Below are 1,133,902 nucleotides of genomic sequence, written 5' to 3' on the forward strand. Positions count from 1 at the left end.
TTACCTTTTCTACCTGGTAACAAAAGACACTGCCCGTGACCAACCTACCTACCGAGATGTGTGGGAAGCCTTACTTCAATTGAGAGAGCACGTACTAGAGTCCGACGTGCAAAAGTTAGCCATGCCAAAGTTGGAGTGCCGCCAATTAGATTGGAGGGTTATCCGAAATATGGTGGAGGAGATCTTTAAAGACACCGAAGTCCAGGTGTTAGTCTGTTGCAATCCGCATAGTTACTGGTGCGGAGAGAAAACCGTCCCTTGTCATTTTTATACAACTGGAAGTTGTAAAAGAGGGTCCAGTTGCCGATACCAGCATACAGTTCCGGTTTCAGTCCCGACAAGGTTCCAGGAGGAACCATCTTTTAAGAGGGGGGCAATGTTACGATAATTATCCTGGCCTAAAATAACCGTAAATATTATGACTAATGTGTTCTGTTTTTAGATTTTACGAGAGTATTCTATTAGCCGGCAGAAATTTACCTGAATGAACCTTCCAGAAACGGTCGAGCCGATGTAAAAATACCCGTTTGCCTTACCGTTATAATTTCACCGCTAATCGAGAAGGCTGTTCGATGATTCTAGCGTAAAGGCAATGGCATATATAAAGGACATTTTATTTGGAAGGAACAGTTAATTCTGAACTCGCGCTCGCGAATTTGTAACGTACGGATATATATAAATTTGTCAGATAAGTTAATATAAATAAAGAAATAAATTAAATCCGTAAGTGTTATAAATATTGAACCTTTTAATAAATCCACAACAGTAAGATAAAATCCATGTTTAATTAAGTTTATAGGTACGTACTTTTCTTTTACTCATATTTACTTTTACTGTATTTTGATATATAGCTGAATGTGCCCCTTCATATGGTCAAAACTACCCTCTACGTGGGGTAGTTTCTGCCAATTGTAAAAAAATTTTAAAATACAAAAATATGAGCCAACTTTATGTCTAGATTTTTTTTTCTCTTTTAAAACAAATTCCTAATAAGCTACAGTTTCATCAAAAAATATTGTTTTCTGAATTATGTAACCAGTTTTTTCAAATTTGACTTCTAAAGGCCAATATGCCGAATGTAGACCATTTTCCCCTACCCAGAAATTTATGGGTTTAGTATACACTTCCACTATTTAGAATAATTCTTTTTTTTCAATGAAAGAAGTCTGTAATAAAAGTTTATTTAAGCTGTTAATACTGTGAGCTAGGAAATTTTGTGTTGTAGGTTTCCAGCTATGAATATGTCAAAATATGCCCGAGTTGAGCGAATGGACATTAGTTGGGACATCTAGTGTTACTCAACGTAAAAAAATTAAACTAGCGCTCTCACCAACATTGTAACTGTCATTTTTGTGAATAAATTATTAATATTTTATCATAAATTTATTTGAAACTCCAAAATTATTTGTTAAATATTAGTAAATTTGTTTTATATTAAATTTTATTAAATGTAATCACAATGACCTGTTAACGGGTTTCTATTATCTGTAGTTATTTTATTGAGATTAAAAAAATTTTAAAAATAAACATTGAAATGTCTTAACCCTTTTACTGCGATAATAATATAGGAGTCTAGACCTGTGCGGAAATATTTTTTTAGCCATATTCAAATATGATTTATGAATTAGGTAAAGAAAATCTGTTGAGAATCTGCTGCTGATGGTCATTTGACTCACTTTGTGTTAGACGCGAAATCGCGTTCTTCTCACATTTTTAAAAATTTTACATAAACTGCGGAAAGTGCGAATTCGTGTCCCAATAAAAGTAAAAAAAGTAATTATGCTTCACTGAATTTATTTTGTAACGTAGAAAATATTTTGTCAAGGTTAAATAATAGGTGCTAAAAAAATATCCAAAAAATGTTTTATTAAAACAAAATACAGAAAATTCTATCAAATGATATAAAAAAAGTAAAAAGGTAATAAGTAAAACTATACTAACTTTCTTTATGATACTCAACAAAACATGCACCCATACAAAGTCCGGGGCAGTCTGAATAAGAAAGGCAGTGAAGCAAAGCGTCTTTTCTTCTGAAAGTGACCTTCTGTAAGTTCTATTGACAATGCTCATAAATCTCATAAGCTCTGTCAAAGAAAATATCATCTTCTGCCAGGAGTTTACGTTTTATTGTGAATGATCGTACACCACATACAAGTCTGTCTCTGAGAGATTCTTTCAACAATTAACCAAATTAACAATATTGAACCACACTCTTTAGTTTTGACACAAAACTTTTAATACCCTCCTGCGGCTCTTGATTTGTGTTATAAAATTTATACCTTTCAGCGATAATCAACCGCTTCGAACTACAATGTTCAGTCAGAACTCCTCAAATGTTTCTGAACTTGGTAGTTTTGGTGCTAATAAGTCTGTTAAGACTTTAACTTCTCCACCAATTCATCATTATCATCATCATCCAGCCTTCATTTATCACGTCCAGTGCTGGACATAGGCCTCCCTTAAACTTCTCCATTCTTACGCCTGATGTCGTCAGCCCAAAGTGTAGGTGGTCTTCCTCTACTACGTTTGTCTGCTCTTGACCTCTAATATGTAATTTTACTCGTCCATCGTGAGTCATGCATTCTCGATACATGGCCTGACCAATACCATTTACGTTCCGCTATGCGTTCCACAACATCAGCAATACTCGTCCTTCTTCGCAGATCTTCGTTTCTTATTAGGTCCCGCAACGTCACTCCCAGTATAGATCATTCCATTCGTCTCTGTGCCACTCTCAATTTCGAAGCCGTAGTCTTGGTTAGAGTCATAGTTTCCGCCCCATAGGTCATGACCAGTAATACGCATTGGTCAAATACTTTTCTTTTGAGGTTAATTGGTATGTTGGCCCTAAATGTGTCTCGCAGTTTTCCAAAGCTTGCCCACGCTAAAGTAATTCGTCTTTGGATTTCGGATATTTGGTTATCCCTGCTAATTCTTATTTCGTGACCAAAATACGTAGATTTCTCCACCAGTTCTACCACTTTTTTTTTGAATAGTTAAATGATTATTGGGGACCATATTTGTCATAAACTTAGTTTTGGACAAATTCATTCTAAGGCCCACTTTCGAACATGCAAAGTCCAATTCGTTTAACATATCTGTGGCTTCTCCTAAATCATCTGTGATAAGGACAATGCAATCTGCGAAACGTAGTTGGTTAAGTTTTTCGCCTTCTATTGTTACTCCTCTGTGGTCCCAATTGACCATCTTAAAGGCATACTCTCAGGGCCGCCGCTAAGGTATTGGCCGCCCGTGTGCAACTTAATATTTGCCGCCCCCCTTCCAACACTTTAGACATGTATACTATCATTTAAAGAAATGTGCAGAAGATGCATAATGTAACAATAATAATTTGTAAATAGATAAATACTTACTTGAACATTTAGACTAATCTCCATTATCCAACGTCCATATATTATCCTAATGTATATCCTAATATCCTAATTTAAACGTCCTTTATCCTAATTTAATAACCATGATCCAACGTCCAGAATATGTATATCCTAATATCCTAATTTAAACGTCCATTCAATTAAAATAAACCGTGAATAGAAACATAAACACATAAAAAAACTAAAAACGTACCTTTGGGGCTTTCGTCTCGGAAAACTTTTTGACAATATCTTTAATGTCCAATATCGCACACACTTCATGTTCTAGAGATAACATTGCTAAAGCAGAAAGTCTATCTTGCTTCATTGAGGATCGCAAATAGTTTTTAATAATCTTAAGTTTTGAAGACGACCGCTCACCCGTAGCTACAGTAACAGGTAGAGTTAGGAATATATACTTACTATTAACTACTATTAGTTAAGTTGGGAAATGTTGATACAAGATTATTTTCGTAAATATATTCAAGAATATCACTAGGACTTTTTTCTGCGAAAAAAAAAATGGTTGAATAGCTTTAATTTCTTCATATAAATCGGTTGCACTAATGTCAGTCTCTGAGCTGTTTATGTCTGTAAGGGCTTGATTCACTTTCTAACAATTGGTTTTAACTTCATCATCGTTTTTAACTTTGGTTATACATATATTACACTAAAAATGTCTGTGTGCTGTTGAAGTAATTGGAACCGTTCTTCGCTGGCTGTTATGGCAGCATTCAAAATCTTAAAATAAAAATTTATTTTAAATGACAATTCCGGAGATAATATAGGTTCATCAGCTCCTTTTATACTCAAAATGCACTTTTCTTCTTCTAATTCGTTCGGTAGAGGAGCTAGGGAAATCTTCTTCTATGTTAGCTTTTGTAGATATCTCTCTGGATTCGGTTACAAAATTTTGAAAATGTTCATCAGAACGTTTGGTTATGAAATATTTTTTTAAATTATCAAGTGCATCAAGTGAAGATTTTATGTCAAATTTTGGACTTTTTTGCTAGGAAGGATTTTGCTAACAACGTTTATTTTACTTAAAATATCTTGCCACATTACAACAGAACACATGAATTTAAATTTCCAAATTTTATTTTTAAGAGATTTTGCTAAAGTCCTAGTATTCATATCCCTTGTGTTATCATTTTGCAATTCTTCTAAAGCATCATATATTTCACTAATCTGGGTTTTTAATGGTGCGATTGTATCGATCCGACTCTCCCATCGCGTGTCCGACAATGCTTTTAATATCAACTTTGGAAGGTGCTTTCATAAAATGTTCCATCTAATATTGGAAGAAGAAAAAAATACATACAGTTCCTGTACAGTATTAAAAAATTCCACTGACTCAAAACTTATTTTTACTGCATGTTGGTGGGTTCAGGTTTAGGCGTTTCAGCATCAGCACTCACACTATCGCTATTATTGTCATCAAATCATCCGTCTCTATCCGCAGGAATATTCAATTGTTTGATACTTTTTTCTATGGTTTGGACTTCGCTTGAAGTTGAAGGTCGTAAATTTATATCCGAGTCTATATTTTCATGTATATTTTTCATCAAAAATGATTCCAGTGCACCGCTAAGTTTTTTTTTTCTCCTCAGTTTTTGCCTTTTTTATTTTTCTATATTGAAAGCCTGAAAGTCGTTTTCTTTTTATTTCAGACATTTTGAAATTATCACTTAAGAACAAAGCCATGCGAATTTAACAAAATAAATCCAAAAACACTTCAAATAAGTTGTCCAAATAATGTTTCTCCAAATAATATGAAGCCGTAACGCGTATACGAATAAAATTTGCTCTGATCTCGACGTTACTTCGAAATACAGTACCTACTGTGCAAAAGAAACGGGTACACTACTAGATTTTACAAACAAAATCGTTTATCAAAAGCGTGTCTAAATTTATCGAATTCTCAACTAAGACTGAACATAAGACATAATAACCTATCTATAAACATACCATACGAACAATATTATAACTTTACAACCACTTGCCTAAATTCTTGTAAAGTATCTACGTGTGAAATCCCAAATCACTGAAGTCCGAAAGCCGTCAGCCGTTTTGAATTAAAAAGTATTCCTGAAACTGCTTTATGACTGTACCTACAAAAGAGCGGCCATACAATAAATAATATTTTCTGACATTTTTTTAGATTAGGATGAAAAAAAGAAGTATACATGATAAATGAAACGCATTTGAGTATTATCACGTACTGAATAATTATTATTGTTTGGAATATTAGAGTTCACAGAATTATCTGAATCATTACTATTTAAATATTTGAATTTATTTTCGTTTTAAAAAAGTATTATGATCAGTGGACTGCTTTTGGCCGCCCCTATTGTTGGCCGCCCGTGTGCGATGCACACTTGGCACACATGGTAGCGGCGGCCCTGCACACTCTAATGCCGTTATGAATAATTTCGGTGACAATGTATCTTCTTGCCTTGTCCCACGTTTTATTTTTATTGGTCGGGTTTTATCGTGTATCTTAACAGTCATAGTGGAATTTTTGTAAATAAGTTCACTATACCTACCTATGGTCGATCCTGCTGTCATTCATTGCTTCTATAAGGCTGTCTATTTCGATCGTGTCAAACGCTTTATGGAAATCTATGAAAGTGAGGACAAGAGGTTTGTTGTATTCTATAGATTTTTCAATGAGCGTCTTTACTGTACGGAGGTGATCATTGGTACCATAATTTGATCGGAATCCTGCCTGCTCTCTCGGTTGGTAGAAATCTAATTTTCTCTCCAATCTTGATGTCACTAACCTAGTGAAGAGCTTGTTTAGAGTTATCAATTAGAGTAATCAATAATGGAACTTCTTTGTCTTCTTTCACTACATAACATAAAAACAACCGCTCAAGTTTCTCTAGATAAGACGTGACATCACTTTTAGCAGGATCGAATTGTTCAATTGTCCCAATTAACATTTTTTGACTTTTTCGTGGATTCTTTATGTGACTCGTCGCCAAATATGTTGTATATTTAATGAAGCAAACACTAACAAAACATAACTATTTATTTACTTATAAAACGATTAAAAATAATTCAATTAATCATAGCAGCGTGGACATTCGGAGCTGCTCATCGACATGATCTAACCTCACCCAAGCTTGTCAAATTTTTTTTAAGTATCTACTGTTCCGACGAAGAATTAATATATAATATGCACTAATAATTTATTTGGTTTCCCTAAAAGGTATATTTTTCATAGGTACCACTTTTTCGTTCCACGAATTTTCGGCCTGGATCTTTATATACGAAAATAGAGAACCATTTCTACAACGGATGGTTCACTTTGATAAAATAGATCTTTCTGCATGTGTGGAGTTGGTTTTGTGCCATTCCAAAAACTGTGGAACGTACAGTTTATATTTGAAGTCACATTTACATATCGCGTTGTCAACATTTTATAAAACACTCTGAGGACGCGATATCGCGCTTTTCGCAGTAAAAGGGACAAAACCTTTGTCTGAATGAATTCAGTTTTATTTTGTTAATAAAATGCATGTAAATATTTTTGCTACAATTAATATTGGTTCCCAGTACGGATTCTTGGTTGTATAGTAACTTTCAGCCACTAATAATAATATATCAGGTAAGAGGTTAGACTGGATGAGTCTTCCAATATGGGCAAATAGGTAGAAAATAAGAAACGTGTATTTTTATTTGTTATGTATTGAATAATACAATAATCACGGTTAATACAAAATGTATGTGTATGATATGGGAGACAAATATGAAATTCTGATATGATACATTCAACCATCTAACTTATAATTAACATTAAACAAACATGACTGTGTTAATTAATATGTATACGAATTAAATACATAAAAAAGTTTTATTGTAAATATACCAAAATATTTTATAAAAAGGTTATTGGTAACTAATTACAAAAATTATAAAATTTTAATTATCCTTAAAAATCTGTAACAAACGACAAACTCTTTATTGTCTTACGATTTATTTGTAAACTGTTCTATGGAATATCTAGTAAGTACTGGTAATTAATGATCTACGAGAAAATAAGCCATCAAAAATACATGTATGTATTGTACAGTAAGATATAACATTATTAGTTCCCAACCAAGATAATCAAGATTATTTAAAAGTGTGTAAAACTTATTAGCACTTAAAACTACTTGAAACTTCAACTAACCGATTTAGCTTTCGGTGTTGGTTTCCTCATTTTTTTTTTTTACTTCATTCATTTGCATTTTATCTTTTTTTAATTGCATTTCCATCTGTTTCAAAAAGTTAAGCAGATATGGAAAAGTAAAACAAATCTTTTAAAAGTGAACAAATTTGTAGAAAAATGAAAGACTACGTGAAAACAATACTACAGATCATGGAAGACGATTATTAAGGACATTCGAAATTTCTATCAACAGATTAAAAAAAATATTGTGGTAATTGAATAAATGATATTTAGTAATTTAATCTTTTAGCTTAAAACTGGTATCATACAAGTAAACTTGCAATATTCACTAGTATTGTGATATAAAGACTTCCGAGATTAAAATCGAAACGTCAAATTTAACGTTTTTTTAAATAAAAATTGTGGTTAATTTTAATTAAATATGGTATAATAGAAATGCCAGAAGAAAAAAGTTTTAGAATCATATTCAATCTAATATTAGATGATAACATAAAACAAGGACAACAAATGTAAAACAGGGAAAGAAAGATATTATATTGAGCAGATGACACAGTTATCATCGTGGAGAATGGACAGGACTTCAGGATTTATAAATAATGCTATATAAATGCTAAAGAATATTAAAAACAGTTAGAGTGAAATCACAAATCGAAAGAAGAAGCATGGGTCGACGTTAAAAAAAATGAAATAGTAATATTTTAACAGATTAAGAGGCGATACGAAGATCTCAAAGATTTGACATTTTTGTTTTGTACATAAATGTAATCTAATATTTATGTTTGACCCAACGAAAGATAGTTTATCAACGTGTTACTAAAAAAATAAAATTTCAGTTCGGCTAATACATTTCAGTCCACAGTCAAAGGAAACCGACAGTACACACACACACACACACACTAAAAAAATAAAAAAACTTTATTAGCATAGATAAATAACTAGGGATAAGATTAATAGCGAGTTGAAATAAAGTCCTGTACCAAAAGAGGCAACAAGTATAAATAAAAAAGAAACAAATCTTTGGACAAGAGCTCTACACACTTTTAGAAATCGCAACTTATCAATGAAGGAAACTTCGTCACTATAAATATCTCAATCTGTTCTAAGCTGATATTACTTATATTATACAATTCCACTAAAGTTGCTAATAAAAAGTTTTTCTTTGTTACATCCTATTTCATTTTGGTCACATTAAAAATAAGTGATCTATACAATGTGTGCCATATAATTATTAATTTCATGATCATGTTGAAAATTATATAAAAAAATATTAGAAAAAAATGGATAAATATTGTGCTTATAAGTACATTCTTCATGATCATGATGAGTTGCGTATCAGTTACATGAAGAATTGATTCGAAAACGTCGATATGTTGAATGACAAAAGTTTGTTTACTTAACTTGTAGAGATTATTTAATGTAGAACTTTTTAATACCAGATCTTAAATGGCATCGGTATATCGCGAAAAATTTAATTTAAAAAATTTGATGAAATAATTAGAAGCTACATTGAGTGTTTTTTAATTTATTTTCCCATTTTTTTAAATTGTTGGATATTTTAGTAATTACTTTGCAATAATTAGTTTGGCAAGTTCGCGTCAAAAAAATGTGCTATAAGTTTGGTCCAAAAGAAAAAGAAAGGAACGTTAAAATAACACATATGATCACATAAATTCTTGTTTTCAAAAATATGAGTCCGTCAACGTAAGGAGTCGAAGAAAAAAGAGCAAGCTATAACATTACTTGAGAATTATCTAAGAATGTCGTGACCGATAATTTTTTATAGTTGGATAAAAAGATACGATGCTATAAAAAGCAAAAAAAAAATTGAAATGATAATAAATATTACAAATTAGCTGACTCGTTGAACTTCATACCGCTATAGAATTAAATAATATGTCAAAATTCAATAACTAGCTATAAATTAACAAAAAACCAATTTAAAATACTCCAAAATGTTATGTAAGATATATTTTCGTTTTTTTTTGCGGTACCTAAATATACACCGATTGACAGATTGATTAATGTTGAAATGTCAGTTGACAGTTCAGTTTGTCCGGGAGTTTATCGTCCCGGACAAACTTCGCTCCGTTTGACGTGCCGTCGTAGCATTTTATTAGATTAGATAGCATTAGTTTTACATCTTACTGGAACATATTAAGTGGAAAAAAATATTGACGGATAAAAAGGTTGGTTTATTAAATGTACCGGACCGTAATATGTTAATTTGTTGTCTATTAAAGTTTTAACAGTAGATAGTATGCTAGCCGGACAAAATACAGGAAAGATTTTTGCAGGCGAGTACTGCAAAGTTTCAACTTACAGATTTACAACTTTGCAATATCCGACTTGAAAAATACCTTTATGTTTTATTCAGCAAGAATAGTCATGCTTTCATCATTAAAGAAATCCTTAGAAAATTAGATTGTTGTTGATGATTTAAATAATAGTCGCAACATTAACGTCCAACCCCCTGAATGACCAAACTCTTTTGTGATTTCGCACACGTTTTTCATTTATTACCTTCCAATAAGACGCAAAATGGAGTGTTTCATAACTGGGGTCTTTTTCTTTGATTAAAAATGATCATAAATATTATGAACGGCATTCTAATAATATTTTTATGTGTAATTGGAAGATTATAAGTTATTTAACCTGATAAAAATGGTTACCGAAAAAATATAGAAGCATAAGTGGATCGGCCACCAGTAGTATGTTTTTATTGATCGGTAATTCACTAAATCATTAACAACAGTCTAATTTTCTCAGGGCTGCTTCATTCAATTTATTACCACGTGATAGTATGTTTAACGAACAAAATACACTTTTTCCACTTAAATATTACAATCGAACGTAAAAATATAGTATTGTTCTTTAAATCTATGATTCAATGTCAACTTTAAAGTATTTACAATGGCTCAAAAAAAAGCCTCTAATTTCAGATTTTTTGATAGTAAACAAAAATTTCCATCAGGACATTCTAAAGTAAACTATAGAGTTACAGTTTTTTGTATTCATACCCCAAGGTTCATCGGGGGTAGATTATAAATATATGTGAATGTAAGTACATATTAAGTACGTTTTTCGCAGTCTAATTGCTTCTAGAACGGTAAAACTTTTTTAAAATGGTCTTATTTGTCTAATAAGTTTATATAAATAGGGCCATCTTATATACTTTCTGGTTTACTAGCCTAGTCTGCTAGGAATTAATAAGTGAGTACCACTAAACTGCAAGACCCTACCTCTTAGCGTACTCTAGTCATCCATCGTCCGACTCGATGCATTCGCAAAGTATAATTCAAAGTCGTAGATACATTACGGATTGTATACTGCCGTATATGCAATTTTTTTTGTCTAGAGCGTCCATGTTGTACTATAAACTTACTAACAGACGACTTAACAAGAATAAATAATTTAATATTTCATAACCATACCAAGAAAGGTTCAAAAGTTTCCAATCTAAAAATTTGCGTTAGTCATTGCTGTATGAATCCCTCTAATCCCAAATTAGAGTTTTCTTCATGTAACTGATCAGTTAGTTGCAAATAATAAACAGCCTTATTTATTTTCTAAGTCTATGTTATTCTCCAGTTAATAACTGCCTACTTGTTAATAAAAAATATTAAACTTCAGGGTGATCCGCAATATTGAAATATCTGAAATTATTTACAATATGATATTTAAATATAACGACAAAAAGTATCAATCATGTCACATAATATACACAGTTGTAGTATAGATAATTTTTGTATCAAGAAAAAACTGAAATGTTCTACTTTTTGATATGTAGTTTAGTTATTTTATCATTTGCATTGAAGATAAACTTCATAATATTTAACTCATTGACATCCAAAATCCATTAAATTAAAAACTAATAAGATATTGATTTAAGTACCCAATAAGTACCACAGTCAATAGTTAAACCTGTACTGTACCGAATGCCTTTCCATTAACACTTTAACAAGCAAATACACTTCGCATAATAACGTTTCGTAAATTTTACCCTTAAACTCCAATGATATAAATCATATATAGAATAAATACCCTTTTTTGATCACTACAAGTCCGTACTTACCTGATATGTTGGACATACTTCTTATAAACTTGATATGTATAACTTATACTGCCGTAACTGAAGGTAATAATAGCAGAATATATTAGTATATTGGCAGCAAGACATACAGTGCTAACAAATGTTTAAGGAAAACACAATTTTCTTTTTACAGTTGCTTTCAATCTGAAACCTGAAACGTAGTGTTTATTTTTTCATGATATAAGAAATAGCTTTTGAATAAGATGATATTTAGCTCGAAAATTCAACACATTTTAATACAACCCTGAAATTCTGTACCTATTGTCTAAATGACGTATTGTATGTAGACAAAACGAGTTACGGGTAACATAAATGAATTAACAGAATAGATGGAGAACGAACATCTAAACAAATAGTATACTGCAACCCATCTAGAACAAATAAAAAGTCTATGAACGACTTTGAAACAATATTTGGACACTGATTACCATTTTTTCGAGTGATAGCGAGAGAGTATCTGCGATGCCATTGAATTTCGTAAGAGATTGTTACTTGCGTAAGCAATCGTCTAAATTTACTAAACAAAATTAGAATACTTAAAAGACACCATATGTACGTACTGACATCTTTTGCAATACAACCGTTATTAAGTTGGTTGATTATTAATATACATAATATACACTTTTATTTATTATTAATTGAAGAACAATCAGTTTGTGTGATACATAATAAAAGTGATGGCAAATTAAATAGTTTACTAAAGAAATAATATATACAAAAGAGCAAAAAATATAAAGTAAACTATAAGGACTATAAGCTATATAGTAAACTATAAGCTCACCAGAAAATAAAAAAAGGTTTATACTTATTTTAGGTATTTTAACCTGATGATGGAACTGTTGTTCCGAAAACGTTCGTGTTTTTAATGTAGCCCTTTTAAGGGTTTTTATAAAATATACCCATATACAAAGATTAACCTCTTTTTGTGATACGTGGTATACAGCCAGCTGCAGGAATTATTTTCCTTGTGGATTTCACCAGAAAATGTTAATTAAATAAGCATGTGTTTAATTCCATATGTCCATATGACATATGGACGTCAAACTTGAACCCTAACCAAGGCAAATATGAATAAACTAGCCACAACAGAAAGGGCAATGGAAAGAGCAATGTTAGGTATACGACTGTCATATAAAAAGAGGACCGACCGGGTAAGATCAAAAACAAAAGTTAAGGATATCACAACAAAAATTGCCACACACAAATGGAGCTTCGCAGGTTACAGTGCTAAACAAAAAGACCAACGTTGGAAAGCCACAATACAACATTGGAGACCTTACAAAGGTAAAAGACCAAGAGGAAGACCACTGATGAGATGGGTAGACGACATAAAAAGAATAGCCGGAACAAATTGGAAGTATGTTGCTCAGGACAGAGCTCGAGGGAAGGAGAGGCCTATGCCCAAAAATTGGTGGTAGAAGATTAAGAAGAAAGAAGAAAAAAGTGTTTAATTCACAGCATCACGCTACAAAACTTTTCCGCTTTTCACGGTTGCACACTTGCTGCAGAGGGAACATAATCATCGTCAGGTGACTCCATCTCATGGTATAAAGTTCCACTACAATCAGCTGCCTTTTTGAAGAGTTTTTTTTTATTTAAAAACATGATCCTATCCAATTTTTTCCAATATTAACAAATGGACTATTGGAAATGTCAAGCAAAATATTAAGCGCGATAAACATATCGGGCTTCTATATTTCTGTGTAAATGACGTACCGTGTCGCAGTTGATGGTGCAAATAAAACGCTCGCTCACACCTCCATTAGAATACGAAATAGAACGATGGGATACTTCAAATATGAAAAATTCAAGAGCCAAGTTTGTTTTTCTTAATAAAGTATAAAATATAGGAACGTCTGCGACCAGTTTGTTATTCAACTAAAAAAGGAGGTGGTTCGATTTTAGCTGATATGAAGTATCTTCCAACCATCGGGGCCAGCTCTTCAAGAAAGGTGTATTCATCCATTTTCAGCCAGGGACTTTGTTATTTCTATCGCACATAAAAAAGAGTTCGCGATTGCAGATTTATGATTTTGTGAAACTATATCAGAATATCGTAAGTATTCACGTCGCGTTATGTATTCAGAATATGATTGGATAAAATATTTAAAATCATTATAATATAAATGGCCACATTTACTCTCTCCCATATCACATCTACTATTAGTAGCAAGAAATATGTATTTCTTTATATTTTAGTACAAATTTTATTGTATATATTACACCTTTCAATTTTAGTTACATATAATGCAGATACAATGAAGACTATGTTGGGAAAATCACTACATGAAGCTGTCCATATGGCACAGGCTCGCAGCCAAAGGAGACACCCTGACAAGGACTCAAGGAATGAGGAGGATGATAAAGCTATGAGAATGTCTATTTGAAGTTGTGTTAGCACTTAATGTCTTGGTGACTTATACTAACAGAAATAGACAAATAAATATTAAAAATAATATCTAACCTTTGATTAATTATACCAAATTGCTTTAAAAATTTTTGTTCCACAGTTCCACTAGAGAAATATTCACTCGTCTACTGGTATATACATGATTTTTCTTTATTTACATTTTCAAATATCTAAATCACCCTGTAGCATAATCCCTAATAAAAATTTCTTACAAACTAACAAGCTTATTGATAATTTCACAAATGTCAATCAAGTGGTAACCTTCTAACATTAATTTGATTTTTTCACTGTTTTAAAGTGTTTATTATATAACTAAATATACAAATGTACTCAATTACTGAAACATAATTATTGTACATTTAATAAACTGCGGTTACCGATTTGGTGAAATTATCAGTTCAGTTCAAAATATTCTCGAAATACCGTTACAAAGATCTTTTCTACAACTGCATATCTTTCGACAAACAACTTATCTATATATAAGAAGCTGTACAGTTGTTAAACTATTTTGTTGGCAGACCAATTAGTGATCATTTTAAATATAAACAAAAAGTAGTTTATTGCATCCAATTTGCATTTTCATATGTATGTAGTGTAACCAATATTTCTAGAAACAGCTAAGATTTAAGATATAACAGCGCGCATCGATTGTCCCCAAGACTGATAATCTCACTACTTCGCCTACCACTAGTAGTAATAAACTCTCACAGAAAATTCGTTAGAAGACTTCGAAGAAACTTATGGGTTGGCAGTAGCCAGGGTTCATGCACGCATGCGTGCTGAGCTAGTCGTACTACGACTGAGATAGGAGCTACTCTTTCGAATCTAAATTCGATCCCATAGTCGTTATTATACTAATTATCCGTGCTTTACTTACATCCGACTTAACCACACCATGTTGAGTTGAACTTACGAGACCAGCGTAAGAAGAATTCCCGTCTCCTTGTCTATAAAGCTTAGACTCGTTGAGATAAGTGTTATCTCGTTTTCTGTTTTCCTGTCCGGAACACCCACAGTAAGTCTGTGGAAGAAACTTATGGGTTGGCAGTAGCCAGGGTTCATGCACGCATGCGTGCTGAGCTAGTCGTACTACGACTGAGATAGGAGCTACTCTTTCGAATCTAAATTCGATCCCATAGTCGTTATTGTACTAATTATCCGTGCTTTACTTACATCCGACTTAACCACACCATGTTGAGTTGAACTTACGAGACCAGCGTAAGAAGAATTCCCGTCTCCTTGTCTATAAAGCTTAGACTCGTTAAGATAAGTGTTATCTCTTTTTCTGTTTTCCTGTCCGGAACACCCACAGTAAGTCGCCTTCCCAACATCAACAGCTATTACTTGTGCTCTTCAGACAGTAATCACACCATATAGGTATTCGTTCCACGTTCCAAGTTCCATGTCTATCGAAGGTTTACGTACATTGTAAATAGAATATAGTCATTGGCATATAGTCCAGGAAATCGCTTTACAGTAGTCTATTTATATACCACACAATAATTAAAAAATTAATGACGAGCTGTGGGATTTTAAATTTTATATGTCTATTATATATACATACAGAATATACATACACACTAATGTCAGAATTATAATTTCAGAACTTTTTTCTGAAATACTAGTATGTTGAAACAAACGATATCTGTTTGAAACAGTTCAGTTTTCCTACTTTTCTTTGGCTGTTAGTTTTAAAATTTTAAAACTATTCTTACTACTAATTTTTTGATATTTCCTTCGTATTTCAAAAGATATTATATACCACATAAACTAGACAAATCATCAATAAGAGCGATAAAATCAAAATTAATCGATGGGATAAAAAAGTGGTATAGTAGGCGGTACCCTAGACTAGCGCGAAGCTTCATAGTTTTCGGTATTTTTAAAATATAAATAATTTTATTATTTATTTATTATGTTTTTATAGATTTTTTATAGATGTTAATGAAATTGAAAAAGTTTACATGTTGTATAACGGACTCCCTTCGTCGCGTAAATGGACTCTTCCAACTGTTTACTGTAACGGCAACCAACGAACCGCTTCGTTTCAAAACAAACATTCATCCGCTAGAGAAGTCGAGGTTCAAAATATAGATACCTGTTTCTTATATTTGCTTATTCATAGTAGTATTATTGAGGAAATTGGTTTAGTACGTACATTCAAGTGAATACCTGAAGTATTTTTATATATGTATGCAATCCAAAACAGTCAACAAAAAAATAAGATTACTTTAAGCTTTCTGGATGGATACTGGATAATCAGATTGGTAGTGTAAATAATATCTTTCAACAATTAATCTAAATCGATCTAAGATACTTGAAGAAGAATTTAGTATGCCAGCCTAGACGATAGCCTAAAAAAATAGACGAATTAGCGATAAACCCACAGTAAACAAAGAAAATATTAAAAACAGTAAAGCTTCTGGTGAAGATATGATTAACAGTCAGCTCCTAAAACATGGAGAGGAATTGTTAGAACGGAAATACAGCCAGATACTGAAGAGTGAACGCTCATTTAATGAACAATAAAAGACAATAAAAGATGTTCTAACTTGGAATTATCTAAATATAAAGGATATTACAAGATAATAATAAGATCAATTACGGATGGGAATGGATCCACATGCTATGAGATTCTCCGTGTCCATTCGGAAGAGTACAAATAGAAAATGTAAATTTATAACCAGTTTTGTAATATGTATATACTAAGTCCGTTAAACGTTGTTGTTTAAATGGCGAACAAAACTGTTGTTAGTTGCTATCAACTTAATTTTACTTAATTTTATATTTAGAATGATCAATTGTTTAGATCTGCCCTATGTATTTTAATTAAAAATTTTAGTTCTTATTCTAATTTAAATTAATCACCCACAAAAAAAGAGCAAGAAAGTAAATTCAATAACAGACTAATAAATAATAGCAGTGATTATCACAGAGAAAGAGTTGTTAAAATAATATATTTATGTGAATTGACCGAAATATATTATTATCAAGGAGTAAAAATGTCACTAGGCTGACTAGGATAAAGGTGATAAAGGTTTAGTTGCATAAAAACTTTTTGTTAAAAATATTACACTTAAAATATCGCAATAAAATATTCGCATATATTACATATGCATAAAGGCTCATAGATACTGTTTGCATGAATTAATTGTTAATTAAGTTTTTTTTTTCTGCATCTTAAACCATATATAACAGATTAATAACAGAAACACCGTTGAATTTATCTGCATTTCAGCAAGAAGTATATGGTGTAAAAAAGAGGTGTATTCTAGCTTATGTTCAGTATACGCACCTCGTGGTTTTGAACTTACGTCCGATAAAACAGATGATGTTGAAACCAATGTTCTTCTTTGGGAGAATAAGTACCTAAATGAGTACGAAACTTTGGAAAACAAATAAAAAATAACGTGAGGTCACGTGAGACACCCGATTCAGTGAAGTACCGTGAGACACGCGAGTCAGTGAGTTATAATAAATATTTCAAATATATACATTTAGTTGAGCATTTTGAAACGCGTCATGTGGATATGTAACGAGGATGATTGTTATTGCTGTGAACGCAGCAAGAGAAAAACTTGGAGTGTTCTGATAGATGGTGCTAATGCAATAAGTCGTCACACGAAATCTTTATTATTGTCTCGTTCACCCGCAATGCAATAATACATCAACGAGGAACAACTTTTGTTACAAACTTCCATGTCATTTCACTTTTTCTATTAAGGGAGCTTCCCACTTTCAACGGCCATAAGAAATATCAGTTTAATCAAGAGCTGAAACGAAATTACAAAAACTAGGAAAAGATCAAAAATTATATAGCACAAATGAAATTTTAATAGTGGATGCAGGAAGAATAAAAGACAGACCAGCTATCTACTTTATTCGGATAAAGGCTCCATGTGATTCAAGAAATATAATATTGAAAATGACATCATTTTCAGTTAATCAGGTATCAAGTATACTATCAGACACATACAATGTTGTCTTTAGTTGACCATTTAAGTTAAAAGCTGAATACTTAGTTCAAATCTTGATTCCTGATTATACTCATATTTACTTAACCGTCACTCAATGTCACGGTATGTGTCAAATAAAAGTGCTCAATTGTTATAGAGAAATTAATTTGCAAATATCCTGAAAGTTTGATATTTTCGCTTAACTGTGTTTCCCAGCGGGAAAGAGACAGGGAGATAAAAGGTAGAGAGAAAGAGACCAAAGAGAATATGCGAAAACAGACCGGTCACTTAAATGCGTAGTATCCGAGTATCCTGTGGCATAGAACAGTAAAGTAAAATACACCAAAGATCTGAAGAATCTTAATCGTTACGTCGATAATATGTATAAACAAAAAAACCCAATTACTGAAACAAAAAACGAGAATCGAATCAATCGTTAAAGACGGAGTAGGAAACGAATTTGACTTAGTGTAGAGTGCCTAAAAATTAACACAGTGTATAAGTTTTCGTTAAAATATAGTGAAATTAAACGTTTATTATGTATCATGACAACTAAACAGCTATTAAAATCTTTTCAGTGAAGAAGTATATTTTTAATAAGTAAGAATATCAATACATTTGAAGAAAACTGTCTCAAATGTCTAATTATACCACTGATTACAAAAACATGCGTTGCAGTGTCTTCTCAGACATGTAAGTGTCTTATTTAAAGAAAAACAAAAGTATGGTGGTTCTTGGAAAAAGTTTTATGCACTTTAAACTACAATTGTATAAAAGCAGTCTTACTTTAATTCGAGATTTTGAGTACAGAATTAAGAACATATCTAATATTAAAATATTCTGTGGGTGTGAGAATTTGGCATCGAGATGGCGACTCAATAATTGTACGACATTTTATAATGTATGTAAGTAGTTCACTGTATACAATACAAAAAGCTCTAAAAATAAGTATAAAATTTGTTAGAAGTACATAGCAGCCTACGTTTACATCACAATTTTGAATAAACTCACTTTAAAATCTACTAAACAGCAAATAAGACCGGGCTCTTTCTAGGGACGGGTTGTTGGTATCTTTAAATTAATATATATGTCGTAACAATCTCAATTGCTAAGAAAAGTAGGGTTTGTTAATAAACATAAAAACAACATTACTACACTACTCTGTATTATTGGTAACGATTGCGCTCAATGTTTTAGGATAAAATATTATACTAGCTTTAATGTTACAATTGGCAAAATCACTGTATTATATTTATATTGAGGATGTAACGATGTGTATTATAATTCTTTTCATTATTTTACTAAAATATTATCAATCACTATAATTTCCTACGACAGTATTACCAGTACTAATGTGATGTGATTTTAATGGGATTCCGTTTTATTTTGTGGATTTTAAAATTGGGTTATTTCTTTAATCGCTCTTATTTACACCCGTCCCTAGTTGTTTAACTTAATTTAAAATTGTACTTATTAACCAAAATCAACTGTGTATGTACTAATTTTTTTCCAATATCATTTAAAAATATGACTCTCAACGGAGTAGTCTTTAATAATTGTATAAATTCTAACGCTTTTGTGTAAGTATTTACATTGAACTAATGACTTATCTTACATTCCAAAATGTGGCCAGTCATCTAAAGTAATATTAGTTGCAGAGTCATAAAAGGTTTATTCGAATAATTATGAACCAATCGCGCGAATTGGCAGTCAGACAAAGCTTATTGCTGAAAAAATGTAAAGTGTAATTGTTAAGGAGGCACATAAGGGGGTGGTTTTCTATAAGTAGGGGTGGGTTTTGGTCTGGATTGTCTGCCATTATCCTGAGTACGGGTAAAGGGTGGGGGCGGCTGGTAAGGTTCCGAATCATCCGCCAATTTGACAGAACCGCTTTTACTGTATTCTGGAGGCGCTAGTGGTGGCTTTTCATCCTTAAGAATCACTGGAGCTTTTGTACCAGGTTCAGGTTTTTCTTCTAACTCTTCTTGGAAGATTACGGGAATACCTACAAGAAAAATTAAATTAAATAATAAAAGGGAAAATCACAGTGGATGGTTATACGTACACCATAGTTTAAAAAACTTACAATGAAATAAAAACTTCTGATGTACAATGGTATATTTTACAACGTTTTCGGTCTTATCAGACCATCATCAATAAAATCATCAAAAAACAATAAAAGTAAGTATTTCCCGTAGACATGACATATAATACCTAGAGAGTTCCCCTAATGCAACATAGAAAAAGATACGAGCAGTCCTAGCATCTTTCTCTAATGGACGGGGTTTATCAACCACGTGGCCTTCCCACTGGGGTTTGTTTGGTAATGGGACGGTCACGTGGTCGATAAACTTCGGCCATTAGAGAGATATAAGGACTGCTCGTATCTTTTGTCTCTGTGGCACTGTTTAATATTTGAGTAGTAACTAAAAATTAACTATCACCTGTCTTGAAGGCCTAGTCAATTGTAATTAATTTTTACTTCCTGATCTAGTCAGTTGTCTAGTTTATTCCGTAGGACTCTAATATTCTTGTTGAGCAGGAATCTGTATGTTTCCGTAAAGTGAAATTCTCTGACATCGTCCTCGTGTCACAACATTTTAAAAATTTAATATTTCAATAAGTAATCTGAGGGTATTAGACTTTTCTATGTTACTACTTCAGTAACTATTAAGATGTAAGCATTTACCACATTTTTTAGTTCAGTCAACATTTTACCTCTTTGTATTAATTATTTTAACGTGGAAATACTTACTTTTGGGTTTTCACTGATGATAGTCTGTTAGAAAACGTTCTGAAATTTTAAATTCTTTTGGATTGTTTAAATTTTATAATAATCAGAAGGTTTTACTTCATTGTATTTTTTTTTAATTAAACTATTTAAAAAAATATTAAATATACAAATTTCATTTTAACTTGACAGTTTTCGTCGATTTCGGACAAAAGTGTTAGAGCAGACAGTATTTAAATTGTTACTACAACCCTACGATACCACTGAAACTAATGTAAAGGAGGTGATTTTTTTGTTAGCTAAATATAGTTATTTTTAAACTAAATCATTTTTAAACTGTCATCAATTTATAAGCGACACCAACAAAGTTTTTAATTTGATAGTAGTTATTAACGTAACTTTAGAACTCATTTACTGTTTCTAAGCAACTGGCACCTAAACATATATCAAACTACAGTACTTACATAAAATATCAAATAAATAAAAAACAGTATATAAGGGCCATAAAATACAAATACAGCACGACCGGATTAACTTTGTATTTGAGATTTGGATGTGCAATGGTGCTGACTAGACTTCGGCAAATATGCATATTGCATATTTTGCATATTGTGCATATTTTATGCAAATATTTCATATTTTGGCATATTTGTATAAAAGTTTGCATGAAGTGCATAAAAGTTCAGATTTTTATACTGTATTTGAAAATTTTTAAACATACCAATTTATTTCAATTCTTGTATAAAATGTTGTAGTCATTTTAATCAAGAAATGATCTAAGTACGTAATCTCTACAGGTACAAAACATTTACAATTTCAAAGAAGATCAATTTAAGTAGCCCTCAACATTCTTAGAAAGTCTCGGTCATTTGCATTTTATGATCTAATCCCCAAATCTATCTACAATTTATTGTATCTTAACAGCAGGTAAACGGCTAATAGTTTTGTTCCTAATTTAGGGATTTTCCAAAATCTCCCAGTTTATTGAATTAGGTACCTAAACATTTCTAATTTGATTCTCAGATTTGTAAATCATTTTTGTTTTGATATTCAAAGCGTAAACACTCGTTGTGCGTAACAAAAAGGAAGATTGTGATTTTATAATGCCTAAAACAACCAGTGCTTCAACTTGGATTAAACCTTATAAAGAGCTGTCTATGGATATGGGAAAAATCTACTATTCAGTCTGTGGCAAAATTGTAAGTATCTAATATTTTCTATTAAATATCTAATATTTCATACATACAGGGTGTTTCCAAATGACACTTACAACGTTTGACTGTAGATACTTCTCGAAAAATTGAACAAAACGATATAGTTAATGAGGGGTCAAACTTATTTACTTTTCGAGATACAGGGTGTTAAAATTAAAAAAAATTAAATTCTTTTAGTTAATAACAACAATAACTTTAAAACCAATAAACGTATTTACTTGAAATTTAGTACTCGTAGGTCGTTTTTAAATGAAAAATAGCTTCCTTTAGTGAGAAAAAATTGTCCATGGTACAATACAATGGTGTGTATTTAGAAAAATTTTTCACCTTTACTTTTTTTTATGAAGTCAGCTATTCTAAAACACAATTAATTTTATTGGAATTGAATTAACAAAAAAAATACTTTTGTTGAATTTTAAAATAAGTTATATGATGTACTAATGGTTAGTAACAAAAACTAATTTGTGGATTATTACTGCATTTAAAACACTTAGCGAGTGTTTTTTTTTCCAAACCAGTTATTTGATTAACCAAAAACACCTTGTATATTTTTATATTTTAAAGGTTGGGTTAAAATAAAGGTTTTTATTTTTATTTATAGATAGCATGTGAGAAGAAATTTCAGATAGACCAACATGTGAGAACTGCTTCACACATTGCAAAAAAAGGAAAAATAGGAGGAAAACATCAAACTTCAATGGCTAAATGTTTCCAATCTACTTCAAAAAAATTAGATGAGCAAGAAACTTTTAATGAAGACTTGTGTCGCGCATTAGTGTCTGCAAACATACCGCTTTCAAAATTAGCAAATGTAAATTTTAGTTCGTTTCTAAAAAAATATTACAAACTTAATGTTCCAAGTGATCGGTCTCTAAGAAGAAATAATGTGAACGGGCTATACTCGTCGGTGTTAATTAATATTAAGGAAGAAATTGCAGATAATTATTTTTACATATCTGTAGACGAAACCACTGATTCCTCAGGAAAGTATATTGCTCATTTATTGATTGGTGTTCTTAAAGAAGATACCTTACCAAAATCTCATCTTATTTCATGCCAGCAACTTGAGAAAACAAATGCTTTAACAATTTCGCGTTTTATACAAGAAACATTAGCAACTTTTTTTCTTCCGACAACTATTCCTTCTAATAAATTACTGCTTATTTTATCGGATGCTGCTCCTTATATGGTGAAAGCAGGACAAAATTTAAAAATCTTTTTCCCAGATTTAATACATGTTACTTGTGTAGCGCATGGATTAAACAGAGTTGCAGAGGAAATACGAAAAAAGTTTCCTCTTGTAAATACCATGATATCCAGTGTCAAAAAAGTATTTCTTAAATCTCCTATAAGAATTCAATTCTTCTTTATAAAGAAATGCTACCTAACATTCCTCTTCCACCACAACCTATTTTAACGCGATGGGGAACATGGTTAGAAGCAGCTAATTTTTATGCAGATCATTTTGTTAAAATAAAGAACATAATTGATACGTTAACAGATGAAAGTTCCCAATCTCTTTTGGATTCTAAACAAACTTTTCAGAGTAACTTGCTTCAACAAGAACTTTCATTTATAAAATCAAATTTTAGTTTTGTTCAAAAAACAATTACTCAGTTAGAATCACCAAAACTGTCATTGTTCGAAAGTACAGCATTAATAAAAGAATTTGCGTCAGGTTGTCGGAACGTTAGAGGTAATATTGGAAAAGATATTTTAAAAAAATTTGGAGCTACTATGGAAAAAAATAAAGGTTACCATATTCTTTCTGAAGTAGTCAGTGTTCTAGCTGGAAATATTTCGGAAACAATTAATTTAGAACCAAATGTTTTGGTTAGTTTGAAAAATGCTCCCGTTACATCAGTTGATGTTGAACGAAGTTTTTCCATATATAAATATATGTACTCAGACAGAAGCCACAAGTTTTTGTTAGAAAATTTTGAACACCACTTGGTCATTTATTGTTACCATAATTCTAAATAAGTTTATTCATACTTAAAAATGATGTAGTTACTTAAAATAAATGTAAATCTTAATGAATAGTAGGAAATATTTAGTTATGTACACTTTTTTTTTTAAATAAAATTGTTACTATTTTACGATTTTTTTATTTATTTGTATGCATATTTTGTAAAATATTTGCATATTTTCGGGTAAACACGTGCATATTTATGCGCATATTTTCTACATTTTTATTTGCATATTTGCCGAAGTCTAGTGCTGACGCTCGGTAAACCCAGAGCGATCAGTCGTAGGCCAAACGTCGAGGAGCAAATGTAATTATTTCTACAGTTGGTACACTCGGTGAAATAATTTTTGAATATGGATTTTAAATCGCTAGGTAAAACATAAAATTCTAAAAGTCGTAAAATAGTAAATGATGTATTAAATTTTATGAAATTAGAAGCGGGGCGTGGTGAGCCATTAGTTCCTTTGTAACAAATACACAAACGGGTTGCAGAAACAGTTGGTATTAGTCTGGGTATGGTAAACAACATTGTGAAGCAAAGAAATAATCAAAATAGATCTTCGAAAAAATTCAAGTTAGATGATGTTGATTCGAGAATATTTCGAAGACAAATTCACAATTGGTATTTACAGGAAAAAACAGCACCCACTCTCAACCGTCTAATTCTAAAATTTAAAGAAGATTTGCGGTTTGACGGTGGTAGAGAGCATTTGTGTCTAATTATACATGATATGGGTTTTTTAGACTAATTATACATGAGCGACAAATTCGAGAGCTAAGAACAATTTTCTTGAGACATAATAAACATTATCATGAGAAGCGTCGACCAATTATCTATATGGATGAAACATACAATGATTCTTCCCACATTAATCAACAACCTTGGGCCGATCACAGTAACATTGGATTACGAAAACCAGTGTCGAAAGGGAAACGATTAGTAATAGTTCATACTGGATGGGAAAATGGTTTCATATCAAACGCTTTGTTTATTTTAAGTCAAATACCAAGTCAGATGATTTTCATGACGACAAGAATTTTACGAATTACAAGAAATGGCTTAAAACTCAACTGATACCTAATTTTCCACTGCGTAGCGTTGTTGTTATTGACAATGCACCGTACCACAATGTACAATCAGAGAAAGCTCCTACATCTGCATCTCGAAAAGATGAAATGAAATGTTGGTTACGAAGCAAAAATATTCAGTATTCGGATGATATATGTTAAAGATAGATTTTAGTAAAATAAGTTAAATAAGTTGAATATATTTACCAAAACCCCAACTTTAACCCGTAATCGCAGACGTCTCAAAAACGGTACACTCAACAGACATATGGTCAATCTAACAACCACTATTTAAATTGACAAAATGTTCTAGTTTTGTACTTTGTATAGTAGTACTTTGTATTGTAGTACTTTGTATTGTAGTACTTTGTATTGTAGTACTTTATATATCTACTTTGATTATAAATTATCCTTAGCACGGTAGTATTTGTTTCAGAAAAAAATTATTAAACAAGTAGGTGAAAGAAATTTACGTTAAATAACATTATGCAAGAATACTATTTATTAAAAAAAAAATAAAATAAAAAAAACAAAATATGCAAAGCTATGAACAACGGGTTAATGACACATATATTTATTTTATACCTAAAATTTAGCAAAGTGTTGCAACATAATGGAGGACACTAGTGCAGTTTACCGAGCCTTTACTATTTATTATTATTACTTAACGAAAGGTTTTCTGCGAATTTCATTAATCGTTTAGAGGTGAAAATTGGTTGAATGTACTGTACATGGTAAACTTTGAGAAATATATTTATCTACATAAATATATTTTTAAAGGTAATTATTACATATTTTCGTTACTAGTAATTATTGTGATCAGATCTATCGTAAAGGACAATTAGTACAATAATAACTGTAACAACTGTAACAGTAATAACTGTAACAATTCGTAATCACCAAATTCGTTACGAACTGCGTTTTACTATGAACTAACTAGTCAGACTCTGCCTTTGCTGGAACCCTTTGAATAATAATGAATATCTTAGATAGTTTGCAGCAGTATACTCTTTAAATGCAGTATAGAAATAAGTTGTTTTTTTTTAACAATCTGGGAAGTTTAATTTATGAAATTATAATTTAATTTTATGCGTCTTTGATAATTAAAGCAAAATTTGGTTACCATAAAAATATATAATATACAGCGGCTACAACCACCCTTATTTGTATAATACCACCTTAAAAGGATTTTAAATCGTAATTACTTTACATTACCTATTCTAACGAATACCAGTATAAAATAGTTAATGACACACTTTTGTCGCAATAAGTTGTGTCTACATTGAAAGAAATTAGTTACGGATTATCTATCGCAATGAACAAACACATATAAACTTGAATCTACAATTTTAATAATGTAAGTAAAAGCTTTTTTATGTTAATGTTACAATGATATATTATTCATACAAACATATTTTTAACAGAATTTTCTGAATTTTATTTTGCTAACGTCTCGCCAAGTAAAATACCTGCACGGAGTGTACATTCGTTTCCTGACTCGCTTATGGGTTACACTGTTGCCATTTTCTTTCGCGCATCTCAAATACAAAGTGAATCCGGTCGTGTACAAAGTTCTCAAGCATGTTTAAATAATAATCATATTATCGCGGTATTTGCGGTAAAATATTTACATTACTATATTCTTTACATTGTTTTTTTTTTAATTTTATTTTTACAGTATTGACTGTGTTCTATAATGATGGTGGATCTATTAACGAAACTGTTTAGGGAAAGATTTCTACTTTCTTGAGATATGCAGACGACTTGACAATCGTGGTTAATGAAATCTGTGCTAAAGCAACCTCGGAGCGACCACTGTTAAAGGCGCTAAGTAGATGGATAACTGGGGTGTGCAACCACAAGTGCTTAGGGGAATGGAGATTTTATTTGTAAGGCCAAATACTTGGCAGTCGATGTACTTGGCAATGAAAATTAAGAGATAAATTTAATTATAACATTTGTTTACCTTTGTTTCCATAACTCTGTCTTCCGTCTTCTTCAACATTCATTTTTCCCATTCTTCGTCTTCTGTATAACACAACAGCTGCCAAAGCGGCCAAGAATAGCATTACGAAAACAATAACTGCCGGTACAATAAAAGTAACAAGATATTCATCGTTGCTGGACTGGGGTGTACTTTCCTCAATCGGTACACTAACTTCCGGTTTAGCCTCTTGAACAACTCTTTGCTTGCAATTACCCGTTGGGTAAACTTTAATGGTAGATACTTTGAATTCTGGTTCCATAACAGAATGTACCTAGAAAATACATACATAAATATTACTGTGTTACACAATTATTGAACATATTATATTCGTTAGATCATGATTAAGATAGAGTAAACGCGAATTATGATAAGGTTGACGCCAATTGCACAAAGAAAGTAATTTTTTCTCGAGTCATAAGGCTCTTTCCAGCGGTGAAGGAATCTTGGCATTTATTCAGTGAAAAGTGTATTATCGCGATTTATTTAACCAAAGTCACTCAAAAAAATTGTTTGTTTTAAAGTCTCTGCGACGAAAGACATCCTAAACTAATTCGGAGGAAGAATGCTTGCATACTAGAACGTTTATCAACCAATAACTTTTCCTTCTCCGACAAATTTGCGATGCGGACATAAAAATACTGAACTCCTAACGCGTAAGAATACATTTGTAACGAGAATGATGAGTGACGACTAAAAATATTAATCGAGTCGAGTTACCAAAGAGTTCTTTTTTACAATTTGAAAATTCGAAATTATAAAGTATAATTTCGAAAAAAATTTAAAAAATAAATAAAGTGTCTCACTAGAGCCCAACAAAGAAAGATGAAGTAAGGGGCATAAATGGCTGCTGGGACATAGACCATAGCAAATTCCAAGAAAACCATCACTCTCCTCGCAACAGAGTCGCTAAAAAAACCAAGAGGCTCTGACGAGCAGACTAGGTCATAAAGCAACGTTGACAAAAGTATTCAGAATGGCGGTAGCACAGACACCATCCTGATACTCAACTTATCGGGCTCAAGCAGATCTAATCATTAACAAACTGGAACAAGAAGTTGATGAGGCTCCTATAGGAGGTCAGAATGAACTTCTGCACTTCCATAAAACATCGTTTAGCAAAGGGACCCGGTGGGTGAACTGTGCTAACGAGTAATCAAAAAAATTTACTACTGAAGTTGTGAGGACTATGGAGGGCCTGTGGGAGGGAGCAAACTTAAATATAATTGATCCCAATAATACGCACATGGTCCTCACTTGCGCCTTCGAGAAAGAGACTGATAAAGAAACCATCACGAGGCAAAAGAGTTAAAAAAAGCAAAGAGGCAAAATCAAGACCTTAAGACAGAAGACAGAAGTTGTTGAAAAATCGACACGCAATCGACAATATTGGGGAGGAGGTCTCGTATAATACATTGAGGGTTGCTAATTTCAAGACATAATATAAACTTGGAAAGGTATCCTTTGAGACAATCAGATGCCTCGATGGCTCCCGTGATAATCCTACAAGCGAATTTCCAGCATAGTAAGGCAGCTTCGACAGAACTTACTTTTCCATGAGAAGATTCAATATTGCCTTAAACGTTGCAAACAGACGACCAATGCACCGAAATGCAGCGGCCAAAATAAACAGTTTGCAAATTATTGGCATCGAAATTTTATTAAGCGTGGGTGCATAAGTTAAATAGCTCTGTTCATGCTCTTTTCCCACATTTTTGGTATACGTTTATACATTATAAGTCTTCAACTAAATAAGTTAAGGAGGGGAAAACCGTTAATCTTAAGTTGGTCATTCAGAATTATATCTGTATTTTTTAATTTATAAAGTTGCATAGATTCAAATAAAGATACCTTAAGACCAATATTTTAAATATGGAGAATTTTAAAGTGGTCATTAAAAGAATGATAACGAGAATGCTATAAATCAAAAATTTTATGACCTAAACTAGGATTAAAGAAGTTTGGGATTGACTATAGCTTTTAGGATAGTACACATCAAAGCCAAAATATTAGCCTGTTCGCAGATATGGGTAAAGTTTTATGATATTTTTAAATTCATCAATGTTTTAATTGGCCATTTCCGGAAATTGACGCATTTTGACGTATGGCGGTCTTCTTTCAAAGTACCGATATATGGGGAACCAAATACTTAAAAAATCATGAACTTCTAATATGGTTGGGGCATATCGAGAGAATACCAGGGATGATATTACCTCATATGATAATAATTGGTGAAATTGAAGGAAAAAAGAAAAGGGCCAGACTAGATGAAATAAGAATGTTGAAAAACATGTAAAAGAAAAGGATGTTGAAGAGGATGCAGAAGTTAAAATAAAAAAGTGGAAAAATAAAACAAAAAAATACAAGAAAGGTGAAAAATGATAATTCACCAATACTCTCGGTCAAATAAATAGTCCACGATATCTGAAAAAGACAGAAATGTGGGAATATCACGACACATCTAATAGCGACTAAAAAGAAGAAGCGTCTAAAAAAAACTTTTATCCGCCAGAATTTTACAATTATCTAATTATAAAAAGAATCATCTTAGCAATATTTTCTCTTCTAAAATGTTCATCTTTTAAAAAAATCAAAAACATTCCCGAAAGAATAACAAAATTATCACAACTGATCTACCTAAAAATCATACATCTTTTCATTAAACGTCTTTACTAGCAGATGACTATAACGCTTGTACAATATAGTCCAGTCGTTAGAGATTTGACCTTTAAAAATCATAGAACAGGCTGAATTTTGCTGAGAATGTCAATTATGGGAACCCAAAAAGATGCAAAAATTTTACCACTTTTACCCCAAAGCTTCCCCCTAAAACACCCCTTGGTAGAGGAAAGACAGAAAGTTTTGAACAAAAATGTCTATTAGCACTTTTTCGGTAAAATGAACAGTTCTCGTTTCAAGCAACCGGTGATTTTCAATGAAAGGTACGCGCTCAAAATGAATGAAAGAAAATTTGTATTAACTCGACGGTAAAAATTCAATATTTTTTTATCAAAGTGTTCTATCGACAAAAATGATTATCACTTCCATTGACCGGTGGCTATGAAATTTTCACTGTCCTTAAAGCCTATAACATGAAATTTCGATTTTAAGTTTTGGCAAGAAATAAGAGGCATCTGAGATTTGTCCAAAAAATGTTGAATGCAAACATTCACCTCACAAACGATCGCACGTTTCGAGAAATGCTTCCACGAAGACGGTAGTACATGGAATTTGTAGCTGAAGTTGTGTCTTTTCGAAACACGTACTTGTGTAATTAAAAAGTGGCAGTTTTAAACTTTTTAGATCGTTTGTAATGAAAAAGTTTAAATTCAGCGTTTTTTAGGCATATTTCAAACCCCTTATATTTGTTAACTCAAAACCGAAATTCCGGTCCTTATATTTTGAAGATTGGGCCCTAATAACGAAAATTCTATAGTGACCGTTAAATGGAAGTGATACATTTTATTAATCTCATGAGAATCGTAAAAAATGGCAAAAATCGCTAAACGTTTATTTATTTAACAACTTTATAGAAATTGACGTGATTTTCGGCAAAATTCAAAAATTGCATACAAAAACTGCTCTCTTCCCTTTAAAATGCATTTTGATTTTTGTCGATAGGACACTTCACACATCAAAATATACCGAATTTTTACAGTAGAGTTAATACAAATTTTATTTAAAATTAATTTCGCGTGTATACCTATCACTGAAAATCACCGGTCGCTTGAAGCGTTGTTTCTAAGAGAACGGTTTATTTTACATAAAAAGTGCTACTAAACATTGTTGTTCAAAATTATCTCAGCTAGGGGGTTTTAGGGGAAGCCTGAGGGTAAAAGTCGTACACTTTTTTTGCATCTTTTTTGGGATCCCAAAATGCAAACATTCTAAGCAAAATTCAGCTAAGTATGATTTTTAGAGGTTCAATGGCATTTTCATCTCTAACGACTGGAGTACTATGTACAAAAACAAATATGAAGATTGTAATACCTCCACCATCTGTAATTTCATATCGGAGATCGTGTTCATACTAACCTTATGAGCAATCGATTTATCTATCATGTTGTGTAAAATAGATTCTACTCGTTTGATTTCTTCGTGAGGACATCGGTTTAGTGGTAGTGATTTGTTGAACCAAGTCACAATTGTGGAATCGTATGATCTTTTAAATGGAAGAAAATAAAAGTTGTTTGTTGCTGGTTCTTCGAATAAAATCTAAAAATAATAAAATATTTGGTTAAAGATTGTTATTAGCATTCATTCAACGAAAACGATAATTAATTTAAATTAAATTTACATGGTACGAAAAGCACTTTAGATACAGTACAAAAACAATGCCAGTTACAAAACTGAAAATTTCCAGTTGGTAAATCAATCATCACTCTTCATCATATTGCTGTGTTTATTTCATATATTGCGCAGCACAGGACAAGTGTCTTAATTCGGTTCTATCGGTTGACAAAAGATGACGCCATATAAAAAATAATTCGAGAATTATCTCATACTCATGCAAAGATCTATCAAAGCTCCGGATTATATTGATATTCGTTGCGTCATAGCTACTGATTTCAAATTGCATAAAAAAAGACATTACTTGCCTTGAAAAATCACAGACTTGTGATCAGTATGGATTAAAACTCAACGTTAAGAAAACTAAATATATGATAGTTAGCAAACAAAATTACATACAGGATGACGGTATAAAAGTCGGAGATGCCACACTGGACAGAGTAGAGAAACTCGTGTATCTCGGCAGTAATATCAATGAGAGCTGGGATCCAACCGCAGAAATTAAAAGCCGAATAGAACAAGCCCGAGCTGCCTTTGTAAAAATGAGAAACGTACTTTGCAGTCACGATCTTAGCATTGACCTTAGAGTTCGAATGACATCTTGCTACATCTTTCCTGTCCTGCCGTATGGAGTGGAAGCGTGGACTCTAACTGAGGCTATCCTTAGACGCTTGACAGCCTTTGAGATGTGGGTATACAGACGACTACTGAAAATAAGCTGGGTCGACAGAGTTAGAAATGAGGAGGTCCTTAGACGGCTGAACCAAACAACACAACTGGTCAATATAATAAAGAACGTAAGCTGGAATACTTCGGTCACATTATGAGACACCCTGAAAAATATGATCTTTTACATCTGATCATTCAGGGAAAGATCCAAGGTAATCGTGGTCCTGGTAGAAGAACATCATGGCTGAAAAATCTAAGGCAATGGTATGGAAAATCAACTACATCGGTATTTAGAGCTGCTGTCAATAAAGTCACGATAGCGAATATGGTAGCCAACATGATATCCAACGATCTATAACGGTCATGGAACTAGAAGAAGAAGAAGCCTTGAAAAAGTAGGGATAAGTTCCGTAGTCTTCTAAAATTACATAAAACCAAGACAAAAACAAAAAAGTTTCCAGAAATTGAAAGAAATAGGCTACATGATAAATTACTTCGAATATCTGAAAGAAATTCATACAAAAGCTTAAAAAAACTGGTCCATATTTCTATTGTTTTAGGAATATTTATATTGATTCATATCGAGTCGATAAACAGCAAAACAGGGGAACCTCTTTATTTTACTAGTATTGTTGTTGAAAGTAAACAAATTATTTCTAAACTTCGTCTGCAGATGGATGTTTTTCAAAGGTGTCTCGTTCTAAAACTTGTAGCTTAATTCGGTTGTAGCTTAATAATACGCTTCCAGTTTAAATCATAATGTGTTTCTATCAATCACTTTACTGACATCTGGATGTAAATAGTAATATTTAATTATAATAGAAATTTTTGGATGAATTACCGCACAACTTTAAAGTCGCATAAAAATAATCCGCATAAAAAGAGACCTTACTGTATTACAAAATATAAATAATTTAATATTTGAGAAATGACATAAATATATTAAAGCCTTACCATGAGTTTCTCAACAAATTTCTTTTGTAAAGACGCAGTATTAATAAATATTTCATGCGGTATTTCTGTGATATTCATACTGAATTCAACATTGAAGTTTTTCTTCATAGGTGGATATACCACCACTTCTAAGCTATCAGTCGCAGGTAGTCCACCACTGTCAACACAAACAAGCTGATATTCGCTTCTTCCTGATTTTCTCGGAATACCAAAGAATTCTCTGTTTTTATTGTCGAACTGTAACCAATTATCTGGTGGAATCGGTTGACGGTCACCGGTGAGGAGTGATATGTTTAACATTCTTGGGTCAACGTCTTCTGGGTCGTAGAAAGTATCCTAAAATAAATTAAATATATTATAGAGCTAAATACATATAAATTTATTTTATGAAAATACATAAAAAAGTCAGCAATTATAATATAGCGCAGACGTATCGTAATTTTTATTATGCGCATGGTAAAATAATCCATTACGCAGTTTAAATTAAAACAATATGTAGAAGAATATTCGCGAAAGATCTCAAATTGTTATAAAACTTGTGTTAATAATAATGTTTTTAAATGGGCACCTGCCTAGAAGGATTTTCTTCTGCTATATAAATTAGTGTACCTAATGCATGGCGATGGTAGTTTATTTATAAATTTTGAAAACACTGAATTCACTTCCAAATAAGTTTAAAAAAATGTGGTGCAACAAAAAGAATTACTAAGATAAATCAAAGAGAGGAATATGCAATACTTGGATCATGTGTTGAGAGGCGAAAGATACGAATTACTTCAAGTTATACTGGAAGAAAAAGTACAGAGCAAAAGATCAGTAGGAAGACGCCAGAACTCGTGGCTGAAAGACCTGAGGAGATGGTTCGACCGCTCATCCGCAGAAATCTTTCGCGCAGCAGTTTCCAAAACTACAATTGCCATTTGGATCGCCAACCTTCGAAAGGAGACGGCGCCATGAGAAGAAGAAGTATTATATTCATGATTGGGAAGCAGGTGATAAAACAAAGTAAAATTTTTAAAAAGTAACATAATAATACATTCAAATCTATAGATGACTGAGAAAGTATGTACATTAAGTGATTTGAATCGGCCTCTACAGGATTTTCCCGCTTTAGTCCTAAGATCACCCGGACTACCTTTTTTGGAATATAAAGACAGTTGAGCTATTTACTTCAGCACCCCAGAAGATTACACCATATCGCATAACAGAATAAAAGTTTACATAATATACTGATAGTAAAATCATTTTTTTCTAGACAGCTCTTTAACACTCTTAATGAGTAGCAGCCTCTATTACGTTTTTCTGTTGTATTTTGTACTTGTTCCCCCTAATATAATTATATATATATATATATATATATATATATATATATATATATATATATATATATATATATATATATATATATATATATATATATATATATATATATATATATATATATAGACCAAGAAATTTAACTGATCTAGAAGGTTCCGTGTTTTGTGATAGACGATTGATTGTATCTGGGAATTGTTCTCGTGACTGGATAGTTCTCAAGAAAAGAAAAACTGCCTTATCAGTATTAAGCAACAACCGATTTCCACTGAAACTCTGTTCAGCCTTGCTTAGAGTTTGCTCTGCCACTGTGAGGAGTGTTTCTAATGTTTTTTCCTAGAAAATCACATTTAAGTCATCAGCGAAATTTACAAAGTTTAACCAACGCAATTGGAAGGTCGTTTATCTAGACCAAAAAAGGCCCCAAGATGCTTCCCTGTGATATGCCTAATTTTAAATTAGTAAACCTTACATCCCTCTTTCTCCAAGCATACTTTTTGTGATGTATCTGTGAGAAATGATTTTATCCATTTTAATGCCGGTCCCTGTATTCCATAACGATGTAATTTTTGTAATAAGAGAACATAATCTAGGCTATTGAAAGCCTTAGATAGTTCTTAAAAAGCAACTAGTGTTTCCATCTCTACCTCTAGTTTTTCTAAAATATTTGATATAAAATCATAGGTAGTGTCTCAACAAATCTCCCTGCAAAAAAACTATGCTGCGAACTACTAAATAAGTTGTTTGTAGTAAAAAAGTTTTGTAGTCTGAAATATATCGCTTTTTCGAATATTTTTGGGAATGATGGAAGAGGGCTTATTGGTCTATAGTTCTCCATCTTAGTAAAATCACTTTTTTATCTAGTGGCTTGACAATTTCTAGTTTTAAACTTTAAGGAAATTTACATTGCTTGAAAAAAGCATTAACTATAAAAGAAAGAGGAAGAAAAATCTCTGATGAAACATATTTAACTAAGTTGGTTGATATTTCATCATAACCAGAGCTATGCCTGTTTATTAAGTTATTTATTATGTGGCTTATTTCTTTCTCTGAAACGGGGGTTAGAATCATACGATGATTATTTTGTTCGATATTAATTTGAAATTTTTTTAATGCTTTATTTTCTTTACAGCTTCTGGTACTGCATTTGCCATAAATTGATTTCTTTCGTTAAAAAGCACTTGAGTGTGACCCTCGTAAACAGAAATTACCTTGATTTTTTACCTTACTAACACATGCAGGTTATTGATTACAATGTTATTCAAAAATTTTATATTCTTTAAACACGTTGAAAATTCTACACGTATCTACTTTAAAAAATTAAGTATAAAAAATACTTACATCTTTTACTTTGTAAACCAGCAACTCTCCAACGGTGGCGTTAACTTTGTCGACTGGATTTCGTAAAATCGGTGAGAAATTCATTGGAGGAGTGACTGGTGTGAGTGGTTGTTCACAAACACCTAGTTCGCGAGAAATTACTTTCTTGACACGTAATTCCGGCGACAAAGCCATATTAAGTTCTCTAGATGGATCACCTATTTTGTTTGCCGTTAAAACCTAAAAACATTATTCTTAAATCAATACAAAGCTATAATTTCAATATAAAATCATAATTACTAATCGTCTATATTTTATATATGTTTCAGTATTTATGATGAAATTATAGTCACACAACATATAAAAAAAATTTCATTCAATTCATATTCAACTCACATTGGTCGATGCACTTCAAAATTAACATAAAAATTAATTTCTGCCTGATAATATACTAAAGTATATTATCAGGCAGATAAGATGAAAGAGTGTGTAATTTTCTGGAAAAGACGTTTAGGACGAGATGTTCTGACATGGGTTACTATTTAAATGAATACCCAATATTACAATGTCCAAATAGCGGATGTATCAGGAAATACATCAAGAGCGGATCGAAAGGTGCGAAAACACACAGATATTCTCGGTTCGCTATTCCCAGTCCGAACTGTCTAGTGAATTTAGTAATTATTTTTTTACGAAATTAGTTACTTTTTGACAGACTAAAAGTGGCTGGAAATTACTATACAACCAAGCACACGTACTCATAGCCAATATTAATAGTAAACAAACTAAATAGTAAATAAAATAGAACTTTGCGAATTACCGACAATCAATATTTATTTATCTGCACCATACAATAAATAGTTATGTTAAATTATAACAACTAAAATATATTTTTTAAATATATACTACCCAAAATTTGATGGATTTAGTATACACTTCCACTATTTAGAAAAATTCTTCTTTTTGTAAAGAAAGAAGTCTGCAATAGTAGGATACTTGATCTATTAATACTGAGAAGTAGGAATTGTTGTTTTGTAGGTTTCCGACAATGAATCTGTCAAAATATGCCCGAGCTAAGCGAATGGAGTATATTGAAGATATTGGCCCCAACACGTCTGCTCGACTTAACCTAATCTACTAAGGCAATCAGAACGACATGCTGAGGTTTTTTTTTTGAAAACATAAGAGATATATTTAACCAGGATCCAAATTTTTCTTCAAACGATTTATATATTGACCATTTTTTTTCTTTGACGCGGAGTAAAATAAAAAGAACTTAATTTATTGGTACAGAAAAAATACGCATTAAACGAAACGAATCAGTGGCCAGCTCCTTCTACCGACTTGGTCCGAAATAACTATTTTTCTGTGTACATGGTGACATAAAAAATTATAAGTCAATTTTATAGAATAACTTAATATTTAGAGGAGCTTAAAAACGACTGAAGATTACCGAAATTTTGAGATTAATAAAGTCAGTCACGCCGAAAACATGAGGTCTCATTTTGTGATGCCGAAATACCAATAATACTGAAAGCGTAACAGTGAAACTTCTCAATAAGCAGTTAGTAGAAGTAGATTAAGCTTGAAATCTTATTATAAGTCTTACAGTCTTAGTATAAGATCTACCAGTTGTATATTCATTTCTTGGAGTTACAACGTTCTTCTTGCCTGGTTTCAAGCTCATGGTAACCAATCTTAGACAAATCTGTTTCTGCTTCGACACCATTCTTTCATCTTCTCCTGGGACGGTATACTGATCTTTTGCCATCTTTTCTCTCAAAACATAATGTTTTTAATAAACTGCTGTCCTCTAATTTTACCAAATGACCTGCTCACCTTATCCGGTTAGCTTTTGTCTGGTTATATTTTCACTATCGTACAGATTCACCAATTAGGTTGCTTCTCCAAATTCCTGTTATTTCGTCTCTTTGAGAGCTAAATATTATCCTGAGAGCTAAATATTATTATCTTTCTTTTCAAATACCAGTAGCTTATTTATTCCTCGTTGATTGAGGTCCAAATGTAACAGCTGGACAAATAATTGACTTATATAAGATTGTCTTTTCGTAGATCTCAATGATGTTGAAAGAGAGTATAATGCTCTATTTCCAACAGTTCCTCTTACTAAGATCTCTTTTTCTACTTGGTTGTCAACTGTGATTACCGCTCCCAAATACTTAAACTCCTTTACTACTCGGAAGTTGTAATCTTATTAGTTATGTTCTGTCTAATTATAGGCCTTCGATTTTTGGATACCATCATGTCATTTCGTCATTTCTTCATTTATTCGAAGACCAAGATATACAATTCAACAGCAACGGTGACAACGGGTCTTCTTATCTAAGTCCTGATGTGATACTAAACGTTCTGTTTTCTGTCTTTACTTATGCATTTGAGTTTGTCACGTATTTGAGTTAGCTTCACTAATTTTCTTAGTATTTCCATTTCTAGTATTGCTAGCCATAGCTTGTTTCTTTTTATGTCATGTTTTTTTCTAGTCAGAAGTATGTGATCTATCGTTGACCATCCAGCACGAAAACTGCATTAGTAGTCGTAGTAGTAGTAGCAAACGCCTTCGGTAACGCCCCAATGTGTACGCCCCAACAAATGATAGCAAACGCATGTGTTTGCCTTCGCTAGAGTTTGCTCACTGGGCGGTACATCAAAAGAAAATTGAGGAAGGAATTCTTTTGGCTGTGTTAAGTGTGTAGGCTTCTGAGTGAAAGTGTCAAACATCGTTGTGATTTTATTTTGATTTTCTACTTTGCAATACTGAAATGGACTAATTCTTCTTGTTTAAAACTTATTGGTTTATATCGAAAGCCGAAAGTTGTATGGAATCCAGTACATAAAACTTGTATATGAGTCACCAGTAGCTAAATATCGTACGGTTACCATTAATTTTTCTGTTGGCGGTATCGCTTCTCGAAACGTTGTATCTTTTTTCGCGATTTTTGGAATATTTTCATTTAATAACCATTCATTCTTCAAAAATTTTGAAAAAGCCTGTATTCCATTTCAGCTTTTAGATCATTAAATAATAAGTTCACCAGCGCCGTATTCGTCGTTTTTTGGGGAGGTCTTTCACTTTTTCGGCCTCCGCCTCACTAATAATAATATACAACGCACTTGCAATAACTATATCCTCATCCTATGTCATTTTTAAAATTTACATAGCTGCCGCACCACGAATCCCCAAAAATACCCGCGAAACCGAACGAATGACTGCAAACGAATTCGTTCTGTAATGTGGACAAAAGACCAAATTTTCCATCGAACGCCGAAAACATCGAATGAATTCGGCCAAAGGGCTTTGCATGTACGCGCTTTAAAGGCAGTGATGTGTTACGACAAAGAAGGCAATCCAACTAGAATATTTACCTATATAAATGTCATTTTTAAGTTAAGTAGCCATTTTCATATTAAAAATTCGTGAAAATAGTTTTATACAAAGACCAAGGTTAATTAATACCTTTCCAATTTTCAATGATTATCAAAAATAAGTCAAGCATAAGCAGTCGAAATATTTACTTACTTGAAAGAGAGATTCTATCTCACTTCTTGGACAGTAGTTAGTAGCTATTGAATCATTTGACCAAGTAAATACCACTGGCTGAATGGTATAATTAATTCTTCTCACAGTTATTTCCGCCATATTTGTATTGTATATTTTTCCTAATGCTCTAAGTACTTTTAGCGACCAGTCAACGTAGTGCTGAAATTCTTGATGTCTTTCAATTCCAATGATTAAACTAAACTCATGGTTGACGACAAGATCCAGTTTGTGTTGTTGAACTTGAATATTTAGCTTTTCTTGAACGTATCCACCGTCCTTATCCAAAGCTTTCACCCAGAATACCCATTTCGACACGTCTTCTTCTAAAGGCCTATAAATATATTAATGTTAGATATTTTGTTCAAGAAATACTGTGAGAACAGTAAGCAGTAATTAATAAACTAACGACAAAAGTTTCGAACTTTCAAATTTCAATCAATTTATTTTTATGTAATAGTTTGTTGGAACTTAAATTTATTGTTTATCATGCCTAAATTTTAAAATTTAGTACTAATACAATATAAGGATACGAGGTCTACGAACCAGCAATTTATATCAATAGATTCTACTTAAATTCTTAATTATTGTACAAAGGTTTTTTTTCAAGCCCTTCTCTCTATTCGGATTGCCAAATATAGGCCTGTCCTAATTCTCGCCATTCATCTCTGTTGTTTGTCCAACCAACGCAAAGCGTTGGTTGCTCAATGTTAATTTTTATCTATTTTCCATCTAAAATGGCTTTTATTTTTCATGGAGACTACTATCATTGTTTAAAATCTTAAACTATATTTTTAAACAATGCTACTATCAACAAGTATAGTCTCTAATAGAAGGCTATTCCTTCGCAAAAAATTGTCCCTCAATTTAGACGGTGTCGCAATGTAAACAAATATTGTAACAAAAAAGTCCCTCGATTTAGACGATGTCCTACAGATTGTGTTATAGAAGAGCAAAAGAAAAAATGTATTAAAGACTACTTTAAACGGGAGGGTATTGAGCTTATACCTGTGCGAATTGAAAAAAGTCCTGGAAGGAGACAGTTAGGCAAACAACTAATTAAATCACTTTGGAGATATCTAAGTATAAGAAAAAAATCAACCAAGGACTTCTATTATCAACACCACTTCTCATCTTTTTTTATGTTGACCAACCTTAGGCTAAACGTTAATACCATTTTGTCTATTAACGATGAGACTCCGGTAGTTACGTGGGATTTTAAAGATGAGGCTTATGAATCCTTAAGCACTGTTTCGGTGCCTATTGCCGTATTAGGGCCTAGGGTAAAATACTATGACAACGATAGCTGTATTTTCACAGTCTCTCCTGAGGAATATGAGCCGCCACTAGGTAATGATCTTGGTGAATTAACCGACGAATTGGATGGAGGGTATATCACAGAGTTCGTTTCAGGAGATCCAAAGAATTATGCCTTTAAATATATTACATCCATGGGTGACGAAAATGTTGGGTGCAAAGTTAAAGGTATTCGCCTCAACTATTCGATATCTCATAAAATTAATTTTGATAAAATTAAAGAAACTGTTCTACAGAAATCAGAACCAACCTCTATATTAACCAAGCAAATTATGAGAACGAACGAATACGAAGTAGTTACAAAAACATTTGAAAAACATTATACCCCGGATTCTACAAAACGAAAATTCTTCGATGACACTACTTCTGTTCATTATGGTTTCAAAAAACAAAAGTTCGTACTCTTCGTAGTATTTCATAATAATTGGACTGAAATGTTTTCTGACTCCCTTTAACTAGCTTTAGTAGTCTTCTATACGTATAGTATCGTATAGTATAGATCAGCGTTTCCCAAGTAGAGACTGAAGTGCAACGACGAGATCGTATGTTAAAATTTCAAATTGTTTCGTCTAATGAAAAAATAAGTATTTTGCGAAGATTTTTGTTTTTTGAAGTACTGCATTATGTACTCTATAATACCAATTAAATTTTACTTTATTTTGTTAGACAACTATAAGATACCTCTTAAAAGACATATGATAATTTAATAATTATATCGATTTAATTTTTACATAATTACTTATGTGTTTCTGTGCTTCTTGTTGCCATTTCTTGGATATTCGTCTTGTGCAACAAGAAGCACAGAACCGTGAAGAGTGGCGAAAAATGGGAGAGACCTATGTCCAGCAGTGGACAGAAGAGGTTGCATGATGATGATGACTTATAAAACGCGACGCCTCTGCAAAGAATAGGAAATGGAAAAAGGAATATGATTTCGTTGAAAAGTTATCGTTAAGGGCTTAAAGGGCGTTAAGTGCGATGTTGCCAAGTAATCACCTTTAATTAAAAATTGTTTTAGTATAGTTCATATTTGCAGTTGTGCCAGTATAGAACTCAGTGAGCGATATTAGAAATATAGTACCTTAATATTAAAATAAACATGTGATATGTTATATTTTGGGGGTGATGTACTATTTGTAGTAATAATATACACTAAATATAATTGTATAACAAGCAAAATGTACTTACAATCCATATACCTCTCTCCGGGAGGGATTAAAATGTAACCAACTATTGTTTGTCACTGTTCTATTATTTGAGTCCAACAATTGATAAGTTAGGTCGTACTCATCTTCAAAATCTTTAAAAGTATTCTGTGGTATCACAAATCGGAAGATCTTTCCTGCTATCACATACATTTGTTGAAGACGATTTTCGATGAAAGGATCAAAGTTTTCGTGATACTCAATTTCCGTTACTTCTCTTACTGTTGTTAGTTTCTGGGTAGATGAGGGTTCTTTTGAAGTAGAACTGATTTCAGTCGTAAGAATTTCAACGGATGTTAACGGTGTTGTCGATGTTGTGTACGTTATTGTCGATTCAGAGCTACTATTTGTAGGAATAACGGTTGTCGACTGCGTTGTGCTCGCTACCGTAGGCTCTTCTGATGACTGAGTTGGCTCAGCTATTTCTGGTGTTATGGGCGTTGGCTTCTCAGTTTCTGTTGTAAAGTCAGTCTGGAAAAATACAAAAAAAAATAATAATATATCATTAATAAACAATTGTTATTTGAATTACTGCTACATTTTTGGTACAACCCAATTTAGCTCCCTTAAAATAAAAATTAAATAAATAATGAACTACTTTAATAGAACATGCATGGATTTGGCGTTATTTTTAATGTAGAAAAAATATTACCTCAATATCTCCTTCTACAACAATCTGGAAAGTTGTCGGAAGATCTGTGGTACTAGCAGTTGTAGTGTAGCTAATAGCAATGGTGGTGGGAGCAGCTGTGGTTGTGGTGGTTGTTGTCGTACTAGTTGTAGTGCTAGTTGTACTTGTAGTTGAAGTACTTGTAGTAGTACTTGACGTGCTAGATGTACTTGGTGGTTCAGTCTCTGCTTCTATTTTAGATGTAGTTTTCGACCTACTCTCCTCAGTCGTTATGCTTTCGGTATCTTCGAAAGTAGGAACAAACGTTTGCTTCTTTTTGTTTATATCTAAAAACATATGATAAATCTCAATACAATTGCTGTTACAGATAGTACAAAAATTGATTTGAAAAAGCTTAATAACTGCCGGGTCGAAATGAATTTAAGGTAGGTATGGACTTACAATGGGAGAAAATGTTATTTTAAAAGTGTTAAATTCTATCGGAAACATTCGGGTTTCAATCAGGAGACTAGGAGGAAAGATTATTTTGATCGGAAGATTTGGGTTTCAATCGGGAGACTAGGAGGAAATATAAGTTCTAAAGAGCGTTTAACGTTAAGAAAATAACGGAATAAATTGCGGAGATAGGGCTATGTATTTCTTATGGACGATAGAAGCGCAGCGATGCCACGATGAACACAAGCACGATTCAGGGTTGTATAATTTGTATTTTCGTTTTCACATACATGAATTAAATTAATGTTTTTTAAAGTAATTGACCAAAAGTGCCCATTCGAAACAAGAGATGAAAAGTAGGGAAAATGATGAAAATGAATTAAATAAATAGTATTTACAAAAGATAATTTTATTTGATCTTATTTTAATTATAGTAACGACAGTTTATTTGTTTTTCGGTAAGAATATCATATACCATGAATCATAGAAATCAGTAGAAAATATTGCTTAGTTAAATCATGCACTTTGCCGGCTATTAAAGATTTAAAGCTTTAATGTCGTTCTCTGAGACTACATAATGATAATAAGGCTTTGTGGTTCTTCAGTTGTTATTCTGACTTTACAGTTAAATGTTAATTGAAAATGGAAATTCGAAAAATATATTGACATTCTAGTAAACCGCATGCCTGAGAATTTTGGCAACACTGATCTCCATAAGCCTAATGTTATTTTCTTAACGTGGAACGCTGTATAGTATCTGTGTTAGTATTTCTCGCTAATTTTTCACTAACTGAGGTGCTTAAAAGCAAAACGCGTTAAGATCAAATATGTAATTTCATATTAAGATATTTTGTTTTCAAAACATGTAAAATATGTTTAAATGTTTAAGTAAATTATTGTGCGAAAATCTTAAGTTCTCAAAAAATTTCTAAGGGGCCCAAGTACTATGTTAAAAATGGATTTTATGTTTTGCTTCCAAAAGTTGGATTTCATGTCTTTTACATATCAGTTTATGAAGTTTATTCGTTTTGCTTTAATTTGTAAGTAATAACAAATAGTTAAGAAGTCGTTTAAAATATATTGTATGACGATTTCATTACATTCCTAATAATAAAAAAACATTTTAGACACATAGTTCTGATGCTTCTTTAGTTATGCCATATAATTGTCTTTCAATTCTGCACTAACTTCACTACGCCATTCAACACAAGCAAAAAAATTACGTAAAGCATGGATTAGATTGTCAATTATTAGACCTAAAATGCAATTCAAGAAGTCTTTTGACATCAAGCAATTTTTTTTTGTTTACTAAGTTATTGACTTTCGCCATTTTAAAAGGATTAATGGAGTGGTAATAACACTGTTCTGCTTGAACAAGAATCATGTGCTCGGATTTTGCTGTTCGCGTGAATTGGAACTCTTTTAAAGGCTAAAATTGCCATCGAGAAATAGGTTTAAAATGATTTACTGTCTGCCTCCAATAAAAATATCTACGTAAATACCTAGTTGTCTTATGCTCGCTTACTTTTGAATTATTTTAATATAAACATCTGGATTCTCGATAATTTCTTGTTTGTTGAACTCCTTTTCGCAAAAACCGAATAATTGGAGCGAATAATCGGTTCGGTGATTTAAAAGAATGGCCTCGCACCGGAAATATCAATTCTACTTCTTCGACTTTCTTCGATTTCAAAGAGCGAGTAGCAGCTATCCGTGTAGTATGGCAATCATAGCTTCATTTTTGTCTTGGCCGAAGCAGTCATCATTAAAAAGTTTTACCTTTTTAACTTGCGATCTATCTAAGTTTTGCAGACAGTGAAATACACATGTGGTTACCTCATTTGAACCTTTTGGATAGGTTTGTTCAGTCCATGCGTTGCTAAAACAATTATTTGCAGACATTTTGCACTGAAAACAACCAACAACAATAGAAAAATTGTGGAGGTAAAGTTGCCGTCGATAGTAAGTCTCCTGATCTAGATTTTTGGGACTGGCATATTTTTCTGGCAATCGAATGAGCATAAGAGTTCCCCTTTTCTTCTACTTTTAGTAATGCAACAAAAGCTTTAGCTCTTTTCTTGTGAATAGCTTGGTAGCTTTAAAGATCCGGTTTGATAACCAACATTATTTTATTTTTTCTGAAAATTCCGGGCACGTCGAGCATACACCGACTCGAGGAGAGCTAAAGCCCAAATTAAACTTATGCACAAAAATGTGGCGAAAGTAAGAATTTTTCACAACTGAAGGGAATTGTTTTATTTCCGAAGACAAATTAATACCAATAAAATTACTAATAATAACTGCAAAACACCTCTCAGCACGTGGTCAGATAACATTTACAAAGAAATCGACTGTATCCTCTATATAAAAATAAAATACTGACTGCAGACTGATATCTACCTCTAAATGTAAAGCCACCTCACGTGGGTCTAAAACATGCTTTTGATTCGTTGAAATCCGGCGGACTATACCTATTTTGGTCTTTAAGCGGGCGGGACTTAATCTGTTTTGCTTTCAAGGTAACTTTTAGTCGATTGAAATGCATTGGAATTAATTCGTTTTGACGATAAATATAATGTTGTACCTACAGAATGGAGGCATTGGTTAAGCTCAAAATCTCATTTTCGATAAAAAGTGGATTTAACGCCTTTTGCTTTTTCAAGCACCTCACTATACGTTTTTCACTATCTGTATATTATAAATAGGCTCACTAAGTCCTAATAATTTTACATTTTCTACAGACATTATGCCCTAAAACTTCAATTAAGCTACTAGAGAAACTCTAAGCCTTATTTCAGTCTTAAAGTCGTCTATTGAGATGAAAGTAGTTATGTATTGTTTTTCAAATTAAATCTTGCATATTAGTTAACAAAAAAAAAATACATAGAAAGGACCAAGGAAAAACCCTTTTCTAGAAAATAAGTTAAATCATTTGGATGATGAATCACGAACCCACTAAACTACTCACATCGAAATGAATATGCTGGTTCGCTGGTCCAGCTGAGTTCTTAATAAAATAAATGGTTTTTAAGGTATATTTAAAAATAAAATTTTTAGTTTTAGTTTTTTAAAGTTTTCTATAGTCTACCTGGGATAACAGTTTCACTCTCAATAGGATCGTCTAAATCTTCGTCTTCATCATCATATTCCCCGTAGTCGTAGTTATCTTCGTAAGTAAGAATATCATCCGGTTTAGGCTTAGTTCTGCCAAAACTAGGCAATTCAGATTTACCAGCAGTCGATGTAGAAGTTGGTGAAGACGACTGGGTTTTATACGGTTGGATTGTCACTGGGACTGGCTCCTCTACATTAAAGTTTTTATGGGTTGTCTGATGGTGTACATTCTAAAAAGTAAAGTTACACAAATGTTAAAACAAAAAAGCCGATTTTAATGTGTTTACATTATACTAGTAACTTGTTACTATTACTATAATAAATCAAAATTTGTCTTATAGTAAATCTATTTGTATTCATATTATCCTATGATATCTCGTATGTCGCATGTTAATCTAACTCTTCCTCAGTTAACGCAGATTACTTCAATTTTTATCCTATTTTAGAGTCTGAGATAATTTGGGCTAGTAAGAAATTAAAAGACAAAATGACGTGTGGACCTGATAATATTCCATCCTTTTTTGGTTAAGGATTGTATAGGTGCCTTAACTGTGCCACTATTAAAATTTTTTAATTTATCTCTTTTTAACAAGGAATATCCGAGTCTCTGGAAGGAGTCAAAAGTGTTCCCGATATTCAAAACTGGTGAAAAGGGTCAGGTAGAAAACTACAGACCAATTTCCATTATTTGCACTCTATCGAAAGTCTTTGAAAGAGTTTTGTATAATCGTATTTACTCACGCACTCGTAATCAGCTGTCTCAATATCAACATGGTTTTGTCTCCAACCGGTCCACTGTGACAAACTTATTAATGGTCACACAATATACCTCAGCGGTCCTAGATAATAGAAGTCAAGTTGACGTCATATACACTGACTTTACGAAGGCGTTCGACAGAATTCACCACGGAGTATTAATTTTTAAATTGTGTCTCTTTAGTCTTTCTGAGGATGCCGTGACTTTTATGAGGTCTTACTTGTCAAATAGAACGCAGTTCGTTGCTTATAATGGTTACAAATCGGAAAAGTACTTAGTTTCTTCAGGGGTTCCACAAGGTTCTATTCTAGGTCCATTATTGTTCTTGTTATTTATTAACGATCTGTGTGAATCAATGTCTGCACCATGTTTATGTTATGCCGATGATTTAAAGATTTATTCATTGATAAGCGACCTTAATGATTGTCATTTTCTGCAGAGTGAACTGAATCGAGTACATGAATGGTATAATGCAAATCATTTGAATCTTAATGCCAATAAGTGCAAAGTAGTTAGTTATTCTAGAAAACAGTCTAATATATACCATCCTTATATTATCGACGGCAATGAACTTGAACGTTTGAATAAAATTAAAGACCTTGGAGTTACATTTGATTATAAACTCACCTTTGTTGAACATGTTAATTTAAAAGATAAAGAAGCACTTAAATCTTATGGATTCATAATTAGAAATAGTCGAAATCTCACTAATACTAAGGCAATTAAATTACTTTATTATACTTTTGTACGCTGTAAACTGGAATATGCCTCTGTCATTTGGTCACCTTTTTATGATGTACATATCCAAATTATAGAGCAGGTGCAGCGTAAATTTTTAAAATTTTTGTCTTTCAAAATTAACGGCATATATCACAAGAGGGGCATCAGCAATAGTGAGTTGTGTAGCGGTTTGAAGTGCAGTGAGAAATTCGATTACGTTCAGAAATACACAGGCTAGAACTAATCTTATGTTAAATTCTCCTCTATTTCTCATGCGCAACTATTATAATTCCTTAAGTGCTTAATGCGATATATTTCACTGCAGTTTAAAGCAGCTTACTAGGATGGCTGAGATCTACCTAGGTGATTGAGTAGTTTCTTTATGTTAAGGTAAAATAATCGAAAAATGTGTTATTTAGTTAGTACCTTCTTCTTCTTCAAGTGCCATCTTCGTTCCGAAGGTTGGCGATCATCAGGGCTATACGTATTTTCGAAATTGCTGACCGAAACAATTCGTTGCTGCTACAGCTATACCATTCCCGTAGATTCTTTAGCCAGTTAGTACCTATGAATTATTAATATTTCATTTAACTTTAGTATTGTATTTTGTCCTATAAATGGATTCTGTTGGACAATAAACGCTATTATTATTATTATTATTATTATGTCGCTATACGTTAATTATTAATGAAGATACTGTGCAGTATCCTTTTGGTAGTCGCCTTGTTTGTTTTTTCTTTCTTAGTATATTCGTTATTTCTTCCCCTTTCATCTACTATGTCGCATGTTAGGATTCGTCCAGTTGTTTATTTTGTACTCAGCCAGAGGCCTTCTTTAAGTCAATAAATCGAAATTTGTCTTTTAGTTATACTATTTTTATCCATATTGCCCTATGACATGTTATATGTAACTATACGTTCATTAATAATAAAGACACGGTGTAGTGCCCCTTTTTGTAGTCGTCTTGTGTGCTTTTTCTATATATCTATATAAAAGGCTAAGGTGACAAGTCACACCGTTTGTCCAGTAAGGTAACGACGCCACCTAGGAAAGAAATCTGAACTACCAACATTTGACATTTCAATCATATTTTGTTCTTGAAACGGTACGGTTGATTTATTGCTAATTCATTCTACAAATTGATGATTCAAATAGTGTTAATCAGAAATTTTACTACTTCACAGTAATGAATTTTTTCGCAAAATTGCTAAAAATATAGGTTACTGTAACTGTAAGGTAAGATCAATGATGTATAATATATATTTATTATATGTCATTGGGTAAGATATACACTATAAAAATAAAATAACGTTTAACAAACGTCAAAGTTTTAAGCTTAAAGTCACTTACAGGTATACTAGGGTTGAGTTCTCCATGGTGATGTCTGTGAAGATGAGTAGTAATATCAGTCGAAACAGTAGAACTAGCTACTGTCGTAGTACTTGTAGTCTTTTTGGGAGTGGGCAAAGTAACTGGAGCAGCCGCAGACGGGGGCATCTTTTCTACATCTCCGAGACCTTCACCGTCATAAGAATCTTCATAGTCGTCGTAATATTCATCTTCATCATTATAGTCTCCGCTACCTAAAGATAAATAAGATTGTTAACTAGTAAAATACCATAGCTAGTAAAATACAACGGTTTTACGATGTAGAAGATTTATTTCAAAAAAGAGGTTTATATTATTCTATATGACGTAAGTACAAAAAATACAAATTTATTCTGACATTCAGAAATACTTAAACTTTTTTTTTGTTTCTAAGCTACCATCTATGTTATTCCAAATATTAAGGAGGATCATCATTTTCGTTAAATTTATCTGTTCCCTCTGTTGGGATGGGCTTATTGCGCCTATTTGATTTTTTACACGAGGGCAATTCATCTGAAAGGAATAGATGGAACAAGCTGCAGATGGATAGACTGCATACTGAGAAATCGTGTGATAATCGCAACGTTACTGGAGGATACAATATTAGTATAAGTAGCCAGAGGCTGTGCATAGGGACGAGACTTATCTCTGATCTTGTGGAAACTGGTCATAATGGGTTGACAGCAGCACTCAGAAACGACCCGGGATATGCGGATGACCTGGTTATCTTAGCCCATGGCAAATTTAATGGCACAAAGGCAATTTAATGCAACCGGCTCTGACTATAGTTATAGAATGAACTTTAAATGTAGACCTCAACATAAGCTCCCGGAAAGTCCAAAATCACGTAATTTACGAGATGAACAAATTTAGAGGGATTGGAATTGGGTTGGATTGACTAAGTCTAAATGGAACACATTTAAATCTGGTGAGTAAAGTAAAGTATCTTGGGGTAATAGTAGACTCAAGGCTTAATTAAAATCTATAACATGGTAGTAAAATGCTATGAAGTGCACGCCAACGGTAGTAGGCCCTGATCGACCTCCGTCCTTTCCAAGTAGACATTTGCCCACGAGAGGGATGGGGCAGAGAAAACAGTCGAACCAGGCTGCATGGTTATGCCTGGTACATATACAAGTCATACAAACTACGGAAGGGTAGGGTGAAGGAATAATGAGTAGTGGTGAAAATTTTAAAATTTCTATTCTATCATGAGAATATACCTCTGTATTTTAGGTAGAGATTTTTACACTCTTGCTCTGTGTGAGCTTTTTTTTCTTTGTCTTTATAGAGGTGGGCTCTGGAATCTTCAAAAGACATCTCAGTCCAGGACGCCGCCTGACTGACCTTAGTGAAGGATTCGTTCTTCGTACTCCCGGCGATAGTTCCCGAATCACCCGAGTCACCTCTGAATCACTACCATTCATTCATCCACAAAATGTAAGCAATGAGGCTCCCTGTCTCGTTCCAGGTAGCTCGTGAAAGACCATCATCGCCCCTAGTACGGCATCCCTCCCAGACGGGCATTTCCTCCTTCCCCATACTCTGACTCACACAGTCTAACTCATACAGTCTAACCCACTTTTTTACCTTCAACTTCCAGCATCTTTCCCTCTTACCTTTGCCGTTGGTCCAGCTGTCTTTCTTCCTCTCCTTCTTTCTTGATCACTGCAAGGATATAGTTGTGTCCACTAGTCCAACTTACTTTATTTTCAATCATTCTCTCAATCATTTCTCTCACTCTAACAAAATTCACACCCTTCTCTCTGTCCATTCTGGACTTTTGCTGTTGCTTTCGAACCTAGAGAGGTAAGCCCTAAAACACCCGTGTTCTGTGAGCACCTACGTCAGGAAATAATCTAGTCATCTGTGGTCACAGTCCACCCAATCTCTTATGTTCGGGATCAGCATCTTCGTCCACTGTGCCACATCCTCCGATCGTGTTGTTCCATTCTTCTTGCCATCTTTCAATTGACCTTTTCCTTTCCTGTCTTCTCTCGGCCACAGTAAGGTTTGGGTATCGTGGTCAAGCACATGGCAAAATGTATACTGGGCGGAATGTGCTAGTAGAGCTGAAGTATTACGGAAAACAAGTATGAGTCACCTTAGTTTCTGGGTCTTAATGGGTCTTTTTCATATAAACCTAAGCTTCAGACTCTGTAGCAAAGGATCTGAAATACTCAACCATATCTTGCATGACTTCGAGTCATTAGATCGCAGCTATCTGAACAAGCTGGTATAGAGTTCTAGAATCCTGAAATGGGTATCATGAGTGAATGGAAGATTTACAATAAGCCAACGTATAAAAAAACGTATTGTAGAGAATAGAGAAAGAAACACAATTCGATAAACGAAAAAAACTGCGATAGTATGTAAGGTCCAAAATACAGACCTTGCAATGGATAATTTAAGCGAAAATCAAAGGAAAAAGTATGGATGGGAGAAAACCTGAAATTTAGATAATCTTGGCACTTAATGGATTGTACGTTGACTAACTTTTTAAAGTAAAGATAAAAGTTAAATAAAATAAATTAAAAAAAATTAAATAAATTGATATTTTGGCAAATTATCGAAAAAAAGGTAGCGTGGTAGTAAATCAAAAACAAATATATCTTACCATAATCACCATCAATAACGTCAGCTCCTCTTTTAGTTCTAACAACAGGTTTTGTTTCAGTCTTAACTCTCCAGCCGATCAGAGGTAAGCGTAATACTTCGGCAATGGTACCGTCTCTCGCTTGCTGCTTCAATTGGTGAACTATTGACGCTGTAGAGAGCCACAGTCTTCCATCACAGCCTACAGCTACTTGCAAAAGAGATGTTACCTTGGAAGTTCTTGATCGTAAATTCCCAGGACCGGCTAGTACTACGGAACTATCTGTAATGTCGTCTTTTTCTAGTTGAGGTTTGAATGTAAAGGCACTCTAGAAAATGTATTAATTATTAAGTGACTAAAACGCTTATCATATACAATTTAATAATGCAAAGTGGATGTAGAAGCAAAAAAGATGAATAGAAATAAAAATATTTTTCGATTTATAGAACTGTTATAAAGGTTCTGCGAATTCACAAATACTAGAACAAGAGCCATCCAAAAGTTCGTTATATTTGCACATTATCTAAAATAGAGACCAATATGTCTTAAAAGAAAAACCTTTATCAGTGTGTTTTGCCAGTGTTGACATACGGAGCGGAAAAGTTGACTATGACACGAAGAACAGTGAAAAAGATCCGTGTGGCTCAAAGGGCGATGGAGCGTGCTATGCTGGGCGTTTCAATACGAAAACAAGATCCCAAATCACCAGCTACGACGAAGATCAGGTGTGGCTGATGCTGTAGAGAGGATAGCAACACTGAAGTGGCACTGGGCAGGTTACGTGGCTCTAATGACAGATAAGAGGTGGACAAAGAGGATACTGGAATGAAGAACAAGACATGATGTCTACCGAAGCAGAGGTCGTTCACCAACACGTTGGACGAACGATCTAAAACGTTGCCATAGTAATTGGATACAAGAGGCACAAGATCGAAACAGATGAAAATTTGGAGGGAGATCTATGCTTAGCAGTGCACAAGCGAATATTCAATGATGATCTATAATAGAACTAAAGAAGTAACAGAACTAAATTAAATATGTAATGTACTCACATACTGAACTGTTGGGAAATGGTCATTAATTAAAAGAAAAACTATTATCTTGTTGATTATCAAATGATAGCAACATTAGACTGGTTTTAAAATACAATAACAAGAAATTACTAGTAAATAAAAGCTTTTACATAAAGGAAACAAAAAGCAAATCGTCAGAGTTTTTAAGATCTCAGCATACAGAAAAATAAAAATTACATAGAAAAAGGTGTTTTATAAGAATATAAAAATGTGGTAATTAATAAATAAGACAAAATGCTCAAATTAAAGACATCAAGTTTTAGTGTAAATCACAAAAAAAATCTTTTTTTTTTCTTACACAGGTATATATAAAATTATTATCCAATAACATACAAAGAATCTTATATTTGGATATTTAGCCAAAACCTTTTTAAATTACTTGTATACTGATTAAAATTACTTACATGCGGCAATCCGAAAAACTGGGCAATATTGTTAATAGCGATCACTCTTTGCTTTGGCTTAATAGCTCTGATATTTTTGTCTAGCAATAACGTTAAAACCGTATTCTCCTCGTTCGGTTTACATTTTTCTACTCCTGCGGCTTCTTCAGTTGTTTCTGCAACTTTGATTGTTATTTCTTCGGAGTTAGCTTTATCTCCAATAGCCTTTATTGTAAGATGGAGGACTCCTACATCTTGGTTCAGCGGTACGCCCCAGAAAACGCCTCCTTTTTTATCGAAGAGAAGCCACGATGGCAAACCTTTTCCTGTGTGTCGTTTCACCTAAAACAAAAGAGATTAAAAAATACAAATTTTAAACAAAATGTATAAATTAAATATAATATAATTTTAATATAAATGCGAATGCAGCATGTCTGAAGTTCTCGATCGATGATGTGAAATAATTCGAAGACGTGAAGTAAATTATTGGTAGCTAAATAAGACTCCACTCGACGTAACTTCAAACCGATTTAACGTTCTTTATTGAGGTAAATATTCTGTTAAACTCACAAGACACTTACCAGAGTTCAACCCCAATTTATAAACTCACAAATAAAACAACAATTCATTAAAAGGGCCATCAACAACAATTCATTAAAAGGGCCATTGCCTTGTACCTCGTAACTGGTGCCTTTGTACCTAGATACTTACACAAATATAACTGGAGCTCTTGTCACACTATTTCGTAACTGGTCTAATTTTTATTGGAAATAACCTAATAATTATAAGGTATAGTACGTAAAGATTTAATTTGTGACTGAACAGAAAATATTGCTATTCTTTATTTTAACTCGTTTTTAAGATATTATATTAGGAGTACTTTTGTGATTATTAACATTACTTTTGTGATCAAAACATTACAACAGCTAAGTTGACACGTTCTCTTTAATTTTATTAAATTATTAGAGAGATGTGGACTGCAATACTTGGGTTATGTGTTGAGAGGCGAAAGATATGAATTACTTTAAGTTATGCTGGAAGGAAAAGTACAGGGCAAAAGATCAGTAGGAAGACGCCAGAACTCGTGGCTGAAAGACCTAAGGAGATGGCTCGACCGCTCATGCGCAGAAATGTTTCGCGCAGCAGTTTCCAAAACTACAATTGCCATTTGGATCGCCAACCTTCGAAAGGAGACGGCGCCATGAGAAGAAGAAGGACTTAAAATAGTTGCGTATTATATAACTCAGTCCATTTTTAGAAGAATAAATTTAAAGAAATAAAATGTCTAGAGAAAGGTATTCACAAGAAGAAAGTATATGAGATCTTCAGCAAAGATGATTAAATCAATCTCTCGAAAAAAGGGGGGGGGGGGAATGATGAATGGGGGAATTTTAGTGTTGAACGCGTTACGTGAAATAACGGGATTCAGCAGAGATCACGACATGACCTGTCGTAAGCGTAAGTAACCTTTTCGGGAATGAACGTGACCTAGCGTGAATATTAGCGATGGAGTATGAGCATGACGCACAACAATTGGCAATTGGACGATCTTCCGCCCATTGCATCAGTTGCGGCGGTTTACGTTAAGGGATAAATCTCGGTATTATCACTAACTGCAGTATTACGGATATTTGAGGTCTGAACTTTTGACGGTTTGCATATTGTGCTTTATTATCGCGTTGTCAGAATGAAAGAGGACACTGAAAAATACTTGACAAAAAATCTGGTGTAATTGGAATTACTAGACTATGAAGTAGTTCTTCAAAATTTTGTACGGTGTACACTGCGATGTTTTCAAAAACTGCAAGTCCTTTAGGACATAAATATTCTCTTTAATATCTTCTCGTTAAAAGCAAAACCTACCTTGGAGAAATTTGCACCTAAATCGTTGCCAACTTCAAGAAAGAAAGTGATATAAAGCAGCAATTCAATTTTTATTGCAAAGATCTCCATCCACTGAATATAACAAAATATAATTTTTATTAAATTTTGTATAAACTTTTCTACTCAACTAACATTTTTTAAAATTTGCCCCAGAGTTAATCAATTTAGCTACAGACTTTGGTAAACATGATGTGAAAAACATATTAGCTTCTAGGAGAAACTTAACAAGGATGGTTTTACCATCAGAATGCAACATAATAAAATGTAAGTTACAATCACTTCTGTCGGTCAGATAGCCAAACGGCCCAAGCGAATCACATCCACTTCACTCTGAATGATCTAGCGGACAATGGTTCAGAACCTGGCCAGACTACAAAAAAGGTTACGTAGTAGTTTAAAATTCTAAATCAATCTGGTACTTACACAGGAATATACTGGTGTAACGGCTCGACCAATTGATGAGCAGTACGACAATAGATGATGGCTTGCATCTCGGTGTTATTCCTCCTTAGATCCCTATCGAAAGAGCTGATACCATTGAAAAACGTGTTGACATTTTTTGTCACATTTGACATAAGCCAGTCCCATCAAGGACTGGTTCGGCGAAGTATTAGCCAGGCAATCAATAATACAGATATGCGCTACAATTGCTGCTTATCAGTCGAAACTTTATTACAAGAAAACCAAAAATAGTTACTTTTGACTACATGAGTAACAACTTAAATCAATGTTCTCCTACAGTTAGCAACACCATGTCTGAAAACAACATCATCAGTAATAATCCAAATTCATATGCAACTGCTACTATGTCAAAACCCAAACCGAAATATCCCAAAAAAGATCAAGCCACATTAATACATGCTGAACCAAACTTATTACTACTCGACTACGTCAAAGCCATAGGTAACAATGTTAGCCCCAAAAACATATGCTTCGCCTCAAGAGAAGTTCCAATAATCGGATATGCATCTACTTAACAAATCCTGAACTTGTCGAACATATTTTAACAGAATATTCTATGATTACCATCAACTCTGTAGAACTACCCTTAATAAGACTGATTACCCCAGCCAAAAGACTAATAATCTCCAACGTCTGTCTATGAATACCTCATGAAATTATAGAAAAACACCTTCAAGATCTAGGTCTTCAACTTGCTTCACCAGTATCATATATACTACTACTACTACTAAGGATTTCCACAGTTTTCACTGTCTTCCTTCACTCAACCGTTTTCTCCAATTTTCCCTGTCATTCCAGTCTCCATCTCGCAGGGTTCTTTTCTCCATAGCCTCGTCGATTTCATCTCTGAATGACCTTCGGGGTCTTCCTCTCTTTCTTCTTCCAATCGGGCTCCATTCTGTGATTTTGTTTATCCAGCGTCCCCTGTCCGCTCTTCTGACGTGGCCGTACCAGGATAGTCTCTTCTCCTCTATATAGTCGATTATGTCTGATTGCACTCCCATTTCTCAAATCTCATTTCTCATATCAAAGCTGGAATCTCCGGTGATGAATTTACGTATATTAAGAGCTTCAGAAGACAGGTATACGTTACTCCAATCACAGATAGCCTCGAAATTGAAACTTCATTAATAATTCCATTCGACAATAATTCGTACAGAATATTTCCCTCCACCGACAAAATGGCATGTTTTCTATGCAAAAAACATGGACATATAGCAAATAACTGTCAAAATCTCCCTAGCAATCCTCTCCCAAATGAAAAAACGTCTCCAGCTTACCCCATTCCTGCTACCCCAATACCAAACAATATGGCACCACCAAACACAACACAAAATACGGTTTCCAGTAAACAGATAAAAACTGTCGATATATCCACCACTTCTATTGCTTCAAACAATGAATTTCTTTCTCCTACCACTGGTCAGAAAAGAAACTCGTTCTGACTTCAGCGATTCTACCTCCCAAGAAAAAAACACATCTACTAACTTAAACATCAAAGACATAAAAATGCCTTTACCCGATGCAAAAGTGCATAAAAAGCATAAAACTAAAAAATCCAAGAAAGTCGCACCCGATCAATCTAAATTAACCGCCTCCTCTGTTCTCACAATTAATAATCTTTATCAAGAAAATCCAAACTTATGCTCTTTACCGGTTGAAAATTTTCTTGCCTTTCTGGAAAACTCATTCGGCAGTAATAACCCTCTTCAAGAAGCACAGCAGTTCACTCAAAATGTTCAATCACTACTCGACGACATGTTTAGAATATACCCTTCACTGGAAGATAGAAAAATCAAAAATAGATTTACAAGAGTTTCTAAGAAAACTAAACAGCAACTTAGTATAGACAATTCAGAAATTGGAAGCCCAACATCGCAATCTACGAATAATAATGAATATTATCTAACCAACTCTTGTCTAACCTCTCAACGTTCTCAATATTAAATAGGTATATTTTACTTTCACGTTAGTTCTACCCTCGCTTAGAATGCTTACAACAATTAATCAATAATACAAAAGCAGATGTCATCTGCCTTCAAGAAACCAATTTCAAGAAAACTCATAGATATGATCTTAAAAATTTTGGAGGTTACCATTTCCTTCGGACTACGTATACAAGAACAAGTGGAGGAACATATATCTTCGTGTCTAATGATTTATTTTTTATACAGTATATCCTAACTACCAATTTAGAGGCCATAGCAATAACTGTCTGGTGTCCCGACCAAATAACCATACGCAGTATATATATATATATATATATATATATATATATATATATATATATATATATATATATATATATATATATATATATATATATATATATATATATATATATATATATATATATATATATATATATATATATATATATATATATATATATATATATATATATATATATATATATCGGTACCTCGGAGGTAAAGGACACTATGTCCATTTTCTTACTTTTTCAGGAGAGCAGTTTTAAAATTTTTTAAATTTGTAATCAGTAAATACTAAAATGGTTCTTATATTTAACCAAGATTAATATATTATTATTGTGGTGTGTATAATCGTCTTTCATTCCATGAAGTGTTATATACCTGAGGTTTACCGTTCATTATTTAAAATTTTTTTAAAAATGTGTAGTTGGACATAGTGTTGTTTACCTCTAACAACTTTTTTAAATAATGTGGCATTGCATGTTAAGGTCTTTACGAAATAAACAATACAAACACATTAAACAGCCTATACTATTATTTTATTAGAGGTAAATATTATAATGTTATAATAATTAAGTAAAATTATAGATGATAAGTTTCAAAATTGTTAAAGATGCTCCATATCATCTTCATCTTCTTGTGGGTAATCGTTTGTGGCTACATCGCTATGTGTTAAATTTTGATAAAACGCATGACAAACTAACGGAACAAAAGGCAGTAGTGCAATTAAGTCATTGTACTTTTGTTTTGTGATTGGTAATGGGATTACTGAGACTTGATTTAATTGGACTGGAAACGTTACTTGCTGTCTTCGATACCTTATGAAGTCCACTTCATACATATTTTGATTATTGAAGTCGGTCTTATAAAAGAACTTTCCAATGTGTTTTTGTTGGACTTGTAGGAAAACACATGTTGACAGTAGAACAGGGTCTTTATTAACATTTTTTTTCTACTTATAAAAGGAGGATTAAATGACAATTTCTTATCGAACAGCGTTTTGAAGTTTTTGAAATCTGCAAGTTCCATATTGTGCACTGTGTATTTACCTGATGTTTTCCTAACTAGTTGTCGCCAGTCCCATGGTGTTAAAATGGCCAAATTGGATAGTTTCTTCCTTTTTCTTTTGATTAAAGCATGAACAGTGTCTGCTTCCATATGTGTGTGCCCTTTCAGTAAAAACTTTTGAGTGATCGTCTTCATTTGCAGTATCCAAAAATAGCATATTATAATACTTATATTTTTATTTTGTCCATAAGTTATCGGTCCAAAGAGTGATGTCCTCTACTTGACTTCCTGGAATTGTATTGTCAGCCCATTTCAAAATTGACGAGGCAATTTTATTTGCACCTCGGGCCTTTTCGATTCGTCCCACATTATACATTGTACAGAAGAATCACTGGCATCATGTAATGTAAAATTTAATGTCCAAAGCTTCCTTTTGTAGAAACTAATACAATTGTTTGTTAGTGGTGAAGGCAAACATTTTTGCAAATCACCAGATAGTACTTTGTATTTTGGTGACTCTTTAGCTATTATAAAGTCCAATTGTTTTAAGTTATACCGAGTTTTAGATTCAATTAGGTTAGCATCATGATCAGCCTGTACACTGATTAGTTCATCTGCAGTAAGATTATTTTTTAATTGAGCGGTGAATGTATTGCATGTATCGCAAATGTCTCGGGCGGTTTAAACGACAACTTGAAGTCTTTATTAAAAATATCTGCGTACAACCACTTTTTTGCTCTGAGCTTTGGATCTACATGTCTTTCATTGCATTCATCAATGTACAGTTGATACATCTTTTCTATTGTAAGTTCTGTGCCCAGATAATCTCTCTTACTCCTTTCTCTGGAATAACGACTCTCGTATTTTGGGAATGATTTAATATGTTGATGTATACTATTTATGGTTTCGGTAGGAGTTTTATTGGTTGGCGTGTGTCTACCTCTTTGATCAGCTTTTTTTAAACCTCCTGGCTCAATTTTTTTCAACATATTTACTACTACTAAATTAGATATACAAAGTGTGTTAAAAAACATAACCTTGCACACCTTCAATAGCTGATTGTTCACTGTAAAATGGTAGTGTAGTGTATTATTTTTAGATTTGGTAAAATTTAGATCTTTTTTTCTTGATCGAAGAGTAGGTTGGGTGTCGACACATGAGAAGATAAATTGCTTTTTAAGATCTGAAACGTTTGTTTCAGTCCAGTATGAGTTAAAAATTTTTTGTCTTTCGTATTCTGGCAATCTTTCAGAGCATTTCATGCAACACATGCAAGGACTCTTTAACATTTTTGCAGGCATGTCTTTTCCTCTTTTACTGAGATACTCTTTCCCACCAGCTATTTTTCGTTTGCGAACATTACAGGCCCAATTTTGTTCATTTACTACACGTTTTTTACCTTTTTGTTTGCACTTAGCTATTTTGTACCTTTCTTTTAACACTTTTCTCTTCTTCTAAAATAACTTCATTATGTTCATTGAAATTGCCTGCATCACTGCTTAGGTATAAGTCGTCCTGAAGAAGATTTTTTTTATTGCTCCACTAATTGCTCCATAGATTTTATCAATATCCGAATTTTCATCTCCAAACAAATGATCATTTTTGTCCACTTCTTTCTTATAACGAATATATTATATCAAACCAGCTAAAAGAAGGACTTGGATCGTGTTTTATTATAATTTATGAAAATATTTTAATTCAAAAATAATGTTAAAAAATAAAAAATTTAGACATGACTTTAAATTATTATGTTTAATTTCAAATCGAGAGCTGTCATTCGTAAAGTGTAGCACAAAACTGTATTGAGTTGTGGCATACTAGAATAAATAAAACACACTGAAAAAAATTTAATTTGAAATTAATACAAAATGAATAACTTTTACAGTGAACAAGTGTAGAATTTAAATATATGTATTATAATTCGAAACTGCTGAAATAATAGTATTTTGTCATATTTCCATTATTAAAAAATTCTTCAAACATTTTGGACATTAACTCAACCGTCTCTCTGGTTATTAAATTTATTAGATACCGTTTTATGTTGTTAATAATAAAAATAATATTTATCTAAACACATTTTTAAACGTTATTTTTTTATTTAGATTTAGTGCAATTCCGTTATCTGTGATGGCAACAATGAATTGTTTCACGAACCATTGTCTCCAGTCTGAACCAGAGATATGTAAGAGAGGCTCTCTTATATATCTCTGGTCTGAACACTGGTACATTAGGAAAAAAAAGTGTACCATTTTTATATGACGGGAAGTGTACAAGGGTACATACCACTATGTCCGGATGGTAAATGACGGTGCACACATATAGTAGAGGTAAACAACACCAAGTCCACATGGTGTTGTTTACCTCTGACTGGAAGTGGACTTGGTGTTTGTTAAAAAGTCGGTAACTTGCCGTAAAATTGTCTCTGGGCATAGTATGGTTTACCTATGTGTAGAGCCGGAAAAGTTATATTCAAAAGTGCAATAATCTAAATTTCGATAAAAATGGACATAGTGTCCTTTACCTCCTTTACCACATATATATTCCACCTAATTACAACTTAACAGAAACCGAGTTTTTTTTCTTGAAAGACATTTAGTTGTTCAACAGAATATGACCCCTCGTTTTCCATGTACTTTACCTTTAACTTATAACTTAGTGATAAAACTGTTGTATTATTTAGTCATAGGTTCTAAGCTTATAGATTAACTATAGCAATTAGCTACATGTGCTTATTGTAATTATTATTGTACACAATATTGTTTGTGTCAATGGTCTTTGCAGCCGAGACACATCAATTTGAAAAAAAAAAATTAAAATAATGTTACTTCCGTAATAAATAAATGGTTTTTTACATATGGCTGGAAATATTTTGTTCTTATTACAAATGTGGTTTATCACCATATAAAACTCATGGATTGAGAATGTTTAGATTTCCGATAAAAATCCTTCAGATTGTCAAACATGGATATTACACTCTGGTAAGTAAATATGAACTTTTTTATATTCTTGTTTTTAATAATTACGTAGGTATATAGAATTAGAAAATTAGTCTATTGTTTAAGAAATATTTAAAAACATATTAGTCGTAAAAAAACCCTAGTTACAAATTAAGCTATTTAAATAAAAACGTTTTGCTTCCCAAATTTTATTTCCACTGCATATATTTAAATTCGCGTCAACAGTTGAGTATAAAGAGCTATAGACATAATCGTCCAGACACGCCGGCAAACTCTCGCTAACTTGAAAACGTACAACGTAGCCTTTCAATTTCCTTTTAGGAAATTTCACAGTTCCATGTTCCATACTAGCCGCAAATAGGAAGCATCAATAGTTTCCAACAGTAATGGTGGCAATAACCGTTTTCCAACACTGGATTTGATATGTTCTCTGCAAAACCGCCACTTCAGAAGTGTATAAATTCTAACATATAAGACAGGCGAAAGAAAAATAAATGTATTATTCAAGTTACGGAGAATGTTTAAAATTTGGCATAAAAATTACATTTCTCTTGAAGGAAAGATATGTGTATATGCAGATCTGAAGCGATGTGGTATAGCTTCAGCTACTTACTTTTTATAGTTCAGGGCGAAGTGGTTCTTCTTTTATATTTCTTTACGTTCTGTTACACGTTCCGGTACAATTTACAGACTATAATTTTTAATTTTGAACGAAAAACGTAAAAATTTTATTATTAATAGTAATAACCTTAAATTTATGATAAGATATATATATATATATATATATATATATATATATATATATATATATATATATATACGATGTGTCCGTAACGTAAGGAGAATAAATTCGATATTTTCTAAATGAAAAGCCTTTTTAAAAAAATCTAGAACACAAAAGAAACATCTACAAAATCTTTATTGTAAAATGTTCTACATTTTACAATAAAATTTCATTATACAAGGTGATACACATTACAGTGATGACGTCATCGGCTCTTTTTTTTAGTGTATCACCCTGTATTTTAGGACATTTTTAGATCGATAAAATGAGCTAATTACAAAAAAGTATAATACTCGGGGTCTAACGGATATAATTTAAAAGATATGCGCTTAGAAAATTAATTTTTATTGATTTATAATATTAATAAATTATAAATAAATTATAATAAATAACTTGAAAGTCATCCAGTAATTAATACATGAGTTAATCTTAAATGTTCCAATTGTAGCCCTTGTTGTATTTGACAGTAACCCAAACGTTGTACAAATTCTTGTAGAACCTTGTTTATGCTTTCTTGAGAAATATTGTTTATTTCTTTACGAATTCTTGTTTTTAAGTCTTCAATATTTGCAGGTTTCGTTTTATAAACAACATTCTTTAAATGACCCCACATAAAATAATCCAAAGGATTGAGATCTGGCGACCTCGGTGAATAACTTAACTAAAGTAGGTACGAGATACCTACTTAAAAACTGAAGGTATGCTGGCCCGTTTAAATTACCTTCGAAATAGTAGGGTCCAATGATTTTATTTCTTACAATGCCAGTCCATACGTTTACCTTTTGCGGGTTATTGTGTATGATTCCTCGCCATTTAATTTGAATGTAGCCTCATCAGAAATAATAATATTTTGAACCAAGAGAGGGTTTCGGTGGCTGTTATCCATCATTATTTCGCAAAATTCTATTCTTTTATCTGGATCATCCTCGTTTAATTCCTGTACAACTGTGAATTTTACTTACTTTACTTACTTTTACGTACTTTGTGTACCGTTGTTTTGCAAACATCGAGATCACTACTAACCTTACGAACAGAGGTATGCGCATCTTCTTCAAAAGCAAGTAGAACATCTAAAGGCGGGGTCCCACCAGTCGCGCTATTCTGCGCTGCGTTGCTCTGCTTCGAGCAGCGCGGAGCAGAACTACACAGAGCGGCGCAACTTTGCGCATGTGATTCTAGAGGAGCAAATAAGTTCCAGTTTTTATTTACGCACGCACGATGAAAACAAAATTAGCAATAGCAAGTGCTGCTGTTATAGTAATTAACCATTTTTTACAAGAAAAACGAAAGACCCGGAGGAAACGTCGTTATTGGGTTACACCAGTATTTAAAAGTAGACAAGTTTATAATGGAAATAATCTTTTAAGTGATTTAGTTGCAGGACAGTTTCAAAATTTTTGTCGTATGTCGTTACACGATTTCGAGTACCTGTTAACAATGATTGAACCAGTAATAAGAAAGAGATGAAACAAAGCATTTATCAATGTCTACTGAAATTAAAATGTAAAATTAGCTTTGCCTGTGCCCATTGACTTTTTCATTTTCACCTTTTCTCTTCTATATGAAGACAACAAAGACGTCATCTTTGTTTTAGCTTTAGCGACGGAACAACCGATATTGTCTGCAATAAATACCTATGCATCATATTTCTTACTTTTTATATGATAATTATTGCCTTTCGGATTCCACAATTCCGGTTTGTATCTGTATGCCTAAATAAGTTTTTCAACTTCTTCATGATTCCACTCAAAACTCATCGCGAAGATAGTAAAGAAACAGAATAATCTGTAAAAATGGTCTTCAATCACAAACACCGTTCCAACTAAACGCGCACTTTTCTTTGATCTACACTACTTTACCGACAACCAACGGATAATGTTCGTTCTTGTTTGAACTTGCACGGCGCAGCGCTACTTGTCGTTCCCACTAGTCGCTCAAGCTCGCTCCGCGCACAAATGTACCAAAACAAACAGCGCCGCGCAGCGCAGCGCGACTGGTGGGACCCCGCCTTAATGTTATAACATAATTTACAGAGGGACGACCTGATTTGCGTGCTTTTTCAGCTGTACCAGTTTCTCGAAATTTCTTTTCGATCTTACTTACTGTTGACTGCGTGATGGGTATTTTTGGATATTTATCGTTAAATAAATTACACACTTCCATCTGAGTTCGCGATTTGTCTCCATACCCAATCATCATGAGTATTTCAATTCTTTGCTTTACACTCAAATTAATTTCAACTTAAAATTAATTCTAAGCAATAATACAGAACATTCACGAATTAATACAATTATTGTACTACTTAATTGTTATTGAATGTTACTAAAAATAAGTACAGTTTACCAAAAACTAGAAGTAGGCTACTTTTTTGCAATTGATAATAAATACTTTATTTTCTAAGCGCATATCTTTCAAATTATATCCATTAGACCCGAGTATTATACTTTTTTGAAATCAGCTCATTTTTATCGATCTAAAAATGTCCTAAAATACAGGGTGTTACATTAAAAAAAAACGATGACATCATCACTTGTATCACCTTGTATAATGAAATTTTATTGTAAAATGTAGAACATTAAATTTAAAAATCGACGTGTTTTAGATTTTTTTAAAAAGGCTTTTCATTTAGGAAATATTGAATTTATTCCATACTTTACGGACACACTGTATACACTCTGCTCAACGGGCCGTAGTGCCCCTTGACATGAAATTATTCAACACTGCTTTTTTCCATTTAACTCTGTCCATGGCCGTAGTTTTCCAGTTTCTTATCTCCATTATTTCTAGATCTTCCTTACACACTTCAAGTCTCTTTTCATGGTCGTCCTTTCCTTTTCTTCCCTTCCTCTCGCAGCAGAGGTCCTTGGAATATCTTGCATTCTTATCACTGGCCCAACCATCTAAACCTTTTAGATATAACAATCTTGCTAATTTCTAGGTTCCCATACAGCTCACTGATCTCTACATTTGTTCGCCTCCTCTTGTACATTTCTAAGTCGCCTGAAAATTTTCCTTAACACTCCTCTACCAGATATTAAGCATATTTTGCTAATTTTTGTTCATAACCGAGTTTTAACTGCCATAAAGGACTGTGGGTTGGATCGCTGTTCAGTATAGTCTCAATTTCGCCTCCTTCGAGATGTTTTTTGCTTTAAATAGTTTGTGAAGCGCCCCAACGGTTTTTCTTCTTTTTGCAATACTCTTCTCGATTTCTTGGTGTTGAAACTTCCGTATCTTTTTTAGACTATACTATTTACCCTCATTATTTGTGACAGTCTTCATCATGTTCACATGTGGACATCCACATTCATGTTACCAATGTTTGTATAATGTGTATGAAGTAACCGACTTTATGGAATAGTTACGAAGTTTTTCAAGCAACGATGTTATAATTTCAAATGAAGTCTAACATAAGTCAAGTGTCACACATATTTTTGCGTCACTTTTGGTGATAATTTATAACTATTATCCACTATTTAAACATAGCATAAGTGTCATTGTGGACGATCGTACTGCAGTTTTGTATTTAGAAAAGGTATTGTGAAAAGCTTACTTGAAAAAAACATATCTATTACAGCAAATTTAAAATTAAGTACTGGTCCGTCTGTTTATATTTGATAAGGCGATAAAACAAATAAAAATGAAAATAGGATATCAAATGGGAAATAAGGAAACAAAAATAATAAATAATATGGTATGCAGTTGACTGTGTCCTGATAGCGAAGAATAATGACAACTTGCAGAGAATGCTACATCATTTCAATATAAATACTAAGGAGTCAATATGAAAATATCTGCAGACTTGATTAAATACCTAAGAAGAATAACAGGAACGATACTGATCAACAGATCAAGAAGTAACTTCTTCTTCTTGATGTGCCCATCCGTTACGAATGTTGGCAATCATCATGGCAATCTTTATCTTATCTGCAGCAGCGCGGAAAAGCTGCACATATGTTGTATTGAACCAGATTCTAAGGTTCTTTAACCAATATGTTCTTCTTCTTCCTGGACCTCGTTTTCCAAATATTTTTCCTTGCAGGATGGCTTGAAGGAGAGCATATGGTGGTCAGTAAATCTCGGTTCTTATTCATTCTTCTGAGGACCTCCTCATTTGTGACTCGGTCAGTCCACGGTCCAAGAAGTAACAACAACATAAAAATAAGCAAGACAAGAAATCAACTCAGCACTATGAGAAATCAAGTCTGGAAAGGCATACGGCTCCGATAAAATCCATACAGATTTTTTAATTCACTACTTCACGCAAATGTGCTAAGTATATAAACACTGATATCTTAAAATCATTAGAAAATTCCCACTCACTTAAAAAAGCCTCCAATGTAGCCATATTAAAATCGGGAAAGATAAATGATTAGTCTCAAAACTACCGATCGATTGCACTGCTGAGCTCTGTCTATAAACTGTTGAAATGCGTAATCTACAACAGAATTAGTAGAAACATATTTGAATTTATACCCATTGCGGGAGGTGGATTCAGACCTAACCTTGGTTGCACAGATCAGATCCTATCCCTAACAACACGTATCAAAGCAGGTTTTCAACGAAAGCTAAAGTATCCGTTGCAATCATTGACTTATCAGCTGCATAGTATACCGTCTGGATACAAGGATTAATCTACAAACTACTCAGTGCCACTTAGTGTCAAAAATAACTCATTGATATGTTCACCCACATACACTTTCAAGTAACAATAGGCAATTTTAAAAGTGTCCGAATGAAGCTCAGCAATAAACCGTAGTAAGGATCGATTTTGGCACTCTTACTGTTTAATTTATACATCACTTACCTGTTAATGGATGTTACAGAACCAATACCGACAGATGACCTTGTCATTATGGGAGAATACTTCCACAAATGGAGACTGGGGCCTAGTGCAACGAAAACCAAAGTGTGCTGGTTTCATATAAATAATGCTTAGCCAACAAAAACTCTCCGTTTACTTTGAAAACAGACCACTGACTCATAACTTAACGCCCAAATATCTTGGAGTAACTCTTGATAGAACTTTGAATATAATCCAAAAGCTATGTGGCACAACATGGGGATCCTCAACCTCCGTACTCAGATCATCCACTCTCGGACTTTTATACTCGGCATCTGAATATGATTCCCCGGTATGGCTCAACAGCAAGCAGACGAAGATTGTTGACACCCAATTAAACCAGACAATGCGAATGATCTCAGGTACAATTAGACCAACACAAAACTATTGGCTTCTTGAGTTACATCCCACCGCCGAAAATACAAAGAAGTTAATATCGAAATGAATAGACTGCGCTCCAGAGATTGTTCCTTACGTCACGAATATTTCAGCCTCTTCAATGCCTGGAGAAGACAATGAGAGAGGGACTCACCACAGGAAGTACACCAAATGGCCTGTATCAATCAGAAATGCTAGTCTTCGATATTCGTTTGTAATACTTCATTAAGTGTTCTCAGCCATATGTTAAATAAAAATAAGCAAGACAAACAAACAATTTCGGTTTCATTAGTATATAACTACGTATCAGATTATTTATCTGCCTTGTGTGATTGCTGTTTGAATTCTTTAGACAAATGGTTAATTTTTTTTAAAAATATTTAATAATAAAGAAAAATAAATTCTAATAAAAATAATAAAAAGTTCACGTTGTTAGTTCTTCGCATACTCGTTTAATATGCCCATTTTTGTATTTCTTGTATGCTTTTTATACTTTTTTGTCTATGATTTTTATATTTGCGGCAGATATTGTTTTTGTGGGCCTTTGCTGTCTTGAAAGATTTATTAGGTCAGTCGTTCTTTCCGTCAACCAGTGTTTCATTTTGATTATTATTGATTTTCTAATTTCATTTACACTAGATGCAAATGATCTTAATCTTTTCCCAGTTTCCGTTTAAATCACTTTCAATTGTTGGTGCCCCAGTGGCAAGTAGCCTTTGTTGGAAAATTATTGTATTGGTTGTTGGAATTCTCTCTTTTGATCTGATAAATTCTAGTAAAATTTGGACCTTCCCCAATCTATTTCGCCAGTCGTTTCTGTACATTGCCAACCGTTGCCAATTTGCTGAGTCAATCTTCCTTAAGTTCTCTTCTGCACTATCCTTTCCTCTCAGTCTTGATCTACGCATAATCCCATTTCCCACATTCATAATAGGGTTCGTTTGGGAGATAAGTTTTCAATGGCTCTTCAATTGTCATTTCCATCTGAGTCTAATTATTTTTAAGAAGAATGAATATTACATTCTTCTCATGTACTATGTGTTTATATTCCTTATAGAGAGAATACTTATTTTTAAAAACAATAAATATTACATACCTCTCATGTGCTATGTGTTCCTTATAAATCTCAAAGTGATATTGCCTTCTCCAGATGCCTTTTACTAGGATGCACCAAGTATGCTTCTTAAGATGTTTAGTTTGAAGGTGAATAGATGGTTTGCATATGTTTTAAAAATAATTAGTTTCAGACCCATATGCCAGCATTGTAGTATAAGGACTAGCGAAAAATTGCTTTGTATTTGCTACATTCAAACATTCTAAAATATTTTTAGATTTACTTTTTAGAAATAATTTACAAAACTGTCCTCGTAAAATTAAATTTGAAAATAACCATTTATGATTCCCATAGCTTTGACACTATAAATTAAAATTTTATAAAATATTTACGATTTCAATATGTATTCGCAATATTGCCATTAAAATTTTATAGACATCGCCTAAAATGAAGATAAAAGGGTTCAAGGGCGATCGTATATGTCTCTCAACCCGAAATGCTGGAATCGTCATAAAATATTTATACTAATCTTGTTCTGACAATATCCGTACATTAGTTAATTACATCCAAAATTAAAGACAACTGGGAAGGGTATAATAGAAAAACAAAGAGAGTGAACGTCCTATAATTATTGTTGACGGGTAAACGACACACAGCCATAAAATATAAATATCACAATAGTTTTCATCTACTTAATATCACAAAAGTTTCGCTTTGCATTACATCACCATTTTCTGTCCCAACATTTGTTCATAAGACCAGTCAAACTTAAAGATAGCAAGACTTGGAACCTACGTCAGTTTCCCACTACGTGAAAAGATGACATTTTCTAAAACTCGGCCGAGTATCAAACTAGGATCACCCTGAAATTAGAAGTTATTTTGGAAATTTTATGTTTTTTTTGTATTTTGTAACATAGTTTGAGAGAAAGATTGCTGAGAAAACTTAGTTGTTGATTCGATAAGCATTTGACAAAAAAGAGCCTCTCCCCAAACTCCTAAAAACCGTTATCAGAATAGTTCTTGTTTCTGTAATTTTATGTGTGGATTCCAAAATGATGTTGTAATGTTTTCATTTTTAGTGCATGCAATAAGGATACATTCTATTATTGCAGCAATAATTGTCGCAGCTTTCAAAGGTGGCCGCCGTCAGCGCGAAACGTTGGTGTACAATGAGTATGGTGGCGGTATCAACATATTGGTCTACTAACAGGAAGTCTTGGTTCTGTTGTCCAGTTTCTCTTTGAAATCATCTGCAAGAAGTGAGAAATATGAACATAAGTAAGTAAGTGACAGTTAAGAGGCGACTTCATGCTGCTGTCATATCTTCTTGAACTAGAATTACTGGCCCTACGTTTTTAGAGAACAATTGTTTTGGACAGTTACATCTTGGAGTTTAAATCGTGATTCTGTCTTACGGACTCAAATATACGCATAAGAGTGTGGCGACGACCAGCCGAGAGGAATGCTCAAGCGTATATTTCCGGGAAATTTCAATTTGGTGAAGAATCAGTTATGGTATGGGAGAGCATATCTTTCGAAGCTTGCACTGAGTTATTCTTCACCGAGAATGGGACATTGGCCGCACATACCTGGCAAAGATTCTAGAAGACTAGGTTTTACCATTCATGGTTATTTTTGGAGACATACCAATATTTTGCATAATGATGCACGATTGGCACTATTAATTCCGTACGCAGTACAAATTTAAATTGCATTGAACGTGTTTGAGATGATATTGGTAGAGACTTGTACCAGCTTCCGGAAGTTCTAGATAGATTCGAGATATATTGGTGCAGGAATGAAACAATCGGAATGTGATTCGGAATATGATCTAAAATCTGATCCAAAACATGCGTTATTGGTTGCAAGCTGTTATCACTACCAGAAGAGAGAATACTCACTACTGAAGTCATTGAAGCTTCTTTGAGTTTAACCAAAAACATCTACGTAAAATTTTTAATTTAACGACTCATTTCCATTATTTGCTCCGGTGGATTTATGGTTCAGACACCTGGATTCTAACAAAAAAGTAATGAAAACATGTTATGATGTTTCGAAAGAAAAGTACTAAGGCGAATCTATGGAGCGGTAAATGACTATGGAGTGTGCAGAAGACGGCACAATTTCGAACGTTGTAGAACATACCAGGAACCAGATATCGTAAAATATATTAAGAAGAGGAAGACTCAAGGTTCTGGATCTTCCTCTAGGATAGGGATGAATGGAGAAAAATTCTTGACGAGACTAGGACCCACGCAAAGCCAGAATGATAATGATGGATTTATAGCTGGCCGCACCTGTACAAATAATGTATTCTGCTTAACACAAATAATAGAAGAGACAAATAGAGAAACATTCGTAGACTTAGAATGCAGAATAATATTCATGGGTAACAACTGGAAACTTTCTCACTAACAGTTTAACAATAACCAAAGGGTGTCGAAGACAGTAGGGCAATTATATAGGCTTTCACTCAAGCTTAGTCTTTGTTTTCCTCCATATAGTACGGAGTCCTTCATCGATCAGTCATGATATTTTTTCAGAGCATATAATAACACAAGATACAAAAATTAATAAAAAATTCCATGACTTATGACACTAAAATAAATTTCTTAATTTGCACTTTGGTGCTTTAATACTTAGTAGTAAAAGACCACTGGCAATGACAGTAGTCTTTCTCGTTAATAAAGTTCATTCCTTAAATGTGCTTTGTCTTGCTAGAGTCCATTAACGACGATGTGTCCTATGGGTCATCGTGTGTTAATGTCTAGTGATTTTAAATAATTTTTAACTTAGAATTATAGTGTAATATTTTACTAAATTTTACGAAATTTTAATGGCCGTACGTCCATTCTTAGGGTACCGGTCCGTTCCGAACGTTGGCGATCATTCTGGCTATGATGACTGTTGGTTGCTATACGGAATAGCTGTGTTGAGGTCTTTCTATAGCATGCTCTTAATCTGAGTAGCTCATATCTTCCTTGATTTCTCATTATATGTTCCAAGTACTGCAGCTTACGGACTTCACGACGATGTTGACCAACTCTGCGGTTGTGTTCATCCTCCGTAGTACTTCTTCATTGGTGACTTTGTCTGTCCATGATATCTTCACGATCCTTCTGTATAACCATAGCTCAAAAGCCTAAGGTTTTGATAGGAGGATTTTGATTTTAAAGAGGCTTATTTTTGTTTCTAGGATGAAGTCATGGCTCTTGAACACAGAGCTAGCTAGCTCTTAGTAAAAAATGCACTTTTTGCCTCTTCGATGCGACATTTAATCTCTTGGGTGTTGTCCCACGATTCATTGATTATAGTTCCCAATTAGTTGTACTGTGAGACACGTTCAATTCTCATTTGGTTCATATACAGATTTGCTCCAGTTATGTTTTCCTCGCTGATGATCAGTAGCTAGGTTTTGCTGGTGTTTATATCCAGTCCATATGTTGTACTGTTTTCTATTCTATTGTACCATTTGTATACCGCAGGTTATTAAGCTTGACTCCATTTATTGAGATGCTTTCATCAATATCTTTTAGAGCCTCTTTAAAAATGTACTCCGAGTACAGGTCATCTGCTGACATTTCTACATTTCTGAAACAATACCTGCACGCTAAATAAAGCTTCCCTCGTACCAAAGGCATTCACAAATCCAAACTGATTGGGCGCAATTGTTCCTCAAAATTTCCAGTAAATTCTTTTGTGGGTAACTTTTAAAAACAGCTTCAGCAGATGGCTCATTAGACTTATGGTCCTATAGTCTTCACAAACTTTTGCTCCTGGTTTTTTGGGCAATGGTACGAACTCTGATTTGAGCCACTCTACTGGTATTTTTCCTGCGTTGTATATTTCATTAAATATTTCACTTATTATTCTTATTTGTTCTGTATCTAACAGCTTCAGCTATTCTGCAATTTCATTAAGTCCCGGTGCCTTTCCATCCTTCATTTGCCTGTCGGCTGCCGTTATTTCTTTTCGTAGGATTTCGGGATCTGAATTTTCTTCAATGGTGGGCTCTTGTATTGGAAAGGTCGTGGAAAAGTTTCTTTAAGTATTCTTACCATACTTTCATTTAATCTTCTTTGGTTATGTCAAGATTGCCTTCATCATCTGTTATTTTTCCACTGTTTCGTTTTCGGAACTTTCCAACTATTTCCTTCGCCTTTCGATAGACATTGAAATTATCATATTGACTCTGATACTCTTATATTTATACGGTATGTAATCGCGTCTTATTGTAAGTACAATAATGTCATAAGATCCTCTCAACATATAACTACCATCATGTTTTATTACAGTCTACCCTGATGATGGTACCAATTTAATATAGTTTCCGAAAGCGTGGATGAAGTGAAAAGTGTTTTCTTTCATCTACAGTTGCTGCAATTCCCAATACTTCCATTTTGTGTTATATTTCTCTTAGGTATTATAAAGATTTTGTTTTAATTTTAAAAAATCCAATTGTTTCTTGGTTTAGACAATACAACGTTTTTCTCGATGAGTGGACTCACGATTGATATTCACGAATAAACTATCATAATATGGGAAAAGGCGACATACTAGGCGACTGGCTTCGTCTCTGGATCTTATTTAAGAAAAAAATGATTACAAGAACTAGAGATTATCATGATACAAATGTAAAAACAGTAATTGCAATACCACGTGCAACTTTTTTCCAAATAGAAAATATATTGGATACTATTTTATATTATACAGCATGAGAAGCTGTATAAAATTGTATGATGTTTAAGTCCACTTGGAACTTTGATTAATAATTCTACCTCTAAAAAAGTTATGTTGAATCAAGTTATGTTGAAAAGTTATGTTAACTCGGTACGAACCTTGTAATTAGCGCCCTTTATGAGACTAAGATATAAAAACATATTCATGGGATGTACCAGCTTAAAAAACATATTCGTATAAAATTGCATTACAATGTTGCCACTAGTTTCGGCAAAATCGTAAACAATGTGTAACATTTTTTTTCTTCAACGCCCTTTATCTTGAAAACGAATTGCGTTACAAAAATTTTTTACTAAGTAAACTCCAATTATTTTTTAGTTTTTTACCTATCATAGAGACGGTGTTACCTTTTTTTGAAACACTCTGTATTTGACTTTACGGCAGTGCGGCTTTTACGACCCAAGAACATATCCAGCAGTAAAATAAACTGTACTCACCTCAAAACTTTTGACCACGCCTTTAAAGCTCTCTTTCGGTACAACCAAATGGAAAGTCCTTCCAACATAGGCTACCAAATCCTTCTCGTTCCATTTAACTAGCTTATCTCCCTCAGACTCAATCTCCAAGTCTTCAGTGACATCGAAAGCGAAGTCTTCTTCGTTGTCAGCGATTGTAGAGGGTAATAAGAATGTCGCCGTTGCTAGCAGCAAGGCGACCAGTGATGAGCGGAGGTACATGGTAGAAAGAAGAGTGTTACGCTAGTGATCACGCTTTCATCGCTCTGCAACAAAAAAAATGTTTTCAATATTGATTCATATAAACTGAATGTAAATATGATGATCCCATAAAGATTTGGGATCGACAATCCTAATCATTGCCATTGCCAATCCTAAAACTAGAAGAAAACCAATATTGTCTAAAATCACAGGGGATTTTTCATAAAAGAATATTGGGATTAACAATATGAATAGACAAACTGTCACAATTCTGAATCTAGAAAATCCACAAGGAAATACTGTTTCCGCCTTATTTCTGCGACTCCATGGGTTAATAGAGATGCAGATATTACGATAATAATATACAATACACTAGTAATACAATAAAGACATGGAGGCTGGAGACAGAGGTAGCAGAAGGATACATTCAAATTCTTTACAAAATTAAATAAACGTATCAAATCAAATTGATTGCGTTAATTGCTGCATTTAATTTGTCAGTAAATTTTTGCTCAAACTCTCAAGTCTTCGTTGGTTCGTTAGCAAACTTCATAGGAATAACCGCATACTTATTCTTCACGGTTTGAATAAACAAAACATAAGCTATTAAGATTTTTATTGGACTATTGTGCCTCGGCACTCTGGCAAATTTTGTAGACAGCTAATTATGAATTATGTATATTGTTACTGTATATTGTACTGAAAATAAAAATGGGAAAATAAAAGTCAATTTGAATTTTTCGAAGCGGAGTGCAGGTGATCTGTTACTAACCCTAAAGAGAAGAACATTAAATTCTGGGATAATATAGTATGAAACGAATAAATCCAGAATACCAAGAAACATTCACATGCGCATATGTAGCTTTATCCACTATGATTGCATAATTCTAATTCTATCCGGGTAATTCTAGTATTATTCGATATAGGCGTTTTAACCGTAACATACATGTTATTTTCATAATTTCTTTCGAATAAACATTAAAAAATAGAGGCCACAGTGTAATTTCTTTCAATTAAAATATATGCATGTAGCACATGAAACCATATTAAACAAAATTTTGACAAAAACTACAATACATATATTATGTGTTTCACAAACTTTTGTTGATATACAATGGAAAAATAACACAAACACTACAAACTTTCAACCACTTTCAACTTTGGAATAAGCTTAAATAGTGTGCTTGTGAAAACAATTCAACTACTTACTAATTCCATCTAAGTGCTTCTATTTTCGCAATCTTACAGCATTTGCTTGCAGCTCAGGTATTAAACACACTCCGTGTTTATTTTACAGCGGAAGTCATGGAGGTCTTATGATTTAATATCCAAACATGGTTGTTCCTTCTCTTTTCTATGTAATGTCTATTTACCGGTTATAAACATGGTACTAATTTCTAATAAAAGATGTAAGACATTTGAATATATTAAAATACCATAAATTATAATTCAGTATTTTATTTTTTGCGGAAACTATATCGTTCACAAAGTTATGCTATTACATATATATATATTCATATATATATCTATATATATATATATATATATATATATATATATATATATATATATATATATATATATATATATATAGGATGGAGGTAAAAGTTTATGGTCGGTATAGTAAAATTTAACAGGGTATTTAACACAGTTATATAATCATATTTTCAGTGAATAGAGATAAAGATAACAATCATATTTTCTCTTATTCTCCCCTCTACATTCCTCAGGCACGCCCATTAGTGAACGCCAAACGATTATTTGGATTTCTTTATTCCCCATTCTGTAACCATGATGATTATGTACTGCTTGTATTATTTCATCCAGTATTATATTAAAGAGAAGTGAGCTTAACGAGTCACCCTGTCTGACTCCGCTTTGTACTGGTATACACTGTGTTAGTCTTCCATTTATCTTTGTCTGTATTCGATTATGTAAGTAGATGCTTTCGATTGTTTGTATAATATTGCTTGGTACGTTTATTTTATACAGTAGGTGTAAGACGTCTTTGACTTGGATGCGATCTAAAGCTTTTGCCAGGTCTATAAAACATAGATTTGCTGGTTTATTGTACTAGATGGCCTTTTCTGTGATTTGTCTTAGTACAAATACGGCGTCTACGCAGGATCTTCCGGATCTGAATCCTTGTTGTTCATCTGATAAAGTTGTTAGTTTATTGATTTTGTTGGTTTGGACTTTTGTGGTAAGCTTAAGTGCGGTGTTCAGTAGATTTAGACCTCTATAATTGTTGGGGTCTTCTGTATTTCCTTTCTTGAACATTGGTATCATTATGTTGTTTCTCCATGCGTCTGGTATCTTGCAATGCAATATTAGTTTTTGTATAAGTTTTGTCATCACTAGGGTTATACTTTCTCCTCCGTATTTTATAATATAATTTAACTAATTCATCTAATAATTATTATATTCATTTTATCATTGCCAATTTGATATTTGTTGTTTAATATTATAATTATTTTCAATTTTTATATGGCAAGGAAATATTTTAAAACATATAATGTTGCTAACACAAGGTTAATTTTTCTAGTTTTTGTCAATTTGGCTCAATTCGACCATTGGAAATAAAATGCTGCAGTTGGTGGCCGCTGCTATGGGAACACAACATATCACAGAAGTTTAATACCAGTATGAACAACTGGAACTACCAACCAACAAATACATTCGGTAATACTGTTTAACTACTTGACGACAACATGAGAAATCGTAAGTATCATTTAAAAAAATTTTATAGCTAAAGATATGTTTTGTTTGATTTTAATTTAATATTAAAATTTTCAATTTTTATATTTATTGTCCTAGCCAAACTCATTTTCACATTTACTTCTAAGATAAGACGTTCTCTCATCTGAGAGACTGAACTAAACGAGGCCCAACAATTGGCTCCCAAAGAAAGTTGCGAGTTTATTGTTCTACATTGGCTCTTAGGGAGCTCCTACAGGAGATAAAAATAAGAATAGAAAAGGCTAGAGCAAATTTCAACAAAATGAGAAGAGTTCTATGTACCAGGGATTTAAAACTGGAACTAAGAGTTAGGTTGGCGAGGTGCTATGTTTTTTCGACCTTATTTTATGGAATGGAATCTTGGACCTTGAATGCTACATCAATGAAAAAACTGGAATCATTTGAGCCTTGGGTGTACAGAAGAATTCTGAAAATATCATGGACAGAACACGTCACAAACAAAGAGGTTCTGAGAAGGATGAACAAAGAAATGGAAATTTTAAATTCAATAAAAACAAAAAAATTGGAATATCTCGGACATATTACACGTGGAGAGAAATACACCTTGCTCCAACTGATCATGCAAGGAAAGATCCAAGGAAAGAGAAGCATAGGGAGGCGTAGAATGTCATGGCTGCGCAACCTGAGAGAGTGGTACGGATGTACATCAAATGAACTTTTCAGAGCAGCCGTCTCAAAAGTTCGAATAGCTATGATGATTGACGACCTCCGTCGCGGAGATGGCACTTGAAGAAGAAGAAGATTGGCTCTTAACTTGACTCCTAACTTTCCGAGGTAGCCATACTGTTACCCATTGGCACCCGCCGTTTCTGATGGGTTGTTCAATGGTTACACAGTTGTTCTATAACTTACTCCAGGACTGTACGGGTACCTACATTATGTTGATATGCATGTGTTTAACTATGATTAATTGTGGTATCTATTTCAGACGATGTGGTAAAAACGGAAAAGCTAGGTATAATATTAATTTTTTTATTTGTTAATTTTAAAATTATTTTACCCTTATTGATTTCGTTTTAAATATATAAATTTGTAACTGAAATTTAAAGGCTGATGCTACTAATTCGACAATGTTTGAAGTAGAATTAAATTGTGATGTGATTTAATTAACATTGAAATTAAATAAAATTCATCAATACAAATTAGTGAAAAAATACAAATTTTGTAAATGAAATAACTGTTATAAAATTTATTTTCTAATTGAAAATGTGCAAAAATTAACATGTATAAATAAAATATTTTAGATTCGATTATGTTTGCGCAAATTTATTTTCAGATACAAGCAAGAGCAAGAGAAATTTCAGAAGCATCTGAAACTAGTAGCCGTCTTCCTAAAACGACACTCGAAAAAAATATTTTTTGCTTATTTTGTGGAGAAAGGCCAAGAAAAAATTCTATCAGTGGCAGCAATAAGAGAGATAAAAAATAATAGTTGTTTATAAATTTTTATAAATAAGCAGGTCTCCGTGGTAAACTTGGTGTAAACTTTTTAATATAATATTGCAGTATCAGTTTCGACTAAAACAATATTCAGCTAGTAGGTAAGAAATAATCAATGTATTTTCAAACTTTAAAGCTTTTGATCTGTAAATCTCGAAACGCAAAGGTAATTACTTTGTTTATTTACATTTGACGACTAAAGAACGCGTTTTACGAAAAATCCCAACAATAACTTTCGTCTTAAAAATACCTTAATTATTCAAAAACAAAAAAAAATATTTCCACTCAATTTTTTTTAATTTGTTTACAAATTATTATAGACAATTTTCATTGGCAAACTGTGTGTAACTTTTTACAGAAATGTAGCACCATATACCAGAACAGAACTAAACTTGTAGGTAAGAAATAATCAAGGTGTTTCGAACGTTAAAGTTCAGACTATCGACAAGTCGTTACCCCGAAACGGAACGGTATATCAATTTGTTTATGGATTTTTAAATTAACTTTTGCAATATAAAATCAAAATATAATCGCGCATTTTAAAACTACTTGACTTAAGCTTTCTCTCATATTTCATCCATCCCTCCATCTGAGTTTTGGCCTACCCGTACTTCTACTTCCCACAGGTTGTGACATAAGGATTCTTCTAGGAGGAGGGTTGTTCTGCTGTGATCTTGCCAGATATCCTGCCCATCTTAGTCTTCCTATTTTTATGAAGGATACTATGTCTTTACCACCAAATATATGTTTATATCTGTGATATATCTCGTAGTTGTACCTCCTTCTCCAAACACCATTTTCACCGAATATCCTTCTCAGGATCCTTCGTTCAAATATAAGCAGAAGATTTTCATCTGCCTTGGAAATGATCCATGTCTCCGACCCATATGTCAACACTGGCTGTATAAGGGTTTTGAATATGGTTACTTTTGTTTTTTGGCTTAAGTTTCTGCTTCTCATATGTCTACTCAGTCCAAAATAGCATTTGTTTGCTAGGATTATTCTTCGCTTGATTTCTTCCGTCATGACGTTCTCCTTGGTGATCAGGGAGCCTAAGTATGTGAATTTGTCCACCACTTCAAAGGTAGAGTTATCAACCGTGAATTGGTGGCCGATGTTTCTGGCTCTATTGTTGGGTGTTGATGCCATTATCTTAGTTTTCTCCTCATTTATGCCAAAATTTAGGATGATTTATTAAAAATGTTTCCTCAGTTGTCTATTTGGGCATCCCTGACCGCCTTTTCCAGAGCTATGTTAAAAAGGAGACACGCCAGCGCATCTCCCTGTCGCAGCTCAACATGCGTTTCAAATGCCTGTGATTGTTCGCCCTGTATTTCGACTTTGCAAACAACTTTACGCATTGTAGCCTTAACTAATCTTATCAGTTTATCGGGGATGTGGAGTTCATCCATGGCTTCATACAATTTATTTCTTAGAACACTATCATAGGCCGATTTAAAATCTACGAAAAGATGGTATGTGTCGATATTGAATTCATAGGTTTTTTCCAGTATTTGCCTTAGCACAAAGATCTGGTCTGTTGTTGATCGACCAGGCCTAAAACCACTTTGATATTCGCCAAGAAGCTCCTCTGAATATGCACTCAGGCGACCATATAAAATACTCTAATGTAAATATTTTGTATGCTGTACCCATATGTATTTTTTTGTGTAGAAAACATGTGCTTCTTACGATCATGTTCTTTGAGGCTGCGAAGGTGACTGCTCGGTGTCCATTCGAATTAGTATTATTATGGAGACTATATTTACCAATGTGCGGTAGATATATTTCTTCCCTTCCGATTTTTGCGTTCAGATCACCAATTACTATTTTAATGTCATTTCTGGGACAATTGTCATGTTCTTTCTAATTCATCATAGAAATTATCTTTTTCTTCGTCTAACTTGTCCTATGTTGGGGCATCATAATACACTCCGCGTCATAGAAAACGGGCCACCCCAAATATTTAAAATATTTTCGAAATTATTATTTATTGGTACAAAATTAAGCATTAATTTTTTTGTATATTGAATCAATAACTCGTTGAATATAAAATTTCATCATTATCGTAAAACATCAATCGAAAATAAAAACTTTAAGAAAAATAGGAAATTTATTCAAAAAATCAATTTACAGTTTTTAAAACAACAATGAATTGTATATTTAAAAAAAAAGCTGGTATCCATTTTCAGTAATGGGTATTGCCACCTCGATTCTGGATGACACTCCTCATTCGATTTGGCATGGAATTTATAACGTTTTGGATATCTCTTTGGGGAAAAGTGGCCCATTCATCAATGAGTGCCATCTGAAGCTCTAAAGGTGTTGTTGGAGCAGGTATGCGAGGCCTAACGCGACTTTTTAGCAGGCTCCATATATGCTCAATAGGATTAAAATCGGGGCTTTGAGCAGGCCAGTCTATTTTTGGAATACCAACCTCGTCAAGGTACTCCGTTACTATCCTTGCCGTGTGTGGTCCCGCATTATCCTGCATTAGCAGGAATTCGTTGCCAATAAATCCAGCATAGGGCATCACGTAATGTTGTAAGATTTCCGTTATGTACCTTACTGCTGTTAACGCACCTCTGTCGATCACGACGAGATCCGTATGCACATCAAAAGAAATCCCTGACCAAAACATTACTGAACTACCACCAAAAGCAACCCGTGGTGCCAAGTTCAACCAGCGAAATGTTCTCCAGCCCGTCTGTACACCTTACTGCGTCCATCTTTACCATAAATAGACATTCTACACTCATCCGTAAACAATACTTTTTTCCAATCGTCTGCTGTCCAATTGATGTGCTCACAGGCAAAATCGAGTCTTCGTCTTTTGTGAGCTGGGGAAAGTAAGGGCCCTGTTGCTGGACTGCAAGCTGTCAAACCTTGCTCCCTTATCTTCGCCGAATAGTAGAAAGGCTGATTGCTGGTCCTTGAGCTTGCTGTAAATGGCCTTGAAGTATTCTAGCGGTTTGGGTCTGATTCCGTAATGCAGCAAGAATGACGACGCGATCTTCCCTAGCGGTTGTTTTCCTTTTTGGACCTGTACCAGGTCGTCGTTGGTGAGATCCTGTCACAATAAATCGTTGCTGGGTCCTTTGTGCAGTCGAACGACTAACATTCAATTGTCTTGCAACTTGCTTTGACTTAATCCACTTCCCAGTAATTCCATCGTTATTAACTCAAGACTACTTCACACTAAGTCGGCTACTGTAATCTGAGATGCGTTTAAAACTCATTAGACCCCTTTACAATATCATACATTTCTCAAAACAATCGCTTTCTCGAAAATTGATCAAGTTGTAAACAACTTTTTTTCAAAATTGTTTTGTTTTATAGGTTCTATGAATATCCTTAATCCAGTTACATGGTCAGTTTGCTTTCGCAACACCCCATTTAACTTAAATAACCCAAGACACATTAAAAATAAAATAATATTAATTCAATATACAAAAAAATAAATGCTTAATTTTGTAGCAATAAATAATAATTTCGAAAATATTTTAAATACTTGGGGTGGCCCGTTTTCTATGACGCGGAGTGTATATCGATTAAAATAAGTTTCAACTTGTGGGTATGAAATCGACCTTTTTCGACAAAAGTCATCCAACTATTGTAATATGTACAATATATTTTAAATGATACATAGTATCTTTAACACATAAATAAACATATAACAAAATGTAAATAGAATAAATATATTCAATAAATAGATGTAAACATAACATGATTTATAATTATTGCCAAACTAATTTATTAAATATGTTTATAGCTTATTTACATACTTACAATAAATAATACAAATATTTTAGAAAAAGATATCAAAACCATCCCAAACAATTTTTCCAAAGTAAATAAATGCAACTCCCCTTGTCCTTAGCATACAAAATAGAACTATTTACCTAACTCATCTTAAAATAGATGCGGCTGAGCCTGTTTAATTTTTATTGGGGACCGAATTACTCTCTACCGAAAGATTGAAGTATCCGGTAGATTCAATTATTCAAGTGCAGAAAATACATTAGGAAATAGTAATCAACAGTAACAATCTCATTGTCATCAAGATAAACAGAATTTAAGGTTTAAAGAAACTGGTTTAACTTTTATATTTAAATAAGTAAGGCATTTTGTGGTGTACACCATTTAACCACTTCCAAGTACAAACTAAATGTTTTAAGAAGGTATTCTGTCAAAAATTCTGTTTACAAAATTGAGAAATAATTACGTGATTTTTACAACATTTAAAATGTATTCCAAAGATGTTCACACCTTTAAAAGTGGTTATTTGCAAATGCTCAAGTTTTCATTGATAAAAACGTCCTGATGAAAATTGTAATCCTTATAGATCTTTTCATTATTTTAGTAATTTTTTTATTATACCATACACACCAGGTTTACTTCATTGTAAGTTTTTTTATAACTAATAACGTTATCCCGTCATTCTGCTCTGTAACAGATATTTTCTGTGTATTATAACCTCTTTGAAAGAAATTCTTACAACGAGTAGGTATATAGACTCAAACACCCTTTCCACGCAAAGGGGTACTTCGTACCGACTTTACTAAAAACAAATCAAACAGGCAACGTTTAGGGGTATACGAGTATTACACAAGGGAAGTACAAGAGGAATAACAACAGCTGATACCTAATTGTCTATGTGTATGAAATAAAATCAAACAGCGTATTAATGTATCGAAATGTACCTACTTATAAATTGCATTAATTTGGTATGTTTGAAGAATTCCGATAAGCAGGATTTCGACAGCATAGTAGACTAGGCGGAATCTGTAGAAATTCAGACCATAATGGACATTTTCCATAGGAAGCTATTTTTTTGCTGGAATCCCTTCAGGATGTGCCCAATATCGATAATCACGATATGCGCCAGTCGCAAACCCTGTGCTAAATTTTTTATTTAACAAAATCTGAAAACAATTGAAAATTTATCATTGTTTTGCTCCTATTTTCGTTTATAATTCGGAAAATATTGATCCTAGAGAAAAAATTATAAGAAGTTAAACGTTTTGTTATTCAATTTTACACAATATTTCGTTAGCTAGAAATTGAAAATTTAATGTTTATTGTTAAAAAAATAGCAATAATTGGAAAAAAAGTACAAAAAAATGAATTCTCCTTTAAATGTTTTCGACTTTCTAAACTTGACTTACAAGCTCCATATTCCGCCTAGAAAAACTTTTGAATATGTTTAAAATGTGTGCTAAATTTTGTTAAGATCGGTCGGATATGTTTTGCATAATAATTTTGCAATCCAGCCTACTGGAAAAAAATCTCAAATTTTCAAATTTATAATAGGCCCTAAATAAGGCTCTCAGATAGTTGCAAATTTTTTTAAATATAAAGGTAGGCTCAAACTTTCAAACGCTATTTGTAAAATTCAAATCGGTTCACTAGGAGAGCCTAGAAATTTTTTTAAAGTTTTAAACATTTTTTAGGTTTATAAACAAATTGAATAACTTTACAAGCTTTAAACATATCCTTCGAAAAATAGAAAAAGACTAAAAAAAATTATTGAAGATTGAGTCAAAATAAAGTTTATTTATGAAAAAAAAAAAAAATTTGTTTCGTTCGCCTTTGTTTTAACAATTTAAATTATTTATTAACCATTTATAAATACATATTTGTTTACTAAAAATAACAATTTCCTTCAATGTATAAATTGCAAGCTCAAAAAAAATGCATGAAGAAAAAATGCAATTACTTGTTTAACATACAATTCTTTATTGCAAATTTCCCAAATTGCAATTAAAAAAGGTATTTGAAAATATGATATTTGAAATTCTTGTCGTCCGAGACATCAATTAAAAAAAAAAGAGCAAAATTGGTTAACAAGAAGCCGAGATAATGCAATATTTAGCGCGCGGTATGATTTTGAACTCGCCGATTAACATTTCGAGTGAATGTCCCCCACCACCACCACTCATGCATTCCGAGCGACATTTTACGCGAAAACGGTTTTTTATTTATCTTTTTTATGGATGTTGCCATGAAGCGCATTACGTAAAACTTTTCATATAAAAAGTACTTGACAAGACTTTGTATTTGTTTGACAAGTAATTGTTTAAAAACGAGCCCTCTATCACTTATGGTTACACGGCAAATGTATGCCAACTTTGACCTTCAATATCTCGGCATCCAGTAAGCCGAATTTATCTTTTTTTTTTTAAGAAGCGTCTTTTAATGTTCTTTAAGTGTATAAATTTTGAAATTGATATGTTTAAAGCCCGTAAAGTTATTCAATTTGTTTATAAGCCTAATATATAAAAAAAATGTTTAAAACTTTAAAAAAATTTCTAGGCTGTCCTAGTGAACCGATTTGAATTTTACAAAAAGCGTTTGAAAGTTTGAGCCTTCCTTTATATGTAAAAAAAAACTATCTGAGAGCCTTATTTAGGGCCTACTATATATTTGAAAATTTGCGATTTTTTTCCAGTAGGCTGGGTTGAAAAATTATTATGCAAAAATAATCCGACCGATCTTAACAAAATTTAGCACACGTTTTAAACATATTAAAAGGTTTTTTTAGGCGGAATATGGAGCTTGTAAGTCAAGTTTAGAAAGTCGAAAACATTTAAAGGATTAACTTTATTTTTTTGTACTTTTTTTCCAATTATTGCTATTTTTTTCAACAATAAACATTAAATTTTCAATTTCTAGCTAACGAAATATTGTGTAAAATTGAATAAAGAAACTTTTAACTTCTTATAATTTTTTCTCTAGGATCAATATTTTCCGAATTATAAACGAAAATAGGAGCAAAAAAATGAGAAATTTTCAATTGTTTTCAGATTTTGGTAAATACAAAATTTAGCACAGGGTTTGCGACTGGCGCATATCGTGATTATCGATATTGGGCACATCCTGAAGGGATTCCAGCAAAAAAATAGCTTCCTATGGAAAATGTCCAATCCAAAACAGATCCCGCCTAGACTATAGGTAGAGTAAGAAAACAATGTTTTCGGGTAAAGCAACTCAGGGGCGGACTAAGACCTAGGCAACCTAGGCACGTGCCTAGGCCCGTAATTTTTGGGGCCCGAAAATTAGGAATTTATTTTTTATAATTAATTATGCATTCGCGTGCTACTATACACCTGCAAGGGTCAATGTCGATGTGTGTAAATACGATAGAGTCTCGCGCCTATTGAGTTTAAAAAGTCAAATGTAGCTCTTTAAATTAGTCTCCTGAACGTTACGTATTGTATCTTATGTGAGTTTTGATTGAAAATTGTGCAATTAAGACTTAAGTCCTAGACTTGATTGCAAATAGATTGTTTTGGATTCATAGTTAATACTTTGTAAAATTCCTAAATATAGAAAACCAATCATCAGTCACTTCTGCTACGTCGGAATCTGCAACACCACAAACGCCTTCACTATTCAAAAATGAAAAGAAGGCAAAAAATCCAAAAAGAGGTGGTTATTATCTTCAAGCTATCAAGAAATATATCGCTGCAAATTATAAAGTAGATGCGGAAAAAGTTGCACCGTTCATCAACATCATCATTTCAAAAAATATTTAAAAGCTGCAGTTGCTACTGGATCGTCGGTATAAATAAAAGGAAAAGGAGCATCAGAATCTTCAAGTTAGCGTCTATCTCATCGTGTTTTAGATCTACAAAGCCTAGTTTAGGAAAAAAATTAAAGCTGGAGGAACAAAAACAAAACACAAACCCAACAACCGAAAAAAACTGCCACCGCCGCCAAACGTTCTGCTGCCAGCGAAAAGGCAAAATCTGTAAAGAAAGTGCCTAAGGCTAAAGAAGTACCATCAAAGACAGAGAAAAGCCGACCAAAGCCATTAAAGTTAAAAAGAAGTCAGCTTCTAAAACTTCGTCATCTTCATCCCCAGTTCTGACTTTCGCAGAAGAATAAAAACACTAACCAAAGCGAAGAAATCAAATTAAGGCAGTCCTACGAAAAAACCACTGGCATCTAATCCAAAAACCGCCAAGTTGACCAAAAGGCTAGAAAAGCTGCTGGTCCTACGAAAAAGTAATTGGACTAATTAATATCTTTTAATTATTAAAACAAATGAAGTGTTTATAAAAATAATACATTATTTAATTAAAATATTATATACCATAAAATACCATAAATTGTGAATGTGATATTGACTAAAATAAATTTAATTGAACATCATTTTCTTCTTTCTTTTTAGTACGTAGTCATTAAAATGAGTTCCTTTAAAATGTAAGTGGTGTTAAAAAATAAAACAAAAATCAGATCAAGATAAAGTGGCAAAACAAATCAAAAGAACGTTGGAAAATGTCTTAACTAGAGATGGAGAACAATTACAACAATCGTCATCATTGTCGCAAATTTCACCTGTTTAAACTGCAGAAACATCATTTGTGTCCGAAACTATTCTGCAAAAAGACCAGCAGGAAAACCAAGCAGTTCTGATCGTAAAGATGAAATAAAAGAAGAAAATATAAATTTAAAATCATCCCAAAGTAATGATGAAACTAAGAGTTTTGTAAACGACATTGCATTATGACCAGATACTTAACAGACGCCATGCGAGAATATTATATAAAAAATCCACTAAAATTAATAAATGAAACTTTGGAATCATCTTCTATTCGATGTAAGGAAAGGTCAAAACAAATAAAAAGGAAATTGCTTCTATTGCTTCCTTCTTCTAAACAATGAATAGCAGGGAAAAAGTTAAATGGGATTGTTTGGATTATATTGAAATCAATAACTTACTGTACTATTAGGTCTGTAAATTATTTTCCAAGCAAACAACGATAACGATAAAACGGACGAATAATTTGAAAAATGTACATAAAAAATTGTCAAAACATGTAAACTTCACTGACTGTGATTACCTTAAATTTAAACAATTTTCATCATAGTGAAGTTCGTGACTATTCAATAGAGGAATAAAAATATTATGAACACTATTTAAACCTAGCAGAACTGAAAAAGGAAGTATTACAATTTAAAACTGTTATAAGTATAGAGAGATTTTTATAAGAAAATATTATTTCGCCTGTATCCATGTGGTCATTTATTAAAAAAAATATATTATTGCCACATTCCCAAATTTAAACACAATACTGAGAATTTATTTAACCATTCCAATTTTCGCTTGGAATCCAATAATTAAATAGAACTATATCGTATATGTTTTGAAACCAAACTACCAAAAGCAAAATAGGTGTCATGACTGAAAAATAGGCCCGGAATTACAATGTTACCTAGGACCCGATTTAGCCTTTGTCCGCCACTGAAGCAACTTGATCTTTGAAAATTGATGCCAGTAAATATTTAGGTTTTTTTTAATTTTGTTTTTGTTTTCTTCTATTTAAATTTTATGTTGTAAATATTTAGGCACTTTTCGCTTTCGTTGTTAAAATAATGCGGAACTAATCGTTTTACGAACGGCTAATAGGGAATATAAAATAAACCGTATTTTTGAAAAAAAAAATACAAACATAAATAGCTATATAGGACATATAGACAGGTATAAATGATTTTGTTAGTACACAAATGAACTAAATATAAACGAAAATGTCAAATACACTGCGCATCAGTCAATCTTATATTTAGCTACTAATAATAATTCACTACAAAATAGACACTTTCCATTTAAAATAAATCATTCTAGAGAATTAAAACGATGAAAATGTGGCTTTTTTAATTCTACCTTTATTATTCAATGACTCAAATTGAAAGGAATGTAAATTTAAGTCTAAAATCGACTTTTGACAAATTTTAATCATTTTTATTAATAATCTCATGACAAATAAAACCTTATAACTCGTAAAACACATAAAGTGAGTGTTTTACTCTTAGCGGGTAAACTTCTAACCGTTTTATGGGAAGATAATTATTTAAATTATATAAATCTATTATTTGTGTGTACTCTCTTTAAAGGTGCATTTAAATCAAAGCGAACACAAAGGTTCACCAGTATACTGCTAATGGAACATTTACTCGGCGGGCGTAATTTCGGCCGGTAATCCCTTGGCCTACCTGCATAAATCAAGGGGTACCATTTATGACAGGGGTAATTTCGGCCGAGGGGTTGATGTTTACGATGAGATTAAAATATTGGTAATTACGCTTCATAGTTTCTGTAAAATATTAATTGTGTATTTATTTGGAAATACCTAATCCTGTGTACCTGTCGGAAATACCTTTAATTTACTTATCTCTTTATTCTAATAACTATGTTGTACCTACTTAAGATTATTCCTTTAAATGTATAAAATTCACAAATAACAGGTATAAAATTATTATAGCTAGTCAGTATTATAACTTATCTTGAAGCTACTAGTCGATAGAAAGCATAAAATATATTATTTGTATACGATGGCATCTGTTTCAGTAATTAAGAGTTCACGCGGTTGTGACTTACTAGTTGTAGAAAAGTTTCAGTTTTGTAAACAGGACGTATTAAAAAGTGGTGAAGTACGTTGGAGGTGTATAAAGAAAAATTTAAGATGTTTAGCCAAACTGTACACTGTTGGTGCGGAATACACAGTTACTAGAAGTGAATTAATCCACAACCACGAGTCCGATGAAACTACGTTGGAGAGAAAAATAGTGACGACTTCATGCAAGCGCAAAGCTGAGGAAGACATATCGGAGAAACCTTCAAAAATTATTAAAAGCGTTCTTTCAAATCATTTGCCAGAGAATTTGTCATCGATAGATGTCAGTCTAATAAGAAGAAATTTGTACAACAGCCGCCGTAAGCTCTTACCAGCCCTGCCTAAGGATATTCACGATGTACATTCTGTACTCGATAGTTATGGACCGAAAACCACAACAGGTGAAAATTTTTTGTTTATTAACAGCACAGCTGATAATATCATTGTTTTTTCTTGCCATACAAATATAATAAGTTTATGTAAAATGAAAGATTTTTACATGGATGGCACATTTTCTTATTGTACAAAATATTTTTATCAGTTATTTACCATCCATGGACTGGAAAATGGGCATTATGTTCCTCTTTTGTATTGTCTGTTGCCCAATAAGACCAGTGACACATATATGAGACTTTTTCTGTTGGTAAAATCTAAAATTTTTGAACTTTATAATATTGTTTTTGAACCGAAGGAGGTATTTGTGGATTTTGAAATCGCAATTCATAACGCATTAAAAGTTGTCTTTCCCAAAACCAAACTAAATGGTTGTAGATTCCACTTGCACCAGGCGTGGTATAGGAAAATACAATCATTAGGGTTAACCCAAATGTATAAAGATAAAAACTGCGAGGAAAGCAAATGGCTTACTCATACTTTTGGGCTAACTTATTTAGACCCCTCTGAAGTTGAAGATTGTTTCATATTTGATCTCATGTCATACAAACCGAACCATAAACTTATAGATAAATACGCAGACTATTTATTAGAAAACTACATAGCGCCAGAATCTCATTTTCCACCAAATATATGGGCATATGAAAACCCATCAATTAAAAGAACCACAAATGCCTGCGAATCATTCCATTCGCACTTTAATTCTAGTTTTTATTCAAGTCACCCTTCTATATTTATTTTTATAGAAAAATTAAAAGATTGTCAGATCGATGCATATTTAAAAATAAAAAATTTAAATATTCCAGCAAAAATTAAAGACAAACAAGTAAAAAACAAACTAAAATTTATCGAAAACATGGTAAATATGCTTCGATCTGACAATATTTCTAGAATTAATTTCGTTAAATCTGTATCACATCAAAACGTTTTTTAAAAATTTATAGTTTACTTAATTTATAGAAATAAGTTGATGTAATAATTTTATTGAAATAAAGAAATATTTTAATATAAAGCATTCTGTTATTTTATTTGATTTGCGGCCGAAAATACCTATGAGATAAGGAAGCAACTTAAAACCTCCGGCCGAATTTACCTACCGGCTTTTAGTACCTGCTCTTTTTCCGGCCGAAATTACGTCCGCCCCATTTACTTAGTAAACATCGGTTAACATGTGTTGGAACTATTCGTAAAAACAAGAGGGAAATACCGACAATTTTTTTGAATTCCAAAAACAGAGCTGAAAACTACGCAATTTTCGGATTTAAAACAGACATTTCTTTGATGTACTTTGTCCCGAAGAAAAATAAAATAGTGTTAGTAGCTTCTTCACTTCATCATGATATAGAGTTTGACCACAAATCAAATAAACCTGAGAATATAGACTTTTATAATCGCACAAAAGGTGGCGTGGATATGGTTGATGAAATGTCTGCGTTATATAATGTGTCTCGTAATAGCAAGCGATGGCCTGTAACAATTTTTTTACTGCTTAATAATGCATGAATAAATAGTTATGTTATTTATCAACATAACAAGCCAACTGACAAACTCAGAGAGTCCCTGTGGAAAGGATAGAAAGTCTCAAAAGAAATGTGTGAAATGTGACATTTTTCTTTGTCTTGATATTGTGCATATTTTTTTCTAAATGTGCAACAAATTGTTAATTATGCTATCTAAACAAAAGTTCTTGGTTACTTTTTTTAAATTTTGAATTTTTTTTTCTGTATCTCCGACAAAAATTTAATAAACTAAATTTTAGTATATTTTTTGAATCATTGAATTTTTTAACGAAAATTTTTAAACTGATGTACACTTGATAAAAGATATATAACAATATAACCATGATTTATTGCATGATTGCATGTAAAAATAAAATATTTTCTCAATTTTATAAATAAAAAAAAATGGGGTGATAATTACTCCAACACACAGCTACTGTCAGAAAATGTCACCACACATTCGCCGGGTTAAGACAACTTAAAATATACGAAAGAAGACAAATTATAGCAACAATTTTAGTATTTACGATTATTAATATCAAACAGGGGAATAATCGTGGAAGATAAAAAAATAATACGAGAAACACGAGAATATAGCAAAAGTGAACTTTTTTTTTGAAAAAAATGGCTTTGGCAGAGCTAATTAGCCAGACTTGTTTTTGTTTATTGTTAAAATCGGCTGAATTTTAATTATTATTGATTGCAGATTTATAGTCAAAATTTTCTTGTTATCAGTTATCAATGTTAGTACTAATATTTTTATGGATACATAAATTTTGTTTTGATATATTTTTATTTGGTTTTTTTATTCTTTTATTATTTTCCTGTTTTTTTTTGTTTTGTTTTCTTTTATTTGTTTTGTTGTTTTTTTTTGTTTTTTTTTTTGCTTTTTTTGTATTTATTTTTTTGTTTTTTTTTTCTATTTCTATTTTCTTAATTCTTTTACGTTTTTTTTATTAATTTGTGGTATACTTTTTTTTGTTTTTTTTTCAAACCATATTAACAGATTATGCCTATATACTATTTACAACTTATATTTACATATTTTTCCGTCGACCGTCCATTTATGATTAATTTTAACACCCTCAAAATCATTGATTAATGACCCCTATTAATGAATGATTTTCTATTAATAAACGATTTCATTATAGGCAATACAACATACATTGCTTGTATAAATTAATTTAACCACATTTAACGCTCTGTGATTGGCAGTTACCTGTGGTGTAGGCAACCAAACATACCTATTTATATTCCCACTAAAAAATTATTTAAAATGAAGTAGCCGCTGTAAGTACTGTCTGTCATTGTATGTCATTATTTATCGTTAAGTAAATAAAAATTTAAACTAAGATATTTTTAAAATCGGTAAGATAGATTTTTTTTTCATTTTTTATAAGATATTTTTATTTCTGAAAAGTACGGTCGACGGAAAAGTTTTGTAAAGAACTCGTGAATTAAAATGGCGATTAACAATCTCGAACATTAAAGACTAAAGTGGTATGGACATGTAAGAAGAACTAGCGAACCGAATGGAGCCCCACAGGAAGGAGGAAAAGAGGACGACCACGAAAATCCTGGAGGAACGAAGTAGACGACGCCATGAGTAATAGAGACCTAAACGATGGAGAATGGGACAACAGAGAGAGGTGGAAACGGTTGAGCGAGTGAAGGCAGTGAATACTGAAAAATCCCTGAATATATATTAAAATATTTCGTATAAATATCTGGAGAAGATAATACGTATTAGTAAAGATAAACATTAATAATCCGTGACCCATAATAAAAAGAAGATGTGAAGGGAGAGATACATAGAAGGCTTAATATTGCAAGAACAGCTATGACGAAACTGGTAACAATCTGGAAAATCTTGACAATAACAGTGCATACATTATTGTGTCTAAGGTTGGTAACAGCACTAATTTTTCGCATAGCAGCATATGTATCTGAAACAGCCTGAAAAAAGTGAAGCCCGAAAAAAGCAAATACAAATAAAGTAGAGGCTTCTAAGATGTGGGTATACCGACGCACGTGAAGAATATCCTGGGTCAAACATCGAATAAATTTATCAATACAACAATTTAAAGTAAAAGATAGATTGGTTAAACAAATACAACAGAGGTATTTGCAGTATTTTGGACAGATTGTCAGAAGAACAGGTACGATGGAAAAACTGATAATCTAAGGCAGAGTTTAAGCTAAAATACTTGGGGGAAGATCTCCAAGCCCTTGGGTGGAATAAACAAAAACACTGATTAACCAAGAGTTACACGAAGCCGAGGCCAACTAGCTCAAGGCAGATGAAAGGGGACTGTAAAAAAATTATAGAGATTTGGTGGTGTCATCCCATTCCTATAAGCGGTTAGGACTACCTAAAAGAAGGATAAATAAAAAAGCATGCGAACTATACCGGAGAATAAGACTGACAATGGCCATCTTAGGTAACTTGCGACACACTGAAATCAGATTTCCTTGCCCTTAAGAGCATCCATCCCCATGAGTTATTATACTGTTTCAGTTATTGCATGTACCTAATGCATGTGCTTATTTCTCTTTTCAGATATGCCTCGCAAATAGGTTGAAAAAGCTGGAGCCTCTACACGTACAGAATATGCGCAAAAGCCATTAGTACCTGCTATGGAGGAAATTTCAATAGGTATTCTTAGAATTCCTTCAATAACATTGAGAAGACGCTTTGCAAATAAGAATACTGAAAATCAGACATTAGGTAAGAATTTTTTTATTACACCCGACCTTTCCTGCTCATTTTCTAGCTTCTCTCTTTTTCCGTCGACCGTCCATTTATGATTAATTTTAACACCCTCAAAATCATTGATTAATGACCCCTATTAATGAATGATTTTCTATTAATGAACGATTTCATTATAGGCAATACAACATACATTGCTTGTATAAATTAATTTAACCACATTTAACGCTCTGTGATTGGCAGTTACCTGTGGTGTAGGCAACCAAACATACCTATTTATATTCCCACTAAAAAATTATTTAAAATGAAGTAGCCGCTGTAAGTACTGTCTGTCATTGTATGTCATTATTTATCGTTAAGTAAATAAAAATTTAAACTAAGATATTTTTATTTCTGAAAAGTACGGTCGACGGAAAAGTTTTGTAACGAACTAGTGAATTAAAATGGCGATTAACAATCTCGAACATTATATATCTCATACACTTGTTGGTTAAATAACTATTAACATGTTTGTAAATGCAATGAAGAATTTCCATATTATTTGAAAATATTAAAAGATTAAGGTTTATTGGAAAACAATACATTATTCATTTGTAAATCACATTCTAATATAATATGTGTTAGATCGCCTATTTTGCCACAAGTACAATTGGGAGTATTTGATAAGCCGATTCCATGCATGTAAGATGGTGTAAGAGCATGATTTGCTCTCAGCCGATTAATGGTCTTTATAAAATGTCGATTAGATTCTGTGTAGAACCATGTTCTTGAGGGTAACCTAGTGTTACAGTTATAAAAAATTAAGCCAGTCTTACATTCTCTGTAATGTAAATGCCAATTATTTTTAAGTTTTTGTCTACTAACGGTGTCAAAATCTGTCGCTGGAATCAAATTTTTGTTTACTTTTAGTTTCATAAAGAATTTTAAGAATTTTCAGTTCAATTCATGTGGTTCATGTGTTTGACTGTTTGAATGTTGTTAAATCTGTTGACCACGCTTTTACAGCAAACATTATTGCCATAATTTCTGCTGTGTATATTGATCATTTACTGGGTAAGCTATACTGGTGACGGTAATTTTTATTTTCGTGGAACATTGCACATCCCGTTCCATTTGCATCTTTTGACCCATAAGTAAAAATGTACTGATAATTTGTCCATTTTTTTTAATAATTATATCAAACATATTTGGGAGTAAATGTAAGTTTAAGTAACATATCCTAACCTTTCTAGAAAATAGTGTCTTTGCCATTTCACCGTAGTAGGGCGGAATTTGGCTTTTATAGAGAATATCGTTATATTTTACCGTACTTAGATAGCTTTCTACCAAAGGTATAGATTTTTTAGTTCTCCAGTACATATGGGTGAGGTCTAAATCTGACAGCTCATTAATATCTTGAAGGTATTTACAATTTTTGGACATATGTAATTCGGACTGTAAATTTGTCGCTAAGGAATTGGCGGCGTAAATGCAATGGAGGTTCCACCGCTTCATTTTCCATTATTTGGACTGGAGTGGATTTTAAATAACCTAGGTATAATCTCAGGCATTTATTTTTTTAAACTTCAAGTTTGTTTAGATGTGTATTGGCCGCTGATCCAAACAAATGACAGTTATAGTCGAAAATCGGTCTGATCATGTTACGGTAAAACATCAAAGCAATATTTGGGTCTGCTCCCCAATTTGTTTTACAGAAAGCTCTTAAAATGTTTATTGAGTTTTCTGATTTTTTAACAATCTGATGAATGTGATATTTTCTTAACAATTTCTTGTCTAGATAAGTACCAAGATATTTAATACAGTTTTTTATAGCGAAATTAAATTTTCCCACATTAAGATTGCCTTGTGGAACTCTATGTTTTTGTGAAAAGTAACACACCTCAGTTTTTGTGTCAGAAATTGATAATCCTATTTCTTCATAGCACTGATTTACGATTTCTAATGTGACTTTCAAATTATCCTCACAGGTACTTAACAATTTTCCTGCTGTATATAAAACATCATCAGCATATTGAAGAATTTTTGTATGGTTGGATATACTAACTTCAAGTTCTATGTTGTACAGGATATATAAAATCGGGCTTAAAATACTCCCCTATGGCAATCCAATATTAGTTAGTCGGAGGTATGAAAATTCCTCATTTTTAATTTTTAAAAAAGTTGATCTGTTAGAATATAAAGATTTTAAAAAGAGAGCAAATGATCTAGGGATTCCAATATACAACATTTTTTGGTAAATAATGTCTAAATTACCATTATCAAAAGTAGACTTATTAGATGTAAAATTAATCTGAATTGAAGTAGCTAGAGCTGTAGTTGCGTCTTGAGTGGACCTAGACTTGCGAAAACCATATTGGGAACTTGGAAGTATACCATCGTGCTCTAGCCAATGTTCAAATCTATTTTTAATTATTGAAGTTATACTTCTATACGCACGGTCGGCGTTGGAAATTTGCATGAGAGTGAATCTGTGAAACCATTACATATGTAAGATAATGAGTAAGAGAGGGACAGAAGATATATTTTCTCTCTCTTCCTCTCTCGAGAATAAAAATGTTCCTTTTGTATTTAATATTATATAATATATATTATATATATAATATTGTATATAATATATAATATATATTATATTATATATAATATAATATGTATTAATATTACTATTTATGTGATATGTTTTGTATAATTTAAAATTAAACGTTTATAATTATTTTAGGCTTTTGTATTTCAAAATAATCACTGTTTTACCGAGAACTGTCAATTTTGAAATCCGTTAGTGTCATGTCTAATTGGCAAATCCTTTACGTGTTTGGTTCATACGTTGGTGGTTGTGAGTTCGAATCCCAGTTATGAATTTCCTTTTTTATTTTTGAAATATTTAAAAACCTCACGTTCATCTTATTAAATATATGTAATATAAGCAAAAAACATAAATTTTAAAATAAAATGAAAATTTACATAATCCGAGTTGTTGGTTTTTTATTTTTATCTTCGTAAAGTAAGTTATGTATATTGGCAGTTTTAAATACTTATGAATAATACATTTTAATTTATATTGTATTATTATATTGAATTATGTTGCAGTGTATTTATTGTATTGTAATTTTTATATTAATAACAAAATAAACAATGAATTTTACTGTAGAGTATGTGTAAATTTTTTTTTGCATTCAACTCCTTTTATACATATATAAAAATAAAAATATATATTTTCATTAAAATATTGATACAATCCTTCATTTACTATACTCCTATTACAGGTCAAATGTTTATATACAGCAAACGATGCACCTTATAGCTATATAGCCAATTCTATTTCTCTTTCTGCTCTCTCTTACCTATAGCATTACATATGTAATGATTGTGCAGATTGACTCCTATATAAATTTTTAACGGCGAACGCGTGTATAGAAGTATAACTTCTACCGGCAGTCCCACTGGACTGCCACACCCGTTTTTATTTCAAAGGTTTTTAAAAGATATGAAGATAAGAAGATAGGTCGGTAAGAACTTGGATCACGTTCTGGCCTGCCAGGTTTTTTAATCGGAATTACCAGGTACTCTTTCCAACTATTTGGTACTGGTGTCTTATTTGTCCAAATATTGTTGAAAATGTTTATTAGTGAAATTTTATATTCTATAGGTAAGTTGTAAAGCAGCGAGTATGATACATTGTCAATACCTGGAGAAGTATTATTTCTTTGTTCAAGGGCTCGATGCAATTCCCATAAATGAAAATTTTCGCCAAAATTGTGGTTTTGTCTGGGTACTGTTTAAATATGTTCTTGTACAGTGTCGTCATTTGAAACTCATACCGGGGCAATTTTTCTACGGAATTCCTGCATCCATGTTTCTTTTGGATAAAAGTATTGTTAAAACAAAACAAAACGATATTACAACACAATTTATACTGACCTACGGATCTGAAAACTTAATAATAAAGAGGAAAAACAAGATAGACAAAAATTATAGAATAGTGTAAAATACAAATACGAAAAAAGGAAAATCTTGACGAATCTCTAAGATATGAAACAGACGATGCAATGGAACCAAACAACCTGTAAGATGGAGACTGGCAAAATAGAATGAGCTGAAGAAAACTGTTGAATACAGTAAAATATATCGAAATCCTTAGTGTATTGGACATGCAGTAGTAGTATTGGACATGTAGATATAGTTATACAAATAAGTCGTACCTTCCGTACATAAGTTACTAAAAGATAAAGAAGTTTTATATTTCAAAATATCCACCAGATATATAGATAGATTTACTTTCATGGATAATTACAAATGTTTGTTTATTTATATTGTTATAAACACATCACACTGACATTCGAAACGTTAATGGAACATTTACTAATTAATGCAATTAATACTTAAATTATACAGGAAACATTCTCGGTTGAATTATTTTGATAATATCGTATCAAAATAATACTGATAAAAAGATTTTTACGTTTTTTTCATATTAAATATATACTTATATTTATCTTCTATACACTTATGCAAACAATCAATATATTATCCTACTGGATTAAAGAAAAACAAAGTTTAATTTGATCAGAAACAATGGTAGTGCTATCACCAATTTAGAAAATATTTAAACAAAGATACACTTGAGGCACGCCATTTCCTCATGTTGTAGAATATTTGTTTTAAGGTTAACAAAACAACACACTGTTTCCTAACGTCAATATAACTACAATATTACATACAAATAAGACAAATCTTATATTTTTCTTTTTATTCAGCATATTCAAAGTACTGAGACCATTATTTACCATTATATAACCAAGTATACTTAAATATTAACTTTCATGGCAAAACTATATGGAAAGATCCAAAGATTGCGATAGAAAAAATAGAGTAAAGGGACAAACGGCAAAATTTTCATTCGCCAAAAATAAATTTTCCCATAAGCTAATCAATTAGTTCAAAATATGTTCCAAAGTTAAAAAACATGCTGAAAAGGCTATATGGAGTCCAAACGTATAAATTTCTCAAAAATACAGCTAATCAAAAACTTGGTTTTCAGCAAAGTATCGACATATATATCGATACAGAAAAATATATCTGTATATATTATTACTATGGGAGGCAATGTACAAATTAGAAATACAAACGGAACTGATAGAAGCTACAAAAGTTATGTATAAAGAAAATAAAGTGTCCATTAAAATGGGAAGACATAGGAGACTTCACCACAACAAAAAGGCTCCTGCAGGACATCTCCAACCCTATTCAAAATATACTTAGAGAAAGCCTTGACTACATGGAAAAGAAAATGCGAAGGCATGGGAGTACCGGTACGGAACTAATACCTATATACGTTAAGCTTTGCAGACCAGTTTCAAGTATTGATTGCACAAGACCAAGACGACCTCAGCTACATGATGAGGAAACTACAAGAAGAATATACCAAGGCTGGCCTAGATATTAACATAGCGAAAACAGAGTACCTATCTACAAGTGAAGAAGACATAGAAGATCTACAGATTGATAAAAAATTAAAAATCAAAGGAGAGGATAAATTCAAATACTTGGGGTTTATAATCACAAAAAAGGCAACAGCAGAGGAAGAAATTACACAACGATTAGGACAAACAAGAACAGTAATCTGACAACTTAACTCAGTATGGTGGGATAGACACCTAAATATGAAGACAAAAACACAGATTTATAAAACATTAGTGCTGTATTATGACATATGGGGCTGAAAATTGGATCATAAACAAGAAAAACAGCAGTAAAATAGTAGCAACTGAGATGGAATGCCTGCGAAGATGCTGCATAGTAACAATAATGGATAGGAGAACTAATGACGAAATAAAGCAAAGACATCAATAGAAACAGACATACTAATATATATAGAACAAAAAAGACTAAAGTGGTATGGACATGTAAGAAGAACTAGCGAACCGAATGGAGCCCCACAGGAAGGAGGAAAAGAGGACGACCACGAAAATCCTGGAGGAACGAAGTAGACGACGCCATGAGTAAGAGAGACCTAAACGATGGAGAATGGGACAACAGAGAGAGATGGAAACGGTTGAGCGAGGGAAGTTTGAATACTGTAGAATCCCTGAATATATATTAAAATATTTCGTATAAATATCTGGACCAGATAATACGTATTAGTAAAGATAACCATTAATAATCCATGACCCATAATAAAAAGAGGATGTGAAGGGAGAGATACATAGAAGGCTTAATATTGCAAGAACAGCTATGACGAAACTGGTAACAATCTGGAAAATCTTGACCATAACAGTGCATACATTATTGTGTCTAAGGTTGGTAAGAGCACTAATTTTTCGCATAGCAGCATATGTATCTGAAACAGCCTGAAAAAAGTGAAGCCTGAAAAAATCAAATACAAATAAAGTAGAGGATTTTGAGATGTGGGTATACCGACGCATGTTAAGAATATCCTGGGTCAAACATCGAACAAATTTATCAATACTAGAACAATTCAAAGTAAAAGATAGATTGCTTAAACAAATACAACAGAGGTATTTGCAGTATTTTGGACAGATTGTCAGAAGAACAGGTACGATGAAAAAAGTGATAATCTAAGGCTTTTGTGAGTTTAAGCTAAAATACTTAGGGGAAGATATCCAAGCCACTGGGTGGAACAAACAAAAACACTGATTAACCAAGAGTTACACGAAGCCGAGGCCAACTAGCTCAAGATAGATGGAAGGGGACTGTAAAAAAATTATAGAGATTTGGTGGTGTCACCCCATCCCTATAAGTGGTTAGGACTACGTAAGAGGAGGATAAATAAAAAAGGATGCGAACTATATCGGAAAATAAGACTGACAATTTCCACCTTAGGTAACTTGAGACACACTGAAATCAGATTTCACATACGTCTTAAAAGAAAAGTTTTCAACCAATGTGTCCTTTTGTTCTCATTTAGGGTGCCGAAACCTTAGCTTGACTACAAGAACTGGCAATAAGATTCGAACCTCAGTATGTAATGGAACTATCAATGTTGGGTCTATTTCTAATAGAGTGCATTTCAAATGCAGAAATTCCAAGATCCCAAACAGAATCAGCGTACAAGTTATTGTGGAAAGAATACCTACCTTTAAGCAGAATTGAGCAGGATATGATATGACCTTTCATTGGCAAGAATATACGATAATAGGCAAACTAAACAAAATTATCGAGAGGAGACCAGAGAAACTGGCTTTAGAAATAGGGAGCGTTCTTCAACACGATAGACGAACGATTTGCGATACACGTCATAAATTGAATACAAAGTTCCCAACGTAAGTAGCTGTGAAACCATTCAAGCTAGGCTTAGGTCCAGCAGTGGATAAATTTAAAAGTTTATTGTTGATGTTGATGATGATGATATACTTAATTCAAATTAAAAAAATAACGCATAACGGTTAAAATCCTCGAGTTGGATCAAATAAGCGGAAATTCCCAGAAGTGGTATGGACCACTCTTAACTGTTTGACCCTACTAACAATTAATTTTAATTTATAGGAAAAACTATGAAATCTGGAAACCCTCTATAACCCTGGTTATAATTATAGACCCCCTCCTACTCGTTAGTGTTCAAACAACCACGACGTTGAACGGGCGTGGCTTGTTTTTATAGATAAAATTTGGTGAGCTCGTATACGTGAATCGCAGATTAGAAATTAAGTTATTTTGTTAGACAAGTGTAACTTGTTATACGAAGGCAAGTTACATTTTTTATTTTTATTAGTATGAGTATGATTTAAATATGGCTGTAAGTAATATATTTTTTCTCTTTAAAGGTCTCTGATAAGACCTAAAGAGGTTGAAATACGTATAAGAGGCTTGCCGCTGCCCTGCATCGAAATAAAAATCTAATATTGTCATTATGTTTTATTTCTTTACTCTGTTTGGAGTAGCAGAAACAGAATTCACTACGGATTTTAACCATGATGAATGGCAAGGGGAACGCATATTTTAGATTCCCGTTCCGACTAATTCATCAATCTGTCTGCTTTGCAACTTGTAGAAAGCACAGTGGTAAAGAGTTGAATTCAGTTTCGCAAAGTAGGAAATCTTATGATTTCTCTTGTTAATATATTTTTATTTTTTTAAAGGCGTTATACTTGAAAAGTCGAGGCATATCCCAACTAAAAAAGATAGTTGCCTCATTTTTTGTGAGTATAGATGCCCTTAAGGGCATCTGTCTCGTTAAGTTATTATACTGTTTCAGTTATTGCATGTACCTAATGCATGTGCTTATTTTTCTTTTCAGATATGCCTCGAAAATAGGTTGGAAAAGCTGGAGCCTCTCCACGTACAGAATGGGCGCATAAGCCATTAGTACCTGCTATGGAGGAAATTTTAATAGGTATTCTTAACGAAATTTCACGCAGATTTGGAATTCCTTCAATAACATTTACAAGACGCTTTGGAAATAAGAATACTGAAAACCAGACATTAGGTAAGAATTTTTTATAACACCCGACCTTTCCTGCTCCTGTTCTAGCTCCTCTTCTTGATTTTCGCAAACGAAAAAAGTCTGGTGCTGCACATTCAAAAATTACACATGCTGGTTTTCTTCCAACTCGAGATATAACATTACACAAATGGCGTAAAGTACATTTTATCACGAAAACCAAATGCAAAAGTTCTCTTGCTTCCAGATGGCCATTCTTCCCACATAATGCTATAAACATAGACCGCAGTTTCAAAACGTATCAATATCACAAAATGATTTCTCAAAAATGGAAAAATAGATGAAGGAACGGAATGTTTTCTAAGCAAATATGTTGTTATGACAAGTTGAGAAACAAGTTGCAACTTGTATGCAAAAATTATTAACTGCCAAATTTGTACCAAATTAAAAGATTACGAAATTTAAATTTTTTTTATTATATTATATTATTACTTACTTTTATACATTAAAAACTATTCTAAAAGTTTTAAATACTTAATACATTTTTAGTTTTAATACTAAATCTTAGTTTTTTCTAGTGGATGGTTTCGGACATTACAAGCATTACAAGTTTATTACAAGCTGAACAAATAGATCATCAGATAATAAGGACAATTAATGAAATTAACAAGAACAACAAGACCAGAGTTATAATGGCAACAGGGGAAAGATAATGCATAGAACTAAAAGGAGGGATCCGCCAAGGAGACTCGCTCAGCCCATTGCTCCCGTATATTCAATATGGTGATGAATCAAATAATTCACGAAGTAAGAAAACGACACGGATACCACATGGGAGCGCATAAAATCACGATACTATGCTATGCCGATGATGCATTACTAATTGCTGATAACGAAGATAACCTACAAAGGCAATTCCACACCTTCAATATCACAGCAAACAAACTTAACAGGAGAATATCAGTAGAAAAAACTAAATGTATAGTGATCAGTAAAGAGCCGCGTAGATGCAAACTAGAAATAGACGGCAAAATTGTAGAACAAGTAATGAAATTAAATTACCTAAGAGTAGAGATCACTAGTGACAGGGATATAAGAACAGAGACCACAAGGCAAGCACCAAAAGCGGCAAGAGTAAGTGGTTGCCTCCGAGAAACCATATGGAGAAACAAATATCTGACCACGGAAAGCAAAATGAAAGTATACAAGACAACAGTAAGACCAATCCTAACATATGCAGCGGAGACAAGGACCAATACAAGAAAGACAAACAACAAATCAACAATATCGAAATGAAAGTATTAGGATCAATAGCGGGCATATCATTAAGAGACAGACAAACCAACAGAAGTATACGCGAACAATGCAAAATTCAAAATAATAACAGACAATAACAGTGGAAAGATAATGTACAGTCAACAGCGACTGAAACAGAATAAGAGGCAGACAAACAGGAGTAATCCTAGTCGCGCGAAGAAGAAGGTTTCGGGCATGTTTTTGAAGATCTCTTACACGACCACAAGACTTTCGTTTTTGTGTTTTACTTAAGAAGTTTGACAATGACACAGAATGGCTATCACTACTAGACATATTAATATTATTAATATTATTTCCGAATTTTGGGTTATACATGGGCTATTGGACTTAGATCGGTTATTCGTTAATTGGGAGGACACATCGCTCTTCCCTTGTACGCTTATTTTTAAACGCTAATATAAGAGACTTAGGTCGGTCTTTGAATGGATTATTATGGACAACATTAAAATTCATATGATAAACTATTATTTGGCGTAATAACCCTACTTTTAGATCATTTTTCCCGTATATGCTCTTCGTATATTTGCTTTTCCAAAAAGAAAAATACACAAACATATTGTTACAGTTTTAAATTATTATTAATTAGTAAGTTTTTACTTAGACATTGTATTAAGTCATCCTAGTAAAAATCTTTGTTGCTTTATTTCACATAATCTGATTATTTACAGGTCAAAAAAGTTGAAATCGGTCTTATAATCTCATCGATACTGCAGAAATTATGAAACGTTGACAATTATTTTTAATTCACTACAATAGGTAACGCACGTTATTATTAGACTGTTTCCTTTTAATAGCGAATTCTTAGTTCGAATTATTACGCCTCCATAACAATATTCGCTTTACGATTTCTAAAATAAAATTTAACATCTTTTGAAACTGTGCATACTGTGCAACCTGGAAATAAATAGTTATAGCTTAGTTCCTATATGTCTTAAAACTATTTTTGTTGCAGCGTACGGGAGGTCATAGTAATTATTATGTTTGTTTTTAGAAATAATAAAATAGTCATGAACAACGAAGTTCAAAGTATTCAGAAGGTTCAAAGTATATTATTTGTCAGTATTTTTAACAAACATTATATTGTAGTATAAATTAGTAATGAATTCAAATACGTAAAAGGTTTTGAATTTTAAGAAATATTAATTTGCCCTTTATATTTCCCAATTTGGGTGTAATAAGATCATAGATACCGGGAACTATTATTATTTGATAATATTTTTACTGTTTAAACTCATTATCTGTATAATATTATTAACTTCATTATTTTGTTTATTTCTTTATTCTGTGTTAGACACTTTTTTTTTATATTTTCTTTACTTGACTTTCGGTATTTCCTCTTCTTTAACGTGCCATATTCAATTTTGAGTGTAGTCTATTCCTCTACATATATCTTTTTTTCTAAAAAACTCTTTATTACCATATATTATCATCAAATCACACCAACGGTATGGTAGGGTCAAGTTTGACCAAACTTTTTTTATAATAAAAAAATGTAAAAAAACCAAACTTTTTTTATAATAAAAAAATGTAAAAAAACAAACACATAGGGTACGTTAAGTTTTGGATTAGTTATTGCAAAACTACATAAAGCACTAAAATCGGCAACATTGCCTCGAATGAGGTTATTGTCACAGACCACTAATAACTAGACATTTCACGCAGGTAGCTTAAGGTCAAACTAAACTAAATGTCATTTGTAGTACCGATACAAATCTTAAGATGTCGCTGTACTCTGTCTATAGTCGATACTCTGCAGTTTAGGTTTAGAAAGAAACTAAAATTATAATTGTCAATCGCCAATTGTCAGTCATTGATTAGCAGCGTCTATATAATCAGATTTCGGATGGTTATTATTCGTCTAAATTGTTTGATTTGATGGTTATTATTGAAAAAAAAATCAAACTAAACTTGGTTTAATATCTCTGGGTTATTGTTAGCATCAACCTTAAATTAGTTTGTAAATTACAAATCACCTACCTTAGTGGTCTGTGTTTTAAATGTTCCTTGACTTTAAATAGTATTTTGCAGATTAATAATTATGGTTTTTCACAATAAATGTTGTATCCTACAATGTACCAATTCGTCAACAATTAGACATGCCTTTCCATATCCTGATAAAGATATTATACGATTTAGGAAGTGGCTTAGTATTCAATGTATTATAAGAAATCCTAATTTAGATATGATAAATTCCACTACAGTTTTTAAAACAAAACGAATATGCCACGGGCACTTTGAAGATAAGTTTGCTTCTACATGGAGTCATAGCTTGTACCAAAATGCAATTCCCGAGAACAAATAGCTGATTGATTTTAGATTCCTCGTCTAATATACATCCCAGAAGTATTTCAATGTTGTGTGCGGAAGCAAATGTAACAGAATTAACATGTAACAATGTAACAGTATAAATTATTATATTAACATTTTGTTTTAGTTGAAAGTTCTTCAACAAGTAGGGATGCACAATCTACACACATGTTAATCATTTGAGATACCCCATTGTAGTAAGTATTGGGTAAGATAACAAATTAATAATTTTCCAATTGGTTACTATTTGATGAAACTTTTTAGTTGTAGAACACAATTATGCACAGTTAGCAAACGAAGAGATTTTAATTGTAAAAACTGATGACAGTAAGGATTTAAAAGGGAATTGTAGTTAAAATTTTATATTTTGTATTGTCATCAGCAGATTTGTAATTTCTAAATAACAAGTACGATTCCTTTTTATGAGAAAATTTCAGTATTTTACTTGAATTTAAAATATATTTACTAACGAAAACGTACATTAAATTTACAAAATTAACTTTTAGTTAATTTAGATAATTTTATGTAGAATTAACCAATTGAAATTTATAAAAATACGAATAAAGAAATAATTAGTTATTTATTTTATAAACTTTGTAAATTTTTTATCATATTTTGTAAATGCTTAATTAATCGATACGAGAAATATTAATGTTTGACTGGGTAATTTTGGGGACAGACAGGTCTAAAGTTGATTTTGCAGAAAATTACCAGTCTAGTAATATCAAAAATACGAAAAAGATGTAAAGATAGGATTGAAAATGTATTTAGTTAATTTCTACATACCGATTTCATTTGGGAGATACATTTCTCTCACAGATGACTAGCAAATACCACTACCAATTCATTTTTAAGGATACTAATTGTAAACAATTAATGCTAAAAACTAGTTATTATAAGATTTATTATAAACGTATAATTTTCGGGAGTTAACTTTTACCGATTAAAATTGGCGATACAAAAATTTCGGTATGTATATTAAAGAAAACACACTTGTGACCGTTTTCAAATTAATCATCAGCTGTTAACAAACAATATGGGAAACATCTGAAATCTATTAATCGTCCATAAAATTTAAAGCTTTATTCATGCATAATATTTTAGCGTACAACCGCAAATGCTTCTAATTAAACACATCACTGACATCACAATCATAATTTAAACTAGGACAACACTTTGTGTATTCACATTCCACGCTTGTTGGTGCGGCATGTTTGTCACACATTTTTACAATGCTTTTCGGCAGATGTAAACTAATAAGACAAGAAATAAAATGTGATTCATGCAGTAAGTAGTACTATTACAATAATAAACATGGATGTAAGGCATATTATAATCTAAAAGGACGTCAGTTGAAAAATGAATTTAATTTTGTGGGTATTCTAAAAAGATATTTAACAAATAAAAGTAAATGATTGTAATGAAAATTACATTTTATAATTATTTAACGTTTCGATTTCCATGCCGGCATAATACAGAATTGCTTATAGAGAGAAAGACGAAAAAGAGACTGATGTTGTTACCGTACATAGTCCAGTACTCAGTTCATTATTTCTTGGTATATAACTAATCTTATATATTAATAAAACACTGAAAACTTTGTTTTCAAAACTTCCACAAAATTTATTATACAATCTAATCACTACAGCTGTTTCGGCTGATTGCCTTTCTCAAGTGATCTGTTTTTGGCCTGGGTTTACACTTTATAGTCTCTAATGGAATAGGTTGAGGAGGGGAGAACTCTTTGTCTCAAGCTGGTCATTTAGAATTATGCCTGTGTCTTTTAATTTGTTAATTTCCATAGATTCTAATAAAGATAGCTTAAGGCCTTTATCTTGGATGTGAAGAATTTGAAATTCGTCGTTAAAAGAATGATTATGGAAATATGTCGTTAAAAGAATGATTATGATCTAGTAGGTGAAGTGCGTATGATGAATCTATTTTTATGGAAGCCCTCTTATGTTCTGCTATACGTTTGTTAAAAGTTCCATCAGTTTGACCGATGTAAGTTTTTGGACAGTCGCCACATTTAACTTTGTATACACCACTGTGTAAGTGCTTTTTATTTTGGCTCTTGTTGTTTTTAATATATTTGACTAAGTTGTTGTTTGTTCTAAAAGCTGGTGTTATTCCTTTCTTTTTTATGTGTTCGGCTATTTTTGTTGATATTTTGCCTGTATATATCGAGCAGAAGGTATTGGGTTTTTTTATTTAAAATTTTATTAATTGTTTGTTCTTTGTACCCATTGTTTAGTGCTATTTGCTTCTATCTAATTAGTCTTCTTCGGTCCATCTTTAGACATAGGCCTCCCCAATCATTTTCCATTCTTCTCTGTCTGTCGCTACAGTCATCCACTTATAGCCCAAATGCTTCTTGATATTATCTGCCCATCTCATTTGTGGCCTTCCTCTGCTTCGATTATAGTTCCACGGTCTCCAACTTATAAGAATTTTGTTCCATCGGTCTTCTTTTTGTCTTATATTGTGTCCGACAAATCTCAATTTCAATTTTGCAACTTCTTGTCTAACATCCCTCACTTTTGTTTTCTCTCTTATCCACTCGTTTCTCTTTTTATCCATTCGTCTGATGTGCAACATTTGTCTTTCCATTGCTCTTTGGGTTTTTATGATTTTGTCCATGTTTTCTAAATGTCCACGTTTGGGAACCATAAGTGAGAACAGGTAGTACGCATTGATTGTATACTTTGGTCTTAAGATGCAGTGGATATCTTTAAAAATGTAGCTTAGTTTGCCAAATGCCGCTATACCAGTCTAACTCGTCTTTTTATCTCTGCTGTTTGGTTTTCTTTGTTTAGTTTTATAGTTTGACCCAGATATACGAGTACATACTGCTGAACTTGTTCTATTTCATCTTGTCCGATGCTCATTGTGATGTCTTAATCTGTATTTGTTATGATTTTGGTCTTGCTGTAATTCATATTAAGGCCTATCTTTCCAGCTTCTACGTCCAGTTCTTTCATCATTTCAAATAATTCTTCTTTTTTATCTTAGATGGTTCAAGCGTTGTCCACAAATTTTTATACCTTTTTCTTCCCATTTTAATCTTTTAAAAATATCTTCCAGAGTCTGATTGAAAAGTTTCGGTGATATTGTGTCACCCTGTCTCACGCCTCTATTTATTTGTATTGATTTTGTTCCTTCATATACTTTAATTGTTGATTTTGGCTTCCTTATATATATTGGCTATTAGTTCCGTATATCTGTGGTCAATTCTGCTGTTAATCAAAGAACTTTTTACTGCCCAATGTTCGACACTGTCGAAAGCCTTTTCGAAATCTATGAACACTAGAGGAATGTGGTATTCATGTGCTCGTTCTATAAGTATTTTCATACTTAGTAAATGGTCACTTGTGCTAAATCCCTTTCTAAAACCAGTTTGTTCTTTCGACTGGTATCCGTCGAATTTTGTCGTCAATCTATTGGTTAAAATTTTTGTTAGGAGTTTACACATTGTGTTATAGGGCGGTAGACAAATTCTTTTTTTGCTATTTGCTTAATGATATTTAATTCTATCTCAAAGTTGTATTTTGACATCGGAATTTCTGTTAATCTATGTAACATGCTACGATAGGCTGCCAGTTTATGTTGTGTAAAATGGGATGATGAATTGTGTATAGTCGTGTCAGTATAGGTAGGTTTATGAAAGACGGAGAAGTCATGTTTGTTTTTAAGTCTGATAATTTTTAAATCTAAAAAATTTATGGATTGATTTTATTCTGTTTCGATTGTAAATTCAATATGACTATGGAGTGAATTAATATACGATAAAAATTGGTCAAGTTTTGAAAAGAAAGTTTTCAGTGTTTTATTGATATATAAAATAAATTTCCATCAAGTAACGGTCGAATCCATCACTAATACCGTTTTTCTCCCAGTCCCTTAAAGAGGCATTAGGAAATGTACCAACAACGAATAATGGTATAAGCATGGAGCATCGATCGCCTGTGTCTATAACGTTTATAGAAAAAACATCTCTCCTCCAATACGTGAATATTTTAAGAGAATTATATCGAAAATTAGTAGAAAATATAGAAGAGGACATGTCTTTATCTGTGAGTAATAATTTAAGAAAGCCAGTTTTTACAGTACAACTTGCATTAGATACCATAGCGGAAGAGCTAGTTGTTGATCACTTTGTTACTAGAACATATACTTACCAATATCCTTGCAGTGTATTGTCTTAATGACACTTTTAATGTAAATTTAACTATCACTTAACATTTGATCTAATTTTCATTTTAATTGATCAATTAATGGTAATAAAAATATCTGTGGCAAGTTAAACATAACAAACCGCAATCAAGTTTAAAGATCTGGATTTGTATTAATGATTATGGTGGCACCAATTATATTATTTATTGTTTACGGTTTCAAGGATTTTCCATCAATGAATCAGAATGGCTACAAATAATTTCTTAAATAATCTTCAAGAATTGATTTAAAGTTTTTCAAAATACATAATGCACACCTCCGTCGAATGCAGGTGAGGTTGGGGAGAGCGGGGGTATTGGATGTTGTGTTGCATGTACAAATATGTAAGAATGTAATTTCTTTGGACGTATTGTGGATTGACAATCATGCTGAAAAGAAGAATAAACCTCGCTTGGGCTGCATTTGGGAAGATGAAGGATATTTTTAGGTCTTAGATTCCAATGTGTCTGAAAAGAAAAGTATTTAATCAGTGTATTTTGCCAGCGATAACCTACAGCGCAGAAACCCTAACACTCACAAGAACAACAGTGAGTAAACTACAAGTTGAGGAAAGGGCAACGGAGAGAATAATGTTAGGGCTTTCTCTACGTGATAGAATACCCAATGCTACTATACGCAAAAGATCAAGAGTAGCAGACGTTATTGAAAGGATAACAACAAAGTGGAACTTGGCAGGTGATGTAGCAAGATCAGTTGATGACCGGTGGACAAAAAGAATTTTGGAATGGAGACCACGAATACAAGCTAACAGAAATAGAGGTCGACCTCCAACGATATGGACAGATGACATAAAAAGAGTGACTACAAATTGGATACAGATGGCGCAAAATCGAACTAAGTAGAAAAGCATGCGAGAGGCCTATGTTCAGCAGTGGACAATAGAGGCTAGTTGATGATGATTATGATAATTGTGTTTTTCGTAGAATTTATGTACCTAGCCCTTCTTGTGGGCAACTCTTGTTTGTTTGGCGTAGTGTGTTATTGAGTAAATGCACTACTACTAAGTAAAGTCATCTTCGATCTTTTTAGAAAGAATTGCCATATACATAGTACCAAATCAACGGACACAAAAATTTCTTTTAATCGAAAAATCCTGTACCCGGTGAGGGTAGGAGATATTCCTAACAAGATATTAAAAAAAAATTCCCTCTCCATGAATGAATAAGGTGATTTTAATGGTGTTAATGAATAAGGTTTATGAGTGATGTTTTTTAATGTGAGTACACTTTTCAAGCTAGCTCTCAAAAGACGGTGAGTAGCGTGTAAAGTCGCCGGCTGTTTAATTTTATCCAGAGCTTGTATACAAGCAGCTAACAGAGCGAATATATCGAGTACACTTTACCAGTTTATGAGCTGCTTGTGAAAAGCCGTAGCTTGTAAACTTGCCCCGTGTGCTTGAGCCTTAACGAATAATAAATATAACAGGAAATAAGTTATGTAAAATAAAATCAAGTGAGGTGGTATATTATCAAATAAAAGACAATATTAAGGTATAAAATACAAAAAAATATACCCGTTTATATGAAATCTATGAACTAGAAGAAATGTCGAAGAAAAAACTTACAATGAGTAAAAACTTTCTTTTGGAAAATGTTATAAATTTTATATTAAACTTTTTAAAAAATTATCCAAAAAGGATTTTTAAATTTTCAGAACGTTCCGATCCTATCGAATCATCATCAGTGAAAAACCACTATAAAGTAGTTGGAACTAGCCACATAATGAGGTCAAATGACCCTTAAAATACATAATTAGAGTAACGATTATAATTCTTAAGACAGTATATCGTTGATAAAGGATTACATTTTTTAAGGGAACGTAACTTCCCAGCTCGAAATAGGGACCTTACGCCCTGAGAGGTAATATCCAACTTCAAAAGAGTTACAAACTTGCAGCAGATTTTGTCATCCATTCTGATGAATTGTCTATTCATGCAAACCTAAATCGATGGTAAACCACCAAAGATACTACACAGATCTTGCATCAGGAGCGCACAGACAGGGGATCGAGCGGTCGTGGTTAGATGTAAAGATGAGCATCAAGAAGAAAATGCGAGGAATGCCGCATCAACATTTCCAGTGTCAATTGGACGACTACTGCTGAAAGATTTTGCTTAAAGAGAAAGAGAACCTGTTTCTCGCATTTTTAAGGGACGTCAGGTATATTGTAGAAAATTTTTTTAAATTCTTGGTTAGAGTGCCTGCATGACTTTTTTAAGCTAAAATCTTTGACTGCTTTTCTTTTTTAAATTAAGTTGCAGGAATTTTTTCTTTAATTATAATTAGGCTGTATCGTCTTGTAAATAATTAGGTTACATATAATTTTTTTGCTAAATAGTTGGGGTGCATTTTTTGTACAAGAGTTTTTATTGCGTTTCATTATTTTGTGCAAATCCTTCAGGAACTTTCAGATTGCGATCGGTAGATATAATAATCTGTAGGTATAATAGAGGGACGTGTACGAACTCATCACTATATAGCCCCCATAAAATTATTAGACCCTCGGAGATATAGTAAACTGATCACCGGCATCCTTTGGAGATTAGTAAACTCATCACCGCAGATAGGTAAACTCATCACCGGGATTGTTGCCTGGTTTCTAATGCGAAAGATTGCCTCTTATCTGTTATACTTCTCGTTTATGTGATAATTTAATAAATTCAGAAATTATTTTAAGCAAGTTGCTTTAAAATTTAACTGAGATATTAATATGTCTCACGGTGTGGCCTATTAGACGTATCTGCCAATCTAAATGGTTTTGAGATCTAAAAATTTAGTTGCATAGGATTTCGATAGTGAACTTTAAAACGAAAATATTTGTCAAAATGTGCTATTTTTGTTTATGTCTGAGGTAGTCCCCAACTTCGTTATTTGATTTTCATTGTATGTTTATATTTCTTATTGAATTTTCGAGATAATTTGTTAAGCATACATTCTGTCTAAATCTTACCGTTTTGGCGTTATTTGACTATCTTAAAAATAATAGACGTTTTTGTACAGTTAGTAAATATAAAATATCTAAAAAATAGGAAAAGCTGAAAACTTGAGTGTGCTATTAGTGCATAGAAGTCGAAGTAAAATTTAACTTTTGACACGTGCAAAGCTTTACATTTTATGGCATCATTGGCGGAAATTTTTAAATTAAAAGTAATTAGCAATGCATTTATTGTGACAGAATGCATCAAAATGCTTAAGTACAGTTTGCTGTACTTTATCTTTAAATAACTTGTACAAAGATCCCACAACTACAGTGCTTGTAAAAGCAATTTTTTACATTTTTTGGTTAGTTTTCGCCATTATTTGTAGGAGTCAGATGAGTTGTTCAATTCATTTTATAAACATTATGACAACTAACCTCAATTAGTGTAAGATACAAAATAATTTTTATTCTGTAATTTGTACTAATTTTATTTATTGTAGAACCCTGATGATGCAAATAAAGATTGGCGAAAGCTTGGTAGACTAAAAAGAGTACTTCTTTGTCCTATCTTCGGCTGCACACCCAAATAGTCGTGTTTTGTAGTCTAACTGATCAGCGTTGACTACAAGCGTTTATCGCTTTTTCAGTATATATATATATATATATATATATATATATATATATATATATATATATATATATATATATATATATATATATATATATATATATATATATATATAAATAAGGAGTCCAATTAAGTCGGTACCATATGGAAAAAAATTTTATTTTTAGTTTTATGAAAAAACATTTAATCTCTAGTCCTGAATGATCTAGAACTTCAATCGTCAGAATCAGATATTAGTATCCTTCAGTCATTTAGGCGGTTCGGTAAACAACATGAATTTTATTAAGACTTGAGAATATCCACAATACATTTTTGTTTTGACAAACCGCGTATACAACTAAAAAAAATTTAATATCTGATCATTGTATTCTAGGTTTTAGATCATTCAAAACTTTTTATGTAACATAATTATTTCAAATTTATAAAACTAAAAATAAAAAGGTTTCACATATGGTGCCGACTTAATTGGATACCCTATTGTTATATATATATATATATATATATATATATATATATATATATATATATATATATATATATATATAGATATGTATATATATATATATATATATAGATATGTATATATATATATATATATATATATATATAGATATGTATATATATATATATATATATAGATATGTATATATATATATATATATATATATATATATAGATATGTATATATATATATATATATATATATATATATATATATATATATATATATATATATATATATATATATATATATATATATATATATGAAAATTACTGAGTTCTCGGGAAGAACCGCGTTGAGAATTTAAAACTCGACGTTTCGGCACCCATTTTGGAGCCATTATCAAGAGGGATACGGTTCGGTTCGAGTTCGGGGTCTCAATCTGCCTACTCCCCTCACTCGAGACGTACCAGTATCGTGTTCTATATTGCAAGAACTGTCTCTCGGCACTGAGGTCTCAATCTGCCTACTCCCCAGTGTCGAGTGACAACCGGTCTTACCCTGTGTGGCTGCTTTTATACTCGCTGTATGCGCGGGAACGGTATGCGCTGACGTGGTCTGAACTGACGTGGCCTGAGCGGTGTGGGCGGGAGGTCGCTGAAGAAGGGGTCGCCATGTTGCCGGCAATCGTTTCGCGTCATCGCGTGTGTTCAAGCTGTGAGGCCGTTTTTCGATTTCGATAGCTTCACGAATGATTCTCGCTTTTAATGAGCGGATGGGAGCGATGGTTTTTGCTTTTTCGAAATCTATTTTGTGGCCTGTCTGAATATGATGTTGGGCTAGGGCTGAAGTGGTATCGGAATGTTTGACTGATAGAGAATGTTCGTAAATACGGTTATGGATTCGTCGGTTTGTCTGTCCTACGTATGTACGTGGGCAACTGGAACAAGGTATCTCGTAGACACCATGGTCTTCATTGGGGATTTGGTCTTTTACGGATCTAACGAGATTGGACAATTTGGAGTGAGTGGTGAAGATGGTTTTGATATTAAGAGGGATAAGAGTTCTACTGATCTTGTCAGTGACACCTTTAATAAAAGGTAGAAAGATTTTGGGTTGATCCGGCGGCAAGGTTTCTTTTTTGGATGGAATGGGGTTTAGAAGTTTTTGAATGCTTCTATTGATTTGGGTTTTGTGGTAGCCGTTTTGTAGGAGTGTTTGTCTTATTGAATTGATTTCGGATGACCTGTGATTGTTGTCGCTAAGTCTTATGGAACGGGAAATAAGAGTGTTGATGACTGAATTAAGTTGGGCGGGGTGATGATGTGACTGGGCATTGAGATAGCGGTTTGTATGAGTGGGTTTCCGGTACACGGAATAGGAAAAACTGTGAGGTGGATTTTTCTGAATAAGAACATCAAGGAATGGCAAAGACGCTTCAGACTCAACTTCCATCGTGAATTGAATGCTGGGATGTATTCCATTCAGGTGGGAGAGGAAGAGATCTAATGTGTCTTTACCATGGGGCCAAATGACAAAGGTGTCATCAACGTACCGTAACCAGCAGGTGGGTTTGAGATTTGACGAGGACAAGGCTACTGTTTCGAAATGTTCCATGTATATATCTGCTATTACGGGAGAGAGGGGCGATCCCATTGGGGCACCTTTGATTTGACGATAGAAACGATTTTGGAACGTGAAATATGTATTAGACATGCAGTGTTTTATAAGAGATAATGTGTCTTGGGGAATTTGATGTTTAGAGTCCAAGATGGAAATGGTTTCATCGATGGGAATGTTGGTGAATAAAGAAACAATGTCAAAACTGACTAGTATGTCTGAGGGCGAAATAGAAAAGTTTTTCAGAAGATCAATGAAATGAAAAGAGTTTTTGACAAAGGACGAGGCGTTTTCGGCTAATGGTTGTAAGGATGAAGCGAGATGTTTTGCCAATTTCTGAGTGGGACAGTTGTATGCACTGACGATGGGTATTAGGGGAACATTGGGCTTATGGATTTTTGGAAGGCCGTATATCTTTGGAATTCGGGATGATTTTTCTCTGGGTATAAGAGATTTTTTGAGGTCTGGAGATAGAGTAGACTTATTTATAATGGATTTGGTCGTTTTTTCTAGATATGTGGTTGGATCATTTGGGACATGTTTGTATTCTGTGGAATTCAGAAGTTCGGACATTTTGTCGAAATAGTTAGAAGAGTTGAGAATGACGGTGGCATTACCTTTGTCGGCCGGAAGGATGACGATGTCAGGGTTGTTGTAAAGTTCTTTGAGGGCACGTCTTTCTGAAAGACTGATATTTGAAGGTGGGGGTTTGGAAGTACGGAGAATTCTGGCGACATCTTGTCTGGCAACTTCGGCTTGGTCGGAAGGAAGATGGGAAATAGCTTCTTCAGTTTGACAAATAATTTTCTCAGTTGGAATGGAAAGAGGAGTGACAGAGAAATTGAAGCCTTTTGACAGAGCTTTGGTAGCTGAATCGGATATGTGAATATCTGAGAAATTATGGACAACAGTAGAAGGTTGTTGATTTGAAACGGGCGGTGGATTTTGCTGAGAGATAAGTTGGTCCAGTTTGCGTTTCTGGGTTTGGGTTTTGTTGTCAGAAATGTGTTGGGCTTTTTGGTGAGAAAGACGATCGAAAGTGTCCCATAATAATGGATGGATATTGAAAGAATGGATGTCATTGTAGGTTTTAAGAAGTTGGGAATTTGTTGTATCTAAGTTGCGTCGGGTGGAATGAATTGAATTTCTAAGAAGCGAAAAACCAGTGGCTCTAAGAATTTTGGAAATTGATGAAGATTTGGTGTGATGTGTAACTTGTAAAGATTTTGGAATGACTTGATGGTCACGACATGATTTAAGAAAAGCAAGATCACAGAGAAGACGGTATTTGCGTGTTAGAAGATTAGAAAAAGATTTGGTAAGAATGAAAAATTCCTCCCCGTAGAGGCGAATAAAATGTTCGGATAAGTTTCCGCGGTCAGATAAATAAAAATTACTGAGTTCTCGGGAAGAACCGCGTTGAGAATTTAAAACTCGACGTTTCGGCACCCATTTTGGAGCCATTATCAAGAGGGATACGGTTCGGTTCGAGTTCGGGGTCTCAATCTGCCTACTCCCCTCACTCGAGTATATATATATATATATATATATATATATATATATATATATATATATATATAGATATGTATATATTGTTACTTTTGAATGTCCATAAGCAATAAAAAACCGATATACAAATTTTATTACTTAAATAAAAATTAAAATTATTGATATTTCATAAAGACACGGGCATATGAATTTTCAAACATCCTGTATAAGACAAAATATGTATTTTAAGTTGTTCGAAGAATTGTTCATTAGGCCTCAGAGACAAGACTTTCAAATATTATCGATAAGAAATTTAAATAAGTCGGGTATTGTGGAATGGTTTTACCCGGAATAAAAGTGTATATAGAAAGTGTTGAACAATAGACCGGGATTTGCGGTGGTTTTCTCCCCGAAAGATTATATCGGTAAAAGTTTATTAACAAAAGACATTGAATTGAGAAACAGGTATCGTTTGTAGCTATTAGTAAGAAATATTTGTAAAGCAGATAGATTTAGTTAGAATAATTAAAGAAGGTTTGTTTTCTGGAATAACCCGAATGACGTTTTATATAGAGAGTTGGGTGGTAACGATATACGTCACAAGAGGTGGAGGATTTTTATTGGTCAATTTTTGAATGCAAGGAGGTTGATTTTGGCTATGAGATAGGAGAGAGAAAAAAAGGTTAGTTAGTCAGTTTTCGTCGTCCAAGAAGGAAGGAGCTTTGTGATTTGTGTTTGTTTGAAGTCCCGAAGACGTAATTTACCGGGTGTGTTTATTTGCGGTGTAAAAGCTGACCAGTGTGAGGAACGGGGTACAGAGAGATAGAAAACCAAAGGGCATAAGAATATTAATAGCAGACGAAGCCGGAAACATTTGGAGATACAAGGACAGATAGGAGAAAGGTGTACGTCATCTGGACCACAATAGGAGCAGAAGCAGAGAAAGGTTTTTTTTTTGTTGTGGCGTGGCCATAGAATTGCAACGGCAGAGAAGGAAAGGTCAGTCAAATTTCATTAGAGCCGGAGTGTGATTTTCATTTATTAATTAAATAAATTGAATAAATAATAGAGACAGTTAATTTTGCGATCACTTAAAAAAAAAAGGAATTATAAAAAGAGCTTAGTTATAACACATATTAAAAATCAATGTAAAATAACATTTGGGTCCATGATAGAAAACAACTTCTCATATATTTAAAGTTAGTATATTGCAAATATTACAGGATTGATTGTTATATAAAATTTCATTAAAATAAAGGACTTCTCACATATAGTTCAGTTGAAATTCTATGTATTTTATTCAGGTCATATTACCTATCCCGATTAGGACGCCAATTGGAAAATATTTTGAATCCACGATCAAAGGTAAATCGTACAATTTAAATAGCCTGAGATTGTAATTAATTAATGCTGATTTATTGTGATTAATTGGAGATTAGTTCATTTAATAAATATAGACAGGATTTTTCCTAAGTAAGCAATATAATACAATTTAAATAGCATAACAAAATGGCCCCCAACGTGTAAAGCTTTGAAAAATATTTCTAGTTGGCAAATTTGAAAGGATAGGAGTAGACGAGCAGATATTTGAAAGTTTATATGCCGGGGATAAAGTGAAATATTATGTAAAAATTGAGGACATAAAGATTTATATATTTTTTTTAAGATACAATTTACCATAATTGATTTATTCGTGATATTGACAATTTATAGGTTACCATAATTGATTTATTTGTGTGATATTTAAATTTGATAATTTTACCATACTTGAATTATTTGATTGATTTTGACATTTGATATTTTACCATTTGATTTATTTGTGGGATATTGAAATTTGATACTCGTACTCAAGAGTTATTACATTTGAACAGGAAAAGTCCCGTTTGTTGCAACAGACCAGTAGAATTTTATATTTGGCGGGGATATTATTGCACAAATTTCAAAGTTTCATATTTGGCGGGGATAAATAATCTAACGAACATGTCGACCACAAGGAGTCAAAGCAAAACGCAAGAAAGGAAAGAGGATAAGATAGAAGAGGAAACAATTATTGATGAAGGATCGGATAATGAAGGAAATGCTACAATAATGGAGGAAAGAAAAGAAACAGGGATGTTAGAAAAATTATTAGCTATGATGCAAATACAGACACAACAAATACAAGAATCGTCACAAAAAATGGATAAAAATCAACTGGAAACAAAACACATAATGGATGAATCACAACAAAGAACGGAACAAAAATTGGACAATTTGGAAGAAAACCAAAGAAAAATGGAACAAAAAATGGAAACGCGTATGGACAAATATGAAAACGAAATAAAAGTCTGTTTAGAAAGAAGTAGGGAAGAAACAGAGAGGAAAATAGAATTGCAGAGAGAAGAAATCGAAACTAAAATGAAGGATATTCAGAGTATGCAAAAAAGGGAATTAGAACAGATAGAAATAAAATTTGAAAATGCGCTACAAGAAGACCGGAAAGAAACGGAAAGGAGATTTAAACAAATTGCAGAGATGGAGATAAGAGGAGTAGAAAGAAAGGAAGTCATCGTACATAGCACAGAAGACGTAAAAGTACGATTTGGCGGGGATATAAGGAAAATACACCCAGTGCCTTTTATAAATAACCTAAAGGAAAAAGTCAAATACATAGGACCGTTTGCAACAGCAAAGGAAACCATCAGAAACCATCTCACAGAAGAGGCAAATCTTTGGTTTGTCAGCAAGGAAGAAGAATTGGACAATTGGCAAGATTTTGAGAGAAGATTCTTAAATTATTTCTGGGGAAAAATCCAGCAACTACAAGTAAATAAAGAGTTACAAAATGGAAAATACCATGAGAGGATGGGCGTATCAGAAAAGATGTACGCATTACAACTCTATAATAATGCAAAACATTTGCAATATAATTATTCATCAGAACAATTGGTAGAGTTGATATCGCGACATTTTGAAGATACCTTGGAAGACCACATAAATCTCCAAAATTACAAGGACATTGACAGCTTATGTCAATTTTTGCAAATGAGAGAATCACGTAGGCATGAAAGAAGAGAAAGAAGACCGCAAGAAAATTATAGACAAAGAGAAAACCAAGAATATAGAGATATAGGTCAAAATTTTAGAAGAGATTATACAAGACGAGAATTCATACCTAGACGGGGATATGAAAATAGACCGAACGGAAGAGAGAATTATGAACCCAGAACCCAGAGATGGAATGAAAACAGGAATCGGGAAAATCAGAGTAGAAATAACCGCCCATACCAAGGAAACAGATACAATAACCCACGGAATGAACAGGAATCTCGCGGTAATCGATACGGGAATGATAGACCAAAAGAGAACAGAAGAGAAATAAATAATATGCAAAGAGAAGAAAATGAATATGAGAGAGAAGATGACGGGAGAGAAAACACAGAAGAACAACAGGCGTGTTTTCAAGAAGGCGCTCACTAAAAACGAAGAAACAAACAGGAATTTTTTGTCACCCCAAGGAATTTATTAAACTGGCAGGAAACAATGAAAAGAGAAATGGAGTTAATTTAAAATTTGTGGATGGATTTATAAATGAGAAACCAATTAAAATTATGATAGACACAGGCTCTGAAATAACACTGGTCAACAGAAAATTAATCGAAGAAGTAAATTTAACAAGTCTAATTTATAAAATACCTAGGGTGAATTTAGTGGGCGCAAATAAACGGACATTGGCAACAATAAATGAAGGTATACGAGTAATGGTACGATTGAAAAAAAATACGTATGCACTTCAATGTGTAATAATGCCGAATATGTCACATGACATGATTGTAGGCGTTGACGAATTAACGGAAAAACATGTAGTGATCGACTTCAAAACCAATACGATGAAAATAACCAAGGAAAAAGAAGAAGAACAGGATAAGGAACAAGAGAAACAAATTACGGACGAATCAGAGAAAGAACAAACGGTGGAAATGAACCTGGCGACGAAGAAAGGAAAAGGAAGAAAGAGGGGAAAAGGTCTGAAAAAGATCAAAGAAAAAAAAACCTGGGATTCCTCAAAAGATGAGACGAGCTCAGGAGAAGAAGATGGAAAAATTTTGACAAGAAATAAAAGCAAAACTTGGGATTCCTCAAAAGAAGAGACGAGCCCAATAAAAAAAAAACAAAGGAAAATGAAGAGGACACAATGGAGACAGTGGTGTTTGAAGAAGACACGGAGTACACGGTGAATATGTGCGAAAAATTTGATGGGAGAGACAAAAAATTGATATGTGGAGAAGGCAAAGAAAATGATTTGCGTATAATTTTAAGAGACTATGAAACGCTGATAAATGAGGAAAACCGAGTGGCCACAAAATACGAGCACTCATTTGAGGTGAAAAACTTGAGAAATTTTCGATCGAAGACTTATCCAATTCCTTATAAGTATCGGCAAGAAGTAAAGCAAGAAATCAAAAAAATGTTGGAAGATCAAATCATTGAGAGATGTGACTCACCCTATATTAACCCAATTGTGATAGTGAAGAAGAGCAGTGGAGAGTTAAGACTCTGTTTAGATGCCCGAAATATCAACCAACACACAGTATCACAATATGAATCACCGTTAAATATCGAGGCCATTTTTGGAAGGATCACGGGATCACATATTTTCTCAAAAATTGATCTAAAGCATAGTTTTTGGTTAATACCTTTGGCTGAAAAGTGTAGAAACTACACTGCCTTTTCAATTGATGGTATAGTATACCGATTTAAGGTAGTTCCGTTTGGATTACAAAGCGCCTGTGCAGCACTTGTACGAGCTTTGCATACCATTTTGAATCACCATGAAGAGTTCATCGTCCATTACATCGACGATTTATTAATTTTTTCACAAGATATGCAGAGTCATGTGGAACATATCAAAATAATTTTGAAAGAATTGGACACAGCGGGATTAAAACTAAACATTGAAAAATGTCAATTTTTTCAAAAGGAAGTGATTTATTTGGGTTTCAAACTTGACACCGAAACTGTAAGTCTAGCCGAGGACAGAGTAAAGCTCATCGACGAATACCCAAGACCAACAAATCTAAAAACATTGCGAGGGTTTCTCGGTACGATAAATTATTTCAAGAAATTAATTCCCGATTTAAGCCAAAAAGAAATTCCTTTAATAAAATTGTTAAAGAAAGGGACAAAATGGAATTGGAAAGAAGAACAGGAGGAAGCTTTCAAAATATTGAAACAAGAATTTGCTAAAGGAACAAAAATATATCACCCTATTTACAATTTGCCGTTTATACTCCGTACGGATGCGTCGATACAGAAATTTGCAGGAGTGTTGTCGCAAATACAAAACGGCCAAGAGGTTCCGATATGTTTTATATCTCGAGTGACTAAAACACATGAGAGAAAATACAGTGTCACCGAGTTGGAATTCGCCAGTGTACTATTTTGCGTAAACAAATTAAGGTTTTACTTATTGGGAGCTAAATTCACCATCGAAACGGATCATGCAGCATTGATACACATCATGAAGAATCGATTGGTAAATAACAGAATACACAGAGGCATTCTGCTCTTACAAGAGTATGATTTCCAATTTCGATACATCAAAGGGAAAGACAACATAATAGCTGACGCTTTAACACGGGACGAAGATACAGGAAAAAAGGAGACAATTACATTACATGTGGGATTGAATATACTGACACAAGACGAAGGGATATTTTCGTTAAATGAGATAAGGACCGACCAGGAAGGCCTAGAAGAAAGAGAAAAGAGAAGAGCAGAGCTAGAAAACGAGATATTTTTTAAGAGAATAGACGGAAAGGAATTATATTTAGTGACACCGACATTGGCAGAAAGAATCATCAAGAAACTACACGAGGAAAATGGACATATTGGCAGTAGAAAGGTATGGCTTGTATTTAGGGAAAACTACATCAGTCGACAAGATTACCGCATTGCAAAAGAGATCACACAGAAATGCGAAGTATGCCAGAAATACAAGAGCAGGAATTTTAAAAACGAAAATATTGCAAAGAGCATTGTATCCCGGAACAACCTGGACATTATAGCCATCGACATGTTAAGCGATCTAATTGTGACCACGCAAAGGAACAAGCATATTCTGGTGATGGTGGATGTGTTCTCAAAATACGTAAAATTATATAGTTGCCGCACCACAAAAGGGGAAGAAATATTGAGAAAAATAGACAATTTCATCGCTACGGTAGGAACCCCAAGAAAAATTTTACTAGACAATGCAACGTACTTCCGAAATGATCGTTTCAAGGGACAGCTTAGAGAACGGGGAATCGAGACGAACTTTGTAAGCATCAGGCATCCCCAAAGTAATCCTTCTGAGCGATTTATACAAGAGGTAACGAAATTTCTTCGTATTGCAACGGATGGTCAACATCGGCGATGGGACAGAAAATTGGGAGAAATAGAGATGTACCTAAATTCCATGCCAAGTACAGTAACGAAAGAAACACCAGAATACATCATGAAAGGCGTCATGCCGATAAGACCGTGGGAAGATCCAGAACAAAGAGAGTATCGACAGGTTATAGAAACCGTTCAGAGGAGATTAAGAAGAAGCAATGAGAAATACATCCAGAGACAGGGTCATAATAGGAAACGAAGACCAGTAACTTTCCAAAAGGGTGACAAAGTAATGGTAAGAGCATTAAGAGTGTCAAATCTTCAGACCGGTATTTGCGCAAAATTGATGCCTGTTTTCGAAGGGCCATACATAGTAAACAACGAAGATGGAGTAAACAGCTATGAGTTGAAACATATGGATTCTGAAAAGATCAGAGGTATTTATAATATCCATGATGTATATAAATATCACGAATGAAGATTTAAATTTGTATAAAGTAGATAGTAGGATAGGATAATACGTAGCATAAGTACAGATAGCATACAGGAAGTGCGTTTATTTTGCCTCGAGAAAATTTAGTTGCATAAATTGATAAATTTTATCGATTACAAAGGCGGGGATTTGTTGTACTTTTGAATGTCCATAAGCAATAAAAAACCGATATACAAATTTTATTACTTAAATAAAAATTAAAATTATTGATATTTCATAAAGACACGGGCATATGAATTTTCAAACATCCTGTATAAGACAAAATATGTATTTTAAGTTGTTCGAAGAATTGTTCATTAGGCCTCAGAGACAAGACTTTCAAATATTATCGATAAGAAATTTAAATAAGTCGGGTATTGTGGAATGGTTTTACCCGGAATAAAAGTGTATATAGAAAGTGTTGAACAATAGACCGGGATTTGCGGTGGTTTTCTCCCCGAAAGATTATATCGGTAAAAGTTTATTAACAAAAGACATTGAATTGAGAAACAGGTATCGTTTGTAGCTATTAGTAAGAAATATTTGTAAAGCAGATAGATTTAGTTAGAATAATTAAAGAAGGTTTGTTTTCTGGAATAACCCGAATGACGTTTTATATAGAGAGTTGGGTGGTAACGATATACGTCACAAGAGGTGGAGGATTTTTATTGGTCAATTTTTGAATGCAAGGAGGTTGATTTTGGCTATGAGATAGGAGAGAGAAAAAAAGGTTAGTTAGTCAGTTTTCGTCGTCCAAGAAGGAAGGAGCTTTGTGATTTGTGTTTGTTTGAAGTCCCGAAGACGTAATTTACCGGGTGTGTTTATTTGCGGTGTAAAAGCTGACCAGTGTGAGGAACGGGGTACAGAGAGATAGAAAACCAAAGGGCATAAGAATATTAATAGCAGACGAAGCCGGAAACATTTGGAGATACAAGGACAGATAGGAGAAAGGTGTACGTCATCTGGACCACAATAGGAGCAGAAGCAGAGAAAGGTTTTTTTTTTGTTGTGGCGTGGCCATAGAATTGCAACGGCAGAGAAGGAAAGGTCAGTCAAATTTCATTAGAGCCGGAGTGTGATTTTCATTTATTAATTAAATAAATTGAATAAATAATAGAGACAGTTAATTTTGCGATCACTTAAAAAAAAAAGGAATTATAAAAAGAGCTTAGTTATAACACATATTAAAAATCAATGTAAAATAACATTTGGGTCCATGATAGAAAACAACTTCTCATATATTTAAAGTTAGTATATTGCAAATATTACAGGATTGATTGTTATATAAAATTTCATTAAAATAAAGGACTTCTCACATATAGTTCAGTTGAAATTCTATGTATTTTATTCAGGTCATATTACCTATCCCGATTAGGACGCCAATTGGAAAATATTTTGAATCCACGATCAAAGGTAAATCGTACAATTTAAATAGCCTGAGATTGTAATTAATTAATGCTGATTTATTGTGATTAATTGGAGATTAGTTCATTTAATAAATATAGACAGGATTTTTCCTAAGTAAGCAATATAATACAATTTAAATAGCATAACAATATATATATATATATATATATATATATATATATATATATATATATATATATATATATATATATATATATATATATATATAACAATGTGATTTTAACAATTTAATCAGAAATCTCAAAATGTAATAAATATCAGAAAAGGTAATTTACAGCAACAAAGTAATATTATGCCTTACGTAGAAGAAACATTTTCTACAGTTAACTTAAAGAACTTAATTACGCTGATTCTTTTTCTGTTTGATCAGGATGATTCGCGAAAACCAGTGCGAAACAACTAAACAAAAACGGTATAAAATTTCTACTCACCAGTTGTATGACATTTAGCCTTACACCCTTTCGTCGCACAAGTCCACAAAAGGCAATTCGATTTTTTTAGAGTCTTTCGCAATTGAAATTTGAAATTATTCAGAACCATCATTTTTTGTCCGCGTTCGCTCAGAACGTAATCAATTAGCAGTTCACTATCCATGTTGAAGAAACAAGGGCAAATAAAGAGAAAATTTTCTTTTCGCATGATTTTAGGTAACTATTAATAGACTTTTGTAGAATCATAAAATAAAAACCAATAAATTGCAATTGCATTTAAGACATCTGGATTTGGATTATTTTGTGAAATTACCAGAAACTAGCCGTTTGCAAAGATTTTATGGTCTATACCAGCTCCGGGGTGCAGGTACGCCAGTGATCAGTTTACCGATCTCTTAGGGTCTATTTTGAAAACCCTACTTTTATGGCGGTGATGAGTTTGTACTATGTACGAGGGTATTTATGGTAATTGGTGATGAGTTTACGTGTACCCTAATAGAGCTATATGCACAGGTAGACCGGATCCGCGGGGTAGACAGCATACTATAGTGGTACCGATTACTTATAGTACATGGTACATGTCCAAAAGGATACCTAGGTCAGGCAGGAAGAAGTTTTAAAAACAGTAAACGGAATGTATAGGTACTTTTTTCTAAGGTAAAACAAATTCAACATACGTCAAACATTTGAGTAGAGAAGGCCATGAATTCAACAACTTTTGTCAGATAATAACAAATTGGATTTATTTAATTAAAATACTACAAATTAATAGTTTTGGAAATACAAATTTAATTCTCAATTAAGAAACAGATATTTCTGGTTAAACACATAACTAAAAATTATTAAGCTCAACGGGAGTTTAGTAGGTTGAAGCGAGAACAATAAATATTCCGTGGCGTCAAGGAAGGATTGCAAATTGTTTGCACACTTAAATAGTCATTTTAACCCATCAAAGACTTGCGTTGGCATATGGCAAATGGCAAGACAAACCACTGTTTAAAATATTAATTCTTGCACGAAAAGTTGAGACAGAAAAAGAGAGATAGCGTTCCTAATAGTTGGTACGTTAACGTTGTTAGGTTAGTTGTCTAATTTAGGGTGTCACTAAAATGAAAATTTGTTTCTCAAACCAGTTGTTTGTGAGAGCGTTTGTGAAATTGTTACTTCAAGATGCACGTCAGATTTGCGAAAGTAAAATAATAATACTAAAAATTCGTATAAGTGTTTGATATTTATAAAATATAGTCAAAATAACGTGTTTAAAATACTCCTATTGTGAGACCAATTCTTTTAGTTTTTATTTGTCATATTACATCCTAAATATGAATGTTGCCATATGGAAACGCTAGGACGTGCTATTACCGACTTTTATATTATACTGTTTTTTTTTTTTTAGAAAAGGCTTAATAATAAAAGATACATTACAAATTACGTACGATGATGACATAGAAGTGGACAAAATCTACAATGGGCCTCCAGAGCGTGAGCTGACAGATGAGGACTCAGGCGAGGAATACGTTAGTGTACTTGTCGATAATTTGTCAAAAAAAAAACAATTTCGCGCATAGGCCAAGGTTGTTCTTTCTAGCAAAAATGACAAAGAAGAAGAGCAAATGGGGATCAAAGATGGTCCGTTTGAGAAGATAGATTCTGAAAGTGTTGAGGTTCAAGAATAAGTATTTAAAAATTGATTTGACAAAAGTCATTTGGGTTCGTGGAGATATTGAAGCAGCAAGCAAACCTTTTCTGCACCCTACTTATGAAAACTTTAAAACCTTAATACCTACGGAAATGTTCGAGCTAGTTTTCGGCGATGACTTTAAAATGACGATGACGGTAAAATTTTTAATAACGTAAACTGAATGGTATGCAAAACAGAAAAATATTTTCGACACCAGCATTGAAGAAATGCGAGTTTTTCTTGCCATTCTAATTCTGATATCTAAATATTAGGTTACAACACTTATACCGGGACTCCATTGGAGATATGGGTAACATATTGGTCAAAGAAGCAAATCCTCGTGACAAATTTGCCCAACTACGACCCCTAATTAAAAAGTTGCAGGATATATTTATGCAATATTATATTCCTTAAGAAGAACTGCGCTACGATGAATCCATGATAAAGTATTATGGAAAGCATTCATGCAAACAATTTATTAGGGGCAAACCTATAAGGTTTGGATAAAAGTCTGGAGTCTGAAGTTTAAATACAAAATCTGGCAATTTGGTAAATTTTATGCCATACCAAAAAACTGGTCTTAACATTAATCCTAAATATCACCCAGTGTTTGTTAAATCAGCTTTTCCTCTAATTTGCATGTTTAAAAATTTGCTCGAAGAGGAACAAAAATTGCGCTACTCCCTGTAGTCTAAAAATCTCTTAATAGGTTTCAGTTTACTTTGTTATCTAAAATAAATGGAATATGCTGCTACAGGTATCATTAGAGTTCATCTTCTTCCGAAAAATTGCCCTTTGATGCCAAAGGCCGAGTTAAAAAAAGAAGAGAAGAGGTGAATTTCATTGAGCATAGTGATAGTCACGTCAACCTAATATGGGGTCTCACCTGTGAATGAAGTAAAACGCTATTCCTAGACCGTTCTAAAAAGAACGTACACATAGGCAGATCTCAATTTATTGCGAAATATAATGCCGCAATGGGGGGCACTGATCTTATGGACGAAAACATATCCAGAGATCGTATAGGATTCCGTGGAAAAAAATGGTGGTGGTGCTTTTTTACTTGGCTAATTGACTGTTCAGTGCAAAACAGTTGGAATTTAAAAAGAAAATCAGGTGATACTATGACACAGCTTCTGTTCAAGCGAGATATTGTGAAAACATATTTTTCAAGGGTACAGAATCCGGCAAGCCGAGGAGTTGGTCCAAGTTTAAGTATCTAGTAGTATCTATTAAGTATCTCCCGATGACGGGCGTTTTAACAATATAGGACATTTTTAACAAACATCCCTGATGGAAAAAAGAACAGATGTGCAGCTGAAAACTGCAAATCCATCATACGCATAATGTATACTAAATGAAAGGTTGGACTATGTATAAGTTGCAATGTTAATTTTCACGCACGATTTTAATTTAATATTCACTTTTGTAACTAATTAAAATCAATTCATGTTTTCTAGTTTGTGCTTATTTTTTGATCCTAAGGGAGACTAGCGTTGCCATATGGCAACATACTTTGAGAAAAATAAATAAAAAACATAATTATTTCTTGTTGTTTTAAGCCTAACTAATAATTTACTTAATAAATTTGTTTAAAATATTACTAATTTAAAAAATTTTAAAACTCCCTCCTTAATGGGTTAATGTTGCTCTTTTGAGGAAGCTGATGTTCAACAAAACCATGTGGTTTTTATGTTTTATTTTATTAATTGAACTTGAATTTCCATCAGCTAACCGCAGGTACCATTAAAAATTTTCAAATTAAAAAAATTAGTATCACCTGGTGACAATTATTATGTGAGAGATGAATTACTACAGTAATGGCAACAAAAATGAAAAGACAATTTAGGTACAGTCAGAATGATGAGCGTCTGTCTTAATTTAATAACATAATACAGGTGAAGATAACAGAAGGCGTAACTAATATTGATTGTCAAACGTTATTGCTGTCAAAAATCTGGCTCTTAAGAGGAAATCACAAACTTAACAATACCGAAATCGAACTTCTAATAATTGTAGAATCAAAAAGTATAAAAAATATTTTGTCACTTTACCAGCAACATAAGTTGTAAGAGTAGGTAATAAGTACATTATTAAAAATTTTCATTTTAGAAAACTATAAAAGAATCCTATCCTTTTTATAATTTAAATATTAGAAATTATCCAAACTAAAACTGAAACAACGAACTCACCCCTTGTTGCTGCAATTCTGCACTATAAAACAAAACAGTCCCACTGAGCAAAAACAATAATTTCAAATAAAACTACAGAAATTATAATTATAAAACTACAGACACTCAACGCTCGCAGTCGACGAAGTTCGCACTTCAACTAAGTTTTTTTCGGCACGATGCACTCCGCAGCTGTGGCCGACACTGACGTCTCCAATTTGCATAAGTGAATACGTGCTGGTGCTGTACCAAAACTGAATAAAAGACGTGTCCGTCAATTCAATAGAGATAAGGAGTCGATATGGTCGATATTTTTATTTGGATAAATACCCGAGAGCGTACTGTCAATAAACCATAATCTAATCCGACTGAATGATGATTAAGTTGTTAGGAGTGACTACTAATACGAAGATGATTTATTAGTGTTGCACTGTGCACAGAAAAAATGAACTATTAAGTGGGTTAAACGAATTAATTGTAAGTCACCCAACCGTCATAAAAATGCTAAAATAAAAATGACAAAATTCATGGATCGCTGTCGCGGATGGATATTTTTCTGTAAAATTATTTTTTTACATTTTCTATATTGTATAGGGAATACCATTACTGGTTAGAAAAATCAGGTTATCGTTTTGGAAGTGTAACATAAGAATATTGAGTTGGAGAGCAAAAAGAAGAATACCAATTACTTGCATCCAATGGACGAAATGGAAATACTAAACGACAAAAAAAAACTAGAATTGTGTTAAGCGGAAGCGTTTAATAAAGTGTGTGTGCCCTGAAGTCAGTCACAATAAAAATGAAAAGAAAATCCACAAGGAAAATGAAATTCCTGTAGTTGGGTGCATACCATGAATCACAAAAGTTTTATTTAAAAATCCTTTATTAAAGGTATATAATAAAAAGATTTTTTTTATCTAACCTTCGTTTCCCATATAATCAAATCTTTCAAAATCCAATAAACGTTTCATAATAAAATTTAACCAGTATCCAAAATATACACTCCAGAACATCTAACCTTACCATATATGGACTAATAAATAATCCTCCTAATTATAATTGTCTTTATATTATATTATGTTTCATCTTCAACAATAAATATTTTCACATCATGCAATAACTACCATATAATTTTTAGGTAGCAAATGTTCATTCCAAACATACTGAGCCTCATTCCCTATTTCTATTTCATTTATCCCGAGTACAGCAGGTATTTGTATTGATGATTGCCTACTAATAACCTAAATATTTTCTTTATGTCGTTCCATTTCAATATTTATTTTACAATTTTGAAATACAGCATTTTAAGATAAATTACACATTAGCCCCACATTACAATATAACTCTTCCATACTTTTATGTTGTAGGTTTTCAAATCCAACTGTATATACACACAAAACAGTTCAACCATCTGTCTTTGTTAATTAATAACTCAACATCATACATGCATCTTCCATTTAATTACCAGGTAGCAAATGTTAATTTATAACATAAAGGGCCTTAGCAATATCTCTTTTATCCTTGTTCCATTAGGTACATGAATTAATGCTAGACTGCTTTAGATTCAAACATTTTTAAAGTCTTTCCACACACAATAGTTTCATCACAAGGTTTAAACATAATTTTCAGGGTATACCACATTTCACCCCAAAATATTGATGTTTACTAATGTTATAATATAAAGAACAATAAATTAAGCATTTTAAAATTTCTCAACATATCCATTTAACACATTGTTGGCTGGTCTCACATTAAGACCCTTACTACAAATTACATTGACTGCTTTGTTCATGCATCCGTTCAAAAACTGTCCTTTTAATTAGTTGCCATCTAGAACCCATTCAGACATTGTCTAAGGGTCAGCAACAATCAGTATTGGGAGTCTTACATTGCCATGCAGTGCATCTGTTAAATACTTCAACACACCATCTTTTCAACAAAAATGTAACACATAATAAATTTTGTAACTTTTTAAGGGTTTTTACCCAGATATTTAGTGGTTTGCCTCATGTACACCTGGTAAGTATTTAACCAAATTGCTTTTTCAACCTTAGTCAAAATTAAATCTTTACGTTTGCATTCACTAAAGTGGTAATTTGTATTCCAGGTAATAATACACTGAAGATGGACTTTTTAGTCAAAAAACGTTCTGTGATGTAGCCCGAAAGGGTCTTTTTAATTATAAATTATTATGATCAGTTAAGACACATACCTAGGATATTCCAAGAAACAGTAATAATTGGGCAGATGATGGAAAAGCATAAATATAAATAAAAAACATTTATATACATGCATTGGTCTTTAAAAAGTATCTGGCTGAGTTTTTCGAGTTCTGAGTAAGAAAAGAGTTCTATAATAACAATGTTAGGACTGGAGTAGGAGATATTTCATATGAATGTAGGATTGCATTAGGGCTTAGTGCTTATTAAGTATTCTTTTGAGTGGTGGTTCATGTAATAAAAAAATTTCAATGTGACAATTATTATTAAATATTGAAAAAAAAATACTACAGTCGGAATTAATCTTATGAAAAATGATGTTTGCAGCATAGTACAATAAAAATATCAAATCTAAATCTAAAATATTTCTTTCAATATGGAATTACGTCTGAAAAAATTGTTAATTCGGAAGTTAAGATGGTTGGTAAAAAATAATACTTTTGAGTTTCTAGGACCGGTATTACAAACAATAAATGAAGATGCATACAGTAGAGATAGATTAGAAAGGAACCAAAAAGGAACAAGTGATGACAAAAAATTGAATTGACCCTGTGACACAAAAATTTGAATCAAACTATAAGCTATTATATTATCATCATCATTGATACTTTGAGTCTCGACCTTACTAAGCTTCATTTCTCGATTAGTTTCTATTTTTTGCTGCTTAGTGTCACTTCTCCACACAGATGTGTTATCCTTAATCACTTTCTCTCAAATGGCATTACAGGTCAAATCGCACCTTGGTCTCCCCCAAAGTATGCCTCCAACCTTGCCCGTCTCGCGCCGATCTTCTCCAGGCTTTCACGTCTAGTAAAATTCGATCTCCAGCCTCACTACATGATCAGCTCATCGCAGTTTCTGAAGTTTAACGAATTCTGAGATCAATATCTCTTTGAACAGTTGGTAGAGTTCATGATTGTACCTAAATCCCCATACTCCGTCTTCGTGAGTAGTTCCAAATATCTTCCTTAGGAGTTGTATTTCAAAGACTTCCAGCTCTCATCCTTATCTACACCATATTCTACCTCGTCGTCTAGTTTCCTCTCTTTTCGTCATTAGAGTACGTCTTACAGGGTAGCTCTCATTCGCTCTGGCCAGATGTATTGAACACTCTGGGCGTCTAATTATTATTACAGTAGCGTTTCGTTGTATTTATTGTATAGCTCGAAATTATATTGATGAGATCAAATTCCATTATGACCAGAAATCACTTACGTCTCAGATCCATACATTAGGACTGGGAGTATTATAGTGCTGTGTACAATACAATTATCTTTGTTTTTCTTGTTACATTATGGTATCTCTATATATACCTCATATGGTACCTCATACGTTTATAGCATTATTCTTCGATTTATCTCTTTCGATTTTATGTTCGTAGTATTTACCATGTCTCCCAGGAAATACACTGTTACACCCCTTCAAAATTATAGCTACCAATATTGTTTACCATGTCTCTATTTATATAGTCTATCCTTGATCCTGTGACCTTTGTTTTGCTTTCATTATTCATTAGATTCATCTGTTGCATTTGAGCGCGCAGTAAACATATCCTTGGAGCTACGGGTCGTGCGTGCGACAAGACACAAGTCATCTGAATATCTCAATATCTGGATAAATTTATTAGATTATTAAATATTGTAACTCGGTTGTTAAGTTCTATATCTCTTATAACTTTACCAATGTGCTTCCAAAGAACGGCAAATCAAACACCAAAGTAGTATTTGACTGGCATAGCCCTTAGGAAGCACATGTAAATGTTGGGAACATACCAGCAAAGAAAAATTGAATAATTGTATTTTTTATTAGACTTATAATGAACTGGATACGCTTAAAATATCTGTATTATTGTAAGAGTATATACTGTCATTTGTGCGGCCTTTGATCTAAAACAAGTTTCAAATATAAGAGTTTATCATTTTGTTACAGTATACACCATAAAACGGCTTTAATGTAAATACTTTTTATTTTTAAATTTACCAACGTCGAAATGTTTTCCTGTAAGTTCTCTATCCGCACTATTGAACAAATATTTTTACATGCTTTATAAATTAAATATAAATTACAGAATAATAAATGGTGCCAGGTAAACGTTATTATTCGCTCCTAACTTTATCTAAGCCGTCTGCACCCCTCGTTTTCTTTTGTATCATTGCATTTTTTAATCTTATTGTGTATAATACCCATCATTGTTGCAAATATAATACATTATTTTTGCCCCAAGGTAAAATTTGTCAATACTGAATGTTGTGAGGGATAAAACAAGAAATATTTTCTTATTTTGGTCCTAGTTGCAGTTTGTAACGGGTTGGATCTGGACTAGTCCGGTTCAAAGGACGACGTGGTTAACAGAGTTAAAGTTTAATGGCGAAAATTACGAAGAAGACGATGAAGACGACGATGCTGATGACGAAATTGAAGCTAAAGTGACGACGGCTTTAAATACGAGGAAGAACTCAAAATCAGTTAAGATGACGACAGGTAGAATAAATAATTCAATTGTCTTAACTTTAAGAGTAAAAGACTTTCGAAAACCATGGAACCCCTTTTCAACTCATATTTTTATTATAAGTATCTACTGAAAAAAAAAAAAAAAAATCAGTCGTCAGTCGTTTCAGTCCTGAGAATGGACTGAAAAGAAGTAATGAAAACTACGATAAAAAAAAGATAAAAGGTTCATAAAGCGAGTATGAACGGCACATTATCCTTCTATCGTGTAGAGAGAGATGTTCTAGTCTAGGGTAATTCTGTGCCTACTATATCTGTTGTAGCGAGGCCACGATCCAAAAGATACCCGACAAAAGATACTAAAAAATAGTAAAGCCGAACCGAAAGCCACAAAAATAGATGTATAGACATAATGTATATACAAAATATATTTAGGGTCACTGTGTGGAAAGGTATACGGGGCTAAAAGACTCCTTTAAAATCTATAATCTACAATAAACGAAAAATTGTCCGATCATATGTACAAAGATATAAGCAAAAAAATCAAAAATAAGTAAACTGGGGAACGAAGCAAATCTAAGACAGTATAAAAATGCAATAGAGAAGGACTTAAATATAGCCAAACATCTACTAGATGTGTAAGGGCGATAGCAACATATCTAAAACAGTATACCAAAAACAAAAGAGCAGATAATAAAAGAAGAGGAGGGAAATACTTACAACGCAATGGCAGAAGGGAATGGAATGCAATTGGTGAACAGGCCAAAACCAATAGAGGGTTGTACCGTTAGAAAAAGAAGAAGATCCTAAGAAAAACTGCTTGATCGGCCCATTAGGGATGATGTATTGATTAAAAGTCCGATACATCAGGGACAGCATATGCGTATCGATCAGGTTCCTCTATGGTCAGAGTACTGCACCTTCACGGACAAATGGTGGAGTTGATGTTGGGTGCAATTTTCGATATAGAGAGATATATTCCACTACACCTGCTATGAATCAATCACAAGGACGATTCGTCCAAAAGGAATAGATCAATATGTACTAAGATGAAGACAGAGAAGCAAATAAAAACTGACTTAAATCAGCTAAAAATGTTCTTACGATAACAACAAAAGATGGAAAGATAAATAGAGAGTGAATATATCTCGAATAAAAATTAAAAAACGGTACATAAATTGCTAAAAACCGTGTGCGTTACACCGAAAAAGTAGACTAATATCATTATATAAATTTTGAAAAAAGCAATGTTTATTATTCTAGTTTTAAAATCAATTATAATCAAGAATAATCTAATTAAGCATTTATTAACTTACTAAAGTATATAAAACTCAGTTCTTTTATTTTATTCCATAAAATTTAAACGTACCTTGGAGATAATGTAATTTTTTAGGGCAGACAAAATATAAATGAGCAATTAAACTGACTAAGTTTTAATAAGTTGGTTTAGCATTCAACGCTGCAGGCATCATTATATTTTTACAATTTCTCCTTTCCTTTGTTGGAATGAAAGTGTCCGGTTCCATTTTTTAAAAACGTTCCTGAATTCATAACCATCCGAAAGCTGATACGCTAAATGATGCTATAACTTCATTGAAATTAACTAGAGTTCAAAAGAGTAATATAAACGAAAAATCATTTTTAAACCCATTTAATTCGAGTACAAGAATTGCGAGGAATTTTAATTTTAACAATAAAAGTAAGGACAACTAGACATAAGCAAAACGCCCAATTTTAATTTAAATAAAAAACATCCTGAGCGTCCGACACGGAGTTTGATAATATTCTACATGAAATTGCAAATTATGCAGATAATATATCCCAGAACCTCCTGCCACAAAACTAGAAGAATGAGTATAAAAAGAATTAAGCACTGATCAGGATTTGGAAACAAGAAAGGAACACTAACTCGTCTTCCGAAAATGTACCTGGCGTTTCTTTCCTCACGTAGCTACAACTTCGTCCATGGCTGTGTTAGTTGTAGCTCTGGAATTCAGGTGTCTTCTGACATTATTGCCACAAATTGATCGCATTGTTCCTGTAGTGATCCTGTCTTAAGTTAATTTTCTCCTGGTCTAATTTGGATACACCGTAATGATGACGACCAAATAGTCAGAAATACCTTTTTACGGTAATGTTCCACATTTTTTCTATTATCCTTTATATCACCTTGCAAGTTTTGCTAATAATTTTTGCGTGTATCCTCGCTGACGTTTTCTTCAGGGCTTCCGAGGTCTCATTCTGGTTGGCCTCCAGGCATTACTACACTGATTCCTAATTAGTAGTGCAGTGATTACTGATCAGTTTACTAGTATCTGGGGGTCCAGGAAACTGATATATCGAAAGCCCCGAAGAAGACATAAGAGAGGATGTCGAAAGCTCGGCGCAGTGATAATGGACGCGTCTCAACCCGGAAACCTGGTGAGTTTAATATTAATTTTTATAATAATATGTGTTGTGTGTATGCTTACCATTTTGCTTACATACTCTTCGCTAATATTTTGTATACCATATCCAGCAAGGTTATTCCCTTATAGTTTGAGCAGTCCTGTCTATTTCCTTTTTTGTACACCGGTATTAAGAGTGATATGTTCCATTATGTACTCATTTCTTCCCTCTCCCATATTAATTCATTTTCTCCCGAACTCTTTTTATTTTATTTTTTATTTCCTCCAACGATGGTGACGATAATTTTATTGGTACTGGTAAACTTTCTTCGGTACGATACACATATGTAAATGTATTGTCTACATTTAGTACTTCCTTAAAATATTCCTTCCATCTATTTACAATTTTTTCTTCATTTACTATTAATTCTTCATTTTGCTATTTATAAAAAGCAGTCTTTTTCCTACTGCATTTTCCTTTTTTCGGACCTCTTGGAAAAAATTTTGTCTTTCTTTTTGTATAAATCGCGTTTCTATTTTCTCTATTTTTTTCTTAATGAACTTGTTTTCTTGATCTTTCATCATCATCATTCAATCTTCGCTTGTCTACTGCTGGACATATATCTCCCTAATAATTTTCCATCTGTTTCGATCTTATGCTTTTTGGATCCCATTCATATGGCAACGTTAGATCGTCAGTCCAACATGTTGGTGGACAACGTCTGCTTCGGTAGGCATCATCTCTTGGTCTCCATTCCTGTATCCAGTTTCTCAATCTACAGAACTTTTTGCAGTTCTTCTTTCCATTTCATATTTAGTCTTATCCTCTTCTTTTCCTGTCTGTAGCACTTTTATATGGCGTTTCTTCACTTATTGATAGCTTTCTTGCATTTGGTATCGAATCACTCGGTTTTAAATCTTTTTGTCTTTTCTTGGAATTACGTGTTTTGCTGCCGTTTCAATAACTTTTCCATGTTTTGTAACCTGAGCAAACTATTTACAATCTAGGCCCTTCTGCTCGTGCGGAACGAACAAAAAGTTGTAAAGTTTGTAAAGAAAAGAAAGAAACAATTTGTGTTTATAGTATTTAATTACACATGAACAGTGCTTATACTAATCTTAATTCGAAAATTAAAACCGTATTGTAAGGAAACAAACATTTTATATCATGGCATTAGATTATGAACGAGAAATATATGAAAATAAAATTATACTTTATCCCAAATTTCGAAATTCGTTAACATAAAAAATACATTTGTTTATTAGGTAGAATATAGACATTTATTTTAATTAAAAGATCAATAGTAAATCACTTGACGGTTATTTAGTTCATAGATAATTTTCATTGTTTGTTAATATATATATATATATATATATATATATATATATATATATATATATATATATATATACATATAATGGGTACAATCTGAATTATCCAAATGGTGGTGTAGCGTGTAAAAAAGATATAATTTTTTTTACACTCTAGATACTCGGCTGACAGAAACGTTGGATCTATCACAGCAGGAACATAGTATTCACCATAAAAATATACAGGATTATGCTGCTAAACAAACGAGATATTCTCCAAACGAATTGATGGTTTCAGAACACATACTATAAATCCATAGCTACTTAGATAACCTCAGGCCAATAAACATAGTTCTAGCAACTATTAGGGCTCCCGGTAAGGACCTAAAATAAATATTTCTTTGAAAATATATAAGAGAAAAGGAATTTTTAAAATACCTCGTCAAGAGACCACTCAAACAAAATTTTCGTTCTGGCTGTTGGACGTTTAAAGAGAGAAAGAGGGAGGGAGATGAATTTCACTGAGTTAACGAACGCTCTGATTTTGAGACGACGGTCGGAGATATTATGAACTACAGTAGGATCCTTGAGGTAATTTAAATGCACTCGGCGAATAGATGGCGTGAAAAACAATGATTTTAATATTTACTAGAAATTAAAACAATAAATTTTTTGAACTTTTAAAACGCTTACAGTTTCTCCACTTTTCATTTATACTTTCTTGGGTTACATGCAAGTTGTAACCCAAGGTATAATTTCGTCTGCAAATTTTGTCTGCATTTTTCTTCTTTTAGCTGTTATATATTTAATGTTGCTTCTAGAATTAAGTTGCTTTTATTTTTTCTTTTAAATTCTTTGTTAAATTTTGCAATTATCAGGAAATGATCGCTATTTACATCTGCTCCTCTTGTAAGATCTTGTATCTGTTACCATCTTCTGATATTCTCTTTGAGTAAGCCCATGGTATATTTTATTAGTATATTTATCGTTTGGAGCTAGCCAGGAACTCTTATGCAAGTCTTTATGAGCAAACTTCGTGCTTCTGTTGTTGCTAATTGCTAGTCTTTGTCCATTATCGTTGGTAATTTCATGTTTACCAAAACAGCCTATTACTGGTTTATACATTTCTTCCTTTCCAGTCTTTGCATTGAAATCTCCTATTATTATCTTTATATCCTATTATAAGAGTTAACATATTTTCTGTTTTCATAAAAAAACTCTTTCTTCGTCCTACTTATCCTCGCTTAGCACATGCACATTCAGGATACTTATAAAATGTTCTTTTGATTTTATTCTAAGACTGCTTATTATCCATAACATTTTATTAAAACTGATTATTTTGATTTTATTTATTTTGTGGACCATAAAATGTACTCCCAACATTCTGTTATCCCCTCCACTATTGAAAAAATGTATTCATTTATATTTATTGTAAAATTTCCATTCCGTTTAGTTTCTTGGAGCGCGAACACATTTAATTTATATGTATTTACTTCTTCTGTCAGCTGTTTTAGAGCTCCTTTTTCGAAAGCGCCTCTCACATTCCAAGTTCCAAGTATGAATTTTCTTTTAGTTTCCAATATCTCTTTCCTTTGCATTGCCTGGTCGATTTCCGGTAAAACAATAATTGGCTCTCTTATAGGATAGGTTAATAGGATTTTTGTTTATATTTTTATTAGCTCTAGTTTGCTGGTGTTCCAAATTATTCCATCTATCGTTATCTTCCTGTCGCTTACTTTGACCTGTTTCCTTTTTATTTCTCTTTCCCTGCAATTTTTTGTATGTTTTTTGTATTTCTTGTTCATGATTGGTCATGTCGTGATTAATGTTTATTCTCTCCCCCTTACAGTTATTTAATTTATATTTATTTTGTATAACCAGTTTTTTGTCACTTCCAAATCTTTCTGGAGCAGATCCGTCACTACTTTTTCCAGGCATTCATCAGCTTTGCAAGACAGACCTTGAATTACTATATTATTTTCTTTATAATGTTTATCCACAATTTCCAGTCTGCTTTCAAGACTTACTATATATTTCTTTGTATTTTCTCGTTTTCCTTTTTGATTTGTTAGTTTTCTTTTTTCAGTATTTTATTTTCTTGTCTTAGTTCTTGTATTTTGTAATCCTGAAAGTTCTGTCGCATTTCTTGCATCTCCTTTTTAATAGCCTACATATGTATAGTCAGATTTTATTCCTCTTATTTCCGTTAGTAATGAATCGAATTTATCTTCTTGCTGTTCTTCACTTTTATTTTGTGTTCTTGGTGTCCTTTTGGACCTTTCAAACATATCTTGTTTGCATTTTAAAGTATTATTAAAAAGTTTTTAATAACAGTTCTTTTTATATTGAACCTTATACTTACACCGTGTTAAGAGCCACGCCCAGGTCGACCCTTCATTAACCTGAATCTTTTCAGTGTTGTTGGAGTTTATCAAATTTTGAAACTTTTAATTTAACTATTCTTGGGACTTTAGCACCCACCTCTATATTTTAATTACGGAGGTATTTTGAAACACGTTTACCTTAAACACGGTAGATAGAGGTGTTCAATCGTGGATATATTGAAAATAATAATTTATCTATGGATCCAGACAAGTCATAATTTCCTCAATTCCTGTAATATCCATAGTATTACATCAGATTAAACAAAACTTTAATAACACGTTACGGTTATTTTAGCAAATAATAAACGAATAGACGGAGAAGAACAGGCAAAAACTCGTGTAACTTGGAAAACCTTTGTTGACACGCAAGTTATTATATATAATATTGTGCGAAGAAAGAAACTCAACACGACAACAAAGAGAAATTAAAGGGCCATGAAACTTCGGATGTGTTTATAATGTCAAAGAAACTACACAGAAAGGGCGAATACTTTTTGTAATTAAGTTATATATGTAAAATGTATGAAATATTCCTTAAGGAGCGGCATATGTTTTTTAAACTTATCGTATTATTATTATGTTAGATTGTGAGTTATTTTACTAATTGTTAAAGAGATAGAGTAGAATATATGAGTTAAATACTTTTGATTTTCTGATCATGAAGCAATTTAATTAAATTTGTAATCCATTTTGGGAATTGAAATACACTAGAGTGCAAAATGAACAGGACACTTAGATTTTTATGTATTTTTTCGTTTTTAGATAAAAACTTATTTTTTTGAAATTTGATGTCATCAGAAACCCAGTTCTCGTTTACACCGTTCGAATAAGCTTAAATGAATATGGATTAAGGTTCAGAATATCGGGCACGGGACCGATATCGGACAGATCTTCGGAAGCAACGTTTACGCTTCGCTCGTGAACATCTTAATTTGTAACGAAATATTTTGCCTACCACATAGGATATTACTATGAGGGGTTGAAAATTGGGGACAGAAATTATTGGGGGTGGAGATAGGGCAAGCAAAATAAACGAAACTAAGCGAACGGCACTAAGGGTTTCTTTGGAGAGCTGGGTCGTGGATAAGTTGAATGGCAAGGGGGTTGGATTGGGTCAACTACAAAATAATTAAACAAAAGGAGTTCTTACACAAGTCTCTTGGAACAAACGGACAAAAAAACAACAGGGAGGACTTCTAGCAATTTAAAATGGACGCCGCTTCGAGATGCCGAATTATAACGATTACAACTCTATGAAACGTTATGCAAACTTTTCATATTTTAAAAAAGTATATTAAAAAATGCTTTAATTTACAGAGCGTTCCATTTAAAAAAAAAGACATCTTTGGTTCACTCCGTTGTTTCGACTGACACTGTATAAACGTCAGATTCGTTATAAACATTTTTATATACTCCATAATTTAACCGCAATTAAAGAAAGCCAGAGGCTGGGCGCACCCTGTATATGAGATGAGGCTACACAAGTCATAAAATTTATTACTGGCAAAAAATATTTTTAATTCTAAAAATTAAAATTGTTTAAATAAAAAAATATATTTATCTAATAACTATGTTAACTATATTAGAAATGTCAATCATATGGAGGACCTGATTTGAAAACGTGATAAATAAGTCAATAAAGCTGAAGCAACTAAAAGGTCAAATACTAATTGAACAAAATATCACGAAAGAATTATTAGAAATTGTTTAATTGTTGTGAAGATATTTTCTTATGGTATTTTACCATTCTTTACTACCTTAAATGGGTCAACCTTAATTTCTATTGAAAATTTTTGACGTTTCGAAATCGTTTTTCGAAACACAAATTAAACAAATTAGTTTGTTTTGTTACTTGGCAATACAAAAAAAACTCTTCTAATATCAAACAGGCATACTATTGCACTATAATCAAATAAAAAGATAATTAAAGAACAGATGGGTCAGCATCATATGAAAAAATAAATATAAATAATTATAATTACCATTTTAATGGAAATAGGACACAATTGAAGGTTAAAATACGTTTATTGACGTTTCAATCTCCACTTCGGAAATCGTTCTCAAAACACAAACATTAATAAATTAAACTAATTTCGTTTTTTGTTACTTGGTTAAAAATTCTTCTAATAATCTAATTTTATCTGACTCATTTATATTGATAATTCAGACATACATTATACATTTTAAAGTAGACAACTTTAAGATTATATTGCCAATATACATATCTCCACCATATTGTGGTGGATTCCACATTGGTGTCCATTACTAGGCCAAAATGTTCTTTATAGAATTCATTATTTAGTTGAAAATATGTATTATCTGTACATAAGGTCAATAACTCCATTATAGCTAATATATTTAGTCTTGTTCTAGTTGCCAATGTATCATCACTCTCTAATTTTGTCTTGTGATTATATTCAAAGTCTTATCTAATGGCACATTTGTAAATAAACTATTTATGTAAAAACTTACTAAAATATTATTTGAATTAAATTCATTAAATTTGTTGATGGGCCAGGTTAGCATCCTACCCATTGTAAAGGAACACAAGGCTCAAAGAAAAGGAACCACGCAAAGAAAAGGAAAACGAGAAGGAAAAATAAGCCCACAATTAGATTAGCAACATGGAACATTACTTCTTTCATCAACAAAGACCAAGATATAATAGAAGAACTGATAAATAAAAACATAGACATTTGAACAATCCAAGAAACCAAGAAGAAAGAACCGAAGAGACTAAAACCAATATTTTCTAGCATACAGTGGGGTGAACGAAGAAGAAGGAGCACGAAAAGGTGTAGGTATACTTGTCCACATAAAATTTAAAGAAAACATAAATAACTGCCGTTATATCCGAAAGAATAATACAATGAACTACCAAAAATTAAATGTCATATCTATCTATAGCCCCAAGGACTGCAAACCTAAGGAGGAACGAGAGGCATTCTACGAACAATTGCAAACCCTCCTGGATGATGAAATACCTCATGAAGAATCCTTAATTCTTATGGGTGACTTTATTGCAAGAATCGGAAATAAAATAGTTCCAGGAGTAAATCCTTTTAATGAAAACCATGTCAACGCAAATGGAAAACTCAGGACAAATCTCTGTGCTTTTAACGAACTAAGAATCAATAATACATTTTTCGACCATAAGCTCCAGTATAATTATACATTTAAAAACTCTAGGGGGCACAAATCTATGATTGATTTTATAGTAACGAATAGCAAAATCCACCCAAAGTAGATTCTAGATATCCGAACTTTAAACTCAGCAGACACAGGATGTGAACACAAACTAGTACTAGAAAAAATAAGAATGAAAATAACACCAAAACATTTTCTACAGGAAATCACCGAGGAAAAATTCAATGTAGAATCACTGTGGAACGACTCTATAAGAGAAATGTACCAAAGGAGGCTATCACAGAAGATACAGCTGAAACAAATGGACGACATCGAAGATATAAATGCGAGCTGTGAGAAAATTAAAAACAACTTTGAAGAAGCAGCAACAGAAGCTCTAGGAAAACGCAAAGTCATACTGAACAAAAGAAACAACAACAATACACCATGGTTCAGAAAAGAAATAAAAGAGAAATGTAAAGAGAAACGAGAGGCCTACACGAAATACAAAACATCAAATACTCCAGAATTCCGAGATATCTATAGAAGAATACGAAATGAAACAAAGCAGTTGGTAAGAAGAACAAAAAATGAACACTGGGAACAGTTTACAAAAAGGATGGAAAGCGACTTCTACGGTACACAAAAACAAATATGAAGATTCATAAGAAACCAACGGAAAGAAATGGCAGAATTGAATGAATACAATAACATACCAGCAAACGAATGGGAAAGATAATTGACGAAACTGTTTAAAGGAAAGGAAAATAATAATCAACACAATAACTTACCTAAATTAAGACACGAAATAAAATTCGTTTTCAGGAAGTAGAAGTAGCCATCAATTCACTCAAAAATAGAAAAAAAAAAGCAGACGGAATAACCAACGAGCTTCTAAAACACGGAGGGGAAAGTATAACTCTAGAGATGACAAAACTTATACAAAAACTAATATTTCACTGCAAGATACCAGACGCATGGAGAAACAGCATAATGATACCAATGTTCAAAAAAAGGGATAAAGAAGACCCCAACAATTATAGAGGTATAAATCTACTAAACACCATACTTAAGCTTACCACAAAAGTCCTAAACAACAGAATCAATAAACTAACAACTTCATGAGATGAACAACAAGGATTCAGATCCGAAAGATCCTGCGTAGACGCCGTATTTGCAGGAAGCAAGGTTAAGATATCTGGGAATAGATATAACTAGTTAAGGAGATATTAAAGCTTAAAATCAAGTAAAGCGGCGGGATCTCTTAATGACACAATCTGGAAGAACAAACACCTAAGACAAGACACAAAAACAAGAATCTATAAAGCAGCAATTAGACCTATATTAACATACACGGCGGAGACAAGACATGACACACCTAAAACGAGACGACTACTAGAAACATCAGAGATGAAAATACTCTGACTAATATCAGGGAAAAGTCTGTTGGATAGGGAGAAATGCGAAAACATAAGAAGAGCATGCAATATAGAAGACATAAATAGATGAGTGAACGAACACATTAGTAGAATGACAGAGGATAGGATAGTACGAATAGCACGAGATAAGTCACCAAATGGACGAAGAAGTATTGGCAGACCAAGAAAAAGATGGTGTGATAATTTAAACAATTTAATAGGCTAATATTGAAGAAGAAACAGGCTTTAAAGCCTACATACAAGAAGGAAGAAGAAGAAGAATTTTTTTTCCTGTTTTTTTCCTCAAAATTTACTATGGAATCACTAACAGGAGAATTTCACTGCCATCATGGTAGGTGGTTGTCTTTTTAAAGACGAATTACATGCTATGATTTTTTCTAACGGATATTCTCAAGTTAAAGTTGATTTCATGTAGTCGAATGAACTATCTTACAATAAAGTCGTCCCAGGAACGCAACTCAGCAATATTGGCAACATCATTTTAAAGTCGTCTACTTTATATTGTATAATATATGTCTGAACTGTCAATATAAATGAGTCAGATAAAATTAAATTATTAGAAGAATTTTTCATGAAGTAACAAAAAACAAAATTTGTTTAATTTACTAATGTTTGTTATTTGAAAACGATTTTCGAAAGAAAGGTAATAAAACACTTCTTCCTCAAGTGCCAATAAGGTCAATACGTTCTCAAATTGCAACCGCAAATGGTACATAATTCATTCTACAACCATATCTCTATATCTCTGGGCCGTCATCGTAGCATTTGTCAGAAACACTAAGTCGATGCGGCCATCAAAACAAATACCACCCTAAACGTAAACAGAGCCTCCTACAAAAGCAGTTGTAGGCACCCTATAATGGTCATTAATTTTGCGGTGTTTTGTCAGCCCATAGTCTTCTCGTCTTCTCAATCCGCGATGTTCCTGCTTAGTACTGGATGAGATAAACGTCTTCTTGCTCTTAAGCCCGTTATATGCAACCCTCTTCTAATGATTTGGTTTGAAATTATTCTTCCAGTGGCGTTACTCAATGTTCTGTTGATGGGAGAAGCAGTATATATTGGTTGGTACTCCGTTGTGGCCCTCCACCATGATCATATGAGGCTACACCATTTGTAACAACGATTCCAAGGTCTATTTACAACACTTTGTGAAAATCCCAAACGTTAAGCCACTTTACGTTTCGTTAACCCTTAGTTTATCCACGTCACCATCTATTGCATTTGGACAATATTTAAATATCATCGAGTATATATATATATATATATATATATATATATATATATATATATATATATATATATATATATATATATATATATATATATATATATATATATATATATATATATATATATATATATATATATATATTATAGTTTATAACTAATCAATAAAAATACTTCATTATTTAAAACAACTGAACTCAAACTGTGTTAATATCAAATGAAGATATACGACTTCAACTTTTATCAGCAATATTCAACTTTTTGCTGACGAAAGCAAAAAAATATAAAAAAAAAACGGATGACCACAATAACAAAATTTATTTTATTTTATTTTATTATTTTTATTTTATTGCAGAATCTGTAATAAAGTTAAAGAACAATATATGTCTGGTACAAATGTAGGATTATGGAGAAAAAATTAAGGTAATGAAAAAAAAAAAGCAAACTCAGATTTCTTACTGGAGAAAAGATCTTCATCAACGATGACATGACCGAAAAAGAAAGACACATGAGGAAAGAAATCGTAAATAAAAGCAAGGAATTAAGCAATATAAATTGGGTATGGGCCGGAAATGGTACTTTCAAACGAGAAAAATCTAGAAATATGGACCCAAAAAACGGCATATAGTAGTGGAAAAAGGAAAAGATGGCCCATTATGCCAACGGACCCTAGCGATGACCAGGAAAATGAGTTTGAACATAAATAGCAAAATAAAAAATAAGAATATGTACCTAAATACTGCGACATGGAATGTTCGAGGAGTATACGAGGAGGGAGTATTAATTAACCTAATAGAAGAACTAAAAAAATATAAAATACACATCTTAGCAATACAGGAAACACATTTAACTGGAAACAACGTCGAAAAGATTGGCCCATACACGTTTTATACAAGTGGAGGCAATAATAGGAATTTTGGAGTGGGTTTTCTGGTACATGAAGACGTGGAGCAGGTAAAACGATTCGTAGTAAAATCTGACAGAATGTGTGCAATTAGAATTAAAGGAAAACAGAACATGATATCGTTGATAAATATACATGCTCCAACAGAAGAAAAAGAAGAAGAAGTGAAAGATGAATTCTATGAAGAATTAGAGTCATTGTGTGAAGAAATGCCCAGACAAGACACTAAAATTATTATAGGCGACGCAAATGCAAAGGTCGGAAGAGAAGATATATATAAAAACATAACAGGGGGTGAAAGTAAACATTTGAATACAAATGATAATGGACAGAGATTAATCACATTCGCAATTGAAAACAGGATGAAGATAGTGAGTACCCATTTTAGAAGAAAAAATATATATAAAGGAACGTGGAAAATTCCAGGGTCAAATGGAACTAATCAAATAGACCACATCTTAATACAAGAGAAGTTTGCGAATTTAATAACAAATGTGAAAACGTGCAGAGGGGCTAACGTAGACTCAGATCATTTTTTGGTTAGAATTAATATGAGAGAAGCAATAATTAAAAAGCATAAACGGAAAAAGAAAGTGCAACGTAAATTTAACTTTGAAAAACTGCGAAAATTTGAGGTAAAGCAGGACTATCAAAAGGATATACAAGAAACCTACGCCAAACAAGATAGTACTACTGTGAGTAACATACAACAAAAGTTCTTGAAAATGACAAACACTATAAAGGAAGCTACGTCGAAGAACATACCAAGAGCAAAAAGATTTAGAAAAAACACTGGTTCAATGACGACTGCAGAACAGAGTTAAAAAAAAGATCAGATTTGAGATTAAAAAGTTAACGTTCGCAAAAACAAGACGACCTAGAAAGGTATGCCGTAGAACGAAAAAAAGTAAAAAGAATCCTAAGGGAGCAAAAACGAAAGTATATGGAGAATAAAATTAAGCGCATTGAAGAAAATTACAAGAAAAATGAAATAAAATTTTTTTATAAAGAAGTAAAATACATTAAAACTGGGTACTAGGGAAGAACGATGAATGTAAAAGATAAGCAAGGAAACCTGATAGTGGATGAAGACCAAATATGTGAAAGGTGGAAAGAATATTTCGAAGAGATACTAAATGACGAAGTGACTACTGAAGAAAATTGTTATGTTCCTAGATCTCAAATAGTAATAGAAGAAATATCAAAGCCCACAAGAGAAGAAATTGAAGAAATAATAAAAGATATGAAAAACCAAAAAAGTCCCGGGGAGAGCGGCATTGTGGCAGAGAACATAAAATATGGAGGAGAGGTCTTAATAAACAAACTTGGTGAGCTAATACTAAAAGTATGGGATGCCGAAGAAATGCCTCAAGAATGGAATAAGTCGATTATAATTCCTATACACAAAAAGGGAGATAGAACTGAATGCACAAACTATAGAGGAATATCCTTATTAGAAGTAATGTATAAAGTACTCGCCATACTAATTAAAAAACGATTAGAAATATATATAGAGAAGAATCTAGGAGAATACCAGGGAGGATTTCGGAAAGGAAGATCAACAACCAATCAAATTTTTATGCTAAAACAAATCCTGACCAATTGCTATGAATACAACATTTCAGCACAAGTACTTTTCATTGATTACAAAGCTGTCTACGATACAATAGACAGAAACAAGTTAATAGAAACACTAAAAAAATTCCAAGTGCCAGAAAAAATAATAAGAGTGGTAAAAATGACAATTAGACAAACCATTTGTGCTGTGAGATGCAACGGTACAGTCTCAGAAGAATTCGAAGTAAAAAAAGGTGTTCGCCAAGGAGACCCGTTGTCTACATTGCTATTCAATATAGTTCTAGAAAAAATTGTAAGGATTAGTGGGATAAATAGGTCCGGTACTATTTTATACAAGGAGCACCAATGCTTAGCATACGCTGATGATGTGGTTCTCATTGCAAGAAATGGAAAAGAACTATCAAATATAACAAAAAGACTGATTGGGGAAAGCTCTAAAATGGGACTGAAAGTTAATATTAATAAATCGAAGTACATGGAGATCTCGAGCAAAAAAGGAATAAGCACCAGGGGATCCTTTAAATTGGAGGTGGAGAATGGATCAGTTGTAGAATTCGAGAAGGTGGATGAATATATGTACTTAGGTACTCTTATTGATCAGACATGTAAAGAAGAAACTGAAATCAACCTGAGACTGACCAAGAGCAACAGGTATGCTGGAGCCATGAGCAAAATAATTAAGGCCAAAGATATATCTCGTAATACAAAAATAAGAGTATACAAAACTATAATTAGACCCACAATGCTATACGCTGCCATTGGAACACATTGGAAGCATGGGAAAGAAAGATACTTCGCAGAATATTTGGCGGAAAAGTAGTAGAGGGAGAATGGAGAAGACGAACTAATGCAGAAGTGTATCAGTTGTATGCTAACCCTACAATAACAAAAGTGGTGAAAAAACGTAGACTAGAATGGCTCGGCCATCTAGAAAGAATGCAAGGTAATAGACTAGTCAAGAATATTGCTTGGAGAGTACCTGAGGGCAAAAAAAAGAGAGGAAGACCAAGAAAGAAATGGAGAGATGCAGTAATGGAAAATGTCAGAGAGATGGGAATCAGAGATTGGAAGCTGTTAGCTAAGAATAGAAAACGATGGAAATTATCCATCCAGCAATGGGCCTAAAGGCCTGTTAACGCTGTACATACATACATTTTATTTCGTTATTATATATATTAATACCCCGAACAAATTCGGGGTTTTAATATTATTTTAATTATGTTAAATTTTTACAAACTCCGACTATTTCTGGCGTAAAATATTACCTTGATCTTCATTAATAGTTGAGCACTGTATATTCTAAAATTGCCCTTTCGTGTTACATCACAGAACGTTTTCGGACTAAAAAGTCCAACATCAGTGCAGTTACCAGTTATACATGAGGAAAGCCACTAATTATGTGGGTAAAAACCCTTTAAATGATTAACTTTGTTTAAACTTGTTTAACAACAAATATGTATTAATTAACAAAGTTTAACATAATTTAAAGGGTTTTTACTCACATATTTAGTGGCTTTCCTCGTATACTGAACTGATGGTGGACCTATTAGTCCGAAAACGTGTGATATAACCAGAAAGTGCAATTTTAGAATACATATACCTTTTATAAAGGATTTTTTAAATAAAACTTATAATTTTAAATGAAAAAATACAAAAACATCTCGGAAAAATTATTATATTTTCGTTTTAGTTAGTTTTTCGTTTATTCGACTAGTTGTCAATATGTTTTAAAAAATTAACGTTATCTAAAATTTTAAATAAACTAAGTTGATACAAGAAATAATGTTAAAAACATCTATTAAAATTAAAGAATCTATTAAAATCTATTAAAATCCGATCACTGCACCATTAAAAATAACTCTTAAATCTTTTGGGAATGATATTTATTCAGACGAATCTAATATTATTTAACAGATGCTACGAATAAATTTAATACTCATAAAACCGTTAGGTTCAAATTGATATTGTATTGGTTAATCGTGAAACGTCTGGGTGTTCGGGGCTTATAATATTAGGGTAATGCATAAAAGCTTTTATATTATATCAACGTGTAGAGTGGCAAGTATCAAGGGAAAAGTATTAAAGCCATGTGCCTTCAGTGGCGAATACAAAATTTGGCGAATATTGCCTTAAGGACAAGTACTGTATATTTGAATATTTGATATCTACAGAGAACGTCACTGTAACTGAACTCAATGATGATTTACATGAATCTTTAATCCTGTTAGAGTACCGTAAAACGGGTTTATTAACTCAAGCAAGCAAATTCATCCTTTTTGTTATAGTGTTTTCGCAATCGCCATGGTGTAATAAAATTGTAAAAGCAGGCAGTTTCAGGTCTTGGTGCTTATATTATTTTTGCAGGGTACATAAAATGAGCATTTAAAAATATTTTAAATTTATTATTTATTAATATATATTTAAATAATATTTAAATTTAAAAAGGCGACTGTCATCTTACGCTTTCAATAATTGTCTAATGTCAGTTTTGATAGATTGATATAATCGACAAATAAAAACAATGCAGTTTTAACATATCAGATGGGAAGATATATCAATGAGGCGGTATGAACAATTCCATATGGAGGATACCAAATTAAAATTGTGGGTGTTCAGGAGAATCCTTAAAATTTCCTGGACGGATCATATAACCAACGCCAAAGTATTATGCCGAATAGGGAAAGAAAGGGAACTGCTGCAAATAGTGAAGTGAAGGAAAGCAGCCTACATAAGTTACATATTTAGAAATTCCAAGTACCAATTTTTATAATTGATTAAGGAGAGGAAGATTGAAGGAAAAAGAGGCAGTGGAAGAATGAAATTGACGTGACTAAAGAATATACGCTAATGACAAACATCGACGCATTCAGACTATTCAGGGCCGCAAAAGATTAAATGCAGCAGCTTAAGAAGGAGGTTAAATTATCTAAATTATTAGCGAACAATTGGACAAAAATAGGAAGCACTAAGACTTCGGATTTATATTTTGTTGTTGTTTGTCCTTTTTATTTATAAATTTTAAAAAGTCATCAAGTGATCCATTTGCATGTGATTACAAACTTGTATCATTTTTAATTTCTTTCGTATGTATTGAATTTACCTCGTATATGCTAAAACACCGAAATATTCTTTCAATCCTTTTTGCGTCGACGAGTTGATAATAAACACATTTTTAAAGTTTGTTTATATATCACAGATGCATATTTCCTCGATATTCTTTGATCGTTAAGCCGCCTAATATTGCGCGTTAAATAAATATTCCCGTTTATATGTTTTGTTTATACCAAGTGATTGATTGATTGGCGGTCAGACTAGTAGGACGTGTGTAGTGTCGCTCCGAAATTAAATTCCAATTTTGGGTGGTTTCGAGTGTAATCTGCATGCAAGTTAGTGTAAAGTGTGTTTGAAAGGGACCTTTATGTAAGTAAATAATCAGTTATCTGATTTTGAACTGTAATAAATTGATAGTTAGTTTTAATTGCCCTACGGATAAAAGTGAAACTTCTGAGTGGTCGAAACAAGTTGAGCTTTTTACGCTGGACGGGTGATTAAGAACAATAAACAATAATAATTATCAACAAAAACAATAGGTCTGTTATTCAGGTTTCGGTAAAACTATACAGAATTATAAAGGCTGAATTTATTTGCTGTTTTGATATTTATTGTATTTTTGTATTTACAAGTGGTAGAAGTCGAAACTGATTAGGATCGAGAATAATTGATAAGATTTAACTGTAGAGGTAGGCGCGGCGCTTGTCGAGATCCGTAACCGTTATTTATAATATTTATATTTATAAATACTTTAATTACTTGAATAAGAAGAAAAATGGCGGATGCTAAGATTGATGAAGATGGTAAAAGAAAAAGCAAAGAGGAGATAGATATATTTAGCAGGAGCAGAAAAGTGAGCCGAACGCCAGACAGGTCGAAACCAACAACGAATGAAACCAGCAGCCAGAACGAAATGATGGAACTAATGAGACAAATAGCAAGCGATAATAAAAAGAAAAACAATGACCTGGAAGAGATAAAAAATACAATGGGTAATATGATTGAGGAACTAAAAGAAATTAGGAAGGAAAATAGTGAATACAAATTGCAAATGACAGAAATAATAAGAGAAAATGAAAATCTAAAGAAAGAAATGACAGCGATGAAACAAAAAATAGATAAAATAGAAATAGCATTGGAAGCATGTCAGAAAGAAAAGAAGAAAAATAACCTAATTATGAGAGGCTTACCAATAGACACAATAGAAGCAGAGCAACTGGAGAACTTCATAGAAACAAAAATGGGAGTAAAATCAGAAATAAATAGGGTACAAAAGATAAATGAAACAATGTGTGTTATCGAATGTAAAAAATTCGAAGATAAAATGAAAATACTGAAAGCCAAGGGTAAACTAATAAACTATAAGCAACATAGAGTATATATAGAATGTGACCTAACATTAAAAGAGATAGAGATACAAAGAAATCTTAGGAAGATAGCAGCAGATGAAAAGACTAATGGAAAAAGGACAAAAATTGGATATGGTTTCATAATTATTGAAGGCATTAAGTGGAAATGGAATCAAAAAACAAGCCAGATAGAAAAAATAACATACAATACAGAACCAACTAGTTCAAAAAACTAGCTGAAGAAAACACAATAACGGACCGAGAAACAAAACAGGCACAGAACAGGGACATAAGCAGATCTAAAGATAATAACACAAACGGGAGTAAAAACAAATTGAAGTACAACTTAAACACAGAAAAGAACAAAACAATTTGGAAAATGGCATCATGGAATGTGAGAGGTATAAATGGGAAGGAAATAGAACTGGGGGAAGAAATTAGAGATAAGAACATTGAAATAGTAGCTATAACACAGACAAAGAAAAAAGGAAAAGGATCAATAATATTAGAAAACGGAATGTTACTAATATACAGTGGAGTGGAAGAAACGAAGAGAGCTCAGGCAGGAGTAGCGTGCATGATAAAGAAGGAGAGTATCAACAAAATAAAAAATTGGATATATTACAACGAACGTATACTAAGAGTAGACATAGATATGGATACAGAGGAAACCAATACAAACCTAATCATATGTTATGGACCAGATGAAGACGCAACAAAAAACGAAAAGAATGAATTCTGGGACAAATTACAAGAAGTGATAAATGATTGTACAGAGAAAATTGTAATCACAGGAGACCTGAACAGTAGAGTTGGGAAAGAAACAGAAAAATGGAACAATGTCATCGGACCTTATGGGGAGGACAAACTAAACAAAAATGGAAAATTACTACTCGAATTCTGTGTAGACAATAACCTGGTGATTATGAACACACACTTCCAACATAAAAGGATACACAAGATCACAAGAGAAGTCAAATCAAGAGACGAACAATCAATTATAGACTATACTATAGTGCAAAAAACAGAGAAGAACTGGATAAGAGACGTAAGGGTAAAAAGAAGTTATGAAATTGGTAGTGACCACTATCTACTAGAAACCACATTCAAAAGCAAAAGAAAAGAAATAAAAAGAAATGAGAACATAAACAGAAAACACAAAGAAATAATAAAAATTTATAAACTAAGGGAAGAAACAACGAGAATAAGATACTCAGAAGGACTAGAGAAAGAGATGGATAATGAACATGAAATAACAGAAACAATAGAAGAAGAATGGGGAAAATTTAAAAATGCGATGATAAAAACAGCTAAATCAATATGTGGAACCACAAGAAATAACAACAGAGGAAAACGAACATCTTGGTGGAACGATGAAGTGAAAAGAGAAATAAAAGAAAAGAAGAAATTATGGAAAGAATACATCCAAGACAAAACACAACAAAAATATGAAAATTATAAGAGACAAAGAACAAAAGTTAAAGAGATAGTTAAGAAAGAGAAAAAGAAAAGTTGGGAAAAATTCGGGGAAAAAATGGAAGAAAACAGCACAGAAAACGTAAAATTATTTTACAGAACACTGAAAAACCTAAGAAGCAACAAAGAAACGAAACTGAAACAAATAATGAACAAGGAAGGAACAATAATAAACGACGATAAGACAATAATGGAAAGATGGAGGGAACATTTTCAGCTGATACTGAATGGAAATCAAGCGAATACAATGGAGAAGGAAAGCCACAACAGGAGAGTATCCATGAAAAACACGGCAAATACAGAAACTATAGAAAAAGAAGAACTGGAAGAAGCAATAAGAAAGATAAAGATTGGAAAAGCACCAGGAAGCGATGAAGTAGCACCAGAAATGATGAAATATATAGGAGTAAAAGCAAAAGAAAAATTGTTATACATATATAACCTAATATGGAAGAGAAAAGTAATACCCAGAGAATGGACAAATGCAGTAATTATACCTATATACAAGAAAGGAAACACAAGAGACTGTAGGAACTATAGAGGTATATCACTACTATGTGTAGCAGCAAAAGTATACGAAACCATAATAGAAAGGAAAATTAGAAAAGAAATAGAACATAAATTAGAGGATGTACAAAGTGGATTCAGGAAAGGACACAACACACAAGACCATATATTCACCATGCAACAAGTAATAGAAAAAGCCTTAAAGAAAAATAAAGAAATACATCTGAGTTTTATAGACATGGAAAAAGCATTCGACTCAGTCAAAAGAAAAGATATATGGGAAAGTCTAAAGAAGAAACAAGTAAGTGAAGAACTGATAGAAGCAACAAAGAGTATATACATGAAAACAACAAATACAGTAAGAATGTTAAATATACAGTCAGAACCTTTCGAAACAACCCAAGGAGTTAGACAAGGGGGAAGTCTCAGCCCACTACTATTCATAAATGTTATAGATGAGATAGTGAAAGAATGTAAGAAAACATTCAAGAAATACTGCATCGGTTGGAACAGAATGCAAATGATAAATGCTGAGATGTGTATATTTGCAGACGACATAGTATTAATTGCGGAAACTGCAGAAAAACTGAAATACAACTTAGAGAAATGGAACCTAGAAGCAAGCAAATACAACCTAAACGTAAACAAAGAGAAGACTCAAATAATGAAAATATCAAGGAAACAAGGGACGGAAGATCAAATAGAAGTAATGATAGACCAACAAAAAATAATACAGACAAATTCATACAAATACTTAGGAACAGTAATCAACAACAAAGGAGACATCGAGGATGACCTTAACAACAGAATGGAAAACACAGGAAAACTATTCCAAGCACTAAATAGAGGATTCCTTAATAACAAAGAAATATCAACAAAGACCAAGATGACAATATACAAAACAATATATAGACATACAGTGACATATGGAGCAGAAAATTGGATATTAAACAAAAGACATCAGAGCAGAATTCAGGCAGCAGAGATGAAATACCTCAGAAGAACGATAGGAGTAAAAAGAACTGATAGAATCAGAAATGAAGAAATAAGAGAAAGACTCAAAATCAAACCGATACTCGAGACAATCAAAGAGAAAAAATTGGCATGGTTCGGACATCTAACCCGGATGGACAATAATAGACAAGTTAAAAGAGTGTGGGACGCCAAACCAATAGGGAAGAACAGAAGAGGAAGACCCATTAAAGAATGGAACAGTGACATCTCGCAGATACTACAGAGTAAGGGTAAGACTTGGCAGGAAGCAACACAGATGGCATCCAATAGGAAGGAATGGAGAAAGTTCGTTAAGAGCTAGGACACCTCAGAAGACCGTCAAATAGTGTAATGTAATGAATTGTATTTTAAACGGCTTAACACCGAAAGGTACAAATGGGTCTACTGATTAAGTAAAAAGTTATACCAAGTTTGGCGAATGAATTTTAAAGATAATTACATTACTCTCCGTAAAGCCGCTGTCAAGAGCAGTTTTTTATAGGAAAATGTGTAGCAGTGTAAAGTTTTATAGGCAGTTAATAAGGTTTGAAAGATTGGTCATTGAGAACAGACGGCGGCGTGTGTAGTTTGAGTGAACCGGCAAATTGGTTAGAAAAAGTGATTTATACTCAATGTAATGTGTCAGTTCTGATAAGAGTAATTACAGTTTTTTGTTTGTTTTTTTGTTTTTTGTTTTTTACATAAGATAAAAAACAAATTTGTTGAAAAAACTCCGTAAAATGGCGTTTTTTCAACAAATTTGAAAGATACCCACATGTTCCATTGTTGAGTTTTTAAGACGGCGAGCTTCCAAAGTTTGCGTCCAGTGTCAACTTCAGCCTCAATTTGATTGTCCTAAGAAGCTGTTTCAGAATATTTTTCGCAGTTTGGAGATGAATTTGTTCGTGTGGCAGAGAGTGTAAGTCCAGTTTCTAACCCCAGAAATTTTAGTGAAATCCAGGTAACTCTTTTGTGTTGATTTCTAAAGGAAAAATAAACATTTTCTAATAATAATTAGTGTGGCTTAGCTGTCATATTAATCGTTCTCAGTTTTAAAATTTAATACTGATATCTGATAGCTAGCTTTATTTTTTTGACATTTGGTAAATACCTAATCATAATAAAGATTTTGTTTTTGTTTTTTAAAGAAGGTTAACCTCTAAGCATAGTTTCACTTAAAGATAATTTTTTATTTGTAATAATTTATTTCTGCTACAAATTATGGCTCAGTAACAATTGTAAGTTTTTGTAGTATCTTCAATTTCTAGAGTCTGTAAACCCAGAGTAAGTGTTTTTCTCTGTTATTTTGTATTTACTTTTGTAACTGTTTGTAGTGAGACAGCAATAAATATTTAGTTTTTCCCTAAACCATTTTGTTTATTTCTTTTAACTAACTCTCTAAACACTGTTTTGTGTTTTTAGGAAGGAAGAACCTTTTCTTTCATCCAACAGGAAGATTCTACAAGGCGGCGTCCATTTTAAATAGCTTTGAGAACCTTCTTGTGTTTTGTTTGTCCAGGAGACTCATGTAAGTACCCCTTTTGTTTCGTTTTTGTAGTTACTCCATTTCAATCCCATTGTCATTTACTTATCCACGACCCAGTTCTCCAAATAAACCCTGAGTGGCCGTTCGCAACGTTACTATTTGTTTTGCTTGTCCTATCTCCACACCAATAATTTAAGTCCCAAATTTTCAACCCCCTATAATAATACCCTATGTGATAGGCAAAATAATCGTTACAAACTTCTACGAGGCAGTGCACATTTAATATTTTGTTTTTCGCTGTAAATGTTTTGTTCATTAATATAGTTAATCTGGTTCCGAAGTTATATGGTTAGTTATTATCGATGAAAATGTATGTACCGAATTAGCAGCGGCTTCTGTATACCTAATATATGTATCGCCACTATAGTGTATGTAGTTCATTATAGAGCAGCTGTCTATTTCCACATTCGGCTTGTACAATGCAAATTATAGCGTCAATACAATTTACATAATAAACATTGTACGTAATTATATCATATTGAGTGTTTGTTATTTTACTAGATTTATGTAATATACCAAATAGTACAACAAATAACATTCAATACATTATAAATGACCACACACAATTATTCAATATTTTATTTGAAATTATTGTCACAGATGTTATTCGGTATTTGTAATAACTACCTGATTCACACAATAATTCATCGACCTATTTAAACGTTGTAATAACTTTTTCACAGCAAAATAATCTTAATGTAGATGTGCTAGAACTAAATACTTCAATAATGCCCAAATATCTGTCAGAAGACTATTTTTGCAAATTTATTTAAATTACCTATACCAATCATTTTTATTTACATATTACAAATATGATAAATCTTCTGTTCCGATAGAATAAAGGTTATTAAATCTTTAATGTCCATTAGACTTTTAATGTATTTTGTTTTGTGAAAATTTGCTTCTCATTTTTTATCGAAACAGAAGAGTTATCATATTTGTAATAAATAATAATTATGATCGGTATCGGTAATTTGAGAAAAATTTGCAATTTTTTTTAATTAAAAGTATGTTATTGCATATTAGAACATAGTTTTTAATTCCAAAAAACAGTTCATAATAAAATTTTTCGATATTATGAAATATAAAGGTACTTTACTCTTGAGCGAAATTCATATTTTTTTACATACCGCGTATAATATTGATAAAATTTAATATCTGATGATTGCAGCGTAGGTTTTACACCATGCAGAGCTTTTTATGTAGAATAACTTTTCTTCGTAAAATTAATAATAAAACAGTTATCGTATGTGTAATAAACAAAAATTTCGTTTCGTTTGGAAGAAAATGTAGCAGAAAGCTACTTTCATATACTAAACCCATTTTCAAAACATTTTAAATGTAACTCGAGGAAGCGATAGCGTGTCAGTCAAGGATAATAAGAAATCCTTACAATGTCGTTTATCTAAGATCGTAAGGTCTTATCGATTTTTATATTTCCTAGGATAATGTTACCGCAAGTCCATTAAGATTAACACAAAAGTGTATTAGAAGAGAAAGGGGAACTCTTTAACTAACACATTGTTCCATGAAATACTTTTGTCACTATCTATATAAAGGTCAATGTATTTTTTGACCTGTATAGTCTGGCAAACGGGAAAAGTAGCGAACAACAATATTTTATTATAACGTACCATTTTTAGGACAAATAAACCTGGAAGTCGATATTTTCCGAAAATTGTTTTTTTTGCATGCTATTTGTTGTTGTTTACAGATAAAAATAGAAACTCCAAGCAAATTGAAACAAAACTTGTAATTAGTAGTATCAATAATTATTTGTTGATATCTTCTTCTTCTTCTTTAAGTTCCATCTTCTATGGAAGGTTGGAAACTGTCATGGCTATGCGGACCCTGTTAACTGCCGCTCTAAATAGTTCTGCGCTACTGCATTCAAACTATTTCCTCAAGGTCTTAAGCCACGATATTCTTCGCCTTCCCACATTTCGCTTTCCTCGAATTTTGCCTAGCATAATAAGCTGCAATAATGAGTATCTTTGCCCTCTCATAACATGGCATAAGTACTTAAGTTTTCTTCTTTTGACTGTCAATATTATTTAAGCTTCATTTCCTATTCTTCTAGCAACTTCTGCATTTGACTTCTTTAAGTCCATGATATTCTTAGGATCCTTCTGTAACACTAAAATTCAAAGGCGGCCAACTTATTTAGATGCACTAGTTTTAGTGTCCATGCTTTCAAGCCATAAAGAAGAACAGTGAATACGTAACACCGCGGCATTCTTAGGCGTAGTCCTCACCTTATATCCCGACAACTAAGAGAAAGAACTAAGAAATTATTTAAGTTTAATGAATGATGCACGTGCTATTTCAATACGTGTTTTAATTTCTTTGGTTTGGTCTACATTTAATGATATCCATGTTCCTAAGCATTTGTAGGTATCCAACCTCTCAATTATAGTATCCTTAACAATCAATCGGATGTTTGCATCCGCTGATTTAGTCATGATCATGCACTTAGATTTTTTTTTCAAATTCATCATTATTCAGTATTCATGACAGCATTCATTAAGTCGTTGTATTACGTTCTGTAAATCATTGTTTTTATCCGTCATTATTACTCTATTGTCTGCAAATCACAAGTTTATCAAAACTTCTCCATTGATAAATATACCTTCTATTGAATCTGAGAGTGCTTCTTTAAATACCGCTTCACTGTAGACATTGAAGAGTAGTGGTGACAGCACGCAACTCTGGCGGACTCCCCTCTGTATTTTGATATCTCGGGTGTTCTGGTTGTCAACTCTTAACTTGGCAGTTTAATTCCAATATAGATTATAGCATAATCAATTTCTTAGTATAAAATTTTCTAAGACGCCCCTGGCTCAAGTATAAATGTTTCGAAGTTTCTCTGTTTACATGTTGTGAGGAAAAAGAAAAGAATTCCAAAATATGGATTTATTTATTTGTACCTGTTAGTTTTAAAACTGTGAGGTTGAGAAGGGTAACGGAACTATGCAGACGCTTTAGTGAGTTGGTTAAAAAACCGGCAAATTCGTAGAAAATTGTGAATTATATTCTATGTAATATGTCAAATTTGGAAGAGTAATCACTATTTCTTTTTCTAAGTATCTTGTAACCTCGGGGGAATAATTAAGGGTCTAACCACCTTCTGTTATCCCCGGGTGCTCTGTAGAGGGCTTCGAATATACTGTCGAGAGCTCCTCTACTTAAGTCCATTTTCGGGATATGGACTTGGAAAATATTTATCTTCGGTGTCTTGCCTTGAAAAAGGCAAGATATTTCTTACATGACAATTTCTTCGTCGAAATAAAAACACCAAGTTAAGTTGAAACAATTCTCAGCCACAGAGTATGAAAAATAAATGCAGGAAGAAAAACCCCCAGAGCACTAAGCTCTCGAAGAGCCCGTGAGGGACTGACCTGGCTGACCTGAAAATCGCCAATATTTATATGCGCTGTTCGAGCGATAAATAGGGATTTCCAGGTCAAGAGCCAACGGAAAAATTCGAGGCGGGGCGATGCGCATCGAAATGCGTACTAGTCCACAGACTATGGCATTCGATGACAATCTAAGAGATTTGTGTCGTGGACAAGAGATTTGAAAAGTAAATAAGATGGTTCCAGTTTTGTAAAAAGCTGTTTCTAGGGTGTGTCCAGTTTTACATGTTCCTGTTTTTTTAAGAAGCCCGGTCCAAAGTTTGTGTTCCAGACTTTCAACCTCAAGGTTGTATTATTTGTCCTAAGAAGCCGTCCCAGAGTATCTCTCACAATTTGGAGATGGATTTGATCGTGTGGCAGAGAAGGTAACCCCAGAAATCTTAGTGTGTTTAGTGAAATCCAGGTAACTCTTTTTGTTTTAAACTTTTGAAGGAAAATAAACATTAAAATAATAATTGGTTTCATACAATTTAAAATTTTGATATTTAATATTGTAAACCTTAGGGTGTGGCTATGCTGTCATTTTATTTGTTTCAGCTTTAAAATTCAATGTTGACATATGACAGCTAGCCTTATTATTTTTGTGACATTAGTTTGTTTTGTTTTTAGAAAAAGGTTAACCTTTATAAATGTTTCCATCTAAAAAGATATCTTTTAATTGTAATAATTTGTGCCACAGTTATAGCTCAGTAACAATTTTTTGAAAGTTTTGTAGCATCTTCCACTTGAAAATAGAGTTTGTAAACGAATAGGACATATGTAAGTTTTTTTCTTTTTTATTATTTTGGTATAAATCCTTGTAACTATTTATATCGTAATTAATTTTGTATTATCTGTATGTGTAACTGTTTGTGTTGAGACAACAATAAATGTGTAATTTATTTCTCTAAATCATTTTTGTTTATTTATTTTAGAAAAGTCTCCTAACCCTTTGTTCCGTTTTTTAGGAAGGAAGAGCCTTTTTTCCTTTATCCAGCAAGACTAGGATCCTTCGAAGCAGCGTCCTTATTTTAAATAGCTAGAGGCCTTTCTTGTTGTTTTTGTTTGCCCATTTATCCAGGAGATTCATGTAAGTACCCTTTTGTTTCATTTTTTTGTAGTTGCCCCAATCCAATCCCCCTGTTTCATTCACTTATCCACGATCCGGCTACTCCAAATAAACCCTGACTGCCGTTCGCATAAAATTCGTTTATTTTGCTTGCCCTATCTCCACCTCAATAGTTTCTGTCCCCAATTTTCAACCCCCTATAATAATACCCTATGTGGTAGGCAAAATATTTCGTTACAAGATTAGATATAATTTTCATATCACGACTGTCAATATTTTTGCTTTTTAATATTTCTACAAACTTTTTATGTTAAACCTTATCAAATAACCGATGAACTCCTGAGGGAGGAATACTAGGTATGTTACTTTTTCGTTTGTATGAGAATGGCTTTCCGGATTGTTCTAAAGGAAAGACCTATTATTGAAATAAGCAGCACATATGTGTTCGATATAGTGCCACATTAGAAATTTCTGGGCCCGATATTAGGCTCTAACTTAAACTTCAAGGGACATACTAATTACACATGAAAAAACAAAATTTATTTTGCTGTATCTGCATTGAAGGACGGTATGATACCACATACATTAATATCCGTTTATAACAATATTTAACGATATTTAAACACATTCAAATTAAATGATATTAGTGTTACTATAAGAAGACATACTTACAAAACTGTTCCTAATTGGCCTTCATACATTAAACATGCACAGATAGAAAAAGATGAAATGTGGGATGTAAACACGCGTGTTGAAGTTTAGTTAACATTTATCTGGGAATTAATCAAGTAAAACACATATTTTAAGTAATAACTAATAGAGTTCTAGCGTATTTATTTTTTTACTACACTCGGAAAGTACCAGTACGGATGTCCGGATTTTTGTGTGCTTGGTCACTTAGCCGCCGAATCGGAAAAATAAATTTTGTTCTCCTCGCCGGCTGAGTGCCCGAAAGGTCTAGCCTACGAGCTCACGCTTGTCGCACGTGACCTCGATGCTCAGGTTTCGCGACTGTAGGTCCTTTAACCTGCCTGAGTTAAAGAGACTCCTGCTAGCTGCTGCCTGGGCCGTCTATGTATCGTCCTTACGTTTTCGTCATAGTCTGTCAACTCAGTGTTAAGAGTTGACTCAGCTTCGATCAGCTTTTTATCCAACGTTATGCCTAGATATTTGGCTTGGTTTGACCATTCGATTGAAATATCGAATAGGGATAGTACCTCATTTGGTCTGCTTTTTCTTTTTTGGTACATGACAGCCTGTGTTTTGTCAGGGTTGACAGCTATTTTTCACTGCACACACCATACCTCAAGTTCGTTGAGTGCTTTTTGTAGATGTCTCGTAGCTGGATCTGAGTTAATACTGCTAGCAGCTATCGCTGTATCGTCTGCGTAGAGGCTTAGCATCGAATTGAGTTCAGATCGTGTGTCTGCCGTATATATGGTGTATAGGTATGGAGACATCACCGCCTCTTATGGCACACCAGCTTCCATAGTCCCGACTTCGGACAGGGTTGGCCCTATCCAAACTCTGGACCTTATGTCGGATATTTATGATGAGAGGAGATAGGTCATCGCCTCGATATAACCATATTGGCTCATTTTATACGGCAGGCCTTCGTGTCATACTCGAAAGTTTTACTGACCTGAAATGTCCGGCAAATCGTCAAAAAGCATATAAACTGTAATGTCGAAACATCCATATGTTTCTTTTATGACAACGAACTCTTATTAAAAAGTTTTTGAATTCTTGCAGATTTTTCTTTATTCGTATGTACTTTTTCGGTATAGACAACGATTTCAACTTTAAAAAATCTGGAACTAATTTATAAAATCACCTACACCGCAACCAAATACGAATAATTCATTCCCACGCTTTCCGATTTTCTCAAGAATTGGTAACGAATAAAGAATACAGATAAACTTCTTAAATTAATTTACGAAAAACTGCGAGCGGAATAAATTTTATTCAGATGATTGTGAAAAGCCAAGCTATCGATTCGCAACCTTAGTTGATTTTTTGCTCAGCATCGTAACGTAGAATGCGGAATCCGACAATCGTGTTGTGGTTACTGAATATTTTATACTTTATAGCACCGATCCGAAAAATGCTGTTTATTTTTTCTAAAAAGACCACATATATGGATAAAAGTTGAAACGTATATAAACTTAATAAAGCTAAATAATTTAAGACAAGTAAATACAATACATTAGAGAAGACATATCCGTTTAATGAGCCGTTCGTCGCTCTGGACATGTTCTGCCCACCTGAGCCTCTGGGTTGTTATTTCGTTAATTTTATTTTAGTTAGATATTGCCCAATCGGTGTCACTAATATCTTCAAAAAGGGTCAAGAAGGAGCGAAGGAGGTCGTGGAATTATTTACCCTACTGCCATTATCAGCAGCATTGTTAGACTAGGGCAAAAGCACCAGTTATTGGCCTCTTAAGGAGAGCATGTCGATATATCTATGAAATGTTTTGACACTGTGGACTATTTTTGACATCATGGAATTTCATTATTATTTCCGCATGTTGGACAATTTTATTATGTTAATCTTTCATATCTGAAAGTATTTTACATTTGTTCTTTTGTACATGTGCAAATGTTCTGTTCCAGTTATTGACACGGTATGTATTAGTGATTGGTCATCATATTTTAAAGTGATATTTTACCACTTAACTCATAATTTAAGATAGGTAGGTAGGTAGGTACCTATTTGGGTAAGCAAGGATTTTGTAATGTGTAAGTGGAATGTGGACACAAAAAAACAGCATGTCAAAGTAAACTTTTGAATAGAATCTAGTTACGCAAGTTACATGATATGTTCTAAGGCACATTTGGCATCTAATGCCTTTCTTATACTCTGAAATATTTAGTAGACATAGATAACACACACATTTTGTGTGAGAATGAAATTCTGGTGTAGGAACTTTAACAAATTCAGGTAGTGGAGGCTCAAAAACCTCAATATTGTTACTTCTACTTTCCTGGTGTAGAGGTAACACTTTCAATGCTTTTTTGACTTTTTTTGATATTTTGCAGTAGGAAAGTGAACTTTTACACCTTTTTTTTAGTTTTGTTGAGGTCATTTCTATGGGTTGTCTACTTTGCTCTTCAAACTTATTTCAAGTTTTAGCTAATTTTTTTATTTTTTTATTATGTGAGCTTTTTATTTTCTTTTGGTTTTCTTTCATAATTTGTTTTTTTTTTCTTTCGAGTTTTCTCTGTTCTTTCTTACACTCCTCGTCTAATTTTTTTTGCTATTTTTTCTTTTTCTATATTTCTTCTATCTAATAAAGTTAGAACAAATGGAAGCTTTTGAGTTTGCTTCTTGCCTTTTCGTGCTGGAGTATCTGGCCATACTAAGTAAGTCGCAATAGATTTATTTGTAGTATTTACAGGTATATTTCCAGAAATGTTTAGTGTCACAATTGAAGATCCTTGTTGGGTCTTAAAGAACATGTTTAATTCCTTTTTTATCTAGATAAGATTTTATGTTGTCAAACCATTTGGTATTGTTTTTTTGATTAGTGTTTGGAAATTGCTGATGTCACTCCCTCTGAGGTCCATAGGGAAATGTTGGGATTGTGTTTCAAAAATGCAGATAACCATGCTCTACCTGGTCTATTTTCAACAAGTGGATTTACTCTAGGATTACTCCCTAAAAATGTTTTAACGGAGTCCTTAATGTCGTCAACAGAAACAGGAAATCCTCTATTTTGGCAATGAAAAATGCAGAGTTTAAGTTGTTACTCTTCATTCTTCGAAAGAAATGGATCTGGTCCATGCGTTATCTTGTGAAATTTGTCACTTTTACGGTAACTCATGGTGGCTCTGGAAATATTGAAAATTCTTGAATCTTCTCGATTACTCGTACCATTTTAAATTAACTCCAACGCTTTTTGAACATCGTTTTCAGAATACTTTTTTTATGTCAATCACTAGATTCTTACAAAAAACTAATGTCTAAGTTATTGGCCTAGATGGCCAATAATTGATATATTGATAATTTCATACATTAGTAGTTGGCCACATTACAATTTACGTTATTTGAATAAATAGCGTTAGGGATACACTATATTCTCACAATAACATAAAACATAAAGTAGAAAGAGAATTTCAGTATTCGCTCCGTGCGTGACTGACGCGACACCTACCGCCTTCATCTGACAGTTTTGGAGTCTACCAATTTTCAGGTTAAACATATGACATTAATGACATATGTTTGACATTGTTAAATACAGGCGAAATTGACAATTATTAATAATTAACTTTTTAACTATATTTTTTCAGTTTATGTACAAAATAAATGTAGTATTAAAAACTGGGTTTCTCAAAATTCATCATAATATATCTTTTTAAGCCCAAACGGAAAAGAAAAGTTAAAAATCTAGTACTGGCAAATCAAGTTTTTCACGTGAAAGAGCATATAATTAAAAACAGTAATAGTAAAAGTTATGATATAAAAGCTAAAGTCATCAGGCACTTTGCAGTTAGCTTGAAGCCTTATAAAATATTATTTAAGGTAAATTATTTAAATATTTCAATTGCATTAAAATGAGGTTACGTGATATTTCCTTTTTCATATTAATAGCACGGATCCATCTTTTTCTTTTCTCTAATTTATATGTAATCTTTGGGAACCTATAAAAACTACAGTTACTATTTTTGCTATTATTAGCACAACTAAATACGCAACATGTATTTGCACATTTTTGATAAAATTTATGCGTAAAAAGGTAGGGCCAATTGTGTCATATTTCGCCGCTACGCACGCTGGCATCGTTTCAAGGTACCCCTACCATGGTCACGCACGGAGCGAATATAGTACTTACCGGCTAACACAAGTTTCTCTAGATAAATAACAAAAATTCGCTTGCAAACTAACGGTACAGAATAGTGTCTCAATCAACGTCGAATATTGAAAAATTTTAAAAGCCAGAATTAAAAGCCATTTTGTAGAAACTGAAGACCAGAGCGATTTCAAAGCTAGGCGTTCCTGTGTAGATAATACCTTTCGTATTTGACAAATTACAGATAAAAGGCTAGCGCATAATCTAGAAACGCATTTAGTTTTTATCGATTTGATAGAAGCCTACGACAGCATACCACTTACTAGGGTCTGGACTGCATTGAAAAGACAAAATATTAATCACGCTTATATAAACACTGCAAGAGATTTGTACAGTAAGCATGAAAGCTGTGTGCTCTCTCTTGTGGAATTTCAGATGTCAAAATGATTGAAACAGAGATGTTGTAATGCCACAACCCTATTCAAAACATAGTGTTACGACAGATTTATTTCATATAAGAGTCCCTTGATGAAAAAGAAGAAGTAATGAAAAAGACTAGAATTTTCGAGATGTCATTGAAAAGTCTTGAAATGTCTAGTGAAGTATGGGAAATATGGAAAATATATATAAACAGATGAAATCTGTTTTCATAGAGACAGACAAAGAACAACAACAAAATCAGAATGAAGAACAGATTGAGATAACATTAATCGAAGTAAAGAATGCCATAGAGACTTTAAAAAACAAAAAATCAGGGAGACCAGGAGGAATCGTTAATGAACTAATTAAGTACTGAACGGACAAACTACACAGAATTATAAACGAAATGTTCAGTAACGCTATAAACATGAACGTAATACCAGAAGAATGGTCCAAAGCATATATAACCTCGATACAAAAAAAGGGAGATAAGAAGAAATGCGGGAACTACAGAGGCATCAGCGTGATAGCATGTATGGGCAGATTATATGGAAAAATACTGAAAGAAAAACTGGAAAAATCTATCTCAAATAAAATCGGAGAAGATCAGGCGGGGTTCACGGAAAGATCTTGCATAGACCACATTTATACACTCCAACAATTAATTGAAAAAAAAAAATGGCAAAAAATAGACCAGTACACATGGCATTCATAGATTTAAAAAAGGCATATAACACGGTCCCCAGAAAACAACTATGGAACACGATGAAGGAAATCGGAATAACTCAGAGGTTAATAGAAGCCGTAAAAAACCTTTACAACAACAACAAGGTAAGAGTTAAAACCGGCAATAAATACTCCAACGAATTTAAGACCATAAAAGGCTTATTACAGGGATGCTCTACATCTCCGACACTGTTCAAGATATTCCTCGAACAAATATTAAAACCATGAAAAAGGAAATCTGAAGGAATGGGAATACCAATCCGGGACAACTTCTTGTACACATTAAGCTTTGCAGATGACCAAGTGGTAACGTCTCAAGATGAAGAAGATCTGTGCTATATGCTCCGAAAATTAGAGGAGGAATACACAAAAAATGGACTGGAAATAAATTTAGAAAAAACCGAATATTTAACAACAGAGTAAGAACCAGTGGGAAACTTGGAAATGGAAGATAATAGGGAAATTAACGGCACTGACAAATTCAAATATTTGGGATTCATACTCTCAAAAAATGGAACCACCGAGCAAGAGATAACCAGCAGATTAGCACAGACAAGAACATGTATTAAACAAATGAACGAGGTACTGTGGGGTAGACAGATTACCAGAAATACAAAGAAGAGAATTTATAACACCTTGGTACGAAGTATAATGACCTATGGAGCGGAGAATTGGGTAATAAATAAACGAAACAGGTCCAAAATCACAGCAACTGAAATGGAGTTCATGAGAAGAAGCTGTAGAGTGACAAAAATGGATCGCATCAGAAATGAGGAAATAAAACGAAGAATGGCAGTAGAACAAGACATACTCGGCTACATCGAAGAAAAACGTTTAATTTGGTATGGACATGTGAGAAGAACAGATCATACAAGGTGGATAGCAAAGATTTCGGATTGGAGTCGAATAGGAAGGAGGAAAAGAGGTAGACCCCGAAGATCATGGAGGGATGAAGTGGACGAGGCTATGGAAAGACGAGACCTTAGAGATGGAGAATGGCAGAACAGAAAGGACTGGAGACGTTGGCTGAAAGAAGGAAGGCGGCGACAGCTGTAAAAATCCTTATATAGATAGATATATAAACAGATGTTGTTGACATTTTGAATAGTGGTATTTTGAGTACTGAAGTTTATAGTTAAATTATTGAAAACAAGTATTATATTATTATTAGTGTTGAATAAAGTTACTTTAAAGAAGTGTAACAATGGTGACAGCAGTGGTATAAAGAAGATAATAAATAATTGTTAATGGTTAAAAATAGATCGATAAAGTAGAGGTAGTACTCTACTCTGCTCTACTCTATGAATGGTTTATCTCAAATTCACAAGATTTTCAGTTAGAGGTAATTCAAATTACTAATAAAATAGATAAATTAGAAGAAGAACAAAATGATACAAAAAACGATTTAAAAAATAAATTAATACAACATTAAAACGATTTAAAGGACCAAAAAGCTAATTTAAAATCTAATTTAAGAATGACAAATAGTTGAGTTGAAAGAAAAATTAGTACCCAAGCTGATTTATCTAATACTGTTTCAGTAAATAATGTTGAATCTGAACAAACAGCTTTATCATCTTCCATTCCAGTTGAACTAACTTGAATCAGGTACAATTAGAACTAGCAAAATTCTAAAACCACGCACATTCGATGGCCGAACAGCATGGGAAACTTATAGTTTTCAATTCGAAGCTGCAGCTAAAGCCAATAGCTGGACTGAAAAAGAAATGGCAGCTTCCTTAGTAGTGTCGCTGAGAGAGCAGGCAGCAACTGTCTTGCAATTTCTTCCCTAGGATGCACCCAGTTACACCTCTTTCATTCAAGCTTTGGAGACAAGATATGGCCAGCAGCATCTAAAGCAGGTCTTCTAAAGTCAGCTGAAAGTTCGATATCGAAAATATAACGAAAGATTGCAAAAATTTGAAGCCGATATTAAAAAATTATTACATTTGGCGTACACTCAGGTACCTAAAGATTTTCTGGATACAGGATATTGAAATGCAACAAGATCTTCGATTACAACACCACAAAATGCTAGATGAAGCAGTAATCTCAGCCCAGGTAGGGCGGCGTAATATGAAGCGGCGAAAAGCATTTCCAGATCTAGCCCAAAATTAAAAGAAATCACATTTCAAGAAAATGAAAAAGTCACAATCGCCGATAACCAATCTTATCCCAGATATTGAGTATATTGCAGAATCTTCAACAAAAATATAAAAATTAAAACAGATTTTTAATTGCGGAAGAATAGGGCATTTTTGCAAAATAATTACAGACGTAGATACCAGGTAAGGTCAGAAGGACGCCTAGATCGACATTTGGGAGTCTGTCACATAGTCCTACTAGAAATACTAGTAGATATAAATATGTCTCCAAGAAATCGATTTTCCACAATGACCACAGAAGTGAAAAAGATACTCTGGAATTAAAGTTGCAAATCTGAGGAAGCAACTAGCGATTACTAAAAATGAAATAGAAAAGTTAAGAGAACAGTTTCAAAGTCAGTGTCAGGTTAAAGAAAAAAAGAATGTAACCGAAGAAGTAAGTCTCCGTAGAACCACAGTTATACAAGAAGAAGATAATGATAACATTTCCCTGAAAACCATTAAAAAGAGTCAACAGAAAGATAATGGTTTAAAAGTCATACGAGAATAACTTAAAAACGGAGTAAGACCTATTTGGCAGAAAATATCCAAATACAGTATAACTATACTGGAAATCTCTGTATCTTTTTAATAATGGCTATTATAGCGGAAGTGGGAAAGTCCCAATGGAGTACGTACAGTTTAATAAGTGGTACTTCCAAAATTACATATTAAAACTGTGTTACAAGAAAGGTCGTTTTGAGACATGGTAGTTACATTCTAATCAAGGACAAAATTTTGAATCAGAATTATGGCAAGATCTCAAGATTTTATTTTTGGAAGATTGCCTCCCTGCGAAGAAGAACTTTCATCCCTGACGTACCTCAAAAATTTGAAAGAAAAATTGGAAAAAGTCTACGAATATGCTCGTAAAAGTTTGAAGCTTCAAAGAGATAAAAATAATGGATAGGCTTGACATGCATGCTACAGGTACACCTTTCGAAAGAGGAGACCCAGTATGACTATACAATCCTACATGTAAGAAAGATCTTCCGAAGTCAAAACTTCAACAAAACTGGAAAGGGCCGTACACCGTCCTGCACAAAATAAACGATCTAATTTACCGGATTCAGTTTTCAGTTAGAAGTAAACCCAAGGTGTTCATATGGAGAGAATAGCTCCATACCAAAATACTGATCCACCCTGTTGGCTTCAATTGGTCCCTGATAGTCCAGTTATTCGAGGCAAATAACTGTAAACAAGGGAGCAGTGTTACGACAAATTTATTTCATATAGAAAAAGTCCCTTGACGAAAAAACAGAAATAATGAGGAAGTCAAGAATTTTCGAGATGTCAGCCAAAAGTCTTGGCTGACGTGAGTTGTGCTCCTTTCCTTGCTGAAACCGAACTGCGATCCTGAAAAATAATTGTTACTTTCGAAAAAGCTTGTGATTTGTAAAGCCATGGCCTTTTCTACTATTTTAGAGATGACTGGGAACAGGCCTATAGTTCTCAGGGAGGTCAATTTCCCTTTTTTTCTATATGAGTGTTATAATAGTCCTTTTTAGAACTGAGGAAAATGTATTCCCTTTAAAGCATTGATTTATTAAGCGTGTAAGAGGGCTTATGATAATATTTTTTAACATCTTAATAATGCTAACATTGAAGCCATATATATCACAACTTTTTTTTATTTTTAAGCTGTCTATGATTTCCCGGGTCTGATTGAATAATACTCCAAAAAAGGAAAAGCTCTTTGAGGGATTTACATTGATGTTCTTCAAAAAATCCATATGTAATTCAGGTATATATTTTATTAAGTTGTGGACAATTTGAGAAAAATGATTATTAAACTCATCTGGAGTGATGTTATGAGCCTGACGTAGAGCCCCAGATATTCCTCGTTGTCTATTTACGATATTCCACATTGTTTTTGAAGGATTTCTTGAAGTCAAGATTACTCTGTCATTAGAATTAATCTTTGCCTTTTTTATTTCATTTTTATACTGTTTTTTAAAAGCAGATGTTGTTGATAGTTGAATTTTAAAGTTTATAGTTGTCATTGAGTTATTGTAACCAAGTATTGTAATATTGTTGGTGTTGAATAAAGTTAATTTTCAATAAGTGTAACAATAGTTTTAAAAGATGGAAAAACAAATTCAGCAGAATGAATATTGAAAAACATACTGTCCTCTTCCAGCTTTGCCGATTATCAGGTTATTCTAGCAGGTAACGTAAAAGACGCCCACTACATGCTAAGAAAACTGAAGAATATCTCAAATTGAAGACCTCGGTGCAAGAACCGGGCAACTCCACTTTTCTAAAGTGGTGGGAAATCGAAAAAAATATATATATTTTTAGAAAATGTGAATGAATTATGCTCAATGAAATTAATCCTTTTAGAGGAACATTAGACACGCCTTATTTATTCAATTACTACTTTTCATTCATATTATAGACGCAAAGATTTTGTTTTGAAAAAATGGAGTTGCCTGTTTTTTGTTTCAAAAATCCCACATATTAAAAATAAAAATTAACGAATGTACTGTTTTTGGATTTTTATTGCAAATGAAATACGTAAAGGAAAATATAATAATCAAATAATTATTTTAAACATACGAAGAGTCACTACACTATCTTCATCGCGATCTTCGTTTATTTTTCCAGAATTTGGGTCTTCGGCATTATCAGCAACGTTTCAACATGCGATTGTAATAAGCGTGGTCATTTAAAGGTAGATATTTTCATACTAAGTCTCTTAAATCCCTAATTATTTTAGGGTTTATATTCAAGGGCTTTGAATATGCTTTATTATTAGTATTGAGAATTCTATATTTCCCTTTCGGTTCATAAAAAAATTTGTGAAAATAGCAAATCCCGAACTTACAGAGCATTCAATAAACTGATAATTTTTTGTATACCTCATTAATCTATAGGTTAATAGAGAAAACTTTTTTTTGGTTCTTTGTGTGTTAATTTAAAAATTTGTTTAAAATGGCCCGAAAAGTTTAGAGATATATTCTTTTCTTCTTCCTTTTATTTTTTTATATGAATGAAAATGACCTATTACATGGTAGAACACTGTGTCCTGGTTCGCGCTAATGTTTGATTTTTGTTCTGTGCAAATGCATTGTCAAAAAAAATGTATATGTTACTTACTGAACCAGGTAAATGTGTGTATATAACGATCAAGACAGGATATGACTTCATTACTTCCTTTCTTAGCGATCTTCTCATCATAGATGTAAAAAGTTGAGCCCAATTTTCCTGAATAAATACACAAATTATATTCCCAAAGTTGCATTTTGTAAAACGCATCTCCTACTGAAACATGGGGTAAAGGCAAATTCTGCTCGAAGTCAAAACATAATACTTCGATGGACTCGTCTTCTTTACTGAGAATGGTAACTTCATTTAATTTTTTGTAAAACATCTCAGATTTGTGGAGATATTTTTCAGTTAGACGTGTTTTTTTCTCTTCAGGAAACGTATTATACTAAACACAAAATTATAACGTGTTCTTATTAACAAAATCTCTAAACTGAAAACAAAACACCAACACCAGTACCACTCTACTACCGTACCAGTGAGCGTTATCCCTACTTCGACATCTTCCACTACACGAGACCATTTCGGTGCTAAAATCAGATAACTACTGGACTTGCCTGATTCGTCCTGATGCTAACTTAATGAAGATTGGTTGAATTTGCCCGAATTCTGCATCAAAATATGCGCAACTTTAAATTTTTTATGCTGAATGCAATAACTCAATTTTGGTTAAAAATGGAGTTGCCCAGTTCTTGCACCGAGGTCTTCAATTGGGCCTGGACATAAATGTTGATAAATCCAAGTATTTAGTAGTAGGGGGAAACAATGTGATATATTTTGTTCTCAAATAGTAAAAAATAAAAAACAAACACTCCTTGAGTATTTTAACAACTACACTACCGCGCGGTATGTGATACCACTGCTGCCAAAACTTACTTGAATCTCAAACGTCTTTCTGAATGTTACAACTGCACTAATAAATGAATCAGAATAAATGTAGATAATACTGAAACGTTCGTCGAAAAGCGCTGTATGAGAATTGAGAAATTTAAAAGCGTCGGTATGTGATACAGATAAGGCTAAACGTTACTAAAAACATATTCCTATTTTGCTTATTTTTCTATGATATACCTATAAACGATTTCTATTTTAGAAATCTTTTAGTAGGTTGGCGTATGCAAGCAATATTTTTTTATTGCATAAAAGCATTAAGTGTTGAATCATAATGTGTATTTTATGAACAGAATTCTGTAAACAATAACGAATTGCTAATACCAAGAATCTTTTGAGATCAAAATATAGTGTCAAAGTGAAATTCCAGTAATTTATATTTTTGAGAAAACCCATTCTTATTATTAATTCTTAGAAGGAAACCTTTACCACTTTTAAAGTATTTATACAAACTGCATCCATTATCATTAACATAAATAGTTTTATAAATAGATGACTTAATTGCATCGCATTCCCAGTTGGATAATAAATAATAATGTTTATTAAAACAATAATATAGTAAAGCTAACACTAACCGAAAGATAAATATTTATTATTAACGTTTATAAACAAGACTAATGTGGCAAAACTATTCGCTTTATTTTAATAACAACTTTTAATACGATTGACGTCATCAAGTCATTACTACACGCACTTGCTTAAAAGATTTATTTTTTTATTTAAAACAAAAAGCCGCACCCTCCCGAAGGATATTAGCGACATAACGATTACAATATATTTAAATACGATTATTCCTAAATCTAAATCCTAAAGCCAAAAATGCGATTAACAGTATTTACATGATTAAATTTTATACAACATAGATATACAAGATTATTCGTTTCCTGTAGTCAAACTTATTTCCAAGTACTGTTAGTCGGTTATTCTGGATGCCATATACACGTCTCTTAATGGTATATTTAGGGCAGTCAATTAGGAAATGATCTACACTGCCTAATACATCCCAAATTGAACAATTTGGAGCTTCGCTATTTGAGGATAGGCGTGCGTGTCTATACATACTATGGTCCAGTCTGAGTCTGAGACGTATTTAGAGTGGATTACTGAAATCTTCTGCTTGCTGTTGGTTACCACAGAGAAATGCTACTTTTAATCGGTTTTAGTTTCGAAACCGAATTTTGCCACTCCCGGTTCCGCGCACATAACACTTTATTTTTTAAAAGGGCTTTTAAATTACTTGCTATACTCCGATATTCGAACTCTGATTCGTCGTTACCGATAGCATCGCAAGCACGTTTATTGTCTTCGATACCAATGTGGGAAGGTATCCACAATAAGTTTACTGATCTAAGGTTTTCTTGGGCTTTATAAAGCTCCAATTTTATCATTATCTGTATGGGATGTTTCGAGTAGAGATTTTGCATGGCTTTAATTGCACTGAGGCAGTCGGAAAGAATGACACTGTAGGATGTTTTTGGTATTAATATATTATAGGGCTTTGGACAATGCTGTGATATACTTGTTTAGTGTTAAGTTAGCTATAGCTGGAGATTATTGGTAACATTATCATGGTAAGAAATGACGGGAGACACAGTCGTACCTTTTGGGTAGGGTTAAGTAAGCTAAGAAGTAGTGCACGTTATATTCGACCATATAAAGTTAATTGTAGTTACTTTATGTTAAATATAAGTGCTTAATCGAACCAACAATCTTTATTTATTAAGTAATATACATAACAAATGCATATAGTTCTGATGAGTATATGGTAGTTAGTTAGTGTGTTTGTTTTGATTTTGATTATGTATGCATATTGGTCGGTAGGCATATTTTGCATCCCAAAAAAAAAAATTATTCAAAATAGACAAAAACAGAAATATCCAGCTTATTTTAGTATAGACCTTATTAAAAAAATCAGACAAAAAAACAAATTAAGCAAACATATAAAAATAAGGAAAGCTAGTGCTATCGATAACTATAAATTCAAGAGAAATACTATTAAAAAGCAAATCAAAAATGAATTTATGCAGCATCAAAATAATATTGCAGATAACATTTTGCATGACCCAAATAGTTTTTGGACATTCATAAGAAGTAGGAGACAAACCAGCGGTTTTCCTCGCGAGATGTCTTTAAATGATCATACATTTACAGGCCCTCAGGATATTGCCATGGCTTTCTCTCATCATTTTAGTTCAATTTATCAGGTATCATCCACACATCAGGGTAGTTCACAGGGATCTTTTAACTTTTCAGTTATTAGTGAAGAAGATGTGAAGGTTAGTATAAAAAAATTAAAGCCAAAAAAGGCCACATGTAGTGATAATATCCCTGCCTATATATTTAAAGGATGTTCTGATATATTTCAAAAGTTATTATCACATTTATTTAATCTATCTCTTAAAACTAACACCTTTCCAGACAAACTCAAAGAGGCTACCATTACTCCAGTTTTTAAATCAGGTAATAGAAACAATATAGAAGACTATCGTCCTATAAGTATCCTTAATTCACTGGCTAAAATATTTGAATCTATTCTCTATATGAATATACTGAAAAATTTTGAAAATGATTTTGCTCCAGAACAACATGGTTTCTTGCCTGGGTTATCCACAACTAGTAATCTGTGCATTCTGTCTAATTTTGCTAGTGAGGCAATAAATAATAAACTCCAATTAGATTTAATAATGACTGACTGCTCAAAGGCCTTTGATATGGTTAACCATGGCATTCTTTTATCGAGATTGAATGAGTTTGGTTTTTCGCATGATGCTTGTACATTTATAAAATCGTATGTGGAGTCAAGGTTTCAACGAGTCAAAATTGGTAGGTGTTTATCAGATAAATTTCAGGCTACATCTGGTGTCCTCCAAGGGAGCAACTTAGGGCCTTTGTTTTTCTTAATTTTTGTCAACTCACTACCACAATCTCTTAAATTTTCTTCTAGTTTGATCTATGTTGATGATTTTAAGCTTTTATAGACTATACATACTTCAAATGATTGTCAGTTACTACAGCGGGACCTGACCTCAGTTGTGGAATGGTTTAGGGACAACAATATGATCTTGAATATTAAGAAGTGTGGAATCATATCTTTTACTCGCAAAATCGACTACATTCAAAATAATTATAGAATTGACAATTGTGTAGTATCTAGGAAAACCAAATGTAAAGATCTGGGAATATACTTACAGGCTAACATGAAACTATATAAATATTGTTAATAAGGCCTACAAAATATTGGGATTTGTAATAAGAAATTCCAAACAATTTAGTATAAACACAACCATTAGACTATATAACGCTTTAGTCAGACCAAACTTGGAATATGCATCAGTGGTATGGACTCCTGAGGCCAAAGTTCATATTAATCATATAGAAAAGGTACAAAAAATATTTATAAGGTATTTATACCTTAAGAAATACAATGTGTATACTCACCTTACGCCATCAAAAGAGTTGCTTCAAATATTTGGCTTGCAGTCATTAGAGCAAAGAAGAAACATGCATTGTGTTGTGTTTATTCATAATATCATTAACAATGGTAAATATAAGACATGTGATTTGATCAACTTTATTAGGTTTCATGTGCCAAAGGTCAACCTAAGGGTAAACAGTAATGGCCTATTTTCGTGTAGTCTATATAATTCTTGTGCAATAATAAACTATATGCAATATCAGTGTAGAGTTAATAAAGATCTGTGATATAGACCTCTTTATCTGTAGTGTAAGGGATATTAAAAAATGTTATGAATAGATAAGTAATGGACTGAATTTTAAAATTTTATTAACTTGCGTCTTTTTTTTAATGTGTTTTACTTTCTGTGTTTTTATTTTGTACTTGTGTGTATATTGTAGTATATTCTATTTTTTGTGTGTATATTTTTATACCAAGTAATGAGCACTCTTACATGTAATTACTACCTAGGTGGTGTTTGTAAGTTTTAATAAATAAATAAAATAAAAAATTTTATTTTCCCCCTTTCGTTTAGTACCAAATTCTGTCATTCTGCCAAAGCTCACCGTTGTGTCCTTCAAAACACCTGTGCGTCGGTGTGCAAGGTGAACTAACTTGCACCTGAATCTTCTTCTCTTTCCATCCCCCCCTTCCCATCCAGACAAGTTACGTTACAGTAGAATAAGTGGGAAAGTCGAATTTTAAGGGACCGTCTGATGTAATAATAGCTTCAGCAACCTCCTGTTTGGTTTTTACTGCATCAATAAATATTTTAAGCTGGTATTTTGTACTGCTGGTTCAAGATAAGTTTCAGCTGAGCTTTAAAGATTGCTGGATTTGTTTGATCATTCATATTTATGCTTAATGATACATTAATTTTCGGCTCCCCAATAGTCCATGGAAGCCAGTTATCAGAGTTTACTAGAAAAACTTTTGGAAATTAAAAATTTAATTCAGAAAACTACATTTAAATTCTTTTATAGTAAGGTTTTGATCTGTAAGACACATTATTAGAGTAGTTCATGTACTTATCATAGAAGATATCATCATATTAAAGTCTACTTGGATCTTTGGCAATAGAAGTTGAATGAGATAGTCTTAAATGTTAAGTCTTAAATACATTTTTTGGTAAAATAGGAGTGGCTCACCAGCTTCACTAAGATGAGAGTTGTCCGAAATGCTCTAAGAGCAATTCTAGTGCCAATATTATGTACCGTGTTAAGCTTTTTAAGTGTTGTTGTTGAGGCTGAGACATATGCAATTGACCCGTTATATTTTACACCTTATTAATGTTCCATATACTCTCCAATAGGGTTATTTGGTCTAATCCTCAATTTATATTAGCCAGTGTTTTCAATAAGTTTAGTCTTTTATGACATTCGGATATAGCCTGTTTTATATGATTCCGCCATGACAGGTTTTAATGAAACCAGATGCTTAAAAATTTTGCGGATGGTTTAAATGCCACTTTGAACTTCTGGAGGTTTTTTGGTGAAGAATACTGCCGGAGTTTTTGATACTCAAAATATTCTAAAGCTGTACTGGCTGACCATTCTCTGGTTAAACATTGATTGCAATGTACCTGTCATACATTTAATGTTTTTACCTTTGTTATACACAACAAAATCGTCTGCGAATAATCGAGCTTTTAGAGGTTTAGGATAAATTATGAACGATACTATTTATTGCTACTAGAAACAACGTAGGATTAAGTACTAAAATAAATAGAACAAAAAGTAAATTTGATGAAAGAGAAAGGGCCAGAGGGCAGACAGAGTTGCTCGCGTCCGTGGTCTATCGTAAGGTACGATCACACGTGTCCCCTGGGTAACGCTAAATGAGCAGCAGCGATTCGTCGTTACGCGCGCTGATCCATGAGTGTACGAATCCCTACTCGAAACGGCCCTTCTCAGGGCAGCGACGCAGACCTCAAAGTCATCTTCTGGAACGCTGGAGGTCTAAGTAACAGCAAGTTTTTAGAACTCAAACGAAGCGTTCTCGAAAAGAACGTTGATATATATGTCATTGTAGAGGCAGGAGCCGCTACAGACACACCTCATCTCTACTCTACAGTTGGCTATTTAACCCATGTGGTGAAGAGGACTCGACAAGTAGCGTCAGGAATTATCATCGGAATCAAAACCCCTCTAGTATGCAAGGCTAACATAATCCACGAAATGCAGGATAGAGACAAACTGGAAATGTTCAAGGTCGAAGTCTGGAAAAACTCGAAACATGTCACCCTTTTCTTACTATACAATCCGCCAGATAATATACCTGCATTGGAATTGGTAGAGCAACAAATCCAGCCAAGTACCATCATAATTGGAGATTTCAATAGTCCATCCACGAGATGGGGCTACTCTAGAACCACCAACGTTGGGAAACACCTCGAGGACTTCCTGGATACCAACTATCTCGATGTAGTGAACACCCCATCTACGTTCTTTTCGTTTACAGGAAGTCAAACAAGGTCCGATCTTGTCGTAACGCACCCACACATTACAGGGAAGATCAGTGTAACCCTCCTGGACGACGCAGCAGGCTGTGGTCACCGCGCTCTGCTAGTGACATGCAAACTGGCAAAGGACAAAAAAGCCCAAAATCGAATTTTAAAAAGACGGATTGGAAAAAGTACAGGGAATGCACAAATGAAGTCCTAACTCAACTAACACTACAAGAACCAGAAGAAGCAACAAAGACAGTAAGTGAGGCCATACTTAAATGTGCAAAAGAGTGCATACCGCGAGGTCAAATTAAAGGGTATAAGACTTTCTGGTCCCCAACGCTATCCAAATTGAAAGCTGCCAGAAATAAAGCCAGAGGAAAAGTTGAAAAATCCAGGCAAATGAACGATTGTATAGAGCTTCGAAAGAGGCAAGCGGTCCTAATTCAAGCCATTAAGTTAGGTAAAAGAGAAGCTTTCAAATCCTTTCTTGCTAAGCTCGATTTCCGAAAAGACGGCGTCAAAGCGCACAGGTTCGTTACTACGCTAAACAATGATGGAAACAACCAACAGCAAATGCCAATGAGAGGCATGGCTAGAGAACTTACTACACATGCCGATATAGCAAACGAACTCTGTAAGCACTACACTAAAGTGAGTAATATTAAAATAAATAAGAGGGAGAGAGCAAGACTATTGCGTTATCCCCCTCCCCGGCGGATGAGCAAAAGTATAAACGACATCTGTTCAGAAGATTTCTCGATGTTGGAGCTGGAAGCGGCTCTCTCTGACACAAAAACGAAAAAGGCAGCAGGGATTGACGAGTTCTACCCGGAAATGCTTAAATATCTGGGAGCCGCAGCCAAAGGAGGCATCATTCTGAATTTGATTAACCTAACATGGAATTCAAGAGTCCCAAATCAGTGGAGGAAGAGCGAGCTTAAAGAAAGGAAAAGACCCGAGCCTGACTGATAGCTACCGGCCAATATCCCTCACAAGCTCCTTATGCAAAGAAGCCGAAAAAATGGTTCTGGGCAGACTAAACCGAGCCTTAACCCATCTTGAACTGATTGACGACGCTCAAGCTGGCTTCAGGAAACACAGAAACACCATGGACCATGTAGTCGATTTTGCCCAAAAAGTCAAGGATGCTTTCCACCGTAAGATGTCAACAGTAGCAGTGCTAGTAGACCTCAAAGCTGCATACGACACAGTATGGAGAGGTTTGCTGTTACACAAGATAGCGAAGTCCGGAGTTGACGGCAAACTATTCAATTGGATAAAATCCTTTCTCGGGGAAATGTATCAGAGAGTCAAATTTCACAACCACTGTTCCAAATTCAGACTGCAAAGACAAGGGCTGCCACAAGGAGCTGTCATCAGCTGTCAATTGTTCAACTTAATGATAAACGATGTGCTCGAAATGATTAGAAAGACACCTGTGTGGAAGCCCTCCTGTATGCTGATGACCTCCTAATATGGGCATCAAGTAGCAGTCTGAGAGCGCTCGAGGGAGTAATGATTGACAATTAAGGTGATAAATTTTATTGAACTCACGAGAATCGTAAAAAATTACAAAAATTACAAAAAAGAAGCTTTATAGAATCTGACTTTAATTGAAAATTAATATAAAGCTACACTTTTTACCTTTAAAACGCATTTTAACTTTTGTCGACAGGACACTGTGACAAAAGTATATCGAATTTTTACCGTCGAGTTGATACAAATTTAATTTAAAAAAATTATTTCGCGTAATTGTCCTTCAAAATCACCGGTCGCTTAACTGTTCATTATTTACAAAATGTGCTAATAACAATTTTTGTTTAAAATTATCTCAGCTACATTTCTTATTAAAATATTTTTTTCTACGTACAGATTTTTGGCAAATCGATATTGTCCATCTCTCCCCAATCCCGTAACGAGTTTAAGGGGAAGCCCAGGGGTAGGCGGCTAAACGTTTTTGCATCTTTTTGGGGTTCCAAAGATGTTCTCAGTAAAACTCAGCTTGTTTGTCTCGTTTTTAGAAATCAAATCTCTGTCAACTTAACTATTTCTATAGCCAAATTTTTGAATACATTATTTGGCAACAGTTTTTTATTAAGTTACCGTCAAGTAACTAACAACTTATAATAAATAAGTAAACATCGAAGTTACTTATTTTATACACGCTTATTCGATAAATCCGAACATTTTAGTTGCCTCGATATACCACGATAAACCAAAAGTAAAACAGTATCATTAGCTCTATAGTAAGTTCTATATAATGCAATGTTTCAGTATGTTTAATACATATTTTACTATAAAAGTCCTCGCCACTCATAAGTGACCCCTCATCCTGTGAGAAATAGACAAATGGTAGTTCTTCACCATTAAGAATGTATAAAACGAAACCCACCATATTCTGTCATCAATAAAGTATCGTCAAATGCGTTCGGTAGACACTTCAATTCATCTTTTTATGATACCCGTACGGAAAGACGCCAATTCGTGCGGAAATTTAGGAGACTGTAGTGAGGTTGAAAAATGACATAGTAGATGTAACAAATTGTAACGATACTTTTTACTCACAAAACAATACGCTTCGATTGTGGATATTGGCAATACAAAAAAGGCAAAAAGTGAAGAGTTTGTACGGCTAAGCTGTGAGCGACATTAAATTAATACACTGGTTGTTGTATATGAACATAAGATTTTAGAGCATTTTTAAGATATGCATAATGCACATGCTTTATGTTATTGTTTTGATCTATTTTTACACATGATTCACATTACAATTATTACAGAAAATAAATGTTTTAAATGTAATATATATATATCATTTTTAAATTAACAAATCGTCGGCTTAGGGCTTAGAGTGTAAACCGGCCAAATCCACTTTTTGACGTTACGACGGTTTTGATACCTACCTACCATTCAAAAGTGTATAAAAATACACAATCGAGAAAAACAACCACAGTCAGTGTTCTTTTAAAATTTATAAAAACGCGTGATGCGTAAAACTGTCAAATTCATAACCACAAAAGTTATTGTCAAAAAACTGTCAAACTTGAAGCACGGTTTTTTGAAGAAAATCTTAACAATTTGTCGATTTTGTCCATCGAAAGTAGGAGAGAGGTTCTGTCAAACTCATTTGAGGTTGAGGGTTGAGGCTATCTTCGGTTTCCGTGATTGGCTTTTGTGGAGAGAGGTTGTATTATAATAGTTCTGTTCCTATCTTTATAAACTTTAATTTAATTTTTAGTTGTATATAAATAATTTTTATTGTTTAAAATCAATTGGAAAAAAAAAGATTTAAAGAGGTTTAATAATGGGGGATAGCACAGGGGGGGTTGGTCCTCCTAGTGTTGAGATGGTAATAAGTAAGAGAGATGATTCAGATATAGAATGTAATATAAATGTAGACAAAACATTTGTAGGAAATAATGATAATTCGGAGACCACTAATCAACATGAGAGTAAAAAAGACAAAAAACAGTATTCTTATCAGTATACCGACACTGGCCCATTTGAGGTCTATATGGAATCAAAAAACAATAACGTCGGAAATTATAGTTTTTTAAAGCTAGCAAAATATATACATGATAAGAAAATTGAGAATATACAAAAAATTCATAAAAAGGGTAAAAACCGAATTAGCGTTATTTTTAAGAAATGGGAATGTGCTAATAAATTTGTTTCAAATATAGAGATTAAAAATGATGGATATGAACTCTTTATTCCTGCTAATAAAGTAACTTGTAGGGGTGTAGTAAATAATGTTGATGCAAGTATTTCTGATGTTGAATTAATTAGTTTTTCGGGTACATCCTCAGTAAATATTAAAATTTTGGAGGTAAGACGTTTTAAAAGAAAATCAAAATATGATTCAGGCAAATACATAAATACAGAGACAGTTGCTTTTACCTTTTCAGGAAAACAAATTCCAAAAGAGGTTTCTATATATGGGATTCCCTTTAGGGTAAAGCCATATATGATTCCGGTGGTTCAATGCTATCATTGTTTTCGTTTTGGCCATACAAAAAATCAATGCAGAGGGGATAAAAAATGTAAAAATTGTGCTGATAAAGCACATGAAGGTGAATGTATGATGAAATGTCTCCATTGTAGTAGTAATTTTCATGTAAGTACTTTTAAAGAGTGTCCTGAATATGTCAGACAACAGAATATTAAAGCTGTTATGTCATTAGATAATCTCTCTTATTTTGAGGCAAGTGAAAGGTATCCATATGTCTCCAATAAAAAGTTATCAAAAGAAAATACATTTAGAGTAAGCCAGGACGAATTTCCACCTCTATCAAATCAGGTTAATATACCTGACAGAATTCCAATTAATGAGCGATGGATAGAAAATATTCGAAGTAACCCAGAACAGTGGTTTAGCAAAAAAACAGAAAATAGCGGAAACAAAAATAAAAGAAAAATTAATGAGTCAAATAAAACTTATGACAGAGAGCTTCACAATCAGAATTTAATATCTCCAAATGGCAGATTTGAAGAGGGAACCTTCTCTGTTAGTTCTAAAATTCCTATCCCTGGATGTTCACGTACAGAACAACTAGAGAGAGAAACGGAAAAAATATTGAATGAAATACTTAAAAAACTGAATTGGAGACATAAGGAAGACCTAATCACCTACTTGAACAAGCTAATTACACATGAAACTTCAACAAATAGAAAATTATTAGATCTAGATGGATCCCAAGAATCCATACATCCTACAATGGAACATAAAAAGTTTAAACAGTAATTATAATAGTTTAAAGATTTTTATACACGATTTTAACCCTAAAGTAATATTATTAAATGAAACATGGTTAAAAATAAATCATCATTTTTATTTAAGAGGGTATAAAATACATCGATTGGATAGATTAGATGGTTATGGTGGTATTGCTACTGCTGTTGATAATAGTTTGGATCATAAAGTAGTATATACTTATAACAATAATAATAGTAAAATTCAAATTTTAGCAGTTAAAATAATTGATTGGGACATAACAATAATTAATATTTATATTCATCCTGGGGCAAAAATAGATTTAAATGGATGGGTTGGGCGAATAGAAAAAATCAGAGGCAATAAAATTATAATGGGTGATCTGAATGCACATAATGCACTTTGGGGAAGTCAGGTAACTACTAATGCTAATGGAAGAATAATTGCTGACTCTCTAGAGGATTTGGATCTAGTTTGTTGCAATGATGGAAGATCCACACGGATTACACTCCCAGGTCAGAATGCTTCAGCAGTAGATCTAACACTAATCTCCTCGGAAATAGTGAACAGATGTCAATGGGATGTGTTAGAGGACTCGGGTGGTAGTGATCATTTCCCAACGATGTGTAAAATCCAGACACAAATTCAACATACATCTATCCAAAAAAGTTACAAAAGAAACATTAAAAATGCCAATTGGGAAAAATACTGTTCAAAAATAGAAGAACTAATGAAAAGTGGGTGTAAAGAATATAGCACCTTTACGCAAATTATGGAGAAGGTGAGTGATGAAGAAATACCCTTTTTGGAAACAAAAAAGCACACAGGAAAAAAGAAAAGTCCTCCATGGTGGGACACGGAATGCTCAAATTTAATTAAAATGAGGAAAGACAAAATCAAAAAATACAAAGAAGATGCAAGTACAGATAATTATATAGAAATCAAAAAAATCTTTGCCTATAGTAAAAAAATATTTAAAAATAAAAAAAGAAATAGTTTTAGATGCTTTTGTAATGGACTAAACAGGGACACTCCTCTAGCAGAAATATGGCGAACTGTTAAACAGTTCTCCACATATCAAAATGCAATAATTCCTGCCAAACTTCCCAGCAAACACATAGCTTTGGATATATTAAATAAATTGGGAATTGATATAACGGATCCAGAATTTACTGTTATCCAATCCAATGACAATGTGGAGGACATTTCCAGAGAGGAAATAATAAGTGTCATTAAAAAAAAGGATAAGGCTACTGGCTTAGATCTAATAACATATAGTATGATTGGCAGACTTCCTCAGGTAGCATTAGAATCACTGTCAATAATATTTAATCAAATAATGAACAGAAAAGCTGGATTTCCACAAGAATGGAAAAACACTCTTGTTATTCCTTTCTTAAAACCCTATAAAGATCCATTATGTGCAGACAACTATAGAAATATTGCCCTAGAGTCATGTGTGGGCAAAATACTCCAAAATATAATTAAATTAAGAATTGAACAAATAATTGAAAAAAATTGTATATTGAATCCAAAACAGTTAGGATTTAGAAGAAATAAAGGGTGTAACGATAATTTAGCTTTAACAATAAATTATATTAGAACAGGATTTAGTAAAAATTTAAATACAATCGCAATTTTTTTGGATATTAGTAGGGCATATGATACTGTCAATACGTTTTTGCTATATAAATATCTAATAAAGTATGGTATTCCAACAACCTATACAAACCTAATTATGCAATTCTTGCTCAATAGAAATATTTATATTAAAGATAAATCAAACAATATACTAGGCCCAATCCAAGCATCAACTGGATTGCCACAAGGGTCTCCTCTCAGTCCAATATTGTTTAATTTGTACTCTAAGTCTTTACATGATTTAATCAAACCTGAAATGGAGTGCTTCCAATATGCAGATGATTTTGTAATTCTGGTACAAGGGTCAGATATATATAAATCAATTAATTGCTTAAATACTTACTTACAAAAATTACAGGAGTGGTTTGAAACACACAACTTTAAAATCTCAGCACATAAATCAAAAGCAATAATATTTAGAAAAAGAGCTCAAGCTTATAACTTCCCCCACCTTATGTACCAAAACATGGAAATCCCATGGAAAAATGAAATAAAGTATCTGGGGTTCCATCTACAGTGTAACTTGAATATGACAATTCAAATAAATGATATGATAGCTAAAGCAAACAAAGGAATTAATGTTATGAGAGCAATTTGTGGTACAAAATGGGGATCTGACCCAAACATTCTTTTAAGCTTATACAAAGGGATAGTAAGATCTCATTTAGATTATGCAGCCAATCTTTTAAATCCTTGCAGTAAAAGTCTGATGATGAAGTTGGAACAAGTACAAAATGTGGCCTTAAGGATTATAACAGGTTGTCTACGTTCTACACCAATTTTAATATTACAAGCGGAATGTTCAGTATCCACACTAAAAGTTAGAAGGGAAATATTGGCTCATAAGTATATATTGAAACAAATGTCTGAAAAAAATAACATAGTAATAAGAAGTTTAAATAAGTTAAATGAAGCTATAAACGCAAATAACCAATTTTGGAAGAATAAAGCTATACCAGACTACTCATTAGCATATACGGACATACTCAAAAAATCAAAAAATATAATCCGATACAAAATTAATCCCATATATGAAGTAGAAAGAAAAATTCTTTTGTATCCTATTACAATTAATAGCCTAGAATATGAAAAATATGAAATTGAATCTAATGAAATGTTTTTAGCAAAATATGGTGGAATATATAGTAATCATACCTATGTATATACAGATGGATCTATCGACCCACAAACAAACCAATCTGGATTTGGAATTTATATACCACAGATTAATTACAAATTTTCATCAAGGCTCCATAATTACACACAAATCTGTACAACTGAAATGATAGCTATATATAAAGCTATCTCTGTGTGCATTGAGAAGGGGATCATGAAAGCAGTTATCTTTGCGGATTCAAAAAGTGCTTTATCCAAAATTTCCAGTCTCAAATGGGATCAAATGGATTACGTAACCATAATGACCAAAAAACTATTGGTAGAAGCTAATAATATGGGATTCTCGATAGGAATAGAATGGGTACCTGGACATCAGGGGATTAAAGGTAATGAGGTAGCTGATAGGCTGGCGAATATTGGGAGAGAATTAAGAGTACCATATAATATAAAAAATGTTAGTACAGATATCTTTTGCGTTACAAAAAAAGACATTTTAACACAGTTCTACAATGAATGGCATTCCCAAATTAAACATAAAGATCCAAACTATTGCAGATTGCAGTGTGATTTCCCCATAAAACCATGGTATGCCAAATGTGGGTATATGGGCAGAAATACCATAACAAATATTAATCGTTTACGTAGTGGACATTGCAAAACTCCTTGCTATCTCTACAAAATAGGTAAAACGGAAACACCGATATGTGAATGCGGAACCATTGGAACAGTGATCCATATCTGCTTTGAATGTCCCATAAACAAACACAAAAATATGGATCTGTATTTAGAACTAATAAAAGCAGGAATAGAGAGTCCAATATCTTTACATAGTATTCTATATAAACCCTCTGAGAAAGTTATAAAAATAATTATTAAATTCATCAAATTTTTTCAAATCGATCTATAAAAAAATTTTTTTTTTTTTTATACTTGTCAAAATAACAAAATAAATCTAGAAAATACTGGAAATATCCTAACATACAAAAATGTACGTCCTTAAAATCCTTAATCCTAACCGAAGGTAGCATTACCCATATACCTAATGTGACAATGTTTGGAAGCTACCCCCAAACGAGAAAAGTCTAATCTAACCTTAAATGAAGAAGATAAACAAATGGAAAAGCTAATCTTTCAGTATCACCCAGTTGTCAATTAGCAGTAAACAGTAACCTTAAATGAAGAAGATAAACAAATAATGGAAAAGCTGATCTTTCAGTATCACCCAGTTGTCAATTAGCAGTAAACAGTAACCTTAAATGAAGAAAATAAATAAATGGAGAAGCTCATCTTTCAGTATCACCCAGTTGTCAATTAGCAGTAAAAAGTAACCTTAAATGAAGAAGATAAACAAATGAAAAATCTGACCTTTCAGTATCACCCAGTTGTCAATTAGCAGTAAAGTAAACAGAAGTAGAAATTTATCCCTGGTTGTGCATTGCCTAGAGCAAGACGAGCATAACCTTACATGTACTGGGTAAATGATTATATAATCGAAACCCAAAAACAAACGAAGAAGAAGAAGAATAACCACAAAAGTTTTCTACTAACTCCGTGTAAGCCGCCATTTCGTACCGACATGACATTTTGAGGCCAGCAAATGTGCTTTTACAAATCATTGGTATTTTCTGTATAACAGTGTAATTAAAGGTTGAAAGTTAAGGAACTAAAAGAGATATGTTTATATTTTTATCGTATTATTTGTTTGTGCTGATAAATAAAGTCATATTTATTGTAAATCTTAAAATAACCTACAACCCAAATATATGGGAGTTAGCAGTTTTTCCTTTTCCTTAGAATCGATCTTAAATTTATGGTACTTGGCAGGTACTATGTATCGTCATAAATAACTTTTAATTTGGTTTTCAATAATCTCTTATTAACAAAAAGAGAAATCAAACGATTTCTACTTAGCGAAACCGAATTCAAATCTTAACCACTGTGTTTCCTAAAATATCTTATTACTTTAACTTCCTGTTAATTGGTAATAGTCATTTAATCTATTTATTCAGGTTTCAAAACAAAATTGACGAATTACGAAATACTTTTGTTATTTGTTGGGTCGTTATTTTTCTAGTTCAACCGTAGCGTACAATTTTAATTTTATTTCGCCTGCTTCTAAAATTTTATTTTCAAAATTCATGGATTTATACTTTATTTGCAGATGTCATCGAGTAAGGCATTGGCAAATCCTGGACTTGTGCTCAAGTAAAGAAGAAAAAATCAACAAAAAGCACAGCTACCGACATCATCTCAAGCACCTAGCCCCAAAGAATGGTCTGTAGTTAAAAATGTCGCAATTGAATTTATTATATCTTAAGAAATATCTCATGACCTAAGTTCAAGTACAAATTGCGACTCCCTCTCACCTAACATTTTGGATAATGTACGTATAGTAGATATTTCTAGTATACTCTCACCACAAAATAGTAATACTAAAGATGATTGCGGAACTCTGAACCGAGAAGTAAATGATAATAGTCACATTGAATCTCAAAATGCAGAACAAGAAGTCCAATTTAAAGATATCAGTATCATTTCCCCTTCAGATGAACTTCCTTTAGTTTAATTAATGTCTGATGACCACCACTGTACCAATAGTCTGGGTTCTAAAGATACTATCGAGCAGAGGACTTTGCAAGAAATTGAAAATAGTCCTAGAAATTCTTCTACAGATACTATCGACCAACCTATTTTCACTATACCATCCATCCATATAGACGATTTGATGAATCGATCAGATGAAAGACGATCAGATGAAAGTATACAAGAAAGTCTGGTACCATACAAAATTAATTCTGACTCTGAGTCCGACTACGAAAACTATCCACAAAAAAGCAGTAAAAGAAGGAAAAGGAGTCAGATTAAAAATCAAACTGGTATGCTGAAAGTAATAAAAAGTTGAAAAAGTCTGGAAAAGAATACTATGGAAAAAAAAAGAAGGAAAGTGGATTATGAAGTTCCAAGGCAACCTAGAGTTATAAAGAATAGATGCTCGTGTAAAGAAACTCAAAAAGGATCTTTGAAATGTTCAATGTCCACAGAAACAGATAGACAGAATCTTTTAAAAAAATTTTGGACCATGAGCTGGCCAGAAAAAAAATATTTGTTGATAATCTTGTGAAATCTTGTGAGATCTTTGCCTGTTAAGAGACCAAGGGGAAGAAAAACGAATTAGGAATCGAAAAGAGCACAATCTTTATTTTATCATTTAAATGAATACGCTTGGGATGGGAAGATGACCTGTTTTAAATTGAAAAAATAAAAAAAGAACTGCTTTTAAAAGGAGTGACAAAGATTTTATTTTAATCAAACAAAAAAACCTTCATAAAAAAAGTCTTTCGAATCAGAACGCATGGAGCTGAAAAGGTTTTTAGAATCACTGCCAGCGATGGAATCGCACTACTGCCGTACTACACAAAAGAAGTACTTGTTGCCAGAGTGGTGTTCAAAATGATCCCTTTATGATTTTTATGTCAATGATTGGCGTAAAACACGTAATGTAGTTGCTTTATCCATCTGCAAATTTCATGAGAATTTGAAGATCTTGATCTCGGATTGTTTCGTCTTAAAAAACCAGTGCGAAATATGCGCTCTCTATAAAGTTGAAAATAAATCCGACGAAGAATATTTATAACATCTAAAGAAGAAAGAAGAATCTTAAGGAGAAAGACATAAGTGAAGAAAATTTTGTTTTTACTGTTGACTTGCAGGCAGTTCTGATGGCACCTAAATCAAATATTAGTAATTTGTACTATAGAACACAGCTCCAAATACACAATCTTGCCTTTTTTTAATTTAATCAATAAATATGGCTATTATTATTTATGGAACGAAACCGAAGGAGGCTTGAATTCTGAAGAGTTTGCAAGTTTTTGCTTAGGGTAGCAAGGGTAAGCTTAATTGAAAAAAAAAGATTCTGCAAAATGAGTCAGAAAAACCAAATAAAATATAATTTTTTATAGCGATGGTTGTACCTATCAAAACCGAAACTGTGTAATGTCTAATGCATTGCAACATGATTTTAGAACAACAATTTCTAGAAGTTGGGCATACACAGATGAAAGCCGACAGTATTCATTCTTCTGTTGAATGGGCTCTTAAAAACAAGAATATCAATGTGCCCGTGGAGTACATCACCATTTGCAAATCAGCAAGAAAACACCCCAGACTTAAACCATAGTTTTTTCAAAAGCATTGATGTTGTTGGGTTTTTCAAAGGCATTCGTCCTGGACGTGGTAAAGGTGACCCTAAAGTTACTGACATAATTTACTTCATGACTAGTAATTGACTAAAGTTGAGATAATATAAAAATAAAAATAAAAACGTTTATTGCCAAATATAATTTACATGTCATTCATTTCATTCATTTTAGCCTTCTTTCTTCTTCGACGTCCCGCTCTTGCACCGCCAGCTTCTTGATGTTTTGACCTCTCGGCATCCTGGACTTCTTTGTGTGGTTATGTCCTCGTCTTCTTCTGTAGGTACTAATTTATGGCACCGTACCTACTTCCCTGCATGGCTGTTTTCCGGCAACCATCCGGCTAGACCCTGATCAGATGGTCGATCAGTCTATGGGTAGTTCTACGCATCCTCTAGTTCCTGTTATTCTCGAGGATGCCCCTGGTCTTAAGGAGTCGTCTTGTGGCCTGGTTGAAGAAATACCTGGTTCTATTCTCGGCCACCTCCCTCAGTGGTGTATACTGGAGCCTTTCTCTGATGGTTGCGTTCGTGGTTCTATTCTCCCATGCTGCTCCATCGATGATCCGGTAGCATGAGGTTTCCGTGGCTTCTAATTTTCTCCAGTGTGTCTCTGCTATGGAACTCCACACTGGTACAGCATATAAAGTTGAGACTGGGTATTTGCCTTCCTCGTGTATACTATACTATGTAGTTATATGTATGTTAAAAAAATACTTAAGATTGTGACTGAAAATTTTAAAACTCTAATTATAAAAATAAAACAGTTCAATTTAGTTTGTTCTAAAGAGAAAATAATGTGTTTTTTGATTAAGAATAAGAATGAATCTATTTTTATTTTTTTTTTGTTAATTTCAGAGTTTTAGTATTAAGTAAGAATTTTGAAGAGTTTTTTTTTAGTATATATGTATTAGTAAGAATATAAATAATGTGATTTTGTTAAGATCCTAAATAAAAGTTCCTGTCAGTATCAAGACTGGAAAAAAATTAAAAATGCAAAATGGTGAATTTAACATAAATATAGCTCCAATAATTATATGTGGCAATTAAAGAAAGATATTTTTGTTTTATGAATTTTATTAATATTGTTAAACAATAAGTTGTTTTATAAAAAAATATTTGATTACTAAAACCTGTTAAGTCACAAAGGTGATGTTAAATAAATAAATACTGAATTATCTTTCTTTTATTTCAAATTGTACGAAATAAAAATATATGTTTAGAAATATAAAAGTCTTTTCATAAAATATATTTATATTTTTTTAGGATTGTTTTTTGTTTCTCCTGAAAATTTACGGAGTAAGCAGGTTTACACTATTTTCGCTACATGTAATATTAATGTCTCTTTGGTTGCAATTGCTACCTCATTAAAAAGGCAAATATTCACCAATTTTCAAATAGCAGTTAAATCAATCAAAATAATATCCATTCCTGTTGAAATGTATTTATAAATATTATTTGTCAGAGTCCACCCTGTCAACAGACACTACATACAAACCCACTAGAATCTGTCTCTTTTTGATGCTCTGATACTGGTTCTTGATTTGTATACCTGTATTAGGAATATAATCCTGGGATTTTATTGTAGTTTCTGTGAACTCTTTGAGAAGTAATATTTATAAGTACAGAAAAAGATAATTTTTATTGATTTTATTTTGACAACTTTTATCTGCTCTTTGAAGATTTGTGAATATTTACATTTGTAACGAGCCGCCAATTGCAACAAAATAGACAACAGTTTATAAAAAAAGTTTTTCGCGTGGAAAATTCAAGACAAATTTTTATTAAGATCAATAAAAACAAAAAAAAATGGATTTTAATATGTATCTGTATTACTCGTCGGTACTCGCTAAAATTATTCTCGTCTTGTGTTAGTGGACAGCTATGAGTTTACGACCAAGACTTTGTCGAATGAATGTTTATAATTATGGATAGTGGTGAAATTCCGTTTCACTCGATATAGATTCTAAACCATGCCGATATTGCAATTCTTAGAAGGAATAAAGGAAGGTATTTAACAGTACTTCTTGGGGTAAGAGCCCGCCGCTACCTGCCTACATAATTTGGATATTACCAGAGTTGGTTAAGAAAAAGCCATTACAGAAGTCGGTCGCAAAATCTCGTAAGCTAAAATCGCTAGCTCGCAAAATATTCGCTTCGCTTATTAATTAATATATTATATTTGTAAGTAAGTAGTTTGCATCGCATTATTCTTTATAAATAAAATCAAGTCAATCATAGTAATCAGTTATCAGAATAAATTCCTAAAACAGCAGCTTTAATTTAAACACTTCATTTATTCAAACCATTAGTATGCCAGTAGTTCGCTGTTAACATAGAAACGACATTCCGCTAAGCAATTCTACTGGTAATTATATATAATAGTGAAATTAGCCTCAGTGAAAAGTGTAGTGAAATATCCCATAACACAGTGATTCCGGACAGCTATCAGAAATTACTATTATTATATTAAAATATAGTGTTTAATCTGTTTTTTTTGTTCCAGCCCTTGGCTGGTGGTCCTTCGATTCTTTTAAATGAGTTATTGTTTAACCAGATAGCACACAATTATTAGCAAGATCCAGCAAGATCACCCGACTCATCAGATTCATCGGTTCTTGTTGTATGTACCCTGCGAAATCCGCAATATTATGCAAAACTATATCTTTCGAAAGCGGAACTGTATAGTGTACAAAGGTTCTTTGCAGATTTTTCGTCGTGCATACGTGGTGTTATGTCTACCAAAACACGCAATCATTTTTTTTAACAATTTGATTTTGCTAATTTTGTGACAAATAGACTCTCTTCGCACACGAAATACAAGACAACAATGCGCCAAACAATCCTCCTTTGACAATGTACAATCATCAAATCAATTCGAATTCCCCAGAAACTTCGCGAAGCCAGACGATTTTCTCCGAACTACGAGTCAACGAGAAGCGGCGTGACGAACCAAGATCATTTAATTGTTCACAGCGATTGGTAGAGTATGTGTAACATTTTGGTGTAATAGGCCGGGCCCTTACTTAATAATACATTTAATATATAAATTCACGTATTATCTACCTGTTAAACTTATAAGTGGGCGTTTTGTTTTGGTACTTTATTTTTATACTGGACCTTTGACGACTAACGGGGTTTCACGGACCATTATAAGTAACGCTGGTCTAATACTACTATATAGCCATATATCTTCGTATTTTATTAGGACTTCGTTTCATGTTCCAGCTCAATGTTTGTATTATTTTTGTCCTAAATAAATCTACTTTCTCTTATTTTAAGATATTCGATCTTATCTCGCCATTTCCGATATTTTGGTTTCTTCTCATTGCGTACTTCAAAGTTCAATTTAGATTTATTCTAAATATAATTAAAATATATTAAAAAATTTCAAATTGCATTGGTTAGTGTAATATTTCACAATTTATCAAAACCCAGAAACCGCTTATAAGAAACTCTTTAATTTTTGATTCGCACTTACTTAATTACGAAAAAATTAACGTTCCAAAGATATTTGTTTATTAATCTTGCAGTGGACCGCGCAATTGACATTAAATAAATATGTGGTTTATGAAAGGAATTTTGAATTAAAAACCATTATATATCTATTTCTGGCACCGATGATCAAAAGTCATGTGTTAATAGTTCTATTTGGTTAGTGTTATCTTTACGAGTTTAAATATTTATAGAGTGCCTACAAAACCACATGCCGGTCAAACAGGAAGAAATATTATTGTTGCAATATTACTAATTTAAATATGGGCAAACCCATTTAAGATGGTAACTTTTACGGTTAAATAACAGCTGATATAAAATACGATTTTTTCGTGACACTGAACCAGCCAGGCAAATGACAGTTGTTTTGAGTTGTATGGACCTCTGTAAAAGGAACCATGTTTCTTGCAGTCGAATGTTTGGACTTAATTAGTTATTAACAAATTAATGCTAAAAACGGTAAATTTTCATTTCTTCTCTCCGCAAAAAGTGAAGCAGTTGAAACAAAGGACTACGGCACTTATCTTATGTAAAAGTAATTTCAGTTAAATTGACTGAAACTTTGCAGGGAGGTAGTTTTGGTTAATTGATCAAAAGTTTGCATTGCGCCAAGACTCAGAAATCAATCGTTTCTGAGTTACAGAGGTTCAAAGTGTCGGTTTTTAGTCCTTTTAAATCCCACTTTAGGAGTCCACTTTTACATAAGAAAAGTGCCTTTTAAGTACCGTAGAAAAGTCTTTAACACTAACTCTAAAATACACTTAAGTCACATGAAAACCTCCAAAATGGAGGTTTTCATGTGGATGTTTTTTAAATGTTTTTATCATTATTTGTTGCTTATAAAGCTACAAAATAAGTCGGAAAGTTCATATTTTTATAAATGTTAATAAATTTTTAAAAAATAAACTTAGAACCTTCATATTACACAGAATATCGGCGCTTATATTATTTAAAATGTGATCAAAATTTCGAAGCGATCGGCCACATAGTTTAAAAGTTATTTAATTTGTTTATCAATTTAATACATTAACAATACGATACAATAATTCTACAAATAATTGAAAGAAGAAGATTTATTCTATCAATATTATTAAAACGACTTAAAAAAAAACAATCATAAATATTGTAAAATTATTTTGCAAAAACATGTCGATTTTTTGATTTTAAGCAATTAGAATAACTTTTTAACTGTTTAACTGCCTACAGTAAAATTGTTTTTTCATTTTTGGAAGGTCTGCAATTTTTTACAAATTTTAAACAGTTGTCTTAGGACAACTTGAAACGAAGTTTGTTCTTTTTTTTTAATTGACAGCAGCTTTGTTTATTTATAACAATTAAAGTATCCAATTATCTAATTAGTGCTAATTGAAAGAAGATACTTTAAAGTTTTATTGTGTCAAATTTGAAATAGATTACCTTTCAGCGGAACGGAACCGTCTACAAAGCTTCAAAACGTCCTTAAAATCGTTAACTATATCTCTGAAGACCTAATTAGAGCAGAAAACTATGTTCAAGCAGTAATAAGCGACCAAAATATCGAATAAAATAAATATAGGGGAATAGAAAAAGCAGTTAAATGAGGATAACGAAAGACTGTTCGTTTCTGACTCCCATATTCTCCCCAAAACCGTACAACGAAAATCGGATATATAAAACCATCGTCAATTACCTATGCAGCGACATTGTGGTAGATTAACAGACTTCAATCTGCTGCAAAAGCCTAACTAAGTAAGGTGCAAGTATCATATTATGAGTACCACAAGTACTGTGACGAATGAAAATTTTAATGTGGAGCCGGATCACATGACAAAAATACACAAAAATATACTAAAATAAACTAAGATGAGTAAGATCTGGTATATAGGCGGATCCAAAACTAGGGAGAGTGCGGGGGCAGAAATGTCCTCCAAAAATCCAAGAATTAGTGACAGCTTTGACTTGGGGAGAAATTGCACCGTTTGTCAAGTGGAGATGTGTGCGATACTGTGATGTGCGAGGGGAAGTAATGAGAAAACTCTTTAAAAAGAGCAGATTCATATATGTTCAGACAGTCAAGCGGCACTGAAGGCACTGGCTGTCAAGAAGTGATGTCCAACTGGTGTAGGATTGCGTCTTAAAACTTAATAAACTGGAAGACCGGAGCTTGTCTGGGTACCAGGGCATCAAGAGATCGAACGCAACGAAAAAGCAGATCAACTTGTTAACAGAGGATGGAACGAATCAAACGGACCAGCTGTGATCCTGGGAGCACCAAAGGCTGGAGTCCGAACGGCTGTAGAGGACTGGATTCGAAAAAGTTATCAGCCATATTGGGAGAGAATCCCAAAACAAACACATAAAAAAACCTTCATTTGTGGATCATGTATAAAAAGAACAGAGGAACTGATCCATATGGACAGGAATAAATTAAGAACAGTCACAGGAATGTCGACTGGCAAAAAAGGGCCCTGGCAAATCGACTAAATTTAAGCCAATCTGCTGTGTCCCGAGTGAATCTTCGGTACCAAGACACTGGTGATTATGTCCGCCGATAAAGAGGAGACCGTAAACGAACAACAACGGAGAGATATGATCGATTTCTTGTATCGAAATCCCTGAAAAATCGCCATTTGACTGGTGCTAATCTCAATGAAGAGCTTAGAGAGGTCCAAGGTCTGGTTACCAGCGTTAGGACAGTCAGTAGACTAAAGGCAGCTAACCTGACACCAAAAAGGACAGCTGACTCTGGATTGGGACGACTATCAATGGAGTCAGGTATTATTCTCCGACGAAAGTAAGATCAGCCAACATGGTAACGACAAGAGGCGTTGAGTCCATAGAAGACCAGGAGAGCGATTTGCTCAATGTTGTATACGAGAAATTGTGTCATATGGAAGCGATTCTTGTATGTTTTGGGCAGGCATTTCCATGGATGGGAAAACCGACTTGGTTTTCGTGCCGGTGGAGGAAGTAGAGGAGGTTTAACGGCAAATCGTTACATCAGAGATATTTTGGAGAAACATGTGGTTGCCTAAGCGAGATTAATTGGTGATGCCTTTATTTTAATGCACGATGCCATACCGCACATGTCACCACCACCTATCTGACTGAGATCGTTATACCTACAATAAATTGGCCTGCGTTGAGCCCGGACATAAATCCAATAGAGCATGTTTGGGACGAGCTTAAACGAAGGGTCAAGGATATCCGATCCTGTGCAAGGTCAAGGTCAAGGATATCCGTGTAATTAGGAGTAGAGGTTGTAATATCAAATAATGAAAAATAAAGCAATTTATTTTGTAATTGATGATTTCTCTGTTCATATCGCCTTTCTTGCATTAGTTCCAATAATGAAAATTTAGGAAACTCTGTTCGTATTGCATATTGTGTTTATAATGCGTCTTCCAAATAATGCAATAGCATTTTTTGTAAGTTCAATAATAAAGTAATTGTTTGCACATTACATCTTTTTATTTTCATACTTCTTACATTGAACAGAAGGTGTAATCTCGAATATCGCTTTTGGGTCGATTGTTTTGTAGTTATGAATAATTTTCAAAAAATCGACTTTTGAGGCTATTTTTACAATAATTAAGGAAGAAATTAACAAAAATCTCTTTACAAACTCTCATTATAAAGGATTTTCTATGCTTTTTCATGTCTATTTGTCATTTTTCCATATAATTTACCAGTTTTTGCATATTTCGTTTATTACATTATGTTATGTTATCACCAAATTTATCAAAAGCACTTGTTAGATACCTGTATCAAAGAGTGTCACGAAAAAGGCATTTTATTTGCTAATTAGTTTGGTCTAGTATTAGTATTAAATATATTAGCAACGATATTAAAATAAAATCGTATCGTAAAGTGTTTTGCACACTTCAACAATATATACGAACGTCATTTCATTTCTCCAGTACTTTGAAGATTACTTGTTTAATTCACGATTATTGTCATTGGCTATTGTTTGACTCATCTATCCCATGAGTCATGCATGCATGTTAAATATGTTTACATGTATTTAACTATAGCTGCATATTATTTCAACTACTATCGGATTATTATCAATTAAATGCTTTGACCTATTTTCAGACAGCCTATATATAAATATAGCACAAGCTGGTGTTGCAAATAATTTTATTAAAAATAATTGTGCTATGATAATTGAACAACCGTATTAGACTATGACTAAAATTAAATTAGACGATTCTATACAGAGACGGTTTAGTATATAAATATAAACACTAATACTTTACTTCAGAAAATAAACAAAACTATTTTATTTTATAAACCACTAAACTAGACATCATCTCTAAAATATTGGGATTTAGCATTTGGTGAAAAAGCTGGAAGCACAGTGGTGCTACTAACTGCTGCAGTTGATCATGCAGAGAAAAATGCAAGACGAATTAAGGCCGTCCGCACATGAAGCTACTAAAAAGAAACCAGTTGGTAACTTTAGTTACCAATCAGTTGCTTATTAGTTACTGTCCATGTATTTTAATGAGTATCCGCATACAGCGCTACTAGTTAGTAACCGGTCTCTTATGCATCAGTGACCAGTCGACAGCAGACTGGACGTGCAGGTCGCTTGGGGACTAGTTTCTAGTTTGTTTTGATATTTTTAAAGTTTACACGCGAAATGGCGAAATTGGTAGAACAGTCGTTTAATATAAAATTAGTGCAAGAAGTGGAAAAACATCCCTGCTTATACAACTATATGTTAAATTAATATTCGCGAAAAAGATATTACCGAGAAGACTTGGAATGATATATTATATGGTATTCTTTCCCGTTTTCGTACATAATTATGTAGAACACAAACAGATTGTGTTATCTTAATAATTGTTTTGAGTGAGTGACATTTTTAACGCGATAATAACACTCAATAATATAATATAAAGGTTAAAATTTAAACACCCTATAACAAAGCTACTCGTACAGGCAAGAAGTGACTCGTTTCTATTAATTTTCAGTAGCGTAGTGTGCGAGTCACAGTTAGTAAACAGTTGGTAATTCTAGTTACCAACTAGTTTAGTTGCTTTTTAGTAGCTTCATGTGCGGACGGCCTAAGCCGAGGTAGAAGACGCGTTTCCTGGCTAAAGAATCAAATTGCTATGATGGTTGCCAACCTTCTGAGAGGAGACGGCAGTAATAGAAGAAAAAGAAGAAGAAAACAACTGCAATTTCATCAAAAAGTCAAATAAAAACAATTTTTGAAGGCGAGACTAATGCAGGAGACGTGGTACTTATGTTATAAAAGTATTCAGTAACAGTGTCCATCGATGTAACTTATCTTGTGAACAATAATAAGAAAAAACTTCTACTGGATTACTAAAGATGTACAAACTTAAGTGACATGGTAACAGAAGACAAACTTGTTTCAAACAAAGTGAAGATACTTAGGAAGAGACAAAAAGTCTCGCTTTTGTTAACAAGTAAAATCATGTCAGTTTTATGAGCCAAAATTAATAAAAACGTCGTATGGGCCCGCTATAAATAATTCATCCAATTATCCATGTTGTATAGTTATCAGATACTCATAAAAACCCGTAAAACATCATTATTGATCTGAAGCTATTTTCTTGTGGTATTTTAAAGTAATTTCTATTTTAATGGGAATAAGCCACAATTGAAGGTTAAAGTTAGTTTATTGACGTTTCAATTTCCACTTCGGAAATCGAGAACGATTTCCGAAGTTGAAATTGAAACGTCAATAAACTTACTTTAACCTTTAATTTTGGCTTATTCCCATTAAAACAAAACGTCATTATATACGAGGCGTGTTTTTTAAGTAAGTACCGTTTTGGAATTAAAAAAAGACGTGCAAAGATATGGCAATAATTTTATTTTTACATGAAAGCCTGTACCTTAATCTAATTTTCTACATAATTTCCGTGAATATTGAGGCACTTGTCATAACGTGGCACCAGTTTTTGAATACCCTCCTGATAAAATTCTGCTGCCTGACTTGTTAACCACTGCATCACAAATGTTTTGACTTCGTTATCGTCTTGAAGACGTTGACCGCCCAGGTGTTTCTTCAAGTGCTGGAACAAATGGTAGTCGCAGTCGCTGGGCGCCAGATCAGGGCTGTATGAAGGATGATCTAGAGTTTCCCATTGATTTGATGGTCTTTGGTCTGATTAGCCACATGTGGACGGGCATTGTCATGCAGCAAAACGATACCCTTACTCAACTTGCCACGTCTTTTGTTCTGGATTGCACGACGTAGATTTTTCAATGTCTCACAATAAGACGCTGCATTGATTGTCTCATTACGAGGCAGAAACTCCACTAGCAATACTCCTTTTCTGTCCCAAAAAACTGTGCACATGATTTTCCGGGCAGAAATTGTTTGCTTAAACTTCACTCTTTTGGGTGATGATGAATGTCGCCATTCCATGGATTGTTGTTTCGATTCTGGTGTGACGCAGGCCACCCACTTTTCGTCACCAGTAACAATTTGGTCTAAAAAATCTTCACCTTCACTGTGGTACCGCTCAAGGAAAGTCATGCACTGCCTAAACGTTGGGTTTTGTGCAAATCCGTGAACATTTTTGGAACCCAACGTGAACATAATTTCCGGTAATTCAAGTTCTCGGTAACAATGCGATACAAAACACTACGAGAATACTGAGGAATGCAGTCGGACAATGATGAAATTGTAAAGCGTCTGTTTTCTCTCACCTTTTCGTCCACTTTCTGCACCAAATTTTCATTAACCACCGAAGGACGCCCACTCCGTTCTTCATCATGCACATTTGTGCGGCCATCTTTAAATGCTCTCACCCATTTCCTTACCATTCTATCACTCATAATGTTCTGTCCGTAAACTTCAACGATCTCACGATGAATATCGATCGGTTTTACGCCTTTAGCACTAAGAAATCGTATAACAGCCCGTACTTCACAATCAGCGTGACTCACGATTTTTGGAGGCATCTTAAACACTGGAGCAAACAAGTATACAATGAAGAATCAGACTGGAATGGCGTCAGTGCGTAGACAAGAGATGTAGGTAACCAGCGCTCATGCGCGGAACGCCGACCGAATCGCAAAACGGTACTTACTTAAAAAACATGCCTAGTAAGTTTATTGACGTTTCAATTTCCACTTCGGAAATCGAGAACGATTTCCGAAGTTGAAATTGAAACGTCAATAAACTTACTTTAACCTTTAATTGTGGCTTATTCCCATTAAAACAAAACGTCATTATATATAATTAAGCCAGCAGAGATAACCTACATAGACAAGAGCAAGCTGCGTACGCCCGCCACATTCAATCAAAAATCATAGCTATTCCTGTCTAGACTTGTCAAAAAATATAGCAAACGGTTTAAAAAACGAAGATTTTACTATGGCGCAATCATTATTCATTAGAAACGAAGCAAATACTTTTTCTTCTATCTTTTGCTTCAAAGGATTTGTTTTGCTTTTACTTTATTTGCATCATACTACCTAGAGACAAAAGTATAAAAAATAACAATATGCTTAATCAAATAAAATATGTATTGCCGTCAAAAGCCAACGTTCTCAGCCCCCTATGAAAACGGTTATTTCATAAAGATTAATTACTACTCCTGTAAGCGACAGTTTAATTTCATGTCGTGTAGATTTAGAGATAAACTTAAATATCAAGTTTTAGTAAATGGAAAAGAAATCAATATACTTGTAGGGATTAGTTTTAACCTACATCACATACACTTAATACATGGTGAAACTATTTTTATTCGATTTAAGTTATTAAGTATTATTTAAATTATTAATTTAAACTTTTCAACGATATCAACGGGTTTTTCACAAAACATCGTAAACGACAAAACGCACATTTTTCAGGAGACAACTTTTTCTTGTTCCTGTATGACATGTTGCCGACATAGGTCCATAAACTTAGCAGATGAAATTGCCAATGGCCTGCTATGTAGCATTCCTAGTTTCTCTAGGGAACTGTTTGATTGTCTGTCTGTAATAAAATAATAAGTAAAGTAAACTAATAAATGTTGAGATACTTTGGCTAATGCAGTAAATTATTGACACCTAGCTTTTCTATTTGGCGATACATATTCTACCTTATTGAACTTTCTAAACTAAAATCAAAACTAACATAAGGTATAAGTTTAATAGGTAAAAGTATATAGAAAGTTCCGATGAAGTTAGCTACAATGAAGGAAAGTTTTGTATTTGGCAGTGTTGCCATGTCGTTTTAATAAATCGCGAAAGAGCATGCGATATAATATTAATTAATTTTATTAGATTAGATTAGATCTAATTAGATTCTTACATATGATACTAGTTTTAATTAACTGACGCAACACGCGCCACACTAAAGAGTCAAACGTATTTATAAAACTTAAATAGATTAAATTAAATCGTTTTTGCCGCATTTCTGCTACATTTAATACCCTTTCAGGTTCAACAATTATTGTTGTAGGCATTAACTAATACATTAACAAAACGGTATTCAGGTACCATTTCATCTCAAAATTATAAGAAAATAGTAATAAAATTGAAATCTGCTTAACATCTGTTGCAATCTGGCAACTAGTGTTTTGAAGGTTTTGACAGTATTGCCAAATTTATCCGCTAATCTACCAAAGGGCAATTATAATTTTTTTTTTCCTAATAACTAACTGCAACTAATATCGAAGGAAACAAATATTCATTCGTTCGTGTTTTATATAAATTTAAAACAATTTAAAAAAATACCAGATTCCATAAAATAATATAATAAAAATGTACTGTTTCAAAGCATATTTGAGGCATAAAATATATACATAATAAGGACTTGGCAATACCGCAAACGCAAATTTGACGTTTCATTTGTAGCTAACTTAACCGGAACGTTCTATATACTTTTACCGTGTAATATATATTGAAAATAAACATAAATATTTAATTACTTGCCTTTTTAAATTCAAATGGGATAGGCAAAATAAACTCATCTGTTTATCAGAATATTAATATTCGATTTTGATGAAGTTTTGTTCTTTTTCCGAAAATGAAGTTCTAAGTCGATTTATTTGAAATTTGTATCCATCAGTGGATTTCTGTACTGTCTTGGGAAATAAAGTGTTTGCAAGTTTTCCAAGATTTATAATCAGAATGCTTTATAATTCCCATTTCGAAATATGGTGCCCAAACAGTACGATTACGAACAAACCTTTCGATTGTAGCGTTTTTCAGTTTTTTTTTTCTATACTCACAGAGTGCACACATTTATCTTTTTTCGAAAGGTGTAAACTGATTTTAAAGTCTTTCTTATAAACATCTTTAATGATAATTTTTATTTTATGATTATCAAACCGATCTTTAATGAACATTTTATAAAGATAAGATACATTTCTGAGTTCGGCAGGTAAGTATTTTTTTGTTTTATTTGACCTACAATAATGAGAAGAAACACTAGTTTCTTTATAAATTCCTGGATTCTGTCTTATCATCAATACTTGTTTTGTGTGGAGGTTCATGTTTACCTCTTCGATCTGGCCTTGCGAAGGTTTCGTCATATTCGTTTTCTTTAGTATAAGTACCTTAATGTCTTTTGCGAAATACAAACCGTGTTTAAAATAAATTGCTGGCACATTTCTACCTCTCTGCTAGAGAGCAGCCAGTGTTTTTTTGGTAATCTGCAAATCCCAATAATATTCAAAAAAGTCATGTCGCTCTGAATCGGTAAATTTTCTTATACATCCTTTTTGACAACGTTTTTTTACATGGATTCTCCTGTACTGATTTTGAAGCTTTTAAACGTTTTTCAAAACTTAACAAAAAGGTTTTCTCAAAGCAGACTCCCTAAGTAAGTGATTCAGCGTTTTCTTTTTCGTTAAAAGAACTATTAGAGTTAAATCGCTTCAACTGTTTACTTTTTGAAATTATTATTTTATCATTTTCAGAATCGGAGCTAGAAAAACAGTCAACCATGTGACGTTTGTTGTGTTAGCTGGAACTTCGTCCAATACCATTTAGAACCATTAAAATTTCTTCACACTGCTTCCAATGTAAATCTTCATTTATCGAAATATTTGACAAATTGCAAATTTGATTTGATATTGGAAATGTCAATCAAGGACGTTTCTAATGAATTCTGTTGAAGTTCTTGTTTCATGTCAAATAAAGTTGAGGATGTCGTATAAGTATAATATTCAATACTATTTTTGTAACAGGTAGAATCTGAGTTACCTTGCGTCTCCAAATTTGGTGTATTTAGGAAAATACTCGTAGAAATATTTTCAGCTAATTGATTTCCGTCTTTTTGATTGTTTAACCTACCACTACACGCGCGCGGACTGACAGTCCGCGTTTGATGGAAATATAGAATTTCTCGAATAAGTCTTCATCCACTCGGCTGCTTTATGTTAGTCTAGACTGAGAAGTTAGTACGTTAACTAATTATAAGCAAATGCGGATTGAGAGTCAGCGCGCGTGTACTGGTGTAACTGACATGGGTTTTATATTTATTGGAGTATTTAATTAACAAAAGTTAAGATCATATTTTTTTCAACTTATTATCAACTTTCTAGTTAGTATGTGAGCATATACTTCCATAATATTCGTAATATTATTCGTATGTGTAAATTAATCTTTTTTCTGCATAATCTTACAATCAAAACCAATTATTTTTATAAACAAATAACCTTTGCAAATAATTCGAATGTAAGGAAATTTTGACTAAGTTTATTTTTTCCACATGTCGTCTTACGAATCAGAGCAGAACCGCCTTGAAAAGTTGATGGAGGAAGCATTATTAGATGATGAGAAAGAAGATCCTTTCTATGATAATGATAATCACCAAGAAGAAGATTATGTAATCTACTGTCACAGAAGCATTTTTTATTGACCAAAACAAATATACTATGTGGAAAAAAGACTCATCATCAAAGATTGTTAAAACCAGATCTGTAAATTTATTGAAACATTTACCTGGTCCGAAAACTTCAACTAAAATATTGAAAGATCCACTAGAAATCTGGAAATATTTTTTAATACAGATGTTAAAAATTATTGCCGAATTATTCATGCCAGCTAATTATTCTCGTGAAAGAGATACATCACCTATGGACAGAGAGTGTTATAACGGTTATTTCAGCATCCCTGCCTCGTCAGACACCTGGGACTGATACAAATTCAACCTTTTAATGTGCAACTAATTTCTCCATAATGTTTCCTACGCTTACATATGTGACATCTACTTTGAGGCCATAAATGCAAATGATTTACATATGGTGTTGGAGTTGTACATATACAAACTAAATACATATGGTGTTGGAGTTGGTTTATGTTGGCGTATATTCTAAAACTTTACATATTAAGACCGTTTATAATTTTATTTCTGAATTTTTTGAAAACGATTTCCTGGACATGGATAATCATATTAACCAGGGCTCACGAATTTCTACATTCATCTGTGCCATACCTAAACTTTCCCTAATATTATTCATTCTTAACTTGTTTTCTTTTTTATAACTCCACTCTTTCATATAAGAATTTTAATTTCCGTCAAATGCGTAGCTCATCATAGTAGGTCTTGTAGACTTTATTGCGACAAGTTTCATTGGAATCTTTATACCGCAATACACCACTCAGCCACGTATAGTACGCCACGATTTTTAACAAATTAGGTATCTGTTTTTCCCATAGTATAATAAATAAGTATGTACTTAATATATAGGAAGAAGAAAACCTGGAAAACGAAAGAGATGAGATCAGCGGAACAAATCAAAGGGAGGAGAAACCACCAAAGATTCTTGAAGTTAAAGACATAGTTAAAAATTAACCAGGAACAAATTACCCGGAATAGATAATCTCCCAAATGAACTATACAAAGCTAGTGGCCACTATACCATAACAGCACTACATCATCATTATCATTCTGGTTAACAACCTTGTGTGGGCCCTACTTCCTCAAAAATTTCTCTCCAGTCGTTCATATCCATCGCCTTCCTTCGCCCAACGTATTCCGATATTTCTCATGTCTTCATCGATGTTATCAAGGACCCTTGTTCTGGGTCTTCTTCTTTTTCTCTGACCTATGGGTCCATCAATGAGCGTTTTTCTAGATGGATCATTCTGTTCTATCCGCATTATATGTCCTATCCACCTCAGTTCGAGATTTTATTCTCTTCTTCTCACTGCTTTATCATTCACCGCTCCATATACTCGCCTTTCCTATTCGCCTTAGTACTTTTCTTTCAAAACATCCCAACATGTTTTCATTACTTTTCGTTAGAGTCCAGGACTCTAAACCATATGTTAGGAATGGGCGCATTATTGTTTTGTAGATTGTTTTAATGAACATAGAAATCTCCCTCCCCAGTGATTGGAATTTTGGAATACCTTGCATCATACACAAAAAAGGAGATATTTTTGAATACTCTAACCATAGAGGAATTACGCTTCTAAATAAAGCGTCAAAAATATTCCGCTCTAAACTATGCCAACGTATGGCACCATTGTCCTCCGGAGGCGTGTCAGCCAGGAGCTGACAACCGTGCCGGGACGCATCAAGGAATTTGGATATTGGTCAAAATACTTGGGAATTCCAAGTTTGGCCAAATCCAAATTTCTAATTCACTCGATGCAGGGAAATTCCACTTTTGCTACGTAAAACAAAGGATTTGTTTTACATAAAAGCAGGTAGATTTTCTCTCATCGGTCAGTCGAGCTTGCCTCTTCTACTGTAGACCTAGTCGGTGCTATTATTGTTCCTACTAAGTTATTGTTTTATTTCTGATTTCCTTTATACCGTTTTTATTTTAACATTATTGTATATTCAGACCTTTTCAGGTTAGAATATTACATTGATCTATATTTGTTCATGTACTGATTGTTTGATATTTTATTTGATTATTTTGATTGTTTATTTTTCTTGTATTTTGTGTCTAAGCTGTTCTTCCGTAAGTTAAGAACACTTAGAAATATTTATCTTACTTTTTCTATTTTATATTTTGATTTGTACTTTGTCTAAGTAGTTCTTTCCGGTAAGTCAAAGAACTCTTATAAATATTTCTCTGAATATTTGACTTGTTATTTTATTGTGTGTCTAAGTCGTTCTTTTCCGGTAAGTCAAAAAAACCCTTAGAAATATTTTCATATTGCATTATTATTTCTGATATTTCATCTAAGATATTTTCTTCCGTAAGTTAAGAAAATACTTATATATTTGTCTATTTCATTTTTCCATTTTTTGCTAAGCTGTTTCTTCCGTAAGTCAAGAAACACTTAGCAATATTTTCACATCTTTTCTATATTTGATTTTTCTTATTTTCTATTATAAGTCGTTTCTTCCGTAAGTCAAGAAACACTTAGACATATTTCTATAATCTGTTTAATTTTTGCATTTCTCGTTTTATATTTTGAGTATTTTATTTTTCCACTTTAAGTCGTTTCTTCCGTAAGTCAAGAAACACTTAGAAATATTTCCATATTTTACTCTCACATTTACATATTTCATTTATCTATATTTCTGTCCTAAGTTGTTTCTTCCGTAAGTCAAGAAACACTTAGAAACATTTTTCTTTGCATTATATTTTTATACCATTTAATTTACTTGTTTACTAAGTTATTCCTTCCGTAAGTCAATCATTTGCCGATCATTTTTACCTATCTGTTTTCCATTTTTGCTCTGTTACTTTGTAACTATTCCTTGGAACCGTTACCTATAACAGATATTTGTCACTGGAACTGTTATTTATAACAGCGGTGGTATTTAACCTTTCTACCAGCGACAAACCAAAGATGGTGAATACCCGATCCAATTCTGGGGATAGGAAGAAGTCCGAAGAGCCGGCGATGGGTCCTACAGGCCCAAATGCCCCCTCTCGGCAACACCATATGCAGAACGAATAGTAGAAAAATACCAGGCTGGTTTCAGAGATGCTAAATCGACAATTTATCAAACTGCAACCCTGAGACACATTTTAGAAAAAAACACTGGAATATGGCATAGATACTCATCGCATATTTATAGACTATAAGGCGACCTGCAACTCTTTAACATAGAAGAGAAATAAAAAAAGCTAGGAGTACCAAATCACTTGATATATTTAACAAAATAAACTCTTGAAAAAGTTTAATGTAGACTATGAATCCAGGGGGAACTCTCTGAACCTTTAAAAAAAATTGGCTCCGACAGGGAGATCCTCTCTCCTGTATACTATTCAATCTGGCTGTGGAAAAAGTAATACGTATGTCACAAATCACAACCACCGGTTCAATATATAACGAATTAGTACAAATCCTTGCTTATGCTGATGATATCAATATTTTTGGGAGAACGAAAAACGCTGTACGAGAGGCGTAGGTAGCACTAAAAGAAGCGGCTACAAAAATGAGTTTAATAATAAACACAAGCACGCATCCACAAATCCTACTACCTACTACTTTAATCTTCTAAAATCCTAAATTATATCAGGAAATACAAAGGTAAAACTCTCCAAACCAACAATACGTTCAGTCCTCACATATAATTCAGAGACCTGGATTCTAGCAAAAAGTAATGCAAACATGTTAAGATGCTTATAGAAAAGTATTAGTTAGGCAAATCTATGAAGCGATGAATGACAATAGAGTATGAAAAAAAAGATACATCCTCGAACTTTATAGAATATACCAGGAACCAGATATGGTGAAACACACTAAGATAGGACGTCTGAGATGGGTGGGACAAGTAATGCGGATGGAACCAACTAACCCAGCTAGGAAAACGCTCCTTGATAGATCCATTAATCATAGAAGAAGAGAAAGATCCAGAACAAGGTTCTTTGATAACATCGATGAAGACACCAGACATACGGGAATACCTTCTTGGCGGAGGAAAGTAATCGATAGTGACGACTGGAGAAAAATTCTTGAGGAAACTAGCACCCATAGGTACAGGGTTGTAAAGCCAGAATGATGATGTCAGTCATTAGCAAGTTCCTTCGTGACTCATAAGTTACTGTTCTTTCCTAGGTTAACTTGCTGGCTTAATAACGGATTTCCAATAATGTTCAAGTTGCTTGGGACTAAAAAAACAGATAACCCTATTATAAACATGCCACGGAGAGTTGATGAACGTTTTAATTTAAAAGGGATCCTGAATCAATTGAATTTAATAGTAATAAATAATTGAATTATTCAATGACGGACAACGAAAATATTGTTTTAATGGGGGTTGCATTTTAAATGACATAAGCAAAAGTGCACAAATTGCATTTGTCTTGTAATGCATAGCGGAAAAAATAAAACAAATAGTTAACAAAAGTACAAATTGAAAACGATAGACAATAGACTTAGACAATATAGCTTGGACATTAGAAACACCGGAGGAGAACGTCTCCTACAGTTTCGCAGTAAAAACAATCTATTGATACCAAATACACTTTATACAGACCACACAAGAAGTCTATGAGCGTGGGCTAGTCCATGTAAAGAACACAAAAATCAAATCAACTTTATAAGCGTGCGCAAGAAAAGAAAAGCCTTCGCAATAAACGTAAAAGCTATGCCTAGAGCATACTGTTGATCAGATTACAAGCAGCTAAAAATGAACTTCTGGTTCAATCTACACACAACCAGAAAAATACATCAAACAAAACAGCTAAGGGTAAATAATGTGAAAGAATTCCAGATGAAACTAATAAACAACGAAAATCACAAATATTAAAAGACTTAAATAAAACATGGAATGGAAGAACAAGCTGGATACATTCCGCGAAGAGTGCACACCGAGTAAAATCCAAATGAATAAACATTGGATGTCAGGGAAAATCTTAGAATTAGTGGAAAAAAGAAGAGTTACGTTACAACATACCACAAAAACAGGAAACAACACTTAAGAAATAGCGGAGCAAAGTAAGAAAATAAAATAGGTGCGCATCAGAGATAAAAACATATAAATAACGTAAAATATAAATAAAAGGCAAAATCTCCTGTTCCCAACCAGAATGTAGCTTCGACTATTTTTTAAATAATTTAAAACTGTTTGTCCTTGTTTAGTGTAGTGTTATGTACAATTTTATGTTTAATTTTATGTTTATGACATTCTGAAAAATTGTTGAGAACGATAAAAGTACGCAATACTGCATACCTTGGACACATACTGAGAAATAATAAATATAGTATTCTGCAGGTCATCATGCAGGGTAGAGTCGATGGCAAAAAGGGAATAGGTAGAAAGAGGAAGTCATGGCTGCGAAATATTCGAGAATGGACAACATGACTGTAGACGAATTATTCTACGTTGCAAAAGACAGAGAAGCTTTTAAAAATGTGGTCGCCAACCTCCGTTAATGGGGACGGCATAGGAAGCAGAAGAAGACATTCTGCGATTGTTGGATAGCCCAAAATTGACGAAATGCCCCTGAAGATGCTCTAATAAAAGACAAATAATAATCTACCGCATTTCGAAGTAGTAAACAGATTTGTATACTTGAGATCCGTGATACCCAAAAATGGCGATTGATCCTCAGAAATCAAAACGTAGACTAACAATGGCCCGAAGCGCAAAAGCTAAATTAATTAAAATATGAAAAGACCGGACAATAACAAGTAATACTAAACTCAAGTTGGTCAATAACCTTATTTTGCCCATTGTTACATATTCGCGATTATATAGCGATACCTAAAAAACAGGGAGCTAAAAAGTGCGAAGAATATCGAACAATCAGCCTAATGAGCCACATGTTGAAACTGTTTCTTAGAGTCATCCATGGAAGAATTTATAAGAAGTGCGAGGAACAAATATCGGACAGACAGTACGGCTTCGTTAACGCAGTGGGTACCAGAGAGGCACTTTTCGAGTACAGATACTGATTCAAAGATGCAGGGACGTTAACTGCGACGTATACGCGTGCTTGATCGACTATGAAAAGGCATTTGACAGAGTTCAACATCATAAGATGATAAACATTTTAAAAGAAGCAGACCTGGATGACAAAGACCTTAGAATAATTTCAGAACTATACTGAAATCAGACCGCATACATGAAAATTAACAGAGAACAAACAGATCACAAAAAAATACTACGCGGAGTTAGACAATGATGTATCCTATCGCCGTTGATATTTAATATGTACTCAGAGACAATTTTTAACGAGGCTCTTTACGGAATAAACGAAGGCATCCTTCTAAATGGTGAAAGAGTAAACAATGTTAGATATGGTGACGACACCATGGTGATAGCAGATAGTTTAGAGGGACTTCAGAGGCTAATGGACAGAATAAACGAGTACAGTCAACAGTACGGACTAAACATTAATACCCACAAAACGAAACAAATGATTATCAGCAAGGAGAATATAAATGGAGCTCATCTTTACATTAATGGGACGCAGATAGAGCGAGTAAAACAGTATTGCTACCTGGGAACTATTATAAACGAACAGTGGAGCAATGTACAGGAAATAAAGTGCCGCATAGGAAAGGCAAGAACGGTCTTTAACAAAATGAGCGGCATCTTCAAAAGTCACAACATATCCCTAGATACAAAAATGAGACATTTGAGATGCTATGTTTTCTCTGTGTTGTTGTACGGGGCGGAGGCATGGACGCTTACAGACACCACTATTAAAAAACTTGAAGCATTTGAGATGTGGCTTTATAGAAGAATGCTGAGAATATCATGGACATCAAGGATCACGAACAAGGAAGTTCTAGAAAAAATGAAGAAGGAACCAGAGATTGTGTTGCAATATCTGGGACACGTTATGAGAAATCAGCACTGTTACTCCCTGCTGCAGTCTATATTGCAAGGTGAAGTCAAAGGTAAGCGAGGACCCGGTAGAAGGAGAATATCATGGCTGCGGAATTTAAGAACATGGTTTAAGAAAACCTCAACGGAGCTGTTTCGAGCCGCAGTGAGCAAGGTCATGATTGCCAAAATATGATTTCCAACATCCGAAACGGATAGGAACCAGAAGAAGAAGAAGAACATATTCAGCTAAAATATGGACTATCAAAAAATCGATAGAAGTAAGATCGAAGCCTTCGAAATGTGGGTCTACTGAAGAATTGCACGCGTATCCTGGACAGAACACAGAACCAACCTATAAATTCTGGAAGAGTTTCATGTATAAGAGAAGCTATTAAAATAAGTACACCCAGCATACTTAAATACTTCGGCCACGTAGCCAGAAGAACGGCGACTATGGAACTATTGGAGTAGAAGGAAAGGTAGAATGCCGAAGACCAAGAGAAAGATCTCCAACAGGATATGCAGACCAAATGAAGACTCTGATAAGAAACTCCCTACATAAAGCTGTCCATCTGGCACAGGATCGCAGCCAACAGAGACAGTAAGCTAACAATATTTAGTGTGTCACCACTCCCTGACAAGGGCGAAGAAATGAGGAGAAGAATCGACAATAAATGACAATAATCGCAGCCTCAAAATATAAACAATATAAAATACTTACTTACAAGTCGATATAATGTACGTTGCAAAGTAATATTTTTCTTTACCTGAAAAAAAAAAAAAGAGATGGTTAATAAGCCTTCGTACCTACCCTATAATATAATAAATTTGTAATTAAATTTTCTTATAAAGGTTTAAAGCTATATATACATCGAGAACTAATTGTTTGAGTTTGGAGGAAACTAGCTGTAAAGGAAAAGTAAAGTCGTACACTTAATTACTTAGTTAACTCAATATCTTCTGATGAAAATGTTATATGACATCGTAAGTTTAAAATATTTTCACACAAGCGTCGCGTCGGATTAAGCACCTATTTTCCATTCCACAAAGGAAATACACACACACACACACACACACCACACACACACACACACACACACACACACACACACACACACACACACACACACACACACACACACAAACGCGCGCACAGGCCTTTCTCTCGCACAGTACACGCAAGAATTGTGAATTTTGGACATTTCAACTTTTTTGGACAACTCCGGAAATCGTGTTTAAAAAACACTTTCCAAAGTTCGATTTTATCTGTAAAGTACTGTTTTTGTCAATCGGTGGTAAATGAATTCTTTGCAGTTTAGACTTACTTTGCCTCGATCTTGAAGGCATCAGCCATGTACACTTCAAGAGCTAAAAGTCTTCAAATGTGTTGATTTATCCTAGATTGATGTCAAATTGGGACAATTTTATGCTTATTATTAGTTAGATGTTATATCATTGTTCGGAAGAACCTGTAACTCCTAGATAGCGCGTCACCAGGTGACGCATAGGGGAGTGTACTCACTGGTCTATTTAATGAATCGGCGGATAGGTGGGAAATAAAATATCATCCTCAAACCAAGCGGTCGGATAGACAATTCGTCAGGTCTATTGAAAGCAATCTGTATAAGAGAAAGACACTCGAAGAATAAACGCTGGTCCTCCAGGTTGGAGGTTAGGTGTTAAGTCAACTATTCATTATTCATAAAAATACTAACAACATAATTCATAACATGCTGTGAAATAAATAATCTAAAAATATTAAATGGCCTCTATCAACAGAGATATATAGGTACACAAATATCTTCTTCTTCTTTAAGTGCCATCTCCGCGGCGGAGGTCGGCAATCATCATAGCTATTCGGACTTCTGAGACGGCTGCTCTGAAAAGTTCATTTGATGTACATCCTTTGGTGTACCACTCTCTCAGGTTGCGCATCCATGACATTCTATACATTCTATACACACATACCTAGATATAAAAGACACATAACCTAAAATCAATAATTGATTGTTCAATCATTAAACAGAAACCAAAGTGTAGGGGAGACCGGGGTTTGTTGACTTATTTTTTCGATAATTAATTTTTACTAATTTATTTTTTGCATCCTGTTAAATTCAAGTATGTCAGCTGGTTCTATACTCCTACAGGTATTGTACATACATTTTCTCTGTCTTCGAATTCTCCGTAGAAAAAAGTTTCAAGCAAATTTCGACTGCTTTGCAAAATATGTCAACTAGCCCCGGGTACGGGTTTAGTTGACTAACGGCCTGGGGTTAGTTGAATCAATATTTTCTTAGTGATACCATAAGGGTTATAATAGTGACAGGATCCAAAAACAAATACAGATTCAATTTTTCACATTTATTTTGACCATTGACATTATTAAGAAAATCTAACAATTAAAAACGAAACTCACAAATCATTATCTGAATCATCTCTTGTCTCTTCTTCCGTGATTTTCTTGAATTTTGTCCAAGGCCTGCTTTTGAAAAGGGCTTTACTTTTTCAGTGGAAGGCAACATCGAACTTGCAGGTTCTATTTTTGTCGATGCGACTGTGTTTGCAGACAAATTGTCGTTGACATCTGGGAAATATTTCTATCGTTTTCGCTATCGCTTCTTTCTTCATTTGATGGTATAGTCCTGTCTGTCACATATGATGGAAAAAAGTCACTCACTATGAATGTACCCTCATTATCCTTATGAGGATTGTTTACGATCCAGTTGTCCATAGTTAAATGGCAGTATTTTTTTAGGGGTCCGTAAATACTCCTATCTGAGGCTGCAATTCATGCGAGTAGTGCAGAGGTAAAAATAAAACTGTTACTCCGTTTTCCTTACAATATCTAACGCCTCGATAGAAAGGTAGGATTCATGGTTGTCGAGCAGCAAATGTATAGGACGCTCCTTAGAACAACTTGTGTGAAACACGAAATGCTTGACAAATTTCACAAAATGTTGTCTCTGTTGCTAATGCTTCAGAAATTTGGAGAAACATATGCAATATAACAACTGTAAATGGTTTCCAAATGCCTTGATATCAGTATAAATTTATTCATTGCCAACTAAGTTCACAAAATCTGAAATTTGAGTACATGATGGGGTTTGTCGACTAAGTCAACAGACCCCGACACGGCTTAGTCGACAAGCCTCATACGTCACTCTGTCATTCCGAGTGCCGTATTATAGACATGCGTTAACTTAGATACAAATAAATCACGTCAAATCATGGTCAATGTATGTTACTTCTCAAAAATATTCAGTGAAATTTGTGACGAACGATTTTATAGATAACAATACGAAAATGTTGAGAACCAAAGTAATTACTTACCAAGGATGATTCTAGATTTCTCGTTCTCATCGACACAAAACACCAGCGACTATAACAGCGATATTGTATAATGGAGGCGCAAAAGTGGACAGTTCAGATATCGTGTCTATAGACGACATAAGTTACACATTAAAGGAACTAGAGATCAGTCACCAAATGGACGAAGGAGTATTGGCAGACCAAGAAAAAAATGGTGCGATAATTTAAACAATTTAGGAGGCCAATATTGAAGAAGAAACAGGCTTTAAAGCCTACATTTAAGAAGGAAGAAGAAGAAGAAGGAATTGCTGTTGTTGTGATTGATTTGAGTTTTTAAACTATAACATGAATTTTCAAAATTAAAAGGCGAAGTCTAGTCTGGATAAACGAGGGAGGTAATAGCAAATGTAATTGTTTTTATGCAGCAAGTTTCTTTGGTTAGTTACACATTAAAGGAACTAGAGATCAGTCACCAAATGGACGAAGGAGTATTGGCAGACCAAGAAAAAAATGGTGCGATAATTTAAACAATTTAGGAGGTCAATATTGACGAAGAAACAGGCTTTAAAGCCTACATTTAAGAAGGAAGAAGAAGAAGAAGGAATTGCTGTTGTTGTGATTGATTTGAGTTTTTAAACTATAACATGAATTTTCAAAATTAGAAGGCGAAGTCTAGTCTGGATAAACGAGGGAGGTAATAGCAAATGTAATTGTTTTTATGCAGCGAGTTTCTTTGGTTTCCAACGGACTTTAGTGTGCATATCAGCAACATGAATATAAGCGTGAGCATGAATCTTACATTAAAAATAGAGAATTTTATAGATCTCAGTATGCAAACATGTTTGGAACAATAAACATAACATTTCACGGAAAGATGTATCAATAGAAAAGTTGAAGTAGAATCGTCAAAAAAAGAGAACGTCTCATTTTAATTACAATGATTAGGAATTATTCCTCAAAAATATATATTTTATATTCATTTTTAATTTTGTGATCTAATTCACGCTTGTTAGATTAAAAAATTAAACTAAATGTAAATTGTAGTATTCGTCAAAAAGAAGCAGTTTATTTCAAATTCGTAATATTCCTCTGATTTTCTGTGATGGACCGGCGTCATAAATTTTAATGAAACTCATTTTTATCTCCGCAATAATTAAAACAGATTGACAAAAGTACTTGATGTCATGAGTAACCCCGCATCAATTCTTGTATCGATCAAACCTTTATGATGCTGCTATCTCAGGTATCCATCAATCTCTTGTCAGATACACGAAAATATAATTTTATGTCGTAAATTAATTGGTTGTTGCAGAAAAGGGTTAGCACAATAATTCAAATAATAAAATTATTTAAAGTAATAAATAAAATATAAAATAAAAAATTAATTGCACTTCAGGAAATGAGATGGTTTGAAGAGAAAATATTAAAAAAAAAGAATTTTACGACATATAGCTACTACCCCACAGAACACAAATTACGAACGGTTTTCATAATTAATAAAAAAGTAAAGCACTTTATAATGGACTTCCACTCTATCACCGAAAGACTACGAAGAATCAGGAAAAAGAACTTTACACACTACTGGAAAACACTATATACAACTGTCAAGATAGGCAATAAGAGGGAATCCGCACCATTCATTGAAAATCACGTTTACATGAAGAGTTGAACAACAACGGAACTCCCCGATACCCTTAACCGCTTAGATAATGGAAATACTTCTGTATTTATCACATTTATGAAAGCTGCCTTTGTTGTATATTGTTATGATGGTAGATTGTGTCCAGTCACTTGACCATTGTTTATAATGCAATATTTAATTGCAGAGGAGGTGAATCAATTTTATTTATAGCAGATTGTAAACTATCTATGAGAAAAGTTGAAAGCAAGGCTACTTTACTCCCTAGTCGCTGGCTCGTGGGCTTGTTAGCTAGTAAACTAGCCGTGTGTCACCATAGTTGCTAATGGACTAGCTATTTGGATTCAGGATCTTCAAAATGTGGATATAGTTCAAGCGGGATTTGATATTTTAGCTCATACTATCAGAAAGGAGTTAGAAAGAAAAAAAGCAGAAATTCAGGCACAGAAAAAGTGAATAAAGTCATGGATAGAAAGACGTGATAAGTATGATGCATATGGTGCAGTAAATGTACCCATTTTGATGATTTACTGGCGCATGAAATGCTCAAATAAGGTGATTTGAAAATGAGAATGGAAATCCCAGTATGATAGCTACAAAACTAAAAATTACACTGCGTTAACTAGCAACTCGTGATACTTTCCAGTCTCTAGAATACCTGTTTGGAGTTCCAGAGTCAACAATATCCAAGTTTTTGCCTGATTTCTGGCGCCCATCAACCATTTATTGAGGTGAGTGAAAATTAATTTACTACAAATTAACAACAGTTTTCTTTTGTAAGTATATATTTTTTGTTAAAAGTTACAGTATCCATATACTGTCCTCCGGAGGCGTGACAGCCGTGCCGGAGGCATCAAGGAATTTGGATATCGGTCAAAATACTTGGGAATTCCAAGGTTGGCCAAATCCAAATTTCTAATTGATTCGATGCAGGGAAATTCCACTTTCGCTACGTAAAACAAAGGATTTGTTTTACATAAAAGCAGGTAGATTTTCTCTCATCGATCAGTCGAGCTTGCCTCTTCTACTGTAGACCTAGTCGGTGCTATTATTGTTCCAACTAAGTTATTGTTTTATTTCTGATTTTCTGTATACCTTTTTATTTTAGCATTATTGTATATTCAGACCTTTTCAGGTTAGGATATTACATTGATCTATATTTTTTCATCTACTGATTGTTTATTTTTCTTGTATTTTGTGTCTAAGTTGTTCTTCCGTAAGTTAAGAACACTCAGAAATATTTATCTGCTTTTTCTATTTTATATTTTGATTTGTACATTGTCTAAGTAGTTCTTTCCGGTAAGTCAAAGAACTCTTAGAAATATTTTCATAATCATTGTTGCATTATTATTTCCGATATTTTATCTAAGATATTTTCTTTCTTAAGTTAAGCAAATACTTAATACATTTGTTTCTTTCATTTTCTATTTTATGCTAAGTTGTTTCTTCCGTAAGTCAAGAAACACTTAGCAATATTTTCACATCTTTTCTATATTTGATTTTTCTTATTTTCTATTATAAGTCGTTTCTTCCGTAAGTCAAGAAACACTTATAAATATTTGTGCATTTATTTTACTATATTTAATTCTCTTGTTTATTTTCTGTTCTAAGTTGTTTCTTCCGTAAGTCAAGAAACACTTAGACATATTTCTATAATCTGTTTCATTTTTGCATTTCTCGTTTTATATTTTGAATATTTTATTTTTCCACTCTAAGTCGTTTCTTCCGTAAGTCAAGAAACACTTAGAAATATTTCCATATTTTACTCTCACATTTACATATTTCATTTATCTATATTTCTGTCCTAAGTTGTTTCTTCCGTAAGTCAAGAAACACTTAGAAACATTTTTTTCTTTGCATTATATTTTTATACCATTTAATTTAATTGTTTACTAAGTTATCCCTTCCGTAAGTCAAGGAATACTTAGATCATTTTTACCTATCTGTTTTCCATTTTTGCTCTGTTACTTTGTAACTGTTCCTTGGAACCGTTACCTATAACAGATATTTGTCACTGGAACTGTTATTTATAACAGCGGTAGTATTTAACCTTTCTACCAGCGACAAACCAAAGATGGTGAATACCCGATCCAATTCCGGGGATAGGAAGAAGCCCGAAGAGCCGGCGATGGGTCCTACAGGCCCAAATGCCCCCTCTCGGCAACAATACTGTCATGGCATACTTGGTCAGTATTAATCATAACCTGTTTTAAAACATCCTCATCATCGTTTGAAGAGACATAATGCGAAGCCAGTGACTGGTTATAAGATGGTGAATTTGCACCATCGACTTGCTGTAGGTTTGAATAAGCCACATGCTCCAACGAAGATAGCTTAGAAATAATTATACAGTTCTGAATTTCCTGTGGTAGCAAGATTGTTTGTTGTTGTAGAAGCTGTCGAAGCTCAGATGCAACAAACTTTTCGAACTGATCATAGGGCATCTCCTCAGTTGCATTTTGTGCAATTCTGTCCAATGTTTGAGTTGCTTCTGATATTTCAGAAGGTGATTTTCGGATGGTGATAGTTTTTTATCCTTTTTACTGACGTCGCTGGTGGTCTCATTTTTGCAGGCGACATATTCTTCAAGAGATTCTCTTGACAGTTGTTCTTGTTTCACTGCTCCCTTCTGGCATTTCTTTATGTCCCATAATATTTTTACTGATTTAAAATATTACTTCAATTCAATTATACTAAAGGTAAAAGAAATAATAAATTAGACTTACTCACAATCAATTTAATTTAACTATCCAGACGACCGGTTTCGCTTTCTACAATATGCAAAGCATCTTCAGGTCTCGATACAAAGTTAAATAAATGCTGAAATAATAAACCCATATTAGAGTGTTGTCTAATAAAGATAAACAAAGATAGATGATATAAATTATATAAATTACAGTAATTATGCCCATATTACATGTCTGTGGTTTATCAAAATGAATAAAATGTTTAAGCAGACAAGGTAAGACCCACAAATTGGTAAAATAGTCTATTAAACTGTAATGAATTAATAAATGAACAAATAAATAAAACATTACTTAAATGCCGGTACTCTATTAATTGATGGTTGAAAGAACATGGTTCAAACTATCCTGTATTGTTGATTGGAGAACTCAAGTCTGCTATTCTAATTGTTTGACAGTAAACGGGGAAGTTCTTGAGAAGACAGATTTTATCCAATGAAGTAGAGATAGGTGTAATGTAATTGTTTGTTTGATGAAAGTAATGTTCTATACCATTGAGTTATTTTAAAGTTATTTATATTTATTCTAGAGATATATTTATGAAATATGTGTTATTTATTGAGATTTTATTTTTGAAGGTGACTGTTGTGAGACAATGAATGAGATTAGATGTACAAATTGTGTGGGTGTGCAATTCTATTAACTTGTAAATATCAAATTTCTTTGATAAAGTATTGCTGTAATATGTGGTAAATGGTTGTAAAGTCCAATAATTAAAGTTAAAAGATAAAAATTAAAATTGAGGACACTTAAAGACACACAGAAAACACACAGAAAACACTTAAAAAAGGGGACGAAACAGACATTAAATTTAAAAAGGGGAGGATTTGGAAGCACTACATCTCTTACTTGTTACTTGTTACTAACATAAAAAACTCATTGTCTCCAAGTAAGAGATGTAGTGCTTCCAAATCCTTCACTTTTTAAATTTAATGTCTGTTTCGTCCCCTTTTTTAAGTGTTTTCTGTGTTTTCTGTGTGTCTTAAAGTGTCCTCAATTTAAATTTTAATCTTTTAACTTTAATTATTGGACTTTACAACCATTTGCCACATATTACAGCAATACTTTATCAAAGAAATTTGATATTTACAAGTTAATAGAATTGCACACCCACACAATCTGTACATCTAATCTCATTCATTGTCTCACAACAGTCACCTTCAAACATAAAATCTCAATAAATAACACATATTTCATAAATATATCTCTAGAATAAATATAAATAAGTTTTAAATAACTCAATGGTATAGAACATTACTTTCATCAAACAAACAATTACATTACACATATCTCTACTTCATTGGATAAAATCTGTCTTGTCAAGAACTTCCCCGTTTACTGTCAAACAATTACAATAGCAGACTTAAGTTCTCCAATCAACAATACAGGATAGTTTGAACCGTGTTCTTTCAACCATCAATTAATAGAGTACCGGCATGTAAGTAATGTTTTATTTATTTGTTCATTTATTAATTCATTACAGTTTAATAGACTATTTTACCAATTTGTGGGTCTTACCTTGTCTGCTTAAACATTTTATTCATTTTGATAAACCACAGACATGTAATATTGGCATAATTACTGTAATTTATATAATTTATATCATCTATCTTTGTTTATCTTTATTAGACAACACCCTAATATGGGTTTATTATTTCAGCATTTATTTAACTTTGCATCGAGACCTGAAGATGCTTTGCATATTGTAGAAAGCGAAACCGGTCGTCTGGATAGTTAAATTAAATTGATTGTGAGTAAGTCTAATTTATTATTTCTTTTACCTTTCGAAATGGACTCACACAAGCAACACATTCATGATTTCAATTATACTACTTTTATTGTTTGCAGGTACCTAAAATAATTGATAAAGAATGAAAAGAAATCGAAAAAAAAAATTCTTCCAGCGTTGGAATTTCCCTAGATATTTTGGAGCCATCAACGGGAAACATGCCATCATTAAAAGGCCTCCGTGTTCCGTTTCAAACTACTTCAATTACAAAAAAAACCTATATTATCATATTATTAGATGTGGTTGATGCTGGTTACTGCTCACTTACATCCTCATAGGTGCAGATGGTCGAGCAAGTGACAGTACAATATTTAGAGATAGTACTCTAAACATTGCATTGGAAAACAATACTCTTGGGATGCTTTAAAACGTCGTTAATATTGGAGATGGTACTTTTCCTTTAAAATCAAATCTTTACAGTAAAACTGGTCTCACAAATGTGGAAAAAATATTTAATTATCGTCTATCCCGTGCCAGAGTTGTAGAGAATGTTTTTGGCATACTTGTATAGAGATTTAGAGTATTTTAAAGACTAATTAAGTTGAAACTCGAAACTACCAATAAAGTCATTTGAGATGCTTGCAGTCTTTATAATTGGTTACGAAAAACTGGCCCAGGTAACTACTTACCGCAACAAGCAGTAGATAGAGAGGATCTATATACTGGGAATATAACACCTGGACTTTGGAGGAAAAATGACAACATTCTGAAACCTATTGATCACTTAAGCAGCAATAATTCCGAACGAAATATTTTTAAAAGATCATAAAATACATTAACAAAAATAGCATTCCGATTTCTGTCAAAATAAACAATATCTTCGCTATATCACAACATCAGGTACAAATCATATTACAAGCGATGAAATGTATCATAATTGTATTCAATCAGTGGTATCGAAACATCCCCAACCTCTAATCCGATAATAATGTATCAAAGCACAATTGACGTAGGTAACACATGCTTCTAACTTAATATTATATCAAATAGCTGCAGTCAATTTAAGACCACTTGTTGCATACATAATTAAAGAATTAGTAAAATATGAACAATAAGAAGGAAGTAAACGCTTCGGTAACATTATTGGTAAGAACGTTAAATTCCCGAGTGTAAAAACTCAGGAGTTTTGATCGAATAGGGCTATTCATCACATTTTTTAAGCACATGCGTCAGTATTAGCGATTTTTTCGTACTTCTTTTTGTAAACAAACATTTTAAAGTACTTTGAACACATAATTAACATTAAAAAATACTAAAGAAAGTACAGTTATTGAAAAAAAAAAAAGAAATAATAATACATAATAATAAAGGAAAAACTGCCATAATTAGCAAATAAAATGTTTAATCGATTATTATGATAGCTGTACGAAAAAGGAACAACGAAGCGGTGTCGTTATGTAAGGGTAAAACACGCTATCAATCATTTAAAGACAATAAATATTATTTTTAAAATTTTAGTTTATTTTTTTTTTAATATTAAAACATTAGCCAAAGTACATTTTAAACTTACTTACTTAATCAGTAGACCCATTTGTACCTTTCGGTGTTGGGCCGTTTAAAATACAATTCATTACATTACAATAGTTGACAGTCTTCTGAGGTGTCCTAGCTCTTAACGAACTTTCTCCATTCCTTCCTATTGGATGCCATCTGTGTTGCTTCCTGCCAAGTCTTACCCTTATTCTGCAGTATTTGCGAGATGTCACTGTTCCATTCTTTAATGGGTCTTCCTCTTCTGTTCTTCCCTATTGGTTTGGCGTCCCACACTCTTTTAACTTGTCTATTATTGTCCATCCGGGTTAGATGTCCGAACCATGCCAATTTTTTCTCTTTGATTGACTCGAGTATCGGTTTGATTTTGAGTCTTTCTCTTATTTCTTCATTTCTGATTCTATCAGTTCTTTTTACTCCTATCGTTCTTCTGAGCTATTTCATCTCTGCTGCCTGAATTCTGCTCTGATGTCTTTTGTTTAATATCCAATTTTCTGCTCCATATGTCACTGTAGGACTATATATTGTTTTGTATATTGTCATCTTGGTCTTTGTTGATATTTCTTTGTTATTAAGGAATCCTCTATTTAGTGCTTGGAATAGTTTTCCTGTGTTTTCCATTCTGTTGTTAAGATCATCCTCGATGTCTCCTTTGTTGTTGATTACTGTTCCTAGGTATTTGTATGAATTTGTCTGTATTATTTTTTGTTGGTCTATCATTACTTCTATTTGATCTTCCGTCCCTTGTTTCCTTGATATTTTCATTATTTGAGTCTTCTTAAGAGGAGAATGGGAATGAACTCCGACATAATAGACTACATCGAACAGAAGAGATTAACATGGTACGGACATGTCAGAAGAGCAGACCAAAATCGGTGGATAAATAGAATAACAGAGTGGAGCCCGATAGGAAGAAGAAAGAGAGGCAGACCCCGAAGATCTTTCAGAGATGAGGTGGACGAAGCAATGAGTAGAAGAAACCTACAGGAAGGGGACTGGCTAAACAGGAAAAATTGGAGAAAACGGTTGAGTGAAGGAATACAGTGAAAACTGTGGAAATCCTTGTATATATATATGCAGTTTCCGCAATTAATACTATGTCGTCTGCAAATATACACATCTCAGCATTTATCATTTGCATTCTGTTCCAACCGATGCAGTATTTCTTGAATGTTTTCTTACATTCTTTCACTATCTCATCTATTACATTTATGAATAGTACTGGGCTGAGACTTCCCCCTTGTCTAACTCCTTGGGTTGTTTTAAATGGTTCTGACTGTATATTTAACATTCTTACTGTATTTGTTGTTTTCATGTATATACTCTTTGTTGCTTCTATCAGTTCTTCACTTACTTGTTTCTTCTTTAGGCTTTCCCATATATCTTTTCTTTTGACTGAGTCGAATGCTTTTTCCATGTCTATAAAGGTCAGAGTACATTTTAAAACATAATCAAAATGTGCGATGTGCAAGAATTTGTCTTGAATTGGATCAACGGGTACATTATTCCTGATTGCATTTTGACCCTGAAAAATAATTCTTTTTATATAGTTAAAGTGGGATAGATCCTGGGAGTTGGCTGATCCTGGAATCCCTGATCCCTGAATCCTGATATGAAATCTGGATCATGAAGGTTAATATGATGAACAAATTAGCAGCCTTCGAGATGTGGTTATATCGTAGAATATTCAAAATATAATGAGTTCAACGAATCTCAAACATAGAAATCTGACAAAGAATAGGTCAAGGCGAAGATGACTTAAAAACAATAATAAAAAGAGAAAACTTGAATATACGGAGGATATAATGAGAGGCAGCAGATATTAGATACTGCAGTTAATATTCAACGGAAAGATCGAGGGAAAAAGAGGAATTGGTAGGAAGAAATATTCATCGAAACCGAAACCTTCGTACCTGCGGACGACACAGTGATTATAACTGATAATTTGGAAGATCAGCAGTTATTACTTGATAGGGTGAATAGCATAGGTAAAAAATATGGCCTCAAAATCAACATTTTAAAAACGAAATATATGGTCATTAGCAGAAACCCTCCAGAAAATCCGATAATATGCATAGGTGACGATCGCATAAAACGCGTGAAAACTTTTAAATACCTTGGCACCACAATCAATGACCAATCGGATCCACAACAAGAGATAAAAACCCGAATACAAATGGCAAGACAAGCTCTTGTGAAATTCAGACCGCTCCTATGTAATCAAAACCTAAATTTCGAAATACGCTACAGAATGGTCAAGTGCTACATATAGTCCATCTTGCTTTATGGCATGGAAACGTGGACTTTGAAAAAAACATCTATCAACAAACTTGAAGTATTTGAAATGTGGTCATTGAGAAGAATGATGCGCATACCTTGGGTGGATAGAGTTCGAAACGATGATGTCCTTAAGAGAGCCGGCGTGGCTTTGAATTAATTAAAAAACGCAAGATTGGTTACCTTGGGCACATATTGAGAGGAGCATAATATGAAATACCACAGTTAATCCTACAAGGGAAGATCGAAGGTAGGAGAGGAGCCGGCCGCAAACAATTATCCTGGTTAAGGAATATTAAAGAATGGACAGGAATACACAATACAGGCAAGCTGTGTCACGCCGCCAAGAACAGAATTCTAGTAATGAGATAGTCGCCTACGCACTTTGGTGTATGGCATGTTAAGAAGAAGAAGAAACCTTCGTGAATGGACTGACTTATCAGCAAATGAATTTTTACATTCCGCGTAAGATCGAGAACAATATCGGCAAATAGTTATGGAAGCTACCCACGCCTAATTTGGACACGATACTCAAAGAAGCAGAACGAAACTTCGCAGATGAGAGCTGAAGACGGTCACAAAAATAGTGAGTGGACACTGCCAATTAAGCAAACAACTACAAAATATGTTGTTTAAATGAAGTATGATCCAGGAAATGCGTAACAAAGGAAGAAACCGAGCTAGAAAAATTTTTAAACTTCCATATGAAAGTTGCTAGATTTTTTTAAGAGTATATGACTTCTTGATGAACTTTAACAAAGGGTCATAGACAGCAAACTAGAGGACGTATGCCTAAACAATGTTACTGGGTGGAAAAAAAATTGCAGACCGGGCCGGTTTAGGCTCAAAACTTTATTGAGGAAAACCCAAAAAAAGAAAATAATTTGCAAACATTGTTACGAAAATATCAATCCGTCAATCTATGGTTCACTTTTTTATAAATTCGATTATTTATTTTATTGAATTTCATTCAGTTATAAATATATAATAATAAAGTTTCGCGATTTTAAGAGCACCGAACACAATTTATGTATTAAATTAGTATTAACAATGCTCTTTTGTTCCAAATTGCGTATAATCACTAAAGCCGTACAATATTCATTGTTCTCTACAGTTAAGTCTTAAATATACCTAAAATTATGTATTCTAACTTAGACGTTTCTAAGACAATATAAAGCTCCGGCGTTTCCGGCCGTTATATATAGACCAACAACACAATATCTCCTCATTGCAGCAAGAAAATGCTACCTATAATGCCACTAGTGTTTACTTCGGGATCTCGAAGGAGAAGTATCATTTATCTTGGTTTAATGTGATGATTAAGCGTTATTTGGGTATGTAGACGGTAGCTGATGACCACACTTCATTACTTTAGGGAGCGCATTGTCATTTGGTTTCCGTTGTACACCTTTGATCGTTTCGATTATTTATTCTAATAACGTACAATGAATAATAGTAATAATAAGTATTCATTATTAGATTATAGTCTATTTTCTTTACATTTAATAAAATTAACAATTACTCAATTATCTACGAGAAGTACATATAAGCTTTTACCAATGCAATACAATATAGAAATTTCACAAAGAAAGGAAAATTACAATTTTTTCTATTTCTTCTTCTTTCTGTTAGACATGAGTAGTTGTCGCTTTATCGTGTTCCTGGTCTTCCCATCGATCGACTTCCTATTGGGAACCATATCTTGCAGTCTTTACTACTCCATTTGTTATCATTCGGCTTATATGATTCGTTCCATTCTACTCTTCTGTTATTTCCACAGTCCTTACTGTTCTCCACCTTGCATCTCCGTCGTATATCTATAATTCTACCTTGTACCTCATAGGCACTGAAAGAATAAGGGAGGGTAGTAGGACCCAAAATTCCCTAATATTAACTTAATACAAGTCATGAAAACATGACCGTAGACGAATTATTCCACGTTGCAAAAGACAGAAAAACTTCTAGAAATGTGGTCGCCAACCTCCGTTAATGGGGACGGCATAGGAAGAAGAAGGCAAGTCTATGCACCAAAAGCAAACAATCCCGATGAAGTCATTAAGCAATTCTACAGCCAAACTAAACAAATTCCAAAAATTACTAAAAAACACAAAGTAACTATTGTGACTTTAACTTAAGACTGAGTGGCGAAAGCACACAAGATGTGCAGAGAGGAGGAATGCCTTTGTAGCATTTCAAATCACCTTGTGTAAGTTAAAACACCGAAATATTATTTCAATCTTTTTTGCGTCGCCGAGAATTGATAATAAGCACATTTTAAAGTTTGTTTATATATCACAGATCCGTATTTCTTCGGTATTTCTTTTGATCGTTTCCGCTTAATATTGCGCGTTAAATAAATAAATAAATCTACTTGGGTTGATGGGAACGTTATGCGGGGACGCGAATAATTTTTGGGGATTATGAGGTTACTCTCAGTGAGGCATCTGTATAAGGCAGTTGGTTTCGGTGTCAGTCCGAATTTAGCTTCAAATTCGTAATTGGATTTTCGTTTTTCGCCTTTTTTTCATGGGAAAATGTATAGTATTGTGGCATTTAATTGTGCAGTAAGTGAAGTTAAGTTAGGTTTGGAAGAAATTTTATAGAGAGCAGACGCGGCGTGGGTCGGCGTTAAGAAACCGGAAATTTTGTTGTAAAAAAGTGAACTCGAATGTAATGTGTCAGTCTAAAAAAGAGTAATAACTGTTTTATCGTCTATTAACTTTGAAGGATGCCCACATGATTCCATTGTGTTTGAATTTTTAAGGAGCCAAGTTCCAAAGACTGTGTCCCAGTGCCCAGCTTCCTTCCTCAATTTGTTTGTCCCTGGTCGTCATTCCAGAATATTTCCGCAGTTGTTTGTGTGGCAGTGAAGGAGGAGAAAAATCTTTTTAAAGGAGAAAAAATAACATTTAGTAAAATTCAGGTAACCTTTTGTTGAACTCTTAAAAAGTAAAAATAGACTTTTTTTATAATAATTGCTTTCATGACAAGTTAACAAATTGTAATAAGTAAAATTAACGGTAAAATTAAAACGGGAGACTATTATTATATTAAGTAAAATTATACATGTTATGTTGTGGCTAAGCTGTCATATTAATTATTCTCAAAGTGTAGAAATTAGTATTAACATATGACAGTTAGTTTTATTTTTTTGACAGTTGATACATACCTAATCATAATTGAGATATTGTTTTGTTTTGTTTTTTAAAAAAGGTTAACCTTTACGAATAGTTCCTTTTAAAAAGATATTTTTTATTTGTAATAATCTATTTCTGCTACAAAATGTCGCCCATTAACAATTGTAAGATCTTATAGTATCTCCAACTTCTAGAGTTTGTAAACCGATAGTAACATAGTAAGTTTGTTTTTTGTGTTTTTGTATTACTATTGATATTTGTAACTGTTTGTGGTGAGACAACAATAAATGTGTAATTTTTTTTCTAAAAAAAAAGAGTATTATTTCTTTTTAAAAGTTTCCAACCCTTTTTTATACTTTTTAGGAAAGAAAAGCTTTTCTTTCATCTAGCAGGAAGATGATTCTTCTAAGCGGCGTCCTTATTTCAAATAGATTAAGAACCTTCTTGTGTTGTGTTTGTCCAGGAGATTCACGTAAGTACCATTTTTGTTTTACTTTTTGTAGTTACCCCATTCCAGCTCCCCTCGTCATTCACTTATTCACGATCCAGCTCTCCAAAAAAACCCTGAGTGGCCGTTCGCAAACGTTTCAGTTTGTTTTGCTTACCCTACCTCTAGCCCCGTAATTTATGTCCCCATTTTTCAATACCCTATAATAATACCTAGGTGGTAGGCAAAATAATCGTTACACCTTAAGTGTATCTATATATGTACCTGGAAATCTATTTATATACCTGGGAATTCAATAGAACTATCCATAATCTCTTCATAGATTTCCGGCAATCGTATGACAGCATTAAAAGGGATCAGATGTGGAATGCAACGGCAGAACTTTCAGTTTCAAAAAAACTTATCCAGCTTGTTAAGTTATGTGTGAATAGCTGTACTCTGGATGTACGGATAGGTAACAAACTCTCAGAATCTTTCTAAATATTCAGTGGCCTGAAACAAAGAGATGCGCTGTCACCTCTCCTCTTTAATATCATCCTGGAGAAAGTAGTAAGAGCAGCACAACTTAAAACAGAATTACTGAGAGTAAATGGACCAAAATTACTACTAGCATACGCAGATGACATTGACATTGTGGGAAACACAGTCACCAATGTGAAGGAGACTTTTAATAAATTGGAGGTAGAGGCAAAGAAAACTGGTTTAAGGGTAAACGAAGAGAAAACCAAATACATGTGCATCAACAGACAAAAGGGACGAGATAGAATAGGGCAAAATGTTACAATAGACCCATATAACTTTGAAAGAGTGGAGAGTTTTAAATATCTCAGAGCAACAATCAATGCAGATAACGATATCGCGGAAGAGATTTCAGGAAAGGAAGAATTCAGGCAGCAAAGTGATGTATGTACAGCCTCCACAATACTATTAAATCTAAAAGCCTAACACGAACATCAAAGATTAGAATATATAAAACGGTGATTAGACCGGTGGTCATGTATGGGTGTGAAACGTGGACACTGACCAAAGAAACTTAGAAAGAAAACTTAGATGTTTTGAGAGGAAAATCCTCAGAAGAATCTTTGGGTCTTATCACGACATTAATAGCAACCAATACCGAATGAGAACAAATGCTGAGGTCAAGCAGATGTATAGAGCGAGCGATATAGTCCAAGAGATTAAATCCCAACGTCTAAAATGTGCTGGCAATGTCCATAGACTCCCTAATAACCGCCTTGTCAAGTTAATATGGGAGGAAGCCCCACAAGAAGAAGGCCCTTAGGACGTCCACGAATTCGATGGAGAGACAATATATGGTCAGATCTAAGAACAACGGAGCTACCCACTGACCCAACTATTATGGACGGCCGTTCAAGATAGAAGCAAGTTGTACAGTCAGCGAAAACCCACCCCGGGTTGTAGTGCTACAAGAAGAAGAAGATACCTGGAAATCGCTAGATGATCAAGAGGCAAGATAATCAGAAATCATATTGACTACATCCTGATTAATGAACGATTTAGAAACAGCATTGCTTCTGTAAAAAATATGTAGAGTGCTGTGTCTGCGAGTGCAGATTCAGCAACTAACCATAATCTGCTTTGTGCTGAATTCAAACTAAAACTAAAAAGAATAAAAGCTCCCATCACCTAGAAGAAACCTTTTAATCGATTATTAAGAAACTCCGTAATAAAATTGTAAGATTAAAAAACTACAACAGACAGGAGACATTATGATGAAGTAAAAAAATAACCAAATATTTGACATTCTAAAACATATTATATATTATCGTATATATAATCAGTAGGTTATTACGGTACTAAAGATCAATAAATAAAGACAACAGTTATTCGAATTCTGTAAAGAGAATGAGATTATCATTACAAAAACCTGGTATATATTGCAAAAACGATATTTATTCGCCACATTCTCTCAAAATGTTATTGCCTTGCTGCCAATTGTATCCCCTTTATTTCCTTCCCATAATTGTTGTCAAAAGATGAATTTTGATGACGATTTGAAGATAATTGAAAAGCAAGTGTTAACAATATGCAATACTGGCTGATTACAATATCTTTTTGGTTCAAAGATATTATTTTGAAAATCCATAAAACTTACTGTCGGTCACACAATTCGTTCTTTAATTTATAAGAAAACTATTTGCATTTTATATAGATATAAATATACTTAAAATGACTTTATAATAAATTCTACGTAGAAAACATCTAATTTGTGTTTTCTGGCATTAAAAGGAAATTCTCTCTCGACCTGTACATGACTGGCTTGATATTTATATGCAACAAAGCTAATACGCTTAGGATTCTACCCTTCTACGTGTTAAATTCAATGAACAAGAGATAAAGCACGCCAACCTTTTTGGGGCATCCAGGACTCAGGTGCTTTTATACCAATACCCTCTTAAAGATTTTTGTGTCAACGCAATCCCAAGACGATTTTGAAAACTCCCTTATTTGTGAGATTACTTCTGAGAAAATAGTAACAAAACTCCCAACTTAAATGTAGCAAGTTCTACCAATATAACAGGCAAACTTTTGAAACTACCTCCCGTTAAATTGCCACCTTTGAAGTTATGAATCCGAATTGATGTAACAAGTTGCGCGAAATTCGGGAGTTTAGACATTTCTGGTGCAATTTTCGATGCCGTATCCCAAATCGAAAATAGACGGTTAACCGCTTCATAGCGTTAAATGCAGTCAGTGGCGTGGAGTAAAATGATATATCAATTGAAAATACCTACATACATACTTTGTAAACTCTTTCGGGAAAAAATAGGCAACGTATGTGTTTTTAAAGTGTTTACAATGTAAGATCTAGTCTACCTACGTAACTATCACACCAGGGCATCATCGGAGCTAGGTAACAATATAAATTTACACTAGAACAATAATTGTATTACAAAAATATAATAAGCAATGCATTTAAGAGTATATGAAGCAATAACGAAAAACACCCATAGTATGCGCAAGAATATACAGTACTATAAATGATCAAAATATGCTCTATCCAGATTTTGAAACGTATTCTGGAATATAGGTTGCTTCCGAGTTCTGAGAAACGAGATGAACTTCTAACATAAATCAGGCACAGTTTTGGTTGGATCTGGAATGCTGAAAATTTTATCTTTATAACTTTATAATTTTATCTTTATAACATTCCGTGGATGTACGCATCAGGTGGTAAGCTATCGAGGGAATGTGATAGATAGAAGGGCCAGTCCCACGAAAAATGATTCATCCTGGAAAGGTTTCTTGCAGCTGTGTAGCAGGTAACGCCGTCTTGTTCGAACCATTATCTATTTATCAGAATGTTCCTGGTACGACAAAACCTTCTGAAATCCTGAATAAATCGCCTGACCACCACCTTTCTATATTGTTCCTAGGTAAAAGTGAGAAGTGCACCATCATCATTCTCAATGAAATACCAAATCGTGCCACGCACATATTGTGTTACGTTTGTTTATTTTTAGTTTATAAGGAAAAATTTTTTTTTCTTATAAACTAAAATTTTTTTTACTAAAACGTCGTAATATATTTACCTATTTTAAATTCCTACTGTCGTCTCCGGTGTAATTAATAAACGTATGAAAATGTGTTTGCAACTTGGTGCAAAATTCCATGTTTATTAATTTATCCAACTATTGCGCAATATGGTGTTATATTGCGTAGTTGGCCGGTACGCTCTTATTGTGGCATTATCTTGAAGAGATAATACCATTATGGTTTTATTAGGTGGTTGAAATAAAACACATTCTTTCTAAGAAGAAAAAAACTCAGCTTCAGAGTCTTAGAAAGAAACAGAGCCCTTCGAGCAAAGTGCTCTAGGGAGCTACCCTACACGGGTAAAACCATGAGTTAGACACAACTATCACAACTGACTTGAGATCCGAAAATGTCCCATATTTAAAGATAAATTAACTTTTATATGAAACTCTTTCATTTCTCAACCAATTAAATTTAATTGCGTGATTGGTGGCACTTGATGACATCCCCCCTGCTTTGGAGACTCTGAGGCTGATAAAAAAAGATGATTTTATTAAAAAACTTCAGAAAACAATTTTTTTTTACAAATCACATATAGAAAAGAAAAAAAATGCATAAAATATATCAAATATAACATGAAATATATCAAAATGAATATGTCTATATTGTCAAATTACTTACAAGTCCTCTAACACACACTACACTCGCGTACACTCGCGTAGCGCGCACTTACACTGCACAAAAACACTCACAGGCGCTGGTCGGTGTTTTTGACAGCATCTGCAGGTCCATCCTCGACGACGTGCTCTCGTTCTACGGCGGCTTCGTTCTCTCTAGCTGTACGTTTCCCATCTGCATGTCGCCGGTGTGTCGTAGGCGAGTTTGCCTGGGCCTCCGTGGTGCTCTGGACCACATAATGGTAGGGCAGGCAGTGACTGGCTACTGCGGAGACATCCATTGCATCAGGTACTTAGCATCAAGTAGGCTGGCTCGTCGGAGATGTGGCACATCGACGGTTTCAGGGCTGCAGAAGGTGGATATCGGCATGTTAGTTTGGTGTACTAACATCCGATGCTTCTCCCCGCTGTTTTCTTGAGTGGTTTTGATGCAGGCATCGTGTTGGAACTGTTTGCGATTTTCGATCGCGGAGCATGAGAACTCTAACATCTCGGAGTCGTGGTAGAGTCGTTGAAGGTTGGGCGCCATGTCGTCTCCGGTGTAATTAATAAACGTATGAAAATGTGTTTGCAACTTGGTGCAAAATTCCATGTTTATTAATTTATCCAACTATTGCGCAATATGGTGTTATATTGCGTAGTTGGCCGGTACGCTCTTATTGTGGCATTATCTTGAAGAGATAATACCATTATGGTTTTATTAGGTGGTTGAAATAAAACACATTCTTTCTAAGAAGAAAAAAACTCAGCTTCAGAGTCTTAGAAAGAAACAGAGCCCTTCGAGCAAAGTGCTCTAGGGAGCTACCCTACACGGGTAAAACCATGAGTTAGACACAACTATCACAACTGACTTGAGATCCGAAAATGTCCCATATTTAAAGATAAATTAACTTTTATATGAAACTCTTTCATTTCTCAACCAATTAAATTTAATTATATGTTCCAGAAGGAAGGGCGATGAACATCGAAGTGCGTGATTGGTGGCACTTGATGACACTACAAAGTAAAAAAGAAAAATTCTCTATTTCTATTTTTTAGACCCACCTGGTCTATGACACCTCGGCAACTATAGCGCCACTATAATAATTGCGACATTATAATATACTAAACTTGTAAGAAACTATAGCGCCACTACAAGAAGGTTAGGCAAATAGCAGTAAGAAATGTGAAAGCCCTAAAATTAGTCTTTCCACCAACAGAGAAAATACCCAGTATAGTGAGGGACAAGATCGATACGAAATTTTAAAGACCAACCTGCTGATAATCCGTTATTGATACCTATTGTAACACAGACCCCTAGAGAGAAATTACAGAGTTGTACTAAGCTTTATCCAACATTCAAATAAAATTACCGGAGCAGTGTTGAATTTTGAATTATTTAGTTTGTTTAAATGTTTTTACAAATTGATCGGAACAATGGTTTTTGACAGTAAATAATCTCGCAATATACTATTAAAAAAATACTTGCGTTCATCTTTTTTCTAAACTTAAGTTTGGCAAAATAAAATATTTTTCAGTTACGAAAATAAGTAGACATTTTGTTTTGTGGGTTTTTCAATGAACACTAATTATTGATATACACAAAAAGAAGCAAAACTTATTCCAAATCATTGTCATTAAATATTTTTGTGAAATGTTATCCAAAAAAAATGTCTTTGTTTATAACATTTAAAAATTGTAACGATAAGACTACCAAAGAGAATTGAAATACTATTGTAAAAATAATACCTCAATCAACCATGGGAGCTTATCGTCTATACCTTGCCTAGCTCAGTATCTCAAGGGTGAGTTCGTCTTGTCTTAAACTAGGGATTGAACCTGAGTTCTCAATTGATAGCAAATAAGACAAATTTTAACCAAAGATATTTATTTAAATGAATAAAAAAACAATAATTAACCCTGGCAAAGCTTAACAGTTAATAAGTGTTACTTATTGCTTCGATGGGCTGCTTGTGTGTTCTAGCTGTTGGGTCCTCCAATTAGAAGTTGTGGCTTCTGGAGAGAGAGCTGCAGTCACACGTGGCTGTATGTCCTAAGTTTTGGTGTCCAATAAACCAATAAATTCAACAACTCCAATTAAGTTTTGATGTGTCCAACAAACCAATAAAATATCCAGTAAACCAATAAAGTTTTGATATCTCCAATAAACCCAAGAGAATTTGTAGACCATAAAAATGAGTCTTATAATAATTTTTGCCTTCTTTTATAAATTTCAAAAAGAGGCAAAAAATAATCCCACTACAGAAAAGTTGTTTTGACAGAAAGTGGGAGACTGAATGAAGTTAGCACAGATGTCATAGAATGTTGCTATAGATATCATGAAACTAGCTTGTCAGTCAACACGGAACAGAATAGTCTGCCGAACAAAAGTGAGCGGGCGAATATTCATTCTATGGGACAGAAAGAGAGAAAAAAAAATAAAGACAGAGGAAGAAGAGAAAAACAGGGGGCGCCAACTATTTTTATAAATAAAAAAATAGTAAAAATTAAACTGAAGATAAAGAAATTAATAAATTAATAAAGAAATTAAAATGAAATAATTATTAAAATATAAATTAATAGAGATGTGACGTTTATAACGTTACAAAATAATTAAGAGAAATTCCTGCGGTTGACCTAAATACAAATTTACAAACAATTTTATATTTCCGGTAATGGCTCAGTACTTAATAAGTACATTTTCGTAGAATACTTAAGTGGGGCGGGATCATTGTCACAATATTTAAATAACGGAATTAGTCATTCTTAAGCAGTATATTTTGTGGTTCTTTCAGCCAGACTTTGTCGAAAAAAATATTTTGTTTTGATATATTAAGTATTCATTAGAGAAAAATATGTGGCGGCCATGGGAAAGTGATGTGCGTTTACCTGACGAAAATGAACCTACAGATAATTTAGAAGATGAAGATGAAAGTGCGGAGCCAAGTACTCAGCAAAAGAAGAATTTGTGTGTAGCTGAGCAAAATATGGTGTTAGATGTATTTGATGGACTTTCTAAAAAAATGACCAAATATGAAGCTGTTAAGCAAACGGCGGTTTTAACAAAAATTTCTTATGCAATAGTGTACCGTTTCATAAAGACAGGTTCGAAAAGTAGAACAACAAGAAAGTATTTGGGAAGCTCTTAAAAAATTCAACCTTAAAAAACATATTGTTGATGATTTTTCCACAAAGATTTTGGAAAGATTTTTGACCAAAAATGGTTTTAAATATAAAACTGTCAATAAGAAACAAACCATAATGGAAAGTAGCCGCCTCAAAAAATGGAGAAATGAATATATCGAAAAAATTTCACAATACTGCAGTGAGTGTCAAGAAATTTATTATCTGGACGAGACTTGGTTTGATTCTCACGAAACGATAGATAAAGCCTAGACAAACGGTACAAGAAAATGCCAAATAGATGCACCCCATTCTAGAGGCAAGCGAATTTGCATATTACATTGCGAACGATGCGTTATTGTTGAGTTCCAAAATTCATCATATCACTCCAGGTGCATTAAAAGCCGAAGACCTATATTTTGAGAATCATTACACCAAAGATCAACTAATCCAGGTACTTTATATAAAAGTCGTAACTAAAGAACGTATTGTAGATAAATTAGCCACTAACAATGGACATATGGTTTTAAGATTACCTCCATATTACTGTGTGTTGAATCCCATAGAATTGCTATGGGCTCAGTTAAAAAACCATTTCCGGAGGAATAACACATCTCCAAAAGATGCCCAAAGTGTTGTCTAACTAATAAAAACAGAATTCAAAGATATCAGTGCTTAAAACTGGGAAAATGCAATAGAACATGTAAAGAAGATTGAAAAAGATTACATGAAAAATGTCCCAGCCTTAAAGAAAGTTATTATTAATTTGGCTGAGAGTGATGAACAGAACAATAATGACGATGAGTTGGAATAACTGTTAAATCTAACTGGAAGATCCGAAATGAATGTGAATTTCCGAAGTGGCTAGTATACCATTTATATATAATAGTAAAAAAACCAATGGGTAACTTTTTGTAGCATCGCATGTGACATGTAAGTAAATAAAAACTATTTTTAAAGTTATATTTCTTTAGGCGCGATTGGGAAAAATTGATGAGAGTGAATTTTTATAAAATTCACAGTATGAATTACGCGCATATTCACAGCATGAAGTTAGTTGCTACATCTAAATCTTTTAAGTTAGGTATTAATGCAAATAAAGTGTGAAAAAACATATATTGGTGTTTTTGTTAATTTGTTTATATTAGGACGGTGATAGATATTTACTGAAGATTTGTATATTGTATATAATGTATATTTTTGTGTGTAAAAATCGACCTGGTTCAGTAGTTTTCATCTACTTTATAATTACGTAGAAATTTATCCGGTACTTTAGGAACTCACTGTATAATATATTAATATTAAGTGTTCATTGACGAAATTAACACGGTTAATAAGAAAACTTGTAAATCCACCAAAAGAAAATTTTTATTTTCATAACTGAAAAAAATATTTTATTTTGCCAGTCTTAATTTTGAAAAAAGGTAAAGGTAAATTTTTCTAAATACCATATAATGAGGTAGTTTCCGTAAAAAAAAATTAGTATTTCGATCAATTGGTAAAAACATTTAAGTACACAAATTAATAATTCGAAATTCAACACTTCCTCCGATAATTTTATTTGAATGTTGGATACAGATTAGTACAACTCTGTGAATGTCTCTCTGGGGGTCTGTGTTACAATAGGTACTAATATCGGATTACCAGTAGGTCGGATTTTAGCTTATGTAGCAGAATAACATCAGCTTTCAAAACAAAGGCAAATATATTAAGAACAATAAGAGCCAAAATAAAAAGCACTTAAACAGTGGTGTATAAAAACCTACGTATGGTGATTGCCCAACTTACATAGGTCAAACTTTTATAACATTTAAGAAACGTATAGCAAAACACAAAAGGACTTTTAATAATAGAAAAATAGATTCTACGTACGCACTTCACCTTTTAGATCATAATTATTCTTTTATTGACCAATTTTAAATTCTCCATATTCAAAATAAATGCCTTAAGCTATAAACGCATAGTAAAAATATATCACTTGAGAAAGACTTCTTCTTTAAGTGCCGTCTCCCAATCGGAGGTTGGATATCATCATCACTATTTTTACTCTATCTACTGCTGCTCTGAAAAGTTCTATAGAACTGCATTTAAACCAGTCCCTTAAATTTTTCAACCATGACACTCTCCTTCTTCCTATACTCCTTCCTCCTCTTATCTTTCCCTGTATTATCAGCCTTAGCAGTTCATATTGCTGTCCCCTCATTACGTGTCCCAGATATTGTAACTTTCTTATTTTTATTGTGTTTATTATTTCGCATTCTTTGACCATTTCTCGCAATACTTCCGTGTTAGTTTTCTTCTGTATCCATGCTATTCTAAGCATCCTCCTGTAACACCACATTTCAAAGAACTGTAACTTATTTATGTGTTCTTGCTTTAATGTCCAGCTTTCAAGTCCATATTGCAGTATCGAAAACACGTAGCATCTCAGTGCTCTTACTCCCAGTTCTAATCTAAGGTCTTTGTTGCAGAGAATTGTTTTCATTTTTACAAACGCATTTTTTACTATTTTTTCCTTGCTCTTATTTCGGTTGTTTGATCATTATTGTCTAAAATCCAGGTTCCTAGGTATTTTGTATTTATCAACCCTTTCTATCGGTACATTTCCCAAATGTATGTTTGTTGGTATATTTGTTTTCTTTGTTATTATCATGTATTTGGTCTTTTTTAATTATTCATTTTTAGTCCATATTTTTCACAGAAACTGTTTGTTTTGTTTAGCAGTAATTGGAGTTGTTCAGCAGAGCTTGCCATAACCACAGTGTCATCTGCATATCTTATGTTGTTAATAGATCTTCCGTTAATTATTATTCCTTCACTTTGAGATAGTAATGCTTCTTCAAAAATGGCTTCACTATATACATTAAATACTAATGGGGACATAATACATCCCTGCCTAATTCCTCTCCTGATTTCAGTTTGTGGACTGGGTTCTTTATCTATTACGATTTGTGCTCTTTGATTCCAGTAGAGGTTTGTTATTATTCGTAAGTATTCGTTGAGAAAGGCACTCTGCCGAAATTGCTGTATTATTAATAAATTTTAATGAATTTTGTGGAAGGGTTTCAACAAAAACACAAGAAAACAAAAGTTTTTAGTGTTTTATTGTTAGATACAATGAACTTCCATCAAGTAACTGTCGAGTACATCACTCATTTATTTTACTTTGTCTTTATTAACGCATCCACACATCTATGAAATTTCTTTGTGCTGGAAATTTTAACAGTAATTTATACGAACTATAGAATTCCATACTGTTAATAAAATGCATAACTTCGACTAATTATATTTACCAAACGAGACTTTGGCAACCTAAAATCGCGAAAAATGAACTGTCGTTGTATGTTTAATATGCAATGTGTGCTTTAAAAATGCAATTTTCTCTGAAAATTTAATATCAGGACATAAAAATAAGAGCACGTAGTATTTGTACGTTTCATAATATAATATGTGCGCTTCAGTTAGCTAATATCTATGTTCTGTTAGGATAGAGCCAGGCAAGTATAATAAAGAAAATTAATTTTGGACATAGGTTTACTAAAGAACGCTTAACAAGAAAGAATTAACTTAAATGGCATGGACGGTATTAAGATGACTCGTCATTTCACTATTAAGTCGTTTTTTGTTTTTTCTAAAATTATTCAAATATACAATGAGGTCCTAAAGTAATGGATAAATTCATTTTATACTATATTATGAATACAAATGGAAAATCCTAAAATAGGTCAATTTTTATATATGAAAATACACTTTCGGAGACTACACCACACCGGAGGAATTCAACATTGACACCGGGCTTGAGATCCAAGCCCAAGGAGATCTTCTCGCCCCCTTGCTATTTAATTTTGCACTGGAACATGCAGTAAGGAAAGCTCAACCACAACTGACAAACGGATTTGCCGCCCAAGGATCAAAAATACTATTGGGGTTTGCGGATGACGTGGACACAATTGCACAAACCACCGGAGATGCAAAAGAAGTTTTCACCCTATTCGAAAACGGAGCCAAGAAAGTTGATTTGAAGGTCAACGAGGACAAGACCAAAAACATGGTGGTTACGAAGAACCCAAGACCACGGGTTAGACAAAACGTAACAATCAATGAATACAACTTTGAAGTCGTCAAATAATTCAAGTACCTGTGAGCGATCATAACATTTAAAAATAAATATGAAAAGGACGTGGCAGCCAGGATCATTGAAGGAAACAGGGCATATTACTCATTAATGGCCGTACTTAAATCAAAAATACTCTCAATACCAGCAAAAATAAGAGTGTACAAGACAATAATTCGTCCCACAATAACGTATGGAGGCGAGACATGGACTCTGAACCATGTCTCGTTTTTTGCATATTCACTTTCATGAGATACCCCAAAATGATGTTCAAGAGAAAAATGCAAATTTTCAATGCTCAAAAATACAAGTAAAAAAATTATTTTTAAATTCACCCAGTACCTAAATTTAAGTTCAGACCTTGTTCTATCATTTCCCGATAAGTATTTTGGGTCTATTTTATTTTAAAATATTGCTTTTTACTTGTTAAGAGGTAGCACAAATTTTTTCTGGTTTGAATTCTCATTGTACAAATGAGTGTCCGCCCTGCCATACGCGGTTTATTAACAATTTAAAACAATGTTTTAAAATGAAATAAGTCCAGAATTTTCATCAGGAGCTAATAGAAGAAGGCTCGAACTTGAATTTAGGTACCTGATGATTTAAAAAAGAATATTTTTTACTTGTGGTTTTGAGCTTTGAAAATTGTAATGTTGCGTTTTTTCAGTTTTAAATTATTTATAACTCGAAAACGACCAACTTCAGAGAAAACTTATAACAGGACTTTTTTGTTCATAATGATTTTAAAAACCTAAAAAAAATGAATCCAATAAACCCATAGATCTTGTTTCTGATCTTGGGCCTGACGTAAGGAGCGCAGTGTCGTCAGCATACAGCAGTAGGGATTCCGATCTATATTGAGGGCGGGGATGTCACTTTTGTAGAATGTGTATAGTATTGGAGCAACAATTGAGCCCTGAGGAACTCCAGCTTATGGAGTAAATGGTGAGGATAATGTGTTGTCAACTTTGATACGATAGTCTTGATATATCTTGATAACTTGATAGTTCGATTGGAGAGAGAGAAATGTATTAATTTAAAAAAAGTTGTGGACAGTCTAGCAAGGTGGAGTTTTTCGATTAGGCCTGTGTGCCAGACCTGGTCGAATGCTTTTTGGAAGTCTAGGAATATGCCTATGACGTGTCTTCTTTCTTTAATTAATTGTGAAATGAAAGTTGCTGCTTCAATCAATTCATTTTATGTGAAATGTCCAGCCCTGAATCCGAATTGATAATTTGGAAAGGCAAAGTGGGCATCTAGGAATTCTACGAGTCTCTACTTAAAGATCCTCTCGTAGACTTTACCTAGGGTGCTCAGTATTGAAAAAGGTCTATATGATTCAAGGTTGGTTGGGGGTTTCCCTTGTTTGGGAATCATGACTGTGCTGGCCACCTTCCATGAGAGTGGAAAGTAGCTTAGCATGAGACATGCATTGATTATCTTGGTGAGCAGCGGGATTATATTCTCTGGAAGATTTTTAAAGCATAAAGCGTAGTAGAATATATCTTCCACTCTACGTTCGGTCCCTTTTGGAACTTTCGTTGAAATTGGGGGCTGAAGGAAACGAGTGCGGCCTGGAGTGTGTTTTTTGAGGCTTCGGCCTTGTCTTGTGGATTGTTAGGAATGACCTCATTGACTAGGAGATGTGCGCGTGGTCTACCTTTTTGTTTTGTTAGGATTTTGAATTGGTTCCAGAATCTAGCACCCTCCCGGTAGTCTAGGCTGGCCGTAAATCGCATCCACTGTTTTTGTTTCAGCTTGTTACTTCAAACCTTATTGACGCCGGGATTTTGTTATATTCTGCTTTGATGAGGGGGTCTCGGAATCTTTTACGCTCTTTGATCATTTTGCGTTTTGCTTTGATTTTTGGTGGGAGAGCTGGAGTATACAGATTAAATCGAGTTATTGAAATATCTACACATGTGGCTTCTTAAACCTTTTCAATTTTGGAAATCCCTGTGTCAACTTGAGTACGCGTTGACATGGTACTTAACTCTGGGAGGTTTTGGTGAATGTGTTCTTGGAATAGTTCGCAATTTGCTTTACAATGTATTTCAGAAATTAAGCTGGAGTTATAGGGCAATTTCTTATACAGTCGGAAAAATGAAAGATTACCAATAAACGATCATATCAATCACTTAATTTGTTTTTGCTGTCTTTTTCTATAACAAACATTTGTTATTTATAGAAAAAGACAGCAAATACAAAATAAGTGATTGATATGATCGTTTATGGGTAATCTTTCATTTATATTATCGTGTATGTGATTAGATTTTTAAACAAAAACTTCAACAGAAAACTTTATTTAGTTGCCGTTAAAGAATTGGAAAAACAAACAATTTAACTATAAGTAGATTTATACAAGATAGTTTAATAAACCCATTTTTACCCAACCCTATACCATTGAATAAAATAATTTTAAGGCGTTCAGATGCTGCGACATATTTGTTCAACGCTGCTGTTAATTTAAAGATTTTTTTATCTTAACTTAATTCATTGTACTTGCGTAGGCTACGGGGTAAACAGAATTACAGAACAAATGAGAAATATGTGTCCGTTGGGGAATTATTTTAGAAATTTTATGAAAAAAGTTTTCGTAAAGGCTCCGTTGAGGGTGCAGATATATAAAGAAAGCCTTCCCGTTGTCCTTTTTCTGCGTAATCTAGTATTTACAAGGTGGGGAACCAGGCTTGCTTGAAGCAGTTTTTTTAACTTTGAATACTAACTTAAATGACAATCCAATACGATTCCAGTGCCTTTAATGCCATCTGGCTAGTCGATATAGTTTTTATAGATCTATCTCTTCAGTTCCTCTCTATTGGTTTCTGCAGGCATATTTCTATAACATAAATCCCTGCTTGGAAGATAGTGGAGATATTACCTAGCTGCATCCTGACGTCTTCCTACTTCTCCATCCATATGGTTAAGGGAGAGAGGTTAAGTATGACCCCATGTAGACAGTTTGGATAGTCTTCATAGCTTCTGTTATGATTAAGCATGCTTGTCGTTGAAGCTTATTCAGTCTGGCGGTCTTTGTTTGGCATTAAGACCACCATACTAATGCTCTATACGTAATCATAGGTCTGACTAGTCATATAGCCAGTACATATCCTACGACATGTTTAAAGAGAAAGCTTTGCTTTGTTGAATATTCTTTCCAGTTGGGCGTTCCATGTAAGCTGCTTATCTAGTATTGTTTCTAGACCTTTGACCTCATTTGCCCCTTTTAAGTTTAAAGGGGAAGTCTAGGTGTGGTATTTTGATGCAAAAATGACATAGTTAGGACTTCTTCAATATAAAGAGAGAAAGGACTAAGAAATCATAGTGGGGTACGGTTATTCGAGACATGCTAGTGAAGGGGATTGACGATGTCTTCACCTTAGAAATAAGAGAAAGATAATGATGATGATGATGATAATGATGATTATGATCATGACGAAGTTTGCAAAAAAATTAATTAACAACCATTCACTTGCCAATTTTCACTCTGACATTAGATAACTATACTAATATCCGTTTATAAATTGTTGAGAGCACGAAATGTGTCTCAAACTCATAAAACGGTCGTAAGATATAGGCGTTCCTGAGGTGTTTATTCATTAAATAATAATATAATATTTTTTAATACTGTTATATATATATATATATATATATATATATATATATATATATATATATATATATATATATATATATATATATATATATATATATATATATAATATTAATAATATTTTAATACTAATATATTTAGCAAAAAACCAATTATATTATATTAATAAAAATAAGAATTTAACCATTAACAATTTTGTAAATAAGAATACCTTAACTCTTTGGATATTTCAATACTAATCTTCGCGTTTAATCACTTTACTAGAAAACCTGGAATTCATATCCGAAGGTACTATTAGTTGCAAGATAATTAGGATGGAATTCCCCAGATTTTTAATAATATAATGGGTATGCTTTGGCCACGTGCCTCGTTTGTTCAGTTTATATTCGAAACTTAACTTAAAAGGGTGAAGTTATTACGAACGAAAACAATTTTTTTGTTTAGTACGTTTTTGATCGCATGTAATTTACGGCTCGTCAGTGTGTCCGCGTCTACGGCAGTAATTAGCGTCTCGAATATTTCTTTTGCGAATTATATGCAGTGCGTGAGTGATTTTTTATTTCATATACCTACGAACATATACGTACCTTTCGCTCGTGCTCGTTTTGTTGGATTGTTTGTGATGGCTTCATCAAGAGAGGGAAAAAGCCTCATATCGGACGAACTAAATTGTGGCAAGTTTTAAAAGAATTAAATTTCCGGTGGGAGAAATCAGACCGAAAATCACTTTTGATTGACCGGGAGGAGATAATATGTTGGAGAAGAAATTATCTAAGATCCATACGAAAATTCCGGGCTGAAGGAAGGCCCATCTTCTACCAGGATGAAACGTGGATGAAACTCAGGTCATACTCTAAAAAAAATTTGGTGAGATAAAAATATGTTAAGATCTAGGCAAGCCTTTATGGAAGGTTGGTCTACTGGTATCTCTCCACCTTCTGGTAAAGGCAGTAGATTAATAATTTCTCACATTGGCAGTGAAAAAGGATTTGTGTTAAGCATGGTTTGTTGGAATTTCAGTCCAAAAGCACAAAAGACTATCACGAGGAGATGACAGCTGATGTTTTCGAAGAGTATTTTGAGCAGATGATTGAACACATACCACCAAATTCAATTATAGTATTAGATAATGCACCTTATCATTCACGACTAGTAGAAAGACTTCCAACGACTGCGTGGAAGAAACCGGATATTCTTGACTGGCTGCGGAATAAGTATCTGCCTTACGAAGATGGAATGGTAAAAGAAGAACTTCTAAAAATTGCCCGGCAACACAAATCTAAGTTCAAGGAATACGTAGTTGACAAAATGGCGGAAAGGCGAAACATTACAGTCCTTAGACTTCCACCCTACCACTGCGAAATAAATCCAATTGAACTCATTTGGACACAAATGAAAAGTTATGTGGCCAGAAAAAATACGTTATATAAAATACAAGCCGTTCGTGAATTGTTATACGAGTCTTTACAACATTTACAGAACAAAACTGGAAAGATGCAGTAAGGCATGTAATAGAAGAAGAACAAAAAATGTGGGATCTTGATAACATAATTGATGCGACCGTAGAGACACAACCGCTAATTATTAACCCTCAAGATGACTCGGATTCCGAAGTTGATCCTATTTATTTTGAATTTGAATAGTTTTCTAATCGTAATTATATAAGGTAAGTAATAATAGTTGTAATCGTAAGGTATTAAAGGGAAAAGGCGCAAAATGTCGCCTATCAAAATGTTCAATGTGTTTTAAATGTATCCATTTTTTTTTCAAATCCTGAGAAAACTAAACAGCATTTTTGAAAAATTTAAAGGCAGAATGAAATATTTATTACAATAAATAAAAAGTTTCTTTTGCATGCAATATTTTCAATTAAAAATTATACTATATTTTCTCTTTTATTTTCACCCCTGTTAGATAACATATTAAAATAAACATTGTAGAAGTTTTCAGGGACTTTCTGCCCTCAGTAATAATGTAATCTTTCATTCTGCGTTTAAATTTTTCAAAAATATTTATTAGTTTTCTACGGATTCGAAAATAATGGATACATTTAAAACAGATTGGAAATTATGCCAGGCGACATTTGGCGCCTTTCCCCTTAATTAAATAAATGTATCTTTTACAAATGGCAAGAAACTTTTTATTTTTGAATAAAATAAAGAAGTTTTACTAAAAAATACAATTTACATAAGTACAATTTAAAAAATATATTTATTTAGTTCAAAAAAATGTTTCAATCATATACTCTACGACACTGGTGTAACACATCTGTAACCATTCAAAATACCCTCGTAATAGGATTATAAGGTATTGTATTCCTTCAGATACAAGGTGGGTTAGTCGAAAACATCTTAAACCGTCAGTTTCAGGTTGGTTTTTACTATTATATCGTATTACCTATCCTCTCTGTATTTCAGCTCTCTAATTAGGGTTAAACTTGTAGTGAGCTATCGACAAATTGTGAACCGTGTATAATTTTATTTTATAATTTAGGCGGCATTTTTAGACCCCAACATATTTTAAAAATGTAAATGATTTCATAAATAGACTATATTCGCATTTTATCGCCGTATAGACGGTTTTTTATGTAATATAATAGCAAATATAAATAGTATATATAAATAATATTATTCTTGGGATGAGTATTTCCAATAACCCTGAATCATTTTACTGCTCAAGATAAGAGTCTATCATAACAGTGCCTTATTTTATCAAGATTGTGAATAAACAAATAAATACTCATATTGTTATATGGAGATAATAAAGTATATCTGTATATACTAATAAAAACGATTTGAAAAGCAGAAAAATAAGAAATTGACGCGTTTAGTCGAACAATGATCAGTGTTACAAATTTATTTTCAGGTGAAAAAATGAGTGTCTAGAATCTCTTACTTTTCTTGAATTTACTGAGCAAGAATCAAACATAAACCTATATTTCACAATGACAAAAAGTCGTTTATAGAAATACGTAATTTATACAAAAAAAATATTACATGAAGTTCTAAATAACATATAACATAACAATAAATGACATAAACAAGAACCGTAAAACAAACATAAAATGCGTAAAAACGGATTTCTTTGGCAGTAATTTATAAAACTCTGCATTTAACTTTTCATATTATGGAATTATTTATAATAAATCTGTTTTTCTTATTTTGCGTAATGCGCAGTTTTGCAGTATAAACTTGTAAGTATTCAGGCTGTGTTTTAACTTCCCAATCGCTTTTAAAATTATTAAATGTTTCCAACGTTATGACTCTTTTGTCATATTATGGTTCTTATAATGTTACGACTATTTCGACCGTAAATAAAGTAGTGGTCATCAAGATTTTTACATACCCTCCCCGTCATTTATGAAATAGGTAAAAGGATGCAAATTTAACTCCTCATTAATGCCCAAGGGGTCGTTAACGACCCACGAACTCAAAATAAATCTAGTGTGGGCTGTGATTTACTGATGGATCCAGGATTGCCCACACCGCTAACACAACACCTCAACTAATTTTCACTCCCGCGCGACTAGTTATAATAACATAAAACATACACACCTCTCTAGTTAGTACGTACTGCGATTGTAAATAAATAGAAAGAATGTAATAATGTTTAATACGGACTGTTGTACATCTTTATTATTATTACTTTTAGTAATACAGTGTCATCATAACCTAATCTAAAGTGCTTAACCTCTATCTATGCCATGAGACCTTGTGCCGCATGTCCCATGACATAGCCCTGTCAGGACTTTACATTCATGAGCTTTTCAGTCTCATGACATCTTTTTCTTCCAAGAAAACATAGGAACTACAACAATGAACAAAGAATAAAAGCATTCTAAAATAAAAACTAATAACAACACTGATTGTAAAAATAGTACATCTCAAAATCATTACATCTAGATGGGGGTTTAAATAATCTTTTACTTCTGGTAGGAAACTGATTCGGTATTCCACTCTCACAGGCCGTTGATTATGAAGGTCTGTCATTCTGATTGTGATCAAAATCATCTGCTAGGTGAATGAGATGTTTAGGCATATTATTAGATGGTCTCAAGTGATAGCTATTTCTTCTGACAAGTGTCCCATTTTCTTTCCCAACAACAGATGATCTTGGCTCTTGTAAACCTCGTCTAAGCACAGCAGGTTTCCATTGCCCATCTTCTCTTATAACCACATTATCCTGTACACTTAATTCTTCTTTTGTAGCTGTATTTCTATCATAGTAGTGCTTGTACAATTTTCTTTTATTATCCAATTTATTCTTTTCATTTTTTAGGTCTACCTGTTCTGGTAAATATTTTTTATGTAAAACTGAAAGTTGCCTCTAAGTCTACGACTATTCAAGAGTTGTGCTGGCGATTTGTCTGATCCTAATAGTGGTGTGTTCCTATATTCTAATAAGGCTAACTGAAGATCTTCACACTTCCTGAAAATATTTTTAGCTATCTGGACGGCTCGTTCTGCCTGCCCATTTGCTCTAGGATATCTAGACCTAGATGTCACAAATATAAAGTTCCATTCCTTAGAGAATTCTCGACATTCGTTAGAGCCAAAAGGCATATTATCAGATACGACTTCCAAAGGAATCCCATGAAAATCAGATTCCCTTTGGGACCGTAGGTTCGTATCCTCCTGACTGCGCCATGTAATAATGTTTAATACAGAGTGTTGTACATCTTTATTATTATTACTTTCAGTAATACAGTGTCATCGTAACCTAATCTAAAGTGCTTAACCTCTATCTATGTCATGAGACCTTGTACCGCCTGTCCCATGCCATAGTCCTGTCAGGACTTTTCATTCCTAAGCTATTCAGTCTCATGACAGAGAACATGTTTTCAAATCCTTCTTTAGTAGCGTTTATTTGAATATTTTGTTTATGTAGATATTTCTAAGTCCTTATTAGGTGTCCTTGTAAATATCTGTAGGTAAAAGTAAAGTAAATACTTTACTACAGTCCTTTGGCTCAGCTTGTAAATATTTTGACATATTTATTGTCGGCAATATGCAACACAAAAACTCCTAACTGTCACTATTAATAGCTCAAATAAATCATAGATAAAATTACACCTAGATTGGTAACAGGGATAGCTAAGGTCAAATCACGTTCGGATTTCGCCCCCATTCGTTTGGCGGCGCTGCTAGTCTCGTTCCTGCGCGGAGGGAGTGTGCTGTGGTCAATTTAAAGTTGAGTTTAGACAAATACGGCGCCGTATTTGCATTTGTTTTATTTTTTATAATTTAAAATTTTTTATATAAGTAGTGCAAAAAGGTACAATTTTAGACGATTTTTTATTATGGCATCGAACACATTATATCGAATACCAATAAAAAAACGAAGAAATGAACAAAGAAGATCTTTATCAAAAACTTTCAATTTGTAAATACTAAAGTATAAACGACTATAAAATTTCAAAAATAAACTTGTGTTTTAATTTATGCTGATTTATTTTGTTAATAGACTGCACGTAAATATTTTTTTGTTTAAATATTGGCTATGAGCACGTATCCTTAGTTGTATAGTAATTTCCAGCCACTGCCAGTCGATCAAAATTTAACCAAAGTAGCAAAAAATAATTACTAAATTTACTAAGACAGTTTAAACTGGAATTAGCGAATCGATTTTTCCTTTATTTTATTATGTAGGAATATATTTTTCCTTGTGAAACTGATCTATGCTTTAATATTTCTTTTTATCTGATACTCAATTTTATCAATTACCATGTGGAAATTCACGAAGTATCTAAAAATGTAGTCCCTTAGATTACGTATATATATATACACCGGTATTTAGGCACCACGCCCTTCCGGTAGCGATCTATAGAGGAATATCACCGAGCCGCAAGCCCTTATCTCTTGCCGTACTACTCCACCATATTCCGATAAGACACCAGCATATTCTAGTCTAAGCCGCAGATTCATCTAGAATTTTAAACTGCTGCGTTAGCCTTTTTTTTTGCTGTACACCGAGCTGGGGCTCGAACTCACATCCACTGAACCATTCGACAGTGAAGCGAATGAGAATCGGCCGCCTAGCCCGCTTGGCTATCTGACCGACCCCTTAGACGGTACGTAAGTCCGTAACTCCTACAGGTATATAATCCTAAGTTGGACTTAGAACAGTATTCCTGTATCTATGTAAACCGACAATGGTAGTAAATAGGACAAAGTCCGTGTAAAACAAACACTAACGTCGCTCTTATATATCAAAAAATATTAAATTCCGTTCATTGTTTCGTTGCCCTTTGAGTGAAAAACACGTGGTTATTGTTTATGGTAATATCTTAAAAAAAATTGTAGTTATTGATGAGAATACTTTTAATAATTTGTAAATGTGAGTGGCCGAGGATATCGTTTATTACATATCTTTAGCGCTTGACTCCATAACGGAAGGTAAGTAATTCGTTTACTATTATTATAGTTCTTAGGGCAAAATAAGGAATTAAAAAAACATTTTCTTCGTATAAAATTGATTAAGAAATTGATTAATATTCCTCGCAAGTAACTGAGATCGGTCAAGATGTAGATACTATGTCATTCAAAATGAAAACGTATTAAAAACAGTTTTCTCTCTTAGAAAATGACCTTTTGTTGAGCGATCCTGATGATTCTATGGCAGATAAAGGGTATAATCCTATTAATGATGTTGATTATGATTCAGAAGATAACGTTCAACAATCAAACGTTCTTGTACAAAATAAGCAAGTTAATAAAAGAAGAGTTTCCAGAAAATCTGTTACAAAACAAGTTGGAAAGAAACATTTAAGGCATGTTTCCGATTGGGTTGTAAATAAGCGAAAACGACAGTATGCTGCCGGTTGATCCTATCTCAGTAAAAGCGGAAAAGAGATGCCTGAAAGAAAAAAAAGCTGCTTGTTCATGTCGTATGAAATGTTATTCCAAAAATAACTGAAGAAACTAAAGATAAGATTTTTAATTATTATTGGGATGACGAAAAATATTATAATGTAAAAAGGCAGTTTATTTTATCCTGTGTAGAAAAAAGCCTCCAGCTAGACAAAGTTTGCGATTAGGGAACGAATCAAAAGGAAGAAAAAACACCTTAGTATAGTCAGTAGATGATGTAAAATTGTACTGTGTAAGTGCATGTTTGTGAGTACATTGGGCATATCGCAGTCAGTAGTGAAGACCGTTTTAGCAAAGCACCAAGAAGGAGGCATAGTTATGGCTGACAAGAGAGGTAAGCATACCCCTAGTAATACAACTCAGCAGCATGTAATCAATTCCGTTATATCACATATTTCCTCATTCCCTAAATATGAAAGCCACTACAAACCAGAAAGGTCAAAGAAAGTATATTTCGGTCCTCAGTTTTCAGTGCAGCAAATGTATACGCTCTATAAAGAGTATTGCTTTGAACAACACGTTCATTTAGACGATGTAGCAAAACTATGGTTGTATAGGGATATTTTTAATAAAAAGTTTAATCTCACTTTTAAACCACCAGAAGTGGACACATGTGATACATTTGATTTATTTTTAGCACAGTTAAAGACATCAGTACACGACATGACACTGATGCAGAACGTATAAACAATGAAACAAATTTACATATGAAAGATGCAGAACGTAGGTACAATCTCAAATCCTCAGACATAAATGAAACTAAAGAAAATTGCAACCATAAGGTACTCACAGCAGATCTTCAAAACTACCTACCTGAGTGGAAAAGTGCTTCGAAAATTATTTCAAACGCATGCAAAAGTGCATTGATTTTCATGGAGAATATTCTAAAAAGCAATGAAGCCATTTCCGATTATATTCCGTTAATCATATCATATTCCGGATAATCATTCCGTTTTTTCATTGTTAGGCCAGAAATTTATAAACCTCTCTATCAAGGCAGAAAAGGGCTTACTTAATCTCTAGTACACTTCTAAGATGCAGCTAGATCTTTAAGATGTTCTTCGCAGTGTCTGTTTCTAATAAGAAGTATTCTTAGATATCCTTAAACTACTTAAAGATTATTATTTGTAATGATAATTAATTGTTTATTCTTAATATTTACTTACTTGTTTTGTATTTTTTAGGGATTTCGATAAGTAAAGCTTGGATCTGATCAGAGAGAATTACTCCGATGGTATTGACTGTTATAATATAAAATTCAGAAACCCATTAAAAATATATATGGGACCAACGAGGGTTAGAAAAGATAACGCATTAACCGGTAAATAATCAGTTCTCATGAGAAACAGTTACAGACATTTTTTGCAGTAGTTGCAAATATTTGATAAAGGGTAGAAATCCATAAAAAAAATGAAAAAGGTTACAGCAAAAGGGTCATAAATTACAAAAAAAACTGGCACAATCTCTATTATTGAAGCGAAGCTTCTATACTGGCGTTGTATTACTTTTTTCTCTATTCTAAAGTCAAACGTAACGGAATTAGCGCCACGACAAGGCGTCACGGAATACCAGTCTTTAATTAGCCGTTAATTAGCTACCGAAAATTAATTTATTCAGTTTTAAAAAACTTCACTCGTCTACAGTACAACCTACTGTATCATCTTTTTTTATTATCAAATCTCTCTCTATCTTCTCTCTCTCTCTCTCTCTCTCTCTCTCTCTCTATATATATATATATATATATATATATATATATATATATATATATACATGGTGTCTCAAAAAAAGGTAACCCCGTCTCTAGGGTAGGTAAAAAACTGAAGAATAATTGGGGTTTGTTTAGTAACCGTTTTCAAGATACAGGGCGTTGAAGAAAAAATAATTTTACGCATTTTTTACGATTTTGCCGAAACTACTGGCACCATTGTAATGAAATTTTATACGAATATGTTTTGGAAGCTGGTACATCCCATGAATTTGTTTTTATATCTGATTCTCATAGAGGGCGCTAGTTACACGGATCGTACTTAGTATTAGTGAATATAACTTTTTTAAAAGTATAATTATTAATCAAAATTTCAAGTAAACTTAAACATCATTCAATTTTACACGAAAAAGGTACTCTTGGTAAAACTCGATACTGTGTACCGTTTTCGGAATATTTTGATTTGAAAATTATGAAGTAATAATGCTAGTATAAAATAGTTGGTAATTAAACTAAACTCACTAGAAGAAAATTAAATTAATGACTAAGAACATAAAATAAAATTGAATTACATTAAGTGTTCAAAATGCCCTCCGTTTTCGCAAATACATAAGTCTATTCTTTTTTCTAAAGATTCCATTAACCTTCTAAACGGTAGGGGATTAGCTATGATGTCATTAAATTGACGTTGAATTCTTTCTTCCAATTCTTGGCGTGAATTTACCTCTGTAGCATAGACTTTTTCCTTAATATACGACCAAACTGAGTAGTCCAAAGGGTTAAATCGCATGACCGAGGAGGCCAATGAATCGGAGCTTCTGCACCTCTACCAATCCATAGATTCGGAAAATGATTACTGAACCAATTACGACACCTTCTATCAAAGTGTGGTGGAGCTCCATCATGCATAAAAAATAAAGATCTTCGCTCGTTTAGCGTTAAATCTTCTAATATCTCGAATAAGGAATTGTTTAAAAAATCGAGATACATATCACCATTTAAATTTCCAGGTAGAATATGGTAACCTATTAATTTGTTAGCTAAAGTTGCTGCCCAAACATTAACTTTAAATGAGTGTTGGTAATGTGATACCCTTTTGACTCGTGGATTCTCATCACACCAGTAGTGTGCATTATGGGAGTTAAACATACCTTGTCGCGTAAAGGTGGCCTCGTCCGTAAAAAGAATGCATTTTAAAAAATTTGGATTGTGGGCTGTCCTTTGTTGCAATGTTTCACAAAAATCCACTCTAACCGGTAGATCATCTGGCAAGAGCTCTTGGACTTGTCTGTAATGATAAGGATGTAATTGCTGTTCTTTCAGTATCCGCCAAGTACTTGAAGAAGAAGTATTTGTTTGTCTTGCTATATTCCTTACGCTAACTATTGGATCTTGATCAAGTAAATTTAAAATATTATTTCCTTTATTAATTATTCAATACTCACATTCCCAGTTTCTCTACAACGTCGTTCAACGGCTCTAAATGTTTTTTTACTTGGTAAGTTTCTTCTAGGAAACTTTTATGCATAACGTGTCACAGCTGCACTAGAACATCCTAAACATTCGCCCAAGGTTAATAACATGTCAGTGTATTCAACATTGGAGTACATTTTGATTTGATTTTACAAATAACAAGGTTTCAAAACTCTAATTATTGTTGATTTATCGTCATAACAATCAATAAATGTCAGATTTCCATGGCACACTTGGAGAAAATAGAGGTATACCTATTAGAACTTTGTCATTACTACCAGCATCAATTATTACTTCATAACTTTCAAATCAAAATATTCCGAAAACGGTACACAGTATCGAGTTTTACCTTTTTCGTGCAAAATTAAATGATGTTTAAGTTTACTTGAAATTTTGATTAATAATTATACTCTTAAAAAAGTTATATTGACTAATACTTAGTACGATCCGTGTAACTAGCGCCCTCTATAAGAATCAGATATAAAAACAAATTCATCTGATGTATCAGCTTCCAAAACATATACGTATAAAATTTCATTACAATGTTGCCAGTAGTTTCAGCAAAATCGTAAAAAATGCGTAAAATTTTGATTTCTTCAACGCCCTGTATGTTGAAAACGGATGGCGTTACAAAATTTTTTTACTAAGCAAACCCCAATTATTTTTCAGTTTTTTACCTACCCTAGAGACGGGGTTACCTTTTTTGAAACACCCTGTATATATATATATATATATATATATATATATATATATATATATATATATATATATATATATATATATATATATATATATATATATATATATATATATATATATATATATATATATATATATATATATATATATATATATATATATATATATATATATATATATATATATATATATAGTGTGGAAACCACTTATGGAATAAAATTGTTTGTGTCCTTATTTTAGAAAATAATAAAAAACATTGAGATACCTTAACTTTTAAATTTAAATGTGCGCTTTTTAAACATGAACTTGAATGTACAGGGTGATCCACGCAAGAAGTCTGGCATATTCCATAATCTGTATTTTAAATGAAACACCCTGTATATTTTTATATTTTTAAAAGCTCCTTAACAACCTGATCTCAACGAACTATATCATGTAGGGTCTATTATGAATAATATATATATTTAGGGATTCTACAGTATTCACTGCCTTCCCTCGCTCAACCGTTTCCATCTCTCTCTGTTGTTCCATTCTCCATCGTTTAGTCCTCTCTTACTCATGGCGTCGTCTACTTCGTTCCTCCAGGATTTTCGGGGTCGTCCTCTTTTCCTCCTTCCTATGGGGCTCCATTCGGTTATTTTCTTTATCCATCTGCTGTCGCTAGTTCTTCTTACATGTCCATACCACTTTAGTCTTTTTTGTTCTATATATGTTAGTATGTCTGTTTCTATTGATGTTCTTTGCTTTTTTTCGTCATTACTTCTCCTATCCATTCTTGTTACTCTGCAGCATCTTCGCAGGCATTCCATCTCTGTTGCTACTATCTTACTGCTGGTTTTCTTGTTTATGAGCCAATTTTCAGCCCCATATGTCATAATACTTCGCACTAATGTTTTATAATTCTGCGTTTTTGTCTTTATATTTAGGTGTCTATCCCACCATACTGAGTTAAGTTGTCTGATTGCTGTTCTTGTTTGTCCTAAACTTTGTGTAATTTCTTCCTCTGTTGTTGCCTTTTTCGTGATTATAAACCCCAGGTATTTGAATTTATCCTTTCCTTTGATTGTTACGTTGTCATCAATCTGTAGATCTTCTATGTCTTCTTCACTTGTAGATAGGTACTCTGTTTTCGCGAGGTTAATATCTAGGCCAGACTTGGTATATTCTTCTTGTAGTTTCTTCATCATGTAGCTGAGGTCGTCTTGGTCTTGTGCAATCACTACTTGATCGTCTGCAAAACTTAATGTATATAGGTATTCGTTCCGTACCGGTACTCCCATGCCTTCGCATTTTCTTTTCCATGTAGTCAAGGCTTTCTCTAAGTATATTTTGAATAGGGTTGGAGATGTGGAACAACCCTGCAGGAGCCCTTTTGTTGTGGTGAAGTATTTCACCTTGTATTATGAATAATACAAGGTGAAATTTTGAAATTAAGTATAATTTTCTTCAACACAAGTAATTCATAGAACACCCGAGGTAATTGATTGGATAACTTTAAAATAAATGCTCAAAATGTTCTTCACCTTGTTGTTGGCAATAACACAGTCTCCTAGAAAACTCGTCCCGAACTTTGTTTAAAGTTTGAGGTGAAATATTCCGTATTTCTGTAGTTATCCTTTCTTTGAGGCCTTCAATGCAAGTTGGTTGGCAAAGATGTAAGATCTGGCGACCTAGCTGGCCACTCAATAGTACCCCTTCGTCAGAATAAGACAAATCATGGACAAAACAACTACCATTATACAAGAAATACAGCAAAAACAGCTTATTTGCTACGGACATATACAGAGAATGACAGGCCATCCTCTACTAGAGGTAATATTGAATTGGCAGCCACCTGAGCGAAAAAAACAAGGAAGCCAGAAATTCACATGGCTTGATGGAGTTCAAAAGACAATGTTGGAGAGATATATACGACCAGCAGACTGGGAATCGGTAGGCGTAGTATGCTATAAAGCGGACATTATATATTTAAGTAACTTAGCAATTTTGGTATTTTTTAGTCTTCAGAAGTATGTCCTGCGACGGGATTTGGTTCCATAGTTTTTGGACAACAGGTTTATTTTTTGTCTCGTTATACTCAATTTTTGTCCCATTAGAAAATAGGGACTGGATGGTAACTCCCGGTAAAGCCCCGCCTGCTGTAAGAAGATTAATGAAACCTGGATGTCGTCTGATACCCGGAGTTGAGTTGAGTTTAACTCGTAATTATTAAAACTGTATGTTTCTTAAAATTAAAATTTCATTAAGAAATTATTGCATATAGAAAAAACTTTGTTTAAAAAAACACCATAGCCGATACCCGTACAAAGACACTGTTTGATTGCAACTTGACTAACTGCAGATGTACTGGGATATTTCTTGAATTTTTTTTATCGTCCGAGGCGGTGAGAGCTGCAATAAATGCGTCATTTTATAGAGATTCCTTTCAATTTTAATTGATTGATTAAGCTTAATGTGTGAATTTTATTGCAGAATTTAGAACTTAAAGGCTTTGTTTATATCTAGCATTGTTTGATAATGTGACCATTAAATGATAATAAAAACATAGGCAGCTCGTTAGGTAAAAGTATGTATGTTTTAATTATTTTTCTACTTGAAAATTACCGATATTATATTATTTTCCAAAGTTAAATTCCACAATCCTTGGTCAATACTTTCTTGTTATTAAATACTAGAATACTACAACCATTCTGGTGATGCCTACTCTTCCGAATGTTAGCGATCGTCATGTATCTTTTTGGCTTTGTGTGTAGCTGCTCTAAACAGGCCTGCGGTCGTCATATAGAACTAAGTTCATTTCTATCGCTTCTACCGTTTTTACCGCATTTACTACTGACTTTCATGTTCCTCGGCCCCGTGCCACTATTTCCTATTGTCTGACTCACATTTTCACCAGATCCTCGATGACTGTATCTTTGCGCCTTTTTCTAGGCCATTCCTCAGACCTTCTCCCCTCTGGTCTTTGAAAGATATGAAACAAGAAATCAAAGAGACAAAAGAAGACATGATTAAAGAGATTAAAGTAACAAGAGGCCTAGTAGAAAAAAAAAACACTATGAGATAACGAGAACTCTTGAACATATCCACCTTCTTCTTCTTCTTCAAGTGCCCTGTCCGTTGCGAACGTTGGCTATTAACATGGCAATTCTGATCTTGTTTGCGGCGCTTCTGAATAGTTCGACCGATGTGAGCCCGAACCACTTCCTCAGATTTTGGAGCCACGAGTGTCTTCTCCTGCCTGGCCCTCGCTTACTGTCTATTTTTCCCTGGACAATCAATTGCAGTAGACGGTACTTATCGCGTCTCAATATGTGGCCTAGATATTCAAGCTTTCTTTGTTTAATTGTATTCACGATTTCTTTCTCCTTTCCGATTCTTTGGATTACCTCTATGTTGGTGACATGTTCGGTCCAGGATATACGAAGAATGCGTCAGTACACCCACATTTAGAATGCTTCTAGTTTTCTCGTGAGCGTCTCCGTCAGCGTCCAGGCCTCCACACCATACAGTAAGATCGGAAAAATGTAGCATTTAACTAGACGTAGTTTTAGGGGAAGAGACAAATCCCTGCTTATGAGGAGCTTTTTCATATTGCTAAATGCTGCTCTAGCTCTTTCTATTCTCGCCTTAATTTCTGTGGCCTGTTCATATCCACCTAGAAATCGAAAAGACCCAAGTTAAAGACAAGCCACAAGTGATTCGTCCCCCTGTCAACGGAATAATTAAACCTCCTACATCTGATAGCCAGTATATAGAAGACAATTCGAAGAAGCCAATACACAAAATAATGGATTGACATATGAACAGAAGGCAACAGCTTTCATATTAGCAATTCGATGTAAGGCTGTCGAAATCCTCCAAGGCTCCAAATAATCTGTGCAAGAACACTGAGCGGAAGTAGAAAATATATATATATATATATATATATATATATATATATATATATATATATATATATATATTGGAGTATAAAACCGTGAAATATTTACCATCAACGCAAAGTCCATCAAGTAAGAGGTGTTGCTAAAGTGGAGTAAGGAGATCTAAATACGCTGCCCCAATTTGAGAAATATCTCGACCCAATAGCTTATTCTTTGAAACAAAAACATGAAGAGCGCCCATAGTGTTACAATTATGGTTTGGTAGGCCACCTTCAACGTGATTGCAGACAACGTATAAGAGCAGAGTACAGAGAATCGACTGGCACGCGATAAGCACCACAGCAACGCAGTCCCAGGTTTTCAATATCCACAATAAGACGAAGCAACAACAGTTTAGATGCCGATGATCTTCCCAATAGTCACCGAGCAGAAAGAAGTCATGGGAATGCCAACAACATCTCAATAAGACCATGCGAGGAGCGCAACTGCCGATTCTGCGAGCGCCAAGGAAAACGAGCCGGCCAGATTCGATAGTTAAAAACCATATAGATCGAAAGTAACAAAGAAGCTCTGAAAACCCCAAGCTGAATAGAAGAAAGATTTAGATCCAAATCTAGTCCGTGAGCAGAAGAAAGTTCCAGATGTAAGTAAAGCTAGTCCGTGAGCCGACGAGAGATCCAGATCTAAAGTCTGTGAGTGGCCTGACAACGAAGCTAGGCCACAGTGGCAGGAGATTGCCCAATATAGGCAAGTAGTGAAGGGCTATTGGCTTTAGTGGGACTCCTTGTGTCTGCGTCATCACTCGTAAATGAGAGAGTCCAGATGGAAAAAGAACAGTGCCCCAAGTAGTTCTTCCAAAGTCATGTATTAATGACGAACTTACAGAACTCTTTGATAGCCGCTCTAGGGGACATTTTGGGAGAGTAGGACTCTGATTAGAGTCCATGAGTGGTATTATTGGGTTAATTAATTAATTAATTAATTATTAATGATGGCTTTGTTGGGAATTAAGAAGACTAGGACACCACTTTATCCTTAGTCCGACCGGTATGGTAGAAAGATATAACCAGATCATCAACAACTACCTGTCTGTTTGTACATGAAAACCAAAGAGACTAGTCCAAATCTGTGTCTCTGTTTCTGCTAGTATACCAAAGCTCTTAATATGAAGCAACTAGTTACACTCCAGCAATGATATTGATTGATCGAGAGGTAAAGCTTCCCATCAATCTCCTACATGGCAATCTACCAGACGGAGAGGCGGACCAAGAGACACTCCCCGAGTATATCAGCGGCCTAAAGGATCGACTGGATAAGATTCACGATTTTGCCAGGAACAAGCTACAACTCACTAGTGACCGGATGAAGGTTAGGTTCGATTAGAAATCCACTCCTGCCGGTTTCAAGGAAGGTGATGCAGTTTGGATCTACCAACCAACCAGAAGGAAAAATCTAAGTCAAAAGTTGCAGCGGTCCTGGGAGGGACCGTACCTAGTTACTAAGAAGATAAACGACCTTGTATATAGGGTGCAATTGACGCCACCAAGTAAGCTGAAAGCCGTTCGTTCACCTGAAGAGACTGTGGCCTTATGAAAGGCAGAATCCACCAACCTGGTCCACTCAGGTACTATTCGGAGCGAACAGCCTGAAAGAAGTATTTATTTTGTAGTTGAGTGAATAAAATTAGTTAAACTACGTACTTCACTTAATTCCTGAACTCACAGAAGAACGTAACACTACTTAGGTATGTTGATATCGCATTCAATATTTCAAATTAAGGATCAGTCTAGAGTATTATGTATTTTTTGCCAAAAATTATTTTTGATTGATTATTTTCACGGCCAAACTAATAAAATTTTGTCTAACTTTTGTTGCAATTTGCAAGTTTGTTGCAAGAAATAATTATTTCAACAGGTTGTTTCATTTAAGACAACTCAGAAAATATTCATTCAAAATTTCGACCAATCCAGTATAGCAAAATTAAATACATATTTCGTATGTTAATAATTTTGGATAATAGTCTACTGTATTAAAAATCGTTTAAATTTAAATCGATTTTTGATGTCAAATCTGTACAATTCTACAGGGTGTTAATAAAAGATAAGTTTGTCCACTTTGGACCTGGAATACGGGTGGTCCTGTATATTTGAAAATATTTTCAAAGTTTATTCGTATCTATGCTCCAACTTTTACCTATATTATTCCTCGCACTAATGCCACACTCTGTATATATTTGCTGCACATATTTCTTGGGACATACGCTCCAAACATTCCAATTATCTTATTCCAGGTATTTTTACCTCTGTCACATGGCTTGACTTTCCATGAAGCTGGTTAGCTTCACAATTATTAGTATTCTTCACCCCGGTTACACACCAATAATTTGTTGCAGATTTGGCTTTTCTGGTGATGAGACTCTCTTTTTTGTTTTCCAACTATTACTGCCAGCTTTGGGTCGTTAATAAGAGCCCGGAACGACTGTTAAACGGATTTTAGATTATACATGTTAATTTTGATACACTAGTACTTCAACAAAAATTAAATAAATATCTGTGCTTCCGTTAAAAAATCTTAGTAACTATTTAAAATTTAAAATTTGTAAATTATTATACATGGTTTATTAATATTTATTAGTATAAATTAGATGAATGATTGTTTTAAAGGTCATAAATAATATTCTGTCTTTTTGGCTTTTTGGATTCAAAAGATTTCTTGTTCTGTAGTACTCATTTCAATGTTTGAATTAATTGCCTTGGTATTTTTTGTAACAAGCCTTGTCTAAGTTAATTTCCTTCTGGAATTAGGTGACAATACACCCAGTAATTCTCATTTTGTAGGCAATGTTCCGTTGGAATGTAGCTATTTGTAAATTATGCACGCCTATGTTAAAGGTGAAATGCAGATATCCCAGAGAATCGATAGGGTGACGTGCCGCTGGGCCATTAGTTGAAAGGAGCGACGGATTTTGGCACAGTCACTCTCTGAACACTACACTGCGCCCTCACACGTTCGCCAAAAGGATATTCCCCAGGAAAATTGATGGAGGTTGTTACTTCCCGGGTGTGAGAGAAAAATGCGAAGCGGTTCACTATTTTATGTGTATCCAGCTAGATTCTTGATTTAGTCGGCTTTCTTTCTGTGTTCGCAGGTTAACGTACATTCTCGTTTGCGTGAAATGTAATCGATAATACGGAACAGCTATTATAAAAGAGTTTATAATTTGGTATAGCAAAATATTATGTTTTCATTTTCAGTTTAACGTAGATCTATCTAAAGATGGTACAGAGTAATACAACTTTTGAATGAATGTTAGTTTTATTATATTAATTCTAATTACTAAAAATATAGAAAAACTTGAAGAGCATGCAAATATAACTTTCTAATAGAATCCAACAAATGCAGAATACTTTAATACCTAAGCACAAACCCAAATGAAGTACAATACAACTTACAAATAATATTGGTAACAAATAAAAAATAGAGCAGCAACAGAGATGTTATATCTTTCCTATACTGTTGTACGGAGTTGAGTCGTGGACTCTCACAGACGCTATCTGTAAGAAAATTTTTCGAGGCTTTCGATATGTGGTTTTATGGTAAAATCTTGAAGATATCCTATACCGACCACGTTACTAACCAGGATGTTTTATTAAGAATGCAAAAAGGAAACGAGTTGTTAACCACAATAAAAACAGCCAAAATTGAATACCTCGGTTACATCATGAGGAACAGCGAAAGATATGAGTTGCTGCAATTAATTCTTCAAGGAAAAGTAGAAAGAAAACAAGGACCAGAAAGGCGAAGAATTTCCTGGCTGAAAAATCTACGTACGTGATTCAGCACAAAAACCACAAATCTTTTCAGAGCCGCAGTTTGCAAAATATAGATTGCCATGATGGCCGCCAACATCCGAAACGCATAGGCACTACAAGAACAAGCAACAGAGAATTTTTAAGTGCAAGAAAACGATATAAGTCAAAATAACAACAAAATAATAATTCAAAATAATAATTAAAAGAGGCAAAATGGCTGGGAAAAAGTAGAGTAAAATATCAAGTAAAATAAATGAAAAAATTACTTGATATGAAATGGTGCCTCTTAAGGTCCTGATCGACAGGCGAGTAAAACTGCGGTTTTGTGGCTCGTCGGTAAAGCTCGCCAGTGTATCACTGCAATACCGCTGTTTTATATACCGACGAGCCTGGCTTGTGGCTCGTCAGTTTGTTTTATTTTTTACTTGGCTCGTCATTTAAAATCGCGCGTGTATCACTACTGGCGAGCAAAACCGGCAGTTTTCAGCGACCGTTGAAGTGAAAAAATCAGTTTTTAATCATGGATATGCGAACTCTCAGCTACGACTTTTTATTAGAATTTATATATTGTTTACGAGAATGTGTTTGTTTATGGAAATGTACATCGCCAGAATACAAAACCAAAACAACTCGATTTAACGCATATGTTAAACTTTTAAATACCCAACGTCTAGGGCGTCTCCGCTTTTTTTTTGTAATTTCGTAGTATGCTATAGCGAGGTAACATAAAACTTCACTTTCAGTTGAACACGACATGTTAGCTGTGGACGGTTGACAATGACTGTTTTGCTCGCTAGTCGATCAGCACTAACGAGCCGCGAGTAAAACCGTCGTTCTTAAAACCGAGGTATTATGGCCCGCTCGTCGATCACCCACTTTAAACAGCATTCTTTAATAAAAATGATACTATGAAGGAGCCAGCAGATCCTTGTTTAAATTGAATCGATGTACTCCTTACTCCTTTTTCGTAGATTTGTACTAATAACTCATAAACGAAAAGTCCTAAAGCCTTGAAAGTTGTTACATGAATATCTCTTGATCTTGATGAAATGAATCTTAAGCTAAATTATCACTCAACAGTAGTATTTCTCTAAATCCAAATTGATAAGGTAGAATTAGATTTCTCATTTCAATTATTGGTTTAAATCTTTTGAGTAGCGACTTCTCATATAGTTTTGATATCACGGGACTTAAGTTATGACAATACTTCGAGTGGTAGTTGAGCATCATCATCACTTCTGCCATTTTCCAGAGCATCAAGACATATTTCAGTTTATATGAGGTATTGAAGAGGTGGTTTAGTTTTAAAATTGTTTCAAGAAGATTTCATCTGTAATGAGATGAGCCACGTGCTATTTTGGGGTTGATGTTGCGTCTTGCTCTTGTCCTGGTCTCTTCTTTTAGTTTTTTAGGAGGAACAAAGCTAATTTTCGTTCTATCAACGTTTTTTTTTTCAATTTAAGTTGGTTCTTCTCAATTATGTGGCTGTAATGTGTTTTCCACATGATATGCGAATTTTGCATCTTTTTGTTCATTACTACTTGTCCAACTACCATCGCTAGCACTAACGGCAACGTTCTGCATGATCTGAGCTACTTTGTTGATTTAGAAAGTGAGTAATCCGTGATCTGATCACTAGTTAGTTCACTGAGATAATCTATAATAGACTTTTGTTGAATAGGCTAGATTTTACGCTTTCGTTGTTGGGGAGCGTTGTCCAGTACACTTTTATCTGCAGTGATTCTGGTTTGATGCAATCTACATCGCATTCTTCTTTTTTCAGTTATTTTGTCCCTTATTTCTTTAGGATAATTGTTGCTTTTAATTCTTATGAATATAGTTGGTGTATTATCCAGGCTGCTCGTTGGTTATTATTACTTCATCCAATTCTTCAGGGATCTTCAATGAGCCAAAGAAATCAGTAGTACTTTCTAGTTGTAATTTAAAGCTAGCCCAGTCTGTTCCTTTATTGGCTCGCCGTAGTGGCTATGCTCACTGTATAACAGTTTTACCGATGTTGATTAATTCCATTCCCCATCCCGTATGACAGGATAGGGGAATGATCTGAGTTTATATCCCATACTTCTTCCATATAGATATAATTCGCCGAAATACCTTTAACAACAAAAAGTCTATTAGATCAGTTATTTTATTAGAGTCCGTTCGCCAGTAAATAGGTTTGTCTGTAGACAAAAGGTCACACTGTAATCGTTTTGTTGCTTCAGGAGTTTAGGAGTTATCTTTGTTTGTGATCAATAAACCCGTTTTGCATTAAAATTACCTCCTATAATGAATCTTTGGCCTTGATCCAGTAAGAAGTTGGTGTATTTCTCTGCTTTTAGAGTATGCCCAGGTGGAAAGTATAAAGCTACAATAGTAAGGTTACAGCTTTTCATTGTTACGTTAACAGCTGTAGCTTAAAATTCTGCTGTCTGATATCCCATCTCTTGATAGCGTCTTATAGATTCCTTTATGATAACTGCACTAACTCCATCTGTATCATTGTCTGGATGGATGGTATGGTATAGTAACATCTCTACTATAGTAGTGTTGCCCAAATGCAAGAACAAGACGAGACTTAGACAGTCTTGGTCTTGGTCTTTCGCCAATACACCTGGTCTTGGTCTTGGTATTGCACTCCCGGTCTTGGTCGTGCAGCAAGAGTCTTGCAAGCCTTGCAGTTACCCATTAGCCTATTGCTATTTATTATACGTTACTTTAGATCTTAGAACAACGTAACAGAGTAAGTACATTTTAAGCTTGAATTAACATGGCCATAATAAAGACTAAACAAATTATTAAATGTCTAAACAACTGACACCGGGTGGGGTTTGAAGCGACGATCTAAGCGATCCGTGCCTATGCTCTAACTAACTCAGCTATCTACCAGGCCCCACGGAAGCCAATCTGTTTCTTAATAAATGTTTGCATTTACTAAGCTTAAATGTGCTAAAACATGGTAAAAACAAAAAAAAAACAAATTAATGACATAAGCATGCCTGTATTTTAAAGAACATTATCTTCCTAGAAAAGGATTGATGGACATGATGGGCAAAAAATCCACATACATGTATAATACACATACTTATTAAAGCAAAATAAATATTTTTACCAATCTTATCTCCACTTTTAAATAAAAAACTAACTTGAAAAAATAAAGAATAGTTAAAAAAGCAATGGTAAACAAAAGAAGTTATTTTAGATTAAGGAGATCCTACTTAATAAATACATTAATTTACCAAAATAAAGTAGTAGGTACATAATATATGTAATTGGTAATAAGGTAATAAGTATATTTTTTTACATGTCCACTTTTTCTAGAGGTTACTAAAAAGCTTGTGATATCCCACCGAATTTTGACCGAATGATCTCATCGCACACTTAGCAGAAACAATTTATAGTCTTAGGCCGATAAGCAGTGGCGGCTGGTGTGGTAAAATTTTGGGTAGGCCAAGCCAGCAAATTACATATAGCTATGTGTAATCAGTGGCGATCCAGTGGGAGGGGTCACGGGGTCATGACTTCCCCCTTAAAAATATTTGAAAACCCACTTATACTATTGGTAGTAAGACTAAAAGTGACCTTGCATCAGAGAAAAGTAATCATGTGTGGAAATCTTTTTTTTTCAAATTTTACGATTTTTTTTAAATTTATTTGGGCAACCTTGCACTTATTTGCAATTGTGTTGTTTGTTTAAAAATATGTTACAATTATAGATTATGTTACATATTTTTTTATCATAATTTACAAGAAAATGTATATAACAATTCGATAATTACGTTACAAGTGAGAATGATGGTCGGCGTAGGCCCGATCGTCTGGTGCCTAAACAGCAAGCATAAACACGACAATATAAATCGTTGTCCGGCAAGCTGCTTAACTTCAAACGCTTTTTGTACGGCGATTTTATGTGAGCTGGGTCGGCCGGTTCTGATCGGGCATATTAATGAAATTTAAAATGCCTGAATACGATTCGATGCTTACTGTGGTAATATAATAACATAGTTGTTTTAGTTGTTTTAATGGACGCTAATGCATTGAGTGATTTAGTACATTTAAAAGTTATTTACATGCATTAACATAATTTTTGAATATATGTTTTTCAATTTTAAAGCTCTTAAAATTATTGGGTAGGCCCGGCCTATCCTGCCTACCCTCAAAAACCGCCACTGCCGATAAGATTTGTTTGTTTAGATTCCTTCTGACTAAATTATAATGGGATTATAAAATTGAATTATTAAGTTGGTGTCCGTAACAATTATATTTTTTATTAGCTAGGGTGACATATTTAAAAAAATATCGATACGATATTACTGTCGGCGTCGCAATGCAAGAATATTATTTTTATGATTAGAGGGCGGCTATTCTCAAAATATGGACAATTAATTTTAGAGCGAAGAACTCGTCTGCTGGAAAAGAATGTACAAAATATTTTATTTTTACATTGTAATTATGACCTCTGAGCACGTGTCAAATGTGTTTTTTAAATGAATATTTTGATTCGGTATGTATGTTTATGGTATTGTTTGTAATACGCATAAGTCCAGTTTTTCAAATTTTTATTACATATTTTTTTGCGTCTCATAGAGACTTTAAGCATATACCCGACCTACTATACTCGCTAAAACCACACTCAGTCCTAACTGCAAGACGCAAGAGTCTCGCAGGCTTAGTCTTGTTCTTGCTTAAATCTTGCACGGTCAGTCTTGGTCTTGGTCTTGCTAAAATTAAGCGGTCTTGGTCTTGGTCCTGTAAAAACGCAAGAACAAGACCAAGACTGCAAGACCAAGACCGATTTTGGGCAACACTATACTATAGTCTTTGAACCAGATATAATACGATTCTCTAGAGAATTGTGTTTCAGAAATGAGGAACATGTCTATTTTTTCTAGATCAAGAATTGTTTGTAATTCTTTCTGGTGGTTTTGGAGCCCATTAGAGTTTTATTGTAGAATGCACAAGTGTTTAGTAATTTTTTATGTTTTTGGTATTGCTCTTTGCGCACGTCTTTCCAAATTAAGGATTCTGTAATTAATCTTATTTAAACTATCCAAGATTTGCTGAAGTATTGCTTCAGTAGATGAGAGTGGGTTTCGGTTTTGTATTTTTTTTTCTAATTTCATTTCATCATTTTTACCAGTTAATACATTCACTGTATGTTCTATTTTCAGCACGCTGTCTATGTGTAGGTTGAGTTGGTCTCTCTAGTTGCTTAGATGGGGTGGGTATTTTTTGTTTGTTCTTTTAGGTGTTTTTGTATCTCCTTGGCAAACCTGCACCCTCCATAGTTAGCTGGATGTTCGCTTCCACAATGTACGCATTTTGTTTGTCATCCTTTTCTGCTAAATGTTTGTTAACGCACTTGACTCTTTGGCGCAGTACTTACGAGTGTGTTCATACACCTGACACTTCGTGCATTGTGGTATCGGGCGGCATTTCTGCATAATACGCATAATTGCAAAGTATTGCAATCAAACAAGTGAACTTGAAATGGATCAGTTTTATTAAACGGTTCGGATTCATATGCTCTTAATGCAATTTACTATTTTTGTTGGAAATAAGCCACAATTTAGGTTTAAAATAAGTTTATTTTTGACGTTTCGATTTCGACTTCGGAAATTATCAAAATATAAAACATTAATAAATTAAACAAATTTTTAATTTTATTACTTGGTGAAAAATTCTTTTAATAATTTAATTTTATCTGACCCACACATAAATCTGTTACACATATAAATAATACATTTTAAAGTAGACGACTTTAAAATGATACTGCCAATATTGTTGAGTTGCGTTCCTGGGACGACTTTATTGGAAGATAGTTCATTCGATTATATGAAATCCATTTTAACTTGTAAATAAACCGTCACAAAAATCATAGCATGTGATCCATGATACAATGAAAAGAAGATATGACTGTGCGCAGGTGGGTCGGGCTATGTGACGTCATGCTGTGAGTAGAGTAGTGTAAAAAAAAATGAATTAAATTATTGTGATTAACGTATGGACCTTTATTATTTGTCTTGGATTTTTATTTTCACAACAAAACTATATTTTAATATTTTCTTTTTAAATATTTATATTCTTTATGTTAACAGATTTTAACATTTTTATTTAACTATTAAAATCAATTCACTAAATATGGATGCGTTTATTTAAGAATATGATGGAGTTGATAAAAAATCATGCATAATAGAATAAATCACAAACTTTAATATCTTAATTAATAATTTAATACAACCTCTAAATATTATGAATATGAATATAAGAAGCTGTCAAAAAATTTTTGATGCCTTTGTAATTTTTTTATCTGAATGTAACAGAGATTTCGATTTTGTAATTTTAACGGAAACTTTTAAACAAAATGATATGAATTTGTTTCAAATTGAGGGTTATAAATTAATATACAATTCGGGAACATTTAACAAAAACGATGGTGTATCTAATATCACAGACACTATCTAAATGTCAGTATGGATTTCAAGAAGGAAAATTCACTGAAGATGTAATCTGTGCTCACATCTACAGCTAACATCTACAAAGCTCTTGATAATGTAAGACCAGCTCTTTGTATATTTGTAGATTTATCAAAGACATTTAACACTGTTTCACATAAAATATTGCTAACTAAACTTAAAAAATATGGTATTAGAGGGCTTGCATATAATATCCTAGAAAGTCATCTTCTAAACAGGCAACGACATGTTTATATAGAGGGAGAAATTAGTAAGGGAAGAATTATATAATACGGAGTCCCGCAATGAACCAATTTTCTTCAATATACACAGCAATGATCTATTCAGACTGAATATTACAAGTACGCTTTGCAGATGACACAACTATTTTCTATGATGCAAATACCTGGGATAATTTAAATCAAAAAGCCGAAACAGACTTTGCTACAATTCAGAAATGGTTTCAGTTTAATAAGCTCACCGTAAATGTAGATAAAACAAAAAATAATATAGTAGTTAAATTAAGAGGGCTACTATCAAGTTTTAAATTTTTAAAACAATTTTTAGGAATAACTCATTTAAGAATTCTTTATTATGCACATATACAGTCTTAACTTACCTATGCCCTTTTAGAATGGGGTGGAAAACGGAATAATTACTTGCATTCTATCAACATTATTCAGAAGTGGCTAATTAGAATTATTTATGGGAAAAGATATTTTAGCGAGTTGTTATATAATGAAAGTCCAAAGCCCTTATACATATACATGAAAAAAAGATATAATAAACTTTAACAATCATGCCCAACAAACTCGATATTCCAGGAATAATGCAACTTTACCTAATTGTAATAAATCCTTACTCCAGAGATATGTTGGTTACATAGGGCCCAAATTTTACAATTGTCTACCAGAAAATTTAAAACAGCTTAAAAATTATAAAAAACATAGATATAAATATGAAATTAGACAATAGATTAAAAACAAAACAACACAATTCTATGAAGAACTGATTTATGGACAATAGTAATAAATAATAAATATCTAAATAGACTTTGATTTAAAGTTTTTAATCTTTTCTTGAATTTACTGCAATTAATATCACGTACTTACATTTGTGTACCCACAGTTTTGTCACATGTTATATTAAAATTAAAATTATTGTATTTAATGAAAGTACGCATATGTAACTTACTATTTATATATATACAATTGTTTAATATTTCTTTATTTGAATATAAATTTATTTTTAAGTCTCACGCACAAGGGATGCTACTTTTATAGTAGCTTTACTTCAGTTTTTATGTTTACCTAGTATTAAATATTCTTATTGTTTCTTGTAATCTATGTAAGCTTGGAAAATACCTTTCCCCCCAAATGTTTAATGAATAATTTATATGCTTTAGTGTATTCTTATTATTCAGTAAAATGTATAGATAAATAGATATTATATTCATCTTTAGATTTGAATGGACCTTAGACTGTGTGACCATTAAAAATAAAATGAATGTATAAGAGATCTTGATCTAATAAAATATAACTGATAGGCTTTATTACGCAGCTTTAACATTTTTTATCATGTAACACATTACAATTGAATTATTAACTTTATTTCAATGTAGCTAAGTACGAGTATTATATAGTATAATATATAATTAGATGTATCTTGCCTAATAATAAAAAATCATGTTTTTAATTGATTTCTGATATTAGACATGTTCTCAATAATTATATTTAATCATACTAAGCAAAACAACATCTCTAGAAAGTTTCACATTTGATATTAAAATCTTAAATCCTCAAATCATGTAGCGTAGCAATGTATTAGAAATTTAAAAGATCTCCTCACCACCTGACGTCATGCGAAAACCTGAACGAAATTTGGAACGCTAAGTATAATACCTTTCTTTCATTGTATCATGCATGTGATCCGTTTTAAAAAGAACCAAATGCAATGATGATAGTAAAATTCTCCTGTTAGTGATCCCATAGAAAATCATGAGGAAAAAATTAGGGAGAAACCTCATGATACTCTCCCGACATGGTAAATATTTGGTCTTACATTTAGTTTACTCTCAATAAACACTAAACTCTCTTAGAAATATTTTACCTATACTTAAAAAATGCACATTTTTCCAAACCAAAACATTTTTACATATTGTAAAAGTTAACTAATAATTATAATTAAATAAAAAACAAACGGCTTTCATATAAAAAAATAAATAAATAACAAAAAAAAATTAAAACAATTTATAAAAGTTAATACAAATTAAGAAATATTATTTTATAGGCAATGGTAGATAGGCACTGGATAAAAGAAGCAATATAGAATATTAAACAAAATTATATATAGTTACGTATTATCAGTCAAAGTCAAAAAGCCCCAAAAGTATCCATAAATCCTCCAAACTGCTCCTAAATCCATCAGAAGGAATATCAAGTAGATATGACTGCTTGTATCCATTTCAGGACAGATAAGAAATTAAAATTGGGCGACCAGTAGTATACTAAGACAATTAAATCAGATAAATATTTGAACAAAAGATCTTTATTTTTGTTTTGTAAAGGAGTGAAAGAAGAAACTGTTAGTGCCTTATTTACACTAAAACCGGTAGAATATAGCCTAGAGAAAAATTATAACAACTCACCTGATGGACGGAAAAGCACACAACACGTGATTCATTCTGCGGTCAGATGAAATGATCGATAATTTATAAAAACAAAATTTAATGTTTACGTTATTTAAAACACAATTCAGCTATACAGGTCCGCACAAAAATTATTGCGTTCGGTGTTAAACAGAATCAAAAATATAAGTTCTTTGGATCATTACAATATTTATATTAGGGGCATATATTAATTAAACGCTAATAAATTAAACGTTAGATGGTCGGCAGACTTTCGTGATGTAAGTATTCTGACGGTTCCTTCGAAATTCTGTTGTATTGGTTTATTATTTTATATTACTTATTAAAAAAGTCTGCATTATTAGAAGTAAGAAAATCATTAGCGTAAAGATGATTAAATATTTAAATAGTGTCCCCTTGTGTCTATATATGCTCAATTTGAGATATCTTATAATCAACAGCATCGAGTAAACTTTATAGATCTATAGTGTAACGGTAGCAAACTATTTACCTAAATAAATATTCTAGACCCGTTTGCTCGTGTTGGGAAGAAATTGGCAGTGTTCCTTTCAAAATTCATATACAAGCTGTTTGTATTATCTTTAAAATTAAAATGAATTGGGCACCATCCTCTAATAGTTTACCCTCGTAAGGAGACGAACTCAGAGATAGAAATAAAATGAAAAATTTAAAACAAAGCTAACCTTTATTATTTTGTAACGAACAAAAAGTTATTAAAAGATTCTAGTTTCTAATAAACAGTCTCTGTTTAGGTATTAAATGACAAATGAGTTTATACGAAACTAATCATGTAGTAAGAAAACAAACATTTTATATCTTGGCATTAGATTATGACTGAGAAATACTTATATGAAAATAAAATTATACTTTATCCCAAATTTCAAAATTCGTTCACATAAAAAAATTCTATTATATAGAAGATATTTTTATACATTATGTAGTTTTTTATGTAATTAAAAGATCAATAATAAATTGTCATCGAATGCGATAGTCTGTGGACTGGTACGCATTTCGATGCGCATCGCCCCGCCTCGAATTTTCCCATTGGCTCTTGACCTGGAAATCCGTATTTATCGCTCGAACAGCGCATATAAATATTGGCGATTTTCAGGTCAGTCCCTCACGGGCTCTCCGAGAGCTTAGTGCTCTCGGGGCTCTGCTCCTGTTCTATTTTCCATACTCTGTGGCTGAGAGTTATTTTCAACTTTAACTTGGTGTTTTTATTTCGACAATCCTTTGTCATGTAAGAAAATATCTTGTCTTTCTCAAGACAAGCCATCGGAAGACCACAACCTAATGTACCATTTTCGACGAGGAATTTGTTGTGTAAGAAGTATCTTGCCTTTTTCAAGGCAAGACACCGAAGATATAAATATTTTCCAAGTCCATAACCCGAAAATGGACTTAAGTAGAGGAGCTCTCGACAGTATATTCGAAGCCCTCTACAGAGCACCCGGAGACAACAGAAGGTGGTTAGACCCTTATTTGTTCCCCCGAGGTGACATGGCGCCCGACAACGTGGTTAAAATCCGAACCCACGACCCAGCTCGAATTCACAGAAGGCAACACACCATTGATTTCAACATGGGTTGAAGTCAAGAGAATAATGGGGAGAACCACGTAGTGTTAGAAAGCAATACTCTAACACTCCGGCATCGAGGCCTTCTGCAGACCTGATTCCTTCGACGTGTAGACACCTTTGACGAGCCAGGCTTCTTCGAAATTAGAAGCCCCAGATGCCGATGGAAGTCCCGGAGTAGACCCAGTCATCGCCCCCCTACCGAAAGTGGTCGGACGACCACGTAGGCTTCGTCACACTGGTACCCTACGAAACCCCATTGGATATGGCAGATGGGATCCGGACGACCGAAAAGAAGACGAACCCGTTGGAGGAGTTGGCACATCGACCGAGGATGGACCTGTAGGAGCTTGAGATGCCCTCATCACCACCGACCTCCCCCCGTAAGTGTGTTGTGTGAATTATTTTGAACATTTTTACTTATATTTTTATGAATATTTTCTTGTGTATTTTTAATGTATTTTTTATTCAATAAATATTTTTCCCAGCCGCAGAGTCTCCAGAGGAGGGGGGATGTCATCGAATGCGATAGTCTGTGGACTAGTACGCATTTCGATGCGCATCGCCCCGCCTCGAATTTTCCCATTGGCTCTTGACCTGGAAATCCCTATTTATCGCTCGAACAGCGCATATAAATATTGGCGATTTTCAGGTCAGTCCCTCACGGGCTCTCCGAGAGCTTAGTGCTCTCGGGGCTCTGCTCCTGTTCTATTTTCCATACTCTGTGGCTGAGAGTTATTTTCAATTTTAACTTGGTGTTTTTATTTCGACAATCCTTTGTCATGTAAGAAAATATCTTGACTTTCTCAAGACAAGCCATCGGAAGACCACAACCTAATGTACCATTTTCGACGAGGAATTTGTTGTGTAAGAAGTATCTTGCCTTTTTCAAGGCAAGATACTTTCTTCAAGCCATCGGAAGACCACAACCTAATGTACCATTTTCGACGAGGAATTTGTTGTGTAAGAAGTATCTTGCCTTTTTCAAGGCAAGACACCGAAGATATAAATATTTTCCAAGTCCATAACCCGAAAATGGACTTAAGTAGAGGAGCTCTCGACAGTATATTCGAAGCCCTCTACAGAGCACCCGGAGACAACAGAAGGTGGTTAGACCCTTATTTGTTCCCCCGAGGTGACAAAATCACATCAATGTTATTTATTTCAAAGGATAATCTTCCCTGTTCAATATAAAAATAAAATTGATACAACCTGAATTATCTAAATGCTTGTGTGGCTTGTAGAAAGGATATAATTTTTACCAAATAGGTATTCAGACTGGGGTTTAGAAACGTTGAATCTCTTGGCAGCAGAAACATATTTCCACGATAAAAATCTATAGGATTGGGCGGCTAGGCTAACGGGATATTCCACAAAAGGCACTTATACCAAATAACGGTAATTCTTCGAATTGCTGAAATGGCCGCTGCTGATGGCGGCCAACTATACATTTTGGTTTCAGAACACATAGCAAAAATCCATAGCTATTTAGATAATATCAGGCCAATAAACATACTTCTGGCAACTATATTGGTTCAGCTTACCTCGTCAAGAGACCACTCAAACAAAATTTCGTCCTGCATGTTTGACGTTGAAAGAGAGAAAGGAAAGAATGGCGAGAAGGTTACCAGCGCTCGGTAACCCTCGCTTTTGGGATCAAAGTCGGAACTATTATGAAATGCAGTTGGATCCTTGAGGTAATTTAGGTGCTTGCGCACTCGGCGGATAAATGGCGTGAGCAACATTAATTTGAAACTTTTAAAACAGTTACAATAGATAAATTATTTACTTACTACCATATTTGGCCTCTCACCTGTAACAAAACGATAAAAAATTAATAATTAAAAGAGTAGAATAAATAATATAAAAAATTAAAATAAAAATTAAAAAATTTAAATTTTAAAATTTAAAAATAATAAAAGCGAGTCTAGTTGATTTCTAGCAGATCAACCTATGTTGATTTTCTCTTAATTTACAACGGCGCGGCGTTATCAACAAGAGAGTATTTATTGAATTGACGATTACTCGATGGAAATTCATGTTAAAGAATAATATGTAAATCTGTTAATTTCCATAGCATATTCGGCTACGATTAAAATCAGTATTGACAATAATTTTGTCTAAATTCACAATGTAATGCAGATAAACTAAATTATGGGAAGAATTAGTTTGTTTTAGAACAGAAAATTTCGTAATGGTAAAAACTGGATTTGTATTATTTATGTAAAATTTAAAACCAGGATTTTTGGAGACTTAAAGAACTTTGAGTGCAAGGCATAATTCAGCTGAATAAAAAATAACCGTTTACCTCTTTGCTTGAAGAGATTCGACAATACAGTAACTTTCTGTTACACATGGTGACTAGACGAAAACGAAACGGTGGCATTATCAGGAACATTTTTAAAAAACATAGCCCCACGTCGATTTTTAATTAAAGGACACATTTCTCAGCTATATTTGATTATTTTATTTTAACATTTTTACATTGCTACATTAATATTTTTAGTTGGTTACTTATTTCTTAGTTGAACAAATATTGAAACTGATGAGCTCCGACGTTCATAAATGATAAAGGTTTTGTTCGAAACGTTCTCTCACATTCCGAACGTCAGCATTCGTTGATAATTCCTTGACGTTAACTTCTAAAGATGCAGGTGGTGTTCTATAGATTTTACTTTTAGGTGTGCTCACAAAAAGAAATCCAGGAGAAACAATTCTATTTACCGAGGTGGCCAATCGATACTGCCTCCTCTCCTAATCCAATGCCGTGAAAAATGTTGGTCTAAATATGAGTGGACATAGTTCCAAGTGATGACCTATCGTCAGATCATTCACTAATTATTGCAACAATTAGCACCTGCGTAATTAACAAACAACCTACTCCAAAACTGCATGGACCTAGAACAGATTGGAATATTTACCGATAAATGCTAGATGAAAACATTAAATTAAACGTAAGACTAAAAAGCCCACCAGAAATAGAAACAGTTATAACAGAACAAATATCCTTATGAAATTATTGCAAAACGCTGATAAAAAGCAACACAGAATGATGCATATGAAAATAAAATCAAGTATAGAATAAATATTCCACTAGAAATTAAAAAGACTATTGCCGAAAAAAGAAGAGCAAGAGCCAAATGACAACAAAGTCGGAATTCAGCGAATAAAACGTTTTACAATCGCTTTACTAATAAATTAAAAACACAGTCAAAAAATACGTAACACAATTTAATAAATACGACCATTCAATATGAAAACCAATCAAATCATCCATAAAACCTAAAAAAAATATCACCACCAGTTCAAAAAACCACAGATACACAGAACCAATGGACTAAGAAGCGATAAAGACAAATCAAAATTATTTGATATGAACATTTAGCAACAGTATTCCAACCACACAACAATGAAGAAGATCAAAAAATTAATATAATTATTTAAATTCAGAACAATAATCAGTAAAGCCACTAAGACTAACACCGTCAAAAAAACTTAAAGAAGAACTCTTAAAACTGATTATCAAAAGGTCACCAGAAATTAACCTAATAACACCAAAAATGCTAAAAGAATTGTCCAAAAGGGTATAGTAAACGTTACATATATATTTAATGTAATATTAAGGTGTAATTATTGGCCTAACAATCTAAAAAGTCAAACAACAGTCTGTTATCAACAATCTCTAAATTATTAGAAAAACTTTCAAGAAAATGAATAGATCCAGACTTTACTGCCGCAGACTGGATACCAAATTATCAGTTTGGATTTCAACGAGAATACTCAACTATCCAGTAATGTCAGCGAATAACCCATAAAACCAATTACGCATTAGGAAAACAGAAATATTGCTCAATGATATGACTAGATGTAAGTCAAGCTTTTGATAAGGTTTTCACTTTTTTATAAAATTAAACAAATTAAAGTAAAAAGTAAATGGAGAAATATCCAAAATGCATTCCTTTAAGGCGCGAATTCCGCAAGGCAGCGTTCTGGTACAGAACAAAGAGGTACAGAACACCAGAAAACAACGCAATACAGGCATAGTTGTAGACATTGAAGACCAGATTTTGACTACCATTGAAGATAGATTACGAAGATGGAAAGAATATATGCAAGAATTATTCTAAGATATAGCACGAAGTCCGACTGAAATATAATCCCTACGGCCCAGAAATAACAAACGAAGAAGTAACTGTGGCCATTAAGCGGATTAAAGACGGGAAATCACTAGGACCTGATTAGGTGTCAACTAGGTGATAAGCTATTCAACTAGCTACAAGCTATTCAGCTATATCAATATACGTATAAGAATTCTTAGAGGTTACGTCTTTAGTGTCCTCCTCTATGGAGTAGAAAGCTAAAGCCTTACAGAAGATGCCATAAAACGATTGGAGGCATTTGAATTGTGTTGCTACCGACGTATGTTGAGGGTCTCATATATACACCACACAAGTAAGTCTCCAGAGGCTAAGAATAGACAAAGAAATTATTAATACCGTAAAGAACAGAAAATTGGCTTACTTCGGCCACATCATTCATAATAATCAATACCGACTTCTACAGTTGATTCTGCAAGGCAACATTGAGGGTTAGAGAGGCCCTGGACGTAGATGTACATCCTGGCTGGCCAATCTTAGGAAGTGGACATCTTACGTCAACAGATCTATTTCGAGCTGTTGTGAATAGAACAAGATGAGTCAATGTGGTCGCCAACATCTCTATAAGATAGGCACATTTAGAAGAAGCGTCCTAGGACCTCTATTCTATTTCGTTTATACGTCTGATCTACAAACTTCAAATAACGTTACAATTGGCACATTTGCAGATGCAAAGAAATCATTTCGTTAATTAGAAAAAACTCGAAGCTGTCAATAAATAATAAAATTTTAATTTATAAAACAGTTAGTAAACCAATATGGACATATGGCATAGAGCTGTGAGACTGTAGTAGTAAATCCAATATTGCTATAATAGAAAGATGTCAATTAAAAATCTTAAGAGCAATTGTTGATGCACCCTGGAACGTAACCAACCAAAGAATCTACATATGAGGATCTCAACATCTTAGCAGTAAAAGAAGTAATCCACAACGGAAAGCACAATACATTCAAAAAGTGAACATACACACCTCCAATCCATTTATTTCCGCAATACCTCAACATCAAGATATCAGAAGACTAAAACAGTAACAATGGATACGCGATTCTCTCACTGGAGGGGACCACATCTCGGCAGAATCAAGGGACGGGACCTAAACTCATCACATTATCTTATAGAATATGTTTTTTTTCTGATATTTAATTTATTAGTTAGGTATAATAATAAAAAACAAATTTCCATCAAAATGTCAAAAATGAAAAAAAAAAAAACGACTAAGAACGTTTTTGTTTACACTTATTCGTACTAAACACAATAGCATGGTTTTCAAAAATATTACTTTGTCAAATATGGATTTAATCTATTTATCTTATAAAAGTTTTAACATTTTTGGGTGTCATTATTTGCATTTTTTTCTTAAACCGACTTTTCAATGGATTCTAGAATACTAAATATCTAAATAACAAGGTTATTCGACATTATTTTCATAAGTAATTTATGCATCCACAAATACATCAAGTGGTTTTACTAGAAACAGAGCCAAAGACTAATAATGAACACCGTTTCGTAGGACACATTCGTCTTTGAGAAATTGAATGCAAAGAAATAAATGCACGTTGTGAACGTTTTGATATGTTGAATCAATTAATCGTGACGTTCGACCTACAAGCACTTAGCGGTGTGTTCTACAATAGACCTCGCGTTACCCTCGCAGAGTAAACCACTATTGAGGGTCGTGAACCCCTTTTCATGCTCTATTCAATGCTTGCTAGGGGAAGACGAATAAGGTTAGGTTGTTCAGAAAAATTAAGAAACTTCGCTAAAACGTAGAACGAATAAAAGAGAATCTAGAACTAAGGAAAATCGTTTTACGAAGAATTGGGGGGTTTCAGCGATATCAAAAGGTTGAGATGAAATTCACATTTTTCGGTAATGATATCATTATTGAAAATATTTCAAATTCACGCGTTTTTTAGACAATAAAGGGAAGTTGTTAGCATTTTCTGAATAATAAATCTTAATACATTCGTCTTGTATCTAATTATATCAAATAAACACACCAAAATAATATAATTACAACTTTAGTAGGTACTCTTTTTCTGAGGAGGCAATCGGTACTGTAAGAAAAAATTATTGTAAGAAAACATTATTTTAATATTTGTAAGACAAAATTAAGATCAGTTATATTTCAAATTCCTATTATAATACTTTTACATTTCGTAATGAAAAGTGCACTGGGGGTAAATCTGCTAAGGAAGGGCTGACCGTATTATTGTGTGCAAATTTAAATGGGGAAATAAAAAACCTTTGGTGATTGGTAAAAGTAATTCTCGATGTTTTAGAAATGTTCGACTAGTACTACAACAAGTAGGCTCCTAAATTATACTCTTTTATTAAACTACACAAAACTTATCACCCAATAAGACCTGTAGTTTCTTTTTATACAGCTCCGTCATATAAACTTTCAAAAAAACCGTTAGAGATTATTTTAGCAAATTTTCACCTAAATTTACCGTAAAAAATACAATAGAACTAGTTAATAAAATAAAACATTTTTAATTGCGTAACAACTCCAGATTAATTTCATTTGGCATAAAAAATCTTTTTCCTAGTATTCCTCCTAAGGAAACTTTTGCTCTAGTAAAAAAACCTTTTAGACCATAATAGTACAAATTCAATTATTACTTCTAAAATTTTACATTTTCTCGAAATTTGCATAAACCAGGACTACTTTGAATTTAATAATCAACTACAGTGCAGTCCCGATATAACGAACTATTTCGGTTTTAATCCTCGATATAATGAATTTTTACGATTTGCGGAAATAAATTAAAACTCCTGTATAATAAATATTGAGTCTGGCAAACCCCTACATAACGTACGAAACCTCTGTGTTACGCATTTCTAGTTTAGTGTAGATTGTGGTGACTCACGGACAAGTCCAGACATAAAAACAGTGTGACCTGCTTCCCACCCCTTACCCCTAGAACCATCAGTCAGTTAGTGCAGTGTTGACCTTGACACTGCGTTTACACTGTGATCAGTACCTAAAAAACCTAAAGATTTGAGTGTTATTATCGTACAGTACATTAAAATGTAAAGTTTTTTTTATTTTGTGCTCGTATTTGCTATGTCGCAAAAACACAGTAGAAAAGCGCTTACAGTAGAATTTAAACGTAAACTGATACAATTTGTTGAAGAAAATCCCATAAAGAAGAAATTTGAGATTGCCAAGAACTTTGACATCACTCCCTCCACATTAACCACGATAATAAAAAATAAAGAAAAGTACGGAGTTGACGATGGACTGTCCAAAATTTGCAAAAAGGCTAAGACGGGTGAGCTACAGGATGTCGAAGAAGCTGTTATTAAGTGGTTTAAACAGTGCCGTTTTAAAAATGTACCCGTTGGAGGTCTCATACTCCAAGAAAAGGCTCAACAGTTTGCAGAACAATTAGGGCGTGCAGACTTTCGAGCCAGTAATGGCTGGTTGGATCGGTTCAAAAAGAGACACGAAATTAGTTTCAAAAAAGTTTGTGGTGAAAATGCTGCCGTGGATGATGTAACTTGCGAAGATTGGAAAGCTAAATTGCCAGACTTGACCCGTGGATACAATGCAGATGATATCTACAATGCTGATGAGACAGGGCTTTTTTTAAGTGCCTACCGGACAAAACGTTGGTGTTGAAAAGAGACCCTTGCAAATGGGGCAAAAACAGCAACGAGTTGACAGTCTTACTCTGCACTAACTCATCCGGTACAGATAAATTGAAACCTCTCGTCATAGGAAAATCAAAAAAAAACCCAGATGTTTCAAAAACGTATCAACCTTACCAACAGACTATACAGCTAATAAAAAAGCGTGGATGACCGGAGAGGTCTTCTGTGACTGGCTGAAACAAACCAACAACGCGATGAAAAAGAAGAAGAAACACATTCTTTTATTTATCGACAATTGCACTGTAGATGGAGATATTCCGGTGCTAACAAACATTAAAGTTCAGTTCCTGCCTTCAAACACAACGTCTAAACTCCAACAGTTTGATCAAGGAATAATACAAAATTTCAAAACCAAGTAGAGAAGGGAGGTTGTCCGTCAATTCTTGGAATGCCAATCTCCAACCAAAATTAGTGTATTAGATGCTATGTGGATGTTTACAAGGGCATGGAATAATGTTAAAGATAAAACTATTGTCAACTGTTTCAAGAGGCATTCAAGTAAATGATCGTGACCAAAACCAAGATGAGGACAATCCAGAAGATCAACAACCAGAACCAATTGAAGGATGTTGGACGAGATTGAGGGAGGTTTTAAATATGGACTTGGATTTTGAAGAGTTTGTCAACTTGGATGATGGCGTCGCAATCTGTGGAGAGCTCACTGATGCTAAAATCGTATCTTTCGTGGCAGGGGAGCAAGAAACAGTAGAATAAGCAGAAGACGACGTGGATGAAGAACTCGTTAGTCAACCAGATTTTACATCAAAGGACGCAAGAGATGCCCTCAATGTGTTAAAGTGTTATTTTCTAAAAAAAAAATGCTTTAAATGATGGTATTGTTAAATCTATCACAGTGCTGGATTGTGAAATGGATAACCTAACACAACGAGGTAAACAATAAAAAATTACTGACTTTTTCAGAGGTAATCAGGGTACTTAATAACGATGGACATAGATGGACATAGTAAAAGTAGTTTTTTATTTGTTTAGTTTTGTATTACATTTCCAACACGAATTTAACTTTGTTAAATAAATTACGTTATTCTCAAAAATATTTAGGTTTTTCCCCTGTTTTTGGTAGCATACTTTCCAAGTTAAGACACAGGTCTACAGTTATTTTGTAAATCATTTGTTAAACTGAGGTTAAGTGATGAGAAATTCGTTATATAGAGGTTTGAATTCAGCTTTAAGAACCCCTTTATAACGAATATTGGTCGCATTTAACCCCGATATAACGAACCCCGTTATTAAAAAATTCCAGATAGGTATAACGAATTTTTTTTTCGGAGCCTTTAGATTTGTTATACCGAGGTTGTACTGTATATACAAATAACAGTTCAGGATTTATAATGGGTAATCCTCTAAGTTCATTGCTATCTGCTACTTACTCAGTGGTGTATACAAACTTAAATGTGGCGACTACCCAAAAACTTACATCGGTCAAACTGGTAGAACCTTTAACAAACGTATAGCAGAACATAAAAGGGCTTTCAATAATAGGAAATTCTACATACAGACTTCACCTTCTGGATCATAAGCATTCTTTTAATGACGAATTTCAGATTTTTCACATCTAAAATAAAGGCCTTAAGCTAACTTTATTAGAATCTATGGAAATTAACAAATTAAAAACATAGACATAATTCTGAATGACCAACTTGAGACAAATAGTTCTCCCCTCCTCAACCTTTTCGTTAAAGACTTTAAATTGTAAACACATCCAAAAATAGATCACTTGAGAAAGGCACTTTGCCGAAACAGCTGTAGTGATAAGATATTATATTAAATTTTGTGGAAGTTTTGAAAACTTATATTAGTTCGCAAGGTTTTATTATGCAATTTGCAATTTATTTAAATTTTGCAATGGATTATTTATTTTATTATCTTTTATTGTATAATATTGACGATTTATGTAATTTTAGCAAATTTTAAATTGTTATTATTATTTTTTTTTACTTTTTTTAAGCTTTGTTTATACAATTGTACAATTTCCAGTGACAATAAAGCGTATTTCTATTCTATTCTAAAACAATCTTTTCTGACCTAAGCTTATTTAGAAGTAGCGCTTACATCTTAGTACAAATTAATAATATTAAGAGAATCATTGTCATTAATTCCCTCATTGTTTATTGTTCACTTTAAGTAGATCTGATGAAATTTATCAAGTCTTTTTTGAATCCACCAAGTACCTAAAAACTTATTTGTTTCAAATAGTATACACTATTGGACGCATTCTCTAGATTAGTATGAATAGGCATTGGAGTTTTAAGGCCGTTTGAAAATTAATAGGTTTAATGAATCGCAAACGTAAGTTATACTGTGTTTTTATGAAAACCTTACAACTGATATGTTGTGTAATATTGACATCAAAATAATACGCAAAGTGGCACGTTATACTTTATAATGCAAATTCCATTCATCCCAGATTCGTTTTTAATGCTTTACTTGCAAGAAACAACTTCAAAGGAAGTATACATTTGTTTCTTTTTTATGAAAACCGTAAATTGAATCAACTTTTTTGTCTCTAACGAAGCAAGGAAGATTTATTAAATTAGGATTAAGTTTCCTGGAGCAGCATTAATAATATATTTTTTATTCACTTATCCATAATCCGACTGGAAACAGTTTTCTTTCTCCGATAAAGGTATTATTCCTCTTGTGTATTTTTATTTAGTGTAAGAAAAACATAAATGTAACAGAATTAACTATAAATATTTTAAAAGGTTTTTGTCCATTATACCAAAGCTTCTAAATTGTTTTGAGAAAGTTATGAAGTAACATAAAAGCTTTTAAAAGTTAAGTATAAAATTATTTTCCTGGATTAAAATGTTATGCTAAAAAATAAATTAATAGCAAAAAATAAAAAGCATATTTTAAAGAACGTTTTAAAAAACAAATTAAACGTACCAAGTTGGATACGGTTTTTTATGTTTACGGGAGTTTATAGGCCGTGGTCTGAAATGATTTTTCCGACCGCTTTGTCTGCAACTGTGGCAGATATTCTTAAGGTGCGATCTGACAGAACGTGGAGCGGCGTTCGATGGGAGATACAAAATACATAATAGAAAGAGACAAAACATAAAAACCTAAACCAACCCAACGTGGAATACCGTTTTTACCCTGCATATTTGCGGTTTACAATAACTGTGATAAGGCAAAACTGTCTATTTTGTGGCTATAGAGCGTTTCACGTTAAGAAAATAACATTGCGGAGATAGGGCTATGTATTTCTTATGGACGATAGAAGCGCAGCGATGCCACGATGAACACAAGCACGATTCAGGGTTGTATAATTTGTATTTTCGTTTTCACAGACATGAATTAAATTAATGTTTTTTAACGTAATTGACCAAAAGTGCTCATTCGAAACAAGAGATGAAAAGTAGGGAAAATGATTTTAATTAAATAAATAGTATTTACAAAAGATAATTTTATTTTATCTTATTTTAATTATAGTAACGAAAGTTTATTTGTTTTTCGGTAAGAATATCATATACCATGAATCATAGAAATCAGTAGAAAATATTGCTTAGTTAAATCATGCACTTTGCCGGCTATTAAAGATTTAAAAGCAAATAAACGGACCACTTGGAATGCATATATCTAATTACTAATTGCAACTTAAAATAATACGGTGTGCGTATGTCAGCGATTTTATGTCGTTCTCTGAGACTACATAATGATAATAAGGCTTTGTGGTTCTTCAGTTGTTATTCTGACTTTGCAGGTAAATGTTAATTGAAAATGGAAATTCGAAAAATATATCGACAATCTAGTAAACCGCATTCCTGAGAGTTTTGGCAACACTGATCTCCATAAGCCTAATGTTATTTTCTTAACGTGGAACGCTGTATAGCGTGGCCCGCTATTTGTTAGTATTTTAACACAGTTCAAAGGAAATTGGAAGCGATTTATAGCACGTACTTACCCCATCAAACCTTCCGACGTTACTGGAGACAGGTATAGCCAGTGTCGTGGTAATTTTACTATGGAGTGGTCTAAAGAAGTTGTGTTGGAATGTGTATCATTGCATAGATTACCCAACAAGCAAAAATCCAAAAGTCGACTGTAACGAAATAGGATTAGTTCATAAATATAAATACCTAGGTCAAGAAATCCAAATTGACAGTGACAACCAAACTACTGAACCGTAAAGAAGAATCACTTTAGCATGGCCGTATATAGCGCACTATCAGACATCATCAAGAGCATCATGCCAAATTATTTGAAAAAGAAGAAGTTCGACCAATGCGTGCTTAAAATCATGACCTACAGCGCCGAAACACTTTCCTTAACCCAATCTACAGTAACCAAACTCAAAGTAGGCCAAAGAGAAATGGAACGCTCGCTACTTGGACTGACTCAAAAAATTACAATGTGGAGACCACGAGCTGACAGAAAAAACAGAGGTAGACCACCTACAGAATTGGCTGCAGAAAACTCAAAATCGACAGAACTGGAAGAAATTAGGGGAGGCTAAAATTAAGGGAGAAAAAACTGTGTTCAAATTTAGACGCTGAAAGCTGGATGATGATAGATGTTTTAATGGCGTGTTATAAGTTTTTATACGCCGATACGGATCAGATGCCCGCAGACACCCCGATTGTACCTGAATGCCAGGCCTGCACTTTCCACTCTCTTTCAACAGGGATACATCACACTCCTCTCGCAGACATCGACAACACACTTTTTGAATCTGAACCTGACATACTCTTTTCCGAGATTGCATTTTCTCTGCAAGCAAGCAAAGCAGCAGGCTATGATTTCATTGCTGCTGATGTTTTAAAATATTTTCCGGTATGTGGAGTGAATATTACATCGATTATGTAATGAAATCTGACACACAGGCGTCTGGTCTGAGGATTGGAGAAATACCATAATCATACCTCTACATCAAAAATGTCCAACAAAAACAACAACTATAGATTAGTTCTAGCTCTAATATCACACATCAGTAAGGTGATCCTCTACATCCTGCAACGTCTAGAAAACTTCATAAGTTGGCAAATAGTACCTAAGCAGGCTGGATTTGTTAAGGGCAGAGGTACTAGAGAACAAACCCTTAAAACCCATTAGCGCCCAGGTTTTTTTTAAATCTTTACTTTTAGGGTTAATTGGATGAAAATGTTAATCCAAAAAAATGTTTTTTGGTTTCATGTCTTTTTTTTTTTTTTAATATATGGTGTTACTATATGGTAACGCTGGGTGCTTAAGGAATTTTTGGGATCGTTGGAATCAAAATTTTTAATTTTTTTTAAATATTTATTTGAGAATATTTTCATCTCTAGTGTATTATCCTATAAAACAATTAACACACAAACCAACGTTGCATTTTTCGCACATTGTTCGTCCAGATGTTGTATATCCGTCACCAATACAGTACATCCAATTTGCAGAAATCTATTTCGTCTCATTTAATTAGAAACTAAAGTGTTCTTTACATCATCATGGGTATCCCAATACATTATCTTCGATGGTAATGGATTGTATCCCGATAGCAGGAGAATACCTATAAAACAACGTATTTTTCCAGTTGTAATGTATGGGTCAGTTTGGTTTACAAATTGTGCATATCGTTGGGTTTCTTTCGCTAAGTAGTTTACTGTCTCATCATCAAAAAATATACTGAAGATATCAAGACATAATAGATTTTCATACCTAGAATAATCTTCTTCTGGAAACGAAAAACTTGCAGACTGTAAGTCTCCTTGCATCCAAGCACATGTTTTCATTATTACATCTTTTCTTTCATTTTGCCATAGTTGAAACGATGCTCTAGTTTCTCTTTCGGGTGTCTCCACTACTGCTTGTGACTGTAATAAAAATAAATTTTAAACCTAAGCAAATGAAAAAAATACTGGTATATTATTTGTACAACTAAGCACCTGTTAGGTTATTTACGAATCCACCTTCATCATCATTCGCAGAATTCTCGTCTTTATCAGTACCATTTACATCTGGCGGTTTTATAAAAATATTATCGACTTGCTCGGCTAATTTCTCGTCACCGTAAACTATATCTAGCACTTCTGCTAACGAAAATCCACTACTGAAAAAAAAAAATAAGGTAATGACTAAGTAAGCGCCCACCTCAACCATATGGTAACGGCGTACTTTGACTATTCCTACCAAATTCGCTACATTTAATTGTTGACAAAATACAACAATTTATAATAAGTTGTGGTATAATAAACTTAGTTTTTTTTAAATATGCAAATATAGTTACTAAAAGACTATCAAAAATTACTTACGCAAAACGGACGTCCATATTTTTCTATAAACTCAAACCACACTGTCATATAATTACCTCTCGACGGTTGAGAGAAGACTAAAATACGAATCCGTTACGTTTTATGGGTACCTGAAGTATTCCTAGAAATGATAGTTTTCAAAATATGTGGCTGATTAGTTCCATGGGCGTACCGCAGAATTTTAAAAAATCATGTGTTTTAAGTTACCATATAGTAACAGTGGGCGCTAATGGGTTAATGTAAGAAACATCATAGAAAAAGCCAGGGAATATCACATCCCGATATTAATATGTGTTGTTAATTATACAAAGGCCTTTCATTAATGTTAGATGGGACAAACTATAGAACAGACTGACGACAATGGGTGTACCTAAAGACTTAACTCACCTTATTAGCAAACTGTATCAAGATAACCTGTCTGATGCCTATCTAATAAATGCACTTTAATAAAAGGAGTAACGGACAGGATGCGTTTTATATCCCTTATTATATATATATATATATATATATATATATATATATATATATATATATATATATATATATATATATATATATATATATATATTTTATAGAAAATAATTTATAAGTTATATACTACATAATATTAGATATTTGGTTGTTTTAAATAAGTTATATACTAGAGAATTTTATAAAAATATATTTATGTGAGGGCATTTTAAGAAATTAGCATATAATAATTGTAAAAAGTTGCATTTTAGTAGTTATAATTTTGTAGATATATTTAAGTGAGCCATGTGACTAGGCAACACACTATACCCTCCATTCCAAGTGTCATTTTAAGAATTTTACGAATATAAGTGGGGTTATAGTTGTTTAAAATGTGTAGTTTATTAAATTAGAATGTTAAGTTACTAATTTAATTATATATTCTGATCTGAAAAGCCTAAATGTAAACAAAATTATCAATAAAAAATGAACGAATTCTCCAGAATGCAGAATTTGACCATTGTTTACGGTCGAACATTCTCGAAATAATGATTATGGCGGTGGATCGAACAGATATTTTTTTCGAGAACATCTATATAGAAGTAATAGAACAAATTGGAACATGATCTCTTACCAGATGATTCTAGAATATCCAAAAAGATATAAATACCCGTGATTTGGATTCAAGATGGCAGTTTTTAGTCAGAAGTCAGGCCAGTTTATTATGAAAGTTAGTAGACAGATTTAGTTAGTGAAGTAAATTGTTCAGAATTTTCAAGAAGTCAGTTAGAAAAGTTTAGTAAGAAATATGAAAGTTAGTTGGAGTCAGTGAATCAGTTACAAATAGTCAAATTGTTTAATATAGTGAGTTAAATGAAGATTAAAAATTATGCCTATATTTAATGCACATTTATAATTATACACAAATAATTATTGAAGATTATAAAAGTATATTAGAAGAATATTGGATGGACATTGGAAGGAATTAAAATTATATTATGATTGGAGATTAGTATAAATCAACTTATAATAATTGGATATTGGTATATTGAAAAGAAGAATAAATATAAATGGTGTTTGCTGGTTTGCTTGGTGGTGTATAAATGCTGGTGAAGAAAACTATATCTTAAATTGGTAGAAGCTGATAATTGGAAAAAGTAATTTCACAAAAACAAGGATAACCGAAGTACGAAGACATTCAGTGATGATTAGAATCTATATAGTGGAAAACAGTTCATTTAGGCATTCAGTGAAAGAAAGGTACAAAATTTTGTTAATATAACTTAGTTAGTGTCATAACAATTTCAATTTTGAAGATAGTTTGTTTAAATTTTACATTGTCTATAGAATTTAAATAGTTTTATAAGAATATCAATTTAAAGATAGTTTATTTTAAATTTACATTGGCTAGGTTAGATATATATGTGTGTTTCATAATAGTTATAATAAAGATAATTTAAAAAAGTACTTACAAGCTAATTCTTTGAGAACCGCGATAAAAACCCTATATATTATATTATTAAAAATACTCATTGCTCATCATTCAAACAAACAATACATCATAACAATATATATATATATATATATATATATATATATATATATATATATATATATATATATATATATATATATATAGAGTTCATATTGCGCAGAGTTTTGGATGGTTGGGAGGGAGAAGTAAAGCTAGGCGATGACAAGATATCTAACTTGCGTTTCGCAGACGACACTACACTTCTAGCCTCTACTACAGAAGAAATTACTAAGTTATTAAAAAAGCCAGAGGTAGAAAGTGCTAAGTTTGGAGTTAACTATAACAAAACCAAAGCCATGATTATTAATCGCCAACAACATTTTCCTGAATTTCGAACAATTGTGAGGTGCGAGGTAGTCTCAGGCGAGGAGTATATACTGAGGCAGTGCACATAACAGATGATCGATAACAGTCAAGAAATATCATTGATTAAACTATCCGAGCTATTGAAGCTCAATGATGAACCACAGTCCACATATTTGCTAAAATGTTAATTAAACTTTGATAAAACAAAGGCAGATATCGAGCACAGTTATATTAATTAAATCTTGCCCAAGTACTTTCGCTCACTAGAGCATCTTCAGAGGCATTTCGTCAATTTTGGGCTATCCAACAATCCTAGAATGTCATAAACATAAAATTAAACATAAAGTTGAACATAACACTACACTAAACAAGGACAAATAGTTTAAAATTATTTAAAAAAGTCGAAGCTACATTCTGGTCGGCAACAGGAGAGAGAATCAGGTCATCTATATATATATATATATATATATATATATATATATATATATATATATATATATATATATATATATATATATGTATGTATACATATATATATATATATATATATATATATATATATATATATATATATATATATATATATATATATTTCTTGTACTTGGTGTATAAATTTGCTAAGTACTAACAGGCCACCTTTTTCCCTGGCTCTGGTTTCTTCCGTAACATCTCTGTAGACCGTCAAGAATCTATCTAGCATAATTTGACTATCTTTTTTTCATTGCCTCTTGAAATGCACGTATATCTAGATTTTTCTTCCTGTCAGTATTTTTTGTTTTCTTGTGTTTAAGGATTTTACATTCCAAGTACTGATTTCAAATATGTTTCACGCTTTCCATAACTTCGATGTTATTTTTCTGGCCTTGGTCGTCATCATTGGATCTTTTCTGTTTCGAGACATAACTGGATTTCTATGAGTTTTACGGGCTTATAATCTATCAATAAGGTACTAACCAGGCTGTACACTTCGTCCTTCTTTATTTGGGTTTTAGACCGGCAACAGTTCCGTTGAGCTAGTCAATCCACCCAACTGTACTTCAGGCGGAGTATTGTACAATAAACTTAACTTATTACTCTACAATGATGTGAAAACGACTATAGTTGTACGCATCTAAGAAACCAAACCTCGTCAGCTACCAATTTGGTAAACCGGTCACAGATTAACTGATAAATTTGACCATAATTTCAAAACAAATAGTCATCGAAATATTCTAATGGAAATATTATATACATGTAAGATGACTTTGTAAATGTATTAATTTCATCCCTGCTCTTTTATGTAATAAAGGTCACTGCTTATCTACCAGTGACAGAAATATTCCAGAAAAATATCGATAATACGCCTTTACGCGTTACCTCAACGAAGAAAATCAAAATAATTTATAGTTGCTTAAAGCCTAAAATCGTGAATTTTCATCAAACTCCGCTTTCCGCCATTAGGCAATATTCAAGCACCATTAACATTAACTTCTTTCTCCATATACCTGAGAGAAAGTATTGAGGGTTTTTCACTTTTTCTTGAGAAACGAGGTTATCGCTGTCCGCCTCAGCTGTTATTTATTTCTTTATATAAATTCCACCATTAGTAATAAATTTTTCGTCAGGGTTAATAAATCATATGGATAAGTGGTGTGTCTGTATTCCATTTGTAGACGTTTAGTCGTACGAAATGCGAAAGGTAGTAAAGACATTTAAAAAAATTCAGTCTTCTGGGGTAAAATGAAAAAGAACATCTACACATCCGAGATAACATTCCTATTTCCTTAAGTGATACTTAATACGAAATTATTTTTGATATATGTAAAAATCAATATTAAATTCCTGCTTTTAAGATTTTAGATAAAAAATGGCTATGTAAATATTTATTAGAACAGTGCAATTTTAAAAATGTCACAGGAATAATTCATTAAATTATACAGTTCATGTAAAATAAACAATGCTTGCTCGCTTTATGAGAGGTAGCTTTACACGCGACGGAGAATAAATTCAAAACAATATTTACCATGCTGATCAAAATTTGCCGAACATTTTTTTGAACCGTTGAACCGCGAAGGATATCACAAAAAAATTATTTTTTTAGCTAAAAATGGTCGTCTTTGTATTTACTGAATATTGACGATACCGAGTGAGTAGAGTCCAGAAAGTTTGGATTTCGACTAGAACTAGTTTATAAAATCGAACACACCATAGTTCATAGATGAACATGTGGTGCCACCTCTATAAAATGTTGATGCTAATTTTGTCTAAATACATAATAATGCAGAGTCACTTATCATTCGTGTTCGACACGAATTTCTACACATAAATCAAGATAAATTAAATAGATAGGGAGTGTCGAAAACAAAGCTGCCGGACATGGTCCCGCGAAAAATTAGAGTGGTTAACCCACCGAAAACCAGAAACAATAACAAGGTTGTATCCTATATAAAGCTTGGAAAGAAACCAGCGCACTGGATTCCAAACTTTCGTATTGCTGAAATCAAAAACGCTAGTTTTGACGATATTCGTGAATAGTTCCTTGCTTGCTTGATATACACAAATACCCTTTACTCTGGTAACATCTCTATTTCAATATAGCTCGCCATATCTAAAAGATTAAATCTTTTAGCAAACGCTGTTATCGCTTTGTTGAATTAAATGGCCAAATATATGGCATAGGAGGACAAATTCGTTAAACTTCCCGTGCTCGAATCGGTATCAATAGAGTGTTATAGGTCATTTTAGCATTCCTGCTTCATCAAACACTCGGACTGATACAAATTCAAACTCGGAAAGTTTAACGAATGTCTATAAAACTTGACCACTGCAGTGGTTAGTGTAGAGATGCCACCTACTTTGGTGACGATGAACAAAAACGATTTAATAATATCGTTTTCTGTCCTCTGGGCTATAAGAAATGTGTAAAAGATTAAATCTTTTAGCAGAAACTGGTATCGCTTTGGTATAGCTATATGACCTAGGAAGGCCAAATTCGTCAAACTTCCCGTACTAGAATTGGTATTAATAGAGTATTATGACTCATTTCAACATCCCTGCTTCATCAGACACTCTGGCTGTACAAATTCAGAGACTATCAGTAGAACTTCCTGAGATCAGGAACAGATCTTTTTCTCCACTTTTAAAATTCCATCAAAGGTACAACTTCTCTCTCACCTTTTTAGTTTCAACCAATGACCTTTTAGTATTTCAAACAAGTAAACAAAATTTCCAGTTTCTACGAAATCCATTAAATTAATATTTTCTTGTTTTCGATACACACCTACCAATAGAATCTGCATAAATTAAATTTGGCCGTTAAGTGGAAGATCTTAAAAAAATATGTATCGTATTAGCTTTATTATTATAGCTAACGCTACTATAGGAAGAAATATTTAAACATTACAGCCTCTCTTTTTTAAGTGACAATGGCCAAATTAGGCATGGCTTCCATGACTATTTGTCGATATTTTTATCGATCTTGCGCGGAATTTAACAATTCTTATGCTGATACGCCAGTCCATTGACGAAGGTGTCGGAGGCATGAATATATCTTCCTACCAATTCCTCTTCTACAGCCTATAAGCCCCGAAATGTTTGTATCATACAAATATAATATAAAAATGAAGTGAATGCAACGAAAAATATTATTTTCAAACGTATTTCCAAAGTATGTGTATGAATTTTAGTTTACAGCTGAACTGAGCAAGTCAATATTCAGCAACATACTGCGTAAAAACAAACTGACATTCACTAAAATTCCATGCACATGCCGAGATACAAATTAGTCAAATCTGGTGAAAAGAGATTTCATTATATTTTCCATGCATTCCTCGCGCTTGAAATTGAATTATATTTCCCCATATGGACACGCTATCGTTTCATGGCAAACAAACCTCCCGTCGAGCGAACATATTTACATCCAACTAAACAAACTCGACTAGGGGAGATTTTCATTCCCGCAAACAATGATGTAAACAAGCAAAATTTTGTACAGATTTGTTTGCTCTACACAGATGGATTATAAAAATCCCGAGCTAGTTGGTTTCATCACGATTCCTTTTATATATATTTAAAGAATTGAATGTGATAAGTAACTAAAATTAAATGGTCTGGTAGTTCACATTGTGGTCCTACCGACGGATCCTAAAAATATCAAGGGTTTCGCACACTTTCAATGAAGATGTTCTTAAAATGATGAATTCAGAAAGCCTGCTTACAAACATCATCAGACTATTTCGTCCATACAATTCTTCTTCTTTAAGTTCCATCTTCTATCGAAGGTTGGAAATCATCATGGCTATGTTGACTGCCGCTCTAAAAAGTTCTGCACTACTGCATTTAAACCATTCCCGTAAGTTCTTATGCCAGGATATTCTTCGTCTTCCAACATTTCGCTTTCCTCGGATTTTGCCTAGCATAATAAGTTGTAATAATGCGTATTTTTGCCCTCTCATCACATGTCCTAATTAATCAAGTTTTCGTCTTTTGATAGTTAATATTATTTCCGCCTCATTTACTATCCTTCTAGTTACTTCCACGTTTGACATTCTTTGAATCCATGATATTCGTAGGATTCTTCTGTAAGACCAAAATTCGAAGGCGGCCAACTTATTCAGATGGACTTGTTTTAGTGTCCACGCTTCCAAGCCATAAAGAAGAGTAACACGTAACATCGAAGCATTCTCAGGCGTAGTTCTAACCTTATATCCCGACAACAAAGAAACTTTTTAAGTTTAATAAATGATGTACGTGCTATTTCAATGTGTGTCCTAATTTCTTTGGTTTGGTCTACATCTGATGTTATCCATGTTCCTAAGTATTTATAGTTATTAACACTCTCAATTGCAGTATCTTCAATAGTCAATTGGATATTTGCATGTGCAGATTTAGTCATGATCATGCATTTAGTTTTCTTTAAATTTATCTTCAGACCGTACTCATGACATCGTTCATTAAGGCGTTGCATTACGTTCTGTAAATCATTGTTGTTATCCGTCAGTATTACTGTATCGTCTGCAAAACGCAAGTTATTCAAAACTTCTCCATTGATAGATATACCTTATATTGAGTCTGAGAGCGCTTTTTGAAATACCGCTTCACTGTAGACATTGAAAAGTAGTGGGGACAGCACGCAACCCTGGCGGTCTCCTCTCTGCATATTGATATTTTGGGTGTACTGGTTGTCAACTCTTAACTTGGCAGTTTGATTCCAATATAAATTAGATATAATTTTCATATCACGACTGTCAATATTTTTGCTTTTTAATATATCTACAAGCTTTTTATGTTGAACCTTATCAAATGCCTTTTCAAAGTCTACAAAACATAAGTACATGTCCTGATTCATGTCCATGCATCTCTGAGCCAGCACATTCAAGCCGAACAAAGCATCTCTTGTACTCATACCATTTCTAAAGCCAAATTGTGTGTCACTAATTTCATATTCAAGAGTTTTAACAATTCTGCTGTGAATTATTTTCAAAAATGTTTTAATTGTGTGACTCATTAAAGCTATTGTTCTGTGACCTGACCAAGTTTTTGCACTTGGCTTTTTGGGAATTGCTACAAAGGTCGATTGCAGCCATTGTCTGGGGATTGTGGCAGTCTGATATATTAGATGAAAGAGTTCAACCATTACATCAATAAAATCTTCATCGATGAGTTTTAATAATTCGATTGGCACATCGTCTGGTCCAGTAGCTTTACCCTATTTTGTGTTTTTGATGGCATAGATGACTTCTTCTCTTAATATTGGTGGTCCGGTATCCTCGGTAATTTCTAATGACAGTTCTTCTCTTTCATCATTAAATAGTTGTTGGATGTAATTGGTCCAGTGACATAATTTTTCCTTCATATCAGTAATAATATCCCCTTTATCATTTTTAAGGATATTGGTTCCTGTATGTTTTCTAGAACCTGTCATTTCTTTGATTTTTTTTGTGTAAATTAAAGCTATCATACTTTTTGTCCAGATCTTCTATTTCCTTGCATCTGTCGGAGAGCCACCTCTCTTTTGCCTCTCGAATTTTCTTTCTGATGTTTCTCTGAATTTCTTTGTATTTATTCAGGTCTTTTGCTTTATGTTTTCTTCGTTCTTCCATAAGTTCAAGAAGTTCTACTGTCATCCAAGGTTTTATTTTTTCTCTAAGTGGTTTGAGGGTTTCTTTTCCAACTGACACAAAGGCATGTTGAATTTTTCCACATTTTTGGTCAATAGTTAGAGTTTCCGCATTATCTTCTTTGGCTTTCCTTAAGTTCTCGTTTATTTTAAATTTCGTTTCCGCATATGTGTTGTCTTATTTGAGACGTCTTGTATCCAGGATTTTCTTGGTGCTAGGGCTGTTGACCTTCTTTAGTTTCACTCTCATCGACAAAACAAACCGCGTTGTGATCGGGGAATATGTCGCTCCTGGATTAGTTTTAGATGATATTATAGATTTTCTATATCTTCTGTTGACGATAATATAATCAATTTGATTTCTGACTATTTTGTTGTTATTGTCAGCTGGTGACCTCCATGTATATAGTCTACGTTTAGGAAGTTTGAACAAGGTATTTGTAATTATGAGTTCCTCATTGACACAGAAATCGGCAAGCCTATCGCCACGTTCATTCCTTTCCCCGAGTCCATATCGCCCCACGCAATTCTCCACTTCACCTTGGCCCACTTTAGCGTTCAAATCGCCCATTATAATATTTATATCTTGTCTTTTAGTTAGCCTTAAGACATTGTCGATTTGTTCATAGAATGCCTCTATGGTGTCTTCATCGTTGTCTTCAGTAGGTGCATATACTTGGATTATATTTGTTTTACGTTTTAAATGAGAGTTTAGAGACAGCATTAATATTCGATCAGAGTAGGGAACAAAGTTACAAACAGCTTTCTGAGAATTCTTATCAACTATAATGCCAACTCCTTGTTTGTGCTTGGAGTCGTTGTTTCCAGAATAATACATTGTTCCATTTCTGGTGTTACATTTTCCTGGTTTAGGCCATTGTATAACGCTAAGGTTCAGTATGTTAATTTTCATTCTGCACATTTTCGACATAGCGTTATCCAGTTTGCCTGATTGGTAATAACTTCTTACGTTCCATGTTCCGATTTTCAAGACTATAGAGTTATTCTTATTTGCTTGACAGGGATTTACCTTGATGACTACCTGAGAGGCCCTGTCGTTTAAATCTGATTGTCCTCCCCTGCTGGATCTTGGATTCCGAGCTCCATGATCATTAAGTAAATTCGCTATTAGTGGATCCATGATGATTTTTACTAAGGATATCCTTACGGATCTTTAATGTGGTAGTCATCCCCTGGCTTTCCACATCCTAATGCCGCCAACTGTTTCCCAAAAGAAAGAAAACTTTCGACCTCTCAAATTGGGAAGAAAAAACTATTGACCTCCAAAACCTAAAATCAATAATCCAAAATTGTTCTTTCCACTTTTTGAACACATTCCCATATAAGCAGTACGCCACTGATAAATTGGAAATTTGTAAAGTTGTTCATTGTAGGCAACACTTTGAAAAGCAAATCCTCCTTCCTGAGCTTTTGAATATTCTACGTTGTAAGATTATTGTTGATATTCTCTGTTTGGTTGAAATTGGAATAAAGATTACTTATTTTCAAATATATATACCAATTTACAATATAACAATAAGTAAAAACACTTTTACTCACTTTTGTAGGTTTGTTATTTAATCCAAACTGTAATATAATACCACTTTAATTTCATAACGAGTGTACATTAGGCTAATGCAATCTTAGCAACTGTCAAATTAAATGCAATAACTGCAAATATGATAAACTGTCACAGTGAGTCACGACTGAAAGAAGGGTCTAAGAAGGACCATTTTAGGTATCCGTTGGATAAATTACCCAATGCTTTAAATGCAACTTGTTTAATTCTGAATCATATTTCATTGTCTAAATCCAGGCCAGAAGTTTTTTAAGTTCACTAACATCTTATTTACAGCTTAAGCTTACAGCCTATCCTAAAAAATATAAAGAAAAAGCTTAATAAATGAAATGTTATACAAGCAATATGACCGACAACTTAAGTAGTACGTATCAATTATGCTGAAACGTATATTTCAAAGAGAAATAACTAAAATTTATAGGGCCTAAATCACAAATCTTAAATGTGACAACGCGACAAGATTTATTAAAAGTTTGCAGAATATCTGGAGAACATATGGCCCTAAAATTAAACATGTCGGTATGGGCGGGCAGTCGTAAATAATTTGAACTGGTCTTTTGTAATTTTAATGGGTTCCTTAACAGCGTCCTGTAAACGAATTATTTGGTATCAATTATAATCTTATTGAGACACAATTACCATAATATTTGTACTTTCAACCTTCCGTCATTGGCGCTCGCTTTCTGTGCACCGATAGTGGCGGCGGACTATGAGTCCGCATACCATTTTTGCGCCTGATATATAGTACATGTGACCTTATTTTTATGAACAAGCATTATACATTATTTTCTTATATGTATATTACCAAAAATATACATAAAGAAATAAACAATATAAGTTAGGTATTGCTTTAAACCATATTATCAGAATAAAGCTCTGAACATATACACGTTAAATGTTTAAGACACATGAATTTAGCACATTTTTTAAATGAGAAATGTATTGGTAGATTTTTTCTCCTGTCACAATCACCAACACACGAGTTATTAAGTTTACTGCCACTGTTCGCGATGTGGGAGCGGTTGTTTTGCCCACTTACTTTTTCGTCTTTTCCAACCAAGTAAGGTACTTGTGAAGGACCGACTTCTATGTATTCATCTTCAATTTCATTCTCAGAATCAGAATATATATTTCTTGCATCTCTACTATATCCTCTTTGCTGTCTTCGTCGTTATCGTTCACTACCCCTTCACTATGTTCATCTTTACTGAGACAGTCTATCATTAGCCGCTGTAGTCGTTCTTGCTCATTTTCATATGACTGGTGTAGGCAATATGATACCCTAAAAACAGTTGAGACATGGTCAAGGAATACAGAGCGCGGCTGTTGGGTTGGGTGGGGGAAATTGAAAGAGATTTGAAAAACAATAAGACGATTTAACAGGTAATATGAACAGCTGAAGAGCGGGAAGAGTTTGCAATTGTAGTAGCCAACATCCATTGAGGAGAAGGTACTTTTAAAAGAAGACAAAGTGTAAAAAAGTCAGAATAGCCTCAGTAAATATGTTATTAGTTTACATAAGAATGCCTGAAGGGTTCTCCGAAAGCTTCTTTTGCGAAAAAGTTTGCAGATCGCTGATTCGTGTGCAAATTCGACTTAGATTTAATTATCTCAAAACCAAATAATCGGTTCAGGAATATAATTGTCGATATGGCATCACAAATGAGACAGAAATATAGTCTATACTGCTCTTGTTCATAATAGAGTAATCTATAGTATTTTTTATCCGTAATTTCCATACTAACAGAATAAAAATGAATACGAAACCTTAGGTTTTCTGACCAAAACCGAATATGTGAATGTTAAAAAGCCTCTGTCTGTTATTCTGTGTGTAAAGGTTGCTTAACCTCTTTGCTTAATCTCTGATTATTAAATCGGTAGTTGATTTGACACTGACCTGTCAAATAATATTTGGAATGATCCGATATTTGTTTTAAAAACTGCGGAATTATGAAAAAAAAAATGAAACATAAGTATGCAGTCTTGTTAAATTCTGGACATTTCCACAAGACATTTGTCTTTAAGTAGTGCGCTTATCTAATATTTACGCCGCTTCTAAAGTCATTAAGAGATTAAATAAATGTGTCTCATTAATTATTACGACACTATTACCACAACTATAAAAATAGTGACCGCTTCACAAACCATTGTTTTTGTTAGAAACATGCTAATTTAAAACTGCATCCGCGGATTGTTTTTAGCAGCTGCATAAAGTTGAACAACCGAAACGCTGTATTTCAATTGAGATGATTTTGCCAAGAACTAGGCTCTATTTATAGAAGTGCACATTCGTTCAAAGATATTTTAATCGAACGAACAAATATAGTGCTTTAATTGATTAAAGGCATGTTTGCGACTCAAAGGCTGAATCACTAAATTGCCAATCATTAAAACAAACGTAAACAGATTTTAATCTGAAGTCTCTTCGCAAGTTGAAATGCTACTTTTTTCTTTAAAATGTCTCATTATCTTTTATCTGTTCGCAGAAAATATAAATAAATTTATATTTTGTGCTAAAAAAACACTCAAATTCATATCAACTGTATACACTGTGTCCGTAAAGTATGGAACAAATTCTTTTTTAGCTAAACAGAGCATTTTAAGAAATAATCCTGAAACACGTCGATTTTTGATTTTAATTTACCTTGATTTTAATTTACCGTATTTTAAAATAATGTTCTAATATACAGGGTGAATTACTTTCGAGTAATGACGTCATTTTTTTTAAATGGAACACCCCCATTTTGTCTCAATTTTCGGATCACTCTAGCTGAGCTGATTCAAATTGGTACAGGGTGGACAAAAATACAATAGTTTTGTGTGTGTTCATAAAGTAACGCGTTAGTTAAATTAACAATTTTATCAAAAATACTTATTGTCTAGCGGACAAAATATGATAAAATACATGACTTTATAAATGTTCGAACTGCAGCCCTTGCTGTATTTGACAGTAACCCAAACATTGTACAAATTCTTGTTGAACCTTGTTTTTTGTGTCTTGAGAAATATTGTTTATTGCTGTCCGAATTCTCTGTTTTAATTCTTGAATATTTGCTGGTTTCGTTTGATACACAACATTCTTCAGATGGCATAAAGACATAAAATAATCCAAAGAAATGAAATCTGGTGACCTCGCTGGCTATTCAATAGGTCTACGTCTACCAATCCACCTGTTCGGAAAAATTTCATCTATAGAGCGTTTCACGTTAAGAAAATAACATTGCGGAGATAGGGCCATGTATTTCTTATGGACGATAGAAGCGCAGCGATGCCACGATGAACACAAGCACGAGTCAGGGTTGTAAAATTTGTATTTTCGTTTTCACAGACATGAATTAATGTTTTTTAACGTAATTGACCAAAAGTGTCCATTCGAAACAAGAGATGAAAAGTAGGGAAAATGATTTTAATTAAATAAACAGTATTTACAAAAGATAATTTTATTTTATCTTATTTTAATTATAGTAACGACAGTTTATTTGTTTTTCGGTAAGAATATCATATACCATGAATCATAGAAATCAGTAGAAAATATTGCTTAGTTAAATCATGCACTTTGCCGGCTATTAAAGATTTAAAAGCAAATAAACGGACCGCTTGGAATGCATATATCTAATTACTAATTGTAATTTAAAATAATACGGTGTGCGTATGTCAGCGATTTTATCTCGTTCTCTGAGACTACATAATGATAATAAGGCTTTGTGGTTCTTCAGTTGTTATTCTTTACAGTTAAATGTTAATTGAAAATGGAAATTCGAAAAATATATCGACAATCTAGTAAACCGCATGCCTGAGAGTTTTGGTAACACTGATCTCCATAAGCCTAATGTTATTTTCTTAACGTGGAACGCTGTATAGGTACCTTCTAACATCTACAGCATAATGTGGAGGGCACAATCCTGTTGAAACCATAAACTTTCATCAAAAGCTCCAGGATTACGTCGGCTGGGAAACAAATTACGTAAAGTAGGTACGAGATATCCCCTTAAAAACTCAAGGTACGTTGCCCCGTTTAAATTACCTTCGAAAAAGTAGGGTCCGATGATTCGATTTCTTAAAATTGCATCCCATACATTTACCTTTTGCGAGTATTGTGTATATTGGTCACGCATCCAGTGGGGGTTTTCTTTTGCCCAGTATCTACAATTCTGACGGTTAACCTGGTCATTTAACGTGAAAGTGGCCTCATCAGAAAAAATAATGTTTTGTACCAAGAGAGGATCTCGGTGGCAGTTATCCATCATTGCTTCGCATTTCACCCCTAACCATCGAGCAAAAAGACAAAAGAGGGAATCTAATCGTTATGAAAAGGCGACCAAAAAAGTGGCCTCTGATGGCCGACATATCCGGAAATGCGAATGCGCCAAATTTAAATTTTCCGACACTTATTAACAGTAGCTATAAAATAGTTTTCAGAATGTGTCTTAGACGAGAAAATTTTAATTAAATATTAACGATAACAGTCTAAAATGTGAAACAATTGTTAAAAAACTTCAATATAAATAAGATTTCATGTGACAGTTGGGACAAATAATAACATAACCCAACTAAATTTGATTTCTTAAACAAGGAAAGACTCTCTTTCCTTGTTTAATTTGGCCTCTCAAGATGGCACTTCCTGTCTAACAATAGTTTTGCCCCCACTACCTTTACATTCCCTCTTTTGTCTTTTTGCTCGATGCCCCTAACACATGCTTCACAAAATTCAACTTTGCTTAATTTAACATTCTCCAGGCCCTGAACCATTTTATTATTTACAAGTTTTCTTAGTTTTTCGTGACAAATGTGTCCTAATCTTTTATGCCATAACTGTGTATCATTATGGAAACTTTCACCATTAAAACATTCTTTTTTATTATTTAATTTAAATGAGATTTCATATAATCTATTTCTATGACATAAGCCTAGTAAGATATATTAAAAAGTAAAAATATTGACAGTCGTGATATGAAAATTATATCTAATTTATATTGGAATCAAACTGCCAAGGTAAGAGTTGACAACCAGTACATCCAAAATATCAAAATACAGAGAGGAGTCCGCCAGGGTTGCGTGCTGTCCCCACTACTTTTGAATGTCTACAGTAAAGCGGTATTTCAAAAAGCGCCCTCAGACTCAATAGAAGGTATATCTATCAATGGAAAAGTTTTGAATAGGTTACGTTTTGCAGACGATACAGTAATAATGACGGATAACAACAATGATTTACAGAACGTAATGCAACGCGTTAATGAACGCTGTCATGAGTATGGACTGAAGATAAATTTAAAGAAAACATAAATACATGATCATGACTAAATCTGCTCATGCAAATATCCAATTGACTATTGAAGATACTGCAATTGAGAGTCTTAATAACTATAAATACTTAGGAACATGGATAACATCAGATGTAGACCAAACCAAAGAAATTAGAACACGCATTGAAATAGCACGTGCATCATTCATTAAACTTAAAAAGTTTCTTTGCTGTCGATATATAAGGTTAGAACTACGTCTGAGAATGTTTCGATATTACGTGTTCTCTACTCTTTTTTATGGCTTGGAAGCGTGGACACTAAAACAAGTACATTTGAATAAGTTGGCCGCCTTTGAGTTTTGGTGTTACAGAAGAATCCTACGAATATTATGGATTCAAAGAATGTCAAACGTGGAAGTAACTAGAAGGATAGGAAATGAGGCGGAAATAATATGAACTAGCAGAAGACGAAAACTTGAGTACTAAGGACATGTGATGAGAGGGCAAAAATACCCATTATTACAACTTATTATGCAAGGCAAAATCCGAGGAAAGCGAAATGTGGGAAGACGAAGAATATCCTGGCTTAAGAACTTAAGGTAATGGTTTGAATGCAGTAGTGCAGACATTTTTGGAGCGGCAGTCAACATAGTCCGCATAGCCATGATGATTTCCAACCTTCGATAGAAGATAGAACTTAAAGAAGAAGAAGAACAAGCCTACTAAATTATTTGCCTTATACAAAAATACTTGTCCCTGATCAAAAATTACTATAATATTTGACATTTCTAGTCGCCTAACTGATAAAAATAGGTTACGCCTTAATTTTGGTAAAAAAAGACATTTTTAATGGTACTTTCTACCTCATTATTTCTTACTTAACCTAAATCTTTAATGTTTCATACACCTATTGCCTGCACATAAACATTATTTTTAGCTACCGCTATATCAATTGGATTATCAAGTTGTACATAATCTTGAAAATAGGATTTATTGTTTACTTAGTGATCTGTACATCCTGAATCTATATAGAACAATAATTCATCTTTATTTCTACATACCTCAGAATCTATTTTAACATGATAGGTCAAAAAACATATATTATTTTCCTGGTTGTAACTGTTGTCTCCCATATCTATGTAATTTCCTTTGTTTGAAGATCTCTGTCTTGATTGGTGACCACTACCTCCTGGCATCTAAAACTCTTACCTTTAAAACTTCCTCTCATTTGACTATTTCCTCTGTATCCTTTATAAATCCTCTCATATGTGCTCTATTATATGTCTCTGCATTCACTCTACAATCCTTTTGCATATGCCCTGCTGGTTTTTCATATTTTGTAGTACTGGATGAGGATACCTTCTTTCTTTCCACTACTACTCAAAGTTTTTTCTTTGCCAATTCAATTGTTTCTTTTGGATATAAATTTTCGTCCCTGATTTCCACTCCCGTTGCTTTCAATTGTCTTGTTATATCATCGAACTCACTAAAAAACTGCTCAAGATCATCGATCTCTTTTAATTTTATAGATATTAATTTCTTTCTCAAAATCATTTATCCAGGTAGTCCTCTATTTTCATATCGTTCTTGCAAAGCATGCCACATATTATAAGCTATTGATTTATCTCGAATAACCTCTAATTTATTGTCTTGCCATATTTTATTTCTATAGAGGTTTCTGGGCCCATAACCTGTCGGATTGTAGATTAAAACTCCCAAACTCTTTGTTCTTTAGCTTTATTTTATACTCAATATCAATACATAATATTTAGACGTTGCACATTTCTACCATGTGCTTTTGAACCATAACCTCTATTTCTGATCATGTGTCATTCGAATTCACTCAATGATACAGAACATCACAAAAAGGATTAAAGGAAGTATTACACTTTACACTAACATGTAGCATTTTTATTCTATTTTCCACATATTCGTATTCAGCGAAAAAATTTACATAAGATAAAATAGTTTTCAACTATCCACCCTGCATGCATACAGAAATGTGCCCAGCGCTGGACGAAGAATTGCCAAGTTATAAGTTAATTAGGAGTAGGAGAGTAAGGCATAAGAATAATTATTGTTGCAAAATTTTCTACACAACGATAAAAACAAAAATAAAACGATTATGTCTATTGTTTATAGCAGTGTTGACTTAATTTATTGTCAGTGCCTCATTGGCTACTTAATTTAAAAAATAATTCAAATTTAACGAAATTTCATTTAAAGAATAAAAAAAACTACATAATTTTATAATAATATAATAATAATCTCGCTTATCACACATTTGAGCAAAACAGATCATAAAAAATTAAAGGCACTAGGTTATCGATTTACTAAAATAACTTTTAATGACTTAAAAATGTATTTTGTAAGCGGCTGTTAAAGCAAAATAATTTATTTTGACTCTTGTTGAAGCTGACAAGTGGATAAATATTTAGTGATCTTCATCGTTATTTCTCTAATATTTACAAAACAATTTAGTTTTTATGTTAAATAAAATATGTGTAGCTTATCATTTTTAAAAGTTTTATGGCGATGATTGTAAACTAAGAATAATCTTATTTTTATCAAAGAATCCAATTTAACCAATTTTATAATTGCTGCCAATTAACCAGTTATTACGAAATAAAAAAAAATACATTATGTAACAGTTTACAACTGGATTAGTCATTGCATAAATTCACTTTCAGGTTCCTTTCTTCTAGTTTTTAATTCCTTCCTTACAGTTTATTCTAGATAATCCTGGTCTTCATTTTCGTCTTGGTTTACATTCCAGGACTTATTTTGGGATTCTACTTCTACCCATGCACTCTGCGTCTTCATACCATACCACTTATTTTTAATATCGACTGTGACTGTTTCGTTAACTACTATCTCTATTCTAGAATTTTTTTCCAATATGTTCAGAAGTTCATTTGTGTGGCTCTAGGCATACTCTGTGCATTTTATTTAAGTGCCCATACCTCACTGCCGTAGACATTACAGTTTTAACTGCATTTAGAAGACTTACGGCAATACAGTTGTACTTTGTTAACGCAGAGACTGATAAGGTTGTTTACCGATCTCCATGCTTTTTAATACGTACTTTGAGTAATTCGAGGACACATGGCGCAAAAGGTGAGATGTCGCAATGATTTTACAGCGCCACCGATAATGTTAGAAGGGGAGCTGCTGCGATCTAAGCTCTGCTCTCTGCTTTAGTTAAGTTCATATCATGCAAGCCGTTGCACCGTTTATGTTCATCAGATAAACATATCTACATAAATATCAATTTATATGAGATCAGGATGGAATAAAAATATTTTTTCCAATTTCTTTGTGCTCTTGGACTTTAAATTTAATAATAATTTTAGTCGCAATATCGTGCCACGTAATTAAAAACAAGTTTTCATACATAACCTCCAAATTGCGCAGTTTCCAAACGTGTTTAATTTTTGAGGTGCGCCATCTCACTTCTCACAACGAGGATAGACGCCACTTATTTTTGAGGTGAGATGGCTCATTAATAATTCCTTTTCTCTTCAGTATGCCTACCAAATACAAGCGCACTGGAAGTTGTATCAGGGCTAGTGGATTGGCCAAACAGCTGGGTATTAAACATCATTTTAACAAGGAATTGAGATTAGCTGGTTTTCCATGGCTGCAGTTATTTCTGCAAAGAAACCCAAGGCTGTCAGTGATAAAAACAGAAGGGGTATACATTAGTCGATCCTTGGGTATGAACAAAAAAGACAATGAGACTTACTTTCGGCTGCTAGAAAATATTCTGACTGAGAACGATCTTATGAATAACCCTGGAAACATCTACAATATGGATAAGACGGGATTACAACTGAATAATAGGCTGGGACATGTTATTGTTAAGAAAGGATCTAAAAAGATCGCAGTATCAGCTCGGTGAAAAGAGAGAAACCATCACCGTTATAACCTACTATAACGCCAAAGGCGTTTTTCTTCCCCCAAGAGGGGTAATGAAAGGGAAAAATAAAAAGCAAGAGTTCGAAGATGGGATGCCTCCGGGATCCTTGGTCTACATGTCGGAAAGATCGACCTATGTCAACAGTGATATATTTGTTTAGTGGCTCAAAGATCAGTTCGTTCCCAGAAAGCCAACGGGAGTAGTTCTGTTACTGCTTGATGGTTATGCTTTACACTGCGGTAACGTTCAGATGCTAGAATACTAGTGTTGAACACAACATCATACTTTGCTTACCAAGTCATACGACACAATTTTTACAACCGCTAGATAGATAATTTTTCAGATCGTTAAAATTAAACTACTACTCAGCTTGCAATTGGTACATTAAAAATAATCCAGAATAAAAGCTCACTAGACTACAATTTGAAAAGTTACTTGCTGAGGGATGGAACAAGTCTGCAACTGTAAATAATGGAACTTCGGCATTCAAGGCTACGGGAATTGTGTCATTTAATCCTGATTAAATAGTATTCGTATTTGAAGCTCCTGATGCAGGTAAAAATAAACAAATTCCAGACGGTAGTTCTCAAAGTTTTAACAAAGCTTTATCTGATGATGATCAACAATCTTGCTGCAGTTTGCAGACTGAAGATGATTCTGTTCCAGAAAAATGAAATGAATCAGTTGCAGAAACTAATGCAAATACTCCCGTGAAAAGTATCCCTTGAAAAATACTAGATATAATCTCACCCGCTCCAGTTAATTCGGTTCGAAAACGGAGCAAGCAGCTAGCGAAAATTTTAACTGCAGAGACAACAGTTAACGAAAAAAGAACAAAGCGTCTAAGAAAAGAGAGAAAGAAATAAAGACCATTAAATTAAAACTAGTTTTAAAGAAGCCAAAATTGGCCAAAAAAAAATCTCTCAAAAGCGACTGATCCTCGGACAAAGATCTAGAGGCATCGACATTGGATTTCAGATGATATGGACGACAATGACCAGACTTGCACTGGTTGTGGAGATATCCACAACCAGTGGAATAAGATAGAGAAATGCTTACGTTCCTCACTCTATCAAGTCTAGTGTGCCGGCAACATCGCCTCCAATAGTTCCTTTCCATTGCCTTAATTTTTGATTTGTTTTTTTTTATTAATTTTCTAAAGTTCGGTGCTGTACAATCCAATACTTTCTATTATGGTTGTATACATTCTTGTTTTATTTTCTTTTATTTTATTATTCCACAATAGTCCGTGTAGCTGTCTAATTGCTGATCTTGTTTAGCATAGAATGTATTTCTTCTTTACTTCCTGCTTTTGATGTTATTTGGACTCCCAAGTATTTAAAGGTTTCAGTTGATTTTATAGCTCCCATTTTAATTTGTAGGCTTTCTGATTTTTCTCCTATAAATAAATACTCGGTTTTTTTATATTAATTGTAAGGCCCCCACTTGGTGTGTTTTCTAAGCATATAATCTATATCGCTCTCGTCTTCAGCTAGAATGGCTTGGTCGTCAGCAAAGTGTATCGTGTACAATCTCTTGTCTTCGATTGGAATACCCATATTGTAGCATTTTCTTTTGTATACTGAGAGCGCCTCATTCAGATATACTTTGAAAAGTGTAGGTGCTATGCAGCAGCCTTGCTTGAGACCCTTACTAATAGGAATTTCTCTAGTAAATTTGTTTCCAGTTTTAATGTTTACTGTCATATTTTTGTAAAGCTGTTGTACTGCTTTTATATATTTTTTATTTATTCCTTCTTTTTCCATTGCTACCCAGAACATTGAAAGTGGTACACTATCGTATGCCTTTGTCAGATCTATAAAGACTACATGAGTTGAAAGGTTGTGGGCTAATCTTTTTTCTATAACCTGCTTTAGAGAAAATATGCTGTCGATAGAGGATCTGTCTGCACGAAAACCATTTTGTTCGTCTACATCTGTAATTTTTTTTTCAATTTTATTTTTTATTATTTTTCCACAGAGTCTTATGACACTTAGTCCCCTGTAGTTTGAACAGTTCTTTCTATCTCCTTTTTTGTAGATGTTGTTAATATGTGCTTTTGTACACTCCGGTGGTAAGTCATATCCTTCATAGAATAAGGTAAAGACATACGCCAGTAATTCCCGCAATACTTGTGGGCTGTGTTTTAATAATTCGTTCGGTATACCTTATGGTCCGCACGCTTTTCGATTTTTTAGATTTCGTATTGCATCTTCGAGTTCCTGTACTAATATTTTATCGTCATCATCGATTCCACTTCATATGTTGTTGTAATGGTGTTCGTAAATTGCGGTCTTGTTTCAGTAAGAAGTTGTGAGTAATGTTCTATCCAAGATCTTTCTTCTGTTAAATCCATTCTAGTCACTTCTCTCCTATTTGTTCTCAGGTTTTTTACTGCTTTCCATGCTTCTCTTGATCTTGTTGACCCTATATATTTTTTGAGCTATTCGCATTTACTTTCCAAGAAACATTTTTTGCTTTAGTTACTAAATTTTTTACTTCTCTGTTTGATTTTGCGTATGTTGGTCTATCAACGGGGTCATTTAGCAGTATAGAAATAGTATATTAGTAGTAAACACTGAAGGAGAACGACTGGGCTTGAAGATTAATATAGACAAGACGAAGGTAATGGTGGTTAGCACAACACGAAATATGCAATTAAATATAAGAGTAAACAATAAGAACATCCAAAAGGTCCCCAAGTTCAGATATCTCGGTAGTTGGATACCTGAAGATCTAGATACAGACATAGAGATACGTAGTAGGATTGAGCAAGCCAGAACAACATTTACTAATATGAGAACCTTGCTAAGCAACAGCAGCCTTAACTTAACGCTTCGATATAGCTTTGTAAAATGTTACATTTACTCCATACTGCTATATGGTGTAGAAACCTGGACTATAAAGGCCAATGTGATGAAGCGATTGGAGGCCTTTGAAATGAGGGTATTTAGAAGACTACTTAAAATTCCCTGGACAAATCACACAAAAAATGTCGATATTGTTCTGAAGCTATTTTCTTGTGGCATTTTAAATTAATTACTATTTACATGGGAATTTTCAATTTCCGAAGAGGAAATTGAAACGTCAATAAACGTATTTTAACCTTTAATTGTGGCTTATTCTGATGTAAATAGTAATAAAAAATGTCGAAGTATTAAATCGAATGGGCAGAGAACGAGAATTGCTGCCAATAATAAAAAGAAGGAAAACTGCTTATCTGGGTCATATATTTCTAAATTCTAAGTACCAGTTCTTAAACCTTATCATGGAAGGGAAGATAGAAGGAAAACGGGGCATCGGAAAAAAGAAATACTCATGGCTTAGAAACATAAGAGATTGGACAAACCTCGATGCCCATGCAGTCTTTAGAGCCACTCAAGACCGAGAGGAGTATGTCGCCACATCCACTAAGTGGATAGGGTATCATAAGAAGAAGATATTAGTAGTAGTGTTTGTTAAATAATTTGTACCAAAGAACTTATAATCAGTGCAGTACGTATAATACGTTCTCCAATTCTGATTATTTTCCAATACATTTTATTTATACTGTTAAAATAGTTTACGCTTTGTATAGTCCGTTAAGCACATTAAACAAACAATTTATTTTAATAGGAACATTGACGCAGAGAGGATCATTACACTAAGCGTGCAATGTGGTGTACAATGCGGTCTAGTTTAGTAACCTACATTAAATTGAACTGCCCATTAAATGTCAACACAATTCTAACAATAAATCAACCATTCCTATATCACGAGCTCCATCAAATAAGTATGATGTCGCATATTGATTCCTCCAACACAGGGAATTGAGAGAGGTGTCGGAATGATGCATCCACTACTCTAATCGAGTTTTCTGGAATTTGATCATTAGAGCTCACTGATGTGGAGTTGAAACTAAATTAAATGGTTCAGGTGTGAGATATTTCTGGCATTTCTTTTTTATTCGCACTGAATCAGAGGCTCTAAAATATTGTAAAATATAATGTTTCACATTTACATAAAAAATGACTATTCTAGTACTAATTTTGCTGTTAAAAAAAAGTTAAATGTAAGGTTAAAAATAAAACAAAAATAAAATAGCAACGGAGAAACAGAGAATTAGAAATTATTAAATAGAGTACGTTCTTAACATTCTCAAATATAATATTTTCTACTGCTTGGTCTATTAAAAATTTACCTAAAATGACCCTTAACAATTAAGGGAAAGAATGCAACTTAATAATTCTCCATAGCAACAGAGCGATACAATACAAACTATGACTTGCTGATTAGTAGACTTGAAAAACAAGTCACGAAAATTGATAGAGAAGTACAGGAAATACGACAATAAAAATGTAGATTTAATAATAGCTAACAACAAAATCTACTAGAAAACATAAACAACAAACGAAAATGGTCCAATAAAACATAAAATAATGATGGCTGAAGAAAGGAATTTTTGTCAAGATATGCAGATAATTCATTACACAGGCCGACATGATTTTTGGTGTTTTGAGTTTGACATGTGTCCTTAGCTAATACAGGTACGCTGATTCTAAATATGAATTTGGTTTAAACCCATCACGTCAAAATTTTTTACAAAATTAAAAAAAACTGGTGATATATTATGTACTAGCTCAAACAAATACCTTATTGATATTTCGTAAATTGCTTTAAAATTATTTCTGTAAAATACTTATATTTCGAAAAAAAAAATATTTTAATACATAATGTTAATTTCATTTGAATAGCAACATTGCCGATGCCGTCAACTTTACGGCAGTTGTGTAATGCGAAAATAGAGTTAGTTATTCTCCGTTCATAAATTGTTGAGAGCACGAAATGTGCTTCAAACTCATAAAACGGTCGTAAACCATAGGCGTTCCTGAGGTGTTTATTCATTAAATAATAATATAATATTTTTTAACACTGTTATATATATAATATTAATACTATTTTAATACTAATATATTTAGCAAAAAAACAATTAAAACTTTCACGGCTAATGTTATGTAATTATATTATATTAATAAAAATAAGAATTTAACCATTAAAAATTTTGTAAATAAGAATACCTTATCTCTTTGGATATTTCAATACTAATCTTCGCGTTTAATCACTTTACTAGAAAACCTGGAATTCATATCCGAAGGTACTATTCGTTGCAAGATAATTAGGATGGAATTCCCCAGATTTTTAATAATATAATGGGTATGCTTTAGCCACGTGCCTCGTTTGTTCAGTTTATATTCGAAACTTAACTTAAAAGGGTGAAGTTATTACGAACGAAAACAATTTTGTTGTTTAGTGTAGTAGTGTTGTTTTTGATCGCATGTAATTTACGGCTCGTCGATGTGTCCGCGTCTACGGCAGTAATTAGCGTCTCGAATATTTCTTTTGCGAATTATATGCAGTGCGTGAGTGATTTTTTATTCCATATACCTACGAACATATACGTACCTTTCGCTCGTGCTCGTTTTGTTGGATTGTTTGTGATGGCTTCATCATCAACATCATCAAGTTTTACACCGGTACTGTTGCGTACAGCCAGTAAGTCTGTCTATTCAACCAAGCTGAATGTTCACGATGCTCTGGTTTCTCAGAATCCCACAAACACTGTTCGCAACATAGTCGAAAGTTGTGCCAACATGACTGGCGTAGGAGAGTCAACTATATATAGGTTCCTATCAGAAAGAAAAAAACACGGTATAGCTAACCCAAATACAAACGAACACTTAAAGAGAGGGAAAAAGCCTATTGAAATTGATGAATTTGCCAAAAATGGTATTCGAAGGAAAATTCATGGATTTTTTTTTCAAAAAAGAAATACCAAACCTAAACAAAATTTTACAAGAAGTTAGAGACTACTCGGATTTGCCTCATATCGGACGAACTAAATTGTGGCAAGTTTTAAAAGAATTAAATTTCCGGTGGGAGAAATCAGACCGAAAATCACTTTTGATTGACCGGGAGGAGATAATATGTTGGAGAAGAAATTATCTAAGATCCATACGAAAATTCCGGGCTGAAGGAAGGCCCATCTTCTACCAGGATGAAACGTGGGTAAACTCAGGTCATACTCTAAAAAAATTTGGTCAGTTTAAAATATATTAAGCTCCAGGCAAGCCTTTATGGAAGGTTGGTCTACTGGTATCTCCCCACCTTCTGGTAAAGGCAGTAGATTAATAATTTCTCACATTGGCAGTGAAAAAGGATTTGTTAAGCATGGTGTGTTGGAATTTCAGTCCAAAAGCACAAAAGACTATCACGAGGAGATGACAGCTAATGTTTTTGAAGTGTATTTTGAGCAGATGATTGAACACATACCACCAAATTCAATTATAGTATTAGATAATGCACCTTATCATTCACGACTAGTAGAAAGACTTCCAACGACTGCGTGGAAGAAACAGGATATTCTTGACTGGCTGCGGAATGGCTTACGAAGATGGAATGGTAAAAGCAGAACTTCTAAAAATTGCCCGGCAACACAAATCTAAGTTCAAGGAATAGGTAGTTAACAAAATGGCGGAAAGGCGAAACATTACAGTCCTTAGACTTCCACCCTACCACTGCGAAATAAATCCAATTAAACTCATTTGGGCACAAATGAAAAGTTATGTGGCTAGAAAAAATACGTTATATAAAATACAAGCTGTACGTGAATTGTTATGCGAGTCTTTACAACATATTACAGAACAAAACTGGAAAGATGCAGTAAGGCATGTAATAGAAGAAGAACAAAAAATGTGGGATCTTGATAACATAATTGATGCGACCGTAGAGACACCGCTAATTATTAACCCTCAAGATGACTCGGATTCCGAAATTGATCCTATTTATTTTGAATTTGAATAGTTTTCTAATCGTAATTATATAAGGTAAGTAATAGTAGTTGTAATCGTAAGGTATTAAAGGGGAAAGGCGCAAAATGTCGCCTGTCAAAATGTTCAATGTGTTTTAAATGTATCCATTTTTTTTTCAAATCCTGAGAAAACTAAACAGCATTTTTGAAAAAATTAAAGGCAGAATGAAATATTTTTTAGAATAAATAAAAAGTTTCTTTTGCATGCAATATTTTCAATAAAAATTATACTATATTTTCTCTTTTATTTTCACCCCTGTTACATAACATATTAAAATAAACGTTGTAGAAGTTTTCAGGGACTTTCTGCTCTGAGTAATAATGTAATCTTTCATTCTGCGTTTAAATTTTTCAAAAATATTTATTAGTTTTCTCCGGATTCGAAAATAATGGATACATTTAAAACACATTGGAAATTTTGCCAGGCGACATTTGGCGCCTTTTTCCTTAATTAAATAAATGTATCTTTTACAAATGGCAAGAAACTTTTTAGTTTTGAATAAAATAAATAAGTTTTATTAAAAAATACAATTTATATAAGTACAATTTAAAAAATATATTTATTTAGTTCAAATAAATGTTTCAATCATATATTCTACGACACTGGTCGTTCATCTCTAACCATTCAAAATACCCCCGTAATAGGATTATAAGGTATTGTATTCCTTCAGATATAAGGTGGGTTAGTCGAAAACGTCTTAAACTGTCAGTTTTAGGTTGGTTTTTACTATTATATCGTATTACCTATCCTCTCTGTATTTCAGTTTTCTAATTAGGGTTAAACTTGTAGTGAGCTATCAACAAATTGTGAACCGACTGTAAGGTCAATTGTTTGTAGCATCAAGTTGTATTTTGTTTTGAGTGTTTATCGCGCCATGTCATCAAGAAAGCGTAAGAACAGTCTTGATATATTTTGTTACGTATGTTCTGATTTTTGTTAGAACAGTCTTGATATATTTTGTTACGTATGTGGTGATTTAACAATAGGAAAACATTAACGAAACATAACAGACTTTATAAAGAAAGCTTACTACGCTTACTTCGGTGTAAAGCTTGGTGATCAGGACATACCTTGAGCTCCACACAAACTGTGCTTTCAGAGAAAATGGCGAGAAGATACACGTAACTCTTTACCCTTCGGCATTCGTATGGTATGGAGGGAACCAAAATACTATGGAGCCGATTGCTACTTTTGCTCTGCGATATCAAGGGTTTCAATTCAAAAAATAAACACAAAATTCAATATCCTGATTTACCTTTTGCTAAACAACCTGTATCTCATAGACCAGGAATCCTTATTCCTCCACCTTTTCTTCATACCATCTAACAGCAATTATCAGATAAAAGTTCAGACGAAAAAACCGATGAAGACGAATTCAATCCTGAAACAGACCAACCTAAAAAGTTTATCCAAACTAAATTAAATGACTTAGCGAGAGACTTGGGCCTATCGATGGATGTTGTACAAATTTTAGGATCACGAATCAAAAAGATAAAAATTTATTGGCTCCAGTTACCACATTTTCGTGGCAAAGGCATCGTAAAAAAGAGTTCGCGGAATATTTTTCTCAAGAGGGCTCACTGGTGTATTGTCATAATATTTCTGAAGTAGTCATGAAACTAGGAGCTGACAATTACGATTTCACATCATGGCGGTTACTTATGGATTCTTCTAAGAGAAGTCTGAAGGGTGTCTTATTGCACAATGGTAATACTTATGCATCAGTGCCTGTTGCTCACTCCGTGCATCTCCAAGAAACATATGAGAATCTTAAGCTGTTGCTAAATAAAATAAAGTATAGCGAATATTGTTGGCAACTCTGTGGAGATCTTAAAATAAATCCATTCTTTTGGGTCAGTAGTCTGGATTCACAAAGTATCCATCTTTTTTGTGCGAGTGGGACAGTCGAGCATGAAATTTACATTACGTTAAGAAAGAGTGGCCACTCAGAGAAATACTTATACCGGGACAAAAAAATGTGCAACGTGATACACTAGTTGACATAACATTAGTTCGTTTGCCTCCTCTTCACAAAAAGTTACGATTGATGAAGCAGTTTGTCAAAGATTTAGATAAACAAGGTAACTGCTTTAAAGATCTGTGCGACAAATTTCCTGCACTTTCTAAAGCTAAATAACACCTTATACGCCACAATGCATATTAAAAAAAAGTTATGTGGGCCAAACTATTAAATACATTTACAGTATCAGTTTATGCATTTTAAATAGTTATACTTTAGTTTAAGTACAAAATCTTACATTTTTATTGTTTTTTAGAATTATTTTAAGTGAGAAGCACGTGTACATCTTGTGGCCACAAATAACTTTTGGATTCCTGGAGCCATGTGATGCACACTTGCTTCTCGTATAAGGCAAGAATAAACCTGTCGTAACTTGTTTATTTTATACGTTACATTCGCTAGATAAATGTATTTCGTGTTATTTATTAGTTGGTTGTCGATAGGCGAGGTTGTAGTGTGTATTATCAGTTTGAATATGTCATATGAAATGGAGCAAAAGCGTTTGCAAAAGCTAGTGGAAGAGTTTTTTTCAAACGAGGAGAGTGTTGACAGTGTTCTTGATAAAAATTTTGAATTAAATAGTGATGACGAAATAAGTAGTTCTTCGTCAAATCAAGGTGTTCCGAAGAGCAAGAGACAAAAAATGCAAGGTAATTTACAAGATTTAACTTCATCATCGCAAAACTTACGAACAGTAGACGATACCATTGACAATGTTATTTCCCAATATCGACTGCCAGATGATGAAAACTCTTCAGAAGACGATGACATTGTGATTGATCATAACCAGCCCTTGTTATGGCCGAGTTAGTATCAAAGCCGAGTTTTTTGAGATGTATGATAAAACTCCCCTTGACTTTTTCAACTATTTGTGAATGACGACATTATTGATTGGATTGTGCAAGAAACGATATGCACATCAAAAGATGAATATAGGTGGTCACGGTCCAAAAGCTAGAATTCATAAGTGGGTAGATACAAATACCGAAGAAATAAAGACATTTTTGGCCATTCTTGTCTGGATGGGATTGCAAATATTGCCAAAATTGTGTTCATATTGGTCAAAAAATCCATTATAAGAAAGCAAAGTAAAGTGTCTTATGTTGCGTAATCGGTTTGAATTATTACTTGCCAATTTACATTTTAGTGACAATGAAAATATTGATATAGGACTTCGACTGTATAAACTATCACCCCTATTGGAGAAATTGGTATCAAATTTTCAGAGAGTGGTAGTGCCCGGGGAAGAATGCATTGATGAAACTGTAGTTCCCTTTAGGGGCCGACTGTCATTTCGGCAGTATATCAAAAACAACAGACATAAATTCGGGGTTAAGATATACAAACTCTGTTTGGGTGGAGGTCATACTTATGATCTACAAATTTATTGTAGTAATGATTAAACTGAAAATATGTCAGTTCCGGATAGTGTTGTGTTTAGTTTAGCTAATAACTTATTAGATGTTGGACGTACTATACACACAGATAATTTTTATACTAGCGTTACATTAACACATAGGTTGCTAAACAAAAATAAAAATTTGGTGGGAACTTTGAGGCAAAACAGGAAACTTAATCCTAAAGAAGTGACAGGTGCAAAATTAAAGAAAAAGGAGATTATTGGGATGGAGAGTAACACAGGTGTAGTAGTAACTAAGTGGAAGGACAAACGCGAAGTGCTTACATATATTTGTTACATATATTTGTTAAGAGAAAGCAAGTGGGTTTAAAACTTAGCAAATTGTACTGGATGTTAGGTCGTAAATCACAAATAACAGTCAAAAACAAATTGTTAATTTACAAAGTCGTCGTAAAACCAATATGAAGCTACGGAATTCAATTGTGGGGAACAGCATCCCACTCAAATAACGAAATCCTACAAAGATTCCAGTCCAAAGTACTTAGGATTATCGTAAACGGTCCATGGTATGAAACTAACAGAAGAAATATCATACTTATCCCAGAAGTATGACGAAAGAAAATCACTCCAACGCATTGACTCAACCCCTAATGAGATGTCCCGTCCAGCGAAAGATAAGAAGGCATCTTTTATGTGATCTGCCTGTCAGATTTTTCGTACTGTTGTGTCGAACTTAAGTAATATTCTATAGTGTAGTGTTGTGTAGTAGTCTCTCACTCCCAACCTTATATAAACGAAACTGCCATTCGACAGTTTTCCTAAATGTTTTGTTACTGTCATTAACATTTGCTATTTTACATCTTACAGATTGCAAATTGAATGAGATGTTTATTAAAAAAATTGGCTGTGTAAACAAACAACTGGATGTTTATTCTATTCCAAGCGATGAAATTTTGAGATGAAATTCAAATATTTCATATTTCATGAATATTTTCATTTTCAATATTTCATGAATCATAAATATATATATATATATATATATATATATATATATATATATATACATGTATGTGAGTATAAACAGAATATTCTCTAGAACTTAGAATAGAGAATAGAGAAAAAGCGAAAGATGTACAGTAGAATACAGAAATATAAATAAAGAATTTTAAAAATTTTGTTTAATTATATTAAATAAACTATTAAATTTAATATTTTTGTTATCGAAACTTATTTTACACATCTCGGTCATCTATCTACTTCGTCACTGTACCTCTGAATAGCCATCTCACTTTCAGCAGCCGTTTCTCCTTGCCCAGAGAATTTTAAATAATCGACAAAATTGTTCCAGTTTTGAGAAATTTTGTCTTCCACACTAACAAATTTCTTACTCGTATTGATTCTTAACTTATAGAAAGTTTGGATCAATTTTTCCTCAAAATCTTTAGTAGCTACTTTCAGTTTATCTTCAACAAATTTATTAAGATCTTCAAATTTAGAGGACGTAAGACACTTTTTAGATGAATGCATACAGTGAGTATCCGTATCTGCAGTGGTTGGAGAACCCAGTTTCATGTATTTTTCACATGCATTTGACCGTCTTGGAGAAGAACCAGATGCAATACTAAAATCGCCAGAAGCCGAGAACTCGTCTTCAATCCTTCTATCCGTATATCCAAGTGCCCCTATATCTGGATGCATGGGAAATGAAATTTTTTTAATGCCACCATTGGCAATTGCCACTAGGGTCCTTAATGGAGATTTCATATTTCTGGAGTCGTAACTTCTTAGTTGACCTGTAGTTGTACTCACAGCGAGCTCATAAGTTCCATCAAGATATGATAAACTAGATAAAGGGCAATCTAACTCATAACAGCTAGCTTTGAATGAGCGTAAATCATAAGTAACAAATTTTCTATCAATACCAACAGATGATAATCCGTTATTAAAGAACGCCAAGTCCGTTATGCGGGCTGCATGCTGTTTGCTTATAAAAAGATTATCTGTTGTTTCAGTGTTCCATAAAGAAAGGACACCTTCCTTACTTGCACCAGCAAGCAAATTAGGGCACATTTTGTTATAACATAAATTCGATAATGTTTGGCTTCCTGAGATTAAAAAACTAGCACATGGTGTAAAGCTTGAGTTTAATAACACTATCGTTCCGTTCGAACAACCAGCTGCTAATAATTGATCATCTGCCGAGAAGTCTAAATGTTGTATGGAACATTGAAGTTTTAAAAAATCTTGAGGACGACGAGCATGCCTTACATTATAAATTAATATAAAACCTTCATCTGTACCAAAAGCAATTTTATCAGGATTAGTGTTTAAAAAAACACCAACGGAAGCGTGATTTATAAATGAACACTCATAGGCTTCAAAGTGTAGATCACTCTTGTTGTATACATCGACGATGACTGGACAACCTTTGCTTTTGACCGCTAGTATCTCTTTACCGTCACAAGACCAAGATATGCTTTTAACCAACATGCAATCTATAGGCGTTTCGTAAATTCCAATATATGTAATATTCGGCCATTTATACAATCTTATGTCTTTTGAAGTGGTTGCAAGTGTCATTATGGCACATAAATTTGTTAAATTTTTACAAAACTATATGTTAGCGGCATATAAACAAACACAATTGCCATATATTAAAAATAAAGCTGACAACTAGAAAATATTGCTGTCACTTGTGTCACTTTATTTTAATATATTCATATATGTATCAAGCTACACAATGTAAACTCATCTATTGGCATACATATCGCTACAAGGCCATAAATTAAACGTAAGGCAGAAGAACAAAGTCTAGTGCTATTTTTGCTATCCGATTTGTGCTATTAAAGTATTAAGTTTTTTTTTGAATAATTTTAATATAACATGTATTTATATGCATTTTAATATATCGTATTAATAAGTAATTTTTCTATAACAACAATTAATTTGAATATTGTCTATTCATTTGACATATTTGACACAATCCAATTAAAGAATTTAGAACATTCAATAGCCAATGAATAATTCTACCTATTTTTTAGTTAGTAAGCAATTGCACTAGTATACTACTTTTAGATCATTATTTCCATTTTTCTAACGTATAAAGATATTTTATATTTTTTCTTTTTCATTTAGCGAGTCCTCGTGGAACTTGGGGTACATTCGTGTTTCTGATATTATCGTAGCAGACAAGAGGTGATCTTAGATTAGTTTAAAGTCACATTTTGTCTAAAACACTTCGTCTTCTCTTGTTAAAGTGCCTATCCTCACCGGATATTGATTATCATATTGTGCTTGACGTTATTTCCATTCATGTTCGTAGGTTCGGTAGCCGCGGTGTTCTTGTGCGTTCTGCCGATCTTCGACGTTCTATTTTCCACTGCAAAATAACCCGCAGCTTCTTATTTCTCCGAAGGAAAATATCCGACATGGTATAATAAATATATAAATATACGACAAGAACGTCGTTAAGCAGGCCAAGACCCACAACGGGTTATAGCGCCATTAAAAGAAAAAGTTAAGAGGTATTCTAGTTCTAAACTTACGCGTTGTAAGATGGTTTCATTAGATATATGATATATCCACGGGACTGTAAGCATCAATGGCGCCAAATTTCAAATGCATTTACATTATGCGTCTGTGTAAGTTCACGCTTCTGCTCCGTAGAGCAAACTCGTAACTACATAGCATCTAAGAATCTTTATTCAAATATGGATATTGAAGAAGAGATTGCAGAGCACTTTGCGCATCTTATTGAATGTGCCTCTTAATTTTGCGTTTCGACATTCGATAATATCTTCTTCTTGTTGTGCCACTCCTATCGGAGATTGGAAATCATCAAGGCTATCCTGATCTTGTTTACAGCTGACCTAAAGAGTTCATTTGTGGTACAGCCAAACCACTCTCTCAAATAACGCAACCATGACATTCTTCTACGGCCTGGATTCCGTTTTCCTTCTATTTTTCCTTGCATTATATTTTGAAGTAATGCGTATTTATGTCCTCTCATCAGGTGACCCAAATATTCGAGTTTTCTTCGTTTGATCGTTGAAAAAATTTCTGGGTCTTTTCCTATCCTTCGCATTACTTCAAAGTTTGTGACTCTTTCAACCCAACTTATCTTCAGCATTCGACGGTAGCACCACATCTCGAAACTTTCAATATTTTTTATGTTGTTCTGTTTGAGAGTCCAGGCCTCTACACCGTATAATAGCGTGTTAAATACGTAGCGCCTTACCATTCTTAATCGTAGAGGAATGCTTATATCTCTGTTGCAGAAGAATTTCCTCATCTTTATGAAGGTGGCCCTGGCAATTTCGATACGTCTTTTTATTTCATTGTTTTGGTCTCCAGTTTCGTTTATTGATGTCACCAAGTATTTGTAACTTGATACTTTTTCAATTTGAATGCCGTTTATATTAATATGTGCTGGTTGTGTCATGTTCTTACTGAAGACCATATACTTGGTTTTTTTGATATTGATACTTATGCCATAATTGTTGCAGGCAATATTTATGTTTGTAAGTAATCGTTTTAATTCTTCTACTGTTCTTGCAACTAGTACAGTGTCGTCTGGGTATCGAATTTTATTTACAACCTCTCCATTGATTAAGATTCCTTCGTTTGCTTGCAAAAGGGTTTCCTGGCAGATGCTTTCACTATAAACATTAAATAACAGCGGTGACAAAATGCATCCCTGTCGTACTGCTCTTCGGTAATATAAAATGGCATAAACTGTGGCATATATGCTTAAGGAAATGGGTACGCTGGAACATCTAATCTATATATTACAAGCTTGCAGCTTCTACTATCTCGGATCTCTTTAACTAATGATGTCAACTGAGCAGAAGAAGAGCGGCAGAAGCAGAAGTTCGAAGACTCATTAGTAGGACAAAAGATGGGATGAGTCTCCTCACTAAAATTTGGAAAGTTAGATCTATCTATCAAAAAATTAAAATGATACTGGTGAATGCACTTGATTCTCACGGACAAAAACTTAAACTCGTCGCATACAGAGACGCCAAAAAATTGATTCCTTAGAGCTGTGGTGTTGGACTTGGACAGCTCATCGGACATATGTCAACAAACTTGACGTGGTTCGCAGATGTGACGACAATTTAAAGAGACACGATCAGTAATTGGGAAAACGACGCGAGAGAGAGAGAGAGAGAGAGAGAAAGAGAGAGAGAGAGAGATAGAAATGGAGAGATGCATAGCAGTAAAAACATTGTGGCAAATATTTTTTTATCAGCGATCTCAGCACTTAATTTTAGCAACTGGCCTCAACTACAAATTTTCCACACACGCAATAAAAAGTATTCAATTTTAAACATTGATCCATTTGTGATATATTAAATTAATTCGTAATATATTTGCGTTGAAGACATCATAGTTTTCTACATTAAAAATGTTTTTATTTGTTGAATTTTCTAGGTACCTTCTCTATGAAGATGATATATCATGTGCATAACCAAAGTACTTCAAGTAGTGCTTTTGTCCCACTTCAATTTTTATTGTACTAAGCCGACTATATCCTATATCCTTGGAGTAAATAGGTACAATTCTTATTTTTCTGTAGTGGTGAAATTAAAGTAGTCCTTTATTATTCATAATTGCTTTAACTGTACTTAACATAAAACGTTATCTTTATTCTGGTAGTATAAAAAGATGAAATTAGGCAAACCAAAAACATTTTAACGTCCGTGAATAACCTCTAATAGGTGCAAGAAACTCTTGCTCCTTAAAAACATCCCACTTCGTTATCGAGCGAAACTTTTTGCGACCACACTTCGGGCCATATAATTTCCGGCTCTCTTTCTGCTTAAAAGGGTGGATTCTAAACGCTCCAGGATACTCTTCACTTGATTATTTCCCCAAGCACTCCCAAGCTTTTATAACGACTGATAGAGTTAGTGATAAATTAGAGTAGGTCAATGGGCTTTTGATGAAAATATAAAAATAGAGAATGCTTATGTGAAGGTTACTTGACTCTAGATGTCTATGATCCTCTATAGATTGTTTTAAAGATGAAAGACGATGTTAAAATAGAAATATAAAGCTTCGAAGTTCCTATCATCGATTTAAAAGCTCTTTGTGGAAATTAAATATTGATTAGAAAAGAAAGTTAAAATTGTTATATATTTTTACATATTAATTTTAATAACTAAGATTAATGACGTAAAAATATTGTCCGTCCGTTGGATATTTGCTTATGTCCTGTCATTAAACTTCCAAGAATTAAATCAAAATGTTTAAGTCAAATATATACACACAACCAAACTTATATGGAATCATCTAATATTGAAGTTATACTTCTATACGCACGGTCGGCGTTGGAAATTTGCATGAGAGTGAATCTGTGAAACCATTACATATGTAAGATCATGAGTAAGAGAGAGACAGAAGATATATTTTCTCTCTCTTCCTCTCTCGAGAATAAAAATGTTCCTTTTGTATTTAATATTATATATATTATATATTATATAATACTGTATATATATATATATATATATATATATATATATATATATATATATATAATATTATATAAAATATAATATGTATTAATATTATTATTTATGTGATATGTTTTGTATTATTTAAAATTAAACGTTTATAATTATTTTAGGCTTTTGTATTTCAAAATAATCACTGTTTTACCGAGAACTGTCAATTTTGAAATCCGTTAGTGTCATGTCTAATTGGCAAATCCTTTACGTGTTTGGTTCATACGTTGGTGGTTGTGAGTTCGAATCCCAATTATGAATTTCCTTTTTTATTTTTGAAATATTTAAAAACCTCAAGTTAATCTTATTAAATATATGTAATATACGCAAAAAACATAAATTTTAAAATTAAATGAAAATTTACAACATAATCCGAGTTGTTGGTTTTTTATTTTTATCTTCGTAAAGTAAGTTATGTATATTGGCAGTTTTAAATACTTATGAATATTACATTTTAATTTATATTGTATTAATATATTGAATTATGTTGCAGTGTATTTATTGTATTGTAATTTTTATATTAATAACAAAATAAACAATGAATTTTACTGCAGAGTATGTGTAAAATTTTTTTTTGCATTTAACTCCTTTTATACATATATAAAAATATATATTTTCATTAAAATATTGATACAATCCTTCATTTACTATACTCCTATTACAGATCAAATGTTTATATACAGCAAACGATGCACCATATACCTATATAACTAATTATTTTTCTCTTTCTGCTCTCTCTTACCTATAGCATTACATATGTAATGATTGTGCAGATTGACTCCTATATAAATTTTTAACGGCGAACGCGAGTATAGAAGTATAACTTCTACCGGCAGTCCCACTGGACTGCCACACCCGTTTTTTTATTGTAATTTCAATAGAATTTGAAAGAAAAAAACAACATACGAAGTCAAAGAATAGTTATTTTAAAGTAATTTAATCACCAATATATAAAAATAAAGAAAACGACAGAAGCAGTAACTCCATTTTTTCTTGGATCATTTTGTCCTCCAGTGAAACTCAAAACTGCGCGAATGTTGAGATATTCAGTTGATGAACATGGGGTTGTTTTAGTAACACAGACCTATACAGGTAATTGGGAAAAATCCCTTATAAGAAACAAACGTGGTGTACTTAAAGAGTTTGAATTTAAACCGTTATATAGTACGCGTTTGGATATTCCTCAGAGAAAAAAAGAAAACCTTAGAGATTTAAGCCAATATTTGAAAAAAACATAGGCTCAAAACTTTTATAACAAATTGCTCACAGAATCTGGTCATCAGTCTGAAAAGCTTACCGATTTAGATGAAGACGATAACAGCAGTGGTGTAAGTGATGAAGACTAAATATTTTGTTTTAAATTTCAACAATTTCATATTTCAATTTTTTCACATTTCAAATAAATGTTTTCGTTCATTTTTTATTTTGGTTTATTACTATAAATATCGTTTTTCCTATAAATTAATGAAAATCTCCTGTAAAAACCCCATATCTCAAATGAATAAATGTCCTTCCATAAAAAAACCAAAGGAAAAAATAATGTTATTTATATTGTAAACTGTGTGTAATCATCAAAATAATAAATCACTAATTTGAGAATTTCCGTAAACTTAATACGGTTCAATTAAATAACTTTTTTTAAATATCTTCATTGTTGTAAATAATGACAAATGGAGGTTTTACAAAGAACCCCTCAAATGCCATCTCGGCTTATCATTGACACTCAATACTAAAAGTCTTACAACTCTTAATAGTATCTTCTTCTACACTTAAGTTCAAATCTGCAAACTCAGATCCAATACATAAGTATTTGGTCTTACACATATTTATCTTGAATCCCCATAGCTCATATTTTTCCTTTAGTTTCGTTATTATATATTCCATATCCTCCCTGTCTTACGCAAAAATGACTTGGGAACCTGCGAAAAGTAGTGAATGTAATATATTCTCTTGTTATTGCTGATTTAACGGAGTTTATATAGAGGTATCTTGCAAGTAGAAGTTTGGAACAAATCAAGAATCGTCTGTCATCGGTCGCAATCCTTGGATTGAAAGCACTCTAAAAAACTATATTGAATTTTGATTTTATTCCTCAGAACTAAATCCCTTTGCCCCATACAGATTTTTTTTATTAACTTGTAGACTAACAGCTTATTTTTCAGGTTCAACTTCTGTCACGGTCTGTTTGTGTTTATGGTCCAATTGTTTTCAATTAGGGAACGTGTGTTTTCTTCCTGTGAGACGTTTGTGGAGATACATTAATAGATATTTTGATTCATTTTGGTGCAGCAATTGATATTTAAATGCATTCATAATGACACTGACATATAATTAGAATAAATATAATAATCATGGTCCTCGAATACTAAGATCCGGCAAGGGAATACAAGCACACAGGTCCTCCCAGGCCGTTATCGAGCGAAATCCGGGTGGCAATGAAAAAGAAGTAAGGGATTCTTGACATTTGACCGGGTCATCCACAACAAACTGATAGGTGTCTTGTAGCACGTGGAAATTGACGACCAAGACCTCCGAATTGGTCAGAACACTACGGAAGCAGTGGAGATACCTCGTGGAGTGAAACAAGTGTTTAATTTTATTGCCTCTGTTTTTTTTAATTTTAATTTTATCTGAAATTATCTTCAAAGGAGCCTTAGATGAAGAGGCAGGCATTACAACCAACGGAAATAATGTAAACAATCTCAGACGCGGACGACATGGTACTGATTGCTTTCAATGAAAAAGAGTATGTAACGACTTATAAACAGGGTGATGAATATGAGCTTAAAGTTGATACTTCTTAAGACAAAACTTATGGTTTTCAGCAAAACGGAGTTACAACCAATAAATATCAGAGAGTATGAAATACAAAAAGAAAGAGTCCACAATATCACTTTTGGGCATCAACGTAAACGATAACTAGGATATGAACAAAGAAATAAAAATACGCATTGAACAAACTACAGCAGCCTTTTATAAACTAAGAAAATTCTTAGGAACAGAGACATTACAATACGCTGCTACATATTCTCCACATTGCTGTATGGACTGGAAAGCTGGACCCTAACAGAAACTCATCGAATAAGAAATAAAATATTTTTTATTCTTCTTCTAAATGTGTTTATCTTCTAGAGATGTTGGCGACCACATTGACCCATCTTATTCTATTCACAGCAGCTCGAAATAAAAAAGAGCACAGACATAACAAAAACAATAAAAAATATAAAGATACAATATTTCAGCCATGTAATGAGACACTCAGACATGCATTACCTTCTACACCTCATAATACAGGGCAAGATCGCCCGAAGAAGCGATCCAGGCCTAAGAAGACTCGAATACTCTGAGAGTGTAGTATTTAGTTGTGGTGTTAGAATTCTGATATGACCTATGCCTTTTTTCACTAATATTGCTGTGCCACCTGATCTTGCTGTGTTATCGTTCCTGTATATGTCGTAGCCCGGAAACTTGATGTTGATGTTGTTCGTGAGCTTTGTTTCCTGTATTACTACGACATCCATTTCATATCTATTGACCAGTTCGTCCAGTATATTCTGGTTGGTGCTTATGCCTCCTGGGTTCCAGGAGCCTATCCTCAAGTATCCCCTATTTGCTTGCACTAGTTCAGTGCTTGCTTTATGTCTGCGATCGCCTGGTGGACAATTCTAGTGACCACTTCCTTAACTGAGTTCACTAGTCCGTCTTGCTGTGGTTTGGAGATCAAGATGGTGTTCTCGGTATTTTGCGCTTTCGCTGCCTGTGTGCAGGGAGGTCCGCTTGATGTTTGTTGCGGCCTTTTTTGCGGGGCTTGTTGTCTTTGTGGTTGTTTTCTTCCCCAGGTTGGACATCTGGGGCATCCTCTGAAGTTTGCCGGGTGTTGTCCCTGGCAGTTGGCACATTTTGCATTCTGTTCTTGGGGCATTTGGCAATTTCTTGTGGAGTAATTTTCTCCGCATCGAGGTGTCTTAAAGCATGCTCTCTGCGCGTGGTGGTACTCCTGGCGGTTGAAACAGATTACTGGCAGATTAGTTATGCGCCTGGCTTTTTCCACGTCCTCTTTCTCCAGTGTCAGCACAAACACTGGTAGATTTCTTTTGTCGCTCTTTCTGGAAATCATATTCTTTATCGATTTACATTCGATATCATACTCTTCTTTGAGAGTATTGGACATTTCTGTAACATCTGTGTTTGGAGGTAGTCCTCTTAAAACCATTCTTGGTTTTATGTCTTCCTCTAGTGGGATGGCAATCCATTGTATAGATGTTTTTTGATTATAATCCTCTATGATTTTCACCATAGTTCTGTAATCTTCTGGACTTTTCACTTGGCTTAAAGTTTCTCGTCCGCTTCTCGATAGTCTATTCGACGTTATCACCTTCTTTTTCTGAGCAATGTCTCGTATTGCTCCTGTCTGGCTGACGCTCTGTAATTTAATTACAGGCGGCTTTGGCTTCCACGTTGGTTTGTCGTGTTTTGTGGTTTTTCTCTCCGTCGGTTTCCATTGCTTGTGCTTGACATGGAATCGGAGGGCGTGGTGTAGCGCGCGCATCTCTTTCCTGATGACTCTCTGGTGCTGTTGCACTAGGGGTCGCTAGCGGAGGGAAGTCTTCCTTCACGGTCTTCTTCTTGCTGTTTTTGGGTTCTTCTTCTTGTGTTCTCTCTCTGGACCCTAACAGAGACTCATCGAATATCGAATGAGAAATAAAATGGTTTTAATTCTTCTTCTAAATGTGCCTATCTTCTAGAGATGTTGACGACCACATTGACCCATCTTATTCTATTTACAGCAGCTCGAAATAAAAAAGAGCACAGACATAACAAAAACAATAAAAAATATAAAGATACAATATTTCAGCCATGTAATGAGACACCCAGACATGCATTACCTTCTACACCTCATAATACAGGACAAGATCGCCCGAAGAAGCGGTCCAGGCCTAAGAAGACTCGAAATCTCTGAGAGTGGCTCTCTCAAGAGACATTCGCTAATCTGTTTCGCTCAGGTGTACACAAAATTATTATTCCCAATATGATCGCCAACGTTCGACAATCGGTCAGAGTACTACAAGATAAAGAAATTGATACTTGTTGGGTTTATTAGTTGGAACATTTTCTTTACAGTTCGCGAAGATCACTTTTGTTATGTTTAGTTACTTAGTCACTTATGTTAAGAACGAATTTTGTTATGTTTTAATGCTACACTTATTAAGTCAGTGTAGACCCAATGCAACGAAAATCGAAGTGTGCTGTGAAGATTATTGACACCCAATTAAACCAGACAATGGGTCTAATCTCAGGTACAATTAGACTCTCAACTACCCATCCACCATGATAAGCTTAATATCGAAATAAACAGACTGAGCTCCAGTTCTCCTCCATTGCTAAGAGCCAACTAGTTACATCAGGAACATTTCAACCTCACCAACGCCTGGAGAAGACAATGGAAGAACGACTCACTACAGGAAGCACACCAAATGGCCTGTATCGATCCGAAACCACCAGGATTTGAACTGACCCGCAATACATGGATAACGCTAAACAGAATAAGAACAAGTAGCGGTAGTTGTACTGCAAGCTTATATAGATGGGAAAAAGCACTTACTCCTGAGTGTGACTGTGGTGCGCAACGACAGACCGTCCGTCATATTGTTGAAGAATGCCCCCAAAGGCGATTCCCTGGAGTTTTCGATGAGTTCCTGAATGCGATCGAAAATGTTTTACATTATATTAATAATACATTAGCTGTTCGTTAAGCAAATACTTCATGTAACGTTTTATATTGATTTTTAATTATGTGGTCTTGTTGTATGCCATAAGATAAATAAAAAATAAATAAGCCAGTGTTCTGTTTTATGCAAGTTCTCTTGCACTATTTGTAAAGTGTTGTCTTTATCTTTGTAAGATACTGGATTGACAGTGTTGTATATGAATGTTGCTTATAGACCCGTATTACTTGTAGCTAGATCTGCGGTGTGCAATAGGTATCAGAATGCTGCCTTTTGAAACCCAAGATTCGACGTTACAGAGCGGTGTGTATTCACAATGATGATAGATAGGAAGAAGGTAGGATAGATGGAAATACTTAAATCAGGTTTAGTAGAATTTGAACGGGATGTAAATGATAAAAATTTAGTTTTGTGAACGTTGAACAGAAGCGACTGATTACTGGACCAATCAGAGAAGGTCTTCAGTGAGTTTGTTATTTTATCTTGTAAAAAATTTATGTCTTTATCGCGATATAGCATTGTTGAGTTGATATCCACAAGGAAGTAACGATTTGTAAAGTAGAATCTGAAGACAGCAAAATAGCCAAGAAATAGTATTTAATTCAGTTTATTTAAAAGACCAGGATGCCAGATCTTATCAAAGACATGTACGGTCAAGGAATGCAGAATTTTTTACTTTTTCACTCTTTTTAGCATTACAATCGTTGATCTAAACACCCTCAATTATTGTATCAACATTTTAGACTTTATTGCTATATTATATTTCCCCTTTGCTCTCTAATACCGATTGTAAGTAACTAAAACGTAAGATTCATCAGATCGTTAATAAAATTAAGTGTTTTTTCTACAAAATTAATTTTCATATAGTATCAAATTCTCGATAAAAGTCTGCTGCATACCACCAAGTTCTACCGTCGCTATTGAGTTGACATTATCCTATCTTTTTACGGAAAAATTGAAAATGTGCCAGGTAATACTGTTCGAATTTTCGCATGTGTCAATGAACATTACTTCAGCTTTTTACTCGATGCATTATCGGTTTGACGGAAGATTGGCCTGCTTTGTTTGGGTAATTTAGCGAGGTGTTTAGACTGTAGCTGAGTGGAGATGCGAATGAATGTATCCGCTGGTGAAGGGAAAGATTTATTATTGGTTTTAAAATCCGGTGTGTGGTGATTATTCGTAGCCGAAATAATAGTGTCCGAGATACCGGTAAACTCACGAATCTGTGGCTGTAATATTAACAAGAACAAAGGAATTTTAGAAGTTGTGCACCATAAATCAGCATCCATTTCCTTATGCGATAAAATTACTAGTATCTACAGTCGATATAATATAATGATTGCATAAATAACAACCCATAAATGATATTAAGACAGGCCATGGCATAAACTTTTTTTATGTATAGTCACTTTCACACAAGAAATTTAAAGCAAATATAAACATAACTGCTAGACACAATTATTTGTGATTGTAAAAGAAAATAAAATAATCTAAAACACGTTTAGGAACACGAGAGACACTTTTTGCATGCAGTTAATGGTGCAAAAAGGCTATGGCCATAGAGGGATGTCTTTATTTTCTTTATCGATTACCAAAAATCTTTTGACAATGTAAGCCTTTAGGCGTTAAGCTAGATTGGTCTTGATGGAAAAGATATAGGGATGACCCAACAGCTGTACAGGAATCAGAAGCTAAAATTATGGATCTCCAACAATCTATACACAGAACAAGGGAAATAAGTAAGGACGTGAGACAAAGCTGTATCTTCTCCCCTCTGCTGTTTAACATTTGTGTAAAAAAGATCTTTCAACTTCCACAGCAGAATGAAAAAGTTATAAAAATAATTGGTTTTCCCACATATAATTTGTGATATACCGATGATACAGCTATCATAGCAGAAAACATAGAAGAATTATAAGGGATAGTAAATAATATTGTTGGATAGAAATATGGTCTTAACATTACCATTACAAAAACGAAATTAATCATAATCAATAGACAATCCCACATCTACGCACAGTTGAAAATAAACAAAAGTTATAGACAAAGTTGAGAAATTTATTTAGAGTTACCTTAAACAGTAAGTGGGACTGAGACTGTAACGTTTCGTCACCCACAAGAGATGGATGTAAGCTACTAATGTCACAGTTTTTTTTTCAGAAATACGTCTTCGTGTCCTTCGTGTAATTATACCTTTACTTCGGGTTGAGAATTCAATGCGAACACACCGGCGGGTACCAAAAGATGTTTAAATAGTTTAAATTTTTTTAAGGATTTTAGTTTAGAGGATATTATTTTTGACTTTTGTTTTTGCAATTGTTATGGTTTTTGTTGTTAATTTTGATTCCAACGTAATTTGACCCGGACAGTCAATTTTAAAATAAGTATATGCAGCCACTTTGTAACACCCATTGTTAGATCTTTGAAATGATATACTGTCACATTTCCTTCCTTTTCATTAAGATATATATTATTTATTATAAAGATATTGAGAATAAATTATTATTCTCTAGTAACTTTGCTTCTACTTTCGGTTCTGAAAACCATATGATACTTGTAATTTACTTAAGGTCGTAACAAATTTTAGGTCATTAAATTTTGTCAGCACCAAACAGAATTTCTTGAGCGAACTTTTATCTCTTCACAAGTTTAAAATCCTTTGGTTTGTTTTTTTCTCGTCCCTTTTTCTCTACATAACGAGAATGGAAATTAATAGGACATATATATTTTTAGCGCTCTTTCTATTGACAGAATAAATAACTGAATATCCTTTTGAAATAAAAAGAATATACTAACTTGAGTATTTTCCATCTTTAGGTATATATGTAGTCGACTTCTGCTCGACAATTGTTACAATGTAAAGTGACCAGGAAGGAAACATATTTTCTGACGCGCCGCCAATAATCGAATTCAAAATTTCGTAGAATTTATGATGGACCCGTGATTTCGGCTATATTACACCACCTACGGCGCGTGATTTCGGATGGCTAATTTCATTTAATATTTGCGAGACTCAATATAAAATATTCTTGCAGGAACTTAGTGGGGATTAGAGGTGGACTAAATATCACTACCCTGTGATTTAACAACTGTGATTAGAAAATAACAATCACGACCTGCGAATATCAACAAAATATACTGTGACTGTGATGTTGTGATTTCGGTCTTATTCTATGTCCATAGTTCTTGACCGCTAAAACGTGATATATCACGTTCTGGTCTCAGTCTCAAAGTTGTGAAATGAGAGACGTGTAACAGAATAACAAGGAACGAGATAGAGGTAGTTACCGCATCGGTGGTATTGTGAAGTCTCTTTCTAATGAGGAATGCAAAGGGAAAGATAATATATCGTCTTTGGAGGAATATGAACATCGCTAGTTTAGTGTAATATTAGTACGTAAACAAATATTATTTGAAGAAAATGAAAAGGGTATTTAGAGTTTCAGTTTATTGATTTTGTGTAACTCGTCGTATTTGTATTGATATTCAATCATTTTATTCTCATACATTTTAAAAATGACACCAGTGCCAAATAAAAAGAGAAAAATTAGTAGTTTATGGAAGTGGATGATAATTATGTGACATGCAATATTTGTAAGGCAAAGTTGTCTTATAAAACTAGCACATCTAATTTAAAAAAAAACACAAGCAAGTAAAGCATCCGACCATATCGGATATACCGAAATAATAGCACGTGTAGAATTTTATTATGGTCCATAATGGCAACACCTTTTTATTCGCAGTTTAACACACGACTATTTTGTTGCTCTGGTAAATCACAATCACGGGTAAAAATCACAAAAAATAAAAAATCACGATCACAGTTATACCTGTGATTGCAGAATCACAGTTTAGCCCACCACTAGTGAGGATGATTGTGACCGCCGCGCACAGTTTCGTGAAATAATCAGTGTGCGAGAATCAACAACATGATAAAAATTATACGATTTTTCAATAGAACGGTGCTTTTTCGCATTATGCTTTACTTGTTCATCAAGATTTAGACCAAAATTTTCCACGGCATTGGATTGAGAGGAGAGACAGCAGCGATTGGCCTCCTCGGCCACCAGATTTGTCTCTCCTGGATTTTTTGTGGGGTCACCTAATAAAGAGTAAAATCTATAGAACACTACCTGTATCTTTACAATTCGTGTCAACGAATTGTCAACGAATGCCTACGAATCACTACGCAAATGTTTCTGAATGTGGAAGAACATTTCGAACAAACCTTTATCATTGTATGCACGCCGGTTGTCATCAGTTTCATCATTTCTTAGTCAACTAAGAAATAAGTAACCAGCTCAAAATATTAATTTAAATTTTTTTTTCTTATAAATGAAATATCGAAAATACCGGAAAAACGTGTCGCTTTTTCATTAAAAATTGATCTGACGCTGGATTTTTCAAAAATATTATCGTAGTTGCTAATGTTTTGTTTCGTTTTCGTCCGGCCACCTTGTATAAATATTACTCCGTGCGCCTAAGAGCCTGAATTTCTCAAAATTTTGTATATTTTTACTTCTGTTGGATTTACAATGTTACCTTCTTCTTCACGTGCCATCTCCGCGACGGAGGTTGGCAATCATTATGGCTATTCTGATCTTAGATGCTGCTGCTCTGAATAGTTCAATTGATGTGCATCCGTACCATTCCCTCAAGTTACGCAACCATGAGATTCTTCTTCTTCCTACACTTCTCTTGTCCTGGATTTTCCCTTGTATAATGAATTGAAGTAGGTTGTATCTCTCATTACGCATAACATGCCCCAGGTATTGTAAGCTTTCGTATTTTAAACAAAATGTTAGTAACATACAATGTTATATCTGCAAAAATTATCTTTCTCTTCAGTCCTGACCCCTTGGAGGGAGTGTAGTGGTCATCGTGATAGTCGTGTATTGTTTGTTTCCAAAGATCTCTGTCTCTGGTCATTTCTTTTAACTCATGCATAGGTCTTTTGCATATTCCTATAATTTGGTCGATCCATCTTATTGACAAGCTTTCTCGTGATCTTCGTTCTTCTCCCTTTTCTTGGATAATAAGTATTTCTATGTTTTCTGCGTCTGCTCGCCTAACATGTCCAAAGTATTTGAATTGTTAGGGATGAATTTTTGTTGGAGAGGCTTTTGCTGACCTTTAGCTCATTTAAAATTGAATTATATTATTTGTCCGATGATCGGTTCACGGAATTCATAACAGTCTTCGTCAACAGAACATTTCAGTTGCGTCTATCTTTTTTCTTCTCGCTTATTGTAGGATCGAAGATTTACATCCTTATGTCAGTATTGGAAATATTAAGCAGTTGATCAACCTCATTTTTAAAGTTCGTGAAATTTGAGAGTCCATATTTTGGCCATCTTTCCTCTAGGCGACTTTTGCTAGATCACATCTACGTTTTATTTCTTCCTGTAGTGAACCTGTGTTGGGCTTGTGTTTGTGCAAAAACTGCAAAAATTGGAGACTATGAATTGTTCAACTTTTAGATGCTTTGTGAAGAATATATTAGTAAGTGGTTATTACGAAAAATTGAGACAAATTTGATATATCATCTCACTGTGGCGTATTTGATTATATAAGTATTTGATTATATAAGCTACTTAAATATACGATTATGAATTTTCTAAATGGTCTGATCAATAAAGATAGATAAAAATAATAGCATAGAAGGTACATCAAATTAAAAGATAACAATGGTTGACTATGGAAAGTGTAACAACACGAGGAAAAAAATATACAAACCTACAATATTGCTATTACCCGACAAATACGCGCATTTAATTTTTTTTAATTTCCCAACGGCGTCGTCATTGAAAATAAATCAATTTTAAAAAATCTTAAATAAATCTACGTCATATTTTTTGCCATTTACGATGAAAATTTTTTGATACATGACGCTACTTTGAAGAAGTATTTTCAGAATTTAAAGCCCAGTGTACACTTCACTAAGCACTTAACTTAATTGCGAAACGTTCCATTAATGTCTGTAACATGTATTTTAGAATAATTAGGCTCCTACTTTTGTTTGCAACATAAGTACCGACATTATGTTACAAAGACTAAAAAGGCGCATCCTATGAGGATCGTATGTATGCAAATCTAAAAAAAAGGAGGCCACGTTCTACTACCACTGTGTATGCGTCCAGGATGTTTCTAATGTTCTAGATAATAGCCGGAGGAATTCAAGTCATAAATATTCAAAAGGCTAATTGTTAAGGGCTGTAAAGGAGGCACGTATTAAATTTATTTGGGAATTATAGATACAAAACTCGATTTTGACTGTAGTAATGCTTAATATATAATACGGAACGAAATAGAGAGACTGGATTGGTGTTACTCATATGCATAAACCGTATTGCAAATAAAACTCCAAGAAATTTACACATCTATAATATTTATAAAAATGAATCGCAAAATGATTTGGTAAGCGCATAACTCAACATCGCATGGACCAATCTTAACAATTCTTTTTTTAAAATGTTCCTTTGAAGTCTAAGGATAGTTTTTATGGCAAAAAAAATTAGAATAATTTCCGGGAAAATCCTAAAACAGCTCTTTTCTTTTTACCATACAAATATTTTCTAACTAAATTCCTATTTAACTATTCATGAGAGACACCCTACTGTTGTTCATTTAGCTGTGCATTTAAAAAATGGACAAAGAGTATATTTTACAGCACAGAACGCAGTACAAAGAGCTGCTCAGCCACCATCTACTACATTAACCAGTTTTTTTGAGATATGCCAAAACGATGCTTTTGCTTAAACATATATATTATACCGATGCGATTGGTCGAATTTATTCAGTACATCCAAGCAATGATGAATGTTTTATTTACGACTGCTATTAGTCAACAGTTACGAACTGTTGATGGTGATTTGTGTGGATCATACAGAGAAGCCTGCCAACGTTTGCAATTGCTAGAAAATTACGCTCATTGGGATCAAACTCTCAATGATGCTGTAATATCATCACAAGCTCATCAAATACGAACATATACATGCTTCCCATCAAACCCAAATGATTTGTGGATCAAGTACACAGATAATATGTGTGATGATATTTTGTATCAAATACGGATTAGAAGGGGAAATCCAAATATACAAGTAAGCCAAGAAATTTGCAATGAAGCATTGTTTCAATTGAGGACATGTTCTCGATGATGTAAAACAAACTATTATTTCAATTAGGCCTGGCCGCGCCCACTCTTCCAATGCATAATGCTTTTAACCAAGTGTTGCACCGAGAAAAACTGTATGATCTCAACACTTTGAAAGAATTAATTCAAACAAATCTCCCACTATTGAATGAACAACAGAAGTATATATTTGATACACTTATGACAGTAGCAAATGATAAAACATGAGGGATTTACTTCTTAGATGCACCTGGTGGTACAGGAGAAACTTTTTTGGTTTCATTGCTATTAGCAACAATTCGCTCACAAAATAAAATTGCACTTGCACTCGCTTCATCGGGGATCGCAGCAACTTTGCTTAAAGGTGGTCGAACAGCCCATTTAATACTAAAATTTCCATTAAACATGCAAAGAAACGAAACTCCAACCTGCAACATTTCGAAGAACTCTGCAATGGCAAAGGTTTTGCAGCAATGTGAATTGATTGTTTGGAATGAATGCACGATGGCACATAAAAAATCTTTGGAGGCTTTAGATAGAGCCTTACAAGATCTACGGAGCAATCATAACCCATTTGGTTGAGCAATGTTTTTATTAGCAGGAGATTTTCGTCAAACATTGCCAGTGATTCCACGATCAACGCCAACTGATGAACTCAATGCATGTTTAAAGTCCTTCAATTTGTGGAAACATGTCAAGGTATTGTACGTAAGCAAGAATATGCGTGTCGAGTTGCAAAATGACCAATCTGGAGACATATTCTCTAAAGAACTCATTGACATTGGTAATGGCAAATTTCCTATAGACACCTTGACTGGTTGCATTAACCTTCCTCAAAGTTTCTGTCAGTTAACTCGATCAAAAGATGAACTTATTCAAAAGGTGTTTTCTGATGTTGCTTAAAATTACAGAAACCATGATTGGTTTAGCGAACAGGCTATATTGGCTGTAAAAAACATAGATGTAAATGAATTAAATTTCAAAATTCAAGAACAAATTACAGGCGAATTGAGGATATATAAATCAGTTGATTTGGCTACTAACCAAGATGATGTCGTCAACTATCCGCCTGAATTTTTAAACTTGGTGGATTTACCAGGATTGCCACCTCACAATATTTAATTAAAGGTTGGATCAGTAGTTATAATGTTGAGAAATATCAACCAACCGCGTCTTTGCAATGGCACACGGTTAGCAATAAAAAAATTATTGAACAACGTGATAGAAGCAACTATACTAAAAGGAAAGTATAAAGGAGAAGACGTTTTGATACCACGCGTCCCAATGATTCCGACTGATATACCATTTGAATTTAAACGACTACGGTTGACAGTGCGGTCTGCTTTTGCTGTGACCATAAATAAGTCCCAGGGGCAATCATTAGGTGTTTGTGGTATCAATCTAGAAAACCCATGTTTCTTACATGGTCAATTGTATGTTGCCTGTTCCCGTGTTGGAAAACTATCAGGTTTGTTTGTATATTTACCAGGTAATCAAACAAAAAACATTGTACCTATATCATAAAGCACTAAAATAAAAATAAAACAGATTTTTGTTAATATTTATGATTCACTTGATTTACAAGTAACTATGTTAATAATAATAATAATAAATAATTAATTATCTCTATGTTTTGTCATTGAAGCACCCACTTTATAAATATTTGTCACCTTTAGGTTTCCACTATCCCTTTAGATTATTTTGCAATCAGGTTTGAACCTTAAGTTCCCCTCTTAGTTTGAAGCCCTCTGGCAGACATCCCAGTCGGTGTTTTTAGTGGGTCCAAAAGGATGGCCAAAGTTCGTGGAAGCGAAGATACTTAGGTCACCCGAGCTGACCCTCACAGATCACCCTATCATCATGGTGACGGTTCCGTTCAGAAGAATTAAAGAAATAAACTGCCATATTCCAAATCTACTTGACAGAACGAAGTCTGTCGGATCCGCTAGTTTACAATAATTTTAACATCAGATTTATTAAATTTTTAACGTTGTACTACAAAGATCTTATTATAGAACAAAAATAAATCTTGGCGATGAGGCATTACCACCGTGTGACATTTATTAATTTAGTAAACATGTAGCCTTCATAAAACTTTTCCCTTCGGCTAAGTATAAAGAGAAACATTTAAAGCTACTAAATCGTGTCACGAACTAGTAAAGTTTTACGCTAGTTGGTAGTAATTAGGAGCGATGGAAACCCTTTCATACTATCGTAAATTCCAGAATTTATTATACAAATTTTAACTCGACAACGTAATCTCTCGGCAAGTTTATTTCCTTATCGTGCGTGACATCTCCAAATAAAAAACAAAGTAAAACACCCCGAGATTGAAACGGAAAGGGATCTAAAAATAATCGTGGAAGCCACTTACAAGAATTTGGCTTGTACGTGCCGAAAAAGCCGAATTAAGTGGTCAGTTTAGAAATGGAGGACGTCCAAACAATCTGCTTGTAGGTTTTAATGAAAATAGAAGAGTGTTTAAAGGTTCTAGAGGATTACTCTTAAAGTTAAAAAAATTAAAAAGACTTTTTTGTTTAAACTGTAAAGTAAAACTTCCACAAGAAAGTAATAATTTTAGTTTTTTAGAGAAGGTTGTAATATTTTCATGCATTTTGCTATTATGGCTCATTTGAAGAAACAATTGTTTAAATTACAATTACCTAGAAAAATATTTTAAATTTGACTGTTGGTTTTTGGATATTATATTATGTCAAATACAAATAAAAATTGAAAATTCTAATAGCTGATTTAATTTGTGTTGAGATTACTACAAATCTATTTATATTCAGTCAAGATTAAGGTAATATTTAAGTTTTAAGAATTTCAAACACTAAGTTTTTAACAATAATACACTAAAAACTTTTGTGTTCAACTTTTTCACAAAATTTATTATAATTTGTTATCACTACTGCAGTTTCGGGAAAATGCCTTTATTAAGTGAGCTATTTTTGGTACGTGATTACATTTTATAGATTCAAGATTCAAGATTTATGTAACTACGTTTACAAATTTTACATTTGTTTGTAGCATGCCAATGATATTTATAGTAAAAAAGATAATATAGTGGAGAGGGGGGCAAGTTGTTACACGGGCAAGTTGTTACACAATTATTTTAAAACGCAGCAAGTATCATGAGTTGCGATATTTTATGGAAAGTTGGGTCAACCGACCCGTCATCTGTGAACGGATATTGATACTCAAGTCAGACATCCATCATAGTGTTATTGCTTAGAATGTGGTTTCGGGTCTAAAACTGTACCGTTGTCAGGTGGCTTTTGTTTTTATTTGTGAGAAATTGGTTAAGTAGTATAAATATGTGTATTATATAGTTTTGAAGCGTATATATTTCTCGTTATTGGCATGCTATTGTTAGTAATTGATTCTCAATATTTACCAAAAAACGTTGACAACCTCATTTCGTACACGTGGGGCCAGTTGTTACAGTAATCTGGGGCCAGGTTGTTACTATTTTGTAGATAGTAATTTGTTTGTAATGAATAGCATACCTACCTACATTTATTTTCGCAAAGCATGTTAGAAACACAGATTAGGTTTTATTAAATTTTTCTATCATGAAATTGTTTTGGTTGTTTTCAGATAGCTTAACATGGTGCGAACGTATACCAAGAAAACCACAAGGGGTATTATTCCAACCGAACAATTTGAAAGGGCGGCGCAATCGGTTTTACAAGAACACTTGTCAATTAGGGATGCTGCTACTCGCTATGGAGTTAATTTTATGACATTGCACCGCTATATGAAAAGAAAATCAAACTTAGGTGCTGAAAACAGTAACAAGAACTTAGTCGGCTACGCTACGGCCAGAAAAATATTTAACAATGCTGAAGAAGAGGAACTTGCCGAATATACTGAGCATTCTGCTAAAATTTATTACGGTCTTACAACTTCTGATTTGCGAAAATTTGCATTTCAATATGCAACAGCCAACCAAATATCTGTTCCGGAAAATTGGAAGGTTAATGAAATAGCTTCCAGAGACTGGCTATATGGATTTTTGAAGAGGCATCGAACTTTATCAGTCCGGACACCTGAAGCTACTAGTATGGGTCGAGCTACCGCGTTTAATCGTCATAATGTGTCACAGTTTTTTAACAATCTCGGCGAAGTTTATGATAAATATAAATTTGAGCTCCAAGAAGTGTACAATATGGACGAAACTAGACTTACAACTGTCCAAAGGCCTACAAAAATCATTGCAAAAGGGGAACTAAGCAGGTAGGTGCTATCACATCTGGAGAAAGAGGTCAACTTGTTACCTTGGCATTAGCTGTCAACGCAACTGGAAATTTTGTACCTCCATTTTTAATATTTCCGAGAAAGAAATTCAAAGATGTTATGGTAGCCAATGGACCTCCTGGTTGTGTAGGTGCGTCTCATTCCTCTGGATGGATGACATGTGATAACTTTTTGTTGTTTATGAAACATTTCGTCCAGTTTGTACGATGTAGCAAAGAGAAACCCGTTTTGATGGTATTAGATAATCACGAGTCTCATTTGTCTATTCCGGTGTTGAATTTTTGCAAAGAAAATGGAGTGGTTCTTTTAAGTTTCCCGCCACATACATCACACAAGTTGCAGCCGCTTGATAGGACGGTATTTGGCCCACTTAAAAGATATTTTAATAGTGCTGCAGATGCATGGTTAAGATCTAATCCCGGTAAAGTAATGAACATTTACGATATACCTATCGTTCTTAAAGATTCATTTCCTCTTGCTGTTACACCTCTCAATATACAAAAAGGATTTAGTGTGACAGGAATTTGGCCATACAACAGAGAAATTTTTCAAGATGATGAATTCTTGCCTGCAGAGGTAACAAATAGGCCAATAACAGAAAATATAAACGCAACAGTAGTCATAGATCCGGCACCTATTGGCACCGAAACACATAGAACTCCTTCCCAACAGCAACCTTCTAAAAGCACAGATTTTAACTTGGCGATAAATGAACCTGTCGATTCACCTACTCATATAACGCCCCAGGAGTTGAAGCCTTATCCAAAAGCAATGCCAAGGAAATCCAAAGGGGGTCGGAAGAAAAGAACTTCCGCTGTTTTGACTGATACTCCCATTAAATCAGCTTTGGAGGAGGAAGAAAAGGCAAGACAAAGAAAAAAAAATGTGGGGGCAACCAAAAGAAACATATCAGGTGAATCAAGAAACAAGGTAAAAACTACTGTTAAAAAATGTAAGAAACGGACCGTCATTACCAAAAACACCTTCAAAAAATCAGATTCTGAAAGCTCAGAAGAGGATGAGGAATCGACGTGTCTGGTATGTTTAGCTCCATTTTCGAAGTCCAAAAACGAAGAATGGATTCGGTGCATTGTGTGTCAAAAGTGGGCACATATTGCTTGTGGAAAAGACGATGATTTTTATATTTGTATTCACTGCTCGTCCGATAGTGACTAGTTTAACATTCTTGTAAACAGGTTTGTTCAGATTTTCATTTTTTATTTTATTTCATTTTGTGTTATGTTTATATTTTTTTTGTAGCTAAGCAAGGGTTCTTTCTGTGACCACTAAATAATGTTGTGGGAAGTTTTTAGAATTTTTTTTTCTATTGTAACATCTTACCCCATGGACTGTAACAATTTGCCTCATAGTGGGGTATGTTGTTACAATTTACAAGTTGAGTTAAATTGATAATAACAAAATGTTAAATATGATTTTTTAAATAAATTAAAATTAACATTATTTGTGTAAATGTATCAACTACCTTAATCCGATTTTAGTTTTCATATAAAAGATCTACTATTGCCCAAATAAATAATAGAATCAATTATGTAACAACTTGCCCCCCTCTCCCCTATAACAAACACAAAATACAATAGGAGATGAAAATACATTAATGCGCATAACATAAAATAAAACATAAATTTACAAAATAAGACATATACCAGTGATCAAAGTATTCACTAACAGTAAAAAGCAAATTTCAAAAGGCAGACTTAGTTTAAATTTTTTTATCGAAAGTTGTTTTAAATCCTTAGGTAGGACATTGTATATATTATAGTCAATTGAGTTTTTTTGTGATTTATTCAAACGATACTTAACTGTTCTGATGTTATTTGCACCTCTTGTGCTATAGTTATGTAAGTCAAAGTGTTTAATTAAAGTATCAGCGTTTTTATGTATTTCTACATTAATGCTCTATAATAGCCATAATGTTGGCAAATGCATTATCTTATATTTAATAAAGAACGGTTTGTAATATTCCAAGTAGCTAACTTTTGCAATTATTCTTATTGCTTTTTTTGCAATTTAAATATTGTTAGGGCATTGCAAGAGTTTCCCCACAGAATAACACCATAGCTTAAAAATGAATGGAAAAGACAAGAATACGTTATTTTCAAGGTATCAACATTTGTAACAAGTTTTAATTGTCTGAGTAAAAATAAGGTACTAGAAAGTTTACCTTTGAAATGGTCAATATGATTATACCAAGTCGATGTGTTGTCAACTGTTATGCCCAACAATTTGACATTATTTTTTTCAACACTCACATCGAAGGTAGACGAAAAAATTAAATTTTGAGTTTTGTTATCATTTAGTTTAAGTTTATTTGCTAAGAACCATGATTGAGCATTAGAATTTACATACTCAGACGTGGTTTATAAAACTGAACGATTTTTATCAGAAAAAAAAGTAGTGTCATCTGGAAATAAAACTGTTATGGAGCCATCAAATTGGGCAGAGTCATTAACATATATATATTATAAATAATAGAGGGCCCAGAACTGATCCTTGTGGAACTCCATGCTTTATCTGTTTAAATTCAGAGAGACAATTTCCGTACTTGACTGCTTGGCATCTTTTAGATACGATGAAATTAGTTCCAAAGGAGTACCTGTTATACGGTAGAAATGCAGTTTTTTTTAGAAAAATATCATGAGAAACACAGTCGAAGGCCTTCTCAAGGCCATCAACTATGGCACTCATCACATCTAAAAGTGCACGTGTTGTGGAACGATCCTTTCTAAACCCATATTGTGAACTAGTAAAAACGTTATTTGTTTCGAAGTACGATATAAGACGCTTCTGAATATCGCTTACTGAATATCGAAACTGGTCTATAATTGTCTACAAGGTCACGATCGCCCTTTTTTAAAATTGGAACAATCTTGGAGTATTTAAATGAAGTTGGGAATATCCCGATTGAAAAAATACTATTAATGAGATGTGTTAAAGGTTTAGTAATTATTTCACTAGTGTTTTTGATAAAAGATGCGTTTAGCTCAGTAGTATCCAAACAATTTGAATTTTTTAATGTTTTTATAACTGCGGATACTTCTTGTTGATTCATTGGAGACAAAAAAAAAAATGAATTCGATGGAGCTGGAATTATTTGATAGTTAAAAATTTTTGTCGTCTGGTGTATTTGGAATGGATTTTATAATATTTTCAGCAATTTTAACACAAAAGTTATTGAAAGAGTCACAAGATATGTTGTTTGTTGAATTTTGTAAACCATTTGTTTTATTTCGTTCATAGTTCCAACACGTCCAACACCTTCCAACACGTCTTGGATCTACTCTTTGATGTTAATATCAATTGATCATATTATTATGCCAGATTTTTCGTTCTTTTCAACTCAGCCTTGTAATGATCTTTATATCTTTTATATTCGCTAGTTTTTAGTATAATCAGCATGTATTTTATATATTTGCAAATTATTTATCATATTTTTTAAGTTGTCATTGAACCAGTTTACCGGACATCTTCTATCTTTGTTAACCAGTTTTTAAAGTGGAAAATATTGCGATACTGCAAGGTTATAATTATCTATTAGAAACGTTGCTAGGTAATTTACATCCAGATTATCATGAAAAATGTTCCAGTCCAACAAGGACAAAAAGTTCCGCATTTTTAAGATACTCTTCCGCATAAAGGCTCTAGTGCAAACACTTGAATTTTGCTGAATTGATGTTAAGCTTATAGGTACTGATATACTGGCCGCGATGATCAGAGAAACAAGGTTCAAGAACATTTGCCCGAAACTGATCTTCTTCAACATTTGTCATAATGTCTATACAAGTGACACATGTATCAGTAATTCTAATTCTACCTAGTATAGTCATGGATTGTTTGTTTTAGTACAAATGATGATATTATAGAAGTCAGCTCACTAGTATTTGACGTTTTCGCAATAAAATTAATATTAAAATGTCCCAAAACTATTACCATTATTACTTTTAAATTTGGTCTCATAATGGAACCTAATAATTTTTCAAAATTTGTAAAGACTTCAAAAAGACTTAAAATCGTTACATTTACTCGATCTGTACACTGCCAATACAACCATGTTATTATCTTGTAGAACAATGCCAAGTATTTTTAACATATATTACAGTACCACCGTTCTTTTTATTTTTCCTACAGAAACTGCTAGCAAGTACCCGTCGATGTTTATGTATCGGAGATCTGCTTCACTCTGCCAATGCTCTGAGAAGCAAACAACATCGAAGGTAAATTTCAACAAAAATAAATTTATCATTTGTACTTTATTTGCTAAACATTGAACTTACTCATGGAACATACTCACCAGGTTTTCGCTATTCAAAATATGAATTAGTTTTTCAGGAACTTCTAAACTTCCTTCGTCTCGATCTCGATTGTTTCCATTTGTGCGGACTGCTATATTTCCACTACAGTTTTGTAAAGTCCCGATATGTTTGATTACAAAGGAGTTTTCTTCCCGTGTCTCTGCTGCAGGCACATCTGTAGCTGTAGTTAAAGTTATGAATTGTCTGCTGACTGCGTTCTTTCCCGAAAATTTTTAATGAATTTGAATCTTCTTACGACAGACCCACTGAGCTATACCGATGGGTTGTATACATTGTCTCGACTTTCTAAAAAGAAAGATGATGATTATAAGATGATTGCTTATCAGTTCTATTCCATTAAAAAAGCCTTCAAATCATTTGAATTGCACACACAATTTTTTGCTCGTTTATTTTATATTTACTTTTTCTAAAATTTGTATTAGTTGTTGATGTTTTAATAGAATCTGATATTTTACTGGTAGATGGCGGTACATGTTGCAAAATCGAATTAGTATTTTGTAGTTTTAACAATAATATTAAATCTTCTTGTTCTTGAGTTCTTTTTTCCAGTTGATAAGAAAGTCTACTTAAGATTTCAAGTTCTTTTTTGATAGCGTCATAATCTTTCCCAAGTCTTCCACAATCACAAGATAAATTTTCACTCGTGCCATGAAATTTGTCTTCTTTGTCACTGTCTATTAAGTTCGTAGTTTTATCACTAAGTTTATCTACATAATTTATTAGCTGAATGTTTGTCACTGTCACTGGTAACTTAAAATTAACTAAAATGTCCACAAGTTCGCTATTTTTTAATTTATTTAATTCCATCGTTACGATGACTGTTAAACTACTAGCCGCCATTTTGAACCTTGAATAGTCTTCAACTGAATAACTTGAGGAGGGCAGAACAGTTTGCCTTAAGTTTTGTATTTTTTAATCTGTTAATTTCCATAGATTCTAATAAAAATAGCTTAAGGCCTTTATTTTGAATGTGAAGAATTTGAAATTGACCATTAAAATAATGATTATGGTCTAGAAGGTAAAGTGGTTACGTAGAATCTGTTTTTCTATTAGTGGAAGACCTTTTGTGTTCTGCTATACGTTTGTTAAATTTTTACCAGTTTGACCAATGTAATTTCTTGGGCAGTCACCACATTTAAGTTTGTATATACCACTGTGTAAGTGCTTTTTTGTTTTGGCTTAAGTTGTTGCTTAAGCTAAAAGCTCGTGTTATTCCTTTATTTTAAATGTGTTTGGCTATCTTTGTTGATATCTTGTTTGTATATGTAATGGATAAAGGATAAGATGATGACAATAAATGTGTTATGATATCCATAAAGTTTTAATTTTGTAGTTACTCTCCATTTATTTATGTATGAGTACTTACCTACATTCTATTCCACTCTATATCATTTTGTGTAATCGCCCAAATTCATCCAGTTTTTAATTATTTGCATTGTCGTATCAGGACAAATAATAGCGCAACTTTAAAGTACAAAACCATTCTAATAATTTCATTGCTGTTACTGAATCAAAACAAAACAAAATAAATGCAGAAATGAATCTTTCTTTTAAGTTTTAATGCAATCCTTTAAAATGGTGTAATTTCCCTTAGCGAGTTATACGCTTAAACTCAAAGATCTTTTTTGAAGTCTGCTGAAATATAACAAAAGATTTGGAAAGAATGAGTGCAGTCACTCATACACTTTTGTATATTAGATTAAGGTGGAATCAACAAAGTTTGAAACAACAAAATACGAAAAACTTTTTTATTATTTCTGTAATCTTCGTAGAAGTTATCTTGTCATCCAAGCGAACGCAGTATTCGCGAAATTTAGAAACTTTCTATGGAGAGGTAAAATGGATATAAATAGACTGTATAAGTAATTGAAAGATTGAATATAAATTTTAAAGACTCACGTATCTTTATCAATTAGACAGGTCAAAGGTCAAGAAATTCAACTTTTGTGAAGTGAAATGGACGAAGAAACTTACTATCGTAAGCTAATTAGGACATTTTTTAATAAGAATTTTGTTTGTCATTTATTAAATGAATAATAAATGCAGCCATGTAAAAGGTGGTAAATATATAATCATCAGATTGCGTTACAGACCTTTGGAAACCTTCGCCTGCTTCAAAATATCCTTCCTGTCTTCCCTTTCGAGCGCCTTTCTTCTTCGTCACCTTGCTTACAGTCTCTCTCAAATATTCCTTCTCATCCGTCATATATGGACCTCAGTACTTTTCTTTCAAATATTCGCTACTCCTCCCACGTCGTCATTACCCATGTTTCCGATCCCTAAGTGAGCACAAGGCGTAATATATTGTAGCATTTTTAAATTCCGTTCTGTACAAAGTTTTAATTCACGTATTTCAAACCCATTATGTACAAGAATGGGATTTGCGTTTTAGAATTTCGAACGAAAAGACATATGAATGTTTGTTTTCACAGTCTTAGATACACCGAATAACGCTTTTAGAACAGCGTCCTAGAAACGTCGATTGGAATAAACAAAATTGAGTCATATGTTTACATTGAAAAACACCAATGAAGCTGGGGATCCAATGTATTGCATTTTCGCAACTTTGTAGAAATATTTATTAAATATTCTCCCTTACAGAAAAGCAAAGGTGGCCTCCTATTTCCTTTTATTTGGTTGAATTTTCGTCCATTTTCAGTAGGATTCATTTTCTCTATTCTTTCTCACTTCAGTATCCCCGTTCCTCATAAGCGATCTGTAGACTCACTTCACAAAGCTTACCGTTATGTCCTTCAAAACACTTGAGTGTCGGTTTGCATAGTAGACGTGCTTGGACCTGGAACTCTACATGTTACAATAACCTTCAACTTGTGGGTATCCTTTTTTCCTTACCAGGTCTTTGTACATTACAATATTTTTATAAAATTTATATTTTGTTGCTCTTGAAATATTTCGCGCTTTTAGCTGAGGACTTAGGCCAAATTAGTATCGATTCACAATCCATAATAGTTTTCTTATTTCGTTGGACGTATTGTTTTTGCAGTACACAAGTGACCCCAAGTTATCCAGTTCTTCCACTGTTTCAAAGGTTTTATGTTGCATATTACGGTTGCCTTCCATCTTCTACACATATTTTATTATATATTTTTTTCCTTGTTGCGAGCTATGCCGATATAGCTTTTACCTTTATTTTACTATTAACTCGCATTAACCTTTTTCTTGTTGTTTGAAACGTTTGGCACTTATTTTCTCAGGTAGCTTAGCTTCCTCCGTGGATATGTTGGTTGTTGCTCTGGAAACCTCAGTCTTCTAACATTATTGCCACAAATCGGTCGCATTGCTCCTGTAGTGATGCTTTCCCAAGTTAATATGCTCCTTTTCTAACTTGGCTGCACCGCACTGAAGACGACCAATAGCCATAAATACGTATATACGGTTGCCTTCCATCTTATACACCATCCTCCGCTAGCAATACTCCTTTTCTGTCCCAAAAAACTGTGCACATGATTTTCCGGGCAGAAATTGTTTGCTTAAACTTCACTCTTTTGGTTGATGATGAATGTCGCCATTCCATGGATTGTTGTTTCGATTCTGGTGTGACGTAGGCCACCCACGTTTCGTCATAAGTAAAAATTTGGTCTAAAAAATCTTCACCTTCACTGTGGTACCGCTCAAGGAAAGTCAATGCACTGCCTAAACGTTGGGTTTTGTGCAAATCGTCAACAATTTTGGAACCCAACGTGAACACAATTTCCGGTAATTCAAGTTCGCGGTAACAATGCGATACAAAACACTACAAGAATACTGAGGAAAGCAGTCGGACAATGATGAAATTATAAAGTGTCTGTTTTCTCTCACCTTTTCGTCCACTTTCCGCACCAAATTTTCATTAACGACCGAAGGACGCCCACTCCGTTCTTCATCATGCACATTTGTGCGGCCATCTTTAAATGCTCTCACCCATTTCCTTACCATTCCATCACTCATAATGTTTTGTCCGTAAACTTCAACGATCTCACGATGAATATCGATTGGTTTTACGCCTTTAGCACTAAGAAATCGTATAACAGCCTGTACTTCACAACCAGCGTGACTCACGATTGTTGGAGGCATCTTAAACGCTGGAGTAAACAAGTATACAATGAAGAATCAGACTGTAATAGCGTCAGTGCGTAGACAAGAGATGTAGGTAACCAGCTCTCATGCGCGGAACGCCGACCGTAGCGCTGCGGCGGCGGAATCGCAAAACGGTACTTACTTAAAAACATGCCTCGTATATAATTTTTTGCGTATTAACCACAAGTCCGATGTTTTCTGTGGAATATTTGATACGTGTGAAAGCATCAACTACATCATCTCGGGTTTTTCTAATTATTACGATATCATCAGCATATGCCATTTGTAGATTTCTGATGTATATATTACCATTTAAATTTATTTGGCGTGCGTGGTCTCCCCGGTCCTCATTTTCCTTCAACCCTCCCCTGTATAACCAATTATATCAACTCAATTTTTTTATTTATTAGTGAAACCACATTTATAGGGAGTGGTACAGATAATAAGGAAATGTTACTGAAACGTTAACGTTAGCTAGTGAAAATCGTAACTACATACTACGCCAATAATAGAAAAATTATACCTGATAACGAATGTTATTAGATAGAAAACTAAAATAATCATTTACAGAACACTAGTTAGACCTTTATTAATGGATGCGAGAGCTGGGCAATGACAAAAAAGATGATCAACTCAAAATATTTGCAACAGGAACACTATGACACATTAAGAAATAGAAGAAACTATTCAATCAATGAATTGAACGGGGAGCATAATATTTTATGACATAGAAATTCATGGCTTGAACATGTTGAGAAAACAGAATACCTAAGAAAAAACAAAAATGTTGCAATAGAAATAGAAGTAGTTTATATTGCAACAGTCTCTATTAATGGATGATGTGACGGGCAACCTTAAGAGATATGAATATGGGGGATACAAGAGAAGGGCTGAATGGAGACAAATAGCTAGACAGAGGAAAAGCTGGAAAAACCTTTTTATACTGAGATAGGTCTGTGTCCACTTGCATTAAATAATGTGATGTACAATTCCTTTATAGAAACTAGGATGTACTAACTTTCATTTCAACTATCTCCAGTTTTACAGTTTTCTAAATTTAGCTTTTTCACATAACCAATCAACAATATGCTACATCGAATTGTTTAATTAATTATTAAACGTGTTTGCTGCCAAGTGTTTGGACAGGTAAAATTATCGTGCTACTAATTTGTATGTACATATTTGTTACTTGAATAGCGTTCCATAGTTTTTTATTTTATTCCCACAAATTTCCTATTTGCTTTAATTATTACCGAAGGGTTGATAATAATTTAGAGCTAGCCAATAATACACACAATAGTGTTATTTATTACATTCATTACACGAACGTCAAAATGATTGTGAATACCAAACAATATTAGAATATTTCATTCGTCAAAACCTTTTGATTACATTTTTTTCACATACACTTTATAAAATAATCTAAATAGAATATCTAGACTAGCGGCGGATATAATTCTCGTCATAATCAAATAAAGAAAAGTACTAATAGTATTTTCACGTATGATAATTAAAAAGGAGATAAAAATCTATTGAAATGTTTTCCGAATTTTACATAATAAAGGATGGATGTTCATATGTTCGATAACATAAAAATAGATAAAGGTTTTTACTAACAGGATATACAAAATAAGACAATTAGAATAATACAATTTCTAGTTTATTTTTTATTTTTCCAAAACTTTTCTTCGTAACCTTTCAGGGATAACGTGACATGTTACTCAAAATGTAACGTCGTACTCGCACTCCCCTAAATCCAGAAAAGGTCCAAAAAACAAATATTTTCGGAAAAACGGTCTAAGAACTTGTCGATTTTTTAAATATGTAATTAAAATAGACAAAAAAAGAATTTGCAGACAAATTTATTATAACTTATATTTAAACTCATGCTTTGAAAATAAAAGTTAATAGATATATCTTCTTCACATTTTGGTTACTATAAAATACAAAACCTCAAATTATACAAATACAAAACAACTACATATTATCTAACAAAAAGAGAAATCAAACGATTTTTATCTGGCGAAACCGAATTCAAATTTTTACAACTGTGCTTTCTAAAACTTGCAAAGCAAACAGCTTGATAAATTACTCGGCAAGGGAATCTAAAATTGCATTCCACAATCCGTTCATCATGGTCAAAATTCGTAGTGACTTCAGTTTCTGGTACTCCAAACGGAGTAAAGTAATAAAACATAATGACGGTATTAGATTTTTGTTTCGATACAGGGCAGAGACACGCCGCTTATACGTATTTCGACCTCTTTAGGTCTCCTCAGAACGGTATAGCCACTGCTCTGAACCAAAACAAAAATCTTTCCCGTCCTAGACAATAGTTATCAAAATAACTATATACGGACGTAACTACGCCATCTAAAAACAAAAAGAGAAATCAAACGATTTCTATCTGGCGAAACCGAATTAAAATTTTAACCACTGTGCTTTCTAAAACTTGAAAAGCAAACAGCTTGATAAATTACTAGACAAGGGAATCTAAAATTGCATTCCACATGCCGTTCATCATGGTCTAATACCGTCATTATGTTTTATTACTTTCCAGAAACTGAAGTCACTACGAATTTTGACCATGATGAACGGCATGTGGAATGCCATTTTAGATTCCCTTGCCTGTTAGTTCCTGTGAAACATACCAGTACGTCGTCTACGTATCTCCACCAATATAAAAACTGTTTGAATATGGGATGTTTTGAAATCTTTGTCTCTAGATGATCCATAAAAATATCTGATAGCAACTCGACCAATTTTTATCTTATATTAATTCTCTTCATAGTCATATTGAATTTACAATAGAAACAGAACAAAATCAATCCATAAATTTTTTAGATTTAAAAATTACCAGACTTAAAAACAAACATGACTTCTCCATATTTCATAAACCTACCCATACTGACACGACTATTCACAATTCATCATCCCATCTCACACAACATAAACTGGCAGCCTATCATAGTATGTTACATAGATTAACAGCAATTCCTATGTCAAAATACAATTTTGAGACAGAATTAAATATCATTAAGCAAATAGCAGTAAACAATGGATACAACGAACAAACAATTAATAAAATGCTAAATCAAAAACTACACAAGAGAGCCCTGAACTTAGTATTTCCACCACCAGAGAAAAAACCCAGTACCTTCTGCTCGATTACATATACAGGCAAAATATCAACAAAAATAGCCAAACACATAAAAAAGAAAGGAATAACACCAGCTTTCAGAACAAATAACAACCTAGGCAAATATATTAAAAACAATAAGAGCCAACATAAAAAACACTTACACAGTGGTGTGTACAAACTTAAATGTGGCGACTGCCCAAAAACTTACATTGGTCAAACAGGTAGAAATTTTAATAAACGAATAGCAGAACATAAAAGGGCTTTCAATAATAGAAAAACAGATTCTACATACGCACTTCACCTTCTAGACCATAATCATTCTTTTGATGACGAATTTAAAATTCTACACATTCAAAATAAAGGCCTTAAGCTATCTTTGTTAGAATCTATGGAAATCAACAAATTAAAAAACACAGATATAATTCTGAATGACCAGCTTGAGACAAACAGTTCTCCCCTCCTCAACTTATTTCATTAGAGACTATAAAGTGTTAACCCATGCCAAAAACAGATCACTTGAGAAAGGCAATCAGCCGAAACAGCTGTAGTGATAGGAAGTTAAAATAAAAATTTGTGGAAGTTTTGAAAACAAAGTTTTCGGTGTTTTATTGTTACATAAAATGAATTTCCATCAAGTAACGGTCGAATCCATCAATTATATATATATATATATATATATATATATATATATATATATATATATATATATATATATATATATATATATATATATGTATATATATATATACGCACAAATATACATACAGGATTAAATAAGAAGTAAGCAGCTGATATCCTATTTTCATAACAAATGTAACAGCGACATCTGTCATAGCTTTAGTTGTCGCTGTAATACAAACATCTCTCACAATCTGAGTCACCATAGAATCAATCAACCCGATTATACTATTTATTAATAAAAATGTATACCAGTTGAGGGTACGCATTCAATTTTCCACCAGACGGTTGCTCGGTTGAAATAATTTTAAATGTATTTATTTTCCGCTTTTATCCATAAACCTGTATTTCTATAATTAAACAAATATTTTCAATACGTTCCCAAGAAATAATTTACTTTGAAATAGTTTCCTTTTAATTTTATCAATTCTTTCGACATACTTTTAATTCTAATTAAATTCCAAATAAATGACATTGGAAAAATAAGTGAATTGGAAAATACTGCATATTTATAAGTAAATAAATGGTTGGAAAAGGAAATGAATTCAGCTTTAATAGGGGTTCCACATAATTGGTCGGTGTATTTACAAGAGATGTTAGTTAAGCTTTTAAACCTATTTAGTTATTTATTATTTGTTATTAATTAAATGAAAGGCATAGGGATATTAAAGCAAACCTTAAAAGCTACGCGGGTTAAGTGATAAATTTATTACAATTAACACTGTTTCAGTAAACGGTTCAGTAAACTATTCTAGTGATTAACATTTTTTTTTTGAGAGTTTGCGACCACGTTAGTCTAACCTTAATACATCTTTATAACACGATATCCTATTTAAAAAATAAGAACCTATAACATATTGTTACGAACATGCATTCTACATGTTGCAACCCAGGGCGAGGATGATCTGTCCTTCTAGAAGCGACGGGAACTGTCGACCGCTGGAAAGTTCGACCCGACAAACAAACGAATTAGAGGTGGGCTACTCCAGAATATTCTAGTACATAATAACTTTTGTATATAAGCAGACTTTCTATGAGTTCAGTTTAGTTGATAAGATATTTTCGTGCTGTAAACTTAGAAATAAATATATTTATATAAATTAAGAACCGCTCGTTTTATTTAAAAACGGTACAATATTAATACATGGAGTAGTCGAACATATAATACGATGTTATATTAATAATAATTAATCTCAGTGTTTTTAGGGTTTATTTTATAATGTAAATTATGCTGATTTGATAGAGCTGTATAATCGTGTTTCTTTTACAAAAGCTACACGTTAACTGACTAAATATAAAGCGAATACTGTCTTTTTGTCTTATATTCACATTTTTAAAACTAAAATATATATAAAACGGCCAAGCCACACACTCTCAGGTCACTGGTCTATCTTACAGAACTCTAGGGATGACATATGTGGGGTTTAAAAATCAAAATATTACGGCTCACCCTCCAGTAGTGCAGCGTCAGGGGTTGGCTTGTTACAAACCTTATTTAATCTTTTGGCTTTAGAATCGTTAGCGAAAACAAAATAGTCTAATTTAGATTACTTTTAACATCTAGCTTCACTGTTATATAACCTCTCCTAGAGTCCAAATGCACTTTTGATTTGGTTTAGCGTTTTGACATCATCAAGTTAACTTCAGTAGAATTTGGTGAAACTACTCTAGACTCCATTAATCATCATATTTCACTTTAATACCTGTGCTGAGTCGTTTTTATCTTGGGTCAGACCAATATCAATATCAGAGATATGTTTTGTCTGGGCATCTTCCAACGAGTCTTCTTTGACTCTGCCGATATACTTTTTTCGGAAAGTTGCAACTAGGAATTTTTCGGATTTGTTTATTATTACTTTGGCAATAAATGTGACTTTACCATCTTGTCCTATACTATACTACTAGTGCTTCCACACCTAGTTGTCTTCTAAACGGATATTTCTCTATCAGTTTAGTTTTAGATATAAATAGTGTAAGATGTAGTGTAAGTTATAAATGATACCGTATTCATTTTTTCTCCAAGTGCCGTGTCCTTCAAGAACATTGGCGACCAGTCGCATGATCTTTACTTTGTCCGCAACGGATCTAAATAGTGTCGTGGTACCGACTTCATACCACTGGCGGAGGTTCTTAAGCCAGAATGTTACTTAGTCCTTCATCCAGGACAGAAATGACACATATACAGAAAAATGAAAAATGTATAAATAGAAAATCAGATATTGACAAATTAAGTAACATTTATTGTTACATATTAACATATCAATAAATACCATCATAATCTTATTTTCTATCGACATCCCAACATTAAAAAATTCATATGTGCTTAAGCCAAACTGACTGGATTAATTTATTTTTTATCGACAATTAAATTAATAATAATAAAAACTACTGTTACTGGTTTTGCTTTCCACGTAAAATAACTGTATATTCATTCATATATGTCCATTAATCAAACCAACATGACAATGACATATGACAATATAGTTATTTTAACAATAATTAAAAAAAAAAAAATTTTTTTAATATATGTGTAATGGTTTGTTTCATAAACTCAACATAAACTGTAATCTCACGACTAGTAAGTAAGACTATTAACAATTATAACTAGATACTTTTTATATTTCTTTGTTAACAGATGTCTTGAAAAAGAATTTAAAATAGATTCGAAAGCTTGACAGTAAGTCAAAGAGTTTTCATTGTCTTGTGGGCCAAATAGACTGACTGCATCCTCACGAATCACCACTTGATATATATATATATATATATATATATATATATATATATATATATATATAGAGAGAGAGAGAGAGAGAGAGAGAGAGAGAGCGGCATAATATGCAATAGAAAGTACAAATACCTGTGTTTTCTCTACAAAAGTCTGTCTTTGTTCACACTTAGACATGACATGTTTCCTCTTTGTTAATGTAGAGCTAGAGCCCAAGGCAGCCTAAGGGAGAGAAGAGGCATGTAAGTAAATTTTGCACTTGTCAAGAGTGCTCTCGCTACGTAACGCCATCTAATTTAGATGACAGAAAAAAAATAGCAACACTGTGTGTCTTTGAAGACGTAGCGCCAGCTGAAATATATGAAAATAACTCTATCTTCTAGAATAGAAACGAATATCTCTCCTAATACAGAAATATGGGATCGTCGTATAATAATTCCTGTAAAGCCGTCATTTGTCTGGAAGGATAGCTATGTAATGTGTACATAATTTGTCAGGGTTGCTATGTTCTTAACATATATGTTACATCTGCCCACTTTGCACTATTTGTAACCAAGCACTGTTTGCTATTTAATAATTGATAACAAAAATATTCATTATGGAATCATATTTAACATATTTTTATATTCACCTATTATTTTTTAATGTATAAAAGGGCATACATCATTGAACGAATCATTGATTCGTTCTGAACACTGGTCATATTATGGATTACATAAGTGGCAGTGAAAGATAACTAAAGACGGTTGAGTCAAACGTATCGAAAGACACGGTCTGAATTCGAGGGATGATGTAACAGTTCCAGAGGATTTAATAGTTTTGAAAGTTCGTTAAAATGTGGGGCGTCTTGCCATTAGAAGTCAGACTTATTTGCATAAGATTTACTCCAGCCTTTTAGTATACCAGAAACGTTTATCACGCTTAAACATATTTTGCTCGAATTACTACTAATTATTTAGACGTAAACGGGAATATTGTTACCTATTAAATCATGGAAATTACCCTATTATGAGCCATTAAATCCACGGGTAATCTCAATTTGGCAACAAATTGCATCTAAATTTATACCACGCATTAGCTGTTTTGCCCAATACGACAAAACCCAATTTTATTTGTAAATACAAATTACGGTGTATAATAAAACAAGTAAAGCGTGTATATCGGAAATGATTTTATAGTCTGACAAACTTTTCCCGCTATTAACCTATATTTTAAAATACATATTAACGCCTTAAAAACAAACATAAAATAACATGGTATGTGAACTATATACCAAGCAGGAAACATTCATAACTAAAAACAAGAAATGATCGGGAAAAACATTAACATAATGAGCATTAGGGACATGAGATCGCCTGGATCAGAAGAAGTAAATAATAGAAAACTATAGGTGTCTTATTCTGGAACTTACCACGAACTACATAAAGATGGAGATAGTATAGTGTTAAAAAAACGTTGATAACTGAGCAAAATACAAAAAAACACGTTTACAAACAGACATCAGAGAAAAATTAATGAAACAATAAAAAATGCTGACAAAACTATGAAATGGGGTTAAAAGTCGTAGATAAAACGTGCAAGAATACCGGCAGTATCTACAAATTGAACGAGAGGGTCATCAAAGTTGGATAAATAATGAAATTCACGAATTAACGAAGAAAAGAAGAAAATTTAAAAATAAGAACAAAACAGAATACTACAAATTTTACGATATAATTAACAATAAAATAAAACAAGCTAAAGATACATTGCTAAGACAAAAATGTAGCAAGATAGAAAAACTTGAGGAAAAGCTTGAACACTTCATAGGCATAATAAGAATGGTATGTGACGTAAGGGCGGTGGTACTTAAGGATTTCTTCAATGATAACGCGGTTACCTTTAAATTCGTCTGGTGTAACGATTTACTACGAGTAACTAGGATAACATCTGTTTAATTAGAATTAACGATTGACTTTTTTTAAGTCCTTCTCTTTATTCGGATTGCTGAATATAGACCTCTCCTAATTCTCGCCATTCATCTCTGTTGTTTGTAAGACGTTTCCACATTGGTCCTGCAGTTCTTTTAATATCGTCGCTCCAGCGGATTTGCGGTCTTCCTCGTGGTCTTTTAGCTTTATATGGCCGCCAATTCCCGATTTCTTTATTCTATCGGCCATCCTTAAGACGTTCGTTATGTCTAGTCCATTTCCATTTCAGTTTAGCTACCTGTTCAACAGCATTTTTTTCTGATCTTCTTCATATTTATTTTAGTGAATGTCCAGGTTTGAGCTCCATATGTAAGTACAGGTAGGATACAGAAATTAAACACTTTGGTTCGCATTCTTTGAGATATATTTATATTTTTAACCACGTATGGGAGTTTTAAGTATTTTAAGTGTGAATGCTGCCCATCCCATTTTTACACGTCTGCTTATTTCGATAGTCTGATTTTCTTTGCTTTACCTTGACCAAAAAGGGCCCCAGGACGAAGAAGAATATCCTGGCTTGCTAACCTGAGAGCATAGTATAGAAAGACCTCAACACAGCTATTCCGTACAGCAACCAACAAAGTCATCATAGCCAGAATGATCGCCAACGTTCGGAACGGACAGGCACCCTAAGAAGAAAAACCTTGACATTTTGACCCAGATATGTATATTCATCTACGTGTTCTATCTCTGTCTCTTGGATGTTTATCAAAGTTTTGTCATCTTTGTTTGACATTAGTTTAGTTTCGCTGAAATTCATTTTCAGTCCTTTTTTTAGGGATTCTGTGCGCAGCTCCTCAATCATCGTATTCAGTTCATTCCACGTGTCGGCTATTAGTACTACATCATCTGCGTATCTAAGATGGTTCAAGTATCTTCCGTTAATAGAGATTCCCTTATTTTCCCAGTCTATTTACTTAAATATATCTTCTAGGGCAGCTGTAAATAATTTTGCAGATATTGTGACTTCTTTTCTTACGCCTCGGTTGATTTTACTGGTCTTTTTTCGATTCCATTACCCAACGTCACTATCATTTCAGCTTGTAATATTCTATACCTGGAGTCGATCCGGTTGTTGACTAATGCTTCTCTTCTATTGCCCACAGTTCTACGCTATCAAAAGCTTTTTCATAATTTATAAAAGCCAGACATTATGGAAGATTGTATTCGTTAGTCTTTTCTATTAGGATTTTCAAAGTATATAGATGGTCACAGGTGCTGTACCCTTTTCTAAATCCAAACTTGTTCTACTGGTTGATATCCGTCAAATTTAATTGTTAACCTGTTTGTAATAATCTTTATAAAGGTTTTGTAAAGTTCTGAAAGAAGTGAAATTGGTCGATACTAATGATTCTTAATGATACGGTCGATACTAATAACGATTTACTAATGATCTATTATTATTGACCTCAAATCTCTTTATAGCTACTTTTATAAGCTTAAGTGCTATCTGTAACGAAATTCTTAGATTGCAAGGTTCCGCTTTGTTGCAACGAATGTGTTTTTATAACAGACGCATATGTTATACAATGTGTGCTCTACATTTCTAATTACCCTAATAAAATTTGGTAAAAAACTATTTAATTTATTAAAGTATTCTTAAATCGTTGCATTGATCTCAATATTCCTAGGATATAATATATTTTATATATCACAGGTAGACTAATGGAGAGCCTGGAAGAATAACAGTCGACAAAACTTAGTAACTAGACATTTGGAAGAACTACGTGAAGGAGTTGTTTGATGAAGAAGAAAGGAAAGTGCAGAAATCAAACCTTCCAAACAAACCTGGACCATCCATTAAGAGCCAGAGATTGAAAATTAAATCCTAAGAATACAAGAAAAAATACATGTCAGAAAGATTTTTGGGCCAAAGGACATGATGATATTGTGTTTAAAAAAGCGAGATCAACTCAATCACTAGGAGTGACTACAGCAGAGGAGAAAGCATTACCCTTGTGGGCAGCCCCTAGCTGTTTTGGGAAAAATCTCTTCTGCTTGCAGGTCTGTTAGAATCAGCATATTTTTCAGCATTAATTTGTTACCGTTGCATAAGGTAGCGGATATCCCTTTTCATGCTGCTATTATGAAAGATATGCTGCTATATATCAAAAGAATTTGGTAATGCACTATTAAATGCGCCTTTTATATCTAAGTTATTGCAATGTCTTCATTATTAACGAAGTGACTGATTTTCTGAACTACTTTGTCCAGTGCTGTTTCTGTTAATTTTCCTTCTTGATATGCATGCTGGTTGCAATCGAGAGGATGATCCCTCAATGGCCCCTCCTTAATATGTCTATCAAGATTTTTTTTATTGTCTTCAACACAAATGATATATGCCTGATCGGCCTTGACGATTTAGGTAGGACGTTGTCTTGTCGTCATATTTGGTGTATTTACACCACCCTTATAGTTGTTTAAGTCTTTGGTATAATAGCCTAGTAGTACTATGCTAGCCCTAAAAATCTTCGTTAGGATTCTCCCCTAAAGATTAAACGGAAAGTGGTGTATGGCTCACACTATATTCTTCGCTTGGATGTTTATTACAGACAATTCCCAGTCTTCTTTCCTAAAACGTTTAGGTACTTGTTCTAGGTTTTTAGGCTGAGTCTGCTCATTGATAATTTTTAAACCTGGGAAGTGGTTCTATATTAAGAGCTCCAGCGTTTGTATGGTACATATTTTGTTGTAAAATGCGTATGCATTTTACAAAATATTGCGATCAGTACAATACAGCAACTGTGTGAGGGCTCTTTAAAGGAGTGGAACAGAATACCGCAGCAAGACATTGACCAACTGATTATGAGTTTGCCTTACAGATGTAGGACGGTAATCAACAACCGTGGAGGTCATACACTATACTAACTTAACCTAAAGACTACTTTGTTGGGAGTTAAGAGGAAACAAATAGTTTTTTATTTTTTTTTGTTACCATTTTTTGACTTATGGACTTATGGATTTTAATTTTCTTAAGAGCTATTGCGATAATTCTAGAAAAACTGTTTATTTTATATTCTGGATACTTATTTATAACTTTTTATTAAAAATATTTAAAATAAATTTTGGTGGTAGTATCCTTTATAAAAATAGGAACTAAGATGGGTAGGACATCTGGCAAGATCACAGCAGAACAACCCTCCTAGAAGAATCCTTATGTCACAACCTGTGGGAAGTAGAGGTAGGGATAGGCCAAAACTCAGATGGAGGGATGGTGTAGATGAGGATGGTAGACAAATAGGCTCAGCAAACTGGCAACAGTTGGCAATGGATAGAACTGACTGGCGTAATAGACTTGGGAAGGTCGAGGCTCTTTTATAGGACTGTAGCACCAATGATGATGATGATAATTTGAAATAAACTATTTGAAATCCTTCTGTAATCTCGCATTTTGTTTTTGACCCCTAGATTATTTTGATGTGTGTATTAGAAGAATTTGTTTACTAGGTAAAAAAAAATGTTTAATTTTTTAACGATTTGTATTTTGATACCGATTTCTGAATTGGAAATCGAATCATCAAAATGAACGTCAAAATCGTTCAAATAATAAAAATTGTGGTTTATTCCAAGTAAAAATGGTATTAACAGGTTTTACTATTTTTACTGGGAAAATAAAATGATAGAAGTGCATCCGTCTAGTTCATCCATCCAATAAATAAAAAAGCAATTTTTCTTTATTTGCCAGTTGTATAGTAATATATATATATAAAATAAGATAAATGGGTCAATGACTGACAATTAAATAAACCACCATGTAACGATAGTTGCAGCAACTTACTTAATTTCTGGAATTTATCAGTTACTTCAATTTAACAAACCACTAAATTGGTCATATAAGGAAATTATTTATAAATCAATGATGCTTACTTCATTGGCGTATGAATAGGAAAATTTTGGTCAATGTCTGACTAAAGGTCAAATTTTGACAGCATTAGAAAAAGTAAGGTATTGTAGATAAGCAAGTTTAGATCCAGTAGTCTGTTCGTATAGTTCAGTTATAAGCGAAATTAAGTAATGTGGTACACCTACGTCTTTTAGTGTCTGCAATAAGTGTTGCCATTAAACCCTGTCGAACGCTTTGCGGTAATCTATAAAACAAATGTAAAGTGGCATATTGAATTCCCTAGATTTTTCTATCAATATTTTTTCGATCAATATTGAATATGATCTTGTTTGTGTCGTTTGACGATTTCATACAGTTGTGGTTTTAACATTGAGGTTACAAATGGTAAATTGTTTCTGTCAACCAAGATAACACATCTGTTTTTTAAATAAAATTACTGGCAGGTGATCCAATAATTTGTTCAATATACTGTGATTAACTGTTCTTTCAACGACTTTTCACAATTTTCTGCTTTCATGTTATCATGATAATCTCCCGACTTGCACCTAATGTAAAAATCAAACGCGATTCGGCAAGAAACCCAGTTGCACAACACCGTGTATGATAACCAACCTATGTCTTTTTGAAATGGTTTTAAACAATATTTTACCACTATCATGTGACCATCTGTTCAATGTAGTGTGTCCTGCATGTACATAGGTTTCACACTTCAACAACCAGGACCTTTCAATTAATTATCAGTGTGTCAGTCTACTGTATTTCCCCCAAATGGCCCCTCTTCTCTATTTCAGATTCCAATTGATTCTCCCTCTCTTGATCCCACAGTGTTTACCAACACTCTTACGACTTACGACACCCTTTCTTAAAATTTCGAGTCGACGTCCATATCAGCTCCCAACATAGGTCTCCTTGTGCAGCCTTTCTCATCTTTTTGGTGTCGAACTAGCTATTTTCTACGTCTACTTTCTATCTGTCCTCTTTCACCATGTCCACTTACAACTTCTCGCCACCTTTGATGGTAATATTTCCTATTTCTGTCCTGTAATTTGGAACTACCAGTGTAATTTCCGCTTCAGTATTTTGCAGGTTGTATTCCAGCGCCTTAATTAGTTCCACGCAGGCCGCGTTTTCTCCTAGTACACAGTAGAGATACTGCTCCCTCTTTCCCTTGTTTCCTACCTCCTCTATGGTTTCTACTAAATCCATGGAGCTTTTCAAGCTACTAAGCTCGATAGGAATCGTATAAGTGGTATTTATAGTTTTTTCGGACGTAAACCAATTTAGGATATAGTTTGCTTGACACTTTCTCATTCTCCGACTAGTTGTTACAGTGCTGTGTAACTTTTTGCCAATACTGTGATGTTGTCTGCTAATGAACTTTTCCCTTTTTTATCCCCCGTACATATCACATCTTTGTATCCTGCTGGACCAATTTCCCGTCTCCCTGCTGATTTTGTTCTTTTAAAGCCATCCTCCGGCCATTTTTCGTCCAGGTAACTTTTTATTTTCTCCTTTAGTGTAAACAAGCAGCAATCTGCCCTTCCACTCTTTTTCCCCCTTTTCTTTCTTTCCTATACCTTCTATTTCTGCATGGGCCCTCATGTTTCTTGTCTTCACTGTTTCCATTATAAAGATCTCCTCTTTTTTTTTCTTTGTAGTCTTGGATATTCGTCTGTAGTGACTTTGACATATTGTGTAGGGTCGTTATGGCAGTCTTAATTTCAACCTCGGTTTTCACGTGCTCCTTTGTCATGTTGAGGAGTGCCTATAACATATTTGGGACCTCTTCCACCGCCTTTCTCAACGCGCCTAGTTTTTAGCTTTCTCTCCTCTCTTCTACGGCCACCACTAAGTCATTCACATTTCTTTTCTCATCTGTTCCTCCCGTTCAGGTCTGATGTCAGATGTTCAGATCTTTGGATATCTTAGTCGTTGACCATTTGATGACTGTGATTTATGCCGCAGACTTAGAACGTGACAGTCAGAGTCAATAGTGAGAGTCCCCCTAAATTTTCATCAGGGATTGGTACAATCAGAAGAAGGATTTGGGGGGAGGGTGGGAAAGGCGCAGCAATTGGGAATGGTTGCTTCGCCTTTCAGCGCCGAGTGGTCACCCGGTGCACCGACGCAATTCCGGACACTATTTGAACTGTTTTTGGTTTCATCGGTCGTGCTCCCCACACATTAGTAGGAACCAGACCAATTATTTGGATGTCCATCACTTCGAGGTCATTCCGCAGCCCAGGAAAGATACCATAGGGATGAGTGAATTTTCCCCTTAGAGTGAGGCCTACAACTAAATCTGGATAACATCTAATAATAATTGTCCCTTTGTTTTTGCAATCCTTAATGGAAAAGTCAGTTTGACAACAGTTTATTTATGAAATGTGTATGAAATACCACGACAAAACAGCGTACAAAAGTAGTAATGATGTCCTTTCTTTTTTCCTATAAAGTTTATCAATGAAAATGGTTCATCCACTCTAGGGAAATTATATTTATATAGTGATAAATGTAAGCATCCTTTGAATACTTGCATATCTTTCTATTCTGTGCACTTTATATTCATTTTGTATATTTAAGTCGTAAATCGTCGGTCCCTCTTATTGGATGACGCTTCCTATTTCTAAAAGTGTTTTATCTGAATTCCAATTGGATCATTCTTTCAGTCCACCTATTATCATCCATTCTCGTGACATATCCTACGCAGGATATAGGAGAATAGAAAAGATATATAACATAACATAACCGTCACATTCAGAACATAATATTTAAAATATAGCACGGAGAAGGGCAAGGTGATAGATAACATCTCATCAAAACTCCTACTATATCATTCTCTAAAATATCAATATCCACTCATCTTTAATTTATACACACAACTGTAAAAATAATTTGTCATCCAGAAACATAAATCAAAAACCACTTGTTTTTGAAAAATAATTCGGGCGCACATTATCTTTACATCCGTGTTTTATATTTCGTACGCCTCTGCAACATGCGGGTAAAAATTTACTTTAACTGAATATAAACAAACCACGGGCTGAATAATAGGATGACTAACGCTCCAGTGGTTTGTGGTTAAAATGCGACGGTGTGGGCATTTAAGTCTGGTTTTAGTCTATAGTAAAAAATTAAACCGGAAATTGCGAAGTTAAAAATAGAGTGTTGATCTTTTACATATTTATGCAAAAATACCCGGAGGTTGAAGAATCATCCATTTCTCAACAATTCTTGGGAGCCCGAATGGGTAAATATTTAAATTATGGCTTGCTCGATATCGCCTGATAAGAGGTAGTGTAATCATCTGTTTATGTTACTTCAATATTTATCATATTTCTTGCATATATGTACAACTAACAAATTTGCAAAAAAATGTAATTTCCACAATGTCATCCTAATGGGTGGATCATTTTACTGGATTTTTTTATTGAAAACTTTGTTAATACATATATTTTCTATTAGTAGTGGGAGTGGGTGGATATAATTTTAGCAAATTATTTCTGTTATGTACTATCCTACAAGTAATGTGAGTTATTTTTCTTGTACTCTTTTTTCTCACTTTCTCTAAGTTTCATTTAGATATATTTTGAACTGTATCAGAGAAAGACTCATCAGAGCTGTTGAGTCTGGAAAAATTTTGTATCTCGAAAGTACTGTAAAACACACCCTATCCGCCTGTACAGTAGCGACTACAATACTGTAATCGTGAAGTAGAAATGGCAACCGTATTATTCTAGAAAGTTCTGAAACTGTTTTCTTGTATTTGTATGCCTTAATTCCATATAAACATAATATTTAACGTATTATTCTAGTTTCATGGATTAAAAAATGAATAAGACAAGGGGATTCATTGAGCCCCAGCCTCTTCAATTTGATCATGGATGAAATTATCAAAAGCGTTACCAAATGAAGAGGATACAAAATGGGAAACAAAGAAATAAAAATACTCTGTTACGCAGATGACGCAATATTGATAGCCCAAGATGAAGATAATCTGGAAAGACTGGTCCACAGATTTAACATAAGAGCAAAAGAATTTAATCCGCCAATGAACAAGTAGAATTGCTTATAAAGAGGAAGAAGAAAAATGGCGCGACCTGTCAAATGTCATTTATCTTTTTCTTTTCTTTCTAGTCCTCCTCAGGATCCTTGCCGCAATCTTTTTGTTACTAGGAATTCTTTTGATAGGGTATTTCTTAATTTCATTTTTGACATGGCTTGTTTGTAGAGTTGATGTATTGCGCAATGTTTAAATTATTTTACAGCTTTTATCGTGGAATTATTGTAGTTTTTCTATTATCTTGAGTTAATTATAAGTAAACGTTTAATAGTAATAACAGTAATACAACTCCTTGTGTATGTGTTTTTTTAATGTATTTGTTGTGTTTCAGTAAAATTTTGTTAATGGTTTTTTATTTAACAATATTAGATATGTTAATACAATACTAAGGAAATGCTAATGGTAGGAGGTCAGATCACAAGAGGGTAAGAAAGTACATGTAGGTGGGAACACTAATAAAATAAATAAAACACTAAGACAAAATAAATAACTGCACTAGGATTTTATTATAAAATATATTGACTAAATCTATTGTATCTATTCATGGTCATCGAGAATTACATTAAGAACAAAATCCGGATATATCGAACTATTATTGAACCTAGACTGATATACGGGGCAGAGTGCTGGAAAATGGATAATAAAGATAGACCAAAAGTGCAACCAGTTGAAATATATTACCTAAAAGGCTCATGTAGAATATCAATACTGCAGCATGCGCAAAACGAAACAATAAGGAAATTAACAAAGATAGAGAAAACCGTCATAGAGCGAATTAAAACGTACCAGTTAATTTGGCATATACTCAAGTCGTCGGAGAGGAAAATGCCACTGAATCTTTTGATCCAAAGTTTATATCGACAAAAACCAAGATGCGTTTTAAAGGTAAAGCATGAAATTTTAGTTTTGAGTTTTGGAAACAACTGTGAGACATCTAAAATATGCTTAAAAATGTTGAATTTTAACTTTCACAATAAAAACGATCTAAAACGTTTAAAACTGCACCTTTTCAATTACACTTGAACATTTTTCCAAAGTACTCAACTTCTGCTACAAATTACACCTTAAATCAGCCATACTCACTACGCGGCCCGTGGGCTGCATGCGGCCCTCGGAGCGATTTTTCGCGGCCCCTTAGACTGCTAGGCAGTAAAACAAAGTTTGCGAGTTATAATATAATTATGTTTCTATTTATTTATTTAATCAGATTACAGTAGTGTAGAGCGCCGCCATGCATTGTACCGCATTTCGCATTAGTCATCTTTACCCCCACCACAGTGGCACTGGCCGGCCAGTAAAGATGTTTCAAAAATAAAATAAAAATAAAAAATAAATGGAACATAAAAACATTTACCATTTTAATTTCATAGGAAATTAGGCGACAGGGTAGGATTTGCACGTGCTAATGATGTCGAGTATTTCCAATAAACATGACATAATACTATGTTTCTCTATGTGTTATGAAAACACTTGTAAAGATTGTGAATGTCTTGAGATCAAATGAACTAAACTATAGAGAGTTTCAAGAATTTTTGAAAGAACTTATGTCGCAATATGGGGACATTCTTTACCACACAGAAGTGAGATGGCTGAGTAAGGGTAAAGTTTTTAAACGTTTTTTCAGCATTCGACATGAGATTACTCTGTTTTTGGCTACAAAGAATAAAGAGTTTCCTGATATTCATAATTTTAGTTGGTGGCTTAAAGTAACGTTTCTCACTGATACAATAAGCATTATGAATAACACATTGACCAAATTGCAAGGAGACATTGTAACGGAAATGATGAGTATTGTGTTTTCAGTGGAGCAGAAGCTGAATATGTATATTGAAGAATTGTCAAATGAAGATTATTCCAGCTTTCCTTCCGTTAAAGCACTGTTTAATGAATATCCAGATGAAAGTCAAGAAATTTCTGACCTACTGAAGCTGTTAGCAGACCTAAAGGATGAAATGTCTGTAAGGTTTAGTGACTTCAGGAAGTTCAAGAACCATTTTGCTTGGTGGAAAATCCATGAGCAATAACACCAGCAAATGTAGCTCATCTTTCTATTTTTTAATACGAAGCTAGGGATTTGAAAAATGAGTTACTTGATCTTCAGAATAATACGGAGCTCAAAAGTATTTTTAAAGAAAAAAAAGAAGGAAAAAGCGCACTGTAAGTTTTGGGAAGCAGTTAAAAATGACAAATTTCCTAACTTAATTGACTGTGCTCAGAAAATTTTTTGTATTTTTGCATCTACATATGTCTGAGAATCTACATTCAGTAAGCTGAAGTTCATAAAAAACAAGTACAGATCTAGGCTAACTAGTGAGAATATTGAAAACATTTTGAGAATTTCAGTTTCTTCCCAACCTGCTAACATAGATGCCATTCTAGAGAGCTGTGAAAGATTTTGCCCGTCGACTTCAAAGAATTAACAAATTCAGGACTTGAAATTCCTGGAGTCAAGTAATAGTATATTACTTTATGAGGCGAAGCATGACTTTTCTTGACGCGCCCGATATTACGCGCCGAACGAAGTGAGGCGCGTAATAGAGGGCAAGTCAAGAAAAGTCGCTTCTTTGCCGAATAAAGTATACTATTTTTTCTTCAAACGTAGCAATTTTCAACCATAAATAGTACAATTCATACGCTATTTTTACTCGAAATTAACTGTCAGAACTATCAAAGTCGTCTAGATGTTAGAAATTAAAATAATTAAGTCGTCGGTGGGATTTGCGTCTCCCTGGTTACAGTTGTTTGACAGTTGTTTGCAATTATTAAAGATAGCTTATTGTTGTTGCAACCGCAAGCGCAAATTTAGTGCGAAAATGGAAAACCTAAACAAAATTGAGTCCGCGGCTAATGATGCAGTAGCACGTTTGGGGCCCTCCAAGTCCGATAAGAACGATTTTTTTTATAGCCCTTTTTCTATCCGAATTGTCGAATAAAGGCCTCTCCCATTTCTCGCCATTCATCCCTGTTGTGTGCTAGACGTTTCCACATTGGTCCTGCGACTCTTTTGATATCGTCGCTCTAGCGCATTTGAGGTCTTGCTCTTGGTCTCTTCGCATCGTACGGTCGCCAGTTTCCGACTTCGAGACGTTCGTTGTGTCCAGCCCATTTCCATTTTAATTTAGCTGCTTGTTTCGCGGCGTCCGATAAGAACGATAATGCTCAAAAATGTATATATATATATATATATATATATATATATATATATATATATATATATATATATATATATATATATATGTATATATATATATATATAATATATATATATATATATATATATATATATATATATATATATATATATATATATATATATATATATATATATTTTTTTTATGATTCATTTTATCAATAATGAAAATGGAATAAACAGCTATGTGCTGAAAAACACGTGGACTCGGAAAAGATCCGAGGAATTTACAATATCCACGATGTATACAAATATCACGAATAAAATGGGAAAGCACAAAGTAGAAAATAAGTTAGGATATAGGACATAGATTAAGAAGAAGAAATATACAGGGAAAATGTTTTGCATCAAGAAAAATCCCTGATTAGTTTTAGTAATTTTTTATCAGATGCAAAAGCGGGGATTTTGTCATACTTCTTTTTCTCAGCCAAGGAGAAAAATAAAAATTAATAAATAGACCATTTAAATAAATTTTCAAGACATCCTGGTAAACAAAATTTATGTATTAGATTAAGATAAGATTAGATTAACAGAAAGTTTTGCCTGTCAACAACTGATTTTTAAACACTTGCAGGTAAAATCTTTTTATATAGAATTAGAAAGCCCATACTCATTATAATCTTTTCATTATTTGTATATGACCTAGGATTAAGATATTGTAATTAACCTTTTGTTATAGGAATGAATTATGTATTTGTAACCAAAGGAAAAGCCAGTTTTAAAGCAAAAATTTTAGTTTCTCTGGAAACAGTAATGGGGTTTTTTCTTAATGATTGTAAACAAAATAAAGCTTTTTGATTGGACAGTTTTTTTTTAATGGGAGAATTGTTAGTCGATGTATGAGAGAAAGTGGGAGTTGTCATGAGATCTTTGAAAGGAAAGGTCGCGTCTCGATAGAGGGTGTGTTCGTGAGTTTTGGATACCTTTATTGTGAAAGGAAGTTAGCAGATTTTTGGAAGGAGATTACAAGTCGATGAAAAGATATCCTTATATCTAAAGTGGGTAGTTTCTGGAATGCGTAGGAAATAGTTTGCAGGCACCAAGTTGACAGAAAGAGGTCCTTGTGTCATTGAGGAGTAGCTGAATGTTTTGGAGAATTAAATTTGGGTAATTAAATTATTAAATTAAATAATTGAAAACTGTTTGTCCTTGTTTTAGTGTAGTGTTATGTACAATTTATGTTTTATTTCATGTTTATTACATTCTGCGCTTGCTGGATAGCCAAATTTGACGAAGTAATCGTCAAACGTTAATCACAAAAAAACTTTTATCATCCATTAACTTCGAGTTTTTTATCAAAGTTAATCAATTTTCTTCATTAAACAAAAACGTTTCTTGGCTTATTTCAGATGCCCCTGAGTTGCAAATATATTTAATTATTCCAGACGAAACCTTAGTATTTATCTCATCAATCTAGCCAACTGAGTTTGTTGGAATCAGAAGTTTAGCGAGAAGATAATATTTACGCACAAGTGGTATTTATTTAAAAACATAGTTTGTCTTCAGACGTATTAGCTTAATAATACAAGTCTTAAAGGCCAAGGTAAGACCGTTAAACTCCATTGAAACATTCGAGATGTAGATTTTCCGCAGATTACCAACGAAGAGATATTGAGAAGAGGGAACCTAACAAAGTCTCAGGATGCTCATAGTTCAAGTAGCATATTCACCTAACAAAATCTCAGAACGCTAATAGTTCAAGGAGCATATTCAACTATCAAGAAGATGAACTGTTGACCACAATGTACTAGCGAAGAAAAAAAAAATTTACTTAAAATAGATTAAATAGCAGGTTTCTGACAGCGAGATCACATACATTATGAAAGATTTATCATAAAAGGCGAGATAAATATATAACATATAACAAAGATGCGGGTAAAAAATGTAAAATCTTTATGTACGAGAGGGATGATATCAAAATAACTTTTGTAGTGCTAAATATACAAGTCAAAATCATATACTACATATATATAGTAGTTAGACACTATGCCCTTAATCTGTTATTGTATAACCTTTTTAATCTACTCACCTTTTCCTGTTATAACATAAGTTGCAGCTTACCTGGAAAAGAAAAAAATATTACTGCTTTTATATTAGTATCTATATTAGTCCCTAAATCTAATAAATCAATGTTGGTTGGAATCCTAAAAAAAAATAAACGTGTCATATTGAATGAAATCTATAAAATCATACAGCAATAAATGCATACAGCATAATTACCTAACAAAGACTATTTAAGATACATTAAAAAATATTACTGAAGTGTTTATACTAGAAGATAAACACGGTTTTCAATCGGGGTAGATTGAATAACTAAACAAATGCTAAATTACAAATTAAAAGGAAGAAGTGTATGAAGTCTCTTGAACAGATATACGAGGTCTGGCTATTAATTAACGAGACTGCGCGCGCAGAAGGCGTCCTAGAGGGGAAGAGTGGGAAACGAATGCAGCATTGGATAGCTGGAAGTGTCTATTCTTTCAGTACGAAAACACGTTTTTGTCGCTGTAGTAATATTTTTTCTGTAGAGGTTAGAAAAAAACGTGTTTTTTCTCGTGTCGATAACAATGTGTGACGAAAAACATGAGCAACGGATTAATGTGAAATTTCTCATTACATTAAAAAAAAACTCCGACTGAGTGCTATAGTTTGTTAAAAGAGGCCTGTGGTGAGAATTCTCTATCTCGTGCGCGTGTTTTCCAATGATATAAACGGTTTTCTGAAGGACGAGAGAGCGCCGAAGATGACCAACGTTCAGGTCGACCTGTCTCTGTTTCAACTCCGCAAACAGTGACCAAAATAAATGAAATTGTGCGCAGAGATCGTCGTATGAGCATTCGGATGATTGCTGAGACTGTAAACGCCGATAAAGAAACTGTCTGAAAAATTTTACATGACGAATTGAATATGAAGAAAGTCTGTGCGAAGTTGGTCCCAAACAATTTGATCCCTGAAAAAAAACTTAGTCCGTCAACCGATCTGCTCAGTTTTTTTTGAAAGGTTACATGAAGACCCTGAATTAATGGAAAACATCATCACTTGCGATGACACCTGGATATTCAAATACGATGTAGAAACTAAGCGACAATCCATGCACTGGAAAACTCCTGCATCGCCAAGAATGAAAAAAGCAAGGATGTCGAAATCAAAATTTAAAGCCATGCTAATCGTTTTTTTCGACATTAACGGCATCGTGATGACGGAATGGGTTCCAGAGGACCTAGGAGCACTTGAGAGAAGCTGTCGATACGGGTCTTGTTAGACCCGGTAGAGTGTAAGCTACCACGTTGACACAGCGTTCGAAAGTGAAATAGGACGTAGAGCTAGTGCGAAGTTAGTCTCAGCTAAACCTAGGTTTACAGACACTGTAAGGTCTAGAATTTTTGTGATTTAGATCGGACAGAAACGGCCCCTGATAGACAGAGAAACGGGAAGAGAAAACCTCCATGAGAAAATGGGGAGTGCATAATCGCGCAGACCCCTGGGACAGCACATGGTAAAACCGGCTGGCAGTAGCCAGTCAGCGGGACAAAAAAGAGAGTCTGCTGTGTAAAGTTCTCAAATATTTTTATGAACCTATCGTTCAACGCTGTCCTCCATTATGAGTGACTCGCCGCCCCTCCCCCCCCCCCCACCCCGCGATGGGAAACGCGATGATGTGAGGCAGGTGACACCGCTAGAAGCAGACGATGACGACAACCCGTCGCCCCCCAGGTCATTGCTAAAAACTTAATTAATTTTGATACCGTCATTGACTAGTGAACACCGACTTTAGTGAAAAACACTCGGACGACGACGCAAGCATAGTAGAAGAAGATGATGAACACTATAAAAGCGACGAAGAGAACACCGAGGACAAAAGACGAATGAGAAACCACTCGTGACTCAGAATCTGAAGCAAAAAGAATCCGCGAGATAGAGATGAAAGAAAAAGCCAACGAGAAGGAATGCGAGGATATGGATCGCGCTATTGACAGACTCAATAAAATAATTATCGTACAGAACAAAAAACATAATGTAAGAATGGACGCCATGCAAAAACAAATACAGGAACTCCAGAACATTATAAAAGAAAAGGACGACTCACAGACAGGATCCTAATTCTGATGGAAAAACTTACAGATAAAGAACAGGCGAGCCATGTCCTAACCAATAAACCGGTGAAAACAAAGAGAAAATAGCACAGACCACAAAAAAATAGTGACAAGCCACAAGAGCCACCAAAGGAAACGGTGCAAGAGATGGAAACAGACTATGCCGGAAGGCAAACCCAACAAAGGAAAAAAAACCTACCAAAACAATAGTGGAGAAGACAGCTAAAACTAGTACTACAGAAAAGCAGGCTACAATAATTCAACAGCAAAAGGAAAATGAGATGGACAAAACTATCCAAGAACGAGACGCAACAAGGAAAGCAAAGAAAACCAAGGAAGCAAGAGCACAAGCCAAGCTGAGAAAAAACAAGCCAAAAAGGATACAACCCATGAAGCAGCGATAGTAACACAAAAAACATTGCCAAAACCACCGGCAGTTATCCTAAAGTCAGTTGGTGAACACCAACGCATAATACAGCAAGCCGTTAAAAAAAATAATCTTTTCGGAAAATAAATTCTCAAAATCTGAAAGATCCATTGTTATCGAAATTAAAACAAGAGATGACTACCTGGAGATGGTGAAACTGTTAGACAGCTCTGAAGTCGATTTCATCACATACCCGATCGACAACGAAAACCTAAAAAGAGTAGTTGTCAGAGGACTCTCAGCAAATACCGACACAAACACTATCCTAAATCTTCTTCTTCTTTTTATATAGACATGACTCTGTCTGTTTTTCAAGTTGTCGTTGCATCGTTTTCGTGGTCTTCCTACTGATCGTCTTCCTATTGAGGAGCCGTCTCTTGCCATCTTTACTACTCTATTTGTTGTCATTCGGCTTATATTATGATCGTTCCATTCTACTCTTCTATTACCCAGTTCTTGATGTTCTCCACCTTGCATCTACGTCGTATACCTGTACTTCTAGCTCTGTCCCATAGTGCCTTACCATCAAGTGTTTTCATCTCTGCTATTTCTAACATCATTTTTGTCCTCTCTGTGTCAGGTCTTGTTTCTGCCGCATATGTCATTATTTGTCTGATGAATGTTTTGTAAATTCTGCCTTTCGTTTCTTTCCGGATATTTTTAATTTGTCTATATTATTCCATTTAGACAGCCTACGGCTCTGTTTGCTCTATTCACTTAATCTTCCACTTCAGTTTCGAGCTTTCCGTAGCTAGATAATGTGATGCCTAGATATTTAAACTCCATCACTTGTTTTATTATCTGACCTTCCAGCTCCAATTTACATCTTAGTAAATTTGCTGTTGTAACCATGCATTTTGTCTTTTTTGGGGAAATTAACATGTCAAATTTTCTGGTGGTTATATTAAATTGGTGCAGTATACGTTGTAAATCATCTTCACTTTGAGAGAGTAGTATTGCTACGTCTGTATAGCAGATTGTTTTAAATTGTTTTTCTCCCATTTGGTATCCTTTTTTAGTTCTTACTTTTTTTATTATGTCATCCATAATCAGGTTGAACAATAGAGGACTCAGGGAATCTCCCTGTCTTATCCCATTGCCAGCTTCAAGGGTCGGTTAGTTCTTCCTCTACTTTTACTTTTATTGTGTTGTTTTGGTAGATATTTTCAATCATTTTGATTATTCCTAGAGGTATCTTTCTTGCGTACATTAAGTGGATAACGTCTTTTAATTTGACCCGGTCAAATGCCTTCGTAAAGTCCACGAAACATAGATATGCCGGTTTGTTGTATTCTAATGATTTCTCTTGCACTTGCCTCATTACTTTATAGTGGAGTAGCAAAAGAAAACAGGGTCAAAGAAGGTGTAACGTTACTAATACACCAAAGGTACCAAAATCACATCAAAGAGTGTCAATACATATCAGAAAGAATAGTAACAGCAAAGATAAGAATGGAGAAGGAAGACCTGAACATCATCGGAGTATACGGCCCAGAAAATAACAAGCCTCAAACAACAACGGAAGCGATTTATGACCAATTACAACTATCCTAAATGAACAAATAATTTAACGGAATAGAATCAACGATTGTGATCAACATGGTCTCTAAAAGGGCAGACAGGAAACCACTTCCATTTTTCCTGGTTACTATCAAGGCGGAAGATGACAAAAATAAAGAATATCTCTGACCTCTGCTACATGAGGATCTATGTAGAACAGGAAATTAAAAATAACACGGAAACGATACAGATACAATTGTCAAGGTTTTTACAATATCCCTTAAAAACCTGTCGAAATGCGCGAACTGTGAAGAGTCCCACACAGCGAATTACAGAGGATGCACCAAGGTTCCAAAAAAAAGCTCACGCTTCCCAACAGCGAAGGCAGAGCTATAAATAGCAACAGTACCAACAAAAGTATTAGCTATGCACAGGCAACAAAAAAATCTGCCGACGAAACAACTCCAACCGCAGCCCAATCCACAAACGAAGCCGCAGCGCTTAACACCGACTTCAACGCAAAAATGACGCAACTCTCCAACATGCTGGAGACAATGACGCACGTGATGGCAGCAATAAGTAACATAGGACAAATATGTTAGCACACCAGGCGAAGGATCTTAAAAGAGATCACAAAAGTCGGAGATTATCCAAAAAATAAATCTTCTGGGTGAATTTTCCAACACATTGGAGCTAGATATCATAGCACTCCAAGAAACCACACTTTTTTCTTTAAGTGACCCAAGTCCCGCTGTCCAATAGAGTAACTTCAATAGAGTCAGTAAAGTAAATAGAAAGAAAAGCCGATATGTGTGCTACCCCTACAAATAAGTGGCTAAACAACAGTCAAGAAAAACAGAGGGTGTTCCATTACCCAGGGCACCCGAAAAAACGTTCAGATCATAAGCCTTCTCACGCAAGTCACACGTTGAGGAGGGGTGGAGAAAGAAGGGCCAAATAGGTACCACTTCAATAACGAAGTGTGACCGGTTTGATCTTCGGACATGTGGATCCCACTTTACAATGGTATACACATGTTCCTTAGGGGCAGGTTTGATCACTATGTGTATGTGTGTGTAACCCCATTTTTAACAGATTTACTTCATTGCCATGAAGTAAATCTGTTTAAAACTTTAACATCATATAAATTTATTGGCAACGATGTAATATAAATAACAAATTTAATAGCATTTAAAGTGTTTTTACCCACATATTCAGTGGCTTCACTGATGTATACCTGGTAACAGCACTGATGATGGAATTGTGTAGCCTGTGTAGAACTGTGGTGTAGCCCGAAAGGGTTCTTTTTAAACAAATAACAAATATACCTTTTTATAAAGGATGTTTTAAAAAAAAATTGTTATTTATGGTATATAGCCAAATACGATAAGCCTATAGAAAAGGAATCAGACAACAAAAAAGAAAAGATAACGAAAAATTAATAACAACAACTATTGAAAAAAATAAGAGTATGAAATGCCTCAGACCGACATTAGGACGACGTCAGATGATATCATTAATGGGAAAAGACGAAAATGAAATCACAACTAGAGAAAACATACTGACACGAATAGAAGAATTTTACACAGAACTTTATAGAACACATCAACAAGATGATGAGATGAGACCAGCACGGAAATTAATAAAAAATGTTGGATCAGAAATAATGCCAAAAGTAACAATTTCAGAGGTAACTTCAGCATTGGAAAATATGAAGAGAAATAAAGCTGCAGGAGAAGATAATATTATCACAGATACGATATTAGAAGGAGGTAAGGAACTAATTGCAATTGTAACTAAGCTTGTGGACAGTTGTTTACATCAGGGCAAAGTCCCTAAGAGCTGGAACAACTCTAAAGTAATCTTATTACACAAGAAAGGTGATAGTCGAAAATTGGAAAACTACAGACCCATCAGCCTACTGTCACACCTGTTTAAAATACTCACCAAAGTCATAACTACTCGACTAACAAGGAAATTAGACGAATACCAACCATATGAACAGGCAGGTTTTAGAAAAGGCTATTCAACTTCCGATCACCTGTTAACCACAAAAATATTAATAGAAAAATGTAACGAATACAAGTTTCCAGTTTTCCTAGCATTTGTAGACTACGAAAAAGCTTTCGAGACCATAGAACACACGGCCGTAATAAACGCAATGCAAAATTGTAGAATAGACAGCAGATATATTAACTTAATAAAAGAAACTATGAACCAAGCTACAGCTACATACTACCTAAATGAAAATGAACACACGAACCCTGTACCATTAAACAGGGGAGTCAAACAGGGAGATACTTTATGACCCAAACTGTTCACCTTAGTTTTGGAGGACGTTTTTAAAAACCCAAATTGGAAATATAAGGGAATAAACATCAATGGCCGCTACCTCAGTAATCTACGATTTGCAGATGACATAATCCTGATAGCTACTGACCTACAAGAAATGCAAACCATGCTTTTAGAACTACATACCGAATCTTCTAAAATAGGACTGAAAATGAATTTAAACAAAATAAAAGTCATGCACTCCGAAGACACCGTGACAATAATAAACGATAAAGTTATAGAAAAAGTTGAAGAATATATATACTTACAACAAAAAATAATACTAAATAGGGAAATTCAAACTGAAGAAATAAAAAGAAGAAGAAAGTTAGCTTGGGCAGCATTCGGTAAACTGAACTATATACTCAGAAATCAACAAATTCAATTACATCTTAGATCTAAAGTTTTTGATGCATGCATTATTCCGATATTAACTTATGCGGCATGGACAATCACAAAAAAGAATATGAATATACTTAGAGTCACTCAACACGCGATGGAAAGAGCAATGCTAGGTATATCACTTAAGGACAAGAAAACAAACAAATGGATAAGACAGAAAACCAAAGTCACCGATGTGGTGCAAAAATCATTAAAGTTGAAATGGAAATACGCTGGACATGTAGCTAGGAGCGATCTAAACAAATGGCACAGATCAATTTTAACCTGGAGACCATACCAACACAAAAGACCCAGAGGCAGACCTCCTATGAGATGGACAGATGATCTGAAAAGGACTGCTGGGAAAAATTGGCTACAAGTAGCGTACAATAAAAAACAATGGAAAGAAAGACTTGAAGAGGCTTATGTTCAGATGTGGAAGTGAATGGCTAGACGAAGAAGAAGAAGAAGCCAAATACGGGAAATTCATTTTCCTTGTGGAATTTATTATTTACTTATTCCAATTACGCTAGAAAGAATGAACAAGTAATTTGGCAGGATTTGGCACATTATTTTACTTTCCTGTAGGTACTTATAAATGTTTAAATTAGGTTATACGAGAATTCCTACACATGCTGTACTTTTCTGTTTCTATATATTTATTAACTATTATTTCAAAACTATTTCAGAAATGCTAAATATTGAAATATTTAGCAAACCGGGTCAAATTCTTAGTAATTAACTGACATCAAAACCGCAGGTATGTAATTTTAGCGACGTCCCTCGTCCTGTCGTTGTCATTCACATTTCCCGGGGAAGCAGAGTTTTATCCTTGCGAGAAGATCCAGGATCCTGGCAGTTGCCAGAATAATTTTCTCATACCTTGCTGTTGTTTGGTTCGACAATAGCCGTCGGCAAATCCCCGACATACCTTTCCAACAATAATATCTAGACGTATTCTGGAAAAGTTCAATTAACGCAGTGGCACGTGATTAATGCGGCCGAGGGGTTTGGTTTATGCTAAAGCAACAAGAATAATGGGATATGCAGAACTAACAATGCTTGCTTTTCTGATACTATACATCAAATATGTTAATATATTTGGCTAGATAATTAAAGCCGTTTTCAATATTATATTCCAAATATTTTTGTTTTCTAATAGACAAATTCGCAAATATAAGTATGTCTTGAGATGATTTACGTAATATTTCATATTCGTTATCTTACTTCTTTACCTAGCACTTTGCTATATCGCTCTTAATAGTTATTCTGCTTCGACGAAACTATTGCAGCCCATAGGAAATAACCCAAAAAAATTTGCTTCTAGAAAAATATATGTAATACAAATTGTTGGAAAAAAATTGTTATTTAGGACATATTTGAAAACATTTATTTCTAAAAAGTCAAGCAAATTATGAAGATAATTTGTCGACTGTTCTAACAACCATTCAAATTTCGTCATTTTGTGTCATGTGGAACAATTTCACCCAATCATGTCAACATTAGACTGATAATTGCATTCAGTGCAATTTTCAATCCCTATGACAACACGATCGAGTTTGACAACTTCATCCAAATAAATTTCAAAATGTCACGTTTCGGCAATGAGAATATTCAAAGTATAAATGCGCTAATCAAAGAAAAAATTCCCAGAAATAGAACCTACAGTCACAAATATATTTGGGGAATATTCATGGAATTTTGCTGCGTACGAGAATATGAGTTGAATGAACATAGAAGCTTAGAAGAATTTTTTTTTCGAAAAATTATCCGCCGAATATCCCTCGGACATTGATGAATGCCTCATAATTTCATGACAAATTTCTCAAGCTCGTTGCTTGGTAAGCTTGGCAAGAAACGAGCTTTCGATTGTCATGAAATTATCTCGTCTGTTATCAATGTCCTAATAATATTACTCCTGATAATTATTTCAATAGTATATTGTTAATCCGGTCAATTTAGACATAAAAATAGTAATAGTAAATTAAAAAAATTCCCGAAAAGCCAATAATTAGTGGAGAGCTGGGGTTTACCATTACAGATAAAGTTTTAAAAATCCCCATCGATCTTATGTGTGCTACAAAAATTATTCGAGGCCAAAAGTCAAAATTTGAGGTTTTTTTTGAGCTGTTAATAACGTTTTATGAGTGATTAAGTAATTCTAAACAACAAGAAAAAAAGAAAAAAAGGGGAACCTACCAAAAATAGGTTGAGATGATTGACAGCAAAAATTACTAACCGTTAAGACAATACCATAAAATTGGTTTGGAGATAATTGCCATCATCAATAATTTTATGACTTTTATAAATATAGGAAATATAGAACATGGAATACTTGATGAGGCATAAAGGATTTTTGCATAATGTATGTCTTCTTTAGGAGACTTTAGGATTCCATACGAGACCAATAAGGCAAGCTTCATACATTTCAATCAGATCAGCTCTCCTTTCTCCAGTGTTTTGCACAGCTCGAAGGCTTCTTTTAGTGTTTCCTGTAGCATACCATGTTTTGGTGGATTTAATACCAGTGAAGAAGTCTGTTAATGGTTGATATTACCACATTATGCTTTAAACTATGAATTATATAACGCGACTTGTGTTAACGTTCACAGTGAATTGTTTACTATTAAAGTACTACTAAACTACTATTATTAGTATTTTTTTATTATTGTCAATTAATATTCTACGAAAGGAACAGTAGAAATTAAAAAATTTATATTTTGCGGCGTCATTCTCTCTTCTTCATCAACTAAGTTTACGCAAAAATTGATTTTACCCATGAACAAACATGGCCAGAATCATTTACATCCAATTTTTGAACTACATATATGAAGCTTTTTAAACGTTAATATATAAAATTTTACAAGTGCTCTAGGCTACCATTAGACTCCATAAAAATAAAAAGTACAGACAAATTATCTAATAATAAAACAATGAAAACTTTTGTTTTCAACACTTCCACAAAATTTATTTTAAATTAGTATCACTAAAGCTGTTTTGACCAGAGTGCCTTTCTCAAGTGATCTTTGAATTTGTTGATTTCCACAGATTCTAATAAAGATAGCTTAAGGCCTTTATTTTGAATGTCAAGAATTTGAAATTCGTCATTAAAAGAATGATTATGGTGTAGAAGGTGAAGTGCTTACGTGGAGTCTGTTTTTCTATTATTTAAAGCCCTTTTATATTCTGCTATAAGTTTGAAAAAAAAATTCTGATGTAAGTTTTTGGGCAGTCGCCACATTTAACTTTGTATACACCGCTGTGTAATTGCTTTTTCTTTTGGTTCTTGTTGTTCTTAATATATTTGTCTAAGTTGTTGTTTGTTCTAAAAGCTCTCCGTTCGGCTCGCGGAGATAAGAATACGGCCGAGGCCAGAAAGCCCTGCCTGTCGTAAGAGGCGACTAATGGGTAGGAATTGAGAGGTAGAGAGCCGTCGCTTAAGGTGTCGGGTCTGTAGAAACGCACTCAGAGCGCTTAGGCCTCACGGTTATCGGTCTACACTCCTAGTATCCGAGACGAGACTCTCGTGGGACCACTCTACTTTCATTCCATAGAACCAGGTGAGGTTAAACGAGCTGAGCCTGTATGCACCTCTGTGGGCCCACACCACCATTAGGGGCGCCGGTGTCTCGGCACGTACCCACCTCGGAGATTTAAGAGTGGTAGAGGAGATCCTCGGCGGCGACCTGCGAGGTGGAATTCCTCTGCCTGCGTCACCTGTCGGCCCGGGGGAGGGGGGGTCGGACTCGTAGGGGCAGTGGAGTCGCTTACGGTCGTATGGCGAAAGGCCAGGAAGACCAATGTCCTGCCAATTTTATAATTGGAGGGTCACGAATATAGCCATGTTCTAAAAGATGGTGTTATTCCTTTTTTTATGTGTTTTCGATATTTTTCTCTGGTGGTGGAAATACTAATATCAGCGCTTTCTTTCTTATGTAGTTTTTAGTTACAAATTTTAGACCATAATACTACAAATCCAATCATTACGTCTGAAATTTTAAATGTTCTTGAAATTTGCATAAGCCAGGAGTACTTTGAATTTATTAATCAAATATATATAAATAACAGTGCAGGACTTACAATGGGTAATCCTAAGCCCATTGCTATCAGATATTCTCATGGACCATCTAGAAACAAAGACGATGTACTGGTATATTTTACAGGAGCTAACAGACAACTTGATCAATTCTTATCGTATATTAATTAATTCCATCGTCATATTGAATTCACAATAGAAATAGAACAGAATTAATCCATAAATTTTCTAGATTTAAAAATTATCAGACTTAAAAACAAACATGAGTTCTCCGTATTCCATAAACCTACCCATACTGACACAACTATATGCAATTCATCATCTCACCCTACACAACATAAATTGGCTGCCTACCATAGCATGTTACATAGATTAATAGAAATTCCCATGTCAAAAAATAACTTCGAGATAGAACTGAATATCATTAAGCAAATAGCAGTAAACAATGGGTACAACGAACACACAATCAATAAAATTTAAAGTCAAAGACTACATAAGAAATCCTTAAAATTGGTATTTCCACCACCACAGAAAAAATCCAGTACATTCTGCTCGATTACATATGCAGGCAGGATGTCAACAAAAATAGTCAAACACATAAAAAAGAAAGGAATAACACCAGCTTTTAGAACAAACAACAACTTATACAAATATATTACAAACAACAAGAGCCAAATGAAAAAGCAATTACACAGCGGTATATACAAACTTAAATGTGACGAATGTCCAACAACTTACATCGGTAAAACTGGTAGACCTTTTAACAAACGCACAGCAGAACATAAAAGGGCTTTCAATAATAGAAAAACAGACTCTACGTACGCACTTCACCTTCTAGACCTTAATCATTCTTTTAATGACGAATTTTAAATTCTTCACATTCAGAATAAAGGCCTTAAGCTATCTTTATTAGAATCTATGGAAATCTACAAATTAAAAAATACAGATTTAATTCTGAATGACTAACTTGAGATGCACAGTTCTCCCCTTCTCAACTTATTCAGTTGAAGACTAAAAAGTATAAACACGTACCAAAAATAGATCACTTGAGAAAGGCACTCTGGCCGAAACAGCTATAATGATAATAATTTAAAAAAAATTTTGTAGAAGTTTTGAAAACAAAAGTTTTAAGTGTTTTATTGTTAGATAAAATAAATTTCCATCAAGTAACGGTCGAATCCATCACTTATAGACAAATTTTTAATTATGTCTGTATTTCACTTGAGGTACTAAATTTTTCTTTTCGAAGCCTGTTTTGTAAATTTTTATGTTTTCATACTTTATGAATTCAATAGAAATTTGATCAAAATTCATTTTAAAAATATGTAAGAATTGTTGTTTTCTAAAATTTTAAAAAATTTTTTAACAAACATACATTTTAAATTATAATTCAAAATTAATTGCCTATATTTTAGTCCCCTTAACTATAAACAACACTGCACTGAAATGCAATACTTCAGTTCCTGGTAGCATTATCTAAGTATCTATAGTCCAATGCGATCAAATGATCAGAACTTTAAGCTTAGCTCGTACCCAATTGCACATTTCCGCTGGCAGTTCAAATAGCACGAGTAAGAGGAGTCACAAGGGATATATGTTGCTACACTTCAGGGTAGAGTTTAATCTGTCTGGAATCCGACAATGGAAAATTCATCCGACTGAGAGATATTCTCCCGGTTGAAGCCTATTTTAAGCCCCGCTTGTTTGTGGAGACATCGAGTAGTGCAGTAGTTTTTAACTTTTTTAGTGAGTCACAATCGCTTGATTTGAAATATGAATTCTCGCACCATCTTACTTATCATTTAAGAGAGAACAAAAGCGTTACCTTGGGGAAAAATGTAAACAAATTTAGCCTAAATGGTTTACCCAATTAAAATGGTGAAAATTGCTCTCAATTCTAATAAAAAACCGAAAGTATTCTAATGCAGTACATAAATAAATCTAACTCGCTTAACTTTCAGCTCCCTAGACCAGTGGTCGCCAACCTCTTCAATGTGTTGAGCTACTTTGTTAATTTTGGAATAAACAGCGAGCTACCCACACGGAAGCCACGTAACGCAACGTAAATGAAATAATCCACAGTTAATCTATCATTATATGTATTTATTTTACTGTTTAACTGGTAATACATAATACATAGGTACTAATAATAAACTAATAACAAAATAACTAATATTACTAGTACGTACTTGTTCATAGCTACATTCCTACCTATCAAACGAAGGTATTTGAAAAATAAACACAAACTTTTATCCAGCCAGAACGGCATGTCACGTATAATTTAAAAATAGTTAATAATAACAACAAAAAAGTAACGCACTATCATAAACATAAACATTGAAAAATAAAAAAGCACGTTTAATGAGAAGGTAGCAATTTTTTAATGTTTGCAGTATAATTTGATGCAGCCGTTCGAATACAATTATCCAAATGTTCATCTGTAAGTCGATTGCGATATTTGTTCTTAATAAACTTCATATTGGAAAAAGAAGATTCACACCAATAGGTTGAACTGAATAATGCTTTCACTTTCAAGGCATCATGGAATAGAACTGAATATTTGTCTTTACTTACAATAGGCCAGATACATTCAGTACTTGAGACTAACGATTTTAAGGCTAAATTATTTTGAAACTCAATGACTTCCATTTCTGTTGCAGCGATGTCTTCGCCAAAGTTCTGCATAACACAAGCTGCAAACTGCTGGATATCAATTTCCATAAAAGGTGATACAACAAACTTCGCTACTAAAGCCATTTCATTGAAATCCTTAAAACGATTTTTGAAGTTACTTTTCAGGGTAGAAATTATTTCTACATATTTGTTGTCATAGGGTTCTAATGGATTTTGAGATATTTTTTCTGAAAGAATAGGAAAATGCTTGGAATCGCTGTTAATTAGGTTTTGTTCCCAAAACTCCAGCTTTTTGATAAATGCTTTTATATCAGAAATCATTTCCGCTAGTTCTTTGTCTCTCCCCTGAAGCTGCAAATTAAGTTCGTTTAATTTCTCTGTAATGTCCACGAGAAAACCAAAATCTCTAAGCCAGATTGAATTTTCTAGTTCCGGAGTCGGTTCATCGCGTTGTTTGAAAAATTGAACTATGCCAGATAGGACATCATTAAAACGTTTCAGCACCCGTCCTCTACTTAACCATCGGACTTCAGAGTGAAGGAGTAGTTCCCCGTATTGACAGTCAACTTCATCGGCCAAGGTTCTGAATAATCTTCTTTGTAACGCTTGAGCTCTAATCTTGTTCACAATTTTTACCACCAGTTTGATAACGTTGTTTAGTTTTAGGAAATTTCCACATATTTTAGTTTTATTTCCACATAAGAATTTAAAATAAATTTTGTGGAAGTTTTGAAAACAAAGTTTTCAGTGTTTTATTGTTACATAAAATGAATTTCCATAAAGTAACGGTCGAATCCATCAATTATTTTTGTTGTTCTCTACTAACCCAACCGCTGGACGTTGGTTACGCGTTCAGTTTTAAACTAAGCGCAATGTCGCCGCGCCGTGCGTATTTATCCCGTTCAAAGCAATCCAGATCGTTCTCGAACACTAACGCGCTGGTCTGGCTGGTCGGTTCTATAAATAGCCGATTCTAGCTTGACGGCGTCAGGGGCAGATCGCTCACCGCAACGTTGCCGCTGTTTATGTTTAATATTATGACAATTAGATTTTTTGTGGAATTTTCGGAAGCTTCTCTGATTTTTGCAGTTTGTATTTTTTAAATTAAAATCGTTGTGAGAGCTACCAGAATTGCCTCAGCGAGCTACCGGTAGCTCGCGATCGACAGGTTGGCGACCACTGCCCTAGACTATCAAATGATAAAAACTAAAATGTAATTTTTGGTTTTTTTAACGATATCTCCTGTTCTAACCATAGTAAGAGTTTATTTTATTTTTCATTTGGAAGGTTTTTTATTCTCTACAGCAGCGGTTCTCAGCCTTTTAGCACTGGCGCCCCCTTTGAGCACTGAAGACAGCTCACGCCCCCCTCCATTCAATAATTGGTTGGTTCAAGTTAAAACAGTGAAATTGTGAAACTGACGATACTAACTCTACATTAGCAAAAGTTGGGATGCAAAATAAAAATCCAGATATATTTAAATACGAAAGTTTATTTGATGTCTCATTAAACTTAACATTGTTTATTTATTTGAGAAAAAGTATAATCAAAAAATCAAATACGCATATAAACTTGAAAGTCTTATATGAGTGTTTTTGCACTTTCAATGTGAGGGTTGGCATTGTCTGTTCTTGACAAGTTTTTCGATATTCGGTTGAAACTGTGTCAGAGCACACCTCAAGTCACTTTCAACATCCAGCCTTGAACGGTATTTTGATTTTATATACGTCAATGGAGAAATACCAGATTCGCAAAGATATGTAGATGAAAACTGGACTAATAACTTCGCAGATACTAAAGCCACTTCTGGGTAAACAGGAAAGTGGGTTAACCAAAATTCTTCCAAGTCCTTGTTTGCAAAATCTGCTCTTGCTTGTGAATCACATTTTAGGTCAATTTCCTGCTCTTGAAGGTTAACTGGAAGAATGTCAACTTCGATATGAAAAGGATCTCTTGTCAACTTAAATCCCCAGTTTTCGGAACTAACATCTGGAAAGTACTTTCGAATTTGATTTTTCAGTTCTTCCAAATACCGTGATATGACGTCTTTCAAATCCGAAACTAGATGTAGTGGAAGGGTTTGAATATCATCGAGGAGGTCGTTCAGTTTAGGAAAAGAGGAAAAGTTTGGCTTGGAACTGTGAAGGCGGCGTTGCCAAAGCGATATTTTTTTTATAAACCCCTAAATTGCATCATAAGGAGGATACACAGACGCACTGTACGTGAAATCAAATCTTAACTGTTTTTTTTTTTTTTTTCATTTATTCCGATATACTCTGTACGAGTACTAGAAACCAATTCGTTAAGGATTTTTGCTTAGTGTAGGAGATATGTTATGGAATGCAATTCTTAGATTCCCCATGTCTCTAATACCATCTTTATCAACGTCTGTTTTGCCTTGCAATTCTTAGAAGGCACAGATTAAAGCAAAAATCTGAATTTGGTTTCGAAAATTAGTTTACGAATTTTAATATAAGATCTATTTGCGTCTATACGAAGCCATGTTAGAGTTGCTTCCTAAGACAGAAAAGATTTATTTTCACGTTTAGAGCGACTGTGAATAGCCGTCTCTGAAGAGCCCTATTAGGGCGAAATACGTATAAGGCGTATACACAGACGCACTGTACGTGAAATCAAATCTTAACTGTCTTTTTCTTTTTGCATCATAAGTATTTAAGATGTTTTTACGGCATTGAAGCTTCAGATTCGGGACATTAAGTGTCTCAAAAAAGTCAGACAAATAAGCCAAGTAAAAGATATTTTTATCATCTGTAAATCTTCTGTGAAGATCTTCTTGTTTTGAAGTCATTAACAAAATTTCGACTTCTGACTTTAAATTGAATAATCTTGCAAGCATATTTCCTTTGGATAACCACTGGATTTCTGCGTGAAACAGGAGGGTTTCCTGATCACTATTCAGTTCTTGACATATTGCCTGAAAGAACCTAGTATTTAATGCGCTGCATTTGATGTGGTTAACTATTTTAATTGTTAAGTTTAATGTGACGTTGAGAGGTTCAGGTAAAGTCTGACTAGCTAAAGCTTGTCTGTGAATAATGCAGTGAGAACCAATTATCCTAGGGTTCTTCTTTTTTGCCAATTACATAAATCCAGATCGACATCCTGCCATGGCTTGGCCCCCATCAGTATATATGCCAATTACTTTTTCCCATGGAAGTTCATTGATTACTTAAAAATCTTTAAGAGCAGAAAATATGTCAAGGGCTTTAGTTGTTGTTTCAAGAAATGTTGAAAACAATATTTCCTCCAGGAACCGTTTTCTATCAATAAATCAACAGTAAAACAATAATTGGGCATGCTTTGAAATATCAGTTGTTTCGTCACACTGCAAAGAAAAAAACGGTGAACCTTTTAATTTTTGCAATAGTTGATTTTTCAAATCCAGAGCCATGTCATCAATTCTACGTTTTACTGTGTCGTTTAAGAGAGAAATTTTTCTACTTTCTTACCACTGTCTTCACTAAGTACAGTACTAAAAGCAGTAAGTAAACAAGGTTTAATTAGTGACTCACCAGTAGTATGTGGTTTCTTGTCTTTAACTATCAAAAGTGCTATTTTGTATGATGCTTCCACAGCTTTCTCATTTTCAACACAAAAATTTGCAATAGAGTCAAGTTTCATACGTTTTAGGCTGCTTTTTTTTTGGTAATAAAAAATTCTGGGCCTTTATCTTTCAAAGAAGAATGGTTTGTAATTAGATTCAGTTCCGAACGTCCGGGGCGCATTGCATCATTACTAAGAACAGCTTGGTCGTTGACACACTGAGGTAAATGACTGCCGTTTTTCTCCATAAATGTAAAACCATACTTGATATAATCGTCTGAATACAATCTTTTTTTTTTTGAAGTGACTTTTTGGAAGCCATTTTCAAAGCTGTTACACAACACTATTAAATAATTCACAAACAATCATTAAATAAAGATTACACTGATTTCTAGAAACAGCACAAAGACGCTGTCGACTGAGACTGACGCGTGAGAAGGAGTCACTGAACTGGAGCCAGGAGTGCTTGCAATACAGTGTTGGTAAATATACTTTGCGCTCCTACAATGTTGCCATACACAAGACTGTCGTGTTTAACTCAGGTTGTGTGTTTGAGTAAAATGATTTTAATCACGTTTAAATAAAGAAATACTTCTAAACAAAATAAAAATACGAAATACAAAATATTTTGTTTTTTAACAAAATATACGTTTTTTAATTTTTGTTTTCCTTGTACCCTCACGCCTCCCCTGAAATTCTCTTACGCCCCCGTAGAGGGGCGCGCCCCCAGGTTAGAGACTACTGCTCTACAGGATAGTTGTTTTTCAAAATTTATATATATTTATATATAAATAAGCTTTCATGTGACAGTTGGGACAAACAATAACATAACCCAACTAAATTTTTATTTCTTAAATAAGGAAAGAGACTTTCTTTCCTTGTTTAATTCGGCCTCTCAAAATGGCACTTCCCGTCTAACAATAATTTCGCCCCCACTACCTTTACCTTCCCTCTTCTGTCTTTTTGCTCAATGAGTATTATACAGTCAACCTTTTAAAGCCATAACTCAAAATTATAATTTTTTGTAGTTGTGGCACTATTGAACTAGATGTGCGATATAGCACTGGTGGAACTTTGCTAGGCACGAAATTAGCAATTAAAAAACAATGGGTTGCTATAAAGTTACTATTAAAAACTCTTCAGGAAACTCTGAAATCTCTGAAATAAAAAACTCTATAAAATGGAGTTTTAATGGAATGTTTAATTTGAAGATTGCTTAACTTAAAATATTAATTTTTCTCTGAGTTATCGACCATTGAAAATAGCTATTTTCGCGCTTTTTAAAACCTTAAATTGTCTATAACTCGAAAATACTGCATTTAAGAGAAAAGTTACTAACATTTTTTGTTAAGAATGAGCCAATTAAACTAAAAAACTTGCTACAGTTAAAAAAAATTCTGAAACCATTTTTCACCATAATTTTCTCTTGGCAATACCCACTTTTGTTATAAGAGGACTATTTTAAGTAAGATTATTAATTTAAACTTTCAGAACTTATAATTTCTTATAATATATATAGTGATTTTGCCCGTCGCATGTGGTGGGAGATCCAATCTACAGTCAGAGTCATCTAGTCACTAATTAAGTTAAAAAAACGGCGATTCTTTTTGTCTTAGATAGAAAGAGAGGACAGGTAACGTTCATTTAATAAACCTTCGAAAAGTGAAGTCAGTTTCGATGTGACCGCATGTTTTGTGACCTTACGTTGCCCATTACTACCTCTGCAGGGTTACCAGGTCTATTGATTTTTCAGTAGATCTAGTGATTTCAATTTCAATTTACTGATATACACTATATCGATCTACTAAAAAATATGTAATGATAAAATGATGTTCAAAAAGTGTTCATTATGTCAGTGTTAAATTATGAATTAAAAAAATCTATTTATTGATATATATCCATTATTCTCAATCTACTGAAGGAAATAAAATATGAACTGGCAACTTTTCTGGTGCCGATTTAGGCTTCAGTTAATTCCATACGATTACGAGTCCCCTTTATTTCCTTGTCTAAGCTTTTTGTATTATCATACTACACATTTTAACTGTCAAAGCCCTCTATACAGTTATAACGAAAAAATTCTTATTTTTTACTTGATTGGTCTATTAGTATTGTTTCGTGTTTTAAATAAAAAGAATGGTGTCAAATACAGTTCGTGTTATTACTACACAACTACAATAACTGCAACTACTACAACTGCTTAGATGTAACTCATATTTCTCAAAGAGTTATTTGTATAAACTCTAACGAGGAATTTCCAGGAAGAAAAAACTTGTCTTCTTTAGCTCTACGGTGTAGAAGATATGAGGAACCTAAGAGTCATAAGATGGGCAACAGTAGCGTAAGTAAGACTATGTATTTCGGATTACAAATTATACATGAATGCCCATCATTGAGTGTGAGACACGTATTAAGATACGTATTGTAGCACACCTACTGAACTTATTCAACCATATTTATATTATATACCATTCATTATCACCATATTTATCATACCCAGTTTTTCTCAACGTCACATATATACATATATCTCATGTTAAGAACCACTAGAGTCTGGTGATTGTAAATAACTCGGAGTTGTGTTGGAAATTCGTTGCTAAAAACAAGTTCAAATAAAATAATGAGATCTAAGTTTCGGCTTTTGTGTGTACGATAATGACAGAGTACAGCTATGGGCAAAGTTGTTATTTATTAAACGTTGAATCCAATTAAGAGTTGTTTGGTTCAGCAGCCCTAGGTATTACATTACCAGAATTAATTCAAAATGTTAGGAGACAAACTTTTCTTTGTATTGTATATTTTAAGAAAGTTTACATAAACAAGACGTAATACAGGCCTGAAATGGAAGTTTTGTTGAATTTTAAACCAGAAGTTATACAATTTTAATGTTTCATCTTTTACTGTTCTAAAAGTAGTTTAAAATGGGTTAACTTGATTTCATAATTATGAAATCTAAATATTCTTTGTATAATTAATAAGTCAGTTTCAGCATCTTATTAAATAATTATTTATTCTTAATAGGTACAACGAAACAGTGTTTTCAAATAAGAACTACATGACATATATTAAGGAAGAACCCGCTTATTTTATTAAAATCATGATTAACCACCCACAGGGTTTTTAGAAAACCACAATTTTGAAAAATCTTATTTCCAAATGCATTTACCATTAGAAATTGATCCCTAATATGTTCAATGATTATATTAATGCCACGTACCATATACATTACATTAATAACACAAAATATATATATATATATATATATATATATATATATAAATATATATATATACAATAACATATATATACATACATATATATATATATATATATATATATATATATATATATATATATATATAATTGAGTTGGTAAAGTATGGACCAAAAATATTACATGAGATGTTGGTACAACTATTTAACAAATGCTGAATAGGACAAAATATCCCTGATGATTGGAATGCTGGATACATCAGCTCAATATTCAAGAAAGGAAATAAACGCAAATGCTCTAATTATACGGGAATAACTGTTATCAGCTCAGTGGGTAGGTTGTACGATCGAATAATAAAAGAAAGAATAGAAAATCAGAATACGAAGACATAGAAGAACAAAATAGATTTCATGCAGGAAGATCGTGCATTGATGGTATATTCGTTCTGCAGCAGGTAATCGAAAAACGGAAGGCAAGATATCTATCTACCCACCTATTGTTTGTAGATTTAGAGAAGGCATACGATATGGTACCTTTGAAAAAACTGTTTTAAACATTGACGAAAGTAGGTCTCAGTAGAGGGTATGTGGATGCTATCGCAAATATATACAAAAATGCAAGAAGTGTCGTTAAAGAAGAAAATTTTATATCTGAATCATTTCCAATAACAAAGGGGCTTAAACATGGATGTTGTCTATCTCCGAACCTATTTAAAATATATATTGAATCATCGCTAGACCAATGGAGGAAACAAGTATCCGGAATGGGAATAGACATAGGCGGTAGTAAATGTCTAACAACTTTATTTTTCGCAGATGATCAGGTAGTCGTAGCGAATGATGAGGAAAACATGGACTACATGTTTAGAAAACTAAAGAAAGAATATGAAAAATGGGGCCTCAATGTGAATATGTCACAGAAAGAATATATTAAAATAGGAGATGATGAACAATATCCAGAGTTAGAAAATAGAAGCACAAAAACATGCAATGAATATAAATATCTCGGATCTATAATATCTAAAGAAGGCACTACCAAAAGAGATATCGAAAACAGAACGCAGCAGGGAAAAAAACGGTAAACATTCTAAACTCTCTACTATGGTCTAAAGATATTATGCTAGAGCCTATTATGACTTATGCAGAAGTTTGGCAGATCACGAAAAAAGATAGAAAAAGAATAGAAGTAGTAGAAATGGATTTTCTAAGGAGAGCGTGAGGTGCATCCAAAAAAAGATCATATCAGGAATGAAGATATTAGAAGGAGGACAAATACTGTATATTCCAGTGTAGACAGAATTAAAACGAGACAACTAGTGTGGTATGGTCACGGTGAAGAGAATAGATGAAGATAGATGGCCAAAGAAAGCTTTAAATTATATACAACAAAGAAGAAGAAGGGGAAGGCCTGGGAAGAAAATGAGGTTTACCCTCCGGACGCTGACACTCACGTGAGGCATGGGTATGTGTTGCCTGAAGTTAAATCTAATAAAATATTAAACATCACTCACTTTTAAACAACAACATGTACATTTTTTGGTAACTTAAATTTTTTTGTAAAGGGTTGTACCCTAATATTTTGGTGGCTCAGGCATGTTAACCTGTAAGTATAACCATTTTGCTTTTTTTAACCTTAGTCAAAATTTCAATCACGTTTGCTTTAAATGGTTTATACTTATTTTAGGCTTTTTAACCTGATGATGGAATTATTATTCCAAAACGTTTGTGTTTTTTGATGTAGCCCTTTTAAGGGCTTTTTTAAATATACCTACATACAAAGATTTAAACCTCTTTTTGTTTTATCTATATTGTAATATTGTCTTTGATTGATCGGACAAGATATGAAAGTTTTGTTGGGTAAATTAAATATTGTATTTATTCCTCTTGATTTAAGAATTTTCTCAATTTTGTCAATGACACCTTTGATGTAAGGAAGAAAAGATTTCATATGATGAGGGCCTCAGTCTTTGGGTCGAGATTAAGTGTGCTGTGAATGAGGGCTTATTTTAAACTAGAGAGCTTATCATCATCATCATCAACTTGCATCATCGCAAAGGCGTATTGATCTCAATTGTGGCTTAATCCTACACAAACATAATATTTAATTCAGTTAACAACTTGCAAAACTATTTAAAAAGCGCCCTAACCTCTTTAACTCCGACAAAAAGCGAATAGTCAAAAAAACAGCGACATGCATGACAGATCGACTCATCATTTATATTGGTATCGCTGTAAGCTATCAGATTCAACGGAATATCGAAATTATGAGAGCAGAATTTTGAACATTTTCATAGTTTGCCCTATAAAAAAAAGCTTTTTGTTTTATAGCACGTTAATATTTCGGTGTCTATAGCTAAAGATTCGTCGGTCCAGTTTAATAATAAAATTGACACACACACTTTCTTCAAGGCTTCGCTTTCAAACTAAATAGTTTACAGTTTATTCGATCTTCTTAAAAAAGTCCGTTAAGTATTTGATGAATGTTGTTTTTGCTTCCTTTTTGCGGTACTAGTATCACTTGAACGAGTCTATGTATAATCTATGCACCTTTTGTTCAGAACAATCAAATACTACAAAAAACTTGTGACAAAAATAAATTTACGAGAAAGGCAGTGTAAAAATTTCTAAAGTAGAAAAAGAGACAAAAAGAAGAAGAAAAAGTATATCCTTGATCTTTGCAAATTCTGAAATGTTTAACCTAAAAATCCAATACGTTAAAATACTTGTCCTAATCGACTAAATTCCGACGAAACTAGGAACACGTAATCAGAGTCTCTCCCAGAAATGACGGTTTCTCCCCAAAGTATTTGTTACGTCAATGTTTCATGCAGGAATTTCATTTTCCAGTTATAAATTTTAGACATCCTAGATGTTCTCATTATCGCGACATTGCCAGCTTGCCGTAATCCTCCCTTAAGAAGATTAAATGCCAAAATGCACTTCAGCTATGAAGAGTTATTATTAACCACTTTGATTATGCTTGTAGTTAGTGAAAACACTAATGTGTCTATGAGGGTAAACGGTTTGAAACATATATTATTTGTGTGAAAATTCGTTTGGTTTTACTTAAAATAATAAAAAAATAAAAATATTTGATAGATTTTATCCATACTTGATAAATATTTAGTTAATAAATAATGAACACTTAAAGTGCATTACTGTAGTATGATTCTAAGACACTGGTATACATACAGAGCAATAGAAAAAAAATTGTTATTATAGTAGACTTGAAATATCTAACTTATGTATATAATTCCCGTTTTCTACAAAATACAAATTTAAAGAAAATAATATAATTAATATAAAAAATGTTTAAGCTCTTTTGGTTGCTTTTATAACACATGTATATGTTGGATGAGCGGATTTCAGTACGACTTATTAAATGACCAAAGCACAAGTCAATCTAGTTCCTTCATAAGCACACTGAAAATTGTACCTTTTCAACATACTTTTAAGTTACGGTTCTAATACCGACTAAATATCATAACTTGACTTATGTTACAAGGTACCACAACGTGCAAAGGCATCAGTGTATGACTTATGTTATAATGAAATTGTAAAATGTGTACTTCATCTAATAAGCTCGGGCATATTATAAATAAATCGTAATGGATTCTACAAGGTCAAACGTTTTAAAATCACAGATAACACAGGTCTCTGTCTTATGTGACATTTTGTGTGTATACGTGGTGATATTACATATTGAACACTTTTTAAGCTAGTTATAATAGTTATCATTAAACAGCAGCATGTTGAAACAAAGAGAAAAAGGTTCAGTTAAAATTTGCAGGTGAAAAAAATGTACCTGTAAGCTTAATTTCAATGGGTCAATAATCATCTGCCTCATCAGTTCCGAGATCCGATAAAATATCCTCAGTATCAACCGTCGGCCGATGATTCAACGTCTTCAGATGAAAAAACTGTAGAACAGTTTATTCATCTGAAGACGTTGTCGTTCATCTGAGGACGTATCACGTTTATTAAAAAAAGATAAAAAAAATTAAACGTAACTTGGGTCTGGAATATAAAACGCTCAAAGGGAGAGAAATACCTGAGAGACGAGCTATAGAGTTAACAATATGTCGAATTAAATGCAAAGAACGATTATCAGCTGAGATACGGGAAGCTATATTTATAGAGTACTAGAAATTGGGATCGTATTCCAAACGTGCAGCATTTATGGGATCACTAATAGAAATTCAAGATAAAATTATAGGAAAACAGCGTACCCTTGATCCAGAAAAGCAAAATACAAATTATTTTTATTATAATACTTTTTGCTTGTCAATGGTACTCGTCAACCCGTTTGTCGAGGTTGTTTGTTAAAGATTTTGGATGAAAGTGAAAACTTCATAAAAACAGTGGCTTTAAAAAAAGAGCATCTGTTGCTGGTACACAGATTGATGATATGCGTGGCATTAATTTTACACCCAAACCTAAAATTTCAAATGAAAGACGAGAGATAAAAACTCATATAAAATCATTTCTGTCCTATGAAAGTCATTACACAAGAAACACTACTTCGAAGAAATATTTACCATCCCACTTAACATTACGAAGAATGCATGATCTGTACAAACAATGCCACCAAAATCCAGTTTCTATCAAGATCTATAGAGATGAATTCCACAAAATGAAACTATCATTTAAAAAGCCTCGAATTGATACTTGTTACTTGTGATAAGTTTCACATGCAAATACAACTTTGTTAAAACGAATAATCTAAAGCCGAATTTGTTGGTGAATATGACAGGCATAAAATATTAACAGATCAGGCATATCAGCATAAAATATTTGATACACAACTAAGTAAAGATGGCTTCACGGTGCAGACATTCACAATTGATTTACAGCAGTGTCTGCCCACATCATCATTAAGTTCCTGAATTGCTTTTTCTTCTTCTCATTGCGCCGTCTCCTTTCGAAGGTTGGCGATCCAAATGGCAATTGTAGTTTTGGAAACTGCTGCGCGAAAGATCTCTGCGGATGAGCGGTCGAACCATCTCCTCAGGTCTTTCAGCCACGAGTTCTGGCGTCTTCCTACTGATCTTTTGCCCTGTACTTTTCCTTCCAGTATAACTTGAGAATTGCTTTTTATAAAAGACAATTGTGGATTTACAACCTAACAATACATGATAACAGAACTGGAAAATTCTTGTGCTATGTGTGGTACGAAACCATTGCAGCTCGAGGGGCTAACTAAATTGCCTCCTGACAAAGTGCACAAAGTGGTTAAGTTACGAAAAAGATTTTGGTGTTATCTTATTCAAAGATTACTTACAAAGAGATATGCCGTTTAAATTCTTAAATCTGAAACGCAGGGGATCTGCTGCGATTCCTTTTACAATACCTGTAATTTCTAATCAGCCATTGCCAATTTCTAATGAGAAACGAAACGACTTGTTGTCACTGCTGGCCTTGATACCAGATATTTTTCATCAATTTTATAAAGATTTACCTTCAACAGAAAATTTGAGTAACACAGATCCAGATATTGTGGAAGATAATCAAGAACTCGAATTTTAAAGTGGCTATGTTAATAAATCATGTATAATTCTGTAGTAAACTTAAACACATAAGTCATTCTTTTATTTTGAACTAATGAACATAAGTCAGCTTATTATAGAAGGGAAAATAGAAGGCAGACGCGGCCTAATAAATAAGGAAAATAGAAGGTAGACGACAAATGACCTGGCTGCGCAACATCAAAGATTGGACAGGATTAGACTTTCAAAGTTTAATAAGGAAAGCCCAAAATAGGGAAGACTTTGCAGAGGTCATCGCCAACCTTCGCTAAGAAGACGGCACCTAAAGAAGAAGAAGAACATAAGTCAAATAAAAAACTTCATAACTGTTTTATGAATCTTATAACAAAAATTATCTGTTATCTAATTGCCAAAAAATCACAAATTACTTTTTTGTGTATCCTGAAAAGTACCTTATTTTGACTTATGTGCTTTATTCTGCAGACCCAAGAATTGTTTCATAGATTATTATATACCTTGCAATACTGTATATCACAAAATAATAGAAAAAACTAAGTAAGGGGGTTCCTTATCATCCAGATCCAACGTTTTATGCTGAAATCCAACGAAACGTGGAGTGCTACTCTTTGCTTCAATATTGCTGGTTGACGCTCCGTAAGATAGACCAGAACCGTCGACTTACGGTCGGTTCGGTGAGTCCAGTCATTTGTCAGTAAATCAACACGGTTCAAAAAAAGTCGAAAGCTAGTGCACAGCAGGTACTTAACTATAATGTGAAAATATTTCTACTAAAATATACCAACTTAAATATAAAATTCATGGAAATATTATAAGTATAAGGTATTCCTTGATTCTGGTAAATATAGTCCTACCCTATATTACAATTCTAGTCCTAATTATTATCACTGAATATTTATACATGTTAATAAAGTACAATTATTAATTTTAATTTATTTTTATGCACAAAATGTCCTCTAATATATATAACAAACGCTGGAGGTGTTTGAGGCACACAAAATTAACGAGGCGGCGTTTAAAGAATTCTGAAGGCACAATAAAAGGAATTACACGATACGGTAATGAAACTAACTGGCGACAAACAAGAAAGTTACCTTGCTAAACGATCTTTCTGTCAAAGAGTTCTCCAAGCAATTGCTGGCTATCGGTAATCCTATCGACGAATGGAATGGTTTGATTATGTTTCCGCCGAATTTTTGCCATTTCGTGTTAACGAAGAATGAGCTCATTCATAAAGTCTTCCATAACATCATCGCTAAACACAATAATGACAATTGGTTGAGTAAAAGAACAATTTTAGCAGCAAAGAACAGGAATATAGATGACTTAAGTTTATTAATTCAAAACTAAACCATTAGTCCAGTGCAATCCTTCAAATCTATTAACTGTGTAACAAACGAAGACGTGTGCGAAGACCACTGCAAGATTTACAACTTTACAGGTTTGGTTGGGTAGTCGTCATAATAAGAAAACTGAACCAACTAAAACTATGTAAAAGGACGCATTTGGAGATATGAAAATTCATAGGAGATAAAACACAAGCGATGATACTCGAGAGAAAATTTAAGGACCAGGAAGGATCAAGAACTCCGATGATACTAACCAATATGCCATTCGAATTTAATGGAATTTAATATCTATTCGTTTTGAATTCACCATGACATTAAACAAATGACACATCGCGTCATTTAATGTTTATGGACTAAATATAGAAAATCATTGTCTCTCTCATAGGCAATTGTTCCGTTATATTGACGAGTAGGCAAACCGTCCACGTGTCCGCGCCGGGCAACACAATAAAAAATATAGTATATCACAAGGTCCTTTAATGAAAATAATCGACACAATAATGCAACCCAGCTAGCTAATGGTTACATTGTTGATTCGTGAATTAGCTCTTTTTTTAACTGTTATTAAGCTTAATTAATTTAATATTAATATAAAAAAAAAGTTAATCGAACTCAGCTGATAATTGAACAGAAGATTTATTATTTTCTAAGTTCGCCAGGTCAGCTAGTATTTATATAATATTCTGTTAATTCTTCTTCATTTCATGATCTCATTTACGTATGGTCATATTTATTTATTTATTTATGAAAGTGTATGTACGATTAACGTTGCGGTATGTTAAAAATTTAGTATTCTCAATGAGACAGGCACACATATACTAAAACACCATACTCTTAACACAAATTGGTGTAAGAAGTAATCCTTTCAATCCAGTCATTGCAGTTAAGTGGCACATCTAGTGTGAATTTAATAGGGGATAACAGGCACTTAATTAGGCGGTGATGCAAGTTTATGTTCCTACACCAATCTATTGGCTTAATTAGAATATATCCTAGTGGTCCATCGGCATAATTACAGTTAGATATTCTATCAATAAATTAAAATGCGTAATACAATTATCATAATATAGATAAATAATATCTTTTCATTTCTTTCAAACTAGATTTAACGTAATTATTTTAAAATTAATTAGTAAGTTTTACATGAAAGTAAAACTTACTTGTAGATCAATAGACGAATTTATAATTAAAGAGTTAAAAAGACTTTGAATCTCAAAGGAGGATGCAGGATGTGTAACTAAAGCATATAGAAAAATAATACACACCAACAGATATTGGAATTACTAATTCAAACTACAACATAAACATTAAAAACGGGATAATCAAATCATGATATGATAGTATTTATTCTAGTAAAAAATGATTACACATTTTCGCTATCAAATAAGAAATTTAACATGTGGTGTGAATTCAAACAAAAACTTGTATACTGAAACTGACAATGGACCTTTTTATGTGTATATCGAAAATAAATAAGGTAATATAGGTAAATTGCATTGTATTGGAACAGCAAGAATAATAATTTGTTTGGTTCCGGAAATTCAAAATAATATTAATTAAATAATAGTTATAGGTGGAAATAAAGTCAAAGTAGAACTTAATTCTTGAGCAAGTGCAAATGAGCTACTAATGTCAGAAAATTTGGCCAGATCTTTTATGTATCTACTCTTTACAGTAGACTGGTAGATAATAACTTGGACTGTCCGTTAAATATGCCTATTTAAAATAATGCTGCGAAGGATAAAAACTTTTATTTAATGTATACACAGCAGAGCTGCATAGTTTGATGGATGACACTATAAAAGTTATACAGTACGCGGATGATATTTGTTTCTATACTGCCCATAGTTCATATGAACGATGTATTACAGATTTAGAGTATATTTTTTGCTGCATGCGTGATTGGTTACATACTATGGGTTTTAGTGTTTCACAGCAATAGACAGCGGTTATGTGTCTTACTAGGCACAGACTTAAAACACCTGATTTGTATACCATAGGCGATTCTACTATACCCATAGTGAAAGAATATAAATATCTTGGCATCTATATTGATAATAAACTCCTATGGACCAGCCACATAAAACACGTAAATCAAAAATGTGAGAAAGGGCTCAACATTCTGCGTGTAGTTTCGAAATATAAATGGGGTGCAGATGTTAAAATATCCCTTACTTTTTATAAGTTATACATCCGCTCAATAATGGATTATGGATGTACTATTTATGCCTCAACTAGCAAATCAAACTTATTAATCTTAGACAGAATTAAATATAAGGCAATTAAAAAAAGGCTAGGAACTATGATGTCGTCACCGAATTGTGCAGTTCTCGCTGAAGCACAAGAAACGCCTTGTGCCTTCGAAGAGAGTACTTAGCTAATAAACAGCTAATAAAGTATAGGACGTTTAGTACATTTATGGTCAAAAAAATATCAAATATAGCGGTCCAGAATCTTACAAACAAGTATTGGAGAATTAAAACGTCTCCCCCTCTTGCTGATGCTTTTATTGACACTGAGAGACATAAAGAACTAATACATAGTCAAAAAAATCCTATTTACGAAATCGATTTTGCAGCCTTAATATTTAAACCAACCATTATAATTCCAAACTATCCAGATAACATATTTCTATCGAAATTATTTTTCAAATCTATACTCTGTAATTTAGGAGAAAATAAAATCATCATCTATACGGATGGATCAAAAAAAATATTTAAAACAGGCTGTGCATTTTTAGTTTGTAATATTAACCATGTTGACCAATATCAACTCCCTCATTATTTATCGATTTTTAGTGCAGAAGCTATAGCTATTAGGAAAGCTTTAGATTGGTGCGAGATGAATTTACCTTTATCTGTGGTAATTGTAACAGACTCTCTCTCAGTTTTGCACGCCATTAAAAGCCCTCCTTTTAAACATTATAACAAAAATATTCTTCTATCTTTAAAAAATAGTCTATATAAACTGCAAGAGTATGGTGTACGAGTTACATTAGTCTGAGTTAGAGGTCATTCAGGGATAACTGGGAATGAAGCAGTTGATCTCGCAACTAAAAAAGCACGTGAGTAATCGCTGCATTCTCTTGCGTTTTTCTTTTTAGGAAGACAAATAAAAATAGATGTTAACCACCCTTTGGGTAATACGCCTGAACTATAAATTTGGTTCAAGAGTGTCACTAAAACATCAATGTGCTTCTCCTCTAGAATTTTTAGGATTTCTATAGGAAGCATATCAGGTCCAGGGCTTTTCCCGCTCTTCATTGTTTTTAATGCGTGCAATATTTCTTCTTTTGTAATATATGGACCTATTTCTTCTGACGTAAGTTCTATGTGCTCCAGATCTCTTCTTTCATCATCGAACAATTCATCGATTTATGCTGCCCATCTTTGTATTTTCTCGTCCGTATGTGTTATAGCAGTACCGTGTCTATCCAGAATGTGCAACCCATCAGATCTTATTAATTTATATAAGGCTGATGTTAGGGTTAGATGGGAAACTCGGAACAGTAAATTTTCAACTACATCAGAGAACCTCTATTTTAAACTGCAACCGGTTTTACCGACGAACATTCCATACATCAATTCGTGGGATTATAATAGATATGTCATCAATTGTATCACGTTTAAAACTTAATCATGGTCGCTTTCAAGCACATGTGTTTAGGATTGGTATCTTAGATTCTCCGTGTTGTCCTCACTGTCCAGAAAAATCTTTAGCCGATATAAATCACGTTTTCCTAGAGTGTCAAAAATATACTGCACATACAGATATGCTGTACCAAGAACTGAAAAATTTTGTAAGTCTACCAACTAAAATTCCTACTTTATTAGCACAACAAGAGAAAGAAATATACAACCTTTTAATCAGGTTTGTTTTAGAAGCAAAAATAGATATTTAGCTCACATATGGTTAAATATGTGTATATGTATATATGTGTGTATATATGTGTATACATATGTGTATATATTATATATGTGTTTACAAACATTATGTAATTAGAATCCAAACCTCTGTTTTACCCCATTTGTTAATACCTCCTGCCCGTGACCTAGTCTAGTTTGTCTTAATGAAAATGTCTTGATGGGCCCCTAGACAAGAAACTAGTGGCCATGTTTTTATCCCTATCCTATCCTTAATAATAATAATAATAAAAAATACAAATATTCTGTGGCAAATAGACAAGTTATAATGCCATCCACTATCTACACACACACACACACAAGGATAAAAACCAGAAATGTCCACGCGTGAAAGATAAAAACAAGGAGAGTCCACTTGAACAAAAACAAAAATTAACTACGTTTTCATTTCGAGTTTAATCGTTTAGTTTAGTTGTCTTCCGATAGCGACGAATGTAAAAATAACAGTGATAGTACGAGAAAGAGGATGAAAAGGGGAAGAATGGTTGATGTTATGAAGAAAATGCGACTACAGTCGCACGAAGAAGGACCGCCATGCAATTGCAAAAGGCTCAAGTGTTTCGAAAATGTAAGGAGTATAGACAGAAGAGAAGTGTTAAAATATTTTAACAGTTTAGGTTCAAATGATGAACAAAACGCATATTTGATTGGATTGATGACTATTACACCAGTTCAAAGACGACGATTCCGTCAAAACGAAGAACACGCAAAATTTCACGATGAATTTTTTACTTATAAAGTTAGAGTTAAGCGTAATGGAGTTTCCCAAGAAATTAACGTATGCTTTAAAGCATTCATGTCAATACATGGTGTAACTAAGGGCAAAATTGAACACCTACAAAAAAATTTAAAAGCTACAGAAACTTCTGGACAAAACAAACGTGGTAAGCATAGTTCCCAGCATTGAAAGTTGCATCCAGAAACGAGCGAAGCAATATATAACCACATAAACTGTTTTAAAACTAGATTATCCCATTACAGTTTACACGAATCTAAGAAAAAGTATTTATCGGAGAGTTTGAACATTACAAAAATGTTCAACTTGTTCAAAGAAAAATATCCGACCATTAAAGTTTCTTACGTTACGCTAAATTTAATTTGTCCTTTGGTTACCCAAGATCAGACACATGTTCAGCATGTGATGAATTCCAGGCAAAATTAAAATCATTAAATTATGACAAGGATGCTGCAGAACTTCGTAAATTATCAATTCAAAATGAGTTCCACAAACGTAAGGCACAGACATTCTATGATTTTAAAAAGGCTGCTCGCAAAAAGTCAAAAAAATCAGCCGACTATGTAGCCATTGCATTAGACTATTAAAAAAATATTGCTTAGCCAAACGTGACAACGAATGACGTGTACTATTTAAGACAGTTATGTATGTATAGTTTTAATATCCATGTATTGTCGACTAGCCAATCCATTTTTATTCATATCCGGAAACATTTGCAAAGAAAAAACCGAATGAAGTGTTGTCATTCCTGTTTCATTATGTTATTAATTTTATGGATCAAAACGCAAAACATTTACACATACTTATTTTGTGATTCAGTAGGTGGCCAGAATAAAAGCTATGCAATGTTTCAGTTTATTAATTATGTTGTTAACAATACAAAACTTTTGCAATCAATAAGAATAACATTTCCTGAAAGAGGCCATTCCTACATGGAATGTGATAAAAATATGAGGCTCGTGGATCTGAAAACGCACATGGAAATACCCAATGACTGGTTCCAACTTTTGAAGGTGTCAACGATAAGACCGTCACCATTCCAGGTAGTGGAAGTGGAACAATTTATGGTTAAAAAATGGGATGCATTTTTAGGAAATGGAAAATATGTCAAAAAATACCCATTTCCAATACAAAAAATTAAACAAATATAATCTACCCGAGAGCATCCCAGACTTATCAGTTTTAAAACAAATTATCAAGGTCTCTGGATACAAAGCCCTATAACTCCGATAAATTCCAAAATAACTTCAAAAGTCAGAAATGTATTACCAGAGGGGGAGTTTGAACTTCCACCATCTGCATATACTGGTAAGTTGGGGTGTATTTTTTAAAAGGAAAACTAATGCTTTTTCTACATTTTTATATCTATTAATAATTTCTGCTGCAAAATATAAAAATCTAGTGACGCTCATTAGGTTCTGCAAACAGGATGCTCAAGACTATTACGCTGCCCTACCTCGCGAGTAGGTTTAATTTTACCAGTAAGGGTAAGTTAACCATTTCTTTATTCCTCTACCTCATAATATTAAGAGTAATTTTGTTTTCAGCCTTTCTATCAGCTGGTGCAACTAATGCTCTACAACGCAACGTGACGTTTGGACAGTCCTTGTTTTTTTCAGTTTTTACTTGTACTTGGTACCTTTTTTAATTTTTTTATCTATGTTCTTCAAACATTTGGTTAAAATGTGTTTGTATATTTAATACAGTGTACTTTAAGTTTACTAAAAAAACAAATACTATTTCTTTAATGCAACGGTTTGTTTAAAGATATGTAGCCACAAACATAAACTTCCTATTTTCTCAAAACAATATACCGTGACATTCCTTCTTATTTCCTTAACCCTCCAGTTGTTTCATTTAAAGAGCAAATTATACCAAATCAGATAGTTACAGAAAAATTAGTGTACGAGGTAGAAACGTATAAACCGAGATTAATTCAATGTTTAAAATGTTTCCGGTATGGTCACGTTAGTTCACCGTGTAGAGAAAAAGACAGGTGTAGGTTTTGTGCCGGAGAACATTGTAACATGAACAGCTTAGTGTGAACCAACCTTAACATAAGTTGGTTCACCTGTGAGGTTACGTCTGCCACTTGTCACTTCAACAGATACATTTGAGCAAGTCATGTAGAAGTAAAGAAATATAAATATTAAACTAAGAATAGTTGTTTCTATTTTTCTATAAAACATAACATGGTGTCAGGTATTTGATCCCGTATTTAAACACAATGGATTCTAATTTTAAACCGCCTGATGGGATCCGTTTTGACCAAAATGCAAGTCAAAACTTTGAGAAGTTTCTAGATAGATTTAATATATACATGGACGCAGCAGATTTGGCCAGCAAACAAGACAGCAGAAAGATTGGAATTTTTTTAAATCTAGCAGGGGAAGAAGCCCAACATATATTTAAAATATTTAAGCTTAGTGATGAGGAGAGGAAACAGTATAATGTTGTAACAAATGCTTTTAAAACATACTGCTCACCTTTGAAAAATGAAACTTATGATAGGTACCTTTTCTTTACTAGGGTACAGGAAGAAGACGAAGAGTTTGATGACTTTATGAAGGATGTAAAATTGCTGGCAAAATATTGCAAATTTTATTCTCTTGAAGACTCCCTAATTAGAGATAGACTGGTTAGTGGCATTTAAGACCAATGAAGCCGAAAAGTTGATGAAATTAGATACAGTAGGCCCTCCAGGAGCAAAACTCAAAGAGTGGTGGAAGAACGTTGAACTGAAGAACATGAAAATGAATACTATTCTCAGATTTGTGGAGTGACCATGGGTACGCCTATCTCAGCACCAATGGCAAACTTGGTAATTGAAATATTATCATTTCTACAAACGATATGTTGAATGTTGATGACTGCTTACTCCACATTCCGGATCATGAAATCGATCATACTTTTCAAATGTTTAATAATTTCCATAATAACATTCAATTTACAAATTCTATCAATAATAAGACTAACATCAAAATTTTTTTTCAATATGTATCATAATTTAATAAATTGAGTTGTTTTTTAAATGCACTATGGCAGATATCTAAGATACGACCCCTGAACCATTCCTATTTTAAGATACCCGTCAGATGTCATCTGTCAATGTCAGATACCAATTTTTAATCCATGTTAAATTTTTTAAAAAGTTTAAACATGAAATTTAATTGTAAAATGTAATGTTTATAAAATAAAATAAAGTGCTTATTGAAAATAGCAAATTTGCCGAAAAGTTTAAGCAAAAGTTAAATAGCTTTATTTACAACAGACCGACAAACGCAGGAAATAAAAAAGTTTCTATATATATATATATATATATATATATATATATATATATATATATATATATATGTTTCCATGTATATATGTATACAGACCCATAAAATACCAAATAGAAAAATGCGGCGTAAAAATAGAAAGATATGAAATGAAATTAATCATCACAAGTCAACAAGGAAGATTGGAGTACGTGGATCGTATCATAAGATGGCCGATGAAATACTGAGTCTAATCAAGTAAAATATTTGGTGGAAATGGTCAATTGGCGGAAGATGTAACACTAGTAGGAGAACCGTAGAGGTAGGGATCGGTTCCACTGCAACTTAATTTTATTAGATTACTAATTTTTACTGAGAAACGGAAATTATAGGGGAAAACTTATATATGTAGAATCAATCTTAAACCGATTCGACTTCTTAAAAAGAATGAGGAAGTTCATAGCAACACAAGCTAATGCTAATTTCTTTACTTTCGGTACGAGCATTTGTTACTTAATAAACGTTTTCCTTCTTTTCTACAGTAATGAAAAAACAAATAATAGTAAATAACTTTTATTATACATCAGGTAGTTTGCTTGTCTTTTTAATAGCTATGTATTTCTAAAAGAAAAAGTATACCTTAAACCCACGATATTTTGTCTACTAAGCTTACATAGAAACAAACAATAGTTATTCAGCACTCGTCTGTAAGTTAATCTTCCCAAGAAACAAAAAGGAATATAAAGCAACAAAAGCAAACTTCTAATTTTGGATTTCTGGTCTTGCAAATATTTAAGCTTAACCGCCAAAAGCTCCTTATATGTTTCTCGTGTCTCGTATGTTCTTAATTCCTACCGCAAGGTGTGTGTGCTTGTGCGGTGAAAACAAACAAAAACAAGTATAAATCACCAACATGAAGTTCCAGAAGCGTACACAAGAATTTAAATACAAGGAGCGCTTATTAGCCATATATATATATATATATATATATATATATATATATATATATATATATATATATATATATATATATATATATATATATATATATATATATATATATATATATATATATATGTGAAGATTAATACGTTCTCGGGAAACGCATTCAGATTTTAAAACTCGACGCTTCGGCACCCATTTTGGAGCCATTATCAAGAGGGATACGGTTCCGTTCGAGTTCGGGGTCTCAATCTGCCTACTCTTATCACTCGTGATGTACCAGTATCTTGTTCTGTAAAAATACAAGAACCGTCAAACGGCACTGAGGTCTCAATCTGCCTACTCCTCAGTGTCAAGTGACTATATATGTTGAATAACTAACTGAAAAATCCATTGTTTTGACGACATTTCGGCAATGTCGCACTTTCCACTGTCAAGTTAGCTATAACGCTAGTAACGCTTTCAACTGGTGCTTGAAGTAAACTGGCTCTCTTCTCTCTTACTTGTAACGGTAACTTAAAAAGTCGATCTTGGCGCGCTTTTCTCTAGCAGTCCTTGACAGCGCTTCTTCTGATTGGTCCTGTACGTGTATAGGTAGGTTGGGTCCTACTCGTCGGCCTTGTTGACTGATTTATTTTTGTATTCTTATTTCATCAAGCATCATTTCCCATGTTATTGGAAGCCTTTAAGCACCATCTCTTAGATCTGTTGTGCTTTTTTTTTTCAATTTTTATTGCTTCTCTGATTTCACGTTTTCTTTTTAATTTTACGTTCATTTTATGTTCTTTCAGATGATCCTAATAAGGTCTCTTAATTGTTATAAACAAAGCTGCTATCAATTTATAAAAAAGGCACTAACTTCGTCTCAAAGTGTCATAGGTTAACTTTTTTCCTTTTAAATTTGTAAAAAAGTTCAGGTTGTCAAAATATGAAAAATAAATTTTTTTGCAGTCAATGGTTAAAAAGTTATTCTAATTGTTTATAAATAAAATTTTGACATGTTTTTGCCAAATTATTTTGCAATATTTAAAATTATTTTTCCTCATTTTTTTTTATAGTATTAATAGAATAAATGTTCTTCTTTTAGAATATATCCGTATATTTAATATACCTATTTAATTTTTTGACTTATATTGTTGCAAAAAAATTTAATTTGGGATAAACAAATTAAATAACTTTTGAACTCTTTGGCCGATCGACTTGAAATTTTGATCTTATTTTAAGCACCACAAGACCCAACTATGTGTATAATATAAAGGTTATAAGTTTATTTAAAAAAAAAGTTATTAAAATTTATAAAAAACCAAAATTTTTGACATATTTTGCAACTTTATAAGCAACAAATAAGGATAGGAACGTTTAGAAAACGCCATTTTGAATATTTTTATATGACATAAGTTTCTTCTCTTCTCAAATTTACCGTTTTTTGGCCTTAATTTGTTAATAATTAATTAAGTCCAAAAAATCGACTGCAGGACACATATAGGTTCTTGTCCATAGTACTCAATATAACTGCTTATTTAACTAAAAAAAAGCTTATTTCCCTGGGCTACAGTACAAAGTTTCGTTTTTAATAGAAATAATTGTAAATTATTTCTATGTATCTTGGATATAAATTTGTAAGCTTATTGATAATGTTTCATGGAAATGTTTATATATCAGTGAGGGTAAAAATTGGTTTGACGTGTTTCTAAGAACAATTTGTGGTGAAAGCAAGAATAACGAAAAAGGTTTTTGTAAAGAATGTCATCGAAGACTAACAGCGAGGTACAAAAACATTTGGAAGAAATCGGGAATTTGTAGTTCCTAGAAAATGTTAAGTACTTACGACTGGAAACTTAAAGACGTTGAAATCAGGGAAGTGGGATATTTATTTTGACCAATGATGATCAAGGAATGTGATTGATATAAGGGAGTGTTGAGCCAAGAGAGTTTTTGGCAAAGAAAGAAAAAGGCAGTAGATTCCCGATAGCTGATAGAAGGAGCAGTTGTGTGCATAAAAAACAAAAAGGAAAAAGTGTCGGTTTTTCGTTAACCTAAGCCTTGTAGGCATTCGTAAAAGGAAAAAGTAAATTCAGTGATAAGTGTAAGTATAGCAGTTTTAAGTACTCAAATAATAGTATCCGACATCGTAAATGAAAATTGTTCCAAGGTATTCAGATATACCTTTATTTCTTTCTCTCAATATTCTCCGTTTTGAGGATTTCGGCTTTTCGGCCCCATTGACCGACGTCCATATAAAGACTCCAGTGTAATTTGACATAAACAATTTCGTAATTTTTTAAAATTATTTCTTGCAACCAGTTATAATTCATTATTGTATCTATACTGGGTAACTTACTATTTTAAAATAACTTGCGGTATTTTTCATATTCTTTTTACATTTATTTAGATACCCGTGTCATAGATTGTTTGTTTTTACATTTTGTTCTATAGTTAAAATTTGTGTTTATTTCTTTGGTATAAATAATTTTTTTTAATATACGGTTATATTTTATTTTTGAATTTTATTTATCCATGAACTTCCTTTGAGTGTTGGTTTTTGTATTTCTGTGATTGGATGACGTAAAACCCTGAGATTATTTATCAGTTTGAGCAAGCCCATAAAAAAAAGGTTTTGATTCATTAATAATTGAAAATAAATATAAATATATTTTTTTTTTCTAAATAACTACATTAAGAAAGTAAGTAGAGAATCAAAACTATATATATATATATATATATATATATATATATATATATATATATATATATATATATATATATATATATATATATATATATATATATATATATATGAGATGGTAGAGAAAATGCGGAACAATGGGCATACCAGTACAAGAGAATAGAAAACATTCACAAGACAGGTAGGGTATAGAATATATTATAAGGAAATTAAAGGAAGAATATGAGCCATAGGGACTCAAGATAAATATGTGTAAGACCGAATACTTACGTATTGGATCCGAGGTTGCAGATTTGAACTTAAGTTTAGAAAAAGAGACTATTAAAATTTGTAAGACTTTTAAGTATTTTATTTGTATGAAAGATATAGAAATGAAAATAGAACTGGGAAAACAAGGCGCGAAAGCACTCGAAAGAAAACAAAAAAAAGGATCTTTCGGAGCATAGTGAGGAATATTACCCTATATGGAGGAGAAATATGGCCAATGACAATATCAATCCGAAGTAAAAGAAGAACAGGATTCTTCTTTTTCTTTGCCATTAGCTTTCTTTTCAGAAGAAAAGAAAGCTAATGGCAAATTTACTTACACCAAAGAGGAAAGTCTTAGAGAACTGATAAATACGCACTTTCCGGGCTCAACAATTCTGGATGATGCAGATAGGCAAACCAACATAGACCAAAGGCTCACTAGGCCAAGGTCTACAGATTGGGAAATAGCCACAGCAATCACAAGACCAAACAGAATTAGATGGCCTATAAATAAGTTTCAGCCATATAAGTCTCCAGGGACAGATGGTATATATCTAATACTGTTGCATATGAGATTAGAGGTAGAGGCTCAAAGCTAGTTTAGCATGGGGGGTCGTACCGGAAATATGGCAAAAGGTTAAAGTCATATACTTGCCTAAGGTAGGTAAAGCATCAGACCTAACACCAAAGTCATATAGACCGATAAGCCTATCTTCTTTTCTATTAAAAACGCTGGAAAGGCTTCTTGATAGGTACATCAGAGACGAAGTGCTAAAAGATAATCCTCTAAGCAATCGTCAATATGCATACCAACCTGGTAAATCTACGGACTCTGCGTTGGATGATCTAAATAGGCTTTGCTCAAAGTCAATGGAAGACAAAGAGATAGCAATGGCCGCTTTTTTAGATATAGAAGGGGCATTTAAGCATCCCTGGAGAACAGGACAGTAATTTGCACTCTGGGTAAAGCAACCATCAAAGCTAAAGTAGGTGGAGACTGTCCACAAGGAGGAGTTCTGTCCCTCTACTTTGGACAACCTTGGTAAATGATCTCCTCAGAAATCTGTCCACAGAAGGCTTTTATTGTCTATGCTGACTATTAGGATATACTGACGATATAGCAATCGTTGTCAGGGGCAGGTTTGCTCAGGTGGTGTCTGAGAAAATGCAAGCAGCCCTAAATATAGTTGACGACTGATGTAAACAAGAGAGACTGATAAGCAATGCTCAGAAACCACAAATCGTCAACTTCACAAAAAAAAAACAGCACTTCAAGGCCTAAACCCACCGGTGCTGGGAAGAACAGAGATTGCATTTGCCAAAGAAACAAAATACCTTGGGGTATATTATGATCATAGGCTTACATGGAATACTCACATTCTGAAAACCACACAGAAAGCTACTATGTCCCTGGGCAGAGGTAGAAGAATGTGCGGTAAGAATTGGGGACTTAACCCCAAAATGACTCTATGGTTATGGTTATACACAAGGGTTATTAGACCCATGATAACCTATGGCTCGGTGACGTGGTGGACAAAGACGCAGCAAGTGGGAGCAATAAGGCGGCTAGGTAATACACAAAGGCTTGCATGCCTGTGTATTACGGGGGCCATAAAAACAACTCCTACTGCATGAATTTATCACCACTTCATATCTTTATACAGGGCGAAGCTAGATGAGTGATGAACAAATTAATCCATAGTCAGCGACATATAAGCCAGATGCATGGCACTGACAATAGGAAGCTAATCGAGAAACTAAAAGCCGATATTGTGATTGGGAAACCTATAGATACAACAGCTACGAGATATAGCTTTAACAATAAGTTCCCAATTAAGATACCAGGCAGGGAAGACTAGAATGAAGGTGTACCCATACAAGCTGCTGCTACCTGGTACACTGATGGCTCAAAAACATCGGAGGGTGTGGGAGCCGGTATAGTAGGGACAAATCAAGGGATACATTTCCCAGTAAGTCTATATAAGGATGTGACAGTTTTCCAGACGGAAATAACGGCAATCCATCACTGCATGGAAGAAATAGAAAGGCATGAAAGAACGTTCTGTTCAGTTACCATCTTCACAGATAGTCACGCAGCGCTTAAAGCACTCAATTCTGTAGGGGTCAATTCTAAGCTAGTATGGGATTGCGTGTGTGCCCTAAATAAACTAAGAGACCGTAGCAAGGTTACGGTAGCCTGGGTACCGGGGCACGAGGGTCATAAGAGCAATGAAAAAGCAGATGAAATGACCAAACAAGGCTCATCAATGCTATTCATTGGACCGGAACCCTTCTGCGGCGTTGCAAAGTCAGTAACAAGAACGACTACAAGGAAGTGGGTAGCTCCCAAATCTCTGGAATGGTGAAGGAATTCACCAGGACAAAGACAGGTGAAACAGTTCATTACAGAACATTTGCCAAAATTTACGGCAGACATAATAAGCAAAGACAGAAAAACAGTCAAAGTCATAGTAAGTCTTCTAATAGGGCAATGTATGCTGAGTAGGTACTTGAAGCTGATGGGATTATCAGATGATGACCTGTGCAGATTCTGTCACCTCAAAGAAGAAACAGCAGAGCATATTTTATGTCAGTGTGACAGTCTGGCAAATGTGCGGTTCTTTGCATTAGGAGAAGAAAATCCACCGGCAAATAGCTATATGAAAGGTACAGTCTCGAAGCTACTAGACTTTATAAAAAGGGTCAGGCTAAAGAATATTATCTAGGACTAGAGGGCCACAATAGATCTGAAAAGGTCGTAGTGGAATAGGCCAAAAGGCCACCTCTCTAAATCTAATCTAAAAAAAAAGAACAGTTGAACTAGACTTTATGAGAAGATGTCCAAAATCACCAGAGCGGATAGAATAAGAAGAGAGGAAATATGGAAGAGAATGGAAGTAGAATGATCAATTACAAAAAAGTTGGAAAAGAGAGCCCTGCAGTGGTACGGGCATGTACAAAGAATGAGAGGAAGACCTACTACAATATGGAAAACAGACATAGGAAATGATATGATAGATAGAGACCTCAGAGAAGGTGACTGGGAAAATAAAGTGCTCAAGAGGATGAAAACGGCGAATTCATAATGGGAAAAAGCCAAAGAAGAAAAAGAAGAATTATCACCCCATCTTTGTAGTAATAAGACACTAAAGATTTGTTTTCATTTATATGCGCCATATATTTTATAGTTACTATTATTTTATTAAACCAATCGCGTGCTTAAAGATTTCATAACGGCTGCTTTTACATTTTTCTATGAAATCTTTACTTAAACTTAATGTAAGTCATTCCATTAATCAATGTTTCCTGTACTTCACTGTTATTCTTGTAACGAATTTACAAGTAAGTGTTTATTTGTTAAGGATAATTAATTACACTTTCTTTTATCAAGCAGCTTTAAATGATTTGTTAGTTGTGCGACCTCCACCTATGGTTTTAGAAATAGGGCCTCTTTTATGCTTTCACATACAAAAGATCTTTTGTGAGTCTTGCTTTGGCGAGAAACTTTGCTGATGCCAACTTACAATCGGATTTACGCTTTAAGAAATATTTGAGGAACGCTTAATGGGTGAATAATGAGCGTTACTGAGAACCGCAGCGTAAAAACCGTAAAGAAACAAAAAAAGCTGATATAATGAGTTCGTTTATTATCTCTGAATAGAACTAGATGTTGCATACTGAAGATAATTTTCATATGTCAAAAATTATGTAGTTCCTTATGTTGGTTTCTACTTATGTGATAATCGTTAAAGGTCATCGAGTATATGATTCCTATAGAGGAAAATATGAAAATTTTTATAGTTCGACGACAAACGTTGAGACAAGATACATTTGGTGTTATTTCGGGAGTTTCCACTGCATGCGCCTACTTTCTTGTAAATACTGAAGGGGGGAAGGTTAGGTTAATTTAGGTTTAATGTAATGTAAGTGGGAGTTCAGGTACCCTTCCACTCGATCTAAGAGGTCTATTTTCGCTCATCCGCAGGTTAAAATTGCCCTTTCAGCCCAGCCTTTTTAACAACGTCTACAATGGCCTTTTGTGACACTTTTAAGAAATCAAAGGGATCGTCTTGATGATGCTTAAATATATTGACCTTTATCCTATCTAACCCTGGCCAGTTGCACAGAAAATATTCCGCCATAATCGCCTTCAGCCTGACAAATTCTTCAATCCGCATTTTCCGTCAGTCCGATTTTATTCATGTCTCCCTTGTCGCGACAGTGTTCCGATGGGAGACCTCCGACAATTCGTAGATCTATAAGATCGTTGATCTCTTCTTCGAAGGTTCATGTATAAAACTTTTGAATGCTTAAGACCTATTTGTTCGTACTACTGGTTATGTTTCATCCAGTACACCTGGTCCGATATCGTTCTTTTGGCTATGCTTCTTGCTATGCCAACGACAGGTTCTCGGCCTACAAATATTTCTTTTGTCCCTTCCCTAGCAAATAGGTACACTTTTTCGTCCCCTTAAATATCAGTCCAAATATAATGACTAAAAACATACAGTATTGTACGCATTAATGTAGACATTGACAATACCTGAATTACTTCAACTTAACAACACTGCTGCGACAATCATGACATTTGTTTTTTGACTGATCTCATAATTTGTCATTCTGCAGTAAGTTATTGCTAATGTCAGTCGTTTTGTCGGATACTGTGGCTAAGTACTAAGTACACGTGTTTTTGTGTCTTTTTTTTGGCGAAATGACACGTGGTAATATTTTTTTTTGTATTTGCGGCATGATGAACATTACGGCAAGCAAAAGAGAACTTCAGTTGCTGCACAGCCATAACGCAACGGAACATTCTTAAGGTGCGTTCATTACGGAGACCCTCGCATGGTATCCTCGCCTAGAGCATAGCACTGACAGTGAATGCTCGCATTTAAAATAATGCATTTATTTTACGTGGCGATGATAATATAATACCATCCTACGGTCCGATTGAGGGTCGGCGCCTCGTTATGAACGCACACTTGTGTTCTGTAAGCTTGGGAGTTCAAAATAAGATAATTAAACAAAAAGGAAAATTAGATCAGTTGAAGTTCAGCAAAAGGGTTACTTTCATACTAGGGAAGAGAAAAAACAAGACAGCTTCCAGAAAGACAAGCACTGACCTTCAGCAATACTTACAAAAGATAGAGGTAAAATTCATTTAGCAGGATTGTACAGGTTACATATAGGCCTCATAATATAATATATTATTATACACACACATACACACACACACACACATATATATATATATATATATATATATATATATATATATATATATATATATTGTGACGATTAGGGTTTATAGAAAATAATTTATAAGTTATATACTACATAATATTAGATATTTGGTTGTTTTAAATAAGTTATATACTAGAGAATTTAATAAAAATATATTTATGTGAGGGTATTTTTAATAAATTAGCATAATAATTGTAAAAAGTTGTATTTTAATATTGTAAATATATATAAGTGAGCCATGTGCTTAGGCAACCAAAAATACTCTCGGAGATTGACAGATATTTATACTCTGAAGTGACGTTTAAGAATATTTACAATATAAAGTGGGTTATAATAATATATTGTTTGAAATGTGTATTTTATTAAATTAGAATGTTAAGTTACTAATTTAATTATATATTCTGATCTGAAAAGCCTAAATGTAAACAAAATTATTAATAGAAAAGAATGGAATTCTCTGGATCTCCGGAGATGGCCATGTTTGCGAAATGGTTTGTTCCAGAAAATTCATACAAGTATGAAATAGAACAAATTGGAACATGATCTCTTACGAGATGGTTCTAGAATGTCCAAAACATATAAATACCCGTGATTTGGATTCAAGATGGCAGTTTTTTACTATGAAGGCAGTTTTTAGAAGTTTTTAGTCAGAAGTCAAGCAGTTTATTATGAAAGTTAGTTAGAGTCAGTGAATCAAGTACAAATAGTCAAATTGTTTAATATAGTGAGTTAAATGAAGATTAAAAATTATGCATATGATTTATGCACATTTATAATTATACACAAATAATTATTGAAGATAAAAAAAGGTATATTGGAAGAAATTAAATTATATTATGGTTGGAGATTAGTATAAATCAACTTATAATAATTGGATATTGGTATATTGAAAAGAAGAATAAATATAAATGCTGTTTGCTGGTTTGGTTGGTGGTGTATAGATGCTGGTGAAGAAAAATATATCTTAAATTGGTAGAAGCTGATAATTAAAAAAAGTAATTTCACAAAAAACAAGGATAACTGAAGTACGAAGACATTCAGTGGTGATTAGAATCTATATACTTAGTGGAAAATAGTTCATTTAGGCATTCAGTGAAAGAAAGGTACAAAATTTTGTTAATATAATTTAGTTAGTGTCATAACAATTTCAATTTTGAAGATAGTTTGTTTAAATTTTAGATTGTCTATAGAATTTAATTAGTTTTATAAGAATATCAGTTTAAAGATAGTTTATTTTAAATTTACATTGACTAGGTTAGATATATATGTGTGTTTCATAATAGTTATAATAAAGATAATTTAAAAAAGTACTTACAAACTAATTCTTTGAGAACCGCGATAAAAACCCTATATATTATTAAAATTACTCATTGCTCATCATTCAAACAAAAAACACATCATAACAATTTTGGCGCCCAACGCGGTGGCTCTCTATTTAAAAGAATTAGTTTGGAAAGATAAGTGCTCTCATATAATTAAATTAATTTTCATTAGAAAAAAAAAATTATAGATTTTAATTTTAATTATATTTGAACAAGTAAAGTCTCAAAATGTCTCAAGGAAAGAAAGGTACAAGAACCAAAAAGAATGAAGAAGATGTGGAAGTAGAAACACAACCTATACAAGAGGAGAGTTTAGTACAAGCTCCACAAGATACTGCAGAAATGAATCCAGAAAGAGAGGAAAATGTCAATATGGCAGCTTTGATGTCATTAATGATGCAGATGAACAAGACAATGGAAGAGAATTCAAAAGAAATCAAAGAAGACATGAAAAAACTGGAACAGAAAATGGAAGAGAATACGAAAAAATTGGAAGAGAATTCAAAAGAAGTCAAAGAAGACATGAAAAAAATGGAACAGAAATTGGAAGAGAATTATAGAAAATTAGAAAAGAAAATAGAAGATAATAATAATAAAATTGTAAAACAAATGGATAAAAAACTTGAAGCTGCAGAGAAAAAAGTAGCAAATGAAATAAAAAGTATACGGAATGACTACAAGAAAAGGATAGACAATGAGAGGACAGAAGTAAAGAGGATTATTCAAGATAATAAGATAGATATAGAACAGAAAATAGAGTTACAGAAATGTAACTTAGAAGTAAAAATTAACGAAGACAGGAGAAACACAGAAGAAAAATTAGACGATATACAACAAAATATCCAAATAAATTGTAATCAAATAAGAAAGGTGGAACAGAGAATAGATGATATTTCACAAATGAGAGACATAGGGAGACCTTACTTAAATTTAACAAATGAGACTGGGATTAAATTCTCTGGTAATATAAAAAATTTGCATCCTAGAGTATACATAAATAGTTTAAAACATAAATTAAGATTTGTGAATAATATTAATGATATTAAAGATTATATTAGAATGACATTAAATGACAATGCAGCAACTTGGTTTGCTAGTATTGAAAATGATTTAGATAACTTTCAAACATTTGAAAATAAATTTTTAAATTATTATTGGGGTGAATTAGAGCAAGCAAAGTTTAGAGAAATTCTATATTTTGGAAAGTATAATCAAAATTTAAAATCAAATATGGTAGATTATGCATTAAAACTGATAACAGTTGCAAAATATTTAGAACCACCACTTAGAGAGGATGAAACAGTCTTAAATGTATCTAGACATTTTGATGCTGATGTTGTCCAAACAGTAACTGTACAAAATATTCAAACAATAGATAGTTTTATTAATTTTATTCAAAGAATACAAAGAGGCAATATGACAAGTAATAATAACAACAGAAAAAACAACAATACTTTTCAATATAATAAAAATGATAATCAACAATATAGACAATCATATAACAATAATACTAGGTATGGTGATAATTTACAAAATTTTAATAATACTAACACTAATCCAAATAGACAGAACTTTAATAATAATACTAGTTATAATAGACAAAATTTTAATAATAATACTAATTATAATAGACAACATTTTAATAACAGTACTAATAATAATAGACAAGATTTTAACAATAGAAGAAATACAGAACGACCTAACTATAACAGACAGGTAAATTGTGTTCGAAGGAATAGAAGCTGCGAAGGCAGGGAACGAAGTAGTACAAGGCAGGAGAATGTGAGTAGAAGTCATAGTAGGGAAAGACATAGGACATCAGATCCAAGTGGTCAGATACAATCTGACAATTCTAATAATCAAAATTTTGTGCAGTAAACTTTCTGAATTACAAGTTAGGCCATTGCTATTATGAAAAACCTTCTGAATTTATTTCTTTAGATGAAGAGAAAATTATTGAATCTATTAATTTAATTTATATAAATGCTTTGGCCAAAAATAAAATGATTAAGATTATGATAGATACTGGTTCAGAAAGTACTTTAGTCTCGGAGAATTTTATTTTTAATACATTAAAACTATCAGATATAATAAAGATTCCAAAAATTAAAATTTTTGGTGCAAATAATAAGAAGTTGGGTGAAATTGATAAACTAGCCAATTTTAAAATTAATATTCTTAATAAAGAAATTAATATGCAAGGATTTATTGTCAAGGATTTATGTGTTGATATATTAATGGGAAATGATGAATTGGAAAAGAAGAAAGTAAAGATAGATTTTGAAGAAAAAATGATAACTTTGGAAGGGCAAATAATTAAATTTATGCAGAAAGATGAGGTAGAAGAAGGAATAAGAGTTGATAGGATATTATTAAAAGAAAATAATGATGTTTATGAAGAAGAAATGTATTTTGATGATAGGGAATTGTCCCAAAAGAATGTAAAGAATAATTATTGTAGTGAATATTTAAGGAATGGAAATTTTAAGCAGATGGATGCCTACGAGGCGGAGTGCGTAAAATTGGAAGCAAGGAATAATGAGTACATATTGAAGAATAATGTGATTTGTAAAGAAGAAGATATGATGAAAGTTTTAAATTGCCCTGAAGAATATAAATCAATAGTCATTTCCATATTGCAGCAACACAAGGGACTTGTCAATAAAGAAAATAGAATTGCACAAAATTATATCCATAGTATAAAAGTTAAAGAAGAAAAAGATTTTAAAACAAAATCATACCCAATACCATATAAATACAGAGAAGAAGTAAACAAAACAATTAATAATATGTTAGAAGATGGGATCATTGAGAAGGCAGACACACGTTTTATTAACCCCATAGTAGTAGTACGAAAAAGATCAGGTGAAATCAGGTTATGTTTGGATGCAAGGAATATTAACAAGATTACTGAAAAGCAATTTGAAGCACCAATGAGTAAAGATGGAATACTAGGAAGAATTACAGGAATGTCATTTTTCACTAAAATCGATTTACAGCATAGCTTTTGGTTAATACCTCTAGAAAGAAAAAGTAGACAGCGTACAGGATTTCAGATAGATAGAGTAGTATATCAATTCAAAGTAGTACCAGTTGGACTTCAATCATCTTGCAGTGTTCTATGTAGATGTCTTCATGATATTTTGGATCAATATGAACATTTTGTAATTCACTACATTGATAATATATTAATTTTTTCTAAAACTGCTGAAGATCATGAGAAACACCTAAAAATTATAATAAATAGATTAGACAAAGTTGGACTAAAAATAAATCAAGAAAAATGTACAATTTTTCAAAAAGTAGTGATATATCTAGGTTATAAACTTAACACTAATAACTTACTGATGTATCCATTTTATTCAATAGACTTGATTTGTTAAATAGATGGTAGATTTCATTATTTTGAATCAATTTGACATCATACTTGTTGAATTTTGTACATATGGGAATTGTTTGGTACCCTAAAAATCATAATTTGGGGTTAGATACAGAATTGATTGTGTAAATGTTTTTATAAAAAGTGTAAAACTTACCAATTCATATGGATAAAAGCCTGTTGAATGGAAATAATTCCTAGATTTTGTCTATAAATAAACAGAACACAATATCCATTATATTTTAATTAAGGTTATATTTTATTCTCTCTATTTGACATGACAGTTTGACCATAGAATAGCCGAACTGTGATCCGTTGTTCTCTGTTTTGATATAGACAGCGAACAGGGATGTATTTAACACATTTTAAATAAAAAAAATTTTGATTTATTAAATTTAATAAGGTATGAGAAAATTAATATTTAAAAAAATTATAAGTAAATTATTTATTTTAAATATTATTTTTTGGGGTATTGTGACGATTAGGGTTTATAGAAAATAATTTATAAGTTATATACTACATAATATTAGATATTTGGTTGTTTTAAATAAGTTATATACTAGAGAATTTAATAAAAATATATTTATGTGAGGGTATTTTTAATAAATTAGCATAATAATTGTAAAAAGTTGTATTTTAATATTGTAAATATATATAAGTGAGCCATGTGCTTAGGCAACCAAAAATACTCTCGGAGATTGACAGATATTTATACTCTGAAGTGACGTTTAAGAATATTTACAATATAAAGTGGGTTATAATAATATATTGTTTGAAATGTGTATTTTATTAAATTAGAATGTTAAGTTACTAATTTAATTATATATTCTGATCTGAAAAGCCTAAATGTAAACAAAATTATTAATAGAAAAGAATGGAATTCTCTGGATCTCCGGAGATGGCCATGTTTGCGAAATGGTTTGTTCCAGAAAATTCATACAAGTATGAAATAGAACAAATTGGAACATGATCTCTGACGAGATGGTTCTAGAATGTCCAAAACATATAAATACCCGTGATTTGGATTCAAGATGGCAGTTTTTTACTATGAAGGCAGTTTTTAGAAGTTTTTAGTCAGAAGTCAAGCAGTTTATTATGAAAGTTAGTTAGAGTCAGTGAATCAAGTACAAATAGTCAAATTGTTTAATATAGTGAGTTAAATGAAGATTAAAAATTATGCATATGATTTATGCACATTTATAATTATACACAAATAATTATTGAAGATAAAAAAAGGTATATTGGAAGAAATTAAATTATATTATGGTTGGAGATTAGTATAAATCAACTTATAATAATTGGATATTGGTATATTGAAAAGAAGAATAAATATAAATGCTGTTTGCTGGTTTGGTTGGTGGTGTATAGATGCTGGTGAAGAAAAATATATCTTAAATTGGTAGAAGCTGATAATTAAAAAAAGTAATTTCACAAAAAACAAGGATAACTGAAGTACGAAGACATTCAGTGGTGATTAGAATCTATATACTTAGTGGAAAATAGTTCATTTAGGCATTCAGTGAAAGAAAGGTACAAAATTTTGTTAATATAATTTAGTTAGTGTCATAACAATTTCAATTTTGAAGATAGTTTGTTTAAATTTTAGATTGTCTATAGAATTTAATTAGTTTTATAAGAATATCAGTTTAAAGATAGTTTATTTTAAATTTACATTGACTAGGTTAGATATATATGTGTGTTTCATAATAGTTATAATAAAGATAATTTAAAAAAGTACTTACAAACTAATTCTTTGAGAACCGCGATAAAAACCCTATATATTATTAAAATTACTCATTGCTCATCATTCAAACAAAAAACACATCATAACAATATATATATATATATATATATATATATATATATATATATATATATATATATATATATATATATATATATATATATATATATGGAAAGAATATAAACGTAATGGTAGTAAGTGAGAGACATAGAAGAAGAGACAAAAAAATTCACATTGAAAATATCACAAGAAAATTGCTTCAGAACAATATTGTAAATATCTTACTAAGAAATAAGGTCAATATGGATGTTCCATTCTTGCTGTAGCTATACATTCAAGTCCTCCATTCGGCTTGTTGTTTTACATGGATTATAGTGGTTTTTCTATCATTTCTGATGCCACATTAATATATTCTCCATTAACCTAAAAACATAGGAGATAATACAGAATATTTTTCTTTATTTTTTTTAAATTCCTTTGGGCACTCCTCCTAAATGTTTATGATGATAGTTTTTGTGTTGATTTTTTTGACATAGCTGCGCGCAATCTTATTTTCTTCCATGCTTCTCCCAATTTTGATCATTCAGTACCAGCAGTCATCTTTTACAATTTGCATCGCAAGTTTTATTTTTATTCTCTCTTATATGTTTAAAAGACGCATGTTCTCTCTTGTAAGTGCTCCCTTATAACTTACTTTATTTGTCGTATTTCTAGTGCTTAATCACCGTTTATATGCTTCTTTTTTATGTAGCGCTGATTTTCGAGTTCTGAGTCATATATTATATAGTTTTTTCTGTTTCTGTATGGCACTCATTTTTGCCCGATTTCTTATAATTTTGTTTATTATAAATTTATAAGAAATAGGAGTAAATCTTTGTCGACTCATCTGCTTTCATAATTTACTTAAGGGAGTATGTTCAAGCCAAAGTTAAAATGAGGGGCATTCAAATAAACTAACGTTTAACAATTCTTTGAGTAGATAGCAGCACGTACATCATATTCTAATATTTTAATTTTCTCGAAATTTAATTCTCTGAACAGCGACATTGTTGCCAGCGATTCCGAGTACTGGAAATTACGATCGGTACCGTTCGGCAGTATTCTTCAATGTAAGTTGATATTAGTTGTAGTTTCACAAATTCTAATTTTCGGATTGGATCGAATGTTGTTTTTTTTAGCTTTTAAACATTTTAAATAGTGTATGCCTGTCTTGTTTCTTAATAGTGATTGACTGAATATTTTTGAACAATTCCAAGTATTGAAAATATATGTAAACACTACAAAGTGTATTTATCCTTCTATACACATTTTTGGTTAATTTCAAACGTTTACTGATTTTTCCAATTTGATGACCATAAGGGTAAATCCTCACTAATAGATACAAAACGTTCATTTATTTGGAAATATTTTATTTCCACACTTATTGTATTTAGACAGTATTCAGATGGCAATTTTTAATTCTTTCATCATCATCCTCATCATTTAACCCGAATCTATCCACTGCTGGATATAGGTCTCCCTCAGTATTTTCCATGTATTTCTGTTTTGTGCTGGTTGCATCCAATTTTTGTCGATCCGTTTTATGTCATCAGACCATCTTGTTGGTGGACGACCTCTACTTCGATGTGCTTCTTGTCTCGGTCTCCACTGTATTATTCGCTGTGTCCATCTGTTATCCGACATTCTAGCTATGTGCCCCGCCCAGTTCCACTTAATGGTCATAATTCTTTCTATGGCATCTGTCACTCCTGTTCTCCGTCTTATTTCCTTGTTTGTGATCCGATCCCTACGAGAAATGCCTAACATCGATCGTTCCATGGCTCTTTGGGTAACACAAATTTTATTTCTTACTTTCTTGGTTAGTGTTAATGTCTCTGCACCATTTAATTCTTTACCTTCTCAAAAATATTTATTTCAAACTGATAAAGAAATTTGGCAATAAAAGTAAATAATGATCAAAAAGGGATTATGCTAATTCTCAAGTGAATGAAGATTGAGATACTATTTATTTATAAGAACAGTGTTTCTAAAAAATCGAAAATATGTAAGTCAGTTTAGAAACAGCGTCACTACAATAACATTTTTTTTAAATATTGGATTACTACTACTTGTCGGTTTATAACGTTCTCCGCCGTTTTCCGACTTCCAATCGCCACTTAGACCGGTTGTTCCATAGATCTTCTTCTATGGCCCTCTCTCTCAGTTCTTTATTTATTCCTTCGCTCCAACTTTTTCTCGGTCTACCTCGTTTTTTCTTTCCTTCTGGTTGCCACTTTAGTATTTCTTTTGGCATTCGTTGTTCGTCCATTCTTTGTATGTGTCCGAATCAGATAAGTTGTTTTGTTGTTAGCTCATCTGTGATTGTTCGTTTGATTCCCATTATTTCTCTAATGCGTTCGTTGGTAATCCTTTCTCTTCTAGATCTTCCTGCGACTCTTCTCCAAAAATCCATTTCCGTCGCTTTCAGCGTTGACAGTGTTCTTTCTTTCAGTGGCCATACCTCACAGCTGTATAAAGTGATACTTTTTACTATAACCTCATATATCCTCTTCTTATTTTCTTTGCTGATGGATTGGTCCCATAAAATGGTGTTTAACATTGTGATGGCTTTTCTCCCTGACGTATTTCTCTCTCTTATGGCTTTGTCTAATGTTCCATCTTGTGAAATAGTGATACCCAGGTATTTGTAGTCACAGCAGTGCTTTATCGTAGTGTTATCGTCTAATATGAGATCTTTTTCTGCTCCAATGCACAGGTATTCGGTTTTCTTTTTATTTACTTCTAGACGCCATATATCATACTATTCAATTAATTTTCGTGCCATATAGTTTAACTCGTCATAATCGTGAGCCATTATTACTTGATCATCTGCAAAGTTAAGCGTATATACCATAGTATTGGTGAGCGGTATCCCCATTGTCCTGCATTTTTGTTTCCATCTGTTTAAAGCACTTTCGAGGTATATTTTAAATAAAGTGGGAGACAAGCAACATACTTGCTTTAATCCTTTTGATGTTATAAATCCTGTAGTTATTTGTGTCCCTGCTTTTATCTTTGTTATTGGTTGGTTGTATAGCACTTTGACGGCTTTTATTAATTCTATATTAATATTCGTGCTTTCCATTGATTGCCACAGCTTCTTCAGTGGAACGCTGTCGTAGGCTTTCCGTAGGTCGACGAACAACATATGAATCTCTTGATTCCTTGTTATCTTTTTTTCTATTATCTGAGTTAAGGAGAAAATGTGGCCAATAGTGGATCGACCCGTCCGAAATCCTGCTTGTTCTTCTGCTTCATAATCTAAGTATTCTCTCTCGATTTGGTTCGTTAACATATTTCCATACATTCGATTCATAGATCCGGTTACAGCTATTCCTCGGTAATTTTCACAATTATTTTTATCACCCTTTTTATGTATAGTGCTGAGGTATGATATCTTCCATTTCGTAGGGATTTCGCTTTCGTTTATGCATTCTTGAAAAAGTTGTCGAAGACATTCGTACAATTTGTTCGTTCCGTACTTAAACAATTCTACGGTTATATCTCCTGGTCCAGGTGCTTTGTTCCTCTTCAGCTGTTTACATACATTTTTAATTTCATCTGTTGTTAATCTTATTGGCAAGCCAACTATTGGAATTCTATCTTGGTTTTGATTTCTATGTTCCTGAAATTCGACTCTATTCTCTACCAAAAGTCCTTTGAAATACTCTTCCCAGTCTTCAGGTTTTATGCTCTGTATTATTTCTATATTCTTTTCTTTTGTCAATGTTTTTATCAGTTTCCAGCTTTCTGTGCTTCTGGTTCCTCCTAGATAAGTATTTATTCGTTGGCAGTTTCTTTCCCAAGACTCGTTCTTCTTCTTAGAGATTTTCCTTCGTACTTCTGCTTGTTTTTCCTTATATTTTATTTTGTCTTGTAATGATTTAGAACTTAAATATTGTTGGTATAGTTGTCTTTTACATTTTATTTCTTCCTCTATTTCGTTATCCCATCAGTATGGTTTGTTTACCTTGGGTTTTATGTAATATTGGATGCCAACAATAAATTTTTGCACATTTTCATCTCTTTTCTAATTATTACTAAAGTAAATTTCAATAATTTTTTTCACTTACGGAAGTATTTAAATGTACTGACAAAAATTAATTGATGATTACAAATAATACAGTTTTGTCTATAAAAATTAAATTTCTCAGAAAATGAATAAAACTGGCATTGTTTTTAGATAATCCCCACGTGACACGCTGTGTTACGTAATCTATGTATCATGTAAAAACCAGTATTATTCCCCAGTAAACATTTCGAGAAATTTTGGGCCTTGTTTGACTTTCAACCATGATTATATATAACGTCACGGTGCAAAGGATAAAATGGTATAATTTATGGGTCGGTGCTATATGGGCCGCTCTGCTGAACAGACCACGTGATTCGTATTTCTACGGTTAATGCATTACCAAAAAACTCGTTTTCAATGTTTCGCAGATTTTTCTTAAATTCGGCAAACGCGCATCTGTCGCCATTTATTACATCACTGCTGCCTTCTATTAAATGACACGTGAACTTATTTTCCCATCTATTAAGTGACAGCCGAACTGATTTCTCACTACCAAAATGACAATTTATTACTGTAATATCAACAAAATTCCTAGTTTGTAGATTTTAATTGTAATTTTATCTTTGGGTACAGTTAATTTAAAAATTTCGGCAGTATGGATAATGAACATTTGCGTAAAATGAAGTTTTTTGAATAGTTAATCATTTAACGCAGTTATTTTGTACCTATGTTCAAAAATTATTAAACATTACCAAATTTTAGGCAGGTTACCAAGTAAGTTAAGACATGAATTCATTTAAGTACAGTTATGAAAAATTTACTGCTTTTTTTGAAAATTTTAACTAGATTTCATTACGTACATATCATAAGTTGAGGAATTGTCTAAAATAGTAACGATAACTGTACCCAAAAAGTATATAAATTTTAACATTGTGACATACCACATTAAGTTGACGTACAAAAATAATTTGGTATACTCCAAAAAGCATGAGACCAGTACCTAGTAAAGTTATTCCATCTAGTGCTGCTTATTATTTATTCAACTTTTTATTTATTTTATTTATTTCCTTATTGCCTATATCCTCATTACCTATTTCCTTATTACCTATTTCTCTTCGAGTTCGAAAAGTTTTATGTGCTTTAGATGTTTAAATTTTTACCACTGGACTAAAATATATTTTTTAGAACTTGAGAAAATTGCTTTCTGATAATATTGGTTATATTGAGAAATACAGAAACATACGGTATTCACCAACATGCTCAACTAACTGCTGTAAAACTTTCAGATTGAAATACAATAAATTGAAACTTGTAAAACCGCTACAAAAGTTTTTCAGAGATCTCCAGATACACGAACACATTTTAAATCTTTGTAACTCTTTCACGGAGTGTTAGATACTTTAATATTTAAGAAGATCGCAATACTTCGTGGTTTCTTTAAGAACAGAAAATAGCAAAAGGGAATTGGTTTTTCGAACATTTTATGTACTGGGAGTTCTGCTACTTGTTTTCGGAATACAAATTGTTGTTTCAACATGTCAAGTAGTGTTCGTCTTATAGAAAAAGTAGAATACTTATATTCTTCTCTGTTGTGCACTGAAAATTATTATACAACGCGCGTATAAAATCTACCCTGACTACTTTAGTTTTTTTGGTCTTTGAGTATGGTTTTCACGTATCCAGTGTGGATTTACCTCACTCCTATAATAGGTACTTTAAATTCTGGTGATTTACATTACCTTCGAACATCTAAAGCATAATGCGGAGGTGCACCATCCTGTTGAAACCATAAACTTTTATCTAAACCTCTAAGATTAATTGTACTGGGGAATAAATTAACTAAAGTAGGTACGAGATACCCACTTAAAAACTGAAGGTATGCTGGCTCGTTTAAATTACCTTCGAAATAGTAGGGTCCAATGATTTTATTTCTTACAATGCCAGCCCATGCGTTTACCTTTTCCGGGTATTGTGTATGATGTTCCCGCATCCAGTTGGTGTTTTCTTTTGTCCAGTACCTATAATTTTGACGGTTGACCTCGCCATTTAATTTGAATGTAGCCTCATCAGAAAAAAAATATTTTGAACCAAGAGAGGGTTTCGGTTGATGTTCATCATTATTTCGCAAAATTGTATTCTTTTATCTGAATCATCCTCATTTAATTCCTGTACAACTGTGCATTTTACTTATACGTACTTTGTGTACCGTTGTTTTGCAAACATCGAGATACTACTAACCTTACGAACAGAAGTGTACGCATCTTCTTCAAAAGCAAGTAGAACATCTAATGTTGTAACATAATTTACAGAGGGACGACCTGATTTGTGTGCATTTTCAACCGTACCAGTTTCCCGAAATTTCTTTTCAATCTTACTTACTGTTGACTGCGTGATGTGTATTTCTAGATATTTATCATTAAATAAATTACATACTTTCATCTGAGTTCGCGATTTGTCTCCATACCCAATCATCATGAGTATTTCAATTCTTTGCGTTACACTGAAATTAATTTTTACTTAAAATTAATTCTAAGCAATAATACAGAACATTCACGAATTAATACAATTATTGCACTACTTAATTATTATTGAACGTTACTAAAAATAATTACAGTTTACCAAAAACTAGAAGTAGGCTACTTTTTTGCAATTGATAATAAATAATGAGAACGGCCATAAAAGCAATCAAAAATAAGAAAGCACCGGGACCTGGAGGCATCTCACCTGAGCTTATAAAATACGGATCAAAAAAATTACACCGGATGATACAATGGATATTTCAGAAAGCCATAAATGGAGAACAGCTCCCAAAGGAATGGACGGCGGCATATATGACATCTATATTTAAGAAAGGAGATAGAAAACGATGCGAAAACTACAGAGGAATAAGCGTAATATCATCAATAGGAAGATTATATGGGAAGATACTGCGAGAAAAGATAGAGCAAGCGATAAAAGGCAAAATCGGAGAGGATCAGGCAGGCTTCATGGCAGGAAGATCATGCATAGACCACATATACACACTGGAACAACTGTTGGAAAAGAAAAAAGCAAAAAATAGAGATATACACTTGGCATTTGTGGACCTGAGAAAGGCGTATGACTCTGTACCAAGGTCAGAACTATGGGAGGCAATGTACAAATTAGAAATACAGACGGAACTCATAGAAGCTACAAAAGCTCTGTATAAAGAAAATAAAGTGTCCATTAAAATGGGAACAAGAATCATAGGAGACTTCACCACAACAAAAGGGCTCCTACAGGGTTGTTCCACATCTCCAACCCTATTCAAAATATACTTAGAGAAAGCCTTGACTACATGGAAAAGAAAATGCGAAGGCATGGGAGTACCGGTACGGAACGAATACCTATATACATTAAGTTTTGCAGACGATCAAGTAGTGATTGCACAAGACCAAGACGACCTCAGCTACATGATGAAGAAACTACAAGAAGAATATACCAAGGCTGGCCTAGATATTAACCTCGCGAAAACAGAGTACCTCTCTACAAGTGAAGAAGACATAGAAGATCTACAGATTGATGACAACGTAACAATCAAAGGAAAGGATAAATTCAAATACCTGGGGTTTATAATCACGAAAAAGGCAACAACAGAGGAAGAAATTACACAAAGATTAGGACAAACAAGAACAGCAATCCGACAACTTAACTCAGTATGGTGGGATAGACACCTAAATATGAAGACAAAAACGCAGATTTATAAAACATTAGTGCGAAGTATTATGACATATGGGGCTGAAAATTGGATCATAAACAAGAAAACCAGCAGTAAGATAGTAGCAACAGAGATGGAATGCCTGCGAAGATGCTGCAGAGTAACAAGAATGGATAGGAGAAGTAATGACGAAATAAAGCAAAGAACATCAATAGAAACAGACATACTAACATATATAGAACAAAAAAGACTAAAGTGGTATGGACATGTAAGAAGAACTAGCGACAGCAGATGGATAAAGAAAATAACCGAATGGAGCCCCATAGGAAGGAGGAAAAGAGGACGACCCTGAAAATCCTGGAGGAACGAAGTAGACGACGCCATGAGTAAGAGAGGACTAAACGATGGAGAATGGAACAACAGAGAGAGATGGAAACGGTTGAGCGAGGGAAGGCAGGGAATACTGTAGAATCCCTAATATATATATATATATATATATATATATATATATATATATATATATATATATATATATATATAATAAATAATTTATTTTCTAAGCGCATATCTTTCAAATTATGTCCATTAGACCCGAGTATCATACTTTTTTGAAATCAGCTCATTTCTATCGATCTAAAAATGTCTAAAATACAGGGTGTTACATTAAAAAAAAGAGCTGATGACGTCATCACTTGTATAATGAAATTTTATTGTAAAATGTAGAACATTATTGTAAAATATACCTGATGACGTCATCACCTTGTATGATGAAATTTTATTGTAAAATGTAGAACATTAAATTTAAAAATCGACGTGTTTTAGATTTTTTTAAAAAAGGATTTTCATTTATGAAATATCGAATATATTCCATACTTTACGGACACACTGTATATGGTTGAACTCGTATTGAAGTGAGGATTCTAATAATAATACAATATATAGAGTGTTGTATTTAAAAAACCACAGTGCCTATTGATATCAGCAAATTGATAAATGTGGCAATATTGCAAGCATCAAATTTGAAATCTCCATATTGCATAAGAGACCTAACTCAGTTTTTGTACAATTTGGACCATACATTTAGGAGATAATTGGGCGTTTCCAGACCTTTGCTCCATTTTGTCTAAATCTATAAGAAATAAGTTAATAAGCAGTCAATACTTTTGTGTCCAAATCACTTCTTATGCTTTAGTATCCCTTTTTTCATTTAGGTATAAATGTGTATACGTATACACGTATACTTGAGAATAATTTCCATTAATAATAAAAAACAACTTTCATGTTTATAATTAGAACTGTTACAATTTTTCCGTAAGATAACCTTAATCCGTCACTCAAAAAATGCAGTGCATAATAAAAACTAAATATTTTACTTCAAATGGCAAAACGACTATTTATTAAATGGGAAGTAATAAGTAACTACCAATGTGCCGCTTAGAATTCTCATCTTCAAAATATAAATATTCATCATGCCTAAATATCCTTTCAATGAGTTTTCTAGAGTTTTCAAATAGTCGAAACGGCGGTTTTGATTAAAATCTTAAAAAAGAAATTTAAAGTTCGGAATTTTAATATTTTTATGTCTAAACAGCTCTTGGGTTTTGGTGATTTTTATTAATTTCTTTTTAAATTACATTACAAAAGAAACAAAGACAAGTCTAAGTACGAATTCAAAAAAGAAGCTGACGACAAAGAAAACTTAAGAAATGAATTTTAATTTGATTATTTTGTAGCCTGAGATAAAATGTCGTATAGCTATATATACACTGACGGGCAAAAAACCGGCAACTTTGAAACGTTTTAAAAACTTGTTTAAATATTCGTCAAGTGTACTTGAAAATTGTTGAACTAAAGAAAGATGTATTAGTGTTATGGAATGAAAATCTCTCTCTCTCTCTCCCTTTCTCTCTCTCTTCAATCCTGACCTCCCAGAGGGAGTGTAGTGGTCGTCTTAGTGTCGTGTATTGTCCGTCTCTTCAAAGATCTCTGTCTGTGATCATTTCTTTTAACTAATGCATAGGTCATTTTCATATTCCTGTAAAATTTTAATTTCCGACGAAGTTCGTCCACGATTTTATCCCTTTTTTTAAAAGAGTGTTCAGACGTTTCCCTAAACAACGTACAATTTGGTAGTGGCGGCACTACAGTGAGCGGGCAGTTGTCCCATAGAATGAACAGCGACGAACGGCGTGTGTCTGTGGGGTCTTCGTTAACAGCAGTCGATTTACACACATATTGGTTTTTAATTGTTGGATGTTGTAAAATCAGTTAATGTATTGCAACAATAAAATTAAATAGCAAAGTTGGTTTTAATTACATTCATAATGAAAACAATAGCGAAAAGAAATCCCCAGCAGAGAGTAAAATATGTAAAAACTGATTGGTTTCCTGGTGAACTTTTCCAGAACATCTTAGTATTCTTAGTATAAGTAGTTCTTAGAAAATTTTCAGTCAACTCGTTGTTTCTAAATACAAACATGGACACTCTTAAGAAAAAGCGTAGTACTTACAAGACCGGTTTTGGGAGAATGAAATTACTCGACTATGGACCGCGGAAGCAGTTAATTATTGTTTGTGTCCGGATTTTTCTTTAAATTCGTTATTGTATGTTCGTTGTTCGTTTTTGTCATCGAAATATAGTGTAAAGTGATTTACTCTACAATGGACCACGATAGGGTCAGTGTAATTGTTTCCGGATTTTTCTTTTTTAAATTCGTAATGATTATTCGTTATCCGTTTTTTGTCTTCAGGTGCTACAACTCAGTAACAGTGTGAAGTTTAAGTGAAGGTTAAGATTTTGATTCGGAAGAAATAGCTTGCGGAGTGTAGTTCTTCAAAACCGGCAATTTTTTTTGGAGAGGTGAGTTTAAGCTCAAGATACTAAATGGCAGTATTTGTTGAGTTAATCACCGATTGTTTGTGCTGTGCCATATCTGAGATATTTGTAAGACGGCGTTTCAAACCATTTGAGGTCCACATGGTTTAAAGAAGAAATTGATTGGCCGAGTTTTGAAGATTGCAATTTGTTGTCATCCAGGATAATCCGAAGCCCGAATCAGTGTCCAACTTCCCAAGAATTGTCCATTTGTGTTCCATGGTTACTCCAGACCAATTTCAGCTTGTGTGGGATACAGTTGTTTGTTGTTTGCAGTGTTTTGATTCAATTCCAATACCAAAAACTTTCTTAAAGGAAACACATTAGCCAGTGATAACAGGTACCTTTTATTAAATTATTCAAAGTAAAAATAAACAATTTTTCATCAATAAAATTTTTTTTTATTTAAACTAATGTGTCTCGGCTGCAAAGACCATTGACACAAACAATATTGTGTACAATAATTAATGGATTAGCTAACTGTCATATTAGTCTTCTTTTAAATGAAATTAGTTTCAAAATTTATTTAATATTTCAAAAAGATTTGATATTTTATATCGACATATGACAGTCAGTATTATCCTTTTCGGACATTTGATACATAACCATAATTTTGATATCTGTTTTGTTCAAATGTAAACCCTATATAAGCTCTGTTGAAAATTTAGATATTTTTCATTTTTAATAATAATTTAAATTCCTATAAGTGTCCCCAACGTCTGGAGCTTGTTGTAAATCGTTAAAAATAGCGCCATTGTTAGTTTTGTTGATAAATTTTGTTAATATTATTTGTAATAACTGTTGATGTGAAGTAATAATAAATATGTAATGTTTCTCTCTAAACCAGGAGTTGTAGAATTATTTCCTTTAAAAAGATTTTCACACTTTAATATTTTTTTGGAAAGAGAAGCTTTTCTTTCTATCCAGCAAGAAGATTCTTTTAAACGGTGTCCAAATTCAAATAGTTTAGGAACCTTCTTGTATTTTGTTGCCCAAGAAATCTATGTAAGTATTTTCTTGATTTCTTTCTTTGTAGTTACCCTTCCCAGTCCCTCCTTTTTTCACTTACTTACGACCCAGCTCTCCAACCAAAACAAGAGTGGCCTTTCGAAAAGGTTTCGGTTTGTTTGCTTACCTTATCTCCAGCCCAGTGATTGATGTCCCTACTTTCAACCCCCTATAAGTGATATCCAATGTGGTAGGCAAATATTATCCGTTACATCTGTCATTTGTTGGTGGATAAAATTCTGTAAGAAATTTATCAAAGTGTTGCTACGCCATTGATAGCAAACAATTTCTAATTTCATAAGATCTACCAAGGTAACTTTCTCCGAGCAAACTTCAGGAAATCGCTGGTATAAAGCATTCAAAAGCTGTTTCTAACCATTGAAAACTGGTACCTAGAAAATCCCTTGTTAGCTATCATTCAAAAGGGGGTTTAGCTACCTAATAGAAATTTCGAAGAAATTTCTCTTAACCCCTGATAGGTGCGGCAGTGATAATTTGAAAGTAGTCACGTAGTCAATGTCACATTGTATTCCAGCTTAGCTGGTCGCGTCTTGGTTAGAATTTTCAACTCTCGCATATTAGTCAGTGTCAGTGTAGTATTCGATCAAGGGTGTCGACGCATTTCCGGTTTAAGAGTTTAGACTCTCGCGTATTGACTATACCTAGTTATTGTTATATAGCTTATAGTTTAAAGGCTACATATTTTACAAACACTCATTATTCATCAAATATATTAATACTGAAGGAAACATCCTTGTTTCATGTGACAATTTTATTGGTAACATATTTAAACTGTAACAGTGCTCTCGTGTGGTGTTTCGCGAACTCGTGTAAATTGATCGGCGGTGATCAGCGGTTTAGATATAAAAACTTGGCGCTAAAAATTTGGCTAGATCTTAGCTTAGTTGTAGTAACAAAGTTAATCATTAAATTACGTATTGTTTAATGCTTGTGTTCTTATTTACCACCTTAGTGGGTGGTCCTTAGAATTGGAATTAATTACATTACTTAGTAGGCTCTAAATGGTAGTAAGATCGCCATCCTAATTTGTGGAACAAATCTTCAGTTTATTTCTATCAGTTGGACAAGAGGAATCATGAAAAAGGAGCGTGCACTTCACTAGTTTAACACGAACCGTTCTGAGTAATTTCCAACATATCAAAAAGGGCAGCCATCGATATATGGTTGCAAAATAAGTCTCGCGAAGAGTAGAGAAATGCACCACGACAAAGGCAGGCTTAAGATTGTATCAAAACATTTTCAGCCAAATTTAAAGCATGCCTACTAAGCTGTAGCCGAAAAGTTATTTATTTATTTGGATGATAGTAAGATTGGCAATTGTAGGCTCAGTCCCTAATAGGGTCACTAACCCTACAAAACCACTACTTCCGTCCCATATAATCGATAAAATTAGACAAAAGCGACGACTCCTTCGTCAGTTTCAACGCACTCGTAACCCGCTTATCAAAACAGAATATAACCGCCTGTTTGCGGTGATCAAACTATAAGTTAATAATATGCAAGCCAGCCAATGGCGGGCAGCCACCTCTAGTCTTGATTTAACGGTGGTGCTTTCTGGTCCAAATTTAAAATCCTAACTAAACAGAGAACCAACAACCCCTTTCACCTTGTGGTAAATAATCAAATCATCATTTCCGATCAACAGAAGGCCGACGTCTTCAAAAATCATTTACAAGATATACTTATTACCCCCAGCAACCACAGATTTGATTACGCCTTCTGTGTAAATACCGAGAGAGGCATATAAAGACGACTCGCCACCCCTTTCGATCGGAACCACATGAACATCCGATCATGACACCTGGATCATCAAACTTTCGAACATTTCTGCCAAATCGGCAGTTTAAATTCACCAGGGCTTGACAATATTGCCAGGAACTGCGTGAAGAAGCCGAGTGTCACACTCTACCTGATGAACATTGTCAATGCCACTCTCAAACTCTGCTAGTTTCCATCACCATGGAAGGTAACAAATATAATTATGCTCTTGAAAAAGGGCAAACCCAAGACCGATCTAAACTATTACAGCGACCGCAAAATTTACAGCATTAGGCATTTTTCTCGATGTTCAAAAAGCCTTCGACCAAGTCTGGCATGCTGGGCTGGTCAAGAAACTACTGAACATCGGCCTTACGGTAAAGGTTCGAGGTCCTCGAACACATATACAACAGCGACTTTCCTAACCCACGTTACACAAATACGCTCACTTTACTCTATGCAGATGACACTGCTCTCGTAACAACATCTCGAGATGCAGATGCCCTCTGTAGGTTTGCTCAAAATCACCTTGATCAGGTAGATAGATGGTGCGGGAGATGGAGAGTAACACCTAACCCTAGTAAAACACAAATGATTCTCTTCAAACATCCCAATCTCAGCAATCACATCACTCACAACATAGCCGAAAGAATTGACCTTAGACTATGAGGCGATCGACTCCAACTCCAGATCGAATACCTGGGTGTGGTTTTTACAGAAACACTACACTGGAGGGCTGATCTAGCTGTAACCCGTAATAGGCAATGCTCTATATGGTAAATTCGGACGGATACACTCACGTTCACTCATACAATACATACAAAACATACATTAGGCTTGTGATTGAATATAGAGCTAATATATATGCCATGTTCAATCGCGGCCTGACACAACAACTGCTGGATGGGAACGGAGAATCCTGCCTAGGGTAAACTACAAACGCCCTGAGTACCCCTTTGCTCTCATACATCAACTATCGAACATCCAGCCCATAAATGAGAGGCTCTCCTCTCCGAGCAGGAGTTATACAATCAAAACCATCCTAGGCCAAAACTTCAGCCCAAAATATCATCAAAACTACCTGTTCATCGTTTGGTAATGTATTTATCAGACTTCCCAAAAGAAAACTCCCCTTCCTCCCCACTAAATTGCTGTTGGTCCAGCAACGAACTCCCTGATGAATACATAATTATCCTGGGGAAACTTCACTCTTTTACCGTAATAGATACATAGCTCACTTAGAGCTCTGCTACGAACAGGGGGGATCGGTTTGCTGTGGTTTCCAGATTCCACGGCACAATTATACCTGTCTCTAGGGAGATTACAGCCACAGCTGCCCTCACCGCGACTCACGTTTTATGTTTTATTAACATTTTATTAATACTGTAAATTCGTTCATTCGCTTCATTAAGTTATTTAATTTACCAATAATTTCTTTAAAAGACCGTTTTACCCAAACCATTTCACCTGCGACCACCCTGGACATCGACCTACTCCGCAGGAAGTCCACCGACGCAAACCACCAGTGAGAGATAATCCAGCGATTCAGAGCCGACACCCAATAAACAAACCACGTTCTGAAGAGGTGAACCATCTTAAACAAGGCAACAGAATCAAACAAAAGAAAAGATACCAAAAAGCGAGAGAACAACACGACAATGATACTGACAAAAGTGGTTTTGTGCCGGTTATATTGAGAGGAGAAGGAGACAGCCTTCCACGTCTTTTGCTACTGAAAAAGCTTTACTAGACTGCTGTAACTAGAACTGAAAGAGAAAAAGACCAGAATTATCAGGCTAAATGTAGAAACCACTTTCAAAGCTACATGTGAAAACTCGTCAAAAAGGTCAGGCTTAGCAGTCAGATAAAGACGGGAAGCACAATATATCTGCAAAGGTTGCAGTACATTAGGCCGTTGTCTACCTGTTCCTAAAAAATACTTAATTATTTTTATTTTAATATCAACAGTGAACCATTCTGTATTTCAGACAAAATTTGTTTTTACTATAGTAATCATGTGCTTTCTCCTTTCAATTTGGTTAAAGAAATCCTACTATATCTTATCTGTGTATATGTGTGAGTGTGAAATGAAAATGTTTAAATTGGACAATATTTTAAGTTAAGGCTTGTATTATTAAACACGCCGAGCAGTCCAATTTTCCCCTATACCGTTCCAGAGAATTTTTGACCAAGATTTATTATTTCTCTCATAAAATTTCTGGAGCGAAAATAACAGAAAGCCTATTCCACATTTCATCGGAAGAGGTGAATGTGGCGTAAGGAAATCTCAAATAAAATCATGTGGAAATATCTGTGTCAGAATACATTTACATTTCGGATTTCAGATTCTAATAGCACGTATATTAAAATTTGGAAGTACCTATCGCATTCATAAAGATGAAATATACGGTCTGTCGGAGATATGATTTATAGAAATCTGGGTTTTCAATTTCATGAAAAATAATGTACAAGAATTGCCTTTTTGAATATGTTAAACAGTGAAAGAATGTTTCGCCCTTTTGCAGACTGAATAATTACAATCACACAATTTAACTACATATTATGAATTTCTGATTAGATTTGTGAGCCATATAATTATACATTCATAAGTGTTAAAACATCTGTTTTATTAGGGATGCAAATATCTATTTTCCTGTCAAAGATATCAGAGGACACTGGGCGAAAATATCCTACTCAAATAACGGTAATAATGGCAGGGTTTAAAGTACTAGTTAGACTTCTTGTATACGTATGTATATTTCCAGTTTACTGTTTCAATAAATAGTATTTTTTAAAGTAAAATAATTTTAGGTCACGATTTATACCAATTGACGTGACTTGTATTTAAAATTTCCCTTAAACATCAACCTTAAAGTTCAAATTTCGACAAATACGACACATACTGAGCTGCTCAATCGTTTATAGGTGAAAAATGTAACCGTGATTACATTGAGAATTTTAGAATTGTATTGATTAAATATACAAAAAGATTTCTTATTATTAATGGCATAAATTTTGTGCAACAATTATTATTTGCTCTACTAGCATTTGAACTACCCATATTGTCTGGCTTGCTCGTTTACCGCCTTCGATTAAGCTTCATTAGTGTCATATCTTATGATTTACATGGTTCCTTCTTCCATAAAAGTCCTTCTAAAATTTTGATTTTTTCTTAAACATGAGTTTTCTTCGAGTATTTTATTTTTGTTTTTATCACCTCGACAAAATCACTGTTTCACTGTCTCTAGCATCGAAATTAATGGCATCTGGGTACTCACATGTTTCTTCACTAATATTCTGTTTTTAACTTTTTAGATTTTGATTATTGCAACATTTTTTGCGAATGTAAACCATTATGGCAAAACTTTTTAGTTTTAAACATTTAACTACAGCGTTTACTGCTTTTTTTTAACAAAACTCGCACTACTTTTCCGGTTTGTTTACTTTTTTATCATGTTGCCATGTATGTCAAGTAAAACAATTCAATGAGAAAAATCTATGGAAAAGATTGATTTTGCCCCATAGATCTATCGTGAATTGATTCTTTTAGATGCTCTTTAATAATATTTTTATAAACAAAAGAGACTCTTACAAACTAGCCACTTAACAACAACAACGTAATAAAATAGAACCAATGAAATACAAAGCAAATTTGAAATCTAGTACTGGTTTGGTTGGCCTTGGAAACAATTGTAAACACTCAACTGACCTTCTGCAATGTAGTTATGTTTGTAAACGTCCCACAGATCAGTTTCTATCATTTGTATTTGACTCCATTTTAAGAGTTGTGACCTAAAAATGGCGTTTGTTGTTAACAATCCGTCCAAATATAATCAGCATGCGGTTATTTAATTTTTGTGTGTAGAAGATTTGCAACCATTGTAAAATTATATGCGAATGCAAGCAGTTTATGAGAACCCATGTTTTGCGTATCCAACTATCAAGTAATGGTATCGAAACTTTAATAATGGAAGAGAGGAAACACATGATAAGCGACCAAGTGCATTTACTACTGCAACAACAGACAGAAATGCGGCATGTGTTGCTCGATTTAGAGAAAATCATCAAATTTCAATCACAGAAATTTCAGAAAATGTTGATGTGACTATGAGATCACTCCATAGTATCGAATACAAACGGGGTTACAGCAAAATTTCTGCGCAACAGATTCATCGCCTTTTATCAAAAAAGCTTGCAAATGGATTTATCTTTGCAACATCTCACGAATACAGTCAAACATTCTTTCGTCAATAATTGCTGACCATGAATCGTGGTTATTATTATTTTAAACCATCCAGTAAGATGTCGTAGATGCAATGGAAACACACAATTCCTCGCCAACAAAGAAGTATAAAGTCTAACCTTCCTATTTACGCTCTACAAGGGGGGAGACAACCAAAATTATAGAGGAGTAACAGTGTTAAATATGTCACCTACAAGATATTGTTATGAGTCACAATGCTCTAATTTTAAGGTGGGTACACATATGCGAGCCGAACGGTATACGTACAGTACGCGTACAGATCCTTGAAAAATATTCTACATCGTACTAATCGCATACTTATCTCGATCCATGGAAAGCGACAAACCAACAACGAACACACATGTGCGAAATGATTCATTTTATTTATAATTTGGGTACTGATTTATGTTCCTGTTTTTGCTTGTTTAACAAAAATAAAATTATGTACAGTAATCATCGACGTATAAATAAAGATTTTATCTTTATTTATACGTCCATGACAATAATCAGTTTACTGTTTTCTCACGTCTCTCTAGGAAGGAACACGTCATTCACACAATGTCGATTTGATGACACAATAAAAATGTTCGCTGCGTCTAGTAAGCGCCGTCCAAACTGAAAGCCGAGCTTCCTTTGAAGTCGTGAAATAAACCGCAACAATTTGGTTCGCGACGAGTCACGATGAAACAGTACGCAAGCGGTTTTTTCTGCCGTACACATTAACGAATATAGCGTTCACAAACGGTTCGCGAACAGTTCTGCTCGCAAATGTGTACCCGCCTTTAGATGTCGAATTAACACCTTTATCAGCAAAGTTCTTAAAGTCTTTATCTGTATTTTTCGTGATGATTCGGCATTTGTACCTTCGATGGAACTCTAGAACAGATGTAAAGCCGGCCACTCACGGTGCAGCGGTGTCGTTTGACATAATCATACAGCGGCGTTGTTCAATTTGTTGGCATATCTGGTGCGCCCACACACCGTACTGCGCCGCAATATTTGTTCGGTTCTCGACCATGTCAAATCAAACAATTATTTTAGCGTCTCTTGCTTTGTGTATAACTAAGCGTAAATAACGTTTTGGTGCAAAGAATGGCTTATAAAAAGGGATGCACTGAGTCATGTCAATTTAATAGCTGATTTGCGATTACATCCAGACGATTGGAGAAACTACCTTCGCATGGATGAAACTAGTTACGAGGAGTTGTTATCAGCGATAACTCCTCTCATTACAAAAAATGACACAATAATGCGTCCTGCGATATCACCACATGAAAGACTTTCGGCAACGGTAAGTTACCGAAAGTACCTTAAAATGTACAAAAGTACATTTTAAGAACACTTTTTAATTTTTTTTAATTGTATTTAAAAAAAATTATACAAAATATTCTATTAATTTATTTTTTAGATTTTTGGCGACTGGAAGAAACTATGAAGATTTAAAGTTTTCTACTATCATCTCCCCCCAAGCATTAGACAAAATAATACCTGAAACTTGTGGTGCTATTTATTCAGTTCTTCGTGAGGAATATTTGAAAGTAAGTAAAAACGGTAATAAATCTTCTTTATATTCTAATAAAACGATTATACTATAGTGTATATCATGGGCGTATAAGGGTACATACAAGCTAACAGAAAAAAATGTTTTATTGATACAAAAAAAAAACAAAAGTAGTTAAAAAATACATATAACGCAACTAAACTTACTAATTATTATTGTTATCGTTAAAAGTGGGAAAAAGCTCAGATGCTGAATATAGTGGATTATTTTGACCGACATTAGGTATAAGCTTCTAATTGTACATAAGTAGTACCTGTCGCCGTGCTGCCAAAATAATTATCTTGAATTCGAGAATTATTAGTAACACTTGAAATGCTTGATGGTGGCTGCAATCGCCATCTCCTGCATAAAACATCACTTTCGACCTCAAATAGAACGTCATTTGGTAGTTTTTCTGCGATTATTCTTTGACTATTGGGAAGCCCCCTTAATTTTACGGCTACATTATCCCCAAAAATATCAAATCTATCCTTTTCTCTTTGAACAACTGGCGTGACTATTGTAACTTCTCGTTTATTGTAATAAGAAGTTCATCGAAGATATTGCCATAATAAGCCGCAATAGAAGGGTATTAACCAAAAAAACTATAGATTTGAAACTGGAGGCCTCTGCATTTGGTCTAAATATAAATGAAAGCAAAACAAAATAAATAAATGAGAGTGCACAAAGTCGAATCGACATGAGAATCTGGAAGTAGAAAACCATACCTACGAATATACTTCCACCGTTTCCTACCTAGTCTCAATAGTAAATGACAGCAACAACGTCAGTCAAGAATCAAAAGTCTAAGCTTTTAAATCTACAAAACAGTAATTAGACTATGGATGTGACACGTTGATCCTTTCAACCGCTGATCACAATCAATTGAGAATATTTCAGTGCAAAATATTAAGAAAGGTATTTAGACCAACCCGATATGATATCAAAGACAAACAACCCGAAGAACAAGCGGGATTTAGGGCCGGACGCTCCACTATGGATAATATCTTCACATTAAAAATTGCAATGGAAAAACGAGTGCAGAGAAATAGAGAAACTCATATAGCTTTAATAGATTTAGAAAAAGCATATGACAGTGTACCGATCTCCCAACTATGGATAGAAATGGGTAACTTGAAAATAAACCCAATTCTTATTAACGCCACTCAAAAATATTACGAACAAAATTTTGCGAGAATTAAAATGGGACAAGAAATCACCTCTCCTTTTCAAACAACAAAAGGACTACGACAAGGCTGCTGTCTGTCACCCACCTTATTTAAAATCTATTTGGACAGATCCTTAGTGAAATGGGTAAAAAAATGTAGAAACATGGGAATAACGGTGGAAGAAAACAAGCTATATACACTTTTCTTTGCGGATGACCAGGTAGTAATTGCCGAAGACAGCTACGATCTTAGCTATATGGTAAGAAAACTGCAAGAAGAATATGAGGTGGCAGGTCTAAACATGAATATGACAAAATGTGAATATCTCTCAGTGGGAACAGATGAAATATGTGACCTAGTCTTGGAAGACGACAAAATCAAAGGCGTGCAATCCTGCAAATATTTGGGGGTCATTTTCAACAAGAAGGGAAATAGCGCAGATGAAATCAGGGAAAGAATAAACAAGGGCAGAGCAGCGACCCGTGCCTTAAACTCTCTTCTCTGGCAAAAAACAATTCGACGAGAAACCAAAAAACACATTTACGGTAGTATAGTTCAAAGTATTACACTTTACGGTTCGGAAGTATGGGACGTCACCAAAGCTAATAGAAACAAACTTATGACGACAGAAATGGATTATCTGAGACGAAGCTGCGGTAGATCAAAACTGGAGAGAGTTAGAAACGAACAAATAAGAAACGAAATGAAAATGGAGAGAAATATCAATGATGACATAGAAAGAAAACAATTAATCTGGTTCGGACATGTTAAAAGAATGCCAGAGTACAGATGGCCTAGGAGAGTACTGGAATGGATCCCTCCTGAAAGAAGAAAGAGAGGACGACCACGGAGAAGTTGGCGCAACGATATTGATGAAGCAATGGCGGCAAGAGACTTAGAAGAGGCAACTGCATATGACAGAAAAAGATGGAAATTGGGGGCGGAGAAGCGGCGACAGCCGTAATAAATCCGTTATTATATTATATATATTTAGACCAACCCATTGTAGCGATGGTTCGTGGAGAATAAAAATGAACTATGAGCTGGATGAGTTAATGCAAAGCGCAGAAATCGTTAGATTTGTAAAGTGACAAACACCAAACTGGCTTTGCCACTTAGAAAGAATACCCGATAATCGAGCTGTAAAAGTAATTCAGAGATAAAAACCCCAAGGAAATAGACCAAGATTAAGGTCCCGGAAAAGGTAGATAAACGATGTAGAGGAAGATCTTAAAACCATGAACATCAGGCAGTGGTGAAGGAAATTATCCGAAAGAGCAGAATGAAAGAACGTTGTTAAGTAGGCCAAGCCCCAGAAACGGTTGCAGTATTATTAGAAGAAGAAGAAGTATGCTGCCATAGCTGCAATGGAAACACACAAATTCTCACCAAAAAAGAAGTATAAAACACAACCTTCTGCACGCAAGGTCATATTAACATATTTTTTCGACCATGAAGGACCCTTGTTCATAGAGTTTACAGAAACTAAAATGTATATCTACGCAAACCTGTATAATAGAAGTTTGAACAAGCTCCATCAAGCAATAAGACGGAAAGTCTCGCGTGGTGTCATTCGTCTGCACAAAAAATCTACAACGAAAAAAATGGAGGATATTAGAGCATCCACCCTATAGTCCCAATTTATCGCCTTGCCATTTTCACATCTTTGGGCCACTAAAAAAGGCATTAAAAAGTAATCATTTTCAGTCACACGCTATCCTGAATTTAAAGTCGATTAGGAAACCATGTTGGAGTTCTATTCCCCAGGACTCCCATATGAAGAGCATTTGACTGATAGTTGTGCCCCTATCGCGGATCAGAGTGCTCTAGGGGGGAAAGGGATGCTCTGGAGCATTGGAGCGAGGTGGAGTGACTCCTGTTTTACTCGAGTTAATACAACTCGCTCCAATAAATTGTTACACCCGAACGTAATTCTAAAGGGTGAACATGTCTCACCGGCTGGGTTTAATTAAATTGCTTGCTTGTTTTCAGTCAAATGAAGAAGTACAATATGATTGGTGAAACAATGGGATGTATGCCTTAATTGTGGTGGTAAATATGCCAATAATTTTTTTCTGGACCTAAGATGGAATTTAATTGAACAAGCTTCGAATTTTCTACTTTGAAGGGTTTCTGTTAGTAACAGTTATTTGAAATGCTTTGACGGAATAAGAACATCACAAGCACGATGTTTTCCTGAATACCTAATTTGGTACTACTGTGCCCATTTATACAAACAATAAATCATAAGTATATGAAATTTGTCAAATGCGCTTTGACTATAATTGGTTAGAGCTATATAAAGACGTGAAAAATGCAAAATACAAATTTTGAATATTTTCATAATTATGATCAAGAATTGAAATTAAAGCACATAACTTAAGTTCTATGTAGAACTTGGTTAATTTCTAAAAATGTAATAAAATAAATGCAAAACAATTAGTAACCTAAAATCTATAATAAAACTAAGCTATACTTCTATAATAAAACTAAGCTACAAATCTATAACTTACTAAGCCATCCTCACAGCTATGGTCAAGTTTTAAAAGCACAAATAAGTTAAAAATAAAATAAAAGTTAAAAAATTACAAAAACCTCTTTGTGTGTTTGTTCAAAGAAGTTTTTAGCTTTTATATAAAAAAAGAAAAATTGCATATTTTCTCAACAAATGGGACCTCTCATTGGGACACCAATGGGATATTTTTCATTTTTTTATTTGTCATAAGTGTGTACAAAAAACATATCAGTCTTTTCACTTTTTAAAATGTATAAACTGCAGCTTACCTTAATGTGTAGATACCTCTGGTTCTTCTTGACGTTTCGACTGCAAAGAAAATAACCAAGGGTGATTAAAAGTATTTCTTCGTAGTCATAAAGAAAGATTGCATATTTTCTCAACAAATGGGACCTCTCATTGGGACACCAATGGGATATTTTTCATTTTTTTATTTGTCATAAGTGTGTACAAAAAACATATCAGTCTTTTCACTTTTTAAAATGTATAAACTGCAGCTTACCTTAATGTGTAGATACCTCTGGTTCTTCTTGACGTTTCGACTGGAAAGAAAATAACCAAGGGTGATTAAAAGTATTTCTTCGTAGTCATATATATGACTTTAAAACAGTAAACTTTTTAGACTGTACAATTACTATTCGAAGAACTAGCTTATGACTGAATTGCGACAATAAAAATTCGATATGTTCTTCGGCAAGGGTAGAGAAATGATAAAAACGTTAATTTTGTAAAAGTTTAATAAATATGAGAAACTCATACCACGAAATATATTTATTACTCCGTGTTACTATTTATATAGTGCCAGCCGATAATAATAGTATTTGGAAATACTTTGATTAATTAGCATCAGTAGCTTCCACAGTGGACAAGATCTTCATCTGAAGACGGAGTTAGGGGGAATTGGGTCTACGTAAAATTAGATAGTCTTCGTGCCAGTACGGGGAGCTCTAACCTCATGCTGGCATTTTTCCTAACGGTCGTGAACCGATGTGAAGTAGCCTAGCACTCCTTACAAGTTTTACATGTAGGGGATCCCTTGTAAACAATACATTTCATGTTGACATGATCTCTTGAATGCCTGTGAAGACTGGTAAGTTCTTAAGTTAACTGTATTTGAATCATGTCTGCTGTACAACAGATCCCTGTCAATAAGAGAAGCGTGTGGCACGTCTGCTCCAAGCCAGAAGATCACGTTGTACATAATGGTGCATTCCAAGCTGCTTTGACTGCTTTCAAACCCCGCCAATGGAATCCTTAAGTGCGTGAACATAAGTGTAATCGGTAATCTATTGAGATGCAATCTGTTGAACATAAAACAGTGGATTTGTCAGCACATTAAACGTACTCCAGCATACTGCAACAGTCTAGAAAACTACTGAGATTGTAGGGTTTTATCAGGTTATGGGTCAATACATGAGGAATCTAGTAACAGAGTTGATACCCTCAAGACTCAGAAAATGGGATGGACTATAAGTACGGAAAACGCTATATAGGTTAAACGTTATACCAGCTGTTGCAGGAGTTCTAGCTCGACTAGTATACAAGTTAATATTAATATGAAATCACAAATAAGCTAGTAGACATTGCTATAGAGTTGGTTAAACCCCCTTTGATGTTTCTCTAATACAGGATGTTTAATATTCTAGTTTATTGGCTGTATTATTGGCTTTATTGGCTGTATTGAAACACTATTGGGGAATATGGAATAACTGGATATTTCTAGAAGATTTTACTGAATATTTTATGAAACAATTTATGGAATAACTACAGCTGTCAGGAGGACCTAACCAGCTAATTGGGAGGCCACAGATATTTAGTAGCAAGCAGTCCATCGATGCCATGATGCCATAAGTATCGTTCGAATGTATTTAATATAAAGCATTGGCAGGGTTGTTTTTGCCTACTTAAATATTATTTTTTTATTTTTAATAAATGTGATTAGTTAATTCAATGTTTTATTGATTACCGATTAAATGTTCATTGTTTAATTCATAGTTTAAGAGAAGACGAATTCACACTTAAGAGACTGAGCTAGGCGAAGCATAGACGATAAGCTCCCATGGTTGATTAAGGTATTATTTTTATAATAGTATTTCAATTCTCTTTGGTAGTCTTCTCGTTACAAATATTTTATTTCTTTTATTTGTGAAAATATTTTTATAAATTATCACAAAACTATTATTTCCGTTAGATTAACTTCAATAAAGTAAAAGAAAATGGAAAATGAAAATTACTCCCACACAATTTACATACATTCCTAAATTACATCAAACTTGACGTTATGCAAACAACGATGGACACCTAAATAAATATCTGTGCTAACAATCGATTTGTTTTCAAACACTCGCATGACATTTCAGTTGCAGACACAATAAATTATTACAGGCATGTATCGCAACTGCGATCTTTTGTAAATGATAATTTTCTATAGGGTGTACATTACTTATTTATTTAAAATATTATATTTATTCAGATACTTTACATTAGAAGTTAATATTTTAAACTAACATTTGATTAATTTACGCTGAAAAAACTAACTAAAGAGTTGAAGATATGGCATACTCTAACGTCGTATAATAATATATATATATATATATATATATATATATATATATATATATATATATATATATATATATATATATATATATATATATATATATATATATATATTTGTGTGTCAGCCAAATGGAATATGGAATAAATTAGCCAATAAATAAATGAGGGAGTATTAAAAAAAACTGTCAAATACGTCGATTAGTATTTAAAGTTGCGCATTTTTTTCCATAAGAACTTTTTATACGGGGTGTATCAGATAACGGTGGCCAATACCAACTTACTTATTTTTGTTTAATACAATGTCCTATACCTATCTTTAACAGTTTCGGAAATTTTTTTTTTTTGAGTATCGGAGTATTTATTTGTCGAAAGTCGCTACCACTGTCTTAATACTTCTTGCTTACTAAGGTCTTAGTAATGATAAAGTAAGAAAACTATTTAAGAATTCCTTTTTATTGATATGTTAAAAAAAAACAAATCTTTTATTGTTCCATGACAGAAGTAGTTGTTAGTGCTATAGTCGTTTAAATTTCAACCGCAAGGCAGAAAAATTATCATTATACAGATGATTGGCTATAGAGATAAGACACGGATGCAAATGGAAGTAGCTCGTTTATTTCACGAAGCATTTCCTGATTTGCCGCACATACCTCAAGGGAGAATTAGTAAAATAGGGAAGCAATTCCACGAGCTGGGCCGTGTTGGGAAGGTAAAAAAAGAAGCTGCCAATGCACTAAGTGAGGATACCAAATTGGCTGTTATGCTTGAGTTTGAGGAACACCCACATACATCTGTTCGAAAAGCACCCTCAGTACTCGATATTAGCTATTCATCGGTTATTCGAATATTACAAGGAATCAAAATGCATTCCTATAAAATTATACTTTGGACATTCAGGAGCTCATGGAAGATGATTTTGACTGGAGAAGGTATTTTTGTAAACAAAAAAATGATGGCAATGTTAGACAGCAATGTGATCCAATTAGAACATGTTTTATTTTCTGATTAGTGCAACTTTACTCTCCACGGTCATGCTAATCGGCAAAATTGCCGCTATTGGTCCAGAGAAAATCCTCACTGGATGAGAGAAGGCAATACTAAATCCCCTAAGAAGGTTAACGTGTGGGCAGGAATTATTGAAGATCAGATCATAGGTCCCTTTTTCATAGATGGCAATTTGAATGGCGACAATATTATTTAGCATTGCTCCAAAATAATGTGGTGCCAACGTTGGCCAACTTGTATCCTGGTCCAGGAAACCCACAAGTTCTAGCAAATATGATATGGTTTCAACCAGATGGAGCACCACCCCACTACCAAATCCATGTCCGGTAGCACTTCAACCAAATATTTTTAAGTCGGTGCATAGGGATGCGAGGATCGATGGAATGGCCACCACGATCCACGATTTGACGCTATTAGACTTTTTCTTATGAGGACAGATTTTAATTTGTATTATTTAGAAGTTTTTAAATAAGTTGTAGCGACATTCGACAAATAAATAATTTTTTTCTAAATGTGAATTTTTGCATTTTACTTAATATTTCCGAAACAGTCAAAGATAGGTATAGGACATTTTATTTAAAAAATGTCTAAAATGATCTGAGGAATCTTAAAATTAATTAATATACAGGGTGTTCTATTTAAAATAAGCAAGTTGGTATTGGCCACCGTTATCTGATACACCCCGTATAAAAAGTTTTTATGGAAAAAAATGCGCAACTACTAATACTAATACTAATCGACGTGTTCAACCGTTTTTTCGAGTACTTCCTCATTTATTTATTAGCTAATTTATTCCATTTAGCTGACACACACTGTATATATATATATATATATATATATATATATATTTATATATATATATATATATCTATATATATATATATACATATATATATATATATATATATTTATATCAAGAGTGTTGTTTAACCGACAAGACGAATCCCAAGGAACCGGATCTCAATAGATCGCAGCCACCGTGCCAGGTACGTAAGTCCGAGTTGCAAGATCGATAATATTATAATATTCATGTTCGTACGTCTAGAGATTTGGTCTACTGGTAAGGATTGATCTCTCCGTAAACCGATAATCTCAACGGAAATAAGGGCTCGTGTGACAATCGTAGCGGACTACGATTGCCTAGTAAAGTCACATTGTTTTGAGCCTTTCGAGTCTCGCAAAAGCACAGAACACAATATAATTCCCACTGGGAAAATATATACGGTCAAGCACATGTAAGCCTTCCTTAGCTATGCCCATTCATTTCTGTTTGTTGTTTTTTACAACCATTCGTAACCAGTCCTTCGCTTGATGTCATAAGTCCATCTGGTTTGAGGTTGGCGTCTACTTATCTCATTTGCCATTGGTCGCCGTTTAACAATTTGCTTCGTCTTCCGTTTTTCCTGTGTCCTGCTCAGTTCCGTTTTAACGTGGCAATTTTTATGATTACATTTGTTACTTTTGATAAGTCTTCTTATTTCTTCATTAGATATTCGATTGCTGAGCTTAATGTTAAGCATTTTGCGTATATTCCATTACATAGCTCTCTGAGCCATTTGAAGTTTGTGGACTATGTTGTCAAAAGTCAATGTTTCAATGTTTCAGTTCCATATGTCAGAATCAGCAATACATACTGATAGAAAGTTTTTGTCTTTAAAGTATTTGATAAAACTTATTTAAAGACTTTTGTAATCTTCTAAATGCTGCCCACTCTAAAGAAAATCTTCTCTTTAAATGCTGAAGGACATGTCCAAATGCATATTAGATAGATATATGCTAATAGATCTGAAGTATCGCGGAAAACGAGCAGGAATCAACTCCAATAATAAATCACAAGAGGTTAAACCGCGGTTGACCCATTCTTTTTAAACATGTGATTACAAAAATATGAGGGCTACAGATCTAGTGGGCCCATTTACTTGACCTGTACAAGATGGTATAAGGTTTTAGAACTCTGGTGGGTACCATTAATAAATGGAAGGTGTACAATACGCCGATTGACTGTATTACGACTAATTAGCAATATAAATAACTGTATTGCGTTTGGTATTCACTATAAGATACTTTAAGGTTTTCCAGGCCTGCCTTGATCTTGAATGCCTAACGATTTTTTAATATTTTGATATCGTTGTTCTCAGTATATATTATTGAACATTATTATTTAGCGTAGGCTCAATGGCTCAATACATGGAGTAAATACAGTAATAATTTTAAAAAACGTAAGTACATAATTTAAAAATACAAACATAAGATTATATAAAAACGAACATAGACAAAATACAGATAAAATATAAGATAATACAAACAGATAGGGTTATATCTTTAAGTCAAGTTGAGCTATCCATTCAAGGCTTGCAGGCGTAGTTTTGAAAAAGTCTTTTGGGCCCTCAATTCACATGTCTCCACTATGTGTTGGATGGTTTGATCTGGAGCTCCACAGTCGCAGCTGGAGGTAGGCTGTTTTCCCCATTTATGTAGATTGTGTGCGCATACTGCATGTCCCGTTCTAATTCGGTTTAAGCTCTTCCATATGTTTCGTGGCTGGTCGAAGCCAAAAGGCTTTTGGACTGGGTCAATAAGGTTGGATACTTCAGGTGGGGCTTCCTCAGTCCACAGCGTGCGCCATCTGGAAATAACATTGAAATCATCTGCTGTTAACTGTTGGGCTGTTCTTATGGGTGGTTTTCTGGATGGGAGTCGGTTTGCTGCTAAACTCGGGATGTCTTCACGGATTGGTAGTTGTAAGTTGCTATTTACTTTCGAATACTCCGTTATCAAGGCCTTTTGTCTTCGTAGAATAGGCGGAGGAATATGGCTAAGGATTGGAAGCCAATATAGTGTAGTCTTGATGCAGCCGCTAATCATGCTTATTGCTATATTAAGCTGCGTATCAACTATTTTCACATGACGACTATTTAGCCAGACCGGTGCACAGTACTCTGCCACAGAATAAACCAAACTTAGCATAGATGTTCGTAGTGTGTCCACAGATGCGCCCCAGTTGGTACCACAAAGATTCTGGATAAGGTTATTTTTACTACTTATTTTTTGTGCATTTATTTGTAGAGGTTTTTTAAACGAGAGAGTCCTGTCCAAGGTAACCCCCAGATATTTTGGGTAGGGTTGGTAGGGTAGTGCTACATTTCTCATTTTGACTTCTAATTTTTGATTTGTCTGTTTGTTATTGAGGTGAAAACAGCTTACCTTAGTTTTATTTAAGTTGGGTATAAGGCGCCATTTTGTGAAATATTCATATAGTTTGTTAAGGTCGTTTGTCAGTACGTTTTGAGTAATTTCAAACTGTTTGTGTTGTACTGCTATTGCTAGGTCGTCAGCGTAGCCAAACTTTCTTCCATCAGTGTCAGGTAGGTCCGATATATATAAGTTGAAAAGCATCGGAGCAAGGACTGATCCTTGGGGTAGTCCATTATTTAATTTCCTCTGTTTGCTTTGTCATTACCGTGGATTACCTGGAAGTATCGATCAGAGAGCATGTTGTTTATTAGTTGCAATATTATTTGGCATGAGATTAGTTTGGTTAGTTTATAGAGGAGTCCCTCCTTCCATACTGTGTCGTAGGCAGCTGCAGAATCCACAAAGACTACAGCCGTCTTTTGTTGCTTTTGGAAGCCTGCTTCTATATGCGTAGTTAGACTTAGGACCTGATCTGCGCAGCTTCGATTAGGTATGAAACCAGCTTGTTCGAGTGGGTTATTTTAAAGAATTTGTGGGCCTATTCGGCTTAGAATAAGTCGTTCCAGCAGTTTATAGCAGCAACTGAGAAGTGCTATAGCTTTCAACTTATAGTGGGATTTACTGGGTTTTAATACAGCAATTATTTTGCTCTTTTTAAAAGCTTTTGGTATGTTTCCAGTTCTAAGGATCAGTAAATAGAATGCAGCCAACCATTTTCTTGTCCTTTGACCGCATTGTAGTAGAAACTCAGGATGTATCCCATCAAAACCAGGCGCCTTGCCAGTTTTCATGTCTCGGAGGGCTGATGATATTTCTTCGTTGGTGAATTCGTGGGAGAACCTTGGGCTATGTCCAGCTGTTTGACGTAAGTTGTTGAGTTCCTTTTTTATATATTTTGTACGTTCTTTGAAACGTGGAGCCCTAGATAGGGTCACTATTCTGCTAGCTATTTGGTCGGGGGACAAAAAGTGGGGTTTTCTCCCTAGCTTTCTAAGTAGGTTCCAAGATTGTCTGCTCGATCTTTTAAAGTCCATTTTCTCCGTTGTTTTTATCTATTTATCTCTCCGGGCTTCATTTAATGTTTGCAATAGGTCATTACCTACATCTGGGTCACCATTCTCTATATAGTCATTGTAGAGTTCTTCGCATTCATTATTCCAGCCTGGGATATACTCTTTGCGGTAACCTCTTGGTATACACTTTTTTGCAGTTGATATCACTGAACCTACAAATCTGAACATTAAATTATTCTGTACTTTATATTTCTACCTATTTTTTTTGTTCGTGTTATCGTTTACTTTCCCTTTACCATAAATTGATCATCTGTAGCTTTATGTAAACATATTAATTTTAAATAAATAACTAACATAATAAAAAGAAGATAGAGTTAATTAATCACCTGAAGCCTATGGCCTACGTCAGTCAATAACAATAAATGTAAAAACTCCAATTCTATTCTGTTTGGGCTATTACAGTGTAGATGCTATTTTCTGTCTACTTCTAAACGATGCCTCTGCAAGAATTTTATAATAAATTTTTGTTATTAAATCCAAACCGTTATAATTTCTGCTATTCTTAATCCCATTGCATACTGGAGCTAATTCAAGCTATAAATCACTATCCTAATATATCGTTTCATAAATTGTCGATACCTCCGTTAATAACCCTCCGTAATTCAGCTTAAAACGTAATTCAACTGAACACTAGCTTCCTGCAATAATCTAGCCGTAATCTATGACTGGCAAAATTTATAGATCATAAAAACGATTTATAAGTAACACTTTTATAGGATAATGAATCCTTGATGGGCGAAAGCATTAGCATTATTAGCAGAGAAAAAAACTATTAAATACTTGGTAGCCGCATTTTTCTACAATACCCAATTATTAATTATGATATTCACACTAATCCCACATTTCTATGTTTTACACATTATGAGCGGAAAGTTTTAATATCATCACGCTTTTTTCATTTCTAAGACATTTACTATTGACACCTACTGACCTAACGTGAGCTCTATCTATCTTTTTATTATGTTAATTATTTATATAAAATTAATATGTTTACCCAAAGTAGCAGATGAGGCAATTGATCGTAAAGGGAAAGAAAACGATAATGTATACTGAGAACAACTATATAAAAATATTAAAAAATCGTTAGGCATTAAAGATCAAGACAGGCCTGGAAAATGTTAAAGTATATTATACTGAATACCAAAGGCAATACAGTTGTAATGTATATTACAAACCAGTCGTACTACAGTCAATCCACGAATTGTAAACCTTCCATTAATTAATGGTACCCATTCCAGAGTTCTGCAACCTTGTACCAGCTTGTACAGGTCAAGTAAATGGGTTCACTAGACCTGTACTCATTATATTTTTGGAATCACATATTTAAAAAGTATAAGCCACCGCGGTTTAACCTGTTGTGATTTATGATTGGAGATTTTCTTGACATTTGCCGTGAGATATAATTGCAAATACTATTGTTTATTAATTTAAAATATTATACAACGATAAGATAACGAACTTATTTTCAGGTGCAGTCTGAAACATCCTCCTTACGTCGAGCAATTTGCGCAGTAGATGATACAACGCCGCTTAAACTGAGGGAACAAGAAATGAGCATAAACCACTTGACTAAGTAAGAAATTGCGCACCTGGATGAGTAAACCTCTGCATCGGCGACATCTCAATGAGAGCAGCACAAGAATATGTCGACAATACAGCGTCGATCTATTGGTTGACATCAGGAAAGATGTTTCCCGAGACTGAGGGCATTCTACTTGCCATTCAGGATCAAGTTATTCTAACTAAAAGTTACCTGAAATATATTGTTAAAGATCCTCAAGTCAAAATGGCAAATGCCGATATGGATGACAAGCCCAAGAAACCATCCAACATCTTACCGGGGGCTGTTAGGCGTTTGTCGGAACTGATTATAAAGAACGCCATGACTTAGTAAGAAAGATTATCCACCAAGAACTAGCTGAAAAACTGGGACTTTTCCAAAAAAACCATCTTCCTTATTATTAATACGTCCCTGACAGAATGCTTGAAAATGACAAGTACAAGCTATACTGGGACCGCACTGTGCTCACAGATCAACCAGTGGCACATAATAGACCGGATCTCATACTAGTTAATAAACTTACTAGGCAAACAACACTTATTGATGTGGCGATACCTAGCACCAATAATTTGCGTTTTAAATACAATGAAAAGATCGCCAAGTACAGAGATCTAGAAATACAAATTAGGAGACAATGGAGAATGGAAAGTACTAAGACAGTACCTATTATTCTATCTACCACTGGTGTTATTCCCAAAAACCTTCTAGAGAAAATAAAACAACTGAGTCTAAATTAGCATCTCTATAAGGCCATGCAGAAAGCTGTACTTACGACGTCCAGATGTGTGTTTTGGGAGATACTCCAGCATAGCAAGTAACCTAGGGCTCGATAACACGGAAAGAGTCCCACCAGAGCTCATTCCTTTTGACACCGTATCTGGAATGAGTGAATTTTCCCCTAAGAGGGAGTGTGAGCCCTATGGCTAAATCTGGATAATAATAATCAACAGTTGTTACCAGGTGATCTGATATCTTTTAAATTAATCGGCAGTATTGTTAATGAAGACGAAGCCGTAAATTACTCAACAGAACTTTTAAATTCTCTGGATATACCAGGGATGCCAAAACACAATCTATCTATCTATATAAGGATTTTTACAGCTGTCGCTGCCTTCCTTCTTTCAGCCAACGTCTCCAGTCCTTTCTGTTCTGCCATTCTCCATCTCTAAGGTCTCGTCTTTCCATGGCCTCGTCCACTTCATCCCTCCATGATCTTCGGGGTCTACCTCTTTTCCTCCTTCCTATTGGGCTTCAATTCGAAATCTTTGCTATCCACCTTGTATTATCTGTTCTTCTCACATGCCAATACCAAATTAAACGTTTTTGTTCGATGTAGCTGAGTATGTCTTGTTCTACTGCCATTCTTCGTTTTGTCTCCTCATTTCTGATGCGATCCATTTTTGTCACTCTGCAGCTTCTTCTCATAAACTCCATTTCAGTTGCTGTGATTTTGGACCTGTTTCGTTTATTTATTACCCAATTTTCTGCTCCATAGGTCATTATACTGCGTACCAAGGTGTTATAAATTCTCTTCTTTGTATTTCTGGTAGTCTGTCTATCCCACAGTACCCCGTTCATTTGTTTAATACATGTTCTTGTCTGTACTAATCTGCTGATTATCTCTTGCTCGGTGGTTCCACTTTTTGAAAGTACGAATCCTAAATATTTGAATTTGTCAGTGCCGTTAATTTCCCTATTATCGTCCATTTCCAAGTTTCTCACTGGTTCTTGCTCTGTTGTTAAATATTCGGTCTTTTCTAGATTTATTTCCAGTCCAGTTTTTGTGTATTCCTTTTCTAATTTTCGGAACATATTGCACAGATCTTCTTCATCTTGAGCCGTTACCACTTGGTCATCTGCAAAGCTTAATGTGTACAAGAAGTTGTCCCGGATTGGTATTCCCATCCCTTCTCATTTCCTTTTTCATGGTTTTAATATTTGTTCACAAAAATTTATAACTGGATGCTTTAAAGCAGGATAAATTATAATTTTATACAAACTGTAATGTAGCTGATAGACGGCGCCACATATGCCACATGTGTGTCATAGATTTGCGCTTAACTTTTTTGATCTTTAAGTTAGCTCTATTTGTGTTAAAAAATAGTAAAGATACATTATTTTTACAAGGAAAAGGTATACTTGTTAGTAACCTCAAAATTTAACCGTTTTCGAGATATTCGCATTTTATAAGTCAGCTGCATAATAATTCTTAGTTGTAATATTTGTGCAGTAAAGCACTGAATACCTGTAGATAAGCATAATTCACAGTTTATTATTATTACAACAACTCAAAGATGATAATGTAACATTACAAAATTTTTGTTATGGCTGCTAAATGTCTTATTGAAGAAAATTTTCTTCATATTCTTCTTTAGGTCCCGTGTCCGTATTCAGACGTTGGCCGCCATCATGTTTACAATTTTCCTTTTCTATCACTTCTTAAGTTTCTATACCTACTGGCGTTGTATTACTTTTTCCCTATTGTACAATGCTGAAATCCCAAAATATGTGGTTTATGTAAGATGGTACGCCACCACATTCTAGGGAGAAGGCAGTGAGAACATACTTAAATATAACTGTTCAGAACGTTGGATTGATCGTGGCAGTCATATTCCTTGGCAATGTGGTGAGATATTGATATAATTATTTAATTTATAAAAAATCTTAAAAGTATACTTATTATTCATTACGTAAATTGTTTACCCATTTTTATTAGGACAATTAGAAACTAAAGCCCAGGTATTAAATAACACATATGTGTCTTGTTTCATAATACTTTTGCTACCAATCTAACCTTAAAGACTCAGCATTTTTACAAAAACATCATCGTTGGCCTAATAACCGATATTGTTATAAATATAGTAAACACACAGGTAATTTAGTTCAGCATAATATTAGTTCGTTGGTTAATCATAATAGATCATTTGTTCGAGATGTAATTATAGTTACTCGTAAGCTGTAATGTAATCATATAAATAAGTAATGTCATCGATAGGTTATTCCGTGTTTATATAAGTAACCAATGAATCAGATACATCACAGTTTAATACATTATTTAACCTCTGCGACAAATAAGATGTAGTTCCATAATATACCATAAGGTTTGGATATGTATCCAAAAGAATATATTCATCCATTATACAGTATAGCCACCACGTAGCCCAGAATTTAATCCGCTTGATTTTGGTGTATTGGGCGTATTAAAACAACGTGTCTATAAGAATCATATAAACATTTGCAACCAACTATGGGAAGAAATAAATACTGCAGCAGTTTCTTTAGAACCAATGATGCTATTTAATATGAGACGATCTTTTATGGAATATATTGACAAATGAATTACAGGAAATGGTGGACATATCGAACACTTACTTTGGCAAAAAGTTATGTTATTTAGTTTAACTATTTCTTAATTTGGTTTGTAAACAAAATGTTTTGATTATGACTTTAATTTAACATAAAATGTAAAATGTTTGATGTAAAATCCTATTATTCTGTTTTTGTCAAATCATATTATTAATTATCCTGCTTATACAGGGTGTTTCAAAAAAAGGTAACCCCGTCTCTAGGGTAGGTAAAAAACTGAAAAGTAATTGGGGTTTGCTTAGTAAAAAATTTTTGTAACGCCATCCGTTTTCAAGATACAGGGCGTTGAAGAAAACAAAATTTTACGCATTTTTTACGATTTTGCCGAAACTACTGGCAACATTGTAATGAAATTTTATACGAATATGTTTTGGAAGCTGATACATCCCATGAATTTGTTTTTATATCTGATTCTCATAGAGGGCGCTAGTTACACGGATCTCACTAAGTATTAGTCAATATAACTTTTTTAAGAGTATAATTATTAATCAAAATTTTAAGTAAACTTAAACATCATTCAATTTTAGACGAAAAAGGTACTCTTGGTAAAACTCGATACTGTGTACCGTTTTCGGAATATTTTGATTTGAAAATTATGAACCTAAAAACACTAGAGACGGGGTTACCTTTTTTTTGAAACACCCTGTATATTTATTTTATTTAATATTTCGTTAACTATTAACTTTAGTTAAAGGTATTTTATACCAAAATTTAGATTTATTAATGTTTTTTTCTATTTTCCCTTCGTTGCCTGGAATAATTGCCTTAAATCAGAATTATGCAGCTGATTTGTAAAATGCGATTATCACGAAAACTGTTAAGTTTTGAAGTTATTAAGAAATATACCTTTTTTTGTTAAAATAATGTATCTTTAATATTTTTTTGTCACAAATACAGGTAACTCAAAGAGCAAAAAAGTTAAGTGCAAATTTATGCCACATATGTCGCATATGTGGCGCCCTCTATCAGCTATATCAAAGTGTGCATCAAATTATAATTTCTCATATTTAAAAGTACCCAGTTGTAAATTTTTATGCATAAATCTTTACAAACATGAAAGTTATAGCGAAAAATAGAATTTTAAATTTGCACTTTAACACCCTGTATCTTTCTTAATATCAACATTTTATTAAAGCAATTTGGCTTAAATTGTAATATTTTAAAGTGTAGAATTTACGGTTTTCGTTTGTACAATTACTTAAGGACCACCCTGTATATATATCTCGGACACTGTTTATCATAATAATCAGAGATTAAACATAATCTTACATCAAGTTAATAATTCTTAGGAGTTGTAAAATCAAAATCCGTAATAGTATATAGGGCATAATATTTTAAAGAAGGAAGTTTTAGTCAACTTCCGGAAACCGGATACCTGGAAGTAGTACAGGGCTTTAAATATTTTAGAATAATTGGGCACATCCAAAAACCCAAATCCTAAATTTTCAGACATTAATTATGTCAAGTTTCTCTTTAATTTTAAGTTTAATTAAAATTACCAAAGAATCACCCCGTATAGACATAATATATAAGTTATACTATGGTTCACAAAAAAATTACAAGAATACACCAAAAAATTTATAAAAATATATAAAAAGTAATAAATTTAGGATTAAAAATCTCCAAAATAGGTAGAATGTAGGTTTTTTGGGCATAACAACTTTTCTCAATCAAAATTACAACTGCCTTAGGTGAAAAGGCCACCGTTCAACAAGCAAACTTTCAATATTTATTTATGGAAAATATCGCTTAAAGGGAATAGGGAACTTTGTAAACGTAGCGGTGAAAGTGCTAAGGGTTGTATGTGGAGAGTTTTTATAAAGTTTTTCTCTTTTCATACCTGTTCTTTTGAAACAAGCGTGTTAAAAATTTAAGCTTTTAGATTATATATATATATATGTTTGAATTCAGAGGTGGAGTTCGTAACAATAGAAGGAACAATAATTTTTTGATTTTTGTTTTGTATACGTCTGTACTCACATGGGTTGTTCTAAATTAAAACATAATTAGAACGAGATTATCAGATGTTTCGCCGAAAAAAGCACATATTACAATCTTTATCGGCTTAACAACTTGCCAATGCCAATCGAAATATACTATATATTAAAGCACAATATTAAAGAATAAAGATGGAAATATCATCACCAACAGATATGAATTACTAAGGGTAGAATTAGAATTAATAGAAGATTTCTATACAGAATTATACAGAAGTCAACAAAACCATGATGAGCAACTAACAGAAAAATTAGAAAACTCAGGAAAAAATTAGTCAACCAAGAATCGGAATTGATGCCTAATAATATATTAACAGACGAAATAAGGAGCACAGTGAAAAAAATGAAAGGAAATAAAGCGCCGGGAGAAGATAACATCGTTATAGAATCCGTGAAGATTGGAGTAGACAGACTTGTGGAGAATATAATGAAATTGTTCAAATTAAGTCTGCACCAAAGTGAAAGACTACAAGATGGCACAGTGCACTTACCATTTAATTACACAAAACGAACGATCCAAAAGACCTCGAGAATTACCTACCCATAAGACTGTTAAACCACTTCTACAAGTTACATATTCGCAAGAATAATAAGAAGTAGACCGGAAACAAAATTAGATTTTTACCAACCTAGAGAACAGGCAGGTTTTAGGAAAAACTTTGGCACCAACGACCACCTCCACTGCATAAAAGGGATTATAGAAAAATCCATCGAATACAACCGACCATTGGTCCTGGCTTTTTCGTAGACTTTTGCAAAGCATTCGATATGATAGAAATTAACAGCGTATTGAGAGCGTTAAAGGAAAGTTGCATAGATTATCGGTACTTAAAACTAATCGCATATGGAGCTCTACCACACACCGTCAAGAACAACATGCCAAATTGTTTGAAAAAGAAGACGTTCGACCAATGTGTGCTTCCAGTCATGACTTACGGCGCCGAAACACTTTCCTTAGCACAGGCTTCTTCTTCTTCAAGTGCCATCTCCGCGGCGGAGGTCGGCAATCATCATAGCTATTCGGACTTTTGAGACGGCTGCTCTGAAAAGTTCATTTGATGTACATCCGTACCACTCTGTCAGGTTGCGCAGCCATGACATTCTACGCCTTTCTATGCTTCTCTTTCCTTGGATCTTACCCTGCATAATCAGTTGGAGCAAGGTGTATTTCTCTACACGGGTAATATGTCCGAAATATTCCAATTTTCTTGTTTTAATTATATTTAAAATTTCTATTTCTTTATTCATCCTTCTTAGAACCTCTTTGTTTGTGACGTGTTCTGTCCACGATATTTTCAGAATTCTTCTATACACCTACAGCTCGAATGATTCCAGTTTTTTCATTGATGTCGCATTCAAGGTCCAATATTCCATTCCATAAAATAAAGTCGAAAAAACATAGCGCCTCGTCAACCTAACTCTTAGTTCCAATTTTAAATCCCTTGTACATAGCACTCTTCTCATTTTGTTGAAATTTGCTCTAGCCTTTTCTATTCTGATTTTGATCTCCTGAATGTAATCATTTGTGGAGTTAATCATTGTTCCCAGATATGCATATTTGTCCACTTGTTCGAAGTTGGTTCCGTTTATTAGAAGATTCTCGTTATTTCTTTGAGTTTTCGATATTCTCATAAATTTCGTATTCTTCACATTCATTGTTAGACCATACTCTTTTTCATACTCCGCTATTCTGGTCACCAGTCTCTAAAGATCTTCAATATTTTCGGCTAAGATCACAGTGTCGTCCGCATATCTAATATTGTTAATGGTAACTCCATTTACCTTTATTCCAGCTGACTCCACATCTTATTTTGATTTCTTCTGACAGCTGTTCGTTAACACGTAATTTTGCTCGCGCAGGCTACAGCAATCAAACTGAGAGTAGCCCAAAGACGAGTGGAACGCTCGCTGTATGGACTGACTCTCAGAAACAGAGTTAGAAACGAAGAAATAAGAAGAAGAATAGGTGTCACAGATGTCATCGAGCGTATAGCATCGGCTGCAGAAACTCAAGACCAACAGAACTGGAATAAATTAGGAAAGGTATATATTTAACTGGACGCAGAAGGCTGGATGATGATGATGAATATAGATAAGTAACTTAATTGATATTTTTTTGTTTTTTTTATAGATTGAAATTGAAACGTTTATTTGAAAAACAACACATGTCCATTTTTTGCAAATTTGACTTTATGTTGTTCGCATAGAATAGTAGTTTCTTTACTATCTCACACATTCAGTTGTGTAGAAATGCTAGATGTCAGAGGTAAACTACATAGAAAATTCGGATAATATTAGAAAAACAACAAATGTCCATGAGGTTTATTGAAACGCAACACTTGTTCCATCTTAGTCAATGGTCATCGCTAAGCGTAAATGATCTTGTCTATAAATTTATGGGTTGTGTGCGTTCTTTGTTAATAACAGGCGATGTTTGTTTCTTTTGTATTAGAAAAATAGTTCAGCAAGAAAAACTGTTCAACACAATACCTCTAATATTATAGATGATGATCTAATTTGTGAAATTCGAATTACAGATCAAACACGAAAACGCAAAAGGAAAGTTCATTGAAGGGAAACCATAAAGCAGGCTAAAGTACATGGAGTTGCTCAAGGGACAACGTTCTGACTTACAGAATATGTTTCATAATATGAAGAACAAAGATGAGCAGGATTCATATTTATCAAGCCTCATTAGCGTTACTCCTGTCCAGAGACGACGCAGTAGTATTTCACAAGCTGCTTTACCTAACCACAGTACTACTAGTGACAGTGGAAATGAAGATACAAACAAAGCTCGACATCAACAAGGTCCACCATATGTAGCTTCTTTTATGTATAAAATTGGACTACCGGAAAAAGATACGCAAATCCCTCGAATTGGAAATAGTTTAGCAATGAGTCGATGTTCTCCAAAAGATGCCTGGGGCAAGCATACAAATAGACCTAATAAGACACACCCTGCTGATATAGAAAACATAATAGCTCATATTTCTTCAATCAAAGGCCGCCAAAGTTATTATACACGGAGACTGAACAAAAAGAAAATTTATCTACCATCAGAGTTAAATGTAAAAATATGTACAGGTAGTGATGTAACGAATATTCGCATATTTTTGCATATTCGCATTCGCATTCGCGAAATTTGTGCGAATGTTTTGCGAATATAAATATATAAGAAAAAAAATAATTTGAAGATTAGGTTAATAAAATAAAAATCCATTCACTTCTCAGTTTTTTTATTAAGAAAACGTACAAGCTTAGAAAACTATAAAATTAGAAAACAAAAAATAAATGATGCAGTGTAAACAAACAAAAACAAATTATTCTCTGAAACTTTTATTATCCAAAAGTTTTTAATTTTAGACTATCATCTTGAAAAAGTGTAAGAATTATTAAACTACAAATTAAAAATAGTCTATGTGTTTTTATGTAAAGAGTTTAAACAAACAAACATAAACAGTTCGACTTCAGTTAGATAAGTTCAGAAAAATTTATTAATTCAGCAATTTTCGGAACTAGATACATATTATAATGTACACTACACTGTAATGTAATACAGTACATGTTCTGAAAAATTGCTGAATTACTAAATTTATCTGAACTTATCTAACCACACACCTCATGCAAATGAGACTGCCGGCAGTGCCGGAAACAATTAAAATTGTCAAATTAAAAAAAAAACTGAATATTCGCATTCGTATTCGCGAATGTCGGTGGCATATATTCGCATTCGCGAATGTTCAAAAACTGTCATTCGTTACATCACTATACAGAGCCTTTAAAGAACTTCACTTCATCCATAGTCCAAGGTTTCCTACTTTGTTTATTATAACAAATTTTAAACCCGATTTAACATAATTTTTCTTACCCCAGATGTAACACTTGTACATTATGTGATAAAACTGAAACCCAACTCAAACTACCGAATATCGATGAATCAACAGAAAAGGAACTGCTTTAAGTAAGAAACCCCTTATCATGCTAAAGCAAAGACATTTTATGACATAAAACGAAAAATTTAACATAAATGTCAGCATAGCAATAATGTATCTGCAATAGCCTTTTACTTTATGCAAAATCTTTCGCTACCCAATTTAACCACAAATAAAGTTTTCTACAGCACTAGTTTTCTTTAGTACTATGTATTTGGTGTACACGAAATCGGAGGCAATGATGTCCATATGTATACCTATCATGAATGAATGGCTTAACGTGGTCAAAATGAAGTAACTTGCTTGCTATTTCATTGTCTAAAAGATTATATACTCGGTAAAATGGATAAAATAGGTTTTTCTCTGATGATTGCCCGGATTAGAACAAAAACTACATCTTTATCCGCTTTTCATTTAGCATCCGAAATACCACACCTATACGCCATACTAGGACATTCATACCTACCTTACGATAGTAACTTTAGTCTCATTTCTCGTGCAAAAAAGTAGTTATTCCAGAAGAATGGGATCTTATTCGGCAGTGAAGGTCTAAACATTCTCCATTTAAAGTGGTTAATGCTGGGAAAGAAACTGACTAGTTTCTTATGGACGAAAGTTTTAAGGATTTATTTTTAAAGAATCCAAAACTAAATATTTTATTGAAACTAGCAATAATGTACCAAATATCTGAGAAGTATCCTGGGCAAGTTTTAATACGTCAAAGTTATCACGGCCCATGGACATTCCACACCGTTACTGGAAAAACAACACCAAAACAAATAACTCTGATACCAAATTAAGAGAAAAATAAAGTAAGCCAACCAAAGTTTCGCGATTTACTAAATATCTCACGAATCCTCTTAATAAAGAATTTTATCTTAATCTAAAACCAGAATCCGGGGAAACCAAGGGCCATACTCCAGTCGTAGAACTATGTAGCAATGATAATAGCACTGGTGGCAAATAGACATCATAGAATTTTTTTTAATATGTTCATTTTCAAATATATTTTGCTAAATTTTTAACAATTTTTGTTTAAAATCTATATATAAAGGTAAGTAAAAAAAGACTTTTTTATATTCTACAAAAGGCCAATCTCAGCTTCCGACTGCAAAGCTACCGTAACAATTAGAGGTACTAAGAAAAAAAGAACGACATTTTTGAAGTCAGTACCTCAACAATATTTTATTTCAGTTCTTACTTCTTCGGCACCAAAATGGCTGTTGGGATGTGTTATTTGTTTATTTTAACTACATACCACTATAGTTTAATGTTTACTCTAACTTTTTCCATTAAAGCCATATTTTGTAGGACATAAAATATCTTTTCTATCTTTAATTTTGAATGGAAAAAACCCATATTTATACAAAAACCCCTATAATTTTATTGGTCTCCTACAATTCAAAACGCTTGTTAAACTGGAGAGTAGTAAAACTACAGTGATGTAAAATCCGTCGACAAGCCGATTATATTTAGCCCTTAGAGACATGTCGGTCGAATTTAATCAATAGTAGAGATGAGTCAGTATTTCAGTAACTGCTATTTTGTATCGTAATTTTCGTATGTCTTCTATATCGGTTATTTCTTGTTTATTAGCTATACTGTTGATATGAGCTAGTTGTATACCAGTCCTCACATAAAAATAATGCAGCAGTAAATAAAAATATAGACATAAAAAGAATTTTTCTTACTTAAAATTTGGAACACAATTTGCGAGTAGAAATTTAATTTTCTGAAATGGATGATAAAGCCCAATAATAGGACGACACCAAGGAGGATTTAAGAAATGATCTCAACTGTTTTTCAACAGAGGTAAGTGTGCCCAAGGTGGATAGAGCGTTAAATGTCAAATTCCACAACTTATAAAAGGTCTACTTCATGGATTCTGGGAGAGGTAAAAATTCGCGTCTACCACAGAACAGAAACAAACCACGCAACCGTGCATGCCTACCAGTGTACATATGAACAAATTCAATGGGACATAAAAGGTCTAATCGATGTCTGAATATTAAACTCTGGAAAGGAGTTTAATATCAAAGTCTGTTGAAGGAGTACGAATTTTGTCATTATTAAGAATATAGTGTATATATAAACAAAAAGAGAGGTAAACTGTTATTGTAGTTTGTCTATCTGTAAATCGAATGTATCATTTGACGTTGTCATAATATTTTAATTATCCCGCTATTTTTATATTAAATCAAACAATTGACGTTGACACTGTTCACGTTTTGTGATTGCTTATTACTTCCATTCTTAAAGCAACGTGCTTGTGTCAGTAATTGTTTGGTTATGTTTTTGAATAACTGTTTTAATAAGAATTTTAAAATAATGTGTGTTGTGTATACTTCGATGTTTATTAGGATTTTGTTTTACCACCCAAAAGACATTGAGTTTTTGTGCTAATATTTGGGTAAGTTTGTAATAGTTTCGTAGGCTGGCTCCAGTTGTCATAATTTGCTCTTTGTTTTTGTAGTTTAAACTCTGGTGAAGACGAACGCTTAGACTTTAAATAAAAAGTCATTCACTACGAAGCACCCAAGTTTTATTTGCTTCCTTACTGACATAAAGAGTATGTCGTAATTTATATTCATTCCAAATATTCTGAGTTCTTGGTCTAATTATTGTATCATTCGCTCTAATTGTTCTTTGAATGTCGCTATAAGGACGATATCGTCTGCAGATCTTAGCTGATTTAAGTACTATCCGTTACCGTTGATTCCCTGTTACTCCTATTGTAGTTTCTTAAAAATGTCTTCTATTACTTGGTTGAAGAGCTTAAGTGAAGTCGTATCTTCTTGTGTAGTACCTCTTGGTATAAATAGACATAGGTATGGTGTGTATTTCGTTGAAGTTGGATCGTTGTTGTGGCATTATAATATATACTGGAGATTAGTATTGTATATATGATATGAACTATCAAGTGCAAATAGGCGAGTTGCTAATATATACATTTACGTTCATCGGTATTCTGATTGGAAATCTAAATTAAAATACAGATAATTTTAAAACATAGTAAAGTAAAAAACTTCTGGTGAAAATGGTATATAAGGGTTAAAGAGGTAAGTATCTGCTGTGCATCAGCTCCCGACCTTTCTTTGAACCGTGTTTATTTACCGACAAATGAGGCACTGCCCGCGCCGACTATAAATCGTAACACGTTTAAGGTAAATCTTCCAATATCTAGCATATCCAGCACGTACCACGTAAAAAGTATAATATTGTTATCTATATTATTTATAGGGTAAAGGGAGGAGAGATGGACCAGGAGGATAGTCCGTTCGCTAGGTATACCTGACCAAGCTTGGCAACAGGGCAAATCTATCCTACTCTGTTGTATCGTATAATGTTAGTTGCTTAAGAGACGCCAATTGTAACGCATCGACTCGTACTTGTAGGATTGTTATTTACGATAATCGAAACTGCCACGTGTCATAATTTTATTTGAGTTTTTTAATTTAATTTTTTAAACTCCGCCTACATTGCCCACTAGGTGGATCGAGTAGCTTGGTGGGTGATGTTGCCAGTCCCAAGCCCGGATAAAGGAGGAGGGTTGTAGGGTTAGGTTAGCAGCCTGCCATATATAAAAATAAAAAAAAGAACCGGTGACGAGCCTCGGACTAGGACAGAAAATATGGTAACGACAAAGGCGAGAAAAAGGATGACGAACTGGAAAACGAAAAATATAATGAGAGTGGCGACGTGGAACATAAAAAGCCTAAATAACCGAGATCAGGAAATAGAAAAAGAGTTGAGAGGATAACAAATAGATATCTGCGCCCTACAGGAAACAAAGAGGAAAGGTAAAGGACAGACGCGGCTTGGAGAATATTTACTAATATATAGTGGGGTTCCGAAACAAGAAAGAGCAAAGGAAGGTGTAGCAATAATGATCAAAACAAAACATAAAGATCAAATTAAAGAGTGCCAGTACATATCTTAGAGAATACTTTTAGTAAAAAATTAGGGCGAACAGCAAAATTATTAACATAATAGGGATATATGCACCAGAAGACTGCAAACCTGACAACGATAAAGAAGAATTCTATGATGAGCTACAAACATTAGTGGAAAGAGATCCCAATTATATTATTGGGAGATCTCCATGCCAGAATAGGAGACGAAGTAATTCCAGGAATAAAACAAAGGTTTAACGAAAGAGTTATCAATGAAAATGGAAAAAGAATGGTGGAATTCTGCACATCAAACGAACTAAGGATAACCAACACATTTTTTGATCATAAAATTCAACACAAATACAGGTTTGAAAATACAAGAGGACATAGATCAGTGATAGATTATGTGGTCACAAACAGGAATATTCACCATAAACAGATAGTGGATGTGAGAAGTTTGACGTCACCCAATGTGGGAAGCGATCACTATTTGGTACTTGGTAAAATTAGATTCAATGAAAGATGGAAAGAGAAGCTTAAACAAACCAATGCAGAGGAAACAATAAAAATAGAAAATTTAAGAGATGACTCCATAAAATCATTATATCAAAAAAGGCTAGAACAGAAAATACAAATGGAGAATATCAAAAATGAAAGCAATGTAGATACTAGCTACAGAAAACTTAAGAAAAATATTCTGGATGCTGCCTGAGAAGCCCTTAGAACGAATATAATAAACAAAAAGTAGTCAACGAAAACACCATGGTTTACACTAGAGGTTAAACAAAAATGTCACCAAAAAAAGAAAGCTTTCCTAAAATATAAGTCAGAAAAAACGAATGAATCATATGAAGAATATAAAAGAATAAGAACTGAAACTCATCAATTGGTAACAAAAACAAAGACAGATTACTGGGAAAGATTCACAAAAGGACTAGAGATGGATTTCTATGGACAACAGAAACAGGTATGGCGCTTTATGAGACAACAAAGAAGCGAAATGAAAGAACTAGTTGAAATAGAACACATACAAGAGGATACATCGGTGGCCTTCCTGACAGAAATGTTTAAAAAACAAAACGAAGAACCTTTACCAGAAACGCCAAATAAAATAACTGAGGAAAAGACCGAAATCTCCCAAAACGATGTGAAAGAAGGAATAAACAAATTAAAAAACAGAAAGTCACCAGAAAAAGATCAAATACCAAATGAACTCTTAAAATATGGAGGTGATCACCTTGTACAACAACTGCAACTTCTTATTAATAAAATAATCACCACGAACAGAATACCAGATGAATGGAGGAGAGCGATCATGGTGATGTTCTTCAAAAAAGGAGATAAGAAAGACCCCAATAATTATCGAGCAATAAATCTATTAAATACAACACTCAAATTGACAACAAAAATAATAGCGATAAAAATAAACGAACGAATATCTTTGCAAGAGGAACAGCAAGGATTTCGGACAGGAAGATCATGCACGGATGCAGTTTTTGTAATAAGACAAATAAAAGAAAAGTCGCTGGAATACAACAAACCAGAATATATGTGTCTGATAGATTTGAAGAAAGCGTTTGATAGAGCGAGAATTCGGGACGCGATACATTTATTATATGAAAAGGGAATATCACTGGATTTATTAAAAACCATTGAGAATATATATATATATATATATATATATATATATATATATATGTATATATATATATGTATATATATATATATATATATATATATATATATATATATATATATATATATATATATAGCTATGGTAAGATGTAAAGGAAAACTATCGCAACCTATCAAATATGAAACTGGCAGGAGATTCGCTGAGCCCATTAATATTTAATGTGATAATGAATGAAATCATAAAAAAAGTTAAAAAAAGAAGAGGATATAGAATGGGAGAAAAGGAAATAAGGATAATATGCTACGCCGACGACGCCATAATAACAGCCGAAAATGAAGATGACCTACAAAGATTAATTAAAGAATTCGAAGATACGGCGCTCATATACAACATGGAGATCTCAACAGAGAAACCTAAAACGATAGTGATATCAGTAGCCCAGTCTGGTTAAAAAAAAAAGGTGGAAAAATGTTTCGCAGATATCTGAAGCTTTTAAGACATAGGTGGGGGATACTAGATGATGAATAGATGAAAAGATACTCCTAGTTTTACCTTGAGTTTTTTTTAAGCAATAATTTATGGTCACAATTTGATTTTTCGTCTATAAATTTTTTCCCTTATATTTTAAATAAACAATATTTATATCATTTTTTTATGTCAAAAATATCTTTATTTTCCCGTTTTTTTAATTAAAATTGATAAATAATTTACAGAGATATTTGCAAAAAAGCAGTTTTTTTGCACTAATTTATAAATTTTATTAATTTTTTTATTAACAAAATAAAATGGTATTAATACATTTAAACATCAAGGAATTACCATCTTTTAGATTTGTGCGAAATTTCCCCCCGATCAGTCAAATATTTTATAAGTTATTTAATTTGTTTATCCCTGAGGCTAATTATTTAAACTATTGAGCTTGCCCTATGCATGATGCTAGACACATTCAGCAAATTTCATAGGATTCTTTAAGACTTAGACTATCTCAGAAGTTAAATGCATATTGAATTTTCATCGAAATTATTTTCAAAATAAACGTTTGAAAAAGGGGTATGTTTTTTACTTATAAACAATTGTAATAACTTCTATATTTTTTAAGCTACAGACTTGTACGTACAACGTTGGATAGCTGGTAAAAAAGCTCACATTAAAAAATAAAAAACCTTCTATGACCAATAGGAACGAAGTTAGTGACTATTTTTTAAAAAATCATATCTCCATTGTTTATAAACATTAAGAAGTAAAATTTGCACAAATTTTGAATGAAAATCTAAACTTTATATTGAAACTTATAGCTATAAAATTTATCTAATTTTTCGAAACGGCGGTACTTTCGAAAGATCGACATAGGAAAGTGGAGAGGATATCTGTTTCAGCTACGTTTTTTTTTTGGCATCGGAACTTCAAATTGCAACACGTAGGAAACATTTACATTATCTCGGCTTCCTTTGCAGCTGCAAGCCTCTTTTTTTATTCTGGGGTAGCTCATCGAAATATGAATAACTACATAGTTTTCACTGGCCGGGAAATATGGGAAAACTCGGAAAAATTGAGTCCATTTGAAATTCACCCTAAATACTTACTTTTTTTTTTTAATTTGCTCGAATAGTCGCAGTATTAATAATGATGACATAATTTTCACCCCAAATCTCGGAAAATCCCGGAAAATCAGCATATGTTTTTTCATTTTATATCAATAATGTAATAATACTTATATATTTTATAAATTAAATTTCAGGTAATTTTTTACACATTATGTTATTTTATTCCTTATATTAATTATAATTGTTTGTATTTTTATAATTAACAATATTGATTTTTATTCTATTTTTCTTACAAATTTGATATACAATATTAATCTAATCTGCCTTACTGCTTAGATAAAATAAGTGGATTTTTTCATCACTTGCCTTAATAAATTTTGCAATGTTTATTGAACTTTACTTTTTTTATTTTCTTTACATGCATTGGTTTAAAAGTTAAAATTTGGTTCATTTATTCGACTTCACTGTCAGGTCTGAACCTTTTTGTTGCAGATTGTCTGTTTTCACTTATTAAAGTCAGTCTTTCCATACATTAACATATTAATGGGCGATCTTAATGCCAAGGTGGGTAAGGTAAGGTAGGAGAACAAGTAGGAAAATATGGGCTTGGAAACAGAAATGACAGAGGAGATCGATTGATTCAATTTTGCCAAAGTGAAGACTTCGTAATAACAAATACCTTTTTCAAATTACCTCCTCGACGGTTATATACATGGACATCTCCACAACATACAAAAGAAAAAATAGTGAGAAATCAAATAGACTACATTATGATAGCAAGGAGGTATCATAATGCTGTTAAATGTACTAAGCCGCCAAAGCATTTGGAATACCCAAAATGACTTTTAAACGTCGAATAAAAACAAACAATATGGATAAAATGAACCGATTGGGTCCAGATTGTTCTTTAGGAACTAGTGTTGAAGCTAAAATCGTTAGCCATATAAAAAAAAACTACAAAAAGCAGGCTTTGCACCAACCAGAACTGAAGTAAGAATCATGGCCTTTAATTTAGTTCAGCGATTAGGAATCCCAAATAAATTGAATGTAGAAGAAGGTAAATTTTTAAATTAATAAATCTGATACAAGAGTTACTTATTGTCTACTTTTAGGTAAAGCTGGTAAAAAATGGTTAGAACTCTTTTTGAAACGAAGACCTGAAATTTCAATTAGAAAAGCTGAGAACAACTCAATTGCACGAGATTTAGGAATACCCAAAGAAACAGTTGATAACTACCTTTCTGATCTCGAGAGAATTATGATGGAATATAATTTGTATGATAAACCCGGATACATATTTAATACTGACGAAACAAGATTACTAGAGAACTGAATACTAGAGCCAGTCAAGTTCTAACAGAAAAAGGTTCAAAATGTGTTCCTAGCGTAAGCCCTGGGGAAAAAGGTGAAATGATCAGTGTAATAGCTTGCTGTAGTGCAGAAGTAATATTTTCTTGCCCCCATATTGCATTTTTAATGGGGAAAATAAAAAAGACGAGTGGCATTATGGTATGCCACCGGGTTCTAAGATTAGGATGTCGGAAAAATCAGCATATGTTAACAGGGACATTTTCTTAGAATGGTTACAAACACACTTTTTGCCGAGAAAGCCTACAGGTAAAACAATATTAATATTAAATGGCCACACATCCCATACGACCAACCTGGATCTACTAGAATTGACAGACCAAAACGAAATAATTTTATTTTGTTTGCCATCCCACACAACACATTACCTACAGCCTCTGGATCGTGCTTTTTTAAGACACTTAAAAGCATCTTTTATGCTAAATGCCGTTTTATGGTACAGAATAACACAAACAGGGTTCTAAAACGCCTTCAGTTTGGTAAACTCTTAGGTCGAGCATGGGGATACAACAACTATCCAAAATGCGGCTTCTGCATTTAAATCCACGGGAATTTATCCGTTTAATCCATTAATAATTCCAGAATATGCATTTTTGACACACACCTCATCAGAAACAGAAACAATGAATTTTCCAGTTAGATCAGAATCTCCTCAACTAGGTCCCTCTGGAATCAGTGGTAAAATATCTTTGTACGGTAGCTCAAACAAGTCATTAAATACTGATGAAGATATAACTCCTGGAAAGGCTCTTGATGAGGTAACGCCCGTGCCTGTATTGGCAGCAGCAGTAGAGAGAGTTCGTCAAAAAATAACTGGAGAGATTACTGCTAAAGACTTTATTAAAATGAAGAAGGATGACTTGATTAAAAAAAGCTCAAAACCTATAAAAAAACAAAAACGTAAGAAAAAGCCAAGCGCATCGTCATTATCTGAAGATGTTACTCTAAACTACACTAGTGGTGATGAAAACACGAGTGATATTGAAAATGAGTGTGTTGGGTGCAACGAGGACGATCGAGAAACATGTAAAAAAGATGACTGGTTGCAATGTATTTTTTGTAAGCGCTGGTTACATGAAACTTGTACTGGCTTCGCTAATCTCTGTAATAAGTGCGGAAAGTTTCTTGCTATTAAAAAAAAGGTTTAGCTTGGTCCATCTCTCCTACTCCTAGTGGCCCATCTCACCTCCACAGTTGAGGAGAGACGGACCGATGACGTGCGAGTGCATTATATTCTTTTTTTAGGTTTAAGAATTATAATTTCTAGTTTTTACTTATACCAAAACAAATACCAATGTTAAGTTATGTTATACAATTTTTTTCTATTCTGATGTTTATTTAATAAAGAAACAGGCTTCAGTTATCTAAAAACTCTCCTCACATTACCCTATGTGTATTACTTTTAAGCAATTGAGTACTGTCATTTAATACCTTTGCTCCGACCCTGTATTCTGTAGTACATGTTGCTTAGTAAATGGTCTACACGTTTACTGTGGTTTTTGTAAAGCGTTTTAGAGTGTTGTGGTAAAGTGTTTGTGTTTGTATTTACACCAAAAAGAATTGGGTCGCGTTAAAACTAAAAATCAGTATTAAAAGAACAGAGACTATTATTAATCAACCGCGTGGCTGGTTAATGAGTATGCTGAAAACAAACTGAACAAGAAGAAAATGCGAACGAATTTTAATCATTTTAATGGAGTGCTTTAGAGCACTTTTCAGCACCAGCGGAATTTTAGTTATTTATTTTCAAATAATTTCCCTGTTATTATTAGTTCTTAGAGCTACAGTTTGTCTCTTTTCTTTAGGGATATCTTTTCAATTTCTTTTATTATTATATAAAACTATCCAAAGGAAAAAAATAAAAAGATAAAAACATGATATAAACAATTTGTATCACTTCAACGTAAAAAGGTTGAGTAAGCCAATCAGTAAGTGATGATGACCTTGGAACTCCTAATGAACAGGGACAAAAACTATTCAAATTCGATAAAGACAATGAGATGATCGTTACAGATACCTAGTACAAACTTCCCAAAACCACTTATACAATATCTGATGCCCTATGTGAGAGATGCTCAAATGACGTCATAACACTCTATTAATACCGATTCAAGTACGGGAAGTTTTTCCGAATTTGTCCCCCCACAGTTGGCTATTTAATTCAACAAAGCGATAGCAGCTTTTGCTAAAAGATTTAATCTTTTGCATATAATATAACTTCCAACTATAATAACGACTTTACTATAGAAATTAAATCATGAATTGGACAGGCAAGATACGCATTTACCAAAATGAAAAATGTTTTGTTTTGAAACAGAGATTTTTTATCGGATTAAGAGTAAGACTTTTTAGGTGTTATGTATTCTCTGCTCTACTGTATGAGCTCAAGAAACATATCACCGATAGATTGGAGGCTTTCGTGGACTTACGAATTGTGGAAAAATGTAGAATGAGAAAACAAAAAGAAGTCTTAAACACTATCAAAATTAGAAAGGCAAAATACAAAGACGGAGAAGCCGAGGTAAAAGACGCATTTCCTGGCTAAACAATCTAAGAACGTTCACAGTCCTTCTATCTTCTCCTTGGTTTTCTTCTACCTCTTCTTCCATCAACTTCTCACAGCTCTATCCTTTGTCCCACATAGTTTTCATTTCTACGTCTGGCATCGTCTTTGTTCATTTTTTTGTTGAGACTATAGTCACCCCGACTCTTTTCCTAATTAAGTCGTGATCATGTCCCTTCTAGTCTTCCACGGAACATTTTTAAATCAGCTACCTCTATTTTTTCTTTCTGGATCTTCGTTACACGCCACACTTCACCACCGTAAACCAACGCTAGCCTCACCACACTCTTGCATATCTTCCCTTTCAGAACTTTCCCGATTTTTCCATCACAAAGTACCCCGCCCATTCGCTTCCAGTTAAACCAATTAACCTGTATCCTGCGGGCAATTTCTCGATCTAGTGTCCCACTTTCCGTTAATTACGAGCCAAGATATTTAAATTCTCCTACTCGTCCTTCCTTTTTTTCAAGCAATCAAGCCCCTCTTCCTCCCAATCACATATACTCCGTTTTCGACCTGCTAACCTTAAGTCCTCCCTCTTCAATAGCCCTTCTTCAACACTCCAACTTTCCTTCCAACATTTCTTTGTTCTCCTCTACTAACACGATATCATCAGCAAAAAGCATTGACCAAGGAGACCCTCCCTTACTTTTTATGTCAGTACATCCATAACAAGATTAAAAAGGTAAGACTCTGTGAAGAGCCTTGATGTAAACCAATCGACTTTCGAAAACTTTCGGTCAATCCGACAGCAGTTCTTACTTTGGTGTACGCTCCCTCATACATACTCTTCATAAGCGTTACGTACTTCTCAGAAACCCATTTCTCTCTCATACATCTCCATAGCTCTTGTCTACGAACTGTATCGTACGCCTTCTCAAGATCTATAAATATCAAATGTTTTCTTCTCCCCGTATTTCTTTATTAACTGTCTCAAAGCAAACAAGGCATCCGTTGTCCTCCGTCCTGGCATAAACCCAAACTTTTCTTCTCCTATCGATGTCTTTCTCCTTAACCTTTGGTCTGCAGTTCTCTCCCAAATTATCATTGTGTGCGACATTAACTTTATCCCTCTATAGTTCTTACAGTCCTGAATGCCCCCTTCATCTTTATACAATCATACCTTCACACTCTTTCTCCATGTATTGGGCATCCTTTCTTCCTCATATATCCTACTCATCATTTGCCACAAAATATCAACCCCTTCCCCTATCCTCGACCCTTTCAAACCTCCACAGGTATTCCATCAGGTCCTATTTAACGCCTCGACAACTTCATATCTCGCTATCTCATTTATTACATTCTCATTTCCCGCATCCTCTCTAGCTCCTGTGGTTCTTCATTTAGAAACTTACTTAAATATTCATACCATCTTTGCTTTATTTTAATATTTGTTCCTAACACTCTTCAAATCGTCAAATCCTTTAATGGCTTATCACTTACTTTAGCAATGCTGTATAATCTTTTCATTCCCTCGGGTGTCTCCAACTCTTCATACAGCTCTGTAAACGATCTTTCCTTAGCAGTAGCTACAGCGCGATTTGCTTCCCTCACTGCCACCTTGTATATATCCTTATATTCCTCTCTTTTAAACCTGTCATCTCTTTCTAGCCTCTCGATTCTCTCTAAGCTTCTGTTGCACCTCATCGTTCCACTACCAAGTTTTTTTGTCTCTAGAAGACCCGTTACTAGATGTTTTTCCTGGCACTTCCTCTCCCACTCGCACCACAACTTTACTGTTGGCTTCCCACCAGCCATTTACCGTATCTTTTTCGTCAAGGTCTTCCAGCTCTCTACTCGTAAAGACTATTGCCAAATCCTTATCCTTTAAGTTCCATCACTTTACTTTCTGGTGTCCTACTTGCTCTCCTTTCCTTCTCATCTTTATCTTTGTATCCACTGTCTGTTGACTAGCTACACACTCACCCTATATCACTTTACAGCTCGTAACCTCTTTTAGCTAACATCTTTTACACAACACAAAATCTATCTAACTTTCTCTTCCCCCACTGCTATATGTAACATACTGCTCTTCAGTCTTCCTAAAGAACGTATTAATGACAGCCCATGCCAGTGCAAAGTCAATCACACTATTTCCTTCATCATTTCTTATTCCCATTCCCAAACCTCCATGAACTATTTCTATTTCCGCTCGTTCTGCACAAATCTGTCCATGCAAATCACCTCCAATAAAACACTTTACGTCTACAGGAATCTCGAACATCTCGACATCAAGGGCCCTCCAAAATTCTTCCTTTTTACTTTTATTCACTCCCTACCTGTGCGGCGTAGACACATATGATGTTCACGTTGGTATTGCATGTATTCAGTTGGACACTCATTACTCTATCACGTCTTCTGGTTACACAAGATGTTCCTTCCATTCGTTGTTCAAAATAATACCTACTCAATTTCTGCTGTGACTGTTCTAACTACTATATATTAACTTGCACCCATCACCAAGATCTCTCGACTTATTACCTTTCCAACGAGTTTCCTGCACAGAAAGTACACCAATCCTTCTCCTCTGCATGAAATTGGCAAGCGCTCTTCCTTTACTGACATGCTTCCAATGTTGAGAGTTGCAATTCTCAGGACCAGCTTCTTTAGCCCCTTCCGTCCTATAAGGGGTAGTCCTAGCTCACTTTTCGCAGTGGTCTGACAAAGCCGCCACTGCGCGTTGCTTACGGAGAACGCCCTAGCCTCTAAACTATATTACCTATTATGCTGATTCCTATAAAATGAATTACAGTTCGTAACTATATTTTGTCTATAATAAACCAGTACAGCAAAGCAGTAGTTAATTTATAAGTATTATTTGCGACTTTTTACTAAACTAAACTGTAATTTTTTTTACAATAATTAGGGATGCCGTAGAGATTAGGTCTATATTCTAATATGGCAAATTGTCGATTATTGTAATTGGCATCTTCTTCTTCTTCTTCGTCTCGCCATTCACGTCCACATCTGAACATAAGCCTCTTCAAGTCTTCCTTTCCATTGTTTTTTATTGTACGCTACTTGTAGCCAATTTTTCCCGGCAGTCCTTTTCAGATCATCTGTCCATCTCATAGGAGGTCTGCCTCTGGGTCTTTTGTGTTGGTATGGTCTCCAGGTTAAAATTGATCTGTGCCATTTGTTTAGATCGCTCCTAGCTACATGTCCAGAGTATTCCCATTTCAACTTTAATGATTTTTGCACCACATCGGTGACTTTGGTTTTCTGTCTTATCCATGTGTTTGTTTTCTTGTCCTTAAGTGATATACCTAGCATTGCTCTTTCCATCGCCTGTTGAGTGACTCTAAGTATATTCATATTCTTTTTTGTGATTGTCCATGTTTGTGCCGCATAAGTTAATATCGGAATAATGCATGCATCAAAAACTTTAGATCTAAGTTACTTAGATCTAAAGTAATTGGCATATTTTCCAAAAATTTAAAATTTTTTTTTTATTTGTATTGTTGTCTGATGTTGTTATTGGCGTTTTTTCTATTGTATTTTAATAATTTAGCTTTCTTTATGTTCATGGAATTACACAAATTTCAATAATATTTTAAATATCGCACTTTCTATCGCACTATCGTTTAACTATTTTGAGTTTTTGAAGATAGAAAACAGAGATAGAAATATTAAATTGCCACTAGCGATAAGCCGTTTTATTAGGTAAACTGTATCCAGAAATTTAGTGTCTCATTATAAAAGTTATTTTAATAACAGCTGTAAAACTGAATAATCCCTTGTAAATACTCTATTGTTGTATACTTATCACAGCTACCAAAGCTGCCAGGACCGGCATAATTGCCAAGCATAGCACAACTGTATATAGGTATATATAGTCAGATCAAATATTATCATTCAAGCATAATGTTAAAAAACTCTTTTTATAAACATACAAATTTCCCATAATTATAGTTATTAATCATTATTCTCAAGGAAGAAAATGTTTTGTGTGTGTTTTGTGTTTTATTGGCACTAGTTTTCACACTGGCCAGTCAATTTCATAATGATTTTTTTAGACTATAACTTATCACCAACTCAGGGGAGTACTGTGTAGTGTCTGTGTTAAGTAAATGTCTTGTTACTTTAGTAAAGTCGACTTTATTGTCTTTACAAAGTCATTGTCTTTTCATGTCTGAAAAAGTTGGCAAAAAATGGGAAATATTCTTTATTAATAATTTTACGAAAAAAATTATTCTTCATTAAAGGTTATGCATCACATAGAAATCATTAACAGATAATCTTATAAAATATTAAGTGGTAGAAAGGAAAAATCAAAATTATTAATTAATACTGAAGAGGAAAGTGATTTTAAATTTAAATATGCAAGACAATGTAATTTTAAAATGTTTGTAGCTATTAAAAATTATGTCCAAGTTTAGATTCATGGCCTTCTAATAATTAAATAATACATTTAAAGTAAAAAGTAAATAACAAAATACTTTTGAATTTGTTGATTTTGTATATTGAATAAGGTAAATTAGAAATAAAATTAAAAATTAATGCACCTACTGATACATCATTAAAAGGCCATGAATCTAAATTTAAAAATAATTTTTAAATCCTACAACCAAATTAAAATAACATTTTATGCTGCACCTAAATTTAAAAGCACTTCACTTTTAAGCATAAATCAATATTTTTGATTTTCGGTGTATACCACTCAAACTTTTATAAATTTGATTATTGATTTCTATGAAATGCAGAAATGTTTATGAAGAATAGTTTTTTTCATGAAATTAATAATAAAGAAATTTCCCATTTGTTGCCAACTTTTTCAGACATACTTTATACCTTACTAAAAATTAAAACACTTCTTTCCTTACATATATATATATATATATATATATATATATATATATATATATATATATATATATATATATATATATATATAAGTCGATCGGATAGCCAAGCGGGCTGGGCGGCTGGCTTCTCCTTCGCTTCACTGCGAGAGATGTCAGTTCGATCCCCAGCTCGGTGAATAGCAAACAAAAAGGCTAACGCAGCAGTTTAAAATTCTAAAATGAATCTGCGGCTTAGTCTAGAATATGCTGGTATCTGATCGGCCTATGGTGGAGCAGTACGGCAAGAGATAAGGGCTTGCGGCTTGGTGATACTCCTCCATAGATCCCTACCGGAAGGGCGTGTGCCGCCTAAATACCGGGTGTATATATATATATATATATATATATATATATATATATATATATATATATATATATATATATATACCCGGTATTTAGGCGTTCCACGCCCTTCCGGTAGGGATCTATGGAGGAGTATCACCTAGCCGCAAGCCCTTATCTCTTGCCGTACTGCTCCACCATAGGCCGATCAGATACCAGCATATTCTAGACTAAGCCGCAGATTCATTTTAGAATTTTAAACTACTGCGTTAGCCTTTTTGTTTGCTATTCACCGAGCCGGGGATTTGAACTGACATCTCTCGCATTGAAGCGAAGGAGAAGCCAGCCGCCCAGCCCGCTTGGCTATCCGATCGACTTTCCTTACATGAAGTATAAAATATAATCATATTTAGCTATATGTATATATCTACATTAATTCATTTTAATTTTCACTTCACCTTTTTATTATTTCACTTGCAATTTTTTTAACAAAACAAAAATTGTTTATGACTTTCAAAATTTGGATATATTTAATAAAGAATCGAAACAGAAAATATAATAATTAATTAATTCTAATACTCCATCAGTTTATGTATTTTTCCCTTAATTATCTAGATATTTATCTAAATTAAATATGTAATGTAAATGACAAATAAAATATAAAATTCGTTAAGCCGGCCCTTTTTACTATTTACCTGAAGAGGCAAATCCATTTATGGCTTCGACTTTATCAGCGGGATACTTTTAAATTCTGCATAAGTCAGTTCTTATAATTGCGAATGAAGTATACCTATGTATTCTAGGTAGCTATCTGATTTCTTGGAATCTATTAAATGTAAAGTTTAATACCATACCACTACTAAACCCCGATTGCTGTTGGGGATTATTTTTTCTTTACTAACCCAATGATTTATTGGAATTTATTAAACGTATATACCAAACGTATACTATATTAGTACACTTTTTACAATTTTCTCCGTGCAAAAGAGTTGTAACTTTAAAATTCTAATACTAAATGTGTAGTGATTAACAATTTTCTCCGTGCAAAAGTGTTTGTAACTTTGAAATTCCTAATTTTTTTAGCATTAATATTATTTTATTTAAATTTCTATTTTTGGTTAATGTAATATAGACTAAATCATAATTAAATGTTAATTTTTCTTAAAACTTGTGTCTTATTTCACCGATATTAGCACGAAAATAAACAAAATCGTCTTTATCTCGAAACTTAGTTATTCTGACTAACTGCAGTCTTGCACTGAGGATGCGATATATTTGTTAGTGGTATTACCTTGACGGTTTCAATAAATATAATAAATTTCCAGTAGTATCAGTTTTCTCTGACATTTACCCGCAACACTGGTATTACAAATCCTACGAAATGCTCGTGTCGTTTTATCCAATCCAACTTGTGTTATTACAGCCTTCCAGTGTCGAGACATCACGCTATTTATATTGAATGCCCCAAAGGGTGCTACATCTATCGAAAAGGATACAATTTCGGTGACAAAACGTCAAGCCAGCTTCAGTTATTCCGTGACTTCCAATACCTACATATCAAATATAAAGAAACAAACCCAGCAGAGATTGTTTGGAAATATGCAACAATGTTGCTTCGGACAAAAACAGTTATAAAACGACAGAGTCGGCCTAGGTTCGGTATCGTAGAACGGAGAACGTTAAATACAGCAATTCGTTGCTTCCATGATTTTACATTTGTGATTTAGAAGAATAAAAATCATTAAGAAAATAGATATAAGAAGATATAAGAAAAAGATCCAAATAATAATTGAACTAAACACTTAGAAAATTATAGGCTGTTGATCATGTTAAAAAAATAGGGCTAAAAGAAACTACAACGTAAAAGGGGTTTTATTATTTCATACGGTCAATGGACTCTCACATAATGAAAAAACCGCTGAGTGGTACCATTTTTGGGTGGGGAGTGGGGTGCATTTTTGAGAAACGGGTGAATTTGTTCATATGCACTAAGGTGTATTTGGGTGAATTATATGCAGTTTTCGTACATGTAAATCTACAAAAAAGTTCAAAATTCAATTTCCTATCAAAATATTACCTTTTAAAGTAAAAAATAATTAAATCCGTAAAATAGTTTCGAAACACAATTCAGATAACTGCCTTAATCTGAGCCTTCTATAAATTGCAAGACATAGCCAGACGTTGATAAAGATATTAATAAAGACATGGGGAATCTAAAATTTGCATTCCACGACATGTCTCCTCAACTAAGCAGAAATCTTTAGCGAATTGGTTTCTTGTACTCATACAGGATGTATCCGAATAAAATGAAAAAGACAGTAAAGATTCCATTTCACGTACAAATCGTCTATGTATCTGTTTATACGTATTTCGTTTTAATAAAGCATTCTCATCAGAACAGTTATTCATAGGCGTTCTCAATGTGAAAAATAGATCTTTCCTGTCTTTAAGAAGCAACAATAAAATTCGAAGCCATTCTATATCATCGAGAAGATAGCCAGACTAAAATGGAGATGGGCAGGACACATAGCAAGAATGACAGATGGGCGATGGACAAAGAGGTTATTGGAATGGAGGCCAAGGGAAGACAAGAGAAGCGTCGGTCGACCACCTACAAGATGGACTGACGATTTAAGAAGACTCAATAAAAACTGGATGAGAGCGGCGCAAGATAGACGGGGTTGGAAACATGAGGAAGAGGCCTATGTTCAGCAGTGGACTCTTGAGGCTGGATGATGATGATATCGGCATTATCATTTTCCAGTAAAGGTATAGAAACTTTTGTTGTCAACGAAGATCTAATATACTTGTACAATTTTTTACAGTTTACTAATGGCTATACTCTCTTCGTAGGCAACACGAGCTTCACGTAGAGATTTCTTTAAATCTTTGGTAAAATCTCGATTAATTAGTAAATCCTCTATGGGATTTGTAGGTCTATATTTGTTCTACAACTTTCTTTTATACTTGATCAGATATATTAATTCCCCATTAATCCAAGGTTTTATGTTATTTTTGTATATGGTTTTTTTGAAGGTATTTTGGCTTTTGCAGAAATTACCAACGTATAAGAACTTATCCCAGAATACAACTGGGTTCCTTATGTTGCCGAAAACAGCATTTCAATCAATATCAGCCAGTTGGCGATTTGCATTTTCAAAATCAATTATTTCATATATACCGTTTTATTAACATTAGGATTAGGAGTACAGTACTGTAAGTTAAACTGAATATGAAACGTTATGACTGCATGATCTGAGTTACCTACTGGATAGCTTATTAAGCTTATTATGGGATGTATTAATAAATAGGGATCATTAGAGAATACCAAAATAGATGGTAAATTATTGATTCTGAAACGAGTCGGCTCCGTTATGAATTGATGTAAATTATAATTTAATACAAAATCTGTAAATACATTTTTAAAAATTGTTAAGAGACTAGGTGGATCAATTATAGGCCTCAAAATGTCTCTAAAATTAAAGTCTCCAATAACAATCAGATTCTCTAGCCTAGACAGTTCATCAAGTGATGCGATAAGGCACTCATCATCTGCTAATCTAGAATCACCAGGCCGATAAACACATACTAGGTGAAAAACAAAAGAGTTTTTATGACATATTTTTAAGCCAAGAAGTTCCATATTAGGGACAGTAATTTCAAGAGATGTAACAGAGAAATTATTAGTAATTCCTGAAGACAAGTAGATAAAAGTTCCTCCTCGACGTCGATTACGACGATCACACCTATAAAGGAAATAATTATCAATGTTTTAAAGAGAGTCAAGATCATTTGGTGTTAACCATGTTTCAGTGATAAGAATTATTTGATAATTTAAGTTATGAATGTTGCATAAAAATTCATTAAATTGGCAATTTAAAGTAGCTAGATTAGTATAGAAACAGAGCCAATTATAAAAACCTGAAATATTAGAATTCGTTACAATTTTTGGGACACCTTGTATATATTTTACGGTTAAATTTTCCTCTCCATTCGATTTTCTCTATTCCAGTTCCACTCGAAGGTCTTTTAGGCATTCTATTTGATTCGGAGTCTTATCGTCGATAATGGAAACGTTTTTTAAACGGTCTACCTTGAAAATGGTCTATAGTAGAAGGTTCTAAAACTAATTTTAAGCAAGATATCATAGTTTAATACTTTTAGCGATGTTTGCCAAGTTTTACGGCTATTTTTTAAGTTTCTCATTATACCTTTTTTTAAATAGACTAAAATAGTCTATTGTAAAATTTTCTAGGAGTAAGATTAACTAAGATATGGTTCGTCAAATTGTGATGCTTGCAACGATTTGTATATACCTTCGCAGTCATCAGAGCTACTGAACCTCTAAAAATCATACGCACAAGCTGAATTTTGCTAAGAATGTCAATTTTGAGACCACAAAACGATTAAAAAAAATTGTTTGAAAAAAAAAATAGGCAAAAAGGGCCAAAAATTATGTGAGTTGCAAACTTTGAAAAATCGTATCTCGAATACTGTGAATCCTAAAGACTTCTACCAGATATCATGTTGACGAGGGAGGATAAGTTTTTTTTCTCTAAGGCAATGCCTATACCTATACCCTCGTCCGTCGGCAAATTCAAACAAATACCACCGTTAGTCCAGACAAATTAAGATATTTTTTACTACCAAAAATGAGATGTTTTAACCAAATAATGCTTTAAATATAATGTGCCGAATGATTTTGAATTCGGTTCCGCTAATAAACTTGCTTTTTTGTCCTTAAAAGTAAAAAAAAAGTTTAATTTTTCTTGCTTAATATTTATCGGCTAATAAGTTAAACTATACTAATAGGTAAGTACATATTTACTTTAAGTTCTAAAATGACTAATTTACAATGAGTAATGCGAATGTTACCGGCAAGTACTTAACTTTAAAGGGACTGGACTTACAAGTTTTTCGTTTAGGTGTCATCTTTGCAACCAGGTTGTTTATAGATGTGCATTGCTTTAATTTTGAGCTGTGTTGAAATTTCACTGTTTTGAGGTGGTCGTTATAATTGTAATATTTTTTGTTGTTTGTTTTTGAAACTGTCTATCTGTGTACAAAGAAAATGTTTAGACCATGGAAAAAATCAAAGAAGAAAAGTTTTTCGTCCATAGGAGCAAGGGAACCCAAGTAGTAGTAGAGAAAGTGTAATAGTCAACAATCATTTAAGTGATTTAAAAAAAAAACAACGACACTGAGTTTGCAACTGTAGAACAGTTTATGACTGCCAAACAAAACGATTGTTTTGAATGAACAATCCTAAAAAAATTGTATGAACGTTTACAAAAATCTGCAAAATGATCTTGAAAATAGTTGTAAAGTCAGTTTTATAAGAAAAGCGACCTTTCTAGATATGGAATTATGGAATATTCCGGGAATAAAATGCAGAAAATAATGGATATATTGGTAGAACAAATAGAAGAACTAAAAATGGAAATAAATGAGAAAAAAGGTAAGAGAATAATAATTAGCAACAAAGAAGATAAGGGAGATAATGAAATAAAGATAAAATGTAAAAACTCAGAATTGGAAATAATTAGAACTTGCGAATACCTGGGAAGTATAAATAGTTACAACTTACGAATACCTGGGAAATAACAAATAAAGCAACGAAATCAAATAAGTTATACTATGCGTTAGCTTCAATGCTGGGAAAAAGAGAACTTAACGAGAGACATGAATAATATAATAATATATAACACAATAGTGATACCGACAGTACTCTATGTAAACGAAAACTGGACAATTCTGGAAAAACATAAGAGCAGGATAATTGCAATGGAAATGAGACACTTAACAAGGATAGTTGGAAAGACAAAACGGGATAGATTAAGCAACGAGGCTATTAGGAATATGGCCAACCAAGAGCCAATAATGAATAAAATAGCAAAGAGATAAATGAACTGGTATGGGCATCTAATGAGGATGCAACCCAACAGAATTACAAAAAAGCTTAAACTTGGTATATCTGAATCAGGAATAAACGGATTTTTTAAATCTTCAAGAATATACAGAGTGTCACATTTCAATTAAATAAGTTGACGGTATTTCCGGTAAAATCGGAAGTAGAGTAGTAACAAAAAATATGGCATTACTTGTCCCATGTATCATTGTACTTGCATGCCAAGTTTCATGAATATCGTCTTTTTCATTTTAAAAATATTTACTTGGTTCCATTCTTTATCCCAACCATAGCTTCATAATCGACTATAGTAACATTACAGTAGGTAAATACCTACACCTAATAAATACCCCGAATCATTATTGCCAAGTCCATTACCCAAAAAATCTGATTATAATCCAAAAATTCACTAGAAATACTACATATTTTTTATTACATTTTATTATACTAAATCATTCATATTCTTAAATTGTCTTATAAATCAAATCAATACTGATTGTTACAAGAAGCACGTTACACGTCTTTGTTATAATTCAATTTTCATAGATTGTTTTCTCTCTTCACAACATTGAATTATACGAGCCTCATTTTAACGGAGCTCAATTGGAAGACAGCGATAACCGGGAGTAAAATTACTAAATGAGCGGTATGTAGAAGATAAAGGAATGCTCTGAGTGGTTTGAATGCATCAATTTAATATAATTCGAATTCCTTGAACTAATTTTAGTTTCATTATCTCTGTTTAAAGGTCGTTCATATTTTACTGGAGACGTTCTATGATGTAGACATCGCGATGCTTAAGCTTACTGGATGGTTCGATATCTTTTGGAAATAAATTGACATTGTGTTTTATTATGTATAAAATATAATAATAACTCTTATAATATTATCGTTTCAGAGAATTTTGAGAATTTTGCAGGGAGCATCCAGAAATATAATACCGAATAATTATAAGCGTTATAAAAAACAATCTTATTCCAAAGACTAGTTGCGATACCATCATAACCGAAGTCGAACGGGAGATACACAAAAAGGGCAGTTGTATATAAAGTCCTCAATGAAATACATCAATAGATTTTTGAGGTGGCCACACAAGAAATTCAACCTCATAATTCTCATCATCATCATCATCATTTGGCTCTACAACTCTATGTGGGTCTTGGCCGCGGTTACTATTTTGCTCCATTGTTGTCGGTTCTGAGCAGCTATTTCAAATTGCTGTATTCCCATTTTGCGTAGATCACTGGCTACTGCGTTCTTCCATCTCTTTCTTGGGCAGCCAACTGACCTTCTGCCATCGGGCCTTCCCCGAATGTGGCGTTCAGGAGTCTTTCGTCACTCGATCTTAGTACGTGGCCCGCCCATCTTATTCGGTTTGCTTAAATGTAGCGTACTCTGTTTTCATCTCCATATACTATCTGAAGTTCATCATTGTGTCTTCTTATCCATTCTCCTGTTGTCTTTTCTCTGCAAGGTAAGGCCCATAGATAGTCCGCAGTATCTTTCTTTCCAGTACTAGTAATTTTGTCGTTTCCCGCTGGTTCAGAGTCCATGACTTGCTTCCATACGTTATTGTGGGACGAATTATTGTCTTGTACACTCTTATTTTTGCTGGTATTGAGAGTATTTTTGATTTAAGTACCGTTAGTATTAAGTAATATGCCCTGTTTCCTGCAATGATCCTGGCTGCCACGTCCTTTTCATATTTATTTTCAGATGTTATGATCGCTCCCAGGTACTTGAATTCTTTGACGACTTCAAAGTTGTATTCATTAATTGTTACGTTTTGTCTAACCCTTGGTTTTGGCTTCTTCGTAACCTCCATGTACTTGTTCTTGTCCTCCTTGACCTTTAGACCAACTTCCTTGGCTCCTTTTTCGAATAGGGTGAAAACTTCTTTTGCATCTCTGTTGGATTGTGCAATTGTGTCCACGTCAGCCGTAAACGCCAATAGTATTTTTGATCCTTGGGCGGCAAATCCGTTTGTCGTTGTATTGATTAACGATATTCCTCTATAGTTCCGACATATTTGTTTGTCTCCCTTCTTGTGGATAGGTACTATATGGCTTTCATGCAAGTGTTTCGGTATTTCTTCTCTTTCCCCCAGACTTCTCTTATAAGATGATATCTCAAGGTGGAGCTTTTCTCCCCCTTTTTTAGTAGTTCCGCCTGTATGCCGTTTGGGCCTGGGGCTTTATGGTTTTTTAGGTACGAAATTGCGGACTTTACTTCAGCTAGTGTGGGCCCTGGTATTTCAGGTTCGGCTAACTGTCTTTGTTGCCCTGTCGTTGTCGGTTTTTCTGTATTTAGGAATTGCTCAAAGTACATAATACACAGCAGGTCAACAATGAGTTCCAACGATAGCCTGGTAAGCTAACAAGGGTTCAACTAAACAAACCCAGTGAGCAGACCACCTCTACCAAGAATAAACTCATAAAAAACTAGGTGCGCTGTTAGAAATTGTACATTGAAATATTTTCATATGCTGATTTAATGTGCAGCTATAGCAATTCCTAATGTTATGGGCATTAAGGTCAGAACTCGACGAGGTACTAAATGTGGTAATAATGGAAGTACTGATAATAGAATTGCACCCTTGGAAAAAGCGACTGCTGGTGAAGATTGAATTATTGCTTAGAGATACTGGACAAATTACGGAATACATTCGAGGAGTGCACAGAAGAACAGTAATCAAAAGAGCTGACGAAATAATTCCAAACACTGCAGCATAACATTTTTCCTTTAAAAATATTAAATATATTAAAATTTATTTGATACACTCCTGGCTAAAGCTATTTGCTTCTCAAGGTTTTTGCCGAATCAGCTGAAAACAGAATTAGCAAACGTAGTTGTCGAATTTGACCTCGAATAATTACGTTATATTTTAAAAAAGTTCCTACAAAATTTTGAACACCGGTATTTTAGGGTTTAATTTCGTCTCCAAGGAGTCGCGGAAGAGGGCCTTTGGCCACGATGTTAAACCTGGTACGACCATGTACGAAGATTCACGAGGAGAGCAATGGAGGTGCTAGGCAAGTGAACACCGTTTTCGTAAGAGATCTTGAAAAACCGGCAAAGTTTCCCTTGATTCCATGTGTGTGGTGAGAAGGCAATTTGAGATTAAGATGCAGTGTGGTAATGTTCTTAATGTGAATTACATCACCGTTTGGAGTAAGCTCTATCCTATGTTAAGGGACTTGCTAACAGCGTCCTGAGGACTAAGTAAGCTGACAAGCTTACTGTAGTTTTAAGGGGAACATAAGTAGCCAAGTGTTAAGGATCTCATATTGTTATCATCCAGAATAAGCTGAAGCCCAGTATCGGTATTTGATTTCTTCCAGGATTTGTCCAGCTTCAATTATTTTGTTGTCTCCAATTGTTTGAAGTTTGTGGGACAATGTTTTTTTGTTTAAATCTAAGGTAATAAACTTCTTTTACAATTTAAAAAGAAATAACTAGCTATTGAAGCGAGTAGTCTTACATTTTTCTAAATAAATGTTTATCGTTAATACGCTAAGATTTGCTCTCGTAACAATTTAAAAATATATAAATAAATATAAGTTTTATGTACTAACTAATTGTCATATTTTAGTTGCTTTTAAATAAAATTAATCTTTGATAATTAATTATTAATTCAGAAAAATATGGTAGTTTCATTTCGACATATGACAGTTAGTACATCGTTTCTGTCATTTGGTACATAAACATAGTTTTAAAGTTTGTTTTGTTGATAGATTTAGATTTTTTTATAATAACTATTTATATAATAAACATCAAATTTTTTTCTCTTTAAACTAAGAGTTAAGAACAATATATTTTTTTAAATATTCACCCTTAAAATTTTTTTAGGAAGAAAAACCTAAACTTTTCTTTTTAAGCAACAAGAGGATTTTTTAAACGGCGTCTTAATTTTAAATAGTTTAGAAATCTTCTTGTATAGTATTTGCCCAGGACATCTCTGTAAGTATTTCTTGATTTCTTTTTCGTAGTTAGCTCTCCCAGTCCCCCCAAAAAAGTAATCCTTATCCACGACCTTGCTCTCCAACCAAAATGCAAGTAGCGGTTCACAAACGTTTCAATTTTTGCCTACCCTATCTCCAAGCCCAATATTTATTCAGTCTCCATTTTTAGCCCCATATAAGCAAATACTCTAAGACACTCACAACATGAACCAGAAAACAATGCTCTCCGTTTATTCAGGCCGCTTACCGACATACTAAGTTAGTAACAGCCGGAAATGTGACAATACATTTTTTAAGCATGCAGAGAAGGCTTTATATAAGAAACTAAATTCTACTGTCGAAAATTAATCGTACCCAAGCAAAGCAGATATTCATGAGTTTTGAAGAAATCACCTTTCAACACCAGCTACTCTTCTGGTTAAAGAAGTTTTGGAATATTCCTGGGTGTTTATTTCGGCTTATCTATTTCGGCTATTTCGGAGCATTCGACTTTGCCGCGTTTACTATTGTCTTCCATGTTTATAGGTCCTATACCACTATTTTTCATTGTCTCACTCCCATTTTCTCCAGATCCTCTTTGACTGCATCATTCCACCTTTTTCTAGGCCGTCCCACAGATCTCCCATTTGGTCTTTCCCAAAACACATTGTTTATAAAGCGATTGTCGTTGCCTTATCACATATCCTACCTATCTTAGTCTATTGGCCTTTATACATCTCTATTTAGTATTGAATGAGTTCCATAAATTTAGAGTTAAAAGTCGAACGAAACTGGTTTAAAAATCACTGCTACTTCTCATAGTATCAACTCGGTAGTATAAATTTGTGGATGCTACAGAAGGGACGCACACCAAGCCAATCTCTATTTGCATCATAATACAACTTTAAATAGATGTTACAAAAGGCCATACAATAATTTTAAACTCAAATATTATTTTGGTGAGAGAATTCAAAACACAAACAAGTAACCCCTGTAGATATTTTTAGATCCACAAAAAGATCCTCAAAAGAGTTAAAACAAGTGGTATTTTCATTTTGTTATACAAGATTAATCTCCATAAATTCGATCAGGGTCGAGAGTTAAGAGCTTTCTCACAGTATTCATTCAACGTTGTTGAAATTTTAAAATTTAGTCCCGTTCTTCGGATTGACAGTTTGTTTATCTGCTTTAAAATTTGCAAAAAACGAAACTCTAAGACAGACCTTATGCAAAGTAAGGATTTCTTATACAAAATATTGATTATTATAATTTTGGTAGGTTCTCCAAATCTTATATAAATCAAGTAAAAAAGACGAAGATTCCCCATGTCTCTATTAACATCTTTATCAACGTCTGCTATGCCTTGCAATTTTTAGAAGGCTCAGATTAAGGCAGAAATCTGAATTGTGTTTCGAAACTATTTTACGGATTTAATATCAGATGTCGCTATTGCGTCCGTTTCGAAGCCATTTTATTGTTGCTTCTTAAAGACAGGAAAGATTTATTTTTCACGTTAAGAACGCCTATGAATAGCTGTTCTTATGAGCTTTATTAAAGCGAAATACGTATAAACGGATATATAGACGCTTTGTACGTGAAATCAAATCTTACTGTCTTTTTCATTTTATTCGAATCTACTCTGTATGAGTACAAGAAACCAATTCGCTAAAGATTTCTGCTTAGTTGAGGAGACATGTCGTGGAATGCAAATTTTAGATTCCCCATGTCTCTATTAATCTTTATCAACGTCTGCTATGCCTTGCAATTTTTAGAAGGCTCAGATTAAGGCAGAAATCTGAATTGTGTTTCGAAACTATTTTACGGATTTAATATCAGATGTCGCTATTGCGTCCGTTTCGAAGTCATTTTATTGTTGCTTCTTAAAGACAGGAAAGATTTATTTTTCACGTTGAGAACGCCTATGAATTAGAGGTGTGCTTATTAGTTCTTTTAGACGAACTAGTTCAAGAGAACTATTTCACAAAAATGAACTAGTTCAGTGAACTAGTTCGCGAAAGAACTATTTGTAGGACCGAAATCGAAATCCAACCCTAACATGACTGGTTGCCATGTCTCGTCTTATCATCACACAAGCTCGGCGCCGGCCGCGCGTTTTCTTCGGTTTTCAGTCAGTCTTTCACTCTTTCACTACCGTACAAGTAGTTCGGGTTCGGAACCATTTCTTTCGATGGTATGTTTAGGTTTAAATGTTTTAAATTTATTTCTCAAATGTTTTGCAAATAACATTTTTTTTATTTGCAAAAAATTATTAAGATTTGTTTTTTTTATTAACAGTTTTAAATATAAATATGGTTCACGTATGATTTATTTTTATATTTACGTATATTTAAACTCATAGTTATCTATATTAGGTTATTTCTAAAAGAACCTTACAAAAAAAAATCAGTGAATTTTCTAGGAACATTAAATAACACATTTTCATTCTCACTTTTACATAAAACCATATTTTATGTAGATGCATCAATCATTTTAACCACAACTTAAAATTGTTGCCAATGCATGGGCATAAGATCCGAACCATTATGATATTAAGATAAGACTGTTTATGTTATTGTCACGTTCATAAGAATTATGATCTGTTATCTGCGGCTAATCGGCCCTTCTTTTTTTAAACTAGTCAGTCCATCCCATTCACAAAATAATAAAGATATGATCTCATTCATTCATTATTTTCTTCTTTCAAAGTTGAGACACAATTTATAACGCAAATCGTTCGCAGTGAACTAGTTCTATGAAAATTAATGAACTAGTTCAATTAGTTCAGTTGAAATAATCGTTCATTTGAACTATTTCGATGGTGAACTACACATCTCTAATGAATAGCTGTTCTGATGAGCTTTATTAAAGCGAAATACGTATAAACAGATACATAGACGCTTTGTACCTGAAATCAAATCTTGACTGTATTTTTCATTTTAAAAAAGACGAACTTTATCGAAGCATTATTAACTATTTTTTAGTTATCATTTATTAGAATTTCCTGTCTGGCTATTGCTTAGAAATCTGTCCAAGAACCACGAAACCTTGCAGTAGAAGCATCTTTGATATTCGGTCGTGGGCGCTAATTTTGTGAGTAGAGCACGATGGAGTGGAAGTTAAGGACGGCTTTATTGTGTGTGGAAACCATACTTTATAAGCCTTATACTTACTACCATACGTGGCTCTACAAGGATTATCCATACCTTAGCTTCTTGTGAAACAACAATAGACAAAAAAAAAACAAACGAAGCAGCCTCAGTTATCGAAAAACTATAACACCGGATTTCGTTAAAAACCATAGTTCCGAAAAAGTAGAGGAACTGTCTTGCTCGACAGCAAGACAGACTTAGTAGCTAAGAATCAAGTGTCGTAATTGATTTTGATCATTGCATCCCAAACTTCCCTCACCATAACTTTTATGTTGCCAAGAGAAACATGTGATACTTGTTGGCTCCTGAGTTGACAAGCAATAATATCAAACAAGTTCTCTATGGAATTTAGATAAGGGCTACAGGGTGGCCATTTCACAGTTTGTATACCAGTCTCGTGTAAATATTCATCGGACACACGTGCAGCTGTTGTGGTCGTGCATTATCATGCATTAATACAAAATTACTTCCTATGTAAGGAGCAAACGGAATTAAATGGTTCTATACCTTTCACTTACCAAGGAACCTCTTCGTAAAGCAACAAAATTTGTTCGCGCTGTAAGAGATTTTTCTTCCCAGAGCATTATAGATCCTCCACTGAATAAAGTCATAGGTCGTATGTTGCACTGTGTGTAGGCCGTCAAATAATTATTTATTACACGTCCCTCTGCGCTATATAACCAATACCTCGATTCTTTTGTGAAAAATATGTGCTCCTAGTTATCAACCTTCCAGTCAAGGTTGTCTCTTCCAAATTTCAATCTATTTCTACGATGATTTACGTTTAAACCTGGTGCTCTGGCTGGTATCCAACTTGCAAACCTTGTTCGGCGAGACGCTTTTTTATAATGTTACTACTAATTGAAATATAATACGATAACTTATCAATAGGAACAAGAGTATTAAAATTCAATAAAATCACGTTATCTTTGAACGTACTTTTTTTGATAATAAAGATATTGAGATGACCTTTTAACAAAAAATTTGAGAAAAAATAAGCAATAATAATAATACGTAAAGTTTTTTTCTACTAAATTCCACAGGGTGTGGCAAAATAAGGTGAACAAACACAACTTTATTGTCACACTGCGTATATTGGTAAAACTGGACTCCGAAATCCAGTCAATGGTTCGAAGAAAAATAGCTTTAAACTTATGGCACATTTAATGTGGGTCGTTAATTTTGGAAGGTAGTATATATTAGAAAACATGGGCATACAATGCAGAATAATGACCATTAGAAGGATTGAAATTTCATAAAAAATAATTAAAGCAAAAGTAGCAAAAGACAGAGAAAATGTAGAAATATCATATTTTATTATTGCAGTAAAAATTATAAAATTAAAACAAAAACAAAAATTATACAACCAATGCGATTAATTATTTTGACTCAGAATTTTTCTTTAAATTAAATATATCACCATTTTTCATAATGATTTTGCTTTCAAGTAATTGTTAAATAAATCTTTAAGTAGTTAAACCACCATTTTATGAGCAATGTCAGCTAAGCAAATCCTAAACGCTAAGAGCTTCCTGCCGTAATTCATTTCCCAAATTTATTATTTGGTAGTGAAAACTGGCCTAACTCCAAAATCAACATTGCGAATGAAGGAAATGGCTGTTTGCCACTAGAATATAATTTATTACCATAATTGAATTGCAAGTTTGGAACAACGTTGATATAAGTTCCTACAGGTTAGCTGAAACTAACCTTATCTCGATTTTGAAGCGATCATACTCATGATGGTGTAATTTAGTTTAGATTTAATTTAATCTTTCACCATATTGATGCCCTCGGTGGTTTATTATTAGTTATTACAAATTGTAGATAATTTTAAAAGAGGAATATCTAAAGTAATTAGAATTTGATATTGACATTATCACAATCATTGTTGTTCAAATAAATCTATTCGAACAAAACTATGTAAAAATATTTTTCATTTAGTAATAAAAATATAAGTCCACTTTTGACAATATGTAATTCGCCACTGTGTAAATATAAAAATGACAACAGTATTTAGTGTTTCGTATTTAAAAGGCATATTAAGTTTCAAGAAAGACTTTCCGAACCCTAGGTACCCGCGTACAAAAGACTGAGCGAATTAAGACGGGACAACATCTCTGTTATTAGAATCCCTAAAAAATCCGTCAAGAATTTACTTCACACACACTTACAGCGTACTCTTCAAATCGTCAAAGATTTGTCCAGCTTCTGGTATAAGAGACATCTTTTTTGTGTAAACCAGTAAGTTTGTATAAGTTTCCGCATAGTGTTCTTGGTACCCTTAGACACCTAGGGTTGCCACATCTCCACATCTCTACGTTCAGGATCTGCGTGGTAGTGAATTGGGTGGGAAATAGTGTACACATACATATGAAATATGAAAGACTTTTGTTATCTAGTAAGTAATATTGTAGCTCTAGGATTTTGTTTATGCTTAATTTGTTTCTGTTTTATGTTCTAGTTTTTTTGATGTTATTTGTATTTCCCTCTTTAATAAATCTTAGTACCTTTGGTTCTAAATTACAGGTAAGAGTTGTGCTTCCAGCAACCTATGTTATACTCTCTCTTATTTAGTATATTTATCATGTTTGTCCTATTGTGTAGATACTAATTTTATCTACATAAATGGTCCTTAGAGCCGGATATTAAGGTTCGTCTATCGTTCGTACGATCATTATGGTGCAAATTCCCATAACATTTTATACTTTCCACTTTTTATTTTTTCACTTTTAGTCACTTTCGGACTTTTACGAAAAATTGGCATCGTCGCATGCATAGCAGATTTTTCAAATCGACCTCAACTCTTTCTACCTCGTCTATCTCTTTGTTTAATGCCGACACAAGAGTTTCATTGTTATTGATAAGACTTTTTATCACGTACCCAACTTATTATCTGTTTTTAAACATTAACATTGTATATCCCTCCTCCTTATTCCTTGAGCCCTTCTCAGGACGTGCTGACACTCTTAATAGTTTTAGCTTACTGTGTCCACTGGCTGCGATCCTGTGCCATATGGACGGCTTCAAGGGATTCTTCCACCAGTCTTCATTTGGTCTACCCATCGTATTGAAGATCTTCCTCTTGGTCTTCGGCCTTCTACCTTTTGATCTACTACCAATAGCTCCGTGGTTCCCGTTCTTCCAGCTATGCGACCGAAATAATTTAGGTATGCTCGGATTACTTTTTTTAAAAACCTGTCTTTTATGTGAAGCTCTTCCAGAGTTGACAGGTTAGTTCTATGTTCTGTCCAGAAAACGCGTTAATTCTTCTATAGACCCACATTTGGATGGCTTCGATCTAACTCCATCGATTTTTTTTGAGAGTCCATGTATCAGCTGCGTATGTAGCAATAGGAAAAATTAGTTCAGTGACCAACCTGAGCTTAGTATTCCCTGTTATTGTTTGGTCCGTATTTTAATTATTTAAGCTGTTGCGGTTCGGGCCATTGCTAATCTACGCTTGATTTCTGAGGAGCAATCGCTATTGTTGGTTATCAAGGAGCTCAAGTATACGAATCTGTTTACTACTTCGAAATTCGTCACTTGGTGTATGTAGATTATTATTTACTCAGTCTACGATCATTATTTTTATTTTTCCGATGTTAACCTGAAGTCCGTATTCTTCGCTTATTCGGCTTAGCCGTTCGGTGATGGTTTCATCTTCATTCGCTGCTAGTATAAGTGTGTCATCTACGTATCACAGGTTACTGATTTTTTACCTCCTATAGTGATTTCTCCATCCTATTTGTCTAGTACTTTTCTCATTATATATTCAGAATATATGTTATATAATAATCTAAATATATCCCGTCTATTTTAACACACTGTTTGTTGCCTTAACTGCAACCAAATAATCGGGTTCTTACACCCGTATCATAAACAGATTTTTTTGAAATACCCACTTCAAAAATACTTTTCTTTTCCATTCTTTAAAATTATTATAGCCAGAATAATTTCCAATATCCGATAGTAGATAAGCTACAAACGTGCTCAGATATGTCGCTGAACGGTTCCTATTTAGAGACCTAAAACAAATAAAGGTACTGGATATGATGGAGGAAAAATACATAACAAAATTCGCGAAGTTTAGATCACCCAAACCGGATTATTCGAGCGATAGTAGATGATCTGGACCATTAAAGCGGAGTGGGGTGATTCGGGTTTACATGAGTTAATTCTCCTTGCTCCAATGAATTGTATCACCTGAATGCCATACTTAAGAGGTGTGCAAGTCTCTCAAGCTGAGTTAAACTATTGATTGTATAATTATGACACTCATTAGACACCAAGATTCGTAAGCTACAGGAAGATAAAGAGGTAGTTTTCAGTCTGAAGTTTTCATTTTGTATTAATTATTGTGAAAAACTTCTATATAGAATGTTTGTTCTCCCGATTATGGTTTGTGAGTTTGTGTAAAATGACTTCATACATTTTATCATTTATCATATACTGTATACGCCACCTGGTACCAATGGCGCTATTGGTGCCAATGTTGTGCTTAAATTGACAGACTCCAAACTATTTCACAACGTGCACAACTATTTCTGAATGGAAGGTGTGAACAGATTTAAAAGGTGAGAACTTTTTACCTCAATTTTATTTTTGAGAGATGTCTACAACTCTTCTGAATTCATAGGTTTTAATGACCTCTAAAAGTTGACCATAAAGGTTTTATATCAAATGTGTAAAACACTTATTTTTATGTTTAAACTAATTTATGTCGTAATAATAGTTTTTTAAAAATAAAGATTAAAAAAATAGTTGACCACTTTATTTTTAGAGTTTTGTTAAAATTATTTATTTTCAGCAAGTTTTGGTTCAAGCTTTATCTAAGACAGTATGACTTAAGCTGATAAAAAAAACTATAATTCATTTATTCGTTTTGACTTTTATTTTTGATATAATTGATTTTATATTTTCCGTTGTATGTGGCGTTGTTTTATTTAAATTTATAATCCCAAAAATGGTTTATCCACGGAAATGTATGCAAAGAATTGATGTAAAAAGCCGGAAACCATTCAATAGCTTTAATTGTTTTCCAACAAGTCCTCCTCTAGACTAACAAACCAACAAAACCAAAAACAATTTTTCGCATAAATGTACAATTCATATTCAAATGCAATCCAAAAGATTTTGATGGAGTTTCGAGCGTAAACATAAATAAATCTAATTTGTTCCAAGTTGAGAGTCACGAATGGAAAATTATTAAGCATCTCATTAGCCTCGCTTTCAAAAGCAAAATTTGGGGTCTAGGAAAATGTGCAGAGCAGGGTTAGGAAATAAAATGGATGTACTTACCAGTAGATGACGAATAGTTCTGAATCTGAAAAAAAAAAAAGTTTATATTAAATGACAGTAGTAACTGTAGGTGTGATAAGTAACCTCACTTTCTGGTTACAGCGCCGCGATCTCAAAAAAATAGTTCTAGAAAACCTAATATTTTTTAACTATCCAATCGTAACCTGGAAAAGTTTATGTTTTAATTGAAAATATCATATATTTGAGTAAAAACGAACCAACGTTATATGTGAAACGCCTTAAATAACTTATGAATTACTATTCAAAAATTATTAGTATTAAACACGTCAACACCTAATTTATAAACCGAAAAAATACAATAAAAAATAAAACTAGGCCGTTTGATCTGTGATCTGTGTTCAAGGCATAGAGATACTTTACACTTGCTCCAGGAGAATCTAGTTTTTCGATTTTTTTTCCAGTCGCACATTACACAACAACCTGTAGCTCCTGATTTCTCTGGTCCAGGTTGTAAATTGGGCTCTGAGGCACCAATCACTTCTCTCAAAGTGAATATCAGCTGACCTGAGCAGATGTGCATGTGTCAGTTGGTTGACAAGTGTATATAGGAAAGTTCTCTGAGGTACGAGATTATCTTCTTCAGAGTTGAAATTATAAATAACATAGCTATTAATTTCTAATACATTTATTAGAGTAAAAAAAGGTACAATTTACCACCTTCTTGTATTTATCGTATTATATTCCCCTGCCATCTGATCAACCATATCGACCTCTATTTTGGATTTGCTGTAGTCTTGTATGATATTGGTTTTCCAGTTTCTTTATCAACGTCATAGTTGTCATGGAAGGAATTAATGAAAAGGACATTTTTCCTATTTTTTGGGAACATGAGAAGTTAGAGTGTAGTTTATTTGTAAGAAAAACATGTTTTAATGAACCGGCCTTATGCCTTTTACTAACTGTGGAGATATTTCTTATATATTGTTGCTTATAGTTCGTACCATAGTTAGCTCATATTCATTAACCCCTTAACAAACCATCTATTTTTCCAAAAACGGCCCCAAAAAACCCCATTTTTTTGCTTTATTTTTTATTTTTTTTAACTGTTGAAGATATGAATAATAACTATCCCGAGATATCTCGTTGACGGGTTTTTGATTGGATAAATAACACCTACGAGCAAAAGGTTTTGTTGTTTACCTTGCCTAGACCATTGTTCCTTTTTATCTAAAAGAAATTCCCAGCAAACTAGACAACAAAAGTTTTTATGCACGCTGTGGACGATGATCAAAAAGTATTTATTCCGAAGAGTTTACAGTTACATTTTAGCGTAAAGAACAAGACATGCATGTATGTATTTATATTTTTATAATAATGAACAAAAACAAGATAAACTAAAAGTTAGTTAACGTAACATACGTCTTGAAGCAGAGCGTCATACAAAGTCCCACATCGCAATCAGGACAGTAGTACCTTGATCCGCGCCTCAACTCCTTTCCGGGTACATCCTTCGCCTTACTGCACACAACACACACTCTAGTTGAATGAGCTTTTTTCCCTGTGACAGAAACAACTTCTGAGAAATGTCGACTGGTTAGCTGATCAGTCTAAGTGGCTTTGGAAGCGTTGACCTCTTGGCACACCTTTATCTTTGTAGCAAACCTCAATCAGTTGTGTTATTAACCCCAATCGAAATGCTATATGCGTTCCTAGCCCTTCGCTTTTATTGTACAGCACAGAAGCATTCAGCTCAGCCTGTTCGAGAAGGTGGAAAAATATTGTTTGTAATACCTCTTTCCACGCTACCTGGTTACAGGGTAATCAGTAAGATGTTGGTGACGCAATCCATACTATTGTTGTAGTCTTGAACAAGTCTAGGTTTTTTTATCTCCTTTAATCCCCTTTCTTCAGTAACCATTTCGGCATTATGCAGTGTTGTCAACACACAAACCTCCCGTTTATCCTTCCACTTCATTGCTATTGCCTTTACTTTTTGAAATGTGATACCTTAATTTTTTTGTTTGTTCTTCATTTCTGGTGGTAGACCCTTTCTTTGCATTCTAATAGTACCGTACATATCTGTGCGAACTGGTAATAAAAGGTAAGTTAGTTCAGGAGATGTATAAAAGTTGTCTGTAATCAAACAATGACCTTTCGACAGTAGAGATTTCATTAGCGTCATAACAATACGTGTTACCACTGGAATATCTATATTGTTCGTCAAACTTTGTCTCCTATCCCGTATAAATTGTATCCGGAAGAGGATTCACACAGCATGTAGTTTTTTATACCAAATCGTGCCCTTTTGTTTGGAATGTATTGAATCTATCTGAGTCTGCCTTTGTAGAGAAGTAAGCTCTCTTCAATTGTTACATCCCTTTCCAAATCATACAAAGATTTGTACTTAGCATTTAGGTATACAGTTTCGGACTTGGGTGAGTATCTTTGTCGAAAGATTCATTATTAGAGAAATGCAATTATTGCTTTATTTTGAGGAAACTATTATATTTCATGATATTACGGAAAACTGGCGTTTCAATTATTGTTTTTTTGGGCCAATAAAGCCAGTGGACTAGTGTCTTTACCAAGCTCTGCAGTTGTATAATTGCAAAAAATACTCGCATTTCATCCCTATCCTTTGACGTCCATTTGTTCTCTTTTATAACTCTGCGAAAGCCTGATCGCCTTTTCTGATTAGCAAAACGATTTTGTTCTTGCACAATTTTATCCACTAGTCCATCATCGAAGAACATATTAAAAAACTCAATCTTATTTTCAACATACAGTACATCGAAATGACACTTCGATTTCCCAGTAAAAGAAGCAGCCGGGCCTGGCCGGTCTACATCCACTCTAACCCATTGCCGAACTGCTTAAAGTAAACCGGTTGCACTGTCATCATTTTCATTGGAATCGGAGTCATTTGATAACATTTCACTTTCATCGTTACTTTCTGATGTCTCGGATACATCTAGCTCTGTCATCTCAATCTTCACTCCCCTGGTTAGAATTCATAGTGAATAAAATAATAAATTCAATACGTGTTGTTTACACACTTTCCCCCTTTCCTTTCCCCCTCCCGCCGTTTTATTGACGCCATAAAACTCGTAACAACTTCTTTGTGTGACGTGTTTGTTTTCAAGCATTGGCTATTCAGCATGATGAAATGTTTCTCGGGCGACAGCTATATGAAACAAATACTCGACCGTTCGACCCATCCATTGTCTAATATTACGCAGTCAGGACTTAACAATTACTCCGTATAAATTCGTTAAAATTCCGAAAGCCTAACTCGGAAGAACGAAATAAATCGCTTAAATTCCCACTAAATAGCTCAAAACGAGATATCTCGGGTTGGTTATTTTAGATACAACAAGTGCAAGACGAATTATCTCGGGATAGTTTCTTAAGGGTTGTAACTTTTAACAACATGCAAAAACGACACAGGAACCAAACCAACTATTTATATAAAATACTTCAGCACAAACGACTAATTTTTTTATGTTATAAAAAAACTAACCCTAAAACGAATACTAGTAGTGAGTAGTGACCATGGTCTGAGAGAACAGGTTTCAAAAACAATAGCTGATACCGCACAAGCAAAGACTTGTCAGCAAATGAACACACTACAGGCTGAAAGGACGATTCGAATTAGGAAGCTACTGAGATCAGCAGCTCACAGATTCTGTTAGTAAAAGAATTAGGTAACTTAATTTATTTGAAGGCACGGTCTTTCAGACGGTCTCGAAAGTCTAAAAGGCCGTGGGTCATGACTGCAGGGTTAATCTTGACAGGTTTTAAAGCTGTGCAATCCTTAGTATCTTTTTGGGACTAACGCTTCTTCAGACTATACTGTCAAATTTTGATTCCGTGAATTTGGAAGGACGGCCTTTCGATGCAGTTACATCTGAAAGTGTGAAGAAATTCCATGAAATGGTTTTAGCTGAAATGAAGTTGACGGTGCGTGAATTTGCAGAGGCCACAAGAATTAATAAAGGGTGCTCTAGTCATATTTTAAACGTCTTGAATATGAAAAAATTATCCTGCAGATAGATGCCGGATCATTGACCAAAAACACAACCAAGTGACCAATTTTCAGCAACGTTTGGACCTTTGGAAGTGCAATACGTTGGACCTTTGGCGTCAACTAGTAGCAGCTGATAAAACCTGGATCCACTATTACACAATAGCGAACATAATGAAGCCGCTAAAAGTACTCCTAAGCGGCCAAAAGTGGCTCAGTGAGTAGGAAAGGTTATGGCCACTATATTAAGGGATTGCATATTTTGGACTGGTATTTGGAAAAGGCATAATTTCAATTGACTATCTTGACAGGGATGTATGCTGTAGTTACAATTATTTAATGTGTACTCCCAACTAATATTTTAGTAGGCACTATGCGAAAGAACTGAAAGGGTCAGAATTGGAAGAAGCATCATTAATAACATAAGATTTGCACTTTGCAGATGATACCACAGTCATGGAAGAAAATATACACGATTTACAAATTTTTGTAGAAATCATTAACAGAGAAAGCAAAAAGATGGAATTAGCAATGAATATAGATAAAACCAAATATATGGTGATCTCGAAAATTTCTATTGACGATATACATTTGACATTGGAGGGTAAGCTGTTAGAGAGGGTCGACAAGTATAAATACATCGGAGCAATTATAAACTCACAGTTAGAACAAGAAAGGGAGATACATGTCAGAATTAAAATAGCTCGAAAAGGATTTATAAAACACAAGTCAGTTTTTTAATATTTTTCTGAAGCTATTTTCTTGTGACATTTTAAATTAATTACTATTTAAATGGGAATGAGGCTCAATTAAAGGTTAAAGTAAGTTTATTGACGTTTCAATTTCCACTTCGGAAATCGTTCTCAAAATTCAAACATTAGTAAATTTAAACAATTTAAGGTATATCGGAGATTTGACTCAGTTTAACCTCAGTGTTAAACATATTTCACGTTGCAGAAGGTAGGGAAGCGTTTATAGAAGTGATCGCCAACCTTCATTTGAAGAGGGCACAATAAAAAGAAGAATTTTGACAAAGGTAAAACTATCAATAGCCAATATTAGTATGCATTATTGGACACATTGAAGCATTGAAGCAGTGAGAAACCCCATATCCAGAAAAAAAAGTGTTGTTTCTCCAAACAATGCACCGACTAACAAGAGCGTTACAACAATGGATAAAATTCATGAGTTGGGCTTCGAATCACTTTCTGATCCAGCTTATTCTTTTGACTGGGCTCCCTCTAGTTATTGTGTGTTCCCAAATCTGAAGAGATGGTTCGTAAATAAAAATTCAGCTCGAAGAAAGAGATATTTGACGAAACAAACGCCTAGTTTGCAGAGCTTCTAGAATCGTATTGATTCGGACGGATAAAGAAGTTGACAAATCACTGGAATCGTTGTATTGAGCTAAAAGGAATAAAATAAAAGAATTTTCTGGAAAAACATGTTTTTAATTTCAAAAGGGTTTACTTATCAGACCACCTAGTATAATGTAAATGAATAGTTTTTTCTTCTCTCGAAGACGTCTATTTTAAGTTCTAGTTATTTGGGCATATCTGTTTTATATAAATCCACTGTTGTATGCGAGAAAACCAATTTCCGCAATATTTTGTCTAATCATAAATAATCAGAATTTTCATTGTAAATGTTTCAACCAACCTGTCTGCTGTTGAAAATTGTTTATCACGCAATTGATTTTTAACTTTTGGAAACGTAAATAATCTCGATGTCAGCGGTCAAAAAGCCCTGTCCTCGACATTTTTTGTTTCTATTTCCAATTTTTGAGAAAACTTCTGCAAAAACAATCGTTATGTACCAACCCGCATTTTTAATTCTGCAATATTCGTTGGAAGTACATTTTGTGTCGAATCAAAAGCGAACATAATTTTTGCACATATTATAATTAATTAAATTAATTAATTTTGTAACGTTATAAACGACACATGGTTGTTATTTTTATTCAAATAATTATTTCATTTTAATATCTTTTGATTCTATTCATTGCTTAACTTTTTGTTTTATTTTACAAGTTTTATTCTAAAAGTAGTTGGAGCTCAACCGTCTGTCTACTAAATATTCTATATAAATGTAGATTTTATTGTTATTTAAATTTTGCAAAAATAATTTAACCCACACCTGTATTTAAAAGAGTGATACCGTTGAAATTTTAAACCCAATCTCTAAATATTCAACTTGAAAGTACGCAAAAAAAGATTAGCCCTCAATTCAAGCTAAAATGGCTTAATGCACAGTCAGCTATTTCAGGAAAAAAAAACAAGTTTGTTTCTAACAAAATAGAAAGAGGAGAAATGGTTTCAATTGACAAACTATTGGAATGTATCACAGAGAGGAAAGTTAACCGATCATATTACGAACGAAATGGTGTTATACAGAATGGAAAGAGACAGAGAACTTTTGACCACCATTAAAAGGAAAAATAGAGCATTTTTGGGGCACATACTTACGAACGAGAATACAAGTTGTTGCAGGATTATAAAGGGTAAACTCGGAGGAGAAAGGGGGTCTGGTAGACGACAAATATCCTGGCTGAAAAATATACTTGACCGGGTTAAACACACAGACGCTTTTAAGAAAAGCAGAAGATAGAGACAAATTTGCAATGGTTATAGACAACCTTCATTGGTGAAGACGGCACTAGAAGAAGAAGAAGAAGAAGCAACTCAAAACAGTCGAAGATTGGAGTGGCTATGATGATTGCCAACCTCCGTAATGCAGATTACACTTAAAGGAGAAGATAATAATTACTTTCCATAATGCACGCGATAACAGAAATTTCCCTTCATATCTTATTTTGTCAGTTTACGTCCTTCCTTGGATAATTAAACTTTGAAAACTGTTCTAATCACTGATAAACCATTAAAGAAGGCAATAAAATAAGCACACAGTAGATATTTTATAGCGCACGTTGTGATTTCTCCCATAAAAGTAGTAACAGCACCAGAAGGATAACATGCGGTTGTCACCAACTTGAAAAAGGTAAAAAAGAGTTCGGCTCTGCATTTACAACTTTCGGTACAAACCTTTCATTTGCGAGAGCATGACGTTATCTGCCAACTCAATTTATTTAGTGATGTTATCTCAGTGTGACGCAAAGATATCAAAAGCCAACGCGAATTTAATAGCTGCACGCCGTTTGGTAATGTGATGTATGTGTTGATAGTACTGATTCTCTCTGCGTACAATTGAGATAATTTTAATTCAAAACTAACAGGCGTTAATCTGGAAATGTATTCTATTTAGTACACGCAGTTTTCCAATTGACATAAGTTTAAAATAATGAGTTTAACACTTCCATAAATTCAGTAATGATTAAATGTATTGATTATGATATTATAATTAACACATAATTTCGTAGTTTGTTCTCCTTCTTGAAAACACACAGGTGGTTGATATAAATACATAAATACATACATAGGTGATAGCGATATGGATTAGGCCTGATGAAACAACCGCCAACCAAATTGATCATGACTTAATAGACAAAAGGGCTGCAACAAGCATACACGACGTGAAGAGTCGAAGAGAAGCATGCTGCAGATCTGACCATCTCCTAGTACAGATAAAATACAGATGTAGATTTCAGAGAAATAGGAGGACAAACAGGAACAAACAGCAGAACAAATAGATATACAAAAATTGAGGCAACAAGATATCAAACAGAACTATGAGACATAACATAAACACCGATAAATACAGGCAGTTTAGGCATACACGATGTGAAGAGTCGAAGAGGGGCATGCTGCAGATCTGACCATCTCCTAGTACAGATAAAATACAGATGCAGATTTCATAGAAATAGGAGGACAAACAGGAACAAACAGCAGAACAAATAGATATACAAAAATTGAGGCAACAAGATATCAAACAGAACTATGAGACATAACATAAACACCGATAAATACAGGCAGTTTAGGTACCGAAGAATATTGGAAAGAAATTAAAACAAAAGTAATTGACGAGACGAGAAAGATCATAGGCAAAAAAAGAAAAAAATAAGAACAGAATGGTTCAATGACGAGTGTAAAGAGGCCATACAGAAAAGAAGTGAAGAACACAAGAAATACATGGAAAGAAGAGCAAGTTACGAATATATAAGTTATATTGGGATTATATGCCCAATCTATATAAAAGGAGATAAACTGAAGTTGTGCACAAACTGCACTCTTGTGCACAGCATACAAAGTTTTTGCTTACATACTAAATAAACGACTCCAACAACTAACTGAAAATATTGTCGTGGAATATCAAACCGATTTTTGACAAGGAAGATCTACAACTGATCAAATATTCGCAGTAAAACAAATTCTAAATAATAAAACACTGAAAACTTTGTTTTCAAAACTTCCACAAAGTCTTTTCCCTAGTATTTTTCCTACAGAAACTTTTGTTCTAGTAAAAACCTTTTATACCATAATAGTACTTCTTCTTTCAGTACGCTGTCCGATTATCGAACGTTGGCGATCATATTGGCAATAATAACTTTGTTTACGGCGGCTCTAAATAAATTGGCAGTGGTCTCTTGATACCATTCTCGAAGATTTCGGAGACAGGGTGTTCTTATTCGGCCTGGGCCGCTCCTTCCGGCGATCTTACCCTGTATTATGAGGTGTAGAAGGCTATACCTCTATGAACGTGTCATTATATGACCGAAATATTGTAGCTTTCGAATTTTTATCGTTTTTTTATTTCCCATAATAGTACAAATATAATGATTACATCTAAAATTTTACATCTTCTCGAAATTTTCATAAACCAGGACTTTGAATTTAATAATCAAATCATGAATGTGTTACTGTGTGAGTCCATTTCAAATAGGTAAAAGAAATAAAATAAGACTTACTTACAATCAGTTTATTTCTTTTACCTATTTAATAATCAAATATATATAAACAGTGCAGGACTTATAATGGGTAATCCTCTAAGCCCATTGCTATCAGATATTTTTATGGATCATCTAGAGAAAAAGATTTTAAAACATCCCGTATTCAAACAGTTTTTATATTGATAGAGATACGTAGAAGATGTACTGGTATATTTTACAGGAACTAACGGACAACTTGATCAATGCTTATCCCATATTAATTCACTCCATAGTCATATCGAATTTACAATAAAAACAGAACAAAATCAATCCATTAATTTTTTAGATTTAAAAATCATCAGACTTGGAAAATAACATGAGTTCTCCATATTTCACAAACCCACCCATACTGACACGACTATACACAATTCATCATCCCATCCTATACACCATAAATTCCGATGTCAAAATACAACTTTGAGACAGAATTAAATATCATTAGGCAAATAGCAGTAAACAATGAATACGAACAAACAATAAATAAAATTTTAAATCAAAAACTACACAAGAAAGCCCTGAAATTAGTATTTCCACCACCAGAAAAAAAAACAGTACCTTCTGCTCGATTACATATGTATACAGGCAAAATAACAAAAAAAAATAGCCAAACACATAAAAAGGAAGGAATAACACCAGCTTTTAGAACAAACAACAACTTAGGCAAATATATTAAAAACAACAAGAGCCAAAATAAAAGGCACTTACACAGTGGTGTATACAAACTTAAATGTGGCGACTGCCCAAAAACTTACATTGGTCAAACTGGTAGAACTTTTAACAAACGTATAGCAGAACGTTTTCCAATAAAGGGTCTTCCAATAATAGGAAAACAGATTCTACATACGCACTTCACCTTCTAGATCATAATCATTCTTTTAATGACAAATTTCAAATTCTTCACATCCGAAATAAAGGCCTTAAGCTAACCTTATTAGAATCTATGGAAATTAACAAATTAAAAACACAGAAATAATTCTGAATGACCAACTTGACACAAACAGTTCTCACCTCTTTAACCTATTACGTTAAAGACTTTAAATTGTAAACACATTCAAAAATAGATCACTTGAGAAAGGCACTCTGCCGAAACAGCTGTAGTGATAAAATATTAACGGTCGAATCCATCAATTAAATTCTAAACAACTTGTGGGTATATGACATTGACTTCCACAACATATTCATAGATTTCAAACAGACCTACGCCTCAATTAATAGACAAAAGTTATATCAAATATTGCATAGCTTTAACATCCCCCAAAAATACAACCGACTAGTAAAAGCAACAATGGACTTGTCAACAGCAACTGTCAGAGTACAAAATAAACTCACTGAGAATTTTTCAAAAGTTAAAGGATTAAAGCAAGGAGATGGGCTGGCATCGACACTATTCAACCTGACTCTCGAATATGTGATAAGACATGTTAATGTAGGAAGATCTTCTAACAAATAAATCAATACAGATTGCTGCTTATGCCCATGATATCAGCGTTATGTCTCGAGAGGCGACAGAAATATATTCACAATTAAAAACAGGGTCAAAAGAGACCGGACTAGAAATAAATATTCAAAAGACAAAAAAGCTAACACAGGCAAAAGCTAGGGGAAACAGACGCACAGTTGAATTAGAGAACGATATTGAAACTAGAAAGATTTACATACCTGAAAGTGACATTAATCACGGATGGAACAGAAGAACCAGAAACTCAAAAAAGAATAGTAAAGTGAAACAAAGCTTACTATTCACTCGCCCATATGTTCCACTCCAAAACCACAGACTGGAGATCGAAAATCAGGGCCTACAAAACTATTATCAGACCAATAGTATGTCATGGAGAAGACATAAAATGAAGTCTTCAAAAGAAAGTCCTAAGGAAGATATTTGGACCTATTAAAGAAAACGGAGTATGGAAATGGAGGTACAACTATGAATTCTACGAACCGTTCAAAGAGGCACCAATCACAGAACTGGTTAAATTTCAGAGACTTCGATGGGCTGGTCATGTAGTGAAAGTCATGTCATGAAAGCCATGGTAGTAATGAAGACGCAAGGACGCAAGACCAAAAGGAAGGCCACGGAAACGGTAAGAGGATGAAGTGGCAGCGGTCACGCAAAATTTGCTAGACGTAAGAACCTAGAGAAGATCGGCGCGGGACCGGCGAAATTGGAGGCATAGTTTGGCTCGATTTGGGTTTTAGCTCCATTGGAGAGAGAGATATGGTAGGAGGAGCACTAAAGGCTAGAAAGTAATAAAGAACACACGGAAAGAAAAAGTGAGACACATAGCACCAATGACAACAGAAAAATGGAAAACACTTCGAAAATCTAGTAACTGAAACCAGATAAAAATATATATATATATATATATATATATATATATATATATATATTTATATATTTATATATATATGTATTTACAACTGCTAAAAACATGGACACTAATGTACGGGTAGTGGTATCCCCGATAATAATGTAGGAATACAGGAACATAAATTTGAAAGAACTTAAAGAAAAAGGAAAAGCCTATGGCCCTGATGACATTTCTAATAAAATATGGAAGTAAGGCACTAGTTCGAAACCTGGCGCAATTATTCCAAAATTGTATTAACAGAGCTAAACCGCCAGCAGAGTGGAAAAAATCTTACATTTCAACAATACATAAATACTCCAGTTGTCAGAGACGAAAATGCTACTGAACCTCTAAAAATAATAAGAACAAGCTGAATTTTGCAGAGAATATTAATTTTGGAGTGCATTCAACAATATGAAACAAATATTATGTTGCAGAGACCTCAGCCTAAATCTTAGAAAACGAGTACTAAAGTTTTATGTATTTTCTGTTCTTTTGTATGGTGTGGAGACATGGACTTTAAATAAACAATGTCTCAATAAATTGGAAGCATTTAAAATGTGGACATATCGAAGAATGTTGAGAATCTCCTGGACAAACAGAATAACCAATGAAGAAGTACTAAGAAGAATAGAAACAGCAGGGAGATACTGGATTCCATCAAAATAAAACTATAATATCTGGGTCATATAACACGTGGTGACAGATATGAATCCGGATACAAAATGAATTAACGGAAACAATAGATGTGAAAAAGGGACTACGCCAGGGAGACGCTCTATCATGCATCTTGTTCAACATCGTACTCGAGAAAATACTGAGGGACACAACAGTCAATACACGAGGAACAATCATTAATAAAAGCGTGCAAATACTAGCATTTGCAGATGATGTTGACATAATCGCAAGATCAAGAAGAGAAATGATAGAGGCATACAACCAAATAGAACGAGCTGCACAAAATAGTGGTCTTAAAATCAATCAGACCAAAACAAAATATATAATATTATAGGTAAGTAAAAACGCAGAAATAAGGCAGCCACAAAATATAACAGTAGGAGAATACAACATAGAGGGGGTAAAAAACTTATATACGTATATACTTGGGATCCCTAGTCACGTCTGATAATAACGTTACGGAGGAAATGAAGAGGCGAATATTTATTGCAAATAAATGTTACCATGGCTTAATTAGACACCTAAGATCAGATAACGTCGCAAGAAAGACAAAATGCCAAATATATAAAACCCTAATAAGACCGGTACTCACATATGGCTCAGAAACCTGGACACTCACTAAAAGAGAGGAAACGTTGTTAGCCACCTTCGAAAGAAAAATCTTGCGACACATATATAAGGGCACAAAAGAAAACGGAATATGGCGAAGACGATACAACTCTGAACTATATAAAATATACCAGGATCCGGATATTATAACATTCATTAAAATAGGACGGCTGCGTTGGATAGGACATGTAGAAAGAATGGAAGAAGGAGAAATACCAAACAAAATATTCAAACAGATGCCAGTAGGAAAAAGAACAAGAGGAAGACCGAAACTGAGATACTTAGAACAAATAGAAAATGATATAACAACCTTAAAAATAAAAAACTGGAGAAAAAAAGCACGAAACAGATCAGAATGGAGAAGAATCCTGGAACAGGCCAAGACCTAAAAAGGGTTGTCGAGCCAGTGATGATGATGATGACAGATATGAATTCCTAAAACTAATAATGCAGGAAAAGATTCAAGGAAAGCGCAGTATAGGTAGAAGAAGAATGACCTAGAAACCTCAAAGAATGGTTTGGATGCAGCTCAACTAAACTCTTTCGGGCTGTAATGTCAAAAGTTAGAATAGCAGTGATGATTGAAAATAATCTTTTTAATATCGGCTGATTTTACGAGTTGTATTGTAAAATTCTAAACTAAATTCAACAATAACATTACTGACAAAATCGAAACCTAAAAGCACAAAAATATGAAAAATAGTGGGAGATGGAGCACAACTATTTTTAGAATAAATCAAAGCTCTCTAGATTCCATTTATTACTTGTTTATTTAAGCCAGCATGAAACATGTATATGAGATGCATTGAATGAAATATGATTCAAATTTTATGATCTAAGACCTTAATAAAAATAACCTTTGAATATTTCTTGGCAATAAAATTTATGGCATGTTATTAAAAAGTCACCAACAGCAAATAATAAATCAAATATCTTACTACTACATATTTTCTAAAGTATAAAAATAGAAAAAGGGTATTCTCACACAGCATTTAAAATATATTAATTTACAATGGAAAAGTAATGAAAATGGGGAAAAAATATAATAGAGTCTAATTGCTCGGAATCTATAGAATTCTAGTTTTGCCATTTGTCTTTCAAAAATTAACAAAACAAATTAAAAATATCGATAACTCTATAAATTTACATATTTTGATTTTGATCTGATTCACCAGCTACAAGGGATTAAAGAAATAATATGCTTAAAAAGTGTCTTAAAATAAACAAAGACCAACAATAATTATGGTAATTGACTATTAAGCTAACAACAATCAAAATCATCTACGGGTAATAAATAATATAATCCACAAGGAAAATAATTGCTGCAGCTGGCTGTATACCACGTATCACAAAAAAGAGGTTAATCTTTGTAAATGGGTATATTTTATAAAAACCCTTAACCCTCCTTTCCACGGGTGACTTTCTTGTGACACAAATCCACGGGTGGGGTCTATCAGGACCAAATTTTAAACATCCTATTTATCATTAAAATTTTTTTTTTTAATATTGTTAAGGAAACTTACTGATATAACGTTGTACTACTTAAACGTACATATAATATGTGTATCAATATGTATTGGTATAGTTTACTGCGAAATAACTAACAACATTATTTTTTTACAAGAGTTTATTAAAACAATTAAGAACGGCAAAATACAAAAGAGAAATATAAAAAAAGACAACATTATTACTCTGTATACTTACAGTAATACAAGTAAAAACTAAATATTCAAAATTAAAATTTGAAACAGAAAATAGAGGGGGTTAAATAATGTTAATTTTGTTTCTACACAATCAGCACAACACGCTTTTATATGTTCCATACATAACCAGTTTTTACACAATTGGCAAAAATATCTAGTTCTTCTTTCTTTTTCAATACTTACACATCCCCGTTTTCCTGGGGCTGGGTCATCCCTCGTCGTTTGCTCAATTCCAGAAAATTTTGCGTGATGTTCTCGGTATACGGATATTTAGCGCTCGTATTTGAATTTTTTTCTGGACTAACGCAAAGATTTCAGAATCAAGAAGACCGAAATTCTGGATTGGTATTATTGAATCTTAGTATATAATAAATGCATTTATAGCTGCAATGTTAAACAAAGCCATAGCACAAAAACGAGAAACGCCCACTCACGGGTGGGGTCTGTCAGGACACTTTTACAGGTAGAGATTGAAGGGATTCATACAATTTCACCAAATTATGCTAAAGTGTACTATTCATTGCCATTAAAAGGTACACCGAGTGTAGGAAAAAAATACAAAAAAAAAATTCGTGGGAAGGAGGGTTAAAAGGGCTACATTAAAAACACGAACGTTTTCGGAACAACAGTTCCATCATCAGGTTAGTTCCATCATTCAGTTATCAGCTGAAGTCCGTTTGAAGAGGTTTACTCTCCGGACACTGGAACTCACTTAAAGCATGGGTGTATGTTACCTGAAGTAAAATTTAATTAAAATATTAAACATCAAATAATATTAACATCATGTACAATCTTTGGTAACATTATATATTTTAAAGGGTTTTTACCCTAATATTTTGGTTGCTCAGGCATGGTAACCTGTATTTTTAACCTGATGATGGAACTGTTGTTCCGAAAACGTTCGTGTTTTTAATGTAGCCCTTTTAAGGGTTTTTATAAAATATACCCATTTACAAAGATTAACCTCTTTTTTTTTAATAAATAATATCGCTGTTGAAGATAAATTTTGTGTATCTGGGCTCTTTAATAACTAATAAGGAGAGTTGTACTGAAGAAATAACGCAACGGTCAGCTATTACCAAAGCTCTATTTTCCAGCTTTAAACTGTGCATCGGAATCATCGAGCAAAAAGACAGAAGAGGGAATGTAAAGGTAGTGGGGGCAAAAATATTGTTAGACAGGAAGTGCCGTCTTGAGAGGCCACATTAAACAAGGAAAGAGAGACTCTTTCCTTGTTTAAGAAATCAAATTTAGTTGGGTTATGTTATTGCTGATGTTATTGTTTGTCCCAACTGTCACATGAAAGATTATTTGTATTTTCTATTGAAGTTTTTTAACAATTGTTTCACATTTTAGACTATTATTGTTATTATTTAATTAAAACTTTATTATGTTCTAGTGTTAAAAAGACTGTATTATGTATTAATATTACTTTATTATGTTCTAGTGTTAAAAAGACTGTATTATGTATTAATATTACGTAATATTAATATTATGTAATATAACAAATAAATAGATAAATTAGAACCCCTACACCACTGTATGATTATTGTGAAGTGTCATGAAATTTAAATTTGGCGCATTCACATTTCCGGATATGTCCGCCATCAGAGGCCACTTTTTTGGTCTCCTTTTCATAACGATTAGATTCCCTCTTTTGTCTTTTTGCTCGATGATCGGAATGCTGGACCATTATGGAGAAAGACAAAAAGATTATGGATGCATTTGAGAAGTAGTGCTGGAGACAAATGCTGACAATTTCAGGGGTAGCCTAAAGAACAAATGAATCTATAGTATATCAACTAAACATAAACAAAAATAAGTCAAATATCAGAAAAAATACATGGCACACACGATACATGGACCATGTTGTTTCTACTATTGGCGCTTCTTTTCTATAACGTCTAAGAATAACAGAAAGAATTTGATTTTCTTATCTACCTCATTATTTAGAAACTGGTAGAAATATTATATAAGAAACTTCAAGAGATACATCAGCCTCGGAAGGTCAGGTGCTGCTCGCTGACTCCACTGTGCCTGCATCCTGCACGAATAATGTTAATAAACCCAAATCGCAGGAAAATTGGAAATACCACAAAAACTACTCACAATACGGTTTTATAGTCAAGTCTGGCACAGAAAATAGTGACAATCCTATTCCTTAATGTGTTGCTTGTTTCGAAATGATTTCGAACCAAAGCATGAGTCTTTTTATGCTGATACGTCACCAACATACAAAGCACTCTGATTTGGTTGGTAAGTCAATCGAATTTTTTAAAAGAAATTCTACTTTTTTTAAGGAAGAAAATAAATGCATGACTAGCTTTGTAAATACTGATACTAACTGAATTAAAGCACCCTACCTTGCTAGTTATAGAACTGCAAAGGATGGAAAGTCTCAGACAATAGGTGAGGCCCTTTAACTACCGGCCGCTGTGGAAATGGCCTAAATCCCGTTAGGAGGAAAGGCAGCCAAAGAAATTACAAAAACACCATTGTCAAACAACATAGTGAAAAGGCGAATGAACATATTTTGCACTTCAAGTAAACGAAAGCACCGATATAACAAACATGGTACAGCTACTCTTTGAAGTTACTAACATAAAGAAGGTGACATGAGTTTTTGTTCTGCAGACCATTTGAATCAAACACTACAGCACTGCTCATTTTTAATATAATAAATGAGTATGTGCTTAAAATAGGCGTTCCTTGGTCAAAGCGTATTGGTTGATGTAAAAAAGGAGCAAAAGCTTTTTCAAGAAAATTGATAGGGTTAGAAGCAAAAAGAAAGAAAGTTGCTCCTGAATACCGAAGTACACATTGTGTCAGACATTTAGTTGAGCAGCTATTACCCTTGTACTTGTTCCAGGGACTTCTTCAATGATTTCTAAAATGTCTTCATCAGTTGCATCCCTTATTGGACGACCACTATTGCCAGCAACTTGCGGTTGGAATGTACCCGTTTCCCGTAAACGACGATCAATGGTTAAAAATAACCGTCTATCGGGTGTATTTCGATTATGGTATTTTACTGCATAACGCCTTGCGGCTGCTGCTGCTGCACTATTTCCTTTACATTCACCTACGATATTCCCGATGGTTTATTGAAATCATAATTTAATCTGATCCAACTTACCCAAAGTTAAATGCTTATCTGCCATTTCCTGAAATGTGTAGGCCATTGTAATATCAAATTTTTTAATATTAATCTTATTCACACAATAAATGATAGCTTCAAATTATTGACTATTATTGATGGAATTGTTTGTAATTATTGTAGCCGTAGAAACTAATTGTAATTTTATGGCCAACTAGGAAAAAACTAGTTTAAGAGGCAAAAAAGTTTTAAAAATAATGTGTTAAACTAATGATGCCACAAAATTCATTTGATTTGAAAGTTCGGGGGGATTTAGGGCTGCACACCCCTCTTAAAATTTTTCTGTGGGCTTAGATTTTGTTGTTTCTTTTGTATGAAAAATGCTTTCAGAACAAGAAAGTAACGTGTCCATTTTTATTACAAAATGTCAAATAGTTTAGGAGATAATGCAAAAAAAACAATTTTTATTTTGTAACTTCAAAGGGCTGTAACTTTTTTGTGTACACTTTTGTACTAAGGTATAATAAGTTGGATTCAATCAATTTATTTTTGTCCCTGGAATGCGTGATTTAATTTATGACATACCTTTTTAACCACCCTGTATTTTAACAGTAGGGTGCTAATGTACTTGCCATATGATTGAAACTACAAAAATTGCAGGACGATTAATTTAAAAATTGTGCGATTATTCCTTGCGAACCATTACCATTTGAAAATAAATGGAATAAATTATGTCAAAGTTTCCATAACTTATAGGATACAGCGGTTAAGAATAAACTTACCGATAGTACGTTTTCTTTGTCTTAGGTTTAAGACCTATTTAGCCAAACAATTGGTTGGATACCACTAGTACGTTCTTAAAATTTTCGATTTAATTGTAACAATATTTAATTTTGTTTATTCGCCTTATTATAAAATGATTGGGTAAATATATAGTGAAAGTAGTTAATTAAATCATTTAGTTTGTAAGCTAACGGTTTCAACAAAGTTTTGTTCGACAGATTATTTAATTGTTAATCCTTGTATAAATACAAATGAGTTTTACAGGATTATATTTTAGGCTTTCTCTGAAATTAGAAAAAATGTTTTCTGCGTTTCCATCCCCAAAGCACAGAATCGTACTAACGAGAGGATATACAGAAGTTTTATCTATCAGCAATGATGCACAGAACGATCCATCGAAAAGGTGCCGTCCTGTATGGGATTATGCTGAATGAATTTTTTACTTCTGAAAAAATGAAAAGTATTTTCAGTCTAGCGGATTCGAACCCCACAACCGATCGTCCGCAATGATTACAATTCAACCTCTCAAACAGCTTGGCTATGAAGCCTCGCTAAGCACTCAGCGTTGAATGTAGTAGACATTCGAATCACTGTAATGTGTGTTGCCTATATTAAAATTTATTTAGTAATCTGTAAGTAAATTGTTCTTTTCAATAATATAACTTAACAAATAATCTTAACAAATATATATACCGATTTTTAAAAAGTATTGTAACAAAAATGGTATTAAAAAGTTAAAAACGGAAGAATTAACGGAAATACGGAATTAACATAGGTAAACTACTGGACTTTGTATCATGGAAAAATAATACTTTACATGTTATAAGAGAATAGAAATGAAAATTGAATGTCAAAAAATGATCCGGTAAGAACTACTTTGCTTAAATACTTAAAATGTTGGATTTCTAGGTTATGGGGGCTAAAATAAAACTCACTCTCTTCAAAAGACAGATCAGTAATAATTGTTTAGTATGAACTTTGACTGAAGAATATTCCATTTCTAGTATTTATTAAGATGGGTATACATAAACAATAAAAAACATTTCGATCATTATTTATTATCCCCAAGTATTAACACTTAAGTATGAACGCGACGTCTAGGCGACGGAGGTTAATTTTTGGTTGCCTACACCAAAGACCCGTCTTGCATTTCAAGGTCAATATTACATGTACCTTTTGCTATGCTAAAATATTGCTTGATTAGTGTCATAGTCATAGTACATAAAAAAATATATACTCTGTATATATATCACTGTCCAATCAAAATCAGTGTCAGTAGAAGACACAACTTTGAAAAACAAGTATTAAATTGAAATAATGAAATAGATAGTGACTACTGATGGCGACCTGGATTATGAGAAGGATTTTGTCCTTCAGTGATCATGAGACTGATTCTGAAGAAGGTGAGTTTTTACTGTCAACAAACAAATATACCTACAATCTGTCCCAAACCCTTCTTTCAGTGCGTCACTAATTTTGACATAATATAGGATTTTAAGAATGTCGAGAATTATTGCATGTCATTTTAGTTAAATTTGACAGTTGCAGGATCGTAATCCCTCTTTTTCTAATGGAAAATAATTTAATAATTTTAATATTAGTCTTTGTACTTTCTCGATATATCTCGGCATATTTAAAATATTTTTATGACAATAAATACAAAATTAAATTTTCACTGTAAAATGTCTGATAATACTAACCTGGAATGATTTTATCAGTAGACGTTGTGAAAGTACTGTCAAGATCGAGACCTTCTGCATCAAATTATATTTATGCCCATCATTGATTGGATATCTATTTAGCGTATTCTAAACTCCAACCAATTATACATCCGTAAGTAGAATTAGCTTTACGATAAATAATTTCTAAGTTCTATATATAATAATCACAGACTCACGTTTTCTTCTGTCACTTCTAGCTTAATGTGTTAGAGAGAATTCGATCAACTATGATGCACTGAAAGAAGGGTTTGGGACGAACTATATCTATTTTTTATGCTTATATTTAGACGAGTCAGAGTTAGAACAAAATAAAATGGAAGTTGAAGAAATGGAAAGAGGTAATGAATCAGAAAATAGTGAAGGTGAAGTATCAACAGGAGACGTGCGTCAAAGAATTAGTAAAAGTTTTTATGAAAAAAATAGGTACAAATGGATCAAGGAGCCTTTGATTGTAATCAGACTAAAGGAGTCGTGGTGTTCTAACTCTTCTTCTTCGTCTTCTTCTTCTTCCTTTTTGTATGTAGGCTTTAAAGCCTGATTCTTCTTCAATATTAGCCTCTTAAATTGTTTAAATTATCGCATCATCTTTTTCTTGGCCTGCCAATACTTCTTCGTCAATTTGGTGACTTATATCGTGCTATTCGTATTATCGTATTCTCTGCCATTCTACTAATGTGTTCGTTCCACTCCTGTTTTCGTTTTGTCACCCATCCATTTATGTCTTCTATATTGCATGCTCTTCTTATGTTTTTGTTTCTCTCCCTATCAACCAGATTTTTCCCTGATATTCGTCGAAGTATTTTCATTTCTGTTAGTCGTCTCGTTTTAGATGTCTCAGGTCTTGTCTCCGCCGTATATGTTAATATAGGTTTAATTGCTGCTTTATAGATTCTTGTTTTTGTGTCTTGTTTTAGGTGTTTGTTCTTCCAATTTGTGTCATTAAGAGGTCCGGCCGCTTTACTTGCAAGCTTTGTTGTCATACTTCTTCTTCAACATCTCCGTGACTAGTTATATCTATTCCCAGATATCTAAACGTTGTATCCTACTTTATTATTTTCCCATCAATTTCGATTTTACATCGTAGTGGGTATTTAGATGTTGTCATACATTTGGTTTTTCTGCTGATATTATCATATTGTATTTCTTGGCCGTTGTATTGGAGATGTGTGTTAATCTTCTTCTTCTGTCTCGGCGATTAATGCCGCGTTGTCTGCATAACATAATATTTGGATTTCTTTGTTCCCCATTATGTAACCATGACCTTTACATACAACCTTGCATTATTTCGTCCATTATTATATTAAAGAGAAGTGGGCTTAACAAGTTACCCTTTCTGACTCCGCTTTGTACTGGTATACACTGTGTTAGTTTTCCATTTATCTTTGCCAGTATTCGTTTATGGAAGTAGATGTTTTCGATGGTTTGTATAATATTGATTGGTATGTTTCTTTTATACAGTAGGTGTAAGACGTCTTCGACTTGGATGCGATCGAAAGTCTTTGTCAGGTCTATAAAACATAGATATGCTGGTTTATTGTACTCGATGGCTTTTTCTGTGATTTGTCTTAGTACAAATACGGCGGCGTCTACGCAGGATCTCCCGGATCTGAATCCTTGTTATTCATCTGAAGTTGTTAGTTTATTGATTTTGTTGGTCAGGACTTTTGTGGTGAGCTTAAGTGCGGTGTTCAGTAGATTCATACCTCTATAATTGTTGGGATCTTCTTTATCTTCTTTCCTAAACATTGGTATCATTTTTTCCATGCGTCTGGTATCTTGCAATGAAATATTAGTTTTTGTATAAGTTTTGTCATCTCTAGGGTTCTACTTTCTTCTCCGTGTTTAAGAAGCTCGTTGGTTATTCCTTATGGTCATGATAACTTTCTATTTCGAGTGAATTTATGGCTTTTCCTACTTCGTAAAAACTGATTTTCATTTAGTGTCCTAATTCAGGTACGTTATTGTGTTAATTATTATTTTCCTTTCCTCTCTGCCTGGGGATTATGAGCACGAGGACAGGGTGAATTCAGTAGCTCAGAAGCCGCGTTCATGTCCACAGCCAGTCCCAAGCCCGGATAAAAGAGGAGGGTTGATGGGCCAAGTTAGCATCCTACTCATTGCAAAAGAAAACAAGGTTCGAAGAACCTATATAAAGCCTCAGAACCAGACGGAACCTAAGATGTCTTCTAACTCTAAGACTACAAATTGGTCGCATTGCTCCTGTAGTGATCCTTTCCCAAGTTAACTTGCTCATTTTCTATCTTGGCTGTACCGTACTGAAGAGGACCAATAGTCAGAAATACGTATATACGGTTGCTTTCCATTGATCTATTTTGCTTTTTGTTTTTCCTGTTTTGCGAGACATGCCATTACATTTTACTTTTATTATTCACTCGCATTAACCGTTTATATATATATATATATATATATATATATATATATATATATATATATATATATATATATATTTGCAGCCCCTTACTTCGTATTTAATAACTCTTGGCTCTTTGCGAATTAACCACAAATGTAATTATAAATATTTTATCATCCCTCTTTCCACTCAGAAATTGTTTTCAAAATACAAATTTTTGAAAAAATTTGCAAAAATTGGATAGATTATAAAACATTTAAAAGCTTTTTCATCTGCACACATATGTTTGTTCATCTTTGTTTACCTCATTTAAGCAGAAGCGAAATAAAATTGATTAACTAAAATCAAATAGATGGTCGCTTAATTGATTATCGGCAAACACAGTTGATAAGCAAACATCAATTTATGAAAACCAAATCAATAAAACCGAAAAAGCAATTTTGATTTTCTACCCATTCCGTGTTTAATATTAGGTTTAATTTATTTTGCATTGCTAAAAATGTTTGCATTATAAAGTTTCAAATGTTCGAAATATAGTTTTGGAAGACACCAATTGAAACAATAGCAACTATGAACTTAAATGACTTTAATTATTTATTATCAGTAGAAAATGCATTTAACAATTTTTGTTTAATTTTTTACAAACCCACAAGTTTTAATAGTACCGCTATTTGAAACAGAAAACTAGGGGAGCATCCTGAAAATAATAAAAAAAAATTCAGATCATACGAGGTCTGTCTTAAAAATCTCCAATATTGGTGGAAAGGAAGGGTTTCGTGGTCGATTGAGGTCTATGATATTTTATAACTTGACTTGTTTTATGTATTTTGACCCGCTCTCTAAATCCGAATCTTTAACATGATAATCCGAATTTAAACAATTTAATTGTTCAAATGCTTATGATTAATAAACTAATAAAGATGACTTTTTTAAATCATGTTTTATTTGCTCATAATCACCCGAAGTGATTATGATCGCCAAACCAGGTAAATCTCCTAATGAAGTGATATCCTATCGACCAATATCACTCCTTCCGGTGATGTCAAAACTATTTGAAAATCTTCTATTGAAAAGATTAAAACCAATAATAGAAAGAAAAAATCTTATACCAAATCATCAATTTGGTTTCAGAAATCAACATTCCACTATAGATCAAGTTCAAGGAATAACGAATATAATAGAAAAAACATTAGACGAAAAGAAAGTCTGTTCTACAATCTTCTTGGACGTAGCACAAGCGTTTGAAATCACACGCTTGAAATCATACATTGCTAATAGATATTTCAGAGTAAAACAAGAAGAAGTGTACACCGACTTAAGGGAGATCAAAGCTGGCCTGCCACAAGGGAGTGTCTTAGGTCCGGTCCTGTACCTATTGTATACGTGTGACATTCCAGAGCTAGAACAAAACACTATTGCCACCTTCGCGGATGATACAGCCATACTAGCGATAGGAGACACTAGTGAAGAAAGTTGCAACTATCAGTAAATAAAATACATAGAAAATTTCCCAGTTAGAATAAATGATACCCAACTTCCTTATGCAACATTAGCAAAATACTTAGGCATCAAAAGAAAAGAGGGAAGCTTGATATTAGGTATAAGAAATTTTATTGGCTGATTGGAAAAAATTCAACATTATCAATTCATAACAAATTATCCATCTACAATCAAGTACTGAGACCAGTATGGGTAAATGGGTGCCAACTCTGGGGTTGTACCAAAGCTAGTTATATACATATTATCCAGAGATTTCAAAACAAAGTACTGAGAAACACTGTTGATGCTCCTTGGTATATCCGTAACAGAAACCTCCACCAGGACCTGGGTATGGAAACTGTGATCGAAATAATCAAGAGAACAGCAGCAAGTCACGAGCAGAGGCTGCATAGTCATGTGAATGTCGAGGCACTTCAGCTTATTGACAACACTGAACTAAAGAGAAGACTCATAAGAACAAAACCATTTGAATTAGTGTAAACAGTTTAGTGTAAAAAGCAGAGTATAGTGCTGTGAAGTTATTGCGTGTTAGTTGTAGTGCATTAGTTGATAGATAAAATAAGAGAAAGCCATAGGGTAAGCCCTTAGATTTAAGTATTTGCTGTTTATAAAGTTAGGTTAGAAAATATCTGATAATTGGTCATTTGTGACCAGAGAGCAGTATACAAACACCGCACACGTGTTTGTATAACTGCTTTTTAAATAAGCCACTCTGTCGAAACAGCTGTAGTGATAAGAATTTAAAATAAATTTTGTGGAAGTTTTGAAAACAAAGTTTTCTGTGTTTTATTGTTACATAAAATGAATTTCCATCAAATAGCGGTCGAATACATCAATGATTTTTAAATGTTTATTATTATATTTTAAATCATACCTTTTTTAGCTTTGTTTTTTGTGATTTCTTTTAGTACCCACTGGAGGTCACGCGGTGTCAGGTTGTAATTTTTCATTGTGGGACCAAATATCCACCAGTAGTCACGCATTTTATTATTTCTTTTGTTGCAGATTTTAAACAATAATGGCTATTCCGAGGACTCGGACTCCATTGCGGATCGAGATTACTTATATAATGAAGGAAGCTCTGATTCAAGTGAGGATGAATTAGGTGTATCTGATGTCGAGAACGAAGCTGCTGAAGCCGTTCCTTTTACCGATAATATACCCCAGACCAGGTGGAAGCCTGTGGTAAGGTACATATTGAAATTTAATTTTCTTTATGCCTACACCGATGTACCTGAACATATAATCCAGAAACTTCATGGAACCTCTCCGATAAGTTACTTTGAACACTTATCTCATTGTTTGTGGAAGAAACAAATAGATTTGCTGCATAAAGAAATACTGCGAATGAAGCTGCCCCAACAGGAAACGGAACTCCAAGACTTAATAAATGGGTTGACACTGATCGTACAGAGATGCGCAAGTTTTTAGGTATTGTTTTGTCGATGGGAAAAAAAAATGTTAATTTGCCAAAATTGAGGGATTACCGGAGCAAAAAAAAAAACTTTTTTGATTTGAGATGTTACTTTCGGTGTTTTATCTACCAAACAATGAGCAACCAATCGATCCGGAAGAGAAACTCCACAAAATCTCTAAATTTTTAATGACTACTAATTTTTTTAACTAGAAAATAAATTCAAAGAATCTTATATTCCCGAAGAAGAAGTTTGTATTGACGAAGGCAAAGTACCATTTCGAGGACGTATTTATTTCCGACAGTATATTCCCAATAAAAGACATAGGTATGGGATAAAGGATTTCAAACTCTGTATTTCTGGAGGCTATACATGATCGTTTAAAGTCTACACAGGCAAAGAAAAAGCGGACGATATATCAGTTGCCGAAAAAATTGTCACAACACTGATGGTGGGACTTTTGAATGTAGGTAGAACTTTATATACCGATAACTGGTACACTAATGTTTTGATGTCTAATAGTCTAATTCAATGGCAAACACATTTAGTAGGAACTCTAGAAGGACAAATAGAAAATATAATCCCCCAGATGTGGTAAAAGCTAAATTGAGAAAGGGTGAAGTTGTGGCCCAACAAAACAAAAATAAAACAGTTGTCTGCAAATGGAAAGATAGAAAGAGATGTTCTTATGCTCAGTACCAATCATGACGACTCCATGGTGACAGTAAATCGCACAGGACAAGTTCATAAACCAGCGATGGTTGTAGATTACAACAAAGTAAAAGCTTTTGTCGACACTTCTGACCAGATGGCATCTTATGTGTCATACGTGAGAAGAACCGTCAAGTGGTATAAGCGACTCGTTTTTCATTTTGTTACTTCAACAGCTATGGTAAATGCTCTGCATCCGTATAACATCATCAGAATCAACAAAAGAATGGAAGTATTGGAAACCATCAAAACACGAAAGCTGCAATACCTGGGGCATGTTATGCGTAGATACAACCTACTTCAATTGATTATACAAGGGAAAATCTAGGGCAAGAGAAGTGTATCAAGAAGAAAAATCTCATGGTTGCGTAACTTGAGGGAATGGTACGGATGCAATTGAACTATTCAGAGCAGCAGCACCTAAGATCAGAATAGCCATGATGATTGCCAAACTCCGTCGCGGAGATGGCACGTGAAGAAGAAGAATCTGTATAACAAAATTAATAACACAAAATTGGGTATAATAGCATTCAAAGAAAATAAATCGTCGAGGCTCTGGTTTATCAAGATTTAAATCCAATACTACCGAGGCCTTCCACTTCCAAGATAAAACACTTCTTGAAAGAATACGAGGGGCAAAAAATGGTTACCTGAAAAAGGTGCCAGCCCATGCTAGAAGACTATGTCTCAGCGACAAAATCCAGATTATGCTCGTAAAAATGTTAAAATAATTAATACATATTGCAATAAGTGCAAACTGCCAATATGCATCGAATGTTTTCAAAAACATCCAGCAACTATTTTATTTTCATAAATTTATTTTTTATTATTTTTGTTGTATTACAAATGCGTTAAGATTACTTGTTTTCTACTATTTTTCTCACTTTGTTGGTTTATTTTTATTATTATTAGGGAAGAGATAAATTTATTTATGTAATAAACGATGTAAAAATATACAATTATATCAGTATTTTGTAATGCCGAAAATCACAACCGATCATTCCTTCCGGTCCACGTAAAATGTCAGCACATTCAGCACATGGCGCTGAATGTGATAAAAAATAACAAATTATGGACTATATCAGAAATTTTTAAAATGAAATTTTATTAATTTTTGAAGAAGTTATATAAGTTTAAACTATACAATTTACGTGTAAAAAACAATCGAATTTGTTTATAACGATTTTTGGGTAATATGAGATCAAAAAATTTAATATTGTTAATGAGGCCTGTAGTATAATGGAAAACGAACATTTTGAGCTTAACTAAACTCATTTTGATGAAGTTTTAGCTAAAATACAGCAATTAGAAATTGACCTAGATGATGCGCTTAACTCGCACCCGACGCGCCGCTCCACCGCAACTGGAGTCGCACTTTGTAATATTAATATCTCTACACAAAAAATAACTTCTGCGTGTCTGATAAATCTCGAGTTGTTCATTAGTTGTTTCTATAATAATAATTCACATATTATTTAATAATTTAAATTATTTTTTATACAGATTTATAAAACAATAAACAGCAGTAAGATAGTAGCGACAGAGATGGAATGTTTGCGAAGATGCTGCAAAGTAACAAGAATGTAGAACACAAAAAACTAAAATAGTATGAAAAGAGGTTTAAATCTTTGTATGTAGGTATATTTAAAAAACCCTTAGAAGGGCTACATCAAAATAACAAACGTTTTCGGAATAATAATTCCATCATCAGGTTAAAAGCCTAAAATAAGTATGAAACATTTACTTAAAGCAAACGTGATTGAAATCTTGACTAAGGTTAAAAAAGCAAAATGGTTATACTTACAGGTTAACATGCCTGAGCCACCAAAATATTAGGGTAAAGTAATGATGTTTATTATTTTATTAGATTTAACTTTTATTTTATTAGGTAACATATAACCATGCCTCACGTGAGTACCAGCGTCCGGAGGGTAAACCTTTTCAAATGGACTTCAGCTGGTAACTGATTGACAAGCTACCTATGAACGGTGTCGAAAAGAGAATGTCAAATCAACTCCTCTACATATCTTCATTTCTTCTGACTGTTGTCTATCAATTTGAGCTATGACACTTTGGTTCCAATATGTTTGGATTATCTTTATGAGTTTACTGTCAATGTGCTTATTCTTAGTCGGGCGCTTATATTCCAGCACTTCCTTCTTCAGAATAAGAGAACCTCATACAGATATATTTAGAAGAGTGTAGGTGCTATGCAGCAGTTTTGCTTTAGACCTTTGCTAATAGGAATTGATGTTATTTTTTCATAGCTACCTAGAGCATTGAAAGTGGTACACTATCTTATGCTTTTGTCAGATCTACAACCTAAATATCTTAGAGTAGCTCTTAACCAGTCCCTCACCTACAAACAACACTACATAAAAACGAGAGGAAAAGTAACAGTTAGAACAGATCAGGAAGCTAAGAGGAAGTAAATTGTCGTCCTAAGAACGATGGCACAGACATTGTGCTTTTCAACTGCCGAGTATGCGTGCCCGTTTGGAACAGACTACCCACACAAAACAAGTTGATACTACAATAAAACAGAGATGCAGAATAATCTATATAAAAGCAGCGGGTTTTGCAGATTCCGAAACACGCAGAAATGTAACAGAGCACATATTCAAATTATTTTTTAAAGTTTCAAAAATCCATTATTTTAATTTCTAGTAAATATTCAAATTAATGTTGCTCCAGCCACCTATCTGCCGAGTGCGGAAGCATCTAAATTACCTCAAGGATCCAATTGCAGTTCATACTAGTTCCGATTTTGGCCTTAAAAATCAGAGCGTTCGTAACCTTTCCGTAATTCATCTTTCTTTTCTCTCTCTGAACGTTCAGCATACAGGACGAAATTTGATTTGAGTGGTCTCTTGACGAGGTAAGCCGAAAAATTCCTTTTTTTTATATTTCAAATAAATATTTATTTTAGACCTTACCGGGAGCACTAATAGTTGCCAGAACTATGTTTATTGGTCTGAAGTTATCTTAATAGCTACGGATGGCTAAGTGCCTTTTGTGGAATATCCCGTTTGCTTACCCAATCGTATAGATTTTTATGGTGGATAATGTTTCTGCTGCCAATAGATTCAATATTCTGAAATCCCAGCCTAGGAGTACCTAGTTGGTAAACACGATATCCTTTCCACAAGCCACACAAGCGTTTGGATAATTCAGGTTGTACCAATTTTATATTTGTTTATTGAACAGTGAGGATTATCTATGAACTAAATAACAGTGATGTGATTTATTATTGGTCTTTTGGTTACACAAATATCTATATAATATATAAATATCTTCTATATAATAGAATTTTTTTTATGTGAACGGATTTCGAAATTTGGGATAAAGTATGATTATTTTATTTGCAGAAGTATTTCTCATTCATACTTTAATGCCAAGATATAAAATGTTTGTTTTCTTACTATATAATTTTATTTTTAGTTCCATATAAGCACTTCTCATTTGTAATTTAATATCTAAACGGAGAATGTTTATTTCTTTTCCGAGATGATGTAATTCTCCTAGAATCTTTTAATAACTTTTTGTTCGTTACAAAATAATAAAGATTAAAAATTTCGTTAATATTTTCTTATAAATTTTATTTCCTTGTCTGAGCTTGTTTCCTTACGAGGGTAAACTATTAAGGATGGTACCCAATTCACTTTAATTGCAAAGACAATACAAACAGATTGTATATGAATTTTGAAAGAACCACACCCGAATCTCTTTCGACACGAGCAAAGGGCCACTTTATGTACTTAAATAGTTTGCCTACGTTACACTGTGATACAGAACATTTTCTTACATGCAGAAACTGTCTTCATCGGTGTACCTTCGAAGATTTGTTGCTCGTCAACAAAGATGGAATCAACGTACCCCTGGGCCGAAATGTTATGAAGGACATGTTCGGACACGAAAAAGTAAAGAAAGTCAGATCTACAGAGAGTATAGGAGTTGAAAGGTTGTGGACGAATGTTTTCTAAATAGTATCTGCTTTAGAGAATATGCTGTTGATACATAATATGTCTGCACGAAAACCATTTTGTTTTTTACAATGTTACATGAACCTATTGATCTTGTTGATCCAATATACTTGTTAAGCCTTTCACATTTACTTTCCCAGGAGGTATTTTTAACTATATTTATTAGGTTTTTTACTTTTCCGTTTAATCTTACATACTTCATTAACTTCATCCATCATCTGGGTCATTTGTTTGCAGCCACTTCTAATATGCTTGTTTCTTGTTTTGTACTAGTTAAGTCTAACAAATATATTTTGTTCTCATATTCTGTATATATTTTTGATATTTATTAATTCTGAAAGTAGTTAGAACATAAATGAAAATGCACCGAACCGTGAAAAGACTAAAATTAAAAACACTCTTATACGTTTTTTACATTAAATGTTTCTGTATTTCATCAAGAGTACAATAAATTTAATTCCAACTGACAACTAAATATATATTCCCATTCGAATTTGATTAACCTCTTTGAAGTAACAAAACGTTAAAAGAGCGTAATTGAATTTGCCCCGTTTGGCACAAAGCTCTAGATAAGAGAAAAATCAATTTAAGTGACATTGTAGAGCATCATTTTTTCTTGAGCTTTCGCCGATTAACTTCGAAAGTAGCCGCTCAACTATTTTCCTCCGGAACATTTTCCAGTAAGTACTTGGTATTCCGGAGTCAAAAGCTAATTTATTACTTTCCTTCTTTTGCACACTTTATGGATTTCAGAAAGTCAGTGCAGTACTTCTTTTTGAAGAAAATGAAAGAATTTATAAAGTGCAACATAAGACAAGAAACAAGGAGAAGATTTTTGTCATAACCAATTTTAATTCCCAAATCGGTCAACTTACTAAAATTTACTAAAAATATTTAAAAACAAATCATGACTTTTAAGACAAAACTAGTTTTCTGCACAAATTAACTTATTACCTTAAAGGATGAAGTTTTTTTCCAACAAAAAAAACTTTTTGTAATAATTTATTTAGTAGCTATTAAGAAGTAAAGTTTTAGTTTTTAGTAGTTTTTGAGTAAAAATATATTTATTTATTTATTGCGAAACAACGTGTTGCAAGAATGCAACGCCAATCCTAAGACGCACCAAAATATAGCAAATTAATCATGATTAAAATCTACAGTGGAATTTTGTTTGATAGTTTAAGTATGAACTGCATTGTCGCGAGTATCAAACGAGGTGGAAAAGTTTGATATCTAGTTAAGTAACTTTTTAAAATTTCTCGTTAGAGAGAGGCTATGGTAAAAGGTAATACGGTAAAAGGTCTTTGATATACACTACAAGGCTGTTCTAGTAGCGAGGTGAATGAATTCCTCTACCACTTTATTCCTTTGACATTGATCCGGTGTCCTGATGTATGTTACTTTATTGTATCTATACCTATCATTGACCTCAAAGTTATATTTTGAACCAGATAAAGTGACGTATTTTCTGGAACTAGAAACCTGAAACAACTTTAGCATGATGACAACTTTAGCATGGTTCTCATTAATATTCGTTCTATAAGATATAAAACAGATGAATTATTTTTGTTCTAGAGGAATTAGGATATCCCCCGATAGTTGCGGTTACCGAGCACTGACTTGAAGTCAACGACCGTTTTTTTGTACAAAAATATACCACAATGGCTAGGTATGATCGTCCAAGTTCAGCTCATGGTAGAACCCTAATTCTTTCTACAAATAATGATGTCTTTCCTATAACAAAATATGACTTTCTGTTGAATGAATCCTTTTTTGAGTTTTCATTGGTTTAAAACAAGAATCTTAATCTATACATTCTTTGCATTTATAGATGACCCGATTCTTCCACAGAACTACAAAACCTGTTAAATTTGTTAGACTTGAATATTAATTACGCTGTTGCTTTTACTACCCGATTATCTTGGGTCAATATATTCGAATCGTATGGTTTCACAATGCACATGTTAATTCTCCTACAAGAACTACTAAAACAACATCTACCATAATTGATTATATTGTCTCAAATTTTTCACCTTTTGATGTACGTTCTACAATAATTAATGCAGGACTCTCTAACCATGAATCAGTATATACCAAGTTTAACAATATTAACAAACAATCCTCGAAAACCCAACGTTTAGGTAGGATTTTTTCCACTCAGAATTTTCGTAAATTCCAAAATTTGTGCTTGGATGTGGACGTGGACTATCATTTCAGTGATTTTTTAGATAGGCTTGTCTGTATTTTCAATAAGGCATTTCCTTTAATTACAATTAAGTCAAAACATTACAAACCCTGGACTACCAAAGGTATCCGCATATCAGCCAAGAATATGCGTTCACTACTGTACATCAAGAAATTTACTACCAAAGTCTTTGTCACTGAATATATCTCCAATTACAGAGGAAGCTATCTAAAACTTATCAAAACAGCTAAAAAAATGTACGCTCAGATCTTCGATCTTCGAAATAAAACTAACACAGCTCAAACATTTTCTCTTCCAACCCCTGAAAATCTAAATAAATACTTCATTAATGTAAGTAAAAATATAACATCAACTATTTTGCCACAAGAAGATGCTATTTCCTATCTCCCCGATTTAAAAAAGGTCTCAAAAGATGAGTTAAAACTGTTTATGCAACCAAATGAGGTGTCCTTGGAGAAAGGTCCAATTTCATAAGTTTGGTACAACACTTTGTAAAATACTTAACACGTAGGTTGTACCGTTACACATCGGCCCCACTTTGAGCGCCAATGTGTAAGATACTAACCACGTGGGTTGTAACAATTTTGATATCCACTATTGGCTTAGGATCGTGAGAAGGTCAACCTTAGCTAAAGTATCTCATCTTCACCAACGCAAAGACAATCATGGATATTCCTACCCTAGCTAGATCTTCTCAGAGATAGTTCGGCTAATCCCTAGAGAAACAATTGTAGCAAGAACGATCACAAGGAAGACCAAGGCATAACACAAAAATCAAACAAACATTTTATTTAAATAAATTACATGGAACGAGACACGGGACCGGACAACGAAAATGCCTACGGGACGGGACAAGAGCCTGTCCTGCGTGAAACCCAAGAAACTAATCAGGTAGAAAACATTGATACGAGTCTACACAAATTTGCCTAGAGAAGAATCATATTATAACAAGCTTTTCCCTGAAATACACATTAGAGAAATTAATAAAACAAACTGTAAAAAAAGTTGATTGATTCATTTAGAAAAATAACATGACTTAACATGAATGAACATAAAAATTAAAAAATCTCTAATACTGGAACTAAGTACTAAATAAATTGGAAGCTAAACATAAAAGATAAATATGCACTACAGAAAAAAGCGCCAACTTAAATATAGAAAGCTTTTAATAAAACATAATATTTTTAAGACTTTGGATACGCCTCTGAACTACATTGTTAGATTGGAAAAATTTTCCAAGCTTAACAGAATGGCGATTATAATTCAGGAAAATTGTCGACAAAAAGCCATTATGGCAGACAGCGTATTACAAAGGCCCACCCTTTTTTAATATAAAAGGTATCACTTATAGATGATCGACTGACAATATAAGAAAGAGTTTGGTAAAAAAATCCTGAGAATTTTTCATTTTGCTTTCCTGAAGTTTATCACTTAATAAACGCAGCAAAGATTGATCACGCGAAATATACACTTTAAATATTTAAAAGATATTTAAAAAAATAAAGCGTAAATAATAGTGCCTTACACCTGTAACCATATTAGAATCACCTAGAAAATTGGTCTAAATCCTGTGGAATTACAATTGTCTAAAATCAAGATATACTACGGGGGTCCTACAGCTTATCCACATGCCGTATCCATCCCGCATTTCGACCTCCACCTCTTTCATTCGGTCTATTATCTTCATTTATGGCTCTATGTCTCATTATTCCTTTGATTTCTTCTCTCGATTCTAATGTTGGCCTACTCCTTCTATTTTATTGAACATAGTTTAAGGATTGTTTTGGTCAGCGTTCGTCTTCCATTCGCATTACATGCCCGTACCATCAAAGATCAATTCTGGATATCGGACACGTGGTAACATTCAGATCCATACGTCAAAATAGGTTTTACTCAACGGTTTTACTGATTTGTAGATTGTCATTTTTATTCGTAACTAATTTTAAACGAGCAAAGTAATAAGTTTAGTGTTTATACCACATTTTAGCCCTATTGAATTTAATAGTTACTTTTGCAACAAGGATGTTATTAAGATGATTAGGCTCGGAGAGCAAAATAATCCAACCAGAGGGCTTCTAGCCCTAGGGATGGATGTTGCTCAATGGGCGTAATCATCCAATAATACCAGTGGTACATACAAAATATGCATATATATATTTTTAGGCGCATTAAAATGAAAAGTAAAAACGTCTCAATTTTAGTTTTTATATTATGTGAAGTGAAAAATAAAATCTTGTATGTATCTTGTAGGCGCTCATTAACGATTAAAAAACAATATTTTAAAATGAAATAGGACCAAAATACTTATAAAGAAATGATAAAACAAGGTTTGATCTGGAATAAAGATCCCCAATTAATTAAAAAATAATGTTTTTTACTTGTGTTTTTGAGCCTTGAAAATCGAAATTTTCCGTTTTTCTCAATTTTAAAATATTTATAACTCGAAAACGATCAAGTTAACAGCAAAACTACAAGAGACCTATTTTGTTCAAAAGGATCCAAAAAATTAAAAAATACATCACAATTAAAATAGAATTAGTTTCCAATATAAAGAAAAGAGAAATGCTTAAAAATTGTCATTGATTGAAAGGACTAACCATAAACATAACTTACGACCATACCAAAAACAAAGAGAAAAGCAAAAAAATTTTAAAATACCATCCTAAACTTGCCCGGCAGAATTCTAGTACTAAAAGCTAGATTAAAGGCAATAAACTTTTTGTAGACAACAGTTCTTACTCTTTAGAAGACTTGCAAGGTACAGAGGAAAATATATACTAAACCAATAGTGAACCGAATACACCAACTATCCAAAAGACGACTGAAGCAGAAATACCAGTACTTGAAGAAAACCAATCTCAAAACCAATAACAAAACACATTTAGCCACGTGCTAATTGTAAAAAAGAAGAAGCACACTAGAATTCACTGTTACAAATGTTGTACCACTACAATGTTTACTAGTTGAGTAAACCTTCCGATATCAGAGCCATCTATGCACTACTTATTAAAATATATGATTTGTACTACTCATTTACTCTGCCGAAAATGTATACAAAAGTAATACCAGAGATACTAAAGGGTTAAGTATGTAACACTAATACTGAAGTATAGACATCGTAATATAAAAAATAACTTATAAAAATAATATATTATATAATATAATATATATAATATAATATATAATATATAATAATATATAAATAATAAAAATTATATTCATTTTTGGGAGTTTGTCAGATGGGATTACGTAACAGATCTATAACATATATATAAGAGTTAATGTAACAGTTGGATTTATATAGAAAACATTTTTATTATACGGGTGTACAATCAGTAAATCCTTCTGTTTTTTACTAAGAACTCTAAATCAACCGGTACCTTATTCCCCGTATTTTTCCACTAGCTGCTCCCTTATTGATTGATGGCACCCCTAGGAACACTTCTGAGCGACGCCTTTCGACAAACCGACAGGTAATAACATCATGATATTTACATTCCATTTCCCTTTTATTCCATTGTACTTCCCAAATATAATATTTATTTGTGCGCCTTGGCATTTAGCAAAGCATTAAACGTTTATTTTAGCGACGTCCACGAGCAGTAGACAGAAGGTTAATGCTCTGAATCCAGTAACGGATTAGGACTAACAATAGTCGTTGTTTTAACCCTGCCTCATCGCCGGGAATGATTTAGAAATTATTACCGACGCTATCTTTCAGACTTCCCGTCTTTTGATAATCCAATCCTATTGTCTTAAAATTACTTTATTACAAATTAATGAAATTTCAGTTAAGCAACTTTATCAAAAGTCAAAAAACTTTACTCGAATGAAGCTATACAACTATAAAGATAGAAGCAGAAACTTTTACATCGAATAATAATCTAACTTACGTAATTTCATATCAGGTAGCCTACGTTATCTGTCCGATTACGGCTTCTAAAGGATTTTGTAAACAACTAGTATTTTTTATACAAATTGTTAACCGTCGAACAACCTATCAGACACGAAAGCCGCCAATTGGTAACAATATTACTACCGTTGAAAGTTGGGAGCCTATGTATAACAATAAAACTCACAACTTTCTTTGGGTACCAATTGTTAGGCTACCGTCTAGCTCAGTCTCTCAGGTCTGAGAACGTGTTATCTTAACAGTAAATCTGAAAAATGAGTTTGGTTGGAACAAATAAACCAAAACTTTAACTAATCATATTTATTGTACAAAAATAATATAATGAAATTTTAATTTTAAATTAAAAATAAAGCAAATATTGCCTATATACATACAAAATTTTTAAATATGTAGATACTTATGGCTTCATGTGGTTGACAGGACAACTTGCTGATGGTTTCTGATGTTGGTGCTGTAAGTTGATAGAGATACCGAGATCGAGCCCGTTGTAATTTTAAGCAGCTATTGAGTTCTGCATGATATCTGCTATGCTGCTGCTGCTGTCACTCCACACATGTATGTGTGGTGCACCACGAGCCTTCAGGAAGTTCCACCCAAAAAGGGAGAACAAGAAAAATTTATTTATCCAATAAAACTAAAATATTAAAGCTTGAGTTAGCGATTGCATACGTTTTAAATTTCCTTGCCAAAAAAATAATTTTTTTAAAGAATATTGCTGATGGCAAGGATAATTAAATGAATATAATTATTATAAAATAAATTAGTTAAAATGCATATGAATATGAAAATGCGTATACGATTTAAAAAGACATGCATGTGTTGTAGGTTAGGTTGTCTATAAAACAAAATCAAAAACGATATTATAAAAAGACAGATTTATAAAAATGATCAACTAGAAATATGAAATGTAGTTACCCAGAAAAAGATTTAAATATATAAATGAATTTATTAGCACAAGAAATTTGCTTTGAGTAGATGACGAGTATTATAAAATTTACTTCCCTTTCTATTGAATAGAACTGACATGACAGAAGTCAAGAGTTGCCAATTGACAAATAACGTGTCGTTTGGAGTGGACCATAGAAATTCATATATGTCTATCGCATAGAACAAAATGGGGTCTAAATACAGGGAATTAGAATATTAAGTGAAAATTAAAATTGGAATATAGATTGTGATAAAATATTTATTAAATAGAAAGTTGAGCGCCAACTATTTTTAGAAAAAAAAAAAAATAGTAAAATAAACGTGAAAGTTAATAAATGAATAAAATCGAAAGAAATTGAAATAAAATAATTATTTAAAGAAAAACAACAAACATGTGAGGTTTATAGGTTACAAATTAAAACTGATGTTATTACGTATCAGGACTCGGCAGAATCGGCTAATGCGATTATCGAGCTGCGGATTTATTTGACCACCGTGCACTCAGTGTAATACGAGTTGCCAAATAATTTTTAACAGTTTATATTATTAGTATTATAATTATAATCCACAAGGAAACTAAATTTCTGTAGTTGGATATATACCATGTATCACAAAAATGTTTATTTAATTTTTTTTATAAAAGGTAAATTAATAAAAAAAACCCTATCTTCAGATCACAGGCTACATCACAGAACGTTTTCGGAATAACTATTCCATCAGCAGTGTTATCTGGATGTACACGTTTGAATGTCAATTCAGTTGCTATCACCAAGTCCTCACAGACATTTCGTCTAAGGACTAACAACGCCAGTGGAGTCCTTAATTGCCATGTGATCAATTCCTTTTATAACTTAAACATCATAGTTTTTAAATATCAAAGATGTAATCCAAAGTCAATCTTACTTCATTTAAAAGGTTTTAACCAACATATTTAGTGGCTTTATGTACATCCAAATAGCACTGATGATGGATTTTTTTAAGCCCTTCTCTCTATTCGGATTGCCGAATATAGGCCTCTCCTAATTCTCGGCATTCATCTCTGTTGTGTGTGAGACGTTTCCACATTGGTCCTGCAGTTCTTTTAATATCGCTCCAGTGCATTTGCGGTCTTACTCGTAATCTTTTGGCTTCATATGGCCGCCAATTCCTGATTTCTCTATTACATCGGATATGCTTAAGACGTTCGTTATGTCCAGCCCATTTCCGTTTCAGTTTAGCTGCCTTTTCGATAACATTTACTTTTGTTCTATTACGAATGTCTTCATTGGTTTATGGTCTTTGAATGAGATACCCAGCATCTGTCGTTCCATAGCTCTCTGATTTTTTTTTTTTTGGAATAGTTATTCCAAAAACGTTCTATGAGGTAGCTTTTGGCGTTTGATGAAGTAAGAATTAGAGACGCGATACATTTATAATATGACAAGAGAATACCACTAGGTTTAGTCAAAACGATTGCGAATATATACAGACATAATACTGACGGAATAAACTCTCGCAACCTATAAAGTATGAAACAGGCAGTAAAGGAAATACAGATAATAGGTTATCTGGATAATACGTCAATTATTATGTTTATATGGGATTAAGTCACAATTGATTGTAAAAAAAATTACATTTTTAACTACTGTTTGACGTTTAGTAACGTAAAGAGCTTATCAGCAAAGTTAAATAAAACTAAAAATAACTCTAGAATATCACTTAATTTTTTTTTATAAACTTTTAAGAACGTTTTTGTGAAAGAAAAAATATATTTGATACGTTTAATGACATTATCTTAAATTTATTATTTTAAAAAGACAAAAATATCAGTAGATAATAACATAAAATATCTCGTATTTCAGTTCCTAATATTCTCCGTTGGTAAAGTTGGATGTTAGTCACCGTTCACTAAGTCACGTTCACCGAGAATATCATAATATTTACTAATATAAATAATTTTTGTGAGACGGTGACCGTGAATTGATATCGGAGATATCTGGTCACCGATCACGGTTGTCGAAGTTAGCAAGGAACGCTAGTTATCGGTGATTTATAAATCGCCGTGACTGAATCACCGTTAGTAAAATCACGTCCCATTACTAATCCATATCACTGGAAATACTGTCATCAGAACACTATCAATTTGTGTCGAATTATTATATACATTAAGTCAGTCTGTTATAGCGTCATAGCTTAGTCACAGAATAAATAACAATCAGAATGCCCACTCTCAGATGCCGCCTTTGAAGTTCGTCAGCACGCGAACGCCATGTTTTCGACGGAAACATAGACTCAAATTGAGAAATTTGTGACAAGCTACGACAGAACTGTAATTTCAATTTTTGGAGATTAATAATTTAGTACATTTGAAATATATAATTTAATCTATTCTTCAACTCTCTCTCTCTCTTGTCGTTTCCTCATTGCTGAGGATCGTGATTTCCTACAATGCGGGCTGTCAATTCTCTCCATCTCTTGCGATTTTGGGCTGCTCTCATGGACTCGGAAAACGTCTCTCCAGTGGCTTTCTGTACTTGATCTGACCATCGGATAGGTGAGCGTCCTCTGCCTCTACGTCCTTCTACGTTTCCGCATACAATTAATCTTTCTAAGTTGTCATTGTCTCTTCTCGCAATGTGGCCAAAAAACTTTAAAACATTTGCAAGACACTGAGAGGAGAGTCTGGTCTGAATGTTTAGCTCTTCGAGAATCGACTGATTGGATCTGTGCTCCGTCCACGAGACGCGTAGCATTCGTCTCCAGCACCACATTTCGAATGCGTCAATCCTTTTCCTATCCTCTGATTTTATTGTCCATGTTTCGGCAGCGTAACTGAAGATTGAAAAAATGAGTGTCCGTACCAGTCTCATTTTGAGTTTTTTGGATAAAGAGCGGTCCTTCCATATTTTTGACAGTCGACTCATCGCGTTCTTGGCCATCCCTATTCTTCTGCGAATTTCCGTATGGGAGGAGGCTGCATTGCTTAAGGAAGATCCTAGATACGTGAACTCGTCTACTTTCTCGAATTGATTTAGGGCGCCTGTTGTTTGGAGGATATTCGCGTGGTCCACAATCATGATTTTTGTTTTCTGATTATTAATCTTGAGCCCACACTTGTTGCTTTCGGTTTCTACTCTCTTTATCAGTCTCGACATCTCCTCTTCAGATGTTGCTATCAGTGTTGTATCGTCTGCGAATCTTAAGTTTGAGATCTTTTTTCCTGCAATGGAGATGCCGCCTCTCCATCCATCGAGTGCGTTCCTCATTATGTATTCTCCATATAAATTGAACAGGTCTGGAAATAGTATTCTTCAACTAAAAGTACGAATAAAATAGTGCATATTATGTCTGTAGTTGCCGTAAATAAATTAAACCGGGTTAATTTGTCTATGCACACCAGATAAAATGTCACTGAACAGCACTGGTTCCGACTAAAACATAGCTGATTCCGTCTGCGCGAACGAGATGCGCGTACTTATTTTTTCAAGCAGAGTGGGCATTCTGATTGTTTATTATTCTGTGGTTTAGTGCTCAGTAGCGATAGTACTTACTGTCTTGCCAAGCCGGAAGGCCCGAAAGGTTAGAAAAATGGATGCAATTAATGCAATTACATTTGCATTTTGCCTTAAATAGAGTTAGTTTCTATAAAGATGTTAAATAAATCAACGTTTCGTGATTTTTGTCAGTTTCTACGTTTCTTATGAGATCAATTAAATATATCACCTATCACCTACATTAAGCGGTCACGATAGAATTTTCATTGTTAGTGGCTAGTCTTCAAAACCTGTAGCAGGAAATTTTAATTTTGACTTTTGACAACAAATATGGGGCATTTGAAATATGCTTAATTTGAACTTTTACATTACAAACGATCTAAAACGCTTAAAACTGCTTTCGTCTGATTGCAAAAGTAAATTTTTCGAAAGTAAACAACTTCAGCCACAAATTCGACCCAATTCAGTGTTTTTAGGCATATTTCAAATGCCTCATATTTGTTTCCAAATTCAAAATGGAAATTCCACAGCGACCGTTGGATGGAAGTGGTAAATTTAGTTGATTCCTCGAAAGGCACACTCTTCACACTTTATTTATATTATATATATATATATATATATATATATATATATATATATATATATATATATATATATATTTAGGGATTCTACAGTATTCACTGCCTTCCCTCGCTCAACCGTTTCCATCTCTCTCTGTTGTTCCATTCTCCATCGTTTAGGCCTCTCTTACTCATGGCGTCGTCTATTTCGTTCCTCCAGGATTTTCGGGGTCGTCCTCTTTTCCTCCTTCCTATGGGGCTCCATTCGGTTATTCTCTTTATCCATCTGCTGTCGCTAGTTCTTCTTACATGTCCATACCACTTTAATATTTTTTGTTCTATATATGTTAGTATGTCTGTTTCTATTGATGTTCTTTGCTTTATTTCGTCATTACTTCTCCTATCGATTCTTGTTACTCTGCAGCATCTTCGCAGGCATTCCATCTCTGTTGCTACTATCTTACTGCTGTTTTTCTTGTTTATGATCAAATTTTCAGCCCCATGTCATAATACTTCGCACTAATATTTTATAAATCTGCGTTTTTGTCTTCATATTTAGGTGTCTATCCCACCATACTGAGTTAAGTTGTCGGATTGCTGTTCTTGTTTGTCCTAATCTTTGTGTAATTTCTTCCTCTGTTGTTGCCTTTTTCGTGATTATAAACCCCAGGTATTTGAATTTATCCTTTCCTTTGATTGTTACGTTGTCATCAATATGTAGATCTTCTATGTCTTCTTCACTTGTAGATAGGTACTCTGTTTTCGCGAGGTTAATATCTAGGCCAGCCTTGGTATATTCTTCTTGTAGTTTCTTCATCATGTAGCTGAGGTCGTCTTGGTCTTGTGCAATCACTACCTGATCGTCTGCAAAGCTTAACGTATATAGGTATTCGTTCCGTACCGTACTTTATTTATAAAAATTGTATAAAATTCAGCGCGCACTGACATTCAAAATGACGATCGCTTCAAGCGTTATTTCTGAGAGAACGGTTCATTCTACACTAAAAGTGTTAATACACAATATTGTGCTAATAAACAAGAAGTGCAAATAAACATTTTTGTTTAGAAATATGTCAGATACATTTCTTGTTTGAAACATTTAGGTATTTTAACGGCCTACAGATTCTTGGTACATCGATGTTTTCCGTTTCTCGTCGAGAGGCCCGGGGGTAGAAGTAACAAACTTTTTTGCGTTTTTTTTGGGTCCACAAATTGACATTTCCAGTAAAATTTAGAATTTTGGTCAAGTTTTTAGGAATCGAATCTCTTACGACTGGACTGATAAAAAAAACCGAGAAAAACGCAAACATTAATTGTTATAAAATTCTACCAACATAATAAATAAAGCCCATGTAGGTTAGTTAATCCCTGTATTTAAGGCCCGCTTTTCTATTGAATAAAGGCCACACTGACTATTATAACACACTGCGATCGTTAATATTAGGGATTTTAATTGTTTCGATTGTTCAAAGTTTGAAATTAATTAATGCTAAAGAGAGCACGCTGCCGATGAAGTTTGCGTCGGTTTTCAGCATTGCGAGATTTGTTTTATTTACATCTCAAAGGTTTATGAAATTTTGATACAGCCAATCTATAAATTGTAATGTATTTTATATTACTGGATCATAAAATTAAATTATTTTTAAGTGAAGCATTAAAAAAGTCTTCATATTCAATCACTCTCTTCTATCACCAGCTTATTACTATACGGGATATGCAATCCAAAATATATTCTTTGGTCTGCCTTTTGCACTCCTTTCAGGAACTTACAGTTCAGCGATTTTTATTGAATGATTGTTATTTCGGCATTGAACATGATCTAACCTGTGTCATAAGCGCACATAGAAATTTTACAGATTCAATTTAAATTCGATTTTACATGTGTTCGATTTGTATTTAGTTACATGCCAAATTGTAAAATTAGGAAAGAATATAGGTAAACACAATAATGTAAATGTTATTATAATACAGTATATATCTGGTATTGCGCGACATTGTATTAATAACGCAAATCGCATATTAAACGCGAAAAAAGTAGATAAACAGAATTCAATTAGTTTGTATCGCTGGCACAGTTATAATGTAGTAGAACTGCAGAAGTGTCAAGTTATGTAATAAATTAAAAAGTACAAACCGTCTTTCTTTTAGGAAAATCAACATGGAAAATCAGTTGAACTAATGCAGCGCGAGCACGATCTCACAAACCATCTTATCCCATTGACGTGACTTAACATCAGTTGATCTCACATCTAGAGTTTCGTAATAGAAACCGTACAAAATAACGGATTTTAATTGGTCTATCATAAAATGTACTAAATTACAACGATGATAGCCTCGGATAGCTCAAACAATAGTTTCTCAAACGTATAAGGTCCATGTCCAATACCTGCTCCCGGAGAAATGGTCTAGACATTTAAAGAACATAAATATTAAAGGATCCAGGTAACTTAGCACTTAGTGTTCTCCAATCGGCTCTCTCATATATCACCCAGTACAAATCTGTTATTAAGAGTTTCTGTTTTGTTATTTAAAGTAAATTTAAATTCTGTTATAAGAACTAACATTGTTTGTTGGTTTGAAAACTTCAAGAAGCGGCACGGCATTCGTTTCTTGCAGATCTGTCAGTGAAGAAGCAGAGAAAACGTTTCCCAATTTACTTAATATTTATATACCAACGAAGACAACGAAGAATTGAGATGAAGAGTAGCTGACAATTAAATAGAGACTTTACGTTTGCCAAATAATACAACTGCACTGATTTAGCCAGTGGATAGCAAAATTTTAAAAGCGTATTACAAAAAGCGCCTACTGATTGATATATATCTTCAGCCAACCTGACGCAGACATCACACATCAATCAAACACTTTAACGCGTTTGATTGGCATCAAATCAAGCCCTAACATTGATATAATCTTTGGCCAAAAAATCCACCCTTTCAAGGAAAAGGGGATATAGATAACAAATTTGAATGTAATAATGAAGTTATTAAGGCTGCCCTTACAGTTTACAATAAGATGCAAAATAAGAGATAATAGGAATATTAGACGATAATTGGTTAGGGAGAGGAGGAAGAGGAGATAATCCAGATAGTTAGGATTCATGTAGTAGACGATCAATATCATAGTGGTAATGATCGTAATAATAGGGGGTTGAAGAATAACACTGGCCTTGCTACCTTCCTTGTATACCGTAGGCCAGGACATTGCAAACTATTCCAAAATTTACTAGCGATATAAAGAGATACCACTATTATTATTTTCTACGCCTCTTTCCTTGGATCTTTCCCTGCATAATCAGTTGGAGCAAGGTGTATTTCTCTTCAAGTGGAATATATCCGAGATATTCCAATTTTTTTGTTTTAATTGTATTTAAAATTTCCATTTCCATATTCATCCTTCTTAGAACCTATTTGTTTGTGACGTGTTCTGTCCACGATAATTTCAGAATTCTTCTATACACCCACAGTTCAAAGGATTCCAGTTTTTTCATTGATATCGTATTCAAGGTCCAAGATTCCATTCCATGGAACAGAGTCGAAAAAATATAGCACCTCGCCAACCTAACTCTTAGTTCCAATTTTAAATCTCTTGTACATCTCTTCTCATTTTGTTGAAATTTGCTCTAGCCTTTTCTATTCTGATTTTGATCTCCTGAATGTAATCATTTGTGGAGTTAATCATTGAATCATTGTTCCCAGATATGAATATTTGTCCACTTGTTCGCCGTTGGTTCCGTTTATTAGAAGATTCTCGTTATTTCTTTGAGTTTTCGATATTCTCATAAATTTCGTATTCTTGACGTTCATTGTTAGACCGTACTCTTTTCCATACTCTGCTATTCTGGTCACCAGTCTCTGAAGATCTTCAATATTTTTCAGCTAAGATCACAGTGTCGTCCGCATATCTAATGTTGTTAATGGGCACTCCATTTAAAATTATTCCAGCTATTTCACCCTCAAGAGCCTTTTTCAGGATCTCTTCGGAGTATGCATTAAAAGAATTGGCGACAATACGCATCCCTCTCTTACTCAACGTCTAATTTCAATTTCTTCTGACAGCTGTTCGTTAACACGTACTTTTGCTCGCTGTTTATAGTATAAATTTGATATGATCCTGAGGTCTTTGTAGTCAATCTTCTTTGATTTCAAGACATTCATTAATTGTTTATGTCGTACTTTATCGACTGCTTTATTATACCATTAGCAAACAACTTCAAAACAAAGTAACGCGCCTTGGAAAAGGCAATGCTTGAAATATGTTTAGGAGACAGACTCCGAATAAATTCAAAGAAAAACGCCAAGTAATGGACATCCTTGAAAGAGTCTATGTTTACATAGTAATGAGCCGGTGAAACAGTGCGTCACTTCCGGATAATTGGATGCATAAATTTACCGTTTGCCGTCCTGAAGAAACCAATAGTAGTATGGGAAGACCTCAGAATGTGAGACGATATTTAAAGACCAAACTAAGCACAGGGATGTGGAAATAATTAAAAGATATCTATATTCAGCAATAAAATAGTAAAAACTGAAGAATAGATAGGGAAAAAGAGAGAGAGAGAGAGGGAGAGAAAGACACAGAGAGACAACTTTATATATTTTGTCCAACAAAATCTAATATCCAACTGTTGCTGCATTAATTATAGCGCATTAGAGATCTTCAGAAAATTTTAACAAAGATAATATCTTTCAGTGTCAAGAAAATAAAGTGTCCATTAAAATGGGAACAAGAATCATAGGAGACTTCACCACAACAAAAGGGCTCCTGCAGGGTTGTTCCACATCTCCAACCCTATTCAAAATATACTTAGAAAAAGCCTTGACTACAAGGAAAAGAAAATGCGAAGGCATGGGAGTACCGATACGGAACGAATACCTATATACGTTAAGCTTTGCAGACGATCAGGTAGTGATTGCACAAGACCAAGAGACCTCAGCTACATGATGAAGAAACTACAAGAAGAATATACCAAGGCTGGCCTAGATATTAACCTCGCGAAAACAGAATACCTATCTACAAGTGAAGAAGACATAGAAGATCTACAGATTGATGAAAACGTAACAATCAAAGGAAAGGATAAATTCAAATACCTGGGGTTTATAATCACGAAAAAGACAACAACAGAGGAAGAAATTACACAAAGATTAGGACAAACAAGAACAGCAATCCGACAACTTAACTCAGTATGGTGGGATAGACACCTAAATATGAAGACAAAAACGCAGATTTATAAAACATTAGTGCGAAGTATTATGACATACGGGGCTGAAAATTGGATCATAAACAAGAAAAACAGCAGTAAGATAGTAGCAACAGAGATGGAATGCCTGCAAAGATGCTGCAGAGTAACAAGAATGGATAGGAGAAGTAATGACGAAATAAAGCAAACAACATCAATAGAAACGGACATACTAACATATATAGAACCAACAAGATTAAAGTGGTATGGACATGTAAGAAGAACTGGCGACAGCAGATGGATAAAGAGAATAACCGAATGGAGCCCCATAGAAAGGAGAAAAAGAGGACGAAACCGAAAATCCTGGAGGAACGAAGTAGACGACGCCATGAGTAAGAGAGGCCTAAATGATGGAGAATGAAACAACAGAGAGAGATGGAAACGGTTGAGCGAGGGAAGGCAGTGAATACTGTAGAATCCCTAAATATATATATAATATCTTTCATAAAAGAACATTGAAAGATAAAAATATCAACCATACATGAATTCAGCTGCCTAATCATAAACAGACATAAGAATGAATAGAAAGCCCGTAAACAGCGAATATTAAAACTGTAATCGACTGATCTTTCTGAATCATCTTAACTTAGTTTAATTAAAAGATAGTTAGTTTTCATTAAAAATTGTCAATGATCTTTCATTTTACATTCATTCTAATATTACGAATAACCTCTTCGTATTCGTCTCGCCTGTCAATAATAAACTTAAGACCCTTATATCCTTATATAAGAAAGTTTAATTAAAGACGGATGTTACAAACTGGAGTTTATATCAAAGTTTTGAGAGAAGTTTCTCAATCATGTTAATAGGAGACGTACGTAATTGGATGGGGAATACTCGATAACGTTACAAAATTATCACTGAAGCTCTTCGCTATTAAAAAACGATTTGTTAACTATAAAATTAGGAATAATTAAAAAGTTCTTTTGATAAAATTAAATCTTATCAATATTTTTTGCTGCTTGTCAGTTTCTCTATTTGTTAAAATTCTATCATTGCTAGATTTAGAGTTATAATATATGTATGTTAAGTCCGGATAACCTAACACAGTTATCATGAGTTATTATAAGCTGTATCTTCCATAGACATAAATAGACTGAACCTTCCAATACAGCCACGTTCCCCCAGTGCGACAGAGAAAACTGACGCATAGCAGTCCTTGCATCTCTTTTTAATGGGCCGGGTTTATTGGGCACGTGACCTTTTCATTGGTCATTTGTGTCACGTGGTCGATATAGCCGGTCCATTAGAAAGAGATGCAGGGGCTACTTTGCAACACTTTTCTCTGTCGCACTGGGGGAACGTGGCTAAATTTCAGCGCTCAGTCTATTTGTATTATATGTCTTCTTATTAGCTAACCTAATACAGTTATCACAAGTTATCATAAGCTGCTCTCGATCTTCCATCAATGTTGTACATTCTGATAGTAAAACACAATGCTTGGGACGATATGATCGGCGTATCTTGTAGGGAATCTACCTCTCGCTCTTATACAATTCACGATAGGTTGTAATGTAAGCTTCTTAAGATCATTTGTTTAAAACAGGTGTTCAAAAACAGCTACTAGTTATGTTATACAAGTCCTTAACTTTTGTTGATGCTCAATCGTTCTAGCATTGACATATTTGTTCTGTGTTATCCCAGGAATTTTCAGCATACTTCTCCCGCAGAACATTTCAAACGCTTCAGGGAGGAGAGCACCACGGAACTAAATTATTACACGGATTAAATTCAGTGATAAGTGACAACAGTTTGTAAGTACTCAATTAATTGTATCCTGACATCGTATATAGAAATTGTCCCAGGGTGCTCACCTATATTTCTAACGATATTTCCTTCTCTCAATGTTTATCAACCTCTACAAAGACTATAGTGAAATTTGACATAAACAATTTCGTAATGTGTTTTAAAAGTATTTCTTAGAACCAGTCATAATTCATTTTGTATCTATACTGGTTAATTTGCTATCATTAAATAACTTGCAGTATTTTTTTATCTTGCACATTAAATTAAATACTCGTTTCAGAGAGTATTTGTTTAAAAAATTTATTCTATCATTAAAAATTTGCATTTATTTCTTTGGTATAAACACAATATTTTTTATTATACGGTTATAATTTATTTATGAATTTTATTTATTCATGAGCTTCCTTTGAGCATTGGTTTTGTATTTATGTTGTTTGAATGGCGTAAAACCCTGTATTAATTTGAGCCAGCCCAAGAAGAGTTTTGATCTATTAAGAAAATTAAAAATAAATATAATTATAATTTTGCATAATTACATTGGAAAATAAGTAAAATCAAAACAATATATTATATATATATATATATATATATATATATATATATATATATATATATATAAATATATATATATATATAAATATATATATATATATATATATATATATATATATATATATATAAATATATATATATATATATAAATATATATATATATATATATATATATATATATATATATATATATATATATACAGTGTACTCCCTCTATAACGAACACGGTTATTACGAGGTTTCGCTTATAACGAGATACATTAGATGTCCCGTGAAATTTCTATTGAACTATAACCGTCTATAGTGAGGCAAATTTGGTTATAACGAGAGAAAATAAGATCCAAAAACGTGTTTTTTATGTTTTTGGTCCGGTCGTGGCCATAAATAAATACCTTTTCAAACAGCCCCTCAATAAACATAACTGCAGCCCGCAATAAACTTCTTTACAATGAATAAATACAACTGTTTCACATCTTTAGAAAAAATATGATAGAATAATACTGGACCATTTAAAGCAGTTAAAAATGACAGAGTTCTTAAAATTGCAGAAGCAATAGTTTATGTTATCCTTGAAAATATGCTTTATACATTATGTAGTTGAAAAAAAATATAAGTACCTACAGATTTTTTGTTTTAACGTATATCATTGATAATAAAAGTAAACAACTCTTTTATGTTTTAATATATTTCATTGACAATAAAAGTAAATAACTTTTTTTCAAAAACGCCATTCAAACAATATTTCTTAATTAGCATCTTATATTGCTCCAAATGGCTTCACTATAGGAAGTTAATGGTTTAGAAAACTACAGATTCATATGTATGCACCAGTATTAAGATTGTCTAATATAACGAGATCGGCTTATAACGAGGTAATTAGTCTGTCATTTCAGTTCTCGTTATAGAGGGAGTCTACTGTATATATATATATATATATATATATATATATATATATATATATATATATATATATATAAAGAATGATAAAGGAAGGATGTAGCAGATTAAAATCTGTGACGATGGCATGGACATAATTGTATTTAACCATGGTTAAGTTCAAAAGATAGACACGGTATCCTAAAGATTTATACATTTACTTACTACTACTACTTGTCGGTTTATAACGTTGTCCGACTTCCAATCGCCACTTAGACCGGTTGTTCCATAGATCTTCTTCTATGGCCCTCTCTCTCAGTTCTTTATTTATTCCTTCGCTCCAACTTTTTCTCGGTCTACCTCGTTTTCTCTTTCCTTCTGGTTGCCACTTTAGTATTTCTTTTGGCATTCGTTGTTCGTCCATTCTTTGTATGTGTCCGAACCAGATAAGTTGTTTTGTTGTTAGGTCATCTGTGATTGTTCGTTTGATTCCCATTATTTCTCTAATGCGTTCGTTGGTAATCCTTTCTCTTCTAGATCTTCCTGGGGCTCTTCTCCAAAAATCCATTTCCGTCGCTTTCAGCGTTGACAGTGTTTTTTCTTTCAGTGGCCATACCTCACAGCTGTATAAAGTGACACTTTTTACTATAGTCTCATATATCCTCTTTTTATTTTCTTTGCTGATGGATTGGTCCCATAAAATGGTGTTTAACATTGTGATGGTTTTTCTCCCTGACGTATTTCTCTCTCTTATGGCTTTGTCTAATGTTCCATCTTGTGAAATAGTGATACCCAGGTATTTGTAGTCACAGCTGTGCTTTATCGTAGTGTTATCGTCTAATATAAGATCTTTTTGTTCTGCTCCAATGCACAGGTATTCGGTTTTCTTTTTATTTACTTCTAGACCCCATATATCATACTCGTCAATTAATTTTCGTGCCATATAGTTTAAATCGTCATAATCTTGAGCCATTATTACTTGATCGTCTGCAAAGTTAAGCGTATATACCATAGTATTGGTGAGCGGTATCCCCATTGTCCTGCATTTTTGTTTCCATCTTTTTAAAGCACTTTCGAGGTATATTTTAAATAAAGTGGGAGACAAGCAACATCCTCGCTTTAATCCTTTTGATATTATAAATCCTGTTGTTATTTGTGTCCCTGCTTTTATCTTTGTTATTGGTTGGTTGTATAGCACTTTGACGGCTTTTATTAATTCTATATTAATATTCATGCTTTACATTGATTGCCACAGCTTCTACAGTGGAACGCTGTCGTAGGCTTTCCGTAGGTCGACGAACAACATATGAATCTCTTGATTCCTTGCCATCTTTTTTTCTATTATCTGGGTTAAGGAGAAAATGTGGTCAATAGTGGATCGACCCGTACGAAATCCTGCTTGTTGTTCTGCTTTATAATCTAAGTATTCTCTCTCGATTCGGTTCTTTAACACCTTTCCATATATTCGACTCATAAATCCGGTTACAGCTATTCCTCGGTAATTTTCACAATTATTTTTATCACCTTTTTTATGTATAGTGCTGAGGTATGATATCTTCCATTCCGTAGGGATTTCGCTTGTGTTTATGCATTCTTGAAAAAGTTGTCGAAGACATTCGTACAATTTGTTCGTTCCATACTTAAACAATTCTCCGGGTATATCTCCTGGTCCGGGTGCTTTGTTCTTCTTCAGCTATTTACATACATTTTTAATTTCCTCTGTTGTTAATCTTATTGGCGAGCAAACTATTGAAATTCTATCTTGGTTTTGATTTCTATGTTCCTGAAATTCGACTCTATTCTCTACCAAAAGTCCTTTGAAATACTCTTCCCAGTCTTCAGGTTTTATGCTCTGTATTACTTCTTTATTCTTTTCTTTTGTCAATTTTTTATCAGTTTCCAGCTTTCTGTGCTTCTGGTTCCTCCTAGATAAGTATTTATTCGTTGGCAGTTTCTTTCCCAAGACTCGTTCTTCTTCTTAGAGATTTTCCTTCGTACTTCTGCTTGTTTTTCCTTATATTTTATTTTGTCTTGTAATGATTTAGAACTTAAATATTGTTGGTATAGTTGTCTTTTAACAATATTTATATACTTATACATTTACTTACGTTGTCTTGAAAAAAACAATATTATACAGTAACATGAGTTTTGTGATATATAATAAATGCAGAGCTCACGAATTACCTACTACCGCACTTTAGCTGCTATCGGTTGGAATTTAAAACTAGGGAAATTTTACGCTTGAATAAAATTTATTTCGGCCATAATGAAAATCCCACACCGTGTAATCTGTATCTACTGTGAAAGAGATACAATTTCGTTAAAATCTAAAGAGTTTAATGAATATTTTCAGAATGCTCCTTCCTCTTTTAGAGCTGTAATTTGATATTTTCAGTTCGTGCAACGAGCGTAAAAATTCTAAGCGTCACACTGCTGCAAAATCCCCGAGCGTCTAGACGGTATAAAATATTAAATTCCAACCTCTGAGGGCGGACAAAGGGTGGTTGCCTTTCCTTAGTACTTCCATTAGAACTGATTATTTACTAGTGAATGATGAATACAATACTGCTTTTTTGCAATTTTGGGTTTTACTGATACGCTGCAACGGAAATGATTTTAACCACGTGGATATTCGGGATAGAGTGCTTTTAGATTGAGATGTATTGCAGAAATTAAATACCACACACTTTTAAAATGACTGGAGTACGGTTGTATAGGTTTGTATATGGGGTTCTCTGAACGCAGATTTTACATTTATTTGCAAAATTTCCATTTTATACCATATTGAGATTAACCGAATGTAATTTAAATATTTTTGATTTTTCATATTCTTCTTCTTAAGATGCCTATACACTACGGAGATTGGCGACTAATATAGCTATTTTCATTTTATTTACTGGTGCTGTAAATAGTTCATTGATAGATACTGAAAACTACTTTCACAGTTGATAAAACCAGAAAATTGTGATTTTTATTTCTGTTTCCACATTATTACAGGTAACGTTAGATCAGTGCTTCCCAACTGGTGGTCCGCGGACCCCTGGGGGTCCACGAAGTATGGCTGAGGGGTCCGCAAGATATAAAAATAAATATATGAAGAGCCAGGGAGAAAAACGATCCATTTTGCAAATTTTTTTAGGAGAGCGAAAACAAAGTTTTTCTCTCTCTAAATCTTTAAAATTAACATATATCGTGCAAACTTAAATTTATATCAAATTTTAGATTGTTAACTATAATTTTGTTTATATACCTAAAAAAATATTTTCGTGTAAGACAGATTCGGCCTCCCCTCTACCCCCCACTGGCACTGGAACTAGATAGGAGCCTACTTTGGCTTTATGCCGTTAAAATGCGTCGCTGGCTGTCTGTTTGCATTACATTACAGTTACACAGCCAATTCGCATTTCAGTTCAGAAGTATCAGTCGGCTATTGTTAGTAAGTTAGTTCATTGCTAGTGCGGTCCCCGACTGTGTTGAAACGTGTGCTTTTGTGCAACATTTTAAAGCTTTGTTTTTCACGGAAAGTTACATTACGCGTACGTTATGGACCGTTGGTTAAAATTTGGATCGTTAAAACGGGATAGACTTACAGAAGAAGCGGGAGAAAATGCATTCAATGTTAAAGTTAAAAAGTCAATGACTCTCGAACCGACATTGTAAACGTCTCTTGAACCCAACTCGTCGGCATCTCTTAAACCTAATTCGACCAAGATCAGTGCTGCAAAAATTAGAAAATACAACTCTGATTACTTGGAAATGGGTTTCACGTTCATTGGCCTTGAGCAGCAGCCTAAACCTCAATGTGTAATTTGCTACGAAAGCCTTTCGAATGAGTATATGAAGCCAGCAAAACTCCGTCGGCATCTTGAGACAAAACGTCCAGAGTACAAGAGTAAGTCATCCGATTTTTTTAAAAACAAACTAGGAGAGCTTAAAAGATCTCGTAAAAACATTACTAAACACTATGGAGCAAATGTAAATGAAAATGCAACCCTTGCATCCTATGAGGTATCTCAGCTTGTCGCTAAATGTGGAAAAAAACATACAATTGCTGAAGAACTTTTACTACCATAAGCAATAATTCTATGCAAGAGAATGTTGGGTGATGCGGCTGTTAAGATAATAAGTACTGTTCCGCTCTCTAACAACACTGTCCAAAGACGAATTTCAGATATGGCCAATAACATTGAAGATACATTGCTGGTCAGACTTAGCATGAGCGACATGTCTGCTCTTCAATTGGACGAAAGCACCGACATATCAAAAAAAGCAATATTGTGTGTTGTTCGATTTCTGTGGGAGGACCACATATTAGAAGATTTTGTTTTTTCATGCGAACTACTTCACACAACAGCAGCAGATATTTTTACTGCATTGAATGATTTTTTCAATAAACATGAGTCACATGGACAAAATGTGTGGGTTTGTCTACGGATGGAGCAAAATCAATGGCTGGCCACAAAGCAGGACTTTAAGCTCGTGTCAAAGCAGTAGCTCCTGAGGTGAAATGGACACACTGTTGTATTCATCGTAAAGCCTTGGTAGCCAAAACACTGCCTGAACCTTTGCAGAAGATACTTAACGAAGTAGTTCAAATCGTTAACCACAATAAAACTCGACCTCTGCAATCCAGATTATTTTCTTTGTTGTTCAAAGAGATTGGCAGTGAGCATGAACACCTCCTTATTCATACGGAAGTAAGGTAGCTCTCTTGAGGGAGGATATTGTCAAGATTTTTTGAACTTAGAGATGAAGTTCGTGTTTTTCTTCTAGACACCAAGTACGCAGATATTCTCGCTGACTTGACTTTTCTTGGTTTTGCTCAACTGCCTACTTAGCTGACGTGTTTGAACACTTGAATGTATTAAACTTAAGTTTGCAAGGGAAAAATGTAGACATGTTCAAAGTTGAAGATAAGATCAGTGCTATGGTAAAAAAGTGCTAGCTGTGGGCGGCAAGGATTAAAAACTAGCCGTTCACTAATTTTCCTAATTTGAAACAGTTCTTGGAGTCTGCAGAGCAGAGTTTACCTGACCCGATAAAGATCAACGCAGCCTAGCCACAACTTTTAGGATATACTTCCCTGAATCTGATTCTGACGATGGTTGGATTCGAAATCCTTTCAGCTGTCAAGCAATTGAACAAATCCAAGGCCTCACAGAAGAAGAACAAGATAAGCTTGAGGATTTGTCGAGTTGTGGTACGATGAAGGACATTTTTAATGGCGAGAAAATAGCAGACTTCTGGGCAACAGCACGCAAGGATTACAAAGAACTTGGAGACAAGGCCATGAAAAAAATCCTTCCGTTTGCAACAACCTATCGGCGTGAGCAAGCATTTTCTTTCATGTGCTTCATGAAAAACAAATATAGAAATCGGCTTGACATGCGTTCGGATTTCAGAGTGAAAGTTTCAAGTTTGGAACGTAAAATACAGAAATAAGGTTAAATTTAACGTATCTCCTTAATTGAGGAGTAAAAATTAAAACTAATAATGTACTTGTGTAGGTACTCCGTATTTTCACAAATAAATCCTAAAAAGCATTAGTTTGATTTATGTTTTCACATATTTTGGCTCTTTTCAGGTAACCTCAGGTTTTTTTAGGTCTTTAGTAAATAGTGGGGGTCCTCGTCATTGTAGTACCTTGATGAAGGGATTCTTGGAAAAATTTAGTTGTGATCACCGGAGTTAGATAATAATACGTTTTTTTCTTCTTCAAATGTTTCACCTGCATAAATCCTCCAGATCACTTTTTTTGTTCCATGTTTATTAAAGATCTGCTGTCTATATCCCCCTAAACACTCTGATATTCTAGATTTATCAGCTTCTTTGATTTCTTATGAAGAATAAACGAGTCATAGCACTACTTATCTCTTTGTTAATTGTCTTGTATTCCACCATGTTCTTATCTTTAACCTTCCTTCTACTTTTCATCATCATGTCCAGTATTGCATGATTCATCCAGTTTCATTCTCGTTATTCACATTCTCAAATACTTGTCTTCGATTTCCTGACGCATATCGTTTAGTATTGCGATGTCACTTTCTACATTATTTGTGTTTTCTATATTAGTGATTGTTGCCTATATATGTTATTTTATTTCTTGTTTCTTTTGTATAGAATTAATTATTCTTAAATCACAATGTTCCCTTTAGGTTCTTTTGATTGTTTCAGTTAGGGACGAAGTTTGCCAACTAGTGGTTTGTGATCCAATCTTATCTCTGGACTGGGATGTGTCCTAACTGAATTAATTGCGATTCTAAATCTCTTATTAGTAAACAATAATCGATTTAGAATAAGAATTTCCTCTTTTTGCTGATAGAGAAAGAATTCATTTACCTTTCTTCTACAACTTTCTTCTGCGGTAGAAGTTATATAGGCCGTTTTTTTGTTTTTAATATGGTTACTGTTGTTAGTACTTAAGTTTTATTGGTATGGTTGCGTGCTTCTTTAAATACCGTGAGTAAAGCTAACTATAAGGAGTGTTAGTAAATAAGTGTGACAAACTTTAGGGGGTGATTCTACATGAAAAAATTATGACCGTTTGCTATGTCCGTAAATGCTTCGTTTCCGAGATACGGGATGATGAAATTTTTGTTACAAACTGACGATTTATTTATTGCTCTAAAACTGGTTGAGGTGTGCAAATGAAATTTGGTGGGTTTTTATTGCGCATTTTTTTGGCATACCACATAAGAATTTTATGTTCATCATTGGCGCGCTTACGGGTTATAATGCCGAGATTAGCATATGAAAAATAGTATGCCAACGAGATATTTCAAATAAAAGATCGTCTTCTACTTTCTAGATTAATTTGTGATAAAAAATCTTTCTTGCCTATTTTCTATATGAGGTGCCCTTTTTATGCAAAAATCTATCTATCTATCTCTCTATACAGCCCTTGCGGTCCAAATTTGGACATAGGCCTCCTCTTCCTTCTTCCACGTCTCTCTATTGTAGGCAGTTTGTATCCACTTCGGGCCTGCGTGTTTCTCCTAGTCATCTGACCATCTCATTTGTGGTCTTTCTCTTTTTCGTTTGTAACCATATGGTCTCCAGTGTATAATCATCTTATTCCATCTGTCGTCTTTCTGTCTTATGGTATGCCCAGCAAACTTCCACTTAAGTTTTGCTATCTGCGTTAATACATCCTATTATGCAAAAATAGTAAGCAAAAATAGAGTATTTTGCATTCCTTTAATACATACCAAGAACTATCTAATAGAAGATCATTACACCACAAGAATAACAGAAAGTAACAATAATAAACAAATGTTGAAAATGACCTCCATTGGGCGTGACACAAGACTCAACTCTTCGCTTCATTATTGTCGTATTTGCGCAAATATTTCTCGTGCATTTTTTATTGTCTCACATCCAGCTATAATTCGATTTCTGAGGTCATCAATGCGAAGACTATAGAATTATAAGCCTTATGAGCCATTTACTTAAAACATTTCTAAAGGTCATCCACAAAAGAATATATACAAAATGTGAGGAACAACTAACAAGAACACAATTCGGATTTCGTGATGCTCTGGGAACACGGGAGGCCCTTTTTGCTGTACAGGTGCTATTTCAGAGATGCAGGGATGTGAATTGTGATATATACGTATGCTTTATAGATTACCAGAAGGCATTTGACAGAGTAAAACATGACAAATTAATGACTCTAATGCAAGAAATTGGAATTGACAACAAAGATCTTAGAATTATCAGAAACATTTACTACAATCAAACGGCCAAAATCAAAATAGAAGACCAGTTAACTGATAAAATTGCAATAGAACGTGGAGTACGACAGGGCTATATTTTGTCTCCATTGTTGTTCAATATTTATTCTGAATGGGTATTTAAGGAAGCTTTAGACGGTTGTGCGAAAGGAATACTAATAAACGGTGAATGGTTGAATAACATTAGATATGTAGATGACACTATAGTTTTTGCCGATAATCTGAATGACTTACAGATATTAACAAATCGCATAACAGAAGTCAGCAACAGATACGGACTAGCTCTTAACATAAAGAAAACCAAATTTATGACAATTAGTAAAAAACCAATACTAAACGCTCAACTTACAATCAACCAACAGAATATCGAAAGAGTCGAGCAATATACATATCTAGGCACCAATTTAAATAGCCAATGGGACCACTCAACAGAAATTAAACAGCGAATAATAAAAGCAAAAGCAGCATTCGTTAGAATGAGAACTATTTTCAACAGTCGAGACATATCATTAAAAACAAAATGCCGTCTATTGAACTACTACATATTCACAGTTCTGCTCTACGGAATGGAAGCATGGACACTGACTGTTGCATCTATGAATCGGCTCGAAGCTTTCGAAATGTGGTGTTATAGGCGCATCTTACGTATATCCTGGGTTGACAGAGTTACTAATGTGGAGGTCCTGCGTAGAATGGGGAAAGAATGTGAAATTCTCATGACCGTCAAAACTAAAAAGTTGGAATATCTAGTTCATGTAATGAGAAATCAAGAACGTTACGGCCTTCTCCAGCTGATTCTCCAAGGGAAAGTAAATGGTAAGAGAGGACCGGGAAGAAGACGCATTTCCTGGCTTCAAAATTTGCGAAAGTGGTATAACACGACTACCACTGAACTGTTCCGCGCTGCAATAAGCAAAGTGAAGATAGCCGTGATGATCGCCAACGTCCGGAACGGATAGGCACTTTAAGAAGAAGAAGAAGGTCATCAATATTTTCCACTGGATTGGAATAATTTAAGGACTTAGGAAAACTCCAATTGCAAAAATATAGAGGGTTTAAATCCGGCGATCGAGCAGAGAAGAGGAGAAAACTAAGGGAAGATTCGCCTGTTAGTCATTGTGGGAGGAAATATGGACCGATTAAATTTCATTAAAAATAAATGATTCTCCGTCGTATACGACTAACTTGGGCAGCCTTTGGCAGGTTAAACCAAATTGTTTGACAGACCAATAATGTTTAAAAAAAAACCTTAAATTAGTATATTTTGACAGTTGTATTATATACCAGTTACGGAGCGGAAACTTTGACTAAGACAAAGAAAAGAGGGGAAAAGATCTGTGTGGCTCAAAGGGCGATAGAGTGAGCTATGTTGGGCGTGTCAATGCGAGAAAAGATCTCAAACCAGCTACGACAAAGATTAGAAATGGCTGAAGCTGTAGAGAGAATAGCAACACTGAAGTGGAACAGGGCAGGTTACGTCGCCCGTATGATAGATAAGAGATGGACAGAGCGGATACTGAAATGGAGACCAATGATGCCTATCGAAGCAGAGATCATCCACCAACACGTTGGACTGACGATCTAAAACGTTGCCATAGGAATTGAATGCAAGAGGCACAAGATTGAAACAGATGGAAAATGTCATGCAGAATTGCCCCCTGAAGTTTGCCGCACTTATTTACTAACACCCTGAATCTGGAAAGCAGCTTTTTTGAACAATGTAGCCAATATGTTTCATTTTAATTTGTATTTTAGAAAGAGACGATCTGGGTTTTGCTTTTTGCAATTCATTTAGTAGTTTTTTAGAAAAAAATCCCAAATCACTAATTAAGGCATTTTTCAACAAAAACTGCAAATCACTCGAAAATTAAACATTTGTCGAAAAATTACCAAGAGAGAAAAAGTATTTATTTTGATGAGATACGCCTAAAAAATTTTACTCGAAGAGATTGGGGAAATTGTTTTTTTTTTGGTATAAGCTATTTTTTAATAACAACTTCCAGCCCACTTGTAAAAGTTAAACAAAAAAATATATTTGAATCTAAAAAAATATATAGAATTGAATAAAAAAGGTTTAGTGCGGTAGAAATACAATCAAAAATGTAGTTATTTTATTCCGTTTCTAAGTTTCTTTTTAGGGGTAAACCGCTTACCTACATCGGGAGTATTAAATTTACAATATTTTTGCAAAAATGAGGTAAAAGTGAAATTGTTCACTTTTGAAATTGGAATTCCCAAAGTTAACAAGGCATCGCAAAGGTCCTGGTTTAAAAATTGTAGCTCGGTTTTTTGAGTTTCGAAACACTGCGCCATTGTCAATTTTCCGTAAGAGTTTTTGAATTAGGCCCTTTAAGAGTTTTTCTACACTTTTATTTTTATCAGAAAAAATGTGAAACAAAAGTCAAAGCTTATTCACGCGTTTTTCTTTAACGAAACATGTATTGACAATGGCTTGAACTTGTCTTAAAATGAGAATAGTTACCTACAATTTTGGAGCAAGCTCGACAAAATACTTTTTCTCCATCCAGATGGCTGAATCCAAGCACAGATTGGACAATGCGATATAAACAAATTAACGAAGTCACGGGGTACATAATAAAATTACACTATGAGCACTTTTAAAATATACCACAATACACGTTTACACGAAAACCATGTTTGACGCGAAAACCATAAACGAAATTAATGTAAATTTCGAAAATTCATACAGCTACTGATTTCTAAAAGCTTCACCGACACTTCCACCCTTTTTGGATTTTGGAAAAACCCGTCCCACTAAAAGTGTTTATGTATGCTTCATTTTGTTTGTATATTAGGGTTGTTAGTTATTTAATAGTTTACCTAAAACATTTTATTACAATAGAAGACGGGGGACAGTCGTTCGCTCTTTCGTCTGCTGAGTCTCGGTAGACAGGAGTATACCCTCTTTAGCCTGTTACCTAGCGCTTGGTACAGACGTACCGCTCTTTTTCTCCACTCTAACTCTCTCGCTTATAGTTACGCGAAAAATACCGCAAATACTATTTTAAATCGTGTACAGACGCAAAATGTTAGTACCGCGAAACACGTGGTCAGAAACCGGTACCGGGACAGATTCCTCGTATGAAAAACAACCGCGAGTGTAGCTTGTCAATACCGCGAGTGTGTGGAGCAAAAATATTGGTAAGGCTTTGTGTAAACTTAATTTGCTATAATCTGTATGACCTTTTACCACATTCCTAATTTATTTGAACCAGCCCTATGTAATACAGTCCTCATTAACTGAAATTATATTTATAATTTCACATATGTACACCCTATTTGTACACGCGTTGAAGTTAAAATTAAATATTAGTGCGTGAAATAATAAATAAGCCGATAGATTATGTCCACGTTTATCAGTAGTGGGAGGGGGAGAGATTTTTTTCCTCCCATTCTTAAAACATTTAGTAATTTAATTTGAATAAGTGTTGGTTAAAATAATTGTATCTTAACTTCTTTTGATATAGGAGTGAATTAGATGTTAGAAGTTAGAAGTGTATAATTTAGCATAATTGGGGTCTATTTGTTAAGTGATTACAACGCTAAATTGTAATGACGCTAAGTGACCAGGAGATTGCTGGTCAATTGGTAGATTTGTATAGTGGGCTAGTGCGCCGTGGTCTAAAGTTTCAAGACAATAGCAGATTTGATCGAGTTCGAGTTGTTGAGAAGTTCGACGAATAGCCAGTAGTCACCAGACATCGTCGTGTACAATAGGACTGGTAGATATAACAGAACTTTTTAAACATTTTCAAAAAATTTTGCGTCCATAGACTTTCGATTTATCTAATAATCAATAGACTTTTAATTTATTTAAGTTACTAATATTCCTAAATTTAGTAGATAGGTTCTCTTTTTTAGTTTAAATGTTTTAATTTTGTATGTTTGTTGTTTTGGAATAATTAAACCTGTACTTAATCAAATCATCCATTATTTTAATCTTACTTAAAGGATTAGATAAACTTTTTACCACCACTTTATGGGGTGTGATATTGAACAAAAGCGTTGGTGAATAATTACAGTCCACAAAGGTCATTGGGACCATTCTATTTATCAACAAATAGAGCATTTAACCCCAATTTGTCCAGCAGGTACGTCTAAAATTATTCAAAGAAACAGGTTTTATTACTCAGCTAATTTGAATCAACAATTTTAAGGACGTAAGCAAAGCCTTCGACAGAGCCTGGCATAAAAACCACTAGGAACACTGCTTAGTCTTTAAGCAGATGACACAGCAATTGCAGCTAAACACAGAAACATTGATGTAGCTGTAAACAACTTACAGACAGCATTGGATAATATAGAAGAATGCAGTATCCAATGGAAAATAGCCATCAACTCAAAAAAAAGGAAGCAGTCATGTTCAAAAAGAGAAGAGGAACTCCAGACGAACAGCTTACAGTACAGAACAATCCCGTCGAATGAAAAATATAAGCAAAACATGTGGATCTAACCAAGCAAAAAACAACCACAGCTAGAGCGGCAATAAGAGAATAGGTAGAAAAAGCAAATTAAGATTTAAACGAAAATAAGACTGATTAACAACATCATACTTCCAATAATAACATATGAATATCTCGCATGGGGACACATACGTAAATCAAACAAAAGCAGACGATAAACAAACAGAGGATACAAGCACCACATAAAACAGCCTCTGAGAAGCGCTAAATATACCCCGATACGTTTCTGAACGTTTTTTTTTCAGAAAAATGAAACAAGTAAGGGTGACAGACACGATGAAAGAAAAAGTCGGAACAAAGTTTGCTGAGCTAGAGAACCACCCAATCCTGATACTTCGAGAGATAATAAGATACGATGCGTTCCATCGATGGATGCTCAAAAGACCAAAACAGCAAATCCTGACCAACATATAAAGTCTATTAAATCGTAGCTGTATCAACAGAAGACAACCCAGCACATGGCACTGGCAATTTTAATATTGACTAATGATTTTACTTTTCAGACATCTCTCAAAAAAAATTATAGAATATTTAAAAAACAGCTTCGACCACCAAAAAAATTACAAAACTAGTAACAAAAAGGCGAAAGTCACCAAAAAATTTAACATAAAACCCTAAACCCGACACGAGAGGCCCACATCCTCGAGCGCCAAGTGGCCGAACACGGAGCGGAGACTTGAGACCCGAGCAAGCAATTTCAGATTCGATGATAAGTTACCGGAGATAGCAAGAAAAGAGCACCTTACGCTAACTTGCTTTGATCGGGATAGGATATCGTGTTGGGAGTTCTTGTACCCAGGACTTCCAAGCACTTTGCTGAAAGAGAGCCCCTATCGCGTATCAGAATGATATAGGGGGGAAAAGGATGGTCTGGAGCATTGTTGTGCGGTGGAGTGACTCATGAGTATAAGAGTTAATCCTCCTCGCCCCAATGAATTGCAACACTTGAGTGTCATTCTTAAGGGGTGTACAAGTCTCGCAGGCTGGGTTAAATTAATTTGCTTGCTTGCTTGAACAATTTCAAGAAAAGGTCGACACATTCAGAAAAAATTGGCACTATATAATTTTTATAAAGATATTCAGATATATGCAATTTATTGTAAAAATATAAAATTTATGCAAAATATGCATTTTGCATATACTCCGGTCTCTACTTATGAGCAAATTGTTATGGTTATGGGCACGTAAATGTGTTTATTGTAAAAACTTTTGTTTCTAATATTTTCATTTCCAGTAGAACATTTCTTCCTATGATGTGCTGCTTAAGTAGTATGTTCCAAATAATATAAAATTATCAAATAGACTAGCGTTAAAAGTTTCCGAACAATAAGTTTATTAGCGGGTGCTCCAACCGTCTCGTAAATACAAAAACACGGTTAACACCAGAACGTTCATTGCAGATGTCCCAAATTGTTGAGAACGAGAACACCCTCTACGCTTGAAAATATTGCGATAGACCGTAACACTAAATCAAGCCAGTTTTAGTCCCTAATAAGAACGAGGTTGCAGAGGAATGGAAACTCCAGCTATCTCTCTCGTCTTGAACGTCTTTACTTTGTCTTTAAATGTAAGTAGCTAAGTTGCGTTTAAATTGGGGAACAGGAAGAGACAAAGTAAATTATTTTTTCCATTTCCATTATACTAGGAATGCTATTACGATGTTGCTTTTATATGCCTAACTTAATTTAACTTCGTGCTTGTTGATAGAACGCGACAGAAGTAAATTGATTATGTAAGTGTATATAAATGGATCTTATAAATATACATTTTACCAATTTTTATTTTATCGTGCTGCAATATTCGAGAAGGTTATCAGTATTTTAGTTCAGTTAGGGAGTCTCGATAACCGTTTTCGTCTTGCAACTCGTTAGTCAGATAATAATACTCCCTGTGTACCAAGTTGGTGATGCAGTTCTTCGAGCGAGCAATTTTTATTAAACATAGGATTTGAGAGAAGAATAGCTATAGTTATAATACCAAAAATTCTAATACCATATCTGATACCATAAAATCAAAGCTCTAGGACGCACTGAAAAAAGGTCTAGTAAAAGACAAGACACACTTGACAAAAACCATGATTGAGACAGGACACGAAACGAAAATGCAAAGAAAAACGAGAAGCATATTTACAGTATTTAGATAATTAGGAATACAGGAAGCATATGACGACTGTTAAAAGATAAGAAAAGAAACAAATATAATAGTAAATAAAACAAAGCAAGGACACTAGAACTCATACTTAACCCTATACTCCAGTCGTCAGAGACGAAAATGCCACTGAACCTCTAAAAATCATACGAACAAGCTGAATTTTGCCGAGGATGCCAAAAAAAGATGCAAAAAAGTTTACCACTTTTCCCCTGGGGCTTTCTACTAAAACATTCCTCGTAGAGGGGGGGGGGGGAACGGAAAAAAATCAATTTACCAAGAATCTGAACGCCATAGAAAAAAATATTTCAAATAAAAACTGTAGCTAAGATAATTTTGAACAAAAATGTTTATTAACATTTTTTCTTTAGAATGAACCGTTCTCTCAGAAACAATGCTTGAAGCGATCGTCAATTTTTAATGTCAGTTAAGCGCGCGAAATCAATGTTCAGGCTGGTTTTAGAGTCACACTGATCATCGGCGCTGATAGCTCAGCACGTAGTTTGTCAGCGCCAGACGTTTCAGTATCGTGCTGATCGCTGCGGAGTACAGACAGGCACAAAATGCGAAGAGTAATAATCATTGCTGCTTTATACTAAATATCGAAAAGAAAGAAAAAAATGCGACGAAGCCTTCATAGTCATCCTTTGATTGAGGAGAGAGCCGTCGCCGGAGAATTTGTTATGTTATAAGGTACTCTGAGGGCTAACGAAACAAAATTCTTTAATTACTTTCGCATACCAACTAGCACTTTCGACGAATTACTGGCGAAGACAGGCGATAAACTGGTCCATGCCAGTGTACGACGTTTGCCTATACCACCGATTGAAAGACTGATGATGACTTTAAGGTAAGACAAAAACATTTATTGTAATTATCATAATGTTTAATATTCATAGGAAAGAACATTTTTTCATATTATTATTGATCATTACAGCTAGTTGTTTGATAATCAGACTAACCTTTTTTTTTTTCGTCTTTATAGAGGAATCATTTATATTTCGTCTTTATATAGAATCAGACTAACTTGGAGTCGCATCATTGATTTGAAACCGTGAATAGTCTGAATTCGTATTATTGTATTATGATGATCCATACGGGTCATGTTGCGGTGGAGACATGTGAGTAAGAGGATACTCAGGTATTTGGCCGGTAATTGTAGTTTTTAATTTCCATGGCATCGAAATATTTTAAAATTTGACCCAAAGAAAAAAAAATAAAGCCAGGTTATCAGCGGCAAGATCTGGTGTTTGATTACTTAGTAAATTTAATAACTCTTTCAAAAAGTAAAGTTTCTTGGTTTGTTTGTTGCGGCATTCTTTTTCTTTTTTGCATCCAAGGTCTTTGTGATGATCCAGAATCGTTTTGGTCTTCCTGTAAAGTGTTTGAAGAAGATTGATGGGTTTACAAATTAGAATCTTGCGTGTTATCCGGGGATATCGTATTATATCACGACTCCTCAAAATTGACGCAATTTGAACACGTCATTATTGCGTGTTCCAAACAAATTGGAGGATCACATCGCATGCATATGTAAAAAGTCTTCCTATCTTTATTTCTTGGACAAACAGAACATCTACTGCTTGTCCTACGTCGCTTAGGTCCCAACTGATGTACCTATGGTTGCTGATTATCACGTAGTTGTCGACGCAAGGAAGGGTTTTGTTTTCGTTGATTTCGAAACTCAGAAATCAGCTGCACACCCAGTTCTTTCAAAAAAATTCGTCTTTTTAATTTATCGCTTTTTGTGTCTATTTTATATATAACTTGAGCATTCACTCCAGTTGTATTCAAGAACGAAAAAAATAGTGTCAAAGTCCAACGAAGACTATTTCTTGATATGCTGTATCATCATGATGCAATGTAGAAAAGACGATTACATTTTTTGGCACATATGAGACAGCCGTTATATCGTTATATCTGAAGGCGGAGTTTCAATTTATGTAAAAGAAAATCTTATGTATTCTTCTCTTAATCTAAATGAATATAATGTAGAGCAAAGTTCTGAGTTTTGTGCAATTTATGTACCTTCAATAAAAACCAATATTTTAACTGTATACAGATCGGGTAAGGGTGACTTTGACTTATTTTTGGTGAATTTTGAAAATGTCATAACATCCTTGCTTAGTAAAGCAGACAAACTTATCATACTTGGTGATTTTAATATAAATTTTAAACTTGAATCTGAACCGTTTTTTGATATTCAAAATCTATTAACATCTTTTGGTCTAAAAACAACTATAAACGATTATACTAGAATCACATCCCAGTCCAGTAGTTGCATCGACAACATTATGACAAATTTTTCTGAAACTATCTACAGAGTTGGCGTATTTGAACCTTGTTTTTCTGACCATCGAGCTCAGTTTTTATTTATTGACTCTGAGCATAAAGTTGTTGACACTTGTCAAACATTTCAACGGTTTATTACTTCATCTGGTTTACAGAAGCTTAAACGTGCGCTAGCTAGTACAATTATGGACTTTTTCCATACTTTTTCCAACTTTTTATATGATATTAATAATGATTCTGATTTTTTAACAGTCTTTCTTACCGAAACTTATAACAATTTAATATTAAAGCATTTTCCACTACAAAAATTACGACAAATGGCTGAAAAAACACCTGTGCAATGGTTTAATAATGAATTAAGGTCTTACAGATCTAATCTTTTTCTTGTTAAACACATTGCAGATGCCACTAAGGATCCCGATTTATTCAAAGTATATAAACTACAAAAAGTTGAATATAATCGGCAATTAAAAATTGCAAAAAAGTCAGCTTACTGTAATTTTATTACTAATTCCAATAATAAACCTAGAGACTGCTGGAAAATAGTAAATTTCAAAAGAAACTACACAAGATCCAGTTCGCTACAACCTGATCTACCTCCAGACGAAATGAATCAATTTTTTACTACAATTGCAGAGAATATAATTACATCTCTTCCCAATATTAACGTCGATGTCCTCGTCAATTATAGAAATTATCCTTCTCCGAGCAAGTCCTTTTTTCGTCCCGTTCTGGAAGAAGAGGTCTCTCAAATAATAAAGTCTCTTAGTAATTCTAATTGTAGGGACGTTCACGAAATTAATAGCAACATTTTAAAAGAAACTTACCAAATAGTTTTAACACCTTTCACTTATCTTAATAATTTAATTCTATCAACTGGAGTATTTCCAGGAATACTAAAATACTCAAAAGTACTACCAATCTACAAAAAAGGTGATTCCTGAAAAACTGACAATTACAGACCCATAAGCATTGTTTCTACTTTTGGGAAAGTGAAAAAGTTATCAAACAACAATTTTGTTCCTATTTTGAGTCAAATAATTACTTTAGCAACTCACAATATGGATTCAGAAGTGCTCGTTCTACTACGAACGCGGTATTTAATGTTGTGAGCGAGGTGATTGAGGGGCTTGAACGCGGCAATCGCATAGCAATTTCTCTTTGCGACTTGTCGAAGGCATTTGATTGCGTTTCACACGACATTTTGCTTCAGAAACTAAATAACTATGGAATCAGAGGTATCCCTCTTAAGCTTATAACTTCTTATCTATGTGGCAGACACCAGGCGGTAGTGTCTAAAGGTCATATCTCCGATTTTCTATCCGTTAAACATGAAGTCCCACAAGGTTCGGTCTTAGGACCTCTTTTGTTTATTATTTATGTCAACGATCTGCCTAAATTCATATCTCCGTACAAAACCATACAATTCGCAGATGATACGACATACGTTATATCAGGAAAAAATAATGATGATTTAAAAATGTCTCATGAGGAAGTTTCTATAAAATCTAGTTCATGGTTTGCTGCAAACAAACTAAAACTTAACTCTGATAAAACGCAAAATTTGGTTATATCTGCAAGTAATTTACACAATGATCTAGTTAACAAAGAGACTGTTAAACTATTGGGAATAACCATAGATAATCGACTTAACTGGTCGGCTCATATCTCACAACTTAAGAAAAAACTATCAAGTTCATTATTTGTTATTCGCCAACTAGCAGGGGTTGTCAACTTCGAAACATTAAAAATGACATATTTTTCCTATTTCCTTAATTTTTAGAATGCAAAAGAAAGCTGTCAGGATTTTAGCAGGGGTTAGTTATCTAGAACACTGTCGACCTTTCTATATCAAATTCAAAATTATGCCGCTACCTAGTCTGTTGATATTTCAAATTTTAACTGAAATTCACAGAAAACGTGCTCATTTAATAAAGCAGTCTGATGTCCATGTTCACAATACGCGAAACTGTCACTACCTACGAACAAATCGCTTAATTATAACTATTACAATATTTTACCAAAAAGTATAAAACAGCTAAGCTGTAATAGTTTCGATAAAGTTATAAAAAAATATCTTCTAAAACATTGTTTTTACTGCTCAGAAGAATATATGACTCATTGCAGAACATCGACTGAACTGATTACCGTAACTTTGCCATAAATGTTTTTTCTATTTATTATATGTTCTTGTTTGTATATATTATTTAAGTTACGTTTTATATTCGTTTTTTAATACTATGTATGTTCTTTTTGACTTGCTACAAACAATATTTGTATATGTTATGTAGTTAAATAAATACTCTACTCTACTCTATACTCTATTCTTTGAAGGCAAATTTTGAACTGCGGATTTCTCTTCCTCGTGTGTTTAGAAATGCTGTTGGAATTTGCCTTTTGTTCTTCCTAACTGTCCCAACCGAAGTAAGATGATGAGTCTGAAGTAGATTGATTATGAGCGGATAACTGGTAAACCAGTTATATTACGTATTAAGTAATATTACGTTTAGTACCAGAAACTGGCCCAATCAAACGTTCAACTATGTTTTGCGGATTGTTACTTTATCGGAAAGGTCCTTCTGGCAGTGTGCCGACGTAAACTTCCATGTTTAGACAGTAGTAAGTTTTGGCATTCACTAGCGCAAATACTTTCAAGCAATGGGAAGAAACAAATACTGCAGCAGTTTCTTTAGAACCAATGATGCTATTTAATATGAGACGATCTTTTATGGAATACATTGACAAATGAATTAAAGAAAATGGTGGACATATCGAACACTTACTTTGAAAAAAAGTTATATTATTTAGTTTAACTATTTCTTAATTTGGTTTGTAAACAAAATGTTTTGATTATGACTTTAATTTAATATAAAACGTAAAATGTTTAATGTAAAATCCTATTATTCTGTTATTTTGTCAAATCCTATTATTAATTATCCTGCTGATATATTTATTTTATTTAATATTTCGTTAACTATTATCTTTAGTTAAAGGTATTTTATACCAAAATTCAGAAGTATTAATGTTTTTGTCTATTTTTTTTTCCTTTCTTTTCTCCAATCATCAACTACTATTTCAGAAGACATTGATACCCCTTAGCTTAGAGCTTCTTTTTTCTCCTTGCCAGTTTAAACTGTTTTCAACTTAACTCGTTTCAGTCTGGTATACAAGAAACAAGAAAATTTAATTCTAAAGTTTATCTGATTTAATTATTTTTAACAATTTATTTCTCACAAAAAATTAATTAACTAGATAATAAACATAGTTAGTATAACTCGTTTTGCGATTTTCCAGACTAATTTTGAGCTTTTCTCACATTTAATTCAGTTATCCAACTCTATTCCGACAGAAACCGATTCATTTACTCAAACTGCTTTATAAAGAGTTAACAAACAACTTAAATTATAAAACCGTGTTACTCCATTAAGTTAAAACTCCTAATCTCAGCCAATTTGTAACGGCACTGAGCCCTTTGCCTCCGTCGTGCCAACTTTGTGTCGGCTGCAGATTTTCTGTGATACATGAGCTGGACCAAAATGAAACGTACTGCACAATAAAGCATACTAGTTAATCCACATGTCCAATGGATTTTAACTGTAATGTTGTAATTGATAGCTCCAACGCTGTTTTTCGATAATGTCTATCTTCTTGATTCAGATGCAATTTTCAGACAGCTAGAGAAATATTTAGATACTATTATGAATTGATAAGATAGTTTGTATTTGTAAAGTTTTTCAACTTTTTTTATATGAACGTTTCTTTTTTCCATGGCCTGTCGATCTTTTTTATATGCATTTTTACTGCAGATTAAACACAAATTGTGGTTAATTGTGAGTAAAAATAATAAATTCTCATATAGCCCCACTGGCACCAAAAACGGACACCTTTATAATTTCTGACGAAATTGACTCGATCTTTTGATTTTTTTTTTCGTTTATGTTAACAAATTTGGTAAACAATGATGACGGTGTAGCAGAAAAACCTAAACATATCTTAACGAGAAATGTCTTAAATTGAAATTTTTCAGATATTGTTCCAATCCCAACAATATTGGCATCAACTTAGTTACGCTTACTTCAGTGTTACAAGAAGACTGACTACTTTATTGTTTTTACTAGGACATTTCTGTTTATGGATGTGAAGTGTTTATTATTAGGTTATTCAGGTCAGAAGAATTCAAGTTTAGGTAGTTAACAGATCCGGAGTTTTACGCAGTACAGTGGAACGTGGCTTTGCTTGTTTTATAGGGATAGGAGATAGGAGCTCACACTCGATGTCCGGGAATAGGTCATCAGAGAAGAACTGCTTATTAGGACGACCGTTTTATAGTATCGTCAGTAAAAGTTCCTCTTTCATCGACTCGCTGTAGAGTAGATGGAAGGGCTACAACGGTATAAAACAGTGTACGCCACAAGAGAGAGTTGAGTTCCGCTAAAGTACTGATCTAGTGGGAACTCTATCAAGCCTCTGGGTGTTGACTGGAGGCCCATTGTCCGGAGTTCAGAGTGGTAATCTGATAACAACTCCACTGGCCACAGGGTAAAGACTGAAGGCCAGCCGCTTCAGCTAGAGTGTTGATTTAGCGGCAGTTCCGTACCCAGTCTTGAAGTATTGATCTGAGACAGACCTATTCTTTGCCGTGACTAAGTATTGATTAGTCGCTTTCTGCTCCTCGCCTGACCGAGTGTTTATCGGCACGTTCCATCTATGTTCCTTTGACCCGCCCGTTTCTGTCTTCGCCGTGTGTGTTATTATTGCACATCGTAATTACCATTTAGATTTTATGACATATTAATTGTATTTTATTTTCACAGGTATTGGTATTAAACAGTGGGTCGCAGAGCCGTACTTCCAGGTCGTAGCCGCAGGATTGACAGTTTATTTTTATTGGTTTAAATATAACTTTATTTTGTTATTCACTTGTTCCAAATATATTTTTATTTTAATTTAAATCTGCGTTTTAATGATCCTGTTGTCTAAAAAAACTACCTGCCACAGAGTTCTTTTTAAATAAAAGTTTTTCGTACGCATCTCCTATCTAAAACATATCTTAAAACCCTCTATCATAGATTGTCGATAGTCGATAAAAGCTACAGTAAAAAATGTGGTTGGACAATGTTATCAAAAATTCAAGGGGTTTTATGTAAGAGTGAAAAACGACGAAAACCACGCGAAGTAATCGAGTAGGGCTCATCACATCAAGTATTTACTATATTTTTCTAGACATTAAGTCATGTTTTTTACCAAGAATTAACCAAGTTACAGGATTCCTGCGACCAGCGAATCTGCGAAGTGTTAGTTACAGTTGAGGGTTAGTTAGTGTTATTTGGTATTCATATTATTTTGCTACCCCGATAATATATCACTTGCGACTAGACAAATTTATAGAAACCACAAAGCAGATTCTAACGACCGACCTACAAGTTTTGAGAGAATATTTTAAAAAGTGGAGACTTTGTTCTAATGCTAGCAAAATTAAAGTATACTGTTTTTATCTCAACGATAAAATAGCACATAGAAAATTAAGCATTATGTTTTAAGAAAAAATGCTTCCATATAATTAGTTTTCTAAATATTTTGGAATTGCGTTATATCGTACAATCTTACAAGCAACAGCTTGAAAAATTCTCTGCTAACCTGAAAACGAGAAATAATATCATTCAAAAGTTCTGTGGAATAACTTGGAGATCTCCAGCAGCTACCCTGCGATCTTGTACTCTCGGATTGGTATATTCTGCTGAAGAGTATTGTGCTCCCATCTGAAAAAACAGTCCTTACATACGCTACGTCGGTACTCAACGTAACAGCACTACGCGTATGGTAACCGGATCGTTGAGATGCACCCCACTCCAATGGCTTCCCATCTTAGCGGGAATAGTTTCACCAGATAACCGTAGACGAAACGCCCTACTAACAGAACATAAAAAGATCAACGATAATCTAGGTTTACTGATACACCGAGATATTCTAGATTTGGGAAGAAACAGGGTGAAATTTAGAAACTCGCCCGTATTAACTTCCAAGAATCTATTAGCGGCCAATTTTAAGATAAAAGACTACTGAAAGAATAGATGGAAAGGGAATAAACATACACACAAAGTACTTCATCCTCATCACCAGTTCCCAGGTTTTGATTTAAATCGCAAGACATGGGCGACACTAAATAGAATCAGGTCTGGGTGCGTTAGATGTGCTGACATCCTACAGAAGTGAGCCAAGGTTTCGTCTTTACATTGTGACTACGGCCATCCAAGATAAACCATACCACACATTACCTCAAAATTCTCTATGCGAGTATATCCAGGTCCATGGTGGGACATCCATTAAAAAGCACCAGAGGCAATAAACTGGATAGGCAGTATTTACATCAGCGTCTAATATTCATACATATTTAGATTATTTTTATTTTGTATTAATACTTGTTTTATTTGTATTTAATATTGTGTACTATATATTTTCTTTTTTATTGTGCCATACGCTAAATAAATAAGTAAATAAATCTATATTCAACCATTTCCCACTGCTCCATTTTCATCTGCTCTATTGTCACGATTTGCTTAACCAATTCCGCAAAAATGGCCTCTTTTAAAACGATTCTGTTATATAACCATCATTATCATCATTGGCGTAGACCGCTTATGACTTCGATCTTGTCAAGATTCTTAAGAAACCTGAGCTTTGGCTTACACCGTTTTGACGTATCTAATGTTAAACAGTTTATGTAGATGAACAGCAACATGTCTCCCTTGGAGCGGTGCTTTATTTATTCTGCAGCTTATGATTGTATTTGGGCCCCCATGTCCCGCTTTCACAAACTACTTCACAGAGTTTACGTCACATAGGATTCATTAATTTGGTTAGAGTCGCATAGGTTAGGGTGGCAATATAGTAGCATATGTTTGCGAGTATGATATACCTGTGTATTTTTCCGGGTATATTATTGTTGGGTTCAATCCGTGTACCCAGATGGATGCACTTTCCCATAGCTTGGAAATTTGATTAATAGAACTGAGATCTGCACCAAAGTTCCCACCTCTTGCATATTTGTTATACAGTAAAATATTGTAACATAATATACAACTTTTTATTAAACGAAAACACAGCTTTTGCACCATAATACATGTGTGGTAGATTGAACCGTCAGTTTAAGATCCTGTAAATAATGTTACTATGCTACAAGAACTTAAACGTTTGTAGAATACAATTAAAAGTAATTTCATGTCGAATTTACGATTGGTCCAACGTTGATGTTGTAACCAACATCAATAGCAAAAGCAAAAATTTTATCTTTTCAGACATCGGCGAATGCAACGATCCAATGGCCAGTTTGTTCTTCCAACTAACTATTACGGCTAGTTGCTCACTAAGTTGTTTGGTATTTAAAAAACTTAAAATGTAGAAAAATTACTTACCCAATTATTTCACCATCGACTTATCTGCAATAAAACAAAATCAAAATTAAGAGAGTTATAAAACATTATACTTCTTATAAGTTTGAATTTTGCAGTAAATACATGCAGTAAACGTCATTTGGTAAAGTCTGCGAAATGAATTATTTTTGAATAAATAATTTTGAATAAATTACCGACCCCCTCATACAAAAGAAACGATCGGAAGCACTTTATTCATTCTTATAGAGCGATAAAAAAATTATGGATGAAAATTCAAGCATAAGAACTAAATTGAGACTATAAGTAAGACGTTTTTATTTAATTTTCTTTGATGTAACGCAAAACTTATATAACTTATAGTAGATTTTCATTATAAAATAATATTACAAAATAATCATTCTTTAAAACTCAGTTTGTCACTTTCAAATAGTAGGCCCATTGACTTTAATATAATTAACTAATGTCTGACCCTATCTTCCACACAATTTTCGTAATCTAATTGAAATATGGCCTTTAGCTCAATTACCAAATTTCCTTTTATGGCCCCAATCGACTCGTATCACCTAATTTGTACTTCGGAAATAAGAAAAGATTCGATGGAACCGTATCACTGTTGTGAACTATTAATTATGTTTTGGATGTGCGGAAACCGATCGGTAATGATTTACGATAATAGAGAGATAAGGTTGGAAGTCCAAGAAATGAATATACAAGATTCGGGTAACCGTAAATACGTATTTATGACGCTACGGCATTTCATCGGTACGGTGCAGTCGTTAGAATAGGTAAAATTAATTAGACAAACAAGAGGACTAGAAAGATAAAAAATATTGTGGCTAAGAAACATCCGAACATGGACAAGGCTAAATTTTCAACAGGTAATAAGAATAACTGAAAACAGAGAAAAGTTTGCAATTGTATTAGCCAACCTCCATTGAGAAGATGGCACTTTAAGAAGAAGGTGGGCTCATTCGCCGTAGTATTAGCTTCTGGGTGATCTTTAGCCGTCGTTCTAGAAGAGGAATGACGGTTTTTCGGTTCCATCTTCTTATTAAAGTTACTATTTAAGACAAGTGGTACAAAAGTCCACCATCTAAAGATTTCGCTCAGCTCTGTTGTCAGCGAAGTACTTGTGTACTCGATATATAACACTGTATGAGTTCGAAGGTTTCTTACATTCAAAGTTCTCTTATATAAAGAGGGTCTTCTTATATATAAAAGTATGTTGAAGTACTCTATACGCAGGATGTCTCATGGAAGAAATAATAAAAAAAGTAAGAACTAAAAAAGGCTACCAAATGGAAACAAAAACAACTTAAAATAATCTGCTATGCAGACGACGAAATACTACTCTCTCAAAGTGAAGATGATTTACAATGTATGCTGCACCAATTTAATAGAACCGCCAGATTTAGAAACTAACATGTGAATTTCCCCAAAAAAGACAAAAGGCATGGTTACAACAGCAAATTTACTAAGATGTAAATTGGAGCTAGAAGGTCAGATAATAGAACAAGTGATGGAGTTTAAATATCTAGGCATCACATTATCTAGTTAAGAAAGCTCGAAACCGAAGTGGAAGATCAAGTGAATAGAGCAAACAGAGCCGTAGGCTGCCTAAATGAAACAATTTGGAGAAATAAAAATATCGGGAAATAAACGAAAGGCAGAATTTACAGTCATCAGACTAATAATGACATACGCGACAGAAACAAGACCTGAAACAGACAGGACAAAAAGGATGTTAGAAATAGCAGAGATGAAAACGCTTAGAAAAATTGAGGGTAAGACACTATGGGACAGAGCTAGAAGTACAGATATACGACGTAGATGCAAGGTGGAGAACATCAAGAACTGGTTAAAAAATAGAAGAGTAGAATGGAACGATCGTATAAGCCGAATGACAACAAATAGAGTAGTAAAGATGACAAGAGACGGTTCCCCAATAGGAAGACGATCAGTAGGAAGACCACGAAAACGATGGAACGACAACTTACTGGAGGCACATTGAAAAACAGACAGAGTCATGTCTATATAAAAAGAAGAAGAAGAAGAAGTATTGTGTTCATGTTGAAACAAAGCTGAGGCGAGTTGCTTGTTTCTTATATTTCCACTTTGTTAGGGTGTCCCACTTATTTTATATTAAATGTGTCGCAGGAAATACTTCTTGATTTTCTAAAGGAATGTTGTCTTTAGGATCTATTAGAGATTATTGTTTTTTTCTTTCTCCACCGAATCATAAACGCCTTCAGAAGATGAAACCTACAGGAGGATTATAAACTCAAATATTTATAAAAAGATAATAGCTGTAATGAAATGATAAAACGACTATATTTAAAAAACATTCTAGCCCTTAAACGTGTCAATAACGATATCTATAAAATGACACGTACCTCAAAACTGGCTGAAGTATGCCTTTTTACTAAGCACAAAAAAAACGGACACATGTATGAGACTCAAAATCATTCCCCACCGAATAACAACAAAATGTGAAGAATATGTGAATTAGAAACAATTTGCTCAAAAAAATGCAGAAATCAACGAAATAATGTATATACGTACGTATTTTATCCACTATGAGAAAGTCTATAATCGTCTAGAACAGAAGCCACTTTTAGTGGCTTCTTCATACTGGATGTGAGTAGTAACAGAACTAAATTAGCTCAACTGGATCGCGACAGCAAAGGTAAACTTAGTATTAAATTTGATTATCGACAGAATGCATTTTGTGTTTATAAAGATGTCACTCTGCGGTTAAAAATCCATATTTCAAAAAGTAAAGTAACTGCAATTGCCAGATGTATTCTAAGAGTTAATATACATATGTATATACAACCAATCAGTAGAAGAAGTAAAAACATTTAAATACGTTGATTGTTTGATACGAGAAGATATAGATCCAGAAACAGAAACTCGAAGCAGAGTGAAAACGGTAAGAACAACCTTTGTCTGGATGAGAAATCCATTAACATACACTTACGGCACTATATGTGGACTTACGGCACCGATTCGTTAGAAGTTACGTGTACTCGATTATGCTGTATGTAAATGAAGCACGGATGTGGCAACACGTGCAATGAATATATTTATGCCATGGGTTTTTCGAAGATCGTTGAAAATATCATACATCATAAATGCAGATGTTTTAGGACCCATGACATGTGATAGGAAACTACTTACAACAATTAATATGCGGAAAAGAGGCAGGGATGAAGAGGATAAGGGAGTAAAGCGGAATGGAAACTTCTTCTTCTTAACGTGCCGTGCATTTCTGCGTAGGCGTCCACCGTACATCGTCTTGTCAGGTGAGATGTTAAATAGTTAGGATTAAATAATTCTGTTTTTAGAAGCATTGCAAAGCATTTCATAGCTGTGGATTCCTGTCCATTGTTGAATATTGCGCAGTCATGACATTTTTTTACGTCCCAGACCTCTCCTACCCTCTTATATCTTTCTCCTCGTAATATGTCTCCGAAGTATGCAGTCTTCTTACTTTTTACATAACTAAAAAGTTCCCTATCCTGTAAGCCCGGTCTTCTAAGTACTTCCTCATTTCTGACCCTGTCCGTCCATGATATTCTAAGCATTCGAGGCAGGCACCAGATTTCAAACACTTCAAGTTTGTTAATGGAACTGGCCTTTAACGTCCATGCTTCCATTCCGTACAAGAGAACATGCCACACGTAACACTTAAGCATCTTGTATCGGAGGTTGAAGTCCAATTTGCGATCAGTCATAAACTTACGAAGCCTCAAAAAAGCATTTCTGGCTTGTCAACTCTGCTCTTTATTTCATTCTCGGGGTCTCAACCCTCGTTCAGCAAACAACCCAAGTATTTAAATTGCCTGACCTGTTCGATTTCTTCTCCAGAGACATATATCTTTGCGTTTGGGTAATCATTTCTGTCTTATAATCATTGTTTTTGTCTTCTTGATATTTATTTTCAAACCCCGAGCTTCACTTGCAAGAGTAAGATCATTTAAAAGACATTGAAGATCTTTGATGTTATCTGCCACTATGGCTGTATCATCGGCATACCTGATGTTGTTAATAAATATGCCGTTAACTTTAATACCCTAATTAGATTCTGCCACTGCTTCTGCGAAGGCTTTTTCTACGTATAAATTGAACAGCATTGGAGACAGTATACAACCTTACCTTACTCCTTTTTTAATGGAGAAATCTTCTGTTTCGTTGAAATTTTGAAGACGTACTGTTGCTGTCTGGTTCCAATACAGATTGGCGATAATTCTTATATCCTTGTCGTCCAATCCCAACTATTGTAGGTATTTTATCATCAATTTGTGTTTTACATTATCGAATGCTTTTTCATAATCGATGAAACAGACAAAACCTTTCTTTGATCTAAACAATTCTGTATTAATGTTTGCATACTAAAGATCGCTTCTCTCGTGCCAAGTCCATTTTTGAAACCAAACTGACTCCATCCACTGACCTCTTCACATTTCTTGGAATGGAAACATAGGACCTAATAATAATGACAAGACAGAATAATTCACCAACATTGTAGCCAACCTTCACTAATGGAGAAGGCACCGAGATAATACCCTTCCACTCTGTTATAGTTTAAGTTCAGGACATCAATTTTTAAGGTAGCCACGAAAAATTAGTAATCAAAAGCTGGAAGATATTTTGTCCTCCCTGTAATAAATGAGCACTAAGTTTTGAAGAAATTCCCGTAAAGTGAGGATATCTAATACTGTTAAAAGAAATTGGATCAGAAACTTTGGAGTGTAATCCCCAAATATTTTATTAAATTATCAGGCATTATTAATTACCAAATCTTCTTACCTTGTCTAATGAAATTCTCCGTTTCAAATACTTAATAAATTATATTCAGGGTTTTCATCAGATATAAAGTTAAAAAGATATACTTCCCAAATTATATTCCAGCCAAACACAACATTAGGCTATAGAGTGATTATTCAGGTATTAATTTAAATTTAAAGAGATAAAAACTTTTCTTGAAAGTTAATTATCTCGCCGGTAACAGCAAATAATCCTCGGAAACTTTCCGCAGTTTCATAAAATTTCCTCTGGTACATTCGTTTACCGAAAAGCACAAAAAATAAATAATTTACAGCGTAATCAGGCCACGTTTAAAGCTTGAAAAGTTTGATCAAGAGCTAAACGAGTTTTTAAGAAAAAAGTCGATTCACGAAGTACGCCAAATTTTGTAGTTTTCTGTTAGTAAAAATTTTCGTCTATCGAATAACATTTATTTTGTATCCCTCGATATAACTCAAGTAGCCCAGTCTGGTTAAAAAAAAGGTGGAAAAATTTTTCGCAGATATCTGAAGCTTTCAAGAAATAGGTGGGGGTTACTAGATGACGAATAGATGAAAAAGTACTCCTATTTTTACCTTGCGTTTTTTTTTAACAATAATTTATGGTCACAATTTGATTTTTTATCTGTAAGTTTTTTCCCTTATATTTTACATAAACAATATTTATATCATTTTTTATATCAAGAATATCTTTATTTTCCTGTTTTTTAAATTAAAATTGATAAATAATTTACGAAGATATTTGCAAAAAAGCAGTTTTTTTGAACTAATTTATAAGTTTTATTAATTTTTTTATTAACAAAATAAAATGTTATTAATACATTTAAACATCGAGGAATTGCCGTCTTTTAAATTTGTGCGAAATTTTCCCCCGATCGGTCAAATAGTTTAAAAGTTATTTAATTCATTTATTCCTGAGGCTAAATATTTAAATAAATGAACTTGCTCTATTAATGATGCTATATAGACACATTTAGCAAATTTCATAGGATTCTTTAAGACTTAAACTATCTCAGAAGTTAAAGGCATATTGCGTTTTCATCGAAATTATTGCCAAAATAAACGTTTGAAAAAGGGGTATGTTTTTTACTTATAAACAATTGTAATAATTTCTATATTTTTTAAGCTACATACTTATACGTACAACCATTGGATAGCTGGTAAAAAACTCACATTTAAAAAAAAAATCGGTTGCCTGTAAAGTCGATTTTACGGGCGAAGATTTTACGTGACAACGTCTTTTTCTCGGTAGAATATTTATTGATATGAATATTATTAAATTGCACAATAGGAACAAGGAATTGAATGAAAATAAGAATTGCACAAATTTTAACTATAGAAATATATTTTGTTTACTAAAACATTGTACATGTAAACTTAAACTTAACTAATTTCTATTTGAGTGATTTTGTTGAGGATAGGACGATGATAGGAGAAATATGAAATGAAAGGAAGTGTTTCTGCTGTAATGTGTCTTGAACGCCAAGAACGCTCGAGAAAGACAGAGACACAAGCACGGAAGCACGCACCGATTCAACGCGCCTAATACTCTAGTGCTGCGCGCGCAGCGGACCGATCTTGTTTGAGTGGGAGAGAGACGCAAGGCATTCGCCGGTTCGGCGGGCCTCTCTCTCGTTCGGTGACTCACTGTAACAGACGTGAGCGGGCGTTACACTTTTTCATGAATGACTCCGAGCCACAACCTAATTTAAGACGTTGTCACGTCAAAAACCTTCTATGACCAATAGGAACGAAGTTAGGGACTATTTTTAAAAAAATCATATCTCCAATGTTTATAAACATTAAGAAGTTAAATTTGCACAAATTTTGAATGAAAATCTAAACTTTATATTGAAACTTAGCTATAGCTATAAAATTCATCCAATTTTTCGAAACTTACAGCCCTGCGAAAAGAAGGTACTTTCGGAAGATCGACACAGGAAAGTGGAGGGGATAACTGTTTTAGCTCCGTTTTTTTTTTTTCGAAATCGGAACTTCCAGTTGAAATACGTAGGAAAAATTTACATTATCTCGGCTTTCATTGCAGCTAGAAGCCTCTTTCTTTTAATCTGGGGTAGCTTGTCGAAATATGAATAACTACATAGTTTTCACTGGCTTTAAAAATTTAGCAGTATTAACCCTTAAGTACCATGGCGGGGTCAAAATTGACCCCCCGCGTTTTTAATGCCAAGTTTCGCTACCGAAACATAGATTGAGCATTGCGCGCTTTCTGCTAATCTTCGACCGGTAGGTGATTTATCGATCTACGAAAATTCCGTTAGTTTATCTGTTACTACTGCAGAGTTAGGCACGCATAGGGTCAATTTTGACCCGCTTATGGTATAAGTGTTTCTAGTGCAATTAACGAGTAATTTGAAATGGCGGGGTGTAGTCGCAATAAACGTCCTCTGACACAGAAAGAACTTGAAGAGGAGGGACAAAAAATTATGGACAATGGACTAGATAGTGACAGTGAGTTTTTAGACCAGGCTAGTGAACACAGTGATCACGAAACAGACAGTGAAGAGGAAGGGGACGATGATGACGAAAAAAATTGGCAAATTAATAATTCCGAAACTGGTAGTGAATATTCGGGTGAAGAAAGTGATATAGCTGACTCAAGGGATGTGTTTTATGGCAAAAATAGGTACAAGTGGTCTAAAACTTCTCCCACCTTTTCTCGTACACGTAAGCATAATTTAATTAGTCATTTACCTGGAGTATTGGAAAAGCTCGAGCTAGTATGCCAGAGAAACCAGTTGATGCTTGGGAATGTATTATTAGCCACGATATATTGCAAGAAATTCTTGAGAAAACCAATGAACGAATAACTAATATGGCTTCTAAATATAATTTACACAATTTATCGTGTCAATATACCAATCATCTTGACATAATTGAATTAAAGGCCTTCTTAGGCTTATTATATTTAGCTGGGGTATTTAAATCCAATAATGAAGATTTAAGGTCTTTATTGTCTACGAATGGTACTGGCCGTGATATATTTCGAGCAACCATGTCACTAAACCGATTTTATTTTTTGCTTGGAAGCCTTTGTTTTGACGACCCAGCTCCTAGACAAGAACGTATTGCGCACGGAGATAAACTGGCAGCTATATCCAATATTACTGGAAAAGATACACGCAGAGCAAATCCAAAAAAGTTATCCATCCCCACTCTAGATGTTTTGACACTTATTCCACCAATTTCTGGTACAAATAGAAACATAACAGCAGATAATTAGTTTTTGTCCATTGAGCTCATAAAAGAACTGAGAAGCCATAAAATATCATATGTTGGAACTCTAAAAAGAAATAAAAGAGAGGTTCCTGTTGAATTTCAACCCCAAAAAAACAGGCCACCTAATTCTGCCTTATTTGGTTTTACAGGAAGCGAGAGCCTTGTATCTTTTGTTCCTAAGAAAAATCGTGCAGTGTTGTTAGTGTCAACTATGCATCATTCCAATACAATGGTTAATGGAAAGCCAGAGATTATAAATTTTTACAACGAGACAAAAGGTGGGGTGGATTCATTGGATAAGAAATGTGCATGCTATAAAACTGGCAGAAGAACTCGTAGATGGCCTCAAGTAATATGGTTTCGCATTTTGGACATTGCAGGATTAAATGCTAACGTAATTTTTAATGGAGTTCAGCAAAATCAAATAATGGAAAGAAGATTGTTTCTAACCACTTTAGGCCAAGAACTTATTAAGGCCCATTTAACTCGTAGAGCTCAGCAAACTTGTTTACCGAGAGAAATTCGTAGTGCCATTTTTAAAGTTTCCGGACTTCAGGAACCAATGCCTGCCGCAAATCCAGAGCCACGACGAAAAAAGAGGGGAAGGTGTAAAATATGTCAATATTCCAAAAACCAAAAGAAAGAAAGCTCATCGTGCGATAAATGTCGAGATTTTATTTGCAAAAATCATTCCCGCATACAGACGTTATGCATAAGCTGTGTTGAAAATTAAGGTAAAATCATGCTTGTCATTTTTGAGATACGAAATCTAAATCGATTTTTTTATTTTAGGTAGGAGCTATGATACCTAGATTTCACCATTGGATATAAAAAAACTGCACATTGTTATTATTTTTCTCATAATTCGAGAAAGTGCTTAGCTTTGTTAATTTGACTGAATACAAAAGTTTTTTTTTTTAAATAAAGTTATATCTAATTAACCAAATTCGTTTATTTTTATATAAATGTAAAAGTAGCTGTAAACAAAATAATTTAAAATAAAACAAGTTAAAAAAAGAATATTTTTTGATACAAAAAAACAATGGGGGGTCAAAATTTGACCCTGCCATGGTACAAATGTTACTATTTTTGGCCATGGTACTTAAGGGTTAATAATGATGAAATATAATTACCTGAAATTTAATTTATAAAGTATATAAGTAATATTACATCATTGATATAAAATGAAAAAAAATATATGTTGATTTTCCGGGATTTTCCGAGATTTTCGGGGGGCTGAAAATTATGTTATCATTATTAATAGTGCGACAGACTATTCCAGCCAAATTAAAAAAAAGTAAGTTTTTACGGTGAATTTTAAGTGGGCTCAATTTTTCCGAGGTATCCCATATTTCCCGGAGTGTATACCTCGAAACGCAAACGAATTGCAAATAGTGATTGTGTAAAGAATGAAAACTATTTATCATTCGGTTTCACGTCATCTGGTGGTGAACTGTCTAAACCTGGATGCTTGATATGTGGCAAACAGCTGTCCAATGGAGCCATGGCGCCGAGTAAGTTAAAAAGACACCTACTCACAATGCATTTATGAAAATGCGGCTGAAAAACCTATTGAATATTTTAAAAGGCTCTTGTCAAATCAGTCTACTCAGGCTTCCACTTTTAAAAAACTTTCGTCTGTGTCGGATAAAGTACAAGAAGCCAGTTAAGCTGTGGCTGAGTTGATTGCAAAAAATATGAAATCCCATACAACTGCCGAGACTATTTTGTCAGCATGCTAAGAAATTGTTAAAATTATGTTTGGTGAATAATGTGAAAAAGAGGTTAAAAAAATAACATTATCTAATAATACGATTAAAAGGCGTAAGATATAACTGGAAAACCCCAGGTTATTGCTTTCGTTAGATTTATTTGCGAATCTAAAGTTATTGAACATTTTTTATTTTGTAAAGACCTCCCTGAAAATACGACAAGACTAGACATTTTTCAATTAGTGAACAGTTATTTTATCACTGCTGGTTTGTCTTGGCTGTCTTGTTTGAGTGTTTGCACAGACGGTTGCCCTGCGATGGTAAGAAAACTTAACAGGGTTTCTAGCTTTAGTAGAAAAGGAAAATCAAGATATTATTTTCACACATGATTTTTTACACAGAACTTGTTGCTAAGTCAATAATGCCTAAACTGAATGAAGTTCTGCAAATTGTTGTGAAAATGGTGAACTACATCAAAAGGAGGCCTTTAAAAGCGAGATTATTACACGTCCGCGAGATAAGATGGTTATCTCGCAGAAGTGTCCTTCAAAGATTCTATGAAGATTCTATGAACTTAAAGTGGAGCTGTTAGCATTTTGTACTTGTGAACAGTCTGAATATGCCAATTTCCTTAGTGATGACACCTGGTGCACTAAAGTTGCGTTTTTGGCAGACATTTTTGGGAAATTGTTTGTTTTAAATAAGGGCATGCAAGGAAAGCAAGAAAAAACATCCTCACCTCTACTGATAAAATCAGTTCCTTCCAGCAAAAGCTTTTACTGTGGGTAAAAAATGTTGAAACTCAAGCCACGTGGGACATGTTTCAGTTAACAAACAATTGCAATGTAGAACCAAATCTGTCATACCTTTTTTTGAAAAGTCTTAGTAAGCTGAATGACAATATCAAAAAGTATTTTCTCTCTCTCGATACGCCATCAATGAACTGGGTGCGAAATCTATACATCGAGTCGGCTTATGACACGACCTTGTTTACTACTGATGAGGGTGAACTGATAGATATAAAAAACGGCCGTTGACTTAAACTTAAGTACAGTAAAGTAGTTGAAGAAGCAGAGGCTGTCAAAACTGCAGAAAATCAGGTCACAAAGAAATCTATGAATGCAATAATACCGTTTTCAACTTCTTATATCTGTGAATCTGCTTTCCCGTCGATGAACGCCATCAACAACAAAAATCGTTCACGCTGAATTATACTGATGACTTGTTTCCAGAAAATATAGTTGAAACAGATACAATTCCATAAGAAAATATGTAGTTTCAGAAATACATTAAAAAAGTTACTAAAAAAACGACAACAGAATAATTGGATTATTTAAATAAAATAATAAAATAAAATACATTTAATATCCACTTACTCAGCCACTTCATCTTAAAGGGCTTTAAAAAAATGACTTTAACCCTTTAGCGCGCAAAACTATTTTTTTGGTGTTTTCAAAAAACAACGATATGTACGAGTTATATATACAAAAATTAGCATATTGCCATGTTTAAAAAAAAATCTTAAGTTTGAACTTTGAGTTGGAGGGGGTGGTCGATTTTTCGACCAGCGCACGTCAAGGACAATATACTTTAAGGTTGAATCCTAGTCAAAATATCGACCACTTCTGTTTTTTAAAATAACAAAAAGTAATGAACAAAAGTATTTATTTCTTAAAAAATCAGTATATCAAACATTTTCTTATGTTTCATAAAACGGTGCAAAGCATTCTAAATAGAGAGCCCACTTTACATCTACGGCAAACAATTTGACTTTGCCTTTTTTGCCTTTTTTTGCAGTGCTGCAATATGCGCAACGTCGACATGTTCTTTTTACTGACAAGTCATCTCCCAAATTTGATTTTTTAATATGAGTTTCTATGGAGACATCTCTTCCTCCATTTTTTTTAAATTTTTTTAATTGCTGTCGCAGCTTGGTCCCTTCTTTTTCGACTGTTATAGTCCAGAATTAGCTCATCAGCGAGAATTGGTCGAAATTTTTAGTGTGAGATACACTTAAAACTTATACAAAAGTTTTTCTTTTGCAGGAACTGACTATATAAAATATAGGAATTCAGAATGCAACAATCAACTAAATAATAGAATAGTTTTACCCACCATTTTTGTGATTTCCGTGAAATTTAATATGTAGAGTGATATTGGTTAAATTTATCGATTCTTGCCATATGTAAATTATATTCAGCAAAAGCCTCTGGACAGCTGATTTCTTCTCGATGTCCCATTTTGTTTGTTCTTTTCACTTTTGTTATGACTCCTGGATTATAAATAGAACTTATTACGTTTACTGATTTTTTTCCTCTATCTCCCTACTTTACTACCGATAGTCCCCTGATTGCGCAAAATCTGAATCCCCTACCTTCATCATCTTGTCTGTTTTCAGTATTGTTTTTGGATAATATTTTCTATCAACCTTGGAAGTTCTGTTACCAAAAGTGTTCCTCTCTAATAAACCTTTCAATAAATCAAATGAGGAAACATAGCTTGAGGAATCAAATGAGGAAAAATCCGAATTTTCTGCTTGCTCATCATCAAATCCTTCAAGCCAATCGAAAATCTCATTGGAATCAAGTTTTGAAACTTCCTCCAAATTTATTTTAGACATCTGCAATGTAAAATTTTACTATGTATGATCATTATTTTTCTATAGCATAACATGTTGCTGACTTAGAATAAAAATACATAAGTTACTCTATACCCTAGTTTTACTTTACACACCAGTGCGTAAAGTAACTTATGTATTGCTAATGTTAGTGGATAATATTTACGGTAGTAGAAAAAACTACCATAAACTTTAATTTAAAATAAAACGCTTTATTTTGTCCTATGTCCAATTTTGTAAGTGTTTTACTTTGCGTACTAGTGTATCTATTGTACTAGTTACGTACTAGTGTACTTTGCACACGGCAGTAGAAAAAATATTATATTCGCATCAATGTTTTAAAACGGTACCCAAATTCATCAATTCATCTGAACAAATTTACCTAAATTTTCTCAGCGCCAAGAGAACTAGATAAAGGAAATTAAAAAATGACGCCAGACAACCTTTAGGAACTATCTGACATTAATACAAAAATCATGTTAAATTTAGAATAAAAAATCAAATGTATAACACACTGTTATGAAATAAAGTGAGGTCATTTTTATAATTTCATCGATTTCTAGAACAAATTGTATAAAAAAAGTAATAAAATATTAAAAACATAATAATTATTTATTTATTTAGGTATACTTGCCCTTTTTTCATTTATAAACAATTTTTTTTGGTAATAACTGGAACAACAATTACGATCCACCAAAACAACAAATATTAGATAACTGCAGACGTTCAGATGCAGATTTTCGACCACTTGAAGCAGGCGATAGGAAGATATACTATAAAGCGCGCCAGATTAAACTTTCAGTTAATACTTCACCTGAAAACGTTCCCGGCAAGCGCCTCGACGATATCTGGTTTATTTTTAGATTACGAACTTAATCCGATACGGAGAAAAAATAAGTGGTTAAAAAACCAACCAGTGGCCGCTAAAGGGTTAACACTCTTAGATGACATGTCCTTAAGTTTTTAACGTATTTTTTATAATATTTTGTCTGCTTCCGTAACATTCTTTGTAATACTCTCCTTATAAGAAACACTTTCAACAAGTCAGTCTTGAATTGGTGAGCGGCTATTCATGTTTTATATCAAATTTATATTTTTTACATTCGAGCTTCTATTGATATGGTTCTTTTTGTTCGCAATGTGTATTCCTGCTTCAGGTTATTTGTAAAGAATCAGCAATGCCATAACGTCGTATATTTTCAAGAGTTACAAAAGTAACAAACGACCATCTTAGAAGTATATTGAAGTGCCTCGATAATAACCAGTAAAGAGTATAGTAGGAGTGGTAGCTATTAAACTAACAATGGGATATTTAAAGGGCCGGTAGTTCCGGTTTCACAATTTGAAAGAGCGGTAACATTGTTCGGTACCAATTATTTAGTTCATGGATGAATATTTAACGTAGGAAATATTTGAAATATTTTATAAGAATTTCGAGAAATTTTTACAAATATGGTCAATATTTTTACAAATCTAATAGATGTGTTTATCTAAACACATACAAATTCTATAGTTTGTATTCTCATGACGTCATGACCAATTAACAAGGATTCAGTAAGTATTAGATCGACTAAAGGTGAAATATATACCTGTCTACGGAAACTTAGTACGTATTAAAATTCGGCACGAGATGTGTCAATTCTAAGGAATGATATGGAAGACATAAGTTTAACACGTAGTATCTGTAGTTCTGTTTCTAGAATATTATGTGAAATTGTTGGAAATATATTGGATAATATTAGTCGTTTACTAGGAGTAATTAATCTTCTTCCTTGTATTATTTGATTGTTTACTATGATTTTTCCTTGATAAATATTGATAAAATTGTCAACTAATTCTTCTATAGATAAATAAACAAATTCTATTATAACCTATACGTGAAGATAACATTATATCTTTTAAAGATATAACTGATCCCAGTTATACAAGATAATCTTCTAATTTTACATTGTCTAATGAACGGAATACAATAACTTGCTTTCTGGATGGAACATTAAGAGTACTGGTTACTGATAAGTAGGTACGTTCTTTAAGGTGTTGGTGGTGAAATATAGATCATTTCTTGAGCTAATTCGAAATTAATATTATCCATTTAAATAAACTTTAAACTAGTCATTAGATCTGAATGCAATCCTGTATCAAAATTAAAACAAGGCAATTAAGCCGGTGTAAAAACAAAAAAGACAAAAAATTCTTGTTGGTATTTAAAATATTCGGTGGTTTTTCTTTTGTTGTCAAATGGATATTTTGTTATTAATAACAATTATTATCGATATAATCTGACTTACAGAGCCTCTAATATAAATCCTACTCAGGAACTTCACCAACTCACTCTTGCAATTTTTAAACGGGTATATTTAACATAAAATTCACTTACAAAGAAGATAATCACATCCGGAATTGGTTAAAAGAAGAAGAGCTGTCATTGACACAGTCAATTTTGTCAGGTAAACCCCTTTTGTCACCCTTACAGGTAACACTAAAAGTAGTTTCCGATGTCTGATTAAAAGTCTCTTCTCCATATTTCACCAAAGTTCCCAGATGTAGTCAAACTTTAAACTTTAATCTTGTGTGGTGTCTTAATGTGTAAGACCCATTTTTCTATATTTTTGTTCGTTTGTGTCTATGTCTATTTTATCCAAACCACCTCACAATTCTTTTTATTAACCAACATATACGTAAATGCGTGGTTTCACTTCATTAGCATTTCTTTTCTTACAAAACCACCTTGGATACCATCCATATTCGGTGCATTTCTATTCAGTGAACTATATTACATCAGTGTCATTAACAAAAATTTCTTCAATAAATAAATAAATACTACATATCTCGTAAATATATCTCTATAATAAATGAAAATAACTTGCCCCAGCATATCACTCTAACATACAACTGAAGCATATGCAATAGTTGGTTCTACCACTATGCTATAAATCCAATATAACATGTCTGGTAGCCCCCATTTTTTCCATGAGTGCGTCTGGTTACCATTTACATAATCACCGCTCTCTTGGTTATTTGTTTTATTTGCTGATTTCAAGTAGGCCTTGAGTCCAATATGCTTTACTCACCAAATTTAAATTTGTCCCATGTAGGTTTAGAGGACCCAATCCTTTTAAATACCTACTTCTGGAAAATTTCATGATTTTTAAGTTCTGGGGGGCTTATGCTATGCCATACATTTGAAGTTCATTCGGACTTTACAGTCACAGCCTATCGCATTCTATCTCTGACTGTACCATTAAAGTTGAGCTACGATGACCGTGGGCTAATATGAGCAGGTCCTCCGCATAGCCCAGGATATGATGTCTGTCGTGGAATTATACATTGGATACCATGAAATTACTAAAACAAAAAGAAAGGCCACAGCTAAGATAAACGCAAATAGCCCAAGATTAAGAAAGATGAAAGTACGCAAGGGAGATACGGGTATATTTTTAGTCCAAAAAATTATTGGCTGATTAGACAGATTCTTTCTATTCTGTGTTTCTATTGTTTTATCTATGTGTAGTTATATTATAGAGTTTGAGATGGTCTTTATTTATGTGATCCGTTTGTTAAATATGTTGGTACGTTCTGGAGCATACTTAGCAGAATGAATGAACTCGTTGATCTGTGATTACCATTACTTTGAGTTCATGTTGGTTGAACGTGATAGTATTTTCGAGTTGTTAAACTGATTTTGTACTTTGGGGTTGTTTTAGTAACCTGTGTTTTAGTAATACTCGGTAAATTATCCTTTTCACGGTTTGTTAATGAGAAACATGGCATCAGTAGTGGTTTTTTGTTAAGTATTTTATATTTGCATTCTTATAAAAGGCTAGAATACTCTTTTTCGGTAGATATATTTTAATTATTTCTAATTTATTTAGAGTACCATACCATTAAGTAGAAATATTAGTTTAAGTTTCGTTCATAAATAAGTCTCGTTCCTATATGCATCGGTAGAAAATTTTGACGGTGATTTTGGCTAGTAGGTAGATAGTGGGAATATCGCCCAGCATTATCGGGAGCCACTTCTTTATTCTCCATGAGAATTTTCACGATAAAAGAGTAGGATTATACTTTGGCTCTCTATACATTATTCAAATTTGGGTAACATTAAATGTTAGCCTCCGTTTGATGTAATATACAAATAACTTTCTAGTTATCCATTCTGTCAGCATATTCCTATATGAAAATAACTTGGTCGTACGATAATGTTAGAGTGTAAGGACGGTCCAATTTTACTTAATGCATTTAGAAATATGGGTAAATCACGAAAAGAGAGCATCGCAACAAAGGCAGAAAAGATTGTTTCGCCGCTAAGAGAAAAGAGCGTCTCTTTACCAAGGCCCATCAAAAACTACTGCGCACCTTAAGGTCAGAGACAAAGTGTATTTGGTGTGCGGTCTACCTCGAGGATGTGGTCTACCTGTGCTATTATAGTGTTCGATCTATTGATCTCAATCTGAAAATTCCTGAAGGATTTGCGCAAAATAATGAAATGCAAGAAAACTCTTGTATTGAAACATATTTATTCACAAGTAATAAATATTTTAAGGAAAATAAATGTAAAATTAAAGGGGACTCTAATAATTGACAAAAAAAATGCACCCCAGGTATTTACAAAAAAATTTACATCAGCGTCCGATGTGCGAATCACAGCCAATTTAGGTTTACATAAGCAGGCAATTGATCATAATGGATGACGAAACATGCTGCAACACTTCTTTGGATAATAGCGACTAAAGTCGACGTCTCTCCGCTCGAAGAAAAATAGAGGCAGTCTGACCCATTTTCAACCCGAACACCCAAGGGCCGTCCATTCGTGCTTCGTGATTCCGTTGGTTTTCCACTCGAGCATCACTGTCCTCCGATTCTACAGCACCATATCCTTCCAGCATGCGTCTTTGGTTGTATTTTCGGCGACCAGTAAATCTCGCCTCATCCATTTGGATAGGGCTCTCGTGTACAAACTTCCTAGCACATGTTGTGCCAGTCGGTTACCGTATTCGGTGACTTCCCCGTTAGATTAACTGGAATATCTTCTACAAAGAAAAACACTATTTTCAAAATATCGCATGGGGACAGCTTCAAATTGATCCTGTTATTGAGATCGGTGTATTAACAAAGTTTATTACCCTGACGAACGTACCGTGTTACTTAGAAACCCCTGTAAGGACAATGCAGAACTGGCCTCGGTTCTCCAACTCGATCTCTTCGTGTCTTCTGCTGCATGGCACTTACACAACGATGGCAAGATTGAGCATCATCTTCTTCGTCGAGAAGTCCGTGTTGTCGAAGAAGCGCCAAAACAGACTTCTCTGATAAAATCACGCTTCTGTAGCAGTCTTATTCGTTTTAGACGTTGTGTTGTTGATACGCAAGAATTAACTAATTGTTGTAAATCTACCAGGCCATTTTATTGGGAAAGGGATTGTCATTTGCGCAAACCCTTCTGGTAAAAGATTATGGCGTTATTTATATAATAGTAAAGAAACAAATTTATTGTAAAATATATAAAATGTTTATGTGTTATATTTTTATGCATTTTATTGTTTATGTTATTTAGAGTTTACATTATATGGTCTAGCTCTTTTCTAATGTTTCGATTTTGTGATGCTGATTATACTGATAGAAAAATATTACAGTAGCTCCTACAGCTAAAAATAAATAATCACAAAGTTTATATACCATAATATAAAAAATTTACTGTTGTGTTAGCTAATGATGCGTTCCACAAACACAAAAACAATTATAGCATAAGACTTTTTTACTCACCTTTGTATTTATTTTAGGTAATTTTCCGTTTTACCTCTGGACAACCAGAAAATTGATTTACATTACATTGATTTATAAATATAAATGATTAAGAATAAAAAGTAGATCTATTGTTCTCTTTTGTATACTTTTATAAAGAATGAAAGTAAATTCTCACGTAATATATGTAAAATACAATTAGAATTTGGTCCATGACTCAACGTTTTTTTTTGTTGATAAAAATCAATTATACAGAGTGGACCAAAATTCTGAAAACGCCTAATTATCTCCGAATGGATGGTCCGAATTGTACAAAAACCGGGATAAGCCTATTCTGCAATATGGAGATTTTAAATTTGATGCTTACAATGTTGCCAGATTTACCTTCTTTCTCATATCATTAGTTACTTCGACTTTTTGTATATTGTATTATTATTGGAATCTTCACTTTAATACGAATTCTACCATTTATCTAATCACGAAGGTCTTAAATAAATAAAATTTCTCAGTGTCAAATAGTCTTGAACTAATTCAGTAAATATAGAATGCTGCAATTTTTTACATTAATTCGTAAAACTAACAATAGTTTGACGTTAATTGAAAAGTTTTGTAAAATAAATTGTATTAAAAACTAAAGCTGACAGATGATGTTACGTCCCTCCACATATATACTCAGTTTTTATTAATAATTTTATTATTTTATTTTTATATTTTAATTCTTTACTTAACGTGTGTGTATGTCTTGTCATCGTAAATTAATACGGACCTGTACAGTTCCCCTCCTAGTCTTAAGGGAGCAAGCTACGGGACGAGACGCATATTTCAATCTTAGTTTAGAGATAGTCCTGTATAAATCGTGGCGCTAAACACTCCAGTATTTGTGTAATTAGTACCCTGACCACGTGACATTGTGAGAAGATTTTGTTCCCGAATCGCCCAGTGCACTGAGGAAGAAAAAGAAGTATCCATCAACATCACAGGTACCGTAATTTGATTGCATACACACATAGTATTTATATTAATTGATAAATTTACCTATAACTTATTTTGATATTAAAACTAAACCAGCACCTATATAAAAACAATTATGAGTGAGTGCTTCTCTTATAGAACTTAACTTCAATCATTGGTCCTTCTATCCGCATTAAAATTAGTTTAAAGTAATTTATTCAATTAGAAACGTGATCAAATTATATAAATTTTTAAATATTTGGGCAAAAGTTTCTTATCAAAGGTCGTTTAAAATCATTGAAAAAATTCCACAGCGGTACACATCTGGCATCTTAGCTCCGTTAATCCCAACCAGGGTCTCTACCTGACTTATTGTTAAATCGAAATACAGCCGTTGAAACTTTCCAAAACACGTTCAATTTCTGTTACAATCTACAATTTAGAATTCTTTAAATACAAGGGGTTTATATGATTATATATTTATTTTATATAACTTAGGAAATTAAAAAAAACGCAATATTAATTGAACACTACTGGTTTTAAAAATATTTTATGCGTATATTTCTAGTTACAATTAAATAAATATATATTGATTTTGTTTAAGTAATACTTGGAGTGTTTTTTTTGTTTGCTCGATTATACATACTCATATATAATAAATATTTATTCTTACTGATACTTATTGAGTTTCATAACTTTAAAAGTATTACATATATTACATATACGAGTACATATTGAATTTATTGAGATCATTCTTTAAAGGTTCTTTGTGTTACATAAATTTCTTTTTCTATATCTACAATAATGTCTTCCAGAAGTTCAAATAGAATTGTTCGTTTGCGTGCATTGAGAAACGTTGACATTTGTAAGATTAAACAAATGGAAAAGCTCGCAGATGAAGTGTTGGTTGATGCTTCATTAGTTCCAGGATTTCTCTTTGCTGCAAAAGATTATGAAGCTATCAATACTAGCTTCAATAATCAGCATACTGAATTAATTAATTTAATTGCTGTCGAGGAAGACGCAAATTTGGATACGGAAGAAATAATTAGGTTTGAATTTGCCAATAGTATTAATAAAATAGCTTCTCTTTATTTTAAACATAATTCTTTATTAAACAATACTTCTAGTGGAACTCAAAATGTGTCCGCTGATCCACAAATCAAATCAAAACGTAACGTAAATCTTCCTAAACTAAATTTAAGTATATTTGCGGGCGAGATTACAGATTTCCCCACTTTTATAGACTTATATAATGCTCTTGTACATAATAATTCTGATCTTTCTAATATAGAGAAGTTTATTTATCTTCTGCAATCACTTAAGGGAGTACCTTACAATTTAATTAAAAGCATTAAGCTGCAAGATTCTAATTATATAATTGCTTACAACACCTTAATTGATCGCTATGAAGGTAAACGAGACTTATCTAGAGCATTATGGAAAAATATTCAAAATGCCAGTGTGGTTAAAACTGATGATCCTGTTTCACTTAGAAAATTATTAGATATTTTCAGTGAAAACTTAGCCTCTTTAGAAAAATTACTTTTTTCTCCCGATCAATGGGACTTTATTCTAATGAATTTACTGATGGACAAATTGGATGTAGAAACAGTTAGAGCTTTCGAATTACACTTTGCTTCAAAAAATGTACCTTCCTATGAGGAAGTTTATAAGTTCGCATTGCAGCGTTGCACTTCATTGGAGTCATATAAAAGACAAGTCAGCAAAAATGTTAAATCTACTAGTTCCGATACTTCTAATAACGTAAGGTATTCATCTCGTCAAACTTCTACATTTTTGACCAGTTCTGTCAAAAATAAGTGTCTATTTTGTGGTTCAGATCATGCTTTATTTAAATGCAATCAATTTCTTGCTGAATCACCTCAAAAACGTTTTGACTTTGCTAAACAGAATAAATGTTGTATAAACTGCTTGTCTAAAACTCATGTTACGATCAAATGCCCTTCATCCAAAAGATGTACACATTGTAATAAAAAACATCATACTGCTCTTCATTTTGATAATCTCAATGCGAATGATCATTCTTCTTCTTCTTCCCACAACGAGGTTGCTAGTTCATCTAACGATCCTATGCCTTCTGTATCCGCCTTATCAAATACTTTGACAAATAATGTCTTGCTAGCTACAGCTACAATCCATGTTCTCGATCGTTTTGGTAAAGCCTTGGAAGTTAGAGCCTTATTAGACAGTGCGTCTCAAGCTAACTTCATTAGTAAAGAATGTGCAGACAAATTAAGTCTCCCTAAATTCAATGCGGCTTTATCGATACAAGGTCTTGATAGAATGTGCACCCCAGCCAAATCAGGCGTAAAATTGAACATTTCTTCGTCTTATGACATACACTTTCATTGCGAGATAGATGCAATAATTCTTCCTCAAATCTGTCAAAACATGCCAACTGTTCTAATTTCTTTAGACAACTTGCCGTATCTTCAACATTTAAGGTTGGCTGATAAAATGGCAAATATTCCAGGTAAAGTTGATGTTCTATTAGGAGCAAATATCTTTCCTTACATCTTAACAGGAGGAATTATTAAAACCCGTAATGATCAGCTTTCAGCTCTTGAAACAAGTTTCGGTTATGTTTTGATGGGAAATATTCCACCTACAAATATAACAAATATTCATTCCTTTTTTACGTCATTTTCTGCTAATGATTCTGAGCAATTAGATGCGACATTAAAACAATTCTGGGCCATTGAGGAAGTACCAGAAGTTAGATCTTATTCTCCGGAAGACTCATTCTGTGAGAAGCTGTATACTCATACCACTTATATAAATTCCGAGGGCAGATTTGTAGTAAAGCTGCCTTTCAAAAACGAAATACCTTCTTTTGGCGACACAAAACGTTTAGCCTTACAAAGATTTAGTTCTTTAGAGCGCAGATTTGCCAAAAATGAATCACTTAAGATTCAATATTCAAGCTTTATCAAAAGTTTCATAGATAATCATTATTTAAATCCTATTCAGCCAAGTACGGCAATAAATAATGCTTATTATCTACCACACCATTGTATTTACAAGGAGTCCAGTACTACTCCATTGCGCGTTGTGTTTGATGCTTCCGCACACGCCCCTAACTTTCCGTCTTTAAACGATACGTTATATTCAGGTCCAAAATTACAAAATGATCTTGTAAATTTATTGCTTAAATTCAGGTTTCATAAATATGTCTTTACTGCAGATATTAAATCCATGTTTACTCAGATTCTTATCGCTCCTGAGCAACAAAGATTTCAAAGAATACTTTGGCGTTTTTCGGAACAGGAATCTATTGCTGAATACGAACTTACTCGGGTTACTTTCGGTGTGTCTAGCTCACCATATCTTGCAATTCGTACTCTACAGCAGCTAGCACTCGACGAACCGGACTTACCTGTAGCCTCATCTATACTCCTAAAAGATACTTACGTAGACGATGTGGTGACAGGAAAGGATTCTTTAGAAAATAGTGTTCTTGCTATAAAAGAATTAATATCTTTATTGAAACGTGGTGGATTTGAGTTACGAAAATGGGCAAGTAATGCCCCTCAGTTATTCTCTCTCGCTAATATTCCTTTGGATCATATTCTGCAACAGTTTTTTTCATTTGACTTAGATCAGTCTTCGTTGAAGGTATTAGGACTTGGATGGAATCCATCATCTGATGATTTCTTTTACAAAATTTTACCTCTTCAAGCTTCCTGCACAAAGCGAAATCTCTTATCCCAAATAGCTCGCATATTCGATCCTTACGGTATTCTTAATCCTGTCACTTTGATAGTGAAGACTATTATTCAACGTCTTTGGCTACTTAATTTAGATTGGGATGCAACTCCACCTTTGGAAATTACTTCAAGGTGGGAACAATTTAAAATTGAACTGCCTATACTATCTAAGTTTACTATACCTCGTCATATTTCTTTAAATGCAATTATTTCCTGTGAGCTTCATGGCTTTTGCGACGCTTCTTTACGTGGATCTTCTGCTGTTACATACCTTCGTGTGTGTTATGATACAGGAGTCATCAAAACTTATTTTCTTTTAGCCCGAACAAAGGTATCTCCTACCAGGGTACAAACTATTCCTCGTCTCGAGCTCAATGCAGCAGTAATTCTTAGTAAATTATTATCTTATATACTGCAGACTCTCACTATACAATTTAGTAGAATTTACGCATGGTCAGATTCGACTGTTGTTCTTCATTGGATTAATTCACAGCCATATAAATGGAAAACCTTCGTCAGTAACAGAATTTCTTATATTCAAGACAGGATAGCTTCAAAACACTGGCGATATATTCCTTCTTCATTAAATAGTACAGATCACGGGTCCCGTGGACTTTTCCCCGAGGATTTCTTAAATACTCCTGCTTGGTGGGTGGGTCCGGAATTTCTTCGCACTACTGAAGATAACTGGTCATTCTCCTTGACCGATTCTATCGAACATAACTTAGAATTGAAACAGAAAAGTTGTCTTTTGTCTTTTCCATCTGATGAATTTGTCGATAATCTCTGTAATCGATTTTCTTCCTTTTCAAAATTAAAACGTATCTTTTCCTATGTTCTTAGATTTGTTGGTAACCTAAAATCAGTCAATCAACGAACAGTTGGAAGGCTTTCTATTCAGGAACAAAGTAACGCCACTAATCAACTAATTAGATTAGTGCAACAAAGATATTTGAAGGAGGAAATAGAACAGGTTAAGGGTAATTCTATAAAATTCAAATATTTGAAAAAATTAAATCCCTTTTTTGATTCACATGATCTCCTAAGAGTGGGCGGAAGACTTAGCCAGTCAGAATTAGCGTATGACAAGCGCTTTCCTCTTCTTTTACCTTCCAAAGGTAATTTTATTAAATTACTTATTTCGGAAATCCATATTGTACATCTACATGCAGGCATTCAAGGTACGCACTTCGCCTTGTCACAAAACTTTTGGATAATTTCATCCAAACGTGTTATTCGTAGTGTTCTTTCAAAATGTCTTTCCTGTTGGAGACTAAAACCTCAAAAATATCAGCCACCTATGGGGGCTCTTCCCGACCTACGGATATCCAAGGCCAAACCATTTTCTTGCGTTGGCGTCGACTTTGGCGGTCCTTTTCTGATACGAGCCAATAAGCTTAAAAATGCTAAACGAACGAAAGCCTATATTTGCCTATTTGTATGCTTTGCCACTAAGGCTTTGCACTTAGAATTGGTATCCGAACTTAGTACCGAGGCATTTTTAGCCTCATTCAGACGTTTTATAGCACGTCGAGGACGTTGCTCTGTTGTCTATTCTGATTGCGGAACAAATTTTAATTTTGTAGGAGCAAAATCCTATTTAGAAGACATTAAGCCACATTTTGAAAAAAACGACGTCATTACATGGCATTTAAATCCTCCGGCAGCTTCCCATTTTGGTGGATTGTTTGAAGCGGGTATAAAAAGCGTGAAAACACATGTGTCTAGAGTCATAGGCGAACAGGTTTTAACCTATGAAGAATTCAATACATTACTCATACAAATAGAGGCTGTCTTAAATAGTCGTCCCTTATGTCCTGTCAGTAATGATCCAAATGATTTTTCAGTGTTAACACCTGGTCATTTTCTCACACTAGAGCCTTTAAAGATAATTCCCGATCGGGATTACAGTGATGTTAATTTAAATAGACTAAGTCATTGGCAATTGCTGCAACGATTACATGCAGACTTTTGGCAAAGATGGAGCAGAGAATATTTACATACTCTTCATCAACGCTCGAAGTGGCATAAAAATGAGGGTAATCCTAATATAGGTACACTCGTACTAATACGTAATGAGACCAAGCCTCCCTTACAATGGCAAATGGGTCGAATTAAAACTTTAATTTTTGGTCAAGATGATATTGCTCGCGTAGCTATCGTACAAACCGCGAAAGGTGAACTTAGGCGACCTTTGGTTAAGCTATGCCCTTTGCCTTATATTGACTAAAAATGCAAATATGCATTTTGGTGGGTGGGAATGTTACGTCCCTCCACATATATACTCAGTTTTTATTAATAATTTTATTATTTTATTTTTATATTTTCATATAATTTTCATATAATTCTTTACTTAACGTGTGTGTATGTCTTGTCATCGTAAATTAATACGGACCTGTACAGTTCCCCTCCTAGTCTTAAGGGAGCAAGCTACGGGACGAGACTCATATTTCAATCTTAGTTTAGAGATAGTCCTGTATAAATCGTCGCGCTAAACACTCCAGTATTTGTGTAATTAGTACCCTGACCACGTGACATTGTGAGAAGATTTTGTTCCCGAATCGCCCAGTGCACTGAGGAAGAAGAAGAAGTATCCATCAACATCACAGGTACCGTAATTTGATTGCATACACACATAGTATTTATATTAATTGATAAATTTACCTATAACTTATTTTCATATTAAAACTAAACCAGCACCTATATAAAAACAATTATGAGTGAGTGCTTCTCTTATAGAACTTAACTTCAATCAGATGATTTATGTATTTTTAAAAGCTCTACAATAAAGATGGTTTTTAATATAAAAAAGAACAAATTACTGTTTTAATCATGAGGGCCTAGGGAGATAGACAAAGATCTTATACCCCAACTTGTTCAACGATACTTTCCCAACCCATTCTTCTATCCATAAAGCGACGGTACAAAAAATTGAAAAATACTGAGGAAATTGGACAAGTAAAAGATCGCATTTGAACAGATAGACCAAAAATTGTTATAAATTACAATAAAATTTTAGATTTAATCCAGAATTTCGTTGAAGATCCACATACATACTCACATTACTCACGTAGAACCGCACATATACATGATGTAGTCTTGTGTGCATTATAAGGGAATACATTTAAACTCCACAAAATCCAGTTCTTACAAGAATTCTTACAAGAAAAGAAGAGCGGGAAGTGTCTAATCAACATTTACCAAAATTCAACATTCAACACCCAAAGCTCGGTGGAGTTTCGACCAGATCATCACTCTGACGGAACTTGATTCTCTCGTATCAAATCTCGATCGTTATGAACCTCACTTAGGCGATGTGTCTCTTTAAGGAAAAATCTCCTTTTTTGGAAGGAGAGTTGAAAACCTTAACACGTCTTGAGACGGAAGCACCTCCGCTGTCACCAGATATACGATTGGAATGGGAACGGCTCTTAGATCAGCGTTTTTGGCACGTAGCATATTTTATTTGCAATATTTTATGGAAGTTGATTCTAGGACGTCGTAATACTTATAAGGAAGTTCGTTACTGGTCAAATGTAGAAGTTTGACTGGGGGGAATGGAACTTTCTTAATACGATTCCTGGTGAGTGTGTGCCCTAGGCGATGGCAAAGAGTTTTGACGGTCAGTTTAGTTCAGTTGGTAAGGCTATTTATTGTACGTAGTACATATATTTTGCTGAGAGAATTGATTCTGTTCACAATAGTTTGCTTTTTGGCATGAATAGTGCCGACGAATAGTCAGCATATTTTCTCATGCATTTCCACAGGATTTTTCTTTCAGTGGCCAAGATGTTTTTGGTCTGTCGTTTGTTAATTGACGCATATATGCACACCTTGTATTCGATAATTGGTCTGATAAATGTTTTGTAGGTGTGTAGGAGAGTTTTGGAGATAGTACCACCTCTTTTCCTAACACTCAAGAGATTAGCTCGTTTTCGTACTCTGTCTAGAGTGTGTTGAACATCAATTTCCCAGTTAAGAGTCCTACTAACATGAACTCCCAAATAGGACACTGGGAGTCTATATTCGTGTCTTTCTCCTAACAAAGTTATCTGGTTCCTCAAATTTGCTTTGCTGTAAGGAAATCTAAATTGAATTATTTGAGTTTTGTTTGTGTTTAAAGTGACTCTCCATCTATTACACTATCTTATAATTTTGTTTAATTGATTTTGTGCTCTATCGAATACAAACAAGTACCTTAGCGTCAATCTTAGGGTACCTGAGAAAGTAGTGTCGTATCGTCGGCAGATAGCAAGATAGATTCTGACCTCCTCATGGGGTGGGGGATGTCACTATTATATATTGTGTATAATATAGGAGCTAAAATTAAGCCCTAAAGAACTCCAGCTACTGGAGTAAACGGTGTTAACTTTGTTGGCTACCTTAATTCGGATTGTCCGATTGGAGAGATAGGAATGTATGATTTTGACGAAGGATATAGGTAGTCCAATACGGTGGAGTTTTTCGATCAATCCAGCATGTTAGACTTGATCGAAAGCCTTTTGGACATCTAAGAAGATGCCTATAACGTTTCTTTCTATAGCGATTCTCTCGTGCGGCGACTCCTGTTTTATACAGACGTCGGCCTTTCATCTCCTCTAGCGCGTACATAGTTTGAACCAAAAAATTTATTGAGTTTTAGGCTTTTGTTTTATTAAGATGTACCTGACTACATAAAATGAAAATATTGTATACGGTTGAACTATTATTGAGATGGAGATTTCAATAAAGATACAATATACACGGTATTTGTATTTAAAAAACAAAAGTGACTAATGATAAATAAATAAAATGATAAACTAAATCCTGCCACATTACAAATATCAAATTTCAAATTTTTATATTGCAAAATAGATACATCCCTGTTTTTGTATAATTCAAACCATCCATTTAAGAGATAATTAGGCGTCTGCAGATTTTTGGTCCACTCTGTAACTGCGACAGTAATGAATAGATTGGTATATTATATACCTGGTAATATCTATTCATTTATTCCAGTTATACGCTTAATAATCAATTAATCAATGCTACAGAAACAACCATTTTTATTTGTGATTACTTTTCCCTTCCGATCTCATCTAAATAACAACACAGGCAAGTACACGTGTGATCATACTCGATAAGTAAATAAAAATATCTGTTAAAATATTCCATTAAATTTCATTGGATGGATCTGAGATAAACTAACAAAGCTGTGCATTTTTTATTATTTATATTGAATTCTAGCTATCTACACGTTCTGAAACACAGAATGTGTGTACAATGTATCCTGTGGTTTGTATGCGAATACTGATTGTGGTCACATTGGTGTAGTGTCGGTTTAAATACAAACGTATTTGAAATGCAACGTGATCGGAACTGAAATGGAATATTAGTTATTTGTTTGAAATGACAAACGTATTAGGCATTCACATCTCGGTGATCCTTGGAAAAGATAATATACTTTGCTATTGCACTAGAGGCATTTTGCATATTCATTTTTTCTTTATTACCTTCTCATTATGTTATTACGTAATACCTTCTTTACCTAACTTAATCTCACTTCGGGTCATTAACCCATTCCTTGCCAACTTTTTTTTTCGTTTTTTTTTTTGTTAAAAGTTTGCCTTTTTGTCTAAAAAGATATATAGTGTATTGAATAAAATTTAAAAATTGACATTTTGTCAATGTTCCACTCTCTCAGGTTGCGCAGCCATGACATTCTACGCCTCCCTATGCTTCTCTTTCCTTGGATCTTTCCCTGCATAATCAGTTGGAGCAAGGTGTATTTCTCTCCACGTGTAATATGTCCGAGATATTCTAACTTTCTTGTTTTTATTGAATTTAAAATTTCCATTTCTTTGTTCATCCTTCCCAGAACCTCTTTGTTTGTGACGTGTTCCGTCCATGATATTTTCAGAATTCTTCTGTACACCCACAGCTCAAATGATTCCAGTTTTTTCATTAATGTCGCATTCAAGGTCCAAGATTCCATTCCATAAAATAAAGTCGAAAAAACATAGCACCTCGCCAACCTAACTCTTAGTTCCAGTTTTAAATCCCTGGTAAATAGAACTCTTCTCATTTTGTTGAAATTTGCTCTAGCCTTTTCTATTCTTATTTTTATCTCCTGATTGTAATCATTTGTGGAGTTAATCATTGTTCCCAGGTATGCATATTTGTCCACTTGTTCGACGTTGGTTTCGTTTATTAGAAGATTCTCGTTATTTCTTTGAGTTTTCGATATTCTCATAAATTTCGTCTTCTTGACATTCATTGTTAGACCATACTCTTTTCCATACTCTGCTATTCTGGTCACCAGTCTCTGAAGATCTTCAATCTTTTCGGCTAAGATCACAGTGTCGTCCGCATATCAGATGTTGTTAATGGGAACTCCATTTACCTTTATTCCAGCTGTTTCACCCTCAAGAGCTTTTTTCAGGACCTCTTCGGAGTAGGCATTGAAAAGAATTGGCGACAATACGCATCCCTGTCTTACTCCACATCTAATTTCAATTTCTTCTGACAGCTGTTCGTTAACACGTACTTTTGCTCGCTGTTTATAGTATAAATTTGATATGATCCTGAGGTCGTTGTAGTCAATCTTCTTTGATTTCAGGACATTCATTAAATGTTTGTGTCGTACTTTATCGAATGCTTTATTATAGTCAATAAAACATGCGTATATATCTTGATTGACGTCCAGGCATCTTTGTATTAGTATATTAAGTGAAAAAAGAGATTCACGTGTTCCTAGGCCTTTGCGAAAACCAAATTGTGTATTATTAACGTCTATGTCCAGTTTGTGATATATTCGTGCAATAATTTACACTAAACCTAATATATTTACGAATGCCATTTTACCATACATTCTATACTTAATCCGACATTACATTTGATGCATTGCTTTCTTACATAAGTCTTACATATTGCACATTTTCTCCGTGTTTCTTGGTTGGTCCTTTCCACAAAATGCCCTATGGGATCTTTCTTAACTGACTGTGGGACACGTTTTTGAGATAACTTTTGCAGCGAATGTCGGCCAAGATTTTTTGGATTGGAAATTGACTATTTGCCTTATTGGCGTGGCATTATCGTACATATGTATTTAAAAAACTGTCACATAAATAACGTTTGTAAAAATGGGGAAATACCATTTTTGCCCCTATTTGTATTCGTATTATTGATGTACCAACGCAATTTATCCCCGCCACCCATGAATGTATTGAATGTATTTAGTCTGATTTGCTTTGTCTGATGGACTCATCCCTTGATGGTTTGATAATATTCTGGCACATTTATTTTCTTTATATATGCCATCAAATACTTCATTTTTAGTATTAAATCTATAAGCTATGGCACCTCGGTCTTCCTTCTTTAAGTCGGTTTCTATCTTCAGCGGACAGTTGTTCATTCTGTTAGATCTCACTGTACCTGTTATCCGTTAAAATCTTCATCAAGTTAAAACTTGTGAAAAAATTGTCAAAATAGAAGACGCGGTGTGAGGGTTTTTCGATAACAGATATATTATTCAGTATCACAGATGCTCCTAAACTTTGGACTTCATGCTCATCTTTCCTTTTTCCAATGTATGAAAACAATACCCACTTTCGGAGTAACATATTGTTCACTGTTTGAAGCTAAACCGAATTGGCTTTCCTTGAATAAATTGTTTAACATAATGATGCTCATAGTATCGGACCATATGTTCATCAATACTTATATTTTTTGAAAACATGCCAAATTTCAAATATTGTTGATTCATTTTAGAGATCAACGGACTAATTTTAAAATCTGGTTTACAGGACTTTTTATTTAGACAAGCATTATTATTGAAATGTAAATTTCTTTTTATTTCTAAGTATGTACCTATTTCTTAATAAATATTTTCTTACACTGTCTATACATAAATCCTTATCTTCCCACCAATACACTTGTTCGTGAGGTAACGAATGATAGTCAGTAAGCATCAAAAATCGCAGAAACTTTCTTCGACAATCCGAGAACGTTAATTCATGTCTGTTATTCTGTACAGCATATGTAACAGATTGATTTACTATATCACATATAATGTCGTCATCAACTAGCATCTCGAACACCTCTACAGGAGTTTTTCACTTTAGCCACTGCCTTATTTGTTCTTTAGCTTGTACAATATCCGTATTATCCCCAAAGTTTTTGATAAAGTCTGACCTACATTTTTGTCAATCTGAATTTGGTTTTAGTTTTTGAACCTCAGTTTCCTTTTGACGCTTCTGTGGGACTTCGTTTTGTTATAGGTAGTCTCATCAGGTGTCTAATTTAGCGGTGATAACGATTTAGTAGATAGTAGTAATAGACAGTAAGCGAGGGCCAGGCAGGAGAAGACACTCGTGGCTCCAAAATCTGAGGAAGTGGTTCGGGCTCACATCGGTCGAACTATTCAGAAGCACATCAAACAAGATCAGAATTGCCATGTTAATAGCCAACGTTCGCAACGGACAGGGCACTTGAAGAAGAAGAAGAACGATTTAGTATTTATAGTAGTTGAAAATATTTCAATTTGCCAGGAACATCTTAAGGGCACGTATCTTCTAGTATGTCGTCATCTATTTCTTCAACATCAGACACATCATCGACGTTATCGGGTGGCAATTCAACAATATCAATTCCATCATCTTCACCGTCATCGAAGAAATGGGGGTCATTTATAATATCCTCTAATTCAGCCTGGTATATGTATAAAAATCATGACCAATTTGGTACCCAACCAGAACATCAGTATTGGTGGGAAAGAAATAGAACTCGTAGATAGATATAAATACCTGGGGTATGAAATTATGATTGGCCGGGATAACCAGACTCATGAACTGAAGAGAAGAATCGGCCTTGGGTGGGCAGCATTTGGAAAACTGAGAGAAACTTTTAAAAGTGAGCTGCCCACATGCCTAAAGAGAAAGGTATTTGATCAGTGCGTCCTCCCAGCCTTGACGTACGGAGCAGAAACACTTACCTTAACAAAAGCAGCAGCTACCAAACTGAGAGTCACGCAGAGAAGAATGGAGCGGTCCATGTTAGGAATAACTGCGAGACAGAATAACCAACGAAGACATCAGGAGAAGAACCGGAGTGACTGACATCATCGAGAAGATAGCCAGACTAAAATGGAGATGGGCAGGACACATAGCCAGAATGACAGATGGGCGATGGACAAAGAGGTTATTGGAATGGAGGCCAAGGGAAGACAAGAGAAGCGTCGGTCGACCACCTACAAGATGGACTGACGATTTAAGAAGACTCAATAAAAACTGGACGAGAGCGGCACAAGATAGACGGGGTGGGAAACATGAGGAAGAGGCCTATGTTCAGCAGTGGACTCTTGAGGCTGGATGATGATGAAATGTATAAAATCGCCTGATACCCATTTCTGAAAACAATAAATAAACTTCTGCAAAAACCATTAATTGAAACCTATTATTATATTATTTATAGTCAACATTATTAGAGCATAAAGATAATAAAATCGAAATATTACAGAATGTGCTACAATAAAAAAATACACAGCATTAGCCACGAGCCCCAAATGGGTATCGCGCTAGAAATCCTAGTACAGTCCTGTGTGTTAGTAGTTAAAATTTGCAAATGAGATAACTGGCTAATATCACCTACAACTTACTGAATAATATACATGCCTAAAATTAATTTAAAGCTAAAAATAATACGAATTCAAATACTTACAAAATAGTAATATTTCTTTAAACAACTTAACCTTACAATTACTACTTTGTGCTTTGTTTATTCGAAAAATTATGAACAGGAAGTAAAATACCTTCACTCACTATCTAAATAGAAGTGTTGTAGTTGATACAAAGCCATTTAACTTAAAATTTATGATAACTGCTGCCAACTGATACAAAAAAACAACTTGATCCCCAAATGGGGATAGTGGCAGCGAATTGGTTAAGGGTAAGGTCAATAACCTTGAAGTATCATTTTATTCCTTGACAATAAAGTCTATACAATAAGCCCTGTACTAACCTGAGCTTAGTCTTTTATATTCGGTCGCCAGTTCTACGCCAGAGCCTCTTTGTTATACAGGTGGTAGGTTGCACCGGATAGATTCTTTTCTGTTACTGTTTAAGTGGAGTTCACTGTGGGATTAGATGATGTTTACGATTTACAGAAGTTTTAGTTTTCAGACCAATTCATGAAGAAACAAATGCCATTTTGACAGGTATCAGATGTTTGTGCCAGTAGATATACAAACTAACAATAACGATCTCTATAAGTTTAATTCCCATATTATGGTTGATTCAGATCACCTATTTTTAAACTTCACATATGCCAGAATTTTGAAATATAGAGACTATTGTGCCGAAGTTATTTCCTTGTTTCATTTTAATATTATTTACTGTCTTTAATGGGAACTATATTCTGTCCTCTTGAGCTTGATAATACTGCACCTCATTATTAATTCAAAAAGGTGTCCGAAACATTAGAGGGTCGTTAAAAAAAAAGCGAATCGTAAGCATTTCTTCATTAGAAATGTGTCTTTACTTGCTATCTTTCGTTGCAACTTTCCTGTATTATGAGATTCTGGCAGCTGATATAATAGGTTCGAGGGTTAACATAAAACGAAAACAAAGGATTTGCCGATTCAGTGCCGGGGAATTGGGTAGATATAAATGTTTGGAAAATGAAATTTTATTATAATTTGTTTTTTTTTTGTATTTTTTTTCATCACAAATGTTCTTTTTCGTCACAACTGTATAGACAAGTTTGATTTGAGATATGACAGATATAAGACAGACACTAATTATTTTGCTCATAACTAACTTCTCTCTCTATTTAGAGATTTGACGTCAACAGACAACTTTTTCAAAAAAAAAGATATTGCATAATGTACAACAAAGTCGAAGAACAAGAGAAAGATCCAGTTTTACAGAAAAAATTGTGCCAAAAAAAGTCCTGAAAATTGGCCAGTTGATCACATTTCTTTACGCCTATTTACAAATTCACTACACATTTTTTTGCTACATTGCAAACAGATCGGTTGTTTACACTGTATACACAGAAAACTCTTCCTTTTCAATTTTGGGTTACATAAATAGCAGTACTTTCTAGCGTTCTTGGGTAGGGTATCTGTATGATCCTCATTTTCGGTTGGATTTATTCCTGGCACCTTTTAAAAGCTATGTCTTATTTCTCTTGGAAGACGTTGGTTAATTTCTCGTTCTCGAAGAAGTGGTTCATATAGTTGCTGTGCCAAAATCTTCAGAAACTCTAATCTTGTATATTTTGTTCTGTTGGCACAAGCCTGGTGAATAATATATGCATTTAGTGTACTCATATCGATAATTCTAAAAAATACGGCCATCGGCCAGCGCCTGGTTCTTCGACTGCACGAGTATTTTGGTCATTTTTGGTCCACCAAATCTACGCCTGGTTTTGTATTCTTATAAAAGGCATTTATTTCCGGTAACCCAGTTTCGATATCAACTTATTTCGTGTGATGCAGCCAGGATATTAAAAGCGCACTCATATTTTTCTTTGGCACTCGAGAGATTATAGTTTTAGTTTTTGCAAATCCGTATAAAGTTGAGTTTACAGATCTTGATCTAGATGGTAGGAACTCTTTAGGAATTTCTCTCTTATTCCTTTTCATAGTGTCAACATAAGTTAAATTATTATTTAATAAAACATCTAGAAGTTCCACTGATGTGTACCAGTTGTCGCCTGTAACATTTCTATTACTGCCAAAGATCGGCTTGCAAAGGCGAACCACTGATTGAGAGGGAATAGAGAGTTTTTTTTCTTCTGCAGTCAAATCCTCTAATGCATCAGATCCTTGTGGGTGCGAGCATCTGCTAAACATTGAATCTGTATTACATACTTTTCGGGTTTACTAGGTACATATACATTTTAAACCTACATAGCCCTCGAAAACCGACTACCATTTCATCGACTGTAGTATTAGCACCTAGTCCATAAGAATTTTGAGAATTTTGATTAAATATCTTTAAATTGTGGGAAATTGCGGCAGCTGGATCAGTTTTAGCTCGATTCGCTCTTTCTTCTCGTGTATCAAATCGTAGGCATCTTAGCAGTACATCCAATCTACGTGCTGAGAATGCCATTCTAAATATTTCTCTCCCCATACCATCAGTACATCAAACAGTGGGTTGATGTCTTCATGGTTAGACTTGAAGACTGATGTGAATAACAGAATTCCCAAAAATCCATTGATCTCTGTATTATTGGTGTCTCTAAATTCTGTGCGGTTGTGATTTCCGTCCTTGTCGCGATATTCCCTTAGTTTGACATTTATGTAATATACAGCAATGTTAACAACATCTCTAGAAAAAATTTTAAGCCACGCCACCACTGGTTCCATCTGTGTCAAAGATCCTTTGGTAGTAGACAATCTCAATAAATTAGAAGCAGGTGTTCTTACATTGCGAGTAGGTTCAACTGATGCCCATTTGTACCTACTTTTTCCATAAAAGTATCGTCTGTTTGGACCCACTTCATTCATCGAATCTTCATCAGACTCCTGACTTTCGTCCGATTGACAATCGTTAGTATCGCTAGAATAAAATTCGCTCTCAGAACTATGGTCACTCAAAATTGGTTCTTCGCGTTTACTGTTTGGCGTGTCGTCACCATCTTGGTCGGAAAAATCACTATGGGCCTCTTCGTGTCATTGCCAACAATTTCTTCAAAATTAATATCGTCTAGATGCACACTTTGTTTACTTTTAGAATCCGCCATAAAAACTATCACAAACTACGTCGTAGAGTCCCTCGGATTCTAATGTGTTCTATTCGAACTTCTACGCAACTGATCGCGATTTTGCATAAGCATAACGGAGATCTCCCTACTACCTGAAGGTACTGTACGGCACCACTCGTTTGGATCAATAGTGGAAGGAGGAAATGTCCATCTGGAAATGATGCCGAACTAGGAGCGATGAGTGTCTTCTACGCACTACCTGAAACGAGACAGGGCCTCCTTGCTGATGAATAGAGTGTGGATGTGTATGAATGGAGAATGAATGAATAAAGGTAGTGCTTCGGAAGTGATGCCGGCCTTACAGCGGCCATTCCGCTTCCGGATCGCTGGATGACAGAGGAGGGTCTGGTTTAGCAGGTAGGTGTTTGGTGTAGACTCAACGACGAGAGGGCATTTTAAAGTACCTCGGGAACTATCGCCGGGAGTACGAAGAACGAATCCTGCACTAAAGTTAGTCAGACGGCGTCCTGGACTGAGATGTCTTTTGAAGATTCCAGACCCCCCTCTATAAAGACGAAAAACAAAAAAAAACGGTTGCCTGTAAAGTCGGTTTTACGGGCGAAGATTTTACGTGACAACGTCTTTTTCTCGGTAGAATATTTATTGATATGAATATTATTAAACTCAGTTTCTCAACTTTTGTGTCAATATAACAATTAATCAATCAATCATAGTTTACGATAATGAAATATTAGTGTACAATTATTTACCTTTATTGTTGTAGTTGTTGTAAATGACGAATCTAAGCACTCCACATTTTCACTACAGACACAGCGATACTTTAACCACACGTGTGAACTTGTATTATGACGCTTTCTCGGTTTTCCAACGCCAAGAACGCTCGAGAAAGACAGAGACACAAGCACGCACCGATTCAACGCGCCTAATTCTCCAGTGCTGCGCGCGCAGCGGACCGATCATGTTTGAGTGGGAGAGAGACGCAAGGCATTCGCCGGTCCGGCGGGCCTCTCTCTCGTTCGGTGACTCATCGTAACAGACGTGAGCGGGCGTTACACTTTTTCATGAGTGACTCCGAGCCACAACCTAATTTAAGACGTTGTCACGTCAAAAGATTTCTTTGTTCAGATTGGATTTTAAATAATCTAAACTAACATAAAGTTTTAAATTATTTTCTATTATTCTACCTGAAAAATATTATTAAAATTAATTATTTGTCATCATAGCCTTTTATATACATAGTGGAAGGTAGATTAAATAATTGCAGCTGTTAATGCAATAAAATGCGTTATAATTAAAATAAACTTCAACGTTCTAATAGAATCCGATGCAGGGATAAAGTGAAAAAAAAACAAAAAATGTTAGTACAAAAAAAGTAACTGCATTCATTTCACAGTAAGCCTAAAACAGTTTAAAAAGAGCAGATGAGAAAGGAACCATAATAATCCTTCGATATTAAATTATCATTAAAACGAATTTCAGGCTTAAAAACATGTACTACACTGAATGTTGTTTTGCAATTTCGTATTAATATTTCATTCCAAATAATCATGTTTTATTAGGTCAACTCCCATTTGCTGTTGAGTTCTACCAATAATGAGTTCAATTAACTTGCGGGCACTTTCATCAACAAACTGAACACGCGATATGCATGTTTGCATTCAAATTTGAAAAAGCTATATTAAGATAAACTTAATATGCAATTGGAAACACAATTTACTGGGAAATCACAAAGCGTAAAGTTCTTACGATATGCTGTTATCTAAAACTGCAATGCAGTATTCAGACAACTCGGAAAATTACTTCTGTTCTTTTGAGAATTTATAAGGAAATTGCTTTTCCATATGTTACTAAAATTTTAAAGTTGAATATAACAAAAGTTTTCAATGGTATTACCAAGTCTTTATTATAGAGTTTGTATTTTGTTTATCATGGCTTCCCATCGATAATTTTATAAATTTATAAAGTGAGATCACAAGGCAGGAATATATTTTATTATTAATTTATTCTAATATTCATTCATAATATTATATTTTGTGAATTTCATCTCATGGATTATAATCTATGTATTATTGTAAATTAATCAAAGTTTTACAATTTTTTGAGCTTAGTATTTCAAAGTTTATTACTTTATTTTGTAAACCAACTCTGTTCCTTTTGATAGTCTTCGCAAACGTCTTGATTGGTAACTCTATCTACATATCATTTTTCAATCATGGATTTAGTAATGGTGGCAGCTTTCATATCAAATAAGATATAGTGAATATACAAGATTTGAGCATGCGGATTCTGAGATTTATCCTTAAAGTTATAAAACTATTTTTACTTGTGGAAATAAAAATTTTATGCCAACTAAAAAAGTAAAAAAATTGCTACGGGAACGTAAAATCCTTCGAGTAATATATGGTCGTTGCAGAGAAAGCGTGACAAACGAGTGGAGGCGCAGATACAACAACTAGTTAAGAGTTCGTCTTCGGAAAGAAAAATCTAGTAAGATATATAAAGACCAATACACTAAAATAGGCAGGAAATGTATCGATTCACATTTCTCATGTGAAAATAAACAAGCTATCTCTAATTTAGTCTTTTTCAAGACTAAAGAAGACGATAAAAAAATCAGACTATTAAAAACCCGATTAGGAAGGATTTTCCTATACTTAACGAAGCTATTTAACAAAGAAGAAGTAGGTCCACCTCGTCCAGAAGTGAATCCACCCAAAACAAGAAAATTATTTCATAACACGAAAATACATTAGAGGATAACGAACTTCAAGAAATAAGAGAAATCATGGCCTAACATCGCAAACATCGCATAGAAGAGATGAAGAAAGAACCTTTTCAATCAGTGCAGCAGACGCAATTCTAAGGAAAATATCAAGGACGCCTGGGAAAGGGTTGAAACCAGCTCGCAGACAGTTACAAGTAAACGTTACCAGGTACTAACAAACCTCGGTACCAACCGAGGAAAGAAGCCCAAGGAAAGAAAATAAGATCTCCTATTGTATGCAGGACTGATTGAACAATATGCTAATCTAGTGAGAATTAGCAGAAACATGCTAGGGCATAATAACTTCCAAATTGCCCCTGCCGGTAGGAATGAAACCAAATTATTCACAAAAACGATAAAGGATTACAACAAACTTAAGGATAATTTAATTAACCAAAAAGCTAATTTTCATACTTAGTCCAGGAAAGAAGCAATCACAAAGAAGGTAGTAATGCAAGCAGCTCCAGTAATGGATATTCTAGAAATGGAGAGTGGACTTAAACACTCCGGAATTACAGCAAAAATTACAGCCATGAAACCAAAGGCTGTAAATAAAACAGGGTTCTCATACCTTCTCCAAGTTTCGAAAACTCAGGATATTAAGGAAGTTAAGAATATAACAGTAATACAAAACATTAGAGTACGTTGGGATGCCTATAGCAAACCTGCAAGAACTACTCAATACTATAACTATAACTATGTCAAGCATTTGAACATAATACCAGGAATTGCTATAGAGCGCCTCGATGTATGAAATTTGCTCAGAATCATCACAATAGCAACAACTGCCCTCTTCCAAATAGAGTCTAAAATACGACCAAATGCTAGAACTGCGGGAAGAACACACATCAAACTACGTTATGTGCAGGAAGCACATTGAATTTATGAATAATCAAGCACAGAAAAATACCAGAAACAAGCAACCTAGACCAAACCTCCCTCCACATCCATCAGCTTTTAGAACAACTACAAGTGGTATGTCATACGCTCAATCGACAAGAAGATATCCAGAACCAACACAAACAAACTCAGGAAACATGCAAGGAACACGAGAAAAGATAAACAAGATTGCCAATGTCGATAAGATGTTACAATTACTACAGGACATGAAGAAAGAACTTTTAATTAAGACAAGAAACAACTTCGCAGATACAGCAAAAATATTTATAAAATATGAAGCTCTCTACAATTAAAAGCCGATTAAAAGATTAAAAATCCTACAGTACAACATAGCCTACCCGAGGCTAAGAATAAACGATAGACTAGACCTAAGGGAAATGATCATCAGTCATAATCCGGACATAATATGCCTATCTGTAACCCTATACATAAAGACAACTCAATTCCTAGAATTACAAACTACGACGAAATTGGAATTACAGAAGCAAATAACAGAGGAGTAGCAGTTTATATCAAAAACAATCTCGAATGGATTTAGATAGTATTAAACACGCAAAGTTTTGAAAAGATAAGAATTGGAAAACATGATGAACTCAGCCGAAATAGTAGTCCTTGATGCAGATTTCAACGCCCATCACACAGTTTGAGGCTGTGTAGACGTCACTTCTGCAGGTGAAGATGTTCTGAGATAATATGACGATATAAATAGGATGATAGTCGCACCAGATAAACCAACCAGGATCAGCCTAACACCAAGATTCAACGACTCTACACTCGACATTTTCGTCACAAAAGAATTCAGTGTTAAAGACGTGTTTTTGAATAGTATATATTAAATTTAAATATGTCTACCATTCAAAACGTTGCTGAGATAAAGTGTTTTCCTGAGTTAAAGCTAAGTAGAGTCAAAGTATTTCGCAAGGTCTTGCACATTTTAGTTCTTAACTCAGGAAATGACAACCAAAACATCGCCCACAAAAGAATTTTTAAGGAAAGAGTTTTTTTTTACTTACTTACTTACTTAGTCCTAAGCCTTTCTACCGTTAGGTGTAAGGCTGGTGGGGTTAAGATTTGCACTGTTGTCTCCATGCTATCCGGTCTTGTGTTAGATTTCGTGCACTTTCCCATGTCAATCCTTTCTTCTCAACTTCTTTTCTGATTTCGTCTACCCACCTAACTCTTGGTCTTCCTCGTTTGTTTTTCCCTTGCATTCTCGTTTCAAACACTCGTTTTGTTAATCTTTCATTCGACATTCTACACACGTGTCCGAACCATCTTAGTTGCCCCTCTACTATTTTTTCGTTTATTGGTTCTAGTTTTAGGTTTTGTCTGATTGTTTCGTTTCGTATTTTGTCTGTCCTCTTTCTGTTTGCTATTTTCCTCAGGAACCTCATTTCCATAGCATTGACTCGAGATTTTTGTCTCCCAGTCAATGTCCATGACTCGCTATTATACATGATTGTAGGTCTAACTACTGATTTAACGACTGCCGTTTTTACCTTCTCCGGTATTTCTTTTTTTCCCAAAAATGTTGTTTTCATAGTGTTAAATAAGCTTCCTGTTCGTCCCATTCTCTCATTTATTTCCATGTCTTGTTTACCGTTTGATTCAATTATTGCTCCTAGGTATTTAAAATGTTCCACTTGTTCTAGTTGTTTTCCGTTTAATTGTATTGCGTGTGTCTTTCTCTTATTTGAAATTATCATTGTTTTTGTTTTCTCTGTATTTATTTTCATATTTATGTTTGACAGTTCTTCTTCTAGGATTTCAAGGTTGTTCTGAAGGTCTTCTCTGTTTTCTGCTATCAAAACCATGTCGTCTGCGAATAGAAGCTCTGATAGTTGAGTCTGTTTCATTTGCCAGTATCCTAATATTAGTTTTCTCATTCTTCTCTTGGCTTTCTTTATTGCTGTATCCAGTACCACTGAGAACAGCAGTGGGCTCAACACGCATCCCTGTTTGAGGCCTTGACTTGTAGTAAATTCTTCGGATTCCTCGTTGTTGGTTCTCACCGTATTTGTATTATTATTGTACATATCCTTTATTACATCAATTGTTATCCTGTCAACTCCTCTTTCCTTTAATGTCCTCCATACGTCCTTTCTTTGTATTCTGTCAAACGCCTTTTCCAGATCAATAAAGCATATATGTATTTCTCTATTTTTATTGATTACTTTCTCACTTATTTGTCTTATTGTGAATATGTGGTCTTGCGTGCTTCTGTCCTTCCTGAATCCACATTGTGTATCTTCCATAGTTGGTTCTATTTGGGTTTTTATTCTTGTTTCTATTATTCTTGCGAATACCTTCCCAGGAATACTTGATATAGTAATACCTATAGTAATACCTAATTTTTTTTTTATTGGACAAAACTTTGTATTTTGAGAACAATTTCCGAAGTGAGGATTAAAATGTCAATAAACTTATTTTAACCTTCAATTGTGGCTTATTCCCATTAAAATAGTAATTGTATATATATATATATATATATATAATACATATATTTTAGCTGTCAAAATATTTGAGAGATTTATAAAGATGGGGATGTTTCAAGTGATAATTAAACTCACATAAAAAAGCTTTCGCATTGGCTCAATTTCTCTGCTCTTCCGCACTATAGACCTAAGGGATAAAAATGATTGATTTGACTAAATCCTTTCAAACTTCTCCCTACTTACCACATAATCAAAACCTTAGATATTGTGAGGTATGCGACGAGATGCGACTCGCAATTCTTCTTGTGTCATTCAATAAAAAAGCGGAAATTCGTCGCTATTCATGGATGATTGATGTAAAGCCCCGCCGGAAGTACACGAATCACCATCTTAGATGATGGCACGTGATGTAAATTCAGAATAAGTCGTTGTCATAAGCGTATCGGTTTTTATTGTTGAAGTAACAGTTAAGAGTTGGTCTGCTTTATAAAACGATTAAGTAATGACACAGATCATAAATTAACAGGCGCCATTAAAACGATATCAGAGGAAGTGCAAAGGCAATAAAAACCTGAAGAAATAATGAACTGAGCGTGTTTCACATTAATATCATTTCTTGTCGTCTCAAATATACTTATAATCTTTATTTATTTACCTTCCAATAAACTTTCTTATATGGTAAGTATGAGTACAAGCAATGTTAAAAAGAGGTTAAACTTAAAGGAAGCATATCAACTACTTTTACAACAAATTATAGAAATCATTAATAATAAAACAGAAACAAGCCTTAAAACTGATAATTTATAGAAAAGTATGGTCAAAGCGGAAGAAATTAAAAAAAAAACGCAACAGCTAGATTTGCCAACGAAAAAAACATTTCAACATATGCCAACCATTTTTTGATTACAGAGGGTCATGAATTTAACTACAACTTTTTTATAGGAAACAAAAGAGTAAGCCTTTTTTTTTCGAGACAATGGATGTTTTACGGAAACATGTTAAGTTTTGTGGAAATTAAAAACTGTATTGTGTCTTGGCCCTATAAAATGGATATGCTAACTTTACGGACATTACAGAGCGGGCATCCAGATGTTATCTAGGTTCCGCCTCATTGTGAAACTGGCTACTACTATTTTGCATGGTCATTATCAAAAATATTAAAATTATCTGACTTTACGTGCAAAACAGCTAGATTTGCCAACGAAAAAAACATTCAACATATGCCAACCATTTTTTGATTACAGAGGGTCATGAATTTAACTACAACTTTTTTATAGGAAACAAAAGAGTAAGCTTTTTTTTTCGAGACAATGGATGTTTTACGGAAACATGTTAAGTTTAGTGGAAATTAAAAACTGTATTGTGTCTTGTATCTATGCCAATTTGACCGCGACTGCTCTTATGTCGTTATCTATTCTGACGTTATCTTGTACTTCTTTCAATAGTATACAGTCATATATAGCCTATACATCTTTTGTAACCCATATTTTCCCACATATCCTTTAACATGTCCAACGGGAAACCTTTACTTTGTTGCTTAATCTTACCAAATGGGCGTTCCATGTAAGCCGCTTATCTAGAATTACACCTACATATTTGACCTCATTCGCGTCTTTTACAGTTTCTCCATACAGAGCGATGTCGGTAAAGTTAGCATATCCATTCAGACCGAATTCAGTCTAAGAGTATAATTTATTGATACTTTATTACGGAAAGAAAAAAAATATTTGTGTAGACGTTTTCGAGGAATAATGTTTATGCTAACTTTACGGTAAAGCTGGCATAAGCATAGCTATATCTCTGCAAGTAAAAGAGCTACAGGGCTCATCTTTGGCCCCCCCATTGATAATTAATTGCTGTTGATTGGTACATTGACCAATCCGCAAAAACTACCCTTCCTAGCGCAAAACTCACCCCTGGAAAATCGAGATATCGGCCAAAAACGATTAACAGTAGAAAGTCTCTCTTGGCATACCTACCTAGAAAGCCCGAAGGGACCATTTTGACCCTAGGTTCTTAAATCAATAAAAATACAGTTTAAAGAAATATCAACCCTAGACGATAGATATAGCTTTTGGCATTGATTAGAAGTATGATTTCCTTTGCAAAATATTTGCAACTAACATTTTTTTGGTTTTTGGATAGTAACAGTGCTGGTTGTTGGTAGAACCGGTGTTGTTGGGTGTAGTACCAGATTTAGGGAGGCAAGCTATGGAGCTCGTAATTTTTCACACAGCTAAAGAAAAAAAACTTACAACGACTGAATCTACTTCCAGTTACTTATTTATGAATAATCCATGCATTTATTCCTTTTAAGTCAAAAAAGTTTATAACACGCGAGTATAGCCATCGTCTTGAAGCAACTTTTGTAGTATCAAGACGCGACATTTGTCCACCACATCAATCCCATATTTGGTTTTTCAAACATCAACATTCAACATCCACTGATTGCTGTAACGAGCTTAGTAAATGTTATTTTTGCTTCGCTCTGGAATATGTGGGTAACTTACAATTCTCTATATACACGCTTTACGCTTAGAGGAACTTCTTTTCTGTTGCGATTCAAAGTACCCACAGGATTTGTTAATTTCTTTTGCAATGCCTTGGTCAATTTTATCGATGTGAAGTAGTTATCTGTCGTAACATTTTTGCTCTTTCCCAGGTTGATTTTTCATTATCCGCAAAACAACGTGTTCACAAACACATATCTTTATTGCGTAGATGGTCAGTACCAGTATAAGGGTAACCATTTACAATATATTTTGATTTCACGCAAGCCAAACGCCAAAATTTTATTCCAAACTTATCCGGCTTATTTGATATGTAATGTGCGAACAGATACCTGGCTTTAGAAGACAGTAGTTGTTCGCCCATAGTGAGCTCCATTACTGGTTTGTAACATGCACCACTATTTTCTATAAATCAATTCCAAACCACAGAGGCTAGAGCAAATTTGTCAGTTCTCAACCGTTCCTTGAATCTGTCTCGTGGCATAGTTTGCCTAAAAAATTGAGGACCCCATACTGTTGACCACAAGCTGATGGTTGGGAAATTTTTGGCGCCGTAGACCAATATGTCATTTTTTAAACATCGATGTGCTTCTGTTATAGTGCATTTTGGTGTATGACGCCACATGCTCCCGTTGATCATAAGATTTCACTTACTTACCACACAATTATTCTTTACGTTCCTTTTTGCAAACGAGGTAGGACCTGATTCCACTCGACAAATATTGTGCTGAGCGCGGTGATCTACAATGACAGTAAACATTCAATGAATATGAAGAAACTAAAAATCATAATCTTACCAGATACTGATCTAGAACCAATAACTTTTTATGTTCCGTCTTCCGATTGTTCGCTGTCTCCAACTGACATAGCTTTTGCTTGTTGACCTTTTTTTCTCCTGTGGCTTAGATTCACTTGGATCCACAATAATATTAGCTGAATAGTGTTGTTGAGAAGTAGAAGCAGTAGTTGTATAAATTGGTGGTTAAAATGTGGTTCATGGTTTCTTGCGGATTTTATATTAGGGACTAATTCTGATAAGCTTGTGCACTTATTTAGTTTTAACGTCGTTAGTTGTTGGGAGTTGGTCAATGTAAAAATTAACGGCAATTTATTGGCAATAAAATATGCCGCCAAGATGGGTAACTTAGGTAAGGAGATGTAGCTAAAACTACGTAACCATACCTATATGATATAGGCATGGCTACGTAGTTTTACCGTAAGGTTAGCATAAACATTATGTCTAGGAAATGGTTGCAACAATAAATTGTTTCTTGGCGTAAAATTTGGCAATAAATTGGCAGCTAATTCCTTGCCTTCCACTTTTCTGGTTTGATCTTTTGGCCAATATCTTGATTTTTTCGGAGATGAGTTCTACGTTAGGGATAATGCTGTAGTTTTTGGGGATTGGTCAATATAACAATCAACAGCAATTAATTAGCAACAAAATATGTCGCCAAGATGAGCCTGTAGACCTTGTGCTGGCCGAGATATAGCTATGGCAACCGTAAACTAAACCTGGTTTCTTGGAAATAGCAACAGCAATAAAGTATTGCCCATGGTCTGAATTCGGCCTTATAAAATGGATATGCTAACTTTACCGACATTACAGAGCGGGCATCCATATGTTATCTAGGTTCCGTGTCCTTGTGAAACTGGCTACTACTATTTTACATGGCCATTATCAAAAATATTAAAATTATCTGATTTTACGTGAAAAACAAAATTCGAAATTAAAAAATTCAAAAGTTTGCTTATACGAGTAATTTTAGTTGAGTAATAATAATATTTTACTCATAACTTACTAGACACACTAAACAATCATAAAAAAACTATGAACATAAAGCTTTGTATTTAAATATACATTGTGTTTTAGTCTCCGTTCCTTTTAAACAATTTCCTATTTCCCCAGAGGGTAAACCACATTTATATTTCATGTCATCGGATTTACAATGCACCTTTCTGAAAGGAATTTTCTTTCCCCACAAAGAATCTCGTATCTTAATGTCACTGAATGCAAACAAAAATTGAAACACCTACGAACAACGAAAGAGCTTCATGAAAATAATCATAATAAACATAAATTTCATTCACGTAGTTCTCACATTGTTCCCAAGTATTGTTTAGTTGGAACCTCGGGGCGACTTAGATGACTGACCTTAGATGAAGAATTAAATTGTTATTACGATAAAATTACAGGGCTCACTTAATTATTCAAACTTTAACTGTTTATCACAATAATGCTCTCTGTGTATAATTAAAGCAGTTTTATACCGGATGTGCCAAAAGAAGCGGGACGGTTGAATATTTCGCGAAATTTACATCCGATAAAAAAACTGAAAAACCAGTGTTTAATTTATTTAAAAAATCTACCGAATAACACCAAACATTACCTCCCATCTTTACGCCGTGGAATCGGGAGTGGGGACAACTTTGAAATCTTAAATATATACCCAATTTATTAATGCAGGTTTTTATTCCTCAAACAAAACTAACTTTTATTCGGGACATTTTTTCGAATTGTTGATAGATGGCGCTATAATCGGAAAATAACGATTTAACCTAGTAGACTTGGAAAATTATAGAAACGGTGTAATATCTCGAGAAATAACTGCTAAATGAAAAATCAAAAAACACGTTTAATATTTTTTAAAAATATATCAAATCACACCAAACTTGACTCAAGTGGGGCTGGTGAGCAACTTTAAAATTATAAACGGAAACCTCCATTTTTAATTGCAGATTCGGATTCATCAAAAAATCGTAGAAAACTGCATTCACTACATAAAAGTTACTTTGCAGCTTAGATATAACAATAATAAACTCGATCTAGAACTGGAGGACAATAATAAAGCCAATTTTTTAAAGTTTATTGCGCATGTTGTCCGCTAGGTGAACACAAATCAAGTGACAAAAAACTGATTATTTGAAATTTCACATGTTTCTCATGATAACTATAACGAATTTTCTGTGAGTGGTTTCTTTAAGAAGACAATCCTCTGGCCGAAAAATAATCATTTTTACTTATACGAGTAACACTGCCTGGGTTAATTTCGGGGTTTATTGAGTAGCTCTGATGTTACCACAGCCGGTCCCAAACCTGAATAAAATGTGGAGAGGGATTGGCATACGCGTGGCTACAGCGGGTTCCACAGCTGCCATGGCATCAACACTAACTTTAGAGGGGCGCAAAAATTGGGATGGTTCACTTCTAGAAATAAATAATCTGTAAACATGTTGAGTAATATTAAATAAACGGGATATTAAACTAAAAAGTAAAACTTTTGTAATAAATTAGTTAAAAATTATAAATAAGATAGATAAATCAAATAGGGGACACCGTTGGTATTTTAAAATTGAACGCGGAATTACAAAATTTTACTCAGGGAATATATTGAGGGCGATAGATTAAGATGTTTTGATAAACGCCTAATATTTAAGAAAAGCTTCATGCATTTACCAGAGAACTTTAAGGTGAATCATATTTATTTATATTAAAAAAAAAATAAATTAAAAGTAATTATACTATATATAGGGTTCCATTCGCTTCTGTTTCAGCTTTTTAATCGTTTTTATGTTTTTTAAATAATTAGTTTTTTAATAGATTTTATCATCTGATTACTGAACTTAACTTACTACAACTAATACGGGCCATCTAGAATATTTATAGTTTTAAATGTTTTTGTTGTAGATTTATTTATGATTTAGTGTTTTATAATCAGATATCTCTATTAGACAGGCGGAGATAAGGTAAAAAGGAAAGGGAGCATCCTTCAAACATGATAGGAAACCATAATACTGGGTCCGATGACCTTTGCTTAGAATTACCAAAAGAGAGATAAAAAAGATCTTCTATAATAGTAAGAGGTCTTTACCAACCACAACTAGGAACAGTGTCCAGTCAAAATAACAGGCAAAGAGAAAAAAATTGCTCGTTTTTACCCACTTGATATTCCAACTTCTAATAGTTAGTATATAGTCCAACAAAAGTTGCAGCTTTATTTTTTGAGCAGGTGTTTTGGCATGAACGACAGTACTAATCCTGGATTGATAAAGACCACATTTATTTCTAGTGAATCATTATGGAATAAAGCTACAGAACGATTTAAATTTAAAATGCATCAAAATACAAGTTGTAATAAATTTAAAACAGACACTTCGGGTTTTAACGCGAATACGTTCGTAGATCTTCAAATTCAGAAGAAAAAAGAGGCTGAACCGAAAGTCAGAGAGAAGCAGTGACAAAAAATCTAGATTATGTGAAGAAACTAATTGATATAATTATAGTTCTAGTAAAAGGTGGAGAACCTCCCTAAAAAATATTACCTTACATTTAAGGCATTCTTGAAATCGGCCCCAAAAAACTGCACTACATTCAAAATGATATTTTACATTCTCTCAAAAAATGTAAGGGAAATTCAGAATGAAGTAAAAGAGCGATCTCTTTCTGGGATTGCAGACGAGACTTCTGATGTCACTTGCCAAGAACAGATTGCTATTGTTTTTAGGTATATCCATAAATGTAGTACGTTTCCAGTTAAACGGCTAGTAACATCACAACGTTTAAATTTAACTGATGCAGAAACAATTTTTGAAATAATAAATTCTAATTTGCATGATATGAATATTTCTGGGAGGACGTTGAAGCTGTATACTTTGACGGAGCTTCAGCGATCGCTTTAACTGAATTATGTGCCAAAACCAATAAAATTTTGAGAGGGATTATCTGAGATTAATACTTAAATGGAGTGGTTTAAAAGAAAACTTATTCGTTTACTGGAACGTATGAATATTCTAGCCCCAAACATAATATATTACGAAAAGAGTAGCTTTTTAAATGCACACACTTGACGTGATCGAAGCGACAAAAAATATTAATCTCTAGACAGAGTACTGAAAATACAGTCTCGTAATAATTTTAAATTCAAGAAATTCAAAAGAAATTTAGCATGATAAAATAGGAGTATTCAAAAGCCCTTTTGTAAGTGTCAGTGGGATACTTAAACCACATATTTTTCGAATGTACCAAACATATGGGATTATCCAAAGAGTTATTATACAAATTGTATAAACTAAACATTGCAGGTCATGTTAATATATCTTGTTTAATTCTCCCATTAAATAAATTAGTGTATGATCTATTAAGTGAATTTCTCAGGAAAACTGAACTAAACATTTAGCATAAATAGTTCAAACATTTTTTGAGGTAGTCAGGTATATTACAATACATTTCATTTTAAGTCAGGAATATTTCATTAATATAATATGTGGCTAGTGAACACAGTTCGAAGCCAAACTTCTCTCCACACACACACACAGATCGTCTGTAAATACAGCCTCTTTTAATCATATTTCAAATGCCTCACATTTGTTGTCCAAACTTTAAACAGAAATTTTATGCTCTTGGTTTTGAAGATTAGGGTCTAACAACGTAAATTCCATAGTGACTGGTCATTGCAAGTAATAAATATTATTTATCTCATGAGAATAATAAAAAATGGCAAAAATCTCGAAACGTTTATTTATGTAACATTTTTATACAAACTCACTTTATTTGCAGCAAAACACAAAAAATGTATACGAAAGCTACACGCTTCATCTTTAAACGCATGAATTTTGTTGATAGGACCCTCTGATCAATAGATATCGAATTGTTACCGCCGAGTATTTAAAACTGATACGTAACTGACATTCAAAATCGCCGGTCGCTTCAAGCGTTGTTTCTGAGAAAACGGTTCAATCTACACAAAAAGTAGTAATAAACATTTTTCTTCAGAATTATCTCAGCTACATTTTTGAAACAGTTTTTTGTAAGGCGTACGGATTCCTTGGCAAATCATTTTTTTTCCGTTTTTCTCCCCTACGGGGATTTTAGGAAGAAGCCGGAGGATAGGAGTGGTAAAACGGTTGTATCGAGAAGCGGTGGAGATTTAAAAGCACCCAAAAAATTTTAATCGGATAGAAGAAGGACTAAAAATCGACAAAACATGGATACCAATATCAAAATCCACAAAAACCCTTCCCGCAAAACACGACGAAAGAAAAGCTACTACAATCGACGACACGCCCCCTCACGCCAAAACCAGTGGAGGGGAGGCAAGTAGAAAATATAAATATGGCCTCCGCAGTACAACGCGGTGTCAACTGGACATAGAAAAAGCATATGACACGGTTTGGAAAAAGGCACTAATCTTCAAGATGGACAAAGCTAGGCTACCACACTACCTCATCAACATCTGTGACACATATCTGTCCAACAGAACATTCCAAGTTTCAGCGGACCAAAAGATGTCAGCAATCCAGGATATTCAGGAAGGAATGCCTCAGGGCAGCATTTTATCTCCAATCTTGCACAACATTTTTGTTTCAGACCTACCTACAGATCCAAGAACTTCAACAGCTCTTTATGCAGACGACACAGCAGTGTATGCATCCGGAAAAGACGAAGGAAGAATCATCAGGAACATGGAAAATCACTTGGACAAAATCACGAGATACACCGAAAAATGGAATATAAAAATCAACGCCCAAAAGACGCAGTTCATAGTCTTCAGCCAGAGTTCGAGATCACCACGAAAACAAATCAGAGTAGGAGGCAACAGGATCAAGGAAGAAGATACAGTCAAGTACCTAGGAGTGCACCTCGACAGAAAACTCAACTTCCGGGTGCATACACAAAAAACTAAGGTAAAAGCTAATGCAGCTAAAAGACTAATTTTCCCTTTCATTTTTAGGACCAGTCCGCTGTCCAAGGCCAAGAAGATTCAGTTGTACCAGGCCTATGTTAGATCGGTTATGCTATATGCTGTACCAGTGTGGAGTTCCATAGCAGAGACACACTGGAGAAGATTAGGCACGGAAACATCATGCTACCGGATCATCGACGGAACATCATGGGAGAACAGAATCACGAATGAAACCATCAGAGAAAGGCTCCAGTATACACCACTGAGGGAGGTGGCCGAGAAAAGGACCAGGTATTTCTTCCACCAGGCCACAAGAAGACTCCATAAGACCAGGGGCATCCTTGAGAATAACAGGATCCAGAGGATGCATAGATCTACCCATAGATTGATCGACCATCTGATCAGGGTCTAGCCGGATGGTTGCCGGAAAACAGCCAAGCAGGGAAGTAGGTACGGTGCCTTAAATAAGTACCTACAGAAGAAGACGAGGATAAATCCACACAAAGAAGTCCAGGATGCCGAGAGGTCAAATAATCAAGAAGCTGGTGGTGCAAGAGCTGGACGCCGAAGAAAGAAGGCAATAATGAATGAGATACTTAATGACATGTTAAATTTTTATTAGGCAATAAACGTTTTTATTTTATTTTTATTTTATTTTTATATTTTATAACGCGGTGACAGTTTCAGCGTACAAGTGAAGCAAGAACATCTCCAGAACATGCCAACCCCTAGTGTTGGCGAAACGTCGAGAACTAATCTCAGAACACAACGGCCTAACAGCCCGAACAAACAGTTTAACAAGTTAGACGATGGCCGTGAAAGCCTAACGCATTATATCGATCCCAAAATGGACATTCTCAGCAAAATTCAGCTTGTTCGTATGATTTTTAGATGTTGAGTGGTATTTCGTTTCTGACGACTGGAGTTTAATTTAACGATTATTAATCCCAGTGCGGGTTATAATGACTTATATAACTTTTAAACGCGATTTTTGGTGACTGCTACCCAAAATATATTAAATTAGACAACAGGCCGGGAAAAAAATGAATGCCCTTTAGAATAATGTGCCCCTCCCACCCCCCCCCCCCCCCTGTTTAAAGCTAGTAGGGTAACATTTACGCAAGGTGTTGAACCTTGAATTCTAAAAATATTTATTAAAAGTCTCCCCTCGTTTTTCCGATTTTTTAGATTATTTACGAGATCATATTATTAACGGTGAAATGTTTTCAGTTTTTCCCTGTATTCCGTTCTGATTGTACAAGAAATTTATTTAGTACGATTATATTCTAACATATTCGTATTCGTTAAAAATCTCCATGGCGCTTATTTAAACCAACATTATAAATTATCACTATTAGATCCATTTCCCACACGTACACGCGACCAAAAGTACTAAATTTTAAAGCCATTTAAAGATAAATCGGATAAAATATTCATTATAAGTTCGTCTGTGGAGTGGAATAAAATGCAGTTGTAACAACGACAAAAATATTTCGAAGCTTCCTACACATTTTTGCTTATATGGAGAACAGGTTCAGTACCTCGTTAAAAAGATACAAGTTTTATGAATAATTGACAATCCTACTACCAGTGCTGTCCTGGGAAAGTACTCATCTAACGAAAGTTATGGTACCAATTATAATTTACAAGCAGTTGTATTAGCATACATCAGCAACCTTTAGATGTATTTTTAAGATTGTTATTATATATAATAGAACAAATAAAAAAATAGGTAAAAAGAATGATTTAACTACAAAAATCTTTGTAACGTAACCGGTCAAAATTGACAATATTGTAGACTTACAAAGTGTTGTTAACGAAGCATTAGTAATGAATCAAATGTGCATAGCTATTTTCTTCGATTTAGAGCCTTGAATACGTGTTGGATATACAACATTAAAAAATTGCATGCATCCAATATTCGAAAACACTGCTTAGCCTATACTGCTTAGCCTATATCAAAAATTTCTTAAAAGACTTTCCTTTCCAAGTACGAGTTAACAACGTTTAAGCAGATTTTTATGCTGCAGAAAACAGTAACACAAAAGGCTCAGTACTCAGTCCTACCCTATTCCTAGTTGTCATAAACAACATACTAAATAAATTACCCAAACCTTTCAGAATTCGTCTTTATGCAGAGGATTTAGTGGTGTACATTAATTTTCAATACGAATTTTGGACAGTGAAGATTTTTCTGTACAATTAAACTAAATGTGTTGTAAATAAGTAAGGGAACATATTTGTGGATAGTGAAGGGTTCTCGGTCAAATCTTGGAGAATAAAAGGAAGTATATCAATAGAATAGACTACAATAGAAATATGCTTTATTGTCACTGAAAATTGTAGAATTGTATCGACAAATCTTACAAAAAGTCAAAAAAATAACAATAACAATTAAAATTTACTAAAATCACATAAATCGTCAATATCACAAAATAAAACATAATAAATATACAATCCACTACAAAATTTCCCTAAATTGCAAATTGCATAATAAAACCTCACGAACTAGTTTACGAATAAGTTTAAGCTGCTGCATGTGGTACCCAAATAAAAATACTTTGTTGCTTGTACCTAAACGTACTGTAATTTCTTAGTTATTTGTTAAGAAACTCTTCCATTAAATAATATGGTCTTTCAGATAGATAGGCTTTTGTCAATTTACGGTATTTAATGAAAGAAGTTGTCGATTTAAGTTGCAAAGGGACAGTGGCGCACCCAGAATTTGTCTTAGGGGGGGGGGGGGGTTTGAAATTTTTTTATGCTACTGCTATCTGCTATCTATTATCCTGCCTACCAACTAAAACCACCCTCTCTTACTTGTGCGCAGTTGACTGTCGCACGTACCGTACTCCAAAAGTGGGGTGGCCACTGTAAGGCTGACGACATTTTTGGGACACTCCCTTCTCGTATCTAGATCTTATCTATTGTTCTGAAGCTATTTTCTTGTGGGATTGTAAAGTAATCACTGTTTTAATGGAAATAAGCTACAATTGAAGGTTAAAATAAGGTTATTGACGTTTGACATTAATCCAACTTGTAAATACAATACATTTTGGAGACGACTATCGCCGTACTCCCGTTCTCCTCCGCCAATCCTCCCGGTCCAAAGCATGCTTCTCCTCCAAACCTCTCGATTCCATCGCTCTTCTAATTCTTTCATTCCATGAGCGTCGAGGTCTCCCTCTTTTTCTTCTTCCAGGGGGCTTCCATTTGTGAAGTTTTTGGGGCCAACTTCGTTAGGCATTCTCAATAGATGTCCAAACCATTTTGAACCTCTTCTTTCTATTCTGTCAATGACCGTTTCTGTAGCATTCATGTTATTTCTTATAGATTCGTTGGTCTTCCTTTCCTGCCTTGATGTTCTAGCACTTCTTCTCAAATAATTCATTTCAACTGCCAACAATCTTCTCTTCAGGTCTGCATTAATTGTCCATACTTCAGAGCCATAACAAAGAACTGATTCAACCATGGTTTGCCCTAATTCTTTTTTTGTTCCTTTTGGAAATGTTGTGATCCCACCATAAGGAGTTCAGACATCCTACAATTTTACGTCCCTGATTAATTCGTGTTTAATTTCGGTTTCTTCCAAGCCCTTCTTAGCAATGAGTGGACCTTAATATTTAAAATTTTCCACTTGTTTGATTTCCACATCTTCGTCTATCAACGCTTCAAACCTTGCATCTGAATTGATAACTAAGTAAATATTTTGTTTTCTTCATGCTGACTTGTAACCCCCATTTTAAATATTCTCTCTATAGACGCTTTATCATAAATTCTAGAGCTAGGATGACTTGGTCATACGCAAAGTTCAGGGAGAACAGTATATCATTTTCTATGGGGATTCCCATTCCCTGGCAGGGGTTTCTCCAATTTTGGAGGGCTGCCTCAATATATAAATTAAACATAAAGGGTGACATACTGCATCCTTTTTTTAGTTCTTTAGCTATTTTTATTGACTCTGATAGTCTATTTTCGATTTTTAGGTAAGTAGTGCTATCCCTGTACACTTCTGTGATTATTCCTAAAAGGTATGGACTACACTCGAGTTGTCGTAAAGCTTGCCACAATTTAAGTCTTGGAACTGTATCATACGCCTTTTCTAGGTCGGTGAAGGTTAGATGTACTTCGGTACCAACCGCTATTCCTTTTTCTATTAATTGTTGGAGTATAAACAAATTATCAGTGCAAGATCAAAGATCAAAAATTCAAACGTCAATAAACTTATTTTAACCTTCAATTACGACTTATTCCCATTAAAATAGTAATTAGATCTTATCTCTGTCGTTAGCTCGGTTGGTGTTTCTCTTCTTCTTCTTTCTTTTTAATGACTGCTCGAATGTAATTGTGAACACTATTACATCCCTCTGTATTTCCCGTCATCTTCACGATCATCTCTCTTACAGTCACAGGGTTCATACCTATTTCTTTATACATTCTGTTTCTCTCCACTGTACATCTATTACACTCCAGCATTGTGTGAGTAACAATGTCGGAATATTTGCAGTATAGGCATTTATCTGTATCTGTCTTTCTGAGCCTATGAAGATACGCAGTAAAACAGACAATCTACCCAGTTCCTTAGGCTCGGGATGAGCATCTTTGTCCACTGAGCAACATCTTCCTTGTTGTTCCACTCTTCTTGCCATCCTTCCATTGATCTTTCCCTTTCTTCTTATTTTTTTATAGCTGTTGTCAAATGCTTTCTTCTCCCATAGAGATGTCTCTTTTCTACTGCTAACACATGCAGAGGAACACAACCCGTGATAGTCCACAAGGCCGCCGCAGATACAGTCCTGTAGGCGCATGCTACTCGCAACAGACTCGTTCTGTCTACTTTCTCATAAGCCTAATATTAGGTATCGATATCTAAATATAATGAAAAATATTATTAATTATTGTGTATTAATTGTTGTGTATTTACACAGTAATGCAATAATTATTGTGTTCTACATATTTAAAGTGATAATTTAATTATTCAATCAGCGTTTTGGATTTTTTTTTATTATGTGTGAAATACAAGTTACATTTTCCTACTATTCTTTATATATTTTTTACTTCATATGCCCTGGGGGGGGGGTTTAACCCCCAAAACCCCCCCTGGGTGCGCCACAGCAAAGGGAGATGGTTGTATAATTTTTTTGCAGAATATAATATAGATTTCTTTACTAACTCAGTGGACGGGATCGGTAAATATACATCAAAGCTTGAATATCTGGTGGAGTAGTATTACTATAACGTGTTATTCTACTGAGGTCAAAAAGATACCGTATTGCTCTTTTTTGTAATTTAAAAACAACATCAGATTGGGCAGCCGTACTAGAACTCCAAAAAGGAAGGCCATATCGAAGATGAGACTCGAACAAAGAAAAGTATGATATCTTGGAAGATGCTAAATTGATTTCCTTCGAAACAGATCTTATTGCATAGCAGGCTGAGGCTAGTTTCAGCTGTTACTTAACAAATCCATATGAAGGGACCATTTAAGGTTGCTGTTTATAAAAATACCAAGAAATTTTACAAAATCAACGATACTGATCTGGCTGTTATTAAGAAGCAAGGGTTGAAGAGCTCCTACGTTAAAAGAGAGTAAATAAGAGTCGGACCAGGTTTTTATTTTAAGTAGATCAGAAGTTATAATTGCATGAAAGTAAGTAATACTGGTATAATCAGCAAAAAGAAAAATTTTTTTTATCGATTTTAAGTTAGTGATGTCATTTATAAAGATAAGGAAAAGTAGAGGACCCAGTACTGAACCTTGTGGCACCCCACATGCAATGCTTTTGTGACTAGAGTCAGTATTATTTACTCTAACTAGTTGTCTCCTATTCCTCAAGTAAGATTGGAACCAATTCAAAGAAATACCTCGAATTCCGTAGAAATATAGTTTTTTTATCAAAATGTCGTGATTTACACAATTAAAAGCTTTGGCATAGTCACAAAAACAGTGGCAGTGTAAAGATTATTGTTTAGTGCTTGATAGACCTCATGTAGTACAGAAAACATAGGATCGCTGGTACATTTAATAGATAAAAAGCAGAACTGACTTTGTGATAAAATGTTGTTTTCAACGAGAAAAGACATAACTCGGGCTTTTATAGGTCTCTCAATAATTTTGGATAGGACCGGTAGTAAGGCAATAGGTCTATAGTTGCAGACATTCGATTTTTCACCACGCTTACATCATTATTTGGGAGATTTAAGAAAATTTTAATGGATTGTCCATCAGTACTAGAGTAAGATTTGCCTTTGATACTATTCATCGTTTGGATCAGTTCAGATTTATCATCTGGTCTTATAAAGAATGAATTCGAAACCTGTTTTGAATTGGGGAGATAGGAAATAGGATCTTGTTGTGGCAAAATAGCTGATGTTATATTTTTACTCACATTAACGAAGTATACATTTAGATTTTCAGGGTTTAGAAAAGAAAATATTTGAGCTAGTGTTAGTTTTATTTCGAAGATCGTTTATTATGGACCTACTGTCCCTTGCGACATTTTTAGAGCTTGTGTTGATAAGTTTTAGACAGGTTCCTCTGTACTTGGAGATATATTCAGTGAAAAAGACATTGGTAGTAAATTTCTTGATGTACAATAGTAAAAGCATATTCTTGGCTGATATGCGGATACCTTTGGGATTCCAGGGTTTGTGATGTTTTGACTTAATTGTAATTAAAGGAAATGCTTTACTGAAAATACAGACAAGCTTATCTACAAGAGTGCCACAGAGAATTCTAGCACAAATTTGGAATTTACGAAAGTTCTGATCAGAAAAAATCCTACCTAAACGTTGTGTTTTCGGGGATTGGTTGTTAAGTGTGTTAAACGTGGTATATATTGATTCATGGTCAGAGAGTCCTGCATTAATAATTGTAGAACGTACATCAAGAGGTGAAAAATCTGAGACCATAAAATTAATAATTATGGTAGATGTTGTTTTAATAATTCTTGTAGGAGAATTACCGTGCATTGTGAAACCATACGCGAATATATTGACCAATGATAATAGGGTAGCACAAGCAAAAGCGTAATTAATATTTAAGTCTCCGCATAGAATCTTTCTGCTTTTATTGGGCAGGTCGTCAAATTTAACAGGCTCTGAAAAAATAGTTCCCTAAAGGAATCAGGTGATCTCTAAATGCAAAGGTGAATCAGGTGATCTCAATTGTGGTATATTTTTCTACAAAAAAAGTCTAGTTAACTTCAAGCCAGTGCTCGGTAATCGCAACTATCGGGAGAAATCCTAATTCCTAAAGAAACAAAAATATTTCATCTATTTTATATCTTATAGAATTAATATTATTCAGAATCATGCTAAAGTTGTCATCACTATAATAATTTGAGGTTTCTAGTCCCACAGAACACGTCATATTATTTAAAAAATTTGTTTTGGAGAGGCAACAGAATAGTAGTTTCGGTGACTTTCCCTTTATCAGTATTAGTATTATAAAAATACCTTGGTGTAAGTAGCAGCAAAAACTATCCAAAATGGAGAAGAAACAGAATTCCAAATAGTACTTATTATTTAATAATAGACATTACTATGGTTTAAATTTAACTTTAGGTAGTATTATTTAATAAGCTTGTTGAAAAGCAGTAAATGGCAAAGTAATATTATCGTCGAGGCACCATGCGCACACTTCAAAGGCTAGATAGGAAGAGATCCAACAGAAATTTTGTTTGAAAGTGTGTTAAACGATTTATGATGTGTATGGGTAGGTACACGTATACCCGATATAAAAAAAGGTTAATGCGAGTTATTAGTAAAATAAAGGTTGAAAGTACCGGCATAGCTTCGAAACAAAGAAAAACGATATAATAAATATATGTGTATAAGGTGGAAGGCAGCTGTATGACTATTGGTCGTCTTCAGTACGGTGCAGCCAAGTTAGAAAAGGAGGATGTTAACTTGGGAAAAGTTCACTACAGGAGCAATGCGACCAATTTGTGACAATTATGGTGATGGTCCCATTGACGCGAGACTTGCTGGTACGACAGACTCATATGCCAGCATGTGAGAGCAAACAGCATGCTCTCTTGTGACGTCATAAACTCACGTTGATCCTCTGTATGTGTATATTGTGTATATTTCTCTATTCCAATATTATACTTAATGCGTTCGCAGGTTGTTTATATATTAAATTCCATTCTAATAATAACACCGACTATTAATTTAAAAAAAACATTCAAAATTAAAAAGGAAGACCAAGAATATCTCAATAGAAAGAAAATCTTATATACTAAAACGCTAAGCCCTTTTCTTGTCCACCACTTTACTCAAAAACCATATTAGATAATTAAAATATTTTTTCGGAATATTATTAGTATTACGTATGAGATTGTCAAGATATACTTTTGGTAAAAAATTCACTTCCGGTTTTGGGATGACCGGAAGTTAAAATTTACTTTAAGTTTTAGACCCCACAATGTATATATGGATAGAAAGGTCTCGTCGAGACGAATCTAAATATGTACTTCCGGTTGCGATCCGACACCGGAAGTGACCCGAAACGCGCATAAAACGTAAAGATAGAGCAAATCTGACACCGGATTCGTGATCAGAATGCAAAATTAACTGCTAAATGATAACATTGTAATAAAAAACATTGTTTTCGACGAAATATTGCGTGATATTTAATACACTTTTTACTTGCATTATTATTGATGAATGTTATGTATATTCTTGCTTATATTGTTTGTATTGATTTTTCATTTAATTAATTTTTCTAGCAAAATAAAAATTTCATTTAAAAAACTCGATGTCGAGTTGGTATAGTATTGACTAACTAGACAAAGGAGGAATTAAATTGCTATCACACAACATCAATAATAACAAAAAAATATTATGTATCCAATCTACTTAACATTTTTTCTTAATTTACAGTAAATTATCCACAAAAGAAATACGAGTATATACCTTAAACCGATCTAAACGCCGTCTGTGGACACATCAAAATAATGAGTAGTTCTTCTGTCAATTAAAGTGAACGTTTTAAAAGTTGTTTTCTCGAATAGATAAGTATTTTTAATAGTATAGAGCCGGTATAGTGATTAAAACCTACTGTACACTTTCTTTTTAGAAATGGAAAATCTTCAACGAAAATATATTGTAATTTTAAAGAGCGAAAGACATTTACATTCTTTAACTATTTTGAAGGAAAGAATTTTATCAAAAGCAAATCGTTTCCAATCAATTTAATTCTAGATTTCGATTTTGAATAGTTGCAGATTTTCTTTGAAGTGTCGGATAAAGTAAGTCCACTTCAAAGAAAATAGCAGGTTTCCAAAAGTCAAGAGTGGAAATAAGAGTACTGCTTTTATATAAGAAAATTTATACAACAAATAATCTCGTAACAGCCGATTGAAATAAAAAGAATTTTCTCTTCTTTTTCCAAGCGATGAATAGTTTTAAACAATTTATATACCAGCATATTCTGTCATTTTACTGAACTGGTTGATCATTCTTTGTTTTTTGGTTCAGTGTTTTTGCTAAATATTTTCAATATTGTCATTTTAAAGTAATTATTATTTTAATGGGAATAAGCCACAATTGAAGTTTAAAATAAGTATATTGATGTTTCAATTTCTACTTCGGAAATCGTGCTCAAAATACAAACATTAATGTCAGTAAAGGTAGTAAAGACTTCTAATGTATAATGATGGTATATTTTATTATTAGAATATTTAAAATTTATCCAAAAACATTACAAATAACTTCAAAACGTTTTCGGTCCAGTCAGACCATCATCAGTGAAACCTAGAACTATTTCTACGTTAAAATGACACAAACATAAAGTAGAATTTTGACTGTTAAACTGTACTACTTACATCTTGAGAATAACTGAAACTAGCTACCAATCTAGGTGTAAAATCACAAGTAATGACACAAGGTCGATGTCATAGGATATCAATTTAAGGAAACATACATTTTCCCTACTCGAAAGAAGGACAACTTCGTCCAACGGTTAGAACCAGCCAACTGACTAGATCAGGAAAAATGTAAAATTTGTTAAAATTGACAAGGTCTTCAAGACAGTCGAATTATGTGTAATAAAATTTAGTTAGAGGTCAAAGAATGAATGTAAAGGAACTAATAAAACCAAAACACATGGAAAAGGATACGTAAATTGACTACCTAAAAAAACTCGATCCAGAGGAAGAACAAACGACGCTATAACCGAAAACATCAGAAATTACCACAAATGAAGAACTTAATATAAATGTACAGGAAGTTCGTAAAATACCTGAAAAGCTGAAGAATAGAAAAGCAGCAGGTAAAGACGGGATACCCAATGAACTACTGAAATATTATGGAGCAGCAATGACAGAACAATTAACAACATTAATTATACCGGAACAATGGAGAACGACCGAACTAATTCTACTATTAAAAAAAAGAAGATAAAAACAGCCAGAAAACTACAGAGGTATAAACTTGTTAAATACTACCCTAAAACTTACAACTAAAACTTTACAAGTATAAATCAGAGCAGACGTTTAGCGACGAAAGTTAGCAGACAAACAACAGGGTTTTCGCAGTGGAAGATCGTGTACAAATGCGCTCAGATCGTCAGCTATCGTGTTAATGTGTGTGCGACCGGCTCCCTTCACCATAATCTCTCTCCATCCCGCGTTATATCATAGAAAAACCGAACAAACGTGTTCGGTTGTTCTCTGCTTAGGACAAGGACAGTGCAAATTTGTCTCTCGGCAAGTAAGCACCGGGTGTGCTGTCGAAAAGTGCGTGAGTCACAGATGCCCTAACGGGAACCTGTGTTTTGTGTTAAACCGTAAACAGTTTTGTTTCTCTAAATTAATACTCTGTATCTATGTTACTGCCTCCTAGCACTGTAAAGCTAATGATATTTGTATAACTCTTTTTAGTATTATCAGAATTGCGATAATTATCAATGTAGAATTAGCCCTTAAGTTCACTCTAAATAAATCGAAGGAAAAATACGTCTTAAGTGTTTTATTGCTTCAGTGGTCCTTCACAAATATTTTAAAGCAATTAGGTGTTCAGCTACGCCTCTCTTAAATGTCGAAAGTTTGGTAATAAAATTATCCTCTCCAACAACGGCTGTCGAGCCCACTTTAGCAGGAATATACGAGAGTTTCTTGATATAAACTACGAAGACCACTGGATTGAAAGAAGCGGCCCAGTTACTGGGCCAGCAAGGTCGCTGGATTTTAATCCTTGCGATTATAGTGTTTGATGATACATAAAAGCATTTGTTTATTCCGTTCCGATACCAAATCGTGCACAACTCTGGCTAGGGATAAAATATGCTTGCTACGAATTTGGAAATAACTTTGGAAATTTCGACGTTCTCTAAGCATAAGAGCAAATTTATGCATAGAGCTAATGTTCATCACATCGAGCATCTTTTGTAACTATCTATTTTTGATACTTGTTCTTTTGTGGTAGTTTCGTTCCATCGTAATAAATACTTTGTTTTTAAAACCATTAAATAAAATTTTGTTTCAATTTGATTTTTTGGTTCTTTTCGAAAAATTTTTTTATGAATTGTGTGCTGCATTTATTGAAACAGAAGATAATTTATAAAATTAATTAAGGTACCTATTAATTTACTTTCATGATGAAAAAACGAAAAATTTTCAAAGCGATTTTTCTAGAAAATGATGTATCCTACCGATTTAAAATAAGAGTACCTTTTAGCACTGGAATAGCTAAATCTTTAATAATCTAGTATAACGCATGCTTAAAAGTTAAAGACAAAAAAGATATGCATTAAAACAACCGTTGACCTACCCAAAACGGACGCCTATGGTCAGTACTAGAAATTCGCAATTAATGGAATCGACTCAACTCTGGACGGATGATAAATAATCGTATCAGTTTTCGTTTTTCTAACTAGAAAGGTGAATTGGGTTAAATTGTCTTAAAATTATCTGAGGAATCTCCAGTCTTCGTTTGTCAGGAGAGAGACACCCTGTATAATAAACATATATGATTAAATCTGTAATACCTTCAAAATTAAATTCAAACATGTAAACGCTGGATTTTTCTCAAACTGTACTGATTTTGACCAGATTGTTTTTTCTCCAGAAATAATTTAAAGATAACACATAAAAGACAAGTCACAAGGGAGTTCGCCGCTCGCCTATATAGTTTGTGGTCTCTTCTAAAAATATGTCCGGATAATTTTTTTTGTGCAACTCGTAGTAAGATTGCATTGTAGTCAACAACACAACAAAATTAAATCATTATAAATCACATGCAAGAAAACTTCAGAAATATCATACGTTATGTTGGCATAAGTCGATGTCAAAAAATAAGATAACCGCATTTTATGCGCAGATAGGCTTATATATCCAAGCAGTTGCCCCCAAAATAAATATATTCCTGGAAGGCTAATTCTGACCAAATTCTAAACAAGTGGCATTTTACATAAAACATTGTTTATAGATCCAAGGAGATTTCAATCACTACAGCCAGATGATTAGATCAACAAATATAATTTAATTTATACATTATATATTTGGGACATCCCACGACCTTCATCAAAACTTTAATAGGAACATATTCATTCCAATTAGAGGTCAAGGGATTTAATTTAACAATGTGTACTAGATATTTAAGTTTGTAGATTAAATTAGGAATATATCCTATTAAGCACAATAATTATTGGTATTATTGCAACTCTTTTATCTCTTGAACCATGACAACTTAGAATAATGCTCACAATTAGCTAACTGCTAATCATTGATTTACGGAATAAACAATCCGGTAATATTAATATGTATCAAAACCTTTAAATTATTTTTGCAAAGTTGTTGATGATAATGGATACACTATAATTATTTTCTTTTCACTTCCCCTTAAAATTTCTACAGTTAGATATTTCAACAACACAATATACTAGCTAGTATATTGTAGTAGTACTTAAGTAGCTAGTAACAATGGCCGACTCTTGTTTCCGGAATGTCAGTGGTGTACGAAAAATATTCTTTTGGTACCTATGTACAATAATTATTTATTTTCGTTGTTATTTACATTTGACTAAATTTAGATATAATGACGTGTAACAAAATAAAATTAAAAAATTATTATTTACATTTACACTCGCCACTGATATGACTTTGAGGTAAGAAAATATTACAACAAAAGTGATATAAAAATCTAATTCGTAATTTCTTACAAATTCGTAATATTTACAAATGAAACGTAATTTTATTTTTTGTAGTCTGCTGTGTTTTCGCTGTATTAAATGCAGTACAACTCGCCATTTTCCATGTTTTGTGTATACAACTCGTATTCAATATTTCTAACAACAATTTACTGCAAAATATGAAAAATTTACCGAACTTATTGACTTTTACATAATGTTACCTGTTTAACATTAAAATATCGAGGATAACTTTATATATTCACGTTAATCACCTGTCAAATTCTAAATTTTATCTAGTAATGTGACATCAGTCCGTCGTTTATCAGCTACATGTAAAAATATCAACATGTTCCATCCTTAGCATATTATATCGTTAAGATATTTATTGAATGGAATTCAAACACAATTAATTGTAACGACTATATTTTTATTTTATTTTCACGGTTCGACTTGCAGTCTAAAAAACAACTTGTAAGTTCAAATACCTACCAACAATTATTCTGAATGGGACACTAAGGAATTTTGTTCATCTTTTAAACTTATCCTCAAGATCAGATAATATAAACAACTCCTTATTTAATTGGCTCAGAGGCAAAGGTGCCTAACCCCAATAATTTATTTTACTGGATTAGGCTTAGTAATTGCTTATAATTTCTGTAAAAATCGTGTGCAGAATCAGCCTAAACTTAATTTTTGTTGCTATGGTGTCCCCATCTATAAACTGGTTTTCGAACTAACAAAATGTCATAGGAAGCTTGCGGCAAAACTGCCTAATCAACAAAAACATGGCGAATGTAAACATGAGCAGTGACGCATCGGAGCCTTTCGAATCCGATTTCAGCGATATAGATAGCGATTGTAATCCCAGTTCTTCAAATATCTTCAGGTAAGGCAGTAACAATATTATTAATATTTAAATATAAAACAAGCATGATTATCCTTAAATATCCACTTATAAACAAAGGTGACTTAGGCTGTTTTGCCGCAAACTTATTTGTGATATTTTTTAATGTTCTGGACAAAAATGAGTGAAAAAAACTCAATAAATGGGTTGTCGAACACTAAGAATCAAGACAATGATGAACCAGAAGGTAAATCGCACCAACATTCCAGAAAGAGGGTAAGAAATTTTGAGAATCATGCAAGGTATAAAAGGAAGCTAGCTAGGGAGAAAGGAGAAGAATATGTCACGGAAGAAGGAAAACGTAAAAATGCTAAAGAACTCGTAGTTGGACCATGTTCGTGCAAAAAAAAGTGTCATATGAAAATTTCTAATGAACGAAAGCAAAGCATTTTTAACAATTACTATTCGCTTAACTGGCCAATGAAAAATATTTTTATTAAAGGTCAAATAAAAGTAGAAGACAAAAAGAGAACTTATACCCAAAAATCAAAATTCACGTAGGTCTAAAACTCGTGTATATACTTTACCGGATGAAAATGGTTGTAACCAAGTGGTATGTAGGAACTTTTTTAAAGACACAGTTTCCATTACAGATGGAAAAATTTCATTAGCTTTAGCATGAAAACAAGAAAATGGGACACCTCTGCAAGATGCAAGGGACATCCACCCCACAATAAAACCAATATTGAAGACGAGAAGTATTTATGTGGCTTCATTGAACTGTTCCCAGCATACGAATCTCATTACTCCCGATGAGATAACATAAAAAGGAAATATCTTTCACCAACTTTGAACATGTCGATCATGTATCGAGAGTATGAAAAAGAAATGCACAGAAGACTTAAGAAAGGACCTCGCTGTTTGTTTCGCAAAATTTTTAACATTAAGTTTAATTTGTATTTTCATGCACCACATAAAGATACTTGTCAAAAGTATTACAGTCTTAATACTGAAATAAAATCATCTGATACTTCAGAAAAGCGTAAACAGGATGCAAAAGTTGAATTGAAATTACACCAAAGAAAATCAGATGCAGTTAAAGAAAACAAAAAGCAAAATATAATTAAAGCAAAAAATCACAGCAAAAAATAAAGTGTTTAGTACAGAGTACAGGTGTAGTTTATTATAAGAGACAACTGTGGACATATAATTTGGGCATCCATGATGAAGTCACAGAAAAAGGATACAAATGTATGTCTGGCCTGAAAATGACGCATCCCGAGGAGCTCAAGAGATAGCTTCTTGCGTATTAAACCATCTTGAGGCGCACTTACCTGACCCAACCGAATATCTGATTTTGTATAGAGATGCTTGTGGGGGCTAGAATCGGAATATAAAGGTGGCTTTAATATTAAGCAATTACCTGCAACAGTGTAAATAGTCACTCAAAGTTATAGACCAAAGACGTTTTGTATCTGGACATAGTTTTAATACATACGATCAAGACTTTGGGTTGATTAAAAAGGAGAGAAAACACCAGAATCGAATTTTTGATTCCGATGATTGGGTTTCCATAATTCAATCGGCAAAAAAAAAAGAAATAAAAAACTCCAGCTCCAAAGAAGTAACTCACTAGAGTACTACAGTTTTTTCGTATCAAGTCCCTTGAGAATAAGATAACAATTAGAAAAGTTACTATAACTGACGAAAAAGTTGAATGGCTTAAAATTCAACAGATAAGGTATCTTAAAAACGAACCAAAAAAAATGTATGTAAAATGTACAGCACAGGACATGGGTTTGTTTCATAAGGTTGAGTTAAGCAAGAAAACAAGAGGCCGCCAATCATTCTCTACTGTAATGCACAAACTACATGTTCCAAATAGGAGAGCAATAACAAAAGAAAAGAAAAGGGATTTAATTAAGTTTATTCTGTCTGAGTTCCACACAGCTGTTATTCTGGATTGAAAGATAGTTCCGATGCATTAGATGAGGGCTTAGAAGAAGCAATTATACGTGAAAATTAAAAATACCCACTAGAATAAGTTTTTAGCTATTAAGTTGGAGATATGTTTTCTGTTTATCTTAATTCTTGTTTTGAACAATTTACTTGTTTTAGTTTACTTTATGGCAAATGTGCCCTAACATAGCTTAACACACAAGTTTCTCTAGGAATATATTTTTTTGTAAGGGCAAATGTGCCTATACTTTTTGAACACAGAATTAGAATAATAAAACTTAGGTGAGATTTTTCGTTAAATATTGTTTTAAGACATCAGCTTTTCCTTAACAAAATAAAGTGTTACATTTTTTTATCATCAAAATTGTATTTTTTATTTAAAGTTAACTTTGGCATGATTTATGACAAAAACTCAACTATGTGGCTTAGTCACCTATGCCTCTGAGCCACTCATTTCATCTATAACGGTTTTACTACTAAATACCCTTTATGTGAAAACTATAGTAGAGTGCTATAATTGCCATAAGATATACCATCATTTCTGTATTCTTTATTTTATTTAACCCATGCTTATGGCTCTTTCTAACGATACTGTTTTTTATCTAGCTGGCTCTGCGAGATCTATACGAATTTACAGGACCGATTCAGGAAATAGTATTTCTAAAAGTAATTCAAATCAAAGTGTCACTGCTATACAAAAAACAATCTTCATAATCAACCGGTTCATGATCCTCACTATCACCATTTTGAACAGTGAGCGACGCATAACTCACAGTCAGTCGAACGCCGCGCACGTTCGTCAAAATCAAAGAAATGGTTCTCTATGAGAACGGTTTGTTAGGTTCTGCTGAGCTGGCGCACTGCAGACCGATAGCCGTGTACGTCGACGGTGTGCGCTGGAATCAACTGCGATTTGATTTGGACGCAAACGTTCAGCTGAGCTCACAGCATACACATCTATACCGAAATTATAATTGTATTTTTATATAGTTATTATTATTGTAATAATTAAGTGATGTCTACTAAATTTTCTCCCAAGGAAGATGAAAGACTAGTGGAACTAGTACAAATCCCTGGAAAGTCTAAAATATTCTCGAAATCTTTCTTCGACTGTTAATTTAAAAGCACCTTCTGTATTAAGACATGAAAAAATTTCGTTTACATTTTTTATTTCTTTTATTTAAATTTAACGTTATCAACTTTTCTTCTTCCTCTTCTTCTTGGAGTAATAAAATTATTGCGTTAAGTTTGCGAGAATTCATTTTTTTAAACGTACAACCTTTGAGAAAATAAATGTGAAACTAATTTCTAAACTTGTTTTCAGAGCGACAGAATATTTTCATGCGAATTAATCTAACAAACCGACTCACCCAAAACTGCCGTGAGTAGAACAGATTCTGCTGTACGTATATGCTGTGCGCTGCGCACTGTTCTAACAAACCGTAGCTTTAGGAGGCTGTACAACCCTAGCCTCCTAAAGAATTTCTCTCCAATCGTTCCTATCCATTGCCTTCCTCCGCCAAGCACATATTCCCATATTTCTCACATTTTCATCGATGTTCTCAAGGAATCTTGTTCTGGATGTTCCTCTTCTTCTTTGGCCAATGGACCTATCAAGAAACGTTTCTATAGCTGGGTCAGTTTGTTCCAGCCGTATTACATGCCCTACCCATATCAGACTTCCTATCTTAATATATTTTACGATATATAGTTTCTGGTTTCTGATATATTCTATAAAGTTCGATGTTGTATCGTCTTTTCCACACTCCATTGTCATTCACCACTCCATTAGCACTAAAAGAAATTTTTATTAGAGTCCAGGTCTCTGACCATATGTTAGGATTGGGCGTATTATTGTTTTGTAGAGTTTTACCTTTGCATTTCTCGACATAATTAAGGATTTAAAAAGGTGATTGAGTCCAAAATAGACCTGTTGGGCGTGCAAATTCTGACGTTTATCTCTGCGATCAAAACAAAGTCATCTGTCTGTTTAGAGAAAAAACCTTATTTCACAAATCAAACAATCTGCGAAATCTCAGTGCAACTAACTTTCTTGCAAAAGGGACTATCGAGAGTCAAAGCAGCGTTGCCGTTACTTCTAATCGTAAGCATACGCATTAAGCTTGGAGCTTTTAGGTACCGCTACCTAAATTCGCGTGAAATAAATGCAATGTTGTTTACACGACGCCGACATTTACAGATGATAGTACTCAAAAGTACCCCTGGCTGTTAAGGGTTGGGAAATTGTTTGTCCTCTGAAAGTCAAAAGGTTAAATCACTCGGAATTTTAACATCATCAGATTATGGTACTCTTGTTTTTCTTGTTCAAGTAAGGCTGGCATATCGACTCTTACAGTTTAAAATAACGACACAAAAGATTAAGTTTACTTCATTCCATTTTCCATATATTGGTACGTTTATATACAGTTGTTTGACTTTTTTGTACACTCACAAAATTCTTTCAAACTCTACTGTTACTGATGGTGTCAAGTTTCCTCCCAAGTAGATAAACGTCATTTTCTCGTCAAAGAAGTTTCATTAAATCTCAAGTTTTTATCTGTACCACGCAATTTGTTTTCTTTTTGATTTTAATTTATCTATACATATTCATACTTTGGCAACAATATTATATTGTCAATTCGGACAAGTATTTTATACTGTAATTTTCTCATTTTTTCGTTGCAACAGTTCAAAATTGTGTTTTAACATGTCCTTTTTCCTTTTTCGTAGGCAGCGTATATTGCAGTTGCGAACATTAATTTATTCTCTAACACGACGCTATCTGTGTTTACAGATGTGACACAATATGCGAGCTGAAAAACATGACTAATACCGGCAAAAAACTAAAATGATGGCAAACTGAAAACATAAACGAATTTATGACAAGTAATAAGAATTTTGTAGTTTACGACTCGGCATGTTTGTTGAATAATTATTATAGTTAAATGAATTGTTTCAGGCTGAGGTTAAACGCAAGTCAATGTTTTATGACATCTGCAACATATGTTCTTGTACATTCCTGAATGTCCATTAGTAATGTATCAGAAAATATTAGACAGTAGTGGCCACATTTCAAGTAAAAGTATACGCCTTTATCCCAAAAACTTTTTCACTCGGTTTAGGATAAAAAATTTTTATTGATTGCGTTATTATGCATATTATTTTTTCTAAATCATAGTGCTAAGAAACTGATTCCAAATTTAATATTTTAAAGAAGCAAAGCAGGCTATTAAAATCCAAAAATTACGTTAAAGATAGGTCATCTTCAAAGTGCAGAAATGAATGCAAAAATGTATAAACCCTATAACAACACACTTTGTTTCGAACTTCGATCGTACTTCATGGTTTATACATTCATATTTCTTGTAAAAACTTAAAAAGATAACCCAAGAGTAACGACCTTTTTACAATAATTAAATCTCCAAAACTTCCAGATTTTTCTGTCAAATTGGTTTTGTTAAATTATCTCAGATTGAGTTAAGCGAAAAATTGCTACTTAATAAGATATGCGTCATATAGCCTTAGATAAAATTAAAAAAAATAATTTGAATCTTCTTCTTTCTTGTTTATGTGCCGTCTTCTACCAAAGGTTGGCGACCATCAAACGATAGGTTTCTCTGTTTTGTGCCGCATGTATTATGTTCGCAGCTTCTGGTATTTGAAACCATTCACTCAAGTTTCTCAGCCAGGATTTCTTCTTTCTGCCCAAACCTCTTCTACCTTCAATCTTGCCTTCCACGATAAGCTGTAGCAGACTGTACTGATCATTACGGAACACATGGCCCAGGTATGACGCTTTCCTCCTTTTAACAGTTGTTAACAATTCCACCACTTTACCCATTCGTCTTAATACCTCTGTGTTGGTCACTATGTCTGTCCAAGGTATTCTCAGTATGCGTCGATACAGTCACATTTCTAGAGCCGCTAACTTCTTTATAGTTGCTGCTGTTAACGTCCACCCTTCAACTCCGCAAAGTAGCGTAGAGAGTACGTAGCATTTCGTGGCGCGCCATCGGAGATTAACGCTTAGGTGGCGGTTGCTTAAGAGCTTTCTTTCTCAATTTGATGAATTTGGATCTTGCTATTTCAATTCGGATCTTAATCTCTACGTCTGGGTCCCACTTATCATATACTGTATATCCCAGATTTTTAAATCGGTGTACTCTTTCAATACGTTCGGCTTCAATATTCAGGTCGATATGTTATTTTTTCTGATCACCATAAATTTAGTTTTCTTTCTATTGATCTTCAGTCCAAATTGGTTTCCAGTTGTATTTACTCTATTTAGCATCATCTGTAAATCTTCGATGTTATCGGCCAGTATAACAGTATCATCTGCATATCGAAAATTACTTATTGGTACGAAATTAATCTTGATGCCCTCGTTACACTCTTCCAGTGCCTCTAGAAATATTTGTTCCGTGTACAGGTTGAAAAGCAGTGGCGAAAGAATACAGCCATGTCTAACCCCTCTCGAAATGGTTACGTTTTCACTCACCATATGTTCATTCTTCATGTGGGCTGTTTGATTCCAATATAGATTTTTTATAATCTGAATGTCCTAAGTGTCAAGTCCTGTAAGATGTAATGGTTCTATGAGGTTGTCATGTATGATGGTATCGAATGCTTTCTCATAGTCGATAAAACAGGCGTAAACATCTTTCTGTTGATCCAGACATTTTTGAATCAAGACTTGTATTGCAAAGAGCGGCTCTCGAGTTCCAAAACCGCATCTAAAACCGAACTGTGTTTTACTTATGCTGTGTTCTAATTTTGCTCGTATTCTGGAATGCATAATACGCAAGAATACTTTAAGGATGTGACTCATTAAACTTATAAGGCGATATTGACTACACGTCTTAAAATTCAATTTCTTGGGAAGAGGCACAAATGTAGATTTTAACCAGTCCGATGGAATTTGACCAGTATCGTATATCTTATTAAACAGTTCCAATACTACATTCAGGTTGTTCTCGTTAAAAACTTTTAAAAATTCGACTGGTATTTCATCGCATCCTGTTGCTTTCCCATCTTTCGTTTGATCTATAGCTTTTATCACCTCCTTTTTCAATATTTTTGGTCCATTCAGATCAAGAGTGTTCGTAGAAATATGACGATAATCCGTAAACAAATCTTTTATGTAATTTGACCAAGTCTGCAACTGTTCTTCTTTATCTACAATAAGTTTTGAGATAAGATTATAGAATTAACTACAATAAATTAAGTAAGATTTAAATCTAACAAAAGAAAAGCTAAAATTCCCCACTAAAGTTCAATATTTGTAGCTTTTATCACACTTTTTTTCACCAGACGAAACTCTAACTAAACCTCAATTGCTTAATCTTTTTCAACAAATTTCCTTACCTCGAATAATTACGGTAGATTATAATGGCCATAATATACATGGGGATCAAATAAAACAACACAGAAGGGAAATATATTAGAAAACGTTGTTAACACTATGAACCTATGCCTACTCAACGACAGATCTCGAACAAGATTTAATATGGCTACGGGTACATCTTCTGCCATTGGTCTCTCCATATGCGAACCCTCATTGCTCAGCCAACTCGATTGGACAGCACTAAAAGATTTATATAGTAGTGACCACTTCCCAATCTTAATAACACATACAGTTAATTTAAATACAAATACAAAACAAACTCAAAAATGGAAAGTTAAAAAGGCAAATTGGATTGAATTTGAAAAAACTGTATCAGAGAGAATGAATCAGATTAAAATTTCATAATCGATTGACGACACACTCACGAGCTTTAATCAGCTTGTTCTGGATGCTGTTAAAATAGCCAGAGGAAAATCTCAACTTTTAAAGAAACACAAACCAGTTCACTGGTGGAATAGGTAAAATAATTTGGAACCGATACAAAAATTACAAAAATATTAATCCATTAACAGAGTACAAAAAATGTAGAGAGCTGAAGCAAGGAGAATAATAAAAAAAAGCAAATAAGAATCCTGGCAGCCATATATATCGACCATTAACAGAAACTCAAATATATCATCGATTTGGAAAAAAGTTAAAAAAATAACAGCAAAATAACAGGACAGCATACTTATCAACAAATCGTAAGTCTAGAAAAAGAAGGGACGTTACTAACTGATCCACAGGATATAGTAATTGCACTAGCTGATACCTATCAAACATTTTCATCCAGCCAAAATTACAGCAACAGAGTTCTTAACTTACAAACAACAGGAAGAGGCAGGTCCTATTTCATTTTCCGACAAATTTAACCCTATTAATACACCCCTTGGTTATGGGGAGTTCAAGAAGCACTCAACAGCATGAAAGACACTTTAACAGGTCCAGACTACATACCAATACAATTTATTCAGAAACTTCTAAGAAAAAGAGTTTCTACTTAAAATTTTTAATATTATTTGTTCACAAAAAAACATTTCAAAAAATCTGGAAAAATGCTATTATTATTCCTAATACTAAACCAAATAAAGATAAATTACAATACAACCAGAATCATATCATCCTATATCATGTTCTTTATGTAAAATTATGGAAAAAAAGAGTCAACAAAAGATTAATGTGGAACCTAGAACATAATGATTAAATTACCATCGAAGAAGTTGGCTTTAGAACCGGCAGATCTACAAACGACAACATTGTAGATCTAGAAAACGCTATTCACTAAGCTTTTAAAAATAATCAAAAATGTATAGCAATTTACTTTGGCATACCTAAATCAGTTGACACAGTATGGAAACACCGTATATTGAATATTTAAAAAAAATGGGATATCAAGGAAATATTTTGGCCTACATAAACAATTTTTTAACTCAAAGAGTCCCACAACTCATTCCAAGTACGAGCGAATGGTGCTATATCGCATCTAAGAAAACAAAAAATGGAATCCCACAAGGATCGATTATCAGTCCTACTCTATTTTTATGAGACATAAACGAGATAATAAAAATCATTGCGAAACCTGTTCAGGAAAGACTATATGCTGATTACCCAATTATTTACATCAAAGGCAAGAACGTTAATCGTATGGTGTCAATATTACAAGAACACTTAAATAAACTAGTAAATTGGTCCCTTAGTAGTAAGTACCGGTTTCAGGTTTGCTCTAATACAACAAAATGTATAATATTTTCAAAAAGACATATGCAGGATAAACCAAACCTACGGCTTGAAAATCAAAATCGTTTCTATACAAACGAAATAAATTTCTAGGAGTGATATTTGATCAACAGGTAAATTTTAAAAGTTAGACCCAGCAGACAGTTCTTTAATGTCGAAATGGTCTTAACTTGTTAAAGTACCTAGCTTGGGGTGCCGATGGTAAAACACTACTCATGGTATACAGAACCTTAATTCGTTCCAAAATTTATTACGGATGTGTGGCATATGCATCTGCAGCACAACAACGTTAAAACCTTTGGATACGTTACATAACACCTCCCTAAGGATTATACTTGGAGCGTACAGAACAACTCCGATAAATAGCATATAAGCTAAAATAGGTGAAACCACGCTAGAGCTTCGTAGGCAGCTATTAACCCTTAATTACACTTCTAGCATAACTCTAAATAAAATAATTCCAATAAAAAACCTTTTAGACATATCAATGTCCACCCTTGTATCAATACAAAAACATATCTTCATCTTCACATTGGATTATAAAAATTCCAACAGTAAATTGCAGTCTATTACAATTAACCCTAATCTTATCATACAAATCTTCACAGATCTAATTAACTCCCATTCAAATTACACAGTATACTATACAGCTGCATCTATAACTGAAAATGGAGTCGGAGTGGCAATAATTAACAGCACAGATATTCTCAAATATAGAATTCCAGATACTGCAACTATATTAACAGAAGAACTCTATGCAATTTACCAAGCGATACTACACGCAAATGCAAATAAGATGAACAAAATATTAATCGTGACAGATTCTATATCATCACTATCAATAATCTGGAAAATATACACGGAGAATCCATTAGCTTTATTATTAAAGGAAAAACTAAATAAATTACATACTAAAGACACAAGCATCAAGTTTCTCTGGGTCCCATCACATGTTGGAATAACAGGTAACAACGAAGTAGCAGACAAAAATGCTAAAGAAGCTATAAACGACAACAGTAGTCCCTTATCACCCCAATCTGTAAGTATGCAGCTAAAAAGCGATTTCAGTAAGCACCTGTTAGAGAACTGGAACAATAAATGGAAATCCACTCCATCAAAGTTTAACGAATTTGTCCTCCTAAGCCATATATTTGGCCATTTACACACATGTCCAAAAGTTTGGAATACGTACAAATAATATATCTACGCCTATGGTGGTTTTCAAACTGTTCTCGATATTCATTCTAGAGCGTTTTTAAATGAAAATCATAAAAAATTTGAATGTTTTTTGTATGATTTTGGTCACATCTTGATACACATACGCTGATTAGCGTATTTACACATTTTTTCAGTGTTTGTTTAAAATTGAATTGAGCCGTTTAGAAATGCCTAGAAACGTGACAAGTCATTTTGACAGATCTAGAGTAATTGCTTTGTTACAATAGGGCTTTAGTCAAAGTTATATCGCGAATATTGTTGATATTACTCAAAGTGCTGTATCACAAATTAAAAAAAAATTCCAAGATACAAATGACGTCAAGGATCGTCCCAGAAGTGGTAGAAGTCGATGTACAACAGCAGCACAAGACCGGCAAATAAGATTGATAGCTCGTAGAAATCGTCTGGAATCTACAAGTGGTATATCCAGAGACATTTCTAGGCTTCAAGGACTAAATATTTCACGGCAAACAATAACACGCAGACTAAATGCGGTAAATTTGTATCGTAAAAGACCGCTACGTGTTCCTAAACTAACCTATCAATACAAAATCGTAAGGTTGCAATGGGCTAGATAAATGGTGCATCATGGTCCTAACTGGAATAACGTGATGTTCTCTGATGAGTCAAAAATCGGCTTGGTATCTGATTCGCTAAAAACACTAGTTTGGAGGGCCCCAGGACGACAAGCCCGACTAGAAACAGCTCAACCGCGTGTCCCATTTGAAGGTGGCAGTATTATGATTTGGGGTGGTATTATGAGTGGTACACGGACGCCACTGCTGGTTCTGGAGAGAAGAGTCACTGGTGCTGTGTACATCGAGGAAGTTTCAAATCCTGTCGTACGTCTATTCCGAGTGACAGTAGGTGATGAATTTGTGTTTATGCATAACAACGCACCTCCTCATCGAACAGCAGCAGTACTAAATTTTCTGAAAGAAGAAGGAATATCTACATTACAGTGGCCTTCGAATTCCCCCGACATAAACGTTATTGAACATGCTTGGGACATTCTCAAAACACGCATCAAGAAGCGAAACAATCTCCCTATTACACTTCGAGAACTAAAAGATGCTGCTCGTGAAGAATGGAAGAGAATTCCGCAAGCCCAGCTCGACTAGTTAATCGGCAGCATGCCAAATCGCCTACAGGCATGCATACAGACCAATGGAGGAAATACTAATTATTAGTTTTATTAAAAATTATTTTTTTCTATGCTAATTTATTTTTAAATGTAAGTTGTAAATTGTAAGTTTTTCACTCCAAGAGAATAAGTAATTTTTTTGCATATCGTTTATCTGGTTTTGAGATTTACTTAGTATTGTTGAGAATTAAAACAAAATAATGTTTAACTATTCAGAAGATTTTATGTATAAAAATCAATAAAAAGATGAAATACTCCAATATTCCAAACTTTTGGACATATTATGTGTAAGTCAACAAAGCGAACTATGCAGGGGGATTTGTATTTATTGACAAAAATAAACAAATATTTTATGTTTTCCATAATTTTACCGTAATATATACATAAATTTATAAATTAATTTGACAACTTTTTTATAATCGTTATAATATTAGATAAAACGTTTATATTCGAAAACATTTAAATAGGTTTCGAATGTTTCATTAACTGCTTAGCTGCATACAAACTACCTACTAATTTTACAAGTCAAGTGCAATAACGGTATTAAAATAATTATGAACGTAAAAATTTATAAGTATCTCTTTAAATATTTTTGTGATATTTGGATTTGTCAATGGCAATCAATGTAATAAGGATGCCTAACTACCAATTATTATTTTTTTTTATAATCAGCAATACTCATCTTAATATGCAATGCTGAATCTATATCTAATAGTCTTTAGAGAGAAGATTTCTTTAAAAAACAATTATAATAGATAAATGATGTATCGGAAAAAAAAATAGACAAATAGCCTGACTATTATACTCAGCTTGAAAATTATTTATAGTATAAATAACAATTTAGTGTTTACAAAAAAAATTAACCATGGTTTTAATGTAATAAATGCGGGGTAAAAACATTTTTTAGGTTTTGTTGCTATTTTTTTAACAAGTTATAGCATTTTAATAGCTATCATATCTTAGAATATATCAGAAAGACTACAAAGTTCGGAGTATACTTCCAAAAGACGGTGGTGAATGCGAACTGAAGCCTGGAGGCGTTGGTACGTCGAATGCCGAACATTGGAGGCCCAGGTTGCACCAAAAGAAGGGCGCTAAATGGAGTTTTTAGCGCCAAAAGCTGATGGAGACTTCGCAAAAGCGAATGCTCTTCAGGGTATCTAGTGCTTACAGGATGGCGCACGCGAGAGAGACAGAGAGAGAGAGAGGGGGGGGAGAGAGAAAAAGAGAGAGAGAGAGAGAGAGAATGATAGCGGAAAGGTAAGGTTGACGAAGGAGCTTATTCCCGGTCTGAAGCCGTAGTGTATATGTAAGTTCAGGAAACTGGACTACTTCCTGACGCAGTTTCTGGCCGGACATGGTAGTTTTTGTACCTTCATAAGTCTGCCTCGGCGCACTGTACTGTTTGTGGGATGCCGGAAGCTCCCGCCCACCTTTTTAACTTCAACCAAAGAAACATGGTAAACATAACGATGACAGGAAAAAGATAATGGAGAGAAGTGCACTGTCTGATCTCTGGGACGATGAAGAAGACGGAGCAGGAGGACAAAGGAGAAAATTAAACCACGGATAAAAAATCTTGTTTCTTTTTTCTATAGAGCCAATAACCGGTATCAAATTAGTCACGGAAATATTTTCGTTGTTTTGTTTTCTTTTGGTAATAGGCAGTTCTTGAACTGTTTCTGATATGTGGCGATAGGTATATTAAATTGTAAGTTTTCCTTGATATAATGTTATTCTTCTTTTAAAGTGACGGTTAAAAATAGATTTTAGTTTCTTATTGAGTGTTAAGATAACTACTCTGGAACGGTGGTTAAGGTTTTAGTCGGAACAGGGTTAATCCGGCACTACATTATTTTTAGATATATCCCTAAAGGTAGTACATTTCCAGTTAAAAGGCTATTAGCACTAAAATGATTAAATTTAACTGATGCAGAAACCATTTTTAAAACAATAAATTTTACTTTGCAAATACTGCGTGCGGCAATGAACATAACAATGAATATGCAAATTTTGCATATTCATTGTTATGTTCACTGCTGCATTGCTTGTTTTATTATTACATTGAAGACAGTTCAAAAGAGCATACTAGTTTTGAAGAGATTTTGATTTGTGATTTTGAATCACAAATAATAAAAACTTTGAAATATTAATCTGAAACCGGTTGGGCTTGTCGTGCTGAGTCAGGTGCTGTGGTCAAAGATCAGCTTGAAGCAATTATAGAAGCCATTAAAGAGACAGTGGATGAAGCACCTGATGCAAAAACTAGAGCTAAAGGTAAAGGGACAATACATCAACCAAAATCCTTTGATTTTATTATGTATTTGGAAATAATGCATCTAATTCTGCAAATGATTAGTGTCATACTCGGCCGGAAGATGCCAGAGTGTCTTGCTCTGTAACATTAGATGTCTAAAAAATATTTCCCCCACCGCTGCCAGTCAGAATTCAATGGATACCTTCTTAGGCCCTTACTGGTGTCTGACAATACGGCATTTAAAAAAAAATCATATCTTAGCAACAAATGAACCGATGGCGATTTACAAAATCTCATTTTGTTGGGAATTGAAAGGGCTTCAGTATAATACATTAAACGTTATTATACAAGCATTTTTACAAAAGATATGACCATTTTAATTTAGGTTTTTGAACTTTCAGCGGTAACTATTTAATAAAAATTGATCAAAACTAAAAAAGCTTAAATTAAAGCTCATCCAACGTACCTTTATCATTTTATGACTTATAAAATCACGTACCTTAGGCTTCGTAGTAATCTGAATCAAAAAGTGCCTATTTTACCCTTTCAAAGTATCATACATCAATAATAACCAAAAATTTGCTGTTGCAGTGACTGGGGAGTTATTCCTGATATCGCCCCTAATAGCACAAAGTAGGTTTCACAATGAGACGGTTATATACATGGCGCTCATCAGCAGATAAACCGGAAAAAGTTGTAAGAAACCAAATCGACTATATAATGATTAAAGAGAGATATCGTAATACCATCAAATCAGTTAAAACATATCCAGGAGCAGATGTCGCATCAGACGATAACCCACTAATGGCTAATGTCACGATCAAGCTTAAACGTATTAGAAAACCACAAAGAACTCCAAAATTAGATGTTAGAAAACTGAAAGAAGTTGATATAAAAATCAAACTTCAACAGATAATATACGAAAACTTTGATAAATTAGATACTAACACTTACGAGATAAACGAACAATTGGAAACACTAAAAAACTGCCTCCTCGCTCCATGCAAAGAGATATTAAAAGAACCGACACGAAAGAAAGACAATTGGATGAACGACGAGATACTCGGCATGATGGAACAACGAAGACAAGCCAAGAACAAAGACAGTCACAATTACGAAATCATTAACAACGAAATCAGAAAAAAGATAAGAGAGACAAAACAAACTTACTATGTGGAAAAATGTAAAGAGATAGAGGATCTTCAGAACAAATACGACCTATTCAACATACATAAAAAGGTTAAAGAAATGGCAGGACTGCAAAAAAGAAACCACAACACAACTCTTTTAGATAAAAATGGAAATACTATGATAACGACTGACGAAAAACTAAAACGACGAGAAGAGTATATGGAAGAGCTCTTCGACGACGAAAGAGGAAACCCACAAGACTTGTCTTTTAAGGACAGAGAAACAAGTGTAGAAATTAGAAAGGAAGAAATACTGTATGCGGTAAAGAACACCAGAAACGGAAAAAGCCCGGGGCCAGATCAACTGCCTATTGATATCCTTAAAAGAATAGAAAATGAGTACATTGATGTCCTCTTAAAGCTTTTTAATAAAATTTATCAATCGGGTGACATACCCAACGAATGGTTGACTTCAACATTCATTTGTCTCCCAAAAAAGAAAAATGCTAGAGAATGCACCGACCACCGTACCATAAGCCTGATGTCTCACACACTTAAATTGTTTTTAAAGATCATTCATAAACGCATTTACAAAACACCGTAAAGCTCTATTTGCATTCAACGTACTAATCCAGAGATGCTTGGATATGAACCAAGATATGTACGTCTGTTTCATAGACTACAACAAAGCTTTCGACAAAGTCCGCCACAAAGAGCTAATGGACATCCTCAAAGCAAAACAACTACAACACAATGACCTTTGAATTATAACAAATCTATATTATAAACAGCAGGCACACGTACGCATTAATGAACACACATCAGAAGAGTTCGAAGTTAAAAGAGGAGTGCGACAGGGGTGTGTATTGTGTGTGTATTCAATGCATACTCTGAAGAAATTATGAAAAGAGCTCCTGAGGGAGAAACAGCAGGAATCAAGGTCAATGGAACACCAATTAACAACATTAGATATGCGGACGATACTATCATAATAACAGACAACCTCCAAAAGCTAATGAACAAGATAGTTGAGTATGGAGAAGAATATGGATTATCACACCAAGAAAACAAAATTTATGAGGATATCAAAAACCCAAAATAATGGTGAAAGCCTGACAAATAACGGTAGTGCTTTAGAACAAGTTGAAAACTACCACTATCTTGGCACAATAATTAATCACACAAACGATTACTCCAAAGAAATCAAAGTTCCATTAGAGAAAGCACGTACAAACTTCAATAAAATGAGAAAGGTACTTTGTGCAAGAGAACTAAAATTGGACTTGAGAGTTAGGCTAGCAAGGTGTTATATTTTCTCGACTCTGCTTTATGGGATAGAAGCATGGACACTTAACGCGTCGACTGCTAAAAAGTTGGAAGCATTTGAAATGTGGGTGTATAGAAGAATTCTGAAGATATCATGGACCGAGCATGTAACAAACAACGTAGTCATGAGAAGAATCAACAAAAGAATGGAAGTATTGGAAACCATCAAGACACGAAAGCTGCAATACCTGGGGCATGTTATACGTAATAAGAGATACAACCTACTTCAATTGATTATACAAGAGAAAATCCATGGCAAGAGAAGCGTAGGAAGAAGAAGAATCTCATGGTTGCGTAACTTGAGGGAATGGTACGGATGCATATCATTTGAACTATTCAGAGCAGCAGCATCTAAGATCAGAATAGCCATGATGATTGCCAACCTCCGTCGCGGAGATGGCACGTGAAGAAGAAGAAGGTTTCACAAAGTAGTCCGCATTTTTTCACAAACAGCTTGGGCTAGTATCGGTTTGCAACTCTCGGGATTAAACACAAAATGTAAAATATCGATGCGAAGTGTAGAATGAATAAACGACTTACAATAAGAATATCGTGTTTGTTTCGTCACATTTTCACAGTGAAATATCAGTATAAGTGTAAAACTATTTTATTGTGCCATCTGACTTTTAAATGAATATATTTTCGGGAATAAATCACAAATAAGAAATACTTTATTTGGATTTTGGCCTTTACACTAATTTTTTAAGATTGAATGTTATGTTAGCCATTTGCATTAGACAATTTTTAAGTTGTCACGGATAGTGGTGACTGCATTTTAGATCTTTTATTCGTCTAATTATCTTAATAATGGTAACAATGATATTATAATATGAAGTTTACTGTCAGATAAAAATACTTACATACATAGATCTTCCTCGGCTACCGAAATCTGAAATAGAAAAAGTTATATATTTAGTGTTACCACTGAAAAATAACACTAATTTTAAATCATCAATATAAATATAAATAAACAATTTATAAACTTCTCGTGTATAATGGTATATTATTTTTTAAAAAAATAATTAAAATTTATCCAAAAGGATTACAATTATTCCAAAACGTTTTCAGTCCAGTCGGACCATCATCAGTGAAACATTTTTAAAAAGTACTTAAAACTAGCTACTGGAATATGTTTAAAAACCTTTAAATTAGATGACAATCAGGGTTATATTTATTAGTGATGACACAAGATCGATGTTGAGGAACATACTTTTTCCTTGCTCGAAAAAGGGGACTACTTTTACCCCACCGGGTAAAACAAGCCAACTTGCCTTAAAATTTAGTATTTTTCTTAGATAATACAGGATGACAATTGGCAATAGGATAATTTTAAACTAAATGGTATACAAGAAATTTGAAAGAAAATACTATTTAATTAACATCAAAATGAAACTTATATTATGCCATTTACAATTTAATAAGTATGGAAAATAATGTCATCAAGATGGTGATCATCTCCTTTGGATACATTTTTTGATCCTCTTTATGAAATCCTCCATAACACGCTTTAATATCGCTCGATCAATAGTCATGATTTCCTGACTCTTTAAATACCCCCATAGAAAAAAATCTTGACAAGATTGACAGGTCTAATGACCTTGGAGGCCACGGCAAATCTCCGAAACGTGAAATGTTTGTCCTGGAAACAAGAACAAAAAGTTCCAGGTGCTGGAACCAAAAAAATGTTGATCATGTCAATGTAGCGAATAGAATTAACGGTTGCGATATGGCTAGCCTCTTCGAAAAAATATGGCCCAATAATGCCAGTCGGACCAATGGACCACTGTCACTTTTGGAGAATGTAAAGGACGATCATGGAGATTTCGTGAGTTTTTAGGAGTCCAGTACCTGTAACTCTGTTTATTAACGGTTCCGTCCAAATGAAAATGAGCTTAGTCGCTAATTAGAAGATGCTGACCTCCAAAAGTTATCCTCCAAAAGAACTTGCATTCTTATAGCGAAATCCTCACGTTGTTCAACATCTCTTTCCATTAATTTCTAGACATTCTGCAATTTGTAGGGGTGAAATTTTAGGTCCTTATACAACATTTTTACACAATTTAACAAATAACAATTAACAATATACGGTACGCCGACGATACTGTGATTCTAGCTGAAAACATCGACGATCTGCAAGAGCTAATCAATAGAGTTGACATGAAATGCACAAATTGGGGACTGTCGATAAATATCGATAAAACTAAATACATGGTGACCAGTAAAGTGGATATCGACGCAACCCAACTGATATTAAACCAACAACCGCTGCAGAGAGTTCAGAGATTCAAATACCTTGGATGTTGGATTACCCAAAATCTAGATCCATCCTTCGAAATTCGATGTAGAATTGAACAGGCAAGAAACTCATTTCAAAAATTCAAGCCTCTATTATCCAATAACTCATTAAATTTGGAAATCCGTGAAAAGTTTACAAGATGTTACGTGTGGTCTGTACTTTTGTATGGATGTGAAACTTGGACTTTAAACGCCGATATCATGAATAAAATCGAGGCGTTTGAGATTTGGTTGTATCGAAGGATACTAAAAATTCCATGGACTAGCAGAAAAAGAAACGAAGAAGTTCTTCGAAGAATGGGACATCAACGAACTCTATTAAATATTATTAAGAGGCGTAAACTAGAATATCTTGGACAGATAATCAGAGGACCAAGATATGAGTTCCTTCGGCTAATTCTCAACGGTAAAATCGAAGGAAAGAAATGGATAGGACGGAAGAAACTCTCTTGGTTGAGAAATTTGCGGCAGTGGACAGGTTTGACAGCGGACCAATTGCTACACGTAGCGCAAGACCGAGATCAGTATAAAAATAATATAAGCATGGTAGTCGCCGACGTTCCGTAGGGATGTGGCACTCTAAGAAGAAGAAGACAACATTTTTCTAAACGATTCCAGATTTATGTTTAGCTCAATTGCATGTTTTTGGGCAGACCGTGCAATTGAGCTAAACTTCTGATGACGGCATCTCTTACTCGCTGTATGTTTACAGGAGTCATTACTGATCTATTCGGAACTTAGTGCTTTTTTTCATGACAATGGCACACTACTACAGAGGTAGTAACGCCGCGGTTGTCCCACTCTCATCCCCTCAAGGTTCGTACTATGCGTTCTAAAAACATCCTGCTCCCGATTGTCACCCTGTATATCTTGATTATATTTAACATGAAATACACTGTTATTTGAAAATATTGGATTATTGAATTTTATTAGTTTTAGTTATATATAGTTTATGGTTTTATTATTATTAAAATTGATATAAAATTTGATCAGCTCAGACAGCTGAATTTGTAGATACGTAGTGGCATCGAAGATAATTCTGAACTTGCTTTTATTCAGGCATAATTTGAAAAGACAGTCTCGCATCGGTAAGCCGAGACAAAGAGATATAGCCTTTTCCACTACTACTTCATAGTATTCATCCTTGAGACCGTTTCAAAAGTTATTCAGTGGCACTGATTTAAACATGATATTCAGAAAAGATAAACTCTCTTAAAATATATCAAATTCTCTGTTTGCTTTGCGAATGAATTTTCTCAATAAGCGACAGGGTCCAGAGAAAAATATTTTCCGTAAGATTTTTCAGATGTATATAAATGTTAACTTAATTTTGTGTTTATATGGGATTAAGATACAATTGATCATAATGATAATTACATATTAGCTGAAAATTTGACGTTTCGATTTCCACTCGGGAAATTGTTTCGTTTTCAACAAAGATTATTTAAAAGATTTAAAAAATCATTATTAAAAAAGTTTATAAACGCCAAAGGATTAACGAGGTTCTGTATGTCATTTCACAAAATTAAAAGTTGACGCAGCTGACCACGGTTTTATAGGCAACAGCCATGGTTTGGCTGAAAAAGATATGAGGATGGGTTTTTGCCCCATGGAACTTCAAATTCTGATTATTCTAAGTATTCTGCGTTGTTAGCATGTGCAATAAGCATTTGTGTGTATGAGTGTTCGTGTTTTCCTTATGTATGTGGGTTGTGTGTTGCATATGTATTGTGTATGCTTGAAGAATTGGTGTCTCAATGTTTCTTAATCCGCTATTGATGGTATATTCTTGTTGTTGACTTCATCTTTTAGTATTGGCAACCAAAGCCTAATACATTCGGCTGATGGGCTTGCTACACCATAAACTGCTACACAGTGATCTCTAAGCTCAAACACAAAGGAAATTTTGAGGTTAGACGGGGGATGCAAGAAGAAGGGAACATTATCGATACCATTAATAGAAAACAGCTGATGTGGTATGCACCCCTCCAGAGAAAGAAAGGGGCAGATGGTCGAATAGAGTGGGGCAGTGGGACTTCCGTTGGAACGAAGAAATGAGTTCGGTCAAAGAGGAATTGAAATGTTAAGGTACAAGAAGCAATGGCAGTAAGGGAATAAGGTCAACATAACTGAAGCTAGATACCGATTCAAAAAGGGAGCCAGATACGGTTTGGGCTGTAACAGACTCACTGTGTATGTGTATGTAAAAAAAGGAATTACACACTTATGTAGAATAATTGTTTTCTTGGAACCACTATAATCTTTCCACGGAACCCAAGGCTTCTAGTAAATACCTTTTAGAAACCGCTAATCTGGAACATCAGCCTAGCACAATTTTCACAATCTGTGGGGAATTAAACAAACAATGTACTATTACGAATTAATAGTAATTAAATTAACACGAACTATTCCTTCGATAGCTCTGGCAAGATAAATGAACTTTAACTCATAGGTGCAAATAATTATCAAAATTTAAACGGTTGCAATTCTTCTTCTTTAGGTACCGTCTCCTCTAAGGAGGTTGGTAATCATCACAGCTATTTTCACTTTTGAGATTACAGCTCTGAACTTTCTCAGATTATTGAACCAGGAGATGCGTCGGTTGCAATAAAGAGTGATACTTATAGGGATCATATGAATACAGGGAGGACAAATGTATTGATTGGTTCACACAACCATATCTGAATTTAAACAGAATCAGTTCGGTAAATTTTTCGACAAACTGGGCTGAAAAACAAATCTTTATCCCTCACCAGGGTAGAAATCAATGATTATATTTCCGAGTCATTTCTGCATATCCTCTGCATTCCGGTACATTATTGTACTACAAAACAAAACAACTGACAAATATTATAAAATAACTTATTTTTCTCTTATATTTATAAAGACAAACAAAATAATATTTTAACACTTTCCATTATCCGCTACCGTTATCTGACAGACTAATGCAGGCTTAATGGTTGCCAGTGTGCACTATAAAGTGTCCCTTTTCACCACTTACTGATTACCGTTATTAGTTCTAATTTAATTCGGACTTAAAAGATGTTAAATTTTATGGTTATACTAGGAAGATATATGATCTAATTAAATATGGATTATAAGGCTTTATTAAATGAAAATGGTCATATAAATCATCCGTTATTGTTTTATGAGACATATATTGACGTAACTGAGAAGATATTCATTAGACATTTTATATCTGACCACTCTTTTAATGAAAGCGCATGTGTCACCGAGCTTGAAAAAATGTTGTCAAAATCAGCGGCAACCTACGGTTGCATACATTTTAATTTAAAAAGAAAAAGTTATCATGAATAATTGGAAGTATATCTTGTATGCAATAGAATATATCCTGTCATAGGAAATACTACTGACAACAATTTCTGGCATTTGATTTCAGCACAACGACGAAGCATAATCACATTACTCGTATAGCAATCGAAATCATCGACATAAAGTTTTTCAAGATACGTAGATCGGATAAGAATTACCATTGAGTAGCCAGCAAGATCTGCTCATTTATCAAGATGAATTTATTATTTATTTCATAATAAAATACATTCCTATAAACCCTTTTCCGTTCCTTTTTTAAATGATAGCTTTTCAAAGAACATAGTAAGGATTCTACGAGTATAATGGTTCTCATCATCATCATCATCATCCAACCTTCATTTATCACGTTCACTGCTGGACCTAGGCCTCCCTTAAACCAAGTCAGGCGTATCACCAATTTTTGGTGATACGCCTGATGTCGTCAGCCCAACATGTAGGTGGTCTTCCTCTACTACGTTTGTCTGCTCTTGGCCTCCAATGTGTAATTTTGCACGCCCATCGTGAGTCATGCATTCTCGCTAATAGCCTGCCCAATTCCATTTCAGTTCCGCAATGCGTTTCACAACATCAGCAATACTCGTCCTTCTTCGCAGGTCTTCGTTTCTTATTCGGTCCAGCAATCTCAATCTCAAACTCTCAATTTCGAAACTGTAGTCTTGGTTAGAGTCATAGTTTCCGTCCCATAGGTCATGCCGGTAATACGACGCATTGGTCAAATACTTTTCTTTTGAGGCTAATTGGTATGTTGGCCCTAAGTGTCTCGCAGTTTTTCAAAGTCTGCCCACGCTTAAGTAATTCGTCTTCGGATTTCGCATGTTTGGTTATCCCTGCTGATTCTTATTTCGTGACCCAAATATGTATATTTCTCCACCAGTTCTACCACTTTGTTTTAAATAGTTAAATGGTTATTGGGGACCATATTTGTCATACACTTAGTTTTGGTCAAGTTCATTCTGAGGCCTACCTTCGAACAGGCAAAGTCCAATTCATTCAACATATCTGTGGCTTCTCCTAAATTATCTGTGAAAAGGACAATGTCATCTGCGAAACGGAGATGGATAAGTTTTTCGCCGTCTATTGTTACTCCTCTGTGGTCCCAATTGACCATCTTAAAGGCATACTATAATGCTGTTATGAATCATTTTGGTATAATAATGGTTCTAATTAACTGTTCATTTAAATAATTAGACATATAAAAAATATAAAGCATGAACTAGTTTTACCGAAAGCTTTTTATAATCAAACTTCATAGACAACGCAAAAGCTTTTGAATGTGTCAAACACTCTGAGTTAATGAAAATTGTAGACATAAAAGCACTATCCAGAGTAGCCAGCAACAACATATATACTCCGTGTTAGATATATAGGCACCGAATCACGTCAGTGAGACTTAAAAGCAGAGTAATAACGGAAACACCTATAAACTATGTGGTAAGACAATGGAAAATTCTGTTCAATCACTACTTAGAACGCATCTTTCAAAGGGCACTAGTAAATGCAAAAGAAGGCATAAAAAATAAGTGGATAAGAGGATACATGGGTGGCCTTCCTGACAGAAATGTTTAAAAAACAAAACGAAGAACCTTTACCAGAAACGCCAAATATAATAACTGAGGAAAAGACCGAAATCTCCCAAAACGATGTAAAAGAAGGAATAAACAAATTAAAAAACAGAAAGTCACCAGGAGAAGATCAAATACCAAATGAACTGTTAAAATATGGAGGTCATCATCTTGTACAACAACTGCAACTTCTTATTAATAAAATAATCATTACGAACAGAATACCAGATGAATGGAGGAGAGCGATCATGGTGATGTTCTTCAAAAAAGGAGATAAGAAAGACCCCAATAATTATCGAGCAATAAATCTATTAAATACAACACTCAAATTGACAACAAGAATAATAGCGACAAAAATACACGAACGAATATCTCTGCAAGAGGAACAGCAAGGATTTCGGACAGGAAGATCATTCACGGATGCAGTTTTTGTAATAAGACAAATAAAAGAAAAGTAGATGGAATACAACAAACCAGCATATATGTGTCTGATAGCTTTGAAGAAAGCGTTTGATAGAGTGAGAATTCGGGACGGGATACGTTTATTATATGAAAAGGGAATATCACTGGATTTAGTAAAAACCATTAAGAATATATATAAAGATAACATAGCTATGGTAAGATGTAAAGGAAAACTATCACAACCTATCAAATATGAAACTGGCATTAGACAAGGAGATTCGCTGAGCCCATTAATATTTAGTCTGATAATAATGGATGAAATCATAAAGAAAGTTAAAAAAAGAAGAGGATATAGAATTGGAGAAAAGGAAATAAGGATAATATGCTACGACGACGACGCCATAATAACAGCCGAAAATGAAGATGACCTACAAAGATTAATTAAAGATACGGCGCTCATATACAACATAGAGATCTCAACAGAGAAAACTAAAGCGATAGTGATATCAGTGGAACCGAGAAGATGTAAACTAGTCGTAAATAACAAAATAATAGAACAAGTGATGGAAACTGAATACTTGGGAATAAAACTGTCAAGCTACGGAAAGGTGGAAGAAGAAGTACAAAAACAAGTGAACATGGCAAACAGAGCAGCAGGATGTCTCAACAACACAATCTGGAGAAACAAATACCTCACAACGGAAACGAAAACCAGGATATATAAATCAAGAATAAGACCGGACAATGACGTACACAGCGGAAACAAGAGCAGATACGGCGAAAACACAAAGACTACTGGAAACAACAGAAATGAAAGTCTTACGAAAAATAACAAACCAAACTCTAAGAGACAGAGTAAGAAGTGAGGAAATACGAGCGAGATGTGGTATAGAGGAAATAAACGCGTGGACCAAAAGAAGAAAAGTGGAATGGAATCAACACATCGAAAGAATGACAGAAAATAGAATAGTACGAATAGCAAGAGACAAATCGCCAAATGGAAGAAGACCATTGGGACGACCGAGGAAAAGATGGTCAGACAACGTCAATTGAGGCTAAAAACCGAAGTAAAACAGGCATTTTGCCTATTTATAAAGCAGGAAGAAGAAGAAGAAGAAAAATAAGTGGTTAACCCCTATCCAATATAAGATATACTGACAACACATTAGTTTTATCAGCTAGCGTAGAAGAACTCTAACGCCACTAAATAAATTAATCGACGATTTCGTCCCGAAAAATAACGCGACTACAATCAAGACCATGATTATAGACTGAAATCCCAACTTGCAGACAAATATAACTATCTACCGATAAATCAATAGAATAAGTAAAATTCAAATACTTGGGCTACTGGATAACAGACCACCTAGACCCAAACCTAGAAATAAGAATAAGGATAGAAATGACAATAACTTATCTCACGATAAAGACCTTGCTAAGAGGACAGTACGGAGCAGCCAAGTTAGAAGATCAGTACAGGAGCAATGCGACCATTAGATTTGTCGCATTAGAGAGTGAAGACGACCAATAGTCAGAAATACATATATACGGTTGCCTTCCATCAATATACCTTTTTTGCTTTTCATCATTACATTTTACTTTTATTATTCACTCATTATCCTTTTCCATTTGTTTTAAACGTTTCAACGTTTGGCATTCCCCTCCACTGGTAGCTGGTAGCTGTAGATTCCTCCGTGGTTATTGTTAGTTGTTGCCCTGGAAACCATCAGGGTCCTCTAACTCTAATGTCTTCGAGTATTGCGTAACAGCCTGTAACATGAAAGTCCGTACAACGAATCGCCCTGAGGCCTTTAAAAGGTAAATATACCGCCATACGCTTAGAATATCCTGGGTACATCACGTGATCACGTGATCCTGCCAAAACTAATCATAGAAGAATACATAGAGGACCGCAGAGGACCTGGCCATAGACACTATTCCTAGCTAAAGAACATCCGTGTTTGGATAGTATTGAGAACATACATTTCTTAGAAAGGCACAAAATCGCATAAATTTCGTCGAAATTGTCGCCAACCTAATGGACACGGCAAGTGGAGGCCGTACCTCAGTGACTAAATACTGGCTTTTTTTAAGCCAGACGGTCCGGGTTCAATCTCGGCAGACAACAGAAATTTTTTAATTTCTAATTTAATTCAGCCTCCACCGTGCTTCGGAGGACACTTAAAGCAGTTAGTCGCGGGTAGTAGTTGGAAACTAGTAAGAATTATTCGTCAATACTAAAACCACAGCTAGAAGGTTATACGAATCGAAGACTTACAATAAGCAAAGTGGATGAAATACAAAAAACGGCTTTTGAAAAAAAAAGAAACTTCACTTGAAGAAGAAGAAGAAAGTGTTTTAAAACTGGTCCAAGGAAATTCGACGTGAATTAAAAGGAGCCCATTTTTTAAAGTGTTGAGACCGATCTGTTACCTTCTGTATATCGTAGTATCTTCTGTTTAAACTGCAACAAAATATATCATGTATGGTCTCTTTGACAATGTAAAAGTTTAAGAAAATGATTGTCAGAAATGTCTACCAGATTATTTATATCCTCGTATATAAGATAGCACTGTAGCAACACTTAACGTGTAAAACTAATCCCTTCTTACTAATTGTATGGATATATCTTGTCACACTAATTTCTCTGTACCATATAAGAAAGCAGCTTTTTTATTTTCCTTAATTTATTAAAGATTAACAACACGCTCAATAAATACTTCAGGATTTTGTCCTCCTCTCAGAATTTTCCGTTTATACAAACGATTTACCGAATTAATGTTAAGTCATTAAAATTCAAATCGAATTATAAGACAGAAATATTTCTATTTCAGACTTTAATTGCCACATTGTTTTTCTGGGGACTGTAAATTAGAACAGGCGTGATTTATAGTTATTCCCGATTGAATTTTGCAATGAAGTTTTGTTTGCCAGATGGTACGATCCGATTAGGAATGACGACTTTAATGTTTAATAAATTATTTTAGAATTTTTTCAATTGTAAAAAGTATTTAAGAATCTTGTTTTTCGATAAACAGTAACGATGCACAACAGTGGGATAATTGTTGAATATGCACACACTGCACTTACAGTAGAATGGATAAAAAAGGAAGCAACAAATCGATGGTTATGTGAATAAAAAAACTGTTAGCTATTTTCTCAAAAACTCAAGCTATTTGACATTTTTATGTTATTTACTATTATTAATTAAGTAATTATTCCTTAACCACAATAATACTAATATTATTAACCCTTTGTGTACTGGTGGGCTAAGCGTTAAGACACATTTTAAATAATTTTTATGCTGTAGCTTTTTGTTCTTTGCGCTCAGTCAAAACGTGGATTGTCGATCGAGATCTCCTCCAACGACTCGCACATCAAATTTTGTTTCGCTGACCCTTGGTAATATTTTTATAGTGGTATGTTTACAGTTACTTAGCACGTGGTTGATGGTGCTGTAATATTTATGAGTTTTTCAAGATTTTTAATAAAATGGCCGGTAAGTTTTTCTAAAAATATATTGTGTATGTAACATATATTTGTTTGTATTTGTGTGGTAATGTTCATTGATGAATTTAGTACATTTTACACCTTGTAATTATGGTTGTAGGCAGTGCTGGGACACAAGTCAAATGCATGCTTTTTTGTTCCAGGCAAAAATAAACATTCCTATGCCGATTTGGAACCTATGTCTCAAGAGGAAATCTTTACTCTTATTGAAGACATTCCATCTGATGTAGATTCAAATATTGGTGACAGCTCCGATGACGATGAGGAAACGGATTTAACAACAAATATGAATCAAAGTATTTTTGATATAGAGTCTTTGCCGATTATCTTTGAAGACGCCGTTTCAGTGGAAAATCAATTTGAGGGCGTCTAAGAGACAAATTAAATTGAAGCAGATGAGAGTGACGATGATGATACTCCGTTGGATATACGTAGAAGGAAATCTTTTCTTTCAAATACAATTTGGACTAGAGACTCCCAAAATTGCATTCCCTATAAAAAAAAATTTAATGAACCAGTCGGCCCCAATATACCAGACAATATTGATTCTACTACGGATGTATTTCTTCAACTCTTTACAAAGGATCTTATTGATAATATTATCTTTCAAACCAATCTACATGCGGTCCAAAATACCGACGGTGACGAGAATAGATTTACACAAACCAATGCAGAACAAATGCGGGTATTCTTAGCAATGAATATACTAATGGGAATAAAGGTACTTCCTAGTCTGAGAGACTACTGGTCTTCCAGAGCGGATCTTCGAGATGTGTATATTAGTTCTTGTATGGCAAGAGATCGGTTTGTGTGATTGCTCAAAAACTTGCATTTAAACGACAATTCTCTTTAACCTAAAAGACATGAGGCCAACTATGACAAACTATATAAACTTAAGCCTTTACTGAATCATCTATCAGAATCGTTTTTTGCTTGTTATAATCCCTCGAGCAATAGACGAGTCAATGATAAAATTTAAAGGACGTAGTTCCTTACGTCAATATTTACCAATGAAGCCCGTAAAAAGAGGCTACAAGGTTTGGATCAGTTCGAAGTTTATACAGGAAAAGTTGCTGATATGACAGAAGAAAAATTAGGAGCTAGAGTCGTAAAGATCTTACTCGTAAATTGGTAGGAAAGGGCCATAAAGTTTATTTCGACAATTTCTTCAATTCTGTGGAACTGTTACCATGATTTAACTATAACATTTTCAATAAATCTTGAAATATCTCAAATGACTTGCGCCACTTTATGTTTGTAGGATAATGTCTAGAGTAAACTGAATGAAACACCCTAACCTTTTAAATTATTCATATAAATTTTTTTGTCGAAATTCATCAAATAATCTTTTTGTAGGTGCTCTATTAAACATTTAATTTTTGTCAATCCATGTTCACAGTCCTGTTCAAGACACCACTATACCTTCCATAGTTATTACTACTTGACTATAATTCCAATAACTTAAATTTCGATAAAAAACAGGGTGTGGAATTTGATTGTGACCATCCCTTAGGAACATGTCTGTTAAGAGTTAGATTAACTGATTACTACCATTATGCTATACTTAAACACCAATTTTTTCAGTTAATTTATTTTATAGCTTTATAGTTCACACGGATTAACGATATCAACCACACTCAGATATACTTGCTTTTTGAAATAATAACAACCACAGTACTCTGTGACAACAAATCACATAATTTCACATTTTGTCATCAAGTGCCACCAATCACGCACTTCGATGTTCATCGCCCTTCCTTCTGGAACTTATAATTAAATTTAATTGGTTGAGAAATAAAAAAGTTTCATATAAAAGTTAATTTATCTTTAAATATGGAACATTTTCGGATCTCAAGTCAAGTTGTGACAGTAGTGATAGTAGTGTCTAACTCATGGTTTTAACCGTGTAGGGTAGCTCCCTAGAGCACTTTGCTCGAAGGGCTCTGTTTCTTTCTAAGACTCTGAAGCTGAGTTTTTTTCTTCTTAGAAAGAATGTGTTTTATTCCACCACCTAATAAAACCACAATGGCATTGTCTCTTCAAGATAATGCCACAATAAGAGCGTACCGGCCAACTACGCAATATTACACCATATTGCGCAATAGTTGGACAAATTAATAAACATGGAAACCTGCACCAAGTTGCAATCAGTTTTTCATACGTTTATTAATTACACCGGAGACGACAATTTCACATTGCCTTGTGGTTGTGACTGACAGAAGACTGAACACATCACTGAACACTAACTGAAGCATCAGCTGCTGTTTGTGGACCAGAATCAAGGCATGCCTTTATTCGTTCAAGGTTGCAGTCTAGAAATATTACGCCGTTTTTTAACACCAAATAAAAAAGCAACCTTAGTTACTGTTTGATTTTTTTGTCACAGAAATTATTATTTGACTTATTAAGTAATATATTTTAACTTAATATATTATTCACAGCCCACAACCTTTCAACTCATATAGTCTTTATAGATCTGACAAAGGCATACGATAGTGTACCACTTTCAATGCTTTGGGTAGCAATGGAAAAACAAGGAATAAGCAAAAAAATATACAAGCAGTACAACAACTCTACAAAAATATGACGGCAAACATTAAAACTGGAAATAGATTAACTAGAGAAATTCCTATTAGTAAGGGCCTAAAGCAAGGCTGCTGCATAGCACCTACACTCTTCAAAATATATCTAAATGAGGCACTCTCAGTGTGGAGAAGAAAGTGCTGCAATATGGGCATCCCAATCGGAGATGATAGATTGTACACGATACACTTCGCTGACGACCAAGCCATTCTAGCTGAAGACGAGAGTGATGTAGGCTACATGCTTAGAAAACTGAAAGATGAGTATACCAAATGGGGCCTCACAATTAATATACAAGAAACTAAGTACTTAGTTGTAGGAGAAAAACCAGAAAGCCTACAAATCGAAATGGGAACTATAAAACCAACAGACAATTTCAAATACTTGGGAGTCCAAATAACATCAAAAGCAGTAAGTAGCGAAGAAATACACTCCAGGATTGGCCAAGCAAGATCAGCCACCAGACAGCTACACGGACTATTATGGAATAAAAAAATAACAAAAGAAAATAAAAGAAGAATCTATAAAACAATAATAGAAAGTATTGGGCTGTACGGCGCCGAACTCTGGGAAATAAACCAAAGAAACAAATCAAAAATTAAGGCCATGGAAATGAACTACTGGAGACGATGTTGCCAGCTCACTAGACTTGATAGGGTGAGAAACGAAGATATTCGGAGAGAAATGGAAATCGATCTAGACATAATAGACAAAATCGAAGCCAAAAGACTTAACTGGTATGGACACCTTCAGAGAATGCCTGAAAATAGATGGCAAAAAAAAATAGAAGAATGGACTACGCCAACTAGAAGAAAACGAGGTAGACCAAGACGATCCTGGAGAGACGATGTCGACAATGCAATGACCGCCAGAGATTTAACAACTGAAGATTGCTTCGACAGAAAACGCTGGAAATTAGGATGCGAGAAGCGGCGCCAGCTGTAGAAGACTCGCTTGTTATATATATATATATATATATATATATATATATATATATATATATATATATATATATATATATATATATATATATATATATATATATATATATATATATTATTCTGATTATTTCATCATCATGTTCTAAAGAAAGACGTTATGATTATCAAATATTAACAATACCAAAGTAAAGAACAATGAAATATAAGCCTACGTTAAATTCATTTGTATAAATAAATTTCAGATAGTATTTCCTTCTTGTTATTTGATTTGTATTATAAATATAACCTGTAGCCCGTCTTTGGATACACCCTTTGTGTAAGCGCCATGAGTCTTCTTCACAAAGGGATTAAGGGCGGCATGTAAATGTCTTTGAATTTGTCCATTGTACCCTTTGTTTATTTTGCTTTGTATTTGAAACAAGATCCGTAAGGTAACGCTTCATATTAAAAAGTAAAGAAATAAGCATCATTAAAGAGAATAAAGGTAGGAACTACTTCAGGACTATTATTATACAAAATGGAATTTACTGGGGTAAATATCACGCAGTTAACGGTTTTTTATAAATTTCACTGTAATGTAAAAGTCATTGGTTTTGGATCAAGAACAAACTAGACTGAGGATCGAAATTTCCATTGATTTTTCATTTTCTGTAACCTGTATTTTGTTCTCTACAGAAATGTACCAGATCCATAATAAAAACAATCAAAATATAAAAATGCCATCACTATTCTAAAGTGTATATCTCAATATATTATTGAAAAACAAACAAATTAATATTTTCTACGAATCTAATATTGAAAAAAGCCATACAGCTTCAACATCAATAGAATACAAGTGATTAAATACCAATTTTTCCACTCGATTTGCATAAAGTATACATGATATTGCCATTTTTTTGTCGTCACCGCTATTCAAAATTTGTAACAAAACTTCCCTACAACCGCTATTCAGACATGTACATATTTTATAATCTACATTAAACAATTTTGACAGAGTATATAAATCGTCGGCTCCGTAAGACCAGAAATAATATTTTTATATTCCAATAAATACAAACTACCCTACAGGGATAAAGTTAGACAACATTTCCCCCTTATTTTTTTGAGCCAATGCACCGTAGCATTCTTTTTTTTAAGTATCTGTTCAACTTTTTATAATACTAAGATTAAAGGTAGTGTAGACATTTGCTTTTAAATAGAAATCTGCAACTGCTTGGACAATTTATACAGATAGATTATACAACACAGTTTTAGCAGTTCCCGCTATACAACACTGCACTACTTGTTCACGTATGCCTGGTGCATGGCGGTTGACAGCCTATTTTGATAAATGCCCGAACAAGGTTTGCACGCATAAACCTATGCTAATAACGTTGTGTTGTTGATTCACGGAACCTTTCCGGGGACGGTGCACGTGATCGCTCAGGTTGCTCTTACGCTCGTCAACAGGCGGAGCCGGGAGCGATCATTCGGCGTTATTTTTGAGAAGACTGCTGTGGTCCTTTTAACTGGGAACCTTTCAGTAGAAGGAGCTTGTCTTCTATGGGAAAGTCTAGATTTTTCAAGTTAGTAAAGTAGCTACGAGTGATCCCGTACTCTAAATTATCGTGGAAGGAACACCTGGAAATCAAGTTAAGGAAAGCCAATACAACTTACTAGATATTCAGAAGCCGAAGATTCTACATTAGATTTATCTGTCCATGGTGAGATGTATACTGACCTACTGAGCCGTTACCTGGTGGACTCGGGTTATGCTTATCTTAGCCAAGGCCCAGTTGGCTTACCTTTAACGGCTTGCGTGAGTTGGTATCTCAGAAGCCATGAGAAGCGCTGCACAGTTTTCTTTGAGGTCTTACTGGATCTACCACCTCCATATATAACATATAGCATTTACGGTTTAATTTCGTAATGAGAGGGTAGAATGTAAATCAGCACTGCTTCGTCGAAGTGGACCTGTCTGATCTACATATGTGTCTAGTATGGACGAGCGGGCAGGTGCCCTTTAAGGGGTTATATTCTTATAATGAAATGCATCAACTATTGACAACTTTCTGGACTAGAGGTGTTGGTCGAACTCTATCATACCCAAAACACGGTGACAGAATTCGTTAGTAAACCCACTAGAAAAGAAAAACCATGAACATTCTCACGATGTCCATCTCTACAAAATCTTTAATTCAACTGTAAGTTCAAATTGTGTGTGCCCTAAGGCGAAGTATTACCAATAGTTTGTTTCTGTGTAGGGGGCTTAGTTATTATTATTATTATAAAAGAAAAATATCATGATAAAACTAATAACAATTATAAAATTATAATTAAGTATATCATACAAAATGTAAAACAATAAATAAATAAATAATGCGGTCCGAAAATAACGCAGTCCTATAAATAAAATAAAGAACTATCAAGTCTATTTTTAAACATGTTAACACTAGTTGCCGATATGGTGTCTTAATTCAAATAGATGAAAAGACTGATATGTTTTTGTACCCACTTATGACAAATCAAAAGATAACAAAGGGAAGTATTTTTGAAGTGTGTAAAAGATTTTAATTCCTAGCTGAGCACTTTCGGCTTACAAATCAATCTTCGGAGCTATGGTCAAATAATAAGCGTCCTAGTAGGAGATCATTGGTAAGTAGAAAAAATGCTGGTTCTATTTTTTTATTTCTTTAATCAATGAAAATAACACAAAGGTCTGGACTCCACAAAAAACACATTAAAAAATTTGGTTATGGTACGGGTATCAGCACCCAAACATTTTTACTGTAGTTGAAGCACCAGATAGAGTGTCTCTAGAGGTTACCGAGTTGAAGGGATGTCCAATAATAAAATATGGAAGTGATGGATTATTTTTGCCGATAAGTAGAACAACGCATTTTTCAATGTTAAGCGGAAGTAACCATTCTGACGACCATTTGAATATTGCGTCAAGCCCATGTTGAAGAACATGTTGGTTAATAACTGGATTCACATTTAATTTGGTATCATCAACGTAAATGGAAACCTTACTGGATATAATGAGCGGAAGATCACTAGTGTCGATAAACAAAAATTGTGGTCCAAGTATTGATCTTTGTGGGACTCTGCTCTCGACTGGCTTATCTAGTGAGTAGTTTTCCCCAACACGAACCCTGAAGTATATGTTGGTGAGAAAATTTTGAATCCAAATGTTTAACTTTCCGCAGATACCATAGTGATCCAATTTAGATAGTAATCGACGTTTGGGAACACGGACGAAAGCTTTAGATAAGTCTAAGTAGACTACATCAACAGGATGCCGATTGTTTAAAGATGATGATCAATCGTTTAAATGATGAACTAAGTTTGTGATCGTTGAACGACCTTTGTTAAAGCCATGCTGTTGGTGAAGGATGATATTTTCTTGAAGGAGAAACTATAGAAATATGAATTCAGAAATAATGGATTCCATGACCTTCCCGACAATAGCAACCAGGCGAATTGGACGTTAAATATTGCATCAAGATTATTTTCTTTCTTAAATATAGGAGTATTTGACGCAACTTTCCAGGAGGAGGGGAGAGAATCCTGATTAAAGGAAGCATTTATTATGAGGGATATAGAGATGGCTACAGATTCTGAACATTTTTTGCGGAAAAAGAGGTTTTTCATAAATAATGTTTAATTGCATCCGGTGTGAAACAGATATTGTCAAGAGTTTTAGGGAAACGTTAGGTTCCCTAAAGGTAGAAGAATGGTACGGTTAGGTTCATTTTTAAAAAACTGAAAAAAAATAACGATAAACATTCAAAAGATTTGTTATTCGAAGAACATAAAGACCGGTCAGCTTATTGAGGTAATGGTAGTATGGAGACTTTAGAAGATATAGGTCTGCAAATGTACCGATAAACTTTTTTACAATTACTACTAGCAATGATAGATTCTTCAAATTATGTTCTTAACTTTAGCAACGATTGTTTAACTCTGTAAGAAAAATTACGGTGAGCGAGAAAATCATCAAGGACACCAGTGAGTTTATATTTTCGCCAAAGCTTTCGCTTATGTCGAATTAAGCGGGTAGGTGATTCGAGTAGTTGCTGTTCGGTTGGATGTGTAGAAATTGTTGTAGTAGTTTTACGGAAAAAATTGTCCCACATTGACGATGGATCGATGGAGTTCTTAAGAAAAATAGATTGCCAGTCTATCTGGGATAGAACTGAATTAATATTAAAGAAATCAGTGGCGGCATACGTTACGAAATCATTTTTGTAAAGCGCTATTCGCTATTAAACTTAATTGTATATGAGCAGAGTAATAAGCGAATGGTCATAAAGACCCACAGGTAAGGACATTTCAAGTGTAGAAATTAATTGATTGTAATTTGTGAAAAATAAATCTAAAACTGAAGGATTACTGTTGACTCCAAACTTTGTAGGTTCAGTTATCAGTTATATTAAATTTGAGTTTATGATAAAGTTTTTAAACAAATTTTGGAATTGATAGTATCACTTTTGGAAATTGGTCAGCTAATCTCTGGAAAATTAAAATCTCAACAACAATGAGATTTTGTCAATAAGTATATCGTCCTGAGTAAGTACTGTATCCGGAGGTAGGTATATGCAAAATATATTAAATATAAATGAGTTATTGGTAACAAGTTAGTGGATAATTTCTATACCTGGTACGTCTATTCTTTTGTTACTGATAAAAGAATTATTAGTAATTTCATTTGCTAAATAGATTCATACTCTTCCCCTCAATGAGTATCACATAATACATGTCTCTACATAATATAGTTCTCCCCAAAATCTCCCTAGTCTCCTTGGTTTTTGGGCATCAGTTTATAATCGTGGATGTGATGCTGACGCTAGTGAATAAAACAACATTTCTGTGTTCAGACAAACAAAGTTTGAGGATTATATCAAATACCACCTACTCTTTTCAATAATATAATTGCCAAATAATATATTTTAATCCACTCCGATTTGCATTTTGTCTTATCGTACTAGTCCCATTCAATTTTCTGTCTTCTTGTTTGGAGATGATCCTAATCTCTCAGAAAATGTGCCAGCTTGTTATGCCAATAAATAGTCGAAAAACGAAATAAAGGTTTTTACAGATTTGTGGTATTATTCTCAAAATATCTCACACAATTGTAGTTTAATAGAAGTAAACAGTATAAAATTAGATTAAAAAATATATTAGATATAAAGAACAATATTACTGCAAATGAATACTCCTTTGTCAATATTAAAAGAAAGCATAACATTGTAGTATAATCAATATACAATCAATTATTGTTGGAAGCATGATACAAAGAATGATGAGCACCATTTATGATATTCAGGTAAAATGTTGCCTTCAGCGTTTCAAAGAAATGTATTGCTAGTTTTAGATAAAATAACGGACGTGTACGAACTCATCACTATATAGCCCCTCATAAAATTATTAGACCCTCGGAGATATAGTAAACTGATCACCGGCATCCTTTGGAGATTGGTAAACTCATCACCGCAGATAGGTAAACTCATCACCGGGACTTTATACTTATCTTATATATACGTCTAATATACTTTATATTAGACGTCTCTGCCAATCTAAATGGTTTTGAGATCTAAAAATTTAGTTGCATAGGATTTCGATAGTGAACTTTGAAATGAAAATATTTGTCAATATGTGCTATTTTTGTTTATATCGGAAGTAGTCCCAACTTCGTTATTTGATTTTCATTGCATTTTTATATTTCTCATTGAATTCTCGAGATAATTTGTTAAGCATACATTCGGTCTAAGTCTTACCGTTTTGGCGTTATTTGACTATTTTGAAAATAATACACGATTTTGGACAGTTAGTAAATATAAAATATCTGAAAAATAGGAAAAGCTAAAAACTTGAGTGTGCTATTAGTGCATTGAAGTCGAAGGAAACCTACTTTTTTACACGTGCAAAGCTTTACATTTTATGGCATCATTGGCGGAAATTTTTAAATTTGAAGTAATCAGCAATGCATTTATTATGACAGAATGTATAAAAATGCTTAAGTACAGCTTCCTGTACTTTATCTTTCAATGACTTGCACAAAGATCCCACAATTAGAGTCCTTTTAAAAGCAATATTTTTACATTTCTTGGTTAGTTTTCGCCATTATTTGTAGGAGTCAGATGAGTTGTTCATTTCATTTCATAAACATCAAGACAACTAACCTCAATTAGTGTAAGATACAAAATAATTTTTATTCTGTAATTTGTACTAATTTTGTTTATTGTAGCACCCTAATGATGCAAATAGAGATTTGCGAAAGCTTGGTAGTTTAAAAAGAGTACTTCTTTGTCCTATCTTCGGCTGCACACCCAAATATATAGTTGTGTTTGTAGTCTAACTGATCAGCGTTGACTACAAGCGTTTATCGCTTTTTCAGGATATGTATATAAGGGGTCCAATTAAGTTGGTACCATATGGAAAATTTTTTTATTTTTAGTTTTATGAAAAAAAAATTTATTCTCTAGTTCTGGATGAACTAGAATTTTAGTCATCAGAATCAGATATTAGTATTCTTTAGTCATTTTCGCGGTTCGTTAAACAACATGAATTTAATTAAGACTTGAGAATATCCACAATTCATTTTTTTTTTGACAAACCGCATATACTACTAAAAAAAAATTTATATCTGATCATTGTATTCTAGCTTTTAGATCATTCAAAACTTTTTATGTAACATAATTATTTTATATAACAAAATTCATAGAACTAAAAATAAAAAGGTTTCACATATGGTGCTGACTTTATATATATATATATATATATATATATATATATATATATATATATATATATATATATATATATATATATATAATATATACATATAACAATGTGACTTTAACCATTTAATTAGAAATCTCAAAATAAAATATCAGAAAAGGTAATCTACAGCAACAAAGTAATATTATGCCTTGCCTACAAGAAACATCTTATACAGTTAACTTAAAGAACTTAATTACACTGATTTTTTTCTGTTTGATCAGGATGATTCGCGAAAACCAGTGCAAAACAACTAAACAAAAACGGTATAACATTTCTACTCACCAGTTGTATGACATTTAGCCTTACACCCTTTCGTCGCACAAGTCCACAAAAGGCAATTCGATTTTTTTAGAGTCTTTCGCAATCAATTGAAATTTGAAATTATTGATAACCATCATTGTTTGTCCGCGTTGGCTCAGGACGTAATAAATTAGCAATTCACTATCCATGTTGAAGAAACAAGGGCAAATGAAGAGAAATTTTTCTGTTCGCATGATTTTAGGTAGCTATCAATAGAATTTTGTGGAATTCCCAAATAAAAAGCAATAAATTGCAGTTGCATTTAAGACATCTGGATTTGGATTATTCTGTGAAATTACCAAAAACTAGCCGTTTGCTGGGATTTTATGGTCTATACCTGATCCAGGCTGCAGGTAGGCCAGTGATCAGTTTACCAATCTCTTAGGGTCTATTTTGAAAACCCTACTTTTATGGCGGTGATGAGTTTGTACTATGTACGAGGGTATTTATGGTAATTGGTGATGAGTTTACGTGTACCCAAAATAACAACAAGAACAAGGTACATCTATCAAACAGCCACTGTATATACCATACCAGGGGTGGCTACACTCCTTGATAGTCCATTTTTTTGAATGTACATTTTTCGCGAGCCGCAATTAAGTATTAAAAAATGGTTGCAAAAAAGTTAAAAAAATTATTTACAGAAATTATATTTATTGAAATTAAACATTATAAACATGTGTTTCAGACAACAGTATTTTTATGCGCCGTTTACTCAGCATTGCGTATGGCATATTGGGAACAAGTTTTTAATATTATATAGGTATTAATTTATTCTGTTGTAATCATTTCGATGTATGTAAATCAAATAAAATTTATTAAGTATTTAGCTCCGTTACTGAATAATTGTGTGAAGTTTGAAATCCGACAAGCATGTCGACAACCAATAATTAAACGGTCTATTGAATTGACAATGGTTTCGGACAGATAAGATAAGAGAATGAGGGTAGTGCATATCGTCATCAAAGAGAATTCTGATATTAGCTAATTAGACAATCAACCAACGTCTACCATTTCTTAAATTCGGTATTAGAAATATATCGTACAGTGTAAAAGAAAGAAATTATGAGAAAGACATGGATTAATCTAGTGAGAAAAAAATAAAAGAAGAACAGGAGAAAGGCTGGAACCTAAATGCTAAAAGACACCAGGCAAAACCTGATAATAGGCATAAACATATCAAAAAGAAGATGCAAACAATACGCGTCAGATAAAGAGCAATTTGTTTAACATTCCGTGACTAACATTCGGTCTGTGAGACGGACCACTTCGAGTTTTTACGATTATGTCCGGAATCGTTCGTTACGTATCTTCACCGCCGTCACTAGCTGCCACAAGGATCTAGGTACACGCCTGTAATACCGGCTGGAAAGCTTCGCGCACGCGCACTTTGGGCATTTGGTGTCGAGATTTTCTGTGGGAATGCTTTATGTCAAATTTAAACTTCTAACCTTGTTTTTAGCGATTCTGGTTTTGTTTGTTTTTAAATTAATTATTTACTGTTAAGTAGGACCAAATATACCAAACTAATTCAAATGTAGAGCATCTCAAACAAAATTCAAGTAAGTTATAACAAAATTTCTCCAAGAGCTGAAAAATATCTAAAAAAAAAACTAATTTTAAATGCAAAAGTTTCTTCATAAATACATAATGTGACTTAGTAGTAAATATGTATTGAGAAAAACCAAAGAGGTACACTTACTGAACCAAGAAATCTCGTATTTTAGTTTTACAAAATATATCTAATATTGACTATTCCATACAAAAACGTCGAGAAATATCAGAGTTATATGTCATAAAAAAATGCAAATATTACTGGGGTGTACTTAGATCCTCCTCTAGCTGCCTGATTCAGGTGTTGAAGTTTGAGTCTTCAGTGGCAGGTACTTAAGCATTGTCGGCAATTTTCAGACTTTATTATTATTTAGAGACCATTATTAGATTTGGTCCATAGTAGATTTGGATTAGATTAAATCGGTCTGAATAACAGGATAAGATTAATTTGTTTTATTGATAAAAAGGACAGTAACATTTTTAATCATTATACGGCTTTTTTATGATGCTCTTGCATTTACTTTTTTTGTATGTAATAATTATGCCGAAATCACTTTGTTGTTTCATTTTACATTTTTCTTTCAGAAAATGGGCTACGTGCAGTTATGAAGCTGACCAAGAGAGACTTAGTTGACTTTTGACGAAGTTTCATCTGATATTGCAGAGGATAGTGATTCCAGCTTAGTTATGATAGGTAAAACTCTTAGGAAAAACAAACCTCAAGTTCCAGCTGAAATGAAAATGAATAAGCCTGAAAAATCTATCATGTTTACATTTTGGGACAACACAAATTTAGTTTCATACATTTCAAGAATAAATTATTAAAAATGTCATTAATCATTTTATTAAAAATGTATTTGGTTTTTTTCCTGAATGCACCGTGATTATGTAATGGACATGGAGACCGGCAAACCAGATGTAATTTGTGATTATAACATGACGAAACCAGGTGAGCATCTACGTCTACTAGTAGTGTTCACTTCCTGAATGTGATGGCTCTCTACCAATGGAAGATTTTCGCTTGAGGTTATGTTTAGCAAGTGTTTGGCAATATCTTCTCTAAATTGGGTAATTGTGATATTTTTACCAGTAACATGTTTATATAGTATAAATGCGTTTACGATAGTTGAATCTAGAATAATTTCTATTGCCAATTTGCTCTACCACTTGAGGCTACGTCTGATGCAAGTAGAGTAGTTGATCAGAGAGATCAATAAAACTTTTGTTTTGGTTATAGTCTCTAATATCTGTTGGTTTGTCCTTTTCAGTTCCATTTTTGGACTTTACAGTAACCATCTTATTTTTGAGTTTTGTTGTCAGCATCAAAACTTCACGTTTATCACACCACTTTAGTATCACCACTCCAGAATCACTTTCCTTGACAATAACTACACCTTTTTTTAATTTTTTTTGTACTATGTCTTTTGGGATTCCCTTCCGATTTTTTCTTAAGGTGCCGACCAGATGTGTTTGTCTGTCCAGCAATTTGTGAGCAAGTTCGATACTGGTATAATAGTTATCCACAAATATGGTTCGACCACTATCCAATAAATTTTTGCAAAGCCCCATAACAATCGATGTTGGTACGCTGTCAGAAGTAGTCTTTTTTTCTGTCCCACAATATATTTTGAAATCATACGTATAACCTTGTTCAAGACAAAGTTTAAAAACTTTTACCCCAAACTTGTGTTTTTTTTATATATTGTAGAAAACTAAGACGTCCTCGAAAAGACACAAGGGTTTCGTCTACGCAAACATTACGTGAAGGGGTTACTGCGTTTTGAAATTTTTGACTGATATGATTTAGAAGGAGTTTGATTTTGTAAAGTCTGTGTGAAGTATCTGTACTTTCATTATCAGAAAAATGCCAGTGGCTCAAGAGGAGCTCAAATCGGTTTCTCGACATTAACGATTTTATTTCGTTTGAATATAAGATATTCTTACACCAATAGGATGTCATACTGGGCATCTTAACTAATCTCATCCAAATCTGTATACCCAAAAATATTTTCAATTTGTCAGTAGTAGTTCCTTCCGTTGTCGAATCCGAGCTTGAAGTAAATTAGTTCTTTCTGCTTTTTGCGAAGCGTATTTATTGGTTTCTTGTTCCATCAAATTCATGATATCGTCATCCACAAACAGTAAAAAAAAATCAATAGGCTGGTTATCATGCATCCCTGAGATATTTTCATTTATATTCAACCCTTGCTCGAAAACAGTGAAATGTTTCAAATTATCCCCGGTTACTGCTTTCCAGTTCAACACTGTAGAAGCAATAGGTATTTCATCAGCTGTATCACTATCCCACTCAATGTTTCTGATAACACTTTCAATCGTTTCATCTATTAGATTTGTAGGACTGCTAACAGGACTAGTTTCCATGTTGTCAGCATGCCTTTCTTGTTCAACGCTTTCGATTTGTACTGCAAATGATGTACTGGGTTGATCTATGCTATTAGAGTTATTAGAAACGTTGAGTCCCTTTTTTGTCTTCTTTTTTTTTTAACAGGTGATGAAGAATAATTAGATGAATCTGAATAATAACTACTTGCGATATAACTTTCCGATGAATACTCAAACACCTCTTCATCTGACAACATATCATCATCCATTAGTTTTTGTAGTTTACTTTGATTTTTTTCATAATCACCCATTTTTCTCAATTTTACTGCGATACTGTTACTACGATATCAAGTTGATGCGATATAAATAATACACTGGTTAGACCCATACCGCTACAATGAGGGCTATGATGTATCATTTATGTGAAATAATTACATGCTGTAAACTCAGATTTTAACACATTTATGTAAAAATTTTCAAATCGGTATGATGTAAGAACTACGTATAACGGGTTGCCTACCTTGATATGTAATTTATCCGTATGTAAATGTAATTTTTAAGCTGTATACAATTAGATGCTGTTTTCGCTCTTAGTTAGGTTATGTTACTGTATGTAATTTGTGGAAACAATTTACTATTTTTTGATAATTAGAATAAAATAAACTAATGGCTTCAAATAAAAAGAAAACAACCAGGAAACAATTGGAAGTGATGTTAGACTTCATAAAAATAAATAGTGCTTACTGGCAAAATAGTCACGGAAGGCTAAGAAAGTAGCCCAATTGTGAGAGGAATTTGCCATCATGGTAAATACAGTAGATGGTGGCCCTAAAATAACAGGAGAACAATGAAGACATGTAAGAAAATTAATTTCTGTTACTATCAAATGTAATAAATGCTAAATTTTTAGATGTTCAATGAGTGGAAGATTTTGCAACTCATTTCAAAGATTCATCTTGGAGAGCCCCATATTATAAATACATTGGATTTTAAAGGTAAAGATTAATGATTGGTGTATTATGTTTATTATGGTGTATAATATTTTTCAGAAGGAAAAGGAAGTCAACCTGTGAAAATTAAAAAGGCAATAGTTTTATTTAAAATTCTATAAACATATCCTTTATAAAATTATATCTCAATTATGAAATAAACTGAATATAAACATTTTTATTTAATAATTTTATTATTTATTATTTATTTATTTAAATTTATTTTATTATAACTAAAAATTTTTTAGCCACTTTGTAATATGTTTCATTTTTTGTTTTGTCTTGATCTTTGTGTTATTCTTTTTGATTTTGTGACTAATTGTAACATAAATACCTACATATCATTATGAAATATACTAATTATAAACACTTTTATTTAACAATTTGTTTTTATTTTTTTTATTTTACAACACCAAAGTTTGCAGCAATAATACTTCTTCATATTCTCTAAGGGTTATAGGCACATTTGGACCATTTTGTAATATATTTTAGTTTGTCAACATCAATGCAACATAGGAATATATTTATGTTTCCAGCTTTAACTGGGCTGTAATGTAAAACCCTGTGCTTGTGCAAATAATTAATTAGGACAATCCTCCGTTCACCCCTGTGTCTACCAAATCTTCTCTACATTCTAACTCCAATAGATTTTAAATCATCCTCTAAATTCTCTTGATACCTAAGTCTTGGTCTTCTGGTTTATTGTCCCATCAGCCCTCTTCTGTTATAAACCTTTCCGACTGTTGCACCTACCTCTTGCCTGATGAAATGCTCTATCCATGTAAGGTATGCTACCTTAATGAATTTTATGTCAGGTTCCACAAAGGTTCTATACAACCCAAAGTTGTAATGCCTGTGCTACAAACCTTGTTCTTTGAAGTATTATATTTTAGGTGTATTTGTAGGTTTACTTTGTGGTATATTTTAGTTTTGTGTTAATTTTTGAAATTGTATTATTTACTTGTATGTTTTAATTTTCCAAGGGTTTTAACAAATTTTGGACTACTTTGTAATATACTACTTTGTTTGTTTTGAACGTTTTGCAATTAATTGTAACATACAGGTTTTATGTTTTTAAACATTTTTATTTAACAATTTTATAACACAAAGTTTGTATAAATATAAATCATATAAGTAATTATAAAATAAACTGAGGATAAACATTTTTATTTAAATGTTTTATAACATAACATTTGCAGCGATAACACTTCTTTATATTATCTAAGGGTTTCCAAAACCTTTGAGCCAGGTTGTAATATATTTTTATTTTGTTAGTGTTGTGTTATTTTTGTAATTAATTGTTACATACATGATTTATGTTTTTGTTTTTAACAATATATAAACATTTTTAATTTAATATGTTATAATACAGTTTGCAGCAATATAATATCTTTGTATTATCTAAACATTTAAAAAAATTTGAGCCACTTACTAATATGTTTTAGATTGTTTGTTTTGGGCTTTTTGTAATTAATTGAAATATTAACATTTATATCATTAACTATACTAGATTATAAAACTCTATCATATATATTATAAAATGATGAAATATCACTAAATTGTAAAATTATATTACTAAACTATATTCGATTATAAAACTATATCACTATTTATCATTGTGAAATAAATAAATTATGAAAATATTAATAAGTTTTTGTTTCACTACACAAAGTTTGCAGCAATAACACTTCTTATTCTCTGTGCTTCCAACACCCAACCATTGTTTTGATTTGCCTCCTTTGGAATCATTTCTATGAGAACCACAGGCTGTACTTCATATTTTTCCATCTCTGCAGCTATTTCTGTTAATACTTTACTAAATGTACTTTGTTCCATTGAAAATAACAGGTTGTTACCAGTACATTTTTGGTAACTTCCATTTCCTACAAAATTAAGTAGGGAGAGAATCTTTAATTCTATTGCAATTTAGTTAGAGCTGGTTATCTATTTCAAATGGGTTACTGGTGTCCCGTAATTGACGTTGCTCTACATTTACATAATTTCTTTCTGCCACATCATTCAATTCATTGAGTAATAACAAATTTATAAAATCCATTCTTTCAAAAACCAACAAGAAGCCAAAAGTTAGGTTAATTTGAATTATCTGACAGATCTTCAGGATATGAGATATGACAGAACCGAAAAATAACGTTTTACGTAATTCTCTGCTGTGGCTTGGTCATTTTACGCATAGCAACGCAGGACATGATACATCATACCGTTTTTACACATTATATTTTGAGAACTGTAATCTTATGTACGTTTTCTGAATTTTACACTAGTATGTAATTATTTACGTAAATGATATATCTTAGCCCCCTATTGCAGGTTTATTCTTGCAAATTTGCGAGGCACGTGAGCATCGCATGGCCTCAGCTTAACAACTTTATTTCTTAGGCTGCGCGATGCACCCGTGCCTCGCACTTCAAAATCATGTTTAGTAAGAAATTTTGCTATGTTTAAGAAATGCGTTGTTTTTTACTGCATTTTTATGCGTTTTAAACGAAAAAAATAAATTAACCTGGGAAAAGGCAAAAAAATATTATCATTATGGCGATCAACGTAAGCGAAACTTAAACAATTAGCCTTAAAGGATTCTCGGTGTTTTCTACGATAGCTTTTCAAGCCAATGTCGACATCGTTTCTATAAAAAAAAAAAACAACAAAATCCAGACTCTTATCAGTATCCGTGCAGAGAGCAATTTTCTCTAATTGTTCCTTACAATCTCGCGCCATTATTTTAAACTTTTAGCTGACTGCTTAGAAAAGCGTACTTAAGAAAATTGCTGTTTTAATTTAGGAATCTTGTAAAAGCTCGGATTTAAAAGAAATTTGCTCAAACGTGTGATGATGATCTAACTTTCAAAAGGTCTTATATAAGAAATGTGAAGTCACGTTTTACAGGTTATTAAATGTTTATCACTGCGATTATAATGTTGTTTTTTGCTTAATGTTTTTCAGTATATTAAGATTTGTTTATTGAACGTAAATTTATTTAAATTAGTTTTAGGGATAAATATATATGTATATTACGTACAGTACTGTGCGAATTAATATAATCTAGGCTATTTTAAATACAGGTAAACTTACATCATTTAGTAGGAAATATATCCCCCTTTTGGCTGCAATTACTGCTTTTACCCGTTTTGGCATATATTCAAATGGGCCATAAATTTTCAATGGGGTTGTGATCTTGCGAATTATCGGGCCAATCTAAAACATTAATCATCTTATTTTTGAAAAATTCCATCATTTGCATTGACTTGTAACAGGGAGCAGAGTCCTGTTGAAGAATCGCTCCCCCTTGGGGCTAACATTTTTTAAGTTCTCTGTCCAAACGCTGTTCCAACATGGATTTGTATTTTTGGCTGTTCATCATGCCTTGATTGGTACCGAAGATCCAACCCCTCATATATGAAAAACATCCCCAAACCATTTTTTTGACCGGATGTTTTACGGTTTGTACATTGTCCTTCTACCATTCTCCAAATGTCTTTTTCGAACAGTTGAGACATGAATCACTACACCTGATGCTGCTAGATTTTGTAGGAGCTCTTGGCTTGTTTTTCTTGGGTCCAATTTGCTCCTTCGTAAAAATCTTTCATCTGCTGGTGTTGTTTTTCTCTTTCTTCCGCATTTTCCTATCCTTTTTACATCCATTGATCTCGTTTCTCGTTTACGCTTTAAAATCTTGCTTATTACCCCCTTCTTCACTTCACAACTTAGTGGGAAATGTCCTAAAGCACCCTCAAATAAAAGGCAAAGAAAAGAAAGGTTACGTTTTCAATGTTTGGTCAGTTTTAAATGTGTGAACAGTGTTGTCAACTGTGAATATTGAAAAATGTCACAATGATTTCATTAATTCGCACAATACTGTATTATCATGGTAAAATGAATACACAAGGTATGATATTGCGCATGACATTTGACAGCTCGCCCCGGAGTGTGACGTAGTTAAGATCGCCTGAACCACCTCGAACCCATTATTACAGCTTAACGTACACATTAATTTTGAAATTATGGTTAAAAAGTGATCTAATTTTTTTTAATGTTTTGTTTTGGTGATAATTGAATAAAAAATATATTTTCAGTAGCGTAAAACCTTTACTTCTCCTAGAGATTCAGGCGAAATATTTATTTTTGTTTTCATACATATACTAATAATATAAGTACCCTTTATGTATGCAAATCACTTGAAATTTAAAAATTTTTTGCAGAGGAAATACTGTGAATAGGTAAATAGTAGTAGATTTGCTTATTCTGATTCACTGTCACTCACTTCCAAGCAGTTTTACTAAAATAAAAAAAAAATAGAGTACAATACAGAAAAATCTGTTTTAGAATTCAATATGGTATTTTAGATGAGTTATAATGAAATTTAGTAAAATAAAAAATATACACATTACTATAACCTACCGATTATTATATGCAAAATTTACTTATCAAACAATATAATAATATGAAAATAAGACACAAATTAGTTCAAACGCAAAACAATAAATATCGACTTCAGACGACTTTACACCGGCAAGACAGAAAGCTTGTACAAAAACAAAAGTTCAACAATAATATCGGTTATCAATGGTGACTATTGCAAATTGCAAGTTATGAGATAATAAATATATTTTAAAGTATCTTAATACTGACTGAGTCATCTATTTTATAATAGAAAATAATTTAGATATATGCTTATATATGTGTCTTTATACAAATGGTGTTTAGTTACTATTTATTTATACTGTATAGTATTTTTTTGTAAAACTGAAAGTTTTTATTTGCCATTGTATATCTGGTTTTGTACCTTTTTCAAAGTACGCTGTGCAATTGCTTGTTGCAATAGTGACAATGAAGATAAAATCTTTAGGTTTCATACATTTCCTAGAGATAGCGTGACCAGAAAACTGTGGACTATATCTTGTTGAAGATAGGATAATTTTAATTGTAATACTGCAAGAATTTGTTATACACATTTTAAAATTGAAGATTACCAAAGAAATCTACAACAGGAACTTTTAAATTACGTTTCTAAAAAGGGTCTAAAACTCAAACCTGGGGCAGTACCTAGCCTTTATTTGCCTAAATCAACATCGGCTACCCTTTTAACCAACCGAAAGAAACGCGTACAAGGAGGCGAACACAGAGAGTAAAAAAAGTATGTTGAGCAGCTTCTTACTACTTCTAGGTCAACGACGTAAGTCTAAATCTTTATTTTTATTAATTATTAGTCATGAAACCTTAATGGTTTTTTCATATCGATTTGTTAAGTAAGAAATTAGCCTCAGCCTGCTATGCAATTTGCAATAAGAACTGTTTCAGAGGAAATCAATTTAGCATCTTCCAAAATAACATATTTTTCTTTGTTAAATCATGTTATCATTATTAAAATATACAATGTTATCATTATTATAAACAATACCAAGATAATTTTATGTGTGAATATTACAAAAATGTCATTTAAATGTTGTGCAATATTGTGTGCCCTCACTACACTCATATTCGATGGCCAGCTAGCTCATTCGATATAAATAAAGTTGATTTTGTCATTATTTATTTTGATTTTGTGTTTAGTTCAGTAGGTATATATACGTACAAATTTTGTGTACCTCCATTACCAATTTTCTGTATCTTTTTAAAAATCTGAAATATCGAACTCTGGAGTATAAGTTAATTAACCTGTACCTACGTGTAATAAAAGATAATTAAAACTTGTCTTATAAAGGATATATATGTTTTATAAAGGATAAATATTATAATAACATAATTTTATCATCTCTTTATAATTACTATAATTAAATTAGCCAAATTATATAAAAAAACTTAAAATTAAAAGTCTTTCCTATACAACTACATTCAAATGTTGCGGGAATAAGCGATCTTGACTACGTCATGCGCGAAAGCGAACTGATTTTGGAACATTATGTATCATACCTTGTGTATTCATTGTACCATGCTGTATTATGATATACATATATATATTTTGCACAATAATCATACAGCTGGTTGCTGAATTTCTGTTCTCAGTTTATGCCTTTAAGTTATACAATCCTGATCTAAGCCTTCTTTTAAATCGCGGGTTTTCATAAAATGATGAAAACACATTTAAAACTCCTTTGTTTCTTCAAGGGTATTGCCATTATAAAATTTGTTTTGAAAACCTTGGTTCATTAGAGAACAAAGGACGGAAACAAAAGGAAGTAGCAAGAGAAGCAAAACATGAATGAAACCAAAGATGACTAAATAGCATCTTAGACAAACAACAGAAAATAATGGAAATCTTAAAAATCTAGAAATAACATCAAGCAAATAAACGTAAATAACAGAAAACTAAGTAAAAGAAGCTCTAACTTAACGAACAAATAGAAAGATTTTGGGAAGATATGGAGTATCAAACGAATAAATAAATGGCGAAAAGATTTCAAAACTATTTTTAAGATTTTTTTGAAAGAATGTTTAATATAAATTTATTTATAACATTAGTACATTATAGTACAACATTACAAGAGTATTATTTAAAATTTTAGTACATAAATATTTAAAAATAGAGCAAATGAGAGGTAATTTTCCAAGATGAAAAAAAAAAAGTCACTTTGCGGTGTTTATCGTAACTTTAACTGGATTATCTTTAGACAAAAAACCAAAAAAATTTTGTTAGTTTATGAGTTTACCTAAGTTTCAACGTCGAGATATTATTGTTCATTTTATTGTTTTTTTTTTAATTTTAGACGTAAAAAAAGACAAATTTTTTGAATTTTCGCACAAACGCACAAAATATAGAGGGATAGCCTTCCATAGAGGTATCAATCCGTCAATAAACAAGCAGAATTACTTATAAAGAGGAAGAAGAATAAAAAAATAAAAAATTCAAGTAAATCCCCCACAGACTTTTTTGACAGATGAAGTTGTAAATGAACTAATAAATAAATGAAGAATTACAACTGATACAAAACGATAATCGACTGATACAAACACGTTTAATACGATCTTAAACTGATTAACAATACCCCAGGAACGGACAACGAACATTATGAAGCCCCTAATTAAGAAAGGCGGATAAAATGTCCCAAATAATTACAGAAGAATGAATCTGTTAAGTACCATTCTGAAAGTTTTAACTAGAGTAATAACAAATAATCTGACAAAAAAACTTAATATTTATAACAGATAATATAATTGATAAGATGATTAATATTTATATCAGATCAACAATTTAGACGTCGCAAAAGTAAACTTAGTAAGCGATGATAATAGTCTACTAAAATAAAAGACAATGCTGAAGAAAAACAGGCAATATGCTTAAATACTTCTCTCCCAGGTGCCATCTTCTTTCGAAGGTTGGCAATTATTCTGATTATTTACTTATTTAGTAATATTTATTTATATTCACTATTGCTCTAAAAAACTGGTTAGATGAGCAAGTAAACCACTTTCTAAGATTGCGCAACCATGACATTCGTTTTCTTCCAACGCTACGCTTTCCTAAAATCTTTTCCTGTATGATATTCTGCAGAATATCATGCAGGGAGAAGGTAATGTAGTTTTCGTAACGTATGATCCTAAAGTTTTGGGAAAAATTTCACCTGGTCTGATTGAGAAGCAAAATGCATTTAACAAAGAAGGCCATGGAATTGAAATGTCATCAGTTATTGACATTTAATAAACAAAGCAGAATATTTTGGTTTGTGCTCTGTAAAATATCTTATAAAATTGATATTCGTCGAGGTGTTTACAATATGGCGAATGTCGAAACGAGATATTGTTAATATTTATCGAGATCAAAACATAAGCAAATTGACAATTTATCGCACAATCAGAGAATATGAAGAAGGGATACCATGTGTTAACTTGCGTAAAAGTGGCCGACCGCGGATTTTGAACCATATAAGAGAGGCAAGACTGATTGAAGCAGCTAAGAACAAAATTAGGGTCTCACAGCGAAAACTGACCAGAAGATTTCATGTTGGAAAGACTACAGTATACAGGACCCTCTCGAGTAACAATATTATCTACCGGAAAAGAAGGAAAGCTCCAAAATACACAGAGGATCAATTAGAGAGAATTCAGAGATGTTGCCGCTCGTTAAAGCGAGTGCATTTCGTCAAAAAGTTGATCGTGATGGACGATGAAAAATATTTTACTTTGTCTAACTCTGAGATGAAGGGTAACGATGGGTTTTACACGAACGATTACGAAAATGAATATCATTTTCGTAATCGTAATTTTATTTCATCATACCTGATGAAATAAAATTCAAACGTAAGAAAAAATTTAAGGACAAAATTTTGGTATGGTGTGCAATTTCTGAGGCTGGCTTTATCTCACAGCCCTACATTTTTGTTGTTCGAGGCGAAGCCTTAAACGCAAATATTTATATTCAAAGATGTCTCTCTAAATTGCTTCAGTTTGTGAACACACATCATGCAAATGATCAAATAGTCTTTTGGTTAAGGTAAAACAACATTACCTTTGTACCGAAAGCAGACAATCCCCCCAACCTACCTCAGGCTCGTCCAATTGAAGAGTTCTGGGCAATATTAAGTCGGAAAGTCTATAATAACGGATGGGAAGCACAAAATCAGGAACAGTTAAGATGCCGCATATATACAAAAATTAGAGAAATTGACGCCGAGGTCGTCCAAAGGATGGGGTAAAGAATGTAATCTAGGATTAGAGGACCACAATAGATCTGAAAAGGTCGCAGTGGGATAAGCTATAAGCTACCTCATCGAATCCATCCATCTAGGGGTTGACATCGAACTTAAAGAAAATACAAAAATTGGGAGACATATCACGTCCAAACGAAAATGGAGAGAGAAAAGAGAAAAAACATGAAAAGCAAACAAAAACTAACAAATATAAAAAATTAAAGTATCTACATAAAAAACCATGATATGAATATACATAGGAAGATAAGTAGAAAGACCCAAAAGGAATAATAAAACGTGAAAGAACTGAAAAATAGGCATCACTAAACTAGCTATAAAAAGGCAAGTGCCCGGATATCGGCAATCAACACAGCTATTCGGACTTTACGAGACGGCTGGTACCATTCCCTCAGGTTGCTCAGCCATGATATTCTACATCTCCCTAAGCTTGTCTTGCCTCCCTTCTCTGGGAAGGGCAAGTATGGGCATGCAAAAAAAAGAAGGTAAATCAAATGAACCAAAACCTGACAGAGGCACCAGGGACGGACAATCGAGAAATGAAAGATGGAAGATGAAAATCGGAAAAGAAAAAGGAAAATGAATATATTATACAAAATCAGGTATATATAAATGATTATACATACATAATAAATTTTAATCAAAACATACAAAAAGAAAAATACTACTTAAGACAGGTAAAACGCGAAATCCCAAGCTATAATCCGCAGGTATTCAACAGCGACTATAAAAATGATTACGATGTCATTACATTGACTCTGCTCTTTTCGATTTCCTGTGTAAATAACCTTGGCGATTTCGGTAATTGAGTTACTGGTATGTTGAGACATTGGTATATTGGTATCTGGAAATATCTCACTAATATTTAAATATGATTGTAAAATAAGAACTCCCTTACAATGTAATCATTATTTTTCTTTTATCATCATTTAATGATATACGTTTGTAGCGTGTGTTTTTTATCGAATTTCAAATGTCGTATTTGTATACGTCCCCGTTTTTATCCTTCGGTTTAGATCAAAGTTTGAAAAAAGGAAAAATAAATAGAAGGTCACACCGAAAATGAGAATTTTTTTTCAAAATAGCTTTGTATAACATTGCGTTTGAAATTTTTTACCAAATACACTGCCGTGAGGTACATGTACAGTGCCTCTTCAAAAGTATGACATTTCATCCCGACGCACAAAGAGCTTTTACTTTCATACATTAAATTCATGTGTTATGAAACATTTGTGTTTCAGAAATCGTCTAATTTCAGAAAAATAAATTTAGCGCAGCAAAATAAAGCGGACAGTAAAAAAGAACTTTGTAAACGGTTGCTTTAAAATGTAAAAATGCTTCTTTAAAATTTAAAAGGGAAATTTCCAGTGGTTCGCTGTATCCATAGTTTAAAAAAACTTACAATAAAGTAAAAACTCCCTTGTTAAATAACAGGATTGAATAAATAATAAATAAATTGGTTGTTACCTCTCAGTGGATCCCTTTGTCGAACTGGGAAATTGTACGTTTCCTTAAAAAATGTAATTACTTATTATCGACTTAGTGTCTTAATAATTATAATGTTTTTTACTCTAATTATGTAATTTAAGGGTCGTCTGACCATTATGTGGCTAGTTCCGATTTATTCACTGATGATGATCTGATAGGATCGAAAATGTTCTGAAAATTTATAAATCCATTTTAGATAATTTTAAAATTTTATACCATTTCACCAAAGAAGTTTTTACTTCATTATAAGTTTTTTTACTTTTTTAAAAATTGTAATCAAAGTACAGATTTCACAAAAAAAACATGATTTTTTTTTTTTTTTTTTTTTTTTATTTAGAATTAACGTGTCTCAACATCTTAGGTCATTGACACGGGAGCAAAGGTTTACAATAGTACTTACAAAGTTATGATACAAAGTTTACAATTTTGAAGAATAAAAATATTATGTAAATTATAATTTGTTAAACAATTGAGAAGTCTTTAAAAAGTCTATTATGCTCTTGAGTCGGCTTGAACAGTTCAGAAGTTCTTCTAGACTATGGGTTATATTGTTGGCAATGCGGGTGGCCTGGTAGTGCTGACATTCTATGAGGATGTGTTTGACGGTGATAGGAATATCGTTGCAGTGAGAGCATAACTGTTGGTCTGTAGAGGACATAAGATGACCGTGTGTCAAACGTGTGTGTCCTATTCTCAATCTTCGTATTGCTATCTTTTCTTTTCTGTTCAGAGATGCTAGGGATAAATAGCTGTAAACATTAGGTTGTATTTCTCTGAGCTTTGTGTTTTTGGTGATCCAAAGTTTCTGCCACTTGTCTTGGATATTCCTTTTGAATTTTGATTTTAAGTCTTCTTGGAGCTGTATGTTGTAGACAGGTAAGTTGGATGTAGATGCTTCTTTTGCAGCGCTGTCAGCCATCTCATTTCCTTGGATGCCGATATGAGAAGGCACCCATATTATTGTTATTGAAGTCCCTCGGGAAGTGAGGAGATGGATAAAAAACATGATTAAAATTAGGGAAAAAGAGAAAACAACATTAAATTCAGCTCAAAAGCTCGAAAATTAAACTAAACATTTGTGGACGAACACTCTGGAGATGGTTAATGACGCAGTATTAATGAGTAAGGGCCGGTTCTACAATCGATGTATAAATTGGAGAATAATTATTCTGAGTATAACACTGAAAATGACAATGAAAATAATATCACAATAGACAACTATACTATCGAACGAGTGGATGCCTTTACATATCTCGGCACAGAAATCAATCAGAAGAACTCCGTAAGTAGCGAAATTAATACACGTATATCCAGCGGGCATCGTACATACTATGCTAATAAAAGATTGATGACATCGAAATTATTAGACAAAAGAACCAAAATGACTACCTACAGAACACTGATTAGACCCGTAGTAACCTATGGATGTGAAACTTGGGTAATGACGAAAAAAGATGAAGCCCAACTCAGGACATTCGAGAGAAAAATACTGAGGAAAGTATATGGCCCGGTACAAGAGGAAGATGGCACATGGAGAATCAGGAGAAACGACGAGGTTAATGAGTTAAATGAAGGTTATGACATTGTAAGATTTGTGAAAAGTCAAAGACTGTCATGGCTGGGACATGTGCAGAGACAAAACGATGCAAAAGCAACAAAGAAAATGTTACAATGGAAGCCCATAGGAAGGCGAAAAAAAGGAAGACCCAGAACGAGATGGTTGGATGACGTGGAAGACGACCTGAAAACAATGAACATAAGACAATGGAGAAGAAGGGCACAAGAGAGATCTGAATGGAAGGACATAGCCAGACAGGCAAAGACCCATTCAGGGTTATGATGCCAAAAGAAGAAGAAGACTAAGTAATGTTTGTACATTGTTGTACATCTCCCTTATTTTTGTAGACAGGTACTCATACACTGCTTCTCAAATCATCTAACATTTGTTCAACTTCCATAATTCTATTAAATAGATCTGTTAACCAATTTGTCCCTGTCTCTCCTAATGCTTTCCACACTTCCTCAGGAATATCATCTAGTCCAACTGCTTTTCTTTACTTTAGTTTTTGAATTGCTTGAGCCACTTCTTCGTTTGTTATCTTGCTCACCATTGCTGTTACTGCACCGTTAATCTAATTGGTTTTGTGTCAAATATTTCATTTAATAACCTGTCAAAGCACTTTTTCCATCTCTCTTGAACATTCGTTTCGTGAATTAGTATTTTACTATTTTCATCTCGGATACATTTAATCTGATTAAACTCTTTTGGTTGCTTTGCTCTATGTTTGGCTATTTTATAAATATTGGCTTCTCCTTCCCTGGTATCAGGTTGATCGTATAAATTATAAGCTTCTACTTTAGCTTTTGCTAGTAGTTTTGCTACTGCCAATTTTGCTTTCCTTTTGGCGACCGTATGGTTTTGAAGATCTGTGTCCGAAATCGACGATACGAAGATTTAGATATTTGGCTTCATTTAGAGATGTTTCTCCATTGAAGACAGACAGAGCACTCAAACTATATATATATATATATATATATATATATATATATATATATATATATATATATATATATATATATATATATATATATATATATATATATATATATATATATATATATATATATATAAGCTTGGTTGTCCGCTTGATAAGACCGGTTGTCACTCGACACTGGGGAGTAGGCAGATTGAGACCTCAGTGCCGAGAGACAGTTCTTGCAATATAGAACACGATACTGGTACGTCTCGAGTGAGGGGAGTAGGCAGATTGAGACCCCGAACTCGAACCGAACCGTATCCCTCTTGATAATGGCTCCAAAATGGGTGCCGAAACGTCGAGTTTTAAATTCTCAACGCGGTTCTTCCCGAGAACTCAGTAATTTTCATTTATCTGACCGCAGAAACTTATCCGAACATATATATATATATATATATATATATATATATATATATATATATATATATATATATATATATATATATATATTAGTGGATTTTCTTGGGCTTAGGTACGAAAATTGTTTTGAGACTAAGACATTTTTATATATTTTTTTTGACGTTTCGGCAGGAAATCCATGCCTTTTTCAAGAAGTAATATGGACTAAAAAAAACATTTTATCAAAGACATAATACGGTTTAAAAGTGAACTTTTGACTTACCAAGCATGTAAAAATTCGGTGCTAAAAAATGTAAAAAATGCTTATGTAAAAAAGTATACATAAACGTCACAATTAAAATAATATTAAAAGCATAGGTTAGACCGACTAAATCACTACATGTAAAATGTATTTTAAATTTAATATGTTGTTTATTGATCTTAGTTTTTCGTTTAAACAATCAGTTATTTTAACATCAAAGGAGTTCAGAGATTATATTTTTGTGCATTTTTAAATTAAATTAAAATATATCTTGTTTAAATTTTTGACATCTTTTTTATCATTTATTGCGTTATTATTCTTTTTTATTTGTTTTTGTATTTGACTTTTTAGGATTTTGGTTTTGTCAAAATCAAATTTATGTTTCTTTTCGTTTTTATGTTTTGTGAGGGCGGTTGAGTTTTTTTTTGTCATATTTGTGGCAACGTATTCTTGAGTTAAGTAGCTGACTGGTTTGTCCAATATACACTCCTTCACAATTCGAGCAGGGAATTTCATACACAACATGCGATTTTTTTAATAGAAGCGTTTTTGTTTTTAGTCTTGTAAAAATCTTTTTCAAAAGATTGTGCCCTTTATGAGCAACCATAATGTTATGTTTAGACAGAAGATTTGCAATAACCCTTTTATATAGGGGAGAGACATATATGTAGTTTTTCTTTACCGTGTTGGTGTTATTGTTGTTATTGTTATTGTAAAATTTATGCAGTCGCGATTTGAAAGCGTTGTCGATAAGGTGGTGTGGGTCTGAATTAAGTGTTAGTGCTGTTTTTGATTTTTTAATGGCTTGAGGTCTATTGATATGATCGGATAATCTAATAGCTCTATCGTCGAGTCCGATAACTACAGATTTCTTTTGAGACAAGGGATGATGTGAATGATAAATTCTAATGTGAAATTTAGTTTTTGGTGAAAGTTATTGAATTCATTTAGTAATTAGATCAAATTTTTATATTCAAATTTCAAAATAGAATTTTAAAAAGTATCGATTTACATTCTTCTTAATTTTAATTAATTTTAAAGTAAAACCATTAAATTTTATAAAAAATAATAAATTTAATATATTATTCAGTGGGTATATAACATTAACAACCTGAAGTCCTCGTACATGTTTACTAGTTGAGCTAAAAATGAGTTTATAAAGTCGAACATATGCCAGCCATATGGATGGGATCAGTTCGATTTTTAACCTCACAATAAAAATATACTGGAGTCAAACGAAAATTAAAAATTAGACAAATTTTCCCAACTACAACTTCATGTGAACCGTTGATCATTATAGTATGTTTGATAAATATTAAAATGAATTACATTAACAATAAATATATTTTTTATATAATTTTCCTTCTGCAAAATTCGACATATCTGATTACCTTTAGTGTCTGTTTATACTTTTTGATGATAAAACCCCATCTTTCTCGATCAATTTATCCGAAAGAGAATGTAAGTATAAAGGAGAAGCTTAGTAATTCAGATTGATCGCTAAAACAAATAATATTGAATATCGGGAGTATTTCGTATACCTACTTGAATTGTACAAATAAGTATGCATATATATTTGGAAGTCGAATATGGGAAGCATACACAAATATATTGTCGCCAGTCGTCCTAAAGAAATGAATGATAAAAAAAAATCTTGATTGAACTGAATAGGTAGATGGAGAATTTGTTTTAGTGGCACATTCGCAAAAACTGATTAGATATCGGTTGATTACTTTTCTCTGATCATTAATACTGTATAACATCTGTAATGCTTTTCTGGACTAACACAGTCTTTGGTTTTTCTGATTATTAATATGTTCCATCCCCTCCCCTTGACGAGACGTTAAATTCTCCATCATCTCGCCTTTTATTTGATATGTCATAAATCTTACTTTGATCACTAATACCAAAGACCCACTGTATCGAAATTTTTCGCATGACGTCTGTGCTTAGTTTCCTAAGCACATACGTCCTAGCATAAGCTAGTTTCCTAGACTTCTTTGTCGACTTAGAAGCTAGAGGGAAAATCGACCATCGGGATTAATTGCCGGAATAATAAAATAAGATATGAAATAAAACTACTTAATTTATCCTTAAAAAATACCTGGTCACAACGTACCAAAAACTTACTATACCAAATCACTTACAACTAAAGATGTAAGTGATAGTTCTTACACTTTGTCCTTGGATCAAGTACTTCACACTTCAGCTTGTTCGATAATCTTTATTATACAAATATAAGAGCGTAAAACCTTTTACACATAATTTGGTATCTCAGAACACTTTACAATAATTACGGTAAGACTGATGTCACGTGGAGGTTTAACTGCGGCTTAAAAAAGAAAGAATTATGAGAAAAAGCCAGCGAGCTCGTCTTAAGGACGCTGATCGAATAGTGGTTTTGGTACCTGAAAAACGTGAGATATTTATTTCTTATCCCAAAATTTTTAACTAGAATTTGGAAAATCCTAGCCAATAATTTCCAGGAAGATTAGAGATAGTTTCTGGGATCTAGATCATAGACAAGCTAAATATCTTAATACACTTAATAATACACGTACTATATCTAATACAATAAAAGCTTTATTAACTGGCATTCTGTATTGTGCAGTTGAAGTCTGACATTGACCACACGTCTAAGAGTATTGAAGTGTTACGTCTGGTCCGCTTTAATCTATGGATGCGAAACCTGGACATCAAAAATAAAAAATTAAAAGCGTTCGAGTTGAGGTGTTACCGATGTATGCTCAGACAACCGGACAGCACACAAATCTAATGAACGAGTACTAGAGACCGTGCGCAAAGAGAGAGAATTGATTAACATCATCAAAATGAGAAAGGTCCAATACTTAGGTCATATAGTGAGAGGACTCAAATATTGCTTACTCCGGTTGATAATTCAGGGCAAAATCGAAGGAAAAAGCTGGGTCAGAAAAAAACAACTGTTCTGCCTTACAGTGTAATATTAGACAATGGACAGCTCGAACGGCCGAGGTATTGATTCATCTAGCTCCTGACCGAGAAACATTTCTTTAGCTTGTTATTACGTCAGCCAACGCTTGAAAACAAGCACGGCATACAAAAAAAATTAGGAAGATCAACTCAGTTCGTTGTTACCACTCAGGGCATAAGGTCCCTTTTTCTAGTTGGGAAGTTGGATGTTCCCTGGATGACAATGTAACCCCTTTGTAAAATGTAATCATCGACATAGTATCTTAAGAATGTTCGTTACTCTAATCATGTAATTTAAGGGTCATCTGACCTCATTATGTGGCTAGTACTAAGTACTTTATAGATTTTCTTCACCAATGATGATCTGATAACATCGATAACGTTCTCAAAATTTCTAAATCCATTTTGGATAATTTTAAATTTTTAAAGTTTTTACTTCATTGCAAGTTTGTTTTTAAACTATGGTACACAGCCAACCACTGGGAATTTCCCTTTTAAATTTTAGAAAAAGATATAGCTGTACAACAGTATTTTCAAAAGCGTTGTATTTTATGTATGTGAAACCTCGCAACTCACCACGAGAACGGAACAAAAACTCCTTATTTTGGAAATGGATTTTTGGCGCAGATCTACAGGAATATCCAGAATGTTGCAGGAAACACATGAAAGAATAAGACATCATGAACAGAATAACCACGATCATAGAAACAATACAACAAAAACATCTTTTATGGTACGGACATGTAGAGAGAATGACAGACTGTCGCCTACCAAAATTAACATTGCATTGGCGCAACCCCTGAGCCAAAAAAACTAGGAAGACCAAATACAACATGGCTTAATGGAGTTCAAAGACATGTCAGAGAGATCTACGACCAAGAGATGTCTCCTGTCTTTGTTCTTATTCCTGGTATGTTCCAAGTTTTACAATACAATGTTAGGTTGCGTTGATACAGTCGTTTTCCGTTTCTGTCCTTGTACCGAAGCTTGTATTTGAGATTTTTAGCAAAGTAAGGTTTTTACAGATGATAGAGAACTTGGCCCATCGCTCCAGCCCCCATTCTTGGAGGACCAGGATTTTTCCGTCACTTTTCTCTCGCTTTTAAACCTCTCTCGTCAGCTACATAACTTACTATAGTGTATTTTTATGTATGAGAGAGTAATAAAACAATAAATTATGTATGCAAATCCCTAAACTGTTGATACGGGTGACTCAATGAAAAACAGATATTTGTCAACAAGTTTACAGAAGTATATAGGAAAACAATTTTAAATTGAGTATGACCACCAGGTATAAAGGTTGGAGCAGAATAGAATACAATAGTTGTGGGGATTACTAATCCCTAAATAAGGTTGCCAGTGTCGGAGTGATGGAGGTTAACAGGTACTAATGAATTTGCAAGAAATGTAAGATGTTTATTTTATTGGTTATATATAACCAATAAAAGTTTAATAAGTACCTACCTATTTGCAAAATAAAGTTTAATTCTTTAGATAAAATAAAACGTTTTATTTTATCTATTTGCAAAATAAAGTTTAATTCTTTGCCTATTTGCAAAATAAAGTTTAATTCTTTAGATAAAATAAAACGTTTTATTTTATCTGAAATGAGTGCATTCCACGAAGTAAGGGTTTCAACAATCAAACATTTAATTCTTTAATTCCAGGAATCTATGACAGTAATTGACTAGATAATTAATTACCTTCTAAACTTATTCCACAGAAAATGTGATAGTGGGTTTTTCCATTTTGTATATAGGAAGGTCCAAGTGGCGTATTCAAAATTCTTAACAGTTCACTAAAAGTAGGTACTTCAGTTGCAAAGTGCAGTTTATTGTGTATACTAGTGTTATGGAAAATTTGGAAGTGCCGTGTAAACGCCGAAAAAATGGTCCTCTAACAGTTAATGAAAAAACATTAATATTTAATTGTTTTAAATCATTTACAGACAAACGTTTATGTGAAAGTGTTGATGAGACCGTTGAGTTAGTTAGCAGTACACTTGGTTTTGGGAAATCTACGATTTACAGAGTTATTAAAGAAGAGAAATGTGGTAGTTTTCAAATGCCACGTAATGCTCCAGGGAAACCAAAATTTCAAATAGAATATCATTTTAAAGAAGGACTTCGACAGAAAGTGCATGAATTCTTCTTTAGACAAGAATTTCCAACATTGGATAAAGTTCTTGTCTCAGTTCGAGATAATAAGGATTACCCAGAAATGAGTCGAAGTACGTTATGGAAACTTTTAAAAGAAATAGGCTTCCGCTGGAAAAAGAATCCCAGAAAGTCTATTTTATTAGAAAGAAGCGATATTGTCATATGGAGAAGACATTTTCTAAAAACCATAAAGGAAATGAGAAACCAAAAAAGAAAAATATTTTATCTTGATGAAACATGGATCAACGAGGGTCATACACCAAATAAATTTTGGCAGGATGAAACTGTTACAAGTCAAAGGCACGCTTTTGTACATAACTTATCTACTGGTTTAAACCCACCATCAGGAAAGGGAAGCAGGCTGATAATAGTACACATTGGCAGTTCAGACGGTTTTGTTGAAGGTGGTTTATTAACTTTTGAATCAACTCGTACCGGTGACTACCATGAAGACATGAACGCTGATGTCTTTCAAGAATGGTTCGAACAAATGATAGATCTTCTTCCTAAGAACTGTGTAATAGTAATGGATAATGCAAGTTATCACTCCAGACTTATAGAAGGACTGCCCACAACCAAGTGGTTAAAAAAAGACTTGCAGAATTGGCTGAGTTCAAATTACGTACCATCCCGGATCTATAAGAAAGGAACTTTATTCGTTGTGTGCCCTTCATAAAGAAAAATTTAAAAAATACGAAATTGATGAAATTGCCAAAAATCGTGGAATGACAGTACTTAGATCCCCACCATATCATTGTGAATTAAACCCGATTGAACTGGTATGGGCACAGATAAAGAGTGAAGTTTCAAGAAAAAATACCACTTTTAAAATTCATGATGTTAAACAGTTGTTTTTGGAGGCCGTAAATAATGTAAAACCTGAAAACTGGGAAAAGGCAGTAAATCACACTATTAAAGAAGAGAAAAAAATGTGGAAGCTGGACAATATTACTGATAAAATGATCGAGCCAGTTATTATAAATCTTGGTTCTGAAAGTTCATCTTCTGAATCTGATTTGGATTTGTAACAAGTAGCTGTAAGTTTTATATTAATATTTTTATTCATCTATTTAACATACCTTAGACGGTTTTAAAAACTCTTTTTCTCTTTTGTAATTTTTAAAAATTAAAAAAAATGTGAATTTTTAAAACCCTTTTTAATGTAGGCCAGTCAGTTCTAATATAGTGTGTGATAAAAGAGGTCACTTTTGTTTACATACACATAACACTTTATAACACTGAAATAATTCATTTATTTTTTACAATTATTCAAAGTAATTTTTCAATTAATCTTGAGCACGGCCATGGAGTGGTCGGAGCTACCAGTTAAAATTATGCTAATTACTCTCTCGTTCATAAAAATAAACTATAGCGTAAGCTATTAGCTAACGTAACACTCATTGCGGACGCCATGCACCCATAGTACGCGGCTTCATGCCTTCGAGAACGCAAGAGTAGGATTTGTTGGCAGAGCTGACCTCTACTGTTAGAGTCTCTGACCTTTTGTCAGAAATTAGTGGACATTTCTCGGAGTTTTGTTACAGCATGTTACAGCAAACTATTTATATTTATATAAAACATAAAATTTATTTGTGTATTTGTTATTGACCTTGTGGTAGACGCTTTCCGGTGGGGACTGGGTACACGGGGTTCCTCTGCACAATTTGTTCTATTATAGAAGAGAAAATAATACGCTAAATTAAGACAAAAATATCAAATCCTTAACAAACTTCTGTACTATTTCTGTATTTCACTCGCGTATCTTCCCTACTATTATTATTATTGTTGAGCCTCTGACTGGAAGTTCTTCTTATACAATTATTTTTTAATCGAGCGAATTCATCAGTTTCTTAAAGTTTGGGTCTTAAAGTGGCTTTAACTGGAGCAAATTAGTTACCACTATAATTAGAGCCACTGTGCTTCGACATTAGGATACGACTGTCTAAAGACCAAATGGCCCCAAAAATTGATTAGCTTAATTACTTTTTGTAGCAGCGCCAATTTGTAAAGTTATGTACCAGAACTTAAAACTTCTAATTAAGAAGTTTAAAGAGAGGATTGTGGCTGTCTCGTACTTAACTCATACCGTAATTATTATTTCTAATGAAAATGTGTGAAGCTAGCTATAGACATAGCGCCAACTTGATTACATCAGGTTATTTATTATGTGTATAATACAATGTGAGGTAAATGTATGGAACGCTGGAATAACTTGTGTTTCAGAAACGGCTAATAGGATTTTATATGAAATGATAATTATGAAATTTATTTTATAGGAATTAAGTAATAGTTCCTTTTGTATTTAACTTTTTATTGTTCTGAAGCTATTTTCTTGTGGCGTCTTAATGCAATTCACTATTATTACTGGGAATAAACCGTAATTTTAATTTAAAAAAGTTTATTTGACATTTCAATCTCCATTTCGGAAATCGTTATTATCGTTAATAATAAAATACAAAATATTAATAAATTAAACAAATTTTGTTTTAGTTACTTGGTAACAAAATTCTTCTACTAATTTAATTAATCTGACTCATTAATATTGAAAATTCAGCTATATATTATAAATTTTAACGTAGACGACTTTAAAATGATATTGCCTATATTGCTGAGTTCCTAGGACGACTTTATTGGAAGGTAGTTCGATAAATTATGATGAAAAAATCAGGAAAAAAAACCTCATGAATACTATAATGGTTTAGTTTACTCTTAATATTAACATCAAACTTTAATTTTTTATGTGTGATATTTTAAAACATAAATGGTGTATCCTCGATATGTTGTTCACTTTAGTGGTATTTTAATTCTATTGATTCCCTCTTTTAATACGGGTAATTAGATCCTACTGCATTTGGCCGAGGAGTTTGGGACGCAATTGGTTTCATTTAACATAATTAGAGCCGCTGCTTTGATTTTTCTCTTTTAACCATCTGTTTCGTTTAGGACTATACTTGAATGTTTTCATTGAGCTCTATGTTCATTTTCTCATGCGTATTTACATATTCGAGATTTTTCAAAATCTCTATTTTTTATATAAGATTGATGCTCACTTATTCTAATATTTAATGGTCTTGATGTTCCTGATGAGGTAATAAAAATGTTTGCATTCACAAAGTATTTTATAAATACAATTCTTTGTTCTTTCTTGTTCATTTTTGGTTTTATGATTGGTTTTATGTAAAATACATCACAATCTGTTTATTGTTTTGAATCTTGTTAAAATGTTGAATTTATTTCCTATCGTTTTAAGTTTCTTCGATAATCCTTTTATGTATCATTTCTTGTGAATGTTGTAGGATTCGGTTTTAAATTATTCTGTTCCATTCGGTCTACTTTTTAAATTATCTTATTTATAAACGACAAAGGATAATCATTTTTTAGTAAAACAAATGTTAACACATGTTTTTCCTCTAACAACAAATTTTCGTTAGAACAAGTAATTTTGGCTTAATCTTATAAGGATTAAATGATTTCCTTTTTAATATTCATGTTGTGGTTTCAATTGTAATTAAGATATCTAGTGGTGTGTGTTTATTTTCTATACACCTGAGTCTCATATCCAGTATCCTTTTTTAAGATTAAAATATCGAGGAAAGGTAGTGTGTTATTATATTCCTTTTCCGTGGTAAATGATGACAAAAAAATTTTGTGATACTATACCGCTATATTGAGAATACATCATCTACATATGTCCACCATACTGGGGGTTTTATGTTTTAAATAAGTGATGGATTCGACCATTATTTGATGGAAATTCATTTGATCAAAAAATAAAACACTGAAAACTTTTATTTTCAACACTTCCACAAAATTTATTTTAAATTATTATCAGTACAGCTGTTTCGGCCAGAGTGCCTTTCTCAAGTGATCCATTTTTGGTATGTGTTTACATTTTGTAGCCTTTAACTGAATAAGTTGAGCAGGGGAGAACTGTTTGTCTCAAGTTGGTCATTCAGAATTATATCTGTATTTTTTAATTTGTTGATTTCCATAGCTTCTAATAAAGATAGCTCAAGGTCTTTATTTTGAATGTAAAGAATTTGAAATTCGTCATTAAAAGAATGATGATGGTCTAGAAGGTGAAGTGCGTACGTAGAGTCTGTTTTTCTATTATTGAAACCCCTTTTATGTTCTGCTATACGTTTGATCAAAGTTCTACTAGTTTGACCGATTTTGAGTAATTTTTTGGGCAGTCGCCACATTTAAGTTTGTATACAGCGCTCTGTAATTGATTTCTCTTTAGGTTCTTGTTGTTCTTAGTATATTTATTAAGTTGTTGTTTGTTCTAAAAGCTGGTGTTATTCCTTTCTTTTTTATGAGTTTGGCTATTTTTGTTGATATCTTGCCTGTATATGTAATCGAGTAGAAGGTACTGGGTTTTTTCTCTGGTGGTGGAAAGACTAATTTTAGGGCTTTCTTATGTAGTTTTTGATTTAAAATTTTATTTATTGTGTGTTCATTGTATCCATTGTTTGCTAATACTTGCTTAATAATACTCAGTTCTATTTTGAAATTATTTTTTGACATGGGAATTTCTATTAATCTATGGTAGGAGATTAGCATAAATGAAGAAGTTCACAAAAGCAAGAATGAAGTACAAAAAACTCTTGGAAAACGAATAAAGAAAAACTAAAAAAAAAGCTGCAGCTAAAGTTGAATAACAAATGAAATGTAAAAATATGGGGGAAGAGGAAATGACGGATGAGCTGACAACATTAACAAAATTGTAAGACACAATAAAATACCAGAAGAATGGAGGACATGCGAACTAATCATATTGTTCAAAAATGGTAATAAGAAACAACTTAATGGAAATAATAAAACCGTAAAACTAAAATTTGGCAAGAACTAATAAATCAGCTCATAAACTTAGCAGATGAGCAAAAAAGTTTCCGTACGAAAAGGTCGTGTACAGATGCAATACTTGTCAAAAAACAGATAATAGAGAAAGCCTTATAATACAATAGACCCGCATTCCTATGTTTGATCGACTTGAAGGACGCAGAGTAAGACTTAAGATGTAATACATATCTTGTGTAATAAAGAAATCCCGATGGATATTATAAAAACAATTGAAAACGTCTATAAAAATAATAAGATGGAAGTCAGAATACATGGACAACTCACGGAACCTACAGATACAGACAATGTAATGAGACAAGGGGATTCACTAAACCCTACGCTATTCAACTTAACCATGGATGAAGTCATAAAGAGCGTCAATAACGGAAGAGAAGACAAAATTGGGAACAATGAAGTGTAAAAGAATTTAACGTGACGATTTTAACTCGGAAATCTAGAACAATAGTAATCAGCAAGGAACCAATGAGATACAAATTTGAAGTCGGTGGAGTTAGCAGTGAACGAGTAAGACAGTGGATTACACTGTCCAGCTACGGAGACGTTCAAAAAGAAGTAAGAGATCAAGTAAACAGAGAAAATGGATTAGCGATTAGCAGGATGACTTAATAACACTATATGGCGTAACCGACACATTAACTCTGAGATGAATTTAAGAATCTATAATGCCAGTGTGAGACCAATAATGATGTATAAGTACGCATCAGAAACAAGACCCAAAATGGCCAAAACACAGAGAATGCTAGAAAGATCAGAAACAAGAATACTTAAAAGAATTACAGGAAACAAGCTAAGAGAGCGAATTAGGGACGAGATCAGAACAAAATATAATAATTATATACGTATATATAGTTATATAGTTATATACGGATATAACGAGTGGACAACAAAAAGAAAAAGAAAATTGAACAATCTGTACTTCCTTTATAAACAAAAGGGAGGTTTACACAAAGAACGATATTAGAGTCCGGGCTTCAGTCTGGTAGAGGTATCTTGGTCGGGGATCGACAGGGCTAGACTACAAAAGATACACGAGAGAAAGAAACACGAAAGGGAAGAGAATTTTGAGCACCACTTTATTTTTGAAAGGAATAGGGAAACCTAGTAATTAAGGTAATGGGCAGAAAATAAGATAAGAACGATAACGGGAAAGATACGAAGTAACGAGAACGGGAATAAAATAAGACAAAAACAATATGAGAAAGATACAGATGGTTACTATACGGAAACAAAATAGTAATGAGGAGTTTAATTATATCACGCGGTAAGCACTAACAATAAAACATAATATACAATACACAATATGTAGATAAATTAATAAAGTTAGACAATAAATCATAGCTGAAAGAGACAATGTCAAATGTAGTAAAACAACTAATCACTACTTATGTGTTGAAATAAAAGATTTGCTCTGACAGTGTTATATTGGTACCTCAAAATAGATAAGGTTAAACAAAATTAATTATATGTTATATTTAAATACCGGTAAACAGATAAATAATATAATACATATAAATTAATCAGCAATAGTTTGACCATACTTATAATATGAATGGTCCTTTATCACAAAAAAAAAATAAAGTATTGTAACGAAATAGCCCATCTCCGAAACGTCATAATTCTTAGAAGGACGAATCTAGAAAACGTAAGAATCGGCATTTTAATAGCTCCCGTCTTTCGGACGGGTGATGTCGATCAGGCAATTAGAGGTGGGACAACGCCAGAATGTTCTCGAATAGTAACTTTAGTATATATACAAGTAACGATGATTAGGAGTTTAGTCGATCAGAGAGTACCGAACTGTAAAGTTATAAATAAATATATGTATATAAATTCGAACCGCTCGTTTTATTTAATCACGCTACAGTGGTGTCACGGTGTGAGGATAATTGATTTGTTTAAAAATAAATTCAGCAGTGACTTTTGAAAAAGACTTTTGAACAATTTAAAAAAGTACGCGTGCCTGACCAAAGATGCTGCTAGTACAACTCTCAGTAAAACAGTTGCGTGAGCAGCTAGAAGAACGCGATGAAGATTGCAGCGGGTCCAAGAAGATCCTCCAAGAACGAATGAAGAATATTCTTAACAAGAATGGAGATGACCCAGAGACATTCCATTTTCAGTCAGCAGAAGAAGCAGTTTTAATGAAGATCGAAGAGAGTTTCAGAAAAAATAATAAGAAATTTGAAAACGTCTCTCAAATGATAGAAGAATCTTCTAAAAGAGATGATAATAAATTAGAGAATGTTCCCAAAAGATTCGATGAAACATTCGAAAATGTATTTAGAAGATTCGACGAGACTTCACAAATAATTAAAGAAATATGTATTCAAAACAATGAGAAATTTGAAGAAGTCTCAAGAACATTCGATAAAGTAGAAGAGAAGATCAAACAATTAGAGACCATGATAAGTAACACAAAAGTGCTACCACCAGTTAATACGGTAGCCTTAGATCCGGTAGTGAAAAAAGAATCACCGAGAGACGAAATGACACATCATATGAGATTCAAATTGCCACCATTTGATGGAAAGTCCTCTTGGTCCATATACCTTAGACAATTTGAAGCTATTGCGACAGCCAATCATTGGACAGAACAAGAAAAAGCTGTTTCCTTGACTGCTGCTTTACGAGGTGATGCTGCGGATATCCTAAGATCAATTCCTAAGGGTCAAGAAAAATGTTACCAGACCTTGTTCACTCGACTAGATAAACGTTACGGAGATGCCCATCTACAACCAGTCTACAAAGTACAAATAAGAAGTAGAATCCAACGAGCAAGTGAGAGTTTGCAAGAATTTGAAGCAAATATTGCTCGTATAGCGCTGTTGGCCTATCCAGAGGCACCAGACAACGTTTTGGAAGAAATCGCTGTAGATGCCTTCGTCAATGGGTTAAGAGACATTGAACTACAGAAAGCTTTACGACTAGCAAGACCGAAAGTTTTAGATGAAGCGCTCGCTATTGCCTTGGAACATGAAACAGCTAGTCAAGTTTCACGGAGCTATCGAGTACGAACCTCTGAAGAGAGCGACGAACAAAACGAGAAACGTCTGGAGGAAATCGTACGGAAAGTAGTTCGCAACATGATGCCGAAGAGACACGAAACCAGATGTTCGAATGATGGCGACGTAGGTCACATTCGCCGTAAATTGCAAGAAAATAATACAACAGTCAGAAAGCTAGAACAAATGGAACACAGGGCTGGAAAGAGTCATTCAAATGATGATGCTCAGTCAAGACGGACATACAGTGCAAATCGTAATCATTGTCTTGAATTAGAAGAACGACTTTGCCCCGTGAGACGAACCGCCGTCATTAATGATCAATGGCAGCCTCAACAGCTACAAGACGCTCAAGCAGATGATCCATGTATAAAAAGAGTATTGGATTGGATGCGTCGAAGTGGAAGACCTTCTTGGCAAGACATTAGTGCATGTAGTCCAGAAGTCAAGTGTTACTGGAGCCAATGGAATTGCCTAGTGCTGAAAGATGATCTTCTGTATAGAACCTTTGAGAACGATGATGGTACAGAAACTAAGCTTCAGTTGATTGTACCTAAAAGTAAAGTGTCAGAAGTATTGCGTCAGTTACATGACGGTGCATCAGGTGGACACTTTGGTATCACGAAGACTCTGCAAAAGGTTCGAGAACGGTTCTATTGGGTGAACTGTAAAGATGATGTAAGAAGGTGGTGCCGGAAATGTGAACTGTGTGCAACCAGTAATGGTCCAGTTGGTAAAAAGAGGGCACCCATGAGACAGTACAATGTTGGTAGTCCTATGGAAAGAGTAGCAATCGACATTGCAGGTCCACTTCCAGAGACAAATGATGGAAATAAATATATCCTGGTAGCCATGGATTATTTTACGAAATGGACTGAGGCCTATGCGATACCAAATCAAGAAGCTGCTACCGTTGCAGAGGTACTTGTTAAAGAATTCTTTAGCCGATTTGGTGTTCCCTTGGAGATCCACTCCGACCAAGGGCGAAACTTCGAGTCAACCCTTTTCCAAAACGTTTGTAAATTGATTGGTGTCAATAAGACCAGGACGACACCCCTGCATCCTCAATCAGATGGAATGGTCGAGAGAATGAACCGAACGATGGGTAAACACCTGTCCAAAGTTGTATCAGAACACCAAAGAGATTGGGACCAGCACATTCATTTATTCCTAATGGCCTACCGCTCGGCCGTAAATGAAACTACAGGCCAGACTCCAACCTGCCTGATGTTAGGTCGTGAAGTTCGTTTGCCCTGCGACCTAGAGTTTGGCTGCAGACCTTCCGAAGAACATGTTGCAAGCGAAGATTATGTCGACCGCCTGAAGTTAAGAATGAACAACATTCATGAACTTGCCCGACAACACATCCAGATAGCCAGTGACAGAATGAAAGATCAATATGATTCTCGATGCAAGAGTGAAAGCTACGAAGTAGGTGATCTTGTGTGGCTTTATAATCCACAACGTCGTCGAGGCTTGTCTCCCAAACTGCAAAGACAATGGGAAGGTCCGTATGAAATTAAAAAGAAAATAAATGACGTAATATACCGAATTAAGAAGTTGCCGAAAGGTAAACCAAAAGTAGTTCACATAAATCGTCTTGCACCATATACTGGCTCAAATGACACAGAAGAAGCACGAACCCTTCAACATGAGATCAAAGATGACCGGCGACCAAGCTTTAATGAATTTATGTCAAATTACGCAGAGAGAAAGAGTGCTAGATTCGGCGTGACCACAGAAGTTCAGCAGGATCTTTTTAGTGTTCCGCATAACGTCTCTCTAGCCCACTGTGTTGCCCAAGATCTTGAGATGACTAAAGGAATCTCATCCGTATTTTATAAGAAATTCGGTCGTTTGGACGAGTTAAAAAACCAGCAGCCTAAAGTTGGAAGAGTACTGAGATTAGAAGATGGTTCTCGATCTTTGCTGTATATGGTGACCAGGAAGTCGTATACAGACAGGGCAAGCTACGAGGATATATGGCGTGCTCTAACTAATTTGAAGAAAATTGTGTGCAATTACGACATCAAGAATTTGGCCTTACCCAAGATAGGCCATGCACTAGATAATCTGGACTGGAAGATTGTCAGAAGCATGCTTGAAGTAATCTTCCGAGAAACCGGCGTACGAATTACTGTGTGTTGCATTAACCCGATGAGATCGCATCCTTCAAAGTCAGTAGACTGTTATTTCTTTCTAAAGGGTTCATGCAGAGCTGGAGAGTCCTGTAGATTCCGCCATCCTGTGCCTACATATAGAGTTGCTGATCGGGACGATCAGATTTAAGAGGGGAGCAGTGTAACGAAATAGCCCATCTCCGAAACGTCATAATTCTTAGAAGGACGAATCTAGAAAACGTAAGAATCGGCATTTTAATAGCTCCCGTCTTTCGGACGGGTGATGTCGATCAGGCAATTAGAGGTGGGACAACGCCAGAATGTTCTCGAATAGTAACTTTAGTATATATACAAGTAACGATGATTAGGAGTTTAGTCGATCAGAGAGTACCGAACTGTAAAGTTATAAATAAATATATGTATATAAATTCGAACCGCTCGTTTTATTTAATCACGCTACAGTATGGAAATGTTATAAATCACTTACAACGGAATTTAGTGTCTCTGCTTGTAAAACTCTCGGCTTTTGGGTCGAATAAAAGAAAACAATAAAATGTACTCACAGTTTCTTATTGGCACGTGTCTGAGAAGTATGTTCTCAGGTAAGGATACAGTAGTTGTTGTGGACTGGCTCCAATAAACCATTCGGCGGTTGTGTCAACAGAAACACGTACAGGGTCATAGGTAATACAATGGCAGGATGATATCTAGCGAACTCAACGGCCAGATATATACAGCAGTAGGATGTATGATGTAGGATGCAATAGGCAATAAGTAACTTACAATATTACGGATACAAGATACGATAAGATATGTGAAGTGGGATGTATGAAGGCAAACAGAAGTGACATTAAGTCTAAAATTAATAAAAAAATCGAAATTAGCGGTACAGTTACAAGACATAATCTGAATAAACGACTTACCGCCAAGTTGACCTGCTTAACTCGAAGGCTGGTACACAAATAAACCAGTAGTTTTCGAAATACGTAGGAGAGCTTAAATTTTCTCTAAAGAGGGGATTTTTTTTAGCACATGCGAGATTGGCCCTAATTGTACTTTAGAATTGCAGAGCGAACCGCATGAAAGGGACTAAATTGATTTTCGGAGGTTTTTTAAAAAGCCAGAGAATTAAACCTGTTTTTATAAGTGAAGGGTTAGTGGAGAGACAAAACACACAAGCTATTAAGTTGTTTCTGAGAAGCGAAAGAATCATAAGAGAACCATGACTTGCCTTCGATATGCCAATTAGAAAGCGTAGCATAATTCTTCTAAGGATTTGTTAGCCATGGGCATGAAGGATACATGGGAATACATGGTAGAAACATGGGAATAACGGTGGAAGAAAACAAGCTATATACACTTTTCTTTGCGGATGACCAGGTAGTAATTGCCGAAGACAGCTACGATCTTAGCTATATGGTAAGAAAACTGCAAGAAGAATATGAGGTGGCAGGTCTAAACATGAATATGACAAAATGTGAATATCTCTCAGTGGGAACAGATGAAATATGTGACCTAGTCTTGGAAGACGACAAAATCAAAGGCGTGCAATCCTGCAAATATTTGGGGGTCATTTTCAACAAGAAGGGAAATAGCGCAGATGAAATCAGGGAAAGAATAAACAAGGGCAGAGCAGCGACCCGTGCCTTAAACTCTCTTCTCTGGCAAAAAACAATTCGACGAGAAACCAAAAAACACATTTACGGTAGTATAGTCCAAAGTATTACACTTTACGGTTCGGAAGTATGGGACGTCACCAAAGCTAATAGAAACAAACTTTTGACGACAGAAATGGATTATCTGAGACGAAGCTGCGGTAGATCGAAACTGGAGAGAGTTAGAAACGAACAAATAAGAAACGAAATGAAAATGGAGAGAAATATCAATGATGACATAGAAAGAAAACAATTAATCTGGTTCGGACATGTTAAAAGAATGCCAGAGTACAGATGGCCTAGGAGAGTACTGGAATGGATCCCTCCTGAAAGAAGAAAGAGAGGACGACCACGGAGAAGTTGGCGCAACGATATTGATGAAGCAATGGCGGCAAGAGACTTAGAAGAGGCAACTGCATATGACAGAAAAAGATGGAAATTGGGGGCGGAGAAGCGGCGACAGCCGTAATAAATCCGTTATTATATATATATGAAGGATACATGCTTCAAATCATATCGGTTACATCAAGAAGTATCGGCCTAACGCGCAAGAGATGAAGTGACAATCTTTCACAGAGGATACACTCCGCCAATGAAGAAGCAAAATTGCTTATATTAAGCATTTACTTTCGAAGGTTATCTACTGCTCTAACTTTTAGGAAATGTATAATTAAACCAATCTCTCAAATTACGGGGCTATGTTAAAACTGTAGCTCCATAATTTGAAGCCTGTACGTTTAGTAATTATATGGCATTATATTTACACTTTTCGTATACGTAACTAATATAGCTGGTATTCATTTATAAGATACTTTCTAAAATGTATTTCTGAGTTGTTCATAGCATTGAAAACTTTTCTCAGTTTAGAGTTTTCGTTGGTAATGATTCTTTGAGAGTATCAAATGTAAGAGCAAATTTTATTTTAGGGGTCTTTCAATACAAAATTATTACGGGTAGAGTATTAAGTTACATGAGTGAAACTGACAGGTTTATTACCGTAGCAAATGGAAATTATAATGCTGATGAATATTAGTCTGTGGGAATATTTTGTATAATATTTTATTCTGAGTAGCTTAGATTAAATTAATACTCTAGTCTATAGGATAAAAAACTGCTGTAATATAATCTCTATTGATTTGAATATAGCTAGTTTGGTTCATATTATTTCGTGTTAATGGCATTTGTCAATAAACTAGTTAGAATACAACTTACCAAACAACATTTTGATAAGTAACACATTTTTAATTTCATTCTGTTATGAAGAAGAGTCACCAGAATCCATAAATCTGAATTAGTTTAAAACTATTAAATTGTTTTGAAAAAACTAATGTTTCAAAGAAACACGTCAAGTTGACTAATGTATTCCATGGAAATTAAAGATAATATTTTGTGTTAGGTTATATTATTAAATATGAATTTCCATCAAATAAGCTCCATAAATAGCTCAATATGTATATGTAATAAAAGAGAATATAAAATGAAAAACACGTTGATGTTGTCTTTAGGCAATTTGTTTATTGTACCAATATATCAAATATATGAAAATTACGGTTGATTGTAGTAGCAACATACAAAACAATATACGCGGTAAACGTAAAGGTATATGAAGGCACGTTTCATAAAATGTGCCTTAGACAAGGAAAGAGGGAGGACAGGTAACACTCATTTAGTAACACTCATAATATACTTTTGAAAAGTGAAGCAAGTTCCGATGTGACCTGTGACCGCCATGTTTGGTGCCTGAACGTTGCCCATTACTACCTCTCGCAGGGTTAGGATAGTGCAAACACTCCTGACCACGGCGCAGTAGACGAAATTTGGTTTACAATAGAACCTTTCTGCCATTACGTGAATTTTGACTCCGCCTTCGCGCAGCTCCATGGTCAGGAGTGTTTGCACTATCTTTTACCAGGTCTACTGATTTTTTAGTAGATCTACTGATTTCAACTTTAATTTACTGATTTACTAAACACTTTATCGATCTACTAAAAAATATGTAATGATAAAATCATGTTCAAAAAGTAACCATCATGTCAGTGTTCAATTATAAATTTTGAAAAAAATCTATTTATTAATATACGAGTATATCCATTATTCTCAATCTACAAGCTGTGTGAAAGTCAAATTTCCCCCAACCTGTTCGGGTTCGCAAATGCTTTTGGTACTAGAGAGGCTTTGTTCTCAGTACAAGTCTTATTCCAGAGATGCAGACATGTCAACTGCGACGTATACGTATGTCTGGTTGATTACGAGAAAGCGTTTGATCGAGTACAGCACGCCAAGATGATGCAAATACTAAAAAAAACAGGAATTAACAACCAAGATCTGAAAATAATTAGAAGTCTCTACTGGAATCAGACAGCAAATCTCAGACTTGAAGGTGAACACACTGACTATGTGAAAATCATGCGTGGAGTGAGGCAAGGCTGTATTTTATCTCCTCTAATCTTCAATTTGTACTATGAAAGAATATTTATCGAAGCTTTGCACGAAACTGAAAAAAGTATTCTACTAAATGGTTGCCGGCTAAACAACATCAGATATGCAGATGACACCATAGTATTTGCGGACAACTTAGAAGACCTACAAGTTCTCATGAACAAAATCACGTATTACAGTCAACAATATGGACTCAATATAAACGTTAAGAAGACAAAGCTTATGATAATTAGCAAGAAAAGAATAACAGAAGGTCAACTCTACGTCAACCAATCCCCTGTAGAAAGTGTGACGCACTACAACTACTTCGGCACCATAATAAATGAAGAATGGACCAACAACCAGGAGATTAGACCACGCATCGGAAAAGGTAGATCCACCTTCAATCGGATGGGGGCCATCTTCAAAAGTCACAACCTCTCTCTTGATACAAAAGTAAGAATGCTGCGATGCTACGTCTTCTCTGTCCTTTTTTATGGTGTTGAATCGTGGACCTTGAAAAAAAATATGTGCAGAAAACTGGAAGCATTTGAGATGTGGCTATATCGGAGAATGCTTAAGATCCCGTGGATTGACCGAGTCACAAATGAGGAGGTCCTCAGAAGAATGAATAAGAATCAAGAAGTACTGACCACCATTAAATCTCAAAAGTTACAGTTCTGCGGACATATTATGCGAAATGAATCCAGATATACTCTCCTTCAAGCCATCCTGCAAGGAAAAATATTTGGAAAACTAGGTCCAGGAAAAAGAAGAAAATCTTGGTTAAAGAACATTAGAATCTGGTTCAATACAACATCTGTGCAGCTTTTCCGCGCTGCTGCAGATAAGATAAAAATTGCCATGATGATCGCTTACGAACATTCGTAATGGATAAGCACATCAAGAAGAAGAAAAATTCTCAATCTAGTGAAGAAATAACATATGACTTGGCAACCTTTCTGGTGCCAGTTTGGCTTCAGTCAACTCCATACGATTACGCGTCCCCTTTCTTTTCTTGTCTAAGAGAAGTACCTACAATATATTCTTCTTCTTCCTTCTGCATTTTAAGAGTATCGCCTGTTTATACTTCATCCACCCGCATCAATATTCAGATTGCTCCACCTTTTTCGAGGTGGGCCTATTTAATACTTCTCCGTCCCGTTGGCTATTTATCTAGAGCGATTCTCACCATTTTTCTTTCTTCCATTCTGCTATGTACATTCCAATCTTTTTCATGTTCAGAATATAACCGTTAATATCGTCTACCATACATGTATTCCTTATGTTTTCAGTTGTTTCCCTGTCTAGAAGAGTCTTTTCAACTACGCCACGAAGTATCTCCATTTCTATTGTTTCAAGCAATCCTCGATTTTTGTTGTTTCTGATATAGTCTGTCATTATAGGCCTTATAGCAGCTTTGTATATTCTAGATTTTTTATCCTCAATGTTTTTATTTGATGTTGTCATATATTTTCTTTTGACTGATATCACCATGTTGAGGTGTGGGGTGAAACGTTTTACGACGAATTACAACAAGTAGTCGGTCAGGCCATGGAGTGGGGTGTCAACTTTGGAAAAATGGCGTGCACCCTATTCTTCATGCTATGGCATGCTGGACAAGCCATACAGTCTGTAGTCAACACCCCGAGGTATGAGCGGGAACACAAAGTAAATAAATACTCATACGCTTATGAAACGCACCTGGCGGATCATAAGGGCCTTCACATTTTACTCTTTTTCAACTTGTCTTGAGTGAAATGTCTTTAATCTTTCCTATCAGCCTCTCTTGGCTAACTCTTGTTTCTTCCGACCCCGAATGGCGATTAGGTTTCCGAAGGCAGACGGGTCACTATATTTCCTTCTACTACAACTCTAAAACTCGCCAACACGCTTGGCCAGCGCGGCGTTTCAAGGCCAAATTTCCCCTCATGATGGATACATCAAGTGTACGGCCCTCAGTCCCCGGCGGTTCCAATTTCCCTGACCAAGGTGGCGGTCAGAATAGTGTTGGAGCAGAGGGTGCTAAGAATCACCGGAAGAGATCAGGCCACCAAAACAAACGACAAATGCATATATGTGCCTACAATGTACAAACTTTATCAACAGAAGCATCAATGATAGAACTGGAGAATGAACTACAACACATAAAATGGGATATAATTGGTATAAGTGAAGTTAGGCGTCGAAAAGAAGATCAAATAATACTTAAGTCTGGAAATATGTTCCATTTCAGAGGAAACGAAGATTCATCTGTTGGAGGAGTGGGTTTTTTAATCCATAAAAAATGGGTACCAAACATAATCACAATAAAAAGTATATGTACCAGAGTCATTTATCTTATTTTTAAATTAAACCCAAGATACAAACTTAAAATTATACAGGCTTACGCACCAACTACGAGTCACCCGGATGAGGAAGTTGATCAATTTTATGAAGATATCAGAGCAGCTATACAAACTTCAAAAACACATTACACATTGATAATTGGAGATTTTAACGCCAAATTGGGATTCAAACAAGATGATGCAGAATCTGCTATGGGAAACTTTGGATTTGGTGAGAGAAATGAAAGAGGTAACAGGCTTCTTGACTTCTTACATCAGGAAAATCTCTTTGTGATGAACTCATTCTTCCGGAAGAAACCCCAACGTAAGTGGACATGGAAGAGTCCGAACCAAAGAACAAAAAATGAGATTGATTTCATAATATCAAATCGGAAAGATATTGTTCAGGATGTAACAGTATTGAATAAATTTTCAACAGGGAGCGACCATAGACTAGTTAGAGCAAAAACCACTTTTAACACTGAAGTTGAAAGAACAAAAATGATCCTCAAAAAGAAAAGTGGAAGGTGGCTGTTCCCAGAAGATATAACACTTTACGAAGAAAATATTAAGACTAGTTTGGATACACACGACTTAGAGAATATCAGCATCAATGAAATGAACAATAATATTACCCAAATATTGAAAGAAGCTGAAAAGAAATACTGTCCTCGTCCTGAAAATAATAACAAAAAATTAAGCCACAACACAAAACATCTTCTAGAAGAAAGAAGAAAACTTAGGGAAAATCAGGATCATAACCAAAATGAACTAAGAATTTTGAATAAGAAAATTAAAAAGGAAGTTAGAAAAGATCTGAGACGATACAATACGATGGAAATAATTAGAGTAATAGAAGAAAACAAAAGCTTGAAAGTACTCAGACAGAGCATGTCCATTGGAAGAAAAAACGTCCACAAATTAAGAAATGAACAGGGGCAAATCATTGAGGATAGAATTCAAATTATGAATACGATAGACAGTTTTTATAGACAACTATACAAAAAACAGCAATGTAACCGGAGTGGATCATTACCAAAGATAATCAATCAGGGATCTGAAATTTTACCGGACGTAACACCCAATGAAGTTCGAAGGTCAGTGCAAGAAATGAAAAACAATAAGTCCCCCGGAGGCGATGAAATAGTGGCAGATGCCTTGAAGGTGGCTGGAAAAAGATTATGGCAGGTCCTTGCCAAACTATTCACTAGATGTTTGCAGGAAGCAATAACACCAACCCAGTGGTATAACGCACAAATTATCATACTTCATAAAAAAGGGGATGCTACCGACCTCAGGAATTACAGGCCCATAAGTCTACTTTCACATATTTATAAACTATTTACAAAAATAATTACGAAACGACTAGAAAATAAATTGGAATTTTATTAGCCCATAGAACAGGCGGGTTTTAGAAAAGGCTATGGAACAAACGATCACCTACTGGTAATAAAAAATCTTATAGAAAAATGCACTGAATATAATAAACCACTAGCTTTAATATTTGTCGACTATGAAAAGGCATTCGACACCGTAAATCAACAAAAAATGTTGGAAGCCTTAACAGAATGCCGAATTGACCATCGGCATATAAATATAATTAAACATAAATACCAAAACGCAACAGCCAGTGTTAGAGTGGGTGATCGTCAAACCCAGAAATTTCCGATACAACGTGGAGTACGCCAGGGGGACACCATATCGCCGAAACTGTTCACTACGCTTTTGGAATATATATGTAAAAGGGCACAACTGACCGACAAGGGCATAAACATAAACGGAGAAAAGCTTAGTCATCTAAGGTTTGCAGATGATATTGTACTAATAGCTGATAGGATAGATGAGGCCAAAGAACTTTTAAATCAGCTCTACCTTTCCTCGCTAGAAGGGGGATTGAAAATAAATATATCTAAAACCCAGATGATGACAAATCTTGTAGTCAGCGAAGATATATGCGTAGGAACAAGATCCATAGACCAGGTAATGGCCTATAAATACCTAGGTCATGAGATTCGCATAGGAAAAGATAACCAAACCGTTGAGCTTCTCCGTCTGACGACTGACTTGGGCAGCCTTCGGCAAGCTGAACCATATTTTCAAATCGTCTGATATACCAATATGCCTTAAAAGAAAAACGTTTAATCAGTGTGTTTTGCCAGTGTTAACTTACGGTGCCGAAACGTTGACCATGACAAGGAGAACAGTTCAAAAGATCCGTGTGTGTCAAAGGGCGATGGAGCGTGCTATGTTGGGCGTTTCACTACAAGACAAGATCCCAAATCGCCAGCTACGACAAAGAACAGGAGTGGCGGATGCAGTAGAGAGAGTAGCAACACTAAAATGGAACTGGGCAGGTCACGTGGCTCGAATGACAGACAATAGATGGACAAAGCGGATACTGGAATGGAGACCAAGAGATGATGCCTACCGAAGTAGAGGTCGTCCACCAACACGTTGGACTGACGATCTAAAACGTTGTCATAGGAATTGGATGCAAGAGGCACAAGATCGAAATAGATGGAAAATTATGAGGGAGATCTATGTCCAGCAGTGGATAAGCGAAGATTGAATGATGATGACAACAAGTAGTAGGTCAAGTTAACTGTAGGTAACACACTAAATTTTTGGGTGTTGATACAGCAACACTGGCGCAGCGTATTGTATCAACTCAGTGTGTCAACACTATTGTGTCCTAACACAGTAAGGCATTGACACTACTTGACAGTTTGAAACGTTCTCTAATGTGTATGTCGTCAATAGAGAGTTATTGCAAACTCAGATTTTGTTCTTTTATTTTGGGGAATGACATTAAATATTTTTGTATATTTAAAAATAATCTATAAACTATAAATTGTATTTGTTACCTATTATAGGATCCTATAATAAAAATTTAAATTAAAAATAAGATCATTAAAAAGTGTAAAACGTTGAATTTAATCATGTTTCTCATTTAAAGAATAGGTGCCATAACCCATAATACTCGTCGTACACTATGGAAGTGCAATTATTAGAAGTAGCTATTTTAGGGGGTACACGTAAACTCATCACCAATTACCATAAATACCCTCGTACATAGTACAAACTCATCACCGTCATAAAAGCAGGGTTTTCAAAATAGACCCTAAGAGATTGGTAAACTGATCACTGGCCTACCTGCACCCCGGATCAGTTATAGACCATAATATCCCAGCAAACGGCTAGTTTTTGGTAATTTCACAGAATAATCCAAATCCAAATGTCTTAAATGCAACTGCAATTTATTGGTTTTTATTTGGAAATTCCACAAAATTCTATTGATAGCTACCTAAAATCATGCGAAAAGAAAAAATTCTCTTCATTTGCCCTTGTTTCTTCAACATGGATAGTGAACTGCTAATTGATTACGTCTTGAGCCAACGCGGACAAAGAATAATGGTTATCAATAATTTCAAATTTCAATTGCGAAATACTCTAAAAAATAGAATTGCCTTTTTTGGACTTGTGCGACGAAAGGGTGTAAGGCTAAATGTCATACAACTGGTGAGTAGAAATTTTATAATGTTTTTGTTTAGTTATTTCGCACTGGTTTTCGCCAATCATCCTGATCAAACAGAAAAAAAAGCGAAATTAAGTTCTTTAAGTTAACTGTATAAGATGTTTCTTGTAGGCAAGGCATAATATTACTTTGTTGCTGTAGATTACCTGTTCTGATATTACATTTTAAGATTTCTTATTAAATTGTTAGTCACATTGATATTCTCAAGTCTTAATAAAATTCATGTTGTTTAACGAACCGCGTAAATGACTGAAGAATACTAATATCTGATTTTGATGATTGAAGTTCTAGATCATTCAGAACTAGAGAATAAATTTTTTTTCATAAAACTAAAAATAAAAAAAATTTTCCATATGGTACCGACTTAATTGGACTCTATACTAGACTATATAATATACATATATATATATATATATATATATATATATATATATATATATATATATATATATATATATATATACTAAAAAAGCGATAAACGCTTGTAGTCAACGCTGATCAGTTAGACTACAAAACACAACTATTTGGGTGTGCAGCTGAAGATAGGACAAAAAAGTACTCTTTTTAGTCTACCAAGCTTTCGCAAATCTTTATCTGCATCATCAGGGTGCTACAATAAACAAAATTAGTACAAATTACAGAATAAAAATTATTTTGTGTCTTACACTAATTGAGGTTAGTTGTCATGATGTTTATAAAATCAAATGAACAACTCATCTGACTCCTACAAATAATGGCGAAAACTAACCAAAAAATGTAAAAAAATGCTTTTAAAAGCACTCTAATTGTGGGATCTTTGTACAAGTCATTGAAAGATAAAGTACAGGAAACTGTACTTAAGCATTTTGATGCATTCTGCACAATAAATGCATTGCTGATTACTTCAAATTTAAAAATTTCCGCCAATGATGCCATAAAATGTAAAGCTTTGCACGTGTAAAAAATTAAGTTTCCTTCGACTTCAATGCAATAATAGCACACTCAAGTTTTTAGCTTTTCCTATTTTTTAGGCATTTTATATTTACTTCCTGACCAAAATCGTCTATTATTTTCAAGATAGTCAAATAACGCCAAAACAGTAAGACTTAGACCGAATGTATGTTTAACAAATTGAGTTATAAAAATATAAAAATGCAATGAAAATCAAATAACGAAGTTGGGACTACTTCCGATATAAACCAAAATAGCACATGTTGACAAATATTTTCATTTTAAAGTTCACTATCGAACTCCTATGTAACTAATTTTTAGATCTCAAAACCATTTAGATTGGCAGATACGTGTAATAGGCCACACCGTGAGACATATTAATATCTTAGTTAAATTTTAAAGCAACTTGCTTAAAATAATTTCTGAATTTATTAAATTATCACATAAACGAGAAATATAACAGGTAAGAGGCAATCTTTCGCATTAGAAACCAGGCAAAAATCCCGGTGATGAGTTTACCTATCTGCGGTGATGGGTTTACCAATCTCCAAAGGATGCCGGTGATCAGTTTACTACATCTCCGAGGGTCTAATAATTTTATGGGGGGCTATATAGTGATGAGTTCGTACACGTCCATTTTAGGAGTTGTTAAATACTTTTGCATATTATGGGTATATAAAATAGGGAATTTATGGACAATGGATTATTAGGAAATAGTGGATATCCAGTTCTCAACTACCATTGTAGAATCTTCAGACAGCAGTTCTAAGTGCTGTATATATATAATATCACAAATTGCGTCAATATTTATTTACCGTTTTAACATGTGGAATGAGATGTAAGTTACCTTTTGTTCAAAGAATAATACCTAACAGGTTGTTTACATAACATTGTAGTTAATAGAGAAAACATGGAAATACTGGCAAATGAGGGTGCTGTTGATATTTGAGTGTAGTACTTTTGATTAAAAACTTTTCGTTTATAAATACTAATCTATAAGCCATTAGAATTTCAAAAATTAAACCTTTGTTTTATTGTGATAACCTATTTATATTGTTAATCCATTTTGTTGGATATCTGTTAAATGGAATACCTACATAAGTACTCTATTCCATGTGCGCATACTGTCCCCAAGGTACCGGACTTTTAACCAATACGCCATTCCTAATATGCCTATCGACCAGTTTTTCTAGAGTTTTTAGTACGAATGACTTATCAGACTTATCAGCAATAAGGGCTTTTTCCTGTCCGATTTTGTCAGGTGTGGGTATAAAACCCATCTTTGTTGACGTTCCATTCATGCATTTGATATATACTACAGTCCTAAGCTAGTCTGCAGTATCGTACATAATTTTTTGTAGAGAAGATCATTTTATTTCTGTACATAGAAGTGGATCAAACCCGTCCGGACCTGGAGGACTAATTGTATATACTGTAGTTCGATTTCGATGTTCCCGATGTTGATTATTACTTCTGTATGTTCAATAATTCTTACGTATCTTTTACCTTGTAAAGTTCAATAAAACCATCGATCCATTCTTCCTTATGAATTGTACCATGTATTCATTCCTACAATTATTTCGTAAATTTTTGTTAAAATTGTTAAAGGAAAACTTGTGCCTTTTTCTGACGAATAATTAAAGAAATCCATCTTTTTCATTACAGTTTGCTACCCCGATAAATAACTGAGAATAAAAAGAAATCCATAATCTCTGGAAAATTCGATGTAATATTTGACAAACAGCTGGTGGATAAACTCTTTTTCGAACAACCACAACACAAAATACCATGTTCATAATAGTGTATATTTTGCCGATTGATGCGAAGTGTCAATGCCAGATTCATTCCCTCTTTATAATCTGTTTCCCTCCTGAGTAGGGTGAGTCTATAGAATGATCGACATCATCGCTCGGTTTTAAAATTCTTATGATAGTGAAAAGCAGTAAATTTGTGAATTATAAAATCATTTTCATTTCTTAGTTGTCGTGAATAATTATTAATAATTTGTGGTCCTAAATATATGATCATTGGGTAAAAACTGTATTTCAAACTGGAATCAGACAATCAATTTTAGAAAGTTTGAACGCTGTGTTCTCGATACTAATGATATCGAGAAATAACAATAAAAATCAATAATTTAATTTATAGTTCAGTTTATAGACCAAAATTAAACCTATTTGGGCGTTTACCACAATTAAGCAGCAAACCACATCTACTATCTTTTTGGTTCGTAGACGAACCAAATGAACAAAAAAAAAACATGTTATGATAACACCACATCTTAAAGCTGGCAAGTGTTTTTTAGTTGCGTCCGTAATTGTCCAGTCTTCTGGATTCCATATACAAGGGTAGAGAATACGTGGCTGGGACACTTTGATTAGAAGGTCAAGATGGTGACTGACGAATTAATATACAAAGAATTAATATACAAAATGATACATAGATCGTCTTAAGAAATCAGAATTATTGGAAATACTTATTCACAAATAGGTTCCCGAAGGAATAAAAATTAGTGAAAGTGTCAAATATGTTTTGGAGACCAGTAGGAGCAGTTTTGGAGAGATCTTCTTGTTCCGATGTGAAACTGTGCAATAGTGATTTGAGGTTAGAACTCACTCAACTACAGTGCAAGTTAAAGGTTGCCGAGATCGAGATTACTTACTACTTAAAATCGTTAAATGCAGAGCTAGTAAAGGGTAATGAACCTCAAGATTTAATTATTTCTTTAATAAAAACGAATTCAAATAAAAATATTGAACATAAACGGACTACGTCCAACGTTGCCAAGCCTAATAACGGGGGACTTAAACCACCTGAAAATTCAAATGCTGTAGCTAATAATAGTAGTCGTAGTAAAAGTCATTCCACGTCTACTGTGGAAGCAGCACTTCCAGCTTCAGTTGATTTAGGGGATCTGTCAAAGGTGTTCCAAAATATTGGAACTTTACTCATCATTTAAGGTCCGAATATATCAAAATAATTTCAATAAAGCTATGGATCCAGCACTCTGGCCTGAAAATGCACGTGTGAACAATTTTTTGTACCTACGGAAAAATCAGAGGTTCCAGGGGTAATGTTTAACCCTAAATTAATGTTCAAAGTATAAATAACCATAAAATATGTGACATTGTTGTGGATATTAATACATTTAAAAATATAGAAATCGTATGTCTAACAGAATTATTGGAAACCATTGACTCTATTAATAATGTATACATTGATGGATTTACTATGAGTAGTATTTATTATAGAAACTCTTCAGTAAGAGGAGGTGGTGTAGGAATATTCGTAAAGAGAAATGTAAACGCTCATATTATTAATGTTAAAAAATTCTGTTCTGATAAACATTGATTTGTTGTTCTTTAATTAGGGATAAAAACAATATCTTTTACATATTGAATTGCTACCGATCTCCGTGTGGAGATGTAAAAATTTGTCAAAATGGCCTACAAGAGTAACAAATACCAGCATAACAACAATTGATAATATTTTTGTAAATTTTTCTAATTTAGGTACATCATGTATTCTTGACAATACTGTGTCTGATCATAGAACTGTTTTAGTTGAACTTGAAATCGATATATCGACCTTGCCTATGTCTTGTCAAAAGCGATATTTTTCTGAGAGTGGGATAGATAATTTTGTTATGAGTCTTGTGATGGAAGATTGGAATCTTGTTTATGGTATACTTGATACTAATTTGGCTTTTAATGTGTTTGTTGATATTTTTTCGTATTATTTTAACATTAATTTTCCATTGCAAAATAAACGTATTATAAATCATCGTAAAAAATGAGTAAACACTGAAGTACGCTTATCTAGTAGTAACTTAAAAAACTTGCATGTTTTATCTAGATCCTGTCCGTGTCTTCGTGAATATTAGAAGTTAGAAAAAAAGAAACACCAGAAACTCTTATGTTTGACAAAGAAAAATTATTACCAGAATATTATTTCATCATCAGATAATCCTACAAAAAGTACCTGGAGACTTGTTGCTGACGTGACTAATAATGTTGACAATAATAGAAGGAAAAATGTATGCCTAAAGTCAGATGAAAGTTGTGTAATAGAGGAATGCCCTATTCCCTATTGTTGCTAACATGTTCAATGTTTTCTTTAAGAATGCTCCAATTGAGGTACGTTGTAAAATTCTCAGTCATCAAAATAGTACTTTAAGGAAACCGCCTAATAATGAAAATGAAAATTTTTTACAATTATGTCCTTACACTCCAAATGAGCTGAGTGAATTATTGATAGGAAAATTAAAATCTTCAAAATCGTATGGATTTGATGAAATACCTCAATGTTTATTACAAAAAGTAGTTCCATTCATATTATCACCTTTAACATTTCTAATTAACTTGTCTTTTTGCAATGGTATTTTCCGGATTATCTAAAGGTGGGAAAAGTCGTTCCTGTACATAAGAAAGGTGATCCAAAGAATATTAGTAATTATCGCCCAATACCTGTCTCTTCAGTGTTTTTCGAAAATATTCGAATACTGTTATCTTTAACAGATTAAACTCTTTATTGGAGAACAGTATTGTTAGTAAATATCAACATGGCTTTCAGGCAGGTAAGTCTACAAATACAGCAGTTCATTCATATTATGAGACTTTAACTAACTATATTGATGCGGATGAATGCCCTGTCGGGATTTTTTTGTGATCTCAGTAAGGCAATTGACTGTGTCAATCATACGTTACTACGATCATACATACGTCCGATAAGATTTTATCAATAAAATTTGTTTGTTTCATGATTCTTTATAAAAGTCCTATTCACAGTGTTGATTAAATTACTGTTACATTAAGATTTTTCACTCTAAATCAAACGATTTAAAAAAATCCATATACAATTCGCGAAAAAGCTGATTTGTGTATTATACAGATTTTGGTTTTTTTATGTTCTATGAAACACTTTTCGAAAGATAGTACAGGTGGTTATCTGTTAAATTTTAAAAGCAAAAGAATTCTAAAGCTTTGCCTATTACTCTAAACACTCAGCTGTAAAAGATTGTCCAGAACTGGCGATAAAGAAACTTGCGTTTCTTTCTTCTTCTTCTTCAAGTGCCATCTTCGTTCCGAAGGTTTGCGATCATCAGGGCTATACGTATTTTCGAAACTGCTGACCGAAACAATTCGTTGCTGCTACAGCTATACCATTCCCGTAGATTCTTTAGCCAGGAGTTTCGTCTTCTTCCTATGGACCTTTTTCCTGCTATTTTCCCTTGCATAATTATTCGAAGCAGTTCATATCTTTCGCCTCTTGTAATGTGTCCCAAGTATTGCAGTTTTTGTTTTTTGATCGTAAATATGACTTCCTTTTCTTTATTCATTCTTCTCAAGACCTCGACATTTGTGACTCTCTCGGTCCATGATATTCTCAGGATTTTGCGATACATTCACAGTTCAAATGCCTCTAATTTTTTGGTATCAATCTTTTCAAAAGTGCCTAAATATTTGTATTTGCTAACTCGATCGATAATTTCATTGTGTAAATATAAATTTTGGACATTTTGTGTTGATTTCGATATTACCATAAATTTTCTTTATGTTCAAAGATAGTCCATATTCTTCGCTGCAGTCTGCTATCTTATTCACCAATATCTGTAGCTGTTCAAGTGTTTCTGCGATCAGAACGGTGTCGTCGGCAAATCTCAGATTGTTTAATCTAACACCATTTATTTTAATACCTACGGATTGCTCAGAGAGTGTTCTATTCATTACGTCTTCGGAATAGAGATTAAACAGGGTTGGTGACAGTATACACCCTTGTCTCACACCTCGCTTTATTTTAATTTCTTCAGTGGTATTATTCTCTACTCTCACTGCTGCTTTCTGATTGTAGTACATATTTGCTATTAGTCGGATGTCTCGTTTATCTAAATTCTTTTCTGTCAGGAGTCTGATTAGGTGATCATGCCGCACTTTATCAAAGGCCTTGTTGTAATCTATGAAACACATGAATACATCTTGATTTATGTCAAGATATCTTTGAGACATAACGTTCAGTGCAAACAACGCCTCTCTTGTTCCAAGTCCATTTCGGAATCCAAACTTGGTATTATTGATGTCCATTTCCAGTTTTCTGTGTACTCTAGAGTGTATAATTTTCAGAAATATTTTCAGTACATGGCTCATCAGACTGATTGTACGGTAATCACTGCATTGTTTGGCATTTATCTTTTTTGGTATAGTAACAAAGGTGGATAAAAGCCATTCTTGTAGTATTTTTCCTGATGTATAAATGCTATTGAAAAGTTTAACTAAAATGTGAATCGAGTCTTTTTCTATTAGTTTAAGGATTTCCGTTGGTATTTCATCTGGACCTGGGGCTTTACCATTTTTCACTCTTTTTAGTGCGTACATTACTTCTTCTTCCGTTATTTCTGGACCTTCGTCTCCTTGTATGTTAGTTAGATCAGATTGTTGTCTATCATCTGCAAAGAGTTCTTCAATATAGTTTTTCCATGTCTTCAACTGTTCTTCTAGTTCTGTTATTATGTTTTCGTTGACATTATACAGGGTATTTGGCTGCTTACGTTTTTGTGTACCTGCAAGTTCTTTCACTTTTTTATGTACATTAAAAATATCATGTTTTGTCTGCAATTGCTCTATTTCTTCACATTTTCTTTTATAAAAATCTTCTTTTGCTATTCTGATTTCTATTTTGATTTCTTTCTGTATTTGTTTATACCTTTGTTCGTTTTTTCCTTTCATTATTCTCCGATTGTCCATGAGAAGAAGGATCTTATCAGTCATCCACCTTTGCTTTATTTTTGGTTTTTCTTTAGTCAGAATTTTCTTCACAGGACCTGTTATCGCCATTTTTAAGTTTTGCCATTTTTTATCTATGTTGTTCGTTGGCTGAGATGTTTCTTTTTCATGAAGTATTTTGAAATTATTATTAATATATTTTTGCAGTTTCTCCTTTACCTCCAGGTTACATAAACGACTGACGTCTATCTGATTTGCTCTTCTTTTCTGCTCCAATCTTTTTAGTTTAATACTCATTTGAGCTATTAGAGGGTTATGATCTAAAAAGACATCTGCGCCTGGGTAAGCTTTAACGGATTTTAAGGAGTTTCTGTATCGTTCGTTTATCAGTAAAAAATCAATCTGGTTTCGAATTATTCTTTCGAAATTGTCCTGGGGTGATTTCCACGTATAAAGTCTTCTCTTTGGTAAGTTGAAGAATGTATTAGATGCAATCATGTTATTCTCCTGGCAGAATTGAAGTAGTCTGTCACCTCGTTCATTTCTTTTACCGAGTCCGTATTCTCCTACATGTTTTCCACATTTTCCTTTACCAATTTTTGAGTTAAAATCACGTAGAATTGGTACTATACACCAAATAAATGGTCAACTACATTAACAGCTGTCGCATTGTCAATAGTAAAATTAGATGTACAGATGTTTGGTATTTTTGTTATGATTTTTTTCTTACAAAATGTGTTGGCTTGTATCACTGAAAAAAATTTAAAGGATAATAATTGTTTTATACTATGATCATTTTGAAAACAGTTATTCTCGATAGAGGCCATACTTATTTTGTGTGCTGATTTAAACTATTTTATATATTGTCCCCTACTAGAGTGCAACAAATTTAAGTTTGGGAATGTGACGTAGTGTTTAACGCAGGTGGGCGGACTGTTTCTACCAGTGGCGGGCGGAAACAGGTAGATTTAAAATAATTTTCCACAAGTATATCCAATTAAGTTAACAATGAATTTGTTAATATTTATTTTCATAGTTCTTAATCATTATGAAATTTATAGTCCGTTGCACTCGAAAAATAATGAGTAAAATATTAGGAGTACTTTAATAAATAACAAATTCCTCAGTACTTACAATTTATTAACATTACCCCGAAGGAAGAAGAAAATATCTCTTCTTCAGCCTGAACAATAATCAGCCTTTTGCCCTTAGAAATCGGTTTCTTTAAAGTTTTTCCACTTTGATCTGTCCATTGATATGGTGCAGTATAGCTGATATGTACCTATATGACTTTCATCGGTATAACTTATGGTTCTACCCTCAGATCAAAATAGAATATTGTATTCGTTTTGAACGAATATCATTTTTATTAGGAATAACTTTTCATTAGGAAAATCCTATTGTCTTCGGAATTTCGCATTGTCTTTGGATTTCGCCACCTGCAGTTTGTTCGAGATGATTTGAAGAGTATCTGTTCAAAAGTATGATGGTTTTATTTGTTCCTATCTTTTTAGGAGCCATATGGTTAAGTAACTATTATTAATAACTAAACTAAACACACTATAGATACCCTAAATGACTTAATAATACACTAATTACTACTACCAATATACTTAGCACTAATCTAACATCTAAATCTAATCTAAAATCAACATGTCAAACACTCTCTGCGATACGTACTTCTCAAACTACGACACTGGCAAGCAGACCACTGGTCGTTTCCATGGTACCACTAGTAAACACCATTCACTGCGCATCGTCAAAGTATGAATCATATTCCCAAACTTAAGTTTGTTGCAGTATACTGTTATGTTCGAATTGTGAATGTCATTTAAGATACGGCGAAAACCCTAAAAACTTGGAGATTCGTTGTTATTTATATCCAAGTACTCAACGACAAAGTTATATTCAACAATTTTTCGATTATTCTCCATATCAATCACATTTCTTTTCAGATAATGGCGGTTAAAACAGACTTCGGCTTTTTGTTTAATTCAACCAATACAATAAATTCGGTTCAGTTCTAAATCTAAAAACGAAAAAAAAACTAAATGCATAATCATGATAAATCAGCAGATGCAAACATCCGATTGATTGTTGAGGATACTGTAATTGAGAGTGTGGGTACCTACAAATACTCAGGAACATGGATAACGTCAAATGTAGACAAAACCAAAGAAATTAAGACAAGTATTGAAATAGCACGTGCATCTTTCGTTAAACATAAAAAGTTTCTTTGTTGTCGGGATATAAGGTTATTACTACGTCTAAGAATGCTTCAGTGTTACGTATTCACTACTCTCCTTTATGGCTTGGAAGCATGGACATTAAAACAAGTGCATCTAAATAAGTTAACGAATATCATGGACTCAAAGAATGTCAAACGCCGAAGTTACTAGAAGAATAGGATTTGAAGCTGAAATAATATTGACTATCAAAAGAAGAAAACTTGAGTACTTAGGCCATCACATTAAAATGGTCGCTAAAAAGCCGTCTTTAATATGTATTTACAACTTCAACGTATTCCTACTATCTACCTAATTATCCAAGGAAAGATTGAGGGCAAGAGAGGAGTAGGTCGCAAACAAATGTCGTGGCTGCGAAATATAAAAAACTGGACAGGCGTAACTAACACTGGCGAACTTTTGCATGCCGCAAAAGACAGACGTCTGACCTTAAGATAATTCGCCAACGCACTATAGGTGCACGGCACCATAAGAAGAAGAACCTAAAACACAAGCCTACATTTTACATAAAAATAATAAAAGTATATGTAGACTTGCTACCTATCACGACGACACTGACTATATTGCTGAGAACGCATTTTTTGCCAGATAACGAGTGTAAACATTTCCGAAAAATTTGACCAATTACACTTCAGTAGTGGCCAATAAGACACGTTAAAAAAGTAATAAGCCACACCTGCGTCCATGTGGACACGACCGGGAGTGATCAATTACAAATATCTATCTTCTATGGTAGCCGTAGAATTACTGACCGGACCCCAAAAATTCGTCTGTTTTAATTGAAATCGTATTTACTTTACATTGGCCACGAAAAAGGCCTCAAAAATATTGCATGTAGTGGCTATCCATCAAACTAAATATCTTATGTCAACCTGACGTAACCTCACGTGACGTCCACCAGAAGAAATTTAAAGGAAGAAAATCCAAGCAGTTAAATATTTAAAGATGTTTATTTTTTCCTTCTACAAAGAAGTAAACAAAGAGGACTGTTAGTGTCTTATTTACACTAAATATTGATAGGATGAAAACAATGGGGAAATTACAAAATCTTACCCGATGGACTTTTTCACAGATAGTACAACGTATTGATTCCCACTCTACGTAACGGAATGGAATGAGCCAGGCTTGTTGAAAACCTTACTCGCTTCCTTGTCGAAAATACGCTGCAGTTTTAATCGTGTGATCATTTTGACCAATCAAGAAAAAAAGTAATCATAAGTGTTTATTGCCACTTATAAGATTCCAAGAGGAAGCGTTTTACTGAAGAGAATTTGAAGATAAACACTATAATGTTTTCTTCGGAGAATTGTAATGCGTAGATTGAAATCTTATACAGTGTCGTATAAAAAAGTTACTGCTTTCTGATATAATCTAATTTTTTTTTTCAACAAATTTAAGATTTTGAATCGTTACACAGCCTCTCCCACGATTTTAACTTGTTGTAAACCACAGCTTAAAATCGAAATAGGAACTATACAAGAAAATTGGAACCATACAAAAGAAAGAAGAAGCATATATAGTAAAAGAAGATTGGTTCGCTGCAGTTTTATGACATGCTAACAAAATAAACCAAGCTGAATAAACGAGAACAAAACAAAATTTCCATTCAAACTCATTCGAGGACTCCCAATAACTGGATCAACTAGGGGCAGCTTAAAAATTTATTAGTCATCGTCTTTAAATCGGTACCTCGATCTGCAGTGTCATGAGTGCATCAGAATGCTACGCATTCAGGAGGTTCATGCCAAGAGGTATTGCTGATCTGTCAGAAAGCGTGTCTCAACGTGTTCTTAGTACATCTCAATATTACGCATTATTCAAAAAAATATTTAAATAGGTACACCCTGTATATACTTCACACTCCATAAACGGATGAAATGATATGCTAGATCAATGGGGATAGGGGACGGTCTGCCTAAACAAGTATGTAAAACGACGTATAAGACTATCAGGTATTTCCAAGTGGACTGTTTTAAAAAGCATTGGTCATGTTACTGACCTACCATTCAGGTAACTCCAAAAGTGTTTAGCCTTGGACAGCCAGGACAACACTTGATAAAGACTATAGTCCATTTCCATCATATTGATAGCACATTATGTATGCAAATCCCTAAACTGTTGATACGGGTGACTCAATGAAAAATAAATATTTGTCAACAAGTTTACAGAACTATATAGGAAAACAATTTTAAATTGAGTATGACCACCAGATATAAAGGTTGAAGCAGAATAGAATACAATAGTTTTGAGGGTTACTAATCCCTAAATAAAGTTGCCAGTGTCGGAGTAATGGAGAGTAACAGGTACTAATGAATTTGCAAGAAATGTAAGATGTTTATTTTATTGGTTATATATAAAATAATTTGTGGCCGAAACAGGGGCCGATTTGTAAAAAAATGAATATTATTTTAATCAAATTCCATTTCAGATTCACTGCTTTCTTCAGAATATAAGGAATCTTCAACTCCAATGTTAATTATTACCGGTTCCAGCATTGCATCAGTCATATTGTCCAAATTCCACATTTTATTTTCTTCCTTGTGAGCATGACTAACAGCATTTTTCCAATTTTCTGGAGTTACTTTTGATAAGGAATGTTCTAATAATTGTTGTAAGTCTTCTAATTTAAAAGTTTTGTTGTTGCGTCCGACTTCACCCTTTACTTGAGACCATATATTTTCTATCGGATTCAGATCACAGTGGTATAGGGGTAAACGTAAAATAATTACATCAAGGTTTAATGTCATTTCATCAATTATATATTTTTTATAAGCTGCTTTATGTTGCCTTACAATAGGTAATAATTCCTTTTTTGTCGAATTCTCCTTGTACTCAATTGCGTGTTTATCTAACCATTCGATTATCTCTCTTTTTTTCCATGCCGTTGTTGACAATTTTTCTGCTAGTCTTGAATGGTAACTAGCATTATCCATGACTATGACAGAATTTTTTGGAATTAAATCCAACATTTGCTCAAAATATTCTTCAAAAACGTCAGCAGTCATTTTCTCGTGGTAATCTTTGGTCGATTTTGAGGCAAAACTTAATAATCCACCATTGACAAAACCGTATTCGTTTCCAATATGGGTTATTATTAGTCTGCGTCCTTTTCCAACGGGAATATTGTTTATTCAAGTAGATACACCTTCGATGAATGCCTGACGGGAACTTTTCAAATTTGTATCAACCCATAGATATGGTACAGTATGACCTTCATTTAGCCAAGTCTCGTCCAAATAAAAAATTGTTTTCCCTTCTTCTCGGTACTTTTTAATAGTTTTTAGATAATCTCGTCTCCAACATACAATGTAATCTTTTTCAATTAAAACGGATTTTCTTCTATTCTTTTGCCAACGAAATCCCATCTCTCTCAATAGTCCCCATAATTTCTTGTTGCTTATGATTGGTAACTCTTCGTTTTCTCTAATTAATGTTTGGATTTTGTCCAATGTTGGAAATTCTTTGTTAAAAAAAAATGAGTGGACGCTGCGTCTTATCATGTTTTTATGTATTTCTTCAATTTCCAAGGGTTTACTCCCTCCACTCTTCTTGGGAGATGAAACAGTTCCTTCTTTTCTTTCTTTTAGGAATCTATAAATTGTTGCTTCTCCAACCCCTGTCATATTTGAACACATGTTAACTATTTCACGAACATTACTTAAAGGGCGTTGATGTACAAGTGCATCGTGTACATTTAATATTATATTTTTCTCTCTTAGACTGAAGGCACCTTTAAAACTACACTTAACCGGGATAAAACCTGTTGTCATTTTTAAATGCAAATAACAAAATATCGACACCAAAAACGTAGATAGGTAAGACATGAACAATATACATCTACAAACTAAATGGAAGATGCAAACAATTTCTAATTTATATTATTGGCATAAGCTGTAACGTGGCATAAAAACTACTTAAACTATCATTAGTGAAGCCTTATCAGTAATTCCAGGTAATCGTTTAAAGAAGGTATTCTTTTTGTGTCAGGCGATAACTTGTATAGAAAACAATAATCACCTTTAAATTACTGTTTACATTAATTTATTTCGTGAAACATTGAATTCTCTCGTTAATTACCCGTGTATAATTTACAATAATCGTGTGGCATATATACCGACGTTTTTTACGCACAAAAAAGTATAGTGAGATTAGTGGACACTTATTTTACAGAAGATTTTTTAAAAGATAATGAATTGTTGACGGCATCTTAAAATATTAATTTTTTTTATTTATTTCAAAACAAGTATAGGGTGACGCCTATGGTTTTTTGACCTGTTGAGGATTTGCATACATAATGTGCTATCAATATGATGGAAAAGGACTATAACAGAAAAGATTACTATCTTCACGAAACACAAATTAAGTAGGGTACTGTAAAAAAAATGTTAATATATTTTAACTTGCCTTAAACGAACAAATCAAAAAAGAAAATATTTTGTATTATCTAGTATGCTTAAAACACATGCCCAAAAGATAATGATTAAAAACAATAAAATTGTAATGTTTTCATCGTTATTTTTTAAACAAATCCAGAACTAAAAATGAAAAGTACGAAAAAGATGACAATTCAGAAGTTTGCTTTATTATATTAGGACAGGGGATAGCTACGCATATCACACGCATGAGACCTCGGTAAAGTCACATCTTCTTACATGCAGAAACGGTCCCGTCGAAGATTTGTGGCTCGCCGACAAATATGGAACCGACTAAGCCCGGCACTGGATCGAAATTATATTAATGATATGTCCGGACACGATAAAGTAATGAGGACAGAATTTTGTTAATTAAATAAAGCTTTTCGCAATGTAATTCACAAACTTTTATAATTGCCAGACTTTACACCACATTATCAAAAGTTGAACACAATTTGTACTACTTTAAATTTGCAGAATTTCATATCAGATATATAACAAATAGAAAATACTCCTTTGACATTTCAAACAGACCAAAGCATCGACATGAATTGTAAGGAATTAGATGCCAGCAAGACAGGCATTTGAAGACATTCCGACTCTGTGTATTCAAACACAGACATGTAACATTTCTTCAAAGAAGACAATGTTAATTACTGTATTAAATGTGCCGATTGAGCACAACTTGACAATAAACTAAGGAAGTAATTGTCTATTAACCATAAGAGAATACATATACAATCTGTAACTATAAAAAAGTAGTATCATGGGCACTAAAGTTACGGTTCGTTTACCGTCGTAAAAAACTCGTATCTGCTGAATTTTTGCGAGACCGTAAAGCAATCTGAGTAAAAGATAATAACGGTTAGCATGTGGTGTTCCAACACCTACAGCTATAAAACGATTTCGTTCTAAAAAAATTGGTGTAGATCAAACTTGTTTCATTCGACACATTTATGTAATATCAGCAAAATGAAAAATCACAAATTAATAGAGTTAGATCAATAGAATTTATAAATTTTAATAAATATACGTACAAGATAATTGAAGACATGTTTCACTGTAAATTAAAATAAAATAATAATCATTATAACAATAATAATAGCTTTATTGTCCAACAGATATCTATTTCGAGCACAATTTTATACTATAAACTAAATTTAAATTTCATTTACATTAAGATTTTACATTAAATAAAGAAAAGCTTAAACAATTACCAAATAAATCAAATATCTAAATGAATCTTAGCCATTGAGATAAGCTGATTAAGACTTCTTCTTCTTCTTTGTCAACCATTTTCCATCCACTCCTGAATGTAGGTCTCTCCCAATTGCTTCCATCTTTCTCTATCTTGCGCCAATCTAATCCACTGTTTGCCTGCCACTGTTCTTATGTCATCTACCCATCTTTTTTGAGGTCTTCCCGTGCTTCTTGTTGTCGTCCTTGGTCTCCATTCTAGAATTCTCCGTGTCCACCTGTTGTCATTATATCGGGCTACGTGACCTGCCCAGCGCCATTTCATTTTTGCAATTTCTTCCACAATATCCCTAATCTTCGTTTTACGTCTTATCTCGGTGTTTCTAATCTTGTCTCTTTGTTTCTAATTTTTTAGCAGATTTTTTGGTAAGGGCTACTGTCTCCAAGCCGTAAGTACAAACTGGTAGTATGCATGTGTTATACACCTTTTTCTTTAAGTTTACAGGAATGGAGGTGTTTTTCAAGATATATGCTAATTTGCCGAAAGCGCCCCATGCCAGTTGTGTTCTTCTTTTAATTTCAGCATCTTGATTTGGTTTTCCTAATTTGATAACATGACCTAGATATACATAATGTTCAACATTTTCTACGGTATGATTTTGTATTGTTATATTTGTCTGGTCTCGGCTCAGTATTTTTGTTTTGATTTAGTTCATTTTTAAGCCTACCGCTCCTGAAACTGCATTTAATTGTTGTAACATATCATTTAGTTCTTGGATATTGTCGGCTATTAAAACTATGTCATCTGCGAATCGCAAGTGGTTTAAGTATGATCCGTCGACGTTGATACCCTTATTGTTCCATTCTAGTTTCTTAAAAATGTCTTCTAGAGCAAGGGTAAATAGTTTGGGAGAGATGGTGTCTCCTTGTCTTACTCCCCGTTGTAGTCTTATGGGATTAGTTTTTGTGCTTTCGTCCAGCTTTATCTGCATGGTGGCATTTTCATATATGTTTTTAATTATGTTAGTGTATCTTGAATCTATACGTGCATTTTCTAGAGATTCAAGCACTGCCCATAATTCGATGGAATCGAATGCTTTATGGAAATCGCCGAACGCCATATGAATTGGAACATTATACTCGGTGCATTTTTCTATCAGTGTTCTTACGGTGTGCAAGTGGTCTATGGTACTAAAATGTTTTCTGAATCCAGCCTGCTCGATAGGTTGATAGAAATCGAGCTTATGTGTTAGGCGAGTGGTTATGATTTTAGTTAGTAATTTATACAGATGTGAGAGCAAGGATATTGGTCGGTAATTCTCGATGTTTGCTTTGTCTCCTTTCTTGAATAGTAAAATGACTTCGGAGTTGTACCATTCTTGAGGAATCTTTCCTTCATCAATTACTTTATTAAATAAAATATTTAATACCTGTTCTATTTTTCTTCCACCGATTTTCAACATTTCGACTGTAATTTTATCCTCTCCCGGACATTTATTCGTTTTTAGTTGATTTAGGGCCATTCTTATTTCATTCTTATTTCTAAGACTACAGTTGAATATATCACAACAGTTTACCAATTATAATTTCCATACATAATAAATAAGGGGGAGTTTATTTAACATTAGGTTTGCTCTGGCTTGTGTAGTTCTAAAGGTGGACACATTTCTAAACGGGATAAGAAAGTACATTAAAATGTATTTGATTGAGAATATAGCGGCAGTCGATCAAATTATGTAACAAATTACCAATGCCGTACAAAAATGTTTGACCTCCCCCACCCCTTGAGTGGTAAGTTTACCTCACCTGTGTAACCTCCTATACTGATAAAAATTGACGGCATAGTTTCGGCAAAGGTAGTTATTACATATTGTTATATAAATTTGTTATTACAAGTTGTAGTATTGATGTAAATGTGATTCATGCTGGGTCAAATGACCCCTTAAAAATTTCCCATGGGATTGTAATCTAGAAACTTTATTATGCCAAAATCTTTAGTTTTATGCACACATTCCATTTATATAGTAATCGTGTTTCCTTGAATAACTTACAACTTATTGTACTAAGGTCCAGCACCCTCGGCGCAACTGTTCTAAAACTACGCTCTGAAACTGATTGCGCTTCAGATCAGTTTTGTGATCTCGGCAGTGTAAACAGCACGGAGATTCGCCCACGAGGCAATCCGACTGTAACTTGTTTCCAATAAGTCTAAAACCGATTCTGTTTTTTGATCTTTCTCTCGTAGTCGCAGTTGCGTTGCAATTGTTTGCAGCAAGGGTGATTTTGTAGAGGTATAGGAATTATATAATATATAATTGTAAACACAATTGAAAGCTCGAGATAATAAATAGTTAACCAATAGCCCCTTTTATTGACTCCAAATGACTCCAACCCATCCAAAACATTGATATATTTTTTCCAAACGAGTCACAAGTACTTCTTTTTTCTTACTCATATATATATATATATATATATATATATATATATATATATATATATATATATATATAAAAGGAAAAGAAGTCTTTGCTGACAACGTGACAACGTTAGAAAACGGAGCTTTGAGGTTTATTGGGATTTGCAGCGGTGAAATAAGTGTACTCTGGTAACTAAGTTTCAAGCTTTCGAAAATGTTTATTTTCATCATCAGGAAAAACTGAAATAAAGTGCTAATGTTAGTAAAGCATCCTCGAAACCTATTAAGAGTGTAAAAGGTTATAAAAACTTACGTTATTGAGATTTGTCTTTCGTGGATGTTCTACTCACATGTGACAATATCACGCACCACTCATTGATTGAGTCAATAATTAAATAATCTATCTATAAATTGCATGGTGTAAAAGACCAAACTTGACAATTATTATTACTTTTAACACATAAGAAAAAGACAATTACAACGATTTAAAACGGCCACGTGTGCCGGCCAACAGTGGAGTGTTAGGTTAAGAGTAGCTGTCATTCCTGGACATGGCAAATGTCACTCCTTTTGTTCATTGCGTTTGAATTTTGAGCAATGAATGCCATTTCTAAGAAGATTCTTTTTTTGTAATTGGATTCAGTAGCTAAAACTTTGACTGATTCATAATTCATTATGTGATGTTCTTCATTTACATGTTCTGCAAGGGCAGATCTTTCCGGATATAGTCTGCTGTCGCTTCGATGACTGATTAAGCGACTACCTAGGCTACGAGTGGTTTGTCCCACATATACCAAATTACAATTGTTGCAACAATTGGGACAAACCACTCGTAGCCTAGGTAGTCGCTTAATCAGTCATCGAAACGACAGCAGACTATATCCGGAAAGATCTGCCCTTGCAGAACATGTAAATAAAGAACATCACATAATGAATTATGAATCAGTCAAAGTTTTAGCTACTGAATCCAATTACAAAAAAAAAATCTTCCTAGAAATGGCATTCATTGCTCAAAATTCAAACGCAATGAACAAAAGGAGTGACATTAATCAGTTAAGCTCCATTTACTCCTACCTATTATATTTGGATACACATTCACATTTCAATGATGTTTCAACATCTGAGTCATTGTAAAGTTTCCAGGTTTCTTCATTTAGTATATTCTCATCTTAAAAATTGTTCTTTCAACCTAAATCAATCCTTGTTAAATTTTGATGTGTAATATTAGTAGTACTACATAAGACAAAGAGAACAAGAAGAAGTTCTGTCATTTGCCATGTCCAGGAATGACAGCTACTCTTAACCTAACACTCCACTGTTGGCCGGCACACGTGGCCGTTTTAAATCGTTGTAATTGTCTTTTTCTTATGTGTTAAAAGTAATAATAATTGTCAAGTTTGGTCTTTTACACCATGCAATTTATAGATAGATTATTTAATTATTGACTCAATCAATGAGTAGTGCGTGATATTGTCACATGTGAGTAGAACATCCACGAAAGACAAATCTCAATAACGTAAGTTTTTATAACCTTTTACACTCTTAATAGGTTTCGAGGATGCTTTACTAACATTAGCACTTTATTTCAGTTTTTCCTGATGATGAAAATAAACATTTTCGAAAGCTTGAAACTTAGTTAAAAGAGTACACTTATTTCACCGCTGCAAATCCCAATAAACCTCAAAGCTATATATATATATATATATATATATATATATATATACATATATATATATATACATATATATATATATATATATATATATATATATATATATATATATATATATATATATATATATATATATATATATATATTACATTAAAATGAAATAAAACACAGATGATTTTTACAAATTGACATGAAATTGGCTTTATTCGAAAGATATTCTTTTGACATTATAATTTAAATATAATTTCTTGCATATGACCGTTATGGCTGGCTCTGACATAGTCTAATCTAGATGTACAAGTTCGATCACTTTTTCCAATACTTTTTGCCGTATATTGGCAATAATGCAGCGAATGTTGTCCTCTACGTGGTGAATCGTTTCATGCTTATCGGCGCAAACGAGCACCTTCACGGTCCGAAACGTGAAACTATGCGATTACCAAACATTTCCTTCAATGAATCCATTGCAGCACGAGTTGTTTAACATGTTGCACCGTTTTATTAAAACAACAGTTCCTGCACATCATGGTTATTCAATTGGGGAATAAAAAAGACAATAATCATGGCTCTATAGCGTTCACCATTGACTGTAACCTTCTGGCCAGCATCGTTTTGAAGAAGTACGGTCCAATGATTCCACCAGACCATAAAGCATACCAAACAGTCAGTTTTTCTGGATTTAATAGTTTCACAACATACATTTGAGGATTATCTTAACTCCAAATATGGCAGTTTTGTTTCTGACGTAGCCATTTAACCAAAAGTAAGCTTCATTGCTAAACAAAATTCGCTTATGAAAATCAGAATCAACAGTAATCCCATTTAGGACCCACTTACCGAATCTAGCGATCTACGCCTTGCTAGGTGATGTTGTACCTTTAATTGTTGCATTAGTTGGATTTTTTAAGCACCTAAAGCAAGATCTTTCCGAAAAATCTTCCATAAAGTGGATGGACACGTATCCAACTGCTGTACACGATGGCAGATGGCTGATTCGCGTCTTCCTGTATGCTACGCTCTACAGCAGCGACAAGTTCTTCCGTAAGCACTGTACGACATCTCTGTGGATGCATATTATCAGTTAGAGAAAATGTGGCGCAAACAAGTTTCATGGTGAATCGAATTACTTGCTCTGATAGACTATTATGTTGACCATAAAATGGACGTAATGCGCGATACGTACTTCGAACAGAACCATAATATTCCAAATAAATTTGTACAATTTGGAAGCGTTGTTCAGGCGTCAAGTCTATGCTGAAATGCCTAACACAACTTAAAATAAATGATTTGACATCTGTCAAAATGGCCGACAGTTAAAAAAGTGTTACCAACTTACATTACTATACCTAAAAAAAACACCCTTTATATTTAGTAAACATTTTAGAATATAAATATTCAAATTATATATATAAATATTAGTCAAATTATACGAAAATTAAAAACTGGTCAAAAAATCTTGTTTAGATTATTTTGAATAGGATAAAGAATTTATGATAACTGAATAATTGAAAGTGGGGTTCCGACAGGGATATGTACTATCGCCCTTGCTGTTTAACATATACTCTGAGGAAATCTTTCAAGAAGCAGTAGAAGATGTTGAAGCTGGAATTAACGGAGAATGTATCAATAACATCAGATACGCGGATGACAAGAATTACATACTCAGGCGTACTAGAGAGAAAAAAACAGAACTTGAGAACAAAAGACGAAGAGCAGATCAACTGTGCAGGCCGAAAAAGAGAAAGTACGAAAACCAACGGATACTAAACATAGAAAGGGAGTTTAAGGAAAACGAAACACGTAGTGCATACCAATTTATCAAACATCTAAGACAGGGATACAAACCGAAGACTAGCGATATGGACGAAATTAAGAGAACCTGGATGACATATTTTAAGGAATTACTAAACAAAGGTACACAACCACCATTACAACAACAGAGGCAGCAGCAGGCACAGCAGGAGGTACAACAACAAGAACTGGGGGAAGATGGAGAAGAAAATGAATTAACTAGACCCCCAACGCTAGAGGAAGTCCAAATGGCAATCCACATACAAAAAAGCCATAAAGCACCGGCAATAAATAAAATACCGGCAGAACTACTAAAGCAAGGAGAAAGGAGTTTGACACAACAGATGTACCAGCTAATACGAGAGATATGGATAGAAGAAGAAATCCCCCAACCATGGAAGAAAAATATAATCTGCCCTATTAATAAAAAAGAAGACAAACTGTTGTGTAAGAATTATAGAGGCATCTCTTTACTTTGTTCGGGATACAAAATACTCACAAAACATCATTAATCGAAGACTCCAACCTCTCACGAAAAAAATCATGGGGGAATATCAAGCAGGGTTTAGGCAAAATCGATCTACCACTGTCCAACTATTTACAGTTAAACAAATACTAGCCAAAGCATGGGAATATGACATGGACGTTTGCAATCTCTTTGTAGATTTTAAACAAGCCTATGATTCAATAGATAGAACAATTCTACCTAATATATTGGAAGAATTAGGCATACCATCAAAATTAATACGACTAGTGCAAATGACAATGACAGAAACAGAAGCACAGGTATGTATTCAGGGACAGATCACTGATGCGTTTACGATAACGCAAGGACTGAAACAAGCCGACGGACTGGCCCCAACGCTCTTTAATCTTGTTCTTGAATATGTAATTAGACGGTTGACGGTGAGCGGAAATAACATACTTACAAACAAATCTACCCAATTAGCAGCATACGCAGATGATATAAACATAATGAGCAGAACAGTGAATGCAGCGAAAGAAACCTACGTTGAGTTGAAACAGAGTGCAGAAGCAGTAGGGCTAGCAATAAATACAAATAAAACAAAACTACTCATACAAACCAGATCAAATACACTGGCGCAACAACACTTTATTGACGATATAGAACATGTGAATAGATTCACATACATAAGAATGGATCTGGCCGCAAACAATGAAGAAGAACCGAAAATAAATAGAAGGCTTATGCTGGCAAATAAGGCCTATTTCGCGATGGGCCACATAATCAAATCGCGAGACGTACATCGGAAAACAAAAATCCGGGTCTATAAAACAATAATCAGGCCCATAGTAAGTTATGGTTGTGAAACATGGGTGGTGACACAGAAATCTGCCAATGCATTAGATGTGTTTGAAAGAAAAATATTACGCAGGATACTGGGCCCAATAAGTGAAAACAACAACTGGCGAATTAGGCATAATAAAGAAATATACGAGCAATATAGCGAACCAACTCTGGCACAATACACTAAACTGCAGAGATTACGATGGGCAGGACACGTGGTCCGCATGCATGAGAATAGAATTCTCAGAAAATTACTAAATGCAAGAACGCAGGGAAAAATACCTGTTGGAAGACCTAAAAAGAGATGGGAAGAAGAAGTCGATGAGGATGCCAGGAACTGCCTGGGAACGCCTTCATGGAAAAGAACAGCGTTAAATCGAAATGTTTGGAGAAGCCTGTTGAAGGCGGCCAAGGCCCGATTTGGGCTGTAGTGCCATTGGATGGATGGACGCGGATGACACGTTCGTATTCGCTGACAGTTATGAAGCCCTCCAAGAATTAATGAATAGAATCACAGAATTTAGTCAGAGATATGGACTTTCACTGAACATTAAGAAAACAAAATGAATGAGGATCTCTAAGAAAGAACCTCAAACTGAAAGAATCAGAGTTAATGTTCAAGCAATAGAAAGAGTAAAAACATACACCTACCTTAGTACGGACGTTAATGAAAATTGGGACCATTCCCTAGAAATAATCTAGGATACAGAAACTAAGATCTGCGTTTCACAAAATCACTAAGCTATTCAAATGCCACGATTTATCAGTACCCATAAAAATCAGGTTACTACGACGTTATATCTTTCCTATACTGTTGTACGGAGTTGACTCCTGGACTCTCACAGGCGCTACCTGTAAGAAAATTGAGGCTTTTGAAATGTGGCTTTATCGTAGAATCCTGAAAATATCCTATACTGAACACGTTACTAACCAGGACGTTTTATTAAGAACGCAAAAAGGAAGAGAGTTAACCACAATAAAAACAGCCAAAATTGAATACCTTGGTCACATCATGAGAAACAACGAAAGATATGGGTTGCTGCAATTAATTCTTCACGGAAAAGTAGAAAGAAAACGAGGAACAAGAAGGCGAATAATCCTGGCTGAAAAATCTACGTACGTGGTTCAACAACAACCACAAATCTTTTTAGAGCAGCAGTTTGCAAAATACAGATTGCCATGATGGTCGCCGACATCTGAAAAGGATAAGCACTACAAGAAGAAGAAAAATAAGAGTGGGCCTAAATTTGATCCATGTGGAACTCCAGATGAAAGTATGTATTAGTGAGGAGTATAACCATTATAAGAAAAAAATTTAGTTCTACTTAACAAATAGGATTTTATAAAAGCGGCATTTTATCTTCAGAAAAACCAAAAAGAGATAATTTGGAACGAAGAACTGTCGAAAGCGTTCGAAAAATCAAAAACCTTATAACTATTATCCAACGCCTGCGATTATATTGTATTAATACAAATAAGTTTGTAACTGTGGATAGATTTGGAATGTGGGGGTCCAGCAAAGTCATTCGTGCTCTAAACGTTATGCAGTGAGGTGCTGGGAATTTTTCACTGTTGCGTTGTTTCTTTTACTCGTTGATTTTGTTGTGATTATATGTTTTGTATTTGTGTATTCTGTTTTTATTTTATGCAAAAGTTCTTTTCAGAACTCTGTTTAAATTAAAAACTGTAAAGGGAAGGAAATAATTGGGACAAAAAAGCAGATATACCTAAAATAAGTGTTATTTATCATTACAACATGGAGTTAAAAAACGAATTATCCGGACAGATTAATAAGTCGAGAAATAATTGCTTATGTGTTAACTTTAGATAGTATTACCATCAAATTCATACTTGTCATTATATATATTACATTTTTGTCGATAGTTAAAAATTACATGATTTGGTATTCTTTAATATCTTAGTGGGAATTACATTTTTTAGGTAAATGGTCAATCCGCAAAAATGTTATTTAAAACATGCGAACAGTTTTTGCAATCTTAGTGCTTGTTGTTATACGATATATTTAGTATCGGCTGTTTGTATTCGATTGGTTTGTCTGTATGCCTTTGAATGTGTTACTGTTAAATTAAAAAGAATGTTAAATAATAAAATGATAGTAAGAATCATATAATTATTGCCTTATTTAAATATTTATTTTGAAACTTTAAATAGTTATTATTGAAAAAATGAAACAATGCAGTTTTTCAAGTAGGATCTTTAAAAAACAAAATCTCTTAATCGTATTGTAATTACATCATAATTATCTATTGTTTGGTAAATATTATATTTTATTCAAATCATTATTGTTATTTACCTTCTATGCTGAGGTTTTTATGAGGAATAGTTTTTTTTGTAAAATGTAAGATAAACTCTTTCTTCATTTGTATAAAAATTTTTGGACACACTGTATATCACACTTCACCAAAAATCATTCCCTTATCCTTTTAGTTATTAAATTGTTGTGTAGATTATTTGAAACTCATTTTTTAAAATATACTAAAAATACCCAATATTACTGTCATCATCCACATATTGACAACATTGTAAAAATTTTTATATTTAGCGGGCGTCTATAAAGCGGTAAAATGTTTGTAATGTTCGGGTAAATTACATCCTTTTCTGGCCGAATACTTCCTCTCTCTACGCACTGGAACTACGCCTTGTCACGAGATTCCTGTTCTACAGTACTTTATAAAAATGGTGTAAAATGTGTGGAAAATTACAGACACTTATCAATTACATGCAATTTATCAAAGATTTTTGAAATTATACTTTATAATCGTATATTATACGATTATGAAGGATTTTAAACCTGATCAGCTTATGTACGTACCCAAATTATTGGTTGATTAAAATTACTGCAAAATTCGACAAACAAATTTCAAATAAGTTGAAAATTACTTGTCACTGGTTTATGACACTTCTTCTTCAAGTATCATTCGCCACGACGAAGGTCGGTAATCATCATAGCTATTCGGGCTAAAGAGACTCTGAAAACTTCATTTGCTGTACATCCATAACATTCTCTTAGGGTGTGTAGTCATGATATTCAAGGCTAGCACTCCACTTGCGATTTCTAGTCCAGGCGACAAAAAAATCGCTGTCGTAGAAAATCTAGAGGGTCGCTAAATTACATCAGTTTTCCAATCGATGATATCGAAACAACTTGTGTGATCTCTCTTTTGCTTCGATCGAGAAGTAAACGACGAAAGGATTATATTTATTGGATTTATCCGTTAACAAATTAAAGATTTTTTAAAGGACAGTTTTGCATGTTATTTGAAGATTTATGTGAGCATCCTGAAAATGTTTGACAATTAAACATTTCCAGCATATTCCTCGTTGTCTAACATTTTAAAAAAATTAAATATTGTTGAAGATACACCAGTCTAAGCTGGCTTCAGAATCGCGACTAAACAATAACAAACGTAAGTGGATGCATGTCTATGCTTGTCCGTATGATTCATTGTGGTAGGGCATGGTACAATGAATACAAAAGGTATGATACATAATGTTCCAAAATCGGTTCGCTTTCGCGCATGACGTAGTCAAGAACGCTTATTCCCGCAACATTTGAATGTAGTATAGGAAAGACTTTTGATTTTAAGTTTTTTTTTTATATAATCTGGGTAATTTAATTATAGTAATTATAAAGAGAAGATAAAATGTTATTATAATATTTTAATCATAAATAAAATGTTGAAGTTAATTTAAATTTATAGATTGTTTGTACAGTTATTTTGTTAATATAGATATCCTTTATAAAACAAGTTTTAATTATATTTTATTACACGATATTTCAGATGTTTAAAAAGATACAAAAAACTCGTAATGGAGGTACACAAAATTTGTACGTATATACCTACTGAACAAAACACAAAATCAAAATAAATAATGATAAAGTCAACTTTATTTAGATCGGATGAGCTAGCTGGCCATCGAATATGAGTGTAGTAAGGTCACACAATATTGCACAATATTTTAAATGACATCTTTTGTAATATTCAAACATAAAATTATCTTGGTATTGTTTATAATAATGATAACATTATATATTTTAATAATGATAACATGATTTAACAAAGAAAAATATCTTATTTTGGAAGATGCTAAATCGATTTCTTCCGAAACAGTTCTTATTGCAAATTGCATAGCAGGCTGAGGGTAGTTTCTTACTTAACAAATCGATATGAAAGAACCATTTAAGGTTGCTGTCTAAAAAAATAACAACAATTTTACAGTAACATGTTAAAAAGATTTAATCTGATATATTCATTTGAATTCTGGGTCTTCGTTGATCTACAAAATGAAAGATATTATAATGGAGTTTTTTCTAGTTGCATAACTAGCATATCACTCAGTTTATCCAAATGTTTTTAAAAGCACCTATTTTTAACACATAACAAACATTCAAAAATAGCGATGGTTCATGAAGAATAAAAATGAATTAATGCAGAGCTGGATGCATTACTGCAGAGCGCAGATATCGTTAGATTTGTAAAGTCACAAAGACTAAACTGGCTTGGCCACTTAAAAAGAATGCCAGATAATCGAGCTGTACTCTAATCTAGAGATTAAACCCCAAGCAAATAGGACAAGAGGTAGACTAAATACAAGGTGGTGAAGCAAAGTATTTAACATGGTATTCAACATTTTACCCATCAAATTTTTTAAGCCCTTGCGAAGTGTATATTTGTATAAAGTAAGCATATATCTAAATTATTTTTCTATTATAAAATAGATGACTCAGTCAGTATTGAGTTACTTTAAAATATATATTTATTATCTAATAACTTGCAATTTGCAATCGTCAGCATTGATAACCGATATTATTGTTGAACTTTTGTTTTTATACAAGCCTTCTATCTTGACGGTGTAAAGTCGTCTGAAGTCGATATTTATTGTGTTTTGCGTTTGAACTTATTTGTGCCTTATTTTCATATTATTATATTGTTTGATAAGTAAATTTTGCATATAATAATCGGTAGGTTATAGCAATGTGTATATTTTTTATTTTACTAAATTCCATTATAACTCATCTAAAATACCATATTGAATTGTAAAACAGATTTTTCTTTATTGTAATCTATTTTGTTTTTATTTCAGTAAAACTGCTGGGAAATGAGTAACAGTGAAACAGAATACGCAAATCTACTACTATTTACCTATTCACAGTATTTCCTCTGCAGAAAATTTTTAAATATCAAAGGATTTGCATACAAAAATAGTGTTTATATTATTAGTATATGTATGAAAACAAAAATAAATATTTCGCCTGAATCCCTAGAAAAAGTAAAGGTTTTATGCTACTGAAAATATATTTTTTATTCAATTATAACCAAAACAAAACATTTAAAAAAAATTAGATCAATTTTGACCATAATTTCAAAATTAATGTGTACGTTAAGCTGTAAATGGGTTCGAGGTGGTTCGAGCGGTCTTGACGACGTCACATTTCTGGGCCAGCTGTCAAATGTCATGCGCAATATCATACCTTGTGTATTCATTGTACCATGGTGGTAGAGCAACAATCGCATCGCGGTAAAAATAGGACAGGTTGCGTTTTCTTAATCGCTGTGATTATTTAGTCGCAAATGCATTGACTTGTATTTAAAACAATGTGTTCAATCTTTGCTGCTAACTAATTGCGCGACTAGAAATCGCCAGTGGAGGGCTAGTCTAAACTACTATATTGTTCACTTTTTAAGCGATTATAACTAAAACATGTTTTATAATTATGTAGCGAAGAAGAAAGTAGACTCTCGGAAAAATGTTTCAAAAAATTAATTGATTGATTAACCAGAAGAAATACAATACATCTAAAGATAATTGATTCGATTAATTTTAAGAGTCGGTCCTGTCGACCGCACGAACAAGATGACTGTTAAGAGAAGGAAAAGTAGATTAATGTTTTCGCAGAAAAGAAAAAGAACTCTTGCACATACGTAGAAGGCATGGCGCGCGCCGTGATGGGAAAAATTAAACTTCTTCTCTAAGATCTTGAGTTATTGCTTGGTTTCGCGAAACAAGGATTTTATTTTTATATCAAGATTAAATGTGTTCTCTAAAAATTTCAAAGTCGTTTCGGTCGAGGATGCTATTTATCTTTATGTTGCGGAATCTCAAAATGGAAAAAAGGAAAAACGTGATATCCTGTCAAATTATTTTCTGTTTAAAAAAACACGAATTAAAATATACAGAGAAACCTACATAAATCATTTTTATAAGAAATCATTATCGCCGATATATATCCAATAATTATTTCTATTTTTTTAAATTTTTTTCAGTCTTCATTCATACTTTTTTATACTAAAAACTTACCTAGAGTCGTTACCCGTCAATTAATTCTAATTCTGAAAATAATAAAATACGTTAATATAACGATCTCATAAATTTCTACTAGAGAAAAATTATACAGTAAGGGTAAAGACACACACAGCGGTTTTACCCGAAGCGTTTAACGCGTCGGTAGCTTCGTGTAAAGACAGACGCAGCGTTTCTAACCGAAGCGTTCAACGAGTTGGTAGTGGTGTTAAACACGATTTGTGTAGAGTTCGATAGGGTTTTCGAGATGGACGGTGTATGACCTGTATACAGGTCTGATATTATTCTACATTGTAATAATAAAATTATTACCAAGTCTTGTGATATTGCTAATTCGTTTGCCTCATATTTTGCTACAATTACAGAATACAATCTTCAAACTCATTTTGGCACATCGTTACCTTCTTTTTGTACTACCTTAAAAATGTGTAACAAAAGATTTTTCTTTTTACCCGTAACTCCAATTGAAATAAAAAATACAATCGATCAACTAAAAAATAAGCCTAGTACTGGTATTGATAACATATCTGTAAAAATAATAAAACTGTGATCATAATATATCGATTCCTTTAACCCATTTAGTTAATCTCTCAATAACAACCAGCCAATTTCCATCCATATTTAAAATGGCAAAAGTTATTTCAATCTTCGAAAATAATGACCCTCATGATATTTCAAATTATAGACCAGTATCTGTCCTTAGCATAATTTTAAAAGTAATAGAGAAGGTTGTATACAACAGAATGTTAAATTTTATAGAAGAATACAATTTATTAACTCCAACCCAACACGGCTTTAGATCAAAAAAGTCAACACTCACGGCTGCATGCAGCTTGTTTGAGCGTATTTATGATGAATTAGATAGTACAAACCACGTGGCAGGACTATTTTTTGATCTATCACGAGCTTTTGACTGCTTAGACATAACATTTATTCGCAATAAATTATATAACCACAGGGATCCGTGCTGGGACCATTATTATTCCTAATTTTTATTAATGACCTACCAGATCACATAAGGGCACTTATAATATCAATGTTTGCTGATGATACCTCGTTAATAGTCTCTGCACGTACACTCGAGGAATTAAAAACGACAATGAAGACTGTTGTTGACTGCTTTAGACGCTGGTGTAATACCAACAGACTAATATTAAACATTGACAAGAAGCAAATTATTTATTTTCATTCATACAACTCATCTAAATATGACTATATCTTAACCATCCATGATAGAAACAATATGTTATCATATGTTATCTTCCACTCACTCTACAAAGTTTTTGGGTGTATTCATTGATTGTAATCTCAAATGGTCAGAGCAGGTGAATTCAGTGAACATGAAATTGAATAAAGCTTTTTATGCTATATCTAGAATTAAAAACGCACTACCCATGTCGGCATTAATGAACGTTTATTAGAGCCTTGCTTACAGCCACATGTGCTATAATGTAATTTTGTGGGGGAACTCAGTAGATAGTAACAAAGTGTTCATTAACCAAAAAAAAATTATCCGTAAAATTTTTTATTTTAATTATAAACAGTCGTGTAAACCAGTTTTTATTAAACATCAAATTTTAACTTTCTACTGCCTATATATATATATATATATATATATATATATATATATATATATATATATATATATATATATATATATATATATATATATATATATATATCTATAAATGTTTACTTTATGTCAAAGAGGAAATCAATACATTTCCAGTAAATTCAATCACTATTACAATACAAGAAGTGCTGAATCTTTACGAGTTCCTAAACACAGAACATCAAAATTTCAAAATTGCTTCAGATATATGGGACTGACCTTATACAATCATTTGCCAAAAACTGTGAAAGAAATACCACTTATCTCTAAATTAAAAAAAAAATGTTAAAGATTTTTTTACTCTATAAATGAATATCTTGAGGACAAACTGCAGTAGCTTCATATTTTACTTGTAAAAATGTTATCTTATTAATTTTATGTTTTGTCAATTTTTTTTACACTGTGAATATTGTATTATACACATTAATGTTTTTTATACTAAATTCTGTAGTGACGTATCCTATACATTTATTTTAAATGTCTTAAAGGATCAATAAAGTATGACTATGACTATTGTATTTGTCAGTATTGTACATGCGTTGAAAATTTTGCAAGAATAAAGCAACAAAAACGTAGAATGTGGATACATCCAATTACCAAACGAATGGAACAAAAAATGCATTTTCATACGTTGTTTGCTGAAGTGCAATGAGACGATGACACATTTTTTAACTTTACTAGGATGTCGCGAGATACTTTTGATGAGTTGCTCACAATTTGTGAGTGTGATTCACTCTTCCCCATATTCCAAAGTGTTGGTCGGTTTTCTACTTCGGTAATAAACTTTTCTACGTTAAATTTTTCTCCAGCCAGTTGTAAACTTCAAAAATCGAGACAAAAACGGGCGTGTGTGTGTACAGAGCTATCAAATAGTACAATAGTAAATGTACAATACTGACAAATACAATACACCGTCCATCTCGAAAACCCTATCGAACTCTACACAAATCGTGTTTAACACCACTACCAACTCGTTGAACGCTTCGGTTAGAAACGCTGCGTCTGTCTTTACACGAAGCTACTGACGCGTTAAACGATTCGGGTAAAACCGCTGTGTGTGTCTTTACCCTAAGGTCTGGTTTTATGCGGTATATACCTTCCACAGAAAAGCGGATATAAAAAAATCGCATCAACAAAAACATATCTTGCCTTGAAAAAATATGGATACGTTCCGTAGCCTTCTAAAATTACATAAAACCAAGACAAAAACAAAAAAGTTTGCACAAATTAAAAGAAATAGGCTACATGATAAATTACTTCGAGTATCTGAACGAAATTCTTACAAAAGCTTAAAAAAAACTTGTATTCAAAACTTAATTAATTTTATTTTATGGTAAAGTAACAGGTACATATCAACCATGCTGAAGAAGAGTGTTATAACTCAAAATTCTCTTTTTTCGAGATTAATGCAGTAATCAACCGAAAAAGTGATCTACTTTTTTGAGAAAAACGATTATAACTGTAGTTCAATATTTGTATGCGGGATTGCGACATGCAACGTGGTAACGTCAACGGTTTTGACAGACACCTGTGAACGAGAGTGTTAAATTCAGTCTATTACCGAATGTCCATGTGTGATTATCGCCGCTGGTGAGAAATACCTAACATTATATTTCGTTTTAAAACATTTTAAGTGACTGTGCTCTTTCTGAAATAGAGTTATCTTCTTCTTCAAGTGCCATCTCCGCGGCGAAGGTCGGCAATCATCATAGCTATTCGGACTTTTGAGACGGCTGCTCTGAAAAGTTCATTTGATGTACATCCGTACCACTCTCTCAGGTTGCGCAGCCATGACATTCTACTCCTATGCTTCTCTTTCCTTGGATCTTTCCCTGCATAATCAGTTGGAGCAAGGTTCTATTTCTTTATTCATCTGTTCACTAGTTCACTACAGTGAGTGAACTAGAAGTGACTAGTGAGTGTAGTAGTGTCTGGGGGCTCGGGAGACTGAGACCTCGGAAGCCCTGAAGAAGACATCAGAGAGGATGTCGAAAGCTCGGCAAAATGGATATCGACGCGGTTCAACCCGGAAGACTGGTGAGTTTAATATTAATTTTTATAATAGTATTAATCTTAGCTCTAAGTTTAATTGTACCAACCGCGGAAATCTTTCCGAACATTTTACATCATTTCGTGTATATATTTAATGAAACATTGTTTTAGATTTCTCCGATGAAGACTTACAAAATGATCCATATGGATCCGACGATAGGGTGCGCGATCCCAAATATCAGGAACCACGTGAATATTCCGATTCTGAAACAGAAATAGAAGTAGATCAAGTTGAGAATCCATCAAAGAGAAAGAAAGTGTCGGCTGAAACTCAAACTGAGAAAATTGGAAAAAAAAGAAAGAAAATTATGAAAGAATCGATGGATCAAAAATAAGAGAGAATCTTATATTTCTACTCAAATACAGAAAAAAGAAAATGGTACAATATCAAGAGTAAAAAAAGAAAGGCCACGAAGATTTATTCTACCACCATGTGGTCAAAATCCAGACTTAAATGCTCTGATAAAATTTCTGCTGAACAACGTGAACACATTTTTTCAAAATTTTATAGGCTTGGAGATCTTGGAAAGCAAAGAGTATATATAGCATTAAATATGACACAAATCAATCCAAAATATAAATGTAGTAATATTGCGAATCCAAGAAACCCGAATAATGCATTTAGCTTTATAATTTCTGTATATCAATAAGGTATTTGTTTGCGCTAGTACATAATATCTCACAAGTTTTTTTTAATTTTGTGAAAAATTTTGACGTGATGGGCTTACCAGTATTAGCTAAGGGCACATTGCAAACTCAAGACACCAAAAATTATGTCGGCTTGTGTTATTTGTAGAATATAGTTTGACGTATGTTAGAATGTACGGCTGCATTGTTTTTGCAGACTAATTATTGTCTTATCTTGTGTGGTTTTTGGCAGTTACGTCATACCGTCCCATTATTTAGTTGTTCTAATTTTTACATATTTTGATGATCCTTATGGCATTAATAGGTTATTTGGGTTGAATAACACAATATTGATTACGTTTTGTGATTATATATAATTTAAAAGATTGTTTATTTAGCATTATTATCATAACTATTAAAAAAATAAATTAACATTCAAACGACTGAATTTGTTATATATTTTAATTTGTCCCATTATATAGTTGTGAGGGCTCATATAAATACACACAAATGACGTGGTCGTCCAAAAGTTTGGAATACGTACAAATAATATATCTACGCCTATGGTGGTTTTAAAACTGTTGTTGATATTCATTGTAGAGCGTTTTTTAATGAAAATGATAAAGAATTTGAATCGTTTTTGTATGATTTTGGTCACATTCAACTGATTAGCGTATTTACACATTATTTCAGTCTTTGTTTAAGTTTGAATTGAGCTGTTTAAAAATGCCTAGAAACGTGATATCTCCTTTTGACAGATCTAGATATAGATCTAATAATTGCTTTGTTATAACAAGGCTTTAGTCAAAGTTATATCGCGAATATTGTTGATGTTACTCAGAGTGCTGAGTAACAAAACTAAGATAATGGCATCAACACCCAACAATAGAGCCAGAAACATCGGCCACCAATTCACGGTTGATAATTCTACCTTTGAAGTGGTGGACAAATTCACATAATTAGGCTCCCTGATCACCAAGGAGAACGTCATGACGGAAGAAATCAAGCGAAGAATAATCCTAGCAAACAAATGCTATTTTGGACTGAGTAGACATATGAGAAGCAGAAACTTAAGCCAAACAACAAAAATAACCATATACAAAACCCTTATACAACCAGTGTTGACATATGGGTCGGAGGCATGGACCATTTCCAAGGTAGATGAAAATCTCCTGCTTATATTTGAACGAAGGATCCCAAGAAGAATATTTGGTGGCATCTGTGAAAATGGTGTTTGGAGAAGGAGGTACAACCACGAGATATATCACAGATATAAACATATATTTGGTGGTAAAGATGTAGTATCCTTTATAAAAATAGGAAGACTAAGATGGGCAGGACATCTGGCAAGATCACAGCAGAACAACCCTCCTAGAAGAATCCTTATGTCACAACCTATGGGAAGTAGAAAAATGGGGTAGACCAAAACTCAGAAACTTGGGAAGGTCGAGGCTCTTTTATAGGGCTGTAGCACCAATGATGATGATGACTCAGAGTGCTGTATCAAAAACTAAAAAAATATTCCAAGATACAAATGACATCAAGGATCGTCCCAGAAGTGGTAGAAGTCGATGTACAACAGCAGCACAAGACAGGCAAATAACATTGATAGCTCGTAGAAATCGTCTGGAATCTTCAAGTGGTATATCCAGAGAAATTTCTAGGCTTCAAGGACTGAATATTTCACGGCAAACAATAACACGCAGACTAAATGCGGTAATTTGTATCGTAGAAGACCGCTACGTGTTCCTAAAATAACCTACCAACACAAAATAGTAAGGTTGCAATAAGCTAGAGAAATGGTGCATCATGGTCCTAACTGGAATAACATGATGTTCTCTGATGAGTCAAAAATTTAACTTGGTATCTGATTCGCAAAGAACACTGGTTTTGAGGGCCCCAGGACGACAAGCCTGACTAGAAACAGCCCAACCGCGTGTCCCATTTGAAGGTGGCAGTATTATGGTTTGAAGAAGAAGGAATATCTACGTTATTGAACATGCTTGGGACATTCTCAAAACATGCATCAAGAAGGGAAACAATCCCCCTATTACACCTCGAGAACTAAAAGATGTTGCTCGTGAAGAATGGGAGAGAATTCCGCAAGCCCAGTTCGACCAGTTAATCGGCAGCATGCCAAATCACCTACAGGTATGCATACAGACCAATGGAGGAAATACTAATTATTAGTTTTATTAAAAATTCTTTTTTTTTTTTCTATACTAATTTATTTTTAAATTTAAGTTGTAAATTGTAAGTTTTTCACTCCAAGAGAACAAATAATTTTTTTGCATATCGTTTATCTGGTTTTGAGATTTATTTGGTATTGTTGAGAATTAAAACAAAATAATGTTTAACTATTCAGAAGATTTTATATATAACGATCAATAAAACGATTAAATATTCCAATATTCCAAACTTTTGGACATATGTGTACAATACACCTTGCGAATTTAGCAATATGGATAGCAAGCAATAAGAGCAGAATAGATTCTAACTTCACTGTACAAAGTACTTTAATCCATTTAACCATATTATTTGTAAGTTACTTTCTTAGCATTAAATTAAATAATATTTATGACAGGTTTATAACCAAGCCAGTTGTGTAGTCTTTAATTATCAACTGTTTTTAATCGAAGATAACTGCACTTTCAACGATGTAATTAAAGATGATTATTAAAGAACAGGCAGGTGTTTATTAGTCATATTAAAATGTTTACTTTTTCAATCACCTTATCATTTTAATATCAAATTTGATTGTAAGTGAAATAGAAACGAGCGGACAATATTTTTTGTTACTTCTTACTATTATTATTACTTATTTTAACTGACTTCGCACTATTCTCCAGGAAACCGCTACCTTGCATATCTTGCAACCGGAATATATGCAAATTCTTTTCAAGAATATGCGTACTATACGCAAATATATAGATGTTCAAAACCAATTCATATAATAATAAATGTGAATAATGTCAATGTAAATAATAAATTGATATATAAAGGAAAGACATCTTTAATTTCCAGATTAATTCCATTAAAGTTTCTTCAATCAGCAAATATTTCAACTATCGTCTATTCTTTTGATAGAAAGGTTTACGACTTCTTTGTAGTAAAAGCAAAGTGTCAATTTGGAACTTTCTGTGGCAAATAGATTTCCGTCTGACATGATTACATGATTACAAACACACCCACGCACACACAGGCGCATAAACACGTACACATACACACGCGCGCGCCCTTACACGTACACACACAACAACCTATAGTACGAGTATAAAGTTTTCAATAGCACAATTTTCGAACAAGCACACATTCTCCTAAACGAAAGACGTGACATAAAGAGACCTTTACTTGCAAAACAACCAGTCTACACTTTTTGGATAATCTGACCTGAATACGCCACTGGATTCCACCAAACTCCCACTGAAATTAAATGGAGAAAATTGGTTGTTGTTTTAAAACGACCATTCTCCAAGGTCGTGTAGGTTTCAAAACAACCAATATCCCTCTCCACCAATCAGAGCGCTAGATTGTATCACATGGTGATTTTTAAGATGGCGGTCATACTAGTGTCAAAGCTGAGAAAAGGAATATTATTCTCTAAAGTTTTTGCAATTTAGTAATAAATGGAGACAACACCAGAAGTATTAACGCCTACAAAGTGTAGAAAAAGAGTCGCACAGCCAGAGAAATGTGAGAAAATGGCTGAGGTTAGTATATTTTTAGATCTATATAGAAGAAAAAATGTCATCTGTCGTGAGTGCAACATGCTTGAGCAGTTTTGTTAAAATGCAGGGAACATTTACAATTGTCACTGTTTTTTATATTCAAAAAATTATTTACATATAATTACTAGATATCTAAAATAGAATGTGAATTTAATTGATTTGTATTTATGGTTAAACGAAGGCGCCTAAAATGATAACATGCAAGCACGACGGGAGAGCCTACCAGTGCACATGACAAGTCGCTGGTTGATACAAGCTCCAAAAAACATAAAATATATTGAAATAGTGTATCATGTTCGAGGGTATTCATTCTGACCGTCGGACAGGGTGTTTAGGACGATCGAGATAAAACTTAAAAAAAAAAAGAATTATTCCTAAGACATCTAAGACACCTAAAAACTATTTTAAAATAATACCTGAAAGTACAACTTTGCAGCGCCCCAATATGAATTTCAAGTTCTACAATTGGAAAACCGAAGTAGCACTTTCAGATATCGAAAATAAAAAGGATTTGTTTGTCAATATCCAGAAAACAAAATAACGTCGTAAAGCTACAACTCAAGCATCGGTTTGTTTAGAAGTATTTTAAAAAAAGGAAGATCGACATCAATCCAAATGAAATTGGAGTCGGGAACTCGGCCAACATTAGCAAAGAAAAATTGAATTAGGTAAGGAATCTACTGGAAAGTTACTACGGCGAAGAATGGCAAAATGATTCGAAACTGGCTTATTTCAAAAACGTCCTGCATTACGAAAATGTTCCAAGCGTCCCTGAAGAAGACGACGTTTATTGCGAACCACTTGATAATGACAGCGACAAAGAAGTCATAAGAGTAAAGAATTTTGGTATTAATAAAGATTTTAATGTATTAAGTACTGTTATTAAACATTTGTGTTGATACTACAAAATAACCAATCTCCTGATCTGTTTATTTCAAAATAGCCAATATCCAAATATTTTTCTTTAATTATAATAGTATTTTAATAACAACCAAGAAACTAGCAACGAAAAACTAATTTTGAGCGATCAAAGTTTATGGATAACGAATTTTGTGGCTCCAGGTTTTGCAAATATATTCATGGTAAAAAATTACTATTTACAGCAATTTTGCCAGGGTGGAGATTGATTGTTTTGCAAATACAGGTCTCAAATAAGACAGTTCAATATATTATTCCAAAACTAAATATAATTACCTTGGCTGAAAACTTTGTTAAAATTTACTAGTACATGGTAAAGCAAAATGTAGAATACTCTAAAAAAAGTATTACAGTTACAAAAAAGAGCATACACTATAGTCAACTTTATACTAAACTTTCCATAAAAATTCTACCATGCACTTAATTCAATTAAGTCACTGACATTACTTATCAACTCAAGATTAACTTTATAGCATTCTTTTTATTTTGACATAACCTTAAAATAAGAAGTAAACTGTAAAGAAGGACTCTTCATAACTTCATAATAGGAACATGAAACCTTCACTTTATGACCCGACTTTTTGAACCACATGTTAGACTTCTCGCTGTCTCCTAGGAATTTAATGCAACATTTTGAAATATGTACATGCTATTTATATTGGAATATATATACTCTTGTCCCAAATAAAAGTCTCGGTTGCTGAGGAAATATGATCCTATCTAAAAAGCTATTTCTACTCTCAATCAATCATCTTTCATCCCTATTTATTTGCTTTATAACATTACAGCCGAACATAAAGAAAGTGAGGTCAATAAACAAGGTGGCTATCAAACTGTTTGTCTTTGCTGATCGATCCATTGACGTGCATTAAAGCAATTTTATCCAACAAAATATATAAATACAGATTATGTTGAAGTTAGCTAACCGCATAGATATTTTTATTGTGTTTTAAATGTAACAATGTAACTTAAAAGTATAGTAAATCTAGAGGAGGTACTCAACGTTTGACGGTAAATAGCAGCTACGGAAAACGTGATTTTGGTTTTTTGGTTTAAGTTGGTATGTTTTGAATTTTAAATACAGATCAGTGAAATTAAACTGCACATTGTATTGAGATAAACTTTCCTTAAATATTAACTAAAGCCTTATTATTATTATTCATTCTTAATACTCAAATATCAATAAACTTAATTGAACTGAAAAGCGGTGAACTTGAATTGAAGCACGTATACAAACTGACATTGTAAAAATCACGGCTGTTTAATATAATTAGATATAATGACAAGTACCAAAAATAAGAGTATCATTATCATTGTTTCACCGGCTTATGGGGGCCAACGTTGGCCCCAACAGCGTTCGTCCAATGTGTGTACCGACAAAACTGTGTTGGAGCCAATGTTGCCAACGGTTTTATGACTTGTTCCAACGTTGGGAGTTTTCCGTGGACTGTCGATTTTTTGTACACATCAAAGTGATTGGCGCCAATACTGGTTGATGCCGACCCCACATTGGCGCTATAGCAGTGTTCCAATTTGCGTATATATATGCTATTTGGGCATAATTTTCGCAACCTGCATAAAATTGCCGAAAAACTGTTGATGGGTGAATTTGATGTTGGTAGCCTACAATTTAATGACGAAACTTCTAGTAATTCAGAAAGTGAAGACAAAGTGCAAAATTGCTTCAGCCCGTCTAAATCGGAGTACGAGCCAGAATTTTCTGGTGATGAAAGCGGCGATTTTGAGTGTAGCAGTGCTAAAACGAAAAAAAGAAAGCATAATAACCACTCTGCTTCTGTTTCTCTGCCTAATACTTCATGTACAGTTCAATATGAGATTTCTTCTATGGAAACCGGCATTCAACAAGGGCATTCATTTCAGCAAATAATAACTCAGCCTCATTAAAATGAAAAACGTAATGAAGAAGTCTGTTTTCAACAAGATGAAGAGCAAGAAACCGAAAACATTGTGAACATACTTCCAATTTGATTACGAGTTTCAAAGGCAAAAATGGTCATAGTTGGTGTACTGCATCTAATCTTCGGATACGTACTACAAAAAGGAATATTTTGCATATTGTTCAAGGACCATCTGCACAGACAAAAGATGCTAATACACCATTAGATGTATTTCAGTGTGCAATGAATGATTCTATGTTCGAAAAAATTCTGTTGCACACCATTACTCAAATCAGAAGTCTAAAAATTTTAAAGTTTTTAAACCTACTAATTCTCTCGTAACAAGGGAAGAATTAAATGCTCTTGTTGAACTACTTATATTTTCTGTAGCACAAGAAGATAACCTTCTTCATGGTAGAGAGATGTTTGATTCCAAAATGTCTGGCTCAGTTTATAGAGCAACAGTGAGCTGCGAAAGATTTGATTTTCTTCTACATAGTCTTAGTTTCGATGATAAAACCACAAGAATTCCGGGAAATTTGGAAAGAATTTATTTTTAATTGTAAAGAGTCCTATCAACCAGGTAGCTATGTAACTATTGACGAGTAGTTATTAGCTTTTAGGGGCTGGTGCTACCTTATGATAGGAGCAAGGTGTATTTCTCTCCACGTGTAATATGTCCGAGATATTCCAAATTTCTTGTTTTAATTATATTTAAAACTTCTATTTCTTTATTCATCCTTCTCAGAACCTCTTTGTTTGTAATGTGTTCTGTCCACGATATTTTCAATTCTTCTATACACCCACAGCTCGAATGATTCCCGTTTTTTCATTGATGTCGCATTCAAGGTCCAAGAATCCATTCCATAAAATAAAGTCGAAAAAACATAGCACCTCGCCAACCTAACTCTTAGTTCCAATTTTAAATCCCTTGTACATAGCACTCTTCTCATTTTGTTGAAATTTGCTCTAGCCTTTTCTATTCTGATTTTGATCTCCTGAGTATAATCATTTGTGGAGTTAATCATTGTTCTCAGATATGCATATTTGTCCACTTACTCGACGTTTTTTCCGTTTATTAGAAGATACTCGTTATGTCTTTGAGTTTTCGATATTCTCATAAATTTCGTCTTCTTGACATTCATTGTTAGACCATACTCTTTTCCATACTCCGCTATTCTGGTCACCAGTCTCTGAAGATCTTCAATATTTTCGGCTAAGATCACAGTGTCGTCCGCATATCTAATGTTAATGGAAACTCCATTTACCTTTATTCCAGCTGTTTCACCCTCAAGAGCGTGTTTCAGGATCTCTTCGGAGTAGGCATTAAAAAGAATTGGCGACAATACGTATCCCTGTCTCACTCCACATCTTATTTCAATTTCTTCTGACAACACGTACTTTTGCTCGCTGTTTGTAGTATAAATTTGATATGATCCCGAGGTAGTTGTAGTCAATCTTCTTTGATTTCAGGACATTCATTAATGTTAATGTCATTAATGTTAATTATTAGAACAAGTGATGGAGTTTGAATATCTAGGCCTTACATTATCTAGCTACGGAAAGCTCGAAACTGAAGTGAAAGATCAAGTGAATAGAGCAAACAGAGCAGGCTGCCTGAATGAAACAATATGAAGAAATAAAAATATCGGAAAAGAAATGAAAGGCAGAATTTACAAAAACAGTCATCAGACCTATAATGACATACGCGGTAGAAACACGACCTGACACAGAGAGGACAAAAAGGATGTTAGAAACAGTGGAGATAAAAACACTTAGAAAAATAGATGGCAAGACACTATGGGACAGAGCTGGAAGTACAGATATACGACGTAGATGCAAGGTGGAGAACATCAAGACATGGGTAAGAAATGGAAGAGGATAATAGAACGATCATATAAGCCGAATGACAACAAATAGAGTAGTAAAGACGGCAAGAGACGGTTCTCGAATAGGAAGACGATCAGTAGGAAGACCACGAAAACGGTGGAACGACAACTTACTGGAGGCACATTAAAAAACAGACAGAGTTATGTCTACATAAAAAAAGAAGAAGAAGAAGAAGAAGAAGAATTTTAACAGAAGTGTTTTACTTCAATTTTCGAGTTTTTTATATCAGTATTTGAATTTTCATTATTTTTTAAATCTATTTGAATTATACAATGATTTACATATTTCTGTAATGTTTATGTTCTAGAAAGGTAACAAACTGCATCGCGTGTGGCTTGTTTAAAGCTAGCGTCTTAGTTACTAAAATTTAAAACTGCAGTTACTAACTGAAATATGAGATTTAATATGAATTTCCCAAAGTTTCCTAATAATCTCCATTATCCATTACTCCAACTAACGTTAAAGCTAAAAGTGGTCTGTTGTTATACTTCGTTTTTGTGTATTATATACCAAAGTTGCTTCAAGGCACTGTTGTATACGTTTAGTTAAATGTAATAAACGTAAGCTAACAGATTATCAGCTTAATACAGATTGGCAGTTTTTTAACCTGTTTACGGCAATTTATAATAAGAAACAAGAGAACAAATTACTTATACAAGATTTTGATTTATAACATCGAAAACAGGTAAATAGTGTTCACCTTTTTCCCTATTTATTTATTTATTTATTTTTTTTAACATTTTTCTTCACGTTACGACATATTCTTCTCGAGCAAATGGTAAAAAAAGGGGACCCCCTTGTATTTTACAGAATTTATGTTCTTGAACTTCTTAAAGTGTCTAGTATGTGAACATTAAATCATCTTGGTAGCTTTAAGAGGTCGGATGTCGGCATTACCAAAATTTCAAGAAGAATCCATTGTTGGAAACCATTTGAACTCTGTGTTCTTTCACGTTTATTGACATACGCCAAATTTTTATAGTACTCTTGTGCATTTCTTTTACCGCCCATATTAAATTTTTCATTTTATTTACCATGTACTTAATTCTATAGAAACTTATAAGTATATCAACAAAAAAAAATATAATAAACAGAAACGAGTGTCTTTCTGACATAAATCAAACATCAACATAATCAATGTCATAATGAATTTTTACAAAATTAAATTAAATTGGAATATTGTACTTACATAACTGTATAATTTTTAAAATAAGTTAAGTTTTAATGTTTTGTAAATTTGAAAATTTAATGGATTAACCTCATGTTGTAAGTTTTTATACTAGTTTTATACAATGCTATTTAGTTCTAATTTCGTTGTATTTACTGATACCATATTTTAGCATATCCTGAAGAAGCAAATAAATTTTGCGAAAGCTTGATTAAAGAACAAAGAGTTTTACTTTCCTGCCCTATTAATGACTGCAACCTCAAAATAAAACTTTATTTTACATAACGTGTCAGTCAATAATACCTAACTACTTTATATATATATATATATATATATATATATATATATATATATATATATATATATATATATGACTCTCATACAATTCATACCAAGTAATTCAATATCCCACTTAACAAAAGTATTTGAGTATCTTTGCAGTTGAACATGACTTAATCGTGCTAAATACATTTTACAAACTACCACCTAGACGCCCGTATACGTGGAAATCACCTAGAGAGAAAGGAGAAGACGTTATTATAAGAAATCAATAGACTATACACTTGTTAAAAAAAGATATTGAAATAGTTTCAACCATTTCAACAGTGTTAAAACCTTTAGTCGGCGTGTATAGAACCAAGTTAAAAAAACACGTAGAAAATTTGTAAAAAACATGACATAAGAAAACTGAAATGTAGTGAAGTAAAAGAAATAGTCAGCAAAACAATAAATAGTAGTAGAAATTAGTCCTTCCTATATAAAAAGGCATGCTTGGATTGAAAATTCATTTATATATCAAATCTTTTTCTTGGGCTAAGTCATATTTAATATTTAACCAATATCCAGTGTCTTTTTATAATTTCAGATTCAATTAAAATAGATCTTACTGACGAATGCGATAAAGCATGTCAAAACTTTAAAAAAGATACACCAACAAAAACTGTTGCTGAATAGGAATTTGATTGAAAATGTTATGAACTTGTAAAGAGAATAGTAAAAACAGCAATTTTGTTAATATAAAGCTTCTCGCTAGTCTACTACTTAACCCTTCTTTTTTCTTGGAGCTCCCGTAATTCACATAATTTCAGAATTCAAATTCAAAATTTCACCAAAAAAAAACATTAACAGAAAATTAAAGTATACCACTAAATTTAGTTTTTTATCCTCTTTTCAAACGCAGAATTCGTTTTAAAAAAAATCTAATGTACAGAGTATTTTTGGGTCGAAATATTTTTCCAATATTTTTTTAATTCGGACCTGGATTAACAGTGTGGTTAAAAAGTTATGAACCAAATAAGAAGTTGGTAAAATAGAAAAACACCTAGTATCTATGTTATTGATGAAGTAAGAAGTATGTTATTTTTGAGATCGCCTTAGTGTCCCTTTTTTTAACGTATAACTATCCCAAAGAAAAACCTTGTACTTCTATACGTAAGTTTATATAATACATTCAATAATTTTGTGTATCATTAACCCTTTATCGGGAATTGTAACCATATAGTTGCACTGATTTCAAAGTACACTGCAGCAAGTTCCTTGCCTTTTACATACGAATGAACGATGTTACCGAGTGGTTACATTGTGTGTCGAAGAGGGGTAACAGTAGTGAAACACAGAGTTGATCTCGTTTCATCAAAATCGAAATAACTACTCGTTTCATCAATTTGTTTTTTCGGTCACAGGTGAAGTTTGAGGTAATGGTAAACACAGATTGCAGAAAGTGTTGTTTTAGGTAAGGCAAATCTATACAGAAAACGGTATCACTTCAGTTGTCAGGTAAAATATGGTTTTATATCGTTGTCGAATACAATCTGATAAAATATCTTTTACAGATGACAGTGATTCTGATCGTAGCATATTAGAACACGATCAACACATTCAAGAATATAACATTGCTGATGTGGAACCTACCCCAGGCAGCTCGGGCGAATCGCCATGCAAAAAAAGAAAAAGTCCAAACCTACATATAATTGATTGAAAGAAGATATAAAAGCTGTAGAAAATAGAGAAGGTTTTATTGCAAATGCTAATGAAGAAATATTATCCCCACTCGAATATTTCACGATTTTTTTTTCATTTGATGTTTTTCATAAACTAGTAGAGCAAACAAATCTTTACAGTACTCAAGAGAGGAGAGCCAGCATTAACACTAATCATAAAGAAATGACAGACTTTATCCTATTCCTCGTCTAATTGGAATAATAAAACTACCGGCATATGAAGACTATTGGGCAGCTGCCGGTAAAACGATTCAAATTACTGAGACGTTATATCCATTTCAATGCCAACAGCCTTGTTACACCGGCTACCAAAGACAGATTTGTCAAGATACGATCTCTTATTGAGGACATTCGTCAGAATTGTCGGAAATTTCATCTTAAAAATGACTACTCTATTGATGAGACGATAGTGGCGTATAAAGGAACACGTGCAGGTAAATTACGGCAATACATAAAAAACAAACGCCACTAATGGGGTTATAAATTTTTCGTAATTTCTGGAGTCTCTGGATATATACTAGATTTTATACCTTACTAAGGTTCAACTACTTTTCCCGAACTAAAAGGAACTCGCAATGAACTAACACAAAAAGAGGATTCATTGGGTGTTGGAGCCAGTGTCGTTATTTCCCTATGCAACTCTCTCCATGAGCCTTACAACAGCATAGTATATTTTGATAACTATTTTTCTAGCCTTGCTCTTTTTTCTTATTTGAAAAATTCAATGAAAATCTTGAGCTTAAGCACTTTACGAGCTGATAGAATTGGAGGTTGCCCAATTGACAGGGACAAGATTTTGAAAAGGCAAGGAAGGGGTACGTATGACTATAAGGCTGACAAAGAGAATGGTGTCATCGTTATCAAATGGGTTGACAATAAATGAGTGTTACTTGGTGGCACAGCCTATGGAGTCGAGCCAACGATACAATAAATGAGTGTTACTTGATGGCACAGCCTATGGAGTCGAGCCAACGATACAATAAATGAGTGTTACTTGGTGGCACAACCTATGGAGTCGAGCCAACGAGTTCTGTAAAAAGGTACCGCAAAACTGCTAAAATGAAAATCGATATTGTATGTCCATCTGTAATAACAAACTACAACAAGCACATGGGTGGGGTAGATAAAGCCAATGCGCTAATGGGTCTTTATAAAACGCCGTGTAAAGCTAAGCGATGGTATTATTCAATATTTGCCTATCTTCTGGATATAAGCGTCGTAAATGCTTGGCTTATCTATCGAAATAATTGTGAGGTTTAAATATAAAAAAAAACCTTTAAAAGTTTTTCGAAAAGAGCTTGCATCCTCATTAGCTAATGCCGGTAAAGAATGTCGACGTGGTAGACATGGCTCTTTGAATATGGTTTCAATAGAAAAAATTAAATATCCAGTTATTGCTAGATCAGATGATACGACAAGAAAAGATTGTGTTGGCCATTGGCCTGTCCACACAACGAAAGAGAGGTGTAAGTGCTGTCAAAAGTGTACAAGTCGATTTCAGTGTGAAAAATGTAATCCTAGACTTTGTATCACAGATAAAAAAAATTATTTTGTGTCATTCCATAAGTAAGTTATGTCTTAAAACATAACCATGAATGGTCAATGTGACCATATGGTTACATTATCAATATATTTGTTATAAATCAAATGTTTCTACGTTATTTTGTCCCTTTTAACACCCCAGTCAAATTTTCAAATTTGTAATTTAAGATATACGGGTTTGCCCGATAAAGGGTTAATGATTTCACGTAAACAAAATAAAATATATCACTTTTTTAATTTAAATTATTCGTATTTTCTTCGTGACGCTTCTTCATTTTGATTAGATCAAAAAACTTTTACTTTCTGCAAAGTGTTGGGAACAATGCTATTATATATCCGTAGATAATTACATAATTTTTATGAAAAGAAAAGTTCAGATCCGCTTCCTGCTTTAAATAACGCTTTTATAATCCGTTAAAAGCTTATTTTATTTTTCAGTAGAGCCAAATTTAATAATGACGGTTGACATTTTAATGGCTCGATTACTGAGATGACTGTTCGAGTTAAAATATAATCGAAATTTTCAAGACTAATGACTCCCTACACTTTTCTATTAAAAAGAGTGACTTTTACCTTAATTCTTCTCCCTTAGAAAAACGCAACTCCGAAAGTAACTTTGAAAAAAATACACAATATTTTTTGTTAGAATACTTTGGTAGTTGGTGTCATTAACGCAAAAGTACAAATTTAGTAAATGTATGTTAATTAACTGGAAGTAAATATCAAATTACACTGAAGAATACCCCAGGTATTGATAAAATGCCAGCAGAAAATTTTCAAAATTGTTGTACACTCTGATAGACTTTATAATGCCAGCCGCAATTTTCAAAATTGTCGTACACTCTGATAGACTTTATAAACTGATAACGGACGTGTGTCATAAAGAGAAAATTCCAGAAGACTGGACAATAGCAATGATATGCTTACCCAAGTGAGCTCAGTTGTAAAACCTATAGAGGCATCAGTGTAGTGTACCATTGACCAGTTATTTAACGTAAAGGAAATATTAGCTAAAACCTGTGAATACGATATGATATTTACCAGATCTTCGTGAATATGGTAGATATCGATCAGACAGATTATGTTGCAAGCATACAATGTAAACTTGTAACGATATGCATTACCTCGGCACCGTCAGAGCTTCGTACACACGCATCCCCACCACAAGTTCCTCCTCTATCGATGTGCGCTAGAGGAGACCATATGAAAGAACAGCCGCCGCAAACGAAAGGAGAGTTCTGACAACAACTCCACTGGCCTTAGAGTATTGACTGAAGGCCAACCACTTCTGTCAGAGTATTGATCTACTGGCAGTTACGTACCCAGTCTTGAAGTATTGATCTGAGACATCCCTATTCTTTCCTATGTCCAAGTACTGATTGACACCGTCTGTTCCTCGCCGGGCTGTGTTGATTGGCCCGTTCCATCTCCATTCCTTCGACCCGTTCCCTACCGTCTGCGTGTTAACGCGCCGTAATTGCTTTTTTTATTTTATGTCATTAATTGTATTTTATTTTTTGCAGATATTAAATAGTGGGTCATATCGCCATCGATGCCTTCGTTGCCAGGATTAACGTTTTAATTTTTATTGTATATATTACCTGGGATCTAATGTTATTTTATTATTTACTTATTTCGAATATATATTTTTTTTTTAATTTAAACCTGTGTTTTACTGAGTATGCTGTCTAAAAGAGCTACCCGTCACAAACTTATTATGCCGAACCTATGAGATATCAAGGACTTAAGGACACTAGTATCAACAAGAAATTTGACATTTGACAATAACTGATGCAAACCTTGAAGTCCTAAATCAATTCACATAGTTGGGCATTCAGATAGCCAAGGACGGCAGCGAGGAGAAGGAAATGCGGAGAAGGATTATGCTAGCTAACAAAGTATGCTTCACTTTATCGTAGGTGCTTGAATCCAAACACATCCATAGAAGTAAAGTTCAAAGTTTATAAAACCATTATACGACCAATAGCATGCATCAAACAAATAATCGTTAATAATTATGAATTTGTCTTTATATTTTTTATACGGTTACCAATTGAAGTCGTTTAACCAACTCAAGAGTTGGCTGGTATCAATCGTAGGACTGGGTCATTTTTTCGAGCAAAGATGTATATGTTCCCCTAAAGTGAAATACACGGAATACAAGAAAAGAATATCAGAGAAGATCACTGGGAATGAAATATTAGAAAACGATAACATCGATGAAAGCTGGAAAAAACTCAAAAATAACATAATTAAAACAGCAACAGAATCACTTGGAGAGAGGAAAGTAACGAAGACAAAATGTGAAGAAAAGAAAATAGCCTTTTACAATACAGAACACAACAAGCATACAACCACTATAAACGAATCAGAAATGAAACGAAAACTTTAGTTAGACAAATAAAAAGGAAAAACTGGCAGTCTCTCAAAACAGATGAAACACGATTTCTACGGAACACAAAAAGGAATATGTAGAATGATCAGAGGACAAAGAAAATAGATGAATAAAATAATAAAGACGAAACACATTCAGAAGGAAACACAAGTAGAGTACTTTCAATCCCTATTTGCTAAAGTTGAGGATAATGAACCACCAACACCAGAGGTGACGACAAACGAAAAGACGCTATCCACTTACTGTATGCAAGAGAGATACCGCTAGGAAAAATCAAAACGATTGAAAACATCTACCAAAACTACAGAATAAAAGTAACAGTAGAAGAAAAACTAACCGACCCTATTGAAGCTGGCAATGGGATAAGACAGGGAGATTCCCTGAGACCAATTTAATATAACCGCCAGAAAATTTAATATGTTAATTACCCAAAAAAAATGCATGGTTACAACAGTAAATTTTCTAAGATGTAAATTGGAGCTGGAAGGTCAGATAATAGAACACGCGACGGAGTTTAAATATCTAGGCATCACATTATCTATAAGCATCACATTATCTATATAGCTACGGAAAGCTCGAAACCGAAGTGGAAGATCAAGTGAATAGAGCAAACTAAGCTGCAGGCTGCCTAAATGAAACAATATGGAGAAATAAAAATATCGAAAGGCAGAATTTACAAAACAGTCATCAGACCAATAATGGCATACGCGGCAGAAACAAGACCTGACTCAGAGAGGACAAAAAGGATGTTAGAAACAGCAGAGATGAAAACACTTAGAAAAAATGATAGTAAGACACTATGGGACAGATCTAGAAGTACAGGTATACGACGTAGATCATATAAGCCGAATGACAACAAATAGAGTAGTAAAAACGGCAAGAAACGGTTCCCCAATAGGAAGACGATTAGTAGGAAGACCACGAAAACGATGGAACGACAACTTAGTGGAAGCACATTAAAAAACAGACAGAGTCATGTCTATATAAAAAGAAGAAAAAGAAGAAGAAAGTGAAATACTATAACATCAACTGCGTGTGACATAATTTTTAAAATTTAATATTTTTAACGTATTTATACTCTGAGGATTATTAGGCTATTCAAATACTTTTTAACATGTTTTTACTGATGATGGGCTGATACAAAAAAGGGAAATCTATGACTGACACTATTCACATGTTGAAACAAATAAATAAGAAATGATAATATTATGATATAGACACACACATGTTCTTCGTAGATTATAAACAGGACTTCGATAGTGCGAAAAAGTCAATTATTACGAAAATACTAGACCAAATAGGAACGCCAAAAAAGCTTTCAAAAATAATAAGACGTGACGATGAGCAGAAATGATACAAATCGAGCTGGAAAAGAAGGTATAAAAATTAAAAAAGTTGTTAGACAAGGATATGCGTTATCAGCCTTACTCTCTATAATAGCATTGGATATTAATATAACAGAAACAAAAGGGCCAGAAACAATTTGCAATAAGGTGGAACAATTATGTAATATAGAAAGGTAAATAAGAATATAAGGAATTAAAATATTACCAAGGTACGTTACTTTTTGTGCACATTGTAATAATATAATGTAATGACACTCGCTCTGAATAAAGGTCGATTCAAACACATCAGTCCCGTCACAGTTCCAGCGCCGAACCCTGTACCGTCTCGTCACAGAATTATTTGTTCGTCTATTCGCACACACCCGGAATGCATCAGTCTTAGGCGAACAATCTGTTGAAAAGATGGAAAATCTTTAGGAAAATAAAAGAATTAGCAATAATTGCTATACGTTTGGACGAGGATAAAGAAGAGGCGGAAGCAAACCAAGCAAAAAGACGGAAATGGATCCATGACGCATGGAAAGAAAAGGGATACTGAAGGAGAATATGTGACACTGTATAAAGAATGCTTCATGATGATGTAAAATTTCATCAATATTTTAGCATGTCGAAAAACTGCTTTAACGTATTGTTTTCAAATATTTTAAAAAAATTGAGAAAAGAAGACATACACTGGAGAAGAGCTATTTCATCGAGGCATCGTCTTGCAGTTTGTTTAAGGTACGTACGAAATAAATAAATTTATAAACTATTATTTTTTTCTAATTTTAAAACGTGATTTTGCAAAAATAATGAATTTTTGAAACGTTTTACTTTTTCTACTCTTTCTTGACGATCTCTTTTCTTCCGCTTAGGACATCTTACAGTGCAGGATATTGTACATAAATCATGCAACGTTATATGCAACAGTTTACAAACACCTCCAAATACAGGATCGCTTTATTATAATTACAAGAAATAATTTTCAATTGTTTTGTTGGCTCTTGTAGACGCCAATTATAATTTTTTGGTTATTAACATCGGAGAATATGACAAGAACAGGTTCTTTTTCTTCGTGCGACTAGGATTACTCCTGTTTGTCTGCCTCTTATTCTGTTTCAGTCGTTGTTGACTGTACATTATCTTTCCACCTTTTTGGCGGCCTTCCAACGGCTAGCCAATTTTGCTATACGGCTTGTTGTTTTTACAGATGTTCGCTAATCTATCTGGTCCCATTCGGTTTACATGTTCGCTCCAGTTTTTTTTTTTTTCTTGTTTTTATCCACCTGTTAATATTTTGAATTTTGCATTGTTCGCGTATACTTCTGTTGGTTTGTCTGTCTTTTAATGATATGTCCGCTATTGATCTTAATACTTTCATTTCGATATTGTTGATTTGTTGTTTCGTCTTTCTTGTATCGGTCCTTGTCTCCGCTGCATACGTTAGGATTGGTCTTACTGTTGTCTTGTATACTTTCATTTTGCTTTCCGTGGTCAGATATTTGTTTCTCCGTATGGTTTCTCGGAGGCGACCACTTACTCTTGCCGCTTTTGATGCTTGCCTTGTGGTCTCTGTTCTTATATCCCTGTCACTAGTGATCTCTACTCCTCCTCCTCCTCCTTTCGCACCTTCTTCATTAGACAAAACACTTACTCGACAAGGAGCACTACAACTACCACAAAATACAACTCTACCGAATTTCTTATCAGATCAATACTCTGGTAGAACTGCCAGAATGATTTTCCTTCGGTTAATACTCAAAGGCCCGGTGGAGTTCCTAACAGATCAGTACTCTGACGGAACTCGGTTCTATCTTGCGGCGGACGTCGTTTTATACCGTTGTCGGTGTTCCATTTCCAGCGCGCATCGACTGATGGTGGTAGGTAATATTGGGAGTGCATGCGTACAGAGCAGTGGCAAGTCAGCGGCGAGTTCTGTTACAACGTAAATGACCGTTAAGTCATGTTAGAGGAGCTTGCGTGATCCTGAAATCCCTCTTACTTAGGCAGAAGGTTATACGAACTTACTTTTTTTACAATGAAGTGAGAGCGACATAGAAGATATTAATGCACGTTTGGTAAACAATTAACAAGATTGATGTAAATATGCTTTAACAAGATATTACCGAAAGATTTTTTTAATACTTTTGATATTTTTCTAATACTAAACAATTTTCGAAATATTTATAATTCAAATACTTTTATCAAATAAAACACATTACGAGACACAACTTTTTCAATTAGCTATTTATATTTCATGTTTGGTTTGTTAAAATATTTATGAGTAAGTATAGTCTTTACTGACTTGTTATTATTAATGGAAATAAAAGCTATAATATAGTTAGAAACTGACTACATAGAAGATAAATTTAAAATCATTTATTGTAATAATATCTTAGTTTTATCTATAATTATATATTATCGCAAATCTGACCAATGCAAATTTTCAAATAGATCTCGTTAAATTAAATCTAACAAACTTTACTAATAGTGCTATTCACTGTTTCCAAAATCGATAGCTCTAAAACCTAAAACAACAAACCACAAATCAGAATTGCTAGATTAATTCGCCGAAAAGGTCGGGTGGCGGATTTGTGGTCGGGAAAATTAATTTGTAAAAGTGTTAGTGTAAACTTAATACAAACTGAAAATAGAGGTTTTAATTAAAATCCTAGCGGTTTCTTCAAACTTTTCCAATGTTGAAATATTGTTAGATTGTTAGAGCACAAATAAATGTGGGGAGCTTAAAATAATAATCTTAATTTTTTAAGGATGGCTGGTATTATGTCATATCCAGCACTAGTTCATTTTTTCTGACCATAATCTTTTAAGTCTTCTACGTACTGGGGTTCGTTGAAGAGAACTAGTAGCAGAGAATATAATAGAGTGCTTTTCAGATTAAATAACTTAAATGCTTAAATAACTTTTGACTTTCTCACTTTTTAGAAAAGCACAAAAACACGTCAATCAATATTTGAACGGGGAGGCATTATGTCATATTTAAGCTTGATTGAAAAGGCACCCTCTGACCCCTCGTATCATCGCTTATTTTTTTTTAATTACGTGCACTTTTTTATTTTAATATTTGGATTCTCCTCTTTGTGCTGATTTCAGAATTTATAACACATGATTGCAAAAAGGCACAATAAACGCACAATGAATGAACGAAATCGTTTAAAAATTTCAAGCTTACAGCACAGTTTATTCCTAAATGAATCATAAATTCTTTAGCAATATACCGTGCTTACAGCAACAAGTTTTTATCTACACTTTTAAAAATATAGGGGTTGATGACGTGCAGGGCTGATGCGTGCCAGGTGATGGTTACCATAAACATCTAAACATTCCGCATATGTATTTAGCACCTAGGATTTTCTATTGGTCCTTTGCGACATACGACCATGTTTCAACCAATAGGTGGCCAGGTGCTAAACACGTATATGGAATGTTACTTTGGTACGAAATTTATATGCGGAATGTAAAGGCGCGTACACATATGCGAGCAGAACTGTTCGCGAACCGTTTGTGAACGCTATATTCGTCTATTTGAACGACGGGACGAACCGCTTGCGAGCTGTTCGTTCGTTATAAGTGCGCTATAAATTGTTTCTGCTAAGTGTGCGATGAGATCATTCGGTTAAACAAAATTGCTGAACGAGTGCGGCTTATTCAAAAGTAACGAGAGAAATTAATAACAGATAATGTAAACAAAATACCGAAATATTTAGAATAACGATGTAAATTAATTCTCGGTTTGTTATTAGATACTTAGGGTATTGGATAGTCGAACATAAACATATTTTCAACGAACTGTTCGCGAACAGCTCACGAGCAGTTCGCGAACCGTTCGGCTCGCATTTGTGTACCCACCTTTAGATACTTTTAGAGACTTTTTATTATAAGCAGTTAAAAGGAGATCGATTTTAAAATATTTGTAATGTATCATTAAAGAAAACTAAAACAATGCAATAGGAAATAAAATAAAATATATTTGAATAAATGATAAAAATTTTTAAATGTTTAAAATGTAATACTTATGCGAAATTCAAATGATCCTTTGCCATGTTTAGTACCTTATGAAAGGGTACATTGCTGTTTAATAACATTCAATTATTTTTTGTTACTCATTTGTTTTTTGTAATAAAAACAAGTGTTAAACAACATTTTTATTAAATCTTTTTTTGTATACAGTCATTATTTACCGAGATATATACTATATTCCATACATAATGGGAAACAATCAGAACATATTTATTTAAGGACGGTTTGCCAGGTATTATAAGTATAATTGGCAAGCATAATTATCATTTGCAATCAGCTGAAAGCCTTTGTCCATCCGCTGATACAAAGTAAAAATATTTTTCTTATTTTGATAATGGAATGGGGAATAAAGGGTCTAGTTTATCATGAGTCCAAATTGGAATTTGAAATTGGCTTTGAGAATAAACTTGTAGCAAATTCAGAAATTAATCCAAAATATCGTACAGTGCAGCAATGGCATAATATATGGAGAACTGAAAATTTGGGACCTCGCGATGAAACTGGAGTTTTTGAGGTAAAGAGAGTCTCGATAAAAGTCTCTAAAATTACTGACCTTTTCCTTTATTTTTAGAAAATGAAACAAAAAATTGAAGTTTTAGAAGCAGAAGGAACTTTAGTAAAATATAATGAAAACCCGTTTGCCGTCATTGTTTTAACACCTTGTATGCAACGGGCTCACAATCTTCTATTTGCAAAATATGCTGTTTTTATAGATACCACATCTCCTTGCGATGCATTAAACCATTCGGTTTCGTTTATGTCAACCCCTTGTGGAATAGGAGCAGTGGCTTTGGCAGTTATTAAAAAAGATCAACCAATTGAAGATTATGCTGCAGCATCCCAACTGCAGAAAAGGTCGATACAAAATGCCTTCGGTGGAATGGGTTTTTCTAAAATATTTATTACAGATGATAATGACGCGGAACGAAAACGTGTTTGGCCGGCATCACAAACACCTTTATGCCATTTTCATAAATGCCAATCAATTTGACGCTGGCTGTGTGAAAAAAAGGAATGGAATAGGTACCCCAAGACGAACGACAACTTTTGTTCAAGACATTTCAAGCTATATTATTAGCATCGACTATAGAGAATGCTACAGAGTCATTTAGGATTATTTTTGAAAACCAACGATTTCCGCAGTGGAAGAAATATATTACTGAATATTGGAAAAGAAAGGAAGATTTTTGCCTCGGTTATAGGGTCGCATCAACACAAGACCACCAAACTAACAATTTCAATATGTGAAAAAAAAACAAAGTTTGTAAAGCTTTAATAGACTTAAGTTGCACTGCCTTAGAAGAATATTATAGAAGACGACTTGGAGATGCAGCTCCAAAATTATTCTTTAAAAGGCAATTAAAAAAACTTAAATATTTACAACAAGAAGATATAATTAAATTATCTAAAAATTTATACACCGTTCCTAGTGAACAAAATAATTGGGTGCTTTTTGCAAGTATCAAGATGCGATTGCACACTTTTTTAATATAGTAGAACCTCGATAAGTTAAAGTCGAAGGGAAAAACCAAATATTTTAAGTTATAGAGGTTTTAAGTTATCAAGGGTCTATGTTGTGATGGATTAATATAGGTCAAAATTTCAATAAAATATAGGCATTTATTATACACTACATTGTACATTACTACATGTACTACATTAATTTACTAGACACGTTACAAAAAGTTAAAGCAATAATTAAAGGTATAGTCTACTAAAAAAGTCAGTGATTTTCTTTTGTTTTAAACAATTCATAGATTCTAAATCGATTTGATTTTCAATGACAAATAGAGAAGAGAATAAGTTATCTTTTATGTTGCTACACTGCTCTATAAATGATCGTACAGTCGTTATAGCACTCTTTGCTTCGTTGATTGATATGCTCATAGATGCAGTTTGTGGATCGTCGTTAAATTCATCGTCTTTATCACTTTCAGTACAGTTGTTAACTGATTCCAATATTTCTTCCTCTGTTAATGTGGTTATTCCATTCTTCAGGTACATTATTATCTTGCTCTTCAATGATTACTTGAGGTTCAATGATTTCTTGAGGTTCTGAAAAAAAAAACCACAGGTTCTAAAGCAGTTTTCACTGTGAGGAGTGTTACGTTTCGCCATACTTTGTCCACCATCCTCATTGCTTGTGGAGGACATTGATAGAAGAAATAGTATTTTGCTCCATATCAGCTATCATTCTTCTAATAACTTCTTTTCTGTATAATGTTTTAAAATTTTTAATTATACCCTGATCTAAAGGTTGAAGTTGTGATGTGTTTGGTGGAAGAAATTGTACTTTGATTCTCTTTAATGGTGATGCCCCCGTGTGCTGTGCAGTTGTCGACAAACAGAATAATTTTTCTATTTGAAGTTACCTAAGTTACTTATCTATATTAATCAGCCATTTTTTAAAAAGTTCTGCTGTCATCCATGCTTTTTTATTGGCTTCCTAATCCATGGGCAGTAATGTTAAACCTGCAAAACACCGAGGTTTTTTTGACTTACCTATAATTAAAGGTTTCAGTTTTTCTGTGCCCGTAGAATTTGCACAAAGCAGAATCGTAAGTCGTTCCTTGCTGTGTTTTCCTCCACGACATTTTTCATTTTTGAATGTGATTGTTTTTTCGGGAAGACCTTTGAAAAACAGACCAGTTTCGTCAGCATTAAAAACATCATTGGGATCATAATTATTCACTAAATTATGCAATTCAGATTTCCATTCTTGGCAGACTAATTTGCTTACGCTCGCACTTTCGCCGCCATTTTTTTGAAGGCTAAATTATGTCGTTTCTTGAAATTCTCTAACCAGCCATTGCTGGCTTTAAAATTATCGATTTTTAGTTGAATTAGCGAACTCTACAGCTTTTTCTTCCAGTATGGGTCTGCTGACACTGATGGTTTTGTTTCAACACCATTTTAACCACGTAAACTAACACTGTTCCAAATTAGGGAATTCGGCAATTTTTCGTTTCTTACATTGAAGATTTTCTCCTGATTCTTGTTTTTTCAATAGTTCAGCTTCTTTTTTCATGATGATTGATAATGTACTCTCGTGTATTCCAAACTGAGCCGCAACTTCTTTTCTTGTGAATCCATTTTTCACTGCTTTTATAGCTTTTAATTTATCAGCATGCGTTGTTAATTTTCTTTTTGAACTCATTTTAAGCAAGTTATCACACAGTGCGTAAAGCGATGTCTCTAGGACAGTGATCAAAAATTTATGATACAGTAAGCTGTTCAGCTGTTGTCCTAATCCTAACCGCCGCAAATACAGCTTTTGAGAGATTCCAAGAAGAAAACAATAAAACATTATGTAGTTTATATGTGAACACGTGCAAGCAATAAATATGACCGAAAGCACGTTCTTTCAAAATGACTCATTGGTAAACAATTTTATGTTATAGAGGTTGTGGAAACATTTCTTTAAGTTACTGAGGGCCAATACTGATATTATTTATTTAAGTTATCGAGGTTGTGTATTTTAAGTTTTTGTAGAGGTGTTAACTAGAGGTTTTGGGCTCCGATGGGAAGGGAGCATATAATTTTTTAAAGTTATAGAGGTTTTTAAGTTATTGAGGTTTGACTTATCGAGGTTCTACTGTAATCTTTTTGCAACGTTAAAGCTACTAATCCTGAGGATCGATACGATGTAGATAAACTAGCTTTTGGCGAAAAAGTTCAACCTTTCTCATTTTATAGCGGGCTTGCAGGATCCAGTAAAAGTATTACGAAACATTATACTAATAACAGCATTGATAACATGGATGAAAATATTGCTAGATAATATATTATTTCAAACAAACATGAAACAGCTAAACAACAAGAATTTTCTTTTGCAGATTTTATTCAATGCTACAAGATAAAATTGTTACATTTGGAACTGATTTATTAACGTTAAAATTATTGCATGAGAGATTGTTCCATATTAAAACAAAAACGGCTTGGGGAAGTTTTTTAAACAAGGCAGGAAGTTCCTCGGCAAGAAAATTTGGACACAAGACCACTATAAAAATGCAACTAACATCAATCAGCCGAAGAAAGTTGGAAGTTACTAGAGGATCAAAAGAATTACCATTTGGACGACCACCTAAAGATAAACTTTCTAAAAAAAGGTTAAAAAGGCTTCACACTCTCTTATCCAACATCATAGCAAATCAAACAAATGCAACTAAACATGGCGAAGGACATTCGCATAAATATTACATTTTTAATATTTAAAATTTTTTATAATTTATTTAAATATATTTTGTTTTATTTCTTATTGCATTGTTTTAGTTTTCTTTATTCATACATTACCAATATTTTAAAATCGGTCTCCTTTTAACTGATTTTAATAAAAAGTCGCCTTTTTATTCCGCATATGAATTTTGCACCAAAATAACATTCCATGTACGTGTTTGGCACCTAGGCGTCTATGGGTTGAAACATGGCCGCATGCCGAAAAGCACTAATAGAAAAGTCCTAGTGCTAAATACATATACGGTATGTTTATATGCTTACCGTACTTAGCATATTATGACTCGTCACTATAAAAAATTCTGGCCTTAGAGACATACCGTTACTCGAAGGGTGCACTAGCTCTTCTACTAATAGAAGGGACATGAACTCTATCAAGAGACATAAAAGTCAAAATCAAGTGCGAATAAAACAATTAATACATTATTCAAGTTTATATACCAACACATAGATGTTTCGAAAGCGGTTCGATAAAAAAACATAAAAATACGAACCTGTTTTTAAAATAAAATATAATTACTCGTGAAAGTAAATTGATCTCGGAGCCACACAAGAAAGATAAACGACTTCAAATGGAACTTTTCTTTGATGCAATGTTTATGGATTCAAGAAAGTTTAATTTCGTAAATAAGTTACACTTTAACTTGTAGAATTTTTAAAAATATGTTCTAATCTCTTTGCTATAAACATCCTTTGAAATGCGAGTTTCTTAAACTGATTATATTATTGCTACTATTTTCTCGTTAGCGCGTAAATATTTGTTTTCCTTTTAAAAATTTGAACTCCGGAAATTAGAATCTTGATCATATTAATGGGCATTGTACCTTCTTACGGTGAATGCCACTGAGAGGAAAAACCTTTTACACATAACTTATATTCACATAATAACATTCGCATTAAATATTAACATTTACTCCATTAAAAGCTGAGCTCGAAATTAAAAAGCAAAAAAAAAAAGAAAAAAAATACTGAAAAATTACAAAATGTGTAACAAGAAAAGTTACAAATAAAGAAAAAACTCCGGTTGAAAAGAGAAAATAATGTGATAAAATCTGTACCATTTGTGAACAATTTGAAAATGATAATGACATTTGGTGGCGGTGCCGTTCTTGTGCAACTTAGGCCCATACTGACTGTTGTCGGACAATTTTCAATTAAAGGTGACTAATCTACAAATTGAACTAAACGGTAAAACAGTATAATTTTTTATAAAGGAACATATTGTATCTTAAATGTAAATTAAATTTTAAGGTGAACATTTTCGAAACATTCGGGGTGTAGATGCATTCTACAATTCTACACCTTTTACATAAATAAATAGTATTACTTTTGCACATCCTACATTCTTGCACTATCGTCTCTTTTTGTATTGTGGCTAATATTGTCGAATCTGGTTTCATCTGGTAAAGCAAATTTAGATTGACGTCCATGTACTAAGTTTGACACTGATGTAGCGGTTTCTTCACTATTATAAATTATAAATCTAAATCTATGTCGGCTCATGCTTTCTCTTATAATGGGCACTTCTTTATCCTCATCATTTGACCAATGCATATCAACTTGAAGCAGAGAGTGAAGCAGATAATATACATAGCTAATCATTTTTTTTTAATCTGTTATTCATTTCAAAATCGTGACGGTTATTCTGCGATGCATAAATATTTGTAAAATATAGAATGCTCTCAATTACTTTTTTGTCAAAAAAGAGTGAAAAAACTTCAATATATGACTTCCATGGTTGGCTTTTATATTGTCTAAATATCAATCAGACTGATGTTGAATTACTACTGAGCATGAAGGAGTATCTGTTGTTACAACTTGAGACAAATTTGGATTTACTATTTTTGCCTGGTTTTTTCTTTGGACGTTTTATCTGTGGTTCAGAGGAATATCATAATCAAAATCGTCTGAATTTCCAATCGTCTGTATTTCATATATACCTGCAATATCCGATTTTATCGATTCTTCACAAATAATATTATCATCAATGTCTTCTAATCTAATCTCGGCGGCAAATAAACCACATTAAATGAGTCAGCATTTTCACAATCTGAGTCTTCTTCTTACAAAGCTATTAACTCTTTAGTAGTTAGTGCCATCTTCATTTCATATTTCGAGAATTTACTGAAATAAACAAATTCACTACTATATACACGCATTCACATGATAATAGTTTAGCTTACTTCATTTTAATTTATAAGAACTTCATAATATATTTTTATATTTATATAAATAAATAAACACAAGGAAACTTTCAAATTAAGTTAAAAAAAACAAATATAACGTTTACATCACACAGCAATTCTATAAATAGAGAATGATGTGTAATGACGAGATCGTATGTTAAAATTTCGGTCTTATATTTAATTTTTACGTAATTACTTATGTGTTTAAATAAATAATTAAAAATTTTTTTGGTACGCCTCTGCAAAATTGATACGTAAAATATGATTTCGTTGAAAAGTTATCGTTAAGAACTTCGTTAAGTGCGATGTTGCCAAGTAATCACCTTAAATTAAAAAATTGTTTTAGTTATAGCGCTGAAAAAGTGTCAGTGTATATTTGTGGCGCATGCTCACTGTAAAATAATGTTCAAATATTAAAATTAAATATATTAAAAAGTACCTTATAAAAAAGTATATTTCTTTGTTTGCAAAACCAGTTGAAAAAACTCATAATGGCTTAATTAAACAAGGACATCTCCCGTGTTGGTCAGCTTATTACATATTACTACATGAAACTTTTAATAGCGCTTAAGTGGTCGATATTCCCCCACTTTCCGCTAACGGTGTTGACCTAAATGAACAAAAAATGAAATATAAATAATTTTCATTATGCTTTAATCCTTTCGGATCTGTGGGGACCTATATATCCTACGTAATTTAAAAAAGTTCTAGTGGTGCCTACTTTTTCCCTAAATTCACTTTAATCAAACATAACCGTATTACTAAACAACAACAACAATTCGATTATATAACCTCAAATTTTCTAGAAATAGGTGTTCCTGTACAAGGTGGTTATGGGTTTTGTTCCTGTGATACATATTTAGTGTCTTTGCCTGCAAAATACTACTACAAAACAATCATGAAATCGTTTTTTGTTGAAAATAAGTAAAATTTTTAATAATATCCATTTTTCCGTCATTGTTTTCGCACAATACATGTAATGGGACATGAATGTCCTAGTAGTCTTTTTGCTCGGGTCATTAGTGTTCCATAAAGTTTTTTATATTGACTTCAAATAGTGACAATAGTTCTACTCTGTGCAGTTCCTGACTTATGGCCAGACGTTTTTTAACACAAAGAGAATTGGAAAACATCGCTGAAGAGCTAATGACTTGCCAAAACTAGGACTAGGACAAAACAGGAACCTTTTCCTGGCTTAGGTTCTGATGAATATTCACCCAGTAACGGAGAGTCTCATGAAGGTTCAGATCAACAAAAATATTCTTCGCAAGAAGATTTTAAAATAAATCTCGAAAGGATAGATTCTGAAGAAGAAGAGGACGAGACGTCAGGTCCAGATGACGACCAGTCTGGTTACGTAATATAGAAACAACCATGCACGAAGTTTAAAGCAGAACATGTTATTTCAAATCGAGTTTTCTAGGTCCTTCGGCAGAGCAGCTTATATAACATGGTAGATCCAAAGACAAAGTGAAGAGATGCTGGAGTGGTCGCTCCGAAAGAATTTCCAAACGCCAAAAGAGTACGGTAAATGTCGGGGACACTTGCCAATGCAAATTTCTACCAGGAGGAAATGCTATAGATGTTCTCTCAGTAAGAAAGAGGCAAGAACCAAAACAATTTGTATCGCCTGTGATGTGCCACGATGTAAGACGTGTTTTTTACACACTGTTAATTTCCGTCATGTGATTTTATATTGTTTTAAATAAAATTACCTTTAAAATTTATTAGTGTATTACTAATAGGACACCTTGATCCCAATATAAAACATTACTGGGACACAGTTATCCCATATCCTACCAAAGGAATTAAGGATATTTAAAAAAATAGATCAATTTGGGCACCATTACAAGACTATTTATTGATCATATTTTTTTATCTGAAAAGTTTTGGATATATCACAATGTATTCAGTCTTGAAAGAGCTAAAAAATCGCACAATTTATTTTTACAGTTTTCTATTAATGCCTCATCTGCTTATACGTAAAATAACTTCTTGGAACTGTATTCGACTTCCGATTTAAAATAATTAATGCAAAAGCTACCCTAAAAGCTATAGCGATATCTTATGTTACATACCCTATATAAAATAGAGATGTATAAATTTTATTTTGGTGAAGGACATGCTTTTTTATATCGTACAAATTGCAACTTCATTAAAGCATTTCATTCAGACTCCAATTTAAAAACCTAGATACAGATAAAATCATCATTGCTACACAATAACGATACAAACTAGGAAAGAAGAGTTTAATTATAAAAAAAGGTGTAAAAACAGAATATTTTTAGCACCTATATTTTTAGCATACAAAACAAACAAGAAACTTTTTAATTCAGCATTGAAGCCGTTAAAACGCTCGAGTGCGTTGTATACGTATGTAGATCCAAGCATCAAAATATAGAAGAGAAGAGAATGCTGTTGTGTGATACCGAATAAAAAACGAGTGATTATTTCTGAGATATCTAGAGTGCGAAATAACGGCACTCTTTCATTGAAATACGCTGGCAATATCTAGAACACTATTTTTATCAAATAAAAGGATTCAGCTGTATAACAAAGCCAATCAACGTACGGAAATGAAATGTAAGCTAGAGATAAAGACAAAAAGAATGCAATATTTTTGTAATATACGAGCTTCTGAATATTTTTAGCTCTAAGTAACTGACACCATAATTACGTGTTATTGTTTATAACTTCAAGATAAATATTTACAACTGAACACAGAATAGCATTTTTTTAATAATTTTAGGTATAACTGCAAGAACTAATGCCAATTATAGTAAACAAAGAGCGCAGATCCTCTACAGCATGTGCAGAGGATCTGCGTTTTTATTTATTAAGAGCAACTTATTCTGTAAAATATAGTTGTGACTACGAATATTGCCAAATAATTCTAGCTGGTCGAGTTAGTTAAAAAAAATAGGTTACAAAAATTCGCATAGACGTTGTAACGGTACGTTACTGTTCATTTTTTGTATCAATAATTAATTCCTTAAATACATAAATTTATTTCTTTTCGCCTGTTAGGTAGGCAATCTACAACATATATGTGTATATGTTTGGTTATCTATAGGTAAGCGAATGCTTTCAATATTTGATTGACATTGATAAGTAATTGGATAACTCAAATGTCGATGATTTAATATCTATAATCGATCCTAAATATTACGTTTATGTGGGGATTAAGTCACAATTGATTGCAATGAAAATTACGTTTTACATTTGTTTTTGAAGTTTCGATTTCCAATCCGGAAATCGTTTTCAAAAAAAATTTTTTTTGAATAGTGAGCTCTTGTTATAACCCAAGTTGTTTGACGGTTATTGTTTTCCAGTAACTTGGATAATCTTATTATTATAATAAATCCCAATATTAAACTCGATATATTGTTTTCTTCAATAAAACCACGTCTACATAAACCTTTCTGCCACCGAATCAAAATCGATCTCTTGCTTTCCTGTTAGTTTTGAACCTGCTGCATCATGGACATTGGGAGTACCTAAAATAACTATCTTAACTTCATTGGACAAACATACTACTAACCATATTACAGTACATCAAAATCTGCAAAATTTATTATCAAACTCTACAAATTTCTCTCAAATATATACAAATGCTTCAAAATCAACATATGGCGTGGAAACAGCACTTATATCTTCTAATATGTACAAAAAATATAAGTTGCCAATCAAACATCATCATCAAAATCAAACAAAACCTGATAGATATACAAAATTTTAATAAGCAGGTAATCTTAATTTGGATCCCATTACATATTGGAATTCGAGGTAATGAAGAAGCAGATAAGTGTGCTTAAACTCAGCTTACTCTATGATCGTGAAATATGTGATAACAAATGATACTTCAAGTGTTACCAAATCACGGATCCTAAGTGAGTGTAAAAACCGGTGGCAATTTTCAGTGCCCAATCTTTGAAATATTAAACTGAGCATTAAACCTTGGAGATGTTTCCCCATCAAAAGAAGAGATCAAGTGACAATACTCTGTCTTCAATTAGGTCATACCAGTGCTACACATAAGTTTTTAATTATAAAAGAATCCGAACCGAAATTTGAGCAGCGTAACGTCAAGCTCTCGGTAAAACATTTTATTATACACTGTCCAGTTTAATCCGTAGCAAGAAGCAATTACGGTATCGCAACAAATCTAAGAAAGCATCCATCCATCCATCCATCCAATGGCGCTACAGCCCAAATCGGGCCTTGGCCTCCTTCAACAGGCTTCTCCAACCATCTCTATTTACCGCTGTTCTTTTCCATGAACGCGTTCCCAGGCAGTTCCTGGCATCCTCATCGACTTCATCTTCCCATCTCTTTTTAGGTCTTCCAACAGGTCTTTTTCCCTGCATTCTTGCATTTAATAATTTTCTGGGGATTCTATTCTCATGCATGCGGACCACGTGTCCTGCCCATCGTAATCTCTGCAGTTTAGTATGTTGTGCTAGAGTTGGTTCGCTATATTGCTCGTATATTTCTCTATTGTACCTAATTCGCCAGTTGTTGTTTTCACTTATTGGGCCCAGGATCCTACGTAATATTTTTCTTTCAAACACATCTAATGCATTGGCAGATTTCTGTGTCACCACCCATGTTTCGCAACCATAACTTACTATGGGCCTGATTATTGTTTTATAGACCCGGAGTTTTGTTTTCCGGTGTACGTCTCGCGATTTGAATATGTGGCCCATCGCGAAATAGGCTTTATTTGCCAGCACAAGCCTTCTATTTATTTCCGGTTCTTCTTCATTGCTTGCGACCAGATCCATTCCTAGGTATGTGAATCTATTTACATGTTTTATATCGTCAATAAAGTGTTGTTGCACCGGTCTATTTGATTTGGTTTGTATGAGTAGTTTTGTTTTATTTGTATTTATTGCTAGCCCTACTGCTTCTGCACTCTGTTTCAACTCAACGTAGGTTTCTTCCGCTGCATTCATTGTTGTGCTCATTATGTTTATGTCATCTGCGTATGCTGCTAATTGGGTAGACTTGTTTGTAAGTATGTTATTTCCGCTCACCGTCAATCGTCTAATTACATATTCCAAAACAAGATTAAAGAGCGTTAGAGCTAGTCCGTCGCCTTGTTTCAGTCCTTGCGTTATCGTAAACGCATCAGTGATCTGTCCCTGAATACATACCTGTGCTTCTGTTTCTGTCATTGTCATTTGCACTAGTCGTATTAATTTTGATGGTATGCCAAATTCTTTCAGTATATTAGGTAGAATTGTTCTATCTATTGAATCATAGGCTTGTTTAAAATCTACAAAGAGATTGTAAACGTCCATGTCATATTCCCATGCTTTGGCTAGTATTTGTTTAACTGTAAATAGTTGGTCAATGGTAGATCTATTTTGCCTAAACCCTGCTTGATATTCCCCGATGATTTTTTCCGTGAGAGGTTGTAGTCTTCGATTAATGATGTTTGTGAGTATTTTGTATCCCGAACAAAGTAAAGAGATGCCTCTATAATTCTGACACAACAGTTTGTCTCCTTTTTTATGAATAGGGCAGATTATACTTTTCTTCCATTGTTGGGGAATTTCTTCTTCTATCCATATCTCTCGTATTAGCTGGTACATCTGTTGTGTCAAATTCCTTCCTCCTTGCTTGAGTAGTTCTGCCGGTATTTTATCTATTCCCGGTGCTTTATGGCTTTTTTGTATGTGGATTGCCGTTTGGACCTCCTCTAGCGTTGGGGGTCTAGTTAATTCATTTTCTTCTCCATCTTTCCCCAGTTCTTGTTGTTGTACCTCCTGTCGTGCCTGCTGCTGCCACTGTTGTTGTAATGGTAGTTGTGTCCCTTTGTTTAGTAATTCCTTAAAATATGTCATCCAGGTTCTCTTAATTTCGTCCATATCGCTAATGATTCCACCTTTCTTATTTTTGCAGAGGCTAGTCCTCGGTTTGTATCCTTGTCTTAGATGTTTGATAAATTGGTATGCGCTACGTGTTTCGTTTTCCTTAAACTCTCTCTCTATGTTTAGTATCCGTTGGTTTTCATACTTTCTCTTTTTCTGCCTGCACAGTTTATCTGCTCTTCGTCTTTTGTTCTCATGTTCTGTTTTTCTCTCTCTAGTACGTCTGAGTATGTAATTCTTATGCGCTTCATTTCTTTCCTGTATAGCTTGTTTGCATTCTTCATCGAACCATGTTTCTTCTCTCCGTTGTGTCTTTGTTCCTAAGACTTCTTTCGCTGTGTTGAGTATGATACTGCTTATTGTGTTCCATTGGTTTTCTATTGTGGAGTCTGCTCTGTTTTCTTCTAGTAATTTTTCATCCACTGTTCTCTCAAATCTTTCTTGTACCTCAGAGACTTTTAGGTTGTCTAAGTTTAGTTTTTCTTGTTTTGTATATTTTTCCTTTGCCTGTCGACTGATTTTGCATCTAAACCGTGCCTGTACTAGCAGATGGTCTGAGTCACAGCTTGCACCACGTCTGCTTTTTACATCCAATATACTCGTCGCCATTCTTTTTTCAGCCAGTATATGGTCTATTTGATTGATCGTATTTCCGTCAGGTGATATCCAGGTGCCCTTATGTATGTCCCGATGTGGGAAGCATGTCGAACTGATAATCATATTCTTTCCAGCTGCAAAATCTATTAGAAACTGACCATTCTCATTTGTGTCTCTATGCAAACTATGTTTCCCTATTACCCCTGTGTATTCTTCTTCTTTTCCGATCTTGGCGTTTGTGTCGCCTATCACCATTTTCATGTCGTTTCTTGGTATTGAGTCATAGATTCGTTCTAAACCTTGATAAAAGGCTACCTTAGTGTCTTCTTCCTGTTCATTTGTGGGACAGTGTACATTTATAAGGGTTATGTTAAAGAAATGGGTTATGTTAAAGAAATATAAGAAAGCACTTTGAGCAAATTGTTCCTTCACAAATATGCCAAATTACTTAAAGGCTATTAATTTTGTAAAATCTGATATTTTTAATATTGTAAAGATTTGCTTCTCGCTAATAACCTTCGAGTTGATGAGAATTTGTAAAAAAAAAGATGTACAATGTTATGCTAGAATGAAAACAAATATTAAAAAATCAAAATAAGTTACATTCAAACTGTCTGTGAGTGTAGAAGATTTAAGATCAATATAAAATGAAATCCGTTAGGGTATCAGTTTCTCTGGTTGTAACAGAAGCCACAATACCACTCGTATATAATTTCTGGGATCCAATATTAAATATTATACGGAGATCTTTCAGACGGGTTGTCAAAACAAAACGTAGCATAAATGGTTGAATACACTCCAGTGAATAAATCCTTTTTATCCATTTTTTACCACGAGCGATATTTTATTACAGTGTTTAATAGAATTAATGAAGTCGTTACATCTACCGCCCTATATTAAGTTTCAGCCCAAGTTATTTTGTTTTAAATTGTGGGACCTGCATCATAAATTAATTAAACTAGGCGGAAATTGGATGATATATGATCCCCGTTAGCTATAATTAAAGAAAATTGTTTCGAAACGGATAATGATAGCGCCTATCAAAATTAAAACTTAGATACATAAAATACAGTGATTTAGTCTGAAGGAAAAATGATGATGGCATATAATGAGTTGATTTATATTTTGTTAGAGAAGGATATTGCTGATCCCATATAATATTTATTTGGAAATAGGGAGTGTGTTATAATCATTTGAAGTTTAGAACCCTTGAAAACTGGACGGAAATCCTGGTTTGATCAACGCCAGCAAAAATATCTTATTACACTCTTAGATATTACTTTATTAAATATATATTTTTTATTTCCTATAAATGTCTTGATAATATTGATCTTTACAGAAACTGTGAGGGTGCGTGGAGAAAATTGTACTTCGTTTGCATTGTAGTGTCTTGACAAAATCGTGTTGAACATACTGCTAATAAAGAAATTCATCTGTGTGGCACTGTTATGCTCCACCAGTCAATTGTGTTCTTCTCGGCATTCTGTGCATATATTGATCCACTTCAGTTTAAAAGCTACCATGTTAATTTATCTTGCCATTCACGACTTGGCCTTGTCGAACAAATATTAGTATAATCTCTTTAAAATAAATATCTTTATTATATTTATTATATAATAAGTGTTCCGATTTTGGCTTTCAAAATAGCAATATGCCTAATCAATCTTTCGTAACCCCTGATTCCATTCCAGATAACATAAATGAGTTAAGCCAGGTATTTTCGTGATATTTAAATTAATTGCTAATTTATTCACAATCAAAATATTGCATTTTTTTGTTATTATTCTGATCATTTAACCAGCGACCTCATTAAGTTCTACACAAAACAGCCTACTACTTCTGACCTTTTGCGTATAGTAGCATTTGGTATTCTATTACGGAGAGAAACTTCTGATATTATTATCTTCATTGGTCTTTCCGCAACTTGTAATTTACTCTCGTTTGTTCTTGCGATTGTTAGGGTTTCTGCACCATGAGTCAACACTAGCAGAATGCAGTGATTAAATACCTTTCTTTTAAGACACATTAGAATCTTTGACCTGAAAATATTCATCTTTAAAAATGCAGCCCAAGCTAGATTTATTCTTCTCTTCAGCTCGATTGTTTGTTTGCCTCTTCTTATTCTGATCTCATCACCCAAATATGTATGTCTTCATCCTTCTTCATCATATTCATCCTAAATATCCTTGTCTTCAAATGAAATATTTTAGCTGTTGACTAAATTGATCATAAAGTGTGTTTTAAAAAAAAATTAGTTTTAGACCCACTCCTTTTGTGGCAGTAGGAGCTCGTGGGGCAATATCTGCGCCAGTTCAAAACTGTCTGCAATGAGGACGGTGTCATTTGCAAACTTAAGACTCTTTGGAAATTTTCCATCTACATTCATGCCCTTTTCTTTCCAGTCTATTGTTTTACAGACGTAGTATAGCAAAGTGGTAAACAATTTAGGAGACACGTTGTCTTGTTGCCGAACGCCTCTTTCAATACGAAAGGTCCCAGTATCCTCATTACGTCTTATACCACCTATAGCAAGCTCATAGATATATTTGATGAGGGATATGTATCGGTGTCTAAACTACATTGCGTTAGAGCAGAGAGCATATCACTTTGGTTGACCGTGTCAAATTTTTTTTCAAAGTCGAAAGGGGCTATTAGGGGACTATTATATCCAATGTTTTTTTTTTCAATTAACGACTTACCGATGATTTTATGTTAAATAATTTTACCATAAATGTGAATTATTTTATTTTGGTTTTGTGGACTCGTGTAAAGGCCAAATTCTGAGAAGTGACCAAATGCCCAGAAAGATCTTTATCCATAGATTCAGTTGCGTACTACAACAGGTCCGAAAATTACCATCATTATAAAGTGGTTGTTCAGACTTTGGTGTAATTGGATCCGTCCCAATTAATTTTACCTCTTAAACGGGTACCCTTGCTTGCCGCAAAACATTCTTACGATAGGGATTAGTTTTTTTCATTAGTTTTTTCCTGTTGCTCTTTCTTTCAGAAGACAACTGCTCATCGACTAAAAAAGCTTGAGAAAACATTACTTTTAGAGAGTTACTGCGAGTTCCGACTTGCGTTTGTGGTATCCTGATTTTGCATGAGTTTTAAATATTTCTAGTGCCAATTTTCTACTCGCAAACTACCCCCCGGGGAAAGGGGTTAACCTTCGAAACCCTCCTGGCCATGCCCGTGCTCCGTCCATATAGTCGTTTTTCCTTTGAAACTCAAAATCCAGGTCTCCTCTTAGGGGAAATCGTTACGACTTTTCTATACCTCCTTAAATCTTCTTATAAGTGGAAAATTTTCTTAGTAAATCCATTAGGATGTCATCTCAGTCTAATTTATTGTTTTGAGTTCAACTCGAAATGATTTATGGCAAATTTTATAATACGTTATTTTGCATATCGGCAACCTTTTCGTCGCTTTTTAAAATCATATTCCTTCTGCTGTTAAATAAACAAAATTACAACTTTATGATTGCCGTATTGACACAAAACTGATTAGTTACACCATGAAAATATGAGAGAGAGTAATTAAGAGACGGATAAGTCATTAAACCTAAATATTCAAAAATTAGCTATAATTTTGCAAAGCAGATCAACAACTTGTATTAAAAGAGACTAATATAAATAAAAAAATAAACAATCATATGGCAACCACTGATCTTCAGATGTACCTTGAGAGGTTCTGTGGTGATACTCAACAAGAAAAAATTCACTGTCGGCATATGAAAATTGTGAGACATTTGTATGATGGAATAATAGCCAGTGTTACGAGAGATGTGGAAAGCTAATTAATTTCACGTGAAATGAGGATTGGATGAATGAATCCATGTTTTTACCTCGTTTAGGCTTTGGCGCCTCTTCAAGGATGGGGTTTTTTACTGGAGAAACATCAATCTGTGTATATTGTCAGTATAGTGTAAGAAGGATTTCCTGCCTTTGGGAGCCCGTTGGACCAAGCCCGCTACTAAGTACAAGTTCTATTGGAAAGGGTCATTTTTAGATTGTTAGACTTTTTGATTTATTCATTTTAAACGCGTGGAGGATAGCTGTAAGTGGATTAGGGACTTCATGTCCGAGGATAGGTCATATGAGGAGATTTTCTTTGAAGTGTATACGGGTTGTGTTTGTTTTGTGTCTTTTGGTTGGATTATTCGGTGTGGGCATTTTTGTGAAAATGTTGGGTGGCCTCCATTACAATTGGGACATTTGGGAACAGATATCGTGGGGCATGCAGTAGACCTGTGTTGTTGTCCACAGTATGGACAGATAATTGATTTTTCAGAGTATTCGTTGCTGAAGTGTCCGCTTTTGCAACATTTCGAATAGTATTTTAGTCGAACCGGAACGGAATTGCTTGATCTTGGAATCTCGCATTTCAATCGTTGTCCTTTGATCTTAATACCATTCGAAAGTGCATCAACGACTTTAGTTTCAGGGTTTATGAAAACTCCAATGAAAGAGGTGGGTTGATTTGTAGAGCAGGCAATTATACGAACTATTTTAGTGAATGGGAATTTGTTTTCGGATAGATTATCCTCAATGATTTTTTGAGATAGTTTTTTGTCGACGCCGGCAATGACTATATGAAAGCTTTATTGATGATTTGGAATGGGTTTTGGATTATTTGGAGGATTGGATTACGTCTCATTCCTAATGGTCCCATTCCCTTGGTGCTTAATGTGGGTTATGTGATGTAACTAGGAAATCTTAAAAGATATATAAAACGTAGACCATCTACGAGTACAATATTCATTTAATGATAAAACAATAACTCAGATAGTACTTTGAATAATGAAATCTAATAGTTATATATCTACGTTCAGTATTACAGGGAACAGAAAGGACAAAAAGGATGTTAGAAACAGCAGAGATGAAAACACTTATTGATGGTAAAACACTATGGGAGAGAGCTAGAAGTACAGATATACGACGTAGTTGCAAGGTGGAGAATATCAAGGAATAGAAGAGTAGAATGAAATGATCATATTAGCCGAATGGCAACACAGTAGTAAAAATGGCGAGAGACGGTTCCCCATTAGGAAGATGATCAGTAGGAAGACCACAAAAACGATGGAACGTCAACTTACTGGAGGCACATTGAAAAACAGATAGTCATGTCTTCATAAAAAAAAGGAGACGAAAAAGTATTACAGGGCAATGGGAAAATTGACAGATCAGAATATTAGAGTTAGAGATGAATTGATGAAATGGAAGGAAGATAGTGGAGTGTTAGTGGAGAACACAAAAGTTGGTTGTTTGCCGCTCAGTGGAGAAAGTCCTTGTTCGAGCCGGGAATTTGTGCGTTCTCTTAAAAAGTGTAATCCCTTATTATCGCCATAGTGTCTTAATAATTACAATGATTGTTACTTTAAGTATGTAATTTAAGGACATCTGACAGCTTTATGTGGCTAGTTCCAATTACTTTATAGATGTTTTCCACTGATGATGATCGATAGGATTGAAAACCATATAAATCCATTTTGAATAACTTTAAAAATTTTTAATAAAACCATACCATTTTACAAAAGAAATTTTTACTTCATAGTAAGTTTTTTAAAAAGGGAAAGCTCTGTCAAATAATCTCCAAGTAATTATCTGGTCAGTAATTTCAACAGAAAATTGGTATTAGTCGTATACAAGAATAAGAATATACACTCATCCGTTTATAAAAGGGGCTAAAGTTAAATGACCCACTATCTTACAAAGTGACGTTCAACACTTATATCGAGACCTGCAATTATGTGACCGTGAAAAGATATGGAATAATTGTGCAAGGTAATGCATAAATATTGGTATAGGTACTCCTACATGAAATGTAGCGTCTTACTTATATGTGTGCATTTAATCAATTTGTTGTAAATATATTGTTTCTTTTGGTCTATGCGTTATGCTGGATTAAGACAAGGTTAAGACAAGGCAATAAGTCGTTTATCAAATAATTTGAAATAAATCGAATCAAACCAAAATAAATTTACCAACACGTTCTAGATATCATATTCTCCAGATTCTTACAATCGAGGCTATTAAGAGAAAAGAACCAATCGGAAGCCAAGAACTTCCAGATGAATTGGATTTGATACTTTTATTTATTGTGTCAGAGGCATCATACATTTAAAAGTATGTACATTATATGTATATATGTATATATACATATCTATATATATATATATATAAATTTCGGTATCGCGTCGATTGAAATAAATCAGTGCTTTGTTTATTTTCATTGGAGAACCATCTCTAAATGAAGCCAAATGTTCGTTTAAATTTTTTTTAATCTTCGTATCTATGAATATGAACATCATTTTTTGCAGAGTTTGTGTTTTTTGTTTTTTTTTTGTTAAGTTAGTTTTAAATAATGAGTAAAGTTTACAGTAGATCGATAATATACTACATATTAGTTGTAAGTTATGAACTATTAACATCTGTATTTCTTATAAACTCTATGTCATCTGTTTATATTTTAGAGAACTGATGAAGCTTTAGATATATAAAGCGAAACTTCTTCGATAAACTTATGAAGTAGTTGACTTCTTTTTTTATTTGCCAACCTGAATGACCGATTAAACCTCTGAATTCACTAGTTGAATACTTTACTTTAGATATATATATATATATATATATATATATATATATATATATATATATATATATATATATATATACATATATATATATATATATATATATATATATATATATATATATATATATATATATATAACGTATAGTGTATAAATGAATGGACACTAAATAGAAAAAAGACTGGAATAACCACATAAGCCGAATGGGGGAAGCACGTGTGGTCAAAATAGCAAGAGATAAATCATTAATCGGTAAAAAAAGTATCGGCCGATCGCGCAAAAGATGGAGTAAAAACCCTGTAATTGGGATACCCTGTATATTTCAAAATAATTTTAAAATGTAGGTTTTATCAACTTACAAACTAGTAATTTAATTTTTTTACTCTTTCGCTGTAATCTTTCGTTCCATTAGTGGTGATTCACCCTGTATACAAGGAAAAAATTTTATGTATGTAATTGTTGTTATTACTTACATGAAAATAAAATTAAAGCTGCACTATATATATATATATATATATATATATATATATATATATATAATATATATATATATATATATATATATATATATATATATATATATATATATATTATTTCAACATAATTGAGTAATGAGTATTTTTTTTTGTTATTATTATTATGAAACTTTTTAGAATTGTACAAACAACTAAGTATAGTAAAAATTAACAATAAAACTTATATTTTTGCAGGCACTCTGTACATAAAATTGTTGGCAAAAAAAATAAATTCTTGGGTTTTTCGCCCTGTATAAATGGTTCCTATTATCGAATATCAACTAAAGGTTCTTTGTCGAGCACTTTTGCAAAATTAAAATATAAATTTCGTATTTTATAAAATAATATATATTCTGACTAAACAAAAAGATAATCCCAAATGCGGCCCTGTTGCAGGCCTACACGTGGTAATGTTTACATCTTCCTGCATCGGTTAATGAATTTTACTATAATATATGTAGACTCTTTTATTGAAAGTCCAGCTTTCGAAACTGTTTAGTTTTTTTTTCAAGACAATAAATAATGACATTGTAATAGTTCGCTAGCCATATTAACACAAGAAGCAATATAGTATAGTACGTCCACTCTCATGCATGAAATTATTCACGAATTACTTTTTATACTAGGTTTCTTTTTTACTCAAAGAAACTAGTATTGTAAAATTAAGCTGCTTGTCTATAGAAATCACAATAAGTTAAACAGGGATCGATAATATGGCATGTCTTTGATACCTTGTTTACTGTAAATTTTGAAGTTTATAATTTAGCTACAAGGCTACTAGAATAATTGCAACCGAAAATCAAATCAGTCAAACTGTTAGTAAATAGTAAATATTTAGGAAAATAAAAATGGCATCCCTATAATGCACAATTGGTACATGAATTGAAAAATTGATGAAATAAAATTAACGTTTGACATCTATTTATTAATTCTGAAAAGTTTGGAAGTTCATTTCGACATATGACCATAGTCATAGTGTTCATTTCGACATAGTATATCCTTTTCTGCCATTTTGTACATAACCATAGTTTTAATTCTGTTTTTTTAGAAGGTCCAACTCAATCTAAGGTTTGCTTCAACCCCCAATAAACAAATTATAAATTGTAACATTCCAAGGAAATGTGTTGCCATTATACCTTCTCACTGTGCTATTATATATGTTCCGAAGAAGAGTTGTGTACCTACCTATATGATCAATACTGCACTCTGTAAGAGCTCTTAACATGGAGCTTTGCTGGACTGTGTCTAATGCTTTCTCAAAGTCCACAAATATTAATATCAATGGCGTGTTGTATTCTATAACTTTCTCTATTTAAGATTTTATTACTTGTAGGCGGTCACTCGTTCCAAAGCCACACCTAAATCTGGTCTATTGTGGATGGTAAAAATCTAGCTTAGGTCCCAGTTTGTTAGTAATTATTCTCATAAAGAGCTTATATAAATAAAAGCTGAGAGGTCTGTAGTTTTCAATGTATCTCCTTTATAATGAAATATTATCCTAATACTAGTATTCCATTGTTGTAGTGTAATTCCTTCAAATAGGCAGGCATTATAAAGAGTTTTTAAAGCTTCTATGACGCATTCGCTTCCTAGTTTTGTGATTTCACTTTCAATACCATCTTCTCCTAGTGTTTTGTTTTTCTTTCTACCTTTTAACACTGATTTAATTTCCTCTTCGGTTAATGTGGAATTTCCCCTGATCCTTGATTTTGCATTGCTGAGATTTCTACCTCTGGAATGTGAGTATATCGATCATATAATGTCCTGTAGTACTCTTCGATGATTTTCAAGATCTCTTGCTGTTCATATATAATAATCGTGTTAATTTTTTAAATTTCTGGTACCTGTCTTCAACTTTTGTTTTAGAACTTTTAGGCTTTTGTTTTTTCTATGGTATTAGTTGTTTCTTTAGTGTTAAAGTTTCTAAAGTCTCTTGCATTAGGTTTTTTCGTGTGCTGTGGGCGTTTTCCATTTTTTCTTGTTTGCTTGGCTTCTTTCTTGGATTCTTCACGGTGTTCACCAACATTTCGTTAAGCTGTTCAATATTGGTTTCATCTTGCACGTCTTTCTGTACAGCAGCGTCCTTTTTGTTAGTAAATATAAACTCAATTTTGTTCTTGTTTTACCATTTAGTGGCCGCCAAGACTACTTTGGAGGCTTTTTTTTTTAAATGAGTGTTCATGACATGTAGCCTGTTTTGCAGAAGAAATTTTAATGGATGGGATTATCCATTAAAATGATTAAAATAAATCCATTATTATGATTAAAAAACCAAATCTATCATTATGGATCTATTAACCAGCATTATAACGTATTAGTCACTGTAGATTCTGTTTTTTAACACCCACGACAAAACACTATAGTCCAGTCGTCAGAGAGTTGACTCCTAAAAATCATACGAACAAGCTGAATTTTTGCAGAGAATATTAATTTTGAGACCCCAAAAAAGATGCAAAAAAGTTTACCACTTTTACCCCCGGACTTCCCCTAAAACCCCACTTGCTTATAGACATTTATGTTAAAAATTATCTTAGCTACATTTTTTAATTAAAACATTTTCTACGGTCTACAGATTCTTGGTAAATTGATTTTTTTGCATTTTTACCCACCCCCTGCGAGGGGGGGTTTTAGGGGGAAGCTCGGTGGTAAAAGTGGTAAACTTTTTTGCATCTTTTTGGGGTCCCCAAATTAATATGCTTAGCAAAATTCAGTGTGTTCGTATGATTTTTAGAGGTTCAGTGGCATTTTCGTCTCTGATAACTGGAGTATCAGGCATTAAAAAATAGGCAGGCCATTACTGAAATTGTATACTGATTAGAAGTTAAACTAAATGGTTTACGCAAATTAATTTAAACATTGATATTTGCTACATTTACGTTCAGTTGCATCGATATGAATAATTATTTAGCTGTATTTGTATTAGAATTAGTATATAAATGACTATAGAGAAGCAACAGATTCAAGCATAATTAGGGCATCAAAATCAACAACATTTATACATGAATGAACTACAAGACTAATTGGATCGTTCGCAACAAGTTAGAGGACACAAATATGAAAATAAACGAATACCGACAGAGAAAATCTAATTTATACAAATTACTGTAATGATTAAACGAGAGATGGATAGAGCTTTCGATAAACATCTGCGAAATATTATAAACTAGGTTAAATAAACCAGGTAAACATCGCTTTTCTGGAAAAAGTGCGTAAGTTGCTCGATTTGTTTTTCAAAAAATACTTAATATATTTTCCTAAGTTCTCTGTATCCTGTGTTTATTATTGTATGGATCATCACCCAATATACTTCAAAAGCAGAAAAATAAATTAACCAAATATTTGCAAAGCGCGAGAAAATCTGTAGGAGTATTTACTACATAATTTTAATTAACAGCGCATACGAAAACTATAGGATATTTTTAAAAATTTTGGTTGTTTTAAATTATGTAATATCGTATTTACTTAACATAATGTGAAATGTGTCCTTTGTCGTTTAAATAATATTTGGTTTTCTATATTTTTTTCAAAAAGCCAGTAGATATTTGTGTACCCCGGAGGTAAAGGACACTATGTCCATTTTTATCGAAATTTAGATTATTGCACTTTTGAATATAACTTTTCTGGCTCTACACATAGGTAAACCATACTATGTCCAGAGACAATTTTACGGCAAGTTACCGACTTTTTAATAAACACCAAGTCCACTTCCAGTCAGAGGTAAACAACACCATGTGGACTTGGTGTTGTTTACCTCTACTATATGTGTGCACCGTCATTTACCATCCGGACATAGTGTTATGTGCCCTTGTACACTTCCCGTCATATAAAAATGGTACACTTTTTTCTCTCAATGTAAACCAGTGTTCAGACCAGAGATATATAAGAGAGCCTCTCTTACATATCTCTGGTTCAGACTGGAGACAATGGTTCGTGAAACAATTCATTGTTGCCATCACAGATAACGGAATTGCACTAAATCTAAATAAAAAAATAACGTTCAAAAATGTGTTTAGATAAATATTTTTTTTTATTAACAACAAAAAACGGTATCTAATAAATTTAATATCTTTTTAGTTCTTGTAGAAGTGCAGTTTGAGCTCCTGGTCTCAAAACCAGCGACTCCAACCACTAGCAGAAAATATTATTGGAGAATATCAGACGGGCTTCAGACGGGGAAGATCGACAATGGATCAAATATTTACAGTCAAGCAGGTCTTGAGCAAATCGTGGGAACACGACATTGATGTTCACAACGTGTTTGTAGACTTCAAACAGGCATACGATTCAGTCAAAAGGGACAGACTATACTATATATTGGCAGAATTAGCAATACCACATAAGCTGATTAGACTCATTAAAGCCACAATGGATGAAACTCAGGCATGTGTACGAATACAAAACAACCGAACAGACTTTTTCAAAATCTCGCAGGGACTAAAGCAGGGAGATGGGCTGGCACCAACATTGTTTAACCTGGCACTGGAGTATGCGGTTAGGCAAATGCAAACTGGACGAGAAAACCTACTGACCAATAAAACGGTTCAACTGGCTGCCTACGCCGATGATATTAATATTATGAGTAGAACATCAACAGGAGCACAGGAAGCATACGCAGAGTTAAAAACACAAACGAAAAGGCTAGGTCTGGAAATTAACACAGAAAAAACAAAAATAATGGTACAGACGAGAAGAAATATAATCCCACAAAACATTATGCATGAAGATGACATTGAAACGGTTGGAAAGTTTACATACCTGGGAGTAGAAATATATGCCGATGGAGCAGAGGATGGAGAAATACGAAAAAGGATAACGCAGGCAAACAAAGCTTATTTTGCCCTCTCCCATATATTTCGGTCTAAAAGTGTCCACCGAAATACAAAGATGAGAATCTATAAAACTTTAATTCGGCCAATAGCATGTTATGGCAGCGAAGCATGGGTCCTGAAAGAAACATCCAAAAACAAACTCGACACATTCGAAAGAAAAGTACTGAGGAGAATACTAGGACCTGTGAGGGAAAACGGAATCTTCAGAATTCGATATAACAACGAGCTCTATCAACTGTATAAGGAAACACCCCTGTCAGACTTCATTAGAATACAAAGATTGCAATGGGCCGGACATGTGATACGAATGGGAGAGGATAGGCTACCAAAACGAGCACTGAACGCCAGAATGCAGGGAAAGAGACCAGTTGGAAAGCCAAGAAAGCGCTGGGAAGACACAGTAAGCAGCGACGCACAAGCACATTTAGGAGTCCGTGTATGGAGAAGAGCAGCCACAGACAGACAAGGGTGGAGGCAAAAAATAAAGGAGGCCAAGGCTCATTTTGGGCTGTAGTGCCGTAGAAGAGAGAGAGAATAAATTTAATAACCAGAGAGACGGTTGAGTTAATGTCCAAAATGTTTGAAGAATTTTTTAATAAAGGAGATATGACAAAATACTATTATTTCAGCAGTTTCGAATTATAATACATATATTTAAATTCCACACTTGTTCACTGTAAAAGTTGTATGCCACAACTCAATACAGTTTTGTGCTACACTTTACGAGAAACGAATGACAGCTCTCGATTTGAAATTAAAGTCATGTCTAAATTTTTTATTTTTTAACATTATTTTTGAATTAAAATATTTTCATAAATTATAATAAAACACATTTCAAGTCCTTCTTTTAGCTGGTTTGATATAATATATTCGTTATAAGAAAGAAGTGGACGAAAATGATAATTTGTTTGGAGATGAAAATTCGGATATTGATAAAATCTATGAGCCTCTAAGTGGTGAAAGCTCAGAATCAGACGACAATGATATGAGACGTATAAGTAAACCAGCGAAAACAAAGGTAAAAGAGAAAGCTATTACTACTTCTACGATTAGTGGGGCAATAAAAAAAATCTTCTTCATTACGATTTATCCTTATGCAGGCAATTTCAATGAACAGAATGAAGTTATTTTAGAAGAGAAAAGTGTTAAAAGAAAGGTACAAAATATAACTAAGTGCAAACAAAAAGGTAAAAAACGTGTAGTAAATAAACAAATTTGGGCCTGTAATGTCCGCAAACGAAAAATAGCTGGTGGGAAAGAGTATCTCAGTAAAAGAGGCAAAAACATGCCTGCAAAAATGTTAAAGCCTCCTTGCATGTGTCGCATGAAATGCTCTGAAAGATTGCCAGAATACGAAAGACAAAAAATTTTCAACTCGTACTGGACTGAGACAAACGTTTCAGATCTTAAAAAGCAATTTATCTTCTCATGTATCGACATCCAACCTACTCTTCGATCAAGAAAAAAGATCTAAATTCTACAAAATCTAAAAATAATACACTACACTACCATTTTACAGTGAACAATCAGCTATTGAAGGTGTGAAAGGTTATGTTTTTAAACACACTTTGTATATCTAATTTAGTAGTTGTAAATATGTTGAAAAAAATTGAGCCAGGAGGTTTAATAAAAGCTGATCAAAGAGGTAGACACACGCCAACCAATAAAACTCCTACCGAAACCATAAATAGTATACATAAACATATTAAATCATTCCCAAAATACGAGAGTCATTATTCCAGAGAAAGGAGTAAGAGAGATTATCTGGGCACAGAAGTTACAATTGAAAAGATGTATCAACTGTACATTGATGAATGCAATGAAAGACATGTAGATCTACAGCTCAGAGGAAAAAAGTGGTTGTACGCAGATATTTTTAATAAAGACTTCAAGTTGTCGTTTAAACCGCCCGAAAGAGACATTTGCGATACATGTAGTATATTCACCGCTCAATTAAAAAATAATCTTACTGCAGATAAACTAACCAGTGTACAGGCTGATCATGATGCTCACCTAATTGAATCTAAAACTCGGTATAACTTAAAACAATTGGACTTTATAATAGCTAAAAAGTCACCAAAATACAAAGTACTATCTGGTGATTTGCAAAAATGTTTGCCTTCACCACTAACACAAACAATTGTATTAGTTTCTACAAAAGGAAGCTTTGGACATCAAATTTTACATTACATGATGCCAGTGATTCTTCTGTACAATGGGCTGACAATACAATTCCAGGTAGTCAAGTAAAGGACATCACTCTTTGGACCGATAACTGCTATGGACAAAAAAAAATATGTGTATTATAATGTGCTATTTTTGGATACTGCAAATAAAGACGATCACTCAAAAGTTTTTACTGAAAGGGCACACACATATGGAAGCACACACTGTTCATGCTTTAATCGAAAGAAAAAGAAAGAAACTCTCCAATTTGGCCATTTTAACAGCATGGGACTGGCAACAACTAATTAGGCAAACATCAGGTAAATACACTGTGCACAATATGGAACTTGCAGATTTCAAAAACTTCATTTGTACGCTGTTTGATAAGAAATTGTCATCTAATCCTCCTTTTGTAAGTAGAAAAAAAATGTTAATGAAGATCCTGTTCTACTGTCAACATGTGTTTTCCTACAAGTCCAACAAGAACACATTAAAAAGTTCTTTTATAAGACCAATTTCAATAATCAAAATATGTATGAAGTGGACTTCATGAGGTATCGAAGACAGCAAGTAACGTTTCCAGCTCAATTAAATCAAGTCTCAGTAATCCCATTACCAATCACAAAACAAAAGTACAATGACTTAATTGCACTACTGCCTTTTGTTCCGTCAGTTTGTCATGCGTTTTATCAAAATTTAACACATAGCGATGTAGCCACAAACGATTACCCACAAGAAGATGAAGATGATATGGAGCATCTTTAACAATTTTGAAACTTATCGTCTATAATTTTACTTAATTATTATAACATTATAATATTCACCTCTAATAAAATAATAGTATAGGCTGTTTAATGTGTTTGTATTGTTTATTTCGTAAAGACCTTAACATGCAATGCCACATTATTTAAAAAAGTTGTTAGAGGTAAACAACACATGTCCAACTACACATTTTAAAAAAAAAATTTAAATAATGAACGGTAAACCTCAGGTATATAATACTTCATGGAATGAAAAACGATTATACACACTACAATAATAATATATTATTCTTGGTTAAATATAAGAAATATTTAAAACTGCTCTCCTGAAAAAGTAAGAAAATGGACATAGTGTTCTTTACCTCCGAGGTACCAATTTAATTTAAAATTGGTACCTTTAAATAAAACAACAGCATAAATGAGTGACTTAAAGTCAAAAAGGCGTTAACTCTACTTTTACCAAAAGCTAGCTGATCCGCCCATAACGATTTAAAATTAAATAATGTATCACAGTTCTATAAGCTCCTTTTTCGAGTCTGTTAAGTAACGGAAATTTCTAGGTCGTCTAGGTAATGAAATGAATACGGTCAAGGTGTCAATAGCGACTTTGAAATTTCCAATATTTACCAACTGCTTCGAAAACACAATGGCACTTTGATCTTGTTGCTAAAACACTAGCATGGTATTTGTCAATTGGAGCATCTTTACATGCCGCCACAAAGTGGATAGTTTTCGGCATGCGTTTAGTTCGTCCGCAGAAGTTAATTGGGAAATACTTACTAAATAAGGAACAGTCTGAAGATAGAATCATGGAGTCACCAAAGATGTTTGTGATTATCACGAATATCTTTCAAAATTCTGTCCAGTCTCTGTAATAACCTCTTGCCTCTTTTGGGAAAATGTGCATTTATTGCATACCTGCATCTTCGCCATTGCCCTGTTTTTGGCGATATTGTAATCTGGTGTTTCATTAATTTGTGCATTAATAATGTGCAATTCGTACGCCGTCTAATGAAGTTGCAGATATTCCAGATGAGGCAACGCTAGGGCTACTGTAATCTGATCCTTGCCAACAACAATAAAATTAGTATTGTTTTTTCTGTCCATCTCGGAGTATCAAGAAGTAAATTCCACTAGATACAATGTTCACAGCTTCTATCAAAGTATCCTATGCAATCCTTTGTTGTTGATTATATTTTAAAAAATTTGTACGAACTATCGGCAAATGCTTCAGTGGTGAACTGTTGTTCTCTATCATGAAGTCACAAATGAAATGAATAATCGCGCGTCATAAATTTTGTTTGAAAGATATATTAAACTACATAAAAAAACTAAAGTCTTGTGTTTGGGAAAGTATGTAGTATTTATTTTCATATTTGAGGAGCGTTTATTCAAAACCGGGTAAATCCTCTGTCGGTTATGACTTTTTGAGGATCATACAAAACCAGACACATCCCATTACATTTAATATAGTCAAATCTAAAAGTAGGACAAACATAGATATCTCCATAGCAGATATAAATTTGGGTGCCAGAAAGAAAAAGCCTAACCGACGAGAACGAGGTGCATTGAAACAGCTAAGGTAAGACTATGTATTATTTATTATTTTGTAATTTGTATGGGGTTATGAGCTTATATTGGATGTTGTTTACAGTGGCGCTCATATACAGGGGTTTTAACCTAGCATCATAGGCGTTTTTTCTTATTTTGGTAAAGGTTTTTATTAGATTCTATCGCGAATAACACATATCCACTAGGAAACTAAGTTCCTGTAGCTGGCTGTATACCATGTATCACAAAAAAATTTTTACAGAACGTTTTCGGAATGTAAATTCCATCATCAGTGTAATAAAGTACACATGCTGTGAGCCACTAGAATATATGGGTAAAAACCCTTTAAATGATATAAATTTATAAATATGTTACATTATATGTTGCAGTTTCGCAACGATATATAAACATTTGTAATATGAACAGACTTTTTTGTGTTAGTTTTGATTCTCCCCGTAGTATATTTAAACGAGATTTGCGTGTACAAGGGCACAGCAGTTTTAAGGGCTAAACATTCCAAGACTAGCCATCTGCGAGATAAGGGCGAGTTCCATATGCCAGATAAGAATATGTGTTTTTGAAGTTAAGATCAGCGCGTCGAGACACTTCATTGCGGTCAAAATCAGAGTCGAGTTTTATCTCTCAAACCACACACATGTGTGTGCGTTTGGGTTAAGAAGAGTACCTTAATACTTGCCAGCGGTCCTTTGACCGAGGAAGTCGGTTTGATGCAGAAAAGTTGAAATTAGAAATTTTGTGGTTCCTGGTGTACGTCGATGAAGACGTCGTTGGTGCTGTGATTTATGGGGTAAGCTACAATACACCATAATTTTGTTGCTGCATATATCAAGTACGTTTACTTGATATATAGATGTCATATTTGCTTCGAACTTTTTATCAGTTGTGCCGCGATCGCTTTTGAACTTTATTCAGAACATTTAACGTTATTACTTTTACGTAGATTTGTATATTTTTCATATTGTAATAATTTCATTCTTTTCTTTTTGTATGTATATCACAGGGTTGTGTATTTTATTACCTAATATTAACTCATAATGTGTATTATGAGTATACTTTTGAATTGAGTTTATTAATTTGTTTTTATACGACATATATATTCATATTTTTATTTTTTTTTGTATAATATTATTTCTATCTATAACGTGGTATATATACAATCGACAGTTTTGTTTTGTTTATGGTTCTCTTTTTGTGTGTAAGTTTGTACTACATATATTCTTCTTCTTTTAAGTTTATATTCTTCTTTATTTATAATTGTAGGTATATTGGGTTATGTATATTTATGGTTTATTTCACCTCTTTTTAAAATAGAGTTTTATACAGTCCACTTGCTTTCATTTCTTTTATTTTAATATACATACCCAATCTAAAAAGGGGGAAACCAGCGTGTTCTAGATTGAACAAAATATCTTCTCTCCCCCTTCAGGATGACCCCAATTGTTATATTGAGGTCATCGTATGTGCAGAACGCAACATAATGGTCCTTCGAGCCGGATCTTCTTCTTCTTTTTCTGTTTTTTGTTTGTTTAGGGTTCTCTGATAGTAGATACCTTTTTTCCATGTTCTTTTTCATGTGTAGTTGCGGTTTCCTTGTGGTAGGAGCCTTGTCGGTTATGATAACCAGCTAATATGTCGTTGCTTACGGTTTCCTTATGGTAGGGACCTTATCAATTATGATATCCATTTTATGTGTCTTGCTCACGGGTTCCTTATGGTAGGAGCCTAGTCGGTTGTGATAGCTATTTGTTGGGGTATTTCTTTTATCTGAAAAGATACCCAGTCGTCTGCCGAAAGACGATACCTAGTCTGCTGAAAGACTATTTCTTTGTCAAGGTTCTCTTATGCTAGAGACCTTATTGCGGTTATCACAACCATAGTATAGTCGGGTATTTCTTTTATCTGAAAAGTTACCCAGTCTGCCGAAAGACATTTGACTTTTTACGTTGTACAAGGTTTATTTACTGTATACCTTTTTGCGGTTATCATAACTATATAGTCGGGTATTTCTTTTATGTAAAAAGATACCTAATCGTCTGCCGAAAGACGATATCTAGTCTGCCGTAAGACTATTTCTGCTTTACATTCTTGTTCAAGGTGCTCTTCTGACAGAGACCTTCTTTTCGTGGTTGTTATAACCATTTATTGTATATATAATTCTTTTCTACTAAAAGATACCTAGTCTGCCGAAAGACTATTTCTTTTTTTACATTGCTTTTTCGAGGTTCTCTTCTGACAGAGGCCTTTTTTGCGGTTGTTATACCCATTTTACATTACGGTATATCTTTTATACTAAAAGATATCCAGTTGTCTGCAAAAAGACGATTTTGTACTTTACATTAATTAATTTTCAAGGTGCTCTTTTTACAGAGACCTTTTTACGGTTTTATAACCATTGTACATTGAGACTTCTCTTATACTGAAAGATAACTAGTCTGCCGAAAGACTATTTCTTTTTCATATCCTTTATTCAAGGTGCTCTTATGACAGAGACCTTTTCCGGTGTTTTTATACCCATTTCTTTCTGATTTTTTCACAGTGCTTTTAGTGGAGTATTTCTTTTGTCTAAGCATATACTCAGTCTGCCGAAAGACATTCTTACTTTTACTTGTTTAGGGTTTTCTTATGCTAGAGACCTTATTACGGTTAGTATAACCATTTACATTGGGGTATTTATTTTATGAAAAAAGATACCCAGTCTGTAGAGACATTTCTTCTTTTGTATTCGTTAGTGTTTGTGAGGGTGGAAAAAGTATTTTCGGTTATTACAACCATTTTTTTGTTTAATTTTTCCTGATTGTATAGACATTAGTAACAGATTGTAATCGTTTTATGTTGGGATATTTATTTTCAATGATAAGATACCTGGTCTGTGGAGACTGTTCTTTTTTATTTTGTTTGTGGTTGTCTTATTATAGAGACGTGTTTTCGACTATTACAAGTATCTCTTTGGTTTGTTTCTGTAAAAAATTCAGGGATTTACAATTACTCTTACTCATTCACAATCTTTTTCTTTTTGTCTTGTCAGTTTTAAATATTAGCTGCTACATTTTTGTCTAAACAATGGATACCCTCAAATTCAAGAGACGGTCTGCAAAGAATGCAATTATTCGTCACTGTAATTGGATTGCAGAAAATGTTTCATTGGTCGATATTGATTATCTTTTGAAAGTTCGTCGTGAGTATTTACAGGTTGAATATGATAAATATGAATGCGCACAGGATGCAATCGAGAATTTCTTGGTAGATTCCGCTGAAGATAGCGAGGATCGAAATATTGTAGATGATTTGTTTTGTAAGGCAATGGGACTTATAATATGGGAGCCCGTCCTCTCATCCTTTACGTATTATAAAGTAGGTAGTGCATCCCATTGTTCTTCTAGGTTACATGTGGGGGAAAGACCTTCCACACTTATTTCAGATTTATGCCATCTACTCAATGTAGTTAAATCTTCTCAAAATCATATGTCAAAAGACTCATCTTTTTCAAAACCTCAACCTTCTTTCGAGACATCCACGTCTCAAACACCTCGTGTGATGGCGCCTAGTTCGTCAGGTCAGCTATCCTCGACTTTAGCTCATATAGATACTGTCCCTAAGGTGTTACCTACGGGCCTTAGCAGTATTGCATATTCCCTTCTACATGTTGCAGTGGTAAAAGATAGTGAGTCCTACAAGATTCGTGACGCTGATACAGGCGCGAGTTCTTCTACGGGGCTATCCTTTAATGATGTACATCTCTCTGGGCCTCAGGCCCATTCTAATATTCAATCCTTGCCCAAGGATTTTTCTTTGCACGACTTATATGATGGGGTGCCTGACGATGACGCTGCCGATACAGCTTCGCGGGGAGCTAACTTCGATACACTTGCTCGATCAAAATCTTGGCATTGTGAGCCAAAATTCTTGTCGTCTCGTGACAGAGACAATTTTAAAGAATCTAATAACTTAGATATTGCGACCATAATTGGGTCAAAAGTTCCTAGAGTGGCATTACACCCGTCTCTAGATTTAGCATTCGGAGTACATATGTTTAAAACGTACTCCCATCTTTCTAGTTTACGCCGAGTAAAGGCATTTGTGTTTTGTTTCATCAGAAACGTTCTTAAAAAGCAAGCTGAATTGCTTATTGTTCAAGACTTAAAAAGTCTCTGGTTTCCTCGTATATTGGAATCGTTGCCATCCGGTATTGTTAATCCGGATAATCAGTTGGATATTCCGAATTTATTTCCAGAGGAAATTATTCACCGTACGACAATTAGCGGTATGTTGAGGAATGCTACTATTCCTTATGCTAAAAAGCATGCTTTTCTTCTTTCTTCTAACAATCTAGTTGGTTTAAAGATGTTTAAAACACACGTACAGTTGGGCCATGTAAGGCCCCAAGGTACGTCCAATTGTAGAGATCATTTCGGACTTAGTTGTTGCACATTTTATAATGTTGAGAGTCCCATCCATCATTGTGTTACCTGTTCGAGATTTCTTTTTATTGCCATAGATTATGGGATATATTTTTGCTTAAAGCTTGCGTAGCTTTATTTGTTCATGTGTTTGCGCCACGTTATACTAAACTAATGGTTTTAACGTTTCGATAATTAAGACATTTTTTGTGACATTGTACGAATTCTTTAAGGTACAAAGAATTCTTAGAAGTCGCACCACTTTTGTTTTTCGTTCGTTTCAAAATTGCCTTATTATGTATAGAAAGCCTTGTTTATTGAATAGCATAAATGTTCGTATTTTATCTATTCTCTTTATTTCTTTATCGCAATTTTGATTTATTCTAATTGACTAAGTCTACTACTAGCTTATTCACCGCTTTTTACCGAGAGGGAGCTGAATCTCAACCTGAGATATAATTTGCTAATTGCTTTTCAAATTATCATAATTATCTTTTATGGATAAAGCTTATGGAAGAATATAGTTTCTTCGTTTTGCATTTTCGCATATTCGTCATGATTATGTCTGTCCAGGTAGATTGCTAATATCTAGGGACAGTGTTACAATTCATACGATATTGCTTTTACTTTTGCTGCTTATTCATTTCGAATATTGTAGTGACCATTGGGGCTACAATTATTCTGTTTGTGTCCTTAACTTAGTTGTTGTTGCGGAGAACCATTTCCTTAGGTTTGTTAACCAGGATATTTGTCTTCTCCCATTTCCTTGTTTTTCGAGAACTATTAGAAGGTTATTTGTAGTATTTGTATTGAGTGCCGTCTCTCATCATGTGTCCGAGACCTTCTGATTGTTGCCTTCTAATCATATACATCACTTTTCTTTCTTTCCTCTTTCTTTTTCATACGGTCCCGTTGGTTAACTGGTCCATCCATGATATCCTGAGGATTCGTTTGTATAGCTACATCTCGATGGCTTCAAGTTCATGTATTGTATCCTAGGATAATAGAGGAATGCACTTCCTATAAGAGAGGAAATCTGTTTTATGTATAGTACTGAGAATGGTATAATTGTAGTGATGTATATTTAGTATGTAGTTATGTATTTGTAACCTATTATCGTTTGTTGTATAAGTTAATTGTTGTATGTATAAGTTATTGTTCTTTGTGCTCTTTTGTAAATGTATAGCTTTGTAGGATTGTAAGTGTGGTGTTCGTTTCGTAACCGAAGAAGTGTTTACGGTTTCCTAATTTGTACAGTGCGTCGGGAGTGCAAAGTACAGTTATGTTTTATTGGCACGTATGCCAACGCGGGGAGAATGTTGCAGTTTCGCAACGATATATAAACATTTGTAATATGAACAGACTTTTTTGTGTTAGTTTTGATTCTCCCCGTAGTATATTTAAACGAGATTTGCGTGTACAAGGGCACAGCAGTTTTAAGGGCTAAACATTCCAAGACTAGCCATCTGCGAGATAAGGGCGAGTTCCATATGCCAGATAAGAATATGTGTTTTTGAAGTTAAGATCAGCGCGTCGAGACACTTCATTGCGGTCAAAATCAGAGTCGAGTTTTATCTCTCAAACCACACACATGTGTGTGCGTTTGGGTTAAGAAGAGTACCTTAATACTTGCCAGCGGTCCTTTGACCGAGGAAGTCGGTTTGATGCAGAAAAGTTGAAATTAGAAATTTTGTGGTTCCTGGTGTACGTCGATGAAGACGTCGTTGGTGCTGTGATTTATGGGGTAAGCTACAATACACCATAATTTTGTTGCTGCATATATCAAGTACGTTTACTTGATATATAGATGTCATATTTGCTTCGAACTTTTTATCAGTTGTGCCGCGATCGCTTTTGAACTTTATTCAGAACATTTAACGTTATTACTTTTACGTAGATTTGTATATTTTTCATATTGTAATAATTTCATTCTTTTCTTTTTGTATGTATATCACAGGGTTGTGTATTTTATTACCTAATATTAACTCATAATGTGTATTATGAGTATACTTTTGAATTGAGTTTATTAATTTGTTTTTATACGACATATATATTCATATTTTTATTTTTTTTTTGTATAATATTATTTCTATCTATAACGTGGTATATATACAATCGACAGTTTTGTTTTGTTTATGGTTCTCTTTTTGTGTGTAAGTTTGTACTACATATATTCTTCTTCTTTTAAGTTTATATTCTTCTTTATTTATAATTGTAGGTATATTGGGTTATGTATATTTATGGTTTATTTCACCTCTTTTTAAAATAGAGTTTTATACAGTCCACTTGCTTTCATTTCTTTTATTTTAATATACATACCCAATCTAAAAAGGGGGAAACCAGCGTGTTCTAGATTGAACAAAATATCTTCTCTCCCCCTTCAGGATGACCCCAATTGTTATATTGAGGTCATCGTATGTGCAGAACGCAACATTATATACTATTAAAAATTAAGATGTCTAAGTTACCGTTGGAATTGGTAAAATGGCAACGTATGGCTACATCGGTTACTTGGTCCTGAGACAAAGTCTCTTCGAGGACCTGTTGGTAACAACTGTTTGAGTTTTGATTCTATTTTATTCTAATTCATTTTATTATATATATATATATATATATATATATATATATATATATATATATATATATTATATATATTATTATATATTATATATATATAATCGAATTAATTATACTATATTTTAATTTAATTTTATTTTATTCTATTTTGTTGTAACCTATTCGATTTAACCTATTTTATTTTATTTTATATTTTATTTTTATTTTAATTTTGCTCTATTTCCTTCTTCTTTATTGCACTTTATTTAATTTTATTTCTATTTTATTCTGCTTTATTTCATTTTATTCTAATTTATTTTGTTATATTTTAAACTAATATATATTTAATTTGGTTTTAAAGCCTTGATACGACTAGAAAATTTCACTTTATTTTCTTGAAATATAAACAAAAATCATACTACTGCTGATTGAATATTGAGATTTGTTACTGTTTTAAATTATGTTTTAAAACACATTCAAGTATCTATTTATTCATTATCTTTATTTAACAAAACACTTTCAATAAAACGAGATAAATAAGCATCATTACTATTTCTATCATAGCATAAAAGTATACAATGTTTGTAAACCAACACCAATTAAAGTTCACTAAACCGCACAATATAAAAAGTCATCAATAAATCAACTAGCCAAACAGATGGTTATTTTTATTTTAGACTGTTGACCTGTTATTGCTCCATTAAATAGTGCTCGATTGAATTGTGGTCAGTTATCTTATAGTAAATAAATAGTAAACTAAATATATTTTTTACTACAACATTGTGATGCCAGAAATGATGTTCATTAAATATAAAAGATATTCAAAAAGGAGCCTTTAGTTTCTCTAAGTTCGTATTTTGACGGTTTAGTTCTATTTTAGTGGATTAGAGATATGCTAAAAACAGTGGTTCCCAAACCGACAGTTAACAAGGTGAAGAGCCTAAGGTGAAGAAATATATATTTCAGTCGGATATTCAATCAAGGGTCGTACTAAACTAGGATTTAAGTTGTTACGTATATTTATATATATATATATGATAAGTTGAATGTAGATTACGATTCCATGGGAACTGTCTAAACCTTCTAAAAGAAATAACAGGCTGCGCAAGGGAGACCCTATCTCCTGTATACTGTTCAATACGGCTCTGGAAAAAGTAATGTCACAAATCACAACATCCCCGGTTCAATATATAAAAAATCAGTGAAAATATTTGCCTATGCTGAACATATTATTATTGTTGGGAAACGGAAAACACTGAACGAGAGGCGTATGTAGCACTTAATCGATAAAGTTAACAAAACTAACTCTTAAAAAAGTTGAATGTATTGAATGTAGACTACGAATCCAAGAGAACTGTTTAAACCTTTAAAAACAAATAATAAGAAGCTGCGCCAGGGCAGGAAGCTACACCTTCTCTTCTGTATACTGTTCAATCTGGCTCTGAAAAAAGTAATGTGACAAATCACAACCACCGGTTCAATATATAAAAAACCAGTGCAAATATTTGCCTATTCTGATGATAGTAATATTGTTGGAAGAACGGAAAACAAATCCTACGGGCACTTGTTATACAAAATGACGTGGTCGAAGCAGTTGAAGAATTTGTATACCTACCTGGGAGTGCTCGTCAACAATGCAAATAATAGTATCGCAGTATTTGCACTTCCAACACGTACTATTTTGCACTCAATCTCCTTAAATCCTCAATTATATCAAGAAATACAAAGGTAAAACTCTACAAAATAATAATACGCCAAACAGTCCAAACATATGATTCAGAGACCTAGATTCTTAACAAATAGTTATTTAACCAACAAGTGTATTAATAAGGGCGATTAACAATTGAGATATTTTAACGCGTGAGCGAAGCGAGCGCGTTAATGTTCGAGATTGTTAATCGCCATTTTAATTCACGAGTTCGTTACAAAACTTTTCCGTCGACCGAACTTTGCAGAAATAAAGATATCTTAGTTTAAATATTTATTTACTTAACGATAAACAACAATTTTTTCAGCTTTCATTAACTTGATTCAAAGTTTCCTTAGTGGTAGTTTTATTATAGTAAACATTAATATTCGAAATGGTACAATTACTGAAATTAAAGGAAGATATTGATAAATGATTATCTGCTGTATAGCATTTTGACAAATTTATATTTAAGTCTTATTGGACCTCTGTAAATTCTGTGATAGAAGAAGTTAAATTCTGGTGGAGTTAAATTAAACTCTTCGTCAATATCCATCCTTTGATTTTTCAAATACACAGAATTTTAAACAATAAAGTAAATAATGAGATACAATGACAGATAGTACTAATAGCGGCTACTTCATTTTAAATTAATTTTTTAGTGGCAATATAAATAGGTATATGTTTGGTTGCCTACACCACAGGTCACTGCCAATCACAGAGCGTTTAATTAATTTATGCAAGCAATGTATGTTGTGTTGCCTATAATAAAATCGTTCATTAATAGAAAATCATTCATTAATAGGGGTCATTAATCAATGATTTTGAGGGTATTAAAATTGATCATAAATGGACGGTCGACGGAAAAAGTAATCAAAATATTTTATAATGTTTCAAAACAAAAGTAATAAGGCGAATTTATGGAGCGGTGAATGACAATGGAGTGTGAAGCAGACGATACAACTTCGAACTTTATAGAATATACCAGGAACCATATATCGTAAAATATATAAGAGAGGACGTCAGGTGGGTACACAAAACAACCTAGCTAGAAAATCTCAAAACATAAAAGGAATGCCGTTTATGTCACATGTTACTTACTGTCTTATCTATAAATCGTTATATATTTTTTGAGACTTACATGGTTTTTTTGTTTTAATTTATGTTGCGCATAAAAACTCCACTTTGAATCCAAGAATCCAAGATTAAAGAAGCGAACTACTAAAATACCTTTTCTATTCTAAAATAGAATCCCCAAAATATGTCATTTCGTTCAATATAAAAGAACTTATTAAACAGTAATTACTACGGCGCGCGGCGTTTGCAATAGATTTCGTTGAAATAATATTGAGAGTTCGTTCAGTTGCTACTTGTACGAATTCTAGTTATCTAGAAATATTTTCTCCAATAACTTGATTATCCAACGTCACTGACTACACATAATAAATATAACATCTTCCGAAACTTATATAAAGAATTAAACTATTTTCTTTTTTGCAAAATAAATAGTAAAGAATTTTACGAATGCTTCAAATTCTAACAGAGGTTACAAATACCTAAGTTTCTTTTTTTTGCGACTACTTTCGTTAGTACCCATGAGATATTTATACCGTTTTAAGGATTCTCCGGAAAGCGTATTTCGCTGGCTAAATGTTTAATGCCACTCACTTCCATTTTCAGGGACTTTTTTGGAAAACCGAAAAAGGCGTTTCCATGAACACATTAAACCTCTAAGCGATCGGGTCAGGTTTATAAATGTTTCGAGGTTAAAAGTTTTACAATTTTTTTAGATTACGTATTAAACGAGAAATATATGTATAATATATATATATATATATATATATATATATATATATATATATATATATATATATATATATATATATATATATATATATATATATATATGTACAGTATACACCCTCTATAACGAACACGCTTATTAAGAGGTTTCGCTTATAACGAGATACATTAGATGTCCCGTGAAATTTCTATTGAACTATAACCGTCTATAGCGAGGCAAATTTGGTTATAACGAGAGAAAATAAGATCCAAAAACGTGTTTTTTAAGTTTTTGGTCGAGTCGTGGCTATAAATAAATACCTTTTCAAACAGCCCCTCAATAAACTTAACTGCAGCCCGCAATAAACTTCTTTACAATGAATAAATACAACTGTTTCACATCTTTAGAAAATATGATAGAATGATACTGGACCATTTAAAGCAGTTAAAAATGACGTTAAAAACGAAAATCAGTTTTTAAAATTGCAGAAGCAATAGTTTATGTTATCCTTGAAAATACGCTTTATACATTATGTAGTTGGAAAAAAATATAAGTACAGATTTTTTGTTTTAACGTATATCATTGATAATAAAAGCAAACAACTCTTTTATGTTTTAATATATTTCATTGACAATAAAAGTAAATAACTTTTTTTCAAAAACGCCATTCAAACAATATTTATTAGCATCTTATATTGCTCCAAATGGCTTCACTATAGGAAGTTAATGGTTTAGAAAACTACATATTCATATGTATGCACAGTATTATTATTGTCCGATATAACGAGATCGGCTTATAACGAGGTAATTAGTCTGTCATTTCAGTTCTCGTTATAGAGAGAGTCTACTGTATATATATTTATGTATATATATATATATATTTATATATATATATATATATGTATATATATTTATATATATATATATATATATATATATATATATATATATATATATATATATATATATACACACATATAGATTTGTGCTTCTTGAACCGTACTATATTTAATATAAATTTAGTATTTTTTGGGTTTAGGTTCAATAAAATATATATTACATGTGGAACTAGATTTTAATTTCGGCAGGAAACCCTTGCCTTTGTCAAGATTCTAAAATGTACATGTATAAGACAAACAGTTATTGTAAAATATGTATATATATATATATATATATATATATATACATATATATATATATATATATATATATATATATACATATATATATATATATATATATATATATATATATATATATATATATATATATATATATATGACTTACCAAAACGTAAAACGGGACACACGGTTAAAGAAGGAAAATTTATATCTGAATCATTTTCAATAACAAAGGGGCTTAAACAAGGATGTTGTCTATCTCCGACCTTATTTAAAATATATATTCAATCATCGCTAGAGCAGTGGAGGAAACAAGTATCCGGAATGTGAATAGACATAGGCGGTGGTAAATGTCTAACAACTTTATCTTTAGCAGATGATCCAGTAGTCGTAGCGAATGATAAGGAAGACATGGCCTACATCTTTAGAAAAGTATAGAAAGAATATGAAAAATGGGCCTCAGTATGAATATGTCAAAGACAGAGTATCTTAAAATAGGAGATGATGAAGAAGATCTAGAGTTAGAAATTAGAAACACAAAAACATGTAATGAATATAAATATCTCGGCTCTATACTATCTAAAGAATGCACTACCAAAAGAAACATCGAAAACAGAACGCAGCAGGTAAAAAAAGGGGTAAACATTGTAAACTGTCTACTATGGTCTAAAGATATTAGACAAAAAACGAAATTGACAATCTATCGAACCTTGGTAAAGCCTATTATGACTGGGCAGAAGTTTGGCAGATCAAGAAAAAACATAGAAAAAGAATAGAAGTAGTAGAAATAGATTTTCTAAGGAGAGCGTGTGGTGTATCCAAAAAAGATCATATCAGGAATGAAGATATTAGAAGGAGGACAAATACTGTATATTCCAGTGTAGACAGAACCGAAACGAGACAACTAGTGTGGTATGATCACGTGAAGCTAATGAATGAAGATAAATGGCCAAAGAAAGCTTTACATTACATACCACGACAAAGAAAAAGAAGGGGAAAGCCTTGAGTTGCGTGGAAAGAAAATGTACGGCATATAATGAGAGATAGAGTCATAAAAGAAGACGAATGAAAGGACAGAAAATGATGGTCGAAATGCGAGAAGCGGCAGAGGCTGTAGGAACCTCGCATATATATATATATATATATATATATATATATATATATATATATATATATATATATATATATATATATATATATATATATATATATATAATAAAATACAAAGCTTCTACGTATGAGAAGTTTCACCGGGCCTCTGTGGTAGTTAAGGGGACACCGGCAATCAGAATACTTTAACAGTTAGAACTTTCTTACAATGACTTAATATGTGTGTTAGTATTCTGTTGCGTGGTATATGCCTCACGTTCCACAGAGGTGCCGATCTTCTCACCTCGTGTAGCCGCGTTCCCTCTCCTCGAGAGAGGGACAAGAAAGCCTACAGTGTCGACTCTTCCTACTGCCCGTCGCTTCATGTAAATACCTTTCGTAAGCAGTATTTTCGATAGTTACTATTTGTATAGGGTTTCTGGTGACGAAGCGCTATCGCAGCTCGACCCTGATCGGAAAAGCAATTGCAAGTCCCCGTTGGGGCTTTTATTCGCTCTTTACCATGACAGGTCCCAAAAGAACGCTGTGGTCAGTTCGACACAATTTAAAATAGTTCTAAGACCAATGTCTTTTCTATTTCAAAAAGTTGTGTTCTACTGCCAGGCAGCGTTCGTAGTCGACACGCCGGTTCTCGTGCTTCGTAGATTTAACTTCTAAATTGGATGAAGTTTTCTTGTATTTGACCTCTTCGACGATATCAGGTTATTGGATAAATAATAAAACTCAAAGTAGCGTTTTAGCACACCAGGCCAACAAAGTCTAGCGGAGCTAGTAGTATTAGTAGTATATGACGACTGGATCCCGATCGGAAGATGTGCTGTGCTTTTATACACTTAGTATATGAGAATTCTCAGCAATCTTCCGCCGAGAGGCCAATGACAAAGCAGTTAATAACGAGCTTTGTGATTATGTGATTGGCCGGCCAGAGTGACAATCTGTGTCGTGATTGGTCACCTTGGCGACAGTCCATCTTTCTGGCAATTATTGTAAAATAATATACCAGTGTACAGTAGTAGCGACCTCTATATGAATAAACAAAAAGTTGCTAAAGTTTTATTTGGTAATTGTATTAGATACAGCGATCCAGAAAATGTTGAAACCACTCCAGATATTTCAGATGGTAAAAAAGACTCGTTAATGCTATGAAAATTACTCAATGCAATAAACAAATTAAATCCTTGCCTGCTAATAAAAAAGTTTTTAAAAAAAAAACAAGAATCTTGGTTCTGCAAATTATGCAAGGGGGACAGAATGGCAGATATGACACTATGTAGCAAACGCAGTACATAAAAAGTGCATGGGTTTCACAGCTAAAGACAATATTGATTCATTCTTATGCCTAGATTGTAAAAAATAATATATTTTAAAATCCACAAGGAAACTAAGTTCCTGTAGTTGGCTGTATACCATATATTAAAAAATTTTTAATACAATCCTTTATAAAAAGGTATATAAAAAACCCAGTCGGGCTTTGTTAAATAGACAAAACGTGGTCGGAAAAAGTATTCCATCATCAGTGTCAGGTTAATACATGAATGTAGCCACTAAATATGGGGGTAAAAACCCTTTAAGAATTACTAAATGAAATTTAGTTTACATTATGTCTTGTTTAAAATTAAGATGGTAAAGTTACCGTTGGATTGGTAACATAGCGACATATGACTCTACATTAAGTTGCAAGTCCTGAGACGGTATGTCTACGAGGACTTTATTAAAGCAACTGGAGCTTTAGTTCCCAGTTTTAGTTCCCAACAACCCAGTTGCTTTAATAAAGTCCTCGTAGACATACCGTCTCAGGACTTGCAACTTAATGTAGAGTCATATGTCGCCATGTTACCAATCCAACGGTAACTTTACCATCTTAATTTTAAACAAGACATAATGTATACTAAATTTCATTTAGTAATTCTTAAAGGGTTTTTACCCCCATATTTAGTGGCTACATTCATGTATTAACCTGACACTGATGATGGAATACTTATTCCGAAAACGTTTTGTCTATTTAACATAGCCCGACTGGGTTTTTATATACCTTTTTATAAAGCATTTTATTCAAAAAAAATTTTTTTTTAATATATTTTAAGTTTATGTACTACGAGCCATAACAACTAAATGTTCGTACAAACCAAAATTTATTGAAAACGTTCATATTCACGATGTTTCTTATTGAACCAAAGAACGAGATCAACAATACATTAAACTCTACCATTAATAACAAAATATTGAAATGGCTCGGTCTATATAAACATGCAGCGTTGGCGGCAAAATAAACGAAAATGTTGCATGACATCGTGACTATATTGTCCGAACTAAATGTTAGGACAATTCAAGAAATTACTGTTTTAATATTGGATTACATCACCACGCGCTTTTACAACCGCGGCAATCCTGTCTGACATTGTTCGTACTAAGAAATTACACAAGTAAGGGTCGGAACTATCCCATAATTCACCTAATTTATTCTTTAAATCGGCATCGGTTCTCTGGGGAACATTACAATTTCTGTTTCATCTTATGTCATAATGTCTCAATAACATGAGAGGACGTTAATGTTATTTACTTCAAACCATTTTTTAATTGTCTTAGCTGAATGACATGCAGCACCGTCTTGCTTGAATATAAAATTCAAGTCCTGCTACATATTGTGACCACTTGGTACAAGACTATTTTTCAAAAATTTCTTGATACTTAAATTATGCCTTCCACCACCTCATATCTTCCTATTATGATTTGGGGATGCGTGTCATCAGCTGGTCTAGGAAGATATGAGGTGGTGGAAGGCACAATTAACGAAGCAATTAAGGTATCAAGAAATTGATGCTAAAGCAACTAAAAAATGGTTTGAAGACAATAACATTAACGTGCCTTCATGGCCTTCGGACAGTCCAGACCTTAATGCTATTGAGGCATTGTGGTATAAGATAAAACAGAAGTTGTGTAATGATCCCCAGAGAACCGTCGCCGATTTGAAGAGTAAATTAGGTGAATTATTAGATAGAGTCGACCCTGAGATATGTAAATCCTTAGTACAAACAATATCAAATGATAGAGTTTAATGTATTGTTGATCTCGTTCTTTGGTTCAATAAGCAAAGTTGTGAAGATAAACGTTTTCAATAAATTTTCGTTTGTCCAAACATTTAGTTATTAAGGCTCGTATATTTGCTTAACATTTAATAAAACCGTTAAAAATTATGAAAATATTCTATTGTATTCGGTAATTAGGTATAAAATTAAGTAATTTAGAGTGACCATATTGCCGACACCATGTTGGTATTATGACCAAAATCAGTATATTTTTAATTACGTCGTAAACATCTTATTTTTGTAAATTTTTTGAAGATTATAAAAGAAATATATGTCTAGATAATTCATATCACTGTAATAATAGTTGGTCTTTACAAAACTTGAATTTTGCATGAAATAAAAGATCTTAAGGTGTCCATATTACTTGTACATATCATAATTAGCAAACAAAATTGCATACAATATGATGTCATTAGAATAGGAGATAAGGGAGTGGAGAAACTCTGGTGTTTGAGTAATAACATAAATGAAAGCGACGTTAAAACCACGTCTTTAACATCTTCTGCAGCCACGATCTTAGTCTTTAACTTCGAATTGGAATCACACATTGGTATATCTTTCTAGTATTATTATATGAAATACAGATGTGGACTCGAAATGGGACTATTCTAAAATATTTGGAAACCTTCAGATGTGGCTATCAGTAAAATGCGCAGAAATAGAAAGATTAGAAAAACAATATGATAGCTTTAACAAATACAAGAAAATTAAAGAAACGGCTGGCATATGCCAAAAAAATATGGAAAACACAGTAGATAAAAACAATAAAATAATAAATCTAAGAAAGTTTATTTCCTAGCTGAGTGTTTTCAGCTTTCAAAGCCATCCTCAGAGCTATGATGGTCATGTTTTAAAAAGCACCACTACTTGAGAGAGATCTCATTTGTTGGAAAAATCCACAATAATTACCCCTTTTTTTATATAAGTTAATTTATAAAAACTTCTTTAAACAAATACATAAAAGACGGACTATTGGACTCCCCGATCACTTGTTTGGAGTTGAAGCGGCAGACAGAATCAACTTCAACACAAGCCAAATGACCGGGTCCTTACACCCGTATCATAAACAAATTTTTTTATGTGTTTTTTGTGGAGTCCAATGTTCCATCGTTTATGTGTTTTTTTTTTCAAAGAAGTTGTTATAACTTAACTTTTATAAAAAAAGAGAAAATTGTGGATTTTTCTGGATTTTTTCACCAAACGGGATCTCTGTTAAACAGTGGTTTTTTTAAAACTTGCCTAGAGTGCTGAGGATGGCTTTCTAAACCGAAAGCGCTCAGGTAGGAAATACATTTTTACACATTTCAAAAATACGAATAAAGAATATATAAAAGGAGCTATGTGAAGATGACGAAGGAATGGAGGCAATAGAACCAAGAGGTAGAAATGGACCTATAATTACCAAAGGGGAGATTGAAAAAGCACTAAAACGTGTAAAAAATGATAAATCCATGGGGCCGGCTGAAATACCTACAGAAATCTTACTAACAGAGAACCACATTGATATATGGGAAAATTTCGAAAGAATAGCTAATATCTAAGTTCATCCCAATACGCAAAAAACCCGACGCAATAAAATGTGAAAAATATAGAACGATCAGCTTGATAAATCATGTTTTAAATGTCTTCTTACGAGTGATACATTGGATTCCACTTATCTACTATTCCATGAACGTATCTACAAAAAACTAGACGATCGAATAACAGGAAACGAACTGGGTTTTTTTTGTAGAAATGTATTATTTGGTAAACAAACACTCATAGAACTGTGTCGAGATGTCAACTGTGACTTATTCATAGGACATAAAAATCTAAAGAGATAACTTTAAGAAGAGGTGTACGACAATAATGTGTACTATTCCCTCTACTTTTTATATGTGCTCAGAAGAGATGTTTAAAGAGACACTAGAAAAAATTAATGAGGGCATGTCAATTACCGAAACACTAGTAAATAATTTCAGATATGCAGAAGATACAATAACCCTTGCGGACAGCTGAGAAGAGTTGCAAGTTTTAGTTGATAGCACTACGCAGTGCTGTGAGCGGTATGAAATAGCTCTGAATACAAAGAAAAACAAAAGCAGCAAGAACAAGATTGAAGACGAAATAATCTACGTTAAAGGAAAAGCTTTAGAGAAAGTGCGGCAGCTTTGAAATAAAACGACGCATTGAGATGGCCGGCAGCACTTTCAATAAAACGAAAGCAGGATTATGCAATGGAAAACTGGGAATAGAAATTAGAACTAGAGTACTGAGTACTTATACGCCCTTTTATATGAAGTCAGCCTTAGCCAATTACGGACGCAACTGAGAAAAGACTGCAAGCTTTGAGATTTGGTTTTATCGAAGAATGTGAAAAATATCATAGAGACAACGCGTAACAAATTCGGAAGCAATAAGAAAGATGAAAAAGAAATACTCAACACTATGAAGGGAAAAAAATGGGCTAAGTACTTTGGTCACATACTAAGAAATGAAAAGTATGAGTGGATGCGATTGGCTTTTTTTATAACGGCTTTGGCTTAGCTAATTAGCCAGACTATATTTGCTAATTAGGTTATTTTTATAATAGATATAGATTTAAAATAAATTTATTGACATATAAAAATTAAACAAGGAAAAGTGGAAGGAAAAAGACGACCGGGGAGACGACGCACATCTTCGTTGAAAATTTTAAAGCAGTGGAGTGGAAAAACAACAATAAAATTCTTCATAATTGCTACAGAGAAAGTAAAATGGACCATGATAATCGCCAATACCCTTAAAATTAGCAAGAAGAAGACTAAATACAAACTATGTAGACAGAGAGCTGGGAATCAGAAATAAGGATGTCTTTAGAGTGATAACCAGACAAATACCTACAAGTTGTCAATATAATAAAAACCGTAAGCTCGAATATTTGGATAACATTAGGAGACGCTCTGAAAACTGTTGCATCTGATCATCCAAGGTAAACGTGGTACTGGCAGAAGAAAAATACCTTGTTCAGCATTTACAGCGACTGTCAATAAAGCCATGTTAGCAAATATGGTAGCCAGCATGATATATACAATGATCGATAATGGTCATGAAACAAAAAAAAAGTAACAGAGAAAATAGGAGAAGTCAGAAAACCATCATTAAACAAACGAAACATAAATCAAAAGGAAAACAGAAAATCACAAGAATCCGGCAAGTTGAATTAGAAGAAATATCCAGGAGATCTCGAATATTCTCTCGAATTGAAAAATAACGTGTTACAATTATTCAATAACAATTATTTTATGACATACCTAAGTGGCAAAGCAACATACATGCAAACAAGGAAAGAAAGTAATAAAAGAATGATACAAAAACTAGAAATCAAATGGATGAAGATGAAATAAGTATATATAGTGTAGAAAATATACAAAAAACACAAAAAATCAATTCAACTATAAAGCTTTACGACTAATAACAAATAGGCACAAAGTGAAACTATATAGACAATAATACATTTTTGGTATGTGTCTTATACCAGGAGTATCTTTATCTTAAACTGAAGCTATTGCCAGATCTAAAAAATACAGACATAATAAGTACATGTCATTATTTTTATAGATTAGGGCCCGCGATTCTGTTTTTAAATTTGTATTGTTAAATAAAAACAAATATGAAATTATTTTATTACAATTAAACAGTATATTCATTCATAGCTAAGCTAATTATAATTGAAGATTGACGTCTCAATCAGAGCATTTGCAGTTCGAACTCAACTTAACCTCCATGACCTGTGCCCATGCCAAACGTGAAACATAGTAGTTATAGTACTATTAATAAACCTCAGTTACAAAGCCAGCAACAACATTCATTCATGTGCAGGCAGCATTTTGCTACATCTCACTCACCCCTCCATCGAGCAAGCGAGGGTTGCAGCTGAGAATAGAGACAGACGACAATATAAGAAAAAAACTGTAAAACCGGCTACAGAAATTCGTGCACATGATTTTTTAACAAGCGATTACTTAAAGTAGGGCTCATTTTTTATACAGATTGTTGTGCTTACCTTTTCTTCTGATTAAGAGGTTATTTATTTAAGAAAAGTCTAAGAAGTTTTCGGGGTACACACACTCTCACTAAAGCGCCAACACTACCCTTTCATAACATCTATGAGCGAATACTGTCAAGTTTTAGATGCTATTCTGCCTTTTTGCCCCTCCTAAAACAGCTGCTTTTTCAATAATAAACAACCGGCGGGCGCGTTATTGACCTCTACCGGTGGATAGATCAACCACGCGGACAAAAACTACGGCAGATCTTCTATTGAACCGGTTTCTGCATTGTGGTTAGGAGCTGTTAAATGTATTCTGTAAGTGTAAATATAATATTAGAGTTATCTGTTGTTTTGTGCATCAGTTTTAAGGTAATTGGAGTTATTCAATGTAAGAGGGCACGATATATTCCACTTTTAACAGTTTTTTTTCTAAATTTTATTCCATAAATAATTTCGATATCAATAATTTTTTATTTTTTTTATAGTAAATAGACTGATAAAATCTAAAAAATTAAAAGAATAATTTATTTTTCGTAAAATACAATATTCGAAAGTTTTTATAGTCATTAAAATTATTGAACAAAATGTAAAAAAACAAACAAAAACGACTAGAAACAAGTTAGAGTATATATATGGGTAACCCAATAAGTAGTAACTATAGTCGAACATTTTAAACAACACGACTGTTTTAAATTCACGACATCAATAATTTTGAAAAAGTAATAAAAATAACGAGTAAGTTTGTGTACAGGGTGTCCAGAAACTCTCCTGACAAACGAAAACCAAAGATTCCTTAGATAATTATAAGACGATTTAACCTAATTCACCTAGCCCGAAAATGCTTCCTAAGGGAGCTAGAGTTCTTTAAAGATGGCGCCTTGTAATTAGTTTTTTTTTTCATACCCCCAGAACGCTTTTATTTAGAAAAATGAAAACTGATACGATTATTTATTTTCCAGAGCTGAATCGATTCTAATAATTGCGAATTTCTAGTACCCTTCATAGGCGTCAGTTTTGGGTAGGTCAACAGGTATTTTAACGCATTTGTATAATTTAATTAATTTTTCTGGATTTTACATTGCTCCGGGTTGACCGGGTTCTTGAATACTAGTAAGCGCAGCTTCACACATACCCTGTCGCCGGTTACACGCCACCGTGTACACGGGTAAAGAATGTACATATTAATCGATGCTTCCACACATACCGTGCTCGTTTAAACGGTAACCGGGTCGCCGGGCATACACACGCAAAAAAAACCGTGTAATAGAGTACACGACTTCTCTGAAAGTAGAAGGCTATTAGACTTTTTAGAAAGTATGTAGAAGGAATTTTTGTTGTGATTAACTTGATGGCTGGATGAAAAATGGCTGATGTGGAAATTGATACAGAGCATTTAATAAGTTTGGTGCATGGAAGACCTGTAATATGGGACAAGACAAGCGAAACATACAAAGAGAGAAATGAAACCAGAAGTGCTTGGCAAGAAATTTGTAGGGAACTGAAGAATAGCTTTGAGGTGTTGGAATCTAATAACAAGACAAAGTTTGGTAAGTTTGTGTGGATATTTCTTTATTATTGTTTAATTAAATACGAAAGTATAAACGTATAGGTGTGTGTATTGTATGCATATATTACTTATATACTAACAAGAAATTTTGGTCATCTGCCATTTTACAGATCCAATAGGTGTCAGAAAATAATCACTTACAATATTTCTTATGTTATTTGCGTTAATACTTCCACGTACAGTTTCTGCTCTGGGGACATCTTCAAGCCCCGTGATGGTTAAAGTATTCTCAAGCAAAGTTATGTAACACAACACAAGCCTTTACAATATCGACAGCATAATCAGGATTCAAGTTGATATGCCCATGAAAAATTTGCCACTTATTACTTAATATCCCAAAAGTAGACTCCAAATATCTTCGGGCTCTACAGAGGCAATAATTAAAAACTTTTTTCTTGGTCGTTAAGTTAGGTCCACCCTAAGGTATAAGAAAATGTCTATTAAGTGCAAATGCTTCGTCTGCAATAAAGACATAGGGTACTTTATGCCTCATTGATCCTGGTAGACAGGTTTCGTCAGGAATTTCAAGTTCCTTGTTTTTTATGGATTTCCATAAGGAACAGGTCTTAACTATATTCGAATCGCAATCTTTTCCGTAACTTCAAATATCTAAGTAGATAAAACGATAATTGGAATCTGCTACACCTATTAAAACTAAAACTAAAGTACTAAAAGGCTAAAATTAAAGTAGAGAGGATACAAGTATCCCGTTTGAGATATCCATCACACTAAAAATTAAAGAAGAGCTCACCAAAATAGAAATTATTCCTACTGAAGATTCGAACAGGAAATGACATATGTTAAAAATGCTCTTATACGCACATGTGAGACAACACTAACACCTAAGCTGATCAAGAATAAAAATGAATGGATGACCGATGAGATTCTAGATCTCACGGAAGCAAGGAGATCTTATAAAACCATGGACAAAAACATGTGTGTTATACACACAGAAATAAGGAGAAAGATCAGAGATGCAAAGGAAAGATGGTATAGTGACAGATGCGAAGAGATTGAATAGTTGGTAGAGAAACATGATAACTTAAACCTTCATAAAAAAATTAGGGAAATAACAGGCACTAATATTAAGAAAAAATCAAATATACTGCTGGATAAAAAAGGCAAACTAATTATAGACATCGGCGAAAGGCTTAAAAGATGGCAGGAATATATTCAAGAGCTATTTAAAGACGAACGGACTGAGATAGTAGGTACTAGAGCAGGAAAAGTTCGACAACGGCCCAGACATAACAGAAGATGAGGTATTAGAGGCGATAAAGCGAACAAAGAACAACAAGGCAACAGGTCCTAACGAAATACCTGTAGACATAATACGGTTAATAGAAGAACAGCAAATTGGAATATTGGTCGACCTATTCAATACAATATACAGTACAGAAATCATTCCCAGAGATTGGCTGATGTTAACATTCATAACATTACCAAAAAAACCAAATGCAAAAGAATGCCAAGACCACCGGATAATAAGTTTAATGAGTCATACGCTCAAAATATTTTTAAAAATTATACACCGGAGAATACACAACAAACTTGAGCAGGATATAAGTGACACACAATTTGGATTTAGAAATGCACTGGGAACGAGGGAAGCCCTATTCGCTGTGAATGTACTTGTGCAAAGGTACATGGATGTTAATCAGCCAGTATATATGTGTTTCTTGGATTACAACAAAGCCTTCGATAAGGTCAGACATAACCATCTTATCGAATTACTTGAAAAGAAAAACTTAGATATGAGAGACATCAGGATCATTAGCGCTATCTATTATAATCAGATCGCTGTGGTAAAACAGAACAACGTCTTTTCAAATGAAATACAGATTGAGAGGGGCGTCAGGCAGGGCTGTGTTCTGTCTCCTACTTTGTTCAATTTGTATTTAGAGGAAATAATCCAGGAAGCACTAGAAGAACTAACTATGGGAATAAAAGTAAATGGCCGACCAATCAACAATATACGTTTTGCCGACGACACTATTTTATTAGCGGAATGTCTTGAGGATTTACAACAAATGGTTGACAAAGTGGTAGATGTCAGTGAAGAAAACGGACTGTCCCTAAACACAAAAAAGACACAATTTATGGTAATTACAACAGCCCAACAGCGCCAAGTAAACATAACAATACATGAAGAACAAATTAAAAAAGTTGAAAAATATAAATATCTGGGTACAATAATTAACGAAAATAATGAGTACACAGAACAGATTAAGGCAAGAATAGGACAGGCAAGAAATTCTTTCAACAAACTGAAAAAAGTACTCTGCAGCAGAGACATTTCAATTTCTTTAAAGATAAGACTTCTGAGATGCTACGTGTTCTCCGTATTATTTTATGAGTTATGGGCTTGGACATTAAAGAAAGATGTTTCGGACAGATTAGAAGCCTTCGAGTTATGGGCCTACAGAAATATATTAAGAATAAGTTGGGTGGATTGATTCACGAATGTCGAGGTGTTGAGAAGAATGGGAAAAGATAAAGAGGTTTTAAATACAATTATTAAAGTCAGAAAATTGCAATATCTGGGACATGTCATGAGGGGCGAGCGTTATAACTTCCCTGGTTAAACAATTTGAGAGCTTGGTTTAACTGCACTTCTGCTGACCTGTTTAGAGCAGCGGTATCGAAAATGCGAATTGCCGTGATGGTTGCCAACCTTCTTAGCGGAGATGGCACATGAAGAAGAAGAACACCTATTAAAACTATTGAGGGGTACCCTTTATAATTGAAGTACAATGAACCTATCGGATGAATAATTCCAATGTGCTTTCCATCAACTGCTCCTAAACAGTGTGGAAAATTTGCTCTATTTTGAAATCCTTCGGCAGTTCTGAGCCAGTCTTGTTTCTGTGGTTCAGGAACACCCTCAGAACTCATAATTAACCATATGTTATTGCATACCTTTTTAACAATGCTGCTTATTGTGGAAATACCAAGTCGATAACTGTAGTCTAGATCCGTGAAAGTACAGCCACTGGCAAGATATCTGCAAAAAACAGTATATTGTACTAAATATTGTAGTAGTACTAACCAGTTTTTTTTTTGTTGTTGCAGGTAAACAGGTGATGAAAAAATGGGGAAATATCCGTGATACGTTTCAAAAATCTTGTAAAAAAATTAAGATAGTTAAAAAATCGGGAGCTGAAGCAGTAACTCATAAAAAGTATATTGATAACAAGCAGTTACAATTCCTAAAAAAGGTATTTGAGGAACGCCAAACAGAAGATAGTTTAACTAACACTGGACTATCAGAAGTATCAGAAGCAGCAACATTTGACACTAGTTTCACCGACAGTAACATTTGTAAAGAAAATACCGCTGCCAATGTAACTAATCCACATGTTTACAAATTTTCCAAAACGCCAATAGGAAGAAAACGTAAAGCAGACCCTGTTAAATTACAAATGATTGAAGCTCTTAAGTAGAAACTTGATTGTCACATGTCCTTTTTTGCTGGTATAATTCCTTCGTTACAAAGTTTTAATGAATTTGAGATATTGGAATTTCAGATGGAAGTACTGTAAACATTACAAACAATTAAACAACGATAGCAGATGCTTCCTAGACAATTGTCCACTGCTAGAAATCTAAACATTCCAAAGTTAGTATTAACAAAGTCAGATATTACAACAAACCGATCATATCATACATTGCAACATGTACGCCCTGATGTGCTACAAATACAACCCAGTCAGTTCTCACCAATAATACCATCCACTACTTACCAGTCGCAGCGGTCTCCCCTTTTAACAATAGCATCACTCCATTCACAGGTTAGTGATTCCCAAATTTCATTAGATTCAATTGATATCATTTAATGTTAAATATCATTCACATTGTCAACACCGTATTATAATAAACAATAATAAATTCGAATGTGTTTTTACTTACCTAATTGTAACTGCCAACATTTGCATTGGGTTAATGCATTCTCTCATAAATGTGTTTTGATTGAAGAGAATTCTTTAACCCATGATGTAGTTCATCAAACGTGGATATTGTCATCCTAAAGTAATTCAAAAATTTGTTCTCATCTTAGGGCAGTTCTAAGAAAAGAGTATAAAATACACCAAACTCTTTTGTTTTCATATTAATTGGATAAATCCATATACTTCTAGTTCTCTTTCTTCTCTTTATACGCCGATAGAGAATCATTATGGCAACGATGTGTTTTCGATTCATGGTGAACATGGACTAACGCCTAACCTAACCTAACCTAACCTAACCTAACCTAACCCTCTTATCTATGGACTAACGTTTCGGCACGGATCACAAAATCGTTTAAGTGTGAAATCTCGCCAAACCGTATAAATGGTGCCGTGTAACCGGCGACCGGGTGTGTGTTAAGCTGCTCTAAGAATACCATCAAACCGAACCATTAGACTTAGTTTTCTATTATATATTTTTTTCATTCACATCATTTTAAATCAATTTATTATTTTCTTAAAATTCCTATGTTATTATTAAGTTACTGTCGACTTATTCCTCCACCACAAAACTTACCCTACCTCGTGCGCCTGCGTTGCACGAAAAATCACCAATGGACAGAGATAAAGTTTAATAACAACACTATATAATATTTTAAGATAAGTTTCTTGGTAATAAAAAGAACAAAACAAACTTAATAGACTTTCTCAAATCTGCTGTATCAGAAGCTTTAGCTTTGGGTTCTAGTGGCGACCAGGCTGAATCTGATGCAGACACAGTCATCATTCGTTCTGCGCTTGCTGTATTCCAACCATATGATTTTATGACTGTCATGGCAGAGGCCATTGACATCATTATCTTGCTCACGGCATTAGGAAGGGAGCAGTTCAATATTGTGTGTCCAAATGTCTAATTTTTTTAAACCTTGAAAAGGGTGTAAGTCGCATTAATTATACTGTCCTTAAAGTTATATCGCGACGCCAATACAGAGAATTATTTGCTATTTCTTCATGCTTTTTCAGGATGCGACACAAAATTAGTAGCTTACAAGATCAGCAATCTTAAATTGTTGTTTATATGGTGGAAATAAAGATGATTTTCTAACAGCATAAGATACAAACGAATCGCCAAGACAGTGGCCAAAGTTACATTTAATTCATCTTCGCTTCCGGCAACACAAGATACAGCTCGTTTCCACAGTGTTAGTGTTTATCTCCAGGAAGCACTGCGATCCTGAAGATTGGAAATGAAAAAAGCATGGACAGATTTGGATACCAATTAAAACTTTTAGAACTCTAACTTCCCCAACCTTCTGAAATTAATTTTCTGCAGATGCAAGGGAAACTGAAAGTGTGTGTGATTGCCGGCAAGTAGGCCTTAAATGCTCTGCAGTGTGCCTCAAACGTTCTGATGAAACCTGCAGTGACATTATGGCAAATATTAAAATTATCAAAAAATTAGAAGAATTCGAAGATGAATTACCCACAATGACGCCAATTCTAACTTCCGTTCTTTCGCAAAAATTCACCTTCGATACTGAACTAGATCCTGAACCGCAGTCTGGATCATCCAAGAAAATGAAAAAACAATACAAACAAACATGAAAGGAAGAAAGCGTGTAAAAAATCAACAGGAATGGAAAGACAATAAGGCTAAAAAATAACTTAATGTAGGAAATAAGCATGAAAATAAAGCAGGCAATGTAATTCCATCTAGGATCATGAAAGCACCATGCAACGAGAAGTGCAAAGATGGATGCACGGAAAAAATTTCGGACATTAAGAAGCCAAAAATATTTGAAAATTATTGGGGACTAGCAGATCATACCAGACAATGGAATTTCATCACAAAATGAAATCATCAAAGAGAAAAGAAACAGGTAATAAAGAAAACTGAGTCAAGGCGCAATTTTTCGCGAGAATATAATTTTCTGCTTGATAATAAAAGAATAAAAATTTGTAAAACGATGTTTTTAAACAAGCTGGGTATATCGGAAACCTGGGTTGCACCTGCCTTAAAAAAATTGGAGAAGGTGGCACTTTAGAAAAGGATATGCGGGGACGCCATACTGTAAGACCCCATAAAATTGCAGAAGATATTGAGGAAAGTGTGAGAACTCATATTACATTGTTTTCATTAGTTCCTTACCATTATAATAGAAAACGTTAAAAAAATATATATTTGGAAGATGGTTTAAATATTAGTAAAATGTACATAATGTACAAAGAGCGTATTGAAACCAATTCAGTACAGATTGCAAGTGAACGGCAATATCGTGAAAATTTCAACTCAGAATTCAATATAGCATTCTTTAAACCAAAAAAAGATCAGTGTAAACTATACGCGTGTTATACAGATGCTGATAATGACATAAAATGTAAATTGCAAGAATAATATGACCAACACTTAGCTAACAAAGTTGCAGTCCAAAAATTGAAAGATGTGGATAAAGAACTGGCTACTCAGCATAAAACTTTATGTGTTGCGTGTTTTGACCTACAAAAGGTATTCGTTTCCTCTCAATCACAAGTAAGTACATTTCTGTTACGTTTGGTATGAAGAGGTGGCGACACGGGGACACAATGAAATTAGTAGTTGGTTGTTAGACTTTCTGAGGACAAAAAAAATTAAAGGGGTTGAAAGTGTCATCTTATACTCCGACAATTGTGAGGGGCAAAATAGAAACCGTTTTATTTTCTCCATGTTTGCATATGCTTCTAATATTCTCAACATAAAAATAACATACAGATAACACACAGGTTTTTGGAGAAGGGGCATATTCAGAATAAAGGAGATAGTATGAATACAGTAATAGTTACAACTTAAAAGCGAGAGGGTGCTGTCTTACCCCCAGTCAATGGATCACATTAATTAAAATGGCGAAAGTAACTGGCCTACACTACACAGTAAAAGAAATGTCCCAAGCAGACTTTGTAAAATTTTCTGGCATGGTAAAAAATCCGAACTGAAGAATGGACAAAATTTTATATCCACTAAAAATTAATAAAATGGGGGAATTGTCGTAGCTACCAGAAGAACCTAATACAGTTCAATTTAAATACGATTTTGCAACTTCAAACTCATTGCACTGAGTTGCTGAAACATTATACTTCTCCTTGATCTGTTATTAGCAAAAAATTGAAAGTTTTATTAGAGCTTTGCTGAGGTGATCCACCTTGAATACCGCATTTGTACCATAACTTATTCATTTATTTATTTATTTTACAATAAATTTGAGCAGGGGTCGCAAAACACATATGTCCGTGTGAATACAATGTTATATAGTCTGTAATTAAATGGTTACATAACAATAGTTATAAATTAAGCACTAACTAACTAAATAAATATACAAAAACATAGGTAATAGCAAGTGTTTAGTACAAATTAAATGTTCAACTATGCAGCAAATGGTCATCCAGTTTATTTTTGAAAATATTGACAGATGAAGCATCTATGATCTCAGTCGGAGTCGGAAGGTTATTCCATATCGAGAATACTCGATTACAAAAAAAAATTGTCTAGTTGTTGTTAAAAAAAGTTTCCTTTTTAAACTTAAGTTTGTGGTCACGAAGACGATTGTCATTGACTATATATAAACATATATGTATAAACATATCCCCCACATTTCCAAAGTTGTACTTTACTATCCGAAACGTAATAATTAAATCGCCTCGAAGTCGACGTTGTTCAAATGTAGTGAGATTGGCCATATTCAGTCTTTTTGTATACGTAGGTTTTGAGCGACCAAAAGACAACCTAGTGCACTGGCGCTGTACGTTTTCGAGAATATTACGATCGCGCACTAATACCGACACCAAACAGTTCCGCAATATTCCAGAACTGGACGAATGGACAGTTTATACAGATGAACTGAGCTCATAAATGACACTTTCGCAAACGTTTTATTTAGTAAATATAATTTACTGTTAGCTATTTTAGAAATATGCAAAATATGTTCCGACTAACTTAGATTGTTATTCATTATAACACCTAGATCATTATGTAATTTCACTGTTTTTAACTCGCGCCCATTAATAGAGTAAGGAAGCATTAAGAGGCAGCATCCAAGTAGAGCACCATTCTGATATGCAAACAAGGTCATCTTGTAGTAACTGGAAATTTACGATGGGATCGAAAAATAGCTTCGTGTCATTTGCATAGAAAGCTTTGCTGCATTTATTGTGAAATTGTAGATCACTTGAATATGCTATGAATAACAGTGGGCCCAAAACTGATCCTTGCGTTACCCCACTTAAAACCGTTCTTTCAACTGAGAAAGAGTGCCCAACTCTAACACAAAACTCTAACACAAAACTTTCTATCGGTTAAATACGCATCGATCCATCTCAGTAATTGACCAAGGATACCAAGGTGTGCCAATTTATGCAATAATCTTCGCTTTGGAACTCGATCAAAAGCTTTAGCAAAGTCGAGGTAAATAATGTCTACCGAGGCTTTTCTGTCTAATGCTCTTGAGCCTTCATTGACACACCAGAGAAGATTTGTCATTGTCCTTTGACAAAACCATGCTGCTGTTCTGATATAACCGGTTCATTTTGCAAAAAATCAGGAATTGTCTCGGCAATAATAGATTCTATTATCTTAGATATTATAGGTGTTAAGCTGATAGGACTATAGTTATTAGGATTAAATTTGTTCCCTTTTTTAAAAATCGGTGCTACAGATGCGGTTTTCCATATAGGAGGCAAAATATGTGTGGTAAATGATAAGGACATAATCACATATGGTGGGTAAGCTAAAGCATCAAAACATTTCTTTAAAAATAAAGAAGATATTAAGTCGAGACCAGGGGACGAATTATTTTTTAGGCTTTGAAGATGATGTTTATCTTTTTCAGGAGTAATGATTATATTTTCATCGTGAAGAAGAAACTCGTGACGAAGTAATATTAGATAACTTGTAACAAAAAAAAATTTTGGACTTTCAGGTTTAGGTCGCCAATGTAATAAAAGTGTGTAATGAAACACAAGTATTTGGGGTAATGTATAAAATAACGTATACTTTAAAGCTGGCTAGCAGAAGGTGCCGGAGAGTGACTACTTGACACTCAAAGGAGGATTCAGCCAATTTGCATGCCCTACAGAGACCGTAGAATAAGAAAATGAATGACAAGGTAATAAACAATCTATAGGTATATAACTAAGGTAAATAAAAGTGATTATAGAAGTTGCTCCAAAATGTGAGTGGGCGCCAGGAAAGTATTAACATAAACTTTCCAAGGTATCTTGTAAAGCTATTTGCTGAAATACAAAAAAAAGGATACAGGTATGAATTGAAATATTTAGTTTTCACCAAAAATTTAATCCCTATACAATCTAAATTTACCCTAAAATACCCACCACCAATTATGTACAGTCAACTTAGTTAATTATATACAAAAAAAAAATAAATGCCCTGGTTATACGCAACTGATCCTTGATGATCTAAATTTACCAATAATAAGATATAGGAAAAATTGTAATGATTCACCTAAAAACGTAATTTACTTGCCTCAGAGATGCAACTCTGTACTTTGGCTTTCAATTGAAGGTTGTAATAAAGTAATGAGGACAATATCCTGAAGGGATAAATGTCCAAAGGTTGGAAAATATAATAATAATAAAATCTTAATAAATAACTCTCTGATTAGATGTGTACACATAAAATCGTACAAACTGAGTTAAATGGGAGGATTTAAAACCTCGACCTGGACGTGACAATTTTAATGCTTATGTATTTTATAATTATTTAGAAAAAATGACGGGTCTTTATTATTAAATGAAATAGTATGATTTAAGATTGGAAAAAAAATATTATAAACAAAATTATTAACAATTAATGAATAAAACAAAATATAAAAAATGAACAATGTTCCACACTCTAAATAAGGGAGGTCTTTCGGGCTGGTATCCTGAAGTGGTCCGAGAGTAGTCGCAGAGAGCTCTGGACCTCTGATGGAACAGACGGGCAAATGAGCAAACTCAAAAACGTAAATTTTTTTCCTCCTTGTAAAAAAAAATCCCCAAAAATAAATGAAAAAAAAATATCCTCGATGATGGATTTAACTTCTTGGGGTAGGCTAAAAAGAACAATTGTGTTACAGTTCCTCCTTACGCTTAATAAAAAGAAGGGAAAAATACAAGGTTTATTAACAAATGAAATAACTTGAAAAATATTACAAAAAGTTGCTGGGAAGCTTGTATCAAAGAAAAAAGCTGTAATGATTTTGTAGATAATGTGACCTTCGCATGGTCTGACAATATTTGATGTAAAATAAATTGATCAAATAGATATTTTTTAACGAAAAGCTTGCTACGGATATATTTTTGAATGTAAAAGAACGATATGAGGCAGAATATTTTTACAGATAGTCTTAATAGATAAATAGATAGTTTTAAAAATGGATAATTATATGTTTTTAAGGCCGGGAAGTAAAATAGAAAATTGATATGATTTTATAACATTACTATATCTAAATCCAGAATGTTTCTTAATGAAATAATGTGATAAATGACAGATAGATATATCACTAACGAAGGGAGAAATGACGATATTATAGAAGTTAAAATGGCTGATGGTTTTTACACTTTTATTTATAATTGAATCAACTTACCGACTAGAAGTGGCTTATAAATCAACGGGTATACACTACGAAACAACTAAAAACTGTATATATTCTTCCTTCCCAACGAAATTAATATTCTTTAAAACAATTTTAGCCTTCTTCTGTCGCCTACCCTTTTTTTGTTAAACGATGTTGTCTACCAGAAGGTTAAAACCAGAATGAGCGCTAATTGCTAGCCGAATGATCATGTTGCCCTACATCATCGTAGGTGTCGCTGTTTAAGCCAACTTAGAAATTCAAAATTCAGAAAAGCATTAAGAGGATTGGGATTTTAAAATTTTATTTAAAAATGTTTACGGATTATTAAAGTAACGGACTCGTTACAAACTGATGATTAGTGAGTTCGACAGAGAAAACCTTAGAGAAAGTACTGGCGAGGACTTCGGTATTCTCATAGTTACTTTGGGATATATCCCCATTATCATTTTAGAGTAAAGGTATAGAAACTTTTGTTGTCAACGAAGATCTAATATAGTTGTACAATTTTTTACAGTTATTACTAATGGCTATACTCTTTTCGTAGGCAACACGAGCTTCATGTAGAGATTTGTTTAAATCTTTGGCAAAGTCTCGATGAATTAGTAAATCGTCTATGCGATTTGTACGTCTATATTTGTTCCACAACTTTCTTTTATACTTGATCAGATATATTAATTCCCCATTAATCCAAGGTTTTATGTTATTTTTGTATATGGTTTTTTGAAGGCATTTTGGTTTTTGCAGAAATTAACAACGTGTAAGAACTTATCACAGAATACAACTGGATTCCTTATGTCGCCGAAAACATCATTCCAATCAATATCAGCCAGTTGGCGATTTGCATTTTTAAAATCAATTATTTCATATACCGTTTTATTAACATTAGGATTAGGAGTACAGTACTGTAAGTTGAACTGAATATGAAACGCTATGACTGCATGATCTGAGTTACTTATTTTTTTCTCTAAAAGTTCTAGTAGCAGCGAATCTGAACAAGATGACCTTGAGTAGAAATAAATGTAACCTATTTTGTAAAGTTTAAGATATAATTATAAAGTTCGTATTAAAATGTCTCATTTTTTAAATGTGTCATTTTTTCCCTAAATTGTTCCGACGAAAAATGCAGTAACTCATATAAAAAAAACAAAATATATTAAAAAAATATATAAATTTTTTTGGTGAAAAATTTTGAAAAACTACATTTAAATAAACATACCTACAAAAGTTTTGTTTTTAACAGTTTATTCTTGGATATTTTAGAAACTGCTAACCAGTGTTTATACTTAGTGTAAATTAATTTTCTCAGTACTATCTAAAATGACTTACTACAGTCTTCGTTGCATGAGTCGATATAACATACTAAAATTTTATATACCACGTGTGTCTCGTACTTATTAAATTTTCGTAATAGAGACTAGTTAGATTTGTTATTTTATGTAAGAAGCTCATTTCCAAACGTATTATTTAGATATAGTGTTTCCTCCAAAGCCGCGTCTTAATTTTGCGAGCCATAACAGTATCCTCTAATATTCTGGTCATCGATTTCATATTTATTTTAATTAATATTACGACTTTACCACCTGTATTCCAACAAACTAATCAACATATATAGCCCTTCAAGACTATACGTTTAAATTAAATAGATCTCAAAAGCTATTTAGGGCTTATACATTTTGGGACCCATCTGACTTTCGAAATATGAAATAATAAATTTATTAATAATCTTTATATCAATTTAAATACGAAATAGTTTTTCTACTCTTATATAAATGAGAAGTTCATAATGCAACTATTCAGTTCATAATAGCAGCCAACTTTAAGGGCCATTTACACTAGGCCAATTATCAAGACATTTCAGCAAGCTATTCCAATAAAAAAATTGAAGATATTCCAATAAGTAAAATTTACGAGGGTTTACACGTCATTTATTCAAGTATATCTATCTATCTATCTATACAGCCCTTGCTGTCCAATTTTGGACATAGGCCTCCTGTTCCTTCTTCCACGTCTCTATATTTTAGGCAGTTTATATCCACTTCGGGCCTGCGTGTTTCTTCAAGTCATTTGACCATCTCATTTGTGGCCTTCCTCTTTTTCGTTTGTAACTATATGCTCTCCAGTGTATAATCATTTTATTCCATATGTCGTCTTTCTGTCTTATGGTATGCCCAGCGAACTTCCACTTAAGTTTCGCAGTCTGCGTTAATACATCGGTCACGTTTGTTTTGTTGCGGATCCAAGTATTTCTTTTCTTGTCTGATAGCCTGATGTTCAGCATTTGCCTTTCCATGGCTCTTTGGGTCTTTGCTATTTTTTTCATGTTTTCCTTTGTAAACATCCTAGTTTGAGAACCGTAGGTGAGAACAGAAAGTATACATTGGTTGAAGACTCTTGTTTTTAAATATTGGGGGTATTTTCTATTTTTTAGTATATAGGAAAGTTTTCCGAAAGATACCCAAGCCAACCGTATCCTTCTCTTTATTTCTCCAGTCTGATTTTTTTTTATTTAATTTAACTTGTTTTCCCAAATATAAATATTCTTTTACTTGTTCTATAGTTGTTTGTGTAATTGTAATTATTAATTCTTTTGGTCGGTTGGTAATAATTTTCGTTTTATTATAATTCATTTGTAGACCTATTTTTGTTGATTCGCTATTTAATTCATCCATCATATTTTGTAATTCTTCCATATCTCAAGTGATTTAAGTATTGGCCTTTTATGTTAATACCCAGTTTTTCCCATTGTAATTTCCTCATAACGTCTTCCAAAGCTTGATTGAATAGTTTGGGTGATGTAGTGTCACCCTGTCTGACTCCTCGCCGTATCTTAATGGGCTCCGTTTGTTCAACTATTTTGATGGATGTTGTTGTTTGTTCATATACATTAGAAATTAAGTCCGTATATCTATAGACTATTCTTCTATTTTGTAAAGACTTCTTTATTGCCCAATGTTCCACCTTATCGAATGCTTTTTCAAAGTCTACAAATGCCATATACATTGGGATTTGATATTCGTTGGACTTTTCAATTAATATTTTTATCATAAGCAGATGGTCGCTGGTACTGAATCTTTTTCTAAAACCGGCTTGCTCTCTTGACTAGTAATTATCTAACTTAGTTGTTAATCTGTTTGTTAGTAGTTTAGTTAACAGTTTGTACATTACATTCAGTAGTGTTATGGGCGTATAGTTTTTCAGATCTTTTCTATCGCCTTTCTTAAATAGTAATAGTGTTATTGCCTCGTTCCATGTAGTGGGTATTTGTTTTGTGTTCAATATTTTATTTATATTAGTACATAAAGGACTTCCACTGTAGTTTTTCCCCCATTTTTTAGCAATCCCACAGTTATTCCATCTTTTCCAGGAGATTTGTTATTCTTCATTTCTTTGAGTGCATTTTTTATTTTATTTTTACTGATTTCTGGTTGTAGGTCAGAGTTAACGTTCTTTATTTTCAGTTGTAACTGATTACGGATTTCTTGGGTTGGTTTTTGTTCTGTTTTATAGAGATTTGTATAATATTCGTGCATTATCTGTAAAATTTCTTTTATATTGTTGGTTTCCACCCCTTCTTTGTTCTTTATGCTATTAAGTTGTATGTTTCTCAGATTCTGCTGTAAGCACTTCATGTTTCTATTTTTTTCAATTGTTTTCTCTATCTTTTCTTCCTGTACTTTCCGTTTATACTCCTTGATATTTTTTCTAATTGTTTTGTTTACTTCTTTGTATTCCATTTTATTTCTGTCTCCTGGTTCCAGTAATGTTCTTCTTGTGTTCATAAGAATCTTTGTTTCCTGGTATATGAAACTTTCTTTTTCTGTTGTTGTATGTGCTATTTCTTTACTCACTTTCATTAGAGTTTCAGCAAATATCATGTTTATTTCATCGATATATTTGTGTTCTATATCTTCCTTGGTCGGCAATATTTCCTTTATTCTCTCTTCGTACGTCTGTTTTTCCTGTTTTAGTTTTTCCATGTCTAATTTCTGATTATTTTCTATTTTCTTTCTTGTTTCAAATCTACTATCAATGATCAGCTTGGCTCGGATTAGTCTATGGTCGCTACCAGTTGAGAAGCGATTTAGGCGTGTTACATCTTTAACCATGGATTTTTGCGTTGAAAGAATATAATCAATTTCGTTTTTAATTTCACCATTGGGGCTAATCCATGTCCATTTTCTTTGGGATTTTTTCTTAAAAAATGTATTCATTGCATATAGTTGCTTCTCCTCCAAGTAATTCATCAATGTGTATCCTCTATCATTTCTTTTGCGATATCCATGGTGTCCTACTTTGTCTTTTTCTTTATATAGTTGTTCTCCTATTTTGGCACTGAAGTCCCCGATCATTGGCGTTAATTTTGATTTCTGTTCTTCTATAGCTGTTGTTACGTCTTCGTAGAAATGTTCAATATCTTCATCGCTGTAGGTACTTGTTGGAGCGTACACCTATATGATTTTTAAGGACGTTCTTTTTAATTTAAGCGTCGTGTATGCTACTCTATCTGATATTCGAGTACATATTGTAGTTAAAATGTATAAACGAATAGCTTTGAGAGCAAATTTAAAAAAGGTTTTAGTTTTAATGCAACAGAAAATCCTAGAAATAATAGAGGAATAATTAACTGTTAAAAGAAGATGGTGCATTAGACCATGGGTAGCCAGGAGATCTGCACTAGGTCAGTCAACTCTTATATTAAGAGAACTGCAAATAGAAGATTCCGAAGAATACAGAATATGCATGAGAATTACGCCAGAGCTATTTGAAAGTCTCCTTGAAATAGTTAGTCCTACTATACAAAAATCAAATACTATAATGGGTGATTCTATACATACTAGAATAAACACATATTTGGTCTGTGGATGCAGCTTCAGGCTTAATCAAAAATGTTTTAGAGTATCACTGCCAGCTATCTCTAATGTGATCCCAAAAGTATGTGAGGCTATCTCTAAGATTAAACACAGACAGGGCGGCGTGCGCGGCGTCGGCTGCCGCAACGGCGTTGAAAGCGGTTTTCGTCTATAGTATAATACTTGTAGTATTATACTAGTACTATAGTATTATACTTGTGTTGTGCAACAAAGACGAGCCGTCGTTTGTCAGCACGCCGCGTGGCCTATGCTGAGTACCATGCGCCGTCGGCGGTTTTATGACCTTTGACGGCACATCAGTAATAGATATCTCGGGCAGACACGAATTGAGGACCAAAATGAAATTTTAAGTAGGGGTTTACTTTTATACCTGAAAAAATCGCACGAATTGAGGACAAGACTTCAAGAAGGTATAAAATATTATTAAAAGTACGAATTACTATCTCTAAGATTAAACACAGACAGGGCGGCGTGCGCGGCGTCGGCTGCCGCAACGGCGTTGAAAGCGGTTTTCGTCTATAGTATAATACTTGTAGTATTATACTAGTACTATAGTATTATACTTGTGTTGTGCAACAAAGACGAGCCGTCGTTTGTCAGCACGCCGCGTGGCCTATGCTGAGTACCATGCGCCGTCGGCGGTTTTATGACCTTTGACGGCACATCAGTAATAGATATCTCGGGCAGACACGAATTGAGGACCAAAATGAAATTTTAAGTAGGGGTTTACTTTTATACCTGAAAAAATCGCACGAATTGAGGACAAGACTTCAAGAAGGTATAAAATATTATTAAAAGTACGAATTCCAATAATCGTAGATATTTATTGACTATTTAAGAAACAATATTTTAAACATAAAAGCGTTACACATATTTACGTTTAATATTTATAAAAATAAAAGAGGTACACATATTTACATTTAATATTTATACTTTCGCATTGGAAATACAGGTTGTTAAACGCGGGGGGATTTGACGTCTCTTGTAATACCTACATATTATTTCTTACGTAGGTACAAATGTAGGTAGGTAGTAATGTCTTTTCTTGTCAAAGAATTCATAACATCACTGTTTTCCCTTATTCCTAACCTAACCTATCCTAGCGTAAATAATTTTGCGTTACATTTATTTACCGTACATGTCCAAAACTTTTCACCACTTTTTTTTCACGATACTTATAATCATCCAACACAAGTAAGGAGTTTCCCTTTTCACTTATGATCATTTTAATTTCACTCATTTTGACTACCTTTCAAGATAGCTCAAATAAACTAAATCTAAAATAATATTTTATTATTAAATATTTCCTTACTCATTAATCTCGTTCGGTCCGTAATTCGGTGCACTTATTTTGGCTGTTCAGGTAGCGATTCTCAATTCGAGAACACCGGATATCTCTTGCTTCAACACAGACGTGTGACTGTTTTGCAAGATTTTATTTAATTACTTCTGTAAATGTTTGTCAAATTTTGTATTATATTATTGAAGCTATAGACATTGATAAATTAATTACCGAAATTCACACACGGTCAGCAATTTGGGATATGCGCTTAAATGAACATTCGAATAAAATAATGAAAAAACATGCTTGGGAAGAGGTTACCCACAGTTTTATTGCGGAAGACGCTTTTCTGCGTCTTACCTTACGAATACCTGCCTTTCTTATTCTTCTTTGATCTAATATGAAGTAAAATTGCAATTATTAGGAAAAACAAATCGTCGTCACTTTTACTAGATGATTCTAGAGACATCATCATACCATTATACGTCTAAAACTCGAGTAAATTTGAGTAAAACACCGAATACAATGGCAAAACTACTGCCACTGTTAAGCCACCTCATGTGTTTTAAGCCGCGCGGCAGCCGACGAGGCGCAGATTGCCGAACAAGCTGCCCTGTCTGTGTTTAACCTTAAGGTAAATATTATTTATTAATCATTTATCGCTAATATTTTTGAGTTATAACAATACAAATAAATAACACATTCGTACATTAACAGTTATGCAATGCTACATTTTATCATGTCAATGGTTTAGCGATCTACAGTTTAGCTTGGATTTTAAACCGTCGTCGCAACGTAGTTTTGTGAATCCGCTTGCGTAAAAATTTCGGTGTTGGTTAGTATATGTTCCTTATTTAAATAATTTTCCTGAGGTAATGACCAAGGTGATTCAGTGTCGGCAGTACAGTACTTACATATTATGAGGGATTCATAGACTGAATGTTGTGACTGGTTCTGCTGTCGTAAATATTCCTGCTCGCGTCTTCACTTTACTTTTTTTAATTTAAGTTAAGATAGATTGGATCTATCCTTAAGCAATAATGGCATCTTCCTCAGGCAATGATTTTATTTATCTTCCAACAGATTTTCCAAAAAACATCAAATTCAGTTTGTTCTTACTTCTTCTTCCTTGTGTAAGTTTTATGATATTAATTTCATATCTTTTACAACATAATGTATTTCACGCATACCAGATCTTTTGCTGCTTTTTTAAAATTTGGTAGAGTTGTTTCATCATATTCCCTCCGCAGTTTCATTTCTAATATTTGGTAAACTGGCTTTTAGTTTTTTCTTGCGATGGGCCTGCTGCATCTTTAGTAATATTTGATTGGTCGCCTTGCACACGATCAATTTCTGCAGGTTGGTCATCTTCAGGTCCTGCTTGTGAACTGTTTAGTTCACTAAACCTGTACTTGTACTGTACTGTATTTTTATTTCCACCAACCTGTAACAATGTAAAATAGGTTTTAATATAGTGACAGTACTAAATGTAAGATACTTAGGTATTTATTTTTTTGGGTACCTAATACGAATGACGAATGGAAAAGCACAGAGGAATATTTTCGTACTATTTGGAATTTTTCTAATTGTTATGGAGCTATGTTATGGAGGTTTTAATATAACTGCTCTTCCTAATTGTGGAAGTCAATTTTTTAATTACAAAAAAAGCATTATACTTGTTGCTCTAGTACATCACAACGATTGTTGTTAGTTTCTGGATGTAGTTGCAAAGGGACACTCTGATGAAGGAGTATATAACAACAGTTAAGCATTTGCATTAGAAAATAAAATTTTTATTTCTTGATGGCGGTATGATTGTGGGAGATGATGCGTTTCCTTTGAAACCGTATTTACTAAAACCATACTTAAAAAATAATCTACCTTTCGAATAAAAAACATTTAATTATATGTCTTCTTCATTCTTCTGAGGACTTGCTCATTTGTGGCTTAGTCGGTTCACGGGATTTTAAGTATTCTCCTGTATAGCTATATCTTAAATGCTTCTTGATTTAACACTAAAAAAAGGAGAGAAAATAAAGTAACATTGCAGCGTTCTTACTCTTATACCAAGAGAGAGTTTATGGCTCTTGAAGAAGGCAATAATTATCCGATTGAAGGTGGATCAAATCTTTTTGATGCGTGATCTTATCTCCTGCTGTTGATGCATTCTTCATTTATTACTGTGTCAAAGTAGTTGCATAGCGTCACTCTTTCTACTGGGATTTGATTGAGGTAGTGTTGACCTTATTATCTTTTGCTTGCTAATTATCATGAGCTGTGTATTCTTTATCTTTATATCGAGTGCATATTGTTGACTGTAATACGTGCTTTTTTTTATAAGGACTTGTAGGTCTTCTAGGTTGTCCAAAAATACTATGGTGACAACTGCATATCTGATATCGTTTAACCAATACCCATTTAGTAGAATGCCTTTTCAGTATCGTGCAGAGCTTCGCTAAATATTTATTTATTTATTTATTTATTTATATACGGCATCCATTTACTTACAATTTTTACAAAGTTACATCTTACAATTAATAAATTATTAAAATAACAATCACAAGTTTTACAAAGTTACACCTTAACAACAATAAATTATTAAAATAACAAACACCTCAGAATAATACAAACATATAAGAATAATATAGATGTACAACAAACTTATTGTAAGATACTTTTTAGTTGTTTTTTAAATAAACTAATTTTGGAGTCAAAAATATCCATTTGTCTTGGTAGGCTATTAGCACTCCGGACCAATCGTGTAGTTGGTTCATTGATACCATAATTAGTGTGGTGAAATGGCACTGAAAAGATTTCTGATTGTCTGTTGCTTCTACTAGGAACTTTAAGACTAACAAGCGATAAGAGTTGAGGACAATCTATAAAAGCATTGATAACTTTGTGTAAGAAACATAAATCTAACAATGTCCTCCTTGACTCAAGTGTTGGTAAGTTAAGACTATCTCTTACCCACTGATAGTTGTATTCCTCTCTCCTGTATCCACTCTTATAGGCTACTACCCTCAGAAATTTATTCTGGACTCTTTCAATCTGTTGAATGTAACAGTGGTATGATGGGGACCATACAACTGATCCAAACTCCAGAATGGGTCTAACGAGACCACAATAAAGTTTTCTAAATGTAAACAAAGACAGGTCCACTGATGTGCGTTGGATAAATCCCAGCACTTTCATCGCTCTATTTGTTACTTGGTTGATGTGGCTTGAGAATGACAGTTTGGTGTCTAACCAGATTCCCAAATCTAATACTTCATTTTTTGAGGCTAATGGCAAGTTATTTATGTAGTAAAAAAATTCAATTGGATTTCTTTGCCTTGAGAATGTCATTTTATGACATTTGTTTATATTGAGTGACATTTTGTTTAAAGTGCACCAATCATAAAACGATTTAAGATCTTCCTGTAATATAGCAGCATCATTCCAGGATTGAATTTTTCTAAACAGTTTTACATTGTCAGCAAACATAAGAACACTACAATTTTTGATTTGTTGTACTAAATCAACCAGAAACAAACAAAACAAAACAGGGCCACAATGGGAGCCTTGTGGCACGCCCGATGGAACTGTTATTTCAATTGAAGTGTCACTTCCCAAGTTAACTGCCTGAGTACGGCCACTAACAAATTCTGTAATCCACTGAAGAAGGGGATCCAAAATACCCAAAGCTCTTAGTTTTTGTAAGAGAACCCCATGGTTTACCCGATCAAATGCTTTGGAAAAGTCAGTATAGATTGAGTCAACCTGGACTCCCTCTTCAAAGCTGTTGTATATATGATTCACATACAAAACTAGGTTGGCATCTGTTGACCTCCCTCTCATAAAACCAAATTGTTCAGGATTAAAAATGCTTCTAAAACTCCATGTCAGTTTCTTACTAACCAAACAATCAAGCAACAGCTCTGACTGATTACAGACAGCTCGATAGTTTGATATATCGTTCCTTGCACCCGATTTAAAAATCGGCTTTAAAAAACTTTTCTTCCAGAGACTGGGAAAGCTACCAGTACCAAGTGATCTGTTAAAAATAAACAAAATTGGTTTTGTAAGTACACATATACATTTTTTCAGAAAATAGGCTGGGATTCCATCCGGCCCTGCACATAATTGGTTTTTACAATTTGCAATAGTATCATAGACTTCAGTTGCTGTAAGTATTATAGAACTCAAACAAATTGAACTGTCAAAATTAAAAAAAGGTAAAGTATCTTTTTGTTCATCTGAGTAGACAGATGAGAAATATTCTGCGAACATATTGGCAGAGTCCTTGATATTTAAGCTAACCCTATCATTATAGACCATTCTGGATGGTATATTATACCCATTTCTTTTGCTTTTAATATAAGACCAAAAATATTTTGGATTATCAGAAATGTTATTTTGTATCCCATCTAAATACTGTTTCTGACAGTCTGCTCTTAAAATTTCACACTGGTTTCTTAAAGCCACAAAACGGTCATAATCATCTTGCCTACCACTAATTTTAAATTGTTTGTGGGCCTGTTTTTTACATATAATTAGATTACGCAGCTCTGACGAGAACCAAGAGGGAAAGGTAGAGGTTTTATATTTCTTTAGTGGAACAAAGTGTTCTATCAGTGAGTAAATTATATCATAAAAAATGACCACCATGCTATCAACTGTACCATTAAGAAACAGTCCCTCCCAATTTATACTTGCTAAATAATTATTTATTGAAAAGTAGTCACCATTTTTGAAATCATAAAAGTATTCCTCGTAATTCATAACATCAAAATTTTCTTCACACACTAGTTCAAAACTGATAGCTGTGTGATTTAAACTATTCTCAAAACTTTTATCTACTGCTGGAGTAACATTAATAGATTCCAAATTACTAAAAACCAGGTCCAATGGGACTCCTTTGCTGTTCAAAATATCATTCTTTTGAAAAAAGTTATAGAAACTAAAGCAATTTGCTACAATACTTACAGAGTCATTTCCAGTGCCTGTCACTGTCAATCCCAACTCATCATTGCCCCATTTAGCTTGTGGCAGGTTGTAGTCACCTGCCAAGACAAACAGACTATCTGAAAAATTAGTGTAAACATATTCAACAGTTTCACAATGTCTTAAATAAGACTGAGAAGGTGATGGAGAAGGTATATATACACAGCCAATAACAAAATTTTGAGTTTTGATTTTAAATGTTAGGTATAACTGATATATGTCAGAGTCAACAAGAGGAACTATGATTTTTTGAGTAGAAAGGCTCTTTTTAGCTGCGATTAATATACCACCTCCACGTGTCTTTAGAGTGTTTAACCCCACTTCACGATCACATCTATAAATTTCATACTCTGGAACTCCCAATTCAGCATCAGAATAATCTGAATTCAACCAAGTCTCTGCAATCATTACTATATCATAGCAGGAACAACTCAAAGCTTGCTGGAAACTCTGTATTTTTGTTCGCATGCCCCCAGTGTTGAGATAGTAAACACATACATTTGATTTTGATTTCAAGGAGTCATTTTTACTTATATCACGGTCTGATCTCCTCGATCTTGCTGAAAATTTTCAGACTGGCGTTTATTGCTAATCCAAAACTTTCTTAAAATGATGCCTTTAGGCCAAATATCCGGCCTCGAAAAATCTTCCTTGTCATCTGGATGGATGCTTATTTTGAAAGAAATATTTTCACCTTTAACTGGTAACGGTTCAACCTTAAAATCCCTAATATTTGGACAATGCTTCTTAACATGTTGTTCAATAAAGGTGGGCGTAATACCCATTTTTACGCGACCAAGATAAAAATAAACTTTATGAAAAGAACTAGCAAAATTTTCATCTCCTTGGAAATTCGCTTTACCCAAAACAAAGTTTTGGTCATTTCTCCTGGCCTTTCTTCTCTGTACCAGGGTAAATTCTTGGTCATTATCAGCAGAATGTTTATTTCCAAAGTTGTTTATTTTGTTTTTGTTTACAATTTCTTCTTTTTCTCGATGTTTGCTTTGGCCTGAGGTTACATTTTCTTCTTTTTCTAGATGTTCGCTGTGGATATGATTTCGTAGTAGAGATTGAAGATTAGAGGAGACCAAATACAGCTTTTTCTCACTTCATGATATTCACTTATTCTGCTATTATATTAAAGGTTTTCAATTATTTTCAGATCTTGGTCGTAAAATCCTATTTCTATTAGTATTTGCATTATCTTGTTGGTGATCTTGTTGGTAAAAGTTATATATGTTGGTGAGTATCTTCGGGATTATTGCTGTTAGTTCGTTGTCCATAAGTTTAAAAAGTTCTGCTTGTATATTATCGAGACCTACTTATTTATCATACTTTAAATGTTTTATTGCAGAATAAACTTCCTGCTGCAATATCCTTGGTCCATCATTAATCCTCTTCAAGCCCAAAGTGCTGGGTATTCATCCTCGTTCTTATTTTACTCTTGGTCCAAGATGATGTTTTCGTCAAAATTACCTAGTTAGATTTCCTTTCTGTGTCCGTCCTATGAGTGAGTTCTTCGTCTGTGAGTTCTTTAACTTTCGTATTTAGATTGTGATTATTGTACTTTAACTGTAGAGACGGCAATTTCTCTGCACCTTGCCATTACTTCTTTTTCTTTCCCTTCTCTGATTTTCCTTTAAATTCTTATATTTATTACATTATATATCTGAATGGGACATATTTGACATTTCTTCTTTGGTATATCCGTTTCAGAATCTTATCTATTATAAATGATTTTTTCTTGATTATTTATTTGCTTTTAATTGGTTTTTCTTGACATTTTGAACTTTTGAACATCTGTTGATTTTCTAACAAAACTCAATTACTTTCTTCCCCTCTTCGTCTTCAGATTTTGAGGGTTTGGTTTAATTTTGTTAAACATTTTTCAATGAACAGTATGCTTCTAAATTGTAGTAAAACAGACCTTGATTTATTACTATGTTCTTCGAAAATATTTGTAAATGGAGTATAAAGTGACTATTGTAATTTTTTCAATTTGTAATTTACTTTCTATTCCTTTATCCCCTAGAGAGATACTTTTGATTATGAGGTAAAAACTTTATATTGTTGTGATGGAAAAGTGAAGCAGACTTCAAATTGAAAATAAAATACATGGTATTGAATTAAAAAAATACTAGCGGACCAACTCGACATCTAGTTTTTTAAATGAAATTTTTATTTTGCGAGAAAAATTAAGAGATCAATACAAACAATATAAGCAAGAATATACATAACATTCATCAATAATAATGCAAGTAAAAAAAAAGTGATTATGGAAGTCGACCTCAAAACCAGAATGCAATTTTTAGTTCATCAAATGTCGACATGGATATCATTTAGCAGTTAATTTTGCATGCTGATCACGAATCCGGTGTCAGATTTGCTCTATCTTGACGTTTTATGCGCGTTTCGGGTCACTTCCGGTGTCGGATCGCAACCGGAAGTACATATTTAGATTCGTCTCGACGAGACTTTTCGATACATATATACATTGTGTTGATAATAAAAGGCAAAATAGAAGGAAAGCGAGGAATTGGAAGAAAAAAATTGTCCTGGTTACGTAATATCAGAAACTGGACAGGACTTGGATTTGAGGAACTCTTAAGAACAGCTGAAGATAGACAAACGTTTGCCACCATAACCGCTAACCTCCATTGATGGAGACGGCACTTGAAGAAGAAGATATACATTGTGGGGTCTAAAACTTAAAGTAAGTTTTTACTTCCGGTCATCTCAAAACCGGAAGTTAATTTTTGTACCAAAAGTATATCTTGACAATCCCATACGTAATACTAATAATATAATATTTTAATTATCTAATATGGTTTTTGAGTAAAGTGGTGGACAAGAAAAGGGCTTAGCGTTTTAGTATATAAGATAACTCTGATCTACAGTGAAGAGCCGTTATGAAACAACCTGTAAGATTGTAACTAATTTTAAAATGTGGAGTTTAAAGTTAGCTGTAAATTTAGTAATTATCTTTTTTTGTGTCTTTTACTATACCAGATCTAATGAGTTCACTCTACTAGTGACTAGTCTAATCGATCACCCTCCATATTAAATTGTGTCTTACGTATAAAAAGGGTAATCTTGTAAAAACTTTTACTGTTTTCGAAGTGTATGCATTATGCAGAAAATCGCTTATATTCTGGCATCTAAAGCAATTGCATTTTTTCCGCTTTCTTTATTAACCGCGCCACTGCACCATAGCATCAGGTAGGTGTTACGTTTCCCAATCGATGCTACTCTGGGGAAATCACTAAACAGGACGCTACAGGTCCCCCTGCTTCTCATTGCCACTCTGTCAACGATCCGGTCCGTCCTTCAGCTATATTCCTTCTAGACTTAGTTAGCCGTCTAATTACTCCCGAAAGCTCGCTTTTCCTCTATTAAATCTACATCACAAAAATTCACTTCGGACGCCTTAAAAACTCGATAGTGTTTTTAAACGTTAAAATGTTTTTCCTCGATGAAAACTCTCGACATTAACATAGTTAAGGAATTTTATAAGAGAACACAAGAGGAAAGTTGGAAAATCTGATCTTTTATGTTAAGACCTTATTATATTGAGTTAAAAAGGCAGATGTATGAGCAATTCGATGACATAATGTAGGAACTTAGTTAATCAGTAATTTTTATATTTAATTTTAAAATACTCTGTATTCTTTTTAATACTAGTTCCTCAAATTAAATTGAGAGTTAATTAGGAGATTAAATCTTAATATCTAAAAAAATAGAGTAAAACTAGGAACCTGGAACGTGCAAACATTATTGACATCAATATGCTTCAATTGACAATTTTAACAAGCGAGTGGTTTTGTAGCAACATGAGCGATGTGCATTTTCGAATATATATATATATATATATATATATATATATATATATATATATATATATATATATATATATATAAATTAAGGATCACTCGGAAGAGTGGTGGGTTTTCACTTTCTTAATCAGAAAGCATCATCAGTTCATCTAAAAAAAAAAATATGAAAAAACCACACAAGCATGGAAAAGTTGTTACATGTGTTACCTTAAAAAGATATGTAGCAGTCAGTGATATTAAAGTTGTAAAGACACTTAAGTAAATGGACATTATACGATTACGATGTATAAACAATAAATTGAACTAAATAAGTTAACAATTTGTTCAAACTAAGCACAGCAAAAAGAACATGTGGTTTTTTATACATGTATAAGTAAAAAAAACATTGAAAAAGAGTATGAAGAACTAAGAAAATCAGAGATGCACTTCCAACAATATAGCAATAGTTATGATTTAATTTTAACTTTAGGTAGCATTACTAAAGTAATTAATATTGAAATTGAATAATTTAATGTATAATGAAATTACCACTCCTGGCTTCTTGAATGCTGCCGGTAAAATGGTGTTATATTAAAACAAACGCACCAACAACGTGAAAAGACAGTAAACCTTGAGGTCATTAATTATGACAGAACAACAAGGTGAAATACCAACCCTAATAATAGAGCGGTTTATTTAAATGATAAGATGAGTTTGGGTGACAACCTGCTTGTAAGGAACCAATAAATGAAAGGAAAGGTGGGTCCTTTCATTTATTGGTTTTCCTTTCATTTATTGGTTCCTTACAAGCAGGTTGTCACCCAAACTCATCTTATCATTTAAATAAACCGCTCTATTATTAGGGTTACGACTACACGAAGACACAGAAAAATTCAGCTTAGGTCGAGGAGTAAGACAAGGAGACAATATTTCACCAAAATTGTTCACGGCAGCTCTAGAGTCAATATTTAAGAACACCCAATGGCAAGATATGGGCATCAATATAGATGGAGAAAGATTAAATCATCTGAGGTTTGCAGATGATGTCGTATTAATCGCAGATAACTTACAGGATACGGTTTCTATGCTACATTCGCTTAAAAGTCTGTCTGAAAGAGCAGGATTAAAGATAAACTTTGAGAAAACTAAACTTATGACAAATCTCGTAATGAGTGGAAATATAACTATCGACAATAATACCATACAACAAACAGACACTTACAAATATCTGGGACACGAGATCAAAATAAACAGAGACAATCAAACAAATGAAATACAGAGGCGAATAGGCCTGACATGGGCAGCATTTGGCAAACTAAGCCATATTCTAAAAAGTTCAATTCCCATGTGTCTCAAGCGAAAAGTTTATAACCAATGTGTTTTGCCTGTACAAACTTATGGAGCAGAGACTTTAACACTCACGCAGAAATCTGCGAATAAACTAAGAGTTACACAACGAGCCATGGAACGTGCAATGCTGAATGTGAGCCTCCGAGACCACATAACAAACCGACAAATCAGGCAAAGATCAGGAGTTCAAGACGTCATCGAAAGAACCACGAGACTTAAGTGGAACTGGGCAGGACACTTAGCCAGAACACAAGATGGACGATGGACAAGACGAATTATGGAATGGAGGCCCAGAAATTATAAAAGAAGCCGAGGACGACCACCGACTAGATGGACCGACGACATAAAAAGAGTAGCGGGAAACTGGCTACAAGCGGCCCAGTTTAGAGAACACTGGAAAGAACTGAGGGAGGCCTATGTCCAGCAGTGGACGGGATTGGCTGATTGATGATGATGATTATTAGGGTTGGTATTTCACCTTGTTGTTCTGTCATAATTAATGACCTCAAGGTTTACTGTCTTTTCACGTTGTTGGCGCGTTTGTTTTAATATAACACCATTTTACCGGCAGCATTCAAGAAGCCAGGAGTGGTAATTTCATTATACATTAAATTATTCAATTTCAATATTAATTACTTTAATAATGCTACCTAAAGTTAAAATTAAATCATAACTATTGCTATATTGTCGAAAGTGCATCTCTGATTTTCTTAGTTCTTCATACTCTTTTTCAATGTTATTTTTTTACTTATACATGTATAAAAAACCACATGTTCTTTTTGCTTTGCTTAGTTTGAACAAATTGTTAACTGTATTTAGTTCAATTTATTGTTTATACATCGTAATCGTATAATGTCCATTTACTTAAGCGTCTTTACAATTTTAATATCACTGACTGCTACATATCTTTTTAAGGTAACACATGTAACAACTTTTCCATGCTTGTGTGGTTTTTTCATATTGTTCTTTTTAGATGAACTGATGATGCTTTCTGATTAAGAAAGCGAAACGTCTTCAATAAATAGATGAAGTAGCCATCATCTTTGTCTTTTTTCTAAACCTTTTGACCGAAAAAATCCACCACTCTTACGAGTGATCCTTAATTTATATTGGATTGACGGTCGTACTCCTTTTCTCGATATATATATATATATATATATATATATATATATATATATATATATATATATATATATATATATATATATATATATATATATATATATATATATATATATTGGGGAAATCTGCAAGAAAGACTCTAATGAGTATCAATTGTTTCGCCGAATGTTTTCGCCAAAGAGAATTAATTTGGCTTCTTCAGGGCTGAAAGAGAAGAAATCATAATTAGCTTCCATATATTATCTATTTAAAAACCCTGGAGATCTTACCGTAACTTAGAATTGTAGAGTTATGATGTTAAAAAAAAAACTTAGCTAGTAACGTCAAAGTAGTTTTTTGTTACTATGTGAAAAAAGTTATCGTTGGAAATTTATGGTAGCTTTAAACTTGAAACGCAAAGGTGTACCCAAGTTTAACCGAAAAAACTAATGCAACTACCTTTAAAAGAATTAATTCTTTGAGTCTTCTTTCCAACAATCAGAAATTTAATTATTGCCGACAACTCAAGATCATAAATATTCAAGACCCTGTATATTGTAAGAATTTGTAAACATAATAATTTATAATTAAGAAGTGTTTTCGGAGAACAGTGGTCTTCAATAGTAAATAGTTGCTAAGAACAATTTGTATAGGAAAAACATTTCAGGGTTATTTGGAAAGTAGTAAATATTGTTTAAAATCTTACAAATAATTATACATGGTTTTGTATCAGATAAGAATTTCAAATTAATGTTTGATAGACAATGGTTTGTATAGTATTTTTCTTCGAAGGTAATGCTATGAATTAGAAGTTATCTTTTACAAATACGGATTTGCCTGTAGACACAAAAGAAAGGTTAGTCGGTATTATCTTCTATTAATTTAGGTAAACATCTAAGTGGGATTTCTTAAAATTTAAAAATAGGAAATTTTGAAGATAGGTAGAAAGGATGAATGTATTTAATTGGCTAGGATGAACGAGGGTAGGAGAATAGAATAGTTCATTTGAAAATTGAACCAGGAAATTTCAATCATTGTGTTTTTACACAATTTACACAATTTTACACAATTATAAGTTTTTGTTTGTGAGTTACGTTGGTGATAGCTGAATAGTTGAAGGCGAATCGAGACCAGGTTGAGAATCACAAACTCTTTGGGCCTGTAGAGACTCCTAACTCTGTAAGTATGGAAAAAAAATTTATGTAAAGTTTGTACGAGATAACCAATCGAGGCGGGAAAACTATTTGACTGAAATGCCATTATTATTATTTTGAAATGAGTGGGAGGTTTAATTGTGGAGAGAATCTGAACGAGTGCTGATTTCTGTAAGAGTTTTGGAAGAAGGAAGCAGCTCCACACGTGTTTGGAGAATTGGACAATTTTGGGGGAACACAATCCGGAGCCTAAATCAGTGTCCGTCCAAAAAGGTCAGTCAAAATATTTGTGAAATAAGCGTTGTATTTGTATCATATATGTTTTTTTAAAACCCATATCATAAAGTAAGTTATTAAAAAGAATTGAATTCACAAATCAGATAATTGACACATAATAAAATTTTGTTTGTTTTTTAAGAAAGTTAATTAGAACAATTTTTACAGTAAATTAAATAACTTGGTTTATAAGGGAGATAACAAAATAAAGTTTTCTTTTATTCTGAGGAACAGATAGTAAATTGTACCCGATCTTTATTTTGCTATTTCTATATGGTAATAAAATAAATGGTGTTTTTTTGAAAGGTCATAGATTGTGTATAAAATATTTATTCTTCTTGTCTATCCTAAAGAAAGCTAGAATCCAGAAAATATTAGAAGCCACGAATTGAAGGTAAAATATTTTTGTTTCTGTAAAGTACCCTGAGAAATTAAATCTAATTTAATTAAATTTAATTTAACTCAATTTAAAAAGAAAGACAAAGGAAAAAAGGCGATTGACAATTTATTTATCAAATGGTCAAAGTTGATATATTTGAATTTTATGACCCATTATTTTTCTCTAGGTACAATTTCTCATAATTTATTTTATTTTTGATCTAATATTTGCATCTGATAACACTTTTTTGTGAAAATATTTGATTTGACAGTTTATTACATTGGGTGAGACAAAATTTTTCGTATTTGCAACAAATAGGGTATTTTAAAGTTTTATATTTGGCAGGGATATTACTTCGAGAAAAGTATTTCTTGTCTGTGACAAGAAATAAAAGCAAAGAAAACAAAAAACAATAAAAAAATTCAGAACAAGGAGACATGTTAGAAAAAACAATTATAGAGACAGAAAGTCAGGAGAAATCGGGAATAAAAAAATTTTTACAACTTATGCAGTTACAAGCATAAAAAATGGATGAAACAAAACAAACAATAAAAGAAAATCAACGGAAAACAAAGCAAACAATAAAAGAAAATCAACAGGAAACAAAACAATTAACGAAAGGAAATTGATACAAAAATGCATGAATTAAAAAAAGCAATAGAACTAAACAACAGAAATATAGAACAGCGCCTGGAAAAATATAACCAGGAAATTTAAGGATGTATAGAGGGGATAAGGAGAGAAATAATACAACAGATGGAAGAAGTAAAGAAAATAATGAAGGAGATAAAGAATGACCAGAAAAAGGAAATAGAGAATTTGGAAATCAAGTTGGAGAACGCTATTCAAGAAGACATGAAAGAAGCGGAGAAAAGAGTCAAACAAATAGAAAAACAGTTCACAGAAAAACCGGTGATATGAAAATACAGTTTGAAGGGGATGTAAAAAAGTTACACACAGTGTCGTTCATAAACAACTTAAAAAAGAAAGTACAATGCATTGGAAAATTTGAAACAGCTAAAGAAACGATCAAAAATCATCTCAAATATGAGGCTAGTCTATGGTTTGACAGCAAAAAGGAAGGGTTTGATAGTTGACACCAGTTTGAATAGAAATTTTTGAGCTATTTTTGGGGAAAAATCCAGCAATTAGAAATCAACAAATAATTTCAAAATGTGTATAATAATGCAAATGTGTATAATAATGCATTTACAATATAATTATTAGTTGAACTGATTGCAAGACATTTTGAAGAAACGCTAGAAGACGATCTTAATAATAATATATATATATATATATATATATATATATATATATATATATATATATATATTCAAAACATTGTTTGCCTTATTGAATTGATTTCGAATGATCTGTGATTGTCGTCGCTAAGTCTTATGGAACAGGATAAAATAGGAGCATTAAAAAATACCTCAAGCCCATTACATCCAAAAAAGAAACCTTATCGCCTGATTAACCCAAAATCTTTCTAACTTTTATCAAAGGTATCACTGACAAGATCAGTAGAACTCTTAACCCTCCAAACCTCAAAACCATGTTCACTACTCACTCCAAGTTGTCCCATCTCGTCAGATCCGTAAAAGAAAAAATCTCCAACGAAGACCATGATGTCTATGAGATACCTTGTCTCAGGTGCTTACGTCCGTAAATGGAACACACAAAGCGACGAATCCACAACAGCTTAAACAACCAACAACAAAAAGACTGCCGGCAACATGCCGGCAACCGATTCTACCCCGATCTTTCCCGCGCATACTGAGAGTATAAAAGGAGCTACACAGGGTAAGAACATTAAACCATTGTGTTCCGCAGACTCAAAACATCTACAAGACACGTTGCATGCAACGACTATCAATTTTTCCTAAATTTAATAAGACAAAGGCTCAATATTTGCCCGACAGATTCCTATTTGGGTGTTCTTTCACTAAGGGACTCAACGGGGAACCTGATCTAAAGGCAACTTTGGATAGGGTTAGAAATCGAGCTTTCCTCCTGATACCACTTACAGGGGAAATTAGATAAACACACATAAAAAATCTCGTACACACTTACAAAACATTCATTCGGCCCATTCATTAGCTTGCCTTATAAAAGATAATTAAAAGCTAAAACTGATCACTACGGAGAGCAGAAAACCCTGGGACTTCTCATCCTGTGAAATCCATAACAGCAAATGTTGCCACAATCATCGAGAGAATCAAAACTCTTAACAGAAACTTTACCCTCAGAACCATCAACGGTCCCCACTATAGAATAGAATAGAATAGAATAGAATTTATTTAATCAATATACAAAAATAGTTTTGTTTTTGACAAGTCAAAGGAATAGTGACAATACATATAAAACATATAAAATTTTTGGCAAATTTAAACATTACAAACATGTGTATATATTTAATATTAACAATTAAAAAAAACGAAACACACTTTATGGAATTATAAAAAACATGAAATATAATTATAATAGGCAACTACCCTGACCAAACTAGCACTATTGTGTAAAAGCTGTACTTAGGTATTCCGTTTTTGAATAAAAACAATGTTTCAAAAAGTGTGATTTGATTTTAAGCTTAAACGATACCAAATGAAGACTTTTTACTTCATCTGGCAAAAAGTTATACAAACTAACATCAGTCGAATTTTTTATGCTCTTTGTCAACCTAAAACGTTGTGCTCTAATAGCATCTCTAGATCTTGTATCGTGGTCATGGACGTTGGAGTTTATGTTAAACTTACCTTTGTTGGCATGAATTTCAATCAGCGTCTCATATATTATATAGAGTGAAGGTAGTGGCATAATACCTAAATCCAGAAAAAAAGGTTTACAGTGTTCCCTATACTCTGCTCTTGCAAGTATCCTCACTATTCTTTTTTGTAATTTAAATGGCTATGAAATAGTGCAAAGTAGCACATTCTAAGGGTATTTTTTGGAATCATATAAACTAAGTTGCATATTAAAAATATACTTGTAGCAAGTCTAGAACTTAAGTAATCTATATGAGCACTCCAATCCAAATTATCGTCTAGAAAGATTCCTAATAGTTTAACACTATTTCTTGAGATATACTTCCAATCAGAACTAAAAATCAAATTCTGATTTTTCTCTTCATTTAGCTTTAGCCAATTATGTGAAAACCAGTTTTTTGCTTTCTGGGTATCACTATCTATTTAAATTTTTAAATTATTCTAATTAATATCAGTATTTATGAGAGTTATATATATTTAAAATATACTTGTAGCAAGTCTAGAACTTAAGTAATCTATATGAGCACTCCAATCCAAATTATCGTCTAGAAAGATTCCTAATAGTTTAACACTATTTCTTGAGATATACTTCCAATCAGAACTAAAAATCAAATTCTGATTTTTCTCTTCATTTAGCTTTAGCCAATTATGTGAAAACCAGTTTTTTGCTTTCTGGGTATCACTATCTATTTAAATTTTTAAATTATTCTAATTAATATCAGTATTTATGAGAGTTGTATAATCTGCGAAGCAAACACATTTTATAGGAAAAGTGTAGTGAAATAAATCGTTCAGATAAATAAGAAACAAAGTGGGTCCTAATATCGAACCTGGAGGTACACCATATTCGACAGTGTTAAACTGAGTATAGCTGTTATTAAGAAAAACTGCATGTTTTCTATTTGTTAGGTATGATCTAGATAGATTAAGAATGTTTCCCCTAATACCGTATTTATGCATTTTTTCCAACAGTAATTCATGCAAAACACAGTCAAAAGCTTTAGATAAGTCACACAATGTCAAAGACACAAAATGACCTTCCTCCAAGCCATCAACTATATCTCTCACAATTTTCTGTCTATAATGTAATAGCTACACTTTTTTCTAAGGCCATATTAATTACAGTAAAGTATTTTGTGTTTTTCCAGATATTCTACCAAACAAACATTTAGAATACTCTCAAAAATTTTGCTGATGATTGAGATAGGACGGTAATTTCCAATTTCATCTAAAGCTCCCTTTTTGAACACTGGTAGCACTTTTGTTACTTTTAAAACATCTGGGAAAATCCCCTCAGTAAGACAATTATTATAAAGTATAATTAATTTGTCAATAATTATATTGATTGTTTCCACAATTATTTTTTTGTTTAAGAAATAAAAATCCGTGCAGTGTGAATTTTTCAATCTATGCAAGACATTCCTAATTTCAGTATCACTAACAGGTAATAAAAATAAAGAGTCGCAAGGAGAGTGTACATCTTTCAAAAAATCTATGGCTACATTTTCATTTGTAGAATTAAAAGAACTTCTAATATGTTTAGCCACTGAAGTAAAGTAATTATTGAAATCGTTTGATGTAATCGCGCTTGGACAGACTTTTTTATTTTGAAATTTATTTCTGTGATAATTATTTATAACTTTCCAACTATAACGAGATATATTTTCTGAATTGGAAAAAAAAATTCTCATAAGCCAGTTTTTTCTTTAATGATATTGTTGATTTATAGTGCTTCTTAAATTTTTTATACTCACTATATTCCTTTGTAACATCAGCAATTATCTTGACTGTGGAAAGATTTTTTCGCATTTCTATTAGTTCATCATCAAACCAAGAAATTGGAGCTTTACTATGAGTTCGTGATTTTTTAATGGAAAATTAATTTTAGTTAACTTAACATATATTTCGGTAATAAATTGAGCTAATTCTGTTGCTGTTTTGAGAGAAACAACTGAAGCCCAGTCAACGTTGTTTAACGACTGTTTTAACATGCGGATGCCATTACTTGTTATATGTCTTCTGTATGTATTAGCACTATGATTTTTTTCAGATTTTATTTTTAAGTAGAGAAATTGTGCAAGATGATCAGAAATACATAGGTCCACAATTCCACAACCAACTATCTCACTGCTTATGTTTGTTAAGATGTCTAAACAAGTTGCTGATCTAGTTGTGATTCTAGTAAATTCATTAATATTTATGGTTAAGCCAAAAGTAGAAATTAGATCACGGAAACTGTTTAGTTCATTAGAAGCTTTTTTGAAATCAATGTTGAAATCTCCATTTATTATCATTTCTAAAACTTAGCAGAGCAAAACTCCAATAACTTTTCAAATAGCTCTAGAAAAATCTTAAAATTCCCATTTCCGGTTCTATACACTGTTACTAAAATAGTTTTAATATCTATAATTTCTAATGCACAATATTCACTCATATTGACATGATATATCATTTAAGCAAATTGGTCGTATAGAGATTTTATTATCGCTAAAAATTACAACACCTCCATGTTCCCTTACCTTCCGACAATAAAAAGTTGACAAAAAATACCCATCAAGCTTTAATGTTGTTAATTCATTTTCTCTGAGCCAGTGTTCAGAGAAACATAATATATTGTATCTTTTATTTTTCAAAAAAATATTAAGCTGATCTATTTTGTTTAATAAACTTTGTGTGTTTACATGTAAAATATTAACTAGACTAATCTGGTCAGAGTTTGCTAAATATTTTTGTTTAATATAAAACGGTACAGATTTATTCGAAACAACACTTTCACTTCTGTCTTTTTCGGTTGATGTATCTAGTTTGTCTAGAAGATTTATCGACGGAATGTTTTCTGCGAAAAAAATATTTACTCACCTCTATGCCCTTCGATCACGTCTGTGGTTGAAAAAGAATATCCCTCAATTCTGCATCTGCCGTGATTCTGAAAGAATTGGATCCATTTACCTTGTTCGCGCACAAAGTGCACGAGAACTCATGTCCGGAGAACTTTGTTTGTAGATATGTTTCCAATTTTTCTGTACTATAAGATTGTTTATACTTTGCGGCATAAATCCACACTTTGTCTTTTGATGCTAGCTCCTCACTATCGATGTTATTACCCACAACTTTTACATCTGACCGAGGAGGTTGGTTGACATTTTGAGTAAGACTGTTGATATCATTCATTTTCAAACTTTGTTGTGCCTGCGTTAATGCGCTTGAGAATTGCTGATTTGTAATTGTTATATTTTCACGTGTCTCTTGTATACCTTTGATTTTCTTTCCATCATTTTTAGCGACGGAATTTGGAGGAAGACCGGCAACACCGCTTTGTTTGTTTGTATTTGGCATATGTTTAACCTCCAAATTTGCTGGGTTTTGTAGCAAATTTATAATATAATCCTAATTACTAATCGTTCGTTCAAGCTCTCTGATAATACGTTTTGAAGCGTCTAATTGAATGTTTGCGATTTTGAGATCGTATTTTAATGTTAAATAACTTACCGCTTTGGCATGGTCAGCTACAAAATTATCAGGTATTTCAGTAGTTGCGTCAAAAAACTTGGTACTTTCATCACTTTCCACATACTTTACCACTTTATCACCTGATTTTATGTCTAAAGGCACTTTCTTCTCAATTATTATCCTAATTAAATCACTTTTATTTAATTTATTTAATTTTTTCTCGACTTCTTCAATTGCTGCCATGTTGCCGAATATCACCCAAGGCACCCTGAAAAGTTCCTGCTCTTATCTAGGTCACGTAACAACCCGGGACCACAAGAGAAAAGACTTCACATTCTGTCTATTCTAATGCAGGCTTGCATTGACGAACTCCCGGACGAATAACCCAATCCTTTTCCTTACCCCGAACAGGAGAAGATTGGTTTTTTGTGGTTTCCCAATCTCACTACCAATGATACCTGTCCGTCCCTGAGAAAATAGCCGCAACTATTTTTTCACATTTATTGGCAGATATTGAAACTGTCTAGGTAAAACCGACGAGGCCTAGTCCTTAACGCAAGCGATCAATAACATGAATTTTTTAGAGACTCGGTCTTTGTCACATCTAGCTCAAAACACAAACACTACACTCAGGGAAGAACATCTCATCCAGACAAGCCTTTTACCTCTTATTCAAGTAGTGACTTAATCTCAACAGCCACCAAGATGCTCCACTACAAACGCCACTACCACAGTGTATTTTTCGAGCTGTTCTGCTTCACCACAACACATTCAAAGCTAACCTGAAGAGGATCGAAAAATTCACAGGGACTAAAATGTTCATCCATTCGAAATAAAGAATCTTTTACCTTTCGCCCTTAATGAACATTGTAGTAGTAATAAAACCAGTCGTCACTCGACACTGAGCAGTAGGCAGGTTGAGACCTCAGTGCCGTTTGACGGTTTTCTTATTTCTGGAGAACAAGATTCAGGTGAGGTGAATAGGAGATTGTTATATAATATATATATATATATATATATATATATATATATATATATATATATATATATATATATATATATATATATATATATAACATAAATATTAATGAAAAAATATTTCATCATTTTTAAAATGATAAAATCTGAAATGAAATATCTAAAAAAAAATTAATTTTACGGCAGTCTGTATGAAGTCCACTTTTCCATTGCGTATGTAAAGTGACTCTGTCGTTTATTTGAAGCATTAAATGGAAAGAGCCGAAATTACTCTAGTGTGTTGGCATTGACGATATTAAAAACGGTGATCAATAATTACTAAATTACAAGCGATTAGCGTCTGTTTGCACTTGTCACGTGAAACTGGCCATTATGAAATTATGTGGGAGCGGCAAAACCGCACCACAACACTGGGAACAGTTACGGGGTGGTTGGAAGCTACTGTCCACTTACTACAAATGTATGAACGTAACCTAGATAAGGGGTCAAAGACTCGATTACAAAGGAGATCTATGTTTATTAATCAGTTAACAAGCCATATGATAAACAAAATACATTAAGTGATTTAAATAATAAGAATAAAAGTCTTTAAACTATTTCTATTTATTTAGAATATTTATTTAGGAAACATATATTTCTTGTCGTGTATAATAAGAAAATGTAGGTTCTATATACGGGAAAAGAAGGCTATTTATTACGTGTAGTTAGTCATTCTGCATACGTGTAGATTTCCATGCCAGTCGTTACAATATTAATAAGGAAGCCAAAACTACCACAGAAGCTCTACTAGCCCCGTTCACAATACCAGACCGTTCTTTATATTAACACTTTTTCACTATTACACTTTTCTAACCTATCTCTTACGTCTAATATAGGTAAGGATTCTACGTGGGACCAACTTTAGGCTCTCTAACCTACGCTGTGACGACGACACAGTATTGATCCTCCAGAGTGAAGAAGAGCTTATAACAATATAACTAGCCTCAGAAAGTTTGGACCCACTGTGTTGTAACGTAACTTGTCTGGATGGGAAGTGGGGGATTGAAAGAGAAATAGGAAATCCAGGTACAAATCGGTTTACCTTGAAAACCGGCGCTCATGTGTTTTGAAAGACACAACGGTAAACTTTTGGGACGTGGGTCTATAGATTTGGGATGGAGGTATATTTAAAAAAAAAATGGAGACTTGAAATGTACCAATGAAAATGACAGAATTTGGTACTGAAAGAAAGGAGACAAGAGCGCCACCTAGTCCTTGGTCGAGAGACGAGGAAAACTCGACACTTAACCTATGAGCAGATTGGTTTAAGCAAGATAAAAAATAGGCTAAACCTGTCTAAAAACTTCAAAATGCATACATATTCAAAAAAAGAAAGCAAACCCACTTATCATGTATTGTTCTACATTTCTGTCAGATCTACTTTCTTATTAGTTACCAGAAGAAAGGAAGATTATAGGAGAGCATTTAACAACAAATGGCTACAAATTAACAATTTTTATTACTTAAAAGTTCAGCCAGATAAAAGTATTATAAAATGTCAAATAATTAACACATTAGCAAAGCAAACTTAAATAAAACAAAGCAGATAGCAAGAAAAAACGAAAATGTAAATTAAGACAAATCAGGTGTTAAATACTCCTAAAATTGGATAGTAAAATTTAGTAAAACTACCTAGACATTACATCACTCACAGCATACTATAATGATAATATCGGCATTAATACTTACTATCCTAAAAAACGAAACACCTATAAATTAACTAAACCGAATAAAAAGTATTACCGAATATACAAACTATTGCTGACTTTTAGGCTTTTAGGTTTTACAAAAAAAATTTAAAGAACATACCCTACATAAAAAACTTCACTTTATTGCACTAAGTACATAATATGTGAAATAGTTTAAATGAAATCAGGTTTGATTAGTTAACAAAATTGGCTTGGCCAAATGTCTCTATAGAAAATTTCAGCTTTCAATAATTTGTTTCATCAGGAAGAAAGGGTTCTTCTTATGCTTCTCCTTCTTCTGTTAATGTAGACATGACTCTGTCTGCTTTTCAACGTGCCTTCAATAAGTGGTCGTTCCATCGTTTTCGTGGTCATCCTACTGATCGTCTTCCTATTGGGGAACCCTCTCTACTACTCTATTTGTTGTTATTTGGCTTATGTGATCATTCCATTCTACTCTTCTATTTTTACCCAGTCCTTGATGTTCTCCACTTTGCATCTACGTCGTATATTTGTATTTCTAGCTCTCTCTCGTAGTCTTTTACGATCAATGTTTGTTACCATCAAAGTGTTTTTATCGCTGCTGTTTCTAACATGCGCTTTTTGTCATCTCTGTGTCAGGTTATGTTTCTGCCGCATATGTCATTATTGGTCTGATAACTGTTGTAAATTCTGTCTTTCAGTTTTTTCCGATATTTTTATTTCTTCATATTGTTTTATTCAAGCAACATCAGACTCTGTTTGCTCTATTCACTTGATCTTTCATTTATGTTTCGAACTTTCCGTAGCTAAATAATGTGATACCTAGATATTTTAATTTCATCACTTGTTCTTTTGCAAATCCCAATAAACCTCAAAGCTCCGTTTTTCTAATGTTATCAGCTAAGACTTCTTTTCCTTTTCTCTTTACCTCTCTCTCTCTCTCTCTCTATATATATATATATATATATATATATATATATATATATATATATATATACACTTGAGTGCAAAACAATCGACTCAAAAGCGATATTTGAGATAACACCTGTTTCAATGTAAGAAGTATGAAAATAAAAAGATGTAATGTGCAAACAATAACTTTATTATTGAACTTACAAAAACTGCTATTGCATTATTTGGAAGATGCATATTAAAAATAATATGCAATACGAACAGAGTTTCCTAAATATTCATCATTGAAACTAACGCAAGAAAGATGTTATGAACAGAGAAATCATCAAATACAAAATGAATTTCTTTATTTTTCAGTATTTGATATTACCACGCCTACTCCTAATTACACTTTCTAATTAATTTCGCATATCTCGGATGAGTTTTCTAATAAATTATTGAGGCGTTGCGACGGACATCCTTAAGCGCAGCTCTCAATTCCGTTATGCTCATTGGTGCATGATTTTTGTCCCGGATCCTTCGTTTAAGCTCATCTTAAACATGCTCTATTGGATTTATGTCCGAGATCAACGTAGGCCAATTTATTGTAGGTATCCCGATCTCAGTCAGATAGGTGGTGGTGACTCGTTCGGTATAGCATCATGCATTACCACAGTAAAATAAAGACATCACCAATAAATCTCGCGTATGGAACCACATGTTTCTCCAAAATATCTCTGATGTAACGATTCGCCGCTAAACCTCCTCCACATCCTCCACCAAGTACGAAAACTAACTCGATTTACCCATCCATGGAAATGCCTGCCCAAAACATACAAGAACCGGCTTCATATGACACAATTTCTCGTATATAACATTAAGAAAATCGCTCTCCTGGCCTTCTATAGACTCAACGCCTCTTGTCGTTGCCAAGTAGCGGATTCTATTTTCGTCGGAGAATAATACCTGACTCCATTGATATTCGTCCCAATCCAGGTATTCGCGAGCAAATTCTAATGGCCTTTGCTTCTGAGCAGTAGTTAGCTTGGGACCCGTAGCTGCCCTTTTTGGTCTCAGGTTGGCTGCCTTCAGTCTCTTTTTGACTGTCCAAACACTGGTAACCACACCTCGGACCTCTCTAACCTCTACTTTGAGATTAGCACCAGTCAAATGTCGATTTCTTAGAGATTTCGATACAAGAAATCGATCATCTCTCTCCGCTTTATTCGTTTATGGCCTCCTCCTTGTCGACGGACATAATCACCAGTACCTTGGTATCGACAATACACTCGGGACACATCAGATTGGCTTAAATTTAGGCGATTTGCCATGGCCCTCTGGCTCAGGTCTTCTCTCAAGAATGCTACTGCTTGAGCTGCTTTGACGGATGTGTTATCCATTTGTAATGCAGTTGCGAACTTAATTGACTGATTTAGTAGTGCGTTGCTATGGAAACTGATGCGTACGATGTTAACCGAACGCGTTAAGTCGGTGCATTTAGATTTTTATGAGTCAAATTCTGAACCCCTCTCTACATGTTGCATTATTTATTTGTAATAAATGATCTAGTCCGTCATCTGATTAACCAAAAAACAAAACATTTTAAAAAATCAATAATGATGTTAACGATTATACACTAAATATTTTTAAATTTACACTTTTTAGATTAAAACAGGAGACATACTTTTGCAAAATAATTTTGAGTCGATTATTTTGCACTCAAGTGTATATATATATATATATATATATATATATATATATAATAATATATATAAGAAAGAAGCCCATTGGTATTTATGTAATTACAAAAGTGTTTGGCATATTGCAAAAATGTTATATATTTTTTGATATTTCTATAAAATTCAACTTTTATGTAATATAAACTTTATGTCGTCTTTACATCTCAGACCTTATTTTTATGTCTCTACAGCAACTATAATTTTTGTTTCGTGCTGTACTACACAGTTGTAAAAAGATATGACTGAAAAGTAATTAAACGTAAAAATAGCTTTACTCTATTATGCATAGAGCGTGTATTATCTATCTTATTACATATGATTGCCATGACATGGTATAGTTAAATTAATTTGTTAATCTTTTGATAACTAAATCGAACCAGATAATTATCTAAACGAATACAATGATATATTAAATAATATATTTAAACTATGGCACAGAGTTTTAGTAAAAAAATTAAAAAAGCTAATTTTTTCTTACACAAAGAAAATTATTACGATTTTATAAGCAAGATACACATATTACAAGATATTATATATTATTATTTATTAATTTTCAAATAAGTGTCTCGAATACTATTAGTCGTTGAAGCAGGTAATCCTCGTTTTATCCACCCGTAGTTTTAAGTAGGGTTAGGATTATTATGCATTTAAAATGGGTAAAAATGCACTTAAATAAGCATATTACTCCACGCATATTTCTATAACCTATTATATTACACAGCAGTTCATAGAACTACTCTATTACTATTAAAAATACACAAATACATATTGTTTCAGAAGTATATTAGCAGCATAACAAAAAACAAATCCCAAAAACTTAACGTTCGAAATCGTTCTCAAAATAGAAACATTAATAAATTAAACAAATTTTGTATTTTGTTACTCGGTGAAACATTTTTCTAATAATTTTATTTTATCTGACTCATTCATATTGACAATTCAGACAAATATTATACATTTTAAAGTAGACGACTTTAAAATGAGCTGCGTTCCTGGGACGACTTTATTGTAAGATTAATAATATATCTAATTCTATAGTAGCGAATCTAAACGAAAAAAAGTTAGCGTCGACTTTATGTTTATCCCCTCGTATTCCGGTATAAAATGAAATGAAGAATCAGACGAGCTAGCCCGCTTAGCAGCCTTCAGCCAGGATTGGAGTTACATTAATGAAGTTTCTTCTTATGGTTTGAAATCTGAAATTAAATGTAAAATTTTTAATGCGTTGCAGAACATGTGGAGTGTATCGCAAAATAAACTAAAAGAAATTACACATAGTGAAACCGTGGCCCAACCAACATTGAAGAGACCAAACAAAGTCAAAATAACGCGATTGAGGCTAGGGCACAGTAACTTAAGTCATAAACATCCCTTTTCGCGACCTGTTTCACCAATGTGCGAAAATTACAAAACAACCCTTATTGTGAAACATATTAACTCAGTGTAAACTATACGAAACTACAAGAAAGAATCAAAACTTCTCAATGAATATAAAGGAAGCCTTAGAAGAAAACATGAATGTTGAAAACACAATAGGTTATTTAAAAGACATTGGTTTATATAAGTTATTGTATTATAGTTTATGTCGCTATCTCCTGTGGTTGCAGTAAACAATAAAAAAAATAAACACAGTTAAAATTTGCAAGAAATGCAAATTTAGATTCTCCATATCTCTCTTACATCTTTTCAGCATCGTCCGTTTTGCCATTCATTTTTTTTTAGAAGGCACAGATTAAATCAAAAATCTGAATTTTGGTTTCGTCAATAGAAATCTTCGGATTTTTTACTTTTGCGATTTAATAAAAAAACTTAACCATAGTTTCTTGATGTCCCCAGGAACTCATCCATTGCAATGTTTAGGCCGTCCGCACAAGAAGCTACTAAAAAGAAACTAAACTAGTTGGTAACTAAATTACCAACTGTTTACTTAACTGTGACTCGCACACTACGCTACTGAAAATTAATAGAAACGAGTCACTTCTTGCCTGTATGAGTAGCTTTGTTATAGGGTGTTTAAATTTTAACATTTATATTATATTATTGAGTGTTATTATCGCGTTAAAAATGTCTAGTGACTCAAGTGATGAAGATAATATTCTTTATTAGTATAATAGAAGACGTAGAATGCAGAAAAAAAGGGGGTATTGGGTTCATCCCTATTGCAAACAATATAAATTGCAGAGCCTTTGTTGCTGCAAAAGAATTACGCGTGTAAACTTTAAAAATATCACAACAAACTAGAAACTAGTCCCCAAGCGACCTGCACGTCCAGTCTGCTGTCGACTGATCACTGATGCATTAGAGACCGGTTCCTAACTAGTTGCGCTGTGTGCGGATACTCATTAAAATACATGGACAGTAACTAATAAGCAACTGATTGGTAATTAAAGTTACCAACTGGTTTCTTTTTAGTAGCTTCATGTGCGGACGGCCTTACTTGACCGTGAAACACATCCTCACTGATTGTAAACTATTTTCTTGCCTGTGTAAAGCATTGGACTTGAAACCTACTCTTGACGAAATGCTCAACAAGCTTACAGATTTATAGTTTATTCGTCTTCCGGGTTTGGACCGTGTCATTTGTGAGTGACCCAAAAGTGGGTTCATCTCGACGTTTCGCTACAATTGTATGTAGCTTCTTCAGGAGAACAAAAAAAGAAAAAGAAAACAAAAGACAGGAAGATGGGTAGTTAGCAACGGTAACTCAGTTACTCAACGCAACCAGAGGCGAATACTAACTACCAAGATGGGCATTTGGTCACAGTAACTCAACTACTTAACGCAGCCAGAGGTGAAAACCAAATGCCAGGACAGGGATTCACGTCCAACAGCTCAGAACACTAACGCGTCGAGAGGCGGGGAGTGGGGGAGTGGGGACTCCCCCACTATTGAAAAAGCCAGAAGCTGTTTTAACAGCCTTTGGAAGATTCTCTGCAAACTATCTTTAAGTATCAATATATGCATAAGAATTCTTAGATGTTACGTCTTTAGTGTCCTTCTCTATGGTGTAGAAAGCTGAAGCCTTACAGAAGATGCCATAAAACGATTAGATGCATTTGAAATGTGGTGCTACCGGCGTATGTTGAGGGTCTCATATACACACCACACAGGTAATATAACTATTCTCCAGAGGCTAAGAAAAGACAAAGAAATTATTAACACCGTAAAGAACAGAAAAATGGCTTACTTCAGCCACATCATACGTAATAATAAATACCGACTTTTATTTCGAGCTGTTGTGCATAGAATAAGATGGGTCAATGTGGTCTCCAACATCTCTATAAGATAGATAGGCATATTTAAAAGAAGGTATAATTATTATTTTCGTTATTTAATATTTACTATATACATATATATATATACAAATATATATATATATATATATATATATATATATATATATATATATATACAATATATATATATATATATATATATATATATATATATATATATATATATATATATATATATATATATTGTTATGTTTCTTCTTTCCCAACCAAAGAAAAATAAATAAAATATCCATCGGAATAAAATTTTAAGAAATCATTATAAACAAAAATGTATATATTAATTTAAGATAAGATTTAGTATAGATAAGAATAGAAATTTGTTTGGCAAACGACCTGTTTCCGTTGCAAACAAAATTATCAAAAAACCTTTGTTTAGAATTAGAAGACATTTTACCTGTAAGTTAATCTCTTCATTGTTTGTAGAGTCGAGTATTAAAAGACCATATTCTAATCTTTTGAAATATGTATAAATGATGTATTGAAAAAAACCAATTTTAAAGTAAGCTATTTAGTTTTCTCTGAAACCGAAATTAGGCTTTTCCAAAATCATGATAAACACAATTTAAGCTTTTTGATTGGACTGTCGTTTTTAAAATGGGAATTTGGTGAGTCGATCATGAGAGAGGAGAAGTTAGTCATATTTTGGTCATCGAAAGGAAACAGTCGTGTTCTCAAGATAGGGTGTGGTTCGTGAGTTTGGATACCGGCGTATCGAAAAGAAGTGAATAGTTTGAAGACGGAGATAACAAGTGGATTAAAAGAGGTCTTTGTATCTACCGTGGGCATTTTATAAAGTATATGTGAAAGTATTCTTACGGCATCAAGTTGACAAAAGGAGGTCCTGGTGTCATAAATAAGTAGCGGAGTTTGGAGAAGTGAATCAGGTGTTTTTTTTGTGTAGTCTGCAGGAGGTTTGCAGAGACGTAAAGAAGGAGCCGAGGTGCCAAAAAGGGGAGATCACATCTTTGAGGAGACTGGACTTTTCTGGGTATGTTCCAACATACAACTCAAGAAGAAAATAAACTGTAAGTGTTTGTACAATTGAATTTTATATCTGTGAAGGATCGTTTCGACATCATGGTCATTATCATTAAAATTTAAGAACTGAGGTTTTGTTAGGCTAATCAAAAGTTTAAAGTTTTGTGATTTCTTTTTTCAAGTAAAGAAAATTTTAAGTAAAATTGGTTTTTCACGTAATATAAATGTATGTAGTTTTATAATCTTATTATCATAATAATTTGATTTATTGATAAGATAACGACAGAATTTAATAATTGTTTTATTCGTTCATATAAAATAAAGAAACGTAAATCTTTGTAATATAATATATTTGTATTATTATCCTTTCTTCTCTCCCGATAAAAGACAACTAGAAAATCTTTTGAATCCATCGAACACAGGTAATATAAGGATTATTTTACTTTTGATAACAGATAAGTTATAATTTTTTTATTGGCTCAATAAACTAAGTTTGAACTCAAAATAAACAATCATAACAAATGGCCCCCAACGTGTAAGGCGTAGAAAGTATTTCTAGTTAAAATTTAAACGGATAGAGAAAGAAAGCAGATTGATTGAAAATTTATTTGCCGATGGTTAAAGTTTATAATATTTGCTTTTATGACATTACATTTCAAATTTCTCTAGGTACAAATTTTTACATGATATAATTTATGATATTTGATTGATTTTTACAACTGACAAAAGTTTTAAAATTTTATTGCATTTATTTGAATTTATTGCATTTGGGATAAGAGGAAAAGTTTTCGTCTTTGCAACATTACTCGAATTTCATATTTGGCGGGGATATTATTGCACAAATTTCAAAGCTTCACATTTGGCGGGGATAAATAATCTAACGAACATGTCGACCACAAGAAGTCAAAGCAAAACGCAAGAAAGGAAAGAGGATAAGATAGAAGAGGAAACAATTATTGATGAAGGATCGGATAATGAAGAAAATGCGACAATAATGGAGGAAAGAAAAGAAACAGGGATGCTGGAAAAATTATTAGCAATGATGCAAATACAGACACAAACAATGAATGAAACATCAAAGAAAATGGATAGAAATCAACAAGAAACATCACTAAAAATGGAAGAAAACCAACGGGAAACAAAACAAACAATGAGCAATATAGAGCAGCGTCTGGAAAACTATGAACAGGAAATTAGAGGATGTGTTGAGGGGATAAAGAAAGAACTGATACAACAAATAGAAGAGATTAATGAAATTAAAAATGATATGAAAGAACAAGAAATGAGAATTAAAGATAATTTGGAGGAATTAGAAAGCAAACTTGAAAATGTAATGAAAGAAGACAAGAAAGAAATAGAAAAACAAATTGAGGATATCAGAAAACAACGAGAGACTGGAGACAGGAGAAAGGTACTCATCCAAAGTCCGGGTGACATAAAAACACAATTTGGCGGGGACGTAAAAAAATTACACCCGGTAATTTTCATCAACAATTTAAAAAAGAAATTACGACATATCGGTAATTTCGAAACAGCAAAGGAAACGATAAGGAACCATCTTAAAGATGAGGCAAGTTTATGGTTTGATAGCAAAGAAGAAGAATTACAAAATTGGCAAACATTTGAACAAAAATTTCTGAATTACTTCTGGGGGAAAATACAACAGATAGAGATAAACAAGGAATTACAAAATGGGAGATACCAGGATAGTATGGGTATATCAGAAAAAACATATGCCCTACAACTATACAACAATGCAAGACACTTACATTACAACTATTCGTCCGAACAGCTAGTGGAACTAATAGCCAGACATTTTGAAGATACCTTAGAAGATCACATAACTCTACAAAACTACAAAGATATTGACAGTTAATGTCAATTCTTACAAATACGAGAAGCAAAATTAAGAGAAAGAAAAATGAGGAGAACGCAAGAAAATTATAGAGAACGAGAAAATCAAGACTATAGAGATAGAGGACAAAACTTTAGGAGAGAGTACACAAGAAGAGAATTTGTCCCGAGGAGGGAAAACGAAAGTAGAGACAACGGAAGAGTAAATTATGAACAAAGAAATCGGCAATGGAACGAAAACAGATATCGAGAGAACCAGAATAGAAACAACAATTGCACATATCAGGAAAACCGAAATAATAATAGAACGAATGAACCGGAAAATCGCGGAAACCGATACGGGTCCGAGAAACCAAGAGAAAATAGAAGAGCGGTCAACAACACACACATAGAGGAATATGAGGATGAGAGACAAAGCGACAGAAGTAGAAGCGAACAAGAACAGCAAGCGTCTTTTCACGAAGGCGCTCACTAAAGACAAAGAAACAAACAGGAATTTTTTGTCACCCGAAGAAATTTTATGCACTACAATGTGTTGTGATGCCAAACATGTTGCATGATATGATCGTAGGAGTGGATGAATTGGCAGAAAAACATGTGGTGATAGATTTCAAAAATAACACGATGAAAATCACAGAGGAAAAAGAAGAAGAACAGGACAGGCAGGAAAATGAACATGGGAAAAAGAAAATTGATAATTCGGAAAAAGAACAAACAGTGGAAATGAATTTGGCAACGAAGCGAGGACAAAGAAGAAAAGGAAGAAAACTTAAGAAAAGAATAAAGGAAGTCACTACCGGAGATTCCTCAAAAGAAGGGATAAGCCCCGAAGAAGAAAAAGAAATAGTGTCAACAAAGGAAAATGAAAAGGATATGATTGAAACAGTGGTATTTAAGGAAGAGATTGATGAAAAAGAGGAGGAAAAATGTGCGATAAATATGTGTCAAGAATCTGAGGAAAAAGAAAGAAAATTGATATGTGGAGAAGAAAAAGAAAATGAGGTGAGTCTGATGTTAAAAGAACACGAAACTTTTATAAATGAGGAAAACAGAGTGGCAAAAAAGCACCAACATTCTTTTGAGGTTAAAAACTTGGGAAACTTTCAATCGAAGACGTACCCGATCCCATATAAATATCGACAACAGGTGAAAGAAGAAATTAAAAAAATGTTGGAAGACTATTCTTTATTGTTTTTGCATAGAGAAAAATCCCTAAATAATTCAGTAATTTTTATCGTATGCAAAGGCGGGGATTTGTTATGTTTCTTCTTTCCCAACCAAAGAAAAATAAATAAAATATACATCGGAATAAAATTTTAAGAAATCATTATAAACAAAAATGTATATATTAATTTAAGATAAGATTTAGTGTAGATAAGAATAGAAATTTGTTTGGCAAACGACCTGTTTCCGTTGCAAACAAAATTATCAAAAAACCTTTGTTTAGAATTAGAAGACATTTTACCTGTAAGTTAATCTCTTCATTGTTTGTAGAGTCGAGTATTAAAAGACCATATTCTAATCTTTTGAAATATGTATAAATGATGTATTGAAAAAAACCAATTTTAAAGTAAGCTATTTAGTTTTCTCTGAAACCGAAATTAGGCTTTTCCAAAATCATGATAAACACAATTTAAGCTTTTTGATTGGACGGTCGTTTTTAAAATGGGAATTTGGTGAGTCGATCATGAGAGAGGAGAAGTTAGTCATATTTTGGTCATCGAAAGGAAAGAGTCGTGTTCTCAAGATAGGGTGTGGTTCGTGAGTTTGGATACCGGCGTATCGAAAAGAAGTGAATAGTTTGAAGACGGAGATAACAAGTGGATTAAAAGAGGTCTTTGTATCTACCGTGGGCATTTTATAAAGTATATGTGAAAGTATTCTTACGGCATCAAGTTGACAAAAGGAGGTCCTGGTGTCATAAATAAGTAGCGGAGTTTGGAGAAGTGAATCAGGTGTTTTTTGTGTAGTCTGAAGGAGGTTTGCAGAGACGTAAAGAAGGAGCCGAGGTGCCAAAGAGGGGAGATCACATCTTTGAGGAGACTGGACTTTTCTGGGTATGTTCCAACATACAACTCAAGAAGAAAATAAACTGTAAGTGTTTGTACAATTGAATTTTATATCTGTGAAGGATCGGTTTGACATCATGGTCATTAGCATTAAAATTTAAGAACTGAGGTTTTGTTAGGCTAATCAAAAGTTTAAAGTTTTGTGGTTTCTTTTTTCAAGTGAAGAAAGTTTTAAGTAAAATTGGTTTTTCACGTAATATAAATGTATGTAGCTTTATAATCTTATTATCATAATAATTTGATTTATTTTCTTGTATGCTGATAGATAAGATAACGACAGAATTTAATAATTGTTTTATTCGTTCATATAAAATAAAGAAACGTAAATCTTTGTAATATAATATATTTGTATTCTTATCCTTTTCTTCTCTCCCGATAAAAGACAACTAGAAAATCTTTTCAATCCATCGAACACAGGTAATATAAGGATTATTTTACTTTTGATAACAAATAAGTTAAAATTCTTTTTTTATTGGCTCAATAAACTAAGTTTGAACTCAAAATAAACAATCATAACAATATATATATATATATATATATATGTATATATATATATATATATATATATATATATATATATATAATATGGACATATAAAATATATGTGCCATAATATAGAAATTGTAACACCTCAACAAAAACATATCTAGGCGCAGATGTCTTCTTAGATCATAGTCTATTGGTTGCAAAATATCAACATACGACTTAAAATAATCCACAAGAAAATGAGGTCCAAGATACAAAATAGATATTAATAAGAATTTTGTGAAAATAGTTGAAGACACTACTAGAGACATAGAAGAACAGTGGAACGAAATGAAGACATCTATTACCACAATTTCGCATGAATATCTAAAATCAAAAACAGAAAAGAAGCAAGAATGAATGACACATAAAATATTGCAGATGTTGGAACAGCAAAGAAAATTAAAAAGTAGAAATGAAACGAATACAAAAAGTTGCATAAGACTATACTCAAGGAGATAAAACGAGCAAAAGAAGCATGGCTGACGGAAAAATGTACGGAAATTGAAATACTACAACTCAAACATGACGATTTCCATATGTACAAAAAAAAAGAGGTACAAAACACCAGAAAACAACCTCAATACATTCATAGTTGTAGACATTGAAGGCCTTATTTTATATTATTATTCTATATTATTCTATATACCGAATTAGAAGAAGACCTGAGCGAGGTTCAATTTAGATTCAGAGCAGGATTCGGAACGAGGGAAGCACTTTTTAGTTTGCAAGTTCTAATACTGAGAGCCAGGGATGTCAACTGCGATGTGTATGTATATTTCATTGGTTTCGAGAAGACATTTGATAAAGTCCCACATGGGAAACTAATCGATATCCTAAATACATCAGGACTCGATGGTAAGGATATAAGACAGATCTCAAACTTATATCCCCAACAAAAAGCAATAGTGCGATTAGAAAATGAGCTGTCCGAGATCTTCACAGTCGAAAAAGGAGTTTGGCAGGGTTGCATGTTGTCACCGGCATTATTTAACATATCCTCTGAATCTTTACATCTTTAGAGGCTTTGGACGAATCATAAGATGGGATTGCTGTAAATGGCCAACTTATAAACAATATTAGATATGCAGACGATACAGTGTTGCTGGCAGATAGTGCGCAGGGGCTGAAAAGAACGATGGATAACATTGTAGAAACACGTAACAAGTACGGCCTAAAACTAAATTGCAAGCAGAAAAAATTTTGATCATTAGTAAGAACACCAACGTAAACGCTCAAATTACAATAGGCGAAACACCGTTAGAAAGAGTGGAAAAAATATGTTATTTGGGCTGCAATATTAAAGATACTTGGGATCACAGCTACGAAATAAAAACTCGTATTGAAAAAGCCAGAAGCTGTTTTAACAGCCTTTGAAAGATTCTCTGCAAACTATCTTTAAGTATCAATATATGCATAAGAATTCGTAGATGTTACGTCTTTAGTGTCCTCTATGGTGTAGAAAGCTGAAGACTTACAGAAGATGTCATAAAACGATTAGATGCATTTGAAATGTGGTGCTACCGAAGTATGTTGAGGGTCTCATATACACACCACACAAGTAATATAACTATTCTCCAGAGTCTAAGAAAAGACATAGAATTTATTAACACCGTAAAGAACAGAAAAATGGCTTACTTCAGCCACATCATGCGTAATAATAAATACCGACTTTGAATGGAGACTAAATGTCTCCAACACCTCTATAAGATAGATAGGCATATTTAGAAGAAGGTATAATTATTATTTTCGTTATTTAATATTTACTATATATATATATATATATATATATATATATATAGAAAAGATTAAAAAAATTTAATCTTTGCAGATAAGTTAAATAGTAAACTCTTAAATATTGGGGAAATCTGCAAGAAATACTCTAATGTGTATCAATTGTTTCGCCGAACGTTTTCGCCAAAGAGAATTAATTTGGCTTCTTCAGGGCTGAAAGAGAATAAATTATAATTAGCTACCATATATTATCTATTAAAACATTATTGATCTTACCGTAACTTAGAATTGTAGAGTTAGAATATTAAAAAACTTTGCTAGTAACATAGTGGTGTTTTTTGTTACTATGTGCAAAAAAAGTTTTTTATAAGGATTGAAATGTATGGTAGCTTCGAACTTGACACGTAAAGGCTTACCCAAGGTTAATCGAAAAACCCAATGTAACTACATTTAAAAGGAGGTAATTCTTTGAATTGTCGGCAATAACTAAATTTTTGATTTTTAGATAGTTAAAAGTGAGGTTATGTTTAAGCCAGAACGCAAGCGCTGACAACTTCATTAGTTCGTATGAATCTTTGTGTCGTTAAGGTTCATTGGTAAAACACGAATGAATTTGAATCCCAGTAAAGGGAAATATTATTTTGATTTTCTTTATTTAATTATATTATATTGTTCATGTATTATTGAATCTTATTGAGACGTATCTAAGAAAAGCAAGGGAATGTTATATATTTTTTGTTAATGAAAATTAATTATAAAGGTATGTTAGTTGTTGATAGATATATCAGTCAAGTTAGTTATCTGTGATATAGTATTGTTCTTGGTATCTGATTTAAGTAACAGGTGGTATATATCGCTTAGATTCTTGATGTCACTCTTAACATTAATGGAGAAATCGTTAAGGAAAATATAAGACATTTCAATGAACTCTCTTTTAGATTTATTGTTCTCACTGTTGGTCATTTCATGGACTATACTAACACCACAATTCTCCACCGTGAGAACAATAAATCTAAAAGAGAGTTCATTGAAATGTCTTATATTTTCCTTAACGATTTCTCCATTAATGTTAAGAGTGACATCAAGAATCTAAGCGATATATACCACCTGTTACTTAAATCAGATACCAAGAACAATACTATATCACAGATAACTAACTTGACTGATATATCTATCAACAACTAACATACCTTTATAATTAATTTTCATTAACAAAAAATATATAACATTCCCTTGCTTTTCTTAGATACGTCTCAATAAGATTCAATAATACATGAACAATATAATATAATTAAATAAAGAAAATCAAAATAATATTTCCCTTTACTGGGATTTAAATTCATTCGTGTTTTACCAATGAACCTTAACGACACAAAGATTCATACGAACTAATGAAGTTGTCAGCGCTTGCGTTCTGGCTTAAACAGAACCTCACTTTTAACTATCTAAAAATTAAAAATTTAGTTATTGCCGACAATTCAAAGAATTACCTCCTTTTAAATGTAGTTACATTGGGTTTTTCGATTAACCTTGGGTAAGCCTTTACGTGTCAAGTTCGAAGCTACCATACATTTCAATCCTTATAAAAAACTTTTTTTTTGCACATAGTAACAAAAAACACCACTATGTTACTAGCAAAGTTTTTTAATATTCTAACTCTACAATTCTAAGTTACGGTAAGATCAATAATGTTTTAATAGATAATATATGGTAGCTAATTATAATTTATTCTCTTTCAGCCCTAAAGAAGCCAAATTAATTCTCTTTGGCGAAAACGTTCGGCGAAATATTAGAGTATTTCTTGCAGATTTCCCCAATATTTAAGAGTTTACTATATATATATATATATATATATATATATATATATATATATATATATATATTTATACTGTACCAATGGCTATAGTTGTCGAGGTACTTTATGTAAACAAATAAAAGAAATAAATAAAAAACTCAAATTTCATTTTAGGAAATGCTAAATACCCAAGATTTATTAATAATTTATATACATAATATAATAATGGGTTTGAGCAGTAACAAGTTTTCTAATGTACAAAGAGATGATGTTTATGCAATTACTAAGGATAATACGTGATTAGCCATATAAATCACATGAATTGGATGTATATATTGATCTATTAGTAGATGGTTAATTGCAGTATAATCAGGATATATTATGTATAACACACCTTATTTCGATTGATTACTCGAAATAGCTATCAATATTACGATATATATATATATATATATATATATACATATATATATATATATATATATATATATATATATATATATTTATATATATATATATGTATATATATATATATATATTATATATATATATATATATATATATATATATATATATACATATATATATATATATATAATATATATAAAATTAGTTTTTTTTGGGTTTAGGTTCAATAAATTACATTACATGTGGAACTAGATTTTATTTTCCATAGAAATCAACGTTTCGGCAGGAAACCATTGCCTTTATCAAGATTCTACCAAAACTTACCAAAGATAAGATTCTAGAACTTCTTCTTCTTCAGGTACCATCTCCGCTACGGAGGTTGGCAATCATCATAGCTATTTTAATTTTTGAGGCAGTAGCTCTAAAAAGTTGTTTTGAGCTGCATCCAAACCATTCTCTCAGGTTCTTGAGCCATGAAATTCGTCTTCTTCCGATGCTTCTTCTGCCATCTATCTTTCCTTGCATTATGAGTCGCAGGATGCCACACTTCTCGCCCCGCATCACATGTCCGAGATACTGTAGCTTTCTTTCTTTAATTGTTAGTTCAACTTCCTTCTCTTTACCTATTCTTCTCAGTACTTCATTGTTCGTTGTAAGATAACTTACCAAAACGTAAAACGGGACACTGACATTAATGAAGTGACAAATAAAAGTTGATATCTGATATCTCATGGATTACTCTCATTAGTGTATAATAATTTTTAAATGGGCGTATCATTGATGTTTTCGAAAAAGGTAGAAAGGAGATAGGTTATGACTTTAAAAGCTTTTTATGGTGTTATATTTATTATTATTTAAATAAGATTGAAATATATTTTATTTAGGTTTTGTGTATCTTTTTTGTCATTTATTGCGTTGGAATTTCTTTTTATTTCTATTGATTCGTGTATCTTCCTCTTCTTTTTGTTTTGTTCGGTTTTTAAAATTTAGATGTTTTCGAAGTCAAATTTATGCTTCTTCTCATTTTTATGTTTTGTGAGCGCAGTGACATTGTTCTTGTCATAGTTGTGAGAACGAGTTCTGGATTGAAGCAGTTGGCTGGTTTGCCCGATATAGACACCTTCACAGTTAATACATGATATCTCGTAAACAACATGTGATTTTTTAAGTTTTGGAGTTTGTGTTTTTAATTTAGTGAAATATTTATTTAAAAGGTTGTTGCCTTTGTGGACCACTGTTATGTTATGTTTGGCTAAAAGGTTTGTCAATTATTCGGATAAACCTTTTATATATGGAAGAGTTGTATAAGTAGTTTTGATACTGTTGGGTTTATTGTAATTTGTATTATTGTAAAATTTATTAAGTCTTGATTTGAAAATAGATTCGATTAGATGTTCGGGATATGCATTCTTTGGAAGGGCATTTTTTGCTTTTTTTATTGCAGTTGGTCTGTATTCTGGGTTTGTTAGTTGTATAGATTTATCAGCAAGACTTATAATTACAGACTTTTTATGGCAGAATGGATGATGAGAATTGTAGTTGAGATATCGTGAAGACCATGTTTCTTTTGTAAACCACATGGTTTTAACTGTATTATTAATGCGATGTAAGGTGATATCCAGAAAATTTATTTTATTATTTTGTTCAATTTCTATAGTAAACTTTAGTTTTGGATGGTAACTGTTAAATTTTTCTAAAATTTCGGTCATTTTATTTGTTGGAATAGTACAGATACAGTCATCGATATAGAGGTAAAAGAATGGTAGGTTATATATATATATACATATTTTACAATACCTATTTGTTCTTAATCTTGTACATTTTAGAATCTTGACAAAGGCAAGGGTTTCCTGCCGAAACGTTGATTTTAAGAAAAACTAATTTTATATTAAATATAGTACGGTTCATATTGTTCTGAAGCTATTTTCTTGTGGCATTTTAAATTAATTACTATTTAAATTTAGGGTTTTTTCCTTGGTATAAATCAAAATTTACTAGATATCCTGATAGAGTATTCAAACCACATATTGTAGCCGAACCTAATTGGTTTTCACAAATAAACTGTTTACAGAGATGTCGCCCGAAATATTTTATCTGAAATCTTTTGTTCTGAAATCCAGTTATCTAAAAAAAAAATTTTCAACGTATACATCAACAGTCACAATTTCCACATTTTATCAGATTTAATTACTATTTAAATGGGAATAAGCCACAATTAAAGGTTAAAATACGTTTATTGACGTTTCAATTTTCACTTCGGAAATCGTTCTCAAAATACAAACATTAGTAAATTAAACAAATTTTGTTTTTTGTTACTTAGTGAAAAATTCTTCTAATAATTTAATTTTATCTGACTCATCTATATTGACAATTCAGATATACCTTATACATTTTAAAGTAGACGACTTTAAAATGATATTGCCAATATTGTTGAGTTACGTTCCTGGGACGACTTTACTTATAAGATAGTTCATTCGATAACATGAAATCAACTTTAACTTGAGAATATCCGTCAGAAAAGATCATAACATGTAATTCGTCTTTAAAAAGACAAATACATGCCATGATGACAGTAAAATTCTCCTGTTAGTAATTCCATAGTAAATTATGAGGGAAAAACCAGGAAAAAAACCTCATAATACTATCCCGACATGGTAAGTATTTGATCGTGCATTTAGTTTACCTTCAATAAACACCAAATTCCGATTTTATATGTTTGTTATTTAAAAAACATAAATGATGTATTCTCTATATGTTACTGACTTACCAATACTGGTATTTTCCTTTTAATAACTTCCTCTTTCAATATGGGTAACCAGATCCTACTACATTCTGCCGAGGAATTCGCGGCACAATTGGTCTCATTTAGCATAATTAGAGCCGCTTCTTTGATTTTTCTCTTTTTACCATCCGTTTCTTTTAGGACTATATTTGAATCATTCCATTGAACCCTATGTTCATTATCCCATGCGTGTTTACAGATTTATCTAATTCTTTATTTTGAATATAGGATTGATGTTCACTTATTCTAACATTTAATGGTCTTGATGTTTCACATAAATAAAACTGATCGCATTCACAAGGTATTTTATAAATGCAATTCTTTGTCCTTTCTTGTTCATTGTTAGGTTTGGTTTTGGACAAAATAGATCTCAACGTGTTTGTTGTTTTGAATGTTGTTGAAATGTTGAATTTATTTCCTATCCTTTTAAGCTTTTCAGATAATCCTTTTATGTATGGTATTGTTATTTTCCTCGTATTATTCCTTGCATATGCTGTAGGATCTCGTTCTAAGTTGTTTTGTTCTATTATTTTATCAAGACCATTAAATGTTAGAATAAGTGAACATCAATCCTATATCAAAAATATAGAATTTGATAGATCTCAAATCTGTAAACACGCATGGGATAATGAACATAGGGTTTAATGTCGGTTCCCATGTCGGGATAGTATTATGAGGTTTTTTTCCTGGTTTTTCCCTCATAATTTACTATGGAATCACTAACAGGAGAATTTTACTGTCATCATGGCATGTATTTGTCTTTTTAAAGACGAATTACATGTTATGATCTTTTCTGACGGATATTCTCAAGTTAAAGTTGATTTCATGTAATCGAATGAACTATCTTATAAGTAAAGTCGTCCCAGGACCGCAACTCAACAATATTGGCAATATCATTTTAAAGTCGTCTACTTTAAAATGTATAAGGTATGTCTTGTTGCAAATTTTTTTTTTAGATAACTGGATTTCAGAACAAAAGATTTGAGATAAAATATTTCGGGCGACATCTCTGTAAACAGTTTATTTGTGAAAACCAATTAGGTTCGGCTACAATATGTGGTTTGAATACTCTATCAGGATATCTAGTAAATTTTGATTTATACCAAGGAAAAAACCCTAAAGGAAACACTACATTTGAAACATAATTTGGAAAAAAAAACATAGGTGCAATGTTGAATATGGTACACGAATTCCCTGAAGCTTACAAAACTTTACCATTCATATTTTATTTTAACAACCTATTTACGGGTTTTAATATTTTATTTTATTTAAAACAACTGATATACAATGGAACAGGAACATTTCGGGAAAACCGCATACCCAAATCTTGCCCATTACTCCAAAAAAAGATTTTTGAAACAAACTGTGAGAGGTGGCTATAGTTCAATACTAAACAAGGATGATGGAATAATTATCGTTAAATGGGTAGATAACAATGCAGTTGCTGCGACGTCTGCATGCCATGGAATAAATCCAGTTAGTAGTGTAAAAGATTTTCAAGGATAGAGAAGAAAATTATTTAAATCAGTCGTCCATCAATTATAACTGAATATAACCGATTTATGGGAGGTATTGATTTGTTAGATGAGAATCTTTCAAGGTATAGGAGAAGTATCAGATGTAAAAAGTGGTGGTGGGCAATCTTCATATGGTTGTTAGATATTTCTATGGTAAATACATGGAATATTTACAGGAAGACGATACTTTCTCAACTATCTCAACTAGATTTTAGGAGACAAGTAGTACAAGCATATCTTACCAAATATGGGACTTCCCCAAAAGCCGTTGGAAAAGCAGCAATATCACGTTTCAGTGTGACATTAACCAGAGTGTCAGATGATCTGCTATATGATGGTCGAAGACATTTATTTGTACTTTGATCAAATAAAAGGCATATATCGAGCACAGTTTAATTTAATCTTGCCCAAGTACTTTCGATCCCTAGATCATCTTCAGGGGCATCTGAAATAAGCCAAGAAACGTTTTTTTATAACTAAAGAAATTGATTAACTTCGATAAAAACTCGAAGTTTATGGTTGATAAAGAGTTTTTATGTGATTAACGTTTATAGACTTACTTCGTCAATTGCGGCCTATCTGACAAGAACAAAATGTCATAAACATATAATTGTACATTACACTACACTACAAAAGGACAAACATACACTTTAAAATTATGTAAGAAAAGCTACATTGCGTGCCGAAGCCGGAGACAGAATGGCTACATCTACAACTACTCATAAGTTAACTGAGCACATCCATATTAATTTTATAGTTTTACCATTGACTGTGGGTTCAACTAAACTACTTGGATTACACACCATTTATATACTTTGCTTTCAATTTTGATTTTTAATTTTAGTATTTTAATTACATAGTCAGATTTCTTCCTTTCTACATTACAGATAGTGTTTGGTAGACCATTTTATTGTAGTCAACTACCCACTGTCTAATATATTGTTTAGTCTTTTTCTTGCATTCTTACTTTACGTCGACTCTAGTTGCTCTCAAACTAACACCCTAATTATTATAGACAGGTTTGAGTGTGAGATCTGGATTATTCAATCTACTTAAAAAATATTCTATATAATTTTATATTTCATCAGTGACCTCCTATAGTAGTGTCAGTTGGACTTTTGGTCAATACTTAGTTTCATAGAATTTTTAAAAGATGCAGATCACATATCTATGATTGTGACTGCTCATCCAAGCTGTCATTTGTCACATGTCACCCCAACATTTCCGTTATATCGGGAGCCATTCTGTCTCCGGCTTCGGCACGCAATGTAGCTTTTCTTACATAATTTTAAAGTGTTTGTTTGTCCTTTTGTAGTGTAGTGTAATGTACAATTATATGTTTATGACATTTTGTTCTTGTCAGGTAGGCCGCAGTTGACGAAGTAAGTCTATAAACGTTAATCAGATAAAAACTCTTTATCAACCATAAACTTCAAGTTTTTATCGAAGTTAATCAATTTCTTTAGTTATAAAAAACGTTTCTTGGCTTATTTCAGATGCCCCTGAAGATGATCTAGGGATCGAAAGTACTTGGCCAAGATTAACTTAAACTGTGCTCGATATATGCCTTTTATTTGATCAAAGTTCATTTATTCGAGCATTCAACCTTATATTTATTTACATTTGTTTGTGCCTAATAAAAATAAGAAAAGAAGAAGATGTGTCGGGGAAGGGTGTTCATCTAATGAAGGGTGTTCCTATCATATATTTTTTTTAATTTTCCTAAAATGTGTATTCTTAATACATTGTTGAACAATCTCCTTTCACCGTCAAAGGGTTAAGATACGTTTTTACTGGGGCAGGTGCGTCTGTTGCGATCATCGTTGAGCAATCATCGCTAAGCAGTGTGGAGTGTTTTTACTGAATCGACGATTTGATTACTAAGTTGTCCGTTGTCTAGTGAACAATTGGTTTTGATCGTATATAAAAGAGAACAATTATCGTTAAAATTCCTGCTAGTAGAAGAAATAGAGGACGAAGAAACGTTAAGTGTTCCAAGATTAAAAAAACAGGCAATATTTAAACGAAAACAAGAAGAAGGATACTTCAAAATTTTGATAAACAACCATTTATTAGGAGATGATGTTAAATTTCCACAGTTCTTCCGTTTAAATGAACTACAGTTTGTTTTTTTGTTAAGTTTAGTAAAACAGGAGATGAAAAGTCGTCTACAAACTATATTCCACATCCAGTGTCTCCAGAAGAGGATCTCTCAAATAAAAATCTCTCAAAATCACATGCACTGCACAAGCCACTATAGTCGCTCAGCGTTTGCGACTGTGTCGCGATCGCTCAGCGATGATCGCAACAGACGCTCCAGTAAAAACGTACCTTTAGTAATACAGTAAATTACTCTGTTAAAAAAAACTTGGACAATTGGTTACAACCGCCAACAAGTTCTTTTCTTTAAGTTAAGAGCAAAATAATTCGGACTCAAACAATAATAATCTATCAATAACCTAGATGTTCAAAGAGGAGAAGAGTAGGACTAGAAAAAAAAAACGATTGAAAAGAGTATCTAATATATGACGCGAAGAAGAAATAATACGTATTTAACCAAAGTTATTTAGTTAGTCATTATTTATGAGCTTTATTGCAAATGTGGATCAATTGGTAAAAATACTAATACAACTAGATCAACCGCAGCAAACTTTTTAATTCGTTTTACATAAAAAATATTGCCAACTTTTCAGTTGATTTTAAATTTAAGCTTCTCGGTATTTTTCCCTAATTTAGATGAGTAGACTATAAAAGGAATAAAAATAGTCTCAAAGGTAAAAGCTGCCATCTTAGAAGATGATAGGGCCACAACAATCAGAGAAAATGTGTTGTCAGTTTGTTTTCGACTTATTTCCGTACTTCAAAAGTTTGTTCTTTAGTCGTATAGTGCTTGAATAAAACTTTCAACCCTCTTGAAAAAAACTTTTCATAAAGATGAATAGGAATTTCATTCCTTATTACTTTGAATTAAAAGCGATTCAGGCTATCGCATCTTAGACCAGTGAATACCAGTGAATAAATTAAAAAGAGAGATTATACAATAAATTTATGAAATTTAATTATTTTACTTTTTTTTTTCAGTTACTTTATCTATGCATTATTAATTTCGTTTGATTTCTAAATTAAAAAGTAATTGAAGCATATTTACCGAATAAAAACAAATCCAAATAGCTTGCTTGTGATATACAGGGTGTTAGTAAATAGGTGCGATAAACTTTAGGCAGTAATTCAGCATAAACAAAATAATCACACTGTGCTAATAAATACAAAGTGGCCCAAAAGTCTAGAAACGACCAATTATCTCGTAAATTGATAGTCATAATTTTACAAAATTTGAGGTATACTGTATCCAGAAATTTAGTGTCTCATTATAAAAGTTATTTTAATAACAGCTGTAAAACTGAATAATCCCTTGTAAGTACTCTATTGTTGTATAATTATCACAGCTATCCAAGCTGATAGGACCGGCATATAGCCAAGTCAACTGTAGGTTAGTACATATAATCAGATCAAATATTATCATTCAAGCGTAATGTCAAAAAACTCTTTTTATAAACATACAAATTTCCCATAATTATTGTATTCTTTTATTAATCATTATTTTAAGTCTCAACGAAATAAAAGCGCCCAAAATTATGAAGATCTCAATTTAGTTAAATTGACTGGTCCGGAGGTGGAAATTAATAAGTTTTGGGAAAACGGGTAATATCCCAAACACATTAGAACTGACAAACCCGTATATACAGTTATAATGAGTAAACGTTTAACTTAATTGACCTATTAACAAATTACTTGGAATTTATATAACTTTTTACCTGTTACTTATCGTTAATTGTTTTTTAATTTAAAGAGAGTTGTACGATGACAAACTAACACTTAAAAGTCTGCTTCGACGGAATTGGTTGTAAAGTCGTTTGAGTGTTCAGTTTGTGCAAAAAATTAGTTGAGTATTGTAATAAAAGTGTTTATTTTTTTAGAGTGTGTACACTTGCCGGTGAATCCACGTAGTCAAATTTACCTTTATTGTATGAAACAATATGGCGTCCCTGGAGTCCAGAGGATAATAGGGCAATTCTGCCAGTTAATGAACTGGAAGCAAATTGACAAGGAGGTGATCTCATCAAAGTATTAGAACCTGAACAGCGCCAACGAATACATTTATCTACTGATGCAAAACAAATTATTGCTAATGTTTTTCAAACTCTTGTCGAAAAAAATATGGACAGTAACGAAGCCTTACATGAAACGGCAACTTTGACTAAAAAACCATTATCCACAGTCAGAAAAATTGTAACTAATCCTATTATACCAAGATTAATAGACGAAATAACAGTATTTCTCGGAAGCTCGATCGTGCAGATGAAGATCTTATTCGTCGCAAAGTGTATGCCTTGTATGAAGAACAAATTGTACCCACACTAGATATATTAGTTGACAGGCTTCACGTCGACAACACTGAAATTAAGTGCGGTAGAACAACTGTTTGGAAGTGTTTGCAACTTATAGGGTTTAAATACAAAAAAGTAGATAAAAGACAGGTACTTATGGAATCCAATCGTTTACGGATATGGCGAATGGAATATTTAAACAAAATTAAACAGTGTCGTCGAGAGAATCGACCTATTATTTATTTAGATGAAACGTGGTTTGATACACACGATACGCCATCTAAAGTTTGGGTAGATAATAGTCAATCTTGTTCAACAAAAGCGCCTTCTAATAGAGGAAAAAGAATAACAATATTCCATGCTGGATCAGTCGATGGATGGGTTCCAAATGCCTTATCTCTATCAGCTAAAAACATCAGTGATTCATGTCTCGATTACCATGACAACACAACTTCAGATATATTTGAAGACTGGTTCAAAAATAAGTTAATACCCAACATACCCCCTAATAGTGTTGTAGTTATGGACAATGCAACATATCATATCATACCATAGGCAATTAAATAAAATTCCCAGTTCAAGCGATACGAAAATAACAATACAGAATCACTTGTATGACAAAGATATTTATTTTCACATAGATAATACTAAGAAGGATTTATTGGACATTTTAAAAAGTTTCGCATTGAAAAAAGAATACTTTTGTGATAATTATGCCGAAAACATCGGTCATACGATTTTAAGACTTTCACCATATTACTGTGTATTTAACCCAATCGAACATATGTGGCATCAACTTAAGTCAAGAGTTCGAAGAAATAATACTTCGCCACATTTAAATGCATCTGTCCTGCATTGAATTAAAAATGAAGTACTCAAAATTGATGCGAATAGTTGGAAAAATGCAGTCTCATATGTTATGAAAGCTGAGAATTCATATTTTCCTACATATAATATACAAAATATTATCATCAATTTAAAAGACGACAGTGATAGTGACACAGATTTAACATAATATCTATGTGATGTAATATTTATACTCGTTTTGTGTGTGTGTGTTTGTGTGTGTGTGTGTGTGTGTTTGTGTGTGTGTGTGTGTGTGTGTGTGTGTGTGTGTGTGTTTGTGTGTGTGTGTGTGTGTGTGTGTGTGTGTGTGTGTGTGTGTGTGTGTGTGTGTGTGTGTGTGTGTGTGTGTGTGTGTGTGTGTGTGTGTGTGTGTGGTGTGTTTTGTGTTTAATTGGCACTGGTTTTCACAACCAACTGGCCAGTCAATTTCATAATGATTTTTTTAGACTATAACTTATCACTAACTCAGTGAAGTAATGTGTAGTCTCTGTGTTAAGTAAATGTCTTGTTACTTTAGTAAAGTCGACGTCATTGTCTTTACAAAGGGAGGCTAATTATATCCGAACGTTTGCGGTCCCTCAGGTGAGTACCGATTTACTCGTTTTAAAAGGTTCATATTTATTCATGTTGACATGTTATGTTTAACTTTTCCGTTTCATGTCTGAAAATGTTGGCAAAAAATGATTAATTTCTTTATTAATAATTTCACGAAAAAAAATTATTCTTCACTAAAGGTTGTGCATCACATAAAATTATTAATCAATAATCTTATAAAATATTAAGTGGTAGATAGGGAAAATCATAATTATTAATTAATACTGAATTGATTTTAAATTTAGATATACAAGAAAATGTTTTTTTTAAAATGTTTGTAGGTATTAAAAATTATGTCCAAGTTTAGATTCATGGCCTTCTAATAATTAAATAATACATTTATAGTAAAAAGTAAATAAAAAAATACTTTTGCATTTGTTGATTTTGTATATTGATTAAGTTATCAGTTTATGTATTTTTCCCTTAATTATCTAGATATTTATTTAAATTAAATATGTAATGTAAATGCCAAATAAAATATAAAATTCGTTAAGCCGGCCCTTTTTACTATTTACCTGAAGAGGCAAATCTCTTTATGGCGTCGACTTTATCAGCGGGATACTTTTAAATTCTGCATAAGTCAGTTCTTATAATTGTGAATGAAGTATACCTACACCTATTTTGGGATACAGAGATTCCATATTTGATATTTGCAATGTTGCCAGATTTGCCGTTTCTCTTATATTATTAGTAACTTTGGTTTTTCAAATTCATTACCCTGTATATTCAGTCATTATTGGGATCTCTTATTCAATGCGAGTTTAACCACATGTAACACTTATGATTTTATCTAGTCTGAAAGGACTTAAATACACAAAACAGTGCAAAATATGTAGATTTTAATAAATTTAAATCTTTAAATGTAGAATGCTGTGATTTTGACATTTGTTCACCATATACATTATTAACTTAAACTGACTGTAGTTGTGTTTCGAAAAGTTCTGCAAGATAAACTGCTTCTCTAAAATGAGAGGGTACGGTGACAGAAAAAGATCTTATTGTGAAGTAGCCAACTTGTTCAATGATACTTTCCGAAACCGTTCTCCTATTCATAAGGCGACGGTACAAAAAACTATATAGCGATTTGAGGAATCTGGAGAAGTAAAAGATAGATACCGATGAGGTAGACCGAAAAGAGTTATGAATGACAACAAAACTTTAAATATAATGCAAAGTTTTGTTAAAGATCCACAAACATCCTCACGCAGGGTTGCACAAGTACATGATGTAGGTCGTTCTTCAGTCTTACGTGTATTACGTAAGAAAAAATTTAAACCATACAAAATTAACTTATTGCAAGAATTAAGTGAAGATGCTTTCTATCGTAGATTAGAGTTTACTGAGATAATGATGGATAAAATTGAAAATGATGAAAATTTCGTTAACAGAATGTTTTTCCGATGAAGCAACATTTACACTGTGTGAAAGTGTAAAACGACACAATGTAAGGTACTGGAATGACGTAAATCCACACTGGATGCGTGAAAATCATACTCAAAGACCACAAAAATTAAATGTATGGTCAGGTATAGTAGATACTCAGTTAATTGAGCCATTTTTTATCGAAGGAAATTTATCGTCAGATAGTTACGAAATGTTACTTAGAAATGAAATTGTACCTACACTGAGAAACCTCAACCTTGTTTAGGGCCAACTCCAGCTCATTTTGGTGTAAATGTTCGGCGTTATTTAGATGAGATATTTCCCGAACGATGGATTGGTAGACGAGATAAAATTGAATGGCCTCCACGTTCACCTGATTTCAATCCTAAAGATTATTTTTATTGGGGATACTTGAAAAATTCAGTATACAAAACTAAACCAGCAAGTCTTGCAGAGCTAAGGCAACGAAATATATATGAGTCTCGAATAATTTCTAGATAATCATGGAGAAATGTGATAGATGCATTCTACCATCGATTAGGGTACAACCTACAAATGTAGCACATTTTGAACACTTGATAACTTGATGACACACTTAGGTGTTGCCAGACTTCTGTTTTATGTATTTAAGACCTTCCAGACTATATTAAATCATAAGTGTTACATATGGTTGAACTCATATTGAATAGGAGGTTCCAGTAATGACTGAATATACCTGGCGATGAATTGGAAAAACCAAAGTAACTAATAATATAAAAGAAACAGCAAATTTGGCAACATTGCAAATATCAAATATGGAATTTCCTTATCCCAAAATAGGTGTACCTCAAATTTTGTACAATTAAGACCAACAATTTACGAGATAATTGGCCGTTTCCAGACTTTTGGGCCACTCTGTATACATATCGACGATCCAATTCTAATCATACCTTATATGTGATTTAAAAGTTAGTTTACGGGAGAAACAATTTTCTAAAATCCACAAGGAAAATAATTCCTGTAGCTGGCTGTATACCACGTATAACAAAAGAGGTTAGTCTTTGTATGTGGGTATATTTTATTTTATAAAAACCCTTAAAAGGGCAACATTACAAGCACGAACGTTTTCGGAACAACTGTTCCATCATCAGGTTAAAATACAGGTTACCATGCCTGAGCCACCAAAATATTTGGGTAAAAACCCTTTAAAATGAAAAATGTTACCAAAGATTGTACATGATGTTGTTAATATTATATGATGTTTTACATCATATAATATTATCTTATATATTATATTTCTATTATATTTCTATAATATATATAGAAATAGAAAAACAATTTTCTATTTCTACAAGGTAATACAGGTCCAATTTCAAAATAAAAAATTAATTAAAATCCTTTGTAAAACGTATGTATTTAAAAACCCAAACGGGCTGTGTTAGACAAAACGTTTTCGGAATCCATCATTCCATCATCGGTGTCTAGGAGTACATGAATGTAGCCACTAAATATATGGGTAAAAACCCGTTAACAAATAATTAGTTACATTTGTTTGACATTATATCTTATAAATAATTAGGATGTTAAAGTTACCGTTGGATTAGGTCAAACAAATGTAACTAATTATTTGTTAACGGGTTTTTTCCCATATATTTAGTGGCTACATTCATGTACTCCTAGACACCGATGATGGAATGATGGATTCCGAAAACGTTTTGTCTAACACAGCCCGTTTGGGTTTTTAAATATATACCTTTTACAAAGGATTTTAATTAATTTTTTATTATATGGTATACAGCCAAATACAGGAACGTAGATTCCTTGTGGATTTCAATTTCAAAATAATTTTTACTTTTTTTTAAAATTTTTTTTTTATATATTTATTATTATACAGCAGATACAGCATATTTAACTTACCTATATAATAGCTGTTTATAACAGCTGTTTCTTCTTCTTCACGTGCCATCTCCGCGACGGAGGTTGGCAATCATCATGGCTATTCTGATCTTAGATGCTGCTGCTCTGAATAGTTCAATTGATGTGCATCCGTACCATTCCCTCAAGTTACGCAACCATGAGATTCTTCTTCTTCCTACACTTCTCTTGCCCTGGATTTTCCCTTGTATAATCAATTGAAGTAGGTTGTATCTCTCATTACGCATAACATGCCCCATGTTACAAACAGCTGTTTATAATAGTGTAAATAAAACAGACTCTATTTCTTGCAAATGTTGCCACTTTTATGTTTAATGCGAAGTCGATCTTTATGTAGTGAGTCATATAAAACACTTTTGAGAGACTTCAGAAATCTGGCTGGTATTCTTTGTAGTTCGTGACTAAAATCAATCTTATATTAAATTTTTTTTTCGCGGTGGTCATATTTCAAGTGTCTTAAATCCGTGACAGTGGGATCATTTGATTTCTTGCCTGGACGAATCCTCTTGTAAATCCATGTTTCTGAATTTAAGAAATTCTTGAAAAAGTCATGAGTTACAAAGGCAACGTCCAACGGCATTCAGTTTTTTGTTGCTTCTTTTATGAGTCGTACATAATCACTTGGCAGTACAATGAAACGGTATTTTAATCTTCGTTCTATCACGGTGTAGTAGTTACCACGCTGTTCCTTTAAAATCTCCTTAGATATACCCATGGTCCAAATTAAAATACATTTATAAGAGGTGGCTGTAGTAACAACTGTGGCTAAGCTATGCAGCTTTGTGTGCTTTACAGCTTTACGCATCTCTGGTGGTGAATTTGGGACCGATTTGAGAAGTGAGCGTCTTTTATATTTGTCGAAATTTTAGTTATTACTATCATTAAGCATTAAAGCAACCAACTCAAATTAAGCAAGAAACTTAAATAATAATAAATTAGATATCAAACCACGCCCTAATTTAAATCGCTCTAAAGTCCTAAAGCTGCGCACTAGTCTCAGATTCGCCACCCATTCACCCATACACTCATATACCTATACAACCCATATAGTCGCACATTATTTGAAGAGCACCACTTGGAGAAATCAGCTTGGCTTATTCCAATCAGAATTCCATCGTTGTTGGTTTTTGTAGAGCCGAGAGGGTCAAACTGTCAAATCCTATGCGGATATGTTTTCTGTGGAACCAGCTGTTGGAACAAATAAGCTTTTGTTAATTCTAAATTCATATAAATACCTGTAAATCGTTTTATATCTCTAAACTGTTGATACTTGTTTTGATTTACAATAAGTGTAAACGGCTTATATACATATAATCAAGTAAACTGTTTAATAAGGGAGGGGACAATTTAATGCGTTTTTTTAAATAGGTTTTTATAACCAGTCTTTGACCCGACTAATTATTCTATTACATATTTTATATAAATATCTTGATTATATAAATTGGTCTACTTCTTGTAGTTCCTTATCCTAGCGGAGGTTGGCTATCATCACAGCTAACCGTACCTTATTGGTAGCTGATCTGAAAAGATCTAATCAGCTGCAACTATACCACTCTCTTAGGTTTCTTAGTCAGGAAATTCTTTGTCTTCCTATGAATCTTTTAATCTTAATTTTACCCTGTATTATGAGTCTTCTCATATGTCGCACCTCTGGTAATGTGGCCTAAATATTCCAGCTTTCTTGTTTTGATGTGCTTTATGACCTCGCAATCCTTTTGTAGCCTTCTTAACACTTCTGCATTTGTAACTTGTTGGGTCCATGGTATTTTCAAAATCGTTCTATAGCACCACATCTCAAATGATTCCAACTTCTTTATACTATCCACTTTTATTGTCCAGCTTTCCATTCCATACAATTTGGTATTTAGTTGCTATTCGGACACATTAGTCCTATCGGTGAGTACCTCACTTCTTAGCGTCTGCTAGGTAAGGTATTTATTTATTGTAACCATAGTTTTTCTTTTCTTACCTTTAATACCTTATCTAGTCTAGGTTTACTTTGTATTCTAATACTAACCTTTAGTGTTAAGTTATTTCGCTTTTCTCCCGGACTTTAGATTATTGTGTTTACTAATACCCTTGGTACTTGGCACAGTAGTATTGGTATTTTTATTTGTTCGTGGCTATTAGGTAAATTATTTAAACTGTGTTTAACAAAAATTTATAAATATAGTTGTCATTAATAGTTAGCTTTTTATTTCAGTTTCTACGAACCAGTATATTATAGCAATACAAGGTAAATAATGGTTATTTAAAGTTTTTCCAGGTTATTGTATTAGATCTACCTGTTTCTTGTTTTCTCGTATTTCTAAATTCTCAAGCTAGGCTTAAGTGGTGCCCACCTTTAGTACCTTAGGCAACTTCTTATATTTACTTACAGTGCCTTCTATACAAGATTAAATTCCAAGTTGTACTATCTAACTTTATTGTTTGTATTACAAGGTCTCAATTTCTCCCTTGTTTATATAATTTTATTATCCCATATATTGGTCTTTTATTTCAAAGCCAATCCTAAGTGTAGAAAAGCTAGCCTGAATTCTCCCTTGAGATTTGGTGTCTCTCTGGCCCTTTATATTTATTCCTCTGAGCTAAGGCCTTTTCTTATTAGTACATTCGATACCTTCACCCCCAATTCTTCTGCTTGTAAATTCTTATTCCTAAATTACAATACCCCAGAGTATTGGGGTTTCAACGGAGTGGACAGAGTCACATTCCCTTTGAGTGTGCCCTTTTTCTAAATATGTTTGCACTATCGTGACACCTTTTCGCATTGAATAATTTAGCAATGCGTTAGAAAGCACACAGTTCCTATTTTGGTAACAACAGCCATCAGAGAATAAACCATCGAAATGTCTTCGAGGCACTTCTCGCGAATATAGTTTAATATAAAAGTTGTAAAGCTGAAACCAGTTAAATATCTTTTGGACTTACCCCAGCAGTAATTTGTACATTCGTGAGATGTCAAGTTATAAATTGTATAATTATGGACAGCAAGTTTTGTTTTGTAAGAAAGCTTACTTGCGTTAATAACTGGACATATTTTAACTGCTTGCATGTCCATGCAAAAGAGTCCTTTTCTTTTCTTGCTGCATTTTTTCTCACAAGATGTATATGTTATAAGTTTTTAATTTCGTAACCACAACAGATATCGCATCGATATTTACGAGGTTTGTACAATTAGATATTCATATTAGAAAAAAATTTATCAAATAATGAATTGCTGACCATTAAATTAACTTTTATGTTATCTTCGCAATATTTTTTATACTCTCGATAATATTCAGTTTGGTTTAAAAAAACTGCTCCAAATACAGCTTTGAGGTTTCTCTTCTACAATAGTGCGAAGGCACCTTCGCTAAGTTGTTAAAAAATTCAATCAAATTTTCTCATTTTAATTTGTTACTAATTGAAACACACTTTTGGTTAACGGCACACGAGACTGAATTAAGCCAGTGTTCCATTTATTTTAACCAATCGTGTACCATATCTTCTTTGAGACCAACTGTCAAAGTCAAATAGATCTTTTTGCATACTCTCAATTTGACATTGTCGTTATTCCTTATAGTAGTAATAAGCGTCTTGTCTTCTAGATACTTCGTCAACTGAACTTCTTGTCTTCGATTAATATTCAGTATCCAAAGTAGCGTATATTTTTTTTCACTCCAATTCATATTTTTCCAAAAATTATTAAATATCAATTGACGTTCGTTTTCTTAAAATTCCGAATAATGTCTATATTCTGCTTTCTTGCAGGCCTCTGATTCGCATGCTTGTAATAATTCTCTTTGCGGTCTTAAAATTCCTGCTTTTACTTCACCGGTACTGGATCTTTGATAGCCGATGTAGTGTTCGCCGCACATTCTTTTATTTTGTGGCACATTTCTTTCCAACTTTTTTATTAATGGGAATAGATTTAATGAAACCATCAGAAGCATTAACAAAGGAAAAGGAAAAAGAATGGGAAACAAAAAAATAAAAGTACTCTGTTACGCAGACGACGCAATATTGATAGCCCAAGATGAGAATGGTCTGCAAAGACTGGTCCACAGATTTAACATAAGAGCATAAGAACTTAATAAGCCAATCTCATCTCAGAAAACTAAAACAATAGTAGTCAGCAAAGAACCAACCAGATGTAAAATAGAAATTGATGGCATCAGTATTGGACAAGCAATGAAAATAAAATACCTGGGAATTACACTGTCTAGCTATGGAGACCTGGAAAAAGAATTAAGAGATCAAGTACAAAAAGCAAATAGACTGGCAGTATGCGTTAATAACACTATATGGCGAAACAGACACATTAACACTGAGATGAAGTCAAGAATTTATAAAGCCAGTGCAAGACCAATAATGTCATATGCCTCAGAAACAAGACCCAATACAGTCACAACGCAAAGGCTACTGGAAACGGTAGATTTGAGAGTACTGAGAAGAATTACAGGAAATACGCTGAGAGATCGAAAGGGAAGTAAATGCATTAGAAGAAAATGTACACGTACACGTACTACTACTACTACTAAGGATTTCCACAGTTTTCACTGTCTTCCTTCACTCAACCGTTTTCTCCAATTTTCCCTGTCATTCCAGTCTCCATCTCGCAGGGTTCTTTTCTCCATAGCCTCGTCGATTTCATCTCTGAATGACCTTCGGGGTCTTCCTCTCTTTCTTCTTCCAATCGGGCTCCATTCTGTGATTTTGTTTATCCAGCGTCCTCTGTCCGCTCTTCTGACGTGGCCGTACCAGGATAGTCTCTTCTCCTCTATATAGTCGATTATGTCTGATTGCACTCCCATTCTCCGCTTAATCTCTGCGTTTTCAATTCTGTCTCTTTTTGTAAGTCTACAGCTTCTCCTCAGGAACTCCATTTCTACTGCTCTTATTCTACCTCTATTTCTCTTGTTTATTGTCCAGTTTTCGGACCCATATGTCAGGATACTTCTTGTCAGGGTGTTATATATTCTCTTTTTTGTCTTTATCGTAATGTTCTTATCCCACAACACTGAGTTTAGTTGTCTTATACAGTTTCTTGTTTGTCTCAGTCTGTTGTTTATATCTTCTTCTGTTGTTCCCTGGTTCGATATTATGGTTCCTAAATACTTGAATTTATCTGTTCCATTTATTTGTCTTCCCTCGTCTATCTCTAGGTTTCTCATATCCTTATTTTCTGTTGTTAGGTATTCGGTTTTCTCTAAGTTTATTTCCATTCCGTTGTTTTTATATTCTTCTTCTAGTTTTCTGAGCATAAAGCTGAGATCTTCTTTATCTTGTGCGATGACTACTTGATCGTCGGCAAAACTTAAGGTGTATAGGTATTCGTCTCTTACTGGTATGCCCATTCCTTCGCACTTTCTCCTCCATGGTTTGAGTGTCTTTTCCAAGAATATTTTAAACAGAGTAGGGGACGTAGCACAGCCTTGTAGAAGTCCTTTTGTCGTCTTAAATGGATTGTAGGCTTTATTTCCACATTTAATAGCTACTTTGTTTTCTTTGTATAGTGCTTTAACTGCTTTTATTAGTGTTTGTCGGATTCCGAGATCATTCATTGCTTCCCATAATTTGACTCTAGGTATTGAGTCATATGCTTTCTTTAGATCAACAAAGGCCAGATGGACCGGTCTACCTTTTGCCATTTTCTTCTCTATCAGTTGTTCTAATGTGTACGTATGATCTAGGCATGATTTTCCTACTGTGAACCCTGCTTGGTCTTCTCTAATTTTTCCTATTATTTCAGTTTCTAGTTTTTCTTTAATCATTTTCCCGTAAAGTCTACCTACCGACGATATTATACTAATTCCTCTAAAGTTTTCACATTTTTTCCTGTTTCCTTTCTTATGTATGGATGTGATGTATGCTTGTGTCCATTCCGCAGGTATTTCTTCTCCATTTAGTCCTCTTTCGAACATTCTATGTAGCATGCGGAATAACTTTTCCGTTCCGTTTTTAATTAGTTCGTTTGGTATTCCTCCGGGTCCTTTGGCTTTTTTGTTCTTCAATGTCTTGATTGCTCTCTTAACTTCTGCCAGGCTTATTTCTATCTGGTCGTATGCCCCATTTCCTGCATGTTCTATATTCTCTTCCTGAAATTGGGGACGGTTTTCTGTAAGTAGTTCTACGTAGTATTCTTGCCACTCGTTTTCACTAATTTTGCCGATCTGGGTTTTCTCTGTCTTATTTCGTTGAAGTGCTTTTAATATTCGCCATGATTCTGAATTTCTCGTTCCTCCGATATGTCGTTCTATCTCTGTGCATGCTTGTTCCCATCGTTCGTTCTTTTCATTTGTTACTCTTTTCTTTACCTCTCTGTTTTTCGCTCTATATAGGTCTAAGTCTTCCTGTTTTTTGGTGTTTAGGTATTTTATGTGTAGTTTTTTCTTTTCTTTTATGCATTTCAATGTGTCTTCCCTTAATTTGATATTCTGATGGGTGTTCCTTTGGTCGTCTTCTCCAAGAGCTTCTAAGGCCGCTGAAATCAGGCAGGTTTTTATGTGTTCATGCATTTCATCTAACGTGTCATATCTGAATTCTTCTAGTTTTTGGTCTAGTCTTCTTTTGTATAAATCTTTTATTGATTCTTCCTGCAATAGATGTAATTTGAGCCTCTTTTCGTTTATTGTCGTTCCCGTTGTAACAATCGATGTATGTTTTTGTTTTGTCCAGATATAGGGGAATTCCATCCATGCCACCACAAGTTTGTGATCTGTTCCACACTCTGCCCCTCTTTTCACTCTGATGTCTTTCACTTTGATGGAGCTTTTGTGGTTCATGATAATGTAGTAATGTAGTAATGCACGTACACGTACAGTGTATAAATGAATGAACACAAAATAGAAAACAAGAACTGAATAACCACATAAGCAGAATGGAGGAGACCCGTATCGTCAAAATAGCAAGAGATAAGTCACCAATCGGCAAAAGAAGTATACGACGACCGCGAAAAAGATGGAGTGACAATCTTTATTGCTAAATTGCTTATAAAGAGGAAGAAGAAGAAAATGCCTACCTGCACAGTTTAATTCACCTTGACATTCTTCTATAACTAAATATTCATCACTGTTTGCTTTCTCCGATAAATGTATCATATTATTTATATAAATACTATTTAAATGGGAATAAGCCACAATTAAAGGTTAAAGTACGTATATTGACGTTTATATTTGATAGATCTCAAATGTGTAAACATGCATGGGATAATGAAATTAGGGTTCAATGGAAAGATTCAAATTTAGTCCTAAAAGAAACAGATGGTAAAAAGAGAAAACTCAAAGAAGCGGCTCTAATTATGATAAATGAGACCAATTGTGTCGCGAATTCCTCGGCAGAATGTAGTAGGATCTGGTTACCCATATTAAAAGAGGAAGTTATTAAAAGGAAAATAACAGTTTTCGTAAGTCATTAACATATAGAGGATACATCATTTATGTTTTTTAAATAACAAACATATTAAATCAGAATTTGGTGTTTATTGAAAGCAAACTAAATGTATGACCAAATACTTACCATGTCGGGATAGTATTATGAGGTTTTTTTTCCTGGTTTTTCCCTCATAATTTACTATGGAATCACTAACAGGAGAATGTTACTGTCATCATGGAATGTGTTTGTCTTTTTAAAGACGAATTACATGATATGATTTTTTCTGACGGATATTCTTAAGTTAAAGTTGATTTCATGTAATCGAGTGAACTATCTTACAAGTAAAGTCGTCCCAGGAACGCAACTCAACAATATTGGCAATATCATTTTAAAGTCGTCTACTTTAAAATGTATAATGTATGTCTGAATTGTCTATATAAATGAGTCAGATACAATTACATTATTAAAAGAATTTTTCACCGTAAAAAAAAGAAGATTTGTTTAATTTAATAATGTTTGTATTTTGAGAACGATTTCCGAGGTGGAAATTGAAACGTCAATAAACGTACTTTAACCTTTAATTGTGGCTTATTCCCATTTAAATAGTAATTACTTTAAAATGCCACAAGAAACTAGCTTTAGAACTTATTTATATACTTATAGAAAATAATGTAAACTTTATTTCTTAGGTTGAACTTGGAGCTGTTACCTTGGTCAGCTGTCTGTTTATTTTGAGTTTCTCTATAATTAAATTGGGTGGTAAATTATTTATATATTTTGACATAGTAATAGTTACTTTAAATATTACTTAAATCATATTTTCTCCTTCGTCAGTCAGCGTTATCAAATGAATCATTTTAATCTTCACGTTAATTGACCGCTTGTTCGCTTCTACCGCTTTTTCCTATAAATTGCAATAACATCTTGTATTTTGATGACATGCCCTATGGTTTAAAATAAGGTTTGTTGTTATTGTTTAATTACAGATCTTATATTTCAGTTTTAAATACAAAAGTCGCTTAATAGATATTTTCATATGGATACAACTTTACCAATGCAATTATCATTAATTTATAACTTTACCAAAGTACATTGGAAGTTCTCAGAATTGTTCTGTAAGTCGCTATAGCCTGTCAGTAAACTTGAAACAACCTACAATTCAATTCACACAAACGGACCATTTAGTACATTACAAACAATATTTCCGGTTCATTACCGAAGTGTTAAATTTGATGCAGACCACTCGAGTCGATATTAATTTAAATACAAATTTGCAAATTAATGTCGAATGGTAATGGTTGGAGCCAGTCGGGGCAACACAATCAAGTGCGATGGAGTAGAAAATATTGTTTCGACTCTGGCGCGAAGATTCACGTCATAGTTCAGGCTCAATTTGCTCTCCGAAGCACTCGCTCTTGATTATGAAAATTTTAATTGATGTTAAACGGTTACTGTTTTTGTTGTTTTGGAAGCATCTCTCCTTATTTGCATTTTTACAATGAACTCTTTTAAAAGGGGCGCAAACTGATTATTAGATTTTAATATGGGTTAACGTAGTGTAAATAGTTTAAGCATTATAAAACTAGTGAGTTTTAATTCACACCTCCATTTATAATTATGTGAGATGAAGCAAATAATGAAAAATAATATATTTATGTGTTCTTAAAAAATGACTTATATTTTTATTTTAACTATAACATTTAATGCAGGTACAGTTCTAGACAAAAACCAGACACTTAACAGGGACTCTGTCTAAAGCTGGACATTGCAGCATTGTGCTTGTTATCCTTATCATTTGAAAAAAAGAAGAAAAAATGTCGGATGAAGAAATTATTTGTTGATCGTGTGAACTATTGTTACACGAAATTGCTCAATGTCATTGATGAGGATGATTACAAAATCTACCTCAGGATGGACAACTTTTTTGCTGTTGCTGGAAAAAAAGTTGGTCTACTCATTTAAAAAAAAAAGATACCGTCATGCGTGAATGTGTCAGTACTGAACAACGCCTTATAGCAACTTTACGCTTTCTGGCGACTGGAAGGTCATTGAAGATCTGAAGTTCAGCTGTAAAATATCTTTACAACTATTGGGAAAGATGATACCAGAAACTTGCAGGGTTATAATAATTTTTCGTGCAATTGATAGTTATTTTCTATTATTTATTTGCGAACTAGGGATCTTTGCTCAGCGATGTCGGACAGACAGCCCCAATTGAGATTTTGTTTGGAGCTGATGTTGTAAGCAAATTGTATACAGAGAGAAAATATCAGTTACAAAGTGATCTTGTAGTAAATTTACTATTTTAATTGGGAATAAGCCACAAAATGAATTAGAAATTAAATGTATTTGATGTTTGGACTTCCACTTCGGAAATCGTTATCAAAACATTCCAAAGTTGAAGTCGAAAGGTCAAATAAATTTAATTTCTAACTAATATTCAGGCTTATTTCCAATTAAAATAGTAAATTTGCATAAGATGCTACAAGAAAATAACTTCAGAACAATATAAACAAACAGTTACTTCTAGTTTCAGTACAACTATGATTTAATTTTTGTTGTTTGTTGATAATTCTTCTGTAGCCAATCCAGAGTGTTGGAAATTGTACCTATGTGGGAGTGTTCGAAATAGATCCAGAGAAAGGAACATGATTTGCTCTAACAAAAAGCAGATGATGATGAAGAATCGTGTATTCTAATAGGGGTAATTTTCGCGCAATTGAAAGTTTATTTTCTATTAAATATTTGCAAACTAGGGATCTTTGCGTAAAGTAATTCATAGAAATCTCATACGTAACAGGTGCCGAAGGTGAACTAACTAAGGAATTTTCGATCCGACATATGATCCGACTTCCAACTTCACCATTCACGCTCCAACTTCGTCGCCAGTCGGAAATTTTAATAGTTTTCGTAACATAGTTTAATATTTCTATAATAAAACCATATTTTTTTGGGCGTGCATGATTTGGACGCTAAATTTAAAATTCAACACTGAAAAATAAAATTACCTGCTTCTGCATACATGATTTGGACGCTGGGTGTAATTGAAATGTAAATGGAAAGTCAGGTAATAAAATTCTAGAGATTAAGCTTGATAAGGTTTATTTGTCACTTTGAAATAAATACGACATACATTTTACGAAATGGAATCGATCGATACAGTTAGTTTGATACTCATGTATCCTATTTCTAACGAACATAATTTTTTTCTACCCTTTGGATCTTTAAGTCTATTACTTTTACTATTAAAGACACTATTAATTTTAATGTAAGTTTCAGTTTGAAATTTTTTTAAAACATCAATAAAATGGAAAATATTTGGATGAGCATGGTAAAAATTATCATTAAAACGCAAGTGGAACGATTCACAAGCATCAGTTGTTAATTGTAAACTCTCACTCATCGCAGCCCACATCTCCGACGGAAATGTTGCGTGGTTGCCAATGTAGTTGTCCAATAAGTAGTCGGAAAACTTTTCAATTTTTGAATCCTTTGGTTGAATAGCCATAAAATCATATATGAAAGATTCTTCGACTTCTGAGGTAGGTAAAAATGGCAGCCCAAAAATATATTTCAGCCATTTAGATATTTCACTGTCTGCCAATTTATATTTCTGAATTAAGCCACAACCACCGATATTACGATACCAAGCTTGCATAAGATGAAAATGGCACCCTTTAATGTGCACATTTGGAAATTCAAAACGCACAGCATTGTGGATAGCAATTTCAAAATCGGAGAAAATGATTTTTGGATTGAATTTTAGACCAATTACTTTACATTTGCGTTTCAAAACATTAAATACTTTTATGTAGGTTTGTTCCGATTTGTCGGGAAGTAAACACAATGGTATATAATGTCCATTGATAAATACATGTATGGTAAAAAAGATGATAATGTTAGAACTTAGTTCAACCGCAAATATAAAATTCTCGTCTTTAAGTGTTTTGATATTCATAATATTTACCGCAGCAATAGTTTCTTCTTTACTTTTGGGCAGTTTCGGTTGAGCCATTCGCCGTTCACTGTATATTTGATTTCGTATTAAATTAACGTCTTTAACAGACATGTGGCTCAGGCAATCTACATTTTCTTTCAACGCACTATGTATGATTTTGGACGGCCTTTCGGTCAAATTATCCTTAGCCTTCCTTTTGGCACTGCTACGCACAATCTGTCTATTAAGCGTCTTGATATCACACTCGTGATTATGTTCTAGATTACTTCGGATCACTAACTTTTTTGGCCCTTTCGTGAATATCTTCGCTTTACACGACCGTTTTACGCACCTCCAATACGTTTCTCCCGATTTTAGTATTTTATCTTGAGAAAAAGTAAAACTGTTCACTTTGAGCAAAATTTTACCACGATTACTTACTAACGTTGAAATTTCCATGTTCACTTTTCACTATTCTCTGACAAACTAATAACTAGTAAATAAGTAAAGGGCAACATATTGGTCCACATGGATTAGGAGAGAGAAATCAACGCGGAGAAACAATGAGTATCTTTGCAGCTGAGCATGACTTAATCGTGCTAAACACATTTTACAAACTACCGCCTAGACGCCTGTATACGTGGAAATCACCTAGAGACAACGGAGAAGACGTTATTATTAGAAATCAAATAGACTATATGCTTGTTAACAAAAGATATCGAAATAGTTTCAACAGTATTAAAACCTACCCAGGCGCTGATATTCAATCTGACCACAATCCTTTAGTGGGCGTGTATAGAACTAAGTTAAAGAAAATACGCGGAAAAACCGTAAAAAAACATGACATGAGAAAACTGAAATGTAGCGAAGTAAAAGAAATAGTCAGCAAAACATTAAATAGAAAATTTAAAGAAATCGATAATACAACGGAAAGCACATAAGATAAGATAGAATCCCTTAAGAAAACAATAGACGACATTAAAGACAATTTTATGAAGAACGAAGAAGGTAAGAATAAGACATGGATGACGACAGAGATTCTGCAACTAATGGAAGAAAGAAGGAAAAACAAGAACGATAACTCCATGTATAAAACATTACAGCGAGAGATACAGAGAAAGATCAGAGAAGCCAAACAGAAAGAACTGGAGAAAAAATGCCAAGAAATCGAAATTCTCCAAAGTAAATACGACGACTTCAACGTGCATAAGAAGGTAAGAGAAATTACAGGTAAATGTAAAAACAGAAGAATAAGTAAACTTGTTAATGACAATGGAGAGATAATCGTGGACAAAGAGAGTATCAATGATACCTGGAAAAATTACATAAGAAATTTATTTTTTGATGAGAGAGAGAACCAGCCCCCAATACCTACGGAAACAGGACCACCTATACTAGTGGCAGAAATAAGAGCAGCCATAATATCACTAAAAGAAGGTAGAGCTCCAGGACCAGATGGAGTACAATCTGAATTTCTTAAACTTCTTGATGATGAATCTTTAAGAGTACTATGTAAAATCTTCAATAATATCTATGACACAGGCAATATCCCAAAAGATTGGCTACTTTCAGAATTTATTACCTTACCAAAGAAACAGGGAGCAAAAAAGTGCGGAGAATATAGGCTAATAAGTCTAATGAGCCATACATTAAAACTTTTTCTTAAAATTATACATCGTAGAATATACAAGCTATGCGAAGAGAGAATACAAGACACACAGTTTGGATTCATGAAGGGCGTAGGTACAAGAGATGCACTGTTTAGTCTACAAGTATTATTTCAAAGATGCAGAGATATGACTTGCGATATTTACACCTGCTTTGTGGACTACCAAAAAGCATTTGATACAGTTCAACACCAAAAAATGATGGATATTCTAACAAAAGCCCAAATGGATGATAAAGATCGGCGTATAATACAAAATTTATACTGGAACCAATCAGCCACAATAAGAACGAATTTTGGAGGTGAACCAACGGAAATGATCCAGATTATACGAGGCATTAGACAAGGTTGTATACTTTCACCTATATTATTTAATCTATATTCAGAGGAAATATTTAGTGAAGCCTTGGAAAAATGCGAACATGGAATACTTCTAAATGGAGAACGCCTAAACAACATCCGTTATGCAGACGACACCGTTATTTTTGCAGACAGTTTGAACAGTTTACAGCAACTGATAAACAAAGTAAATGAAGTAGGTGAAAGATTTGGACTTCAAGTAAATATAACAAAAACTAAATTTATGATCATCAGCAAAAATAAAGTTAGAGACGCTCAACTACTTATCAATAATACACCAGTGGACCGAGTAAAACAGTATAACTATCTTGGAACAACAGTAAATGAACAATGGGATCACTCACAGGAAATAAAATGTAGAATAGAGAAGGCTAGGAGTGCATTCAATACCATGGCCAAACTCTTTAAAAGCCACAATCTTAATCTGGAGATAAAAGTAAGGCTCCTACGATGTTATATCTTCTCAATATTGTATTACGGAGTTGAATCCTGGACACTAACTGAAGCAATGGAGAAAAAACTTGAAGCCTTCGAGATGTGGCTATACAGGCGAATTCTAAGGATATCATGGACAGACAAGATAACCAACGAGACCGTATTACGAAGAGTGGGCAAAGAAAGAGAGGTGATGTATACCATTAAAAGGAGAAAGTTGGAATATCTCGGACATATAATGAGAAACAGCACTAAATACAGATTACTGAAGGTAATCCTACAGGTTAAAGTATTCGGAAAGCGAGGAATTGGAGGAAGGAGAATATCATGGTTGAAGAACCTGAGGAAATGGTTCTCCACAACAACAACAAATCTATTTAAATCAGTCAATAAAATAATTATAGCCAGAATGATTGCCAATATTCGGAACGAATAGGCACTGAAAGAAGAAGAAGTAAATTTCAATGACCATCATTAAACCCTAATTATATCTAATATCTGGTACCTGCGATAATCCTTCCGGCAGCGTCCAAAACAAGGGTACTTTTAAGACCCTCAGGTACTTCAGCGTCGAAAACATGCCCGCCCATGTTTCCGCAATAAATAAACAAACTACAGTAATGTAATATTGTCGTCAAGGTTCTTGTTTTGCAAATTTTAGTGTTAATTCAATGAACACTTGTTCCAAGGATAAAAATCGGCGTTTTTTGTAATATCAATAAGAGGTTTTATATCACTATACAAGAATTTATCTAGTGTGCTAGAAATTTTACCATTCCTTAAAAATCTCTTTTCTTTTTAGATGCAGTACAAAATGTTTCAAAAAATTTTCTGAAAAAGAATTGGCTTTTTGTATTGACACACTAAACAACTTTTTCATCAAAAATAAGCAAGATATATTCTTGCAGCAAAATATCGGAAAGGTGCCAGTTCAGAGACCCCGTGACCGAAAAGAAGAAGCAGTGTTGAAAGAATTTCAGTTCACCTATCATGTTCTAAATCGAAAGAAGGACGAAATGGTCTGTAAAAAGGCTTTTACTTCGATTTATTTTATATCAGAAGGTCGTGTAAGAAGAATTTGCAGCTTGCTTCTTAAGTCTTTGACCTCCCGCGATAGGCGAGAACAACACCCGAAATGGAACACCAAATCCCTTAAAATTCATAAGCTCATCTATGATCATATTTTGTCATTTCCCAGAAAACAGACACACTATGCAAGTAAAAAAATGAAATAGTTTGATGCACGCCTAGATATCAAAATCATGCATAGTCTTTTTAAAGAAAAATATCCAAATGTGGATATTAAGTATAAATACTACGCAAAGTATTTAAAAGAACAGTTTTCTTTGCGTTTTGGTAGACCCCAAGTTGATACCTGTATTAAGTGCGAAGAATTGGTTACAAAAGTCAATAGCCAGTCCCTAGGAGCACATGCCAAACGTATCGCAGAAGCTAAACTAGCGGTTCATAAAAGAAGGTCCAAGAAATTTCACAAGATAAATTTTGTGAGAGATGTTTGTGAAAATCGAGAGGACGCAGTTATTCTCACGTTTGATTTTATGCAAAATCTTCCTCTGTCCTGTAAACCGATACATGAGATATTTTATTTGCGTCAACTATGGGTGAACTGCTTCGGTATAAAAAATGTTAAAACCAAGGAATCTGTGTTTTACGTTTATCATGAAGGCCAAGCCAATAAGGGCGCTAATGAAGTTTGTTCCATGTTGTCCCATTATATTGAAACTTTTTTACCCAATAACGTACAAGAAGTATTTTTGTTCAGCGACAACTGTCCTGGACAAAATAAGAACCATAAAGGCAGATTTTCCAAAATAATCCATTACGTTCCAATTAGAGGACATTTATTTTTGCCGAATTATCGAGATTTTTTATAAAAAATTAAGAAGCATGACAAAATTTATGTTTTTTCCGGTTTTTTGTAGCGTTTTCCGCCTTCCGGTTCCCAGTTTCCAGCTACGTCGGTCATTCCATTCGCCAGGGTGAAGGTTTCTTTCCGACATTGCCTTCTGAATGCCGCCCAGCCAGGATTGTTTTGGCCTTCCTCTCTTCCTTCTTTCCCTTGGCGTCCATTTTAAAATTTGGTTTGGCAGCCTGTCGTCGTCCATTCTTTTCACATGACCATACCAGATCAGTTGTCTCCTTTGAATTTCGTCAATGATGGTTGACTTGACTCCCATTATATTTCTGATATGGTCATTTTGTATTCTATCAAGCCTTGATTTTCTAGCTGATCTTCTCCAGAAGTCCATTTCCAATGCAAGTAGGCGTCGCTCAAGGGATTTAGTAAGTTGCCATGTTTCGCATCCATAGAGCACTATACTTTTAAAGATGGAGTTAAAGAGGAGATACTTTCTTTGATTTGATAGTTCTTTTGACCATAGTATCGGGTTTAGGCATCCTATCACCCTTTTTCCTTTCACGATTCTTTGCTCTATCTCTTTTTCGGTGCGTCCACTCTTGTTGATTGTTGTTCCCAAATATATATATTCCTCACAGTTCTTGATTGTTTCATGTTCGTTGACCATTAGATCTTCTACTTCATTCCCGATGCATAAGTATTGCGTTTTGTTTCTATTTACAGAGAGGCCCCATTCTTCATATGTTTTAAACAACCGTCTCGTCATGAATTCTAAATCTTCCTTGTCTGCTGCCACTACTACTTGGTCGTCCGCAAAATGTAGAGTGTATAATGTTGTATCGTCGTCAAGTTGGATCCCCATTCCTGAACATGATCTTCTCCAGTGTTTTAGTGCTTCATTTAAATAGATCTTAAATAGTATTGGAGAGAGGCAGCATCCTTGTCGTAAGCCTTTTGTTACTGGAAATTCTTCTGATAAGGTGTTGTTTAGTTTGATTTTTGATGATGCTTTATTGTATAATTGTTTGACTGCAGCGATGATCGTGCTATTTAATGAAGATCGTTCAAGAGACTGCCACAGCTTTCTCACAGGAATCGTGTCATATGCTTTTGTGAGATCCACAAATAAAAGATGTATTTCCTGGTTTCTTGCAACTTTCTTTTCATTCAGTTGTGTTAGGGTAAATATGTGGTCTACGCAAGATCTTCCAGCTCTAAATCCTGCTTGCTGTTTAATTTCATGAGGTTCGTATTCTTTCTCAATCATGTTTTTTAAGATTTTACCAAACAGCCTGCTAAAGGTACTGGTGACAGAGATACATCTGTAATTTCCGCAAATATCTTTTGGACCTTTTTTGTGAATTGGAGTAATCCATGCTTCTTTCCAACTATTCGGGATTTCTTCCCCATTTAGGTATCTTGTGAATAGCACTTTAAGATAGCTTATTAGTTTTGGTGTTCCGTTTTTTAGAAGTTCTGCTGGTATGTTCTCCGGCCCGGATGCTTTGTTATTCTTCATCGATTTAAGCGCTTGTTGTATTTGTTCTTCTTCCATGTTTACATATTCACCTTGTACTCGTATTCGTTGAGGTGAGTCAGTATTATAAATTTAAGTGTGCCAGATCAAAATTTATGTGCCAGACCAATATTATTTCCTTATGGCTGGAGCTGGAACAAATCTTTCCGTTTTTAAGATGAAGACACGTCAGATATTAGATTATCCTAATTAGTGGCCAACATATTACAAGCGAAACTGCCTCTCCAATGAAAGCCTAGGTCCAAAGGTACAAATGCAACAAAAAAGAACTTTCTCTCCATCGTCATTTATGTCGTTTGAATATGATAAGCATGCAAAAGCTACAGTTGTGACTCATGATTTTATTGACGATTTCATTAGTGATACGTTTCGTCTTTCCAAAACCAAACGCCCCGTGTTGCTACCAAAATCATTAGCTTACCCAAATAATGCTGTAGCCATTAATCTAAAAAAATTGTAAATATCAAGCAAGTTCAAAACAGCATTTTAGAAGAATATAAACCATTTTACGAGAAAATTTTTCAGTGGCCTACCAGTGAGCATGCTGACGACGTAGCCTCTGAGTCAGATATGAATTTGATTTTGTTCCATAATATTATTATTTAATAATTACCAGTTTTTGTAGTTACTATACTTTCGAAATAAAAATATAAATGGTTGTATTTCTGTTTTTTTTTTCCGTTTCATGCAAAAACAGCATTAGTCCTATATTTCAAAAGTAATTTTTCAAAAAACCTTTATTTTTTTCGACACGATTTATAGATCATTATGATTAGAAAATCAAGAATCATCAAGAATCGAACAAGCAAGGAAAACATTCATGAGCATTAAAACATTTTTTACAAGATCAGACCTTAGTCTACAGCTTAGAATCCGAATGATCAGATGTTACGTTTTTTCTGTCTTACTGTATGGCTGTGAAAGTTGGACAATGGACTCTGAAATAGAAAAAAGAATAGATGCCTTTGAGATGTATATATACAGACGAATGTTGAGGATTCCATGGGTACAAAGAGTTACTAATGTTGAGGTACTTCGTCGTACGTGTAAACAAAACGAATTACTAAGAATAATCAAAGAGAGGAAAATGCAATACTTGGGTCATGTGCTGAGAGGCGAAAGATATGAATTACTTTAAGTTATACTGGAAGGAAAAGTACAGGGCAAAAGATCAGTAGGAAGACGCCAGAACTTGTGGCTGAAAAACCTGAGGAGATGGTTCGACCGCTCATCCGCAGAGATCTTTCGCGCAGCAGTTTACAAAACTACAATTGCCATTTGGATCGCCAACCTTCGAAAGGAGACGGCGCAATGAGAAGAAGATGATTAGAAACACAATTACAATATAACTTTGGATTTTGAGGTCATCCATTTCATCCATCTTTCAACTATTTAGTTTTTTTGCACTCCTGTAAACTTAGGAATATGTGACCTGTGTTGTTTTTGAAATGACCGATTCATTTATATTTAAATTTGTATTTGTATCTGTATTGTATGCCAGATGTCTACAAAAGCTGTTTAGCTCTATAAAATATTTTTTTTTATTTATAGAGCTTATTACCATGATATTAAATTCTCAATATGTACTTTACTTTCTATACACCAGAATTATTGCACTGCTAATATAAAGTTAACATTCATATTACGGTTTACACAGTCTTGATAATTTTATCGACGATTATAAAATAAATTTAAATTTAAAACAGGAATGTTTATTATTCATAAATAACGTATGATTTTAATTGTAATTAATATTTAAATTAGCTTTATCATTTATATTATTTTACATGATAAAGGTCTTATTCAATAACCCATTTAATACCGACACTAAAGTTTGCGCATTTAATGAAATTATTTTTGAATACTATTTTGTAGTATTAAATACATGAATAAAAGATTGGTTTTCAGAACTACACCATGAAATTTAATGCACGACTCATTGAGTGATAATACATGTATAGTTTAGAATATTATTATACAGGGTGAGTCATGAGGAACTTTACATACTTCTACCATATGTAGAGTCCCTCAGGGAGCATATCATGTGGCCACTAAAAAATGTCAACTCCTCTTCTTTATTAATTAACAGGGTGATTTGTGTAATTGACCATTTATTTCATTTTGCTGTAGTGTTTATACGGCTCATTTGATTTTTTTAATTTTTGCATGATACAGTACACTACTATCAAGCATTCGACTGTTATTAGCTAAACTAAAAAATTCCAGGACTGGCTTTGGAAAAATTAATTTAGGGATTCGTATTAAATATTACACCCTGTATAATTTTTTTTAAAAATGCAATAAGTGATTTTCAAACTACATAAATAGCCAATGAAAACGACATATGCGACAATGTTGTCGCACTTTTATTAAATTTTTAGTGAACGAACAAATCTTACCAAAAATAGAACAACCATAATGAAGTATCAAATTATAAGGTATTAATTTAAACAAATGTTATAAATTTCAAACATTTTAATTAAAATGAGTTTCCATAACATAATCTAATACGTAGAAAATTAACATCTTTACTGTCACTTTGTATTATCTCTATGATAGAATCAATTGTTTTTTAATTTTAAATTTTTACTCATAGATCGTATTGGGGCATTATTTTCGATAAATAATAAATTAAATTGATTAAAAAGTCAAACCTCTTGTATGTGTTAGTTTTTGTTGATTGTAAATGATTAAAATTTTATGTCAAATAATAATACATTGCATCAACTGTACTAAATAAAAATAAATCTAAAAAAGTTTAAAATGAAGGTTGGCGTTGACCGTTTGACGTTTCTTGATATTTTATACCCATTGTCATTATTGTCATTATCAATTGTTATTTATGTGTACAAGAATACATATTTCTTCTGTCATATCTACGTTAAGTACATTGTGTTAGTTTTGGTAGAGCTTTTGTTACTTTCGTTCAAAATGCCACATCAGTTTTCGACCACAGAATATGCAGACATAATATTTGTTTATGGATTCTGTTATGGGAATGGTAGGGCTGCTAGTAGAGAATATCGCAGGAGATTTCCTAATCGTCGAACTCCCAGTCATCCAACATTTGGGTCAGTTTTTAATTATTTGCGAGAAAATGGCACTTTTCCTAGTCGAACAACAGAGCGACATGTAGATGAAGCGCAGGAAGATGACATTATGGACGCCGTTACTATGAACCCTACAATAAGCACTAGACAAGTAAGTCGAGAACTCAATGTTACTCAATCAAAAGTAAGTAGTGTCTTACAAAAAAATAATCTATACCCATATCACATTCAAATGGTTCAGCGACTACATGCTGGAGATGAGATCGATAGGTTGGAATTTTGTAGATGGATTAACAATCCATCTATTACAGGATATACGAGACACTATTTACAGATGAAGCCCAATTTACCAGAGACGGGATAAATAATTCACGAAATTCACATATGTGGGCAGAAGAAAATCCCCATGCTATTCGAGAACGTCGTTCTCAGTTAAGGTTTTCGGTTAACGTGTGGATTGGTGTCATAAATAACCAATTAGTAGGTCCTCACTTTTTTGATGGTCCTTTAACAGGGCAGGTCTGTTTGAACTTTCTACAAAATATTTTGCCGAATTTGTTTGCCAACGCGAACGTTGCTATCCGAGGGATGTATTTTCAGCATGATGGGGCACCCCCACACTTTTTACTGGCAGTGAGACAACATCTCAATAATGTTTATGGCAACAGGTGGATAGGACGTGCAGGTCCTATTTCATGGCCTTCAAGATCCCCTGATTTCAATCCCGTTGATTACCATATATGGGGACGATTGAAGCAACTAGTTTACGCAGTGAATATTAATAACCGACAACAATTAATTGATAGAATTATACATTGTTGTAATACTATTAGAAACGATCCCCAGAGTATCCGTAATTCAATACGTCAATTAACAATTCGGCAACAAAAATGTGTACAGGCTGCAGGGTTCCATTTCGAAAATATATTTTGAATTATTTTTATTTTGTTACCATTATTGTATCTTTTCCAGTTCTAATTTATGGGTTTATCATAACTATGTACATATTTTTAGTTTTTTTTTTAAATTGTTCTTCGTTATTGTTAGTAGTTACTGTTTTTTGTTGTGCAGTGTCTCAGTTTATCATTTCAATTAAAATGTTTGAAATTTATAACATTTGTTTAAATTAATTACCTTATAATTTGATACTTCATTATGGTTGTTCTATTTTTGGTAAGATTTGATCGTTCACTAAAAATTTAATAAAAGTGCGACAACATTGTCGCATATGTCGTTTTCATTGGCTATTTATGTAGTTTGAAAATCACTTATTGCATTTAAAAAAAAATTTATACAGGGTATAATATTTAATACGAATCCCTAAATTAATTTTTTTAAAGCCAGTCCTGGAATTTTTTAGTTTAGCTAATACCAGTCGAATGCTTGATAGTAGTGTACTGTATCATGCAAAAATTAAAACAATCAAATGAGCCGTATAAACACTACAGTAAAATGAAATAAATGGTCAATTACACAAATCACCCTGTTAATTAATAAAGAAGAGGAGTTGACATTTTTTAGTGGTCACATGATATGCTCCCTGAGGGACACTACATATGGTAGAAGTATGTAAAGTTCCTCATGACTCACCCATGTATATTTAAATTGCTGCATGAACAATAGACAAATTTCATGGTTATAAATATAATGGTAGTATACACTGATCAAATGCATTTTAACCAAAAGATGTTCAAACCAATTTAATTCTTTTGTTTATTTCTGGGAGTAAGGCACCAGATTTATGTATTAATTGTCCCAGGTATACATAATCGTCTACTGTCTTAAGTGTAGTGTTGTTTAGTATTACATCTTGGAAATTCACTAGCTCGTTGTACATGTTTTTTTTTTGATAAGTTCATTTTTAGGCCAAATTTATTGCTATCTGCATTAAGGTCGTTTATAAGTAGGGGAAAGCAGTACACAGTGAGACATGGTACACAATAAGACATTCTAATTTTTTTTTAAATTTACCGCCAAGTTTCAATTCTGCAACCAACATTATCTCAGAAATATCATTTTACTGCTCCAGTCAAAATACCAGCATTTCATTCTAGACCTCGTAAAAGTTACAGTGATAAACTGTTTAGTTAAGGTAAGAAGTTACTTTTTATATAGTTTTGTTGACCTATTATTAGAACTAATTGTTGATTTGTGTCAATTTGCAAGTGTATGCGTGAAATACCACAGTTAAGTTAGTCTAACCTCAAATAGTAGTGTCTCAACACTGAAAATTAAATATGATTATTTGCATTTGTTTACAACAATGCTACTTGGTACACAATGAGACACCGGGTGAAGTACACAATGAGACTGTCCCACTGTGTACTACTAAAATTTGTACTAAGTGTTTATGCTATATTGATATGTTGTATAAGTAGAATGAAAGATTATTATGTTTGTTACAGACATGGTGCGCAAAGAAACACCAAGAAGTCGAGCGACATTCAGCTCCGATGATATGGCAAGTGCCGTACAAGATGTTTTGGATAGAAAATCATTAAGAATTGCTGCCGTTGAACACGGAGTAAAATTTCAGACATTACAAAGATATGTCGCAAAAAAACGTACTAATCCCGATGATGATCGAATGGAACCCAATTATGTTGTACGACGTGTGTTTTCAGAGAAACAGAAAATTTCTCTGTGTGACTATATCAAAACTTGTAGCAAAATGAGCTACGGATTAACAACCATTCAAGCACGAAAGGTAGCATATGATATGGCAATTGAAAACAATATTCTAGTTCCAGCGAATTGGATCAAAGATAAAATAGCTGGACTCCAATGGATCCGTTTATTTTTAAATAATCAATATCAATATAATAACATCATTTAATCCACACAACATGACAACAAGTTCTTCGACAATTTACATGCCGTTTATTCTAGATATCCATCAGCTGTGTCTAATATCAGGATATATAACCTTGATGAGACTAGTACAACAACAGTGTAGAAACCTAAGAAAGTCGTGGCGGAGAAAGGTGTAAAACAGCTGAATAGTTGTACTAGCGGTGAAAGGAGTATTCTTATTACTACATGTGTAATTTTATGTGCGAATGGTACGTTTTTGCCTTCTGTTATGGTTTTTCCAAGGAAATATTATAAGGAACATATGACACAAGGAGCTCTACCTGGCACACAGGGTTTAGCAAATCCAAGTAGATGGATGAATAGCGAGCTGTTTGTCGACATTATGAAACATTTTATCAAGTTTAGCAACAGTTTAGTAAAAAACCCTTCCATACTGATCTAAGACAATCATGGGAGTCACGTAACATATCAAGTTGTTCAACTGGCAAAGATAATGTGTATACTGACACTGCCTCCACATTGCAGTAACAAACTGCAACCCCTTGATGTTTAAATTTTCGCTCCCTTTAAAGTATATTACAATACCGCTATAGACTCATGGTTGCTAAACCGTGGTAACCCTATTTCAATATAGCATATAGCACAATGTGTAGGAGAGGCACATATGAAGCATTAACACCTACTAATATTCTGTCAGGTTTTAATAAAACGGGAATTTTTCCCCTTAATAGAGGCATTTTTTCTGAAGCTGACTTCATTGGCAGTTTTGTGACTGATAGATCACATGAAACTGAACAGCCAAATCCACAACCAGAGTCGACCGAAATGTCTAGTGTGCTTTCCAATCAAGTTATACCATCCTCATCGAAGATACCTGAAAATCAAGAAGTATCCCACCAAGGACACCTGGAAAACCGATAATATCTCAAAACTCTAAGTCAATAGTATCATCTTCGAATTCAAGTTCTTTCATCTCCCCTCATGAGTTTAAAGGATTTCCAAAAGCAGAAAAGAGAAAAGGTGTGAAGGCAAGGAAAACTAAAAAGAGTGCAATTTTAACTAACATACCTGACTTGGATCAGTTAAAACTGCAAGCAACAACCAAAAAATGACTCCTCAGAATAATAAACGAATTACAGTCAATTTAAATAAGGTAAGCGGCTCAGCACCAAAGCAGAAAAAAAATAAACGAAGTGATAGCACTTCATCCGAGGAGATAAAGAACTAATCAATTACGATGATTCTTCTGGCGATAAATGTGAAAATTTAGAGTTGGAAGACGATTATGGCATTGATGCTAGTACAGAAATTTCAATTGATAGTTTTGTATTAGTGAAATTTGAAAACTGTATAAAGAATTTAAAGTGTCATTTTTAAGAAAAAGTGGTAAGCTTCAAGGCTGCTTTATTTTTCCTTTAGTTGAAGACATTGCTGCAGTAGCAAGGTCAGACGTTGTATCAATTCTACCAAAACCAAAAAATGTAGATCAAAAAAACAAGCGCCTTGCATCTTATTTCAAATTTGATGTAAAGTTTGACAGTATTAAGATCCGTTAAAATTTTCTTTCATTTCAGTTTTTCTATTGTACCTGTAAAACTGCTATTTTCAATAATAAAAACTACACTCTATGTATTTACTTTAACAAATTATTGAAATAATACCACTTGACTCATTGTGTACCACCACTTGACTCATTGTGTACCACCAATGGTACACAATGAGACAGATGTAGACGCTTAGAAAAATAATCATAGATTTTGTTTCTTCACTCATGAGGGAATATTTATTTCAGACTATTTTGAGGAAATAATCATATTGATGCCTGGTTAACTCAGTTTGTAGACAAATTCAAAAATGTCAATGTCAGAAATAAAAATGTGATTTTTGTCTCATTGTGTGCTACCCTCCAATACTTGTAGTTCTGCAGGATTATTAATAACTGTCAGAAAGACGTCTTCTGCAAATCTTAGATGGCTGAGATATTCTCCATCAATGGCAGGCCTTTGCTCTGCCAGTTCATTTGATTGAATATATTTTATAGATTTGCAGAGAAGAGCTTTGGTAATATTGCGTCTCCTTGTTAAACGCCTTTAGTGGTGGGAAATTCTGGAGTGTTTTCATACATACTTACCTTAGGTTTTGTTTGTCTGTATATATTTGCTAAAGTCTATATGTACGGTTTATCAATGCCTTGGTTGTTCAAAGCTTCTATTACTGTCTTAAGATATATAGAATAAAAATCCTTCTTAAAATCTATAAAGGATAATACCAGCAGCATTTTATATTTTTAGCTCTAGTCATTAGTTCTCGAAGCTTATGGATATGATCCAGGGTACTGAATTTACTTCTGAAATCAGCTGGTTCTCTTGAGTGTGCACCATCTAACGCATTTATTAATCTGTTGTTGATGATCTTTGCAAAATATATTTCATATGACTGCTAGTAAACCTATAGTATAAGTCAGAAGTTTACGATATCCTCTTTGATACCTTTCTTATAGATAAGCATTATGTTTGCTGTATTCCAGTAGTCTTGTATGCATCTTGATCTTAGGTATTTCGTAAATATGCCTGCTAAGATTTTCCAGGTTTTTTTTCCAGGGTATGTTCCATTGTTATGCTATCTATTTCAGTTGCTTTATCGCTTTTCATTTTTGCAATTGTTGATTCTACTTCTTCGGTAAGGAATTCTCGTACATCTTCTTGGTTACTGGTAGCGTACAAGTATTTCAGGAGCTTTGTATAGTTCGCTTTAGTATTTAGTGGTAAGTTGTTGCCAAAGAACTGGCAGGACTAAGAAAACAAAATCCCACTTGTGCAATTCTGGATAGACACGGTACTGCTATAACACATACGGACGAGAAAATACAAAGATGGGCCGAATATATCGATGAATTGTTCGATGATGAAAGAGGAGATCTGGAGCACATAGAACTTACGTCAGAAGAAATAGGTCCATATATTACAAAAGAAGAAATATTGCACGCATTAAAAACAATGAAGAGCGGGAAAAGCCCTGGACCTGATATGCTTCCTATAGAAATCCTAAAAATTCTAGATGGGAAGCACATTGATGTTTTAGTGACTATCTTGAACCAAATTTATAGTTCAGGCGTATTACCCAAAGAGTGGTTAACATCTATTTTTATTTGTCTCCCCAAAAAGAAAAACGCAAGAGAATGCAGCGATTACCGCACCATTAGCTTAATGTCTCATACGCTAAAAATACTACTTAAAGTCATCCATAACCGAATATATCACAAACTGGACATAGACGTTAATAATACACAATTTGGTTTTCGCAAAGGCCTAGGAACACGTGAAGCTCTTTTTTCACTTAATATACTAATACAAAGATGCCTGGACGTTAATAAAAATATATAATATACGCATGTTTTATTGACTATAATAAAGCATTCGATAAAGTACGACATAAACATTTAATAAATGTCCTTAAATCAAAGAAGATTGACTACAACGACCTCAGGATCATATCAAATTTATACTATAAACAGCGAGCAAAAGTACGTGTTCACTAACAGCTGTCAGAAGAAATTGAAATTAGATGTGGATTAAGACAGGGATGCGTATTGTCGCCAATTCTTTTCAATGCCTACTCCGAAGAGGTCCTGAAAAAAGCTCTTGAGGGTAAAACAGCTGGAATAAAGGTAAATGGAGTTCCCATTAACAACATTAGATATGCGGACGACACTGTGATCTTAGCCGAAAACATTGAAGATCTTCAGAGACTGGTGACCAGAATAGCAGAGTATGGAAAAGAGTATGGTCTAACAATGAATGTCAAGAAGACGAAATTTATGAGAATATCGAAAACTCAAAGAAATAACGAGAATCTTCTAATAAACGAAACCAACGTCGAACAAGTGGACAAATATGCATACCTGGGAACAATGATTAACTCCACAAATGATTACAATCAGGAGATAAAAATAAGAATAGAAAAGGCTAGAGCAAATTTCAACAAAATGAGAAGAGTTCTATGTACCAGGGATTTAAAACTGGAACTAACAGTTAGGTTGGCGAGGTGCTATGTTTTTTCGACTTTATTTTATGGAATGGAATCCTGGACCTTGAATGCGACATTAATGAAAAAACTGGAATCATTTGAGCTGTGGGTGTACAGAAGAATTCTGAAAATATCATGGACAGAACACGTCACAAACAAAGAGGTTCTGGGAAGGATAAACAAAGAAATGGAAATTTTAAATTCAATAAAAACAAGAAAATTGGAATATCTCGGACATATTACACGTGTAGAGAAATACACCTTGCTCCAACTGATTATGCAGGGAAAGATCCAAGGAAAGAGAAGCATAGGCAGGCGTAGAATGTCATGGCTGCGCAACCTGAGAGAGTGGTACGGATGTACATCAAATGAACTTTTCAGAGCAGCCCTCTCAAAAGTCCGAATAGCTATGATGATTGCCGACCTCCGCCGCGGAGATGGCACTTGAAGAAAAAGAAGAAGAAGGTAAGTTGTATTATTTTCTTCTTATCTGTAATTCTGGTGTTTTCGTTTTTTAGAGCCATTTGCTTCTTTTTAACCACTAGGCACCAACGAAGGAAATATGTAGGTCATATGCTATTTGTGTAGCTCCCGTTGACTTTCGCCTAATACAATTTCACCGGTTGTAACTATTTAAACAGATTTTAGTTTCGTCTAAAAAAAGCAAAAAATTACAAAACTATGAAGGGAGCTGTATGTGTCCTTAAGTCCACTAAAGGCGGTGAAAATATGTCTAGGTTGTAGCTAAGGAAATCCTATTGATCAAAGACTTCTCAAACCTGACTTTAAAATACTTCTTCTTATTGTAGCCAACGAATTGTTTCTCCTGTAGCATACATATTGGCACTCCAACGGTAATCGTTAATTACCGCCTCTTTTGAATTCGAGATTGATAATAATTGTGCGTGAAAAAAATAATAAATTAGTGACTAGTCAAAAAATATTTTTTTTATTTTACTATTCTAGATGCAAAAAGTAAAGAAACATGCAAAATATAAAAATCATACACCAAGGAATTGCTTCAGAAAGCATTAACTGATATAAGGAATGGTGAACAGAACAAGACCGTAGCTATGAAGTATGGCATTTCAAGGCAAACACTTCAATATCGTTTGGGTCCTAAATTTTTAAAACCAGAACTTGGAAGAAATACGCATCTAATAAGAGATGGAGAAAACAAACTGGTCGAATGGATTTTCGATAGCCATAAAAACGGCTTCCCACGAAGAAAGTTTGATATTCAGGCCTCTGTAAAAAGCTTTTTGTATGTAGATAATAGAACCACTTCATTTAAAAACAACATTCTAGGTGAGCACTGGTATAACTTATTTTTAAAGAGGTATCCAATACTCACGGAACAGACACCTGAAGGAATAACTGCGGCTTTAGCAAATTTGTCTGAGGAAAATATACGAGGTTGGTTTTCCGAAATAGAAAGCTACCTTAAAGAAAAAAACCTCTTTTCTCTTTTGAATGTCCCAAGCAGAATATACAACGGCGATGAAACGTGTTTCCAGTTTTGTCCCAAAATGGGTAAAGTTATTGCACCAAAAGGTTCCCGCAATGTATACGAGGTTGACCAAGGAGAGGCGAAAAAAATCTGACAGTAATGTTTACATTTTCGGCGGAAGGCTATACCAATCCACCTTTAATAATTTACCCAAACAAGCGTCTGTCAAAAGCAGTTGTTAATAGTGTTTTATACTCATGGGGAATCGGATTAAGCGATAACGGCTGGATAAAAACAAAAATTTTTATAGATTATATACAAAATGTATTTCATCCATATTTAAAAAAGAAAAATGTTGAATTTTCTGTCATTCTCTCTGTGGACGGTAATGCATCTCATCTTAGCTATCAACTTAGTACCCTTTGTGCAAAACTTGGTATTGTTCTCTTGACTCTTACTCTAACCCTACCAGGATATTACAGCCTGCAGATGTCGCGAACTTTACCACTAACCACTTGGAAACAGGCGATGTGGAAAAGATCGCTGTTAGATTGGCGTCGTAAAAATCAATTTTGTAAATTTTCCAAAATATATTTTGCACAAGTCCTTAAAGAAGCTGTATATTCTTTAACGCCTGAAGTTGCCTCATGCGGATTTAAAGCTTGTGGATTATATCCGTGGAATCCAAATTAAATCGACTATGACAAATATTTCGGCAAAAACTAACCAAAAATAACCGGTTTCAATGTTGCAAACACTGAGAAGCGTAAGACTGATAATAACAGGGTTTTAACTTATCAAAAGTTGATTGAAATGGTTGGTAATGCAAGCCTAAATTAATCGAATTACCTGATACATTACTAAATATTCAGCAAAAATTAAAATTTCAAGAAGAAGAATCCATAGAAGTTGATGACAACGTAGCTTCTATTGGAACAAAGTGCCAACAGTATGTAAAATAAATCAATTCGATGAGCACACAAGAAGAAGGGACCGATAAAGAGAATAATAAAAACGAAAACAACAATCAAATATCCTCATCAATTAATAAAATTTTAATCTATCCGAAAACCTCAGAAAGAACGGGTAAACGACGATTTGAGAAAACTTCATTCGTGCTTACTGCAACGGTTTATAATAGGCAATTGGAACAAAACAAAAGAATTAAAGAAGAAAAAGAGAAAAAGAAAGCAGAGAATAAACAAAGAATATTAGAGAAGCAACAGGTAGAGAAGGATAGACATTTCAAAAGAAGAATCTTAAAAAACAAGGCAAATAGTAAATATATTCACAACCATTCTTTAAATAAGTCTGTCACACCTCCTAAAACATTCGGTCTCAATGCCAAATCTGGTTGCAGTCCTTCTGAAGCTGTGATACTAGCAACACTAAGCAACAATACTTACAAAATTCAACAGACCTAAATTTTCGCAGATCGCAAGTATCAGACGCTGTTACTCCAAATTTAAAAACTAAAGTCTTCCATATAAAAAATCTTTTCCAAGAAAGTCCAGAATGACCGTCACCACAATCTTTACCAAAAAACAATACGATTGTTCCGCGAGGACTATGTTTTATTTGTACGCACAATATTTACAGGGAAAACATAGGAATAAAATGTCAGAGCACTAGGACTTATCATGTTAGCTGCTAAATACAAATTATATAAAGAAAAATTTATTTGTAGCACTTGCTTTGCTAAGAAAAATCCTAAGAATACCTGACTGTAAGCACAATATAAAATTTCTTTTACTTTAGTTATTTACTTAAAATGATTTTTTAGTTGGTTTTTACCAAAATTTAAATTGTGTTTTAAAGAATAAAGCATTTCGATTTTTAGTTTGGTAATTTAAAAAATGTTTATATTTTGTAACTAACTGAATTAAAATTATATTTTTTTTATTTTGATGTTTTGTTTTAATTGTGTAGGTGATCGTTTAAAATTACCTAGGTAGGTACACTTCCCGTCGTATAAAACTGGTACACTTTTTTTTCCCAATGTAAACCTGTGTTCAGACTGGAAACAATGGTCCGTGAATCAATTCGTTGTTGCCATCACAGATAACGAGATTGCACAAAATCTAAATATATAAAAAATAACGTTCAAAAATGTACAAAGTTTTTAGATAGGTATTATTTTTATCATTAACAACAAAAAACCGTATCTAATAAATTTAATAACCAGAGATAGGGTTGAGCTTATATCCAAAATGTTTGAAGGATCTTTAAACGTAGGGTATTGGCACAGGGAACATTGGAATACATATACTGTAATTTTATACTTCAATTACCTACCGAACACGAGTTGTATTTTGTGCGGCGGAGGTCGGCAATCATCATAGCTATTCTGATTTTTGAGACGGCTGCTCTGAAAAGTTCATTTGATGTACATCCGTACCAATCTCTCAGGTTGCGCAGCCATGACATTCTACGCCTCCCTATGCTTCTCTTTCCTTGGATCTTTCCCTGTATAATTAGTTGGAGCAAGGTGTATTTCTCTCCACGTGTAATATTTCCAAGATATTCTAATTTTCTTGTTTTTATTGAATTTAAAATTTCCATTTCTTTGTTCATCCTTCCCAGAACCTCTTTGTTTGTGTTCTGTCCATGATATTTTCAGAATTCTTCTGTACACCCACAGCTCAAATGATTCCAGTTTTTTCATTGATGTCGCATTCAAGGTCCAAGATTCCATTCCATAAAATAAAGTCGAAAAAACATAGCACCTCGCCAACCTAACTCTTAGATCCAGTTTTAAATCTCTGGTACATAGAACTCTTCTCATTTTGTTGAAATTTGCTCTAGCCTTTTCTATTCTTATTTTTATCTCCTGATTGTAATAATTTGTGAAGTTAATCATTGTTCCCAGGTATGCATATTTGTCCACTTGTTCGACGTTGGTTTCGTTTATTAGAAGATTCTCGTTATTTCAATGAATATATAAATACCCACACACAAATCAATGTGTGGGTACTGAATTAAGATTATGGAAAATTACAATAGTAATAGAAGAATTTTTTAGGATGCATGTTTACATAAATGTGACTGACTGATAGAGAATGTTCGATAATGTTTTAGTTTTTAGTATACTCAAAACTGGCGGTCTGTCGCACAGGCCTGCTTTTAGCTGGTTTCATATAATATTTTCGTTGAACTGGCAATAGTTCACAGCTATGAAATGCTTCGCAATGCTGCTAAAAACAGAATTATTTAATCCTGACTATTTAACATCTCACCTGACAAGACGATGTACGGTGGACGCCTACGCAGAAATGCATGGCACCTTAAGAAGAAGAAGGCAATAGTGCCCTAGAAATTAGAATGACACATGTGACAAGACCAACGTACACAACTTAAAAAACACGGTTTTTGGTTATAAGAGTTGTACCAGTTTTTTATGACGCGAACGGTACGTAGGTATCTATGTATATATCTTCCACAAAATAATTGGTGCCAATAATTGGAAAATATATGGTGCCAATGAATAGCATACGAGTGCCAATAATTAGAAAACTTATAAAGTGCCTGAAAGTGCCCGAAAGTGTTAAATATTCATAAAAAATACATATCAGTCTTATGAAAAGCACTTGATTATTTTAGAGGTAATTTTATTAATACGATCTCCTTAGAGTGCCAATGATTGGGTAGTTTACCCTATTCAGCAAAAACCATTTTGTTTTTTATCACCTGACCGAGCCCAGCTATTGTCAGGTTTCCTAATGGTGAGAGAGTCATTACTTGTCTTTTAAAGTATTTGGCGGCTTTCAGATTGAGTAGTTATTTTGAGGTAAATTTGTAATGTAATATTTAAATGTTTCATTTCTGGACATTTTAAAATGTTGTGGTAACCTTGTGAGTTAACCTGTCTCATGTTGTTTTATCTAATAAAGTTTTTATTCTTGATCAGGCTCTTCTTTTTTCTTGTAAAAGTTCTTGTATATATTAGTGGTATATTTTGGAACTTTAGTACATTTTATACATCAGGAGAGAAGGAGCTTGCCAGGCTGTCTTTTGAATTAATGTTGTTATATTTTGTACTACTCCTTCGACACCACCCACTCCTTTTAATTTTTGGTTTAGGTCGATGCCTGATTATAATTTTTTTAAATTCATCCCAGTTGGTGTACTAATTTAAATTATTGTAATTAATTAAAGGATATTTGCGGTCAAAATCGTAATTTCCTAAACAACGTAATGTGAACGGACGAAGCTACCAGTAACGTGCAAGTAAATTGCTCAATATGCATTATCGGCGAACAGAAAACCCTCCTTGCAGATATCGTTTATCAAAATAAATAGGGGTTAAATAATTGTAACAATATTTTGGTCAGTAAGTTATTGAACCTTAAATTTTTGATCAAAACTTAAATAGAAATTATATTAAAATTTATTAATTAAGTACTTACAATTACTTCTGAAAAATGTTTTGTTGGGAACTCAAATAAAAATTTGGTATAACTGTGATAGTCGCACATTTTTTACAATTTAACATTTTAGGTAAATTTTTCACCTCTTTATTATTTTTTACATAAATAACAATACTCTCTTTTTGTAACGATAAATTAGTTGGTTTTTAAAATATTTAAATTAAGCATCATCATCATAGTCATCAACATCTTGGTAGATGTGTTGTGGTTCATTATTGAGCTTCAGCAGCTCGGATAGTTTTATTAATGATACTTCTTGATTGATCGTGGTAATCTGCCTCAGTATACTGCTTGTTAAGAAGCTTTTTTGTGATATCTGTCCATGGCCATGGAGATATGCCGTGTTGGCGTTGACTCTGAGGCCTTTCTTGGACCACTAACCGCTCCATTTTAAGATCACTTTGAACAAAGAACACAAAGAACTTTAAAATCATAGAGTAAATAGTATAGTATTTATAAAGTCAGTTGAAACACCCAAAAAAATGGTTGCGGACAAACATTAAAAGAATAATATCATATTACCAGACATGGGCGCATCATTTATTTTTATATTCAAATATAGATTAAGGAAGAACAGAATACGGACAATTTTAATTTATTTAAAACTGTCGTAAAGTACATATAAGTGTATAAAAAGGTTTTTAACATGTCATATTTAGCAACAAAAATAATTTATATATAAGCAATAGGCCATATTGACAGTATAATGATTTAAAACAGTTACTTCGTAAAATAATAAACATTTTAGCTGTGCAGCACTGGCATGAATCAACAGCGTTTCTTATCTGTACACCATCGCCGTCGGCTGGAAGCGAACCTCCAAGTAGTTTGTTAAATATTGGTGATTTTGAATAACATATCAATGTCCAATATTTATTTGATGGGATGTATCTTTCATTCTTTCTGTCTTCTATCTCTTTCCTACGAAGTACGGGGATTGTTCAAATACGTTTGAAACATTGACGCGTGTTATTTATACTTTAACTTGATTACTGGTAAATGTAATATTGAACTGCCCTTATAAATCTCGTCGGAGTGAAATGTTTCAACTGACTTTATAAATACTATACTAGAGAGATGACAATTGGGTTTAATTTCATCTAGAACTGAGATGTTTGTACGGAGAGCCGTCCATGAAATTCGGAGTAGTCGTCTTCATGTCCAGATTTCAACAGCGTCTATGCTTCGTCTATCTGATTCTTTGACTGTCTATGTCTCTCATGCATAGAGAAAAAAACAGTGTTGAAACGATTTTCTTCTTGTTTGTCATAGTAATTTAACGATCACGCTAGATCCCGTTTAGTTTAGTCATTGCTGCTCTTGCTAGTTAAATGCGTCTTCGAATTTAAAGTTCACAATTGCCTGTGTTGTTAATTAGAGCTCCAAGATATATCATAGAGGAGACTAACTCGCATCTCGCAGTTCGGGTTTTAGAAAGCTGTTGTTGGCAATCAATAACCATGATTATGGTTTTCTTTTAATTAACTTTAAGTCCAAATTTAACACTTTCTACCTCGAGTTGTTTTTGGTAAGTTAGTAATTTCTTCCGGAGTAGAGGCTAAAAGTGTAGTGTGGTCTACGAAACGCAAGTTAGATATCCTGACACCGTCTAGATTTACTTCTTCCTTCCAACCATCCAAGACTCTTGGATGCATTATATACTCTGAATAGGTATTAAATAATAATAGAGATAAAACGCATCCTTGGCGTACTCTCTTCTCCAAAGTGCATTCGCCAGGTAGGTATCCGAAGATTCAAATATATGCCAGGTTATCTTAATACAGTTTGCTAATAAAATGAGTGTTTAGGTACACCCATTGTCGTCAATATGTTCCATAGTTTAATCCATTTAACATTATCAAATGCCTTTGTATAATCAACAATACATATAAATATCGAGATCTAGCGTTCTCTGGCTTTTTCTATGATGTTCCTTACATTAAAGATTTGTTCGTTAGTATCTCTGTTCTTCACAAATCCAGCCTGCTCAGGTGCTATTTGCCAACTTATGGCAGGATGTTGCAGGATGTACCGGATCACCTTACTGGCGTGTGATATTTTAGAGCTAGTGGTATATAGTTGTTACAATTATTTTTTAAGCCTTTCTTAAGTAGAGGTATAATTATGCTCTTTTTTTAATCCTTAGGACAGATGCCTGTGTGCCAAATTTGATTACATAATCGATGTAATATTCTTACTCCACATACAGGAATATGCTTCAAGACATCTGCAGTAATGAAATCATAGCCTGTTAGCCCTAATACTGTTCTTTACCATGACCGAGTTTTTAGGAGGTTTTTGGCATCGTCATCTACTTCATCCTCTTATCTCTTTTTTGGTCTTCCATTAGGTCTTTTTCCTTACATTCTTGCGTTAAGTAATTTTCTCGGGATTCTATTGTCACACATCCAGACCACATGCCAATGTCTGCAGCCGTGTATTGTGCTACTGATGTTTTCCTATATTGTTGGTATCTTTCTTTATTAAGTACAACTTGCCATTTGTTATTTACATTGCTTGCTCCCAGTATCCTTCGTAACATTTTTCATATTTCACACCCATAAATTACTGTAAGCCTGATTATTGTTGTTTATAGACTTAAAGTTTTATTTTCCGGTGTATGTTTATTTCTGTGAATTACATAAGTAACCTTGATTTTCTGTCTGATCCATTCGATTCTTTTTCGATTTCTCTTGGTTATATCGTTCTTCAGGTGGAGTGGCATCCTCCATTTAAATATAAATACATTTTTACCAAGATATGCGAAAGCCTGTTTCATTATTCTGTTGATTTCTGGATGTAAGGAGTCAGATTTATGTACTAATTGTCTCTACAGGTATACATACTCGTCTCCTATTAATTATTATTACATTTTTAATATTCACTACCTCGTACATGGATTTTGTTTTTGTCAAGTTCATTTTTGGTCCAACTTCGTTTCTAGCTGCATTTAGGTCGCTTATAAGTTCTTGTAGTTCTCCAGGATTATTAGCAATCAGAAAAATGTCATCTGCGAATCTTAGATGAGCTATCCTCCTTCAATGAATAGGATTTTCTTCTCCAAGCTCATTCCGCTGAATATACACATAGTTTCAAAAGTTATGCATCACCCCTTGTAATTAAGATTTTTATACATTTATAAATCCGTATTCTTTATATAAACTTTGAAAACATTTCCTAATTTTTTTGAAAGTGTGTCCTTACAGGACACACAGGACCCTGTGTTCATATGATCACGCTAGGCGTTTATGGGGTACAAAAATACTCGTTCTGATAAAAATTTATTTTTAATTTCATTTTATAAAAAGTTTCGAAACAATGGATACAGAGTCTGACATTACACTTTCCACATTGTGCTCAAATAGTTTTTTTGCAAGTCCAATCCACCGTCTTTTGTTACAAGGCTTCACCAAATGATTCCTTCCATCAAGTCTTATCTCTCTGCAAACTTTGCTATCTAGTTCAGATTTGAAACCACGCGGATGACCAGTACCTTTGGAAGCAATACCATATTTCTGCAAAATAATCTGAACGATGTTTCTTCTAAAATCCAGTTGAGGCATATCACAACCAGATGTTCTTTGTAACAACCAGGTGTTAAGAATGGATGCATTCAAAAACCATGTAAATATTGGCCACCACCACTTTTTACCTCATCGATAACATGAAATATTTTGGTCAATTTGATCTGTACCGCCCATATGCTTGTTGTAGTAAGTAAATAGTAATAGACGCATGACTGAGCTATTTTTTTCTGTTCTGGAGAATAACGCTGGACATAATGTAATTCGTTGAACACCATAAGCAGTAGATGCAACAGCCACAACTGAATCGTCCATCGATTTTATGACAATTATTCAATTTTTTCGATCTAATTCAAAATCATATTCTCCGTGATTCTCATTTTTCATTAGTTTATTGCTTTTTATGTTACAGGTTTTTGGAATCCTATTTTTATAGATAGTTTCCGTTCCGTAGTATCCTCTGTCCCTAAGTTCTTTTAACAACACCATACCAGTAAATAAATTATCGAAATCAAAAGTGTCAAGCATTTGTAACAAAGGTGCAGCACACTTTCCCAATTTATTTTCGTAGTCATTATTGCTATAAGGGTTTTTACCTTTTGGTAAACGTCAAAATTAATAAGATAGCCATCAGAAGTATTTAGACTCCATATTTTATATCCAAATCTAATAGGTTTATTTCGAATGCACTGCTTGCAACCGTGCTTACCAAAATATTCTATCATTGACTCATTAAAACTAATATGTTGTTCGGAAATTGCTATAAAACGATCCCTTCTCTAAGAATTGTAAACAAATTCATTGCGCAGATCCCCTTGTGAGTCCCAATAGTTTCTCTTTGAAGGTACTGTATTGTAACCGGACAAAATTATTATGGCCAAGAAAACTTAAATCTATTTAGGGATGACATTGAAATCTGAACAATTTTTTAAGCAGCATATTACTTTCTTTACACAAAAATCGCAAAACGTTGTCATCTATAATCAAGCGAAATATGTGATATGGAATTAAATCTTTGAATTTTAAATAAGAAGAAGAAGGAAAATTGAAGAAATGTGGTACTATATCCCCTGCTATCCATTCAGCCTCTAGATAAGCTTTTTGGCAGATTTTTTGATAGAATTCTCTATGGATTCAGCTACTTCATAAACCGAATTATTTATTTGCTGTTTGCCTCCTTATATTCTAACTGATCCTGACTCTCATTATATGAATTCATCACAACCTTTGCACTTGCACGTAATTTACCGGTTAGGTTATCAACTAGTCTACCTTCCTTAGTATCAGAGTCTTCGTCAGTTAGTACATTTGGATCTGGAGGCTTTATAAATATTTTATTTAAATCTTGATCACCGTCGTTTTCAACCATAGCTAATGCCTTTTCCAAAGTAATACTACTAAAATAATAAAAATAGGTTGATATTATAAAATTACCAGACAAAAAAAATATTACCCACTGCCCACATTCACGCCTAGCGTGTTAATATGATCACATCCCTAATAAATGTGTAATTATGAAATACTATAGTACTATTTCGAAGTGTAAATCATTTTAAGATAAAGTTTAACTTATTTGTATAACATATTACACCACAAACCAAATTTTAAAAAGTTTTTTATATAATTGCAATACTTACACAAATCGAATGTACGGATTTGTCATTTATTAATATGCTAACCAGAAAATTCACCACTACAAATAATACTTCTGAAAACAGTTCAATGCACCTGGCACTGTTTATTATTTTAAACTAAGGCATAAGAAACGCATTGGCCTTGAGCCGAGATTCAAATTATAACAATTACTATTTAAATGGGAATAAGCCACAATTAAAGGTTAAAGTACCTAAGTTTATTGACGTTTCAATTTCCACTTCGGAAATTGAAAATTGAAACGTCAATAAACTTACTTTTACTTTTAATTGTGGCCTATTCCCATTTAAATAGTAATTACTTTAACATACAATAAGAAAATAGCTTCAGAAAAATGTGTGACCATATGATCACGCTAGGCGCTAATGGGTTAATATGCATTTTTCCTATAAAATACAGCTTTTTTTGTTTTTTATTTGGTTTAAATACCCACTTAATTAATCTGGTTTTGCCAAGGTCTAAACATTTGAAAAATTTATATTGATAAAATTTGTGAAAACGTAATTTAATTTATAATAAATCGTAATTTAGATTCTGAGTTGGATCGAGCAACACTTTAGTTGACCATCGCTTTAGTTGACAAAGGCCATTTACAGAGGTTCGTGGCAGAAAGAGTGGGTGTTTCTCAGAGTGACGCCTCACGAATATGAAATTGGTCTCTACAGATAAATTAGATACAGAATATAACTCGCTCTAGTAAAGCCTTAGTCACCAATAAGCAACAGTATAGATATATAAGAATTTCCGTTCGGAGAATTTCTTCTATGTCGGTACCAGCCCTCCAAAGAGACTTCAAGCATGCTACAAGACTCAGAGTATTATTAACTACAATTAGAAAAAGAATTTTAGAGTGAAGTTTGAGGAGTCGTCGACCAATAAGAGTTTCTCAGAAACAACCAAGACATGTTCTCATCGCCTCCAGTGGACTCAGGCACACAAACAGCTCCTTTAACAGTTTTTTTGTAATTCTGTACTTTTTTTAGAGGAGACTCGAATGTGTTTAGTTAGAATAGTTTCAGTCGGCGAAATTGTATTATGGCAGGTGGTCGCACGGGATAAGTGGTTATTGACAAGATTCTAACAAAACAAAGGAACATCACACGGATTTTAGAACGTCACGTGAGACTATGGCAAAGAGCTGTGGGTGAAAATTTTGTATTTATGGATGAGAACGCCCACCCACATAGGACTTAAGTGGTTAATGAATATCTTGGGACAGAAGATATTTGCCGCTTGTAGTGGTCTGCAATAGTTCCAGACGTGAACCCAAGTAAACATATATGGGATGTGGTCTCTAGAGCTGTTAATACAAAAAGGAAATCTCTTATCCCATATCTATCTATGTGTTGGCTCTTCGTTAAGTATTTTAGTACCATAATATTTCGAATAAAATGATAATTATTTTGTGGATAAGAAATTATCAATGCATTTCCTGGAACGCAATGGTAATTTAGTTGGTTTACTAGCATTTTAAGGCCAAAGAAAGCGTTTTACGAAAAAATCACAAGAATAACTTTCGTATTCAAAATACCACAATTACAAAAAAAAACAAAAAATTTCCATACTTAACTTATGTGTACGAAATATTCAAGCTGTTTCTAATGTTAAATAAAGTTCAGGCGTTCTTCAAGTCTATGTATTTCGAAACGCAATAGTATATCAATTTGTTTATACATTTTTTAAACTGACTTTTGAAATATAAAGTAAAAATACTTACTTACTTACTAGCCAACGCCCACCCTTGGCATGTTAGCCATTTGGTGGCGAGCTGACCAGTATAGACGAGCCGTTTCTCGTAGGCGATCTTCATCCTCCTCGGGTGGGTCTGTTTTCAGGGCTGGGCACTCTGAAAGGTGAGCAGCATCCATCTGGGGCTGATCACATAGTGGACAGTTGTCATTTTCGCGGACGCCGATGCGATGTAGATGGGAGGCCAGGTAGTCATGCCCCGTAGTTGTTCTGAACACGGCTACACTAATGGGTATCGGCAAGTTGCGAGGGATTGGTGACTCTATTAGGTGGGCCCAAGATTTTCCAGCACCGGCTTGTATTTGCTGCTCTTTTATCTTCGCTTTGATTCCTCTTCTAATGGTGGACTTTGCTGATGTGTAAGATTGGAAGCTAGGGGGCTGTGGAAGAGTAGTGCCTTCTTTTGCAAGTTCATCCGCCGCTTCATTTCCTTCAACACCGACATGACTAGGGATCCATTGTAGAGTAATCAGCCACCCTTTTTCCATCAAGTTCGATAATTGGACGCGGCAAGATATTGTTTTGGCACAGTCGGTGTATCGATTTGTCGACAGGGCGAGGATTGCGGCTTGGCAGTCGATGAAGAAGGCAACTTTTTGGGGGTGTTGGAAATTCTCAAGATTTTTTGCAGCTTCGTGTATAGCAGCAATTTCGCCGTCGTAGTTGGTGAGAGGGGCACCCACAGCTATAGAGCCTTTGAAGAACGTGAAGACATATCCTGCTCCTGTTCTTCCCGAGTCCGGCATCGAGGATCCATCGCAGTAGATGTGGAGCCACTCATGTGCTGGGTACTTGGTGTGTATCGTCTCTAGGGCGGATTTCCTTAGGGCAATGTCTGACGATAAGTGCTTCGGGTCGTTATGGTTTTCAAGCAGTAATTCTGTGTTTGGTAGACAGCGGGCCAGTGTGGTTTGCGCTGGGAAGGGGGCGGCTTCCGACAGGACAATGTAGTATTTTTCCATGATTTGGTTTGCTACTGTAAGCGGAGTGGTTTGTGTTTTAAGACGTGAGGCTGCTCGTCTATATTCGTCCCATTTTTGTGGAAGTATTCGTCTTTGCCTTTCCCAGAAGGTTAACGCGTGTTGCTCTCTGCGGCATTGTATTGTTTCAATACCGGTCTGGGCTTCCATTGATGTAATCGGTGTTGATTTTGGAGCACCGGTGATGACGCGAAGAGCAGTGTTTTGGGCGACTTCAAGCTTGGAGGTGGTGTTTGTACTCGCAGTTATTGTAGCTTCACTCCCATATTCTAATATCGGCCCGACATAGGTTTTGTATGTTACTACCAGGACATCTTGCGTGGCGCCCCACTTTGTTGCTGTGAGACGTTTGAGCAGTCGACATCTCTGTGTGGCTTTCTGTGCAATGTCGTCGATTTGAGGTTTCCACGTCATTTTCTTATCTATGTACACCCCCAAGTATTTTGTTACGTCCTGTCTTTCCAGATCAACTCCTTTATACGTCAGCTTGACAGCAGTCTGTTTTAATGAAAGGCTAAGTACTTGATATACGGTTTTGGTTGTACTGACTGTAAGGCAGTTTTTATCCGCCCATTTTTCTAGATTTTTCAGAGCCTGGTTCATTACTACCTCGAGCGCTCTCACACTGCTACTTGATGCCCATATTATAAGGTCATCAGCATACAGGAGGGCTTCCACACCAGGTGTCTTTCTAATCATTTCAAGCACATCGTTTATCATTAAGTTGAACAATTGACAGCTAATGACAGCTCCTTGTGGCAGCTCTTGTCTTTGCAGTCTGAACTTGGAACAGTGGTTGTGAAATTTGACTCTCTGATACCTTTCCCTGAGAAAGTCAACTCCGGACTTCGCTATCTTGTGTAACAGCAAACCTCTCCATACTGTGTCGTATGCAGTATATAAAGTAAAAATAAAATAGCGCATTTTGAAACAACTTGACTAAAGCTTTTATCTTATATATATATATATATATATATATATATATATATATATATATATATATAATAAATAAATAGGTTGCCATGGAAAACCTTCGGTAAACTTTTAAACATAGCTTATTGACATCATCATCTATCGATTAAAACAACTTTCATCTTTTTTTATAAAATGGACCTTTTTTGACGAGGCCATCTGCCCACATATATTACTGTATGTATCTAATAGTTTTTTTACTGTACTATTTACTGTATACTAAAAAAAATCAAAATCAAATTTTGTTTAGTTTAAATTTTAAATGACGTCCTTCCTTGGAAATGTATAAAGTTATCAAAATTAAATAAAAGGAATTAAACTGAGATAAGCTGGTCCTACTAAATTAGTATAATTTATGTTAATATTTTTTTAATTTTTTATATATACACACAATTAAACAATTCATAATAAGTTACACATCGCATTAATTACAATTTAGACAAAATGAAGTTCGACAAACTTTATCTTTTGGCTTTAACAGGTAAGAATAAATACTAATAATATGCAGTTTAGTAAAATTTTTAATAACTAATTTGCATTCAAAATTTCCAAATATTTTACTCTGTGATATTTGGTAGATTTAGCAAATCCAATTTAAATATTTTAGCTGCATAATCCAGCTACTTTTAATAAAGTGCATTTAATTTTAAACAAAGATTATATTCTTAGGATGTGGCAAAGTACGAAAAAGTCATTTATTAAGTATCAAACTATAATCAAATATTAAGTTAAAGAATTTTTTGTTTTTGATACTTATTTTAAGGTAATTAATAAAAAAATTATATAACGATACAAGGTGGAGTACGTCAGGGGACACCATATCACCGAAACTGTTCACTTCGCTTATGGAATATATATGTAAAAGCACAAAACTTACCGATAAGTGCATAAATATAGATGGAGGAAAGCTTAACTTTTAAATCAGCTCTACCTTTCCTCGCTAAAAGAAGGATTGAAAATAAAGATATCTAAAGCCCAGACGATGACAAATCATCTTGTAGTCACCGAAGATTTATGCGTAGTAATAAGATCCACAGACTAGGTAATGGTCTCTAAATACCTAGGTCATGAGATTTGCATAGGAAAAGGTAGCCACACCGTTGAGCTTCTTCCTCCTATAGGAAAAACCTTTGATTAGTGTATTTTGCCAGTGTTGGCTTCTTCTTTTAGTATATATATATAGATATATATATAATATATATATATATAATATATATATATATAATATATATATATATATATATATATATATATATATATATATATATATATATATATATATATATATATATATATATATATATATAATAACGGATTTATTACGGCTGTCGCCGCTTCTCCGCCCCCAATTTCCATCTTTTTCTGTCATATGCAGTTGCCTCTTCTAAGTCTCTTGCCGCCATTGCTTCATCAATATCGTTGCGCCAACTTCTCCGTGGTCGTGCTCTCTTTCTTCTTTCAGGAGGGATCCATTCCAGTACTCTCCTAGGCCATCTGTACTCTGGCATTCTTTAAACATGTCCGAACCAGATTAATTGTTTTCTTTCTATGTCATCATTGATATTTCTCTCCATTTTCATTTTGTTTCTTCTTTGTTCGTTTCTAACTCTCTCCAGTTTCGATCTACCGCAGCTTCGGCCCTTGTTTATTCTTTCCCTGATTTCATCTGCGCTATTTCCCTTCTTGTTGAAAATGACCCCCAAATATTTGCAGGATTGCACGCCTTTGATTTTGTCGTCTTCCAAGACTAGGTCACATATTTCATCTGTTCCCACTGAGAGATATTCACATTTTGTCATATTCATGTTTAGACCTGCCACCTCATATTCCTCTTGAAGTTTTCTTACCATATAGCTAAGATCGTAGCTGTCTTCGGCAATTACTACCTGGTCATCCGCAAAGAAAAGTGTACATAGCTTGTTTTCTTCCACCGTTATTCCCATGTTTCTACCTTTTTTTACCCATTTCACTAAGGATCTGTCCAAATAGATTTTAAATAAGGTGGGTGACAGACAGCAGCCTTGTCTTAGTCCTTTTGTTGTTTGAAAAGGAGAGGTGATTTCTTGTCCCATTTTAATTCTTCTTTTAGTACGCTCTTCAATTATCCAACGTTGGAGATCATATTGGCAATAATAACGTTGTTTACGGCAACTCAAAACAGATTAGTGTCGTTTGATCGCACTCTGAGAAAATTCTTAAGCCAGGATGTTCTTCTTCGACATGGGCTCCCTTTTTCGTCGATTTTGCACTATATAATGAGGTATAGAAGATTATACCTCTACCTGGACGTGTTAATACATTGGCGAAATATTTTAACGTTTGATGTTTCTTGTTTTTGTTGTTTCTGTGCTCTTTTTCATTCAATGTAAAACTATTTTATTGTGGATGTAAATCCGCATCTCAAGGGCCTTTAAATTTTTTATTAATATTGCTGGAAAAGTCCAGCTCTCTATGACATACAGCAATGTGGAGAATATATAGCAGCGTATTAATCGGATTTTAAGGTTTAGTGTAAGATCTCTATTATTGAAAATTTTAATTTAATTAATCCCTGCATCTTCATCTAAGACTTCTTTAAAAATGAATTCGAAGTATTCCTTGAAGTTAACTTATTACCCACTGGGAACCTAGAAAAGTGCCAACCCGCTAAGTGTTGACTTACGGAGCGGAAACGTTGACTATCACAAGTATAACAGTGAAACAGATCCATGTGGCTCAAAGAAGATCAGATGTGGCTAATGTTGTAGAGAGAATAGCAACACTGAAGTGGAAGTGGACAGGTCACGTAGTTCTAAGGACAGATAACAAATGAACAAAGCGGATACTGAAATGAAGACCAAGAGATAATGACTACCGAAGCAGAGGTCGTCCACCAACACGCTGTACTAGTGAGTTAAAAAGTTGCCATAGGAATTCCATGCAAGATCCAAGCAGACAACAATTATAAGGAAGATCTATGTCCAGCAGTGAACAAGCGAAGATTGAATGATGACCAAATAAATAAATAGATAGCTTTAGCATAGCTTTCCATGAGAAATAAAGGAATTATGTGCAAACTTAATGATTATGGACCTCGGAGTTTAACATTCAGCAGAAGAAGGAACTCACAAACTCGTATCATGCAAATGCATAAGATAATTATTTAAACTGTAACTACTATGTTTGAAACTGTTAAATTACTAAACATCCATCTAGGAATGTCCACATTAGACATTCGGTAATCTTCATGGCCTAGAAAGTTGGGAACTAAAGTAGAACAATAAAACTCACACATTTATATTGAAACTTTGAAGACTTGACAGTAAAGTAGAATTATGTAAAATATTTAAAAATAATAATTATATTTCAGGTTTAGTTGTATGCACAGTAAATGGAGAGCAGAGCTACCGTCAAAAACGACAATTAGTTTTTCCAACTTTTCCACCAATTGAGGATGTCGTTCAGAATATTGCAAAGTTCTTAGGTTTGGGTCCAAAAGATAATGGAGGATCTCATATTACTCCTCCACCAGTTACAGCAGTTCCTCCACCACCATCTGCTGGATCGTAATAAACCAAAATATAAATATTAATATAATAAAAAAATTGATGTAAATGCTATTAAGTAGAACACAATTATTTGCGTGATTTATATATTTTTGCTCCTTTGTACTTGTGAATTTTTGTTAATTGTATAATAAATAAATGAAATTAATGTCTAAGAAAATATATCTCAATACGTTTTCCAATATACCATCATTTTCAGATCTTAATTTTTTATTTCTAGATAACTATTACCCATAATTTATAATTACTATAAAGGCTAATACTTATAATATGAATACACAATACAAGAAGTATATCTCCTAATTTTCTTATGGACTTGCTGTGTCAGCTTCTTTTATAATTGATTGGTTTTTATTGTTTACGTTTAATATATTACCCTCATTTTTATCTAATTTAACTCATTAGAATTTTGAACACAAAACATTTTTATGCAACAACTAAATCATCATATTTTATGCATATCAACTAAATAGATCTTTTAATAAGTGATGGAAATTTGTTTGATGATTTGATGCTTGATTTGATGCTTGAGTTTTTCACATAATAAAGCAATGGTAAACCAGAATCAGTTTAAGATATAGTTTATGTTGAGAAAACTTTTAGTTTTACGACTGTTTTTGATCGGTGGGTGTTATACTGTCTACGAATTATTCCGGCTTACTTATTTTTATTACATTAATAAGCATCTTTTTCTTATTTCTGTGTATAAGACATTTTGCTTGTTTATTTAAGGGTTGTTGTCTCTATGAAAGATTGTTACTGGGTGGGCCGACATTTCTTATTGGTGATTTGTCCCTTACTATAAGTTTTTTGTCTAAGGACCTCCGTATTTCAGACTCAGTCTATATAGCTTACCATGAACACTCGCCTTTATGTCAACATCTCGAATGCTTCTTAATGCCTAAGCATAGCTTTACTAACGATATATTACATATATTACATATTAATTTAATTCAGAATTAATTTTGATATTCTTAGGGTAGAATTTAATACAAACTAATTTAAATCTTTATGTTATTTAAAATCCTAACGCCATCTGAACACAGAAATCTGAACTACTGACATTTCAATCTATGAGCCAATCAAATTTTATTTTTGAAACGATACGTTTAATTAATAATACAAAAAATATTAATTACATATTAATATAATTAATAAATAATATTATTATTACTTTTAAGGTATGCTTTAATAAAAAATAATTTAAAGTTTTATGTTAGTTTAGATTTAAAATTCCAGCGTGACCTAGGAAAGAAATATGAACAGATAAACTGACAGACAAAATAAATTAAAATTATCTGATATATACAAAATACAAAATATTTATTTTCCAAATAAAGTACTGAATAAAAAGTTATCTGGAAAATAAATTGTGTTTATTGTAGTTCGTTAGTATGTTGTAGGTTATCGCGAAATCAAAAATATAATCTAAATATTGTTGTTTAGTGTAGGTTAGAGATATGGATAGTAAAAGATTTACTGAAATCGGAGAGTATGATCAGTATGATGTTTAATGTTTATTAACTTAGTACCAAATGAACTCTTAAAATATGGAGGTGATCACCTTGTACAACAACTGCAACTTCTTATTAATAAAATAATCACTACGAACAAAATACCAGATGAATGGAGGAGAGCGATCATGGTGATGTTCTTTAAAAAAGGAGATAAGAAAAACCCCAATAATTATCGAGCAATAAATCTATTAAATACAACACTCAAATTGACAGCAAGAATAATAGCAACAAAAATAAACGAACGAATATCTCTGCAAGAGGAACAGCAAGGATTTCGGACAGGAAGATCATGCACCGATGCAGTTTTTGTAATAAGACAAATAAAAAAAAAGTCGCTGGAATACAACAAACCAGCATATATGTGTCTGATATATTTGAAGAACGCGTTTGATAGAGTGAGAATTCGGGACGCGATACATGTATTATATGAAACGGGAATATCACTGGATTTAGTAAAAACCATTGAGAATATATATAAAGATAACATAGCTATGGTAAGATGTGAAGGAAAACTATCGCAACCTATCAAATATGAAACTGGCATTAGACAAGGAGATTCGCTGAGCCCATTAATATTTAATCTAATAATGGATAAAATCACAAAGAAAGTTAAAAAAAGAAGAGGATATATAATGGGAGAAAAGGAAACAAGCATAATATGATTAATTAAAAAATTCGAAGATACGGCGCTCATATACAACATGGAGGTCTCAACAGAGAAAACTAAAGCGATAGTGATATCAGCGAAACCGAGAAGATGTAATCGTAAATAACAAAATAATAGAACAAGTGATGGAAACTAAATACTTAGGAATAAAACTGTCAAGCTACGGAAAAGTGGAAGAACAAGTACAAAAACAACATGGCAAACAGAGCAGCATACATGTATTATATGAAACGGGAATATCACTGGATTTAGTAAAAACCATTGAGAATATATATAAAGATAACATAGCTATGGTAAGATGTGAAGGAAAACTATCGCAACCTATCAAATATGAAACTGGCATTAGACAAGGAGATTCGCTGAGCCCATTAATATTTAATCTAATAATGGATATAATCACAAAGAAAGTTAAAAAAAAGAAGAGGATATATAATGGGAGAAAAGGAAACAAGCATAATATGATTAATTAAAGAATTCGAAGATACGGCGCTCATATACAACATGGAGATCTCAACAGAGAAAACTAAAGCGATAGTGATATCAGCGAAACCGAGAAGATGTAATCTAGTCGTAAACAACAAAATAATAGAACAAGTGATGGAAACTGAATACTTGGGAATAAAACTGTCAAGCTACGGAAAAGTGGAAGAAGAAGTACAAAAACAACATGGCAAACAGAGCAACATACATGTATTATATGAAACGGGAATATCACTGGATTTAGTAAAAACCATTGAGAATATATATAAAGATAACATAGCTATGGTAAGATGTGAAGGAAAACTATCGCAACCTATCAAATATGAAACTGGCATTAGACAAGGAGATTCGCTGAGCCCATTAATATTTAATCTAATAATGGATAAAATCACAAAGAAAGTTAAAAAAAAGAAGAGGACATATAATGGGAGAAAAGGAAACAAGCATAATATGATTAATTAAAAAATTCGAAGATACGGCGCTCATATACAACATGGAGATCTCAACAGAGAAAACTAAAGCGATAGTGATATCAGCGAAACCGAGAAGATGTACTCTAGTCGTAAATAACAAAATAATAGAACAAGTGATGGAAACTGAATACTTGGGAATAAAACTGTCAAGCTACGGAAAAGTGGAAGAAGAAGTACAAAAACAACATGGCAAACAGAGCAACATACATGTATTATATGAAACGGGAATATCACTGGATTTAGTAAAAACCATTGAGAATATATATAAAGATAACATAGCTATGGTAAGATGTGAAGGAAAACTATCGCAACCTATCAAATATGAAACTGGCATTAGACAAGGAGATTCGCTGAGCCCATTAATATTTAATCTAATAATGGATAAAATCACAAAGAAAGTTAAAAAAAAGAAGAGGACATATAATGGGAGAAAAGGAAACAAGCATAATATGATTAATTAAAGAATTCGAAGATACGGCGCTCATATACAACATGGAGATCTCAACAGAGAAAACTAAAGCGATAGTGATATCAGCGAAACCGAGAAGATGTAATCTAGTCGTAAATAACAAAATAATAGAACAAGTGATGGAAACTGAATACTTAGGAATAAAACTGTCAAGCTACGGAAAAGTGGAAGAAGAAGTACAAAAACAACATGGCAAACAGAGCAACATACATGTATTATATGAAACGGGAATATCACTGGATTTAGTAAAAACCATTGAGAATATATATAAAGATAACATAGCTATGGTAAGATGTGAAGGAAAACTATCGCAACCTATCAAATATGAAACTGGCATTAGACAAGGAGATTCGCTGAGCCCATTAATATTTAATCTAATAATGGATAAAATCACAAAGAAAGTTAAAAAAAAAGAAGAGGACATATAATGGGAGAAAAGGAAACAAGCATAATATGATTAATTAAAAAATTCGAAGATATGGCGCTCATATACAACATGGAGATCTCAACAGAGAAAACTAAAGCGATAGTGATATCAGCGAAACCGAGAAGATGTAATCTAGTCGTAAATAACAAAATAATAGAACAAGTGATGGAAACTGAATACTTGGGAATAAAACTGTCAAGCTACGGAAAAGTGGAAGAAGAAGTACAAAAACAACATGGCAAACAGAGCAACATACATGTATTATATGAAACGGGAATATCACTGGATTTAGTAAAAACCATTGAGAATATATATAAAGATAACATAGCTATGGTAAGATGTGAAGGAAAACTATCGCAACCTATCAAATATGAAACTGGCATTAGACAAGGAGATTCGCTGAGCCCATTAATATTTAATCTAATAATGGATAAAATCACAAAGAAAGTTAAAAAAAAGAAGAGGACATATAATGGGAGAAAAGGAAACAAGCATAATATGATTAATTAAAAAATTCGAAGATACGGCGCTCATATACAACATGGAGATCTCAACAGAGAAAACTAAAGCGATAGTGATATCAGCGAAACCGAGAAGATGTAATCTAGTCGTAAATAACAAAATAATAGAACAAGTGATGGAAACTGAATACTTGGGAATAAAACTGTCAAGCTACGGAAAAGTGGAAGAAGAAGTACAAAAACAACATGGCAAACAGAGCAACATACATGTATTATATGAAACGGGAATATCACTGGATTTAGTAAAAACCATTGAGAATATATATAAAGATAACATAGCTATGGTAAGATGTGAAGGAAAACTATCGCAACCTATCAAATATGAAACTGGCATTAGACAAGGAGATTCGCTGAGCCCATTAATATTTAATCTAATAATGGATAAAATCACAAAGAAAGTTAAAAAAAAGAAGAGGACATATAATGGGAGAAAAGGAAACAAGCATAATATGATTAATTAAAAAATTCGAAGATATGGCGCTCATATACAACATAGAGATCTCAACAGAGAAAACTAAAGCGATAGTGATATCAGCGAAACCGAGAAGATGTAATCTAGTCGTAAATAACAAAATAATAGAACAAGTGATGGAAACTGAATACTTGGGAATAAAACTGTCAAGCTACGGAAAAGTGGAAGAAGAAGTACAAAAACAACATGGCAAACAGAGCAACATACATGTATTATATGAAACGGGAATATCACTGGATTTAGTAAAAACCATTGAGAATATATATAAAGATAACATAGCTATGGTAAGATGTGAAGGAAAACTATCGCAACCTATCAAATATGAAACTGGCATTAGACAAGGAGATTCGCTGAGCCCATTAATATTTAATCTAATAATGGATAAAATCACAAAGAAAGTTAAAAAAAAGAAGAGGACATATAATGGGAGAAAAGGAAACAAGCATAATATGATTAATTAAAGAATTCGAAGATACGGCGCTCATATACAACATGGAGATCTCAACAGAGAAAACTAAAGCGATAGTGATATCAGCGAAACCGAGAAGATGTAATCTAGTCGTAAATAACAAAATAATAGAACAAGTGATGGAAACTGAATACTTAGGAATAAAACTGTCAAGCTACGGAAAAGTGGAAGAAGAAGTACAAAAACAACATGGCAAACAGAGCAACATACATGTATTATATGAAACGGGAATATCACTGGATTTAGTAAAAACCATTGAGAATATATATAAAGATAACATAGCTATGGTAAGATGTGAAGGAAAACTATCGCAACCTATCAAATATGAAACTGGCATTAGACAAGGAGATTCGCTGAGCCCATTAATATTTAATCTAATAATGGATAAAATCACAAAGAAAGTTAAAAAAAAGAAGAGGACATATAATGGGAGAAAAGGAAACAAGCATAATATGATTAATTAAAGAATTCGAAGATACGGCGCTCATATACAACATGGAGATCTCAACAGAGAAAACTAAAGCGATAGTGATATCAGCGAAACCGAGAAGATGTAATCTAGTCGTAAATAACAAAATAATAGAACAAGTGATGGAAACTGAATACTTGGGAATAAAAATGTCAAGCTCCGGAAAAGTGGAAAAAGAAGTACAAAAACAACATGGCAAACAGAGCAGCAGGATGTCTCAACAACACAATCTGGAGAAACAAATACCTCACAACGAAAACAAAAACAAGGATATATAAATCAACAATAAGACCGATAATGACGTACACAGCGGAAACAAGAGCAGATACGGCGAAAACACAAAGACTACTGGAAACAACAGAAATGAAAGTCTTACGAAAAATAACAAACCAAACTCTAAGAGACAGAGTAAGAAGTGAGGAAATACGAGCGAGATGTGGTATAAAGGAAATAAACGCGTGGACCAAAAGAAGAAAAGTGGAATGGAATCAACACATCAAAAGAATGACAGAAAATAGAATAGTACAAATAGCAAGAAACAAATTGCCAAATGGAAGAAGATCATTGGGACGACCGAGGAAAAGAATGTCAAAAAACGTCAATTGAGGCTAAAAACCAAAGTAAAACAGGCATTTTGTCTATTTATAAAGTAGGAAGAAGAAGAAGAACTTAGTGCAAGAATATTTTGATGCAGAATTGAACATTTTAATTTTTGTAATGGTAAAGACTTTTTTAAAAGGATAACATTAAGCAAACCGACAGTGATTTATATATGGAGAAAATATTGTAAATAGTTATTAATAAATAATTATTAAAGTAGGTATATACATATTTTCATTTACTTTTATATTAATTGTCTCGATTATCGCTTTCTTCTTCTTCTTAGTTCAGGCGTGACTCGTTAATCTCTGGCACTTGGTCATAAGACCTTTTTATTATACCTGTTTTTTTTTTATTAACCTATTTAAGGCACAAACATTTGTCATTCTTATATTGATGAGATATTTATTTTTAGGTTTATTAAAGATATGGAAGAAATTTTGCAAAGCATGAGGTATATATTTCAAAAAAGGGTGTCCTTTAAAAAGCCCGGCGGCATAATCAATGATTGTGAATAACAAATAATTAAAGGTACCAAAATTTTAAAACTTACAGATTTTTATTCTAATTATTCTAACTATTGAAGCAAAAATTACATTTTTTGTGACAAGCAGCAAAACCAGTTTGAGTGTCCTCATAGACAATGATGTGGTCTATCCGATTGTATCTTAAGTGACTATGCAAATTGGCTAAAAGTTTGCTGGGTCCTCTTTTTGTTATCTTTTTGAAATATTTAAGAATGCTTACTATAATTACATGACAAAGCTGTAAATAATCCATTTTACCACCACTAATTCTACGCAGTTACCACGCATTTTGTTCTGCTAGATCCACTATGTGGCTTATTATAGAAAAATACCATTTCTTGCAATGGATGGCTACTCTGAAGCAGCTAATATTTTCATCTGCCCGATCGACGCCACCCATGTTTTCATTATACTGTTTTATAGTATTAGGTTAATCAACGAGCACCTTCTTTTTTTCTTTTTGTACTATATATACCATATACCGTTGTACTTGCTTTGTTGAAAATATCTGATTGTGATTGGGTATTCTGGAAACAACATTATTGTCATTCCATTTGCAAACTACTATTTCACTTTTCTCTGCCGTACAGTAGTCAAACGTTTCTTTCTTTTTCAGTGTGTCTGAACGCTTTATATCACAATATTTACCTTAAAGATTTTCTCTTATTGTACCTGTTCCTTTACATCCCCTTGATGTAAGTTCTTCCAAAAGCAGCAGCGTGGTAAAAAGTTAGTTTTCAAAATATATATCATTGGGCAATTTGGAAGCCTTGTCTTCTAGAGCATCAAGAAATTGTAAGACAACTCTAGGTTTCAAACCAAAAAGTTTATATTTATCATGAATAGTGGTTCAATATCCCTGATTAGTTTCCATCTAAAATGTATATCCATATCCAATAGGTTTACCCTGGATCCCCACCACTGGTTAGATCCGTTTTTTCCATAATACGGAACCATTGACTCATCCAAGTAGTGGTGTTCTTCTTGTGGTGCTAAATTGAGAAATTTTTGATTTGTTACATCAATCAGAGGTCAAGCATTTAAAAATTTGTCCAGTGTATTCAATTTTGCATTGTCACAGCAATGAATATTCTGTATAATAAATCTAAAATGGTTTCTAGACATTGCATTAGCTACAAGGTTGTGAGTGGAATCAGGGGATTTTTCCTAGTACATATATTGCCTAGGAATACTTATATATTATCATCATCATCATCAATGGCGCTACAACTTTTTGTGAGTCTTTGCCGCGTTTACTATTGCCTTCCATGTTTGTCGGTCCTGTGCCAGTAATTCCCATTGTCGCACTCCCATTTTCTCTGATCTTCTTTGACTGCATCTTTCCACCTTTTTCTAGGCTGCCCTACAGACCTTCTTCCCTCTGGCCTTTCCCAGAACACATTGTTTATACGGCGATTGTCGTTACTGCGTATCACATGCCCTGCCCATCTAAGTCTATTGGCCTTTATATATCTGACTAGATTTTCTTTTTTAAATAGACTCTAGCTCGTTATTGTATCTGCCCCTCTATTCGTTTGTTACGCTGTCTCTGCAAGGGCCATATATCATTCGAAGAATTTTACGTTCCCACACGAGCAATTTATTTATTTCTCTTTTAGGTTTAGCTTTAGTTTTAGGATCTCTTCTAATTTAATTTTTAGTTGACCAGTGAATTCCTACCTTACACCACTTAGCATATTGAAATGCAATAAAATGGTAGTCTCATCTTCCATTTCAAATGTTCTGCATCATGGTTCATTAACCTTACCTTATTTATATAGATGTTTTTAAATGACAATATCTAGTCACCATTTCGGCGCATGTTTTAATCTCTACTTTATTGAGATTTTAAAAACCGTCTGTGCAAGAAATTTTTTATTTATATTCTTGATTACATTCTTATTTTGGATTTGACCTTGAGTGGCTGTTTACTTCTTTTATTGATTTTATTGATCAGCTACTTCTGAATCTTATTTTTGTAACATTTTTGGTAATGCCCCAGAATGGTTCTGGGCCTACAAAGGTTTTTCTTGAGTCTTGTTTTGCCAAGAAAGCTGCAGGTTCATTCCCTTACATCCTTTAAGGACCCGGCATCCATATTATCGACACTTTATCATCTTTAATAAACGTTTCCTTACTTTTCGTCTAGATCAATAAATTAGGAAAGACAGCTCAAAGATAATACGCTTGGACAAACCAGATATTTAGTTATAAATTCTGTTGTAAGGTAAGTCAAATAAGTGACAGTATTTAATACTTTGTAGTAGTAATAAAGGATAAATGTCAAAATAAAACAATAGAGTCCAAGTAGCACTAAAAGCCATAAATATACTTGGTCCATTTGTTAAAAAAACATTAGCGTTCAAGAAATTTGGTCAAATTACAACGACACAGAGAATTCATTAGATATCGAGTAAAAACAAGTCATAAGATTTTAACATTTTGTAAAAATGAAAAAAACACAAAGGAAAAAGTATAACCCTAGAGATTACAAAACTTATTCAAAAACTAAAATCGCACTGCAAAATACCAGACGCATGGAGAAACAGCATAATGATACCAAAGTTCAAGAAAGGAGATAAAGAAGACCACAACAATTATAGAGGTTTAAATCTACTGAACACCGCACTTAAGCTTACCACAAAAGTCCTAATCAACAAAATCAATAAAATCACAACTTTATCAGATAAACAACAATGATTTAGATCCGAAAGATCCTGCGTAGACGCCGTATTTGTACTAAGATAAATCACAGAAAAGGCCATCGGGTACAATAAACCAGTATATCCATGTTTTATAGACCTGACAAAGGCTCTCGATGGCATTCAAGCCAAAGACGTCTTACACCTACTGTATAAAAAAATTATACCTACCAATATTATACAAACTATCGAAAACATCTACTTCCATAATCGAATACATGCAAAGATAAATGGAAAACTAACACAGTGTATACCGGTACAAAGCGAGGTCAAACAGGATGACTTATTAAGCCCACTTCTATTTAATATAATAATGGACGAAATAATACAAGCAGTACGTAAAGTTTATGGTTAAAACATGGGGAACAAAGAAATCCCAATATAATGTTATGCAGACAACGCCGTAGTAATTGCCGAGAGAGAAGACGAGCTTCAAAGATTAATACACATCTTAAATAAAACAATAAAGTCAAGAAATACAATATAATAATATCGGCAGAAAAAACCAAATGTATGACAACATCTAAATACCCACTATGATGTAAACTCGAAATTTATGGGAAAATAACAAAGCAATAAGCAAGGCGTAGATATCTGGGCTTAGATATAACTAGTTACGAAGATATTAAAGAAGAGTTACGACAACAAAGCTTAAAAGCAAGTAAACCGGCGGAGTCTCTTAACGACACAATCTGGAAGAACAAACACCTAAGACAAGACAAGACACAAAAACAAAAATCTATAAAGCATCAATTAGACCTATATTAACATACAGTTCATACAGTTCAGTTCGAAATCTATTTATATTGTTTGTTAAATACTTTTTTTTTTTTAATTTTATTAACGCATCAACCACGCAGGGTCATTTTCTTAGGTTTGTTAGACTGATGTCGATATCAGGAATAGATATTGTCCATGGTGCTGGGTTGTGGATTGAAGAGGTATCATAGGTTTTTGGAAATTGAAAATTTAATTTGGATAAGTATGATTTTATACGAAAGTAAAAAGGACGATCAATTTGATGTGTTTGTTGGAATTTATTTGTAAATCGATCAGCAAAAACATTATGCAGTACTGGATTATTTCGGTTTGATGACACTGCCGCTGCATATGTTAGGCTTAGATATTGTCTTCTGAAAGAAAGAGGAAGTTCTCCACTTTCCCAATAAAGACTTTAAATGGGACTTGTGTAGTGAGCACCTAAAGAAATACGTAGACATCTATTTTGGATAATATCCAGTGACTTCAAATGTGTTTTTTTGGAGGAGTTGTAGACGATGGCTCCATAGTCAAGTTTTGATCGAATTATGGATTTGTAAATAAGTATTAAACTTGAATAATCGGCACCCCAGTTTTTAAAGGCAAGGGATCGTAGTAAATTTATACCAGGTAGACAGGATTTTTTCAGCTGTTGAATATGTGTCTTCCAAGTTAATTTTTTATCAAACGTCATACCCAAGAATCGGATTTCTTCTACATAATCTAGTTTTTGTTCGTGTAGATATAATTCTTTTGTTTGGATTTGATTTCTCTTTAAGAAACAGATTGCTTTCGTTTTTGTAGTGTTAAACTGAAGTCCACTTGTAGCTGACCATTTCTCAATGTGTGTTAACGCTTTTTGAATGTGATTGTGAATCGTTGCTATGTTTTTTCCTCTACAGAAAATAACTAGGTCGTCAGCGTATAATCTAGCTTTGACGGGGTTTTCAATTTGTGTTAATATCGAATTTATTGCTACTAAGAATAAAGTTGTGCTTAAATTTGATCCTTGTGGTATACCATTTTGTTGAATTTTTGTTTGAGAATATGTTCCGTCAACTCGAACTTGAAATTGTCTGTTTTCAAGAAAATTTGAAATGTATTTTAATATGTTACCCCTTATTAACCAGTTGCTGAGTGTTTTAATGATTGAATATTTCCAAACTGTATCATATGCTTTGCTTATATCAAAAAATATTCCAACACAATGCTGTTTTATTGCAAATGCTTCGTGGATTTTTGATTCTAAGTCAACGAGATTGTCTAAAGTTGAGCGATGTTTTCGGAAACCACATTGTTCTGGAATAATTAATTTGTTTGCTTCTAAATACCACATAAGCCTATTGTTTATTATCTTTTCTAATAGTTAAATACCTTTGTTTTAATGCTTTTTGAGAGTATACTGGCGGAAAACTAAATATTTTATTAATTACGGTAGATGTTACAGTTTTAAAAACAGCCATAGTCTGGTAGACTACGCGTCTGTACTTAAGGGTTAATATAAATTTTGCGAAATAGTTGAACATACAACTAGCGGCATAGAAGAACAGTTGAATCAATAAATATATCTATTGCATTACTTTCTCATTTATCACAAAAAGAGAAGAAGCACGAATGGATGACAGATAAAATAGTGCAGATGATAGGATAACAAAGAAAACTAAAACAAAAGCAGCATGGCTTTTACCAATTGGTAGGCTCTTGGTTTGTAAAGTCTCAATAAATCTCAATAAATCATTTTTTTAAACAGTTAGAAGAATTACATATTATTCAAAAAACTGAATTCAATGAAGAGTGCATTTTAGTTAAATTTACATATCTAAATATGTTATATCTTATATATTTTTTATCTAAATAACTCGTCTGATTTTATTATTAATAAATTAATATTTGCAATTAAAATATAAGTATACCTCTTTTCAGTTAAAACTCCAAGAATTTTGAAAAATACTTGTTTGTACTTGTAAAATATGAGAATTTTATCTGTGACTTACCATATTTTATGTAAAAGTTGTTTGGACTTAGGTATAAAAACTGAAAAATATTTTTATTTTTTACTTTTAGTACTGACACTCATACATCATGAAGTTTCTTCAATCAGTTTGTTTCCTAGCGATCTTAGGTAAGAAATTAAATTAATCAAGATGAATACCACATGTATATTACTATAGTTTGTTATACAGTTGTCCCGTTCTTCTCAGTAAAATTATTTTTTGAGATATTGTGGGTTTTAATAAAATACTACGTAATCTTAAAATCGTCTGATTCATTACTGTCTTTGACAATTACTATATTCTTTTGGTATTTAGTGGTATAATTTTTCGTCTTCACGTTTATTGTTGGTCTGGAACGTTTTCAAAACTTTACGTGGTCTTTATTTTGTGCTATTAAATAGTAATCTGGTAATAATTATGTACCATTAGAGTGAGTTTTTTAGCCAAGACGGTTTTCCTCTATCTCGTCTACGCGTTCTTCTAATTATTTCTTTAAAAATTAGTTGCATTTGTTTAACTTTTTTTATATAATACGGACGAAAGATTTTATCTATAAGTTAACATCTTGTTGGTCTTCGCATTTTGGCACATTCTTTCATTTTTTATGCGTCCTTTAAAGTTAAATTGGAGGATATATTATTTCTCATATGTTCTTAAGCCATATTGTCTGCGTTTTGATTTATTCTGGCTTTATCATGAGCTAAAAAATCTAATATATTATTCAGTTTTCGGCATATTTATAATTTAAATGACTATGGTTTTGGCTATTAACCATGGAATTTCAAGACAGAGGTAGGATATCAAGACATTCATAACATTCGTCGATATACCCACAATTCAAATGTATCTGGACTGTCAAACTATTTTTACCATCCATGTTATAACTCTATGAAGTAGAATAAATGTACTAATTCACAAATATATAGCTTCTCATTTTTAAAAGTTTGCTTTGGCCATTTTAATCCGACCACTGATTTCTATTTCAGTATTCACATACCCTCGCCAGGGCTATGTACTTTCTTCACTATTGTTTAATACATATTCCGAAAAGATCTTCCAAAATGTCCTCGAAAATATTGAAGAAGGAATAAAAATCAACGGAGAATATGTAAACAACTTAAGATGCGCAGACGATAATATCATTATTGCGGACAGTGCTGAGGGTTTGCAGCGACTTTTGAATGCCATAACCAGAGGGGGAGATAGTTTGGGGCTGAATATAAACAAAAATAAAACAAAAGTAATGGCCGTTACACGTGCACCAAATGCCGACATTAATATTCGTATTTACAACAAACAGATAGAACCCGTACACAAATTCCAGTATCTTGGTTGCTGGATAACAAACGATCTTGACTACGAAGTTGAAATACGCGCTCGTATAGAGTATGCTAGGTCTGTTTTTCAAAGAATGAAAAAATTCCTAATAAACTTTACGTTATCGTTGGATATCCGATACTAATTTGTAAAAATATTTATTTATTCCATATTGATATACGGAGTGGAAACATGGACTCTCGGAATCACAAGTATGAGACGTGTAAAAGTCTTTGAGATGTGGGTTTTTCGAAGGATGCTGAAGATCTCTTGGACGTGACCAACAACGAGGTGTTAAGAAGAATGGGGACTCAGAGAGAACTCCTAAATATTGTAAAAACCAGAAAAACGAGTTATCTAAGACATATTTACAGAGGAAAAAAATACAACTTCCTACGACTGATAATGGAAGGGAAAGTGGGAGGAAGAAGAGGTCCAGGAAGAAGAAAATGCTCCTGACTAAAAAATTTAAGAAACTGGACAGTCATGGACACCCATTCGATACTAAGAACAGCTCAAGATAGAGAGCAATTTGCTATAGTTATAGCCAAACTTCAGTAATGGAGGGGGCACTTTCAGAAGACTTACATATCCACTATTCCACTACAGCCAGAAGTCGAACTTTTGAGAATATGTAGTTATCTTTGTTACGTATATATTTATGTCTACTGGTTGATTTGAACTTCACTTTACTGGCAATAGCTTTGTCTTTATGGTAATAATTTTTAATTTTTAAATCCAGTATATCTGCTTTGATTACTATTTTGTTTATTAGTGTTCGCAATTATTCTCAGAACTATCTTAAATTGTAACTATGTCATCGTAAATTATTTATCAGTGTTCTATTTTTTTATATTATCTTTTAAAATTTAAAATGAGTTATTTACCATAATTATTACAGAGTACATATTAAAAAGTATAGAGATCACTACATATGCTTGTCTGACTTCAAAAGTAATTAATATAGCGTTTGTTTGCCATGAGGCAAGGCTTAAGGCTCCGAATTTTGTGAAGAGAGAAATTATAAAGAAAGTAAAAATTAGATAGTATATAAAATGAAAACAAAGGGACTTAAAATTGTTTGGTATGCGGATGATGCATTAATCGTCACATAAAATGAGGGCAACCTTCATACATATACGGCTGTCAAAAATCTATAAGCTTAATGTCCCCCTAATACTCATCGTTAGTGCATACAACTGTTCCATTCAGAAATTGGCAAAACGTCTCGCCTTATCCTTACAACCATTAGCCGAAAACGTTTTGTCCTTTGTCAAAAATTCTTTCCAATTCACTGATCTTCTGAAAAACATTTTTTCTTTAAAATTGTTTCTTTATTCACCAACATTCCTATAGATGAAACCACCTCCACCTTGGACTCTAAATATCAAATTACCCAGGACACATTAACTCTTATAAAAAACTACATGTCTAATACATTCTTCTCATTCCAAAATCATTTCTATCGTCAAATTAACGTATACTCAATGGGATCCCCCTTTCTTTCATAATAGCTGATATCTAGATGGAACATTTCGAAACAACAGTCCTGTCCTTATCAAATCTTAAACACACCGTAGCTCACGAAACTCACGTAAAAGTTCATTACCTTGTAAAATCACAGCTAACAAAATCAAAGAAACAGGTACATCATACGCCGAAAAGATATGGGTGCAGTACCTTTAATATTTTTCGCGATGTCAGTAATAAGGTGGTAAAAGGGCGGAAACCAGCATTGGATGTGCAAGGCTCTATTAAAAGGGGTTAGCAATGGAACTCTATACACGCAAAGAAATTATCTCTTAATATAGTCGAATTAATTTAATAAACAATTTTTTACCATAAAAATGCGAGTTTCGCTACAGTTAAACAAACTGTATAAATATTACGTATTATACCATAAATAGCGAGCAAAAGTACGTGTTCACGAACAGCTGTCAGAAGAAATTGAAATTAGATGTGGAGTGAGACAGGGATGCGTATTATTGCCAATTCTTCTTAATGCCTTCTTCGAAGAGATCTTGAAAAACGTTCTTGAGGGTGAAACAACTGGAATAAAGGTAAATGGAGTTTCCATTAACAGCATTAGATATACGGACGAGACTGTGATTTTAGCGTACAATATTGAAGATCTTTAGAAACTAGTGAACAGAATAGCTGAGTATGAAAAAGAGTACGGTCTAACAATGAACGTCAAGAAGACGAAATTTATGAGAATATCGAAAACTCAAAGAAATGACGAGAATCTTCTAATAAACGGAACCAACGTCGAAGAAATGGACAAATATGCATATCTGGGAACCATGATTAGCTCCACAAATGATTACATTTAGAAGATCAAAATCCGAATAGAAAAGGCTAAAGCAAATTTTAACAAAATGAGAAGAGTGCTATGTACAAGGGATTTAAAATTGGAACTAAGAGTAAGGTTGGCTAGGTGCTATATTTTTTCAACTTGGTTTTATGGAATGAAATCTTGGACCTTGAATGCGACATCAGTGAAAAAACTGGAATCATTCGAGTTTTGGGTGTATAGAAGAATTCTGAAAATAATGTGGACAGAACACGTTACAAACAAAGAGGTTCTGAGAAGGAAGAATAAAGAAATAGAAATTTTAAATATAATTACAAAAAGAAAATTAAAATATCTCGGACATATTACACGTGGAAAGAAATACACCTTGCTCTAACTGATTATGCAGGGATAGATCCAAGGAAAGAGAAGCATAGGGAGACGTGGAATGTCATGGCTGCGCAACTTGAGAGAGTGGCACGGATGTACATAAATGAACCTTTCAGAGCAGCCGTCTCAAAAGTCTAAAATCCTATGATGATTGCCCGACCTCCGCCACGGAGATGGGACTAGATGAAGAAAATAAACGTAAATTTACAACACAGTGCATTTCGCTGTAAGACCAAAAAGTGAATGACCGAAGATAAGTCGTATTATTTCTTTTATAACTTCGAGAAAAGCTTATTTAAAAAAGTAGTGGTTCTGTTTCCATGTATAAATCTTACCACTTATCTTCAGAACTAATTTAATTTTTGAGAGAGATTATGGGTAGGATCAATCTCAAGTAAAGTATTTAAGATAAAAACGGCACGTATTCATGGGAATGAATACTTATAATTATCCAGAGCGACAAAAAATTAATTTTTAGATAGAAAGTCAACGTGAAAGTACAATTTCGTCAAACGTTTTAAAATTAAGAATATTGAAGTGCTACTTCTTTCAATTCTCTCCATAAAATAGTCGTTACCAAGAATCCATTAGGAGAAATATTTGTTTTCGAGACCATTGTCCCTCAGAAGATGCCATCTATTACGATAACGTTTGTTTTTATTATTATGACATTAACATAGTTTCTGACATGTTATTTCTGAATGCGTTTTTTTATCAGTAACATATTTGATATAATTTAGCCAACACACTATTATTGCAACCGAAGTGCTGCATTACTTTGTATCTACGTATATTATTCTATACGGGCATGGATCTCTACTGTAAGGACTGTCTTATCGGTCAGAGTATTGTTGACTCTAACCCGCTACTATTAGAAACATGTCTACAATTTGTTTTTTAAATTTAATAAAATTCTCAATAAAATAATAATAATTGTAATCTTGTTACAGGATTGATTGGAACTTCAATGACTAAAGTAGATGGAGCTACTCTCAATAGAGCAAAACGACAACTTACTATACCAACATTATTTCCCCTTCCTACATTTCCAACTTTAGGAAACATTAATCTAAATCCATTAAATTTGCCAACTATTTTACCACCCATTAGTTTTTCCTTTACTCTTCCTTCAATATTTGGATTACCAACAATACCACCAATTAATGTTAATATACCTATCGTTGGAAAATAATTATAATCATGTGAAATATTGTGACTGTTAGTACGATACGACAAAAATGGCAAATAAAATTTTTAGCATAATCGGTGTACTCTTTATTTTTCTCATTAAACCTAAAAATTTAATTTATTCTATCCACAAATAATAATAACCACAGCGAGGGAAATATAACGTAGTAAAACAGCTATTTCGTTGTCTGAAGTCTGTGACTTGTTTTCAACTAACATTCGTCCTTTGAATCTTAAAATAACCACAGATTTTGTCTAGTCTGTCAACTTTTTAAGATACAGCATACCGGTAAAATTCATACAAATTGTGCATATAAAGCAAAATAAAGTAAAACTTTACCAAACAGGCAGTTGAACTTCGTAAGTCCTAGGTTTTTATCCAACGTGAACAGAAGTAGGATCGGATGTCGATATTTGAACTCTTCGTGTCATTTTGCGTTGACTGATATATAATTTTACTAATTTTAGGTCATTTCTGCCAAACTTTTGGTCATAACTTAGAATAATCAGGAAATGGACTTCTTCCTCGTGGACGTCCCTGTCTTACCGAGGCACACAGAATAATATACCGCTTCTACTATTTATTTATTTATTTATTTATTTATTTCTGGAATTGCAGTTTTAATAAAAATATTATACGGACAATACGGATTTAGAAAAGCTAAGTCAGCAATAGACGCGGTAAAAAGTTTAACTGATACTGTAAAGAATACAAAGAAAAAAATCGGTTGCCTGTAAAGTCGGTTTTACGGGCGAAGATTTTACGTGACAACGTCTTTTTCTCGGTAGAATATTTATTGATATGAATATTATTAAATTGCACAATAGGAACAAGGAATTGAATGAAAATAAGAATTGCACAAATTTTAACTATAGAAATATATTTTGTTTACTAAAACATTGTACATGTAAACTTAAACTTAACTAATTTCTATTTGAGTGATTTTGTTGAGGATAGGACGATGATAGGAGAAATATGAAATGAAAGGAAGTGTTTCTGCTGTAATGTGTCTTGAACGCCAAGAACGCTCAAGAAAGACAGAGATACAAGCACGCACCGATTCAACGCGCCTAATTCTCTAGTGCTGCGCGCGCAGCGGACCGATCATGTTTGAGTGGGAGAGAGACGCAAGGCATTCGCCGGTCCGGCGGGCCTCTCTTTCGTTCGGTGACTCATCGTAACAGACGTGAGCGGGCGTTACACTTTTTCATGAATGACTCCGAGCCACAACCTAATTTAAGACGTTGTCACGTCAAAAATGGTCCATACTAGTTACGTTTAATGTGAAAAATGCCTTCAACTCTGCCAATTGGGCTCTTATCATAACAAAACTGGAATCGGCACGAGTGTCAGGATATCTCATCAATATCATTATCATCTTACTAATAGATACGTCACAGTGGCAAAAAATACAGAGCAGAGCGTAACAGCCAGCGTACCACAAGGTTTCGTATCAGGTCCACCACTCTGGAATATATTATATACCTTGGTACCAGAAATGGACTATGGTAGAGATATACTAGCTATACAAAAAAGTCAACAGCTGGACGGCTAGAAACGATCTTGAACTGGCAGGAAGTAAAACGGAAGTGATCATACTAAAAAGACCACCATGAAGACCCGAGTTGACTTTTTAAATTGGTAGTACTACCATAATGCCTACAACACGTGCCAAATACCTAGGAATATACATCGACATAAGCCTAAGGATCACGAAACACCTGACAAATGTAGAGAACGGCAACCCTACAAAGGATCATGCCAAATATAGAACACCCAAGTAGTCAAAAACGACGAATGTTTCTGCAAGTGGTACAGTCAAGCCTCCTGAATGAAACCCCCATTTCAGCAGATGTACTAAATTACAAGAAGTTAAGAGGCATAATAACGTCAAAAACCAGCGAAAGCCCCTATTAAAAGTGACGTACCGGACTAATTCAACGACGTCCTTACAGATGATAGCGGGTACGCTCCCCAATCACCTCCTAGCGAAAGAACGGAAAGAAAGAACAGACGCTATATTACTCTCCAACTCTCAAGACGTCCACCTATCTCAAGTTAGAGCGGCCATTAGCCAACAATTACTAACAGAATGGAAGGCACAGATAGACAAGGCACAGTGGACCAAAAAATTAATACCCAGTGTGATAAAGTGGTACAAATGTAAGTTCAAGCGAGTAAATTTTTATTTTATGCAGTTCCTGACCGGACATGGATTTTGAAAAACCAATGATGAGAATTATATCATATGCAACGTAGAAGACGTCGCAGAGCATTGTATCTTCAGGTGCATCGGAACAACATATATTGCGAACAAAGATGGGAGATATATCCTCTAAAATCTTAATACGTGTCGCTATGAAAAGCAGAAAAAACTTTGAATTTTTTATAGATCAAGTAACAAAAATTATAAAGAGAAAGTCCATGATAGAGAAAGAAACTGAGACAGAATGAGAGTGATCTGGGGCAATCCGCCTCCATTCTAAATTACTTATATATATATATATATATATATATATATATATATATATATATATATATATATATATATAAGGTAAGTCAGTTAAATATTGCCATGATAAGACTTATTATTTTTATTAAATACCGTAATTTGGGGTAAATTGAGACGATGGGATTACTTGAGACAATTTGTAGACACTATTATTTTTCGTCGATTTGGCATCCCGGTTAATACTGTTAGTGTTGTTTTGATAGCAAAAGGTAGCTAACGTGTGGTTGTTGACCGTTAGTAATTAAACTCTTTTGTCTTATCTAAGGTAAGTTGATAATTTTTTTAATAAACACCTACCTACCTACTTACCTATCTACTTACCTTTTTTTCATTATTGTTTCAGGCTCAGGTATAATTCAAACGCAAAAAAGAATTTTGGGATCTAGAAAATACCAAAATTTCTCGGAGAAGCAACTTCATAAAACAGTGGAAGCTGTTAGGTCCGGGATTTCTTTAAGGAAAGCCGAAGATATGTTTGGAATACCACGATGTTCTATAAATAGAGCAATAAATGGAAAGAACACAGGAAAGGTTGGTAGACCATTTGTTTTAAATGAAGTTGACCAAAATGCTTTAGTAATGTGTCTATGTTCAGCTGGGGATTGGGGCTTTCCTCTCACACTATACGATATTAGACTCATCGTCAAAGCATTCCTCGACCGTTCTGGAAGAAATGAACATAGATTTAAAAACAACATGCCAGGTAGAGATTTTGTCATGTCTTTCTTGAAGCGTCACCAGAACACTTTGAGTAATAAAATGTGCCAAAACATAAAGAGATCTCGAGCCAAAGTCGACCATAACGCCATAAATATTTACTTTGATGAGTTAAATCAGTCAATGGAGGGAGTTATTTCTCATTCTGTCATTAATTATGATGAAACAAATATGACAGACGATCCTGGTCGTAAAAAAGTTGTTGTTAGAAGAGGGTGTCGACATCCTGAAAGGATTATTGATTTTTCTAAGTCAAGTACGTCTGTAATGTTTGCCGCTGCCGGAGACGGGACACTCCTCCCTCCATATGTAACATACAAAGCTGAGAATCTTTATAATACCTGGACCGAACATGGCCCTAAGGGAACAGTTTATAATAGAATTAAGAGTGGCTGGTTCACTTTGGAGATATTCGAAAATTGGTTTCGAAAAATTGCCTTGCCTTATTTCTCGAAACAAGATAAAGAAGAGAAAAAAGTAATGATTGGGGATAATTTGGCGAGCCATATATCCCCATATATAATAGAGGAATGTAAAAAAAAACAACATAATCTTCATTCTACTTCCCCCAAATAGCACTGGACTTACTCAGCCGTTAGATGTCGCATTTTTCCGCCATTTAAAATTAAGTGGCGTGAAACTTTAGATTCTTGGAAAACAAAAAATCGTGGAACTGTGTCAAAAGATACATTTCCTCGTTTATTAAAAAAATGTCTAAAGACAATGGGAGAGAAAAATCTTTCACAAAACGTAATAAGTAGATTTAAAGGAGCACGGTTAATTCCACTAAATCGAGGAGAAATCTTGAAGAGGCTTTCCAGTAAACAGGCAGTATAGGATGTCAAAGAAAGTGAGAATACCGTTGCCTGGGTAACTACATTTCAAGAATATTTAGAATAAAGTAGAAGGAAAGAGACAGATGGTTTAAGAAAACAAAAAAAAAAATTGAATGTTCCTGCTGGTAGAGGAATCTGCGAAGAGGATATAATAATTTTGGAAGACAAACCAAAGCTAGAAAAAAAGAAAAGAAGCTAATTAATGGAAAAAAATAAAGACAAACCATCATCTAGTAAGAAAAGGCAAAAAGCCAGTGAAGTAATTATGTCTAGTGAAAGTGACGAAGACAGTTGCAATGAGGTTGTATTTGACGACAGTTCAGATGATGACTGGGATTCATTTCAAGCAAAACAGATTGACAATATTGAAGACAATATTACTGAAGAGACTAATGACCAGGATAATATTTACTCTCATCAAGATAAACATCCTCTGCAGACAATAACTAAACAAGTTGGATGCTTTGTCATAGTTAGTTATGACTCAAATTTTTATCCTGGGGTAATTGAAAAGATTGACGGTAAAGGCGCAATAATAAGTGCAATGACAAAGACTTCACGGGAAAACTGGAAATGCCCCAAACCTAAGCATGAACTGTATTATTGCTGGCAGGACATTGTAGGTGGTATTAAACCGCCTAAAGCCGTAAACAACCGAGGTATTTTTTCAGTACCCGAACTAAAATTGCTGTAATTAATTGTTTTTAAATAAAAGTTTTGAGCTCGCTGTCTTTTTTATTAACCCAAAAAAATATTCTGAATGTCTCAATTTAACATAACACTTTATAATTATATTTTCAGTGTGCCAAGTTACCCTATCAATGCGTAATTTGAGTCACGTTTTGAATTTATACGACTGCCTCAAGTTACCCCATTCTAGTGTGTAACTTGAGACAGACATAAAAAAAATTGAAAAAACTACTTGTGACAAAATAAACAGAAATATTCTATAAACATATCATAGTTACCTGCGCGACTAATGTTTTCAAATAGTTTTTGAACATTAATTTTTTCTCCGTATGTAATAAACTTCAGGTTGTGAAAAAGTGTCTCAAGTTACCCCAAATAACGGTACAAATTTTTTTGAAATAACCTGTAAATATATTAAACAAGTAACAAACATGTTTATAGTCTAATTTCTAAACAATTATAAAAATAAAATAATCAAAAAAATGTATATTCTTCTTTTTTTTTGTAATGTATAATAGAATTCATTCACTAACAGATACACAAGTTATGAAATTAATTAATACATCCACGAAAGACGGTTTTTTATGTGTTATTACTTTTATGTTGTAACAGGTCTGTACAAAATAAAAACCTTATTAATTATCGAAATTTAATTTGACCTCATTTACAAATTTGTCTCGTCAATCATATTGTCGGTACAGTGAAAAAGACCTAATTTTTTATCAATTGTGTACATATTTCATGTAAATTTTTTTGAAATTTTAATTATAAAAGCAATAAATTGTGTGTAAAAGTCTAGAAGTGTGTATTGAAATAAAAATGAAGTTCCATACGATTTCTTTTTTTGTAATTTTAGGTAAGCATTTTAGCGTAAAAATATTTATACAAAAATGTTATATTATAAATAAGTATAATAAAAAAAATGGGTAAAGGTAACTTGTACACTACATGTTTTACATATAGGTGGATAACTTTATAACAATAAATACGAAGGAGTAAGTGTCGAGTGTCCAATTAGTAATTATGTTACCACAACTGTTCTCTTCTATTCCTGGTTGAAGGTTCTCTAGCTGTAACGTCATTTTAATTTTTTTAGTTTGCTTCAGTGATGGTTGAGAATATTGCCATTCGTTTTTCAACTTGCACCAAACTCAATTCTTAATAAAAGCTTTTATATACATACAACAATTTCACTCACTTAATGGTCTGCGCCTTCGTTGCCTACATTGACTGTTTGAGAAGGTACCCATATAAATCTATTACTTCTAGAATTTTCTTGAACCTGCATAAGTTCAGACCTTTTAAACAGATATGTTTAAGGGTTTGAAGAGCGCTTAGTGAGCCCAAGTTGTTTTGTAAATATATCTTTGTAGGAACGACGTTCACTCAATCATCGGATTATTTGCTCTCAGATATAATACTGATTTTCTAGTAATCACTATTTCAATCCTAAAGTTATGTCACATGTACAGAGTATTTGTTTATATCAGATTCTTGTCCAAATTTAAAAATAATAAATGAGATTTCGTTAACGTTAAATGCCTTTCCAATAGATATTAAACAGTAGCCAAGCGTAAGCATGAACCATTGACAGATATTTCTTGCCAGACTCTTTCTTTTTATATTACTTTATATTTTATTTACACTGGACCTTAAAATTATTTTAAATATATAGAAGAAGCTTAGCGTGGTGTTGGGAATGCATACAATAAATATGCAATTTTAAATTAGCCTAATGCATCTTAAAGAAACAAAGCATATTAGAGTTTGTTTATTTATTTTTAGGTTTTATTTGTACAGCGAGTGGAGTCCCATCTGATCTTAAACCAAAAACACATTTAAGCGATTTACTTGTTATACCCACCCTTATTAATGAGTTTAAGCAAATAGTTGATGGTTTTCGTCCTCAAACTCAACCAGCAAGAGCTAAACGACAATTAACATTTCCAACACTATTTCCAGGTTTTCCAACTTTACCACCGATCAAATTTCCAGATTTTCCAACTATAGGATAAATGTAAAACATTGTTATATGCACAATATTTTATGTAAAATATAATTTTATGGGACATTTTATAAACTAAAGAACATATCATTCACAACATTTTTCTCTATGTCAATAAAGTAATTTATTGTCTATGTGGCAAAGTGTAAAACACATATACTTTACAAAAATTTGGTAAAACATATAAACACCTGTGAGAATTCATCATAGAAAAAAGTTTAATATAATGGAAAGCGTATGGTCAAAAATTATACAAAAGAGTCTGCCCAGTTCGGTTATGCGATACATAACACGTTTGGTATACACATTGTACATTGGAAAGAAGAGTAGGTCAACTCAAAAAATGACAATTTTGAGTTATGTTTGCTAATTAATAGCTTTTATTGTGCTCTTTTGGGTAGAAGAATGTTCCAAGTCTAAGGATGGTCGTCAATTAAAAGCGTAGGATCCCTTTGAATGGGATTAAAGCCTGGCAAATATTAAATAAAATTAGTCATCCTAAATCACGCGCCGTGAGTGTTGAAATGCAGCTGAAATCACGTGCCCATAATAAATTCTAGTAAATTTTCAATTCGGTCATTGGCGGTGTGTAAGAAAATATCCACAAGAAAAATGAAATTATTGTAGTTGGCTGTAAAACATGAATCACAAAAGTTTTATTTAAAAATCCTTTATAAAAGGCATATAATGAAAATACTCTTTCGGGCTACATTACAGAACGTTTGCGGACTAAAGAGTCTTTCATCAGTGTAATATTACATAGAATAAGTTTAGTATTACCACTTTAGTGAAAGCAAACATAAAGGTTAAATTTTGACTAAGGTTAAAAAAAACAATGTGGTTAAATACTTACCAGGTATACATGAGTCGACATTGAAATTGTTGACAGCTACATATACCTTGGACATTCGGTAAAAATTAGCAGAGATAATCAAACTGCTGAACTGCTAAGAAGAATAACACTGGAATGGGCAGTATATGGAAGACTGCGTGATATTTTTAAAGGTGATATACCTATCAGCTTAAAAAGAAGAGCCTTTAATCAGTATGTCCTGCCTGTCCTTACATATGGTGCAGAGATACTTACTCTAACAAGGACATCCATACGAAAACTACAAGTGACGCAACGTAGAATGGAAAGATCATTGTTAGGCAGAACGTTGCGTAATAGGGTAAGAAACAAAGAAATCCGTAGAAAAAGTGGTGTAGAAGACATAATAAAACACATAGCCAAAATTAAATGAAGGTAAGCAGGATACGTCGCTAAAATAAAGAATAACAGGTGGACCAAAAAAATCTTAGAGTGGAGACCAAGAGCGGATAGACGAAACCCGGGAAGACCACCCACAAGATGGACTGACGACATAAAGAGGATTTGTACCAACTGGATAGCAGTAGTGCAAGATAGATCTGAATGGAGGTTTTTCGAGGAGGCCTATATTCAGCAGTGGAAGACTATGAGCTGATGATGATGATGATGATACATGAGTCAAGCCACTAAATATTTAAGTAAAAACCCTCATAAAGTTACAAAATTTGTTTTATGTTACTTATAGTTAAAAATGTATTGTGATGTTAAAGTATTTAACAGATATCCTAAATGGCAACGTATGACTTCCAATATGGGTTGTTGCTGAGTGCAAAGAAGGTTTGAGGGTGACTGAAATGTGTCTAGACTCATCAGAAAATTATCAAAGAATCTGTGCGAATTATTTAGTAAATCGTCTTACAGGTGATGTAATACTCCCAGTAAATTTCTTCTTCTCTTTCATAACAAATATGCCATCACCTCCGTAGGAAGGTAGAACTCAAAGAAGAATATAGCTTTGTGTAGTATTAAACTTGGTCTGGTTGGTCAGACTAAAGAGATGATCGAAGAGACAAACGCACGATAGAAATCTAGAGAAAGAGTACAGGAAATTTATGAAGGATACCAATGGAAAGTTTCGAACTTGGATTTGAGGTTCGAATCTGTTTGTAAATGCCCCTTTTCCGCTTCTTGTCGTTCGACGATAATAGGTTTAATAAAATTGAAGTTGTGGAGTAAAAGTGTTGATTTATTGACAGCTACTGGTAATTACACAATATGATGTTCGTTAGGTAACTACTTATGATTGACTGTCTGTAGACTGCCCTCACATGAGCTCAAATCCCCAATTTATAATCTCACAAATATTTCATACCTAAGCACAAAGCTTCCTATCATACCATACTAACTTTGTTTACACTACAATTTAATCTACGCCTTAATTGCGACACTTAGGAAGTTCAATTAGAAAATATATTATTCGGCAATTTATTTAGTTGTAGGTAAATGAACTAATTATTAAAATATTACTCGATATCAATTTCACAATGTCACTTATACACGGTGAAACTATAATAGATTAAGAAGTTAAGAATAATGTGAGATTACAAATTAAGGGGTTAATTTGTAATTGAACAACACCCATTAAAAATATTTACGAATAGGCCACATTTCACATCATAATTAAAATGCATCTAGGTAAAGGTATTAGACAACTGATACTATTTCACCAACGTTGTCCACCTTAGCAGTGAAAAATATATTTACACACCTAGATTGAGAGAAAAAGTTTAAACATTTATGGTGTACGTTTGAGTTATTTGACGTTTGCGGATGACGTATTATTTAGTACAGGTATCAAGGAACTAGAACAAATGTAAAAAGAGTATAAATAAGGAGTCGAATAAAGTAGGACTCAAAATTAACTTTCAAAAACCCAACATATTGAGTAATCTACAAACTAATCTCATTATTGACAACGTCGGTCTTGGAAATGTAGATCAGTAATATGTATGCTATATTTTGAAGAACCAAGATTTACCAGTGTAAAGCTTAGTGTGTATAATATGTATATCTTCTCAGTGGCTACTTACGGATTTGAGACCATTCCCTTAACAAAGAAAACCTTATAACGGTTCAGTACAAGTTGTATAGCAATACCGAAAACCATGATTTGGATCAGTTTGAGATACTAGATTCAGAATACCGACTCACAAAGCGAGGCTCAAGTGGAAATGGGTATGTTACTCGCGATAACTTTGAAAAAAAGATATAAAAAATAACAAAGTGACGAACTGGCAGAGAACAGGAGAAGAGCAGACGAGTAGTGTTGCCCAAATACAAAAACAAAACGAGACTTAAACAGTCTTGGTCTTGATCTTGCGCCAATACACCTGGTCTTGGTCTTGGTCTTGGTATTGCACTACCGGTCTTGGTCTTGGTCTTGGTCTTGCAAGTCTTGCAGTTACCCATTAATTAGCCTATTGCTATTTATTAAACATTACTTTAGATCTTAGAACAACGTAACAGAGTAAGTACATTTTAAGCTTGAATTAACATAGCCATAATAAAGACTAACCAAATAATTAAATGTCTAAACAACTAACACCGGGTGGGGTTTGAAGCGACGATCTAAGCGATCCGTGCCTATGCTCTAACTAACTCAGCTATCTACCAGGCCCCACGGAAGTCAATCTGTTTCTTAATAAATGTTTACATTAACTAAGTTTACATGTGCTAAAACATGGTTAAAACAAAATAAAAACAAATTATTGACATAAGCATGCCTGTATTTTAAAGAACATTATCTGCCTAGAAAGGGATTGATGGACATGATGGGCAAAAAATCCACATACATGTATCAAGGGCACAGATTTTTTAGGTGATAAGATAACAAACTATATTCCATTTATTAAAGCAAAATAAATGTTTTTACCAATTTTATCTCTACTTTTATATAAAAAACTAACTTGAAAAAATAAAGAATAGTTAAAAAAGCAATGGTAATCAAAAGAAGTTATTTTAAATTAAGGAGATCCTACTTAATAAATACATTAATTTACCAAAATAAAGTAGTAGGTACATAATATAATAAGAAATTGGTAATAAGGTAATAACTATATTTTTTTACATGTCCACCTTTTCTAGAGGTTATTAAAAAGTTTGTGATATTTCCACCGAATTTTGGTTTTTCGGGAAGAAATATTTGTAATTCCTTTTTGTGAAAAGATATTAGATGCTTCCTTAAATCTCACGTGTTTCTGTTGATCATTCTCATTTCAACCTTTTTATGTCGGCACAATTTACACAAAGCAATTTGGGATGCATGAATTATTTCGAAAAACTCATCAAATTTGCTTTCAGGTCTTTTAGATCTATAACTCTAACGCTCACTACTCGGACTATTGATTCTTTGTCCCTCATGTCAAATTGTAAACTTGTCACTCCGGGAACAACAAGGATTAGATGAAAAACAATTATTACATCAGACTCTAGGGAAAGCTCAATTGGGAATAAAGTTAAGTGATAGTGATAGATAAAAGTAACTACTATAGTTACTTTGTGTTCGTTACTATCCAATACCCTAAGTATCTAATAACAAACCGAGAATTATATATCGTTACTTTGTTATTCTAAATACTTCATTACTAACATTATCTGTTATTAATTTGTCTCGGTATTTTTGAATATTAGCCACGCTCTTTCAGCAAATTTTGTTTAACCGAATGATCTCATCGCACACTCAGCAGAAACAATTTATAGTCTTAGGTCGATAAGATTTGTTTATTAAGATTCCTCCTGACTAAATTATAATGGGAAAAAATTGAATTATTAAGTGGGTGTCCGTAACAATTATATTTTTTATTAGCTAGGGTGACATATTTAAAAAAATATCGATACGATATTACTGTCGGCGTCGCAATGCAAGAATATTATTTTTATGATTAGAGGGCGGCTATTCTCAAAATATGGACAATTAGTTTCAGAGCGAAGAAGTCGTCTGCTGGAAAAGAATGTACAAAATATTTTATTTTTACATTGTAATTATGACCTCTGAACACGTGTCAAATGTATTTTTTTAATAAATATTTTGATTCGGTATGTATGTTTATGGTATTGTTTGTAATGCGCATAAGTCCAGTTTTTTAAATTTTTATTACATATATTTTTGCGTCTCATAGAGTCTTTAAGCATATACCGGAACTACTATACTCGCTAAAACCACACTAAGTCCTAACTGCAAGACGCAAGAGTCTCGCAGGCTTAGTCTTGTTCTTGCTTAAATCTTGCACGGTCAGTCTTGGTGTTGGTCTTGCTAAAATTAGGCGGTCTTGGTCTTGGTCTTGGTCTTGCAAAAACGCAAGAACAAGACCAAGACTGCAAGACCAAGACCGATTTTGGGCAACACTAGAGACGAGTGGGCAGACTACGAAAGAGATACGAATGATATTAAACATATCACGAGCAAGCATTGGATGAGATTTGCTAGGGGTAGACATCAATGGAAACAAATTGAGGAGGCGTATATCCAGCAGGTTATGCTGAAAATGTTGATTTATCGTAAGATTAGCTGCACCGTTTTCATTTGATAATTTTTTAAATTTATTAAATATGAATTTGGTTATAATCTGTAAGAGATTTATAAACCAACTTTTTAATTTTTTTGGATGTATACTTTCTTTCAAATAATTTTTTTGTCGATCGTAATTGTTTGGTTGTGTAAGTAGAATTGTTAAAATTTGGTACTGTGAAGTCTTAAGATAAAAAAAAATGAAAATACTTTATTATTATTTTTGTACAAATCATCAGTTTTGAACAAGTCACTAATTTGGTTCCATTTTGTATTTCGACTTCTAAAATAAAAGATAAAACATTGCTAATGTAAATAATATTAAATATGAAAGTAAAATAAACTTCGTTTTAGAAGTTCCATTCATTCCACAGCAAACCAATGGAGGAAGTCAGTTATGTTAATTAGATTTACGAATTCCAATCGATTTTACGGTAGATATATAATAGCATATTAAACAAGTTTAGCAAAGCAAAGTTTGATTTAACGAACATAGCTTATGAGTACGAGTAATGGCAGCAAGTTTAAAAGCTACATAAATTTAGTAAAATTTTAGTAGGTAAAATTGATTTTGTTGCGAGGTTTGTATATACATATATGTTTCAGAATTTTATTTTAGTATATATATCTTTAAGGAATATGACCGTTTAATTTAATATAAAAAAATGCACTCGTAAGTGAATGAGATGTTTTCGGTCAATTTGAAGATAAAAAAGACAATAGTTCATCTAAAAGAGTGTTATTAACGATACATCTAATATGAAAAACGATTAAGTAAAAGATCTTACCTTTAAAAGATCTGTAGCATTAAAATGTTATTAATGTGAAGAAACATCAAAAATTAATCTAATAAATACATCAGCAAAAACACAGAAACACAGAACGTGGGAAGATTCCCAATTTAAGTAATTTTATATTAATTTTTTTTTTAATTTAACTTTTGAAAACATTGATTGATTATAAAATCTATCAAAAAATGTAATTGCCAATTTTGAAATTTTATACTAACAACGACACGGCTAGGGTTCTTGACTGTTATGACTATATCATGTAAAATGAAGTATTTGAAAGCTCGAATGTCAGAACTGACAATAAGCTGGTGAGATTGAAGGAAAAGTTTTGTAGATGCCAACATAAATGTTATGATATAGTAAAAGAAGTTGAAGAAGAAACCCATAATTAAAAGTAGAATACAGAAGAATCAATTTTTTTGTATTAGTGCATGGTAAATTTGGCTTAAGTTGCTAATATCAGTTCTCTTATTTAATGCATTCGGTTGTTTCAAAATATGACACATCTCCAAAAACTGTCTCTTATTAAGATTGCGTTCGCTACAGAGAATTCTAACATCATCAAAATTCACAGTATGTTTGGTGTTGATTGCATGTTCTGCAAGGGCGCAAGTATGTTTAAAAAGTTTAATGTCACTACGATGTGAAGTAAGGCGTCCTTTAAGGGAACGGCCAGTCTGACCAATATAACATGCATCACATTCAAAACAGGGTATGTGATAGACTGCGTTCACTTGTTCTAAAAAGGAAAAAGGTGTTTTAATTTTAGAAAACAAGTTTCTGGCAGTCTTAGCAATATTGATAGCAATCTTAACCGGGATATTGTTCTGTTTGTACAATTTAATAAGCTTTTCAGTAACATATGGGAAATAGGGTAGTGAAGAGTAATGGGTGGTGGAAGTTGCAATTTTAGGAGAAAGTAGAGTACTGTTGTTCATATTATTATTAGAAATCATTCTTAGTTGATCACCATCAGGTAAATCATCAATCTTCTTCTTCAGTGCCTTATCCGGCCCGGATGTTGGCGATCATCAAGGCTATCATGGTTTTGTTGACTGCTCTGCGAAACAGCTCCGCTGAGGTCATCCCAAACCATTGTCGGAGATTTTTCAACCACGAGATACGACGGCGTCCCGGTCCTCTTCTGCCAGATACTTTACCCTGCATAACAAATCATCAATAGAAGACCCAAAACTTGTTGAAAAAAGGTATTTATTTATGAGAGATGTAGGGTAAGAATTGTCAGATAGTATACTTCTGAGTAACAAAAAAAAATCCCTTTTGTTATCAGGATGTGTTAACCTAAGTAGCCTACAGCTGAGTGCTTTTATAAGATTTATTTTGTATTTAAACGGATGGCAAGAATGATAGTTAAGAAACCTATTACTAGCCATAGGTTTCCTGTACCAACTTGTAGTTAGTGTATTGTCACTATTTCTAAAGACACGCATTTCTAAGAAAGGAATACTATTGTTAGAAGGATCCTCAAGTTCATAAGTAAACTGTAAGTGAGGATCAAAACCATTAAAAATCGCTAAGGTAGACTCTACTTTGTCAGGGGGTAAGGCTAACAAAAGGTCATCAACATACCGTTTAACAAAAGGGATATGAAAATCTATAAGACCCAAACATTCAGATATCAAGTCATCAAGGACAAAGTTAACAAGGATGGGAGATATGGATGAACCCATTGGTGTACCAAAAATTTGTAAGTAATATTTATCATTGAAAACCAAAAAATTAGTGTCAAACACCAATTGCAAAAGCTCTGCAAACACTTCCCAGGAAACGGGGGAGTTTGGTTGGATAGTGTTCCAATGATTCCTTAAAGAAGTGAGAGCACTAGAAAAAGGAGGTTAGTGAAAAGTGATACTACATCAAAGTGTAATTAAGTGGCAGTTTGAAATTGTTAATAAATGCACTAAATTTAAAAGAATCAAAAATATTATAAGGATTGTGATAATCATAGGATTTAGATAGAATATCAGTTAGAAATTTAGCAATGTGTTTAGTTGATGCAGTTGATTTAGCAGTTATTAATTTAGCCCTTTGGTAAATTGATAGAAGAAACAATAGGTCTCATACTAAGAGTTGGTTTATGTATTTTAGGTAAACAGTAAAATCTCGGTGAATAACCATCATAGTTATGCAGAGATTTGGCTATGGTTTGGTTTATGACCTTAATATTCTTCAAATGCGTAATAAACTTGTTTATTCTATTAGTAAACTTAGAGCAAGGGTTAGAGGGAAGGAGTTGATAATAACGACTATCGTCCAACCAGGACTGGCTGAGAGATATGTATTGATCTCTATCCATGAGAACTGTGGCATTACCCTTGTCGCTAGTGAGAACCAAAAGGTTTGGGTGATTTTTTAAAAAAGATACTCTTTCTCTATATACATTATCAATGATCGATATGGACTGCTTAGGACGTTTGGTATAATTCAATAAAATGTTATTGGAATAAGATCTAAGTGATAAAAGGTCTGAGTCATCTGCATAAAAATATTTACATCAGCAAGAATAAAACATCCCATTCACTTACCAGTGCATTTATATATATATATATATATATATATATATATATATATATATATATATATATATATATATATATATAGAGAGAGAGAGAGAGAGAAAGAGAGAGAGAGAGAGAGAGAGAGAGAGAGAGATAGAGAGAGAGAGAAAAGGAGTCCGACCTTTAATCCAATATAAATTAAGGAACACTCGAAGAGTCGTGGGTATTTCGGTTCGCTTTCTGCTCAGAAAGCATCATTAGTTTATCTAAAAAGAACTATATGAAAAACCAAACATACATAGAGAAGTTATAACATGTGTGTTACCTTAAAAAGACATCTAGCAGTCAATGATATTAAATGTGTGAAAAAGCTTACGATAATGGACATTTAGAGATAAAGTTGTATAAACAATTAATTGAAACTAGGTACAGTTTACAAATTAATAGACTTAGCACAGCAAAAGAACATGTGATAATCATACATGTATATAAAAAATTATTGTAAAAAACTTAAGTAAAAACATTAAAATTGATATGTAGAGAACTGGAAAGATCATGAGATGCGCTTCCAACAATGTATTATCAGTTAAATTTTATTTTGACTTTAGGTAACATTATTGAATTTGTCAAGATTAAAATAAAATATTTAAAAGTAAAATGAAGTTACCAGTCTTTAGCTTACTGAGGGCCGCAGGTAAATGAATTAATAGGTGTAACACCCACGCCAACAACGTGAAAAGACAATGGCCTTGAGATCAAAATATTACAGAACAGCAAAGGCGAAATACCAACCTCTAGTACAACAGACCGGTACATTTAAAGAATATGATAAATTTGGGCGACAACTTGTCATTAAAAAGCCAAAAAATGAAAGAAAAAGGTGGTTAAGATCACCATTTCCCCCCCCCAGTGATTGGTTTAGAAAACCAAAGAACAAAGCAAGCGAGGTCAATCTAAAATATCATATATTTTAATATTTACGTTGTGACTGGTTAGCCAGCCAACAGGTGAAGATTAATTCAACTTCCACAGTCCAAGGTTCATAGCATTTGGAACTGTGAATGAAAAATGTTTCTATGATTTCTATGAATCAGTTTCAATTAAAAAATTTTACTAAACAAGTCAATCAAAAAAGTTCCTTAGTTTATATATATATATATATATATATATATATATATATATATATATATATATTTATATTTGACAATTTTTAGTAAATAAGTTGACAATTATTATGACAGTATTATCGATATTATAAGGTGGAAAGTTGCAATTAATAGTAGAGGAATGAGAAAGAATTAGGAACATGTTAAATTGATCTATAAAGTGTAATTCATGATACGTAGCCAGTTATTGTAATACTGATAAATACAATAAAATTGTAGGAGAGTTACTAAAAGAAGATTAAATGAGTTTGTTTTTTAAATGTTAAGATCTATCATATCATATATTGTTTAGTATATTGCAATAGATATTACAAGAGTAATATCTACTGCACTGAGTTTTCTGATGTAACAGTTACTTTTGTGTTGTGTGACACATTGTTTAAGCTACTGTTGACTTTGACCAATATAACAACTTTGACATTGACTGCAATTTATTATGTAAATTATGTTACTCATTAGTGAATTTGGAGTTTTAACTTTTATTTTTGAGAATAACCTTGAATTTAGAAGTGGATTGTATTTAATTAATTTAGTGTTCTATTTAAATTTTAAATTTTTATTATATTTTTTAAACATTTTTTTTATGTTTTTATAATACGGCATTAAAAATACATACAGCTCTTAATTTTCACCCCTATACTGCTAACCCCTATTTCTTAATAAGCATACTAGTGTTACAGGACTAGTTGCCATACTCCTCCAAAATGACTGGAGCAATTCATATTAAATTTTATATGTGTATTTGGTAGGTCTGAGAATAGGTTGTTATCTATTTTTCGCACCTCTAAGTAGTAAGGGTGGTTCACCCCAAACCCTTTTTTAATTTTTTAGACAAAAAAGTTATAACATTTTACATATATATATTCGGTAGGTCTGAGAATAAGTCGTAATATATTTTTAATACTCCCAAGGGGGTATGAAACCCAAATGTTTTTTTTTTGTTTTTTGGACAAAATTTTTTATTATTATTTTTTTTATGATGTAGCATAAAACATACTTCTAAGTGATAATGTTTGTCCACTCCAAATATTTTTTAAAATTTTTTGGGTAAAATGTTTTATTTTTATTTTTTTATGATGTACAATTGAACAATACATACAACCCTTAATTTTTACCCTTCTATCACCAACCCATATTAATGTCATAGAGTTAATTGTCATACTCCTTCGAAACTGCTTGACCGATTTTTAAACATTTTATATGTATACATGGTTGAATATGCTACTCTAATTTTTTTCCAAAAGGTCGTTTTCATTTAGATCAATTGACAGAGTCATAAATCAGGATGACGTAGTCAACTATCCTTCAGAATTTTTAAATTCATTGGAATTGACTGAACTTTTACCTAACAATTTCCAATTAAAAAGTAGGATCAGTTGTCATGATGCTGCGTAGCATTAAACAAACTCGACTGTACAATGTAACGAGACTGACTGTAAAAAGGCTACCGAATATTATCATTTAGGCAAACTTGCCTTGACAAACTATTTCATTAAGTCCAATTTGATGTGTAGAGGTGGAAGGAGGATATTTTTGGATCTATCAAAGTTTTGTACAAAATGTTCTTCTCGGCGGGTGTTAAAACATTTCCTATGGACCATTGTTTTGTGGACCAGTGTTTATCTCTTGCTCTACTGTCCCATTCACAAATAAAACGTGCAAACTTTGTAAATCATTTTTGTTGACAACAAAACATGCAAGTTATTCTGATTGTTCCTTTGTTAAACCCAGATCTCTTACTAAGTCATTTTATTTAGATCGTGTAAACAACAGTGATTGTAAATTTTCTGAAGGGCACTGAAATTCATCATCACTTACTGGGCAAAATTTATCACATACTGATTCATACTTAAAAGCGTATGAGTTAAACACTGAAAAGTAAGGTTACGTTTATTAGAATAAAGAAACTATATAGCTGTTAATGAAGAGAAAGGTAAACAAAGAGTGTAATGCAATTCATTAACAGTGCTACCAAACAACATTAGATTTCTCTGTACTTACGGGCACTTACGGGTACCTACATTAACTATACACTTTTTGTATGGTATACCAAAAACCATTTGACGGCAATGGCAATGTGCATAGCGTGTTTGCTTATTTCGAGGAAGTACCAAATGATCCATATGATCAAACCTAATGTCTAAACCTTATTATGACCTTTCGAATGTGTTTCATTTTTTTATTTTGTATTAATAGCGCCGTGGCTGCTCGTCTTCGGAATTATAACTGATCTAATTCCCCACCTCTTTGTCTATGCAACTGCCAAGCATTTTGCAGAGCTACATCAATACAGTGTGCCACCAGCAGAAAATACCATTTCTTGGTCCTCAGTAAAATTCTATAAAGGCTCAAATTTTGGTCACATCTGTCTACTCCTCCCATGTTTGCATTGTACAAATTTACCAGATGTGGCTGCGACACCTAAAATATGTATTGTAAAATGTCATGAAACTAAGCATGTTGTTGAAAATAAAAACTAAATGCTTTTGTAATAATAATCTAAAAAACTATAACTTAGGTACCTGAATATTTGTACGTTCTTTTCGTGAAAATCTTTTCACCCTATGCAGGGAGTTTACGCCTACTGCATTTGAACACAGGGTGACAATGCTGTTGTCATGCCATTTCATCACAGTATTGTTCTGGTTTTCTGTTTTGTTGAAATCGAAAACGCCTCGAGCTTGCATTTATTTTGAGTTTGTTAGTGGCCCATTAGGTAGGCGATTTTCACGTATTGTGCCGGTAGCGTTGAAAGTTTTCTCCGATAGCAATTTTAACAAAGATAACGTGAGAAAGAAATTATCAAAAAATAGGTGCATCCGTTTATTAAGTCACCTAGTTCTTAAAACGTTGGCATACTCCAATACAACAATCAATATATTTTTCGCTAATATTTGTAGTAGCACCTTGGTAAGGTTCCATCCAATTTACGTATCCTAATCTACTTGCTCCTACCCAAAGTTTGTAGCCATAGCGAATTAGCTTATTGTGAATAAATTGTTTACAGCCATGGCGGCCGAAATCTGGTACCATGGCTTTGTCAACACATTGCATTTCCTCACATTTACCAAATTTCAAAAATGCAGCATTGAGGTGATCAAACAATGACCTAACTTTAGCAAATTTTCCGGATGTATTTATAGTGAGGTTGTCAGTTAGGTAAAAGCGAGATAAAATATATTCAAATTTATTTCTTGACAAAGCTTCAGAAACCAGTAAATTTTGACTCTCTTTCGTTTTCCCAGAACATTCTCCACCTCGGAACTGGCACATATCCACTGAGTAATAACACTTTAATGAATGCTTTTATCTCACGATTTTTTATTTTCAGGCAATGGTTTTGTTACCTTGCATATCGATTTGATTCGACAACCATTAGGTCCAATATTTTGTCATCAAAAATAAAGAAAACATATCTTAAGAGGTTTGCAGATTTATTTTTTCTTGATCGTTACTAAATTCTTCACATCTTTACCTTTTTTCTTTATTGTTTTTGTTCTCTTTGATGACGTTTCATATTCTTCCACTGATGGACCATCTTTGTCATCTTCTGTATTAGGGAAAATTTTTTGCCTTGTACTATATTTATGAAAATTTATTTCAGCAGGCTCTCTAAGCTGTTTAGCAGGTAGAATATTTATGGTAAGTATGTCTTCGTCACCAAAATCTTCATCAGTTTGAAAATCCGGGGCATTTTCTGGCGGAGAAATAGTCAATGACGCAACGTTCTCTATCATATCTTCCTCGTCCTCCAGCATACCCAGTGCATCATTTAGTGAAAAACCCCTGGAAGTGTAAATATACATGGCATATGCTGAATTATTGATATATTTTGTATAAAAGCATGTAATTTACGCAAAATAAAGTTCTGTATGTAGTACTGTTTATGTAGTATGTGTTTAACGTCCTACATGTAGGACGATGTGGAAAAGAGGTTTAAAACTATATCATAACATATTTGTACGTTACTGCTGATCCTATATTGCTAAATATACTTCTTTTTACGTTAAAATGTACATCCCAAAATATTATTTATATAGTTTTAAAAATAAAAATTTTGCTTACCTTATGAACGAAACACCATACTCGGCCATTTTCAAATTTACACAATTTTTGATGTTAACTACACAAATATTATGGTGTAAAGTTTGTTTCACGAAAAATAACCAAGTGCTTAATGGTTACCTGAGTTGATTCTATTGTGTATACAAGAGTCTCTCAATAAACTACCGAATTACACAGGGTCGCACTTCAGAAAGTTTGTTATTTAATATATTTTATTGGTAGCTGTGTAATACACGATTATAAAAATTTATTAAATTATTTCATATAGGTTAGGTAAAAGACAATTCTTAAACCATTGCTCAAAAAACTCTGCCGTTGTATCCTCATGATAGTCCACGCAGGAGTCTTTAATGTTATTTGCAGAAAGCCATAAGGCATTTGGGACCCAACCATTTTCTGATCCTGCATGTAAAATTGTTATTCTTTTCCCTTTGTTTGATGGAGCTTTTGTTTGACATCTGTTGGAAGAATCGGACCATCCTTTGGATGGTGTTTCATGAGTGTCAAACCATGTCTCATCCAGATAAATTATTGGTCGATCTTCTGTACGGTACTTTCTTATGGAAGTTATATGTTCAGTATGCCACTTTTGTAAACGATGGGACTCCATAAGCACTTGTCTTTTGTCAATTGTACGATATCTGAAGCCCATTTTAGACAAAATCCTCCAAAGACTAATGCAGCTACAGTTTATTTGTGAATCATCATTAGTAAGCCGTTGTTTTAAAGCATCTAATGTAAGTATCCGTTACTCTTCGTACATTGTGTAAATTTTTCGTCTTATTAAGTCCTTATCACTTTAGTCAATACATTTGGTAGAACCGGCATCCTTACGCTTCCTTCTTGACTTCCTTCACTGTGGTTAAATTTTCGTTAAATCAGATATTTCACTGGCAGCAGTATTAGCAGTAAGTCCTCTTGTAAGTAAAGAACTATATATTGTTTTTACGATTTCTCGCCGCCACATAATGCTGTTTTATAAGTATAAATAGGTATAACACTGGTAACACTTGTAACACTTTCAACTAAATGAAACAAAATGTATATTTAAAAATTTCTCATCGGTTTTATATACTTTTACAAATTATACAGAATAGAGGGAACCTGTATAATTATTTCAGGAAATACTTAACGATCAACAAATTTATTGTGGTCATTAAAAGATCAACCATTGATAGTGAAACTCACTGTTAAAATGTTATTTTAACATAAATTTGTTAAAATATAACAATTTTATAAAATAAAATGTATTCTAATCGTTTTTACAATTTTATACGATTTTTTAATCGTTTTTATATTACCAGGAATTTATTATACAAACAAGATAACGACACTATACAGTGGCTTCAATTTTACCTGAATACTTACCTGCTCAACTAATGTTGACTAAGCTGGGGTACTTGCGGTCGGGTTTTATTGTAATCCTTAAGCACTCAACCATTTTTCGTGAAATAAACTATAACTAATAGTCGTTTTATATTTTATTACATCGGGTGGTTCCTAGAGATCGATTACCTGTAGTCTGCATTTAGTTACTGGGCAAGAATGAGATAGGATCGGACTTGCTTTAGGCGTTCTATATGTATGTACGACGCTGGGCATATCTGGGTACGATTTTCTGACTCATACTAAAATACATAAGATAGAGGCAATTTTATCAAAAAAGTTTTTTCATCGTTGTCTCGTATAATCGTAATATCATTCAATACGTAAGATTTCATTGATTATTTTTTTTTTGATAGGAAACTTCGTCTTAAATTTAGAGGAGGTTCCGTCAAATTTATTGTGTTTTAGTGACAGCACAGCCTCTTCCACTTCGGCTCTTAGAATTTACGTTTTTACTCTTAGGAATTTAAAATAGGTTTTATTTGTATATGACTATAAGAAAAGTGTTTGTAACTATACAGAATAAAATATTTTTCGCGATATACTCACCATACTTCAGCCATATTGTTGGTATCTGTTATCGTTTCTTTGTGTTTGTAGGTTGAATTCTCTAGATTTTAAGTAATATAAAATTATGGTATCACATTTTTACAAAACAAAAATGTATGACTCAATTTAAAACCAAAATGTTTCTTATTTACATATGTCATACCTAATTAGTTAACATTTACGTATATTTACGAATACAATTCTTCGCATTGGCAGGTCATTTTGCAATATAAAATTTTAATTCAATGTATTCGATTATTTATCACGAATTTTCCATATATTATGTTAAAGTATTTTCCAATGACACATATAAACTCTTTTATTCACTTGATAGGTTCTTTGTTTCAGTGGCAAATATCTACACAACATGAAATTTTTAATATTTTGTGTACTTATTTTAGGTAAGGATACTTAACTATAAATATTTAATACATTGGTCATTTTATTTCTTATTCTTGCAGGACATAGCCCTGTTTATCCTCCTAAAGACCTTTTCGGAGGTATTTCTAGTAGTTTTTATTCGGATTATGTGTTTTTGCCTATTTCGCTATTTTCCTGGCTCCATTTTGTCGACATGATCTCTCCATTTACGGCGTCGTCTTCGTGTGTGTCCATCTCACCATATCCAGGATTCCAAAATTATTCTTATCATATCCTCATTCATTTTTCTATCTCTAAGAGAAATTTCTCTTATGGTTTTTAATACTTTTATTTCTGTAGTTGTCATCAATATTTTTGTAAGCGACGTTTTCTCTTTTGTCATATATTTGTTCCTTCCTTTATTAACCCTTAAGTATACTGATATTCTGGCCTAATACTGCCTTCCATCCATCCATCCAATGGCGCTACAGCCCAAATCGGACCTTGGCCTCCTTCAACAGGCTTCTCCAACCATCTCTATTTACCGCTGTTCTTTTCCATGAACGCGTTCCCAGGCAGTTCCTGGCATCCTCATCGACTTCATCTTCCCATCTCTTTTTAGGTCTTCCAACAGGTCTTTTTCCCTGCATTCTTGCATTTAATAATTTTCTGGGGATTCTATTCTCATGCATGCGGACCACGTGCCCTGCCCATCGTAATCTCTGCAGTTTAGTATGTTGTGCTAGAGTTGGTTCGCTATATTGCTCGTATATTTCTCTATTGTACCTAATTCGCCAGTTGTTGTTTTCACTTATTGGGCCCAGGATCCTACGTAATATTTTTCTTTTAAACACATCTAATGCATTGGCAGATTTCTGTGTCACCACCCATGTTTCGCAACCATAACTTACTATGGGCCTGATTATTGTTTTATAGACCCGGAGTTTTGTTTTTCGGTGTACGTCTCGCGATTTGAATATGTGGCCCATCGCGAAATAGGCTTTATTTGCCAGCACAAGCCTTCTATTTATTTTCGTTTCTTCTTCATTGCTTGCGACCAGATCCATTCCTAGGTATGTGAATCTATTTACATGTTCTATATCGTCAATAAAGTGTTGTTGCACCGGTCTATTTGATCTGGTTTGTATGAGTAGTTTTGTTTTATTTGTATTTATTGCTAGCCCTACTGCTTCTGCACTCTGTTTCAACTCAACGTAGGTTTCTTCCGCTGCATTCATTGTTCTGCTCATTATGTTTATGTCATCTGCGTATGCTGCTAATTGGGTAGACTTGTTTGTAAGTATGTTATTTCCGCTCACCGTCAACCGTCTAATTACATATTCCAGAACAAGATTAAAGAGCGTTGGAGCTAGTCCGTCGCCTTGTTTCAGTCCTTGCGTTATCGTAAACGCATCAGTGATCTGTCCCTGAATACATACCTGTGCTTCTGTTTCTGTCATTGTCTAATACTGCCTTATTGACTTCTTTTCTCACTTCCTCTGCAGTGTATGTAACATCTTTATCATAGTAAGTAACATCTTGGAAAATGTGGTTCATTATTACACTTTTGCATGCAGCTCGGATAGTCTGATCAATGATGGTTTTCTGTTGGTCGCGGTCACCTGTTTTATGTACTATTTTAGTATATTGCTTGTTAAGAAGTTCACAACATGTACACCTATATATACTAATCATAAAATATAGATTCCGAAAACGTTTTGTGATGTAGCTCAATTGTGTGTTTTAATTGTATACCTTTTATAAAGAATTTTAAATAAATGTTTTGTTGAGAAGCAATTTTCATAACGTCGGCCCATCGCTGTGGAGATCTGTCGCATTGGCGTTAACTCTAAGGCTTTACTTGGACCAACAACCGCTTTTATGATCACTTCGATGAATATGGCCAAAGAACTTTTAAAATTCTAAAGCAAACAGTACTAGGGAGACGCTGATTGGGTATAATTTCATCTAGAACCGAGATGATTGTGCGGTGAGCCATCCATGGAACTCGAAGCAGGCTCTTCATGTTCACATTTTATTTCTGTATCTATCATACGAAATGGATTTATACAATACAAGTCAAGACAAGCTGATGAAATGATTCTCGGTCGGTAGCTAGATGAAACAGTTCCTCGACCGTTCGACCTGTCCATTGTCTAATGTTACGCAGCCAGGACAGTTGTTTTCTTCCGACCCAACGTTTTCCTTCGAATGATTTTGCCCTGAATGATTAACCGGAGTAAGCGATATTTAGGTCCTCTTATTATATGACCGAAGTATTGGACCTTTCTCATTTTGATGTTGAGCAATTTTCGCTCTTTGTGCACGGTCTCTACCACGCGTTCGTTAGATATGTGTGCTGTCCACGGGATTTTGAGCATGAGACGGTAACACCATAACTCAAACGCTTCTAATTTGTTGACACATTTTATTTTTGTTGTCCAGGTTTCACATCCATAAAACAAAGTGGACCAGACGTAGCACTTCAATACTCTTAGACGTGTGGTCAATGACAGACTTCTACTGCATAATACAGAACGCCAGTTAATAAAGTTTTTCCGTGCGAGTTCTATTCTGGTCGAAATTTCCTCGTCACTTTCAACCCTGCAGTCAATCCAGCTACCCAGATATCTATAGTGTTCTACCCTTTCCAGGATTTTGTTATCTAATCTTACTACTGAGTCCTCGATATTATTTTTTCCGACCACCATCCATTTTGTTTTTTTTTTGCATTGATTGTTAAGCCCTTTTTAGTGCATTCGTTGTTTACAGCATTCAACAGGGTTTGAAGATCTTCTAGACTCTCTGCCATTATTGCGGTGTCAACGGCGTATCTGATGTTGTTGATAATTTCACCACCGATCTTAACACCTTCGCGGCGATGTGTCAATGTTTACAAAAAAAAATTAAAATGGTTATCAGATTGAGGTTCGTCGAGTGTTATGTTCCTACATCTAACGGTTCGTGAGAAAAATTTGGAAAAAAAAATTTTTCCAAATTTTTGGAAAATTTGGAAAAAATATTCCAAGGGGGTACACTTGGATTTTTATCAAATTTGGTTAATCAGCCATATTGGCGTCAATTTTGGTCCGAGAGTCAAGCGAATACACATTTCCTACATAAAAATTGGCCGCTCGTTCTTCTGCCATACTCAGAATTTTCCTACATCTAACGGTTCGTGAGAAAAATTTCCACTTGGATGTCTGTATTTGCTGCAAATTTCGTGAAAATTAAAAGTGTATATTTTGTTTAAAATTTGAATTATTTCGATTAAGAGTGACCTGCTGATTAAAAAAATCTAAACACTTTGCCAGCAATTATGTACCGTTTAGCCGGAAAATCGAAAAAACTGTAGACCATTGGATTTTTATCAAATTTGGTTAATCAGCTATATTGGCGTCAATTTTGGTCCGAGAGTCAAGCTAATACACATTTCCTACATAAAATTGGCCGCTCGTTCTTCTGCCCTACTCAGAATTTTCCTACATCTAACGGTTCGTGAGAGAAATTTCCACTTGGATGTCTGTATTTGCTGGAAATTTCGTAAAAAATAAAAGTGTATATTTTGTTTTAAATTTAAATTATTTTGATTAAGGGTGACCTGCTGATTAAAAAAGTCTAAACATGTGGCTAAAAATTATGCACCGTTTCTCCGGAAAATCGAAAAAACTGTAGATTTTTGAATTCGACTTTTCCCCTTTTCCGGCAAACTGGGGTTAAGAGAACAGAAAAAAAACACATGCTTGGAATAAGCTAGACCAACTGCATGCACCAAAAGATTAAACAAAATTTTTTTTTTGGAAAATTTTGAAAAAATATTCCAACGGGCCCTTGGATTTTTATCAAATTTGGTTAATCAGCTATATTGGCGTCAATTTTGGTCCGAGAGTCAAGCGACTACACATTTCCTACATAAAATTGGCCGCTCGTTCTTTTGCCATTCTCAGAATGTTCCTACATCTAACGGTTCGTGAGAAAAATTTCCACTTGGATGTCTGTATTTGCTGAAAAGTTCGTGAAAATTTAAAGTGTATATTTTATTTAAAATTTGAATTATTTCGATTAAGGGTGACCTGCTGATTAAAAAAATCTAAACACGTTGCCAGAAATTATGCACCGTTTTGCCGGAAAATCGAAAAAACTCTAGACCATTGGATTTTTATCAAATTTGGTTAATCAGCTATATTGGCGTCAATTTTGGTCCGAGAGTCAAGTGAATACTAATTTCCTACATAAAATTGGCCGCTCGCTCTTCTGCCATACTTAGAATTTTCCTACATCTAACGGTTCGTAAGAAAAATTTCCACTTGGATGTCTGTATTTGCTGAAAATTTCGTAAAAATTAAAAGTGTATATTTTGTTTAAAATTTGAATTATTTCGATTAAGGGTGACCTGCTGATTAAAAAAGTCTAAACATGTGGCTAAACATTATGCACCGTTTCTCCGGAAAATCAAAAAAACTGTAGATTTTTTAATTCGATTTTTCCTCTTTTCCGGCAAACTGGGTTTAAGGGAACAGAAAAAAAAACACATGCTTGGAATAAGCTGGACCAACTGCATGTACCAAAACATTAAACAAAATTTTTTTTTTGGAAAATTTGGAAAAAATATTCCAAGGGGGCACGCTTGGATTTTTATCAAATTTGGTTAATCAGCTATATTAGCGTCAATTTTGGTCCGAGAGTCAACCGAATACACATTTCCTACATAAAATTGGCCGCTCGTTCTTCTGCCATAGGTACTTAGAATTTTCCTACATCTAACGGTTCGTGAGAGAAATTTCCACTTGGATGTCTGTATTTGCTGGAAATTTCGTAAAAATTAAAAGTGTATATTTTGTTTAAAATTTAAATTATTTTGATTAAGGGTGACCTGCTGATTAAAAAAGTCTAAACATGTGGCTAAAAATTATGCACCGTTTCTCCGGAAAATCGAAAAAACTGTAGATTTTTTAATTCGACTTTTCCCCTTTTCCGGCAAACTGGGGTTAAGGGAACAGAAAAAAAACACATGCTTGGAATAAGCTGGACCAACTGCATGCATCAAAAAATTAAACAAAATTTTTTTTTTGGAAAATTTTGAAAAAATATTCCAAGGGGGTACCCTTGGATTTTTATCAAATTTGGTTAATCAGCTATATTGGCGTCAATTTTGGTCCGAGAGTCAAGCGAATACATATTTCCTACATAAAATTGGCCGCTCGTTCTTCTGCCATACTCAGAATTTTCCTACATTTAACGGTTCGTGAGAAAAATTTCCACTTGGATGTCTGTATTTGCTGAAAATTTCGTGAAAATTTAAAGTGTATATTTTGTTTAAAATTTGAATTATTTCGATTAAGGGTGACCTGCTGATTAAAAAAATCTAAACACGTTGCCAGAAATTATGCACTGTTTGGCCGGAAAATCGAAAAAACTGTAGACCATTGGATTTTTATCAAATTTCGTTAATCGCCTATATTGGCGTCAATTTTGGTTCGAGAGTCAAGCTAATACACATTTCCTAGTCGCAACTGCTATATGTAGTAGAAGTGTGGACTCTGAAAGCCCAATTCGTAAAAAAAATTAGAAGCATTCGAAATGTGGCTATATGATCATATTTTAAAAACTATAGTATATTTAATATCTACTATAATAGTATATTTAAATAGTCTCAAACGAAGAAGTGTTAAGACGAAATGAACTTGGCAGAAAGGTTATGATCACAATTAAAATAACAAAAACATCGTGTCTGGACTACATACTTCAAAACGATAAATACTCTATTTCACGTCATCATGCAAGGAAGAGTAGAGGAAAGAAAAAGCTTAAGAAGAAAGAAGAAATCTTGGCTGAAGAACATTAGAGATTTGATTAACCTCAATGGGGAACAGATATTTCACGTTGCAAAAGGCAAGGCGTTTAAAGAAATGATCTTCAACCTTCGTTAGACGCGGCACAATAAGAAGAAGAATCTACCATACGATACAAGCATTCCGAGGTAGCTGAAATTCATAACTTATTCAATGATGTATTGGTTAATCATTAGGTGATATCTGATGGGACTCTTGGATATAACCATTGACTGGGTTTTTTCGTGGAATATTAACATGTTTAACTTATGTGACGTTATCTTGAATCCGTAAAGTACGCGCTGGAGATCTTCATTTTCTGCCATGATTATTGCAACATCCGGGGGATGCTCAAATATCTATTTTCCATTTTCCAGCCAATGTTGGTTTTATTTACGTTTTCTATTATCTTCTTCATGACCATGTTAAAGAAGTTCGGATTGAGGCTATTTTTGCCTGATTCCTGTGACACGGTTATTTCTTCTGTCTGTTCATGTTCCGCTTTGATTCTAGTTTTATTGCGACTATTAATTTCCCTGATTATTGATGTGTTTTAGTCTATATCCTCCTATTTCTAAAATTCAGTTTTTTGTACATTGTATTATTACAAAATTCGATTATAACAACGGCCAAGAGACCGGTATATTGCGTCATACTAACCGGAAGTCCTTCTCAAGACACTGACAATTTTAATTTTTGTTTTTTACTAAAATATTCATATAAAAATGTATGTATTCACATATTAATATTTACGTAACAATCTGAAAAAAAATTAGTATCTATTTATGTAACTGTTGCATCTAATATCTATTGCTAAAAATCTGTAATTTTTGTTGTTTTTTTATTTTTATTTCTATAGTAAGAAGTACGGATTGATTTATGCAAATGATACATAATACTTTTCATAGTGTCATAAATAAAATTAGTATGCACAAATCTAGTTAGCATTTCTGTAGTTTGGAGAGCTTCATTTTAACTCCAAGTGGTACAATTTTTTTCCAGGCAGTCGTTTTTATTATCCCCGCTACCTTGGCTGTTGGCCATAATACTTCGTAGAATATTTTCGTCAGTAGGCTCCTCGCAGGTTGCGAAATCATCATCGACAGCAGAACATTGTTAAAGTTCATAGGTATTTTTTCTCGTCCTCGCTCAGAGAGACAGCGGATCATGATCATCATCATCATTGTTAGCGGCAGCCACTGGGAACAAATCCAGCGTGTTCATAACAGTTGGAAATCGTCGCTGACGTAATCTTGTTTCAGGCGTCGTAAATTATTAGAATCGCATCCAGTATTGTGATCTTTGGATACTCGGGAATGGTATCTCCATTGACATCAAGACTAAGGAGAAATTTTAAAACCAGATTTTTACGAAAGTTTCATTTTAACACTCTAATTATTCTTCGGTCCATAGGTTGCAACACAGATGTTGAATTAGGGGCCAGGAAAATGAAAGTCGCTGATTAAGGGATGAGCTGGACAATTATTGTCAACCAGAAGCAAATTTTTTTTTCTTTTTTTTAATCAATTCACGATACCCATCGCGCATTTATTTGATGAAAATATCAGATGTCATCCAGACCTTCGATTGCTCTTATAATCTACCAGCAAAAATAGTACATTTTTAAAACATCTTGAGTTTTTTGACTTGCCCATAATAAACAGCTTTTTATTATCGTGTCACTCATGTTAGATGCAACCATCACAGTTATGCTGTCTTTCGAAAGTTTTCCTCTCGAGCATTTTTCACCTCTAAATTTTAATGTTGTATCTGGCATAAGTTTATAGAATAATCCAGTTTCGTCTGCATCCAATATTTCATCATTACTTAGTTTTTCACGCAACTTAGGCTAAACTTTGGTTTGCCATTCAGCCACATCGCTCTGTTTAAACGACAAAGACTCTCCAGTAACTTTTCCGGTGATACTATTGTATCTAATCTTGAAATAGTTTATCAAACTTGCCAAACAATCAAAATTAAAAATATTTAGCTCTTAAACAAAAAATTTGCCTTTTGTTGAAGCATAGACTTGATTACGTTCCAGCCCAAACTATTTTTAAAGTGCAAAAGTCAGTTTGTTCTTGAAACAGATGTGTAAGACCCTTACACGTTTAGGTTTTAAAACATTCGCGTTAAACAAAGGTTCTATCTTGTGTTTATTTTTCTTTGTTCTGAATATTGACGAATGATTTACACCGAATTCCTTTGCAATCGTTACATTTGATTCACTTGTTTCTAAAAGTTGTATTCTAAAACTTTTTTCTTCAACGAAGAAACATTTTCGTTGTGAAAAAGCCATTTTTGCAGGCGGGCTCACTCAACACAAAAAAGTGATTACAAAAAAGTTTTCTTATTCTGTATAAGTTGACCGATCAATTTCAATGCGGCAATGAGCTTCCTTGTGTTGGATTTTTTTTGAGAAGCAGTATAAATATTGATTGGAGCCATTCCGTAGGTATTATTTATGTCCTTTGTGTGGTGTAAAATAAATCCAAAAGTAAGTTAATAGATTCAGTTTCCGCAATTTTGAGTAATTCATTGAAAATTCTTCTGCGATTTTTTTGCTTCTGTAGCTACATTAGCTTTCCGTTTTCGATTACCTAGTTTTAAGTATTAATACAATGGTTTTGAATTTTGTGTTATTAATATTTTCTGTTTCTATTTTGTTTACAATTTCCTCTAATTTTTAATTTATCTTGGAGTTTTAATTTATTTGTCTTTTTTCTTCAATTTTTGTATTTTTGTTGTTCCTCTTCTTTGCCTGTGCTTGTTTTGTTTTTCTCTTTCACATGGAGAGTACATGGTCTATTTAATTCCCCTCCAGACTTACTGGTCTCATCCATGTTATTTTGTGTATATCTTTGTGTCTATATCTCGTGCTACTTATGTCCATGTTTAATTCCACTAACTTACATAGTCTTTCTCCAATAAAGTTTGTTCTTCGAAGCAATTTTCTTTGAGTATTTGGTTATTGAAATCTAAATCTACTATAATAATTAGTATATCTCCTCCCGGTATTTTCTTAGCGGTTTCCTCTAGTGTTTCCTAAAATTGTTGTTTTTGTCAAGGATCACTGTTTTCTGTGGGAGCATAGACATTTGGACAACGTGTTCGTTTTGCTGTTTACTCTTATGTTTTATATTCTTTTACTTATGGGTTTAATTTCCAAACTTTATATCTCATTTCCCCCATCAATATAAAAGCCGTTCCTTTATATCGCTGTTTTTATTTTCCTGCGTACCATAATGTGTAATTTTCCATTTAGATTTTTTATTTCCACTCCATCTGGTTTCCTAAATTTCTATAATATCTATTTTAAATTGTTTTAACTGTGTCACTAGTGCTTCCATTTTTCCTGCTTCCCACAGCATTCTCACGTTCTATATTTTAATTTTTTTGTCATTTTCTTAATTCGTCTAGTTTTTTGGAACATTTTCAATTTCTGTGAGTTTATTTTCACTTGCATTAAATTTCAGCACCTTATCTTTTATTTCTATTTTATGATTTCTGATTTTTACTTTTGCTCCTTCTTCTGTCTTGTTTTGCTATGTCTCTGATTTCTTTTTGTATTTTTGCCTCCTTGGACGTCAGCGCTGCATCTATATACTTATACATTTTATTTTCAGTTTCAATTTCTTTTGCCATAATTTTTTGTATATCTTCTCTTGGTCCCTCTTTATCTTCCAGATTTACCTCAAGTCCTGTTCTGACTGATATATTGCGTATTTTTCTTTATCAATCTTCTCTAATTTATTCTTCATGATTGTTAATATTTTTTGAATTCTTCGTTCTTTCTTCTATTTTTCTTCTCTCTTTTCTACTTTACTTTTTTAATTTTATATACCTACTTTGTTTTGCCTTTTTTTTCTTTATATCTTCCAATTCGTTTTTCATGTGCTTGATTTCATTTTTAATTTGTGATTTGCTTGCAGTATATCTTCTTTAATTTCTTGCCTCATTTGGCTCAGCAATTTCTTAATCTCTGTAATTATATAATTGTATCAAAATAAGGAGTAAAACTTATTATATAGTAGCTGACTATCTCTGCAACTAAGACATCAACACCAAACGATAATGAACCTCGTTTTAAACTGAACATTACATAGTTCTGTTATTTGTAAGTTGTTTGCCTGACCACTATAGTGTATGGTCACTATATGTCATTGATAGTATATATTTTCCATTTAAAAGACTAAGTTTGCTAATTTACTACTTGCATATCGACAACTGATATAAATAACATTAAAACTCCACTTAAAATGTTACTCAACTATGGCTGAAAGGACATCTATAAAGGATATCCTTTATTTTGGTTTAACAACTGTTATCCTATCTTATGTACATATGAAGATGTTTACCAAAATAACTTCCATGTAACTGCAAATTTTGAATCACTTGTTGAAAAAAAAAAGTTGTAACCAACATTTTTATTATTGATGAATATTTTTAATAAAAACATTTTTAATAAAAGCTCAAAAAATTTATTGAGCAACTTTATATAACTTCATTGTGAGTTGTGACACAAAAAAGTAAGATAGTGGAATATTGCTATGAATAACATCGTAGGTAAGTCGATTTACAATGATTTTACTTCCAATACTAAACATTTTGTGGGAAGACGAACACTTTAAATGCACCAAAGGTACAAGTCCATCATTCGATAAATCTGCTAAAAAAAGCAATAACCAAAGAAGTAGAAAAAAACGACAAAGGGATGCAAGTGTTTGGAAAATAAATGTGTTAAAGAAACTTAGGAACTCTGGCCAAATATAATCTAGCAAAACTGGAAAATTAACGAAAATGAGAGATTTGAGACCTGGATGTAACAATAAATGTAACAGAAAATGTAAATCGAAATTATCGGAAAATAATTCTTAATGATGAGGCTTAATTTATTTAATAATTTTTGGGCAATGGCTGATCGTAACAAGGAGTGCGAATAGTTACGTAGATATGCTTTCAAACAAGAGAGAAAAGTTGCATAGTTAAAATTCTCCAGAAAAAACTGGACATATGAATATAATTAGCAGTGAGCACAACACCGACTCCAAGTTTGTGAGAAAACATGTTTTGACACTTTAACATGTAATGTATATGTGGTTAACTACGCTAGTCAAAAAAATTAATAGCCAGGAAGGTGAGGAGCATATACCTAGAGATATGCGTGATCGCCATAAGAATGAGTAAATGCTGTAGACGAAAAATATTAAAAATTCCATTCGTGCGCATCTTCTAGCAAAGGAATCCCACTACCTAAGACAAAGAACAACTTAGACAAATTTTGATAAGTTCTTTACGTTTCCCAAATTGTATATACTGTTTAATGAATGGATGAAATAAATGAATGAATAAAGAGTCAGTACAGACACACATTCAGAGTTTAATAACGGTTTTTTGCACCGAAAAAAGATCGGTAATCTAGATAACACTAAAGCGGAGAAAGACCAAATAGACAAGTAATATGCTTTACATATTGTAAACAAATTTGTAGAATGTGAAGCCAAAACTCGCGATGAAGAGGTTTCTAAGAAAACAGAAACGGCTTGCTTTGATTTGCAAAAAATATTAACTACACCCTAATCATATGTATCAATGTTTTGTTATAAAAGGAAGTTTAAAGTATATAATTTTACTATATTTGATAATAAGTCTGCATAAGGTTGTTGTTATAATATGGGATAATATGGAACTACATTTAAAAAGGAACCTATTGAACTAAGTAGTGAGCTATTTGATTTTATGAAGAAGAAAGTTGCTGGTGGAGCATTAGAATTTAGATTTTATTCAGATTGTTGTGGATGATCCAATCTAAATCAAATAATATTTCTAATGTACAGTTAGCAGCTAAGATTATACATATTAATATTACGTACATGTTTTTTGAGGTGGGTCACTCTCAATCTGAGGGTGATTCAATCAATGTCCTTATTGAGCAGAGAAAAAAGAACCAAGTTGTTTATATTCCACAATAGTGGTATACACTAATAAGGTGTGTTAAAGTGACAGGAAAACCATACGGTGTAAAACAATTAAGTCAAAATGATATATTGGAGTTTAAATCAATGTTAAACAAAATATCGAATAACGAAGTTAGACATGGATAAATGCCAAGGTTTCTGGTCAAAAGTACAATACATAAAAATATGTAAAAAACAATCACATGTTTTTATTTTTTAGTACAATCTTATTTGTCATCAATTATCGTTTATTAACATAGAATGCAAACCAAAATTGAACAAAACGGCTACCAAATCCGGGAATAAAAATATATAAGATTTATGAGAACTACAAATCCTTTTACTTCATATAACAACTTCATAATATAAAGATCTTGTTGCTTTGTGATCTAGTAGGGCTATACCAGAGCAATATTACAGTTTTTACTTTAATCTTAGCCACTATCAACAAACACAATACTCGGATGATGACTCTGAATAAGTTTGCTAGGATTTAACTTTGTTTTTCTGAATAAAATATTAAAAACTGTTTTTTAATTTTTAAATGTTCATTTTGTAATAAATAAATGTATGGTGTGAACTTAGATACTTGTTTGAGTAAAAAATCACGTTTTAAGTAAAGACAATAAACAAACTAATAAAAATCTCTTTATTTTGATATTTACTCATTAGTTACCCTTTATATGCACCTAATCCAAGGAACATACTTTGTTGAAATATCATTGTATGAACGACTGACAATGATCTTCACCTAAAATTCTTAAAAAACTGTTATTGTAACTCGACCTAAATCTGGATCAGTAATTTTAACAATGTGATATGTGAAGGTGAAAAGATGAGGAAAAGTTATAAAATATGTATTAAAAAAACTACAAAAAATATAAAAGCTGAAGTAAAAAAATAAAATGTTTAAAATTTAAATCGCTCTCCTCTAAACTAAGCAATAGCGAGTAACAATATTGTTTGGCTTAATGGCTTAATATTAAATGCACAGGGACTAGTGGTTTCCAGTTGTCTCCTGCATCCTTATGCCGTTAAAAAAATTTTTGGTTTATTCTCCTGTAGGGCCAGTTTCAAAACTTTAGGGCAAAGTTGTGCCCTATTATTCACGACCTCATTCGCCGGAGCCGTTGGTCAGTAAGTGAGGGAGTGCTTATACCGGCAATCACTCGATTAATGATTCGCCACGCTGATAAAATATATATAATGCACTATATGCTTATAGATTGCCAAATCAAATCTTATATAGATCTCTTCCTTACATTTCTTTATTACTTATATACATTTTCTTCCATTGTCTGCATTGTTATTTCTATCATCTAGATTTATATTTTTTAAGTATTCTTGTCAACATATAAAAAATATATTTTAATAACTTTTTTAAGAATTTGTATTTTGCGAAATTGACAAAATATAAGGTTTATTATTGAGTAATTCTATAGCAATTTGTTATGTCGCTTAAATATTAGGTCCATCTCAGAATATTTTTACTAAATTAGTCTGTAATCACTCAACAGCTTCATGTTCTTTTACATTATTCCCATTAGGTTTTCTTTTGTATTTACGCTTAATATTTTTCTTCCACTACATCTTTTTGCTGCCTCCCTTACTTCTTTTAAGAAGGTGAAATTCAGAATATTATTCTTTTTACATATCTCGTCCATTTATAACAAATAGTTAAAACTAGCCATACTTCTTCATACACTGTTTCAGCTTCAGAAACTAATTCGCTGATTTCATTACATACTCCATCTAAAGTAGCTAGTATTCTACTTAAAATTTTGTTATCAGAGTGTACTATATACCCTATAGATTCACTGCTATAGACTTTTTCTTCAATCATCACAACTAGCTGAGTAGTTACATTGTACTTATTGAAAAATTTATCTTGCTGAGCTGTAGTAACTTCAACAAATTGCTCTATAAACAAACTAAACCTGTGGAGTTATGCCTCCCCAATCAGTCTATTCGTTTTTGCATTAAATTTCTTTTCTGCAAGGTTGGAAGGCTCCCACATTTTTATTTGTTTTCTGTATCATATACAAGAACATTATTCTCTAAATGTTGTATAAAATTTTTAAAATATTTGGAATACACCTACTTTTACTATTGTTTTGACAACCTGTTTTGACAACAAGAAATACTTCTTCATTTCTTATTAATCGATTAAAGTCATCAATTTGTAACTTAATATTATACTAATCATATCCAATAATTCACGTCATCTTAAAAAATACTAATATTGTTTTCATTTTTAGGTACATCTACAAGCTTGTTTTCTAGTGTTTCCACAGCACCAAATTCCCATCGCGAGCGAAGAGAGATATTTGATCAACTGCAAAATTTACAATATATTCCAGTTGTTATACAAGACGTAGAAAAGTTATTTAAAGATATAAATGTGTTAACAAAATCATTCAATATACAACTCCCTACCGGTTTTCCTGTGGCACGATAAGATACCTACCTTACTTATATTTAAAATATATCCATATTACTCAATTGTTTTAATAAAGACAACTTACTAAAAATTTGGAATATTTGAAAATTGTAAGAAATTAGACTACAAATTAATTTATCGTTTTTAAAAATTGTATTGGCTATGTAATAAAACAGATTTGCTATCTTTGTATACTAAAGACTTTGGAATATTTGTGTTTACCTAAAATTCGTAGATATAACGACACGAAGAATTTCAAAAAATAAAACCTTAATGTATTAATCTATATATCTACGGGCATCACTTCAGAACGACTGTACCAAGTTAGATAATTCTTTTTTTGTTGTATTTGTTATTATCAGGAGAAGGTTTACGTAAAAGATAATTTTCAAAAAATTGTACGAAAACCGTTTTTCTCCCATTTCAAATCGCAATATAACTAGTAGTTGGTGCCATATTATGACTAATAAAGGAAGCTATGATTAACAAAATACATGTCAATATTGATAAACTGACATAACGACAAAGCTGTAAGTATTTCGTATTGCGGCTTTACATAATAACGATAATTTACAAGAGAAATCATAAGATTTCCTACTTGGCGAAACTGTATTCAAATCTTTACCACTGTGCTTTCTACAACTTGTAAAGCAAACAGATTGATGAATTTGTCGGCAAGGGAATCTAAAATATACATTATACATTCCACATGCCGTTCACCATGATCAAAATTCGTAGTGAATTCAGTTTCTGGTACTTCAAACAGAGTAAAGAAATGAAAAATAATGACGGTATTAGATGTTTATTTCGATGCAGGGCAGCGGCAAGCCGCTTATACGTATTTCAACCCCTTTAGGTCTCATCAGAGCGGCATATGGTACTGCTCTGAATCGAAACAAAATCTATCCCGTCGTAGGACAATAATTATCGAAGTAATTATTTACAGACGTTACAACGCCATCTAATAACAACAAGAGAAATCATAAGATTTCCTACTTAGCGAAACTGAATTCCAATCTTTACCACTGTGCTTTCTACAAGTTGCAAAGCAGACAGATAATTATTTCAATAATTATTGTCCTACGACGGGATAGATTTTTTTTATTCAGAGCAGCAGCAAATGCCGCTCTGATGCTCCATTTTTTTTTTATATATAAAATTGAGTAAATATTTTATGTTTACATGTAACCTTAAAATTTTAAATCGTAGTTATATTGTTATATAATCTTTTTCAAAGTTAAATCATTTTAAAAATTTCCGTTAAAAATTGAACGATTCAAAAAATATACTAAAATATAGTTTATATTTAAACCACTACCACAATTTTTGTTACCAAAATTTTTATTAGAGATATAGAATAAAAAAAATACAAATTTTATAAAGAGTAATAATAATTGCATAATTAAAAATGATTTGCACATTTACAACAAAAATATACACAATGTTCAAGACAAAGAAAAATGGTATTTTTTGGTACTTTCTGTCGTTTCCACGGGGACACACTTCACATGTTGTTCATTGTTTCTTGTTTGGAGGTCCTTGATAGTCCTCTCCGCTGTCATTTCTTTTTAGTTTCGCTGTTATGGCTGATGGTATTCTTTGATTGTTACCTCTTTTTTTAATATATGGTTTAATTAGTGCCAAACCATGTTCTTTTAAAAAAAAAATCTGCGTTTTACTTTTTCAGTTGGCTTGTTATGTTGATAAATACCATAACTATTTATTCCTGCATTATTAAGCAGTGAAAAAAAATTGTTAGAGGCCATCGCTTGCTATTACGAGACACATTATATTATAACGCAGACATTTCGTCAACCATAACCACGCCAACTTTTGTGTGATTAGAAAAGTCTATATTCTCAGGTTTATTTAATTTGTGATCAAATTCTGTATCATGATGAAGTGAAGAAGCTACTAACACTATTTTATTTTTCGTCGGGACAAAGGACACCAAAGAAATGCCTTTTTTAATTCCGAAAATTGCGTGGTTTTCAGCTCTGTTCTTGAAGTTCAAAAATATGGTCGGTATTTCCCATTTGTTGTTACGAATAGTTCCAGCAGATGTTAACCGATGTTTACTAAGCAAATATTCCATTATCGGTTAGTACCACGGATTGGATTTAGAAGACTGTTTACTACATTAAACGGTATATTACTAAATTGAAATGGTCCTTCAGGCTATAAGCCAACATATACCTCTAAATGTAAAATGTAGAATGTTTTGGCATCCACTAAGGCAAATATTTTATTTCCATATTTGGACAACTTATTGGGGATATATTTCCGAAAGGAACAACGTCCCCGAAAAAATTCTAATATTTCGTCGATCGTCAAGTATCGACTAGGAATAAAATATTGTTGACAGTTGGATACAAATTGATCAAAAACAGCTCGTATAGCTGCCAGTTTATCTACTCTTTTTCGTTCTTAATTCCATTCACTTTCATTTTTAGCCTGAAAATGTTGATTTCTGTTCCATCTGTAGTCCAAAGATCCTCCAGATTTAACCTATTGGCTTTATAAACAAAGGTTTAATGAAAGAGTTATCAATGAAAACGGAAAAAGAATGGTGGAATTCTGCACATCAAACAAACGATAACCAACATATTTTTTGATCATAAAATTCAACACAAATACACGTTTGAAAATACAAGAGGACATAGATCAATGATAGATTATGTGGTCACAAACAGAAAGATTCACCATAAACAGATAGTGGATGTGAGAAGTTTGACGTCACCCAATGTGGGAAGCGATCACTATTTGGTACTTGGTAAAATTAGATTCAATGAAAGATGGAAAGAGAAGCTTAAACAAACCAATGCAGAGGAAATAATAAATATTGAAAATTTAAGAGATGACTCCATAAAATCATTATATTAAAACAGGCTAGAACAGCAAATACAAATGGAAAATATCGAAAATGAAAGCAATGTAGAGACTAGCTGGAGAAAACTTGAGAAAAATATTCTGGATGCTGCCCGAGAAGCCCTTGGAATAAAAATAATAAACTAAAAGTGGTCAACGAAAACACCATGGTTTACTCTATAGGTTAAACAAAAATGTCACCAAAAAAAGAAAGCTTTCCTAAAATATAAGTCAGAAAAAACGAATGAATCATATGAAGAATATAAAAGAATATGAACTGAAACTCATCAATTGGTAAGAAAAACAAAAACCTATTGCTGGGAAAGATTCACAAAAGGACTAGAGATAGATTTCTATGGACAACAGAAATAAGTCTGGCGCTTCATAAGACAACAAAGAAGCGAAATGAAAGAACTAGTTGAAATAGAACACATACAAGAGGATACATGGGTGGCCTTCCTGACAGAAATGTTTAAAAAACAAAACGAAGAACCTTTACCAGAAACGCCAAATATAATAACTGAGGAAAAGACCGAAATCACCCAAAATGATGTGAAAGAAGGAATAAACAAATTAAAAAACAGAAAGTCACCAGGAGAAGATCAAATACCAAATGAACTCTTAAAATATGGAGGTGATCACCTTGTACAACAACTGCAACTTCTTATTAATAAAATAATCACCACAAACAGAATATCAGATGAATGGAGGAGAGCGATCATGGTGGTGTTTTTCAAAAAAGGAGATAAGAAAGACCCCAATACTTATCGAGCAATAAATCTATTAAATACAACACTCAAATTGACAATAAGAATAATAGCGACAAAAATAAACGAACGAATATCTCTGCAAGAGGAATAGCAAGGATTTCGGACAGGAAGATCATGCACGGATGCAGTTTTTGTAATTAGACAAATAAAAGAAAAGTCGCTGGAATACAACAAACCAGCATATATGTGTCTGATAGATTTGAAGAAAGCGTTTGATAGTGAGAATTCGGGACGCGATACATTTATTATATGAAAAGGGAATATCACTGGATTTAGTAAAAACCATTGAGAATATATATAAAGATAACATAGTTATGGTAAGATATAAAGAAAACTATCGCAACCTATCAAATATGAACTGGCATTAGACAAGGAGAATCGCTGAACCCATTAATATTTAATCTGATAATGGATGAAATCATAAAGAAAGTTAAAAAAAGAAGAGGATATAGAATGGGAGAAAAGGAAATAAGGATTATATGCTACGCCGACGACGCCATAATAACAGCCGAAAATGAAAATGACCTATAAAGATTAATTAAAGAATTCGAAGATACAACGCACATATAAAACATGGAGATCTCAACAGAGAAAACTAAAACGATAGTGATATCAGCGGAACCGAGACGATGTAAACTAGTCGTAAATAACAAAATAATAGAACAAGTGATGGAAACTGAATACTTGGGAATAAAACTGTCAAGCTACGGAAAATTGGAAGAAGAAGTACAAAAACAAGTGAACATGACAAACAGAGCAGCAGGATGTCTCAACAACACAATCTGGAGAAACAAATACCTCACAACGGAAACGAAAACCAGGATATATAAATCAACAATAAGACCGATAAACGTACACAGCGGAAACAAGAGCAGATACGGCGAAAAGACAAACACTACTGGAAACAACAGAAATGAAAGTCTTACGAAAAATAACAAACCAAACTCTTAGAGACAGAGTAAGAAGTGAGGAAATACGAGCGAGATGTGGTATAGAGGAAATAAACGCGTGGACCAAAAGAAGAAAAGTGGAATGGAATCAACACATCGAAAGAATGACAGAAAATAGAATAGTACGAATAGCAAGAGACAAATCGCCAAATGGAAGAAGATCATTGGGACGACCGAGGAAAAGATGGTCAGACAACGTCAATTGAAGCTAAAAACCGAAGTAAAACAGGCATTAAGCCTATTTATAAAGTAGGCAGAAGAAGAAGGCTTTATAAACGCCTGATAGATACAATAATCCGAAAACTGCACGAATTTCTTCTGCGTCCGTAGGCTTGGTGATATATTTATGTTGGTCATTATAATTCTAAACTGATTTTTTATTAGTGCATTGGACAATATATTCTACAATAATATGATCCACGAACAATTACCAGCAAGAAATGGGCGACTTGCAATGTTTTGCATTTTTTCGAAGACCGGGAAGTAAAGTAATTAAATTTTCTTGTCGTGTTCTAACCGATTTATTAGGACAGTTCTTTGCCCATTTTGTTTTCCCATTCCGTCCGATAAAAAACTTAAATTGTTTTACTTTATTGTCTTCAAACTTTTTGTTGTCTCGAGAAGATTCTTCCGACGATGATAGACTTTCCTTATTAGAAGTTCCAGGCTGACAATTTTCCACTGATTAAAGTTGGTTTTCTAAAACATCCTCACTGGGACGAAGGCTAACCTGCCGACTTTCATTTTCAGATTCGCTTTCTGATCCTAACTCTGATCCAGTTAATTCATCCTGCCAAAGCTTCAAGAGAGCTTCTTGTTCTTTCTCCCAACTACACATATTTCTATATGTCTGAAATTAAGAATAGCTAATCAATTTTCAATATTCCTACCAATTAAATTATGTATGTTTTTGTTAAATAAATCAAGATAAATTGTGCTAGTATAAGAACCTACCTGTTAACCTTCCGTTACTCGCGCCAATTTTCTGTGATCGAATACTCGCGCACGGTGCAGAAGACCAGGTCCGAAAAATAGGTTAGTAATATTTTTAATTTTCTTTTTTTGAAAATTGTGTACAATTATATTGTTTAATGAATATATGATTATATAATTTTGTAGATATTCGTTTTTTTCAACTAATTTTCATTGCTATCCATTTATATATACAAAAAACTTTAAAAATTAAAAAAATACGTTGAGTATTGTTAAATTTGTTTACTAGGAACTTCAAGAAATTAATTCAATACACAAAAGAATCAAAAATAAAGAGTAATTGTAACAAAAAAAAGAAATAATAATTAAAATTTTCATAACATGAATTACACAATGATGTAACCAAACACAGATATTTTGTGCATATTTGGCAGTAATATTTTGTTTTCCTATTTTTTCGCCAATGACAAACAGCACAGCAACCTTGAGCTCCAGGTAATATGACTGGTACTTGTTCCGCTGGTAAGCGACATATCTCCCTAAGCCTCATTCTGAAGGTTCTTTGTAAACTGGTAGACATAGCCTGTACTTTTTGGTAGTCACTGGTTAGTAATATCGAGAGTTGCAGTAAAAATTCTTTACGTGGTGTTTTAGATTCTTCATTTAGACTAGTATAAACTACAAAAGAGTTTATTCCTGCTACATTCAACAAACTAAAAAAGGAACCATGGGCCATCGTCTTGTGGCACAGGTGCAATTTATTGCGCGCATAATTTACCTACCACATCTACTCCGCTCTTCGTCTCATTATATATAATTATCATCTCAGGTTTATTTGTAGTAGGATCAATATCATCTCCATGGTGCATTGTAAAGATAAGTAGGACGTTTCGATTTTTTTTTGAATATGCGAAGCCAAGGTGATTCCGTCAATAAATTCAAACATTGAAGAGCCAATGCCCCTGCCGTTATTTTGTATAAATTCTAATGGCAACTGTTTTTTATTTTTTCGAATAGTACCCACTAAAGTTAATTTTTTTGATTTAAAGTTATCAGCTAGAAGCGCACTATAAAACTAATTATCTACATTAATATTCCTATTACTTCCATAAATGAGTACACAAAGTCTTTCTACTACGTCTTGCGTCGCTGTACTAAATTAAAAAGAGCCATTTGGTTGTTTTCCGACATAAACTTCTAAGTGAGTGGTATAGAATTGTTTTGCATCGGAAATGGCAACAATTTTTATACCGTATTTATTCGGCTTGCTAGGAATATATTGTCTAAAACTACAATTTCCTCTTAAAGCTTCTAGTTTCTCATCTATGGTAACATAACCAGAATGAGAATAGCATTTTTTAATGTTGCTGTTAAATTTTTCTAACAATGTTCGTATTGGAGCAAGTTTATCTACTTGTATTCTTTCATGTCTGGTGCGAATGTTATCAAATCGCAGACATTGTAAAATAAATTGAAATCGAGGCTTACTTATTACAAGTCGAAAAGTTTCAATGTCAGTGCGCGATCTGTTTTTCAGAGATCTTTTAAATTCATGTTATTTGCTTTTCTAATACCACCAAGATAAAGGGGACTAATTAGGGCTTTGGTTTTGGCAATATCGGTAGGTTTTGCATCTCTTTGTCTACTGTAATCATTTGTAACACTTTGAATTTATATATTTGTACATTCAACAACTAGATTTACCATTTCTTCATCAGAAATGCAATTTCAGATATCAATAGGTGTTGAGTGAGTTTTAATAAATTGTTTTATAGCTGGCAATCGTACAAATATATTGGTACTGCGTGTTCTTACATTCTTTGGTGGACAACGTTTTTTCCACTGTTAATTTATCTTTACCCATAAAGTACGGCTTCCTTCTGAAACTAACATTTTCTTCCTCTGTTTGATCGGCTTCAAATTCCTGTTCAGTATCACTACATTTAGATCGTTCTTCTACATAGTCAATTTCATTTTATTGATCATCATCTTCATACGTTTCCTCATCAGTCGATACTTCCTCAAATAAATTGAATAATATCTTTTTCTCCGTCTCGTAATCCATATCCATATACCTATAAATATACAAATATATAAACATTGAAAATAATAAAAAGAACTTAAATCACCTTGCAGAGTAAAACTTTCAATGTCTGATACAAAACACAACAATGTGTCCACAATACTCGGAAACGGTGTACCGGACCGTGTTGCCTAATAATAAAATTTTAATGCTCTTTTTTTACACTACACGCAGACTTCAACGATAATTGACCGACAACTGAAGAGGTAAGAGGTACATGAAGCAGCAATTCCAAATCCCCACGACTATCAGAGTTACTGGAAATTATTTACAGGGCCGGTCTCATACTTCGTGCGCAAGTAACGGAAGGTTAATAATTAACCGGTGTTGTGGGGTTAAAATTACCCAAAAACTAAATAATACTGCATTTCAACTATGTGGTGGGATTAAAATCACCCACAAGTCTAAAGAACGCGAACCCACTCACTCAAATTTGATTTATATACTGAAATTTATGATGCAATACAAGGTCTGTTATATTATGGGAAGGTACTCGTGGCGCCAGATGAATCTAGCGATGTTGCCACTATTTTAACAAGCGCTACTGAACCACGTGAGTGATTTTCAACCCACAACACAGTTGCCGGGTTAAAGGGAGGCTTGACAACATACAAATTTTCTACAATTAAATCAACAACAAAGGATTTCGTGATAGAATCTGCGAATATTGGATGCGGTAGAATTTACTTCCTTGATGCTCCGGGATGGACAGAAAAAACATTACTAATTTTAATAGTATTGGCAAAGATCAGAAAGCAGTAGTCCTAGCGTTGGTTTAATTAATCGAATTAATCGTTTTATATAAATGTATATTGGCCCACAAGCGGATATTACATGGCCTGGACAGAACTTTGAAAGATATTCGTGACAATCAAAAACATTTTTGTTGGAACCATGATTCTATTTTTCCTTATTTAATAATCATTTTCCAATTAACTGTTGTGAATAAACTAAATGCATGCCTAACATCATACGATTTGTGGCGGCATGGAAAGAAGCTCCAACAGACAATAACAAGTGTTTTTCCAACAAGATCAAAGTGCAATTGTGTTATTGAAGCAGTTGTTAGATATTGGAAATGGTAAAATCGCTATTGACATTTCGACCGGATTCATTTCATTACCCAAAAATTTCTGTCACTTAACAGACTCGAAAGAGGAGCTAATTGAAGTTTAATATAATATTTAATTTGACAGCGATACGAAGTTCGGCGGGTCAGCTAGTTAACAATAAAAAAACAAAAAAAAAAATCAATAGTATAATAAAACAAAAAATTATATTGCTTCTGAATTTCCACGAAAATTCTGCAGAAATAAAAACAGTTTTGTGCTATAGATTGTCTTAATACTAAGCATAAAATTTCATCCAATAAATTCCAAAAATAGTATCAAAAAGTCAAATACACAATGCAATAACAAACATCCCATGTGCGACAATTTCTGCTATAATGGTATTATATTAGTAAACAATATGTTTACTAAATCATCGGTAATAAACTTTAAAGATATAATTCGTCCGCTTTTAATAAAATTAGTATGTACCTTTTAAGGTCTGATGGCCTTCATCTTTTAAGGTGTTTTTCCATCAAAACAACATACCCTTGTTTGAACCTATTCTTGTCTGTAATTGTTTTACATTGTAAAATTCAATTTAGAATCAAATTTATGGTAAAAACTTGGTTTCATATTGTAGAAAATTTTTCAGAATTTTTAATCGGTTTGCACGCTGACGGTGTGTCAACACATTTAGATCTGTTGGTTTAATATTTACTGTTGATACAGGATTTACTAGTGTAACCCTTTTAAAAGTTTCAAATTATTTTTCAAAGTTTCAAACATATATTATTATGATTTCTAGTAAATACTCAAATTAATGTTGCTCACGCCATCTATCCGCCGAGTGCGGAAGCACCTAAATTACCTCAAGGATCCAACTGTTTTTCATAATAGGACTTTGGCCCCAAAAGCGAGTGTTAGCGAGTGCTGGTAACGTTCCCACTATTAATCTTTCCTTTCCCTCTTTGAACGCCCAGCATACAGGACGAAATTTTATTTGACTGGTCTCTTGACGAGGTAAGCCGAAAAATTCCTTTTTTCTTTTATATTTCAAATAAATATTTATGTTAAACCCTTACCGGGAGCACTAATAGTTACCAGAACTATGTTTATTGGCCCGATGTTATCTTAATAGCTTTGGATTTATGGTATGTCTTCTGAAACCAGAATGTATAGTTGGCTGCCATTACATGACACCCTCAACAATTCGCAGGATTACCGTTATTTGGTATAAGGGCATTTTGTGGAATATCCCGTTTCCTTGGCCAACCCCATCCTATATATTTTTATGGTGGATATTATGTTTCTGCTGCCAACAGATTCAATGTTTCGAAATCTCAGCCTAAGTACCTAGTTGGTAACAATTATATCCTTTATACAAGCCACACAAGCATTTGGATAATTGCAATTTTATTTTTTTATTAAACAGTAAAGATTATTTATGAACTAAATAACAGTGCAGTGACTTAATATTGATCTTTTAACTACTTAGATATCTACATAATATATAAATATCTTCTATATAAAATATATTTTTTATGTGAACGAATTTCGAAATTTTGTACAAAAAATGTTGTAAACAGCTTGTATATGAATTTTGAAAAAAACACACCCAATCTCTTCCCGGCACGAGCAAAAGGGCCTAGAATATTTATGTACATAAGTAAATAGTTGCTTAAGTTAAACTAGGAACTCCCTAGAATAGTGCTATCAGGGAAAATAAATAAATCCCTGCCGTTCGTAGATTCCAGGTGTGTCCTTTCCCGGGAAACTAGTACCTGTTAGAGCCTTTTGACCAAGGTCACAGATAAAGACCACAATGTGTGATGCGATGGCATAGAAGAGGATCTTAAATGGCATAGAAAAACATTCGGCGTCAATAGCGGAAGTGTACAAATTCTTCCTAATGCCTTTGTGAAAGCATTTCTCGTGACGTGAAATCATTTGTAATGTGAAAGTTTTAATTCAGCTCCTTAAATGTCTCATATTTGTTGCAAAAATTTAAGATCGAAAAATTATGTTTTGCTTTAGAGATTAGGCTCTAAGAATAGAAATTTCCTAGCTACCGATCAGTGAAAGTGATAAATTTTATGAGAATGGTTAGAAAGATCATAAACATCGCGAATTTTTATTCATTTAATAGTTTCATAAAAACTCATTTTAGTTTTTATTGTTGGATCGCTCTGATGGAATATAGAAAGATATCGAATTTTTACCATCGAGTTAATACAAATTTTATTTAAAATATTGATTTTGATCAGCTACATTTTTTGTTTGACACATTTTTTTCTAGGGCGTATAGATTCTTGGTGAATCAATGTTTTCCGTTTTCCCTCCCATACGAGAGGGGTTTTAGTAGAAAGCCTCAGGGTAGGAGTGGCAAACTTTTTGGTATCTTTTGGGGTCTTAAAATTGACATTCTTCGCAAAAACCAGTTTGTTCGTATGGTTTTTAAAGCTCAAATCCCTGACGACTGGACTAATTATAAATGAGGAAAATTTAATTTCAATTTAACTTAATACGTCATAAAGAAATATTTATTTAGGAATAAATAAAAGTAATTACGAATTTTAAAAATATCACAGATTACACATGGCAAAATTATCTGTAGTTTATCAGCAGAATTACAAAGCAGATATTTAGAGGACGTCAATATAAATTCTGAATATAAAACTATTAAATTCGGTAAAAATGTTTTTTTTTATTTTACATAGTTGCATCAACCTCTGAGATTATTAGCGACATTTATAAATATGCATGAGATAATTTATTTATAAATATTAAATTTTGTTTAGTATATTATAGCCTTTGAGGAATTTCACCAAATGTTTACTTTTACAATTATTTTCTTATAAGATTTCACTTGATGATCCGATGATCTTTCCAAATGGTATCTTTTACACTCTACAAGGGCATGCTTTACACTAAGTGGATTATTATAGTTGTCATATAAAGTGGGATTAGTGTTACTATACCTACTTTCGTTAAGCGATGCAGGGCGTATAAACAAAGATAAATTTAACAGATAATTGGTAAAGATGTTCCAAATGAGTCTACTCGTTCCGATAAGTAACAGTGAAATTATGACACTTTATTAATTTTTTTATTTTCTCAACTATTAGTGTTTATTGCATAGTATATAAATTATTTTTATCACTGGATACATAGTAAGTAAAAAAATAATCCGATTTATAAAATTAATGAATATTTTATGCATACATGCAAGTAACAATTCTTTAAGAATATTTAAAAACTAACCGAAATGTCCATCTTTATTTCGTTACTGCCGACGTCGTCGGAACTCATACAGGTTCGGACACGATTTAAGTAGGTATTATATTTCGGTATTGAAATTTTGTAATTGGAATCGATTTGTGAGTATATTTTTAGTCATATTGATGGTTAAAGGACAATGAATTATATTTATGCTGTTAATGTTGAATTAGCAATTATTTGTTGTGCGATTTAAAACTATTTAAGTATATATTTTTATTTGTATAACGACCCTATCTATACGTGATTGTGATTACTGTAACAATAACCACGTATTTCAATAACTGATATTGAAACCAAAAATGTCATCCACTGATTCTGCTGATGAATTGGTTGAAAATACATGGAGTCCTCCTCGAAAACGAAGTAAAAGAGCCCTCTTAGCGTTGAAGTTAAAGAAATCATTTTAAATGTTTTTAAATGTGAAAGACAAGAAAATCCCGGGTTAGTGGTTAAAGATATTGTGAAAAAAGTGGCTAATAAAGTTGGAGTTTGTGATAGAAGTGTGTTTACGGTGATAAAGGAATACAAAACGAGTCATCAATTCGCTGGACGAAAAGTATTTCTGACCCAAAAGTATGTCTGACCTAAAATATATGACCAGAGATCGCATTCTTCAACTACTTTGATATTTACACTTCGTCGACAATGTAAATCCAGCGGAGCATAACAGACTCTTTTTTAGACATATCTCCAGACTCCTTTTTAGACATATCTCCTTTTTTAGATATATCCCCTCGAAAAGACACCTATTTGGAGTAAAAATGTTTGTGCTGTGTGATGGTGAAATTGGAATAGTATCAGATTTATTAACAGTTTATACGGTGCTACATTAGTGCGAGACAATTTATAAGGATTTAGTGGTAGCATAGTAAAATATTTTATAACCAAATATGAAAATCAAGGACATATATTCTAGACAGACAATTGGTACGCAAGTCCAAATTTATCAAGTATTTGTGTGACAAAAACAGTGTGTATGTAGTACGGTGAAATGAAACCGAAAATATTTTCCAACGTTTTCGCAAAATGTACCGCATGGAACGTTTTACAAGAGCACCAAAGACAATATTTTAGCAGTGAACTGGAAAAACAAACGTAATGTTTATATGCTGACACCAATTCACGATGGCATTGATTGATGGCAATTCATGATGGCATGGTTTGGCCGGTAGCTGCTGTAATAAATACATATGTTTTTATTTGGCAACAGCGCTTTCCTACCAAACTTAACGGTAACGAAAAAACTAATATATAAAAACAATTTGTTGAATTTGTTTGCCGTCATGTTTTACCGGTGAGTTATCATTAAACCTATGACTTGCATGCCTCATTGCTTGACTTTACGTTTAGTTCTTATGACATATTTATAGTACCTACATATGCATTCCCCAAAATTTTCAGATTTAGATAATTTAGTAGTGACGAGTCACGACATATTAAAAATTATATAATTATATATATATATATATATATATATATATATATATATATATATATATATATATATATATATATATATATATATATATATATATATATTATTTCAACATAATTGAGTAATGGGTATTTTTTTGTTATTATTATTATGAACCTTTTTAGAATTGTACAAACAACTAAGTATAGTAAAAATTAAAAATAAAACTTATATTTTTTGCAGGCACTCTGTACATAAAATTGTTGGCAAAAAAATTAATTCTTGGGTTTTTCGCCCTGTATAAATGGTTCCTATTATCGGATATCGACTAAAACAATCAGGTTCTTTGTCGAGCACTTTTGCAAAATTAAAATATAAATTTCGTATTTTAGAAGATAATATATATTCTGACTAAACAAAAAGATAATCCCAAATGCGGCCCTGCTGCAGGCCTACACGTGGTAATGTTTACATCTTCCTGCATCGGTTAATGAATTTTACTATAATTATATATCCGTACGTAAGTCGCATATGTCCTAGACGAAGTCGAGTACCAATCACTTGATAAGAATTTGATATTTCCACACAGGTGTTTTTACTTCGCGAAGGTTTGAAGTAAAATTGTCCCAATGGTTTTGTCACAAATTTTCGCTCAGGACTTTAACAAATGATTTGACACTATATTTATAATTTGACTTGCTGTTTTCACTGGTTGTTGCTTGTTGAGCTACGCAATCCGCCGATTCATGTCCTTGAAAACCAATTTGTGAAGGCACTCATATAAATTGTAGAGTATGTTTTGTATGGTAGCTAGTTCATTTTTAATTAGGAGAGCAATTTAATATGTTGTTTAAAATTGGTTATTTGTATTGATGGAATTGAGGTTTATTGGTAATTATAAGTGCATTGGAGTTAATGAGGTGGAGACTGTAATATATAAAGAGTAAGATTTTGAGTAACGACAGCTGCCCCAACTCCAGTAGTTGTTGAGTGATGATGAATATTGAATTGTTCGGATTACAATAGCGAAAAATGCATTGGTAAAAGTTAAGTGCATTCTTTTATATTTAAGTGGTGGCTCTCCAGTTTCTGCTCTAGACTTTTTATTGGGCTTGTCCGGAATGCTTCTGTAGCTATTCTTAATGCCTTTGTTATTAGCTGCACATTGGGTTGTGCATATAAAAATCTTGTAATATAAGCCTGAGTTAAGGTACTTGTAGGAACAGTATTTTTATGTCGGTTCAGATACGGGATATGACTTTGGGGGAAACATAAAACTAACATTCAGTAATGGATTGTAAACCTTTAACTAAGACAGTTACAGTTTCGAGGTCTGTTCTAAGAGGAATCGTTTGAGGCTTAAATGTTTTATGAAGATAAATGACCAGTCCACCACTTGCTTTTCCTGATCGGGCATATTTTTATAAAAAGTTAAGGTATTAAATTTATGGCGCTGATGATATCTTTGACAATTGTTCATTGAAGACAAATGATAGATGGTGAAAGATCATGACTAATATTTTTGGCATATTATAATGTCTATAAAACCCATTTATCTTTTAATGTATTCAATTAAATGTTATATTTTAAAGTAAACATTAAGCTGGTAGAATAACACACTTGAGGTATTCGTATCGGCTTCTGTATCCTTGTATTTGAGTTTTATGAGCTGTTTGAGCTGAATGTTTGAGTGTCTAAGTTATATTTATTTATAATACTGGTAAACTCTTTTGCTCCTTGAATATTTAAAAGTAAATCACTGTTTCTTTGTATATTACTATTTTTTTTTTGCAAAAGCATTGTAGATTTGTTTGTTTGTACTCTTTTTACAGGGAGATTCTGGGAGGGGAGGGGGCACAAAAAACTAACTACGTGGAAGACGAAAAAAACACTCTTTATCTGTACCTATATTGCCAGAACATTATTATCTAAAGATCGAGATGTCAAAAGTAAAATGAGATATAATTGGAGTCAGTGAAGTAAGGCGACATTAAGAAAACCTGACAACACTAAAAAAAGGGCATATATTTTACAGTATAACTAGTAAAACCCAATCAATCGGGGAAGTCGATTTTTTTATACACAAAAGACTTGCAAATAACATAGTAATTCACAAGAGTAGCCTATTGAATCGTAAAGCTAAACCGGAGGTATAAAATAAAGGTTATTCAAGTATATGCTTTAACAACGGACCATCCGGATAAGTATAAACATTGTACCAAAACGCTACAATGCGTGTAAAACTACCTTATACCACCAGAGAAATTAATATAAAGCAAGGTGTGAAACAGGGCGACACTCTCACCTAAATTCATTTTAACGGTCCTCGAATACGCCTTTAAAATTCTAATGTGGGGAAATAGAGGAATAAAAATAGACGGAGAAATGCATTATTCCCTGCTTTCTTAAGATACAAACCAATTAATACAATTTATATCGACCAGTAGTTTTTCTTCCTGCAACATATATTTATGGTATATTTGGTATTATAAGGTATTATATGGTATATTGGTATATTTCTATATACCAATTCACTTTTATCGGATAGATAATATCATTTTAATTGTTTTTTTTTTGTTTTCTTGCTCTATTTTAAATCCGTATTAAATCGGTATTTTTCGTTTTTCATTTTCTTACTTCATTTTAATTAATTGTACAGTCCTTACTTATTCCGTCCTTAACAAGCAATAATACTTAACATTGACGACTTCTCAATATGAATTTATCCAACAGGCGACTAATTAAGGGTACTGCTACTTTTTTAGAAACAAACTTACATTGTATTGTTTGACGTTAGTGGCAAATTTATATAGTTCATTTTCGATTCGTTTCTCTTATAGGATGCAGTTACACACGTCACTGAGGTATAGGTACACAAACTATTTCACATTATGAAAAACAGCTGATTCCATAAAAACGTAAGTAATGCAGATTACTTAGGTTTTTTGAAATAAAAAATTCCAAATGTGTGCAGAAATTATTATTAATTATTAAAACGTTATTACTGAATATTATAGGATAGTAAGAATTCTTACTGAAAGTATAGCACTTCCTTATAAGTCGGAACTTTGCGGAAATTTTTTATTAATGCACTTGCTTCTTCTGCAGAATTCAAAAATGATGCTGTACAATATTAATTTTTGCTTCGCTTTTTATTTTTTTTTAACGGTTGAAGATAATATGTGTGTGTGCTGTTGGTTTCTTTTGACTGTGGACTTAATCCATTAGACGAATTAAAATTACTCTTATAATATATCTCTTATACTCATTATATTATATTTATGAATATTTATAACTTATTTGATAATAATGATTTACAATAGTAATTTACAAATATATTATATAGGTACCTACATATATATTTTAGTCAGCGTTTTTTTGTTTTTGTTGAAGAATTAGACAAAAAATACTACATGCTATACTAAATATTAATACTACCTACTAATAACTATTAAATTATATAATTGTTTTTACACAGCGTTAGTGCATAAACCCGGTTCAACACCTCGGAGGTTTAGGCCCTCTTTGTGTGTGTTTTTTTTTTAATTTTTTTTTAATTCTTTTTTTAATTATCTATTTATTTATTAATTTTTTTATTTATTTTTTTTATTTTCATATTTTAACTTTCACAATAAAATTTCACAATTTTAGTTTTATATTAATAATGTGTTTAATTAGGATCTAATTGATACTTTTATCTTTAGTAGCATTCAAAGCTTGTAGATTAAAAGGTTTTCTTAAATATTGTGTAATATAAATTTGATCTATAATAATCTATTTCTTTTTTTTTAATTACAATCTAATATCATGTGTTTTGCGGATCCTAATTCTCCACATTCACAATATTTTGTATGTCACAGTCCTATTTTATGTTTATGTTGTGAAACTAAGGAGTGGTCAAACCTTAGTCTTCATATATATGATATAAAGACCTTGTCGCCTTGATAGTCATTAACCAGCTTTTAGATGGGATCTCTGTTTGGATAGTTTTATAATACAGTCCCTTTTTGGAATTAATATACTGTAGCGAGATTAAATAAAACGAGCGGTTCGAATTTATATAAATATATTTATTTATAAGTTTACAGTTCGGTACTCTCTTATCAACTAAAACTCAACTCATAACATCGTTACATATATATATATATATATATATATATATATATATATATATATATATATATATATATATATATATATATATATATATATATTTGTGATCTGCTTTATGATGTTTTATTATTAATTAACACTAATTTAATTAATCCAATTATTTAATTAATTAATTCACTAATTTATGCAGAGTCATACAAATCAATTACTATTAAAAATTCTCAGGGTGCCTTCTTAATTTTACTTTGATCAGTTTACTTTATATATCTCTTCTAGCGGGTTCAGTAACTCCTAGTTGCTCATAATCGGGATAGAACAGGAAACGGAACTAACATTAAAACAACATAAATATGCACACAAATTATTATTTATTTTCAATAAGCAATATGATGAATATTAATAAATAACTTTTGTGGGCAATTATCTTTTCCAACAAACTCCTATACTCTAAATTTAATTTTAATTACAAACTATCTATTGATCTGTTTTATAATAATATCTACTAAAAATTGACCATATAAAATATAATTTATTCACAAAAAATAACTCTTTGAAACTTGGAATCTTAGTTCGTATGCTTATATTTGATTTTATCTTTAGAATATCTTAAAGTTTTCTTTTATTCAAATTATTTGACTGACCTTTATTTTTTACACCAATGATGTCTCCTCTCGATCAAACCACAGTTCCTTCCTTGATTGATTATGTCCGGCTACCATCAAATCTTTCCCGTTCTCAGCATCGATCCAAACCGCATACCAGCAAACTACTCCTCCGAAAACACAAGCCCAAGCCTCTTTTGACCGGTACTCTTTATTCACAAATTCTCCTTTCTTTCTCAATTATATCTCGTGGACTATGCAGACTCAAAAGAGGTATTAATCTTCTCGATTTTGATCTGCTCTCAGCTTCCACCTTTTTCACTAACAAACGAAAACACTGGTACTCAGATTGACTACACAAAAAACACGTCTTCTCTTCTGGTCTGCCGGTAACATAATAATCTTTTCAATCTCCCCAGACAAACCTTCTCAACTCTCTCATTCCCCATCATTCCTTTTTAAACCAATCATAAGCATTTATCTTTCCCACTTATTTCCGATTTAGAAAATATTTAAAACAAATAAACTACTTTCACTCAAATTATTTATCAGAAACCATTAACAATTTTGCCTTTTTCAACAGAAATAAGCTTCCAAATTCTTGTTATCTCATATCTAAATCTAATTCTTATTTACTTTCGAAAAATGTCCACCGCAAAATACAATTACAAAGTTTATTCCTTAAATATATAATTATACGGGTTCCATTGTCCTTTCACTATTCACTCAGTCTTTCAAGGAAAAACTGTTCCATCACAGAAACAATGTCTTCTTTTATTCTAACTATTACAAATAAGTACAGGGTTGTATTTTAACTTAATTTTTTTTAATTTTAACTTAATTTTAACTAAAATAATAAAAAAATTCTTTATTCTATTTCTGATCAATAAACTGATCCATAACAATATATATATATATATATATATATATATATATATATATATATATATACATATATATATATATATATATATATATACATATATATATATATATATATATATATATATATATATATATATATATATATATATATACTAAAGTTACTATGTTCGAGAACATTCTGGCGTAGTCCCACCTCTAATTCGTCTCGTCGAAACAACCATCGAAGAAGGGCGGTATTGAAATGCCAATTCTTGTGGTCTCTAGATCTTTGCTTCTAAGAATTATGACGTATCGGAGATAAGCTATTTCGTTACACTGCTCCCTTCTTAGATCTGAGCGTCCCGATCAGTAACTCCAGATGTAGGCTCAGGATGACGGAATTTACAGAGCTCTCCAGCTCTGCATGGACCCCTTAGAAAGAAATAACAGTCTACTGACTTTGAAGGATACGATCTCATCGGGTTAATGCAACACACAGTAATTCGAACGCCGGTTTCTCGGAAGATCACTTCAAGCATGCTTCTGACAATCTTCCAGTCCAGATTATCTGGTGCATGGCCTATCTTGGGTAAGGACAAATTCTTAATGTCGTAATTACAGACGATTTTCTTCAAATTAGTTAGAGCACGCCATATATCCTCGTAGGTTGCCCTGTCTGTATACGACTTCCTGGTCACTATATACAGCAAAGATCGAGAACCATCTTCTAATCTCTGTACTCTTCCAACCTTAGGCTGCTGGTTTTTTAAATCGTCCAAACGACCGAATTTCTTATAAAGTACGGATGAGATTCCTTTATTCATCTCAAGATCTTGGGCAACACAGTAGGCTAGAGAGACGTTATGCGGAACACTAAAAAGATCCTGCTGAACTTCTGAACTTCACGCCGAATCTAGCACTCTTTCTCCTTGCGTAATTTGACATAAATTCATTAAAGCTTGGTCGCCGGTCATCTTTGATCTCATGTTGAAGGGTCCGTGCTTCTTCTGTTTCATTTAAGCCAGCATATGGTAAAGACGATTTATGTGAACTACTTTTGGTTTACTTTTCGGCAACTTCTTAATTCGGAATATTAAGTCATTTATTCTCTTTTTAATTTCATACGGACCTTCCAATTGTCTTTGCAGTTTGGGAGACAAGCCTTGACGACGTTGTGGATTATAAAGCCAAACAAGATCACCTACTTCATAGCTTTCACTCTTGTATCGAGAATCATATTGATCTTTTATTCTGTCACTGGCTATCTGGATGTGTTGACGGGCAAGTTCAGGAATGTTGTTTATTCCTAACTTTAGGCGGTCAACATAATCTTCGCTTGCAAAATGTTTTTCGAAAGGTCTGCAGCCAAACTCTATTAATATTTAGATTTAATATGGGAACTCCTTTTTTGTTCTTTAGTTTATGTATTTCACATTTTCCATTGTTAGCCGTCTTCTCAAGACTTTCAGACTTTTATTCTCTTCTATAGTTCCGTGGACCTTTTCATTCTTAAATTTTTTTACATCTTTCCTTATAGCTTTTGATACATTTTTATTTATTTTTCGTAATTTTTCTTCGTCAATGCTTTTGTTTCATTTGATTTATCTTCTAGTTTTCATTAGTTGCTTTGTTTCAATGGTTATTTTTTTATCTTGACGTCCCTTTTCTTGAGTCTCTCGAATAGCTTCTACGATATTTTCGTTTAGGGTATTTACATTATTTATGCATTCATTTTGTTGTAGGATTTTATTGATATTGTCTTGGTATTCATATAAATTCGTTGGGTCCCTCCATATCAGGTTGGCTTTCTTCCTAACCCTTTTGGATCTTTCTGTTACTAAGTCTAATTTCTGTTTGGCTCTTACCATTTTATGATCGCTGATTATGGTAAAGCTATTATTGACTGTGACATCGTTGAATATATGTTGTTTGTCACTGACTATGTAGTGTATCTTATTTCTGATCTTGCCATCTGGGCTTTTCCACGTCCATCTTCTGTGGTCTTTTTTACCCAGTGCTCTTTCCTGTTCATCCTGATTTAGACCGATCTTTGCGTTAAAGTCGCCGCATATAATCATGTAGTGTGTTGCTGTTTCTTTCAGTGCCGTTTAGATATTATCGTAGAATTCTTCAATCTGCTCATTCGGATGGTCCGTTGTTGGAGCATATACTTGAATAACCTTTATTTTATACCTTCGGTTTAGCTTTACACTTCAATAGGCTACTCTTGTGAATTACTATGTTATCTGCAAGTCTTTTGTGTATAAAAAAATCGAGTTCCCCGATTGATTCTGTTTCACTAGTAATACTGTAAAATATATGCCCTGATTTTAGTGTTGTCAGGATTTCTTAATGTCGCCTTACTTCACTGACTCCAATAATATCCCATTTTACTTTTGACATCTCGATCTTTAGATAATAATGTTCTGGCAATATTGATACAGATAAAGAGTGTTTTTTTCGTCTTTCGCGTCGTTAGTTTGTGTGCCCCCTTTCCTCAAAGAATTCTTGAAACAGACGCATAAATCAATATGAGACTTTCGATTTCTCGCTATGCTTAAAAAAGAGTACAAACAAAAAAATCTACAATGCTTTTGCCAAAAAAAAAATAATAATTTACAAGGAAACAGTGATTTACTTTTAAATATTTATCTTAAGCAAAATATTTTATCAGTAATATAAATAAATATACTTTAGACACTCAAACATTTATTTAAAAATCCATTATTGCACATCCGAGTGGCCGCTAAAATACAAAAAACAGCTCATAAAGCTCAAATACAAGGATACAGAAGCCGATACGTATACTTCAAGTGTGTTATTCTAGCAGTTTAATGTTTAATTTAAAATATAACATTTAATTGAATACATTAAAAAATAAATGTGTTTTATAGACATTATAATATGCCAAAAATATTAGTCATGATCTTTCATCATCTATCATTTGTCTTCAAGGAACAATTGTCAAAGATCATCAGCGCCATAGATTTTATAACTTAACTTTTTATAAGAATATGCCTGATCAGGAAAAGCAAGTGGTGGACTGGTCATTTATCTTCATAAAACACCCAAGCCTCAAAGGATTCCTTTTAGAACATACCTCGAAACTGTAGCTGTCTTAGTTAAAGGTTTACGATCCATTAATGAATGTTAGTTTTATGTTTCCCCCAAAGTCATATCCCGTATCTGAACCGACTTAAAAACACTGTTTCTACAAGTACCTTAATTTAGGCTTATATTACAAGATTTTTATATGCACAACCCAATGTGCAGCTAATAACAAAGGCATTAAGAATAGCTACAGAAGCATTCCGGACAAGCCCAATAAAAAGTCTAGAGCAGAAACTGGAGAGCCACCACTTAAATATAAAAGAATGCACTTAACTTTTACCAATACATTTTCCGCTATTGTAATCCGAACAATTCATTTTGTGACAAAACCATTGGAACAATTTTACTTCAAACCTTCGCGAAGTGAAAACACCTGTGTGGAAATATCAAATTCTTATCAAGTGATTGTTACTAGACTTCGTTTAGGACATATGCGACTTACCTACGGGTATATAATTGGTCACACTAATCCCACTTTATATGACAACTATAATGATCCACTTAGTGTAAAGCATGCCCTTATAGAGTGTATAAGATACCATTTGGAAAGATCATCGGATAATCAAGTGAAAGCTTATAAGAAAAAAAAAAAACGGGTGTGGTAGTCCAGTGGGACTGCCGGTAGAAGTTACACTTCTATACACGCATTCGCCGTTATAAATTTATTTGGTAGTCAATCTGAACAATCATTACATATGTAATGCTATAGGTAAGACATAGCAGAAAGAGAAACATAATTAATAACAACTTACTAAAATTAATAAACAACATTTGACCTGTAATAGGAGTATAGTAAATGAAGGAATAAATCAATATTTTAATGAAAATGTATATTTTTATTTTCATATATGATGAAAGGAGTTGAATGCAAAATTTTTTTACACATACTCTGTAGTAAAATTCATTGTTTATTTTGTTATTAATATAAAAATACAATACAATACACTGCAACATAATTCAATATAATAATACAATACAAATTAAAATGCAATATTCATAAGTATTTAAAAAATGACAATAATATACATAAAAAAATACACTACAATACAGTGCAACATAGTTCAATATAATAATATAATACAAATTAAAATGCAATATTCATAAGTATTTAAAAATGACAATAATATACATAAGAAAATACACTACAATACAGTGCAACATAATTCAATATAATAATATAATACAAATTAAAATGCAATATTCATAAGTATTTAAAAAATGACAATAATATACATAAAAAATACACTACAATACAGTGCAACATAGTTCAATATAATAATATAATACAAATTAAAATGCAATATTCATAAGTATTTAAAAATGACAATAATATACATAAGAAAATACACTACAATACAGTGCAACATAATTCAATATAATAATATAATACAAATTAAAATGCAATATTCATAAGTATTTAAAAATGACAATAATATACATAACTTTTCTATTTACGCATATATGTTTAATTTATCATGTCAAAATCAATATTTTAAATAAAATTTGTATTAACTCGATGATAAAAATTCGATATCTTTCTATATTCCATCAGAGCCATCCAAAAATAAAAACTAAAATAGGTTTTTATAAAACCAATAAATGAATAAAAGTTCGCGATCTTTATCATTTTTCTAACCATTTTCATAAAATTTATCACTTCCACTGATCGGTCGCTAGGAAATTTCTATTCTTAGATAATCTTTAAAGCAAAACATAATTTTTTGATCTTGAATTTTTGCAACAAATATGAGACATTTAAAATATGAGCTGTATTAAAACTTTCACATTACAAACGATTTCACGTCACGAGAAATGCTTTCACAAAGGCATTAGGTGGAATTTCTACACTTCCGCTATTGACGCCGAATGTTTTTCTCCATTTTCGCCATTTAAGATCCTCTTCTATGCCATCGCATCACACATTGTAGTCTTTATCTGTGACCTTAGTCAAAAGGCTCTACCAGGTACTAGTTTCCCGGGAAATGACACACCTGGAATCTACTAACGGCAGGGATTGATTTATTTTCCCTGATAGCACTATTCTAGGGAGTTCCTAGTTTAACTTAAGCACCTATTTACTTATGTGCATAAATATTCTAGGCCCTTTTGCTCGTGCCGGGAAGAGATTGAGTCTGGTTTTTTCAAAATTCATATTCAAGCTGTTTACAAAATTTTTTGTACAAAATTTCGAAATTCGTTCAAATAAAAAAAATATTTTATATATACCATTTTTCAAAGTAAAACACTTGCACGTCACGATTTATACAAAGTGACGTCACTTGTATTTAAAATTTTCAGATCATCAACCTTAGAATTTAAATTTTTCTAACACAGCTAATAATACGAAACCCATACGGAACTGCTTGATCTTTCATAGGCGTCAGCATAATGTAATAATTAGAAAATGTAATCATCATTATATTGTAAATTTTAGAATTATATTAATTAAATAACCAAAAACATTTGTTATTATTAATAATATAAATTTTATGAAATAACTCTTTAAGTCTAATATTCCACAAAATAATAATTTTAATTAAGCATATTAGACAATTGTACGCAACTGATACGGAATTACTTCAAATTTTATTGACGTGACATGAGTTAAGCGTGTGGCAAAAGTGTATAAAGTGTTGCCGCGTTTTTAGAGCAGGAATTTTGTTTATGTTTTGATTTCTTACACAATTTGATCTTAATATAATATATATTATTAAATTGTAATTATAAATACATATTAAATTTAGATTAATAACTTTAAAAACTAATTATTGTTGTGTATTGTGATTGTGCTATGCCAAAACAAATAAATAGTCTGTAAAAAACTGATAAGCTTTCATATAAGATAGCTTATTTTGAATAAGAAATAATGGCGGAACGTTTTTACTATTGAAGCCATAAAGAGGTAAGTTTAAAATTTAGAATATACAATTGTGTATCAAAATGTTTTCTTATGTATTTTAATCTATTGCAGTAGTCTTAAAACTAAGTGTATTTACTGTTAATATAATAAAAAAAAAGAAAAAGAGGTTAATTTTTGTATATGGGTATATTTTATAAAAACCCTTAAAAGGGCTACATTAAAAACACGAACGTTTTCGGAACAACAGTTCCATCATCAGGTTAAAATACAGGTTACCATGCCTGAGCCACCAAAATATTTGGGTAAAAACCCTTTAAAATATATTATGTTACCAAAGATAGTACATGATGTTGATAATATTATTTGATGTTTAATATTTTAATTAAATTTTACTTCAGGTAATATACACCCATGCTTTAAGTGAGTTCCAGTGTCCGGAGAGTAAACCTCTTCAAACGGACTTCAGCTGGTAACTCGCTTCAATTTTAAATTAATTCCATATGTTATATCTTTAATTCCTTCAGCCGGAAGATTTTTAATCCCTTTTCTCAATCTATTGGACTCACTAATATTAAACCTTTTTACCATACGAGCAGACTTAAACAATTTCATTTAAATACGAAGTCTTACATTAGCTACAAATATATTCTATTCAATTTTCCTTGTCCTAGATGTGAGCAACATAAAAGGACAATTCCATATATTTAAGCTAATTTGTCACAAATTACACTTTTTAGACCACACTCCATACGACAAACAGTAACATAAGCTGCCTAATGCATACGTCATTCTCTTAAACATGACCTTTAACAACATCAGTAATTTTACATCTTTTATATCCAATATTAAATAATTAAAAAAAAATTTTAAATCCCAACACCTGGATTGCTGTTATCATTTTAACATCAAGTTTTGAATCTTTTGGCTGTAGTAATGCTATGTTTAACTAATATTGTTTCATGGTACACTGACATTTTGTTTTTGACACCGTTCATGGGTATCTTGTCAATCAGTTACCAGCTGAAGTCCGTTTGAAGAGGTTTACTCTCCGGACACTGGAACTCACTTAAAGCATGGGTGTATATTACCTGAAGTAAAATTTAATTAAAATATTAAACATCAAATAATATTATCAACATCATGTACTATCTTTGGTAACATAATATATTTTAAAGGGTTTTTACCCAAATATTTTGGTGGCTCAGGCATGGTAACCTGTAAGTATAACCATTTTGCTTTTCTAACCTTAGTCAAAATTTTAAACCACGTTTGCTTTAATTAAATGGTCTATACTTATTTTAGGTATTTTAACCTGATGATGGAACTGTTGTTCCGAAAACGTTCGTGTTTTTAATGTAGCCCTTTTAAGGGTTTGTATAAAATATACCCATATACAAAGATTAACCTCTTTTTGTGATACGTGGTATACAGCCAGCTGCAGGAATTATTTTCCTTGTGGATTTTGTTAATATAATAGTTTGACAAAAAGTTGACATTTTAAAAATTCCTCACTTACTAACTATTCTGAGGTTTTGGCAACGCTGTGGGGTTCTGACGACGTAAATCTTGAATGACGTGCAAGCTTTTTTATATGAAAAATGCTATAAAAGATATTTATATATTATGTAGATATATATGTAGTAAAAAGATCAATATTAAGTCACGGCACTGTTATTTAGTACATAAATAATCTTTACTGTTTAATAAAAAAATAAAATTGCAATTATCCAAATGCTTGTGTGGCTTGTATAAAGGATATAATTTTTACCAACTAGGTACTTAGGCTTGGATTTCGAAACATTGAATCTGTTGGCAGCAGAAACATAATATCCCCATAAAAATATATAGAATGGGGGTGGCCAAGCAAACGGGATATTCCACAAAATGCACTTATACCAAATAACGGTAATCCTGCGAATTGTTGAGGGTGTCATGTAATGGCAGCCAACTATACATTCTGGTTTCAGAAGACATACCATAAATCCAAAGCTATTAAGATAACATCGGGCCAATAAACATAGTTCTGGTAACTATTAGTGCTCTCGGTAAGGCTCTAACATAAATATTTATTTGAAATATAAAAGAAAAAAGGAATTTTTTGGCTTACCTCGTCAAGAGACCAGTCAAATAAAATTTCGTCCTGTATGCTGGGCGTTCAAAGAGGGAAAGGAAAGATTAATAGTGAGAACGTTACCAGTACTCGCTAACACTCGCTTCGGGGGCCAAAGTCCTATTATGAAAAGCAGTTGGATCCTTGAGGTAATTTAGGGGCTTCCGCACCTAAATATTAGAAAATCACGATTTTTTCGCAATTTGAGAATTTGTAAGTTAAGAATGATTATTTTAACAATGATGATTCATAACCCGTAAGAAAATTGATGAAAAAGCATACATCTGACTATCTGATTTTGAGGTAAGTTAAAAAAAAAGTGCGAAAAGATAAAAAACGTAGTATATTCGAATTTTATCTTTGAATCATCATTTTATCTTTGAACATCGTTGAATTACCAATTTTAGTATTGAGGTTATGCGCAAATAAATCAGTAAAAAACGGTTTTTTTGATTTTTCGATGCTTTCCGCTTAGAAATTGAAAATTATGCCTTGTCCATTTAAAAGAACGAAAAAAAAAATACATAAAAAATTACTATTTAAAAGTAAGCCAAAAATTATTAGCATAACCTAAAAACTTATTGAAAATTTCAATGATTTTTCCTGAGCTTTATTTTCAATTTTTCAATATTTTGTATTTAAACAATACATTTTCATGCATTTTTTCAGGTTTTTTAAAGCAAAATTGCGTCCAGAAAAAAATAAAGTCGAAAAAAGCTTCTTTTTTTAGATTAAGGAAGTTCTATGAGCTCTGGGAAGCTAAAAATTTGTATGAAGTCATGTTTTTGTATGCTTTATTGAAAACACAAGTCGCGGTGCTGATTGGTGCGGGGGCACTTTTGACCATTTTATCCCGCTATAGCCTTTGCATTATTATTATTTAAAATGAAGAATACCAACCACATTTGAGAAACAATTTTCAAAAATAATGGTATGAATAAGACAAAAAAACTTTTTGCTTGCTTATGCATACCTTTCATTCTTACAAGATCACTCTTCTTTTTATCGTAACATTTTTTTTTAATTTTTTTTTCTTCTTCTGTGGATTAAATTGTATTTATTCAATAAATAAACTACTATTTAATCGATACTTCACTAGGTTAGTGGCATCAAGATTGAAGAGAAACTTAGATTTCTACCAACCTTAAGAGCAGGCAGGATTCCGATCAAATTATGGTACCAATGATCACCTCCATACTGTAAAGACACTTATTGAAAAATCTATAGAATACAACAAACCTCTTGTCCTTACTTTCATAGATTTTCGTAAAGCGTTTGACACGATCGAAATAGACAGCCTTATAAAAGCAATGAATGACAGCAGGATTGACCATAGGTATAGTAAACTTATTTACAATATTTACAAAAATGCCTCTATGACTGGTAACATACACGATAAAACGTGGGATGAGGCAAGGAAATACATTGTCATCGAAATTATTTATAACTGCATTAGGGTATGCCTTTAAGATGGTCAATTGGGACCACAGAGGAGTAACAATAGAAGGCGAAAAACTTAACTATCTCCGTTTCGTAGATGACATTGTCCTTATAACAGTTGATTTAGGAGAAGCCACAGATATGTTAAATGAATTGGACTTTGCATGTTCGAAGGTAGGCCTCAAAATGAACTTTTTCAAAACTAAGTTTATGACAAATATGGTCCCCAATAACCATTTAACTATTCAAGACAAAGTGGTAGAACTGGTGGAGAAATATACGTATTTGGGTCACGAAATAAGAACCAGGCCAACATACCAATTAGCCTCAAAACAAAAGTATTTGACCAATGCGTATTACCGGTCATGACCTATGAGGCGGAAACTATGACTCTAACCAAAACTACGGCTTCGAAATTGAGAGTGACACAGAGACGAATGGAACGATCTATACTGGGAGTGGCGTTGCGGGACCGAATAAATAACGAAAATCTGCGAAGAAGTACGAGTATTGCTGATGTTGTGGAACGCATAGCGGAACTTAAATGGAATTGGGCAGGCCATGTAGCGAGAATGCATGACTCACGATGGACTAGTAAAATTACACATTGGAGGCCGAGAGCAGACAAACATAGTAGAGGAAGACCACCTACACGTTGGGCTGACGACGTCAGGGGTATCACGAAAAATTGGCAACAAAGAGCACAAAATCGCAAAGAATGGGGGAGTTTAAGGGAGTCCTATATCCAGCAGTGGCCGTGATAAATGAAGGCTAGATGATGATGATGATGAATCGATAAGTATTATATTTCCAAAAGATTATGAAAGTTTCTTTGGAGGTTAGGTTAGTAAAAGGTTTTTCGTTGTAAGAATCTTGTTGTATTTCAAGATCAAAATGAATTAATATAAACTAATAATCATATTAAAATAATACTATATATCAATGATATATATCAATGTTTTTTGATGTGTTTTTTGGGTTTTTCCGTGACTGGTTTAGATTGGACATTTCCAGCTTCTACTTGAAATACTCCAAATGCGATGAGACCTAAAAATAAAAATTTTGATAATTCTAAAGTCATTAACGTATTTACCTAATTTTTTTAATACAGTATACTTACAAACAGTACATATAAAATAAAAATTTATATATTACTAAGGTTTTAGGTTTTAATGTTAACATTCAAAGGTAGATACACACACACACACACACACACACACACACACACACACACACACACACACACACACACACACACACACACACACACACACACACACGTAAACACACGCACATCCCATATATAGAAGTTTTTCATTTAGCAGTCGAAACAACATTAAAGTCAACATATTTCATATAAAAACAAAATCTTTTTAAAAACAGATATATGTGCTAAAATTAAAAACATTGCAGACAAGACAGCAGCAGAACATCGTTTGACTATTTTGCTATATTCAAATATGTAAGGTTAAGGTTGAGGTGAGTCTGCACAGGTTAATTTGGACGACATAGAGGAAGAAGAATCCAAGTTACCATGGCATTATTCTTCACGAGATGCATATAATGCTGATGAATCAGGGCTTTATTACCGCGCGGCATACCTGACAAGACCAGAATTCAAACAACTTATCTCATTTAGATATTAATTAATACCTTTCTTTAATATATTGAATACTTACCAAGCACAAATACAATAAAAAATGCGATCTTCATGTTGATTTTGCAACTGCTACGAAGGAAATGATGATTGACACAAAAAATATCATCCATTTATATATTCTAGATAGCGCTATTTTTATAAAATTATGTTAACCTCTTGTATTCATTATACATCTTTATGACGTCTCTCTTATCTGGTATATTATGCTGTTGACATGGGAAGGATACCTTTGTTGTGGGGGCAATGAGATATTTATTGTATCTTTATATATCATAAAATTAGGAAACATGTTGTTCAGCACAAGTTTTTTTTAATATTGTCTATTTTAAAGGAATCTTACTTTAATTGCTTTTAAAGTTTTGTTAACTATTTCCTATTTGGTTAGTTTAAAGTTTTCTGTGTTCGAAAGGTTCTAAGTTGCTATAATAATATGTCGCAAAGAGGAAACGTTTGTGGCTGAAAGAAAAAAAGTATAATCGCCGAGAGTGAAAAGTATGGTTTAAGTTCTCGAAAGTTTGCCAAAAAATATGGGGGGTTGGAAAAACTTAAATTAACGATATTATAAAAAACAAGAGCGAATTATAAAAGAATGTTGAGTGTTAATTTGGAGTAAAAACATGAGTTTCCAAAGTCAGAAGGATTGGCAGTGGAATAAGTAGTCTAACTGGTTTTGCAAAACCAGAAATAAAGCAATTATTCCAACATATGGGTGGCCACTTAAAGAAAAAGGACTCGAGGCAGCAAGTAGTATGAAGATGGTAAATTTTGCACCATTAATTGAATGGTTGAAAAGTTTCTGCAGGCGTTTAAACTAATTTGTGGTGAGTCTGCCGAGGTTAGTTTGGACGACATAGAAGATTGGAAAACTAAGTTACCATTGATATTAAGGAATTATTCTCCACTAGATGTATACAATGCTAACGAAACCGGGATTTATTACAGAGCCATGTCTAATAAGACATTTGCATTAAAAATGAAAATTGTGTAGGGAAGAAGGCAGTAAAACAACGTTGGACTATTTTACTATTTGCAAATAAGGTTCGATAGAAGATCCATTAGCAATTGGAAAAATTAAAAATCCCAACTGTTTTAAAACAGCAACAACAAAATGCTTCTACGAGAAAAGAAATTGTGATAACTCGGCTGCATAAATTTGTCAATAGAATAAAAAAAACAAAACAGAAAAGCGCTTCTTGTCCTAGAGAATGTCACTACACATTTAAAAGTTTCATTAAAAACTGTTAAAACAGTATTTCTGCCACCCAACATCACTTCACATTGCCAACCCTTATATTAAACAATAATTCGGAACTTTAAATTGATTAACTCAAATTCAGCATTTATTGAGAGTGGATGTGATTTCGAGAATTGCGAAAAACATAAATTTATCTAATACACTTGTCTTAATTTCAGCTGCTTGGAAGAAAGTATCTCCTGTTACAGTGTGAAATGTTTTATCTAAAGACGGCTTTCCTGATGTTATCCACATTTGACAAAAATGACGATATACCCCTTATCTACCCCTATAATCCGTAACAAAATTTTAGATTTGGATGAATTTGCTTCCATTGACAGTGATATATCTACAGAGAGCCCTACTAGAGAGACCTTTTTATACCATCTCCATTTACTTCTGTTTGCGATAAGTTCGATAGATGTGTTATTGATAGCAGAATTAAGGTTAATAACTTTCAAATATGACCTGTAAAATATTAATTAATAATCTATATTATTATATGCAATAATCATTTAATAGTAATCATTTGTATTAGAAGTCACTGAGAAAAATTATTTTATGGATCCAATGGCTATCTGCGAATAAAATTATAAACAATTTAGTTTCCATGGTAGGCAAGGAAATGAAGCTGTAAAATTACTAAACCTACGGATTTTCCGCAAAAAGATTAATTAACAGTTTTTGCATTCGATTCGAGAAGGTGCCAGGAATCAAAATTCATAGTGGCAAAATAAAAATTGCGTTTTTGAATAAGGCAAATGCATTTCCAAATTATATCTTCTTCTTATTACGTCATCTCCTTTTTAAATATTGGCGATCCAAATCACAATTGTAGTTTTGGAAACTCCTGCACGAAAAATTTTTGTGGATGAGCGGTCAAACCATCTCCTCAGGTCTTTCAGCCACGAGTTCTGGCATCTTCCAACTGATCTTTTGCCCTGCACTTTACTTTCCAATATGATTTGAAGTAATTTATATCTTTTACCTCTCAACACATGGCTCAAGTATTGTATTTTCCACTCTTTGATTATAATAAGTAATTGTTTTTGTTTACTTATAAGCCGAAGCACCTCACCGTTGGTAACTTTTTGTACCTATGAAATTCTCAGCATTCGCCTGTATATATACATTTTAAAGGTATTTATTATTTTTTCTCTTTTAGAGTCCATTGTCTAACTTTCACAGTAATACAGCAAAACAGATCAGAAATCTTCGAGCTACCTGGTGTCCAGGATGGACCTCGTCTCCTGGGGTATTTTAAACTCATTCTCAAACAGTCGGCAGTCATTATAGTCAGTCATGATCAAGCTACCTGGTGCCCAGCGTAGACCTTGTATCTTGGAGTTTTATGTTATTTTCCTTCAAAATTAGTCAAAAGTCATTACTCGGGTCATTTTCAAGATCGCTTAATACAAATATTTCGTTAATACATGACCTGAGAATACCTCAAGTAACTTTATAGAAAACTTCAAAAAAATTATTTAACACATAATTTATTAAATTTGGCCCTTCTGAGTAGTTGGTAGCACTGATGAAGTAACAAGTGATACATATTAAAGTCTCCACTGTAGCAGTTCCTGCCTTTTACTTACACATAAAGGCTCATTTAACAATTTTCTTATACTAGTACACATCTATCGTCCAAGTTAGATAGTTATATTACGTATTCTTCTCCTCGCTCTATTTGAAATTATTATTATTAAAATGACTGTTTTTTAAAAAACAGTATATATCAGTCAGTAGGTTTTATATAAAAAAGAATCGCTTCGTTAGCAATTTGTCACGTACAAATTGTTCAGAGTGAAAATTAAGGAATATGGAGAACTATGAAAACAGAAACAAAATATAGGCTAAACCTCTCTAAAAAAACATAATGCATTAAGAGTCCATAATAGGAAGCAAACCTACTTACCTTGTATTTTTGCTCTACATATCTGTCTAATTTAGTTTCTTATTAGTTACTAGAAGAAAGGAAGATAATGGGAGGGCAATAAACAAAAAATGGCTACAAATTAATAATTTTTATTACTTAAAAGTTCAGCCAGGTAAAAGTAATACGGAATGTCAACACATTAGAAAACTAAACAACATAAATAAGACAAGGCAAATAGCGAAAAAAATACAAATTTAGACAAATCAGGTAATAAACAAATACTCCTGAAATGAGATAACTGGGTTATTATACCCAGTATACTTACACTCCATTATACCTATTATTTATATTATACTTATAGGAATACTATTATAACTGAGTTAAGCTGTAAGATGAGTTCACATAAGTAAATTTAGCTCAGCCATAGCATACTATCATGATAATATCAAGATCATTACCAAATCCAAAGAAAACATTTTTAAGGGACATACCCTAAATAGAAAAATCCTACTGCACTGCAATAAATACGAAGGAAATATAAGTTAATAAGTGAATTCAGGTTTACTTTTCGATCCACCAGAGAGAAAACATCTGCGATGTATCGCCAACATTGGACAAGTTTTAAAATTAATCTCAACTTACATAATATTGCTGTATACATCAGTGACTAAATTTCAACTAAAATAAAACTTACCACTGTATTTTATCGTTGTTTAAGTGTTGTTCTGATATATTTGTAGTACTGCATTACATTATCGATTTTTTCGTGTTTCTTATGGGCTACGTGCCCAATTGCGACAAAACACACTAAAAACAGGTCAATCATGAACGAAACAAAGTGCAGCATAATCTGATCTGTGTAGAAGAAGTTGAGAAAGAAATAAATTTGAGTAATACGATTATTTGTAAATCATCTTTTTTTACTTATAAATTTTTTTCATGTATTTATATTCAAGAAATATTAACTCTTATTTAATACCACACTTTCATCAAAACCTTAAATAACAAATTAACAAAAACCTTTAAGAGTCCTGAGAACCAGATACCTTGGAGATCATCGCAGTTGTAATATTTGCGTTCAGCGACCTCCAAAACCTCCAAGTAATAACTTTTGACTGATTTCGAATGAAAATAACATAAAACTTTGGGAGACGAGGTACCTTCTGGGCACCAGGTAGCTCGAGTACCATCGTCGCTATCATATTTGTATTTAGCGATCTCGAAAACCGACGAATTCTGATTGTTCACTCAATAAGAATAAAATTAACATACTACAGGAGACGAGGTTCATCCTGGCCATCAGATAGCTCGAAATCTATCGTCATTATTACATTCGTGTTCAGCGACCTCAAAAACCCCCGAGTAACAAAATTAAACTCATTCCTGTAGATAAGTATTAGCTGCAATTTTTAATTTTCTATTTCCTTTCCATTTCCATTTCCATTCTCAAATCGAATGCAAACAGTTTCAAAGCGAAAAAGCTGCAGAAAATTGGTAGGTTTAGTGCTTCGTTTCATCGTCTATAGTGATTTAGTGTTGAAACGATATAAACATTTCTTATATTTTCAGAGAAATGTCGTTCTTTATTTCATATTTGTTCTATAAAACTACGGAGTTTATTACTAATATATTTACCAAGTTCTGGAACGGTGACAAATTTGCATTATTATTATTTAAAATGAAGAATACCAACCACATTTAAGAAACAATTTTCAAAAATAATGCTATGAATAAGACAAAAAAAGTTTTTGCTTGCTTCTGCACATTTTTCATTCTTACAAGATCACTCTTCTTTTTATCGTAACATTTTTTTTATTTTTTTTTTCTTCTTCTGTGGATTAAATTGTATTTAATCGTTAAGTGAACTACTATTTAATCGATACTTCACTAGGTTAGTGACATCAAGATTGGAGAGAAAATTAGATTTCTACCAAACAAGAGCGCAGGCAGGATTCCGACTAAATTATGGTACCAATAATCACCTCCATTCAGTAAAGACACTTATTGAAAAATCTATAGAATACAACAAACAAATCAGCTGGAATAACCAAACATGCGAAATCCGAAGACGAATACTCGGGGATACACACTCCCATACTGGGAGTGGTGTTGCGGGACCGAATAAGAAACGAAAATCTGCGAAGAAGGACGAGTATTGCTGATGTTGTGGAACGCATAGCGGAACTTAAATGGAATTGGGCAGGCCATGTAGCGAGAATGTATGACTCTCGATGGACGAGTAAAATTACACATTGGGGGCCAAGAGCAGACAAACATAGTAGAGGAAGACCACCTACACGTTGGGCTGACGACATCAGGCGTATCACGAAAAATTGGCAACAAAGAGCACAAAATCGCAAAGAATGGAGGGGTTTAAGGGAGTCCTATATCCAGCAGTGGACGTGATAAATGAAGGCTGGATGATGATGATGATGATGAATTGATAAGTATTATATTACTAAATAATTTTATTTGAAAACATATAATATTGTGAAAGTTTCTTTGGAAGTTAATTTATTTAAAAGGTTTTTCGTTGTAAGAATCTTGTTGTTTTCAAGATAAAAATGAATTAATATAAACTAATAATCATATTAAAATAATACTACATATTAATGTTTTTTGTGTTTTTTGGGTTTTTCCGTGACTGGTTTAGATTGAACATTTCCAGCTTCTGCTTGGAATATTCCAGATGCGATGAGGCCTAAAAATAAAAATTTTGATAATTCTAAAGTCATTAACGTATTTACCTAATTTTTTTAACATAGTATACTTACAAATAGTACATATAAAATAAAAATAAAAAAAATTAAAAAAAAATTTAACATTCAAAGCTAGATACACACACACACACACACACACATACACACACACACACACACACACACACACACACACACACAGACACACACACACACACACACACACACACGTAAACACACGCACACCCATACACTTAGAAATTTTTCTTTTAGCAGTCGAAACATTAAAGTCAACAAAATCTTTCTAAAAACAGATATATGTGCTAAAATTAACAAAGCAGCAGCAGAACAACGTTTGACTATTTTGCTATATTCAAATATGTAAGGTTGAGGTTGAGGTGAGACTGCACAGGTTAATTTGGACGACATATAGGACGGAGAATCCAAGTTACCATTAATATTAAGGCATTATTCTTCACGAGATGCATATAATGCTGACGAATCAGGGCTTTATTATCGCGGCATACTTGATAAGACTTTTTTTTGACAAAACAATGTTTGACTCTTTTGCTATGTGCAAATATGGAATGTTCGAAAGAAGATCCATTAGTAATTGGAGGATATAAAAAATTAATTGCTGTTTTAAGCTTAGTCATAGTGACAAATTACCGTTTTTGGGTTTCTAACAAAAATTCTTGAATGGCAAAAGAAATTATGACAAGATAACTGTATAAATTTGGCAATAAAATAAAAAAAATAAAATAAAAAGTGCTTCTTTTCTAAATAATGCCATGTCACATACTAAAGCTTCATTCAAAAATAGTCGTCCTGCCACAAAATAACGGTTTACATTTCTTAGAACAAGGAATAAGTAGTTCAGAGTATCAAATTGATTGACCGATTTTTTTTTTATAAAATATTTTTATAGTTGCGAAAAAAACATAAAATCCAATGCACTTGTCTGGACTCTAGCTGCTTGGAAAAAAGTATTTCCTGCTGCAGTTCACAAATGTTTTTCTGAAGTCGGTTTCTCCAAAAAGATCCACCTTTTGATGAAGAGTACGATATATTCCTTGCCATCTCTTGGATAAAAAAAGAAGATGGATATAGCTAAAATGAAAATGCTACGGAAATTTTGGGTAAGACCAAAATGGACAAGATCCGGAATGACGTGATTAGGACAAGAGCTGGGGTGACTACAGTTTCAAAAAAGATTCAGATAAAGACCGCAGTGGTCTGGTTACGTTAGACATAGAAATAAGAACTATGTGGAACAAAGGATATACGTCTTAGCAGCTGGGGAAAAAAGGGAAACTGAGGAGAAGATAAAAAAACCGTTTTGCAGATGACTTAAAAAGACGGTTAAAATGAATAACACAAGACAAACAGCGATGAACGGTGAATAAAAGTAAGGAACAAACAGTGACCCTTGAAAACGGAAGAGCTGAGTTGTAAACAGAATTCAATCAACTAATCTCATTTAGATATCAGTTAATACATTTCGTTAATATATTGAATACTTACCAAGCACAAATACAATAAAAAATGTAATCTTCATGTTGATTTTGCAACTGCTACAAAGGAAATGATGATTGACATAAGAAATATCATCATTTATATATTCTAGATAGCGCCATTTTTATAAAATTATATTAATATTTTGTATTCATTATACATCTTTATGACGTCCCTCTTATCTGGCATATTATGCTGCTGACATGAGAAGGATAATTTTGTTGTGAGGGTAATGAGATATTTATTGTATCTTTGTATATCATTAAATTGGGAAACATGTTGTTCAGCACAAGTTTTTTTAATATTGTCTATTTTAAAGGTATCTTAACACTTTGTAATTTACAAGGAGATTCAAAGAGCAAACTTAAAAATTTCTCATTTTTCTTAAATATATCATACTACTAAATTATGACATTATTAGAAAGAACCATAATTGCTTTTTAAGTTTTGTTAACTATTTGATACACCTTAGTTTAACTGTTATTGAGATAGTTAGCTTTAAATGTGTGTATTAAAATTTTGATAACTATTGCTGAGCGTGCCATGGAAGTTTTAGTTGGCGGTTCTATATTCTCAAAAATGCGAGTCTGTCAATCTATGTTTAATTTACGCGAATTGTGAATTTTTATAGCACGCTATACAATACAGTTAAACCTGTGTTAACGGCCACCTGTCAAAAGTGGCCACCTTTACTAATGACCAGTTTCAAAATTTCCCAAAAATATTATAATATAGATATAAATTCCTTTATTTATGACCTGGTATTTAAAGCCGCCTTTATAATATATACGCGGCCAAATAATCTTAAATTTTTAGAGCCCACTTCATGGAAAATTACCTGTTTATACACCTATTAATAATTAAAGTTAATGAGATCCACGAAAGATGTACAGCACTTGCTAAATCAAACACATCGGTTTCGATGATATGGAAGCCTTCACATATTGGTATTAAAGGAAATGAGAATTTTGACCACGCAGCAAATGAAGCACGTCGGTCTGACCTTACAGATGAAAAAGTCCAAATGTTTCAAGATATAATAATTGAAATTAAAAAGTTATCTACCTCAATGTGGCAAAATCAATGGAACAGGGGCACTACCCAACTAAAGTCCATCCAACCAAACATTTTAGGACCTAGAATTGTTACTACGGAAAGAAAATCGAAGACCATCATTAGAAGGCTTAGAATTGGGCACACCCGGCTAACCCACGGATATCTGATGGTTCCCGAAGAACCTCCAAACTGCCAATATTGCATCCCCCGTCTAAGTATACACCGTATACTTGTGGAGTGTAACCAGTACGCAGCAGCACGGATCAAACATGGTATCCACGGAAGTTTATGTGATATCTTTAAATCTAAAAACAATATGTCTAACGTGATAGAGTTCCATAAAAACTGTAAATTGTATCACCTGTTGTAATTGTATCATCTATCTATATTTCAATTTTGAAATCATCCGCTAGTTTTTTTTTAGATATCATCTGTATTGAAATTTATTGAATCAATGTAACTTAATTTATTGTTTTCTGTAATACAGTTCCTCGTGTCAATGGCCACAGCAGCCGAGACATGTAATTTTAAATAAAAAAAAAATGGGCCAAAATACTTTTGTCTTTTTGTTAATGGAAATACCAGTATTACGTATTTAAATGGGAATTGACCTAAGATAGTACGAAATAATCTGCATAGTTGTGGTCAGTTTTTCTAATACATATCTATTTAGGTAGTTTAAAGTTTTCTGTGTTCGAAAGGTTATAAGTTGCTATAATAATATGTCGCAAAGAGGAAACGTTTGTGGCTGTTTGACTAAGCAAAGAGAAAACGAAAAGTATGGTTTAAGTCCGCGAAAGTTTGCCAAAAAATATGGGGTTGGAAAAACTTAAATTTACGATATTATATAAAACAAGAGCGAATTATAAAAGAATGTTGAGATAAGTGTTAATTTGGAGTAAAAACATAAGTTTCCAAAGTCAGAAGGATTGGCAGGGGAATAAGTAGTCTACAATTGGTTTTGCAAAACCAGAAATAAAGCAATTATTCTAATATATGGTTAGCTACTTAAAGAAAAAGGACACAAGGCAGCAAGTAGTTTGAAGATGGTAAATTTTGCACCATTAAATGGATGGTTGAAAAGTTTCTGCAGGCGGTTAAACTAATTTGTTGTGGTGAGTCTGCAGAGGTTAGTTTGGACGACCTAGAAGACTGAAAAACTAAGTTACCATTGATATTAAGGAATTATTCTTCACTAGATGTGCTAAATAAACCGGGATTTATTACAGAGCCATGCCTAATAAGACATTTGCATTAAAAAATGAAAATTGTACAGAGAAGAAGGCAGTAAAACAACGTTTGACTATTTTACTATTTGCAAATATAAAAGGTTCGATAGAAGATCCATTAGCAATTGGAAAAATTAAAAATCCCATCTGTTTTAAAACAGCAACAACAAAATGCTTCTCTGTGAAAACTGTGATAACGCGGCTGCATAAATTTGTCAATAGAATAAAAAAACCAAACAGAAAAGCGTTTCTTGTCCTAAAGAATGTCACGACACTTTTAAAAGTTACATTAAAAACTATTAAAACAGTATTTCTGCCACCCAACATCACTTCACATTGCCAACCTTATATTAAGAAATAATTCGGAACTTGAGCGGAATTGATTAGCTCAAATTCAGCGTTTATTGAGAGTGAATGTGATTTCGAGAATTGCGAAAAACATAAATTTATCCAATACACTTGTCTTGATTTCAGCTACTTGGAAGAAAGTATCTCCTGTTGCAGTTAGAAATGTTTTATCTAAAGCCGGCTTTCCTGATGTTATCCACATTTGACAAAAAGGACGATATTCCCCCTTATCTACTCCTACAATCCGTAACGAAATTTTAGATTTGGATGGATTTGCTTTCATTGACAGTGATATATCTACAGAGAGCTCTACTAGAGAGACGTTTTTATACCATCTCCATCTACTTCTGTTTGCGATAAGTTCGATAGAGGTGTTATTGATAGCAGAATTAAGCAGTTGCTTGGTGAAGCTGATAAAGCTGTTCCTTCTGCATTCGTTGATGTAGATTCCATAACTGAAAAAACATCTGAGAATGTCCCACAAGAAAATCAAAGTGTCTTGGTTGAATGGAGTTCAGTGTTTACGCTTACTAATTTTACTGAAAAATGGACCTCTGTTGCTCAAACAAATTTATATGCTGTACAAAAATACAGCAAAAATTACAAAAATACTAGCCAAAAAGAAATAAGGGCATTGCTGGGGTGTTTTATTTAAATAGGACTGCACCCTTTACCAGATAAATATTTAAATTGGTCACGTGATCCTTTTTATAATAATCTTGTTTGCTCCAAAGCTTTTAAAATAACTAGGTTGAAAAAACAAATAATAGAAAATATCCATCTAAACGGCAATCCAGCAACTGCAAAGAGAGGTTCACCTAACTTTGTCATAGCGTATAAAATAAGACCATTTATAGATAGACTAAACGAAATTTTCAAAAAACAAGCCATCCTGAAAGTCAATTTTCTATTGGTGAATGTATGTATGTATAAAATTTAAAGGACGTAGTTCTATTAAACAGTATATGCCCAAGAAGCCAATTAAGCGTGGTTATAAAATTTGAGGAAAGTGTGATACTATTACTGGGTATCTGTACCAATTTATTATCTATACTGGAAAAACTAAAGGCATTGAAAATGATAGCTTGGGATACAAGGTTGTAACTAGAATATGCCAAGATATAATACTACACAAATCTTTGGTTGTCTTTGATAACGTCTTTACTGTTGCAAACAACAGATTTATATGCAAAACGACTGTATTCTATAGGTATAGTCAGACCTAATTGCAAAGGTTTACCTGATTTTATGGGGAAAAAGCAAACCAAAAATGAAATACTTTGAAAGAATAAATTTTATTGTTTGAACAGTGGCCCTATAGCACCAAAAAAGTGGTTGGATACCAAAGAAATTACAGTTATTACAACTGCCAATCAACCACATAAAGTAACTATGATAAAACGTATACAAAGAAATGACACAAAGAAAGATATCATCAACATTATCAGCCCATAGCTGTCCACTGCTGAACATAGGCCTCCTCTAAAAACGTCCATTCAGATCTATCTTGCGCTGCTGCAATCCAGTTGGTACAAATCCTCTTTATGTCGTCAGTCCATCTTGTGGATGGTCTTATTGGGTTTCGTATTAATAAATTTGCTTATAAATATATAAGCATATATTTTTCCTACGGTGTTTATTTTATTTAACATCAACTGCATATCATGTTCGTTGTCTGTTATTATCGCGGTGTCGTCGGTGTAACGAATGATATTTATCGGGAACCCGTTTACCTTTATTCCGCACTCAGAGCCTTCCAGTACGTCTGTAAAAATGTTCTCCACACAGAGATTAGGAAGCATGGGAGACAAAATACAACCCTATCGCACCCCTCTTAAAATTTCAAATTCTTCTGTGTTGATTGAGTTGTTCAGTCTCACTCGTGCTTTTTGATTCCAATAAATATTCTGGATAACCCTTATGTCTTTCTCGTCAATGTTAGCGTTGTGTAGCATTTTTATCATTACGTCATATTTTACGGTGTCAAACGCTTTGTTATAATCGAGGAATGTTATGACTATATCTTTTCGTTGATCCATGCAGTTTTGTACAAACATATTCAAGCAGAAATCTGCTTTACGTATACCCAGTCTGTGCCTGAAACCAAATTGTGTCTCACCGCTTAGATCTTCTAGCTTTTTGAACATTCTTGTGTGCAGGATGCGAAGAAACACCTTAAGCAAATGGCTCATTAAACTTATCAGTCTGTGGTCTTTGCATTTTGTCGCTCTTTGTGATTAAGGAATCACTATAAAGGTTGAATAAAGCCAATCCGTTGGAATGTGGCCGGTGTTATATATGGTATTGAAAATTATTGTCACCAGCATTTCGATGTTATCATATTTCAACAGTTTTATGGCTTCCGTAGTAATTCCATCCGGTCCAGTGGCCTTGCCTAGTTTGGCTACTTTTATAACGTACTCCACCTCGGCGCGAATAATGGGAGGGCCGGATAAATTTTCCGTGGGTAAGTTAGTAGTTTTTCAGATTCGGTCTATTAACCACAAAGAGAGACGAAGCATAGTTTGCCCAGATTGTAGCTAGTTCTTCCTAAGTATAAACGTAGTCTCCTTGATCATTATTGTGGCGAGTCTCATGGTGTTTCTTGTATTTACTCGAAATTTCTTTGAACTTTTTTATGTAGTCCAAACTGTCTCTCTTTTCTTGTAGTGATTCCAATTTTTCACAACGTTCTTTCATCCAGCTTTCCTTTGCGTTTTTAATTCTTCCCCTTATCGTACGTTGAATTTCCTATTATTCCTGTTGATGATGATATATTTTGTACTATCTGCGTTGCTCCATTAGATCAAGTATCTCTTCCGTCATCCACTCGTTTTTGTGATTTCTTTTTATTTTACTTGCGACTACTTCGTCAGTCTCGACTATAACTATTTTTTTTTCTCACAGGTTTCCTCTATGCAATTTTTTTGTATGTTTCTCAAGTTCTCGTTAATGTGCTTACTGTATGTAAATCTAAGCTCTTCATCTCTCATTAATTCTCTAGTGTTTATGTATTTTTTATTAGATTACTTTTTAACCTTTGCAAATCGAAGCCTTACATTCGCGATTAGGGGGTTGTGGTCAAACGAAATGTCCGCACCAGGATAAGCGGCCACTCTTTTTATATAATTGGGCGATCACCTAGTGCTTGCCATGTATAAAGTCTTCTTGGTTGGAGCCGATACCACGTATTGGATATGACGAAATCGTGGTCATTACAAAATTCAATTAGTAACTCTCGTCGCACCTTTTTTGTTACCCAGACCGAAATCACCGACCGCATTACCACATCTACCCCTATCGACTTTGGCATTAAAATCGCCCATTATTATGTTGATATCGTTTTTATTTGTGAACTTTAATGCTTCCTTTACGTCTTTATAGAAATCTAAAACTTCAGTTTCCGGTTTATCAGATGTGAGTGCGTAAACTTAAATTAGATTTATATTAAAAGGTTGACCGGCTAACTTCACTATGATTACTCTGTTTGACGCTGGCCATTTTACTGAAACAGAGAAGGAAGTTACTTAATGGGTTAAACCATACCTCAACTATAGTGCCCAGGGACTGGTACTGTTTCGTCAGAACTATTAGAGGAAAAAACCATTCGTTGTGGAAGAAGTGGACTAGTAAACGTTATAAATTTTTAAACTTTCTGAAAACTAATAAAAAAACCTTTGATGTTAAAGGCAAAAAAATTAATAGGCTAAAAATTAAATGGCTGAGATATGATTAGCCTCTGGCATCCTCTTTAAAAGTACTTCGGGTGTTAACTAACCTTTAAGAGTGATATATTTATTTGAGTAGATTGAAACAAGGAAGATATTCGGTTGCAATACTAGAGCTGATAATTATATGGACCATTGCCAATTAGCCCCCTCAAGAAATACAATCTATTCTATCGATTCTACAATTCCCTTGACAGAAGTCAGTCTGCGCTAGAAAATCGAAAGAGTAATGACGATGACATTTCTTAATGAGAAAAAAAAAATAAAAAGTTGTAAATAGTATTTGTTAATTTAAAATAAACTTGATTTTTTTAGGTTTTATGGTAAATTAAACAAATTGTTTGTTTTTATACATTGATTGATACTTCCATTTACTTTTAGTTTCGCTTTAAATTAAAAAATACTTTTAATTTGAAATTAAAGTTTTGTTACCTTTTATCATTTTTACAATGTCTATTAGTTTAGAAATAATATTTTACAAAAGAATAAAACAATTTCTATAATTTTCCGAAAATCGAGATTTTCGAGAATCTCAAGCTCAACATCTTGTCTCGTCTTGAAACTTAACACAAAAGACCTCTCTCTATGTCGTCTCGAATTCTCTAATTTCACTTTTAATGGCTTTATGCTCAAAGTTCTCCCACTATTCTCATATATGCCCAATAATCCTTTACGCTTTAAGCTTTGTCATGGCTTTATTATAAAAACCATCCTTTGCAATTTTAGATCGTGAAACTTAAAAAGGAAAATTATTATTTTTTGTTTATAAATGCAGCTGTTTAAAATTTTCAAATAAAAGAAATAACTTTACGAAAATGGTTGCGTTTCGATTTAATTTGAGTTTCTTACCACTCCCTAACACGTGTTTCTGGGTCTACCCGTCATCAGAGAGAGTTTGTAAGAAAACTCAAACCAAACCAAAACGCACCGACTACTCTGGCAATTATAGAAAAAATAATTACCAGAGTATGCTACTAGAGACATCTAGTGATGAAAGATAAAGTTAAATGTGTCGATAGCAATTAAAGTAAATTGTATACTCACGCTTAATCAAGCCATTAAGAGCGATGCTGGGAATATTTATAGTCCACTATGCATCAACAATTTACCGATATAAATTACCATCTTTCTTGTACTCATTGCGTCGAGTTAGAACGATAAATATACGAAAATGGTTGCGTTTATATATTTCTCGTTCTAACTCGACTGGTAACGGTCGTATGCTGAAAGGCGAGGTATGTGTGTGTATGTGTGTGTGTGTGTGTGTGTGTGTGTGTGTGTGTGTGTGTGTGTGTGTGTGTGTGTGTGTGTGTGTGTGTGTGTGTGTGTGTGTGTGTGTCTCCGTTCAGCTCGCGGAGATAAGAATACGGCCGAGGCAAGAAGGCCCTGCCTGTCGTAAAAGGCGACAAATGGGTAGGAATCGAGAGGTTGGTGGAGAGACGTCGCTTGAGGTGTCGGATTTGTAGAAACGCACTCGAGACGTTTAGGCGTCACGGTCACCGGTCTACATTTCTAGTATCCAAGACGAGACTTTCGCGGACCACTGTACTCTCATTCCAAGAGAACCAGGCATGGTTGAACGAGCTGGGTCCGTACACACCTCTTTTGGCTTTACACCACCAATCGTGGTGTCGGTGTTCCGGCACGTACCCGCCTGGAGATTTAAGAGTGGTAGAGAAGAGATCCTAGGTGGCGACCTGTCTACGTGCGAGGTGGAAATTCCTCTGCTTGCGTCGCCTGTCCGCCCTCTGTCGCCATCTTAAATAGAAAATAATTAAATCTAAATTTGCCAATCCAAATACTTATTTATTAGCTTTAATATACTGAAATTTTGGACCGAAACATAAATAAATAAAATAAAATTATCGATTTATTTTTAGGATTTTTGATAAAGCATATGAGTGATAACTGACAAACATTCTAAAAATAAGCTATTTTTCATTTTAATTGTTAATAAATTCAGATATTCAAAACCATTTTGGATACATTTGCATAACTTTTTTCTTTTATAACTTATGTCTAAAAAAAGATGTATAATGAATAAAATAACATGTTAATGGACCTCCCATTTATTAATACTGGCATTTACTTGGTATCAAATAAATATGCTTCTCTATCTTTGTTAGCTATTTACATTGCATGATGTTTCTAATGATCCAATTAGTAAATATTTTCATTATATTGCTAATTATTATTTTGTTAATAATTTTATTAGTTTCGTATTTCAAATTTTATTTTTCTCTATAACAGGGAACTTTTGAGTATGAGAAATTATAATGTGGTGCATACTTTAATATAGAGGGCGACAAATTTCTGTTAGCACTATTTGTATCAAAAAATATTAATGGTGCATTATTTCAAAAAGTAAAGATATACTTGTTAACAACTTCAAAACTTATCTCATTTTCGAAATAATCGTATTTAACAAATCTGCTTGAGCTGATTTAACACAATTACACAAGGCAATGAAGAAAAAATAGACAAAAACATCAATACCGAATTTTGGTATAAAATAATTTTAAACAAAGATAATATTTTCCGATATATTAGAGAAAAAGTAGTAGGTATAAGCTAATCTTTTTTTACATACCTACTGCAGTAGGATAAATAACAAAGTGTTATAGAATTTGGTAGCAAAAAATTTACGTTTTGTATTAAATTAAAGTCAAAATAAAATACGTTTTACTGAGAATTACGAGAGAATTGCTTTCAATAAAATATTCTAGGCGAAACTTAATAATACGTTCAAAAGTCTTGGTCAGACAGGCCTTAAGTTTTACGAGTTAAACAATTACTTTTTAAAAAACAATTTTATTAACAAGGACTAAATACAAGGATAATGACAATACATAATCTTAAGCAAAAGTGATTTATGTTTACATTTACTTCTATTTATATGTTTCTACTAATCTAATGTACATAAAGAATGTTTATGATAGAAAGGACAATGATTACTATAATGACACTATTAACCACATTTTTAAGATACATAACTCCTCACTTCCGAGATCAGAAAATAAGGGTTCCTTTAGTTTCTGCGGTTCTTGCTTGGTGGTGAGCTTCTTCTTCTGTCTTGGTTTGTAGACTTTAATATACCAAAAGGCACAAATTATTATCATCAAAGTCACAATAATGATGATTGTGTTGGTCCATGCATGGCTGATACTTTGAACTGTATGTAGTTGGCTAACTTGTAAGTCGGTGGCAAGAGAGTTTATTCTTTTTATATTTTCTACATCTATTTGTTTTATATGAAATGTTCTTTCTGGTAAGTATATTTGCGGTAATTCAAGAACAAATTCTTCATGACTGGTTTGTTCTATTCGAAAAATCTTGTTATCAATCGATATCTGGCAGTTTTCTAAGGTTACGATGCTTGGGATCTAATTTCTTTGATGCCTTCTTTTTCACATTGTGATTTGATGTTGAATGGAGCTGCTGGTATTACTAGAATATCTCTTGAATTTATTTGGATGGCATTCGTCTCAGTAAATTGAATAGAAGTTGGTGGACATCTATTTTTTTCTGTTCTTATGAGATTTGCTAGGCACTGTTGCTGTTTATGTAATTTACTTTGTAGACAAAAGTACCAATTTTCTACTTCTGGACATTTCTCTGCGGTGGTCCAGTAGTTTTCAGTGTTGAGTAATAGGTATGGATTTTCGGGTAAAACAGTTTGTTTCAGGAGAGGTACGGGATATACATGAAAATATTTATATATTGAGGACACCATTGGTGTGTGAATCTTGAATATAATTGTTTTATTTTGAATAATAACTTGTGTAGAAAATAAAGAATAATAAATAATGATTTTATCTAATTTTGGTACTTGTTCTATGCCATATATTCTTTCAAGTTCACTTAACATTTTTTTTATTTGAAATGGACTTATAATTGAGCTATGTAAGATATTAAGTCTTGCAAATGATAATGATGTTTCTAAATTGTTTATTATGTTATCGACTGAATGTAATTGCATTATCAAATTATTAATTGTATTAGATATTGAAAAAGCTTGTTCTAAATTTGATATTTCTTTAATGAGACCATGTATCTGATTTTCTAAGATTCCCTGATTTTCGTTTAATTTTTCAAAACTGTCTGTATAAGTTTTTGTCATTTGTTTAAGGAAACTTTGTTGTGTTTTTAGATCTTTGTTTAAATTATTTTCATTTAATTCTATCATATTAAAATAATTATTTATATGTTCTTCGTCATCAGAATCCAATGTTCCGAAGAGCCATTTTTGAATTTTTCCTACACCATTTATTAAACCTCTTTTAATTCTAGTATGTTCAAACAAAATATGTATTAATTTTCTTATTAGTATTTTCAGTTAAATGTTTAGCATTATTTATTTTATTATCTAGGAGAATCGAGAAATAATTTAAGGTATTATTGCTATTATTGGTAACTGTGTTTAATGTTTTTAATGAATTTTTTATTAATTCTAATGAATTTTCAGGATAGGTTAAATTTACGTGGAAGAGAAAAGTGTGTTTTGTTGTTATTACTTTTGTTTGACCTATGTATACTGTGAGTATTGGATTTTTTTACTTCCTGTATTTGGAATGTTGCTGCTAATGCTACTAATTTGATTAATAACAGGGAACTTTTCATTTTTTCTTGCCTGAAACAAGACGTTGAGGTTTAACTATTTTTTTTATGGTATGTTTTGCTATTAATTTCAATTTTATTGTCACTTATATTTCCAATATTTTCCGCTTTTTCGTAAGGGTCTACTGTTTTCTTTTAAGATGCTTTTCTTAATTTAGTTTTATACAGATTTATTTCTGGATCTATTTTAAGTTCTGGTTGTCTATTTTTATTTAATTTTTCTAAACTAGCTTTTCGTTTACTTTCTGATTTTTCTAGGATTAATTTATTTAATGAACGTATATTTTCTGTATGGTCTTGGATATATTGAGAAAGTTTGGTATCTTCATCAATCTCAAAAGGATTTCTATAATCTAAACGGCCTTTAATAATTTGAAAGGGTGTGTAATTTGTTGTACTATGTATGGAATTATTATATGATAATACAGCGTAATTCATTAGAAAATTAATAGATTCATTCGGCTTATTATGTTTTAATGACAGTATTGTTTCTGCTATTGTTGAATGAAATCTTTCTACAGGTGAATTGCTGTTAGGTTACAACACTTACTTGATCAAGAAGTCTTCAGAATTCAGCCTAGGTCTTCTTTCCAGATGAGTGGTTGAAACCAGCGACGAAAGGACACTGTACTATAAGCCAATTCGCCTTCAGAAATCCTACCGACTGCGCCACTTAAGTTTTACGAGTTAAAAAATTACTTTTTAAAAAACAATTTTATTAACAAGGACTAAATACAAGAATAGTGACAATACATAATCTTAAGCAAAAGTGATTTATGTTTACATTTACTTCTATTTATGTGTTTCTACTAATCTAATGTACATAAAGAATGTTTATGATAGAAAGTACAATGATTACTATAATGACACTATTAACCACATTTTTTAGATACATAACTCAGGACAATAACGATATAGGTCGATATGATGATCATAATTTTGGATCTTTAGATGGTTTTTTTAATAAACATATAACATTATTTTTTAAATCCCCAGCATAATCTTGTTTTACCCACCAGTTGTTAAACATTTTTAAAATTATTTGGTTAGCTGAAACTGGAAGATTGTGAAAAATTTTATATGTGAACCATCCAAACCGGGAGCCGTGCTTCTCGTTTGTTTTAATGCCCAAATTAACTCTGAATAGGTAAAAGCTTTAAAAATAGTATCTGAAGTAGAATAAAAATGAAAATTTTTTTAATCGTCTACATCGACATTAGAGACCGAAGACGGACCAGCTGGTTCAGAACATCCTCAATTAAATCTTAGTGCAATGGAGGTTTCTTTTGTTAATGCTATTTGTTTCTTATAGCTTTTACACAATTCCAAATGTTTCAAAGGGGTGTAGATCTATTGAGTTGATTAAGAAAGGTTATTTAACTATTTCTTTGTTTTAACTTGAAAATGAGTTTAGCCTTTGCTGCAATATTTTGATAATTCAGATAATTTGTAATATTTTCTTGTCTTCTGAAAAATTTAAGTGCGTGGGAGCGACTTTCAGCTATAACGGAACATTCTTCGTCCCACCAATAGGGCCTTAGGACAGAAAGAAAGAAAGGTTTTTTATGCAGATGCTGCTAAAGATATAACATCAAATAATTTTTTTGTTATTCGACAGTTATCTGAATCATTTAGAGATAAATTTGTACTGATTTCACTTTCAATAAATGCTTGAATGGCTGACCAATCGGCACGGCCGTCAGTTCACTTGGTTGCCGGATTGATTTCGAAAGAGATGGGAACAATGTGGAGCTGAATTTGAATAGGGTAGTGATCAGAACCTAAAGCGTCTTGATAAACGGACCAGTTTACCAAATCTGCCAAGAAAAGGGAGATAAGAGTTAAATCAACTGAAGAGTGATTACCATTGGGATTAACTCTAGTGGGCGATCCATTATATAAAGTAATTAGTTCCAAAAAATCTAAAGCTTCTGTTAAAACCTTTCCCCCGCGATCTTCCGGAATAGGGCCTCACCTGTAATGGTGTACATTCAAATCGCCGCAAAAAATTGTACGAGAGATATCAAACTGTACCCATAAATTTAACCAATCTTTGACAAATTACGGATTATTACACTTTCTTGATAGTTTGTAAGATAAATATACCACCTCCGCCATATCCGTCATTACGGCATCTTTTAATGAAATTATATCCCTTTATACTAAAATTACTATTAGACTTAAGTCAAGTTTCGGAAATTATGATAATATCAACATGGTTTTTATTAAGGTAATTTACCAATTTTTTTTATTATATGTTATTGATCTACTATTCCACTGCAAAATTAGTAATTGGTTTGTAATTGTTTGTTTATTAGCCATTTTGAAAGTTTAATCAGTAAAATAGTTTTTCACTTGAATATGACTCACTATATGTTTTCATAGCATCATTTAAATCACTTAGAAAAAAGCGACTTTCCAAAAAGTACTTGATATTAGATTTAATTAGATTATTTAGTGGTAATTAAAAATTTTTTTGAAATTTATTTATGAAGGAGGTAATTAACATTGTAGTTTTCCCTTTATAGTCCATAAATTCTTCTCTATAAGGGTTAGGTATAATGGGCTTAGGTTTTTAACTAGGTTTATAAAATTTTTTTACAGGGATCATATCAGGTCTAGGAGAGGTTGGGTGTGTTCGTTTAATTTTTTTAATAGTATTGGCTTTAGAAGCTGGTTTTGGTTTTTTAAAAGTAATATTAGACGATGGACTCTCGCCAGAAGAATTCGGTAAAGTTAAAAAATTGTTATCGTTGTTTAAAATAGAGAATCGGTTATTCATAGCCACTTTCGCATTATGATGGATTATTATATATATTTTCGGCTTCTTTAACAGAAATGTTTTCAACTGACATAATTGGTTTTATCTCCTTTTGCTTTGCATATACAGGACAAATACAAGAAATTAAGGGGTGGTCGTTATTATTACAATAAATACACAAATTATTCTCTTTACAATCCTCTTTTGTATGACTTGTATCTGTATACTTTTGACATCTCTCATTTTTTGATTTACATTTTCTAGCTAAGTGGCCATATCTCAGACATTTGAAACACTGTACAACGGGTTGTATGTAAGGTTCAACATGAAAATCTATTTGTATACATTTTGGAATTTCATTTCCTAAAAATTCCATTATTACCATTTGTTTGTTTACCAAAACTACGTTTCCATCGGAGTCTATAATTTTCCTTCTCATACGATAGACACTGGATACCTGTTTGTTTGATTTGATAGCCGGTAATAAATATGTTTTAGAAAAGAGAGTGTCTACCATCCTGACAACTCCTTTTTTGTGAGTATAGAATTTTGGTATAAATGCTACTAAATCGTTTTTTAATATTACATCGTGGTTAACTAAACTATTGGCTATTTCTAAGGTATTAAAAATAACCTATACCCTATTAACTCCTACCGGTTATCTAATACATCTTTTTTAAAAATTTTCATCCTTAAGAAGAAAGTGCCATATCTTCACTTACGCCTTAAAAACTCAACTATGCTCTCAGTACGGTTTACCTAAAGTACATAAGGCAGAGCTACCATTACGACCAATAGTCAGCTCTATCTATAACTTTTATATTTTAATATGTGTGTTAATGATGTTGAGTGTCTATGCTTTTATAAATAATCTCAACGACTATGTCTTGAAAAAGGAATAAAACCATTCCGAAAGCTAGACAAAAAGTCATAAGAGTGTTTCATTAACATCCCGGCCAATTTTCTGACTGCAACCCTAATAAACTGTGTTGTTTGTATATATATATATATATATATATATATATATATATATATATATATATATATATATATATATATATATAAGAAGTGATTATTTCGACCAAAAAATAATTTATAAATACGTTCGAATTAGCGGGTAAAGTGGTCTGTAATGAAAATCTTTCTTTTTTCTGAGATACTCAATATTTCGCCATTTATTTAATAGCTTCCTCAGGAGTAAACTAAAACAATTTGAACATTACAAAAAATGGCGTACAAATACATTTTAAAACACTCACAGAATTTAAAAGATTTTGCAAATAAAAACTGACATTGAAGTATTTGAAATATTGAATGTTAAGATTAAATTGTCTTAAGCACGTTCGTTACAGCTATACGATAAAAAATTAAAGATATTTCAAATGTAAAAATAAAAATAACAATATATTAGAGAAAAAGTAGTAGGTATAAGCTAATCTTTTTTTACATACCTACTGCAGTAGGATAAATAACAAAGTGTTATAGAATTTGGTAGCAAAAAATTTACGTTTTGTATTAAATTAAAGTCAAAATAAAATACGTTTTACTGAGAATTACGAGAGAATTGCTTTCAATAAAATATTCTAGGCGAAACTTAATAATACGTTCAAAAGTCTTGGTCAGACAGGCATTAAGTTTTACGAGTTAAACAATTACTTTTTAAAAAACAATTTTATTAACAAGGACTAAATACAAGGATAATGACAATACATAATCTTAAGCAAAAGTGATTTATGTTTACATTTACTTCTATTTATATGTTTCTACTAATCTAATGTACATAAAGAATGTTTATGATAGAAAGGACAATGATTACTATAATGACACTATTAACCACATTTTTAAGATACATAACTCCTCACTTCCGAGATCAGAAAATAAGGGTTCCTTTAGTTTCTGCGGTTCTTGCTTGGTGGTGAGCTTCTTCTTCTGTCTTGGTTTGTAGACTTTAATATACCAAAAGGCACAAATTATTATCATCAAAGTCACAATAATGATGATTGTGTTGGTCCATGCATGGCTGATACTTTGAACTGTATGTAGTTGGCTAACTTGTAAGTCGGTGGCAAGAGAGTTTATTCTTTTTATATTTTCTACATCTATTTGTTTTATATGAAATGTTCTTTCTGGTAAGTATATTTGCGGTAATTCAAGAACAAATTCTTCATGACTGGTTTGTTCTATTCGAAAAATCTTGTTATCAATCGATATCTGGCAGTTTTCTAAGGTTACGATGCTTGGGATCTAATTTCTTTGATGCCTTCTTTTTCACATTGTGATTTGATGTTGAATGGAGCTGCTGGTATTACTAGAATATCTCTTGAATTTATTTGGATGGCATTCGTCTCAGTAAATTGAATAGAAGTTGGTGGACATCTATTTTTTTCTGTTCTTATGAGATTTGCTAGGCACTGTTGCTGTTTATGTAATTTACTTTGTAGACAAAAGTACCAATTTTCTACTTCTGGACATTTCTCTGCGGTGGTCCAGTAGTTTTCAGTGTTGAGTAATAGGTATGGATTTTCGGGTAAAACAGTTTGTTTCAGGAGAGGTACGGGATATACATGAAAATATTTATATATTGAGGACACCATTGGTGTGTGAATCTTGAATATAATTGTTTTATTTTGAATAATAACTTGTGTAGAAAATAAAGAATAATAAATAATGATTTTATCTAATTTTGGTACTTGTTCTATGCCATATATTCTTTCAAGTTCACTTAACATTTTTTTTATTTGAAATGGACTTATAATTGAGCTATGTAAGATATTAAGTCTTGCAAATGATAATGATGTTTCTAAATTGTTTATTATGTTATCGACTGAATGTAATTGCATTATCAAATTATTAATTGTATTAGATATTGAAAAAGCTTGTTCTAAATTTGATATTTCTTTAATGAGACCATGTATCTGATTTTCTAAGATTCCCTGATTTTCGTTTAATTTTTCAAAACTGTCTGTATAAGTTTTTGTCATTTGTTTAAGGAAACTTTGTTGTGTTTTTAGATCTTTGTTTAAATTATTTTCATTTAATTCTATCATATTAAAATAATTATTTATATGTTCTTCGTCATCAGAATCCAATGACTTGTATCTGTATACTTTTGACATCTCTCATTTTTTGATTTACATTTTCTAGCTAAGTGGCCATATCTCAGACATTTGAAACACTGTACAACGGGTTGTATGTAAGGTTCAACATGAAAATCTATTTGTATACATTTTGGAATTTCATTTCCTAAAAATTCCATTATTACCATTTGTTTGTTTACCAAAACTACGTTTCCATCGGAGTCTATAATTTTCCTTCTCATACGATAGACACTGGATACCTGTTTGTTTGATTTGATAGCCGGTAATAAATATGTTTTAGAAAAGAGAGTGTCTACCATCCTGACAACTCCTTTTTTGTGAGTATAGAATTTTGGTATAAATGCTACTAAATCGTTTTTTAATATTACATCGTGGTTAACTAAACTATTGGCTATTTCTAAGGTATTAAAAATAACCTATACCCTATTAACTCCTACCGGTTATCTAATACATCTTTTTTAAAAATTTTCATCCTTAAGAAGAAAGTGCCATATCTTCACTTACGCCTTAAAAACTCAACTATGCTCTCAGTACGGTTTACCTAAAGTACATAAGGCAGAGCTACCATTACGACCAATAGTCAGCTCTATCTATAACTTTTATATTTTAATATGTGTGTTAATGATGTTGAGTGTCTATGCTTTTATAAATAATCTCAACGACTATGTCTTGAAAAAGGAATAAAACCATTCCGAAAGCTAGACAAAAAGTCATAAGAGTGTTTCATTAACATCCCGGCCAATTTTCTGACTGCAACCCTAATAAACTGTGTTGTTTGTATATATATATATATATATATATATATATATATATATATATATATATATATATATATATATATATATATATATATATATATAAGAAGTGATTATTTCGACCAAAAAATAATTTATAAATACGTTCGAATTAGCGGGTAAAGTGGTCTGTAATGAAAATCTTTCTTTTTTCTGAGATACTCAATATTTCGCCATTTATTTAATAGCTTCCTCAGGAGTAAACTAAAACAATTTGAACATTACAAAAAATGGCGTACAAATACATTTTAAAACACTCACAGAATTTAAAAGATTTTGCAAATAAAAACTGACATTGAAGTATTTGAAATATTGAATGTTAAGATTAAATTGTCTTAAGCACGTTCGTTACAGCTATACGATAAAAAATTAAAGATATTTCAAATGTAAAAATAAAAATAACAATAAAAGAAACGTAGGAAGAATGATATTTCTTTGATGAATTATCAAGGATACTGGACGATTAAGTAACATAATATATTGTAACATATTGAACAAAATTTATAAATATTCAAAATAGCCAACAACCATCTTAATAACAACTAACCTTAATAATTCATCAAGGAAATGTCATTCTTCTAACGTTTCTTTTAAATCTTTTTAAATCTTTTAAATTCTGTGAGTGTTTTAAAATGTATTTGTACGCCATTTTTTGTAATGTTCAAATTGTTTTAGTTTACTCCTGAGGAAGCTATTAAATAAATGGCGAAATATTGAGTAACTCATAAAAAAGAAAGACTTTTATTACAAATCACTTTACCCGATAATTCGAACGTATTTATATATATATATATATATATATACATATATATATATATATATATATATATATATATATATATATATATATATATATACAATCACGAAAGCATGATTGCTTTTTCTAATTAGCAAAACAATTGATTTCTTTATCAATTTTGTCCACTAGTCTATTATCGAAGAACATATTGAAAAACTCAACCTTATTCCAAACATCGTGTATATCGAAATGATGATACTTTGATTTCCCAATAAAAGGAAATCTCAGTGGAGCTGGGCCTAGCCGGTCAACATCCACTCTAATCCATTGCCGGACTGCTTGAAGTAAACCGGTTGCACTGTCATTATCTTTATTCAAATCCCAGTGACTTAACCACATTTTACTTTCACCTTCACTTTCTGATGTCCTGGATACATCTAGCTCAAAACTGTCATCTGAATCTTTACTAAGCTGGCTAGAATTCATAGTGAATAAAATAACGATTCAATTTTATAAAATGTTTGTACGTATACATAACCTTACACAGCACGTGTTGTTTACACACTGAGGTCGCTTCCCCCTTCCACCCGTCTATTGATGTATTATACATCAATAACTTTGTAACAACTTCTTTTTTGTGTACCGTGTTGGTTTTTAAGAGTTGGCTATTATCGTACGCAAGCTGATGAAATCTTTCTCGGTCGGCAGCTATACGAAACAAATCCTAGACCGTTTGACCTGTCCATTATCTAATATTACGCAGCCAGGACTTGTAACAACTACTTCGTCGAAATTCGTTTAATTCCGAAAGCATAACTGGAAAAAACGAAATAAATCGCTTAAATTCCCACTAAATAGCTCAAAACGGTATATCTCGGGTTGGCTATTTTAGATACAAGAGTAAGACGAATTATCTCGGGATAGTTTCTTAAGGGGTTAAGGTGATACACCATTTTGTCAAATTCACTTAGTTTTCAAAGAAATGTATCGTTATTGCGTGAATAACTTTCAAATATGACCTGTAAAATATTAATTAATAATCTATATTATTATATGCAACAATCATTTAATAGTAATCATTTGTATTAGAAGTCACTGAGAAAAATTATTTTGTGGATCCAATGACTATCTGCGAATAAAATTATAAACAATTTAGTTTCCATGGTAGGCAAGGAAATGAAGCGCTAAAATTACTAAACCTACGGATTTTCAGCAAAAAGATTAATTAACAGTTTTTGCATTTGATTCGAGAAGGTGCCAGGAATCAAAATTCATAGTGGCAAAATAAAAATTTCGTGTTTGAATAAGGCAAATGCATTTCCAAATTATATCTTCTTCTTCTTATTACGCCATCTCCTTTTAAAATATTGGCGATCCAAATCACAATTGTAGTTTTGGAAACTCCTGCACGAAAGATTTTTGTGGATGAGCGGTCAAACCATCTCCTCAGGTCTTTCAGCCACGAGTTCTGGAGTCTTCCAACTGATCTTTTGCCCTGCACTTTACTTTCCAATATGATTTGGAGTAATTTATATCTTTCACCTCTCAACACATGGCTTAAGTATTGTATTTTCCACTCTTTGATTATACTAAGTAATTGTTTTTGTTTACTCATAAGCCGAAGTACCTCACCGTTGGTAACTTTTTGTACCTATGAAATTCTCAACATTCGCCTCTATATATACATTTTAAAGGTATTTATTATTTTTTATCTTTTAGAGTCCATTGTCCAACTTTCACAGTAATACAGCAAAACAGATCAGACATCTTCGAGCTACCTGGTGTCCAGGATGGACCTCGTCTCCTGGGGTATTTTAAACTCGTTCTCAAACAGTCGGCAGTCATTATAGTCAGTCATGATCAAGCTACCTGGTGCCCAGGGTAGACCTCGTATCTTGGAGTTTTATGTTATTTTCCTTCAAAATTAGTCAAAAGTCATTACTCGGGTCATTTTCGAGATCGCTAAATACAAATATTTCGTTAATAAATGACCTGTGAATACCTCAAGTAACTTTATAGAAAACTTCAAAAAAATTATTTAACACATGATTTTTTAAATTTGGCCCTTCTGAGTAGTTGGTAGCACTGATGAAGTAACAAGTGATACATATTAGAGTCTCCACTGTAGCAGTTCCTGCCTTTTACTTTCACATAAATGCTGATTTAACAATTTTCTTATACTAGTACACATCTATCCTCCAAGTTAGATAGTTATATTACGTTTTCTTCTCCTCGCTCTATTTCAAATTATTATGAAAATTACTGTTTTTTAAAAAACAGTATATATCAGTCAGTAGGTTTTTATATGAAAAAGAATCGCTTCGTTAGTAATTTGTCACGTACAAATTGTTCAGAGTGAAAATTAAGGAATATGGAGAACTATGAAGAATTATCTTGTAACGTAATTTGTCTGAATGTGAAGTGGGTGATTGAAAGAGAAACAGAAAATCCAGGTGCAAGTCGGTTCACTTTACAAACAGGCGCTCAGGTATTTTGAAGAACACAACAGTAAGCTTTGGGACGTGGATCTATATATTGGGGATGTTATTTTTCCAATGAAAATAATTTGGTACTTAAAGGATGGGAAAAAATTAAAGGGGAGCTTCTAGTTTTTTATGGAGGGACGAGAAAACTCGGCATTTTATCTATAAAAAGATAAAAACAGAAAAAAAATATAGGCTAAACCTCTCTAATAAAACATAATGCATTAAGAGTCCATAAAAGAAAGCAAACCTAATTACCTTGTATTTTTGCTCTACATATCTGTCTAATTTACTTTCTTATTAGTTATTTATTTAATAATTTTTATTACTTAAAAGTTCTGCCAGGTAAAAGTAATACGGAATGTCAACACATTAGAAAACTAAACAACATAAATAAAACAAATCAAATAGCGGAAAAAAAATACAAATTTAGATAAATCAGGTAATACACAAATACTCCTGAAATGAGATAACTGGTTTATTATACCCAGTATACTTACACTCTATTATACCTATTATTTATATTATACTTATAGGATTACTATTATAACTGAGTTAAGCTGTAAGATGAATTCACATAAGTAAATTTAGCTCAGCCATAACATACTATCATGATAATATCAAGATCATTACGAAATCCAAAGAAAACATTTTTAAGGGACATACCCTAAACAGAAAAATCCTACTGCACTGCAATAAATACGAAGGAAATATAAGTTACAAGTGAATTCAGGTTTACTTTTCGATCCACCAGAGAGAAAACATCTGCGATGTATCTCCAACATTGGACAAGTTTTAAAATTAATCTCAACTTACATAATATTGCTGTATAGATAAGTGACTAAATTTCAACTAAAATAAAACTTACCACTGTATTTTATCATTGTTTAAGTGTTGTACTGATATATTCGTAGTACTGCATTACATTATCGATTTTTTCGTCTTTCTTATAAGCTACATGCCCAATTGCGACAAAACACAGTTTTAGTGCTTCGTTTCATCGTCTATAGTGATTTAGTGTTGAAACGATATAAAAATTTCTTATATTTTCAGAGAAATGTCGTTCTTTATTTCATATTTGTTCTATAAAACTACGGAGTTTATTACTAATATATTTACCAAGTTCTGGAACGGTGACAAATTTGCATTATTATTATTTAAAATGAAGAATACCAACCACATTTAAGAAACAATTTTCAAAAATAATGGTATGAATACGACAAAAAAACTTTTTGCTTGCTTCTGCACATTTTTCATTCTTACAAGATCATTTTTCTTTTTATCGTAACCGTTTTTTTAATTTTTTTTTCTTCTTCTGTGGATTAAATTGTATTTAATCGTTAAGTTTTAATCGATCCTTCACTAGGTTAGTGACATCAAGATTGGAGAGAAAATTAGATTTCTACCAAACGAGAGAGCAGGCAGGATTCCGATTAAATTATGGTACCAATAATCACCTCCATACAGTAAAGACACTTATTGAAAAATCTATAGAATACAACAAACAAATCAGCTGGGATAACCAAACATGCGAAATCCGAAGACGAATACTCGGGGATACACACTCCCATACTGGGAGTGGTGTTGCGGGACCGAATAAGAAACGAAAATCTGCGAAGAAGGACGAGTATTGCTGATGTTGTGGAACGCATAGCGGAACTTAAATGGAATTGGGCAGGCCATGTAGCGAGAATGTATGACTCTCGATGGACGAGTGTTACACATTGAAGGCCAAGAGCATACAAACATAGTAGAGGAAGACCACCTACACGTTGGGCTGACGACATCAGGCGTATCACGAAAAATTGGCAACAAAGAGCACAAAATCGCAAAGAATGGAGGAGTTTAAGGGAGTCCTATATCCAGCAGTGGACGTGATAAATGAAGACTGGATGATGATGATGATGAATTGATAAGTATTATATTACTAAATAATTTTATTTGAAAACATATAAGATTATGAAAGTTTCTTTGGAAGTTAAGTTATTTAAAAGGTTTTTCGTTGTAAGAATCTTGTTGTATTTCAAGATAAAAATGAATTAATATAAACTAATAATCATATTAAAATAATACTACATATTAATGTTTTTTGTGTTTTTTGGGTTTTTCCGTGACTGGTTTAGATTGAACATTTCCAGCTTCTGCTTGGAAGATTCCAGATGCGATGAGGCCTAAAAATAAAAATTTTGATAATTCTAAAGTCAATAACGTATTTACCTAATTTTTTTAATATAGTATACTTACAAATAGTACATATAAAATAAAAATATAAAATAAAAAAAATAAAAAAAAAATTAACATTTAAAGCTAGATACACACACACACACACACACACATACACACACACACACACACACACACACACGTAAACACACGCACACCCACACACTTAGAAATTTTTCTTTTAGCAGTCAAAACATTAAAGTCAACATATTTCATATAAAAACAAAATCTTTTTAAAAACAAAATCTTTCTAAAAACAGATATGTGTGCTAAAATTAACTAATTGATGGCAAGACAGCAGCAGAACAACGTTTGACTATTTTGCTATATTCAAATATGTAAGGTTGATGTTGAGGTGAGTCTGCACAGGTTAATTTGGACGACATATAGGACGGAGAATCCAAGTTACCATTGATATTAAGGCATTATTCTTCACGAGATGCATATAATGCTGACGAATCAGGGCTTTATTATCGCGGCATACTTGATAAGACTTTTTTTTGACAAAACAATGTTTGACTCTTTTGCTATGTGCAAATATGGAATGTTCGAAAGAAGATCCATTAGTAATTGGAGAAAGTAAAAAATTAATTGCTGTTTTAAGCGTAGTCATAGTGACAAATTACCGTTATTGGGTTTCTAACAAAAATTCTTGAATGGCAAAAGAAATTATGACAAGATGACTGTATAAATTTGGCAATAAAATAAAAAAAATAAAATAAAAAGTGCTTCTTTTCTAAATAATGCCATGTCACATACTAAAGCTTCATTTAAAAATAGTCGTCCTGCCATAAAATAACGCTTTACATTTCTTAGAACAAGAAATAGTTCAGAGTATCAAATTAATTGACCGATTTTTTTTTTTTGAATAAAATATTTTTATAGTTGCGAAAAAAACATAAAATCCAATGCACTTGTCTGGACTCTAGCTGCTTGGAAAAAAGTATTTCCTGCTGCAGTTCACAAATGTTTTTCTGAAGTCGGTTTCTCCAAAAAGATCCACTTTTTGATGAAGAGCACAATATATCCCTTGCCATCTCTTGGATAAAAAAGAAGATGGATATAGCTAAAATGAAAATGTTACGGAAATTTTGGGTAAGACCAAAATGGACAAGATCCGGAATGACGTGATTAGGACAAGAGCTGGGGTGACTACAGTTACAAAAAAGATTCAGATAAAGACTGCAGTGGTTTGGTTTCGTTAGACATAGAAATAAGAACTATGTAGAACAAAGGATATACCTCTTAGCAGCTGAGGGAAAAAAGGGAACCAGGAGAAGATAAAAGGACCGTTTTGCAGATAACTTAAAAAGACATTTAAAATGAATAACACAAGACAAACAGCGATGAATGGTGAATAAAAGTAAGGAACAAACAGTGACCCTTGAAAATGGAGAAGCTGAGAAAGAAGAATTTTAAAGTAATATTAAAACGAAAACCAGCAAAAACTCTTATATGTAGTTGTAAATAGAATTCAAACAACTAATCTCATTTAGATATCAATTAATACATTTCGTTAATATATTGAATACTTACCAAGCACAAATACAATAAAAAATGTAATCTTCATGTTGATTTTGCAACTGCTACGAAGAAAATGATGATTGACATAAGAAATATCATCATTTATATATTCTAGATACCGCCATTTTTATAAAATTATATTAACATTTTGTATTCATTATACATCTTTATGACGTCCCTCTTATCTGGCATATTATGCTGCTGACATGAGAAGGATAATTTTGTTGTGAGGGTAATGAGATATTTATTGTATCTTTGTATATCATAAAATTGGGAAACATGTTGTTCAGCACAAGTTTTTTTAATATTGTCTATTTTAAAGGTATCTTAACACTTTGTAATTTACAAGGAGATTCAAAGAGCAAACTTAAAAATTTCTCATTTTTCTTAAATATATCATACTACTAAATTATGACATTATTAGAAAGAACTATAATTGCTTTTTAAGTTTTGTTAACTATTTGCTACACCTTAGTTTAACTGTTATTGAGATAGTTAGCTTTAAATGTGTGTATTAAAATTTTGATAACTATTGCTGAGCGTGCCATGGAAGTTTTAGTTGGCAGTTCTATATTCTCAAAAATGTGAGTCTGTCTATCTATGTTTAATTTATGCGAATTGTATCTATGTAGAATTTTTATAGCACGTTATACAATACAGTTAAACCTGTGTTAACGGCCACCTGTCAAAAGTGGCCACCTTTACTAATGACCAGGTTCAAAATTCCCCAAAAATATTATAATATAGATATAAATTCCTTTATTTATGACCTGGTATTTAAAGCCGCCTTTATAATATATACGCGGCCAAATAATCTTAAATTTTTAGAGCCCACTTCATGGAAAATTACCTGTTTATACACCTATTAATAATTAAAGTTAATGAGATCCACGAAAGATGTACAGCACTTGCTAAATCAAACACATCGGTTTCGATGATATGGAAGCCTTCACATATTGGTATTAAAGGAAATGAGAATTTTGACCACGCAGCAAATGAAGCACGTCGGTCTGACCTTACAGATGAAAAAGTCCAAATGTTTCAAGATATAATAATTGAAATTAAAAAGTTATCTACCTCAATGTGGCAAAATCAATGGAACAGGGGCACTACCCAACTAAAGTCCATCCAACCAAACATTTTAGGACCTAGAATTGTTACTACGGAAAGAAAATCGAAGACCATCATTAGAAGGCTTAGAATTGGGCACACCCGGCTAACCCACGGATATCTGATGGTTCCCGAAGAACCTCCAAACTGCCAATATTGCATCCCCCGTCTAAGTGTACACCGTATACTTGTGGAGTGTAACCAGTACGCAGCAGCACGGATCAAACATGGTATCCACGGAAGTTTATGTGATATCTTTAAATCTAAAAACAATATGTCTAACGTGATAGAGTTCCATAAAAACTGTAAATTGTATCACCTGTTGTAATTGTATCATCTATCTATATTTCAATTTTGAAATCATCCGCTAGTTTTTTTTTAGATATCATCTGTATTGAAATTTATTGAATCAATGTAACTTAATTTATTGTTTTCTGTAATACAGTTCCTCGTGTCAATGGCCACAGCAGCCGAGACATGTAATTTTAAATAAAAAAAAATGGGCCAAAATACTTTTGTCTTTTTGTTAATGGAAATACCAGTATTACGTATTTAAATGGGAATTGACCTAAGATAGTACGAAATAATCTGCATAGTTGTGGTCAGTTTTTCTAATACATATCTATTTAGGTAGTTTAAAGTTTTCTGTGTTCGAAAGGTTATAAGTTGCTATAATAATATGTCGCAAAGAGGAAACGTTTGTGGCTGTTTGACTAAGCAAAGAGAAAACGAAAAGTATGGTTTAAGTCCGCGAAAGTTTGCCAAAAAATATGGGGTTGGAAAAACTTAAATTTACGATATTATATAAAACAAGAGCGAATTATAAAAGAATGTTGAGATAAGTGTTAATTTGGAGTAAAAACATAAGTTTCCAAAGTCAGAAGGATTGGCAGGGGAATAAGTAGTCTACAATTGGTTTTGCAAAACCAGAAATAAAGCAATTATTCTAATATATGGTTAGCTACTTAAAGAAAAAGGACACAAGGCAGCAAGTAGTTTGAAGATGGTAAATTTTGCACCATTAAATGGATGGTTGAAAAGTTTCTGCAGGCGGTTAAACTAATTTGTTGTGGTGAGTCTGCAGAGGTTAGTTTGGACGACCTAGAAGACTGAAAAACTAAGTTACCATTGATATTAAGGAATTATTCTTCACTAGATGTGCTAAATAAACCGGGATTTATTACAGAGCCATGCCTAATAAGACATTTGCATTAAAAAATGAAAATTGTACAGAGAAGAAGGCAGTAAAACAACGTTTGACTATTTTACTATTTGCAAATATAAAAGGTTCGATAGAAGATCCATTAGCAATTGGAAAAATTAAAAATCCCATCTGTTTTAAAACAGCAACAACAAAATGCTTCTCTGTGAAAACTGTGATAACGCGGCTGCATAAATTTGTCAATAGAATAAAAAAACCAAACAGAAAAGCGTTTCTTGTCCTAAAGAATGTCACGACACTTTTAAAAGTTACATTAAAAACTATTAAAACAGTATTTCTGCCACCCAACATCACTTCACATTGCCAACCTTATATTAAGAAATAATTCGGAACTTGAGCGGAATTGATTAGCTCAAATTCAGCGTTTATTGAGAGTGAATGTGATTTCGAGAATTGCGAAAAACATAAATTTATCCAATACACTTGTCTTGATTTCAGCTACTTGGAAGAAAGTATCTCCTGTTGCAGTTAGAAATGTTTTATCTAAAGCCGGCTTTCCTGATGTTATCCACATTTGACAAAAAGGACGATATTCCCCCTTATCTACTCCTACAATCCGTAACGAAATTTTAGATTTGGATGGATTTGCTTTCATTGACAGTGATATATCTACAGAGAGCTCTACTAGAGAGACGTTTTTATACCATCTCCATCTACTTCTGTTTGCGATAAGTTCGATAGAGGTGTTATTGATAGCAGAATTAAGCAGTTGCTTGGTGAAGCTGATAAAGCTGTTCCTTCTGCATTCGTTGATGTAGATTCCATAACTGAAAAAACATCTGAGAATGTCCCACAAGAAAATCAAAGTGTCTTGGTTGAATGGAGTTCAGTGTTTACGCTTACTAATTTTACTGAAAAATGGACCTCTGTTGCTCAAACAAATTTATATGCTGTACAAAAATACAGCAAAAATTACAAAAATACTAGCCAAAAAGAAATAAGGGCATTGCTGGGGTGTTTTATTTAAATAGGACTGCACCCTTTACCAGATAAATATTTAAATTGATCACGTGATCCTTTTTATAATAATCTTGTTTGCTCCAAAGCTTTTAAAATAACTAGGTTGAAAAAACAAATAATAGAAAATATCCATCTAAACGGCAATCCAGCAACTGCAAAGAGAGGTTCACCTAACTTTGTCATAGCGTATAAAATAAGACCATTTATAGATAGACTAAACGAAATTTTCAAAAAACAAGCCATCCTGAAAGTCAATTTTCTATTGGTGAATGTATGTATGTATAAAATTTAAAGGACGTAGTTCTATTAAACAGTATATGCCCAAGAAGCCAATTAAGCGTGGTTATAAAATTTGAGGAAAGTGTGATACTATTACTGGGTATCTGTACCAATTTATTATCTATACTGGAAAAACTAAAGGCATTGAAAATGATAGCTTGGGATACAAGGTTGTAACTAGAATATGCCAAGATATAATACTACACAAATCTTTGGTTGTCTTTGATAACGTCTTTACTGTTGCAAACAACAGATTTATATGCAAAACGACTGTATTCTATAGGTATAGTCAGACCTAATTGCAAAGGTTTACCTGATTTTATGGGGAAAAAGCAAACCAAAAATGAAATACTTTGAAAGAATAAATTTTATTGTTTGAACAGTGGCCCTATAGCACCAAAAAAGTGGTTGGATACCAAAGAAATTACAGTTATTACAACTGCCAATCAACCACATAAAGTAACTATGATAAAACGTATACAAAGAAATGACACAAAGAAAGATATCATCAACATTATCAGCCCATAGCTGTCCACTGCTGAACATAGGCCTCCTCTAAAAACGTCCATTCAGATCTATCTTGCGCTGCTGCAATCCAGTTGGTACAAATCCTCTTTATGTCGTCAGTCCATCTTGTGGATGGTCTTATTGGGTTTCGTATTAATAAATTTGCTTATAAATATATAAGCATATATTTTTCCTACGGTGTTTATTTTATTTAACATCAACTGCATATCATGTTCGTTGTCTGTTATTATCGCGGTGTCGTCGGTGTAACGAATGATATTTATCGGGAACCCGTTTACCTTTATTCCGCACTCAGAGCCTTCCAGTACGTCTGTAAAAATGTTCTCCACACAGAGATTAGGAAGCATGGGAGACAAAATACAACCCTATCGCACCCCTCTTAAAATTTCAAATTCTTCTGTGTTGATTGAGTTGTTCAGTCTCACTCGTGCTTTTTGATTCCAATAAATATTCTGGATAACCCTTATGTCTTTCTCGTCAATGTTAGCGTTGTGTAGCATTTTTATCATTACGTCATATTTTACGGTGTCAAACGCTTTGTTATAATCGAGGAATGTTATGACTATATCTTTTCGTTGATCCATGCAGTTTTGTACAAACATATTCAAGCAGAAATCTGCTTTACGTATACCCAGTCTGTGCCTGAAACCAAATTGTGTCTCACCGCTTAGATCTTCTAGCTTTTTGAACATTCTTGTGTGCAGGATGCGAAGAAACACCTTAAGCAAATGGCTCATTAAACTTATCAGTCTGTGGTCTTTGCATTTTGTCGCTCTTTGTGATTAAGGAATCACTATAAAGGTTGAATAAAGCCAATCCGTTGGAATGTGGCCGGTGTTATATATGGTATTGAAAATTATTGTCACCAGCATTTCGATGTTATCATATTTCAACAGTTTTATGGCTTCCGTAGTAATTCCATCCGGTCCAGTGGCCTTGCCTAGTTTGGCTACTTTTATAACGTACTCCACCTCGGCGCGAATAATGGGAGGGCCGGATAAATTTTCCGTGGGTAAGTTAGTAGTTTTTCAGATTCGGTCTATTAACCACAAAGAGAGACGAAGCATAGTTTGCCCAGATTGTAGCTAGTTCTTCCTAAGTATAAACGTAGTCTCCTTGATCATTCTTGTGGCGAGTCTCATGGTGTTTCTTGTATTTACTCGAAATTTCTTTGAACTTTTTTATGTAGTCCAAACTGTCTCTCTTTTCTTGTAGTGATTCCAATTTTTCACAACGTTCTTTCATCCAGCTTTCCTTTGCGTTTTTAATTCTTCCCCTTATCGTACGTTGAATTTCCTATTATTCCTGTTGATGATGATATATTTTGTACTATCTGCGTTGCTCCATTAGATCAAGTATCTCTTCCGTCATCCACTCGTTTTTGTGATTTCTTTTTATTTTACTTGCGACTACTTCGTCAGTCTCGACTATAACTATTTTTTTTTCTCACAGGTTTCCTCTATGCAATTTTTTTGTATGTTTCTCAAGTTCTCGTTAATGTGCTTACTGTATGTAAATCTAAGCTCTTCATCTCTCATTAATTCTCTAGTGTTTATGTATTTTTTATTAGATTACTTTTTAACCTTTGCAAATCGAAGCCTTACATTCGCGATTAGGGGGTTGTGGTCAAACGAAATGTCCGCACCAGGATAAGCGGCCACTCTTTTTATATAATTGGGCGATCACCTAGTGCTTGCCATGTATAAAGTCTTCTTGGTTGGAGCCGATACCACGTATTGGATATGACGAAATCGTGGTCATTACAAAATTCAATTAGTAACTCTCGTCGCACCTTTTTTGTTACCCAGACCGAAATCACCGACCGCATTACCACATCTACCCCTATCGACTTTGGCATTAAAATCGCCCATTATTATGTTGATATCGTTTTTATTTGTGAACTTTAATGCTTCCTTTACGTCTTTATAGAAATCTAAAACTTCAGTTTCCGGTTTATCAGATGTGAGTGCGTAAACTTAAATTAGATTTATATTAAAAGGTTGACCGGCTAACTTCACTATGATTACTCTGTTTGACGCTGGCCATTTTACTGAAACAGAGAAGGAAGTTACTTAATGGGTTAAACCATACCTCAACTATAGTGCCCAGGGACTGGTACTGTTTCGTCAGAACTATTAGAGGAAAAAACCATTCGTTGTGGAAGAAATGGACTAGTAAACGTTATAAATTTTTAAACTTTCTGAAAACTAATAAAAAAACCTTTGATGTTAAAGGCAAAAAAATTAATAGGCTAAAAATTAAATGGCTGAGATATGATTAGCCTCTGGCATCCTCTTTAAAAGTACTTCGGGTGTTAACTAACCTTTAAGAGTGATATATTTATTTGAGTAGATTGAAACAAGGAAGATATTCGGTTGCAATACTAGAGCTGATAATTATATGGACCATTGCCAATTAGCCCCCTCAAGAAATACAATCTATTCTATCGATTCTACAATTCCCTTGACAGAAGTCAGTCTGCGCTAGAAAATCGAAAGAGTAATGACGATGACATTTCTTAATGAGAAAAAAAAAATAAAAAGTTGTAAATAGTATTTGTTAATTTAAAATAAACTTGATTTTTTTAGGTTTTATGGTAAATTAAACAAATTGTTTGTTTTTATACATTGATTGATACTTCCATTTACTTTTAGTTTCGCTTTAAATTAAAAAATACTTTTAATTTGAAATTAAAGTTTTGTTACCTTTTATCATTTTTACAATGTCTATTAGTTTAGAAATAATATTTTACAAAAGAATAAAACAATTTCTATAATTTTCCGAAAATCGAGATTTTCGAGAATCTCAAGCTCAACATCTTGTCTCGTCTTGAAACTTAACACAAAAGACCTCTCTCTATGTCGTCTCGAATTCTCTAATTTCACTTTTAATGGCTTTATGCTCAAAGTTCTCCCACTATTCTCATATATGCCCAATAATCCTTTACGCTTTAAGCTTTGTCATGGCTTTATTATAAAAACCATCCTTTGCAATTTTAGATCGTGAAACTTAAAAAGGAAAATTATTATTTTTTGTTTATAAATGCAGCTGTTTAAAATTTTCAAATAAAAGAAATAACTTTACGAAAATGGTTGCGTTTCGATTTAATTTGAGTTTCTTACCACTCCCTAACACGTGTTTCTGGGTCTACCCGTCATCAGAGAGAGTTTGTAAGAAAACTCAAACCAAACCAAAACGCACCGACTACTCTGGCAATTATAGAAAAAATAATTACCAGAGTATGCTACTAGAGACATCTAGTGATGAAAGATAAAGTTAAATGTGTCGATAGCAATTAAAGTAAATTGTATACTCACGCTTAATCAAGCCATTAAGAGCGATGCTGGGAATATTTATAGTCCACTATGCATCAACAATTTACCGATATAAATTACCATCTTTCTTGTACTCATTGCGTCGAGTTAGAACGATAAATATACGAAAATGGTTGCGTTTATATATTTCTCGTTCTAACTCGACTGGTAACGGTCGTATGCTGAAAGGCGAGGTATGTGTGTGTATGTGTGTGTGTGTGTGTGTGTGTGTGTGTGTGTGTGTGTGTGTGTGTGTGTGTGTGTGTGTGTGTGTGTGTGTGTGTGTGTGTGTGTGTCTCCGTTCAGCTCGCGGAGATAAGAATACGGCCGAGGCAAGAAGGCCCTGCCTGTCGTAAAAGGCGACAAATGGGTAGGAATCGAGAGGTTGGTGGAGAGACGTCGCTTGAGGTGTCGGATTTGTAGAAACGCACTCGAGACGTTTAGGCGTCACGGTCACCGGTCTACATTTCTAGTATCCAAGACGAGACTTTCGCGGACCACTGTACTCTCATTCCAAGAGAACCAGGCATGGTTGAACGAGCTGGGTCCGTACACACCTCTTTTGGCTTTACACCACCAATCGTGGTGTCGGTGTTCCGGCACGTACCCGCCTGGAGATTTAAGAGTGGTAGAGAAGAGATCCTAGGTGGCGACCTGTCTACGTGCGAGGTGGAAATTCCTCTGCTTGCGTCGCCTGTCCGCCCTCTGTCGCCATCTTAAATAGAAAATAATTAAATCTAAATTTGCCAATCCAAATACTTATTTATTAGCTTTAATATACTGAAATTTTGGACCGAAACATAAATAAATAAAATAAAATTATCGATTTATTTTTAGGATTTTTGATAAAGCATATGAGTGATAACTGACAAACATTCTAAAAATAAGCTATTTTTCATTTTAATTGTTAATAAATTCAGATATTCAAAACCATTTTGGATACATTTGCATAACTTTTTTCTTTTATAACTTATGTCTAAAAAAAGATGTATAATGAATAAAATAACATGTTAATGGACCTCCCATTTATTAATACTGGCATTTACTTGGTATCAAATAAATATGCTTCTCTATCTTTGTTAGCTATTTACATTGCATGATGTTTCTAATGATCCAATTAGTAAATATTTTCATTATATTGCTAATTATTATTTTGTTAATAATTTTATTAGTTTCGTATTTCAAATTTTATTTTTCTCTATAACAGGGAACTTTTGAGTATGAGAAATTATAATGTGGTGCATACTTTAATATAGAGGGCGACAAATTTCTGTTAGCACTATTTGTATCAAAAAATATTAATGGTGCATTATTTCAAAAAGTAAAGATATACTTGTTAACAACTTCAAAACTTATCTCATTTTCGAAATAATCGTATTTAACAAATCTGCTTGAGCTGATTTAACACAATTACACAAGGCAATGAAGAAAAAATAGACAAAAACATCAATACCGAATTTTGGTATAAAATAATTTTAAACAAAGATAATATTTTCCGATATATTAGAGAAAAAGTAGTAGGTATAAGCTAATCTTTTTTTACATACCTACTGCAGTAGGATAAATAACAAAGTGTTATAGAATTTGGTAGCAAAAAATTTACGTTTTGTATTAAATTAAAGTCAAAATAAAATACGTTTTACTGAGAATTACGAGAGAATTGCTTTCAATAAAATATTCTAGGCGAAACTTAATAATACGTTCAAAAGTCTTGGTCAGACAGGCCTTAAGTTTTACGAGTTAAACAATTACTTTTTAAAAAACAATTTTATTAACAAGGACTAAATACAAGGATAATGACAATACATAATCTTAAGCAAAAGTGATTTATGTTTACATTTACTTCTATTTATATGTTTCTACTAATCTAATGTACATAAAGAATGTTTATGATAGAAAGGACAATGATTACTATAATGACACTATTAACCACATTTTTAAGATACATAACTCCTCACTTCCGAGATCAGAAAATAAGGGTTCCTTTAGTTTCTGCGGTTCTTGCTTGGTGGTGAGCTTCTTCTTCTGTCTTGGTTTGTAGACTTTAATATACCAAAAGGCACAAATTATTATCATCAAAGTCACAATAATGATGATTGTGTTGGTCCATGCATGGCTGATACTTTGAACTGTATGTAGTTGGCTAACTTGTAAGTCGGTGGCAAGAGAGTTTATTCTTTTTATATTTTCTACATCTATTTGTTTTATATGAAATGTTCTTTCTGGTAAGTATATTTGCGGTAATTCAAGAACAAATTCTTCATGACTGGTTTGTTCTATTCGAAAAATCTTGTTATCAATCGATATCTGGCAGTTTTCTAAGGTTACGATGCTTGGGATCTAATTTCTTTGATGCCTTCTTTTTCACATTGTGATTTGATGTTGAATGGAGCTGCTGGTATTACTAGAATATCTCTTGAATTTATTTGGATGGCATTCGTCTCAGTAAATTGAATAGAAGTTGGTGGACATCTATTTTTTTCTGTTCTTATGAGATTTGCTAGGCACTGTTGCTGTTTATGTAATTTACTTTGTAGACAAAAGTACCAATTTTCTACTTCTGGACATTTCTCTGCGGTGGTCCAGTAGTTTTCAGTGTTGAGTAATAGGTATGGATTTTCGGGTAAAACAGTTTGTTTCAGGAGAGGTACGGGATATACATGAAAATATTTATATATTGAGGACACCATTGGTGTGTGAATCTTGAATATAATTGTTTTATTTTGAATAATAACTTGTGTAGAAAATAAAGAATAATAAATAATGATTTTATCTAATTTTGGTACTTGTTCTATGCCATATATTCTTTCAAGTTCACTTAACATTTTTTTTATTTGAAATGGACTTATAATTGAGCTATGTAAGATATTAAGTCTTGCAAATGATAATGATGTTTCTAAATTGTTTATTATGTTATCGACTGAATGTAATTGCATTATCAAATTATTAATTGTATTAGATATTGAAAAAGCTTGTTCTAAATTTGATATTTCTTTAATGAGACCATGTATCTGATTTTCTAAGATTCCCTGATTTTCGTTTAATTTTTCAAAACTGTCTGTATAAGTTTTTGTCATTTGTTTAAGGAAACTTTGTTGTGTTTTTAGATCTTTGTTTAAATTATTTTCATTTAATTCTATCATATTAAAATAATTATTTATATGTTCTTCGTCATCAGAATCCAATGTTCCGAAGAGCCATTTTTGAATTTTTCCTACACCATTTATTAAACCTCTTTTAATTCTAGTATGTTCAAACAAAATATGTATTAATTTTCTTATTAGTATTTTCAGTTAAATGTTTAGCATTATTTATTTTATTATCTAGGAGAATCGAGAAATAATTTAAGGTATTATTGCTATTATTGGTAACTGTGTTTAATGTTTTTAATGAATTTTTTATTAATTCTAATGAATTTTCAGGATAGGTTAAATTTACGTGGAAGAGAAAAGTGTGTTTTGTTGTTATTACTTTTGTTTGACCTATGTATACTGTGAGTATTGGATTTTTTTACTTCCTGTATTTGGAATGTTGCTGCTAATGCTACTAATTTGATTAATAACAGGGAACTTTTCATTTTTTCTTGCCTGAAACAAGACGTTGAGGTTTAACTATTTTTTTTATGGTATGTTTTGCTATTAATTTCAATTTTATTGTCACTTATATTTCCAATATTTTCCGCTTTTTCGTAAGGGTCTACTGTTTTCTTTTAAGATGCTTTTCTTAATTTAGTTTTATACAGATTTATTTCTGGATCTATTTTAAGTTCTGGTTGTCTATTTTTATTTAATTTTTCTAAACTAGCTTTTCGTTTACTTTCTGATTTTTCTAGGATTAATTTATTTAATGAACGTATATTTTCTGTATGGTCTTGGATATATTGAGAAAGTTTGGTATCTTCATCAATCTCAAAAGGATTTCTATAATCTAAACGGCCTTTAATAATTTGAAAGGGTGTGTAATTTGTTGTACTATGTATGGAATTATTATATGATAATACAGCGTAATTCATTAGAAAATTAATAGATTCATTCGGCTTATTATGTTTTAATGACAGTATTGTTTCTGCTATTGTTGAATGAAATCTTTCTACAGGTGAATTGCTGTTAGGTTACAACACTTACTTGATCAAGAAGTCTTCAGAATTCAGCCTAGGTCTTCTTTCCAGATGAGTGGTTGAAACCAGCGACGAAAGGACACTGTACTATAAGCCAATTCGCCTTCAGAAATCCTACCGACTGCGCCACTTAAGTTTTACGAGTTAAAAAATTACTTTTTAAAAAACAATTTTATTAACAAGGACTAAATACAAGAATAGTGACAATACATAATCTTAAGCAAAAGTGATTTATGTTTACATTTACTTCTATTTATGTGTTTCTACTAATCTAATGTACATAAAGAATGTTTATGATAGAAAGTACAATGATTACTATAATGACACTATTAACCACATTTTTTAGATACATAACTCAGGACAATAACGATATAGGTCGATATGATGATCATAATTTTGGATCTTTAGATGGTTTTTTTAATAAACATATAACATTATTTTTTAAATCCCCAGCATAATCTTGTTTTACCCACCAGTTGTTAAACATTTTTAAAATTATTTGGTTAGCTGAAACTGGAAGATTGTGAAAAATTTTATATGTGAACCATCCAAACCGGGAGCCGTGCTTCTCGTTTGTTTTAATGCCCAAATTAACTCTGAATAGGTAAAAGCTTTAAAAATAGTATCTGAAGTAGAATAAAAATGAAAATTTTTTTAATCGTCTACATCGACATTAGAGACCGAAGACGGACCAGCTGGTTCAGAACATCCTCAATTAAATCTTAGTGCAATGGAGGTTTCTTTTGTTAATGCTATTTGTTTCTTATAGCTTTTACACAATTCCAAATGTTTCAAAGGGGTGTAGATCTATTGAGTTGATTAAGAAAGGTTATTTAACTATTTCTTTGTTTTAACTTGAAAATGAGTTTAGCCTTTGCTGCAATATTTTGATAATTCAGATAATTTGTAATATTTTCTTGTCTTCTGAAAAATTTAAGTGCGTGGGAGCGACTTTCAGCTATAACGGAACATTCTTCGTCCCACCAATAGGGCCTTAGGACAGAAAGAAAGAAAGGTTTTTTATGCAGATGCTGCTAAAGATATAACATCAAATAATTTTTTTGTTATTCGACAGTTATCTGAATCATTTAGAGATAAATTTGTACTGATTTCACTTTCAATAAATGCTTGAATGGCTGACCAATCGGCACGGCCGTCAGTTCACTTGGTTGCCGGATTGATTTCGAAAGAGATGGGAACAATGTGGAGCTGAATTTGAATAGGGTAGTGATCAGAACCTAAAGCGTCTTGATAAACGGACCAGTTTACCAAATCTGCCAAGAAAAGGGAGATAAGAGTTAAATCAACTGAAGAGTGATTACCATTGGGATTAACTCTAGTGGGCGATCCATTATATAAAGTAATTAGTTCCAAAAAATCTAAAGCTTCTGTTAAAACCTTTCCCCCGCGATCTTCCGGAATAGGGCCTCACCTGTAATGGTGTACATTCAAATCGCCGCAAAAAATTGTACGAGAGATATCAAACTGTACCCATAAATTTAACCAATCTTTTTTTGTGACTGCTATGTCTGAAGGTTTGTATACTGAAACGAAAAAAATATTTATATCTGGAATAAATACGGAACATACTTCAATGCCCCTTGACAAATTACGGATTATTACACTTTCTTGATAGTTTGTAAGATAAATATACCACCTCCGCCATATCCGTCATTACGGCATCTTTTAATGAAATTATATCCCTTTATACTAAAATTACTATTAGACTTAAGTCAAGTTTCGGAAATTATTTCGGAAATTATGATAATATCAACATGGTTTTTATTAAGGTAATTTACCAATTTTTTTTATTATATGTTATTGATCTACTATTCCACTGCAAAATTAGTAATTGGTTTGTAATTGTTTGTTTATTAGCCATTTTGAAAGTTTAATCAGTAAAATAGTTTTTCACTTGAATATGACTCACTATATGTTTTCATAGCATCATTTAAATCACTTAGAAAAAAGCGACTTTCCAAAAAGTACTTGATATTAGATTTAATTAGATTATTTAGTGGTAATTAAAAATTTTTTTGAAATTTATTTATGAAGGAGGTAATTAACATTGTAGTTTTCCCTTTATAGTCCATAAATTCTTCTCTATAAGGGTTAGGTATAATGGGCTTAGGTTTTTAACTAGGTTTATAAAATTTTTTTACAGGGATCATATCAGGTCTAGGAGAGGTTGGGTGTGTTCGTTTAATTTTTTTAATAGTATTGGCTTTAGAAGCTGGTTTTGGTTTTTTAAAAGTAATATTAGACGATGGACTCTCGCCAGAAGAATTCGGTAAAGTTAAAAAATTGTTTTCGTTGTTTAAAATAGAGAATCGGTTATTCATAGCCACTTTCGCATTATGATGGATTATTATATATATTTTCGGCTTCTTTAACAGAAATGTTTTCAACTGACATAATTGGTTTTATCTCCTTTTGCTTTGCATATACAGGACAAATACAAGAAATTAAGGGGTGGTCGTTATTATTACAATAAATACACAAATTATTCTCTTTACAATCCTCTTTTGTATGACTTGTATCTGTATACTTTTGACATCTCTCATTTTTTGATTTACATTTTCTAGCTAAGTGGCCATATCTCAGACATTTGAAACACTGTACAACGGGTTGTATGTAAGGTTCAACATGAAAATCTATTTGTATACATTTTGGAATTTCATTTCCTAAAAATTCCATTATTACCATTTGTTTGTTTACCAAAACTACGTTTCCATCGGAGTCTATAATTTTCCTTCTCATACGATAGACACTGGATACCTGTTTGTTTGATTTGATAGCCGGTAATAAATATGTTTTAGAAAAGAGAGTGTCTACCATCCTGACAACTCCTTTTTTGTGAGTATAGAATTTTGGTATAAATGCTACTAAATCGTTTTTTAATATTACATCGTGGTTAACTAAACTATTGGCTATTTCTAAGGTATTAAAAATAACCTATACCCTATTAACTCCTACCGGTTATCTAATACATCTTTTTTAAAAATTTTCATCCTTAAGAAGAAAGTGCCATATCTTCACTTACGCCTTAAAAACTCAACTATGCTCTCAGTACGGTTTACCTAAAGTACATAAGGCAGAGCTACCATTACGACCAATAGTCAGCTCTATCTATAACTTTTATATTTTAATATGTGTGTTAATAATGTTGAGTGTCTATGCTTTTATAAATAATCTCAACGACTATGTCTTGAAAAAGGAATAAAACCATTCCGAAAGCTAGACAAAAAGTCATAAGAGTGTTTCATTAACATCCCGGCCAATTTTCTGACTGCAACCCTAATAAACTGTGTTGTTTGTATATATATATATATATATATATATATATATATATATATATATATATATATATATATATATATATATATATATATATAAGAAGTGATTATTTCGACCAAAAAATAATTTATAAATACGTTCGAATTAGCGGGTAAAGTGGTCTGTAATGAAAATCTTTCTTTTTTCTGAGATACTCAATATTTCGCCATTTATTTAATAGCTTCCTCAGGAGTAAACTAAAACAATTTGAACATTACAAAAAATGGCGTACAAATACATTTTAAAACACTCACAGAATTTAAAAGATTTTGCAAATAAAAACTGACATTGAAGTATTTGAAATATTGAATGTTAAGATTAAATTGTCTTAAGCACGTTCGTTACAGCTATACGATAAAAAATTAAAGATATTTCAAATGTAAAAATAAAAATAACAATAAAAGAAACGTAGGAAGAATGAATGAATATTTCTTTGATGAATTATTAAGGATACTGGACGATTAAGTAACATAATATATTGTAACATATTGAACAAAATTTATAAATATTCAAAATAGCCAACAACCATCTTAATAACAACTAACCTTAATAATTCATCAAGGAAATGTCATTCTTCTAACGTTTCTTTTAAATCTTTTTAAATCTTTTAAATTCTGTGAGTGTTTTAAAATGTATTTGTACGCCATTTTTTGTAATGTTCAAATTGTTTTAGTTTACTCCTGAGGAAGCTATTAAATAAATGGCGAAATATTGAGTAACTCATAAAAAAGAAAGACTTTTATTACAAATCACTTTACCCGATAATTCGAACGTATTTATATATATATATATATATATACATATATATATATATATATATATATATATATATATATATATATATATATATATATATATACAATCACGAAAGCATGATTGCTTTTTCTAATTAGCAAAACAATTGATTTCTTTATCAATTTTGTCCACTAGTCTATTATCGAAGAACATATTGAAAAACTCAACCTTATTCCAAACATCGTGTATATCGAAATGATGATACTTTGATTTCCCAATAAAAGGAAATCTCAGTGGAGCTGGGCCTAGCCGGTCAACATCCACTCTAATCCATTGCCGGACTGCTTGAAGTAAACCGGTTGCACTGTCATTATCTTTATTCAAATCCCAGTGACTTAACCACATTTTACTTTCACCTTCACTTTCTGATGTCCTGGATACATCTAGCTCAAAACTGTCATCTGAATCTTTACTAAGCTGGCTAGAATTCATAGTGAATAAAATAACGATTCAATTTTATAAAATGTTTGTACGTATACATAACCTTACACAGCACGTGTTGTTTACACACTGAGGTCGCTTCCCCCTTCCACCCGTCTATTGATGTATTATACATCAATAACTTTGTAACAACTTCTTTTTTGTGTACCGTGTTGGTTTTTAAGAGTTGGCTATTATCGTACGCAAGCTGATGAAATCTTTCTCGGTCGGCAGCTATACGAAACAAATCCTAGACCGTTTGACCTGTCCATTATCTAATATTACGCAGCCAGGACTTGTAACAACTACTTCGTCGAAATTCGTTTAATTCCGAAAGCATAACTGGAAAAAACGAAATAAATCGCTTAAATTCCCACTAAATAGCTCAAAACGGTATATCTCGGGTTGGCTATTTTAGATACAAGAGTAAGACGAATTATCTCGGGATAGTTTCTTAAGGGGTTAAGGTGATACACCATTTTGTCAAATTCACTTAGTTTTCAAAGAAATGTATCGTTATTGCGTGAATAACTTTCAAATATGACCTGTAAAATATTAATTAATAATCTATATTATTATATGCAACAATCATTTAATAGTAATCATTTGTATTAGAAGTCACTGAGAAAAATTATTTTGTGGATCCAATGACTATCTGCGAATAAAATTATAAACAATTTAGTTTCCATGGTAGGCAAGGAAATGAAGCTGTAAAATTACTAAACCTACGGATTTTCCGCAAAAAGATTAATTAACAGTTTTTGCATTCGATTCGAGAAGGTGCCAGGAATCAAAATTCATAGTGGCAAAATAAAAATTTCGTGTTTGAATAAGGCAAATGCATTTCCAAATTATATCTTCTTCTTCTTATTACGCCATCTCCTTTTAAAATATTGGCGATCCAAATCACAATTGTAGTTTTGGAAACTCCTGCACGAAAGATTTTTGTGGATGAGCGGTCAAACCATCTCCTCAGGTCTTTCAGCCACGAGTTCTGGCGTCTTCCAACTGATCTTTTGCCCTGCACTTTACTTTCCAATATGATTTGGAGTAATTTATATCTTTCACCTCTCAACACATGGCTTAAGTATTGTATTTTCCACTCTTTGATTATACTAAGTAATTGTTTTTGTTTACTCATAAGCCGAAGTACCTCACCGTTGGTAACTTTTTGTACCTATGAAATTCTCAACATTCGCCTCTATATATACATTTTAAAGGTATTTATTATTTTTTATCTTTTAGAGTCCATTGTCCAACTTTCACAGTAATACAGCAAAACAGATCAGACATCTTCGAGCTACCTGGTGTCCAGGATGGACCTCGTCTCCTGGGGTATTTTAAACTCGTTCTCAAACAGTCGGCAGTCATTATAGTCAGTCATGATCAAGCTACCTGGTGCCCAGGGTAGACCTCGTATCTTGGAGTTTTATGTTATTTTCCTTCAAAATTAGTCAAAAGTCATTACTCGGGTCATTTTCGAGATCGCTAAATACAAATATTTCGTTAATAAATGACCTGTGAATACCTCAAGTAACTTTATAGAAAACTTCAAAAAAATTATTTAACACATGATTTTTTAAATTTGGCCCTTCTGAGTAGTTGGTAGCACTGATGAAGTAACAAGTGATACATATTAGAGTCTCCACTGTAGCAGTTCCTGCCTTTTACTTTCACATAAATGCTGATTTAACAATTTTCTTATACTAGTACACATCTATCCTCCAAGTTAGATAGTTATATTACGTTTTCTTCTCCTCGCTCTATTTCAAATTATTATGAAAATTACTGTTTTTTAAAAAACAGTATATATCAGTCAGTAGGTTTTTATATGAAAAAGAATCGCTTCGTTAGTAATTTGTCACGTACAAATTGTTCAGAGTGAAAATTAAGGAATATGGAGAACTATGAAGAATTATCTTGTAACGTAATTTGTCTGAATGTGAAGTGGGTGATTGAAAGAGAAACAGAAAATCCAGGTGCAAGTCGGTTCACTTTACAAACAGGCGCTCAGGTATTTTGAAGAACACAACAGTAAGCTTTGGGACGTGGATCTATATATTGGGGATGTTATTTTTCCAATGAAAATAATTTGGTACTTAAAGGATGGGAAAAAATTAAAGGGGAGCTTCTAATTTTTTATGGAGGGACGAGAAAACTCGGCATTTTATCTATAAAAAGATAAAAACAGAAAAAAAATATAGGCTAAACCTCTCTAATAAAACATAATGCATTAAGAGTCCATAAAAGAAAGCAAACCTAATTACCTTGTATTTTTGCTCTACATATCTGTCTAATTTACTTTCTTATTAGTTATTTATTTAATAATTTTTATTACTTAAAAGTTCTGCCAGGTAAAAGTAATACGGAATGTCAACACATTAGAAAACTAAACAACATAAATAAAACAAATCAAATAGCGGAAAAAAAAATACAAATTTAGATAAATCAGGTAATACACAAATACTCCTGAAATGAGATAACTGGTTTATTATACCCAGTATACTTACACTCTATTATACCTATTATTTATATTATACTTATAGGATTACTATTATAACTGAGTTAAGCTGTAAGATGAATTCACATAAGTAAATTTAGCTCAGCCATAACATACTATCATGATAATATCAAGATCATTACGAAATCCAAAGAAAACATTTTTAAGGGACATACCCTAAACAGAAAAATCCTACTGCACTGCAATAAATACGAAGGAAATATAAGTTACAAGTGAATTCAGGTTTACTTTTCGATCCACCAGAGAGAAAACATCTGCGATGTATCTCCAACATTGGACAAGTTTTAAAATTAATCTCAACTTACATAATATTGCTGTATAGATAAGTGACTAAATTTCAACTAAAATAAAACTTACCACTGTATTTTATCATTGTTTAAGTGTTGTACTGATATATTCGTAGTACTGCATTACATTATCGATTTTTTCGTCTTTCTTATAAGCTACATGCCCAATTGCGACAAAACACAGTTTTAGTGCTTCGTTTCATCGTCTATAGTGATTTAGTGTTGAAACGATATAAAAATTTCTTATATTTTCAGAGAAATGTCGTTCTTTATTTCATATTTGTTCTATAAAACTACGGAGTTTATTACTAATATATTTACCAAGTTCTGGAACGGTGACAAATTTGCATTATTATTATTTAAAATGAAGAATACCAACCACATTTAAGAAACAATTTTCAAAAATAATGGTATGAATACGACAAAAAAACTTTTTGCTTGCTTCTGCACATTTTTCATTCTTACAAGATCATTTTTCTTTTTATCGTAACCGTTTTTTTAATTTTTTTTTCTTCTTCTGTGGATTAAATTGTATTTAATCGTTAAGTTTTAATCGATCCTTCACTAGGTTAGTGACATCAAGATTGGAGAGAAAATTAGATTTCTACCAAACGAGAGAGCAGGCAGGATTCCGATTAAATTATGGTACCAATAATCACCTCCATACAGTAAAGACACTTATTGAAAAATCTATAGAATACAACAAACAAATCAGCTGGGATAACCAAACATGCGAAATCCGAAGACGAATACTCGGGGATACACACTCCCATACTGGGAGTGGTGTTGCGGGACCGAATAAGAAACGAAAATCTGCGAAGAAGGACGAGTATTGCTGATGTTGTGGAACGCATAGCGGAACTTAAATGGAATTGGGCAGGCCATGTAGCGAGAATGTATGACTCTCGATGGACGAGTGTTACACATTGAAGGCCAAGAGCATACAAACATAGTAGAGGAAGACCACCTACACGTTGGGCTGACGACATCAGGCGTATCACGAAAAATTGGCAACAAAGAGCACAAAATCGCAAAGAATGGAGGAGTTTAAGGGAGTCCTATATCCAGCAGTGGACGTGATAAATGAAGACTGGATGATGATGATGATGAATTGATAAGTATTATATTACTAAATAATTTTATTTGAAAACATATAAGATTATGAAAGTTTCTTTGGAAGTTAAGTTATTTAAAAGGTTTTTCGTTGTAAGAATCTTGTTGTATTTCAAGATAAAAATGAATTAATATAAACTAATAATCATATTAAAATAATACTACATATTAATGTTTTTTGTGTTTTTTGGGTTTTTCCGTGACTGGTTTAGATTGAACATTTCCAGCTTCTGCTTGGAAGATTCCAGATGCGATGAGGCCTAAAAATAAAAATTTTGATAATTCTAAAGTCAATAACGTATTTACCTAATTTTTTTAATATAGTATACTTACAAATAGTACATATAAAATAAAAATATAAAATAAAAAAAATAAAAAAAAAATTAACATTTAAAGCTAGATACACACACACACACACACACACACACATACACACACACACACACACACACACACACACACACACACACACACACGTAAACACACGCACACCCACACACTTAGAAATTTTTCTTTTAGCAGTCAAAACATTAAAGTCAACATATTTCATATAAAAACAAAATCTTTTTAAAAACAAAATCTTTCTAAAAACAGATATGTGTGCTAAAATTAACTAATTGATGGCAAGACAGCAGCAGAACAACGTTTGACTATTTTGCTATATTCAAATATGTAAGGTTGATGTTGAGGTGAGTCTGCACAGGTTAATTTGGACGACATATAGGACGGAGAATCCAAGTTACCATTGATATTAAGGCATTATTCTTCACGAGATGCATATAATGCTGACGAATCAGGGCTTTATTATCGCGGCATACTTGATAAGACTTTTTTTTGACAAAACAATGTTTGACTCTTTTGCTATGTGCAAATATGGAATGTTCGAAAGAAGATCCATTAGTAATTGGAGAAAGTAAAAAATTAATTGCTGTTTTAAGCGTAGTCATAGTGACAAATTACCGTTATTGGGTTTCTAACAAAAATTCTTGAATGGCAAAAGAAATTATGACAAGATGACTGTATAAATTTGGCAATAAAATAAAAAAAATAAAATAAAAAGTGCTTCTTTTCTAAATAATGCCATGTCACATACTAAAGCTTCATTTAAAAATAGTCGTCCTGCCATAAAATAACGCTTTACATTTCTTAGAACAAGAAATAGTTCAGAGTATCAAATTAATTGACCGATTTTTTTTTTTGAATAAAATATTTTTATAGTTGCGAAAAAAACATAAAATCCAATGCACTTGTCTGGACTCTAGCTGCTTGGAAAAAAGTATTTCCTGCTGCAGTTCACAAATGTTTTTCTGAAGTCGGTTTCTCCAAAAAGATCCACTTTTTGATGAAGAGCACAATATATCCCTTGCCATCTCTTGGATAAAAAAGAAGATGGATATAGCTAAAATGAAAATGTTACGGAAATTTTGGGTAAGACCAAAATGGACAAGATCCGGAATGACGTGATTAGGACAAGAGCTGGGGTGACTACAGTTACAAAAAAGATTCAGATAAAGACTGCAGTGGTTTGGTTTCGTTAGACATAGAAATAAGAACTATGTAGAACAAAGGATATACCTCTTAGCAGCTGAGGGAAAAAAGGGAACCAGGAGAAGATAAAAGGACCGTTTTGCAGATAACTTAAAAAGACATTTAAAATGAATAACACAAGACAAACAGCGATGAATGGTGAATAAAAGTAAGGAACAAACAGTGACCCTTGAAAATGGAGAAGCTGAGAAAGAAGAATTTTAAAGTAATATTAAAACGAAAACCAGCAAAAACTCTTATATGTAGTTGTAAATAGAATTCAAACAACTAATCTCATTTAGATATCAATTAATACATTTCGTTAATATATTGAATACTTACCAAGCACAAATACAATAAAAAATGTAATCTTCATGTTGATTTTGCAATTGCTACGAAGAAAATGATGATTGACATAAGAAATATCATCATTTATATATTCTAGATACCGCCATTTTTATAAAATTATATTAACATTTTGTATTCATTATACATCTTTATGACGTCCCTCTTATCTGGCATATTATGCTGCTGACATGAGAAGGATAATTTTGTTGTGAGGGTAATGAGATATTTATTGTATCTTTGTATATCATAAAATTGGGAAACATGTTGTTCAGCACAAGTTTTTTTAATATTGTCTATTTTAAAGGTATCTTAACACTTTGTAATTTACAAGGAGATTCAAAGAGCAAACTTAAAAATTTCTCATTTTTCTTAAATATATCATACTACTAAATTATGACATTATTAGAAAGAACTATAATTGCTTTTTAAGTTTTGTTAACTATTTGCTACACCTTAGTTTAACTGTTATTGAGATAGTTAGCTTTAAATGTGTGTATTAAAATTTTGATAACTATTGCTGAGCGTGCCATGGAAGTTTTAGTTGGCAGTTCTATATTCTCAAAAATGTGAGTCTGTCTATCTATGTTTAATTTATGCGAATTGTATCTATGTAGAATTTTTATAGCACGTTATACAATACAGTTAAACCTGTGTTAACGGCCACCTGTCAAAAGTGGCCACCTTTACTAATGACCAGGTTCAAAATTCCACAAAAATATTATAATATAGATATAAATTCCCTTATTTATGACCTGGTATTTAAAGCCGCCTTTATAATATATACGTGGCCAAATATTCTTAAATTTTTAGCCCACTTCATGGAAAATTACCAAATATTGAGATCCACGAAAGATGTACAGCACTTGCTAAATCAAACACATCGTTTTCGATGATATGGAAGCCTTCACATGTTGGTATTAAAGGAAATGAGAATGCTGACCACGCAGCAAATGAAGCACGTCGCTCTGACCTTACAGATGAAAAGTTCAAATGTTTCAAGATATAATAATTGCAATTAAAAAGTTATCTACCTCAATGTGGCAAAATCAATGGAACAGGTGCACTGCCCAACTAAAGTCCATCCAACCAAACATTTTAAGACCTAGAATTGTTACTACGGAAAGAAAATCGAAGACCATCATTAGAAGGCTTAGAATTGGCCACACTCGGCTAACGCACGGATATCTGATGGTTCCCGAAGAACCTCCAAACTGCCAATATTGCATCTCCCGTCTAAGTGTACACCGTATACTTGTGGAATGTAACCAGTACGCAGCAGCACGGATCAAACATGGTATCCACGGAAGTTTATGTGATATCTTAAAATCTAAAAACAATATGTCTAATGTGATAGAGTTCCTTTAAAACTGTAAATTATATCTGTTGTAATTGTATCATCTATCTATATTCCAATTTTGAAATCATCCGCTAGTTTTTTATTTTTTTTAGATATCATCTGTATAAAAATTTATTGAATCAATGTAACTTAATTTATTGTTTTCTGTAATACAGTTCCTCGTGTCAATGGCCACAGCAGCCGAGACATATAATTTTAAATAAAAAAAAAATATGGGCCAAAATATTTTTGTCTTTTTATTAATGGAAATACCAGTATTACGTATTTAAATGGGAATTGACCTAAGAAAGTACGAAATAATCTGCATAGTTGTGATCAGTTGTTCTAATGCATATCTATTTAGTTAGTTTAAAGTTTTCTGTGTTCGAAAGGTTCTAAGTTGCTATAATAATATGTCGCAAAGAGGAAACGTTTGTGGCTGTTTGACTAAGCAAAGGGAAAACAAAAAGTATGGTTTAAGTTCGCGAAAGTTTGCCAAAAAATATGGGGTTGGAAAAACTTAAATTTACGATATTATATAAAACAACAGCGAATTATAAAAGAATGTTGAGATAAGTGTTAATTTGGAGTAAAAACATAAGTTTCCAAAGTCAGAAGGATTGGCAGTGGAATAAGTAGTCTACAATTAGTTTTGCAAAACCAGAAATAAAGCAATTGTTCCAATATATGGGTGGCTACTTAAAGAAAAAGGACTCGAGGCAGCAAGTAGTTTGAAGATGGTAAATTTTGTACCATTAAATGGATGGTTGAAAAGTTTCTGCAAGCGTTTAAACTAATTTGTGGTGAGTCTGCCAAGGTTAGTTTGGACGACATAGAAGACTGAAAAACTAAGTTACCATTGATATTAAGGAATTATTCTCCACTAGATGTATACAATGCTAACGAAACCGGGATTTATTACAGAGCCATGCCTAATAAGACATTTGCATTAAAAAATGAAAATTGTGTAGGGAAGAAGGCAGTACAACAAAATGCTTCTATGAGAAAAGAAATTGTGATAACTAAGCTGCATAAATTTGTCAATAGAATAAAAAAACAAAAGAGAAAAGCGCTTCTTGTCCTAGAGAATGTCACGACACATTTAAAAATTCCATTAAAAACTGTTTAAACAGTATTTCTGCCACCCAACATCACTTTACATTGCCAACCCTTATATTAAGAAATAATTCGCAACTTGAGCGGAATTGATTAACTTAAATTCAGCGTTTATTGAGAGTGGATGTGATTTCGAGAATTGCGCTAAACATAAATTTATCCAATACACTTGTCTTGATTTCAGCTGCTTGGAAGAAAGTATCTCCTGTTACAGTTAGAAATGTTTTATCTAAAGCCGGCTTTCCTGATGTTATCCACATTTGATAAAATGGACGATATACCCATTATCTACCCCTACAATCCGTAACGAAATTTTAGATTTGGATGAATTTGCTTCCATTGACAGTGATATATCTACAAAGAGCCCTACTGGAGAGACGTTTTTATACCATCTCCATCTACTTCTGTTTGCGATAAGTCCGATAGATATGTTATGATATGTTGATAGCAGAATTAAACAGTTGCTTGGTGATGCTGATGAAGCTGTTCCTTCTGAATTAAAGTGTCAAAGATCAAAGAAAATCAAAATGTCTTGTTTGAACAGAGTTCAATGTTTACGCTAACTACTTTTACTGAAAAATGGACCTCAAATGCTCAAACAAATTTATATGCTTTACAAAAAGACAGCAAAAATTAAAAAAACAGTAGCCAAGAAGAACTAAGGGCATTTCTGGGGTGTTTTATTTAAATAGGACTGCACCCTTTACCAGATAAATATTTTAATTGGTCACGTGATTCTTTTTAAAATAATCTTGTTAGCTCCAAAGATTTAACAATAACCAGGTTAAAAAAAATAATAGAAAATATCCATGTAAACGACAATTCAGCAACTGTAAAGAGAGGTTCACCTAACTTTGACATAGTGTATAAGATAAGGCCATTTATAGATAGACTAAATGAAATTTTTAAAGAACAAGCCAATCCTGAAAGTCTATTTTCTATTGATGAATGTATGGTCAAATTTAAAGAACGTATTTAAAGAAACTATTAAACAGTATATACCGAAGAAGCCAATTAAGCATGGTTATAAAATTTGAGCAAAGTGTGATACTATTACTGGGTATCTGTACCAGTTTATTATCTATGCTGGAAAAACTAAAGGCATTGAAAATGATAGCTTCGGATACAAGGTTGTAACTAAATTATGCCAAGATATACTACACAAATCTTTGGTTGTTTTGCCAACCAAAAATAAAATACTTCGATAAAATAAATTCTATTGTTTGAGCAGTGGCCCTATAACAGCAAAAATGTGGTTGGATACCAAAGAAGTCACAGTTATTACAACTGCCAATCAATCACATAAAGTACCTATGATAAAACGTACACAAAGAGATGGCACAAAGAGAGATATAATTTGATAATTTGCCCAAAAGTTATTGCACATTATACACTAAACATGGGACGTGTTGATCACTTTAATCCTTCAGGTCATCATATTCCATGAGTAGGAAGTCTAGAAAATCTTGGATGAGATTGTTCTTCTTTCATTTAGATGCAAGTGTGAATAATACATATATTATGTATACAAGAATTTATGATAAAAAAATACTTCCAACAAGGATCTTAGGCTTGTCTTGGAATAGCTCTTATAGGTGATTTTACAGTAACGGCATCATCTCGACTTGTGATATTTACAAATAAAAAAAAAACGGGAAGCTTTCGTGTTTCAGACGAAATTCGGCTGAGAAATGTGGGACCACATTTACCAGATCTTCAAAAAAATTATACAAGATGCAGATTTTGCTCAAGAAAAATGAAGAAAACCGAAAACATTAGTCGTAGACATTGTCAAGTAGCTGTATGCCCAAAAAATGTTTCATTTCAAAAATCATTTTACACTGCTATAGTTGAGACCTAAATTAGTTTTGTCACACAAACATTTTTGTATTTTTTTATTAAATAAATTGTTTCACAAACTATACAAGCTTAATTAACCTCCCCCTACACATATTTTTTAAGGAACAACAAGAAAATAGTTCCCCTAGTAGAAAAAGTCTTTTTTATTTTAACAAAAATATGTTTTATTTATATTAATATTGGATACCAAAAGTATGTATATAAATAAGCAAATTAATTCTCCTTATGTCCCATGTCTTATTAAGGTTGAAAGTAGTTTTAGTAGTTTTCCGTTTATGCATAGAATTATATTTGCTGTAATTAATAAAATAAATAAATTTCCAAATATCTTTTATGTGTTTGTGGACTTGAAAACCTGACAATAGCGACCTTATATAACGGTCAATAGGTCTTTCATTTTTAATGACCGTTATTGACAGGATGTACTGTAGTAATCAAGATTCTAAAACAAACATTTATATGGGCTCTAGATGGCAACTGAGTTGTCATCTATGGCTCATACAGAGACACCGTGTCAGTCAGCAACAGCATTGGGAGTCATACATTGCCACGCAGGGTATCTGGCAATAACTTTAACATTGTATTTAATTTTAAAGAAAGATATGATAAATAACAAATTGTGTAGCATTTTAAGAGTTTTACCCACATATTAAGTGGATTGACTCATATTCACCTGGTAAATGCACTTATGATGGACTGGTAAGTCCGAAAATCTTCTATTGTGGTGTAACCCAAAAGGGTCTTTTTAATTATATACCTTTTATAAAGGATTTTTAAATAAAACTTGACACATTCATCTTGAATGTGACGCTGGCCTTCTTCTTCTTATTCTTCTTATAGTGAAGTACGCCTATAGTGCGTTGGCGAATTATCTTAAGGCGAGGCGTGTGTCTTTTGCGGTATGCAAAAGATCGCCAGTGTTATTTATGCCTGTCCAGTTCTTTATGTTCCGTAACCACGACATTTGTTTGCGACCTACTCTTCTCTTGCCTTCAATCTTTCCCTGGATGATTAGTTGAGAGATTACGTATTTTTTTCCTCTCAGAATATGGCCGAGGTATCCAATTTTTCGTACCTTAATCAAATTGAGTAGTTCTCTCTTAGTATTTGCCTTTCTTAAGACTTCCTTGTTTTTCACCCTATATGTCCATGGTATGAGGAACATTCTTCGCAACGTCCACATTTCGAAGGCCTTTAACTTATTAATGGAATGTACTCTTAACGTCCATATTTCCATGCCGTATAACAATATGGACCATACATAGCATTTAACCATTCTGTAGCGGAGAATGATGGAAGGATTGCGGTTACATAGTAGCGGTTTAAATTTGATAAAAACTTATCTTGCTTGTTCGGTACGGCATTTTATCTCTTGTTGAGAAACACATGGGTTATTTATCATCATTCTCAAGTATTTAGATGTTTTTACTTGATCAATTGGAGCATTATCTACTTGCAGTTGTATTTTTAAAAGTGCGTTTTTTTTTATTGCCATGCATTTAGTTTTTCGAATGTTATTTATCGGGAACCCGTTTTTTACCTTTATTCCACACTTAGAGCCTTCCAGTGCCTCTGCAAAAATGTTGTCCACATACCGATTGAAGAGCATAGGAGACAAAATACAACCCTTTCGCACCCCTCTTAAAATTTCAAATTCTTCTGTGTTGGTTGATTTTTTCAGTCTCACTTGTGCTTTTTGATTCCAATAGAGATTCTGGATAACTCTGATATCTTTCCCGTCAATGTTAGCGTCGTGTAGCATTTTTATAATTGCGTCATGTTTTACGATGTCAAACGCTTTTTCATAATCGAGTAATATTATGACTATATTCTTTCGTTGGTCCATGCAGTTTTTGTACAAGCGTATTCAAGCAGAAATCTGCTTCACGTGTACCCAGTCTGCTCTTGAAACCAAATTGTGTGTCACTGCTTAGATCTTCCAGCTTTCTAAACATTCTTGTGTAAAGAATGAGAAGAAACACCTTAAGCAAATGGCTTATTAAACTTACCAGTCTGGGGTCTTTGTATTTTGTTGCTCTTTGTAATTTAGGGATCATTATAAAGGTTAAATAAAGCCAATTCGTTGGAATGTGGCCGGTGTTATATATGGCATTGAAAATTGTTACCAGCATATCGATGTTATCATTTTCCAACAGTTTAATGGATTCCGTAGTAATTCCATCTGGTACAGGGGCCTTGCCTAGTTATGCCACTTTTATAGCGTACTCCACCTCGGCGCGAATAATGGGAAGGCTGGATAAATTTTCCGTGGGTAAGTTAGTAGTTTATTAGATTCGGTATATTACCGCAAAGAGGGACGAAGCATAGTTTGCCCAGATTTTAGCTAGTTCTTCCTGGGTATGAACGTAGTTTAATTGATCATTCTTCAGGCGAGTCTCCTGGTGTTTCTTGTATATACTCGAAATTTCTTTGATCTTTTTATGTAGACCAAAGCTGTCTCCCTTTTCTTCCCTCTAGTGATTCCAATTCTTCACAACGTTGTATCTAGATCTAAGCTCTTCATCTCTCATTAATTCTCTAGTGTTTATGTATTTTTTATTAGATTACTTTTTAACCTTTGCAAATCGAAGCCTTACAATTACGGTTAGGGGGGTAGAAGAAATGTCCGCACCAAGATAAGCGGCTATTTTTTTTATATAATTGGACGATCACCTGGTGCTCTCCGGTTTATCAGATGTGAGTGCGTAAACTTGAATTAGATTTATATTAATAGGTTGACCGGCTAACTTTACTATGATTACTCTGTTTGACGCTGGTCATTTTAGTAAAATAGAGAAGGAAAATACTGAATGGGTTAAACCATATCTCAACTATAGTGCCCAGTAACTGGTACTATTACGTCAAAACTATTAGAGGAAAAAACCATTCGTTGTGGAAGAAACGGACTAGTAAACGTTATAATTATTTAAACTTTCTGAAAAATAATAAAAAAACCTTTGATGTTAAAGGCAAAAAAAATTAATTGGCTAAAAATTAAATGGCTGAGATATGATTAGCCTCTGGCATCCTCTTCGGGTATTTATTTGAGTAGATTGAAACAAGGAAGATATTCCGTTACAATACTAGAGCTAATAATTATATGGACTATTGCCAATTAGCCCCCTCAAGAAAGACAACCTATTGTCATTATTATCGAAACACTAATGACGATGACATTTCTTAATAAGAAAAAAGAATAAACAGTTGTAATTAGTATTTGCTAGTTTAAAACAAATTTGATTTTTTTAGGTGTTAGGTGTAGGCAAATTAAACTAATTTTTTGTTTTTATACATTGATTAATACTTCCATTTACTTCTCGTTTCGCTTTAAATTAAAAAATACTTTTAATTTGAACTTTAAGTTTTGTTACCTTTTATCATTTTTACAATGTCTATTAGTTTAGAAATAATATTTTACAAAAGAATAAAACAATTTCTATAATTTTCCGAAAATCGAGATTTTCGAGAATCTCAAGCCCAACATCTTGTCTCGTCTTGAAACATAGGTAGCATAAAAGGCTTCTCACGATATCATCTCGAGTTTTTTAATTATACTTTTAATGGTTTTATGCTCAAAGTTCTCCCACTATTCTCATATATGCCCAATAATCCTTTACGCTTTAAGCTTTGTCATGGCTTTATTATAAAAACCATCCTTTGCAATTTTGGATCGTGAAACTTAAAAAGGAAAATTATCATTTATTGTTTATAAATGCAGCTGTCTAAAATTTTCAAATAAAAGGAATACCTTTGTTTCAAAGACTTTTTAATACTTGTAAAAATACGCCTATCTTAAATAAGAAATAATTAAATCTATATTTGCCAATCCAAATATTTATTTATTAACTTTAATATACTGAAATTTTGGACCGAAACATAAATAAACAAAATAAAATAATCGATTTATTTTTAGGCTTTTTGATAAAGCATATGAGTGATAACTGACAAACCTTCTAAAAATAAGCTATTTTTCATTTTAATTGTTAATAAATTCAGATATTTAAAACCATTTTGGATACATTTGCATAACTTTGTTCTTTTATATCTTATGTCTAAAAAAAAGATCTATAATGAATAACATAACATGTTAATGGACCTCCCATTTAATAATACTGGCATTTACTTGGTATCAAGTAAATATGCACCTCAATCTTTGTTAGCTATCTACATTGTTCCATGTTCCAATTAATAAATATTTTCGTTATATTGCTAATTATCTGGTTAAGAATTGTATCAGTTTCGTATTTAAAATTTTATTTTTCTATGGGTATAACTTTTATATTTTTGGACATTTTTGTATAAAAATTTATAACTGGAGACTTTTGAGTATGAAAAATTATAATGTGATGCATATGTTAATGAAAAGGCGCCACATTTATGTTAGCACTATTTGTGTCAAAAAATATTAAAGATCCACTATTTCAAAAATAAAAGATATACTTGTCAACAACTTTACAACTCAACAGTTTTCGAGATAATCGCATTTTACAAATCAGCTGCATAGCGCTGATTTAACGCAGTTACACCAGGCAATAAAGAAAACAGACTAAAAAATCAATACTTCTGAATTTTGTTATAAAATACCTTTAACTAAAGTTGATAGTTTTCGATATATTAGAGAAAAAGTAGTATAAGCTAAACTTTTTTTTTACATACTGCAGTAGGATAAATAACAAAGTGTTATAGAATTTGGTAGCAAACAATTTACGCTTTGTATTAAATTAAAGTCAAAATAAAATACGTTTTACTTACAAACCAAATTAAGAAATAGTTAAACTCAATAACATTAAACTTTTTGTCAAAGTAAGTGTTCGTTATGTCCACCATTTTCTTCAAAGCATTTATCAATATGTCCGATAAATGATGGTCTCATATTAAATAGCATCAGTGGTTCAAAATAAACTGCTGCAGAATTTATTTCTTTCCAAAGTTGGTTGGAAGTGTTTAAGGGATACTTGTAGACACCTTATACCTTACACTGAAAAACCTCCAGTTATTAAGTTATCTAAAGATAAATGGCCACAAACAAAAAATATAATTAATATATTATATAATAATATATAATAATATAATAATTTTTCAACTTTAACACCCTTTCTTAATATCAATATTTAATTAAAGCAAGTTGACTGAAATCGTAATATTTTTAAGTGTAGAATCTACTGTTTTTGAAGTTATACTTCTATACGCGCGGTCGACGTTGGAAATTTGCACGGGAGTGAATCGGTGAAACCATTACATATGTAAGATATGAGAAAGAGAGAGACATAAGATATATTTTCTCTCTCTTTCTCTATCGGGAATAAAAATTTCCGTTTTGTATATATATTTAATATTATATATATTATATACATACATACATAATATATATTAATATTATTATTTATGTGATATGTTTTGTATTATTTATTAAATGTTCATAATTATTTTAGGCTTTTGTATTTCAAAATAATAATTACAATAAATCAATGTATGACCGAGAACTGTCAATTTTGAAATACGTTAGTGTCATGTCTAATTGACAAACTTCTTACGTGTTTGGTTTATACGCTGGTGTATGTGAGTTCAAATCCCAATATGAATTTCCCTTTTTATTTTTGAAATATTTAAAAACCCCACGTTACTCTTATTACATATACGTAATATACGCAAGAATGTTAAATTTTAAAATAAAATGAAAATTTACAACATAATCCGAGTTGTTGGTTTTTATTTTTTTGGTTTTCTTCCACAACCATTTTTTGAAGTTATATTTCTATACGCGTTCGACGTTGAAAATTTGTGTGTATTCGTATATATTGAGTGAATCAGCAAAATTATTACATATGTAAGATACAGGTAAGAGAGAGACAGAAGATATATTTTCTCTCTCTTTCTCTCTCGAGAATAAAAATGTTCCTTTTCTAAACATGTTTAATATTTATAAATATTATTATTTTTTTATTAATATTATTATCATGGTAAATTAAAATATGCGTAAGTTATGAATATTGCATTTTAATTTGTATTATATTATAATATTGAATTGTATAGCAGTGTATTGTATTGTATTTTTATAGTAATAACAAAATAAACAATGAATTTTACTGCAGAGTATGTGTAAAAAATTTTTTTGCATTCAACACCTTTTATATATATATATATATATATATATATATATATATATATAATATATATATATATATATATATATATATATATATATATATATATATATATATATATATATATATATATATATATATATATATATATATATATATATATATATATATATATGAAAATTAAAAGTATATATATTTTCATTAAAATATTGATTCAATCCTTCATTTACTTACTATACTCCTATTACAGGTCAAATGTTTGTATACAGCAAACGATGCACCATATAAGTACCTGTATACCTAATTCTTTTTCTCTTTCTGCTCTCTCTTACCTATAGCATTATATATGTAATGATTGTGTAGATTAACTCCCATATAAATTTGTAACGACGAACACTTGTATAGAAGTATAACTTCTACCGGCAGTCCCGCTGGACTGCCACACCCGTTGTTTTTGTACAATTACTTAAGGATGACCCTGCGTATATATATATATATATATATATATATATATATATATATATATATATATATATATATATATATATATATATGGGGAATCCGACTACCCATTACTCATCGTTACCCTATTTTCCTCAAGTTACTGAGAAACTCGTTAAACTGTACAAACATAACAACGTACCGGTTAAAATTGCAATTAAGAATGCTAAGACTGTCAGGAATTTGTTTTCTAAAACTAAAAAACCTCTGTCCCTTCTGGAACAAGTTAATGTAATATATCATATACCTTGTGCTTGTGCTGAGTGTGACTCATGTTACATCGGTCAGACAGGGAGATCACTGAGAGGACGTCTTACGACACACCGCAGTGATATTAATTTATATAAACATACTTGTGCTCTTGCCCAACATGCTATTAGCACTAAGCACGAAGTAAACTTTAATGAAGTTAAAATTCTTGGCACTGAACGTAATCTCGTTAAAAGACAGTTTTTAGAAATGTGTTCAATATTAAAACATCCAAATACCCTTAATAAGAGAACCGACATTAGTAATTTGAGCCAAATTTATCATGCATTAATTTTGCAGAATTAGGCCTGATATGTTGTTTACTTAAATTTTATCCCACAATGAGTTTTTTCTAATCACATTTTCATATAATAAATTTAAATAAAAATAAAATAAAATAAAATAAATTATTCTTTCTTAAACTTAGATTCATCAACTTACATTTTATTAACTATTTGTCAATATCACTTTTACATAATTAAGTAATTGTTCTTTTTGATGAACTTGGTTGATGAAATTTTAAACTGAAATTGATTCATAGAATCTTTTTCATTACGGTCCGAAATGATTTGAACCTTTGGACTGTGGAAGTTGTATTAATCTTCACCTGTTGGCTGGCTAACCAGTGACGTCATATTATTATAATATATGATATTTTGATTGACTTCGCATACTTTGTTCTTTGTTGACAAATCAATCACTGTAGGATAAATGGTGATCTTAACCACCTTTTCCTTTCATTGTTTGATTTCTTAACGACAAGTTGTCAACCAAATTTATCACATTATTTGAATATACCGCCCTATTATATAGAGGTTGGTAGTTTGTCTTGCTGTTCTTGTCATTTTGACCTATCTCTATTCACGTTGTTTGCGTGGGTGTTAAACCTGTAAATTCATTTATCGGCGAGACTCAGTAAGCTTAAGACTGGTAACTTCATTTTATCTTTATACTAAATTAATTTAAATAACTTATAATGTTACCTAAAGTTAAATTTAAAATCTAATTGATTAAATAAATTGTTGGAAGTGTTTTCTCATGATCTTTCTAGTTCTTTACACTTTAAAATAAACCTTAATGTTTTTGTACTAAGTTTTTATAATAACTTTTTTATATACATGTATGTTTATCACATGTTCTTTTGCTGTGCTAATTTTGTTAAATTGCAAACTATACCAAGTTTCAATTAATTGATTTATACAACTTTACTCTAAATGTCCAGTTTCGTAAGCTTTTTCATATTTTTAACATCATTGACTGCTACATGTCTTTGTAAGGTAACACACTTTTATTGTAACTTCTCTATGGATGTTTGGTTTCATATTGTTCTTTTTAGATGAACTGATGATGCTTTCTAAGCAGAAAGCGAAACGTCTTCAATAAATAGATGAAGTAGCCACCTTCTTTGTCTTTTATTTCTCCACTTTGACCGAAAAACCCACCACTCTTCGAGTGTACCTTAGTTTATTTTGGATTGACGGTCGCACTCCTTTACTCGATATATATATATATATATATATATATATATATATATATATATATATATATATATATATATATATATATATCTATACATATACATACATATATGTATATATATATACATATATATATATATATATATATATATATATATATATATATATATATATATATCCCTAACGAGAAGAGTGTAGTGGTTATCGAGGAAAAAGCCGATATTTTGCACTCGAATTATGTTGTCATAAGTTATTTATGCAGACATAAAATAGTTATGAATTCGTAAGCACCTTGGAGTGATAAAATTTCTTATGTCTAACGGTAATAGGTTAAGAAATCTTTTAAAATTTAAATTCTCGTGATACGAAATTCCCTGATTATAAGAGGCACCATGTAAATAATTTTCTTGATATGATCGTCTTGTTTCTGTCACCACAATTAAGGGACCCTTCCAACTGACGGCAACATCCGCTACAAGATCCCGATTACCCTGTTGCGTAACAATATTAGAAAGCTCTCGTTACGATCGCATATCGCATCTCATCCGGCACTTCCTTTTGTGCAGTGGATTTGATGTATGGGAGTGTGTAGGTATTCGAAGCCCGAGGGATTTGAGTGACAGAAACTTTCGTACTGCCATGCGCACCATCCAGTCAACGCACTTCAGTACTTTCATTATTATCGTTGTAGTATTTATTTCGGTATAGATTTTATGAAAAACATTTTCTCTTGCGGTGTTAATCCAACATCGACGTTTTAAACCCAAAATGTTCTTCTCCATTGTGCCTTCCGTTGTGGTCTTGGCTCGTACCTCTGGGTAGGGGTCCGTGTTATACTCCACAGGAATGAGTCCCAATCTGAACTTATCCATATATTGACTTCGGCCTACCAAAGTGATAGATGCCCAATCCCGCGTTGTTGACGCGCCAGGTTGGAGGTACCGTATCTGCTTTTTTATATATTCAACTGATTATATCCATTATTCCAACTACTAAGTCCAACTATTAGTTAAGAAAACTAAAAGAAAAATAATTAGAATTTTTTTATAACGTCATGATCAATTAATCTGATCTATTTAAGAAAGTTCAGAATTTTTAAAAAAGCGCTTTGAAGTACATTTTATATTAAATATTATTATATTCACAAACAAAACGTTAGTTTTTTAAAATAAAGGATATTGTAAATAATCATGCTGAACAAAATATTTTGAAGTTTTATTATTTATAAAGATACATACTGGCAAAGCTGACACATTTTCGAAATAAAATTGGTGATGGATTAGACCGTTACTTGTTGGAAATTCATTTGATATATCAATAAAACACTGAAAACTTAGTACTTCTTCATTAGTTTTTCTTGCTGTCCAAGGTATCTTTTACATTCGCCTATAAACCCACATTTCCAATGCTTCAATTTTGTTCATGATCGATACCTTTAGCGTCCACACTTCTGCACTATACAATAGTACAGACCAAACATAGACTTAACCATTCTTTGTCTTAGTTCTAAACTGAGATGATTATTGCAAAGACATGACTTCATTTTCATAAAAGTAGTTTTAGACTTAGCAAAATCTTTTTGCTGGTTTTTTTTAATATTATTTTCAATTCATCCTCTTCTTCTTCTTCTTCTTCTCCCACAGATTTTCTCCTTTTAAGGGTCCATGTTCCTTACTATATTGCGCCCCTTATTTCTATCCATTATGGTTTCTTCGTTTTAACCTATATCTTTCGAGTCCTCAACAACACAGTCCTTTTGTCTTGTCCTCAGTTTTCGTCTACCTCTTTTTCCCTCAACTTCTAACAGCCCTTTTCCTTGTCTCACTTCTCATTTGTACGTCTGAGGTGAATAATCCATTGCAGTCTTTGCTCTGGAATCTTTTTTGAGACTCAAGTCATACCGGCTTTCTCGCTATTTAAGTCGTTTTAAACTTATTCCTTCTAGTCTTTTACAAGATCCATCATAATATTTTTGTGTCAGCTATCTACATTTTTTTGTAAAAGCAGTAAAAAGCAGTAAAAAGTAAAAAGCCTTGATGCAAAATAACCTTTACTAGAAAACTTTCGATCCGTCAGCCACAAGTCCTTACTTTAGTATATTTACCCTCATATATATTCTTCAAGAGCCTTATGTACTATCAGGAACCCATTTCTCGATCATGTCTCCATAATTTTTTTCTAGGAATTGTGTCGTAACAATTTTATTATCATTTCCAATATTTTCCATATATTTACATAGTTTATGTACATACATGAGAATGTCCTCCGTGTTTGTTAGCAATGTATATCGCATTTTGTTTTTTATTTTTAATTTCTATAATATTATTTAAATTCAGCATTATTTATATACCTAGGAGAACCTAGTTCTAAAAAAAATATAACGCTAAACGAAATGAGAATTAGGAAATTAATTACATAACTTAGAATTTTAGTATTTTATTTTTTTTCGCTCATACAATAAGCATGTCAAACAATTTTACTACTATTTTAAAAGTATTAGTAAATTAAACAAATTTTGTTTTTTTGTTTTTTTTTTAAACAAAATTTGTTTAATTTACCAATGTTTGTATTTTAGGCGAGCGGTTTACCCCTCAAAAGACGCTTAGAAACAGAATATACCGACTAAAATTCTTTTTGCATTTCTAATGCACCAGACCTTTTTTATTTGATTCTATATATTTTTCCAAGATGGAATGTTTTTTTAAAATTTTTACAAGTGGGCCGGCAATTGTTATTAACAAATAACTTATACAAAAAAGCGATTTCACCGAATTGCTTCGGAATCAATTTTTTTAGAATTAGTGACTTTTGGGATTTTTTTTCTAAAAAACTACTAAATGAATTGCAATTCTACCAATAGCTTCATAATCTTTAAACCGTCGAGTACAAGTTAGAATATTTTGACAAGGATAATTTTTTTCTATCTTGCTAAAAACGTGGACCCAAATATTTCGAATAGGCCTTTCGAGCAGTCTACCGCTAAGTGTGTACAGCGGTTGCGGCGATACAGGCGTGCGGCGCGTAGAAATATTTGTTTAAATTTAAAAAATTAATTCAATACAAATATTACGTACAATTTATAAAAAAAAAGATATTTCTAATTATTTTTATATAGACATATTATAATTAAAACAATTAAAATTAATTTTTTACAATGCTATAATAATGTAATTTTTCTTTTAATATACGTGGTGACTATATTATTGAATGTTTTATTACAGTGAAATACATTATGCAATATATAATTAATTTTCATTAAAAAATATAATAAAATTAAAATATAATATTAATTATACATCGTTTTCATTGTCAATAATTTGAAAATTTTCGTCAACAGCAACAGGATTTCCATCTAATAAGCTGATTTCATTGTCTTCAATACAGTCGTCTTTAACATTTTTACAATTCTCTGGTGTACATGCACATACTGCGCAGCATTCTAAATTATAGGAAATACAATTACAATTTTTTGTAGAATATTTTCCGGTACATGAGCAGAAATACTTTTGTAACATATCTAAACTAGTTTCGCCTTCAAAATAATTAAAATCGAAACAATTATTTTCCATTGTCCAACCATGGGTTAATGGATCAAGAGATGAAATAATATTGTTTTTTGCTTGAATCCATTCATTTATTTGCCACTTTGCTCTTAAGTAATGTTGTAATAATGCTGGTTTCGAAGGTGGTAATTTTTCATTAGATGCACTTTTTTTTTTAGCGCCTACAGCACCTCAATCGCTGTACACGCTTAGCGGGATACTCTCGAAAGGCATATTCGAAATATTTGGGTCCACGTTTTTAGCAAGATAGAAACCATTTATCCTTGTCAAAATATTCTAACTTGTACTCGACGGTTTAAAGATTATAAAGCTATTTGTAAAATTGCAATTCATTTAGTAGTTTTTTAGAAAAAAATCCCAAAAATCACTAATTAAGGCATTTTTTCAACAAAAAAATGCAAATAACTCGAAAAGGAAGCATTTTTCGAAAAATAATCAAGAGAGAAAAAGTGTTTATTTTGATGAGATACACCTAAAAAATTGATTCCGAAACAATTAGGTGAAATTGCTTTTTTGTTTAAGTTATTTGTTAATAACAATTGCCGGCCCACTTGTAAAAATTAAAAAAAATACATTTCATCTTGGAAAAATATATAGAATCGAATAAAAAAGGTTTGGTGCATTAGAAATGCAAAAAGATATTTAGTCGGTTGATGCTCTGCTTATAGGGGTAAACCCTCGCTCGCCTATTTTGAGAACGATTTCTGAAGTGGAAGTTGAGACGTCAATAAACGTATTTTAAAAGTGGTTCAAATTTTAAGGATAAATCTACAGAAGGCATATTTTCATTTTTCAACGCAGCTGTTGGTTTATTTATTTTCGTTGAACTTTACACGCTGATTACACACACACACACACACACACACACACACACACACGCGCGCACATACACACACACACACACATACGCACACTTCGTGTGTGTAGGTGTGTATGTGTGTGTATGTATGTGTGTATGTATGTGTATGTGTGTGTGTGTGCGTGTTTGTGTGCATTAACATTAAAATCATTAAAATCTAAAATCCCATAATAATATCTAATTTTTTTATATTTACAACTGGCTTTAACCACAGAGGGATATTAGCACTGAACTGTATTTACATAAAATGCGAAAGAGGAACAAAAAGTTAAAATTTGTCGACTCCTATGGGAGTCCTATGGTACATAATATTGAGAATTATAAATATATATATAAAATATATTGAGAATAATAAACGTTCTAACGTAAATTAGGATTAGGCCCTTAAGGCTAGGCTTAAGGATTAGGCCCTTAAGGCGGATCAAATGATACTGATCCTCTCGCGACACCCGAGCACTGAGGTCATGTGCGGCAAGCATGGGCTCAGTGGCCGGACCCACATCGGACACCCAGCCGGCGAGAACAAAATTTATTTTTGCCAAATCGGCGGCTGAGTGATCGAGCACACACTCTTTCCGAACATGAAGTCGACAGCTCAGGCTGTCGACTCCATGGACGGAACACACGCTACTTTTTTCTTTTTGTTTTAGGGACTCAAGTCCCGAAGTGCAGTTAGAGTAAAATCTATAGAGTCAGTAAAGTAAGTAGGGAGAAAAGCCTAGATGTGGCTACCCCTACAGTCAGGTGGCATAACCACAATAACTAAAAACGGGAGTTGTCTCATTACCCAAGGCAACTCTAGTAACTTTCAAGATCATAAGCCTCCTCACGTATGTCACACGATGAGGAGGGGTGGTGGAAAAACCTGGGCGTCAGATAGGTACCACTTCGACTAGCGAAGTGTGACCGGTTTGATCTTCGGACATGTGGATCCCATGCTTAGTATGGTATACATATGTTCCTAGAGGTTGGGTTGATCGCTTAGCGTGATTGTGTGTGGGACCCGCTCTGGTCGTTCACTGTAGCTACCTGTCTCCTGGTATTGACGGTAAGCCGTGGATACTACAGACAGTATCATAAGTAGGTAACCGGCGACAGTTCTCTGACTATAACCTTCTCGTAATAGTGCAATTACCTGTGCCCTTTTCACTGGTAAAGTATCCATTTGTAAAATATTCACCTACTGCACTTTGAAGTGTACACACACGCCAACATAAGCAAATTCATAGAGGTCTACATTGCGTAGAACATGCCGGTTACAATATTTGCTACATACTCTGCGGCATAAGGAAGTAGGCAAATTTCACAACATGTTGCCAATTTGCATAAAACAATTATTTTTTAGAAGCTCTATAACAAACAATATTTTATTGCATTAGTTGTTTTAATTTAAAGTAACACAAAATTACTAAACATAAACTACAATTCATCGAGTGGGTTGATTTTTTTTTGATTCGCAAGTATTCATATATATATATATATATATATATATATATATATAAATATATATATATATATATATATATATATATATATATATATATATATATTTAACAAAAAAAAGGTTAATGCGAGTTGATGGTAAAATAAAGGTAAAAGATATCGGCATAATAGCTCGCAACAAAGAAAAAAAATATAATAAAATATGTGTATAAAAGTATTTCTGACTATTGCTCGTCTTCAGTACGGTGGAGCCAAGTTAGAAAAGAAGCATATTAACTAGGATCACTACAGGAGCAATGCGATCAATTTGTGGCAATATTGTTAGAAGACTCTGAGGTTTCCAGAGCAACAACCAACACATCCACGGAGGAAGGTAAGCTACCTGATATCTTTTACCTTTATTTTACCATCAACTCGCATTAACCCTTTTCCTGTTGTTTGAAACGTTCTAAACGTTTGGCATTCCTTTCCTTAGGTTCCACTTCTAAAATAAAGTTTCACTATTATTACTAGTTTTTATTTTTTTTTTTTTTTTTTTAGAAAAGCATGTTAGTCTACAAAGTTTGAAATGTGCTGCTTTAAGAGCAAAATTCTTTTGTAAGTACTTTGAAAACATGGAAAGTGTGCATCCCAGAGAACTTGTTTTTTTGGATGAAACATGGACTTATTTAAAAGGAAATAAAACAACTTACTTGCAAGACACTAGTAGCAAAAGTATACGTAAACCAGAATGCTTTGATGGTAAACGTTTCATAATTGTTCACGCTGGTTTTTCTAAAGGATTTGTTTTTAAAGCAAGTTTATTGTTTTGTTCTAAGTCTAAACAAATTCATTACTATGGAGAAATGAACAGCGACATTTTTACAAAGTGGATACGGACACAGATAATTCTTAATTTAGAAGAACCATCGTTGATTGTCATGGATAATGCTCCATATTATAGTGTTCTTTTAGAAAAGCAACCTACCACTGCTTCAAAGAAAGATGAAATTGTTATTTGGCTGACAACAAATAATATCCAATTTGACTCAAAATTTAGAAAACCTGAATTATTACAAGTTGCAAAAATGAATAAAAAAGAAAATGTGTACGTTATTGATGAGTTACTAAAAGAGCATGGTCATAAATTGTTGAGACTACCTCCTTATCATTGCAAATTCAATGCTATTTAATTTTTTTGGGCAAATTGCAAGTCATATTACAACAGGTCATATTGGTAGGGACGGCTATTCTGATAGTCCTGTTATAAATATGTGGAATGAGGCGCTTAATCAATGTAATGGAGACATTTGAGAAAAATGTGTAAGACATACTTGTGAAATTATTCAAAAGTGGTGTGTCTGAGAGCAAAATATAGTTGATATTAATATTCAACCCATCATAATAAATCCTGGAGATAGCTCGGATTCTGAAAGTGAAGGAAATATATAATTTTGATATTTTGTTTTTTTTTTCAATTTATTTTAATAATTTAGTCATTTAGTGATGTTTGTGGAAATAGGTTGTAACAAAGTAATTGATTCATTCTTTAGGCTAAAACAATGAAACCTTTTAGACATAACTTTCCACACTTTATTTTGAAAACTACAGAGAACTTCGATACACAAGTAAGAAAAATTGATAAAAACCAGCTAGTATAAAAAATAAATACTAAGTGTCTAGGTATGCGACATAAGGAAAGTCTTATTATTTTACCCTAACATATTGAGCACTAATTTGTAACACCCTTTAGGTTTTCTACAAATTAATGTATTTTAGAAATTTTTTTTCCATTGTTTTTATTGTTTTCTTTTGTAAAGTTTAATTAATTTTTTTTTGCGTTAGTAACTTAGTTCGAAAAGCATACACAAGAGTTTTTTATCCTTTAGGGTATTTTCTTATGCTTAAGCTTAAAAATTGAATGTCATATGTATACGATGTAAATATTTAATATTGTATTTTGAATGAAAACTTTTTTTTCATCCAGTAACTGGTTTCGGTTGTTAAATGCTTTGGCGTATAAATAAAGAAGCTGTTTGATCTTGTTTCCATCTTTCTCGATTACAGTATATTTAAATAGAGCATTTCCTCCAATAATCATAATAATGTTGAATATGTAGAAAACTCAAAATTACTTTCAAAACAATTCTATAATGAGTTTTTAACATCCAGTACAATAAATAAACAAAAACAATCACTATACATACGTTTAACGGGATATTAAACATTTCCTAATTATTTCATGAATCTAGAAAAGACTTACGTTTGATTTAAACGCTTTGATTTAATTCGTACAACTATGATGTGCAAAGATACAGCGAACGGAGATTATGTAAACCTGAATTGTGCTCCCATTTGCCGGGTATCTCCTGTTAGCATTGGACGCTTTTGTGGTAACTTCATTACACCTTTTATAATATTACTAATTAAACTCTTAATCTCTTTAATAATGTTAACTAAAGTGAAAATAAAATTAACTTAATATAAACTGTTGGAAGTGTAATAGTATTATCTTGTTAGTTCTCGGCAAATACTTATTTTTTACATAAGTTTTTTACATACTATTTTAAATTACATGTACTAAAACCACATGGTCGTTTGCTGTGCTATGTTTGAATCTAATTGTAAACTGTATAAAGTTTCAATTTATTGTTTATCCAACTAATTATTGATGTCCGTTATCTTAAGCTTCTTTACATTTTATACCATTGACTGCTACATGTCTTTTTCATGTCTTTTTGAGGTAACACATTTATATTGACTTGTCTATGGATGTTTGGTTTTTCATATTGTGCTTTTTAGATAAACTGATGATGCTTTCTGATTAGAGAGCGAAACGTCTTCGATAAATAGATGAAGTAGCCAATTTCTAGGTCTTTTTTCTCCAAATTTTGACCGATAAACCCACCACTCTTCGAGTGATCCTTATTTATATTGGTTTAACGGTCGTACTCCTTTTTTCTATATATATATATATATATATATATATATATATATATATATATATATATATATATATATATATATATATTGGCAAAGGAAAAAAACCATTCAAAACGTGTTTTCTTGGAAATGTGTTCCATAAAATCTAGTACTTCTTGCATCAATAAAAAGTCAGACATAGATAAACTGAGCAAAATTTATTGTTACTTACTGGAAAAACATCCAAAATAAAATTAATATCCACCTGTAAACACACAAATTACACTCCTATGCATAACATGTTGCATACCATTAAGACAGGTTTAAAAATTTAAATCACCTCAGATGGGCCTCTAATAGTTCTCAAAAAGAAATATAATATTAAGTACACCTAATTAGTTTTTAATCATATGATTTTTTCTTTTTGTTCTCTATGTGCCAGAGTTAAAACACACCAGCAAAATATGACAAACAAAATTTTTACTATCTGTACCTAAATTTTTAAGAATTTTAAAATGTATTTTGTCCACTATTTTATATTTTATGTGTGTGTTATTAATGTTGCGTGTGTATGCTTTTACAAATAACCTCAACGATTAGTAAGTTGCACTGAAGATTTGTGATATTTTATAAATATTTACATTTTTTTCTTATTACAGTGTCTTGAAAAAGGAATAAAACCATTCCGAACGTTAGACAAAAAGTCATAAGAGTGTTTCATTAACATCCCGGCCAATTTTCTAGACTGCAACCCTAATAAACTGTGTTGTTTGTTTATATTGACAGTCACTAATATCCAGTAATTCTTGTATATATATATATATATATATATATATATATATATATATATATATATGTATATATATATATATATGTATATATATATATATATATATATATATATATGTATATATATATATATATATATGTATATATATATATATATATATATATATATATATATATATATAATATAATATATTCATTTCGTTTTCCTAAATCTTAATTCTAAATTCTGCTTTGATTCATATGCACAAGCCGTAGCATGATATAGTTAACTCAAAAGGTCAGAATCGACAGATAATGTATGCGTTTATTTTCAAAAGATAGAATGATCAATCTGTAAGCTTCTAATCTTTCATAAATTCTTTTTGTACCTTTCTTCTTGTGACAGGAGTAGTGGGATCCTCACTATGTTTTATTCTCCAAGTTTTTTTTATAATTCAGCTTTCAAATATTCGTTTGTATTTTTGTGTATTTGTTAAAATCTCCATTATTCTTTTTGTGATAAGAAGATCAGCCTGTTTTTTGCAGAAATCGCAAGAGAGATGTATAAGGGTTTCGTTAACTATTTGTCACCACTTATATCTTAATACTATATTTATTTCTCTATTCTAATACAATTCGCGTATGTATACTTTTAATTATAGTCGCTAGTTTAGGTTCACGCGGTTAAATGAAATTTCAATTATAAATCATTCGTATATTAACTTTTTTTATACTGTTTTGTGTTTAATGTTTAAGGGTTAAACCAGGTAAGGGTTAATGGTTACCAATTCTTAATTTGTTTATATACACACCTGTTCTGTAGAGAGGATACAATTAATATAAAAGTTATTAGTATTACAGTGAGAGCTAAGTTAAGGATAAGATGAGACTGCCTGAAATCAGAGTATGCATAAGCAAAAAAAAAAATTATTGGCTCCTGTGTAACTTTAAACATTACCGAAAATCATTCTCCTTTTTATCAAAACATCTAATCTTTTATTTTATTCTCTTTTGTAAAAAATATTGGACTTGGTCGATAAGTATGGAAAGGAAAATCAGGTACAATAAATATAAGTTTAGGAAGGTTTTTATGGAGGTTAGGTTATATCAAAGCTCTTTCAGTTTAACATTTATGTACTTTTGTAAGATAAAACAATAAATGTATCAATATGAACTATTATTTTATATTAAAATCAGATTCTTCATTAATGCTTTTTGTTGTTTTTTTTGGGTTTTTCAGTGACTGGTTTCGAGTGGACGTTTCCAGCTTCTGCTTGGAATATTCCAGATGCGACAAGGGCTAAAAATAAGAAATTTATTATGTAGTTTTATAATAATTAACGTATTGTCTCTATATTTTTTTAAAATCAGCACATATAAAATAAAACTTTAGATATTACTATTAGGTTTTAGGTTTTAATGTTAACGCGCGCGAGCGCGCGCACACACACACACCATTACGCCCGATCTTCATAATCAATAAAACAATAAAATAATACATCTTGGTACGTTATAGATTATTTGCTTTAGTTATAAGTCAAATGAAAAAACTAACTTTTGCGTTAAAAAACGAATATATATATATATATATATATATATATATATATATATATATATATATATATATATATATATATTACGTTAAATGGTTTCCTTCAGAAACAAGGTTCTCCTAGGTATATAAAACTTAATTAAGGTGTTATGTTATGAAACATACAAAGAACAGGACATGAAACTGATAATAACACCGTAATACTGAATTTAAAAGAAATTAAAAATAAAAAAATGATACAGTTAACAAACACAGAGTACATTTACATTATACCATGTTAATATATGGAGAATATTGGAAACGATGATAAAATGCGTATGACACAATCTATAGACATGAGCTATGGAGATATACGAGAGATAGAAATGTGTTCTTTAGAACTACATAAGGCGAAAGCTACATATTATATGAGAGTTTTTACATGAGAGTGTCTGACTGACCGAACGTATTCTAGTAAAGGTTGTTTTGCATCAAGGCTTTTCACTGAGTCCCTACCTGTTTAATCTTGTGATAACTATACTGGCATAGAAGATAAGGAATTGAGCTTCTTGGTCAATCCTTTTTCCAAATAATATCATGTTAGTGGAGGAGAGCATTAAAATATTGGAGGGTTGAAGAAGAGCTAGAGAGGTAGATTGAAGACATGAGGTCAGAAGTAGCAGGAATAGTAGGGGACATCAATTTGCTTACAGGAAAAATTGGTACGAATAGAAGAGTTAAAATAATGACTCGTACATAACAGAAAGTGCGAGGCTAAATCGAAAAAATGACTAGAGATACTCTGAAAATCTGGAAAGAGCTAAAAAAAAATGATATACAATAGGGTAACCAGACCTACATTGGCATAAGGCGATGAAATGTTGCGTATAAAAAAGGGTTCAGAAAGAAAAAAGACAGAGTTAGCTGACATAAAAATATTGCGGCGAATGTTAAGCAAGACTAAAATGGAATCAGATTAGAACGAAGTAAATAGCGTGAAAGCGGGGGTTGACTAGAGTCTCAAAAAAGATTCAGGAACAACGATTGCACTAGATTAGTCACGTCAGACGTAGAAATGAGAACAATGTGGGACAAAGGATAGAGCTGTTAGAAGTTGAGAGTAAAAGTGACAGAGATAAACCAAGAACAATATAGGACTGTGTGGTTGAGGACTTAAAAGAGAAAAGTTAAAATAAGGAAGACCAGATGGATATAAATGAGAGAAGCAATAGAGTAAGGAACATCGATTCCTTAAAAGGGAAAATCTGGTATAGAAGGAGAAGAAGATATGAAAATATTAAGAAAAAATCAACAAAAAGTTTTTGTTGAATATAAAATCCTTATAGTTGTAAAAAGAATTCAAACAATTATTCTTATTGAGATATTAATTAATTTATTTCTGTAATATATTGAATACTTACCAAGCACGAATACAATAAAATATGTAATTTTCATGTTGATTTTGTAAATGCTACAAAGGAAATGATGATTGACACAAGAAATATCATCATTTATATATTCTAGATAGCACCATTTTTATAAAATTATATAAAAGTTAATGTATTGATTATACATCTTTATGACGTGCCTACTATCTGGTATATTATGCTGCTGATATTGGAAGGATAACTAACTTTATTGTGAGGGTAATGAAATATATTTTTAAAAGCATTTATTTAATTTTAAATTATTTTATACTTAGCTATAATACGATAATATATAATTTTTATTCTTAATATTTGACACTTTCTTTTTCCAATTACTCTAAAATATTTAGAATATTTTACCATTTTTGGTTATACTAAAAGTTGACTAAAACTTTCTTGTTTTAAATATAATACCCTGTACATTACTACATATTTTAGATAGGACATTTGCAAATTTTTCTGATAATTCTTCTATATAGGAAAGAGATATATAGATTTTCTTTACCTTGTTTTTTCTGTTGTTATTCTTGTTAATATAAAATGCATATAGTCCTTTTTCCAGAAGGAATTTGATGTTATGGAACCCCAACTGGAAGGATGGATCTTGGTTTACAAACTGTCCACTTGGAATCAACACCGTATCTAAGTGGACAAAAATATCAGCTGAAAAAATTGGAATAGACACAAAAAACATAAAATAACAAACCATTCTCATTGATCTTCAGCTGTGTCAGCCTTGTTCTGTAGCATTTGTAAATTCTTTGGTATATATTGGAATCCCCTCATATATATTAAAACACCAAAGAATATTTTTAGCTTATTTCATTTCCTATCGTACGTATTAAAACACAAAGTATTCTTTCAGTTCCTTTTTGCGTCGCCGAGGTCGATAATAGACACATTTTAAAAGTTTGTTTATGTTTTACCGATGTGTATTTTCTAGGCATTCTTTTGATTAAAGCCCCTATTAGGATATTCTGCGTTTCAAATAAGTATCCATTTAGATCGCTGAGAAGGTCTTGCCGGAAAGATAATTGCGACACTCTCGCTGAGGCGTTGTTAAAAGCGGATGACTTCAGCGTTAGTCGAAATTTTCCGTCGATTTTGTAATGTTTTTTCGTTTTTCGTCCCTTTTCATGGAAATCTACTGTGTAGTGGCAGTTAATTGTGCAGTATGTGTAGTTACAAAGGAGCTTTGGAATATGGCCCATTAAAAGCAGACGTCGTTTAGTTTGGTAAAAAAAAACGGCAAATTTATGAAAAAAAGTGATTTTTACTCGAAGTAATGTATCATTTCAGATCGGAGTAATCACTGTTTTGTGTTTAAGCCGTCTCTCATATGAGATATTTGTAAAACGGCGATTGCAAGAAATTTGGAAAATACCCACGTGTTCCAGTTTTTTTTAGAAGCCAAGTCCAAGGTTTGCGTTTATTGCCACTTCAACCTCACTTTTGTTTGTCCCTGGTCGTCGTTCCAGACTATAGATGCAGTCTTTTTGTTCATGTGTCAGAGATTCCCAGCCCAGTTCCTACTAACTCAAGTGTATTTTAGTGAAATCCATGTAACTTTTTTGTGTTTGAACTTTTAAAGTAAAGATAGACATTTTTTTTAATAATAATAATTTAAAAACATAATTTTTTATTTGTAATAATTTGTGCTGAATTTGATGGATTCCAAACTAAATGTTGGTCACTCCTTATACATCTCGATAATTTTTGTAATAGTGTTCCATTGTGTAAAAAACGACTTTCGGTTAAAATTTATCTTACAGGAACATTCAGAACAGGAAGAGCGGAAAATCCGCACGAAAGTTTTTCTCGAAAATTAAAACAAAATGAACTGGTGGATGCGTACCATAATAAAGGAATATGTTGTGTAAATGGAAAGATCAGCGAGATATTTTAATGATCTCTTTCAAATTTGTTCATGAAATGGTTCCAATAATATCTAGGAAAGGAAATGGTAAAAAAGCCCCGTTTAGTCGCTGAATATGTCAAAAACAAAGATGGCATTGACAGACGACCAGATGTTAAATTATTATAGTTGCGAACACAAAACTATGAGGTGGTACACAAAAATAGGCGTACATATTTTTCAAATTATGCTAAATAACGCATACTATTTCTATAATAATTCTAATACAAAAATGTCATTGTACGACTTTCGATTGTAGAGGATTGATAGTCTTTTGGGATCAAACTTAAAAATCCCTCAAGTTAAGAAAAACGACGACGGTGTAAATATTGCTGGCAAACTAAAAAAGAAAGAAAGGACTCACTGTTTTATTGTGCGGAGTGCCCTGAACATCCGGGATTGTGCTTAGAAGATTGTTTTAGACGTTTTCAAGATGAAATTGAAAATTAAGTAATTAGTTTGTTTTTTTGATGTTGTTGCCATTTAATAATTACTTATGTTAGTTATCTAGGTTCATAACTATATATTTTCTCAATCAGATTATTATTATTTTTTAAGTTCAACCGACACATTTTCTGCCCTGTAGCTATCAACGCGGAGTTTTTTTTTAATTAATGTGTGACCAAATTATTTTTTTTGCACGCATATTTATTATAAATAAATTTTTAAAGTATATCTTAAAAATTAATTAGTTAACACGAATACATCTCAGTGCCCACTGTTTTCCCTTAAAAAAAGAAACGGAGCTAAACGTGTTAACGAAACCGGAGTATGGAGATCCAGGTACAACCATGAATTTTACCAACCGTTCAAAGAGGAACCGATCTCAGAATTCGTTAAACTGCAGAGACTACGATGAGCTGGTCATGTAGTGGAATGGAGACGGAAAGATTGCCAAAAAGAGCACTAGATAGTAAAATGCAGGGCGTAAAAGAAAAAGTAAGGAGAAGGTAGGAGGATGAAGTGGAAGCGCGCAAAATTTACTAGACGTGAGTACCTGGGGAAGATCTGTGCTGATCCGGCAAGGTTAAAGGGATAGTTTGGTGGAGGCCAAGGTTTGTGTTGAGCTGTAGGGCCATTGGAGAGAGAGATGTTTAAAGTTTTCTTAATATTCTCATATATCCTTTATATACAGGGTGGCGCACCGAAAACGAAACAGATGCATTTACTGGCAAATGATTCCTTAAAAAAAAAAGCTTGGACCCGTTGATTTTGTTATCGAGGGGGAAACAAAATTGGCATAAAATCACATTAACATTTGCAGCCCCCTAAGCGGGGGTGGCACCATCCCTAAAATCTTAAATAGAAAGGGGGGTCGAATGATCCATCATTTAAAAGGTCTTTCAACTCCCTTTACAATGATGTAAAATTCATGTATTTCAATTCAGTAGTTTTGGAGATTTATTGATTTAAAGTTTAAATACATCATCGTAAGAGGAGATCAATACATAGCAGCAAAGTTGTTCAAAAATAAAGAATGAACTGACCTGTCAACCGAGTAAATGTTAAAAATGACCACCATTACTTTCCATGCAATAATAAAGATTTTGCTGAAAACGTTGCCGGACATTTTGCAATATTTGAGGAGCAATTTGATGGCACTCATTCACAATTCTTTATCGTAAATCTTCTAAGGATGTTGGCTGAGTAGCATAGATTTTGCTTTTTAAGTAACCCCACAAAAAGAAATCTAAAGGTGATAAATCTGGCGAAATCTTGAGGGCCATTCAACGACGCCTCTTCTACCAATCCATTGACCTGGAAAGGTCTGATCTAAATAATGCCGAACTTTTAATGCGTAATGTGGTGGGGCACCATCCTGTTGGAACATCAACATATTCTCAACGTATCGACCATCATTCTGATTTTCAATTATATCTGTTAGCGCAGGATCTATGGCATTTTGCAGTAATTCCAAATACATTTCACCAGTCAAATTTCCAGGTAAGAAAAAAGGACCAACCAAATGATCGCCAAAAATGCCAGCCCAAACATTTAATTTTTGTGGCTGCTGTGTGTGTACCTCATGGTAAATTCTGGGATTAGAGTCCGACCAATATCGACAATTATGACGATTTACTTTGCCATTTAAAAAAAAGGAACATTCGTCGGAAAAGCAAATGTTAAATAAAAATTGTTCATCGTTTGTAATTCGTTCACTCATAACTTCACAAAATTCTAATCGCTTATCAAAATCGTCTTCATTAAGTTCTTGTACAAGGTGAATTTTATACGGATGAAAATTATGGGCCTTTAGAATCCGTTGGATAGTACGTCGACTAACACCACACGAAGTTTACAATTTGCGGGTACTTAATGTAGGATCTACAATAACTTGCCCTAAAACCCCCACTTCTGTTGCTTCGTTCCTTATAGGATTTTCAATATTACGTTTTTTATTGGCGACTGATCCAGTTTCCCGAAATTTAGCTACAAGTTCTAGAACATATTTTCGGTGCACATTATTGTTCTCATGTCGCTCATTAAAAATTTGTGCTATTCTATTAGCGCACTGATTATTTCCGAAAAATATTTCAATAATTTCAACCCTTTCTGCCGTGGAATATACCATGGTTAATTTATGTATAAAGCAATAAATGATATTTTAACAACAAACTATTCCTATTTAAAATAAGTACGTGGCAATCTCTACTTATCTTTTTTTAAGAAACAACTTTTTTTGTCACAAAGGACACTTCAATTGCTATTTTTATTATAAATAAACCATGGGCGTAGTAAATAAAAGCATTTACTTATCAAGAAAATGCTTTTACTCAAATTTCTTCTGAAAGAAGTACAAACTAATTTGATGTACCTATTAAAGTCTACTTTAAACTTTAAATCAATAAATCTCCAAAACTACTCAATTGCATACATGAATTTTACATCATTATAAAGGGAGTTGAAAGACCTTTCAAATAATGGATCATTCGACCCCCCTTTTCATTTAAGATTTTAGGGATGATGCCACCCCCGCTTAAGGGGCTGCAAATGTTAAAGTGATTTTATGCCAATTTTGTGTCCCCCTCGAAAACAAAATCGACGGGTCCGAGCGTTTTTTCAAAAAAGGAATCATCTGCCAGTAAATGCCTCTGTTTCGTTTTCGGTGCGCCACACTGTATAAACCGTACATATATAAGCCATTTAGGTTTAAGGCTTGAGTTTTATTTTAACACCTGTTTTAAAACCCTTTTACAATTTAAGATAGTAAAACTCAAATTTAAATTAGAAAATTATTATTTTTTGTTTATAAATAAATCTTTGGTAAAAAAAAGAAAAGTGCCAACTTCATTCCAAAGCATCATAGGGCAAATTTTTTTTCATGCTTGGAAAAATGCCAAATCATAAATAAAAAATAATTAAATCTACATTATTCAATCCAAATTTTTATTTATAAAGTACTCAAATTTTATTCTTTTTCAGTTTTTTAATAAAGCATCTTAGTGATCCATTCAGACAACCATTCGAAAAATAAGCTAATTTTAATTGTTAATAAATTAAGATATGCGAAAAACTTTTGGATAAATTTGTGTAACATTTATTCTTTTACCACTATATCAGTAACATAATAAGACAGATATTTAGGTTTTTCAAAGAGATGTTCTATAAATACAATATGTTAATACAATAAATACAATAAAATGTTAATGTCATTTTATAAAAAGGCACTATCTAGAATTTATAAATAATAATGTTAATCATGTATTAATCATTTTTCCTTTTATATCAGTGTATAATAATTAACATTATTCATATATGCATTTACATCAATTCTATTAATGTATATATTAATTAAATCGGTTATTTCGAAAAGGCCACAACTCCAGAAATGTTAATTTTACAGGAAACGAAAAAAATGTTTTATTTTGGTATTAATGAAGATATATCTTTCTTTTCTGAGTAAAGTCCCAAAAAGTAATGCATGAAGAAGTTTCATTGACAAATCCTATATAAAAAAACATAGGTACACTGTAAAAAATAATTTAGTTTTTGGAGTTGTGGCCTTTTTCAAACAAACGCTGATGATTTTATGATTAATAATGGGAAACTTCAATAATATTAAGGAAAAAATTTATTACGTGGCACAAAAACATGTTAAAGGTTAAGAAACAGTCTTTTAGTAATCTTCCTCTGGTGGTTCATCACTCTTAGTGGTAGGCCATAAAATCAGCTCATTATAAAAAAAAAACATTTTGTCTTCTGGCACATATTGTATAAGTTTCTAGATGTGGTTCATTTTTTTTTAATTAATAGGAATCTTTTATGTGTAAGCAGACTCTGTTGACAAACTAGGACAAACTCCAGGTTTTCCCAAGAAAAATTCATGAAACATAAGCTCATCGATAAATTGACGTACTTTAACAATTCCCGGTTTTTTGTTGTCATATTCGAACTCATTATATTGAGAAAATTAAAAAGTCTTTTTGTCATGTTTGGTTTTTTTCCCATAGGAGTCAATGGAAAGCCTTTGGAGAGGTTTTTTTATAATGCATGGGCCACCATTTTTTAAATTTCAAAATTGTTTTATTTTTTACCAGTTCTTTAGAAAAAAGTAATTTTCTTGACGATTTTTTTATCAAGGAAGGATTTTTTATTTTTCGTAATATTCTCAAGGAAGAAAAATTCGGTCCTGCTTGCGAATGAGTCTTTTTGCTACCCCGAAGTCTCTATCGCACGGAAGGAATCAGTGGCCTCTGATTGGAAAATAATGCAATATGTGATTAAATTTTCCTGACGAAGCAAGAGCTAGAAGTAATCTTATTATCGTGTGGTTCTTATTGTGGCCTGCACAACCATCTGAAAATATATGGAGCTCTTTTACATTTTCAGAAACCTCATTTTCAAAATAATTTTTCAGGAATGTGCACTTTTCATTGGGTCCTTTATGGGTCTCGCTCTCGTGATAGGAAAAAAGTTTAGCTTCTTCTGTTTCTAAGTTGTGTATACTAAATTCAAAAAAGCATAACTGCCGATAATAAAAAATTTCCTGTACAGCTATGTCAGGTATCAGCAAATTTTGCATATAATCCATGGAGATTCCTAGTATCTCGTCCGTCTCTGAAGAAAGTTTTTTGATCTGCTCTAGGTTTTTATAAAATTTCTTAGACCTATTTTTGTGAACTAATAGTTCTGCAATAGCAACAGGTTTTGCAATGTCGTTGAGAGTGGTATTTTTAACTGTCTGGCGAAGTTCTTCACAAGCAGAACATACATCAACTTGAGGACGACCAAAAGACTATGTAAAATTTTCATGAAAATACTTCAAATAAAAATTGTATTTCACTTTAGATTCCGGAAATTTTTCGATAAACATTTTATGCATTTGTTTGACATCCAAACTAGCAGGTAAATACTTTTTTAATATATTAGCATAATGGACTTCCTTTACATCAAACGATTGTATGTGCTTACGTATTTGAAAGCACAATTCATCTGGTATTAAATTATGCCTAGATTAAACAGATTTACCTTTATTATCCCTTGGAGTGGATCCAGTCACTAGTAGGTGGCTAAATCTTCTGACATGCTTTTCGTAAACACCATGTAAACTTAAGAAAGCTTTCTTACATACTTGCTTACGTACTTCTTTTAAACCGACATGAAACAAAAAATGATTGGGTCTCTCAATACGTTTAATGGCATTTTGAGATTTTCTCATTTTCTTAATGCAAGTTACTTCGATCATATTTTGTGAGTATGAGTCTTGTTTGAGTTTTTGTCATCAAAGTCATGTAACGACGTAAACAACTCATTCTTGTCCATTTCTGAAAAATGTTCACAACAATTATTGCGACAAGTACAGTCGATCCCAGTTTTTTGCGCCCTAACTTGTTTTTCTACGTGATTAATATGGGCTTGGCCTTTAACTTTAGCATTCTTAAAACCTTAAAGTTAACTTTAAGTTAACTTTAAGTAACATTTTTTCAATAATGACACTGGTTTCACTATCAGGGGTACTCATTTTTGTATAAACAATACACAATGGAACCTAATCGAACTAAAGATAATCGTTAACTGGTCTAGGAAACTAGGAAAGTCCGCGACCGTAACCACTAAGTCACATGTGTGGCGCACGCAGTTTGTTTCGAAAACGCCACATCTCCGGAAAGGTGGCATTTTTGAAATAAACAGAGAAATACGCCTGTCAAGATTACTAGTAACGAACAGCGGAGATGTGGCGTTTTCACGTGTAATAAAGCTTAAAGGATATTCTGAACAAAATTAACGTGTACAAACTGTACAAACAGAAAAATGTACCGGTTAAAATTGCAGTTAAAAATGCTAAGACTGTCAGGAACTTGCTTTCTAAAACTAAAACACCCTTGTCCCTTCTGGAACAAGTAAATGTCATCTATCACATACCTTGTGCTGAGTGTGACTCATGCTACATCGGGCAGACAGGGAGATCACTGAGAGGGCGTCTTATGACTCACCGCAGTGATATCACTTATCTAAGCATAATTGTGCTCTTGCCCAGCATGCTATTAACACTAAACACAAAGTTGACTTTAACGAAGTTAAGATTCTTGGCAATAAACGCAATATCGTTAAAAGACAGTTTTTGGAAATGTGTTCAATACTTAAACACCCTAACGCTCTCAATAAGAGAACGGACATTAGTAACTTGAGCCAAATTTATCATGCATTAATATTGCAGAATTTAAAATAAAATAATTTCTTACTTTACTAACTTAGATTTATTCAACATACATTTTATTGATTATTTTGTCAATGTTACTTTTACATATTTAAATAATTGTTTCTGCTCAAATAAGTTAATAAAAATTTTATAATAAAATAGATTTATAGAATCTATATTATTCTCAGTTCCAAATGTATGAACCTTGGACTGATTGAGGTTGAATCAATCTTCACCTGTTGCTAACTATTCCTCCACAACATTAACTTTTTAAAAAATGCCTTGCTGTTCTGTCAAATTTTTACCTCAAGGTTACTGTCTTTTCACGTTCGGCGTGGTACCTAGATTCCTGTCGCATTTCACCGACAGCGACTGAGAAGGTTAAGAGTGGTAACTTCATTATATATTTTTTTAAATATCTATAATTCAATTTTCAATAATGTTACCTAAAGTTAAGTTCAAATTTAAATAATTATATACTGTTGGAAGTGCATCATATGATCTTTTTGGTTCTCTATAAATTAATGTTTTTTACTTAAGTTTTTTTACATTTTTTTTTTATATACATGTACCATTACCACATGTCTTTTGCTGTGCTAAGTTGAGTTAATTTGTAAACTGTATTCAGTTTAATTAATTATCTATACAACATAATTTTTAATGTCCAGTATCATAAGCTTCTTTACACATTTTATATCTTTGACTGCTACATATCTTTTTGAGGTAAACAACTTATAATAACTTTTCCATGGATGTTTGGTTTTTCATATTGTTCTTTTTAGATGAACTGATGATGTTTCTGGATTAAGAAGCGAAACGTCTTCAATAAATAGATGAAGTAGCTTCTTTGTATTTTATTTCTCCACTTTGACCGAAAAACCCACCACTCTTCGAGTGTTCCTTAGTTTATATTGGATTGACGGTGGTACTCCTTTTCTCGATATATATATATATATATATATATATATATATATATATATATATATGTAGCAGTCAATGATATTATGTATGTAAAGAAACTTATGAAAATGGACATTATAAAATTATGTTGTACAAACAATTAATTGAAACTAAATACAGTTTACAAATTCACTCAAACTTAGCACAGCAAAAGACCATGTGGTAATTATTGTACATATGTATAAAAAATATGTAAAAAACATTAATTTTCAGAGAACTAAAAAGATCATAAGATATATATATATATATATATATATATATATATATATATATATATATATATATATATATATATATATATATATATATATAATCTGCAGGAGCTAATCAATAGAGTTAACATGGAATGCACAAATTGGGGACTGTTGATAAATATCGATAAAACTAAATACATGGTGACCAGTAAAGTGGATATCAGCGCAACCCAACTGATATTAAACCAACAACCGCTGCAGAGAGTTCAGAGATTCAAATACCTTGGATGTTGGATTACCCAAAATCTACATCCATCCTTCGAAATTCGATGTAGAATTGAACAGGCAAGAAACTCATTTCAAAAATTCAAGCCTCTATTATCCAATAACTCATTAAATTTGGAAATTTGGGAAAAGTTTACAAGATGTTACGTGTGGTCTGTACTTTTGTATGGATGTGAAACTTGGACTTTAAACGCCGATATCATGAATAAAATCGAGGCGTTTGAGATGTGGTTGTATCGAAGGATACTAAAAATTCCATGGACTAGCAGAACTAGAAACGAAGAAGTTCTTCGAAGAATGGGACATCAACGAGCTCTATCAAATATTATTAAACGGCGTAAGCTAGAATATCTTGGACATATAATCCAAGGACCAAGATATGAGTTCCTTCGGCTAACTCCCAACGGTAAAATCGAAGGAAAGAAATGGATAGGACGGAAGAAACTCTCTTGGTTGAGGAATTTGCGGCAGTGGACAGGTTTGACAGCGGACCAATTGCTACACGTAGCGCAAGACCGAGGTCAGTATAAAAATATTATAAGCATGGTAGTCGCCGACGTTCCGTAGGGATATGGCACTCTAAGAAGAAGATATATATATATATATATATATATATATATATATATATATATATATATATATATATATATATATATATTTATATAGATTTATATATATGTATATATATACATATATACTGGGTATATTAAAAAAAACATGATCAAGTCAGAAGAGAAGTGCACCAGCTCATATTTACTTGGATTATATGCAAAAAGTTTATTTTAAAAACTTAATGACAGTAGATGACAATTGATTATATATCCTGTCGCATGCGACGGGCAAATTTACTAGTATAAGTAAAAACAATAAGAATATAACAGAAAGACAGTTTTAGATTGAATTTCAATGCAAATAATCTGACATCCACTTATACGTATTTCAACCTTAATAGATATCATCAGAGCATAATATGCTCTACATATTATGTAGAGGGTCTTGACGCTCTTGATCAGGGAAAGGTACAATTAAACATACATATTAATTAACATATTAAAATATCTTTTAATTTTAGTAAGAGAATCATTATAGAGATGGCTTTTATAGCAAAGTGTAATAATTGTATCAACAAAAAATCAGATATTAAACATTTGAGTGAAATATACTCCTATTTACTAGCCTTGGACTAGAATAGAAGAAACAAAGTTAACAGGTTTGCCTAAAATCTATAGCTTAATTTATTAATATTGTTGATTGCAGATAAACTACTTAAACTGACTTAACTTAATATGATAATGACCAAAAAAAATTACTAATTAGCTATTTGTATAACACAAAATTGTACATCAAATTAATGTTTTACCTTACTTCAATTCATAAATCAGTCAGATAAAAAAAAATATATAATTTAACATTATGGACTTTAATTTAAATTGTAGATATCAAATATGTGTAATTACTCTATCTTAGTTCTAGTTTTTATTTATCGTAATGTCTAACTGCTTCAATTCTAACATCTTGATACTCGTACATATATCCTCATTTCGTAAGTATAAAAAAACTAACTCATCATAATATGTAAGAGATACCTGATCACCATCATTGTAGATTTCCTTGATGATGCCTAAGGAAATAGGCGAAATTAATCTTATACGAGGTATGTCAAAAAATATGAATTTCGCTTAAGAGGAAAGTAATTTAATTTTTCATAATATTCAAAGTTGTTATTTTAATATGTAACTACACACTTCTAATTTATAATTTTTTTTTAAACTCTTTCGTTTCGATAAAAAATAATGAGCAAATTTTCAAAAAATAACATATACTAAATCTAATGAATATTGAAGAATTTAATTGTTTCTATCATATTACACTCACAAAAAAAGAGTTATTACACTTTTAATAAATATAATTATGTTCGGTATCAGTAATTTGAGAAAAATTTGCATTTTTTTTTAATTAAATGGATATAATTGCATATTTAAACATAGTTTTAAATTCCAAGGAGTTATGAAATTGGTAGTGACCACTATCTACTAGAAACCACATTCGAAAGCAAAAGAAAAGAAATAAAAAGAAATGAGAACATAAACAGAAAACACAAAGAAATAATAAAAATTTATAAACTAAGGGAAGAAACAACGAGAATAATATACTCAGAAGGACTAGAGAAAGAGATGGATAATGAACATGAAATAACAGAAACAATAGAAGAAGAATGGGGAAAATTTAAAAATGCTAAAAACAGCTAAATCAATATGTGGAACCACAAGAAATAACAACAGAGGGAAACGAACATCTTGGTGGAACGATGAAGTAAAAAGAGAAAATATAAAAGGAAAAACAAAAATATGAAAATTATAAGAGACAAAGAACAAAAGTTAAAGAGATAGTTAAGAAAGAGAAAAAGAAAAGTTGGGAAAAATTCGGGGAAAAAATGGAAGAAAACAGCACAGAAAACGTAAAATTATTTTACAGAACACTGAAAAACCTAAGAAGCAACAAAGAAACGAAACTGAAACAAATAATGAACAAGGAAGGAACAATAATAAACGACGATAAGACAATAATGGAAAGATGGAGGGAACATTTTCAGCTGATACTGAACGGAAATCAAGCGAATACAATGGAGAAGGAAAGCCACAACAGGAGAGTATCCATGAGAAACACGGAAAATCCAGAAACTATAGAAAAAGAAGAACTGGAAGAAGCAATAAGAAAGATAAAGATTGGAAAAGCAGCAGGAAGCGATGAAGTAGCACCAGAAATGATGAAATATATAGGAGTAAAAGCAAAAGAAAAATTGTTATACATATATAACCTAATATGGAAGAGAAAAGTAATACCCAGAGAATGGACAAATGCAGTAATTATACCTATATACAAGAAAGGAAACACAAGAGACTGTAGGAACTATAGAGGTATATCACTACTATGTGTAGCAGCAAAAGTATATGAAACCATAATAGAAAGGAAAATTAGAAAAAAAATAGAACATAAATTAGAGGATGTACAAAGTGGATTCAGGAAAGGACACAACACACAAGACCATATATTCACCATGCAACAAGTAATAGAAAAAGCCTTAAAGAAAAATAAAGAAATACATCTGAGCTTTATAGACATGGAAAAAGCATTCGACTCAGTCAAAAGAAAAGATATATGGGAAAGCCTAAAGAAGAAACAAGTAAGTGAAGAACTGATAGAAGCAACAAAGAGTATATACATGAAAACAACAAATACAGTAAGAATGTTAAATATACAGTCAGAACCATTTGAAACAACCCAAGGAGTTAGACAAGGGGGAAGTCTCAGCCCAGTACTATTCATAAATGTAATAGATGAGATAGTGAAAGAATGTAAGAAAACATTCAAGAAATACTGCATCGGTTGGAACAGAATGCAAATGATAAATGCTGAGATGTGTATATTTGCAGACGACATAGTATTAATTGCGGAAACTGCAGAAAAACTTAAATACAACTTAGAGAAATGGAACCTAGAAGCAAGCAAATACAACTTAAACGTAAACAAAGAGAAGACTCAAATAATGAAAATATCAAGGAAACAAGGGACGGAAGATCAAATAGAAGTAATGATAGACCAACAAAAAATAATACAGACAAATTCATACAAATACTTAGGAACAGTAATCAACAACAAAGGAGACATCGAGGATGATCTTAACAACAGAATGGAAAACACAGGAAAACTATTCCAAGCACTAAATAGAGGATTCCTTAATAACAAAGAAATATCAACAAAGACCAAGATGACAATATACAAAACAATATATAGACCTACAGTGACATATGGAGCAGAAAATTGGATATTAAACAAAAGACATCAGAGCAGAATACAGGCAGCAGAGATGAAATACCTCAGAAGAACGATAGGAGTAAAAAGTACTGATAGAATCAGAAATGAAGAAATAAGAAAAAGACTCAAAATCAAACCGATACTCGAGTCAATCAAAGAGAAAAAATTGGCATGGTTCGGACATCTAACCCGGATGGACAATAACAGACAAGTTAAAAGAGTGTGGGACGCCAAACCAATAGGGAAGAACAGAAGAGGAAGACCCATTAAAGAATGGAACAGTGACATCTCGCAGATACTGCAGAGTAAAGGTAAGACTTGGCAGGAAGCAACACAGATGGCATCCAATAGGAAGGAATGGAGAAAGTTCGTTAAGAGCTAGGACACCTCAGAAGACTGTCAAATTTTGTAATGTAATGAAGTGTATTTTAAACGGCCCAACACCGAAAGGTACAAATGGGTCTACTGATTAAGTAAGTAAGTAAGTTTAAATTCCAAAAAAACTTTTTCAAAAAATTGCCAAAAAAAGTGTGAAATATAAAGATACTCTTGAGCAAAATTCATATTTTTTGACATACCTCGTATAAGATTGCTAACAAACACAATACAGTAAAATACCGTTTCTCACAAAAGCTCTACTCTTCATCTTTAAAACACATTTTGATCTTTGATGATAGGGCACTTTGATCAAAAGATCTCCAATTTTTACCGATGAGTTAATACAAATTTTATTAAAAATTGATTTCGAGTAAGTAACTGACATTCGACATCACCGCTTCTAGCGTAGTTTCTGAAAGAACGCCTACAAATATTTTTATTCAAAATTATCTCAGCTATATGTTTTATTTGAAACATTTTTTTTATGTGGCGTTTAGATTTTTGGTAAATCGATTTTACCATCTGCGAGGTGGAATTTTAAGGAAAAGCCAGGGGGGTACAATTTATAAACCTTTTTGTATATTTTTGGGGATCTTAAAATTGACATTATAAGCAAAATTCAGCTTGTTCGTAAGATTTTTTAAGCTCAAATATCAGACGACTGGACTATTACCCCCACAACAAATTTATTCTCCCAATATCAGCAACTTAGTAAGCCAGATACGAGTGACGAGATAAAGATGTATAATGAATAAAAAACTTTAATAAATTTGCATAACAATGGTGCTGGATAGATATATAAATGATGATATTTCTTGTGTCAATCATCACATCCTTTACAGCAGTTAGCAGTTACAAAATCAACATGAAGATTACATTTTTTATTGTATTTGTGCTTGGTAAGTATGCAATATAATATAGAAGTATATTAATTGATATCTCAATATTAACTCTTGTGTTTAGTTTGCAACTATAAGGATTTAGAAACGGATTTTTCTGATTTCCTTGTATTATTATTTTCAATTCTTCTTCTTTTTCCTCAGATTTTGCCTTTTTAGTGGTCATCATTCCTTACTGTTTTTCGTCACTTATTTTTGTCTATCGTGTGTTCTTCATTTTAACCATTTTCTCGTTTAAGTAATTAAGTACGCAGTTCTTCTATTTTCTCCTCGGTTTTCCTCTTTCTGTCTTTCCCTTAAGTTCTAACAGTTCTATTCTTCGTCCCACATATATCTTAATTCGACGTCTGACATTTTTTTACTGCATCATTGTTCTTAAATTATTTTGAGACTGTATACCCGGGGCTCTTTCTATAATCAAGGTTTTCCAACATCCAGCGGAACATTCACTTCAAGATACGCCAATCGGCTTGTATACAAGGCAATTTCTTGATCTAATGTCCCATTTTCCGTTATGTACGAGCTAAGTTATTTTAATTTTCCTACTCGTCGTAGTTTTTCCTTAAGCAATTTAATGTCCCCACTCATTGCTGTTCCTCCTCACCAGGTATCTCTAACACAGTCCTCTAGCTCTTATTAGTTTTAAATCATCTTCAGGTTTTTTCTAGTCGTCCTAGTTTTTTCCCAAGAATTTTGAGGTTACAAACCATTTCTGTTTTTCTCAAGTACATATAGATAGTTTTTGACCTGTTAACCTTAAGTCCTTCTTCTTTAAGGCCTTTCTGCAATTTACCAACTTCTCACCCAATATTTCTTTGCTTTACTCCATTAAACGATATTCGCAAATAGCATTGACCAAAGAGCACAATTCTTTAAACTTTCCGTTGATAAAATGTTATCAATAGACCGCTATAACGATATTTCCGTATGCTCTACGTCTTAAAACATTCAAACAGTCGAGTAGATAGAAAAACTCATATAGGAAAAGCTTTACAAATTTTAGCAAGAGCTTTGCTACGGCTTTGATGAATTGAGACGCTGAATATAAATAAACCTTGACAAATCAGTTGACACAAGTATAAATCAGGATTACGTATTCAACTATCCTACAGAGTTTTTGAATCCACTGAAATTGAATGAACTCTTACCTAACATTCCACAACTATAAGTAGGATCAGTTGTCATTATGCTATGTAACATTAGTCAATCTATACTGACTGATTAGTCAATCTATACATTAGAAAAATACAAAAGAGACCATGTCTTGATCTCGCGTATATCGATGATTACAGATACCATTTGATTTTAAAGGTTTACAATTTCAAGTGAGTTTGTATTTGTAATCATAATATCACAAAGCAAACCATTTGCAATGATAATAAATAAACCACAAAGTTTGCGGAATCAACTTATTAACTTTTTTAAATTTATTAAATTATTTAATTCTATCTAATTCAGATCGATACTGGGAATGTATATTCCACTATGCATCAACAATTTACCTATCTAAAACACCATCATTTTTCTACTCCTTTCGTATATGAATATTCCCAGCAATGCTCTGAATGGCTTGGTTATACAGTTTACTTAAATTGCTATCGACATTCACTTTATATATATATATATATATATATATATATATATATATATATATATATATATATATATATAGTAAACTCTTAAATATTGGGGAAATCTGCAAGAAAGACTCTAATGAGTATCAATTGTTTCGCCGAACGTTTTCGCCAAAGAGAATTAATTTCGCTTCTTCAGGGCTGAAAGAGAATAAATTATAATTAGCTACCATATATTATCTATTAAAAACATTATTGATCTTACCGTAACTTAGAATTGTAGAGTTAGAATGTTAAAAAACTTAGCTAGTAACAACATAGTGATGTTTTTTGTTAGTATGTGCAAAAAAAACTTTTTTTTAACGTTGGAAATGTATGGTAGCTTTGAACTTAAAACGCAAAGGTTTACATTTAAAAGGAGGCAATTCTTTGAATTGTCGGCAATTATAATATATATATATATATATATATATATATATATATATATATATATATATATATATATATATATATATATATATATATATATATATATATATATATATATATATATATATATATATATATATATATATATATATATATATATATATATATACTTTAGGCAAATATCTTAATGATTGTAAAATTATCAAATTTTTTATTTTTAGCTCTTGTAGCATCTGGAATATTCCAAGCAGAAGCTGGAAATGTCCTATCTAAACCAGCTACCCAAAAACCAAAAAAAAACAAAAAGCATTAATAAATAGTCTGATTTTAATATGAATTGTTAGATTATAGTAATTCAATTATTATTTTATCTCATAAATAAAAATGTTCTTATACTGAAAAAGCTTATATATATAACCTAACCTCCATAGACAACTTCCTAATATGATATTTTTATTGTGGCTGATTTTTCTTTCGATATGTAACAAGTATACACCATTTTAAATAAATTTATTTGGTAATATAAGACTTATCGCCTAAATCCAATATTTTTCAGAGGAGAAAAGAACATAGTAATAGATTGGATGTTTCGATAAAAAGGAGAGTGATTTCCTGTGAGGTTGAAAGTTGTGCAGGTGCCAATAAAAATATTTTTTATTTTGTGCACACTCTAATCTGAGGGAAGTTGATCTCCTTCAGAAATGAGTTCTCACTGTAATACTATTGACGCTCACTTTCATAATGATTGTATCCCCTCCACATAACAGAATATATGCCAAAATAAAAAATCTTGTTACATATAAACAAAGAAATGGTAACAATCAACTAAAAAAAATGTATCTTGATGTTATCCAATCAATCCTATGACTCTTATAAAAATTATTTAAGATTTATTTTTTTTAATTTTAGATTTACAATATATAAGATTTGTTACTACACAAAGTCAACTGGAACAACTTACGTAATAAAGTAAACAAGAACAACATCAGTACAACAGTACAACTTCAATAACATGTACCGCACCACATATACAATGTGTCAATTTTAAAACTTACAATGGGCTATATCTCATGAATAAAAGCTGATATCGAAAAATGCTTGAATCTGTTTTAAGGATAGTAAGGGGAAACTAAAATGACATGAAAGAAAACTCACCTCCATCAACCCCGTAGGCCCCACCAACCACAACCAATAAAGTTTAAATTGCAAACCCCTACTTGTGATACATAATTGAAAAGACTATAAAAAATGGTATCCAATGCTGTAAATAATAATTATACAGGGTGACGCAATAGTTGTGAAACTTTGGCTTAAATGGAAAATTTATTGAGGTTTTTTGTTTATTGAACTACAAATTTGTTAAAAATGTCAGATATGTTAATGTTCAAAGTGGGTTCCGTTGTTCTGTAAACAACAATACAGCTTATTTTCACATTCTGCACGAACTTTGGCAAGTTTTGTTCTAGTAATAGCGCGATATGCTTGCGTAATTCTTTCTCGCAATTCCCCAAGTGACGCAGGTTGAGTTTTATAAACAACTAACTTAAGATAACCCCATAGAAAAAAGTCAGGTGGCGGTAGGTCTGGTGACCTCGGTGGCCACTCAATAGGACCTCTTCTTCCAATTCATTTGTTCTGATAATTAGTATTTAACCTTGTTGGAAGTGCAGCAAATCTTCGTCTAGAGCTAGGTTTCCTTGATCGTCCCTTTGGTTCTCTACTTCATGTACAATTAAAGGCTCGATGGTGTTTTCCAGCATATCGAGATAAATGTCACCATTTAAATTGCCTGGTATAAACAAGGGGCCAATTATGGCATCGCCTAATATTCCTGCCCAAATATTGAGTTTTTCAGGATATTGAGTGTGACCTTCTCTGAATCGATGCGGGTCGATGGACCCTGGAAAACTAATTGAGCGATGGATTTAGAGCATCTAGAGGAAATGGTTTTAAATAAAATAGATTTTGATATACCTTTTTTCTATCGCTATATAGATGACTGCTTGAGCGCAGCACCAGAGGATAAAATGGATATTTTACTAAATGAATTCAATAACTTTCACCAAAAACTAAAATTTACATTAGAAATTGAAAAAAATCATCAAATTAATTTTCTGGACCTGACCTTACATAGAGAAAACAGCACTATAACTACTTCATGGTACACCAAAAAAACCTGGTCATCGAGATATCTGAATTTCAACTCTCATCATCCCCTGTCTCAAAAGAAATCAGTAGTTATCGGACTCGCCGATAGAGCTATTAGATTATCCGATCCTATTAATAGACCTCAGGCCATTAAAAAAGCAAAAACAGCACTAACACTTAATTCATACCCACACCACCTTATCCACAACACTTTCAAATCGCGACTGCATAAATTTTACAATAACAATAATAACAATGAAACCAATACGGTAAAGAAAAACTATATGTCTCTTCCCTATATAAAAGGATTATCAGAACAAATTGCAAATCTTCTGTCCAAACATAATATTATGGTTGCTCATAAAGGGCACAATCTTTTGAAAAAGAATTTTACAAGATTAAAAACAAAAACCCCTCTATTAAAAAGATCGCATGTTGTATATGAAATTCCCTGCTCGAATTGTGATGGAGTTTATATTGGACAAACCAGTCAGCTACTTAACTCAAGAATACGTTCCCACAAATATGACAAAAAAAACTCAACCGCCCTCACAAAACATGAAAACGAAAAAAAACATAAATTTGATTTTGAGAACACCAAGATCCTAAAAAGTGAACCCAACAGGAAAAAGAGAGAGCTTCTAGAGTCTATACAAATAAAAAAAAAATAATAATGCAATAAATGATAAAAAAGATGTCAAAAATTTGAACAAAATATATTTTAACTTAATTTAAAAACACATAAAAAGACAATCTCAGAACGCCTATGATGTTAAAATAACTGGCTGTTTAAACGATAAACTAACTTCAATAAACAACACATTAGATCTAAAATATATTTTACATGTAGTGACTTAGTGGGTATGTCCTATGTTTTTAATATTATTTTAATTGTGACGTCTACTTGTTAGTAACAAATTTTTACATGCTTGGTAAGTCAAAAGTTTAACTTTTAAATCGTATTATGTCTATCATAAAATGTTTTTTAGTCAATATTACTTCTTGAAAAAGGCATGGATTTCCTGCCGAAACGTCGAAAAAATATATGAAAATGCCTTAGTATCAAATCAAATTTTTTTATGAACCTAAGCCCAAGAAAATCCACTAAAAAATATATATTAAGGTTCAAGAACTAAACTCAAACTATATATATATATATATATATATATATATATATATATATATATATATATATATATATATATATATATATGTATATGTTAAAATAATTGTATATGTTATGTATTTATAATATTGTAAATATTTTTGTAAATAAACAAATATTGTAAATATTCTTTAGTACATGCATATTTTCTAGATAAATATGCATATTTTGCATAAAATACTGCATGTTTATGCGAACATTTCATACTTTTTTATTTGCATATTTGCCTAGGTCTACTACAGAGGTATAACCTTGTTAAATACTACCCTAAAACTAACAACTAAAATCTTACAAGTGCTAATAAATCAGAGGATACGTTTAGCAGATGAACAACAGGATTTTCGTAGTGGAAGACAGTATACAGATGCAATATTTTTTATAAAGCAAATTACTGAGAAATCACTAGAGTCTAGTAGATCAGCAGTTCTTTGTCTGGTTGACCTAAAGAAAGCGTTTGACAGAGTAAGACTCAAAGATGTAATCCATCTTCTGTATAATAGAGAAGTTTTTCTAAATATTATAAAATCTATCGAAAACATCTACTTAAACAACAAAATGGAAGTCAGAATAGATGGACAACCTACAGAACCTATAGAAATAGGCAGCGGAATAAGACAAGGGGACTCATTGAGCCCCATGCTATTTAAGTTTATTATGGATGACATTATCAAAAGCGTTAACAAAGGAAGAAGATAAAGAATGGGAGACAAAGAAATAGAAATACTCTGTTACGCAGACACGTAATATTGATAGCCTAAGATGAAGATAGTCTGCAATGACTGGTGTACAGATTTAACATAAGAGCAAAAGAATTTAATCTCACCATTTTATCTCAGAAAACTAAACCAATAGTAGTCAGCAAAGAAGAGATGAAGTCAAGAATTTATAAAGCCAGTGTAAGACCAATAATGACATATGCCCCAGAAACAAGACTTGACACATCCACAACACAAAGGCTACTGGAAACGGTAGAGATGGGAGTACTGAGAAGAAATATAGGAAATATGCCTGAGAGACCGAAAGAGAAGTGAAGACATTAGAAGAAAATGTAACGTACAATGTATAAATGAATGGACACAGAATAGAAAAAAAAACTACATAAGCAGAATGGAGGAGACCTGTGTCGTCAAAATAGCAAGAGATAAGTCACCAATCGGCAGAAGAAGTATCGGACGACCGGGCAAAAGATGAAGCGACAACCTTCCATAGAGGTGTTAATCTGCCAACGAACAAGCAGAATTGCTTATAAAGAGGAACAAAAAGAAGAATTGGACTTTGTCTTTGGTATTTGCATTATTGGGCAAATGTTTACTCAAAGTTTTTTTTAGCCTTATACGGGTGGAAGAAAAAAAAATATTTTTTTTATGTTAAGTTTTGAGGCACCCTGTAGGAAGGAAAAGGTGAAAATGTACATTTACATTAAAACCATCTTTTAGTCTCATATTTTGTGAACATTTAGCTTTTTTTTAATTTTCCTAATATTTCTGAAAACGAAGAAAATATAATGTTTTAATCTTTAATGTATGTTTCATTTTATACAATACTTAATTACCAATAAAAAAATAACAATCAAAAAAACTTTAAAAATAGAAAAAAAACGTAACGTAAACCAATATCGCGTCTTTAACTCTTTACTTCTAATAAGAGTTCTCATCTACGATAAAGAGTTTTTTGTCAACGAGGTGTGCGGTATGCACAGGCAACTTAAGAGAGATGAGCTTGTTTAATGAAGCCTCTGTGATGTTTTGGGTTGGAACTTTCTTGACAACAAGAACGGATTTGGTGTCTTTACGTGGAGGCTCTTTTAAGACCGAAAGGTACTTACAATTTTACAGTAATATTGATTTTTTGAACACCTTGTTCCTTTCACACTTTATATAGGAAATAATTTTATCTTGACGCATAAGGCGAGGCCTCACGTACCTCATGTCGTTACTGAATATTTAAGTAAGGTAAATATTCAGACATTCGATTGGCCCCATCACAGTTCCAAAATTAACCCTATTGACCTATTATGGAATATTGTGGGTAGAAAACTAAAATTTTGTCAGCCCCTACCTATTTCCCTGCAAGATATAGAAACTATGATTATTGATATCTAAAACTCCATACATCAAAATTAAATAGAGTGCTTGATATCCAGAATGCCTAGGCAATGTGAAGCTGTTATTAGAGTAATGGGGAAAAATTCTCAAGCAAGAGAACTACCTAAAAATTGGTTAAAATTGATCAGCATATCAATCAATCAATCCTGAAAAAATATAACGGCAACAAATACAATTAGTTCCGTCTGAGTAGTCTGATAAACTAAACCCCAAAATTTGAAACCTCAACTAGGTTAATATCCTAAAAAGTTTAAAAATCCTACATTGTAGAGTTTACACAATCAAACATGTGGAACATCGAATTACCATGTATTTTAATATAATAGTGATTTCTTTTAAAGGAACATGTTATTGTTGCAAAGAATAAAGGTTTTTATTGAAAATAAACAAGCCAATAAATCAATCAGATAACACAGCCCGATATGGTATAGATTACTTGCTTTAGTAGTAAATTGAACAAAAACAAATAAAATAATTTTCGATTTCAAAAACGAAAATATGTGGGTGTATTATGTGGGTTAACATATGTACAAAGGGGAAAGATTATTGGTCTTGTGGAGCAAGGAATGTCTCAGAGGGACATAGCTGCAGTGGTAGGCGTAACACATGTCGTTGTGTTAAAAACCTATGCTAGGTATCAGAAGTTAGGAATGCTTAAGAATTGACAAAGATAAAGTCGCTAAAAAGTAAACGGCTTGCCACAATCGCTTTATTGTCCAAGTAGCTTTGTCCAACACTTTCTCACCCGCAACTTACAAAACAGCTTTTGTACGGTACAGGTGCAAGTGTTTTAGTTGAAACGATAGGAGGAAGGCTTCGTGCATAAAGAATATACAGCAGTAGAAAATTACGGGTTCCCGAGTTAACCAGGCAGCTCAAGATTGATCGCCTAAATTGATGTCTTCAATAGAAAAACTGTAACATTGCAAATTTGCAAAATGTGCTATTTTCAGACGAATTTAGGATTTGTGAAAAATCATATAACCGATGAATTTGTGTTCGTAGTGGGCGAGAAAGACAGGCAAGAATGGGAATTGCCAGATCTGTTCACAGACATAAAAGAAGAAAGTGTTATGTTCTGGGGAAGTAATATGGTCGGTAAAAAAACTCTAATTTTTGATGCATTGCTGATTTAATTGCTTTTTAATAAATATTATTTGACTTTGTAGGTTAATTTTTTAAATTCGATATTAAAATAATAAGAAATATCAGATGATTCCGTATAAGTTTGGTGGTGCGTATATTGAAAATGCAACACATGGACGTAAGACCAGAGAGCGCCGTTCAGTATATCGGTTTTCTTACAAAAATGTAGTAACCTGAGGAAGCAAGTATAAATTTTCTTTATAGATTACGCAAATGATTTTAAATCTTAGATATAGAATAACGTAAATGCTGGATGCACAAAAAGTATTTACGTACTTAATGGCAGTAGTAAGACTGGAAAGCATTCTTACATCAAAAACACCTATTAAATATGGAGTCGAAAAAAAAATGTGTCTTATTGCTTATTCTGATTATTAAATAACCAGAATATATCTTTCAAAGAGAACAAGAATATGCAAGAGAAACATAAAAATAAATGGTAGACTCCTATTCAATCTATCAGAGGGTTGAATGGCTTAAGAGATTTGAAGCTTTCCTTTTTAAATGGATTTTTACATTTGTTTTAAACACAGTTCTTATTTTTTAATGCAGCTCATCCTAAACCTACTCTTTGGATTAGCTCACATACCTATCTAGTTTCATGGGCCAAATATATCTTTCAATAACTTCTATGCGTGATTTCTCGATTTCTGTTTTTTAAACAGAACTGACTAACAAGATTTGTTATAATTTTTGTTTTCTTATAATAACACTGGTAAACACACAGTTTGCTGCCGGAAATTTTTTTACTATTTCTAGGTAACTTGGGTCTGCTGAATCCAAAAATGCCACCAGATTTCATCAGATCGTTTTCAGGAAATACAACAGATCACATTTCTAACATATGGGGTAATTTAACGCAGCACTAGCTACATATATGTAGTGCTGCTACCAATTAAATAAACAAAACACTAATAAAAAGTAAGATATTTATTGTTCAATAATGTACTTACAAAAATCCTCACACATATCTTCCAAAAAAACTTAACTTTTCATCTAACCTAACCAACATTGCAGCACAAATCTGCAATTCAGCTTCACCTAAAAACTTCCTTATATATGATTTTCTTGCAAAGGCTTTAAAAGGACGGTCCCTTTGAAGACTCCAGCAGTAATTCGCCATCATGTGAGTGTCCCATCTCCTCTGATACCTCTCTTCCATCGTTTTGATATCTTGGTGGAAGCGTTCCACTTGTTCCTCACTAAGGTCACCAAGATTTTCTGGGAAACGTTCTAAGTGGCTGTAGAGGTAATGAATTTTAATACTCATATGACAACCGTATTTGTTAAAATTGTTGAGCATTTCTTCCACTATATCCCGGTAATTTTCCGATTTATTGTTTTCAAGAAAATTTTGCAAAACTTTCAAAAAAGAGCACCATGCATTACATTCAATTTCAGTCATCGATTCTGTAAAATGCGAATCTTTTATAAGTTGTCGTATCTGAGGCCCATCAAATATTCCAGCTTTCAATTTTTCTTTACTAAGTGCAGGGAATTTGCTGGACAAGTATTCAAAACAAGAACGATTCTGGTCTAGGGCCTTTACAAATTGTTTCATCAGCCCTAGTTTAATATGTAACGGAGGTAATATTATTTTCTCTCGGTCGACCAATGCTTCGGTAACTACATTAGCTTCTCCTTGAACTAAAGCATCTCTGGGACTCCATTTTCTTCTATTCCAGTGTTGGTCCTTAGCCCTGCTATCCCAAAGACACAGGAAATAAGGATATTTTGTATAGCCACCTTGTTGTCCCAGGAGAAAGTTCACCATCTTAAAATCAACACAGATCGCCCACTGATGTTGGCCATACTTGATGTTTTTTAGCACCAGCGAAATTGTTTAATATTTTTCTTTCATTTTTGAAGTATGTCCAATTGGTATACTTCGATATTTGTTGCCATTATGTAAAAGGACACACTTTAAACTTCATTTGGAACTGTCGATAAAAAGACGCCAGTGATCTGGTGTATATTCCGATACACCCATTTTGTCTAAGAGTCCTTTAATATTATTACAAAAAAAAACATATCATTTTGCTGAGAAAAAAAGGCAAAAGATCTTTTTCTCTATTACGGTAGTTTGGTGTCTGGGTGAAGAAGATTCTTTTGCTTTAGTCTGAAGGCAAGCAACTCGGAAGAATCCTTTGACAGGTTTAAATCTCTGATAAAATCACTTAGCTCTTCCTGAGTAAAGAGTTTAAGACGTGTTGACTACTCTTCAAAATCGCTGTCGTCTTCCTCAAATCTATTAGTTTGTAGTTAGTCAGATAACGTTTCGACATTATCCCCTGGTAACGTATGTAAACAGCTAAATATTGGAATGGGTATCTGTTCAAGCTGATGTGGAATTGGTCTTATTGTTGAATCCAGGTTAGGATATGTCCACGTATGTCGATTGTTACGATTAATGCCCTTTATATTCACAAGACAGAAAGAACCATCGTCAAAATGATTTTTTGGTTCCCTCCATACCATTGGTATACCAAACTTTAAACATTTTCGTTGTCCTTTCGTCCACTGTCGCAAGTTTTCCAGACCAGAAACGACAAGTTTTGCACACTACATAGGCATTATGAGCATTTCCAAAAAGTACACTTTATTTAGAAGTCATTAGTATGTATTTGTATTAGAATTTGTTAAGTTGGTTTATAAACATATTGCAGTTATAGTGGTGGAATATACAGAAATGTAAGAATATTTAAGTATTTGATGAGTATGTTATATCTCGAAAACTTGAGCTGATACAAAGAAAAGGTTTGTATTTTTGGAATCAGCACAGCAAGACAAAATTTTTGTTTTGTTGGGCTGTGTTATCAATAACCATCTCCCGTCTATAACTCTCGATATGGTTAATCCGATAAAAGAGGCTACGTCTGTAATAAAATTGGACACCCCGCAGTTAGAGTAATGTCTACCATTTGGCAGTTAAACAATGGATAAATGTTTTATTTACTGGTTAATTATAAATATACTCCCTAAGTATTGATTTTATTTTTTATATGCAGCTAGCACACTTCCTTCTAGAATAAACGGAATTTAACCCATGTTGTGCTTGTTGTTGGATAAACTTTTTAACTGCGATAAGCTCCGAATGACATTCATGAAAAGCCCTGGTGAAAAACCCATCTATAATTAAAAACTTCGTAGCAGAAAACTAACAATTTTTAGAAGTATATATATACAAGCTATACGCTCCCGATGCAGATCCTTTTTGTATAGGGGATCAGCCCATTCTGGGTTAGTTTTTACAGTTTCTGGTGTGACTTCGCTGTTTCCGCTACTTTTCTCCATTCTTGTCTCTCTTTGATTTTTCTTTTATCTATTTTTAGTTTCCATACCGCTTAAGTCTTCTTCCACTTATTGTCTTCATCTGAGTTTAGGTCTGCCTCTGGTTCTTTTACCTGGTGGTATTCATTCCCGTATAACTCTTAACAGATTGCTCCTATCTCTTCTCATTATAACCATACTATCTAGTTCTTTGTGCTTTTATTGCTCTAACTATGTTCTCTTGACCCATCCATTCTTGTATTTCGTGATTCATCTATTGTCTCTTATCCAATCTTTATTGGAAGCTAAGCAAGCCTTCCAAAATGACATTCTCCAACAGCACCTGTCATTCATAAAATCAAATTATATATTTTATCAGAAAACTATAACTTAATTAGAATCCTCCAAATTATCATGGTTAGAGAGTACAGTTTTAATAAAACAATTTGAGTCATTCTGTCAAAATGTTAAAAGTACTATTGGAAAGGAAATTTTTCAAAAATTTAAAGTACCCATGGGAAAAATAGTGGTTACCAGGTTCTTTCTGAAGTGGTTCAAGTACTACCTGGGACATTTTCCGAACCACTTAATTTAGAACCATCTATTATAGTAAATTTAAAAAATACCCAGTTACATCAGTTGATGTCGAAAGTTTTTCTATTTACAATTATATGTATTCAGATAGAAGCCATAAGTTTTTATCATCATTTTTGAACATTATTTTTGATAATCTATTGTTATCACAATTCAAAATATTTATTAGTATTTATATTATTGTAAGTATTTTTGTAAATAAAAAAATATTGTAAATATTTTTTATTACATGCATTTTCTAGATAAATATGAATATTTTGCATAACATACTGCATATTTTTGCATAAAATACTGCATAGTTATGCGCATATTTCATACTTTTTTATTTGCATCACTCAAATCCTGCACATGTTGTTGGGCATCGGGAAATTTAGTGTCCTGTCCCATAGGCAAAGCGAGATTAATTATTTTATCCATTTTAATATTTTGATATTCGCTTTCCACCTATTGTAGGTTAGGTGTGTTTGTTGACAAGTTATTTGTTTTGTTTACAAAATTGTCCACATCTGATTGAATTGGTTGTTTATATTTATTTCCAATGTTTTTATTTTATGGGTCATAAAATTTAATTGGTATTTTATTTTTATCTTTGCTGTGATAGTTTTTTAACCCCGTCTTCAATAAATCGACTTTTTCTTAAAGCAAATAATGATAAGATTTTAAAAGTTCATTATTATTTAACAGTAATTTATACTTATTTTCTTTTTTCTCCAATAAGTGCCTTAGCATTTTATTTTCTAACTGCAATAAATTCGTGGGTTCAGTAAAATCAGATTGTTTTTCACAACACACCATACGCATGTCACATATTTTAGAACATTTTAACTTGCTTTTAATGGCACAGGAAATATGATAACTTTTTCCAAACACCACACATACTATAGTTTTATTTGGCTAAGTATTACAACATTTAAATGTTTTATCTTTAAATGTTCCCTCATCTATTTGAAAGAGAAGTGACGGCACATTCACTCCGTGCGCCATGACAATCTCGTATGTGTATATAATCCTTATCCACACACGCTCTCCTTAGGTTATGGTATCGGACCTCTGGAGATCTCAATCTCTTTTCCAGCCTAGTCTCTTCTCACATTAACAATAAAACATTACATATTGTAACTTGAGCCAAACAGAGCCACCCTACACCCATACACCCATTAGGTTTGTTGGTTCCCCATATTATGTTAACACACAATACTTTTGAAATTAACTCTCTCCATCCAGCTTATGTTCATAAACCTTTAACTTACACACCTTATATTTTTCATGTACCAAATGTTGTTTTTTAACATGTAGGACCTTTGCTACTTAAGTGATAAGTTAAGTAATATACCAGCAATTCATTTTAACATTTACTTTGTTTACCTTCCATATCAATAACAAACTGAAATAAATCAATTAACATTTTACCGTGTAATAACTAAATTAAAAAAACTCGACTTCCTGCACATGTATTTGCTTTCCATATTCCAGGTACCAAATGTTGAGAAAAATATATAGGGTCTTTTATAAAAATCTTTAGTTCTCCACCAATGAATTTAGATATCTGTGTAGTTGATTGCCTATCTATATTCATAACTTGTATTAGACATTTAGTCCCCACCTACAATAATACCCAATTTACAAATTTTCAACAAACTTTCAGATCAAACTTTAAATTAAAACATATTGATGGTTTCTACTGTCATTATCAATCAAATTTTAACATATTTAGTTTTACATATGGTTAGCTACTGTCACATGTAGACACATACCTCCCGTTACATTCACTGCTTTCCTCAGACATTCCGTCCTAATGTCATTTTAATCAGGTGCTACTAATAAGTCCTCATAGACACTTCGTCTAAGGACTAGCAACCTCATTTGAGTCTTACGTAGCCATGTCTTTAATTCCTATTGTAACTTAAACGTCCTAAATTTTAGTTATCAAAAATGTAACTCAAAGTTAATCATACAACATTTAAAGAGTTTTTACCCATGTAAACTTTCTAAACATGTAGATCCAGTAAATATTAACCACACTTTTGTAATTACCTTGGTCAAACAATTTTAACTTTTAAGTTTGATTTAATTAAAGTGGTTATACTTTTTAGGATAGCACTGATAATGGAATAGATATTAAGAAAACGTTCTGTGATGTTGCCTGATAGAGTTTTTTTAATATTATACCTTTTATAAAGAAATTTTTAAATATATTTTCAGTAAACTCTCATTGTCAAACTAGCTAACACATGGTAATCTGTTTTTGTTCAAAGAATATCACTTGTTGTTAGAGCATCAAATTTCTGCGGAATTGTATAAGCAATTTGGTATCAATCTGGGATGGGCAACCATTTTAAAATCAGCTCGGGAATGGTTCTTGCCTAGATAAATTAGTATGTTGTGGAATGCATATTGTGGATTCTCCGAGTCAGTCCATTTATCGTTTGAGTTGCTATTAAAATTGTAAAAAGCACAGACTTGGCAATTATCTCAATTTTTTTTTCGAAAACTAGGAAATCCTCGGAATTTGACCATTTAATAAAAAAAAAACAAGTAAACCTTTCACTGGCTTTCAGCCTATAAATTAAGGTAGGTAATTTGGAGACTTTTGGAGGTTAGGTAATTTGCAATATTTGCTGCATTGCAAAATATAGTTTTTAGTTTCACTATTTTATACAAATTTAATTATTGATAATACATTTTAAGATAAACTCATTTATTACCATAGTTTTTGGATTACATACTGTTTTAAATTTGTAAAATATTTAGGTTTTGGGGAACAGTTAGGGTCTAAGTCTTAAATACCTACATATATGTAGTTTTTATGTAGGTTTATGAGTTACATGATGGACGGGATGAGAACCTTTGCCAGCTTGTACTTGATATATTCCAGATGCAACTAGTCCTAGAACATAAATTAGTTATACATAAATAATGGTAAATAAATGTTGACTTTATTAATACTAAATCTACTGTTGATATTTGATTTTGCTCCCGTTGATTTATAAAATGTTTCTTTAATTAAATTATTTTTTTATCTCAATTTAAATTTTTCTAAACCAATTATACTGTAGACAATCTTGCAAGGGCCATGTGCTTTAACATTATAAGAAGGTAAAATATAAAATAAAATCCACACAAACAACTTCAGTGTGTGTCAAAACAGGAGCCTCTGAAAGCAACGTAAGTTAAGTTCACCGAGATATAGAATTGCCTAGATCTATGTATCGTCCATCGGCAAATTCAAACAAATACCACATTTAGTCCATAGCATAGTTTAACCAAATAATACTTCAAAAATAATGTGTACAATCATTTTGAATTTGGTTCCTGAAATGAACTTGCTTTTTTGTCCTTAGTTTAATAACTCTTGCTTCATATTTAACGTCTAATAATTTTGACTGTATTAATATGAAAGTGTTTTGAAGATTGAAATAACTTAAAATGAAGTAAAAACTTCTTTTTGTAAAATGGTATGAAATTTTATTATTAACATTTTGAAAAATTATTCAAAATGAATTTATAAATTTTCAGAATATTGCAAATAAGTATAACCACTTAAAAATGAAAAACAACGGGTAAAATTTTGACTGTTATATTGAAAATGTGGTTGATACTTACGTCTATAAAATAGTTGGAATTAGCTATATAATATGGTCAAATGACTCTAAAATTACATAATTTGAGTAACGACCATTATAATTATTAAGACACTAGGTTAATGCCTAATGATTACATTTTTAATTACACATTGGGTACAATTTTCCAGTTTAAGAATGGGAACCTTATGATCTGAGAAAAAACAACCAACTGTTGACCAGGCCGACTTAATAGACCGCATGTTACATTTTCCGAATCTAAAAAGGAACCGCTGAAGCTCTTATTACTGAACCAAAATCCTAGGTTTAACAATTACTGACGACCATATTTAGACTAAAAACCTAGAATGACCCAAAAGTCATAGGAAATCAAACTGGGAATTCTCTGCAATATACTTTCCACTGGAAACTACTTTTCTTCATTTAAATCTTCAGGTGAGGATGGAATATTTCCTGCCCTACTAGGGAACGGATTAAACATCCTATTGTCCATCCACACAAAAATTTTTATTGCTAGCATAGCACTAGATTATATACTGAAGATTTGGATAACTGTAAGGGTAGTGTACATAAACAAGTCAAGTCTGTTGTAAACAATAAAAAAAACTCGATAGACGTATTAAGGAAGAGAAGTAAGGAATCATCCTTTTAATGGCAACCATCAAACAAGAAGGAAAATCAACAGAAACAGCTGCTAACGAAGTAGTTAATAAAAAAGATATTGCTTTAACCGCCTTTCTAAATATAAAAGACGCATTTAGTAATGCACTACCAAATTCTCTTTATGAAGTAGCTTCACCAAGAGGGACATTCCGATATTGTATGCAATTGGATCAAAGCAATGCTGGAAAATATATATATATTTCAGTCAAAAATTCTAAGGGATGCCCACAGAATGAAGTCCTTTCTGCCTACATGATGTCACTTCTGGTGAATGACTTGATTTTGCTCCTCGGCGTATAGAAGGTAGAAGTTTTGACCCAAGCTATAGTCTAGTTTTTATGATAAGAGAAAAATCTGGTAATGTTCTATCCAGCATATTTCAAAGAATATTATATATCCTTACTAGGTGGTGCGACAGAAAAAACTCTCTGTCAATTCTAGTTAAACATTAGTAGTCAGTTTCACAATGAGATGAAACCTTTATAACATTTGGATGTTCGCTCTGTGTAGATAAACTGTCAAAGGGGTAAAAGGAGATAAATATCTGATATCTGATCTGGATAAGCAGCTTACATGGAACGCCAACTTGGTAAGAATAACCAACAAAGCAAAACTTTTCCTTTGGACATGTCAAAGAGTATGTGGGAAAACACATGAGTATGTGGGTTTAAAACCTAAGGAAATATACTGTCTGTATAAGACTGTAGTCAGGCCTTTGATTATCTATAGCACACTAATATAATGGTCTACATGTTAACAAAAAACCACTAGAGGGAAGTTAATTAAGCTTTAACGACAAGCGTGCTTAATCATAACAGGAGCGATGTCGATCACTTTAACTGCCCCTATGGAGGTCATGCTTGACCTAGATTATTCTAGAGAGAAATTTAAATATCACCCAGAGCTGGAAATTGTATGAGATGCAATAGAACCTAAATTAAATTTCGAAAAGCTGTTTACCGTCTTGTTGAATAAAACGAATTTAATAATGGCAGATTACTGTTAAGTATACGGACGGCTCTAAAACCGATAAAGGAGTTTGAGCTGGGTATAGGGAGGGAAGCTAATGCCAAGTCTTATCGAAAGCCTAGGTAATCACTCTACTTTCTTCCAAGCAGAAGTCAATTCTACAGAAATGTACCTATCAGAACTAACCACAAGAAACTGCTGAAAGAAATCTACAAAAATTATTTTTGATAGCCAGGTGGCATTACAAGAACTGAAATTGAATCGGATTAACTTTAAGTTAGTTTGAAACTTGCTTCTCCTTGGATCTAAAAAAGTAACAAATTAAATTAAGTCTAGGTGCCTGCACATACTGGTATTGAAGGGAACGAAAAATAGGACATATTTGACAGGGGGAGTGGCAAAAGAAACATTCATAGGTTCAAAAGCTCTCGGCGACAGAGCAAGAAGTACAGGACAATAACATTACTGGACTAGGTAGAACGAATGAAACGTAACTACTAGTACGTGAAGAGTGATGTTGCCAATTAAAAAATCTAACTAAGTGACAGAGTAGAATAAAGCAAAAAGCTTGAGAAGGTCGAGGTTCTTTAAGGGCTGTAGCACCGTGATGATAATATTGACGTATACATACGTTTTGATTTAGAATATTATTTTGATAAATACCAAATAAAAATAAAAATAAATCAAAATGTAAAATAAAAGTATCTAAAAAACTTTTTCGGATGTGATTGATATCTCCTCACTAACACTTTGGCTTACCACTAAATCAATACATTTGCTTTTAATTTAAAAATTATTTAGACTTTGCTTGAAGCTGATTAAAAACTATGTTTATGGCATTGTCGCTAGAATCGACCTCCCGTACCCTTCTTTTAGAATAAGCGAAACATAATTTTTATAAATTTTGATGAAAGTATTTCACTCAAATTTAAAAACAAAAGCAATGGTTAGATTTGCACAAAAATTATTCCAGTAAGGCAAACATTAAAGAAAATTTACGATTTGATTGCAAAAATTTTAGTTTCATGCGATTTAGGTAAGATTTTCATAACATTACAAATTGGATAAATCCTGGAAAAGCTCTTAATTTAAAGATTTATAAAGATACATTATTATGAAGAACGAAGCAGTTCAGACGTCCCACCATTTCCATTACCTCTTGTTATTTTGCTCTTTATTGTATAGAAAGATAATAATTAAAACAGTAATAAACAAAAATCCCTATGTTGACATTTAAAGAGAGGGTAATATTTCGAAAAAAAAACTAGATTTCATCTAACAAAAATTTACCAGTTACTTACAGACCAGTTTAACATAAAATCTACGCTATTGGGCATAATATTCCACTATGAGCTTTCTGTGTTATTGTATTTAAAACGTGTTAAAATTATTCCATCGCATCGTTTTGAAAACTTACGCCTCGAAACATATTTTAAATTAAAAATTAGGTTAGATATAATATGTCAAAATAAGTCTAGAGTTAAATATAAACTCCCACTTTAGTATATGTTTTTAAACAAATACTATTTTAATACTCACCAAGAACTAGTGTAATATAAAATGCCAGTTTCATCTTGAGATTATTAACGATTTAAAGTGAGTAATGATAATGAAGAAGCCACAATTTATATGTCTGCCGTCGAAATATTTTTACACTAATTATGTTAAAATTTAGTGATAGTGTATATTTACGTCGTGATAATATCTGCAATGAATTTATTAATATATTATGATTCACATTTATTATAATTAATTATATTATATTTAGATTTTTCATTATACGTAAAAGTGTCATTACACGTAGAATTAAAATTAGCCGAATTATTTCTTGAGTACTTGTTACTAAAATGAATTGGCCAAAATCATTGCTACAAAAAAGTCATACACACTTATATTCTTTAGTTTTCAACAGACGATTCAACAGGCTCTTATACATTTCTAGTATTGTATACACTACCCGACTATAGTCTACCATACTACACTAACTGACATATCTTCTTCTTCTTTTTCCTTCTTGTATGTAGGCTTTAAAGCCTGTTTTATCTTCAATATTAGCCTCCTAAATTGTTTAAATTATAGCACCATCTTTTTCTTGGTCTTCCAATACGTATTCGTCCATTTGGTGTTTTATCTCATGCTATTCCTACTATCCTATGCTATGCTACTAATATCTTTGTTCCACTCCTGTTTCCGTTTTGTCACTTATCCATTTATGTCTTCTATATTGCATGATCTTCTTTTGGGTTTTGCTTCTCTTGCTATCCAACGGACCTTTCCCTAATATTCCTCCGAGTATTTTTATCTCTGTTGTTTCTAGTAGTCGTCTCTTTTTAAATGTGTCCTGTCTTGTCTCCGCCGTGTATGTTAATACAGGTCTAATTGCTGATTTATAGATTCTTGTTTTTGTGTCTTTTGTTAGGTATTTTGTTGTTCCAGATTGTGCCATTAAGAGATCCCGCCGTTTTAATTGCTTTTAAGCTTTGTTGTCGTACTTCTTCTTCAACATCTCCGTAACTAGTTATATCTATTCCCAGATATCTAAACCTTTCTGTTTTATTATTTTCCTAAAAATTTTGATTTTACATCGTAGTGGGTATTTGAATGTTGTCATAACTTTGGTTTTTTCTGCTGATATTGTAATATTGTATTTCTTGGCTGTTGTATTGAATACGTGTATTAATCTTTGTGGCTCGTCTTCTGTCTCGGCAATTAATGCGGCATCGTCTGCATAATATAATATTTAGATTTCTTTGTTCCCAATTCTCTAACCATGTTTTCATAGATGTTTTCGACGGTTTGTATAATATTGATTTGTATGTTCTTTTTATACAGTAGGTGTAAGACATCTTCGACTTGGATGCAATCGAAAGCCTTTGTCAGGTGTATAAAATATAGATATGCTAGTTTATTGTACTCGATGGCCTTTTCTGTGATTTGTCTTAGTACAAATAAGGCGTCTACGCTGGGTCTTCCGGATCTGAATCCTTGTTGTTCATTCGATAAAGTTGTTATTTTATTGATTTTGTTGGTATAATAATTGGATAATAATTGTTGGGATCTTCTTTATCTCCTTTCTTGAACATTGTTATTATTATGCTGTGTTTCCATGCGTCTGGTATATTGGAGTGCAATATTAGTTTTTGTATAAGTTCTGGCATCTTAAGGGAATTTATGGCTATCTCGACTTGAAATGTGATTTCTGTTTCGTGTCTTAATTTAGGTAAGTTATTGTATTCCTTAAATTCTGCTAATTATTTCCATTGTTTTCTTATAAATCTCCATATTGGTTTTTGTGTACCGTAGAAGTCGCTGTCTATTCTTTTTATAAACTATTACCAGTGTTCATTTTTTGTTCTTCTTACCAAGTGCTTTGTTTTATTTCGTATTCTTCTATAGGTGTCTCGGGATTTTGGAGTATTTGATGTTTTCTACTTCGTGTGGGCCTCTCCTTTCTCTTTACATTTCACTTCTATTTCTTTTCTGAACCATGGTGTATAGTTGTTGTTTCTTTTGTTCAGTATGACTTTGCGTTTTTATAGAGCTTCTGTTGCTGCTTCTTTAATGTTGTTTTTAATTTTAAAAACTTATACAGAAGTAAATCACTTCAAATTTGTATTTTGGTATAAAATATTTAATTTAAAACTTTTTAAAATTGGTGTCCAAAATTGACAGGTGCATAACGTCACGTTTTCGATCTAGTTCAGATCATCCCAGTGCCTTCTTTTTATACTGGAAGTTAACACTTAAATAGTGGCGGTAACATCAATATATGGTTTTACATGTTTAAAACTTTAAATTCTAATGCGACCCTAGGTCGATGACAATGGATAAAGATTTTAATACTTAAAGAGCATTATGTGTCTTTGCTCGACTTGAATACGTAGTTCTGGTCAGTTAAAACGACACAGACCAACTGATGGTTCCTCCATCAGTCTGCTGTCCTCGGAGTTATAGATAGATATGACATTTAATTTTTGGTAGTCCATTGTGATGATCATTGGTATTGTAC

General features: G+C 33.1%; 7 protein-coding genes and 8 long non-coding RNA genes across 18 annotated transcripts; 6 read left to right on the plus strand and 9 right to left on the minus strand.

The window, feature by feature from the left end:
• Nucleotides 1-8,346: 8,346 nt before the first annotated feature.
• LOC140434935 (uncharacterized) lies at nucleotides 8,347-819,000 on the minus strand. Of its 4 annotated transcripts, XM_072523574.1 has the most exons (20): nucleotides 818,890-819,000; nucleotides 744,599-744,630; nucleotides 651,552-651,580; nucleotides 569,776-569,799; nucleotides 496,429-496,453; nucleotides 443,811-443,850; nucleotides 443,578-443,617; nucleotides 73,438-73,721; nucleotides 52,697-53,017; nucleotides 51,241-51,547; nucleotides 48,606-48,838; nucleotides 45,753-46,008; nucleotides 42,251-42,555; nucleotides 41,582-42,069; nucleotides 39,059-39,410; nucleotides 35,542-35,760; nucleotides 32,884-33,219; nucleotides 31,006-31,185; nucleotides 26,953-27,244; nucleotides 8,347-20,009 (listed from the first exon to the last, which is right to left on the minus strand). In XM_072523574.1, the coding sequence occupies exons 8-20, from the start codon at nucleotides 73,675-73,677 to the stop codon at nucleotides 19,756-19,758; spliced, it is 3,783 nt and encodes a 1,260-aa protein (XP_072379675.1). In that variant the 5' UTR covers nucleotides 73,678-73,721; nucleotides 443,578-443,617; nucleotides 443,811-443,850; nucleotides 496,429-496,453; nucleotides 569,776-569,799; nucleotides 651,552-651,580; nucleotides 744,599-744,630; nucleotides 818,890-819,000; the 3' UTR covers nucleotides 8,347-19,755. The 4 variants fall into 4 exon arrangements, with proteins under 4 accessions (XP_072379675.1, XP_072379678.1, XP_072379677.1 ...); XM_072523577.1 differs by lacking the exon at nucleotides 569,776-569,799; XM_072523576.1 differs by lacking the exon at nucleotides 744,599-744,630 and having other exon boundaries at nucleotides 818,890-818,961.
• On the minus strand, nucleotides 317,485-318,966 carry LOC140433465 (protein NEDD1-like). The gene has a single exon (XM_072521464.1). It carries the CDS (start codon nucleotides 318,863-318,865, stop codon nucleotides 317,531-317,533), a length of 1,335 nt encoding a protein of 444 aa, XP_072377565.1. The 5' UTR covers nucleotides 318,866-318,966; the 3' UTR covers nucleotides 317,485-317,530.
• On the plus strand, nucleotides 335,297-335,677 carry LOC140433932 (uncharacterized). The gene has a single exon (XM_072521904.1). It carries the CDS (start codon nucleotides 335,297-335,299, stop codon nucleotides 335,675-335,677), a length of 381 nt encoding a protein of 126 aa, XP_072378005.1.
• On the minus strand, nucleotides 384,939-398,983 carry LOC140433933 (zinc finger BED domain-containing protein 5-like). The gene is made up of 2 exons (XM_072521905.1): nucleotides 398,879-398,983; nucleotides 384,939-385,517 (listed from the first exon to the last, which is right to left on the minus strand). The coding sequence occupies exons 1-2, from the start codon at nucleotides 398,981-398,983 to the stop codon at nucleotides 384,939-384,941; spliced, it is 684 nt and encodes a 227-aa protein (XP_072378006.1).
• Nucleotides 449,210-450,022, minus strand: LOC140433934 (uncharacterized). Its single transcript, XM_072521906.1, has one exon. It carries the CDS (start codon nucleotides 450,020-450,022, stop codon nucleotides 449,210-449,212), a length of 813 nt encoding a protein of 270 aa, XP_072378007.1.
• LOC140433935 (uncharacterized) lies at nucleotides 515,744-521,536 on the plus strand. Its single transcript, XM_072521907.1, has 2 exons — nucleotides 515,744-515,916; nucleotides 521,111-521,536. Exons 1-2 carry the CDS (start codon nucleotides 515,896-515,898, stop codon nucleotides 521,534-521,536), a joined length of 447 nt encoding a protein of 148 aa, XP_072378008.1. The 5' UTR covers nucleotides 515,744-515,895.
• Nucleotides 819,001-820,130: 1,130 nt separating the features above from the next.
• Nucleotides 820,131-825,302, plus strand: LOC140433936 (uncharacterized). Its single transcript, XM_072521908.1, has 3 exons — nucleotides 820,131-820,424; nucleotides 823,517-823,840; nucleotides 825,049-825,302. Exons 1-3 carry the CDS (start codon nucleotides 820,241-820,243, stop codon nucleotides 825,300-825,302), a joined length of 762 nt encoding a protein of 253 aa, XP_072378009.1. The 5' UTR covers nucleotides 820,131-820,240.
• A 120,411-nt stretch (nucleotides 825,303-945,713) lies between these two features.
• Nucleotides 945,714-950,988, plus strand: LOC140433466 (uncharacterized). Its single transcript, XR_011949976.1, has 2 exons — nucleotides 945,714-945,853; nucleotides 950,676-950,988. It is a non-coding gene; the product is annotated as an uncharacterized lncRNA (long non-coding RNA).
• A 22,817-nt stretch (nucleotides 950,989-973,805) lies between these two features.
• LOC140434937 (uncharacterized) lies at nucleotides 973,806-988,315 on the plus strand. The gene is made up of 2 exons (XR_011950097.1): nucleotides 973,806-973,929; nucleotides 987,935-988,315. It is a non-coding gene; the product is annotated as an uncharacterized lncRNA (long non-coding RNA).
• A 29,105-nt stretch (nucleotides 988,316-1,017,420) lies between these two features.
• On the minus strand, nucleotides 1,017,421-1,018,363 carry LOC140433467 (uncharacterized). Its single transcript, XR_011949977.1, has 2 exons — nucleotides 1,018,245-1,018,363; nucleotides 1,017,421-1,017,612 (listed from the first exon to the last, which is right to left on the minus strand). It is a non-coding gene; the product is annotated as an uncharacterized lncRNA (long non-coding RNA).
• Nucleotides 1,018,364-1,023,785: 5,422 nt separating this feature from the next.
• LOC140433468 (uncharacterized) lies at nucleotides 1,023,786-1,025,719 on the minus strand. The gene is made up of 2 exons (XR_011949978.1): nucleotides 1,025,559-1,025,719; nucleotides 1,023,786-1,024,036 (listed from the first exon to the last, which is right to left on the minus strand). It is a non-coding gene; the product is annotated as an uncharacterized lncRNA (long non-coding RNA).
• Nucleotides 1,025,720-1,048,321: 22,602 nt separating this feature from the next.
• LOC140433469 (uncharacterized) lies at nucleotides 1,048,322-1,050,281 on the minus strand. Its single transcript, XR_011949979.1, has 2 exons — nucleotides 1,050,162-1,050,281; nucleotides 1,048,322-1,048,573 (listed from the first exon to the last, which is right to left on the minus strand). It is a non-coding gene; the product is annotated as an uncharacterized lncRNA (long non-coding RNA).
• Nucleotides 1,050,282-1,070,159: 19,878 nt separating this feature from the next.
• Nucleotides 1,070,160-1,072,139, minus strand: LOC140433470 (uncharacterized). Its single transcript, XR_011949980.1, has 2 exons — nucleotides 1,072,021-1,072,139; nucleotides 1,070,160-1,070,411 (listed from the first exon to the last, which is right to left on the minus strand). It is a non-coding gene; the product is annotated as an uncharacterized lncRNA (long non-coding RNA).
• A 39,986-nt stretch (nucleotides 1,072,140-1,112,125) lies between these two features.
• LOC140433471 (uncharacterized) lies at nucleotides 1,112,126-1,114,655 on the plus strand. Its single transcript, XR_011949981.1, has 2 exons — nucleotides 1,112,126-1,112,249; nucleotides 1,114,474-1,114,655. It is a non-coding gene; the product is annotated as an uncharacterized lncRNA (long non-coding RNA).
• A 12,706-nt stretch (nucleotides 1,114,656-1,127,361) lies between these two features.
• Nucleotides 1,127,362-1,131,556, minus strand: LOC140433472 (uncharacterized). Its single transcript, XR_011949982.1, has 2 exons — nucleotides 1,131,433-1,131,556; nucleotides 1,127,362-1,127,567 (listed from the first exon to the last, which is right to left on the minus strand). It is a non-coding gene; the product is annotated as an uncharacterized lncRNA (long non-coding RNA).
• Between the last annotated feature and the right edge of the window lie 2,346 nt (nucleotides 1,131,557-1,133,902).

This window comes from Diabrotica undecimpunctata, chromosome 2 (assembly GCF_040954645.1).
Source record: "Diabrotica undecimpunctata isolate CICGRU chromosome 2, icDiaUnde3, whole genome shotgun sequence".
Lineage (NCBI taxonomy): Eukaryota > Metazoa > Arthropoda > Insecta > Coleoptera > Chrysomelidae > Diabrotica > Diabrotica undecimpunctata.

Coding starts and splice junctions, on each gene's coding strand:
- LOC140433935 (XM_072521907.1), top strand. CDS start 515,896: ATGAGACTGATTCTGAAGAAG. Junction 515,917..521,110: donor TGAGACTGATTCTGAAGAAG/GTGAGTTTTTAC, acceptor CTTTTGTTGCAG/ATTTTAAACAATAATGGCTA.
- LOC140433936 (XM_072521908.1), top strand. CDS start 820,241: ATGGCTGATGTGGAAATTGATACAGAGCATTTAATAAGTTTGGTGCAT. Junction 820,425..823,516: donor TAATAACAAGACAAAGTTTG/GTAAGTTTGTGT, acceptor TTGTTGTTGCAG/GTAAACAGGTGATGAAAAAA. Junction 823,841..825,048: donor AACGCCAATAGGAAGAAAAC/GTAAAGCAGACC, acceptor TAATATTTTAAG/ATAAGTTTCTTGGTAATAAA.
- LOC140433933 (XM_072521905.1), bottom strand. CDS start 398,983: ATGGGTATAGTAGAATCGCCTATGGTATACAAATCAGGTGTTTTAAGT. Junction 385,518..398,878: donor GTGAAACACTAAAACCCATA/GTATGTAACCAA, acceptor GATGCAATTTAG/GGGTTTATAAAAAAAATATC.
- LOC140434935 (XM_072523577.1), bottom strand. CDS start 73,677: ATGTACCTCCGCTCATCACTGGTCGCCTTGCTGCTAGCAACGGCGACA. Junction 42,556..45,752: donor GAGTGAAACTGTTATCCCAG/GTAGACTATAGA, acceptor ATATGTTTTTAG/ATATAAACAAAAAGAAGCAA. Junction 33,220..35,541: donor TGGTTTACAAAGTAAAAGAT/GTAAGTATTTTT, acceptor AATTTATTTTAG/GATACTTTCTACGACCCAGA.
- LOC140433934 (XM_072521906.1), bottom strand. CDS start 450,022: ATGAGAAATGTAGCACTACCCTACCAACCCTACCCAAAATATCTGGGG.
- LOC140433932 (XM_072521904.1), top strand. CDS start 335,297: ATGCGATTGGTCGAATTTATTCAGTACATCCAAGCAATGATGAATGTT.
- LOC140433465 (XM_072521464.1), bottom strand. CDS start 318,865: ATGACACTTGCAACCACTTCAAAAGACATAAGATTGTATAAATGGCCG.